The 1,033,873-nt window shown below is 41.0% G+C and overlaps 4 protein-coding genes across 9 annotated transcripts; 3 read left to right on the forward strand and 1 right to left on the reverse strand.

The window, feature by feature from the left end:
• Positions 1-138,028: 138,028 nt before the first annotated feature.
• On the forward strand, positions 138,029-147,612 carry LOC141984671 (uncharacterized). The gene is made up of 2 exons (XM_074947904.1): positions 138,029-138,162; positions 147,472-147,612. Exons 1-2 carry the CDS (start codon positions 138,124-138,126, stop codon positions 147,565-147,567), a joined length of 135 nt encoding a protein of 44 aa, XP_074804005.1. The 5' UTR covers positions 138,029-138,123; the 3' UTR covers positions 147,568-147,612.
• A 269-nt stretch (positions 147,613-147,881) lies between these two features.
• Positions 147,882-158,559, forward strand: PTP4A1 (protein tyrosine phosphatase 4A1). The gene is made up of 5 exons (XM_074947903.1): positions 147,882-148,021; positions 150,607-150,699; positions 152,789-152,919; positions 155,999-156,073; positions 157,521-158,559. Exons 1-5 carry the CDS (start codon positions 147,917-147,919, stop codon positions 157,636-157,638), a joined length of 522 nt encoding a protein of 173 aa, XP_074804004.1. The 5' UTR covers positions 147,882-147,916; the 3' UTR covers positions 157,639-158,559.
• Positions 158,560-187,520: 28,961 nt separating this feature from the next.
• Positions 187,521-265,920, forward strand: PHF3 (PHD finger protein 3). Of its 6 annotated transcripts, none has more exons than XM_074947906.1 (16): positions 187,521-187,724; positions 205,155-205,423; positions 214,686-214,847; positions 216,136-217,966; positions 232,029-232,350; positions 234,908-235,091; positions 238,360-238,513; positions 238,593-238,749; positions 240,082-240,198; positions 245,889-246,020; positions 246,583-246,718; positions 247,645-247,840; positions 251,626-251,773; positions 256,096-256,185; positions 257,065-257,260; positions 262,700-265,920. In XM_074947906.1, exons 2-16 carry the CDS (start codon positions 205,180-205,182, stop codon positions 264,898-264,900), a joined length of 6,270 nt encoding a protein of 2,089 aa, XP_074804007.1. In that variant the 5' UTR covers positions 187,521-187,724; positions 205,155-205,179; the 3' UTR covers positions 264,901-265,920. The 6 variants fall into 6 exon arrangements, with proteins under 6 accessions (XP_074804007.1, XP_074804009.1, XP_074804008.1 ...); XM_074947908.1 differs by lacking the exon at positions 205,155-205,423 and adding an exon at positions 213,948-214,103 and having other exon boundaries at positions 262,700-265,919; XM_074947907.1 differs by lacking the exon at positions 205,155-205,423 and having other exon boundaries at positions 262,700-265,919.
• A 196,443-nt stretch (positions 265,921-462,363) lies between these two features.
• On the reverse strand, positions 462,364-923,931 carry LOC141984480 (protein eyes shut homolog). The gene is made up of 12 exons (XM_074947560.1): positions 923,885-923,931; positions 916,582-916,706; positions 889,569-889,821; positions 739,037-739,227; positions 736,299-736,390; positions 702,207-702,357; positions 683,310-683,422; positions 643,701-643,930; positions 550,355-550,519; positions 524,124-524,277; positions 466,528-466,636; positions 462,364-462,417 (listed from the first exon to the last, which is right to left on the reverse strand). The coding sequence occupies exons 3-12, from the start codon at positions 889,687-889,689 to the stop codon at positions 462,364-462,366; spliced, it is 1,380 nt and encodes a 459-aa protein (XP_074803661.1). The 5' UTR covers positions 889,690-889,821; positions 916,582-916,706; positions 923,885-923,931.
• Between the last annotated feature and the right edge of the window lie 109,942 nt (positions 923,932-1,033,873).

Genomic DNA, 1,033,873 nt, shown 5'->3' on the forward strand with positions numbered 1-1,033,873 from the left:
AACTCCATTAAAATTCAAATTATTTTGTTGCACACTCTGATAACAGCCTATCAAGCTTCTTGCAGATTTAAGTTAACAATGGGAGCACTTCAGACTTGTACTGTCCCGAGATTAGAACTGACCAGATGATGACAATTCTGTAGTGCGGCAACTTTCGAGTTTTTGACATTTGGTTTTGTTCCACAGTGGAGCAGATCACTCCCACGTCCCAAGTCAGTGCCCTACCCCTTCTCTCTCTTAACCTTCCCAACAAAAACTTTGTTGAAACCACCATGTCTCCAAGCAACGTTTCAGCTTTGAAACAGCATATTGTAATGAAAATGGTCTGATCCGCTCTAGTCCTGACTATTCTTATTTCTTCAGCCTGCAAAACTAGGAGGAAACTTCCCGAGACAGACTTTCTTGCCAGATTTCTGATACCACTGCTTTTGGTCTCAGCTGGAAATGCCAGAAGAACAGCATTTTGGAACGTCCACATTCAGTGTTGGCCAGAATTCAAAAGTACAAATGCAAGTAAAATAGGGGAGGGAAGGTTCTCTAAATACTTCAGAACCTCAGAACGGATGTGGTGAGAATTTAGATCTAACTAAAAGGTGAAGGTTCTTACAGCAGATAGGTTCTTATGTGGTTTGCCCATCCCCAATTTAATGTCCTGCCAGTTCACAAGACCAGAGCAGGTAGCATCCCTTTGATGAACCAGAGACTTGGGGCCATATTTTTAAAGCTATTTGTGTGCCTAAAGAGGCAGAAAGATGCCTAGTGGGATTTTCAAAAGTGCCTAGGTGCCGAATTCCCATTTTTTTCACACAACCCCTACAGGCCTCCACACAATCCAGACCTGTCGCACCTCATCTAGCGAGACAACTGGATGAGCTTTTGCCTCCTTTACTTGGACCACGGAGGATGATCAGAACCTTATACAACCATGACCCAGACAAATCGGTAAGGCTCTGGTCAACCAAAAAAGTCCCTGGTGCAAGAAATAGCACAACTGAGAAGGCAATATGCACAAGACCTCACAAATTTGCTGGGGCACACTGATAATTCATATATGTGAGCTGCACCAAGCTGTGTGGATGAAAGAGGACACTTCTATTTTGCACAAGAAACAGGACAGTCAGCCTGTAGCTCTGAATAAAGTAGCAGATTCATTGACACTACTGATTATCCTGCACCAGTCAACGCACAATTTTCCCCAGACATGCACATATATGTGCATGGTCTCTGTACTGAGGGCATGATCATGCTCGGGACAGTTACCTCTGCTATTCTTCCTAGAGCTTTTGTTATGAAGAATCCAGACAGTACACTCCTTGCCATAGCAATGTCCATAGCATTATGAAGAGAGAGAGTTTGAGAGACATAGAGATGCCAGTACTATTTCCATTACCCTAATCCTTTCCTTCTTTCTATGCATCCTCTCCCTTCTCATGTCCTCCTAATAACCTAGCCCCACAACCTGAACTTCCTCCATCTCGTGCATACAAATTAGAAGATGAACACCCTGGTACCCCAGCCTGAATAGTGCCCCTCTCATTACATCCAAGTCATGTGACTACACTCCAGGTAGGCTCAGACCTACCCACTTGTACAGCACAAAAGGAAAAAAGTTATGTTTTCCCTTCCACCTGCAAAATGCACTTCCCCACTAAAACGCAAGGACACTTTTTTTAAAACCCTGCACTATCATCCATAAATCTCACTTCTTTAGGCAATTCTAACTTATATGTTTCACTTACATTTTCCCCCAAGAGGTACCCTCACATAGAGTGCTTCCTGCAGGAGCCTGAATCTTAGGCAGCTCCAAGTGGGGCTCTTAGCTCTGCGTGGCCCTGGGAAGCTCCAAGTGTTCCTTGGACTATATCCTCTTTGTGGACACTTTGTTAGTTCATCAGCTACCACCTTTTTAATGTCTATCCCCTCACAGGGAGGTATTCCATGTGGCACTGCTATATTAGGAGGTATGTTGTATGCCAGGAATATCCTATTAACACTTTTAAGGCTATATTGAAGTGTGCCACCTAACAGATGGAGCCACCTCCATCACATCTTTAGGATGACAAAGGTGATCCCTCTCACCATTCCAGTGGGTTTATGAGCATGACACATTGTGAGGACAGAAAATTGGCATCAATAACCATTTGGAGACGGGCACGCTCTGTCTCCTGTGATTGGGAAGTGTCCAGTCAGAACACATGTCATTATTTATTTGGTTTATTACAGCCACTTGGAGGGAAAGTGTAGTGGAATGGTCTGAACAGTAAAATGGTAGTAAAATGGGATGGTGGGATTGATGCAGATTTACATTGAAAAAGGGAGATAAAGGATTTTTTACCTAGCAGCCCACCCACCTGGAACTGCCCATTGATGAAGCACCTGGAGGTGTAAGACATCAGCCAGATGTAGGCACCCATGGTACGATCCTGTGAACTTGGCCACAACATTCATCCATATGAGTCTAGTATTGCAGATAAGCATCATGTTGAGTAAGTAGGTCCTTTGCCTATTGTTGTAGGTTGGACTCCCTACTCGTCCCCCTCCTGTGAGCAACAACGTGTATCCTCTTCTCCTTCCTCTTCCCCTCTCCCTCCCTGTAGCCCCCAGCCTGGGAAGCAGAGAGGAACCCTGCTTCACCTCCCCTAGTCCTGGGAGTGGGGTGAAGAAAGAACCCTGGGAGCTGCAGGAGAAGCAGAGGTGAAGCTGGGAGAGCAGAATTGGTGGAGGGGCTGGAGGTGGCAGAACTGGTGGGGGCAAAAAGCAGAATTGATGCAAGTGGGGAAGATGACTAATTGGAGAGTTGGGATCAGTATTAACTTCTGGGCAAGGGGATGGGCAGATGTGGGGTGATGATAGACCCCCTCGGTTTTTTCAGACCACTTCAAGTATTTCAGTCTCATTAAAATATATTTATTTCAGTAACAATGCCTGGCACTTACCATTTTCAACGCCCTGTATAGTACATTGATCCTGTGTAGCTCAAGTACAGAGTGTTATGTGTATTAGTACAAGGTAAAATGTGATTAGAAGGACAGTGAGTGCAAAGGAACCTTTACCCTGTAATAACAAGAAAGTTCCTGCACAGCTGCCGAGCTGCTCCTGCCTAGTAACAGAATTAAAGCCTAAGAGAGGAACAGGTATGTAAACACCTCATTAGCACAATGAATATTAGCATATTGTCCGCTCTTTACCTTGCAGACATGGGAAAGGGAAAAGAAGCACACAGTGATTCTGCTCAGCACAGAGGACACCACCCAATGTGTAACCATAATTGTCCCAACTAAATGTCTCCACTCCCATTTGCAGTGGAGTGCAACAACTTAGCCCACCCTGCTGCACACGATGCAAGTCCTTACAGGATCAAGGCCCAAGTACAACACAGAAGAGCAGAATACAGAGTCTTGCACTTTGTGCTCACTGGTTCTAAGGGTGGAAGTGTGTTTCAGAGACCATGTTTTTGTTCTATGTTTGTACATCAGCTAGCACAGTGGGATTCATAGGCACTATGGTAATGCAAATAATAATAACAACAATAATGGTATTGAGTATGAGGGATTGGGGCCTATCCTATAGCGCCCCCCCTCACTCGCTAGGGTAAATCTGTCTGAAGCTCTGCTGACAGAATCTGAGGACGCAGTTTTCAGTGGGGTTAGGGGTGTTTTTATTATTGTTGTTTTTATTTCTCTCCTTCTTAACAAACCAATCAAAACCTCAGACTCTTCTCTCAAGTCTGTGCAGGCTGAATAGTCCTGCTCCCAAGTCTTCCCTTCACCAGTAAGTTCATCAGCCCAGATTTCCTGGCTCTTAACTCAGAGCCTTAGTAATACAGTTGCTCCAGCAGCAATCCATTGGGTGCACAGACACTGGTCCCTCAACTTTCTGGAGGGTATTGCTGACTCCACCTCCATTTCCTGCTGCCTTCTTTTGGGAAGATCAGCCATCTCTCTCTCCCAGGTGCAGTGGGCGGGACTAATCAGCCAGCTAACCAGCCAGTGAGCCAGGTGCATCCCCAGAGAAATAGTATCCTTTTTCACCTTCACCTACCCTCCCCCCACACCCCTGCCCCATCCTTGAGTGGGCCTGCTAGGACACTCACCAGAGAGTCCCTAGTTTTCTTTGGTTCTTGAAAAGAAATCTGCATTCCAGTGGTCCTTCCTGGGCTGATGCTCTATTCGAAATCAAAAAGGCTGTAAGGCTAAATACCAGTGTGTCACATGGGCATTAGAGTCCTTCATGGTTTGGAGCCAGCTTAGTGCTGCATGGTCAGGCATTTTTTCCCTCAGCAGTCAGGAGTAAGGGGAATTTGCCAATAGCCCTTAGTTAGATCTAATGTGATAAAGTGGGCTTTACCAAGGTGATCCAGCAGATCATTGGCTTAGGGTATCAGATATTCATCAAAATCAGAAATGGCATTTATCTGGAATCTACACAAAATCGGATGGTCCCATCCAGCTTTGGTTCCAAAACCACTGGACTACGCCAGGGGCTATGGGACTCCTGGATTATTCCCAATCTTAACATTTCCTGTACTTCTTGAATTAACAGAGAGTTTACACCTTCTGGGATTTGATTTGATTACTGAATGGGTTTGGCATCCAGCCCAATACAAATGTGGAGAGTCACCAAGGAGGTTCATCCCAGTAGTGGAGAGAACATTTTATAGGCTCTCAGGAGGTTGTTTATTTGTCTTCTTTGCCCATGGGACAGCCCTTCCCCAAATGGCACCTGCTCTATTGCAATTTCAGACGGCTTAGAGAACTGAAGCTCCAGGTCCTCTTCTCCCTCCTTTATGTGGATGAAGAGGTGCTCCTGTACCTTCCATGATTTTAACAGCTTTACGTGATAAATCTGCTTTTGTTTTTTTCCAGTCCAGGCAATACATTTTGTAATATACCAGCCCCACTTGACGGAGCACTTCATGTGGGCCCTGCCATTTAGCCGGGAGCCTGCTATCTCAGCTGGGAAGGAATAGGAGCATTTGGCTGAAATTCCTAGGCTCTAGCCTCTTTATTATATTGTTGCTTCTGAGTCTCTTGAAACTGAGGTAGGTTAGTTTGGGCAAAGTGGCCCAAGTGTTCTAACCTTTCCCTTATTTGAATGAGATAGTTTCAGACACAGGTAGGGTGAGCTTCCCAAGACATCCTAATCAAGTCTAACATTCCTTGAGGCTGTCTGCCATAAAGAGGCTCAAACGGGGAGAAGCCCATGGAAGCCTGCAGTATCACCTGCACTACAAACAAAAGATAGGGGAAGAGCTGGTCCCAGTGTTCCCACAAACATTTTTAACATTCTCTGGAGGGTCTCATTTAGCTGCTCCATCAGACCATCCATCTGGGGATGGTAGACTGAGGCCTAAAGCAGTCATTCTTTCACACTTACTGGAGCACCTGGGACATGAAATTCATCCCTTGATCAGTAACTACTTCCGATGAAAGTTCAATCTGGGAAAACTCTTGGAGTAGCTTTCACACTAGGGTGTAGGTAAAGGTGCTTCCTAAGGTAATTGCCTTCAGTGGTTGGATGGCATTTTCCATAAGTACCAAAATCAATTTGTGACCTTGGGTACTCTTCTCCGGAGGGCCTGTTATATCAATCCCTACCCACTCAAAGGGGATTGCAATGAAGGGTGGCGGGATGAGAGGGACCCAGGCCTGCCCCTTTGGGGCTACTTTTTGGCAATCAGGGCACAATAAGCAAAAATTGGTGGCTACTTTATATATTCCTGGTCAAAAGAATTGGGCCAACAATCTTCCATTGGTCTTCACCTTACCTAGTTGTCTAGCCATGGGAAGAGTATGGACTAATCGTTAGAGCTCCCTCTAGGTGGGCTGGGGGATTAGGAGTTGATAACTGGGTTCTTCAGTCTGGGGATGTACAAAATCTCATCCTGTAATTTAAAGCAGGGAAACTGGTGAGATGCATCTTCAGAGGAAACAACCCCATTGACTGTGGCAAGCTGGTTGGAAAATTCCCAGAGTTTGATCATCATGTTGAGTTGCAGCAATGTCAAAGGTGTTACTCAGGATGCTGTAGGATGGAAAGGGGGCACAGCTGTGTCAGTGAGTGGGAGATAACCAACAGACTATTGGGATGTTCCCTCCCCAAGGTCTATCCTTTGGGAAGATTCTTCTCCAGGATCCATGGAGTTGCCTCTGGCAGAGGCCCAGGCTCATCTTCATTTCTGAGATGTCTTTCGCAGTTTGTGTGAGCTCTGGGCATTTGTGAGACTTCAGAAAGATCAGACTAAGTGATGGGGAAAAGTCCCAGGCATCCTCAAGGGACTTCATTTCTTGCATCTGAAGGGGGGTCTGGGCTGAAGGGAATTAATTCCCCTCCCAGGAAGGTCCAAAGATGTTTCCAGCCACATCCAAGGATCACTGGCCAGAGTAGGCAATCTGCCACTCCTACCCTATCTGATCTGTTACCTGCAAAACAGCAGAGGTCATCGGTACATTCAGATTTCTCAAAGGAGGCAGGAAATCTGAATGAATCACTCTGGATCCAGGGCTTTGGGAGAGATTAAGTCCCACTGAAGAGAGTTTGCCCATAACCCAAATCTATCAGTCCCTCCCCTGAATTTAGACCTATTTATATCAGGACCACAAAGGGCCTCTGAGTCAGTTCTCTTGGTCGGTTTGTATTCTCCCCCACTTGGCCAAAGAGGCATCCTAAATAGTTGTATTCCATCATAGGGCATTCCTGTTGGATGTGTCTGGGTTGCCCACAGTGATTACATACCACTGGCCCTTCACACGAAGGAAGTGGTGGTCCCTTGAAAGTCTGGGACTTTGGGGCCCTTGTTCCTGGTATGCAGGCCCCAAATGGGGGTAAAGGTTTGGTTGCTTGAGGTTGACCAATTCTGCGGCCCTCACTGGAAAATTTTAGCAGCCTGTTAAAATAACTAGATGCACAAATATTCTGAGACCAGGATTGTGCTGCAGCATTATGGGAGTAGAGAGCTGGGCTGGTCCTCTCCCTTCCTTTAGGTTTGGCACATGACCAATGCTACCTGGGGGCACCACATGGGGCAGGAACCAGGCAAGGCTCTCCCATCCTAATAAATAGCCACCCCCAGACCCTACCCTCCTTGGGGCCACCACATAGGGTGGGTGGTCCCCCAGCTCCCATGTGTGAGACAGAGAGAGAAAGGGTCAGGCCAAGAACTTCCCAGACACTCCTTTGATACAGGATGTGACCTCCACAGTCCATGCACCATCTGGAGGCACCACATGGGTCAGAAATTCCCCAGTTCCTGAGGTGGAGAGATTGCAGGGGATGGGGAAAGAGAGAGAAACAGGTGGGCAAGGGTGGGCTTCTTCCTCCAAGAACCAACCCAGGATGCAGAATGTGGACCCAGCAGGCCTTCTCCTCACTCTTGAATAACAGCCTTCCCCAACTGCTGAAGAATGTAGTTAGTCCTCAAGTGGCAGGAAGCTATGTGGTGGTGCTGGAGGTTCAGGGTTCAAACACTGATGATGACAGTGCATAATTTGGAGGTTGTTATAGATGCACATAAGAGAATTTATTTTGACCTTTTTTTCCTTTTAAAAAAACCCCGTCTTAAAAATATTATTTAGGTTTGCAAAATAAAGTATGTGGAAGTTAGGAAACACCAGATTTATGATTCTCCATGCAACCTTAATTCTGCTCCCTTGTGTGTTTGCATTCTGATACAGTCTTTAACTACATGATTACAAACTATTTTCCCCTCAGGACTCCTACCTCATTCAATGCAGAGGATGGATGCACCAGGAGACAGAAATAGGGTTGCACAGACAACGATAAATCTGGCATTTCCTTACATTCAAGAATTTGACCTTGCAATTTAAACAATGTTCTTTTCACCTAGTTTTCTGTATATAATTTCTGCATAGAATGGTAACACCATAACAATCTGAACTTTGAATGTGCTCTTAGCACAGTTTTGCAAATGGAAAACATAGCTATGCCTTCTGCTTTCTGTGCATCACAGCTTGGATGCTGATGAATGTTGCAAGTAGTGCTGGGTGAAAATGTCCCATCAGAACTGGTTTTCTGCTGAGAATTGGTGGTTTGACCAAACAATTTTCTTTCAAAAAGTGTTAGCTTTCTGCTGAAGACTTCAACTTTTCATTGAAAAACCAACCATCCAAGAACAAAAATTGGAGAATAGAGGCATGAAGCACTGAACTTGACCTCTCACGAGGCACCACAGCAGTGTTTCCAAATCCACTTTTTTGGTTTTAAACTGAAAGTTTCTCGTTGAACATTTTCAGCTTTAAATTTTTCACCAAAAAGTCATATGTGTTTGTGGGAGGAAAAAAGCCCACTTTCCTACCAGCTCTAATTTCCAATAGATTACTTCCTAATAGTAGCCAGCACTGCAATTGAACATAGTAGCTGCTTTCTGGTATTCCATTGGTTTTGGAATGTTACTGGACACCAGCAGGACAGCAGAGACTGGGATCCAAGAAGATACTTTTCTCAATGTGCTTGAACTTGAAACATGGATTTTTGAGGGAAGAGACTGTTCACATTTTTGCTTTCCTCACCTGGGTTAAGGCTCTGGGTTTATATTCCATGCGGTTGTGGTGACACAATGTATCCCTGCAAGTCCACGGCGTATTTTCCCCTATCAGTCAAATTGCTCCTAGGATTCACAATTTGTAATGCTATCTTTTCTTTCTTAGTTATTTAGTTAACTTTGAAAAATATCTTTGTTTAAAAGCATGCAGCTAGCCAAATATTAAAGCTTGTTTTATTATCCTCATGAGGATCTATTCTTTTTATATATGAATGCAAGACCCTAGACATTAATGAGGTTTCCGTACACCTAGGAACAGAGCTTAGGTCCCTAATATAGTTGAAGCATGGGCTTGTTTCTTCACTAGACTGGGTAGATAGTGACTCATTTGTCAGCAATGCTCATTCTGTATTCCCTTCATGTGATTCAATCTATTTTCCCCCATTTTTCATTTCCAAGGGGGTGTGTTAGTCTTTTGGCAGAGGCAGCCCTCTTAGTCTAATAACTAAGCCTAAAGTGGGAACATAAAACAAACTGCATTGCCCCCAATATGTGAGTGAGTTTTAGTTGAGGTGGTTATATTCATGGGCAGTCCCTTCGTAGCTGTGTGTTAATTTGTGGGCTAGACTGCCCAGTGCATAGCATGGGCACCTATAAATACTTTGTTTTATAATTGAAAATAAATAAAAATAGTTGGTTTCATGTATTCAGATTAATGATTCTGAATGCATTATCTATTACTAGACTTCATTGGAACTGCTGTTGGAAATGGCTCCTTTCCTTTTAGAGAACTACTGCTGTCTCATGGAAAACTTGAAAAACATTCCATGTAGAAACCATTCTCCTTGTGTGAAATAATTCCAAGGTGTTTTTTGTGAGGTTTTTCTTTATTACAATGGATATTTGCATAAAACTAGTATCTTTAGTCCTTAAGTATTAGTAAAAATTATTAAATTAAAATTGGTAAAAATAACACTCTTCTAGTGCTTTTCATCTTCAAAAGAGCTGTGAAAACATCAATGAATTAATCCTCCAATAACACTGTAAAATGAAGAACTTTGCCAATCCTCAGAACACCGCTACAAACTAGGTGAGGTATTTCTAACCTTGTTCTATAATTTAATGCTAATTCACAATTTGTGCAACCCGTGCATTTCCACTGACTTCAGTGGGGTAGAGCAGCACAGAATTCAAGCCAAAATGTTTTACAAAGTTGGATTATGGTCGCATCTCCAGAAAAGTACATCTTTATTTCCATACAGTTGATGCTGCAGTTTGTTTTTGTCTTTCCACCTGAAGTTAACCAATTCTACTATTATTCCACAATAGCAGATTGGGACTAGTGCCGCTAGGTTCATCTGGGACACTGTAACTCCCCTAACTGCTCTCAGTCCTCTGATGTCTCTGACAGACTATTGATTGAATTGTAGGTGTTCTTCCTGAAGTCTTGCTTTAGCGCTCCCTACTGCCATGTGCACAGTGCAGCCTGGTGTGTGGGAGCCCCAAGTAGGTATTGCTTGTGGTAGAGATTGAGATGAAAATAGATTTTTTTTTATTTGACTTTTTTCTTATTTCACTGAGTGGGTTGGTGCCCCAACTGGCAAAATAACATTACAAAAATGCCTCTGTCTTTGACATTTTGTGCCAAATGAAGCTTCAGAGACTTAATATTCATTTACATAGATATGATACAAGTTCACTAATCAACAGCTATTGTCATTTTATTCTGAGCTTTTCTTCATATTAAAGGTATAGAACACTACCTTTTAATTTCAAATTCAAATCTGTTCTCTTTCTGAATACAGACCTCGTAAGATGTAAGGAAGGCTCGTGGGCAATATCACATGATATAGTCATGATGTTTCATATCACAGAACCCAGTCATACTTGTTACTATCATTTGGACCTCACCTGAAATTAACTTCAGATAGCTACTGGTGCTGACAGGCACAATGAATTCAGCATTATAATTTTACTCTTATTGCCTTTTCCATACAGTGTTTCACAGTGCCCTAAAAAATATATCATTTTACATACAATGTGTACATTTTACTAGCCCTTGTTTATGCTCCTTCCTATTCCTTCACCAGGGCTGGATTTTATTTTATGAAGGATTCCTATTCAACTCGAATAACCTGTTGGGCCATGTTTGAAATAATCCCTCAAAACCATGTTTATTTCTGTGCCAGTAGTCTAATTCCATTTTCATGAAAGTGGCTCTTCTGTATGGGCTTTCCTTTTCCTAAAATGTTCCCCAGCAATTAATAAATTAAAAACCCTTCTCTATCCTCCTCCATGTATTTTGAGAATCTGAAGTTGCTCCTGACTAGCAGGACTGCACATGGATCTAGAAAATGACCATAGCGTCTTCTTCGTAGTAATCTAAAGTAAACTTCCAGACCTCTCCCCTATTGCTTTCTAGAAATCTGTCCATGACTCATCCACCACTTTAGGTTGGCCACTGAATGGTTCTGTCAGTCACCAGGTAGTCAGAAAATCTGGTTGGGAATTTTCCATCAAAATGACTTTTTCATGAAAAATGCAGTTTCTGCAAAATCAAAATTTTCCACAGGATGCAACACAGCCTCCCATCTGTACCTTCTTGTTACAAGAGTGATGATCACCATCTTTATCTCTATTAAATGGTGGGTCTCATTCAAGGGAATATTTCACTCTATTCCTTCTTAGTACCCTCTCATCACAAGACTAGCTGATTCTGAGGTGGTCCCACTCTACAGTTATCTCATATGCAATCCTATAGATAATTCCATGTTTCTCTGCTCTTCCAGCTTGGGTCTCAAGATGCTGTATGTGGACTTTGCAGTCCATAAACTGTTCTTATGCATATGCAGCTTGGCTCGCATGATGGGGCAAAAATGAGTCATGCAAGGGTGACTGGAAGCATGGGGGTCAACTTCCCAGTTTGCAACTATTTCCATCCCATAATGTTATCTGTATCCCATAATTTTTGCACCCTTTTGGCAAAATCCCACAAACCTATGCAACCCTCCTCACTGTCTGCCATCTCTAACAGAATCATGGAGCCTGCACAGCTATTCATTATTCTCATGAGCATTGCAAGCACAGGACGCATGATCCTGGAGTATTTGCAGAGCTGCAAGAAGAACCAAATGAGTGGGGAACATGACTCCTTGGAGGACAGATTGCTGTGGGACATAGCGAGAACTAATTCAAGGTTGTTGGTGGCATTTACAGAGCAGCTGCAGAGGGTGGAGCACCAGTCCTGGGTCTGAGAAACAAGCACTGAGTGTAGCAGTAGCTGCAGAACTTTCAGATGCACAAGGCCACTATCCCTGGATTTGTGCACTGAGCTTGCCCCAGTCCTCGAGTGCGGGGACACCAAAATGAGAGCTACACTGACAATGGAAAAGCAAGTGGCAGTGTGGAAACCTGCAACACCAGATTGCTACCAGTCAGTCAGAAATCAATCTGGAATTGGGAAATCCACCATGGAGGCTACTGTGCTGGACCAGTAATCATTGCCTGCCACACAGGACTGTGACTCTGAGCAATGTGCAGGAAATAGTGAGTGGTTGGGTTTGCAGGAATGACGTTCCCAAACTGTAGTGGAGCGATGGACTACATGCATATCCCTATTTTGGCCCCAGAACACCTTGCCACAGAGTACATCAATAGAAAGGGCTACTTTTCTATAGTTATGCAAGCACTGGTGATCACTGCGGATGGTTCACTATCATCAATGTGGGCTGGTCAGGGAAGGTTCATGACACTCGCATCTTTAAAAATACAGGGATGTTTAGAAAACTACAAGCAGGGACTTTCTTTCCTGACGGGCAGATTACCATTTGGAATGTTGAAATGCTGGTACTGATCCTGGGGGACCCAGCCTACCCTCTTCAGGCCTCAACCTACAGGTTCTTGCCTTTCAAATTGTCTTACTCATGTCTAACACTTGGTTCCTTTAAATACTGCTCAATCTTATACTTTTATAATCCTACACATTAACTCTAATTAACATACAATGAATAGATGTAATATAACATATTGTTTAATCATAACATCACACAATAAATGGATAAATAAACTAAAATCATTGGCTACACACCACAGCAACCAGAAGAGCTATTGCTACCTGGCTGAGCACACTCCCTGTTCCTGCTCCTCTGATGAAAGCTCTGGTTCTGGCTCCTCTTCATTACTGTGCAGAGCTTGCCCACAGCAAGGATCAAAGCTAGGGTGACCAGATGTCCTGATTTTATAGGTACAGTTCCAATTTGGGGGTCTTTTTCTTATATAGGTTGACATCCCCACCCCACCACCCCCGAGCTCCCTGCACTGATGCCAGGGGCTGGGCACAACCTCCCCCCCACCGAGTTCCATTCCTCCTGGGGCTGGGGCTGACTCCCCAAGCCCGCTGCCTGACTCCTCACGTTGCCACCCCACACACACACATTCCTCCATGTCCCATTATGGGGGCTGCACCCGGACTTTTTGGTAAACTGAGCATTTGTTCATTTGCTCTTGCCAACTGATTAGCAAACGGGACAAATGCCCGTTTTTGTCAAAAAAGTTGTGACAGCTGGGACAGAGCTTAAAAAGGGAACTGCCCCAGCCAAAATGGGACGTATGGTCACCCTAGTGAGTCTTGAGGGAGCCCGGCCGGGGTGGGGCAGACCCTGGCCTGGCTGATCCTGCCACTCCCGAGACGCCAGAGTGATTCCCCACCCTGGCACTGGACCGGCACCAGCTGCACTGCCAGTTCAGCTTGGCAAACGCAGTCACTTCCCAGCAGGGCCAGTGAGTATGGCTGCGGGGCAGGTTGTGAGGGAGTGGGTCTCTGGGAGGTTTGTGGAGTGCTGGCCTGTGAGGCTGTGGGGGCTGCTGGACAGTGGGGGAGGTTTGTGTGTTTTGGGTGCTAAACTGTGGGGGGTCTGTTGGGGGAAGGTGAGGGAGGGCTGTGTGTTGGGATGCTGGGCAGTGGGAGGGTCTGAGTGGGGTGCTGTGTAGTTGTGGTGGGGCTGTGGGGAAGTGCATTGGGCAGTAGTGGTCAGGCTATGAGGAGGGATGCTGGGAAGGGGGGTGCAGGGCACTGTGCATTTGTGGTGGAGGGTCTGTGGGGGGGGCCTGCTGGATATAGCAGTTCCAGGGGGTGCTGGGCATAAGAAGTCAGGGGCTGTGTGGCACAGCATGGGCCCAGCCCCGAAGGGAAGAGGCATGCTGGCAGCACAGGGCTGGGTGGGCCAGTGTGCCTCTGGCAACTGCCAGTTTGTATACAGTGCCCTTGCACTGGGCTGGGCAGAGCAGGCCGCCCCCGCCATGCCATGCCCCAATGCCCCTGGCGGGCCCCTCATTCCAGGGACCGACCTCCCTGCACCATGCTCCATTGCCCCCGGGGGGGCCCGGAAATATGTTTGGCACTGGACCCACAAAAGGTTAATCTGGCCCTGCACTGCCAAGGTGGCTAGCAGAACCCAGCCCCAAAACTTCCCCACAGCCTCCCGGGGTGCAGTGGGGGCAGGGATATGGGATCCCCATTGGGGTGCTGGAGCACACTGCACCCCATACCCTGGGGGTGCACTTCACCGCTGTGCAGCCAGCAGCAGCCAGGCTGGGGAGTGTGTGTTTTTCCTCTGAAATCTACATTTTATGTCAAACTTCAAAACAAACAAAAACAAATAAAAAACCAACCAAACAAAAATTGAACATCCCATTCTAAAAATGAACGTCCCATTTTAAAAATTTAATTGAACGTCCCATTTTAAAAATGAAGAATTGCAAAGTTTTATTTTAATAGTTTGACAGCCCTGGAGACTGATGTCCTGATTATCCTCATAACAGGTGCCCATGGGGATTTTCCTGCCGATGTTGTACAGGGAGATTTTGATGGACCAGTAAAAGGCCAGGGACCACTACCGATAGTTAATATTGATTATCATACTTGTTGCTGACAGCAAGCCAAAACTAATAGGCCTTTTTGCAGGCCTGTGCAGCCTTAGTATGTCTAACCCGGGAAGACTAAACCTTTTGCTCAGCCTTTGCCTGACTCTGTACCGCTCCCTGATAAAATCTCTGTTGGACGTGCTGGGGTCTGTGTGTTAAGAGGAAAGCAAGAAGCTTATCTATATTTGCCTTCTGGGATCTGTGAGAGCCTCAAGACACGCAGACCCTGCAGGGGTCTAGCTAATTAGTAATCTGAGGAAACATCTAGCTAATTAGTAATCTGAGGAAACCTCTTGCTTAGCTTTTGAAACTGCTTGCCTAACAAGTTTCTTGATTGATGTGTCATTGTCTACTAACATAAATAAAAGGGGAGAGGTGTGGAGTCTTCGGGATCATGGACTCAGTTTAGGGCCCCCAACAGCTGCTGAAAGATGGGCCAATCCCTCTGTACTACTTGAAAGTCACACCAAACTTTGGTAATTACTGGGGGTTGGGGATGTTTTACTAACCTGTTGTGAACGTGTATAAGTGCTTGAGACTAAATAAAATATAGCTTTAAGTGAGAGCACTCTTGTACTGTTTGTGCTAAACATCTATCGGTCGGACAGCTGTGTCTCCACTGATTTATTTCCTGACACCACCTCCGACAGAGTGAAGTTACCAAGAGCATTGGGTTGAAAGGACCCTGGGTAACAATATGAACGAGACTCAGTCTAGAGGTAGAGAGCCCAGTTCTCAGATTAGATAATAGTTCAGTATAAAGCCTTCTCAAACTACAGTCATTTTACTGAGACAGCCACCAAAGGAGCCAATTATGCAGTTTATGTACTCATATGGTCCTTATGGGCACCTGAGTTCCATCAGTAGAGTCACCACAGTTAGGAACCAGGAAGGCAGTAGAGTTTTACCACAATGCACCATGTTCATAGGGTTAGAGTGTTAACATTGTGAGGGGGAGGACTTGACTCGGATTTGTGCACTGCAGTGTGGATGCCAGAGCCCTAGGTTCGAGCATGGGTTAAAAAATTTTTAACCTAGGGTTAAAATGCAATGTGGAGATGCTCAAGACCCAGGGTTCCCTGACACGGGTCTGTTGACTCAAGTCCCACTAACCGTAGGCTTACATTGCTGTATAGACACACCCTGAGAAGACCCATTATGTCCTGGTGCATCTCACTCTCCTTTTCCTGCTGGGACTCCTGAGTCTTTCTCCTCTGTACTCTTTCCTTCTCCAGACTGTCCGCCATGTTCATCCTCCAAGCCAAGTGTTTATGGTCTGATGCAGCACAGACTTGCAGGATTTCACTGATATGTCATCCTCTTCTTTATAGTCCTCATGCATTCTGCAGGTGTGGAGGGGGAGATCCTGAAGGCCGTAATGGCAGCAGCTGAGGATAAAACACACAAAGGCATCATTGTGAGTGTATTCACTACAGAAAGTAAAACTTAAGAACTCACTTCCCTGGGTCACCTAAAGTATTAGGCCATGTCTACCCTTACAAGCTTGCAGTGGCACAGCTGTACCGATAAGACTGTGCCGCTGTAAGAGCGCTCATGTAGCCACATTATGCCAACATAGAGAGCTCTCCTGTCGACATAATAAAACCAGCTCAACAAGGCAGTAGCTATGTCTTCAGGCGAGCATCTAGCACTGACATAGCGCTGTGCACAGGAACGCTTATTCTGGCAAAACTTATGTCGCTTTGGGGAGGGTGTTTGTTTCACACCCCTGAGCACCAAAAGGTTTGCCAACATAAGTTCTAGTGTAAACCTGGCCTTAAGCACTACATTCTCATTTCTGTGTGGGCTTGCTTGTGCACAGCACCAAGCACAGCACCAGCCATGGTAAGTCTGACCCGGCGGGGGCGGGAGGGGGTTGGGAAAATGAGGAGGGAATTGCTCAATTTTGATAGTATAGGGCAATGTCACTAAATACTGGCAGCATCTTTCACAGGCGGTGGTGATTTTAGCTGATATCTCACTCCTGAGCGTAATGAAGGCAGAGAGAGAGAGCACTCAGCTGTTGCTGGTTGTTGAAGCCAGCCAGGCTCGTATGCTGCTAACCTGTGTACTGCAATGGTACCTGCTGAAGTTATAATTGAGTGGCTTGGGAAAGTGTCCTACCATGGAGTAAGAAGTAAAGAAGCCCTCCCTAGAAACTTTGGCAGAGAATTGCAGAGTACCTCCATGAAAGTTTCATCGACATCTCTCAGGAGGACTCAAAGGACATCCCTGTGTATATAAACACACTGCTCCTCATGCCCCTCTGCTGGCACCTAAGTCTAGAGAGGAATGAAAAGCAGATAGCAATTCTGCCTCTCTTGGTTGTACACCTACCTCTTGTAGCACAGGGAAATTGCTGAAAACAAAAGATGTGTCCTGCTACTTTGGGGGTGTCATCCCTGTAATTGAAAATTTATCTACAAATTTATCTGAGGTTCCTTCCTCTGCATTGGACTCGCTGATGGTCAACTGGCTGGACTGAAGTAGAGACAAAAACAGGCCCTGACTCACTGTGCAGCTAGATCCCCTGTCACCTGTCCTCCATATTCCTCCTCCTTCCTCTCTTCCTCCTCCATCATCTCCTCCTCCTCCTCACTGTTCACAGCAGTGGCCTGTGACTTGGACTCCTTGGAGGTATCTACAGTGCTGGGGATCTCCACCAAGTATAGCATGCCGCTTCTTGTAAAAGCAGCAGGTCTGCGCCTCTGCACCGGATCAGTTGTTGGCCTCCCTGGCCTTCTGGTATGCCTGCTGCATTTTCTTCATTTTCACATGTCACTGCGGCTTGTCCCTCTTGTAGCCCTTCTCCTGCAACCCTGAGCAATCTGCTCAGAGAGTTCAATGTTTCTACGGCTGGTTCAGAGCTGTGTCTGCACACCCTCTTCTCCCCACAGGCCGAAGAGATCCAATATCGCCTATCTATTCCAGGCAGGAGCACGTCTGGAGGATGTAACTGGCATTGTCAGCTGGCCAGTTGCATTCAACAGTGGAGAGCTGCTAGGGGTGCTCACCAAGTCAGGAAAACAGGAAAAGATATTTCAAAAAATTGTAGGACTTTAAATGGGAGGAAGGTCTCTGTGACCCCTGGGCAGTGGAATTCACAATGGTGACTAGAGTGGTCAGTGTGGAGCATTGTGGAACAGCTGCTGGAGGTCAGTTAAGATCAACATAAGTAACTCAGTGTCTACCCTTGCACTGCTTCAACCAAACTACATTGATCATGGCTCTATGACTCTCAGTGGGGTGGTGTTACTATGTCGGCATAACCGGGTGCTTACAGCAGCAGGAGACCAATTTAAGGGTAGACACATGCATAACTAGGTCGCTGTAAGCTGCCTTGCATTGATCTAACTGTGTAGTGTAGACCAGGCCCAATTTATTAACATCTTCTTGAACTTCACACACCAGAATAGGACACAGTATTCTAGCTGTGGTTGCATCAGTGCCAAATGCAGAGGTAACATAACCTGGCTACTGCTGCTTGAGAGTCCCCTGCTTATGCACCCAAGAACCACATTTGTCCTTTTGGCTACAGCATTGTACTGGGATCTCATGATCTTCTGATTATCCATCATGATCCCCAATTTTTTTTCAAGAGTCACTGCTTCCCAGTAAGGATGGCTTATATTCTTTTTTTCCTAGATGTATACCTTTACGTTTAGTCATAGTAAAACTCATATTGTTTGCTTGTGCTCTGCTTACCAAGCAACCAAGACCACTCTGTATCAGAAACCTGTCCCCTTCATTATTCAGTATTCCCCCAATTGTTGTACCATCTGCAAACTTCATCAGTGATGATTTTATGTTTTGTTCCGGGTCATTGATAAAAATGTTAAATAGTATAGTGCCAAGAACCAATCCTTGCAGGACCACACTAAAAACACACCTATTCGATGATTGTGACGTTGCACTCTATATGATTTTATGAAAATATGCTAATGAGCATGCCTATAATGTAACTGGAATACAAAAAGTATTCATGCAAAAAGTCTCTTTTAAGGTATCATTACAAAGCTTATAATCATAATCTTATTTGTATAAATGTATCATTCTTGTATCTGAAACTAGAAATATTAAATATAACTCTGAGGTCCTATTGTAATTATGCAAAGTATGGGCCATTAATGGTGGCTTGGAATCTTGATAGCTGCCATTAAGCAGGACAATTGGTTGTAGATGGATCTGTCTACTTGTAAGTCTTCCTGTTTACCTGTGTGCTGGCAAGTGGTTAATGAAGTCTTACAGTGACATGTGATCATGACATCTGAACTGGAATCCATCTTTAACCTGGTGCTTTTCCATTTAGAAGGAGGGGTGGGAACCCAGAAAGGGACAAAGGATTCCCTCCTTGTACAAAAGCTATATAAGGGGGTGGAGGGGTGGAACAGAACAAAGGGGGCTGCAGTAATGAGAAATCCCCAAGCTACCACCTGAGCTGGAACAAGGACTGTACCAGGGGAAAGGATTGGGCCCAGACTAGAATGAGGCTGGGCTGTCAAAGAAGCTTATTGGAACATCTCTGAAGGGTGAGATTTACCTGCATCTAGTTTTTACTGTATTAGGCTTAGACTTGCGTGTTTTATTTTATTTTGCTTGGTAATTCACTTTGTTCTGTCTGTTATTACTTGGAACCACTTAAATCCTACTTTTTGTATTTAATAAAATCACTTTTTACTTATTAATTGACCCAGAGTATGTATTAATACCTGGGGGGGGGGCAAACAGCTGTGCATATCTCTCTATCAATGTTATAGAGGGTGAACAATTTATGAGTTTACCCTGTATAAGCTTTATACAGGGTAAAACAGATTTATTTGGGGTTTGGACCCCATTGAGAACTGGATATCTGGGTGTTGGAGATAGGAGCACTTCTTAAGCTGTTTTCAGTTAAGCCTGCAGCTTTTGGGGGATGTGATTCAGACCTAGGTCTGTGTTTGTAGCAGGCTAGCATGTCTGGCACAACCAGGCAGGGCACTGAAGTCCCACGCTGGCAGGGAAAACAGGCTCAGAGGTAGTCTCAGAACATCAGGTAGCAGTCCCAAAGGGGTTTCTGTGATATGACCCATCACAATGATGAAAATCCCCTAAAATCCCCTGACCCCAGCAAACCTTATAGTTCAAATAATCATTCAGCACCATTCACCAAGTGTTCCAGGATCTTCTACCAAGTAAACCCCACCAGCATTCATCCAGCATCCACTATCCCAGAACCCAAAACTAACCATGGTCTCTTGCCATGACAGGAAACCAGCCCAATTTTTGATTCTTGGATTAAGAAACAATGATCTAGAAAATCACTGATCAAGACATTTTCAATTGCTAATAATCACATTTTTGCAACCTGAGGGAATGAACAGAAGTGCACTAAATCCAATTCCTTTGTTTTTGTTTTGTTAAATTGATTGTTAATTCACTAATATCCACAATCCTCAGGTGATATGCACTATAGTATGTCATAGCATGTATTTCACAGCTGAATAGCCACTGTTTAAGTTACCCTTCCTCTCTCACTGCTTTATGGTGTTTTCAGCTTTGCAGTTAGTCTTTGCTCATGCATGTCAACTGCCTTTACCCCTCTGTCTCCCTCCCCAGTATCATCTTGGCATCTAGATGAGGAGGTGGAATAATGTCTGCAGTTTCAGGTATGGAAGGAGATTTACTGCCTCATATACACAAATGGAATCCTCACTCCTGTGAGCCAGTTAATTACATAAATTATCATTTTCTGCCACTGAATGTATGTAACATTTGATCTAAAAAAACCTTGGGAGATGCTTCAGAATTAGAGATGCTGGCAATGCAACTAAGTGGCAATCACTCCCACCGCCTCCAAGAATTCACATTCTGCAAAGTGATTTTCCTCTAATTTAACGCTGAAAACATTCCTAAAAGGAACAGTTTGTCCTCAAGCTGGCATAATGTTGTACTAAACATTTACCACGTATTGCTCTGCAAGCTGTTAAGTTTCCTGTGAAAGCATTAAGATACTGTAGAAGCACTCTTTTGTAAGCAGAGTCCAATATCATTTTATTAAGGTATTGCAGCAATACCTATCTGGGAACTAAACAGAGAGGAGTTGCATCATTATGTGGGCAGCAAATGGGGCAGGGGGAAGTCTTATCTTAAATATACACACAAAAATTAAATGATATTCAACCATGAAGCCTTTTACCAGGAAGAATTTGGGAGGCAAAAAATACAGCTGGTCAGTGATGAGGACAGACAAACACAGGACAGACAAGCATAGGGGTGGATATTAGGAAGTAGTTGTAAGGTGCAATTATTGAATATGGAAAATAAAAAATAGGAGAGGAAAGAGGGCTGAAAGAGAGAAGGTATGGAAAGAAGACGATAGATCTCTAAATAGTGTCTAGAAATGAGTGAGAAGTAATGAAGAAGATCATTTACTATTGGGGCAACTTCTGGGAAGACCCTCTATGGGAGCACAAAGTAGAAGGGCACAAGTTGATGTTTCTGCCTTTCACTGCATAGGAGCATCAGAATCTCATAGGGGAATGGTCCCTGCACTTGTTTAATTCCTCTGTGGTTAATACCTGTCCAAAAGGAGTTGGGAAAAGGTAGAAGAATGAGGGCCATATCCTCACCAACCTCACCATCACCTGCATGCAGAATTGATTGCATGCTGCACCTTTCAAACCCCACCCCCACCGCATGCTCTACAGAAGCCACCAGAAGGAGTTCTGGCTGGTGCCAGAATTCCTCCTGGAATTTCTGCCCACAACATGCCCCCAGCCCACACCTTCTTTCCCATGTGTGACTGAACGCGCCCATGGCAGAATCCTGGCCTGTATTGTTAATACTGAACAATAAGAGCCAAACTCCAGAAAAAGGAAGAAAGCCCTAGTAAAAGGTTGGAGGTTATGGAGGTTATCCTTGGTAGCCAAGTCTTTGATCTATGGGCAATCGCAGACCTTATTGAAGCTGAGGGGACTGCTAGCTGCCATTCTTCTGGCTAAATGGAAAAAGCAATTAAGGTCCTTTATGGACTAAGTTAGTTGAAATAATAGAAGCCCTGACCCAAAGCACTAGCCTTATGAAAAGCCCAAGTAAGCTCTAACAGAGGGAGAAATAAGGGAAAACAGATTACAACCACAGGGCCAGGCACTGATTGGATTGCAGCTGTGTATGTCTCTACACGTCAGAAGCAGAAAGCAGTTGAAATAGCCAGGAGAAAGCCAGAAAAGCAGTGGATAGTGTAACCTTGAGAGGAAACCAAAAAATAGAGCTTCTTTTTGGCAGAGTGCTTCCTGGAAAGGCAGGCTTAGAACTGTGAGCAATGAAACTGACTCCTGTTGTTTGTTCCTATTGCCTCCTGTTATTTGGCCTGCTACTCCCCACAAAGCAAGACTTGGTCTTGGTGAATTTGTGCTGGTTGTGAAGCTGCTGTATTTGGGCCTGAAGCAGAAGCCCTTTCAGGATTGGTCCAAAAAAAAATTTTTTTTAAATTAGTTTGCACCCAAGTTAAGAATCTGGGTATCTTAAAAGACATCTCTAAATACAATGTATCAAGAAAACAGAAGTAACATGTTTTAGTTAATATTCAAAGCAAAGATAAAATAGCAGAATTCCAACATGCCCTTTTCCCTGTCTCCTTCCCCCTGTAAATTTACTTGCTTTCTCCCTTTACATTTTGGGCTTCTTTCTGTGACTTCTGTCAGGAACCAGTTACTGATTTACACCCTAATCTGCTTTAACTTCTGATTTAATGCAACTCCACAATTTTCCACCCCTCAGTAGATACTAAAGGATGGGCCTGATCCTAAAGCCTGTATTCACATGAATTGTCCTTTTGTAGTCAACATATTCATTATGCCAACCTGAAAACTGACCTTCCCCCACCCTAATTTTAAACAATAGATCCTGTACTATATCTCATTGTACAGCAGAATAAATCAGGAGTAGATCTTTTGAAGTCAATGGAGATGTAGAATTTTTTTTCCTTTTGTGTTGATTTGAATGATATTTGTGCTTCAAAAAGTACCTTAAGGGCCAAGTTCTATTCTCAATTACCCTAGTGCAATAACCTTACTCCAGACTTATATTGATATGGATCTCAATCTCAGCCTTTATGTAAGTATGTGTTTAAAATATATATATGGCTATAGCCTACAACAGTGTAAATTAGCATCACTCATTTTGATTTCAATGAAGCTGAGGAAGATCTGGCCCAGAGTTTGTTAATAGCTCTTCTACCTCTCTGCTGAGAAACCAGGCATACCTCAAAAGACCCCTGTTGAAGACAATGGAGTTATTCTGGCATTACAGTGGTGTAACTTAAAGCTGAATTTGGCCCCTCATGTAGAAAGTGACACTAGTACAAACACTCACAGCTTTATAAAAGGTGTTGCTAAGCAACAAAAGTAACTATGGTTACCTGTATCTTAGAACTGAGCTACAGACTTGTGTGGTTATTTATTCATTTGGAAAACACATTTAAAATGAATATATCACAGTACAAAACTGCCACTTCACAAAGATTGTTGTGATATTAACACATTATAATTAAATGGATTTCACCTCACTAGGTTCTGCTTGCTTAGCCTCAGACCCAGCAAGCTGTAGCTTATTCACTTTCAACCATTTTGTGCACCAACATGGTTAGTAAAAACAGCCCTGCAGTTCAGGGGACACGCATTTATAAAGCTTTCATTAGAAAAATATTCGCAGGAAGCTTTGAAAGCTACACCAAGGCAGCATTGTTCCTTCAAAGACAAACATGAAATCTCCCTTTGAGACTCTTTCATTCTCAAAAAGACAGGTAACAAAGTACTGCATCAGTCTCACTTGCTAACTATTACATTCGATTATTTGCTGAATAATACCTAAATTTGACACCAATCATTAGGCCCACACCAATGCTCTAATACTTGTGTGATATTTTGGGGTTCACACAGGCCACTGAGGATAATCACCAACTCCAAGTCCCTTACTTCAAAAGAGCATTTACAAGCATGTGTATCATGCCACACCTTTTGGTTAGTTTGGCTATGAGGGAGGTTAGTTTGAATCACCTTCATCATTTCCCTTAACTCAGTGTTTCTCAAATGAGGCCACCAGGATTTTTTGTGTGGCCATGACAGCCTCCAAAGCTTGGGCAGAGACTAGAGGGGGACAAAGCAGTGGCCACTCCCTGCAGCGCCCAGCTGTTGGTCCTGAACAGCTGTTCCCAAGGGCAGCAATATGCACCACCTTGGTGTTTTCACTGGTGCCAACACCAGGGATCAGCGCCCTGCACTGTGCAGCCTCCTGGGGGTTCTGGGCAGTGCCTCTGGAGTCATGTGGGGCCAGTGTGCATAGCACCAGAGGTGGCTTTTGTCAATGGAGGTGGCTGCAGCGTTCAGTCACTGGGGCGCTCCCCTGGGCAGCTCTCCCACTCCCACCCAACTGAGGCATGGGGAGCCTGGGACCCCACAGGTGGCTGGTGAGTTCCAGACCCACCTTCCCCAGGGTAGGCTCTCACTGAAGGACAGAGAGATGGGTTTATCAGAGCAGCCACTACCAAGAGTTTATCAGACAGCTGCAGCGGCCCAGGAGCCAGAAAACAGAGCTGTAAACAGGGGAGTTTGAGTGGGAGTTTGTAAGGGGAGTTTGGGGGGAAGACTAAGAGAGCCAGGCAAAGGAACAGACAGGCTCGTGAAGGGAGTGTGTGGTGTTCTGGTAGTGTTTTCGTGCTCGTTGGGGGTTTATTTTGTTGTGGGTGGTGGTGGTTTGGTTTGGTTTGTGTTTCCCAGACTAACAGGACTTAGGTGAGAAGGCTATGACAGACACAGAGGCAGCAGTGGTAGTGACCCAAGCAGTGGAAGACACAGTGAAGATGACTCGATGTAGAAGCTGCAGCATATACATGATCCTGGAGGGGGTACCTGAAAAGAGTTTCGTCTGCATGAAGTGCCGCCTGATAGAGTTGATGAAAGAGAAGATCTGATGATTGGAGATGCAGGAAGTCTGGTTGAGTTTAGAAGGGGGTTCGAATGGATGATGGAGCAAAGACATGAGGAGGCTGAAGGGAAAAGCTCAGACTTGCAGATGGAAGCAGGACCAAAGAACTCTGAGGGGATACTGCTGGGTGACAAAAGTGGGCAGTGGAAGCATCTGACTAAGAGAAGCAGGCAGAGGAAAAGATGGGCTAGTGAAGGAGAAACAGATCTCAGGAACAGGTTTGCGGAGTTGGAAAATGAAGAAGGGGCACAGCAGGTGGTCACTGAAGGTGAGGGGGCAAGGAAGAAGAGAAGAGCAGTTAGTCCTATAGAAAGAGGGCAAGAGTCAATGGAGATAACAACACCAAATAGAAGCCTCAAGAGGATACGGGATGGGTTGCAGAGGATTGCAAAGGACAATAGGAATCGAGAGGACTTGCAGCCAGAGGGAACAGGGGATAGACTGGAGAATTGCACCATCACCAGGAAAAGGCAGGTCTACATGACTGGGGACTCCTTACTGAGAAGAATAGACAGGCCTGTAACCAGAGCTGATCCAGAGAACAGAAGGGTGTGCTGTCTGCCGGGTGCTAAGATATGAGATGTGGACCTGAGGCTGAAGAAGATCCTAATGGGAGCGGGAAAGAATCCACTGATCGTCCTTCATGCGGGAACAAATGATACAGCTAGATTCTCGCTGGAATGTATCAAGAGAGATTATGCCAGGCTGGGGAAGGTGCTTAAGGAAATTGAGGTTTAGGTGATCTTCAGTGGTATTCTGCCTAGAGAAGGGCAACAAGGGTGTGACAAGATTATGATGCTCAACAGATGGCTCAGACACTGGTGCTATAAGGAGGGCTTTGGGATGTATGGCCTCTGGGAAGCGTTCATGGACAGAGGACTGTTCTCTCGGGATGGACTTCACCTGAATAAGGAGGGAAATAGACTTCTAGGATGGAGGATGGCACAACTGATCATGAGAACTTTAAACTACGAATCTGGGGGACATGGCTGGGAGATGTTCAGGTAATCTCCACGCGGATTTTAACATTCAGAGGGAAGAAAATGAAGTAAGAAAGGATACAGCCATGGGTAGGAGAATGGACATAAGGAGGAAGGGTAGTGTACATACCAGTCTAATAAGTGATACTGGCTGTAGAATGTCTGTGCCTAATTGGGTAAAGAATGTGAGCGAGGCCAAACAGCAAAAATTAAGATGTACACTAATGCAAGGAGCCTAGGTAACAAAATGGAGGAATTAAAGCTACTGGTGCAGGAATTGAAACCAGATATTATAGTGATAAGAGAAACATGGTGGAATAGTAGTCATGACTGGACTACAGGTATTGAAGGGTATGTGCTGTTTAGGAAGGACAGAAATAAAGGCAAAGGTGGTGGAGTAGCATTGTATATCAATGATGAGGTAGACTGTAAAGAAATAAGAAGTGATGGAATGGATAAGACAGAGTGTGTCTGGTCAAAAATCACATTGTGGAAGAAAGCTACTAGATCCTCCCCTGGGATAGTGCTTGGGGTGTGCTATAGACTGCCAGGATCCAATTTGGATATGGATAGAGACCTCTTTAATGTTTTTAATGAAGTAAATACTAATGGGAATTGTGTGATCAGGGGAGACTTTAACTTCCCAGATATAGTCTGGAGGACAAGTGCTAGTAATAATAATAGGGCTTAGATTTTCCTGGATGCCATAGCTGATGGATTGTAGTTGCTGAACCGACAAGATTGGTTTTGGTGAGTAGTGAGGACCTCAAGGAGGAAATGGTTGTAGGGGACAACCTTTGTTCGAGCGATCATGAGCTAATTCAGTTTAAACTAAATGGAAGGATGAACAAAAATAGATCTGTGAGTAGGGTTTTTGATTTCAAAAGGGCTAACTTTAAAAAATTAAGGAAATTAGTTAGGGAAGTGGATTGGACTAAAGAACTTGTGAATCTAAAGGCAGAGGAGGCCTGGAATTACTTCAAGTCAAAGTTCCAGAAACTATTAGAAGCCTGCATCCCAAGAAAGGGGAAAAAATTCATAGGTAGGAGTTGTTGACCAAGCTGGATGAGCAAGCATCTCAGAGAGGAGATTAAGAAAAAGCAGAAAGCCTACAAGGAGTGGAAGATGGGAGGGATTAGCAAGGAAAGCTACCTTGTTGAGGTCAGAATATGTAGAGATAAAGTGAGAAAGGCCAAAAGCCATGTAGAGTTGGACCTTGCAAAGGGAATTAAAACCAATAGTAAAAGGTTCTATAGCCATATAAATAAGAAGAAAACAAAAAAAGAAGAAGTGGGACTGCTTAACACTGAGGATGGAGTGGAGGTTAAGGATAATCTAGGCATGGCCCAATATCTAAACAAATACTTTGCCTCAGTCGTTAATGAGACTAATGAGGAGCTTCGGGAGAATGGTAGGATGACCAATGGGAATGAGGATATGGAGGTAGATATTACCTCATCTGAGGTAGAAGCCAAACTTGAACAGCTTAATGGGACTAAATCGGGGGGCCCAGATAATCTTCATCCAAAACTATTAAAGGAACTGACACATGAAATTGCAAGCCCATTAGCAAGAATTTTTAATGAATCTGTAAACTCAGGGGTTGTACCGTATGATTGGAGAATTGCTAACATAGTTCCTATTTTTAAGAAAGCGGAAAAAAGCGATCCGGGTAACTACAGGCCTGTTAGTTTGACATCTGTAGTACACAAGATCTTGGAAAAAATTTTGAAGGAGAAAGTAGTTAAGGACATTGAGGTCAATGGTAATTGGGACAGAATACAACATGGTTTTACAAAAGGTAGATTGTGTCAAACCAACCTGATCTCCTTCTTTGAGAAGGTAAAAGATTTTTTAGACAAAGGAAAAGCAGTGGATCTAATTTACCGCGATTTCAGTAAGGCATTTGATATGGTTCCACATGGGGAATTATTAGCTAAATTGAAAAGATGGGGATCAATATGATAACTGAAAGTTGGATAAGGAACTGGTTAAAGGGGAGACTACAATAGGCCACAGTGAAAGATGAACTGTCAGGCTGGAAGGAGGTTACTAGTGGAGTTCCTCAGGGATCAGTTTTGGGACTAATCTTATTTAATCATTTTTATTGCTGACATTGGCACAAAAAGCAGAAATGTGCTAATAAAGTTTGAGGATGACACAAAGCTGGGAGGTATTGCCAATATAGAGAAGGACTAAAATATCATACAGGAAGATCTGGATGACCTTCTAAACTGGAGTAATAGCAGTAGGATGAAATTTAATAGTGAAAAGTGCAAGGACATGCATTTAGGGATTAATAACAAGAATTTTTCTTATAAACTGGGGACGCATCACTTGGAAGTAACAGAGGAAGAGAAGGACCTCGGAGTATTGGTTGATCACAGGACGACTATGAGCCGCCAATGTGATATGGCCATAAAAAAAGCTAATGCAGTCTTGGGATGCATCAGGCAAGGTATTTCCAGTAGAGATAAGGAGGTGTTAGTACCATTATACAAGTCACTGGTGAGACCTCATCTGGAATATTGTGTGCAGTTCTGGTCTCCCATGTTTAAGAAAGATTAATGCAAAATGGGACAGGTACAGAGAAGGGCTACTAGGATGATCCGAGGAATGGAAAACCTGTCTTATGAAAGGATACTCAAAGAGCTTGGCTTGTTTAGCCTAACCAAAAGAAGGCTGAGAGGAGATATGATTGCTCTGTATAAATATATCAGAGGGATAAATACCACGGAGGGAGAAGAATTATTTAAGCTCAGTACCTATGTGGACACAAGAACAAATGGATATTAACTGGCCATCAGGAAGTTTAGACTTAAAATTAGACGAAGGTTTCTAACCATCAGAGGAGTGAAGTTCTGGAACAGCCTTACAAGGGAAGCAGTGGGGCAAAAGACATATATGGCTTAGTTTATGGAAGGGATGATATGATGGGATAGCCTAATTTTGGCAATTAATTGATCTTTGACTATTAGCGGTAGCTATGCCCAATGGCCTATGATGGGATGTTAGATAGGGTGGGATCCTAGTTACTACAGAGAATTCTTTCCTGGGTGTCTGGCTGGTGAGTCTTGCCCACATGCTCAGGGTTTAGCTGATCGCCATATTTGGGGTTGGGAAGGAATTTTCCTCCAGGGCAGATTGGCAGAGGCCCTGGGGGTTTTTCGCCTTCCTTTGCAGTGTGGGACACGGGTCACTTGCTGGAGGATTCTCTGCACTTTGAAGACTTTAAACCACGACTTGAGGACTTTAATAGCTCAGACATAGGTTATGGGTTTGTTACAGGAGTGGGTGGGTGAGATTCTGTGGCCTGCATTGTGCAGGAGGTCAGACTAGATGATCATAATGGTCCCTTCTGACCTTAACGTCTATGAGTCTATGAGGCCATCAAAAAAATTGTTGTGAAAACTCCTGCCTTAACTCTTTTTATGAACGCTTGTACATACTCACTCACTGACTCCCCCTCCGTGTCCCTTTCCCAGGAGACTCTGATGAGATTTAGGAGTCCCCACACTTTCCTTCCGTACAGAAGATCAAATGGCCCATTGAACCTCTCCACCAGAATATTTGTCTCTGGGTGATATGGGTTATTTTAGTTATTTCACTTCACACAACTTACACCATTCACTGAATAGCTGGGACATGAAATTTGACCCACGATTTAATCAAATCTGTTTAGGGAAAAAAACACTCTGCTGAAAATATTGAAAAGGGCTTACTGTGACGTTCTCCTGGTGTTATCTGGACCGGTGATCTGCTAGGTCACTCCAATCCTCCACTCTGGGAGCCAGCCTTACCCTGCTCTGCTGTGAGAACCCCCACTCCCGGGCTGTTCATGCACAACCTCTAGCATGTAAGCTGCTCCCAGCTATGTGAGTGAGCACTTTTGGACAGCCACTGCTTTAACTGTGCAACTGAATGACACTAGCCAATATCTCTGGTCCCCGACACAATCCTAGGAACCTCCGTTTTGCAGTGTCCAGTTATGCCCGCTGGATGCTGCAAGCTTATATGAGTTCTTCAATTTAACAAAGAAATTGATATGTACCAGGATTGTTATCCCTAGGGGAGTCTCTGCCATGCTGCAAACCAAACGTACTGCTTCAGGTAGAATAAACAAATTTATTAACTACAAAAGATAGATTTTAAGTGATTATAAGTCAAAGCACAAGAAGTCAGAGTTGGTCAAATGAAATAAAAGCAAAATGCATTCTAAGCTAATCTTAACACTTTCAGTGCCCTTACAAACTTAGATGCTTCTCACCACAGGCTGGCTGGTTGCCCTTCAGCCAGGCTCTTCCCAGTCATCAGCACTTCAGCCGGTTGGTGGTGGTGTCTGTAGATGGAGGTGGAAGAGAGAGACCATGGCAAGCGTCTCTCCCTTTTATCAAGTTCTTTCTTCCCTCTTGGTTTTGCTTCCCCCCACTTCAGAGTCAGGTGAGCATTACCTCATCGTAGTCCCAAACTGACCAAGAGAAGGGGGGTGACTCACTCTAGAGTCCAACAGATCCTTTGTTGCTGCCTAGGCCAGGGTCCTTTGTTCCTGTGAGGCTGGGCTGGGTTTGTCCCATACATGCCCTAATGAGGTGTGAACGGCCCCTCTGCTCCTGGAGAGTTTTGTCTGGGCTTGTTTTAAGCCATGAGAACATATTTTCAGCCTCATAATTATATACATGAAATTACAACCTATAATATTACTATAACAACAATGCTCAGTGCATCATGAGCCTTCCAAAGACACACGACATGACAAACTTTGCATTGGATACCACACAATCATATTATAAGGATGAACCTGGGTGTGCAGGTATTCTCCTGAGGTACAGAGTGTCACAGGCTTTTGCTTCAGGGTCAGCTTCTACGTTAGAGTTATTACCTCTGGATATCTAGTGCCAAAATCCATTACAATGATGTATCTATTTCATATTTAGGTAGGATGTAACATAGGGCCTACAATGTCCATTGCTAACCTAAGAAATATGTCTCATGTCACAGATAAGGGGTTTAGAGGAACTTTTGGGGGGTTCTGAAAGTTTCATTCTCTTTTGACATAAGTCTCAAGATCTGCAATAGTCTTTTACATTATTCTGTATCCCTAGCCAGTGAAAATTCTTCTTTAACCTATCATAGGTTCTCTATGCCCCCAAATGACCAGCAAAATGATAATCATGTGCTAGCAACCGTAAGTGTCCATGATGCTGGTCTGACACAACCAGGTCTGGATTTAGGGGCAGGGGACCTAGGGGACTGCCTGGGGTGCCAGGCTTGGGGGGGCCAGGCTCAGGGTGCTGTAAGGTATTCAAAAGTTTAACAAATGGAGGGGGAGCACCAAAGATCTCCTCGCCTGGGGCACCATTTGCTCTAGTGCCAGCCCTGGGCACAATCAATTGCTTGTAAGGTTTTCCAGGGCTTTTATCTTTCTCCCATGCGAGTTCCTTGTACAATCTCCCTTTCTCTTCAAAAAATCTTTCCCCATTTTCCCTCCCAGATATACCACAGATGCTTTCTAGCATAGGTTCTGCTCTCTGTTCATTTGCAAACCCCTGGCTGCAGACAGTCTGAACAGCCTCTCCAGTCACAGGGGATAACTCCTCCTCCTTCAGATCTGTATGCTCACTACTCTCCTCTGCTATGCAGGAGCTGGCCATGGCCCTTTCAACATCTGAAAGCAAATTGCTTTCTCTTGCTTAGCCAGGGCTGAGGCTGTCCCCTCCCCCCACAGTTGTCTTTTTGTCTGCACAAATCTCCCCTTAGATTACAGCACAATATTCATTTTTGCTGCAAGTTACTATATATTTTCCACTTTACACAATATCAGTATCATCAACAACAGAACTGCTGTTGGAATACAACCTGGCAGCCCAACTTTTAAGATACTCACTAAACCTTCAACTGTGCCTGTGATGGGGCAGCTGCCCCTCATTGGTAGGTAAGGGGTTAAAGAAGGGGCTGCTGAGCAGAGGAGCAGGCAGTCACTCTGTGAAGGGTAAGGGAGGAGGACTTGCTGCTTAGAAGGCTGAAGCACTATGGACAGAGCAGGGCAGGGCAGGGTCAGCAGAGTAGGAGAAAGCTCCAGGCTGACAGCTGTCAGACTGAGGTCCTGAAACAAGGGTGGAGAAGGTGCTAGGGCTGCGGGGAAGCAGCCCAGGGAAGGAGACGGCAGGGTTAGAGGAGGGGCAGTATGTGGCTGTCAGCTATAGGGTCCATCGGTTGGGACCCGGAGTGCCGGGTGGGTGGGGAAGGGGAAGCTCCTTGCCCTGATCCCATTTCCCTGGCAGGAGTGCTGGGAGGGGCAGGGGGACTGCAGGTGGAAGGGGTGGGGAGGGGCCCCCACTTGCTGTGGCCCAGAGCCCCAGAAACCCCTAATCTGCCTTTGCCTGTGGGATCAGCCCCTGCCTGTTCATTATGGTATGGGTATGCATCCTTTTCCTCTCTTTTTCTTGAGTTTCCTTCTATTTCATCTCCATGGCCATAGGTGCTGGAACTAGGGGTGCAGGGGGTGCTGCTGCACCCCATGGCTTGAAGTGGTTTCCATTATATTCAGGGTTTACAGTTTGGTCCAATGGCTCTCAGCATCCCCACTATAAAAATTGTTCCAGCACCCCTGTCCATGGCTTGTTCGTGTGCAGCTGCTTCCTTCTCCTCTTTCTCCCTCTCAGTTTCTAGCACCTGCTGGTGGTGGTCTTCTTGCTGCTGCTTTTCTGCCTTCCCTCCCCTTGACTGTCAGGTCAGCTTCACACTTTTGGTGTTCATGCTTTTTTTCTATTGTGTCACCCTAGTGAGCTCTAACTTTGTGGTTATTTCTCTGATGCTCATGTTTATGCTTTACTTTTGTTCTAATCCCCTTATCTAAAACTAACCGACAGAAAATAATAAACCTGTAACCAGCCTTTAACCTGTTCCCAACCTTCTCACTTATGACTCACTTAAAACCAGTTTATAAGTGCTGGAAATGTGAACCTCAGTTAACCAAGAAATGGTGTGTAAATCCTGGTTCAGCTATACCAGTGTGACCAGTAAGGGGTTCAGTCACCATATGCTGTGTTACTCAGGGTGCCTTGTGACTGTGTAGCTTTGGTCCAGAGCTCTGACCCACCATAGCCTGCCAGCAGCCTACAAGCCTTACCCTGGCTATACCCAACCTGGTTCCTCCTTGCAGGCTGACCTTAGTAAGCTTCCAGCCCTGAATTCAACCCATAATAGTCCTACTGCAGGAACCTGTCCCTCTTGCTGACCCTCACAGAGAAAGTGTTAGGTTTGCTTCCCTTACGTGGGCAGTAAAACTATATTCTGTCAGCTGTCTAGAAGCACTCACTTTACTGAACTTACACAGCACTGATAATTTATAATGAAGGTAAAATAAATTTTATTAACAAAAGAACATGAATTAAGTGATACTAAATAAAAGAACTAAAGGAAGAAATAGTTACAAGCAAATAAAAGCAAAAACACTCATCCAAAGGTTTAAAACTTATAAGTTTTAGCAATATACAATATTTGTTTAAGATGGTCTCTTGTCCAGCTTTTACTGGCCACCCTGGCCAGGACCCATCACTGAAATCAAATTGTTTGTTCCTTTGTCTCCTAAGGTGAAGGCTAAAGATGGAGTCTCTCTGTGTTCCTTCTATCCCCAAAGTGATGTCTGTGTCTTACAGGTCAAGAAGACCTGCTGGGGATTCTGTCTTGTGTGCCATGTTAATTCTCTGTCTTTTGAGTTCAGGATCAGGATAACACTCACTGATTTAGCTTGATGGCTTTGTTTTCTTCTAATATGTAAATTGAGATAAACCCACTTTCCTTTGCCTAGGACAGACCTGTTTATTACCTTTACCTAGGCTAGGCTATCTGGTCTTAAACAGCATAGCAAGAGTATTCATAACTTCACATATGTTAGCAAATACATTTTACAATGATATTAATAACCACTGTATTATTATATTTCATATACCTCACAAAGCATATTTTGTACAAATATTATTGCAAGAGTGTGTAGGGTGTGAATACAGGGGTGCCTAGGATCACAGCTTGGTATTTGTGTCCTTAGCTAGAGATTTCCATGAAAGAGAAAACATGGGTATGCAGTGTTGATTCACAGATTCCAAGAACACTGGCAATAGAATTTCTCCAAAATAGTTCCTAGAGCAGACCTTTTAGAAAAATAGCCTATTTTGATTGAAAATTGCCAGTGATGGACAATCCACCATGACTCTTGATAAATTGTTCCAATGGTTAATTACTCTCACTATTAAAAATGTATACCTGGGTGCTGCAGGTGGCCGTGCAAATGTAAACAAAGGTGCTGCAGGTGGCCTTGCAAATGTAAACAAACTGTCTGGTGGCCGGCCAGCGGCTTATCCTGACAGGCCGCAGGTTGCCCACCACTGACTTATAGACTGTAATCAGGTCCCTTCTCAACCTTCTGTTTTTTAAGCTAAATAGACTTCAAATCAAAACTTAGGGCCCAGTCCTACTCCCAGTGATGTCAACAGCTATCATGTGGAGTGAATGGACTCCTATAAATTTTATGTGATGGTGGTATTTCAAACCTTTACAGTGGTTTCTGAGCAAGCAAATGGTTACGCTGATTGGTTTTAGGTCAATTGTAAAGGTTAAGTGTCAGGCAGGATGCGCTCCTGTAATCCAGATGCTGGAAATATTAAAAAGACTAATTTCACATAATGTTTTTTACAATAAGGATAATGTTTTCAAAAGTGCCTAAGTCCTATTTTCAAAAGAGATTGGCATTTAGGAGCCTAAATCTCTCCTAAATGCCCAAAGCCACTTTTGAAATGAGATTGAGGCTCTTAAATCAGCTAGGAGCTTTTTTGAAAATTTTACCTTACATGAGCAGTTCTACAAGAAATGGCATGTTACATCTAGGAGTGATCAAATCTGAGTTTTGGTTTTGCCATCAACTTGTCTGAGTAAAGATTTGATGATGGGAAAATATTTGCTACAGTCTAAAATATTAAGAAAAATATCTCTTTTCCTGAGAACACCTTTCTGAATCTTTGGAAACCCGTAACCTGTCTTCATGGCTCAAAAACAACTTTGCCTCACATTAAAACAATGGAAAATTCAAACCAGCTGACTTCTCAGTGTCAGATACTATACTTTTTTTAAAAAAAGAAGAAGAGTACTTGTGGCACCTCACTCACACCTTCTTGTCAACTGTTGGAAATGGGCCATCCTGATTATCACTACAAAAGTGATAATCTCTCCTGCTGATAATAGGTCACCTTAATTGATCACTCTGGTTACAGTGTGTATGGTAACACCCATTGTTTCATGTTCTCTGTGTGTATATAAATCTCCCCACTGTATTTTCCACTGAATGCATCCGATGAAGTGAGCTGTAGCTCACGAAAGCTTATGCTCAAACAAATTTGTTAGTCTCTAAGGTGCCACAAGTACTCCTCGTTCTTTTTGCTGATACAGACTAACACGGCTACTACTCTGAAACCTGTACTTTTAAAGTGACAGTCAGTTGCATAAGGTATTTCAAGACAGAATGATGTGGTAACAGACATTAGTGTTTTTCCTATTCAAAGGAAAAATATTCCATGACACAAGTCAGCTCTGAAATAGATCACTGAAAAACATCTTGCGAAAGACTTGTCTACTCTGTTCTGTATGTTTGGCTTTGACTTGAATTGGTAGACTGTGTCCTGGGTTTAATTTGTCTACGTTGTTCTCCTTTGCAGGAATTTTTATGGAATTTGAAGCTTTTTCAAGTCTGAACTGATCTTTCCTTTCTAAGTAAAGTGCAAAGCAAAAAAAAAAATGGGTTCAGTACAGATTTCTGTTTTTAATGCTTTCACTAACTGGGCTTTTTTCTCTGTGAAATCTTCTTGGTGCTTCCAGATTCAATGACAATAACACAGAATGTAGCATCACAAATACCAGACATGTCATTGCAACCCATTCAATCCTTGTAATCTGTAGTATCCCATAATGCATCACTGAGTGATATCTTCAACAAACAGAAAATATAAAAGGAATATAATAAGGGGAGAAAAGAATCTTTTACAACGGTTGTTTAACTCATATTTTTGTGCTGATTGGGATTCCATTGTGTGAGGTACTATGCAAACATGTATGAAGCCAGGATCTCAGTGCCTAAGAGTTTATTATCTAAGCAGAGGAGTGATGCACAAACAGGAGAGGGATACAATCAAATGTATACAATTTGAATACACAGATGCAAAACAAATGTACACCCGTACATGCAAATTGTGTGTGTGTGTGTGTGTGTATTGTGATACAGCGTGGCCAGAAGGCAGCAGGAGAGTGATATAGGAGAGATATGTAAGTCCCAGGATGAAGAGAAGTCTTATTCCCTGTAGCGGGAAGAAAGGTTTCTATAGATTAATTAAAAGCACCTGAAGCCAATTAGAGCACCTGAAGCTAGTCACCTGATAAAACCCCCCTGCTTCAGTCAGCCAGGGGAAGGAGTTGGAGCAGAGAGCAGTTTGGAGAAGTGCTGTGGCTGGCTAGAAGACCAAGACCAAGACCAAGACCAAGACCAAGACCAAGACCAAGACCAAGACCAAGACCAAGACCAAGACCAAGACCTTAGGTAAAGAGACACCTGGCTTGTGTAGAGAGAGAGAGAGGGCAGGAAGCCCCACAAGCTGAAGATCAGGAGAGGGAAGTAGCCCAGGGGCAGGAAGCACTAGTTTAAGTGGTTTACCACTATCCCTAGGGAACCCTGGGCTGGAACCTGGAGTAGAGGGTGGGTCTGGGTCCCTCCCTCTCCACTACCATTCTCTGGGTTACTAGTGGGACAGTAGATACCCTAGTTCAGAGGCAGGAAACTGCATCCTGAACCCTCCCCAAGAAGAGGAAGTGTGAGACCCATCATAATCTTACTGGCAATTTGCCACAGTATGTATAGTATGTGGGTGTATGTTAATGTGCACACACATAAGAAGAAAGAGTAATAAAATGCTGTCTATCCTCATCACGCTCATTTTACTTATCATAAATTGGCTGATATCCTATAGATGCCATTTCAGTGATGGATCTTGATGAGAAATTTGAAGGAGGAGCTACTGGTAATTGGAATTTATTCTCATCAGATTGAAATATTAAACAGTCCTCAATTTGCACAGTTTAGAAGTCTGTGACATGGTTGCTTATTTTTGTGTTTAATTCACCTAGAAAAATGCAGCTTTTTATAACTGTGTGTGTTCTCAGTGACAATTCCAGAGACATGCCTTACTTACCTCCACCAATTTTTTCTAATAACCACAACTGTACACATTTGTTTCTCTACATTTTTACCAAGCCTGACCTTACTTTCACCCAGATCATTTTTAGATGTGCACGAGGCATGAAAATGTTGCATTATAGGACCAATACAGTTCTCCAAGTGGTGCCATTCAAGGTATACTTTGCCCAAATTTAAAATGAGTCTGAGCTTTTGGTATATAGTAGATGCCTTGCAGTAGAATGGATTTAGAGTTGCTTTCAGGAGCTAATGAAGAAGATATTTTAAAAACCCAATGTATGAGTATGATCACCTCCCTTTTCAGTTAACTTTGGTGTAGTTTGATTAGCTCTCTTGAGCGGAGAGCCAGAAAACACTTGTAGAGGACTCAGAAATCTGAGTGAAGAAAATCTCCACATCCTTGGACCAGATCCTGGGCCTAAGCTCTGTCCCTTTGTACTGCTATGGTAGGACAAAGGGGAAAGAGCTACTCTAACAGGGCACCCAGGAATTCACCTGACACAGAGGAATCCATGGGTAGTATAAAGCCACCATAGCCTTTTCCAGGCCCTCTGCTCAACAACCCCACCCCTGCCTCCAACCCAGGTGTAGGACACAGAGGGAGGAAATGGTGGCAGACTGGGTGGCGCTACAGCAGAGTGCACTCCAGTGAGCCCAGGCTAGCAGAGTGGTTCCTAAAGGAATACTATAGCCAGCATAATTTACAACAGGGACTGGTTTGCTCTGCCCCACCCCAGTCAAGTCCATGATCAGAGAAGCAGAAAGGTGACTTAAAGCCACTTTCACCTGCCTTCCTCCCATCACACACACACTGGCTTAGGCACCCAGCACAGTTCAGCCAGAACTAGGGATTGGAAGGCTCCTGGTCGTCCTTTTGACCACATTCTCAGTCATTAACTTACTCGGAATATATTGAATGCTTTAGGTCAAATTCTACCCTCTTCCTGCTCATCCTGCAAAAATTACAACTCCTTGCAGTGGAGACATGACTTTTTATACATGAGAGTTAAAGCTGGGCAAAAAACCCACCCCATAATGTACACTGCCAGAAAAGCCAACAAAAGCTCATGGACTCACAGGCATGCAAAAATCAGTGCATTTTTCATTCTCTCCTTGAATTTTCATGGAAACAAAAATCAGTTTCTGCAGACAGAAGGCTGTCATTTACCTGCAATGTGCTCTTTCCATTGCAAAAATGGCAGATTTCCCTCTTGGACAAAATTCACCATTTTCACTTGGAAAATCTCATATCATAGCAGAAATGGAAACATTTCACCCTAGATCAAATTGACAAAGGGTTCAACAGCCCTTATCCAAATGAATGGGCCTTACTCATGAAAGTAATCCCTGCAGTAATGGTTTTGGGGCCCAAAGACTGCACCAAAATATGTGGTTTTGTATACAGATCATAGAAGCATAGAATATTAGGGTTGGAAGAGACCTCAGGACAGAGGTGAAAGTAAGTCTAGGGACTTACTGGTACGGGGCTGGGCTGGGGCCGGCTCTGGCCCCCAGAAGAGGCAGGGCTGGGATTTGGGAGGAAGGGGTGGGGCTGGGGATCAGAGCCAGGTGATGTACAAACACAAAGTAGAGAGTCTCTGCCCCAAAGAGCTCACAGTGTGTTTTAACAAAAGACACAACATTGAATACAACATACAGTAGGAGAAAATGGGGGAGGAAAGACAAGGGAAACATGCAGTTAGAGCATTTACTAACATGGCCTAGCAATATCCAGAACTAGATGATTTTGTGTGTGACTTGTTTTAAATTCTAAATTAAAAATAACAGATGACTTGCCACCTGGTAGGTTATTAACCAGCCTGGACACTTTTTATACTGCTTTCCCAGTTAAATGATTTGATGTGGTCGGGTTGTTTGCCCTCTCCCTCACCTTGACTGTGGAGGAAACTTTCATAGATATTTAGGTCAGAAGGGACCATTATGATCATAGAATCATAGAATATCAGGGTTGGAAGGGACCTCAGGAGGTCATCTAGTCCAACCCCCTGCTCAAAGCAGGACCAATCCCCAATTAAATCATCCCAGCCAGGGCTTTGTCAAGCCTGACCTTAAAAACTTCTAAGGAAGGAGATTCTACCACCTCCCTAGGTAACGCATTCCAGTGTTTCACCACCCTCCTAGTGAAAAAGTTTTTCCTAATATCCAACCTAAACCTCCCCCACTGCAACTTGAGACCATTACTCCTTGTCCTGTCATCTTCTACCACTGAGAATAGTCTAGAACCATCCTCTTTGGAACCACCTCTCAGGTAGTTGAAAGCAGCTATCAAATCCCCCCTCATTCTTCTCTTCTGCAGACTAAACAATCCCAGTTCCCTCAGCCTCTCCTCATAAGTCATGTGTTCCAGACCCCTAATCATTTTTGTTGCCCTTCACTGGACTCTCTCCAATTTATCCACATCCTTCTTGTAGTGTGGAGCCCAAAACTGGACACAGTACTCCAGATGAGGCCTCACCAATGTCGAATAGAGGGGAACAATCACGTCCCTCGATCTGCTCGCTATGCCCCTACTTATACATCCCAAAATGCCATTGGCCTTCTTGGCAACAAGGGCACACTGCTGACTCATATCCAGCTTCTCGTCCACTGTAACCCCTAGGTCCTTTTCCGCAGAACTGCTGCCGAGCCATTCGGTCCCTAGTCTGTAGCTGTGCATTGGGTTCTTCCGTCCTAAGTGCAGGACCCTGCACTTATCCTTATTGAACCTCATCAGATTTCTTTTGGCCCAATCCTCCAATTTGTCTAGGTCCCTCTGTATCCTATCCCTGCCCTCCAGCGTATCTACCACTCCTCCCAGTTTAGTATCATCCGCAAATTTGCTGAGAGTGCAATCCACACCATCCTCCAGATCATTTATGAAGATATTGAACAAAACCGGCCCCAGGACCGACCCCTGGGGCACTCCACTTGACAGCGGCTGCCAACTAGACATGGAGCCATTGATCACTACCCGTTGAGCCCGACAATCTAGCCAACTTTCTACCCACCTTATAGTACATTCATCCAGCCCATACATCTTTAACTTGCTGACAAGAATACTGTGGGAGACCGTGTCAAAAGCTTTGCTAAAGTCAAGAAACAATACATCCACTGCTTTCCCTTCATCCACAGAATCAGTAATCTCATCACAGAAGGCGATTAGATTAGTCAGGCATGACCTTCCCTTGGTGAATCCATGCTGACTGTTCCTGATCACTTTACTCTCGTGTAAGTGCTTCAGGATTGATTCCTTGAGGACCTGCTCCATGATTTTTCCGGGGACTGAGGTGAGGCTGACTGGCCTGTAGTCTGACCTCCTGCACAACGCAGGCCACAGAATTTCACCCACCACTCCTACAAAAAAAACCTCACACCTATATCTGTGCTATTGAAGTCCTCAAATCGTAGTTTAAAGACTTCAAGGAGCAGAGAATCCTCCAGCAAGTGACCTGTGCCCCAACTTCCTAAAGGCCTGTCCCTTTAAAGGCCATTCCTCCCTGGGAGGACTCAGCAGCATTCACCTCCTTCCTGGCATGATCTGGAGTGGGCCAGATTCTGTAGCTACTATCTTGGGACAAGGGCTTGTTGTAAGAAATTGCAGAACTAGAACCTTGGAAGTTCAGGGCTACAGATGCATCCCCAGTGCCACTAGAGGCTTAGACTGGGAGGACCTGGCAAAGCTAAGCTCGACAGAAAGTACCACCCCACAGGGCTTGAGTGGCAGTCCCTCACAGATTGGCTGATACCAATATATGAATCAGGAAGCCATAGTAAGGGGCTGACTGATGAGTAAGAAGTAAGTAAGTAAGACCGATGAGTAAGAAGTCACGGATTCCATGACTTTCTGTGACCTCCGTCATAGGCGCCAACTCCGTGGGTGTTCCAGGGCTGGAGCACCCACGGGGAAAAATTGGTGCGTGCTCTGCACCCACTGGCAGCTCCCTGCCCCTTCCCCCCCCCCAGCTCACCTCTGCCTCCTCCCCTGAGCGCACCACTGCATCCTGCTTCTCCCCCATCCCTCGCAGCGCTTGCACCTCAAAACAGCTGTTTCACGGCGCAAGCACTGGGATGGACGGGAGAGAAGGAGGAACGCGGCGCACTGGGGAAAGAGGTGGGGCCGGGGCGTGGATTTGGGGAGGGGTCCAATAGGGGCAGGGAGGAGGTGGAGTCAGGGAGGGGCCGGGGGGGACCAGGGGCGGGGGGTGCAAGCACCTACTGGCACCAACAAAAGTTGGCACCTGTGACCTCCGTGACTTCTGCAGTGGCCGGTGCTGGCTCAGGGGCTGCCTGGCTGAGCAGCCCCAGGGCCAGCAGCAGCACTTTGGGTGTGTGGGAGGGGGCTCAGAGCTGGAGTAGGGGGTTGGCATGAGAGGCAGCACTTACCTGCGGTGGGGCTCCCCAGCTCCCACTTCCATATCGCTGCAGCTCCTAGGCAGAGGGACCAGGGGGCTCCATGCGTTCCCCGCTACTGAAGGCACCACCCCCAAAGTGCCCATTGGCTGTGGTTTCTGGCCAATGGGAGCTGCAGAGCCAGTGCTTGTGGGGGGAGCAGTGCACAGAGCCCCCCTGCCTGCCCCTCCCCCTAGGAGCCAGGTAGGGAGCCTGCGCGCCCCACCAACCTTCTCCCCCCCACCCTGCCAGCACCTGCAGTGGTCCTGGGCCGTGCGCTGAGGCCTGGTCTCCCCCCTCAGCACCCGCAGAGCCCGTGAACCACCCCCCGGCTCAGAGCATCCGTGGCCCCCCGGCCCAAGTTTTAGTTACGGGTATATAGTAAAAGTCATGGACAGGTCACGGGCTGTGAATTTTTGTTTACTGTCCATGACCTGTCCATGACTTTTACTAAAAATACCCATGAAAAATACCCGGTAGCCTTACTGATGAGCAACACAGACTGCCTGCCTACTTCTGCTCCAGAGCTGCTAATCATAGACCCTAGACTCTGGCTTTTCACCCTGATTTGTCCTTGACCTCACTCATTGATTGCTGTCTGTCACCGGGTGCCTGACTCTCATCTCCTGGTAACCTGACCTTGTCTGATGCCTGACTCTTGGTCTGCCCTCCGGCCTGTCAGACTCTGACCTTCTTGCATCTGACCACTATGTCAGATTGCCCGTGTCCTTGTTGTGACCATCGTTGTGGGGCTGCCTTCCCTGCCTACAACTTGTGAAGGCCAGGAGCCACCTTCAGCCTGATAGGGGCCTGGAATACAGCAAGCGGAGGGGAGGGAAAAAGGCAAATATCATAGTTTCAGAAGGTACCATGTTTGGGGCTAAGAGACTGGGTCTGGGGATCTGTTTGGACTCCTAATGGGTTAGAAAGCATTCTTCTGTGTATCTAGCATTGGACATTCAGTACATTACGCTTATGCTATTCTTGTGGGGAGGGGTATGTATGACTCCCCATTGGGGCTCCCGTATGGTCTCTTGGATTAATTATGGGTTTGTTCTGCCCAGATAAGTGTTGTTTTCTAGCTGAGTGTAACATTTGTTTTCTGGGATTAATACTGCCTCCCCAAAAATCCTAGGGAGCTAGAAGGGTTGGACCTAGTGGGAGGCAAGTAGGGCTCTCAGTCATCCACCTAGCAAACCTGGGTGTCCTCACCACAATAGGGTAGAATGTAGGATGGGCTGAGCTCTTTTAAGTCAGTCAGTGCTTTCAGAAATCCCTGTGAGACAACAGCTGAAGTGGCTTTATCTACAATGAGGTACATATTTTGTAAAGATGTTTCCCCTGTCTCTAATCCTAGGTGCAGGTCTGTTCTGCTAAAATGGCTCCTTACAGAAGTAGCAATATGGTCAGGTTGATGGAGAACTGGAGGAGACATCAGGAGGCCTAGATTATATTCCTGGTTTTACCACAAGCCTACTATGTGACTTGGGCAAGTCATTTGACCTCTCTGTGCCTCTAATTCAGTGGTTCTCAACCTTTCCAGACTACTGTACCCCTTTCAGGAGGCTGATTTGTCTTGTGTGCCCCTAAGTTTCACCTCACTTAAAAACTACTTACTTACAAAATCAGAAATGAAAATACAAAAGTGTCATACCACACTATTACTGACAAATTGCTTACTTTCTAATTTTTACCATATACTTATACAGTAAATCAATTTGAATATTAATATTATACTTGCGTTTCAGTATATAGAGTAGTATAAATAAGTCATTGTCTGTATGAAATTTTAGTTTGTACTGACTTTGCTAGTGCTTTTTATGTAGCCTGTTGTGAACCTAGGCAAATATCTAGATGAGTTGATGTACCCCTAGAAGACCTCTATGTACCCCCAGTGGTACATGTGCCCATGACTGAGAACCACTGCTCTAGTTTCTTCTCCCACCCTCTGTCTGCCATGTTAAATTAGACTATAAACTCTTTCGGGAAGAGACTTCTTTTGCTATGTGTATGTACAGTGCTTAGCACAATGTAGCCCTGACCTCATGGCCTTTGGTGGTTTCATAGTGCAGATTATAAATAAATAGCTAAATTTAGAACTGATTAAATAATACAATAAGTGATTCATTATTTTTTGTTAATAAACATGAGTTCCTTCTTCCGTTTTACATGGGGTCATATTGTTCTGTATGCATATTTAAATGATGGCTCATTGAATCATAGGAACATTTGTGAATCGTGAAAGTTTCAGTCATTTTTTCATTAATTCATGTTAAACTCATACTGGAAGTGTGTGATTTGCTATTTGTTACTGGCTATTTCTCATTCATTATACTCCTATTTAAAAAGTTTGACTTCCAGCCAGGGTTCAGAGTGGTAGCCATGTTAGTCTGCATCAGCAAAGAGAACGAGGAGTCCAGTGGCACCTTAGAGACTAACAATTTTATTTGGACATAAGCTTTCGTGGGCTAAAACCCACTTCATCAGATGCATGGAGTGGAGTCTGAACATTCTGAATTCCACTAGCTGTCACCTTCAGCCCCCAACTAAAACCTCTCCAGCACATCATCAAGGATCTATAACCTATCCTGAAGGACGATCCCTCACTCTCACAGACTTTGGGAGACAGGCCCTCCAACCTCAAGCAAATACTCACCAGCAACTACACACCACACAACAAAAACACTAATCCAGGAACCTATCTTTGCAACAAACCCCGTTGCCAACTCTGTCCACATATCTATTCAAGGGACACCATCATAGGACCTAATTACATCAGCCACACGATCAGGGGCTCGTTCACCTGCACATCTACCAATGTGATACAGTATATGCCATCATGTGCCAGCAATGTCCCTCTACCATGTACATTGGCCAAACCGGACAGTCTCTATGCAAAAGAATAAATGGACACAAATCAGACATCAAGAATTATAACATTCAAAAGCCAGTCGGAGAACACTTCAGCCCCCCTAGACACTTAATTACAGACCTAAAAGTGGCAATTCTTCAACAAAAAAACTTCAAAAACAGACTCCAACGAGAAACTGCAGAACTGGAATTAATTTGCAAACTGGACACCATCAAATTAGGCTTGAATAAAGACTGGGAGTGGATGGGTCATTACACAAACTAAAAACTATTTACCCATGCTAATTTCCCCCTACTGTTACTCAGACCTTCTTGTCAACTGCTTGAAATGGGCCACCCTGATTACCACTACAAAAGTGATTTTTCCTCCTGCTGATAATAGCCCAGTTTAATTGATTCGTCTCGTTAGAGTTGGTAAGGCAACCCCCATCTTTTCATGTTCTCTGTGTGTGTATATATATATATCTTCCTACTGTATTTTCCACTCCATGCATCTGATGAAGTGGGTTTTAGCCCATGAAAGCTTATTCCCAGATAAAGGTGTTAGTCTCTAAGGTGCCTCCTGGCTTCCAGTGAGGGAGCAGAAACAATATCATATAACTTAGGTAACCAATCAAACACGCAAATAGAAAAATGCCAGAGACATAGTTAGAGGAAGTATTTCAGCTTTTGGGTTGCTGGCAAACTGTTTTCTTACACTATTTGGGAAATATTTGTGAAAACTAAATACATTGGTAGAAATTAGGATCAATTTGGTAACAGAAAAAACACTAATTTTGTCAGATAACTTCACTAGTTAGCATCCTGCTAACTTCACTAGTTAGCATCCTGCTATTCAAAATTCTTAATTTACTGGATAAATCAAATGTATATGCCTCATGAGAATTGCTCATGAATTTGAACTTTATTAGATCTCAGTATTTGGTTTTGACTATTCTTAGTGAATAGATTATTCACTATTCTTATAGTAAGTTTCTATCTTACTTAACAACACTTTAAATCATATGTTCAAGTACACATAAAATTAGATGAAAAACTAATTCAGCTAATAAAGCCCAAGAGGCAAATATATTTTAAAATATTACTATAATGAGGCTCCAGGGGTTCAACAGAGTTCATGAAATTGAAGACTAAAATACCAAGACTTCTTTATGCTTGTTTTATGCTAGATTGTTGATTAAAATGGACTATAGCTTTACAGCATATTTATATTGGTATGTACTTTGTGCTATATGTAACAATGAGTTCCTACCTGTCTATAACTCTTCATATTTTTTATTTTAATTGGGAATAGTGTTAAGAACATACCAGTAACAGATGCTTAAAAGTAATATGTTGATTCCTATAATATACCATCCTTTATGGAGCAACCGTCCCAAGCAATGAGATATGGAGCCTATCACCTTTAAGTCACTGGTTCAACTCCAGTCCAAGTCAGGCAATGACCAAAAGTCATTACCATTTGACAGCTATTACATCATAGGAATTGGTGGGCTCATTCCACTCATGGAGCTGAGGTAACCACATCATAAAACCATCATCACAAGAGTTGCATGCCTGGTAAAAAGTATCCTGGTTCAGCATACAGCAGCTTGCCTCATAGACAGGGCTGGCCAAGTAGGACACATCATAACAGTGCTCTGCACTGACTGCCCATTAAATCCTGGGACCACTTCAAGGTCTTGGGATCCACTTCTGCAAATCCTTACTCTTGTGAGTATTCCTTCTTGATGGAGTAATTCCACTGAAATCAATGGGGCTACTTATTTGAATAAGAACTATTCCTAGGAGAGAGAGTTTGGGACCTGGGATTGGGGTCTTGGTCCTCAGCTTTTAAACTCTACATGAGTTAGGCCAGTGTTTCCCAAACTTGGGACGGCGCTTGTGCAGGGAAAGCCCTGGGCAGGCTCGGCTGGTTTGTTTACCTGCCGCATCCACAGGTTCGGCTGATTGCTGCTCCCACTGGCCCCGGTTTGCTGTGCCCAGCCAATGGGGGCTGTGGGAGGCGGCGGCCAGTATGTCCCTCGGCCCGCGCCACTTCCCGCAGCCCCCATTGGTCAGGCACAGCAAACCGCGGCCAATGGAAGCCGCGATCGGCCGAACCTGGGGACGCAGCAGGTAAACGAACCAGCCGGGCCTGCCAGGGGCTTTCCCTGAACAAGCGGCGTCCCAAGTTTGGGAAACACTGAGTTAGGCCATGAAAATCTCAGAGGCCACATCTCCCACCACACTCTACCACAGCAACTCCATTCACCAGGGATGCTTCAGCTGACAGAGTTCAGGTTTGAACTTTGGGAGCCAGCTGCAGTGGAATTTATTGGGGCCTTGCCTTTGCGGGGCAATATGAGATATTAATTTATTCTGAAAAGCATTCTCATAACAGTTAAGTAAACATTTTTACTATTAAGTAATGGGGAAGGGGAAGAGGGCCAGAGATCTCTTCTCTTTAATAAGGGATACGATGCACTAAATTCATGTAATGACAGCTAGATGTGGTGGGGAACTTAGAAATGTGTGTAATAATTATAATAACTAAAGGGGAAAGATGCAATATTATTTCTAAATTGTTTGGGCATTTTATTAACAATGAAGTATTACCATTTTTTTTAAACTATGCAGCTATGCTTTGGTTTTGTTTTGTTTTTTTTTTGTTCTCTGTCCGTGTTTTCCCCTTTGTCTTCTTATGGTAATTCAACTACCAGAAGCATTATTTTATCCATGTTTTTCACCTGTTCTGTTTCAGGTTTTAAATGTCAGCCAGGGAAAGAAGCAGATCAAATTTAAATGATTATACCTGTCACAAATAAGTTACCACCCAATCCTAAAACAATGAAAACCAAACCTGTTTTCTAGTAGTTCACATAGTTGAGTTTCTAATTTATTAGGAATAGATAATTACCTCATGGTGACTGCAGGTAAAATCCAAATCTGGTTGAAACATGATCACATGGATTTACTGACACAGTCATTCTGTAGCCAGATTACAAAAAAGTTTCAGTAGGATTCAGGTACCTCATGGTTATAAATATACCAATGCCACTAAATATTCGTTTACTACAGAGAAGGGTCTTACATAGTAAGTCTAGGGTTCAGAAAACTGCTTGCCTGCAGCCGTGATGCTGGGGACACATTTTACTGTGATCAGCATACTCAAGTTATCAGCATACCACTAATTATCAGTAAATTACTGTATTTACCAGTTTACGAGGACAAATTCAAACCTATTTAAATTCAAAGGTATTTAAATTAAATATGCCATTTAAGCAATCAGACAGAATTGAAATTAAATCTGTTAAATTATAGCTTTCCCATTACAACAGCAAACTCATAAATAAATGAGAAACAATAGAGTTCCTCTGATGTTTTAATTGGCTGCTTCTGCACTAGGTCATGTTAACTCAAGCATTCCAGCCTTTAGAGAGACATCCAGAGCTGGACACTATACCAGGAGAGGAATCGCCCCTGAAGCAGGAGAGAGGCTGTTTCCATTGCCACCTTCCTTGCAGGTTCAGCCAGTGCTGGGCTCCATATAAGCCCTGCCTATGGAGGCTGCAGTGGGAAAGCGCTGAATCAGTTATGTCCTGGCCACAACACCCTGTGGCCCGCACCACTGACTCTTCAGGCTGTGCTGGCCTCCTAGTGGAGGGAAAGTTGCAGCCTTTTTACACCATAAGCAGCCACCCCTCAAAGTAGACTGTCTGCTGTTGGAGCTCTGGGCCTGGGACTTGATGCTCTTGGTGATCTGAGAATTAATCTGGCTCTGAAGTTTCCAATCACTGTTGTTTAATTCAAATATACTTTTTTATTTTTCTTGGTTACTAACAGCAACTTAGAAACTCACAACTGAAATCTATTTGTAAACGGAGGTGATCTCTCTCCCTCTGTGCCACTTGTTTGTTTGCTAACAGCTGTGAAATTGGGTGTCATTTGTTTGCATCCTGTTTCTATTTCCTGGTCCATGAGTACCAGCATATTGACTTTACCATGCTCAGGCACTGCACATTTTCCTTTGCTCTGCAAAGGAGTCCGTTTTGTCACACTTTGCCCTTGCAGTATTTCTATTTTGTCTTCCACAGCTTCAGAGACATACACCTTTACATATCATGCTTACTATTTAATGCTTTTAAATAACATATCAGTGTTAACACAATACATGTTTCCCCTTGTTTCTCTATTATGCTTAAATTTTTCCTTACATACAATATGAATTTGTTCATCCTCCTTCTCAGCAATGGCTGTTTGGTGCCTGACCTCTAAGCAAAAGTGTGATCCAACCACCCTTCAAATCACATCTCTTCTTTGGTCTTGTTCATGTCCAGGTGTTTGCCTGCCACAGACTGAGGGCAAAACACCTCACTGGGAGAGAATAATTCTACCTGTGTCCTTCGACTGAGGCCAGGTCTGTGCTTGAAAGGCATTGCTGGTATAGCTATACCAATATACTTCTCATGTACAATATATAATATTCCTCATGTGGATGCAGATACACCAGCAAAACTGTGCTAGATAATACTTAGTTCAGCCATGAGTGGAGGGGACTGGACTAAATGACCTCTCAAGGTCCCTTCCAGTCCTATGATTCTTTAACTGGGGGCTGGTATAACCTGGCACACCTCTTCACACGCTTGACTCACATAGCGGTGCTGGGAAAGCTTGTAGTACTCCTGGCCTGAGGCTGGCTGGGTGGTTTAAGTCCCATGAGTTCTTTATCATGTAGTATCTCTCTCCTTTAAAGTCGCAGGGTTCTTTTCTCCTTGGAGCCAGATTGCTTAAAATACGCCCCCCACACACAACAATTCCTTAAAAGAAGACTTATTAAAAGGAAAAAATGGATATGAAACAAAAGAAAGGGCTTGCACAACTCTTCTAAATTACATATCTCCTAAACTAGATGAGGAGTTTCTTTTCTGTGACTAAGGTGAGAATGCAAGTTTTGCATGTCCAAGAGCAAGCCCTGGCTCTGACCTCTCCTGTCTGAGGCCGGGTCTACACAGCAAATTGTTGCCAGCATAGCTATATCAGTCAGGAGTGTGAAGAGGTTGTGATCTGTGACTTAGCTGTGCTGCCAAAGGCCCCTAATATAGAAGCAGTTACACTGGCAAACTGTGTTTTTGCTGGTATAGCCTACTTTGCTTGGAGGGAGGGGAGGTCTGGAATAAGCTATACACTCAAAAGCACCATTTTCCCGGTATAGCTGGATATGCACTAGGAGCATTTGGCTGATATAGTATACCATCAAAGTATACAAGTGTAAACCTGGCTGAGATCCAGCCCCACACTGTAGCAAGAGAGACCAAGAGCCCCTCCAATATGCAACCTGTCCTTTTGAGTCTACTGCTGTTAGATCCCCACCTGAAATGGTAATGAACTCTTTCTCCCCAAAACCAGATCTAACTCCTCAAGCTGGAGCATCAGCACACCACACTAATTGGAGTTTCTCTATTTCTGAGGCTACGTCTACACTACAAATTTTGATCGATGCAAGTCACATCAGCATAAAGCTGCCGCAGTTAGTATATCGCTCATACACATGTCCGTGCCATACATACTCACTAGGAATTCATGTGGACACAAAGTGCAGTGCACCAGTGATAGGTATTCTAGTGTGCCACATGCCACCCACTGATGAAATGCCTTTTGGGGAATTTTCCCAATGTGTTGTGGGGCACAAGTCACACAGGGGGAGGGGAGTTGGGAGCAAGAGGTCAAGTTCCCAACTGTGACGGGTTGCCCCCACTTTCCAGGGTGCCATTTGATGTACTGGGGTACCACTGAGCCCAACCCCTGTTCCACCAGCTTGGGCTCCCTTACACTGTGCTGCTGAGCCAGGCCCTCAAACCTCCTACAGCACACACACAGGTAGGGACACACCCAGCTGCAGAAAGACACAGACACTGAAATCAGCACTGCATGGGAAGACTCAGCTAGGGAATTGCCAAGCACTCAAGTGCACACCCCCTCTGGAGTGTAAACCCAAAATTGTACTGTCTTGCACTGCACAAAAAACTGCACAGTGTGAACTCACGAAATCCACCCCCTCCCTCAATGTGGAGGAAGATATGCATAGCTTTTTTCCCCTGCACAAACTGATTTAGAGAAAACAAAAACAAATTTATTAACTACAAAAGATAGATTTTAAGTGATTATAAGGGATAGCAAACAGATCAAAGCAGATTACTGAGCAAATAAAACAAACACACAAACTAAGCTTAATATATCAAAGAAACTGGTTACAAGTAGTAATTTCTCAACCTAAATGTTGTTTTAGGCATTTCTTTCACAGGCCAGATACCTTTTCCAGCCTGGGCTCAGCTCTTCTCTCTTCCTCACCCCCACTTTGGTCTTTGTTTCTTAGATGTTTCCAGCAGTCATCCTGGGTGGGGATTCAGTGAAGAATGACCCCTGATTAAGTCACTCCCCTGCCTTAAATAGGTTTTACATATCATAGAATCATAGAATATCAGGGTTGGAAGGGACCTCAGGAGGTCATCTAGTCCAACCCCCTGCTCAAAGCAGGACCAATCCCCAATTAAATCATCCCAGCCAGGGCTTTGTCAAGCCTGACCTTAAAAACTTCTAAGGAAGGAGATTCTACCACCTCCCTAGGTAACGCATTTCAGTGTTTCACCACCCTCCTAGTGAAAAAGTTTTTCCTAATATCCAACCTAAACCTCCCCCACTGCAACCTGAGACCATTACTCCTTGTCCTGTCATCTTCTACCCCTGAGAATAGTCTAGAACCATCCTCTTTGGAACCACCTCTCAGGTAGTTGAAAGCAGCTATCAAATCCCCCCTCATTCTTCTCTTCTGCAGACTAAACAATCCCAGCTCCCTCAGCCTCTCCTCATAAGTCATGTGTTCCAGACCCCTAATCATTTTTGTTGCCCTTCGCTGGACTCTCTCCAATTTTTCCACATCCTTCTTGTAGTGTGGGGCCCAAAACTGGACACAGTACTCCAGATGAGCCTCACCAATGTCGAATAGAGGGGAACAATCACGTCCCTTGATCTGCTGGCTATGCCCCTAATTATACATCCCAAAATGTATAATAAATATGGTGGGAACCCTTTGTTTTCCAGTGTGGTTCCCCACCCCGTCCCCCAGTGGAAAAATACTGGCATTCTATCATGGAATCCAGTACCAGATGACTTCATCTCATGACCCTATAGTGTCAAAGCAGCCATGAGTCAAAGGTTGTTTGTAGCATCCCAGGAAGCTTCTCAGGAAGGTGGGAGATTAGCATCTTCAAAGTCCTATTATTCTCCTTAATGACCCATCCTGACTGATTGCATTCTGTCTGGTGGGCATTCCACGGGTGTAAACCCACTTGTAATTGTTACATGGTCAATATTCCTAACTTCAGATACAGAAATGATACATGCATACAAATAGGATAATCATATTCAGCAAATCATAATGTTTCAATTGATATCTCACAAGACCCATCTTGCATAAAACACATCTTAATTATGTCTAAGGCTGCGAGTTTGTCACAGAAATCACAGGTTTCAGAGTAACAGCCGTGTTAGTCTGTATTCGCAAAAAGAAAAGGAGTACTTATGGCACCTTAGAGACTAACCAATTTATTTGAACATAAGCTTTCGTGAGCTACAGCTCACTTCATCGGATGCATCCGATGAAGTGAGCTGTAGCTCACGAAAGCTTATGCTCAAATAAATTGGTTAGTCTCTAAGGTGCCACAAGTACTCCTTTTCTTTTTACAGAAATCACAGATTCTGTGACTTTCCATGACCTCTGTGATTTCTGCAGTGGGCCTGCCAACCCCCCTACACCACCACCCCCAGCACCAATGTGGGTCCCGGGCCACTTGCCTCTGCCCACACCCCCACCCAGCACCAGCCAGGGTCCCGGGCCACGCACTGCCACCCACTCCCCTCCTAACCAGCCATGCCACCCTCCCCCAGCTCCCGCGGTGCCCCTGGGCAGCCCCCCCTCAAGTTTTATTCACTGGTATTTTTAGTAAAAGTCACGGACAGGACACAGGCCATGAATTTTTGTTTACTGCCTGTGACCTGTCTGTGACTTTTACTAAAAATTGCCATGACTAAAACATAGCCTTACTTATGCCACATTCATACCATAACAATATCTCTATGAAGAATAGGGTGTGTAGTGTCACACCCATCAGGCAACTTTTCTCCATTCTATAATGCCATCCCAATCTGTAATTTTTGTGCCTTTCTTTAAAATCCCACAAACACACACGGCGTTTGTTGCTGTCTGCCATCTCTGACAGAAGCATGGAGCCTGCGTGGTTCTGCACTATTGTCATGAACATTGCAAACCCAGGACAAAATGATCCTCTGATATTTTCAGAGCCACATGAAGTACTGCAACAATGGGGGACATGATTATACTTTTAGAACTGATTTCTAAGGGACAGAGCAAAAAATAATTCAGGGTTGTTTGTGGTGTTCATGGAGAAGTTTCAGATAGTGGAGTGAGAAATGAGCACTAACTAGTGGGGATCACATCATAATGCAGGTTTGGGATAAGAAGCAATAATTGCAGAACTTTCAGCTAAGAAAGGCCACATTCCTGAATATCTGTGCTGAGCTCATGCCCGCCCTCTAGTATGTGGTCACCAGACTGGGAGCCGTATTGACAGTTGAGAAGTGTGTCATGATCAGACTGTAGAAGTTTGCAACACTAGATTGCTACCAGTCAATGGGAAATCATTTTGGAGTTGGAAAATCATGGAGTTGGGTATGCTGTCATGCAGGTGTGTAGGCTCATTAATTATATCCTACTATGCAGGACTGTGACTTTAGGCAATGTGTAGGACATTGTGGCTGGATTTGTAGCTGTGGCATTTCTGAACTGTGGTGGGGTGATAGACAGCACTCAGATACCTATTTTAGCCCCATCCCACCTTCCCACAGAGTACATCAACAGAAAGGGCTACTTTTCTATGGTTGGGCAAGTGTTAATGGATCAGCATGGATGCTTCACTGAGATCAATGTGGGCTGGTCAGGAAGGGTGCATGATGCTTGCATCTTTAAGAACACAGGACATTTTTTCCCAATCAATGGATTACAATTGACAATACTGAAATGCCAATTGTGATCCTACCCCTTGTCCCCTGGTTCATGAAGCCATACACTGGCCACCTTCACAGCTTCAAAGAAAGATTCAACTACCAGCTCAGGAGGTGCAGAATGACAGTTGAATGTGCTTTCGGCAGATTGAAGGGATGCTTGTCAATGTTTATCCACTAGATCTCTCACTCAATGAGAAAAATATCCCAATGGCTATAGCTGCCTGTTGTGTCCTGCATAATATCCATGAGCCAAAGGAGGAAAAGTTGCTTCTGGAGTGGAGAGTGGAAATGGAGCAGCTGTCTGCTGGCTTTGAACAGACAAACACAAGGGCCCATTAGAAGAGCTCAGCGCAGAGCTATGTGGCTGAGGGAGGCTTTGAAAGGGCACTTTAACAGTCAGTTACAGTAATGTGCTGTGCTGGACAAGTGCATTACTTGGTCTTCATCCTAAAGTTCTGGGGATCACTAGGAATGGCATAGTGCATGGTGTACGTTTATAAATATCACACTCTTTTAATGAACCTGTGAATTATGTGGTGCTTACTGTATATTTATAATTATTACACTGTGTTTTTAACTGAACATATGAGTTCTGTGCCCCTGTTCTATAACAAGTAATGTGTGCTTTGAGTAGCACTAGGCATTGTGCAGTATATGTTATCAAGTAATAAAGATGAATTTATTTACCAAAAATAAAAATTTATTGTGTATCAAAAGCAGTGAAATCTCTTAGTGTGCAATTAAAAACCAGTACAGTGCAAACTTATCAAATAAATTACCCAAACAGAATTTTAAAATTAGAATAGTAGAAAACATTTGTGTTGATTTCAGTCCATTTCTCCCATACACTGACCTGTGAGAGCCACAGCTGGTATATGTGAAACTGTGGTTTTCCTTACTGTTCCCTGGCATGGAGTGGTAGGGGTAGGATGTGTCCCATGATGCCAGGTGGAATGTTGGGGGCTGAAGTGGAGTCCTCCAAAGGAACATGAGCCCATGACTGTTGGAGCTGTAGGTCAACAAGAGTATGAAGCATTTATGTTTGCTGCTTGAGAAGCCCCATTATGCCCTGGTGCCTCTCCCTCTCCTTTTCCTGCTGGGACTCCTGGGCCTTTCTCCTGTCCACTCTTTATTTCTCCACACTGTCTTCTACATTCACCCTCCGGGCCCTCTGTTCATGGTCCCATGCAGCAGTGGCTTGCTGAATCTTGGTGAATATGTCTCCCTACTCCACTTCTTTCTCCTCCTCCTCCTATTCCTCCTCCTCCTCAGGGTAAGATGCTCCATGGGTGTGGAGGGGGCACGCCTCAAGGCTGCAATGGCTGCAGCTACAGATAAAACAGACAGATGTGTCATTGTATTTACAGTCTCACCAGAAAGCAAAAGGTAAGTTTCAGAACTCTCTTCCCTTATTCCCATAAGAGTTTTAAATAAGACATGCTTATTGACCCTTCAATTTTGGAGTGCCTCTGCACAGCACAATTCTTCAGCTGAAGCCATGGTGAGTATGGCCGTCCAGGAGTTGGGGGGGGAGATGATGAAATAATTGTTCAGTTGTGAAAAACGATAATATTTCAGCCCCTATTTCCATGAACACCAGTACTATTTTTCAAAGGCGGTGATGATTTTAGCTGATATCTTACTCCTGAGGGTCACAAAGGCACAGAGAGCACAGCTGCTGTTGGCTTCCTGAACTCATCTGTTCCCGTAAGCTGCTAGCCTGTGTCTTCTGAAGTCATAGCAGAGTCATGTGGGAAAATGCCCTACCACAGAGGAAGAAATAAAGCAGCCCTCCCTAGAAACCTTTGGGAGAGGATTGCAGAGCACCTCCATGAAAGTTTCATTGAGATCTCTCCGGAGGATACAAGGGAATTCCCTGTGTACGTAAACAAACTGCTCTGCGTGCTCCCGCACACCTAACTCTACAGGGGGGTGAAAAGCAGATAACATCTCTACCATTGCTTGTTGTACCGCTACCTCTTCTCAGAGAGTAAAACAATGAAAATTAGATGCCTGTGTCATGCTAATCTGGGGATGGGCCAGGCACCATCTTCACATTTAAGCATTTTAAGGGAGAATGCATGCATACCCCTGAGTCTCCTTCCCCTGATTCAGGCTCATCCATGCTTGGTTGGTGGGACTGGCTAGACTGCAGTGGAGTCACAAACAGACCCTGGCTCATGGCATAGCTGAAGTCCTGTGCTGCGCGACCCTCCTCCTCTCTACTCTTCCTCATGTTCATTACAAGGGTCTCCATATTGGGGTCCACAGAGGTATGCACAGTGGTTTGCAGGGAACTGGAAGGGTCGCTACCAAGTCTGGCATGCAACTGGTAGTAAAAGGATCAGCTCTGCAGCTCAGCACCAGAATGATTGTTGGCCTCCATGGCCTTGTGGTATGTCTGAAGCAGTTCCTTGATTTTCACATGGCACTGCTGCTGATCCCTGTCAGACTCTTTCCTCTGTATTCCCTGTGCAATCTTTCTTTAGATGTCCACCTTTCTACAGTTTGCCAATAGCTGTCCCTGCACAGTCTCTTCTCCACACAGGCCCAGGAGATCCAATACCTCCTGTATGCCCCAGGCCAGAGCGTATCTACAGGGGGTAGCTGGCTGGAATGGTGAGTAGAGCAGTTACACACAACAAGGGAGAGCTGGTAGGAGTGCTCATCAAGCTGGTCAGTCAGGAAAAGGCACTTCAAAAACACATAGGAGTCTTAAAGGTGGGGGCTTCTGTTCTCTCTGATTCCTGGGCAGTGGAGTTCACAATTGTGAACAGAGCAGTCACTGTTGGGCATTGTGGAACAGCTGCTGGAGGACTGTTAAGAACAGCATAGGTCATGCTCTGTCGATGCTCACACTGCATCGACCACAGTACATCGACAATGGCTCAATACTGTTTGGGGAGTTGATATTACTTCATCACTGTAATGGAACATTTATATTAGTGGGAGACAAACTAGAGCACAGAGATGTGCCCAAATTAGTTGATGCAAGGTGACTTACATTGACTGAACTTTGCAGAGTAGACCAGGCCTTGGTTATTAAAAACTAATTTAGTGACAAACCATATTGAGTCTATCACAAAAGAATTCCTTCACCCAACATAACATAAATTTTCACCAGCCAAAAATATTGATCTTTCGTTTTCTTAAAAAACTTGAGGCTAAAAAGGAAAATAATTTTCATTTGCATAACCCTGTGGGATATTATTTCTCTCTTTGGCTGGCTTGCCAATGTTGAGAATACTTTTCTCATACTTGACACTTTCACCTTTTCTTCCTGTAACTGTTGAACAATGGACAGTTATGATAGTTGATCACTCTGACATTATTATTTATTTGTCTTTCAAGATCTTAGGGGCCCATCTGAAACCAGGGACCTTATTGTATTAGGCACTGTACAAATACAAAGAGACAGTCCCTGCCCTGAAGAGCTTACAAAAAAAGTAAACAAAGAAGACAAAGAGTGGGAGAATAGTAGTAGTATCCCATTTTACAAAAAAAGTAAAGCACAGAGAGATTAGGTAGCCTTCCAATGGTCACACAGGTAGTCAAGAATTGAACCCAGATTTCCTGAGTCCCATCCTATCACCTTAACCACAGAACCTCTCTTCACAGAGATTCCAAAAAGTGTCTACAAGACAGATGTTTCCAGAGAGATGATCAATTGTTATGTCACAAATCCAAGTCAGTTCCTACATCACAATAAAGCCCCAAGCCTGTCCCATTTGAAAGTTAATGGAACCTTTTCAATTTGTCTACAGGAGATCAGGCCCTAAAGGAGTGCTAGGTAGCTTTGGTAAACTGTTAGGATTTAAAGTCACTATCTTTGAGTCTACGGTTGTGCCAAGTGAGAGGTTTATCAAAATATGCATGTGTGAGGCTTATAGAAATGTTCTGCCATCCAGATTCAAATAAAATCCAAAATTTGGGGTCAGCATCTCCCAAAATCTCTCTAAGCTGCTCCAAATAAAGATTAAACAAGACTTTCCCATTCTCTTTGACCATAGTATTTCTCTGACCAAGATTAATCTTCTCAGAGAGCTACAGTCTCTTCCTATTTATGCCAGTTCTACAGTGGCATATCTCCTCTGATTTTAATGGTATGGTTCCTGATTTATACTAGAGAATCAAGCCCCTTAGACATTTTATTTCTGTCCCAAATTTTACTTAGTAATTAGTACTGAGATTAAAAAGAAATTGATACAGCCTGTAGACATGTTTTTGGGCAAGGGAAGAAAGCTTCTATTGAAATCATTGTTATAACTGGGAATAAAGGTTATGGAAGGGTTATACAACCTAACTGGAAATGCATAATTAGTCACTATTTGTAATGCCTGTAAAGTAAAGATATAAGTAGTGATGGCCTAACAGTGTTAAAAAAACGCAGCAATTCAATTCAGAGAAGTGTCCGACATTTGGCTGCTTTTCCCAAAATTTATCTAAATTACCTTAACCTCAATAATCTGAAAACTCTCATCAAAATATGTTTCCTTACAACTTTTAGTATTTTACATGCTTCTGGTAAGGCCATAGCAAAGGAGAACAGCTTCTCACGGTATCCCAACGTTTTCTCACCTGGCCCCAGTTGGAACATGGTTCCCAACCGTTAAATGAAGTTTTACTATATAGGTATTAATTTATACAGTAACTTCCAAAAGTTTATTGAATCCTTGATAGCCAAGAATTTGTGAGATGTGCATGCTAATAACTGAAAATATAAATATTAGATTGTAAGCTTCCTTATTTACTTTCTCTATACCAGTCATGATTGTATAGACCTATATCATGTCCTCCCTTACGCATCTCTTTTCCAAACTGAAAAGTCTCAGTCTTATTAATCTCTCCTCATATGGAAGCTGTTCCATAACCCTAATAATTTTTGTTGCCCTTTTCTGTACCTTTTCCAATTCCAAAATATCGTTTTTGAGATGGGGTGACCAGATCTGCATGCATTATTAAAGATGTGGGCATACTATAGATTTATTCCCAACAAAATCATTAGGAAAGGGTAGATAAGTTTTAAGAAAAAATTAACACATGATCTTCCTTTTTTTTTTAAATGCAGATACTTATATTCACCTTTTCTTGAGATGAATATGTGCACAAAGTACTGATTCTTTAAGCCATTAGCCTGCAAAGTGCTTAGTCATGACTCACAGTAGCTCTGTTACAAACAGTTGATGATGTAATGTCCTGTTAGATAATAAAAATTGAAGAATTATTTGTGGTAGCTAGAAGTCTGGCTGTATGTGCAACAGCTGCCTGTGAATATTTCATAACCTGACTTACTCACTCTACCTCCTTACCATTGTGAATCATCTGAATGAACTAAGGTCAATATTGTCAAACTTGCATGCTCAAAGTTGAGTGCCTAAGTCCATAGCTAGGTCTTGCAGATTAACAATAGGTGCACCCTGTCCCCAAGTCCTTTTGAAGCATTCCCCCGTAGTGTCCAGATCCTTAACCACTGAACAGTCACAGAAATACCAGGAATGCTGTCCCAAAAGTAACAGAGTATACATCAGCTTGTATGCGTCAACTCAGGATCAGCTTCTTGCTTAATACCACAGCAGTGAGAAAAATTTATAGTAAAAACAACAAAACGTTTATTTCAACGATTCAAGACTCAAGAGCTATTGAGTAAGGATAATAAAAAAAAGGTTACATATAAAACAAAATCATAACACAATTTCTAGAGACTCAGTTTAACATGCTAACCTCTTGTCTAATGAAGTTTATCTCACCCAAAGCCTTTTGCGTCATCCTCAACCAAGGCCGGTTGTAATCTTGTTTTCATTAATGTAAATATACTGCCTATTTACTTCCTAGATACAAGATGGCGGGATGTCATCTTTGTTCCCCAAATATAGTCCAGCAAACCTTTGAAGTGTAACTCAAAATAAGGTTATCTACTCCCCTACCCCCGCTGTATTTTTATACCTATTAGGGCTAATCTACACTGGCAATGCTAAAGCGCTGCCACGGCTCTAAAAAAACCACCTCCACGAGGGGCGTAGTTCCCAGCGCTGAGGCACTGTCTATACTGGTGCTTTACAGCACTGAAACTTGCTGCGCTCAGCTGGGTGTTTTTTCATCCCCCTGAGCAAGAAAGTTGCAGCACTGTGAATTGCCAGTGTAGACAAGCTCTTAGTTCCTTTCTGAATTTCTTATAATCCTCCATCTTTATTCAGCTTAGACAGGTGATGGGAGACCCATTGTGAATGTGATAATACTTAACTTACATTTCAAAGAGACAGGTGAATAAACATCTTTTGTCTGACAGGAAACCTGTTTGTCCACCTTAGCTGTGATACAGAATCTAAGAACATATTTTCAATACACAGTATACTCCCAATTATCCAAATAGCTTGGGGGACACAGATATTATCTGAATAATCGGGAGTTGAGATAATCGAAAGGGCAGGAGCAGCAATATAGGGATCCCTCTGCAGCTCCTCTGTCATGGCTCCAGTCACCCATCTCCATGACAGCAGGGCTGCAGAGGGATCCCTTCACTGCTGCTCCTGTCCTCTCGATTATCAGCAGCACTGTGGCCTCCCCTGCAGCCAGGGGTTTCTGCTCTATTATTCAAACCTCTGCATGATCCAAATCCCTTCTTTATCCCTGTCAAGGTTGCTTCCCCACTCTGAACTCTAGGGTACAGATATGAGGACCTGCATGAAAGGCCCCCTAAGCTTATTCTTACCAGCTTAGGTTAAAAGCCTCCCCAAGGTACAAACTTTGCCTTGTCCTTGAACTGTATGCTGCCACCACCAAGCATTTTAAAAAAAGAACAGGGAAAGAGACCACTTGGAGATGTCTTCCTCCAAAATATCCCCCCAAGCCCTACACCTCCTTTCCTGGAGAAGGCTTGATAAGAATCCCCACCAATTGGTACAGGTGAACACAGACCCAAACCCTTGGATCTTAAGAACAATGAAAAATCAATCAAATTCTTAAAAGAAGAATTTTAATTAAAGAAAAGGTAAAAGAATCACCTCTGTAAAATCAGGATGGTAAATACCTTACAGGGGTAATCAGATTCAAAACATAGAGAATCCCTCTCGGCAAAACCTTAAGTTACAAAAAGACACAACAACAGGAATATACATTCCATCCAGCACAGCTTATTTTACCAGCCACTAAACAAAAGGAAATCTAATACATGTTCTAGCTAGATTACTTAGTAACTTAACAGGAGTTGGAAGGCTGCATTCCTGATCTGTTAACGGCAAAAGCCTCACACAGACAGAGAGAACCCTTTGTTCCGCCCGCCTCCAGATTTGAAAGTATCTTGTCACCTCATTGGTCATTTTGGGTCAGGTGTCAGCGAGGTTACCTTAGCTTCTTAACCCTTTACAGGTGAAAGGGTTTTGCCTCTGGCCTGGAGGGATTTTATAGCACTATAGACAGAAAGGTGGTTACCCTTCCCTTTATATCTATGACAATCCCTCAGCAGAGGTTTGGATAATAGGGTTTCAGAAAATTGTGAGTATACTGTATATATGTGACTCCTTATGTAGTATCTGTACATACATTTCACAACAATAACAATAAGCATTGTGACCCTTGCTTTCACTTAAGACCTCACATGACATTCTTTGGTGGACCAGAATGTATATACCAGAATCCGGATAATCTTGTAACCTCCCTTGCCACTTGGCATGGAGGAGTTCTTGAGTCATGCTCAGCACTTCTGACTATCATCTCATTTTTATTTAGGGGACTTTAGGGATCTGTGTTTGAAAATCATGGCCTTTCTCCTCAAAACACTTCTTCTGTGAAGCCCACAAAAGCTAACTTTGGTCTTCCCCATTGTATTTTGTATTGTCCATCTAATTAGCCTGGCAATTCTTTGGTGCAGGGACTGAGCACACTGTTTATGTTTAATATAACAACAACGACAACAACAATTAATGAATTAATTTAAAACATGAATAGATTCATTGTAAGTAGCACCACCTCAACACAAAGAATGCTTTGGATACTAACATTTTTCTTACTGGGCTGGATAGCAACAATACAGCAGCCTAAGACATTGTTCTAAAAAGAAGGGAAGAAATGTCTGAGAGAGGGGATGTTACCTGCACAATTTAGGGCTCTTTTGGGTATTCAGGAAATAAGGGACCCAACTTTACCCTCTGTGGGCTCTGGGCTCTATCTCTCCATGGGCTCTGGGCTAACACCCATTCCTGGTGGGCTCGGGGATTTTTGGGTCTGTGGGGCTTTTTATCAGTGAAAGAGCCTTGTACAGTAATATCATTAACATCTATTTCTTAACAGTTACTAAAATAGAATGCACATGCTAAGCATACAATGCTCACCACTCCCAATAAGGCAGACAAACTTTTCTTGATGGCCAGTCAAGATTAGATTGTTTGGGGCTCCAGCTTCTGCACGGTATGGTCAGCAGGGTGTTGAGATCTGGCAGCTCTGATCTTGGGCTGTGTTGTGGAGTTAGGTTCTAAAGAACTTCCCTTTGGACCCCAATTTGTAATTAAAACTTGGCTATACCTTAACCAATCATTTTAAACTAAAGTACTACAAAACAGTATTTTTCACCAATCCTAGCCCATTACAAAACAATTCTTTACCCAATCATATCTAAGGCTAAGATTTTGTTATGGATATTTTTAGTAAAAGTCACGGACAGGTCACGAGCAATAAGGAAAAATTCACAGAAGCCCATGACCTGTCTCTGACTTTAACTAAAATTATCCTTGATAAAATGGGAAAGGAATGGGCAGCTTCAGGGTGCCTGGGAGCTCTGGGGCCACCACCACTCGTGGGGACTCAGAGTTCCAGGGTCCCCCTGCCCTGCGGCGATGGTTGGGAAGGCTGCTGGGGTTCCCCTGCCCCGCAGCAGCAGCTGGGAAGGCTGCTGGGGTCTCCTTGGCCTGCTACGATTTTGTGTCAGATTCCATGACTTCCGTGACCTGTGTAACAAAATTGTAGCCTTAATCATATCCCACCATCTTACTTGATTTAAATATTGCCAAATTAGTTATGCAATGGACAGAAGCAATTAAAGAATCAGACAGAGGTCATACAGGTAAACGAGAGAAATAGGGACCATAAAGGTAAAACAATAGAAGTATAGATTTCACAATCACAACTGTTGATAAGTTGATTTCTTGCCAGACAAATGCTATCAAATAAAGTTTTCTTTAAACATCTTAAGATCTGTTTCTTTCTCTGGATCCTAGCTAAGGTCTTTGGAAGGAGGGGGAAGCTGCCTCCATCCCATATTGCTCCTCTTTTCCCAACCATATAAAATCCCTTCTGTGGGAGCTCCATAGATCCAGCTCTATGTTGTGATGGAAGAGAGCAGGGGTTGCAAGGAGAGTGATAGGGGGGACAGCTTTCCCTCTGCTCCCTGGTTTGGCTGAGATACACTCCTCCCCCATATACTAGGCTGGTGCAGTGAAAGTTCTCTCTTCTGTTTCAGTTTACTTTAATCACTGGAAGGGAGAAGTATGTGAATATGGGAAGGAGGATGTGGAGGCAGCCAGACTTCAAGGGACACAGGAAGGTTGGCAGGGACATGTACCAGCACAGAGACAAGGGGCCTACTTATAGAATCCCCTAGCCTCCAGCTGATCCACAGTCCATGGGTTTTAGGGGACGGAATCCTTGGCTCTTTCCTTGGTGGTGGAATTCTGCTCTCAGTGGAAGAATGCCTATACAGGAGTAACCCACACAGGGGAAATTGGTACAAACACACAAAATGTTTATATTCCAAACAATATGACCCTGAATACTACCCTTGACTTAATCAACGATTACTTAACTCTAGAACAAAATACCCGCTACTCCTCAGAAGGAAAAGTGACTTGTATCTTGAAACTTTTTGAGAAACAGAATATGGACTACTGCTCTATTGTAGTATTATTATTGTAGTGCCTGTTATCTACTAGGTGCTTACTAGTCATAGAATCATAGAATATCAGGGTTGGAAGGGACCCCAGAAGGTCATCTAGTCCAACCCCCTGCTCGAAGCAGGACCAATTCCCAGTTAAATCATCCCAGCCAGGGCTTTGTCAAGCCTGACCTTAAAAACCTCTAAGGAAGGAGATTCTACCACCTCCCTAGGTAACGCATTCCAGTGTTTCACCACCCTCTTAGTGAAAAAGTTTTTCCTAATATCCAATCTAAACCTCCCCCATTGCAACTTGAGACCATTACTCCTCGTTCTGTCATCTGCTACCATTGAGAACAGTCTAGAGCCATCCTCTTTGGAACCCCCTTTCAGGTAGTTGAAAGCAGCTATCAAATCCCCCCTCATTCTTCTCTTCTGCAGACTAAACAATCCCAGCTCCCTCAGCCTCTCTTCATAAGTCATAGTCATTTAAGAAGGAATGGTCTATGCCCTGAGAAGTTCACAGTCTAAAGACTGACAAGTGGTTAGGGAGAGGGAAACAACTAATAAGGTTTATATATGTTTATTTAAAGTCTTTCCCATCTTGACTTACCTTCAGAGACACTAGCTCCTAATGAACTTGTGAACAGAGATGTCATTTTTTGCAATGACCATGTTTTTTTTTTATTTTGCTCTAAGAAACAGACTGTCACAGCCAGGTCATGGGCAGCTAGATCTAGTGATCAGAGCCAGAGTCCACAGTCATGAGACAGGACTCAAGAGTCAGCTGGCTCAGGAGATCAGAAGCAGGAGATAAACTTGAGATTAGAACCATGAGTCGGGAACCAGAGTCAGGAGACAAACTGGAAATCAGAACCACAAGTCAGATGCCAGGAGCCAAACTGGGTTGGGATGCCAGGAAGTTAAGCCAGGGGAGCAGGAGTAGGAGCCACATGCACAAAGTCCAGAGCAGGGGGGATCCCAGTTGTTTGACAGCTTCCTGTTCCTGTTGCTGGCTTAAGTAGGGCCAGCAAGCCAATTGGCTGCTCTGGGACTCTGCCAGTAGGACCTTGGGGCAGAGCCTCGAACTGGGGTTGGGCTTCATGGGTCCTGGATAAGCTGTTGTCAGCAGGCTGCTAAGTGTAGAGTTGGAGCATGGCTGCTCCTGTAGAAGCCTGTGGGTCATGACACAGTGGCTCCTAAAATGTGTAGCTTTTACCTCTATTTGTCCCTTGATTAAAAGAGCGAGCTGAAGATTACTGGAAATTCAGCTAACAATTTAAATTGAATTCTGCACTGGGCAGGACTAGAATCACAGCAAAGAGAGTACACTGAGGCCCCAATTCAGCAAATCCCTCAACATATGCCTAAGTCCCACTGAAGTCAATAGAGCTCAGGTTTAAGAGCTCACTGAATCTGGGCCTTAGCCCCCAGTAAAGGTGGACTGTTTTGTGTTGCCCCCAAGCAGTGTAATCATGGAGTTGTGCTGACGAACTCTGGAGGCAGCTACACCTACAGGGAGAATGAACACAGTGTAAGGTACCGGTAATGGTGGGAAGAATAATCAAGAATTCAGAAAAAGATGATTAAAACAGCAAAATCATGGATTATAAAATCATTGATTAAAAATTGTTTAGGTACTGAATTAAATGAGATTCTGGGCCACATTCTGCATTGACTTGCGTAAATAGAAGCACATAGGTTAAGTGACTTGCCCAGTTATATAGAGCAAGTGTACAATGGGATTGGGCATGGAACCCAGGAGTCCAGATTCTTACCTCCCTTCTCTAACAACTAAACATTCCCTTTAGCTTACCAATGAGAAAAAAGTGATCACAAGGGCAGATTTACTCACAGCTTCTGAAGAATGTGATTTTTGCCGTTCAGAGTTGAGGCTACTGGCAGCCCAGACTGGGGGAAATTTACTTAATATCTTCCAAACAAATGCTTCAGTGTGACCAAACAGGAGATTTCAGATATCATTGTTGTCAGGACTTTCAAGAACAAAAATATGTCCCCATCTAAAAAAAAATATGCAATCTAATCTCTTGCAATATAAGTATCTGAAAATTTTTCCATTAGTTGTTATCTATAAATAATGGAAAGTTTGTGTGAGCTAGGAAGAGTAAATATTTGCTTTCAATGTATTGAATTCTATGTCACATAGCGATGTATTTTTAAAACTTCAGAAAATATATAGCCAGAGTACAGTGCCACGTTTTGCTTGGCATATAGGCCACAATTCAGCAAAGTACTTAAGCAGAAGCTGTGACATACCCAGGGTACAATTTGGACTGATGAACAGCTTTGTCCCCTCAGCTCTCTCACATGGGGTGCCTTTTACACTGCTTTGCTGTGAGAACTACCACTCCTGGTCTGCCCACACACAGCCTCCCAGTTATATTGTATGAGTGCTGCAGCAGCCAGCCACTCTTGAATTGCACTGCAGAGCAACACCAGGAAACTCCCAGTCCCAGACTTCCCCCAGAAATATACGTCTTATACTCCTGCTCTCTCCTGGATGATACAAACTCATATAAAGTCCATTGTTTTATTAATTGGAAATGATATGCACAAATCTTGTTATTCCAAATGAAGTTCCAAACTGGAGTGAATTCAAAGCAAAATCTCTCTCACCACGTTTCAGTAGTCTTACAGGCTGAACTTCTATCCGTCAGGATCTTTCCCCCAGTCCAATGTTGCTTCCTTTGTTCTTCAGGTGTCATGGATGCTGTGGGCAGAGAGACAGGGAGGAATTATCTGTGGCATCTGCTCTCCCTTCTTATAGTTCTTTCCCTTCTTCGAGAAGCATTCGCAGCTGAGATTCAGGAGACAAAAAGTCCTGAAGATGGGAACCCCAAGCTGTTTCTTTTTAAGGTGTAGATTTTTTTGCCTATGTCCCTTTTCCTGCCAATGAATAGCCACTTAAGTGGGTGATGACCCATTTTGGCCTGTTCACACCTGGCTGAGGCATCAGCTTGTCTTTTGTCTCTGAGGAACTGGTTTGGCTGCTCCCTGGACTTGGAATATGACTTAGTAACACCATACAGTGGAATCTTATAACTTTCCAGTGTTGCCACACATTTTATCAGGACAATATTGACCAGAGAGTTATGAGTTTTAAATGATACCTCACAAGGCATACTTGTACAAGGATTATCATAATAATGTGCAAGGGTGAATACTGGGAAACAGACTGTCACACATGCCTAATTTAGGTGTGTGAGTAGTTTCACTGCAATCATAAAGTTTTTGTCATGGTTAATTTGAGGTGGAGTGAGGGAAATTACAGATATGTCAAGGTTAAAATGTCCCAGGTCATAACAATCAGAGTTTTAGTAAATATATTACCATGCACAGGTGTGCGTTTTGACCTTTTTCATTTAACACTTGTATGTGTGCACTAGAAATATCTACAGAAAAATATAGATAATGGAAAGCACAGTATGCTCATTAAAATATTTAGAAGCTTTTGTTGTTTTACAATTTTCTTAACACATCACATGAGTGAGACTGAGAAAGAATTTGCCATATTATTTCAAGCAAATGCACGTACTTGCAAGAAAAATATTCCCTTTTTCTGGAACTTAGTAATTGCGACAACAGATCAGACGAGTGGTCTAACTAGTCCAATATCCTGTCACTGTCAGTGGTCAGTCCCAGATGCTTCAGATGAAGCTCCATAATTGACAAATTCTTTCTTTAAAACAACAGAAATAAATTTTGCTAATCTAAAAAGAGAAACAAAAGAGGCATATATTTAAATTGATTATTGCTGTGACTAATACTTTCTACAAGGCTAAAATCCATGAAATATGATTGATGTTGAAGACTGTCCTCTGGACTATAGCAGAGCCACTTACAACAAATTCAAAACTAATACTTGTTTTTTCCCAGGCAGAACAACCAGGCAGAGTGAAAGGAATCTTGACAGTGTCTCAGTTCATGAGTACAACCAAGCCCTCTTAATGAACAAAGTAAAGTGAATTTTCTAAATCTACATACAGGGAGAGAATATCCAAAGGTTAAAGAGCTGTTTCTGGATATTGAACATATTGTTTAAACAATGTTACATGCCCTTTTCTGAGTTCTTTTAGCCTGTTCACACCCAGTAAATAGAACTCTGGATCCAAAGTAAAGTAAATAAAATAATAACTACATAATACAATACCTAGCATTTATATATATAGTGTCTTTCATTCCATTTCATTACAGGTACTGATTATAGAGACTGGGAATTACTGTGACAACCAGATGCTCATCTCTGTTTCAAAGGGGGTTAGAACAACCGGGAATACAGGCCCAGACTAGGTCAGTAGCTGTCATTATGGGATGGTGCTACTGGTCAGCTGCTTTAGGCTCACCATTCAGTTTAAAAATTCCAAGGCCAGAAGAGACTACTGTGATCATCCAGTTCGACCTCCTGTATAACTCCAGCCATATAACTTTCCCAAGCACTCCAGGTAGTTCTGACTGTGCATTCAGAGGAAAGTTGTCTTGTGGGCTTATGAGGAACAGGACAGATAACTGATAGGCCTAACAGGAGGTGGGCAGGGTGGCAACTTATGCTAGGACACATATAACTTGGTCCTTCAAGCACACATATGCTCAAGATGTCTGCTATGAGTTTCACGGGCTCGGCTAGCTGGCAACTCCTTCAAGTGACTAGAGTTTGCAGTAACTAGGAAATACAAAAAACCCACCACACCAAAGGCAAAAAAGAGCTGGTTGATTTTTTTCTACAAATTGTAAATTTCCAAATATATTTTTCAGGGCACTGGAATTATTCACAAATTCAGGTCAAAACTGGGAACAGTTTTGGCTGAAAAAAAAAAGATATATCTCCCTCTATGACCTTACCCACAGACTACAATCTGGACCAATGAACAGCTGGGTCCTCTCAGTTCTCTAACCTGGGATGCCTTTTATACTGCTTCACTGTGAGAGTTACCACTCCTGGTCTTATCACACAAAGCTCCAGCATGTAAGTTACTCCCAGTTATAGTGTTTGAGTGCTATTGCCAGCCACTTTTGAATTACACTGCAGAGCGACACCAGCAAATTCCCAATCCCAGACTTTCCCCCAGAAATGTATGTCGTGTACTGCTCAGCTCTCTCCTGGACAATACAAGATCATATAAAGTCCATCATTTTATTAATAGAAAATGATATGCCCAAATCCTGTTATCCCAAATGAAATTTCCCAAACACTTCAATACAAATACACTGGTTTAGATAAAACATAAAACAAGTTTATTAACTACAAAGGATAGATTTTAAGTGACTACAAGTAATGAGGCATAAAAATCAGAATTGGTTAAAAGGAACTAACAGTAAAATTTGGATATGGATAGGGCCCTGTTTAATGTTTTTAATAAAGTAAATACTAATGGAAACTGTGTGATCATGGGAGACTTTAACTTCCCAGATATAGACTGGAGGACGAGTGCTAGTAATAATAATAGGGCTCAGATTTTCCTAGATGTGATAGCTGATGGATTCCTTCAGCAAGTAATTGCTGAACCGACTAGAGGGGATGCCATTTTAGATTTGGTTTTGGTGAGTAGTGAGGACCTCATAGAAGAAATGGTTGTAGGGGATAATCTTGGCTCAAGTGATCATGAGCTAATTCAGTTCAAACTGAACGGAAGGATTAATAAAAATAAATCTGCAGCTAGAGTTTTTGATTTCAAAAGGGCTGACTTTCAAAAATTAAGGAAATTAGTTAGGGAAGTGGATTGGACTGAAGAATTTATGGATCTAAAGGTAGAGGAGGCCTGGGATTATTTTAAATCAAAGCTGCAGAAGCTATCGGAAGCCTGCATCCCAAGTAAGGAGGAAAAAATCATAGGCAGGAGTTGTAGACCAAGCTGGATGAGCAAGCATATCAGAGAGGTGATTAAGAAAAAGCAGAAAGCATATAGGGAGTGGAAGAAGGGAGGGATCAGCAAGGAAAGCTACCTTATTGAGGTCAGAACATGTAGGGATAAAGTGAGACAGGCTAAAAGTCAAGTAGAGTTGGACCTTGCAAAGGGAATTAAAACCAATAGTAAAAGGTTCTATAGTCATATAAATAAGAAGAAAACAAAGAAAGAAGAAGTGGGACCGCTAAACACTGAGGATGGAGTGGAGGTCAAGGATAATCTAGGCATGGCCCAATATCTAAACAAATACTTTGCCTCAGTCTTTAATAAGACTAAAGAGGATCTTAGGGATAATGGTAGCATGACAAATGGGAATGAGGATATGGAGGTAGACATCACCATATTTGAGGTAGAAGCCAAACTTGAACAGCTTAATGGGACTAAATCGGGGGGCCCAAATAATCTTCATCCAAGAATATTAAAGGAATTGACACAAGAAATTGCAAGCCCATTAGCAAGAATTTTTAATGAATCTGTAAACTCAGGGGTTGTACCGTATGATTGGAGAATTGCTAACATAGTTCCTATTTTTAAGAAAGGGAAAAAAAGTGATCCGGGTAATTATAGGCCTGTTAGTTTGACATCTGTAGTATGCAAGGTCTTGGAAAAAATTTTGAAGGAGAAGGTAGTTAAGGACATTGAAGTCAATGGTAAATGGGACAAAATACAACATGGTTTTACAAAAGGTAGATCGTGCCAAACCAACCTGATCTCCTTCTTTGAGAAAGTAGCAGATTTTTTAGACAAAGGAAACGCACTGGATCTAATTTACCTGGATTTTAGTAAGGCATTTGATACTGTGCCACATGGGGAATTATTAGTTAAATTGGATAAGATGGGGATCAATAGGAAAACTGAAAGGTGGATAAGGAATTGGTTAAAGGGGAGACTACAACGGGTCCTACTGAAAGGTGAATTGTCAGGCTGGAGGGAGGTTACCAGTGGAATTCCTCAAGGATCGGTTTTGGGACCAATCTTATTTAATCTTTTTATTACTGACCTGGGCACAAAAATTGGGAGTGTGCTAATAAAGTTTGCAGATGATACAAAGCTGGGAGGTATTGCCAATTTAGAGAAGGACAGGGATACCCTATAGGAGGATCTGGATGATCTTGTAAACTGGAGTAATAGTAATAGGATGAAATTTAATAGTGAGAAGTATAAGGTCATGCATTTAGGGATTAATAACAAGAATTTTAGTTATAAGCTAGGGACGCATCAATTAGAAGTAACGGAGGAAGAGAAGGACCTTGGAGTATTGGTTGATCATAGGATGACTATGAGCCACCAATGTGATATGGCTGTGAAAAAAGCTAATGCGGTCTTGGCATGCATCAGGAGAGGTATTTCCAGTAGGGATAAGGAGGTTTTAGTACCGTTATACAAGGCACTGGTGAGACCTCACCTGGAATATGTGTGCAGTTCTGGTCTCCCACGTTTAAGAAGGATGAATTCATACTGGAACAGGTACAGAGAAGGGCTACTAGGATGATCCGAGGAATGGAAAACTTGTCTTATGAAAGGAGACTCAGGGAGCTTGGCTTGTTTAGCCTAACTAAATGAAGGTTGAGGGGAGATATGATTGCTCTCTATAAATATATCAGAGGGATAAATACTGGCGAGGGAGAGGAATTATTTAAGCTCAGTACCAATGTGGACACAAGAACAAATGGATATAAACTGGCCACTAGGAAATTTAGACTAGAAATTAGATGAAGGTTTTTAACTATCAGAGGAGTGAAGTTTTGGAATAGCCTTCCAAGGGAAGCAGTGGGGGCAAAAGATCTATCTGGCTTTAAGATTAAACTCGATAAGTTTATGGAGGAGATGGTATGATGGGATAACATGGTTTTGGTAATTAAATATTCATAAATAGGCCCAATGGCCTGTGATGGGCTATTAAATGGGGTGAGATCCGAGTTACCCAGGAAAGAATTTTCTGTAGTATCTGGCTGATGAATCTTGCCCATATGCTCAGGGTTTAGCTGATCGCCATATTTGGGGTCGGGAAGGAATTTTCCTCCAGGGCAGATTGGAAGAGGCCCTGGAGGTTTTTCGCCTTCCTCTGTAGCATGGGGCACGGGTCTCCTGCGCCTAGAAGTCTTTAAACTACGATTTGAGGACTTCAATAGCACAGATATAGGTGTGAGGTTTCTTTTGTAGGAGTGGTGGGTGAAATTCTGTGGCCTGCGTTGTGCAGGAGGTCAGACTAGATGGTCATAATGGTCCCTTCTGACCTAAATATCTATGAATCTATGAATCTATAACAAACACCTAACTTAACAAACCTAGTGAATTCAAAGCAAAGGCCTCTCTCACCACATGTTCTAGCAGGCCTACTGGCAAAATTCCTTCAGTCAAAATCCATCCCCCAGTCCAGTGCTGCTTCCTTTGTTCTTCAAGTGCTGTCGATGCAGTGGGTAGGGAGAAAAGGAGGGAATACACGCACGCGCACACACACACACACACACACAGATGAACATGATTTGTTCGGGAAGAGTCAACATGTTTTTTGTAAAGGGAAATGATGCTTCACCAATCTACTAGAGGAGGTTAACAAGCATACGGACAAGGGTGATCCAGTGGATATAGTCTACTTAGATTTTCAGAAAGTCTTTGACAAAGTCCCTCACCAAAAACTCTTAAACAAATTAAGCTGTCGTGGGATAAGAATGAAGGCCCTCTCATGGATTGGTAACTGGTTAAAGATAGGAAACTAAGGGTAAGAAGAAATGGTCAGTTTTCAGAATGGAAAGAAGTAAATAGTGGTGTCCCACAGGGGTCTGTACTAGGACCTGAGCTGTTCAACGTATTCATATATATCTGGAAAAAGGGGTAAACATTGAGGTGGCAAAATTTGCAGATGATACAAAACTATTCAAGATAGTTAAGTCCAGAGCAGACTACGAAAGGTTACAAAGGGATCTCACAAAACTGGGTGACTGGGTGACAAAATGGCAGATGAAATTCAACATTGATAAATGCAAAGTAATTCACAATGGAAAACATAATCCCACAAATATGTATAAAACAATGGGGTCTAAATTAGCTGTTACCACTCAAGAAAGAGTTATTCAACTAAGTGTTATTTGCTCCTTCTCATAACACAAGAACTAGGGATCACTAAATGAAATTAATAGGCAGCAGGTTTAAAACAAAGAAAAGGAAGTATTTCTTAACACAACGCACAGTCGACCTGTGGAACTCTTTGCCAGAGGATGTTGCGAAGGCCAAGACTATAACAGGGTTCAAAAAATAACTAGCTAAGTTCATGGAGGATAGGTCCATCAATGGCTATTAGTCAGGATGAGCAGGGATGGTGTCCCTATCCTCTGTTTGCCAGAACCTGGGAATGAGCGACAGGAGTGGATCACTTAATGATTACCTGTTTGGTTCATTCCCTCTGAAGCACCTGGCATTGGCCACTGTCGGAAGACAGGATATTGGGCTAGATGGACCATTGGTCTGGCCCAGTAAGTCATTCTTATGTTTTTTAAGTTTCTCTCTATTCAATTTTATCTTTCTGTTCCCTATCTCATTTCTTTTCACTCACTCATTTGCTCCACACTCCTAATATTGTTGCTATTCATGATTATTACTTATTCCACCTTCATCGTAGGTACTTATAAGTATTCATATTTATTTAATTTTACAAAAGTGACTATCCAGAGAGCCCTCCTCTATGCATGGCTCCTTGTACTCCGACTGACACTCCGCTATCTCATTCATACTATTACGTAGTAACTCCTCCAGTGGAGGAAGTCGCACACTGCATCCGGAGACAGTGGAGTGATTTCTCCCACTGATTGACAAGAGTCATTGCGCTAACAATATTGCTGGTGTAACTCCCTTGACTTTCTGGAAGGGGCATTTCCGGTCTGTACTGACAGGATGTGCTGATTTGAGGAAGATGGATTTCAGTTTCTCTTTCTCTGTATCCTCTTCTTTTCTTCCTACCCATACTGTTTCCCTTCTACTTAACTAATGTTTCTTTTTCTCCCCTCCCAATGTGATACATTTCCCATCTTTTTTCCCATGCCCCATGGCATATCTCTATTCCTGTCACATTTCCTTCCCATGCTGGCTCTGTTGTCTCTTAGCTACAGACTTGCTGCTCCTTATTCTAAATTAGCAAAAAACCACAAAGTAAACAAAAGATCTATTTAACTTTTATTATGTCTTCACTTTTTTATTTACACATCAGGAATAAAACTATTATAGAGCAAGCCTTGTTTTTATTTAGTTGAATACACAGTAGTGCACAATTCAAATCTAGTAGCATGGCATGACACAATACTTCATAATCTTAGGAATTCCTGAGATAGTTCACAAAGCACTCTCATACACTCAAATACACATACAGTATAAATGTTTGTATTTTAATTACCATTTCAGGAACAAGCAGTGAAATTCAGAGTAAAAATCAATCTACAGGGCATCTTAATTAGCCCAAATGACTAATCGTTTACTCTTTGGAAAAGCAGTTGATCATTATCAATACCTGCATTTGAAAAAGAAATAAAAAGCTTGATTTACCAGTATGTACTCCCTAGAAGAGACTGTTTAAAGCTATTTACTGCTGTGCAGTCCATAACTCAGAGTTCCAGTCACTTCATTTTTTTTTTAAACAGGAGGTAGAAAAAGTGAATTTCAAAAAACACTAATTGAGACTATGGACTGTTTTACTGAATTTGGGCCCAAACCTGGCCATCTTACTCAGGCAACGCTCCTGTTAACAGGAATGGGAATTATGACTGAACAGGGACTGCAGATGCAATCCCTATGTTACCTATGTCACACTGTGTTATACAGGCTATACTCCAGTCATAATTACAAACTTGCAATTTAAATCCTTGACACACCTTTAGCCACAGCATATTTAGAGAGCTTTTGTTTTGTAATGCAAAAGGTTCATTAAGATGCAGCTCTTGAAATAAAATTCCAGAGCTTGTCATGAAACAGAGGATTAGATAAATGCGTGGTAATAACTATATTTTCTAAACATTAAATCATCTCTTTTAAAGCCCTAGCCAGTACTTTGCTGTAATTACAATGAGAAAGTTACTTCAGCCATATGATCCCCTCCACTGTGTAGGGCAGAGGCGAGCCAGGACACACACATAGGGCATGGAGGAATTGCCTGGAGGGGAAAGGCAAGTCTATATGAGTTATTCCCTCCTCCCCACCTATTTGCTTTTGGGTACGTCTACACTGCAATACAAGACATGCAACATGGCTAGACGTAACTAGATCTACTTACCGTGGGGTCCACACTACGCGATGTCAATGGGAGGCACTCTCCTGTCAACTCCCCCTACTCTGCTCGATCTGGTGGCATACAGGACTTGATGGGAGAGTGAGCTGTGATCGATTTAGTGGGTCTTCACTAGATCCGCTAAATCAACCGCCGATGCATCGATTGCCACTCGTCTATCCCCTGGTAAGTGTAGACAAGCCCTTCGTCTCCTTCCTGGTTGCAGTGGAAGAGCCATGTTCTGCATGTCTTTGTGAGTCATGATGCAGGGTGGTGAGGAACGAATTGGAGGAACGGGTACTTTACATGGCATGTTCTCCTTTCAGGGCAGTGTAAGCTATGATGCCTAAAGCACTGTTCATTTACAGCTACTCTGAGCGGTAGTAATTTCCCTTTTGTGGTTCTTCTGGGTCTGAGCTCCAGGGAGAGCTTCAGACAAATGGCAGGTTGGTACAGACAAGGACATGCTGCTCTTGCTGGAAGGATAACATAGTCCTGAGATTTGGAAGGAGAAAAAAAAGGCCTATCTGCAAGAAACTGATTTGTTCTGTGACCCAGCCCCACCACTAATAAGGAAGATGCAGCAGCAGACAGGAAATAATGGGTCACTCATCCTTACCACACTTTTAGGGTCCAATTCAGCATCCAGTGGAGTCAATGGAAAGACTCTTGTTGATTTCAATGGGCATTGGATTTGGCTATTAACGTACAAAGATGAGCAAACCGGCCACAGTTGGAGAAACTTCTGTGCATTCATTATCCTCCAATTACTACTCTCTGCCCCCCTGTTTCAAGTGTAGATGATGGCGCAGTAAAATATTCAAGAAACATCACCCAAGTAGTTGGTGGGAGGGCTAAATTGCTGTGGATTAGATAAAGAATATATCTGCCCCATTTAACATATATTTAATTGCAATTACATGTTAATTCAAGCCAGTGCTACAGTTCCATTAGCCAAGCTAGGCCCCCCAGTTTTAGGCACTTAGTAATTTTATAGAAAGATCACCCTTTGTGCTGTTGGTATGCCTGTTCATTCTCAGCTGAGAAGTGAACATTTGCCATGGCCTGTTTGACTTACCAGAGAGTGAACTCTTTTTCACACTTTAAAGAATTTCTACAGTTTTTGGCCTGAATAAGTCAATATTGCTTCATTTTAAAATTTCAGACCTGACATATACATAATCCTCAGTGAGGGGTGTATGCTTAGGAACATTTGGGGGAAAATTGGCTGAGAATGAAGAGACACAATCATCTGGAAGTAGGGTACTGCATGTGCATAGAATGTTATGGGCCATATCCTCAGCTGGTGTAAATTGGCATAGGGTCACTGAAACCAGTGAGGTTATGAATATGTCATTTACAACAGTTGAGGATCTGGCACAATATTCCTCTTTGATATAAGCACGAACCAGCACAGGTAAATGTACAAATACATATTTGTAAATCTATATCTGCAAATACAAAGTAAACAGCTTATGACAGAGCAATCCTACTGTGCCTGGCTTTTTTATGGTGGGCACAGTCCAGTCCTAAGTGGGCAAGTGTCCACATCACAGAATTAAGACTCATTGGCCATCTCAGCAGAAATTCCAAGGACTGAATTGGTTTATAAACTAACCCATCTTCATGGTCTAGAAGTGATGATCCTTCCAGGTCAGGGTTGTTGCTTTTTGACTGGGAGGTGTGGTGAAGCTTGCACTGTCACTTCTTGTGTTATATCTCTTCTATGGATAAATAGAGGTCTAAAGCCTGTGAGGGGGGCTGTTGGGTGGGATGGAAGGGAGTGTGAGCAGAGAAGTCATAAAAAGGAGCCTCTGCAACTCTGATATGTGGCAGAAGGAGTCTCTATTTTAGCCCCACGGAGACCAATGTGAATAATAGCATAGGTAGTGCGCGATCAAATTCACGGCCATGAAAAATGTGTCACGGACCATGAAATCTGATCTCCCCCTGTGAAATCTGGTGTTTTGTGTGCTTTAACCCTATACTATACTGATTTCAAAGGAGAGATCAGCGTTTCTCAAATTGGGGATCCTGACCCAAAAGAGAGTTGCAGGGGGGCCACAAGGTTATTTTAGGGAAGTTGCAGTATTGCCACCCGTACTTCTGCGCTGCCTTCTGAGCTGCATGCCTTGAGAGCAATGGCTGTTGGCCAGGCGCCAGCTCTGAAGGCAGTGCCCTCCAGCAGCAGTGCAGAAGTAAGGGTGGCAATACCATATCGTGTCATCCTTACTTCTCCGCTGCTGCCTGGAGAGCTGGGTGGCCAGAGAGTGGCAGCTGCTGACTGAGGGCCCAGCTCTCCAGGCAGCAGCGCAGAAGGGTGGCAATACAATACCATGCCATCCTTACTCCTGTGCTGCAGTTAGCGGTGGCTCTGCCTTCAGAGCTGGGCTCCTGGCCAGCAGCCACCACTCTCCAGCGTCCCAGCTCTGAAGGCAACACCACCAGCAGCAGCAGAACAGAAGGATAGCAGTACAACAACCCCCATCCCCCACAATAACCTTGCGACCTCCCACAACTCCTTTTTGGGACAGGACCCCTACAATTACAACACCATGAAATTTCAGATTTAAATAGCTGAAATCATGAAATTTGTGATTTTTAAAATCCTATGACTGTGAAATGACCAAAATGGACCGTGAATTTGGTAGGGCTCTAAGCATAATAGTAGGCCAGAGGAGGGGTCATTAATGTGTTATGCACATTTCCAAGGTTTTAACTGCAGGCTTTCCATACCTCTGTGGAGTTGAAGGAGAAGACCACTTACAGTAGCTCCTCCCTGTCCCATCTGGCCCAGCCCACTTTCTTCCTGAACCCCAACAGCCATGCAGATAGTTTTGCAGTGGTGGGAAATGGAACTACATGAAGGCCCAGAGCAGCCATATCTCTGCTCTTCTTCTCCACAGACATTCACTTCAGCTTTCTCTGTCTTTGTTCCCTTCTGCACTGCACAAATTAATCTAATTTGCTTGTAGTAGCTACAATACAAGGTAACTTCATTGAAAGCAAACATATTTATCAGAGCTATCCAGAGGTACTTTAATGACAACTGTTGAGCCTTCAAAATTTGTTTTTGTTCCAATGCAGAATGAAAACAAAATCTTTCAAACATCTTTTGTGAAACAGAATTATTGATATGGTTGTTTTATGACTGAACAGCTCACATTTGAGGACCTAAAAAAACAGTACTGGACCTCAAAAAACAGCTCGATGAAAACCACATCAAACAGAAATGTCTCCACAAAACATTTCCGCTTTGATGAACCAGTATATTTCAAAGAAATTTCATTTAGTTGAAAATATTCTGACCAGGTCTAGTAATTAGAGTAACTCACATGAATGCTACTTTATTTTTCCATATCAAGCATCTGCCTACACTTTAGATTTCTCTGGATGATATTTAACTTTGAAGTTCAAGTAATCTAATTCTGCAACCCAGTGGTGTGCTGTGTGGCATTCAGCCTGGCAGAAGTGAAGACTAGTGTGGAGGAAAAATTCAGTGGACCCAAGTAGGCCTAATCTTCCCAAGTAGGCCTAAAACTTTGGTCAAGCTAACTGTGTATATGAAACATCAGAAAAGAGTGTGGAAAATTCCATTGTAAGGCAATTGCAGCAGAACAGCTTAAAAAACGTTAACCGCAAGAGAACACCTATCAATAACAGGAAAAGCTTGTTTTGCTATATTCCAAATAAGGTATTTAAGACGAAAGTATGTGTAATTTGTCTGTGCTTTTAAGCTTTAAAAAGCTGTGTGTGCTTTGCATCGGGGGGCAGCTACTTAGAGCTGTTACCCCCCTGCGATTGTAATAAATAAAGGAGCCTCAGGCTTGGTTCTGATCCAAACACAACGCGTGGTTAATTTTTCCACCACAAATCTTGGTGCCGGTGACTCGGATAGACAGCGACCGCGAGAGCCAGAGGACTGCGAGCTGTTCCCCACCAGACCCCGGGCCCATCCAAAGAGGTAAGAGACCTTTTGAAATCTCTATATTGGGTTTCTGGTGGAGGATTGTTATAAACTGTTATAACCCTACATGGTCAAATTTAAACCAACTTCTATGAGGGGTCATGCCTAGGGAAACACTGAGTCGCCTTTGTAAAAAAGCTCAGTGGCCCAAGGAAAATCCAGGCCATAACCAAAAAAAAGGTTAAATAAAATCAGAAAAAGCTGTTAACTAAAATTCTCACAGCCTACCCAAAGAAAGCTGACTGGAGCAAAAATTAGCACCTGTAAACAAAGTAAAAATAAGAATTTGAATAAAACCCAATACTCTCACCGCCACTTTAAAACTATGTTAATGACCTTCCAGCTCCAGAACATACAGGGACCCCATAATAGCTGCCCATTGCAGGGGGAGAAGGGGAAAGCCAAACCAAGGCCCCCACCATCCACCTCCCCTAAGAACCCAGTGATGGCGTGTGTTACTATTGCAAGCAAATGGTCCACTGGTTACAGTAAATGTCTCTACTGCCCTGGTCGATCCAAAAGCGGTAGGGGTAGGCAATATTCTTATTCCCCACCCCGTCTCTTCACCTCTGTCCGTTTCTATCAGTCCTTTGTTTGACCGTCAGGTTTTCCTCCTCAGTCCTTTTTCACCGGCTAAAGTTTTGGGAAAAGACTTGCTGTGTAAATTAAATTGTATAATCTGCTGTACCCCAAATGGTGTGTACCTGGACATGCCTGATCCCGCTCACAATAAGGTCCTGGCAGTTTACAGGAGAAAACCGACCCCAGCCCTTCCTCGTTGCAACAGGAACTGCTGGCTAAGGGTCTCTCCCTCCTTGTAAGCCTTGTGAGCCAATCATGCCAACCAGGTTGGTTGCATTGGGTCCTCCTAACCCGTTAAGATTCGCCTAAACCCAGCAAGACCCCTTCCCGAGGTGCAGCAGTACCCTGAATCAAAACAGGCCAAGAAAAAAATCCAACCTGTTCTTACCTTCTGCATTCAGCAAGGAGTCATTATTTCTACAGTCAGTGAGTGTAACTCCCCCATTTTACTGTGCTGTTAATGCTGCTGTACTCCCTACCTTTCCCATTGTTCCTAGCCCTGCTACTATCCTTTCCTACAAAGCACCGGTGCTGAGGGGTTGTTACCGCCTCAAATAAGGAAAAGGTTGTATTAAGTCCAAACATAAAAGGATTAAGGTTATTGTTAAATAAGATGCATCTAAATATAAAAAATAAATGTGTGTATGTAAATAGGTGTGTATAAATAAAGAAAAGGGGGTTAGTCAAAAAAGCCCACCCTCCTTGCTAAATTGGTAGTAAAACAATGCCTGTGCCCATGAAAAAATAATGCAACAAAAAAAAAAAGGATCAGGCCCAGACAAGCAGGCAACCGCAGTTTGAAAAAGTTAAAAGAAAAGAAAGTGAGAGGTTAACTCTGTAGTTACTGAAGAAAATTAAGCAGTGAAACTCTGTACAAATGTTAAAAGAAGGTGTTATGAAAAGAAAATTCTTGGTTTCTTTGCAACCATTCCTTGGAAGAAAGGGCGCTTTCTCTGGAAAAATTTCTGGAAATAATCCAGGCAAAAGGTTATTTAAGTAAAATCATTTAACTATACATAAGTTTGGCAAATTAGCTAAAAAACACTCCTGGTGTGTACAATCTTTGTTTTATAAGTTTAAAATAAATTGGTGTTGTTTTAAAATTGTAAAACCAAAAAAATACTTTTGCCAAACAAAAGAAACTAGTGTTGTTTAATGTTGGTATTTAGCATTTAATCCTTAAGGTGACTTAATGCTTTACAAGATTTAAAATGTTTTTAAATAAAGACCAAAGTTGTGGCTGCAGCAGGGCAGTCAAAGGCAGGAAAAAAAAATTAAATCTGTTTTGGTAACAAATAGCAAATAAAAGCTGTAGTCAGTGCCCCACACTAAGTCTTAAGGTGGCTCTGTGTAATCAACGGTCACTTTGCCAAAGGGAAGCCAAAATGGGTTGTGTTTTCTTTTTCAAATCAATGTGTGTTTAAAAGCAAAAGTTAAAAGTTAATTGTGTCCTTTTAAGACAAAGTCTCTAAGCGGCTGACAACTTTGAATCCAAAAGCAAGCCAAGAATGTCTGTGTTAATGCAAATCACCTAAATAATAAAAATAGAAGCCATTAAAACCTGACCTGCCTATAAAATAAATACAGGAAAATATGGGGAGTAATTCCTCAGTTTTGCCTGCAATCAGCAGGGGTATTTGTAAAGAAAGGAATATTTTAAGCAATTCTGCCCACAGTGTGTAATCTGCCAGCAACATAGTGTTGGTAAAGTTGTCAAGGTTAGGCAGGCAGCACATCCCCCTTCCTGGGGACCTTTTGTAAATATTCAAATTAATTTTATTTAAATGTCTAAATGTTGTAATTATAAGTGTGTTAGTTTTAGTTGATGTATTTTCCAGCTGGGTTAAGGCCTTTCCCTGTAAAAAGGCAGATGCCGAAACTGTTGTAAAACTTTGTTTAAGGATTTTGTAACACAATTTGGCATACCTGTGAGTAGCAACAGTAATAGTGGACCTAATGTTATTGGACAAATTATAACAAGTTATGTGCAGCTTTACAGATTCAACACAATCTCCACTGCCCCCACCACCCGCAGTCTGCCGGGACAGTAAAACGTCAAAATAAAATTTAAAAAAATAAACTGCCCAAGATCTGTGCTAAAACAAATTTAAAGTGGTCAAATGCCCTCCCATTAGCATTAATGAATATGAGGGCCACTCCCAATCGAAAGACTGGACTCAGCCCTCATGAAATTCTAACAGGACACCCAATGTGACTACTGGCTGCGCCCCCACTGGCCCTGGCTCAAATGGACAGTCATTTAATGGATGACACAATGCTTAATTATTGTCAGGCACTAACAAAATGTGTTAGGTCTTTTTATATACAGCAGCCCTGCCACTCGCTGAAACCAGAAGACTGGATCTACATAAAGGTCCATCAGCAAGAAACCACCCTGGCCCCATGCTGAAGTCCTTATCAAGTCCTGTTAATTATCAACACTGCTGTGAAGTGCCAAGAATTGACTACCTGCCCATGTTTCTCACTGTAATGGCTCTCCAACTGATGATCAGTCTATCTTTCCTTCTGGCATTGTTGCTCCTTTTGGACAGCAGGAGTGAAGGACAAGGTAAAAAGCCAGTAACCTCTCCTTTGTCCACTGACAGACCCACCATGCCTTTAAAGGCACAACCTCTCCACCTGAAAAAAACAACCTCTCCACCTGAGGACATAATAAAGCCTCCAACCAAGCAAGGTGATTGTGCTAGGAACCTCTCCCTTGCTGCCTCATTGCCGGACACCTAAGTGAATTAAGACTACGAAATCTTTAAAAATAGCTTGCAAAAGCTAGCCAAAACTACCTAAAAATAAAACTTTTAATATTCCTCAGCCGCTCCTTCTTAACAAACTTAGGGTGGAATGAAAAAGTAATATTTTTCTAGATCTTAACCAACCAGTAGCCTCACTAGTAAATAATCAAACATATACCCAAAAAGTTTGTTCTGCCACCGGAAATTTTGCCTGTGCTAAAATTATCCCAGTAACTGATCATTTAACCTGTCCCATATTGTAATATACCCCTTCTTATGCTATTGATGCTGATGCCTCTCTGCCTTTTTGTGAAGGTGTTTAGCCATCAAATGTGGTATAATACTTCATCAAAAAGAGATGGATTAAAGTTTCAATGGACTATAATTAATGCTACACAAAAACTGTAAAATTTACACTATCTTAAATTTACACTATTTACACCCTTATCTAGTTTTTAAATTATCTCTACATATCCAAATTGCTCTAAAGGGGCTGCCATCAGGTTAGCACAGCAAAGGTCCTACGTTTCCCCTAGAAAGAAAAGGGACTTGGCTGAACACCTATGAAATGGTGCAGATAGCGTAGCGGCAATCTGGGATATCCATAAAAGTCAAGAACATGAGAAAAAAATTGGGACACTTAGAAAAAGCCACAGGCCTTATTACTGGAGCACAATTGACCCAGACACAAGCGGGAGTAGGTAAATTATATATTATTTCCACCCTTAGTGCAATAACCCAGAAGCTTGTAACAGATATGGTGCTTAGTATCGCTGGGGCTGGAAAGGCATTGAAGTGGGATCAGGCTTGTTCAAAGGTTCAGGATTTTCTGAATGACCAGCTCATGGCCATTCAGAGGGATCTTGAACATCAGACGTGGCCCTCTGCCTTTACAGCCACCTCAGGAGTACCATCTCATCTGTGGCCAGGAAGACACACTTAAAGATTCTCTGGGTCAAAATGCAGACGTTCGCAGTGTTCCTTCCAAGCATACGGGCCGGTCGGAGGGATGTGGGCTTCCACATATCAAATCCTGCTGGGTCCATGGAAAGGATGCATGTAAAATTGGGAAATTCACCAAGACGTTTGGAAAATTAAACCACCTGGTATGCCTAACCGATTTATAGTCAGTGCTCCTGAAATAACGCCTGATATCTGAATAAAAATAGGAAATCAATGGACACTCTGGCCGCTAGAACCCCACAGCTTCAGTGTGTACATAAACTGAAGCCAGGAAAAGTTGTCACAGTTCAAGATGGCATTTGTTGGAAGGGTATGGAACACGGGACTACCCTGACAGGACATCTACTTTTCCGAGCTAATAATAGCTGTTTGCATGTTAAGACCACTACCTTGAATGATGTACATTTTAATCTCACCACAGCCGCAGGCAATCGTATCATTTATTGGCCTGCGGATAAAAATCTACAATTAGCCCTTAGGTTTCAAATACCCTTTAACTGAACTACCAATTCCAAAATTTGCTCTCAATCCTACCAAAGGTTCAAAAAATTTCCAAATTACAGGGACAAATTCACATGCTACAAAATGTATATCAAGCAAAAAAAAAATGCCTTTTATACTGCCTATAAAATGTCTACTTTGTGTACCCAGACTAACGTATTGTGTTTTGTAACTAAAGCTATACAACAATCCCAACCAAATCACATTGTCACCATGAAAATGTTCTTGCTTTTACTGCTGTTTAGCATAGGGTTATGTTATTGTTGCTGTAATACATGTATTTATCATTGCCTATCCCGCCCTAGACCTGCCAACCTCTGCGCAAGAAAGCAGGTGGCACTAATGATTGTAAATAAAATGTGTAACAGTTTGGGCAGAAGAACAAAAGAACAAAAAGAAAAATAATTAACGGGCTCATAGCTATGAAAGTTTAGGCCCAATTAAAAAAAAAGGGGGGCGGGGGGAATGTGGAGGGAAAATTCAGTGGACCCAAGTAGGTCTAATCTTCCCAAGTAGGCCTAAAACTTTGGTCAAGCTAACTGTGTATATGAAGCATAAGAAGAGAGTGTGGAAAATTCCATTGTAAGGCAATTGCAGCAGAACAGCTTAAGAAACGTTAACCGCAAGAGAACACCTGTCGATAACAGGAAAAGCTTGTTTTGCTGTATTCCAAATAAGGTAATTAAGACGAAAGTATGTGTAATTTGTCTGTGCTTTTAAGCTTTAAAAAGCTGTGTGTGCTTTGCATCGGGGGGCAGCTACTTAGAGCTGTTACCCCCCCACCCCGCACTTGTAATAAATAAAGGAGCTTCAGTCTTGGTTCTGATCCAAACACAACGCGTGGTTAATTTTTCCACCACACTAGGTTAGAAGCTTGTTATTGCCATAAACCATGATGCATGTGTGTAGTAGAGGTAGTCAAAAAAATGTTCAGTTATGGCCCATTTTAAAGCTAGAAACTCCAGCTTTCCTGAGTGAAGGTGATAATTCTTATCAGTTACAGTTAGTGTTCTTGACCCGTAACCAATCACTCTTAACTTATGTTCGTCACATTGATACAAGGCATCCCTTATTGTAAGCATCTACATGAAGGATAAAGAGTAAGGCAAAATCAGGATAAGCTATGGTGGATCTACCGGGCAATCAGCTCGTTTAATAGATTCCAAGGTCTGAAGGAACCATTGTGGTCATCTAGTCTGACTTCCTGTATAACACAGGCCATAGAACTTCCCCAAAATAATTCCTAGAGCATATAATTTAGAAAAACATCCAGTCATGATTTTAAAATTGTCAGTGATGGAGAGTCCACTACAACCCTTGGTAAATTTTCCAGTGGTTAATTACTCTCACCATTAAAAATTTACACATTATTTCCAGTCTGAATTTGTCTAGCTTCTACTTCCAGCAATTGGATCATGTTATAACTTTCTCTGGTAGACTGAAAAGACCATTATTAAATATTTGTGCACCTTGTAGGTACTTCTAAACTGTAATTAAGTCACCCATTAACCTTCTCTCTGTTAAACTATAAATAGATTGAGCTCTTTGAGTCTATCATCATAAGGCATGTTTTCTGATCTGTTAATCATTCTCATCCCTTTTCTCTGCACACTCTCCAATTCATCAACATCCCCCTTGAATTGTGGACACCAGAACTGGACAAAGTATTCTAGGAGCGGTTGCACCAGTGCCAAATATGGAGGTAAAATAACCTCTCTGTTTCTACTCGAGATTCCCCTGTTTATGCTTCCCAGGATTGTATTAGTTCATTTGGCCACAGCATCACACTGGGAGCTCATGTTCAGCTGATTATCTACCATGTCCCCCATTTTTTTCAGTCACCGCTTCCCAGGATAGAATCCCCCAACCTATTAATATGGCCTACATTCTTTGTTCCTAGATGTATGTGTTTACATTTAGCCATATTAAAATGCATATTGTTTGCTTGTGTCCAGTTTATCAAACAATCTAGATCGCTCTCAATCAGTGAGCTATCCTCTTCATTATTTACTGTTCTCCCAATTTTTGTATAATCTACAAACATTGAAATTTTTGTTACCATTCCACATAACTGGCTGTTTAGAGGGTAACTGTCCAGATCCCTTTCCTTGCCTTTGGTTTTCTTCTTTGTCTGAGTCCACATGATTGTGTTATATGTCAGGTTCCACAGTCAACAAGTCATACAAGGGCTCTGGAGTTTAGGAAAAGTCTTGAATGTTCCTTTGATAGTAGGTGAGGAAGTCTAGGATATTGTGAAGTTCCTCTGTACTGATTGGTGATTTCCCTGCAAGACCACAAACAGCCATTGTGTCAGCTGGATCCATCTTATAAGCATCAGCAAATATCACTGTGATGCTGGCAAACCAGCTGCCATTTTCTGCCAAGGCTTTAGGTTTCAGCCGAACACTGACAAATTCATTGTTGCCAACCAGTCCAGGTCACCTCTGTTAGTATGGTTAAGATGGGTATTGGACTTATAACCATGTGTTTAATGTTTAGACTTTATGAAATACTTCTAAATTGCAGCATGCGGCAATTGCATTTATAATATCTTCATCACATGCTATAAGGTAATCTTAAAGTTTTTGCTTTATAACTGTAAAAAATGTTTTCTCTGGAACTGTGAACCTGTCAGGAGGGATTGTCCCCCGCTCATCAAGAAGATCTAACAAAACCACATGGGCCATTGTGGGACATCACAACGCAAAGACTTAATTGCCCTTTCACACCCATGAAGAAGTTACATGTAAAAGGGCTCATCCCATCATCTTGAATTCTGGAAGAAAGAAAGAAAAATATCTGACAAGAAAATTTTTCATCTCTTTTGCTGTTTAGACTCTCACAGGGCTGGAGCTATGAAACAAAAGCAGACATCCCGTGGGTTACCCCGATAAGACATTCAGTGCTGACAGAGTACTATAACTCTGTCCCTTTTTGGAACCATAGACTGTAACTCATTTATGTATATATTTTTGCCTGCTTTAACTTGTAAATCTCTTATCTATTTTTCCTAGTTAAGAAATCCTTAGTTTGCTACAGGACTGGCTTCAAGTGTTCCCTTTGGTGTGGGATATAAGATAGTGGTTGACCTGGGGCAGGTGAGTGGTCCCTTGGAACTAGGAGTAACCTGAATTTAGGTGTGATTTTTTGGTGTAAGTAAACAACTGTCACTAAGTCCAACTTGCATGGGTAGCAAGATAGATTGGAATGCCCAAGGAGATTGTCTGTGACTCAATGGTAAGACTGTTATAGTGCTTTAGGAGTTCACACTTGTTACTGTGTTGGTGAAATCTAATTATAGAATATACAATCAGTTCGGGGTCTCTGCCCTGCTTCTTGACAGTCTGCCCTGAGGCTGGCACTCATGGTCGTGAACCATTCCAGACAGTGTGAAAATCACCATTCCCCAAATAATGTGCTTCTCTCTTAAAGAAGCCACATTTAGTAGCTTTCAGCTTAATTCCATGCTCCTATAACTGTTGCAAAACTCTCCTTATATTCTCATGTGTTCTTCAAAAGTGCCATATTGCACAAGGATATCATCCCCCTATGGAAGACACACCTCATCCCTAAATTCTGTAAGGCATTCTTCCATACACTGCTGGAAAGCAGCAGGTGCATTTGTAAATCCAAATAGGATTCTAACCCATTCATACGGGTGCCATGGAGAAATGAAGGCTGCGAGGGGATGGCTTTGTTTAGCCATGAAACTTTAGCAGCAGGCCTTCCCTTTATCTAAAACAGAATTTACCTCCTAATCCATTCAGAACATCTTGGATTCAAGGGATGGGTTGTCTGTCTGGTGTGGGTTTTTTAATTCAAATCCTGATAGTATATGCAGAAACTTAGACGACCATCCCTTTTTCACACACATATCATTTCCTCAGTTTTGGCAGGCTCATATTAGTTTTTCCCTCCAAAAAGCTCCTGAGGCTCAGTCCTGGGCAAATTGCCCTGATTACAGTTTCCGTTATCTCTGCCTCACTATACCCCTTTCAAATCCCGTTTTCAGTTTAATGAGCCAGACTGCTTAGGCTTAACCTGTTCTTTTAGTTGGAGTTCCCAATCTGTCCTGTTATTTTAAAGCTTTTCTTTAAAATTGATTCTGTTTTTAGGGGTATGGAGGACAGATTTTTCACGGGGGACTGGCTTTTAATTTCTTTCATACTTTCTTGAAATTGAATTTCAAGCACTTTTAACTTTTCAGCATACTGTTTCTGAATTGTCTCTCTACTTCTGTGATTTTGGTTTGTTCCTCTTTTGCTATAACAGTGAGGGGTAAAATCTTATCTTTTCATGCCAGCAACATAAATAATCCCTGATCTTCCAACTCTTCCCGCTCTTCATTATTTAAGTGGTTTCTTATACATATGATTAAAGGAAAATGGCTTTTTGCTGCAGTTTTACTGCAACTTGTGTCAGAAATGCCTAGAGAGTCACAGACTTCTCTTAAATGCTCATCCCTTCATTGGCATAAAAGGCCTTATACCTCAGCATGAAGGTCCTCTAACTCTCCCAGCCATATTGTTCACAAACTATTAAATCTTCCCTGGCAGCTTTTCCTGGAACAGTCAACAGCAGCTTCTAGATAGGTTCATCTCTCAGAGAGATGAGATCATGGCAATTCAGCCTCTCCTGCCTGTGCTTGCCAAATGTTACACTCCCAGACCAGGAACAGTTTTCAAACAGTAATTTTATTAAACCTAGTATAAAAATCAACAGACAGACAAACAAACAACCACAGCTTGTACCCGCTTCATTGTTGCTCAATCATTTCACAGCACACACAGCTCTGCTGTTGCAACCAGAGCTATCCCTTTTTAGCACCCCTTCATTCCTTAAAGGCACAGGGCATAGGTACGTCTAACCCTGACATTCCCTTAGGAGAGATACACTACCTCTGCCTCCTGACAACTGTGCAATAGATTTGTTGCCATTGTATAAAATATTCTATTTTGCCACTTTGTAAGAAAACTAGGCTGAAAGTAAATAGAGCAGCACTGAAATATAGTTACTGGGGATAAACAAGGCACTTTGGGTTAATTGTTCTTTACAAGTTTATTTAGAGCTACTGTATTCAAAATTTGTGCTTAGTCCAATGAAAGGTTAGTCTTGAATGTCAAGGCTTCTGCTTTTGTATTCTGCCAATGACAGGTAGAGCCTTAAAGCTGCTGCACTGAAGTGGAAGCCTTGACATTTGAGACTGCCTACAAGATGCAATAAATACATATTTTCAAAATTATTTGAGTAAAATATCTGTTCAGTAAACGCAAGACTATGGCTGGCTTTGTATAACAAGGGAGGGGTAGGAGATGGCCCAAGGAGGAGTGCACTAATATAATGTTAGTGATGGATTAAGGGCAGAATCATAGTCCCAACTCCTCTTCATCAGCCAACCAAGCAGAGCCAGCACAGGGAAAAGACATGAGATATCTAACACAAAGGTAGTGGCACTCCCTTCCTAGAGGAATTCTGGCTGAAGCAGTCATAATATTTTGATTAAAAAACTAAAACAATATTTAATTACCAGGGCATACATTAAATGGATTAAAGACTGGCTGATATGTCTCAAAATGTGATTGTAAATGGGGAATAATCATTGAATGGGTGTGTTTCCAGTGGGGTCCTGCAAAGATTGGTTCTTGGCCCTATGCTATTTAACATTTTCATTAATGACCTTGAAGAAAGATAAAACCATTAAGGATATGCAGATAGCACAAAAATTGAAGGAATGGTAAATAATATAGACTGATCTAGATCACTAGTTTGAGTAGCAGCCGTGTTAGTCTGTATTCGCAAAAAGAAAAGGAGTACTTGTGGCACCTTAGAGACTAACAAATTTATTTGAGCATAAGCTTTCGTGAGCTACAGTTCACTTCATCGGATGCTGTAGCTCACGAAAGCTTATGCTCAAATAAATTTGTTAGTCTCTAAGGTGCCACAAGTACTCCTTTTCTTTCTAGATCACTTGGTAAACTGGACACAAGCAAACAAGATGTGTTTTAATACAGCTAAATATAAATGTATACATCTAGGAGCAAAGAATGTAGGCCATACTTACAGGATGGGGGAACTCTACCCTGGGAAGCAGTAACTCTGAAAAAGATTTGGTGGGAGAGAGGTAATAATTAGCTGTACATGAGCTCCCTGTGCAATACCGTGGCCAAAAGGGCTAAAGCAATCTTGGGATACATAAACAGGGGAATCTCCAGTAGGAGTAGAGTGCCTCTATACTTGGCACTAGTGAAATCGCTACTAGACTTCTGTGTCCAGTTCTGGTATCCACAAAAGAAGAACAATGTTGATAAATTGGAGAGGGTTCAGAGAAGGGCCATGAGAATGGTTAATGGATTAGAAAATATGCCTTTTAGTGATAAACTCAAATCGCTCAGTCCATTTAGCTTAACAAAGAGAAGGTTAAGGGGTGACTTGATTACAATCTATAATCCTATAAGGGTAACACATATTTAATAACAGGCCCTTCAGTCTAGCAGAGAAAGCTATAACACTATCCAATGTCTTAAAGTTGAAGCTAAACAAATTCAGACTGGAAATAAGGTGTACATTTTTAACTGTGAGGTAGGGTGACCATATGTCCTGTTTTGGCCAGGACAGTCCCCTTTTTAAGCCCTGTCCCAGATGTCCCAACTTTTTTGGCAAAACTGGGCATTTGTCCCATTTCCTTTTGCCAGCTGATGATCAGTTGTCAAAACCAAACGAGATAAATGCCCAGTTTTGCCAAAAAAAAGTGGGGCACATACCCCCAGCAGAGTGTGGAGGAATGTTTGGGGCATTAAGCAGCGATTCTACCCCTGCATAGTGGGGCTTGGGCAAGCAGCAATGCCAGGCAGCTCGGGCGAGCCCCATGCTATATCCCGTTTGCACTTTGAGAAATATGGTCACCCTACTGTAAGGGTTATTAACCATTAGAACAGTTTACCTAGAGTCATGGTGGATTCTCCATCACTGACAATTTTTAAATCAAAATTGGATATTTTGCCAAAAGATCTGCTTTAGGAATTATTTTGGGGAAGTTCTATGGTCTGTGTTCATAAAATCATAGAAGATTAGGGTTGGATGAGACCTCAGGAGGTCATCTAGTACAACCCCCTGCTCAAAGCAGGACCAACACCAACTAAATCATCCCAGCCAGGGCTTTGTCAAGCTGGGCCTTAAAAAGCTCTAAGGATGGAGATTCCACACCTCCCTAGGTAACCCATTCCAGTGTTTCACCACCCTCCTAGTAAAATAGTTTTTTCCTAATATCCTACCCCGACCTCCCGCACTGCAACTTGAGACCGTTGCTCCTTGTTCTGTCATCTGCCACCACTGAGAACAGCCTAGCTCCAGCCTCTTTGGAACCCCCTTTTAGGTAGTTGAAGGTTGCTACCAAATCCATCCTCACTCTTCTCTTCTGCAGACTAAATAACCCCAATTCCCTCAGCCTCTCCCCATAAGTCAAGTGGCCCAGCCCCCTGATCATTTTTGTTGCCCTCGGCTGGACTCTCTCCAATCTTTCCACATCCTTTCTGTAGTGGGGGGACCAAAACTGGATGCAATATTCCAGATGTGGCCTCACCAGTGCTGAATACAGGGGAATAATCACTTTCCTCAATCTGCTGGCAATGCTCCTACTAATGCAGCCCAATATGCCATTAGCCTTCTTGGCAACAAGGGCACACTGTTGACTCATATCCAGCTTCTTATACACTGTAATCCCCATGTCCTTTTCTGCAGAACTGCTGCCTAGCCACTCGGTCCCCAGCCTGTACCAGTGCATGGGATTCTTCTGTCCTAAGTGCAGGACTCTGCACTTGTCCTTGTTGAACCTCATCAGATTTCTTTTGGCCCAGCCCTCCAATTTGTCTAGGTCACTCTGGACCATAACCCTACCCTCCAGCGTATCGACCTCTCCCCCCAGCTTAGTGTCATCCTCGAACTTGCTGAGGGTGCAATCCATCCCATCACCCAGATCATTAATGAAGGTGTTGAACAAAACTGGCCCCAGGACTGACCCTTAGGGCACTCCGCTTGATACCGGCTGCCAACTAGACATCAAGCCATTGATCACTACCTGTTGAGCCCGACAATCTAGCCAGCTTTTTATCCACCTTATAGTCCATTCATCCAATCCATACTTTTTAAACTTGCTGTCAAGAATACTGTGGGAGACCATATTCAAAGCTTTGCTAAAGACAAGGTATATCATGTCCACCACTTTCCCCATATTCACAGAGCCAGTTATCTCATCATAGAAGATGTGTTACACAAAAAATCAAACAAGGTGACCACAATGGTCCCTTCTGGCCTTGGAGTCTATAGATCTGTGAACATCTCCAAGGTGGACTTTTGCTTCACAATCTCCTCTTCACACCCTAATGTGGGCTGAGCCTTTGCAAAACATGATATAGCCCTATCCATAATATTAATGGCTGTGAATTAAATATCTGCTTGTTATGCCAAGTAAATGTGGGATCCAAATCTTTTATATGTATCAGTTATGTTTCATAATAACACTTATGTATTCCACTAATGCATTTAGGGCACTTATTACACTTTTTGGTCATTAGAAACACTTAGTTTTCAGCCTTGTCCCTTACAACTCCACTCCAGGGCCTGATTGTCTTGCAGCTTGTTCAAATAACTGACATCTATGCATATGAGTGTAAAGTTGATGTAAAATGTTACCATTCTCATTGCCACCCACTGTGCACAGGTGTAAATAACTACACAGAGTTCGTGGCAGAGAAGAATCAGGGCAGAGGTGAGTTATAATTTCCTAGAAATGCAACATTTGTGCTGTTAAGGCTTTAAACTTATCTCTCTCCTCATAAGGAGCACCTGATTGAAAGCCCATTGAAGTGAATAGGAGCTTTTTTTCATTGATTCCAGTGAGCATAGGATCAGATCCCACCTGGGGATATTTACAAAGGTGATCAGCAACAATCTATCACTACCACTGTTCCAGAAGAAGACAAAGGAAAACCTAAATCACATTTAAAAAGGCAAAGAGAAGGGAGAAGAAAGAAGGAAACACATTCAATCAGGAAAAGAAGGGTAAATGGTAAAAGTTACACCAGCAAATGCACTCCTAGATGCAGCTATACTAGGAGGGTTTGCTGGTATAGCTATACAGGTAAACTTTTTCTAGTGTAGACCTGACATGAAAAAAATTATGTCTTTGCTGCACCTCTCAGTTTGCCTGGATTTAAATGGCACTGAGGCCCCATTTAAATCTCCTGAATCTAGCAATAGACATTTCAAGTGTTGGCAAACTTACTGTACTGAATACCTGTCTGTGAATCTGTCAAAAAAACCACTTTATTTGCAGTTATGAATAAAAATACTTTATATAATGAAAAGTTCAATATCAGTTTCTGAATCTTCTACTTATATTTTATTTCCACGTATCATCAGTTTACATTCTGAACAGGAAGGCTGGGTTTTCCATTCGGTAGCTTGGATTACTTATTTTGATGGCCAAGGAATAGATATTTGATACCTTATTGAATTACAGTGTGAATAACAGACTAAAAATCTGAAGCAGTAATTCTGCATGCTTTTATGTGTGCTAATGAAAGATAATTATTAAGCTTATCCTGTCTTTTGCTTTTACTAATTCTGAAAATATGTAATGGACCTTTGTTGAGGTATTTACCCCACACAGGCTGGGAAAGGGTCAATACGCACCTGAGAGACCAATTCACCTGCCTGCAGAAGAGTCAGGACAGTCCAGATATAACCCAGCTGGGGGACAGCAGGGCTTCTTCCCATAAAGAGCTGGGTGAGCCCAGCTGGGGAGAGAAGACCCAGAGAAGAGGAGATAGAGTAGAGAGGCTATTCCAGGAGTGAGCTGGAAACCTGACTGGGGGCAGGGGCCTTGATGAGCTGTAGCTAGTCTGAACCCTTGAATGAGGGAAGGAGCATGTCAGCCTCTGGGTAGAGGAGTTGTTGAAGGCACAGGAGAGTGCGATACTACATGGTGACTCACTGTAGCGGACAGGTGTACTGTGAGGAAGAGGTAACAAGCTGAAGGTTTGGTTTTGTTGATGTTTCTGTTGGACTTTTATAAAGAACTCTGTGGCCCTGGAAGGGGCAGGACTTGGCCAAGTAGTCTGGCTGGAGGACCAAGACGCTCCCATAGCCACAGCCGGACAAAGGACAGTAGGGGGAAACTGAGGTAAATGTTGCTGCAATACCACCGCCAAGAGGAGGCGAGCTGACATGATAACTTTGACATTCAACTCTGGTGTTATGCCATCAACTTCTCTGATGTGACTTCATTGATTTCAGTGGAGTTTCACCAAGTATGAATTTGGCCCCGTGTATTAAGAAAACTGTTCAATAACTTTATATTTAAACTGGCTAATTCCCTTCAAATAAAACTGTAGTAATCTAAGTGCAAAAAAACCAAAACAAAACATGAAAATGAAATTACTATTTTATAGTAGGCTTCTTCCCCCTATTTAGGGTATATGTCTATAGTAAGCATTTAGAGCAGGTCTACAAACAGATTTGCAATGAAATAACAAGGTTTGAGTTAAAACTGATTTATTTAATTTGGTGTAAAATGATGCAGACATGCTTTTATTCTGAAATAAGAATCTAAATTGGCTTCACCTAAAGTCACTAACAAACTGACCTTCGCTAAATCTGCTGTAGCCACTTTGATTTTTAAAAAGCTTCCATTCAAAGACTTGTGTAGTCCCAGCCTCCTCTGCTTTCTCTGTACAATACCAAAAAAGCAGACTGGGTATATCCATAGGCCAAATATTCTACCAAGCTGAAAGCTACAATTTAGGAGTAGACATTTAATTCACTAAGTTGTAGGAAATTACAATAAGGCTGAGCACAAGTGTGTTCTTCAGGAGCTGTTTTCCATTCTAAAGAGAAGAGTTTTGGCCACAGGACAAATTTTACCCCTAGCAATAAAATGCATATGTTAAAATAGGAAGCGAGGCTTCATGTTTCTCTGCAAGACAGGATCATTGCAATGATACCCATTAAGGGCCTATTTTCAAAGGTAATTATAATCTTAAAGATGCAGAGGTGTTAGTAGTTTTCAAAAACAGCTAATTCTAATTAAGCACCTAATTCCAATTAAAATCCTAGTAGACACCTGTATGCATTTTTAGCTGATTAAATACCTTTGAAAATCTGGCCCAAACTTGTACTGTTTCAACTAAAGATGTAACTGTTAAACTGCTGTAACTTCTATGTGTACAGCAGGATGCCAAGAAGGGAGAATAAAAGCGAAGAATATTTTCACAACAAATCAGTTTGCTATAGACACTTTATTTTTTATAAAAGCTTCCAGTTTTGCAAGCATAAATGTTATCACGAAATGCTACCTACCTAACTACACCTGTAAAATTGGAGGTTTTGAAGCGTCTTCATGTTTTTCATATTCTAAAAATACACCTTTTCAAATATAATTATTTTACAAGAGGAGTTATGGGGGCTTTTGGTGAGGCAAACTGAGTAGGTGGATCTTCTGTGGCTGAGCTCTGTCCATGGAACAATAGTCCTGCATTTCATAAAGAAAGGAAGCTACAGATTAACAAGAAAAAATGCCCCGAATTGAAATTGAATTTCAGATAGCACAAATAGCAATGTGAGAGCTCTAAGCAAAAAGAAAAACAAAAAGCAGAGCAGATCAGGAGTTCATGGGCCCTGGAGAATTTGAGAGATGAAATTAAAGGGGCAGCAATAAAAAATGACAGACTCTGGCTACAGTGACAGATGTGCAGGGTGATATTGACACCAGATTCCATGGACCTGGAAGGTATTGTGGTTGCTATTAAGGGTAGAGAGAGTCAGGGGAAAAGAACTACAACTACCATTTAAGAAATTACTCAAGTTAAACACTATATGAAGAAAGTCAGAGGCACGTGGCCTAAGCAGAAAAGCACATTAGTGGTCTGGAAAATAAATGTAAATAGTTTGAATCCAATATAAAAGAATCCACTAACATCTTCAGAAAACTGGATTACTTGCTGAATAGGTCCAACAGGGCAGAGTACACCCAGTCACCCTTCCAGAAGATTTAAACTGTGGTGATCTAGTGGAGTTGTTAGAAGATAATGTTGCAAGGTGTCCTACAAATAATGAACAAAGACATCTGGCTAGAGACTGCACTGCAGTAGTTCTGAGTGCATGTTCAGTCTCCACCAGAGGCACAGCGAAATGCATCCCTTTTAAAGGGTTATGGCCTGATATCTAAGTGTGCTGAGCACCTGAAGCTCTCTCTCACTTCTATGAAACTTGTGGGTGCTCAGCATTTCTGAAAACTAGTTATTAGTGTCCAAGGAAAGAAATCTTAACCTTCAGTGAGTATGCAAGATCAGGGAGACCTGTCATAATTCAGTAATTGACCCCTTCCTTGAATTCATCTGAGAATTGAAACATATACAGTGCAAATCCAAAGAGAAAAAGGAAACAGTACAGGAGGAAAATATTGACTGCACTGTTTCTGCCTTGATTAAGAGTGAAGTTGTTTTTCACAGTAAAGTTTTCTCATTGGCAGTGGAGACTTGGAACTTTACTGAGATGGCCATTCAGAATAAGAACAGGTCAGCTCCTTAGCAGTCTGATGTCAACCATGATGTCCTACAGCTGTAACCTACCAAAGGAAACTGGAGGAAAATTACAGCATGACTGTGAATCTTGTAATTAAATGTACAATGTATTATGAATGAGTATAGGGGCTGGAGAACAAACCCAATAGGTTAGGGAAAATAACCTAAAAATCTCTCCTGCTGTAGTGGTTGCATCAGTGATTAATTGGAAATTATATTTTTGATAACTGTGTCTCCTTCTCTGAAGCATCAGAGATGGCCACAGCTGAAGATGGGACACTAGATGGGGTCGGGGGCTGTGCTATGAGGTAGTATTGAGAATTCTTTCTCAGAATCTTGGTTGGTGGGTATTGCAAGGTTAGGAAGGAATTTTTCCCCAACTGAGATTGGCAGTGACCTGGGGGAAGTGAGGATGAGTCGCCTTCCTCTACAGCAGGGTTTCTCAACCAATGGGTCGGGACCCAAAATTGGGTCACCAGACGGTTTCAAAGAGTCGCATGGCAACTCCTTTGGCTCCTGTTCCACAGGGCTGGCTGGGCTTGCCTCTCTGCTCCAAGCATTGCAACACCTGGGATCCCAGTGCCACTCAGGTTTGGCCCAGCTGTCATGATAGGTCCTGGTAGGCCAAATGTGAGTGAGTGTCACCGGAACCCCATAAGCCAGGTGACAACTCTACTCTCACAAATTTGGTCCAGGCAGGAGGGTGGGGCCTAAACTGACCAGCACTGCAACCCCACAGGATGCAGCGCTGAGAGCCAAGCCCAGCCAGCCGCACAGCACAGAAGCTGTAGGAGCCACCACTGTGGATGAGTGCTGAGCAGGACCCAACCGTCCTGGGGACAGAACTTGACCGAAACCACCCAAGCGCCTTGTGATTTATTGACATAAACTGGGACCGTATAGATCACTGTTGCAACCACTGTTATATATTTGCAGCAAATATTATACAAAAGTTGTCATGTGCGGTGTCTATGAAAAGGTTATGATTACGCTATCTGTATGTATCATTTTTGTAGTTGAAATTATTATTAGCTATGTACTTATATCTCAGTGTATTTGATTCTAAGTAGCATCAGTGAAGCATTTGGTCAGCTTCTTGAGAAAGGACTATTCTGAATAAGTGCCCAATCAAAAAACACTTAACTGACCATGGACTTTGGGAGACGCCAATCTACATCTGAGCTTTCCTCGGAACGTTCAAACTAACATGTGAACAATGATGTCAGACTGTAAAGAACGGAGTCATACATGGGCATGTGACTTGCCCATATGACTCCAAACTCCATCTTGCTGCTGTGACTTTCCACAGTAAGAACAAAGAGGTTTCCTTCCACATGGCAGAGAATATAAAAGGCCCTGAAAACCCCACCATTTTGTCTTCAATCCTGCTTCTTACTTCTGGAGGAACCTTTACTACAAACTGAAGCTCTGAACAAAGGACTGAATGACCCATCCAAGCTGTGGATGGACTCCAGAGATTTGATTTGAACCTGCAGTTTATTCTATCACTGCTACAAGCCTGAACCAAGAACTTTGCCATTACTGTATATAATTGATTCCATTTAACCAGTTCTAGCTCTCATCTATATTTTTTTCTTTTTATGAATAAACCTTAGGATTTTAGATTCGAAAGGATTGGCAACAACATGATTTGTGGGTAAAATCTGATTTGAATATTGACCTGGGTCTGGGGCTTGGTCCTTTGGGATCAGAAGAATATTTTTTCTTTTACTGGGGTATTGGTTTTCATAACCATTCATCCCCATATCGAGTGGCACTGGTGGTAATACTAGGAAACTGGAGTGTCTAAGGGAAGTCCTTGTATGACTTATGGTCAGCCAGTGGGGTGAGACTGAAGTCTTCTCTGTTTGGCTGTTTGGGGATGGAAAGGACCCCAGCCTTGGGCTGTGACTGCCCTGCTCTAAGCAATTTGTCCTGAACTGATACTCTCAGCTCTGTCCTGCCCCTCTCCTCCCCCCCCGCCCCCAAGGCAGCATCATTACATGCCTCCACCTCCAAACTATTTACTGGGTCACAACAGGACATAAACATTTACAATGGGTCCTGAGCCCCAAAATGTTGAGAAGCACTGCTCTACTGTGTGGGGCAGAGGTCACTTGCTAGGATCACCTTGGTATATCTCACTTAATGAATTCCCTGCCATTGCAGAGTCCTTAGGCATTGATTGGGGCACCCTGGTCCCTCCTGTTCTCTGCCTGTCCATGATAGTTTAGTCTATTAAGGGGTGTAATACTTTGGTCTAATTCTGGTTATGGGGGTTGGTGTGTGGATGTCTGTGTGGTGTTTGGTTGCCTGTGACATACAAGAGGTCAGACCAGGTGATCTTATGGTCCCTTCTGGCCTTAAACTCTGTGACGCTGTTAGGTGAAAGTTTGGACTTGCCACTGTTGCCATTGGGTTGACCAAACAAATGGGACTGGGGATGGGAAGTTCTCATTCATTTTTCATTCCGTTTTTCATTTTTTGTTCTTATGAAGGTGGGTACAGTCACTTGGCAGAAAGGGGTGAACAAACCAGACAGTAGTTTTGGATGGACAATTGGCCTGCATTTTTTATTTTATTTTTTTTAAACAGAGAAGCAATCAAAGCTGGGTGTAAAACCGTTTTTACTCATGATTTTTTTTCCCCCAATGAAAATCCCATTAGTCAGTTTGAGCAATTTAGTGTAATGGAACATCCATGATGTTAATAATAGATGCAGGAACCTGCTGATGTTTCACCCTCCTAAGAAAACAAAAGATTGAGCTAGAACTGCTCTAAATCCTGCAGCCTCAATCCTATTGCCTCTCTGAATCAACATATATGGAAGTCTACTGGGAGAGAAAGTAGCATTCTGCATGAGTTACCAGTCCTGAGTCTACTTCAAGGTCTTGCTCCTAATCTGTGTGTTAGGTTGTGGCTACTTCCCCTCCCTCCATATTCCACTGCAGTAGCTCTGCTATATCTGACGGCGCTGAGGATTGAACTCTCAGAGATTCCATGGTGCACCTCTAAGGGTATGTCTACACAGCAGCTGGGAAGTTTAATTCCCAGTTTGGGTTGATATAACACTGTTAGCTCTGCTTGAGCTAGTGTGCTAAACATAGCAATGTGGCCACGATGGCCTGGGTGACAGTTCAGACCAGCCATCTGAGTACAATCCTGCCTGACTCCTCGGTGTGTACTCGGGCAGCTAGCCTGAGCTGCCACCTATGCCACTGCACCTGCACTATTATTTTAGCTCAAGCTAGTATGTGTACATCTACCCAAAATGGGAATTACACCGCTCCGCTGCTGTGTGGACAAACCCTGAGAACTTTAAACCACATGTGTGGCCTCCAATCCTGAACTGTTCCAGCACCCGCAGCATAATTTAGATAGTTTAAGGTCTTAAATTTGGCAGTCTTCATTGGCTACCCAAAATCTTGATAGTGCTGTGGCCCCAATATACTCCTCCCACCCCTATAACAGGGATTGTGGAAGAGTTCTTGGAAAGCAGTCTTATAGCTGTCTTCTGCAATGCCTCCCAAGCTAGATATGGGGCTTTTAGGGCCTCTTTATACTTCTTTATCCTTTTACCCTGTGTTCAGGGGCTGAGTGCGGCTGAGGATCTCATTTGTGGGGACTAGGACAGGGGGTTGCCTATTGATAGGAATGACTAGATATGGAACTCATTATTAGCAGAGATCACGCTGAGCCTGTCTTGTAACTAGAGTTTGTCAAAATGTGGTAGACTCTTCCTGAATAGTTTTTCAATTTTTGAAATTTTCATTCTAAAGGTTTGAAAAGGAAGGTTTTTTATTTGAAACTTTTTCGTGATTTTTTTAATCAAATTTTCAGTTTATTTATTTTTTAGGTTTTTTCTCTTTTAAAACCCCCTTTCCTTCCCCACCCCCCAGCACCCAACTTTTTTTCACCTTCAGGGAAAAGGGGAAAACCAAAAATAAATTTGTATTTAATTTGGTGTTTCAGGGAAAAGAACACTTTTAAAATTAACATTTTTTCACTGTTTTTTCTTGTTTAGAGAGAGGCCACTTTTTAAATATTTACTTATTTTTACCACCTTTACTTGTAACCCAGGGAAAATTACAAGACATAGTCTTTCTACAGATCTTCATTATGTTTTAAAAAAGTAAAGGGTGGTGGGCCTTTGATCTGACCCAATCAACAGCCTTTAAAACAGTGAGATGGAAGAGACCTTTGGTTCTTTTCTGAGAAGGAATTGCTACTATTCTACAATTATATAATGGTGCCTTGATAATGAGTCCTTAAAAGTATGGATAACAGTAACTACGTATATGCATAACATGCTGTTATAACAAACACTGCAGAAATATGAAAGTTTATACACTGTCCATTTGTTATTGTAGAAGTAACAATGCACTTAAGTTAAACAAAGGTTTATTTTTACGTGATGCCTGTAGTGGATCAGTATGATGATTATTAAAATTCAGAGTCAGCATATCCTTGACTTATGTGCAAAAGAGAGGAAAACATAAATCAGGATTTTGCTTTAGAGAACAATAAATGAAAAATCACGACTGAAGGAAAGGGTGTTGGGAGAGAATGTCAAATGGTGGCATGATGTAAAGTCATTAGTGTATGTGTGTGACACCTCTGGCTCAGCCCCAGATCTGTTCAAAGTCACAGCCTGCCATCTGATACTCCGAACGTCCTAATAAGCAAGAAACTAAAAGGCAACATAAACAGGATACGAGTCATCATCGTTCTGCTTAGTTACTAGTGTCTCTATTACATCAATTGTAAGGCAAATGCCATGGTCTTGTCTAAGGCTATTTATCATAGTAGCTTAGTTGGTAAGTGGCATTATGTTAGACATTCAACACATTCATGTACATTTAACTACCCATGCCATTGTGTTAGAGAAAAGGAAAGTTGCAGGGTATATAAACATCAGTATAAGACTTGCAAGTTGGAATACCCCCATTTAGATCAAGTAGTCAACATGTGGAACTCCTTGCTGAGGATGTTGTGAAGGCCAAGACTATAACAGGGTTCAATAAGGAACTAGATAAGTTCATGGAGGATAGGTTCATCAATGGCTATTAGCCAGGTGGGCAGGTGTCCCTAGCCTCTGTTTGCCAGAAGTTGGGAATGGGCAACAGGGGATGGATCACTTGATGATTACCTTTTCTGTTCATTCTTTCTGGGGCACCTGGCATTGGCCACTGTCAGAAGACAGGATACTGGTCACGATGAACCTTTGGTCTGACCCTGTCTGACCGTTCTTATCTTCAGTTTGACCAACCGTCAGTAAATGTACAGATCCATGATACCCTGAGGCTCAGGAGCTGCAAGTGGCTCTTCAGTGTGTCTCCCGTGGCTCTTTGCATCACATGATATTAAAACACTGTGTGATTTAATTATTAACCACTCAGGATGCTGTTACTATGTTATTAACCAATTGTAGAATACTTGATCAGTCATTTTGCTGTGAGAATAATATATAATGAATTCACACTGCTGTGGCTGTTTTGGGTAATGTTGATCACTAATTTGTCTCCTGAAACACTGACAACTGGGTATCACTGGTATAGATAGACTATAACAATCACAAACATTTCTTCATATTCCACTATTCCCCTCCTTTTCATTAGCATCCACTAAATATTAAAGTTTGCCCGCCTTGCCCCTTTGGTGAAAGGGACACTTGTTTTACTGATAATGGGTCAATTTCTGTTCTATCAGTGTAAATCCGGAGTAATTCCATAGTAGTGAGCATGATTCTCCTCTCACTTATCCCACTCTTACACTGGTGTAAGCCCCGGCAGGAGACTCCATTACAGGACTCTGACTGGCAGAATACTGGGGGTCCAGATTGGTTCATAACTTCTGTGTAAACCTAGCACAGGAACAGGAAAGTGTCCATGCAACAGTGTTTATAGTGCTGATGATGGAAACCATGTATTTGGTGTTTGTTATTACTACTTGAAGCCAGGGGGTATGGCAGCACCCCTAGGTCCAGCACCACTGCATGCAACTGGGATTCACTTTGCTCTGGACTGTGTCTTGTACTTCTTGCTCCTGCTCCCTGGCTTGACTTCCTGGCCTGACTCTGGTTACTGATTTGTGGTTCTGCTTTCAAGTTTGTCTACAGCTTCTGATCTCTTGGTAATGTGACCTCACCTGCCTCCTGACACTCAACTTTTGGTTTGCCCTCCGGCCTGTCTCAGACTCTGATCTCCTGGTATCTGTTCTGACCACTAGCTCAGACTGCCCATGTGACAGGTGGTCATCAACTGTGTGTTCCTAATTTTCTCGGTGCTCAACTTGAGATCCTGGGCCTGATTTGCAGAAGTGTTGAGCGCAAGTGCAACTGAAGTCAGTGGGTGCTGAGCTTTGAATATATTAAGTGCTATAACATGGTAAGCACTCTGACACTTAGGTTCCAGGTTCTCAAACTGGAAACCCCAAATTAGTGGATATGTTTGACACTAATTTCTCTGTGCCTCAGCTCCCTATCTGTAAAATGGGGATAATACCGCCACCTGAACTCACCGAGGTGATGGGAAGATTAATTAATTGTGTAGTACTTGGCTATTATAGTGATGAGTCCCATAGAAAAGCCCAGCAGAAAACTAATAATTCTGTCTTCAGAGCAGGGTTTGAATAAAATACATTAAATATGCCCTAGTACCACACACTGTTCAATAAGGATAAAGCAATATCAAATAGCCACTCATTAAATGACCCTTGACCATCCTGTACTGAATGAGGCAAGGGTCACGTGGACAAAATAATATGTAATCGTGTAATTAAAGATTGTGTCACAATGTACCCACATAAAGGGATTGAATTAAGTTGCACAGGTAATTTCTAACTCTTGAGTGCTTGACTTTGCAAACTTAATGTTCTTTTAAAGTACTTTTTTGTCTGTAATCTCAAAAAAACGGAATTCTGTGTCAGCAGCATCTTAATTACATAGCTGATGACAGATTCTAGAACCTCAGTAAGCAAGGGAACTTGTTTATGATATGCACAATTGTTAGTCCTTGTTATTATCCTATTATTGACTGCTGTGGTTTGCTTGATGTTGTTTTTATTCATTGCATGCTTTGTATGTTTATAAATTAAATCCTATGAGACTTGATGAGTTACTGTGGAGATGCTGTCCCTTGTCAGCCTGCAGCATGCTCACTGAAATCAGGGCTGATGCAGAGAGCTTTGTTTCTAACTTTTTTAGATCTGTAATTATAGACCATAATGTGAAATAAACTTACGGATACAGTATAGGACAAAATGTTTACTCCCAAACTTTTGCCAAAAGGTTATGAAATTAGATGACTGAACTACAAAGCAGATAACATTTTACCACTTCTTGTTCTGATTCTGCTATACAAGCAATAATATTACTGCAATAATATTAATAATTAATAATATTAGCTTCTGTACTAATTCAGGATCATCCAACTTTGAAGTCAGTTAGACAGTTCTAGTAATTTTCTGTGCTATAGGTGGCTGAGTCTGATTCTCATCTCACTTACACAAGTTGTGAATCAGCTGCGTAAACTTTCTTCTGGTGTTGCACTGGATGTGAGGAGTAGCAGGGTGAGGCTGAGCGGGTATATGTTTCTCTGTGTTCTGCCCTGGCTAACTCTAGCAGACATGTCTCTGAATTCACACAGGGAGCAGAGCTGTTAAGTAAGAAGGTAACATTTTTGTATATAATCACTTTTCAGAGTAAAACCACACTTTGAATTTCTTTTTTTAAATCATGAATAAAATTGAAATTGTAGTTGTCAGTAAACTTCTTGGCAAAGATGAAATGATTGTTCTATATGCTCTAATACCATGGAGATAACCAAGGTATAAAAGTATTGAGAGAGTTAGTCTGTTGCAAAAAATATTTTTGACAATCTGAAAATAAAAGATTGTTTCTATTCTGAAGAGTAGATCACCGATCAAGCAGGGAAGACAGTGTGTCCATCAAAAGAAGGGCAAACAAACTGGCAAGGTATACACATGCCGAAGGCCAGTGAGGTGACCAAGAAAACAGCACCTCAAGCAACAGAACACGGAGAGAGCTAAATAATCCTGAAGACGATGAAAACTGAACCAGAAGGGGAAGCAAAACTCAGACTAGCAGAAGCGATCCTTTAAACCCATCTGAAAAAGGCTGGTTAGCTGAAACAGTTTTTCAAAGAGGTCAAGATAAATCCAGATCAATAAAGATTAAAACAGCAGCAGGATAAATTCACTACAGTATATCAACTGTACACCATCAGATTACTGTCTCCAATGATAAACTAGGAACAAAATTAAAAACAGGAGGGAGAAAATAATGCACATTATTGGGGAACAGAAACAACTTCAACTAGAGCTGCAACTTATGTAAATTAAATTTTAAATACAGTCCTTGCTTTAAATTTAAATGTTAAAAGTTAAACTAAAAATCAAAGCTTTAGATGAACCAAAAGATATGGGATTCCCAGATATCATTTTTATTTAATATTTATATTATGGTAGCACCCAGAGACTTCAATCAGACTCAACGCCCCATTGTACTAAAATTGTACAAAACACACATGGAGGCATGGTCATTGTTCCAGAGAGCTTGCAATCTAGTCACTATTCTTTCTGAGTTTGTTTCATGAGTGCAAGTTTCTATTAGATTTGTTTTCCAGAAAAAAAATTGGTGATTTCTTTCTGCTGTATCCACGTTGCCACTGCAGTTTTATCCTTAATAAAATTAAGGTGCTATTAAGATTAATAGCAATTTAAGATGTTAGCACAGCATTAAAACACCATGGAGTTGCAAGTACACAATCTTTTAGTTAGTTAGGGAAATTGTTTGGGAGACCCCCCTTAATCTCTGAACTGTGACCTCAAGCCTCATGTACATGGCAGAGGGGCATTGCTGGCATATGATGTGCAGGTGAATGAGCCTCTGATGGTGTGGCTGATGTGATTAGCTCCTATCATGGTGTCCCTTGAATAGATATGTACATTGGCCAAACCGGACAATCCCTACACAAAAGAATAAATGGACACAAATCAGACATCAAGAATTATAACGTTCAAAAACCAGTCGGAGAACACTTCAACCTCCCTGGTCACTCAATTTCAGACCTAAAGGTTGCAATTCTCCAACAAAAAACTTCAAAAACAGACTCCAACTAGAAACTGCAGAACTGGAATTAATTTGCAAACTGGACACCATTAAATTAAGCTTGAATAAAGACTGGGAGTGGATGGGTCATTACACAAAGTAAAAACTATGTTAATTTTTCCCCTACTGTTACTCACACCTTCTTGTCAACTGTTTGAAATGGGCCATCCTGATTATCACTACAAAAGTTTTTTTTCTCCTGGTGACAATAGCCCAACTTAATTGATTAGTCTCGTTACAGTTGATATGGCAACACACATTTTTTCATGTTCTCTGTGTATATATATCTTCCTACTGTATTTTCCACTGCATGCATCCTATGAAGTGGGTTTTAGCCCATGAAAGCTTATGCCCAAATAAATTTATTAGTCTCTAAGGTGCCACAAGTACTCCTCATTTTGTTTTTTGTTTTTTTTGTTTTTTTTTTTTTACAAATAATTATGAAAGGTGAGTTTCTAAAAACAGACTAGCTAAGGCAACAAGTTTGCACAACATACCTTTAAAAGAGTGCTAACAAGGGTCAGAATGGAATTTGAAGAAACTTGATAGGGTGTTTTCCCAATTTCTCCTGTTTTGTTTGTTTGCTTAAACAAATAAAAAAAGAAACACATTGAAAATGCTTTAGCTGGTGTTGTAATAATGTTTTAGAGCAGATTACTAGTATTCGTGAGACCACCTGCCTGTCTTAGAATCATGGGACAAGTACCAGCTATCTTGTTATGTATGTACTATAAGTTTTCACATTCTAGCTGTATGTGCCAATGGACCTTGAGGTAGAGATTGCATTTCTCTTGCTATGATTGTGATTCAGATGACACTCTTATATAAAAAGACATTTGCTCCAAAGCACTAATTGTTTATCAACAGGAATATTACATCTTTTATTATGAGCAAGAATATGCTTTAATTTCAAAAGTTAGAATGTATAGCTTCCATATTTCTATCCATGCATCTACATGGTCCCACATCATTTTTATTCTCACAACCATCCCTTTGAGGTAATGCACAGAGATTAATTGATTTGCCCAGGGTCTAACAGGAAGTCTGTGACAGAGCAAGAATTGATTCTAGGGACTGGATCCTCTAATGGTGTAAACCAGTGTTTCCCAAACTTGGGACGCCACTTGTTCAGGGAAAGCCCCTGGCGGGCTGGGCCAGTTTGTTTACCTGCCACATCCGCAGGTTCAGCCGATCGCAGCTTCCACTGGCTGCGGTTTGCAGCTCCAGGCCAATGGGGGCTGTGGGAAGCGGCGGCTGGTACGTCGCTCGGCCCTCACCGCTTCCTGCAGCCCCCCATTGGCCTGCAGCGGTGAACCGCGGCCAGTGGGAGCTGCGATCCGCCAAACCTGCAGACGCAGAAGGTAACCAAACCGGCCTGGCCCACCAGGGGCTTTCCCTGAACAAGCAGCATCCCAAGTCTGGGAAACACTGGTGTAAACTGTTGGTTTATACCAGCTAAAGGTCTGCCCCCTACATCTCCTTAGTCCACGCCAGTAATTAATTACAAGGAATGGGATTTTTCAAAGCAGCCTGAGGGTAGGCTTACACTGCAATTAGTGTAACTGACTTGGGCTTGGGCTAAGGGGCTGTTTAACTGCAGTGTAGACATTTGGGCTCAGACTACACCCCAAGCTATGAGAACCTCCCACCTCTCAGGGATCCTATAGCCCAGGCTCCAGCCCAAGCCCAAATGTCTACATTGCAATTAAACAGCCCCTGAGCCTGAGCTCGAGCAAGATGGCACAGGTCAGCCCCAGGATTTTAATTGCCGTGTAGACATACCCAGCCACAGAGAGGTAGAAGACCAACTCCCATTGAACTGAGGAGAGTTCCCTTAAACGCTTTTGAAAATCCCAGTCATGAGCATTATCCTTCTCCTTAGATTATTATGTAGAACAAAGCAACATTTCTTTTTTTAAACTATAAATCACTAACCCACATTCAGTCATAGAACATCAGGGTTGGAAGGGACCTCAGGAGGTCATCTAGTCCAACCCCCTGCTTAAAGCAGGACCAATCCCCAACTAAATCATCCCAGCCAGGGCTTTGTCAAGCCTGACCTTAAAAATATCTAAGGAAGGAGATTCCACTACCTCCCTAGGTAACGCATTCCCGTGTTTCACCACCCTCCTAGTGAAAAAGTTTTTCCTAATATCCAACCTAAACCTCCCCCACTGCAACTTGAGACCATTACTCCTTGTTCTGTCATCAGCTACCACTGAGAACAGTCTAGATCCATCCTCTTTGGAACCCTGTTGTCAAAGGCATCAACAAGCGATATAAGCCCAGGGCTGACCACCGGCGCCCTGCTGCCCCGGGGCTGACCCACAATGTGCCCCACAATGCCCCACACTGTCAGTTAAATCAGTGGAAGTGCTTGTGGTGAGGATGTGCACCACCAACAGAGGGAACATAATGTGGACATGAAAACCTGCAGCGGCTGTACATTGACCTAACTTAGGTCGACTTAATTTTGTAGTGTATTCTTGACCTTATTATTATTGTTATTGTTATTGCAGTGTGGAAAATGTTTCTCTGGAGTCTGGACCTTGACTATACCTTGACCAAGAAATTTGTACCTTGATTAAAAATAGACTATCCCTGTCATACACTACATTTCCATATAGGTAAGCCTGAGAATGGAGGAGACTAAAAGTCAGTGAATGTGTTTAGTGCAGGGGTCAGCAACCTTTCAGAAGTGGTGTGCCGAGACTTCATTTATTCACTCTAATTTAAGGTTTCGCGCGCCAGTAATACATTTTAATGTTTTTAGAAGGTCTCTTTCTATAAGTCTATAATATATAACTAAACTATTGTTGTATGTAAAGTAAATAAAGTTTTTAAAATGTTTAAGAAGCTTCAATTAAAATTAAATTAAAATGCAGATCTTATCAGTTTAGTGTGATCCTTGCCCTTGCTTTTCCTTGCTGAGTTTTCCAATGTTGGGCATGTATTTGGATACTTTAAGCTGCACACAGACTTCTGAGTGACCAGTTATTCACTGGCTCCGAGAGGGACAGAGGACAGATTTCATGTGTGAAAATACCTGTTCACACAGGTATGTGGATCCAAATGCTGAAAAGCATTGCAAACGCAGTTTTCTTCAAACAGTTAAATTTCACTGGCAGGGACATCCAGCAGGTCAGAATAGAGGCCCCATGATCTCTCTCGGTAACTTCAAGTGCACTCTGCAGATCTCCAAACTTTGATGCCCACAATTCTGAGCTTTTTAACTGAATGAGCTGTATTTCGAAATCTTCAACGCCCATCCACTGAAATACAGACAAATCCAAGTTGCTTTCGTTGAACTTTTCATGTTTAATTAGAAAAGAAAACATTGGGCCAAATTGCTGGAAATCTTGAAATCTGTCAGAAAATTCTGATTCCAGTTCTTGCATGTACATTCCAATCTCATCAACACTGATAGTGCAATGTGTCGATAGCTCTTTTATGTGTTGGAAATAGCGGAAAGTCGAAGTTCGAATATCCCGAGAAAAAAATGCTAGTTTTACAACAAATGCCTTTGGGCTTCATAAAGATCCAGAACTGTTTGCCCTGCACCCTGGAGACAGAGGTTGAGTTAGTTTAAGTGAGCGGTGATGTCAGTTAGAAACATGAGCTTACACAGACATTTGTCATCATCCAGTTCAGGGTAGTTTTGTCCTTTTTCCGACAAAAAGGCCTTGATTGCATCAAAACAATTTACAAACCACACCAAAACCTTGCCACAACTTAGCCACCGAATGTTGCAGTGAAGTGAAATGTAGTTATAAGCACTGTCCATCTCTTCTAGCAGTGCTTGAAACTGTCTGTGAGTCAAAGCAGATCGAGCAACAAGGAAATTCACAATTCGCACCACTGTATTCATCACATTATTAAGCTCTGAATTAGAAATTTTAGCACACGGTTTTTCTTGATGGTTGATACAATGAAATTTGACAGTCAGGCAGCCAATTTGATCTTCAAGTAACTTTACAAATCTCTTCTGTTTTCTGACCATGGCAGGAGCACCATCTGTTGTCACACAAAAATTTTTTCTGATGTCAACTCCTCGTTCTTCAAAATGGTTTAAAAAACTTTCCACTATATCTTCCCCCTTTGTTGTGCCATGCAGGGGTTTTAGGCAACAAAGTTCCTCTTGGATTTCATCAGAAGCACAATGTCTTGCAACAACTGCCAAATGTGGAACGTCATTTATATCCACAGTCTCATTAACAGCAACGCTAAACACTGCTGTGTCTTTTAATGCAGTTGTCTGCTTTTCGTTAATGTTTTCTGCCATTTTGCTTATGCGTTTCAACTGTTCTGGCAGAGACAGGAAGTTCTTTTATTCTAGATAAAGATATGATCCTATTTGGAAAATCATTGAACAAAACCTCTGAACTGCTGAGAAAAACTTCTTTTATATATTTCCGTTCTTTCCAATGTACTGTGCAATCTGGTAACTTCCTTCTGTGGCTTGATTTTTACCTTCACTTAAGCATTTAAAAACATTGCTTTGCTTCTCATATCCTGCTACTGCCTTTTTGATCAAATCAGTCTTGTCTGCTTCATCAAGAAAGGTTTTCTCGTGCTTCATTTGAAAATGTCATCGAACACGATGTGCGACAAACAACACTTTTATAACAGAAAGCACAAACAGCACAGTCCTTCTTTTGAATAAGTCCAGATGTGTCTGTCCAAGAAGGCTGAAATGAATGGACATCTAACTTTGCTTTCTTAGGAGCTGACATTTTGTCAGACATACCCCTCAACTTACAGTGGGGAAAAGAATCACGACAGACGGCACACACAACATCAAACGCAGTGCGCTGTTCCACGTTGCATGATAGTGATATAAGCAGCAAATCAGAACTTAAAAATATCCCAGTACAGTGGCGCTGGAACAATTTTTAAGGTGGGGGTGCTGAGCTGCACCCCTTCTTGCCCCTGTCTGCACCTGTTACTGCCCCAGGCTGGGGCCAATGGGCCACAGCTAGGGGCAGCTGCGGAGCCCCAGGCCGGTGGCCGGGACCCAGGGCCAGCAGCAGGCTGAGCGGGGCCGGCAGCCAGAATACCAGGTGGCAGCAGAGCCCCCCGGACCGGTGGCCAGGACCCGGGCAGTGTGAGTGCCACTGAAAATCAGCTCGTGTGCTGCCTTTGGCATGTGTGCCATAGGTTGCCTACCCCTGGTTTAGTGTGTACCAGACCCTTTCCAGTTCTGATTCACTTTAGACAACATCTAAATCCATTTCAAGGCTATTGAAAATAGTGCAAAGACAAAGAATTAAAGACTGTGCTGAAGTAGCTGAAAATATGTTAGAGTCAGAACAAAAGGAAAAGTCGTAGCAGGAAAATAATAAAATGCCAGTACAAGATACAAAGGACCAAATTCTCATCTGCCTCTAGAACTTGGATATGGTGATGTGAAAAGCCATCAGGGAGCTGGTTGCAGCCCCTTGATCCTGTGCCTTGGCATAAGCTAGAGCTGCTGAAGAGCAGCTGTAACTCACGCCACTGACACAAGATGACCTTACAACACCGGAGAACTGGGTTTAGGGGAGATCCACTCTGCCACACTGCCAACATGCACCTGCTTTCCTTTCTCCGAAGTGCAGGGGGCAGCTGGCACAATCAGCACAAAATGGACATAGTCCATCAGAGAATACAGTCAAGACACCTTACCCTTCTGTTTCAGTTTCCCTATCATTAAGATGGTGATAATCAATAGTTAATTAGGAACTGAATATAATTGCTTTGAATTTTAAAAGCACTCTAAGTGCCTTTATTATTAATAATTTTGTGGAAACTTTAGAAGTTACCTTTACCTTTATGTTGCTCTGTTTTTGTTTTTGAAGGGTTTCCATGTGAAACAATTACAGTTGTTATACTGTAATTATTCCAACCGTTTTTTGGTCATTTATTGCACATTCCCAGATTTTGAGCCACGATGACTAATCTCCCACTGTCTCTTTTAAGACATCTGTGTATAATGAAAACAAATACTGGGCTTTAAAGACATTTTTCCTATAGAGTGGTAAGCAGCATACTGCATTGAATGCCACCTCCAAGTGACTGTAAATAGAGGCGGTAAACTTTCCTTGTAACTTTTTTGAAATGGGAATAAAGCATGTCCTTGTCCTACATTGTCAGTCCTTTCAAAATGAGAGAGGCAAATACCCTGCCAACTCTGAAGAATTTTTCTGGCTGATTTAAAACACTGTTTTCTTAGAAAATCCAAGACGTCCTGTAATGTTCTGTTCCTTGATGCCAGCTTGGCAAATGCATATGGCACATCAGGTTGCAATTTTTTGCCTGAGTGGTAGAATCTGACTGTTCAATAACAGGTCAGTTCGACATTCTATAGCTTCACTTCTAGTTTTCTGTAGCAGTTTTCCCTAGTATATCCAGAAGAGCTTTAACAGTCTGGCAAAATTTCAGCAATTACTAAACAACTAAGGTTTCTTATGTTACTTTACTTCTTAGAAGTCAGAATACACCTGATAATGATTCCAAGAACCCAGTGCTGCCACAAACCCATTATTCCACTTGAAACAGCAGAACCAGTGGCAAATGTTCCAGAGAAGAACTTTCATCCACAAAATCTTGGAATCATGCCCTCCTGGCAGGGCAAACAGTGAGTCAGATTTGATATTTGCAGTTAGTTCATTCCCCTGCTTGAATGTCTTCTTCCCTAAGGGAAACAAACAGAAGTCTGGGAATTATATGTGCAGTCAGAGGTGGACTGACTGGATAACAGTCCAGGATTCTATGCTACAAGCACAAGCCCAGCAGACGTGTTTTCTCCTCTAGTGCAGATTTGCACACGCACTCAAACCCACAGGTCCAACTCAACAGTGCAAGATTCTCCCTTTGGCCTCTTCACCCATCTGGCAAATGGCCTGTGCTTTTGACTAACTGTACACAGGTAAAATTTAAAAAGTGCTCAGCTAAGCAAATATACAGGCCGCTTACCAGACTGTCTAGGGAACTTTCAGCATCTGAACCACTGTGGACAAGTCAGACCCTATTTGCAGTTCAACTTTCAGAGTGCGTTGGAAACTATTAGCTCTGTAGGTACTGACTTGTGAAGTTAAAATCTCAAACTTAATATTGTGTTAATAGAGTTCTTGCATATAATATTTTTAAAGGAAATAAGCATGAGCCTATTTGCCTGAGTAACACCTAAAAGATCAGACCCATAAAAACTGCTACAAGAAAAATCTCTTAAAATGAAAGTTGAAAGACTGAGAGACAAGGAAGAAATGTAGCTAGAACTACAATGGAAGTTTCCACAGATGATAGAATTATGGCTAGACCAGATTCTGCTCTCTGGGGCATCAGTCTAAATCTGGAGCAATTCCACTGGTGAACAGAAATACCCAGATTTAGACTGGTCTAAGAGCAGACCTTGGCCCATAACATGATATACTAAAACATACTTGTGCTTCTAAAGACTTCTTTTTCTCACTGTGCATCTCCCATCCAATTTTTGACCAGTCCCAAGTTTGCTTCTCTCAAAAATAATCAGACTTTCTAAAACCTTTTATTTGGGGGGGGGGGAGGGGGACAGGTTGGAAGAAATCACATGGGGATGTGTAAGTATAAGATATTTCGGTCCCCGAAATAAGTGAAACCATTAAGAGCAGATGAAAATAGGGCTTTATAAATTCCACCTCCACTTTAAGTGCAGGATTGCTGTCCTTGACACAATAATTATATGTAGAGAACACAAAGCTCTCCTTGTGCTCAACTTCCAGTTTATAAACACTTGTGGTGTTCTGTCCAAAGCAGGTAAAAGGCCATAAAGCTAACAGGATGGCACTGGTGGTGAGAATTATCCTGCTTGATTTATGGGCTGTAATTATTATGTATGTGGCAGTAGCATACAAAGTATATGCTTTACATGTAAACTTTGTCTTTTTCCACTTGTCCAGGATTTTGTGGCCATGATTTGTTAACTGTTAATGTAAAATTAGAATCAGATTAAGGTATATTCGGCCCAGAACCCTTGGGATTTCAGAAGAATCTTGTTTAGCTTTCCCTTAAAGTGCCATTTAGGTTTTTACAGGGAAGATTCTTTCTGATCTGTACATTGGTACCTAGTGGGTGGTGGAGGATGTGGGACTTTCCCCACACCTATGGCCCAAGTAAAAGCCAAACAGAATTACAGCACCTGTACTCTGGAGAGCAAAGGAACAGGTATTATGCTATTCCTGCTTCCCCTGGGGACACAGTGTTCCTAAGGTCGGGGCCGGTTGGAGGTGCTGATCCTATGCCAGGGGAGAAACATAAAGACACATTCTTGGATCCAGAATCTGGCTCATAGAGTGTAATATTGCACAAGATCTGACATCCCTGAGGAGAAGTGCTACCAAATTAGATATTATTTGGCCAACATTTGTGGGATAGAGAGAGTTGTGTATGTAGCACTGATCTTAAAAGTCTAAAGAGGGTGTTGTTCCTTGGCCAAGCAGCAGCAGATTTTAGAACTTTGCAGTACGTCAATTTCCTGTTGCAAGAAGCTGTGTATCTGTTTTTCTCCTATTCTATTTTTATTCACAATACAAGTCCTGTTTACCTTACATAGAGATGGTAAAAATGGAAAGCAAAGAGACACTCAGACAATTCCACCTGCAAAAAGCCTACTGAAGACTCCAGTAGGTCCAGTCCTGTGGCTAGATAGCATTGCCTCATTGGCCCAGGGTTTCTCAGCATACTGTTTGTTCCTGTGTGCCCTTGTATTCTTGTTTGGGAAACCCTTAGCGCGGGGCGAGGGACATACTGGCTGCCGCTTCCAGCAGCTCCCATTGGCCTGGAACAGTGAACCGCGGCCACTGGGAGCCGCGATCAGCCAAACCTGCAGACGCGGCAGGTAAACAAACCGGCGCGGCCCGCCAGGGGCTTTCCCTGCACAAGAGGCTGAACAAGTTTGGGAACCACTGGCCTAAGACCATACAGAGCGAAGGCATGGAATCCAATGTCCTCCATGCTAAGAATGGACTAACTCAGGTGGATGTGACTATTAACTCCCACTGCTGTCCAATAGTTCTATAACATGAAGAAACTCCTCAAAATCCTGTTTGCCTTTCCTGCACATCCCCATTTAGAAAAACGAATGCTTAACCTACCCAATCCTCATAATGACCATCAGGATGCAGTTGCTGTAGCCAGTTCCTGTGAGCAAAGGCTCTCTTCATTTAAGCCTGTCCATCAAGTGTTTGATAACAAGTATTCGTGTCAATAACTCATCACATACATTTCACTACCATTTTAGCCAGAGGAAGAGTTTTGTGTTCACAAGTGCAATTCCTGTGTGTCTGGTGAAGTCTGAATGAACCACAGTGGCAAGAGCAGACAGAGAGTGGGAGAATGTAATGGCTATCTTTTTTGCATCGACGTTGACTCTACAGAAATAAGCAGAGTTTAGAACCACATTGAGTAAGATGAATTCTAACTGCGATGTGAATCACTGAGACTCCAAACTGAGCCAACAGGAGCATTCAGGACATGCCAGTCATCCATAATTGTCAGTCTGTCACAGAAACAACGAGGAGTCCAGTGGCATCTTAAAGACTAACAGATTTATTTGGGCATAAGCTTTCGTGTGTAAAAAACTTCTTCACAGACAGACAGTGCAGTACAGGTGGCAAGTTTTCCCTTTTTTTTCCTTCTCTCATTCAAAATAGTGAGTAGTTAATTTGCTAATCAATAAACTACAAGGGTGACATTGATATTCATCAGATTGCTCATCATCTGAGACAAATTATTGCTTCCCAGTGCAGGTATGCTAGAGGAGGGAGATGGAATCCTTTCCCTGCCCTAGCACACTCACTCATGAAGCAGGCATATGACTGCATGCACTTCCCTAGGGGTGCTCACGGTGCTGGCATTGTTGAGTGCTATAGAGCAGTGCTGCTCAAAGTGGTGGTCCGCGGACCGCTGCCGGTCCGCGAGCCATCGGCTGCCGGTGTGCGCACACATTGGAAAAAAAAATTGCCGGTCCCCCACATCAGATAGCTTGAGAAGCACTGCTAGAGAGGGACCGCATTTAAGCAGAATGAAGGGATAATTGTGGATCTTCCCTGTCTTAGGGGGAGCACAAGGCACATCTTTTCCAAAGGTGTAGTATGGACCTGTGAGCTCATTCTTTCAGATCAGATCTAGAGGCATTATGCCTACCTCTGTGCTATGCAGGTTTAAGAACGGTTCACAGGACTAGGAGCCAGGTTCTTTTCCTGACCACTTATGCCACCATATTGCCTCCAGAGGCTAACTGAGCTATCACACTAGCACAGTGAGATCTCTGGGAAAAATTCCTCCAAGTGGTCTCAGTATGCCTTGGGCATGTAGCAGCTGCTGCACCATTCCAGGGGCTGAACTTTCTGGACTAAAAATGGTTTATGGTCACCTCTCATGCACTCTGTCTCACGCTTTGTAAGCTGCATTGTCTCAGAGGACTTTCTTGACTGGTCATGCATGAAGATCAGTTTTGTCAAGCTGTTGCAATTTCAAAGCAAATTGTTTGCTATTTGGTGTTTTTCTTAAAGCACTAGCTCCTGAAGTCATTTTATTTTTTAAGCATCTCATTCTCAACTTTTTAAATCCAAGTTTCTAGTCCTCATTATATGTTAGTATAGAGGTGGCATATGTGAAACCTATGGGGTGGTAGTTGATTGATTGCTAATGCATCCTGGGCATTGTCTATGTGAAATCCTGCTGTGGATGACAAACCTAGGGAATTTCAACACTATGATGAGCAGAGGTCTATTAGTTGCTCTCGAAAACAGGGCCTTGAGCTGGATATCTGTAGACACTAGGAGTCCTAGGTTTCTTTTGTCCTTTGCCTCACAAGTCATATGGAAGCATTCAAAAGTTTTTGTTTCTGGGATGCGGCACCATCTGAGACTAGAGGGGAATGAACTTCTACCAGGCCTCTTCTTTTTCCCATGTTCTAGGTGTGCTGCTCCCTGGGAGTACCCAGGGTTGTGAGGTGCCTTGCTATCACCTGCCCTTAGCATGAGGTTGCCTCGTCTGTGCCTGCTGTGGGTCAGTATGCCAACTCCACCAGCCTGTGGCAATACAACCACTGCCTTCCAGGACTCTGCAGGCCCCACTTTCTCTTTCCAGGTTAATGATAGGAACACTCCAACTCCCAAGTCCTCCAAGCGTGCCCTTGGAATGCCCAGCCCTTGTTCCACTTCTCATTCACAGATCCTTTACTCCCAAAGGAATAGAACACACCAGTTTACCAGTTTCATGTCAGGATCACCACTCTGCTCAATACCCAGATGTGTTTTATAGTAAAAACAAGAAACGTATTTAACAAAGAACAGAGACTTTAGAAGAAGCAAGTAGAATAAATGGGACCAAATAGTTACATAAAAAATAAAACATTCACACACATTCTAGAACTTAGTTTTTCTCATCAGCATTTTTTCAGCCATGCAGGCTGCAATCTCTTTTCCATTTCATAAGCCACACTCTCAGCTTGTTCCCCTCAGTAAAGGATGCAGACTGTAACTCTCTGTACCTCTAATTACAGTCCAAAAATCCATTGTCTTCACTTGTAAACAGGACTCTCTCCTCCTGGTTTATTTCTTCCTGTAAATTCCCTTTCTGGAAGATTTCACAGTCCCTTCATTAGCATTTGTCTCCGATTGTAAATGGGTGTCCACTGTGAGCCATACAATACTCAATTTACATGTAGCCAGACAGATAAACATCTCTTGCCTGAAAGAAACTTGTATCTCCTGTTTTGGTGACAAGCCCCAAGTCACAGACATTAAGAACATAATTTTCAGTGTAGGTACATCACGACTTATACAATATCCATCCATACATTTCACAGTGGGGACAAGTGTGACATACGCTTTCAGCAGAGACCTTACATGACAATCTTTGGCAAACTTGTATGTAGATACCAGGCACAGGAGATCCCTGTAATACCGCTGTCCCCTCTGTCAGTTGGCACCAAGAGGTCCCCAGATCACAGTAGTTTACGACCATGAATAATCCCACTGACTTCAATGAAAAGTCTGTACAAAATGTAAGTAAATGAAAACATATCTGAAACAAAGTAATGATAATGTAGTAATTGAAAATTAATTTTAAACTGAAAGAACTTTCAGAAACAACCTAATTTTTTATCCTGGAAAAAAATGGAGCACTGTACCTTGAAAACTAAGTCTCCAAGGCAGCAAGCCTAGATCTTTAACCAAACAGGCGGTTGAGTACTGCCAACAATAGGATGCAAGAAGTAAGCAGAGTCCAAATGCATTTGAGTCCAACAGACATGGATGTTGACAAATAGCTATTTAATCAGCCTAATTTATCTGTCAATACTTACTTTAAACTTGTTTTTGAAATGTTGTATTTAATGTGGACAGCTGATTTTAAAAGACCTTAAATAAAAATCAGAAAATGTTATATTTTGTCTACTTACAGCAAAAGGCAGCAAAAAAGTTTACATTAAAAAAGAGAGAGATTTCAAAAGTTACTAATCAATAAGCAGTATTCTATTAACTCCCTATATCATCAAAGAACTGGAAATCTTGGGAAAGAAAATGGTGGTCTCTAAACCTGTATTTCAATTTTAAAATACACTTCAAAGAGCACTAAAAAGCGTAAACCAAATTACTTTAAACCCCCATGTAATATCCCTTCTTTGAAAATCATGTACGGTTGGAAACACTTTTTTTTTTTAAAATGAGCATTTTAAAACTTGGGTTTTACCCTTTAAGAGCAGAAGCCAGGAAGCACAAATGTTCAGATTGCCTTCTGCTGGGTGCAGTCTCCCAATAACCAGAATACAGAGTCCTCCTCACCAGTGGGGGATCCAGCTACAGTAAACAAACCTGTGGCTCCACGACTTCAGCTCCAGGACTTGTCCCTCTTTCCTCTGAAATTAATACAATTTCTAACCCTTTGGCTCTTTGTTCTTTCATTATGCTACATGACTTGTTGAAATACTGGATTGCTACTGTTCCTCATTCTTACTTTGAAGCCTGGGATTTGTAAGTGCTCAGTTAAAGGAGTTCTCTCATTTACTTCACTGGAAGCTGAATTGAACTCCAAAGGCCTGATTTTCTACTTCTTTGCACCTTTTGTAAAAATTTACACTTGTGCAAAATAGGTATAAAGTGATACCATTCTAATTAGGTCCCAGTTTCACCCATTTTGCATTCACAATGCACAGGTGTAAATGTCTACACAAAGTGAAAAGAAGTGCAAAATCAAGCCCAAAACTAGTTGTGGGACAGAGAGCAAACAAAGATTAGTGTCTGCTTAGGGGTGGAAATCAAGCGGTAAGTCAGGACATTTTTTTAACTCTCTTGTGCTGAGTTTGCACTTGACTAATTTGATGTTTGATTTTTAAAGTATCAGATCTTTTCCACTTCCAGCATAGAGGATTCTTGTTCAGACCTGGAAGTTGTACAACTTGAATTACCTGATCTACTGAGGATATGGTGAAAATAATAAAGAAAATGGACAATACCCTTGGATATTCACATGCAAATAGATGTGTTCAGTAAATATTGTCACTGTGATTTTGACAAAATCAAAATGAGGCCTGAAATGAACCTGGTGCCTCATGAAACTTGAGTGTTCTGGGCTTAGAGGTAGCAGAGATTACACAATGATTTTTCACTAACAAAATGAAAGTTTTAGGATTTCACTTGTCTACACAGAGAAGATGATAGAGGAAGCATGTTCTCTCTGTCACATTGCTAATCAGAGATTTTATTACTCTCACTGATGTACACGCAAATGGTAGCAGGGACCCACAACTCTGCCTCTGCATTTTCTTTTTAAAATATTATTTTTATTTATTCTTAAGTAAGATAAGTGAGTCAAACCAACAATACTACAAGAATATAAAATATAGGCAACAAGTAAGATGTAAGCCATTTTTAAATAATTCAGAAGCCTATTCCTTTTTCTGTGACAAATGAACTAGTCAGATACATATGTCCAAAGGTAATGGCTGCCTCAGGCCAAGTTTTCAAACTTGAATGTCTGAAGTCAGTCCATACTTAGACAACTAAATAAGTGGCCTGGTTTTCAGAGATGCTGAACACTAATGATTTCCATTTAAGTGAATAAGATGGTCTCATGATTAAGGTACCAGACTGGGTCCCAGGAGATCTGGATAGAAGAAGAGACTTTCAGATGTACCTTAGGGATTAAGGAGCACAAGTCCCATTAATGAAAAGAAATACAGATACATGTGTCTAACTTCGGGCACTTATGTTTGAAAATTTGGACCTATACTTTCTTAGGCCCTCAAATTAATGTACATGTGAAGTTAGTTATTAAGGTCATAAATGTTATGCTATTCTTCAGCTTCAGAGCCACCAACTAAAAAGTGTTGAAGTCCTACAAGGTGGGGGGGAGGGAGGGAGAATTACTGTGCTCTCTGGAAATTCACATACATTGCATCCACCTTCTATCTGAAGAGAGAATATATGCATCTCCAGCCATGTTACCGTGCTGTGTCCCCATCAGAAACTCATAAGCTAAACAGAGGTAGGTCTGGTTAGTACTCCGATGGTGAGTTTCAAAGGAACACACAGAGCAAGGTATAAGACAAATTACTGATTCAATAAATAGGACTCTTTTCTCTGGTTCAGTTCTGCCTCAATCTCCCAATATGAGGTTAGATGATACTGGGATGCTGTCTTTCAGACAAGATACAAAAGCGAAGTGCTAACCACTGGTAATGATGAACGGGACAATGGCACTTTCATTTATGACAAAAGTAGGAGTGTAATCCCTGGTGTGCTGGCAAATTGGACAATGACATTTTGTTTACCTAAAATTCTAGTTTCAACAGAATACAGTGTTCCTCATTTTCTACCAGGAACTTCATTTCAGAGTGGTATAATTTGTGATGAAAGGCATTACTGTGCCTATTTTAGAATTTTTGTTTTATTTTCAGTGCTATGTTTGCATTATCATTGGTCAGTTGTTACCATGGAAGCAAATGTCAGTTTTTCACATTTGTGTCCAGTAACTTAAAATGTTGCCCGTGATATCACCATATTGGTCTCAAAATGTGTGGATGTGGAATCGTTAGCACTAATAGACAGCTGTCTGAAACACCAACGCAAAAAGATAGCAAGAAGTATTACAAATTCGTATAGAAATCTTACTTCTCCTTCGAGTGATTGTGCACCATTTACATTCCACTGTAATTGTATGTGTACCAATGCAATGGAATCTTGCCCAGCAGTACCAGTGGGCAGCACATGTGCCCCAGCTATCCTTGTGCACGGAGCTGAGTATAAAAGGGACATGGACATTGCCTCCCTCTCAGTTCCTTCTTACCACCCCGACAAGAGTTGGAGCTCCTTGTTGCTCTAGAGCTTTGTTTTTCTTGACTAACCAGCTTTAAAAATAAAAATGATACATAGTTTTTCATAGTTTGTATTGTAGTTTAATTAGATAGTTTTATGCTTTGCGCTCTGCATGTCTCTCTCTCCATGCACAGATCCCCAAAATTTAAACAGTGGGCCACTTGCAGGGCTGTGATACCTGTGCGTGATAGACACTCAAAGTATCTGATTTGTTTGGGGAAGGGAACAAATTAGGGACAAATTCCCCATATATACTTCTTTCCCAGCAAGGACAAAGAAATCAAGGGAATTCCACAGCAGTCTGTTTGCTGGAGAAGGCAATGTGTCCCTCTTCAGAATCTGACCATGACCATAGGAGGATGGAGAGTTCTTCTATGAGAAGTGAACTCACAGCTGCCCCAGCCCCAAAACCTATATCTGGAGAAAAGAGACATTGTTCTCCTGTTGCCTTCTTGATGCAGAAAAAGTTTCTTCATCCTCTGAGGCTGATAGACTGCATAGGTTTTATACTTCTTCCCACAAATGGGACAAATCATCTAAAAAGTCCTCTGGTACAGAGTCAAAGTTTGGTCATAAACATCTGTGTTCACTGGTACTAAAGTGGCACCACTGACTCCAGCTCTGGCAGTGATGTCAAGACTGTTGCTTTCATCTTTTCTCTTGGTCTTCAACTCCGGCACCATCAACTACTTGTACTGTCTACAAAGCACTTACCCTCTATTTTGGTATCGTTGACAACACTGGTATTCTTTGCAAAAAAGACTTATTGTGCCTTTCTATGCCTGAGTCACCATTACTTCACTGTCTGACTGATAGCAGTTAGCTCATCCACACTGGCACTGCCTACCTCTCCTGCTTTGTCAGCATAGTCTGGATACCAGTCAGCATTTTGTCCTCTGCAGCAGCCTCCATCTGGCTGATGGAGCCAGCTTCAATATTGTCAGTACCAATGGTGGAATAGCATGAATCATCAGTGACAAGGCCTCTACTGACACCCACTGGAGGAGCTCTTCTGTTTCTGGAAGAGAACTATATCTCTTCCTCTTACATGGGGCATGCTTTGAATCTAATTTCTCTTGCAGAGTCTTTCAGGTCACCTTAATCATCACATTCTAGGGACACTGCTCAGACGTGTGGTATAGAACAGAAACACTACCCTCATAGCGATGTTCCAGTTTGGTATCCACCATTGTAAGGACTATAGAGATTGGGCTACCCACCTTCTCCATACTGGGCACTGTGGACTGCTCCCAGAACTTCTAGATCTCCATCTGCAGCACAGTCAAGATATTATAAGGAGAGCTGCCACTTTGCTAAGTGTTCTAGAAGAAGTTGTGCAGAACAATCAGCACAAACTCTTAGACATTCTGCAGACTACAACCCCTGCAAGGATTATTTCTTAATTACCCAAAAAAGGTGGTCTCATGCCCACTTTGGATTTGAGAAAATGGAACGTGTTCATCAAGAAAATCAAATTTAGGATGACCACCCTCATGTCTATTTTACTTCATCTGGGCACTGATATGCTGCCCTTGGTTTACAGGAATGCATTCTTTCATGTGATGATACATCCCGGCCACAGAAAATACCTTTGATTTATTGTTGGGAACATGCGCTATAATATTGCCTTTTGGTCTATCCTCAGCCCCAAGGCTGTTCACCAAGTGTATGTCAGTGGATAGTGGCCCATCTCTGTTGTTCCAGCATTCAAATTTTCCTTACCTGGATGATTGGTTAGTCCAAGGAACATCAAAAGATCATGTCTGACACAGCAGCAGTAGCATTAGAGATTTTTTTCTCTCATCTGGGGCAGAAATTAAATGCAGTGAAATCTACATTACTACCAACATAATGAATAAATGTCATACGGGCAGGTTTCAATGCCACAATGAATAGATTTACCTCCTGATGGACAGGTTTCAATCCATAGTCACCCTTTGTGAAAACCTCAAGTCAGATCTGAGGACATCAGTGTATCCTTGCCTCTAGCTCTTGGGACACATGGCCTCATGCACATACATAACTCAGCATGCCAAACTTTACTTCAGATGTACTCCTGAGGGAATTCTGTGCCCAAAAATTTAAAATTCTGCACAGAAAAATTTAAAATTCTGTGCATGATATTTTAAAATTCTGCAAGTTTTGTCAATAAATAAATGCGGAGGCCCCAACATGGCAGTGGGGATCACAGGCCACTGGTGGTACAAAGGTAGGAGATCACCCTGTGGTCCCTTTCCTCCCTTGGCACACGGACTCAGTGGTGATGCTGCACATGACCCTGATACAGCACAAGGGCTGGGCCTGCCCCAGAAATACCCTGGGGCCCTGCCCCTCTGTGACAGGTGCATCAGGTGTGGGGCAGGCAGGTCAACCAGGCAGGATCCAAGTGTGGAGGGGCTCAGTGTGGGGGGATCCAGGTGTTGGGTGAGAGGGTTCTGTGTGGGACAATCTGAGTGCAGGCAGCTCAGTGGGAAGTCTAGGTGTGAGGGTATCTGGATGCACAGAAGCTCATTGGGGAGGTTCCAGGCGCAGGGGCAACAGGACTCTACAGGGGCTTCCAGGTGAAGGTGGTTGGGGCTCAGCAGGGGGGTCTGGGTGCTGGGGAGTGGAGTTTGGGGGTGGGAGTCTGTGTGCAACTAGTTGGGAGTCAATGGGGTGGGGGTCTCGATGTGGAGGTTCACGGTAGTGCAGGGGGATGGGGCTCATTCAGGTGAGGGATTGAGTGCAGGGAGCTCAGTGGAGGGCGGTATGGGTGCAGAGGTGGGGGTCTGGGTGCAGGGAGGCTCCAGATGCAGGGGTTGAGGTTCAGTGGGGCGGGGTTTGGGTATGGAGGGCTGCGGGGGGGGGTCTGGGTGCACAGGGTGAGGTTTGGCAGGGGGACAGATATGGGATGTCTGGATGCATGGGGGTTGGGTGGATGGGGGAGCAGGTCTTCGTACAGTGACCCCTCCCCCCACAGCTGAGGAGTGATACGGGCAGGAAGCAGGGGAGGATGCTGAGCTTCCTGCAGCCTGGGGAGGTTTCTGAGGGTGGGTCTGACACAGTTCCAGCCACTCCTTGCAGGGGAAGAGGAAACCCCATTCTCTCCCACCTCCAGCTCAGCCAGGACTAGCAGCATAGGAGCCACCGGCTGGGGTGTCCCCAGCCCTGCAGTGATTTACCTCTCTACCGACTGCTCCGGGTGCCTAAAACCACATACCTGTGCTGCTAGGAAGGGGTGCATGTCCGCTCTTGCAGCTTCCCTTTGCTTCCCTGTCAAAAAGTCATTTTTTCTGCAGGGAAGCGAAGAAATCTGTGGGGATATGAATTCTGTGCACGCACAGTGGCACCAAATTCCCCCAAGAGTATCAGATGTCTGCAGGCCTGACTTCACTCAGTATATTGTCCAAGTAAACATTTTGGATATGCTGATTTGAATAGCTACCCAGGTGCTTGAGTCTCTGAACTGGTGGATGGATCCCCAGAACATCAGAACAACCAGAACCAGACCATGACCCTTCCGGCAGATGTCTCCACCATGGGCTGGGATCCTCATCTTGGAGACAGTCAAGATTAGGTGTTATGATCAAGACAGGCGGCTACTCTCCATATAAATATAATAGATCTTTGAGACACTGGTCAGGTTTGCAAGATATTCATTACTATCATCAAGAAATCAAATGGCTCAAGTTCCTAAAAGATAGCAGTTGCTATCTGTATCTGACCATGAAAGGAGGTTGGCGGTAACTCAGGTTTGCCAAGAAGCAATTTGATTGTGGAACTTCTGCATAAGAAACAATATTTTTCTAAAAGCATTTTACTTTCCAGTGCTGAAAAATACCATGGTGGACTCTCTCAGCAGACACTTTATAGACTACTCATGATGGTTTAAACAAGAATTCTACAAGGTATTTCACATGAATTGGGACTCCTGGTAACAAACCTTTTTATGTCAAACGTAAATAACAAATGCAGACGGTTCTGCTGCAGGGCAGATCACAGCCTGGGCTCCATAACAGATATCTTCTTCCCCGGTCAACTCATCTACTATGTGCATTCCTTCCAGTTCCACTAATTCCACAGGTAATCAGGAAGCTGAAGAAACAAAGGAACCATAATCTTCATAGCATCTGCCTAGCCAAGGCAATATTAATACATGGACCTAATTCAATTTTCAATTTGACCACCCGTATGTCTGTCTCTAGTTGAGGGCCTTTTATCTCAGAACCAAGGCAAGTCACTGCACCCCAACCTGCAATCTCTCCATTTTAAGGCTTGGATGGTCTCTGGATGAGTAATTCTGAAAAAAAAAATCTGCTCTCAAGATGTCCAAACCATTTTGGCCAACAGCAGAAAGGTCCCCACTAGCGCCATTTATGAGGGGAAATGGACAACATTTTCAGTCTGGGCTAAATTGCATCAGTAATCATATTGTCACAGCCAGATATGCATATCAAACTACCTATTACATTTCAAATCTTCTGGGCTCTCAATTAATTCAGTGAGAGTCCACCTATCAACCATTTCAGCATTACATATCCTGTGGATGGATTTCTCAATCTTTTCACATCCTGTGGCAACTAGATTTCTAAAGGGACTTATATATATTTACCCTTCTATGTCCAATCCACTTCCATCATGGGATCAGATGTGGTATTGTCACTCTTAATAGATTCCATCTTTGAACCTTTGGCAACAGATCGTTACTATTGGTATCAATGAAAACAGCATTTTTGGTTAAAAAAAAAAGTACTTCTGCAAGAAGGGTGTGAGAACTTCAGTCTCTAAGAGCTGACCCTCCGTACAAGAGTATTTCATAAAGGCAAGGTCTCTCTCAAGCCACACCCTAAGTTTATGCCTAAGGTTGTTTCCACCTCAGTCCAACCATATATCTTCCAGTGTTTTCTGAAACCTCACTCTAAATGAGGTTTAGGAGAAATTTCATACCTTGGATGTTCAGAGGGCTCTATCCTTTTTACCCAGACTGTAAAAATTCTTTCAGATCATCTCCTAGATGTTTTTTCTTGTAGCCTATGGTGAAAGGATTAAAAGGCAACCTGTTACAGCTCAGTATATATCACAATGGATTTCTGACTGTATCAAGCTCTGCTATGATCTCGCTACAGTCTCCTCCTCCTCTAAGGATAACAGCCTATTCTTCTGAGGTTCATTCCACTTTGACAGCCTTATTCAGCAATATACCTTGTCAAGGTTCCTTCCCCACTCTGAACTCTAGGGTACAGATGTGGGGACCTGCATGAAAAACCCCCTAAGCTTATTTTTACCAACTTAGGTTAAAACTTCCCCAAGATACAAACTATTTTACCTTTTGTCCCTTGACTTTATTGCTGCCACCACCAAGCATCTAACAAATATAACAGGAAAGAGCCCACTTGGAAACGTCTTTCCACCCAAAATCCCCCCAAGCCCTACACCCCCTTTCCTGGGAAAGGCTTGATAAAAATCCTCACCAATTTGTACAGGTGAACACAGACCCAAACCCTTGCATCTTAAGAACAATGAAAAAGCAATCAGGTTCTTAAAAGAAGAATTTTAATTAAAGAAAAAGTAAAAGAATCACCTCTGTAAAATCAGGATGGTAAATACCTTACAGGGTAATCAGATTCAAAACACAGAGAATCCCTCTAGGTTAAACCTTAAGTTACAAAAAGACACAAAAACAGGGATATACATTCCATTCAGCACAACTCATTTTATCAGCCATTTAAACAAAACAGAATCTAACGCATATCTAACTAGATTGCTTACTGACTTTTTACAGGAGTTCTGACCTGCATTCCTGCTCTGGTCCCGGCAAAAACAACACACAGACAGAGAGAACCCTTTGTTTCCCCCCTCCAGTTTTGAAAGTATCTTGTCTCCTCATTGGTCATTTTGGTCAGGTGCCAGCGAGGTTGTCTTAGCTTCTTAACCCTTTACAGGTGAAAAGGTTACAGAGCGCAACAATACCCGAAGTCCAAAGGTGCAAACAATTCGATGTTTATTGGGGTGAACTTCCAGCAAGCATGATTCCAGTTTCCTTCCTTAGTGTCCCCCTTCCCAGCTCTGACACCACAGAGCCTTACCTGTGTCCCTATTCCCATTCCTGCCCTTAGCAAAACATGATTCCAATTTTCGCACCCCCATTCCCTGTTCCCATTTCCCCCGTTAGCAAAACATGATTCCAATTTCCCCACCCCCATTACCCCCGCCACTCACTCACTTCCTGATTGACTGCAGACTATATAGTAAAACTTGAGTTCTACTTAGCTATACCTTAACCAATCATTTTCCTGAAATTTAACTAACCAATCCTCACAGATTGTAACATGAGTATTTAACCAATTAAATCCTACCATCTTAATTAGTTTACACCCAGCAAAATTAATTATACAGCAGACAGAAACAATCACAGAACCAGACAGAGATTATACAGACAAACAATAGAGAAATGGGGACTAGAGTGATAGAACAACACAGAAATGCGGATTTCATACCCCAGCTATTGATAAGTGAGTTCTTGCCAGACAGGATGCTATCAAACTAAGTTTCCTTTTACATCTTCTAGGCACTTCCCTTTATCTGGAGGCGATAGGCATTATCAGGACAGGATTGTATTCCTAACAGCCCAATAGCACCTTATTTCAATGTGACTAGTTTGGAATGTGAGGACGTGACTGGTCGCTTCCCAGTTTATGGCTGCCTCTGCTGCTTAGCCAAAGGCCTTAGCCTAAGCACAGGGCCTCAAACTGTCACAGTAAGAGAAGGACCTTACACCAGCAGACAGTGATTTTGATTCTTTCTTTTATACCTCTATAACTAGCTAAGTGATACGAATACACCTACATTCTTAGAGTATAGGCCTTTACAGACAGGCCTGAATATCTATATCCTAACAATTACCTTTATTACAGTGTGGCTAAAGGCTCTAACAGGGGTCAGGGCTTTACTACAGTAGGTGCTGTACAAACACATAAAAAGAGATAATCATTGCCCCAAAGAGTTTAAAGTCTAATAGACAAGACGGACCAATGGTGAGAGAGAGAGGAAATGTTGTCTCTGTTTTACAGCTGGGGAACTGAGGCACATAGCGATTCATTAACTCACCCAAGGTCTCCTAGGGTGTCAGTGACAGAGCTGGGAATTGTACTTGAGATGGGTCTGGAATTTCAGTCCAGCGCCTGTAGCACAAGACCATCCTTCTCTTGAGAGAGAAAGGATGGTTGTGCTCCAGGCACTGGACTTAATATCAAGACTAAGCATAATGGTTACAGTCTCACTCTGTCATTTTCTATCATTGCTTGAAAAAACAGGCACTCTATCATACATGCCCACAACTGTGGTAAATTACTTTTTAATGTTCTTTGTTCTTTCAAATTTGTAACAGACTTTAAAGAATAAGAGACAAACCCAAGTAACTGAACGTTGGGATGATATACGGTGTTGGCGGTGGTGAGAGAATCTTTCCTCTAAGGCCACTGTGCTGTAATGAGAAAAGGAGTACTTGTGGCACCTTAGAGACTAACAAATTTATTTGAGCATAAGCTTTCGTGAGCTACAGCTCACTTCATCGGATGCATTCAGTGGAAAATACAGTGGGGAGATTTATATACATAGAGGACATGAAACAGTGGGTGTTACCATACACAGTGTAACCAGAGTGATCTCTTAAGGTGAGCTATTACCAGCAGGAGAGCCGGGGGGGGAGGGGGCGGGCGCGGAAACTTTTGTAGTGATAATCAAGGTGGGCCATTTCCAGCAGTTGACAAGAACGTCTGAGAAACAATGGGGGGTGTGAGGGGGATAAATGTGGGGAAATAGTTTTACTTTGTGTAATGACCCATCCACTCCCAGTCTCTATTCAAGCCTAAGTTAATTGTATCCAATTAGCAAATTAATTCCAATTCAGCAGTCTCTCGTTGGAGTCTGTTTCTGAAGTTTTTTTGTTGAAGTATTGCCACTTTTAGGTCTGTAAGCGAGTGACCAGAGAGATTGAAGTGTTCTCCAACTGGTTTTTGAATGTTATAATTCTTGACATCTGATTTGTGTCCATTTATTCTTTTATGTAGAGACTGTCCAGTTTGACCAATGTACATGGCAGAGGGGCATTGCTGGCACATGATGGCATATATCACAGGGTGTAAAGTATACATGGAGTCACTCCATTACAGCACAGGTTTCAGAGTAGCAGCCATGTTAGTCTGTATTCGCAAAAAGGGGGGGACTTTTTGTAGTGATAATCAAGCTGGGCCATTTTCAGCAGTTGACAAGAATGTCTGAGGAACAGTGGGGGGTGGGGGGGGATGATACAGTTCTGTGGTGACCTAGAATCCTATTTTCAACGCCTCCGACTCAAGGAATATTTCCAACACACCTCTGAACAACATACTAACCCACAGAGACCTCCCTACCAACACTACAAAAAGAAGGATTCTGGGTGGACTCCTCCTGAAGGTCGAAACAACAGACTGGACTTCTACATAGAGTGCTTCCACCGACATGCACGAGCTGAAATTGTGGAAAAGCAGCATCACTTGCCCCATAACCTCAGCCGTGCGGAACACAATACCATCCACAGCCTCAGAAACAACTCTGACATCATAATCAAAAAGGCTGACAAAGGAGGTGCTGTCGTCATCATGAATAGGTCGGAATATGAACAAGAGGCTGCTAGGCAGCTCTCCAACACCACTTTCTACAAGCCATTACCCTCTGATCCCACTGAGGGTTACCAAAAGAAACTACAGCATTTGCTCAAGAAACTCCCTGAAAAAGCACAAGAACAAATCTGCACAGACACACCCCTGGAACCCCTCCCTGGGGTATTCTATCTGCTACCCAAGATCCATAAACCTGGAAATCCTGGACGCCCCATCATCTCAGGCATTGGCACCCTGACAGAAGGATTGTCTGGCTATGTAGACACCCTCCTCAATCCCTACGCTACCAGCACTCCCAGCTATCTTCGAGACACCACTGACTTCCTGAGGAAACTACAATCCATCGGTGATCTTCCTGAAAACACCATCCTGGCCACTATGGATGTAGAAGCCCTCTACACCAACATTCCACACAAAGAGGGACTACAAGCCACCAGGAGCAGTATCCCCAATAATGTCACGGCAAACCTGGTGGCTGAACTTTGTGACTGTGTCCTCACTCATAACTATTTCACATTTGGGGACAATGTAGACCTTCAAATCAGCGGCACTGCTATGGGTACCTGCATGGACCCACAGTATGCCAATATTTTTATGGCTGACTTAGAACAACGCTTCCTCAGCTCTCGTCCCCTAATGCCCCTACTCTACTTGCGCTATATTGATGACATCTTCATCATCTGGACCCATGGAAAAGAAGCCCTTGAGGAATTCCACCAGGATTTCAACAATTTCCATCCCACCATCAACCTCAGCCTGGACCAGTCCACACAAAAGATCCACTTCCTGGACACTAAGGTGCTAATAAGCGATGGTCACATAAACACCACCCTATACTGGAAACCTACTGACCGCTATTCCTACCTACATGCCTCCAGCTTTCATCCAGACTACACCACACGATCCATTGTCGACAGCCAAGCTCTACGATACAACCGCATTTGCTCTAACCCCTCAGACAGAGACAAATACCTACAAGATCTCTATCAAGCATTCTTACAACTATAATACCCACCTGCTGAAGTGAAGAAACAGATTGACAGAGCCAGAAGAGTACCCAGAAGTCACCTACTACAGGACAGGCCCAACAAAGAAAATAACAGAACGCCACTAGCCGTCACCTTCAGCCTCCAACTAAAACCTCTCCAACGCATCATCAAGGATCTGCAACCTATCCTGAAGGACGACCCATCACTCTCACAGATCTTGGGAGACAGGCCAGTCCTTGCTTACAGACAGCCCCCCAACCTGAAGCAAATACTCACCAGCAACCACACCCCACACAACAGAACCACTAACCAGGAACCTATCCTTGCAACAAAGCCCATTGCCAAATGCGTCCACATATCTGTTCAGGGGACACCATCATAGGGCCTAATCACATCAGCCACACTATCAGAGGCTCGTTCACCTGCACATCTACCAATGTGATATATGCCATCATGTGCCAGCAATGCCCCTCTGCCATGTACATTGGTCAAACTGGACAGTCTCTACATAAAAGAATAAATGGACACAAATCAGATGTCAAGAATTATAACATTCAAAAACCAGTTGGAGAACACTTCAATCTCTCTGGTCACTCGCTTACAGACCTAAAAGTGGCAATACTTCAACAAAAAAACTTCAGAAACAGACTCCAACGAGAGACTGCTGAATTGGAATTAATTTGCTAACTGGATACAATTAACTTAGGCTTGAATAGAGACTGGGAGTGGATGGGTCATTACACAAAGTAAAACTATTTCCCCACATTTATGCCCCTCACACCCCCCTTTGTTTCTCAGACGTTCTTGTCAACTGCTGGAAATGGCCCACCTTGATTATCACTACAAAAGTTTCTGCCCCCCCCCCCGCTCTCCTGCTGGTAATAGCTCACCTTAAGAGATCACTCTGGTTACACTGTGTATGGTAACACCCACTGTTTCATGTCCTCTATGTATATAAATCTCCCCACTGTATTTTCCACTGAATGCATCCGATGAAGTGAGCTGTAGCTCACGAAAGCTTATGCTCAAATAAATTTGTTAGTCTCTAAGGTGCCACAAGTACTCCTTTTCTTTTTGCGAATACAGACTAACATGGCTGCTACTCTGAAACCTGTGCTGTAATGGAGTGACTCCATGTATACTTTACACCCTGAGCTTCTGTGAAGAATTCAGTCAGTAGACCCACATGGTCATGATTCCACTGTCAGGCTCCTGCCCCTCCTGTGTCACACTCCCAAATGGCTTACTCCCCTCTCTAGCAGTAGAGAAGGTTCTCCCATGAAGCACAGCTCTGCAGCATGTAAAGAGTCTTCACACTCTGTAGGGGCTCTCCACATCCTGGCTCCTTCCAGACACAGCCGATCTGCATCATTCCCACTGCCTAATGGGCCATCAGCATCAACAGCAGGAGGCACAGGAATTGCTCAGAAATGTTATAAATATCCATGGGATAAAATGTTCAAAAAATCCCACTCCTAAGTATCTAACCCTAACTCACTTTTGAAAATAGGATTTAGGCTTTTAAGTTACTTAGGCACTTTTTGAAAACTTTACCCATGATCTTTTAAATTGTCTAAAAGCCAGCTCCTGAAGTTCTTACTCAGTTTTTACTCAGTCGTTAGTCAGGCAAATTCCTCATTCTGTCCAAATAAATCCAGCTTATATGATGGGAATTTGCCTGAGTCAGGACTGAGTAAAAACTAGATGAGGACCTCAGGATGTGGTCTGAAATTAATAATGTTAAAATAGGAAGTATGCTGTTTTATTAATAAAGGGTAGCAACAGCACATCAAAAGTAGAAAGTGAGGTGGTTCTCCAAATATGTGAAAACACAAAACAGTAAAACAGTAAAACAGTATTTGTGGCAAGTTAAGTAAACAACAGTATTGATAACTATGAACTAGTGATTTCCGAGTTTCCATTTACTGTGGCTTATTAAAACTGGAGGTGTTTTGTTGTACCTTTTTGTCCTGTTCAAAAGGTTACTGGTTCTGGAAGTTTCTATTGAAGGCTAGACTTGCTGAATTGCTACAGAGTTTTGAAAAGCAGCTTCCTAAATTGTATGGCTCATGGATTTCTTTATGGTAGCATAAACATTGATGGCAAAGAGTTTTAGGCTTTGTTCTGATTTTGTGCCCACTGAACGATATGATGTGTCTGCTTTCAAATCCTTTCCTGTCAAAGTCTGTACTGCAAGTTGTTCTCAGACTGTAGTTTGTGTAGATTTCTGATATCGTTTTCAGTTTGTCTCCTGCTCACAAAATTGAATCTTAATTTGTGGCATGTTTCTTAGATGTGTTCTGTAATTAAAACAAGTGCCTGCTTCCCTGTGTCACTGTTTTTTTGTTACTTTGAAGGACTGTGGAACGACTTTTCTATCTGTTTGCATCTATTAATCTTCTCTGTATTCTGTGAGTTTCTTTCTTGTACATACCTAGGAAACCTATGTTGAATTTCTTTTGGTGTGTCAATTATCTACAACAGGCTATAAGAGACGAGATGAAATCCTGTCCCTATTGAAGTCAATGAGAGCTGTTTCACCCTTCTTGCCTTTGTTGTGAACATAATTTTGGATTTTCTGAATTCCTTATTTGTGAACTATATCAGAGTTTGACAGTTGTGAGGAGAGGATTAAGCTCTAGAATTCATCATGAGGAGATAGCAAGGGACTCTGAAGGCTTCGAGAGGAAGATCATGCCAGGGCATTTGCTATATTGAGAGAGTTATCCAACTGGATAGAGTTTTGGGTTAAGTCTAGAAGGGGAAAATATGGCTACATCCAGCAGGTTGGAGAGCACTGAGGTACATGAGGAGCACTGAAAGGGTTAAACAGCAGGAAAGGGATTAGACTGAGTACCTGTGTGGAAATCACTGTCTGCAAGGAGAAATTTATGCACCTTCAGAGTTGCTTAGTTTACTGAAAACAAGGGTTCCAAGAGTTAATATACAGAAGACACTCTTCACTGACAGAAGCCTTCAAACATGTTTTTGTAGGCCTGCAATAAACTCTCATTGTCAAGTTTCTCAGCAAGACATTCCAAGGTGTTCTTCACAAAATGTATCATCCGCCTTGAAATTTTCACACTCTGGAGAAAATTTCAACCATGTACTTTTAGAGGATAGTGTCTACCACTGACTTGCTCTGTGAATTTGGGCATATCATTTTAAGGCCAAATCTTCAAAAGTGTCCTGAAATAAACATAAATATGTACTGTATTTAAAGTACATTTAATGGAGCTCAAAACCAGTTATCGTAGACTATACAATTACATTTTCCTAGAGCTTGGTTCCTTTTCTCACTGTGAAGAGCAATGGAAGGAGATGCTGTAGTTTATGACAGCTACATTGACTACGCTGGTATAAAGTTCATATGATGCTGAGGAACTCCCATTGATTTCAATTGGAATTCTACATATAGAGTGCTTGTAGAATCAGGCCCTGTGTGGTTAAAATGGATAAAGAAGTTGACCTATACACTATCTCTTCTTTTTTTCAAAAAGCCCCAAAACTATTTATTTAGGATGTTATGACCAGTGTACAAATCATTGCTATGTAAATATCAGAAACAAAATTATAATAATTGAAACAATGAGCTTACCTTTTGTTTTAAGAAATCTTATGGAGTAATATAATAATAATCAAATCCTCTATTTAACAGGGTGTTACCATATTACTGAATGAACCTCTTTCCACCATCCAGAATGTATTGTTTCTAGTGATTTTATTAAATTGAAGGAAACGACTTAAATTTATCAAACCAGACATGTCTATCAAATGTTACTAGTAAAAAAAACCTGGACAGGAGTGCTGTCATTTTTGAGGGTGCTTGTACTTTGATCTTGAATAAATGACAACCAAATCTACTTATCCTCTGTATATTTAACTCAACCTCTTTGTTTCTTCATTTTAGGGTATCATAAAGGCCCGTTTAGATGCTTTTATACAATGCTTAACGCAAAAGACGCCCAGGGCCTCTGATGGGGGGAGAGGAAATAATCTATTATTATGATATATATATATCATCATACTATTAAGTCACTGTCATCGTCAACTGAAACAGTTTTCATTATGCAAGAAAATCCTAAATTTCCCGATCAACTGCTGTCAATTACTCCTATTATAAAGGTCCAATTTACATTTCACTCCACATTATTACCAAAATGAGCAGCAGCCACGTAGTGCACAGAAATAGGTGAACTTTCTCAGCGTTGTTTGATCACGTTACTAATCTTGATATCCTACAGTTTTCTACCTCATCATTCCGTGCCGCAGGGACGATAATATACTTATGATGATGAAGCAAGAAGCATGCTTTGGACTTCCACCTCCCAGAGTGAGAAAAAAATCAATCTGTCCTCAAAATATATTATTATAATTGTAAAATGTTTGAGTCTTGAAAAGGAATCTGTCTTGAATGGGAATCCTACAGTAAATACAGTCTTGTCTACATGCCGAAATATACCGGTATAATATATATGTGTCTGTGTTTGTGTGTGTGTATAGGAATACCGATGTCATGCTGTCTGAAGTGGCTAATATACCGGTATAATATATGTGTGTGTGTGTGTATATATATATATAGGAATACCGATGTCATGCTGTATGAAGTGGCTAATAACTGAGTGCCTATCTCAGGGCAGACTGTCAGGAAAATAAGGGCAGACACCCCAAACTGGTGGTATAGTCTATTATTATATTTCACCAAGCCAGTAACAAATGTGAACTCCTGGATCACTATACGAGGCTTACCTTGGAGTCACAGACAGTCCCCTTAGATCCTCCAGCCTATCTTGCCACTCAGACAAACTGAACTTGGTGATAAAAGGCTATGTAAATCAAAAATCACACCACATGAGGTTAGTCCCAATTCCGAAGAATCAGTCGCGTACTCCAGATCAGTCTGGTCCTCTGGATTTCACATCAAAAACAACACGGGCAGCCAATTCTCTAATAAACTACCTAAAGATTTATTAGCTAAGAAAAGAAATGAGAGTTATTGAGAGGTTAAAGCAGGTAAAATACATTAACAGGTGAGTCAAAGTTCATAAATCTAAAATGATAGCAGAGATGTAGTAATCTCTCAGGTTTCAGAGTAGCAGCTGTGTTAGTCTGTATCCGCAAAAAGAACAGGAAGACTTGTGGCACTTTAGAGACTAACAAATTTATTTGAGCATAAGCTTTCGTGAGCTACAGCTCACTGTAGCTCACGAAAGCTTATGCTCAAATAAATTTGTTAGTCTCTAAGGTGCCACAAGTCCTCCTTTTCTTTTTAGTAATCTCTCAGTTTCCCTATAGTCTTTTTAGGGAATCCAGATGTTTCTGGGGATCTCCACTTTAATTTGGTATCTTCCCTATAAAAGTTCAAACAGTCAGAGATAAGGATTATTCCTTTGAATCAGTATTTGTAGTTTCTTCTCATAGAAGAAAATCTGAACGATGTCTTCATCCATGTGGGCCAGTGAATTTCCATTGTCAAACAGAACGGCCCTTGCTTTGAGTTTAGCACTCTTCTTCATTTACATTTCCAAGGCTCCAATCGTGTTCAATAGGTAACTTAATTTTAGGGATATACACAATGTAAAAGGTAATGTAATAGCAAACACATTTTTCAGTAGTTTTTATGAAGTTTATGCATCAAGTACAATTATAATACTGTGAAATTTTATATTTAAATAGCTGAAATCATGAAATTTACTATTTTTAAAACCCTATGGCCGTGAAATTGACCAAAATGGACCATGAATTTGGTAGGGCCCTATCCATAATGTCTCTAAGATCTAATCAAACTTTTGTTTAGGCCTTCGTCATCTCCTGTCTTTGAATACCATAACTATAACCTCCTTCCTCACTGCCCGTTCTGATATCCACATTCTCTCCACTTCAGTTCACTCAAATGCAGCTGCAAAGATCCTTGCCTGTCATTCCAGCCATGTCACCCTCCTCTGAATCCTTCTTTTCACCTTAAAGGCCCTCAGAGCTCTGCCTCTCTGTACTTATCTGCTCTATTTCTTTTTGTCACCCCTTCTACACCCGCTCTGTTCCATAAATTATATTATCTGTGGTGACTCGCGTCCTCCAAAAAGTATCTGTGCACCTTCCTCTATGCTATGAATATGCATGACATGCACTTCCCAAACTGTCTTCTAATTCAAATCCCTCCAGATCCACCTCTTCTGCAACTTCAACAAGAAAGTACAGGCTCAGGCAAAGCTGGGTATAGCGGAGATGTTTTTATTTCATTATTTTTTTAAAAGCCTTTAGATGCTTCCTAGGTGAGAGGAAGGGGTTTTCACCTCACTATAGATAATCCACCTCCAGGCCTGGAAGTAGGTAGGTTGACAGAAGCATTCCTAGGCCATGTCTGTACTGGGGGTTAGGTCAGCGTAGCTACAGCTCTCATGAATGTGAATTTTTCAAGCGCCTGAGCACTGTATCTATGCCAACCTTTTAAATGTAGACTAGGCCTCAGATTGTACTTGGAACATGGATTGTAGCTGTCTATTTATGTAGTGCATAATACACCAGAAACCCCATCCTGACTGAGGCCTTAAGTGCTACTCTACACAAATAATACATAAATAATAATGCATTTTAAAAATAGCACAACCCATCTTTTGCCAAAATGCTAAAATCTAGGGGCTGTCTTTTTGTTCTGTGTTTGTACAGCATCTAGCACAATGGGGTCCTGGTCCATAACTGGGGCTCCCCAGCACTATAACAAAAATAATACATAATAATAGTTCCAACAGTAGATGTTTGTGTGGATTAACCCCTTCCTAGTTTGGAAATTAGGGATTTTCAAAGGAATAGCCAGTGACCCTTACCTATAATATAAGCTGCTATAATACCATAAGGGTGCTGCAACATACTAAGGAAGAAAGTAACTTGATCCCTAAAGCCCTGATCAGTCTAATGTGCAGTGAAAACAGTAAACAAAAGCCTGTACTGTTAGACGAAAAACAGCATAGGTTAAAGCAGGTAAAGGGCCTGTTTAATCCTTCCCAGGACTCTACCCTGAATTCCTCAGACTTTTACCCAAGATATAGAGTGTCTGTGTCTACTCCAATCTTTCCCCCCCTAAAATTTCCTACTGTTACTACCACCAATAGAGTGGCAACAGTGGGAGAGCGCTTCATGTGAACGCTGGCCTTTTAATCAGCACATTGTCTAACCCTGCTCTGAACAGGTCTAAATGACACAGTTGTTAAAGTGCCATGGGCCACCAAAGCCTCTGTACTAATGCCCTCACTGGTAGTGCGTCACAGGTGATAATACAACATAGGGAAACCCTGGCAAAACAAGTTGTTGAATAATGCAGTGGAAAATGCTGAGTTTTAAAAACAAATCTGAGCAGCCTGGTTTCTTAGTCCAAAATAAAGCCTCATATATGCTGGGAACTAATCTATGCAGGTCACTTCATATTACGGATGAGGAGGGCTGAACTAGTTTAATCTGGAACAGTATGAGAAGCAACCATGAAGCTAAAATAGGCAATTTTGTATAAAGGTGGGGTTGGCACACATAAAGGTATGTTGAGGTGTTTTCCCTGCTTGGTGGTATTTAGCTAGGGATTGTGCTACACATTCCTCTATCAGTAACATGATTTAATGATGCCAAAGTTGGTCGATTAAAAGATATGACTTTACCCACGTTGTCTCTCTAAAAGTATTTCCCACAATATCACTGGAGAGATGGCAGCTTTCAGTGCTGCACGAAGCCATCTCTCTGTATAGTTCATTAGTAGTTTGGGGGTTCCTTCGGGAGTAACGGGGCTATAGAAATGCAGGATGTTCACTTCACACCTGCCGATCCGTGGTTCTTTACATACGTTATCAGCACAGGCTTATTCAAAAAATCAGGACTCTGGCACCCAGTGGGCTGCGCAGGGACTGTAACTACCCCCTTTGTTCTCTAAAAGGCACCAAAGTGAAACGACCTTTCTGTCCCCCAGCCCCCGGCCACCTCCCTGCTCAGTGTCGCCCTCCCGGCCCTTCCACTGACCCCTGGCTGAGCTGCCTCCGCACCCAGTCAGCCCCAATTCACCCTCCGCCTCGCGTGTATGAGACAGGCTGGGGCAGGGCTGGGGATATTTTTGGACGGGCGCCAAAAGACCACCACTGACGAGTGTGAGTGAAGCGCAGCCCCCCATCGTGGGCGGGTCAGGCCAGTAGAGGCTTCACCGCACTTTCCCCTGGATCAGGCGGGGCTGGCCAGTCGGAGGGAGACACAACGCACTGCAGTGACCACTTCTCCTCTGACCCTGCTGCGAGGGCAAATCCTGGTCTCCCTGCTCCCCCCCCTCGGTAGCCCCCGCCCTCGCAACCCGGCCAGCGCCGGTTCATTCACTAACCGGTTCTCACCGGCTGCCTCCGCCTCTCGACACCCTCCCGCCCCTCCACTTTAGGCCCCGCCCCTCCCCCGCAAGCAACAGCTCTGATTGGTGGGGCGCGACGCCCGTTACGGAGCAGTGTGTGTGAGTCACGAAACGCCTGTGCGGGAGGAAGGCGGCGCTGGCGGGTCCCCTCCCCTCCTGTGCCGCTTCGTCCGCGTTGGCACCGCGCTCTGCAGAGCTGCCCGCTTGCTGCCGCCGTCGCAGCAGCTGTATGGTCCAGCGCCGCTCCGCCGCCGCACCCCCTCCGCCAGCTCCCCGGCCTCCAGCGCCTCCAGCTCCTCCTGGTTCTGCTCTTCCTGCCCCCGGCGGTGGCGCCCGCACCCCGGCTGTATGATCAGGCTACAGTCTTCAATGAGTAACCATATTCCTGTGAGTACCGGCCCCGCCACCCCTGCCCCGGCCGGTCTTGCCGCCCGCCGCCCCGTGTGCCCGGCTCTCGCCTCCGGGGCCGCCCGCGCTTCGCCTCCTCCCGGCTCCTCCATGTTGGCTCTTTGTTCTGGCGACTCCTTGAGTCCCTTCCGCGCCGGGCGGCGGCTCCTCCCCGGCGGGGAGCCGCGGACGGGGCCGGGCCGGCAGCAGAGGACGGGGACGGCGGAGTTCTGGGTCTTCGCCCGCGCTCTCTTCCTGGGCAAGGCGGCGGCTCGACACAAAGCCGCTTTGTGAGCGTGGCTGCAGCCGGCCCCATCCGCCTCCCCTCGGTGCGTGTCTCGCCGCTGCTCTCCCTCCGTGCCCCCAACAGCCGAGCCCAACGCCCCGCAGCCCCGGGAGGCGGCCGGTCCCCGGTGGCAAAATGGCTTCGTGTCAGGAGCCTGCCTGAAGCGCGATTCAAGACCGGGATCGACCTAGCTCGTCCCCTGGACGCCTCGTGCGGCCCGGCTGGGCAGGAGCCTCAGCCTCCCAGCGAGTGCGCTTCGCCCGCCGGGGGCGAGAGCCGCCCGCTGCCCGTCCCGTGATGGCCGGGCAGCCCCGTGGAGGTGCGGGCTAACACACAGCGGGGGCCGGCACCACGGCGGGGTGAATGGCCGGGGTTTCACACTGACCCGGCCTGGGAAAGCGCCGAGACAAGCCGAGGCTTGTCCGAGGGCGGTGCGTGGGCGTCCGCCGGCCGGGCGGTGTCGCAGGGAGCTGAGGGCTGGAAAGTGACTCACTACGCGCGGGAGGGGGAGCCCCGCTGGAAAGTCACGATTGAGCCGTGACGCGGGCCACTCGTGGCTGTATGCAACTTACTGCCAGGCCCCTGGATAGCCCCGCTCAGACCCGACGAGTAACTTCCTTTGTTCGAGACATACCTGCGTCAGGCTGGGAAACCAGAGCCACTGGCACCTCGTGTAACTCTCCTTTGTCCGAGAAATATGAGGCCTGTTTCTCTGTTGAAGTGTCTAGCTAGTTTACTTCCGACCAGATTTTTGGAACCCCTTTGTTGCTTGTATTCTTTTGCTTTTGAGAGGGGACGTCAGTCCAGATACCTATATTAATACGTTTTAAAACAAGGCTGTTTTCATAAATGTATTGTCAACTTCCAGTAGCTTTTTTGCAGACTCAAAAATACCTGACTTGCTGAATGTTGGTTAGACATCTACTGTGAATGTATCTGGTAACTTGACAGAGACTGTCTGTTGTAGTTGTATCTGGTATCAAGAGATCTCAAGGGTGGTTGGTTGTCTTGTGGGTCAGTCACAAGACTAGTGTCAGGAGCTTTGTCTGTCTTTACTGTGACTGAGTCCATTAATCTTTCTGCTTCCATTTCCTTATCAGTAATACCCTTGTAAAGTAGCGAATATTAAAATATTATCCAGTATTAATTAAGATTTCTGATGAGAGACTAAGTATCCTCACTAGTAAAGAGGCTAAGTGTGTGAAGGGGGAGAGAGGGAGTGCTTGGAAGAGGGCAAAGCTAAGCAACTAGCAGATGGTAATCTTTGAAAGTCAGAGCAGTGACATTTTGTGCACACTGCACTCATCAATTGATGGCGAACCAGCTGTATATTTATTTATTACAAACAATAGAGGTAGTCAAATATCAGACTTGTGACATATTAGGATTCTAATTTTTTTTTAAAATGTTTTTACCTCTCCGGGCTCCAGAGGGAGCCTTCAAGTGTTATGTCTACTTGAATCTGCACATTGTCAGAAACAATGACTCAGCAGTCTTAATTCCACCTGTTTCATCTACTAATCTCATTGGGCTGTCAACTTGGAAGCCCAAAGATGACATTTAAGTGTCCAACATTAAATATTCCATTCCTGATTCCTTTAGCAAATGGAATGGCAAAAGGGTTGGGAGGGAAGGAAATTTAGAGAGAAGGATGTAAAAGATGGAGACACCAAGGGCAGAAATAGCAGCAATCCAGAGGAGAGCATATTTTTCTCAGTGAGTGATCCTGAATGTGTCAGTAAAATACTAAATAAATAAGTTTAGTTGTACAACAAAAGCTCCCTTCTCTTTGGTCTCTGTGCTATCTCATTCTGACGTCAATAGGAGATCTGCTGTGGATGGAGGCGTGTAGGGAGTACTGAATTAATATTTTGACCCACAGACCACAACTAAACAAAATCCGTTCTTCTCTTCAAAATGATCCCCAGCTACAGGCTCTTCGCTAAAAGTGCACTGCTTTGAATATCTGGAAATGTGTGTTTTTCTGGTTATTACCGAGTTCTAAATTAGTGTGGCATATTATCCTGTTATATCAGCAATACAAATTTTAGTTAAGGTTTAATTAATTACACATTACATATGCAACCCAGGTTGCTAAGGGGCTATGCTTATAAATTCTCCTCGGGGGTGTGTGTGTGTGTGTGTATTCAAATGTACAGATCTATTAATTTAACAGTAATGAGATAATACAGTACTTGATAGGCAAAAATTCTGTTTTTTTAATCTTGAGGAACAGAATCTTGCTGTTACAAAAATTTACAGTTCATGAATCTACAAATATATATATCACCATGTCTTTGTAATATGTTTCTATTTCAAAAGGATGGAAGATGCTTAATTAAGATAACAGGATCCTAGTGGCTTGCTGTTTAACTACTACTAATATGCCTAGATGATTCTGTACAAGACCAAAAGACAGTCCTTGCCCTGAATAATTTTACAATGGGAGACGTGGAGAGGAAGCATTGGACAACTAAGAGGAAGGAGTAATTTAGAACTAGGGCTTGACTACATGGTAGCTTTCAGGAAAGTTAATCTAAACTAACTGAAGGTGTGAATTTAAAGTGGATCAGTTAAATCATATTTAAAATCAGTGTAGACACTTATTCCGAATTAACATGGCCTTAATTTGCTTTGGAAATGAATTTAAGTGAAATCGAATTAAGTCTGCTTTAATTCTGAATAAGAGCATTCTCACAAGAGTTAAATGGGGTTTATTTAATCCACTTTAAATTCACATCTTCAGTTAATTTGGACTAACTTCCATGAGTGTGTCTGAGTAGACACATGTCTTGTAGGCGTTGGGGAATGAATGACTGTTAGCACATATGGGTTTTTTTTATGGGGGGGGGTGCATGTTAATAAATTAAGCTTCCTTTACCTGTGAAGTAGGAAGATACTGTACAGATAATGGAACAGAGGACATGTGAGGTTACATGACTTGTCTTGGTCAGTCATATAGGAAGTCTGGCAATCTCCCAGCTCAGTCCTATGCTTTAACCGCAAGAACATCATTCCTCCTTGAAGTATTTCCAGTATATAGTGTGTTGTGTTCCAGACACTGGGAACCTTCTGCCTGATATATGGACAAGTTTTCTTCCAAGGAATCGGTCGATTTTGTGACTGAAAAGCATGGACAGTATCTGTTCATGTACATCAGTATGGATTACACTCTTTGGTTACATGCACAAGAAGATTGAAATCTTTTGAACAGCAGTGTCTGGGAATGGTCATGCAGGTTGCAGGCTTAGTCCCCTATGCCTCTTCCTAAGGGCATGGTGGCCATAACCGTTCTTCAGTTCCCTCTTATTGTCTATGTCAGCATGAACCCATAACCAGCCTTGTTCACCTGGAAGTGATTTGTCTGGCTAGCAAATTAGAACTAAATTAGCTTCCTGTTCCTTGTTACAGTTGCAGAAAACATTCACTAAAGGGTACCCTAGGGTACCCTTGTCTACCCTTCCTTCAGGATGACACTGATTAGACATGACATCTCCAGTTTAAAGGTAGTTCAGGCTAGGGGGGACTTGCATGCAAATCCAACATTTAGGGTCTACTGGTATTCATAAAATCACTGTTTAGCTGCTTCCTAACCCTGTAGGTGCATACATTTCCACTGCTAAAGTTCCCTAGGTGTCTAAATTTCTGCTGGTGGGCAGGTGCACTGCCACTTAACTCATGCCTGAACTCTGGCAGGATTTACAAACTAGGCATTCACTTGCTTATCTTATTTGCGGGGCATGATCCAGTAAGCATGCTCAGAGTCCGCATAAAAGTGTGTCTACTGTATTGAGTACCCCCAGAATTCAGCCAGTGGAAGTGGTGATTTGCCCTTTTACGTAGTAGCTCAGTGGTTAGAGCATTCACCCAGCACCTGAGAGACCTGAGTTCAGTTTCCCCCTGCCTGATCTGAAGCAGGGATTTGAACCCAGGTCTCTCATCTCCCAGGTGAGTGCCTAACTGTTAGGATATGTGGTATTCTGGAGTGGGTTTTGGAGCCCCTCCTGTGGAAACTGTATAAAATACTTAAGCATTTACTGAAGTGGGGGCTGGAACCTGGGTCTCCCAGGTGACTGCTAACTAGCGCTGTCAAGCTATTAAAAAAAATAGAATACATTTATTTAAATAGTTGTGATGGTTTTCTACATTTTTAAATAGATTGAAATCAAATTACAATGCAGAATACAAAGTATTCAGTACTCACTTCATATTTATTTTTTATTACAAATATCTGCTCTGTAAAAAAAAAAAAAAAAAAAAAAGAGATAGTATTTTTCAATTCACCTAATACAAGTACTGTAGTACAATTTCTTTATCATAACAGTTAAACTTACAAATGTAGAATTATGTACAAAAAAACCCTGCATTCAAAAATAAAACAATGTAAAACTTTAGAGCCTACAAGTCCAATCAGTCCTACTTCTTGTTCAGCCAATCGCTCAGACAGACAAGTTTGCATACCTTTGCAGAAGATCATGCTGCCCGCTTCTTGTTTACAATGTCACCTGAAAGTGAGAACAGGCATTTGCATGGCACTGTTGTAGCTGGCATTGCAAGATACTTATGTGCCAAATGCGCCAGCTGGGCCAGCTACAACAGTGCCATGTGAACGCCTGTTCTCACTTTCAGGTGACATTGAAAATAAGGAGGAGGGCAGCATTATCTCTTGCAAATGTAAACAAACTTGTTTGTCTGAGCAATTGGCTGAACAAGAAGTAGGACTAATTGGACTTGTAGGCTCTAAAATTGTACATTTTTATTACATAACTGCATTTAAAAAAAAAAACCCTATATTTGTAAGCTGCACTTTCATGATGGAGATTGCACTGCAGTAGTTGTATGAGGTGAACTGAAAATTACTGTTTCTTTTGTTTATCATTTTTACAGTGCAGATATTTATAATAAAAAATCATATAAATTGAGCACTGTATACTTTGTGTTGTGTGGTAATTGCAATCAATATATTTGAAAATTTAGAAAAACATCCAAAAGTTTAATAAATTTCCATTGGTATTCTATTGTTTAACAGTGCAATTAATTGCAATTAATTTTTTAATCGCAATTAATTTGAGTTAATCATGTGAGTTAACTGCCATTAATTGACAGTCCTACTGTTAACCACTGAGCTATAGTCATTCTTTCTGGTCCAGCAATTATTTAAGTATTTCTTACAAAGTGGACCAACTTCAACAAAAGGGACTGAGACTCTCACCCAGATTACCCTACATCCCAGTATTTAGGAGGTGGGAGCCCTGTGTTCAAGTTCCTGTTCTACATCAGCCAGAGTGGGGATTTGATCCTGGGTCTTCTATATCCTGGGTGAATGCACTAACCACTGGGATAGAGGGCAAGTATAAGGACTGACTTGATTCAGGCACCTAGCTCCAGGAGAAGGTTCATGGCTGTGAATCCTGAGTGGTAAGGAGGTGGAGGTGGAGGTTGGGTCACACCCGTCTTTGCATTTCCTGCTGGCTAGTTTTGTTGGCTCCCTTCTCAACATGCAGGCTTCTGTGAACCTTTTTAAGGTGCCTGATTTTCCCCAGGTATTCTGTTGGGTGCCTAGCTTAGGGTTGTGAGTTCCATTAAGCGGTAGGGTACCTAAAAGTTTAGCATTACAGTGCATAATTCCCTCTTTTGAGAGAAGGGCTAGATTCAGAAGGACTTTTGACTCTCAAATTTATTCCCTGGAACTACAAACATTCCAGCCCATGCTAAAAATTCAGTAGGACAGAGCTTGAAAACACATTTGCAATGTATTACATGAACAAGTAGAGAGGAACTCGTTCATCAACCCTGTGTCAAGAACCATCAAGCTATGGACATGGTGTCAGCAATGTGGGATAATCCTCATAGTTCTCTACCTCCCCAGGTCAGCAACAGTCTCAGACTTCCTTAAGCAGGTAGTCAATCACCAATCATGAATGGTCACCATAGAAGTCCATCCACAGATCTGACATTCCACCATGGTGGGGGGCGCATCCTGTGATAGGCCTGTTGGCCACCAAGGGCAATGTTAAATGCTTAATCTTTTGTTCTAGGGGAAGCATAGCCTGGATTTGTTATAAGATGCCTTCCTTATATCATGGTCTTGTGTGCTTTCCGTCTGATTCCTCTAATTCCCAGAGCAATATGCAGGATCAGAAGGGCCAAAGTCACATTATTCATGATAGCCCTTTAACAGTTCTCCAGAGGGGTCAGTTAAGCCTCTCGTCTGACTTCAGGATTGTTTAGACATAATATCAAAGTACCAAGGTCAGATGCTTTATCCATACCTGAAGTCAGTGCATCTGTCACCTTGGATGTTGGCTAGTTGAGTACTGCTGATAGAGACTGCTTCCTACAAGTGAAAGAGATCCTTCTACAAACTATAAGACTTCCACAAGGAAAATTTATTCCTTGAAATGGAAGATAGTCAGTTTGGGCAGCCAAGCATGATCTTGACATATTGGAGGCTTCTATACTAAAGATCCTTGAGTATACCCTGCATTTCAGTCAGTTCCATCAAAGTATACCTTGCAGTAATCTCTGCATGTCATTCATGTGTTCACTCATTCTTTCACCATCTACTCTATCCAGATTTCTGATGTGATTATTATATGCTTACCTGCCAGTCAAGAATCCCCCCACCCCCTGCATGAGATCTTAATATTGTCCTTACAAACTTCATGAATCCCTCTTTCGGATAACTCAGTGCAATCTATACACCACCTTCCTCAGGACTTAGTAACCATCACATCAGCTACGAGGGCTTGAAAACTCCCATGTTCTTTTGGCTTCCTCCATCCCTCACCAAGTATACACAATTTCACAGAGACAAAGTCATGTTAAATTTCGGATAAAGTCTCATCCCAAAAGTGGTTTTGGAAATTCATTTGCACCAGTCCACTAGTTTACCTGTATTCTTCCCTAAACGTCATTCTGCTCCAGGAGAGGCGAAACTTAACACTTCAGATATTTATGGGGCTTTTGTATACTACCTTGATGGGAGAGAACCTTTCAGATGATGGTCTTGTCTGTTCATCACCATCTTTTTTCTTTTAAAAGATCAAGTCATCTTCTCCCAGAAGGTGTCAGAATGGATGAGGCAGTGCATATCTATCTGCTCCCAAATGTCTGTTGAACCTTTGCTTCCAGATTCACAGCAGAAACTACATCCTCTGTGTCTGTTTTTTAGGAGTATTGTCATATCTAAAATGTGTAAAGCAGCTACACGTAGTGACCCTTGACTTTTGTCAAGGATTGTGTCCTTGACTTAGCAGCAGTACTTAATGTTTAGTTCAGAAGGGCAGTGCTACAATCACTGTTTTAGTTATTAACTATCAACACAACTCAGTCCCACCTTTCAGATGGATGCTGTTTCAATCAGTCCTCTTCATCTGAGATACTGGTTTTAATAAGGGAATTGAGGGGCTCTGCCCTCTATGCCTTGGGGAAGAGAGGTACCAACTTCATTACGCAGGCTGCTGTTGCAGCCCCAGTATCCACCTCTAGATAATATAGTCGTCTGGTAGTAGGTGGCTGGCTCTGCACACCATTATTTTTTGAGCTAAACAACTTTCTTGCCTCCCCCTCAGTTCTTCCTTTCCCCTTTTCTCTTTTATGTATCGGTAGAACAGAGAACTGCAAAGCATTACGTTCATTGTTAATGTTGTAGTTTGGGCACAAAGCAGATCCCTGCAATGAGACTCCACAGTAAACTAAGTATGAAATAACTGAAGTTTTTTAAATGACATTTCTACATCTTTCAATATCCCTGCTTGAGTATGAATGCTCATTTGCTTCAAAGCAGCATTCATGGTATCCTTACACCCCTTTTTGCTGCCCAACCATGCAATATATTCCATGAGGTATCTTCACTTGGAAGCATAAAGCAAGTGTAGCGGCTAGGAATAATACTACTTTAGTAGACCTGTTGTTCATTGTTATAATTAGTAACACCAGTGGGTTTTGTTTAATGATTTGGTGGTGAAGAAAGTTTTGGTGGTTAGACTAATAAAACTGGCTAATGCAGGCATAAGTTCAGCAGGTACCCACAAAACTGATAGTGTACATCCATTCTAATAGGTGAAATCCTCACTTCAGTTTTAGACCTCTCTTCAGTGGACTCCCAATATGGCTGACTTCCATCTTTAATGTTGAAATGCATCTGTTCGTCTTGCAACATTACTCTTCATTAGACAACTTTAATCCTCGTATCTTTTAAAATGCTATATTATTTCTGGAAACATTAATTGGTCAGATGTCTTAAATATGGAAGTGCATGTGGAAGTTTTGAATTTATGTAATAGGCACTGTTTCACAGTGGCTCTGCTGAATGGGAATTAGCGATGCTTGCACTCAAAGCACATGTTATGGTAGCAAGTCTTCTTCTGCTTTTGCCTTATCCTTTCAAAGGGTGTGAATTCCATTTAGGGGGTTGGGCGTTCTGTGTAAACTGGAAAGTATATACAGCAGATACTGGAAGTATTGTGCATGAGATAAAGTTAATATGACTTCAAAGATGCACTAATCTCCAATGAATATAATTTCAGTGTCTGCTTTCTGATATTCTTGTCTTGATTTGAAAAATCTTATCTTCAGATTGTTCTAGGTGCTCTTAAATGTTGCCTTTTTATAGAAATACAACTGTTGAATAAAAGTTTGGTTAGAACTCTCTCATTTATGCAACTTTTAAAATGTTGGTGTATTAACTAATTTAGAAATACCGTTTTTGTCCTGCCATGAGTTCAGGGGACTGGAGTAAATGACCTTTCCTTCCAGTTGTATGATTCTATACCTGATCTTTGCAAATATAATTCTGAAGTCCAAATATTACTCATTTGTATTACTGTGATATCTAGGTTTTTTTTTTTTTTTTTAAAGGTAATTTCTTTGAGGACAGCTTTAGTTGTACGAGATTGTAAGATACATTCCAAGTGAGACTACTTTTTTGTATAGATATTAAAGTGTCTTCAAGTAACTTGTACTTTAAAACAGTGACAGAAGTAACTTCTTGTTTGTTTGTTTCCTTCCCCTCTTTACAGCAGTTCTGTGGTGTTCTTGGTCACACATTTATGGAGTTTCTGAAGGGCAGTGGAGACTACTGCCAGGCACAGCACGACCTCTATGCAGACAAGTGAACTGTAGAAATTCATTACTACTCCACCAAGAAGCCCCCGTAAGAGCAATTAACCAGGATAAGAAGTGTTCAATTGAAATTGGCAGAGCATTTGACAAAGGAGTTCAGACCTGGATGGGGTAAACCTCAGCGCACTGCCTTCTTGCCTCAGTATTACTGGATTGAAGAATTGCTGCTTCTTGTTAGGAGGTTCATTTCATTTCCCATTGCTCCCAATTTCATACTTGCCAGCACTGAAAGTTTTCAAGTGGAGTATATTGAAGTAGACTTCAGTTTCACTACATCATTTCTGTATTAGAATTTTTTTAATCCTTTCACAATCTTGTTGCATGTTTTTTAACTAAATTAATATGGCACGAATGAACCGCCCAGCTCCTGTGGAAATCACCTACAAGAACATGAGATTTCTTATCACACACAATCCAACCAATGCAACCTTAAACAAATTTATAGAGGTAAGGTCTGTTGGACAGAATGCTTATTTACAATACATGTAATGCTTAGACTAGTTCATATTTAATAGTAATCTGTTTTAACCAATCAAACTCAACTCTTGATTACTGTTCATTTTGCTTCAAGACTTAATTAATATAGACCAGTTTTCAACCTGGGGTCTGCAGACTACGTCTACTAAATTTTGGGGGGTCCTCCAATGAAAAAAGGTTGAAAAACCACTGATACAGAAACTTTTCAAGGAATGAGGCATGCTTTACAGAGTTCCAAATTATAAATATGGAGATCATTCCTCATCCATTTTTTAAGTGAAACATAGTGATGCTATCACCAACAAACAGTTGCAGAACAGGCAGGAAGCAGAGAATGTGTGATCTAACTGAAGCAATGCAGAACCCTGATGGTGTCTTAGTTATCTTCTCCTTACATGAAAAAGTTGTTAATGAGTGGTCAGTAAGGGCATTAGCTTTGTCTCATTTTAAGCAACATAGTTCTTCACTGCCACTGATTCAATAATGACATTAAAGGAGAAGTGCCACATACCAAGTTATTTCAGAAGCTGTGCTAGTATATGGGTTTTCCAGTGGAAGTCTGGCCCTCCATGAGTAACAGTGCAGCCAAGGACAATATGGTTGCAAGGTGTACTGTATATGCACTTTCTTGACAATTAATGGTGTCTTCCTTCCAAAGGGTCAAAGTCACATGGTTTCAGTTCAGTTCAAAGTGTGGTAGGTGTTTGTCTCTAGTTTACATTTGTGGGAAAGAGGACACAGTTTGTCTTGCTGATCATGCACGAAACTTTTGGCAGACATATGTAACAGAGATCGGATTTCCATTTCTGTGCTTTAATCACTAGATAAGATCCTGAGTATATAAGAGGAACAATCTTAACAGGCAAGCAACATCATTCATATCTACTATGAAGCTAAAGCTCTTTTACTAATTTGCTCATTATCTTAGTTTTCATCATGGAATACTTGTTCAGGATTATTCATGAGTCCATTACTTTTGTAGTACAGCAGTGTTCAGAAGTCCCAGTCATAGTAGGCACTATACGAACAAAGGAATAGTTTTCTTTTTTTTTTTTTTTAAAGTACTTGAACTTGTCTATCTCCACAACTATCTAAAATCCTGTTTCTGGGAGACCAGTAGGCTCATAAAGGGATTCATACTCTCCACTGTTATCAAGAAACATGGATAGGTTCCTGTAGATCACTGTTCCATGTCTGAAGATGCAGCTAGTTATAGCCCATTAACTTAATCTCCCCCTACCACCAGCAGCACCACCACCACCACCTCTTTTGAGTTTCTATAACCAACGTGGATATTGCTTCTCTTCCTTACACCTAGGCAATTTAGCAGTTTCTCAGAGAGAGGAGAGAATTCATGTTGAAGCTAGTTAGATGAAGACTATTTTCCTATCTGCAGTTGTAGTTTTTGCTACCCAGGGAGTGATTTATAGAACAGAGTCAGCTGAAGATGTATTACAGTGAAACTTAACAAAGAAAAAGCTATCATAAAGCAATACAAGGTAAAGCTTCCATAACGACCAGTTATAAACGGAAGCCTGCTTTAGTTAAAGACAACTAAAATGCTGAAGGCTGAAAGGCTAACTTCAGCTTCCTGAGTAATAAAAACCCAGAGATGCAGGTGCTTGCGTTTGATTAAAACATTAAGGTGGGGAACCCTAAACTTATTTCAAAATAATAACAGCAATTCTCATTCAGTGGCATCATATAGATTTATTTTTGCATCTGTTTTTAGCTTAGCTTTTTTAATATGCCATAAAAATAAATATGACTAGAGTAATTTAACTCTTTACCTTCTGACAGTCTGGAAGCAGTCACTGTTGATTTTATTACTGACTTGATATTCAGTGAAAACTAACTTTACACTGAATGCTTCTGGCAGTAGGTAAGCAGCATTCCTGTAGTGGCCAGCTGGAAGTAACATTTAATGTCATTGTTCATTCTCTTATGCTAAAATAATCGGTTCTGCAGTAATATGCTCACTTCACAGACTGAATACTGAGTCACAAAAATTAAGTGATTTGCCCAAAGGGTCACAGGAAAAAGCATATCAGTGTGTCCCGTAGTGTCTTAAAACTAACTATGGAAATGCCAGTTGAGATTTTAAGTATGTGTTGCTTAAAATTTCAATTAATCTGGTTTAGACTGTAAACTCTTCACAGGAGGGGATATTTTTTAATCTGACCAGTGTCTAGCATAATAGGGTCCTAATCCTGTTTGGAGCCTCTTGTTATTACTGTAATACACAATACATTGTTTAGAACTCTCAGTGTTACTCTCAGAGCCAATTTAAGAAACTCTCAGACTTTGTATCTTGAGAATTTCTTTTGAGGATCAGCATCTGATGCTGATTTACAATGAAGTAAACAAAATAACAAGAGCTACACTTTAAACATTGTTTACCAAATGGAAGACAATTGGTGGGTGGGGTGGAGGGGAATCGTATTGAAACTTACGAAAGATGTTCATACTATTAAAGTACAAAAAATACTTGTCTTTGCCTTGCTGAGAGAGTCACATCAGCTGATTATAAAACAAGGTAATTTTTTCCTTCTTAGGAACTTAAGAAGTACGGCGTTACCACGGTAGTAAGAGTATGTGAAGCCACGTATGACACTGCACCAGTGGAAAAAGAAGGCATTCAGGTTTTGGTGAGTGGCTTAAAAAGACTCACTTTAAGGCTTTATCAGACCTGTAACATTCACAAGCTGTTGATGTCTACTGCACGTTCATGAATGACCTAAACTCTTTTTAATTTTAAGATTTCTCCTAGATCTTCCTTACTTTAACTTTTTTGGCAGGGGGGAAAAGGAGAGCCTAGCACTTAATTTAAGAGTTGAAAGGTAAGACTTATCACTTCAAAGCCCAAATCATCCTGCAAGCATGTTCCTGAGTAGCTGGACTTGGTAGGTGGAGATGGCACTTAATAAACAGAATAATATAATGTGCCTATGCTAAGGAATTTATAATCTATAGGCTATGCTAGGGAAACTCTGGAATAATTATCCACTTGGTAACACTATTTCAGCTAAGTTGGTGAGAGCAATGTTAAGCACTTAGGGTGGGCAGATAACCAGTGTGCACTGCAGTATAGTGCTCTATCCCTTCCCAAAAGTTGGCTTTTAAACACAGGAAATTCAGGGCTTGTTTAGCTTTTTTGCATTAAAAGCTTATTAATAGGACTGTCATACTTTATTTAGGGGCTAAATTTGGTCTCATGTCTTTGGGGCAAAGGTAAATGGAAGTAGAGGGTTCCCTAATGTTGGAACTGATATGGGTCTGCTATGAAAACAGGAGAGGGCAGAATTTGGGGAGGCACACACAGCCAACATTTCCCACAATTGCTCACACTGGTTCAGCTGTTTAGCAGTTCAGTGGTGGGAAGTGCTAATATAAATAGGCACTGGCCTCAGTGCCAAGTACAGGACTGTTAAGACCTGTTGGCATGGTTAGATGATAGTGTTGAACTTTGGTGACTTCCTGAAGTCTTTTCTACACTAATCCTTCCACTGTTGTGTGGGTTCTTAATGTGGTGACATGAACAGATGTTGGGGACAAGGTGGTCCAGACCTTCCATATGGCTAAATGGGAGATGAGTTCTGTTGGATATTAGTTACAAAGGTGGCAAGGGTCTATCTCTATGTAAAAAGTTAAAAACCACTGCACCATTGTTGCCACTGCAGGAACTGAACTGACTGTAGCAATGATGCAAATTTGAGACCAGAAAGACTAGTACAGATGTCTGCTCCAGGAGTGCAAAGGTGCCAGAAGGCAGCCTAATCTTCATATTGAGAATTCCCCTAGTGTGGAGCAGTCCTTGGATTTCTAGGCAGTGGAAACACTGACTATTTGGCCACACATCCCTCTTACCCTCTGTTCAGAATGCTACAATACTCTACCTATTCTCAGCTGGTGAGTGGGGGGCTGTTACCGGCTGGTGTAGTTCAGAGCAACCCCACATGTTGCTCTAAATTGCTTCAGTGTGAGTTTTGGGCACAGAAGAGAATGGCTCAGTACAGTGATGGGCCATATGAAGCATTGCTGTGCAAACAATAGTACTGTAGACTTCAAAATGGGGTGTGTCTTATTACATAGGTATGCATATTGAAAAGTCTATTTTTCTTTATATTGCTTAGGCTAGCAGCACAGTTTTATCCCTCTTTGCATCTGATTTTGTACACTCTTGAAATTGTACAAATCTCAAAGTTGGAGAGCGGGGTAGCTAGTCAGCTACTTTAATTTTGAAAAGTGAATATACACTTTAGTTATTAAAAGCAGATAGTTCAGAAAACTTTAAATACGTATCCACTGAAGCTAGGTTGCTGTTGCTATTGCATTGCCAACTTGTTAAGAATTGACCCTGGGGTATTCGCCACTAAAATGAGATTTCCCAAAAGGAGGGGGATATGGTGTACCTTACAAGAGAATGAAAATAATGTATTTAACATGCATGAAGCTTTTTTATTGTATTCCAGTAACCAACATAGGTAAACATAGAATGAAGCTACTTGTGTTTTGACAGAGAGATGTCAGTCTTTAATTGAATGAACTACCTCTGAATACAAATCATACCTTTCAGCTATATTTCATTATCTAATGACAGGAACTTTAGTCTAAGGGGTTAAGTTGAGGGATGGATTATCAATTGAGGAAGTCACTTTACTTTCTCATAGTGGTTAATGTTCCCAGCTATAGTAGAATCTGATTCTTTATGTGGAAGAAATTTGCCTTTCATTCTAGGATTGGCCCTTTGATGATGGCGCTCCACCATCCAACCAGATTGTTGATGATTGGCTAAACCTCCTGAAAGTTAAATTCCGTGAAGAACCTGGTTGTTGTATTGCTGTACACTGTGTTGCTGGTCTTGGGAGGTAAGTGAAACTCTAAAATAATCAGAACCCTTTGGAACAGAGATAGTGAAGGCTTTTTCAATTTTTAGGCATAAATGTTTCTTTGTAGAAATATAAGAAGTTTCTTTCTAGAAATATAAGAAGTGCCCGGCAGTCAAGCCTCAGAGTTTACCTGGAATTTATAGGCTGGGAGATGGAGATTAGTTCTCATGTTTACACAAACCCTTATTCTGGATTAAGGTAGGGTGTGAATTTTAAAGCAGAATAGCTATTCTAGAATAACACCATGGTAGGCAAGCCCTAAACTTAGTAGATAATGTGAAAATACCTGTGCTGTCATGCCTTTTCACAACTGTTTCTTGCTACTTAAAGGAATAAAACAGCAGTGTGCTCTAACTTTGACCTTGTTGTTCAACTTTTTTTTAATATATAAAAAAACTTGCTACTAGAGCTGGTCAAATAGCAGAAAATTTTAAAACTGTATTTAGTCTATTTGCTGAATAGTACTTGGCCAGTGTATAGAACTGGTCAAGTAGTACAAAAAAGCTTGTTGAATAATTTATTCAGAAAATACCAGTGAAAATTGTTGAATATATTTGTTGAATATATTCGTAGTATTATTTGACTCGTTCAACTAGCTACATCCCTTGCTCTTCTTGTCATCTCCTTTCTGGCTCTTTAATCCTTAAAATATCTGAGTTGTTCTCAGTGTCACATCTTTTTCTGTTACCTTTTTCCATTCCTCCTGTTTGGAAATATTGCCAGACTCCTAGTAGCTAGAGAACTTATAACTATAGCCACAGATGGATGTGGGATAGTGAGAAGGAAGAAGGAGGATCCTGGGAACTACAGGCCAGTCAGCCTCACCTCAGTCCCTGGAAAAATCATGGAGCAGGTCCTCAAGGAATCAATTCTGAAGCACTTAGAGGAGTGTGATCAGGAACAGTCAGCATGGATTCACCAAGGGCAAGTCATGCCTGACTAATCTAATTGCCTTCTATGACGAGATAACTGGCTCTGTGGATGAGGGGAAAGAAGTGGATGTGTTCCTTGACTTTAGCAAAGTTTTTGACATGATCTCCCGCAGTATTCTTGCCATCAAGTTAAAGTAGTATGGGCTGGATGAATGGACTATAAGGTGGATAGAAAGCTGGCTTGATTGTTGGGCTCAATGGGTAGTGATCAATGGCTCCATGTCTAGTTGGCAGCCGGTATCAAGCGGAGTACCCCAAGGATCGGTCCTCGGGCCGGTTTTGTTCAATGTCTTCATAAATGATCTGGAGGATGGTGTGGATTGCACCCTCAGCAAGTTTGCAGGTGACACTAAACTGGGAGGAGAGGTAGATACGCTGGAGGGTAGGGATAGGATAGACAGGGCCCTAGACAAATTGGAGGATTGGGCCAAAAGAAATCTGATGAGGTTCAACAAGGACAAGTGCAGAGTCCTGCACTTAGGACGGAAGAATCCCATGTACCGCTACAGACTAGGGACCGAATGGCTCGGCAGCAGTTCTGCAGAAAAGGACCTAGAGGTTACAGTGGACGAGAAGCTGGATATGAGTCAACAGTGTGCCCTTGTTGCCAAGAAGGCCAATGGCATTTTGGGATGTATATGTAGGGGCATTGCCAGCAAATGGAGGGACATGATCATTCCCCTCTATTCGACATTGGTGAGGCCTCATCTGGAGTACTGTGTCCAGTTTTGGGCCCCACACTACAAGAAGGATGTGGAAAAATTGGAAAGCGTCCAGCGGAGGGCAACAAAAATGATTAGGGGACTGGAACACATGAGTTATGGGGAGAGGCTGAGGGAACTGGGATTGTTTAGTGTGCGGAAGAGAAGAATGAGGGGGGATTTGATAGCTGCTTTCAACTACCTGAAAGGGGGTTCCAAAGAGGATGGATCTAGACTGTTCTCAGTAGTAGCTGATGACAGAACAAGGAGTAATGGTCTCAAGTTGCAGTGGGGGAGGTTTAGGTTGGATATTAGGAAAAACTTTTTCACTAGGGGGTGGTGAAACACTGGAACGCGTTACCTAGGGAGGGGTGGAATCTCCTTACTTAGAAGTTTTTAAGGTCAGGCTTGAGAAAGCCCTGGCTGGGATGATTTAGTTGGGGATTGGTCCTGCTTTGACTAGATGACCTCCTGAGGTCCCTTCCAACCCTGATATTCTATGATTCTAAGGAGGATGGTGGCACTGTTCAGAGATGATAACATTTGGTGAGAATCAAGCACCTGCCTACTGGTAGCTGGGAAAGAGTGTAAGTGTTGAGATTTTTTTTTGAGAGAGAGAGAGCTCGGTCCCTAGATCCTTTTGGAGGACTCCATCTTATTTCTACTAGTCATAGGCTATCATATGAATGATTAAATTTCAAGACTTTATTCTCTGGCCTGCTGGAAGGGATACCTTTTTTCCCCTTCCTTTCGCACCCCAGAGCTTCCTGGTCGTGTGTGTCTACTACTCAAGTTTTCTGACTGCTGTGAGGGGGTGTCTCTGGTGCTCTACTCCCTCCTGTGTAGGCCTCTGGGTTTTAAGTCTTCTCAGGTGACTAGCTCCAATGCATGTTTGCTGCTTCTAGCTTCCCAAACAATAGCAGAGTGAAATGGACTTAATTCTTGTCAGTTTCAGTTACTGCCTAATCTTATTGAATAACATTGAAAAATAAGACTCGTCAGTTTTTCTTTCTGCTGCCCAGGATAGTATCCAGCATCAGCAGGCATTGGAGCTGTCTGCAGTGTGGAGAATTTTATATTTCTCTTTGAAGGCTTATTTCAGTTGTAAGTTAGACATTCTTTTTTAATTGATCTCACATGAGGAAAACACGGTCTCCAAAGAGATGTCTTGCAAAAATTGCAGTCTGAAAATGAACAGCTAAAGAATTTAGCCACTTTACTCATGCCATAGCCCTTCATCTCCTGAAATGTCACTTTTGGACAATCTCATTAACATATTGCTTCTCCTAATTTCCTAGAGTTGTTTCAAAAACAATTTTGTATACTTTGTCAGAATCAAGAAGATTCTTTGAAAAGAATCTGCTGAGGTTTAAAATTTGACTCTTTTGCCATGTACATTCTAAAGATTTCCTCTTGTTCTTCCAGAGCTCCAGTATTGGTTGCCCTTGCACTTATTGAATGTGGAATGAAGTATGAAGATGCAGTGCAGTTTATAAGGCAGTACGTATTAAACTTGCGTCTGTTTATTCTTTTTAAGGCTAAAGTAGATAGTGAGGGGAGACTCATCTATCAAACATAACCAGTATACACAAGGGCATTGTGTAGGAATCTGGATAATAAAGATAATATGTTGCTATGAAACTTGTTCTTCAGATTTAAACATACAGTACATTTATTTCCTAAGTAATATTGAAAAACCAGTTAAAGGTTTTAAGTCTCAGACATTAAACCACCGGCCCATAGGCCAGATCACACCCACTTGATGTATTAACATGAGCCATATGAAATGTTAGTGCGCGCTTCAGGCTCTGTTTTTAAACTTTTTAGCTTTCATAATTGAAAGATAAGTTTCCAAACAGAACACCATTAATACATCCTTTTCGTTAGTCATATCTGCAGAGTGGTAGGTATGCAAGAGAATTAATACACTTGGAACTCAGGTTGAATCTGTAGTACTGATAGCTGGAAACAATTCCTCTTGAATTGTAAATCTCATTTTCATAACCGTGTTCAAGAGTAAATATGGATACATGATTTCACTTACCAATTATCTGATCTTAACTACACTTGAGAGATGCCACAGTTCAGACTAGTTTTGAACTGGTTTTGCTTAACACTCTGACAGCTTAATGTTTGTAAGTTTGATTTGAGTCTGTCTTGTGTCCATTTTCACAACTCCCTGGTTTGTACTCACCAGCCTGATGGCATTTCCTAAAACAAAACAGAATGCTACTGGTATACCACCACCACCTCAAGCAACAAGCTGTATAGGTCAGCCTTAAACCATGCTATGAAGGTTGACAAAGGTGGGTTCTAATATGACCATATGTTCAAAATTCTTAAAAAGGCCACATTTGTGGCAACTTTTTTTGTAGGGTTGCATAAACGGAGTGTGCTCTTATCACTGCCACCAGCTTCTGATTCAAATGCAATACATTTTTTCCAAAGTAGAGGATTTTTTCCAATAACTTAGTGTTTTGAATGAATTTATCAATGAGGTACTAAGCAAGTGTAGTCAACGTTCTTTTAGCACAAAAGAACAGCTTTTTCATGTGGTTGTAGGCACTGCCACTTTCCTCCTGAGGGTTTCCCGAGATCCAGGAGAATGCTCAGTGTGCAGAAGCCTTGCCTTAGAGTACATCTGCTGAAGCACCAAATTCTGAATGCCATTTGAAAAGGAGATTACAGTATGGTTAAATAAGATAAAAGAAGAAAAAAAACTACAGTGACTGCAACTTGGTGCTTCATCTTTTAAAAAAAAAAAAAAATCCCTTGCTCTGGTTACCATGCCATTAACTATTGTTTGCCCTCAACGATCTTAAAGAATGGGGTTTTTTTTCATGATTTTTTTCCCATGAACGTTGTTATTTCAGGAACTATATTTTATTTCAGAAAATTATGTTGTTTTGTTTCTAAAGATGATTTTCTAACAACTATCTCTGTTTAGGAAGCGACGCGGAGCCTTTAATAGCAAGCAACTTCTGTATTTGGAGAAATATCGTCCCAAAATGCGCCTGCGTTTTAAAGACTCCAATGGTCACCGAAACAACTGTTGTATTCAGTAAAGCCAGGATGCCTTTGGAGCTGCTGCTTTGGAGCTAGAGGATGGAAACTAGAATTAGGCAAACTACCTGCAGAAAGACATGTAGGGCTGATAAATAGGCTAAATGAAGCTTCCTTAGGAGTCTTTATAGGTTAAAAGTATGGCAGAAATGCAACTTGTCTGTGTAAGTTAATATCCACCTGTTTGGAGAACTAGTAAATGTTTTGCTGTATGCTGTCTTTGAAATGTCTCCTTGGTCATAATTTGTATCAACTGAATTATCTTTGAATCATGTAGTTGATTCTTATTCATCTATTTCCCAGTAATAAAATCTGTCACAGTATGAAGTGTAGAGAGTTTAGGTGCCAAAAACCCAGCACAATATCTGTTTTTCTGTAAATTACAGTGTAGTTCTTGTGATGCATGAACTACAACTATCTGGACCTTACATTTGTCCTTTTTCCTACGATCATTTCAATATTGAGGATAGGGCCTATATGGTAATCTGTCTACTCTCACTGTATGTTTGTCTCCCGCAATCGCACTAGAATATCAGGATTTGCACAATCTTTGATTTTTACTAAGACTTACAGTGACTTTTTTGGTGTCTTTCGGTAACCCTTTCCTTCCATTATCTAAACCTCTGCATTTTACAAATACATCGATTCTCTCTTTACTCATGTAGAAAATAATTCTTTACATTGTACAGAAGCACACAGTCTTTAATGTCTCCTGACAAAAAGCCTTACATTTAAATTAATCTTGGCACTTCATGTGCAACTTAACAGAGGGCCTGAAAAGGATGGGAGGGGCTATTTAATATTTCTAGTAAAATGTTACCTTTGTCTTGTGCAGGAAGTATAGAATATGCCCTTTTTACTTTAGTAAATATTTTTTTAAAATGTAGAAATGCTTAGTTATTGTAGCTAAAACAATTCTTAATCATAAAATTTCTGAAGAGCTTGTAATTTCTTTTACTGTACCTGTTGAAAGTTGTTTACCAACTATTGCTTTGTTGTGTGATTATTTTTGTTTTGGGTTTTTTTTCCCCTTGAGTTTCTGCTATCAACTGGGAAGACCTGTAATATTTTGTATGCCTTTTGAGCTGCGTAACTTAATATTTGGATACTTGATAATTTGTTTTATTATGTAATTGATAAAGTGGTGTGTACTAATGTTAGTTCAACCATATATTTATGCTGTCTTGGGAACGTGTGGTTATAGTTCTGTGGGAGAAATAATTTTGCCAGTGTTCACCAGCTTGTAAAATCTAGTGCGAGAGCTTAAACATCTGAATAAATACTGAAACGCACGTAGTGAGTCTGGTGAAATATTTATAGAGGCTTTTAAGACTTTACTGTGTACTCAATCAGAAATCCTAAATATGGATTTAGGAGCTTAACTTTAGGCACCCATTTGTTATCTTGGCCCAAGTGTTCTCATTTCTGTAAGAAGGTAAAAAAAATAAATAAATGTATACCACACATTTTGTACAAAATAGCTGCCACTGACCATTAAAATACTCGCCATTAGGAAGCAATCAGGTTTGAAGTAGCATCCTTAATATTAAATTAGAGCTCATGTCGCAAAGATGACTGCACGTGTAAAGAAACACTACACGGCTGTATATAAAAACACTTACACCTTTTTCCAGTCTCAGGGGAACTATCAAAGAATTGTAAAGGAATAATCTGAAACAATTCTACATTATCAAGGTTGACAGTGTGCCCCAAATAGAATGTACCCCCAAAATATTTGAGAACTGAAACCTGCTTAAATGTAGGTTTCCAAATGAGTGTGGTGATGTAGATAGCATCCTGATGAGAAGCTGGAGGCTCTTACCAGTAGCACATTTTGGGCACCTGTGTTACACCTCTGACAATAGCCTTGGGTGTATATCCCCATTTCTCCCTGTTGTTGGCTTTTTTTAAAAAAAAAATTGAGGGCGTAATTTTATTTTTGCTTTCATTACTTCTGCTGCACAATTAAAGCACTGATCAAACTTGGTATGTATTCTGCATTTTAATAAAGGAAGAAAATCAAAACATATAGCTGTACATAAAAATGGGTGTCTCAGCAATTTCTTACTTATTCTTGCCACGCTACAGAGACCTCTGCAAGATTTTATTGAGGAAGGGGTTAGTCCCTATATAACCAGAGTAGTTAACACAGAATAACTTTAAGAAAATTGAAAATTAACTGAGTTCTAAAGAATAAGTGATTTTAATTAATGCTTAGTGGTGTATATTTTAATATGGCATTGTCAGGAAAGACGAGATGCTTTCAAGAACAAAGAAAGCATTACACAAATATACAGATGAGGCACCTGTGTGTTTTGAAGAGGAACGAGATGATTTGAGCATACGAACACTATTACAGACTACTAAATTAGTAGGAATAGGTCATATAAAGGAGTAGGAAGTATATCTTAAAACTCTGACCCTCCCCACCCCCTCACCTAGGACAAAAACCACTCAAAATACTATGTAATCTGACTTTTGGGAAATCTGAAAATTGCCAGCTAGTTTTCATACCACTTACCGGTTTCAGGGTTGCGAAATTCTGAGAGGTTTGAGAGAGATTGGTAAGTTTCTTCCTTACCCCTTCTGTTCTCTGCTCCCTCTGAACTGACTATCCTCATTGCCCACTCCAACTTCCTCACCTGTCTCTGATGCTCTGGTGGTGTGGAAAGGCTGCACACCTGCAAAGTTCTGGCTGACATCAACAGGCAAGGCATGGCCCATTCCTCAGCCCTCTGCCAGGAAGCCCTCAGACCATGGGACTTCTGTATAGCCCACGATAATTACCTGGAAGCCCACCACTTACTGGGCGTCCGGAACTCTCAGGTGGATCAGCTGAGCCAGGACTTCTCCTCTCAGCACAATTGGTCGCTGCACCCAGAGGTGGTGCACAGGATTTTTCAAACTTGGGGCGCTCCCCAAGTAGACCTCTTCGCAACCCGACAGAACCACTGGTGTACCCGCTTCTGCTCCAGGGGAGGGTTGGGCATGGGTGCGATCTCCGACGTCTTCTTACTATCCTGGTCGGGCCAACTTTTCTATGCCTTTCCCCCGATTCCACTGATCGGCAAGGTCTTGGAAAAGATAAAGACGGACAGGGCCTGGGTCCTCCTGATCGCCCCGACATGGCCCAGGCAACATTGGTACAGGACTCTCACGAGCCTGGCAGTCACCACGCCGTGGCTGTTGCCATCGCGCCCAGACCTGCTCTCCCAGGACCAAGATAGCCTCCTCCACCCCAACCTAGCAGCACTCAACATCACGGCATGGCTGCTCAATGGTTAGGCCGGGAGGAGAGGACTTGCTTGGAAGGGGTTCAGCGCGTTCTTCTGGAGAGCAGGAGGCCCTCCGCGCATCAGGCCTACCTGGCGAAATGGTCTCTGTTCTTCCAGTTGGCCACTGATCGGGGCGTCTTGCCTGTGGCTGCTCCAATCCAGCTTATACTAGACTACCTCCTTCATCTTAGAGCCCAGGGCCTAGCACCCTCATCTGTCAAGGTGCACTTGGCAGCTCTATGGGCCTTCCACCTGCCAGTGCAGGGTCACATGATAATCTCTCATGTCCTGACTGGCTGATTCCTTAAAGGTTTGGATCGCCTCTTCCTATAAGTTAGGCCCCCAGTCCCGTAGTGGGACCTGAACTTGCCTCCATTTGAACCACTAGCTACATGCTCCTGGTCACACCTCTCGTGGAAGGTGGCCTTCCTGGTGGTGATCACGTCCACTAGACAAGTCTCGGAGCCCCAGGCCCTGACCGCTGAATCCCCATACACAGTGTTCCATAAGGATAAGGTCCAGTTCCGACCACATCCTTCATTCCTCCCATCTACCATATGGGCCAGGACATTTTCCTGCCGGTGCTCTGTCCCAAATTCCAAGTGTCCAGCGAGGAGCACCGCCTCCCCATGCTGGATTTGAGACAGGGCTCTGGCCTTTTACCTGGAATGTACAAAAACATTCGGGAAGTCTTCGCAACTGTTCATCACCTCAGCTGAACACGAGAGGCCGGTCAATCTCCACTCAGCGGCTCTCCAACTGGATCACCTTGTGTATCCGTACTTGTTACGACCTGGCGGGAGTTCCCCCTGCCGCCGATTGTGAGGGCACACTCAACTAGGGCGCAAGCCTCGTCAGCTGCCTTTCTGGCCCATGTCCCTATTCAGGACATCTGTAGGGCTGCCACATGGTCATCAGTTCACACATTCATCTCGCATTATGCGATCGTCTCCCAAACCAGGGATGACGCCGGGTTCGGCCGGGCTGTGCTCCTTCCGGAGTGTCTGTGAATTCCTACCCACCTCCCACGGATACAGCTTGGAATCACCTATTGTGGACTGCACATGAGCAATCACTCGAAGAAGACAAGACAGTTAGCTTTTCCGTTACTGGTGTTCTTCGAGATGTGTTGCTCATGTCCATTTCACATCCCACCCTCCTTCCACCCTGTCAGAGTTGTCTGTAAAGAAGGAACTGAGGGTCGGGGGAGCACGCGGTGCCCCTTATACTGCGCCATGGCAGCCCCACTCCAGGGGTCGCTGGGGCGCTCCCCTACCGGTACTGCTAAGGGAAAAACTTCTGGCACCAATGCACACGGTGAGCATGCACACCTATTGTGGAATGGACATGAGCAACGTGAGCATCTCGGAGAACACCAGTTATGGAAAAGGTAACTGTCTTTTTCTGCAAGTGAAGCAGATTTATAAGAGGGGGTTGTGCTGCTGTTAATGATAAAGGCTGTTAATGATAAAGTGGCATGTAGAGTACATATTGCATGACCCCTAGCATAGATACAAAAAGCAGTGTAGCTGGTGAAACATATAGGAAAGTAGGGTACAGGTATGCCAGAATGTTAGATTATATACCCTACATGGCTCTTTTATGTGCCCAAGTAGTGCCTCCCATGTCTACATTGTTATTTTTAGCAGTCTAGTGCCTGCTGCAAGAGCCTTTCCCCACCATAGGCCTCTGGTAGCAGGGAAAGCCTCTGGCAGCTCCCTGGTGCTGCCAGAGCCCTTCTTTCCCCACACAAGAGCCTTTCACAGCCACCTGTAGCTACACGTTGCAGTGTAGATGCAACCTGCTTTTCACTGTGGTATGTAGCTGTGAGTACCATACGCTCTGCTGCCAATGTAGACAGAGCTGTAGATGCAAATTTCCTTAATATGTAGACCAGGTCAGAATAAGGAACATATCCCTGCAAATATGGAGCATGCTCTGCTTTTTCCATTTCAGAAGAAAGACAGATTGAAAACAACATTCATGACCTGAAGGAAGAGAGAAGAGAGAGGGAGAAGGAAAAATTCCAAATGTAGGATACTTGCACTTTAGCCTATTCTCCGTAGAAATGAATAACTGCGAAGAGAGCATTGTTTTTCTTGCCTTCTCAGTAAAAATTATACCTTAGAAGGGAGATCTTTAATTCAAACAGATCCATGCAATAAAAGTAGACTAAACCCTATGTCATAATAGGTAAGTGTCCAAAAGACTTCTGATTTTTACTTAAGTGAAATAAACATAATGAAAGTATGAACCCTTCCTGGCTGCTGTTTCCTCCCTCTAGTGCTGTGCAGAAGTCCTGAATCGCTAACAGCGAGCCTACAAGCATGCAGGTCACAATCCTGCCTGCCACTGCTCAGTAACTTTTTGCAGGGTAACCTTAACACCCTGCCCCACCCAATCCTAAATTTCACCAAACTTCTGCCCTGTGATGTCCAGCTCTCTCAGGGAACACTCACAGAAGTTGTTTGCTCCTTTAAAGGGTCAGTAAACAGCAGCTCATTAATTTAACTGGGGTTTGATAAATACTTTTATTTCAGTCAAAGCGCTCAATTGGTTTATAGTAGAAGAAACAAGTTTAGTAAATGAAAGGTCATAGGCTTAAGTGATACCAAGTATAAAAATAGACATGGTAGACATGGTTACATGCAACAAAAATAACACGCTTCTAAGACAAACTTAATTTAAGCAAATTACAATCTTTGCCTCACTATATTCAGTTCCCAGAGACCTCAACTTCCTTGGTTGAAAGATCCAACATTCTGTGATTTCCGGAGCACTGGCCCCTTAAACCCCTCAAGTGATGGATGCTAAAATAGCTTTTTCTTCTTTTATCTTCCAAAAGTTCATCGACTTTGCTTCAAGAGGCAAGAAGCCTGCCTGTGGGCTCAGTTTGCTGTGTCACAAGGGAGCTGTGCTGTTCATTTTTGCAGTCTGCCCCCGACCCCGTCTTGACAGTTAACTAGCCCCACTAGCTAGTTGGATGGCTTTGTTTACCTTTTATGTAAATATACCTTCATTGTCTCTGTCTGATGACCAGGCTGGTGAGATAAGCTAATATACCTTCCTTTATGTAAGGCAGACTGTTCTTATGAACTGCTTGCCAAACACTTTTTAAGAACATAATTCTAGCATATATTTATAACTCTTTGTACATATCCCATACAAACATCACATGGGGATATTAATGATCAGTGAGTTGTTAGTTTTCCAGTGATATATTGCGTGCCACCGTTTGGGTATATATAATGAAAACAGAATGGGAGGTGTAATAAGTATGTCCGGCCTCACAAATTGCTGACAGAATAGTGAGCCATCAATGGGCCTCTCTGTCACACTCTTCCACTTCCTGGGCTGAACCAGCTGGCTGTGAGACTCCAGCAGAACTGTGGGCAGTTTATGCCACTGTTCCACCTCCCCCCAACACACACACACACACACACACTTTTTCTAGGCCCACTTCACCACCAAAGGCCTACAGCTTGCATTCCATAAGCAATAAACATGGTCTATAGCATTTTAAGTCCCATTCTCCTAATTCCAAGTCCTTAGATGCCAAGAGTACTTTGAAAGCAGCATACTCTCCCCTTTGAGTTGTGGAGTAAAGGGCAGTGTTTCTGCCAACATAGGAAGGATAGGACACAGGTATAATAAATACAAAGAGAATTCTATATTTCTTATGCCTGGCCATGATTTAGCAGCTTCCTGCCTTTTCAGCTTACAGAATGAGGAGCACAGCCAGTGCTGAACAGTGTTACTATAAGTCCTGCCTCTGATAGAGCAGTTATGGAATAGATTGCAGAACACATATATGCATATATATTTCTAAGCAGTGATTGACCAGTTTTAGTGGGCTGCCGCTGTGCCACCCAAGAACCACACTCAGCTTTGGTAATTATCAAGGGTTGGGAGTGTTTTACTAACCTGTTGTGGACGTGTGTATAAGTGCTTGAGACTAAGTAAAGTTTAGCTTTAAGCGAAAGCACTCTTGTGTTGTCCTGTTTGTACCAGCCATCTATCAGTCGGAGGGCCATGTCTCCCCTGATTTATTTCCTGACAGCACCTCGCACAGAGTAAAAGTTACCAAGAGCTTTGGGTTGAAAGAACCCCGGGTAACAGAGGATTGGTGGAGAGAAAGGAGATGGATGGTACAAACAGTTTGTAGTTTGTCCACTGCAATAGGAGGTAAAAGATGGCAGGGTGGGGTCGCTCCCTACAAGTTTCCGTGTCGCAGTTTGCAAGTTAATTTACAGATACATTCCGTTACTGGTATTCAGAACTCAGGCTGATTGCCTGCTTGAGTGGAGAAATTATGTCCAGAGACAGGGAATCAACTCCAGGACACAGCCCCAAAGATCAGAGCTGCCAGACCTTAACACGCTGCCAATGACACCGTGCAGAAACTGGAGTCCCCCAGATGGATCTGATTCTGACTGGCCATCAGGAAAAGTCCATCTGTCTTATTGGGAGCGGTGAACACTGTATGTGTGTGCATTCTGTTTTGGTGATTGTTAAGAAATGGAGGTTATGTAGTATATTACTGTGCAAGGCTCTTTCACTGGTAAAAGACCCCATAAACCCGCAAAAGATTAAGCCCTGAGTCCACAGGGAATGGGTACTTGCCCGGAGCCCATGGAGGAGTAGAGACCAGAGCCCACAGAGGGGTAAAGTTAGGTGCTTTTTGCCTGGAGCCCTAGGAACTGGGTAAAGATGGGTGCCCTTGAATGTGTGAGTAACAGAGAGAATTTTGTGCTGGTAACGAATTCAGTGAAGACACTGCAGGCAGCCTAAGGGCTTTTGGACTGAACTGATAGAGTCTAACACAGTAAACAATAGCAAAGTACCTGTGCCTTCTGGTGGAATGACCACCCCAGAGCAACAAGAGAGAAAGGGAACAAAGAAAAGGGACCAGGAGGGGTGGAGGCTAGTTGAGGAGCCCACCCTCCTTGCTAAATGGTTAGTGGGACAAAGCTTGTGCCCATGGGAAGGGGTGGTTCAGGGAGGAAAGCAGGATCAGGACCAGACAAGCAGGCAGGTAACAGATACAGAGTGAGAAATTAACTGTGCAGAGGCTGAAGGGAATTAAGCAGTTGAACCTTGTACAAATGTTAACAGAAAAAGTGTTATAGAAAAAAAATTCTTGGTTTCTTTGCAGCCATTCTGAAGGAAAAATGGGCCCTTTTCCAAAGGAATGTTTGTAAATAAGCCAGGCAAAAAGACAATCTGCTTTGAATCATTTGACTGAACAATTTAGTCAATTTGCCAAAAGAACATAAAGGGGTTTCTACTGAAACTTACCTGACCCCAGATATATACCAATGTAATCTATGTACAGCTGTGTAAAAATTAAAGCAGTGTAAGGGATGTGAAGCAGAAGAGTATGCTTGTATCTGTGTGTGTGTATAGATATATTGTGTAAGTGTGTGGAGTGTTTGGGACCAAGGCCAGTGCTTCTGGCTTGTGAAACTCTGTTTTGTGGGTTTAAGATAAATTGGTTTTTGGTTTGGTTTGCTTTTAAATAACACCACTAAAAAGCCATCTGAATCTTTCTTTCAAAGTTGCAAAACTGAGAAACACTTTTTTGCCAGACAAAGGTGACTAGTGTTGTTTGGCTTTGGTATTTAGCATTTAACCCTTAAGGTACCTCAATGCTTTATACAGTTCAATATTTTTTTTAAAGACCAAAGCCCTGGCTGCAACAGGGCTGTCAAACCCAGGAGAATGGGGAGAAATTCTGGATCCTTTTTTTGGGGTAACAAAATAGCAGATAAGAGCTGTAGTATAAGAAGTTAAAAAAAAGACACTGCCTCTCTGGAGCAACAGCAGGGGTGAGGTGTACACAAAAAAGAAGCAACATTAGAAACACTAAGCCTTAAGGTGGCTCTGAGTAATCAGACTGTCATTTTGATAAAGGTACATGAAAACTCTGTGTGAGCATAAAAGAAACTGTTACACCTTATGTAAAAATTGATATGGCTAATATAATGTTATAGAAGTTAAACTATGAAAGGAATGTGCATTTTTCCCAGGACATGTGCAGAGTATATTGTAGAAGGGGTAAAAGAAATGCAAACAAAACATGCTACTTAACTAAAATCCTATTAGGGCTCTAAAGGGAGCCACAGTAGGTTGTGTTTTCTTTTTCAGATCACTGTGTATTTTGGAAGCAGAAGTTGAAAGTGAAAAGAAATCAAAACTCAGGTGGAAGTTGATTGTGTCCCCTTTTAAGAGAGGGTCTCTGAGCTGCTGATGGCTTTGGATCCAAAAGCAAGCCAGAAAGAGTCTGTGAAAATGCAAATTACCTTACTGATAGAGGAAGGTGGAAAAAGAAGTCAAACCTAAAAATAAGAGAGGGATAGGTTAACCCTAAGTAGGAAAAATATTCTTTTTGTGTGTGTGTGCAGTGCTGAAATATGAAGTTTTAAATAGATTTGATGTTAATATTAAAGTCTTTAAACCATGATTTGAGAACTTCAATAGATCAGACATAGGTTAGGGGTTTGTTACAGGAGTGGGTGGGTGTGATTCTGTGGCCTGCGTTGTGCAAGGGTTCAGACTAGATGATCATAATGGTCCCTTAAAGTCTATGATTCTATGATTCAATCAGCAAGGATATTTGTGAAAGAAATGGATATTTTAAGCAATAATCTGTCACCCCAAAAGGGGAAGAAACATGTTCTTTTTGTCTTTCAGAGAATCAGGAAAAGCTGGTACCAGCTAAAGAGCAATCCAGAATACCATGGATCTACTGTTGCGACAAAGATTGTGTTTTGTGTTTTAAGTTTTGTGTTGTGTTGTTTGTCTTGTTGCTAGCATTGTTGTGTATTGTATTACAAAAAGGGAAATAGTACATTACGCAGAAAAGGATTAACAAGCATTTTAACTGTATTTCAGAAATGCCAGTCTGTTAACAGGGAAACATCCTTAGGTGGTAAAGGCACATTTAAAAGCAAAATATGCATGAGACACAAGGTGTATCTGTTGGTGGGAATAAAATGATGGACATAAAAAGTTTTTAAAGCACAAAGTGAAATTACCAAGGGAAAAAAGGGTATGTAAAAACATTGGTTACTAAAAGAATAAGACTTGCCAATTATTATTTCTTAAAAAGAAAAGGAGTACTTGTGGCACCTTAGAGACTAACCAATTTATTTGAGCATAAGCTTTCGTGAGCTACAGTTCAGCTCACGAAAGCTTATGCTCAAATAAATTGGTTAGTCTCTAAGGTGCCACAAGTACTCCTTTTCTTTTTGCGAATACAGACTAACACGGCTGTTACTCTGAAACCTGTTATTATTTCTTAGTCAACTTCCAGCATGCGAGCCCAGCTGAATGCACCTGGGTGTTGTATGACATTGGATATAAGGAAAGAAAGGCCCAGTGATGTTATAGCTGCCCTAATACTATCTCAATGTGAACTACTGAAGGCTATTGGATTTTGCCTGGCAGCCAGGAGGGGTGGGTAACCTAAAGAAAAGGCTCCCAAGAAATGTATTGAACTGCTTTGGGTGGAACTGGATTAGAAGCTGGTGTGCTGGATGCTACTAACATAGAGGTATTGGCAGACAAATGAAGTTATGTTATAAATGTTTCTGTCATATTATAGCAATTAGGGGATGTGATTTCGAATTTCATGTACCCAAATTTAAATATAGTCAGTTAAAAGTGTCTTATACTTTGTATTCTATTGTAAAACCTGTGCCCCTTGAAATGGATTTAACTGCTTTACAAACATTGCTTATACACCCTGATTTACAGAACCAGTTACATACTGCAAAACAGGAAGGGCACAGAGTCATGGTTACCGTGCATCATAATGCCAATGAAATTAAATGAGTATTTGCAAGAATTGGCCAGGACTTGTCACACCACTGGTGGGAAGTGTTATTGGGATGGTTCCCCACTGGCACAGGCATCCTGAATTTGGCCCTACACCCCATCATAGTAATCTTAGGGTGCCAAATAGTAGTGGTTTTTGTTACCAGCCTGATGACATGCTGGATATGGCGCAAAATTTGGCAATTGCAAGTCCCCCTACAGATGAGTCAGAGGTTACTGCCACCGGCACTCGTACCCCCGGGTAAGGAACATATCAAGCTTGTCGCCCCTCCCTCAACTGGGAAAGGAGGCTAAGGCGATCGCTTGTCAATTGCTATGCTGGTGTGCCAAGTATGTGATGCCAAGAAGAAGATAATTTGCTCGGTCTTGGCTGAGAGCCTTGAGCTTTTGTTGGATCTCAACTCAGGTGCATCCAGAAATGGTGTGACAGCGATCATGTAAAGGCCTTCTTGTGTGAAAGGTGACCTTTAAGAAGGGGAAACTGTACAGGGAGACTTTGGCAAACCAGTAAAGTGCCTGAAACCACTATGGCTTATTGCTAAAAGCAGCCAAGTCAGCAGGCTGTAAATTGGCCATTCAACAGTCTCAGTTTAACCAAGGCGGGGGGGGGGGGGGTTGGGTGCCACAGAGAGGGCAGCTTGACCCCGCGGCCTTCCTGATAAGAATTGTGTTGAAGTTGCTGATACATGCGTTTTAGAAGAGCAGGATATGCCCCAGGAATGTCTATTGGGGCCTCAAGGCTGCAAACTCTGGAAAAACCCACTCCTGGTTAATCGATAATCAGAAGGAACCTCTTGCTTGATCATTGAAACTGCTTACTTAAGTCTGCTTTAAGAGACCTGTCATTTTATTACTAATGTATAAATAAGGGGGAAAAGTTTGAGGTGGTGGGACTCTTCAGAACTGAACTCTCCCTCTGGATGCATCTTGTGTTCCCCACCGGCAGATGGGCTGCTGCTGTGCCAATCGAGAGCCATGCTCAGCTTTGGTAATTATCAAGGGTTGGGGGTGTTTTACTAACCTGTTGCGGACGTGTGTAAAAGTGCTTGAGACTAATTAAAGTTTAGCTTTAAGTGAAAGCACTCTTGTGTTGTCCTGTTTGTGCCAGCCATCTATCGGTCGGAGGGCCGTGTCTCCCCTGATTTATTTCCTGACACCACCTCGCACAGAGTAAAAGTTACCAAGAGCTTTGGGTTGAAAGAACCCCGGGTAACAGTAGTACTTCCAAGGAGACTCATTCATTTTCCCTCACCAGGAAGATTTAGTGGCCATTGTGTAACATCTCAAGAGGATACCTGGAAAGTGGACAAAAATTGTGAGGGTCTGATAAATGAAAATAGTTTAGGAATCCAAGTTCTGATTTTCATTGAGCCTTTTAAGAACTTTAGAATACAAGTTTACTGCATATGGTGTCTACTGCATGGCACCTCTTTGTTTGCAGGAGTGTCTAATAGCAGGGATGGACTAGATCAGTGGTTCCCAAACTTGTTCCGCAGCTTGTGCAGGGAAAGCCCCTGCCAGGCCGGTTTGTTTCCCTGCCGCGTCCACAGGTTCAGCCGATCGCAGCTCCCAGTGGCCACTGTTCGCTGCTCCAGGCCAATGGGAGCTACTGGAAGTGGCGGCCAGTAAGTCCCTTGGCCCGCACTGCTTCCAGCAGCTCCCACTGGCCTGGAGCAGCGAACCGCGGCCACTGGGAGCCGCAATCGGCCAAACCTGCGGACGCGGCAGGTAAACAAACCAGCCCAGCCTGGCAGGGGCTTTCCCTGCACAAGCAGCAGAACAAGTTTGGGAACCACTGGACTAGATGAATTACTTACACAGTCCTGTTCCTTCTAGTCTAATTGGTCTATTATTTTAGTTTAGCCAGCTGAATAGGCAAACTGAAAAATTCATTTCAAGACAAATTGTGAATAAAACACTGACTAATAAAGATACCCATGGAGCACCATCAAACTAGAATGCGAAGCTAGCAAAGACAGAGTGGTCAGGCTTGCCTGGCTGACAAACTAAGATGGCGGCCAGGTGAACCTATATCGACAAGAGTGACAAACCCTGCTGTTTTGACTCTAGCAGGTAGTCCAAGATAAAGGGAATTGAACACTACGTCAGAGGGATATGGCTCTGTGACCACCAGCTCGAGAATCTCTTCCACTTGGCTAAGTAAGTAGCCCTGGTCAGTGGTTTTCTACTACCAAGAAGAACCTCTCTAACAGGATCTGAGTATGTGAGCTCTAGCATATTCAACCATGCAGTTTCGAAGCTGTGAGGTGGAGAGACTCGAGATTGGGGTACTGGAGCCAGCCGTGATGATGAGCAAATGAGGTCTGGAACTAACGGTAGGGTGAGTGGGGTATCCACCGATAACTTCAGCAGCATGGTGTACCAGTTCTGTCGTGGTCAGGCTGGTGTCACCAGGATCACTGAGGCCCCATCCCTCCAGATCTTGAGGAGGACCTTGTGAATGAGCAGAGCAGGAGGAAATGCATAGAAGAGGTGGTCCTTCCATGGAAGAAGAAATGCATCTGCCAGCAAGCCTGGGCTATGATTCAGGAAACAGCAGAATTTAAGGTACTTCCTGTTGCCCTTTATGGCAAACAAGTAGATCTGGGGAACTCCCAACCGTTGGAAGATATTGTTTATCACATCTGGGCAAATGAACAACTCGTGATTGTGAAAACACCTGCTGAGATGGTCTGCTAGCTCTTTCTGATATCCGGGTAGGTAGGAGACCTCCAGGAATATCGAGTGTGCTATGCAGAAATCCCAGAGCTTGAGGGCTTACTGACATAGGGGAGAAGAGCATGCTTCACCCTGTCTGTTGATATAAAATATCACTGTTGTGTTGTCCGTCAGGACTGATATGCATCTGCCCTCCAGATGAGGGCAGAAGGTCTGACATGCCAGATGAACTGCTCTCAACTCCCTGATGTTGATGTGAAGCAACAGCTCTGCTGGAGACCAAAGGCCCTGAGTTCTGAGCTCTCTGAGGTGCGCTCCCTACCTCATTGCTGACGCATCGCTGACCAGACACAATGAGGGGCACGGCTTGAAGAATGTGACCCCCTACACATCAAGCCACCACTGAAGCAACTTGAGAACCCATGGTGGAAGTGTGATTACATTGTCTAGGTCGTCTCTGCTCAGTCGGTACACAGACGCTAGCCAGGCCTGGAGAGGTCTGAGTCTGAGCCTCGCATGTTGCATCATAAACAGGAGTTTTAAGCAATTCCTTGCCGTGGTTATGGGGTACCATCTGAGGTCTTGTATGATGTAGTGCATAGCCTGGAAGAGGGACTGAGGTAGGAATGTTCTGGCTTGCCTTGAGTCTAACACTGCCCCTATGAACTCTATTCTCTGAATGGGGATGAGCGTTGACTTTTCTGTGTTTAACAGGAGACCCAGTCTGTCAAATGTGGATCTTATCAAGCTGACCTGTTGATCCACTTGTGTCCTGGAATGGTCCTTTACTAACCAGTCGTCGAGGTATGGGAATACCTGAACTTGCCTCTTCCGCAGGAAGGGGGCCATGACTGACATGCTTTTGGTGAATACCCAAGATGCCGATGACGGGCCAAATGGAAGTACTGTGAATTGGTAGTGAGTGCCCCCCCACTACAAATTTTAGGAAGCGCCTGTGAGGCGGGATTATGGAAATATGGGTCCTTCAAGTCGAGGGCAGCATACCAATCTCCTGGATCCAGGGATGGGATAATGGTGGCCAAAGAGAGTATCTGAAACTTTAGCTTCTTCATGAACCTGTTGAGGTTGTGCAGGTCCAAGATGGGTCTGAGGCCCCCCTTTGCTTTCGGTATTAGGAAATACTGGGAGTAGAACCCCTTGCCCCCTGAGCTCCAGCAGAACCTCCTCCACAGCTCCTACTAATAGGAGGGTTCGTACCTCCTGCACAAGGATCCAATCCTTGGGTTGGTATGTTGCCCCCAGGCACATCTTCAAAAGGCCTGCCTGGGGCCTGGTGGTTGTCTCAATGATCCAGACTCCTGGTGGTTCAGGGGTTGAGGCTGGTGACACCGGTTCTGGTTTCTGCCCCATCTGCGGTTGTGATCCTGCGGAAGCTGACCTTGATACAGCCAGGGCATAGGCTGAGGCCTAAAGTGTCTACGTTGGGTGGTGGGCGTGTGATCTCAGAGTGGCTCGAGAGTCTTTTAAGCTATGCAGATTTGAGTCCGTTTTCTCTGAGAACAGAGTGGCTCCATCGAAAGGGAGATCTTGTATCATTTGTTGGACCTCCCCAGGGAGGCTCAAGGCCTGCAGCCAGGAGCAACATCGCATCACGTTGCCGAGTCTGCGGAATCCAGTGTGACCTGCAGCGATGTCCTGGCCATAGCCTTGCCCTCATCCACAAAGGCTGAGAATTTGGACTTGGAGTCCGTCAGGACAAGGTCCGAAAATTTGGACATCGTGTCCCATGATTTAAAATTGTCGTGGCTAAGGATCAACGCAAAGCTGGAGCCCTCTGGTGGAGTATATCTTCCTTTTGAAGAGATCCAACACCTTAGCTCAAGGAGTAGGCCCCTGCTGTCCATGCCTTTCCCACTCATTGTCCGCTGCCACCACCACCGAGTCCAGTGGAGTGTATGTAAAAATGTACTCATAACCCTTGGAGGGCATGAAATATTTTCTCTTGACTCCCTTCGCTGTGGGGATCAGAGAGGCTGGAGTTTGCCACAGGGTCTTAGTGTTCTCCTGAATAGTCTTAATCAGGGGAAGTGCCACCCTGGTGGGGTTCACTGGGGCTAAAATGTCCACCACTGGGTCTGACACCTTGGTGAGCTCCTCCATCTGGATGCCCAGATTCTGTGTCACCCATGTCAGGAGTTCCAGGTAGCCTCTGCTGTCCAGTGGGGGAGGCCCTGAGGAGGTTCCCGCCACTGCCTCATTGGGTAAAGATGATGATGATGCCAGGGAGGGTTCCTCCTGACCTTCCGACAAGTCAAAGTATCCCGGGTTGCCTGTAGTCGCACCCAACTTGGTGCCAGCCACCCTCTGTGGTACTGGCCATGGATGCCATTGCCGATGCCAGACACTGTGTCAGTACCAGACGTGGCACTGGTGGCGGTGTCAGATGTGGTAGCCATGGCAGATGCACTGCAGAAAAGGACCTAGGGGTTACAGTGGATGAGATGCTGGATATGAGTCAACAGTGTGCAATTGTTGCCAAGAAGGCCAATTGCATTTTGGGCTGTATAAGATGGGGCATTGCCAGCAAATTGAGGGACATGATCATTTCCCTCTATTCGACATTGGTGAGACCTCATCTAGAGTACTGTGTCCAGTTTTGGGCCCCACACTACAAGAAGGATGTGGAAAAACTGGAAAGCGTCCAGCGGAGGGCAACAAAAATAATTAGGGGACTGGAACACATGACTTATGAGGAGAGGCTGAGGGAACTGGGGATGTTTAGTCTACGGAAGAGAAGAATGAGGGGGGATTTGATAGCTGCTTTCAACTACCTGAAAGGGGGTTTCAAAGAGGATGGATCTAGACTGTTCTCAGTGGTGGCAGATGAAAGAACACGGAGTAATGGTCTCAAGTTGCAGTGGGGGAGGTTTAGGTTGGATATTAGGAAAAACTTTTTCACTAGGAGAGTGGTGAAACACTGGAATGCGTTACCTAGGGAGGTGGTGGAATCTCCTTCCTTAGAAGTTTTTAAGGTCAGGCTTGAGAAAGCCCTGGCTGGGATGATTTAGTTGGGGATTGGTCCTGCTTTGAGCAGGGGGTTGGACTAGATGACCTCCTGAGGTCCCTTCCAACCCTGATATTCTATGATTCTATGATTCTAAGGAGGGTCCCTAGTCCTGGACGCAGCCCTTCCCTTGGATGCGACCAAGAGGGAGCGCCCGGACACAGACCCCTGGGACTGCTGGTACACCCAAGGGGTCCAGAAGGGCCACTGGGTCGGCATTTGCACCAGCACCTGCCATTGCGTTGGCCATGGCACCATACCAAACTGACACTCTGAGCTTGCTGCTGACCCCAGTGCTGGCTCCTTCGCAACACATAGGAGTCCACCTCAGAATCGGACTCCAAGAAGTCCACACATGGTGGTCAAGGCGGTGCCATGACCGATGGTGCTGGGGATTGGTGCCGGGGGGATGGAGAGTGATGCCGCGTCATCGCTGGTTTCCCCTTGGACTGGACCAGTGGTCTCTGCGGCGCCTCAGGCTTCGGGGCCAGTGCCGTCTCACGCTGGTCGGGACAGTGCAGACCAGTCCGGGCTATGAGATCGCTGGCCACCTTCTCTGGTGTGGAGGGAAGGTCTAAGTTCTCCACTTGGCCCTCCTCCAGTTGCGCTAGACTCGACAGGTCCCACTGTGAGCCCGGGGCTGACTGCTGTACAGGTGGGGAAGAGTGCCTCGGCATAGGTCACATTTCCTTAGGTGGCTCACGCTCTGGTGCTTGAGAATGGGAGCACCCCCTGTCTGTCTTCCTGTGCTTTTTGCATGGCGCAGACAACTGAGAACGGTGCTGCAATTCCGCCCGTGAAGCAGTCTCCGGTGCCGAGGAGTGCCAGTGACGAGGGTCTCTGAACCCAGAATCCTTCTTTGGCGCCACATTCCAGATTGAAGCCAGTGCACTGTGCACAGATGCCGAGGAGCCCGGTGCCGCATCCTTGGGGCTCAATTCTGACTGCGGCCGAAGAGCTGCTTCCATCAGCAGCAGCTTCAACCTGTGGTCCCTTTCCTTTTTGGCGCAGTGGTGGAATCCTCTACAAATTTTGCACCTGTCCGCTTGGTGGGACTCACCCAGGCACTTCAGACAAGCCGTGTGTGGGTCGCCCTTTGAGATCAGCTTCCAGCAGACCCCACACGATTTAAACCCTGGGACCGAGGCATGCCCTGGCCCCAGGAGAGGGAAGGGAAATTGAGGAGAAAACCTCTGGTAACAAGGGTTCAAACTACTCTAATACTAAAAAACTATTCTTAACTATTTACAGGAGATATAAGAAAGAACTGGAGAGGCGGCGACTCCCGGGGGCTCCACAGCCGAGCTCATGGGTACTGCTAAGGGAAAAACCTTCCAGCGACTGTGCACACATTGTGCACACACCTAATTGGAATGGACATGAGCAAGCACTCGAAGAAGAACTGCTGATTTGGGGGGAAGGTCTTCAGATACTTGCTATCTCAGCAGCACCAGCAGCAAGCTGGCAAGCTGAAGGGATCTCTAATCTTATGTGTACCTCAAAAATTACCCATTGCTGACACGAGCATCAGCAATGGGTGCAACTGAACTGCTGATTAACACAATTTAACTACAAATGATGTGCAGCACTATTTCAGAAACTGGTTAAAACCTGCTCAGACATAACTTGTCAGCAGTTGATATTTCCTAAACTCTAGTCTATACTATAGAGATTTTCTCAAAAATTCAAGTTGGTTTTAAAACCTGCTTGGAGCACTACTGTAGTGGTACCATTTTTATAGCCAATTTAGTTAAACCTACTGAAAGCAGATGTAATGTAACCAGCTATAAAAACAGTTCTGACTGCCAGAGCTAAGTCTACACTAGTGCTCCAATTGTTTTTTTTAAATTTTGGTGGAAATATTCCCAGAGTAGACAAGGCTTTTAGATAGCTGCTAGGGTAACTCCAGGCAGTGAACACAGCAAGCAGAAACCTGCATAAGTTAATATGAGCTTTAGAGAGACAAGGTGGGTGAAGTAATATCTTTTATTGGACCAACTTGTGTTAGAAAAAGAGACAAGCTTTTGATCACACAGAGCTCTTCTACAGGTCTGGGCTTCTGTGTAACTCAAAAGCTTATCTCTTTCACCAACACAAGTTGGTCAAATAAAAGATATTACTTCACGCAACTTGTCTCTCTGATATCCTGGGACCAAAACATCTACAACACTGCATTAACACTGACTTGGCAGTCATACAAAGTCTCTGGGTTATGCAAGGTGCAGCACTATTCCTAGACATACAGATTACCACAGTATCAAGGAATGCTTTCCTCCATCTTCAACTAGCCAGAAACTGCACCCTTTCCTCTTGGATGAGGATCTAAGCCACCATGATCCATGCTTCCATCTCCTACAGATTGAAGTATCATACCTCACTGTATCTGGGACTGAATGCAACCACTTTAAGGCTATGGCTACGCTACAACTTAAGTTGACATAAGTTATGTTGCTCAGGGGTGTGAATTAGCCAGCCGTGAATGACATAACATGCCGATTTAAACGCAGGTGTGGACAGTGTTATTGCCGACATGCCTATCGTTGCTTGCAGGGCTGGAGTAATTAAGCTGACGGGAGAGTTTACAGCGATGCAGCTGCATCAATGCACATATAGACATACCCTTAGGTTATTAGATGCTGGGGGCACAGCACTTTCAGCAGCTTGACCCCAGCTTTGGAGATCTATGCTAGAAAAGACTAGACTGAACTTGACTGAATTTGAACTGAAATGTAAGACACACCTTTTCAAAAAAGCCTTTCCCCAACCAGAACAACCATTGAAAAACAAACAAGCCTCTGAACTGTTAAGCACATTCCTGGGGAATGGAAAGAGTAAATTTCTCTTTTCTTTTGTTGCCTTTATCCTTCATAATTTTGTTCAACTTTTAGATAAAAAGGTGATAATAGGAGTTAGGCATCTAAATGCCTTTGAAAATCTGGGCCTTAGTGTTTTTCACCATCAAGGAATTGCTCTCAGTCTCACAGAGCTGACAATGGAGATGAAATAGACACTAGACAGAGGGAGTTAGACCAGATAAAGAGCAACTTCCTGGTTTTATGTAGCAACTAGGGCTGTCAATCGATTAAAAAAATTTATCGTGATTAGTTGCACTGTTAAACAATAATAGAATACCATTTACTTAAATATTTTGGATGTTTTCTACATTTTCAAATATATTGATTTCAATTACAAAACAGAATACAAAGTGTATTTTTTATTACAAATATTTGTGCTGTAATAACAAGGAAATACTATTTTTCAGTTCACCTCATACAAGTACTATAATGCAATCTCTTTATCATGAAAGTTTAACTTACAAATGTAGAAGTATGTACAAAAATAACTGCATTTAAAAATAAAACAAGTCTACTCAGTCCTACTTCTTGTTCAGCCAGTCACTCAGACAAACAAGTTTGTTTACATTTACAGGAGATAATGCTGCCTGCTTCTTGTTTACAATGTCACCTGAAAGTGAGACCAGGCATTCACATGTCATTATTATAGTCGGCGTTGCAAGATATTTACGTGCCAGATGTGCTAAAGATTCATATGTCCCTTCAAGCTTCAACCACCATTCCAGAGGACATGCGTCCATGCTGATGACAGGTTCTGCTCAATAACAATCCAAAGCAGTGCAGACCAATGCATGTTCACTTTCAACATCTGAGTCAGATGCCACCAGTAGAAGACTGATTTTCTTTTTTGGTGGTTCAGATTTTGTAGTTTCCGCATCGGAGTGTTGCTCTTTTAAGACTTCTGAAAGCATGCTCCACATCTCATCTCTCTCAGATTTTGGAAGGCACTTCAGATTCTTAAACCTAGGGTCAAGTGCTCTAGATATCTATAGAAATCTCACATTGGTACTGTCAAGGTTCCCTCCCCACTCTGAACTCTAGGGTACAGATGTGGGGACCCGCATGAAAGACCCCCTAAGTTTATTTCTATAGCTTAGGTTAAAAACTTCCCCAAGGCACAAATACTTCCTTGTATTTGGATGGGTACTGCTGCCACCACCAAGTGAGTTAGACAAAGATTCAGGAAAAGGACCACTTGGAGTTCCTGTTCCCTAAAATATCCCCCCAAACCCCCTCACCCCCTTTCCTGGATAGGCTTAAAAATAATATACCAACCAAACAGGTAAACCAGATTCTTAAAAAACAGAACTTTATTATAAAGAAAAAAAAAGTAAAAGAAGTACCTCTGTAAAATCAGGATGGAAGGTAACTTTACAGGGTAATCAGATTCAAAACACAGAGGATTCCCCTTTAGGCAAAACTTTAAAGTTACAAAAAACAGGGATAAACCTCCCTCTAAGCATAGGGAAAATGCACGAGCTAAAAACAAAAGATAATCTAATGCACCTTGCCTTATTTACTTACTCTTTTTGCAATATTGAGACTCATTTTAGGATGATTTTAGGAGAAGAAGTTTTCTGACCTGATGCTTCTCTGCTTCCCCAGAGAACACACAACACAGAGCACAAACAAAGCCTTCCCTGCCCCCAGATTTGAAAGTATCTTCTTTCCCCATTGGTGCTTTTGATCAGGTGCCAACCAGGTTATTTGAGCTTCTTAACCCCTTACAGATAAGGAGGAATTCTAGGCTACCCTTAGCTGTATGTTTATGACAGGTACCTTCTTTGCATTTTGTCAAATCTGCAGTGAAAGTGTTCTTAAAACAAACAATGTGCTGGTCATCATCCGAGACTGCTGTAACGTGAAATACATGGCAGAATGCTGGTAAAACAGAGCAGAAGACATACTATTCTCCCCCAAGGAGTTCAGTCAAAATTTAATTAACCATTATTTTTTTAAAGCACATCATCAGCATGGAAGCATGTCCTTTGGAATGGTGGCCGAAGCATGAAGGAGCATAAGAATGTTTAGCATATCCGGTATGTAAATACTTTGCAATGTTGGCTACAAAAGTGCCATGCAAATCCCTGTTCTCAATTTCAGGTGACATTGTAAATGAGAAGAGGGCAGCATTATCTCCCGTAAATGTAAACAAACTTGTTTATCTTAGTGATTGGCTGAATAAGAATTAGGACTGAATGGACTTTGTAGGCTCTAAAGTTTTACATTGTTTTGTTTTTGAGTGCAGTTATGTAACAGAAAAAAATCGACATTTGTAAGTTGCACTTTCATGATAAAGAGATTGCATTACAGTACTTGTATGAAGTGAATTGAAAAATACTATTTCTTTTGTTTATCATTTTTACAGTGCAAATATTTGTAATAAAAATAATAATATAAAGTGAGCAGTATACACTTTGTATTCTGTGTTGTAATTGAAATCAATATGTTTGAAAATGTAGAAAAGCATCCAAAAATATTTATAAATTTCAATTGGTATTGTTTAACAATGTGATTAAAACTGTGATTAGTCGCAATTAATTTTTTAATCGTGATTAATTTTTCTAATCACATGAGTTAACTGTGATTAATCGACAGCTCTGCAAGCAACATAACATGCAATCACAGTAAGCTTGCAATTTTCTTCATTTTTAATCTTCATTTTCATTTGAAACTTTTGGTGTTAGAAGTTTGTAGAATTATGAGATTTTTATACAACAATGCCTGTTTCAGAAAATCAGAAATACAGAAATCAGCCAGGTTCCCACTGTAGAGATTGATGTTGAGTGTGTATAATGTGGGAGAAAGTAAGAGTGAGAAATTAAAGGGGGTGGGGGGAGAGAGCGTGTAAGAGAATACAAATCATCATATAGATGGGGCTGGTAGGATCACCTATTATTAAAGATGCCCAATACTTCCCACTATTATAAAGTCTGAGGCCTTTTTCTGCAGCCATACTAGGAGAGCAACAGCCATGAGCCAAGAAGCAGAAAGTCACATCTTCACTTTCCTTCTAAATTATATAAAAACAATGTAATATCGAGCTGTTAAGAAGGTGCCCCTCCTAATAGTACCCACCATCACCAGATAAAAAATCAGATCTTAAGATGTTTAAAGAAAACTTTTTTTGACAGCATTCCATCTGGCAAGTAACGACTTATCAACAGTTGTGGGTGTGAAATCTCTATTTCTTTATTGTTTTACCTCAATGGTCCCTACTTCTCTATTGTTTATCTGTATGGTTTCTGTCTGATTCTTTGATTGTTTCTGTCTGTTGCATAATTAATTTTACAATATTTAAATCAACTAAGGTGATTGGGTAAAGAATTATTTTTGCAGTATGTTAGGATTGGTCAAAGAATTATTTTGTAATTTCTTAGTAAAATGATTGATCAAGGTATAGCTAAGCAGGACTCAAGTTTCACTATATAAACTAAGGTCAAGAAGGAGACCAGCTGGGAAGGAAAAAGAAAGGAAAAGGAAAAAGAAGAAGGAGAAGAAGAAGGAAAGACCTGAAGGAAGAAGAACTCACCCGCCCAAGCCACAGCCTAAAATCAGAGCTGCTTTAAGAATCCTCTGCACAACCGTGATGTGCAGCAACCAGAATCCAGATGAGAACAACCTTGCCTGGACAACAGGGAAAGTCTGCTTACGTGATCAGGATTAATGAGCATAGCATTGTATTTTGCTTGGTAATTGTTAATAAATAGAGGATAATGATATTACTGTATAAAGCTCTTTCACTGGTAAAAAGATCCTGCAAACCTGCAGAAGAGTACACCCTGAGCCCTAGGAACTGGGTAAGGATGAGTACTTAAATTAATCAGATTATGCCCTGAGCCCTAGGAACTGGGTAAGGGTAGGTGCCTTTCTTCCAGAGTCCTAGGAACTAGGAAAGAGTGTGGGTGCCTAAATCAACCGGATTACCGCTTGAGCCCTAGGAACTTGGTAATGGGGGGTGCCCTGGAGTGTGCAGGTAACTCTATAAAACCCACTATTCAGTTGCTTATCATGGCTTGGGCTAGATTTTTCCACTCCAGGTGTCTGCCTTACGCTGAATTTTTGTGTGTGGAAAGCTTTACCCAAAACAGTTCAGCCATTTCTGAAAATGAGGCAAGGAAAAAAAGTATTGTTTTGGTCATGTTAAAAAATTCTTGAGACTTTTTTTTAATTTTTGAGATAGTCTAGCTCCCCTGTGCTTTGGAGCAGAGACTTGAAATTTGCCAAGAGAGTGTCTTAGTTTCAGCGATGTGTCTGTGAAAATTCACCCAATTTTGCCCAGGTAACAAGCCTTTGAAAAATCACAGTTTACACATGCTCAATGGAGATTTCCTAGCGTTCAGCCACTTAAAATATCTGAAGATTCCATCCTCACTGGGTATGCCAAGCAGGGTCACTGGGGGGATGAGGGGGAAGGAGCCATGGTCCTCCCACTTTTGAAAGTGAACAGGCCTGGAGCATTCACTTTTTGCCACAGGCTTGGCCCCCTGCCCTTCTTTCTCCCAAAGCTTCACCCATGAACCCTCCACCTGCCTAGGATGGGGGAGTCTGAGACAGCCCCCAGCCTGTGTCCCCACCCCCCTGCTCCCTGCCCAGGGCAGATGGAGGGTCTGTGGCTCCCCACAGCTGCCCGGACGGCTCTTAGCCACAGCCGGGTCATGGGTTTTTGACTCCTGAGCCTCCACCCCTAGTCCAGGCCAGAAGCTGGAACTGGGTCAGGGTAAGAGGCGTGTGGGCAGTTGTGAGGACCCGGGGACCCTCCACCTGCCACAGGCAGAGGGCCCAGGGGCAGGGACATGGGCTGGGGGCTGTTCTTGGGTCCCCCAGCCCAAGTAGGTGGAGTGGCTCTGGCTTCTAGCGTAGCCAGGGGGCAGGGCCTCGGGGGCAAAAGGAAGGGCAAGGGAGGGCCACAGAGGGGACAGAACCTTGGTCCCCCCCCTTTTAGGATGACTCTGTCGCCCATGATGTCAAGTCAGTGCTAACTTAGGCAGGTCTCTGTTTGCCGTATGACTGCCTGGAGTTAGTCTAGCAGCTACATAAAAGCCTTGTCTACACAGTGGCCTTGCCTACCCTGGGAAAGTCCTTCTGAGCCAGTGTAGCCTTGGGCTGGAGCATTCACAATCTCTCACAGCTCCTAATGCTGACTAGATTGTTCATACTCTAGTCCAGGGCTACTGGGGCTCAGAAGGACTTTTCCTGTAATGGCTGCCATGGTGAGGCTGGGCACCAGAACCCAGAGCAATAAAGTGTGCTCCTGTGCTTAAAGGGGCTGGAACTAGATGTGCTGGGGGTGTTGCCTCACCCCTGGCTTGAAGTAGTTTCCATCATATACAGGGTTTACAGTTTCAGTGGCTCTCAGAACTCCACTATACAATTTGTTCCAGCACTCCTGCCTTTGCCTCTCCCCTCCCTCGCTGGTGGCCAGGCAGTATGGAGGAGGAATCAAAGTGATTTGAATAGAGGGGAACAAGAGCTGAACTGGGACAAAAAGAAAAGAGTAGATTGGGACAAGCACCCTTGTATGACTGGCTTGTATGACTGGGAGCTGTGAGGGGAAGACTGGGATTGACTGAGCAATGAATCTGGGAGTGGGAACCTAGGACAGGAAGAGGGGCTATGACTGGCTGGACAAGGCTTGGGACCTGGCTGTCGTGGGGAAGGAGAGCCTGGGACTGGTTGGAAAAGAGGACTGGGAAGGCTGGAACTGGTTGGGCAAGAAGACTAGGACTGGGAGTCAGTGGGAAGACTGGGAGTTGGATTGTGGGGGAAAGACACTGTAGTCAGACAAGGAGCTAGGCTGGGGAAGGGGGAAGACTGGGAAGCAGTAGGGATGAGCAGGGGATATGGAGACAGATCTGACTAGGAGCTGGGGTGTGAGGGGACAACAGAGAGACCATCTGGGCAAAGAGACTAATGACAAGGGGCCATGGAAGAGAGGTAATGGGGGGGTGACTGGAGGTTGGGGTGGGGAGGGGAGAGACAGATCAAATGAGCACAGGGGAGCTGGCTGTGGAAGGAGTCAATGTGGGTAGGGAACTGGGACTTGGAGGGAGAGCCCAGCCTGGTTGGGCAAGAAGACAAGGGCTGGTTGGGCAAGAAGACTGGGACTGGTATGAGAAGCTTGAGGAGTGCACTCTGGGACTGGTCAGGAGAGGAGAATGGAAATGGAACATGGAGCCAGTTGTGGGTAAGAGACAGGACTAGGAGAAGGACAGGTTGGAGGGGCCATACTTGCAGGGATCAGGTAGAAATGATCTGTGACTGCTAGAGAACATCCCCTCCAGAACCTGGAACGGAACCCAAGCTTCCTGAGGGTTTGTCTACAATGGCCCACTAAATCAGTACTGCTGTAATTGATGCAGCAGCATCAATTTAGGGGGTCTGGTAAAGACCCGTTAAGTCAATGGGAGAGCGCTCTCCCGTCAACTTTAGTACTCCACCTCCCCAAGAGGCAAAAGCTAAGTTGGTAGGAGAGCGTCTCCCGCTGACATAGCACAGGGTTGATACCGTGTTAGGTCGATGTAAGCTACGTTGATCAGGATGTGTGTGATTTTTTTCACACCCCTGAGTGATGTAACTTACATCGACTTAAGCAGCAGTGTAGACCAGACCTGAGTTTCACCATTCCTCTGCTGTCAGGAACTATCTGTGAAACCCATGGGAGAAATATGTGTTTCATCCCCCTCTAATGCTGGTCCACACAGATGATGATGAAGACTACGTTTTAGTCATGGGTATTTTTAGTACCCATGACTAAAACTTGTGGGGGTGCTTCCCAAGGCCCCCACAGGTGCTGGAAGAGGGTGGATGGTGGTGCGTGGCCTGGGATCCCTGCTGGTGCTGGAGTGGGGGTGGCGGCAGCAGCACGCAGCCTAGGACCCCTGCTGGTGTTGGCAGGGGAGGCAGCGGCAAGTAGCCCAGGACCCCCGCTGGTGCGGGGGGGTAGGGCAGAGGGGCTGGCAGGCTCCCTACCTGCCTCTGTGCCTCCCCATCCCTGCACCAGAATTTGGGTGTGGGAGGTGAGGGGATGAGGTGGGATCTGGGTGGCATTTACCTGGCTGGGGTGCTCTCCGGAAGTGACAACATCCCTCTTGTCCAGCTCTGTCCAAGGTGGAGGCATGGTCAAGCAGCTCTGCACTCTGCCTCCGCCTTTAGGTACCACCCCCGCCAAGGTTCCCGGCCAATGGGAGCTGCGAAGGGCAGAGGCAGAGGGTGAAGGCAGCTTGCAGAGCTGCCTGGCCACGCCTCTGCCTAGCAGCTGAGCAAGGGGGATGTCTCCACTTCTGGGGAGCCACCCAGAGCCCAACTCACCCCATCCTATGCCCCAACCCCCTCCCTCACCTGCTGCTGGGGGTGCAGTGGCCCAAGACTGCCCTGAGCCAGGTGCACCGGCCACTGCAGAAGTCACAGAAAGTCACAGAATCTGTGACTTCCATGACCTCCGTGACAAACTCACAGCCTTAATGATGACAACCTATATTTACTCTGTGACAGGTTTCAGAGTGGTAGCCGTGTTAGTCTGTATCAGCAAAAACAACGAGGAATCCTTGTGGCACCTTTGAGACTAACAAATTTATTTGGGCATAAGCTTTCATGGGCTAGAACCCACTTCATCAGATGCATGGAGTGGAAAATACAGGCGCAGGTAAAGTCTGTTTTTGAAGTGTTTTTGTAGAAGAATTGCCACTTTTAGGTCTGTTATTGAGTGATCAGGGAGATTGAAGTGTTCTCCTACTGGTTTTCGAATGTTATAATTCCTGATGTCAGATTTGTGTCTATTTATTCTTTTGCGTAGAGACTGTCCGGTTTGGCCAACGTGAAACTGCAGAACTGGAATTAAATTGCAAACTGGACACCATCAAATTAGGCCTGAATAAAGACTGAGAGTCATTGGGTCATTACAAAACCTAAACCTAATTTCCCCCATACTAATTTCTCCCTACTGTTACTCACACCTTCTTGTCAACTGTTTGAAATGGGCCACTCTGATTACCACTATAAAAGTTATTTTTCCTCTCTTGGTATCCTGCTGTTAATTGAATTAGATGGAATTTGGATGAAACCTCATTGAAGTTGGTGGGCATGACAGCTGCCCTTCATTCAGGATAAATGTCAGAAGCAGTTGAGCTGATTCTTGGAGTAAGATAGGTTAAACAATAGAAACCACCACCCAAGCCACAGGCCACATGCAAGGCTGGTCAAACACAGAGCTATGTGGTTTTGATGAAGGGTTTGCGTGTGAGCAGAAACAGCCAAGAAACAGAGAAGGCAAAGAGCCAAGGAGACTTCCCCCAGAGTCATTTCTCTGACTCAGCTAGGTTTATGGGGGAAGGATAGTACCCACAGAGTGGAAGCCTTGCAGAAATTCAGAGAATGGATTATTCTCTAGACTTCACATCTCAGAACTTGTAACAATGCAGCAACAGACAAGACTCAGACCAGACAAACTAAGAGCAAATTCTCCTCTGGCTCACTACAAAAGCAATTTCCCCTCTCTTGGTATTGACACCCCCTCATCAATTATTGGGAGTGGACCACATCCACCCTGATTGAACTGGCCCTGTCAACACTTGTTAGGTAACTCCCTTCTCTTCATGTGTCAGTATATTTATGCCTGCAGCTGTCATTTTCATTCCATGCATCTGAAGAAGTGGTTTTTTTACCCATGAAAGCTTATGCCCAAATAAAACTGTTAGTCTTTAAGGTGCCACCGGACTCCTCATTGTTTTTGTGGATACAGACTAACACGGCTACCCCTCTGATACTTGACTTCTTTGCAGATGAGTTTCTCGTGGCTTAAATGATTCACAAACCAGCTTTTCTGTAGTTTAAAAGGCAGAATCTTCTGGGCTACTAGCTAAGATTGCAGTTTTACTTACCACATGCTATCTACTTGGTGAATAACTTGTCTCTGGAGAAGATTAATGTGGGAAGAAGAATGCGTGCTACAACAAAAGTGTAAATATCCTGCTGAAACTACACGTGCAACGCAGATGTTAAGTGTTGCCAACTCTTGCAACTTAAATCACAAGTCTTATGATACTTGGTGTTTTTTCGGTTTAAATATTCAGGTCCTAGTCTGATGGGATCATGTGAGAATTTCAGCTTTAATATACTTATAAAGCACACTTTTAGCTCATACGGTGGCAGAGAAAAGCTTGGGGAACATGAATCCTCAAAACTCCATCACCAGAAGAGCGAGAACCCCAAAATTACTTCAAAAAATTTCATGATTTTGATCACTTGGATTTGAAAACACTGTTTGGTGAATACACAGAGTGTAAAAGTCTGTATTGACAGGAAGAAAAGGAGTACTTGTGGCACCTTAGAGACTAACCAATTTATCTGAGCATAAGCTTTCGTGAGCTACAGCTCACTTCATCGGATGCATACTCTGAAACATTGCCCTAGGAAGAAATCTGTGCCACTGAGATCTCCTGTGCCTCCCAGCTGCTTGCATGCACTGTGCAGAGCTCCACCTAGGCTGTTCTGGGTTGCTAGTTTAACCCCTTTGGGGCTAACATGGCAGGAGAGCAGAAGATAGAAGCTTAGCGAAGGAGTTTCTTAACCACAGCTACTTTCATGTTTAAACACTCAAACGTTTGAAGTTCTTTGCAACCAAAAGGCTGAAGCGACACCCCCCTCCCGCCCCCAGACGGAGTTTGCAGCTGTTGTGATTGACCCGTGTGTCCAGGCTGGCAAGGGTCGCCAGGACCTGGGCAGAGCTACCCCCTCCCCCAGTTATTAAACAGGGTCTCAGTGCAGCGGGCTCAGAGCCTCCCCAGAAGTATGTGCCCCCCTCCCCTGTGGGCCCGCGGCTCCATGGGGAGAGCCCGGAGCTGAGTCCTTCAGCGCCAACGGCCCGCCAGGGCCCCCGGTGACAGTCGGAAGCGGCCGAGCCCCTTGCCCGGCAGGACTGCCCGGCGCCCGCACCAGGATCCGGCTACGTTATGCGGCGGGAGCCGGAGGGTAACGCGTGAAGCTACACGCCGCCCGGCCGGGGCTACGGCGAGACAGGACAGGTCAGCCCCTCCGCCCTCGCGCGCCGTGCGAAGCAACCCCACAGTGCCCGAGGCGTTGCCTTCGGCGCTCTGCCCTTAAGGGTGTTACGCATGCGCCCCATGCCCTGCCTCCAGTAAACATAGCGGTCACGTGAGCTGGGCTGCGCGGCTCCGCTCGCCTCACGCACGCGGCGGGGGGCGCGTACACGGGCACGCGGCGGTCGGCAGCGAGCGCCAGGCCGAGCGGGCGGGACCACCTGAGGCAAGGGGCAACGCGGGGGGTGGGCAGCTGAGCGCACCCCCCCAACAAGGAGCGACGCGCGCGCCGTCGCCGCCTCCTCCTCCTCCTGCGCGGCCGCCGCCGTCCTCCTCCCGGACCTTGGCCGTGGGGCAGCGCTGGGCGGCGGAGTAAGGGTGAGTTGCCGCCCCCGGGCACAGCGGCGAAGGGCCGGTTGTGCGGCCGCGTCGGGCCCTCTCCGCGTTCACCCTCCGGGCCGGCTGGGCCCGAAGCAGCGGCGGGAAGGCGGCGCGGCCTGGCGCAGGGGCCTCTGCGGTGGCTGCCGTGGGCCTCCCTCCGCTCCGGCGAGGCCGCCACCACGGTGGCACTGGCCGGGGGGGAGCCCGGGGCCGCCGAGCTAGAGTCGCCCCTGCCCCTTTCTCGGGGGCGGCCCCGGGATATGCTGCCCGCCCCCACAGCAAGCAGGAGCCGCACCCGGCCCTGGCTACCCTCGGCCTTCTCCTGCCTTGTGGCTCTCCTACCTTCCCCCCCCCCCCCGGTCCTCCCCTCTGTCCCGGGCCTGCTGCCTTCCCCCCTCCGGGCCTTCCCTTGCCCTGGGCCTGCTGCCTTTCCCACTCCCCCGCCACTGACCTGGGCCTGTTACTCTGCTCTCACCCTTGTCCCCTGGGGCCTACTACACACACTTCCCCCGGGGCCTGTTGCTGACCTGGGCCTCCTATCCTTCCCTCACTCCTCCTTGCCCCGCCTCCTACACTCTCCTCCCCATTCTTCCCCCCACTCCTGACCTGGGCCTACTTTACACTCCTCCGTCCCCCCGTCCCTGGGGCATGCTAGTGACTTGGGCCTGCTGGATCCAGGCCCATATCCGTTGCTGTACCTCCCCCTCCCAATACACACACACTCACAGACTGCACCAGCACCCATTACTGTACTTCCCCAGTACACACCATGTTGCCAGTCTGAGCCCTGCTATACTGTTCCCCAGGACCAGTTACTGTACCTCCCACTCCTCCATACACACACCACCCATACTGATCTGAGTCCCTTCTCTAGCACCTGCTCCTACACCCATTGCTGATCCAAATCCTGCTGCAGTTATCGTTTGCCACACACGTTCTTACTCCCCTCAATCCCAGATGAGTGATGATTGGAACTTCTGCAGCTCCTCTCACTCCCTGCTCAACCACTCCTTGTTATTCCCTCCCCCCATCCCTCCACAAACAACCTCCAGTGACTCAGACCCTGCTATTTGCCCCCTGACCTCCACTGATTTATTTCTCCCCACCATACTCCTAAACCTGGCATCAGAACATACAAAAATTTCTGCATTAAACATCTTTCTACAGTATTTCTTGTGGGGGTTACAAGTAAAAGAGATGAGGGAAAATAACCCACCTTTCCTGATGAACGGAGTTTGTCAAAATGTAATACACATTATGCATTATGATAGCTATTCCCAAATTAGCATGAGTACCATGCATCTCTTCCTCACTGTCTGCAGTCTGAAAGATGCTGCGGACCATGGAGTGGGAGATTTGGATATGGAGGTGCTCTGTTTATGGGTAACTCTCATGAAGTGTTCTGAAGAATGAAGCTGGAGAGGGTCAGCACATAATGCAATATTTATACAGAATAGAGTATTCAAAATTTAATTCTTGTACCTGCTTTCATGTATTTTATAAATAGATTATTTGATTTCTGGAGACTACAAGATTTGCTCTGTCTTTTGGTGGCTTTTAAAAATTAGTACAAATTCACCAAAACTAATAAAAATATTTTTGGTGCAAATAGACTTTAAGGAGGGTAAACAAATGTGTAACTCCTTTCAATTAAAATAGTAGATTTGCACTTGAATTGGTTTAATAGATGTATTAAACATACTAATACAATTATATTACGTGGTTAAGCATTTTATGTATAGGATCAGTTTAAAATGTTAGATTTTATATTTCTTGGAATAATTATTAAACTGTCCAATAAATGGATGAGGATGTTATGTGTTACATTTACCCATAATAGTATTCCCACAGCCATTTATGTCATCTCTCCGACATCCTTTTCTTGAGAAGCTGTAACTCTGTTTTCTGTACAAATGACTTTAGATACATTCTAAATCTGGAGTCAAAACCCGCTCTATTTCTTAACAATCATTACCATTTAGATTGGAAAAAAACTGGATGACTTCACCTATATGAGCTGTACTATATTGCACAGTCAGTTAACTTCTAGAGGTAATGAGTAGTTCCAAGGTTAACCGGTGTAACCATATCAGTTCGTATAGGATATTGGGTAGGTTTAACACATCACAGTCACTCGCTGGACTGTAACTTGTTGAATTATTGTCTGAAAATAATCTTAATTGAAAACGTCTGTTTCGAGATCTTTAGTTATAGCCTAGATCTATTATATCCATTACATTCCCTTCATTTCCTAATATTTTAATTCAAATTGGCGTTGGCTTTAGCACATAGACTGAAAGTGACTTACAATGTAAATAAAGGGTAAACTGTGGAACAGTCCAGTTTGGTGCCACATGGAATTATTTTAGCCCTGTTTTTAGTTTAAGTATGTGATGATATGGAAACTAATAAAAATATTCAGTTTACAAACTATACTTAATCAAGGTGTGTCACTCACCAGTAAGGAAAGAAATATGTGCTGGAGATACAAAACATGTATTAACTTGCGTTTGTGCATCTGGGAGAATTGATCTTATGTATATGGGAAAGTTTTTGAAAGCAATAAGGTCTTAAAACATTGTGTTGCAATGCAAAGCAGTTTGGATATGAGCCTACATTGTGATCTGACCACAAAACTAATAAAACAAAAAATTGTATAGCATGTAAAAGAGGTGTGGGATAATACCCCTGTTTAAATTGCATGAGCGAAACATCATCACCATGCAGGGGGACTTAGGAGCTTTTGAAAATCCCAGTAGGCTGCATCTTCAGGTGTTTAAATATTTTAAAAATCTGGCCGTAAGTATAGTTCATAGCAACTCTTTATCAGAATAGTGCTAAGTTGAAAGGAATTTCTGGGGCTGGATGGATTGACCTATTAGCACTAAAAAAAATATGTACAGTTTGACATGTTATGACTAATACTTAGCATTTACAGCATGTACACTTTTTAAATGCTTTATAACAAGTTTTTGACAATTTGATGGGTGTAAAAACCAAGAAGTGAGAATAACTATTTAGTATGGTCAAGGCGTATGAGTATTATGATAAAAAAAAAATAGAAAACTTTAGAATGGATGTAGTTGTACCTCTTCTTGCTGCAAAAAAGGGGAAAGAGGCATATTTTATTGAGTAGGGAATGGGTGGTAGCAGGGGCTAATCTGTTCAGGGTGGAAAATTGCTGGTAGGATCTTGTAAATGGCTGTGAAAGATTTCACTTTTGTGAGTACGTCTTTCTCCTTTCTGTTTTCCTCTCCAGATCCTTGCCATTTTTAAAAACATATCTCCCTTCTGAGACCTTTACCTAGTTCTGGTTTATTAACATAATTATCTTGGATCATGATTACTGGATCTTTTTGTTAGAGAAATACCCTAAAATACCTTTTTGACTGGTTAGGTGCTTCCTTTGAAGTACTGAGCAAGCTAGTGCTAAGGGGTCTGCTGTCCATCAGCGATGAAAGACTGAATGTTCAAGGTGGTCATATAAATAATTCTACCTACTTTAATTAGGCTTAATTGACTTAATTATAGAGTCATAGAATTTAAGGTCAGAAGGGACACACATCACCTAGTCTGATCGCCTGTATATCACAAGCCACCAACGCCACCCAGCTCCACAAACTAAACCCAGCACCCAACAACCAAAATTAAAGCAAAGTATAGCAGCCCACAGAATACTAGACTATTCTGTACTACAGGGAGAACAGTCAGGATCAAGGTGCACCAAGGCCCCTGTAATGGCATGGCGATGAGTAAGTGAGAGATACCAGGTAATCCTGGCAAGTGACCTGCACAAGAAGGCAAAACCCGTCCAAGATCACAGCCAATGTAACCTGGGGGGTTTTCCTGGGGGGAAATTCCTTCCTGACCCAACATATGGTGAACAGTTAGACCCTGAGCAGGTGAGCAAGAACCAGCCAGCAAGTACTGGATAAAGAATGCTTGGTGCCCACCTTAGATCACTGGCCCACCCCATCCAGTGCCCCAACTCCAGCTGTGACCACTTCTGATGTTTCAGAGGAAGGAGACAAAACAGACAAAATCAGAATACGCTGTGGGGGGATAGATGGGGTGTTGGAAGGAATCCCTTCATGACCCCTGCAGGTGGATGGCTGAAGCATGAGCATCTTAGGAACATAAAACTGGGACATAGACTGGAAGTGAGCCCCTGGGGCTGCTGAGCGCTGCCCCCTCCCATTACAAGCAACTGTCATACAGTAGAACTCATAAATTTGTCCAGTTATTTCTTAAAACTAATCAAATTGTTTGCTCCCAAAATGTCTATTGGGAAGCTGTGTCAGGCTGTTGACATTTCAACAGGTCTCTCATTAGCAAATGCTTCTGGTAGACTAATTTATAAAAAAAATTTAAGATAGGGGGAAGAAAGATAAGAGCAGGTTAGGAGAGTCAGAAAACAATCTGATGAAGAGTAAATTCCAGTAATACTTGATGCTAAAATAAGGATAATTTCCCAAAGCTGAAAGCAATTGAGTCAAATCAGCATGGAATTTAATTAGAAGAAACATGAATGGTAATTGGGAATCATTTAAGAACACCTCACTAGATGCCCAGGAAGCCACAATTGAGGAAGAAGGTGCACGGGTTACAAAACTGATCTGGTTTAGAGGGAAAGTGAAGGCAGCTATAAAATAATAATATATAACAAATGGAAGAAAGGAGAAATTGATGATGATGAATATAAATCAGGTGTTAGGAGTTGTAGAAAACTGATAAGTGCAGCAAAGGGACACAAGGAGAAATCTATGGTGAGCAGAATTAAGGACAATAAGGAGTTTTCAAAATATATTGGAACACAAAGAATGCTAACAATGGTATTGGTCCATTGGAAATGGTAAAATTATAATGATGCAGAAAAGGCAGAAGTGTTCAATAAATATTTCAGTTCTGTATTTGGGGGGAAGGAACAGAAGACGTAGTCTTATCATATGGTGATACTCTTTCCATTCCATGGTATCTCTGAAGGATGCTAAACAGAAGTTACTGAAGTTAGACATTTTAAAATCAGCGGGTCAAGATAATTTGCATCTAATAGTTTTAAAAGAGCTTGCTGAGGTGCGTGTTGGACCATTAATGTTGATTTTCAATAAGTCTTGGAGCACTGAGGAAGTTCCAGGAGACTGGAAGAAAGCTAATGTGCCAATTTTGTAATGGGATGACTCAAGTAGATATAGGCCTATGAGCCTGACACCAATCCCTGGCAAGATAATGGAGTGGCTGATACAGGACTCACCTAAGAAAGAATTAAAGGAAGATAATGTAATGAATGGAAATCAACATGGGTTTATTTGAAATAGATCCTGTCAAACTACTTGATATCTTTTTATTTTGAGATTGCAGGTTTGGTTGATAAAAGTAATAATTTTGATGTAATTTATTTAGACTTCAGTAAGGTGTTTTACTTGGTACTGCATGCCATTTTGGTTAAAAAATGTGAAACAATATGAAATTAACACGGCATGCATTAAAGGGTTTAAAACTGGCTGGCTAACTGATAGGTATCTAACTGTAAATGGGGAATTGTTATGGAGTGGGTGTGTTTCCAGTGGGGTCCTGCAGGGATTGGCTTTTGGACCTGTACTGTTTAACATCTTTATCAATAACCTGAAGAAAACATAAAATAGTTACTGATAAAGTTTTCAGATGACACATAACTGTGGGGTGTGGTAAATAATGAAGAGGACGGGTCACTAATTCAGAGTGATCTGGATTGCTTGGTAACATGGGCACAAGCAAACAGTATGTGTTTTTAATATGGCCAAATGTAAATGTATACATATGTAGGCAATACTTACAGGATGCGGAAGCATCTATTCTGGGAAGCAGTAACCGTAGAAAAAAAATTGGTGGTGTTAGACAGTCAGCTGAACATGAGCCCCGCACTATGACGCTATGGCCAGAAGAGCTAATGTGATCCTGGGATGAATAAACGGGAATCTTGAGTAAGAAAGGAGAGGTCATTTTACCTCTGTATTTGACACTGGTGTAACTGCTGGTTGGGATAGTGTGTCCGGTTATGGTGTCCATAATTCAAGAAGCGTGTTGATAAATTGGAGAGGGTTCAGTGAAGACCCATGAGACCAATTAAAGGGTTAAAAAACATGCCTTACACTGATACAAGGAGCTCAATATATTTAGCTTACCAAAGAGAAGGTTAAGGAGTGACATGATTATAGTCTAGAAGTACATACACAGGGAACAAATATTTAATAATGGGCTCTTCAGTCTAGCAGAGAAAGGAATTAACACAATCCAGCGGCTAGAAGTAGAAACTAGACAAATTCAGACTGGCATACGTTCTTAGTGGTGAGAGCAATTAACTGTTGGAACAATTTACCGAGGGTCATGGTATGCTCAAGGAATTATTTTGGGGAAGCTCTATGGTCTTTATTATACAGGACTTCAGACTAGATGATCACAGTTGTCCATTCTGGCCTTGGGATCTATGAATGAAAGTAAGGGACTGAGTGCTGGGCAAGCATACAGTGCGGCCAATGTGCCTTAGACCTGACCTACAATTATAGGTATAGGTATAGTATTGATGGTACTCTTTTGAGTAGAGACTACTATTGGGCACATCTTTTTTATGGCTTTGTGACTGGAATAAAATTGAGGAACAGCTGGAAAGAGACCAAATTCAGCCATGTTTCCACCAAGCTTTGTATCTTTTTTTTTTTTTAAAGACACTGCCAAGATAAATTTTATAACCTTAAAACTATTATCCTGTAGTTATGTAGGAACTCAGATGCTCAGCAGAAATTGGTGGTCACACCAGATATTTTTTCCTCTGTGATGTGTATTAGTTGCTCTTGATTATTGGACTTGAGGCAGAGTGGTCCAGTGGATAAGGCACATTGGCCTTGGTGTCATGAGACCTGAGTGCTATTATCCGTTCTGCCACTAACATGATGTGTGATCTCAAGCAAGTCACTTCACATCTCTATACCTCTGTTCCCCTTTGGACATTTGTTTCTCTTGTTTGTTTAGATTGTAAACAGTGTGGGGCATAGACCAGAGGTGGGCAAACTACGGCCTGCGGGCCACATCTGGCCTGCAGGACCATCCTGCCCGGCCCCTGAGCTCCTGGCCGGGGAGGCTAGTCCCTGGCCCCTCCCCTGCTATTCCCCCTCTCCTGCAGCCAACCAGGCCCTCCATACGGTTTCACAACCCCGATCTGGCCCTTGGGCCAAAAAGTTTGCCCGCCCCGGCATAGATGCTTGCTGTGTATCAGTACAGTGCCTGGTACAATTGGGCTTTCTCTCAGTTTGGGCCTCTAAGCACTACTGTAATACAAATAATAGCTTCTGGCATTAAAATACAACCCACAAGAACTTGAATCAAAGGAGTGTCAAACCCATATTAGATTTCTGTTTGCTTTGATTATAAAAGGACAGGTGGTTTTAAAACTTATTTATTTCTACTGTGTCTCTCTTCTCTGAAGTGAAATTCCTTGGTGGATGTGATTTAACCAAGGTCTCCCAGGTTGTCATCAATCTGTGGTGGCTCTGGGCATTTAAAATTCTGGGGAGGAGAAAGGGGGAAGGTAAACTAAATTTAATATGATGAATGCTCCTTTCACTTGGATTATTTAAGGTACGGTATTCAGCATAAGATTAAAAAGGATTTTTTCTGTTGTTTGAATGTAGTTAATTTCTTACCAGCTACGATGGAGCTTTCCTCTTTTGCCTCCCAGTCTGACATTTTATCATAGTAGGGCTATATGCCATTTGATAACATTTTCTGGCCTTTATTGTGGAATCTGCATATGGGGTCCAACGCATTTCCCATGATTGTGTACAGACGTTTTTTTAAAACTTTGGTCATTGACCAGTCTCAAAGCCAACAAAGTCCTTGTTGAAGAGGCTGCATTGTTTAGTGTATGAGACTTAGGCCCTGGTCCCGCGAATGACTACATATGGGCACAGGGGTCTACCCCATCCAGGGATTGGGCCTTAGTACAATCATATACTCTACACAAAATATGCACACTTGTTCCAGGGGACCTCATTAACACTATTCAGAAAAATATGTAAAAAGAATGGAACTAATTATACTTTATCCTTAATACATTAGACTTCCACAGCAGCAGCAGACTTAATTGATTAGCTCAGCTAATACCATTGTCAACATTTAGCATTCTAATTAGCAGTTAGGTAAGGAACATCTTATCTTAAAACTCTGTAAATTTTGCTTTTTCCTTCAGTTTAGGTTCTGCCAGATTCCATTATTCATAGTCTCAGTTAAATTTATATTATACTTTACATTTAAAAAAGTGAACTTGATTCTCTGTCTTCATCTGAGACCACTTGACTTAAAAGTTTGATTGTGTGAGACTTGGCTAATTTAAATTTAGGAATATAAAATGAGTGTTGTGAACTAATATGTGCAGAGCAGTATCAGGTTAAAATAAAGGTTTTAAGAAAGGTAGATTATAGTTAACATCAACTATAGTTGATGTTAGTTATAGTTAATTATAACAGAAAAATATGAAACCTGATTTACATAATAAGCTAACAGTAAGTGGAAGTAGACTCTTCAAAAAAAAAAAAAAAAAAAAAAAAGCTGACACTTAAAGAAAAAGGCAACTAAAGAATACATTTAAGTGTATCCAAAGAAAATCCAGAATATGTAAATGGAAAGTATAATTAAAGACCAATAGTTGTAATTTGAGGTGGACTGTTCTAATCTGTAACGTTCCTTACAGACAAGCACATTTAAGAAGAGTGTTTGTGGACACCACCTTCCTCTGATATTATACTTTTTTTCCCCTCCTGCAAGGCTGGTTTGAAGGAGGAGACATTTGATATCTGAATTCCTTTCTCTTGGAAATCATAATCATCATAGACTACTTTTAATATAATTCTGGATGGATATCGTGCAATATGAATCTCTGCCACACTGAATAATACCATAACAATATTTTAGTCAAGCACTCTTTGGGATAGAAAGACATCAATTATGCTTATTTAGTGGCAGAAAAAATGAATTTTAAAAGCTGGAAAATGGGAAAGGACAGGCTAAAGCAATGAGACAGCAAGAATCTAAACAGATTTTAAGTTAGCTGAAACTGTGGAACACTGACAAGTTCCTACAATAAATATTTGTGATGTGGACTTAGAAATACATTTTTTCCTAACAATAACCTAGAAATTAAAGTTGAAAATTAAAAAAAAAAACAAACCCACCAGTGATGTTAAAAACAGCCATTAACCCCTAGGGGCAGAAAATTGCCTTGTTTAGAACAGACGTGAAGAACAAGCTCCTAATTTTGCTAATGCATGGAATATAATCTCATTGGAAGGATGTTAAAAGTAAAACAAAAAACTTACTCAAAGTTCATATTCCTTAGGTGCTGTGTGAAAGGTAACTTATACAGCTGATGTTTCTATATAATATTTGTACGGTATGGAATATAGATTCTGAAGGACACTGACAATGATAGATATACAGGTATGACATTTGAATCCACATGCCATAACAGCAGAAACATTTTTCTGAATTTCATACAATGCTGTATAAATTATTGCAGAAAAGTTCAAAACTTCTGTTACTGGAACAAATGACAGTGGGTCAGAGTTGAATCATATTTTCATGCCTGTTTTTTTTTTCAAGGGTATGACCTATAATCTTAATTGTTGATGTTGCTTTTGAGGATATAGGCTTTTAAATGTTAAGAGTATTCTGTCTGTATGCTTTTGTTATAAACAGGATCTGTGGCTGAAGAACTTGATGTAGAATTGTTCTCCAAAGTAGAAGCTTTTGTTTATAAAAATTAAGAATAGCCTGGTGTTTGTGACCAGTTAGTGTCGTTGGCTGTAAATATGGCTTGTGTCCACACACATAATTAGTTGTTGTGGCAGCTAATCACGTTTAAATCCTTTTAAGAGGCCTAGACTGGCACACGGTCCTTTAGCATTATCTACACCAAGTCTTTTTTTTTTTTTTTTTTTTTTTAAATCCCACGATTGAATTTGTAGTCTGTTCAACTACATTAGTGTTGGCAGCATTGTTAAAAAGAGATGGCTAACTGGACGCCCTACCCTAGACAATGTGCCATTTAAAACTACTCCAAGTACAGTATGTTAACAATGGCCCGACTGTATTAGTAGTTACCATGTTGTGAACAACCATGTCACTTGACTGGTGCCAACAACCATGGGGAAACGTAGGGTATGTCAACACTACGAAATTAGGTCAAATTTATAGAAGTCGGTTTTTTAGAAATCGTTTATATATAGTCGATTGTGTGTGTCCCCACACAAAATGCTTTAAGTACATTAAGTGCATTAACTTGGCGGAGCGCTTCCACAGTACCGAGGCTAGCGTCGACTTCCGGAGCATTGCACTATGGGTAGCTATCCCACAGTTCCCGCAGTCTTTGCCGCCCACTGGAATTCTGGGTTGAGATCCCAATGCCTAATGGGGCAAAAACATTGTCATGGGTGGTTCTGGGTACGTCATCAGGCTCTCCCTCCCACCCTCCCTCCATGAAAGCAATGGCAGACAATCGTTTTGCGCCTTTTTTTCTGAGTTACCTGTGCAGACGCGATACCAAGACAAACATGGAGCCCACTCAGCTCATTGTCACCGTACGTCTCCTGGGTGCTGGCAGACGCGGTACTGCATTGCTACACAGCAGCAGCCCATCGCCTTGTGGCAGCAGACGGTGCAATAGGCCTGATAACCATCGTTGTCATGTCCGAGGTGCTCTTGGCCACCTTGGTAAGGTTGATCAGGAGCGCCTGGGCAGACATGGGCACGGGGACTAAAATAGGAGTGACTCGACCAGGTCATTCTCTTTAGTCCTGCCGGCAGTCCTATTGCTCCGTCTTCTGGCGAGCAGGCAGGAGATGAGGATGGCTAATAGTCGTATTGCACCATCTTTTGCCGACCAGGCAGGAGATGAGGATGGCTAGCAGTCCTATTGCAACATCTTCTGCCGAGCAGCCAGGAGATGAGGATGGCTAGCAGTCCTACTGCACCGTCTGCTGCCAGCCAAAGATGTAAAAGATAGATGGAGTGGATCAAAACAAGGAATACACCAGATTTGTTTTGTATTCATTTACCCCCCCCCCCCGGTGAAATCAATGGCCGACAATCATTTCGGTGAGGTCTGTCAGGGGCACCTTCAAAAGTTTAATGGAGATTCAGTCCTGCCTGAAATACCGGGGGGAGGGATAGCTCAGTGGGTTGAGCATTGGCCTGCTAAACCCAGGGTTTTGAGTTCAATCCTTGAGGGGGCCATTCTGTGTGACAGTTGTTTTTGTTTTTCCTTGATGTAAAGCCACCCCCTTTGTTGATTTTAATTCCCTGTAAGCCATGTTGCCAGTCGCCGCTCCCTCCGTCAGAGCAACAACAGACAATCGTTCCGCGCCTTTTTTCTGTGCAGACGCCATACCACGGCAATCATGGAGCCCGCTCAGATCTCTTCGGCAGTTAGGAGCATATTAAACACCACGCGCATTATCCAGCAGTATATGCAGCACCAGAACCTGGCAAAGCAAAACCAGGCGAGTAGCCGACGTCAGCACGGTGACGAGAGTGATGAGGACATGGACACAGACTTCTCTCAAAGCACAAGCCCTGGCATTGCGGGCATCATGGTGCTAATGGGGCAGGTTCATGCGGTGGAACGGTGATTCTGGGCCCGGGAAACAAGCACAGACTGGTGGGACCGCATAGTGTTGCAGGTCTGGGACGATTCCCAGTGGCTGCGAAACTTTCGCATGCATAAGGGCACTTTCATGGAACTTTGTGACTTGCTTTCCCCTGCCCTGAGGCGCAAGAATACCAAGATGAGAGCAGCCCTCACAGTTGAGAAGCGAGTGGCAATAGCCCTGTGGAAGCTTGCAACGCCAGACAGCTACCGGTCAGTCGGGAATCAGTTTGGAGTGGGCAAATCTACTGTGGGGGCTGCTGTGATGCAAGTTGCCAACACAATCAAAGATCTGCTGATATCAAGGGTAGTGACCCTGGGAAATGTGCAGGTCATAGTGGATGGCTTTGCTGCAATGGGATTCCCTAATTGTGGTGGGGCCATAGACGGAACCCATATCCCTATCTTGGCACCGTAGCACCAAGCCGGCGAGTACATAAACCGCAAGGGGTACTTTTCAATAGTGCTGCAAGCACTGGTGGATCACAAGGGACGTTTCACCAACATCAACGTGGTACATGATGCTCGCATCTTCAGGAACTCTGGTCTGTTTCAAAAGCTGCAGGAAGGGACTTTCTTCCCAGACCAGAACATAACCGTTGGGGATGTTGAAATGCCTATAGTTATCCTTGGGGACCCAGCCTATCCCTTAATGCCAGGGCTCATGAAGCCATACACAGGCAGCCTGGACAGTAGTCAGGAGCTGTTCAACTATAGGCTGAGCAAGTGCAGAATGGTGGTAGAATGTGCATTTGGACATTTAAAAGCGCGCTGGCGCAGTTTACTGACTTGGTTAGACCTCCAAAACCAATATTCCCATTGTTATTACTGCTTGCTGTGTGCTCCACAATATCTGAAAGAGTAAGGGGGAGACGTTTATGGTGGGGTGGGAGGTTGAGGCAAATGGCCTGGCCGCTGGTTACGCGCAGCCAGACACCAGGGCGGTTAGAAGAGCACAGGAGGGCACGGTACGCATCAGAGAAGTTTTGAAAACCAGTTTCATGACTGGCCAGGCTATGGTGTGAAAATTCTGTTCGTTTCTCCTTGATGAAACGCATCCCCCGCCCCCCCTTGGTTCACTCTACTTCCCTGTAAGCTAACCACCCTTCCCTCCTCCCTTCGATCACCGCTTGCAGAGGCAATAAAGTCATGGTTGTTTCACATTCATCCATTCTTTATTTATTCATCACACAAATAGGGGGATAACTGCTAAGGTAGCCCGGGGGGGGGGGGGGGGTGGAGGAGGGAAGGACAAGGCCACACAGCACTTTAAAAGTTTACAACTTTAAAACTTATTGAATGTCAGCCTTCTGTTGCTTGGGCAGTCCTCTGGGGTGGAGTGGCTGGGTGGCTGGAGTCCCCCCACCGCGTTCTTGGGTGTCTGGGTGAGGAGGCTATGGAACTTGGGGAGGAGGGCGGTTGGTTACACAGGGGTGTAGTGGCGGTCTGTGCTCCTGCTGCCTTTCTTGCAGCTCAACCATACGCTAGAGCATATTAGTTTGATCCTCCAGCAGCCTCAGCATTGAATCCTGCCTCCTCTCATCACACTGCCGCCACCTATCAGCTTGAGCGGTGGAGGGCTGCTCCCGGTCATTTTGTGCTTTCCTGCACTCTGACATTGTCTGCCTCCACGCATTTGTCTGTGCTTTGTCAGTGTGGGAGGACAGCATGAGCTCAGAGAACATTTCATCACGGGTGCTTTTTTTTCACCTTCTAATCTTCGCTAGCCTTTGGGAAGGAGAAGATCCTGTGATCCTTGAAACACGTGCAGCTGGTGGAGAAAAAAAAATGGGACAGTGGTATTTAAAAAGACACATTTTATAGAACAACGGGTACACTCTTTCACGGTAAACCTTGTTGTTAACATTACATACACAGCACATGTGGTTTCGTTACAAGGTCGCATTTTGCCTCCCCCCACCACGTGACTAACAGCGAGGAACATTTCTGTTCAGCCACAGGCAAACAGCCCAGCAGGAACGGGCACCTCTGAGTGTCCCCTGAAGAAAAGCACCCTATTTCAACCAGGTGACCATGAATGATATCACTCTCCTGAGGATAACACAGAGAGATAAAGAACGGATGTTGTTTGAACGCCAGCAAACATACACTGCAGTGCTTTGTTCTGCAGTGATTCTTGACTACGTGCTACTGGCCTGCCGTGGTAAAGTGTCCTACCATGGTGGACGGAATAAGGCTGCCCTCCCCAGAAACCTTTTGCAAAGACTTTGGGAGTACATCCAGGAGAGCTTTATGGAGATGTCCCTGGAGGATTTCCGCTCCATCCCCGGGCACGTTAACAGACTTTTCCAGTAGCTGTACTGGCCGCGAATGCCAGGGCAAATTAATCATTAAACACGCTTGCTTTTAAACCATGTATACTATTTAAAAAGGTACACTCACCAGAGGTCCCTTCTCTGCCTGGTGGGTCCGGGAGGCAGCCTTGGGTGGGTTCGGGGGGTACTGGGTCCAGGTTCAGAAACAGTTCCTGGCTGTCAGGAAAACCGGTTTCTCCGCTTGCTTGCTGTGAGCTATCTACAACCTCATCATCATCATCTTCCTCGTCCCCAAAACCTGCTTCCGTGTTGCCTCCATCTCCATTGAAGGAGTCAAACAACACGGTTGGGGTAGTGGTGGCTGAACCCCCTAAAATGGCATGCGGCTCATCATAGAAGCGGCATGCTTTGGGCTCTGACCCGGAGCGGCCGTTCGCCTCTCTGGTTTTCTGGTAGGATTGCCTCAGCTCCTTAAGTTTCACGTGGCACTGCTTCGGGTCCCTGTTATGGCCTCTGTCCTTCATGCCCCGGGAGATTTTGACAAATGTTTTGGCATTTCGAAAACTGGAACGGAGTTCTGATAGCACGGATTCCTCTCCCCATACAGCGATCAGATCCCGTACTTCCAGTTCGGTCCATGCTGGAGCTCTGTTGCAATTCTGGGACTCCATCGTTGTCACTCTGCTGATGAGCTCTGCACTCACCTGCAGCTTGCCACACTGGCCAAACAGGAAATGAAATTCAAAAGTTCGCGGGCCTTTTCCTGTCTACCTGGCCAGTGCATCTGAGTTGAGAGCGCTGTCCAGAGCGGTCACAATGGAGCACTCTGGGATAGCTCCCAGAGGCCAGTACAGTCTGGTTGCATCCACAGTACCCCAAATTCAACCAGGCAAGGCCGATTTCAGTGCTAATCCCCTTGTTGGGGGTGGACTAAAGAAATCGATTTTAAGAGCCCTTTGTCGAAAAAAAGGGCTTCATCGTGTGGACGGGTGCAGGGTTAAATCGATTTAACGCTGCTAAATTCGACCTAAACTAGTGTAGACCAGGGCTTAGAAAACTACTTTAGTGTGGAAAAGGCATAGAGGAAGGATTTCAGTGTTGTAAGTGAATTCTAAACCCTTAACACTTTTGAGCACCTTGTATCTGCACACATACAACTGTTTGTAATAATACATGAGCATTTCTGTTGCAGTTACACCTTCAGGGCAGATTTCACAACCATTGTGTCCTGTATCTTTTCAGTTCTAATACTATATGAAAAGGGCTGGTATTACAGGAGCAGCATATTCATTAGTCTTCCAAGCAGAGTTCCACAATGTTATACTCCCAATTATTTTCTTATTTTGAGCTGTTGGAGCTTTTTTAGTTTTATGCATACAATATTTGTTTTATAAGGTGCTGTGTGGATACAATCATAGTACTTTTTCTTATTTTAAAAGTACTTTAATAGAATGGCTATGCTGTGTAAAGTGATAAAATATAGACTCTCTCTTTTCTAGACTGCAAAAGGCTTATTTAAACAGCTCAAATTTTAAAAACATTTTAGTACAGCGTCTCTCCAGTTGTTTTGCTACTTCCTCAAATGCCTGTTTTGAGGCCTCTGATGGGGAATTGGAACAGCAATAGGGAATGCTAAAAGTGGACATATTGCAGCATTGTTTAATACTAGCCAGGATGGTTAGTGCAGACACACCACTTTAACAAATCACTGTTGTGTAATTTTCTAAATAGACAAGACTTCTATATCAGGTTATAACACAGATTTTTTTTTTTATTGTAGGGCTGGTATTGCCTAATTCTTTCTAAGTACCTGGTTTGGCTGGTTTTTCTTATTCCCAGCTCTCTGGTCAGTAGTACATCCAGAGTGCTTTGTGTTTGTGCCTCTTTGTGTGCAGGTCCTCTGGGTTCTCCTTCCTCTGCTGAGGCACTATGAGATAACTGCCCAGATTTTCCCATATTGCAAAGAAAAAAGCAGGGATTGTGGTAGGTATGGACTCAGAGTAGATCGACAGTCATATTATGGGGGAAAAGCAGGTTTTTTGGACACATTCCACGTTGTATGTGTGTCAGATTAAAGTATTATGAACTTGTTACAAAAACATGGTTGAATTTGTTGTGGCGTTGATCCTTAACTGTGAATATGGCTAAGTACTGCAGTGTTGATCGTTCTAAAAGAAATGTTCAATGTGCTTAACTATTGCTGTAAGCAGGAGTAAGTACTGGGTTGAGCAGCTGCTTCCTGTCAAGGGTTGCTGGAATGGAGGGCTGGGAAAGAGCTAAGGCTCCAGATCCACACAGTCTTGTTCCCCTACCTTCATTAAAAAAAGTAATCTCTGATCCTGGCTATGAGGTGAAGAGAGGACAAGAGAGGATATGCATCTTCTTCCCTTTTCCAAAAGCCTCAACTACTTTCTAGCTGCCAAAACTTAGTCTCCGAAAACCTTATTGTGTGCCAACATGCCAACTTTCCGCTACCCAGGTATTGTTCATAGCAGCTTTCACTGTATCCCTGTCTACTTCTACAATGCAGTTATCTGTCTTTGGTCCAAAAACATGGAGCATACTGACAATATGAGGACAATATAAAAGTAAAATTATATTAACTGTTCATTTAAAATATTTAGTTAAATATTTACTCCACTTTTTTATTAATTACTAAATCTGCAACAGAATTTCCAATTTGTCATACAGAAGTATTTCAGAAACCAGGACAAGTCTTGTCACATAATATAGGTGCAGCTTACTAGTAGAGTACCCTGGGGCTTGCTTATACAACATAGCAACTTAAAGTTAATAACAAATAGTGAAATCAGTGACACAATTCTCATTTGACTTAAGTGGGGCCAGAATTTCAGCCGAAGAGCTTTTGTTTGTAGTATACTGTTGAATATAATAGGTGAAATATCTGAAGTAAGCTTTTTTTATATCTTAAAAATATGGCTATGTGTACACTTCCATGGTAGCTTTTTGCATGGACTAGAATGTAGTTCTTCTCCCTCTAGTTTTGGGCCCAATCTTGTTAGCTGCTGATCTCCCTCTAATCTGTTGTTTTCAGTGGGAATTGAGGATAATCAGATCTTTAGTTTTCAAGGTGAAGAGATGTTTCTTCAAGACAGTTGGCCCAGATTTGGTTGGTCTTGATTTTTTCCCTTATTTGATTGAGGTCCAGCTAGACTTTCTTAAAGAGAATGTTTCAATTCACTGTATGTGCATATAAATGCCAGTACTGTACTTCAGTGCTGATAGCCTACAATAACAATCTAGTCTGTATGTGCTGATGGAGGGGAAGAAAAAAGATAAATAAATTTTTAGGTTTCCAAGGAGTTCATTCTAAGCAATAAACAGAAATTTGTTACAATTCTAAAGTATCTTAAGCATTCTTTAGAAAACACAACCACCAAAACAGCTTGTTGGTTTTTTAGGTTATTCACAATTTGTAGCTTATTTTCTTATGGTATTTTTCTTATCTTTCTATAGGGCTGAAAGACACACAGGAGTCTTCATGGATATAGTTGATACATTTAACCATTTAATTCCTACTGAACACTTAGATGATGCCCTATTTCTAGGATCCAACCTGGAGAATGAAGTCTGTGAGGATTTTAGTACAAGTCAGAATCTCTTAGAGGATTCGCTGAAGAACATGCTCAGCGATAAGGATCCTATGCTAGGATCTGCAAGTGCCCAGTTCTGTTTGCCTGTTTTGGATAGCAATGATCCCAATTTCCAGATGCCTTGTTCAACAGGTAAATCTTACAATTTTTTAAGACTACAATTTAAAATACTTAGTGCCATCCCTTTTTGCTAATGTAGAAAATGATGAGTTGGGGTTTTTCCCCTTCGATTTTATGATTTAGGCCCCAGGCATTAAAACACAGGCTGTTCTTTATTTCATATGAAGGCATCTGTAATACTTATCTAGGAAGACTTGTATTTTTGGGGGGGGATGTCCAGTCTGGATTAGGGTTTTCTTAGGCTTGTCTTCAGTATGTGTAATTTTTTCCCCGACCAAAGTACTGATTAAGCTTTGCATAAGTACTATACCTAACCAGCAAAAGTAGCCAGCTGCCTTCAGAATTGCAACAATGCAGAGTTAGCAGTAGGAGTGCTTGAATGATGCAAACTGTTCCTGAGAGCTCTGAGATACTTTGATATTTCTAGGCTTTCTAGTACTCAGGTGATACCGGATCCCAAGGCATTCTGATTTGGTTGGTTTCAAACCAAACCATTGCCATCGCTAACAGTGTTCTTCGTAATAGAATATATTTAAATTTGAAACAGTTCATAGCAATGTTTAAAAGAGGAATACCATTGTTTAATGGTTATTGAAAGGTGTATTACAACGTTTTTGAAAGTTGTTAAAAGCCACTGGGCGAGTTTTTAATCTAATTTGCATTGATAGAATATTTACATTGAGTTCATTGTAAATCTGGCACACTAGTCATGCATCCTTATGATTAAAAGTTCAAAGATTTCATGGTTGGTTGATGTAGTACAAATACTCTCGAGATGGATAACATTACTGAAATTTCAGTAGTGCTTTGCAGTGTTTCAGCTATAGATATGATTTCTTTATATCAGCATTTTCAGCTGTTCAAGTACTTTAATCAGTTTTTTCCAAACCCCCCCCCCCCCAAAAAAAAAACAAAACAAAAACAAACAAACCCCAAAACATAAAACTAATTCCTCATCACAGTGAGGAAGAAAATTATGTTACTGCAGGACCTAGAATAGACTCTCATCTTAACTTAATTTTCTGTTTTATAGCTCCAGCTAACAGATCAAGGGAAGTAACAACAAGGGCATTTCTAGAAATGAACTGTGAAGCAAAAACTAAATATTTTGACCTTTACTGCGTCTTCATGATGATTAGACAGCCTTAGATAATATCTTCCCTCACATCCTTCTTTTTTCTCCAGTCCTCCACAGTCCCTCAACCTACAAAGCTAGCCCCCCCCCCCCCAAAAAAAAAAAATCCTCGCTGTTTTTCACATTAGACATATGAAATCCTCACTATCCTCCCTTTTTGCTCATGGACTTTGACAAAATTTGGATTATGTGAATAGTGACAATGCACAAGTCTGTTATCTGAGTTACTGTTCCATTTCCTCCAGATATTGCTGCGGATGCTGAATCTTATCCTAAGATATGTCAATATTGCACATCTTCTTGGGTACGCATGTTCTACATATAAATATGCATAACCATGTGTATATAAGTGTATACACTGTTTATACCTATCTTGTAAAGACTTGAAGAAACAGAAATGAAACATAGTCATAGAAAGATTAGAAATATGGCCAGACTTCATCAGAACTTCAGTATTCAAAATTCATTTCAGGATGGAGGGATGGGGGCTTCAATTCTTCTAATCAAAGTAGTAGTCCCTTCCTCTCTTCCGCCGCCGTGCCCCCCCCCCCCCCACGCACAAAGTTTTCTTATGCTCATGTTTCCATGTACTCCATAGCAAGCGGAACCTAAATTCTGCAGTAACATTCCTGGATTCTGTGGCACTGTAGTGGAAATTCTGTGACAGCTGTTTTTAGATTTATAAGTGGAGTTTTTAACGAATGAAATATGAAAATGAATACTACAATAAGGACAGAAGATCTTATTTATATTAAAATCAATTTATTTTGTGCTGTTCCTACACTTGTACTTCTCAGTATTTCAAATATTTTTGTTTTAACAACTTGTAGAAATTGTCAGGACAAAGCTGGAGGATTTGGCAGCTGCATGGAGAGGAGTTGGGGCTTTTGGCACAGTAGTTGGATGTTTTTGCTAAAATGATCAGCTATGGTAATTAACAATACTGATATTTAAACTGTCATATTTAAGTTTCAAGCTTACCATCCCACTGAAAAAAAAACTCAATTCACCCTTTTGACAGCTATTGTTTCAGGCTGTGGGCAGACTTGAATTGCATTGGTTTATACTCCGTTCACATTTTCATGGTTTTCTTTCAAACCCAAAGGCTAGAAACATACTGTTTTAAAAAAGAATAAATTAAACCTTAAATTTTGGGGTGCAGTTCTGTCATGCGGTGAGGAGTCAATGGGATAATGATATGCATCTGGTCTTGCTTTTTCTTCATCTGTCTCAAGGAAGGCTTACCATATTCCAAAGGTGATCTTGCACCAGCAGTTTCTATGCGTTGCAGTTGGGAACAACCATTATCATTTCCAAGCATTGTTTTTCTACCAGTCCTCATTCAATGAGTGTTCATGTAGCTGATGGCAGATTTGGTAGTCTGTGTGAGAGGCTATGCAGCTGTACTGTAACCTGGACTAGCTATTGGAGAAAGTAAAGTCAGGCAAGTTGACAGGTCTCAATGTGCTCTACACTATCAATCTCCTGGGGAACACTTTGAGTGCATAGTGGACCATCAGAAGAGTTCCCTTATCACATCTCAGAAACACTTGCATCTGGGAGTTCTATTCAAAATTAACATGGTCTCGTAATAGTGCCTGAGGAGAAATTAAAACAAAATTTAGGCCTTTTATTGAACAATTCCTCACACCCCTTTAGGTATCGGCACACCAGTGTCTTCTGCTGCTTGTTGTGATGGTGGTTTGTGTAGAACAATCTCTATGCTCCACTTCTGCCTCTTTCAGAACTTTCTGATCAGGCTTTGAAACTACCAGATACAGGATATTGGATCATATGTTGAGAATTCCTCTGAACTTTCAGAGGTCCATTAGAAATGATTACCTCATCATCTCTTCAAGAGAAAACTTATAGATATTCCAGCAATTTCTAACATTATTGAGAGATTCCAGTCTGAACTCCCATCCCATAGCTCAGTCTCCTTTGTAGTCATTCAAATGGAGAGTGAGCAGCGCACAATGGCTTATCTCAACCATCAAGACAGGAAAAAAGTGAAAGCCAAAACAGAGGCTAGAAAGATTTTCTACATTTGGGTCTGCGCCATATTGCCATATACACCTGCTGTAAGACCAACAGTCTTGCTGATTGGCTCAGCTACTATAAACTGGATGAGGGAAAATGAGAGCTAACCAAGCAAGTTTTTTGAGCAGATTGTATTGAGATGGTTCCTTCCACGTGTATGCCACTTCATAACTCAGTCTAACAGAAAGATAATTAAATTCTCCTTTTCGTATTGACAACCATAGGCATGAAGAAGACATCCTATTATTCTTTTGATTGCATCTCCATTAATATTACCAACTTTTCTCTTTACATCCAGTATAGCCAGAAACATCAGCGCTAACTTCAGTAATCCTGATCCAACTTTACTAAGCCAGTGCCCGTGCACATATCAGTATGTCTACCATGGATACTTCCAGTCTCTCAGGACCTCATTCACCAGGGCTTCTTGACTCACCCACATCTTAAGTGTCTAATGCTTACTTCGTGGAACCTGAATGGTCATGCTTCTTAAAACATAGTTACTCTTGAGCTGGTTGATTCCCTCCTGAAATTCAGAAAAACCTCCTCCCAAGCAAGATTTTAGGAACATGTGGAGGACCTGGTATTTATGGTACATGAAGAGGAAGACGAGAGAGAGACTACAAAAGATATTCAAGACTTCTTCTTAGATGATTTTTTTCATAAGGTCACTACTTGGAAAGTGAAAGAGTCTGTACTGAGTGCAGTACATCCAGCCCCTTCCCATTCTATCCAGCTGATTCATTCTCAATTCTAAAAGGAGGATCACTTCAAAGACTATTGAGTATAATGGAAACATAATCGAGTATTGTGGGCCCTTACTAAATCTTGTTTTGAACCACTGGATGAAATGTATTTATGGTTTCTGACTAAATTTTGCCTTTCTTATAAGCAACACATTGGCTAGATATTTTAGCGCTATTTGGCTGTTGCCATTAAAAGCAACCTTACTTTCATGTCCCACCCCAATACGGTGGTTCTGAGACTAGTTTGGTTCTTTAGAGAAATTGAGTCCGCCAGTTAACCAATCAGTTTTCTTTCCCTAAATTTTCTCATGTCTTGGCAAAACAAAAATGCTTTACGTGTTGTCAAAAATTTGGTTTGCAACAAGTAAATGATGGAGGAAATGTCTGCTGTATTGATTTTGATTTATATTACGTCTGAGACATAGAGGATTTTGATGCTTTGCTGCACGCGTTTCTATCTCTAGTTGACCATTGACCTATTTTCCAACTTTAATTGAACCTCCTTTTGAAGGTTTAGATGCTCTTTTTTTTTTTTTTTTTTTTTTTTTTTTTTTTTTTGGAGTACAACTTGGTGGGTGGAGAAACACGAAACATAGAAATTTCAGGACAGTTCCTTTGATGTGTGTATCATACATTCATGAAGCACTACAAAATTGACATTCTTCATTTGATGTTGCCTTGGCATATAATCTTTTGTTCTTCCTGTGGTTCTCTCATTTGAAGGCCTTCTGTTTTAAGAATAAAATATACAGTAATACATTCAGTTTCTTTGTACCATTTGGCTTAATAGTTCTACTTCTGACATTTTTAACTTTTTTACTTGAAATTGTTGGAGGATGTTCTTTATTGTTTGCTACTTCCAAACTTGACAGAACAGCAGATTACCATGACTGACAATTGTGAAGTCAGTTTCCATATTGTAGAACTGCCTTTTCTAAATGGGAATTCAGTGCTCCATCAAGTCCCATACTGGATTATTACTTTGGCTACTTCTGAATGTCTGGCTGTACAGTGATGATACTTTGATCCTTCTCTTCAGATTTTCTGGTCTGAGAGAGTAAGGAGATGGCAAATCTTTCATTTAATACTTTTTTGGGGTGAAGGAGAGGAACAAGTGTCCAACCCAATGTTTTGAGATCTAAATGGTTTGTTTCTTTTTTAGTTTTTTTTTCTTCCTCAGTTTTGGCAATATTGACTGGGGGATATTGTTAGACACACTCAATGAACAGTGCTACAGGGTATCGACAGGCAGATCCTCTTTGATCTAAACGAATATACTTTAAAACAGTGGAGGATAAATTAATAAAATATATGGAATTTGGATTGTTGGTGTAAATTATATAAGTAGTGACTTAATTTGAAGATCTGTGGAAAACTGATTTTTTTCCTCTGTCAATTAAAGAATAATCTTAATTCAGATCCTTGCATCTTGGTATTGCAGGAGAACATTCTAAGAAATGGAACACTAGTATGGGAAGATTCACCTTCATTTGCATAACTTCAAGTTAATGAAAGCTTTATTCACTTGAATATGAATGGTTCCCTGCTTTACACATCTTTCATCTAACTCTAAGGCTTGCACATGGTACAATAGTAGCTGCTTTCCCTATTAGATCCCCCACCTTCTATGTTGATGGCCTATTGCATCAAATCACAGTATACAACATGGTAGAAATGTTAATGTGCAGCTGCTTGTGCAGCATTTATAGCATATGTTGAAGTCAAACTTGGAGCCACTTAGGTATGTTTTTGCTCCTGCTGTTACCATGAGTTAACAGAGATGGAGGCAGCAGACAAGAACAGTATAAAGCAGCAATAATGGTGTTTTGTTCCTAATAATCAGCCAACTCCCCCCCCCCATCCCCCCAAAAACAAAAAAATCAAACTGAGATAAGAAAAAGTCAAATGTGCTATGGAGAGCTGCAGCCTTAGGAAAACTGGCTTGGAACTACAGTTTGGACTTACCTTGTCTCATGTGTCAAAAGGTAAACCATCTCCATTTAGTCAAGGGTATGTCTTCACTCTTGGTGGGCAGTGATCGATCTAGCGGGGATCGATTTATCGCGTCTAGTCTAGACACAATAAATCAACCCCCGAGCGCTCTCCTGTCGACTCCTGTACTCCAGTGCTGCGAGAGGCACAGGCAGAGTTGACGGGGGAGCGGCAGCAGTCGACTCACCGTGGTGAAGACATCACGGTAAGTCGATCAAAGTACGTTGAGTTCAGCTACATTATTCACGTAGCTGAAGTTGCATAACTTAGATCCACCCCCCCCTCCTCCCCCCCAGTGTAGACCAGGGCTAAGTAATTTTTTGTATATAATGGACAATGGAGGAGAGAATTATTTTACTGAAAATATAAACCAGTGAAGATATGTACATTTTATAGTTGAATTCAGAGTTTTGAATGTAATTCCGTCCCCCAGGATACTGTGGAAGTCTTGATTTTTGAAATATTCCATTAATTAATAATAGCTGTAATTTTTTACTTTTGTAGAAATTGATTTTTTAAAAGTTGTAAGTAAAAATAAATAGTTACATCTGTATGATGCAAATAACCACTAATATGAGACATTAATACACTACTGTTGTAATTTTAAAAATTCTTAAAATACTTTGGATTACTGAGATTTAAAACATTAAATTTATTGCCAGTATTACATCTTTCTGTATGTTCTATTTTACATCTTACTCAGATTTTTTTCCCCTTGTCTTTCCTTTTTGTTCAAATTACCCATCCCTGTATAACCCACTTGTCTTTCAGACACGGGGAAAAAACTTTTTTTTTTTAGTGTTATATTCTCTTCAGTGATTTTCATTTTCTTCCTTTTGCTTGCTGATTTTCTGTTGTTAATCTCTCCATCTTTAGTTCTTCTCTTGCCTTGCTTAGTATCAGTTTGTGTCTGTACTGTAGCCTTTCGTTTCTTTGTATATTTCCAAAGTTTATTTCTGTTACTTGTTGCTATCTTTGCCCTTTTCTCAGGTCTGTCCGTCCTTCCTTCCTTCCTTCCAATATGCATTTCTACTCTTCCACTTTTTCTCATCACTTTCCCAGCAGGAGTCTATGTTGAATGCTCCTCATCAAGTCTCAGTTAAAATACTTGCATTGCAGCTCAAGTGGCTTTTGAAATTAACAAGGTTCTATGGTGCTGATTCCCCTATAAGATGGAAATTGCAGCACAGAGTCTGTGTTAAGAGGTTTTAGTTCTTATGCTACAACTGGGGATCTCTACTATCTCTCAGCAGCAGCTGAAAATTTCCCCTTGCCTGTATTCAGAGTAGCAGCCGTGTTAGTCTGTATCCGCAAAAAGAAAAGGAGTACTTGTGGCACCTTAGAGACTAACAAATTTATTTGAGCATAAGCTTTTGTGACCTACAGCTCACTTCATCAGATGCATGTAGTAATAAGAGGGGCATTAAGTCTGTGAAAATGATGCATCCTGAGCACAAGTATCAGGAAACCTGGGATCTTAATGCAAGCTCTGAGAAGCACTCCAAAAGTATGTTTCAGAAGTTATTTGACTAAGCAGTTCTCATTCATCGTCTCATCTGGGGAAGGAAATGTAATTCCACGTGGGGGTGAGAGAGAATACTTTACATATAAGATTAATATGAAAGTGATTGGGTACATTATTATAAACCAAGTGCAGAAGTATTTGAATAACATTCATTAAAATGAGCAGGATGTGACTACCATTATCAGTCTTGTGGCATACATAAGCATATAAAAAAGCTTGACTGAACAGAGTCAAAATATTGTTGGGTCTGTGAATTTACAGTTGAAAGCTGACACTGATTTGCAAAAAGACATGTCTTCGAGCAATCTTAGGCATACAATGCAATGTCAAAAGATTGTCAGAATACAAACTGAATAAAAGCCGATAGAAGTAAATTACTGTTGGTTCTAGTAACTATTAATGCTAGCTTCCTGCTTGATTATCCATTGTCCAGAATTAAGTTCCAATAGCAAATTCAAGTGTAAATCTTCTCAAGGGTCACATTTATTCTTTGCACTGTACCAGGGTTAATCTGTGTAATCAGGCTGTATAAAAACTGTCAGATATTTAGCTAAAACATTAATTTTTCTCCCTTCATGGTCGAAAAGTCGAGGGTGGGGAACCTCCTGCTGTTAAAGCTTGTTTATTGACCATTGTTTGGTTAGCTGTATCAGTATCTTGCAGTTTATCCCTTTTACATTTGGAGTATCTTAAGAGAATACTCAACACTGAACAACTTTTGCAGACTTCATTAACAGTGTTTTTCTTGAGAATATTGCAAAAACATAGAGTTGAAAAAAGACAGTTGATACTTTCTGATGGGACAGTCTAAAAATTTTAATGGTTGTTTAAGTCCCTGTAACAACTGCTTTCTCTGATTTTCAAGACAAATATATTGTGTTACGTCACAGTTTCAAATAACCATTTTTAACCATTTATCAGAAATTTTTTAAGATCCTATTTGTCATATAAATTAGTTTGCCTTGAAATACTTCTCTATAGCTTTCTACTGTTCAGGCAGTTGTATCAGTTGTCTGGAGTCTGTGCTGTATTTGTCAAACCCTACTACTTGTTCTGCAAAATCACTTGGATTGATCTCACAGATTTCGCATCCCACAGGGACCAGGATTCATTAATCACACATAGGATCTTGGGATAGGAGAGGCTACCATTGCAGAACCATACTTAGAGAAAGTGAGGAGAGTGGCTGGTACAGTGGCTTGACTGCCTCTTAGGAAACCTATATTCAGGAGCAACCTCTGGGATCCTTCTCAGGTTAGTGGAGGCTAGGAATGTGACAGACTATGTTCTCAGTCTCTGGCTGGAAGACTAGTGCATGCTGTGCTCAGTGCTCTTCCTAGTGGCATTAGCGATTCTCAGATGCAGATACATGTGATTGGGAATTTAAAATTTAAAAACTGTCACCCTAGAACAACAATGTGGCTTAAACTTTCTGCATTTTTGGATCAGCTCTTTCTACTGTTCTCCTTTCTTTCACTTAGGTGGGAATGGACAGCAAGGGACAGCTGATTCTGTAAGGGTTGGGTACCTTCCCATTTTTTTTTAAAAAATAAAATAAAATAAAATGAGTCCTCTGAAAGTGGCATGACTCTTTGACAAGGACCTCCTCAGAGATTATAAGCTTTGGGTTATAGCTTTTTCTACACTGAAACTGCCTCATATGAGAATTTTCTATCTTGTGTCCTCATTTTCCATTTTTGTTTGTTCTCACATGCCCCCTCCCCCCCTTTTTTTTTAAAATCTGGCCTTCCCCCTTTTCTGGCCCCCACCCTTCCCAACCTCTTATAACTAGATACTTTTAAGTTTTAGGCTCTTTTTTGTTTTTATTTTTTTCAGTTATTGGTCTTGATGATATTATGGATGAAGAAGGAGTTAAAGAAAGTGGTAACGATACCATTGATGAAGATGACGTAATTTTACCCAACAGGAATTTAAGGGACCAATTGGATGACACTTCAGTCAAGTCACCAAGAAAATCACCACGTTTAATGGCACAAGGTGATCATTCAAATAATGCAAAGATTTGCATATCTGGGGACATTTGGAGGTTTTACAACTTTTTTTCTCTATTTTAAACTTTAGGTCAATGTTGTTAATCACTTGGTTATATGAAGTATAATATAAATATCTTGAAATTATTTTTCATCAGAGCAGTTTAACATCATTAATGTTATAAACATGTAATGATTTTGGAAAAATGGACCTATTGCTAAAGGTTCCAAATAACTCTGTTTTGGGGCATAATTTTAGTGAAGGAAGTGATGGTGCCATTAATCTGACTCACATAAAGAGGTCAGAAAGATGTGACCTATGGCCCAGGTAAAGAGGTAAGATACTAATTATTGGAGCCATTTTATATACTCAAACAGCATTGAAGTAAACCACTTACTTCAAAATTGGAATTTTTTAGGCATTCTGACCAATATCGTGTTCTCTGTGTGTGTATAGTGCAGTATTCTGTTAAAACTTAGAATTTCTGGAAGTATATTATTTCATGTAAGTATTATCTGTGGGAGGGTGATGGAGATAAGAAAATACATCAAAGTTGAAGCACTATAGATTGAACTGCATTTTAAAACTACTTATGAGATTTGGAAATGCCTGATTTATAATATACACAAAGTAATTTTCACAATTTTCTTTAAATATAAAAATTTGATTTGAAATTCAGTAAGTTCTTATTTTCAATGTTTTGGCTGTTTGCTTTTGTAGATTTTAAGTAAGGTTGATATCTTAATAATAGTTTGGTCTTGTATAAAAGTCATTCATCCAAAGATCTCAACATGCTTTACAGATGATTAATTTCTACAGTATAAGAGTTCATATCAAATATGAACTTTAATGGATGTCAGGTGATTACTTTAAGAATCCCAGAATTATATGTAAGCTTAACTACTGTGTTTTTGTTTTAGTGATGAGGTGCCAAAACTTTATTTGTATGATACTTACTTCATACAGAAGTTAAAAGGACAATTAAATACTCTTCCTATTTCAGTGATAGGATGACCTTTCTGATTTAAGAAATTTTGGTTTCTCGCTTGCTATCCAGAATTTACGTGGCCATTTACATTTGTCCAAACAGTGTCAATGTCAAATTGAAATATCAATCTTTTGTATTCGTTTTAAATTTTAATAATGTTTCTTGAACTCAATAAAAAATTAATGATCTAACATTTTGTAAGTTAAATCTTGTTGATTCGTAAATTTATTTTCACTGTAGTCTAATCTTATGTTTGCCAGGAAAAGAATGAAATATACCTAAGAGATTCTCTTTTCTCTTTAATAGAACCAGTACGAAGTTTGCGGCAAAGTACTATAGCCAAGCGTTCAAACATTGCACCTCTTGCTAATACCAAGAAAGCAGCTGTAAAATCTGGATGTGCCCAAAAGGGAGGACCAAAACCGCAAGACAAGGGTCAAACTAAACAGGAAGAAGTTAGTACACCAGTGAAACTAGAACATCTTAAAGAGGTTAGGCGCAGTAGTAGACTATCTGGTCAGACAGAGGAAACAGAAGAAGCATCATCACCTTCTCCAAGTAGTTCAAAACAGTCTGCTTGTCATGAAAAGAATGATGAAATAAAATCTGAAACTTTCAAGCAAGGAAAATTGGATGAAACGTTCAGTGAATTAAGAGGAGGTTCTCTTTTAACAAACACTTGTTCTTCTAGTGAAGAAGCAGAAAGCAAAACAGAGACTGTTATGAAAAGTGGGCTGGGTTTTATAACCTCTGCAAATAATGAAGCTAATAAAGTAAATATTGATATATTTAAAAATAAAGTGGATGAAACTATGGTTGGTGAAATAGGTTCTGATGCATCTTCGGAAGAAAAGATTGAGTACAAAATCAAGGAAACAGAGGAGAAACCTAAAGAAAATGACCAAAGCAAGATAAGTGGAATGACTACCATTTCATCTGTTACAACAGTTTGTATGAATTCTAGTGACATCCATGAGACCCCTTCAGTTCTATCCAGATCTGTAGAAGAGAAGACAAAATGTAGGTTAGATCCACCGACTACTGTGGAATCTGCTGGTAAAAATGTTATGTCATTAAAAGACTGTAAAACAGAGCCTTTAGATGACTCTAAAGAGGCGGATAAAAATGTTGATCCTAGCAAACACTTGGACAGTACAGAATTTCATAAAACAGCCTTGAAAAGTACTATTTCTGCTGAAACAGGAAGTAATATTTTAGAAAGCAGTATTATTCATGATTGTCCAAGCCAAAATGTACAGCAGCAGGACAGCTATATTAAAATGGAAGGCTGTGAGGCAGCAAAGCTTCAGGATGATAATAGCATTTCAACAAAAAGTCCCAAAACTGTGAAGTCCAAACACATTAAATCTATGATACAGATTAAACAAAATTTGACTGCAGGTGCAGGACGAAAATTACTCACAACTAAACAGCAAATAAGCCATTCAAAAAAAAGAGTTGGTGTTAGTGTTTCAAGTTTTCACAGTGCATCTTCAATAAGTCTGAAAAGGAGTGCAGATGAGCAAGAGAGGTGGCAACATTTTCACAAAACAGTTAAAGTTAGAAAAAAACAAACTGATAAGGATGTGAAAGCACAGAGCTTTGATATGGGGGTCACAGAGAAGAAGCAGACCCATACGTTGGTGAAAAAAGTATCACGTGTCCAAACACCTATGCAGGTGCAAAAGACATCAGTTCAGAATGTGAGTGACAAGTCTCTTAATCACCAGGGTTGTTCAAAAGAAATCCACCATCCTGTCTCAGCGTCTGTGCATTCACCATCTGGTCATTTGCTGCATCAAAATCAGAAACAAACACAGAAACATCAACTTGCAATTGCACTTAAAACAAATAGTTATGTAAAAGAAGAGAGAGAGACAAAAGATCCCACAGGATTAGAACATTTGAAGGAGGATGAAAAAGAAAAACTTAAATTGAAAAAGATTGAGAAGAATCTTCAACCTCGCCAGAGAAGAAGCAGTAAAAGCCTTTCACTTGATGAACCTCCATTGTTCATTCCAGATAACATTTCTACTGTAAAACGTGAAGGCTCAGAACATACCTCTCCAAGTGAAAGCAAATATGTATGGGTTCCCACCAAGCAGTGCGGTTTTTGCAGAAAGCCGCATGGCAACAGGTGTGTGTGGTTTGGGATGCACAGTGTTTTTGTTGGTTTCAAAAGATAAAAGTGCTCTTTTTACATTCAGGTTTCTGCTACTGTTCATGTAGTTCATCTTTGTCACATCAAAAAAAAGCAGGCATAACCTTTCTAATGGAAATCTGTATCAGTCATACTATGAATTTCCTACCTGTGTACCGCCGCACCCTTTCACTCCAACTTTTAAAACAAGCTAAATAGCACAGTAAAGGCTGTCTTGGTCAAAAGGAAATATTATTAGAAGAAATCCTTTTTTTATTTTATGAATGCTCTTCTTTAGCAGGATATGTAATTCTGCTGAACTATGTTAGATAGGACAGAGACATCTTAAAACTCACCATCTTGGAAAACATCAAACTAAGGCTTAAGTTTTTCAGATTGATTTGTAATAGTTATTTTGCCTGAAAACTGGTAAAAGTGAATGTTACACTGCAAGTTAAAAGGGTTGCGGTCAACCTAAAAGTCAAATAATAGTTTTAAAGTGTTTTATTGTTATAATTAACTCTGTTTACTATGCCTAAAAGATTAGGGAGAATATTTTTTCTCCTTTTAGTTTACTTGTGTATTAGTCAATATCATTTTCTGTGAGTCTTTCATACAATAGTGAGAGAGGAAAACATTTAAAAAAACGACAAAGCCACAATCTTTTTTATGGGACTTGCATGCATGCATGCATGAAATTATATTTAGCTCACTTAGCATCAGATGTCATCCATTTTTTTTTAAGTGTCGTCCTTTCACTGAATAAAATGTTAGTTTTCAGCATGTTGTGGATGGAGTGAAACAAGGCATTATGTTCTAATGAGGCAGAAGTATTAGCTCAATAATATGAGTCCTTTTGTCTCACTTTTTACATTTTTGCCACAATTATATTTGTGAAGAATTGTTTCTGACTTTAAAAGTAGTTTTGCCTATCTACCTTTTGAACTAGATGGAGCATGAAATGCTTTCACTACCAGTCAGATGAGTGTCTAATTAGTCCTTATCTGTTCACTTTATAGAAATTCCTGTTATTCTACGAACACTGTAGAACTCCATTTTTCTGACTGAAACAAGGAACATGTAATTTTGTTGATTAAAATTTATATCATATTTAGGCATTCGAAGGTCCATAATATATTAGATTCAGCATTTGCATCCAAGAAGTGTCCTTTATGTTCCAGAATTTCATGATTACTTGTCACAACATTCATGAAGTAAATGTGTATTTTAATATTTACAGTGCAGCTAGAGTAATCCTGTAAATTAGTAATTCATGTGAAGAAGATACAGCATATAGAAAACTAAATAATACTGTAAGAATTTTAAGATTATTTTGGAATACTTGATTGAAAGGATACTGTCACACATTAATGTATTTTTTTAAAAAAACTTGTTCCAATTAATGTTGTAGACTAAACATTTTTGTTTGAATAATCTGGACTCCTTTTTGCCATTTATGCTTTTTGTGTTTATCTTTATCATTTCACTCAGCTTGGACAACGAATATACATTTTATTCAGTTTCACTTTTGCTTTATTATCAGGTTCTTATTCACTAGCACATGGTGCAAGTGTTTGGATTGCAAAAAATTCAGTGGAATGTTTAAACTTAATCAGATTGCTTTAAATACATAAATTGAAATGTTTCTGTAAAACATTTTTAATGCAAAATGTAAATTTTTGGCCTAAATTATTTTGAGAGCTTCCCTTCAATTGATGCTGAATTGAAACATTTCTATGTTTCTTGTCTTTTTTGTGGATGTTTAAATTTTTTCTTCCTATTCTGAATGTCTAGTTAGTAAGAGACCTTCAAAACACTTAGTTTTAAAATTAAGATGGTGAAATTCAGTTGTGGCTAGAGAATCTGATCACTAATGGGGAGTGTGGGGGCTGGCAGTTAAAGTGGAATGAATTTGTTGCATTTCTACTTTTACTCAGATCTTTCAGTTTAAAATCAAAGTTAACAATGTTTAAAACTTAACTAGAAATAGGATGTCATGGGGAATTGCAATGGGATAGGAAACATTTAATCTCTTTAGACAGTATGTTTATATACTGTGTGTTTGTACATTGTGTAGTGCAATGGGGAGCCATTTTTATTTGGAGGTCTCTAGGTGCTACATCATACAAATAATATATTCTCTAGTTCAGTCACCAACCAGGTTGGCAGCACGCAGGAGTTGTCACCATCTGATAGTTGTTCAGTGTCATGAGTTTTGTGGTGTCAGTCCACTTCTTTTGGACAGATTTCTGTATCTCTGAACTACTACTACAGTTGGCAGAAATTGACACATTCAACAGTATTAGCAGAAAGGTCCAGGATCAAATGGGCTTTGAATTGCACCACTCTCTCCATCTCAAAGATGGTATATACAGAACAGATTGATGCACATTGGTGAATAGAAGGAAGCTTCCATTGTTGTTGCCCATGTTTGGTTTTTACACACACACACACACACACACACATGCACGCGCGTGCTGTAAGTCTCTCAGTTGTTTTTACAAACTGAAAAACAAAACAGAGCATTTACGTTTTTGTTTTTTGAATTACTTTTTACTTCATTTTGGACTTGTATGTTTAACATATATCCTTAAAGTTTTCATCTCTAAAACTAGGCTGAGCATAGAATAGAAGAGGAAGAAAAACTCCTCTATAATATCTTCCCAAGCAGGGACAGTGTGTTACATTATTTGTGCTTGTTACTGCAGCAATAATTAAACCCGTTGTTAAAAGGGACAGCAGCTTAAAAACTGTACCTTTCTGAAATGTTTTTACTGAATATTGTTAAAAGTATAACACACACAAGTACTAAAACTGAGAGAGCTCCAAAAAAATTGTTTACTTTGCATTTAACGACATTTGTTCAGTTTCTTCATTTCCCCTGTATAAAGCAGCTAGTTTAACCAGTTTTCCCTCTTGGTTGTGTGACTCATCGCACAGGAAAAAGGAGAAATGAAAAAACACTTTGAGTTGGGAACTTAACTCATTTTTTTTAAACTGACTAGATTTTAAGTTCATGGTGTTGCTTTTTACAATTATCTAAACATTGTTAGATGTTGCGTGTCAATGCTATGTTGTAGATGGTATGAAAAACAAGAAATGGAACTGAAGTGGAGTCCCAAATTAGGGAAATGTGTGCCAAGAGCTTTCTAATTTATGACTAGCAAATTTGGTTTCATGTTAATGAAATACAACTTGAATTAAGGTTGGAAAAAAATTCATTTTAACATACTGTGCAAACTCAAATTGCCCCCCCCCCCCTTACAATAAATGCAAAACCAAGGTTTCAGTATTTAATCAGTTAAGTCAAAAAATGCCAGATGTTGAGGTTTCTCCATCAGTGTTAACTTGGGAATCTCTTTCATGTACAAGGATCACATTTTGAGGTATTGTAATAAGGGCTCTCACAATCATATGCTAAGCTGGATATGTCTGGTCAAATACAGTAGATCCTCAGAGTTACGGATACCTCAGGAATGGAGGCTGTTTGGAACTCTGAAATGATAGTAACTTTGAACAAAACATTATGGTTCTTTCAAAAGTTTATAACTGAACATTGGCTTAATACAGCTTTGCAACTTTACTATGCAGAAGGAAAATGCTGCTTTTAACCAACTTAAACAAGCACAGAAACAGTTTCCTTACCTTGTGAAAACTATTTTTAAACTTTCCCTTTATTTTTTTAGTAATTTTCATTTAACACTGTACTGTATTTGCTTTTTTCGGTCTCTGCTGCCTCCTGATTGCATACTTCCGATTCCAAATGACATGTGGTTGACCGGTTAGTTCGTAACTCTGAGGTTCTACTGTAACAGTAATAAACTAGTTAACATTGTCCATCTTCACGGTCAGTACCATATTGAGATTATTGGACAGTTCATCTTTTAGGAACAGATGCTGTCATTCTGCTACCACATGCAAAGCTAAAATACATGTACTTTGCACAGGGGAACCTAAAAGTGGTTGATTGGAATGTAGAGCAGGAGTCCTTTCCCTCAGTGCGAATAAGCTTTATAGACATGAAAACTGTAGCAGGATCAGTAATAGCAATTGGAGCCCATGTGTTTCTCCTGCTGGGGGTTGTGCCTGTTGACTTTTTTTATTAGCACATCTTCTGGCTAATTACTGGCACCAGAACCTCTCGACATAGTTTCTATACATGGTGTCTCTTCCTCTTACCTCATCACCCTCAGTGGAACCAAGGTATAGCAGCATGCTTTGGATCTACTTTATCTATGAAGTGTGGAAGGGGGACAACTTTTGGCATTAGTACTATTGTTTCATTTTGTCTGTTGACTGTATTTTATTGATTCTGTTCAAAGTGATATCTTTGCAGTGTAACAGCTAGAATTTTTTTATAAATAAAAGCCGAAGTTTTTCAGGAACTGAAGTGCTGGTTATGGTGTTCTGCCATGTAGTTGCCCATTTCCACTACATATTTCCGATTTGTTTTCCTTGCTCAGTGTAAACTGTGAGGTTGGATTTCTTTTAATAATACATATCATAATATGTATGTGGGGTACACCCTGTGTCTGAGTTAGTTAATGAGAAACCATAACTTTTTGGATTTCCTAACTTGTTTGATTTTTGCAACAATAATCCTATATTAGTGGTAAGGTGTTCCCTCCCCGTTAATAACATATCTTTATGTATGATTGCAGCATTTATATGCGAGGAATTCTTCCTTCCACTTTATGTAAATGCTGTTGTTGAAATGGAGTAGGTTTCTGGATTTTGATCAAGTGAATAGACTTTCATGGCATTGGCAGAATAGGAGGAATAATAAAGGGAGAATAGTTCCAAGTTTATTTTTTTCTGAAGGTAGTTTGTATGTCTTGCAATTGATATAAGAAACAAAGTTTTGTTTTTCTTCTTTACGTAGAGCCAGATAAATCCTGGAATCTGCACACAGAAGGAATCCTATATTCATCCCTGTGCTTGCAGAAAACATAAGACCCTACACAGCATTATTTCCTACCCTCCCCCTCATCCCCCCTTCAGTTATATTGTTTCCAGTGTCCCTGGCTTTTACATCAGTGCCTAAGATCTACAGGCTTTGGGGCTTGAACTCCCTGCCTTTTTTACAGGCCGGCAAATCCTAACCATATATTACAAATCTGTGGGAAGCTTCACAAGGGAAACATTGCAAACTTTCCTCTCTTCTGGCCCCCTTGAATTTTTCCTTAATGGATCAGGGCTCACCAAATGCCTAGTTAATAAATTAAATTACCTACTGTGTGTTGTTTTTATATAAGGAAAACCTTGATTGAAGAACTGTTATCATCATTGTAATGAAATTGCAACATCAGTGCTAGTTTTTAAAAATAATATATCTCTCAATTCTTAATTTTTTTTTCTAATGACTTTCATTTCCTTTGGTTTGATTGTTATATATTTACTTTTTTTAATCTCTGTTAATGCACTTGGTATCTGATGTTGCAGCGTGTGTTTGGGCAGATTGCTGTGCCCATGCAGAGCCCTATGGAAGTAAGTGGGGTTATGGGCAGCAGTCTATCTGTGTGTAACAAATTGCAGGATCAGAGCTTTAGTTGGATTTTCCTCCCCTTCACTTCAAACTTAAAATAAGTACACATCTTAAGGTTGCACAGGAAGGCAATTTGAAAATGCAGACATTAAGGTTTAGCAAATAACCTCATCTCTGATTTCTTGTGTGTAAATAGTCTATATATGTGGTCTCATAATAGTCCTCTTAATAGATTTTTTCGAAAACAGTACAGAAAGCTAGTTTTCTGTCTAGTTTACTTGTGAAGTTGGAAAAATATTTAGGCTTTTAAAATTTTCCTTATGAAGTTACACAGTTTTCATTTAAAACAATTACATCCATTACTGTGTGGAAATAATATTTAAACTATATTGATACTTTGAGGTTAGGGGATATGAGACACATAATCCATCCATCCATAGTAAAGAAATAGAACAGGTGGCCAAACTGCGGCTTTTGAGCTTCATGTTCTTTTACAGTTAGTGTGGCTTGCAGAGCCCCTCTCATCCCCCCATTCTCTGCCTACCATACTTCAGGGGGTGGGGGAGCTCAGGGCTTCTGCCTTATGTCAAGATGTTGAGGATAGGGGTTTCTGCGAGAGACAACTGATGCCTGCTGAGAGTGGGGAGGGGGGCACAATTAAAAGGTTCAGCCCCTGCCAACCCCAACGTCTTGAGTCATGCCTCCCTTACTCTGTGTCCTCTCCCTGCAGCTCCCAGGTGTTAGCTCCCTGTGGAGAGGCAGCAGCAAACAGCTGGGAGTTGCAGGGAGGGGCTGCTTCTTTAGCTCCATGGGGAGAGGCAGCCTCAAAAGCAGCAGCTCTCCCTGCAGGTCCCAGCTGTTTGCTTCTGTGTCTCCCCATGGCCACAGCTCCAGGCTTGCTGAGCCCGGCAGCATCATGTGACCAAGCGGGGCCAGCAAACCCTTTCAAAAACCGGGCGGGGGCACGGGACCCCATGTGCTCCCCCCACGTGTCTCCTCTGGCAGTGGGGGGTGTGTGTGTGTGTCAGGGCTTCAGCCCCACGGGGCATAGCTGCCAGGGCTCAGACCTGAAGTCCGCAGGCCCAGTAGCTGCAGTCCTTTTCTCGAACTTCTGAAGATTGTTGTATGCAGCTCAAAGGGTCGGTAAGTTTAACCATCCCTGAAATAGAATATTTATACACATAATGCAGCACTATAAGGGCTTTTCTCTGAGAGATCATTATGGCAGTAGATCAGAAATTAAGTTCTATGTCCCTGTAGGCAAGGAGGGAGATTAAGACCCTGCAAACACTTTTTAAAATTAAGCATATGTATAAGTTTTCAGAATTGGTGCCTAAATAGCTAAATGAATGTGTGGTGACCAGAACTTAAAACAAGCATATGACACAAGATATGATTTATATTTATGTTAATTGAGCTTGAGTATACAAATATTACTCATGTATAGCTATGACTGGAAAATTTATTTAAGTACTATATGATAGTATAATTTAAAAATAGCGTTGTAATCCATAATCACAAGGCGGCAGAGTTCTATACTGTACACACTGAAGATTCTGACACTATAATTTTATTTCCTACTGATCTAAACTAGCACATACATTATATGTGCCCATACAAAAAACTAAAGGGACACTATTAAAGTTGGTATCGATAGGCCTACAAAATAAAGGAACATCAATTTGAAAATCAAATTTGTCTGAAATATTTTTTTTGCTGTTTTAGTTACATGGAACACCTAAGGCCCTGATCTTGCCATTGTAGTTCTGCTTGCAGGATTGGTGTCTAAAATTAGTATAATTGAAAAGTTAGAGAATATATATATTTTTTCCAGTTTCATTACTTTGTGCATTTGATTTCACTTGTTTAGTTAGGTTCATCATTTTGTGGATGGTCCTGTCTCACACACTATACTTTTTTGTGTTTTGCTCTTGACCCTGCCCTTTCTTCCTTGCTGAAAAGCTCCTGGTAATATTAGACATTCGAAAGGAAAATTTTCTTCTGATTTTCCTTTCTTAAAAAAATAAAAATAAAGGTTGTTCTATTGAAACTGGGTGCAAAAAATAAATAAATAAATTGACATTGCTCTTTTGCCTTGCTATGAGTGCCATCTAGATTAGATCGGATGATACATTTTTAAAATCCAGGTTGTTCTTGTTGCTACAAAATCCCTCCCATAGCTAGACTTGCAATAAACAAACCAATGCAGGCACACAGATGCTTTGATAACACGAGAATACATACTAATTTATTTACTGGGGGTCTCCTCGAAAGTAAACTGTCACACTTAGTTTGAATCAGAGCCCACTGAAGTCAGTAGTCTTTCCATTGGCTATAGTTGCGTGTTAGAGTGGAACATGCAGACTCCTCTAAAGCTCCTGTGAATTGGATCTCTGAATGTGTGTGTGCATCAAGGTGATGGCTGACTAAGAGTGCAGTCATTCACGCTTAGTTAATTCTTCACCTAGCTAGATCTCTGTTAATTCAGGAAAAGGTAATTTAAAAATTGGTTTCCATCATGTGTGTCCTGCTGAGCTGTGGAATGTGATACAGATATAACACAACTGAGCCAGTAGTAGACAAATTGTTTCATAAAATAAATATCCAGAAGGTGAACGAATCTTTATACTGACACTATTTTTTTAAAATAGGACTGTTAAAATATTTCTTGAATTATGTACAAATGGAAAATAGTTATTAAAGTATGGAGTGCTTTTAAAATATTTTTAGATTATCTAATTACACTTTACTGCTGTTTTTATTTTCCTTTTTTCTTTCCAACTAAACCCCCAATTCTGCAAACATGCATGTGCTTAATTTTATACACCTGAGTAGTACCTTGACTTGTGTAAATTTTTATGAGATTGAGGCCTTGTTCCCATTCATAGAAAGTGTGCTGGAATGAAACATGGTTGCAAGATGGCAGTAGTGATATGTTGTCCATGATCTGTTGCTATATACTGCAAATACAAAATGCTAAGCAAATGACTTCCAGTGATGTACTTATTACATTTATTAACTATATCAAAGGATGCTGAACATTGACCATTATTGATCTTCATTTTGACTGATTTATAGAACCCTTTCTGTTTTGTGTGTGTGTTGTTAATGAGTACAGTTTTCAAAGCAAATAATTTATGAATAAACTGACTTCTGGCTGATGTATTTTTAAACTCTTATTCCTCAATAATTGTCAGCCATTCAGCAATCTGCTTTTGCTTGAACACATTCCATTTGTTATAACTAGTGTTAGAAAAAATACAGCCTGGACATTTTTATCTTTGAAATGAATCATGAAGCATGGGCTTTCCTTCCTCTAAATGAATGTGTATGCCAAGAGATTTGAAAAGATGTGCTAATCCTAAAGGAGATAATAGAAGGTTTTCATTACTCTCAATCTTTCTTTGTATAATCCAATTCCTTTCTAATATTAGATACTTCAAGTGACTATCTCTTCATCTTGGTATATGGAGACAGGCAGGCATTCCTCTCTAAGGGGAATAAGACATAACTCTTTTTTATACTCAAAGGTTCTATTGAATTAAAGGAGGTCCCTTCCAGGGACATTAATATTTCTATATACCATCAACTATTTTGTGATGATTCTTATATATTACAGAACTTTTCAATTAAAATACAAGAAAGCAGTTCCGACCACTTGGGATGGGATGATTTAGTTGGTGTTGGTCCTGCTTTGAGCAAGGGGTTGGACTAGATGACCTCCTGAGGTCTCTTCCAACCTTAATCTTCTATGATTCTTCTATGATTTACTCAATGTGTTGGTGTGAATTAATATTTTAAAACATATTTCTTTCTCTTTCAGCTTTACATCTTCCAATCCAGCCTTACAACATGGGTAAAGTCCTCACACTTCAAACTATGAAGCAGTCTACAGTCAGAATTTTTGGTGTTAATAGTCCAGGATATCAGAACATCTTCAATCACAAGTCTGTGACAGCTGTGCAAGAAGAAATCCTTGATCCTTCAAGCCAGGCCTCAACCCTCCTTGACTCCTTTATTAATCTTTGTGCATTACCTAGCTTCACCATTATCCAACCATAACTCCTATTACCTAAACTAATTTTGTTGGTGCAGATGAACACCCATAATGTGGATAAAGATTAGAAAAGGTCCCATGGAAAATCAAATTATTCCAATTCTAGTGGTCAAATAAGAACCTTTATTCCCTTTCTCTCAACCCTTGTGACCATGTGGGAAATAGCTAGATCATCTACCTGCCAGGGTTGAAATTTCTAGTGAATTTTTTTCTGGATTTGCAAATAAATACGTTGAAAAATTAATTTAAAATGAGTAGCAAATTTAAGACTTTTCTACTCTAGGAAAATAAGGACCTGCAGTTTACCAGTGGTGCAGATTCACTGGTAGAAAGAGTGGAAATTATAGTGTGGGTAGAACACAAATATATTTATTACAATTCCATCTCCTCTGAGTAGGATTAGACAAAACAGTTGTAAATGTAAATTCCTGAGTTACAGCCTCCATAATTGCTACTAATAGTGGAGAGTTATGAGGTACCAGATTTCCTATTCTGGATACAACCTTATAGCCTTAATTCGTTTATAGGATGCTTTTTTGTGCAATCTTAAATGCAATAAAAGTTGGGTCTTCTCATAAAGTTCCAAAAAAAGCTAATTAAGGATAACTGTGTCACCAGACAGTCATTTCTTTTGATAGTTCACTTCACTCCAGACCAGAGTGAGGTCATCTTTGCTATAACACAAGTATACAACATTCATCCTCATTTGAGAATGCTATAGGTCCTGTCTCTGAAGAGAGAGAGTCTTATTTTGTCTGCACTGATCTGTAACCAATAGAAAATGTACCATTGACAGCATATATTTCTCCAATAAGCCACACATATCTGGGGCTTTGAGCAACAGTCAGTTTCTTCTTTGAAAACTATCTAGGCCCTCAGATGTACTTCATAGTTTGAAATTATCCAGATTAGATATAAAAACAACGAGGAGTCTGGTGGCATCTTAAAGACTAACAGATTTATTTGGGCATAAGCTTTTGTGGGTAAAAAACCCACTTCATAAGTGGGATTTTTACCCATGAAGGCTTATGCCCAAATAAATCTGTTAGTCTTTAAGGTGCCACTAGACTACTCGTTTTTGTGGGTACAGACTAACTCAGCTACGCCTCTGATACCAGATTAGCTATAGATAGAGAAATTAAAGATTCACTTGAAACGTCAAACTTGCCTTATTTTCAGTATTATTAAAGAATGGTCTAGGTTTTTCTAGTGTAGATTTCAGACAGGCCAAATTAAAGTTACAACCCTCGTTTTACAGAATAAGCTCTTTCAGGTTAACAAAGCTTCCAGTATTCAAGGTTCTGAAAAATAAGACGACATTCTTAATCACCTAGCTCTTAGACTATTTAGAACACACCTGTCGTCCATTCTACTTTTGAAAATAGGTAGCCTGTTAGAACCTCAGAGGACCAGGTCCTGAGTGTCTTAACTCCAGAGTTGAGGTTGCTCAGTACCACTTTATGTTTGGGACCTCGCTATTCCTCCTGGGAAAGGAACAGTGCTGACCACATATCAGTCCAAATACTATTCAGATATCAGTCTATGGAGATCCTTTCTCCACTCTTGATCATCTTAATCTGTTCTCTTCATCTAGAAAGTAATTAAAATGTTTGGTTGTTTTCTTAGTGTATCAAAAAACTTAATGGCCATTAGTTGCAGAAAAATTCTCAAAGATAACGGCTATAGTTTCCTTGTTTCTTTAAAAAATCTGAAGTTGTCTGGTCTTGGATTTAACATACCTGCATTTCCATATCAAATTAAAAGATGAGAGTTAAATAGTATCTAAATTTAATTCCACTTCAATGGCCAATCACTGCTGCTAGAAATTACATTCCTTGTTTCCTTCAAATTTTAACCAAAATGAATTAATAGTGCCTTGGTACACCAACAATGGATATAAACATCTTTATTTAAACATGAGGAAAATTTGAAATAATTGGCTGTTTGCTTTTAAAAACTTTTTTCAACTACAGTGGAAACAGTACATTGTTTTCTTATATGTTGGGGGGAGGGGAAGAGTGTTTATATCCATTTTTGGTGTCCCAGTATTTTCTTACATTGAGGCAGACGTCTGTTGTCTAAATGGAACATATTCCTGTGGATCATTGAATTGTAAAACAGAAATTCATACTATATATACTCCCATCAGGTGTGTGCCCCATGACTGACAGTAAAGAACAATAATTTTCAGGATTTTAACTTCCCTTCAGTCTCTCTCTGACTCTGAGTATGTTCATGAATATTTTGGTGGTGGTTGTGATTGATTAACTCCAAACCTAACCAACTTTCTTCTGAATTTTCCATTGTGCCAGAATGTAGATCTGAAAATACTCCTATCATACTCCTAGAAAGCTTTCAGGAACTTGTAGCTTTTATGATTGGAACTGAACGCATCTATGAGTGCTCCTTGCTAGCATGTTTTAGGCAAAATATGTGGTCATGAAATAAGTATACACAAACAATAGTGAAAAGATTGCTTTTCTGATTCACAAACTAGATAACTGGATTGTTTCCAACAGGAAAACAGTCATTATGTCAAGTAAAGATGGAATCTCAGAGAAATTAGCTAGCTGGAAGTGATTTTTTCCCCAAAAACTTCTGGACCGAATTCTCTTAAACCACTGTATAACTCCATTGACTTTACTGCTGATTTATACTGGTATAAGAGTGATCAGAACCAAGACAGCCTATTGACTAGCTTCCTACTTTTGGGTCTCAAGTTTCTAGTATTAGACTAATAGGCTTTCAGGTTTTTTGGTCTTTTGAGGTTCCTGTAGTTTTTTACACAGACCAACTGCCAGTGTCTCAGAGCCATCTGGAATGTTTACCTTCAGTTTCTAGGGAATGAGAACCAAAGAATATCCGAACCTCTAAGCATAATTTATGATAGAACTATATTCTTGCAAAGTAGGTGAGTCATCAAGTAGCTTCAGCATCACAACTGAGAGATTAGGCAGGTAGGTGAATAGGAATCTGGTTCCTTGGAATCTTTTGACAAAAGGGAGTTACTAGAACTCACTCTTGGGTCTTTCTGGTAAGATCAGATTAGGGTTTGCAAATCATTATATTTAACTTGCTTCTAAAGCACTTGCCATAAAACTATTCGAGCTGATGGTCAGCTTTGCACTGTATTACTTTAAATTTAGTGTTGTCTTCTATTTAATTAGTAAGAATTCCCTGATCAAGGTGCTCAGCATTAAAGAACCTATCTACACTTATAAGGATATTCTTGTGACCAGTATGGGTTTCTCTGATTCAAAATTTAACTCCATTTTTGTTTTCCAGACTCTTAAAAACAAAATGGAAAAAAGCTCAGAAGGGAAAGATGGCATCAGACATGAGAGCTCTGAAATTTCACGTCAGTTGAATAATGGTCTTTAGAGTTAGCCTGTCTCAATTTTAAGGCAAGGGGTTATTTGATATGGATATATATATATTAAAAAGGACCGTTAACAGGAATAGTATTTCAAGAGGGATACATTCATGTATCAAGTCTCTGCAGTTTAGAATGTTTTCTACATTCTTCAAAAGTAATTTGACTAGAGCATTGCACCTGATGGACAGAGAATGGAGGACTTCACAATATACCAAAATACTTGCAAAATCATAACCTTGTTAGATACCCAGGGTCTTTGCAGACATTAGAAAATTGATGATGTTAACTTTAGTTAGTTAAAGTTATCTCTGCACACAAAATACAAAAACAGATCTATGAGAAGACCAAATGAGATGACATGTCAATTTTTAGTCTACATTTCAGGGGTTGAAAAGTTTTCTCAAATGTCCACTGACTTGGGTGAATAAATGTACAAAGTTTTGCAATGTAGTGGAAAAACAGCATGTCCATGAAAATGATGGCCAAACCAGCCATGGTTTGAAGAATACGAGCCTGTGCCCCACAAAACTTACACAGGAATAAAGCAAAATGTAACAATTCACTGAAATCAGTCATACTCGCTATTGGTTTATTCTGTCAGATTTTTAATGGCTTGAGGTTTAAGTAGTGGATTTAGTTGAGTTTTGTTCATTGTCAAAATTTTTGAACATTTTCTTTATGCTTTGGCAGCTTATGCTAGTTCCATATTTGGGATGTTGCCTACTGCCAGGTTGGATTCCTTGATGCCAGTGCAGAGAGTAAACTACTTCTTGTCGGAGCATATTATCTTTTTAAGTCTTATGTTCATCAGTCTTGAGAGCCACCTTTTACTTTTCTATGACTTTTTCTCTAAACTGTATTCCTAAGGAGGACTTCTTTGTCTGTGTGGGGTTACGGGTGGGAATTCACGTTGAGGTTGTGATCTCCTGGACTATTATGCCACACTTTCTCAGTTTCACATGGGCATATATAACCATGTCGTAAGGCTGGAATAATGGATGTAAAGCTTAAAAAGAAAATAATTTATCAGGTGAGAACAAATTGCTCTATTTTGATAAATTATTTAACAAGTCGGCTATAGTTGATGTGAAGTTCTACCTCCCTCTGTGCATTGATTGATGCTATTTTGTTTTATTTTCAGGTTTATGGTAGGCTGTGGTAGGTGTGATGATTGGTTTCATGGTGACTGTGTTGGGTTGAGTCTTTCTCAAGCACAACGAATGGGAGAAGAAGATAAAGAATATGTGTGTGTGAAATGTTGTGCTGAAGAAGACAAAAAAACAGAATCTTGTGATCAAAATATACTGGACACCCAACTTGAAGCATATAGAGAAGATAGAACAATGGAATGTGAAAAACCTGGAATGTCAAAGCAAACGCCCACTGGTAATCCCAGTGTAACAAATGAGAAAGCTAAACAGACAGATGATACAATGAAGCACAAAGTCAAAATTTTTAGACGGGTAAGTCTTATTTAAGATGGTTAAAGTTCCTTAAAAAATATTCTTGACTATTTGAAATATTATAGTACTTATTTCTTTCAATTAAAATAATTCCCCCCAGGTTTATAACTCTTCATAAAACTTCAGTCTAGGCTAAAACTTGTCATGTAATGTTTTGCTATAGGTGTACTGTTCCAATTAGTTCCTTTAAATTGGTGTGGCTATTTTGAAAAGAGTACTATTGCAAATCTGCTGTTACCTTGGTTTTTTTTGGTATGTGTGCACACGTGTAAAAATATGATTTTGCAAACCCTCCCCCGTCTTAATGGTTATTACAGGGTAATGGTTATCTTGCATGGCAGCTTCTGGAGATGAGGAAGAGCCAGCTTGCTTCCCTAAAGCAAGCTGGCTCATTAACAGAGATGAAGAGGCTGTATAGTTCTGCAGGAGGGAAAATTCCTGGAGCTGTGTACCCCCTCCCACAGAGGTTCAGAGCTCTCCCAGGGAATACATGTCCAAGGTTTGGTGGTGGAGGGTGGTATTTCTAAAAAAATTTTCAGTTCATAATAATAAAGATCTTATTTAAATCTCCCTTCCGTTCAATTGCCAACTCCATCTGTCTAAGTACATTTAAAGCCTGTGCACCAAGGCTTTAAACACTTGATCAGAATACTTCATGATCTTTCCTTATACTTTTTGGTTTTTGTGTCTGATGTTCATGGAAATGTCTTGTAAACCAACTTCCCAGTTAACTTTTTTCTGGAGCTAATTAGGTTTAGTCACCTCTCTCAATGCAGTCATTCTTATATAGATATCTAGAGCTCATGGATTTCACTGCCCTTTGATATAATACTCAATTAAAACGGATGTATTTTTTTTTACCCAAAGATACTATTACCGTCTCCTTGCAAGTCCTGTTTGTTAAACTAGGTCAGATTCCTTACTAGGAATTTGTCTAATACCGGGTGACATTGTTTAACTGATCACCCCAGAGCTAGTCCCATACTGCTTAGGAGGATCAGTGATGGGTTTGTATGTCATGTTGTATTACTTTGGAGAATTGGGTTAGTGGTTCAGCAAGTATGTAGCCCAGTTTGCTATATTATACAATGCACAAATCTTTTAAATGTCAGTGTGACTGTGAGACCAAATGAAAGCAACACTTTAGTTTTGATTGCTTGAGCAGTTTAGGGTTTTTTCAGCATTGTGGTTTAAATCATTAATAGCAGAAGGGAAAAAAGGTTTAAATGACTAATTGTCTGTTCTGCCCCTGCCCGCCACCCCGTTCTTAATTATTTATTTTCTGGATCTCATTTTGACCAATCAAAACCTAATTTTTAAAGCAATGAAATGGCTTAGTTTAATTACAGTTATTCATGTTCTTTATTTTTAGGATATGATTAAAATTATGAATGCGATAGTTAACATTTAGTTAAAAAAACCCAACCCTAACTTATATTCATTGTAATCTGTATTTAGAATTCATCTGAAGATCACCGAAACCAGCATGTAAGATTAACTAAATGGAAATAAAACTGCCGCAACTTCTAATGCATGTCTCATGAATCCTTCTGTGATGCCCATTCTGAAAATATACATTATATATTCCACAAATTACACTGATTTGGTTAGACAAGGTGAGTGAGGTGATATCTTTTATATTTCCTCACCCGCCTTGTGTCTCATATTCTGGGACCAAAATGGCTGCAACACTACAAATAGCAACTGATTTGGTTTGGTCAGTTTTAAAGATTAGAAACCTTAGTTCTTTAAACAGAAGATTACAAATTCAAATTCAAGTTTTTAACTAGTCTGAATTAAAATGTTTTTAAAATGCTTTTTCCAAGTATATTTGATTTTTTTATTCACCTTTTCTTTTCATAATGTAGCTATTGAGAAAGTTTTGTATGTTCTTTATATACCCATCTTCATTTTGTCTACAGTTCACTTGGTGGATTTAAAAAACAACAAACTTTATTCAACAAAATAATAATAATTAATAATAAACCTCTTTGAGCCCTTCTCCAGGATCTTCAATGGGAATAAGGCCTTTTAACATCCCCCTGCACTCATACTAACTGAATTGAAGTCAGTGGGAGTCTTTAAATTGAGATTTAGAGGTTACTTTTGTTTTTCCTTTTGAGTAATATTTATTTCCTTTCTAACTAGATCTTGTTTGCTGTGCACATTTGCCAGGTTTATTGCATATGAGTTACTTTGGTGACAGGTGTAATCTATCTGCACACATGATATACTTTAAAAATTTTAAACAGTTAACTGAGAAAATACAGCTGCTTTCAACAAGGAACTTACTGCATGTTCTCTGGAACGCAGCTTTGGTAATACAGCACAAGACCAAAGAACCTAATTTCTGAAGTAACGGTTAAACGCTGCTTCGTGGTAAATTGTGACATCTTTTTCAATAGCTTTTTAAGGAGCATGTCTTTATATCATCTCAGTTTGGGACTTTTATTATACAACATTTTTATTTTTAAAATCTACTTTGGGAAAGATTTGTAGCGGTTTAGTTCATTTTCACATTTGTTACCAGACTAATATGTTAAAGTATTTGTTTCAGGAATCAGGTGATGCGAGGAATTTGTCAGAATGCAGAGAGTCTGATATTAAAAAAGGCCAAGTTCCTATTCGGAAAATGGGACAAACAGTTACACTTCCTCGTCGATGCTCTGAAGAGAAAAGTGAAAAAATAAATAAAGATTCTCTTAGTGTTTCTTGCTCAAGTGAAAAGACTGCAAAATCAGGTAATAAGACTCCAAAAGCAACTATAGTTCATGTGTGAATACAGCAAGACATGAAGTTCTACGTATAGCAGCGCTTCTTAAATTTGGGGGCATGGAATACTTGCTTGTAGTCTGCAGAAAGCAGGCTGCTCACATGGTGCTGAATCTTTCGTTTTTTGCTTCTTTTAATGTTCTTTACCAGTTGAAAATGCATGAAAAACTTTCCTAATGTTACTCTTCCATTTAAGCAGCTTCTATAATTGCTGCACGAGTATTATATGATTGTGAATGGAAGGAGAGGTGGTCTGTGCTATCAAGAATGGGAGAGACATGCTCACAATCTACGAAGTTTGGTCTACACTGAAAAATATTAAGAATCGCTGCTCTAGAAAAATATGAAATACTATGTGTATGACTTTACATGTTATGGTTGTTGTAGGATATAATATTTACTTTGAATTTCTTTATTCTTCTGCATTGAAAATATCACCAGGCTCCCTTGCTCCAAATTTCATTGGAAAAAGTGGGGAGGAGGAGGAGTGTTCTTATCCAAACTTCCCATATTTAAATTACAACTCATGTGTTGAATAGCACCAGTAAAGTTTAAAAATTCTTCCTTCCTAATCCCTGAGAAATCCTTATAATTCTTGGTTTGCTAAAAATGTCAGCTTGCAGGATTCTTCGACATCCTTGATACCACGAATTGCAGGGATAAGAATGAGACTTCTGGTAGGTGTGATATCACTGATACATTCTGGAATACTTCCAGTGAATCAGGAAGTAGCAAGAGGATTTTAAAGTAAAGAAAGGAAAAAAATATTAAATTGTTAAATTATATTTCTAAGCTGAATTCCTCTAACATAGGAATTATTGGTGAGGTCATTTAGCACATAAATGGTTAAACATAGACCTTTTTAGGTTGGCAGTTAGGCCCAGATTTTTAAAAGGTATTTTGGTGTTGCTGTGCTGAGCATTGCAGTGCCTAAGCCTCGTTTTCAGGAGGTATTTAGACACTTAGAAGCTTAAATCCCATTAGCAGTGATTTAGGCACTTAAGAGTCCTTTTGAAAAATGAGACTTAGGCTCCTAAATCAGTTGGTTTTGCAATGCTGAGCACAGCAATGCCTAAATACCTTTATAAAGCTGATCCTTAATCTTTAACTGGCCATTAATTCAGGTTTTTTTTTCCTCCTGGATTATACAAGCTTGTAGCTTTGTCTGTTCTTAAAATGGCTTGACACTTTCCATTATAGGACCAGGTTTTCAGTTCCATATTTCTCCCAAACTTCATGCAGAAATTTTCCATGGTGCCTGCCTCAGTCTGAATTTTTTAACTTTCAGCAAAAATAGGTCAGTCATATTTTGGTAAAGGAGATTAGAGGTTTTAAAAAAAGTGTGTGTGTGTGAAATCTTTTGACTGTTTTGCTGAAAAGCTCTAGTGCCTTCATGCTTTGGAGCTCAGACTTGAAATTTGGTAAGCAAGTTGCCATTGTGTCATGGATGTGTCAGTTTTGAAAAAATATAAAAAGTCTGTGATTTGCCCAGGGGTCAGGTAGCAAGTCGCGGGAGCTGAGGACACAACCACGGAGTACTCCTAATGGTTAGATCTGGGGTTGTCTCCATAATTAGCTAAAAAGGACATACTAAATATCTTATGAATATGACTCATTAATATATGTAAAATGTTTTGAAATCCTAGAAAGTGCTGCTAAAAAAAAGTATTGTAACTGTTACAAAAAACATGCAACTAGTTCTTCAGTTCTGAATTGTTTATCACTTATCTGAAAAATGAAACTGAAAACAAATAGTTTTTATTCTTTTTCTCATAAATTCTTGCATGGAAAAGACTGCCAATTTAATTTATTGCTGCTTTTTGAAATTTCATATGCTTAGAAACATAAATAACCTACGAGTTGTATAATTAAAAGGATTACAACTGAAATTTTTTCCACCATGCTGGAGGTGCAATTTAATTGAAAAATGATGTAATTTGTGACAGTAGGTTTAAAGACGCTTAGTATAAGAAAGAGTTTATAATCTTCCGTGCTTCTGTCATACAGGTTTAATAGCGGGAAGAAATTTAGGGCTAATGGGCTTAGAAATGTCAATTTCAATGGGAAAGTTTAGTTTAGATTAAAATTAAATTTTATGCACAGATAAGTGCTTTCCACTATGTTAATTTTCAGTTTACTTCACTGAACAATTAAATGTGCATTTTTAGACAGATTCATAGAGCTGAACATCTGAATAAAGTCAAACTAATAAAAGCTGGCCTATTTTCTTTTCGGTTGGCTACATGTGGAAGAAAAAAATCCATAAAACAACGGACTACAGAAGCCTGGGAATATTTTTGTTTAATCAAAAGTGACAGTAACTGAGAGCTGTTGTTCTAGAAGTCTTTAGAAAATTTTCTTGGGATTCTGATAATGTACATGGTTTCTTAAAATAATTAAATTTTAAGGACATTTTTCTTCAGTACACTTTATATATGAAAGGAATGAACATGTGTGTGTTCTATATAAAAATTAATACAATTTGTTTTTCTAGATAGTAAAGTTGATACTTTAAAATAGTTTCTCGTTATTGCACACTATTCTCCTTTGAACATAAGGCAAAGGCATGTCTGATGTGGATTCACTGCTGTAAATTAATATACTTAATAACATCAGTTCTTTTTTGATCATCTTTCAAAAATACTGATAGGCATTTCAACAGTAACAATACAGAAATTGCATTATTAGAACAGACCTGCAGTAGTTGATTTAACAAATACCCAAAACACAACAGGGAACTAACTGTATTTTCTGCTCTTGTTTAGTAATGTCATTAAGTCTTTGAAGGGGTGAGATGGTTTAAAACTCTTTACAAAGACATTCTTTCTCCAAACATTTGTTGGGTGTTGGTGTTAAATAGAAGCCAACAGATGCCCCCAGAGTTTTAAGACAGTCTGAATAAAGATCTTTCCATTAATTTGCTGGTTATCCCTAATGTTCTCGGATAGATAAGATCTGAATTTCCTGTTTTAAAAATAAGTAGAAACACCCCTTATCCGTCAATATTTATTTTTTGTAAAGAAACCTTTTAAGCTTTATCCATACAATTTAAAATATGGATCACAAATATATTGTCCACTCTTTTTAGGTCACCTTTATGTAGGGTTTTTTTTGTTTACTGTTCAGGCCCTTGTTTGTTGGGTTTTTTAATGTAAAAAAACAAAAACAAAAAAAAACAGATTTAAGCGACTATAAAATTATCTTTAAGATTTTAATTTTTAGCATATTTTGATTTAGGTGTTTACGAGAAACAAGAATTCAAGAAAAAGAAAACTGAGAAAGTGGGAGCAACTGGTAATATACCTCCCCCAGCTGTGCCAGCTTCCAAACCTTCTGCTGATCAGATAAGACAAAGTGTCAGACAGTCTCTTAAAGAAATTTTGATGAAAAGGTATAGGTACGTTACCAAATGAATTGTCTGTTTTCGTATATAGTTATTTATTTTAAAAAATTCTATACTCTTTTTTCAGACTTACAGATTCCAGTTTGAAGATTCCTGAGGAAAGAGCAGCAAAAGTTGCCACAAGGATTGAAAAAGAACTGTTTTCTTTTTTTCGGGACACAGATTCTAAATATAAGAACAAATACAGAAGTTTGATGTTCAATCTAAAGGATCCCAAAAATAATGTATGTGTTCTTCATCTATAGTTCTTTCACAGAAAGAAATCCTTTAGCTGATTAAGTGTTTCGTATCCTGGTCTCCACCTTCTTTTCCTATCTCTTATTCTATAGAAGTCATCTCCTTCCGTTTTTCTCCATATTCTTTCCTCCTTTCCCTATTCAGTTAAGACTTTTGAGTCTCCAGTGTCCACATTTCTTCATGACTCCTTGCCCATGCTGCCATATTCCTTCCATTGTCCAACCCTTGTAGCCTGTTTCTCTCCTTTCACTGTCTGTCTTTCAGCCACTGCTTTCCACATAACTGCATTTCACACATGTCCACTTTCAGTTCTGTCCAGCAGCCTATCCTTCCATTTCACCTTTATTCCATTCATTTCAGAATTATCAATCCCCTAATCAGTCTCCACACCACTACTATAATAATATTTTCGTGTGAAGACATTTCATTAGGTTGCATCATCTCCTTTCCCTCCCACCCACCCACTACTGGCCATCATTCTTTTTGTCCTCAAGGTCAGGATTTTTAACAAGAAAATTGTGCTGGTTCATGGAACTCTATCCGTTGCTCTGTTCTTGACCATTTTCTGTTTCACCATTCTCGTATGTCCTCCATAACTACGTGTCCTTGTCTTGGTACATAGATTACTATATAAGTCCAATGCAGGTTACTTGAAAGATGCAAACTTGAGCTCACTGTTCACTGGGTAATACACAAAGTTCTACAGATCCTCCTTCTGGAGTACAAAGAACTAGTTTTTCTTATCTGTTTTACATGGCTACCCAAGTGGATCACACCCATTTAATTTAAATGATTTAAATTGGAATAAAAACTGTATACAGACTAGCCTCTATAGTTCTTCCTCCAACCCTTTTTCTGCTGAGTACTGTATGGAATTTGCTACATTCTTTTTAAAGATCTGAAAAAATGTCTTTTATGAAATCACTGATGCATTAGGTCTAAGCTAATTTTCCTTTTGAACATCATCTTATGTGTTTCCGTAATTGTAAATATGAAATGTTTAAAGAAAAAAAGTTTAACCAATTTCTGGCTTTGTTGTGAGGAAAACAATTAATGGCCTACAGAATTGTTTCCCTCTACAAAACCCATTAATGTTTTCCACAGTAATACCTCTTAAGGTCTGAAATAGCTGTAAAGTAATATGTATTCCCAGGAATAATGGGTTATAGATAAGAATGTATGGTGCTGGCATTAAGTATAGAATATATTCCCAAAGGTTATTCTGCGACTCTAGTTGTTTTAATTTGCTGCTTATTGATTTGTTAGAAATCAACTTTTTTTTTTTTTACAGCACTAGTTAATGTTTATCCTTCTTCCAGATATTATTTAAGAGAGTACTGAAAGGAGAGGTTACCCCTGATCATCTCATAAGAATGAGCCCAGAAGAGCTGGCTTCTAAAGAGCTAGCTGCTTGGAGACAAAGAGAAAACAGACACGTAAGATTTGTCAACTACAGTTGTAGAGTGAGATGTGTAGAATGAGATCTTTCATCTTTATTTGGTTTTCAAGTTACCTGTACACTTTCAGAAATTCAAAATACTTATTGAAAAAAATCCGATTGGATAGGACTTGACTTGGCTGAGGAGAGGAAGGAAGGGCAGAGACTGTACTGCCATCCGCGAAGCCCAGAGAAGTGAATGTAGTAACTATTACATTCAAAGGTGTATTTGAAAAGAAGAGTGAAGAGCTGGATTATGGGATCATTTGAGTCATTTTGTGGTGAGAAGGGTTTAAAGTAGGTGAACCAACTATTTGATACTGATTGGCAGTCCAAGAAGCCCACAGTCCCACCTAGTGAGAGTTGCAGACAGTTGCTGCTTTGAAAGGGAAGGTGAGTTGGTGAGCAGGGTTCACTGAACTGTAGTGTCAGTGAAGTAAGGGGGTAGCTTCTGCATCCAAACCAGGAGTCGTATATTTTCCCCTTCCCGGTACAGATGCTTCTACTCCTCTCCTTCTGCTCTGTCTTAAGATTGATGTCTTCCTCTTCACCACTGTTCCCGCTAAGCATGTGCATGCGTGCACAGATCCTAAACCCCGCATACATAACGAAACACTGCTCGCACAAAGATTTGCACAGAAGAAATTTTTTGCGCACACGGCCTGTCAAAAATTAGAGGGAACATTGCTCCTCACTCTCATACAGTAGCAAGATTCTGGAGTCACCCTCACAGTTATACAGATTTCCTCAAGAGGAGAGACACTTTTCATATCTGACAATCCTAGCCTAGCAGCTTGGGTGTCTATTATTGATATCTGACACACATCTGATATCAGAGCAGTACCCTGCACCGACAAAAATGTAAGTAGAGGCTAAAAATCTCACTTCTCAGTTTTGAGAGAATGATCTAAAGTGAAATAATTTCTTCAAATTATAGGGAGTTTGATAGTTTAGTGTGAAAAGCATTGGTAATCTCAAAATAGACATCCACATCTAAGCCTCTTGCAGCTACATTACTCTGGCCATAGGTTGAAAGTGAGATTACAGATGGTCATATTTTACTGGGAAGAAACCTAAGTTCCCTCTAAGCGGTTCGGCTGCCTATTAAACGCCATGCAGGTGCTCAGGGCTGCGGTGGGGAGCGATGCCCCTCCCTCGGGCCGCCCGCCCAGCCTCATGGCCCAGCATTCTACTTCTCTTGTGCTGCAACCGCAGCGCTGCTCCTCTCCAGGCCCTCCCCACCCTGCTCCTTTCCGCCCCCTCCCCTGCTCCTCTCAGCCAGCTGCTTGGAAGGGGGGGAAGGTAAGGAATGGAGCCCACAGCTGCTGTCTCTCCTCTGGGCCGCTGGTGAGGGCTCACCGAGGGAGCACAAAGCAGCAGACTGTCACTGGTGGCCTGGATTGCGGATGGACCTGTCACGGCCTGGGAGGTGGCGCCCCTCCCCTGGCCCCAGCCCAGCCCCCCATGGACCTGCTGTGGATGGGGAAGAGGTGCCCCTCCCCCAGTCCCAGTCCAATCCCCCCAGACCTCCATATTGGTGCACATAACAAAATTAATTCTGCACATGTGTGGGAAAAATTAGAGGGAACACTGCAAGACACATTATTTTTTTTAATTTCCTAATTGAGTTTGAGGCTCTGTGTGGATACTACCTTGAAAATCTAATTGGATAAACAAAATTGTCTGCCATTGTTGGAATTACTCTTTATGCAAGGTTTTACCACTACCCAAATGTAACCATAAATTCCTTTATTAAATCCAAGACCAAATGATATTTATACAGTTGCTGTAAAAGTCACTAATTGTCTGAATAATAAACAATTTACTGCATCCAAACAGTAACAAAACATAAACATTTGATCAAGTTACTAACCAAGACTAAACCCAGGAGTGCTTAGACCTATGTTGGACAGCTCCAACTTAAATCAGGCAGGTATTAGCAATGAACCTTCTAAGAGTTCATCCTTTTTTATCCTTTAACAAACAAATGATGTCATATTCTGTTGCTGACTTAGGTAAAAATCAGACTTTGGCCAATTTGCAGTCAGGATTAGTTCAACATGCACAATCTTATTAACTATCTTTAATAATTGGGGCCTCTACTTCCTTCTATCTTATCAGTTATCTTTCTGGTCCAGTTTTTCCAAATAAGCCATTTTTTCCCCCAGGCCTTCCTACGAGTTCTAACAAACTTGAACTATAAAACAACTGGGTCTAAATAAACTGTTACCACTCAAAGAGATCTTGGAGTCATTGTGGATAGTTCTCTGAAAATATGATCTAAGTGAAGTAATTTTCACTCAATGTGCAGTGGCTGTCAAAAGACAAAACAAAACCTAACAGAATGTTGGGAATTATTAAGAAAGGGATACATAAAGAAGACAGAAAATATCATATTGTCTCTATATAAATCCATGGTGTGCTCACATCTTGAATACAGTTTGCAGATGTGTTTGCCCCATCTAAAAAAAATATATTGGAATTAGAAAAGGTTCAGAAAAGGGCAACAAAAATGATTTAGGGTTATGGAACAACTTCCATATGAGGAGGAGATTAATAAGACTGGGACTTTTCAGCTTGGAAAAGAGATGACTGAGGGGGTGGATATGATAGAGGCATACAAAATCATGACTGGTGTAGAGAAAGTAAATAAGGAAGTGTTGTTATTTACTCCTTCTCATAACCTAAGAAATAGGGGTCCCAAAATGAAATTAATAGGCAGCAGGTTTAAAACAAAAAAAAGTATTTCTTCATACGACGCACTGTCAACCTGTGGAACTCTTTGCCAGAGGATATTGTGAAGGCCAAGACTATAACAGCGTTTAAAAAAAAAAAAAAAAAAACTAGCTAAGTTCATGGAGGTTAGGTCCATCAATGGCTATTAGCCAGGATCGCCAGGGACGGTGTCCCTAGCCTCCGTTTGCCAGAAGCTGGGAATGGGCAGCAGGAGACAGATCACTTGATGATTACCTGTTCTGTTCATTCTCTCTGAAGCATCTGCCATTGCCTACAGTTGGAAGACAGGATACTGAGCTAGATGGACCCAATATGGCTGTTCTTAAGTTCTTATGACCTACAGAACTATGTATTTTTTTCTTTTTAATTTAATGTAAGTCTTTATATCGTACAGCTAAAACTACAGTTTAGTCATAGAGGTTGTGGGGCTCCTGGGCGGTAAGGAAATTCCCGGGTGGCAGTGGTGGCACCCCCAAGCTCGCGGGCGGCAGTGGCAGCCCCGAGCTCCCTGCTGCAGCAGGTCCCCGGAGCTGCAGGTGATGGGGGTACCCTGCAATTTCCAGCCCCCGCAGGCAGCAGGGGACCCCTGGAGCTGCAGGTGGCAGGTTTACCTTGCAGCCCTCAGCTGCTGCAGGGGGCTCCTAGCCCCTGCACAGCTGCCCCCCTTCAGACAGTGTAGGGATCCGCAGATCCCTAGTTTGTCCAGGATATTTTTAGTAAAAGTCAGGGACAGGTCATGGGCAAAAAAGAAAAATTCACGGAAGTCGTGACCTGTCCCTGACTTTTACTAAAAATATCCTGGACAAAATCTTAGCCTTACTTACAGCTCCTGACAAATCTGAAGCAGTTGGAGTAACTTAGACTGCTGAGTTCAGTATCATTACATTATTTTACACCAGCTGAAAATGTGGGTCCCCAGAGTATTTGTTGTAAAGTTGTAAAACAGTTTTGCATGTATATGAATCCAGATAAACTTGGCCCTCATGAGTTAAACCACTAGTTGGATAATTTGTACTGTTGCTTGCATTCTAGGCACTTGTGATGTGGAATGCATCTTCTTGTAATTGTGGTAACTCCTCCTGATTCTCTGGCTGGTTGGTCATGAAACTCTGATGCCTATAGTCAGTCTTTCACGACAGGGTTCATAGCTGGCAGTGGATTTATCATGAATAGTCTGTGGAGAATGCTGAGAATTTAATCTTAATACAGAGAGCAAATGTTGTGTTGAATAGGCACTTTTGTGAGCACAGGATTTTTGTAACTGATATATGCCACCTGAGTGAACCCGTAGTAAGGTTGGCAGGTACATAAGTTAAACAGTGTAAATTGACTTGTACCCTTAGGTTAGTAGTGGTCTCAGATATAATCAAAGTTTGATCACCTGACATCTCAATTTTTAAAATCTCTCTTCTTCACAGTAAACTGAATGATACTCAGGTTCCTGTGTTTGATTGTGACTGCAAAACCCATCCCCTGATGTAGAATCGTGCACCAGAATCTAAGATTTCATTTTAAAAAAATGTTTCTGGTCTACATGATTGTGAAGAAAATGTTCCAGCTCAGAATTGGCGTAAGCCAATTAAGTGCTGTTTGGCTGAGTTTGCAGCCACAATGAAACCTTGGAGAAGTGTGAGCAGCCCTTGTTCTGCACAATGGGATGCTTACTCTGAAACTCGATGATGATTTAAATTTCAAGATTAAATATTTCGGTTTTTATTGTTTGTATTGTAGTAGTGCCTTGGAGTCCCAGTCATGGGCCGAGACCCAATTGTGCAAGGCACTGTACAAACAAAAAAAGTTCCCCGCCCCAAAGAATTAATGTACTTATCTAAAACTACTTCCTGTGCCTCTCCAATAACCAGGGATACTGTACTGATATAATTTTCTGAGGCTGCCACAGAATTTCTGATCTGCTACACCGGAGGCCTTGCTGGAAAATTTAGACTTAACTTGTTCTGCCATACACCAGAGAAACTAGGGGCTTTTGTTATAGTAGCGAATTACCTGTGCTAACAAGCTGACAGGTGTTTTTGTAATTAGGAGTGGTACTGCCTCTATAAGGGTTGGTAAAGAAATAAGTAGATAGTGAGAAAATGGAAATTTTTATTACTTCTAGAAGTCCCAGCCCCATTGTGCTAGGTACTGTGCAGATGTAACTGGAAACACCTGAATTGTAAAGCCCTCATGTGTAAAGCTTTTCAGTCTTGCCATTATAATTGCATAAAAAGTCTCATGCACTGGGTAAAAGAATTATCTTAGAGCAAATATAATGATTCATTCTCTTTAAAAATAGAGCTTATTGAGTTCTTTGACTCAGTAGGAAGGGCAAGGCAAGTTATCCTATTCTTGAAATATGTTCCTGGTGGAGCAATAGTAGTTGTCTACCATATGGAATGTGTTTCAGAACAAGCTGATGGTTCTGTCCTTTTTGACTCTGTGATGGAACCTGTTGCAAAATTCATCAAGTGATCCTTAACAGAATTGTTTGGCAGATAGATATTTGTTCTGTAGATAATATATGAAATCCGTTAACCAGATTGGGACTATGTGATTAAGAATGAAACAATAGAAAAATGCTACATCTCTTAGTTTGTCCTCTATCTATTTATATAGATAAACACACACACATACTCTGTGGAAAGGGGTAGCAAAATTTTCTTTAGCTATTGAAAACTTAAAATAGCATGTCCTGAAATGTGTGGAGAGGGACTTGCTTGTAATTTATTTTGATACATGGATATATGATAAGCAGTCATTGGCACGGCAGGTGAAGATTTGACACGCTGTAGTGGGTATGTATTTCATGAAACTACTTGCCTTTCACAAAAGGGCCTTCCTTAAAATTACCTGTGAGCTGGAATTTTTTGTCCTATTTCAGTATTTGATTCCAAGCATTCACTTCCATATCACTTCTAATGTAGTGTAAATATATCTAATATTACTGTTTTATAGACAATTGAAATGATTGAGAAAGAGCAGAGGGAAGTCGAAAGGCGACCAATAACAAAAATTACTCATAAAGGAGAAATAGAAATTGAGAGTGATGCTCCAATAAAAGAACAAGAAGTAGCTATGGAAATTCAGGTAAATAAGTGGGACTTTATTTTAATTCTAAGGGAAGGCTGATTTTGTTTAAAAAAAAAAAAAGGGGGGGGGAAGCAATATTTAATTATCGTGCATAAATAATACAAATGGTTTATATATCATTTTATTTTAAAAGTATAATAAAAATAAATAACTAAATGAAATTTTGTTCTTTATACACAGAGGGTTTTAGTAGTGGTTTAACTCCTAAATTTTAAGGGCTTTTTGTTGTGTTCTTTATCTTATGATCTCTGGCAACAGTCAGGTTTTAAATTGTACCTTAATTTATTACTGTGGCAAAATCATGAAGTTTGATATCCTCGCTTTTCTTAAAGCTTTTGAAATGCTTGTGGTATGTGTGCACGTGTGTGGTGTTTTTTTTTAAATAATAATAAACTGTAACCAAAGCAAACGTCTCACTTGAGAAGAAGAAAGTGTTGAAAGTTTCCAAGTGGTTGACTCTGAGGTAATTGAAATAATATTACAATTAAGAATTTCTGATGGAGCATAAATGTTGTTGTTGTCTTCTATTAACGGAAATTGATTGCTTGACCTTTTATAGGAACCTACTATGGTAAAGCTGGTAGAAAAGACAGAAGAGATTGAAAAAGATAAAGAAGTAGATGAATCTTCATTTCCAGACACAACAAGTCAACACAAAAATCATCTCTTTGATCTTAACTGTAAAATCTGCATAGGTAATTATAGTAAAAGCATATTAAAATTAACACTTATCACATAAGTAATGCTTTCCAAGCATAGATCTTAAAAGTAAAAAAAAAAAAAAAAAAAAAAAAAGGATAAACCTCATTATCCCCCCAATTTGCAGATAAGGAAGGAGCATCCTCTTACTTTTCTAGTAAACTTTAAAGAGACAGAGCTGTTAATGCTGCTTTGTGTCTGTGCTGCTCCTGTGCTGTTCATGGAGCACTGGTGTTAGGTACACCAGCATAGTTTGCTGATTCAGCAGACCTTGATGTTGCTCATAAAGAAAGATCACAGGCTTGGCTTGGCAACGAAGGCTTGGCCAGGTTTATTGTCAGCAAAACACAATATTAGCACCCTGTCCAGCAGGTCACAGGGACACTTAACACGTGTGCCCTTGGCAAGGTAACGTCACAGTCAACCTAGTGTTGTCTGCTACAAAGCTGCTCCTCCTCATATGACTTCTCCTTTTCTACATTGATGCAAACAAATTATCTATTACATTCCATATGTTACTAGTGACCATCCTTGTATTTGTACACTATAGTTTGAACAAAACATCCTCATCAATTATCCTGTCATTCCCTCCTTATTTTATGAGGAGTCTGTGTGTTCCTGTACCATCCTTGCAGGTCAGGAATGTGCTTACTTGGTTAGCTGGTATTCTGTCAAGTCCTGCACTAGTGCACCTCCTGACTTTGGTTAGTCATGGTCCAGCAAGGCCTACAGACAGTATGAAAGTTGATAGGGCGGCATGGTCAATGAAGGAGCTCCCATAGAAACTGTGCCTGTCTCATTGCTGCTCTAGCTTTTCTTTAGGTCATCGAGCTTCGATAGTGTTTGGTATCTATTCCATATTTTCAGATAAAGGCCAATTCTTCATTAGTAGAAAATAATTTTTTTAATTCACTTTCTCAAGGTCGAATGGCACCACCTACTGATGACCTTTCTGCAAAAAATGTGAAAGTGTCTGTAGGAGTTGCACGTAAACAATCAGACAATGAAGCAGAAAACATAGCAGATGCACTTTCTGCAACGTCAAATATTTTAGCCTCAGAATTATTAGAAGATGATAAACAAGAATTGTCAAAGCCAGCATTCTCATCTATCCCAAGGTAACAATAAACTTCTTGTGATATCCGTATTAAAAAAAACCTTATGATTGTTCTGTCAAGCTAAGATTAATGTAAGTAATATAAGTAAAAACATGAAATATGATGAATTATAAATAGAGAATGCTGTGTGACTAGTGGGGCGCACTCACCTCTCACAAGCACCCCCTAGTCAAGTGTGTGGGGGCCTTTACTTTCTCTCCCTGTGGCCCTCCTTGGGCTTAGGTCTTTAGTCCTGTAGTCGATGATCTCAGCTCTGGTATTGAGCCATACTGCGGGGCTTCCCCTGGGAGGCAATGTCCTCACCCTATCTGGGCAGTTCAGGCCCCAGCTCTTCAGCTGGGCCACTAAAGAGTTTCCAGTTTCCCTTTTGGGGTGCCTCAAAATCCAGGCCACTTCCCCCAGTGGCTAGTGGGAGTGGGGGAGGTCCAAGATCAGGCACCCTGTAGATAGCAGCCATCTGCTGTGTCCCTTTAAGCTGTGCCACTGCACTAATTCCCCGGGCCACTTCCCTGCAGCCCCGCACCTTCTGCACCGTTACTTCAGGGCTTTGTCCTGATGGAGTCTCAGCTACCAGCCCAGAGCTCTTTCTTTTTTTCCCTGGCTTCTGCCAGCACTGTCCTGTCCAAGGTCCTGTAGCTCCCTCAGGCAGCCACACACTATTCATGCCCATCCAGCTCCAGCAGGGAACTGAACTCACTCTGGCCCTGCAGCTCTTCTTATATGAGCCTGCTGGACCCTGATTGGCTGCTCCGTGCAGCCCCTTTCTGATTGTCCGTGTCCCACATAGCCATTCTAGGCAGCTTGGAGGACCCTGTCCACTGCCCTTCTCTGGGGTGGGGTGTGGCAGGGCCAGGAGGCCTCTAGCAGGGGGCCTCAGAGGGTCTGGTATACCCCGTCACAGTGATCAAACTGTCTAACTGCTTTTTTAAGTAACTGGCTTTTTGTACCTCTTCTAGTGTAAAGTGGCATTACTTTGACAGACCAATTGCCGTTATAAAATATTTCAAAATAATAAGAAAAATGCAATTTTCCAAAAGTGGTGTTTGTTTCTTTAAGAATTTTCAATTAAATCTCCCCCTCCAGCCGTCAAAGAATCTAAACTTCAGTTTGCCATATTCTTTATCTTTATTCATTAAATTGATCCACCATACATTTTCTGATAATGGATGCGAAACGTGCCTATAAATGACATGGCAAAGTGTAAAGGTAAAGCTCTTTGTTAAAGATTGCATTGGTTTTGATATATAAAGCTAAATATGGCTTGGTTTCTACTCTTGATGTATAAAGCTAAATATGGGAATTCTAGCTGTCCTGGAGACAGTTCCTCCCCTCTCCTGCCCCCCCGCCCCCCATCATGTCTGTGTGTCTCTCTCTCCTGACAGTAATGATCAGCTGGGGACTCTCTTGTTGAAAGTCCCTAATCGAGAGGATCTGGGGGTGCCCATTGACCCTAGGATTCATATAAACCTCTCCTAATCAAATAAAGCCTAAGTGTGTTGATATTTTTGAGTGCATTCATTCAGGGCCTAATTTTCAGAAATGCTGATTCTCTGAAGCTCTAGTTGATGTTAAGGGGTTTTGAGGATGCTCAGCACCTTTGAAAATCAGGCTCTCAGGATTTTGTTTGATTGAGATTAGTTTGTGGGATTTGAGATTCTATTGTTTACAGATTTCTTCATCGTTAGCATTGTCTGATTAGTTTACTTTAACTTTACGTGGCTGTTTATAATTCATGCATTTGTGCATAGTTGAGGTTGTACATTTTTTGTTAGGCATGGGCTATCTGTAAAACATGATATGCTCTTTCGTATAAATAAAACATTGCATAGGTTGCAGTGATTACAAACCTTAACTCTATCCTTACATTTTTCTCATTGGAAAATAATGCATTGTACAGTTCACCAGTGCAGGAATGCCTAAAAGACATGTATGTTGATGTTGCTGAGGTTGGAATTAAGATTGTGTTCTAGTGCAGTGGTGTGAATTGTGTTACTGTACATGTTGGGCATGCATATAATTTAATGGGGGTGGAGTTGGTCAGCAAAAGTGATGAAAGTGATGTGTAGGTAGGAGAACTACAAGAGGACAGAGTCATGGAAGCTAAGGAAGGACAAGATTTCAAGAAAAAGAATATGGTCAGCTGCATCAAAAGTGGCTGACCAGGTCAAGGAGAATGAGGATGGAGTACTGGTTCTGAAATTTGGATATGAAGCGGTCATTAATAGACTTTGGTGAGAGTGGAAATCAAAGTATAGAGGATCTGGGATGAAATTGGAGGAGGAGAACTTCAGACCATGATTGTAATTAGCACATTCGGTGATCTTAGAGATAGAAGGGAGAGGGTACAGTAGTTAGAGAAGCAAATGAGGTCAAGGGTGGGCTTTTTTTAAGATGGGAGAGACTGAAGCAGGTTAGTCTTATGAGGGGAAGGAGCCAGAGGAGAGTGACCGTTTAAGGAGAATAGAAGGGATGAGAGAGATCAGGAGATGGGTTGGTCATTGGGGCAAGTGGAGTGGTTAGAGGAGGAGAGCAAGGAAACTTGCAGCTAAGGAGTTGATGGGTTATAAATGTGGAATTTGAAGTCACTGGGGATCAGTGTAGGAAATTGTGTGGAGAGAAGGCGAGAGCCAGGAGTTGAAATCAGAGTGGAAGGCTGAACAGGAGGATTTGGGCTGATACGAGTTGACAGCAACATGGAGATGGAGAGGAGAGGAGTCAGTGCTCTTCAAAAGATGAGGCCATGAGAAGTGACAGGAGGGGGTGGCGTTGGAAGTGACAGGCCTGGGAGAGGAGAAGCTAAATGTCCCCACCACCGTCAGATTCAGGGAGGAGAATGTGAGACGATAGGCTTCTGTGGGAGAGGGCAGCTGCAAAGGTAGAGTCAGATGAAGGGATCAAGGTCTCTTTGAGCCAGAAGTGGAAGGGAGCAATATATTAATAGATGGTTTTGATTGTGGATGGCTCTGATCTTTTTAAAGATGGAGCGGGCGCCCCAGAGAAAGTGAGAGAGGGAGAGTGGGGAACAAAGGGGATGTGTGTGAGGTTAGGAACGGTGACATGAGAGGGGTGGGGCTGGTTGTGGGATGCGGAGGTGGTGGGAATAAAGAGAGGCTGGAAGTTGAGCAAATGTCACCAGAAATAAAGAGGAGGGTGTGGATGTAGGATCTTTGTGTGTGTTGGGGTGGAGATTGGGATGGAGAAGGAGAAGAGCAAGTAGAGCTGATGAAAACTGTAGAGGGGAGAGGATACCAGGATGGGGACATGGAGTCAGTGGAGAGAAGGGAGGGGGAAGGACAGATGTTGTGATGCAGAAGAGGGGTGTGGTGATAACAATAGGGAGTGGCAGATGGACAAGGGTTAAAAAAATAAGTTTGAAAAACCTGTGAAGGTACGCTTGTAGCTCTCTCTGCAAAATATCTTTTCAATCTGGAGAAATTGAGTAGCCTTAGAAGAGAGACTGGCACAATAATGTACTATGTTACTTGACAGCCCTTCATGTAATTTTTAGAAACTGTGCTGGAAGCTCAGATATCTGGTTGTCTGCCCCTTTCCCTTATGATCAACTACACAAGTCCCTCAACAAAATAACTAACCGAAAATGCAATACCCCGCAATAGACTTAATGACCCTTCTAACCCTATGATTCTAATGATGCTCCAGAACTTACTTCAATATAGTTACTTTTAGTGAGGTGGATTTCAAGTGTTGCACAAATTTTCCTGATCACATATATTTATAAGTCTAATCATTATTATTTTTTTTTTTTAAACCCCTGTTTTCTTTAGATCAGAGACGCCTGGTACTGTTGAAAGTGAAACTCTATTTTTGGCTCGACTGAACTTCATCTGGAAAGGTTTTATCAACATGCCTTCTGTAGCAAAGTTTGTTATCAAGGCCTACCCAGTCTCTGGCTCTTTTGAGTATTTAACTGAGGTACTGTATGTTTGTTCAAATATTTATATTTACCATGAAGAATGAAAATTTAATCTATTTATTCATTTGCTTTGTCACTTATTTGGGATCAAATAAAGAGATCATAGTTGTACTGAGCTGAAAAGTGAAGTATGATCATTATGTTAAATGCTGTACTAGCAGGTTGACTTAGATTAGTATTTATTTATTTAACAGTAAGTATACTTAAGCTTGCCTCAAAGGATCCCATGGTTTACCAAGATGTAAGCTTTTTTTGGAGTGTTTCAGGGCACTCCTCTCCTATTTTGTGTTTCTTGAAATACGTTTCCAAATACAGGGGTAGTCATAAAACCAACCAAAGCAAGTGAACCCAAATAATCAGAGGATTGAGGAATCAACTAGACATGTTTGCTAACCATACATTTGTTTTTCCTTAAATTTTAAACTTATGTGAACTGTCTATTAAAATGATTGCCATACCAATCTGAGCAATAACACTTCCGGGGCTGCTCTTGAGAAGATTAAACTATCCTTACCTTGCATTGTTGCCCTTTCTTCTTCTCCATAACGTTCATCACTCTCTCTGTAGAGTGCAGGAGAGAGGCAAGATAAAACTGCAAAAAGAAAAGGAGTACTTGTGACACCTTAGAGACTAACAAATTTATTTGAGCATAAGCTTTCGTGAGCTACAGCTCACTTCATCGGATGCATGCAGTGGAAAATACAGTGGGGAGATTTTATATACACAGAGAATATGAAACAATGGGTGTTACCATACACATTGTAATGAGAGTGATCAGGTAAGATGAGCTATTACCAGCAGGAGAGGGAAAAAAAAAAAAACCTTTTGTAGTGATGATCAAGGTGGGCCATTTCCAGCAGCTGACGAGAACGTCTGAGGAAGAGTTTCGGGGGGGCGGGAATAAACATGGGGAAATAGTTTTACTTTGTGTAAGGACACATCCACTCCCAGTCTTTATTCAAGCCTAAATTAATGGTGTCCGGTTTGCAAATTAATTCCAATTCAGCAGTCTCTCGTTGGAGTCTGTTTTTGAAGTTTTTTTGTTGAAGAATTGCCACTTTTAGGTCTCTAGTCGAGTGACCAGAGAGATTGAAGTGTTCTCTGACTGGTTTTTGAATGTTATAATTCTTGACATCTGATTTGTGTCCATTTATTCTTTTAAGTAGAGATTGTCCAGTTTGACCAATGTACATGGCAGAGGGGCATTGCTGGCACATGATGGCATATATCACATTGGTAGATGTGCAGGTGAATGAGCCTCTGATAGTGTGGCTGATGTGACTAGGCCCTTTGATGGTGTCCCCTGAATAGATATGTGGACACAGTTGGCAACAGGCTTTTTTGCAAGGATAGGTTCCTGGGTTAGTGTTTTTGTTGTGTGGTGTGTGGTTGCTTCAGGTTGTGTGTGGTTGTGGTGTGTGGTGAGTATTTGCTTCAGGTTGGGGGTTGGGGCAAATGCGGTTGTATCTTAGAGTTTGGCTGTAGATAGTGGATCATGTGGTGTGGTCTGGAAGAAAGCTGGAGGCATGTAGGTAAGTATAGCGGTCAGTAGGTTTCCGGTGTGGGGTGGTGGTTATGTGACCATCACTTATTAGCGCTGTAGCGTCCAGGAAGTGGATATCTTGTGTGGACTGGTCCAGGCTGAGGTTGATCATCCCACCAGTGGACACAAATCAGACGTCAAGAATTATAACATTCAAAAACCAGTTGGAGAACACTTCAATCTCTCTGGTCACTAGATTAGAGACCTAAAAGTGGCAATTCTTCAACAAAAAAACTTCAAAAACAGACTCCAACGAGAGACCGCTGAATTGGAATTAATTTGCAAACTGGATACCATTAATTTAGGCTTGAATAAAGACTGTGTCCTTACACAAAGTAAAACTATTTCCCCATGTTGATTCCCACCGCCCCGAAACTCTTCCTCAGACGTTCTTGTCAACTGCTGGAAATGGCCCACCTTGATCATCACTACAAAAGGTTTTTTTTTTTTTCCTCTCCTGCTGGTAATAGCTCACCTTACCTGATCACTCTCGTTACAGTGTGTATGGTAACACCCATTGTTTCATGTTCTCTGTGTATATAAAATTTTTCCACTGTATTTTCCAGTGCATGCATCGGATGAAGTGAGCTGTAGCTATTTGTACTGTGGTATTTGTTTTTATAATGTTAATCATGATATGCTGCATGTGTATAATATTTCACTGTAAAATTGATAACAGCTTTACAAGGTCAACAATATTTTTGGTATGAATGTGGTAAAACAGATTTTCTTCACTGCTGGTTGCCTTCCCCACCACAGTGCTGAACTTTTGTATATAAGATTATAAAAAGCTTACATTATATGTAAAAACTGTGTGTGATTATATAATTAAGACTGTAGCACCAGCACATAGTACTGATGCACATGCACTTAGTAGTAGCATGAAGAGTAAGCATGCAACTTTAACCTTAGCATTTCCTGACTTGAGTGCTTATTTTTGCAATCTTAATGTATGGGTTTTTGTCACTTTTTGCATTGGTGATAAATAGTGACATACATTAGATCTGCAACTATAATAAAACATTAATTACAGAATCCAATCTCCAGATGATGTAACTAACATCAATCCATGGTACAAGGTAGTCACTTGTCACTATAAACACAGATAAAAGTGTTATTTATTTAATAAGTAGGGCTGTCAAGGGATTACAAAAATTGTAGAATTATGTACAAAAACTGCATTCAAAAACTAAAACAATGTAAAATTTTACAGCCTGCAAGTTCACTCAGTCCTACTTCTTGTTCAGCCAATCGCTCAAACAAGGTTGTTTACATTTTTAGGAGATAATGCTGCCTGCTTCTTGTTTACAATGTCACCTGAAACTGAGAACAGGCGTTCTCATGGCACTGTTGTAGCCAGCGTCACAAGATATTTACGTGCCAGATGTGCTGAAGATTCATATGTCTCTTCATGCTTCAACCACCATTCCAGGGAACAGGCGTCCATGCTGATGACAGGTTCTGCTCAATAACAGTCCAAAGCAGTGCGGACTGACGCATGTTCATTTTCATTGTCTGAGTCAGATGCCACCAGCAGAAGGTTGATTTTCTTTTTTGGTGGTTCAGGTTCTGTAGTTTCCGCATCGGAGTGTTGCTCTTGAGACTTCTGAAAGCATGCTCCACGCTTCGTCCCTCTCATATTTTGAAAGGCACTTCAGATTCTTAAACCTTGAGTCGAGTACTGTAGCTATCTTTAGAAATCTCACATTGGTACCTTCTTTGTGTTTTGTCAAATCTGTAGTGAAATTGTTCTTAGAATGAACATGTTCTGGGTCATCATTTGAGACTGCTTATAACATGCAATATATGGCAGAATGCGGGTAAAACAGCAGGGGACATACAATTCTCCCCCCAGGAGTTCAGTCACAAATTTAATGAATGCATTATTTCTTTTAACAAGCGTCATCAGCATGGAAGCTTGTCCTTTGGAGTGGTGGCCGAAGCGTGAAGGGGCATACAAATGTTTAGCATATCTGGCATGTAAATACTTTGCAATGCTGGCTACAAAAGTGCCATGCAAATGCCTGTTCTCACTTTTCTGGTAACATTGTAAATAAGAAGAGGACAGCATTATCACCTGTAAATGTAAACAAGCTTGTTTGTCTTAGCAATTGGCTGAACAAGAAGTAGTACTGAGTGGACTTGTAGGCTTTGAAGTTTTACATTGTTTTGTTTTTGAGTGCAGTTACGTAACAAAAAAAAAATTACATCTGTAAGTTGCACTTTTATGACAGAGATTGCACTACAGTACTTGTATGAGGTGAATTGAAAAATATTTTCTTTTGTTTCATTTTTACAGTGCAAATATTTATGATCAAAAATAATATACACTTTGATTTGAATTACAACACAATACAATATATATGAAAATGTAGAAAAACATCCAAAATATTTAATAAATTTTAATTGGTAGTCTCTTATTTAACAGTGTGATTAAAACTGTAATTAATTTTTTTCGAGTTAATCGCATAAGTTAACTGCAGTTAATCCACAGCCTTGTTGAAAATCTTTTATTTATACCTGTTAGTGATGTATAATTACAGGTGTAGAAGTGTGCAAGAGGTACTGAGCATTCTGTTACACATTATTGGTTTTATATTGAAAAACCCAACTCCATAGTTTAATCCAAACTAGTTTGTTTCCCTGAAGTGGCATAACTTCTGATGATAAACTAAATCATATGTAATATAAGCGTTGAGGAATTAAGTTCCTTTATTATTTTGAAATCTATTTCAGTAGCTACAGTGGGTTCAAATTGTATATCTGCTTTTTTGACAGGACTTGCCAGATAGTATCCAAGTAGGTGGCAGGATATCACCTCACACTGTTTGGGAGTATGTAGAAAAAATAAAAGCTTCAGGGACCAAGGTAAGGAAGAAACTTATACTTTAAATTAGAAGACTTTAACTGTCTGTCTGCTGCCAATATTGTGTATATATGTTTTCAGACAGTTCTCTGTTGAAAATAGTATGACTTACGTATCAGTTTTTGCTGTGTACATAAGGCTGCTATCCTCTCATTGCCCAAATCCCTCTTGAAGACCCATTTCTACTGTGATGCTTAAATGTAAATAATCCAATTTGAGGGTAGTTGATATTTTTGTTGGGACCTGGGTTTTGGAGTTGATAGCATATTTTATCCCTCCTTCCTACTGTTCGTTTGTGGCTTGTCACTCCTCTCTTCCCCTCTCTCCAGTTTTCACCCAGCTGAAGTCAATACAGACATTAATCAGGCAGTTCTGATTTGCCCTTGTCTGTGAGAAGAGACAAGGAGTTCCTCCCTCTCCTTCCCCTTCACCATACCTGGTGTTAGGGTTCTTGCCTTTCCACTGTAGCAACTAATGATATATCTTAAACACCAAAAGCGGTGCAGAATACAGATTCCTTAGGAGTGTTGGTAGAATAAAATTTGAAATGTTCCAAATTTGGCATGCCTTCTGAAAAAGCTGGTATACAAGAATCTGCAGGCAGAGAAAATATTTTAATTTTTTGTCATGTACAGTCTTTTTTTTTTTTTTTTTTTCTGGAAGCTTCTCATTCTGTTTTCTCTTAATGCTTCAGAGAGACTTTCTTCTGCTGTCTCCTACTCTTCTGTCTCTCTATTTTGTCGTCATCTCCTTTTTCTAGTCAGTTATTTCCCCTTTTCTGTGGATTGTATACTTACTTGAAGACCAATCTCTATTAAAATTTACTTTAAAAAACACAATTTGTAAATACTTCGCACTACCTTTTTTCCTTTTTTAAACAGGAAATTTGTGTAGTTCGCTTCACCCCGGTAACTGAAGAGGATCAGATTTCCTATGCTTTGCTGTTTGCATACTTCAGCAGCAGGAAGCGTTATGGTGTAGCTGCCAATAACATGAAGCAAGTGAAGGATTTGTATCTTATCCCTTTAGGTGCCTCAGACAAAATTCCACATCATCTTGTACCTTTTGATGGACCTGGTAAGTACAATACACAGCTTGGAAATTTACATATAGTGGCACCTCCCCCATGAGTGAAATACAAAATGTATCTGAAAATTAAAGTTTAACGTTAACATCAGTGTTTTTGAGCAAACTGAGTATTGCACATCTTATTCAAATAAGACATTATTGATTGTCCTGGTGTTATGAGACTCTTCTGTAACAGATTGGAAACCAGTTTCCATCCCAAACAATTATTTGGATTTATGTCTTTTAAATATTTAATCCAAAAAAAAGTCTTCTGGTTAATGTTTAACCCACACTGCCATGTGGCAGGGGATAAAGGGAAAGGTGAGATATTTAGTACAGCTCAGTGAATAGAGGTGCAGGTGACTTCTGAAAGAGGTTTATTCACATTCACTCTGAGCCCCATGTTTGTGTTACATTTTAATATATAATTTTTACAGCACCCAAAATGTACTTGGTATGTAACGTACTAATGACAAGACAGTCATTGCCCTCAAAACCTTACGAACTAAAAAGATAAGGGAAGATTAAAAATAGATAGATTGGATAGAGAAGGGTTTTACAAATGCAAGATCTTGAAATTACTTAGTTTTTCCACACGCTCTCTTTGGTTCTTAAAATTTTAATTTTATTCACAAATATTTGGGGGTGACTTTTTTCTCTTTCTGGTTGATGTATGAGGCAGAAATACAGAGGAGTGAGGAAAGTGGCAGTTGGTGGAGTTTCAGAGAGTATCCGAGACAGGACGATGAGAATTAGAGGAAGTTAAACCTCAATGGTAGGAAAGGTCAAAGGGATTGAATGTGTAGATGAGAGAGAGAGGATGAAGACAAGGAACTGGAGGCCAGAAGCAGTATGCATAGTGTACGTTGAGACCTGCACACAAAAGTTGCTCCAGAATAACTAAACATAGTTTTTAATTACTTAAATAAACTGGTGCAAACCTCTGTATGGACAATCTTAAATCAGTTTACTCCAGGCCTATATAGGTTTAGATTAAATTAGCGTGGTTGTGGAGTTTTACGCCAATTTAACTAAGGGCTTTGTCTCCACAAGGACATCCAGGAAAAGTAATCTAAATTAACTTTGGATGTGAATTAGGCTAAACCTAATTAAGACCGCTTAAATTCTGAATGAGTGTGTTAACAGGTTTAATGTGATTTAAGTAATCTTCTTCAAATTAACATATTTTGCCAATTTAGATTTATTTTCGTGGATGTTGTCATGTATATAAACCCTAAAATTGAGTCAAAAACCCTTTTTAGTTAAACCAGGGCTAGTTTCTTGTTTAGACAAAGGCTTTAGGTGAGGGAAGTGCAGCTTGAAGTGAACCCCATAATGTGTAGGCATTGTGAAGTCATGTCTCTGGTTCCTTGGTCCTGCTGGGGGCCAGCAGTAGTGAGAGTCTGGGGCAGCTTTTATAGATACTGAGGGTTCTGGATTGTGGGGAAAAAAACTCACCTATATGTGCACTTTTGGTGCCTTCGTCCACTGCAGTGGTGTCTGTTGAAAGCCTTGTTGAAAGTCCCTGGGTAAGGATAAAATGGGTAAAAACCAAGGGTGATGTCAGGGTAGAAGAAGAGGTGGATGAGGCTTTTTAAAAACAAAAAACCCTAACAAAATCATCCAAATTACAGGACTTGGTGGTAATGCGGGACTTCAGCTATCCAGACATCTTTTGGGAAAATAACACAGCAGGGCACAGATTATCCAATAAATTCTTGGAATATATTGGAGATATTTTTATATTTCAGAAGGCGGAGAAAGCTACTAGGGGAGAGGCTGTTCTAGATTTGATTTTGACAAATAGGGAGGAACTGGGTTGAGAATTTGAAAGTGGAAGGCATCTTGGATGAAAGTGATCATGAAACGGTAGAATTCATGATTCTAAGGAATGGTAGGAGGGAAAACGGCACAATAAAGACAATGGATTTCAAGAAAGCAGCCTTCAGCAAACTCAGGGAGTTGGTAGGTAAGATCCCATGGGAAGGAGGTCTAAGGGGAAAAACAGTTCAAGAGAGTTGACAGTTGTTCAAAGAGACATTTATTAAGGGCACAAGAGCAAACTATCCCATTGCGTACGAAAGATAGGAAGTATGGCAAGAGACCACTGTGGCTTAACCAGGAGATCTTCAATGATCTGAAGCTCAATAAGAGTCCTACAAAAAGTGGAAACTAGGCTAAATTACAACGGATGAATATAAACAAAACAACACAAGCATGTAGGGACAAAATTAGAGAGGCCAAGGCACAAAATGAGATTAAACTAGCTAGAGACGTAAAGGGTAACATGAAAACATTAGAAGCAAGAGGAAGACCAAGGACAGGCTAGGCCCATTATTCAATGTGGGGGGGAAAACAATAACAGAAAATGTGGAAATGGCAGAAGTGCTAAATGACTTTTTTGTTTGTTTTCACCAAAAAGGCTAGTAGCGATTGGACATCTAATATAGTGAACGCCAGTGAAAATAAGGTAGGATCTAAGGCTAAAATAGGGGAAGAACAAGTTAAAAATTACTTAGATAAGTGTCTTCAAGTTGGCAGGGCCTGATGAAATATATCTTAGACTACTCAAGTTGCTGACTGAGGAGATATGAGCCATTAGTGATTATCTTTGAAAATGTGATAGATTCCAGAGGACTGTAAAAGGGAAAATATAGTGCCAATCTATAAAAAGAGAAATAAGGACAACCCGGGAAATTACAGACTATTCAGCTTAACTTCAATACTCGGAAAGGTAATGGAGCAAATAATTAAGCATTGTGCAAACACCTAGAAGATAATAAGGTGATGGGTAACAATCAGCATGGATTTGTCAAGAACAAATCGTGTCATACCGACCTAGTAGCTTTCTTTGATAGGGTAACAAGCCTTGTGGATAGGGGGAAAGCGATAGATGTGGTCTATTTTGACTTTAGTAAGGCTTTTGATACAGTCTTGCATGCCCTTCTCGTAAACAAACTAGGGAAATACAACCTAGATGGAACTACTACAAGGTGGGTGCATAGCTGGTTGGAAAACTGTTCCTAGAGAATAATCATCAGTGGTTCACAGTCCAGCTGGAAGGGCATATTGAGTGGGGTCCTGCAGAAATCTATCCTGGGTTCAGTTCTGTTTAATAGCTTCATCAACTATTTAGATAACGGCAGAGAGAGTATGCGTATAAAGTTTGGGGATGATACCAAGCTAGGAGAGGTTGCAAGTGCTTTGAGGGATAGGATTCAAATTCACAATGGTCTGGACAAACTGGAGAAATGGTCTGAAGTAAATAGGATGAAATTTAGTAAGGACAAATGCAAAGTACTGCACCTAGAAAGGAACAATCAGGTGTGCGCACACAAAATGGGAAATGACTGCCTAGGAAGGAGTACTGCAGAAAGTGATCCTGGGGTCATAGTGGATCACAAGCTAATTGAGAGTCAACAGTGTAACACTGTTGCAAAAAAAAGCAAACATAATTCTGGGGAGTATTAGCAGGAGTGTTGTAAGCATGATGTGATAAGTAATTCTTCTGCTCTGCTCTGTGCTGATAAGGCCTCACCGGGAGTATTGTGTCCAGTTCTGGGCACCACATTTTAGGAAAGATATATGAACACATTGGAGAAAGTCCAGAGGAGAGCAACAAAAATGGTTAAAGATCTAGAAAACATGACCTATGAGGAAAGATTGAAAAAAGTGGGTTTGTTTAGTCTGGAGAAGAGAAGACTGAGTGGGGATATAAGTTTTCAAGTACATAAAAGGTTTTTACAAGGAGGAGGGAGAATTTTTTTTTTGTTTAACCTCTGAGGATAGGACAAGAAGCAATGGGTTTAAATTGCAGCAAGGGAGGTTTAGGTCGGACATTAGGAAAAACTTGCTAACTATCAAGGTAGTTAAGCACGGGAATAAATTGCCTAGGGAAGTTATGGAATCACAGTCATTGGAGATTTTTAAGAGCAGGTTAGACAAACACCTGTCAGGGATGGTCTAGATCAGTGCTTCTCAAGCTATCTGATGTGGGGGCCCTGCAATTTTTTTTTCCAATGTGCGCACAGACTGGCAGCCGATGGCTTGCAGACCGGTACTTAGTCCTGCCGTGAGTGCAGGGCACTGAACTAAAAGACCTCTCGAGGTCCATTATAGTCCTACGATTCTCTGTTCCCTTCTGGGGCATTTGGGGAAATGATAGTTGGGTGTAGAATATTCAGTAGAACAGCGGGCACGCTTCCCTTTAAGGTCTGTTGGTTTAATTTCTTTATTCTGGAAGTTAATATTGTGAATTCCTGCACATACAAAAATCAGAATAAACCTCAATTGAATCATCATTATTTAAGTGAAACTTGAGAAATTCTATGCTAAAAAAAAAAATCACAGTTAGCACTTGCATACATGAATATTAGTTACAGAATGACAAGCTGTATACTTAGATTTTGCATTCCAAGTCAGGCATTTGAAATTTTTACTTATTTACATAGTAGCAAGGTTTAGCCAACCTAAAAATACATACTGTACTTATATTCTTTATGGTAAGACTTTTTACTGTAGATCGGTATTTTTAGGTTGAACAACCTTGACATTTGCCCTGTGAAAAATTATGTATTTGTCATGCTATTTTTACATTCAGGTTTTTTCTTAATGAAAACACTGATGCTCCAACCATACCTGCTTTTGCTTGGCCATCTTGATTATGCTGAAGCTCTGGAAAGGGGCGTTTGTGCCACCAAAGGATTACGTCTACTTTAAGTTGGGGGAAAACCCAAGTAACTAGTTAGGTGGCTTTTATATCCCCTTTCTGCAGTCGTGGTGCTGGGTATCTAGCCCAAGATACTTGAGTGGTGTTCATTTTTATTTTAAAAGCATTTCCCTGGGCTAAATTCATTTAAATATGAGGGCAAGAGATTGCCCTTGTTTGTGTTTTGATTGTGGATGGCCATTACCTATATTTAAGCCAGTCCTTCTGGATATCAAGATTACTTATGCTCATTTTAGGATCTTTTAAAATGTCCTAAATTAAACGCTTTGCTACATTTTAATATGGTGCATTGTTCTGCAGAGTTCATGGTAAGCTTGCATTCTCATTGCCCATATGTTTGACTCAGATCGCTAAAAGGAGACCCCCATTTTTAAGGGAACCTAAGTTTTCCCAAACAAACTACCTGATGGGCAGAATTTTCCTCCTATGAGGCAATGGCATGAAAATGATGTGCACTGCTTGAGCAGCTGTCTGGTTGCCTTATGCCTTTGAAACACACAGTATCTTTAGATGCTGGAGAGAGCATGCTGAGAAGCAGTCCTTGCTACGTCTTTGAAGAAGTGTAACTAATTTTTCACATAGAACAGTTCTCTTGGGTGAGGGGAGCTGATGGGGGCCCAAAGAATATTATAGACATATGATAGGTTATTCTTTTATTAAAATGATTGTCTCCAGATAAATGTATTTCATTTATTAATTGCTTTTATGATTTTATGCAGGGATTGAAATACATCGACCAAATCTGTTGTTGGGTTTGATAATTCGCCAAAAAATGAAGAGACAGATTAGTGCTAGCACTAGCCTTGTGGATGAAATTTCTGAAAGTGCCCCGAGTAACTTGCCACCAGAAAAAAAAAGCAAACCGAGCAAACCTGATGTCTCTAGTACTGAAGTAGTAGTAGAAGAAGAGGAGGAAGAAAATGATTTTTTTAATTCCTTCACAACTGTGTTACATAAGCAGAGAAATAAGCCTCAACAATCTAATACAGAAGAAATACCAGCAGTTATTGAACCTGTAGTAGAAAGCATCAAACATGAGCCACCAAAGCCACTGAGATTTCTTCCTGGAGTTCTCGTTGGATGGGAAAATCAGTCTTCTACTCTTGAGCTAGCAAATAAACCACTGCCTGTAGATGATATTCTTCGAAGTCTTTTGGGTACTACAGGACAGATATATGAGCACCATCAGTCAGTGGTGGACCAGTGTGCTAGTCAAGAAATACCTTTATTTGCTGAACAAACAAGCTTAAAAGAAGAAAAAATTAATGTTGCTGAAGTAACTGCTGATGAAGCTATAGAAACTAAGACTAGACTAGATGATTCACAAGAATCCACTGATGTTACAGTAACAGTGGATATGCCAGTTGCAGGGACCTCATGCTCTGCAGGAACTGTAGGAACTCTGATAAGTCTAAGTCTTAAGGGAAAACCACCAGATGTTTCTACAGAAGCATTTTTAGCAAACTTATCTGTTCAATCACAGAGCAAGGAAACTGAGGAGTGTAAAGAAAATGATCCAAAGTGGCAGCTGTATGACACAGAGAATGTTTTGCAAGAAAGCAAAAGGACCACAGATTCTATCTTCTCTTCTTCCTCATCAAATGCAGGTAAAGGAAGTGGTGATAACAATGTTAACATAGGTTCTGCTGAAGGTATGACTTCTAATACTTCCAAATCTCCACAGTTTATTAATCTTAAAAGGGACCCAAGACAAGCAGCTGGACGAAGCCAACAGATTAATGCTTCAGACAATAAGGAGGGGGACACTAACAGAAATGAAGAAAGACAAAATATACAATCAGACATCTCTGGAAGTGAGCAAATGGAGATAGAGAATAAACAGTCAGGAGAAAAGAGCTTAAACATGTATCAAAGTGGTGGTCAGACATCTGAGATGCAGTGTACCTCAGCTCCAACTAAAACAGATAATGTATGTGCTTCACAAATGGAAGACACAAAACACTTGCAGGAAGATACACCAATGAAAAATATTGAAACAGTGCACTCATTTAGAAGAGGACCAGCAACAACCTCATCTCATTTTGAAAAAGAAAATTCTTCTCATTCTGAATTCACTTCCAAAGTCCCCAGCCCAGTTATGAGTGGAAATTTCTCACCAGTTAGACCTCAGCAGCACAATTTTCAGCATCTTAAATCTAATCTACCTGGATTTCAGTTTCAAACACTTTCACCTCCTAACTTCCCCCCACAGAACAGCCCCATGTTTGGATTTCCTCCTCATCTACCACCTCCACTTCTTCCTCCTCCAGGTTTTGGTTTCGCTCAAAATCCTATGATGCCCTGGCCACCTGTTGTTCATTTGTCAGGTCAGCCACCGCATTATGTTGGACCCATTGTTCAAGGGCCATCGCTGGCTCATAAACAATCAAGATTTCCAGGGCCAGAAAACTTTTATCAGAGTAAAGACAGTAAGAGACCAGAAAGACGCCATAGTGACCCTTGGGGCAGACAAGAACAACATTTAGAGAGAGGGTTCAGTAGGGGAAAAAGCGATCAGCATAGACAAAGGTTTTATAGTGAATCCCATCACCAAAAGAAAGACAGACATGAAAAAGAGTGGAACAGTGAAAAATACTGGGAACAGGATTCTGAAAGGAATAGACGGAAAGACCGAAACCAGGAAAAAGAGAGAGAGAAAAAAAGCAGAGAGGAAGGACATAGAGACAAAGAGAGGTTACGACTTTCACACAGTGATAGGGGATCTGATGGAAAATCCTCTAGGGAGAGTAGAAATCCAGAAAAAAAGATAGATAAACCTAAAAGTGAAGAACAGTCTCATGAAAAGGATAAAGAGAGGGAGAAAAGTAGGGAGAGACATAGAGAACGAGAAAGTGAAAAGAACAGAGACAGACATCACAAAGACAGGGACCACAATGACAGAGCTAAAAGCAAAAGGTAAAAAGAGCAGGCAATCTTTCAAAATCCTATTTAAATAACTGTTAGTTGTGTCCTAAAGTTTTGTAAAAATGCCTGCTAGGATTGTGCCATCTTTTTTTATTCATTGTTGGTGTTTTGCAAAAACAAGTCTGTGTTTTGGTACAAAGCTGTGTACCAATACTCATCTTCTTTTACATTATACCAACTAACCCTAGAAATAGGAATTTAATATTTTTCAGAATTTTACATTGCTGTATATTCAAAATTTTAAAGATTTCTTTTATTAATATGCAATAAAGGCTTAGAAATTTCTTAGTTGATGAAGTTGGCTTTAGTCAAGTATGCATTATAGTTGCTGCCTTTGGTAATTTGTGCTCTCTTCTGTTTTAAGATGCTCCAGTAAATTTTAAAAATGAATTTCACATAATAGCCTTGTTTTTAAATTGCACTGTTTTTGAGGACTGTAGCAGAGTCTTAGTATCCCTCATACATTACAACACAAAATACAACATATGTTGAGTGGTGTGAAGTTTTTTTATTGATTCAATAATACAATAAAAGAATTCAGCAGTATTTCCAGTAGTTATCAAGTATTTCCCAAGCATCCGAAGCAGTTTGTGACCAGAAATTAGAAGGCTGAGCTGTCCAAATGTTATTGCTTTAAACTGCACTTGTTTTAATAAGAAAAAAATTTAAACTATATTCTTTAAACTATGATTTACTAGTCAGTTACTTTTCCCATAATTTTTCATGCTTCAAAAACTTGAATACCTAAGCTTGTACATTATCTTGTGTTTTGCTATCCTTTTTACTGTAAAATGTAAATATTTTAAGGGATATTTTGATTCTAAAAATGATAAAACTTTCTCACATACTTTGTGTGTTTGATTTCATAGGTATGAAGCAGTAGACTAAACCAGTATAACAAACAAGATGTAGAATGACTCTTGTAGCTTTGCTTTACACTTCATGACTAGTGATTTTTTTGGGGAGGGGGAGAATCATGTCAGGGCTTTTAATAAACAGAGCAGTTCAGATTTTATGGTGACTGGCATCCACGGATACTTTTTTTAAAACCAAAATATTACTGTCTCTTATACTTTCTTAAAAAAAAAAAAATACAGTATGTTGCTCATTTTGTTGAATCTGCTTTTGAAAAACAAATACTCTACCATTACATTATTCTGTCCATCACACTATTTTGCAGTATTTGATCTAATTATTTTTACTTAAGAATATTGTGTATAAAGAAATTTGAATACATTGCCTTACCTATGAACACAGCTTTTTGCACTTTGGTGTAGAATAAGCCTCTTCTTTCCAATAACAGATATGTGATTAAAAGACCATAATAATTAACTTTTTAAATTGGTCATATATTTAAGAGTAGCTTCCTATTTGCAGACATTGCACATAGCTTTACAGCCAAATTAAATAAGGTTAAAATTAAAAATGTTTTATACCAAATAAAGGTGGTAGTAGCTTTTATTGTAGTATTCCTAGGCCAATAGCTCTGAAGATTCACTAAAATAATTTCTCAACTAAATTAGGAACTGAAAGCCATATTTAAAACCTTAATTTAAAAATCATACATGGCCTATGGTCTACAGGACTCAAACCATTCTGTTCAAAATTGGTTTAATAATTGAAGTGGTGGTTGGGCTATTAATTCCATGGGTGGTAATAAATTGCAAGCATTGTAGTGTTGCTTAGCATTTCAGCAAATTGGGTTCTCTCGGCCAAGAAATCTAAGTTTAAATATCCCTTTCCTTTGGAGGTCTATATGCATAATACCATTCCTTTTTATTCATTTTTGAAGTAGGTAATGTTTTGTGCGTGTTAGATTTATATTCTAATTTAAAGTGGTGACTTTGCTTATGGGGTTAAGATTTAAATAATTTCAGTATCTGTCCTAGACGTCTGTTGTATTGGCTTTCTTTTAATCTGCCCATTAGTAGTCTCCTTTCCAATCTGCTGGTACTAACAAGCCACCTCAGATTCTGTTTGTATCAAAAATAACTCAGTACCAGTGAAACTGAACTGCTACCCTTAAAAAATTAGCATGCCTGATTATGTTAAGGTGGTTTGCTTGAAAAGGTAATTTGTGGACATGATAGCTTGGCTCACGCTGCATCACATTTTCAAAAACTTGCTGAGTGGATGTAGCGTAACAGTGGTGTCCAGTGTGCCACTCTCAATTGTGGCTTTCAAAGACACCTGTGTTAACATAGGTTCATTTTTAGTTGATGGCAACTGGGAAATCTGTTTCCAGACTCCTGCCCTTCAGTTACTAAACTGAAGTGTTAATAAGTCTGATCACTATAGAGCAATAGTATAGGGTGCTGCCTCCCCAGTTTGCCTCTCATATTCTCCCCTGTAGCCATGGGAGTAGCTTGGAGTGCTGTGAGAAGCTGCTAACTGTTCCTCTGCTGCATCACATTGTGGGAAACGGGGAGAGAGTAACTGGTTACTCCATTATGTGGCTAGCTGCTAGGCTGTGGGAGACTTGGGGGAAGAGAGCAGGATAGATGGCTCCCTTCCCCTCCCACCAAGAGGTAGCCTGGGAAAGGGGGAAGAGGAAAAGCTGAGAACCAATAACCTCCCTAATATACCTGTTACACTTCCCTGCTTCTTGGCCCCAGTTATCCTATTAGGCTTCTTTAACTTGCTAAATGGCAAAAGTCCATTGGGGGGTAACTGGAAAGCAATATTCTTCAGCTACTCTTCTCTCTATTACTGATATGTCTACTGGGAAGAGGGAGGTATAGGAACCTCTGTGCTCATTGAGGACAACCTCACACTGGAGAAATCCCCAGCAAAGGACTTGTGGGCAGTTTCCGCTCCCTTTGCATTGCCTGAGCAGCATAAAGAAGTGGAACAAGCAAGTGTCTGTCCCACAGTATTGACTGTTGACCCTTAATATTTAAGAAATAGTTTGATGAATAGGTGAGACATTGCTGCTTTATGTGTATCCTGAAATGGGCCTAGAAATTTGACATGTCACTGGGTACTTCAAATAGATTTAAATTATTTATATTGTTGTCTTAGCAGACATCCAGCCTTTTACTTATGATTCTTGCTGAGTGGCTGGTTTTGTATCTTGAAATAAATCCATGTAATTTCTCTTCTCTGCAGTTGAGTACACTGTATGTGTATATATGTATGTGTATATATAGTTAATTCCTAGTATGAGAAGAGAGCTTGATCTTGAGCTGTAATAAAAGGGAAGAAGGTAGAAATCACCACTTTTGTTTTGATGTAAACATTTTATTTATACAGTAAATTAATAGCAGTCGATTGAAATTAAAAATTTAAATGGCATTGGAGGCCATATCATAACTGAGCACATAACACAAATATCTGTTTTATTTCTTATTGATTAAAGTACTGATCATTAAAGTAATAACTAGGCATTTGCAAAATGAATTAAGCTTGTTTACTTTGCATAAAAGGGCTTTATGGTTGAGGTTTTAAGCTGACACGAGGATTGAACTTCAGTGGGAGATCTGTGGCTATATCCCCTAGACATCTTGGAAAATCTCAACCTCAACTGAAGGAAAATTCCGGTGTTTTCCTATGAAACCATGTGCGTGAAGTTATTCCACAAAGACTGACTTTTTCATGCTTTACAGGCCATTTGTAAGAAAAACTAAGACTTGGAGAAACTTTTTGGTATTAAAATAAAGGGGAAAAGTACTGGATTTTGGATGACCGTAGACGACAGATTTGTGTGTGTGCAAATAAAACTTAGGCAAATGTAGTTAATTTTTTGTATACTATTGCCAGTTGATTTTCAGGAATTCCAGGTAAAACTAGGCAACCTGTACTCTATCACTCTCCCTGAGAACTGGTTTCTGATGTCGGCCTTTCTATTTCTGTACTAATATAGTATACTTGAGAATGCTGGGCTAAAGAAGCTGGAAAGGAGGCCATAATTTAAACATTTCTCAGGGCTTTTATTCTTGTGAACTATCACGTTCAGAGTACAAACTCTCAGGCAAAATAAATCTATAAAATGAAAGTTTCCTGTTTTCAAAACAGTATCTAGAAATGAGATTAGTAGCATGAGTAAATTTGACCATTTTTCATCTGTGCTATTCACCCAACCGTATAAAAAGTTAGGTAGTTTATAATAGCAAGCAAGTAGTTACAGCATGTGCGTAATACTACTAAGCACGTTACTAAAAAGGAGTCTCCTTCTAATACTACTAGCCAATAGAGTGGAGCATAAGCCTACTCATCTGTTCATGTGGGTTTTTTCAATTAATCCCATCTCCATCATAAACATTGTAGCCTTCTGCCTTAATTAATTGGATTGTTTTAGAATCTTGAAAGAGTACAACATCTTTAATTTTACCAACTAGCTGCTGAGTAAAAAGCCCTGAAGTGACTATGTTTACTTTTCTGCCAAGTTCAAACCCACCAAAATAGCAAATGCCTCCATAGTTTAGAGCAATGTATTTTCTTTGTGGATCAATATCTTCAAAGAGAACCAGATATTCATCAAGGTACACTTTAATAGAAGTCTGGTTTTGAGCTATGGTGATAAAGTGCCATCTCTTGCAACAAAGGGAATGTTTACTGTGGATTAAAGGGACAGAGATTCTTTCTCCAAGATTAACCACAACTTTCAAGGTCCCATTAGTAAGACCAACTGCAAGGAAATCATTGTCTTCATCTTCAGCTTTTCCCATCCATAAAATTAAGCCTTCACTCTGACTGGTAGTAAAATTTAGAGAGACACTGGTAAATCTGAGGTCTCTCTTTCCATAATGAGGATCCATGTATTTGATGTATGAATTACCTGCAAATTTTGCAGTAGAAAATGAGATTTCATTGTCACAGTATCTACCTGACCATCCTAGTGTACATGCACAACTGTATGAAAATAAAATGGGATCAGGAATACAAAGAGCCTGGTGCAGACACATATTATGTGAACAGTAAACCGATTGTTCACATATTTTCCCTGTCCAGGGTTGTGGACAAAAGCAAGAAAAGCCTGAGTTTTGAACTTGACATTTACCATTATTTTTGCACACTGTGTAACCGCAAACAGTTCCATCACAGTCACCTACATTGGAACCATCTTTAGGGTCTGCTTCAGTGAGTTTTAGTTCTCTGTGGTTTATAATAATTTCTCGTATACACCCACTGAAACCTATGGGTTCATTCTCTATTGCCATTGAATTGACAAGATTTAAGGATGACACTCCTCCGACATAGAAATCTGTGTTTATGTCGAGGGCAGTCATTCCGGCACTGGCTTTCTGCGTAATGTTGATGCCATCCAGATCCAGGTAACCTTCATTATCTATTCTTCCAGCTTTAAGGAAATGCCATGTACTTCCATTTGTACACACGTTTTGAAGAGACTGTAAGATGACTATCTTGTCACCAAGGCTGTAGCGTAGCTGTACAAATCCATTTACTAAGGATATACATAGGAAGTCACCTGTGGAAATAGAAAAGGAGTACTTGTGGCACCTTAGAGACTAACCAATTTATTTGAGCATGAGCTTTCGTGAGCTGCAGCTCACTTCATCGGATGCATACTGTGGAAGTGTAGAAGATCTTTTTATACACACAAAGCATGAAAAAATACCTCCCCCCACCCCACTCTCCTGCTGGTAATAGCTTATGTAAAGTGATCACTCTCCTTACAATGTGTATGATAATCAAGGTGGGCCATTTCCAGCACAAATCCAGGGTTTAACAAGAACGTCTGAGGAGGGGGCGGGGTGGGGGGATAGGAAAAAACAAGGGGAAATAGGTTACCTTGCATAATGACTTAGCCTAAGTTAGGCTTGAATAGAGACTGGGAGTGGGTCATATAGTTAAGGTGTCCTGACACTTCATTTTAATACCCTCTTTTCAGTTGCTTGCAACTTTACCCGACTCAAACCATTCAAGCTGAAATTTTCCATGTTGGGTGTGTGCCTCAGTCAGTATTTTTTTAAAAATATGTATTTCAGCTATTTCTCAGAACGAGATTAGGGAAAATGTATTTTTTTGCCTGTGTTAAAGTCTTACAACTGGTTGAGAAGCTCTGTTGCTGCTACACTTTGGAGCAGGGGCTTGAAATTTGGCAAGGTGGAAGGGTGGATTGGAAAGAGATTGCCCTCAGATCCACAATATGTGTTGTGCACTCCCTGTGAAAAACTGTCCAAATGTGGCCAAGTTCTAAGTCCCAGAAAAATTTCAATTTAAAAGTGCTCAGTAGAGGCTTGCTAGAATTTAGCAGCTAAATTCCCTGAAAATTCTGGCTTCACTGGCTGAACATGCCTTATTCCTTCCTGTCTGAAACCAGATAGTGCATGGGCCATCCCCAGCACACCTGAGCATGCCTCGTCCAAGGACTTCCCTTACAACTCCTTCTCCCTGGGACTGCTGTGGCACCAGGCACAGGGACTGAGTAGGGAGACATTCTCTCCTGTGCTCTCCAGGTTTCTGCTACATCCAGGCACCATGGAGGAAGAGGAAAAGGAACAGCCTGAGTTGAAAGCAGAGGGGTGAAGAACAGGTGTGGAGGAGGGTGAACAGATGGAGAACAGCAGGAGCCAGGACTGGGAGGACAGGGGCAGAAGACAGGAGTGGGGCATAGGAGCTAAAGTGAGGAGCTGGGGATTATGCGGGGGGTGGGGGGTGTGAGGGGAGAACATGGGCAGGAATTGAGGTGGGGGACGAGAAGAAATAACAGCACTGTTTTTATAAGTCTGCAGCAAATGAGGCAGAGTTTCATTGCCTCAGTCATGGAATAGTTCATATAGCTGGGAACGTGCAGGACGTGTCCTACAAGTTCAGTTTGAGAGAGAGGCGAATTACTTTACCTACCATGTACAAAAATAGAATGATCTGTTTAAATCTAATGGCTCTTTGTATGTTGTTTGATACCAGTCTCACCAAATCTTTCCCATGAACACACTTTATTTTAAATCAAATGTGAGAATATGGCTTTATAGTTTATTTTTATTTACTGGACCTGTTACCTTGTACAACTTGTACCATGCAAATACCCTCTCATCTTTGGGTTGAACTAAGTGGAATACACATTTTGAAAAGCCGTACATCAAAATTGCACAATAATATAGGAAACAAAAGTACAAAACCAGGATGTGCATCTATTTTACACCTGCTGTTTCCACAGTAAGCCTGGCATAATATATTGATATGACAAAACATCAGTTTTTCATGCTTTTGCATGTTAGTGTTTCAATGAAGATAACTTTGCTTCTGCAGCTCAGCATGTATAACAATTCTGGCTGTCTGGGCTACACCCCTCTATAAAATTCTCCCCTCAAAATCCTCCACTGAAGCTGCAGTTACCCCTTTATTCCTCCTTTGAGAAAGTGATTAGGGATGAATGGAGCAAGTCAGACAATGGTAAGCACTTTAACAAGAGTGTCCTCAGGCTCTGTGACAATCAAGAACCAAACGGCTTTATTCCTGAGCTATCGAAGGATACCCCGTGGGTAGAAAGATGGAGGCCACCCTCAAAAAAGGGCTTCAAAGCCTCCTCAGCCACCTTGCAAGCATCCCTGGCTGCGATCTGGGTATGGGAATGAGTGTTCCTTCAGATGAAAGTTCTCTGGGTTCCATTCCATCTTTTTCATTGTACAGAAGTGCATGGGGGGGATATTAGAGCCATTTGCAATCTCAGAAGGCTCAACAAGTGGATGAAGAAAATGAAGTTTTGGAAGGAGACCCTGGCATCTAAGATGTCTTCTCTGTCCTGGAGTTACTTCATTACTTCAGTGGATTTAGCAGATGCATATCTCCTTATCCCTATCAGACTGTGCCACCGCAGACTTCTGAGGTTCACGTACAGCCAAATACCTTATTAGTACCCAACACTCCCATTTGGCCTGTCTTTGGCCCCCAGGGTATTTACTAAAATGCTGGTGGCGATAATACTCATGGTACCCTGTAGTAACTAAAGAATGCACGTTACCCTATCTATTGATCTGTGGGGAAAGTGCTTAAGTACTGGAGATTTTCTGGCCTGTATTTGCTGGCCTTCAAAATTTTTAATTACTTGTATTATAAAAAAAAGTACAGGTAGAAGTTGATCTACTTGTTGTTCAAGTTGCAGTGGGGGAGGTTTAGGTTGGATATTTGGAAAAACTTTCTCACTAAGAGGGTGGTGAAACACTGGAATGCATTAACTAGGGAGGTGGTGGAATCTCCTTCCTTAGAAGTTTTTAAGGTCAGGCTTGACAAAGCCCTGGCTGGGATGATTTAGTTGCGGATTGGTCCTGCGTTGAGCAGGGGGTTGGACTAGATGACCTCCTGAGGTCCCTTCCAACCATGATATTTTATGATTCTATGAACACTTAACGGTTGCTACTCTAACACAATCTTTAAAAATAGCTTTCCTAAATCTTTTAAAACGGCAAAGGCTCTAGCAAAAATTCAGCTGTGACTTAATTTTTCTTTAAACTTTAAACAATAGCATAAATAATGGTGTGGGTGGTAGCTGAGATTGTCAAATTGAACTACACTGAACTAGAGGCAAGCATATTTAGGCGAATATAAAATTTATATTTGACCTGCCACCAGTTTTCATTTGGTCATTTGTTCCTTTACTGGGATTCAAGTATTTGGGGGATGGTGTGGGGACTGAAAAAAGTGAAGCAAAGAGTGCGTTCCGAGAGCTAAACGTGTTTCCTCTCCCTACCCTCATTCATGGGTCTTAAGCCTGCTAAGACTACTTCTAAGGGTGTCTCTGTTGCAAGCTGGGATGTGATTCCCAGCACAAGGAGACATACTTGCATGTAATGGGGACAGGCTAGCTGTCCCCACTACGTGACTAGGGTCTCAATGGCCATGTACTTGAGGCGGCTAGCTTGTTCCTCATCTTGCACTTCCACGGCTGCCTTCTATTTTTAGCTTGTTAACTTGAGAGCTAGCACAAGTATGACTGTGCAAGGTGGGAATCACCTCACCCAACTCAAAGCGTACATACCCTAAGGCTACAAAGGTAGGACTGTCTCCACGTGCCCACTCAATCTTTGCCCTCTGCTGACCGCTTATCTGTAATGTACATTCAAAGAAAATCAGAATAACAAAACTTTATTTCATGCTATCATGGGGCAATGACATTTATCCCTTAGACTGGATTCAAACCAGTGGCCTACAAGAGACAAACTGTACACTGGTATTTTTAACTATTGAATGAACAGCCCACCCAGAGCAATGTTAAGTTTTAGCGTAGGCTGTTGTGAAAATATAAGTCCATCAGGGAGGCAGTGGACACTTATGGAAGGACTTTATTTATAGTTTTAGTGCACCCTAGTGAAGCGTAATAGTGTGTTCTGGGTGTATACAAAAGCACATAGAGCTAATGCTCAGTTTCTAAAAATCCTTAAAATAAAGTAAGAATATCCCATGGCCTGATTGTGAATAGTCCCCTGCCACATGGAGACCTTCCCCCAGAAGGATCTGTGCAGGGGTGGGAAGGCTGGACCAATGGTGCAGTAAAGAAGGATATCTTCCTATCAGCTTTCCCCTACCATGACAGTTCAGCTCCTCACGCTGTATTAAATATCTACTGCCAGATGTGGCGGAATGGGGAGGGACAGTGGGGGCTAGCATCCCTGCACTGAAAATATTGTGTGGGCTGATCTATATTTTTGCCCCCGTAGTTGTTCCACTATACGTGCTGGGACCCAATGTTACCTGTATGGGGAGACAGAAGCAAGAGCATTATCCAGAGGGGCTGAAGTGGCTGTCACAGGGCTGGCCTTGGTTTACAGAGCAAGTAGGAACCAGGGTGATTTGGGTAGGGCTGGGACCAGCTACCCCTGCAGCTGGTGAGAGAGAAACAACCTGCCAGGCCCCCTACCTTCCAGTTTCGAGCTGGCACTTACTCTCCTCCAGCTGAGTCTCAGCAACAGCCTCTGCAGAGCACCCACCCCGCTGTTCCTCTAGTTCCTCCCCATTACAAGTGAGCTTCGATCAACTATGGCTGCAGCCCAGCATCTCCTGCACTTCTCCACATGAGCTGTCCTCTTCTCTCTGCTATTTCTGGAAGCAGTTCACCATTGCAGCATGGAGTCAGTACTTGACCATGCCCTCTCATGGAGCCTGCCAGAACATCTGGCTTTGTGGCGCAGGTCAGTGGCAGTTTGCTTTGCTTCCAACAGCTTTCTTGCCAACCTTGATTTTATAAAAGCCTTTCAGAGAGCAGCAAGCTCTACCCTCCTTTTCCCCTGAGTTGGCAGCATGTTGGTTTCAACGACCTGGATCTGCTGCTGCAATGCCTCCCCTGGGGGACTCTTCTGTTCCCTCTCAGGTATAGCACAGCAGACCTGCAAATGCTAGACTAAATCACAGTTGTGCTCTACCTATGAGGCAGCTTTTGCAGGCTCAAAAAAGGATGAACTATCTGCTGTCATGAGGCATGGGGTTCAAGGTCAGACCAGCATCTCAGGGCATCCCTTCTCCCATGTAGCCACTGCAGAAAGGTGTGCTCTGAGAGCCTCAGGGAGAAGGTCTGGGGGGATGCTATTCAACCAAATTCCTGGGGGATAAGTTCTGCAGCAACCCAAATCAGCAAGGAAAAGCCTCTTAAAGTCCCCTTTGCTTCCCACCACTCTTACATAGTTTCTTAGCACCCTGGGGAAAGAAACAGGACTCCTGCCAACCTCTCCTTCTTCCCAAGATGAGATAGCGATTCTTATGAAAAGATGCCCACACAAAATGTAGGCTTTAGATCCAGAGGAGGAGGCCGCAGAAGGAAATATAGCCAAGGAGATTAAGGCTCTTGGTATAAAGGCCAAAAGAGACCCTGCTCTGGCCACAGCCATACAGGAACTTTGTGAAAAAGGGGAAAAAAAAGCCCACAAATCTTGGAAACACACAAAGGGAAAGAACATATTCAAAGGCTGAGCAATACTTGTCCATGTATTCAGACTCCACCTTCTTTAGTGAGGGAGGACAGCTTTCTGATTTAGGCTCAGAATATGGCCAGAAAAAAAAAAAAAACCAACAGGAAAGGATTCTCTCTACCCTACCCCATTTCCACTTAGCTCCCCTCAAAATTTGTTTCTGGGTGCAGGAAAATAGCATCCACTGTTTAGCTCCAGCCTGACAATGAGGTTTTAGATGAGAAGGCAAAGGGCAAAGTCTCATCAGCTAAATCTCAGCCCAAACCAGAAATACTCCTTCACTCTTCCTTTGAAGATGTAATCAGAGATTAGAGGAAATGCCTTATAAGTAGACATGCAATCAAATTTTAAAAGATGCAAGCACCAGCCCCTGGCCCCCCCCCCCAAATTACAGAGATACCAAAGGTAGATGCTGTGGTGGCATCACTAGAAAAGAATATGATATTTTCATTAGGAAGGGATTTTTTTCCCCCTTCACAAGGACACAACAGACAGGAAGGTGGAAGACTCAGGAGGGATTTTAAGTCTTCTTCAGCAGCTTTAGTTGTCTGGGCCAGTACCTGCTTTGCCAGTACCATGATGTCCTGGCTGGCTGACATTAAGGACCTAGACAACAGAGACCATCTTGATTACAGGTCCATCCTTAAGAAAATATCCCTGGCACAGGTGAAAGCAATGCCTCTAGGAGCTCAGTATGACAACAAAAGCCTGTGTCTGCAGCCCAGTCTGAAGCTCAGAAGCAGATTAGTAACAACTCCTGTACAACTGTGCCAATGAGACAGCCTATGTGTCACTGGCATCTCTACATTAGTTGTGAAGTCAGAGGTATTTTCTTTTCAAGAACAGTCCATCGTAGTGAGAGAGGAGAATAGAAAAGAGACGCTTTTCAATTATTTGTGCGTTGTGCTTTGTACAACCAATTCATTTATTAAATCTTACATAACTAGGTAAAAAGAAAAGGCATTATATAAAGTGCTTTGTAAACTAATCTGCAAAAGAAAGCCCTTTCACATCTGTTGGCTGCTAAGAATACGTCTGAGTCTTTCATTAGTCTAATTCTGTCTGGATTTGACGGGATTACGTGAAGGCATATGTAAAGAGCTTGCAAGATTAGCTTTTTTGAAACCCTTCAAAACTTCAGTGCAACGAGAATGAGTGGTATGAAAATTGTAAAGCAATTAAATTACTCCATAGACAGCAACTTTTGTTAAGGGGAAGGGGAAGTATTTGGGGGGAAAAACATTTGAAATGAAATTTGTATGGCTCAGGATGATGGTTTTAAGAAATGTTCTCTCCAGAACAGACTAAACATTCTCACTAATAGCAATAGCAACAGGGCATGTTCATGCTAACCAGTTGCAGCCTAACTTAAAAAGGCTGTAGAATCTCTTGTGCACTCCCTTTGATCCCACCAAAGGGGTGGTTAATTTCTGTCTGTACCAGCTGCTATCATGATCTTTGACTTTTTTGATTTCTTTTGAGCTAGATAAATTGTGGGTTTTTTTTCTTTTATTCTATTTTTCTGAGATATCTTTTGCCACATGAAATTGTTTGGTTTGAATGGGAGGAAATTATTCATGTACAATCCCAGACTGCTTTTTTAATTATAAACTTACCAAAGATGCCTAACAAAGGATTCTTAGCAAAAAATATATTTGTGTTTCACATTGGGCCATCTTTTTTCTTTGAAACCTACACTGGGTTCATAATTTGAACAGGTGGTGCTGTCATTGTCTGATGCCCAGATCAATCTCACCTGGCAGTAGCCCATTAAGACATCTGTGTAGGGAATGAGAAGGTGGTAACATTTGTGCGTGTGGCTGAGCATGTTTATTGACCATTTTAAAATCATTTAGGGTTTGAACAAAGGGATCTAAAAATATGACCAACTATTTATTTATTTTCCAGTACATAAATCCCTATTTCTGCATAACTTGGTGTTTGACATCCAGCTGGGAAGTTTCACCAGTGCTTTAATGTTAATAATAGCTTATGCAGTGTTACGAAATGTTTCTGTCTAAAATCATGAAAGACATTAGAGTAATGTACTATAAAGTTAAGATATATAAATAAAGTAATTTTCCATATACAATTAAAATACTAGATTTGAAAATTTATATACACGGCTTGGAAAATAAGTTTTTATGCCATACTGTTTTAAAAATGTGATTGTAATTTATCAAGGTTTTAAAATATTTTATACATAGTAAAACAGTTATACTTGGCTACTTCTAATTGTATCATTCTGCCTGTCTAGCAAGTACAGGACTCACATGTTTTGCTGAGGTAAATATTTTTCTAGCAACAGCAAACTTGTCAGCATTGATCCATCTTTAGGTATAATAAATACTTAAACTCTCCATGAACTTCATGAGCTCTCTGTATTCCATTTACTTTCTCTGAGCTTCAGTTCAGCTAATTTCTGCATTTCCTTATTTTTGGTCTCTTAAAAATATGGGCCAAATCTTCAGTTGATGTAAATTGGCATAACTTCATTGTAGCCTATGGAGCTATGCAAGCGTACAACAGCTGGAGGGCTGCTCCAATGTCTATATTTAAATCCTTCAATGTATATTTGTTGGACCATCTCCATTAGGTAGCTCCCCCATACTTGTACTTTTATGACAAAAAAAAAAGTACATGCTTGCTTTGGATCCACCCAAACTTTGTTATATTATGCCACTTTTTAAGAGCTTGCTTGAAAAGTTCAAAAGCCACAGCCACTCAAATGGACGCTGACCACTAATATGAAGACTGAACATTTGTACTGTTTAGATTTATGGTTTTTTTTTTCCTTTTTAAAGAAAGAACCCTCATGCATGATACAGACCCAGTGCTTGTGGACAGAGCTCTGAAAGTCCTTACCTGATCGAGGGCTAAGGTGCTGGGCAGTATAAAAAAGGATACCATCTGCAGAAAGAGGCTGAAATTGTAGCTGGATGTGAGTCTTGTGTCGGATATGAAAGGAAGCAAATGACATCCACGATGATTCATTACTTCTGAAAGATGCATCACTGATGGATAAGGCTGGAAAATACAGGAAGGAAAAATATCTTTTATAAAAAGGTTGGGTTTTTTTTAGTGGAAGGGAATCTGTCATGGTAGAACTGATTCTCTGTAGCCTTTTTACATCATTCATAAGTGCAATACTTTCAATTAGTCTCCTTCCACAAGACTAAACATAACCTGAGCACAGATTTGAAATCAATAGTGAGAGGATCTGTAGCGGGGTAGTCACCCACTCCGGGCCTGACAGGGTTACAGCCAGCCCTGGGAGAGCGCTGGGGCTGCAAGCCAAAGGCTAGGCTGATGTGGAAGGCAGCCACAGCTGGGGCCATGCCCCAGTCAGGCCACAGCTGGCCTTATAAAAGGCTGTGAGCCAGGTACTCAGGCAGTCTCTCTCTCTCTCTCTCTCTCTCTCTCTCTCTCTCTCTCTCTCTCTCTCTCTCTCTCTCTCTCTCTCTCTCTCTCTCTCTCTCTCTCTCGCTCTCGCTGTGAAGAGAGACTGGCCTGGCTGCCTGGGAGCTCACCAGGGTACCTAGAGTGAAGGGCTGGGGAAAGGCCAGAGGAGCTGGGGCACTCCAGGCTGGAAAACCCCCAGCCTTCAGGCCTTGCTGAAGGCCTAAAGCAGGTACTGGGATTGCCAAGGGGCAGCCCAAGGTTAGGCAAAGGCAGCAGGTCCAAACCCTCCTTGTCGATGATGAGTGGTACAGACTGCAGTCTGCCCCAGTGTGCAGGGGCTAGATGAGGACTGGCAGTAGCCGCTGAGGCAAGGTGGGGGTTCCCTGCGGTGGTGGAGACCCAGAGACTGCAAGGGGACTGCAGAGGGCAGAACCCAGAGGGAAGGGGCACTGGGGTCCGAGAGGGACACAGGAGGCCTGAAGCAAGTGGGACACCGGCCTGCAGAGGGTACTCCGGAGAGCTAATTCCCAGGATGACCAGCAGGAGGTGCCGCACCAGTGAGTCATCGCCTTGCTACAGGATCCCATGCCATTTTATTTTTTTGTACATTATTTTCAATAAGATGTCTAAGTCCGTGGTCCTCATGGTGAAATTAATACATAATGGGAACTCCGTAGAATTCAGCTTCAGTGAAATGTAGGTATAATCTAAAAATCTTTTAAAAGTTACGTATCAAGCTATTTTTTCTAGGAGTACAAATAAGCAATGCCTTCTTCCATGTGCAGAAGCAAACTTTAATACAGGAATTTTTCAGATGATTAAAAAGTACTATTGGATAATTACACTGAACCATTCTGTAGCTCAAATTCTAAATTATACTGGCATGGAGGCCTCTCCAACAGTAAGACAGAAGAGCTGATGTAGACGTATGGACTGTACACAGGTCTGTTACTCTGATTTGTTATTGTCCTTAATAGTCGTCTTCCCTATGCCCACAATAAACATGGCTGGATCAACTGCTTTCACCCAGTTCTGTTTATGCTGCTCTAAACTGTTTCAGCTTTTCTTCCAGTGAAAAGATAGCCATTATAAAAAACATTTGAGACATAATTAGGGTAATCACTGGACAAATCAGTATAATAACTTGAGTATCTCTGCTGTACAGATAGTAATAACGATACCTTGCCTTGGCCTTTCGCTTCATACTTAGTTTTTTATTGGTTGTAGCTCTTACCTTTGAGGAAATGCCCTCAATTTATCATTTAAATATTCACATCTTTGTAATGATACAGAATAAATGTCAGGCTCTGATCCCAATTACGCCAGAGTAATTTTGGATTTACATTGGTATAACTGTGATCAAAATCTGACCATCTCGGTTTAATACATATAAACCTATTAAACAAATGAAAACCCCCCAACACACAGATGCCATGGTGGTGGACCTAGAATAAAAATCTAGATAGAGTATATGGTTAGGAATATTTTTATGTCACAAATGTAAAGTTTCTGGCCACTATACTAGAAAGATGACACATCAATGATGAAGACGTGCTCCCAAGAGTAGCAATTATTAGTTAATAATTAGCAGTAATAAAAGCTGCCAACAAGATATAATGTAGTATATGCCATTAAAATACACCATGAAAATGGAGTACAAAAGGTAGCATGAAAGGCTATTAAAAAAATCTCCCTGTTCTGGACTTTCCAGTCCTTGGTTTTACAATATGTAATAAATAGTAATTTCCATTATCCGTTTTGTAAACAATAATCATGCTGGTTTTTGTTTAACAGTCACTCTTGTTTCTAAATATATGTTCTTTGCTTTCCCCAGGGTTTCAAAACTATTCATAGAATCATAGAATATCAGGGTTGGAAGGGACCTCAGGAGGTCATCTAGTCCAACCCCCTGCTCAAAGCAGGATCAATCCCCAATTAAATCATCCCAGCCAGGGCTTTGTCAAGCCTGACCTTAAAACTTTCTAAGGAAGGAGATTCTACCACCTCCCTAGGTAACGCATTCCAGTGTTTCACCACCCTCCTAGTGAAAAAGTTTTTCCTAATATCCAACCTAAACCTCCCCCACTGCAACTTGAGACCATTACTCCTTGTCCTGTCCTCTTCTACCACTGAGAATAGTCTAGAACCATCCTCTTTGGAACCACCTCTCAGGTAGTTGAAAGCAGCTATCAAATCCCCCCTCATTCTTCTCTTCTGCAGACTAAACAATCCCAGTTCCCTCAGCCTCTCCTCATAAGTCATGTGTTCCAGACCCCTAATCATTTTTGTTGTCCAATTTATCCACATCCTTCTTGTAGTGCGGGGCCCAAAACTGGACACAGTACTCCAGATGAGGCCTCACCAATGTCGAACAGAGGGCAATGATCACGTCCCTCGATCTGCTGGCTATGCCCCTACTTATACATCCCAAAATGCCATTGGCCTTCTTGGCAACAAGGGCACACTGTTGACTCATATCCAGCTTCTCGTCCACTGTCACCCCTAGGTCCTTTTCTGCAGAACTGCTGCCTAGCCATTCGGTCCCGAGTCTGTAGCGGTGCATTGGGTTCTTCCGTTCTAAGTGCAGGACCCTGCACTTATCCTTGTTGAACCTCATCAGATTTCTTTTGGCCCAATCCTCCAATTTGTCTAGGTCCCTCTGTATCCTATCCCTCCCCTCCAGCGTATCTACCACTCCTCCCAGTTTAGTATCATCCGCAAATTTGCTGAGAGTGCAATCCACACCATCCTCCAGATCATTTATGAAGATATTGAACAAAACCGGCCCCAGGACTGACCCCTGGGGCACTCCACTTGACAGCGGCTGCCAACTAGACATGGAGCCATTGATCACTACCCGTTGAGCCCGACAATCTAGCCAACTTTCTACCCACCTTATAGTGCATTCATCCAGCCCATACTTCTTTAACTTGCTGACAAGAATACTGTGGGAGACCATGTCAAAAGCTTTGCTAAAGTCAAGAAACAATACATCCACTGCTTTCCCTTCATCCACAGAACCAGTAATCTCATCATAGAAGGCAATTAGATTAGTCAGGCATGACCTTCCCTTGGTGAATCCATGCTGACTGTTCCTGATCACTTTCCTCTCGTGTAAGTGCTTCAGGATTGATTCCTTGAGGACCTGCTCCATGATTTTTCCAGGGACTGAGGTGAGACTGACTTGCCTGTAGTTCCCAGGATCATCCTCCTTCCCCTTTTTAAAGATTGGCACTACATTAGCCTTTTTCCAGTCATCCGGGACTTCCCCCGTTCGCCACGAGTTTTCAAAGATAATGGCCAATGGCTCGGCAATCACAGCCGCCAATTCCTTTAGCACTCTCGGATGCAACGCGTCCGGCCCCATGGACTTGTGCACGTCCAGCTTTTCTAAATAGTCCCTAACCACCTCTTTCTCCACAGAGGGCTGGCCACCTACTCCCCATGCTGTGATGCCCAGCGCAGCAGTCTGGAAGCTGACCTTGTTCGTGAAGACAGAGGCAAAAAAAGCATTGAGTACATTAGCTTTTTCCACATCCTCTGTCACTAGGTTGCCTCCCTCATTCAGTAAGGGGCCCACAATTTCCTTGGCTTTCTTCTTGTTGCCAACATACCTGAAGAAACTTCTTCTTGTTACTCTTAACATCTCTTGCTAGCTGCAGCTCCAGGTGTGATTTGGCCCTCCTGATTTCATTCCTACATGCCTGAGCAATATTTTTATACTCTTCCCTGGTCATTTGTCCAATCTTCCACTTCTTGTAAGCTTCTTTTTTATGTTTAAGATCCGCAAGGATTTCACCGTTAAGCCAAGCTGGTCGCCTGCCATATTTACTATTCTTTCGACACATTGGGATGGTTTGTCCCTGTAACCTCAATAGGGATTCCTTGAAATACAGCCAGCTCTCCTGGACTCCTTTCCCCTTCATGTTATTCCCCCAGGGGATCCTACCCATCAGTTCCCTGAGGGAGTCAAAGTCTGCTTTCCTGAAGTCCAGGGTCCGTATTCTGCTGCTTACCTTTCTTCCCTGTGTCAGGATCCTGAACTCAACAAACTCATGGTCACGGCCTCCCAGATTCCCATCCACTTTTGCTTCCCCGACTAATTCTTCCCAGTTTGTGAGCAGCAGGTCAAGAAAAGCTCCCCCCCAGTTGGCTCCTCTAGCACTTGCACCAGGAAATTGTCCCCTACATTTTCCAAAAACTTCCTGGATTGTCTATGCACCGCTGTAGTGCTCTCCCAGCAGATTTCAGGAAGATTAAAGTCGCCCATGAGAACCAGGGCGTGTGATCTAGTAGCTTCTGCGAGTTGCCGGAAGAAAGCCTCATCCTTCTGCTAGAAAAAATATTCCCAGTCTGAATTATATGGAGAAGGACTCTGTTGTAAGAGTCAACCCAACGTTTAAATATGTTGCTTTTCAAAAGGAGACATTGGGTAAAGAGTACACAGATCAACTGTGTCTGGCTGTCAGCATGAGGGATCCAGTTTCACTTTGAGTTTAGTTCAGTCTGTTCTCCCTCGGGCGTCAGCAAGGATTGTGGATGTAAATGGCTCAACTCCAGGCGGTGGAGTGTTTCACTGCTATTTAGTATCCTCTTTTGGACAATGGAGCTGCATTGAGGGGCTCTGGAAGCCGGGTACAGACAGACTATATCGAACAAAAATTGCTATGGTACAGGTCCTTTGAGGAGAGAGTGTATAAGGGTGGAAAAGCAGTGATTTCAAAGGACCACACAAAGAACACAGAAGAGCCATGATTTTCTATTTTGCAAAAAAGGAATAGAATATCTCATTTTTACATACCTTATGCTGACACTTCTGAAATAAGCATTTATTTCTATTAGTGTAAAATAAATTCTTTCTAATACAGCTAATACCCAGTCTCAGAAAATAAGCCGTTCATGTCATCACAATGCAATAGGACTGACTAGCTGAACTACTGGAGTGCTTTGGGCCAACCTAAATGCTTGTACATTATCTTGTAAAATCATAGAATATCAGGGTTGGAAGGGACCTCAGAAGGTCATCTAGTCATCTGCTCAAAGCAGGACCAATCCCCAACTGAATCATCCGAGCCAGGGCTTTGTCAAGCCAGACCTTAAAAACCTCAAAAGAAGAAGATTCACCACCTCCCTAGGTAACCCATTCCAGTGCTTCACCACCCTCCTAGTGAAAAAGTTTTTCCTAATATCCAACCTAAACCTCCCCCACTGCAACTTGAGACCATTACTCCTCGTTCTGTCATTTTGTACCACTGAGAACAGTCTAGATCCATCCTCTTTGAAACCCCCTTTCAGGTAGTTGAAAGCAGCTATCAAATCCCCCCTCATTCTTCTCTTCCACAGACTAAACAATCCCAGTTCCCTCAGGCTCTCCTCGTAAGTCATGTGTTCCAGTCTCCTAATCATTTTTGTTGCCCTCCGCTGGACTCTTTCCAATTTTTCCACGTCCTTCTTGTAGTGTGGAGCCCAAGACTGGACACAGTACTCCAGATGAGGCCTCACCAATGTCAAATAGAGGGGAACAATCACATTCCTCGATCTGCTGGCAATGCCCCTACTTATACAGCCCAAAATGCTGTTAGCCTTCTTGGCAACAAGGGCACACTGTTGACTCATATCCAGCTTCTCGTCCACTGTAACTCCTAGGTCCTTTTCTGCAGAACTGCTGCCTAGCCATTTGATCCCTAATGAGCTACTGCATGCAGGAAAATTATGTGATTTGACAGATACATGGAAATATGAACCCATATTGCTGAGATCACATGGCTTTAAGTACATTTGAGAACAGAGATGGTCCGGATAGAGCTTGATACAATTTTTCAGACAACTCATTTACAAACTGCCAGCACACCAAAAAATCAGTTATTTGCACAGCTCTAGATTAGAATAACATTTCAGCTTTGTAATAACAGTATATTATAAAACTCTTAAATCAAAAAATAAGACAATGTAGGTTCTTAAATTTGCTCTTAGGACAGGTATATGCAAAAGTATCATCATGTCAATGCAGAACTGATTGACTGCTGTGTGCTTAGCAATGCACTTCACCTATTTTGTTTCTTGGCTTTGATGTTTGACTGGTGGGACTTAGCGGCAGTAGGATGATTTTTGTACTCGGCGTACACATTTGAGAGAGACTCTAAACCAAAACAGCTAAGAAAAATGGACTTCTGTGTTAGTCCTTTCAGAAGCCAAGTTTGCAGGAATAGTACTGTATCACTATATCGTTATAATTAGGCCACCAAACCCCTCATTATGCAATTTAATTGCATTTAAAATAAGCCCAGTAGATATTTAAACAAACTGTCCTGTTCCATACCAGACTATGTCTGCAGTTACCAGTAGATACCTACTTTCGGAGCTATCTAATGAAGCCAGCACATCGCTAAATGTTATAATGACAATTAAACTCTAAATCCCTTGAGACCAATCAGAGTTCTGGGAGTACGTCGCTGCAACTACTACTGCTGAAGCACATTCTTCTTTCCCTGTAGTACTCATTATTATCTGTTAGGTTTCCCGAACTGTGCCCTTTTGGCCAATCCTGCTGTGCTCAGAAGTCCTGTCCTGTCCATTGCTATCGCCAGTGAGGCAGTTCTCTGGGCAATGCTTGCAGCCCAATTCCCAGCAGGTGTAAACAGGGGGTGCTTAAGCACATTCCCAGCACACTGTCTGTGCAGTTTCATTGCAATAGCTTCCTCTGACAGCTCTTTGCCGCAGACCTATTAGCAGACCTCTTTCACTGGAATCTTCTCCTGACTCTTGCAACTTTGAAGCAAGAAGGGTTGGAAGTGATATAATCATAAAAGATGGTCACACTGTAGAATGTTGTGTGAAACAAGATGAATAATTGGTAATGAGTTAGGCCCCATGCTCCAAAGAAGTGAACTGGAAAAAGACAGTTACCTTTTCCTGTATCTGGTGTCCTTCAAGATGCATTTCTTATGTCCATGCAACTTAGATGTGTGTGCTTGCCACAGGCACTGGTGCCGGAAGTTTTTTCCCTCATCAGTATCCGTAGAGGACCGGCTCTGGCGCCCCCTGCAGTGGCATGCATATGCTGCAGTATTTCAGGTGCTGCCGGCTCCCCCACACCCTCAGTTCCTTGTTGCCAGAAATTCTGACAGTGGGGAAGGAGGGTGTGTGGTGGAATGGACAAGCGCAACACATCTTGAACACCAGTAACAGAAAAAGGTAATTTGTCTTTTTCTTAGAGTGCTCACCCGTGTCCATTCAACGTAAGTGACTCTCAAGCAATACCCCTTGAAGGTGGGTAGGAGTTCACAGATGTGTAGATTGCAACATAGCTCTGCCGAACCCAGTGTCGTCTCTGGCCTGCTGAGTGATGGCACAGTGGGCCATGAACGCGTGCACCGAGGACCACATCATGGCTTGACAGGTGTACTGGATCGGGAAGTGAGCCAGGAAGGCCACCGAAGATGCCTGTGCTCTGGTCAAGTGGGCTCTGATGATCAGTGGCGGAAGGACTCCCACCAACTCATAGCAGGTGTGAATGCAAGAGGTGATTCAGTTAGAAATCCTCTGGATGGGCACCGGGATGCCCTTCATTCTATCAGCTGTAGAGTTGAAAAGCTGAGTCAACTTATGGAAAGGCTTTGTCCGATCTAGGTAGACAGCCAGGGCCCTTCTTACATCCAAAGCGTGAAGGTGCCTCTCTTCACCAGTCTCATGGTATTTGGGAAGAAGACCGTAAGGAAGTTGTCCTGGCTCACGTGGAAAGTAGACACCACCTTGGGAAGGAAGGCCGGGTGGGGTCGGAGCTGGACTTTGTCCTTACGGAAGACCGTGTACGGCAGTTCTGAGGTCAGGGATCACAGCTCGGAGACTCACCTCGCCGACGTCACCATCACCAGGAAAGCTACCTTCCATGATAGGTGAGATAGGGAGCACGAGGCAAAACGCTCAAAGGGAGGGCTCGTGAGCCTGGACAGAAGCAAGTTGAGATCCCAATGTGGCCCAAACTTGTGGAAAAAGTCTCTCAGTACCTCTGAGGAACCTGACCATCATGTCATGGGAGAACAGTCCACCTCTGGATTGGTGGATGAAAGGAGGAAATGGCCGCCAGATTTACCTTGATAGAGGAGTGTGCCAGGCCCTGGTTCTTCAAATGAAGCAGGTAGTCTAAGATTGACTGCACCAAAGAATGTGAAGGGGAGATGCCCCGTTCGGCCATCCAGCGGGACAACCTCCTCCACTTTGCCAGGTAAGTCTGTCTCGTCGAGGGCTTTCTACTCTTGAGGAGGACCTTCTGGACCCCTTCCGAACAGGCCCGTTCCTCAGGGTTCAGCCATGCAACATCCACGCCATGAGGTGGAGGGATGAGAGATTTGGGTGCAAGAGTCGACCATGATCCTGTGACAGCAGGTCTGGTCAGTTCGGCAGGGGCCACGGAGGGCTTTCTGCCAGGCTCGATAGTGTCCCAAACTAGTGCTGGTGAGGCCACACATGGGAGTGATCATGATAACCCACACCTTTTCTCTCTTGATTTTCACTAGGACCTTGCTGATGAGTGGAATCGGAGGGAATGCGTATATCAGGCTTCCTGCCCACGGAAGGCATCGCAAAGGGAGCCCTTGCCCAGACCCCATCTGGAGCAAAACCTATGGCACCTCTTGTTCTGCCTGGTGGTGAACAAATCCACTTGGGGAGTTCCCCACCTCTGGAAGATCGTGCCGGCTACCTCTGGGTGGAGCACTCACTCGTGGTGAGAGGAGAAGTCCCTACTTAGGTGATCTGCTAGCGTGTTCTTGGGACCTGGAAGGTGACACTCTTCTAGATGGATTCTGTGGTCGATGCAGAAGTTGCAGAGATGGCGCGCCTCTTGGCAGAGGGCTGAGGATCACACTCCCCCTTGTCCGTTGATGTAGAACATTGAAGCTATGTTTTCCGTCAAGACTCTGACCACTCTGCCCGACAGGTGAGGAAGGAAGGCTGCTCATGCTCTGTGCACGGCCCTGAGCTCTTTGACATTTATGTGTAATGTCGTTTCCTCTGGGGAGCACATACCCTGGGTCTGGAGAGTGCCGAGGCGTGCCCCACAGCCAAGGTCCAAGGCGTCTGAAACCAACTTGACTGAGTGAGGAGTACTGACAAAGGGAACTCCTTCCAGGACTCTCCCGGGGTCGGTCCACCATCGCAGTGAGGTAAGTACCGTCGCGGGGATGGTAACAACATTTTCCAGGTGATCCCTTGACTGGGAGTAGACCGTCGCCAGCCATTGCTGCAGGGGTTGCACCTGGAGCCTGGTGTGGCATACCATGTATGTGCACACTGCCATGTGACCTAGGAGGCGCAGGCAAACCTTGGCCATGGTCAGGGGAAACATGAAGGCTTCCGCGATGAGGTCCGTCAGTGCCATGAATCTCTCCAGTGGCAGGAATTCCCTGGTGCCGGTCCAATCGAGCACTGCTCCAATGAACCGGAATGAACATGGATTTTTTGTTTTACCAACAGGCTGCGGTGACAGCAAGTGGCTAACAGCATTGCAACATCCCTTTGGACCGGGGACCTGGAGCTGCCTCTGACTAGCCAGTTGTTGAGGTACGGGTAGATCTGGACACCCTGATGTCTGAGGGAAGCAGCCACCCCTGACATGCACTTGGTAAATACCTGCAGTGCTGTCACTAGGCCAATTGGGAGGACCACAAACTGATAGTGGTTGGGACCTATCATAAACTGGAGGAAGTGTCTGTGTCCCTCGAAGATGGCGATGTGAAAGTACGCATCCTTCATATCGAGGTTGGTGTACCAGTCTCCTGGATCCAGGGAGGGGATGATGGAGGCCAGGGAGACCATGAGAAACTTCAGCTTCGCTAGGAAGTGGTTCAAGTCTTGCAGGTCCAGGATAGGTTGCAGACCGCCCTTGGCTTTTGGGATTAAAAAGTAATGGGAATAGAACCCCTTGTTCCTGTACTCTGAATTACTTTTGGCAGTAAGATTTTGTGAGAAAGTGTATCAGATCTCTAATGAGTTTTAGATCTTGGCAAGTTTCATTCTTAATAAACCAGTGCTGTTTGTTGTGTTTCTTGATTTTTTTTTTTTTCACTCAGCATTTTTTTCCATTTTGCTAGGGATAGAAGGCAGACATACAGGATACCAGTAGTCATTTAGAAGCAGTAAACAGCATATCTGAAAGTTTGATTTCCACCAGAGTCATGATTTTTTAAATAGGATGAGCCCCAATTGGGAGAACACCTCCAGAGACATTATTAATGCTTGCTGGGAAGTAAAAGAAATAATACATTTAGTGCCATGGAAAAATCATAAAGGCTGTGGTTTTGCCATGATTGCAACCATTATTGTCCCAGGTATCACTGAAGAGAAGTGCTACTTGATCAATCTTTATATAGGTGGCTATGATCTATGTTTTACTGAAATCCCCATGCTGTTTTTCTGTGGGTCTGTATTAAATGAACCTCTATTACTCAGTGCTGAGCTGTTAGCAATTAATAGTTATGGACCAAATTCTCAGATCTTTACTAAGGCCTGGTCTACACTACACAGTTAGATTGCTGTAAAGCAGCTTACACTCACCTAATTATATCAGTGTACATACTACAGCCTTGCCCTAGGGTTGCCAGGTGTCCGGTTTTCGACTGGAATGCCCAGTCGAAAAGGGACCCTGGCAGCTCCGGTCAGCACCGCTGGCCGGGCCATTAAAATTCCACTCAGCGGTGCTGCAGGGCTAAGGCAGGCTAGTCCCTATCTGTCCTGGCACTGCCCTGCACCCTGGAAGTGGTCAGCAGGTCTGGCTCCTAGGCGGGGGGACCCCGGGGCTCTGTGCACTGACCCCGCCCCAACGGCTCCACACTCTGATTGGCCAGGAAGCACGGCCAATGGGAGCTGAGGGAGCGGTTCCTGCAGGCGAGAACAGCACACAGAGCCTCCTGGCCCCTCTGTCCAGGAGCTGGACCTGTTGGCCACTTCTGGTGCACAGCATGGTGCCAGGACAGGCAGGGAGCCTGTTGCACCACTGACTGGAAGCTGCCTGAGGTAAGCCCACACCCAAACCCTGAGCCCCAACCCCCTGCCCCCGCCCTGAGCCCCCTCCTGTACCCCAAACCCCACATCCCTGTCCCCAGCCCCCCCAGAGCCCATACCCCCCCTCCCGCACTCCAACATCCTGCCTCAACCCACAGTCCCCTCCTGCACACCAAATCCCTCAGCCCCACCTCCAGTCTGAAGTCTTCTCCTGCACCCCAAACCCCTCATCCCCAGCCCCATCCCAGAACCCTCACCCCAACCCAGAGCCCCCTCCCGCACTCTGAACGCCTCATTTCTGGCCCCACACTGGACCCCTAACCCCCAGTTAGAGCCCTCACCCCCTCCTGCACCCCAGCACCCTGCCCCAGCCCAGTGAAAGTGAGTGAGGCTGGAAGAGAGCGAGCCACCGAGGGAGGGGGAATGAAATGAGCAGGGGCGGGGCCGCAGGGAAGGGCTGGGGCCACAGGGAAGGGGCTGGGCTAGGACGTTCAGTTTTGTGCGATTAGAAAGTTGGCAACCCTACCTTGCCCCACTGATGTAAGTGCCCGGCTACACCAACATTGTAACGCCACCTCCACAAGAGGTGTAGGGCTTATGTTGGTGTAGTTAGGGCGACAGAGTGTCTATGTAGACGCCAGGGCCAGCTCTAGGTGTTTTGCCGCCCCCAAGCAAAAGATTTGCCGCTCCGAGAGCACAACTCCCCAAGCAAAAAAAAGGGTGGCCGGAACGCCGCCCCTGGAATTGTGCCGCCCCAAGCACGTGCTTGCTTTGCTGGGGCCTAGAGCCGGTCCTGGTAGACACTGCCTTACCTACATCAGCTGTTGGCTCCATGCTGGAGCCATGACATTGACAACAAAGCTGGGCAGCTGCAGTTCAGTTGCCCCTGGCTCCCCACTCTTATCTGGATTGAGGCCTACCCTGCTTCCTTGCTTAGAGAGCTGAGAAGCCCGGGCAGCTGCTCCTGGTGGGGAACAGGGAGGTGAGAAGCCCAGGCAGCTGCCCCCTGCTCCTGGCGGGGGAACAGGGACCTCCATGAGGCCAGTCACCTCCATGAGATAAGTCATTTAATAGATTTTAATCCTAACTTAAGGTATATGGGTCAGCTGGGATAAATATGGTGCAGGGATATGTAAATTACACCTTCCTGGTCCTGTGAGACCCCTTGTGGCTCAGGGTCATTGATCCTGATGGGTCAGGTGATGGAATAATACTACCACCATCCTTCTGTGTGCATGTTAGCTGGTGACAGCTTTAATTCTCCTTGATGAGATCATTGAGAGAGGTGCTAGATCAACATGACTACATTTCTGCCGGTGCAGCTCCTCACCCATGGTCACCTAGGTATGAACGAGGTAATAACTGTTTTGCCTTTCACCAGCCTCCTGTTCACCACCAAGGAGTTAATGTATGGTATTAAACCACAACATGAATTTAGCCCAGCGACAGCACTTTATTCTACTTGGCACTATAAATTATACAGAGATTTTTTTTTTTTTTTAACAAGTGCGTGATTTTTCCACGTGTCCCCTCTGTGAATACTAAATGTACTGGGCTGGTGATGATAAATCTGAAAGTTTAGATGCTTTTTCTTTGTAGACAAAACTTAAAAGTGTGTTTTATCCTTAGAGAGAATGATTGCCATAGCAACCATGCAGAGGTATTTTTTGGCATGTTATCACCAGGTTTCAAAAATCTCCAGTGAATCATAGAGCTTGATTGGACCAGTGTCGCATGAATTACTAAGAGAAACAATACTTACTATGTCTCAAAATAGCAAGTAAATAAGTGCCTGCAGTTATATTTTTTTTAAAAAATGATTGAAATGCATTGGAACAGCAATACAGTACTGCATTCCTCCAAGTCCAAAATAGTCTGCAGATTCAGCGCTTAGGAACAACTGTGCTATCAGATAAGCCCCCGCCCCCCATTTATGTGTGTGTGTGTGTGTGTGTGTGTGTGTGTATATATATAGCACAGTATATGTCTAAAAAAAAGCATTTGTTAAACTAAAAATCATGGGCCATCTTCATCATAATCTCACTTTGGGATTAGTTTGGCCTAATATAATAATACAAGTAAGAAAATTTGGTGTGTGTTCTTTTAAATAATGCCTTTATTTTAATAAATCTAAGGATTTTAAAGGTCAAATTTTAATTTCACCAGTTAGTCTGTTCTCTCTTTTGAGTCACTCAACTTGGACAATGAAAACGGACTAGCTAGTTGACCTTTGGTTCCTAGCCATCTTTATCTTCAGGTTTTCATGCATTTTCTGTACAGCACAATTCTGTAATGCTTGGTTGCAACTGTAGGAGAATGATGAGCTAGCTCAGAACTGCATGTGAGCTGACAAACATGGCCAGTCCCCCTTGTGATTATTGTCTATTTCATTTGTTTATCAGGGAATCCTTTTACTGGTTGGGGGAGTATTTGAGCATGTTAAGTCAGGTGTGCAGCAATGCAAAATACAGGTTGGCTGTCTTTTCCTCATGAGCAACACAGACAATCAGTGTTTGTAGCTGTGGAGAGTTAAGGGACTGTTACATAGATAAACAGTCTACTTGTTAGCTGAACTACTTTGATTTCCAAAATAGCATTATCCTTCCATAATGCTTCCTTGAAACCAAAGAAAACTATTTTAATTGAATTTGCAAAAGCACTTGATCAAGCCCTTTAAACACCTGTTATGGTAAATAGTAATCTTCCCATGTGCCTATTTATATTGTACAGTACATGAAAAAAATTAATATCATGTGTACGTCTATATGTGGATACGATCACCATGGCATCTGAGCATACTGACCACAACATACAGTCCAGTAATTTCCCTGTAAGGGTAGCAAATTGCTGAACAAATCTGGATTAAAGTTTATATATGTTTTGTGATCTCTCTTTTTTTTTTTAAAGCCATATACAATGGCTCTCCAATACTGCCATCTACAGCATCTTTTCACATATTACACCATTGTCACCCAAACAAAGTATCCGGCACGACAACCAGGTAACCTGCTAATATGTTCTGAGAGTGCAGCTCCTCCAACTCTTTTAAGAATCTCCTAAATTGTGTCTAGATTATAGACTGTTTGGCTGTGTACCCAGAGGAATTCCAATGGATCAAGACCAATCCTATAGTTCAGCACTCCTATAGCTTTTTCAGAGAAGCATCATTGCGTCTTCACGCTGTTCCCACTCCCAGTTACTTTGGGCCAAGTAGCCTAAGTGGGTCAAATAGCACTACTCATATGAGGAAGATGAACCAAATGTGCTCCATGCTAACCGAGAACAGGAGAGAGAAGAGGAATAAAAAGCGAAGAAGGAAAGGCTGTGTGTATATGGCTTAGTATTGTTTAGGCTCAAGGCTCTAAAATGTCCACATTGGCTATGAGAAAAGGAGTACTTGTGGCACCTTAGAGACTAACCAATTTATTTGAGCATGAGCTTTCGTGAGCTACAGCTCACTTCATCCGATGAAGTGAGCTGTAGCTCACGAAAGCTCATGCTCAAATAAATTGGTTAGTCTCTAAGGTGCCACAAGTACTCCTTTTCTTTTTGCAAATACAGACTAACACGGCTGTTACTCTGAAACCTGTCATTATGCAAGACACATTGGCTATGGAAGTTTTCTGTGTCTGTATAGTTGAACTTCAGAGAGTCTTTCAGTGACCATGAAGAAGGTAATGTTATGCTGTCTTATAAATAATGATGCGTGATAGAGCCACACATTCTTGACACAGACATTTTTAAATTATTTCTTTTCGCAGAGAAAGAGGCATCTTTGGGCCTGATCCTGCCCACTCTTCCTCACATGGGGAGTCATATGTGGGACTACTACTCACATAAGAAAGAGCTGACAAGATGGGTTCTTAGAGTTTGTCAGTCTAATTGCAAAGTGAATTATTTGGCAGAGAATAAACTGGAGGTGGGTGTTTCAAAAGTCTTAAGAACGGCCATTCTGGGTCAGACCAATGGTCCATCTAGCTCAGTAACCTGTCTTCTCACAGTGGCCGGTGCCAGATGTCTCAGAGGGAATGAACAGAACAGGGCAATTTATCGGGTGATCCCTTCCCTGTTGTCCAGTCCCAGTGTCTAGCAGTTAGAGGTTTAGGGACGCACAGGCATAGGGTTGTGTCCCAGACCACCTTGGCTAATAGCCACTGATGAATCTATCCTCCATTAATTTAGCTAATACTTTAAGGAATCCAATTGTAATTTTGGATTTCACAACATCCCCTGGCAACAAGTTCCAAAGGTTGGCACTGTGTTGTGTGAAGAAGTACTTCCTTATGTTTTTTTAAAGCCTGCTATTAATTTCATTAGGTGACCACTGGTTCTTGTGTTATATGAAGGGGTAAATAACACTGTCTTACTCACTTTCTCCATACCAGTCATGATTGTATAGACCTCGACCATATCCCCCTGCCACTTGTCTTTTCTCAGCTGAACAATCCCACTCTTTTTAATCTCTTCTCCCACAGAAGCTGTTCCATACTCCTAATCATTGTTGTTGCCCTTCTCTGTACTTTTTCCAATTCTAATATATATATTTTGAGATCGGACAACCCGAACTGCACACAGTATTCAAACTGTGGGCATAGCATGGATTTATGTAGTGGCATTATGAGCTTTTTTGTCTTATCTCTCCCTGGCCTAAAGGTTCCTAACATTGTTTGCTTTTTTGACTGCGCAGCACATTGAGCAGATGTTTTCATAGAACCATCCACAATAATTCCAAGATCTCTTTCTTGAGTGGTGACAGCTAATTTAGACCCCATCATTTTGTATGGATAGTTGGGATTGTTTTCCAGTGTGTATTTCTTTACATTTATCAGCATTGAATTTCATGTGCCATTTTCTTGCCCAGTCTCCAAGTTTTATGAAATCCCCTTGTAACTCTTTGCAGTCTGCTTTGGATTTAACAATCTTAAGTAATTGTGCATCATCAGCAAACTTTCCCACCTCACTATTTACCCCTTTTACCAGATTGTTATGAATATATTGAACAGCACTGGTACCAGTAGATATCCTGGGAGGACCCCACTATTTACCTCTCTCCACTGTGAAAACTGAGCATTTATTCCTACCCTTTGTTTTCTTTCTTTTAACCAGTTACTGATCCATGAGAGGACCTTTCCTCTTATCCCATGGCTGCTTAAGAGCCATTGGTGAGGGACTTTCAGAAAAGTCCAGGTACATTGTATCTACTGGTTCACTCTAGTCTATGTGTTTGTTGACCTCCCCTCCAAGAATCTTGATATATTGGTGAGTCATGATTTCCCTTTACAAAAGCCACGTTGACTCTTCCTCAGCATATTGTGTTCATCTGTGTGTCTGATAATTCTGTTCTTCACTATAGTTTCAACCAGTTTTCCTGCTACTGAAGTTAGTCTTACTGGCCTGTAATTGCCAGGATTGAGTCTGGAGCCTTTTTTAAAAAAAATCATCATCACATTTGCAATATGGTACAGGCTGATTTAAGTGACAGGTTACATACCACAGTTAGTAGTTCTGCAATTTCATATTTCCATTCCTGCAGAACTCTTGGGTGAATACCATCGGATTCTGGTTTCTTATTACTGTTTCATTTATCAGTATGTTCCAAAACCACCTTTACTGACACCTCTATATGGTACAGTTCCTCGTATTTGACCCCTAAAATGAATTGCTTAGGTGTGGGAATCTCCCTCATCCTTTGCAGGGAAAACTCATGAAAACTCATTTAGCTTCTCAACCATGGCCTTGTCTTTCTTGAGTGCTCCTTTACCACCTCAGTTGTCCACCAGCAGGCTTCCTGCTTTTGATGTACTTACAAAAACTAACAGCATTTTTTTCTCTTTTGCTAGTTGCTCTTCAAATTCTTTTTTTGCCCTGCCTAATTATACTTTACACTTGACTTGCCAGAGTTTATTTTCCTCAGTAGAATTTTTGACTTTTATTTTTTAAAGGATGTCTTTTTGTCCCTAACCACCTCTTTTACTGTTACAGTGGAGGTTTATTGGTCCTCTTACAGGTTTTTTTATTATTAGGGCTTGAGCCTCTATTATGGTGTTTTTAAAAAGTTTCCATGCAGCTTGCAGGCATTTCACTTTTGTGACTTTTCCTTTTAATTTCCATTTAACTAGCTTCCTCATTTTTGTATAATTCCCCTTTTTGAAGGTAAATGCGAATATGGTGGGTTTCTTTGGTTTTCCCCCCGCTACAAGGATGTTAAATTTAATTACATTATGGTCATTATTACCAAGAAGTTCAGCTATATTCACCTCTTCAACCACATCCTGGGTGCCACTTAGGACTAAATCAAGAATTGCCTCTCCCCTTGCAGCTTCCAGGACTAGCTGGTCCAAGAAGCAGTCATTAATGGTGTCTAGAAGTTTTATCTCTGCATTCTGTCCTGAGATGATGTGTTCCCAGTCAATATGAGACTAGTTGAAATGCCTCGTTATTACTGGGCTTTCTGTTTTTCTAGCCTTGCTAACCTCTTTGAGCATCTCACAATCACCATCCTGGTCAGGTGGTCAGTGGTATATTCCGACTGCTATACTCTTATTATTCCAACATGAAATTTCTATCCATAGAGATTCTATAGCATAGTTTGGTTCATTTAAAGATTTTTACTATGTTTGACTCTATGTTTGCTTTTACATATAGTGCCACTCCCATACCCACGACCTACTCTGTCATTCCTATCTATTTTGTACCCTGCTATTATTGATTATCATCATTCCACCAAATTTCTGTGATGTCTACTATATCAATATCCTCATTTAAATACCAGGCACTCAAGTCCGCCACCCATCCTAGTATTTAGACTTACTGCATTTGTATATATGCACCTATAAAATTTGTCACTATTTAGATTTTTGCCTTCATGTGATGTAACTGAATGGGACTCTTTCATTTTACTGTTTCTTTTCAGTTCCTACCTGTATTTTATCAACTTCTATCCTCTCCTCTTTACTAGGATATAGCATATCCTCTTTAATCAATTTATTTGTCCGAACCGTGCGCCCCTCCGTCCTTAGTTTAAAAAACTCCTCTATGACCTTTTAAAATTTACGTATCAGCAATCTGGTTCCATTTTGGTTTAGGTAGAGCCCATCCTTCACACAGTTATGCAGCAGACTCCACTACGTTTCAGCTGAAGTACTGGGAATTGGAGTATTTTGTTTGTTTTGAATGCAATGGTATTGAAGTGACCAGCCTGAGTTTCTTATTATTCTGGGTTACAGTTTAAAGTTATTTTTCTCAAATTCTATATAGTTTAGTGCCGGCTATTTCCTTTATTTGCCAAGTTGTAGTTAAATGATAAAACCAAGACTTTATTAACATAAAATCCCCTTTTGGTGTTCTGTAAAACATCATTACTTTTATGAAGTTTGCTCAATTTCTTTTTTTACATTCTTAGTCCTCAAGGGTTTTGGTAACTGAGAACTGGTACAGTGCCAGCCCCTGACAATATTAGGTTGAATGCTTTTGCACTCCAGCAGCTGGGCTCAATTTCTTGTATTACTATTATAGCTGTGATCTTTAAAGCCATCGGATCAGAATGATCTGTTGATACTTGAGTCACAGTATCTAGTAAGTCCTAATGGTGATGTTAACATTAAGAAAACATTCTAATGTTGCATGATTTGGTCCTTCCTATTTCATTATAGCAGCTCTGGTTTCTAAGTACCAAATAAATCATACTCCTTTAAATCACTTTACCATTGGATATGTAGGGCTTGATCCTGGTAAGTGCTGAGCACTCTCAGCTCCTATTAACATTATTAAAAACTAAGGCTGCTACCATCACTGAGGACAATCTTAGTTTGTTCAAGCTTGTGAAAAGGGGGCTTGACTTAGTTTTTCCTCTTTTAAAAATATGCTTTAATTTGATTCTTTACGCATTCTTCTAAGTATTTAAGTATCTTCTGAGTAATTCTGCTCAGTATTTACACACAGTACTTATTCAGGCAATGAAGTCAGTGAGAGTTTGCCTATCTGAGTAATAAGAGCATTTTCCATGATCCTGCTTTCCCTGGGTTTATACAGCTTCTGATTTAACTGTACAATAGTAAATCCTTACAACCTCAAGTTTTATCATTCTACTGTGCCGTGTCAGGTCCAAATTCCATTTGGGAAATTGTTTCACTCTTGGTAGTATTGTTGACTCATCCGTTGTACATGCAAATGTTCTGCAAAGCATTTTGAGAACAGTTATGTGTTGATTTTAACACATTTTGCTCAGTTGCCTTATGCACACAATACATGGGTAACTATAGACATTTGATTCTTTCCACATCAAAACACGTATTAGTGCTTGTTAGATATGATATCTGTGTGTTTAATGACTTCAGTCAGGCTCAGTTAAACTATCTTTCACATTCGCGGTGCAAACTGTTTTCACAGATCGGGTAAAGCGCCCCCTGCAGGACACCTGCCAGCCTACTGTGAAAGATCTGAACCCTGAATCCCACCTCATCTTATCTTACTGGGGCTATGTAGAGCTTAGGCACTGGCTTTGCCCCTCTCGGCATGCACTCTAGGTACAAACCTCGTGTCTGTTACTCCTCTTGGCAATGGGGACTCCCAAAGTCCAATTGCTTAGGCCTTGAAACCAGTGCTGTCTCCCCCTAGCCTCTCCAGCAACTCTTTCATGTTCCCCAGAATCCCACCAAAGGTTCACTGTTTACCTCTCATGGGGTACATCATAAAAAGAGTCAACAGACATACAGATAGACTTTGCACAGGATTCTAAAACACCATTACTCTTTACTTGTTATCATGACAAATACACTGATCCATACAAAGTAATAAAGATACCAGTACACAATTCCCTCAGTTCCCACACTGGAGAATTTTCTGGGCACAGGCCAGAGTTCTCTAAGGAGTTCTGGATATTATCTCTCCCCTCTGCCCTCCGGCACATGACCTATCTCCATAACATCCAATCTCTGGTCTTTGCTCCCTCTGTTACCTTTTGTCTTATAACCACCAGCCTACTTTTACTTGAGACATACTGATCTGCCTTAGCAGGTGACCACAGACCCCTGCCTGATGATTTCATTGACAGGTGCCCTCTACTCTGGTAAACCAGTTCTCCTGGGTAAGGGCCTCTCCTCTGTCTCAAGGTCTTTCTTTTTGAATGGAGGACCATCAACATTTAATGACCCTTTATTGTTAGTTCTGGGCTACTACCGACTGGAGTTTCAGTCCAACGTGGAGATAGGAGGCTAACAGAGAAGGCCAACAAACCTCACACTCATAATGACGTTTGCAGCTTGATGAAGAAACAGAGTTCATAAACTCAAAATTCATAAATTGTACTTGGATGGATTGCCCAAATTATCAAAACTCTGTCACCATAAGCATAATTCTTTATGAGCCCATGCTTGTCCAGTACGCTATCCTTGCTGACTTTGCCTGCCTTGCTCTCCTATGACCCATGTCACTGCCCTGTGTTTACTGGCCCTTGTTCACTGGCAATGTCCTGCTTGTTTTTATTGTTCTTCTGTACTGTTTTTTTGGTTTTTTTTTTGTATGCCTAATATATTTCCATTGCTCTTTTCCCTCATTCCCTCTTTCTTTCCTTTGGTGTTCATTAGTCTCCATCACTTTATCTCCCTTTGTTCTCTCTTTTTCCCCTCATCCAACACACACCATCATTCCAGGGAAGAGATATTCAATCTTGGTAAACAGCTGGTTTTTAGCAGTTTGCCATCCATTAAAAGTGAAAACTCTACTTTAAAAAATATCATAATTCACTACTCTGCCAGAGTAAGGTGAAATGCAGGTCAAAGGGTTTTGGCCAAGTATAGTAATTCCAGTTCAAACCAAAGCCGAAGAAAACCTTACTGTATAACAGATGCTTTCCTGTGTGCTTTCCAATTACAGGTTTAGGATTTATTAAGAGAATAACAAACTACGAGGAGCACAGTTTCTCTTGGGTGTTTTCTATGGCTCGGATGTGAGTACCTACAGTACTGTACACTGCAAAACCTATTTGAAGTCCTGATACATTGGACTTATTACAGGCTAAATTATCTGCGTTGTGTGAAGCATATTTCCTAAATTGTCTGCTGTCCTGAATCCAGATGGCATCATAATTATAAACCCCCAATGGGAAGGAAATTCAAAGCTTAGGAGGTAATACTAAGACCCCTGAAAGGCTGCAGCAGCAGAGTCAGTGCTTCAAGCAGTGTTCCTAGAGGGAATGAGGGATTTAGCGGTGACTTTTCAGAAAGTGTTTTCCCATTTGTGAGCAGAGTTTGAGCCTGCAAATTTGCACCTGAGTTGTGCAATTCAGTTTTGGACCCAAATCACACTTCCAGATGGGAAGCGCAACTCACGTAGCGAGTGGTGTAGTCAATTCTGTGCCCACAGTTTGCTCTGTGGATTCAGCCAGGGAGGCGCAGGCCTCAGCAAGTACTGTAAAGAACAAACAAACAAAACCCTTCAAAGGAGTCCTAAAGAGGGGCCTGAGAAAAACAAGGCTGAAGACTTTTTTTTTTTTTTTTTTTTAAAGGGGGAGAGGGCAGCAGACAGATTCAAAGCCTTTCAACGAAAGGGAGGCAAGGGTGCATAACCATCTCCTCTGAGATTGGCAACTAATAACAGAATGTGCTCAAAAAGGTTTGCCTATTTTAACATTACTCTAATCCTGAGGCCTAATCCAATGTCCATTGAAGTCCACAGGAATGTTTCCATCAATGTCAATGGGAAACAGACTCAGACCCCAAGCGTACAGCACTCCTGGGGCTCTGAATGGGAATAAAGCCAGGTAGACCACATTGCTGCTTTCATAATGCCTAATGTTCACTCATTTTCTGACAAACTTACAAAGGGTGTGTGAATTTAGCCCAATAATTTTAAGGAACTGGAAAAATGAGGGAATTGAAAATAAGTGTCAGCACAGAGTCAGCAACCACTGGGTTAGAACCAATGGTTTTAAGAGGTTTTTTTTTTTTTAACACAGGGCTGGGATGCCACTTAGTTTCATTTATGAAAGAAATGCACTGATTTTGTGCATCACACTTTCCATCTAAGTGGCTAAGTGTTATCTCCACTTTACAGGTGGAGAAACTGAGTCACGGAGAGATGCTGTGACTTGTCCAAGGTCCCAGAGACGACTGACTCCATGTCCAGTGCCCTATCTACTGGACCTTTTTAAAGGTGGTTTAAAAGTAGGCTGGAGTCTGAAGTCTTTAGGAAGTGTGGCCCCTGCATTTGTGCTTGTTTGTTTGACCATTTGCACTTACTGATTTTTATTTATTTATTTATTTATTTTTTACAAAGAACCAAAAGCAAAGAAAGGACAGTTTCTTCCCAAGATGAATTTCCTATAAAGGGTTTATTAGGCGCATGAGGGTGTTTTGTGATCATGCCATTTCACCTACTGTTTCATACATTCAGCTACGTGGGAAGCACTGGAACGCCACGTTTCTGAGTACTTCACAGTCCAGGAAGGGAATAACCCCGCAGGCACAGGAGTCCATTGGAGCTCTGCTATTGACTAGCCTGGGTCCAGATCAGCCAGAGGGGTAGTGAAACCAAAAAATCCAATTTCTATTTGTATTCCCCTCCTTCAGTCATTTTATTTGCTCTCTAAATGAACCATGCAAATAAAAATCAACCTTTGGAGAAAAAAACCCACAAATGGATAACAAGGAAAAGACCTACTAGCTTTGTCATACCTTGTTCACAGAAGGCGCCAGTGGTTCCTAGTGGGCAGTGGCATGCGTATCCATCAGGCAGTGGCACACAGGTAGCACCTTTTCCACAGAGATGTGGTGGGTTGTGCTCAGGATCGCAAACTGAAACTGTCTCTGTGCAAAATGCTCCTTTCCATCCAGTGGGGCAGTCACAGCTACAGTGCATAAAAGAGGGGAAACAATGCAACATTATTACCTGAACAAATCAATGTTTCAGTAGCATTTGGAGTCAACATTTTCAGACTCTGATGCCTAAAGTTAGGCACCTAAATCAGAGGTTTTCAGTGGCGTTAAGTAGCCAAGTCTCTCAGTGGATTGTATTTTTAGGCAGCTTAATTTTAAACTATTAGCCCAAATTTACATCATATTTGTTTTAGTCTAACAGCCTGGGACCACTGTTTGTATTTAATGGGACATTTGAATTTTTTATTATTGGTACTGTGGTATTAGCATCCAGAAATGCCAGTCAGTCTTGGGTCTCCCTTTTGCTAGGTGCTATACAAAACACAGAAGAAGGCAAGGTCCCTACCCCAAAAAACTTACAATCTAAATTAAGACATGGCACAATAAGTAAGTATGATAAAGAATAAGGGGGAAAGGGAAAATAATGAAGTGGGCACAAGGGAAAAGTAGTAAGATCAGGCTCTTTGGCTGCCTCTCAGCTTGCCAGTTAGTTGGCTGATTTCTTCTCCTAGGCACAGCAGAAGTGGGATCTGGGGAAGGGTTTGAAGGAGGTTTGCAAGGGAGAGAGGCCTGTGTCACAAGTTGCATATAGTTGCTAGTTGCAGTCATTAATGCCATCATCAAACTGAGGGAACCCAAGAAAAAGTAAGTGGCTGCTGGCCTTTCCCACCTCTGTGTTTAATTAGAGCCAGGGGAATCACTCAGCTCAAACAAGAAAAACAAACCATCCTGCTGGTTGTCCATATTAAAGTCAGTTTTAGTGTTGTAGAGTTGATACAGAGATTTAAAAATGGACCTTCTCCTTGAAAGCAGAATTCTTTTTAATAGTTTGAATGCATAAATCAATTTGCATTTTATCATCCAGTGGCAGTTTTATGACATGTTGTTATAACCATAGTGCTCCCAGGATATTAGAGAGACAAGATGGGTGAGGTAATATCTTTTACTGGTCCAAAATTCTGTTGGTGAAAGAGACAAACATGAGCTACACAGACAGTGTTTAATTTGTGCCGGGGCTTGCCAGGTGAGTCCTGGCACCTCTAGGCTTGGCAGTTCCTAGCCCCAGCACTTCCGGGCTCCTGGCCAGCAGCCTCCATTCTCTGAAGGCAGCACCTCCGCCGGCAGCAGCACAGAAGTAAGGGTAGCAATACCATACCATGCCACCCTTATTTCTGCACTGCTGCTGGCAACTGCGCTGCCTTCAGAACCGAGTCCCTGGCAAGCAGCTGCCCAACTTGAGCCCAGGCACCGCTTTCATTTCAAATTAAGCATTGTACACAGAGCTCTTCTTCAGGTCCCACTTTGTCTCAGATTTATGACATGTCAGTGTTTCTCTAAATGAACGCCTTTTAGTGGTTGCCTGTAAAATTCAAGGCCAAGAATAGAACATAGATTCTGACTGGTCCTTTTCCCAGACATTTGTTCAGACTTGCTGAGCTACATTGTCTCCTTCAATCAGCTCACAGTTTCCAGGCAAAGGACATCCAGGAATCTTTGAAACACTGGCAAGAGCTATATCCTTATCTCAGGCATGATCTGTAACTATTTTTCATTTCCTAGACACTTTGCGAACATGGCACAGTACTGCTATTATTGTTTCTTTAAACCTGCAGGGCAAAGGACAACAGGTAAGCAAACCACTACCTGCAACCTCTTCACAGTGACAAATGGCTACTTAAAATCAAAGGGAAAAGAGGACAAGACCTCACAGTAACAAAAGCACCTCAATTCATCAGAGTTTAGCATTATTTTCTCTCTCATCCTTAACCATTATGCTTTGATGCATAGAAACTATTGAGGCAGGAAAGTAATTTAGTTTCCTAATTGGCAGATAGAAATGTCTGTTTCTTGTGCTTTGATGGACTAAGGACCTGGAAGCTGTGGCTGCACTTGCTGGGACTCATAGGAGGGATTTTTTTTCTCCCCCCCACCCCCCTTCACATCATATTTCTTTTTAACACTTGTATATCAGGACATTTTCTTGCAACCTAAAAGTGAAATACTAGATCTACTGATTTAAATGGGATTAAACCTACTTGCATGAGGGTTGAATTTGATCAGCTTCCTTCTTCCATACATGTCAAGTGCCATGAACACACATCACCCTGTGTCAATAATAATATGACAGATGTGCCTCAGTTTAGCAATTTGATTGTAGATTTGAACCCAGACTTTCCCAAAGTTCAGAGTTGTGTGGATTTTGGGTTCTGGTTCAGGCTCATACTAGAGAGAGGTCCAAGTCACAAAGCTGGGATCTGGAACCAGCTTCAAAATTGGCCACACTTTAGGGAGGCAAGTGGAGAGATTTGGGATCAGTCTGTCTCTCCTGATTAGTAATGAGCAGACCTTCAAAGAGTCAGAATTCAGCTTCAGTGCAGAGAAACAGCTACAATTTCTGATGCTTAACTACATTATGTGAATCATTGCTGGTGTCCTGTCTCCCCAGACAACAAGTACCACCAATTCCTCTCACTACCTAGCTCCTCTCCATCCTGCAGACCTGGGGTTTCATCTATGTCCTGTTCTTGTTTGTTTTTGTTTTCTGGGGTAGGGAGGGAGAAATGCAGTGGCTTGCTACTTCACCACTGCCTGGATTTCTCAGGCCATTCCTTCCTCATTTCTGTTTCTTTAAGAGTTAGCCAGATGGTTGCGGGCTAGTGGACTCCTCCAATCCTGCTTCTTTAGATTTTGGGGGGAAGGGCAACTTTGTGTGCCCATTTCCCACAACTCTATCATTTTGTGGTGGCATATTCTGGAGTGCAGAAAGTCTCCCTATTTGTAGATTCTTCTCCATACAATTGAAACTTTGAAAATATGCTTCAGGGCACATCGGGTAATTTTGAAATCTCCTGTTTTGCAGGGGGCCTTCATTCTAAGAGAGGTGCTGCACAAGGCAGATGTGGGGGAGCAGGCCCACCAGAAGAAGAAAGGAGCTCTCAAACACACAACCCCCAAAGGTATGAAACAAAAAGATCACTTTGGACTGACAGATCCTGGAAGTCTCAGATACAGGTTCAAGTTTTGTAATGTTTGCACTTTGGTTCATTCAAGGTGTCATGCTTTTCTGAACCAGTTCACCCAGCCCTGCCACTTACATACCTGACAACACTCTTAACACACAGTATAAATATCCTCATACAGTGACTTCAGAGGTTTAAGGGACCATACCAGGTACCAAATTCAGCCCTGAGATAAGCAGCACAAGTCCTGTTTGAGTCAAGGAGAGCTGGGCCTCTGTATGTCATTGCCAAATTGGGACCCATAACTAAAGTATAATGTATCTAATCTATTCAATATCTTCCAAAATGTCTCTTTATTAATTTCATACCAAGTCTGTATCTTACATCATAGAAGCTTGTGCAATTGTGCTGCATTTCCTGGCTCCTACATGGCAGTAACCTATAAGGTGTAATATTGTGCCTTGTGCCTTATGGCTTTTTCTGTTCTTAGAACAGCTGCTTCCATTAAACACATCTTTCTGCATTAAACACACAGCATCCTTGAAAGTGTGTCTTGTTAGATAGGAACGGGAATCAAAGAAAACAAGTCATAGTTAATCACAGACAAACAAATACCCCAGGGATCCTCTCATATTTACTCAAACTCTAACAGGTGAAATGATTTAACCGGTTTAATCACTAAAAGTCATGAGATCAGTGCTTTCCTAAGTAAGAATGATTCATATATTATTGTACATTAATTCAATTTGATTGCAGATTTCTTCTCTTTAGGATAAGAAGCTCTTAAATATTAATCGTACTTTTGTGAAAGGAATTTAGAAATATCTCAAGAAGTATGTATAATTTATTAGAAAGCAGCGCTGTACATTACTTCTTGAATAGTAGGCATAAATCATCTGTGTTAGGCCAGGACACAAACTATGCAATTTGCAGTAATTAGGGATGGGAAGATTTTATAAAACCCGAGAACCTCCTTTATGAACCTCTTGTATGCTTTTTGGAATTTGGAAACAGTCTACGGAAAAGACAGACTACACAGCATCACAGCAGCAAAAATTTTGGCCATATTGTGATAATTTTATGTTCTACCTAAACTGAGTAAGTATATTACAGTTATAATACAATTATATTATATTCTGGGAAATAAAAAGTTATAATCTGCAAAAAGTCAAAACTGAACTGACATAATCAGCACCTCCCCCTATTTTCAGAGAAAGACTTAAGTAAATCTCTCAGCTTTTTCTCTACCAGATCCTTCCACATTTATTCCTATTCACCGCGCATCTTCATGATGTAGGTTCACCTTATTAATACATACACACACACACACACACACACACACACACTTTGTAAATATAACAACAGTTATTGTTGATAGATAGTAAATATATCTATAAACATATCATAAATATATATCATATACATATATTTTGAAATATATCAACAATAGTGTGCAGGAACCTAAGAGATTTTAAAAATCCATACTCTGGATTTACAAATTTAATGTTTAATTTTTTCAGACTGTGATCTCTGATGTGCACTTGAATGTTTTGCTGCCAAGTGTGAAGCAGCTGGGATGAGAATCAGCACCTCCAAATCAGAGGTCATGGTCTTCTCCCAGAAGAAAGTGGACTGTTCTCTCCAGGTGAGGGGGGAGCAGCTGCCTTTAGTGGAAGAGTTCAAGTATCTAGGGGTCTTGTTCCCGAATGATGGTAAGTGGAAGATCGACCGGCAGATTGGTGTGGCTGCGGCAGTGATGCAGGTGCTGTACCAATCCATGGCAGTGAAGCGGGAGCTGAGTTCTTGGACAAAGCTCTTGATTTACAGGTTGATCTATGTCCCCATCCTCACCTATGGTCATGAAGTTTGGGTAATGACCGAAAGGATGAGATCACGAGTACAAGCAGTGGAAATGAGGTTTATCCACAGCGTGGCTGGACTTACTCTTCGAGACAGGGTGAGCAGCTCAGCTTTCAGGAGAGCCTTGAAGTAGAGCTGCTATTCCTCCGGATTGATAGGAGCCAGTCAGGATGGTTCAGACACCTGATAAGGATGACCCTTGGGAGGCTTCCTTTGGAACTCTATCAGATATGTCCCACTGGGCGGAGGCCTGGAGGCTGACCCAGGATTATATCTCCTGGCTGGCCTAGGAGCACTGAGGAATCCCCCAGGAGGAGCTGGAACCTGTTGCAGGAATGCTGAACTAGAACACTGTGGGAAGATAGTCAACCAAAGATGGAGCATGGAGAGAGAAATGCGTTCTGAAGGAAAACATCACTATTTGTAAACAAAGAACATTCTGAACTCCTGCAGAACTGACACTTAAAGAGAAAATAAAGGCTTCTGAAATCTCTACCTCAGCAAAGTACGTGACTTCTTTTTCTTTTCATTGTGTAAGTAAAAAAGCAGATTGATATTACTCAAATGACACACTTGGAGTAAGATACGATACAAAAAAGTGAAGCAGTTGTAATGCCGGAAACAGATGCCCCATTGCCATCTAGGTTACTGATCTTCACTGATTAGAAGAAATGCTAAGTGGTGAAACAGACTCGCCTCAACCAGTGTAGGGGTATATCAACCTTGTACTGCTCCCAGTCTACATGAACAATGGTTATTCAAATGAATGGGCATTGCATAAGGGGAGTAAAGGCAACCAATGGTTCTTAATCTGGAGACCTATTAAATATACTGAATAAAAGTGAGACCTCCTACCAGATCTAATCATAATAATTACACTGAGGGATTCTATTTCACTTTTCTACCTATAAACATATAGTTCCCACTCCTGGAATCAGATCAAAAAGGGCTCTTTCTAATGATCAAAATGCAAATCCCTCATTTTACGAGTATCCCTGATGGGGCATAAAGTCTCTTGTCCTGGGCAAAGACATACTTTATTCCCTATTTCAGCAAGAATCATACAAGGCATCATAGACTACGATGCAAATATATGATCTTCTAGTGTATACAACTTTGGCCCACAAATAGAACACTGATATGTATTAATGCCCCTTAAAAAAAAGGTCATATTTTTCAAATAGTGGGTCTTTATTTACTTAAAACACATGCGGCTGCCCTACTGCTGACTGGAATGTAAAGTTTAACTGAAAGATCACAGAAAATGCTGTACATTTCTGCTGCTACTTAAATCTGAAGCACCATCCCCATAGCAACTGAATCTCCAATTTAACTGCACTGCACATTCTTCCCAGGTGGAGGTGTGGGCAAAGTGCAGAAATAGCTCAAACCAGCAACAACAAAATCTCCAGAGGGAAATCATTTTCAGGAGACGCAAAATATTTGAACACAAACCAAATTTCCCAAAGGACACCCTATTCAGAGGGCCACAGATGATTTTAAAAGAGAAGAATCACCCACAGAGCCTGTGTAAGCTGGTACTGTCGGATGTTGTACACCGACAAGAATCACACAAGAGCTATACAGCTGCCACGTTGTCAAGGTGCTGCACTTTCTGGGGCCAAGGGGGATTCAGGGAGTGTAATTGTTTAGGAAACGATTGAAGTAACATTAAAAAGACACACACACATGTGAATTGAGTATGTCTAAACAAACAGAAAGGCCTGTTGATATAGCTCAAGGCTTGTGTTAAAATCACACTTGGTAAACAAGAGAAGGGTGGAGTCTGAAATCACTGAACCAGAATTGGTGTGCTGGAAACTAGTCTAATTGGTGGCAAAAATAATTGGGGGTGAGGGGTGAACTATTCTACCCATCACTCCTTTTTTGGTCTTTAAAGAACATGACTTTGGGGAGAAAAATTGGCTACGGGAGTGAGCTTCACCATCATGGCTGCCATCCCCCTCACACCATCTTTTGGGCCCCCAGACCTTCTTCATCCCAATCCTGAAAGATGTCTTGAGCAGACTGGGCCAGAGAGAGGGCGCCAGAGGCCCTCACCACGTCACCAGTGTTGGCTGGATCCCAACCACCACCTGTCTCATATCCCCATCCACACAGTATATCCTTTTCTTCTCTTTTTTCCTCTCTCCTATCCCTCTCATAGACTCAAAGGCCAGAATGGACCATCATGATAATTTAGTCTGACCTCCTGCTCTCTCGCCTTCTATTTAATAAGAGTCTGGGTAGGTTGGCGAAGACTGTATATTTTGCTACACTGATTTAAGCCAGTGACCGGAAAGAGGCAGGTAAAAGCAATGCCCTGAACAGCCTGAGGCTGGTATGAGTTTGCCAGGTCTGAGAGGGGTTGTGCCTGGGTTTTTCCAGCAGTGAGACTGCAAATGGAAGTCAACACCAGAATCAGGAGCTACATTTTTTCTTTTCTTTTCTTTCTTTGTGGTCTTGTTTTGTCTTCCAAGAAATGGGGTCGGACTGTAACAACACCAGCAGCAACAACATCTCAAGCCCATCTCAACTAAATTCTTTTTTCCCCAAAAGGAGAGTAGTTACCATCCTTAATACCACGTAAGTGATGTCAAACAAGGGATGTTTGTTTGTTCCCCTTTAAAGACTTTCCTTTTAAAGGGAAGTTAAGATTAAAACCTTACTTAATACTTTGATATGGACATAGCAGCAACATGAGCACAGACACATGCATGGAATTAAGCAGCAAGCCGCAACTTTTATTAAATTTTAACACAGGGGAGGGGTGCTACTCACCCATCAACCATACTCGCCTATACCAGGCATTTAATTGGTTCCAGTGCAGGGGTTACAAAGCAGGACCATCAACAACTAAATCATCCCAGCCAAGGCTTTGTCAAGCCGGGCCTTAAAAACCTCTAAGGATGGAGATTCCTCCACCTTCCTAGGTAACCCATTCCAGTGTTTCACCACCTTCCTAGTGAAATAGTGTTTCCTAATATCCAACCTAGACCTCCCCCACTGCAACTTGAGACCATTGCTTCTTGTTCTGTCATCTGCCACCACTGAGAACAGCCGAGCTCCAGCCTCTTTGGAACCCCCCTTCAGGTAATTGAAGGCTGCTATCAAATCCCCCCTCACTCTTCTTTTCTGCAGACTAAATAACCCCAGTTCCCTCAGCCTTTCCTCATTAGTCATGTGGCCCCAGCCCCCTAATCATTTTCGTTGCCCTCTGCTGGACTCTCTCCAATTTGTTCACATCCCTTCTGTAGTGGGGGGACCAAAACTGGACGCAATACTCCAGGTGTGGCCTCACCAGTGCTGAATACAGGGGAATAATCACTTCTTTGATCTGCTGGTAATGCTCCTACTAATACAGCCTAATACGCCATTTGCCTTCTTGGCACACTGCTGACTCATATCCAGCTTCTCGTCCACTCTAATCCCCAGGTCCTTTTCTGCAGAACTGCTGCTTAGCCAGTCGGTCCCCAGCCTGTAGCAGTGCATAGGATTCTTCCGTCCTAAGAGCAGGACTCTGCACTTCTCCTTGTTGAACCTCATCAGATTTCTTTTGGCTCAATCCTCCAATTTGTCTAGGTCACTCTGGACCCTATCCCTACCCTCCAGCATATCTACCTCTCCCCACAGCTTAGTGTCATCTGCGAACTTGCTGAGGGTGCAATTAATCCCATCATCCAGTTCATTAACAAAGACGTGAACAAAACTGGCCCCAGGACCGACCCCTGGGGTACTCTGCTTGATACCGGCTGCCAACTAGACATTGAGCCGTTGATGACTACCCGTTGAGCCCGACAATCTAGCCAGCTTTCTGTCCACCTTATAGTCCATTCATCCAGCCCATACTTCTTTAACTTGCTGGCAAGAATACTGTTGGAGATCATACCAAAAGCTTTGCTAAAGTCAAGATATATCACATCCACCACTTTCCCTATATCCACAGAGCCAGTTATCGCATCATAGAAGACAATCAGGTTTGTCAGGCATGACTTGCCCTTGGTGAATCCATATTGACTGTTCCTGATCACCTTCCTCTCCTCCAAGTGCTTCAAATCAAAACCCCTCCACCCCAGCCAGCCAATGGGTGCCAGAGCCTCCCAGAGGTAGGAGCTCTCTATTGTCCCTTGGCAAGTGTCTCCTTCCCCTACTGCTGGGACCTCCAGCCCCATCAAGTTTCCTCGCCCATTGATGTAGGTGGATGGTATTTACACTTCAAGTGCTTTAACTGGTTTTCCTGCTTTTTCTGTACATTTAATAGAACAATTTTTTAATAGTGTGTTTGTCATGGTACTGAGCAGGCTGAGGTCTCTGTCTACCAAACCCCCAACCTTGTTTAAAACTGTTTTTTGTTGGACAGTGACTGGGTGATGTTAATACTTTTGAATCTTTGGGCACATTTATTCCATCTGAATTAATACAACAGACTGGTGCTCTTTAGTAGGGACCATGATAAGTGAAAACCAATGTAACACTAGCACAAGCCATAACCTAAGCTGGAGTTTCAAAAATATTAAAAGGTACATGAAATCCCCATAGTATCAAACCCTCCAATATAGCTACACCTCCCACCATCACCTTGGCTTTCTGTCCTCTCTCCAAATGTTCCCCAACTGGTGCCTCCCTCCACTCACATGCACACTTGACAGAGGCTCTCTGTTCCTCAGGAATGTTGGAGAGCGGTGTGACTCAGAACAGAGCCACAAGAGCTGCTGAGCAGAGAGATTGCAGGTGGGCAGCTTGGAGGAGGCTGCCAGCGTTTCTGGCTTCAGCCCACTTTTTTGGCCACTTGTGTCTTTCTGGCTGGCAACTGACTGCTTTTCACATATGCTTCTGTAAATGAAGCTTTGAAATGGCTTTCTGAGGCTTTGCTCTTCAGAAAGAGCGAAACGTAGATGGTGATGAGGATTTTGTGGCTCTGGAGGGATTGGGCAAGATCCTGCACTTGTGCCAGTAGGGATGTGACATTTAATATAGGAATGTACTATGGTTGAGCAACTAGAACCAAATCACAAATAGACTGCTGCTCTGCAGGATTTTTAGGGATAAAACACCAGCACAAAATCAGCACAGGTTTTGTCACATGTGCAATCCTTTTCTCTCACACCATATTGTTTGATTTCTGGAGCTGTATGGCTACATTTTACATACACGATGTGCATACACAGAGTTTATTGTGTAAAATGTATGTATCCGTTTTCCTGTGTCATGTTGTCTTAAGTGATTTAAATCAGTACATCTTTGTAGAAAATTATACTAGGTATCTAATAAATGAACAAAGCATCCATTTGGAAGTAAAAATTAATCATCTTCTCCCAGTAAATGCCTTTAAAACCAAGTTTCCTCATGGAGCAAAATTTTTACAGTTGAGTTATAAACTATTGCAAAACCAAGGTTCATTACAATGAAAGTGCTGACCTACAGCTGCAATAATGAAATCTAAAAAGTGGCCTGTGTCCACACAAAACAGCTCACCCCAGGCATTTTATAACATTTAATCACACTGGTTGGTTGCAACATCTGGAACAAGAGGTCTTTAGTTTCCATTCAACAGGAGTTTCTTCCCAGACTGGATAGGAAACCACAAATCATTGTACAGATAGACTCAGTTAATCTATCATAGTACTTATATGGCCCCCTATCAATATAGTATCTGAGTTCCTCACAATCATTAATATTTTTATCCTCATAATATCCCTATGAGGTGGGGAAGCACTATTATCCCCATTTTACAGGCTCAGAGAAACAAGTGTCTTGCCTAAGGTCATGTAGGAAGTCTATGATGCATCAGGAAATAGAACCTCCATCTCCAAGATGCCATCCTCCATTACCTCTTTCAAATTTTCCTAAAATCTCACTTCTACCATCTTGCCTATGAGACCTGAGGTGAAAGAAAAGGAAAAAGTAAACCCCAATCCCATAATTAGTTGACAAAACCATCATGGCATTCATGTATATTGTTGATAGCCCAGCTGTTGCCAACATTCTCCATTCCATTTTTTGAGGTTTTTTTTTTTGGCTGTTTATTAGCTTCACCTCTTATATGTTTGTAACAGTTTAAGGAATATGTCTGTGTTCAATTATGAATTCCTCTTTATTATACGGCAATTATGATTGTAACCTTCAGTGTGGATTAAAATGTCTATTTTTAATAGAAACAGGCTATATTTGGGGAACTGAAACAGGGCCATCAAAGAATCATCAACACTGAATAACTCTACCCTGTACAGCCATAGCCATTGACTTTTAATGACTTTCTGTCAGCAATCCCATATGGGGTTGCAGCCTTGAAAATTCCAGCAGAAGGAAAGTCACAGACTACTTTAAAAGTGACATGCTTGCTGAGCAAGAAGAGCCATTTAATCACCAGAACCAGAAGACTCAGCAGGAGGAGTGGAGGCAGGAGGATGTGGCCTCCATTAAGAACTTGGACCAAACGTAGAGACTCACAAAAAGGGGTGAGACCATACTAAGGGGGATTGTGTTCAGGAGTTTGTTGTTTTGCCTGGATCGGTAACTCTTGTGATATCTATGAGTAAAGTGTGTGTTTAAGATGTTCCTTTGTGAAACCTATGTTTCTTACTTTAACTGTCATGAGTCCTCAAAGAGTTAAACTGTAATTCAGAGTGCCCACAAAGGTGGACTATGGGAGAACATGCACTGGTCTCATGGTCAAGGGCAGGTGGACTGTGGGGGGTCTCATATCCCAAGTAGGGGTGCCAGACTGGGAGTTTGTATCCTGGGAGCCAAGAACTTTTGGACACTGCTTGGATCCAGGTGATGTGAAAGCATGGTGGAGGGTCCAATGGTTGAGTCTGGTTATAACAGCCTGGTGACCCTCTGGAAGTGGAACTCAGCCAGGGCTGTAACAGGCATATTACATTTAGAGTGCCTCTTCTTCGGGATAGCAATACATCTTTACTTGTTTTTACATGTTTGGTTATGTCAACTAATAACTAACCGTAGCTGGAATTTTCAAAATCACTGAGGGTGAGCCTAATTCTGTTTCACTGAAAGTGAATGATAAAACTCCCAATAACATTAACCAGAGCAGAGTTAGACAATGCTGAGCACTTTTGAGAGTCCCATGCAACAAAAACAATATTTATTATTTTAATACTTCAGTATTAAAAACGTTGACATGCTCTGTGTACCTTAACCAGGCCCTAAACCAACCAGTCCTCCAACATATATTTTTTTCTTTATAAGTAACGTGAATTTCCATTTTTATTTTCAAGGCTAAATAAAGATGTTCACTCTATGAACATTCAGATATAGCACTTCCTGATTTAGTACATTGAAATAATACTCACTAAACGGTAGAGCCACTTTCCATGCACATTCCACCATTTCTGCATTTTATTAAACTGCATGGGGAATCTTCACATTGTCCTACACTGCGACCTGCATTGGGATGGCCTTCTGGAATACCTGGTGATTTAAATCGGTGATCCTTTCCAGTCCGAACTTCTATGTCAAAAATACACCCTGGAAAAAGAAAAGAAAAGAAAAGGAAAGGGAATAAGCCTCAAAATACAAACAGAAAGTCAAAACAAAAGAAGTAGGAGTATGGTTGTGTTTGCTATGCAGGAGGTTGGGTGGCCCCAGCTGTAGGGTATTCTGGATTGTGTTTCTCTCAGTCTCCCCTGTTGAAGCTGTTCCACTATGTATAACAATTAAAAGGTCAGTAAGCCAGACAGAGTGACTTTATAGCCCAATGACTGGTGCACTCTCCTGAGATGCGGGAAAGTTATGTTCAAGTTCCAGCTCCAAATCAAGAGATTTGAAATGGGGTCTCATGTGTCCCAGGTTTGTGTAACTGGCTACTGGATATTTTGAGACATATTCTCACCCTTGCCAGCTGTCTTTTGTGTGAGTTAGGTGTGCACTGAGCATGGCTATCTGATTGGGCCTCACGGGTGAGCTATGAGGAGAATGCCTAATTTGAGAATCCCCCCCCCAGGGTTTAGGTATGAGGAAGGTCTCTGAGAAGCTTAATTATGGAGTGGTGTCAGGACTTGAGCAGCTTTGTGCACGTCAACAGCAGAAATGTAGGCACCTATAGGATTGGGCAGCAGCAGAGCAGTGATCTTGAGAAAGTCAGTGGTACTTTAATAAGAACGTAAGAATGCCCATACTGGGTCAGACCAAAGGTCCAGTCTTCCAAAAGTGGCCAATGCCAGGTGCTTCAGAGGGCATGAACAGAACAGGCAATCATTGACTGATCCATCCCAAGTTATCCACTCCCAGCTTCTGGCAATCAGAAGCTAGGGACATTCAGAGCATGGGCTTGCATCCCTGACCAACTTGGCTAATAGCCACTGATGGACCTATCGTCCAAGAACTTATCTAGTTCTTTATAAATTTGGCCTTCACAACATCCCCTGGCAGTGAATTCCAAAGGCTGACTGTGCATTGTAGGAAGAGGTACTTCCTTTTATTTGTTTTAAACCTGTTGCCTATTAATTTCATTGGGTGACCACTGGTTCTTGTGTTATGTGAGGGAGAAAATAACACGTCCCTATTCACTTTCTCCACACCATTCACAACTTTATAGACCTCTATCATATCACACCTTAGTCATCTCTTTTCCAATATGAAAAATCCCAGTCTTTTAAATCTGTCCTCCTACAGAAGCTGTTCCATATCCCTAATAATTTTTGTTGCCTTTCTCTGTACCTTTCCCATTCTAATATATCTTTATTGAGATGGGGTGACCAGAACTGCATGCACTTTTCAAAGTGAGGGCCTACCGTGGATTTATATAGTGGCATGATGAGCTTTTCTGTCTTATTATCTACCCCTTTCCTAATGGTTCCTAACATTCTGTTAGCTTTTTTGACTGCCACTGCACATTGAGCAACTGTTTTAGAGAACTATCCACAATGACTCCAAGCTCCCCTTCTTGAGTGGTAATAGCTAATTTAGACCCCATAATTTTGTATGTATAGTTGAGATTGTGTTTTCTAATGTGCATTACTTTGCATTTATCAACACTGAATTATATCTGCCATTTTGTTGCCCAGTCACCCAGTTTTGGCAGATCCCTTCATAACTCTTCTGTCTGCTTTGAATTTAACTATCTTGAGTAATTTTGTATCATCTGCAAATTTTGCCACTTCACTGTTTACCCTTAGATCAGTTATGAATCTGTTGAACAGCACAGGTTTCAGTATAGATCCCAGGGGGACATCACTATTTACTTCTCTCCATTCTGAAAAATGACCATTTATTCCTACTCTTTATTTTCTGTCTTTTAATCATTTACTGATCCATGAGGGGACCTTTCCACTTGATGTTGGATGTAGGCACCTAAGGAGACAGTTAGGTGCCTAAGTACCTTTGTGGATCTAGCTCTAAGCAACTAAGGCATGGTATTTAGGCACCTAACTACCATTGATTTCAGTGGGACTTGGTCCCAGATCACAAATGTAGTTAGGTGCCTAAGTCATTTTCAAAAATGGGAATTAGCCATTTAGGCCTTGTGGTGATGATCAGAGCAACTCATACGTATGTTTAGAAATCTGGGCCTGGGGCACTTTTGAAAATTTTATCCCTGAGCTACTCTCAAACATTCATTGGTTTAAATTACAGGTCCAATTTTAAACTGCTCTGGTTAATTGGTGTAACTTTGTGCAGGGACATACCTTTTTCAACTGGTTTGTAGCAGTTAAATTTAAGAGATACTGAATACCCACAGCACTTATTGAAATGGGAAAGGAAGGTATTCAGCACTGCAGGGATTAGGCATTACCTTAATTTTGCATGATTTGTTGAAATCATAGAGGAAGAAGACTTGCAAGTGATAGAGATGATGTATGTCAAGGGGTTTACCCAATGCCAGTATTTGTGCACTTTCAACAGTTACAGAGAACATACTAAATATTCCCACTGTCTGTCTCAGTCTGCGTATTTATCATCAACATTCTATTTATCGTATGCACCCATTTAGGCCTCCTATCCTTGCTGGGACTAAAATAGAATGTAATTTCTCTATTCTTAAAATGTATGGATGCAATTCTGATCTGGTTGCATTTAGGTACCCATTCATCACTAGGACATTTGACTTTCAAATCCTTTTTACTATTTGTGGTCTTGGATTTCTTCCTTGGGCCAGATTATTTATCTACTAAGAATAGGTAGAGCAGAGGGACCTTTTCATGCTCCCATGACATAGGCAATTGCTGGCATTTAGTAGGTTAAAGACCTATTTTGGATATTAGGAAACATTATTTCATTAGGAGAATGGTGAAGCACTGGAATGGGTTACCTAGGGAGGTGGTGGAATCTCCATCCTGAGAGGTTTTTAAGGCCCAGCTTGACAAAGTCTTGGCTGGGATGATTTAGTTGGTGTTGGTCCTGCTTTGAGAGGGGGATTGGACTAGATGGAAGGTCTCTTCCAACCCTAATATTCTATGATTCTATGAAAGACAGGCTACTGTAAGTTCTGCAGTTAGTTTTCTCCCTTATACAGGTGCCAGATTCCCAGATATCTACAGAAGAGTGGCATAAGCATATTATAGCAGGATTTTATTACAAGAAGGATATTATTACAAGAAGGATGTGGAAAAATTGGAAAGAGTCCAGCAGAGAGCAACAAAAATGATTAGGGGGCTGGAACACATGACTTATGAGGAGAGGCTGAGGGAACTGGGGATGTTTAGTCTACAGAAGAGAAGAATGAGGGGGGATTTGATAGCTGCTTTCAACTACCTGAAAGGGGGTTCCAAAGAGGATGGATCTAGACTATACTCAGTGGTACCAGATGACAGAACAAGGAGGAATGGTCTCAAGTTGCAGTGGGGGAGGTTTAGGTTGGATATTAGGAAAAACTTTTTCTTTAGGAGGGTGGTGAAGCACTGGAATGGGTTACTTAGGGAGGTGGTGGAATCTCCTTCCTTTAAGGTTTTTAAGGTCAGGCTTGACAAAGCCCTGGCTGGGATGATTTAGTTGGGGATTGGTCCTGCTTTGAGCAGGGGGTTGGACTAGATGACCTCCTGAGGTGCCTTCCAACCCTGATATTCTATGCTATGTTAAATACTAATGAATTACACATTGTGTAGAATTTTAACACCTAGTTCTTCACATTGTTGAGTAGTCGGGCGATGAGGGGGCCTATATAAATAAGTGTGCAGAATAGGGAGCATGTATCACCTTAGACATTTTTAAGACATTGTGCCACACTGCAAAAGCTGTGTGAATGGTGGTCATTTCTCAGGTCATAGGTGCTGGAAAGTACTGGGGGTGCTGTTGCACCCCTTAGCTTGATTCCATTACATGCAGGGTTTACAGTTTGGTTCAATGGCTGTCAGCACCCCCATTGTACAAATTGTTCCAGCACCCCATCTCAGGTTCCAAATATTAGTTAGCACAGACAGCAAACCTTTTGGTTCATAGAGTACAGGCTTTTTACTCACATATTTTCTCCCTTTACATATATTTATCTTCACTGTTTTTCCCTACTCTCTTTTGTGTTCTCCTCTTTTCTATACCACTGTCTCTCTTCCATTCACACACCACGCCAGTCTGCTCTCTTCTCCAATTCCCACCCACATCCAGACTTCTTCCTGCTCTATTGGGCCCATGTCATGTCTCTTTCCCCTCCAACTCTAGGTCTTCTGTCCTTTCCCACATGCTATAGGCCCCTCCTCATTCTGCTGGCCACTTGTCTGAGGAAGAGGGAAACCAGAGGGCAGGAGCTGAGAGCAGCACTAATCCATCTTCCCTGCACACTGCTGCAGCAGAGATGGAGGAAATGCAGCAAAATCAAGGGCAGGGCAGGATGGTCCCGCGGGCCGGATGTGGCCCGCAGGCTGTAGTTTGCCCACCTCTGGTTTATTGTCTTCTGCTAGACAATATGTTTTAAACCAGGGGTCTCAAACCCAAATGACCACGAGGGCCACATGAAGACTAGTGCATTGGCCCGAGGGCCGAATCACTGACACCTCCACCCCTCACTGCCCCTGGCCTGCCCCCACTCCACCCATTCCATGAGGCCCTGCCCCTGCCCCTGCCCCACTCCCATTCCAACCCCTTCCCCGAAGTCCCAACCCCAACTCTGCCCCCTCCCTGCCCCCAGGGTGCGGCAGGGGCTAAGGGCAAGGAGTTGAGGTGCAGGAGGTGTGCAGGGTGTGGCAGGGGGCTCAGGACAGGGAGTTGGGGTGTGGGGTGCAGGAGGGGTGTGGGGTGGGGCAGGGGGTTCAGGGCAGGGAGTTGGGGTGCAGGAGGGGTGCGGGGTGTGGCAGGGGGCTCAGGGAAGGGGGTTGAGGTGTGGGGTGCGGGAGGGGTTCGGGGTGTGGGCTCCGGCCTGGCGCTGCTTACCTAGAGTGGCTCCGTGGTGGCAGTGGCGCGCACCGGGGCCAGGGCAGGCTCCCTGCCTGCCTGCCCTGGCCCTGGCTGCGGCCCCGGCCCCGGCCCCGGCCCAGCTCCGCTCCGGGAAGCAGCCGGAACCATGTCTCTCCGGCCCAGGGTAGAAGGGGTAGAGAGCTCCGTGCGCTGCTCTTGCCACTCCTCCAGGTACCTCCCCCGAAGCTCCCATTGGCCGCGGTTCCCCATTCCCAGGGGGGTGCCTGGATGTGAAAGCAATGCACTGAGCCCTCTTCTCCACCCTTGGCCTCAGGGACTTGCTGCTGGCTGCTTCAGGGAGTGGCACAGGGCTCGCGGCGCCACAGGGGTAATCCCGTGGGCCGGATTCGGCCCGCGGGCTGTACTTTGCCCACCCCTGGCCTGGGGGCAGGCACGGGGAGCTTGGCAGGCTGCAGGAAATAGCCCTGCGGGCCACGTGTTTGAGACCCCCTGCTTTAAACTAACCTACAGAGAGGTCCTGATGAGTCAGTTCCTTTCTTAACATTCCTTTTACCATGGGTTGAGCTGGATCCTCCTGTTAGGACCTGATAGTCCTGTCTCCAGGTAGACATCTCCAAACTCCTCTTAGAGCTCACACACCAGTTCATAGTATCATTATCAGCTACCATTTGATATGTCACTTGATTGGATTCTTGGGGATGGTACCAGAAAAGGCAGGTGCGACAGTGGAGTTTTGGTGAAAATATCAGCCACTCTGATCTTGCTTTTCCGACTATCATTCCAATGGGCCTAGAAATTCACAGCTGGGCCCTGAGGATTAGGATGAGGAAATTGAGTGAGGCTGGGTGATTGCTGCTGAGGTGATCCAGCTGGATCACCTACCTAACCACCCAAGTCCCAGTGATCCAATCAGCCAGACTGCATACACACACACAGCACCTTCAGCAAAGCTGGCCATTCTGATGACCAAACAAACAAACTGTGGCCAGAATGTTCAAACTTGAGTGCCTATGTTGGATCATATTAAAGAAGTTCTGTATTAAAATCACAAATGAGTTTGATTCCCCATAGTTTAAATTCCAGGGTATTACTAATTAAGAGGTCTCTTGGTTTTTGGTACTGTTTCTCTCCCTCTCTGTGTGAATCTTGCAAGCTGCTAATTGTGTTAGTACATTCTAAGACAGAGTCTGTTCTCAAAGCAATTCTTCGTAACAACAACTACTCACACAGAGAGAGACTCAAATCAATACTTTGTAACAACAGAAACAGCACCCAGAGACTCCCCGCACTTTTGTTGTAGTCACCTCACTTTGTTAACAATTGTGATTAAAATAGAGATAGAGGATGTATGTGGATGGATGCTTTGTGTGGATAATAACTGAATGATCAGGGAGCCTAAGAATCCAGTGTCTATCGGCTGAAGAAGGCGTCAAGTGGAAATAACCAGAGGACCCCCGGAGAGCAGACTGGAATCCACCCAACAGCCTCAAGGATGGGAGAACCAAAGAACAAGATAACATCTAGCAGCACGGAGCCGTCAGGAATGTGGCATCTGCTGATTGATTCAGCAACAGCATGTTGAAGCAATTCCCATAGACTGGCATAGGAATAAATTCCTATAAAAATGGACTCTAGAAAGTGAGAACTTTGGGGTCTGATTCTGCAAACCAACTTCCAGGAGCATCAGATGTGCATCTGACAAGGCCCTGCTCCCTCCTCATGTCCAGGCCACCTGGCCAGTGGCTTGGCATGAGGAACTCTAAGGCTGGTAACTATGATAACAACCTTGCAGAACCTGTGTGTGTGTGTGTGTGTGTGTGTGTATGAATGAATGTGTGAATAAATATTAAATTGAATGGAATGTTATAGCTATAACTAACTGCTTACTATGATTCTTTCTGTATTCACAATAAATGTGGCATTTTGCCTTTTCGCCTTTAATAAGATCCTGCTGGTTTTTATTTTATTGGTATAACACCTACAGCCGGACATATAAATAAATGACCTGATCTGAAAACACGCTGAGCATTCTCAACCCCCATTGAAATCACTGGCGTTGTAGATGTTTAGCATTTCTGAAAATCAGACTTCTTTCATTTAGGTACCGAACTTTACACCCCAAAGTAAAACCTTTTCCTTTAATTCTGGGATAATGCTGCCTCTTTAAAGATTATAACAAAAAATTGTGTCTAGTAGAAAGTATTGGTATTGAATATCATTGAATATAACCCTTGCTTAGCTTTTTGTGGAAAGATGAACTAATGATTTTTTTAAAAATATGTATTTTTGTAAAAAGTGCCTTCCCCTGTTTTCTTAGACAAGATTTTTTTCTGTCAGTTTTGTTTATACTTCCACCTAACATAATTTTAGAATGTACGTTAAGTAATTTAACCATAACCTAGTCTGATGACTATTTGCAATACTTTCAATCCTGTTACTATTTGTGCAATACACATTCAGCCAAGCCTAACTAATGTTTCTGCTGTTTGTCAGCAACAGATAAAGCATGTTCTGTTCCCTCAGATACTGCTAGAATACCAACTAAACCCCTCCCTGAGACGTGTGTAAACAGTAAACACTGAAGGAAAGCACAGCGAGTTCTGAAGACCTGGTAAGGTCATCATGGAAAATAAGGTGGCATTGGTGGTGACGGATGGTTTAACTGTATAGTACCTGCAAAGCATCTAGTTTAGAAACAGCTTCCTGAATAAATGTAAATAAAGCTGTTACTAAGTGCCAGGGAGTCTCTTGCTTGGCCTCATAAGTTCAACTGAGTTCTCGTTTACATTTTTAAAAAAAATCTGTGAATGCTGATGAGGGACTAACAGTAACGATTTTAGCCTGAAACAGTGGAGGTAGGTGTTGTACAAACTCCCCGAGGGTGCTAATAAATGCACCCTCAGTTCTGACATGCATTCCCCTTGCTCTCCCAGTTCTGAGCCTCTTTTGAGCAGAGAACTGAGCTGAATTGTGGGGAGGTTTGCTGACAAGTTTGGACAGGACAAGATAAGGGCTAAAATGAAAACACATAATCCACTTCCACTCAGTTCAATTTGATCCCAGAGGTCAGATGCTGAAGTAAATCAATTGAAATAATCTTACATCAGAAGCTGGCCCGTTTTTTCACAAGGAAAGGTAGCGTATAGCCTAGTGGCCACATATTCCTTTTCTATTCACTTATTTTATTTTTTCCCCAGTCTCTTCTTAGCCTCTGAATTTTTACCCCCTACTTCTGACCTTTGAGTTTAATATGTAAGCCCAGCCTTCACACAGGGTAGAAAGCTCAGAGAGCACAAGGAGTCTTCCTGCTCCCTTTTGCCTCACACAAGGGATCAGGAAAATTGCAATGACTGTGCTCCAGAGGAGACATGTTATACCCCGAAAGGGTACTCCCCAAGCTCTTTTGGGATTAGTGTAACTGCAAAAATCCCAAATGTGGGCCTGGGCCTTAATTGTGCAACCTGCTCCCTTAATCCTTAGCTCATCTCTTCATTTGGTTTGTCACTTTCTGTCTTTTTTAAAAAAGATGCAGTGTTTGTTTGTTTGCGGCATTATTTTCTTCTTAGTCTACCTCATTTTTTGGCCTCTTTTATCTGTCTCTTTAGTCCTTTCCTTTTATCACTTCTGGGGTTGGTTGCTTTTAATGAGCAAATAGCAAAGAAAAAGTCTTCAAAACATGATTTTGTGACATTCTTAGAATTAAAGTAGATTTTTTTAACCTTCTCCCAATACACTTATTATACAAATGTTCTGTCAGAAAACTGTCACTTTTGTTTCAGCAACTGGTGAGCTCAAACAGCCTTTATCCTAATTGGAACTAAACTGACTGAAAAATACATATATTTTCAGGCAAGGGCACCCAAAACTGCCATCAGCAAAGCTGGGGAAATGTAGCCTACATTGAGATATGCAGCTATGGCCTGCATGAATGAAGGACCACATCCCACAGTGTTTTGTGCTGTGCAGTGCTGCTTAGTTCTTTGTTGGTAATGTAATATGTGTTCTAGCATGACCAGTTGGATGGCCTCTACCCTGGCCTGTTGATCTCAGCAATACAAACATCCAGGCTGCCCAGGCATACCAGTACACAGGAAGCAAATGTCTCACTGGGAGCAGCCACTGGTAAAAAAACTCACTCAGGTGCCACTTTGTTATCATTACTGAGCACTGTTGGAATGTTCAGTGCTATAAAAACATAGGGAAAAATATAATCCCCTGCCCCGAGGAGTTTACAGTCTACACCAACCTATTTGAAGTGTAAGCTTCAGTCACTCTGCTGTGATTGATTGATTGATTGATTGATTGGCGATCCCTCGATTAGACGAGGATCTCTACCATGGGAACCTGGGTGACAGTGACCATGAGATGGTTGAATTCAGGATCCTGACATAAGGAAGAAGGGAGAGCAGCAGAATACGGACCCTGGACTTCAGAAAAGCAGACTTTGACTCCCTCAGGGAACTGATGGGCTGGATCCCCCTGGGAGAATAACATGAGGGGGAAAGGAGTCCAGGAAAGCTGGCTGTATTTTAAAGAATCCTTATTGAGTTTACAGGAACAAACCATCCCGATGTGTAGAAAGAATAGTAAATATGGTAGGCGACCAGCTTGGCTTAACAGTGAAATCCTTGCTGATCTTAAACACAAAAAAGAAGCTTACAAGAAGTGGAAGGTTAGACAAATGACCAGGGAGGAGTATAAAAATATTGCTCAGGCATGCAGGAGTGAAATTGGGAAGGCCAAATCACACCTGGAGTTGCAGCTAGCAAGAGATGTTAAGAGTAACAAGAAGGGTTTCTTCAGGTATGTTAGCAACAAGAAGAAGGTCAGGGAAAGTGTGTGCCCCTTACTGAATGGGGGAGGCAACATAGTGACAGAGGATGTGGAAAAAGGCTAATGTACTCAATGCTTTTTTTGCCTCTCTGTTCACGAACAAGGCCAGACCACAGCACTGGACAGCACAGTGTGGGGAAGAGGCGACCAGACCTCTGTGGAGAAAGAAGTGGTTCGGGACTATTTAGGAAAGCTGGAAGAGCACAAGTCCATGGGGCTGGATGCGCTGCATCCGAGGGTACTAAAGGAGTTGGCGGATGTGATTGCAGAGCCATTAGCCATTATCTTTGAAAACTCATGGTGCTCGGGGGGGGTCCTGGACAACTGGAAAAAGGCTAATGTAGTGCCCATCTTTAAAAAAGGGAAGGAGGAGGATCTGGGGAACTACAGGCCAGTCAGCCTCAGCTCAGTCCCTGGAAAAATCATGGAGCAGGTCCTCAAGGATTCAATTCTGAAGCACTTAGAGGAGAGGAAAGTGATCAGGAACAGTCAGCATGGATTCACCAAGGGCAAGTCATGCCTGACTAATCTAATTGCCTTCTATGACGAGATAACTGGCTATGTGGATGAGGTGAAAGCAGTGGACGTGTTATTCCTTGACTTTAGCAAAGCTTTTGATATGGTCTCCCTCAGTATTCTTGCCAGCAAGTTAAAGAAGTATGGGCTGGATGAATGGACTATAAGGTGGATAGAAAGCTGGCTAGATTGTTGGGCTCAACGGGAAGTGATCAATGGCTCCATGTCTAGTTGGCAGCCGGTATCAAGCGGAGTGCCCCAAGGGTCAATCCTGGGGCCGGTTTTGTTCAGTATCTTCATTAATGATCTGGAGGATGGCGTGGACTGTACCCTCAACAAGTTTGCAGATGACACTAAACTGGGATTTGTGGCACTTTAGAGACTAATGAATTTATTTGAGCCTAAGCTTTTGTGAGCTACAGCTCACTTCATCGGATGCATCTGATGAAGTGAGCTGTAGCTCACAAAAGCTTAGGCTCAAATAAATTCATTAGTCTCTAAGGTGCCACAAGTCCTCCTTTTCTTTTTACTAAACTGGGAGGAGAGGTAGATATGCTGGAGGGTAGGGATAGGATACAGGGGGACCTAGACAAATTGGAGGATTGGGCCAAAAGAAATCTGATGAGGTTCAACAAGAACAAGTGCAGAGTCCTGCACTTAGGATGGAAGAATCCCATGCACCACTACAGACTAGAGACCAAATGGCTAGATAGCAGTTCTGCAGAAAAGGACCTAGGGGTTACAGTGGACAAGAAGCTGGATATGCGTCAACAGTGTGCCCTTGTTGCCAAGAAGGCTAATGGCATTTGGGGCTGTATAATGGCATTTAGGGGAAGGCTAATGGCATTTAGGGGCATTGCCAGCAGATGGAGGGACATGATTGTTCCCCTCTATTCGACACTGGTGAGGCCTCATCTGGAGTACTGTGTCCAGTTTGGTCCCCACACTACAAGGATGTGGAAAAACTGGAAAGCGTCCAGCGGAGGGCAACGAAAATGATTAGTGGACTGGAACACGTGACTTATGAGGAGAGGCTGGGGGAACTGGGATTATTTAGTCTGCAGAAGAGAAGAATGAGGGGGGATTTGATAGCTGCTTTCAACTACCTGAAAGGGGGTTCCAAAAAGGATGGATCTAGACTGTTCTCAATGGTACCAGATGACAGAACAAGGAGTAATGGTCTCAAGTTGCAGTGGGGGAGGTTTAGGTTGGATATAAGGAAAAACTTTTTCACTAGGACGGTTGTGAAGTACTGGAATGGGTTACCTAGGGAGGTGGTGGAATATGCTTCCTTTGAGGTTTTTAAGGTCAGGCTTGACAAAGCCCTGGCTGGGATGATTTAGTTGGTGTTGATCCTCCTTTGAGCAGGGGGTTGGACTAGATCAGTGGTTCTCAAAGCCTGTCCGCCGCTTGTTCAGGGAAAGCCCTTGCCGGGCCGGACCGGTTTGTTTACCTGCCGCGTCCGCAGGTTTGGCCAATTGCGGCTCCCACTGGCTGCGGTTCGCCGCTCCAGGCCAATGGGGGCTGTGGGAAGTGGCGCAGGCCAAAGGACGTGCTGGCCACCCTTCCTGCAGCCCCCATTGGCCTGGAGTGGCGAACCGCAGCCAGTGGGAGCCGCGATCGGCCAAACCTGCAGACGCGGCAAGTAAACAAACCAGTCTGGCCCGGCAGGGGCTTTCTCTGAACAAGAGGCAGAGCGACTTTGAGAACCACTGGACTAGATGACCTCCTGAGGTCCCTTCTAACCCTGATATTCTATGATTCTATGAAAGTAAATACACAGGGAGCACAAATGGAATGCCTGCTCGGACATTGCATGGGTCTTTCCACCAGTCCAGGGAGAGCTTTACTGTGGAGGGAAGTGATAGCAGTTTGGTTAGTCTGTCCCTGTTCAGGTATAGACAGAAGTGAGCCACATCTAAAGACACATCATGAACATCTGTGCATTTGTGGTACTGAAGGTGCATACTGCCATATAACCTAGCAGCTGCATACAGTTCCTGGCCAATGTTTGAGGGCTGGCCTGGCCTGTCTTCATGACATTCGTAAGGGTGGTGAATCTGTGTAGCAGGAGGAACACTCTCACTTGTACTGCATCGAGGTCGGCACCGATAAACTCCAGTCACCATACTGGGGACAGTGTCAATTTCTGTAAGTTGAGCATGGTTGTCTGGGTGGCTTGTATGGCATTTTGAAATGAGGGAGCCCTGAGGACACAGTCATCTAGGTAGAGGTAGATCACAATGCCCAATGTTCGCAGTTGGAGAATACCTGGAGAGGCTGAATTCAGGTAGCACCCTGTAGTGATAACGGTCCTGTCCAAAGGTAAACTGTAGGAATCTCCTGTGCAACAGCCAAATCAAGATGTTGAAATTGGTTTTTGGCCCTCAGCTTAGAAGATGCCTATCTCCTTGCTCTAGAGCTGGAATAATGACTGCTAGCATGACCATCTTGAATTTCTGTGCCTTCAAGTATTTGTTTAATGCCCTTAGATTTACAATGGGCCACCAACCTCCCTTCATGTTGGGGGATCAGGAAATAACAAGAGTAAACCCCCTTTCCCCTGAGTTGCACTGGGACTGGTTCTATGGGAACCTAGTCATAACATCTGACCTATTTTCTGGCAAAGTAAGTTCTTGTGAGAAGGATCCCTGAAGAGGGATGGGGAAGTAGGGTGGGAATGGGGGAGAGATGTGAATTGAATGGTGTAATCCTTTGAAATAATCTTCAAGACCCATCAGTTGGAGGTGATCGTCTCCCAGCTGCTGTGAAAGAGGGCCAGGTGTGACTGGTGTGTAGATGGCAGCGGATGTTGCAAGGTATAGTTGTTTGGGCCCTCGAACAACCTATCAAATGTGCTTAGGAGAGGCAGTCTGAGAGGTTGGATGGGGGTGCTGACTTCTTCTGCTTCTGAACCCTGGGCCTCTTACCTTGTGGCTTGTAATAGTGCCGAGATGGTGGGTATTGAAGAGGTCATGACCTATGCTGTGGTTGAGAGATATATCTTCTCTTCTGTTCATCAGAGTAGATTCCCAGGGAGTGTAATGTGGCCTGGGAATCCTTAAAGGTATGGAGAGAAAAGAGTGTTGTTTGAGATGATATTCTACCATCATCTGCAGCAATTTGGGCAATCCGGAGAGGTGTAGCCTCATTACCACTTCCGAGCAAGCTAGAGTATCAGCTGTGTCTGGTGCCATCTGTAGTGCTGTTCTGGCTACTAACTGATCCTCTTTGACAATGGCCTGAAACTGCTTCTTTTGTGTCTCCAGTAAATGTTCCAGAAATACATTGAGTTTCCCATAATTAATAAAATCATATCTGGCCATGACAGCTTGGTAGTTTGCGACTCTAAACTGCAATGTCACCAACAAATACACCTTCCTCCCAAAGAGATCTAGCCTTTTCCAATCCCAATCATATAGGGTTAATTAGGCGTGATGTTGCTTGCCTTGTGCATTAACCACATCCACTACGATGGAGTTGGGTTGTGGATGTTGAAACAGGAAGTCTGCCTCTTTGGCAGGGACATAGTATTTTTTGTTGTCTCTCTTGCAGGTTGGTGTGATGGAGGTTGTTGTCTGTCAGATGACTTTGACAGGATCTAGAATCGCCTCATTAATTGGGAATGCAATTCTGGAGGAGGGAGAATCTGCACTCATCCGCCACCCTCTTAGTAAGAAGAAAAGGAGTACTTGTGGCACCTTAGAGACTAATCAATTTATTTGAGCATAAGCTTTCGTGAGCTACAGCTCACTTCATCGGATGCATACTGTGGAAACTGCAGAAGACATTATATACACAGAGACCATGAAACAATACCTCCTCCCACCCCACTCTCCTGCTGGTAATAGCTTATCTAAAGTGATCACTCTCCTTACAATGTGTATGATAATTAAGTTGTGCCATTTCCAACACAAATCCAGGTTTTCTCACCCACCGCTGCCACGGAGGGTGAGAAAACCTGGATTTGTGCTGGAAATGGCACAACTTGATTATCATACACATTGTAAGGAGAGTGATCACTTTAGATAAGCTATTACCAGCAGGAGAGTGGGGTGGGAGGAGGTATTGTTTCATGGTCTCTGTGTATATAATGTCTTCTGCAGTTTCCACAGTATGCATCCGATGAAGTGAGCTGTAGCTCACGAAAACTTATGCTCAAATAAATTGGTTAGTCTCTAAGGTGCCAAAAGTACTCCTTTTCTTTTTGCGAATACAGACTAACACGGCTGTTACTCTGAAACCTCTTAGTAAGGGCTTGGATGTTCTTGAAATCATCAGGAAGTAATGGATGGGGACACTACAGCCTCATCTGGTGAAGATGAGGAGAAGTTTGCTGGAGGGGTAGCTTCCCCTTTGAGTCTTTCCTCCTGTTCCTCAAAAGTTTTTTCCTACTCTCATTCAGGGGCTCTGGACAGTGACGCTATAGGAGACCACCTGACAGACTCTCTCAGAGAGACACTAGATCTGGACATGGCCCAAGGATCCCAATATGGCCACTGGGGGGAAAGGGAATGGGTGGTGGGTGCCCAAGTGGACCCATATCACGATCATGGGTTGGCTCAATGGAATTGAGGAGGATCCTTGTATTGTGACATCCTCCTGGTCACTGTCAGACTCATCAGTGGTGCTGACTGGGGGTATTGATAGTACATGGCCTAGTGCTGAGGGCAATTCCGGGCGCTGGGAGGTGATCAGTAAAGGCGCCCCAGTACTCAGTAATGGGGATTGAGGTTCTTTCCCAACTGTCAGGTCTCTGAGGTACTGAAACTCTTGCGGTACTGTTGGCTCACTCGGTATTGCAGAGGAGCATCCATGGTACGTTGCTGGTACCGATGGTTGTGAAGTTGCAGAGCATTCCCTAGATGGGAGCTTTGTCACACTCAATACCAAAGATTTTCTTGGTGCCATTCCTTTAGAGGTGCTACGCTATTTGTCTTTATCCTTAGGGGCAATACCACTGCCTCAGAGCCTGAGACCTTGGTGTCTCTACGTGGTGTGGCAGAGCATATAGCAGAGGCACCCTTATGCTTCTGGATACCACATGTGGGAGCCACCAGTGGCGCTGTTACCAAGGTGGCTGATTGCACTCTCTGGCTGGCCAACGGCTCAGTTGGGGGGCTTGAAGCCCTTTTTCTCAAGCCTTTATGGGGGGAATCTGCTGGTCTTTTCTGCAACTCTACCCCCTTTGAAGTTGAAGGCTCCCAAGATGATCTGGGGTTGGCAACGAAGTCCCCTGGAGGCTGAAGTGCCTTCTTCATAAGGAGGAGTTTTAACTTCAGCTCCCGGTTCTTGCGAGACCTTGGCTTTAGCTGGTGGCAGAGGGAGCACTTCTGAGGGATATGGGACTCTCCCAGGCATTGGACTCAGTGAGAGAGTCTGTCCATTGCAGGAATCAACTCCTTGCAGGAGAAGACCTCTTGAAGCTGGGGGAGATGGGCATGACTTGGGGGCTGGGGGCGGGCTATCACCCAGTATCAATGAGAAATGCAGAAGAAAGCTTTTCTTTTCTTTTCTTTTCTTTTCTTTTCTTTTCTTTTCTTTTCTTAAACTGAAAGAACTTAGTCTTTGTCTACACTACATAGTTTTGTCGGCACAAGGCAGCTTTTGTCGACAAAACAGTGGAGGTGTACACACTACAATGCTCCTCCCACTGACAAAAGTCTCCTGCTTTGCCAACAAATAAAACCACTTTGACGAGAGGCGTAGAGCTTTTTGCATCAAAGTTAGATTGATAAACCGTCAGTGTAGACACTGTTCATTACGTTGCCATAACTGGCCTCTAGGGGGTAACCCACAATGCCCACTGTGACCACTCTGCTCAGTGTTTTGAACTCCACTGCCCTGCATCCAGCTATACAGGCATGCACCCCTCCCCTTTCAAAGCCCTAGGAAGTTTTTGAAATTCCCCAGTGTTGAGAGCTCACATAACTATTGCCCAGCTGAGCATGGCAGTTTCTGGCCTGGTCTAGAGGGGAAGGGGTGGATCTCCTTGCTCTGTGGGGAGAGGAGAACTCGGAGGCAATCACGGAATCATGGGTGGTGGGTGAACGCACCATTGTGGGAGACTAGGTCCCATCCCCTCCCCCTCTGCCCGAGGCCAGACCCCTCCCCTTTTACCCCCTTCCCCAGCTGGAGCCCAGAGCATACAACCTTCCCTCCCCTCCCCCACCACCGCGCAGCTGCTGGCCTCCCCATGTGCCCCCCAGCCCCAGAGCCCTGGGGAGAGGGGCTCCGCCTTCCCACTCTGCTGGATACGGATTTCTGAACCACAGGGCTCTCCCAGGAACCGCAGCAGCAAAAGCAGCAGAACGTGGGTCCGCCCTCCAGTGCAGCTGTACTGCCCCCCTCCGCAGCCCCAGCCTTCAATGCAGTTGTGGCTCCTCTTTCCTGTCTGGGGTCTGTACAGCTCTGCCGGAGGACTGGGCTGGGGGCGGGGCTGGGGGCCGCCTGATGGCCTCAGGTTCTGCTCCTTTCGCTGCTGCGGTTCCCAGAGTAAATCCAACAGACTCACTCTGGACCGGAACTATTATAACAGCAGCATTTGGCACAGTGAGGCAAAGATGACCATGAAAGAAAAAGAAAGCACAGAAAATTGAGAAGACCAGGAAAAGAAAAGGTCACAGTGTAGAGAAAAGGAACAGCAAGACATAAGGTTGGACCTCTGTTTAAAGAGTGTTTGTTTGCATAGCTGGGCCTGGGAAAATAGAGTAGAAAATACAGTAAAGTAGCCCAAACTGGAAGAAAACAGTAAATCGGTTAGATAGGAAAATGGGTGGGGGAGCTAATATTTAAGTTTTAGCAGTAATTATGAACAGTCTATTTGATCTTTTCTATTATGAATTTATATTTTGACACCATATGTGTAAGTGTAGTACACTAACACTCAGAGCATGGGTCAGAACCTTTTTTAAAAAAATAAATAGTAAGAAATAGCAATAAATAAATAAATAAATACAACAATTGCAAAGCACAATTAATAATTGGTGAACTTCAACAGATTTCTGCTCTATAGGAAAAAATACCATAGATTTGGCCACCTGATTATAGTTTCTAGCAGGCAACTGTCCACATCACCATACCCATTACCCAGCTGGCACCATTCCTACTAGTGAGAGCAGCCAGAGAAGCTAAAATCTGGATGGGAGAAGAGTCTGAACTACCTCTCATACTGAAAGGTAGTCCCTTCCTGATCACGGCTGAAGTACAAGGGCAGATAATAATGTGAGGAAGAACGAATGGCACAGACTCTAGGAAAGGCTGTTTTCATGGTGTTTCCAGCCTGACCTGAAACAGCATGTACTGAAAATCTCATAATAAAGCCTCTTCTTGCGAGACTTGTCAGCATTTTTTTAAAAATAAGAGTGGGTTAGAATAGCTTTAGAGAAGCATCTTGGGCTCGTAACTACCTGGGAATTGAACCTTCACATTTTTGGGGGAACTTTGCTTACACTAATCAAAATCAAAACAAAATAATAAATGACACATAATGCTTTCCACTTTTACAGCATTTTTCATCTCAGGGTCTCAGAATACTGTACAAACATTAAAGGAACAACATTAACAAATTACATCCTCCCCTAAAGAAGAGCTTGGTTTAAGCTTGAAAGCTTGTTTCACACACCGAAGTCCAATAAAAGATATTACTTCACCCACACTGTCTCGCTAACCCCCCTAAGAGGCAGGGAAGAGTTGTGCTCTCCATTTTTAGGAGGGGAGAAACTAACAAAGAAGTTAAATGATTTCCCCAAATCACTGATATCTGGGAATAGAATTTAACTCTCCTGTGTCTTAATCTCATGCTTTAAACCCATAGAGGTATCCTTCCTATATGTGTTCCCATTCACTAAAACAAATGTAACAGCTAACCAGGACAAACATAGTAATGTATACTAGCAACAGTGGGAACATTTTACAAGCACCCTGCTTCTTATTAATCAAAATGAAATATGAAAAAAATTATATCAACTCTAGCCTAAACTATTAAAATGAAGAAACTATTTTTTTTTCAAAAAAAGACAAACTATTTTTACATAATTATTTTATAGGCATTAAAAATATTATGATGCAAATAGTATTAGGAGGTTTTCTTTAAAAGGGTCCTTACCTTGAAAGCCATTCTTAAATTTGGATCCATTTGGTAAGAGTTCAGGAGTGTATTCAATGTAACCGCCGACATAAAATTGACTGAAGACATTGAGCCCAACCAACCTTCCTGGGGATGTGACGGATTTATTCTTATGATCGTCCACCTTTCAATGAAAACATTTACACTACTTATAACAAAGGAAATGGTTCCTAATGGGCATGTTTCAGCAAGAGATTTCCCTTTGCTTCCCAATTATCTTAATAAAGAAACTTATGAATAAAATAATTTTTTAAAACTTTTCTTTTCCTGTAGCTATTTAACAGTTTCTTTTGATGACACATTTACAGGTATGGTAAAGATCACATAGTCCTTCAGGGAAAACCACTTTCAGTTCGATAGCTGTCTCTCAAAAAAAGGTACGATCCCTTACCTTCAGCCAGCCTGCTCGGAGAGATCTGCCAAGATGGATCACATGAATACTGAGTGTCAGATCGAGTGGCTGACTAATGAGAGTGGCTGTGCCAGATCCCAGGTTGTAGCTGTATACAACACTGCCATTACGCAGGCCTAGCACCAGGAAATCATCTCCATTGAGACCTGCAAAGACAAGAACAGCACGGCTATATTACGCAAAGATTTTCTGAATCCTGAAGGGGGAATTTGGAATCCCTGTGATTTCTGGCTATGAAGCAGGGTTGTAATCAGTGTGCTGCAACACCAGAAATTCTTCACAACTAAAATCTTGCTTAGGAAACACAAAAAAGGCAGATGAGCTTGGCTATGATGCTCATGAATGATGAAGCTTAAGTTACGCATATCTCATGACTGTATTATCATGACAATCATTATAATAAATACACATAGTTGTTAAATGCAGACAAAGGAACACAAAACATTTTTCTCCCAAATTAATTGAAAATATATCATGCGAGGAAGATGTATCCAGAAAAATTGAACTTTTATTTTATTTTTTTTAGAATCATCTAATCAACTGTTAATGCTTTTTCCAGTAGTGTTTTGGCACCTTATAGTAGAAATAGCAAAGTTTCTTAAACCTCTTTAAAGCCTTTTAAAAGGAAACATTTTCCACCTTGAGGGTGGTCTGGTAAAGCCTACAAACCCTGCTAAATCTGACAGATTTAACAGTCATTGTTGCTGGTTCACTAAACCTGCAACAAAGAGTGAATTCCCCAGTTTCCTTAAACTCTAAATCAGAGATCGGCAATCTCTGGCACACGGCCCATCAGGGAAATCCAAGGCAGGCCGGGAAGGTTTGTTTACCTGCAGCATCTGCAGGTTCGGCCAATCACAGCTCAGACTGGCCGCGGTTTGACGGTCCAGGCCAATGGGGGCTGCGGGAAGCGGGGTGGGCTGAGGGATGTGCTGGCTGCCACTTCCCGCAGCCCCCATTGGCCTGGAATGGCTAACCATGGCCAGTGGAAGCTGTGATCAGCCGAACCTGCGGACGCTGCAGGTAAACAAATTGTCCCAGCCCACCAACAGATTTCCCTGATGAGCCATGTGCCAAAGGTTTCCGATCCCTGCTCTAAATCGTATTTGAACAAGAAGTATGAAACTTAAAGGTCTGTCTGCAGGGAGCAACAGCCCCCTGATTTGACTCAGGTGCTACTGCAGGTCTCTTATGTGCACTTTCCCTTACAAATGAAAACAAACTCAATGCTCTACCTCTGTCTCTGACCCATTTGTTATGCATTTTTAATATAAAGTCATAAATGCAGACAAAGTAAAATTTTGAAGGAGAAAGTAGTTAAGGACATTGAGATCAATGGTAAATGGGACAAAATACAACATGGTTTTACAAAAGGTAGATCGTGCCAAACCAACCTGATCTCCTTCTTTGAGAAAGTAACAGATTTTTTAGACAAAGGAAATGCAGTGGATCTAATTTACCTCAATTTCAGTAAGGCATTTGATATGGTTCCACATGGAGAATTATTAGTTAAATTGGAAAAGGTGGGGATCAATATGAAAATTAAAAGGTGGATAAGGAATTGGTTAACAGGGAGACTACAACAGGTCCTACTGAAAGGTGAACTGTCAGGCTGGAGGGAGGTTACCAGTGGAGTTCCTCAGGGATCAGTTTTGGGACCAATCTTATTTAATCTTTTTATTACTGACCTCAGCACAAAAAGTGGCAGTGTGCTAATAAAGTTTGCGGATGATACAAAGCTGGGAGATATTGCCAGTTTAGAGAGAGACTGGGATATCATACAGGAAGATTTGGATGACCTTGTAAACTGGAGTAACAGGATAAAATTTAATAGTGAGAAGTGTAAGGTTATGCATTTCGGGATTAATTACAAGAATTTTAGTTATAAGCTGGGGACGCATCAGTTAGAAGTAACGGAGGAGGAGAAGGACCTTGGAGTATTGGTTGATCATAGGATGACTATGAGCCGCCAGTGTGATATGGCTGTGAAAAAAGCTAATGCGGTCTTGGGATGCATCAGGCGAGGTATTTCCAGTAGAGATAAGGAGGTTTTAGTACCGTTATACAAGGCACTGGTGAGACCTCACCTGGAATATGTGTGCAGTTCTGGTCGCCCATGTTTAAGAAGGATGAATTCAAACTGGAACAGGTACAGAGAAGGGCTACTAGGACGATCTGAGGAATGGAAAACCTGTCTTATGAAAGGAGACTCAAGGAGCTTGGCTTGTTTAGCCTAACTGAAAGAAGGTTGAGGGGAGATATGATTGCCCTGTATAAATATATCAGAGGGATAAATACCAGAGAGGGAGAGGAATTAGTCAAGCTCAGTACCAATGTGGACACAAGAACAAATGGATATAAACTGGTCAATGGGAAGTTTAGACTTGAAATTAGATGAAGGTTTCTAACCATCAGAGGAGTGAAGTTTTGGAATAGCCTTCCAAGGGAAGCAGTGGGGGCAAAAGACCTATCTGGCTTTAAGATTAGACTCAATAAGTTTATGGAGGAGATGGTATGATGGGATAACATGATTTTGGCAATTAATTGATCTTTAAATATTCATGGTAATGAATGGCCTAATGGCCTGTGATGGGATGTTAGATGGGGTGGGATGTGAGTTACTACAGAAAATTCTTTCCTGGGTATCTGGCTGGTGAATCTTGCCCATATGCTCAGGGTTTAGCTGATCGCCATATTTGGGGTCGGGAAGGAATTTTCCACCAGGGCAGATTGGAAGAGGCCCTGGAGGTTTTTCGCTTTCCTCTGTAGCATGGGGCACGGGTCACTTGCTGGAGGATTCTCTGCTCCTTGAAGTCTTTAAACCACGATTTGAGGACTTCGATAGCTCAGACATAGGTGAGAGGTTTTTCGCAGGAGTGGGTGGGTGAGATTCTGTGGCCTGCATTGTGCAGGAGGTCAGACTAGATGATCATAATGGTCCCTTCTGACCTTAATATCTATGAATCTAAGTATATGCTTAACATATAACTCACATAACACAAGTAGGTCTCAATAACGGCCCCAAATCTTCAGCCTAAGTAATTGGACTATGTACTAGAGAACTGTGAGGAGGCAGGAGTGCGGCCTCCAAGGATCACAGTAGAATACATAACCAACTTGTCTCTTTCCAGCACATCCCCCCCGTACATAAACTTGCAGAAATAAACCCCTGGGGTATCCAGACAGTACAGAGGAAGGATGATCTTGTAGTTAAGGTGCTGGATTGATTCTCAGGAGGAACTGATCACAGAACTAAAAGTTAATGGTACAGCTTAGGTACAGAAGATCATGATTTGATGACATTTATAATGTGCAAACAGAATAAAGTCCAGACCAGTAATATATATATAACTTGGTTCTTTAATAGAGGCAGTTTCACAAAGGAATTATGAGCCAAATCAGATGGGAGGAGAATTTAATTTAAAAAATGTGAAGGATAGTTGGACTAATTTAAGAACAGACTACTGTTGCCCAAAATGTCACAATCCCACAATTGAGGAAAAAAATACAACTTGGTTTAGAGGGGAAGTGGAGGCAACTGTAAAATATAAATCAACAGGAAAGATGGTAGTAACGACTAAAAATCAGAAATTAAGAATTGTAAAAAATGATAAAAAAAAACAGGGGACACAAAGAGAAATCTAAGGCAAGCAGAGTCAAGGACAATAAGAAAGAGCTTTAAAAATATAATAGGAACAAAAGGAATACTGACAATGGCATTGGTCGAGTGCTAGACGGAAATGGCAGAAAGATCAATAATAATATAGAAAGGCAGATGGGTTCAATAAATATTTCTGTTCTATACTTGAGGAAAAACAGATGAAGCAATCTCATCAAATGGTGATGATAACACTCTTTCCAGCCCACTTGTAGCTTTGGAGGATGTTAAACAGAAGCTAATAAAGTTCTCGATTTTAAAATCAGCAGGCCAAGATAACTTTGCATCCAAGAGTTTTAAAAGAGCTGGCCGAGGAGCCTGCTAGACCATTAATGCTGATTTTTCAATAAGGGATGTTCCAGAAGACTGGATGAAAGCTAATGTTGTGCCAATTTTTTAAAAGGGTAAACAGGATGACCCAAGTAAGTATAGGCCTGAAAGTCTGACATCAATGCATGGCAAGATAATGAAGTGGCTGATAAAGGACTTAATTAATAATGAATTAAAGAAGGGTAAAATAGTTAATGCTAATAAATATGGGTTTATGGAAAATAGATCATGTCAGGGTAACTTGATAACTTTTTTCTTTATGAGATTAGAAGTCAATAAAGGTAATAGTATTGATGTAATATACAAGACTCCTGTAAGGAGTTTGACTTGGTGCTGCGTGACATTTTGATTAAAAAGCTAGAATGACACAAAATTAACATGGCACACATTAAATGGATTAAAAACTGGCTAACTGATTGGTCTCAAAATGTAATTGTAAATGGGAAATTGTCATTGAGCAGGTCTGTTTGCAGTGTGTTCCCGCAGCAATCGGTTCTTGGCCCTATGCTATTTAACATCTTTATCAATGACCTGAAAGAAAACATAAAATCATCATTGATAGTTTTCAGATGACAAAAAAGTTAGGGAAGTGGTAAATAATGAAGTGGACAGGTCACTGATTCAGAGTGATCTACATTGCTTGGTAAACTGGGAGCAAGCAAGCAAACAACATGCATTTTAATACGGCTAAATATAAAGATTTGGGGATTGTGCTGGATAATCAGCTGAATATGAGCTCCCAGTGTGATGCCATCACTAGAAGAGTTAATACAATCCTGGGATGCATAAACAGGGGAATCTCGAGTAGGAGTAGGGAGGTTATTTTATCTCTGTATTTGGCAAGGGTGCTGCTGAAATACCATGTCCAGTTCTGGTGCCCACAATTCAAAAAGGATGTTGATCATTTGGGTTCAGAAAAGAGCCACAAGAATGATTAAGGATTAGAAAGCATGCCTTTAGTGATAGACTCAAGGAACTCAAACATTTAGTTTAACAAAGAGAAGATTAAGGGGTGACTTGATTACAGTACCCACACAGGGAACAAATATTTAATAAGGGGGTCCTCAGTCTAGCAGAGGAAGGTATAACATTATCCGATGTCTGGAAGTTGAAGCTAGACAAATTCAGACTGGAAATAAGGCATACATTTTTAATGATCAGAGTTATTAACCCTTGGAACAATTTGCCAAGGATCATGGATGATTCTCCATCACTGACCATTTTTAATTCAAGATTGGATGTTTTTTCTAAATGATATGCTCTAGGAATTATTTGGGGGAAATTCTATGGCCTGTTTTATACAGGAGATCAGAGATTATCAGAATGGTCCCTTCTGGCCTTAGAATCTAGGAATCGCTGGGATCTTGTAGTCTGTAAACTTGCAGAATGTACTAATAATTAACCAGAAAACAGTGCTCTGCACTTCTTTTTGTGTGCAATGCTATCTGGACTCTTCAGCAGTGGAAGAAGAGGTTTTTTTTAAGTTTTGGGGGCTCAACCTTTGTTGAAAGATAGTTATATTTAGATTCAGTGTAACTCAAATAGTTTTGGTTCATATTGTATTGCAATGATTACATTAATGAAACATAACAGGCAAGCGTGTGTTCGGAACATCACTAAAGATTTACCAGTGCATTTTTACTCCATAATAAATATGTTTTATAGGAACTTCTAAAAATGGTGAAGATATTTTTTTCTGGCAGGGCGAATTCATGAGAGGAAAGATGTCCTGCAGCTCAGGCACTGGCTGAGGATTCAGCGGAGGTGGGTTCATCCAAACTTCCTGTGTGATTTGTAAAAGTCAAACTCTCTGTTCTCCATCTGTAAAATGGGGATAGTTCTTCCTTTCTCCCACCCTTCATCTCTGGTGAGAGGCTGGAGGAACAGAAGGAAAGTAGAACTGTGGAAAATTACACTGCTCATTGGAGAATGTTATTTCATTTGGGTAGCAGATTATAATTTATTTTCATACTTTTTTTATACAATACCTTTTCAAGCTGGTAGTAAAAAAGTTTAATGTTGACAGTAACTTCAAACCAATTTAACCAGATTGACCCTGGGACCGTGTACATCTCACAAATAACTCAGAATGTGGCTTAATAATAGCATTTGTCATGATTTCTGATTATGTGATACACATGATTACTGCGTAATTGCACTTATTATGAAGAATCAGACACTATCTCATAATAGATATGACTGGTACAATTGTGAAATAAGATCCTAAGCTGGTGTTGACATTGAAACCCCATTGATGCCAATTGACCCAAATTTTTTATTCTTAATTGAAGAGGTATAATTAAGCCCAGTCTTTCACATAGATCTCTAAAGCTAGAGTCAAACTACAAAAGATCACATGAGTTACTGATGAAATGCATCCTAGAATACTTAAGGAGCTGACTGAGGAGATATCTAAGCCATTATCAATTATCTTTGAACAGTCATGGAAGACGGGTGACATTCCAGAAGACTGGAAAAGGGCAAATATAGTTCCCATCTATAAAAAGAGGACAACCCAGGGAATTACAGACCAGTCAGCCTAACTTCTGTATCTGGAAAGATAATGGAGCAAATAATTGAGCAATCAATTTGCAAACACCTAGAAAATAATAAGGTGGCAAATAACAGAACGGATTTGTCAAGAACAAATCATGTCAAATGAACCTGATAGCTTTCTTTGGCAGGGTAACAAGCTTTATGGATAGGGGGGAAGCAGCAGATGTTGTATACCTTGACTTTAGTAAGACTTTTGATACTGTCTCGCAGGACCTTCTCATAAACAAACTAGAGAAATACAATCTAGATGGAGCTACTATAACATAACTGATTGGAAAATCGTTCCCAGAGAGTAGTTATCAGTGGTTCACAGTCATGCTGGAAGGGCATAATGAGTGGTATCCTGCAGGGATCGATTCTGGGTCAGGTTCTGTTCAATACCTTCATCAATGATTTAGATAATGGCATAGAGAGTACACTTATAAAGTTTGCAAATGATACCAAGCTGGGAGGGGTTGCAAGTGCTTTGGAGGATAGGATTAAAATTCAAAATGGTCTGGACAAATTGGAGAAATGGTCTGAAGTAAATAGGATGGAATTCAATAAGGACAAATGCGAAGTACTCCACTTAGGAAGGAACAATCAGTTGCAGACATACAAAATGGGAAATGGCCACCTAGGAAGGAGTACTGCAGAAAGGGATCTGGGGGTCATAGTGGATCACAAGCTAAATATGAGTCAACAGTGTAACACTGTTACAAAAAAAGTAAGTATCATTCCGGGATGTATTAGCAGCAGTATTGTAAGCAAGACATGAGAAGTAATTCTCCCACTCTACTCCACACTGATTAGGCCTCAACTGGAGTATTGTGTCCAGTTCCGGGCACCACATTTCAGGAAAGACGTAGACAAATTGGAGAAAGTCCAGCGAAGAGCAACAAAAATGATTAAAGGTCTAGAAAACATGACCTATGAGAGAAGACTGAAAAAGATGGGTTTGTTTAATCTGGAGAAGAGCAGACTGAGTAGGGACATAACAGTTTTCAAGTACATAAAAGGTTGTTACAAGGAGGAGGAAGAAAAATTGTTCTTCTTAACCTCTGAGGATAGGACAAGAAGCAATGGGCTTAAATTGCAGCAAGGACAATTTAGGCTGGACATTAGGAAAAACTTCCTAACTGTCAGAGTGGTTAAGCACTGGAATAAATTGCCTAGGGAGGTTCTGAAATCTTCATCATTGGGGATTTTTAAGAGCAGGTTGGAGAAACACCTGTCAGGGATGGTCTAGATAATACTTAGTTCCGCCTTGAGTGCAGGGGACTAGACTAGATGACCTCTCAAGGTCCATTCCAGTTCTATGATTCTATGATTCTACTTTATACAGACATAAGTGACATGTTCTTACTACAAGTCTCTTAAATGATCTAGTAGCACAGTACTTAAAGGACAAATTAACATTGAGGTCAGATATTCACTCACACCACATTGCTCTAGTCAAACACTATTTTTTTTTTTGCAACAATTAATAATAAACGCGCTTTTAAGGCTCCTGGTCTTTTGAGCCACATTGTGTAATTACAGAAATCAGGGTGACCAACCTACAAATGGCATTTAAAGCCTTCTCTTTCTTCAGTGGAAGTGCATGGGAAAACTCACATGAACTTCAGTGGAAGAACAGTGTACTCATAAAACTGAAAATGGATGCTGTAAAAAATGGCAGGTTGACATTCAGCAGATTTGCTCCTCCTGTGTTTCCAGCCATAACTGCTCATTTAATGTATTAAAAGGAAAAGCTATAATAGTGTCATTAACCTTAGCCCTGAGAACCAACTCAGCATGTGGAGGGCAAAATGGTTTATTTTATGATTCACTATCTTTGACAGACTTGTTAATGATCATCTTTTTAACCTCATTGCCTTCATTTATATCTGGGAATCCCCACTGAAAGCAATAGGGTTCCAAAACTGTCACTGAGGGAAACATTTATTATCATTAGTTACTTTAGAACTGTAGCTGAGGCCTGGCCTGACGTGAGTAATTTACACATGGAGGGAGGCCTCATCTTTTGGAAGACAGAATTAGGGAAGTAAATGAATCATCAGGTTGAAAACAGAATGTTTGTGCTAAACAAATATGTCAGCAGGCTAAGAAGACAGAATGTCTGAGACAACTAATATAAAAGGGAGAACACCAAGGGAACTATTTACAAGATAACGAGACAAAATAAGTTAAGAATGTAGAGATGAGGTAAAGAAGCAGTTGAACCATGGACAGTACATGGACCACATATGCTGCACAGGGATTGGTTCCTGCAAAGTAACCAAGCCAATCAAAAAATGTGTGATGTAATATAGTAAATGCAATAAGGTATGTAATGGATGTAAAAGGAGGGGGTTTCTGGGAAACTTTGAAGCTGTGATGTACCATGCATCCATTCCTCCTGCATTTGAGTTTGGTCAACTGAGCGTAGCACTGCTGTATGCCAAATAAAGATAACTGAGTAATGAAGGCCAGAGTCAAACTGAGTTCTTGGGAAGCCGAGTTGAAAGTGGTCTCAGAGGGAATCACAACAAGCAACCACAATGCATTTGAGCCCAGATCCTCAAACGTATTTAGGCACCTAACTCACATTGATATTAAAGTGAGTTAGGCACCTATAGGCTTCCTAATCAAGATGCTTTCTGTCCAAGCCAACCTCAAAGTTTTATTATCCTACTGGTTCAGAGACATAATTCTTTTATCCAGTTAAGCTAACTGTGTCATTATGGCATTTCATATGGCAGGGATTGGCAACCTTTGGCACTCGGCCCGCCAGGTTAAGCCCCCTGACGGGCCGGTCTGGTTTGTTTACCTGCCGCATCTACAGGTTCGGCCAATTGCAGCTCCCACTGGCTGCAGTTCACCGCTCCAGGACAATGGGGGCTGCAGGAAGTGGTGGCCAGCACATCCCTTGGCCCGCGCTGCTTCCTGCAGCCTCCATTGGCCTGGAGCGGCAAACCGTGGCCAGTGGGAGCTGTGATCGGCCGAACCTGTGGACGCAGCAGGTAAACAAACCAGCCTGGCCTGCCAGGGGGCTTACCCTGGTGGGCCGCATACCAAAGGTTGCCGATCCCTGTCATATTGAATGCTACTAATCTCAATCAACAATGTGACATCTCTCTGAGTACATTAGATCTTTTTAGAAATTTTTCTCATGAACATCACCAGAAATGTGCTTTACTGGCCTGTATTTTTATGGTAGAGTTATGTCTAGCTCTAGTTTTAGTCATCCTGACAAAGGAAACGATGGATGATTTTCTTTGTTATAAGAAAATGCAGCATGGGACACAATTGCTGTTTGTGAAATGACAGTATGCGATAGAATGGCTGATGGCAAAGATAATGTTTATCATATGTCTGCATAGGCCCATCTGATTTTACTGGCTGTTGTAGCACTGCCTTTATATCTTTCTTTCCCCTCCTCAAATGAAACTAAAGCAACATACATTTCCAGATACGATTCCAGGAAACCAAGCCATTTTAATTCACCTTTACGTCTGTTAGCTACTGAACAAATGTTTGTTTAAACAATATGGGTCTTATTTTACTCATAATCCAGTTTTATGCTGGTATAATGTCACTGACTCCTTTGCAGTTACTTCTCATTTACACTTATATAAGAAAAAGGAAATCAGGCCCAAATGTTTTCACATTTAATGTTTTTAGAGTTTGTAAATGTAATGATTAGTCCAGCATATCAGAACATTGCTGGCTGCCAGACTGTTATTCAGTAGAGTACATACTGGTATATGCACACAAGATGGATTACCAGGAAGTTGAATTTTCTGTTGCTCCATCTAAGTGTAACACCGCCAGACCCTGGTGGTCGGTGGGCGGGATCGAACCTGGGGTCTCTAGAGCTTATTGCATGAGCCTCTACTGCATGAGCCAAAAGCCAACTTGCTGTTAGCTAAGGCTGTAGAGCAGACTCATTTGATCTCTTTCTCTAAGTGGTCTTGATGTCACCAGATGGGACAGAACACCACACCAGGAGGTGTGTGGGTTACATACTTCCCCTAGCTGAGGAAGTGTGTCCCGAGCTTCAGAGACTGCACAGTTGAAATCCTGGACAAGCCACGACTTGTAACGCCGACAGACCCCAGTTGACTGTGGGCAGGATTGAACCTGGGATCTCTGGAGCTTACTGCATGAGCTAAAAGCCAACTGACTGTTTGCTAAGGCTGTAGCACAGACTCATTTTACCCTTCTCTCTAACTGGTCTTGGTGCTACTAGATGGGACAGACCACCACACCCAGGAGGTGTGTGGGTTACATGAGCACTGGCCACATATTAGCCCTTTAGTATACTTGTTAATTCAACTTATCTGGCTGGAACAGTCATATTCTTTCATTCTCTGAACATTTCTTAGGCTTTCACTTTTAAACACGCACTATGTTTTAGATTTTCTATATGTTAAGACTCTCATTACTTCATTTAAAAATTACTTTGAGAGCAAATGTTTGGCCTGAGTATATGCAAATAATGTCACGCTTGAGTTGCAAATATCACATTTTGGCACAACTCTAACTTCATTAGATGTACGTGCCTTTATACCAACAGCTTTGCCATTTTATGAGACTAATTTCTTTCCCAGGCAAATGAATAATGTAGTTTTCTCCTTCCAGACTTTAGTCACTGCACCTAGGTAATAGTGTTTACTTCCATCACCCCAAGCCTACAAACACAGGCGTAACTCAAGTTAGTAGAATTAAATAGTAAGTGCTCATAGAACTGGGCCCTAACACTGTACTGTGTTGCAGACAGTTTGAGGATAAAATTTTTATTCCACTGCAGCTACATTTCTAGATTGCAGGTTAGGCAGGGAACATGAATTCAACCTGAGCTGATCTAAAATATTAAAGATTTTCTTGTGGTTTCAGCCAGCAAGAAGCACTGAAAAGTAGTAAGGAGAATTCATTATTCTGATTTAAAGACAATCTTAAAAGAAAGTTGTGCCCATTTGCCCCACACCGCCATCTAAAAATGTACATGGCAAAAGGCATACACTATTTTAATTTTGATTTAATAAGACAATTACTATATGTTAAATAAGAATCAACTAATTATTTAAAGATATTTAAGGATTACTGGCAAGAGAAGATAAATATATCTATGATATTGTAATCAATATGTATGCTATCCATAACCTGCTATTTAACCCACAGCTGCTTTATGAAAAAGCTGGAGGGGGCCTGTTCTGTTTGGTACAGATAATTGAACAGGTCCCTTCCAAATAGGGTGACCAGATGTCCCAATTTTATAGGGACAGTCCCAATTTTTTGGTCTTTTTCTTCTATAGGCTCCTATTGCTCCCTACCCCCGTCCCGATTTTTCACATTTGCTGTCTGGTCACCCTACTTCCAAACCTGTCATCTATGACCTGATGGATCTAATTAAGTACAGTAACACAACACTCCCCCTCCCCCAAGATTCATGGGAATTACATGGATAGTAATGCCTTTTTGCAGCGGATGACTTTATAATGAAAATGGCATCTCTATGTATTTCATTTGGTTTGATTTCTATACAAAATAAAAAGCACATAACCTGAGATGCAGCTGCTTCTGAAGCATGTTTTACAAAAAGTAACAAATACATCAGCCTATCCTAAACCAAGGGATTACCAACAAAATGATTAAAGCTTAACATTCTCTGTGCTCACCAAAAGCTCCTCTCCTCACCCCTCTCCCCAAAAGCCTGGGATGATAAATGGGCTTTGTGGTCTGCCTTGAAGGTCAGCACATTTGGTCTATTCTGGACCAAGGGTGGAGTGAATTCCAAAGGTAAAGGCTCCTCAGGGAGCACAACCTGCCCATAGTCCGCCCCCCTCGCCCCCCATCCAGGACTCCCGCACAAGCGCCTCCACTGATTACAACAGCAGCAGAATCACACTGGGACGGGGAGAAAGGTGATCTCTCAAATAGGAAAGTCCCAAGCTCTGTACATTCTGTGAAAGCAAAGAACTGATAAAAAATACTGTAATTATCCACAAATGACACACTTTTTTGTTTCAGGATATATTGTACTTCACTTCTGGGAAACCTGAACACAGACAATTATCTAGGACACTGTACTGTATAAACATGGAAGACATCTCGCTTTTTGCTTGTTTCAAGAACCCCACCACACCTCCATTCAGAATAATGTCCTGAATAAAACTAGTGCCTTGTTAGCAAGAGGGTTTCATCACTGGCATCCGATGTTAAATTACATTTTATAATGGTAATGAAAGGCCATTAAAGGGAAAAAAAAACCATACAAGGTCTGTGAAGGAGTATGAAGGGTTAATGGGCTCAATGTGATATTAAATTAAATGAGGTGTTAGGACGCTCTGGATGACTTTTCTGAAAGAATTGCAAAATTACTGGAAGAAGGGGAAGGGAATGGGAATTTTAGAAAAACACTGATAGTGTCTGAAAAAACGTCAGCATCAAGATTAATTCAAATTGGCCTGAGTATGAAAATTCATGTGAATTGAAAGCTGGCTCAAGGACTGTACACTAAGGATAATAATAAAAGTACTGAGAAGCAGGAGTCTGATCAGGAAATGCAGAGATCATGGATAGATTCATTCTTTATTTAATTTATTTTTAATGAAGAAGGGAGAGTGAAATTCACTGGGTAAGTACAAGGGAATGTTAACCAGGGGTCATCAGATGAACTGAATATTTAGGAAATATTCTGACAGGAAGATCTTTTAGGCTGTGGAATTGTCTCCCCAAGAAAGATGGAAGTTCTATTGCTTCGGATATTTAAAACCTTATTTGTCAAAACCATAGTACAGCTCCTCTCAGAAAGAAGTGAATTCCTCTCAGGAAGAGGTACTGGTTTTTGAGGATGAGTGTGGGCAGTTTGCCTAGTCCCTCCTCCCAGTCAGTTTCAACAGAAGATATTTAAAGCCTTACTAGAACACTATGCCCAGATCTCCATGGGCTCCCTTTATTTTCCAGTTTTGCATTTGCTCTGGTGCCCTCTGGTGCTGAAACATGAAAGTGCACCTATCTGTTTAAGTTTTTTCCCTCTAACAGTATTGATTATACCAACGTTTGCAAAATAATAAGGTCCCAGTTTTGCCTTTTTGGTCAGTTGTATAGTTAGCTTAGAATGTTAATATTCTGGTTAATAAAAAAATGAAACCATGGAACTTCACTTTAGAAGTCTCTTTTTAGATCAAGGCAGCCAAATATGTCTGTGACAATAATGACTATTACCCATATTTGTGCATATGGCTCACATCATCTACCATATAGTGTACATGGGCATTTTAAAAACTATGTGACTGAAAAAGGGCTTACTATTCAACATGAAGGGACTGAGTAAATCCCTCTGTATAGGTATACTTTTAAAGGAATGTTGTCAAGATTAAATTCATATACCCCCCCTTTTTATTAATAGTATCTTAGGTGATTAAATCAGGAAAATTTCTGAAATCTCATTTTCTTTTAATCATTTATGCATTTGTTTATTGTTTTCATTTCCCCCTTACTGAACAATGAAATGGAACAAGTGACTCTTAAACCAGGTTTACACTTGGATCACTTTACTGGTATACTATACTGGTATAGTATATTGGAAAAGCACACCTAGTGTGGATGCAGTTTATATTGGGGCAAAACTGAGCTTTTTCCAGTATAACTGTGTCTACACTATGGGCTTTTGCTGGTACAGCTCTATGCCAGCAAGAGCTTATAGTGTAGACCTGGACTGAAATCAGTGGATTTAAATCTGAAGACATATTGCCAAGAAAAGACCGCACATAAAACCCAAAGCACAAAAGTTAGGCCCAGCTCCAATTTCAGAAATGAGTGCCTCACCATACAGGAGGAATAAATACTGTATTTCCTTTAACCTATTAACTCTAAACTCGTCTAATCTGGCTGTGTCTACATTAATGTTCTCTGGGAATTTTCTTACCTTTTTACCACCACTGTGGCAGGTCCCCAACTGGTAGTGAAATGGCACCAAGGCACCATCCATTTTGTTGTCTAACCTCGTTCAGAACCTAGATGTCACAGTGGTAAAAATGGAAGCAATGCTCATACCTTCCTACTCTAACATTTTCATCACTTTGCTCTTATTAGAGGAGCTGCATTAGTGGTAATAGAACTGTAGGAGAATTCCCAAATAAGGCTAGTGTAGACAAAGCCATAAAGCTCCGAAAGCATGGCTGTTGTTCACAGAATTCCAGCAGTTTCTCTGACTAGCACTGATATACATTTTTGTTTATTATAATGGAGTTACCAAATCACACTAGTACCATTCTAATTGCAATGTGGATAGGGCCTAATGTTTTATGGAGAGTAGGTTTTAAAATTACACTACTTCAGTGTATAATCCTCTGGTGCAGAGGTGGCCAACCTGTGGCTCCGGAGCCACATGTGGCTCTTCAGAAGTTAATATGTGGCTCCTTGTATAGGCACCGACTCCAGGGCTGGAGCTACAGGTGCCAACTTTCCAGTGTGCCAGGGGGTTCTCACTGCTCAACCCTTGGCTCTGCCACAGGCGCTTCCCCAACTCCATCCCTTCCTGCCCCCTCCCCTGAGCCTGCCCTGCCCTCACTCCTTCCCCCCGCCTCCCAAGAGCCTCCTGCATGCCACGAAACAGCTGATTGGGAGGTGCGGGGAGGAAAAGGGAGGCGCTGATCGGCGGGGCTGCCAGTGGGTGGGAGGTTCTGGGAGCGGGCTGGGGAGCTGATGGGGGGCTGCTGACGTGTTATTGTGGCTCTTTGGCAATGTACATTGGTAAATTCTGGCTCCTTCTCAGGCTCAAGTTGGCCACACCTGTTCTGGTGGGTGCATATTACAAGGCTCCTGCTGCAGCAATCCACAGAGGATATGACTTGTTGCAGCCACCCCTTTCCAGCCAAGGTTCTTTCACTCAAACTGTAGCAGCTCATGTGTTTAGTTCAATCCCAGACATGGCTATCATGCATGGATCGATTTCCCAATGAAGAAAACAGGAATTGAAGTAGCTTTTCAGGGTGCGTTTACCCAAAATAAATAGTAAACTGTCATGAAATTTACTAGTTGAAGCAGGAATTGCTTTGCTACTATTAATCACCACTAATGGCTTTAGGTTTTCTTTATGAAATAACCGTATAATTTGTTTTTAGTGGATTGATGTTTGTTTACAAAAGAATAACTCATTAAAGAGATTATTTTCCTCCAAAATACTATAAAAATCTATTCATACTTCCCTCTTATTTGGTCCATAAGATTTGGAATTCTCCTTAACATAAATAATAATATTAAAGTAACTTTTTTCCTTTTGCAGATTTACCTAGGAATATTCTGTAAAGAAACAAGTAACTTACCCTGGCCTTTCTGTCCCGTGAAAAATATCAGATTATCTTGTACTGCTGAGTTGTGGTTTGCCAGTTGAAATTTCAGGCGGAATTCATAGTAGAAGCTGATATTTGGGATTGCAGAAAAGGCTAGGAATGAGGTATAGCCAAATACATCTGTGCCACTGAAACTGGGCTGGCTAATATTAATAGCTGCATAAAAACAAAGAAATTAAGTGTTACAGCAAATCTGGCAAAAGATTTTTTAAAAGAATGTGTAGAAATCCATTTTAGTACTTGAACACTAATAAATACTAATAATCATTTACTCTGTTGTGCTGTACATCAGATTTATACACACACACACACACACACCACCTTTCACCTGAATTCTTCTAACAACATTACCATTAAGTCTTTATAAATGGGGCTATTTTACAACTGAATTATTAGCAGTTGGTGCCATCTGCTGGTCCTGGGAAAGTATTACTTGTATTTAGGAATAAGTGACACCATTTACTTCTTAATGCTGAGAGACAAAAGAAAGGCTACAAAGGAAATTCTTCCATTAAGCAACACTCTCTCCTACACATATATGAATGAAACACACAGAAATGTATTAGAGGGCTATGATTTAATAAAAAAAAAGTAACACGAGAATAAGTTTGCAGTAAATTCAACTGAATCCAAAAGGAAACAGTTCAAGGGATTACTTTGTTCTGTTGTTTGCAGACTGAGCTGTTGAATCATCCAAACTATTTGACATACAGAGCAATGTTCCCTCTAATTTTTCCCACCCATGTGTGGACTGAATTTTGTTATGTGCTCCAATATGGAGGTGATGTATGGTGGGGGTGGGGCCAACGGGATTTCAGAATGTGGGAGGGGGCTTAGGGATGGGGCAGAGGGTTTGCGTGTAGAGGTGTGAGGGCTCTGGCGGGGCGTGTGGGCTCTGGGTTGGGGCCAGGGATGAGGGGTTTGGGGTGTAAGCTGCCCCAGGGCTGAGGCAGGGAGAGAGGACTTCCCCCAGCTCTCTCTCCCGATAGCAGCTCCAGGGCTGGGGCAAAAGTGTCTCTCCCTGCCGGAGCAGCTCCGGGGCTGGGGCCAAGGCTGGGGGATAGGCGCTTCTCCCAGCTGGAGCCCCGGGCACAGGGAGAGGCATCTGGCCCCACCACAACCAAAGGGCCATGGGGGAGGGGCTTCTGGCCTCACCGCAGTCCTTGGTCTGGGGGTGGGCGGATGGGGAGAAGTGTCTCGCCCCACTGCATACCCAGGGCTAGGGGAGTCCTCTCTCCCCGCCGCAGCCCCGGGGCTGGGTGGGAGAGGGGTCTGGCTCCACCGCAGCCCCAGGACTGAGTGGGGGAGAGACATCTTGCCCTGCCGCATCCCCAGGGCTAGGGGAGTCGCCACAGCCCAGCATGTCCCAAGCTCCCCCATCACCACCCCCACCTCATCCCACTGCCCCCACCTCCCCACTATTCCCCACCTCACCCCACTGCCATTTTCCAGGTCCACTTGTGGCCATGCCCCTGAGTGCAGTGTGCACTCCTACGCGGCTCTGCTAATTAAGTGTGTGGCCCTTGGTGGCCTCCTGCACAGACGTGCAGGTGCACACCTTACAGGGAATGTAGGTATGGAGGCAACAAATATACCAAAAATTCTGTCATTTACAAGAGTGAGTAAATCATTTGTCTTTGGGTATTGATTTTTTATGTTTTGAATTGATACTCTCTGAAATTATTTTCGTTTTTCATTTTGGTGAGAAAAACTGGAAAAAAAAATCAGATTTGGTTTGACACAACGCTGCCCCCCCCCCCCCCCCGCCCCCTGCCCAAATCAATGGTTTACTGATTTCTTCCCAAGAGTATGGCAAGGGAAACATGATTTAAAAAACAACAACAACAACAACCCTCGATCATGCATGTGACTTTCTGCAGGTAAGAATTAGGACAAGATTGTGATTTCCTATATATGAAAGGGAGTTTCAGAATTGATTTATATTGCATTTCTCGGGAAATATGTATTAATAACCTTTCCACCCCTACTTTGTTATTTAGGGACAAACATGAGAAATAAAGTCTGGGCATTATTCATTTATTTGTGTATGTGCATGCCAGGCAACACAGCATGTTGAAAGCACTCTGTATGCCTCTCACTGCACTGCATAGACTGCTCTCACTGCACAAGGCAAATATATATGTGTGTCCAGATACAATACTGAGGGACATTTTAGATATGTGTATTATACAGAGCTGGCCAAAATCTTTTGACAAAATTGTGAAATATTCTAAATTGTTTTTGGTAAATGAAATATGATTAAAATCAGTTCTGTATCGTATAATGATAACACATAGAGTTAACTGTTTATTTTATAGGATTTAATGTCATAATGATGGGTTCCCTTGGGGTGCCACCTGGAATTGGGGTACCACTGAGCCTGCCTGACCCACCAGCCTGGGCTCCCCCTCACACCATGCTGCTGTGACAAGTTGCTAAGCTCTCCAAGGTAGGGACATACCCAGCTGCAGCATCACACAGGTGCTGAGATCAGCTCTGCATGGGAAGGCTCAGCTACGGAACTGCCCAGTTACTCAAGTGCACACTCCCCTTTGAAGGGAAAATCCAAAATTATACCATTTTGCACTGCACAGAGAACTGTACAGCGTAAGCTCATGAAATTCGCCGCCTCCCTCAATGTGGAGGAAGATATACAATAGTTTTCTGCCCCAAGTATGATTTCCACACTCTGGTTTTAGACAAAACAAAAACAAGTCTATTAACTACAAAAGATAGATTTTAACTGATTATAAGGGATAGCAAACAGATCAAAGCAGACTACCTTAATAAATAAACAAAACTGCAAACTGAGCTTAATACACTAGCTAGGTAGAATATGAATTAGCAAATTCTCATCCTGAGTGATAAACAGGCTGGCAGATTCTTAAGGTATAATCTGCCTTGGCTTTCCCAGGTTTTCATCCCCAGGCTAGAAATCCCTCTAGTCTAGGACCATCAATTCCTATAGTTCAGTCTTTTTTCCTCAGATGTTTCCAGGTGTGTTGTTGTAGGGGGGAGTGAAGTACCATCATGATGTCATTTTACATTTTCTTCCCACTTGCTGGAAAGCTCTTTTGCCGTGACCTGGGTCAAACAGTTCCCATTGTGTCTTGCTATCTCTGAAAGGTTTCTATTGTACACAGATCCTGGGATAATCCTTGTGCTTGTGTGCATTTCCTCAATGAGCCATTAACACTGTTTGGCCTTTTTACTTTTGTACCGGAAAGGCTGCTTGTGGGTGTTTTCAACCTCACAACATGTTTCAGTAACACACACATAGCCAAACTCCATAACTTCACATACGACAATAGGGAGGGAGGTGGTGGAATTTCCTTCCCTAGAAGTTTTTAAGGTCAGGCTTGACAAAGCCCTGGCTGGGATGATTTAGTCGGGGATCGGTCCTGCTTTGAGCAGGGGGTTGGACTAGATGACCTCCTGAGGTCCCTTCCAACCCTGATATTCTATGATTCTATGATAGCACATACAATCCAATGAGATATTAATGTCTAGCAGATCAAGACTTTTAGAATGATACCTCACAAGGCATACTTTGTACAAAACATATCCTAATTACATGACAGTGGTGAATATTGGGGTGCCAGGGTGTCACACTCAGCCTTTTCTAGTGTTGCTTTAAAATTTTATATTTGGGAAGTGCTCTGGGGAAAGAGGTTTGAGAGATTTAGAAGACCAAACTGAGGGTGGAACTTCTTAACAATGCTTAAACAAATTGATGTCACATATGGGCTAAACAGCTGCAACAAAAGTACAAAGCACCTCTAAATATAGATGGGGACATTCTGATACTGCAGGTAAGTCACATATTTTGATATCTGCTGAACATTTGAACTTGATGAACACTGTCAAGTAGTTTTAAAATCATTTGTAGAGGCATCACTCCAGAATCTTAGTGACATTAGTGTGAGAAACCGTTCAGAAATATCTTAGACAGAAGTGACATGTTTTGGAACAGATTTGTGCAAGGAAAGAAAAGCATACTGAACAATGTACTTCTGAGACTGTCAACATATTCTCCTAACTTGACAGTTGCTGTAGGCAGGACAGCTGTTTTGAGGACACCTGAAAGAACTGATTGTTCCCATGATCTTTACTTTGGGTGTGTATTTGGGTTTGTTTACATTGGCACTTCGTTGGCAAAACTTTTGTCGTTCAGGGGTGTTAAAAACACACACCCCCAAATGACAAATGACCAGGGAGGAGTATAAAAATATTGCTCAGGCATGCAGGAGTGAAATCAGGAAGGCCAAATCACAATTGGAGTTGCAACTAGCAAGGCATGTTAAGAGTAACAAGAAGGGTTTTTACAGGTATACTAGCAACAAGAAGAAGGTCAGGGAAAGTGTGGGCCCCTTACTGAATGGGGGAGGCAACATAGTGACAGAGGATGTGGAAAAAGCTGAACTACTCAATGCTTTTTTTGCCTCAGTCTTCACAGAAAAGGTCAGCTCCCAGACTACTGCACTGGGCAGCACAAGATGGGGAGGAGGTGAGCAGCCCTCAGTGGTGAAATAACAGGTTAATGACTATTTAGAAAAGTTGGATATGCACAAGTCCATGGGACCAGATGCAATGCATCTGAGGGTGCTGAGGGAGTTGGCTGATGTGATTGCAGAGCCATTGGCCATTATCTTTGAAAACTCGAGGTGATTGGGGGAGGTCCCAGATGATTGGAAAAAGGCAAATATGGCGCCCATTTTTAAAAAAGGGAAGAAGGAGAATCTGGGGAACTACAGATCGGTCAACCTCACTTCAGTCCCTGGAAAAATAATGGAGCAGGTCCTCAAGGAATCCACTTTGAAGCACTTGGAGGAGAGGAAGGTGATAAGGAACAGTCAATATGGATTCACCAAGGGCAAGTCATGCCTGACCAACCTGATTGCCTTCTATGATGAGATAACTGGCTCTGTGGATATGGGGAAAGTGGTGCACATGATATAATTTGACTTTAGCGAAGCTTTTGATACAGTTTCCCACAGTATTCTTGCCAGCAAGTTAAAAAAGGATGGATTGGATGAATGGACTATAAGGTGGATAGAAAGCTGGCTAAATCATCAGACTCAACCAGTAGTGATCAACAGCTCAGTGTCTAGTTGGCAGCTATTATCAAGCGGAATGCCCCAGGGGTCTGTCCTGGGGCCTGTTTTGTTCAACATCTTCGTTAATGATCTGGATGATGGGATGGATTGCACCCTGGGCAAGTTCGCAGATGACACTAAGCTGGGGGGAGAGGTAGATACACTGGAGGGTAAGGACAGAATCATAGAATCATAGAATATCAGGGTTGGAAGGGACCTCAGGAGGTCATCTAGTCCAACCCCCTGCTCAAAGCAGGACCGATCCCCAATTAAATCATCCCAGCCAGGGCTTTGTCAAGCCTGACCTTAAAATCTTCTAAGGAAGGAGATTCCACCACCTCTCTAGGTAACCATTCCAGTGGTTCACCACCCTCGTAGTGAAAAAGTTTTTCCTAATATCCAACCTAAATCTCCCCCACTGCAACTTGAGACCATTACTCCTTGTTCTGTCATCTGCTACCACTGAGAACAGTCTAGAGCCATCCTCTTTGGAACCCCCTTTCAGGTAGTTGAAAGCAGCTATCAAATCCCCCCTCATTCTTCTCTTCCGTAGACTAAACATCCCCAGTTCCCTCATAAGTCATGTGTTCCAGTCCCCTAATCATTTTTGTTGCCCTCTGCTGGACTCTTTCCAATTTTTCCGCATCCTTCTTGTAGTGTGGGGCCCAAAACTGGACACAGTACTCCAGATGAGGCCTCACCAGTGTCGAATAGAGGGGAACGATCACGTCCCTCCATCTGCTGGCAATGCCCCTACTTATACATCCCAAAATGCCATTGGCCTTCTTGGCAACAAGGGCACACTGTTGACTCATATCCAGCTTCTCGTCCACTGTAACCCCTAGGTCCTTTTCTGCAGAACTGCTGCCGAGCCATTCGGTCCCGAGTCTGTGGCGGTGCATGGGATTCTTCCGTCCTAAGTGCAGGACTCTGCACTTGTCCTTGTAGAACCTCATCAGATTTCTTTTAGCCCAATCCTCCAATTTGTCTAGGTCCCTCTGTATCCTATCCCTACCCTCCAGCGTATCTACATCTCCTCCCAGTTTAGTGTCATCTGCAAACTTGCTGAAGGTGCAATCCACACCATCCTCCAGATCATTTCTGAAGATATTGAACAAAACGGGCCCCAGGACCGACCCTTGGGGCACTCCACTTGATACCAGCTGCCATCTAGACATGGAGCCATTGATCCCTACCCTTTGAGCCCGACAATCTAGCCAGCTTTCTATCCACCTTATAGTCCATTCATCCAGCCCATACTTCTTTAACTTGCTGGCAACGTTAGGGTCCAAAGTGACCCCGAAAAGTTGGAGGATTGGGCCAAAAGAAATCTGATGAGTTTCAACAAGGACAAGTACAGAGTCCTGCACTTAGGACGGAAGAATCCCATGCACTGCTATAAGCTGGGTTCTGACTGGCTAAGCGGCAGTTCTGCAGAAAAGGACCTGGGGATTACAGTGTACAAGAAGCTGGATATGAGTCAACAGTGTGCCCTTATTGCCAAGAAGGCTAATGGCATATTGGGCTGCATTAGCAGAAGCATTGCCAGTGGATCTAGGGAAGTGATTATTTCCCTCTATTCGGCACTGGTGAGGCCACATCTGGAGTATTGTGCCCAGTTTTGGGCCCCCCACTACAGAAAGGATGTTGACAAATTGGAGAGAGTCCAGAGGAGGACAACAAAAATGATTAGGGGGCTGGGACACATGCCTTATTAGGAGAGGCTGAGGGAACTGGGCTTATTTAGTCTGTAGAAAAAACGAATGAGGGGGGATTTGATAGCAGCCTTCAACTACCTGAAGGGGGTTCCAAAGAGGCTGGAGCTCAGCTGTTCTCAGTGGTGGCAGATGACAGAACAAGAAGCAATGGTCTCAAGTTGCAGTGGGGGAGGTCTAGGTTGGATATTAGGAAAAACTTTTTCACTAGGAGGGTGGTGAAGCACCGGAATGGGATACCTAGGGAGGTGGTGGAATCTCCATCCTTAGAGGTTTTTAAGGCTCAGCTTGACAAAGCCCTGGCTGGGATGATTTAGTTGGTGTTGGTCTTGCTTTGAGCAGAGGGTTGGATGGACTAGATGACTCCTGAGGTCTCTTCTAACCCTAATATTCTATGACTCTATGATTCTATCCATCATCATCTGTGACAATGGCATAGAATTAAATCAAGTACCTTGTCACATATGTTTTGGACATTGCCCACACACACACTTTGTTTCACTTTAGTCAAACACATTTTTCCTCAGACAAATTTTTCCTTTGACTTTTTTTATTTTTTGTAGGAAACTTTTGAAACGAAACAAAACAATATTTTAATTGTTTTAATCCAAAATGAAGTAAACTGTTTCATTTAATTCAGTTCGTAAAACCTGAAACATTTCAGATTCCCCCCTGGCCCTTTTCATGGCCACGGAATGCAATAGAATGGAGGATGTGTAGGTTTTATCCCCACTTTTTTCTCCTCTGTAACTTTTCAAAACTTCCTCAACTTTTGAAAATTTTTGAAAACTGAAACAAAAATTTAAATGTGAAAAACATGAAAATGTTCATTTTGTTTCATTTGAAAATTTCTCATCATTTTAAAAAATAACTGAACACACTATTTTCCCATGACAATTTTCACCTTTGATAAAACATCATTTTTTAGAGGAAATAATATTGACCAGATCTAATACATAACTTTAAGTACATGCATAAGTGCTTTACTGCTTTACTGAACAGGGCTAGATGACTGAATCAGGGCCTTGCTGCATATTTATACCAGTGTGACTCCAGTATAGTGCATTGTGTGGTACATTCCACACTGTATCCACTGTAGGCTTCCTGTCCCACTATAGAGCTTACTCAGGCAAGACAGGGAGCTTTTAGCTGACAAGTGGAGGCAGGAGATACTTTTGCTTCTACTCTTAGGTTTCTTGCCCTTTGTCTCCCAGGAGGAGAGAGAGGGGTCTGTAAAGCTGGAGAGGGACAGGGACCAACAATAGATTGTATATAGAGAAGGGGTGAGGAGGAAGCAGGACCTACACCTCATTCACACAATGGGATGGAGGAGAAGGGGGAAGGGAGCTGAGCTGACTTTGAGCTGCTGGGCTACTATCCTCTCTGCTTAGCTCCTGTGAATAATGTCAGCCAGCACAGCTTCTTCCTATTCACCCTTCCTCTATCTAAAATCTACTGTTGGCTCCTGGACAGCTCTCTGTCTCCCATCGCAGGCTTTTTGGAGGGGAAGGCGAGAGAAAAGCAGGGTGCCCAAAGCTACAGGAAGGCTGGGAATACCTGGGCTCCAGGAAAGCCTTACAGCACCCAGCAGCCACCACCTTCTGTCCCCATTCAGCAGGAAGAGAGACAGGCAAGCACTAACTAAGGGAGGGAAGGAAGATGGTATCTGATGTTAATTGGGAGAGGGCTGTTGGGACAGTGAAAAATAAGCACCCTGTTTTAACTGACAGGATTATTATCTCTCCAAACCTGGATAAGGACCCCTGCAACCCATGCACCGGGGCCCGAAATGACCAAAGTATGAAGCACCTGTGTTTTTTCATAATCACACTAGAAACAATAGATGTATTGGCTTTTAGTACATATTATTATAAGATGCATATAGAATTAAGTTTTTTTTTACTATATAATGTATATAAATCATTTTTTCAGTTGGTAACACTCCTTCACATTAATCTATTACGGATTACAAAACAGATTTGATTCTTATAAACCATTATAATCTGTCATTTATAGCATGGTGCACAACAACATACAGGTGTTCCACTTTTAGGTAATTTCACATATTACAATGACTTGTGTCTCACACTGCCAATTTTCTGGGTTGAGAGGTCTGAGTAACTCTATTGATGTCATTCCTAACTTTTATTTGACTTTCCTCAATATAGCATTAATAATGTGTTTTCTTTTCTCTGTGTTGTTTCCAAAGATCTGCTTGGCTTTGGAAATGATACCACTTATATAGTGATCTGGGTTCAGCAAATGAAGATGACAGTTAAAACTTTCAAAAGTGCCTAAGCAATTTAAGAGCCTAAGATTCATTTATGAGACTACCTATGCATTGTAATAGTAAGCTGACAGTTATGTATGGCAAGGCAAATATGAAACAAAATTTAAAGATGTACTTTTTGAATTTTTAAAAGAATAGGCTGGGACCACAATCAGTGGAATAATCATCTAAAATAATTTCACCCATCCACGCTTAAGTTCTTTCCATCACCACAAGATTTAGACAAGATTTCAGTGGAGTTATACTTACCTACTTCAGGCTGAATTTGACTGATTGACTTTATCATTTGTCTCTTTCACATGCCTGTTACAGAATATTCATCACTCCCAAACTACCATGGGCAAATTCAGTTCTCATTTATACTAATGTAACATCACTGACTTTCATGGCATATTCCTTATTTACACTAGTATAAGAGAGCTCAGAATCTGGCCCTCTGTCTTTAACCGTAGCTCAATACATTGCTTAGGCCAGGTTCTCATCTCATACTCGGAAGCAAAATGGAGGCATTAAAAAAAGGATTTTGTAAGTAATGGAAAGGAGAAATAAGAAAAGAGGAAACTGCCTCTCTGTATCTTCCTTTGAAGACCCTCTCCCTACTTGAAAAACAGTCTGTTCTTGGACCTTTATGCTAACCACTTCCTTAATAATATACCTGCTAAGATATACCTGCTTGCATTGTGTTCTGTTTACATTTTATGGAGTAGGTAGGACATTAGGAATGGACTGACAGCAAATGACCTGGAAAAATATCTCTAAATAGAAAGTACAACAAACCTGATAATCATCCAAGCAGCTCTCTCAACACTGGCCTGAAGCCTTACAATATGCAGCTTTCTACCCAAGGAAATTCCCCTTGTGCATCTACTGTCAACAAGGTGCTACATTTAGACGGTAGACCGGCACTACTCTGAAGGTGACATTGTGTAACAAACACAGCTAAATATGAGCAACTCGCTTGCAGATAGATTTTCATTCCACAAAGCTTTTGTAACTTGGAGCCTGTATTCCCATTTCAGCATTTTAAAGTTGGTTGAATACATTGGGGGGAAATATATTTCACATGAAAAATGTACTGAGCCTTCGGAATGGCAAATATTACCAGAAAATGTAGTTTAAAATATGTATCATTGTGAGTAATATATGCATAGGTGGCAGTCCACCGGAAGGGATGACTCCTTTATTCCTGTGTTGTAACATGTATAATAACACAATTAGGGATCCCATAAAATAGTCTCACTTGCATATCTTTATATTGTAAAGAAGAAATATCAAACACCGAGGCTTGGTCTAAAACATTGTAATACATACATTTGCTCTGCAGGAATTATTCTTGCTTTTGGTTACATGAGAATACCCTACCCTTCTTTGCATCCGATGAAGTGAGCTGTAGCTCACGAAAGCTTATGCTCAAATAAATTTGTTAGTCTCTAAGGTGCCACAAGTACTCCTTTTCTTTTTGCGGATACCGACTAACACGGCTGCTACTCTGAAACCTACCCTTCCTGTTAGCTCTGACTCAGTGCTTCCTGGTATTCCTCCCCACTCTGCTCCCCACTCTTTGGATCCAGTATCATATTCTTGCCTAATATGCAATTTTTAAAAATACATGTAGGAACTATATGTGTATACTTCCATTCTGGGGCTTCAATAACTAAACACACCACTTTTGTCTCACTTTCGGGGTTTCTGAGTTCACCAGAATCTTGTAATAGAATCACAACTTTACATTTCCCTCTTGCCTCTCCCTGGCAGCCGGACAGGGAGCAGGACGGAGCCACTTCTGCCTGAGAGAGCCTGGCTGGGAGGCAGCAGCAGCCTGCTCCCTGCCCAGGCTCGGCTGCCAGTGACAGGGTCTGAGCACGCCAGCGGGAGAAGGGGGGGCTCAGTCCCTCCTCTGTTTATGATACATAATAGTTTAATCTTCTATGGGCTGTAACACTTTGGTCTAATTCCAATGAGAGGGCGCTGGCTGGTGTTGGTGGCTAGTGATATACAGGAGGTCAGACTAAATGATCTAGTGGTCCCTTCTGGCCTTAACCTCTATTACTCTATACTGAGGCCTTTGACAATTTAAGACCATTAAAAATCCGTGGCCTTGCTTTCATGTAATCCCTAGTTATCTGGCCAAATGCATATTTGAGTAATTGTATTCTGTTTATGTAAGTTTCTCTCTATTTTTAAATGGGATAAAGTATTCTTTACTTTCTGTTCCAAGCTATGGTGTAGTGTTGACATGAACTGTTAAACGTCTGTTGTTTTCTATCCTGGAGGTAGCTGCACTTTTGTTTAAGACAGCGACTACTTGTAATTCACAAAACTGTTGACATAGGTTATAATTCTGCTGTTAATTAAAAGGGTGAAACTGCCATTAAATTCTTAGAAGTTGAACTAATCTAGTGGAGGGTAAAATAGACCAAGCTGGTCGTTCTAATTATAACATTACTTAGTACAGGGAGAACACTTGTTGGGCTATACTACCAAGAATCCTTAGCAGGCGGCTGTTGGGTTTGTGTCTTTTAAGAGACTAGAAAATAACGCATGGTGAATTGCTACAACAGAATTCAGGATTTCTGTCTTCTCTTACCACCATCCCACCCCCAAATGTACACAATATCACAAATGCCAAATTTTGTGACACTCAATGTGTGACATTTTAGGCAAATATTTCTTGAAATATTTAATATCATAATTTGAACTCCCTGCAATAGCTCTATACGTTCCTCAGGTTTAGAACTCTGCACTAATGATGTAATCAAAATATGTATTTATTTATCTTGTGAGATGCATTTACTGTTTTATAATCATTTTTACTGGATTAGATAATGAGTCTTATCCTGCTGTCACTGTAACCTGCAACTCCGATTGATATCATAGAGTTTTGACATGGCTAAGAATTACAGTATTGGGCCCTCTGTGACTCAGTCCAGGCTCAGTTCACTTCTATCACTCAATAATAATTTTTTTAATCACTTGGATTGATAATAGCAGCCATAAAACCCTACAATTTAAATGATCAATTGAAGGCTTGTGTATTCCTTAAATATGATTGTAGCAGGCTGAGGCCCTTAAGGTGACTTCTCCCATCTGGCCCTTTTAAATTGCCCTGAGTTCCCCTCATGCTAGCACCAATGTCTTTCAGAAACAAACAGAATGCAAAACAAAGCCTTCTTAACAAAAGTCTTTTCCTCCCAGCCATCTCTGCTGGGGTGCAGTCTTCCCGCCTTCCTCCTCTACTTGGAGACCAGATCACACCACCAGTCATTTTTCCCCAGGATGGGAGAGATCAGCAGGCAAGCAATGCTTTCACTGCTAATGTCTCTCCCACTATGAGGGAAGAGGCACATTATATGCTGCCCTCTTTTCCAGAATTTATCATGGTTGGTTTTGCTGAGGAAGAGGGGAGCCTTGTCCCACCCTGCACTACAGGGATCCTTGTATTAGTCCTTTAAAGAAACTGTTGGCCGGGTTTTATTTTCTCCCAGAACTGGCTGCTGCCAGTTTCTATGCCCTTGTCTGCTCCTCCAGAATTCCAGGAATAAGGGTAGCCTGGCCTCCCAAAGTTCCCTCTCTGGCCTTAAAGGGGCAGTATATCCCCTTACAATAATGTTTGAGATCCACTGCAATATGCTAAACAGCTTTTCTTTGTAGACAATAGATAATGCTTCTTTAATGCCTAAGTCCTAAGTACAAATAGCATCTGTATGGTCAGTGAATTGCAGGAGAAGATATTGATATAAACTTGTATGATTTAAAAAGGCAAAAATAAAGGGGAGAAACATTGTCTTCTTTATATGAATCAAGTCAACCTACTTGATTAACATTACTAATTCCCATCTATCCTCCTGCTCCTGTCCATCGACTCATGTCAAAACACCTTGCTAAATTTTATACCATCCTTACCATCATTGCAGAGGATTCCAGCTTTTCCATAAGGACAGAGGCAAACAGCATCTTGGCTGGATTTTGGAAAACAAGTAGCACCGTTCCCACATGGATTCTCATCACAAGTTGCGAACTGACAAAGTTTTCCAGAGTAGAGTCCAGGGCATTCACAGAACCAGTTTTCTGTATCACTGATAGATTTAAATAAAAAACCTATAAATATCAAAATATTCTTAAAAGAAAAAGCATTTTCTTCAATTTCATAAAAATCCAAGGAATTTCAGCTTTATTATTGAAACACTTTTTCCTCTTTGCTCATGCTTCAAATGTAAGCATTTTTTCAGTTTATGTAACTTACACTGGAAATGGATAACTGCTTTATAGGTTACTTGACTTAAAAGGCTCTACTTTCAACAACCCATGCTATATTTTTAATGTATTTCTCCTTTCATTTCACAGTATGTGACTTTTTTCAGAGCTTCTCATTCAGTATTTGTGGTCCTGCTTTCAGAAATAAAGCTTAAAATAACTGTTAAAGAAAAAACTGCTGTTCCCTAATGTCTTAAAAGGAGAGAGAAAGAGAGAGAGAAATGTAAACCCACACAGAACATCTGGATATATACTTAAGTATTTGAAATAGCACTTGAGAATACAGTAGGACCTGAAAGAAGATAGAAATTTAAATTGAACCAGAATATTGAAAAGTAACATGTCTTCCTGCATACTTCCTATGTTGTCATTTATGGAGACATTACATGAATTCAAAAGGATAAGAGAAAAATTAAGTTTTAACCAATCTTATTTTCTTTTGAATGGGGTGAGGAAAACAAATATTAGGCAGTTGTGTTAGGCCATTCATATACATGATTTTTTAAGACACATACATACCATGGTGGTGAGTGTGGTATAAACACCTAAATAGACAGAGACTTGCATGTGGCTAAAATGCTATATTAATGACTGAAATGCATGCCGTGCATCTCAGGTTATTGTGTGTTATTAGGATCACTGTCATTAAAAGCTCCTGATTTATGATAGAAATTAGGTTGACAACAAGACGGATTGTTCTGTATGGTTGGTACAGATTCTCAACATCCTGAACTTGCAAACACATCTGTTCTGCACTTGGTAAGGTCATACATGCCTATGGTCTGATTGCAAAAGACGTGATGTGAGCCATGTCAAATCACAGCCATTACATTTTTCCTGATAATAACATAATCCTTAGAAAGTTTAGTGATAAAAAGTCAAAGGAATGTGATTTTACAAAATATGTTCACTGCTTACAAAATGCAGATAAAACAGACAGATTAGAGGAAATAATCTAGAGCTGAGAGAACTCCAGCATTTATTAACTGAAGACAATAAATAACTCTGCTGACAGTCTTTGTTTCTAACAGTTCATTAGTGTATTTCAAAACTGACCACCCACAGTTCCAGGAGAGGGAGAATCTCAGCTGGAAAGTCTACCAGAATGAATCCTCCTGAATAGTGCCTCCAGACACCTTTAAAACAGAAAATTGCTTTCAGCTGCAGTAATAAATTTCTGTGTATAGTCTATTCTATTTATAGAGCTGCTGCAGAGACTGGGAGAGGAATGTAAAGGAACTACTGAATTGCTTTGGTTTGTGCAGCACTGAGGAGCCTGCTTTCAACAGTTTTAATATGTTATTATGGAGTTCAGCTAATTAAAAAAGCCATAATCCTACTGTGAAATCTTCCTGGAAACTTTCAACTGAGCTCGAAGATCTTCTTCTCCCTAATTAATTATCAGATATACTTATATATGTGAGTGGGAGAGTAAGGAACATCATTGGTGCTGGACAATATACAGTGAGATTAATCTTTTTCTCTTTATAAAACCAAAGCCTTTACATTGGTGATACGCGCCATGTTCTAATTATACATTAACATTGCACATTTCTGTGTACAGTTATCTGTTGCATTCTGTGAAAGTTTGAAAATTACAATTTTGAGAAAAACAATTACTAGCATTCAGCATATATATCAAGAGGAGCAAATCCATAACACAATTTTATACATATTAACCTGCCAGAGCACCATCCCCAAAAATGAAGAAAAGCAAATGATTTTTAAAATATCCCCAGAAATATAATGAATGGAAGGTATAGAGCAGGAACATATAATAACTAACCACAGAGGGAAAAATCACAACTAATTAATAAGCATTACTCCGTCAGAATACTGAAATGCAACGTCACAGATGTCTTATTTTTGTCCTTTCCTACAGCAATCTGTGCCTGTGTCTGGTAAAAAAGAGTCAAGGACTTTCATGTTCCAGTGACAACAGAGATTAATTTAATGGAAGAAATATATAAATACTCCAAAGACATGGGGCCTCTCTCTTTTCTTCCACGTGGGGTTCTGTACTGCTTTGCAAGCTGCTGTAATTCAGATCTGTGCAAAATGGGCTCCAAGTGCTATCAAATCAGAATAGTAACATTTTCCACCCACACTGTACAATTGTGATTGACTTCAGGGTACAAATCATTGGATATTCATGTCCAGAAACTGAAAAGAGTGGAGAACCAGAAGTCCGACGTAGGGGAACAGAAAATGCCTCAGCATCTTTATGAGGATATAAACTTAAAGAAAAATTTAAAGTGTCTTGCTGAAATAACTTTGTCCAATTGATGACCCATCAATAGAAATTCAAACTGTGGATAGCCCCTAACACAAAGAGGACCCTGATCTCCAATTGAGGACTCTAGGAGCTACAGAAATACAAATAATAGAGACCACCATATGAGTTAAGAGGAGTCACGGGGAAGAGAAAGAAAATTCTGTGGACTGGGGTGGAAGAGGGAGGCATCGTAATATTCTGCCTCCAGTCCTGTAGCGTGTGAGGAAACAGGCGAGGCTGGGAAGTACAAATGCATGGAGGGCAGCTTGGCGAGAGGGGCTGCCCTCCATGTGTTTGTACTTCCCAGCCTCACAGAGTATTAACTGGTAAATTTTTGCTGATCATTTCCCACCTTTACTCTGGAATGCCTCTAACACTGGACTCTATCAGTACTTGGATAGGAAAAAAATCCAGAATACTTAGATGGTGCAGGAAGTGGTAGTGATGGTGCAGTAGATGGAATTCTTCCCCCTGAATAAGTAGCAAACCAATTCCCCAGTTCAATGCTAGAGGAGCAGTGTGGTATTGAGGTGACACCTTTAAGATGAGGTAAAGCTCTGGATGTGAACACATGTAGTCATTAAATATCCCATTGCCCTTTTTCTTAGACTAGAAAGGATGGATTATGACCAATTTCTAACACAGGTACAGTTGGTATCTACTGCAGATTCCATTGAATAAGTTATGTTACCAGATTTGCCTGTTACTTCGGGGTACACTCATTTATTAGGTTTACTCTTTGGGGGTGGGGGGTGTAATTCTATCGATGTACTGCTTGTGTCACTTGTGTTCTCATATGGAGCTCTACTTCTCCCTGCTGCAAGTTCCCTCCCAATGGAGCTATCCTGGAGGACCTAAGTTCCCCAGGGCTGGGCTCTTCAAGCCCCAGAATGAGATGAACGAACACACACACACACACACATACACACACACATATTAACAGAGCACATCTAAGAGGACCGGGTTAATAAGCACTCCCAAGCTGACCCCTTATATGTCCCAGGACTCAGTAGGCTGGATTGAGTAGCACCTCCAAGCTGTCACCCTTGTATGTCCCAGGTTCAGTACATACGTACCTAATCCCACTTTCACATTACAATTGTTCTGGTAAAAAGAAAAAAGAAAAGGAGTACTTGTGGCACCTTAGAGACTAACCAGTTTATTTGAGCATGAGCTTTCGTGAGCTACAGCTCAATGAAGTGAGCTGTAGCTCACGAAAGCTCATGCTCAAATAAACTGGTTAGTCTCTAAGGTGCCACAAGTACTCCTTTTCTTTTTTCTTTTTACGAATACAGACTAACACGGCTGTTACTCTGATAATTGTTCTGGTAGTAATCCACTTGATGAGCAAACCCCACAGGACTTTTGGGTGCTGCAGGGATCTTTAGCTTAGGTACAAGGATGTTGCTGCAGAGCAAATGGGGAAGCCAAAAAACACCCATGAGGGGGGGAGAGAGAGAGAGAGAAGCAACCAGCTTAACCATGAAAGTTATTTATTGCCAGGTAATGACCATACAAGGGGCGCCAAACAAACAAAACAATGATCATATTAAATCTAGCTTAAATTTGATTATAAAAGTCAGCTTTAGAAAACTATAACTGATCACACAAGTCAGGGTCAGAAGGCTATACCTAGAGTGAGTGAGAGAAAGAGAGAGAGAGAGACAGAGAGATGGGTTCTCACCACTCCATGAAGCTTGAATGGATCGGGGTTCCCAGGTGGTGGTGGTAGCTGAGGGTCTGGAGTGCTGGAGACAGGCAGAGCCCCCAGCATGATCAGTCAGGAGAAGATGAAGTCCCAATGGAACTGATGCAGATTTTGGATCATTACTTGAGCATGGGTAGGGGTTTTTGTAGGGAAAGAGCAATGGTTCAAGGGAGAACACTAGATTTGGTTATGGGTAAACTGATGGCTCAAGGGAGTATGCCAGAGTTGTTTTGTTCCGGCTAGACAATAGGAGCTGATCATTCCTGGCTATGGGCGGTGTTCCTTGGAGGGAGCTCACAATGCAATTAGGCAGCTTCTGTAATTTGGATACCAATAAAGGATTTATTACTAGAATTGGTCTGATACCTACTGAGCTAGTGTCTGCAGGCATGGTTTCATTAACATCTGGAGCAGAGATCCCCCATCATGAAGTGCTTTTTTGCTTTTCCGGTCCCATAGTTCAGTGCGGTTCTTGCCTTGGAATACTTGTTCTCCATTCTGTATGCTAATGGAGATGCCTCCCTGTCCCATCTTCAATGCAAATGAGGGTAGGGGGAGTTTCCTTAATCTTGTTACCCTTGTCTGGAGGGGTTTAGGTGTGTCTCCTTTTCATTGCTTTTCGTAAGTCTTTCATCTGATCAGCTTTTGTTCAAGCAGAGGCTGGGGTTGTGTGTGGGGGAAGGTCTTTCATGAGTCAGACAGCCTGGGTACTGCACCCTGGTTCCCCAAGAACACAGAGATGACAGGTAACAGTTATTCCTCTTTCCTTCCTGTCATAATTGTTGTGGTGTTGTTGTGCAGTTTTATACAGACACTATTTCCACACTACCTAGTGATTTATCCTTAGTAGGTGAAGTGATTTGTTTCTTCATCTCTTACTACTGTTCAGACAATATCCCTCCTATCCCACACCACTTTTGAATCTCTTTCTGGTTTCCCATTGTCCATTGTAAACCTCTCAGTGCCTTAGTTTCTCCATCTGTGGGGATATTGCTACCCACCAAACTTTCAAATTGTTCTTTGAACCTTGATGAAAGGCACTGTATAAAATTGTATTGTTTGCATATCAGGCAATCCTGGTACCTGATACTCAGTCCTGGTTTTCCTCTTCATGTATGTGAGAAGGTACATTAGTAAGGTGGCTAGTATGTGAGCATGATTAAAAGGTGGAGCATTAAACACACCTTAGCTATGATAAAATTAAGGTACATGAAAAATTTAGAGCCTGCAATGTGCTAGTGGGTTCAAAATTGCGCAACCCAAGTGCTTTTAGTGCCATCACCACATTGCAGCTCATTGTGCATGTCAAACATGTTAACTGTGGCATGAAGAATGTAGAAGTTTGTGGGAAGAAATTTCCTGCAAAAATTTTCTGAGAATTAATTGTAGATTTACATCACTCACAGACTGCCAAAAGTTCTTCTTCTTTCTTTTAAATATTAAGGGCTTAAAGTAGCTTCAGTCTTTATCAATTAAAACTTTTAATTTGTAATTACTTTTTTACACTTGGAAAGGTTAAATCTCTTCCTGGAAAGGGCTGACTTGACGTAAAGATGGATTGGGTTCTTCCTTTGAAAACCTCACTCAATAGCCAACCCCCACTGCAATGCACTGTAGCGGGAAGCAACCTTATCTTATTAATGTCTTTAGAGATGTCAAAGGATAGTTTATAAAAAAGACATGTCTCCCTAGTTCACAGCAGGGTTTTTTCCAGTATATAATGTACCTGCCAATCTTATCTTGGACTATACAATTCCAAAAAAATCTATTTAGGCTTCCTGCTGCTTTAATGCTTTCAACCATCTTTGCCTCAGCAGCAGTATCAGTTCTAGAATCAGAATGCTTTTTGTTGGATTTACTGTTTTGAGCCTTTTTTCCTATCAGGATTTATTATTTTGAGAGCTCCGGTGATTTAGTTTAAATTTCCTTTCCTTTCACTGGAAGCAGTTTCTAAATTGCTTCTCTCTCTTAAGCCAATGCTATGTCATCTATAAGCTAAACAGTTTTTGAAAACCGTACTCCTGAAAACACTTTCAAAACTGGTTTAATCCATTCACGCTACTACACCGTGAACAGGGTCTCTACTCTAAACTCTGTTTCAATCAGGCACATGTCCATAGTTCTGTTATTTGTTTCTAGGATAGATTAAAAACTGCATTCTGCCAACTGTGCAACCCACTTTTAAACCACATTAGCAAGGTTCTTTAACTCAGTTTAGACATGCTAGTGTGGAAAGGCTTGAATCACAAGGTGAGAAAGCGATCCAAGTCCCTTGTGTCTCTTTTCCAATTTACAAGAAAGAACCAGAGCACCTTGCAAGAGAAATGCTTACTTTTTAAAAGCTTTTCACAAGGTCCCTCACCAAAGGCTCTAATGCAGAGTAGGCAGTCATGGGATAAGAGGGAAAGTCCTCTCATGGATCAGTAACTGGTTAAAAGGTAGGAAACAAAGGTTAAGAATAAATGGTCAGTTTTCACAATGGAGAGAGGTAAATTGTATGGTCCCCCAAGGGTCTGTATCGGGATCTGTGCTGTTCAACATATTCATAAATAATCTGGGAGCAGGGGTAAACAGTGAGGAGGCAATGTTTGCAGATGATACTAAACTGCTCAAGATAGTTAGGTCCAAAGCAGATAGTGAAGAATTACAAAGGGATCTCGCAAAACTGGGTGACTGGGCAAGAAAATGGTAGGTGAAATTCAATGTTGATAAATGCAAAGTAATGCACATTGGAAAATTCAATCTATACATACAAAATTTTGGGGTCTAAATTAGCTGTTACCACTCAAGAAAGAGATTGTGGAGTTATTGTGGATAGTTCTCTGAAAACATCTGCTCAGTGTGCAACGGCAACCAAAAAGAATTAACAAAACATTAGGCAGCATTAGGAAACAGATAATAAGACAGAAAATATCATAGTGCCAGTACATAAATCCATTGTGCACCCACACCTTGAATACTGCATGCAGTTCTGGTACTCTTTTAGAACTGGAAAAAGTATAGAGAAGAGCAACAAAAATGATTAGGGGTATGTAACAGCTTCCATATGAGGAGAGATTAAAAAGACTGGGACTGTTCAACTAGGAGAAGAGATGACTGAAGGGAGATATGGTAGAGGTCTATAATTTCATGAATAGTGTGGAGAAAGTGAATAGGGAAGTGTTATGAATGAGGTAGTCAGCTCTGCCACTCTATTACAAAGACTAAGTATGTGTGTGTAATATCCCTTTCTTTTACCCTGTGTCTGTCTTGTCTATTTAGATTGTCAATTCTTTGGGGGCAGGTGCTGTCTACTGCTCTGTTTGTAAAGTGTCTAACACAATGTATAGCCATTTAAACACAAAAGATGCTATGAGAATGCTACATACTAGCATTATTAATGATACTACAGGAAATCAGAAGTAAGCAATTATTGTGGTGCTTTTTCTAAAGTACATAATCTTTATTGATAACATGGGGTTGTCAGTCTTGTAGGTTGATCTTTTACTTCGATTGCTGCCTCAGTTCTGCATTTCACACATTTCTGAATGATGGCTGTATATTATGAAAGGTTTAGTGACCTAAAAAGTGTGAAATCAAACGCTACAAAACTGAGCGTTGACGTTTTTCAAATATGCGAGAACTGCACCAGTGAGAGTTGTAGAGAATTAGCATAGTTGGAAGACACACTACGCTGAACTAACTGAGAATGTAACAGAGAAAAAATGGTGCATTATGTTCGCACCTTTATAAGTGGTACAAAAGATTGTTTGCTTACCATTTTCCCAAACAGAATAGACTTAAAATATCTGATGTGATTAGACTCCATTAAATCAGACATTAGGGAGATCACCTAGACCAGGTAAAATGGTCTGACTCATTTACTTGTAGCTAAGTATAAGTGGCTGCCCTAGAAAAGCAGGTGTACTGAAGTATCATTTCTTATTTTAAGGGCAGACAAGTGATTGGATGACTAACAGAAACTGACCCAAGTTTCCAGGGTTTTTTAAGGGAAAGAAGTAATTTTTCTTCCCAATGAGATAAAAATCCTGATTAATTTCTTAAAGTATGGTACAATATATAATGGTGCAATATCAATAAAATTAGACTGGCTCCATACATAATGACATCATATCAACTGAAAGGGGACTGAAAATGAAGAAACAGGCCTGGTAGCTGTGTGAATGAAATGGCCTTGAATAAATGCTTGGGATATTATCTTTTTTAATACAATGGTTTGCTTTCAGTGACACAGGTGTGCAGAGTAGTTCTGTAGAGACACAAAGTAGATATATATGAGTTAGGAGTAGAAAAAAAATGTTTAGTAATATGCTCTAGGCTTTTAATTTGTAGCAAGAATGTTTCTTCTGTGATGTAAACCTGCTGGTTGTAACTAAACTTTTCTGTTTTCTGAAGATTTTTTTTTCATTGCTGTCTTCCAGTATTTTGTTATGTACCAATTTGAAGTTTAACCATGTAAAACAGGTGGATGGATAATGAGTGACAGCGATCTGATACTACTCCACTGAATTAATTCTAGTGTTGGCATATTGTAAAGAACTGGCTGGTAGTGTGTATTGTGACAGGGCAAGGCCAGATGGCTACAGAAAAGTAGTGGGAGATAGATATATTAGCTCCAGGCTAAACAAATCCTTGGTACCAGGATAAGTTAAATGGCAGCTGCTTCAGGTGAATTAAGACACCTGGGGCCAATTAAGAACTTTCCAGAAGGCAGGGAGAACACTAGGTTGATTGGGACACCTGAAGCCAATCAGGGGCTGGCTGAAACTAGTTAAAAGCCTCCCAGTTAGTCAGGTGGGTGTGGATGTCAGGAGTTGTGGGAGGAAGTTGTGCTGTTGGAGAGACTGAGCAGTACACACCATATCAGGCACAAGGAAGGAGACCCTGTGGTAAGGGTGAAGTGGAGCTTGAGGAAGTGGGGGACTGCTGTGGGGAAGTAGCCCAGGGAATTGTATGTGTCATGTTTCTAAAAGGTCAGCTACCATAGCTGATACTATTAGGGTCCCTGGGCTGGAGCCTGGAGTAGAGGGTGGGCCTGGGCTCCCCCTTTACTCCCCCGATTAATCACTGAGACTGGGAGACAACAGAGACTGTGCAAGGGAGGATAGCTTCTCCTCACCTCCCTTGTTGGCTTATGATGAAAATGGCTCAGTAGACTGTGACCCTTGTCTCTAGAGAGAGAAGGATTACGTGGAGGGTGACAGTGAACCTCTGAGGCTAGTGAAATCTGCCAGGAAATGCGGGACCCACGGAGACAAAGACAGAGCTTTGTCACAGTATGCATATCACTATGCACTTCTGGATGGAATTACAGCTGCTCATCTGTGTCTCAGGGCCCTATACTGCTAACAGAACAGAGGTCATCGTTTATGTGTTAGTAGTAGGGGCCTGTGCTTTCAGAGAAGGAAAATCTAGGTTCTAGCCGTGCTTTCACCATAAAGTAGCCACAAAATGTGCAGCACAGCAAGTGCCAAATATTGCTCCCAGTAAGTACTGTTCCAGGAGAAGGAACTTCATTCAAAGTGGCTTTAAGTACCATTGTGGAGGTAGAAAGGATAGAAAGGTTAGAAAGGATAGTTAAATATCCAAACTATTTGTAGACAGGCAATGGTTTAATAATATATGGAGGTTCTTGAACTTCTCCAAACTCACTGGCCCATCACTAATTAGGATGATGGGCCAGATCCTTAGTTGAGGTAAGTTAGTATATTTGTATCAAAATTAATGTAGCTATGCCAATATGTACCAGCTACAGATCTAGACCAATATGAATAATCAGATGTAATTATGAATTGAAAAAAATATGTGCTGCAACTACCCTCAAAAGGTAGTAAGACCACTGACTAAGCAGTTTACATTTTAACTATTGAGAGGCAAAGTTGTAAGTAATTATTGCTCAAACAAACAGTAGGCGTGGGCAGGTTTGAAAAGGTCAGCTATGAGGATGGTAAAAATGACTTTTGTTGAATACATTATGGTGGAACTGTTGTGTCACCAAAGTTGAAGTTGAATTCTGTCTGTGATTAAAGTAGGGGAGTTCATTCTCAGTTTTATATAAAAAACACTGTAACTTCTCCAAATTTTCTGAGGAGCATCAAAAAAATTGATTAATTAGTTTCTGAGTTCTAATCAACAAAAAATTGGACCCAGAAAAAGTTTTCACTCTGAGTCTCATGATTTTTGGGGTCTCTACAACTGTAGAAAATAAGCAATGTGTACATAGTGAGGGTTGGTTGGCTCTCTGGGGTTATGTAATTTTGTGTTTTAAATTAATCAGAATGATAGTGTCATATGTCATAACTGAATTTTATATGCCATTGCCAGCCAATGGAGAACATTTGCTACATTTCCTACTTCCATTCTCTGTTTTGGCATGCAAAGTCTTTTTAAATGGTTTAGGAAAGGACTATAAAACTAACTTTTGACACATTCTCCATACTATTTCCAAACATCCTCAGCTGGCGCCTGGGAGTTAATGTGGTGCATGGGGAATGGATTAGACTAGTGAAGGAGAATTTGTATTCTGTTTGTGAATTGTTCAGCCAGTTCAAGAGCAAAGTTCAACAGTTTCACAGAGGTCCTGATCTGGTACAAATACGCAGCAGCTGTGTTAAAGATCCTGGTTGTTATAAAACTGTTAGCTGGTTCAGAATCTCCAGCATAGTAGCTGTTGACTTGCTGAAGATTACAATTTCAGTGGAACTGTCCAGCCTGCTCCTCAATCAGCTGGTTTCGTGAAGCTCACAATCTATAACACAATAGCAGTTGCTTTAATGAAGAACAGGATCTTCATGAACCCATTCAGCCATGCCAGAAGTTCCTGAGACATCTAGATTCTGTTCTTTTGAAAAAAGAGTCAATGCTTTGCTGAAGACCCTATCTGAAAAACTTGGGAAAATAATACACAAATATGTTGTGTTTTGTGACAGGTAGTGTTGCTCTGCACATAAAATACCACCCCCAACCCTGTGTGTGTGTAGTTGTCACCGAACTGTGCAGAAGAGACAGCAGAGGGGGCAATCTGGTTTATTTGTGGTGGAGGTGAGAAGACGGAATTTAGGGAAGGGTGAAATTGGAAGGCTGGCATCCATACTAAGAAAGAGTGAAGGTTTTGTTGTGTTCTCTGTATTGTGTATTGTGATAGTGCTAGGAATGAGGTGTGTTTCTGGGTGGAGTAGAGAGTATGTATTGTTGGTAGCCATAACTTAAAATGTAAGTACATTAAAAGTTTGAGTGATATCTTGGCTCTGTTGAGGTCAATGGCAAAACTCCCGTTGACTTCAATGAGGCTTGTATTTCACTAATTACATACAGTGCAACCTTAAGTGTGACACACAACTCAGTGTTCTGTATATTACTAAAACCGGTATAAGCAACTATGCCTTCCATAAAGCTTTCAAGACAACAAAGATAGGAAAAGGTGGTTGTTGACTAGTGTTTATTACCCAATTTGCCACCAGAAGTATGGAGAATATGCTCTGATAAATTCATCATTATAATTAATTAGTTTCACTCATTACATGCCGAACAGGCTCCTTCATCCTTTAAAACTGGTATTTTCTGCTCTTGCAATTTGCCCTGTCTGCTTACAATGCCTTTTCTTTTTAAGCTGCCAAAAGGTCAGTTGCTGAATTGTTTTAAATGTAGCATTACACATAGTCTTTTCATTTGTCACACAGTAATGAAATTCAAGTCATGAAGATCTTTTTGAGGGAAGTGGACACTTGGCACTGGCTTTTGCTTGTTTCTTTGTTGATTCAATTGAGCATAAAGAAAAATCTTGGCCTGGATTTTACCTGCAGTATGATGGTAAAGAAAAAATATGGAGTCCATTTCAATATTTTTCTGTTGCTGTTGAAAGGAGTCTGACTCTGTCTTCCTGGATTTTGAATTATTAAAATCATCTGCGGTAAAAGGTCCTGCAACTAGGTAAGCTACCTTTAACAACAGTACACATAAAGAGCCAAATTCTTCCCTGAGCTATACACAGGCCAGCACACTGGCTTTGTTAACCATGGCAGCTAGGCTGAAGGCATCAGAGCTTTTATCTACTGCTGCTCTTCATTTCTTTTCCTCTGGGCAATTAATGTACAGGGCACTTTCATCCCCTATGCTTACAGGAAAGCTATCTCTACAATTTTGAATACACAGTTTCCTTGCTATTACTTCACTGAGGGATAGGTCCTAGCAGATTCCTGGGAGTCTTCAGAGAGCTTCTGGAGGGCCCCATGTCTCTGTTTGGGCTTCCCAGTTCTCCTCCCGTGCACCTTCCATCATAAAATTCCTGCAGAAGTCATGCTGCCTGGGGTTCCTCCTGCTGCTTGCTTCCCTGAACTCCTCCTCATTGAGGAAGTGAATAAGCCTACTCAATAAGCAGTTTATATACCAATATAAGCAACAACATACCAACAACTGGGTTTATATTTAGTCTTGAGTTGACACTGCAGTATGGGGAGAAGGGATGATGCATTTTTATAGTGTATCTACACTAATCTTTTCTGCAAAAGGATTTCATAGCATTGCTACAATGGTTAAACTCCACTGGTGGTAACAATGATGGGATTACCTGTGTAGAAAGGACATGAGGCAGTTGCTGATGTTTTAAGCAAGGTTCCACCTTACATGGCTTAGAGTAGCCCTCCGCAATCCACTTAAAATACTGGCAGACACCGGTGCTTAATTACATTGCTAGCACTGGTGGAGCTGAACCAATGGTGGTACCATAGTGGAAATATTTTTGCAGAATTGCCTAATTCAGACAGTCCTTGCAGATGTCAGTTTTTGCTTTTGTTTAAACAAAGGTCACTTGTGGCTGTCTAGTTAGAAGTTAAAGATTCTAAGACACTTTTCAAAAAGAGTGTTTGGTCTGATAAATTTATTTATCAATCAGTATTTTAAAGAAAGGTCTATAATATATGTAGCTGCTACTGAAAAATGTTGTCCATACAATCCCTATACTACTATTATCCAATTCATTTCTGCCTAAACCACTTTGGTATGTCTAGAATGTAAAGATTCCTATATAAAACAAGTTGTGCAAAATTACTTTACTTTACAACTCCAAGTATATGTCATTTTGTATAAATTTGCCTGCTGTGGATCAAACCCTCATGAACCCCTGCCAAACAGCTTTTCTGACTGAACCAGCTGGTTTCCATGCTTTCAGATAAAGAGATTGCAGGTCTGGGTGTAGCACTAGGACTTTGTTCTGTGAAATGGTGCCCAGAAGAATCGGCAAAGGGTAAGGTGGATAGGTCAACAGCTGTATCAGGCTGGAGAGCCAAAACTGATGAGCTCCCGAAGGAGCTATCAATATTACTTGGGCCTTGCCTTGATGTATCTTCTTGAGGACACTGGGAATTAACAGGATGGAGGGAAAAGCATTTAGCAGCCCTCAATTCCACTACATTAGAAATGTATCTGCAAGAGAACCCAGACTCCTGGGTAGCAGAATATGAGACACTTCTTGTTCACATCAGTGGCTAAAAATCTACTATGGAAACTCCTCAACCCTGGAATATTTCATCTAAATCTAAGTCCTTTATCTCCTTATTGTGGTTAATGGTGCCCTTCCTGTTCAGATGATCCGCTGAACTGTTTTGTGTCCCAGATAGATAAAAGGTTACTATCTTGATTCAATGAAAAATGCACCATTCTCACAACGAACTCCTTCCTGACATAAGGGAGAAGATCTTGCATTGCCTTGTCTGTATAATACATCACTATCATCTTGTCTGACCACAGCATCAAACTTGCAGTTTCTGGCCCAACAACAAACAAGTAGCACCTGCAGAGGTAGAAACATTTATCTTATTTTGGAAACAAAGCCTCTTCCTATAAGCATCAGGAGCCCTTGGACAATATTCTAAGGAAGGGGCTTAAGAGAAAGCAGAAAGCCTACAAGGAATGGAAGATGAGAGGGATCAGCAAGGAAAGCTACCTCTTGGAGATCAGAAAGTGTAAGAATAAAGTCAGAACTGCCAAAAGCCAAGCAGAGTTGGACCTTGCAAAGGCAATAAAAACCAATAGTAAAAGATTCAATAATCATATCAATAAGATGAAAACAAGGAAAGAAGTGGGACCTCTAAGTACTGAGGATAGGGTGGAGATAAGACTATCTAGGCATGGCCCAACACCTAAACAAATACTTTGCCTCAGTTTTTAATGAGATTAATGAAGAGTTTAGGAGTAATGGCAGGGTGGCTAATGACAGTGAGATTATAGAAGTAGAAATTATCACATATGAGGTGGAAGTCAAACTCAAACAGCTTAATGGGACTATATCGGGTGGCCAGATAATCTCCATCAAAGAATATTAAAGGAACTGGCACATGAAATTGAAAGCCCAATAGTAAGGATTTTTTCATGAATCTGAAAACTCGGGGATCATACTCTATGACTAGAGAATTGCTAATATAGTTCCTATCTTTAAGAGAGGAAAAAACATTATCCAGGAAACTACAGGCCTGTAGTTTGACCTCAACTGCATGCAAAGTCTTTGAACAAATTTTGAAAGAGAAAGCAGTTAAGGACATAGAGGTGAATGGTAATTGGGATAAAATGCAACATGTTTTTACAAAAGGTAGATTGTGCCAGACCAGCCTGATCTCCTTTTTTGAGAAGATAACTGATTTTTTAGACAAAGAAAATGTAGTAGATCTAATTTTCCTGGATTCCAGTAAGGCATTTGATACAGTTCCTCATGAGAAATTATTACTTAACCTGGAGAAGATGGGCATTAATATGAGAATTGAAAGATGGATAAGAAACTGGTTAAAGGGGAGACTACAATGGCTCATATTGAAAGGTGAACTGTCATGCTGGAGGGAGGTTTAGTGGAGTTCCTCAGGGATCGATCTTGGGTCCAGTCTTCCTTAACGTTTTTATTACTGATCTTGGCATAAAAAGTGAGTGTGTGCTAATAAAATTTGTAGATGGCACAAAGTTTGCAGGTAAAGCCAATACAGAGGAGGACTGGAATATCATACAAGAAGATCTGGATGACCTTGTAAATTGGAGTAATAAAAATGGGATGAAATGTAATAGTTCTAAGTGCAAGGTCATGCATTTAGGAACTAATAACAAGAATTTTTGCTATAAGTTGAAAGAAAAGGAGTACTTGTGGCACCTTAGAGACTAACCAATTTATTTGAGCATAAGCTTTTGGGAGACTTATCAATTGAAAACGATAGAGGAGGAGAAAGACCTGGGTGTATTGGTTGAGCACAGGATGATTATGAGCTATAAATGTGATGTGGCCCTGAAAAAGGTTAGTACAGTCCTAGGATGCATCAGATGAGGTATTTCCAGTGAAGACAGGGAAGTGTTATTACCATTATACAAGGCACTGGTGAGACTGCATCTGGAATACTGTGTGCAATTTTGGTCTCCTGTGTTTAAGAAAGATTATTTCAAACTGGAACAGGTGCAGAGAAGGGCTACTAAGATGATCAGAGGAATGGAAAACCTACCTTATAAGAGAAGCCGAAAGAAGGCTGACGGGAGATATGATTGCTCTCTACAAATACATCAGAGGGAAAAATACCAGGGAGGGAGATGAGTTATTTAAGTTAAGCACCAATGTGGACACAAGAATAAGTGGATATAAACTTGCCATCAAGTTTAGAATTGAAATTAGGCAAAGGGTTATAATCACCACAGTAGTGAAGTTCTGGAACAGTCTTCCAACGGAAGCAATGTGGGGAAAAAACCTAAGTGGCTTCAAAACTGTGCTTGATAAGTTTATGGAAGGGATAGTATGATGGGACTGCCTATGATGGCATGTGGCCCATTGGCAACTGCCAGGAGCAAAAGTACCCAGTGGCTAGAGACAGGACACGAGATAGGGAGTGCTCTGATTATTACAGAGAATTCTTTTGCAGGAATCTGACTGGTTGTGTAACCCACCCACACACCTCCTCTGTCCCATCTAGTGGCACCACTTAGAGAGAGATTATGGAGTCTGCTCTATAGCCTTAGCTAACAGCCATATGGCTATTAGCTCATGCAGTAGCAGCTCATGCATTTAGCTCCAGAGATCCCAGGTTCAATCCTGCCCACCAACGACCAGGGTCTGTCAGTATAACGGTTGGTCTTGCCTACATGCTAAGGATCTAACTGATCACCATATTTGAGGTCAGGGAGAAATTTTTCCCAGGACAGATTGGCAGAGGCTCTGAGGGATTTTCACCTTCCTCTAGAGCATGGGGCATGGTCACTTCCAGGTTTAAACTAGTGTAAATGGTGAATTCTTTGTAACTTGAGGTCTTTAAACCAAGTGCCTGGTCAGATGGTTGTGCTGGTTTTGATGGTTCCTTACCAGGTCCTTGATCTGGATGAAGATGGACTGGAAACTGCAGAGATTCCATTCTAACCAGTAAGGTATGTAATGTCACAAGGTTGAAAAGTGAGGTGCCTGAGACCTCTCAGAAGTATGGTATCTATAACAAAAGGGATTTCTGCTCATGTCCCTTTCAGGAATCAGACTGGGAGAAAGTCTAGAAAAAGGGTTGTCATAATCACAAGATGATGAGAACACAGAAGAGGAAAAATTTCTCCTGCATGGTGCATATCTCATAGGTATTACAACAGAGCTAAGAAATCTAGATTCTATCATCTGAGAAACAGGCATTTTTTGATTTCTAAGAGCAAGGATTCCAGTTCCAGAGTATTCACCATATCATCAGGAATTGTAAAAGCTGTCTGCATAGCAAAAAGAATCAGTACGGACACAGATGGTACAGAGCGTAAATGGTACCGAAGTGGTTGACTCAGAAGCATGCGTCTTTTTACATGGTACTGAAGAATCAGTGGCTGATGGAACAAAACTGTCAGTACCTATGAATCAGTGCTGATCACAGAGCTGAAGAGTGGTCTTTCACAGCCTCTGATGAGACCCAGTGCCAACTGACCTAGAATCATAGAGTCATAGAATATTAGGGTTGGAAGAGACCTCACAAGGTCATCGAGTCCATCCAACCCCCTACTCAAAGCAAGACCAGCACCAACTAAATCATCCCAGCCAAGGCTTTGTCTAGCTGGGCCTTAAAAACCTCTAAGGATGGAGATTCCACCACCTCCCAGGTAATCCATTCCAGTGCTTCACCACCCTCCTAGTGAAATAGTTTTTCCTAATAGCCAACCTAGACCTCCTTCATTGCAACTTGAGACCATTACTCCTTGTTCTGTCATCTGCCACCGCTGAGAACAGCCTAGCTCCATCCTCTTTGGAACCCCCCCTTCAGGTAATTGAAGGCTGCTATCAAATCCCCCCGCACTCTTCTCTTCTGCAGACTAAATAAGCCATTCCCTCAGCCTCTCCTCGTAAGTCATATGCCCCAGCCCCCTAATCATTTCATTGCCCTCTGCTCCAATTTGTCAACATCCCTTCTGTAATCAGAACTGGACGCAATACTCCAGGTGTGGCCTCACCAGTGCCGAAGAGAGGGGAATAATCACTTCCCTCAATGCTATTACTAATAAAGCCAAATATGTCATTGGCCTTCTTTGCAACAAGGGCACACTGCTGACTCATACCCAGCTTCTCATCCACTGTAATTCCCAGGTCCTTTTCTGCAGAACTGCTGCTTAGCCAGTTGGTCCCTAGCCTGTAGTGATGCATGGGATTGTTAGAAGAGATGACTGGGAAACATCAGGATGGTGAAACTTAGCTCTACTCTTGGGCAGTACTGGGGATGGTGATTGGTGCTAGGCTGCATCAGAAAATATCTCCTACTTCCTACCCTGGGCAACAGCTGTCTCTGATTGACCGAAGGAAGACAGAAGGGAAGCTCAGCATGTTTCTGAGAAGCATGAGGTCTCTCTGCAAGTGGGCAGATTTAAAGCCCAGAGTCTGAAACTAAGCCATGACTTATACCTCTATACCAGGGGGCCAGTCAGAAAAAATAGTTCTCCTTTTGATTGGCTGGTTTGGGTTTTTTTTTGCTGGTGGACACAAATAAAAGTTATAACAACTAATTGAAAAACAGCAACACTAACTAACTAGAAAAAACTATCAAAACTCTATCTAAGATACCACGGGAAAGCAAGGAAACATTGTGTAGCTCAGTCTCACTGCCATGGAGGGTGGGAAGGAAATCAGTGGAGGTTGGGGCTGCACCTTTAGGCCTTCTGGAGGGCCACCACCCAACCCAGGGCATACAATGTGAATGAGCAGCCTCCAGTGGACACTGCTGACTAAAAGCTCATGCACATGGGGTGCACAGACCACAGTGGGAACTGTGTGGACAAATGACTGAAAAAGAATAATATCTGTGTGGCAGGGGTGTTATATAACTAAAAACATAAATGATTTTGAAAACTCTGAACTTCTTGACTTGACTTTTCTGTGTATGTATAAAACGGAAAAAAACATCTAAAAAATAAAATATCAAAGTTGTTCCTATTGTTCAGGGGTTTGAAATAGGACAATTTTTTTTGCAAAATTTCAAAAATTTTCCAATTTGTTTCCCTCCCTTTCCCCTTTTTGTCACTGAGTGCAATAAAATGAATGATATCCAGTATTCTTTTTCCACCCACTTTTTCATGTTTCTTTTGACATTGTAACTTTTCACAACTTCTCCAAAAGTGAAAGTTACAGAGTAGCAGTTACAGTTTCATTTTTCCTTTTGCTATTCTGTAATTTTTCTACCTTTAATGAAGTTTTGAAAAATTACAGAGTGTCTAAAGGACAAAAGAAAAAAAGGAAAACATCAAGACATAATTCATTGCACTGAATTCAGGGACAAAAACAAATAAAGGAAAGCGGAAAAATTGATTGAAAAGGGAAAATTAAAAGAGAATTTCAAAATTTTTCACTAGAAAAATATTTAAAAAAACCTAAATTTTCATTTTTTTAACAAAACCCATTTTTGTTCAAAAAATGTTTTGAACAAAAATTTTGACCAGCTCTAAAAATAACGACTATTTACATATGACACTGTTCACACTCTACAAACATTTCAGTCTGACAAAGATGGTCCACTGGGTGCAACAGACATGAGTAGAGGAACTGATTTAAATTCTCTATTCCTTGTGAGTTGCACTTTTTGAAGCCTTGAGAATGATGGCCAGTTTTTGCCCTGATCTGGTGGTGGCTGAAAACCAGCTAGACAACTTGTGTGAATGAGAAGAAACTAAAATTTGGTCTTAATTTAGTCATGGCTGCTAACAGAGTCCATTCCAGATCCAGAGGGCCCAATCAGTAAGGCTATCCCAGATACACCTCCTGCAACAGGGACTAAGCAGGTGAGCACAGAGTTACTATGGCAGCTCTATGATACCCAGGGTTTCCCCCTGTACAAGACGAGTCCTGAGAGGGCTGGAGCTATCTCGGTTTTTATACAGTTTCCTGTCATCAGAGTATTAGAGAGTGGGATCTACTGGGTTTTCCATAGTGAACTGTTGCTGGAGTGGACCTGAGAATTAGACCCACTATGTTTATTCAAAGTGGCCTCTCTAACAAAGTCCAAAAGGGAGTGTAAAAGATCAGGGCCTACTTAGCTTATAGATCTGTTACTGCACAAAACTGATTTGAGAATGCCAGTAAGAATTAACAGACCCAAAGAAGAGCTCTGTGTAGCTTGAAAAAGTGTGTCTCTTTCACCAACAAAAGCTGGTCTAATAAAATATATTATCTCACCTACCTTTCTCTATAGTAGGACTAATAAAATAGCTTTAACCATTTCATTTTTAAGATATGTATTCAGGGAACCTATTTGATTATTTGCTCTCAGGTGGAAGCCCCCATCGCTCTCTAAAATCACCTGTTGTCTTTTATCTCAATTTTGTACTGAGGGGCATCTGTGCTGGAGTTTGGTTTCAAGATGGCGTAAAACACAGAGATGCATATATCAAACTGAGGATATTAAAAAATTAAATCTTGCACATTCAGGCAAATTTCAAAAGAGATTCCACATTCCTTAATATATTTATTAATTTAAAAGGAAGCAGAGCAAAAAAGGAAAAAGATTCATTCCACTTACCTAAATTTTGTAGCACTTTCTTAAAATTGGTGTTTTCCTGGTTATCCTGCATCCTGTTTCCATTAAATAATTGGTTTACACAACAGTTACTATATATTTACTGAGACTCTCTAAAGTCAAATAATAGTAAGGATACTTCTCGGTGTGTTTCTATTCAAGGCAGGTTACCTAAATTCATATCAAACAACTGATGCACAGTCACCATAAGAGGGACACAAAAACATTCTAACTGCATGGGGACAACTGGCCATTTTTAGCATTATACAGGAAGATACTATAATGAAAAATTAAGGTTGGAAACGGCAATAAGAAAACCTGTAGTAAAACAGCATCTGCATGAATTTATGTACCAGTCTATCATTTCAGTCCTTCCAGAAATCAGTTAATGAAGCTGATAAAGCAGATGAAGTAGATACAGATCTAAACTAGACTTCCTGCTGTCTAGTCTCTAAGTGTCAGTAGCAACATAGTCAATGTTATAAATGTCCTGGAGATACAGATGTCTCTGCTTTCAAGACTGATATCTCTTATTCCTCAGGAAAAACATCTGCTATTATACTCATTAAAATTGCATTATAAAATAGGAAAGCTGGTAAAAACAAACAAACAAGCCCCCACAAAATAGGATAATTGCCATACACAGGGCAACATTCAACCCTTGTTCCGAATACAAACTTCCATTTATATAAGACTCATTGCTGTTCAGTTTGTGAAGGGCCTTGGTTCATTCACAAGGAAAGAAAGGAAAGATTCTAGCCTGGGAGTTGGGTGACCCAGGTTCAAACTCCTGCTCCACCACAGACTTCCTGTATGACCTTGGGCAAGTCACTTAAGCTATGTCTCTTCACTGCAGAACTAACGTAGCTTGAATGAGAGTAGCCACACTACAAAATAACAGCTACACAGGATGATTGTGCTATCAGTTGATGAGTTGTGATAACTTGAGTCTGTTTTCTATACCCCAACAAGCTGACTAACTCGAGTTAAAAGTACTATCACACTTGAGTTAAGGTCTTTGTGCATAGATGGGACTTCAGTGAATACTGCAGTGAACACAGGACAAGCACACAGTGTCTTTGTGCCTCAGTTACCCATCTCCAAAATGGGGAATATAGTTCTTCTCTACCTCAAAGGTGTGTGGTGAAGATAAATATATTAAATACAGTGAGGTGCTCAAATACTATAGTGATAGAGGTCATATAACTTCCTCAGACAGATAGACTCATGTAGAGTTAGATTCTGTTACCATTACTCATGTTGAGTCTGCTCATGGATTAAGATACCCTCCCAACATGAGTAATGGAGGAGCATAGGCACCGACTCCGTGGGTGCTCCGGGGCTGGAGCACCCCTTGGGAAAAAATGGTGTGTGCTGATTTTGGAGCACCGGCAGCCCCTCTACCAGATCCCCCCAAACCACCCACCAGCAGGCCCTGCAGACCAGTGCCTCCCTCTCTTTTCCTGTGCCTCCCGCCTGCCATGAACAGCTGTTTCACGGCATGCAGGATGCTTGGGGTGAGGGAGGAGGTGGAATGGATGGGAAGAGGTGGGTTGGGGGTGGAGCAGGGGTGGGAAGAGGCAGAGTGGGGGTGGGGCCTTGGGGAAGAGGTGGAGTGGCGGCGGGGCCTGGGGCAGAGCAGGTGGTCGAGCACACCCCTCCCCTCCGGCACTTTGAAAAGTCGGCGCCTGTGGGAGAGAGAAACAGTCCCTAATATTCCCATTTTGTGTTTAGCAATATTACTCCTTGTTCTCAGTTTCACAGGTTTTGGTCTTTTGGCTAAACACAAACATTCTTTTTCTTCTTTGTACTGGTTTTCAGCTGGAGAGAAAAGTTGAAAACAGTGGTATGCAATATGCCCAATTTTGTCCTACATTAAGGAAACATTTGGAATTTTAAAGTTACCTGAATCTGAAGTCAACACCACCACCTTAGCCTTGAGAAAGCAAAAACAACAACAACATCGCAACATGAAGCAGTGTGCATTTTGGTATTTAGTTGTCCTAAACGATGATCTTTCTAGAAATAGGAACTAGTGTCTGTTAGGAGAGGAGGAAGGGGAAACTGATTAAGTCCTTTTAGAATTAAAAAAAGCTATAATTTTTTTTTTACTTGTATCTAATTTTTTTTTTTTAAAGATAATACTCTGAGACTTTTAACTCTAGGTCACTGCTGAAGTCCAACCTAGATCAGAAAATGTTATTAGGTATCTATCCAGTGGCTTATGTGAAATGAGGTCAGTATCTAGAAGTGGGGTATTCACATCACAAAAATCACTAGCACAATTAGCATTGGACATCTTTGTTGGCAGTCTTATTAGAGAAGCCCAAGAATGAATGAGCAGGTATATTTGATGTGGCAGGAACGGGGAAGGTACCATTGGTGGTACCCTTCTTGAGTGCTAAACAGCAGAAAGCCAAGCAGTAGTAAGTCATTTATTTGAATACTGAATACAAATAAGAGTGAAAATACTGTAAACAGAATCACAGAAAGCTAGCAAATAAGTTTAAACATTGTGGAAGTGGAAGATATATTTCAATTCACTAGCTCATACTTATTTAGTATAATCTTGACTTTTGAACTCTAAGGATTGGATTCTGCAAAAAATCTGGCCAGCTTCTATTCTTCTGGGACTTGCAGAAGATAGGCCTGATTCTGTTTTGACATATTCTGGTATAAATGTGGAGTAGTTATGGAGGTCAATGGAGTTACACCATGATAAGCCAACATAAGAAAAAGCAGAATTAGTCCAATGGGTTACTGGACTTTAATAGGTTGTTTTCTAGGTTTCTGAGATGTGGAAGAAAAATGTATGTTTTTCTGAAACACTTTCTAACATCATACTGCCTATTTCTATTCAACAGCTTAAAATCTGGAGCAACTTTCTCATTAAAAAAATCAGATTTGGAAGAATAACTATATCCTGATTAATATTGAGGACATTCAAAGTAAATGCTTCTGGAATCCATTGACTTAACTAATGATGTCAAACCCCAGAACTGAAATTAAAACATAACTGAAAGAAGCAACACCATAAATTAAAAGCAATGTAGTTGCTTACATAAAGTGACTAAGTTGCACTTACTTCACCACAGGTCCACTTTTTAATATATATGCAAACTTTGAGGTCTGTTTTCTTATTCCCTGTGTATATGTTTCATTTAAATTAAAACTATAATGAGGCTTACTCATTTGCACCAATATTGGGACAGGTTCTTGTTTCTTAATTATGCAACAATAATTATTGTTTATTTGGTGTCTGTTTTATTGCTGTTTTTTCTATACCTACTTTCCAAACAGATGTAATTAATCCTCAACAACATATTCACAATAATTTATTATTAACTTTACATGTTTCTGATACTTTGGTCCCTGTGCTTTGTATAGGATTTGGCCCTAATAAATGGGCAAAGCACTGGGGAATTGGTGAAATCTTCTCCCAACAAGACTGAGAAGTGGCTGCAGAACAAATCTATTATTCATCTATCTGGGTTCTTCATTGGTGCCCATCATGTCAATATTCATGATTTTAATTATTATTAATAAAAAAATTATATTATGGTAATACACAAAGTCTCTCATGAGGATTCTGGACCTGTTGTGCTGGATGCTATAAAAACATAGAGACAGGCCCTGCACAATACTTACAATCTAATAGCTGAGTCCCATGGTGTCTGATCTGTTCCTGCAGGTGCAAGAAATGATCACAGTATAAATAGCCTCAGGGCTGCAGTAGTCCTGACAGTTGCTGTATTCCCTCTTCTGTAGGACAGAATGGTTGGTGGATCCACCACTATGCTGCTGCCCCACTGCTAAAACATGCCAGTTTACCAGGGGTGCAAACCCCATCTACATGCTCCCCCCACATCCTGTCCCCGTTGAACAATGAAACATCACTCGTTTTGTGTTCAGCATCCTCCATGGCCACAGAGCCCCAGGGCAAGATATGTACAACCATTCGGTATGATTTACCAAGTTATTTATAAGGCCGACAGGCTTCCAGAGTTAAACATTTCAATAATATATATATTTTCACTGTAAGTACAATTCACACATGAGCCATCTTAGAAGGCTAAAGCTTGTACAGCATATAACAAATGTTGTGTGTGTGCAGTTTTTATCAAAGTGCAGCTGGCTACTTAAAGCTTTGCTATCAGCAGTAGCATGCTTAAGTTCCAGGCAGCACAGTCAAATGGCTTCATCAATCAGGTCTCAGAATTGCTTTATGACAATTTGTAATGTTTATGATTCTGGCAACTGTCTGTAATGTAAACGCTGTAGCCATAAGGATAAAATAATGCTCTTACACTAATACTATAAATCAAAGCTACCATATAGAGTTTACCATACATATTGCGGTGCAGTTCATTTAGAGTTGTCTTAATGTACTCCACTGCAATAAGGAACTGTGCATTTACAGTAATATATTGCAATTTTATACAGTTGTATAAAAGCTTTCCTGAAATCATACTGTACAATATTTCTTTGTGGTTTTTAAAATAGCATTGACATAATGTAATCTAGAAAACATGGGCTATTTAATAATCCACAGGGTCTTAACATTATAACACTGCTATACTGTAAATTGCCCAATCTGTTTTTCTTTTTATTATATTATCTTAGCTGTTCTTTTCAATATTGTAATATTTTGCCCTCCCTCACACCAAACACAGTGAAGTATCATTTTTCTGCATTTTCAGTTGTATTATCTTCCTACCTAATTTATAATAAGGTGCAGTTAAGGAAGAAAGGTCCTGCGTGGCTAGGTTCACAGGAACAAACCCCTCCTCTTTTAAAGGACTGGGAACTTTTGAAATTCAGTGTCCTGTTTTCTCAGTGTGGAGAGCTCATCTAGCAACTGCCCCACTAAGCATGGCTACATGCTCCAAATGCCCCCCGGCATGGACTGCACAGGAGGTGGTGGATCTCCTGGGTCTGTGGGGAGCAGAGGCTGCACAGGCACAGCTCTGATACAGCAGATGAAATGTGGACATCTACGAGCAGAGCACTCAGGGCATGTGGGAGAAGGGCTACAAGAGGGACCTGCAGCAGTGCTGTGTGAAAGCCAAAGAGCTCCGACAGGCTTCCCAGAAGACAAGGGAGGCAAGCAGGCGCTCTGGTGTGGTGCCCCAGACATGCCGTTTTTACAAGGAGTACATGCTATCCTCTGTGGGGACCCCACCCCCAAGGTCCCTGTGGATATATCAGACAAGTTGCAGTCACAGGCTACTGCAGTCAACCCTGAAGACGAGGTGTTGGATGAGGAAGAGGCAGATGGGGAACAGGTGACTAGAGGATCCATTGTTGCTGCAAGCCAGGAACTCTTTGTAACCCCGGAGGAGTCCAGCCAGTCACAACACTCCAGCACGTGTGAGCGTAATGACGGGGAAGAATCCTCTAGTCTGCAGCTGGATGCTTGCAACAGCTGATCCCTTTTCAACTCTGTTACCCTCAGGAGTGAGATATCGGCTAAAATCACTGCCGCCAGTGGGAAACAATGCCAGTATTCAGTTCAGTTGCCCAAACCACCAACACTGGTGCCTGTTTGCCACCCCAGCTTGCGCCAGCTCGCCCCCCCCCCCCACATATGGGCGATACTCACCATGGCTGGGACAGCCAACGTGGTCAATGAATACCTGGCTGAAGTGAAAATCTACTGCTTTAAACCTGTGTGGATTAAGGGGAGTGATTTAAATGTAGCGAGTTTTCCATACACCTTGACTATGCACTCACAATAGTACCTCTGGGCATTGTACCTTCTGCAGCTGCAAATGTGGCCTTCACCCTCCCTCCACATCAGCGGAGACACTGAGCCAGATAAGGAGGAAAAGGAAGAGAATGCGGAATGATCTATTTGTAGAGAACATGCAAGCCTCTGGAGCAGGGGACACTGAGCACAGAGTGTGGAGGATCACTGTCTTGGACAAAATGGAGAGGGAAATTGAATACAGAAAAGAAGCCCGGGAGATGGAGTGTGACTCACAGCAGGAGATGATAGTGCTTATGCAGGAGCAAACAGACATTCTGAGGAGTCTGATTGACCTTCAGGTGCAACACATTCAAGATTCCCTTCCTCTGCTGTCCATCAAAAACTGGATTCCAGCACCACTCTACTTCCTCCCCCTCCCATACATTCCATGTGGCATCAGGGGCCAGTGCCCTATCCCTACCACTCCACCTGGAGGAGAGTACAGACAATCACAGCTGCACATACACTGATCTGTGACAGACAAGGTCGGTGTATGTATTTTTAAAAGGAACATGAACATGCTTTCCCCTTCCCATGTTCAGTCCCCTGTATGTGTAAAGTTTATTTCTGTTGTACATAAATTTGTTTATATGTGTTTGCAATAAAAGTCCATTTATGGAAACTTAATTAATCTTTAGTAGTTCAAAGCACAGGGGGAAAAAGGGGTGATATCATTCTAGCAATAGGTACATTTGCAAGGTTACATAGCTACACACAGCACTCACAGCATGGTTCAGACCAGGTTGCTAAAAACACATTGGCAGGCACAATATAATAAAGCAACACACGTTACTGTGGCTCATTATCAAAATGGGCTTTCAAAGCCTCCATGAGCTCCCTTTTGAGGTCTTCTTATAGCCTAGATATATGACTGCTCCAAATCAGCAGCAAGCCGATACACCTCTGACCATGACACTAGCAGAAATTTCTCTCCCTTTGCGTCACAGATATTATGAAGCGCACAGCAGGCAGCCATAACCATGGGGATATTTTTTTCACTGAGGTCTAACTGAGTGAGTAAACAGCACCCTCTCAAATGGCCAAAGGAACATTCCACAGTCATTCTGCACCTGCTGAGCCTGTTGGGGTAGGCTGGTCTCCCAGGATCACTATTGGCATTTCAACATCTCCAATGCTGAGTTTGTGGTCCGGAAAGAAAGTCTCTGATTGCAGGTTTCTGAACAGGCCTGTATCCTTAAAGATGCTTGTGTCATGCACCTTCCCTGACCATCCTGCACTGATGTCTGTAAACCATATCTGGTGATCTACCAGTGCTTGCGACACCATAGAAAAGTAACCCTTTCTGTTTATGTACTCTGTGGCAAGGTGGTCTGGTACCAAGATAGGGATATGCTTTCCATTTGTTGCCCCACCGCAGTCTGGGAATCCCATTGTGGCAAAACCATCCAGTATCTCCTGCACATTGCCCAGAATCACCGTCCTTCTTGGCAGAAGGCAATTAATGGCCCTACATATTTGGGTCACAGCAATCGCCATAGTGGATTTCCCAAATCCAAATTGAATCCTGATTGCTCGGTTGCAGTCTGGGGTTGCGAGCTGCCACAGAACGATTGCCTCTCGGTTCTCTACTGTCCAGGCAGCTCTCTTTTTGGTGCTGGTGTGCTGGAGGGCTGGGGCGAGTTCCACACACAGTTCCAGGAAACCGGCGTTGCGCAGCCAAAAGTTCTGCAGCCACTGCTTATCATCCCAAACCCACATAACTATGCAATCCCCCCAGTGAGTGCTTATTTCTCAGGATCAGAACCGGTGCTGCACTGTGTTCAGCTGCTCTGCAACTGCCAACAGCAGTCAGGAATTGTTTCTTTCCATGACTTCCAGCAAAGCTACTTGAAAGGAATTGTCATATTCTGTGCAGCTCTAGAAATACTGCCGGATCAGGTGCATTGTGTTCACAGTGCTCACCACAATATTGCAGAGCTAATCGGGTTCCATGCTTCTCTAGAGATAGAGGACCTGTGGCTTTGATAGGCTTTTGAAAATAGGCACAAAATACTATGGGATGTAGATAAAATTAGGGAAGGGAGAAAAATGCATCATGGGATGTTCATGCCACGTTCCCAGTCACCCCTGCAAGAATGTTTTGCTCCCAGGAGGCACTGCGAACCCTTGCCAAAAACACCCCGCACAAGATGGTGATGAGTTGCATAGTGGGATATCTACCCACGATGCACTGTCTCTGCATTAAGAAAAGGAGTACTTGTGGCACTTTAGAGACTAACCAATTTATTTGAGCATGAGCTTTCATGAGCTACAGCTCACTTCATCGGATGCACTGCTAGTGAGGATGTGCTCCGCTGACAGGAGGAGGATAATGTGGACATGCACAACTGACTTAATTACTGTGATGACTGTATGTCAACTCAATTTAAGTCAACTTAATTTTGCAGTGTATACATATCCTTAGTCTGGGTATTCTGTTTTTCTTTCAGCTTGAAGATACTGCAGAAACTAGTGGCTTACCATATGTCCCTGTCCTTCCAATTCCTTAGAGTAGATAGTCATGCCTACAGGTGTACACTGCATTTCTGTCACAAGGGCACCCTAAAACAATCCTGTTGCCTAGCTATCACATAGAAAACAATATTCAAAACAATTCTCTACATATTATTTGTTACTCTCTATAAAGGAATTGCTCCTTGTCTAAATTATCCACAAACATTTTGTGATTGTGGTTATATCCAGTAGCTTATACAATACTAGAAAAAGTAAGAAACTGAAACAGATTCTTTTCTTTGAGGTGCCAAACATTAGTGAATACTACTGGTATGTATTAGACTGTTACTGAAATAGAACAATCCAATTTATAGCAACAGTTGTGATAGAGTACACACCCCTCTACATCACTGTTATTATCAAAGTCTCTAAAAATTAAGGTGCAAAGAACATCTTGCCAGTTTTTAAATGCAGCATCTCTCACTCAGGTGCTACCCTCTCAGTCCTCCAGATAAAAGCAGAGCCGTGGACAACATAGGTTTAGATGGTGATGTGGTCCAAGTATAGTAATTTTGGAACACATGATTTTGTTCATCTCAGTGTAGCATGCTTCTATTAAGAAAGTACAAGAAATCCAATGAGTAGACACTGGCAGTCTGACAATCTCATTAAAGTGCAGATGGATTTGAGATACTGCATTTGAGTATAACTAATTATAACCCTGTTCATTTAAAAAATGCTTCCTTTATAGGTAAAAGAGATGAACATTAGAACAGCCCAACTGGACAGTGAAGGATGTTATATTTACAGCAACTCCAATTCTAGAGAACACTTCGTTTCCTGGCAGTCGGTTAGTACAATTTTGGCAGAATTTACAGACTTACTCTTCCTTATAAGCCAAAAGACAAATGAGGTATATTTACCTATGTTTGCCAGAGTTTGAAACAGTGGCATCCACCTCACTGCAGCTTGAATTTACACACATTCCGCCTTTCTATTTCATTTTAAAGAAATGAAAATATTTGACATTTTAGAAGAAATGTCTTAGAGGGAAAGATTAAAAGAGTGCCAGCAATTCTCTATACACTGGTTAAATGACTACTAAGTTTTCAGGGGAGTTAACTGGCTCCAGGGAAGGAAGATAATTTATTTAGGGTTGGAAGTAGTAGGGTCAAACTAAATTGGACAAAGCCCAGGAGAATATACCATAGCTACAGGGGAGGTGTGCTACACAGGGAACAGTCTTGCACTGTCAGGGCAAATGCATTTTATTTTCCTCTCTTTCTCATATGATAAATAATATAAATGCAAAGCTCACCACTTTCATGAATCCATCCCATTTTTCAAAACTGCCAAATTAGCCTTTCATAGTGCTTGCTATGTATAATAAAATGCACTAGGTGGCAGCAAAAAGTAAACTAACAAAACCATGACATCAGAGTATATAGATGGAGACTTACTCAGGCAGATCTCCAGGACTTCAGCAGGGAAGAGAAGTTTTGTGGAATTAAATATTACCTCTCTTTTATTTAGGTATTTTCTTTTAAAAATATGCTGCCAAAGCTAGTAGCTCACTGTAGTACTTTTCTGGCAGTCCTTCGCCAAGCTGAAATTTCCACAATAGTCTTTGGTTGGAACTGAATCATCTGCAGTATCAATTATCTTAATTACTACACACTAACTGGATCAGTGAGGATAAGTGCAGTAACGCCTCATGGTGCTAACATGCATGTCAATAAACTTACTGCATCTGCAAGCGCCTTTGTTGAGTTTTGTGATCCAAAGAAATACAAAGAACTGAAATAAAGAAAAATCTGTTCAATTTATGCAGACCATACACAATATGATTGTTTCCCAAACTACTGTACTGCTGCTACTGATCTCAACATATTTTAGTTCCCATAATTAGGATGTTAAAAATTCAATGATGTGGAAGTTTCCCAGAGTGGGTTTATGGTTTGCCTAGAATCATTTGACTAATAGTAGGCCTTTTCCATAAAATGGAAGCCATGTAATACTATGTGTATCACTTAATGTTTTCTAAAATGGCTGCCAGAATCTACTGTGTATAGTAAAGATGAGAGTGATAACTCAAATCTATAAAAACATTTAGAAACTCTTAAAGTAGCTGGTAAGTAATAAGAAATAAGAACTGATGGCATGAATGAAACAAAATTTGTTTAGGTCAAAAATCACACTGAGGAAAGGGATTGTAAAAGACTGAGGTTCTATTGCGGTAGTGTTAAAGATCTGTTATAGACCTCATCCTCTCCCCCGAGGGTCAGAGATTTGGATATGGATAGAGAGCTCTTTAATATTAATTAGAAAGTAGAATTCTACCAGAAATTGTATCATTATTGGAGACTTTAACTTCCCAGATATAGACTAAAGAACAAATGTTGCTGATAATGGGGCTCACATATGTCTGGATGTGATAGATGACAGATTTCTTCATCAGACAGTCACTAAAACAACAAGAAGTGACACTATTTCTGATTTGTTTTGGTAAGCTGTGAGGACATTACAGAAGATCTGGTCATAGAAAGTGACCTTGGATAGCTGATTCAGTTTAAATTAAATAGAAGGATAATAAAAAAAAGATCAATAATTAGGGCTTTAGATTTCAAGAAGGCAGACTGAGAAATTAGTGAAGTCAAGTGGAATGAAGAGTTCAGAGACATAAAGGAGGGGGCTTGGAATTTCTTTAAGTCAAAAGTATAAAAACTATCTGGAATTTGCATCCCAAGCAAGGGGAAAAAACTTGTATTGAGGGGCTTCGGGCCTTCCTGGATATATAACCTCCTCAAAAAGTATATTAAGAGTATAAACTGAAAGCTTACAAGAAATGGAAAAAGGTTTAGTCAACAAAAAAAGCTATATCTTGTATGTCAGAAGTGGAGGGATATACTGAGAATTGCCAAAAGTCAAGCTGAGTTAGACCTTACAAAGAAAATTAAAACAAGTAGTAAAAGGTTCTTTAGCCAGATACATAAAAAAAAGAATAAGAAAAACAAAGCTGCTATGCAGCAAGGATGGGTAAAGATTAAGGAGAATCTAGGTATAGTCCCAAAACTTTGCCTTGGTTTTGAGTAAGGATGATATGTAGAACATGGGGACAAAGGCAGGCTGACTAATGCGATTCAGTGTTTAGAAATGGAAATTACCATGTCATCCGAGATTGAAGCAACATATAAAGAGCTGGCCCCATCACAGTAATAGCTGAGCCTATCACAACAGACTGTGAGGTAGGAATATACTATTATCCCCACTTTTAGATGGGGAACTGAGGCTCAGAAAACCTGTGTAACTTGCCCAAAGTCACATGAGAAGCCTGTGGTGTAGCAGGGGCTTGAAGAGAGCTAGGCTAATGCTTTAACGCCAGACCATCTTCTACCTCAACTGAAGGGGGGGAACTGGATAATTTCCATTTTAGAATAATGAAAGAACGGGCACATTAATTGCAAGTCCAGTAGAAAGGATTTTTAATAACTGTCAAATGGGGGTAATACTGTATATCTGGAGAATACCAAATGTAGTACCTCTATTTAAGAAAGGGGAAAAAATGTGATTTAGGCAACTACAAATTTATTAGCCTGAGCTCAGTAGTATGCAAGGCTTTAGAACACATTTTGAAGGCAAGAATAATTAAAGGAATGGAGATAAATGGAAAATGGGATAAGATGCAACATGGTTTACTAAAGGTAGATGATGCCATACTAATCTGATATCTTTCTTTGATCAAAATAATGGATTTTTTAGACAAGGGAAATGTGGTGTATCTACTCTGGACTTCAGTAAAGCTTTTGATGTGGTTTCACATGGGAAATTATTAGTTAAACTTGGAAGATTGGATTAATACGGGAATTGGAAGATGAGTAAAACATCAGTTAAAGGGGAGAGGACAGTGTGTTTTTCTGAAAGGAGAACTATGGGGCTAGTGGGACATTACTAATGGAGGTCCTCAACCATTGGTCTTAGAACCAATCTTCTTTAATATTTTCACTATTGACCTTGGCACAAAAAGTCAGAGAGTGCTAATGAAATTTGCCAATGACAAAGGTGTCAATACAGAGGATTATTATACAGGAATATTATACAGGAAGAATTGGATGACTTTGAGGACTGGAGTAAGAGAAATGGGATGAAATTTAATAATACAAAGTGCAAGGGACTAAAAAAAAAGAATGTCTGCTATAAACTGAGGTTTTGTCAGTTGAAATGACAGAGGAAGAGAATTACCTTTGTGCCGTAGTCAGTCACAGGATGACTGTGAGCCACTGATATGTTGCAGCAGTGAAAAGGGCAAATGTGATCCAAAGATGTATTAGTTGAGGTATTTGCAATAGATATATGGAAGTATTGATGCCATTGCACAAGGCATTGGTATTCATTTGGAATATTGTATACAATTCTGGTCATTCATGTTCAATAAAATAAATTCAAACTGGACCAGTGCAGAGAAGAGCTACTAGGATGATAAGAGGAATGGAGACCCTATCTTTCAAGAGGAGATGAAAAGATCTTGCCTTGTTTATAAATAGAACACTTGTATATAAATAGAACACTGGGGGTAAACATCAGGGAGGAAGAAGACCTATATAAGGTAAAGGATAATGTTGGGATTAGAACATTAGAAGAAGATTTCTAACCAATCAAAGGAATAAGGTTCTGGAACAGCCTTTCAACAGCCATAGGTTTCTGCAAAAAGTTTTAGTTTTAATAAAACAGTATTTTCTGATTCAAAAAATTGTCAAAAAATTCCGTATCAGCTCTAAAGCAACAAAAAATTACTTCCAGCTCTAAAAAGTAAACTTTAGTTACTCCTCACTTTCTTATCCCTTAGCCAGTGCCACAGCCAGCTCGCAGTGCTTACCATTGTTCATTGTTTAGATTTCTCACCCTAAGTGCTGCCTTTCTACACACCTTGCCCCAAAGGAATAGATTCATTTTCAGTCTAGGAGAGGAGGGATGAGGAAAAGCCTAAAAAGGATATTCCTTTGGGATCACAAGGGTCTCTGATTTAGTCTCAGCTACTTCAACATGCATTAACCAGCCTGGTCAGGTAATTGTAAATCTCCATCATGCCCGCATAAATCAGGAGTGTTTCCCATGAAATCAATGGACATGCACAACTGTAGAATGGTTTTGGTGAGATCAGAAACAGGCCCAAAAACCCAGATATCAAAGGCTAATGACCAATTCAAGGCTGGTCTCATAGATCTTATGTTCTTAAAATTCTCATTGAGTTGTATGGGGGTTTTGTGCAAGTAAGAATATCAGGATTAGATCTAAATTTTCTCTCAGTTAGCATCAGATAGGAATCTGTATTAGATTATACATCTTGGTGATTATTATGTCAAAAGACAGTAACATCGGAGAAGGAAGTGTTTCATCCCAAGTTTGTCAGTAATTTGATTTTAAGAAGTGTTTTTACTTATTAAGGGCCAAACTCTGCCATTGGACTAGTATCTGACATTTCCAGTTAAATCAATGGAAGCTAAATTTCCACATCCAAAGGCAGAGTTTGGCTAATAATGTTATATTATTTGATTGTAGTTAGATGCATTTTGTTGTCAAAATAATTCTACTGTTGGTATTGTAGTTGGTTAAAAAAAATGACCTCCAAAATAGCTGTCAGAGCACTTATACAATATAAAATTTGGCACAGAACTGAATAATCCCTTGGTTTTTCTTGTCCTATTTTAAGCATAAATGGAACTAATGGATTAAAGACAGTTGAACTGACCTTATTAACTAGAGTAAGAGAGGAAAGGCCAGCAGAGAAAAAGCTGTAAGACATTTCTATAGCTTTCTACTAGGCTCTGATACGTGACTGAAGTACACTAGTCCTGCAAGTACACTAGATTTGATGTCACATATATCCAAATGAACAATTTGTGCTGAACAGAAAATCAGAATGTTAGACAGCTGAAGGAATTGTGTCAATGCAGTAATGAACCATAAGAACAAGAGTTTCATTTTACCCACATTTCCCAAATGTTGTAAAATTACTCAAGGGGACAGAGATTTCTTATTACCTCTTAAACTCCAGTAAAACTCCTCAGATGGAATCCAGCTATTTAAACACAAACTAATAAAATAAATTACACTGCATTTTAAAGTTTCTTCTGAAATTCAAACGGGTTTCTTTACCACACATTCCTCATAGAACCTGCCTCCCTTCTTTTAAAGGATTAATATTTATTTTGTCACAAGCTAGAACCACAGAATCATGGTAATGTGGGCCTGGAAGGGACCTAGAGAGATCATCTAATCCAGCCCATTGTGGTGATGTAAATCCAAGCACACCTAGACTACCTCTGACATGTGCACGCCTAACTTGTTCTTAAAAATCTCCAATGACAGGGATTCCATAACCTCCCTTGCAAGTCTATTCCAGTGCTTAACTAGCCTTATAGATAGAAACATTTTCCTAATATCTAACCTAAATCTCCCTTGCTGCAGATTAAGCCAATGACATTTTTTCCTACCTTCACTGGACACAGAGAACAGCTGATCATCATCTTCCCTATACCAGCCCTTAATGTATTTCAAGACTGTTATCAGGGTCCCCCTCAGTCTTCCTCTCTCAAGACTAAATGTTCCCAGTTTTTTTAATCTTTCCTCACAGGTCAGTTTTTATCTTTTTTTGTTGCTCTCCTCTGGACTCCCACATCTTTTTTTAGGCCGTGTCTACACTACGAAATTAGGTCAATTTTATAGAAGTTGATTTTTAGAAACTGATTTTATACAGTCGATTGCGAATGTCCACACTAAGCGCATTAAGTTGGTGGAGTGCGTCCTCACTACCGTGGCTAGCATCGACTTACAGAGCGGTGCTCTGTAGGTAGCTATCCCACAGTTCCCTCAGTTTCCGCTGCCCATTAGAATTCTGGGTTAAGCTCCAAATGCCTGATGGGGCAAAAACATTGTTGTGGGTGGTTTTGGGTTGATGTCGTCAGGCCCCTCTCCCTCCCTCCCTCCGTGAAAGCAACAGCAAACAATCGTTTCGTGCATTTTTTCCTGGGTTACCCGTGCAGATGCCATACCACGGCAAGCATGGAGCCCGCTCAGCTCACTGTCACTGTACGTCTCCTGGGTGCTGCTGACAGACACGGTAATGCATTGCTACACAGCAGCAACTCCTTGCCTTCGCGGCAGATGGTGCAGTAAGACTGATAGCCATCATACGTCTCTTGGGTGCTCCTGGAAGACCTCAGTGAGCTCGATTGGGGTGCCTGGACATACATGGCTATCCTCCTCTTAGAGCACCGAATGGGAGCCAGAAACTACAGGTCATTCTTTTCTTTAAGTTTTGTCTCATGGATATTCAGTCCTGCCTGGAATATCATGTGAGCTGGAGGCTTCTGCCTCAGGCTGCTCTCCCAGCCAGCAGCACCGCATGGTCGCACCTACCCAAGCCTACCCCTTGCTCCCATGGCTCATGAAGCCTGGACAGTAGTAAGGAGCTGTTCAACTATAGGCTGAGCAAGTGCAGAATGGTGGTAGAATGTGCCTTTGGATGTTTAAAAGCTTGCTGGCACTGTTTGCTGACTAGGTCAGACCTCAGTGCAACCAACATTCCCATTGTTATTGCTGCTTGCTGTGTGCTCCATAATATCTGTGAGAGTAAGGAGGAGACATTTATGGTGGGGTGGGAGGTTGAGGCAAATTGCTTGGCGTCCGATTTTGAGCAGCCAGACACCAGGGCGATTAGAAGAGCACAGCAAGGTGCGCTACGCATCAGAGAGGCTTTGAAAATCAGTTTCATGACTGGCCAGGCTTCGGTGTGATAGTTGTGTGTGTTTCTCCTTGATGCAAAACTGCCCCCTTTGTTCATTTTAATTCCCTGTAAGCCAACCACCCTCCACCCTTCAAAATAAAGTAACTACTGTTTTGAAACCATGCATTCTTTCTTTATTAATTAAAAAAAATGAGATAACGGACAAGGTAGCTTGGGTGGGGTGGGGGAGGAGGGAAGGACAAGGTCACATTGCTTATTGTAGCCACACTAAAAATGAAACTGTTTAAATGACAGCCTTCTGTTGCTTGGGCCATCCTCTGGAGTGGAGTGGCTGGGTGCCCGGAGCCTCCCCACCCGCGTTCTTGGGGATCTGGGTAAGGAGGCTATGGAGCACGGGGAGGAGGGTAGGTGGTTATACAGTGGATGCAGTGGGGGGTCTGTGCTCTTGTTGGCTTTCCTGCAACTCCAACAGATGCTTCATCATATCCGTTTGCTCCCCCAACAAACGCTTCATCATGTCCATTTGCTCCCCCATTAGCCTCAGCATCGCATCCTGCCTCCGCTCTTTGTGCTCACTTAATTCTTTCCTGGCCTCTGCCACTGAATGCCTCCATGGATTAAGCTGTGCCCTATCAGTGCGGGAGGACAGCATGAGCTCAGAAAACATGTCATTGCGAGTGCGTTTTTTTCGCCTTCTAATCTGCGATAACTTCAGGGACGGAGAAGACAGGGGGCACATAGAAACATTCTACGCTCTATGATGCTCTATGCTCTACAGGACTGCATGGTCACCTGTGCGGCTGAGTGCTGCTGAGCTCGCCATGCTGACCAAACAGGAAATGAAATTCAAAAGTTCTCGGGGCTTTTCCTGTGTACCTGGGTAGTGCATCAGAGTTCAAAGTGCTGTCCAGAGTGGTCACAATGGAGCACTCTGGGATAGCTCTTGGAGGCAGATACTGTCAATTTGTGTCCGCACTACCCCAAATTCGACACAGCAAGGTCGATTTTAGCACTACTCCTCTCATCGGGGAGAAGTACAGCAGTCGATTTTAAGAGCCCTTTAGGTTGACGGAACGGGATTGGTTGTGTGGACGCAGTCATTTTTAAATTGACCTAACGTGGCTAAATTCGACCTAACCCCGTAGTGTAGACCAGGCCTTAGAGTATGGTGCCTGAAACTGGACTCCAGCCAGAGGCATGCTCTAGCCAGGGACATGCACGGGGGGGGGGGGACAGGACAAGCAAGGGCACTCCCCCCCCCAAATAATCATCGGGGCACAGAACTCCTCTGACCCTGGTGCTGTGGCAGGAGAGGGAGGAAAGAGAGGTCCTCCCGGCCTTGGGCCTCGGCGGGGGCATGGAATGTGTCCCTCCAAAAGGGCTCTAATTAAATTCCTTCACACGCCCCTGACTCCAGCTGAAGCCTCCATCAGTACTACGCAGAGTGGGAAAATTACCTCCCATGTCTTCCATACAACTCTCCTGCTAATAGACCACAGAATATTTGCCGTTTTTGCAACTGCATCACATTGTTGAAACATACTCAACTTGTGATCTACTCTAACCCCGAGATCCTTTTCTGTAGTAATATTGCCATGTCAGTTATTCCCCATTTTATAGTTGCGTATTTGATTTTTCCTTCCTTCATGAAGTACTTTTCACTTGTCTTTATTTAATTTCATCTTGTTGATTTCAGACCAATTCTCTAATTTATCAAGGTGATTTTCAGTTCTAATCCTGTCCTCCAAAGTGCTTGCAATCTCTCCGAGTTTGGTGTCATTCACAAATTTTATAAGCATATTCTCCACTCCATAATCCAAGTCACTAATGAAAACATTGAATAGTATCCCACGGGACAGACCCCTGCAAGATTCCATCCCCCCAGTTTGCCAGTGAACCATTGATTTGGGCATCTTAACTATATATTTTCATAATGTAACATGTTTGGATTTCTTTTAAGTTCAACTCGGAATTTTCAGGGTTTGTGATGCTTGCTTTTGAGATAATTACAATATCTATTACATTGCCAATATGCTGTCAATTTTAATTCCATTTTAAAAGTTGTTCCCCAGGAACTTCCTTATTTTGTTAAAAATACAAACATCACCCATGGACAATTAATTAAGAATCCCAAAGAGCTGGCTACTATATGGTACTTCCAATCATTTCAAGACATGTAATATCAAGCTTAATTTTTAGGCCCACATTTACCAATGTGCTCTGATTGCTGTACCCTACACTACAGCAGCACAAAGCAGCCAGAAGTGGATTTGGCAGTTTCCACAGGTTTCTGACATCCACATTCCTCTGCACGTATGTGCGCATATGCGTGCACACACAACGTTTTCCCCTTACTCCATCACCTTATATTCCATCACATGTTCATACCCTAGTGTACCCCTCTGTCCCCCAAATTCCTCTTCACAGCATTCTCCTGCCCTTTCCATAGAGTAGACCTGGTAGTTTTGGGAAAAAAAGTTTTAAATATTAATGGTCTTTTTTCACTTTTTGAAACCAATATATATATATATTTTAAAATTCATACCTGAAAGTTTCTTCTTCAACAGGGGCTGACAAATAATATTCTTCTACAGAGAATTCCATAAACAATTATTGTCTTTCAAAATGCCTGTCATCTCTTTTTGGGAATACTATAATGGGAGTGAAGCTATGCTGCCCTCAGGAAAGATGGTGGTTCCCTGTGCTGTCAGGGGCCACTGTCTTCCCTGAGGGCAGGTTGGCCTCAGTTCCATTGAGAACAATAGGAGATGGCAGCTGCTTTGATAGAGGGAAGTTCTTTGTGGAATTTTCTAAAGAAGAATATTATTCTGAGCCTCTGCTGAAAAATAAACTTGTGATTATGAAGATCAGGAAAAAAAATATGATTAATTCTAAAAAAAGATTCAAATGTAGACAGTCAGTGCTCAAGATTTCAGTAAATTTTAATTATATTGGAAAGTTGAAGAGTGTGTTATTTTGCCATTAAGATAATTTAAGACAATATGTTCTGATAGAGGGTGCTAAATTTCTTAAGGGACCTATTTAAAAGCAATTTAATAAATTAATTAATATATTTATTTGTAAATTCTCAGCAAATTCATTCTGTACTCAGAGTAAATGCTGTAATTTGAGGTGGATACCCTGTATTCTTCATATGTAACAATGTGGCTGAATCCCTGCTTTATGTGCAAAACTCAGCTCTACCTTAACTATGCAACTACAAAAGGCACTTTCATAAGTTAATAGACCAACATGAAACTATACCCAAGTGATCGCTCTCACTACCACTGAAATGCAGCCACCTCTGAAGATAAAGTCAACAGCTGCTTAATAGAGATTGAACAACCAAGGGCAGAACATGACAAATAATTTGTCCCTGTGAAATGACAAAGGTATATTACAGACAAGCAGATCTGTAATGGCCAGAATTGGAATTAGGTCAGGAGGCTGGTCCTACTTAACAGCTGCCATGCAGATAGTCCTTCCTGTAAAAAGCACCACAAATTGTAAATGATCCAAAAGTTGATCAGGACCTTGGTTTAATGGCTCATCTGAAAGAGAGAATCTCAGTGCTCCTTAACACATACCAGGGTATTGGATCAGAACTGACTCAGGGAGAGGAGTGCTATTTGCTGAATCACCAACAATGCTTCCTTCAGCACCTGGGTTTTCCTTGGTGATTTCCTATCCAAGCATTGACCTGGCTTGACTCAGCTTAGCTTGAAAGTTCTGACAGTTTCACTACACAATATAATAGGGCTACAAAGAGTATCTTCCCTCATTTTGTTCCTTGACCTTTTCCTGTGAAAGGCAATTATTTATTTCTTCCCTTGCTTCCCCATTTGGGTCAGGTGTACATTCTGGAAATCTTTCCTGACACAGTAATTTCAAACCTTAGGGTGTACTTGGATTAACCCATTTATCCATGCTGTTTTCAGGTAGTATGCCAAGTCATCTTGTAGGGTTTTGATGCTTCCTCAGAATTCAGATTATATAAATCTGCATGCCAGATTTATTTGGCAAATATATAAAATGAATGGCGAGGCAGCCATTAGGAACAGTTGCATAATAAACTCATAAAGGTCCTTATGGTAGAGCTGAAACGGTTTAGAAAGGCATTAGTAGTATGATGTTTCATACAAACCCATGAAAGAACATTTATGTTTGTAAGAGAGGAAGACCAATTCATGATGAGCTAAAGTGGACGCATGGCTTGGTTTTACCATGTGTATAGATAGGTCAGAGGACCAGTGTCAGACTGTTGGATACATCAGAAGTAATGTGTACTAATATATTATTTAAAGGATTTTAATGAAAACTGAAGCAGGTGAAGTGAACTGTTTCTAATCTGATTTTCACTGCATCGGGCTAAGCCTGACTCTATGATAATAAAGCCCATGAAATCAAAAGAAAAATAAATAAGCAGTGATCAGCAGGCTGTAAAGAACTGCAGTCTGCAGGGCCTAAAGTCAAGCACTAACTTTCTGTAACATTTGACAGTTCCCAACATGCCACAATACTCTTAGAGAGCTATTATGTCCTCAGGAGAAATCAGCCATTGATAAAAATTGACATTTCTTTCCCCCGTGGAATAGCAGGAATCATACCTCTAGTTAGAACTGTCATACAGTGTATACATTTTCAGTTATTTTTTCTTCAACTGTAATTCCTCCCCAGATAGTGCCACACAACTAGTGTTGCTCATCACGAATAAACAAACAGATCACAGGTTAAAGAGTTACCAGTCACAGTGTTGTAGTTAAGGCTGTGTTATTGTTTCCAGGTTCTAACTACTAACTACTAATGAATAGGATGCTGAATATTATGAGGTTTGGTTTAAAAAGCATAAAAATGTTTGGACATTTATCTGAACTAAAAGATCTAAGATTCCTTTCCTGTCTCTCCTTAATAGCCCCCTTCTTCAGGCTCCTGGAAGCCTGTGGCCTACTCTGCCTCCATCTTATCCCTCTTCAAAAAAACCCTAAAGGCCCCAAGGCACCTTCAATCTTACTATCCTTCATCCACACTTGAAAAACATGATGCCTGTGGCCTATTGCTCTTCCTCCAATCCTGTACCCCCAAAAGATTCACAATGCTCCACAGTCCTTCCAGTTGGTTCCTAAACATCTTCTCCTTCACATGTTCTTAGCGTAGTATCCTATGGCCCTCTCTCTAGCCCCACAATTGAAATCTACTTTATACAGGGAAATCAGTAAGATATTTATTCCATCAATGCAACAGCCAAGGTCCAGGTGATGCTTACCTCAGGTGGCTCCTGGGAAGCAGCCGGTATCTCCCTGCAGTCCCAGGTGGAGGAGCAGCCAGAGGGCTCCACATGCTGCCCTTGCCCTTGCACAACGCCCTCGCTGCTCCATTGGCCACGGTTCCCAGCCAATGGGAGCTGCAGAGCCAGTGCTCGGGGCTGGGGCAGGGCATGGAGCCTCCCTGGCCACCCCTGCGCCTAGGGCTGCAGGGACATACCGGCTGCTTCCAGGAGCCATGCGGAACTAGGGCAGGCAGGGAGCCTGCCTTAGCCCTGCCATGCCACCAACTGAACTTTTAATGGTCCGGTCACCGGTGCTGACCGGAGCCGCCAGAGTCCCTTTTCAACTGGGCGTCCCGATCGAAAACCAGATGCCTGGCAACTCTAACTCAATAATGTGAGTCAAAAGTAGAAGTTAAGTCTGGCATTCCAATTTACTACTTCTTTTTGTTGTTTGTGTAACAAGCTTAACTTTTACCTTTTCTTAGCTATTTACACACATTTATTATGTTTGATGATTTATACACATACAGAAGCTGAAATATCTGTAGATAGATTTCCATAATAAATGTGGCAACTCTTTAGACTAATTCTTGATGCACTTATAACTTCTAATAATATTTAATGACATTTAACTTCACTGTTTCCATGCACTTATATGCAGAATTTTTAACAAACAGTTAAGATTTCAGGTTCAGACACTGATTAACTATAATGATGCAGTGCATTTGTGTGCATGTCCCATGGACACTAAATCAGACAAAAGAAAAATTATGTTTTGCTATGCATTTGTATGCATCCCCCTTTATTAAAATTTATTCAATTATTATAGTCAAACTTTGATTATGCAAAAAGCTAATAAAAATCCACCAGCACTAAGTGAAATGAAAATTACCTTGGGTATCCAACCCCCCCGCCCCTATTTATCTAAGAGAATGAAATTTATGCTTAGATACTATTGTGAGGTGCATCCTAGAAATACCTTTGATAGATAGATAAGACTCCTTCAATTTATAGAAAGTTTGCTTATTTTCCAGGGAAATCACATATAATGTTTTAGAGCTGGATTTTTAAAACACAAAATATTCTTATGCAGGAACAAATAGGCAAAACCACTTCATGATCAGATTTTGAAATTTAAACGTTGTGTAGGGGATGGAGGCAGGCAGGGGATGGGTCTACCATGCATGGAGGACCTGTGCTCAGGAGAGTTTTATCATTTCCAACTCTCACTAATTTATCACAAGTCCCATTTAAAAAAAAAACTTTTACACAATCTCCCTGTTCCAGCGTTCCATCTTGCAAAATCTCCCTTATTCAAAATAGCCTCCATCTCCCACTACTTTAAATGGGTCTGAAGCCTAGAGGATGGCCACCATTTCCCTACAATCTCTACATGTGGAAGAGAGGCTGCCTCTGGTAAGATGGCTGCGTACTCCCATTGTTTTCTACAAGATGTAAACATGCTAATTTCAGGGACAATAGCTGTTCAGCTCTGGTATGGACAGGACACTACGAGGACACAAAGGAAAGTGAGGAGAAGAAGAGGGGCAGGAGGAGACTGAGGGTGGTTCAGGAGAACAGGAAATAACCGAGGGGGCGCAGGGTATGTGGGATGACATAAGGGGACTGGGAAGGTATGAGGTAGGAAAAGACTAAGAATGATGGCTATGGGAGATGCAGGAGGAAGACTGAGGGGAGTATGTGGGTGCAGGACAGAGATGGAAGGGAGACAGAAGTTTAGGAGGAGGGTAACTAAGGGCTCAGGATATTGTGGGGTGTTGAATCTGAGTGGGATTTGAGCTGCAAACGGGGAGACGACAGGACTGGAGGGGAATGTGTGGGACAGGTAGTGATAATAAGGCCCAGGGGAATGTGAGAATATTTGGGGTTTGACTCATGGTTTTTGACTGCTTGGGATTAACAGTACTGCATGTCAGGTGCTAGCTCCTTGTGGTCAGGTCTAATGGTTTGAGTACAGATCTAACCTGGACATGGGGTCAGGAGCAAACCAAGGGCAGTGCAGGAACCAAGGGCAGTGCTGGAACCAAGGGCAGTGCTGGGGACAGGCCAGGGTCAGAACCAAGATCAGAGTCCCTAGACAAGCCAATTCAGTACCATAGCTAGAGTCCAGGTACAAGCCAAAGGTCAAAGACAGGTGGTCAGAGTCCAAGGGGTCTGGAGGCAGAGGTAGGGCTGGAGCAGGGCAGTAACAGGGCTGGAGCAAAGTCACAGCAGGGCAAGGGCAAGAGCAAGGCTGGAGCATATTAGAATAGGGCTCAGGCAAGGGCAGAACTGGGTCAAGAGCAGGCTGGGAGTCTAGAGTCTGTTACACTGTGGTGAGGCAGGAGGAGTCCTGGTCCGGAAGGGCTGTTGCACAGACTAACTTGCAACTCTGGTGAGGTTAGGGAAATACCTGAGCCTGGGAGTCATCTGACCCAGACTCTGCTCAGAGATAGGCTGCTGCTGCATGCAGTGCACTTATTGAGAGTCTGGGGATGGGCAGGTGCAAGCCGGCTTACATCTAAAGGTCCCTCCCCCCAGCCTAAGGGGAGGAGATACTGGATTCAGGTCTCAAGTAAATAAGGGGGGCAAAAAATGAAAAAAATGGGATGGGAGTGAGGGTCACAGAGCCAAAAGCAGAGATTCAGAGTGGGACACAGAGCCAAGAACCCTGGACAGTGCTCACTGCTCCTTAAAGACATCCAGGAAGCCAGTGGATGCAGCCTAGTGGAAGTCTGCCCAGAGATGTGACTTCAGAGAGGAGCAGAAATAGGCCTCACAGTCACAGAGCACCTCCCCAACCAGCTTCCTCCCTCTGGTATGGTAGACGGCCACCTTGGCCAGCTCCAGGAGGAGGTTGACGAGGAGGTCTCGCGACTTCGTGTGGCCACGTATGGGGTGTGCGTATACCTGGAGGTGTGGGGAAAAGTGCAGCCAGAACTTGAGGAGAAGGTTCTGGTGGAGCCAGAAAAGGGGCTGCATGGCACACTCAGTGTAAATGTGCTCCAGGATCTCCCTCTCTCTGCAAAGAGACAGGTGTCAGGAGGTGGTGAACCACATCAGATACATGCCCATGCTCATGGCTCCATTAAGGAGCTGCCAACTAATATCCATGGTGGGCCATGAGACCAGGGTGGAATACAGACTGGCCCACCAGGACTCCTCACCTTGCCGCTTGGTGTTGGGGTCGGACACAAGGGTGAGGAAGTGAAGGGTGTGGAGCCTGAGCATATACAACTGTTCCCTACTTGCGGATAGGAAATGGACTGGCTGCAGGTCACGCATCTCAGGTGGTACAGAGGTGGAGGCTGGGGAGGCTTGTGGGTCAGGGGCCCGATGGCAAGGTCTTCTGATTACCAATGGTATTGGCAACACGGCTCAGTAAGCCAGAGAGGTTCTTTATGGATAATACTTTAATAATAATAATTATTATTATTATTAAGTGCTCACTGTTAGAAGAATAACTCTTTTTGTTATTCTGTTATTGTCACATGACATCTGGCACACTCGTAATTTTCAGAATGAAAAAAAGATATATCGCAATGAAGTGTAAAATGGGGAAAAAAAACAGTATTTACCCTCTACAGCCTCTTTGCTATTTCGCCAGTCTCAATCTATTAATTGTGTCTTTTACCCAGAATATGTAGGCCCATCAATTTTTTTAACTCTCGGTTCCAAGTACTAGTCATTGGTAGGGCCCTACCAATTTCCCAGCCATGAAAAATGTGTCATGGACTGTGAAATCAGCCCTTCCCCATGAAATCTGATCTCCTCATGCTACTGAGAGCCTGGAGCTTCTAGCTGCAAGTCTGGCCAGGCTGGGGAGGGACAGGATTTGTCCTTCCCTTGCACAACCACTCTTGGTGGGGAGATCAGACCCACCTGAAGAGGCAGTGTCATCCGCACTTCTGCGCTGCCGCAGCCCAGGAGCTGGACTTCTGGACTTCTTGCCGCGGTTCCTGCTGTGAAGCTTAGGACTTCCTCCCCCAGGGGCTCCTGTCAGGGCTGAGGGTTTCTGCTCCCAGCAGCTGCAGCCCGGGCAGCCCGGGCTCTGGACTTCTGCCAACCCCCCTGTGGCTCCTGCATGGTTCCAGGCATTGATCTCGGGGCTTCCTCTCCCAGCGGTTCCTGCCAGACCTGGGGGCTTCCGCTGCCTGCTGCTCCAGCTGGGACTCAGGGCAGCCCAGGCCCAGGACTTCTGCCCACAACGCATTTCAGCCAGGGTTTGGGGTGCTCAGACTCAGGGTTTCTACCCCCCTGGGCTCCAGCTGGGGGTCGGGGCTTCAGCCCTTGAAGCTGCAGCCGGGCTAAGTGTGCCCAGGCACGGATCTTCTTCATCCGCGGTTCCTGCCAGGTCTCAGGATGACCTGGTTGAGGCTTCCACCCCTGGGGCTTCTTCCTGGGCTGGGGCACCATTTTTCTCCTATCCGACAAATTGGCTGGGGGCCTCTGCTTTAATCTGCCACTAGCCTGGTCTAAAAGCTAGGCTCCCTAGGTACCTACCCAACTCCACTTCTGGAAACCTCCTCTAGCCAAGCCCTGAAGGCAGCACAAAAGTGAGGGTGGCAATCTTGAGACCCTCCCTGAAACAACTTTGCAACCCACCCCCAATCCCATTTTGGGTCAGGACCCCCACTGTTACAACACTGTGAAATTTCAGATGTAAACATCTGAAATTGACCGGAATGGACCGGGAATTTGGTAGTACCCTAGTCATTGGGTGTGGGAGGCCAGGAGCCTGGTGGCAAAATGTGATAGGGCGGATGGAGGGTGTTCCCTGAGATCCATGTATGCTCAGTCACCCTGGATGAAATATCTACTAGCCAGCACGAAGGGCTGAATGAAAACCACCTTGGGGGGAAATCATCCCAATGCTGAACCATTTATGTCTTCAGAGTAGGTCTTACGTATGACTTGAGTTGTGCATAGGCTTTGTATGAATCCCCTGCCAAGGGGTGAATTTTATTTCAGATTTATAAAACCAATAGGGGTGTTGGGAGAAAGCTCAGTCAGTTAGGGAAACACAGTCACTCCATAGCTGCATGCACAAATGTAGCCATTGTGCATGTATCATGGAGAATAGAACACAAACAGGCAATCATCAATTTGCATTCATAATTACCCATTTAAAAACTCACCTCTACTTTCCACATCTTCCTTTTTTTATGAGCAAACGTGCATACTTTGTGTGTGCAGTTTAGGCAGAATTCTCTTCCTCATTGTGTTATGATGTTTGGTTAGGAAATGAAAGCAGTAGCCCCAAATGTCTTACTCAGGCTAACCTCCCATTGCAGTCACTGCTAGAATATTGACAGAGGTAAGGAAAGTACAGATCAACTGGGGATATTAAACAAAAGGATTGGGAGTGCAAGAATAGGGGTGAACAACCCCTTTTTATCTTTATACAAAATTAGGAAATCTGGGCAACACTTGGAATTGTTTCCAGTAACTTTTTAAATTTAAAAGCAAAACTCAGTAGCAATATTGCAGAAGAGAAATCATACTTTTCTCAGTGGATCTAATACTGAAGTTTGCTTATTCAGGCAAAACGCTCATTGAAATTAGCAGGATTACACAAGGGTAACTGCAGATGATGAATGTGCTCCACTGCCCGCAGACTGATGTGTGCGTAACACAGTATTGCCTATGGACTTTGTGAAATAAAGCAAATCTCGAAAAGCTTTGTGAGGTAAGACAAAAAGAAGGCTTCCAAGCCCTGCCAGTAGGAGGTGTACAAAGATTTGTCTCCGTACACATTGTTATACAACACAACTCGCTACCCTCCATTGAATGTATTATCCTTTGCATATTCTAACAACAGTTTCCTCTTTTCCCAATAATATATACATTTAGAGATTGCACTATGGAAAAATCGAGCTGAAGAGTGATATCAATGATAATTAAAAATAACATGACCTTAAATAAAGACTAAACACCAGTTAATAAAATTGTCCCGTGGTACCAGCTCTCATGAATTTATCATAAGTAATGTGATTTGGCCCCTGCTGTAGGCAGTCTCAAAATAATCTGCAGGAGAGAGGAACCAACTCGGTACATTGAACTGTAGCCTCGTGGCCAAGGTTTCAACCTTTGGAGAGTAACTATCATTCATCCATTTCACAGATAATACAGCTGACAGCTTGTACGAAGGCATTTCAAGCAGAGATGAGACTTGAACTCAGGTCTCTACTAGAGCCACACCAAATCTTTTCCATATTGCCACATTATCTTTTAGAGGAACATCTCAGATTAAATGCTTCTGTAATCCACTCTAACAGTCTCTGTGCCTCACTTTAGCAGCTAGATCACATACAGAGAGTGAAAGCTCTGCTGCTACTTTAGAAGGTCAGGGTCTTCAGCTCAAGCGGTACAGGAATATGCTTTTCTTACATCCACACATTCCATTCCCCCACCCACCACCCCATGACCTAAACAGGAGAGTTGTAACATTTACCACCCCTACATAACCATAAGAACAAAATGTGCTTCCAGGGCCAAGAATTGACACCAATTATCCTGATTTCCAGCATTCCACCGCTGCCTCACAAATACTTGTGTAATCCACTGGCCATGTGTGTGTTGTGTCTCCCTGCATGGGCTGGTTTACACAGAGAACATCATGCTTTCCTTCACACCAGTCACTTCTACTGCTGAAGTGGAAGAGCTCTTGTTGTGCCTCTGACTGTAGACTCATACTCTGCTGATGACCTATGTGGTGGTGAAAAACTTGTACAAATATCTGTTACAGTTAGTGTAAAGACCCTGGAGTAATTGTTGGAATTATTTTATATTCCAAAACATTGTATTTAAGGCTTGTCTACAAACTGAAAAATCACCAGTTTAACTTTTATATGGATTTAGTTAAATCTGTGTAACGGTGTGTGTGGACACTGCTGCAGTTTAAACACTGGTTATATCATTTTTTCTTGCACCTGTAAATTTACTGTTTCTGCATAGTTAATGGGAGCAAAGTGGGGGAGATTTGTATCCAGCAAGTGGAAAACCCTTCTTCTATAAGCTTGACAATTAGTACATATGGGGCTCTGGATGTCTTGGGGGCATATAAAGAACTATAAATCCTTCCCTCTCTATGTGACCAGTCTGAATCCTACTTAGCTCATCAGGGATTAAGTTGTTAGTGTGACGTCCTCCTCTGGTATTATCTGGACCGGTGATCTGCTAGGTCACTCCAAACCTTGGCTCTGGGAGCCAGCCTTACCCTGCTCTGCTGTGAGACCCCCCACCACTCCTGGGCTGGTCACACACAGCCTCTCGCATGTAAGCTGCTCCTTGGATTATGCAACCAAATGACACTAGCCAATATCTCCACTCCCAGATGCAACTCTAGGAACCTCCGTCTTGCAGTGTCCAGTTATGCCCGCTGGACGCTGCAAGTTTATATGAGTTCGTCAATTTAACAAAGAAATTGATATGTACCAGGCTTGTTATCCCAAGGTTTGAAGCATGTTATCTGACATGCTTCAAACCAAATGCACTGCTTCAGGTAGAATAAACAAACAGATTTATTAACTATAAAGATAGATTTAAGGGATTATAAATCAAAGCATAACAAGTCAGATTTGGTCAAATGAAATAAAAGCAAAATGCATTCTCAGCTGATCTTAACACTTTAACTGCCCTTTCAAACGTAGATGCTTCTCACTACAGGAAGGCTGGTTGCTCTTCAGTCCGGCTCTCCCCTTTGATCAGCGCTTCAGTCGCTTGGTGTGGTGTCTGTAAATATAGGTGGTAGAGAGAGGAAGAGCATGGCAAAGTCTCTCCCTTTTATCATGTTCTTTCTTCCCTCCTGGCTTTGCTCCACCCCCGCTTCAGAGTCAGGTGAGCATTACCTCATTGAAGTCCCAAACTGACCAAAGGAAGGAGGGTGACTCACTCAGGAGTCCAGCAGATCCTTTGTTGTTGCCTAGGTCAGTGTCCTTTCTTCCTGTGAGGCTCGGCTGGGTTTGTCCCATACATGCCCTGATGAGGTGTGAACTGCCTCTCTGCTTTTGGAGAGTTTTTGCCTGTTCTTATTTTAAGCTATTAAGACACATTTTCAGCCTCATAAGTATATACATGAAATTACAACCTATAATATTACAATAACATTGCTGTAACAACAATAACTATAACATCACTATAGCAACAATGCTTAGTGCATCAAGAGCCTTCCAAACACACCTGACATGACAAACTTTGCATTGGATAACTCACAATCATTTTACAAGGATGAACATGGGGGTGCTGGGTGTTCCCCCGAGGTACAGAGCGTCACAGTTAGTCTCTAATTAATTTTTGGTAACCTCTATGTAAAATAAGATTGGTGAATCCCAGTAGAAGGTCCCACATCACAAACTCATGGTCATGCTTTCTCCTAGGTAGCAGGAGACCCCAGTGGACACTTGAAAAAAAATCACATAACCGGTGGCCTGCATTCTTGAGGAGTTCCTCAATTTGCTTTAATTTTTTCTGGAGCATTATCAGAGTCTAAGGGCATGGCTACACGTGCAAATGTAGAGTGCTTTGAGTTAAACCAGCCTTCGTAGAGTGGAGTAGGGAAAGCGCTGCAGTCTGTCCACACTGACAGCTGCCAGCGCACTGGTGTGTCCACATTTGCGGCACTTGTAGTGGCATTGGGAGAGGTGCATTGTGGGCAGCTATCCCACAGAGCACCTCTTCCCATTCTGGCGCTGTGGCTTGTGGGAAGGAGTTGGGGTGGGGGTGGGGCATTATGGGTCCTGTCCCAATGCCCCGTGATGCATTGGTTCGCATCCCAGCAATCCCTCTGCTTCTGCCCACAATTGGCGCCATATTTTAACATTTTTCATACTGCGCGCTCTGTCTTCCCTTTCAGTCTAAGGGCATGGAGCCTGAACTGCTGAGGAATATGCTGAGGAGTCTCACCAGCACATCACGTTTGGCAGTCAAGTTACTCCTTCAGATCCAAAGTGACAGTGAGGACTCCGATGATGATATCGACGCAAGCATACAACACAAGATTGCTTGTGGCATTCACAGACATGCTCACCACCATGGAACGGTGCTTTTGGGCTCGGGAAACAAGCACTGAGTGGTGGGATCACGTCGTCATGCAAGTCTGGGATGACGAACAGTGGCTGCAGAACTTTCAGCTGAGAAAAGCCACTTTCATGGGACTGTGCGTGGAGCTCACTCCCACCCTGCGGCACAAAGACACGAGATTGAGAGCTGTCCTGATGGTGGAGAAGTGGGTGGCTATTGCAATCTGGAAGCTGGCAACTCCAGACAGCTACCGATTGGTTGTTAACCAGTTTGGAGGGGGGAAGTCAACAGCTGGAATCGTGTTGATACAAGGTTGCAGGGCCATTAATTGCATCCTGCTCAGAAGAACTGTGACTCTAGGTAACCTGCATGACATTGTGGCGGGCTAATTGTGGAGGGGTGACAGATGGGACACATATTCCAATTCTGGCACCAGCCCACCTAGCCTCCAAGTATGTTAATCAGAAGGGCTATTTCTCTATGGTGCTCCAGGTGCTTGTGGATCACCGTGGGCGTTTCATTGACATTAACGCAGGCTGGCCCGGAAAGGTGCATGACGCACGCATCTTTTGGAACACTGGACTGTTCAGGAAGCTGCAAGCCGGGACTTTTTTCCCCAGACCAGAAGATCACCGTAGGGGAAGTTGAAATGCCCATTGTGATCCTTGGAGACCCCACTTACCCTTTAATGCTGTGGCTCATGAAACCCTACACAGGGAGCCTTGACAGCAGCAAGGAGCGGTTCAACAACAGGCTAGGCCAGTGCAGAATGACTGTGGAGTGTGCTTTTGGCTGTTTAAAGGGCCACCTGTGCTCTCTGTATGGGAAGCTGGACCTGGCCGATAACAGCATCCCCGTGGTTATAACCGTGTGCTGTACCCTCCATAACATTTGTGAAGGGAAAGGTGAAAGATTCACTCAGGCATGGAACTCGGAGGTTCAACACCTGGAGGCTGAATTTGAACTGCCGGAGAGCAGGGCTATTAGAGGGGCCCAGCACGGGGCTCCAAGGATTAGGGATGCCTTGAGGGAGCAATTTGAGGCTGAAAGCCACCAGTAATGTCTGGTGACCTGCACGGGAGTGAAATGCAGTGGTTCCAATGTTAGTAGCAATCTGTGTTTGCTACATATGATACACTGACTTGCAGTGCCTGTTGCTTTCCTTGGCTAAGGTATTTTTACGTTATGCAATAATAAAGAACGTTTTCAAAGCAAAAAAATCCATTTAATGAAAAGAAAATGCATTTACTGAAAAGAAACACAACTGCTTGGGAAACACAAAGGGCAAGGGGATGGGGTGGGGAATGGTACAATCACAGGTTTGCGTATGTCCTGTTATCATACTCAGCCCGGCCGCCACGACTGGCTACCTTCCTCCTGGCTTGAGAACAGCTCCTGCCTGCATGCATCTAAGGATTCTGGTGTGTCTTCCCCTGCCTCAGCACCCTCGCTCCCGCTTTGCTGCTCCTCCTTCTCCTGCCTTGTTGAACTGGGCTCTGAAGTGTCCATTGTGGTACTCGGGGTGGAGGTGGGGTCGCCCCCAAGTATTGCGTCCAGCTCTTTGTAGAAATGGCAGGTTGCAGGGGCAGCACCGGAGCAGCTGTTTGCCTTGCGGGCTTTGCAGTAGGCATTCCGCAGCTCCTTCACTTTAATCCTGCACTGCAGTGGGTCCCGGTCATGGCCCCTTTCCATCATGTCCCTTGATATCTGCCCAAAGGTATCATAATTCCTATGGCTGGAACGCAGCTGGGACTGGACAGCTTCCTCCCCACAAACACTGATGAGGTCCAGCACCTCGCCATTGCTCCATACTGGGGATCGCCTGGTGCGTGGAGGCATGGTCACCTGGAAGGATTCACCGAGAGCACTCCATGCCTGGCTGAGAAAACAGGAAGGGGATTTTCAAAATCCCCAGAGAATTTAAAGGGCAGGTCTGATGGTTGGTCACCTGAGGGCAGGGCAGAAGAGTTCAAAGTGATGACCAGAGTGGCTAGAACAGGTATTGTGGGACAATTCTGGAGGCCGATCAGAGTGCATTAACAGACCAGGGCATCCACACTGGTGCCACGGTGCTCCAGCGGGGGCGCAGCAAATGTTATTCCACTCGCTGAGGTGGAGTACCAGGAGCGCTCTAGCTGCGGAGTCAGAGCGCTCTATGTGCCTTGCCAGTGCGGACGCGTCATGAGTTAGAGTGCACTGGGCTGCTTTAATGCGCTCTCAATCACAAGTGTAGCCATGCCCTAAGCCTAAATTACATCTAGGGCCAGATTTTCAAAAGCGTTTAACTTCAGCCAGCTCCCATTGTTCTCTGGAGTGCGAGAGTGATAGATCTATGAGTGAGTGAATGCAAGTTTCCTCAAGAATGTGGCAATGAAAACATTATAGCACCCTCATGCCATCATATATTTTACATACATACATCATACATTTTATATACATACATCTTACTGGGTTTGCTTTTTGGACTTCTTTGAATTTGCTCTTTGCTTTTCGCTCTTTAATTTCTACATTGCTTATTGTGTGCCAACTGAAGACAATGACATAAAACTCTGATTACAGTAACAGCAGGTTCAGACACTCTGGCCTTTGTTCAAAGCTGACTGAAGTGAATGGAAAGTCATCTAGTGCCTTTGGATCAGGCCCTGTGAAAACAATGTAATTTGGACTGGGGAATTCTAATGTCATTCAAAAAAACATAAGAGAGTTCTTTTCTGTAGGATTTGTGAAATACGAAAGTGTGAGAGATGGTATTGGGACCACATATGTGATGTAAATATAGGTACAGCTGACTGTTGGGATCATGTAACAGAAGTGCTCAAATTGGAATAGATGCAAAATGGAAATGTGAATTTATACAAACAAGAATGTGTTCATTCTACAGAATATATATGCATTTAAATTGCTCAGTTTTACTCAAGGGATTTAACCCTGAATCTGCACAAGAAAAATCTGAATCTGCACTTAACCCCCCGCCCAATTAAGCTACAAACCCTCAAGCTTTGGAGGGAAAAAAAAGAAAAAAGAAGAGATTGTTACAAATCATTTAACTAGCTTTGAAAAGTTTCAAGCTGCTGGGATTGAGCTCCAAGCCCAGAACAATAAATTCTCTGAATTGGAACAGAGGTTTTTAAAAATAAGTGTTTAAGATTTTAAAGAATATATTTTCCCAGACAAGTCATTCTGTGGGAGATTTGAACAAACGTGCCTTTTTTTGACAGAGCTCTGAACTAAAAGGTTTTAAAGGCCCTTTGAAGCTTACCACCTCCAAAATTACTCCTTCAAGGCTACGTTTAAAGAGTTGTAGGAGAAAGATACGAGGTTCAAAATTCCCACATCTGTTACCAAAATTCATGCCTTTTGGCATTTTGGAAGAAGAAAGGTCACACTTCAATTTTTAAAAATGTTGTACAATAGAATTAAGGATGTAGAAAAAAAGATCTTTTCTGTTATTACGACAAAATTCTCTTCTCAGATCCACATAATGATCTCTCAGCTCCAACATTCTGTTGTCCCTACCCAGGTGGAACTCTCAGTTATGTCAGTGGTCAATGTGCATATATAAGTACCACTGAATATCAGAGTTGAGGTCCCCAATGTGGATCAGAAAGAAAGTTTGGTCTTTAGCAGAAAATGAGAATCATAGAATATCAGGGTTGGAAGGGACCTCAGGAGGTCATCTAGTCCAACCCCCTGCTCAAAGCAGGACCAATCCCCAACTAAATCATCCGAGCCAGGGCTTTGTCAAGCCTGATCTTAAAAACTTCTAAGGAAGGAGATTCCTCCACATCCCTAGGTAACCCATTCCAGTGTTTCACCACCCTCCTAGTGAAAAAGTTTTTCCTAATGTCCAACCAAAACCTCCTCCACTGCAACTTGAGACCATTAGTCCTCGTTCTGTCATCCGGTACCACTGAGAACAGTCTAAATCCATCCTCTTTGGAACCCCCTTTCAGGTATTTGAAAGCAGCTATCAAATCCCCCCTCATTCTTCTCTTCCGCAGACTAAACAATCCCAGTTCCCTCAGCCTCTCCTCATAAGTCATGTGTTCCAGTCCCCTAATCATTTTTGTTGCCCTCTGCTGGACATTTTCCAATTTTTCCACATCCTTCTTGTAGTGTGGGGCCCAAAACTGGACACAGTACTCCAGATGAGGCCTCACCAATGTCAAATAGAGGGGAACAATCACGTCCCTCGATCTGCTGGCAATGCCCCTATTTATACAGCCCAAAATGCCATTGGCCTTCTTGGCAACAAGGGCACACTGTTGACTCATATCCAGCTTCTCGTCCACTGTAACCCCTAGGTCCTTTTCTGCAGAACTGCTGCCGAGCCATTCGGTCCCGAGTCTGTAGCGGTGCATGGGATTCTTCCGTCCTAAGTGCAGGACTCTGCACTTGTTCTTGTTGAACCTCATCAGATTTCTTTTGGCTCAATCCTCCAATTTGTCTAGGTCCCTCTGTATCCTATCCCTACCCTCCAGCGTATCTACCTCTCCTCCCAGTTCAGTGTCATCTGCAAACTTGCTGAGGGTGCAAACCACACCATCCTCCAGATCATTTATGAAGATATTGAACAAAACCGGCCCCAGGACCGACCCTTGGGGCACTCCACTTGATACTGGCTGCCAACTAGACATGGAGCCATTGATCACTACCCGCTGAGCCCAACAATCTAGCCAGCTTTCTATCCACCTTATAGTCCATTCATCCAGCCCATATTTCTTTAACTTACTGGCAAGAATACTGTGGGAGACTGTGTCAAAAGCTTTGCTAAAGTCAAGGAACAACATGTCCACTGCTTTCCCCTCATCCACAGAGCCAGTTATCTCATCATAGAAGGCAATTAGATTAGTCAGGCATGACTTGCCCTTGGTGAATCCATGCTGACTGTTCCTGATCACTTTCCTCTCCTCTAAGTGCTTTAGAATTGATTCCTTGAGGACCTGCTCCATGATTTTTCCAGGGACTGAGGTGAAGCTGACTGGCCTGTAGTTCCCAGGATCCTCCTTCTTCCCTTTTTTAAAGATGGGCACTACATTAGCCTTTTTCCAGTCATCTGGGACCTCCCCCGATTGCCATGACTTTTCAAAGATAATGGCCAATGGCTCTGCAATCACATCCGCCAACTCCTTTAGCACTCTCGGATGCAGCGCATCCGGCCCCATGGACTTGTGCTCGTCCAGCTTTACTAAATAGTCCCGAACCACTTTTTTCTTCATAGAGGGCTGGTCACCTCCTCCCCATGCTGTGCTGCCTAGTGCAGCAGTCTGGGAGCTGACCTTATTCGTGAAGACAGAGGCAAAAAAAGCATTAAGTACATTAGCTTTTTCCACATCCTCTGTCACTAGGTTGCCTCTCTCATTCAGTAAGGGGCCCACACTTTCCTTGACTTTCTTCTTGTTGCTAACATACCTGAAGAAACCCTTCTTGTTACTCTTAACATCTCTTGCTAGCTGCAACTCCAGGTGTGATTTGGCCTTCCTGATTTCACTCCTGCATGCCTGAGCAATATTTTTATACTCTTCCCTGGTCATTTGTCCAAACTTCCACTTCTTGTAAGCTTATTTTTTGTGTTTAAGATGAGCAAGGATTTCACTGTTAAGCCAAGCTGGTCGCCTGCCATATTTACTATTCTTTCTACACATCGGGATGGTTTGTCCCTGTAACCTCAATAAGGATTCTTTAAAATACTGCCAGCTCTCCTGGACTCCTTTTCCCCTCATGTTATTCTCCCAGGGGATCCTGCCTATCAGTTCCCTGAGGTTGTCAAAGTCTGCTTTTCTGAAGTCCAGGGTCCGTATTCTGCTGCTCTCCTTTCTTCCCTGCCTGAACTCGACCATCTCATGGTCACTGCTTCCCAGGTTCCCATCCACTTTTGCTTCCCCTCCTAATTCTTCCCAGTTTGTGAGCAGCAGATCAAGAAGAGCTCTACCCCGAGTTGGTTCCTCCAGCACTTGCACCAGGAAATTGTCCCCTACACTTTCCAAAAACTTCCTGGATTGTCTGTACACCGCTGTATTGCTCTCCCAGCAGATATCAGGGTGATTGAAGTCTCCCATAAGAACCAGGGCCTGCAATCTAGTAACTTCCGTTAGTTGCTGGAAGAAAGCCTCGTCCACCTCATCCCCCTGGTCCGGTGGACTATAGTAGACTCCCACCACGACATCACCCTTGTTGCTCACGCTTCTAAACTTAATCCAGAGACACTCAGGTTTTTCTGCAGTTTCATACCGGAGCTCTGAGCAGTCATACTGCTCTCTTACATACAATGCAACTCCCCCACCTTTTCTGTCCTGCCTGTCCTTCCTGAACAGTTTATATCCATCCACAACAGTACTCCAGTCATGTGAGTTATCCCACCAATTCTCTGTTATTCCAATCACATCATAATTCCTTGACTGTGCCAGGACTTCCAGTTCTGCCTGCTTGTTTCCCAGGCTTCTTGTATTTGTGTATAGGCACTTGAGATAACTTGCTGTTTGTCCTGCTTTCTTAGTATGAGGCAGGATCCCTCCCCTTTCGCACTCTCCTGCTCATGCTTCCTCCTGGTATCCCACGTCGCCACTACCTCAGGGCTTTGGTCTCCTTCCCCTGGTGAACCTAGTTTAAAGTCCTCCTCACTAGGTTAGCCAGCCTGCTTGCGAAGATGCTCTTCCCTCTCTTCGTTAGGTGGAGCCCGTCTCTGCCTAGCACTCCTCCGTCTTGGAGCACCATCCCATGGCCAAAGAATCCAAAGCCTTCTCTCCGACACCACCTGCATAGACATTCATTGACTTCCACGATTCGACTGTCTCTATCCAGGCCTTTTCCTTCCACGGGGAGGATGGACGAGAACACCACTTGCATCTCAAACTCTTTTTTCCTTCTTCCCAGAGCCACGTAGTCTGCAGTGATCCACTCAAGGTCATTCTTGGCAGTATCATTGGTGCCCACATGGAGAAGCAGGAAGGGATAGCGATCCGAGGGCTTGATGAGTCTTGGCAGTCTCTCCGTCACATCGTGAATCCTAGCTCCTAGCAAGCAGCAGACTTCTCGGTTTTCCCAGTTGGGGCGGCAGATAGATGACTCAGTCCCCCTGAGGAGAGAGTCCCTGACCACCACCACCCGCCTCCTCCTCTTGGGAGCAGTGGTCATGGAACCCCCATCCCTAGGACAGTGCATCTCGTGCCTTCCAATCGGTGGAGCCTCCTTCTGTTCCCTTCCTTCAGATGTATCATCTAGTCCACTCTCCACATTAGTACCTGTGGAGAACACATGAAAACGGTTGCTTATCTGTATCTGCGCTGCTGGTACATGGATGCTCCCATTTCTTCTTCTGGAGGTCACATGCTGCCAAATTTCTTCACCGTCTTCCTGTCCCCGCTGAGCAGCCTGCTCTGAATCTTCAGAACATTGTGCCCGTAGAAGCATATCCTGACGTCTGTCCAGGAAATCTTGAGTTTCTCTTATGCAACGCAGGGTCGATACTTGTTTCTCCAGACCTTGAACCTTCTCTTCCAATATGGAGACCAGCTTGCACTTTGTACGGACAAAGTTGCTTCTGTCCAGTGGAAGAAAGACAAATATGGCACATCCAGTGCAGGTCACAGCAGCTGAACACTCCCCATCCATATTGCCTTCCTTCTACGAGCTTCCTCAGGAGTTGTAGTGACTACTCAGAGAAGCTGGCAAGATGTAAGCCTCATTGGGCTCTCCCCAGGCGAACTCCCAGGCAAACTCCCTCTGTTAGCCTCTCTGCTGTTCGCCGTTCAGCTCCGACAAGAATGCAGTGAAAGAACATTCCTCATTGTTTACACAGTTGTCTCATCACACAATATGCTTTCAAAAGATCTAGAAAAGTTTGATATCCAACAGGCAAACTACAGAATACTGCAATCTTTCCTAGAACAATAACCGCCCTGCACCTTTAAGCGGGGAGGAGGGTGAATTTTTGGCTGGCCAGCCCAATTAAGGGAACTGTGCTTTATGGCTGGGGTGCGGCGGGGAGATGAAAACTGCTGCAAAAAGGGTCAGTGTGGTCACTGACTCATCGTCTGGGAATGAGGGGCTTAAAAGGGGCAGCCCTGTGCCTTAACCCTCCCTTTTGGATGGAGCAGGCTGAGGGGGAGCTGGGCAAATCCCTCAGGTAATTACGAAATAAACATGGGGTTACCTGCACTGTACACTTTTATCTGCCAGGTAGTCACAGACATCTAATAATAAAGTTGCGGCCTGATTAAACCCAAGTCAAATGTCTCCTGTCCTTCTTTCGGTACAGCCAGACAACTGGTCTTTTAATTTGTTTCTTGTTACTTTGTACCACTGTACTCTCCTCTACTCAGTAAATATTTTTTTTAAAAATTGTGGGTGAATGAAACCAAATGCAAGTTTTTACATCTAGGAACAAAGAACACTTACAGGATGTGGGACTGTGAAAGCAGTGACTCTGAAAGGACTTAGGAGTCATGGTGAATAACCAATGTAACATGCGTTATCAACTCTCATTGACTTCAGTAGGGCCAGAATTTCACCACAATGAAATTTTTCAGAAACAATGCTGAAATATTGGAAAGGATTCAGAAAAGAGCTACAAGAATGTAGACACAGGGGCAAAATGAGGATAGACACACGCATAGAATTAAGCAGCAGGCCACAACTTTTATTAAACTTTAACACAAGGGTGGGGCACTACGGCTTATCACCCATACTCTCCTATACCAGGCATTTAATTGGTTCTAGTTTAGTGTTATCCTCACCATATAACGCATAATATAGGGTAGGCTCTCCTCAGCCTACCCCTCAGAATTCAGATCTTTGGATCCTACCATCCTTGCCCCTGTGAGGGGGACAGAGGGTGCAGTAGACTGGGGACCTTGACCTGCAAAGGCCACAAAGACTGACCTCAGCCCACAGAGGCTACGAGGTCTCACTATCACATGAGCCCAAGGCCCATCACCAAAATCCCAGGTCTTTTAGTTCTGGGAACTGTTCATTTTAGTCTCTTAACCACACTGAAAATTGGCTACAAGTTGTTACAAATAAACAACTCCACCCCAGTATCTCAGATAGGTACTAAGCACATTCCTTCTTAACTCACTGTGACTTGAAGGTGCTGCGAGGAAGGCAAAACACTCCCTGGTCTTTTCTCAGTTGGCCCATGGGCAATCAGCTAGAGCTGCAGCATCTCCTCAGGCTGGGTTCCCATTCCTGGTTCAGGTGGGTCGGGTGGACTAGTGTAACAGAGCCAAAAGAGGCTCCACATTGCTGTAGCACCAGGCTACATCCTGGGAGCTGGGGAATGCTGACCAATCAGCTTCCCTCTCCAACAGGTGGCCAATGGATGCCAAAGACCAGGGGGAGGAGCTACCTATTGTCCATTGGTGAGTGTCTTCCTCCCTTGCTGCTTGGACTGTTCCCCTTTCACCACTGGCTCTATCAAGTTTGCCCCCAATTGATGCAGATGGGTGGCATTTTGTGGTACAGAAAACATGACTTACAGTGAAAGACTTAAGAAATTCAATGTATTTAGTTTATCCTAGAGATGGTTAAGAGGTGACTGGGTCATAGCCTAAGGGGAAAGGTTTCTGATAACAGCGGACTCTTTAATCTAGAAAGCAAAGACATAATAAGATCCAAAAGCTGGAAGCTGAAACTTAACAAATTCATACTGGAAATAAGGCAAACTTTTTAAAGTGAGAGTGATTAATCACTGAAATTTACCTAGGCATGTGGTGATTTCTCTCTCACTCAGAGTCTTTAAATCAATACTGATGGTCTTTCTAAGAGATGTAGTCTAGCTTAGCTGGAAGCTATGGGCCTAACCAGGAGATACTGGGTGAAATTCTGTGGTTTGTGTTATGCAAGAGGTAAAACTAAATGTTCATAATGATCCCTTTGGGTTTTAAAAATCTAAAATGTTAACGGAAATTAAGCATATGTTTAAGTAGTTTCCTAATTTTAGGTCTTAGAATACAAGGATACTATGTTCTGGATTTTGCAAGCCTGCACTATGCCTCAGGATTAAAGAAAATGGTATTTTAAAGTTAATTTGGGGGAGGGAGGGAGAGAATTATCAAATGTATAAGATGTTGAGTGAACCATTAAACACTAAGTGTAATAAAGGCTACTATAATCAGAGGCTATTTAATAAAACTTCCTTTGTAGACAACATGGACGTATCTGATTTGAATAATAGAGATATGTTAACCTACCTGAAATAAACTGACTAACATTCATACAGGGGTGACCACTAGTATTTGGATACCATATGTTCAATTAACTGACATAATCTGTTTTCTGCTCTTAACATACACTAAATAATAGCCTACACTGAATCTGAAAAACAGTTCATGTTTCTCTGGTCATTCCTATTATAGCCCATCATGCCACTACAGATAAAATTACATGTTGTCCTTGTAAAAGTTTACATAATATACACTTTTAAAATGATGTAGTCTAAAAAAATCAGCAAATTGGCATATTATATCAAACATCATACATATTTGCTTTTTTAACTGATAGCCAATGATTAAATAAATGTAATTCCAAGACTAGGGCTCCTAACCACTACAGTAATACCATTAAAATAAAATAAATAAAATAAAACAACAACAACAACAACAGTTTGTCTACATATATCTACAACCAAAATGCCAGGGTATTTTTAAGATCTGCCTTCTAATATATGCAATAATTTATGAATAATTTACACCTACTGAAAACTAGCCTCTCTTACCTCTAAAAACTGCATGTATGAATAAGCCCACAAACAATTCCTCTAATGTTTTTAAAGTGTGATTCCATATCTATTGTGTTTCAACAATGTCCAGATCAAATGTATTCAGTTCAAAAGTAAATATATGGGTTTTTTTTGTTCTTTTGTTTTTTGTTTTGTTAGCTACCAGCTTGAATCTCCACCCAGAATCTGAAAGCTAAGCTTGGTTTTCTCTGAATAGTGCATCACCAGCAAGAAAATTATGCTGAAACTTAATTTAAGACTTCTGTTGATTATATGAAAACTACAGAATCTGTCTCACTCATCCAGAGCTGCACTGGCTCTGCAGTGCTAACAGTGCAAAATTATTTCTGTTAGTAAAGAATATCAGTCTTAATAACCACAAGGAGCAGATCTGTTGAATGAGAAAATGACTTTTTCATCACGTTACTTTTCAGAGTAGAATCACACTTTATGGTGCTATCTGTCTACCTTTATTTTTTGTACAGTGCCCATCACTCTACCATCTAATGAGCTTGATTCTGTCAATAGAATGAAAGTCTGAGAGGGCAACAGTTATTTGAAGCCTACGATACAAGACAAGGGCAGATCATTAATAACGCCTTAAGAATCAGTACCAAAGAACTGATTTTGAGAGGCAAAGGGATTAAAATATAAATTGACATGATAAAAATTTATATTAAAACACTAAGGAAAGTGTTGCTTTTTTTGTTTTATTACTTTAGCTACTGCATGAGATTTTAACAAATGAACTCTCTTAAGAATACATCTTTCTTGGCTAAATCTAGATTATATAAATACAATATAGACAAGACTAAAAACTAGGGCTGTCAAGCGATTAAAAAAATTAATCACGCGATTAATCGCACAGTTAATAATACAAATCCATTTATTTAAATATTTTTGGATGTTTTCTACATTTTCAAAGATATTGATTTCAATTACAACACATAACACAAAGTGTACAGTGCTCACTTTATATTTACTTTTGATTACAAGTATTTGCACTGTAAAAAAACAAAAGAAATAGTATTTTTCAATTCACCTAATACAAGTACTGTAGTGCAATCTCTATCATTAAAGTTGAACTTACAAATGTAGAATTATGTACAAAAAACTGCATTCAAAAATAAAACAATGTAAAATTTTAGAGCCTGCAAGTCCACTCAGTCCTCCTTCTTGCTCAGCCAATCTCTCAGACAAGAAGTTTGTTATATTTCGAGAGGATAATGCTGCCCGCTTCTTGTTTACAGTGTCACCTGAAAGTGAGAACAGGTATTTTCATGGCACTGCTGTGGCCGGCGTCACAAGATATTTACATGTCAGATGCGCTAAAGATTCATATGTCCCTTCATGCTTCAACCACCATTCCAGCAGACATGAGTCCATGCTGATGACTGGTTCTGCTCGATAACAATCTAAAGCAGTGCAGACTGACGTATGCTCATTTTCATTATCTGAGTCAGATGCCACCAGCAGAAGGTTGATTTTCTTCTTTGGTGGTTCAGGTTCTGTAGTTTCCACATCAGAGTGTTGCTCTTTTAAGACTTCTGAAAGCATGCTCCACACCTTGTCCCTCTCAGATTTTGGACGGCACTTTAGCTTCTTAAACCTTGGGTCGAGTGCTGTAGCTATCTTTAGAAATCTCACATTGGTACCTTCTTTGCGGTTTGTCAAATCTGCCGTGAAAGTGTTCTTACAATGAACAACAGGTGCTGGGACATCATCCAAGACTGATATAACATGAAATATATGGCAGAATGCGAGTAAAACAGAGCAGGGGACATACAATTCTCCCCCAAGGAGTTCAATCACAAATTTAATTAATGCATTATTTTTTTAACAAGCGTCATCAGTATGGAAGCAGTCCTCTGTAATGGTGGCCGAAGCATGAAGGGGCATACGAACGTTTAGCATATCTGACACGTAAATACCTTGCAATGCTGGCTAGAAAAGTGCCATGCAAATACCTGTTCTCACTTTTCTGGTGACATTGTAAATGAGAAGAGCACAGCATTATCTCCTGTAAATGTAAACAAACTTGTTTGTCTTAGCGATTGGCTGAACAAGAAGTAGGACTGAGTGGATTTGTAGGCTCTGAAGTTTTACACTGTTTCGTTTTTGAGTGCAGTTATGTAACAAAAAAATTTTATACATTTGTAAGTGGCACTTTCATGACAAAGAGATTGCACTACAGTACTTGTATGAGGTGAACTGAAAAATACTATTTGTTTATCATTTTTATAGTGCAAATATTTGTAATAAAAATAATATACACTCTGATTTCAATTACAACACAGAATACAATATAGATTAAAATGTAGAAAAAACATCCAAAATATTTAATAAATTTCAATTGGTATTCTGTTGTTAAACAGTGCAATTAAAACTGCGATTATTTTTTTAAATCACAATTAATTTTTTTGAGTTAATTGCATGAGTTAACTGCGATTAATCGACAGCTCTACTAAAAACCATCTTGTTTTTCTATAGCATTAGTTGGATTTTTATTATGATACACAATGACACTTATAAATACTATAATAGTATTCCAAAATTCTATTTTATACCAATTACTTAACACATAATTGTAATCCAAATACATAGCTTTATAGACACTGCTTTATATCTTTGTCAGAATAGTAGGGTCAAACCAACTTTTCGTATAATATTGTAGTCAACACAAACTTGATTGTTGTTGTTTGGGTTCAGACTACATAGCTTGATTAACACCAGGAAAAGGAGTTGTATTCAGGAGCCCAAACGTTCTGCATAGTGCGGCAGCTTAAAAACAGACTTAGAGCATTTTTGCAACATGCCAGACCAGTCTGAGACAAAACTCAGTCATTGCCTCAAGATATCACATGGATAATGGTTTCTACTAATGAAGTTACTGACTCAGTTGACATATGGGGGAACTTTAAGAGACAGTTTGAGTCTTATAGCTCTTAAAGGAAAACAAAAGTACACTTCTAACTAGGTACTGACTGCTCTCAAAGACATTTAGAGGTTCAGAGCCAAAGTCAAAGCAAGTATGACTCTACTGAATTCAGGGTGTTCTGTTTGCTTATTATGGTGATGATGAATTTCATCTCTAAATCATGTTGGTCACAATACAATGTCTACAGCTAATTCTACAGAAGGACTAGTAAGTGGTTTATTTTCTGTGCTCTTGCATTTTATGAAAACTGGGGTGTTTCTTATCCTAAATGTACAAGAGCGAGCTTTACATATTCTACTAAGGACAAACAGTTGTGTTCCTTCAACTGGCTGCCCACTTCTCAGATTAGCTCACGGCCTATGACACTATTTAATTCACTCATTTGTCATGATGTCATTTTCCATGAGTACCAAAGTCTGTGATGTTCTTGCTGTCTTGTGTGCATTATGATTCATGGTTCTTCAAGGCATAAGCTCTAATAAACCTCTTGTTAGTAGCAAGAACTAGCTTTGAACTGTATCTTTTCCTTTCCTTCACTTTTCAGGTATGCCTTTGGTTGCATAAGTGTCGACAGGTGTGATCAAGAGCCAAGAGACATTTGAAAAAGCATGTCATTTCTGTTACAGAGGAAGAACACCTTGAAGTAAGATTGCAATTGTACTGTTTTGCAGGTTAGTTAAGACTATTATTGCTTGACATATCTGTTCTACTGAAAGTGACTAATGTGAGTGACTATAGCACTATTCAGACAAAAGACACAAAGTGTAAGCAGCCAAGAGACCATGTTAACTCCACAAGATGTAGACGCAAAGATGTTCGCAAACAAGAACATCCAAACAACAGTCCCAATAACATTGGGCTGGGTTTGTTTTGTATCATATAATATTGGGATGGGAGTGCTAAATGGAACTGAAATTCCCCCTTTGCCTTTATACAAAGCCCCTACCCAGCTAAAACTAGCTTATAACTGCATAGGTACACAATTATGCTATGTAGTCTGAGCAGAAATTTAAATTAACCTAAGCCCTTTCAAGCAAGGTTAATTTGATATTACCTTGGATTCCTGTCCTGTTCTCTGGCTATTGATGATAAAACAAACAGCCCATTACTCTTAAGAAGCAGCTAAGGTTAACACAAACGCTGAAGACAGCATAGCAAATATGACAATGCCTTAGAAACAGATACAGTAACTGATTTGTTTAGTATGGAGAAAATGACAGTTATGTTGATGTGGGGGAAGAAAATCCTGCTCCTTAAAATAAAAAAGTAAGTTTCATCCCCCTGGGCTACACTGGGGGCGGGGGGGGGGTTCGAACTAAGCCCTGGTCTACACTAGGACTTTAGGTCGAATTTAGCAGCATTAAATCGATGTAAACCTGCACCCGTCCACACAATGAAGCCCTTTTTTTCAACTTAAAGGGCTCTTAAAATGGATGTCCTTACTCCACCCCTGACAAGTGGATTAGCGCTTAAATCGGCCTTGCCGGGTCGAATTTGGGGTACTGTGGACACAATTCAATGGTATTGGCCTCCGGGAGCTATCCCAGAGTGCTCCATTGTGACCGCTCTGGACAGCACTCTCAACTCAGATACACTGGCCAGGTAGACAGGAAAAGAACCGCAAACTTTTGAATCTCATTTCCTCAAGAAAAAAGGCGCGGAGCGATTGTCTGCTGCTGCTTTCACAGAGGGAGGGAGGGAACGGGGGCCTGACGATATGTACCCAGAACCACCCGCGACAATGTTTTAGCCCCATCAGGCATTGGGATCTCAACCCAGAATTCCAATGGGCAGCGGAGACTGCGGGAACTGTGGGATAGCTACCCACAGTGCAACACTCCGGAAGTCGACGCTTGCCTCGGTACTGTGGAAGCACTCCGCCGAGTTAATGCACTTAATGCACTTAGAGCATTTTCTGTGGGGACACACACACTCGAATATATAAAACCGATTTCTAAAAAAACGACTTCTATAAATTCAACCTAATTTCGTAGTGTAGACATACCCTAAGATATGCAACTTCAGCTACGCTATTCGCATAGCTGAAGTCGAAGTATCTTTGTTCGACTTACCTGGCCTACCTCAAGGCGGTGAGTCGACTGCGGTGGCTCCCCCGTCGACTCCGCTTACGCCTCTTGCTGAGGTGGAGTACAGGCGTCGATTCAGGAATCGATTTATCACGTCTACACGAGACGCGATAAATCGTTCCCTGATAGATTGATCACTACCCGCCGATCCGAGTAGTCTGTGTTTCTTTTCCCAAGAAAGCAAAGGGGTGTGTGTGTGGCGGGGGGGAAGAATATTCTCAGCCTACATGCATCAAGGCTGTGTAACTGCTCTGTGAACAGAGTCCTAACACTCCAGAGAGTGTTATTTGATATCAGATGACATATCTTTCAGTGTTGAAGGTCTCTGTATTAGCTGACAGTTTTGTAATAATTATCTCCTTCCAGAAAACAGAAGAATAGCAAGGTCAGCAGTGGAGACATTAATATTTTATGCAATAATCAGGAATACTGGCATACTATCAGTATAAAGAATTTAATCAAGTAAAAGTCTCCAGGCTGTAACCTATCCTTGAGATGTTGGATTCTGCTTCATACTGATGTGATTCTGGGACACAATATTGATTCAATAATCCTTTTCTATTAAATCAGTGTTGAGAAAACAGACTAGTTTTATATTGAGGTGCCTCCTTTGCCTGTTCGTGCCAAGGTAGTGACATCTGAGACTGTTTATTTGAAATTACCCTCTTTGTTTGCTGTATGTTTGTTCAGAAGCTATTATTGAGCTGAAGCACTACATACTGTATTTCTTAACCAACACACTGAACTAGGAATGTGCTCTTAGGTATGCATCAAGTCAGTTCATTAAGTTAATATAAAATACATATTAACATCTCATATATTGAAAGACAAATGTGACAGCATTGCCTTTATATTTAGAGTTTACCATCTATCCCTTTTCTGATTAATCAGACTTGACTGCGTGGCTCACTTGTCACAACTTGCTTAAAAGGGTTGCACAGTCATGTCAAGATGAAACAACATTCTCCCCCCCCCCCCAATATGATTTCTCAACCTTTGCTCCACACATACACTTATCTTTGACTGCTCTGTGCTACACAAGAACAGGTTTTCTCCCTTCTTTGTCTCAGAAATGTGGGACAAGTGGAATTTTTTCCCCAGGAACTTTACACTGACATCCACAGACACACCTGCTGGTAGCAGCAAGGCGGTGACACCGCTGCTGTTTCTATCCTGCAGAGCCAGCACTTTGAGATGACTCATACAATGCTTTCTTGCTCTGTTTTCTGCCTTTCACTTTCTAGTCAGTCTCCCCACCCATCTGGCTGCAGCTCTCTAAAGAACAATAATTGAGCTAAATTTGATCAGATTTTCAATCAACAGCATGCCAATGATTTTTTCTTCTTCTTCTATCTGTGGAAACTATTTTCTGAGTTCAAGGTATTTTCCTGCATGCTTCTGACTGCTGGTTGTCTACTGATTTCTAAAGATGATCCAGCTGTGTACAGCTATGAAACAAACACCTTAAGAACCTTTATTAGGTCTTAAATGAAACACTGAAGGTCGTGTGGCTTGCCTAAAATTTCCCTCCTGTTGTTTTCTGTTAAGTTATATAATGCAGATCAATATAATCTAGACCTATCCTGAATAAACAAAAAAGATGACTGTATCTAGCTATGAGCCCAATTAGATTTTCACTTACACTGGTGTAAATCAGGAGCAACTCTATATTAGTCAATGAAGTCATGCCAATGCAAAACAATATAATCTCAGATATGAGATTAGAATCAAGCTCTGTGTTCCTTCCTGTACTACACTGACAGTGTTTTCTCAAAACCATGTTTCAGAAGACAGAGTTCTCTCCCATGCCTGTACTCACTTATGTAATTACTGATTACAATGACGGTGCCGGGAGATAGTGGGGATTCTGTTTGGGAGAAAGTATAACTGGAGAAGTTACTTTTAAGATTACCCACCTACATCTACACTTAAGACCTCAATCCATAAATTCAATTTAAGAAAGGTAAATATTGGAAAGAAATTTTGCTTACGGATATGACCTTGACCAAAAAAAAAGAAAAGAAAATTTTGATGGATGGTCTGAATATAATGCTTAAATCTCTTCTATATAGCATCATATGTTCCTGTGCCTTTTCTTACACAAGTGTACAATATTTCACCCAAGTATAACTCCTGTATTAGGAGTAAATGCAGGCATAGAACACATGATGCCTCTATGGTGGATGAAAATAAAAATTAGGGTGGTACTGCTATATAGGGTCTGTTCCTGCATCCCTTATTATGCAAAGATTCCTTAATCCCACTGAAATACAACTTTCACTAAGCCTCAGTGGAACCACCTACTTAAGGATTCCTTTTGGGCAGAAGATGGCTGGATTGGCCCACATAGAGAAGTATGGGGTAGAGAGAAATAGGGGGAGAGCATAGAAAAACTCAGATAAAGTTCTGGTGGGAGAAAACATAAAAATATGTTTAAATACTAGAAAAATATCAGTTTTTGTTCCAATACTTACTGGGCAAAGCTGTACCAAACATTTTTTTAACATTACCTATCAACAACCCTGTATTTTACTTTCTGAAAAAGAACCTTCAAGTAAATGAAGTAAATAACAATAGCAAGCATAGAACAGAAAAGCGTGGGTGGGGGACAGAATCACAGTAAATAGTACAGTGTTAGTCATTATTATTTTGATTCCCACAAGAGTTTCATTTAGAATAGGCATTTTTAAATTGCAGAGGTAAAGATTTTTTGGGTAGGAAGTTGGAGGAAACATATAGAACATTCTGTGCCCCATTAAATAGGTACACTATATAAGAGTAGGGTGACCAAATAGGCCATAACACAGCAGGAGCTTTTCCGGTAAATGTCACTGTATTTCATATGCTAGCTGACATAAAGATTGTCAGAAACTGTTCTTTTCCTCTATGAAATTTAAACTCTGCAGCACTTCTGACAACCTACTGCCGGGGGAAAGATGTTTTTATGAGAAGAAAATTGCTTGACTATGCTACTGGAGGATTTACTTTATCTGTAGTCCTATTTTTATTTAAATCTCACAAAATACTGGGAAAATCCCATTGCTGACAAGTGTAAAAAGTGCTTCTTTAGCTCACTTACAGGATTTACTGTTCTTTGGCCATTTGGGCTTTAGTGCAAGCTCCATCTCGATCTCTCTACTTATGAATATTTTCAAAGGATGATCTTCCAGCTATAGGTGACAGTTATCAATAGCTGGTTTTGTTACACAACCTAGAAAAGGAAAGATTAAACCCAATTTAGAAGCACTGAGTGTTGTTTCACCTATGGACCAGTAATAGGCAGCAATAAGCAACTGAGCCTCAGGCAAAAAGATGGAGTTTGATTTTCCAAGTGTTCATTTACTGAAGCTATCTATGATCTTTGTTCTTTGCAGAATTTTGATGAACCATACAAACCAAATGTCTTTTCTTCATCTAGTGTTCTATGTGGTGAAAAGTTATTTTATGCATATATATATATATATATATATATAGTGGCAAATTGCCAGCACTACTATGATGGGTCCTGCCCTTTCTCTTCTTGTGTAGGGGGCGGGTCAGGGTGCCATTTCTCACCCCTGATCTGGGGTATTAACTGTCCCACTAGTATCCCAGAGAAGGGGAGTGGAGAGGGAGGGACCCAGGCCCTCCCTCTATTCCGGGTCCCAGCCCAGGGGCCCTAGGGATAGCAGCAAACCACTTGAACTAGCGATTCCTTCCCCTGGGCTACTTCCCTCTCCGGCCCTTCAGCTTGTGGGGCTTCCTGCCCTCTCTCTGCTTGGGCCAGGTTTCTCTCAACCCCTTGTGTCTGTGGAGTGTTAGGATATAGATATTCAGGCTGTCTGTAAAGGCCTATACTCTAAGAATGTAGGTATATGTTTATCATTTAGCTAGTAATAGAGATATACAAGAAAGAATCTGTGTAAGGGCCTTCTCTCACTGTGACAGTCTGAGGCCCTGTTCTTAGGCCAATGCCTTTGGCTAAGCAGCAGAGGCAGCCATAAGCTGAGGAGCGAACGGTCACATCCTCACATTCCAAACTAGTCAATATGGGGCTGTTCGGAAGGTGATCCGATCTATCACCTCCAGAGAAAGGGAAGAGCCTAGAAGATGTAAAAGGAAATTTAGGTTGATAGTTTTCTGTCTGGTAAGAACTCATTTATCAATAGATACAGCTGGAAAACCCTTATGTCTTTATAGATGTAGTTGTGAAATCCTCACTTCTGTATTGTTTTGTCATTATAGTTCCCACTTCGCTATTGTTTATTTGCATGGTCTCTGTCTGGTTCTGTGATTGTTTCTGTCTGCTGTATAATTAATTTTGCTGCGTGTAAACTAATTAAGGTGGTGGGATATAATTGGTTAGCTAATCATGTTACAATATGTTAGGATTGGTCAGGTAAATGTCAGTAGAATGATTGGTTAAGGTATAGCTAAGAATATTACTATATAAATTAGGGGCAAACAGGAAGTAAGTTGGGATTCGAAAATAAGGAAAAAGGAACTTGGATTTAAGCTTGCTGGAAGTTCATCCCAATAAACATCAAATTGTTTGCACCTTCAGACTTCGGGTATTGTTGCTCTCTGTTCATGCAAGAAGGACCAGGGAAGTGGGAGAGTGAAGGAATAAGCTCTCTAACATGGAGTCCCTCTGCTCTGCACAAGCCGGGTTTCCCTTTACCTAGGGTCTTGGTCTTCTGGCCCGCCACAGCACTTCTCCAAACTCTCCTCTGCTTTCCTTCAAACTGCTCTCTGCTCTAACACCAAACCACTCTACTTCAACTCCTCCAACTGTCTGATTGAAGGAGGGTTTTTTTATCAGGTGACTGGCTTCAGGTGGTCTAATTGGCTTCAGGTGCTCTAATTAATCTATAGCAAACTCTCTTCCCTCCACAGGGAATAAGGCTCTCATCATCCTGGGGCTTACATATCTCCCTCTATCACCCTCCTGCTGCCCTCTGGCCATGCTGTATCACAATATATATATATATATAAATCAGAACCTCAAAAAGAGTGTTTTTTTCTAACTACATCTCCATAGCCAAACATCTGAAGAGTTGGAAGATTAAATTTGGCATAATAGTTCTCATCATTTCCCCCAGAGCATTCTGGTGATTTTGATTTGACTGAGTTGGGGTCATTTGAAAATTCTATACTCAGAACATTGTCCATGTTTTTTGTGTGTTTTTAGCTAAGCTTGTATATAGCACTTGTTTAAGGAAAGTTGTGCTGCTTGCATGTGTGGTTAAAAGAGTACTAGAGGTGCAAAAGGGCTCTGGCAAGGGCTCAAAATACATTGGCTCTGACAAAGTTAGTAAAATTACGTAGAAAAAAACAATGCTGAAATAACATTAAGATTGCAAAGTCCATCGCTCTAGAGTTAGGAAAGGAGTACTTGTGGCACCTTAGAGACTAACAAATTTGGCATTTGGTACCAGAGATATTAGTGCTCTGGCCTTGTGTGTGGAGGGATTAGCAATTTCTGTGGTACCAAGGAGATCGGCATCCAGTGTCTGAATGGATGTGTAAGGGACTCTTCTTGGGCCTTGAGCTACCATTTTCTGCTGTGATTTAAGAGGTTTTGTGGCCTCTCGAGAAAAGACCCAGTGAAGAAGACTTAGATCCTTTTGGTGACTTAACCCTTGTTTTTCTTCCTCTGTCCCCTGAAATTTTACTAGTTAAGGTGGCTGAATCTTTAGAAGCGGTTGTCTCAGATCCATAAGCAAAGGAGCCAGTAGAAGCACTTTTTGAGGATGAGTACTCAGGAATTTCTGCCCTAGCCACTCCAGAGTCTGAAGAGGGATGCACTGACCACTCCAGAAAGAGCATCTTCAGTCGACACTTCCTAACTCTTTGGGTTCTTTTAAAAAAAGATTTACAAACAATACATCTGTTATGTGCCCCTCAACCAGACACTATAAGCACTTGGTGTGTCCATCACTGTCTCACATGAAGGGCCATTTTTAGATCCTGCAGATTTGTAAGTCAAGTCATAGTGACTGTACCTGATACTGGGGCAGACTGTTAGGCAAAAACAAAAAAGAAACACATACAAGAAAGAAAATGTTCAAAAAAAAAATCAGTAGAGCTAACACTAATAACTAACTGCTAAGTACCTATCTATTTACAACTATTTAGAAAAAATGGGTAGATCACACAATGAGTGAATTAGCTCAGACGTTTGCAACTTATAGCCACAGGTGGTGAGAAGGAACGGAGGGGCACTTAAAGTTGCCCACTTGCCCTACCCTTTATGCCGTTGGTTGGAGGTATGAGGACACTAAGGGTGCAAGCGCAGCTCCCAACAGACACTGCTGGCAAAAAGAATCCAAATTCAAATGCATGGGTTGCATGTGCACCAGCAGTGGAATATATATGGACAAAACACTTGAAAAACTGTTAATTCTTTGCACATTTGATGATGGAGAGTCTCTGTAGCTCAGCTGACATAATTGTTTATGCTGAATCCATCCTAAAGCCAGCTATTTTGCTTCCAGTGACCATTTGTACTAAATCCAAACAGCAGCAAGCAACTCTAGCTGGATTTATGGAGAGGCCTAATGGATAAAAATACAAGTGCAATTTTCTCTCTTTCTGGAAAGTGAACTTAAAAACAAAAGCTCTTATTGAGATGGGAATAAAGCAGGAAAAACAACTTTTGGAAAAGGCTAACCTTTCGTGTCAAGCTGATTCCTCACATCCAGGCCTTACTAATTCACTTTGACTGTTACCCATGTGATCTGCAGTCCTCTATTCGACGAAGTGCCAAAGGTGAAGAGAGATTGTTTTTAGAGGCCTCTCTAAACTCTAATAAAAATGTGTCCTGTGAGGTGACCTCTGATAAACTTCATTCTTCCCTTCAGTGAGAAGGTCCGGAAGACAGGGGCTCAGAAAGGATGATGTTCACTACTGTTAAATATCTGGTCAACCATGTTAGTCAGCTCTGAAATTTCATCAGTTTTCCCTCCACTTTGTGGTTTTGGATGTTTGGAGTCTGTAAATCTATCACTAGTAGACCGGTATATAATTTGCAGTAGGTAAAATGCATTGGACTAAACATTCTCACTTGAATTTATCTAATAGTAAGTTTTATTTATTTTCTCTGTCACAAAGCAGTGAATTTTTTAGTGATAATGTATGATAGAAAGCTAGAGTATATGATAGTTCTTTGAAGAAATTTTATAAACTTAATTGGGAGAAATTATATCTCTAAAAGATTATGCAGATAATTATTCAATCTTAAAAAGAATAATATATGTTTAGCATTTTATATAAAATATATAATACATACTACTCGTACATTATAAATACCAGTAAGGGTCTTACTAATATGAAAAGAAAGCCAATAGTTTCTACAACGCTTTACACGATTTGTGTCTAAACTAAAGCAAAGGGTTTTCTTTAACCCTGAAGTGTGGGAATTTACACTATACTTTTCCAGCTGTGTGAAAACAAATTAGAGGGGTATCTCACTAAACACGTCTGAGGGTAGTATTTGATTCCCCTAGGTGCTGCCTTGTGGTCAGATGTCATTCCAGGTGAGAAGATTCACCCTTCTGGGAACTAATAGTGTCAGAGAAATGCTGATTTGCTTTGGGGGGCGTGTCATAAATATAAAGGGAAGGGTAAACCCCTTTAAAATCCCTCCTGGCCAGAGGAAAACTCCTCTCACCTGTAAAGGGTTAAGAAGCTAAAGGTAACCTCGCTGGCACCTGACCAAAATGACCAATGAGGAGACAAGATACTTTCAAAAGCTGGGAGGAGGGAGAGAAACAAAGGGTCTCTGTCTGTCTATATGCTGTTTTTGCCGGGGATAGACCAGGAATGGAGTCTTAGAACTTTTAGTAAGTAATCTAGCTAGGTACGTGTTAGATTATGATTTCTTTAAATGGCTGAGAAAAGAATTGTGCTGAATAGAATAACTATTTCTGTCTGTGTATCTTTTTTGTAACTTAAGGTTTTGCCTAGAGGGATTCTCTATGTTTTGAATCTAATTACCCTGTAAGGTATCTACCATCCTGATTTTACAGAGGGGATTTCTTTACTTCTATTTACTCCTATTTCTATTAAAAGTCTTCTTGTAAGAAAACTGAATGCTTTTTCATTGTTCTCAGATCCAAGGGTTTGGGTCTGTGGTCACCTATGCAAATTGGTGAGGCTTTTTATCCAATATTTCCCAGGAAAGGGGGGGGTGCAAGTGTTGGGAGGATTGTTCATTGTTCTTAAGATCCAAGGGTCTGGGTCTGTAGTCACCTAGGCAAATTGGTGAGGCTTTTTACCAAACCTTGTCCAGGAAGTGGGGTGCAAGGTTTTGGGAAGTATTTGGGGGGAAAGATGTTTCCAAACAGCTCTTCCCCAGTAACCAGTATTTGTTTGGTGGTGGTAGCGGCGAATCCAAGGACAAAGGGTGGAATATTTTGTACCTTGGGGAAGTTTTGACCTAAGCTGGTAAAGATAAGCTTAGGAGGTTTTTATGCAGGTCCCCACATCTGTACCCTAGTGTTCAGAGTGGGGGAGGAACCTTGACAGATGTCATTCCAGGTGAGAAGATTCACCCTTCTGGGAACTAATAGTGTCAGAGAAATGCTGATTTGCTTGTGCTGTAATTCTCAGAAAATGATACTAAATAGCGTTTTCTGGGAATGGATTCAAATCATTTAAAGTTGATTTGTATTAAAATAGTACCTGCAGGTATTCAATATCCACACACAAGTACCTTGGCCCATAGCAGCTATTCTGGTTTAAATGCCAGAAAATGAGATGATGTATAAACAATTAATTTTGTGTTCAACTTGCACATTCTCTAAACAGGAAGATAAATCCTATTTATATTTGGAATCTTGGTTTTCATGCTGTACTCCTGGCATGGTACTATCTACCTCTTTCACACTAACCCAATATTAGATCTGTGGTTCCAAGAACATGTTAATTTTCTGAGGTATTTCTAATACACCCATCACCATAGTTTCTATATGTAAAAAAATATTGTTTGTTCCCAAATGACCTTGCTCTTCATCTCTCCCACATTCAGCTGCAATTACTTGGTTTTGATTTTAAATTCTATTATTTATACATGAGAATTCATTTTTGTGTGAAAACTTCCATGGGAAGATGAGTTTGAAACTAAATTTGAAAGGATGGGCTCAGAAAATGGTAAACACATGTTCTACTCTCTGTTAAGGAGTTTCACAGTTGGAGTGGCCTAAAATTGGTGTACTTAATTTTAAAAAGGACTGGATAATTTAATGAGTAATAATATTTGTAGGTCTGTAAGTTAAGGGTAATCAGATCTTATGTTTTAGGGTTTTCATCATACATTAGCATTTCCAAACTGGCTAGAGGCATTATGGGCTTTTTGTCTTATTCTGAAGCATCAATTATTGGCATTGTCAGACACTGGTTAACAAATTTTATAGAACAAAGGTCTGACTGGGTTTGACAAATCCTTTATCCATGTAACCATCATTTGAGGAACAGAATGATAAAGTGTTAAAGCAAATTAAAATGGGAACAAGTACCTTTTAGTTGAAAACTAAAACACCTGGTTATACCAAGTCAGTCTTAAAATATTAAATTGAGGAAACTTATGCATTAGAGCAATTTGCTATGTAAGCTTCATGGGGAAAAATGGATGCTAAAATTTTACCTCTGTGTCCCCTCATCTGAAGACTGGGCTAGTAGAAATGCAGGTTTTTGTATAAGGAAGGTGGTAGAAGGATAGTTTTCAGATGGGATATTAGCCAGAGAGATCTCCTATTCCCAGAAAGATCAATCAGAGTAAATGAGTTCTCCATGTATTATTACCTCAGGGCAGAGCAAATTGGAGATGAATTTCTTTCCCCTACTTGTTTGACCTTGTCACATAAATACAATGTAATGAATATGTGAAGAATATGATCTTGATCTTTTTGATTAGTGCAAACATTTTAATTCTTTCACATGCCACAGATTGTTGTATGAAAGATTTTTTTGTGTAATAGTGAGGCATTGTCTTCTTTCTAAGAGCATGTTGAATCTTATGAGAGCTTGGTGCCTCACCAGTCACTCACTGAAGTAGAAACTTCATCTGTATAAAGTGTGTCCCAATGGATTCAACATATTTTCACACTGCAAAATAATCTCCCACATGCCTCAACATGTAAGGGTGGCAGCAGTAAAACCAGAATATCAATTTAAATGGCATTTTGTCTTCACCTAAGTCCCACTAGGATGTACACATTGGAAAGAAGGAGAGGTTACTTTACTTTGTCCGGTAACTGGAGTTCTTCAGAATGTGAGTCTCTACAGGTGCTCCACTTCAGGTGAGCATGCACACCCATGTGCCTTAGATCAGAGATTTTTCAGCAACAGTGCCTGTTTGGCCCATGCATGAACCCCACATATCCTCACACCCTGAGGATATAGGGCTGTGCAGGCGAACCACCCTCAGTTCCTTCTCTACTGCAAAATCTGGCACAGGAAACCCCAAAGCAGAAGGGAAAGATGGCCTATAGTTGAACAACCATAGGGACATACATTTAAAAAAACTCCAGTTACTGCACAAGGCGAGTAACCTCTTCAAGTAGCATCTCTATGGGCACTCCACTTCATATAACTACTGAGAAGTATCCCTACAGGGAGGAGGGAGCTTTGGAGCAAAACTAAAGACAGAACTGCATTGCCAACTACCACATCTGATTAAGAGGCATGAATGAAAGCACAGTTCTTAACAAAGTATGTATTGAAGTCCAGGTTGCAGTTCTGTAAATTTCAGCAAATTCTTGAGTAACACTATTGAAGCAGTTTGTGATCTTCTGTAATATGTCTGGAATAGAAGGAAGTTTAATGTTGGCAGAGTCATAACATGAAATAATATACCCAGAGATCCACTTCAAGAGTCTTTGGGTGGAAATTGTGTATCCTTTGGATCTGTCTGCAATTCAAACAAACAGTCTGGGAGAATTTTTGAATGGTTTGGTTCTGTCCAGATAGAAGACTAATACCCTTTTGATATCCCAGGCATGAAAGGCAGCTTGCCTGCCTAATCTGATGTGGTTTCAGGAAAAAAAAACTGGGAGATGAGTAGTCTGGGTAATATGAAATTCAGAAGACATTTTAGGTAGAAACTTAGGATGTGGTCATAACAAGACATTTTCTTGAAGACCATTGTAAAAGGGGGATCTGATATTAAAATCCTCAGTTCTCTGACCCTCCAAACAGAAGCTGTTTTCATGGATAGGTGAAGCAACAAACACATAACTAATGGCTCAAACCGGTGTTTCAGAGGGAAGTTAAGGATGAAGTTCAAGTCACATGTTGGAGTGGATTCTCTAATTTATGGAAAAAGATTAATCAATCCTCTGAGAAATCTTGATGTAGTACGATTGGCAAACACTGAAGAGCCTTCCAGAGGTGAATGAAAGGCTGTTATAGCTGCCAATGAACCTTGACAGAATTCACTGGGAGGAAATTACAATTGCAAGGGTCACACTTCTGCTGTTTCACATAGTTGTTTCAATGTCTGAGATCGAATATTGATCTCCATGCCCTATTCTTTTTGGGAACCAAAAGGTACTTGGAATAGAAACCCTTTACCCTGTACTAGACTAGACATGGTTCTATGGCTCCTAAGTGTAAAAGAGAGGCAACTTCCTGTCTCAGCAATCGATTGTGAGATGGGTCCCTGAAAAGGGACAAGGAAGAGGGGTTGCAGGGATGGATGGGGATGAAATGGATGGGATAATCAGAAGTTATTACATCCATTTTTGGATGTTATTCTCTCCCAAGCAGGTTGGAAATGGGAAAGATGGTATCCAAACTGGGGGAGGAGGATAGGATGGTTCAGCTGTGGGTTCCTGTGAAGCGGATGGTTCAGACTCTTGACAAAACCATAAAAATTGATGTTTGGACAAAGTGGATGGCTGGGATGAGGTAGCTGTGGCAGTTGGTTTCTTTTGTGAGTACCTAGGTCTTTTGGCAGGTGGTTCAGAAGGCCAACAGAAACTCAAGAAGACAATTGGGTGAGATCTCTGAACTATTTGAGACCTGCTATTTTTTTTAAATTTGCAGGTGTATAAATCCCAAGGGATCTAAGCATGGCCCTAAAATCCTTCAAAGTGTGAAGCAACTTGTCAGTAGACTTAGAAAATAACTAGAGACCATTAAAAAGGACGTCTTCAACAGTCCTATCTACTTCCCTAGGTAAGTTGGACAACGGAACCCAAGATATTTGATAGATCATGATAGCAGTAGAATGGACCAGTCTGCAATATCAGCTGCATCTAAGGAGGCCTGTAATGATGTTCTTGCTAAAAGCTGACCACCATGTATGATGGCCTTAAACTGCTTGCAATTCTCTTCTGCCAAATGCTCAATAAAGTTGTTGAATTTACTGTAGTCATACTTAGATATGAATGTACAGGTAGTCATACTTAGACATGAGGGCTTGGTGGTTAGCTATTCTGAATGCCAATGTAGTAGAGTAACAGCTTTTACAATTGGAGAGATTGAGTTGCTTCTGGTCCTTGCTGTAAAGGGTAGACTTTGTATTGTGCTGTCTACCATAATCATTAATTGTTTTTACAACTAAGGAATTTGGTGTTGGGTGTGAAAATAAAAACTCTTAGTTCTTAGCTGGAACATAATATACTTTGTTGGCACATTTGCAAATAGAGAGTGCCATGTCTGGAGTTGGCCAGATAGGCTATGTCTACACTACTGTGGTAAGTCGACCTATGCTATGCAACTCCAGCTACGTGAATAATGTAGCTGGAGTCGACGTACCTTAGACTGAGTTACCATGGGGTCTACATCGCGGGGGGTCGACAGGATAAAATCTCCCGTTGACTTAGCTTACTCTTCTCATCGGGGGTAGAGTACAGGGGTTGACTGGAGGGTGATCTGCAGTCGATTTGTCAGGTGTTTACTAGACCCGCTAAATTGACCGCCAGTGGATCTATCTCAGAGCGTCGATCCCTGTTGTAGTGTAGATCTGCCATAGTCTTAGCAGGCTCTAGTAAAGCCTCATTCACAGGGAGGGTCACATGTGCAGAAGCTGAAATATGTAAAATGTCCAAGGGCTTATGATGAGAATCCTGGACCTCTTCTAGAGGTATTTGAAGAGTATGCATGATGCACTTCATCAACTCTTGAAATTGACTTAAGTTATCAGCCATGGAAAGTGATGGAGGCACTACAGCTTCATTCAGTGATTATGAGGATATCTGTTGAGGTGTTCCCTCCTTGTTAGCCTTTGCCTACTGTTTCTCAAAGGTCTCTTCTGTTGGCTCTGGTTAGTGAATGAAGGCATGGGAGAATAGGACTGTGTGCTTGGAAGCTAATGTACATGGGGGGTTCTTGGAGCCTGGATCAGAAGCTGGTCTAGGGCTTGCTCCATCATCAAAAGCTTGAACTTTATTTCCCTGATTTTACAAGATCTGCTCTTAAATGAGGAGCAGTTCTTACACTTGGCTTTCGAGAATATTTAGTCTATTTCTCTAAATCAACATTGTTAACTTAATTTGACCCAATTCCCAAGATTCATGCAATAAATGGATTCTAGAGCTTGTCATGTAATGAAGTTTCACCATGAAATTTCTTGTTACTTACAAGAAAATTAACAAGAAAATTGTAATACTCCTTTTCTACCTTTGAAAATACTTTAAGCTCTTTGTCAGATGAACTACAGAGAATAGTATGGGTTGAATTTCAAGGACAGCAAATCAGTTTTTCAGGATTATGAAGAACTGCATGACCACACAGTATGCAGAAAATGGGCAGGCATTTTATCAAATTTGACTCAAAAGACATCAGCTATATTAGTTTTTTTTTTCCTTCTTGGTTCTAAAAGGAATCTTCACAACTTAATCTAGCTTCCTAGAGAGAAAGGCCTGGATGTACAAAAGGAGTTAGGTGTTGTGGTGTGGGTTGTAAATTGTAGGTGCCTGGAAAATCACTGTGATTCACAAAGCCTGAGTTAGGTGTCTAAGCATCTATACAATGAAGGGGGAGAGATAGAAGCCTTAACTGTACTTCCCGAAAAAAAAGCATGCTAGGCAGGGAGCTGCCTAAGCTAGCTAATGGGAGATGCTGATGACAGGGGTGTGTGCTAAGTCCCTTCCCTTTCACAGAGATAGCCTATGCCATTTTTGCAAGAAGCCATAAGGGAGTAGGAGGACCTTTTTCATAACTTTTAGCCTGGTGGTTAAGGTACTCATAGAATCATAGAATATCAGGGTTGGAAGGGACCTCAGGAGGTCATCTAGTCCAACCGCCTGCTCAAAGCAGGACTGATCCCCGACTAAATCATCCCAGCCAGGGCTTTCTCAAGCCTGACCTTAAAAACTTCTAGGGTAGGAGATTCCACCACCTCCCTAGGTAACACATTCCAGTGTTTCACCACCCTCATAGTGAAAAAGTTTTTCCTAATATCCAACCTAAATCTCCCCCACTGCAACTTGAGACCATTACTCCTTGTTCTGTCATCTGCTACCACTGAGAACAGTTTAGAGCCATCCTCTTTGGAACCCCCTTTCAGGTAGTTGAAAGCAGCTATCAAATCCCCCCTCATTCTTCTCTTCCGCAGACTAAACAATCCCAGTTCCCTCAGCCTCTCCTCATAACTCATGTGTTCCAGTCCCCTAATCATTTTTGTTGCCCTCCGCTGGACTCTTTCCAATTTTTCCACATCCTTCTTGTAGTGTGGGGCCCAAAACTGGACACAGTACTCCAGATGAGGCCTCACCAATGTCGAATAGAGGGGAACGATCACGTCCCTTGATCTGTTGGCAATGCCCCTATTTATACAGCCCAAAATGCCATTGGCCTTCTTGGCAACAAGGGCACACTGTTGACTCATATCCAACTTCTCGTCCACTGTAACCCCTAGGTCCTTTTCTGCAGAACTGCTGCCGAGCCATTCGGTCCCTAGTCTGTAGCGGTGCATGGGATTCTTCCGTCCTAAGTGCAGGACTCTGCACTTGTCCTTGTTGAACCTCATCAGATTTCTTTTGGCCCAATCCTCCAATTTGTCTAGGTCCCTCTGTATCCTATCCCTACCCTCCAACGTATCTACCACTCCTCCCAGTTTAGTGTCACTCATTTAGAATGTGGTTAAAGTCCTCCTTCCACCTGACGCAAGAAGGGAATTGAAGAGGAATCTGCCACCTCTCGAGTGAGTTCCCTAAACACTGGGCTATGGGATATTCTGATGTAGGGTTCCCCCAATCTCTCCTGTTGAAGTTGTTGCACTCTGGATTAAATAATGAAAGTCATTCGAGACTTTACCTTAACCACCAGGCTCTACAGTCACACCCATAACAAACTATCCTGCTGTAGGCAGCAGGCAGAGAAATTAATTATTTACAGACCATTCCTTTGGGAAAAAGGGCCCATTTCCCTTCATTATAGCTGTAAAAAGTCCATATCCAATGGTTAGAGAACTCACCGGAGAGGTGGAAATCCCCGTTCAAATCCCTTCTCTCCCTATAGGGGTGGAATTGAACTGGGTGTCTCCCACATTCTAGGTGAGTTACCTAACCATTGGGCTAAAAGTTATGAGGGACGTTCTCCTCCAGCCATTTTGCGTGAATGCAACTGTGGGGCCCAATCTAAAAGCTGCGCTCAGAGATATCTACCGGATTGGGCTCCTCAAGTGAGTTAGATGGCCAAATGCTTATTTTTTCCTGGTTCATGAATTGCTCTGGGACTTAAGCGTGAGATCGGAGTCAGGGTGCCTAGAGGCAGACAGCAACACACATGGTCTAAACCACAAATGAAGCATCTACAGAGTTTGGTGGCAGCTGAAAGGCAGTTTTATGTACTTCAGAGGAGCCTAAAATGTGGACTTAGGCATCCAGGTTATACTGCTTAAAATTTTAGGAGATCATCTTTGAAAAATTGGGTTTCTTGAGGATTTTGATAATTATGGTGTTCTTGGGGCCTGGAATCTGAAGATAAGCTTTTCTCTCTTGAAATTTATTGTTAATTGAGTTTGATTTTTTCAGTCTTAATTAATTGATTAATATTAATGGACCCCATCTGCTGCTCCAATACATGGAGACAACAACAGTAAGAATAATTGCTGTGAGAATAGCTTGAGACATTGGAAACATGCTTGGTTGTGGGAGTAATTAACTTGCAACTTGTATTCAGCACTGTGAAAACTAAGCTCATGTATGTTTACATTTTTGTGAGATCTTATGCAGTCTAAAATAAATTTGTTAATCAATCACTACTACTGTTGCTGCTGAAACAATCACCCAAATTACTAATATAATAATTTTATGAGATTTTCCCAGCACTGATGTCTCTTTTTAATTACTGCCAAACCCAGTTTGTAGCATTTGGATCATGTGAATAGGAGGCAATGTAAAGGCTTGATTTGTTAACCTTTCCAAGCCCTTTATGAACCTCTGTATTTAAAATTCATGGAGGTTTCATCCTCAGAATGGTATACTGTTACATATACTGTTTCCAAGCTTAAATTTAATTTACTTTTTTTAAAAGGGAGTAATTTCAATACAGATTTACAGTGCACAAAAAGAGAGCTGGTGATTCTCAAAAAATGCAAAATCATGGGATGCTACTAAGAACAGTAGAATGTTTATTTAACAATAACCCTGAATCGCTCTTTTACCTCAACACCTTTCAACACAAAGAATGGGGTCTCCTAGAAACACCACTGGAATAACCATCATGTGAGAGAAAAGAAGCAAGAATTTTGGGTTCCATCGAAGTGATTTGAGCTGTCATAGCACAAGTTTTGGTTATAAATATCCAATGCTGGATGTGTTTTATCCTGTTTACAACCAGGTACTTTGCTCAAAAAAGTGTTGAATTTCCATAACACCATTATTTTGCATTAGGATATATATATATTTATCCAAGTGTAATTTGAAAGTGAGAAAAGCATCGAGAAATTTACTGTACTGTGATGCATTATTTAGCTTTGTACTGAGAACCAAATTTACTTGGTGTAAATCTGAAGGTGGGACAAAGTTGTTGAGGTTACTCTGAATTTACATTGGCACAACAAATACAGAATCTGGCCCAGAATCTATTAAAATACCCAAAAGCAGCTTGATACATTATAAAATATTAATTTATTTTGCATGCAGAATTTTTGCAACATATAAAATACTGCAAAACAGCACTACAAAGGGAAGGACCCACAGGACCACATACAGTTATTTTGTTTCTTTTTTATTCTTGGGAAATGAAGTTATCATAGGCCTAGGAAAGCAGAGATTTCCCAGGAGTTACATATTTATACCTTATTTGCTAATTTAATTCTTAAATCCTATTTATTCTTCAGTTCCTCTTCTTAAACTAAAACTGTTCTCTGAGACTCACATTAAAAATTGTGAAACACTTAGAATTTGATAATTTTGCTCTCACTTACACTAATATACTATACTTGCACTGAAGTCAGTGACCCTACATGTTGTCTAGTCCCTAGTGATATTTATACTCATGTGTTTGTGTTTTGTCCTATGTTGCTATAATACTTCCCTATCATTAAAAACAACTATCAGAGTAATCTTCCGAGTATTTCATTTCTATATAATTATCTATTTAGAATTATAGAACTTTCCGACCGAAAGGAACCTTGAGGGGTCAGCTAGTCCATGTCAGGACTAAGTATTATCTAGACCATCTCTGACCAGTGTTTTGTCTAACCTGCCCTTCAAAATCTCCAATGATGGAGATTCCACAACTTCCCTAGGCAATTACTTCAGTGCTTAACTACCCTGACAGGATGCTTTTCCTGCTGTCCAACCTAAACTGTCCTGGCTGCAATTTAAGCTCATTGCTTCTTAACCTATCCTTAGAAGTTAAGGAGAACAATTTTTCTCCATCCTCCTGGTAATAACCTTTTATGTATTTGAAAACTGTTATCATGTCCTCTCTCAGTCCTCCTTCTCCACACTAAACAAACAGTTTTTTCAATCTTCCTTCATAGGTCATGTTTTCTAGACCTTTAATAATTTTTATTGCTCTTCTCTAGACTTTCTCCAGTTTGTCCACATCTTTCCTGAAACGTGGTGCCCAGAACTGGACCCAGTACTCCAGCTGAGGACTAATCAGCAGGGAACAGAGTGGAAGAGTTTCTTCTCGTGTCTTGCTTACAACACTCCTGGTAATACATCCCAGGATGATGTTTGCTTTTTTTGTGCGACAATATCAAGACCCTTACTAAAGTCAAGATGTACCAGATCTACTAATTCCCCCCACCCACAAGGCTTATTACCCTGTCAAAAAAAAACAAAAAACAATTAGGTTTGTTTGACATGATTTGCTCTTGACAAATCCATGCTGACTGTTATTTATCACCTTTTTATCTTCTAGGTCAGTGGCTCTCAACCTTTCCAGACTACTGTACCCCTTTCAGGAGTCTGATTTGTCTTGTGTATCCCCAAGTTTCACCTAATTGAAAAACTACTTGCTTACAAAATCAGACATAAAAATACAAAAGTGTCAAAAGCACACTATTACTGAAAAATTGCTTACTTTCTTATTTTTACCATATAATTATAAAATAAATCAATTGGAATATAAATATTGTACTTATATTAAGTATAAAGTATATAGAGCAGTAGAAACAAGTTATTGTCTGTATGAAATTTTAATTTGTACTGACTTCATTAGTGCTTTTTATGTAGCCTGTTGTAAAACTAGGCAAATATCTAGGTGAGTTGATGTACCCCCTGGAAGACCTCTATGTACCCCCAGAGGTACATGTACCCCTGGTTGAGAACCATTGTTTTAGGTGTTTGCAAAATGATTGCTTAATTATTTGTTCCATCATCTTTCCAGATACTGAAGTTAAGCTGGCGGGTCTGTAATTCTCTGGGTTGTCCTTATTTCCCTTTTTTATAGATTAGCATTACATTTGCTCTTTTTCAGTCCTCTGGAATCTCTCCCATCTTCCATGACTTTTTGAAGATAATTGTTAGTGGCTCAGATAACGCCTCCATCAGCAACTTGAATATTCTAGGATGTATTTCATCAGGCCCTGGTGACTTGAAGACATCTAACTTGTCTAAGCCCTGGTCTACACTAGGAGTTTAGGTCAAATTTAGCAGTGTTAAATCGATGTAAACCTGCACCCGTCCACACAATGAAGCCCTTTTCTTCAACTTAAAGGGCTCTTAAAATCGATTTCCTTACTCCACCCTGACAAGTGGATTAGCGCTTAAATCGGCCTTGCCAGGTCGAATATGGGGTACTGTGGACACACTTAGATGATATTGGCCTCCGGGAGCTATCCCAGAGTGCTCCATTGTGACTGCTCTGGACAGCACTCTCAACTCAGATGCACTGGCCAGGTAGAGAGGAAAAGGCCCGCGAACTTTTGAATTTCAATTTACTGTTTGGCCATCATGGCAAGCTGCAGGTGACCATGCAGAGCTCATCAGCAGAGGTGACCATGCAGAGCTCATCAGCAGAGGTGAGCATGATAGAGTCCCAGAATCGCAAAAGAGCTCCAGCATGGACTGAATGGGAGGTAGGGGATCTGATCGCTGTATGGGGAGAGGAATCCGTGCTATCAGAACTCCGTTCCAGTTTTCGAAATGCCAAAACATTTGTCAAAATCTCCCAGGGCATTAAGGACAGAGGCTATAACAGGAACCCGAAGCAGTGCCACGTGAAACTTAAGGAGCTGAGGCAAGCCTACCAGAAAACCAGAGAGGCGAACGGCCGCTCCGGGTCAGAGCCCCAAACATGCTGCTTCTATGATGAGCTGCATGCCATTTTAGGGGGTTCAGCCACCACTACCCCAGCCGTGTTGTTTGACTCCCTCAATGGAGATGGAGGCAACACGGAAGCAGGTTTTGGGGACAAGGAAGATGATGATGATGAAGTTAGCTCACAGCAAGCAAGCGGAGAAACCGGTTTTCCCGACAGCCAGGAACTGTTTCTCACCCTGGACCTGGAGGCAGTCCCCCCCGAACCCACCCAAGGCTGCCTCCCGGACCCGCCAGGCGGAGAAGGGACCTCTGGTGAGTGTACCTTTTAAAATACTATACATGGTTTAAAAGCAAGCATATGTAATGATTAATTTGCCCTGGCATTCGCGGCTCTCCTGGATGTACTCCCAAAGCCTTTCCAAAAGGTTTCTGGGGAGGGCAGCCTTATTGCGTCCTCGATGGTAGGACACATTACCACTTCAGGCCAGTAGCACATACTCGGGAATCATTGTACAACATAGCATTGCAGTGTACGTTTGCTGGCGTTCAAACAACATCCGTTCTTTATCTCTCTGTTATCCTCAGGAGAGTGATATCATTCATGGTCACCTGGTTGAAATAGGGTGCTTTTCTTCAGGGCACACTCAGAGGTGCCCATTCCTGCTGGGCTGTTTGCCTGTGGCTAAACAGAAATGTTCCCCGCTGTTAGCCACTGGGAGGAGGAGAGGTGAGGGGTTAGCCACACGGTGGGGGGGAGGCAAAATGCAACCTTGTAACGAAAGCACATGTGCTATGTATGTAATGTTAACAGCAAGGTTTACCGTGAAAGAGTGTACCCATTGTTCTATAAAATGTGTCTTTTTAAATACCACTGTCCCTTTTTTTTTCTCCACCAGCTGCCTGTGTTTCATTGATCACAGGATCTTCTCCTTCCCAGAGGCTAGTGAAGATTAGAAAGAAAAAAATGCACTCGTGATGAAATATTCTCTGAGCTCATGCTGTCCGCCCTCACTGACAGAGCACAGATGAATGTGTGGAGGCAGACAATGTCAGAGTGCAGGAAAGCACAAAATGACTGGGAGGAGAGGTGGCAGGCTGAAGAGAGTAAGTGGCGGGCTGAAGACAGGGCTGAAGCTCAAATGTGGCAGCAGCGTGATGAGAGGAGGCAGGATTCAATGCTGAGGCTGCTGGAGGATCAAACCAATATGCTCCAGTGTATGGCTGAGCTGCAGCAAAGGCAGCTGGAGCACAGACTGCCGCTACAGCCCGTGTGTAACCAACCACCCTCCTCCCCAAGTTCCATAGCCTCCTCACCCAGACGCCCAAGAACGCAGTGGGGGGCCTCCGGCCACCGAGCCACTCCACCACAGAGGATTGTCCAAAAAACAGAAGGCTGGCATTCGATAAGTTTTAAAGTTTTAAACTTTTAAAGTGCTGTGTGGCCTTGTCCTTCCCTCCTCCACCACCCCTCCTGGTGCTTCTCTCCTCCACCACCCTTCCTGGGCTACCTTGGTAGTTATCCCCTATTTGTGTGATGAATGAATAAAGAATGCATGAATGTGAAGCAACAATGACTTTATCACCTCTGCAAGCGGTGATCGAAGGGAGGAGGGGAGGGTGGTTAGCTTACAGGGAAGTAGAGTGAACCAAGGGGCGGGGGGTTTCATCAAGGAGAAACAAACAGAACTTTCACACCGCAGTCTGTCCAGTCATGAAACTGGTTTTCAAAGCTTCTCTGATGTGCACCGCGCCCTCCTGTGCTGTTCTAACCGCCCTGGTGTCTGGCTGCGCGTAACCAGCAGCCAGGCGATTTGCCTCAACCTCCCACCCCGCCATAAATGTCTCCCCCTTACTCTCACAGATATTGTGGAGAGCACAGCAAACAGTAATAACAGTGGGAATATTGGTTTCGCTGAGGTTTAACTGAGTCAGTAAACTGTGCCAGCGCGCTTTTAAACGTCCAAATGCACATTCTGCCACCATTCTGCACTTGCTCAGCCTGTAGTTGAACAGCTCCTGACTACTGTCCAGGCTGCCTGTGTACGGCTTCATGAGCCATGGCATTAAGGGGTAGGCTGGGTCCCCAAGGATAACTATAGGCATTTCAACATCCCCAACGGTTATGTTCTGGTCTGGGAAGAAAGTCCCTTCCTGCAGCTTTTGAAACAGACCAGAGTTCCTGAAGATGCGAGCGTCATGTACCTTTCCCGGCCATCCCACGTTGATGTTGGTGAAACGTCCCTTGTGATCCACCAGTGCTTGCAGCACTATTGAAAAGTACCCCTTGCGGTTTATGTACTCACCGGCTTGGTGCTCCGGTGCCAAGATAGGGATATGGATTCTGTCTATGGCCCCACCACAGTTAGGGAATCCCATTGCAGCAAAGCCATCCACTATGACCCTTGATATCAGCAGATCTTTGATTGATTTGGCTACTTGCATCACAGCAGCCCCCACAGTAGATTTGCCCACTCCAAATTGATTCCCGACTGACCGGTAGCTGTCTGGCGTTGCAAGCTTCCACAGGGCTATTGCCACTCGCTTCTCAACTGTGAGGGCTGCTCTCATCTTGGTATTCTTGCACCTCAGGGCAGGGGAAAGCAAGTCACAAAGTTCCATGAAAGTGCCCTTACGCATGCGAAAGTTTCGCAGCCACTGGGAATCGTCCCAGACCTGCAACACTATGCAGTCCCACCAGTCTGTGCTTGTTTCCCGGGCCCGGAATCGGTGTTCCATGGCATGAACTTGCCCCATTAGCACCATGATGCCCACATTGGCAGGGCCCATGCTTTGAGGGCCCATGTCCTCATCACTCACCGTGCTGACGTCGCCTACTCGCCCGGTATCGTTCTGGTGCTGCATATACTGCTGGATAATGCGTGTGGTGTTCAATGTGTTCCTAATTGCCAAAGTGACCTGAGCGGGCTCTATGCTTGCCATGGTATGGCGTCCGCACAGAAAAAAGGCACGGAACGATTGTCTGCCGTTGCTCTGACGGAGGGAGGGGCGATTGATGACATGGCTTACAGGGTTGGCTTACAGAGAATTAAAATCAACAAAGGGGGTGGCTTTACATCAAGGAGTATTTCAGGCAGGACTTCATGGAGGGACAGAGGGAGGGGGGAGCAAATGAGTACAAAACAAATCTGGTCTATTTCTTGTTTTGATCCACTCCATCTATCTTTTACATCTTTGGCTGGCAGCAGACGGTGCAGAAGGACTGCAAGCCATCCACATCTCTTGGCTGCTTGGCAGAAGATGGTACGATAGGACTGCTAGCCATCCTCATCTCCTGCCTGCCCGGCAAAAGATGGTACAATAGGACTGCTAGCCATCCATATTGCCTGCCTGCTCACCAAAAGATGGTAGAATAGGACTGGCTGCAGGACTAAAGAGAGTGACCTGGTCGAGTCACTTCTAATGTAGTCCCTGCACCCATGTCTGCCCGGCCAGGAGCACCTCAGACATGACGATGATGGCTACCAGTCCTATTGTACCGTCTGCTGCCACAAGGCAATGGGTTGCTACTGCTGTGTAGCAATGCAGTACCGCATCTGCCAGCACCCAGAAGACATATGGTGACCGTGAGCTGAGCGGGCTCCATGCTTGCCGTGGTATGGCATCTGCACAGGTAACTCATGAAAAAAGGTGTGAAACAATTGTCTGCCGTTGCTTTCACAGAGGGAGGGAGGGAAGGAGGGCCTGATGACATGTACCCAGAACCACCCACGACAATGTTTTTTGCCCCATCAGGCATTGGGATCTCAACCCAGAATTCCAATGGGCAGTGGAGACTGCAGGAACTGTGGGATAGCTACCCACAGTGCAACACTCCGGAAGTCGACGCTAGCCTCGGTACTGTGGAAGCACTCCGCCGAGTTAATGCACTTAATGCACTTAGAGCATTTTCTGTGGGGACACACACAAATCGACTATCTAAAAATGATTTCTAAAAAAACGACTTCTATAAATTTGACCTAATTTCGTAGTGTAGACATACCCTAAGTAATTTTTAGTTTGTTTCCCCCATATTTTAGCCTCTGATTTTACCTCATTTTCACTGGCATTCACTATGATGGATGTCCAATCACTAATAACTTTTCGGTGAAAACTAAAACAAAAAAAGTCATTTAGCACTTCTGCCATTTCCACACTTTCTGTTATTGTTTCACCCGCACCCCATTGAGTAACGGGTTCACCTTGTCCTTCATCTTCCTCTTGCTTCTAATGCATTTGTAGAATGTTTTCTTGTTACCCTTTGTGTCTCTAGCTAGTTTAATCACATTTTGTGCATTGGCCTTTCTAATTTTGTCCCTATATAAGTGTGTTATTTGTTTGTCTTCATCCTTTTTAATTTGACCTAGTTTCCACTTTGTGTAGGACTCTTTTTTGAGTTTCAGATCATTGAAGATCTGCTGGTTAAGCCAGGGTGGTCTTGCCATACTTCCTATCTTTCCTATGTAGTGGGATTCAAATAAATTTATTTTAAATAAAGATTTAAAATAAAATAAATATAAGTCTGCCTTGTAACATCCTGATTTTAGTTTGAGTCTGTCTTGGATCTGAAACTACTCAATATTTTAATTAATAACCTGGAATGTGGAGTAGGCAGCATACTTATAAAGTTTGTGGATGACACCAGTGTGGAAGGGGTTGCAAGCACTTTGGAAGACAGGATTAGAATTCAAAATGATCGTGATGAATTAGAGAATTGGTCTGAAATCATTAAGATGAAATTCAATAAAGCCAAGTGCACAGTACTCCATTTAGGACAGAAAAATTGAATGCACAAATACAAAATGGGAAATAACTGACTGGCAGCAATACTGAAGAAAAAGATCTGGGGGCTATCCAGGATCATAAACTGAACATAAGTAAACAGTGTAATTCAGTTGTAAAAAAGGAAAATGTGATTCCGGGGTGTATTAACAGGAATGTGGTATGTAAGTGTGATGGGGTGTGCACCTACACCATCCCTGATAGGGTTAATGAGAGCCTGAGAGACCAATTAATTGTCCTGTTGAACTCTGTAACCCTGGAAGGGGTGGACTAAATGGTGATGTGGCTGAAGGGCCATGTTACTAGAAGAAAGGCTATTGCAGAGTAAGCAACAGCAGGGAAGCAGGAAAACGGACCTGATGCAGTGAGAGCTGCATTCCCTGACAATGATGCAAGGAGGCATGCTAGTGTAACCCACACAACTCCAAGGTGTGGTGTTCTGTCCCATCTAGTGGCACTGAGACCACGAGAGAGAGAGAGAGAGAGAGAGAGAGAGCTTGAGTCTGCTCTACAGCCTTAGCTAATAGCCAGTTGGCTTTTAGCTCATGTGGTAGAGACTCATGTGCTAAGCTCCAGGGGCCCTATGTTCGATCCCGCCTGCCGATGACCGGGGTCTGTGGGTGTTACACTAGAAGTGAATGAGACCCCATTACAGAAAGACATGGGAGGTAATTGTTTCACTCAGCACTGGAGAGGCCTCAGCTGGCATACCATGTCCAGGTTTGGGCACCACACTTTAACAAAGATGTGGACAAATTGTAGAGTCCAGAAGTGAGAAACAAAAATGATAAGAATTTTAGAAAACATGACCTAGAAGGAAAGGTTGAAAGAACTGAGCAAACTTAGCATAGAAAAGAGAAGACTGAAGGGCACAGAATAACACTTTCCAAATATGTAAAAGCATGTTATAAAGAGGATGGTGATCAATTGTTCTCCATGTCCTCCAAGGATAGGACAAGAAGTAATGGGGCTAATTTGTAGAAAGGGAGATTTAGATTAGATATTAGGAAACTCTTTGTAACTATAAGGATAGTTAAAAGCACTGGAACAGGTTACATAGGTAGTTTGTGGCATACCCATCATTGTAGGTTTTCATGAACCGGTTAGAGAAACATCTGTGAGAGATGCTCTAGGTATACTTATTCCTGCCTCAAAATTTGGGGCTGGACTAGATGACTTTCTCAGGTCCTTTCCAGTCCTAAATTTCTATTATTCTATATTATGTGGGAGAATAAGATGGTCTGAGACTTCTATTTTTCTACTCAACTATGTTAATTTATTACCTAATTTTTCTCACCTTTGCACACACTGTCTATTTTGTGACACCTAGATTTTCAGCTCTCTGGGGAAGGGATTGTATTCTTTGTGTTAAGAGCTGTACAGACAAATTACAATGGACCTTTGATCCTTGATTGTAGTTCTTAGGTCCTAAGCTAATATAAATAAATAATGCAGCCGGTCTCTAGTCACTTATCCTGGTACCCTCAACTCCCACTGGAACGAAGTATTAGAAACTTAAAAAATAAATTTAATCTTCCACTAGTCCCATCATAAGAGATCTGAGTTTGCAGTTTAATGTTTAATGGCTTAGTAAAGATTAGCTGATAGTTATTTGCCTGTTTGATCCTTATGGCTTTCCAGAGGTGAATGCTCCAGTATGGTTCTCTGACATTCAAGAAATACAAAGTAATGAAAAATCTCATAAGTTACATAATTAGCAAAACTGTAGAAACACTGAACTATTTCCGTTTTGTAAATATACTTACATTTTCACATGAAAATAGAGGTTCTCTGTAAAGATCTCCTACAGTCCTGGGGTTAAGGACGATTAGTCTGGGCTCCAGACCAGCTCTCACTTCCGCGTTCTACACAGGTGGTTTCTGGCAGCAGTTTTACAGCAGTTCTGTCATGCATGACTTTTTTGGATTGGCTCATGAGCACAATCAGGCTATAGAAGCAATAGGTCTCTAGGTAGCTGGGGTCTAAATTCATTACTGTAATGTAACACCACTGAAGTCACTGAGAATAAATCTGGCCACTGGGGTGTGCCCAGGAGGGAAGGGAAAACATTATGTTCCCAATAGGTGGTCAGCCCTCCATGCCTGTCTTTAATCCTGTAGTTACTTTAACCTTCTAATTAACGAGTAAAAAGGGTTACTGAACACATATCTTTTAATAAAGGGTTTCATCCTAAATTTTAACCTCAGGGATGCTCACACTACTGATTTACATACTCTCCACCAGACCTGTATTTTACATGGTTTTCCTTCTCTAGGAATGAAACCATATTTATCCTCATTTAATGTTCAAGAGATTTCAGTTTTTTAGAATGAGAAATGATCTCAAACTAAAAAGCTTTTAATCTGTTAAATTCTGTGGATCCTGCTAGGATCCTGTGTTTCTGTTTCAAGAGTTGATGAGAATCCTAGCACCCTAAATCGGCAGTTGTCATCAACTGTTGCAAGGGAAATAGAGAACTCTGAATTCAGACCTTGGGTGGTTAGTGAAACTGTAAATACAGAGGAATGATCTACCTTCTATCCTGGCTCATGCATCATCATCTTAACTAAATTCCAGATGTAGAGGGGCAGATCCACAGCTGGGCTTAAATAAGTAGCGATCTAAAGAGTATAATGGAGTTATGCTGTTTTACAACAGCAGAAGATCTGGCCCAATATCTTTATTACAGGTGATGATGTATGATCCAAAAAAGAATCCAACTTAATTTCAGCTCTCAGGATGATGTTGCAGGGTTGGCAGTTAGAAAATAAACATTTTAACTGAAAACTGAGTACATCTGATATGGAAGTATACACAGAAAAAAACATGATGTTTTCCTACCATGATTCTGGTCCTGTACTCCTTACATGGGCAGAATTTCCAGTGCAGCCAACATAAATTCTGCCTAAGAAGTTCTGACTGAAGAAGGACTGCCGAATTCATTCCAGTCACTTTTTAGATTAAAATCATTGCGGAGAATAAGGGAATTATGTGAATTATTTTGATAAATACCATATGCAACTCTATCCATTTCATGTTATCCTGTCTGACTGCAGAGTCAATCAAAGGAGGATGTTAGTGGGAAACAATCAGAAAATGAAACAGTGGCAAAGATAAGGTATGGTATGGTCCAAAGAACACAAAGTGTCTTTAAGGGAACAATGGCTGCACCTATGGATGAGGGAATGCCCCTGCCTGGCGCCAACCTGGTTAGCAAGGTTTACTTTTCCCAGGCTTAAATCCAGGATCACAGAAAACACTAAAACCTTAAAGTTGAGGGGCTGGGCAGCAAGGGATGGGTGCGAGCTGACAACAGTAGCTAGAGAGGGAGTCTTCAATAGACATGACAGGTTTCAGAGTAACAGCCGTGTTAGTCTGTATTCGTAAAAAGAAAAAAGAAAAGGAGTACTTGTGGCACCTTAGAGACTAACCAGTTTATTTGAGCATGAGCTTTCGTGAGCTACAGCTCACTTCATCGGATGCATAGCATATTGTGGAAACTGCAGAAGACATTATATACACACAGAGACCATGAAACAAAACTTCCTCCCACCCCACTGTCCTGCTCGTAACAGCTTATCTAAAGTGATCATCAAGGAGGGCCATTTCCAGCACAAATCCAGGTTTTCTCACCCTTCCCCCCCCCCCCCACAGACACACATACAAACTCACTCTCCTGCTGGTAATAGCCCATCCCTCTTTGAAACCTCTCTTTATAATGCGCATGATAATCAAGGTGGGTCATTTCCAGCACTAATCCAGGTTTTCTCACCCCCCCCCACACACCCCCCCCTCCAAAAACCACACACACAAACTCACTCTCCTGCTGGCAATAGCTCATCTTACAATGTGCACAGCAATAATCCTAGTTTAACCAGAACGTCTTGGGGGGGGGGTTGTAGGAAAAAAACAAGGGGAGATAGGCTACCTTGCATAATGACTTAGCCACTCCCAGTCTCTATTCAAGCCCAAATTAATAGTATCCAATTTGCAAATGAATTCCAATTCAGCAGTTTCTCGCTGGAGTCTGGATTTGAAGTTTTTTTGCTTTAAGATAGCGACCCTCATTCCTGTGATTGCGTGACCAGAGAGATTGAAGTGTTCTCCGACTGGTTTATGAATGTTATAATTCTTAACATCTGATTTGTGTCCATTTATTCTTTTACGTAGAGACTGTCCAGTTTGACCAATGTACATGGCAGAGGGGCATTGCTGGCACATGATGGCATATATCGCATTGGTGGATGTGCAGGTGAACGAGCCTCTGATAGTGTGGCTGATGTTGTTAGGCCCTGTGATGGTGTTCCCTGAATAGATATGTGGGCACAGTTGGCAACGGGCTTTGTTGCAAGGATAGGTTCCTGGGTTAGTGGTTCTGTTGTGTGGTATGTGGTTGTTGGTGAGTATTCGCTTCAGGTTGGGGGGCTGTCTGTAGGCAAGGACTGGCCTTTCTCCCAAGATTTGTGAGAGTGTTGGGTCATCCTTCAGGATAGGTTGTAGATCCTTAATAATGCGTTGGAGGGGTTTTAGTTGGGGGCTGAAGGTGACGGCTAGTGGCGTTCTGTTATTTTCTTTGTTAGGCCTGTCCTGTAGTAGGTGACTTCTGGGAACTCTTCTGGCTCTATCAATCTGTTTCTTCACTTCCGCAGGTGGGTATTGTAGTTGTAAGAATGCTTGATAGAGATCTTGTAGGTGTTTGTCTCTGTCTGAGGGGTTGGAGCAAATGCGGTTGTATCGCAGAGCTTGGCTGTAGACGATGGATCGTGTGGTGTGGTCAGGGTGAAAGCTGGAGGCATGTAGGTAGGAATAGCGGTCAGTAGGTTTCCGGTATAGGGTGGTGTTGATGTGACCATCGTTTATTAGCACTGTAGTGTCCAGGAAGTAGATCTCTTGTGTGGACTGGACCAGGCTGAGGTTGATGGTGGGATGGAAATTGTTGAAATCATGGTGGAATTCCTCAAGGGCTTCTTTTCCATGGGTCCAGATGATGAAGATGTCATCAATATAGCGCAAGTAAAGTAGGGGCGTTAGGGGACGACAGCTGAGGAAGCGTTGTTCTAAATCAGCCATAAAAATGTTGGCATACTGTGGGGCCATGCGGGTACCCATAGCAGTGCCGCTGATCTGAAGGTATACATTGTCCCCAAATGTAAAATAGTTATGGGTAAGGACAAAGTCACAAAGTTCAGCCACCAGGTTAGCCGTGACATTATCGGGGATAGTGTTCTTGATGGCTTGTAGTCCATCTTTGTGTGGAATGTTGGTGTAGAGGGCTTCTACATCCATAGCGGCCAGGATGGTGTTATCAGGAAGATCACCAATGGATTGTAGTTTCCTCAGGAAGTCAGTGGTGTCTCGAAGGTAGCTGGGAGTGCTGGTAGCGTAGGGCCTGAGGAGTGAGTCTACATAGCCGGACAATCCTGCTGTCAGGGTGCCAATGCCTGAGATGATGGGGCGCCCAGGATTTCCAGGTTTATGGATCTTGGGTAGTAGATAGAATATCCCAGGTCGGGGTTCCAGGGGTGTGTCTGTGCGGATTTGATCTTGTGCTTTTTCAGGAAGTTTCTTGAGCAAATGCTGTAGATGCTTTTGGTAACTCTCAGTGGGATCAGAGGGTAATGGCTTGTAGAAAGTGGTGTTGGAGAGCTGCCGAGCAGCCTCTTGTTCATATTCCGACCTATTCATGATGACGACAGCACCTCCTTTGTCAGCCTTTTTGATTATGATGTCAGAGTTGTTTCTGAGGCTGTGGATGGCATTGTGTTCTGCACGGCTGAGGTTATGGGGCAAGTGATGCTGCTTTTCCACAATTTCAGCCCGTGCACGTCGGCGGAAGCACTCTATGTAGAAGTCCAGTCTGCTGTTTCGACCTTCAGGAGGAGTCCACCTAGAATCTTTCTTTTTGTAATGTTGGTAGGCAGGCCTCTGTGGATCATTATGTTGTTCAGAGGTATTTTGGAAATATTCCTTGAGTCGGAGACGTCGAAAATAGGATTCTAGGTCACCACAGAACTGTATCATGTTCGAGGGGGTGGAGGGGCAGAAGGAGAGACCCCGAGATAGGACAGCTGCTTCTGCTGGGCTGAGAGTATAGTTGGATAGGTTAACAATATTGCTGGGTGGGTTGAGGGAACCATTGCTGTGGCCCCTTGTAGCCTGTAGTAGTTTAGAAGTTTAGTGACATCGTACCAAAAGGACTGAAGGTAAAAAATCCATTACAATCTATATACCACACAGACTATGCTGACAGCTTGTGCCACACGCTCTCAAAGAAACTGCTTCTGTGACTAACTAACATGGGGGGGGGAGTTGGCTATTTCATGAATAATCTGTGACGCGACGGACCTGTCTATAAAAACCTATTAGTTTTGCCTAAGAGGTAACTGGTTCTCCTTGGAGACAGGCTGCTCTCTATTGTTGTGTGCACTCTTCAATAAAGAGCTTGTGTTTGGACCTTGCTGCTGTTGCCTGTCTCTCTGCGGTCAGACAACGAACTGTGCCGTCTGGGGTTCGAGTCCTCGACATAAGTTATTTCTTCTTCTGGTTCATACTGCCTTCTCAGTTTCTATTGTTTAGACCAGTGGTTTTCAAACTTTTTTTCCTGAAGACCACTTGAAAATTGCTGAGGGTCTCAGTGGACCACTTAATGATCTTTCCAAATGCTGTTTGTACCGTTAGCTATCTATTGTAAAGTGCTTTGGATAAAAGCGCAATATAAAAAAATCTTAATAATAATTAACTTTTTTTGTTCTACAAATAAAAGCACACACCTCATATTTTAATATCAGTAGTCTTACTTTTCTAATAAAATGGATGTGCCCTCTCTCCCCCCACTGTGGTAGCCCCCGAGCTGGGGCTGGGAAGGAGCGTGGTCTCTTCCCCGCCATATGTAAGGGCACTGTTGCCCCCTTACTAACGTTCAGTGCGGGTGTTTTAGTTGCTAGTTCCCAGTACTAAAAGAGGAAGGGTCTATGGAAAATCAGGACCCTGAGACTGACAGTCCCCAGGAACAATGGGGAGAGGCCAATCTCCAGGTCAGCCTGAATGACAGGGCAGGCAGGCTAATCAGGGAGTCAGGAGGCCAGGGAGGTGCCGTCCTCTGGGTGAGCTGGAATTGCCTGGGTCAGAAAGATTGGGGCTGAGCTAAGGAGAAAGCAGGGGCCCAAGCTGAGCAGGGGAGCAGAGCTGTGCCAGATCCAGAGAGAGCAGACCCTGTCCTGGGAGCAGAGCTGCAGCAACCAGAGCCAGAGGGGCCAGAAAAGCAGCCCACAAAGCAGGTCAGTGCTGGGAGCAGAGTCACAGAAGCAGCCTGCAGAGCAGACCTGTCCTGGGCGCAGAGCTGTAGCAACCAGAGGCAGAGGGGCTAAAGAAGCAGCCCAGGGAGCTGGAGGCAGAGCAGCAGCAGCAGAGAGCAGTGCAGAGACAGCGTGGTGCAGCTGGGGCTGGAGCAGTCCGGAGCTGGGTGCAGTGAGCAGCTGCGGAGAGCGAGGGGACCCTGGGCAGCGGGCCCAGCACAGGGAGACACCTCAGCCAAGAGGCTCTGCAGGCCAGGCTTGGATTATAACCCCGACAGGGCGGGGGCAACCCTGGGAAGAAGGGTCCTACCACTTAGAGCCTGAAAGCGTGAGGCCAGAGCAAGTGTCCAACCCACAGCATCCCTGCAGCACAGCCAGGGCCTGAGAAGGAGGCCTGGGACTTACAAGGAACAGACTGTGAACTGCCCTGACATTCCAGAGACGCTGTTTGTGATGTTCCCTGCCACAGAGCGGGCTGATGTGATTCCTTTAACCTTTCCCATTTTTCCTTATTCTTTTTAAAATTAATTGTCGATTAAATAACTTGCATTTGCTTTAACTTGTATGTAATGGTCAGTGGGTCAGAGGAGTGCCCAGTGCAGAGAGAGTACCCCGGAGTGGGAACATCCTAGCCCCTGTCCTAGGTGACCACAGCAGGGTTGAGGGTCAAGCCCCCCAGGAATCCTGGGCCCAGCCTTGTTGGGGTTACGAGGACTCTGCCAGACAGGAGAGTGGAACAGGGTAAAGGAAGTCGGAGCAAGGACTCAGATCCTTTTGCTAGTCCAATTCACCGGGGTAGTGCAGAAGCCAGGAAAGTTCCCCACAATAGTGGGGCTATTTCCCCGCTTACACACAGCAGCCACAGAGCTGAGGCTGGGAAGGAGGGCCATCTCTCCCCAGCAGCTGTAGCACTAGAGCTGGGGAAAGTTGCCTCTTTCTCTGGCCGCCACAGCCCTGCACATACCAAATTCCCCCCACCCCCTCTTCTTACCCCACTACCCCCTCCCACCTATTCCCCCCCAAGGCCACCACCTCACCTTACATATGCATCTTCTCCAGGGTCCAGGCACCTAATTAGTGGAGCCATGCCTACACAGCTCCACTGATTAGGTGGGTGGCCCTTCATTCTCTCGTGTGTGGCCACCCAGGCACGTACCTTAGAGGGAACTGTCCGCGGAACACATGAATGAAGCTCGCGGAGCACTGGTGGTTCACGGACCACAGTTTGAGAACCTCTGGTTTAGACTGTAAGCTCTTTAGAACAGACTAGTCTGTATCTTTTATGGGGCTAAGCACATTAACTGTGCTTAACAAAAAAAAAAAACACAACCAACCCCCCGCTCCCCAGCAACAACATAATTCTCCCATCCATTTAGAACAGTTTAGATTACATTTGGGACCTAAGATACCTAACCTCATCCCTTTTGCCAACTCCTATTTTGATGTTTCTGTGCCACAGAATTAAAACAGGAACCACTTAAAGCCACCTTCATAGAAAAGGAAATAGGCTGAAAATTTCATAAAAAGGAATCAAACTCAGGATCCAATAGCAAAAGTAGAATGAGAATATTTTAAAATAGCTGAAAATGATTTTAAACTCATTTTGCTTATATGCACAAGCTTGGTCACCATTGTCTTTTCATTCAGGTGGGACAGGGTAGGTGGGGTGTGTGTGGAGGTCACACACACACACAGAGGCCCTAGTCCTGCCGTCACTAAAGTCAATGGAAATGCTGCAATTGACTTCATTAGGAGTGGGTTTTCTTTTTCCAGTACCAATCTCACAGCTCTAATCTGATCACTTTTTATATGAAATGCAGAAAAAAATTCTTGTTTCTTAGAAGTAGAGGTCTTCTAGTCCACTAAACATTAAGTTCTATTTGAAATGACTGAAGTCAGAGCTAGTTCACACATTTATTTTTAGTAGATTGGCTGTGAATATCTTATTTGAGCAAATAAGATATAAATCTATCTGGGTAAACAAGAAGCACCCACATTTTTAATTCAGTGTCATACAGATAACAGATCCAGGCATTGCTTGTTTATTACACAGACTATTCTGATGGTTTCATGTCAGAGATGATACTATCAGCCATACAGGGTAAATGAGGGATCACAATAATTGATGCCTACCTGGTGCAGGTACCGCCATTGTGACATGGATGATAATCACAGACAGGGACATTGCAGTTCTCAATGTTCCTCCCACCTAGGGCCTCGTCGATGATAAATAATTCTTTGTTGTTCACTTGAAACTCTCTAATGCAGCCTCTGTAGCCCTGAATCCTCCCTGCACTCTGGTGGACCTGAGCTTGAGCAGGGACATTTCCAAGGAACATTGATCCAAAGGTGCTCTGCAGAGTCCCAAGAAAAACCATCAACAAAAGGCTTATTATAATTGTTTTCTGACTCTGTGTGATGTGTCTATGTCTCATTAAGGAATAACAATACGATACTCATAGCAAGTAGCTCATGCCACTAAAAGATAATGATACAAATTCAGAAATTAGTATTAGATTATCATTAACCAAGTCTGCAAGGCACAAAGACAATGAGCTGGATCCTTAAAGAAATAGTTAATTGAGACGAATGCCAGAGGGCTCTTGGAAATCTCTTTTGAAATAAGGAGAAATACACCTGCCCATAGAATAAAATTGCACAATTAAATGCACTGTGGTGATTTTACGACTTTACTACTGAGCACTGGCAATTGTCTAGCTAGATTGTGTTCAGATACAGTGAGGAGATCCCTACAACATGTTCTTATGTCACTATAAGAATCCCTTTTTCAAAAAGAGTTGCTTTTAAAAAATATTCATTTGAAGAGACTATTGAAAATTCTCTGAATAGCATTTGAGCAGGAGGAAAAAAGGAATTAAGTGAAAAGGAGGGGAGAAAGCTGTCGAAATAGGAAACTTCAGTAATAAAATTAGTTCAAAAAAAGCCTCAGGTCCCTGGCCTACATTTTCACAGTTGTGACTAGTGATTTTGTTTGCCTCAAGTTTTTGGCACAGAACTAGAGGCACTTTAAAAGGGTCCTGATGTTCAGAAGGAGGGTGCTCTGCACTTTCTGAAAATCATGCTTCTTAATGGTGTCTCAAGTGGGATAGCCAAAAATGGACGCACCCCAAATTATTAGTCACTTGTACAAATGTAGGCACCTGTTTGAGTATTGATTTTATTTAGGTATGACCAAATTAGTTAAATAAAGTAAGAATTGAAGTGAACATTCACTGATCCCTCAAATAGAGATAGAGAGTGTCTGCACGCAGTGAGGGTCGGAGTTAGAAATAGGGTTGATGAAGAGTTCGTGGGAAGAGGCCTTTCAAAAGTTGGGAGGCTTTGGATGACTCTGAACCTTTTGAGATCTGTTTGTAACTAATTTAAATTTAAAAATAGAACAACCCCCCTAAAGCTTATTGGACTGAATCATTTTTTTCAGTTGATTCTTATTCCCTCTGACCCCCTACTCATATGTATAACAAACACATGCTGCCCACAGCGGACACCACCTTGCGCTCTATGGAAAAGTCACAGGATTACTCTGTTTCCATATTTATTCATGCAAGAAAATAAGAACTTATAAGACTACATCAGTGCAGTTTATTGGAAAGTGCTTACATAAATCAAGAGAAAAATAAATACACCACAATGTATTTCAAAGGGAAAGTTAATTTATCATTATATGCTTTTTAAGATGTTAATCACTATAGTATCTAGGTACTAATAACTGTAAGAAGCCAGGAATACAAGAAGGGCAGCATCACACTGATGGATCCACAATTCATGAGTAAGGCTGCAATTCTGTCATGGAGGTCATGAAGTCACGGATTCCGTGACTTTCTCCGACCTCTGTGACTTTCTGCACATGGCTGGTGCAGCTGATCCCAGGGCCGCCAGAGCAGCTGGCTCTGGGGAGCGCCCAAGAAACAGGGGCCCCAGGACTTTTTAGTCCAGGATATTTATAAAGTAAAAGTCATGAACAGGTCATGGGCCGTCAATTTTTGTTTACTGCCCGTGACCCGTCCACAACTTTTACTAAAAATACCGGTGACTAAATCTTAGCCTTATTCATAATTTTGTTTTACTTCTCCCTGTATGATTTTTATCACAACTTGGGCTATGTTGACTGACTATCTCAAGTGAAAGTTGGATATTCAATAAACATGAATACCTGCTGGTATTCCTCTGCGTAACGTGCCTTTCGTTCAGAGAACAAGGGAAAAGATAAGTCTCTGGGAGCACAGTTAAAATTAAACTGGATTTCTCATGTGAAAAGAATTCAGAGACATTAGCCCACCACTTGTCAGCTTCATTCCATATCACATGCTGCTCTCCCCTCAACAAAGAAAGACGTAATTCAGCAGTTTTGAACAAACCTTTTAAAATAGTATTTTCAGACAGATATTGTTTCCTTCTAACAAGTCTGTTGTAAGAACTGAGCAAGGCATTTGACCCTGGAAGGTAGGCAAGTACAATATATACAAAAATGGTAACCTGCTGGCTATATGATCATGTTTTTATTGTGGTGATCTTGCAGGACTAGTCCATATGGTCAGACACAGTGCACAATAAAATCAGCTCAGTACGTTCTATTCAGTGTCTAAAGTCAATCATTTTAATCACAATATTGTAGTCACTCAAATTTAGTCCAGTTTAACATAATATCTGCTTCTGCTGTAGAAAGGTCCAGTTCTGAGACAAAATTGACCCAGATGAGGTATATTTTAAAGCAGTGTGCTCTAGGAATTCACATAAGTCTTGTTAATAACATAACAAGCTTAATGTAAGGACTTTCCAAACACTAATTTGAAAATGCTCCTATCCCTTTGCAGTCTGAGTGGTGGGGAGGCACTGTTTGCAAAAGAAAACCCTTGGCCCCTTTAAAGATAGTACTCCTTCTTGTGAGCACTCAGCCTCCTTGTGGTCTTGAGGTGGGGAAGAGGGGGGTTCTATGGCTGATTGGTTAGAAAGACAGGTTTCCTGCACACCCCAGGGGAGGGCTTATAAGCTCTGTCCCCTGCTTGGGGATGACATTCTGGGCCAGGAAGGAGAAAGGCAGCAGAGGAACCTGCCACAGTTACATGTAGCAATGTGCCCCCCACAGTGTAGGGGACCCCACAACTATTTGGGTGACATCAGGGTCCTAGAAAGGACAAGCTGCAAATCATCCCTAAAGGCTGAGCCTTTAACTCACAACAAGACCCAGAGCTTTTGCCTCACAGGGGTGACCAGATGTCACAATTTTATAGGGACAGTCCAAATATTCAGGGCTTTGTCTTATATAGGTGCCTATTACCTCCCACCCCTTATCCTTATTTTCCACACTTGCTATCTGGTCACCCTACAGAGGTGACATGAACCCTGCTTGCCCTAGGCAGAAGCAGAGGAGGAAGACAGTGAGATTCACACGTTTTTCTCCTATCAGAGATTTCTCCTTGGCTGGCAGTGGTGAGTGGGCAGGGTGGTTGATACCGTGGCAGAGCTCATTCCCACCCACTGCAAAGGGCAGGAAGGAGAAGTAGAGGAGAGCCGGGAACTTTCCATGAGGCTGGAGTCACTGACCTGTGGGGTGGCCAGAGGGTCCTTACACACTTAGCTTGTGGGGAGTCCCTGAAACTGGACTGCTTATAGTGTTCTCCTAGGGCAAGCATTGTAAAAATAGGCCCTGGAGTGGCAGGGTGGTTGCATTCTCTGGCTCCTGCCCTGAGAGCTAGGAGCTTGACAGTAAGAAGGTGGGGAGAGTTCGTAACTTTCCCAGGGGCTGAAATCACTGACCTGTGTGTGTTTGTGTGTGTGTGTGTGTGTGTGTGTGTGTGGCAGGGGGAGGGGTAGTTAAATGATGGGAAAGTTGGTGATTGCCCATCCTGAAATTGCATATTGCATAACCTGAGTTATTCAGGAAATATAATTCTGGCTGTTATTAGAGAAGGAACCGTTAACGATCTGGGACTTTGGCAGAGATTGGGGGAGCAAGCCAAGCAAATTACTGCTGTCCGCTGGTGGCAGGTGCCCAGTGCAGGTAATCATTCAAGAGGGATCTGGCTCCTTGGTAAACTAGAATTGGAAGTGGATTAGGAGGCATCTCCTAAAGAAGGTGGGAATGGGGCTGGGCTCCTAATGTCTTGTACAGTGAGGAGACAACCACTTTTTTCCATACATTCAACCCTTCTGTGAGTTCTCCCACAACAGTGGTGGGAACAGGTTAATAGGGTGGGGGCTGCTGGGTGCTCTCCACCAGGTGGATTGGAGAGCCGGAATGGGTGTTTCCAACTAGACCAGAGTACAAGGAATTTGAAGAAGTCAGTGAAAATTAGAACTGTGGATGCTTATAGGAAAAAGGTGTATAGGCAAACAGAATACGTAGAGCTAGCTTTGCAGAAGAATTACATGCTGTCCCATAAGGAAGGTTAAAATGAATACATAAATGGATTTTTTAAGTCAATCAGTTTTGCCTGAGTAACTGAAAAGACAAGATTAATAAATAATAGTTAATACTGACAATCTCCTATGAGGATAATTAAAGTGTATATGTTGGTGAAATAATTAAAGTAACTACATTTTGTATATTATGTTTTGCAGGCTCACCTGAGACACAGGATATGTCAGGGAGACTCTGTGTTGTACAGGAGGATTTCCATCTGCAGCCATTTTAATCATACAATAACCTCCAGGACTGCTAACAGGAAACATATAGCTGGAAGGAAACAGAAGATCTTGTTATTGTTTATGCTGTTGACAGCAGAGTGTTTGAACTTCACACAGCAAAGGCAGAATGAAAAAGATGCTTTGCCTCCATCAAAGATGACCCTCTCTGGGCAATAATACCACCAGAAGTTTTCTGACCATATGGACTTAGAACAGCGTTTCCCAAACTTGGGACGCCGCTTGTTCAGGGAAAGCCCCTGGCGGGCTGGGCCAGTTTGTTTACCTGCTGTGTCCGCAGGTTCGGCCGATCGCAGCTCCCACTGGCCGCGGTTCACTGTGTCCGCCCAATGGGGGCTGTGGGAAGTGGCGCGGGCCGAGGGACGTACTGGCTGCCGCTTCCCGCAGCCCCGGGACACAGCGAACTGCGGCCAGCGGGAGCCACGATTGGCCAAACTTGCGGACGTGGCAGGTAAACAAACTGGCCGGCCTGCCAGGGGCTTTCCCTGAATAAGCAACGTCCCAAGTTTGGGAAACACTGACTTAGAGGGACAAAAGATGTACATTTCTTTTTTATTGTCCCTCTTTCATTTACCTTCTGAGTGTTTTTGACTCTAGTGATTGAAATGCATATACAAAAAACAGAGGAAAAAGAGATCTTTACATGTTTAAGTGGGTACTCATAAATTGTAAGTGCTAACTGTGGTTGACATATGGTCTCCCTAGTGTAGGGTATTGCTGGACAAGAAAAATCAATGCTGAATGATGCTGAACTCCCTAGGTGTAAATTTCTCTTTCCTGGCCTACAGGGGAAATAGAAATGGAATAAGAAATGAAAGGATGCATACCTCTGAGCAGCTAGATTACACTGTGATATAGTTATCGCTACTCAGGAAGCATGCTGTTAATGTAATTCCAGTACTGAGCTTCAGAGATAAAGAAGAATATTAGGCTAAGGGAATTTGCAAAGTACATGTTAGGAACATTCAATAAGCTATTGAGATTTTTCAAGTATATTTTACATGGTGAAATTCTATGTATATTATCAATAATAAAAATTCATTCCTGTAAGATGACATTCAAATACATTAATTTTCACTCCAACATGTATTACAGTAATGACAGAATGTGAGAAAATTAGCTGTTAGCTTGTTTAAAAGTGCGTTCTGTTAATTCAGCAGAAGTACAATGAGATTATCTAATTCAAATAGCCTCATCACAAAAGGCATTTCTGTCTTTTCCTGAATACATACTCCTCCTCACTACACACTAGCAACCCAATTGTTTCGTTTCAGAGTAGCCGCCGTGTTAGTCTGTATTCACAAAAAGAAAAGGAGTACTTGTGGCACCTTAGAGACTAACAAATTTATCTGAGCATCAGATGAAGTGAGCTCACGAAAGCTTATGCTCAAATAAATTTGTTAGTCTCTAAGGTTCCACAAGTCCTCCTTTTCTTTTTGCAATTGTTTAGTGTATGGTATCAGCAGTCTCCTTCCTGCATGTTTGGCTGAAGAAGGATCTTGAAAGAATCAGCTGTATTGCCCTGGAGCTCTTCCCAGGTCCTTGAAGTGATTCCTGATTTATTAAATCTTGCTCAACTGATATTATCTGTTCTCCTTTGGAGTACAATCACTGGGAATTCTCCAGCACCCTTTACAATATCTAGCGTCCTTATTGTGAAATCTTTTGTTCTGGTACTCTGGAAGCAGTATGCTCTCATTTTCTTTATCTGGATCACAGGTATCTTGATATTCCTCACTATCGAGTCACCAGTCAGGATTCTGTGCCACCTCTTTCTTTCAGGTTTCAGAGTAGCAGCTGTGTCAGTCTGTATCCGTAAAAAGAAAGGGAGTACTTGTGGCACCTTAGAGACTAACAAATTTATTTGAGCATAAGCTTTTGTGAGCTACGCCTCACTTCATCTTTCAGGTGCTTTCCTCAGGTGAAACCTCTTGAGTGCTTGCTTCTTGGTTACAGGTCAGGGTAATGTCAGACTTTAGTATGTTCTCTGTCTGCTTGAATTCCTCAGTTACATAATTACACAGGGAAAGATGTAGTCTTCTAGGAAGGAGAGTAAAAGCTAATGCCATTAACTTCACCAATAGTCAGTGCAGATCTTGGCCTGATGTGCTCATGGAAAGAAACCTTGCTTATCAGGTGGGCTGCTACATTCTACACCTGCTGTAGCTTCTAAATGGGTTTAAGGTGTAGTCCACATTACAGTAGTCCAGATCTAGGGGCAGCAAAGCCTTGAATTACAGTGACAAGGTCCGTCAGTGCTGATGACAATGGAAAAAAACAACAACAACAGTATTGGTCAGCCACTTTTTGATTACCCAAAAGCAGCTGGGAATCTAACCAAAACTCTGTGTTGCTAACTTTAGTTACAAATGTTGGGTGTTCGCTCTTGGTGCTTATTTTTGGCATTTAATTTCCTTGGTTTTGATTCTTTATTTAATTCACAAAGAGGTGGGAGAATAAAAAGGAAATGTAATTAAAAATGCTTTATGGATCCCTTAGCACTGCTAAATAAGTTCCTAACTGCCCTAGCATTAACTGAAGCACTTAAATGTAAACAATCAAAGATATCCTAAACTCAAGCAGCTATTCAAAGAGGCATCTTTACCTGTGCTTGCCTAGTGTTCTAATACACTCAAAGGCAAGGGTGCCAGAAAAAAAGGAATAGACAATTCCAATGCACAATGGCAAAAATGCTAACTGTAAATAAGTTCAAGTTCAAGCAACTTCACAAAGGTGGTAAGTATAATTATCCTGGTTTTACAGATGGGGAAGCTAGGACACAAAGAAGGGAAGTGACACAAACAAGGTCACTACGGCACAAACAAGGTCAGTTAGCACACCAATGACAGATCTGGAAATGGAACCCCGTCTCCTGCGTGCCAGTCTAGTACCCTATCCACATGGCCACACATTACTTGAAAAATACTAAAACCATTTTCTTCAAACTTTAATGTTTGTTCCTTTCCCAATGACAAAAAAAACAAGTCTCTTTCTTTAGCGACTTAAAATTATATTAATACAAGAGTTCCAGTTAGAACATATGGGAAGGGAGAGTGAATGCTTTTCATGTTTACATTTACCCCAAATGATACAATAAATTGTTCAATTATGCATTGGAAAGAGAGAGAGCATGGAAAACTTCAGCCCAAAAGAAAGCGGTATGCAAAAATTATGAATAACTGAAAAATGGGGACTAGTATTGAAATGGCATCTCAATCTTCACTATTGCAATGGCAAACACTGTAATATGGGCATACAAACCATATATTTATATTGACGTTTTTATAATGTAAGAGAAAAATACATCAGAACTGTTCTGCAGTATTACAGTATAACATATGTGCATCCAAACACCTTTGCATCAGACTACATGAAATCATGTTGAAACATTTTCCTTACAACTCAGAGAATAAATTAGGGCCCCAGTCCTGCAACTGCATGCATGCAAGCAAGTGGATTCTTATGTGTATCTCATTGGAGGACTGGGGCCTAAATAGTGACAACAGAAAAGGTGAAAATTGATCTGATAATGATGATGCATTCTCATGACATTTTTTAGCTTTATTTTTCTAATTAACCTCATTGGCCTCACGTTAAGAACTTTGAAGATGAAAGTGGCTAATCATCTACATCTTCAAATTCTGAAGATAAAACCAAGTTAAGTGTTGAATCTTCCTGGCTTGTTTTGCTGCTGAAGGCATTTCAGTGCATCTGCCTCATATACTTCTGTGGGATATTTCAATTCCATTTAAATCCAGCATATTTTTCCCTCCAGACAGAGGGACAGAAAAGTATGCAATTTGATTTCTAAGATAAATAGGATTTATTTGTCAAACACATAAAATACTCTGTGTGTCACATGATCACCACATTTATAATGAAATGAAAAGCTTTACAGAATAGTGGAAAATTATAGTGTAAGGGTGCATGCTGTACAATACATTTTTCTAAATAATTAGAGTAGGTGTTGAGCCATGTGCAGGTACTACTTCTGTAAGCAGTACATTACAGGCCTGATGTTGTACAATAAATGCTTTCACAGCTTCAAAACATGAAAGTGTTCAGTCCTCTTCTCTGAATTTGACTATTATTCAACTAATGATGCTGTTCTATCTGTTGTGGATTTTGTGTAAGTTATTGTTAAGAAGAATAAACAGCAGGTTTCCAAAAGGGTTTATTTCCTTTCCAACAGATGCAAAATTAAAAATTATACACGCTAATTACATTACTGGTTAGATCCTGATTAATCACCTTAGCACTGAATATTGAATTCCTAATAAACTAGTGCAATATTTATCGAGCAAACTTGTATGCCTCTGGCACCAACTATAGGTGTTAGTATTAAGTACTGGATTGGATTAAATTGGGCTTGGAACTGTTATTAAAAGGAATCTTTTTAAGCCAGCTAAGATTGAGGCATTTTTAATTCAAATGTTAGCTGATATAATCTTGTTCAACCAAATGTTTTAGCTTAAACTTTGACAGTTAGCTCTGCATGTCGAGGAATGTGATGAGCTGATGGTGCCTTTCTGTTAGCAGAAGTCACCAGGTGGCAGTAAAGGTACATGGCAGAAAATGTGAATGCAAAATTCATATTCCCATCTCCTCTAGTCAGTGGAAAGTCTAACTTAAGCCCTAATTGATAGAATGATTGCTTCAGCTTCCAGTTTATATCAAGGGAAACACAGCAAAGTATTTTAAAGTGATTACATATTTGCCAATATGGATGAGGATCGGTCCAGAGACATATGACTTTCCTAACTGCATTCATGCATTATAATTACCTAATGTAATCATATAAAAATGGTACATTTATGGTTGTGCAAACATACTTAGGAAAATGTTGTTTACATCAATTATGGGTTTTTTTTTTACAGTGTTATCATCACAGCCATATTTCTTTAGGTTTATCACTGAAATCCAGCAAAATTAAAATGACAAATTAGAATATATTAAAGGTCATGCATATAAACAACAGCCTCTGACCTCATACAAACTAAATTGATCCTCTTCTGAGTCTATCAATAGGGATTTCACACTGCCAGTGAGATAGAATATGTAGAAAAGATGTTGTCTGGCCTTTCTGAAAAGGATCACGCAATCCTTATAGCGTCGCTACAATTTGTCTCAGATGATTGGGATATTACATTTAGATCTTTCTACTAATTTCCCCCTCCTGGCGTACAAGGCCTCTAACTGTGCCTAATGACACAGCACTGAAAGCAACAAGGTGCTTTACCTGTAAAGTGTTGGTATTAAAGAGAGGATTTGAAATGACTCTCGTGGAACACTGAAAAAGCAGCTTCATTTACACCCTTGATTAACCAGAGCAGTTGTCAAGGGAACATCTGGACTGGCTGTCAAGCAATACAGGAGATTTTTCAAGAATGTGATTTTATTTTTGACTGTACACAGTGAATTCACAAGTGCGAGAATCTGTAGCACGTTTACAGGTTTAACAATCTCTTGGCATTTTCTCTCAAAACCCTTATAGCCGTTATTAACAAAGCAGTAACTTCATATTTTTTTCCTAGAAAAGATGCCAAATTTATGGATGTTGCAGTTCAACAAGATTCCTCCCCCCCACTCAGGTAAATGTAACTTTACAAATGCTGCTGCCCTGGAATTTTTTACATTTGGCTTTAACCTTTTCTATTTCAACAGGGAATTCTTTTTAGCATTTCTTGGCAGTTTCAAGCATTACATTAAAACAAAGGTATTAAAAAAATGAAATGGCTGGCATTTTACTTGATCAGCCAGTGCAAAATCCACTTCAACTCCCATCATTCAAAACCAAATCTCAGATTTCCTGAGATTTGTGAAGTGATCTGTGCCTAGCTCTGGATAATGCCAAGCCAACAGGAGATAGATGTAGCTGTGGACAGTAGACCAGAGCTCAGAGTGAGATAAACCCGAAATGATTTGGACCCTTGATACTGTTCCCCACCAGTATTAACCTCTTAATGCAATTTATTACGATAAGCAAATATTAGAGGAAAGGGATCTTACTGTCTTAGTAGTCATAGACTTGAATTTGGAGGGGGCAACCAATAAGGACTCTGTCTGGAAAAAAATATAGAGCCTATAGTTTTGGCTGTGGAGACTTTCTGTGCTTCCCTAGATTGAGTCTCATAGCACCTGAAACTGGTGCAAGAGTCAAAAATTGCTATTCACTGTCCTCACAAAAAAAATTATTAACAAGCTATGCAACACCGTACTTCCTACCATATTTCAAGATGTTGTTGACATCTTTGACATTTCCATGCATAAAAGGCTTGCCCGTACTGATGGTCCTTAGGGACAGATTCTGCCATCCGGACTCACCCTCAGTAGTCCCTTAGTCTTTGAACTAAACTACACAGCAAGCATGAGTGGCAAACTTTGATCTTTAGAACAGTCCATGGACATCTACCCTATGCACATGGGAGAGGGTTCAAAGAAACTAACAAACAATGTAATTATCAACCTTTAAGGGAAACTAAAGCTATGGCTTATACTTATTTAATATTTTTCAGGCTCTAAATATTTATTGTTAGACTCAGCTGTGCTGATTTACTTGTATATAATGGGTGAATGTACTGTAGCTAGGAAACAAATGATCCTACTTTTTGACCTCCATGTCCGCATGTGGGATAATATGTTTCTCTGGCAGAGCATACATTGCAGATGGTTTATTGCTTCTCTTCCCTTGTTTCAAATGGACATTACAGGTCCCTGGTGTTGACCAGTGGGGAAAAGGACAAACTTTGTCAAGATCTGCTGGATTATGTTCCTTATTGTTATGCATAATGGACACATTGTTCTTAGTCCCAATTCAGGTGTGTACTGTTAGGATATAGATATTCAGGCCTGTCGGTAAAGGCCTATACATGAAGAATTTAGGTGTATTCTTATCACTTGGCTAATTATAGAGGTATAAAAGAAAGAATCAAAATCACTGTCTGCTGGTGTAAGGGCCTTCTCTCACTGTGACAGCCTGAGGCCCTGTTCTTAGGCTAAGGCCTTTGGCTAAGCAGCGGAGGAAGCCATAAGCTGGGAAGCGAATGGTCACATCCTCACATTCCAAACTAGTCACATTGAAATCAGGTGCTATTGGGCTGTTAGGAATACAATCCTGTCCTGATAATGCCTATCACCTCCAGAGAAAGGGAAGTGCCTAGAAAATGTAAAGAAAACTTAGTTTGATAGCATCCTGTCTGGCAAGAACTCACTTATCAATAGCTGGGATGTGAAATCCTCACTTCTGTATTGTTTTGTCATTATAGTTCCCACTTTGCTATTGTTTGACTGTATAATCTCTGTCTGGTTCTGTGATTGTTCCTGTCTGCTGTATAATTAATTTTGCTGGGTGTAAACTAATTCAGGTGGTGGGATATAATTGGTTACATAATCATGTTACAATATGTTAGGATTGGTTAGTTAAATTTCAGGAAAATGATTGGTTAAGGTGTAGCTAAGCAGAACTCAAGTTTTACTATATAGTCTGCAGTCAATCAGGAAGTGGGTGGGTGTGGGAAATGGGAACAGGGAATGGGGGTAAGGAAATTGGAATCATGTTTTGCTAAGGGGGGAATGGGAATGGGAACGGGAACAGGGACACAGGTGTAAGGCTCTGTGGTGTCAGAGCTGGGAAGGAGCATACTAAGGAAGGAAACTGGAATCATGCTTGCTGGAAGTTCACCCCAATAAACATCGCATTGTTTGCACCTTTGGACTTCGGGTATTGTTGCTCTCTGTTCATGCGAGAAGGACCAGGGAAGTAAGTGGGTGAAGGAATAAGCCCCCTAACATATACATTTTAGTAACTGGCTTCCAAAAAACAAGACCATGTCAACTAAAGTGATGACCATGTACAATATGGTGGAACCTTAACAACAGGTAAGTTTTCCCTTTCTTTCTTTCTTGCTTTCTTGCTTTCTTTCTTGTTTGCAACAATTAAAAAAAAAAGAAGCCTTGAGTTATTATTTGTACACAGATGCATGGGAATGTCATTTTAGACATCACATTCAACATCAATATTCTTTTTAATGATATAAAATATCTCCTATTTGCTTTTGATTATAGATTTATTAAGAGAGTTGTTTTCTCCCATAGAACACTTCCAGTCTTTTTACAGGATTTTTGGATCATTTCTGGACAATTGAAAACATTTCAGTCAACACAATAAACTTACAAGGAGAACTGAATTACAGCTACATATAATATTTACATTGGAACTCTTATGTAACTCACAGACAGAATGATTTGCGTAGTATTATCAATTCTTAATAGTGGATGCCTCTGTTTTTTTTATTGCCTTCTTCCACATAAGTCTCTGCATAATCTCCAGATTTCTTGTAACCATGAACTGGAAAAGCTTCAGAAAAGAGGAAACTGTAATAGCCCTCCCTCGATTTAGGAATATTTGGGTCAGGACACCATTTTACAACAAGAAATAATACAATGCTAATAAAAGCATCAATATGTTATCATATTAAATATATTTTCCAGACATTTTACACTTTCTTATAAGGATAAAATTATTTATTAACTACAGAATTTGATGTTCAAAAGTCAGCATTTCCCTACAGATACCTCTGAACTAGTGCAGTTGATCCATATATTTGGAATAAGAAATAACTGTGGCATCTTTTATGAAATGTTGACTCTACAATGGCCACCACTACTTTCTCTGGCTTCTAAGGACAAAAAAGACAAATTCTAATAATAAATAGTAACGGAAGCCAATGGAGTTACTCTAGATTCACGCTGGGGTAAAAGAAAAAATTGGCCAATTGTTCCCAAATTACTGATTGCCTGTTTAGATACCTAATGAAGTACAGGACAGGCCTTTATAGGGACTATTATTACTTTATTAAAGGCCAGAACCTGAAAGGTACTGAGCCTCCTCTAGTCCCATGGAAATCAATGGGGATTGAACATGCTCAGAAACCTGCTGGACTGGGCCCTTAATTATTAGTGTTCTGTGATAACTAGAGCCCTACCAAATTTATGGCCATGAAAAAAGCGTCACGAACCGTGAAATCTGGTCTGCACCGGGAAATCTGGTCTTTTGTGTACTTTTACTCTATACTATACAGATTTCACAGGGAAGACCAGCGTTTCTCAAACTGTGGGTGCCGACCCAAAAGGAGGCAGCGGGGGGGTTGCAAGGTTATTGTAGCGGGGTCGTGGTATTGTCACACTTCTGCACTGCCTTCAGAGCTGGGTGGCCAGAAAGCGTCAGCTGCTGGTCAGGCATCCAGCTCTGAAGGCAGCACCGCCAGCAGCGGCATAGAAGTAAGGGTGGCAATGAGTGGCTGGAGAATGGTGGCTGCTGACTGAGGGCCCAGCTCTGCAGGCAGCAGCACAGAAGTAAGGATGGCAATACCATACCATGCCCTCCTTCTGCACTGCTGCTGGCGGTGGCGTTGCCTTCAGAGCTGGGCTCCAGGCCAGTGGCTGCCACTTTCTGGCTGTCCAGCTCTGAAGGCGGGACCGCTGCGAGCAGCCACGCAGAAGTAAGGGTGGCAATACCTCGACTGCCCTACAATAACCTTGCAACACCCCCACTGTCCCCTTTTGGGTCAGGACCCCTACAGTTACAACACACTGAAATTTCAGATTTAAATATCTGAAATCATTACATTTATGATTTTTTAAATCCTATGACTGTGAAATTGACCAAAATGGACCGTGAGTTTGATAGGGCCCTAGTGTTAACATACTTTAAATACCAGTCAAAATAAATTCCTTACATTCCAAATCTATGTACTGTAGGTTTGCTGCCATACTGAGCTTTCTTTACTGTGAAGAGATCAGTCCCAGTTTGACAGATGACTCCTGTGATGGAATTTCAGTGAACAGTACCTCCTGTTGTCTCCCTGCTTTATTCAAGGTTATTTCTTCTAAACCTTTCTTCACCTCCCTCAATTCATTTATTCTACTTTTCCATTCCCATGACATTTTTTCTCTTTAGTCTGAGACAAACTGAGATAATTAATTGGGTAACAATCACCAAAAACTGGCCTGAGGTGTAAATCATTAGCTTTCTTCTAGTTAGCTTTTCTAGGACTCTTTGCTAGGTTTGTTGTTGCATCCTTTCACATAATCTAATAATAATGACTCTATTAATAACACAATGAATGCAGTACTTAATATGCCAAAGTAATTAGAAGCAGAATGCATTCTACAACATACACTGAAAACTGCTAGGATTATTATTAGTATTAACAGCATCAAAAATGAGTTCACTGAAAAGATGTTGACACTCAAAACCTACATTAGATTTGTTGTAAACTGGATTTACAATTGATATGACATTTTCACTTCCTAACATAATTCAGTCAATCCTCAAAGGAAAGAAACAGCTGTATAACACTTGTGATGGCCAAATAACAGAGATGTAGTACTCAATGTCTTTTTTATATATATATATATATGACCAGATTCTCTATTACACATAGTGTGAGCTCCTAGAGACATTGTATCTTTTTGTGTCTTTTAGGAAGGTGATGCATGCAGTCATTTATGGCTGAACTCCTCTGCTAACCAATATGGAGGGAAGAAATGAGTCCTTTTCCCTGTCTCACCCTCATTCTGTCCCCATTCACTTTGGCAGTGCTATCAGACTCAGGAGAGCACAGGGACTACCAATACCTTTTATTCTTGCACCAGGAGTAGGTTTCCTGCACTCTTATATAAAGTGGTCCAGGCCCAGTCTGTCCCGTATTATGCAAATTATCACAATGCTGCAAAAGAATTCACACTAACACAGTACATCAAAGGCTGAAAGTGTTAATATTCATGTTTACTGGAATACAATGAATCTGTTCTATTTATTGTATAACAGTTCCCTCTGGGCTCTACTCTGCTTTCCTTACTCCCTACTCAGGCAAACACTGCAAATCCCAAAGGAGTATTAAATATAGTTCTCTTCTAAATGAGTTAATGGAACTACTCCTATGACTTACTTTTTTAGACCATGATTCCGCAAAGGCCCTTAAGCATATACTCACCTTTAAGTATATCCTTATGCATGCACTTAGGTGCCTTCCTGAATAGAGATGCTTTTCTGAATCAGGGCCTTAAAGTCTAGAGGCTTCAGTTCATGGAACCAAAAGAATCTCATTGGTTCCTAATGATAGTAGGCTCTTAAATTCTGCTCTTAGTTATACCTCTGCAATTCCACTAACTTCAAAAGGACTGCATGGTGTAACTGTGAACAGAATGTGGCTAATGGTTTCAGCTGTCCATCTGTAAAATGGGGATAACTCTGGGATGTTGTGAGGATTAGTTAGTTCATGTTTGTGCAGAGCTTTGAAGCTGTGAAATGCTATAATAGTGCTCATTATTATTATAATTATATTGCATTTATGCTCATGTCACCATTGACAGTATGGATTGTTACAAACTTGAGCCTGACAGTTGGCTTGAACTCCTGTGAACACCAGATGTTCTGCTTTGAGTTTGAGGATAAACTCTCTCTTAATTAGAAGGATAGGAAATATGTGTTACTTTTGTGGGTATGTTCCCACTGCTCTGCTGGAATATGACAGACCTTTTCATGTGTCACATAACATTTTTTCTGTTAGCTGAATGAGTGCAGTTGCTCACTTTTAGTAGAGAGTTCAGACCATTGTTTTGTTAGTCAATGGTCCAACTTCATGACTGATTATTATTATTTTCTGAGTGGTAGCTCAAGTGTGAGGTCAGTCTAAAGAGATAAATTAATTAACAGCAGGATACCAAGGGAGGAAAAATAACTTTTGAAGTGGTAAGAGAGTGGCCCATTACAGACCTCACACTTGGTAAAGCAACCTCCCATCCTTTCATGTATTTATACCTGCTCCTGTACTTTCATTCCATGCCTCCGATGAAGTGGGCTGTAGCCCACGAAAGCTTATGCCCAAATAAATTTGTTAGTCCCTAAGGTGCAACAAGGACTCCTCATTGTTTTTATTTTCTGTCACTTCTAGTAGCATTATCTTAGGTATCTGTATCAGTGAGAATATTTGCCACCTGTGAAGGAAGCTGCACCAGTTCCTATCATGCTTGTCTCCAGCCCATCTCCAAAGACCTCTTGTCATTGACTCCACAACAATCAGATGCAGAACTATTCTGGTGTTCCCAAGAGCAGGAGAACATGCTGCAGGGCTGGCTTCTGTGCCACCCCATCGATGCCATCACATTCTCACTGCTATTTTTAGTGAGCTAACTAGATTAAAGCTAGCATTGGCACATGTACACAACCTGCAAATTAAACCCCTAGTTGCAGTGCAGATGCAGCCTACGAGATAGCTTGCTTAAGTTATTTGGTCAGTATCAAACTAAATGTTATGGTGAGTCAGTGGTAGCATAAGGATTAAAACTCAGACACTTAATCCACAGCTGAGTTTTTGGCTCTGATTCTAAAAAAAAAAATAAAATAAAATAAATAAAATTAAATATTAAAACATTTTCAGATTAAAGGTTTTTGGATAAATATTATAAATATAATTGAAATTGCAGAAGGATCATAAAGGACACCTTTGCAAATGAATGCATGCCTTAATGTTAAACTTTGAGGCTGATATCTTTGGAGATACAGATGACTAACAAAAAGAAAAGGTTTCAGAGTAGCAGCCGTGTTAGTCTGTATTCGCAAAAAGAAAAGGAGTGCTTGTGGCACCTTAGAGACTAACAAATTTATTTGAGCATAAGCTTTCGTGAGCTACAGCTCACTTCATCGGATGCATGCAGTGGAAAATACAGTGGGGAGATTTTATATACACAGAGAATATGAAACAATGGGTGTTACCATACACACTTTAACAAGAGTGATCAGGTAAGGTGAGCTATTACCAGCAGGAGAGAAAACAAAAACCTTTTGTAGTGATAATCAAGGTGGGCCATTTCCAGCAGTTGACAAGAACGTCTGAGGAACAGTGCGGGGGGAGGAGGGGTAGTGTTTTTGTAGTGTGGTGTGATGGGTCATCCTTCAGGATAGGTTGTAGATCCTTGATGATGCGTTGGAGAGGTTTTAGTTGGGGGCTGAAGGTGATGGCTAATTCTGTTATTTTCTTTGTTGGGCCTGTCCTGTAGTAGGTAACTTCTGGGTACTCTTCTGGAAGAACGCCACTAGCCATCACCTTCAGCCCTCAACTAAAACCTCTCCAACGCATCATCAAGGATCTACAACCTATCCTGAAGGATGACCCATCACTCTCACAGATCTTGGGAGACAGGCCAGTCCTTGCTTACAGACAGCCCTCAACCTGAAGCAAATACTCACCAGCAACCACACACCACACAACAAAAACACTAACCCAGGAACCTAACCTTGCAACAAAGCCCGTTGCCAACTGTGTCTACATATCTATTCAGGGGACATCATCATAGGGCCTAATCACATCAGCCACACTATCAGAGGCTCGTTCACCTGCACATCTACCAATGTGATATATGCCATCATGTGCCAGCAATGCCACTCTGCCATGTACATTGGTCAAACTGGACAGTCTCTACGTAAAAGAATAAATGGACACAAATCAGACGTCAAGAATTATACCATTCAAAAACCAGTCGGAGAACACTTCAATCTCTTTGGTCATTTAATTACAGACCTAAAAGTGGCAGTTCTTCAACAAAAAAACTTCAAAAACAGACTCCAACGAGAGACTGCTGAATTGGAATTAATTTGCAAACTGGATACAATTAACTTAGGCTTGAATAAAGACTGGGAGTGGATGTGTCATTACACAAAGTAAAACTGTTTCCCCATGTTTATTCCCCCCTCCCCCCTCTGTTCCTCACACGTTCTTGTCAACTGCTGGAAATGACCCACCTTAATTATCACTACAAAAGATTTTGTTTTTTTCTCTCCTGCTGGTAATAGCTCACCTTACCTGATCACTCTTGTTACAGTGTGTATGGTAACACCCATTGTTTCACGTTCTCTGTGTATATAAATCTCCCACTGTACTTTCCACTGCATGCATCCGATGAAGTGAGCTGTAGCTCACGAAAGCTTATGCTCAAATAAATTGGTTAGTCTCTAAGGTGCCACAAGTACTCCTTTTCTTTATGCGGATACAGACTAACACGGCTGCCACTCTGAAAGATGACTAACAGACGTCCTGCCAGTATCGCTAATCCTAAGCATTCAAAACTCATGAGACAGCCTTAACAATCTTGATATTAAAAAAAGAGGGAGGGGGGATACTTTTTATTTACTTTAAGTTTTAGAGCCTGTAAGAATCAGGATTTCTAGATATTTTCTGCAACCATGAGGGCAAGAAAACTTTTTTTTAAAATGAAATCTGAGATTCTCTCATAATCATATGACTTCACAAGCTGGGGCTTTAAGAAAAATACCAAATATTGCAAGAGTTGTGATAAAATCATTATGGTTGTTAATGTGATATTGGTATAAAATTGATGTCAAACATCACAACCAAACAAAAAACACCAGCAAAAATCAAAACCACTTCATGTCAGTACATGACACAAGATTTGACACAAACAGTAAGTCTAAACTTGATCCTTTTCTATTGCTCTCAAGATGAGTTTTGTCACTTATTTCAGGAGGAACAGGATTGGACCTTGTGGAGAATTTTTCACACACAAGAAAGAACCAATGTTAAAAATCTGCACAATATATGGAGCCTCTTCCCATGAGACTCAGAAACACCAGATTTCTGCTGGCGGGTCGGGAGGACTACTTTAAAATCTCCACAGGAATCCCACCAGTAGAGCCTGCTGAGAGGATGTGCTGAATCAGAGCATGCCCAACACATGACCCTTCCCTGACTAGCACCACAAACTTTGTGGGCTGTGTTGGACATTTATAGCCCCACCACAGGGAGAGAAGAGCTGTAGATGAGTTATTGCCATCATAACTCCCCTGACAGACTTTCCATCACCATAGTTTCCAATGGGCTCTGTATCAGCCTAAAACATGAGATGAATCTGTGCCATCGTAACATCCAATATGTTATCCTACTTGTGCAAAGTCAGATTTCATTTTAGAAGCCTCTTAACACTTGTTTTCCTACCTTTTATCAACTCACTAATTATCATGAGCCAAATTTTGCTCAGTTACACTAATGTGAAAATCTAGAGTAACTGAAATAACTTTAAGTGAGCTATCCAAATCGATACTCACATAAATGAGGGTAAAATTTGGTCCCCACATGTCTCCTGGTGTCACATACAATGGATGTTCCTTATCTCTTTTTATTTCACATACAGTACTGTAAGAGCTTACCTATTATTAATTTTTACCTTTTAGATTCTATTCAATTCGATATTGTATGAAAAGCTGATTATTAGGAAAACTGATTACAATTCTCAGGAATGCAGCCTGGAATATCCTATTAAAATGAGACACTGAATACTGCATTGAAGCTTTCAACTTGGCAAAATATGCTTGTAATCTCATTGAAGGTATTAGTTTGTATTGGCGTTAAAGAGAAATTTTGCATATATAAATGGAATTAGCACTTGCATTTGTATTTGTAATAAGTATTCCTTCTTATACTGTTATAGACAAAGAACCAAGCTGCCTGGCAGAGCAGATTATGAAAGTGTAATATACCCTTGCTAAACCAGATGAATCTAGAAATTTATTTTTCTTATCTTTCTTAGCAAGGTGTCTAAGATAGTTAGAGAATCATCTCAGTTCTCTCAGCCCTCACTGGTATTCTCCCTGACTCTCTTGTCAATATCATCAGTAAGAAAGATGGTGAGTCCTTGTCGTCATGGTCCTCATAAATGCTCCACCTGATGCTTTTCTGATACCCTCCTATCCCTTCTTCAACATAAGTGAAGAATGAATATGATGCCATAAGACAGATGAGAGTTAGCAGTGTTAGTACACGTGGTAGGTGCCTTACACATGTCCATTCAGAAATGGTCTGCAGAGGTCAAGTCAATATTACGAGACAGAAATATTAAAAGTCGCACACAAGTTAATTCATAGGCAAAGGAATTAATTTAAAAAATCTTATTTAGCTATATTTTTAACTTAAGATTTATAGAAACAGAAAACCCTAGATTCTGTGTGATTAGAACAAATATATATTCACAAGACAAACACAGAACAGTAAAGCTTTTTGTCACAACTTACACTCATTTAAAGGCTACCAGGCCTTACACGAACCCATTAGCTTCTTATTTATCTGGTTGTTTGGAATTTCATACGTATGCCTTCTGAAAAAAGTCATCTCATGATCATCAGAGTATGTGTATATGTACAGTATACAACAAGACCCTCTCTAAAAATACATCATCCTAATAAATAGCTGAAACCCTGGTGCTCAATTATAGCTCAACCAACAATTTATTCAAATATGGAGTGGCTGTTATCTGACCTTAGCTCAATATCAATTCCAATTGGAAGGCTCTTTAACATAGACTGTTCTTAGACATATAATGAGGAAGCGCTGTTGTGTTTCAGACCTATCAGAATATAGAAAGAAATCACTAAAATACAGACTTAATTTATCATGTCATTATAAAAAGAAAAGGAGGACTTGTGGCACCTTAGAGACTAACACATTTATTTGAGCATAGGCATGTAGCTCACGAAAGCTTATGCTCAAATAAATTTGTTAGTCTCTAAGGTGCCACAAGTCCTCCTTTTCTTTTTGTGGGTACAGACTAACACGGCTGCTGCTCTGAAACCTGTCATGTCATTATGTGATTCAGATGTGGTTTTGGGCAGACAGTAGTTAAGCAGCAACATTTTATAGCATATTACAAATGTAGCATTTCTGATTTTTTTATTCAGCCACTTTCCCTACTACTGTATATTTGAGTTGAAGGAAATATCTTGAAAACAAATAGCACACAAGAATCATTAATCTGAATAGGAAAAAAGACGAATGTAAAGTATTTAGATTGGATCACTAAATGTACATTCATAAAATGCATTTTTTGTGCAGTTTTCTATTTCTAGACAAGGTAGATTACTTTTCTCAGTTTTTTTAAAATGGAAAATATAAATCATTTATAGAAAAAGCCAGCCATAGATTATAAGAAATGTGACAGATTTCTTAATGTTGTATAGGGCATTCCCTTTGTTATAATGTTAACAAGATATTATTCTATGAATATGATTAATTAATGGCATTATGAAGAAGAAAACAAATATCAAGAAAATTGTTGCCGTGTTTATCAAGTCACATTTTCCACCCTTGCTTTTTTTATATAGTCTTTTCATATAATTAATTTTTATTTTCACTTAAATATTATGAATGTGTGACCATACATGTTAGAGTTGGGTATGTTGGACAATATTTCACACCAGGAAAAAAGATGTTATATTTCATTTCCAAGGGACATTTGGGGACTACTAATCATGTAGATACTTTAAATACAATTCAGTCACCAAATAAAGTTTCAATTTATCTGAATAAATATTTCTAACTGACAAAAATCATTTCAGATTAAGCTGTCTATCTCTGATTTGTGATTTTTTTAGACTATATGCCCCAGTTAAATAAGTATCAAATTAACTTTTCTACATCTATTTAATAATGTGAAATCACAGACACCTCACTTGCAAGAGTGAATTAGTTTGGATTTGTTGTCACAGCACTAGTGATCAAACCATTTGGTTTGATCTTATTTACCTCTAAAGTGATCAATTTATATAATAAATCCCACTTTTGGTGTAAAGTTAAAAATAGATGTAGAAGACCATGCTGTCCAGTTTTAACAATCCAAATTCTTATTATGAAGCTTTGGGAAACCCGGGAACAAAAGTTTGTGTTTATACACAGAGAACACAGTGCTTTTTCATAACAAACCAGATTGTGAACTTCACATCTGTTTTACTTTATTGATACACAAAGAGTATTTTGGAAGCCGGGTGTTGCAGTGCCTAGATACTAGAATAACTGGCATTATATAAATACCATAAATGGACAGAAAGGAGAGATGGAGTTTTCTGTACACAAGCACTAATTATTGTGACCACTGCTGATTCAGATATTGTCACTTTACTGGTTGGAACTAGTTAACATTTAATTCACTGTGAAATATAAAATTGTAACCAAGCTAGTATCCATTGTATCTTTTGGCTACCACCATTCATACATGAGCTAGGATATGCACACACTGTGATGTATATAGGAAAAAAATCCCACTCACTATATACAAATAGTTTTATTAATTCCAATTGCATGGGCTTATTTATACGAGAGAGATGAGCAGAATTTGTTAATATATTGTGTGCATGAATAGAGACAGTAGATAATACATTGCAAACCGACATTTTTGCTTTGTAAGTGAAGGTCACAAATGAGTCTTGGGAAATGCAGGTTTCAGAGTGGTAGCCATGTTAGTCTCTATCAGCTAAAACAAGGAGGAGTCCTTGTTACATACTTCATCAGATGTATCGTGGGTTTTACCCACAAAAGCTTATGCCCAAATAAATTTGTTAGTCTCTAAGGTGCACAAGGACTCCTCATTGTTTTTGGGAAATGCAGTGAGGACATACTTTCCCTCCAAAACTGGTCCATTGTTGGGAAGAGCAGGCTGTCGATATAGAAATACTTAGTATTTTTAATCTTCTAAGTGTTATAGAAACATTAAGTAACTAATCCTCACAATTAGTACAGCATTAGTACCTGCATTTCACAAAGTAGTTAAATGACTTGCCCAAGGCCAGGCAGTGAGTCAGTGACAGACCTAGGATTAGATCTGATGGCCCTCAAAGAACAAGACTATGCTGCCTCTGCAGACAACTCATAACCCAATATGCAAAGGCCATGAAACAAAAGCTGGATGACCTAGAGACTTCCTCTAGCGATAAGAAAAGAAGAAGGAAAACATGGAAAAATGAAAAGCAAATATATAGCCTATTCTCTTGCTGAACAAACAAAATAAGTCCATTGTGTATTTGAACTATAGGCTAATGTTTCCATTCAATACTGTTCTCAGCCTCTCTCTCTCTCTCTCTCTTTCTCTCTTCATGGCTCTAGTTGATTCCATTATAACATTCTTTCTCCAAAGGTTATTTTAGAGTTGTGTGAAACTATTGATGGAAGAATATTGTGTGATCTAAAGCAAAATGAATGTTAACATGCTTACATTACTGCAGAGATTCTAGTGCTCAAACAGTGTGTTAAGTAGCAGCATGTCTGAGTCAGCCCAGTCTTTCTGGCCCATTTCCAAGCTTCACATCAAGTGTTATTAGCGAATATGATTAACGATTTTGCAAAAGACTGATCAGCCTCTGCAAATATTAGAGTAGTCATAGAAATCTATGAAAGATACTTGTGTCTGCCAACCACATGCAGCTTGGCTCGGTGGTGGAACTCTCCACCTAGTGGCGGTGACCTGCACACCACTGTAGCCAAGACTCACTGAGAGCTTCGTTATCACTAGTAGTTGTTCTAGCGGGCGAATAAAAAGAAAGCAAATAACAGTGTAAGCTGTGTCAGGATTTCCTTATCTCCAGGTCATTCTCACGGGAGCCAGACACCAAATGAGCAACAGTAAAATCTCTCATTAAAAAATGTTAACTCATTTCAATCTACTTTGTACAGTAAAAGTTTCAACAAGACTTTATGGAGTGTGACTGCACTGCAGCGGGTGAAATTCTGGCTCTACTGATGTCAGTGACAAAATGCATATTGACGTCATTTCTCACAATTTCTCCCAGAGCCTTTAAGCTTTAGCTTTATCGTACAGACAAATGGGGCAATACAGTAGAGATGGTGACTATACACATTCATTATACTATTCACATTGTTCCAGTGTAGTTGTGAATAACTTCCTGCATGTTTCCTAGAGTACTGGGAATATAGTAGGATTGTCACGTTCAGCCTGAGACCATTTAGGCTAGGCTAGCTGTGTGAGTGAAGTTCTGATCCAGCTGCATCAAGATGTTTGCAAACACCAGCTCAAGTTTTTGTTTTAGGAGGTTTTATCTCATTGCACATCTACAAATTGTATGCTTGTAAGGCTTGGACCAACACATTGCCCTTCAGAACTACACTGGGAGGAAGAAGTGAACTATTTTAAAGGAAAGGCTGTCTGTTGTCACTATTGCAAGATACCATCTCAAGGGCATTCACAACATCATACTTCCAACCTGTACAAACAGAGGCCACTAGGAGGCTGTTCTCATAAACAGGTTTTAAAAATGGTATAATTCTATTGATTTGAATGGAGTCAAATTGGAGTAAAATTAGTATAACAAAATGGTAAATTTATGGCTGAGTACAATTAAACACAAGACTGCTGGACTGCTTCCTCAGTGGCCCCGAAGAGAAAAGTGGCTGGCCCAAGCAAAGCTAATTTGCCTCCAAATATTCTTCTCTGATGAAATATCAGTGGGTTTCGGGGTAGGCTTTTAGCTTTTTTACTTTAGTTATATACCCCAGTTCCTTCAAATATCATCTCAGCATCTTGCAATCAGTAATTAATTTTATCATTACAAGACCCACTCTGAGTACTATCCCTATTTTGTAGATGGGAAACTGAGGAGAGGATAGATTAACTGACTTCTGTACGTAAAAGAATAAATGGACACAAATCAGACGTCAAAATTATAACATTCAAAAACCAGTCGGAGAATACTTCAATCTCTCTGGTCACTTGATTACAGACCTAAAAAGTCGCAATATTACAACAAAAAAACTTCAAAAACAGACTCCAACGAGAGACTGCTGAATTGGAATTAATTTGCAAACTGGACACCATTAAATTAGACTTGACTAAAGATTGGGAGTGGATGTGCCATTACACAAAGTAAAACTATTTCCCCATACTTATTCTCCATCCCCCCTCCCACTGTTACTCTCACCTTCTTGTCAGCTGTTGGAAATGGGCCATCCCGATTATCACTACAAAAGGTTTTTTTCTCCTGCTGATAATAGCTTACCTTAATTGATCACTCTCATTATAATGTGTATGGCAACATCCATTTTTTCATGTTCTCTGTGTGTATATATATATATATATATCTTCCTCCTGTATTTTCCACTGCATGCATCCAATGAAGTGGATTTTAGCCCACAAAAGCTTATGCTCAAATACATTTGTTAGTCTCTAAGGTGCTACAAGTACTCCTCATTCTTTTGACTTCTCAATGTCACACAGAAATTTTGGCCTGGTCAGGAATTAAACCCAAGTCTTTTGAGTCCCAAACCATTGCCCTGTCTACAATGTCGTTCTTCCAATTTTGATGTGTTTGAAACTAAGATGTCAGGTGTGGACAGCTATGGGAAAAGGTGATCTTCTTTACCTGAATTACTCACAATTCAATATTCTTTCCATGTGCATCTTCAGTGCTGCTGGTGAAAAAACTAGTTAATTATATATGTGCTTTGTGCACTCAAGATGAATTAGGATATTTTCTTCATTACATATCTGCCTCTTTTATTTGCAACTCAGAAGATGTGGGTGAGCAGGGAAATAGCATGAGAAGGATTAGCTCAATAAATGTTACTATGTCTTCCAGTAAACAACTATCAGGTGGGTTTTCCAATTTTATCTTTTTTTAAAATGCTGCTGTCTGGTCAGGCAGAAAAAAATATCAAACACCTGTGTCCAACATATAAAGAGCTGTTTGCATGCTGCTGATGTAATATATGTTCCAGGCCAAATATTATAAGGAAAGTGGGTTTGGGTGGAAAACTTTTAAAGAAAGAAAATCTACAGTATGATTCATTAACTTTATTTTCTTCCCACAGCTTTCATTGTATCTCTCTCTCTCCCCAATTTCATGTGGGGAGGAGAAGAAGTGCGGTTTCTACATCATGCCACACGACAGCTGCTGAACACTGATTAGTAGATCAGGATGGCTGAACAGCAAGATGGTGGAATTAAATGGCCTGAGCCACAATCCACATTTGAGACCAACATGAACAGATCCCACCTACATTTTTGAGATTTTGGACTCTACTACCTCTTCATTCCTGAAGCTGACCTCATATGCATCAATTTTACATGAGTACAACTCATTTGATTCCATTGAAAGTTATTCCTGATTTTTTCAGGGTTAAATGATAGGTAATTAGCTTGTTCTTTCTCTCTCAGTTCCTGTCCCCCAAAGATCTCATATCTGTATTGAAATGCATCTCAGAGTTTTCCAGTGTCTAACAGTCTTTGCTGGACTGATTGGCAGGTTCCTTGGTTAAAGGAGACAATGACTAATGGAGAAAGATGGGAAGCAGAAAAGGAGGCCTCAAAGTGTTCAGACATGAGCTGATAAATTCTGGCAAGTATCTGCCCTTTTCAGGAGTTATCTGAATCCAATCTCCAGACTTCAACTTTTGCCCTTCTCTAAGTTCAGACCCATGCAGCCATATTTGGATAGTACCAAACATACACCTATACTTTTTCCAGTTAACAGGCAGTTTATTTTACCTGATTACCTGAAGGTGTTTTTGAAATGAATTTTTTACAACTTTGGCCCATTTCTGCCATAAGACAAAATAAGAAGATATTGAATGCAATGGCACTGTACTGTGAAACTTGCAGGTGACAAAATGTTAGTTCACATTTTAGCTCAAGAACTTGTGTAAGGTGAGATGAGGTATACTGGCTATTTGCAGCTCAGCTTGAATTTAAACTGAACAATTCTGTGCAGCTCCATTTGCTACTTAATGTAGCTGTAAAAGTGTTTTGGCCCTTTGGTCTTCTGTATTCGCTGCACAACCTTCAGCATATTTAACATTCATACTGTTCCTCTAAAGGAAAAAGGCAACTTGTCCTTTCTCTGGCTGCCTTAACTGGATTTTCTGAGTATTTTTTTCATATTAAAAACAACAACCCTCAACTGTAAGAGCAAGTGATTTAGCGTGCCAAGCTGTTTTGTTGATTTAGTTCCAGAGGAACAAGAAGATAATAGCCCAAAATGAACTTTTGAAGACCCAACAGGAGATATTAAATGAAAAAATGGCAATACTAGGGAAAAATCTATAGAAAAAAAGTAAAATATAGTGTGAACTGAACTAAATCTAGACTGTATGAGATGCCATAGCATTTGGTTAAATTTAGTCCTTGGAACATTGCAATAATATCAATCGTAGAGTAAGAGTCAGTCCAATGAAAGACGGAAACTCTTCACAAGACAAATCTCTCTTAGGACCTAATTTTTCCATCCTTACTCATATTTAGTACTTTACTCCACAAATAATCCTACTGGCATTGATGAGAAGGCTTATGGAGTAAGGGGGCAGGATCAGGTCTACATTAATTAAATCAGGCCTTTTAAAAGCATATGTGTTAATGCCTTTAGATGTTGATTAGGACACTCGCACCAGAACTGGGGTGGGGCAGAGGGCTATGACCCCGCACACTTTTAAAAGTGGGAGGGCCATACCCCCTTTTTAACAAAAGAAATATAAGTGAAGAATTCATGTTCTTTGCAGATTTCCCCCTTCCCACCCCCTCCCCAGCAGAATAATAGATACAGCCAGAGAGACACTGCAATTACAGCTTTCACCCAGCGGGGCCATTGTAACACCAGAAGAGAAGGCAGCTGGCTCACTACCAGAGTAGCCAGGTACAGAGAAGGAGGGGGCACTTTGGCCTTGCTCCCACCACTTCTACAAAGGTTCTGGCACCCTTTAGGGTAATAATTCACAGGATCATACATGTGTGCCTTTACCAATAGAACATTGTACCACTTGGAACCATAAACTGTCTTGAAGCCTTTCATATTATAATTATGTGTAATAATAAAATATAGTATTTTCTTCTTCAGTCTGAAAGGAAAGACCTTGGTTTGTGTGAGTATGAGAGAAGGTGTATATGTGTGGGTGTTTGGAAGGCACAGGGGTAACACTTCTTTCATTCAAAGATTTTTCTATTTCTTATTATTACAGGCAGAGCTGATGGTGATATCTGTAGTTAAGGTTTCCTGACACTTTCCCTTACAAATCTTTGTGTTTTCAGTTGTATAAAACTATGGCAAATTTGAAACTTGGAGGCTGAAATTTTCTGTACTTGCTCTAGGTTGGATTGATTTAATGTAACTGATTTACTTATATTTCAGCAAAAATAGTGCTATCATTTCTAGGGTGAAATAGGTAGTGTTGCTACTGTTAAAGCATTTTTCTGTTTATTTGAAGAGCTTTAACACCTCCAGGGTTTGGAACAGGAACATCATATTTGGTAGTATGATGGTCCTGGAGTCAGCGACATGCCTTATGCTGTTCCCTGTGGAACTATGCTTAGATTTTGCTCAGTTATAAATCTCTGAAAAATCACCATTTATACATGCTCAGTTCAGCTGGTTAGAGGTTTGCTGCTAAAATCTCTGAGCATTCCATCTGCACTGAGGCCGCTCTGACCCCCTAGAGTTCTCTAAATACCAAGTGCACCAAGCATGCACCTCCAGGTATGCTGTTAGAACTCTGGGCAGGAGGAGGATGCCATTGTGCCTTTGGCCTAGGGAAAACAGATTAAGTAAGAAGGAGCATGGAAGGAAACACTACTCCCCCTTCCTGCATTTAAAGTAAAAGGAGAGCTCCTGCTTCTTCTGGCTTGAGTAAGCACTTCTTCTCTTCCTTCTTGATCTGAGGAAGGATTCTTTCCAAAACACTCAATTCTTCAACTGTAATAAATCTGTCTAATATGGTTTACTTGGACTGTGGGCATGGACATGGATTAGGCCTCTTATGCTGTTTCCCTTCCCCTAACACACCCCAGAGCATGGAAATCCAGGTCTACCCTGTTTATGAAATATCTATATTGGCAATCTTACTGTATCCTTACATATTCTGAAACTCCACAGTGTTTTTCTTTATCTGTACTAAAGGGTGTTGGCATTGGGCAGCACAAAATGGTTGTTATTTTTTCTGTACTTAACATACATCATGCAGATGCTTATGGTTATAATAAACAAGATGCTACAGGTATTCCAAGACTGGGATAATTTTTGCTTTGTATTAAACACAGGAATAAGAATTAAAGCTATTTGCCCCACATAGTTAAAATGCACACATTATACCTTAAAGAATTACTGTATTAAATTATGTGATGTTATAACATGACAAGCACGGACATTAGATTATTGATTCTCTCTGTAGGAGTCAAGGTTCTTCTGCTGAAGGTCTTTTTCCTGCTTTTTTGAATTTGTTTCTCTGCTACAGTGACATATGGCTTATATTTCTATCCTCTTTGTGGGAGAGTTTTTAATTCCATTCTATATTTTTAGTCCTACCAAAGATGAGCTATAGATGGTGGTAAGATCATGAATGGATATCTGTGGATGCAGATGATAGTATGGGGTAATGTTAGCACCAGTAATCACAGAACAAAAAGACTGTGAAGAAGACAAATGATGCATATCAGGAAAAGGTGAGCAAATTGAGAAGGAAGTTTACAGTCTGGCACAAAGCCATGTCTGTATGTGACTTGGAGGGAAAGCAAAGCATAATGAGAAAAAGTCAATGTTGGGAACAGGATGAACACAGACAGCCCAGGCCATATGAGTTAACTGCATTCCAAAAGGTACATTCAGCATAGAAATAGTGACACATTTTAATCAAAGGGAGAACAGTCTTGATGGTTCCTGGGCTGCGTTCCTCAACTACCTTTCACTTGGACTCTGAGAAGAATGCATTCTGCATTTGATTCTCTTTATCCTGACTACTAAGGTTTATTTAAGAAATTTACACTCTCCATTCTAAGTTTCACAGTATGTTCTTTCCAGTTGTGAAATTTAATTTTCATACCAGTTTTTGATACTACCAGTGTGCATTTCAAGACTGCAAGTAATTACACATTTATTTGTTTTGCATTTTCTTCTCCTACATCTAAGCTAACTCCCACACAGTCTGTTGCTCCCTTTTCCAGTGCTCATTCACTACAATGGCCTGTATTAACCTTGCAAGAAAGCTGATTTAGCAAGTTTTAAATAAAATAATTTGTTGTTAGCACAGACAGAAATATTTGATGATGAAGAGAATCAGAGCAGGCCTAACTGGTCTGCGTTAAAATAATCAGCCACCGGATGACCTGGCTTGCTTCTAGTCTGACAGAGCCTGCTGTACATGTGTAAATTATAAATTGCATATCGTGCTTCAAGCTGATTGGGAATGCAAGGTGTTAGCAAAAATAAAGTTATATAGAAAATAACTGAAATAATCTCAGTGTATCAATTTATAATAAAAGACTTAGGCAGATGACTCTTTGCATAAACACACTGAATGCCCTTCATTCTGTCCTCTCTGGAATCACTTGCTGTTTCCACTTGTTCCTGGAGTTTACAGGCTTCCATGAATTCATCAGCACCCTCGCTTTATGAAAACACCAAATGTGATTCTAAGAAGTGTAATGGGAGGGGTGTCATAGGTTAGGCTAGTAGGTTAAAACTATGGCCTGCTGTACATTACACAGTTTGGTTGACAATTTGGTAAGACAGCTTATGAGAGGCATAGTGTTTATGTCAGTGTAGTTAGGGCGACAGAGTGTTCAGTAGGAAACAGAGAGCCAAGGGGGATATGTGGGGGGCGAGGGGGCAGCTTGCTGGAAGCCTGAGGTGTAGCCAGGCTCCCAGCAAGGAGCTGCCAGCGGAGCTGAGAGACTGGGCTTTCAGCTCCCCAAACTGCCCCTCTAAGGTCGGTGGAAGTTCTCCTGGTGAGGACACGCACCATCCACCCAAGGAGTGTAGTGTGAACATGCACCACCACAGTAATTATTATGGTGACTGTAAGTAGACCTCATATAGGTTGACTTAAGTTTTTTGTGTAGACGTACCCTTATATTTTTCTCAGTTTTCAATTTTTTAAAAATAAACTGTCATTTGAACAATTTGCACGTAAAGAGAAAATTGGCATATACTTTGTAATGTCAAATGAGTGAAACTGATTAAAAAAAGAGAAAAAACACTTTTTCAGAAATATTTCCTTACTGTGTCCTACACTTAATTCCTATCTGAAAACATTAACATACCCTAGCGAAGTCATAAAAATGATGAAAATATATGTAAAATTTGAATACTATTCAAAAAATATTTGCCTCTAATTTCCTGATTCACAGGCAGCTCCTTCTGCATACCCTCCCTTTACCTGGGATTCAGTGGAAGTTTTGACTGTGAAAGGAGTGTGGGATTGATTCCAAAGATATTGACTTTTGTACTACAGCCGGATGAATAACTGACCACTCTAGTGAGGGGGAGATCACAATGCACTGAAGATGCTAGAGGTGGGAAGGTGACTGAAGAAAAGAGAGATGACCGCCTTGGGAAACTCACCTCTAATTTACCTCAACTTCCCCCTCTTCTCATTGTAGCTGGCAACGTGACCAGTGGATATTAGCACAGTGAAATGTATCTTAGCTCTAAGTTTGGTTTTATAGTGTATAACAGCATCTGCAAAGGGTGCTTAGGACTCTTATCTGGCTTTTGGGAACAGCCCTGTATTGAGGGTAGTACAGTACTACAGCCCTCAAGCAAGGACATGGTGGAGGGTATGTTTATCTAAGTACTTATAGGATACTCATCACCATAGCATCTGAGTGTCTCACAATCACTAATGGATTTTATCCTCTCAATACCCCTGTGAAGAAGGGAAGTACTATCCCCATTTTACAGCTGGGAGAACTGAACAACAGGATAGATTAATTGACTTGTTCAAGGTCACACAGGAAGTCTATGGCTGAGTCAGGAATTGAACTTCTACTCACTGCATAACTGCCCTTGCCCCATGGGACACAGATGGAGTGTACCCACTGCCATTTTACTGTAGTTTTCTCCCTTGCATGGCCAGCCAGCGCCATTGTTTGGTATGTGAAAAGCTGAGGTGCAATTCTATAGCCCCATATGCTTCTTGCCCCTTTATGGGTGGCTAGTGTTCCAAGGAGTAAGACTTTGCCTCACGGGTGACTTATATTTCTTGCACCCTCCCCTTTCCTTGGACACCCACACAAGGACCAGCCACAACTTGTCCTATACTTTCTACAGTTTTCTGTATCTACAGAGTAAATGACACTTTGTATTAAAGTTTGCTTGTCTGAAGTACACTAGCAGAAGACAAGTCAATTGCTAGAAACCTGTGGAACCAATTTCACATCTGTATATATCATATATATATATATCAGAAAATATAATAATGCCACTATATAAATCCATGGTAGCTCCACACTTTGAATACTGTGCGCAGTTCTGGTCACCCCATCTCAGAAAAGATATATTAGAATTGGGAAAGGTACAGAGAAGGACAACAAAAATGATTAGGGGGTATGGAACAGCTTCCATATGAGGAGAGATTAAAAAGACTGGGACTATTCAGTTTAGAAAAGAGACGACTAAGGAGGGATATGAAAGAGGTTTATAAATTCATGAATGGTGTGGAGAAATTAAATAGGGAAGTGTTATTTATCCCTTCACATAACACAAGTACCAGGGGTCACCCAATGAAATTAACAGGCAGCAGGTTTAAAACTAATATAAGGAAATATTTCTTCACACAATACACAATCAATCTGTGGAACTTGTTGCCAGGGGATGTTGTGAAGCCAAAACTATAACTGGGTTTGCAAAAGAATTAGCTAAGTTCATGGAGGACAGGTTAAGTTATGATCAGGGACACAATCCCATGCTCTGGGGGTCCTTAAGCCTCTCACTGCCAGAAATTGGGACTGAATGACAGGGGGTGGATCATTCCAAAATTGCCTTGGTCTGTTCATTCCCTCTGAAGCATCTGGCATTGGCCGTTGTTGGAAGACAGGATCTGAGCTATGTGGACCATGGGTCTGAACCTATGTGGCCATTCTTATGTTCCTATAAACCCATTCTTCCACATAAGCAAAATTAGACAGGAGATAGAGAACTGGCTAAAAATTACTTTGCCTTTATGGATTTTTTGTTCATATTCTCAAAGCACACAAGAGCTAAACAGTTTAAATCAATTTGCTACTACCTTACTTATTTAACAGGAGATGCCACATGACAACTCTATCCTTACCTGGCTAAATTCTCTCTAATAGAGTAACGCAACACAGAATTTGGCTCATTAGATCTGAAAAAGTTCTGGATCAAGTACCTTTATGATTCATAACAGAAAGAACTAATCAATTTCCCAGAGTTCCACACAATCAAGGAATAATGAAAAAATATTTCTTTGATGCAACATACTCTACATATTAGGTTATATTTTAACAAGTTTATCATCTGGTTTATAATCGGTTCCTACGCTTCAACAGTAGTTTCCATTGACTAGTTTTCTTTCCAATTCACTAGCATGCACCCCAGTTCCCATGAAGAACATCCAGTCTCTGTGCAATATAGCTCTCACTCTGTACTGTCACATCTTAGTCTTTGCAAGTATTCCTCTCTGATAGTTATCAGCTGGATAGTATTAAATTCCCTGCATCTTGCATCTTCCCTGGAGTTGAGTGGAGGGGGTGCGGAGGGGGGCAGGGAAGACTAGCATTTTGAACTTTTTATTTGAGTTTCAAACATTTTAATATCCACAGGTAGGGAGACAAAAAGGAGACTTGCAAGCTACCACAAAAATACAAAAAAATACACAGGGTAATTGTTATGAAAAGCAATCATGTCAGCAGCATCTTAGCACACACTGTTTGTTCCACTACACACATTCAGACTATTATGTAAACTTAACAGAACCACTCCCACAAGACTTGGGGGAAAATAGTTCTGAATATCTTTACAAATATTTTGAAAATGTAGGACTGAGGTTTTTTTTTTAATTCTTAATTTAGTAAAATATTTTGCTTATTCAATATATTTCTCCTACCCCCTCTTCAATAATTAGAGCTAAAGCTGCTCAAGTGTTAATTGTACCAGTGTAGTCACAGGGGGTGGTAGGAACAGAGTAAAGAGCTGACTGTTCCAATGAACTACTCAGGAGTCATCAGAGAGGAGCTGAGCTCCGATGAACCTACTATAATTGATCATCAGCAAATAGGAGGATAGGTTCTCTGCTCTACTTTTGCCAAGCCAGGCTTATGGCCCACTTGTTCTCACCTAAACCCTGCTATTTCCTGCCCCTGAACATTCCTGTTCATCCCTAGCCCAGTCTCCCCCATATCTCATCTCCCTGTTGTGCTTCATAGTGTATCAGGGAAGTAGAGTTGGTGGTTGAACAGAAATGGGAGTGAGGGTGGGGGACACGATTCAGTGGGGATGCTGAAGAGGAACCGACAAGGTACTGGAGATATATGGACGTCTTCCTTCAATTTTGAAAAAAAAAGGGTGTCCAAAGCCATTAAATTGGCTCTGTGGACTGATTTTAATTTCCACTTGATTATCTTTCTCCACACAAATATAATGCATTCTCCCAATCTTGGAATTGTAAAATTATTACACACCCCCAAATCAGGGGAAAAAGCATTTGAAATATGTATTCATTATTAATAATTTATGCCATTCTCCCTTTGTTACTACTTCTGATGAGTGAGTTCTCTTTCATGACCCTCCACTAGCTGATCCAACAAAGCATAAGACTGAGAGCATCAGTAAAATGATATAACACAATAACTGATGTTATCTGTATCTGTCATTTAGAAAGTCACAGATAACAATAGCAATTCTCAGCTGTGAATCCAGCATTCTTTTTCAGCTGATGGAAGGTTTATTGTGATTAATAACTTTAGGAATGTCTTCTGAAAATGAACTTTTTTTGCTTAGCATTTACTATGCAAATTATTCTGAGGTATAATTTACATTACTTATGATAAGAGGTGAAGGCCCTAAAATATGTATTTTCTGAATTGCAGGCTGAGTTTGACACTCCTTTAGTAATTCTTTGCGAAGTTTAGAGCATATGATAGATTGGTAATATCTTCATATGCATAATTATTAACATAATTATAGCAGTCTTAATGATAAAACATTCTAAGTATAGAAGAATTTATCAGGGACATTTATCATCTGCCTTTATTGTTTTAATATGTGTGCATATTTATATGACAAGGGTTATACATGTCCCTAATTAATCCTTTACTTTAACAGTTTAAGTACACACACACAAATGACTTGTTGAAACAGTTTCCAACACTTCCTCTATCATCAGCTATTTGCTTCAATATATTTTACAGTGTGCCAGGTACTACTGATGTCTTTACCTTGCCTCAGGGAGGCAGTGAATTATATGAAAAGTGGGAGATTGTGCAAACATGAGCAAACCACAGAGACCAGCTGCATTGTTATGTTCTGGTAGAATTCTTCATTTTACAGATAGGTACCGATGGAACTGTTTAAATGTGCCCAGCACTGTAGTTATTTCTACTGTTAACATGGTTACTCATTGTCACCTGTTTATAATAAGGGGGCTACAAAATAGTTCTTAGTCTGGAAAGTATCACCGGTCCTGAAAGAGTCGGAAATGCTGCATTAGGGAAATACTACCGGGCAACCTGGCCACCACATACATGAGCTAATTCTAATGAGAATCATAAAAGTACGTATGTCTCAATAAACACCAAATACACTGGGACAGGTTTAGAGGCAACATTTCTTTTTGCTAACTTGAGGAAATGACCTACCCTGCACACCTGGCTGTATCACCGAGTTGTCACAAAATCCTCCTATTTGTATAGTAAATGCTGATTTTTGCTAATGGTTTTAAATGGACATTACATACACTGCCTTGAAAGTGAACACATAAAGCATCCTCATAGAAAGTATAATCACACACAAAAATGGTGTCACTATCATGTGTGGTAGTAAGATTGTTTATCAAATGGGACTTCACCTCCACCTTGAAGACACAGATCATCATCGGTCAGAGGACAGACAGTGGAAGAAGAAAGGAGCTGACTTAAATCTTTTTAATCACCTATGCTATGTAACAATGTAAATTATAAGCAAATCAGTCTTCAGAACATTATTTTTGTGCCAATAAAACCCCAAAATGGAATCATTTCTTTCTTGTGCTGATTTTCAAACTGATTAGAGTATTTTTACACTTTGAGCTGGGGTATGTGATTCCCAGCTGCAGGAGCCATACCTGCGCTAGCTTGATCAGAGCTAGCATGCTAAAAATAAAATGTAGCAGCAATAGCAGCAACAGAGCAAGTGAGCCATCCTGAGTACAACGCACAGGGTCTCAAATGGGTACATACTCAGGGCATATAGCCCCACACTTTATTTTTAGTGTGCTAGCTTGATGAGAACTAGGGCAAATATGTCTCCTCGGGCTGAGAGTCACACTCCCCTCTCGAAGTGTAGACATACTTTAAGAGAGAGACAAGAGCTACTTTATTCCCACAAGTTAAATGTAGTACAAATTGAATTACTGCAACTACTACTGTGCCTTTTAGGTTGTTTCTTGATCATGTTAAGTTAAACATGCTTGTAAATAAATCCCCTCCAGAAAACCCTGGTAATAGCTGAAGTGTTTTCAGTTGAAAAAAACAGGTAATGTAGATTTAAAAAAAACAAGACATATCTATGCTTTTTTACAGAGAATGCAGTCATCTGTAGCATTCTTATTATTATCATAAAGAAAATTTAATTTCAGGTGTAAGATATTTGACTATCCCTTAAGGGAGAGAGGTTAAATGATCTCTGCTTGTTGCAGTATATCTGAAAAAACAGAACAAGAATGTCTCATTTAGTTTCAAAGTCAGAGAGTGCCTTTGGGTTAGTACTCTGCATTTATTCCCAGTGTGGATCTTATCTAACAGAATGTCAAGCTTGAGTATTATAGGCAAAGTTGACATAAAATTTGAGGCTATAAAATCACCAGCAAAATCTAATTTTTGCAAATGTCATGTTAAGCAAGAGATTGGAAGCTGTGCAATACTAATTGGGAGTGAAAGAAGAAAATGGCACATTTCAGAAAACTTCATAAATGTTTGAATTGCTATTGTTCATGATAGTAAGCGAATTTATAAAAGTGTTTAGTTTCATCATTAAGATTTACAAAACCCAAAGCTTGAACTTTCAACTAGTTTAAAGTTACTGTAGTTGTAAAATGGGCAAGGGTTCAAATATGGAGAAAACAACTGGGAAAGAGAAAAGAAGGTTACTCACCTTGATGAGTGTGCCTATGGATTCTCCACTACCCATCCTCCTCCCCTCTACTTCAGAGCTGGTTCTGGCTCTGTGGTAGAGAAGGAACTGAGGAGTCTGGGTCATGCACACGATACTTCAACCACTAATGGCACGTGAGGCAGGCATCATGAGTGCACAACCCGTATAGGCACTGCTGTAACATTCTCCAAGCGCAGGCACAGGGGTGCACCAACACCTGGAGTGGAGCACACACAGGGACACTCATCTCAAAGAACCTCAGCTACTGCACAAGGTGAATAACCTTCTCTTAGAGAGAGAGATCTCCCTGTGGGTGCTCCACTCCAGGTGACTGTAAAACAGTGCCCTTTAGAATGGTGAGCGCTTCAGAGTGGAGAGTGGATAATCATGGAGAGTATTGCTCGACTAAGTCAGGTATCTGTTTAAGGGCCTTGCGTGATTGCATAATGTTTGGCTAAGGTGTGTTTGGAGGCCCAGGTGGCGGCCTTACATATGTCTATCAAAGGAATGTTGTTTAGGAACACTGTGGATATAGATATAGTGGCTATAGATCTGGTCAAGTGTGTCCTAATCATTAATGGGGGTTCAAGTGCCTTGTAGTTGGTAGCATAGGCAAATACATATAGATATCCACTTAGAGAATCTCCATGTGGATATGGATGTACCCCTGGATTGTTCTGCTATGGCTACAAAGAGTTTTGGAGTAGCCCAAAATGGCTTGGTTCTGTCCAGGTAAAATCCAGTGCTCTTTTAATGTCCAGTGTGCATTGTAGTTTTGAACGAGTTTGCATGCGGCTTAGGGAAAAAAAGTTGGAAGCTGTATAGGTTCATTAACACGGAAAGATGAATGCATCATGAGTAGGAATTTGGGATGGGCACGTAATGTAACTTTATCCTTAAAAAAGATCATATACGGTGGGTCTGCCATAAGCGCCCCTATTTCTCGCACATATCTCATTGACATGATAGCTACTGGAAATGACACCTTCATGGACAGGTGCTATAAAGAGCAGATTGCTAGAGGTTCGAATGGTTTCTGAGTCAGGGTCATTAGCACCAGGTTTAAGTCACAAGGTGTTGTGGGTGGTTTGACATCTAGATAGAGAGTTTGGATGCCCTTGAGGAATCGTTTGGTGATTGAGTGGGCAAAGATTGTAGTGTCATCAATCTTTTGGTGAAAAGCAGCAATGGCCGCCAGCGTACTTTCATTGAGCTAATGGAAAGGCCTAATTGTTTTAGTTCTAAGAAGTAATCTAGGGCCAATTGGAGAGGTGCAGCTGTTTCATCAGTTTGCCTGGCAGTGCATCATGTTGTAAATCTCTTCCACTTATATAGGTAGGTGCTACAGGTAGAATGTTTCCTATTGTGGAGTAGCACCTTTTGGACCTGATCCGAACAGTTTAGCTCATCATGAGAGAGCCATAGAGAAGTCATGCCTTGAGATGTAGCATCTGTATGTTGGGGTGCTGTAAGTACCCCTCCCATTGTGTCAGTAGATCTGAGTGGAGAGGGAATGTGATTGGAGCACGTGCTACATGTGTGTCATATAGGGATACCGACCTTGTCTTGGCCATGTGGGGGCTATTAGGATGACTCTGGCTTTCTTGATCCTTATTTTCTGTATCACTGGGTAAGCAATGGTATTGGTGGAAATGCGTATATAAGGTCTATGTTCCAGCTGATTAGAAACATGTCTCCCATGGATTGCTTCCCCAGACCCACTCTGGAGCAGAATTTTAGACACTTGGTGTTGTGGGCAGTGGCACATAGGTCAATGAGTGGTTGACCCCACTGTCAGAATACAGATTGCAGTATCAGGTTGCTCAATTCCCATTCGTGGTCATAGGGAGTTCGTGGCTGAGTTCGTCTGCCATGGTATCCTGGCATCCAGGTAAGTATGAAACTGAGATATGGATGCTGTGTTGGATACAGAGATTCCAAAGTTTGATAGCCTCGATGTAAAGCGAGTGTGATCTGGCTCCCCCTTTTCTGTTTATATAGAACATGCAGGTGATGTTGCCGGTCATTATCCTTATGCACTGTTTTTTTTATGAAATGCAAGAAGTGGAGGCAGGCACTGCAGATGGTGTGGAGTTCCAGAAAGTTTATATGTAGGCTTGTCTCGGTTGTGGACCATAGTCCCTGTACTGTGTGACGTTGCATGTGTGCTCCCCACCTGATGAGGGAGGCATCTGTTGTGATAATCTGTGATAGAGAGTCTTGTGTGAATGGGATCCTGGACCACAGGTTGCATGGGTGAGTCCACCAAGCTAAGGAGTCCTTGACCTTGTGGGACATTGTTAAGCGTATGCTCATTTTGTGTTTGTTTGATCTGTACACAGTCGCTAACCATCCTTGTAGGCAGTGCATGTGTAGATGTGCATGATGCCATGTGGCCCAAGAGTTGTAGACATTTGTGGGCCATGATTTGTAGACTGTTCTGCACTGTGGATATGATTGTCTGTATTGTGTCGAGCCTGTCTCATGGGAGCAACGCCCTTGCCATCTTGGAATCGAGGTACACGCCTCGGTTCTAGTGTTGATGTCTTTATGTTTAAAGCCGAGGCTTTGGAAGCAGTGTATCACTGTTTGCGTGGAGCACACGGCTTCTGACTGGGAGTGCGCCTTCTGGAGAGAGTTGTCCAGGTAAGGAAAAATTATTATGCCTTGTTTTCTTTGGTGCACCGTTACAATGGCGAGGATCTTGGAGAAAACATGGGGTGCTGCTGACAGGCTGAAAGTTAGTACTTTGTACTGACGGTGATCTGTACCCAAAGTAAATCTCAGAAACCGCCTGTAGGCGGGATGTATCGTAACATGAAAATAAGCATCCTGCAGGCCGAGGGATGAAAACCAGTCTCCCTGCTCCAGCGCCAGTATTATAGTTGTTAAAGTAACCATCCTGAATCTTTGCATTCTCACGAACTTTTTTAGTCACCTGAGGTCGAGGATGGGTCACCACCCCTCACTTTTCTTATGTGTTAAAAATAGTTGGAATAAAACCCCTTCCCTCTGTATTGTACAGGCACAGGCTCCACTGACCCCAACTGGAAGAGATGATCTACCTCTTGGTGTAACAAGTGTTCGTGAGAGGGGTCCCTGAAGAGGGACGGGGAGAGGGACTGGGTGGGGGGTATAGCTCTCAATCCTTCTGTTTTTAATAGGAGTTCAGGATGCCTGCTACTGTCAGGAGGTGCCCCAAAGTGCTATGTTGTGCTGTTTTGCATTATCAAACTGTTGATGCTTTTCACCTTTAAAATCCCTCTAGAAGAAAGGTGCACTATAAATAAATGTAAGTCATCAAAAAGCATGCTGATTTATAGTGTTTGTTAACAATCCTGATAGAAAAAAAGAGAAAAGAAGTCCAAAACTGAGAGCAGGTGAAGAACAAATTTGTGCTTAATCAAATTAAAAATATAATCACAATAAGTAATAGCCAGAAAAATCAGTCATGCAGCATAACCATAAAAATGGAGTAAACCCATGGGAAATAAAAAACAGAAAAAAAGATGCAATTGAAGGATTTTTTTTTCTTCCACAAGAAAAATAAAACCAATTTTAAAGGTAATGTAGTAGCTTACATTTGAAAGATCAGATCTGTGGTTGGAGTATCTGAAGTGTAAAATAGGGTCAAAATAGAGCCTAAGAACACAACATATTTTTATCAGCTATATTATTCGCCAAAGTTCAGCATAAGTTTTATTCCTATTTTCTAATGCTATGAGCTGTTGGGGAAAACAACAAAAATAATTAAAAGGACAAAACAGAAGGATTTTTAGGTATATAAAAGCAAGAATAATTACTATAGTATGGTGAATTATATAGATATATGGGTGCAAATAGATCTAGTCTGAAAAGGACAATAAGAACAAAGTGGATTTGAGAGTTATTTATGAGTAGTAATTAACCGAACACAAAAAGACACTGCAGACAATAGAATCTGAGAAGATTTGTTGCTCTAGATAGCTCATATGTTGCCTACACACAGAAGGACTGAGGCTGTTGCCAACTGAAGTCAATGGAAGTTTTGATGGGAGCAAGATCAGGCACGGAGGTAGCAATATTTACAGTGTAGATCGTTGAAAAGTTTCCTGTTAGCTCACAGTAACTTTCATTACACTAAACACTTCAGTGTCAAGCTTAATTAGCTCCTATTCATTTATGCCAATTTCCTTTTACTTTGATGGAACCATGTGTACATCCAAAGATAGAATGTATCTGTTAGTAAATTAAGACATTGAGAAAAAAATAGCAATAATGGTGATTTCAATATATGAATCCTCCTGGTTTCTGCCAATTACTCTAGACTTTCCTTTCAGTCCGTTAGTCGAATGGCATTGATGACTGTCTTCTAGCTTGGAAGAAAGGAAACATGGCAGAAATCATTTCAAGGGAAAGGCCTTTGTGATGAGAAAAATGCAGAATGATATTCCAGAATGAAGGGAAGACGAAAGCTTCATGACCCTGCAATGGCTAGCCTTATATTCTGGATGTCTGCCTTAGATAGATAATTGTTTGTCCTGTTGTAGCTGTGTTGGTCCCAGGATATTAGCGAGACACAGTGGGTAGATGATATAACTTCCCATAAGCATTTAAGATCAGTCTGTAATCGTGAATTATTTAATATGGGAATGACTCTGCATCCAGCTACAAAAACACAGAATATCAAAATAAAACTATAAAAGAGTATCTGAAATGAAACAGTTCTGCTCAACAGATAATACAATGAAAACTAATGAGATTAAGACCAGAAGAATCAAATTGATTACAGGACATTCAGATATATTTTGATTCTCTATTTCATCTCGTTATGCCCAAAGCTTTAGGAATCTGTTTTCCTTAGGGGGAACAGATCTTCAATTTTATTAACCAAAGCAAATAGTGTAATAGTCTGTCAGCAATAAAACAAAAAAATAATGAAAATCTAATACAACTAGTCTACTAGTGTTCACATATCCCACAGAGAAAAATCATCAAAATCAATCAGATCTTCAGTTATTCTGTAAAGGTACGAAGCATTCATGCTGGGCATGACCACAGTAATAGCACAGTCACAGAAGGGTATAAGCAGATTTATTGAAAGAGCTGATTAGGCACTCTCATGATGTCACTGTAAGGTCATCTAGATTGAGAGAACCAAGTCTATGCCAGGCAGAAAGGGTATGATAATTTAAACATCTGCTCTTCTGGTTAATGAGCTTGAATAGTTGTTTGCTTGGTTTTGATAGATTATCTCTGAGAAGCTGAAGACTGTTGTTGTGTGAAAGCAGCGAGTTTGTTTGGAAAGGTGACAGGCTTGGGGTACATTTTCAAATATATTGCATATTATCTTCAAACTGGAAAATATAGATGGAATTGAGAAAGAACAGAAAGCACAAATGTATGTACTTTAATAGGAATTCATCCCTCGGTGCTACTTGAGTTATGCTCTGCTAGCAAACCAGGGAGGATATTTTAGACACTTCTAGCTAATGTTCCATCAATAAGGGTCAGTTTTAATTGGTTCTATTGGAAGTTATATGTATCAGTCTGGCTATCATACAGTTTAATTTTTTAAGGCTAAGAAAAAGTGCTGGATTGACAATGTTGAGACTGAAGTACTCAGTCCACAGAACAGTGTTTAAGAAGAAAGTGTTTAAGAAGCCTGACCTTTTCCAACCAGCTTCTGAGTCAGGCACTCAGGAAAGTAAAATTCACTTCTGGGACACCAGAGGAGCACTCAAAGATAATAAGGCCATTGTGGAGAAACTAAATGATCTGGAAAAAGGAGTAAACAGTGAGGTGGCAAATTTTGCAGATGATACAAAACTACTAAAGGCAGTTAAGTCCAGCACAGACTGTGAAGAGTTACAAAGGGATCTGCCAAAACTCGGTGACTGGGCAACAAAATGGCAGATGAAATTCAGTGTTGATAAATGCAAACTAATGCACATCGGAAAACATAATCCCAACTATACATATAAAATGATGGCGTCTAAATTAGCTGTTACCACTCAAGAAAGATCTTAGAGTCATTGTGAATAGTTCTCTGAAAACATCCACTCAATGTGCAGCAGCAATCAAAAAAGCAAACAGAATGTTCAGAATCATTAGGAAAGGGATAGATAATAAGACAGAAAATATCATATTGCCTCTATATAAATCCATGGTACAACCACATCTTGAATACTGTGTACAGATGTGGTCGCCCCATCTCAAAAAATATGTATTGGAATTGGAAAAGATACAGAGAAGGGCAACAAAAATGATTAAGGGTATGAACAGCTTCCATATGAGGAGAGATTAATAAGACTGGGACATTTCATCTTGGAAATTAGACGAAGGGAGGATATAATACAGGTCTATAAAATCATGACTGGTGTGGAGAAAGTAAACAAGGAAGTGTTTCTCCTATCACAAGAACTAAGGATCACCTAATGAAATTAATAGGCAGCAGGTTTAAAACAAAAAAAATGTAAGTATTTCTTCACACAACACACAGTCAACCTGTGGAACTCTTTGCGAAAGGATGTTGTGAAGGCCAAGATTACAACAGCGTTCAAAAAAGAACTAGATAAATTCATGGAGGATGGGCAGGGATGGTATCCCTAGCCTCTGTTTGCCAGAAACTGGGAATGAGAGATAGGAGATGGATCACTTGATGATTAACTGTTCTGTCCATTCCCTTTGAAGCACCTGGCATTGGCCACTGTCAGAAGACAGGATACTGGGCTGGATGGAACTTTGGTCTGACTCAGTATGGCCATTCTTATGTTCTTATGTTCTAAATCAGCATACTAAGACTTAGACAAACTGAGTGAAGGGATTCCATGAACAAGTCCAACCAGAACTCAGATCATGCAGAAATATGTGGCCCAGTCCAACTCCAATTCCAGTTAGTGGGAATCTTTCCCACAGTTACAATGGTAGTTGACTCAGGAACTCAGGGATTTGTATTTTCCCACTTTCTCTATAACAGTTGAGTAATTATGTTTCAACGGACACCTCTTTCTGGGAACTGGAACAGGGATATACTGTGCGTGAGCTATGTTAAATATATGTAGGGCTGCCTTATAACACACATAATCATAGGAGGAGGCAGAGGAAATCCTTTTCTATGTACATTCTGGCTTCATTTTCTTTTGTGCTCTGGATGACAAGAAGACCCTAGACCTGTGATTTATTGAACATTATTTAAAACTCTATCAGAACTTCTCCTGGAAGTTAAAATGCCTGTTCTTTATCTTTGAAAATGGATAATACTTGCAGCACAATCTGAAGGTCTCCAAATCCAGATTCTGGCAGACCAAATGATGGGAGTAGATGTAAAAGTCAAGGACCACTTACGTGAGAATGCCTTGCCATCGGCCCCCTTCCATTTCAACCAGTTTGTTAGCTTAAGTGCCTCAGCTGATCAAAATTGCTGCATTACTACATAGAATCAGAGACAATATCTGATGTAGATAGCATCCAAACCATTTAGGGTTTTTATAGGACAAAACCCCCAACTTAAACTTCACCTAGAAATCAACCGGTATCCTGTGCAGGTAACAGAACAGAGTTTTAATAAACTCCATACTGAAAATAACTCTGCTGTTTCTTCTTCTTGTATTCTCTCACAAAAAAAGCATGATCTCAGACTTATCTGAGAGGTATCTCAACTAGTTACCTTTCTGCAATGCTCAAATCTATAGCAAACACTGGGTAAGATGCCTACCACACCAGATAATAAGGAGATATAAAATGGGGAGTCAGCAGAATACTGAAGATGGCGTAGCCCAGGGGTCTCAAACTCAAATGACCATGAGGGCCACATGAGGACTAGTACATTGGCCCCCAGGTGTGCAGGAGGAGTGAGGGGTGCGGCAGGGGGTCGGGGTGCAGGGTGCGGCAGGGGGCTCAAGGCAGGGAGTGCAGGAGGTGTGCAGGGTGTGGTAGGGAGCTCAGGGCAGGTAGTTGGGGTGTGGGGTGCAGGAGGGGTGAGGGGGTGGCGGGGGCGGGATGCAGGGGGCTCAAAGTGGGGAGTGCAGGAGGTGTGCAGGGTGCGCAGGGGGCTCAGGGCAGGAGATTCGGCTGCAGGAGGGGTTCGGGGGGTGGGCTCCAGCCTGGCACACACTGAGGGCAGGGCAGGCTCCCTGCCTGCCTGTCCTGCCCCCGTGCCACTCCAGGAAGTGGCCAGAACCTGGGGGGGGAGCGGGGGGGCAGAGGGCTCTGTGTGTTGCCCTGGCTGCTCCTCCAGGTACCTCCCCAGAAGCTCCCATTGGCCGCGGTTCCCCGTTCCCGGCCAATGGGAGCTGTGGAGGGTGGTGTCTTGAAGCAAGGGCAACACACAGACCCCTGGGCCTCCCCTTCCCCAGGTTCCGTCCACTTCCCAGAGCAACGTGGGGGCAGGGCAGGCAGGCAGGGAGCCTGCCCTGCCCCTGGTGCACACTGGGCCAGAGCCGCTCTAGGTAAGTGCTGGGCAGGGGGAGCGGGGAGCTGGTGGGCTGCAGAAAATAACCTTGCTGCCCACATGTGGCCCATGGGCCTGTTAGGGGGCTTATTCCTTCACCCGCTTCCTTCCCTGGTCCTTCTCGCATGAACAGAGAGCAACATACCCAAAGTCCAAAGGTGCAAAAAATTCGATGTTTATTGGGGTGAACTTCCAGCAAGCATGATTCCAGTTTCCTTCCTTAGTGTCCTCCCTCCCAGCTCTGACACCACAGAGCCTTACACCTGTGTCCTTGTTCCCATTCCTGCCCTTAGCCAAACATGATTCCAATTTCCTTACTCCCATTCCCTGTTCCCATTTCCCTCTTTAGCAAAACATGATTCCAATTTCCGCACCCCCATTCCCTGTTCCCATCTCCCCCTTTACACACACCCACCCCCTCACTTCCTGATTGACTGCAGACTATATAGTAAAACTTGAGTTCTGCTTAGCTATACCTTAACCAATCATGTTCCTGAAATTTAACTAACCAATCCTAACATATTGTAACATGATTATGTACCCAATTATATCCCACCACCTTAATTAGTTTACACCCAGCAAAATTAATTATACAGCAGACAGGAACAATCACAGAACCAGACAGAGATTATACAGACAAACAATAGCAAAGTGGGAACTATAATGACAAAACAATACAGAAGTGAGGATTTCACATCCCAGTATTGATAAGTGAGTTCTGGCCAGACAGGATGCTATCAAACTAAGTTTCCTTTTACATTTTCTAGGCACTTCTCTTTCTTTGGAGGCGATAGGCATTATCAGGACAGGATTGTATTCCTAACAGCCCAATAGCATCTGATTTCAATGTGACTAGTTTGGAATGTGAGGATGTGACCGGTCGCTTCCTAGCTTATGGCTGCCTCTGCTGCTTAGCCAAAGGCCTTAGCCTAAGCACAGGGCCTCAAACTGTCACAGTAAGAGAAGGCCCTCACACCGGCAGACAGTGATTTTAATTCTTTCTTTTGTACCGCTATAACTAGCCAAGTGATAAGAATACACCTAAATTCTTAGCGTATAGGCCTTTACAGACAGGCCTGAATATCTATATCCTAACAGGGCCGTGTGTTTGAGACCCCTGGCATAGCCAATACTTGAAGAATTAATCTTCCTAAATGACGTATGCATTTGTTAAACAAAAGGGGGAATGCTCTTTAAGATAAATCTTGGGGCAGAAGAGTAGCAAACCAATAATATCCTCTGGAATCTCTCTCCAAAAAGAAAAGGGATGGAACAATACTAAGGTTATTATCCTTCCTAGGGATCAGAGACACATCAAGAACATGTCAGGGGTAAGAAACAAGGGTGATGCCATGGTAGGGGTCTACTACAGACCTCCAAACCAGGAAGAAGAGGTGGATGAGGCTTTTTTTAGACAATGAACAAAATCATCCAAAGCGCAGGACTTGGTGGTGATGGGGGACTTCAACTATCCAGACATCTGTTGAGAAAATAACACAGCAGGGCACAGATTATCCAACAAGTTCTCGGAATGTATTGGAGACATTTTTTTTATTTCAGAAGGTGGAGAAAGCTACTAGTGGGGAGGCTGTTCTAGATTTTAGTTTGACAAATAGGGAGGAACTGGTTGAGACTTTGAAAGTGGAAGGCAACTTGCATGAAAGTGATCATGAATGGTAGTGTTCACGAATCTATGGAATGGTAAGAGGGATAACAGCACAATAAAGACAATGGATTTCAAGAAGGCAGACTTTAGCAAATTTAGGGAGTTGGTAGGTAAAATCCCATGGGAAGCAAATCTAAGGGGAAAAACAATTGAAGACAGTTGTCAGTTTTTCAAAGACATTATGAAGGGCAAAAGAAAAGGTGTACTTGTGGCATCTTAGAGACTAACAAATTTATTTGAGCATAAGCTTTTGTGAGCTACAGCTCACTTCTATTGAGCTGTAGCTCACGAAAGCTTATGCTCAAATAAATTTGTTAGTCTCTAAGATGCCACAAGTACTCCTTTTGTTTTGCAAATACAGACTAACATGGCTGCTACTCTGAAACCTGTCATTATTAAGGGCGTAAGAGCAAACTACTACACTGCATCGGAAAGATAGGAAGTATGGCAAGAGACCACCCTGGCTTAACCAGGAGATCTTCAATGATCTAAAACTCAAAAAAGAGCCCTACAAAAAGTGGAAACTCGGTCAAATTACAAAGGATGAATATAAACAAATAACACAAGTATGTAGGGACAAAATTAGAAAAGCCAAGACACAAGACGAGATTAAACTAGCTAGGAACATACAAGGAAACAAGAAAACATTCTACAAATACACTAGAAGCAAGAGGAAGACTAAGGACAGAGTAGGCCTGTTACGCAATGAGGGGGGAGAAAGACAATAACAGAAAATGTGGAAATGGCAGAGGTGCTTAATGACTTCTTTGTTTCGGTTTTCACCAAGAAGGTTGGAGGCAATTGGACGTCTAACATAGTGAATTCCAGTCAAAATGAGATAGGATCAGAGTCTAAAATAGAGAAAGAACAAATCAAAAATTACTTAGACAAGTTAGATGTCTGCAGATCACCTGGGCCTGATGAAAAGCATCCAAGAATACTCAAGGAGCTGACTGGTGAGCAATTATCTTTGAAAAGTCATGGAAGATGGGAAACATTCCAGAAGACTGGAAAAGGGCAAATATAGTGCCCATCTATTAAAAGGGAAATAAGGACAACTTGGGGAATTACAGACCAGTCAGCTTAACTTCTGTATCCGGAAAGATAATGGAGCAAATAATTAATCAATCAATTTGCAAACACCTAGAAGATAATAAAGTGATAAATAACAATCAGTATAGATTTTTCAAGAACAAATCATGTCAGACCAAGCTGATAGCTTTCTTTGACAGGGTAAAAAGCCTTGTGGATGGGGGGGGTGGGGGAAGCAGTAGATGTGGTATATCTAGACTTTAGTAAGGCTTTTGATACTGTCTCACATGACCCTCTCATAAACAAACTAGGGAAATGCAACCTAGATGGAGCTACTATAAGGTGGGTGAATAACTGGTTGGAAAACCATTCCCAGAGAGTAGTTATCAGTGGTTTACAGTCATGATGGAAGGATATAATGGCTGGGGTCCCACAGGGATAGATTCTGGGTCCGGTTCTGTTCAATGTCTTCATCAATGATTTAGATAATGGCATAGAGAGTACACTTATAAAGTTTGCGGGCGATACCAAACTGGGAGGACTCGCAAAATGATCTGGACAAACTGGAGAAATGGTCTGAAGTAAATAGGATGGAATTCAATAAGGACAAATGCAAAGTACTCCACTTCGGAAGGAACAATCAGTTGCAGACATACAAAATGGGAAATGGCCACCTAGGAAGGAGTACTGCAAAAGGGATCTGGGGGTCATAATGGATCACAAGCTAAATATGAGTCAACGCTTAACGCTGTTGCAAAAAAAGCAAACATCGTTCTGGGACGTATTAGCAGGAGTATTGTAAGCAAGACGCGAGAAGTAATTCTTCCACTCTACTCCACGCTGATTAGTCCTCAACTGGAGTACTGTGTCCAGTTCTGGGGGCTACATTTCAGGAAAGATGTGGACAAATTGGAGAAAGTCCAGAGAAGAGCAACAAAAATGATTAAAGGTCTAGAAAACATGACCTATGAGGGAAGATTGAAAAAACTGGGTTTGTCTAGTGTGGAGAAGAGAAGCCTGAGTGGGGACATGATAACAGTTTCCAAGTACATAAAATGTTGTTACAAGGAGGAAGGAGAAAAAATGTTCTTCTTAACCTATGAGTATAGGACAAGAAGCAATGGGCTTAAATTGCACCAAGGGCGGTTTAGGTTGGACGTTAGGAAAAACTTCCCAACTGTCAGAGTGGTTAAGCACTGGAATAAATTGCCTAGGGAGGTGGTGGAATCTCCATCATTGGGGGATTTTTAAAAGCAGGTTGGACAAACACCTGTGAGGGATGGTCTAAATAATACGTAGTCCTGCCTTCAGTGCAGGGGACTGGACTAGATGACCTCTCGAGGTCCCTTCCAGTTTTATGATTCTATGATCAATGGCATCCAAGGCAGCTGACTGAGGAGAAGAATCATGATGACACCAGATTTTCACCCATCACCAGGAAGAGACCAGCCAACAAGACAAGCAGTGCAATTTCTTTTCTATGTGTGTTATTATAATATATTATTTGTATTACAGCAATGTCTAGAGGCCCTAAATATATTATTGACATATAAACAGTCCCTGTCTAAATAGATAAAACAGTATGTCTTGTATTTGTTTATTTATTTGTTTTATTCATTCATTTCTATTGTCCATTATTACAGAATTAATTATTATTAATTATTAAGTAACTCACTCAAGATAAACACAGAGTCTGTGCCTTAACCACAATACTATCCTTCCTTTCTAAAATGGAACCCTAAAACAAGCTGACCCATCAGCAAACCCTAAGGGCTCCCAACATTGCTGGAGTTGCCTCATTACAACGTCCCCAAAACTCTTCTCTATAAAAGAAAGATTTGAGGCAATTAGGGAAACTGCTAGTGCCAAGAAGTGGTTTCTTGAGCAAGCATCCAACAGTTGCTTCTTTAAGAGACACTCAACTTTTTCCCTCCTGCAATGAGACATTGATTATTGACTTTGATAATAGCCCTATGAGCTTCCCATTGGCCTTCGCCAATTCAAAGGAAATGGAACTCATTTAGCAAATATTCCATACATCCACCAACATCTCCAGAACCTCAGCAAGTGACTCAAACTCAAACAGTAAAGGGCCTGTATTTGTCTCCATCAGACACGGTTATTATGACAGAGACAAAGTGGTAGGATTGGGAATCAGCTCTCTGATTTACAAGAAATTTTGAAAATTTCTAAGAGTGAGAAACATTCATCCGTCACTATATGTAGCAACCTGGATCGCTGAAGAGAGAAAGGATGGGCCAGTCACTAGAGAGCTAGCTGAAGACTTGGAAGATTTGGGTTCAATTGCCTGCTGTACCATAGCTCTCCCATGTGATCTTGCATGAGTCATTCAGTTCCTTATCCACAAAATGCAGATAATAGTAATTCCCTCTCACAGGGATGTTGTGAGATTAAATACATTAAATATTGTAAAATGCTGAGACACTATGGTAATGGGGTATTGTGACAAGGTGGACTAGGCCTGGAGGGCCCCTGCCCCTCAGCCCTGCCTCACCATGCCCCAGAAAAGAGCAGGATAAGTCCTCCAGGCAACCTAGAGTGGCTGCAGGGAAACAGCCAATCAGAGGGGCTGCTGCAGCGACCAATCAGTTCCCAGAAGGACCCTATAAAAAGGAGCAGCAGAGGCAGAGCAGTCAATTGCCACCTGGAGCTTGAAGAAGGAGAACCGGGTTTCCTGGCTAGCTGGAAGAGCAGCAGGACCACAGACAGTTCACTGCAGGCAGGACTGAACCCAGGGAAGGCTGCAGAAGACCAGGTGCCTGGCTGGCTGGAAGAGCAGCAGGACCATGGACTATGTGGGCAGGCTGAGCCCAGGGAACTGAGCCCAGAACCTAGCCAGACCAGGTGAGGGTACTGTGATGAGTCCTGATGGTATGGTTGAAGACTAAGCCCAGGGAGGGCAGCCAAAAGGACACTAAGATACTGGGTTGGGCTCCTGTTGGGCTCTTAAAGAAGGCAGTGTCCCTAGGAAGGAAGCCTTGGTGCTACGGCCCCATACCAGGGCTGCAAGCAAGAACTACATACTGTATACCCCAGAAGTGGGGGACAGTGTGTGTGACTCAGCCAGAGAGCTGAGTTGCTGAAGGCCAGCCAAAAGAACCATTGGCTGGGGCGGGATGCGGGGGCTGAAGGTGCTTGTGAGAGGTGGGTGCCACCCCACTGTAAGAACTGAAGAAAAACAGGCTCACACTCAAACAGAAAGGAGGCACTCCTGAGGGGCAGGTGCTGCCCCATTTCAAAACTGAGTGATTGCAGGCTCATATCAGCAGAGAGGGGGGCTCACCATTTCAGGTATATTTAAGTATTTTAGATAAATCTACACCTTCACCACCCAAAAGAAAAAATTTGCTGAACAGGACTATGGTGTAAGGTAAGAAACCTTCCTGCACAAGCATGGAAAAAACTCTTTACACTACATTGTTCTGACTCAGTATGGCCATTCTTAAACAATACTTCACAAAAATTCAGCCACACCATAACACAAAATAAAATCACTCTGACTTGTTTTTCTTTTCGTCTCATGTGAGAAGGAGCTTGATTAGACTAGTCCGTGCCTCAGATGATTAACATATTTCATTGGCAAATATTCTCAGTATTATCATGCAGCACTACATGACTAACCATGTGATGGCTCCTGAACAACCCTTCCTTTTAAATTGCTATGATAGGTCCTGTTGGTCTACAGATGACCTGTGAAGAATGGAAGAGAGAAAAGATGTATGGATTAAGAAAAGGTTACCTAAAGGACTACACCTCATGGAATTTCTTGCCTTATAAATGCACTTAGTTATGAGCCTGGCCACATTTAGTAAAGAACTACAAGACATAGGCCTTTCCATCTTGTTAAACTATGAAATCCTGGATTCCTAGCTAACTGGTGAGAATGAAAACACATTAGAAGCAGCACAATTTCTTTTCAATTTATTTGACATATTAATGATTTCATTTAAGGCTTGTTATAAACTGTACCAAAATATCACAGTGGTAGGCATCCTATAGGTTCTAATAAAACTATGACATAAAACATACCTTAATTTAATGAGAAATTGTGTGATTTTGGAATATCAGAAAGAGGCAGATGAAGATTAGGATTTAATCTAAGTATGCACTGACGTTTTGTATGCGTTCTGTATACTCAGTTTAGTGCTTTGAAAGTGCATACCATCAAAAATGAAAGTCTAGTTCCAAACACTGTGTCTTCTGTGGAAAAGCAGGAAGCGTCAATGAGTATCTAGAGTAGCAGCCATGTTAGTCTGTATTCGCAAAAAGAAAAGGAGTACTTGTGGCACCTTAGAGACTAGCCAATTTATTTGAGCATAAGCTTTCGTGAGCTACAGCTCACTTCATCGAGCTGTAGCTCATGAAAGCTTATGCTCAAATAAATTGGTTAGTCTCTAAGGTGCCACAAGTACTCCTTTTCTTTTTTTAATGAGTATCTAGAAACCACAGAAACTGACAATGTAATCATGCAGTTTGGCCTCAACATGATATTAGACTTGCCAAACTTTCTGTACAGAGGTATAAAACTATGTTTAGATCTTGCATAGTTCAAAGGGTGCCACCTCTTTTGAGAAACAGCAACACAGACAAAATAATCTTTTGCAGCTTCTAGTATAACTGTATGATCCATGCAAAAGCTGGCCAGACAACATTAATTGAATAATTTATGCAGCCCATTTTTCTTTTATGAAAACAGTGCCCTTCCCAGCCAGGAATGACTGTTTACTTCCATACCCACATACTAATTTAATGGGGACAGTTGTGGAATGTGGTTGCAAAAAAATTAGAAACAAGTACATTCAGTATTTTCACTTGACTCATATATGAAACAGTGCTGTACAGACCTCAACAAGAAATCAATATGGGGAGAGGTGTTGTGTTTATGAAACCCCAGGCCAGTTTCCTGGCATTCCTACAGTTACATAAAGTGGAAATCAGTAAGATACTACATTCTTTCATTAAGTGTCTGGGTAGAGCCCTGATGCTGTTATTTTCAATACTTCGGACAAGACTCTAGTATCACCCTTCTCTGTTGGGATGCGGTATAGATGTGCCATCCACTTTGTGAATGGAAACAAAATTTAAAAGATCAGCCCAACCTGCCCAGAAAAGAAAAACAAACTTCAAAATGTCCTAGAAATTCCATCTCTCTACTGGCTTAGCTCCCCAGCTTCACAAATTGCTCCCACTTTTTATCTGAAAATCCCAGTAACTTGATCATGTCTTCCTCTTTTTATGGTTACATTTATTCAATCAGGAAATTGAAACATTATTTTGTAACTACACTGGACATGCCTGCACAAGCACTTACCACGTGGCAAACTGGGGTCTAACACTACAGCTCTCCAGCATGCTGCACACTGACTGAGTGGACCCTACAGATGTGCCCTAAAAGTTCCCCAGTGTACATTAACATATTGTGATTGGAACTAAGGTAACAATGAATAATAAATAGTAAATACAGGCAAACAGTTCACTAACATCACAAAGGCTAAGATGTATTCACACTCAACATTTGTTGAATAATTTTGAATTAATGAATTCATAAAGAAGTCTGATCACATATAATTCATGACCAAAAACAGTCAAAACTCCTCAAATAAATTATCCACCATTCTCTGCTCTATGCCACGATGTCAAGTATTTTCACACACTAATTCAGGCACTATACATAAATATACACACAGTTTATATAGAGGTCTTATAAGACTGAAACAAGAGGCTCTTCCCTATACTTAAGTTATTGTAAGCACAAACATTAGCTTTTCTGCTTAGTGTATGGCTCTGAAGGAGGACTGGGGGAACAAGAGCCCATCTAGGGCAGATTCTGCTTACGACTAGTGAGAAAACCACGTTGACAACTGGAAAACAGTTTCAGCATACAGTTTAAACACAGACTCCTCTTCTCAGCTGGTTCTGAACACAGTCTGGATGCCAGCGTGCTACAAACTATTTTAAGAAGCTACCTCTGAGGATAGGCAAAACCTAGTTTTGTGCAAAATTATGGTGCCATATACTTATTGAGTAAATTCAGTCAGTACTCTGTAATCGACTCCTGTTATAAACAATACCTTACAATCTTGTTTTTACACTTAAAAAATAAATAATTTTATTCACGGCTTTAATTGAAAAATTCAGTGCAACTCCAACTACTGTAACTATTCACTAATTGGAAAATTAAAAACAAAACAAGCAACTATGCCATTGGCAAAAGCTCTGATGCTTCTTTATAGAAAGTTCTCATTTCTCAAGGACAGCAAGGGAAAAGAAATGGATATCTGATCTGGTGAGTGAACATTTAAAACTCATTTCATCTTCATCAGCTGTTGGAAGGAGAATGCCAGTAGGCCCTTCAGATGTGAGAGTATTAGGAATAGGTGAGTTATGCCTCAAGTCTGGATGAGTTCATTGCCTAATGAGAGCAAAGCAAACATTTGGCTAGTTCAGAAGTTAAGGAGAAATTAGTAGCAGGTTTCCTAAATTACACTTTAATAAACAGGGTGTAAACGGGGGCAGAGACAAGGGAATGGGTAAGAGGAGAGAGATAGAGGAAGAAATCCTGGTTCCATTGAAGTCAATGGGCTTTTTGCTACTGACTCCAGTGTAGTCAGGATTGCACTCACCAACTGCCTATCTGTCAAATTTGATCCTGTATCCTTGCCTGGAATTAGTTTAAGAGCAATTATTTTCTCCTGACTAGACTGGTCTGAATCTGAAACACATACAGTGATTTATTCCAGTTTCTATTTTCCCCTTGGCTATTTGGGTTACAGGAGGAAACACGGATTCCACAGCGAAAGATATACAAATAGAGTTATCTGTCCTTATCTTCTAAGAGAAAAAAAATCAACCCTCATCTCATGTATGCATAGTACAAAATGTTGAGGGAACCCACAATTGCACTGTCAGGTTTGTTTTTTTTCTTATCCAGAAGTTAAGGATGATTGCTGAAGGATAGCTCTTTTATTGTTGCCTTGTGAAGGATATATTACTTCCCCTTTACATTTTAGAGGGACTCAGAGGAATAATCACCTGTCATTTTGGAGGCCAGGGCCATAAACTCAGATGCATGTAAACCCCTGCCAATCAGAGCCCACAATCACACATCTGAAGTTATTTAGTATGGCAGTTTTTAAAGAGATGGCAATATAAATTCCGGTAAAACAAAGTAATGTATAAATTGAACTTACACTAAAAAGTAATTTAACAATATGTAGAGTGAAGTCATGAATATATATGTGTGTTAATTTTAAGGCAGGAATCTGGGAAATAAATTTATTTTTCAGTATGGGATTTGAATTCTATAACTGGAATAAATCTTCCTAGTTCAATTTAGCCACATTTATTGCCAAGTTATTATTAGCATTTGAAATCAGTATACCATTTTCATGTCTCAGGATTATGGATCAGAGATATTGGTGTCTCAGCTAAGAAGTGCAGACAATTAGGTGTCCAATGTATCAAACAAGAGGAGTAGCTTAAAAATAGAATTTTAGAATTTTTTTCTTGTTATTGAATTGTAGTCATCTCAAGTAGTTTTCACAGAAAAGGTCCTTTGACTGCAGGATCAAGGAGAGAAGAAGGGAAGCATTTTCCCTTTTTAATCTCATATGCTTTTATAATTTATATTAAAACACAAAATACATTCACACATTCCCAGCCAATGAGTAATTAGATTTAGTTTGTGGATGTTGCAAACTTAACAGCAGGATAGTGTTTTACAATAAAACCAAAAAAATCACTTAACTTGTACCCTCAAAGAGAAGATGAACTTCATGCAATTTCTAACAGCAGATCCTTCCATGTCTCTGTATTTATTTAGATGGCCTGTATATTATAAGGATTTGGAGACCTATTTTGTAGTTTTCAGTCTCTGCTACTAACTCCCACCAATAAAAGAGCAGTTGGAAAGTTAATGCCGATAATGGCTCCCAACTCTGTGCCAGTGAAACCCAATGGAGAGGAGCACCAGATGTAAAACTAACTGGGAAAACATCAATGGAGTCATACTGAGTGGGAGTCGGTGTGGAGGTGCAGGGCTTCTGTGAAGTTGCCCCCTCATCTCCTCCGGAAAATCCCTCAAGATCCACAAGCTTCTGGGATGCCCATTCAACAATAGACATTTTTTGTCCTTTTCCCCTAATGGAATGAGTTTTCCTAATCCCAGAGGTCCCTCCTTCACATATTTCCAAAGGAGACAGTAACTGGATCCCAAATATTAGGGAAAAATATTATTCTGCAATACACCAAAAAGAGTTAAGGGAATTCTTCTCTCCTTGTGAAAGCATCCGATCAGGATAACTCTACAGAGCTCCAGAGAATGATAGGGGAGTGGGCTGACAAACCATGTCTCCAGCAGTTGTGGTCTGCAAATTGTGGAAGGGGTCTAGATCCCTGGGTGACTGGGTGACAGGCTGCAGTCAGCAGCATATGCTAGATATCAGCAGGTAGAGGTACAGTGTCCTTCTGTTAAGAGGAGCACCAAAGAACAGCTTCATAGTGCAACTGCTACCAGAAGGGAAGGCCATGCTCTGGCAATTAAGTTCCAGTAGTTAAGGATGCAAGAAGTGCCTGCTCAGAGCAGGATTTGCCCTTTGGCTGGGCTCCTGCAACTTTAGGATGAGGAAGAGAATTAAAACACAGACAAATACGATAAAGTGGAAACAGGTCTTTTATGAAAACTAGTAACTTCTGCTAGTGTTGCACACTCACTTATGCAGCACAGTAAGATCAGATTAAAAAAGAAAAGGAAGTGGCTGGGGCATCCATATGGCCTGTTGATCCAGGTCTGCTGGAATACCCACTTGGGACTGTGATCAGCTGGCCATCAATTATAGCAGCTTTAGTTAGATCTGAATTGGCACAGGATGAAGTGCATGCTGCACCCAGCAACATACACCAGAGGCCAGTGGGCTCCAAGACAAGAACAACAAGAAAGTAGCTTCAGTCACCCACCCCGTTTGGAATTCATACTGAGTACACCTCACCTGGATCAGAGCATCTGGCCCTATGTCTTTGGGACAAGTTAAATGTTATGATAGGGAGCATGGAGAGGCTGTGCTACATGATGAATCTGCTAAGCAAGGAATCCCTCCCATCAACCCGTCTCCCACTGCTTTATGGCCCTCTGATGTCACACGGGTACATCTCCTGGCCAAGTGGGGGAGAGGGCAGAAACTTCCTGCCAGGGAAAGACCCTGACCCAGGAAGTGACCTGGCACTTGGGAAAGTGGTTGCAGCATGGCAAGCCAGGAGCAGCAAGGAAGCCAGATGGAGGGATAACCCCCCAGGAAACTGTGTTCAGAACAGCCTGCAGCAGAAGCAGGGAAACATGTGTGGAACAGGGTCAGACACTGCACCCACATTCAGGTCTGTGCAGAACTTGAGGGAAAGCAGCAGAGACTGGGCAGGGACCCAGTGCAGAGGGGACCCAATGAGACACACCACTAACTAAGCCTGGCCTGGAAACCACAAGCTCTTATTTGCCATTAATAGAAGAGTGGACAGGAGAGGGCACGCCCACACCAGGCCTAAAGGGCCCTAATCCTCAAATGGACTGTCCCCCTGGGTCCAAATAAGAATTGCTGCTGTTTCACTTTGAGTTAAAACTATTTAAGCCTCTGGACCTAGAGTGTTTGCAACATTTCCCTTTCTTGCCAGCCCTAGTAGATTATTCTTTCACTTTAGCCAAGTGTCTGAGTGGTTACAGGGTCTCACCAGGGCTAGTCCCTACAGGACCTCGCAGCTGAAGCACCTTCAGCACTTGCCTTCAAGTCACAGTACACCCCTTGCATAACTTCTATCATAGAGATTTGGGATATTCCAGCACCGAGCAGCTATAATAATTACACTGGTGGTAGATGTGGGATTCAAATTAGCAGATTTGGATGGCAGCATTTAGTGGGCGGGCACCATAGGTAAGAGGGTTATATGGGCAGAAATGAACAACCAGATGACAAAAGTAAACCTTTGAGCCCTGAGAGTAGAAATAGACAAGTCAGAACAGGCAGTGAGATGCAGTGCATCTTCGTTCCTGGGGCTTATCCTGGGAATGGCCAGGGCTGGGCCACCTGAATCAACCATTTTGAAAAAGTTGCCCAAATAAATGACTGGATAAGGCCACCAAGCTGGATTTTCTTGGCTTGCTGCTCCAAGACTAAGCCCAGAAGATGTTTGAAGGATTGACACGTGATACCCAGGAGGAGTATGCCTCTGCCAAAGATGTCCTACAATTGTCCCTGGACTGAACCACAAACCCCAAGTTGAAATGAGCAGCCTTTGAGAACTGGAGACAAGAAAAAGCAGAATCTGTCAGCGATTCTCCAGCACGTGGCCACCAAGTTATTCCCAGACTGAATGCAGGATTTACTGACCAGTGATGAACTTGTGACCCAGGCAGCTGGGAGAGAGATTCGGATAGTTCTTCAGAAGAAGAAACTTGAAGGTCTGGAAGAGGTCATCAGGATTGCTGCAGAAATAGAACTAGCCATAGAGGCTGCAGAAGAAGGGAATTCAGCTTCCAGGGCATGAATACAGCAGGCTTATCTAGCAGTCAGTGCTTCTGCAGGAAAGACATGGAGCTCAGACCTCCAAAAACTGATTGAGAGCATGAGAGAAATGCAGAGTGATATGAACAAGCTCACAGCAGAAAGGAAGCCTAAAGAAAAACAGGGACATAGAAAGGAACTGAACCCCAATCAACAGCCGTCCAATAGGAAGGACTGGAAAGTTCTACTGTATTGGAGATGTGGTGGCACAAGCCATTTCCAATGGAATGCCCAGAGCAGGGTAGCTCTTAGAGGGAGGGAAACTATCAAGAGCAGGGGCCAATGGCCTGTCTACAGACTAGCAAACCCCAAACAAGAGATTAGAGTGGCCTGTGAGATTGGGTCAAAAATACTACATCATGGCTGAGATCAATAGACACCCACATAAAATTCTTGTAGATGCTGGGGTACATGTACAGGTTTCCACTGCACACTCTTGAGTGTGGGAAAGAGCCACCCAGGGAGACCACAGGATGTTGAGGCCTTTCAATGAGTGGTTCAGGTTGCAAACCAAACTCATCTGAAGATGATAGGAATATGGCAAACAACTATTACTCTGAGCACTCTCCATTTTACCTGTGAACTCCTGGTAGCAGAAGCAGCCTCCCAGAAAGTCCTAATTGGGACTGATTTTCTCAGACTGTATGAGGCCAACCTAAGCTTTAAGAGATGCCTTTATATCAGTTGTGGGCAACCTGCGGCCCGCGGGCTGCATGCCGCCCACCAGGGTAATCTGATTGCAGGCCGCAAGACATTTTGATGACATTGACCATCGGCAGGCATGGCCCCCCCGGAGCTCCCAGGGGCCTGTGATTCGCCGTTCCCAGCCAATGGGAGTTGCAGGAAACAGCTGCCAGCACGTCCCTGCAGCCTGCCACTTCCCGCAGCTCTCATTGGCCCGGAACAGCCAATGGGCAGAGCAACAAGAATAATAAAAGGTTTAGAAAGCAGAACCTATGAGGAAAGGTTAAAAAATTGGGCATGTTTAGTCTTGAGAAAAGAAGACTGAGGGGACACCCAATAACAGTCTTCATATATGTTAAGGGCTTTTATAAAGAGGATGGTGATCGATTGCTCCCCATGTCCAGTAATGGACAAGACATAAACAGCTTAATATTCAGCAAAAGGAGATTTAAGTTAGATATTAAGGAAAAAAAAATTCTAACTATAAGAATAGTTAAGCACAGCAATAGGCTTCTAAGGAGACCTGTGGAATCCCTTTCACTGGAGATTTTAAGTACAGGTTAGACAAACTTCTGTCAGATGTAGTCAGGTATACTTGGTCCTGCTTCTGTGCAGGGGGTTGGGCTAGATGATATCTTGAGATCTCTTCCAGCACTACATTTCTATGATTGTGAAGAAAATCTAAAAATCACTGGATACACAACTTTTTTCTTCTGATGTTAGGACTTAAAGTAAATAAACAAAAACAAACTATGTTCTCTGGGTTTTAGTGGGATATTTGTAATCTCCATCATGCAACTTCTCCCAACTGTAACTATGTCCCTGTCTGAATCTCTGAATCATAAGAAAGAAAGAAAGAAAGAAAGAAAGAAAGAAAGAAAGAAAGAAAGAAAGAAAGAAAGAAAGAAAGAAAGAAAGAAAGAAAGAAAGAAGATTTCTATCACAGCACAGCCTCCTAACAGAGTTAAGGTCCAGAAAAATAACCACTATTCATACCATTTTATTAACTATGTGATAAGGTAAAACAATGGTTGAACTGTTGAAATATCTTTTATTTTTATTGTAATATTCATCACAATTAATACATTAATGTGGATGGGATAAGTACTTCTAAAAGATTTCTACTGTAATTTAGTATTAACTATTCAACCCATTATTTTACTGTTACCAACATGAGTTAAGTATGACATTCACATCATTATTTTCTCATTTTTCCCTACTATCACATGCAAGCTATCATGGCTGGAAAAGGATGTGTCAATCTGTTCACTGGGTACAGAACTTAATACAGATTCTAACATTATCATTTGATTGTTATAAATGTTCTTGATACTCTGTATATGTCTCTTAAAAATCCACACATATACCAGTAGGAATTAGTCACTTTTATACACTATGCTTGCATTGCATTTGCAATTAAAGTTAGTTATAACATAGTTTACTGCTTCTGCTTTATATTATGATGACATTGTGGTAACACGGAATTACTCAGATTTAGCCTAATCAGTAAATCTGTTGTTCATTTGGTGCTAGAAGCATGGTGAAAAACATCTGATTTATTCTAAATGTTTATCAGATATGATGAGCAATTCATTTTAAGCTCCTTAATATTATGCTTAAATTAATTACCCTAGTTTTCTGATTGGCCTAATTTTTACATATAAAACTGCCTGGATCTCAGTACATTCAGATTGGTTCATACATTTTCCAATGGAGTAGATTAATCTGTGTGAACCACAATTCAGCTGATACCAAACACACTAAATTGTCAAACAATCTTCCAGCATACACATACAGATTTTTTCTTTCCAAAATATGACTCTTTTACTGACATTAAGGTAGCCTGAGGAAAGCGTTATCATTAGATAATAGCTTGGCTGTGGATTTAAGATATTTAGTCATGGATCATGTGTTATGTCCAACGATGCTCTTGGGATAGGATTATCATTATCAAATGTTAAACACACACAACCCTTTCATGTCTTATTGCTTGTCCAGCATCTGATTCTGAAAAAAAGAAATACTTTAAGGCTGTTTAAGAAATGTGTCAAAAGAACACTTTACTGTGCTCCGCTGAGAATCATGTTTCACTTTTATGTTCAATACATTTTTAGAAACTTTCTGTTGCATGTATATCTGTTGCTACTTTTAACTACAAATGGATGAATTGTGTTGAGTATCTCTATGAAATGTGTTATGGCAAGTTCTTACCTTATTGTGATAGATAAGAGTACATCTTTGCTAACTGATTGATTGACGGACACAGCCAGAATGTTTTGTGAGTTGCCACACCCAAATCGAACTGTTGGTCTTCCTTCTTCCAGATACAGATGAAGAAACTGTTCTCCAAAATTCTTTTCACTGGCTTTGAAGACACAAATTACAAACATTACTTACTATCATGTTAGAAAAAGATCTTTAGAAAACAATCCATACTCTAGGAACAGCAAAAAAAAACATAACCAAAAAGAATTTCAGCTAGTTAATATTGTACCCGATCATTCTACAGCAACGAATGATAACCTATATCTTATCCAGCATCTGTGTTACAATGCAGTATCTTTTATTAGTATATACAATTCTGCTTGAGTGATTGTGACAACAGAATTAATTTTTGGATCAACAGCGATATAAAAATCTTCAACTTGAAAGACAAGATTTCAGTATTAGTTCCGTAGCTCTTCAATTGTACAATGCTTATATACACTTACTTTAACTGACGATATCACCCTTCTACACCCAACAGTATAAATTAGGTAATGTGGTTAATGATGATGGTAATAAAGCAAATAAATCACAAATACTTTAAAAAAATTTCCATCAGTTTTCCTGCTGGTTTTCTTTCTACTGAGTTCTGCCATACTTTTGAATTTAAGACGCATAAAAGATTTTTTCTTGTCTCCGGGGAATGTCAATGACAAGGATTATAAATAACGGACCTTTGTTCAGGGAGATCTTGGTGGATCAGTAATTGCCTGGACCACTACTGGTAGTTGGAATATTGATTATCATGCTTATTGCCAAAACCAGCCAAGTCAGTAGGCCTTTAATGGACCTGTGCAACAGCCTTAGCATAACTAAGCCAGAAGGGAAGGGGGTTTTGAGTGACCACAAGAAAAGGGTCTTTTCCTGCGTCCTTCCTGATAAGATCTCTGTTGAAATTGCTCAGGAATGTGTTTTTAAAAAACAGGAAGCCTACCTATATTTGCCCTCTGGGATGTGTTTGTCAGGAACCTCAAGCATGCGGACTTTGAAAAAACACATCTGTCTAATGGTCTGTGAAACCTCTTGCTTAACCTTTGAAATTGCTTGTTTAACAAGTTTTTTTGATTGAGATGTTATTGTACTAACACAGTAAATAAGGGGGGAGAAGTCTGGGCTAGTTGGATCATTTCGTGGACACATCTGAGGGTCCTCAATGGCAGACGGGCAATAGGATGTCTCTCGCTGTACCACTCGAAAACCGTTCCAGACTTTGGTAATTATTGAGGGTTGCGATGTTATTAGTAACCTGTTGCGGATGTGTGTAAGAGCTTCAGACTAGCTTTAAGTAAGAGCACTCTTGTGTTATACTGCTTGTGTCGGTTGGCCGTGTCCCTATTGATTTATTTCCTGTCACTGCCTTGCCAAGAGTAAAAGTTACCAAGAGTTTTGGGTTCATAAAACCCCAAATAACACTTTTCCCATGACCTCACATCGTCTTCCCAGCCTTCTCGGGTAGACCATTTGACTGATTAAGGGGGAAGGCAGATAAGCTGTTATCACTGAAGTGATCCAGGCTTAAAATAAATGCTCTAGAAGATGAAGACACAGTTTTCCAACTTTATTTGCTTTTTTAAGTATTATGCTGCCACCGTTGAGACTTTTATCCATAGGCTGTTGTCTGTTAAAGCAAAGATTGCTCCACACAAGAGTGAACCATTTTGAGTTTCAAATATTTCCTCAGATTTATATTTTTATATTTAACCATGTTTTCCTCAGTAGCATGAGAAAGGGTTTTTTCCTCAATGATAAACTTGTAAAATGTTAAGAAGATTGTTACATTATTTCACACTTTAACTGAGCTCAATAAAGTAGCCAACCAAGTCTCTTCATTCAGCAACATATGATCATAAATTTATTATTTTCTTTCTAGCTAGAAATCATAGGAGTTTTAGGTCGTCTTTCAACCTTACTCAAAAATCACTTTTTGGAATTTAGAAATTACTGTGTGACCGAGCTTTAAACAGGAGGCCATGATTTGTACCCCCAGCCTAGCAGACATATTCATGGCAGTTAGGGCCACACTTTGCTCTTGGATGAACATACATATCTTTTAAAAAAAAAATGGAAGTAGTAATGCAAGTCACGAATACTATCTCAGTCCACATATACATACCACAACGTGCAATGAACATGAATAAAAAGGAGTATATATCTGTCCCCAAAATAAAAAAAAAAGACAAAACTATGGGAAGTTTTAGGAAAAACACCCTTTACTTAAAAACAAATCAAAAGTAGTTTAATTGCCACAGGCTGAGGTCTGGATTGGGGTCAGTTCCAGTGGGAAAACCATTCCTTACTCCCAATCTTGTCCACAGCTAGGCCTTTCCTTCCCTCAGGGAGGTCTGCAGAGTATCGCCCACTCACAGAGCAATCAATGGGCTCAGAGAGGGAAAAAAAATCTACATATTGTTCATTCCCAGGCTCTCCTATACAATAGGGTACTAAAGGGCTGGAAGGCACTGAAGCTAGCTCTAGGCTCACAGAAGGAAGTCCTTTTGTAAAGGGGAATCTCAACTTTCATTAAAAATATAAGGATGACATTTCTCAGTTGTGCCCAATAAGCACATAGGAGGAAGGTAGGGGGAAATAAACGGCTCTTGACTCTCTGGTCCTGACTCCCCATCATAATTTAGAGTAGCCATAGGTCATGGCAGAAGGAAACTCTTTCTATGCTCCCTTTCACCTGACAATGCTCCTGTGCCAGGAGTGGAATAGGAACTGTGCAGCACCACACCACCTATGGATTCCCCCCAGTCCCAGGGGCATCTGTTCATCAACCTTAACTGAGGATTAGGCCTGCTAGGGAGATAAACGCAAAGTGGACTTATCAGCCCCAAGAATGTTGGTTTTAAATGTCTAAACTTTTTGCTTGTAAAGGAATGTAAACCAATCACTAGGGCAGAAATGGGTAAGCAGCCTGGATTCCACTTCTGGAAAGGAAAGAGATATCTAAAGATCCCACCACTTCTCATACACAGAGCTTTTATGTAAAATGATTAATTCAAGTTGGTGAAGTATCCCCAAAAGTAGGGGGTGTAACTTCTTTTCTGACACTCTCCAAAATAGATAGGTCAGCCTTGCACACAGTGGTAATATAATGGTGGTCAGAAATTGGTAATACTTAGGTTGGAGAGGGGCAGCAAAAAATTGATTTGCAGGCCCATCCAAAAGCCCTTACACCAAATTTACTATTTAAAATGTCAAGTTCTTCCTAAAGATAGAATGGAGCCAGCTACTGCACACTCTGGCAGCTGTAATACCACAGTGCAACTGCCATTGCAGGGTCCAAAGTTACTGTTGGAAGGAGGAATTCTTTTCCATTTACCACTTGGAGTGATGTGTAACCCACACACCTCCTGGGTGTGGTGCTCTGTCCCATCCAGTGGCACTGAGACCACTTAGAGAGAGAGAGATTAATGAGTCTGCTCTACACCCTTAGCTAATAGTCATATGGCTTTCAGCTCATGCAGTCGAGGCTCATGCACTAAGCTCCAGAGGCCTCAGATTCAATTCTGCCTGCCAATGACCTGCGGCTGTTGGCATTACAGATGCACTACACAAGCCCTGGCATCTGTCCCTCCCTGCTGCTAAGAGGACTCCAACAATGCATGTTAGGGGGCTTATTCCTTCACCCACTCACTTCCCTGGTCCTTCTCGCATGAACAGAGAGCAACAATACCTGAAGTCCAAAGGTGCAAACAATTCGATGTTTATTGGGGTGAACTTCCAGCAAGCATGATTCCAGTTTCCTTCCTTAGTATCCTCCTTCCCAGCTCTGACACCACAGAGCCTTACACCTGTGTCCCTGTTCCCATTCCTGCCCTTAGCCAAACATTATTCCAATTTCCTTACTCCCATTCCCTGTTCCCATTTCCCCCTTTAGCAAAACATGGTTCCAATTTCCTTACCCTCATTCCCTGTTCCCATTTCCCCCTTTACACACACCCACCCCCTCCCACCAAGGCCCACTCACTTCCTCATTGACTACAGATTATATAGTAAAACTTCAGTTCTGCTTAGCTATACCTTAACCAATCATTTTCCTGAAATTTAACTAACCAATCCTAACATATTGTAACATGATTATGTAACCAATTATATCCCACCACCTTAATTAGTTTACACCCAGCAAAATTAATTATACAGCAGACAGGAACAATCACAGAACCAGACAGAGATTATACAGACAAACAATAGCAAAGTGGGAACTATAATGACAAAACAATACAGAAGTGAGGATTTCACATCCCAGTATTGATAAGTGAGTTCTTGCCAGACAGGATGCTGTTTCCTTTTACATTTTCTAGGCACTTCCCTTTCTCTGGAGGTGATAGGCATTATAAGGACAGGATTGTATTCCTAACAGCCCAATAGCACCTTCTTTCAATGTGACTAGTTTGGAATGTGAGGATGTGACCGGTCGCTTCCTAGCTTATGGCTGCCTCTGCTGCTTAGCCAAAGGCCTTAGCCTAAGAACAGGGCCTCAAACTGTCACAGTAAGAGAAGGCCCTTACACCAGCAGACAGTGATTTTGATTCTTTCTTTCTTTTATACTTCTAGAACTAGCGAAGTGATAAGAATACCCCTAAATTCTTAAAGTACAGACCTTTACAGACAGGCCTGAATATCTATATCCTAACAATGCACAAAAAGGTGGACTCAATCTGCTGCTCTGCTGAGCCCTGCAGGAGCCAGTCTCTCTTCCTTTAGTGACTGCTTAGCCCAGAATTCAAAAAGCCCATACTTGGAGGGAGCCTGAAGCCCTTTATACCCTCTGTAGGTCCACCACTATGAGCCTATATGAGAAAAATAAAGCGTGAGAAGTATGATCAATCAAGAGGGTTAGAGATGGATTTGAATAGGGGTGAAATCATTATGGATTTTGGAGTGGGAGGAATATGTTAATGATGCATTTTAAGGGAGGAGGAAAAGAGCATGTAACCATTAGCTTTCTTTGCGGGGCAGGTGGGGAGGAGAGAGGATTTTGTCCAAAGAATGTAATATAAATTGCTGAATGCTGAGGTAACCCCTTGTATGATTTGTGACAGCACATTACTACTTCTGGTAAATATAATCAGTCTTTTCCTCTCACCAAAGGAAAAATGGTCTCCCCACCTCTCAGCCTTCATGAATACAACTCCCTTTATACCTAGAAAACAAAAATTCTTCATTCAGAATCAGCCCACCTCTTACAGGGAGTCTCCTCCACCTTCTGATTCTCAGTTTACAGCTGGAGGGCCTCTATTTGGCATGTGTTGCAAGTCAAGCCAAATGAAATCTCTGCCTCCAGGGTAGTAGGTGCTTTCCTAGCGTGGTGTTTCCACAGTCGATCACAGATCCTTATTGAGATGCTTATATGCTTAGCTCAATATTGTGTTTCTGTGAGATCTAGTTAACTTAGAAAGCTGACTTAAATTGTTTAGATCTTATGCCTTTGGCTTTTATGTTCTCTTTTGCTAAAAAGCTTTTGACAGTTAAAACTCGAGATGCTAAATATTAGAAAATGTTAAGACTGTAGTTAAATACTTATTTGATTTATTTTTCTGTTTAGCACAAGTTACTCAGTTTTATTAAGCATCTTCTATGTAAAACTGAAGTTAACGTTAAACTTGTAATTAGGGCTGATTGAATAATATTTATGGAATAATCTTTTCAACATTTGCCATATGTTTAGAATAAATTAGACACATTTTCTTTTAATTGTTCACTCAGCCTACAGAGCAGGGAGAATAAGTTAAGGAAATAATTGTAAATGTTTTAGAAAATATTGTCATTTGCCAAATAAAATAGTCAGTGAATCATTATTTGACCAACTTTAAATGTAAAGACTTGGCACATATTAAAATATAATAATGAGTCTTAGCATAAATGACAGCTAAGATCTGTGAAGTATCTGTTTTAATGGGGAGCACAAAGGATGTAATTTTTTTTAAAGGATCATTTGTAATGGTATTTTTATGCTGCATTGTGGTTAAAACATCCCAATTAGTTTTGACAGTTAGACATAATTTACTCATTATGCACACACTATGAAATCAATAGGAATGAAATAAAAGTTTTCAAAATGCTTATTTCATTCTTAATGCTTCAAACAAATGATAGTTAATTAGTATTACCACAATGAGAATTCCCTGGATCTTTACACTTGATGGACCAAGGGCATATTTAAATGTGAAATTGCTCATGAACCACCAGCAATATAGAATCATAGAATCATAAATTTTAAGGTCAGAAGGAACCATTATGATCATCTAGTCTGACCTCCTGCACAATGCAGACCACAGAATCTCACCCACCAACTCCTGTAACAAACCCCTAACTTATGTCTGAGCTATTGAAGTCCTCAAATCGTGGTTTAAAGACTTCAAGGTGCAAAGACTCCTCCAGCAAGTGACCCGTGCCCCACGCTGCAGAGGAAGACGAAAAACCCCCATGGCCTCTGCCAATCTTCCCTGGAGGAAAATTCCTTCACGACCCCAAATATGGTGATCAGCTAAACCCTGAGCACGTGGGCAAGGCTCACCAGCCAGACACCCAGGAAAGAATTCTCTGTAGTAACTCAGATCCCACCCCATCTAACATCCCATCATATTGGGCATATCACCGCTATTAGTCAAAGATCAATTAATTGCCAGAATTAGGCTATCCCATCATATCATTTCCTCCATAAAAATATCAAGCTTAGTCTTGAAGCCAGATATGTCTTTTGCCCCCACTGCTTCCCTTGGAAGGCTGTTTCAGAACTTCATTCCTCTGATGATTAGAAACCTTCGTCTAATTTCAAGTCTAAACTTCCTGATGGCCAGTTTATATCCATTTGTTCTTATATCCACATAAATAATTCTTCTCCCTCCGTGGTATTTATCCCTCTGATATATTTATAGATAGCAATCATATCTCCTCTCAGCCTTCTTTTGGTTAGGCTAAACAAGCCAAGCTCTTTGAGTCTCCTTTCATAAGACAGGTTTTCCATTCCTCAGATCATCCTAGTAGCCCTTCTCTGTACCTGTTCCAGTTTGAATTCATCCTTCTTAAACATGGGAGACCGGAACTGCACACAATATTCCAGATGAGGTCTCACTAGTGCCTTGTATAACAGTACTAACACCTCCTTATCTCTACTGGAAATACCTCGCCTGATGCATCCCAAGACTGCACTAGCTTTTTTCATGGCCATATCACATTGGCGGCTCATAGTCGTCCTGTGATCAACCAATACTCCGAGGTCCTTCTCTTCCTCTGTTACTTCCAAGTGATGTGTCCCCAGTTTATAAGAAAAATTCTTGTTATTAATCCCTAAATGCATGTCCTTGTACTTTTCACTATTAAATTTCATCCTATTACTATTATTCCAGTTTACAAGGTCATCCAGATCTTCATGTATGATATCTTGGTCCTTCTCTGTATTGGCAATACCTCTCAGCTTTGTATCACCCGCAAACTTTATTAGCACATTCCTGCTTTTTGTGCCAAGGTCAGTAATAAAAAGATTAAATAAGATTGGTCCCAAAACCGATACTTGAGGAACTCCACTAGTAACCTCCTTCCAGTCTGACAGTTCACCTTTCAGGGTGACCCGCTGTAGTCTCCCCTTTAACCAGTTCCTTATCCACCTTTCAATTTTCATATTGATCCCCATCTTTTCCAATTTAGCTAATAATTCTCCATGTGGAACAATATCAAATGCCTTACTGAAATTGAGGTAAATTAGATCCACTGCATTCCCTTTGTCTAAAAAATCTGTTACCGTCTCAAAGAAGGAGATCAGGTTGGTTTGACACGATCTACCTTTTGTAAAGCCATGTTGTATTTTGTCCCAATTACCATTGACCGCAATGTCCTTAACTACTTTCTCCTTCAAATTTTTTCCAAGACCTTGTATACTACAGATGTTAAACTAACAGGCCTGTAGTTACCCGGATTGCTTGTTTTACCTTTCTTAAAAATAGGAACTATTTTATCAATTCTCCAGTCATATAGTACAACCCCTTAGTTTACAGATTGATTAAAAATTCTTGCTAATGGGCTTGCAATTTCACGTGTCAGTTCCTTTAATATTCTTGGATGAAGATTATCCGGGCCCCCCAATTTAGTCCCATTAAGCGGTTTGAGTTTGGCTTCTACCTTGAATATGGTAATATCTACCTCCATATCCTCATTCTCATTTGTCATCCTACCATTATCCCTAAGCTCCTCAATAAAGACTGAGGAAAAATATTGTTTCGCTATTGGGCCATACCTAGATTATCCTTAACCTCCACTCCATTCTCAGTGTTAAGCAGTTCCACTTCTTCTTTCTTTGTTTTCTTCTTATTTAGATGGCTATAGAACCTTTTACTATTGCTTTTAATTCTCTTTGCAAGGTCCAACTCTACATGGCTTTTGGCCTTTCTCACATGTTCTGACCTCGGTAAGGTAGCTTTCCTTGCTAATCCCTCCGATCTTCCACTCCTTTTAGGCTTTCTGCTTTTTCTTAATTACCTCTCTGAGATGCTGGCTCATTCAGCTTGGTCTACAACTCCTGCCTATGAATTTTTTCCCTTTTCTTGGGATGCAGGCTTCCTTTATTCATGGTGGATGTGAAAACTACTATAATGTTCTTAGTCCATTAGTTGGTACCAGTTGTATTCCTTTTAAATATATATTTAAAACATCAGAGAAAAGATCTCATTACTATGTAGCTGTGTGCAAGTACTTCTGTGCTTACATTAAAATAGAAGATGGCCACTAGTCTATTAGAAGTGATGGGCAAACCAATCTTTCCTGAATAAGATTCTTGTTCCTCAAGGCTATGTAGTAATTTTCTATTAATTATGTATACCCTCTCTCCCCATATTTATAATGGCCAATCTATTCTTTTGCCAGACTCTGTAAACAACAACCAATTAGTTCTTAGGACTTGTTACTCACAACTAACTGACAAAATCTTTGTTAATAAACTCTCTAAATATGCTTTTGAACAACAATTTGGTGAGTAAAGTGACCTAATTTAGTTAATTGTACTCATAATTTGCCTTCCAGTCAATAATGTTAGCCTTTAAGCAACAAAAGTTGGGTTGAAAATGTTTTTTTTTATGTCCATTAAAATGACAAGTTAGACTAATTTTCTTGTAGGTATGACTATTAATTCTTATATTAACAGCTGAAATAATAAAGCATTAAAACAACCAGCCACCCCTTTCCAATGTTTTTTGTTTCTGTTGAGGTTATTGTTTGGGAAGGATAGATGTGAATGATAGGGCAAATGGCCTAGACTACTTGGTTAATCACAGCTGACTGGAACACTTGGTGATGATGTTTGCAAGGGTTAGTTCTTTTTTGTTTTCCCTTTTGATTGTCACCTAAAAATTGTTCTTAGGCATTCTGATTCCACTCCATGTGTATATTAAAAACCTCTCTTCTGAGATTTCCCAGCATAGTTAAATGTTTTGCTAATTATGGCGTAGAAGAAGAGTTATGGTATCAATCTAGTAAAATCAGGCATGTTTGTAAAATTACTTAGTTGTTAGCAGAGTGGCCAAAGAGAGTTCTGAATATGTGTAATTATCTTCCAATAAAATACATATGAACCGACATGATCTGTTTTTAATATACTCTTAAAATAACGTGCTATATAAGGAAGAGGGATTTTGGTCTTAAGTGCAAAACTCAATGAATCCTTAACTATGTGGTTACTATGGATGCAATTATAATAAAACAAATTTAAATCTTATTCACACCTCTACAGTTAGTGAATCCAGGAACCCACTACTATGTGCTTATATTGGGTTTGAGCTTTAAAATCCAATTAACTCTGTCTTCGTCCTCCCCACCAACTTGCTCCTTTCATTTTTTTCTTCCCCCAGTCTCCCTTCCTCTTGCCTCTTCCCTCCCTGTCCCTTGCTTTACTTTTTCTATGGGTCCTCAAGAGAATCTGCTGCTGCCAGTCCCCTTCTGTTCAGCTGTTTGATGGTAGCGCAGCTTCAGAGAACAAGAAATGGAAGCAGGAGCTGCACTATCACTAAACAGAACACCACTGGCATTAGCAGCTTCTTTTAAGAAGCCCTTAAAGGGAAAAAGAGAAGAAACGGGGAGCAAGGGGCAAAGAAGGGGGGGGAGGAGGGAAGAGGGATGAAGGAGGGCACGTAGGGAGCATAAAAACCTCACACATCACACACACAATAGTGTGTTTATCTGATACAACTACATAGAGCTGGATGTCTGCACACAGGATTTATAAATTACAAAATTCTGGATGCTATATATAAAACCAAATCCTGTTTACCAATTTACAGATTATAAACCCACAGGAATTGAAACTTTTTTTTATTAAAAGCTTTTATTGGATTTTAGATAAGTCCCAAGAGAGGCTGCAGCTCTCTGGAAGGAAGGGAAAAACTGACAGGAGGAAAGAGGAGAGAAGATAAGAAGAAATGAAAAAGGAGGGAGTGGCTTAGGGGATGTTTGATGAATAATAAGCATGTAAAGTGGAAGTGTGACAAAAAAATATGGTACATAATACCATCTCATTCATCATTTGGCATGGAATAAAAAGTGGGTGAATACCTGGTTCTTTGAAGTTAAATGGGAGTTTTGCACCTTGTAGGTTTTCATACTGTTCAAGTCTGTTAAGTCTTTTGTATGCCTTTTCCAACAGCAGTCAAATTTCAAAATTCATAAATCCATTAATCCATCTATTCATTGTGATGCTGATGCTTTCCTTGTCTATAATACTATTTTTAAGACAGTGGCACAGAGAAGCTAATGTTTGTGACAGTTGGTTACATCCACAGACCCTGAAATTCTCAGAGCATGAACAGCTGTAGTGTGATGGGATGATCACTTGGAGAGCAAGGGAAATCCAGAAACACATCCTTTCCCACAACATACATAGCACTGTCTCTTTCAGGCCTGACAGTGCCAGGAAGTACCAGTGGCCTATACCTCAGTCTTATAAATTCTGGTTGGAGATTCATGGAGGTTGAACAGTATTTTATGTTCTATATGTCTAGGACAGAGGTAAGGGGATTCTTCTACTGTTAAGGCTAATTCTAGTCCATTTTAGATTACAAGATGAAGTTCCGTGCCTGATAGGGTTTAAAGGCTCATTGTTGACCTTCTTGACATTCATAAAATAATTCATAATGAAGAGTAGATGGCAGAGGCAAGTCTTTGCAATGAACCCAATTTTTAAGAAGGTTCATAAAGTGGGAAGATCTAAGACTTCAAAGGCCAGATCCAAAATCCGCTGAAGTCAGTAGTAGTCTTCCCATTGGCTTCAATAGGCTTTGGGAATCAGGCCCTAAATGCATTATTGGGGCCTCACTTTGTATGCAGCCAAAAAACAACAGAGTTCCACTCGGACTATTTTTGTCCAAAAATCAAACATTAAACATATATATTCATACTTTATTGGGATTTTAAGACTATCTGTACCACAGCAGAATGCAGAAGGTCAGAACCTTATGATTTCTTCCTGGAGGTCTCAAAAATGCTTGAGTTCCTCGGTGTCTTAATGGATCATATCACGCCTATACCAATATACAAAGCAGTGAGACAGACCCCTTCAAAGCACATTACAATACATTCAATAAAGGTCTTCTCAGAGCCATGGAGAGATTGTATAAAATTTGTACAATGAAATTTTCAATGTATCAACTAGAAATTTGTATTCCTTCATGTACTGCTAATGCAGCCTTTGGTCCTTAGAAGCTGCTCATGATTTATGCTAAGCAAGCAAATAATATTAAAAATGAGAAAAGTACACAAATAATGTATTTTTCCATTTTGTTTCTATTAGAGGGATTTATGGTGCCTTGAAGTTTCTTCCCTCTTTAGGAATTAACTATTACTGCTTGTTCCTTCCATTGAAGGATGTCCAGATCAGTGGATACATATGTATAAGAAAAAAAGGAAGTTATTTTCTACTTTGTACATTACCACTTGTAAAATGAAGTCGATACTGGATTTTCATTGTACCAGACTTATTCATCTGGGCCAGAAGAACCTCCCCATCAAAAGGGAAGGGGGAATTGAGGCAGCCCTCATGCTCTTTGTAGGTGTAGATGCTGCTCGCTCGCTGTCTCTCTCTCTCTCTCTCTCTCTCTCATTTTTTATTGTAAGAAAGCTGACTGAGAATGTAACTAAACACAACATTCAGGCACTACACTAACAGGGGCCGTGTAAGTATGTAAGACAGATAGGGGGAAAAATAGGATGCAAAGGGGCAGAGACTAAACCAAAACGAACAAAACGTGCCAAGGAAGCAGTGAACACTCTGAGTCACTGCACAGTCAGTAGTCCCAAGGAACTGAATTTACCTTTATCACCGCGAGGGAGGGAGTGGTAAGTGAGAATGGATAGATTCTGCACCTTGCTCCCACATGTGTGCATATGCAGAGGTGACACTTGCAGAGCATGACAGTTTCTGGGAACTTCTCTATTCCTTACCTGTAATTTTTATTTCTCACAATGGAGGAAATCCTCTGGTCTGCACAGCTTGTCCTTGCATGTCAAAATTTTAAATTAAGTATTTAGATGTTCTATTTTATTAATCTTATGGGGTGTTATTAATATTTTACAGCTAGTGAACATGGTTTAAGCTCAGAGAGGAAGATAGTCCAGTGGTTGGAGTGCTAGCTTGAGATTTGGGAGACCTGGGTCCAATTTCTTACTCCATCTCAGCCAAGTCATTTATTCTTTCTATGCCTCATTTCCCCATCTGTAAAATGCAGATAATAGGACGTCTCTACTTTATAAGGGCAGTGTGAGGATAAATAGATTAAAGAGTGTGAGATGTTCACACACTATGGTAATGGTCCCTAGAGAAGTAACTCAGATAAATGGGAAGTTATGCTTGCAGTGCTAGAGTAGTCCAGCAGAGGGAGTGTAAACTCAAATGAAGGTGCTCATCCCATAATGGTGGAATGAGTGGGTCTAATACATAACTCGTATATGATCCAGACCACAGCATACCCTCCGTTACGAGAAGCAAACATTCAGAGAAACTATTTTTTTCTCTTTTCTGGAGACTAAATAGCTTAAATAGCAAGAAAAAAATTCTCAGTAATTTTTGGTTTAATATGAAGGGGGGAGGCAAGCTGAAACCTGAAGGTTCATGGATAGTTCTCTGGTGCTTGGGAAGTAAGGTATTGGTCAGGGGTACCAGTGAGGTGGGCTTTACTTCAGCCCAGCCACTACAGGAAGCTGAGGAGAGGGAAGCATCTACACAAGGTTTTAAAATTACAGAATAAAGAGGGGTGATGCCCCAGGAAAAAAAATTAGGATGTATGAACATATGATAAACAGAGGCAATGCTCTGGAATAAGGGAAAGAGAACCTCAAAATCTGCCAGACATTTAATCATAGAATGAAGAGGAATTTCACAGAAAAAGACTGAGAATTCAGAATAAAGACTGGGATACATTCCAGTAACAATGCGTATCAATAAATGTAATCATTCTATGTTTGGGGATAATTTTTTCACTTCAATACCAATTATCTGAGGATAATGGGGAAAAAAGAGGATTAGAGTTTAATATAGTTTAAATAGGCATTATTTTAAAATTGTGTATTAAAAACCATTATGACTAGAAATTACTTTGTGTTGTTTTTTTATGAGTTAACCTTGAAGCTTTGAAGCATTGTATTGTGCAGTTTAAAAAATTGAAGAATTGAACACATATTTCACATTGACAAGTTTACTTCTCAACCCACTGAAATAATTCTCTTCCCATTAGGCTAATATGTTGAACATGAACTCAACAAAAATATTACAAAAATTGGCTCAGCCTACTGTAGTAGTAACACCTTTTGTTAAAGATAAAGTTACTGCCAAAAGTTGTAGTTTTGTGTGTACTTAGATGGGAATAAATCAGAAAAGAATTGACCAGGAAACATGACACTTTCTATTTAAATCCCTTCTCCAGCTGAGTTGTTCCTATAAATCTCTCTCAACAGGAGGACAGTAGCGACAGTAACAGGTAACTACTATTGAGAATAAACGTATCTGATTTTTTGCCAATGACCTGCAGACACACATTTCTCACTTTAAATACTAGCATTTACTACACTAAAAAAGCTGGCTCTGAATTACATCCTCCTAAAGGAACTGGTATAATTTGCCACCTGGGATTTGGTCAAATGTCTGCTCTAAATCCTTGAGGATCATGTACTTCTCTGGCACAGTCTTAGTTCTTTTCAAAAAGGCAGCACAAAGTAAAATTCTGGTCTGTAGTTCTGTATCCCAGGACAAAACCCCCGGATTGGTCTTGCTTCAAGAAATACCATTCACTTTTTCAACAAGTGCACCTCATGACATGTTCTTCATCTCACCCTGTTCCCCTCTGCCTTATTAGAGGCTTCTTTGTATGGGTTCCAGAATTCAGAAGGCTGGTTCAGTGGCAGGTATGAAAAGGTCTCTTTTTCACCTCCACTGCTGCTCATACTTCTGTTCTGTTCCCACTAAGGGTCTATTTCATGCTATTATTTCTAAGAATGTATTATTCTTCTAACAGCTTTGCCTGGTACAAGATTCCTCTATACTTTCCCCAGATCAATTAGGTGTTCAGGCAGAGTGGAAAATATGTAACTGTAGTTTTTTAATAAGAATCTGATTTGAAACTAGCATTTAGTGTAGCAGCCTGATATTAATCCCTCCACAGTTTAAGGGTTTTGATGAATACCAGGGTAGAAATATACAGTAAATGAAAATATTGTGGTGGCCGATAGAAAAAACATTAAGACTTATACTTTAATTTCATCTTATTCTTTGTAATTATTAGAACTTGAATTTTACAAAAAATTATCCTACCAAATTGCCCATATGATCATATTTACAAAACTGGTTATCCCAATTGTGCTTGTAAAGCTAATATTTGCACTAGCAGATCAGGAAATGAAGTACAAACTCTATGTATTTGCACATGCAATTGTCAGGTTTGTCAGTGTAAATTTTACAAGGGTAATTTAGATGGCCTGTTTTGAAAATGTGGCCCTGGGACTTTTTGGTAGACATAATATTCTGTGATACATATTTATTGCAACCTTTGACCCAGCAACTGGATCTAGGACATACTGACACATTTCAGCATCTCCTTACTAATAAAAGTCTAATAAAATGAATCAGGAAAACACTGTCAACCATTTATGTTTGCAACTTGAGCTACAAATCCCTTCAGAATACAGGCAGGCTAACAAAGAGATACACACACATTTATCAAATTATGCATTGTTGGGTTATTTATCAACTCATATTGAGGTATGTAGGATTTTTAAAAGACAAATAGACTTAACTGTCCATATAAAAAAATGATAGTCCAAGATATCAAAATCCTAGTAGATTTTTGGTGACCAGTTGGGAATGACATTAGATACAAACATACAAGAGCATAAAACATACAAATCAACACTTGTCTGGAATACACCCATTCTACATTGGTGCACAAGGGACAAGGAAATGGCACAAGAAACTTCTCATACCTAGTGCTCTTGAGAAAGGACTAATCACAATCTAGTCCTTTCATTCACCTGAGCTCAAGAACTACAGAAGGCTAGTGCTAGCACTGATGCTACCTTCCTGGGTTCGCCCCTCCTATGCATATTTAACATTTATAATACTTTCCATAAAAAAGCATGCCAACACATTTTACTAGCTGACATACATCTTATAGAGAGAGATCATTCCATCTACAACTGCAATGCAACCACTTGCATGTTGAAGTACAATGGCTGTTTAGTAATGCCAAGAGCATGGAACAGTACAGGATGGAAGTGGAAAATATTTTATTCAAATAAAACTACAGAAAAGAAAAACTTTCTAAGTAGTAAGAAGAACAGGAGTTCTTGTGGCACCTTAGAGACAAACAAATTTATTTGAGCATAAGCTTTCGTGGGCTACAGCTCACTTCATCGGATGCATGCAGTGGAAAATACAGTAGGAAGATTATTATATATATATATATATATACATACATACACACACACACAGAACATGAAACAATGGGTGTTATCATACACACTATAATGAGAGTGATCAGTTAAGGTGAGCTATTACGAGCAGGAGCGGGGAAAAAACTCCAACCTTTTGTAGTGATAATCAAGATGGGCTATTTCCAGCAGTTGACAAGAATGTGTGAGGAACTGTGTGTGTGTGTGGGGAATAAACATGGGGAAATAGTTTTATTTTGTGTAATGACACATCCACTCCCAGTCTTTATTCAAGCCTAAGTTAATGGTGTCCAGTTTGCAAATTCATTCTAATTCAGCAGTCTCTCGTTGCAGTCTGTTTTTGAAGTTTTTTTGTTGTAATATTGCGACTTTTAGGTCTGTAATCGAGTGACCATAGAGATTGAAGTATTCTCTGACTGGTTTTTGAATGTTATAATTCTTGATGTCTGATTTGTGTCCATTTATTCTTTTACATAGACTGTCCAGTTTGGCCAATGTACATGGCAGAGGGACATTGCTGGCACATGATGGCATATATCACATTGATATATATATATCACAAGATCTACTAATTCTCTTTGTATTATCTGCATTTATTTGAAAAAATAGAAAGATCTTTGTCCCAAATGTATACCTGCCAGTTCTGTGTAGCTGGAAAACTGGAGAACCATAAAATCACTTTTGTGAGCAGATTAAAAATATTATGTTTTTGCTTTCTGTCAGTGTTCTTTAGAGCTTGTATGTACTGAACTGTTGCCTCTAAATTTCATGGTGGGCTACCAGCTTTTAAATTTCATGGTTGGGTAAGAGACAAAAACATTAGTTTCTACAGATGGCTCAGAAAGACGCTGTCATCATTTATACATATGTACTTGTGTTCCAGACAAAGACCCACTGCTGGGTCAAATGCAGATTTGGGAACATTAATATTTCCTTCCGATATCAAAAACTGAAAGCTATTTTAATTTGCTCAACACCATTTTGTTTCAGTTAAAAGTACATCATCATCTAAGGTTTCAGAGTAGCAGCCGTGTTAGTCTGTATCCGCAAAAAGAAAAGGAGTACTTGTGGCACCTTTGAGACTAACAAGTTTATTTGAGCATAAGCTTTCGTGAGCTACAGCTCACTTCAGCATCCGATGAAGTAAGCTGTAGCTCACGAAAGCTTATGCTCAAATAAATTTGTTAGTCTTTAAGGTGCCACAAGTCCTCCTTTTCTTTTATCATCATCTAAGGAAGACTATGGGTTTTATTTTAAAGTAGCACTGCACATAACACATTGCACCTGGTTTTGAACTATGTAAATCAAGAATAACTCCATTAAATTCAATAGGTCATATTTTGCTCATACAGCTCCACTGGTGTAAATCCATAATAACTTTCCACTGACTCTGGAGTAATCCTGCATTGCAAACAGTGTAACTGAATGTACAGTTAGGCCTATTGGAGCTACACTGGTGTAAAAATCAGTATCTGTGAGATCAGACCCAGACCCAGGCCCATCATATATACAAATATCACAAGACCGTGTACATACATTTTCCCCTATTGTTGGAAAATTGTAGATTTATGTGAACTAGCTACTAAAAAAATCTCAAGATAATTGAGAGATCAGTATTCTTGATTTGATTACCTGCTTTTGCATGCCACACAGAATCATACAAACTTACACATGCCACTTTCTCGGTTTGTCAAAAGTATTTAAGTTCTGACACATTCCTCTTACAAACAAAAGAAGCCAAACACACCCACAGTCCAAATGAACCTCTGTCATAGTTGGAAAACTCATGCTAATGCCCATCACTGATACACAACAATGCTCTAAAGGAGCTCGTTAATTCTCAAGCCAGCTTGGCTCTTGCCTGACATGTAACATTGCAGTGAACAAAAACATGTAAAGGAAAAGCAGATTGAGAATTTCTTCAGAAACCAGCATATTTGATAATGCCAGGGTTTTTCTTTGTATAACTGCTTAATTTCATATAACAAATGTTGTTAAAACTGAAACGGAAATCCTGCTGATTACCATGGGCCAGACAGTAGTCCAGCTGTACACAGCTACACAGGAGGGTATGTCACTTCATTCCCTTGCATGACCTCCCAGCTTCTCAGTTCCAGGTGCAAGGGGGAAGCAAGCACTGCATTCCTGATACTACCATGAAAGTGGATGGGAGGTAGGTGGGTAGACTCTTGGCTGCACCCCACTGGCCAGTCAGCACACGGCGTTGGCCAGAGTAATATGCTATATGGGCCAGCAGTAGGAGGGATCATGGAAGGTCCTGAGTCATAAACACTTCCCAGTGCTCTTCCTGGCATGGCACAGCTACACAGCACCCCTTACAGAGGGCTGTGACTAAAGGTACAATCTAGCCCCAAATGAAGTGTTGATTCTACCTTTCAAAAATACAATGCCATGTTTGCATATATTAATGCAGTTCATATTTACAGGCAGTACAGACACTAAAATTATGAAAAAAGCTTTATTAAATGGAATTTAAAGATGACAGCACCTATCACTGACTCAGAATGTTACAAATCTTACATGAATATGACTTGTTTTAAAAATAAACACGACAACCTCCCAAACCCAGCAAACACTAAAACCACACAAAATTATAAATTAAGTTTAATATTCCAGAACTCCCAAACATTTGAATGCAAGGAATTCAGTTACTGTCAACTCAAAATACTAAACTCTTTCCCATAGTGACATCAGCCAGCCATCTTCCCTTCTTGTTAGGTTTGTACATGTGTTATTTTAGATCAAGAATGTTTCCAGAGAATAGTGGTGGGAATAGTGGTGAGTGAGTTTGCTCAGTACTAGGAGAAAGTATTGACTGTTTCTTCTGGTGGCACTCTTGGCCAGGCCACTGAAGCCAAGTATAAGTAGCAGAGGGAAGATGATAGGAAAGCAGAGCTGCTCAGTGTCTACTTTGCTTCAATCTTCTCACAAAAAAACAAATGTATGACCAGAGGACTAGTGAAGTTACCATAGACCAGTGGGTCTCAAACTTTTTTTTTTTTGTGGACCACTTGAAAATTGTTGAGGGTCTCAGTGGACCACTTAATGATCTTTCCAAATGTTGTTTGTACCATTAGCTAACTATTGTAAAGCCCTTTCGATAAAAACACTATATAAAAATAACTTAATAATAATAAACTTTTTTTGTTCTACAAATAAAAGCACAGAACTCAAATTTTAATATCAGTAGTCTTATCTTTCGAATGCAATGGCTGTGCCCTCTCCCCCACTCTGACACAACAGCCCCCAAGCTGGGGCTGAGAAGGAGGAAGGGGGTCTCTCCCCTGCCACTGCAGCCACAGAGCTGAGGCTGGGAAGGAGGGCCATCTCTCCCCGGCAGCCACAGCCCTGGAGCTGGGGAAAGTCACCTCTTTCTCTGGCCGCTGCAGCCCTGCATGTTCCAAGTTCCTCCGACCCCCTCTTCTCACCCCACTGTCCCCTCCCACGTACCCCTTATTCCCCCCAAGGCCACCCCCTCACCTTACATGTGCATCTTCTCCAGGGTCCAGGCACCTAATTAGTGGAGCCATGCCTGCATGGCTCCACTAATTAGGTGTGTGGCCCAGGTGCACACCTTAGAGGGAACTATCCATGGAGCACCTGAATGGAACTCATGGACAACTGGTGGTCTGCGGACCACAGTTTGAGAACCTCTGCCATAGACAATAAAGGGGAAGGGATGCAGATCTGGATAAGTAAAGGCCACATCAGAGATCTTCTGACCAAATTGAATGAATTCAAATCAGCGGGGTTGAATCGTAGAATCATAGAATATCAGGGTTGGAAGGGACCTCAGGAGGTCATCTAGTCCAACCCCATGCTCAAAGCAGGACCATCCCCAATTAAATCATCCCAGCCAGGGCTTTGTCAAGCCTGACCTTAAAAACTTCTAGGGAAGGAGATTCTACCACCTTCCTAGGTAACGCATTCCAGTGTTTCACCACCCTCCTAGTGAAAAAGTTTTTCCTAATATCCAACCTAAACTTCCCCCACTGCAACTTGAGACCATTACTCCTTGTCCTGTCGTCTTCTACCACTGAGAATAGTCTAGAACCATCCACTTTGGAGCCCCCTTTCAGGTAATTGAAAGCAGCTATCAAATCCCCCCTCATTCTTCTCTTCTGCAGACTAAACAATCCCAGTTCCCTCAGCCTCTCCTCATAAGACATGTGTTCCAGTCCCCTAATCATTTTTGTTGCCCTTCGCTGGACTCTCTCCAATTTTTCCACATCCTTCTTATGGTGTGGGGCCCAAAACTGGACACAGTACTCCAGAGGAGGCCTCACCAATGTCGAATAGAGGGGAACGATCACGTCCCTCGATCTGCTCGCTATGCCCCTACTTATACATCCCAAAATGCCATTGGCCTTCTTGGCAACAAGGGCACACTGTTGATTCATATCCAGCTTCTTGTCCACTGTCACCCCTAGGTCCTTTTCCGCAGAACTGCTGCCTAGCCATTCGGTCCCTAGTCAGTAGCGGTGCATTGGATTCTTCCATCCTAAGTGAAGGACCCTGCACTTATCCTTGTTGAACCTCATCAGATTTCTTTTGGCCCAATCCTCCAATTTGTCTAGGTCCCTCTGTATCCTATCCCTACCTGCCACCGTATCTACCACTCCTAGTTTAGTATCATCTGCAAATTTGCTGAGAGTGCAATCCACACCATCCTCCAGATCATTTATGAAGATATTGAACAAAACCGGCCCCAGGACCGACCCTTGGGGCACTCCACTTGATACCGGCTGCCATCTAGACATGGAGCCATTGATCACTACCCGTTGAGCCCGACAATCTAGCCAACTTTCTACCCACCTTATAGTGCATTCATCCAGCCCACACTTCTTTAACTTGCTGACAAGAATACTGTGGGGGGCCATGTCAAAAGCTTTGCTAAAGTCAAGAAACAATACATCCACTGCTTTCCCTTCATCCACAGAACCAGTAATCTCATCATAGAAGGCGATTAGATTAGTCAGGCATGACCTTCCCTTGGTGAATCCATGCTGACTGTTCCTGATCACTTTCCTCTTGTGTAAGTGTTTCAGGATTGATTCCTTGAGGACCTGCTCCGTGGATGCTATTCACCTGAGCAATTGCCTGAAGAAATCTTGGAGCCACTGGCAATAATATTTGCAAACTCATGGATGTCAAGAGAGGTCCTGGAAGACTGGAGAAGAGCTAGCATAGTGCCCATCTGTAAAAAGAAGGGAAAGGAGGAGCTGGGGAACTGTAGACCAGTCATCCTGACTTTGATACCTGGGAAGCTACTAGAGCGATGTATAAAACATTCAATTTGTGAATGCCGGGAAGATGAAGGGGTAATTATTAGCAGCCATCATAGATTTACTAAGAACAAATCATGCCAAATCAGCTTGATTTCCTTCTTTGATAGGGTAACTGGTTTGGTGGATGGGGGAATGTGGTAGACATAATACGCCTGGACTTCAGCAAGATATATCAGCAAATTAATCAGAAATCCTGGTAATTTACATTATTCATTGACATGGTTTGTGCCTCAGCTGGTTGTGTCTACATTTGAAAGATTGTTTCTATATTAACGTTAGCTGGTCATTATATATTAATGTGGTTCTGGCTGATTGCTTCCTCGAATTAACCAGAACTTGCTGCACTTCTAAAGTTCAAGATTTTTCTAAGTTTGTTAAAGTCCAATAGCACATGTAGCTAGTGAGAGATCCAGGTGACCAGTCTTCATATCCTGTTGAACACTATGTCCAGCATCACTGGTAGATGTTTGTAAATCCTGTTGGTGAGGTGAATAAGGTCTGTCCACTGTTGTTTTGGCAATAAGGGAGGAATTAGAATTACCCTGGTCCCATCATGTCTTATCTTTTGTATCACCCTCTGTACAAGAGGAAATGGGTGGGGGAGGCAAGGAAGCATAACAGGCCCATCCCCCAATTCAGAAGGGATGTGTTGATATGGACAGTTTGTCCTTGCCCACTGTTCTGTGGAAATGAGGGCATTTTGTATTCTGCCTGGTGACAAACAGATCTATGTCCAGAAGTTCCCAAAAGTTGAATGTACCCTGAATTACTGAGTCCTTTAGAGATGATTTGTGCAACTGTGTCATATCTCTACTGACCTGATCTGCTGTGACTTTATCCTTGCCTCTTAGTGAAAGATAATTGGGTAGAAGTTATAGTGGATTCACCAGTCCCATAGCTGATAGCCTCCTTACAGAATTGTAATGAGTGAACTCTTCTCTGTTTGTTCAGGTAAATGCATTGCTGCCACGTTGTCTGTGATGACTTGCTCTATTTGGCTCTGGATGAGAGGTGGAAACAATCTGAGAACTAGACAGATAGCTCTCAACTTTAGTACATTTGTATGTAATGTCTTTTCTTGATAATGCCAGTAGGCCCAAATTAACAGACGGTCGAGGTGCAGTCCCCATTTTCTCTTGCAAGCATACAAAGTGATTGTCAGTGCTGGAGCTGAGGGGTTGAATGCTACGCTTTTCAAAACATTCTCTTGGTGTGTTCAGAATCATAGAGATGACAGAGGATAGACAGAGTTCTGAACTTACTGTCTGTGCTTGGACTGTAGTTCTCTGCCAGCAAACACATCCCATGGGTGGGAATATGAAGAGGGCACTTGAAGAAGAATCATGAGATTTCTAAACACTGCCAGATTAGTTTCAATCTGTCAGTAATGCATATTAGAAATGCAACACAAATTATGTTGAAGTCTAAGAATTATTTGTGCCCCGCCTATTTAAACTGAGATACAAATCAGACAATGAGCTGTCTGTCAGGTTAACACAGGAATATTAATAACACTCCTTTAAACATTAACGTATTGTAGTTCACAGATGACACTAAACTGGGGGGAGAGGTAGATCTGCTGGAGGGTAGGGATAGGATCCAGAGTGACCTAGACAAATTGGAGGATTGGGACAAAAGAAATCTGCTGAGGTTCAACAAGGACAAGTGCAGAGTCCTGCTCTTAGGACGGAAGAATCCCATGCATTGCTACAGGCTGCAGACCGACTGGCTAAGCAGCAGTTCTGCAGAAAAGGACCTGGGGATTACAGTGGATGAGAAGCTGGATATGAGTCAGCAGTGTGTCCTTGTTGCCAAGAAGGCTAATGGCACATTGGGCTGCATTAGTAGGAGCATTGCCAGCAGATCGAAGGAAGTGATTATCCCTTCTATTCGACACTGGTGAGGCCACATCTGGAGAATTGCATCCAGTTTTGGACTCCCCACTACAGAAAGGATGTGGACAAATTGGAGAGAGTCCAGCGGAGGGCAATGAAAATAATCAGGGGGCTGGGGCACATCACTTATGAGGAGAGGCTGGGGGAACTAGGCTTGTTTAGCCTTCAGAGAGAAGAGTAAGGAGGGATTTGATAGCAGCCTTCAACTACCTGAAGCAGGGTTCCAAAGAGGATTGAGCTCTCAGTGGTGGCAGATGACAGAACAAGGAGCTATGGTCTCAAGTTGCAGTGGGGAAGGTTTAGGTTGGATATTAGGAAACACTATTTCACTAGGAGGGTGGTGAAACACGGGAATGCGTTACCTAGGGAGGTGGTGGAATCTCCATCCTTAGAGGTTTTTAAGGCCCATCTTGACACAGCCCTGGCTGGGATGATTTAGTTGGTGTTGGTCCTGCCTTGAGCAGGAGGTTGGACTAGATGACCTCCTGAGGTCTCTTCCAACCCTAATATTCGATGATTCTATGATCCAAAAAGGATTTCTTCCAGCAACTGACAGACAGAGTGTGGAGCACTGTAAAGGAGGGCTAAAGCTTGTCTATATTGCCCATTGTTCAGACTACCGGGGCACAAATAACAGTGCTCTGCTGTAACTCCCCTATGTGGATCCTTCAGGTGCAAACTAAAGGGTTCCTAGTTCACATTAATTTAGTCTTGTTTAAAGTGGACTTTAATGTGAACTAGGAACTTTTTAATTTGTACCCGCAGTAGCCACATGGGGGAATTACAACAGATCACTTTGGTGAACATTTTGTTTACACCCTCATACTTCAAATGGTGGAACAGTATAGACAAGCCCTAGAAGCCCCCACTTTGGTAGATCTACCTTTAAAAGAAACATATGGAAGAGGGAAAACGGCACCCCCCAAACCTGTTTACCTGATGAGACAGATTGTAATAGCGAATGCCTTTAAAAACATACAATGGACATATAATAGGAAGTGGTGATAACATCCTCAGAGAGAACATCTTTGTAAATACCTTCACGGGAAGGACTGCCTGATTTTATAACAAACACCTAATACCTTTAAATCTGAATGATCACAGACTTATATAGTTTAAAAGGTTGAGGCAAAAATGTCCTCAAGCCACAGGTAGTGCGTCAGACAAGCTGTCTCCTCATGAAAGACAGACAGATAGGTCTCTGATAGGCTAGGTCAGAGGACAGAATGGAACAACGTGCTAACTAGAAACGTAAGACCTTATCTATGCATAAATTTGCACTGCCTTAGTTAAATTGACTTAGTTAAAGTGATGCAAATCCTTGTTTAAACTTATCCGTTTAAAACTGGTTATTTCTGTTTAGATTGCCACAGTAAATTTACTGGGGCAAGCTAAATCTTGGAAAGTAGGTTAAGGTAAACACAAATAAGGCACCTTTATTCCAGAGTAAGCATGTTCAAGAGTTAGTCAAGAATAGTTAATCAAAAATAACAGTCTGTATTCAAAAGCCCTTTAAGCCAGGTTTAAATTGAAATGAGAGTGTCCACACCCAAAGTTGCACCAAAATTAACAATTGTTTTAAAATCACAGCTTTAGTTAAGTTGGTGCAACTTGGTACATAGGCCAGGCCTCAGGTCTGTAACTTTAATGAAAGTATATGAATAGGTATATTATGCAAAATATTTCTTTTGTTTCAATCTGATTCTTTCCATTCTTAATAAATCTTGTTTTAAATTAGATCACTTGAGTCTTACACTGTTTGGGAATTTCCACATAGAATGTCCCAGAGATGGAAAAAACAGCCTCCAAGTTCTAAGGCTTAGTCTAAACACAGAGTTGTACCAATATAAAGATGTTATTTTATGCCAATTTAATAAAACCAGAGCCAATTTTGTCTGTGGCCATTTGGAGGTTCTTCTAGAAGTTTAAACCTGACTTATATTGATTTAGCTTCTGCCTGTAAATTTACATATTCAGCTAAACCAATATACTAGTTTTGGACAGATAAAAGAGTCCACACAAAAGTTGCACCTGTTTAACCAAAATGATTTAAGTGAAACCTGTACAAGTTCTGTATGTAGGCCAGCCCCTAAGAAATTGTTGCAAAGGGAGAGTATCCACAGGGTACCCTGCTCCAAATTCTTGGTCAAAAGAGCATGGACTAAGGAATCCTTTCCCACCAAGCTTTTTTAAGTGAAAATTCCTAACAACCACGGACATGAATAGAGTTTAAGGAGTGTAAGATGACAAATATCATAGCTGCTTTTAAACCTTCTGATTTTTTTTTTATCCCCACTCCCTTTCGTGTGCACGTACAGGTCCACCCTAAATACACAAAATGCACAAAAAGAAGTGAGGAGGCAGCCCCTCTCTCCTCTTGTCTGGTGGAAGGAGTATTGTCTCAGCAGCTCACTCCAGCTTACTACACACACAAAACAGTGCAAAGGAGAAAATGAGACACCGAAGGAGGTAGTGAACAATGCCCTTCTATTACAGCAAGTCCATCCATACAGACTGGAAAAGTAGCCTTTGGGGACTGCTGGCAGATATGCAATAATATGAAATCACAAGCAACCTTCTGAAATACCACAACATTGTAGAATTTATTATAACTTTGCAAGAGTTAATGACACTGTGACCAAGATCAGACTTATTATGGGAAGCAAGTCGCAACCCAACTGTGAAGAAGCTGCCACCCCATAATAAATTATTTGAAAATTCCACAGCATTTGTGTTTTATAGCTATAACACTATATTATTGGAGTCATACGTTTGCTGTGTTCTTCCCTGTCATAAGCGGCGTTTTCACTTGTAAGTTATGTTCTGCTGAATGAGTCATAAATTAAAGAACTTTTCAGAATAACAGGAAGAACTATGGCCCCAATTTAGTAATGCATCATGTATTAAAAAACCAAAAGGATTCTACTGCATTTTAATGAGTAATTCTATCATTGAATAGGACACACCAGCTGGATCTACACTGAAGTTAATAAGAGGAGAAGGAGATTAAACTGCTACTGCAGGTTCAAGTATAACTGGTACTCACTGTAAAGGATAGTGCCATTTAAAGCAGTTGTTTTCACTGTCAAGTATATAGATGTAATTCTGTTTGGTTCCTGCCCCAGTGCAATCTGGCTCTCGGATACAGGTGTTACAGAAGGCAGTTCTAAATAAGAGTTCCCACTGAAGGATGGAAAAAACAATGCTGTGTCTGGAATGAATAACAGAAAAATTATATTAATATGATATAATATACAAAAAATGAAATGTAACTCATTCAGCTAAGCATAGTATATGAGCATTTACTATTTAGTGGTAAATATTTGTGATTCATGGTTGTGTTTTGAAAATGAAATACTATACTATTTATGAGACATACATCCTATGCAAGTTATTTAACTTGCAGCATTCAAGCTGAAGGTCCTGGAGAAAACACTATACTCTGCCGTTGGCCCCCAGTAAAAAGCAGAAATGGGAGAGTTATGAGCGGGACCTATAGACAATACTTAAAAGGCACAATTTCTATAGAATTATAATGCCAATTTCATTATCTGTAGATGTGTTATTTTTATAGAAATTTTAATATAGCTTCACTTCAGACCTCCTCGACAACAATGTTCCTGTAGAGACTACATATATGCTTTATTATATTTAGGGATGAGAGAACTAGATTTTCCTAATTTTAAAGCCACTTTAAAATCACAGGTTTGAAATCATGACTCAAACTCTATAATTGTTGGGCAGCATGTACATGGCCAACTAGTTGCGTCTAGCTTTTGGGTGGTGTTTCTCTATCCCTAGAATATAACACAATTTACCATTAGCTAGCAGCATTTTCTTAAAATGAATCACCCTTTCCATGGCTTTAAATTACAGGAAATTAAAGTTTCTATTTAGTATATAATCTCTTTGGGCTATGGAGTGTCTTTTACAGCATGTTTGCACATGATGTAACATACCCAGAAACAAAGGTCTTGATCCTGATTGGGGTCCCTGGACACTATTGTTATAAATAATGATAAATTAAATTTTAACTAGTTTTGCAAATCCGGAGAACAGTATATGGAGCTCACAAAATATCAAGCTTCACAAGGGTAATGATCTCAATTATATTGTCAGTTTTCTTTTAATTATCCAGAAATGGGGGACAGATTGACCAAACTAATGGATGCATTTTGGAAAGAAAAAATAGATATTCAGTCTTGTGGCTGTAAGAGAATACATGCAAATTTGTGTAAATCTCAGATCTGTTACATGTTGATGAAAAATAAATTTTGCACATACAAAATCCACTTAAAACACTAACTTGAAACGCTTCCTTAGCTTTTTTTTAATGAAAAAAATTCACAAAAGAAAACTTTGATTATGAGCCCTTATCATTTGCTATTTTTCTTATGACATTAATTGCTTTATTGTGTGTGCACGTATATAGACAATCACCCAGACTATACAAAAGAAAACTAATTGGGGTTAGGTAGAGTCTCCTCCTGCTGCTTTAGAAAGCCCATTCCAGCAATGCTGCTGGAACACAATCCAAATTCATCTCCAGCCTTACAAATAAGGAATAAAGCAGTCATCTGGGTTAGGAAGGATTTTTGTAACCAAATATTTACTGTAGATAACACACACCATAGAAAAGTATGTGTGACAGATGGCTATATCTAGCCATGCGACTAATAATAGTGTGGTTACTCTTCAGAACTTTTATGTACTTTTTGTATGAATACATTTCACTTGTGTTCTTAGGTAAACTGCTCATAGGGAGGACTCATAAAACCTGCCTAGACATTATCCTCTATCACTTTGTACTAGGCTTCTAAGGAGAACAAAAGCCAGTGATGGCCGTATAAATCTCTTAAAATGGAAAACCATGAAAATGAATGAGTCACACAGTAACTGAAGGAAGATAGGAAGGGAAACATTCCTAAAAGATGTGGGACAAAACCAGTTAGAACTATTGGGTACAAGACATAAAAATGAGAGAGAAGGAAATTCCTTTGGGAAAGGGCTGAAAGATCTTCACAAGAACAAAAGGATGTGTATCTATACAGTCAAGAAGAAAACATTTAGCTAGCAGAGCTCTCCTTTTCCAGGAAGACAATGTTAGCTGGTCTTCTACAGTGGGGCTCTGTGCAGACTATATCATGAAGGATAAAAAGGGTTTGAAGGACTGATTCTTGCCAGAACCCTTTTTGGAGTTGGGGTGATCACTGGTAAGCTTATTAGCTTGCATGCATATTCTTTTATTATTTTAATATGTTTCTATAATGCTTTTACCTTAAGAATAAATATGCTTGCTTAGAAGTGGTTGTGTGGTACCTTAAAACTGTGGGCAATTATGCTGTTTAGAACCTCTGAGGAGAAACCTGAGCAGTCCTACTTAGGCAATTTGACTTGCTGGGGAACTCAGTGTAGACAGGGATCTGTGCATCCTGGAAATACCCTGGTTTCAGGAGGGGGAGAGAGAGGTGGATCTCTGCCCAAGAGAGGTGATGGTTGGGGAGCCAGAAGTCTAAAAGTGACTGTCCTTGTTGGAGGTGGAAATACAAGTGTAGTTATTATGTTATTAAACAGTTATAATAAAAAAAAACTTTCCAAAATATTTACCTTTCAGGTTGACATTTTCCATACTTTGTCTTTCTTTGAAAAGGAATATTTTGGTAAGTTTAAGTAAAACCCTGTCATCCCTTTTTGGATATACTGAAATATGAAAGTAGTACATTTTTCAAATTGTTAAAAAATTCTAACCATGTATTTTAAACAGGACAAGAGCAGAAATGACAAAAGTATGAAATGTTGCATGGATTTGTTGCATGGAAATGTTGCATGGATTTGAAATGCAGGAGGATGTGGGAAATGTTGTTGGAACCTTAACTTTTGCATTTCCTGACTTTGTGATTTTAACTCTGCATCTTAACATTTCATTCTTATACATTTTATTTAATCTCTAACAAACAAGTGCAAGTATTCTTGCCTAAGACTGCATATAGTACAAATATGTTTGAATTATCTTCTGTACTTTCCAGTGGCTAGCAGTTCAATTTCAATCGGGCTGGGTTTGGCAGTAGTAGCAAAGGTAAACTAAAAGCACTTTTGTGATTAAATCTTTAATTAGTAACTGGCACAGTAACTCATTCACATCATGTTTTATCTGCAACAGGTTTTATATACACAAACAGCTTTCTGTACCTGGAGTCTGCAGTCAGCCCAACAAAAACAGGGAGGAAAGTTATCAAAATGAAAGTCCAGATAATACAAATACTAGTTCTTTGCTAAATTATCTGCAGCCTCACAAGCATAATTTATTCTTCTTCAAGCTTCTACAAATCAGTTTTAATGCAGTGACAACGTATTTCAAGCAAACTTGGTAATGACCCTTGAGATCTGTCATAACGATAAATGAGAATGTTATCAGCATACATTTTGATGGTAGGTATTGTAAGCAAAATTGTAAATCATGTACAAGCAGAGAAAACACCATCGTTCCAAGGACACATCTTGTGGAACTGCTGTCTATTATTAAACAGATGTCAATAGATCCAACGCTTAGGGATATGATAAATAATAATAAAATCTCTTACAAGTTGTCTGGAAAAAGCCAATCTTAATTGCAGTATGTTGCACACCAAACATGACTGACTGTATCTGATATTGTAACTACATCAGTTAATAGTGATAGTTGCTGCTGATAAACTCAAGAAAGCCTGAAAGGTTATATTTAAAAATCTGGCTAGTAGAGTTTGTGTGTGTAAATATAATCATGCACAATATAACCAATTATAAGCTTTTTTCTTTAAAAAGAATTAACAAAAGAATAGCAGCACAGTGGTTATCCATGCACTGTTGGAAACTTGGAATAAAAAGCAATCTTTGTGGCAGAAATAACATGTAAAACACATACATTTGAAAGAGAGAACTATACTAAAATAGCAGGGAGGTTCTGAAAACCAATGAAAGGGAAAATAAATCTGCAATTTCTTCCTTGACTTACCCCACTGAGGCTAAGTATTTCAAGGGTCTGAGATTCAGAGGTATGTACTGAGATATATAGACAAAATACCACAGGCTAAGGATGGATGGCATCCAACTTTTCATTTCCTTGATCCTATCAGACTCCAAAGTCTGGGCTACTTGGAATTAAAGCCACAATTCAGTAAAGTGTATGTGTAACTTTAAGCACATGAATAGTTCCACAAATCAGGGCCCAAATAGGCACATGTGGTACTATAACAGATACATGGATCATAAACTGTACTTACTGATATTACAGTTGCCAGCTATACTGCATACATAAGACATTGGAAGATAGAACCTGTGTATTTGGCTACAAAACAAGCCTTTACCACATTAGGCAGAATAGAATATTTGTTAACTATTGGAATATAAGTGTTTCATCCTCAGCACTACAGATTTTAAGCCAGATCCTTGGCTATAGTAATTTTCCACTCAGTGCAGCTCAGTCGGAGATTTGACAGAGAAAATTGTGACTTTTTGCCCTCTTTACTCCCCCCTACTCTTGGGGCTACTGTGACCATTTTGGTCCTCCAACATAATCATTTGGGGCAGTTGCTATATATTACATCAGCTGCCCACAATGACAAGGGGTTGTTCCATAAGTGGGAATCAGTGGGGCGTAGATACACCCCAGACATGTCTCCCCCTTCCCACACACCCAGATCTGGGAGGGAGGTAAATAGAAACTGCTAATACAGCAGCTCTGTAATGTTGGAGTATTTCCCCACAGCATAGGAATTGTCCAATGACCATTTAAGATGGGCTTGAGCTCCGTAGCAGAACCAAGGGTATGAACCCTTGGCTGCTGCTACAACTGAAATAATAAATAGTAATAGTAAATCACTCAGACTTGAAAAATATGACATTCCATCCAATAGAGGACAGTGGCAAACCACACACATCTAATACATTACTGCTTTTTCCAAGGTTTCTAGCTCTTTTAGCTATTAATAGTAAAATTTTTGGAGCAGAGGCCATGGGTCCAGATTAATAAAGATTTTTAGGTGCCTAGAGATGCAGATAGGCACATAGTGGGATTTTCAGCATTTTTTAGGCACCTTAGGCTTTTGAAAACCCCACTAGATACCTATCTGCATCTTTAGGCACATAAATATATACACAATTCTCGCCTCTCTGTATAACATTATATAGACTTTTGAGATATACAAATGTTAAATAAATGATACTATTACTACATAAAAACTTGACAACTACCAGCCACAATCAACAATCTTTCATTTCCGTTCTTTCTTTGATTGGTCTCAATTTTGAGGTAAATGGGATTTTCATTTGAGCTGAACTCATTTACTCCAGCAGAGAATTTGGCCTGTAATTTTCACCATAATACCAAAGAATATAATGTGAAAATAACTAGTACACATAAACAAATTTATTACATGACCATTTGCATTTGTCTGAATTTAAAAAGAAAAAAAAAAGGGGGGGGGAAATCAGTTAATTTTCTATTGCTAATCAGTATGGTCTGTTTGCTGCCAGCCCTTTTGTTCATCCTTCATTTGAACTGAATCTGTCCAATTACATTTGAACAGATAGACCTGTCCAAATTATTGGGTAGATTCTCTGCCCTGTTCTGCTCCCATTGCACAACTCAAATGATGCAAAGGAAGCAGGGACAGGTCCTGAACCTGTAGCTGGTTATACCCCAGCAACAAAGAGCCCCCAGTAGATGTAGATTTGGAGCAGTGCAGGCCCAGGTACTAATCAGGAAACAAAGTACTACACCAATCCCCAGCTCATGGAATATCTCTTGGGAACCAAAAACAGCTGGCACAGATTGAAGTGTCCTTTTGCCCAAGAACAGGCAGAGAATCAGAGAGCAGTACCTGGCTCCCTGATGGTCCCTGCTTTCATCTGTACCCTGCATAAACTGGATGCAGCAAAGAATCTGGGCCTGTGTGTTTTGTAAAGTGCTGCATACCTGTATAGCGTTTTGTAAGCAACAGCGATTTATGAGATTATTATTTGGAATCCAACAATCAACTGATTTGGGGCATTTCCTGGCAATAAAATATAGAACACAACAAATCTCACTCATGCTGCTTTTATTCATTTGGGTTTGCTCACAAAAGCCTTCTGATTACTATAACTGAACTCCTACATTATAAAGAAAAAAAATCCTTAAGGAACAAAATGCACAAGATTTGTTTTATCAGGTCAACTTGATGCCCTGTTGATAAGGATTTGTGCTGCTATGAAGGAATCTGAATTCAGATTTCTGTCTTAATCTCTTTCTCTTCAGATTACTAGGGACTTGGAGTTCTGGTAAAACAACATATTCAGTGATGGGGGCTGAAGGAAGGCTTTGAGTGAGCTACGCACCAAACAAGCAAACTGTAATAACAAAATACTACTTCGTTACAATGAAATAATCAGCCATCCAACTGCACCAATATTGTGGTTAGTTTCCAAATTCCCAAATGCTATTAAGAGTTTCTAGAAAATGAATGTGCAGCAGGTACTTACTAGAAAGGGAAATCAATGATGCACTAGTCATCAGAAGCACCCTGCTGATTGCATTTGCCCACTGAACAATTTCTTCTCTTAGGCAGTGGTAGCTGTATTCATTCTACAGAAATTTCCATTGCAGATGATAATGAAGTTACAAATGATAGAATGTTATTGATAGAGTCAGCGGCATGTTTGCTACCAGAAAACTCTGGCAAGACAATTTTGTGATGATGCAATTTTGTGGGATCAGCATGTCAAACGTATTACTACTGTAGTGCTTGTTTTGGGACTCTCCTTATTCCTTTTAGGTTGTCAGATTTTATGCTAGAAAACCCTCAGTGGTATGAAAGAGCTATTCTACAGACCTTCCATGCTCCCAAACTTTGTCTTCTCTAACCTGATACAATCGCCAAGCTCTCTCCCTGCACAGTACAAACAATCATATTTGCAGTGAGATCATAAATCTGCAGTTTCAGTCTATATGTTATCTTCTTTTGGCTGACATGCCAATAAGATCCTAGCCAGTGCAATGGGTGTACTGTTTAATCATACTTTTCACCCTAAGTGTAATGGGACCATTCAGGCTTATTATGCAGAGTGAGCCTACAGGGAAAAAACATTATGCGTGCATTCTTAGACTTGTGAAGTTTTAGGAAGGTTGTGTGTGTGTGTGTGTGTGTGTGCGCGCGCACGCACACTTTTAGCTACTATTCCTGTTTAAAAACATTTTTCTCTCTGAGGCCTAGCACTGTGCTTCTCAAAGCTGACTAGGGAATTTAACCACACAACTCCATTGAAATCAGTGAGTGTGTATGGATAATTCTCCTAGTCAGCTTTGAAAATATGAGACCAGATACCAAATTGTTCTTGAACTCAGCACTTCCAGCTAGTTACCAATACACCAACAAACTTTTCATAAGCTGATCATTTTCAAACAGTTTGGTGTTGCTTTTTTAGCTTTTATGGTAACTGTTTTCTTTTGTTATGGTAGTTTGTTAACCAATCTGTTACACTGGACATCTCTAAGTTATCATAGTTGCACCATGGTTATCATAGTTTCACACTGATCCATAAACTAATGTTTCAGACTACAAACATGCTGAAGTAATGAAAGTGAATTATTTGAAAAAGTAAAAGAAAATCTGAGGGGATTTATTCTTGTTAATGAATATAAGATGCACTAATCCTAACATTATTACATGTTGGAACAACTGAAGGCATATTACACAGAATGTGTATATATTTTTCTAAACGCATTTCACAGAGCTTGCAAAGCATTAGTAAACACACTCAAATTAACTTTTATTTCAAGAACCAATTTAGAAAAGCAAAATCAGTATTTTCTACATTAAATGTGTTAATAGAATTCATATTATTCTGTGTGCAGCAATACCCTGACCAATCCAAGTCTTCTCTCAACCCCATTAAATACAATGCATATTGATAATAAAGGTATACTTGTCCAAATTAAACTTTTCTAGCTAATTACTGTTCAAGTATAGCTCTCTGGTTCTTTAGGGGAGTAAACAAATTTGTTTATGACATTTTCACAGTAGTCAAGTATGAAAACTCTGAAATTGGTTGGTAGAAATAAAAATAAAGTGACCAATATCAGTAAGTCCTAAAGCAACAAGCTGGCCTTATCATTTTGATAAATATAAGAATCATGAGCATATGAATAAAATATGTGCAAGTCTAGCTGACAAGTACTGTATAACATGAAAAAATGAGGTCAAATTCACTTATGTAACCATTCAGTTTTACATTATCTCCTATAGGTCCCCATTTTATGAAAAGTCAAAGCCTCTGAGAACATTTTGACAGCTGACAGAAAAATGTTGAACTCTATTTTACTCTCTGTACTTACCTCCTATTATCAGTCGGAAGACTTGGATCAAAAGTGTGAAAGGTAACATTTACATTGGCATTCACAGTACTTTACTGAACAAACATCTTTTAGTAAGGGAACTTCAAGAGATTTTAGAAGTCAGAACTCCTTTCAAATTCACCATAATCCATGTCTCAGTGACATTAAATGTAGCCATTAGGTCTAGATCATATATTCTAGGGTATTATGAGAAAGCCAGAGGATATTAGATTGATATCCAAAGTCTGAACTTTGAAGAGAAATGCCACCCACCCACCTCAGTGGATGGGGGAACTTGAGGGGGCCTGCTGTGAAAGGGGATAGTCTCAGCAGCAAGGATGGGAGACATTAAGTGAGGTACACCAAGTAGCTTCCCCCCACCACACCCACCCAGGGAGGCTCTAGCACCCAATGGCCAGCATTCCCCAGTTCCCAGGATTTAACCCAGGGCGGGGAGCCATGTGGAGCCCATTTCAGCTCCATTCCTGAGCCCCATCTTGAACTAGCAATGAGAATCCAAACTCTCAGTGGCTGCAGGTCTAGCCAATCACCTCTCTGGGCATCAGGAAAGAAATTATTCTATCATGGGCAAATTGGCAGAGAACAGGGAGTTTTCCCCTTCCTCACAGCACCTTCAAGAAACAGTAGGTTAAGTAGCAATGCACTTGGCACCTAACTGAGGTACTTGGCTGACTTGTTACTTCATTGCAATTTGCAACTGGTTTCTAATGTGGTTAAAAGGATAACATGAAAGATGCCCTGAGGTAAAAAACCTGCTATGTTGGTGATGGACCTTGCAGCCCTGGAGGGCTTAGGTCCCCACCCCTCTGCACTGTCTGTCCCTCTCACAGGGCTGGGAGAGGGGAGGTGGAAGGATTCAGAGTGAGCTGAGTTCTGGGGGGCATGGGCTGAGGAAAACCTATTCCGAGTTACAGGTTATACAGTAGGAATCTGGAACCTCCGCCCTTGAGCCAATTAAATGGCTGGGGTTGGAGAGTACGGGTGATGGGTGGGTAGTACTCATCCCCATGTTTAAGTTTAATAAAAATTGTGGCTTGCCACTTAAAATTCATCCATGAATCTGTCCCCATTTCACCACTGTGTCCACATCAGTAAGATTTTTTTTTCTTTAATTGGAAAAAGGTTGAGCACTGCAGATAACGTGGGAGTCCTTCCCTAGCTCCCAGCAAAGGGAGATGATTCCTTTAGCTGAAGAGACAGAGACCTGGGATTTTGCTGCTGTAAGACCAATGTTCTAGTCAAGGTTCTTTGGGTGCATGTGGTTTATTGACAGTAGTAGACAATATATTTCAGGAATTTTATTAGGCCCCAATTCAGGAGAGCATAGAAGCTCATGTTGAAATTTAAGCATAAGCTTAACTGCTTTCCTGAACAAGAATACTGTCATGAATAGGGCCTTAGATTATATGCTCTTTGGGGAAGGGAAGTCCTTCATTTTGTTTCTTGTACAGCCTTCAACCCATTGCTATAGACCTAAAAATTAATAATAATTGAACAAACAGTATAGACAACTCTAGCTAGGCACTGATATCAGCTATCAATCCATTCACTTTACTAGCCAAGGCACAGAAGATGGAACAAGATGCTAAACTGTATGGTTGAGACACTTTCTGGGGTGCTCAGGGTTGTGAGGCATCTTGCTATGACCTGCCCTTAGCGTGAGGAAGCCTTGTTTGTGCCTGCCACAGACAAGTTTGGACAGCTCCCCAACTCCGTGAGTGACAGGCAACACAATCATTCTCCTTTAGACCTTGTAGGCCCCACTGTTACTCTACAGGTTAATAAAAGCAGTGCATGAAAGGAAGATCACAGCCAGCGAGGTGGTAAACTGCTGCAAGGATTTTGGGTGAGCAATATTTTACAATGAGACGTGAGTGTATCTTGTTAATTAATTCTAGGCTCTAGAATGTGTGATGATTTTAATTTTATATGCAACAATTTTTTCCCAATATATCTACTTGCTACTACTTTGAATCTCTGTGCTTTGTTATACATTTATAGCGAGACCAGGTATAAGCTTATTTAAGTGCTGTGTGTTAAGTGGCGCAGTGATATGAAGTGGAATCGGTAAGCTGGGCTTTCCCGTTTCTTTGGAAGTTGCAAACTTACAAATACTATGAGTGTTCAGTTGACCAGGGACTGGACACTCTAGGGAGACACTGGAAGGGCTCGAGGGTTGGTGTGTGCCAATCGCTAGCCTGTAGAGAAACCGTGGGGCCTAGGAGAAAAAGAGGAGAGTGCTTGTGTTGCCTGTGGCTGGTGGAGTTGGGGAGCTGACTCTTGGAAGGCACAGACGTGGCTTCCTCATGCTAAGGGTAGGTGGCATGGTGTCTCACAAAACTGGGTACCCCCCAGGAAGTGTCACAATGGGAGCAACCAATTAAGCTGTCAGGACTAGATGATTAGATTGTTTCAAAAACTGCTGGAGTAGTTATGAGCAAAATGAGAAGTTGATTGAGTTTGTGGACTTGGACTGACAACTGGATCCCTCATTTAACATAGAGAGAATTTTGGTACATAAATGGATGTGATGGGGAAGTTGGCTACAAGGGGGGTAGGTGCTAAGTGGTTTATTCTCACTCTCTTTGACTTGTTGAACATCTTCTGCTGTTGATATATTATTATCATTCCTCTTTTGACTTTGTCTCATTAAGCTGAATATTAGTCATTTCCTCTCCCCTTTCCATTTGTCAGTCTCTGACACACAGTATATGTTTCTCACAGTATATATTTCCAGTTTGCATTAGTCAGAAATAACACGGCAATTACACAGTACCTTCCAAATGAGAATCTCAGAATGCTCACAAAAAGTAACTTGTTAAGACTGACATCACTTCTATGAGATAGGTATTATATTATTTTTTCAGTTTTTTAGATGAGTGGGACTTAGTTAAAAAGGGCCAGATCTTCAGCTGCTGTAAATTAATTCATCTACATTGAAGTCTACAGTACTATGCCAATTTATACTAGAGGATCTGGGACACAAAGTTAAGTGACTTGTCCCACAGCACACAAGTCAGTGTCTGAGGAGGGATTAGAACCCAGATCTTCTGATTCCCAGACCTGTGCTTTAGCCAGCAGGCACACTGTCTCCCTTAATATTTTGCAATAACACAAAATGCTATATATGAATTATACCACTAAAAAAAAATACTGTTTTAGATTTAAACCATATGCAGTTCAACTTATTTTCAATTTTACTTGGAGAGCAGGATAGACAAGAGAATTATTTCTCCTGCTAATGTCTTCTTAACAATGTATCTTTTAGTCAGTATTTTCTGAGACAGTAGAATTAAAAAATAATTAAAATGGAGAGATCAACAAATTTGCAATGCATATGGCTATCCCATCCATTCACTTGTTCTTTTAAAGAGGTTTCATTTTATCTTCATACTACAGGATAAAGTCATCTCCCCCCCCCCTCCACCCAGAACCCTCACATTGGTCACCTTACTGTTTTCAAGGGTCAGGTGATGTGGATCTAGAATAGAACAACTTTGGACTCCTCTGCACAGGTTTGGTACCGATTCAACTATATTGGTTTAGAAACCAGTAGTGTGGATGCAGATAGTGGACACTAGTATCCCAGCATACAGGTGCTTATATCAGTATAGTTTATGGGGCAGATCCTCGGCTGGTGTAAATTGTTGTAGATTGTCTTAGCTCCACTGAACTCAACTGAGCTATGACAATATACACCAGCTGAGGATCTTCACTATTTCTATACATTTACAAAATAACTATACTGACACTCACATCTTTTTGCCAGTACAGTTTGATGCAACCCCCTAGTGTGGACCTATTTAACTATATTGGGTTTATCAACTGATTAGTTAAATCAATACAACCCTATGTTTACACAAAAGCCTTTCCACTCCTTGTTAATCCTGCTGCAGAAACCATACGGATTAGCCTAAAACATGCACAGTTTGGACTTGAGGCCAGGCTATGCTACCTGAATACAAATTTGAATCATAATAAATGAAATGATAAACTGATGCTGGAAGATGACAGTAGAGTATTTATTGACAACTTCAAGCAACACATTCTTGTTTAGCTTCACAGAATTCCCAGGAGCAACTAATCTTTTCTCCCATACCAGAGGATCCATACAGTAGTGGATACTATTACCTTAACCCTGCTCCCCCCCAACCCCGCAGCGTTCCGATCTTAGTTCCTTTCAACCTATAATAGGATCACAGTACAGCCAAATTTTAAACCAATTGAAAAAAAATCACGAAAAAAGTGCTAGCACCTCAATGATGTGTCAAGACACACTGCTTCAAGAAGTAATGTGTATAAGGACCGTGCACTGACAATTCAGATGACTCACATCTTGAATGCCCCAAGAAGAGCAAGAGTACAGGGGATACAGTTCTAAAGGCATTGGTGATGAAGTAATGGCTGGCCTAAAGAAGACTAGCTTGGCTGAAGGAAGAAAAACATAATAGATACTTAAACAACAAACAGCAACAGGGCCATAGCATAAGTAGTGGAAAGACAGAGGATATGGGTGAAGATGCTGATCTATTGCTCTCTAGGAACTGCTGAGAAGGGAATCTCAGAGTTTTGAATGGCAGTGTGGCTACCCCTCTGAGATTTGGGAATGCAAAGCATCTTGGGGGGAAAATAAGAACCCCACACCATAGCCTTTGCTAGAGGAGAGAACCACACCTGAGGACAAATATAAACTTTTCTACTTGTTTTGTGAAAGTATTTCATGTTTAACTCGGAACAAACTTTTACTGAAGTTCAACTTAAAAAAAGGGTTTGTACCTCTAATAGCTTTCGGTTCCAGACCTTTTTTTAAGAAAAACAAACACACAGTTTTTCTGACCACACTGAAGGCATACGTACAAGAAATCACAGCCAATTGAGAGAGAGAGAGAGAGAGAGAGTTTGTTCTCAACTTATTTCTAACCCTACTTTGAATGGCCAGTGAGTTTGAATGACTCAGTAAATCTTGTGGAGCATTTTAACTTGTTAGTCATTAATAATTACATAACTAATATGAGAGCGCCAGGTACCTACAGTGATTAACCTCAAATTCCTCTATCCTCTCCCCAGCCTTGGTAATGGTTTCTGCTTTCCAAATCAATATAATATCTCCCTCAAACCTTAGAGGTAGTACTGCCCCCCTCATCCCACCAAGTCCTCCCTCCTTTCAAATAAATACAGCTAGTTGATAACAACATCTGAATCCAGGTTCTTCCTAACAGGATCCACATAACTTCCAGTCTTACCAGCATCAGTAATGGCACAGACAACTTCAATTATGATTATAGGAGAAAAAAATTCAGGGGGTGCATTAATGCAATTTCAGATTGGTAGGCAGAGAATAGAAAATAGAGTATTGTCTTAGAATTCAATAAGTAGAATCATAAATTAAATCTTATGTAGACATAATATTGATCACATCATCTGCTGTATTTATTTCTTGTCAAAATTAATAAAAAGAATATTCCAAAAATTCAAGCTACTTAAATAGAGATTGTTTTGACAATTGTACTGAGAGTTATGGAGACTGAAGTCTTCTCTTTATGCAAAAAAGTGGTACAGAATGAGCAATAGAAACTTATCCCACTATTCTATTTCTACAGGTGAGAGTCATAGGGCATGCTAACCTCTACTGCTCCCTGCTGGCCAAATGTGCTGTTGCAGGCACTCCTTGCCTCCATTTTCCTGTCAAAGGAGGGCAGCCCCAGAGCACATCTCTTTACAGCCCTGCAGGTATACAGCCCTCAGCACCTTCAGGGTTCAGGGATAAGTCACTTACAGCCAGAGTCTTTCAACGATATTCCCCTTCTCCTGGGGTCCAGTTTATTTAGTTCAATCACCTTCCCCCCAAGAAGATTGCCCAAGTTCAGGGGGGTATCCCCAGCTCTCCTTCTTGGAGCTTAGGAAACTGGTGGACTTGGAGAGGCTAACAGGAGGCAGTAATAATGCTGGTGCTGCACTGGGAGCTCCTCCTTGCTCCTGAGCACTGGTGGTCTCTTAGTAGGCTCAGCTGCTGATCATTCAGTTAATAGCCTAGATGGCTCATTACCCTTAAGTTAGCTTGTCACATGTAGCCTATGCTCAGATCACCCTTAAAAAGGCCAGCACCCTCATGACAAGCCTACTGTCCATAACTATTCAAGTTACTGCCAAGGTAGGACTGCCAACAGAGCTTCTAATTATGATGATGGGTTTTCTGATGACATGTCTAGATACGTTTATGGGCATTGTAGCACAGTGGCCACTTACTGAGCATCCCTTTGTTCCTAGAGGTCACTGTATGGTATCTTTCTTTGTTTCCATCCCTCTTCAGGGCCCTATAAGAACTCCCAGTTCAAATATAGTTCAGACAATCTCTACAATGAGTCCCTCTTTTATTTAGTCCACCGGATACATACTGTGCCATCCACCTCCAACCCTAGTCCAGTCTCTTTCCCAGTAGCCCAAAATACCACAAAGCCTTTTAAAATAGACCACAAACTCTCACCCTCTTCACCCCAGTTTCAGCTGGGGAGAGCCCCCTCTTCCCTGAAGGTTTGTCTGCTTCCTTATAACCCCTGCATGGAATTTGTCCTTTTCCCCAGGCCTTTCCAGGTAGGCCTTTGTTGTCTCTCCTCTGCTTCTTGGACAGAGTCTCTCCCAGAGCTTTCCTCCCTCTCTCTTGCTTCTTTCACTTTTCTTCTAGCTAACTCAGGGCCCTGCAGGACCCTTCTCATTCTCTGCAGTGTATCTACAGATCTAGCTACAGGTTTCTGGGCTTCTCCCATTTTACTGGCAAGGTTTCTGCCTCTGGCAATCTCAGCACTTCTCCCAACCAAAACCTCCCTAAAGCTTCCTACTACCTTTTATGTTGGGATCACCTGATTCCTCTCAGGTGGGGCTTATCTTGGAATCAGGGCTGGCTTAGCCCCAGGCTTTCCAGCCCATAGGCAAGCCAACCTCTTAGAGGCATATCATACATAAATAGGAACGTAAGTAGAAACAATAAACTCATTTCACAACAAGTCATTCAATAGATCCTATGCTCTGATATTGACAAAGGTTAAAGTGCACACATTGTATTTATGGTTTGTCAACTCTACTGACCCATTCACTTTAGAACAGAAATTAAAGTCATGGTTCTAATCCACACTGAGTGGATGGGGATTTAATTTCCAGAGAGATTGTTTTATCCTCCACTAAGTCCCTACTCAACTACAAGACAACTACATTCCACTTGGATGCCGTAGGTGGACAGACCCAGGCTTTGTCAGGGATCTTGGCTGTGGAACTCCTTACCATAAGAGATTAAATCAAATCTGGTGATGATCAGATCACCTTTTTGATAAAGCCTCCCAGAACTGACGCCCTGTAAACATTCTGCATACACAAAGTCCCATACTTTATTTCTGCCCTTACAGAACACACAGAGAAAACCAGGTTGGTTTCTCCTCACTGGAATTCTGTGCTCATCAGTCATATGTTGCTCTTGGATACCACAGTGATCGGAGTTATATCAAAAAGACTGAAATTCAGATTTGCTCTATGAACTTGAACAAGTTATTTGACTCTTCTCTTCTTATTTGACCAACAAACTTGGAATCATGGTGTTTACTTGCCTTTGCAAAGGTCTTAGGAGTTACAGATGAAAAGCACTGTATGAGTGCTAAATTTTATAAAAAGAAAAGGAGTACTTGTGGCACCTTAGAGACTAACAAATTTATTTGAGCATAAGCTTTCGTGAGCTACAGCTCACTTCATCGGATGCAGGAAGGGTGGCCAACACATCCCTCAGCCCGCGCTGCTTCCCGCAGTCCCCATTGGCCTGGAGTGGCGAACTGCAGCCAGTGGGAGCCGCTATTGGCTGAACCTGCAAACGCGGCAGGTAAACAAACTGGCCCCGCCCTCCGGGGCTTTCCCTGAACAAGCGGCAGCCCTAGTTTGAGAACCGCTGTTCTAGAGGGCCATATCAAGCCAATGCATTCAAATCTTAGAGGACATCTTCAATTTAAAATATATGAATGCAATCAAACCAGACAGCAATCTTAAATAAGGAAAATGACATGATAATCATTGCAAAGGAGTTTGTGTCGAGAGACTTTTTTTTTTAAATGGGCAATAGGAAGAAAAGCAATAAGGAAACAGGGAAAAACCTATTCCCGACAAAGTCAGAGATATTTTTTGTTCACTGGCTTAAAACATACAAGGAATCAGCCTCTGAAGTCTGAAATTAGGAGACTATAAACTCTTTTTTTATCATTAGAATAAGAACATTAATAACATGTTTGAGTGGGATGTACTTGTTAGGTCACACCCCAAGAATCTATGTTACAGGTAAAAGCCAGATGGAACCTGCATTTTCTTTAGTTCAGACATCCCCCTCTCCCTGCACCTTAGTTTGGGAGGTCAGATCCTTCTACTATTTCCTATTAGATGAAAAATCAACCTTAAGTCCTGGTCCTTGGGTGGTCACTGCTGGGTGCAGATGAAAGGAACAGCTGTGTGTTTTCAGGTGTTGTAAGAAGTAATGCCAGGACTCAGAGATTGGACTTTTTTCCTTCTGTTCTATGATCAGTATTTTGTGCAAACAAAGTATAAATGCTATGGCAGACAAGGGCGCAAGTTCACAGAGCAATAACTTCTTTAAGTTTATTGGTTCTGAAATGTGCACTTGTCTGCCAAAGTTTTTCTCTTCCGGGGTAAGACACAAAGCATCAGACATTCATTTTACTAAGTTTGATATTTTCTTTATTATTTCATTGGGACATTACAGCATCTCTTGAATATGCAATCAAGAAGTACTGATGATGTCATGGGACTTAGGCAGCTTCTATGACTTCAGTGTGAGAGGGAATCACACTCAATAGAAAAATAACTTTTCATTAAATGTTGTGAAACTATTAAAACTTACTTGGATACCATTCAATAACAACAAATATAATGGAAAAATAAATTAGATAACCCCTTCCTTTCTTAAAATCTGATCACCTTTTTCCCGCACTTAACTTCCTTGTGATTTTAGCAGCTACTATTCTGATCAGCTCCAAGAGTTAGAGATTAACACTTTTCCCCACTTGAAAGCTTTCAGGCTGTATATCATATTGATTCTTTCAATAACTTTAATAATTTTTGAGATAGCTGTTGCTAAAATCTGGACTTCTCTGAGCTAGAGGGGAGGGGATAAGGCAAGATAGTAATCAGGATTATGGGATTTCAGAGGTCTGCGATCTCAAACTGTCAGGGCTAGACATACTGCTTATTTCTACCACTGGAAACCTAAAGGAGGAATTTCCAGCTTTCCAGCTGGTTCATCTTTAATTTCTACCTCTGGATGGTTCACAAAATATTCAAATTTTAAATAGCAGCTGAACCCTGAACTGTCCATTTATTAGACAAGTCAGGAATATTTTTAACATCTCAACAAATGGCTGTGGCCAAAGTGCCAAGCCCCCTTTTATAGTCTCGCCTTCAGAACCTTCAAGAACAAGGGGAGGGACAGAAGTGGGCATATGAGTACTCCAACAGGCACTGCTATCAAAGGATTCCACTGTCAGAGATGCACTGTTGGCACAACCCATGACAGGGAACATGTAGAGGCTACTCAAAAAAGAGCTAATGGTATGAGCCAACTATATTCACTTTTAAGTTCACAGACTCAGCTCGAGCAATAACATCGTACATTGCGTACATTTGGAGACTATGGTCTTGATTTGATGAGGTTCTGAATGTCTCTCAGGGTCTCGTTCTACGACGACATAGTTAGCAACTGAAACTCCTCAACAAAACATGTTGTTTGGGGAAGAGGGGTGTGAGATAGTCTGATTAAGAGCGTTGTGGTAATTTTCATCTAGAGAGTGACTTGCACTGTTGAAGTTCTAAGTTGCTACTCATTTTCCCAAGTAAAACTAGCTGTCGCACTGGAGAGTAACCTTGCAGCAATATCCCAGCTCTGCTCATACCAACACATGCTGCTATTATTCTCTAATACTGGATAAAGAGAGGAAAAATAAAACGTACAAAGCAATATAGGGACAACATTTACTAGTATATTTAAATATATTTCTCCCCCCATCAATCTGGTTAAAAATCATTGCACTCTAGTCAGAGTAATCCCCCAAATTATTTACTTTTAAAACAGACACAAAGAGCACAGAATATTTAGGGGAGAGAGAAGGAGAAAAAAAAAATTAAAAAGCCAACCACCCTGTAATGAACTTGCACGCAGTACAAGTCCACAGGCTTTTAGGACAGTAGCAATTCTGAATATTCTTTTTGAAGGGAGCACAGATTCAAAAAATGCTGTAAGGGAGATAACATCAAAATATGTTCAGTAAAATATGCCCCAGGATAAGGAACATCTGCCCTTTTTGGTTTCTGAGATCTACTTATTAACAAAGGTTCCTTTTACATTTCAGTACCATCTGTTTCTCTTCTGTGCATCATATTTTACTCTGAATCATACCTCAAACATTTTTTTCTAAAACAGACTCAGTACTGATAGGATTTCAGATTAGGAAGTGTAATTGCATTTCTGCATTTTTATAACGGATGAAATTCAGGTAAATGAACCAATATAGTTATATGTAGGCTAGTTTATCTACTAAATCACTTTAATTAGTTAATGGGCTGTCATCTGTTGCTTCCTTATTTAAAAAAAGAAGCAACAACGATAAAAAACAAAACAACGATGAAAAAACCCCACCAAAAAAAACAACAGAAACAACCCCCCCACAACTTGTAAATCTTAACTGATGCTGTAACGTAAGAAGAGATCTTACAGTAAAGGACATTGTTACTACACAACTTCCCGTTATAATAAGAACATAAGAACAGCTATACTGGGTCAGACTAAAGGTCCATCTAGCCCAGTATCCTATCTTCCGACAGCGGCCAATGCCAGATGCCCCAGAGGGAATTAACAGAACAGGTAATCATCAAGCGATACATACCCTATAATTTGGAAGACAAGACACAAACTAACAAACATCTGTCTCCATGAAAAGTGCTTCTTACCTTTACACATCTAATGTCTAACAGAGCCAGAAGCAATTTAGCAGTCTTGTTTAGGTTGATTTAAATTCACATTTATTTTAATGCATGTTTATAAAAATGGAAGTCAGCCATTTGGTTTTCTACATTGCTTCTTGATGTCAGATACAGTACTGTAGTGCCAGAGCCATGCATTTGTTTTGCAAACCATAAAGATTAATATGATAATAACTGCTAGAACACAAGCATGGACAGCTGATATAAGCAATGCAAATATTAATTTAAAATACATATTTTTCATCTTGGACTTATAGTATCAAAACTTTAACAATTTCTCTTTTTAAAATACCATATGGATAAACAACTGGTGCTAAAATCCTCATTGTATAGAGTATATTATTTAGTTCATGAGCAGCAACTGTTTTCAAAGAGGCTTCATATTGATTTAGGGGAAAACTGGGACAGGTAGCCATTATTTCGGGAGCAGCACATTTTCCATATTAGACCCATAGATGTAAATGCCAGTAACAATGGTAGTATGAGACCAAGGTCTTCAGAATCATCTGTAGATCCATTTGTAGGAACTGGTTTTGAAATGTAAAAACCAAGGGAAATATTCAAGGGAGAAATATAAAATGTAAACCCATATCTTTCTTGTAACCCTTACAAGTGGAGATAGTTGCCCCATTAACCTACGGGACAACTTTTCATAGAATCATAGAATATCAGGGTTGGAAGGGACCTCAGGAGGTCATCTAGTCCAACCCTGCTCAAAGCAGGACCAATCCCCAATCAAATCATCCCAGCCAGGGCTTTGTCAAGCCTGATCTTAAAAACTTCTAGGGAAGGAGATTCCACCACCTCCCTAGATAACGCATTCCAGTGTTTCACCACCCTCATCGTGAAAAAGTTTTTCCTAATATCCAACCTAAATTTCCCCCACTGCAACTTGAGACCATTACTCCTTGTCCTGTCCTCTTCTACCACTGAGAATAGTCTAGAACCATCTTCTCTGGAACCACCTCTCAGGTAGTTGAAAGCAGCTATCAAATCCCCTCTCATCATTTTCTTCTGAAGACTAAACATCCCCAGTTCCCTCAGCCTCTCTTCATAAGTCATGTGTTCCAGTCCCCTAATCATTTTTGTTGCCCTCCACTGGACTCTCTCCAATTTTTCCACATCCTTCTTGTAGTGTGGGGCCCAAAACTGGACACAGTACTCCAGATGAGTACACCAGTACACCAATGTTGAACAGAGGGCAAAGATCACGTCCCTCGATCTGCTGGCAATGTCCCCACATATACATCCCAAAATGCCATTGGCCTTCTTGACAACAAGGGCACACTGTTGACTCATATCCAGCTTCTCGTCCACTGTAGCCCCTAGGTCCTTTTCTGCAGAACTGCTGCTGAGCCATTTGGTCCCTAGTCTGTAGCGGTGCATGGGATTCTTCCGTCCTAAGTGCAGGACTCTGCACTTGTCCTTGTTGAACCTCATCAGATTTCTTTTGGCCCAATCCTCCAATTTGTCTAGGTCCCTCTGTATCCTCTCCGTACCCTCCAGCGTATCTACCTCTCCTCCCAGTTTAGTGTCATCTGCAAACTTGCTGAGGGTGCAATCCACACCATCCTCCAGATCATTAATGAAGATATTGAACAAAACCGGCCCCAGGACCGACCCTTGGGGCGCTCCACTTGATACTGGCTGCCAACTAGACATGGAGCCATTGATCACTGCCGTTGAGCCCGACAATCTAGCCAACTTTCTATCCAGCTTATAGTCCATTCATCCAGCCCATACTTCTTTAACTTGCTGGCAAGAATACTGTGGGAGACCATGTCAAAAGCTTTGCTAAAGTCAAGGAACAACACGTCCACTTCTTTCCCCTCACCCACAGGGCCAGTTATCTCATCATAGAAGGCAATTAGATTAGTCAGGCATGACTTGCCCTTGGTGAATCCATGCTGACTGTTCCTGATCACTTTCCTCTCCTCTAAGTGCTTCAGAATCAATTCCTTGAGGACCTGCTCCACGATTTTTCCAGGGACTGAGGTGAGGCTCACTGGCCTGTAGTTCCCAGGATCCTCCTTCTTCCCTTTTTTAAAGATGGGCACTACATTAGCCTTTTTCCAGTCATCTGGGACTTCCCCCGATTGCCATGAGTTTTCAAAGATAATGGCCAATGGCTCTGCAATCACAGCCGCCAACTCCTTTAGCACTCTCGGATGTAGCGCATCCGGCCCATGGACTTGTGCTCGTCCAGCATTTCTAAATAGTCCCAAACCACTTCTTTCTCCACAGAGGGCTGGTCACCTCCTCCCCATGCTGTGCTGCCCGGTGCAGTAGTCTGGGAGCTGACCTTGTTCGTGAAGACAGAGGCAAAAAAAGCATTGAGTACATTAGCTTTTTTCACATCCTCTGTCACTAGGTTGCCTCCCTCATTCAGTAAGGGGCCACACTTTCCTTGACTTTCTTCTTGTTGCTAACATACCTGAAGAAATCCTTCTTGGTACTCTTAACATCTCTTGCTAGCTGCAACTCCAGGTGTGATTTGGCCTTCCTGATTTCACTCCTGCATGCCCGAGCAATTTACTCTTTCCTGGTCATTTGTCCAAACTTCCACTTCTTGTAAGCTTCTTTTTTGTGTTTAAGATCAGCAAGGATTTCACTGTTAAGCCAAGCTGGTCGCCTGCCATATTTACTATTCTTTCTACACATCGGGATAGTTTGTCCCTGTAACCTCAATAAGGATTCTTTAAAATACAACCAGCTCTCCTGGACTCCTTTCCCCCTCATGTTATTCTCCCAGGGGATCCTGCCCAACAGTTCCCTGAGGGAGTCAAAGTCTGCTTTTCTGAAGTCCAGGGTCTGTATTCTGCTGCTCTCCTTTCTTCCCTGTGTCAGGATCCTGAACTCGACCATCTCATGGTCACTGCCTCCCAGGTTCCCATTCACTTTAGCTTCCCCTACTAATTCTTCCTGGTTTGTGAGCAGCAGGTCAAGAAGAGCTCTGCCCCTAGTTGGTTCCTCCAGCACTTGCACCAGGAAATTGTCCCCTACACTTTCCAAAAACTTCCTGGATTGTCTGTGCACTGCTGTATTGCTCTCCCAGCAGATATCAGGGTGATTGAAATCTCCATGAGAACCAGGGCCTGCGATCTAGTAACATCTGTGAGTTGCCGGAAGAAAGCATCATCCGCCTCATCCCCTTGGTTCGGTGGTCTATAGTAGACTTCCACCACGACATCACTCTTATTGCTCACACTTCTAAACTTAATCCAGAGACACTCAGGTTTTTCTGCAGTTTCATACTTGAGCTCTGAGCAGTCAAACTTTTGCATTTACACTTATATTATTCATGGGGTCTCATTGTTTCCCACCTGATTAGCAACACATGTATAAACTGTCATGCCAATAAAATCTTACTGAATTAAAAATAAATCAGCTGCTGGCATAAGTGGAATTGTGGTAAATGGGAACTGGCATTGATGTAGATAGAGAGGGATTTGCATCCTTTACACCAACAGTGAATTTAGTGAGATTTAGACTTTACCGGGATTTTCATGAGTGCTTAAAGTGGCAGATGTTGGGGAGAACACACTCCTGAGGGCTAAGCTAAAATAAAACAAAGCGTACACCTGAATGCATCAGGCTCAAAAATTGGGCTATTAAATATTTCACCCTGGGGTGAAATCTTGGTCCTAGTGAAGTCAGTGGGAAAACTCCTATTGATTAAAATGGGGTGAAGATTTCACCTCCTCGAACTCAAGCACACTTGATCATTTTCAACAGGTGACATTTAAGAATACAGAACATACAGTGCTTTAAAAGAAAGCCATAGAAGGAAGTAGGTGCCTTCCCTACTCAGCTAGCTGGCTGGCTGTGAAGGGGAATGCACACTACAGCAACTTAGAGAAATCACTGCCAGCACTATCCTTCCCGTTGTTTCCAGGACAGCAGAATCATTGTGTGCTTCCTGAAGCACAATTGCTTGAAACGTCCACTGGGGCAGTATAGCTTTGTCCTTCCCCCACAAAGTTCAGTGCTTAAAAAAAACCTAACTAACTAAGTCCAAGGCAATTTACTTTTGAAGAGTTGCAAATTTATTTTTTTGTTTCAGAGCCCAAGAATACAAGACAATAAATTCTCACGTTTTCAGCATACACATTGAACAATAACAACAAGAGGGCTTTTTTTATCCTACCAATTGGGTATATAAGCAGAAAATGAGGTTTTGGAAGAAACAGCATTTCAGAGGTAAAGAAAACCTATGGCAAACTATTATTATTAATATCTGTGGAGGAGTAAAGGGGGTTATTTAAAGTTAAAGAGTATATCAGCATCATCCACTCCTACATTTTCTTCTTAGTTACAAAAGACGCTGTTAACTTGAAATAAGGAGAAAGGAGCTGTCCAAAGCTGCTTAAATATTGTACAGGACAGAGGACACGCAGGAGGGAGTATGCTAATGATCAAGGGGGGCTGATCAGTGTGAAAGTGAAGGCATGAAAATCACTCTCTGAATTAGCTGAAAAGCTGATGATACTGTAAATGCAACTGGGAACACTAAGGGCTTGATCTTATTCCTGCTGATTTCAGTAGGAGCAGGACTGTGCCTCAAATTAGGTGTGCAATGGGACAATACATTCAACTGCAACAAGTTCATTAATCATATTTCTAAAAATAATCTTACTGCTTTGTGCTTCAGTGTACTACATGGCCATTTAAAATGCATACTTTCCAAATCTAGTCTTGCATGTACAGAATACTTAACAAACACAGCTTGTTAGTTCTCACCCGAGCCTTGAAATGCATGTCCCTCATGCACATACATGTGGAGGGCACAACTCTATAAAGGGACCATCACACGATACATAGTTTGTTTAGTTCTAAATCACAAAGCATTCATATTCAACAGAAGCAAAGGCATGCCAATTTCTATGGTCCTTAGGCAAACCTCAGGCAGCAGAAACAAAAGGGTGATCAAGTTTAACAGGTTAACATGCATCAACATTAGATTATAGTTTTTAATGGTATAGTTAAGGGATTGTCAGCATTTTCTTCAATTTTAGGGTATTATACACCTTGATCATATTTACGGTATTTTGGTATGATATTGTTGTCTGTAATAAACTTCTGCTTATTGCAGATTTTTTTTTATTCTAATTATTTTTTTAAATGTAGCGCTCCCTTGCTCTCCAGTCGGGAGGGAGGCCACTCTGCCTCATTGTGTTTGGGTTCAGTCCTCAAGCTCGGGTCGCATCGGTGGGGCCAAGCCTTAAGCGGTCTAGAGCTCTGAGCCCGTCTGACAGAGGCAAGCAGAAAACAATCTGGGGCTCTTGCTTCTGGGTGCGGCGAGTACCTGGTGCAGTCTCTAGCTCGCAGCCCCTCAATGGGGCCGACAGCACTTAACCGTCTAGGGCCCTAGCCCTCGGGCAGGCCTGGGCTGGTAGCAGGTTGTAGCCTAAGCCTACCAGCCCAGGCAGCCAGCAAATACACTGAGTCAATACGTTCTAGCCCTTTGGGCGGGGCAGAGCAGGGGGCAAGCTTCAGCCTAAGCTTGGAGCTCAAGCAACCAACAAACACACACAGTCTTGGGGTTCAGGTAAGGGGGAGTGCCCACACAGCCTAGGGGCTCTGAAAGGGTTTTACATACCCGACAGGCTAGCAGGGGGGTTCATGGAGCACAGGCCTCCTGGCCTAAGGTGTGGAGTCAGCCACCTCAGGGTTGAGGTGGCAGGGGAACGTGGGTCCACCCTACTCCACCACATCCCAGCCCAGGGCCCTAACATTGGCAGAGTGGTCTGCCATTGGGTTGGTGGAAATCCAGCTGCAACACGCGACTGAGATGTGGTCAGCCCTGCAGCTAGCCAGTCGTCGGCTGCCTCTGGGCTCCTTCCTATCTCCCCGGGGTTTGGTACCTCTGGCCTCCACAGGTCCTCGGGCTCCTTGGTATATACAGCCGATGGTAGTCCTGGCAACTCCTTGTCTGCGTTTGTCTCCTCTGGGGGCAGGGCACGGCAGAGCGCAGGTTCCGCTCCTGGGTGCTGCAGCAAGGCAGAGGCGTCCGTGTCCTCAGCTGGCTCTGGCCCAACTGAGCTGCAGAGCCTTCCCTTTATACTTCCTGCCCTGCCCTGGCACTTCCAGCAAAGGGAGTGGGACAGGTTTGGCTCTGCCCACCAAGGGGAGCATAGTGCTCCCTCGCTCTCCAGTGTGGAGGGAGGCCACTCTGCCTCACTACACCCCCTTCCTCAAGTCCGTCTCCTGGGAACCAGAAATGGCAAAGTCCCCTTCCCCTAACCGAGAGATTAAGTCCGTGTTGATATGGTCTTTACCTGCTCAATGCTGTATGGTGAAGGTATAGGGCTGCAGGGCCAGATACCGGCACATCAACCGGCGGGTTGTTTCCTTAACAGTCTTCAGCCACTTAAGGGGGGTTAAGCCACTTAAGGAGGTAGTATCTCAGTGTGTCCATGGCCCACTTGACTGCCAGCAACCGAGTAATTCCGTTCTTGGGGTGTCATAAAGGGAAGGGTAACCACCTTTCTGTATACAGTGCTATAAAATCCCTCATGGCCAGAGGCAAAACCCTTTCACCTGTAAAGGGTTTAGAAACTAAGGTAACCTCGCTGGCACCTGACCCAAAATGACCAATGAGGGGACAAGATACTTTCAAATCTGGAGTGTGGGGGGGACAAAGGGTTCTGTCTGTCTGTGTGATGTTTTTGTCAGGAACAGATCAGAAATGCAAGCCTTCCAACTCCTGGTACATTAGTAAGTAATCTAACTAGAAAATGCGTTAGATTTTCTTTTGTTTAATGGCTTGTAAAATAAATTGTGCTGGAGGGAATGTATATTCCTGTTTTTGTGTCTTTTTGTAACTTAAGGTTTTGCCTAGGAGGGATTCTCTATGTTTTGAATCTGATTACCCTGTAAGGTATTTACCGTCCTGATTTTACAGAGGTGATTCTTTTACCTTTTCTTTAATTAAAATTCTTCTTTTAAGAACCTGATTGATTTTTCATTGTTCTTAAGATCCAAGGGTTTGGGTCTGTGTTCACCCATACCAATTGGTGAGGATTCTTATCAAGCCTTCCCCAGGAAAGGGGGTGTAGGGCTTGGGGGGATATTTTTGGGGAAGACATCTCCAAGTGGTCTCTTTCCCTGTTCTTTGTTTAAAACGCTTGGTGGTGGCAGCATACTGTTCAAGGACAAGGCAAAGTTTGTACCTTGGGGAAGTTTTTAACCTAAGCTGGTAAGAATAAGCTTAGGGAGTCTTTCATGCAGGTCCCCACATCTGTACCCTAGAGTTCAGAGTGGGGAAGGAACCTTGACACGAGGAAACAACTTACGGCTGATATACAATCTGGGGTGTTCATCTCCGTTCACCTCCTGAGAGAGCACAGCTCCCAGGCCAACATCCGATGCATCTGTCTGTAACAGAAACTCCCGGGTAAAGTCTGGGCTGAAGACCACAGCTCTCAGCACAGTTGGTCTTTGAGAGTTTGGAAGGTCCATTGGCACTAATTGGTCCAACACACATGCTGGGGGCTGTCCTTCTTCCGGAGCTCTGTCAGGGGTTCTACAATCGAGGCAAAACTGGGGACAAAGCCGCACCTGTCTCTTTGTAGAAGGTGCTGAGTAGGCCAGTAATGCCTGGACCTTCCCCACCAAAGGGCATATTTGGCCTCGCCTGAGGATGTACCCCAAATAGATGGTTTCCTACAGGCCAATTTTACACTTCTTGGGGTTGGCCATCAGGCTGGCATCACATAAGGCTCTGAGGATGGCGGCCACCTGGTTGAGGTGTTCCTTTCAGAGGCTGCTGTAAATCACCACGTCATTGAGGTAGACTGCAGCGTAGCACAGTGGGGCTGTAGGACACGGTCCATCAGCCGCTGGAAGGTGGCCAGGGCCCCATGGTGACCAAAAGGCATCCAGGAAAATTGGTACAATCCAGTCGGGGTGGCAAAAGCAGTCTTCTCCTGGGAACTCAGGTCCAGGGGAATTTGCCAGTACCCCTTTGTGAGATCCAGAATACTGATATACTGGGCATCACTGAGACAGTCTAGCAGCTCATCCATCCATGGCATTGGATACGAATCAAATTTCAAGATATTGTTGACTCTCCACAAAATCAATGCAGAAGCTAAGGGTCCCATCCAGCTTTGGGACCAGGACAATGGGGCTACGCCAGTCACTTTGTGACTTCTCAATTACTCCTAGCTCCAGCATGGTCTGGACCTCCTTCTCCACTACTTCATGGGTGCCACAGAATACACTTGGTGGCAGGGGGATGCGGGCCCTCCCTACTCCACCATGTCCCAGCCCAGGGCCCTAACAGTGGCAGAGTGGTCTGCCACTGGATCGGTAGGGATCAGCCACAAGACGCCAACTGAGATGCGGTCAGCCCTGTAGCTGGCCAGTCGGAGGCTGCTCCTGGGCTACTTCCTACCTCCCCAGGGTTCGGTACCTCTGGCCTTCACAGGTCCTCAGGCTTCTCAGGGTATACAGCTGACGGTAGTCCTGGCAACTCCTTGTCTGCGTTCATCTCTTCTGGGGGCAAGGCACCGCAGGGCGCATGTTCCGCAGCAAGGCAGAGGCATCCATCTCCCAGCTGGCTCCGGCCCAACTGAGCTGCAGAGCCTTCCTTTTATACTTCCTGCCCCGCCCTGGTACTTCTGGCAAGGGGAGTGTGGTGCTCCCTCGCTCTCCAGTCCGGAGGGAGGCCACTCTGCCTCACTACATTAAACAAATACATAACTTTAAAAAACACCAGGCCTGGAGGTGTTACTTTTTGAAGCTCCAGTATGATACCTGTGGATGTATAAGATAAAAACAGCAAGATAAGGCAACTGTATTTTCTTTGAACCTTTTGTTTTCATAGGGAAATTGCAGCAACATGGCCACCTGGTATGATTGATCCTTCTACAGGGAAAAAAGATGTTTTTCCATATCCATGGTTATTTCTTGTTTTTTTTAACCGTTTCACATGTGTGAGCCAAGCACTGAATTCAGCACTGGGCACAGAATTCAGCATCTATTACAGCTGCTCAGCAGCTCTCAGAATTTGATCATACACTGGTCCACACCCTCCATCCCAATCATCATATAGAGCTGCCTACGTCAACACTGCTTATCAAGGTGCACAGGCAATAATATAATACTTAGTAGTTAATGCAGCACACTGTTCAGAAATTAATTAATAATGTAAAGAGACCATTGAACATTCTGAGTATAGAGGAAAGTCAGTGCTACACTATTTCTGTTTCTTTTGGTTTATTATATATGTCAGGAAGTATTACTTTATATGTTGGTGTCAGTGACACATCATTTTATAATTCTATAGGGTGAGTGTGATGTAGATATTTTGTTATGCTTATTGCCACCTGATGGTCAATGTGAGAATAATTTACTGTTAGAAGCCCTAAGGCTGTACTGAGCATGCTCCAGGGGGTCAGGTATGGGGAACTTTTTCCAAGATGGAGGTCCATTAGTTTTCTGAGTGAACCTGTACCAGAATAAAAGAGCTCCCTTTTCAGTTCAAATCTGTTTTGGGTCTCCATGTATTACAGTGAGCAATGCTGAGTAACATGAGACAATTTACATTTCTATCACTAGAAAAGTCCTACTTTTGTCCAAAATGTAGTATTAAGTGCTTAATAACAGACATGCAACAACTGAAAAAAAATATGCAGCCCAAGTACAATCTCACCCAAACCCGTAGGTACGTATTTGGGTGGCTAGCCAAGCCTTCACCCCGGCAACATTGCCACCCCGATATTTTTAGCATGATCGCTTGAGTAGAGTGAGTGCATATCTGTCCACACAAACTGGGAAGCACGTTCAGCATTTTCCCAGCGGCGGTGTAGATACACACTGAGAGGCATAGAAACAAGCACACAAAGCAGCCCTGAGAGACGTATAGAGTGGGAAAAATTGATACTAGACTAGGTTTGGGCCCTTGTTTAGGGCCTTAGGACTGGAGCCCATGGTAGAAAGAGGACATGGGTTGCACTATACCTCAGCAGTGCAACTGTGATGTGGTATGCTAATATCCATGCATCAAGAGGGGTGGGCTGCTGCAGCCAAGAGGGAAAGTGGAACAAACCGCATCCCAGGGAGGATGAAAGATCTTTGCTTAGTTTGGGCTTTATTTACAACTTTTCATGAGTGATGTACCCGAGTATTCGGATTCTAATATCTAAACTGTATTGTTAAATCTATTCACCTAAATTTGGGTTATTGCTGATTATGTACTCTATGTATGATATGACTTTTAAAAACTAACTTTATATTTGTGGATAATCTAAGCACTATACCCAGACGTACAGACACTCTTTCCCCAACCTAGGTATTATATAATTTTTTAAACATTAGCTTTAATAACATTTTTAAATCTTGGGAAGGGTGGAGCTCAGGTTAACCAGAGGGCTTACCTATCTTTACCCAGAAAGGAAACTGAGGCAGCAGCATCACTATGGGATGAAGTAAGAAATCTGTGATAGCTACACTTTGTAGTCTGGATTGCAGAACCAACAGAAAGGAAGGACAGAGCAGCTGAGAAGAGATTTTGTTAATTAAGTGCATCTTAAAAGGCAGAAGGGTCTGTTTTTACAGATGGTAATAGTGGGTGCTTCTGTTGTATTTGCCCTAAGTGGATAACTTCAGTGTTTAAGTAAACAAGTAGAAATTTAACAGAGATAACCTTAGATGACTCTCAGACATGTTCAGAAACTTTCTTCCGCTCTAATGTTTCCATACATCTGGTGTCTTCAGAGAGAATCTGAGGGGGAAATAAAACCTTTCGTTTTGTATCTCAGCTTCTGTTCATAATTCAGAGTGTCAGATGAAAGTAATAGTGATAAAGATTGCTGTTGTTGTTGCCTTAGGGGGATGCTGCAGCCTCAGTTAAATGGAGCCTCATTATTAAATTTCCTTCTTTATTATTTATTGTTACATTGCTTAAAAATAAAAATTACAAATAATGTATGTGAGTAATGAATTCTCTGGAGATTCTAGCTAGCTAGAGATGATTCAGATGATAGAAAATAATTAGCACTTAGATACAGCTATCAGTAGCACTTCACTTTGTCAAAGTGCCATAGAAAGATTAACTAATTAATTATCCTCACAACAACCCTCTAAAGTCAGAATTATCCCCACTGTATAGAGGGGAAAACAAGTGGGAATTTAAGTGACTTGCTTATGACCTCATAAAAAATTAATAGAGAAATTAATCATTTTTCTACTGAAGTCAGTGCATGTCTTGCCATTGTTTATAATGGCATAGCAGGCTCATGCCCAGAAAATAGTGACAGAACTCAGGTCTTGGCTACAACTTTTGAACTCAAACCCCATAGACCACACTGAGTTTAGGAGAATTTGTTTGTGGTGTTCCAAATACAATACTATTTTACTGCGGCAAAAAACAAATAAACCAAAAACAGTTACTAATCTGTTCCATAAGTGTTGTTCTTTGAGTTGTATTGCATGTGTTCATTCCACTCTTGATGTTTGGGCACTTCAACGTATGGCCATCAGAAACCTTTTCCCTCAGCAGTACTCCGTCCGGACTGCTCAACCGCTCTCTGCTGTCTCATAACACAGAATAAAGGGCAGAGCTGCCCCCTTCCCCTCTCAGTTTCTTCTTGCTGGAACTCCAATGCAGAGGGGCAGGAAGGTGGGTTGTGGAATGAACATGTGCAACGTATTTTGAAGAACAACAGCTACAGAACAGCTTCATAACCGTTTTTCTTCTCTGTGCATTCCACTTACGGTGACTCACAAGACACAAAAGAAGAAGTGGGATCAGAGTTTATTTTAATAAGGACTGGAGGAAAACCTGTCCAACTATAGCATTGTCCTCAGAAGGTAAGACAAGTTGGCAATGCATAACTCCTAAAGTCTAGTTGCCTCTTGGCAGAGTTGGGAAGACTGGGCTCCTTCCTGCCTATTGAGGTAAAACATTGCTACTGTGTTGTCTGTGAGAACTAAGAGGCTCTTCCCCTTGATCTGTAGAAGAAAAACCCGACACATTAGCCTGACAACTTTCAGTTCTCTGACATTTACATGTAAAGACAGGTCGTCTGAAGACTGTAGTCGCTAAATCTGAAGAGCACTAAAATGGGCCCCCCAGCTGAGAGCAGATGCATCTGTCACTAACGTGAGTGTCAGTTCAGGTGTCAGTGTCAGTTCAGGGTGGGCAAAGGTTACACCCCTGCATATGTTGCTTGGACTTGTTCATCAGTCTAGGAAGGCAAGGACCTGAGAGGTCACCCTCACTACCAAGTTTAGATGATAACTTGGTGAGTAAACTGAGGCCAGCCAACTCTGAAGAATTCTGAGGCACAGTCTGACTTATTGGACCACATATATGCATGAGGCCATATGCCCCAGGAGCCTCAAACAGTTTTGTGCTGTCGTGACTCAGTGAGACTTGAGATCTGTAACAATGGCTCAAATTGTCTGAAATACAGAGTCTGGAAGGAAAGCTCTGGCTTGAAACTAGAAACTCTCTTTCTGGATCAAAGAGAGGAGAGATTTCTCTGTTTCGACTAGCAGAGCCAATGCACTATATGTTGACTGCACTAGATAGACACTGGGCAACACCTGAACCCTGGATCGGCTTCTCACCAGCCAGTCATTCAGTAGGAATAAACTTGCACTCCTGATCTTCTGAGAAGGCAGCCACAACTGCCAACACCACAAGTGCCACACCACATCACCACAAGCACCAACATCTTGGACTCTGCTAGGTTGTCAGAGAGCGTCAGGAAGTGGAGGCAAGGCTGGAGCAGGGTCAGACTAGGGCAGGGACAAGACAGGAACAGGACTTGGGCAGGGCTGGGGCAGGAATAGGAACAGGATCAAGAGCTGGCTGGGAATCTTGAGAGTCTGATACACTGCAAGACAAGATAGTTCCTGGCCAGGTAGTGTTGTTTCTGAGCTGTAGCTCTGGTGGATTTGGTGAAATACCTGAGGCTGGGGGTCATCTGACCTAAGCTTAGCTCCCCAAGGGGTTTTTTTTTCCCGGTACTACAGCGTTTGCCATTAACTATTTACAAATAGACACAAAATTGTCTAAACAAAGGCTGTGGAAATATTGCCAAAGCAATAAAAATCAGTTCCACTTACCATTGCAGGCATCAAGAAGGACCTGAGAGGGGAAGGGGGAGGCTCTGCCATTCATACCTGTATGCACTATAGTGCAACAGAAGAACGTGCTCAAGCCACCCAGATGAATACTGCTGAGGAAAAAAGTTCCTGACGGCTGTGTGTTGGGGTGGACAGAAACCAAGAGTGGAATGGACATGTGAAATCATTTGAAGAATAACTTTTTTGAATATTATAAAGTGATAGCTTTTATTACACCTACAGCTAACAGAGTTTACCACAGTTGTGAATCAGGATGCAAAGAGGAGGTGTGGGGGATTGTAGCAGAGGAGTAGTCTCACTGCCATTGTGGAAATTAGGTACATATGACTGGAGGATGACAATTCCATTTTGTGGTAAATTTCAAGGTTTGAAATTTGTTTTATTCCACATAGGAATAAAAAAACAAAACTTTTTGAATGTTTTTATGAAAACGGGGAGGAGGCATTGTGTGGGCGTGTGTGTAGAGTACTGGCCTGGGATCCCTGATTCAGAGCAGAGTTTTATGTGATCCTAGATAACTCCAAATCACGCAGAGGAGCGACTTCAACCTGTGTCTCCCATGTCCTAGGCCAAGATCATAACCACACAGCTATAAAATACAGCTCATATTTGCTCTCTCTCTTCCCTGCCTGCCTGAAAGCCTTCCCAACAAAGGTTTCTCAGAAATTGATACATCTTCACCAAATTGTCAACTTGGACAAAACAACATGTTTTGCCAAAATGAAATTTTGGAGAAAATATTCCAACTAGCTCGCTCTATCTAATCTATCTAACTATATCTGAAAGATAGATACATTTATCTTGGGAGGAGGGGTATTGGTTGCAAAAAAGCGTGAAAGTTCTTTAATGGTGTGGAGAACTTGATAGCACTGTGATGAAAGCTAGTAAGTGTGGTTTACTTCCATCACCTCCAATTCTAGTATCTGATCACCCATTCAAAAGTAACCAAATAATCTCATTCTTCCTTCTCTAGGAGTAGCAGGAAATTAAATAGCAGAATTTTTAAATTGTTCTCAGATTTGTTATTTTTGTGTTTCTAAAGGACTTATTATGGGAAGCTAAACTGAAGAGATTAGTTTTTCATGTATGTATATGTTAGATTAGCACTCATTCTTACCTCTTGCAGGAGTGTGTTCAATAATCTTGGTCTGTCTCTTGTGCTCATTAACTCCCTACCAGTTGTTGAGAATTTTGTGATTCCCATGGAACACAGATGTTGCGAGATAATATGGTCACAGAAGGAGAGACTGAATTGGACACCATATTCCATAGGAAGTCAATGCTGATGGAAAAACATGGTGATGGTCTTACAGAGTGCTGTGTTGTTTCATAGACAGGTGAATTTTCTACCCTCTGGAGCTTTTTCAGGGCATGCGATTTCACTCCTATATGAGTTGCAGTAGTTGCATCTGGAGTTCACAAATGCATGTATCACTGTAGTTAGGTCTGAATATGACAGACAGGGGTATCAATCTTTTGGCTAGCCTCATGTGTGAGTGGACATATTTTGAAGACATGGCTCTTTGAGCATAGTGGGGGAATCTTATGAACAGGAGAGTCCTCTGAGCCTTTCACTTTATATACCAGCATCATCTTTGTCAGAGCTTGGGCCTTGATTCTGGGAGGGCCTTGGATTGTCTTCTGTGTTTTTTGAACATTTCAGATCTGTAATTAATATTTACCTCTATCATCTTTGGAATATTGCCAAAATTTGGTTAATGTTATCATGGTATAACAAAGAGACCAGCTAAGTCTCCCTGACCATCACATGACATGAAGGATGATCTTCCTGAAAAATCCTTCCATTAGCCACAACATAGAAGAAGCATGACTGTTTAGACTATGAATTTCCATGAAGCAAAGTCACTTAGGGTGGCATCTTAACAGTATACATGGTAACTGTATTGAAATCTGTGTGAAAAAGTGGACTTAAAAATGTATTTCACAAGTTAGATAGCTGGCACAACTTCGGAACTGCAGATTTTAACAGCTAATTTCCATGTATGAGCCTCATCATTATTAAAGATAATCTGAAGCTGGTCCATTTTGTCTATTCCAAATAGATACAAATATACCAGGTAGCATACAGTATGCTTTTAAATGACTGAGCAACTTTAAACTCAGCTGGCAGATAACTAGGTTTGGCAAATCCAAGCCCAATGAACTCTTTCAAATCTAACCTCAAATCTTATCTTTTAATTCAGATATTCGTATTGATTCGTACTTCTTGCTCTTCGTGTTTTGTGTGTTGTTTTTCAAAAGTGCTTAAGGATGTGCATGTCAGGCTCTGTACAAGCTTGCAACATAGAACCTCAGAAAGGATGTTGAGTGTGTGTATTTGCCAAATGTTCAGACTGAATAATGGTGAATGAAGGGAATCTCAGTCATACATTTCTCCCTTGTGATACATTATGTTGTTTTTTTAATAGAATGCCCTGGTAATAGAACAAATACTCCAATAATAACACCATTATTATTATGCTAGATCTGGGATGAACAAGTGCTGATTTATATCCCAAAGAGCAGGTATAATGTGGGCAATGTTACTATTGCCCATAAGCAGTAGAATACCTTTAATTAGATTTACTTAAACTTCATTAAAAATTGCTTCAATGCTTTAAAAAACATGCCAGAACTATGCCCAAAATGCATATTTTAAATGTCCTATTAAAATGAAACCAAAATGTTGATAAACACACACAGCATATCCATTAAAAATCCTTTTCATTAAAAAGATATGTGGAGGCTGCATGTTATTACATGGGACATTTGCATACTGCAGTGCAGTACAACAGGCCACCTGCGAGCATAAATAAATACTAGCCATGTAAAGGTGATAAGTATATCTAATCAAGAATCTCCCCTTTGATTGTGGCAAAAAAAGGAATTTATAAAACAGAACAAATGTGAATAAATACTTTTCACTGACTAACGAGTTGCTGCTAACATGGAGGTAATAAACCAAGTTAATCTCAAGCAAAAAACAATATAGCTGTGGTTATACTTAATTAAAACAGATGCTGTAATTCTTAGTTAATTAAAATATATGCCAATTCTAGTGGTATAGGTCTGAGAGACTGACTGACAAAGAGAGAAGTGTGCTCACAGCATTCAGCGAAGGAGGAGAGAGAGAAAAGCAAAAAATATAATAAATATTTTCCAGCATTCTTTGTTGGCTTTAAAATATTTCTACTTGAAATGTCATGGATATCCAATGGACTGGGAGTCAGGGGATGTGGGTTCTATTTCTGATGCTAACAAACTTCTTGTGTGTACTTGCAAGAGTGACTTAGGCCAACCTTTTCAAACTTGGGATTAGGTGTCATGCTTTAGACACCCAAGTCTGAAAATGCTGTAACTGTACATGAGGATAGCAATAAATGATCAAACAGGTACTGTGAGAATTAACATTTGCAAAGACTTTTGAAAATGTAGAATGCTATGTGAGTATTACTGTCTATGTTATTCAGAGACTTGTGCCTTTTTGTAGACTATTTCTAGAAATGATAGTTCATTAGACTGATATGTTAGTGCTGCAATGACATTATCTATTTATTTAAAGTAATACTTTCAAGCATCGCATTAACTGGAGAAGGTACAAAAATACTACTTGTGAAGCTATCAGTACTGGTCAGATAACAAAATACACTTGGGACAAAGCAATGTGTTCTCTTTTGAGTCTAGAAAAGATATCTGAATTACTGCATTCCTGAAAGACAGATCCTCTGCAATTAGCAAGTGTAACAGGGTGGCTTGCTCCTTAAGAGCTGGAGTCCTAGGGCCAGCCAACCATAGTTACTAAGGAGGCACACCTGAACAGGGATAAGCAGAGATAGGTGTAACACAATCCAATGGCAGTAAACTGAAGCTAGAAAATTCAGACTAGAAATAAAGCATGCTTTTTTAACAGAGAGAGTAATTGGGGTTTGTAACAATTTATCGAGGGTTGTGATGGATTGTCCATCACTCACAATTTTTAGATCAAATGGCATGTTTCTTCTAAATCTAAACAATATGGTCTAGACATTGTTTTGGGGATGTTCTATGGCCTGTGTTATACGGGAGGCCAACCAGGTGATCAAAATGAGCCTTTCTGGCCTTGGAATTTATGGATCTGTGAATTTGGGAAGTGACACATAGGCAGGAAAGGTCTGGGAGTCACCTGATACGGACTTGAGGGACTCGGGAACTTTCTTTTGAATTTTTTCCTCAATTTAGTAAACCAGAACCTGAGAAGGACATTGAAGGGATAAAAGAATCTGTGATTTACTCAAGAAGCCCATTGAAAGGATAAACAGAGGTGGGGAGCCCTTGCAGGGCTGCCCTGAGGCCAGGAGAGGGCGCATAGGAAGTGGCCACTCAATCACAGCATGTTAGTCTCTGTGTGGTTGGATGAGAAAACTCAATCACCTGTTCTTACAAAACAAACCAACAAAGAAACAAAAAAACCCCAACAACTTAATAGAACCTCTAGTTATACAAATATTGAGCTTATTATCAGAAAAACTCCTGGTACAGAGATTGAAGATCATGCCACTTCTGATATTCTTTTGAGCTATGCATTTTCACTGGTACCATCTCACCAAATTACTTTGGAGAAAAAATTAAAAGTGCTTAGGTGCTTACCATGGTAAAGAATTTCCAAATTTAAAAGATACATCCTAATTTCTTCCTCTTAGCCCTGTAACTTGAGATAGCAGGGTCTCGGAGTGAAAGACAAAAGATCATGTGCTGTTGTAGAAACCGTGTACTGAAAAACCCTAAATTCCTGGAGAAGTGCAAATAGTTTCTATATTTTGTCCACTTAAGAAAGGTAAGACCCTTCAGTGCCAGGTTTTAGCAATGATTCTGTAGTATCTAGGGAGCACCCTTGCTGTTAAATCTGAGAAATGTCAAATTAAGTTACCACAATGGTAAAGGAATCAGATGTGCCCCTCCCCACAAACAATTTACATCAATGACAGGATTGGGTAGAGGGTTGCTCAGGCAGAAGAGATTCAGACAATCATAAAATTATAGGAAAAATTCAAATCTGACCTGCAGATACATGTGCACTACTCACATAGATTTCAACTGAAGTTATGCAGGAATATCAAAGAGCAAAATTTGTCCCACAGAAATGGGAGAGAGGAAAGTTGTATTAGTTTATTTAGCCCATCCCACCAACCCATGCCAGATCTTCTCTGCTGAATGTTCACCTGTGTTTTATGCTACCCAGTTCTGACTAAACTGGTGGGGGGTCCACTGCTGGGACACTCTACATGGGATTAATAAACCTCATTTAGGAATTTCCCCAAGTTAAGCCTATATTTTCCACCAATGGTTGAGACAGGTATTAGCAATAATTATTTATGTTAGACAGTTTCTTCTTAATTGTTATGGCCAGGTACAATAAGTAGGTGTTTGGCTGTGGATCATTTCTTACAGGCTGTGGATCTGCATGGGAATAGAGAATGTACCAATGAATTCCCAGTAATGTGTTTCAATACTGGTACAATATGTGCATAAGCATTTACAAGAGAGCTTTCAATGTCATGGAAACAAAGATCAAGCTATTGTAAACCTCCCCTAAACTTCTAGATTGCTGCCTTAAGCTGAATCCAATCTCACATTGCAAGTGTGCCCATCACATTAAGTGAGATTCCATTAATTTAAAAGCAAAGTCCCCAAATTAAATTTCCCTTTTCCACCTTGTATGTTTCTTTGTCTTTCATTTTCAGCTGATAAGGAGATGTGTATAATTCATAAATGCAATGCCCTGCTATTTATTTTTCAGGATGCATTTTGTGTTTTATATCTCACTGCTGAAAAGCCATACTTAATAGCACTATGGATAGTGAAATGTTGGTTCTCAGGTTCTACATTCTAACAAACTGGATGCTGTTAACAAAAGGACAAAATCTTTCTTTTCACACATGTAAGGGAGAAAAGAACACCAAATTCACAATTCAACTTTACTTTTCTCTTTAGCCCAGGATCCAGATTCTGAAACTAAAAGCTAACACAAAATGCATTAGTAATGCCTCCAGAAAATCTTTGCAGCGAATAGAGTCCAGAGGTGAAATCAGGAAGAAATCCAAAAAACTGTATATGGGGGTACCTTTGAAGAGTCATGTTGGCCTCAAAGAGATCAGAATGAGCAGGAAGGGGCTCACAGGACATTGGTTAGCAGCCCAGAATAGTGGGTGACATTTCAAGGGCCTGCTGAAGAAATGGGAAGAATAGCTGAGGAGGCAGGAGGTCAGAGGTTCATAGGTGGCTGGGGTTTCAGGTATGAGATGTCAAGCTAAACTGCAGGGCAGAGGGTTGGGATGTGAACAGCTCCCAGTTTTATGTTTCTGAAACTCATCTGAATTAAAAGAAGCCAGTTTCACACTTGTATATGTAAAGTCCCTAGACACCAGCCATTAAGATGAGACAGGAACATATCTATCTAGGTTTATATACATCCCTATCACCATAGCTTTTGAAATTCTCATGCTTCAGAGAATAAAATGATCACCTTAGGGTAAGATTCAGATTGGAAAATGTATAAGACCTGCTTCACCAAGCTCCACTATAGGTTGGACTGGATGGCTAGGACAGCTCTCTCAAGAGTCTCTGATCTTACTGCATTAGAGTAGGCTGGCTCCACTCTGAGCTCTCCCGGGGCTGATCTGGCTTCTGTGTTGATTCCTATGGTCACTTGGAGGAACTGTTCTGATACCTGCTTCCTCTTAAGCAGACAGAGCAGAGAAGATTTTTTTTTTTGGTGAGTCTATGTAGATTTTCAGCAACCAGACTCCTCTACTAGATTCAGGTTGCTGCGGAAACTAGGACACATAGAAGGGTGGCAGTGATACCCAAACTTCCAAGTTCACGTACCCCAGAATGACAGTGTTGGCAGAGTGACCTCAGGCAGTGATCATATTAATGGCTTTCTAGTGGCTTTTTCCTGTTTCCAAGGTTGGGTAGGCAGCTGGCTGTAGTTTGTAGAGCTCTTATCCTCATCTGTTTTCTTTTTTATTTAAGTTTGGTTGTTCTACATTTGGCCAATAGTAATGGAATTAAACTAGCAGCAGAGCAAAAAGATGCTGGCTTACCATACAATTATGACAGCTCAGTCTAGTCTCTAACCTTGTACCAGGAAGAACTTTGTTCAGTTACAATATTACACAATTGGCCAGATGCATTGGGGTTTCTTTTCAACTTCCTCTGAGGCACTACAACACAGGCCACCATCAGACACAGTGTGAAGACTAGACCCTGCAGCTGCGTCTGCTCTGTGCTTCCTACACCCTAACAAGCCAGCTAAGCTGCCTAATGGACTGTCCTGCCCAATTGGTTCTACAGTGGCAGCAGTAGCTTGATAGCTGCTCAATGAACATGTCCATGGACTATCTCCCCTAGTCCTGCTCCTGCTGTGCTCCTCCACAGCTCCAGCCCAGATCCTGTCCTGCACCCAGTCTTGTTCCCATCCTGTTCCAGCCTTCCTCCTGCCTTTCCTGACTCCTGGTAATCTGATTCCAACCCTCATCTCTCATTCCCGATTCTGTCGACCTTGGCTCTAGCATTTTGACTCTGGTTCTGACCTTTGGTCCTGCTTCTGGCCCTGTCTCAACCCCTGGACCTGGCATTCAGACTCTGACTCCAGTTATGACCTTTGGTCCTGTTTCCTCTGGGGTGGGACGCGACCCCTCTGGGGTGGGGCACGGGGGCTGTTTGGTACTGCTTCCTGTTTCTGACCCTGCCTCGACCCTTGGATTTGGCATTCGGACTCCAACCACTAGGCCTACAACCCACTTTCCCGACACATAGACCACTTGTATTAAATGGACAATCAATCACTTTCATGATGGAAATTTCCATATTTTTTCTTCTGCACAAGTAAATTAAAGAAGTGTTGACCAATATATAATGGGCTAATATATCTATCACATTATCAATATGTAAAAGTCACACTGTGTAAATATGCCTTAAGCACAGAATATCAATATTACACTATATTGAATATACATTTGTGGCAGTGTTATGGCCTAAATTGGCCATTGTCTTTCTATAATCGTATTCATGTCTGTTAACACTTTGCAAAGCTGAATTCACCTTTGGCGTTAAAAAAATAAGAAACTTTTCAAAGGCAAAATACATTAATGTTCTGCCCTAGTACAAGCAGGGGAGGTATCTTCACAGACCAGTACCTGGAATGCTAGTATCCAAAAGAAAGATAAGGGAGGTATGCAACAAAAAGTTAAGGAACTGGTAGGTTGAATTTCAGTGACTTGAAAGAGATTTGTAACTATAAAATCATCCTATAAATACTATCATCTGAAATGTGTCGCTTTGGAAGGAAGCCTTCTTTGTAAGGTGAATTCAACAACACTGTATGAGACAGCTTCCCAGAAATTGGTATTATACTGAACCTTTTCCCCTGTACTATACTACTGACTCTTAGCAATTAACCTGACTGATATCGGTTATTTGATCTCTTGAGTATATTTCAAAATGAACCAAAGTGTGGTCAAGCAACTGACTATACAATTTACCAACAGAAGTAAGTCAGCCTTCTGGAAGGTGGCGCTATGGGGGCGATTCAAGATGGAAATTTACAGTAAGGCATACTGGCCTCTCATCTTAAGATTTTATATTTAGACTGAGAGTATATATTTTGCTTTGTGTTGAAATGTTTAATATCAGTTAAACATTTACATTTTATGATTATGTAATATCAGTATGCTACATATTTTACACAACATTTTAAAAAATATTTGAGTAATTTTAATTTTTATTGCTCCTTTTAAAATTATTATTCCTCCACCTTTAAAGCCAGTTTACAAGAGTTAAAATGCACAGAATTTGGAGGGGGAAAATTAATTATCCAAATATTGTTAAAAAAATTAAGAATAACATAGAAGGTTTTCTATACATATGTGTCCCATTGGAAAACTAAAATATTCTACAGTAGAACCTCAAAGATATGAACACCTCGGGAATGGAGGTTGTTTGTAACTCTGAAATGTTCATAACTCTGAATAAAACGTTTTTAGCAGTTTATGTTTAACACAGTACTGCACTGTATTTGCTTTTTAAATTTTTTTTTTGGCTCTGCTACTGCCTGATTGTGTACTTTCGAGTTCAAATGAGGTGTGTGGTTGACTGGTCAGTTCTTAACTCTGAGGTTCTACTGTAATCCAAAGGGGTCAACTGTAAACTTATCCCGCACTGCAGACCTTTTTGATGGTAAATTGCATATTTGATGGGAAGGAAGGAAACATTTTTCTGTCAGCCTATCTGAAGTCAGAGGGATGGAATGTTAGCAGCAGTCTGGTGAAACAGGATTACTGGGCAGAATACAGATGAAAGTTATAGGTGCATAATAAATATAACTGATCACATGCTTCTTTACTTCATCACATGGCTATCAGTACTGCATGGTTGGTACAAAATTCAGTAATTCAATTGCTTATATTCTGGTGTCCATGAAAAATGCACTGAAGCGTCATTTTTACTTCTGAAAATTAAAAATTAAAAGTTAGAGTCATACTCCAGTAAAGAACTGATCAATTTTAAACACAGGATTTTTAAATTGTTTATTAAATGTTCATTTCCTGCTTCTTTTGCACTGTGCAATAGAAAGACTTGATATTTTTTTTCTCCCTAAATGAGCCTCATTTGGAATATGATTAATACAGAAAAAAGCTGAATCACATTACAAAGTCAGTTTGATCAACTAGCATAGCCACCACAGTCTCCCAGACAATTATATTGGGTAGCAATAATAAGACAGACATTTTTTCTTTTCAAATTAACTTATACAACAGACCCTCATTGGAAGTCAGGCTGCTACTCACAAAATGGCACTTCTCAAATAATTAAAAAAAAGAGACTCCAAACATGCATCATAAGCCTTCACTCAATAATCTTCTGTTTGTTATTACTTAACAGCAAAAGTGACTTAAGTGCTAAATCATTAAACACCTCTTATTTTATATACTTTCTTATTAGGATGTTTCAGTACTTTGATAGACAACCCTTGTTTCTGGAAGGAACAGAAAACGTCATGTATCTGCCTACAATCAAAGGCTATAGTACAGAATGTTAGAATGATACTTCTTTAAAAAAGGCAACCTCCCATTGAGCCAGACTAGAGACAAAGCACTCTATATTAACTAGAGACTTAATTAAAAAAGATAGAATGCCAGTAGTGACAGTTTAGGTACTTGCTCCATCCACAAAGCTACACTCTACTATTCTCAAATTGTGATCGTAACAAAATCATTGGCGAAACTACATTACGTTATTGCATCTAGCAGCAAATAATGTGTGCAAGGTCCCCAGTTCTCAAATGGCCATGAGTCATTTTTTTTGTCCTAGTGATCCTGTTAAAACAGAGCTCTGTGTGCTTTCCCCCCACCCCCGACCTTCCATTTTCACTAACCTTTTGTAAGGATGCATTCTCCCAGGCAGCAGGTTTTAGTGATTTACATTGTTTTACGCTAACGGGAAGAAATGGCTGTGTCTCCTGGAGCAGCCACACTTTTAATCAAATACAGCTCATAAATCACATTTAGGACTTTCAGAGCTCAATCAATAGGATATTTTATAGTCTGCAACAAAATTATCTGGAAAGCAGTAGAAGTACAGGACGGATGTAGCTGGGGACCACACAGATATAGGCTCTGCAACCTGTCTGCCTATAGGGATTATCCTGTCAATTTTAACAATGAGTGATCTACCCCAGAACTGTAATGCGTTTATGACCAATGCATTGTTGGCTGCTAAAGAAGCATTTTTGGAGGTCCTGATTGATAATACCAAAGCAGAGCAAATTTCCTATTCCATTTTACCCTCGTTTAGGGACAATTACTAATACCTTTTCCCTTAAAATTTGGTTACAATCTTGTTCTCATAGACAAAATTTTCTATGCCTTTGCTAACTGAACACTTTACATTTGTCTGATGCTCTCTAAAAAGTAAATCAGGGAATTTCAAGGCCTTCTCAGAACTAATTCTGTTACATGTTTCCCTTAACTTCAATTTGCCTATTTAATGTAGCAAAATTCTTCATCTGGTTTGATTTGTATGCACAGTATATATTGTATGTTATTTTACTATGTAGGCAAACAATTACTGCCTATGTAACGGAGAAACTACCAGTGGTACAAACTTAATCTGAAAGTTTATGGCAAAAGTTAGGGGAAAAGTTGCTATAAAAATTCTAAATTACAGCTAAAATACTTGAATCATTTTAATGATCAACCTAGATGATGTATTATGTACAAATGAATAGCTTGCTTCATAATTTGTGAAATATATTATGGAAAACAAAAGATACAATGCAATTTCTTCAGATTGCCTTAGTAGTTAGCAGAATTATGAAACTTCCATTGATGTTAATGCAATACTGTAAAATCTCATACATCTTTTAGCTAATAATTAAGTGAACTTTGCTTACGAAAAATCCTGAGCTGGGGAGGTAGGGAGGGAATGCAATAGTAGTAGAGATAATTAAGATGAGAATTTAACTTTGATCTTAGGTATTTATATATCCTTGCAACAGAGTGCTGAGGGCTAGTTCCTGAACCAGTACACTGGTCACTATTAGTACTAATTAGGTTCTCCTGGAGAAGGCTAATTGGACAGAGATGTACCTGATTAATATCAGGATAAATTGGAGCTAGTGAGTCAATGAGCTAATTAGCCATTAACAGAAAGGCTGTATGATAGCTGGAGGGGGAGCGGAGCGGAGCGGAGCGGAGCTGACCAAGAGGGAACTCTGAGTAGAGACACTTTCACCTCCCTTCCCCACCCATCCCCTTTTTGTAGATGGGTTAGAAAGTGGAGATAGTGTGTCAAGGTGTGGAGACTCTGCTATGTACTGGTGGAGGGATTAAACCACTGTAAATAAACTACACAGGAGTGTATAAAAGCAAGGAGGACTCAGAGCAGTCTGTGTTCGTGGAAGAAGCCAAGGTGTGCATGCTGCCCTGTCACCGGCCTCCATTACCATAGCATTTGAGAACCTCACAACCTTTAATGTAGTTATCCTCACAGCACCCCTATGAGATAGGGAAGTACTATTATCCCCATTTTACAGATGGGAAACTGAGGCACAGGGACACTAAGTGACTTGCCCAAAGTCTGTGGCAGAGAAGGGAATTGAAACCAAGTCTCCTGAGTCCTAAACTACTGCCCTAACCACCATCTAATTACATGCAGTTATATTCCTTTTGACTAAAGCATTTGGATGCTATAATGTGTAGAGTAACTCCTCACTTAAAGTCCTCCCAGTTACGTCACTGATCAATTAGAGAACATGCTTGTTTAAAGTTGCACAATTCTCCCTTATAACGGTTGTTTGGCAGCTGCCTGCTTTGTCCACTGCTTGCAGAAAGAGCAGCCCATTGGAGATAGCTGGTGGAAGCTTGGAATCAGGGTGTACCGGCAGCCCACCCTCATCAGCTCCCCTAAGTTCCCTATGCTGCAGCTGCTCAGCAGGCTATCAATTTCTGGGCAGTTCAGCTGTCCCTCCCCCCACTGCCTTGTGCTGCTCCTGCCCTCTGCCTTGGAGCTGCTCCCGGGAGCCTCCTGCTTGCTGTGCAGGGTGAGGAAGAGGGGTGCTAATATCAGGGTGTCCCCCTCCTCATGCTCCTGCCCCCCACTCCTGTACCCTATCTCCAAGAGCAGGGGGGGACACGACAGGGCTCAGGACAGAGGGATCTTGCTGGCTGCAGCTGCAGTCTCAACTTGCTGATCTACTTAAAAAGGCAGTGTACTCCATATATATATATATAGAGAGAGAGAGAGAGAGAGAATAAGTTTTAAACAAACAATTTAATACTGTACACAGTATTATATATATTTGTCTTTTGTCTGGTGAAAAAATTTTCCCTGGAACCTAACCCCCGCGTTTACATTAATTATTATGGGGAAATTGGTTTCGCTTAACATCGTTTCGCTTGAAGTAGCATTTTTCAGGACCATAACTACAACATTAAGCAAGGAGTTAGTGTATATAACAATTCTCTTTTTTATATATGTGGCAGGAAAGAATGCCCAGTAGAACAGATAGATTATAATGGGTATTTGTCTCTTCCTTGCCATATTGTGTTTGTCCTTTGTAGATATCTTTATAAAAAGAGTACTTTAAATCCAATTAACTACAGACTCCATGAAGATATGGAGTACAGTATTGCCGATGCTAGAAATTGACAAAAAAATTAAACTTGTTACACTGACTTTTTGAATAATTCTTTAAAAAACACATCTGAATTATCTCTGGAACATCAAGTTTAAATCATATTATTAATAACGTATAATTATTTATTAATAATAAATTGTACCAAGTACTATTGTATAGTTCATTTATCTAGGATCTTTAATTCCAAGGATTTACAAATATATAAATATATTTAGGTCCTGTTCTTATGGAGTTACTCATAAATCTGCAGAAGGAGAAATATATATACCTATAGGAATTGTAAATGCACCACTGAAATGCAGCATTGAATCTGGGGTGAAATTCAGCATGATACAACAAGCTCAGGCAAGGAAGTAAAACATGTTTAATGCAACTGAAATTTAGGTAATGACTCAAAATGGAATTTGCTGCTAACACAAGAAGTCTAACCTCTTATTTCTTGTAGTGCTGACACCATGATACAAAGTCGTGGGATGATTATATATGAAGCAAGACAATAACTTGTTCAAATCTTACATAACCCTTATAACGTTAATCTTCTAAACTTTGCAGGAATGCATAAAGCTATAGCGGTATGAACCCTTTGAAAAATGTCAAGAGAAGTAACTGTGCAATAATCATACTTTATATTTCTATAGCACCTTCCATCAAAGAATCTCAAAGAGCAATGCCATGATCCAAAGCTGAGTGAGGTTAATAGAAAGGGCAAGTCTACATGGCAGCTGGGAGGTGTGATTCCCAGTGCAGATAGACTAACTCATGCTAGCTCAGCAGAGTTAGTGTGCTAAAGATTGCGGTGCGGACATTGCAGCACTGGAGGTGGCTCAAGCTAGCTGCCCAAGCTCAGCCCCGGGAGGCAGGTGGGCTTGGACTTGGAGGATTAATCTGAGCTGCCATCATGGCCACACTGCTATTTTTAGTGAGCTAGTTCGATCAGAGCTAGCAGGAGTCTGTCTACCTGTGCTGGGAATGACACCTTCCAGCTGCAAAGGTAGACATTAGTCCATTGATTTCATTAGGCTTTGGATGAGACCTTTTGTGAACACTAAGTTTCTCAATATCCCTGTGAGGCAAGGACGTAGTCTTACACCCATTTCAAAGTTGACCAAAGCAAGGTGTAGAGGGGGTTAAGTGACTTCTCCAAAGTTATGCAACAAATCTGTGGCTAACTCAGGAATATCAGAGTGCTTGAATACTAGTCCCCTGTGCTAACCACTAGGAAAGTCACATTTTCTGTATCACACAGTGAACTTGTTAGCTAGCATTCCTAAATAGACAAGGGCAAAAAGAAAAACACATCAAAGAAACATCATGGAAAATTAGTGGTGTGCAGGTAGAGTGCCCGCTATGCCCTCAGGCACTCTTCCTAATCTACTGTGTTGCTTTTTCTCCACTAATTATTGTACTTTTTCTTAACAAAAGACTGATCTCATCTCTTTGAAATGTGACTGCTCTTTTGTCCTCTCAAATGCACCTTTAGCTCAGTAAGAATGAGTGACATTCTTTGATTTGTCTGTAGGTCTTACCCTCTCCCAATGCATTTTGGCTTTGCTATTTTTTCCTCTTAAAATTGAATGTTGTGTGTGGAGTACATCTTATACTGTTATCCCAGAGCAGCTCAGCAGTGAGCTCCCACCACAAAACTGATTCTACAAAGCTACTTGACAGGATCTTTCTCTGAATCTGATCTATTTCAAGTGTCAGACTTTCTAGACACTAATCCCTTTTCCTTTTAACTTGCTTTCTCTTCCTATTCCTACAACCGCTATAAAGTTTGTCAACTTTACCAGTGAAGTGAAAGGGCTACCATCTATCATAGTCTAACCATTTAAAAAATAAAACCCACTCCATCAATCAATGATTTCACTTTGTTTATATGTGAATGATGCATGCTATTTACCTCTTTAAATTCCACTCAGGTTCATTTTTAAAACCTAATGTATTCCATAGGCAACCATTTTCAGTTATGAGAGCCTTCTGTTATTGTCCCTCTACTACGGTCTTGCTTGAATGGTTCATGCCTTCTTTCTTCTATATTTATTATTCTTCCTCCCCAAATCATCTTTCTTTACTTCCTTTGTTCCTGTTGTAGATCTGATGTGACATGTGCAGAGGGAGAAGTCAGGCCTGGTTGATAGATTCTACTCTCTGGTGCATCATGTATGTGATGGTCATGGAAGTGATGGCAGGAAGCTGCAGGATACAGCAGGTTTTTGCCTGAAAGGAGCTCACATGGAACCATGAAAAGAACAAAAAGTGCTGGCTATAGGCTTTGTGATCGATAATGGCAGGACAAGTAAAGCATGGCAATTATTAACGGTGTGCTGCTGTAGGACTATCGAGGTTCTCTTCTCCAAATAACCATTTATTGCTGGCAGTGATTATATTAGCTTTGCTACTGCTCTTGTATTATTGGAGTTCTTCAATCATTTTATGTCACAATCTCTAGAATTGGCCAATTTGTCAGCTAGGCTGAGCTCCAAAGTACCTCAATTTGCCTTCCAACCTTCACAGCATTTTACTATTGTCCAAGATCATCAGGGATAACAACTTCAATTGAGGCACATGCCCCCTGTAGGCTTGAGTTTGCCCTTCAAAAGAAGCACTACCTCCTTGATTAAAAGGGAGTGATGCTCATTTGGAGTCTGATGAATCTAGAGAAACCTCAAATACAAGGGAAGATCTGAGAGGGCCTCACCTATACAGGATGCAGCAGAGCACAAAGCTGAACATATTGTGATTTTCATTTTGCATGTTTGGTTTTGTTGTCAAAAATATTTCCCGTAAAAGAAACTGTTAATTTGTAAATATTATGAGCTTGGAATTTGTAATTAAATGGTTTGTCATACTTTGCATATGTCACCATTTGTGGGAAGTTTGATATAGTTGTTATTTTGCTGTCATTTTGACATATCACAAAGCTTTCCATTTTCTGCTGGCAGGGAAAATACATTCAGTTGCATTGTAGCAAACTAAATAAATAAGCAAAAGCATCCAAAAGGGACCTGTCTGATCATATTTGCAAGAGAGACAAAAATCTACAATTCAAGGTGTTCACTCAGCATGCAAAAGTTCTCATGTGTGAAATGGAGGCTTCCCTTGCTAGTACTAAGCTCCAGACTCCCATCCCTTGTGTTGAGCAGACTCCTCCTACTGCCTTTGATGAGGCAGCAGGAATTTACCTAGGAATTACCCTAATGCCATTATCTGTACAAACACTCAATTACATGAGTAACAGTAAACCTTGGTCACCAACAAACTGATTCAGGATCCAAACTGCCCTACCCGTGTCTCTCTACAGGGAGGGCTCACAGTGTCGAGTTAGGGTCTCCATTGCATTTGGCATGCGGCACCATGTTTCCAGTGCTGACATGGAGTTCTGTGCTGGATCTTGGCTGCCCCCGACGTGATCCTGCAGCCACATTCCCCCCCCGCCCAATAACCACAGCAATATAGAGTCCCATGCTACTCACCCTCACTGGACACAAAGTGTATCTGCCCTGCTCAGTCCCTAGGTCACTGATCAGGGGCATTTCTTTCATTTTGGTGCAATGATGGAATCTCATGCAGGCTCCCTGGGGCCAAAGGTTTGGGCTGCTCTCAGCCTGTTGGGTCACTGCAGTAGGAGCCGTTGTTCCTGTGACCTGGCCACTCTAGTCACACCTTTTTCCCCATTAAACCAGGCTTCAGGAATTTGATTGAGAACTTCTTGCCATTTTGCTTTGCAGCTCATTTGCTCATCCCCTGTTCAATCAGGGCTTCAGGGGTAGGACCAGCTTTCACAGCTCTGCTGACATTTTCTGGAGTGAAAATTCACAACAACACAGTAGGGCTTCACACCTCCACACACACAGCGGTAAGAAGGTGGCAAACATAAGGTCTGATCCTGTGCACAATCATCTCCAGAAGCACTGGGTCAGAATAACTATGGGCATCTGCAGAATCAAACCCATATTTGTATGAAGTCCTCCTTTTTTCAGATTTTAGCAACTAATTCATCCTCTCCTTTCAAAAATTAATGTTATTCTTTTTATAATCTACCAAACAATCTGTTAAGTGTATGGAAGGTAGTGCATGAATAAACTGGGATATAATAAAGAAAGGGTTGATAAACGGATGGGGAAAGCTAAGGGAAAGACCAGGGCTTCAACTGTAAGACTGAAATATGTTTTGTTACATACGCATTTTTCCTTTTAAAACAATTTTTTAAAATAATTTGTTTGCTATATTAATTTTTTATTAGTATTTGAGGGCACAAAACTAGGGAAGAAGTCAAGACTTGGAGTCAGAGTTGGAAGGTCTTAAAGATCAGTTTGAAGGAGGAAATGAGGTTGTAAGTTGGTAAAGATCAGGAAGAAGCGGTTCCATAAATCAATGAAGAAATTATTCTTAATGCTATATATAAAATCTACACAGATTTTGAAATATTTTCCCTCACATTTATTATCTTCGTATTAGGCAGCAAGTAGCTGGTAACATGAATTTGGGAGTGACAGGAGGAAAATAACCTGTACCCTGATAACTTTGAAAAAATATGAGAAGCAAAAATGATGTCACAATTAAGCAAAAATCCTGCAAAAGATTTACACACATGTAGTGTAAGTAGGCATCAAGTGGAATTACTCACAGTGCATAAAGTTAAACATATTGATCAATCTTTACATGATCAGGTCCTTAATTGTTTAATAAGGAAATCAGATTGAGGCAGCAATAAAGTAGCATTGTATAATTCGGCTACAGTTGAAACTATAATAATGAAACTGTAAGGCTTAAATTTAGTACTAATGGAGTCAGAGGCAAGACAGAACCACTCCAGTAATGGTAGAGACATAGTAAAACATTATGGCACGTTCTCAGTGCTAATCACAAAAGCAAACAAACTCATCCAGAACACAGGTAAATTAGTTATTGGCACATTCATGGTCCTAGAAGAGATTTTTTTTTACCTTCCCATATAACAATTCAATCTTGATCAGGTATAGCATTTTCACTTGAATATCTTTCTTCATAAAACTTTGTTTAATTTGTGTCATTTTTCAATGTGTACAGGAATTCTAACCCAGATCTAATCTTAACATTTCATTGTTTTCTGATAAAAGCAATTGGGTCACACACTCCTTTATTTGCAATCAGTGCAGTCACATGGATATTGCACAATCTCCTCTGGTTATCTAATTGATCCAGTAGTTTTTACACCATGGTAAACTTTCTTGTTACAAATTTTCTTTGTTTTTTTTTTTTTTAAGACACATTAAACTTTATCTTCTCTCAGGCCTGCATTTAAATAGGTCAGTTCCATTAACTCTGATCTCTGGCCTACTCATTGGGATGTTCAGATTTTAAATTTGACCTCACATTCTCCAGTTTATTCTCAATTGCATCCAGCCTGGCCTTTGCTGATGTCAAAAATTCTAGATTGTTGTTTTCAGATCCTGACTGGATTATCTCTTGATTAGTCTCTGTAGAGGTTGTGGTCTTTGAATCACCCCATGCATTCTGCTTGGTCAACGAGTGAGGAGTGAAGAAGCTTTTACTTTGGATTTATATCTACATAATTGATGCTTGTTTATTTTCTTATGTAGGCATTAACCTATATTTTTATTATGACTACTGTAAGTTATGTTGACCAGAATAAACATAACAGGAGTCCACTAAGAGGTGGTGTTTCCACTGTGCTCCCAACACAATACACACAGTCAAGTACCATATGGAGTCCAATGTCCCCATCCCCCTCCATCGTAGGGTCTGGCTTTATTGGTTCTTGAAAAAATAGCTACACAACATAAACCTCAGCCAAAGCCAGTAATGACAAACCTTTTATGTGCCATGTTCCAAGAGAACACAGAAGTACTCACCATCGTATGGCAAGCTGGAGGTGCAGAAGCAGCTGTTCTACAGTCAGTGGGGCTTCTGCTGTTGAATTCCAGAAGACAGCTTTTTGATTCTATGCTCACATTTTGTAGATTTGAACATCAAAAATGCTACACTCGTTTAATCTTTTAGTTGATACATGATATCTGGCTTGATGAAATTCATTGCTGAAAACAGTTTTCACATGAGCACAATGAAACAAAGGTCGTCACCGTAACTATGGCTATTGTTTCTATAAGAAAATTTTAAGAATTGGGCCAGGGATTCCAAGTTCATAAGATTTTGTTTTCAGGAGAATACTGAACATTTTCCTTCACTCTTACCATACTCAGTATTTACACATACCTGTGTAAATTACTATCTGAGAATTATAATATTTTTCAGCTGTTGGAATTTAACTGTCCTAAAAGATCTGACAACTCTCCAATTATAACCTATTCGGACTGAGGCATACTTGTCCACAAAAGTAGCTACATTTTCCAGATCCTTCCTCACTGAAGGGAAATACTTTAGCTTTCCAATGTTCAACTCTTCCTTGTGGATTTCCAGCTTCTTTTCATAAACTTTCATGTCATGAAATTTGACTACTTCTCGCCTTTGAAATTCTACACTGGTTTATTGGAGTGTTCACTGAAAGTACTTGGACTGTCGAGTTTGGTTAATCACACTCTGTATCTCATGACATTCATGAGATCCTAAATGATAATGAATTTAAGAAAGAAAAACAGAAAAAAGGTTCAGTGTACACCTGAATTGGGAAAGAGGAGTCCTGGTATTAAGACACAGTGTGATACTCCGAGCATTTGGAGAGGCTAGTGGTGGGGGCATGTGACAGAGTGCTGGGCAGGGACACCTGAGCCAGCCCTCTGTCATGCCAGCTCCAATTAAGGGAAATAGATTGGAGCTGCCTAGAGAAACCTGTGCCTGATTAGCAAAAGGGAAACAGCTGCCAGCCTAATTAGCCAGGGGCTGCATAAAAGCCTCAGGGGAAGGAAACCAAGGGGACAGACAGAAGGAGGGGGTGGGGGGAGTTCTTCTCTCCTGGGTGCTGAGACTAAGGAGTCCTCAAGGCTGAAACTCCTAAGCTGTAAATGGTGAGAAGATAGTGGGATTGCACTACACCAGGGATTGCTGAGGTCTCTGAATGTTTTTTGGAGCAGAGAAGAGGCAGGAGCAAAGGGAGCCCTGCTACACCTTGACATTTGGGGGATTGTCTGGGATCCTGAGCCAGTGCAAGGGTTTGGTGGCCTGGAGATGGAAGAGACCCAGCAATGGCTGGTGAAGCAGAAGGCTATGCAAGGCTTGCAGCAATCCCACCAGGTGGAGAGTCAGGCCTTGCTTACTTGGCAAGCTGAGCTGCAGAAAAGCTTGCAGGACTTCATATGGGAGCAGGCCAGCATACAACAGCAGCTCCTGCAGAGGATGGTGAGTCCCACAGTGGGGGATGGCACCTGGGTGCCAGTGTAGGACTATGTTAGATGGGCCTAACGGATGACCTAGATGCACCTCTGCACCTTTGAACAGGTACCCATGAAGGCTGGATGGGATAGGGAAACCTAGCCCCTGCGGCCAACTCCCTAGCTGGCAGGTGAAGCCCAAGGAGGCATACATGGCCCTGAGCGAAGAGCAGGCCTGGAATTATGACGCGGCAAAGGAGGCTGTCCTGGAGCAGGTGGGTACTCCTCTGAGAAGTACCACCAGAAGTTCCGGTCAGCAAGATGGATGGGGGGTTTGCGGCCCTGTGCGCTCACCCAAAGGTTGATGGACTGGGCCCCCACTGGCTGAGACCAGGCACCCAGACAGTGGCAGAGATTATGGATGCACTGGTCCTAGAACAGTTCCTATAGGGTCTCCCTGAAAACATACGAGTTTGGGTTAGTTGGTATCAACTGTGTACTGTGAAGGGGGCCGTGAAGCTGATGGAGGAGTAGGTGGAGGCTGACTTCTGCAGGAAAGAGGGACAGCCATATAAAGACTTGGAGTCTGGGAGACAGCCCAGAGAACCCCTGCCTGGAAAGGGCCCATAGAGGAAAGGGATGCTCCTCCTGGAGACCGACTGATCATTTGCTGGAAGTACACGCGACCAGGACATAAAAAGGAGGTCTGCCCATACATGGAGTGTGGATTTGCTGAGTTTTGAGGCTGGACAAATGCTGGAGGGCAGGGGAAGGGGCAGAGACTGTGCACCATTCTGGTATTAGTGGTGAGGAAACCCCAGAGGGGCCTGGTAGATACAGCCTGAGCCTGCTGTCTTATCCAGAAGGGGCAGGTAGATGTGCACTGGATGATTCCAGGAGCCAAGATGAACCTTGAAAGTGTCCATGGGGATAAGAGACAGTGCCCTAAGGCTCAGGTGCCCTTTGGGGTCTGTGACAAGTTTCAGTGGAAACAGGTCAGGGTAGTGGAGGGGCTGCCTTATCCAGTAGTGCTGGGCATGGACTGGGACCTCTTCCCAAAAGGGAAAGGAGGTGGTAGGAGGAAGCCCATGGGGGGGGGGGGAGGGAAGGGGAGGTGCCCTGTAGAAGGAGGTGGAAACCCCTAAACCACAAAGCCCCAGTAAGGAGGGAAACCAATGTCCTCAGGAAATGGAAGTAAAAAGCTCTAGACAATGGAGCCAGAGTCGGGAAGGATATATGGAAGGAGGGATGGGGAAGACACCCCTCCTAGGGCCCTTAGCAGAGGCGAAAGGCCCAACAGCATGTCATAGAAGACAGCCACCAGTAGAAGAGGCCCAGGCCCCGCTTGGCGGGTTGGAGGAACCTGAGGCCCTGGGTGTCCAGGGGGAGGTAGGGACCAACCCCGAACCCCTGCCAGAAAGGGAGGGGGAAAAGTTGGGGGGGAAACACCAGGGGATGAGAATGGTGTGAGGACCTGTGGGTTGTGGTGGATCTATGGGGGTATCCACCCCCCATGCAGTGTAATTTCTGCAGGTGGGGGACAAACCAACCCCACAGGGAGGCCCGAAGGGGACACCCGAAGGAGTAACCACCCCACCCTCATAGTGCCCCATCCAGTAGAGTGAAGAGGGAACGTGCAAGGATGAACCTGGTGGTTAGATAAGGGGTGGGGGGAGGTGTGTGATAGAGTGCTGGACAGGGACACCTGAGCCAGCCCTCTGTCATGCCAGCTCCAATTAAGGGAAATAGATTGGAGCTGCCTAGAGGAACCTGTGCCTGATTAGCAAAGGGGAAACAGCTGCCAGCCTGATTAGCCTGGAGCTGCATAAAAGCATCAGGAGGAAGGAATCCATGGGTGGGGAGCTACAGAGTGAAGGAGTAGTTTGTCCCTCCTGGGTGCAGAGGCTAAGGAGTCCTCAAGGCTGAAATCCCCAAGCTGTTAATGGTGAGAAGGTGGTGGGATTACACCCTGTAAATAAACTGCACTGGCGATTGCTAAGCCAGGAGGTTTCTGAGTGGTTTTTGGAGCAGAGCAGGAGCAAAGTGAGTCCTGCTACAGGGCACCATATAAACTACAAGAGGGATGGATCCTCTTTTGTTCTCCCCACCCCATGAGGCAGGGCTCCTCAACTTCTTTGGTCTTCCCCTCCCTCTCTCCCATTTTCCTACTTCTTTCCTCCAGCTGGATTCCTTCTTCACTCCTCTATTCTCTCCCTTTATGCTCCCCACCCCCCAAAAAGGGCTCTCCCTATATTGTTTTTAGTTCATGTGCGAGAGCAATAGTTTCCACTTTCTGTGGCAGTTCCTCCCACCCCACCCTGCATGGTCATTTCTTTCTTGCCTCTAATTAGCTTGTCTTATTTCCCACAGCTGAACGTTTTCTTACTATTGAACTCAAAGTGAAAGTGCACTCTTACTTGTTTTCCCTTCCAAGGCTTTTCTGTCTCCTGTTATAAAACTCTGTAAGGATGGTTTTCTTTATATAAATTCCCCTATTAAATGTGGATCTAACAAAGATACTAAAATACTGTCAAGAATTCTGATTTCTATGTGGGCGATTGCTCACCCTAATGAGTTGCTGTGTTTGATGGTGCATTTGACCTTTCCTCGACACCTCTTCTGCACTGTGAACTATAAATTATACCCCTTGAGTTTCTGAATCTCCCACCCAAACGAATTCTGCACTGAATCATTATACATATATATGGAATATGCATCTTAGTATCAGTGATTTCAGTGACATTTCTGAGAACAACATTTTTGATGTTTTCTGATGTATGAATAGCTAAAATCCTTTTCTTGTTATACAATGCTTCATACAAGTCATCACAAATGTAATGAAATAAACAGCATTAAATTGCGAGGTGTGGGAAACTGATATTGTCTTGTACTTATGTTCAAGAGCAAAAAATATTCATTCATCTCAACAGCAGAATCACTGGCTTCAGATACAGAAAATTGTTTCTATGTTGTATTTTTTCTGAAATACATCCTCAGACCAAAGTAGCTTAAGATTTTATGTAAATACTGTCTGTAACACTTATGTCTCATTTTGGAAACCTGAACAAAAAGGAAAATCCTAGTTCTCCATAATTACAAATAGGTGATATTATATGAGTACCTTGAGCTTAATTCAGCCACTGATACCTAGGGCAGAAAGTCCACCAGAAGGTGGCTATGGTAGCATGACCCAGCCTCCAACAAATTCTGCTCCATTTGGGGCACATGGGTAGCCACTGTCCTCTAAAAAGAGAGCACTTCTCTTGGGCTATGGCCCCAGGTGGACGCACTGATTCGTACATAAGCAGCCTGCTCCAGTGGGGCTCTGAAGAACCCCAACCTTCACTTAAAGTTGCTCCTCAAAAAGTGGAACTTCTGAGGGTGGCTTAGGTGGTGCCATTTTCACTCCTCTGTACCAGCAGGAACAAACATGGCCCCTTCACTTTTTAGTCAACAGCCTTTTGAAAATCAAGATGTAAAATATACAGGTATTCTGAGTCAACAACAAAGGTGATTTCACTTGCGAAAAACACAATCAACTATATTTATTCTATGCAGTAAAAGAGAACCGAGCCTTCCATGTCATTTTCTTACAGGCTATGTAATAAAGCTCATTGGGATTATTTAATACCACATGTGCTTTATTATGTGATATTTCCTGTAGAAGAATGCAAATGAGTCAGGCTTAGAAAATAAGACTGTGCCTGGGGAGACACAAAACATTTCCGTAGATGACTTAATTATCAGCAAATAAGCACCAGCAGAACAGCCAGCAGCATTTCAGGCCTTTCTGAAAGAGGCTTTTTCCAGAAAATACCATAGATGGGTTTAAAAAAATAATAAAAAGACAATTATTTGTGACTTGTGCTGTAAAGGTTGCAGTAGTCGACTTAGTTTAAAAGACAGATTGCTCAAAGCGTTTAGGAAATTAGCAGCTGAATAGGTCACAGCTTTTGCAAATAATCCATTTTTATAACCAACACTCTCAAGTCTAGAATGGGAAGCAAGAAAGGCTTGTATAGAATTAATTCTAAACTGTCAACATGTCATTTTTAGCTATTCATTCTGACTTAAGGTAGTATTTCTTGTTATAATTTACCCAGTCCTGCTAAACATTGTATTTATCAAGGAACTTTGGCATTATACTCTCTGCTGCAGTTCTAATTCCAACTGATCCCTAAAGTGAACCCCAGAAAGGAGAAGAAAATCTAAACATTTTGATGCCTGCTTCAGCAGTAAATTGCTTGTCTTCAAAGAATTTTTTAATAACTTTATATGTTATCTTATGACTCAGATGTGTTCCCTCATTTTTATTTCCTTTTTTCATAAAACTCAATTTTATGCCTCTGCATGTAAATATCAAAGTGCCATTTTGGTATGGCTAAAATTCAGTCAGATACTTATTTCAGTAGGAAAATTGCAACAGCATTTTTTCATGTTCCCATGTTAATAGTAATTTGAAGGGGGCGGGGGGGAGGGGAGTTAAACCAAAAGTTAGAGGGTTAAACATGATGACAAACTCAAAATTTCCATTTCTTTCTTGAAATTGAATTCAATAATTAAGGACATTTTAGGGATATTATATAGTTAACAAGACACCTTCCAGCTCATGCAAGTTCCATTCCACCCTCTCCCGCTGACCTCCTAACATGCTTCTTGGTAAATCTTTTTTAGGAGGCAGCTTATAGTACATAGTAATATTTGGATGCACTCCTAAATTGCTTGGTTTTGTTTTAGGAGCATCACATATAGGTATTACCATACTGAATCAAACTAGTATTCCAGCTCCTAGAAAGATGTGATCCATCAACCATAGGTCTCATCCTGATGTCTAATAGAGATTGGCTAAAGTATGATGTTTAAAATCCCTTACAAAATTTTTGTTAGCATTAATTTTATAACAGTATATTCTTGTTAGCCATATAGATGCCCATCCCATTTTGTATCTTGCTAAATTGTTGCCATTGGTGATTTCCTGTAGTAGTGAGTTCCACTGTCTGTGTGTTGTGTGGAAAAAGTATTTCCTTTTATCAGTTTTCAATTTGCCACCTTTTAATTTTGATTGTTCCTCTGTCTTTGTGTTGTGAGACAGCGTGAACATAAGTTCCTGATACCATCTCTAGACCATTCATTTTATATACTTTTATGTCTATCTCCTCTTGTTTATCTTCTTTTTAAGACAAACTATCCTAACCTTTGCAATTTCTTTTCATCTGAGAGTTTTTCCAGGCCCTTAATCATTCTTGTGACCCTTCTCTGAACCTCCTCTGCAATATCATTTTGATTGGGGTGACCAGTATAATACAAAGTATTCTAGATGAAGCTGCACCATTGTTTTATATAATGGCATTATAACATTTTCCATTTTATTCTTCCTCCCATTCCTTATGCATTCTAACATGTTGGTTTATACTTTTACCTAAAATTTCAGCATGACAGAGGGTCCTTTCTGGTAAGGATACAATTAAATTCAGTGGTTCCAGGTGTATTCATACTGTTGTTTTTGAAATAACTACAGAACATAAATATTTGTAAATATTTACAAACCCAGCTCCCCAAGGATTTGTAGATTACATATTTAAGGAATTAGGCATAATGTCCTGTAATAATGAAACTGATTTTACAAAAACAATATTTGGACAATGGTGGGTAATCTCAGTCCCTCACTGTGATGACATTTCACTTTCCTGGAAGATAAATTAACATTCTAGAGACATTTCAGGCATTAAAATTCTGAATGTATCTTTTTTCCCCAATGGAAAAGATGGCTTTTATTTACTACAGGCAGGTGCATGACAATGTGAGTAGAATTATAACCCACATTATCCCATTGGGATCCTGCTAAAGGGTCCTCCCCCAGCCTAAGGGGGGGATCCACACGACCTGGAAGCCAAGTGATTGTGGGGGACAACTAATAAAATAACAGGAACAGGAGTGTGGTCAAAGGGTCAAACAAAGGGAACCTGATGGGGACACTGAGCGGAGAACCCCAGACAGTGCCCACTGCTCTTCGAAGGCATCAAGGGAGTCAGTGGACGTTGCCCAGAGGAACTCTGCCTGGATATGTGAACGGATGGAGGATTGGAAATAGGTCCCACAGTCACAGGAGTCTCCATCGGCCAACATCCTCTCCCTGGTTTTATAGATGGCCATTTTAGCCAGGGCCAGGAGGAGGTTGACCAGGAGGTCACGTGGCTTTGTGGGGCCATGGATAGGGAGTGCATAGATAAGGAGGTGAGGGGAAAAGTGTAGCCAGAAACAGAAAATATTTGTGAGGAGCTGGAATAGGGGCTTCAACCTGGCACACTCCAAGTAAACGTGCGCCAGTGTCTCCCTTGCATCGCAGAAGGGGCAGGTGTCCGGGATGAGTAAACCACGCCAAATACAGGCCCGTGCTCACAGCCCCATGAAGGAGCCACCAACTGATATCCCGGTGTGCCTCGGGACCAGGGTAGAGTATAGGCTGGCCCACCGGACATCCCAGGCGCTTAGAGCCAGAAGTGAGAGCCCCTCGGGGCTTGCCCCCCTGCCTCACCAGGAAAGTGAAAAAACCCACATTATGGAAGGCAAGAACATGATAATGTGGATTACTCCCCTTATTACAACTTCTTACAGAATCAACCTGAATGAAAATCTGAAGAACACAGCCACAAATCCATGTACTGAAATGCAGAGTTTAAAGGACCATTATGTAAGATAGCTTTCTACCTACTTTCACATGGTATCCTTTTTATCTACTCAAAGCCTGACCCTTGAAAGCACTATAAAGACTTTTACCAAAGTCCTTAAGTATGGTACTATACATTTAACACATCTCAATATAATAATATGCCCTATGTTTCTAGTCCAGCAATGTCCTTATTTAAAAAAAAATCATATCCTATTCCATTGAATAAAAATTCCCATTTCTCTTTGTTCTATAATTAGTTTATATTTTTTTAAAAAAGATTCCCAATGCATTTATATTCATACTCAGGATCATCTGTAAATGTGTGTGGCTCTAACATTTATTTAGATATCATTGTTCACAAGTACATTTTAAAAATGTTTAATTTGCTGAAGATCTTTTTACTTCTAACCCATACAGCCAACCACATGCTGAATCTGGTTATTACTTATTCAGTGAAAAACACTAGATGAGCAATAAGATATCATCATCATAATAGGATCCATCCTGCTTTTAGAGAGGTAAAAATCCACTTTAAGTCACAATTTACACTCACATAGAACTCCAGATTTCACAGCTATTTATTATTCTATATTAGCACACTTCTTTGTACTGAACTCAGAGATATTTTGGGGGGGCTACTGCTATACTGAGTTCCTGACAAGGACATTAGACAATTTCCCTTCCCTTCTGAGCATGCTTTATGATGCATTCAAGTATATATATTTTATATTACAAAGAAGAAGTCAAACATTCTTATTCTGACTCCTCTCTCTCTAGACACAGTCACCAAAGTAACTACAGGGAGTGCCATTTTGATGTATTATTAAAACTTCTCATATTTGTTTCCTCTAGCTACCTACTTAATTAATTCCTATGATTTTTCTGTTGTGTTTCTAATAACAACTCATGCTCACTCTATGTAGCAGCTTTCTTCCTGAAGAATGTCAGTGTTCTACAAAGTTAAAACAAATACAGAAATGCCACCCAAAACTAAAATGCAGCCACCTCCTTGGTGAAAACACAGTGCATTACACAGCTAGGATGAGAAGAGACAAATATCATACCTTATAAATCTGCCTGGAGAATTTAAGATCGCATATTCAGGAATTTGACCAGGATGCTGAGATTAAATCTTATGAAAATGACGTTGGGAAATGTGCTTTTTGGGACGGGGACAGTCTCTTTGCTCTGTATTTGTACCGCACTGAGCGCAATGGGATCCTGATCTATTCTATAATACACAGGTTTTTAAACTATTCTTATTGTAATATCTGAGCCACTTCCAGTAATGCATTAAGCAATGTGACTACATATCTGTTTCAGAGTAACAGCCGTGTTAGTCTGTATTCGCAAAAAGAAAAGGAGTACTTGTGGCACCTTAGAGACTAAGGAATTTATTTGAGCATAAGCTTTCGTGAGCTGCAGCTCACTGCATCGGATGCATACCTGTTTGTTCTCTCTTCCTCTCCCCAGAGGGAGAAGCATGAGCAATGGAGTGTCTTGTGTTGATAGAGGTTTTTTTTTTTTTAAAATATGCCTGTTGCTATGTGTTTATGTAAGAGAAGGAAAGGTCAAAGAAATGTACCTTGCATTTGGAGTGGAAAGGGCTGAAGTTTGTGATGATCCTTACTCCTTGGGAGAGTTCACTCCACCATTTCAGACTGCCCCTGGAGAAGTTCTTTCCCACACAGATGAGCTGTACTCTTATTGCTGAGAGTTTGACTGTGCCACAGCAGTGTAGTTGTCAACCACGGTCTTCGCCCTGGAGCTTTACATGATCTTCTAGGTATCCTGGATCCAGACCATGGGACGCAATGAAGATAAAGACCAAGACCTTGAACTTGATTCAAAATTCCATGGGGAGAGAGTGGCGAACAAGTTTGATGTGCTCACAGCAGCCTATGTTGCAGAGGAAACTTGCTGCAGTGTTTTGTACTAGTTGGAGTTTCCCAAGTGCTGAAAGTTTGTAGTTGGTCTTTTGCTAGCTTCTCTACGAGCTTGCTGAGGAATGAGGTCTGAAACTGGGCAGTAGTATCCATAACTGGGGCTCTTTGGTGCACCGCAACAATAATAATAATCACAGTTGGGTAGCTGAAGACACTGGAGGCCAAATTCTGATCTAATTTATACTGGGGTAAATCTATTCATTTCAGATTTTCACTAGTGTAACCAAGACCAAAATTTGGCTCTTGTAAGCACCTGCCTCTTAACCAACCCTACGGGCCCAATCCATCGTGATGCTCCCACAACTGTCACGGATATCGGTGACAGTTTTGTGAGCATAGGCATAATTAGAACCTATGGGCCAGATTCTGCCCAATGGTAAGTCCTCTTTGAACTTCTCTGGTGGCAAAAAGGGAAGCTGCCCAAATGGGCAGCTAAGGATTCCCCTAGCCTAATAGAATCCTTGGTTGATGTAGAGCTGGCCACTATATGGGGCATGCCCGAAGTAGGTGACTTCTTGGTATCCTCTCTCCCTGAGAATACTCCTCTGGAGGAGGGAACCCCAGTTATTAAGAAGAGACTAACAATAATAATGGGCACTTAGATTATTAGAAATAGAGATACTTGGGTTTGTGATGGCTGGGAGAACTGCATGGTGAATTGCTTAATGGGTGTGACAGTTACAGATCTGTTGAGGCATCTAGACAGATGCATGTGTAGCGTTGGGGAGGAGCTGGTGGTCATGATACATGTAAGTATCAAGGACATAGGGAATGGTAGGATACAGGTCCTAGAGGCCAAATTTAAGTTGCTATGGGGATATGATAGAGGTCTATAAAATCATAAATGGTGTGAAGAAGTCTTTCCCCTTGCCTTTAGCTGCAATCTCATGTAGAGGTGCTGCAAGAGGAAAAGTGGCCAGTACTGAGTGATTTTTCTGGGGCTGGAGCCAGGACCACAGGAGCATGAGGTTCCCATATCTGTACCGTTCAAGGCTCTTGAATCATGGGAGAAGCTAGTACTGACAAATTAAACAACCCTCTGGTTGCCTTGAAAGCCTCAGGTGTTGACAGCACCAGAAACGGCTCCTGAGCCTGTGTTACTGTCATAAATATAAAGAGAAGGGTAAACCCCTTTAAAATCCCTCCTGGCCAGAGGAAAAATCCTCTCACTTGTAAAGGGTTAAGAAGCTAAAGGTAACCTCGCTGGCACCTGACCAAAATGACCAATGAGGAGACAAGATACTTTCAAAAGCTGGGAGGAGGGAGAAAAACAAAGGGTTTGTGTCTGTCTGTATGCTGCTTTTGCTGGGGATAGACCAGGAATGGAGTCTTAGAACTTTAATAAGTAATCTAGCTAGGTATGTGTTAGATTATGCTTTCTTTAAATGGCTGAGAAAAGAACTGTGCTGAATAGAATGACTATTCCTGTCTGTGTGTCCTTTTTGTAACTTAAGGTTTTGCCTAGAGGGATTCTCTAAGTTTTGAATCTAATTACCCTGTAAGGTATCTACCATCCTGATTTTACAGAGGGGATTTCTTTACTTCTATTAAAAAAGTCTTCTTGTAAGAAAACTGAATGCTTTTTCATTGTTCTCAGATCCAAGGGTTTGGGTCTGTGGTCACCTATGCAAATTGGTGAGGATTTTTACCAAACCTTCCCCAGGAAGTGGGGTGCAAGGGTTGGGAGGATTTTGGGGGGGAAAGACATGTCCAAACTACGTTTCCCAGTAAACCCAGTTAGAGTTTGGTGGTGGCAGTGGAGATCCAGGGACAAAGGATAAAATTAATTTGTACCTTGGGGAAGTTTTAACCTAAGCTGGTGAAAGTAAGCTTAGGAGGTTTTCATGCAGGTCCCCACATCTGTACCCTAGAGTTCAGAGTGGGGGAGGAACCTTGACAGTTACTGTGAAGTGTGTTGATCCTTCCTGGGTTCTGGAGTCAGCAGTCACTTGTGGGTCACAGATTTTTCCCTGAGTCCTTGTGAACACATGGTGTCTTCACCTTGGCGGGTTCCAGTACTGAGTCATTAAAACACCTACGCAGTCTTTTTAGGCACCGGTGACGCAGACCTGCCTGAGGAGTCTGTCAGAACAGGAGGACTCCTCACAGACTGAGATGTGCTCAGTACCTGTTCAAAGCGGGAGGGTTCTGCCGGCGGATGAAGTGCAGACTCCCAGACCAGATCTGGAAGCCCTATCCTCCTTTAAACAGGGTTTGAACCCTCTACAAATGTGACTTGTCACTTACATGTGCTTCTCCCAGACATTTAAGGAACCTGGGGTATGGGTTGCTCACTGGCATATACCTGTGACATGAATGACAAGCACTGAAGCCAGGAGAATTGGGCATCAGTCCACTCCCAGAGCTCAGTACCTAACCCAGGACTGGTAAACATACATAAAAAAAAAGAGTACTTGTGGCACCTTAAAGACTAACAAATTTATCTGAGCATAAGCTTTCGTGAGCTACAGCTCACTTCAGCGGATGCATTCAGTGGAAAATACAGTGGGGAGATTTATATAAACAGAGAACATGAAACAATGGGTGTTACTATACACACTGTAATGAGAGTGATCAGGTAAGGTGAGGTATTACCAGCAAGAGAGCGGGGGGGGGACCTTTTGTAGTGATAATCAAGGTGGGCCATTTCCAGCAGTTGACAAGAACATCTGAGGAACAGTGGGGTGGGGAGTGGGGGGTCGGGGGGGGGAGATAAACATGGGGAAATAGATTTACTTTGTGTAATGACCCATCCACTCCCAGTCTCTATTCAAGCCTAAGTTAATTGTATCCAGTTTGCAAATTAATTCCAATTCAACAGTCTCTCGAGACACCACTGACTTCCTGAGGAAACTACAATCCATCGGTGATCTTCCTGAAAACACCATCCTGGCCACCATGGATGTAGAAGCCCTCTACACCAACACTCCACACAAAGATGGACTACAAGCCGTCAGGAACAGTATCCCCGATAATGTCACGGCAAACCTGGTGGATGAACTTTGTCCCCAAATGTGAAATAGTTATGGGAGGGGACAAAGTCACAATGTATACCTTCAAATCAGCAGCACTGCTATGGGTACCTGCATGGCCCCACAGTATGCCAACGCGATGGTCACAAACACCACCCTATACCGGAAACCTACTGACCGCTATTCCTACCTACATGCCTCCAGATTTCACCCAGACCACACCACATGATCCATTGTCTACAGCCAAGCTCTGCGATACAACCGCATTTGCTCCAACCCCTCAGACAGAGACAAACACCTACAAGATCTCTATCAAGCATTCTTACAACTACAATACCCACCTGCTGAAGTGAAGAAACAGACTGACAGAGCCAGAAGAGTATCCAGACGTTTTCTACTACAGGACAAGCCCAACAAAGAAAATAACAGAACGCCACTAGCCATCACCTTCAGCCCCCAACTAAAACCTCTCCAATGCATCATCAAGGATCTACAATCTATCCTGAAGGATGACCCATCACTCTCACAGATCTTGGGAGACAGGCCAGTCCTTGCTTACAGACAACCTGAAGCAAATACTCACAAGCAACCACACAACAGAACCAGTACCCCAGGAACCTATCCTTGCAACAAAGCCCATTGCCAACTGTGTCCACATATCTATTCAGGGGACACCATCATAGGGCCTAATCACATCAGCCACACTATCAGAGGCTCATTCACCTGCACATCTACCAATGTGATATATGCCATCATGTGCCAGCAATGCCCCTCTGCCATGTACATTGGCTAAACTGGACAGTCTCTACGTAAAAGAATAAATGGACACAAATCAGACGTCAAGAATTAACACATTAAAAAACCAGTTGGAGAACACTTCAATCTCTTTCGTCTCTTGATTACAGACCTAAAAGTGGCAATTCTTCACAAAAAAAGCTTCAAAAACAGACTCCAATGAGAGACTGCTGAATTGGAACTAATTTGCAAACTGGATACGATTACTTAGGCTTGAATAAAAAGACTGGGAGTGGATGTATCATTACACAAAGTAAAACTATTTCCCTGTGTTTATTTCCCCCCTGTCCCCCACTATTCCTCACACGTTCTTGTCAACTGCTGGAAATGACCCACCTTGATTATCGCTTCCAAAGGTTTCCCCCCCCCCCCGCTCTCCTGCTGGTAATACCTCACCTTACCTGATCGCTCTCGTTTAAATGTGTATGGTAACACCCATTGTTTCATGTTTTCTATGTATATAAATCTCCTCACTGTATTTTCCACTGCATGCATCCGATGAAGTGAGCTGTAGCTCACGAAAGCTTATGCTCAAATAAATTTGTTAGTCTCTAAGGTGCCACAAGTACTCCTTTTCTTTTTGCAGATACAGACTAACACGGCTGCTACTCTGAAACCTGTCAAAAAAAGATAGCATTCTAAACTTATTCCTAAAACTAACTATTTACAGATATGCTATACAAGACTAATAACTAATGCTACAGATACTATCTGCACTAAGGGAGGGAAGATAAGAATCAAAGATTGTAGTTCCAACAACAACAACTGTCATTGGCAGTAGGAAGGAATTGACGACGGGTCGCGGGCAGCGCTACCCTTTTTATCTGCATGCAGTGGCACAAGGCACAACAGGGCTCTTATGCTTCCCTGATGGGTACGCCTAAGGGAAAAAATCTCTTACAACTGTGCACAACCTCCACCCCCCACACCTACAGTGGGGTAGACGTGCAATCATTTGAAGTACAAGAGGAGTTACATTTTTAAAACAGTGTATTTATATATTTCTTAAGTTATAATTCAAGACAAAAACATGATGTTATTCACTATTAATTATTTTCTGAAGAAAATGGGACTTTAAATATATTGGTGACAGAAACTTACAAAGTAAATAAAACAAATAAATGGTGATACATACCAGAATAGATATTTTCCCATGCACAGAAGTGGGCTAACAATTTGAGTTTCACCCTCTTGGGAGTGTCATAACAATATTTAAACCATTACAATTAATGACCTGGAATGTGAGAATCTTAAATAGCCCTGTTTAGTGGATAAAAACAATCCATCAACCTGAAGAAAGTAAAGATCAGACATTTAGTAGAAAGAAGATGAAACAAATATTAAAACAGCTAAACCAAAGAGCAAACATGCAAGGAATTTATAGTTTCATACATGTCTCAGTCTAGGAAAGTGACTATTCTTTTTACCAATAATTTACATACCCAGACATTTGTAAATATTTCTATTGAGCAGCAGGAAATACTAATTGGAACTGTTCATGTGCATAACCAGTCACACATGTAAATGTCATGCAAATGATATGTTCTGTGTATTTGATAATTCATATATCATCCCCTATGGAAGTGGCTCCTGTTTTATACCACAAGATGTACTATAAAACACATAATATGGTTATGAATTGTGCTATAGGTCAACAGGTAGCATACAGTTACCCTAAATCTGTAATCCTGATTTACTAGTCCCAGTATTGCCAGTAATATCAAAACAACACTGCAGCTTTGAACACTCTTGTTCAAAAGTGTAGTCTGATTCACAGATTCCAAGGCCAGAAGGAACCGTTGTGATCACAGAAATGTAGGACTGGAAGGGACTACAATAGGTCATCCAGTCCAGTTCCCGTCCTCAAGCCAGGACTAAGTAATACCTCCTGGAGTAAGTAATTCCTGACTGTTGTTTGTTTAACCTGTTTTAAAAACCTCCAATGATGGATATTCTTCAGCCTCCCTAGGCAATTTATTCCAGTACTAACTACCCTGGCAGTCAGGAACTTTTTCCTAATTTCCAACCTCAACCTCCTTGCTGCAATTTAAGCCCATTGCTTCTTGTCCTATCCTCAGAGGTTAAGGAGAACACATTTTCATCTTCCTCTTTGAAACAACCGTTTATGTACTTAAAAACTGTTATGTCCTCCCTCAGTCTTTTTATTTTTTTTTTCAAACTAAACAAATGCAATTATTTCAATATTTCCTCATAGGTCACATTTTTTAGACTGTTAATCATTTTTGTTGTTCTCCTCTGGACTTTCTCCAATTTGTGCACATTTTTCCTGAAATGTGGCAACCAGAACTGGACATAATATTCCAGTTGAGACATTAGCATCACAGAGTGAAGAATTACTTCTCGTGTCTTGCTTACAACACTCCTGCTGATACAGCCCAGAAAGATTGATTTTTCTGCAACAGAGTTACACTGTTGACCTCATATTTAGCTTGTGATCCACTATGTCCCTGCAGATCCCTTTCCTCAGTACTCTTTCCTAGGCAGTCATTTCCATTTTTGTATGTGTGCAATTGAGCTTTCCTAAGTGGAATATTTTGCATTTGTGCTTATTGAATTTCATCCTGTTACTACAGACCATTTCTACAGTTTGTCCAGATCATTTTGAATTTTAAACCTATCCTTCAAAGTACTTGCAACCCCGCCCTCATCTTGGTATCATCTGCAAACTTTATAAATGTACTCTCTATGCCATTATCTAAATCACTGATGAAGAAATTAAATAGAATTGGACCTAGGACCAATCCCTGAGGGATCCCACTCAATATACCCTTCCAGACTGACTGTGAACTACTGGTAAGTACTCTCTGGGAATAGTGTTCCAACCAGTTATGCATTCACCTTATAGTAACTCCATCTAAGCTATATTTCCCTAGTTTGTTTATGAGGCGGCTATGAGGGACATTATCAAAGCCTTACTAAAGTCAAGAAATACCACCTCTACTGCTTCCCCAATCAACAAAGCTTGTTACCCTGTCAAAGAAAGCTATTAGGTTGGTTTGACATGATTTGTTCTTGAGAAATCCATGTAGACTGTCACTTATCACTTAATTATTTTCTAGGTGTTTGCAAATTGACTGCTTGATTATTTGCTCCCTTATCTTTCTGGGTACTGAAGTTAAGATGATTGATCTTCAGTTCCTCATCCACCATCATCCAGTCTTACCTCCTTCATAACAAAGGTCACAGAACTTCTCTAGGAATTATTTTAGAACATATCTTTTAGAAAAGCATCCAATCTTGATTTAAAAATTGTTAGTCATAGGGAATCAACCACAACCTTTGGTAAATTGTTCCAATGGTTAATTACCCTTACTGTTAATAATCTGTTCTATTTCTAATCTGAATTTGTCTAGCTTCACCTCCCAGTCAGTGGATCATGTTATACCTTTCTCTCTAGAGAAAAGAGCACATTATTAAATATTTGTCCCCTATGTAGGTATTTATAGGTTGTTATCAAGTCACCCTTTAACCTTCTCTTTGTTAAGCTAAATAGATTTAGCTCCTTGAGTCTCTCTCTATTTAGGCAGGTTTTCTAACTCTTTAATCATTCTTGTGGTTCTTCTCTGAACCTTCTCCAATTTATCGACATCCTGAATTGTGGACACTAGAACTGGACACAGAATTCCAACAGTGGTTGCACAGTGCCAACTACAGAGGTAAAATAATATCTTTATTACTACTTGAGATTCCCTTGTTTATGCATCCAATGGTTAATTACCCTCACTGTTAGTTCCTGGTGGCTATAGATCTCTTTATGTCCCTTTGCTTCCCTTATCAATTTACCAAGGTTCCTAGCTTCTAAATTTATGTTCATTACTATCAACCTCCCCTTTCTTCTATTTGTTACACACACACACACACACAGATATACACATATACGTTCACATGCCCTCTAAATCAGGTGGTTGTTTTTTAAATCAATATGGGCTTTTTCCTCAATTGTGGCTTTTGGGGAATCTGGTAAAGTGTTCTTAAACAAATTCCCAATTATTTACATTTTTCTGATTAAATTCTTCCTCCCAGCTGATTTGGCTCATAACTGTTTTCAGCTTTGTTAAGTATATATATATTACTGGTATATAATGCTGGTCTGGAATTTATTCTATTTACACATTTATAAATTTGATCAAGTCATGATCACTCATACCTAAATTACCATTAATTTTTAGTTCTTTTCAGCTCCTTTTTATCAGTCAAGATAATGTCTAATAAAGAATTCCCCTATGGGGGATGCAACACTTTTTCAGTTAGGAAGTTGTAATCTATAATATGTAGAAATTGCAAGAATGTTTTAGTACTGGCAGCATGAGACCTCAAGTGTCATTAAAACTGAAATCCCTCTTGATTATGTGAGTTTTTATTCTACACATTATAGATAAGTGTGTAGGGAGGTGCTCATAGAGTCCCCTGGTGTGATTTGGCAGATACCAAGCAATAACTCATTCTGTGTTTCATCTGTTGGGACATTGCTCCATAAACAATTAATCACAGAATTGTAGGACTGGAAGGGACCTCAAGAGGTCTTCTAGTCGAGTCCCCTGCACTCCTGGGAACACTAAGTATTATCTAGACCATCCCCGACAGGTGTTTGTCTAACCTGCTCTTAAAAATCTCCAATGATTGAGATTCCATGACCTCCATAGGCAATTTATTCCAGTGCTTAACCACCCTGACAGTTAGGAAGTTTTTCCTAATGTCCAACCTGAACCACCCTTGTTGCAATTTAAACCCATTGCTTCGTGTCCTATCCTCAGAGATTAAGGAGAACATTTTTCTCCCTCCTCCTTGTAACAACTTTTACAGTTCCCAGTTTAGCATCTGATTTAGCAAAGCATTTAAAGCATGTGTCATTTTAAGCACATAAGTAACTTCACTGGGATTCAGTTTTTAAATTTATATTAAAATTTAGAGAAGCCCAGCTTTTGAAGAGAGGGAGTTCTGGGGGGAAAAAAATCACAGAGGAAGATGGGTAAACAGACAGCAGAAGATGAAGCAGTTTTGGATTGACCAACTTCCCCATAAACCCAGCTGAATTTCATACACAATTGTCCTCCTTGGCTGAAAATTGAGGTAGATGTGCCCACCTTTTTAGGACTATACTTATAGTCATGGTTACTGAGTGCATGAGAATATACTGACTCAACCTAAGAAAATAACAGATTCATATAATATATTAGAGTCCACACATATAGAGAACATATATAAAAAACATTGAAGACATGCTACATGTGTTTCCTCCCACCCACCTCCATGGGATACACTGACAAAGATACTAGGACTTGCTTGTTCTTCAGTTTCAAGAGCACTATAGTAAGTTCACCCACAACATGCTAGGAAGATTATTTAAAGGTAATCTGAAGTGTAGTAGTGTATGAGAACCTTCATGTTTATACAAGATGTCTCATTTATTACTGACCAAAATGGAATTTATTTAGGTGGATTAAAAACCACCTTTCCTTCAAGCACTGTCCTAAACTCTATATTAATAAATAGCATGTAGGAAAATTAGAATTTGGTATACATTTTAACTGACAATAATATTGGCAACACAGGGTCCAATGCAAGAAATTTTTAGCATAGCTTCTTTATAGAAGACATTTAGTAAAAGGCTAGGATTCAAAGACCAAACCAAAAATCTTCAAAAATTGAAATATCTAATACAATATTAATGATCCAAATACTATGTAAAACTCTCCATAATCATGTGATGTCAAAAGAGCAGAGGGGCTCTTTATGTATTAAAATGGGTAAGTGAACTAGCCACTCTGGGAGTCCTGGGTACAATAAGTGCTCACATAATGTGAAACTAGATTTGTTCTTTCCCTGGCCTGTAGTTCTTCATATCACAAGACTAATAGCGTAAAGTGCGGTACAATTGGCACTCCCTTCTCAAGGGTTACAAGACCAACCAATAAAGGGAATTAGAGATCAGAACTGAGGTTCATTGCCAGAGCTGTATGGGGGAAACTCCATGGTGCCTGGCCACATTACTTCTCTTGGTCACTTACATTCTGGAACACTAAATTAAGTGAGAACATTAAGAAAAATAGAAAAGTGAAATAACTGTAGTAATAATGGATGAAAGCTGCTAGTAAAAAATAAAAATAAAAATCAGTCACTGAAGGTCTACAGTATGACGCAGAAAACCTTTCAAAGGGCTGCCAGACCTGGTTTTAACAGTGAAAAAATTTACTTCCTTCCGCTCAACATTATTGACTCTGGTCCACCATATTAGTATTACTATAGACAGGGCTGGTCTGAGGATTTGGGGCAAGTTAGTGAGATGATTCTTTGAAATACCTAAAGATTTCCTTCAGATATTTTTAAATGTAAAGTCAGTCAGTTAAGTTGTGGGTGTATTAATACCCACAACTTAACTGACTTATTTTTACATATAAAAACATCTGAGGGGAATCTTTATGTCCTGTCTAAACCTCCTACTGCAGAACTGGCTCTTGGCTGCTTGTAATAGAGTCTCTGCACAGTTGCCAACATTTTTGAAAGAGATTACATGGAATAATTGTGCAAATAAGTTGGGGGTTCATACACACTATCTCCATGAGAACTATTATTATCACTCCTGCCTAGAAACCACTTCCTCTTGTGTCAACAGGCTAACTCTCCGTTATCATCATAAGCCACAACAGAGGCATGGCAAGGAACTGGCTCAATCATGGCCTATATTGCTGAGAAGTAATTTATAGCATACCTATTGCCATCAGCGTTGCTTTGAGCAGCATTGTCCCCCATAGTCACAAACTGATCTGACATGTATTACAATTTCCTAAGTTTCCTCTGGGAGAGGCACTTGGTAAGGGAATAACCAATATTCTCTTTACAATTTGCCTTCAGTTATCTATCAGCTGGGGCAACTGCTAACTAGTATCAATGAATGTCAAATGCAGAATAAAGAATATATCTTTTCTGCAATTATCACTTAATTTGCATACAATCAAAGACACACATGTATACTTTAATTACGATGCCCAATATCATAAATATCATTGACTTGTTTGGCACAAAATCATGGTACAGAATGAACTGAGTGAAATGTAAAATCCTCCTGTCTTTAAACATTGATTGAGATCACATCTGCCTGGCTGGAACTGCAAATGGGTCCCTGGGGGGTTGAAATATCGGAGACATACTTTCCCGTTACAGTACAGTATTTGATGTAAGTCAATTTAAATCCTATACTGAATGTAATCAAAACAGACTTGAATGGAGAACTTTAGCATCTCTTGGAGGAAAGATAAGTATTACTAAAAAGATAGACTTTCAAGATTTCTAGACTTGTTCAATAGAGAGATTTTTTTTTAAATTAGAAATTACTAATAACTTTAAAATATTGACTGAAAGCAAAAGAAAAAGGACTAATTTTTAATTGTCAAAACAGCTGTTTACCTGCAAATTCCACAGCAGATGTGTTTAAATCCCCAACTCTAAATGTTTATCATTAATGAAATTTTAAAATTTTGCTTTTTACCCAAGTCTCAGAAACCCTCTTTTGGTGGGTTTGGAGAGCTTAACACACTAATAACAAAAACCTTGTTGTGTCTTCATTAGGGCACAATGTTTCTTATGGTACCACATGTGGACCTCTTTGCCTAAATTATTCTAGTTCAACCAGTTTCCCCACACCACCATTACTTATTTGGGAACTTCTAAGTTTGAACAGTGATAGGATTACATACATTAGTTTTATTCTTTTGAATAGAACGGTCACTGAATAAACAGATCATGAGCTTGTTGTGAAGGAAGATGTACACAGACAGAAGACAGCACTAATATTTCAACGTGCCCCCATGAAAATGATCACATTGCAGGTGTTTGTTTCTGTGAACAAACTCTTACATCTGCATGTGCAAATTAAATAACTGTTCATTTAACTGCTCAATAAGTAACTGATACAATTAAGAATTTTGCATATACATAGTATCATCTGTAATATTTGTGGCCACACTAATTGAAACTAAGTGAAAGACCACATCAGTGTCTGTTATTAGACAAGTGGAAAAAGTACACACCAAAACCTTCTGAAAAGTGCCTGGTTTCAGGTGAATGACCAAAGGGAACTTCTCAGAGATTCAATTGAAATGGTAGCCCAAGATTACAAAAGGTCTGAAGAGAGATTCAGTGTTAGAGGTTCTAACAAACCTATCCATGGCTTCCCCATAGCAGGGCCAAGGATTTTTTTTTCCCCCCCACCAACTCTCATGGAAATCCCCAGGAACTAAAATCTGACCTCCTCCAAAAGGCTCGCCCACGCAACACCTTCTTATCAGTAGTCACATAAAATGGGTGGTCTGGCTGCACAGACATCCAGACCCTGAAATTACCCAGAATCACCCATAACAGTGAAAGAGCTTCCTTTTACCATATGCATCCATAATTTCATTTCATGGATTCCAAGGCCAGAAGGGACCACTGTGATCATCTAGTCTGACTTCTTATATACACAGGCCATAGAAATTCTCCAAAATAATTCCTAGAGCATATCATTTAGAAAAGCATCCCATTTTTATTTAAATATTATCAGTGATGGGGAATCAGCCACAACCCATGGTAAGTTGTTCCAATGATTAATTACACTCACTGGTTAAAAATGTACATCTTATTTCCAGTCTGAATTTGTCTCTTCAACTTAAAGACATTGGATCATGTTATACCTTGTCTCTACTAGACAGAAGAGCCCACTATTAAATATGTGTTCCCCCAGGAGGTATTTATAGACTTTAATCAAGTCACCCCTTAACCTTCTCTTTGTTAAACTAAATGGATTGAGCTCCTTGAGTCTATCATGCTATCAGGGATATTAGATGGGGTGGGATCCGAGTTACCCAGGAAAGAATTTTCTGTAGTATCTGGCTGGTGAATCTTGCCCATATGCTCAGGGTTTAGCTGATCGCCATATTTGGGGTCGGGAAGGAATTTTCCTCCAGGGCAGATTGGAAGAGGCCATGGAGGTTTTTTGCCTTCCTCTGTAGCATGGGGCACGGGTCACTTGCTGGAGGATTCTCTGCTCCTTGAAGTCTTTAAACCACGATTTGAGGACTTCAGTAGTTCAGACATAGGTGAGAGGTTTTTCGCAGGAGTGGTGGGTGAAATTCTGTGGCCTGCGTTGTGCAGGAAGTCAGACTAGATGATCATAATGGTTCCTTCTGACCTAAATATCTATGAATCTATGCTAAAGTTGGTTTTCTAATCCTTTAATCACTTTCAAGGCTCTTGTCTGAGCCCTCTCCAATTTTTCAACATCCGTCTTGAATTGTGGGCACCAGAACTGGACATGGTATTACAAACAGTGGTCAAACAAGTGTCAAATATAGAGGTAAAATACACCTCTTTACTTCTACTCCAGATTTTTTTGTTTATGCATGTGGGAGCTGAGGTTCAGATTATCCACCACAACTCCCATATCTTTTTCAGTCACTGCTTCCCAGGATAGAGAGAGAGTCTCCCATTCTCTAAATATGGCCTACCTTTTTTGTTTGTTGTATACATTTACATTTAGCCATATTTAAACACATATTGATTGATTGCATCCAGTTTATCAAGTGATCAAGATTGCCCTGAATCAGTGAACTGCCTGCTTCATTATTTACCATTCCCCCCCCCTTTTTTTTTTTCATTTGAAAACTTTATTGGAGATGATTTTATGCTTTCTTCCAGGTCATTAATAAAAATGTGAAAAAGCACAGGACCAAGAACTGATCCCTGCAAGACCCCACTAGAAACACATCTGCTCATTGATTTCCAGTTTACAATTACACTTTGAGACCAATCAGTTAGCCAGTTTTTAATCCATTTAATGTGTGCCATGTTAATTTTGTATCATTCTAGTTTTTTAATCAAAATGCCATATGGTACCAAGACCAATGCCTCACAGAAGTCTAGGAATATTACATAAACACTATTGCCTTTATCAGCTAAACATGTAATGTGATAAAAAAACGATACCAAGTTTGTCTGACAGGATCTATTTTCAGTAAGACCATGTTAATTTGCATTAATTACATTAACTTTCTTTAATTCTTTATTAACTGAGTACTGTATCAGATTCTTTAATATTTGGACTGGGATTGATGTCAGGCTGAGAGGCCTATAATTACTTGGGTTATCCCATTTACCATTTTAAAATATTGGGACAAAATTAGCTTTTTTCCTTCAGCAGTGCTCCCAGACTTATTGAAAATCAACATCAATGTTCCAGTGAGTTTTTTCAGGCAGCTCTTTTAAAACACTTGGATGCAAGTTATCCAGACCTGATGATTTAAAAAGGTCTAACTTTAGTAGCTTCTGTTTTACCTCCTCCAGAGATACTGGTGCAATACAAAGAGTATCATCATCATCACATGATGAGAGTATATCATCTGTTTTCCCCCAAATACAGCTCAGAAATATTTATTGTACATTTCTGCATTTTCTTCATTATTATTGATAATTCTACCACTTCCATCCAGTAAGGGACCAATACACTGTTAAGATTCTTTTGGTTCCTAATATATTTTAAGAATTCCTTCTTATTTTCCTTGACTCTACTGGCCATAAATTTCTCCCTTGGCTTCCCCGATCAATTTTCTATAATTCTTAACTTCTGATTTATATTCATTACTATCAACTTCCCCTTTCTTCCATTTGTTATAGAATATATTTTAATTTTTTTACTGCTGCTTTCACTTCCCCTCTAAACCAGTCATTTTTTTTTTAAACCAATGGCCTTCTTCCTCGATTGCGGCTTCTTGGGCTCTATTATTATTCTTAAATTATTCCCAATTATCATTCACATTTTTCTGATGAACTCTTCCTCCCAGCTGATTTGGCTCATAATTGTTTTCAGCTTATTGAAATTTACCCTTTTAAAGCACCAACTATATATACTACTGATCTGAATTTTGCTCTGTTTGCACATTATAAATATGATCAACTTATGATCATTTGTACCTAAACTATCATTAATTTTTATTACTTTGATCAGTTCCTCTTAATCTGTTAGAAGAAGGTCTAACAAAGAATTCCCTACTGTTGGCTGAAACACTTTGAGTCAGGAAATCTACAATGTTTAGAAATTCAAGTGATGTGTTAGTACTGAGAGCATGAGACCTCCAGCAAACGTCATTCAAATTGACATAATCATGCAGTTTTTATCTTACATATTATAGATAGGATGACCACCTCCTTACACACCTGTTTCCCAGTAATTTCATGCTCTGTAGCAGACACCAACTAATACCCCATCTTGTGCTTTACCTGTTAGGACATTGATCCATAATCATTCAAGATAACTCAGAAGAAAATCATCAGTAACTCAGAAACAGGTAATGTCATTTTTGACATAGAATGCCACTTCTCCCTTTGACCACTTGATTCTTCCTAAATCAATTATAACCATCGCTTTTAACATTCCAATTACGATAATCATCTCTGAAGGTTTCAGTAATACCAACTAGATCAAATTCATGCTCATAATATTCAATAACCCATTTTTTTTTCAAATACATATATAAAGAGAAGCCAGAACTTGCTGGTGAGTTGCAGCCTCTTATCACTATGGAAAAGAATGGGTGAGTCTGTGCATCAAAGAGGAAAACGAGCTCTAACCTCTGTGGCCACCTCCCACATGCTTGTCTAGAAGTGTAAAGTATTATTCACAGTGCTATGAATTATAATATGTTGGAAGCTGAAGATGCGTGCAGCCTAATTTTCTGAATGATAGTTAGATTAGTCTCTGAACTCCAGTCTAAAATCATTAAAAAAACAAAAAAACAAACTAAAACCATCAAATGTTATAATGTAAAAATTACGATGACTATGATTTTACTGACATAAGTCCTGGGGCTTATATAATATGTATATCTGAGTTCTCCTCCAGACAGTTCTCCTCCAAAAGCCCTTTCATAGTTTGAGGAAAAAGAGGGAATACTTGAATGGCAGGAACTGGAAAAGTGGGCAGGACAGATAGCCGCTCTGGGCGGCAGAGTAGGCAAATTATTTAAATAAATAAATGTGTTAAAGGTCTTCTTCAATTACTGCTCAAGGTGTTTAGATATCGATGTCATTTGAAATCATATCTATTTATATACACACACACACTAAAGATAATATTTCCCTGCTTATTTCTAAGAAGTACATTTTATATAAATAAGCATGGAAATATTATTTTCACTGTGAGCACAGACACAATGTGTACATCATGTTGATTGTGCTCCTGAGAGGTGAAGACCTGCTCTGTGTAATTTTACTTTTTCCTCTACCACTTCATAGACATTACGCTCTACTATCTTCCCTCCAGCATTTCTGCATTTATTAGTGGGGAAAAAAATCAATGCAATTTATTCACCTAACAAAAACCATAGCAAATTGTACATAGCACAAGAAAGATATATACAGACTATGGATCACATTAATCCCATGTGTAGAAAAGTTCACTCACTACTAAAGTGCCCCTTACAGCTGTGTATGGTGTATACACTCCTCCTCTAGCGCTCCCCTTCCAATGACTGCTCTGGCACTGTGGTGATCTGCCTCCTCTTGAGACTCAACCCTCCACTGAGGTTGCGTTTAGTCCTACCCCTTCTGAGGTAACAGAAAGTCAAACACAAATGCCAATCTCACTGTCCAATCTGCTGCCTGTGATGCTGGGCCCAGTGGTCCATACACCCTTTACCAGTAATCTGTATCCCCTTCTCAGGGACTTCAAGCCATCTTACCATGGGTGGGAGGGGAACCAATGATCCTAGGACAGACAGTCAAGATTCACTCTGTCAGACTCCTTGCTGGACTTCTTCCTACCAAGCACACCTCTCCTTCTTTACATTCACCCTACTTTCAGGACCAGGACTTGCAGGGTGCCCTTGGAATCTGTTCCTTCACTGAAGGCCTCCTAGAGCTCTCTCCCTGGAAGTCCAGATCCTGCTCTTTTGTCATTGTTCCTCACCACAGGAGCCAGTGGCTGCTCCTTGTCTCTGCTAACTTCTGTATTTAGGAGGGGATCCCAGAACCAATCTTTCCTCTGGGATTCTTCCTTGACCATCCCAATTTCTCTCCTCTAGTCCCAGAGAGGGACTACAGAATTCTTCACTCTCTCTATGCAGCCTCCTTCTGCTCCAGACTTCCTTCCTTTACACTGACCACCCAGTTTCACCTCCAACTGGGAATCATCTTTAATTAAGGCTGGCACAGACTCAATATTCAGACAAGTAGGTTAACCGGCCTCTCAGGCCCACATTAACCCTTTCAGAATCATACACATCTTCTCTCCATGAACTTCTAGGGTTTACATTCTAGGGTTGAATCTGTCCACACAAATTTTGGAATGTTCAACATTGTAACCAGCTGCATTTACAATGGTAACAAGAGATCTGTGCGAACATATTATAAAGTTTAGGCTAGTTCAGTAGTAAAGGTGCCAGCTTGGGACCTCAGAGATCAGATTCAATGTCTTGCTCTACCACAGATTTCTTGTGTGACTTACTGTCTCTGTATCTCAGTTTGCCATCTGTGAAATGGGTAATAGGTATTTCCCTATTCCATAGGGGTATTGTGAGGATAAACGCATTACATATTGTGAGGTGCTTGGCTACTACAGTAATAGGGCCATATACATACCTAAGATATTAATTTCACTGTAAAATTTCTCTCATTTGAGATTCACACATGGAAATGAAAGTAGCTGGGTTTTATACAAAATATCTATTGGGCCCACAAGCCTTTTGTTAAAAATGAAAGCAGTCGAGACCTTGAATTTCTTGGATTTGTTATGAAGCTTTGTGCCAGAAGCATCTGGAGGAAGTCACATGAACTACCTTCTGGATTTCTGATTGGCTGAACCTAATTGCTTTGAAAAAGAGAGCCAACATGTGATTTGCAGTCAGGTTCTCATAGGAACAAGCTGTAATAAGTTTAGCTCTGCAATTTCCAAAATCCCAAATACTAAGGAGAGTTCTGTAGGTTTGTGTGGGGAGAGAGGTAGGCAGAAAGTGGCAGGATAAAAGCAGAGCTCCTTTGCTGCTTTTTTTGCCTGTGGCAAAGATTCCAACAATTACCGTAATTCACTTTGAAACCCTTAGGATATGTCTACACTGCAATTAAACACCTACCGCTGGCTGTGTCAGCTGACTCAGGCTTGCAGAGCTCAGGCTATGGGGCTGTTTAACTGTGGTGTAGATGTTTGGGCTCAGGCTGCCTAGAGTCTGGGACCCTCAAAGTGTATTCAGAGTGTCTCAGATGTACTCAGAGTGTGACAGCTAAATAAAAAGGTAGAATAGATTGTTTAGCAAAAGTAATCCTGAACAATAGTTTACGCTGAACAATCTGTTCCACTTTGTATTTAGCTATCACACTCTGAATACCTTTCCTAGACCTGAAGAAGAGCTCTGTGTGGCTCAAAAGCTTGTCCCTCTCACCAACAGAAGTTGGTCCAATAAAAGATATTACCTCACCCACCTTGTCTGGGACCAACACAGCTACAAGAACACCACATACAACTATTTGAAACCCTTAGGCAAGCTTGACACCTGGTCCAGACCTAAAAAAAAAGTAACACTTCAAGCTGGGTACTATTTTTTTAATCTAATCTATGTACACGCCTGATAGCCTCTGAATTTCCATTTACTTACTCTGGCATCAGCCTCTTCCTAGTTACTCCTGCACTTACAATATAGGCAGATATATTAGCCCCAGGCTAAGTAGGTCCCTTTTCCCTGGGTAAGGTAACAGGGAAGGTTCCAGAACAATCAGAAACCTTCTGGAGACAATTAAGACAGGCTGATTAGAACACCTGCAGCCAATCATGAAGCTGCTAGAATCAATTAAGGAAGGCTAAGTTGAGGGCTGCCGTGAAGCTCCAAGGCGAGCAAATCCGCCAATAAGCGCAAGACCCATCAAGATAGAGCAGGAACTTTGTCACAATATATATGTATATATATATTGTGTTGGCTGCCATAATTCCCTGAATTCTCTCTTCTAAGAAGGAAACTGATAAGTAAGGTAGAGAGAAAGCAGATGAGAAACACCAGTCAAGATAATTTTATAAAACAAGAGGGGAAGGAGCTAGATTGATATGCAGGAAAGGAAAGGGAAGGTTCAATAAGTGGGCAAGGAGGGACAGACTGCAAAAGGTCAGAAATAATCTAAATGGCTGCTACAGAGTCATGTTAAGACAAATTAACTTCTGGGGGCTGATCTAAGCATGAGAACTAACAAACAATTAAATGGATAATAATATTAAACCAGTGTTGTTCAGTCTGATTAGCCAGGACGTTTTACGCTTTGTTATACATACACTATTACCATTGACATCAATGGGAGCTGCAGTTGTATAGCCATAGGCAGAATTTGGTCAATTATGTGTAAACAGTGAAGGTATAATCAACAGACAGATTTTATTTAGTACATCTAGCGGTGTTATTTCACTGCACTTCAAATGCTGATGAAAATCTGTAACCACAAAGTCCATATCAAGATGGTGACAAAAATATTTTTCCTCTGCTATCTCTGTATATGACCATGTCATTACTTTCTGCCACAGTGCAATAAGATTTTAAGAAGTGTTAACACATTAAGCTTTGCAATGTTTGTCTAGACTTACATCAAAATGCAAGATTACATTGATGAATGAAAGGGCAATGGAGAAAGTTAAAGCTATTTGCATACCTTTATACATATACACACGCATGCAGACACACACACAAACACCCCCCCCCCTTTACTCACAATAGCATTTCTGTTTATTGTAGTACCAAATAAACTCTACTGGAATGTCTAAGTTCTCCTGATATACCATTCCTAAAACTGTTAGGATAGCAACTGGCATAATAGCCAGTATATGAACAACCAGATACATAATTTATAACTATGTCCTAATTTGTCCTTAACAAGGGGAATAGCCTTAAATTCATCTTCCGAGGAGCAAACAGTGTTTCAAGAGCATGTGCGGGGGGGGGGGGGGGAGGAGGGGAGGAGGCAGGGTGTCATTCTATTAACTGGTCTTATTGCTTTTCCAAAGACCAGACTCAAAATCAAGGGACTTCATTTATTCATTCATTTTATAAAAATCAATGAATGAACAAATCTGCAGAAAAGTACCATCCTCCCAAGCTTCTCTCTCTTCCTTTGCTTCTCTTGACACCGGCTCTAGCTTAGGGAAAATACTGAATATATTACAGTATTTTTTTAAAGAACATGTATTTTTTTAACACAACTAATAGAGAGAGACTGCTTAGTACAGACCTTACATGCCTTATTATGGGCCTGATGCTGTATGCTTACAATTCTGATTGAAATCAGTACTTCACAGGATCAGACCCTGGTATATTTATCTTCATGTTTTAATCTTGGAAAGATGAATAAAGGCAAGGAAGAAATGTCAAGACAATGATGTTAGTCAAAGATTCAAATAGGAAATCGTAAGTTAGAATTAGTTTCTACAAAAGCTGCTAGTCAAACAGTGATTTAATGTTCAGTCTGATACTATCAACTATTAATTAACAAATCAGGAATTTGACACTGTCCACGTTAAATACATCTCAGCTCTGGTATAAATACAGAAAAATCTCCAGACAGGTCTGTATCAAGATACAGACCCGATTCAACTGCCTCCCATTTTATGCCTAGTTTTGCAAATGGAGTTGACCTTTAAGCATGTACAGAATATACACAGGCAAGATATCAAATTAAACAAAAGATTTCCTAGTTCTAATGTATGGCATTTAAATAGTCTTTTATTGCACTATTTGTAAAACTTTTATAGAATACTAAAAAATGTTGGGGACATAAAAATGTTAATCCTATAATTAATTGTCAGAGACATACACTTTTCTCCAGCACAAGGCACTGATATTCTAAATCTGTCACTACGAACTTTAGAGTAGTAGACAGCCATCTGCTTACATGCAGTCACTAAAACAAAGCAAGTATGTGTATCCTACTGTTCTCTCCACTGAAGCATAGGGACATCATGAAGAAGCAGAACAGTTTAACTAATATAAATTAAGTCATAACTTCATGGTGAAAAATATAAATGAATTTCACATTGCAATCAGAGTTTATTTTACATGCAAATAACACTGAGGGATTGGGTAAAAGTGAACAGAAAAATTAGAAAGTAAGGCACAGTATACACTGGTCAGTCATTAGCTTTATGAATTATGCTTCACTATATTCCCTATACCTAAAGATCTCTTCTTCATATGACATGACTTAGCATTAGTTTGTTCAACACTAAATGTTTAATTTATACTGGCAGCAAGTCTTCTGTGAAACCCTGTGCTGCATTTCAAGTCAAAGTTGTTAAAACAAAGCCTCTAGCAGCCAGTCACTAACAGATAAGTATTCTAGAAGTGTAGTGTACTTTCACAATAGAAGTAAAAAATAGGAGTTAGTGTTTTAAAGGAAAATGAGGCCCAAAATGGTTTCATTTATATATGTAGGGCCACATCCTCAGATGGTGTAAACTAGCATAACTCCATTGAGATTAATATAAGATTGAATTCAGATTGAACTGGACTTCAGTATAGCTACATTGATTTACACCAGCTGAGGATCTGACACATTATGTAGTGTTTCTTTAACTAAACAGAGAGAGAGTCAGAATTGTACAGATTCTTGTTCAAACGCATTTCCGATTTCTGAAGCGTCCAATTGTTTGGTAGAAATATGTATGTGATCTATCCACTACTGTTCATGCTCAGTCCTACCCAGAATATCTGCTATACCCATCAGGTTGGCCTTAATATCTCACTATTAACATTTTAGGTTTGATTTTTTTCTCTTAGGGGATGAACAAGCTGTTCTAGTATGTCACAGAAAGAGTGACATACTAAGAAAAAGCAGTAATTGCAGATAATTTAATATACTGAGCTGAACCATGTAACAGAGATAATGACATTCTCAGGCTTCCACTCTAGAGGAGGAAGGGCCAATATGATGTCAGAAATATGTGACTGTCACTGGAAAACCAACTGATGTTCATGTAAGCTGAGCTACATGTAAGAAATTCTCATACTAACAGAATAAAAAGACCAGCAGATAAATAATAACGCTCTTTAGCATGTTCAGTCTGCAGTATACCAGTTAAGTACACTAGATATTTTCTTGCTAATACTGTGACTTGGTTAGTGATGGAAAGTTGAGGGATGTTAGGATGGAAAAGAAGAGAATATATTCTTGAAAATATTTAGTAATTTTAAAGGAACATGACTCTCAACCTCCAGCATTATATAGAGGCTGATTGCAGGGGGACACACAAGTAGCAAGAGGAGAATTTCCCTTATACATGTACAGTGTAGGGCTGCTGTAAGTGACCTTAATTGCCTCCCTTGCAAACCTAGTATTGGATGAGCTAGGAGTGGGGCTGTAGTGCATAGTGACATGGGGATTCTGGGCTGCACCCATCCCTCTGTGCTGTGTCTACTAGAGAATCAGACCCAGAGCAATGTAGTAATTGATCAGTTCCATTTCTGGTGATATCATATCAATGTATAAATCCCACTCAAGACAAGCATTAAACAATATTACTACTACCACCACCACCACCACCACAACTGGAGCCACTGTATACAGACTAATATCAGTGTAACCAAATCTGAACCTGAATTGTGCCAACATATAATGAAACTGGAATGTGGCTGGGTGCCAGTCATCCGAATAGGCCTTGTCACTCACACAGCAGTGCTGGCTGACTTGCAGTTGAGTGACAAAGCACCAATCAGCTGCTCACTCATCAGGAAGAAGCAGATGCGAGATGATTTTACCCTGTGTCCACAGTGATGCAGACAGTGTGGTTGTTGCAGCCAGGGACCCTGATAGCCTTATTCTTTTTGCTTGCAGCTTTGGATGAAAGCTGGCACATCAAAAGAACAAAAGTTCTTTCCAATTCATGACATTTGTGAGAAACTACAATGTAGGCCCACTGTGCTGGAAAATCTGCTCCAATTTTGTACCCTGACTGGTTGTGAGGCTCCTTTTTTTGTTGTACACAGCAAGAATACCATATGGATAGTTTTTCAATGACACGATCAGCTTCTAACACACCTTGAACAGGGTGACCTCGACTCGAAGAAGATGAAAAGTGCAGAAGAGTTTATTTGTAAGATGTACTGCTTGCCAGAGATCCACAGCACTAACAAAGCATGTGGTCATTAGACGCTCTTCCCTCAACAAGTGATGCTCTTTTCTTCCACATGCAGAGAGCTAATTAGCAGGCACTAGTCAGGAAACAGGGCCGCTGCTCAAATCCAATACTTCCTCCTTAAATTACAATGCATTGGAAACAGGCCTGGTGCACAGCTCATGTCATTGTCACCAATACCAGCAGACTATATTGAGACAATATTCTGTGGCTGCATAACAGGGTGCAGAAGTCAGCAATGCAGGTGCAGCACATCACAACTTGTTTGTACAAGGGCATGGAAATGTAGGGAATTGGAACAAGTTTGTATCAATGTACCTGATACTTATTTGATAATACTATCCTTAAGAACTAAGTAGATAAGTAACCTAATCTGCCACTGTGACTTGAAACACAACATTAACATGTGTGCTTAACTTGTGTGAATTTTGTAAAAGGTTTACTTAATGTTTAGTCAAAATATATTTTCACCTGTTTAAGAATAAGTGTTTTCAGGTTATGTGTTATTTCTAATTGTTAAGTCAGCTTGTATACTTTTGTTTCAAAGTGCTAACGTTATAAGAGCTAGGTAAACATGCACGTTCATGGTTGTGTACATATTAAAATATTTCTAGTACCCCTTGCAAATAAACTGAAATTCAAAAGCTTTATAAAAGGTTGTGCATATTATTTAATCACTTGTATTATATCCTACAGCTCATTAAGATTCCACTGAAGTACGTTAATCCTAAACAAAAAGGAAATGAAGAGACACATCAGCAATTTCCATGTGTCATTTTGTTCTCTTTGTAGAGCCCTTTATACACAACCTACATTTTGGGAAAAACTATATTTGGATTCAGCACACCCTAATTGTATTCAAAAGTTTTGTTACCAACTTTTAGCAAAAAATCTTCTTAGAGTTAACTTTTCTGAAAACCTGACCAGTCGATAAGCAACAGGTACAGTAAGAAGAGGGCTGACTAATATGTTCTGTTTAATATGCTGAAGACATGGTGACAATGGTTTAAGTGTATGATTCTTTGTGAAGAAACAGAACTCATCTCTCCATCTCCCTACCCCTCATTCAAAACCATAAAGAACCATGACATCTAATAGTTCAGCCACTTCTTGGAGGAAGAATACTCAGTTTGTGCAAAGCATGGAATATCCTGTAACTTTGCCAAATAAATGGTTAAATCCTATCACTTATTGTAATAGTTCCTATACTTTTAATTTGTTATTCACAACAATGCTTGTGCACTGAGTTTCAAAACATGGAATAGAGGAGAACTGAGTCATGTACTCTAACACACAGAAGAAAAAATGTGAGATTCCCTTGAGACATCTTTACATAAAAAAAGCCTGATTCATCCTGTACATACACTGAAGTCAATGGTGTTGCACCAATGGAGATGCAAATGAGGGCAGAATTTGTTCTTAGGGTTTACTTCAAAATCTTAATTGTGAATGATTTTTTAAAAAGAGTTTCTATAGTCAATTGACCTGATTTCCAGTAAAGTCCTCGGGCAAAACTCTCATTGACTTTAATGATGGAAATACTGGGTCCAGAGAGTTTGATTCAATCCTGTGATTATACCAGCTTTCACCAAAGTAACCCAGAGTAAAGGGCTCCTGGAGGCAGAAAGACCAGTTGGTGGGTGAGATGGCCTCAGCACATTAGCTACTTCCACTCGACTCTGCACTGGACAATGCAGCCCCAGAAGCAGGTGGCATTAGCCAAGGCAGATGCATTCATTCAGCATATACCGTGTGTACGCCCTGCTAGCAGGATGATGATGGCACTTCAGCTGTAGTTTAAAGATGCCTGCTCCTGTCAGGATCCCCAGAAAGGCCAAACACTATGTGAGTCCCCTCTGAGGTGTAGGAGCTCCTGCTGGTACATTTGCACTCCCTGCAACATTGAGGGTGAATCTCTCCCTAAAATTCAAATAACCATAAGAAATAACCCTCAGAAAGATTCTGTATTGCCATAAAACATGTTCTGTCTGAAGAACTTCCTTAGAGAAACAAACATTTTTTAGTCAGGTAGTTTACGGCACAGCTTATATAACTAATTAATTCAGAAACAATTATACAAGGTAATTCTAGATAACAGATGTGTGGGATATATTCCCAAAGTTCAGTTTTAACACTAACAATTTGAAAAAAATCTGAGTATGATTTAGTTTACTACAAACTTGGGAAAGAGATGAGAAGTAATGAAATATGCTATGAAATCCAAGGCATCACACACTGGAGTCATTTTTTCTAACTTAGAGTCATTGATTGGTTTCCCATACAGTACAATGACCTACTTTCAGCCAGTTATACAAGGTGATGCAGGTTAGTTCCATTATCTTCAGATATATTGACAATCTGGAAAGTGCATTTTTGGCTCTAGTTGCGTGGTACTATTTCATACAATGGAAAGTCTATTAGAATGATATTAGAGCTTTAATTATAATGGGGGCATATTATCCTTTAGCTACGCACAAGTAATTCCCATTAGTACTAATGGGAATTATCCACCACCATTGAGAGGTGATTATACCTTACACGTTAAAACAATATTTTAAACCTGCTATGCTACTTATTAAGAAAAGGAAGTTTGAGAAGTAATAGCATAAAAGTATTATGATTGCAAACATAAAAGGGAACAGCTACTGACCAGTTTGTCTTATACCATTCATAATTTTTTACAAGAAAACCAAAGTTATCCAGAGAAGTCCTTTTATCAAACATCAAAGCTAACTAAAATATGCTGCTTTGAGCTGTCTGGGAAATATCAGCATCCACGTACAGCAGTAATTCAATAAGGGTATAAACAAAATGCAGGGGAAAAAAAGTCTCTTAAAAGTCAACAGTAGTTCCATACAGCTAAAGGGAAGTCAGGCAGAAATTTAGGAATAGTCAAACTGTCCAGCCTAAGAAAAATTGGGAGCAACAATTGCATTCTGTTGAAATGAAAAGCTTGCTGTCTTTAAGGGGATATAAACATTTATCTTACTTTGCATGACTAACATTTTTTTCTCTTCCAAAGGTGGTGTAGTGTTCACTGGCTGTTGGCATTCCACAGTGTAATTTATTCTATTCTGCAATTGTTGTTAATGTGCCTGCTTCTGGTCTTCACTATACTGAGCTTCACATGAATGTAATTCCATTTATTCCAGTGATCTTACTCCTGATTTACTAGGCCCTGGTCTACACTAGGACTTTAGGTCGAATTTAGCAGCATTAAATCGATGTAAACCTGCACCCGTCCACACGATGAAGCCCTTTATTTCGACTTAAAGGGCTCTTAAAATCGATTTCCTTACTCCACCCCTGACAAGCGGATTAGCGCTTAAATCGGCCTTGCTGGGTCGAATTTGGGGTACTGTGGACACAATTCGACGGTATTGGCCTCCGGGAGCTATCCCAGAGTGCTCCATTTTGACCGCTCTGGACAGCACTCTCAACTCAGATGCACTGGCCAGGTAGACAGGAAAAGAACCGCGAACTTTTGAATCTCATTTCCTGTTTGGCCAGCGTGGCAAGCTGCAGGTGACCATGCAGAGCTCATCAGCAGAGGTGACCATGATGGAGTCTCAGAATCGCAAAAGAGCTCCAGTATGGACCGAACGGGAGGTACGGGATCTGATCGCTGTATGGGGAGAGGAATCCGTGCTATCAGAACTCCGTTCCAGTTTTCGAAATGCCAAAACCTTTGTCAAGATCTCCCAGGGCATGAAGGACAGAGGCCATAACAGGGACCCGAAGCAGTGCCGCGTGAAACTGAAGGAGCTGAGGCAAGCCTACCAGAAAACCAGAGAGGCGAACGGCCGCTCCGGGTCAGAGCCCCAAACATGCCGCTTCTATGATGAGCTGCATGCCATTTTAGGGGGTTCAGCCACCACTACCCCAGCCGTGTTGTTGGACTCCTTCAATGGAGATGGAGGCAATACGGAAGCAGGTTTTGGGGACGAAGAAGATGATGATGAGGAGGAGGTTGTAGATAGCTCACAGCAAGCAAGCAGAGAAACCGGTTTTCCCGACAGCCAGGAACTGTTTCTCACCCTGGACCTGGAGCCAGTACCCCCTGAACCCACCCAAGGCTGCCTCCTGGACCCAGCAGGCGGAGAAGGGACCTCCGGTGAGTGTACCTTTTAAAATACTATACATGGTTTAAAAGCAAGCATGTGAAAGGATTACTTTGCCCTGGCATTCGCGGCTCTCCTGGATATACTCCCAAAGCCTTTGCAAAAGGTTTCTGGGGAGGGCAGACTTATTGCATCCTTCATGGTAGGACACTATACCACTCCAGGCCAGTAACATGTACTCGGGAATCATTGTACAACAAAGCATTGCAGTTTGCTGGCGTTCAAGCAACATCCGTTCGTGTGTTATCCTCAGGAGAGTGAGATATAATCCCTGGTCACCTGGTTGAAATAGGGTGCTTTTCTTCAGGGGACACTCAGAGGAGCCCATTCCTGCTGGGCTGTTTGCCTGCGGCTGAACAGAAATGTTCCCCGCTGTTAGCCACAGGGAGGGGGGAGGGTTGAGGGGGTAGCCGCGCGGTGGGGGGAGGCAAAATGCGACCTTGTAACGACAGCACATGTGCTATGTATGTAATGTTAACAGCAAGGTTTACCCTGAAAGAGTGTAGCCAGTGTTTTATAAAATGTGTCTTTTTAAATACCGCTGTCCCTTTTCTTTTCTCCACCAGCTGCATGTGTTTCAATGATCACAGGATCTTCTCCTTCCCAGAGGCTAGTGAAGATTAGAAAGAAAAAAAAAACGCACTCGAGATGAAATGTTCTCCGAGCTCATGCTGTCCTCCCACACTGACAGAGCACAGACGAATGCGTGGAGGCAAATAATGTCAGACTGCAGGAAAGCACAAAATGACCAGGAGGAGAGGTGGCGGGCTGAAGAGAGTAAGTGGCGGGCTGAAGAGAGGGCTGAAGCTCGAATGTGGCGACAGCGTGATGAGAGGAGGCAGGATTCAATGCTGAGGCTGCTGGAGGACCAAACCAGTATGCTCCAGTGTATGGTTGAGCTGCAGCAAAGGCAGCTGGAGCACAGACTGCCACTACAGCCCGTGTGTAACCAACCGCCCTCCTCCCCAAGTTCCATAGCCTCCTCACCCAGACGCCCAAGAACGCGGTGGGGTGGCCACCGGCCAACCAGCCACTCCACCACAGAGGATTGCCCCAAAAAAAGAAGGCTGGCATTCAATAAATTTTAAAGTTGTAAACTTTTAAAGTGCTGTGTGGCATTTTCCTTCCCTCCTCCACCACCCCTCCTGGGCTACCTTGGTAGTCATCCCCCTATTTGTGTGATGAATGAATAAAGAATGCATGAATGTGAAGCAACAATGACTTTATTGCCTCTGCAAGAGGTGATCAAAGGGAGGAGGGGAGGGTGGTTAGCTTACAAGGAAGTAGAGTGAACCAAGGGGCGGGGGGTTTCATCAAGGAGAAACAAACAGAACTTTCACACCGTAGCCTGGCCAGTCATGAAACTGGTTTTCAAAGCCTCTCTGATGCGTACCGCACCCTCCTGTGCTCTTCTAACCGTCCTGGTGTCTGGCTGCGCATAACCAGCAGCCAGGCGATTTGCCTCAACCTCCCACCCCGCCATAAACGTCTCCCCCTTACTCTCACAGATATTGTGGAGCACACAGCAAGCAGTAATAACAGTGGGAATATTGGTTTCGCTGAGGTCTAACCGAGTCAGTAAACTGCGCCAGCGCGCCTTTAAACGTCCAAATGCACATTCTACCACCATTCTGCACTTGCTCAGCCTGTAGTTGAACAGCTCCTGACTGCTGTCCAGGCTGCCTGTGTACGGCTTCATGAGCCATGGCATTAAGGGGTAGGCTGGGTCCCCAAGGATACATATAGGCATTTCAACATCACCAACAGTTATTTTCTGGTCTGGGAATAAAGTCCCTTCTTGAAGCTTTTGAAACAGACCAGAGTTCCTGAAGATGCGAGCGTCATGTACCTTTCCCGGCCATCCCACGTTGATGTTGGTGAAACGTCCCTTGTGATCCACCAGAGCTTGCAGCACTATTGAAAAGTACCCCTTGCGGTTTATGTACTCGCCGGCTTGGTGCTCCGGTGCCAAGATAGGGATATGGGTTCCGTTTATGGCCCCACCACAGTTAGGGAATCCCATTGCAGCAAAGCCATCCACTATGACCTGCACATTTCCCAGGGTCACTACCCTTGATATCAGCAGATCTTTGATTGCGTGGGCTACTTGCATCACAGCAGCCCCCACAGTAGATTTGCCCACTCCAAATTGATTCCCAACTGACCGGTAGCTGTCTGGCATTGCAAGCTTCCACAGGGCTATCGCCACTCGTTTCTCAACTGTGAGGGCTGCTCTCATCTTGGTATTCATGCGCTTCAGGGCAGGGGAAAGCAAGTCACAAAGTTCCATGAAAGTGCCCTTACGCATGCGAAAGTTTCGCAGCCACTGGGAATCGTCCCAGACCTGCAACACTATGCGGTCCCACCAGTCTGTGCTTGTTTCCCGAGCCCAGAATCGGCGTTCCACAGCATGAACCTGCCCCATTAGCACCATTATGCATGCATTGGCAGGGCCCATGCTTTCAGAGAAATCTGTGTCCATGTCCTGATCACTCACGTGACCGCGCTGATGTCGCCTCCTTGCCCGGTAGCGCTTTGCCAGGTTCTGGTGCTGCATATACTGCTGGATAATGCATGTGGTGTTTAATGTGCTCCTAATTGCCAAAGTGAGCTGAGCGGACTCCATGCTTGCCTTGGTATGGCGTCCGCACAGAAAAAAGGCGCGGAATGATTGTCTGCCGTTGCTCTGACGGAGGGAGGGGCGACTGACGACACGGCTTACAGGGTTGGCTTCAGGAGGCTAAAATCCACAAAGGGGGTGGCTTTACATCAAGGAGTAGTTCAGGCAGGACTTCACGGAGGGTTCCAATAAGAAATGGTGCACCTAAGTTATTGTTCTTATTGGAACAAGGAGGTTAGCCTGGCCTCTGATTGATACATGGCTAGATCTACCTCGCTGCACCTTCTCTGTGAGTGACTGCAGTGTGACCTAGAGGAATGAGTCCCCTAGACAGGGCAGGAGGCAAATGAGTACAAAACAAATCTGGTCTATTTCTTGTTTTGATCCACTCCATCTATCTTTTACATCTTTGGCTGGCAGCAGACGGTGCAGAAGGACTGCAAGCCATCCACATCTCATGGCTGCTCGGCAGAAGATGGTACAATACGACTGCTAGCAATCCGTATTGCCTGCCTGCTCACCATTAGACGGTTCAATACGACTGACTGCAGGACTAAAGAGAATGACCTGGTCAAGTCACCAAAAATTTAGTCCCTGCGCCCATGTCTGCCCAGGCGCTCCCAGCCGACGTGGCCAGGAGCACCTCAGACATGACGAGGACGGCTACCAGTCATACTGCACCGTCTGCTGCCAGAAGGCAATGGGTTGCTGCTACTGTGTAGCAATGCCGTACCGCGTCTGCCAGCACCCAGGAGACATACGGTGACGGTTACCTGAGCGGGCTCCATGCTTGCGGTGGTATGGCGTCCGCACAGGTAACTCAGGAAAAAAGGCACGAAACAATTGTCTGCCCTTGCCTTCACGGAGGGAGGGAGGGAACGGGGGCCGGACAATATGTACCCAGAACCACCCGCGACAATGTTTTAGCCCAATCAGAGTGCTCCATTGGGCTGCTCTGGACAGCACTCTCAACTCAGATGCACGATTGTTTGCCGTTGCTCTGACGCAGGGAGGGGCGACTGAGGACACGGCTTACAGGGTTGACTTCACGGAGGGTTCCAATAAGAAATGGTGCACCAAACTTATTGTTCTTATTGGAACAAGGAGGTTAGCCTGGCCTCTGATTGATACATGGCTAGATCTACCTCGCTGCACCTTCTCTGTGCGTGACTGCAGTGTGACCTAGAGGAATGAGTCCCCTAGACAGGGGAGAAGGCAAATGAGTACAAAACAAATCTGGTCTATTTCTTGTTTTGATCCACTCCATCTATCTTTTACATCTTTGGCTAGCAGCCGACGGTGCAGAAGGACTGCATGCCATCCACATCTCATGGCTGCTCGGCAGAAGACGGTGCAATAGGACTGCTAGCAATCCATATTGCCTGCCTGCTCACCATAAGACGGTTCAATAGGACTGACTGCCGGACTAAAAGAAAAATGACCTGGTCAAGTCACTAAAAATTTAGTCCCTGCGCCCATGTCTGCCCAGGCGCTCCTGATCGACCTCACACAGGCGACCAGGAACACCTCGGACATGACGAGGACGGCTACCAGTCGTACTGTACCGTCTGCTGCCAGAAGGCAATGGGTTGCTGCTACTGTGTAGCAATGCCGTACCGCGTCTGCCAGCACCCAGGAGACATACGGTGACGGTTACCTGAGCGGGCTCCATGCTTGCGGTGGTATGGCGTCCGCACAGGTAACTCAGGAAAAAAGGCGCGAAACAATTGTCTGCCCTTGCTTTCACGGAGGGAGGGAGGGAAGGGGGGGACTGACGATATGTACCCAGAACCACCCGCGACAATGTTTCAGCCCCATCAGGCATTGGGATCTCAACCCAGAATTCCAATGGGCAGCGGAGACTGCGGGAACTGTGGGATAGCTACCCACAGTGCAACGCTCCAGAAGTCGACTCTAGCCTCGGTACTGTGGAAGCACTCCGCCGAGTTAATGCACTTCTGTGGGGACACACACACTCGAATATATAAAACAGATTTCTAAAAAACCGACTTCTATAAATTCGACCTTATTCCGTAGTGTAGACATACCCTGAGAGTGAATGAAATTAGAAGCTGGAAAAAATGTTTGCAAATCCCTCTCTCTGTCTTTTTTCCCTGCTCAAAAGGAACAGAACACTGACACTTAAAAAATGAATATAGAAAGAATGAAGCACAATTACCTTTTTCACAGAAACGCCCAGTGAAATGTAGAGGGCAGTCACATTGAAATGATGTGGCCCCACTAGAAAGATGGATGTGATGACAAGTCCCTCCATTATGGCACAAACTCTCCTGACACACTGATGGCAACCCAAGAGAACTCAAGGAAGGCTCAGCAGGCTTGAGAAGTTCAGACATATCAGAAGCAGCAGCAAGGACATCTGTTGACAGGTGTGTAGAAAGAGGAAGCCTGGAGGGATACAAACAAATGATTAAAAGCAAAGAATTAAGAAATCACAATGAAGAAGTCTAATTTCAAGCAATACTAAAAGTCCATGCATGAAGTTAAAAAAAACCCAAAATTGGATTAATTTTTTTAAAAAAATCTTGAGGCTGAGTATTTTATTTAAATAAATATTGTATGTGCATTAATAATTCCCAAGTCAACTCCCCATCCTGCAGGCAGTGAAATAAATAAATAAGAAAGGCAACTGCCTATGCATTCACTGGGGGCTCCTAGTGGAAGAATGTGTGAGTTCCTACCAGGCAGGAGGAGATCCTCGCTCTCCTTGCATGCAGTACAATTTACACCAGTCATTAACTCTAAATCTGAGGGTCATAGCAAGGTAGTGATGAATAAACAGAGAATTATATATCAAATTTTTACAGTTTAGGGTGGGTTGTGCTAATTATTTAAATTTATTGCATGAAATTCTCAATCCTATAAAGACAGCACATCATAGCTACACACCTCTCCCCTCCCCACCAACACTGTAAAACTGAAGGACAAGTTATAATCATATCACAGGAATACAGTACCTGTCTAAAAGAGGTGGCAGTGTTCTACTAACAGTATGTCAGATATGGTCACTTTACTTATACTAAAGTTTTGATACGAACACTCTAAAATTATCCCATGATCAAATCCTCTCCTAGTGCAATGTATATCTGTACACTGGTAAATACTAGAGGTGGAAAGAAAATCTTTTATTTGAAAATTTTTGAGATTTTGAAAACAAAATTCTGTTCTGCATTGGGACAAAAGAGGGAAATCTCAAAAATGTGCATAAAAAAATTTCAGGTCAATTGAAACATTTTTTCAATAATTCTGAAAGATTTCCTTTTCAGTGTTGACATTTCCCTCCTGCCCCCCCACCCCCCGCCATTTTAAATGATAAATTAACTTAAATTTCAAAAAGAAAAGTCATTTTGAAGCAAAATCTGGAACTTTTCTATATGCAACTTCTAGATGGCCATTAACTGACAAATGACGGTATCTTGCAGCGGATGTGCCATATTTTCTTTCCTGCCTGAAGCCAGAAGGGACTTCCAGGACATGAAGTGGAAGTTGGTTGCTATACTGGGGGAAGATTTTTGGATTCCAGGGGCAAGCAGAGACACTACTGAGAATCAGAGAAGTTTAGGAGTTCCTAGACAACCAGGTCCGGGAAACATAAATACCCCAGGTTCAAGAAAAGAAAGAGCTGGCCACTAAGGAACTGGTGAGAGACAAATTCAGAGAGGAGGGCTGGCAATTCATAAAATCAGCAGAAGAGGTCACAACAGCATTCTACATATCTGGAGACATGTAGGATGGACAGTCTGTGGGCAACAGACAGAAGAGGCCCAAAAGAAATTCCATACAGCTAGAAGTTTCCAACTGATACAGATCATCAATGTGAAAAATGTGAAAGACACCTCTCAAGATCCAGTTGGTCCAAGGGAAAGTAGTGATGTACAGGAAACACCTGTGGATGGTAGCTCAGCCCAATTCCTCTTGTTTGTTACCCAGGCTCTTATGATGGGTGTCCAGACAATTAAATAATTTCTTCCCTTCTTTTCCTTTGGTTCCTTGATTAATTTTATTCTCAACATCTCCATTCTGTGCTAAGTGAATGCTCATATCTTCCCTCTTTTTACCCTCCCCTTTTGTTATAAGTTTAATGACCTCCTGACTACTCAGCCAGCCTGTTCCTGAGGAGTTTGGTTCCCCTTATATTTCAGGGAAGGATATCCAATCTACACATCCTCTTCTCCCCATAGAAAGTGAACCAATATTCCAGAAAAAAACAAAACCATACAGCTTTGACTTATCCAACAGTTCACTTTCAGAATCTATCTTCCCTCATTAGTGGGACAGGAAGGATCTCAGAGACAATTGCTTGGACATCATTCTTCTTCAGCACACTTCTAATTTCCCTGAAGTCATCTATTATCTGTGAGATATCCTGTGATGCAGCGCCATTAGTGTCAATGTGAACAATCACCAAGGGATTCTTGCCCATTGACTTCAGAAGCCTTCCAGGAGCCAAGACACAAATTCAGTCTATTTGGTATTACTATAATGTACTAAGGTGATTTCCACGATTGGAATGTTAAAATCAATGGTTCTAACTTAAGTAGGAAGAATCAAGTGGGCAAAGGGAGGAGTAGCATTCTATGTCAATGACATTCTGTTTCTGAGTTACTGATAGATAAGAAAATGATCTTGATTGCTTATGGATCAACATCCTAACAAGTAAATCACAAGATGGGGTATTGGTGTGTACTACAGTACACCAAATCATAGGGAACAGAATGACCATCTCCTTACATGCCCATCTATAATGTGTAGGATAAAAAGATGCATGATCATGGAGGACTTCAAATTGAGTGACAAATGCTGGAGGTCTCATGCTGCAAGTACTAACACATTTGGAATTTCTAAATATTATAATGACAATTTTCTATTTCAAAAAGTGTTGCATTCAACAGAAGGGAATTCTTTATTAAACCTCATCTTGACTGTTAGAGAAGAGCAGATTACAGAACTAAAGATAATGGGAGCTTAGGTACAAGCGATCATGACTCAATCACATTTATAATGTGCAAACAGAATAAAGTCTAGATCATTAAAATGCATACTTGGTGCTTTAAAAGGGTACGTTTCACAAAGCTGAAAACAATTATGAGCCAAATCAGCCAAGAAGTACATTTAATCAGAAAAATGTGAATGATAATTGGGAATTGTTTAAGAACACTTTACTACACGTACCCCAAGAAGCCACAATCAAAGAAGAAGACTGTACTGGTTAAAAAACAAACAAACAAACAAACAACCTGGTTTAGAAGGGAAGTGATGGTAACTATTAAAATGTATAACAAATGGAAGAAAGGGGAAGCTGATAATAATGAATATAACTCAGAAACTAAGAATTGTAGAAAATTGATAAGGGAAGTCAAGGGATACAGAGAGACATCTATGGCTAGTAGAGTTAAGGATAATAAATATATTAGAAACAAAAATCCTAACAATGCTATTGGTCCATTACTATATGGAAATGGTGGAATTATCAATAATAATGAAGAAAATGTAGAGGTATTCAATAAATATTTCTATTTTATATTTGGCAAAAAACAAAACAGATAATGTAATTACATCATATGATTACACTCTTCCTATTCCACTAGCTTCTCATGAGGATGTTAACAATAGCTATTAAAGTTAGATATTTTTAAATCAACAGTTCCAGATAACTCTTAAATGCAAGTTATAAAAGAGCTGTCTACAGCACTCACTGGACCATAGGATGTTGATTTTCTATAAATCATGGAACACTGGGAAAGTTCCAGAAGACTGGAAGAAAGCTCATGTTGTGCCAATATTTTAAAAGGATAAATGAGATGACCCAGGTAATTAGAGGGCTGTCAGTCTGACATTCATCCCAGGCCAGATAATGAAGCAGCTAATAGAGGCCTCAGTTAATAAAAAATTGAAAGAAGAAATTCACAAACAACAACCACCCTGTCATGCAAAAAAAGTTTCCTTTTTGATGAATCACCATGTTCTGATGAAAAAAGTCAGCCAAAAAAATCAGTAAATACATTGTTCTTTGGGCAAGAACATTTAACCATCCAATCTCTGTTGGAACAGCCAAAGTTTGAAATGTTTCCTGCACTCAATTGACATTCTAATTCTAGGAAAAAACAGAAATCAATTGTGTCAATCAGTTGTTACAAATTTCTGTAGCCCAACAGGTGATCACGCCAATAGGCAGTCCTCTAGTGTACCTGATGCATGTTGCCTTTGTGGATATGGAAGAAAGACCCATACATATCTATATGCAGGATTAGGCCCCAAGATCAATTTTATAATTGTGCAGTAACATATGTAGAGATGAGAAAAGTACTGCAGACTGCAATCACACAATGCCGGAGGAAAACAAATCCAGTTGCCATTTGATTCTTGTTTAGGACCCCTTTAGAGCATTAATGGATACAGACTTGCTCTCAGTTTCTGAATTGTCTCATTAGCTGCTAAATTGGTAAGGATATGCGGGAGGGAGAAAAGAGCATGGGAGAAAAGAGGCCAACATACCCCTTCCCCCGCTCCCCCACATCATTACCTTGATAGAACTGAAAACAAAATGTCTGTTCTAATTACCAGGTGACACTCATAGCTGCTTTCTGTGCAGACCACCAAGCTTCTGGCTCATTGAGATCATAAGGACTTTATGGAAAAAGAGGGACCAGACAGTATAGCTAATAAGCAAGCAATGATCTTTATCAAGGCAAAACACATGGAATGCTTACATAAAGCCAGATGTCATTGGGAAGTTCATGGTACTTTAATAAAAGCTTATACAACTTCAAAGGGAGTTCCCTAATTTTTTTTGTTCTAGAATGGAATATTTTTTCATTTTGTGAGGTTTAATTTTGTCCCTTGCAGGCAACATCTGCTTACTAAAAATGGTACTGAGAATCTAATGTTTAAATCTAATGTTTAATGTTAAAAACATTAATTGTTTATTGATCTTATCACTCATTATCCTGTTGTTCTGATTTTCTTATGAGTTTTAAACTTTAATATATTTCACTGTTACCTCAAACTTCATAAACTGCAGTGACTCACAATGTGAAGAGGTAAATTAGATTGAACCAAACTGTCAGCACTATTTTTGGCCAAGCAAAGTGAGGGTGTTACCTTTAACTTGCTGCCATTTCTCTCCACATTCAGCTTCGATGACATTTCTCTGTCCATCTTTTTGCGTGGATATAATGTTGTAACTTCTGAACACCACATCTGATTAATTCCAAAATTTTAGGGAATGTTCTCAGTATCAATGGGCAAAAGACTACTAACTGGATAAGCCTGATTTAGAGGAAAATCAGGCCCACAGACTGCCTGGTGCTTATAGGCAATGCAGTCTCTCTGGTGCCCCTTGTCGCTGCCTTCATATATCACAGGAAACAGCTCATAAGAACATAAGAATGGTCATACTGGGTCAGGTCCATCCATGTCATGCATGGGTCTTTCATGCAGGTCCCCACATCTGTACCCTAGAGTTCAGAGTGGGGAAGGAACCTTGACTGGAACGGGTCTGTCAGGGTTCCTTCCCCACTCTGAACTCTAGGGTACAGATATGGGGACCCACATGAAAGACCCCCAAGCTTATTCTTACCAGCTTAGGTTAAAAACTTCCAAGGTACAAACTTTGCCTTGTCCTTGAACGGTATGCTACCACCACCAAGCGTTTTAAACAAAGAACAGGGAAAGAGACCACTTGGAGACGTCAAATATAAATATCCCCCCAAGACCTATACCCCCTTTCCTGGGAAAGGCTTGATAATAATCCTCACCAATTGGTAGAGGTGAACACAGACCCAAACCCTTGGATCTTAAGAACAATGAAAAATCAATCAGGTTCTTAAAAGAAGAATTTTATTTAAAGAAAAGATAAAAGAATCACCTCTGTAAAATCAGGTTGGTAAATACCTTACAGGGTAATCAGATTCAAAACAGAGAATCCCTCTAGGCAAAACCTTAAGTTACAAAAAGACACAAAAACAGGAATATACATTCCCTCCACCACAGCTTATTTTACAAGCCATTAAACAAAAGAAAATCTAACGCATTTTCTAGTTAGATTACTTACTAACTTAACAGGAGTTGGAAGGCTTGCATTTCTGATCTGTTCCTGGCAAAAGCATCACACAGACAGAGAGAACCCTTTGTTCCCCTCCCCCGCCCCCCAATTTGAAAGTATCTTGTCCCCTCATTGGTCATTTTGGGTCAGGTGCCAGTGAGGTTACCTTAGCTTCTTAACCCTGTACAGGCGAAAGGGTTTTGCCTCTGGCCAGGAGGGATTTTATAGCACTGTATACAGAAAGGTGGTTACTCTTCCCTTTATATTTATTACAGACCTGTTCCAAACCCCTAATCATTTTAGTTGCCCTTTTCTGAACCTTTTCTAATGCCAGTATATTTTTTTGAGGTGAGCTCAATAAACTGATCTCTCGCACTGGAAGTACAGTTCAACCTACAGAAGCAATGAAGTGTTCAGCCCCCTAGTTCTAATCTGTATACTTCAGACATCCATCTCTTTTACCTATAAAAATAACATATATTGCATAGAAATAATAGGAAAACATGGCACTCAAAGAATTTTCTGTTCAGTATATACAGTGAAAGCACATAAATATTCAGAACTAAAATGTATCTCAATATGAACCTTATTTTCAGAGAAGAAAGAATATATTCAGGGTAAAAAAATCTTTGAGTATATATACACATACACACAGACATATACGTGCACACACTTTATTCTCTCTGTACTGATTTTATATGTTTGTGCTCTATTTTTGTGGTTTCATTACTATCTGTTCTTGAGAACTGTTCCCACTTCATCACATTCTGGAGGGATGTAAAACCAAGAGACCAACAACTGACGCCTCATATTGATCTATGGAATTTGGCCTGACATTACGATCCATCAGAGCTGAAGCTATTTTGGAATATCTACCTAGTGAGATGGCTCTTCTTTAATTAAAAACGCCTTGTGAAGGCCCCGGTCTTGCAATGTGCTGATCACTCTTGTGAGGTGTTCAAACCCTTCCACTCCCATTGAAGTCAGTGGTATTTGGGACACTCAGTATCTTACAGGAGTGCTCAAGCACCTTGCTGGAACTTAACTGAAAACAACGGTGGAGGTTATAAGGAAGGAGAAAGTATTAAAATCACAATGACAGATCAGCAGTTTCAATCACTGGCCTCAACATAGTCAGCTACGCTTGATCACCTGGGGGATGGGTTATGCCAAAAATCACTCCTTGGAACTCTTCTGTCCTGGGATGATGATAATAATAATGGCTTGGTTGATGGCATTTGATGATGGCTTGGCTGCTGTTGTGCTGTGACTGTTACCTATAATACTAATCAGAATCAACTGCCTGTTACCTTGTGCTTCCTCCATCAGCGTTGTATCCACCTGTTGCACTCTGGTACAAAGTTCTTGTAAAGCATCTAGCACAATGGGATCCCAGTCCCTGACTACTACAATACAAATAAATAATGACAGTAACTTTATGATGGAGGCTGGGTGAAACCTCATTGAAGCTGGTGGGCTTGCGAGCCATCATTCATTTAGGATAAGTGTAAAAGGAATTAAGCTCTTTTTCTGGAGAAGGAGAGCTGAAACAATAGGAGCTACCACCCAAACCACAGGCCACGTGCAATGCTGCTCAGAAATTGAGCTATATGCGGAGGGCTTTTGATTGTTATAGTTTGATGGAGGTGTTTGTATCTGTCAGCATAAGCAGCCAGAGAACATGCAGACAGAAGCACTCAACAAGCCGATCAGAAATCTAGAGAAGCCCTGGAAACAAGGCCATGAGAGAAAGTGAAGGGATGAGAGGTTTTTAGGCAGAGTGTTGGCTAGAAAGAGGCTTGGAACTGTGAACAAAAAACTGCCTCCTGTAGTTTGATTCGTACTGTGTTCTCAGAAACAGGACTTTGAATAAACTCTTTGTAAATAGTCAGGGTTGCATCAAAGAAATACCTGACTCCATCATCAGTTTTTCCTCCTAAAGAAACAATGTACAAGACCCTAAATGTTAGCTAATCACTCAGGCCAAAAGGGGTAACAGTCATATTGTAGCAAGTGCATTGAGGCAACATGAAATTGCTCCATTATAGGATCTACCTCCCATCAGAAGAACTTAAGAATTATAAATTAACAACATACTAAGTAACCTACTACTTGAGATTACCAGAAGTGATTAAAAACTAACAGAAAATCATTGTCCTCATCCCCTCTCAATATCTAGCCAGATATTTTGGGAACTGGATTACGGACAGCTGCAGCACACAGCAGGCATTAGAAAAGACTGCACATTTACAGGATAACAAGAATATCTAGAGTTATAATAGGAAATATTTTATAAAAGATAGAAAAAGAACTTTGGCAGGGATATAAACCCTGAAGTTTTGGGGCATAACCCCCAATAGCTAGAGGTTGGCTTTTGATGAAGCTTTTCATAGGAATAAGTTATTTTATAATTGCCTTCTGCAAGGTTTATTCCTCTGAACCATCTGGTATTGGCCACAATCAGAGACGAGATGCATCATCTGTCTGATCCAATATGGCAAGTCCTATGTTCTTATGTCCACTGAAACTAATGATTTTCAGCTCAAGCTAATACTTTCACTTCCATTCCTTACTCAGACTTACACTATTTCTCTACTGTGGACACAGGTGTGGAGAATGCTATGGCTGAAACTGCATGGACACATGCAATGCAACCTATCTGCAAGTCACTTTGTTGTTTATTTTGTCAACAGTCTAGTCTATGCAATTAAGGAGAGGAAATAAAGAAGTTCTTGGTAGTTTGAGTTCATACTGCTTCATTTGCTACTTTAGGTTGTCAGCCCTGGCAATATTGGTCTGGATGTTTTGCTTCTAGATGGCGCCTGATTGCTGATGTGCCAACTTTGCTTCCAGGCTTCCTACAGATCACTTTTTTATTGCAAAGGGAGAGAAGAGTTTGCCTGGGTTCATTAATGGGGCAAACACCTGCAGCTGCACTTACAAGCCATTCAATCTGCCATGAATAAGTAATGACCCTGACTCAAAACAGTTTAACTAAAACATTTATTTGAATAAAATACCAGGAAATGTTTAAAAGTCACTTAGTAATTGAGGTGCTGGGAGTTTTGACAATGTGTGATAATCAGACAAAGCCCGATTTGAGTTTCAGTGACATTAGAAAATCTAATGCATGATGCTGGCTATGCATTTATTTATTTCGCTGCCACCTTATCACTGAATCAGAGGTCAGTGATCCAAAAAAAGGATCTTGTGTCTTATTGAAAGTATCAATAGATTGATCTGTTCTTAACAATAAAAACGGTGATTTTTGTAAGCATGTAACCTTGTTAATAGCTAACCATAGGAAAATCAGTAATATTTGCCTCAAAACAAGATGTGGAGAATGAGGGTTTGATGTGCAATATTTCTTTACAGATATCATATACACTTCAGATTATCTGTTTGATATTAACCTGCATGATGGCCAGTAATTAAAAATCAAAGCAGGCTGTTAAAGAAGAAACCAACAGGAAACAAAACAATGACACAAAACAGAGTCCTATGGAATAGCTGTTTATTGGGGAATAACTTCTGTCTGCCTACATCCGGGCTAGAATGAGCCATGGCTGAGCCTAGGATCAAAGGGTATCCTAAACTTAAAAAATACTGGACTTGGGAATGAGGAAAGGGAAGATGGGTGCTTGCTGACCCAAGACTAACAGAGACACAGAAACAGAGGGAGCATGCCACAAGCAAGACAGGTTCTCCCTCCCAACTCAGAGATAGCAATAAGCTGAACTTCCCTGAGTCATGGATAGAGTGGTTCAATTTACATAAAGAATTCCATGTGTAGGCCTTTTATTGTGTTAGCCTATTTTCTTAAATGATTTGTGCCTCCAAAGAATGAATGAATAAATAATGTTTTGCTTCAAAGATGCTGCAAATGCATGGTGTCAGAGATTCCCTAATGAAACTTTCACATTTGCTAAAACCAAATTGGGCCTGTGTCATTAACACTGTTGGGAATCACAGGAGCTGCAACCCAGAGATCCATTCTGAGAGTGTCTGGACTTTGTGAGATGCAGAAAGCCAGGCCTCAGAGATGCACCCAATGCACACTAAAAGAGGTCCATGGCTCTATGACAAAGGCATCTGTATAGTTTGAAAACTTCTATTTCAGACTGATTAACCTCTTTGTCACTTGAGGAGGTGTATGATCAACAGCATGGCAGTAATACAAGATCTGTGGACACGCACTAAACACACAGAGGTTGTAAAATAGAAAAGAAAAGACACACTAACCGATCTGTTGCCCTCTCCTGAACTATTTCTATAATCTCCCAAGACAGATAGTGAATGGAGTTAGACACAGCATGTATCTACTGTGGCAAATTGCGAGCACTACTATGATGGGTCTCACGCTTTCTCTTCTTGGGGGGGCAGGGGGGGTGTTCAGGGCACCATTTCTTGCCCCTGAACTGGGGTATTAACTGCCCCACTAGTGTCCTAGAGGAGGGGAGTGGAGAGGGAGGGACCCAGGCCCACCTTCTACTCTAGGTCCCAGCCCAGGGGCCTTAGGGATAGCGGTAAACCACTAGAACTAGTGGTTCCTTTCCCTGGGCTACTTCCCTTTCCTGCCCTTCAACTTGTGGGGCTTCCTGCCCTCCCTCTGCACAAACCAGGTGTCCCTTTACCTAGGGTCTTGGTCTTCTTAGCCCACAGCAGCACTTCTCCAAACTCTCCTCTGCTTCCCTCCAATCTGCTCTCTGCTCCAACACCAATCCACTCTGCTTCAACTCCTCCTCCTGTCTGATTGAAGCAGGGGGGTTTTATCATGTGACTAGCTTCAGGTGCTTTAATTGGCTTCAGGTGCTTTAATTAATTTATAGTAAACTTTCTTCCCTCTACAGGGAATAAGGCTCCCTTCTACATTCTCCTGCTGCCCTCTGGCCTGCTGTATCACACTACTGATGTGTCAATAGAAGACCTAATACTTTATTCTCGGGAAATTAAGACTATGTGAGGGAAGATGCCTGTCTACACTCCTACTTACACTTCTTCACATTTCTTCAAATCAATAGTATGAAACAGTACCAGTTGGGCTTTGACTGCACATGTCAGAGGGATTCTTTGAATTGACTTCATTGATGTTCGGATAAGCTCTAATGGGGGTGGGGGAGAATCTAATGCTCAGCAAAGCCTCTCTACAAATTATTCTTAGAAAGAGTAAAGCATGAGTGATAGAGTAAAGCACATGATAGAAAGCGGGCTAGATCACCGGGCTCAAAGGGAAGTGATCAATGGCTCCATGTCTAGTTGGCAGCCGGTATCAAGCAGAGTGCCCCAAGGGTCAGTCCTGGGGCCGGTTTTGTTCAATATCTTCATTAATGATCTGGAGGATGGTGTGGACTGCACCCTCAGCAAGTTTGCAGATGACACTAAACTGGTAGATATGCTGGAGGGTAGGGATAGGATACAGAGGGACCTAGACAAATTGGAGGATTGGGCCAAAAGAAATTTGATGAGGTTCAACTAGGACAAGTACAGAGTCCTGCACTTAGGACGGAAGAATCCCATGCACAGTTACAGACTAGGGACCGAATGGCTAGGCAGCAGTTCTGCAGAAACGGACCCAGGGGTTACAGTGGACGAGAAGCTGGATATGAGTGAACAGTGTGCCCTTGTGGCCAAGAAGGTGAACGGCATTTTGGGCTCTATAAGTAGGGGCCATTGCCAGCAGATCGAGGGATGTGAACAATCCCCTCTATTCGACATTGGTGAGGCCTCATCTGGAGTACTGTGTCCAGTTTTGGGCCCCACACTACAGGAAGGATGTGGAAAAATTGGAAAGAGTCCAATGGAGGGCAACAAAAATGATGAGGGGGCTGGAGCACATGACTTATGAGGAGAGGCTGAGGGAACTGGGATTGTTTAGTCTGCAGAAGAGAAGAATGAGGAGGGATTTGATAGCTGCTTTCTACCTGAAAGGGGTTCCAAAGAGGATGGATCTAGACTGTTCTTAGTGGTAGCAGATGACAGAACAAGGAGTAATGGTCTCAAGTTGCAGTGGGGGAGGTTTAGGTTGGAAGTTAGGAAAAACTTTTTCACTAGGAGGGTGGTGAAGCACTGGAATGGGTTTCCTAGGGAGGTGGTGGAATCTCCTTCCTTAGAGGTTTTCAAGGTCAGGCTTGACAAAGCCCTGGCTAGGATGATTTAGTTGGGGATTGGTCCCGCTTTGAGCATGGGGATTGGACTAGATGACCTCCTGAGGTCCCTTCCAACCCTGATATTCTATGATTCTGAGTCTATGAGTCTTTGAAATTTGCTATAATACCAGATGCTAATAGATTTAGGGCAAGATTTTTAAAGGCATTTAAACATGTAACTCCTGATTTCAATGGGAGTTAAGCACCTATATTCATATATTTCAAGCCCAGAAGGAACCACTGTGATCACCTAGTTTGACCTCCTGTGTGGCCACCAAACTACCTCAAAATAACTTCTAGAGCATATCCACCACCAAACTACCTCAAAATAACTCCTAGAGCATATTTTTTAGAAAAAAAAATCGAATCTTGATTTTAAAATCATGAATGATTGAGCATCCACCATAACCCTTGGTAAGCTGTTCCACTCACTGCCAAAATTAACTCTTTATTTCCGGTGTGAATTTGCCTAGCTTCAACTTTCAGCCATTGGATCATGTTATACCTTTCTCTGCTAGATTGAAGAGAAACCATCAAATCCAATCAACTGCTGGTGTTACCAACATTTCAAAGTAAGCCAGGGTCAGTCAACAGAAGAGAAAACAAACAAACTCTGCACAGGGCTCTAGCATCTGATTTCAGTCCTGATTTGCTGAACACTCACAACTCCCATTTACTTCCATAGAACAGGGATGCCAAATGTTAAGCATCTAGCATGACAGTCACATATTTGGCAGCTCTGTCATGCATTCCTGAATTTCTGCTGGATTCTTGCACATGTGGCTGAGCTGTGGAAATATTGCAGCCATTTGTCTGAAGTTCCTCCTTCTGGACTCTAGTGTAACCTACCCAGTGTACAGCTTAGTGCAGCCTCTCCCTGCTCCCTCTACTGGATCAGAAGGAGCAGTCGGGAGGTGGCAGACGCTGGAGGAAAGGTGTCCCATACCAGCCCCAGATACTCTAGCCCCCATACCCGGCTCAGCTAGACTCCCCAGTCACACCATCAGCCCTCTGCCCCCTTGGCAATCTACTCCTCTCCCACAGGCCTCCGCTCTCCAGAAACTCCAGCACTCTCTGTCCCCAGGACCTCCCCGTCCTCCAGTACTCCTTAGCTCCAGCACCAACATACTAGCCACCCACTCACACATAACCCCGTCTTCCCACTACAGCTACAATCCCAGACACACTTGAGCACAAGCCCACTGCTGCCAAATTTTGTGTGGGTTCATGTCCTACCCCAATTTGGAGCAGGATGCCCATAAGCTTACACGTATGGTTATATAGAAACATGACAGAAGATATACAATGCTAAGCCTGTTTCATGAAACTATTTTTGATAACTGAGAGAAGTGATGGTTAAGTGATCCATCACCGCAGATTGTCTGGAGACAGAGGGAAACACCTTTCCCAAACATAGGATGAATGGAGCCATCAGAATTCTGAAAAGAGCCTTTTAAACACAAATGACCCAACCATCACCAATGCTATTACACTTTGATGAGACAGGACTGACCAGACAAGCAGGGAATGGCTTAGTGAGGGTAACAGAACAGTTATCCCAGGTAGAGATAATAAATCCTGAGACAATGGCCTGAAAAACTTGGGGAGAAGCAGGAATAACACCCTCTCTAGATGACAGGGATGACCTAGAGCTGGGAGGACATGGATCACAGAGGAAATTTATTTTTAAGTGCATAAATCAGAGAGAACTAAGAGGGGCCTCAAGTGGCAGCAGAGTAAAAAGTTGGGAGCTGATAGGATCTATACACATGATTGCTATACCACTATTTTCAGACTGCACAGAAATGATGTTCAGCATCAGGACAGTGATGCCACATTTGTGCTTTAGTTCGTTAAGAAGAGTGGGTGGTGAGTCGCACTTTAGATCTGATTTTGAGGCAGTTCCTTTCGGAGAATGTGGAGGGTACATAAAAAGAGGAACTTACACTTTCAGCTTTAAGCTGGTGCAATTTCTTCAATGAACAAAAACTATGCTGAAAGAGGTCTCAACTACAGAAAGCGAAAATGCTTTCAGGATGGGAAGTAAAGTGAAGTTGCATTCTACTCCTGCAACCACCTCAGGCAGTTCACTGCCAGATTAGGTTCTGGCCTTTTGGAAAGATACACAAAAATCAAATCAGCAGCAAATATGTTAAAATCAATACCAAACTGCTAAGTTTTTACATAAGATGAATGTGTCTGTCTTCTCTTCAAATCGTTTGATATCCAAAGGTTTCTCCCTCAGCAACATGTTATATAACACTTCACAAGCAGTTTAATAGCTTTATAAACTTGACTGTGACAAGGCTAATATATGCAGATGTAGAAGGTAGATGCCTCAAGACACAAAATCTAACTATGAAATGGAAACCTGCAAGCGAAGACAGACATGTCCCCTAAAGCAACTTCCATCAGCCTGAATACTTTAGGTTAGAAGCTATGCCCACGGAGATAATGTGACATTTTCCCATGAAGTAGGTTGATCAGACCACGAAATGGCATGGGACTCTCTCTAGATCGCCTGATAGCATCCCACTGCTTAAATCTTCTGGAACTGAAACACTCAACATTTTATTACTGAAGTAATGGATTTAGCCTTCTCTGATATGAGCATTATGAGGAAGTTTGTATTTTTAACTTGCTTCCAAGTAGCATGTGCAGGAAAAGCAATTGGTTTTACTTGCAAAATCTTTTGGTAAAGAAGTGCATACATGCCGTTTTTGTTGTAGAATGACAGGATTCTTTTCATGTAGACAAATGTTCCAGCTCTTGGTGGCAAATGAAGATTTTACAAGTGTCTTAGACAACAGAGAAGAACATATTTTCATAACCCCATTATATTAAGAATCATATTTCAGAGAAATGTCAGCTTTTGGGAGAAAATAGATCCAACAAAAATATTGCAAAAATAATTTATTAACCAAGCAAACAGTCTGGTTTCCAGACAGACTATTTATTTAACTGTCTACAACCAATGTCTCATCTCTGTGTGAGAAGGGGGTTCCTTTTAAATGAATATTCATTGATTTCAATGTAGCTAAAACAGAGTGACAACACGTTCTTGTCCTTACCTGTGTCCCTCCCAATCAAAAAAGCTGTATGTTCTAAATCACTAAAGAGATTAAGATGAGACAAGAAAATTTTGGGAGGAAAACACAAAGGGGAAAATGTTTACAATTTTTTGTTGGTTTGTTTTGATTAACTGAATCATTGCCCTAACATCAGAATTTGTTTTCCCACCCATCTCACTCCTTCTCTGATGTGATTCAGAAAATCAACTTCCTGTCTTTCTTCAGATGAAGAGATATGAAGGTATGGCTCATGCTATGGTATATTCTTTTAAAACATAATTATCTGTGCATTTTCCAACATATCCCAATGTGCCAGGCAACCCAACATATCCCTCCTATGAGGCACAACATTTGGGAGACACAGCTCAATGTTGCCCTTGTTGCACCCTTCATTTGAAAATTCTCAGTGAGCATAAACACCATTTGCAGCTGCTACTGCCCAAGCCATGCCTGATTTTAAATGTGCTAGCCCTTAGGAAATCTTAGTTTCCATTAATGCAATCATATTTCTACTATGCCGTTACAGTGCGGCTGAAAAGGTGAAAATTCCGTTAGTAGATATAATGTAGTACATGAAAGTTCAGCTTTCGTAACCAAAGAAACATACATGAAGTCTAGGAGTTACAGTATGTGCAGCAATTTCAGTTATAGCAAAATAAATAAATAATACGTACAGTGTAAGACTCATTCCTATTCAAATTATCCAAAGTATGCAGAGTCCATGTACATCGAAGCAGCTAAACATATAACTTAACATACTTGGTTCAGAATTTACAGCATCATGTCACACTTCTTCTACCTCAGGCTTGTAACACCAAATGCTTTGTTGAACAAGATGGATTCAGGGAGATTTCTCAGCACCTTTAGACAGGGAGTTTTTGCTTTGTATGAATTTTTGAAAACCAACTGACATATTTCATAAAGTTTTGTACCTGACAGATATAATTTTTGCTGGTTCAATTTTGATATAAGAATCACTCCCCCTTGCACGGGGAACATGAAACAGTGGTTTCAGTTCTGGGTGGTTCACATATACCTTTTCCTTGGTATGGATTTGTAAGGTTTCACAGGCCACCCACTCTGATTACATTTTGAGTTTTATATTCAAATTAAAGATCAGTGAAAATTGCTGAGCTTTCCTTGGTTCTCAAATTGGCCCAGGTTCACTGGAAAGTGGGACTAAGTTTGCAAATCTTAAACCTTTAGACTTATCTGGCTGAATTTCATATAAGGCAGGTTTTGTAAGGTTTCCTGTTTCATAGTGGAAGTTTCTGCACAGGAATAATTAAACCTAATCAGAGGGAATAGAGGATGGTGGTGGAGAGAAATCCCCTTGTTTAGTTATTTTTGACTATCCATATTAATGAGGAGGTCTCATGGTATCCTAGTTAATGAGACTCAGCCAAATGCTACCCACCCACATCAACTGGTGAGGCAAATTGATGGGGCCAGCGGTGAAAGGGGAACAGTCCCAGCAGCAAGGGAGAGAGAAATTTGTCAAGGGACAATAGGTAGCTCTTCCCCTGGGATCCTCTGGCACCTATTTGCCAGTTGCAGGAGAGAGGTGCTGATTGGCCAGCATTCCCCAGCTCGCAGGACTTAGCTCAGTGGAGGGGCTAAGTGAAGCCTCTTTCGGCTCCATTCCAGCTGCCCACCTTACCCACCCGAACTAAGAATGGGAACCCAGCCTGGCGGATGCTGTGGGTCTAGCCAATTGCCTGTTTAGGAGGGCAGGAAGGATTTCTTTCTCCCATGGACGAATTGGCAGAGGACCAGGGAGTTTTCTGCCTTCCTTTGCAGCACCTGCAAGCCACAGTGTATTATGTAGGAACGTGCTTAGTACCTAAGTGAAGTATTGGGGTGGAGTTTTTTTATTCATCACAACTTGGGGGCAGTTTCCAGTGTAGTTAAGAGAATATCATGACTAGCTCCCAGAGGTAAAAGACCTGGAATTTTGGTGATGGGCCTTTGGCTCAAGTGATAGGGTGAGACCTATGACCTTCGTGGGCCGAGGTCAGACCTTGTAGCCCTCGCGGGCTGAGGTCCCCACCCTGCTGCATCCTCTGGGTGGTGGGGGGAGGAGGGTGCTAAGACTCAGAGAGAGCTGAGTCCTCGGGGACAGGCAGGCAAGAGCCACCCCGTGTTATGGGTTATATGGTAAGGAGCCCTGTAACCCTCACAGTGGAACAAATTAAATGCCTGTTATACAAGAATATGGGTGATGGCCAGATAGCGCCCCTCCCTTATGTTAAAGTTTAATTAAAGTTGCAACCTGCCACTTAATTCCATGCACGTGTCTGTCCTCATTTTGCCGCCATGTCCACATCAAAGCTCTCAGGTTATCCTCTGGAAGTGTCAACCCTGCTGCTGAAACAGAAGGCCTAGTACCAGTAGCCTGCATGTAAGGACTTCAAGAAAGGGTCTAGACTACACTTTGATTGAGGACAGAGGGATAGTCTGATGCTGACCTATTCAGAAGAACCTGGGTCACTGCTCCTAGCCAGGAAGACAGAGGCTATACCTTCACTGGCAAAAAAGTTAATGTGTTTTAACTATCCCACTGTAAAAATCATAGCGGAGAAAAGACGGTGTAGTGTTACTGTGAGGTAAACCAGGTGAAGTCAGCCACAGGCAGGAGTATGACCTTACTATCAAAACTACAAGTGCCTTGTCTTCACTTAAGATTTAACAGCAAGATAACTATCATGTGTTAGATATTTTGTGCCAAACAAAAACAGCTTTGTGCCAGTGAAGACTGAGACAGAAACTGTGAGTGGATCTGAGTAAATGCTACAGCTTTGCACTTACAGAGACTCCACCCTATTGCTGCTTAATCCATGCTCTTTTTCCGACTTCCTTGCCTAGAAGCTGGACATTATACACGCACTTAAGAATGTTTAGTAACAGTACTCGCTGGTCCTCACGAAAATGCTGTGTGTGGTGGGAGTTAGCTTTTATGTGAAGATGAGGCATTCATTGGTGAAAGACTGGATTATCAAGTTTGGCACAAGTAGTCTACTGTCAATAGAGTTATCTAATCAGCTTCTTTCTCCCCCACTCCTCATCTTCTCTTACCCCTTATTAGTTAAAATAAAGCTAAAGGTAGTTGCCTGTCTTCTGTGTTTTTACTGTCCTACTATGTGTGCTCTTTTAGTTCTTTAGATCAGTGGCTCTCAACCTTGCCAGATTACTGTACCCCTTTCAGGAGTCCGATTTGTCTTGTGTACCCCCAAATTTCACCTCACATAAAAACAACTTAGAAAAATCAGACATAAAAACACAGAAGTGTCACAGCACATTATTACTGAAAAGTTGCTTACTTTCCATTTTTACCATGTAATTATAAAATTATAAATCCATTGGAGTATAAATATTGTACTTACATTTCAGTGTATAGTATATAGAACAGCATAAACAAGTCATTGTCTGTATGAAATTTTAGTTTGTACTGACATAGCTAGTACTTTTTTTGTAACCTGTTGTAAAACTAGCTAAATATCTAGATGAGTTGATGTACCCCCGGAAAACCCCTGTGTACCCCACTGGGGTATGTGTACCTCTGGTTGAGAACCACTGCTTTAGATTACAAGCATTACTCCCATTAGTTCAAGTGGGTTCTTCTAGTTTCCCCTTCAAAGAGTCTTGAAGGGACTAAAGCCTGTACTCATGGAGATTGTTTCCCCAGGTCAAGAAATGGCATATTCTTTAACATGGTACTGTACTTGTCCTTCTGAAGATTCCCCACAAGGTTCCAATAGGCTCACATCTTTTACTTTAACCATGAGTGCTGTTTTCCAGAATGTACTACCTTTACCAAGTAGGTGCAGCTCCTGTGAGGGAGGTATTATACAAGTGATACCTAATCTCCCACTGTCCCATCACCACTAAAGTCTCATAAGCTTCCAGGCATAAAGAACTGCTCCAGGCTCAGTGATATTTTAGTTTAGTCTCTGAAACAGAAGGACTGCAACTTTTACATTAGCATTTGCAGGATGTGTGTGTGAGGAGAAAGGAAAGTCATGATTAAAGCACAGGATGTTGGAACCTGGACATCTGGGTTCTAGTTTCTGGCTCTGCCAAAAATTTCCTTTGCAACCTTGGGTAAATCACTTGATCTCTCTATGCATCAGTTTCCCCATCAGATAATAGTACTTAGCTATGTAATGGGAGTATGTGAAATTTAACTAACAAACAATTACAAAGCAATCTAAGACCATAGGATGGAAGATGCTATGTAAGTGTAAATTTGTTATTAATATTGGGAAGCATAGTAGAAAAATTTCGAGACATGTTGATGCATGGTACATAACTACAATTAGAAGGAAGCTGTTTAACAGTTATTATTATCAGAAGAATATGTGCCATTCAAAGTGGAGTGTGGATTGCTAGAGTTATGAATAAAATGTACTGTATGTCAATTGGAATATGTCACATTGCATTAAAATTGCCTTATGTGTTCACAGCCCAACAAGAAAAGACTGAATCATGTGGAATCGCTAGGATAGAAAGAGTTAATGAAATGATATGTATAATTATATTATCTATTCCTTTTTTCAAGACTTAATTTCTAATTATATCTTAATACTTGTGAATGCCTGTCATGCATAAACATAGTAAACACTATTAATTCATCAGTGATCTGGCATTTTAATTAAAATATTAGTACATTATTTTTCACTGCTTGCACATATGTAGCATGTAAGCAAGAGTGATTTAAATTTGGGTGACAGGCCAGTAAAATTCCCATGATGCAAAGAGGAACAAAAAAGAATGCTAATCTACTGGAAACTTTAGATTATGTTTCACAAGTGAGCAGATATGAAACCAAAAATATACTCCTTACTGTGGAACTTTTCAGTTAGAAGAATTAATTTTGCATTCAATAATAGCACTTCCGTGGTGTCTCAGAAAGCGCAATAGGCAACACTAAGTATCTTTCCCTTCCTGCTTGCAAGTACTAGTATAGAAGAGCTATCTGTAAGGACAGCCTAAACTAAGGCATTCTCCTAATGGTGGGATTCTCCTGAAAGGAACTGTTAAAATACTGGGGAAGAGGATGCAGACCAATACAATATTCCCGTATTTATGTAACAATTTGGGGTGTGACAAATCTCCAGTCTGTGGTGGCTACTTGCATGTTGGTATTCATATGTGTTCAGATTTTTTTAAAAAAACAAAACCTAAAAAACAAAACCAAGAAGGTACCTAAAATAATTTATAAAGGCTGCATGGTCCCAGGTCCCACCTCTCTCCGAATAGACTTCTCCCTTCTAAGCATTTGGATTAATTTTCACTATTTGCCAGTGGTAGGTAGGTACATCCTTCATTTAAACACATTCATATTTTTGGTTGCATAACTAAAAATGGTCAAACTGTTTGTTTTTTTAATATATTTTTTAAAACTATGTATTTTCTAAGAGCCATATATTTTTTGTAGGTGGTACCAAAGAATTAAATTTACTTTACCATGTTTCTGCCCAAAGTGAACTTTTCTAAACCTTTGAAAAATGGAGCTTAAATTAGAAACACTGACACCACCATAACATTAACATGAGAGATTCAGCCTGGCTTCAATCATTCTTTTAACAAAACCTCGGTACCTGGAGACACTGTAATGGACTGCAATGTCAAGATTATAGTTTAAAAGTTTCATTACTAATGGGAAGTACCAGAAGTATGAAGAGCATGAAGTACATGAATAAGAGGCGAGGGAGAGAAAACTACAGATGGCTTGCCACTGGGTTTTAGCCTTTCATTAGCTAAAAGTTTCTATTAAAATTAAAATTGGTAGAACAAAAATAAAAACTCAGTGCAAAGGAATAAAAAACAAGATACATCTGAGGAATCATCTGCCACCGGGCTCTGCTGCAGCATAGAACTCCAGGGGAGAAGGCTGCTTTTGGTCCACAATCCAATTTATACACCATCAAGGAGTAGTAGTGGTCCCCAACAACTTTTCCCCCACATAGATAGCTGTGAGGAACAATGCTGCAGATGGACTGCTCCCCTCCTATCTTCTCCACCAACACCCTCCACCCCCCTGGTGAAAAAGGATAGCAAGGAGCATATTTAATTGAAACTTTTCTATAGATTGCAGGCAGAAAGTCACCTTGCTAACTCCTGAAGACTAAATATTAACAGGGAGGTCAGCCTGCCATCTCTAAAGGATGACTCAGGGTAAGTGATGGAGGGTGCAGGTCCCAGGGTGACATTCATACTAGATGATATTCTGATCCACTGATCCAAATAGTAGCTGAATATTATGAATCCCTGAAGCAAATATCATCTGACCCCCGAATACTATCCTGTTTTATTTCAAGTACTGGTTCTGCTTTGTGACCAAATAGCAGAACCACCAGGCCACATCTCCATTTGCTTATGGAAGATGGTTCAAAGCATGTGGCTCAGAGGAGCCCAAGCCTTGTTGGGAGGAAGTTTCCAGGTGGCAGGAGTGGGTGAACATTCCACAGAGTAATAATACTAAATAGTATTTGATTTGCTCTATGATGTTTTCTCTCGTGCCACCTCTTTGTAAAGAAGGGCACCTGTCATTTAAGGCAACTTGCCTGATCAAATCTGAAGTGTTAAAATGTATATACTCTTTATCATGAGTCACTGAATAGTTACAAAACATAAGGGGCCAGATCCTCACCTGGTATAGATCAGCATAACTGCACTGAAGTCAGTCCCTTTATACCAGCTGAGGCTCTGGTCCTAAACCACAGGGTAGAAAAGACCTCAGGGTATCACTTGAGTTTCTCTTCTTAGTTGCAAAATGCTTCCCACAGGAAAAAAAATCAGTTAACCAACTCATTTGGAATTCAGGGTTGAACACCTTTATTCTTCTGATTTCCTTGATGGTTTTTAAATCATAATATTGACAGGGAAATAGTTTTAGAGTTTCCTGAGGGCCTGGCAGGGTTTAAGAGGATAGGCAATTATATTATTTTTAGCATTAATATTTATGTGCCTTCAGAAAATGCTGAAAAATAGCCAATTTGATGCATAGACAAATCTGTAACTTTAAATAAATGGTCACATGACCAAATTAAATGGCAGAAATTACCCAACCTGTTCATACTTAAAAAAAACAACAACCCCCTTCCTTTCCCCCCCCCCACCTAATTCTGAATGGAACAATTCAGATATAAAGAAAATGTTTAACTGTAAATCAAATGAGTCTCCCTTGGTAGCAACATGTCCCTCACTCAGAGACTTGAGCTCTGGTGAGTTTCTCTCAATAGATTTAATTCAACTGGGAACATTTCATACCTTCTGGATTATGAAACAGATTTAGAATGATGGATTTAACTAGTGAATCCGGAAAAGGCACTTAATGATGTCAGACCTGTATTTATAACGACCAGAATCTGAACAGGTCTAATTGTTTTTTTTTTATTTTTTACATATAATATTAATTCAGTTTCATAATAGCAATGAAACACAGACAATTAATTTTGGGAAATTATTGCACTTCTCAATTGGTTAATGTCAGTTGGCCTTCGAGCTAGTTCCTTATAACACTGCCTAAGGTAAGCTATGCTTGCCTTAAAATATGCTTCCTGTCATGTCTTAAGTAAGGCACAGTTTTGGAGATCAGGAAATGTGCACATTTTAGATCAACTAAGATATTATGTCCTCAAGTCTGCCTTTTCATGGGTGCTATGACATACTGCCCTTCTCCTACCTTTATGAAATAAAATACCATCTGGTTTTTGTGCCACATTGTTTGCGGGGGCATCTACGCTCTGGTGAGGTCTTGCACAGCATGAAAGCCAAGCTTTATTTGTGGGGGTGGGGGGCTATCTGAATCATCTAAGAACATGTCCTGATTTTGACATTGCTTTTAACAATTCTAGCAGCTCTGGATTCCATAGACTAAAACGTTTTTGTACTCTCAGACATGGTAAAGAATTTCAGATTGCTGGTACTACTGTGACAAATTATTCCTCTTTCACTTTAAAGAAAAAAAAAACAATGTATACCTTTTTTATGGAAACATGTCAAAGGATTTATATTTGAGAGAGAAGTGAGTATGTGGTGGGAGAGGTCACAGAAAGCAGTTTTTTCTGCGTCAGTCTGTTTTTTTTCTATGTGAATGAAGCAAACTGCTTCATTAGCATGTGGGCAAGTTTTGCACATGTAAAATATGATTTTCTGTAGATGCATGTATTAGGGAATTTGATTTTTTGAGGGTTACATTTTTTTTTATTAACAGATATTGTGGGATTTGTATTTGCATTTTCTGAATTGCCCTGGTTTCTGTGTTTCTGATTTGATCTAGCTCGGACCTGTGAAAGAATGACTCATGTTTCTTCATACTCATCTTTCATTACTAAAGGGAAATATGTTATTTTCTGAAGGCAACTCATGTGTTGATAAACACTGATGTAGGTGTTCCTCCTGAATCGTATTTTTTTTAAATCTGACTTTTACATTAAAAAATAAAATCCATACTAAACTACATATTATCAACATAATCTTTTCTTCTAGAAATAGGGCATTAATTTAACCATGAACACAATTATCATTAAAACAATCATTTTAGTTAAAAACAAAGACATCAGGATTTAAAGCAGTTACAGATGTTTCTTTGGATAGTTACGGAAATAAATATCGAGAACATTAATTTTCAAAAATATTAAGCTAGTGTTTTAAGGCTGCAGGGGGCACTGCTGCACTGTGTATCCAGATGACCGTAGAGCAAGAGTCAGACATGATTTGATTAAATAGTTCTGCAGGTTACAGATACAGAAAAAGCACATAAACTATTTATAATCAATTTAAACTTTGAGAAATTAGGTAACTGTAAAATATTTATATGGAGTTTTTGGAAATGATGTTTCTTTTGTTGGTAAATATATCTTTCTGCTGCAACTGACTACTTTTAGGGTGGGATTGTTTTCTTAACTTTTGCAACCAAGGTCTCTTGAAGGACAACACATATTTCTAGAATTGCATTCCTTAATACTACAAGTCTTAAATCAAACAAACCATCTCCTCCCTCACCCTCTTCCCCAGCAGAAAACATTACTTTGGTTAGTGCATTCCCATTAATCCTTTTATTGGCTATTGGTGATGACGTAGTACTACTTTAATTCTCAGACAAGGCAGGTATTAGCTGCTTCAGAGCGTTATTTTTTTAAAAAAACATATCTGATACCCTACACAAAGAATAGAAAAAATAAAAATATATATTTTAATTAATTCTACTACATTACTTTGCACACACCATTTTAAGCACTAAAGTGAGACAACTGACCACACAAAAAGTAACGATACTTGAGTTGAAGGCAATATCTGATAATGGAAATCTATATCAGTTTATCACAAAATTGTGAATAATAAGAGTTGGTCTATGCTCATTTCAGCTGTTACATACAATATCTTTACTGCTGTGTTCTTCGATTGTGTTTATAAAATGCTGCATTTCCTTTTTTCTGTGGTTTGCATGAACAATAGTAGAGTTAAGACCATATACTAGTTCTTTATATGTGCATATGACTTCCAATGACTTCTGTAAGAATTGCTTTTATATATCCCATGGCAAATCATGGCCCTTACTCATGAAGAGGGTTGTAATTTTCCTTTTATTTCCCGCAAATATTCCAAAATGTAACAGTACATATCACTGCCTTGGGACAAAAAAAAAAAATCGCCTTCAACCTCTGATCTGCAATTCAGCTCTCTACAGCATAATCTGCACATATAATTCTCACTAAAGTCATGAGAAATGCAGAGTGGCTCAAGGGAGAATTTTGTCCTTAAATATTGTTTTAGAAAATCCCATTTCAAGCCAAATCAGTGATTTCTAGTATGCAAAGCATGCCTTGGGTAAATTGTTTTTTTCAAGAATTCCTGTACTAAAATGAGAAATACCAACAAGAGTCAGTTTCTCTCTAGCCTATTTACTGCTTTATGGACTTCCTTTATTAAAGGAGAAGTACATAGTTCCTTAACATGCAGAGCTTTAATTTAAACCAACTGTTTTTTTTTTTAAAAGATTGTTTATCAGGCTCCCAATGCTGGCTCCAATGGACTTTGGAAGTGGCACTCAACCTCCCCCCAAGTTATACATTAATTGCCCACTAATGCAGGGGTGGGCAAACTTTTTGGCTTGAGGGCCGCATCTGGGTATGGACTTTGTATGGTGGGCCATGAATGCCTGGTGCGGGAGGGGGACTCTATGGGGTGTAGCATGGGGGGGCTTTATAAGGGATGTTACCGAGGTGGCAGGAGGGAGGACCAATGGGGGTGGCATGTGGTGGGGTTGGAAGGGCTCTGCAGGGGCAGTACTGGGGACTCCTAGGAGCCCTGCCGGCAGTGACACCAAGGTGGCAGTACCAGGCACGACCATGGGTGGAGGCACCCTAGCTGGGATGGGTGCAGCCCCTGTGTGGTTTCGAGGCTCTCGAGGGTGGGGCCCTAGGAGACTGGGAGGGGATTGGGCATGCTGCCACGTGCGGGGGAGGGGGGTTGCCATGTATGTGCGGGGTTCCAATCCAAGAAACAGTGCAGTGAAGTTGCACCTATGTAGTGTGGCTCTGTGTGCCAGAAGATGGTGCTCATCAAGGGAATTGTGAGTCGGGGGTTGGGGAGCGCCGGGCAAGTGGAGTGTGGCAAGGCCCCGCTCCCACTCCCCGGTAGATTAAAATGTCTGATGTACCGGAAGCGGCCTGTGGGGTGTAGTTTGCCCACCCCTGCACTAATGCATGCCCTGTTGTGTGTCTCGTTGTTAAATTCCATTTCTAATTGAAAAATATGCACCACATTAATTTCCAGTTAAAGTATTAAAGAAACCGCATAACACCTACTGTAATAAATTTGTTTCTGATGGAATTTTTAAATTAATAGACAGACTAGTGTTTCACACTTCTGCTAGTCAGTCAGATATCCACATACCTATTTGCCAGTCATTAATTTTGGAAGGATTTCAAGTGCAACCTAAGTAGATGTGACAATTCTGATTCACTTATTCTAAGATGCATTTTGAAGTGAGCTCTGAAAAGCCTGTATTTACAAAGAGTAATGCTACCACTGCACTGAGAGGTTAAAAATCTGTTTTCAGTGTGGTAGGCAATTACGGTTCTTTCCACTGCTCCTAGAATCAGAGAAGCTAGGGATGGATGGAAAAAAACACTTACTGGATCATCTAGACCACTCGCCTTTCAGTGCATGATTGTTCCCTATAAATACATTTTCTACCATTTTTGTCCAGTTTAGTTTTAAAGTTCAGAGCAGGTGTTTTTTTTCCATGATTCACCCAAGGAGAATAATTTGCAAGCTTAATATGTAAAGGAAAATAGGAAATTTTCCTCATTCAGTCTAAATCCCCCTCTTTGTTTCATCCCATTTATCTTAAATATACCCCATGCATCTTGCTTAATAATTCTTTTCCCTCCTTGATTCCTTTCCCTCCTAGTTGTAGGCAGTGGAGTAGTTGAAGTCAGTAGAGAATTAGGCCCAATGCATTGAGGTCAAATGTGTGAAAACAAAGGGGAGAGTTGAGGGAAACAGAAGAACTCTCAAAACTTCTACACTGATAGAAGGATACCCCTTTCCTCCCCACAAAATACATTACACATCACCAGAAATGCCTTGCTTCTAAAGTTTGAATGATTCGGATAAGTTTGGAGAAGCACACCAAACATTTGGGTGTTTACATAAACCTCTTGATTTTTGAAAAACTGGACTAGAAGTTTCCTAATACTAAGCTCTCTAAAAGATAAATAAATAAACCTCACATTTATTTTGGTCAGTCGTTCAGATCTGTTGTTATTTTATCCCAAACAATGTATAGATTTTACTCAGGAAAACCTGAATTAACATGACCTTTGATTTACAGGGGCACTATTCATATCACTATAGCAGAGAGCTTTTTGTTAAAAATAACTTTAAGGCTAAGATTTTCAAAAAGAGCACCCTACAATTACATTACTGTGCCTATTTTTAGGCTCCTTTACAAGTGGCCTGTTTCAAAAGTGCTGAGCACCTTGAAATGAGAGTTTGTACTTTGGAAAACTGGCCTTAATGACTACCTTAAACTGAAAAAAAATCATATTTAAGGCTGAAATATTGTTGCAGCCCACCTTATTTCCCATAAATATTGGAAAGTTTGTTTGTTTTTAAAATGGTGAACTATCCAGAGATAGAAAATATGTCTTTAGGTCCTCTTGCCATTCACTGCCAATGACGGACATAGGATGAATGCCAATATATAAAAGCAAAAGGCTGAGTGTTAAGGTTAACTTTCAGTGTTTTCTCTGAACTTTCTGGCTATTATCAGTTTAAGCCAACCCTTGCCGTTATTTTGGGGTCGACTTTGTGTATAAATAATAGTGAAGCTCACAGATGAAGTGAAAATCTTACTGTAAACCAAACTCTCAGCGGGCAATTTTCTCCTTTCAGTATATTTGCCACTCTTTCTCTAATGTGCTGTGCTTTTAACAATAACAGTCTGGTACAATAACAATAGCAACTACATCTCCATTATGAGACAATCCCAGCAGACAACTTGGAAATCTTGAAACCTGCTGTGACGTTTTTAATTATTTATGAGTACATAATTTTTTCCCTCGGTTTCCATACTTTTGTAATTGGAAGAGCATCAACTGCTAGTATCAATTCTCAACAGTGTAACACCAGTTCAATAAGGAATGTATGCAAAATAATTTCTCTTACTATTTAATTGTTTTAAGTCGCTCCCTCTTTTCTTCTATTTGGCTTCTTGGAATCATTGCTCATAATATATTTCATTGGGAATTTCAAGTCTCAAGCTTATGTGTACTTTTCCTTACAACAAAATGATGCAAAAACAAACCATGGAATGATCAGGAAGTTTTAGATGAGCAGAAAAAGAAAAAGAATTTTTTTTTCTGTGAAAGGATTTTATTCTTCTTCCTATATAAGCCAAGTGATTATATCAAAAACTATTGCACCAAATCATATCACTTGATTTCTTGGGTTAGCAAGACAATTTTTCTTAAGTATTACAGTTAACATTTCCAGAGTATTGCAATGGCATCCACCTACTGCATTACTAGGGCTGTGAGAAGTATTTACAATGACATTTGAAAGCCTCAACAATGAGGTTTTATATTTCATTTTGATTTTGTGAAATTGATCCAAATTTTGTGGAAAAGTTAAGACACTGACTTTTTGCTGTTTAAGCAAAAACCTTCAATGTTAAGTTCTTATTTTCTTTGGCAAAGATAAGTTTTTGCAATGGAATATGAATTTTTGCTGTTTTGCATAATCCTTCTCCCAGCATTCACCAAAAAAGCCTATTTAATATAAAATGCTCATTTAAAAAAATCTTATTTTATTGATGCCATAATATTGGGATATGACATAACAGGGTCTGATCTCAAAAACTAAACAGGATTAAGCATGATCATTGCTTGGATGGGAGAACTCCTAGGAAAGAAAGTCACTGGAGCAGGGTGACCGGATCCTGGGGGTTTCCCACCACTTTACTGAGTCCTTCTTATGACAAGCTTCAACAGGAGAGACTGAGGGAGTCTTACATCAGAATATCCCATAGCCCAGTGGCTAGGACACTCATCTGAGAGGTGGCAAAATCCCAGTTCATATTTTTTTCTCCCCATTAAGCAGAGGGGGGACTTGAACCAGAAGTCTCCCATGTCTCAGGTGAGTACACTGGGCTAAAAGATCTAAGAGAGCTCCTCCTCCTTCTTCCCCCTCCCCACAAAACACGATAAGTGTGTAACACCAAGAGAAGGTTTGCCGCTGAAAATCCCAAGCAGAGGGAGGTGCCTCCCTGCAGCCCAGTTTTAGGCACCTATCTCAAAGAGAGAGGTGGGGCTTGGCACACACCCCTTAGCTTGGCTAGCTTAAGTGAGGAGCCATGTAACATGCTGACTTTTGTGAATCTCATTCTGAGGTATCTCTATCTCCCCATTCACTGTAGAGAGAGCCTGGTCACCTTACTCAAGCTTCATGAATCCCAGTGATTTTCTAGGCTCCTAAAAGATAGGTGTGGCAATGCTCAGTATCACCATGCATACATTTCTTGTGAATCTAGTACCAGGTTTCCAATCTGTGAACCTTTTCTGCAGCATATGAAGCAAATAACTATAAAATACCAATAAAGCTATGTAAATGGCCAAAGGTTAGCTTAATAAATGCATTATCACTTCTGGTCTTTTATTCATGATTCATTTTCTTATCTCTCCTTCTCTTTGAGTATAACTATATTATAGTAAAAAAAAAAACCCTCAAAACGAGGAGTACTTGTGGCACCTTAGAAACTAACAAATTTATTTGGGCATAAGCTTTCATCGGCTAAAACCCACTTCATCAGTTGCATGCAGTGGACAATACAGTAGGAAGATATATATACACAGAGAATATGAAAAAATGGGTATTGCTGTTATCAACTGTAACGAGACTAATCGATTAAGGTGGGCTATTATCAGCAGGAGAAAAAAATACTTTTGTAGTGATAATCAGGACGGCCCATTTCAAACAGTTGACAAAAAGGTGTGAGTAACAGTAGGGGGAAAATTAGCATGGGGAAATCGTTTTTACTTTGTGTAATGACCCATCCATTATAGTAGTTTTCAAAAAATACAGAGCTTAATGGATGTCAATTGTCAGCGGTGCATACAGTACACAGATGGGTTGTATTTCAGATAAAATGGGGAAGAAAAGTTTTGCATGGAGTCCTGGAAGTCTTGTCACATTAATGTGAACTATTAATATTAGGCTAGCACGAGAGAGTTCAATTGAGAGCAGAGCCATTGTGCTAGGTACTGCAAACACATACTAACAGGCAGCACCTGCCCCCAAACCGATCACAGTCTAAGAACCCAATCCTCCAAAGACCTATCACATGAGCTCAGTGGGACTACTTGTGTATAAAGTTACAAAGATGCGTGACTGACAGAAGCCTAGACAGACAAAGGAAGTATTATTAATGCCCTTTACAGACAGGGAATTGAGTTCCTCCCTCATTTCTATATGAGAGTTTCCCCCTAATCACCAGTGCCCAGAGGATCCTCATTTAAGAGGAATTTCCCTACTGCAGAGTGGCCAGTGGAAGAGTTTTTTTCCCCGGTGGGAGGGGAAGGAAGAGGATCAAGAGTTGGAAAGGAAAAATATATATTTGCAGCAGGCTCTCCCTTATTCACAGAAGGGGGTCTGTAGGTTCAGGGAATAAAAGGACTGTAACCAGAGAGGTAGGTGACCAATCCTCTCCTCCAAGGAAGTGGGGTCTGCATGGAAGAAATACTAGCCAGGAAATCTAGTCATTAGGATTTAGTAAATCCTTTCTCAGACAATATTCCCATTAAATTCTATGAATCAGGACTGAGTAAAAGCTGAGGAAGGACTTCTTAATTTGGCATTATGGGAGCTTTCTACGTAACTGACCACAGTTCTGAAGCCTTAAACACAAAACCTGCCTTGTACTTTTCCATCCATCAGTACACCCACAAGAACATTTGCACCACCATTACATACCTACAGTACATCTGGAATACTTAAGGAGACAGAAAGGAAAATTGTGCATTTTTATCTAAACTAGTTGTTTTAAAATTCAGAACCATGTTGCAGTTGCACAGAGCTACAGAATTGAAGAGCATGAAGAAGAGAGATTCATTTTAGTTTTGTGGTATTCTAATCAGGGACAGCTGTTTATATATAAGCAGACATTTGTATTATTTACAAACACACATTATATCACCTATATATTTTTAGCCTGGGGATTTGATTAATCACAAACAATTTCCTCAAAACATTTTATAAAGATTGTATTAAAGGATTTAAACAACAATGTAGAATGATTCTGAAGATTTAAAACAGTAGGGATGATTAGCTCTGACACCTTTTTTAACACTGAAGTCTACATGACTGTAAATCTATCACTTGAACAGGAATGTCAAAGGGAAAAAGGGTAATAAGACAACCAAGAGTGTGCATGTGTACACACACACACACACACAAAAGAAACTGGAGCCACAATAGAAAGGAATACATTGTAAACAAGTGTAATAAAAGGTGAGAGAAATCAAAAGAGGATAAATCAAACAGAGGATAAAAGTATAAAAGGAATAAGAGGCTGTGGAAAAGGAACAGAGGGCAATTAAGAATACACAGAAAAGGTTAACAAGGGGGAAAGAACAAGAGGCTTAAGATAAAAGAGGTAAAACCAGAAGCAAAATTGCATAAGAATGCAAATACAAATACTTGTTACTAGGATTGATACTGTAATTACACAGATTGCAGTTAACATGTCATCAGGCATTATGGCCATGTCTGAAAGGTATACATGAACTGTATTTCCGCAACTTAAGTTACAGTGTTAGGCTTCAGGAACATTCTAATCCAATTTGTTTGTAAATCATAGAAAATGCTGAAAAATGGTTAAATGAATAAAAACTAAGTGGAAACACTGTTATTCATTTAAGCATTTTCTACTGCAGTGTCAGAGAGTCCTATATATTCTTTTCTTGCTGTTTGAGGATTTAAGCACATAACCTACAATGGAAAATACATGTGTAAATCCCCAGGCACAAAGATGAGAATACACCCCAAAGTATGAATATTATCCCTTTTACATATTCTGGATGCCTTTTCTCTTGACTTTAATTAATGACTCTTGAATTAATTGTAGTTGTAACTTTATACCTCCAGCTAAAGATTTATGTGAAAAACTAGACTTAGATTTGGGGCCGGGTCAGGGATGTCCACTTCAGGAACAGGCAAAGGATTAGACTGATTCTTAAGATTCTTTAACCTCTTTTTTCCCTCAGGCTTGGATTGATTCTGATAAGGATGCTCTCTCGTCCAATGTATGCCTCTCATTGACTCCTAATATGGCCAAAAATAATAAATAATAATACTTAAACCTGTTACAGAACTTTGCATCATCCAGATGTTGAACACACTGTACCTATTTAACCAGTTGTCCCAAGCTTTTCTCCTCGAAACTGGCTCAATGCATTCTGGGGCATATAGTCAATGAAAGCATGACATGAGAGTTCAATGTTTTGTGTTCTTCAGTGGTAAGAAGCATTTCAGAGAAGGAGTTGTGAGGACCAGTTGTGAGGGAGCGAGGACTTACTAGCTTTGCTAGAGGGCTACTGAAGAGTCTTAAGGATGGTAGGAGGAACTGATGTTACATGTATTGGAAGACCACGGGGAGGGAAGGGGCTAGTGGTGGACATGGGGAGGGATTGGGAACTTGAAGTCTACTAGATGATTGTGGGGAAAGAATAATAGAATCATAGAATATTAGGGTTGGAAGAGACCTCAGGAGGTCATCTAGTTCAATCCCCTGCTCAAATCAGGACCAACTTGAACTAAACCATCCCAGCCAAGGCTTTGTCAAGCTGGGCCTTAAAAACCTCTAAGAGGAGGAACTCAGAGCTTATTGAGGACTTGTAGAGATTCACCAGCTGGATAGATAACTCCAATAAGGTTGTCTTTTAGATGATAGCAATTTATTCAGGAATTTCTAAGTATTAAAGAAACCATCAGTCCTTTACCAGCAAAGAAACTCATGGCATTAATTCAGAATGCAAATGGCAACCACAGACTTTGCTAAGATAAAGCTCAATTTAGGCAGGAGAACATAGTTTAAGTTAAATTCGACCCAGAATAAAATCTTTAAAATAAATTATTCTTTTCTGTAAGCAGAAGCTAAGGATGCAGCTTACTAGATTCTCTGTGTTTCCATGAAATCACCCTTCCACACTGGCATCCATCATTACACACATAAGTCCATTTCTAATGGAAGTAACTTCATTACCCATATTTTTGTTGGCTCCCAATCAACTTTCAAAGCAGTTCAGGATTTTTTTAAAAAGAAAAATCTTTATAAGTTTATAACTTTATAAGTTTCATATACAGTGTGTGTGTATGTATTTGGAACCAGAGAATACCAACTATATGTGATAAATCCAGCCTAGAGAATAAAACTGTCCTTGCTCCAGAACACTGACTAAAAGTGTGCTACAGAAAATACCAGCCTTTCATACTAGGGCTTAAAGCTTCATCTCACATCTGTCATCTAAACTCCACCTGTAAATTGTAATCATTTTTCCAGCAAATCTATTACAGTAACACTTTCTGAAACACTACAGCACCTTTACATCATATTAATGTAGCACAAGTATCTGACTTGTGGTGGAATAGAGGAACTAAAAATTATTTTTACTTTTTTATCCTCAACTCACTTCTGAATTGATATATAGTACCAGTGGACCACTGAAGACTATCTATTCAAATTATCCATAGTATCATAGGACTGGAAGGGACCTTGAGAGGTTATCTAGTCCAGTCCCCTGCATTCATGGCAGGACTAAGTATTATCTAGACCAGGGACTGGCAACCTTTGGCACGTGGCCCATCAGGGAAATCCACTGGTGGGTCGGGATGGTTTGTTTACCTGCAGTGTCTGCAGGTTTGGTGGATCACAGCTCCCACTGGCCACGGTTCACTGTTCCAGGCCAATGGAATACAAATTGATATACAGCTATCAAACCCTAACTGGAATCTGAACTGGATACTGAGAGGACTTCTAATGGGATAGAGACCTTCTCCCTTCTAGGCTTCTAGCTGAAATCTTACCCTGGTATATATTAACTAAAGGAAGGAGGGCCAATTTCTAGTGGTCAAGCATGCCCATCACATTCAGCACTAACAGGTAACTCTTGTTGGCATTATCAGCAGAAAAGCTAAGGATCTGAATTATCATGAACTCTCCTATCATCTTTCAGAATAGTTCTTCTCCAGGTAAGGGCTGTGATACAGTGGTGGGGCAATGTGGGGAAAATATACAGACACTGCCTTGCCACAAAATAAGTATTATGACTCTACCATTATAATTGTAATAAAAATGCACACAAGTCTTTAACATGTTCAAAACATGCAGCTTTGCGTATTCAGAGTAAAAACATCATATGCAACAAACATCCTTTTGCCTGCTTGTGTCAGATACAGCAAGAAGGAAAAAGTATGCACCATGTAGTAGTTTTTATTTCATTTAATATAAACAGGTCCATAACTGCTATGTGTTTACATTAGAGAAGGCAAGGCTGAAGCAGTGCTTCTTGTACTTGAGAAGGCGGTCAGCTTTGTGGTAGTTCTTAATTCCTAGGGGAGACTTGTTCCACGCTCTGGGACCAGCCTTCAAGAAAGCTGAGTCCACTCCACAGACTATTTTTACCCTTGTGGTAGAAGTTCCATTGTGCCAGAGGAACAGAGATGCCAACCACAGTCCTGATCTTGGAATAGCAAGGAATCTTTTAGAGATCATAGGCTGAGGCCATTGAGTGCCTTGAAGATAAACTCTTATAATTACACAGAAACACCGTGATATATCAGATTGCACAGTGTGGTAACTTGGTAAATGCAGACCTCTTGATGGTGATCACTCTCTTATATAATCTAATTAGCTCAGTCATGTGCAGGATTGTTCCCTATGGTTTCTAATGATTGGTCTGTTTATTTTTAAACACCTCAAATAGTTGAGTTTTCTCCCTTGGAAGACTATTATAGTCTAATATTATTATTAGGAAGTTACTTCCTCTATATTTTATGTTTCTCAGTTAAATCCCATCACTCCTCATTCTACTATACTAAAACAATTCTCATAATTTTGCTCAATACCTTTCAGGGACTTTAGATAGCAGAAAGAAAAAATAATAGCCATAGCTCCAATTTATGTACTATTTAAAAAAAACAAAACTCTTATTTCATTTCACATATGCTGTATTACAGACCTTCTGACCTTCACAGTATCTGAACCCAGATTTAATCATATTAAATTCTCAAATCTTTTAAACCATGAATTAAATTGTATTGGTAGTGGATATAAACAGGCAAAAGTATATGACGTCCTTTAAAAGGTACTGAAAGTCTTGAAGAGGTGGTGTCAGTAGTCTTGGAAAGGCTAATGAACTGTATTAGAAGTTTGTTTTTGAAGGCTCACGAAATTCTGTGCACATATTAGTTCGCCCTTTTGGTTTTTTAAAATTCAAATAGATCCTAGTTGTAGACATGGCAGAACACATTTGAGTAAATTCGAAAGCTGTTAAATATTCATGAGTTTAAAATTCATACACAAACCCGTTTCTTTTAAAAGGTTTTTGATCATGGCTCTTTTTGGCCGCAATCATGTACCACGATTAGGAAGTAAATTCATACTACTGAGGCTGTTAAAAACCAGGAAGCCCCAGCTCATTAGGCAAGAACAGAAGAGTACAGGAATTTGAACATGGATAAGTCTGAAAGCAGGGGTGGGTAGAAAAGGGAAGAGATCTGGAAATAGGTACAAGGTCTGGAAGGAAAATGATGGCATAGAAAAGAAATATACTGAATGTGACTGGAATAGATATGATCGTCTGGAGGAGAGAAAGGGCTTTCCTGTGAAAAAAAAATATTATCCTATAACACTGGCAAGAATAGCTTGCAATAATGTTACTACAGTGATATGAACCACCACTGCAGAATAATATCATAATTGAAATAAGGGCAAGTGGGGCACAATTAACAAAAGGCACAAATAACTGAAGGAATGAATAATGTTATTTACTAGGCCTGTCAATTCATCGCAACTAACTCACGCGATTAACTCCAAAAAATTAAATTGTGATTAATCGCAATTTTAATCACATGGTTAAACAATAGAATACCAATTGAAATGTATTAAATATTTTGGATGTTTTTCTACATTTTCATGCATATTGTATTCTGTGTTGTAACTGAAATCAAAGTGTATATTCTTTCTGATTACAAATATTTTCACTGTAAACATGATAAACAAAAATACAGTATTTTTCAATTCACCTCATACGAGTACTGTAGTGTAATCCCTTTACTGTGAAAGTGCAACTTACAAATGTACATTTTGTTTTGTTACATAACTGCACTCAAAAACAAAACAATGTAAAACTTCAGAGCCTACAAGTCCACTCAGACCTACTTCATGTTCAGCCAATCGCTAAGAAAAACAAGTTTGTTTACATTTACAGGAGGTAATGCTGCCCTCTTCTTGTTTACAGTGTCACCAGAAAGTGAGAACAGGTATTTGCATGGCACTTTTGTAGCTGACATTGCAAGGTATTTACATGTCAGATATGCTAAACATTCATATGCCCCATCATGCTTCGGCCACCATTCCAGAGGATATGCTTCCATGCTGAAGATGCTCGTTAAAAAAATAATGCACTAATTAAATTTGTGACTGAACTCCTTGGGAGAGAATTGTATGTCTCCTCCTCTGTCTTACCCACATTCTGCCATACATTTCATGTTACAGCAGTCTCAGATGATGACCCAGCACATGTTGTTCATTTTAAGAACACTTTCACTGCAGATTTCACAAAACGCAAAGAAGGTACCAATGTGAGATTTCTAAAGATAGCTACAGCACTCGACCCAAGGTTTAAGAATCTGAAATGCCTTCCAAAATCTGAGAGGGATGAGGTGTTGAGCATGCTTTCAGAAATCTTAAAAGAGCAACAGTCTGATGCGGAAACTAACAGGTAACAGAACCTGAACCACCAAATAAGAAAATCAACCTTCTGCTGGCGGCATCTGACTCAGATAATGAAAATGAAAAGTCTGCACTTGGATGGTTATTGAGCAGAACCCATCATCAGCATGGACACATGTCCCCTAGAATAATGGTGGTTGAAGCATAAAGGGACATATGAATCTTTAGCGCACCTGGCACGTAAATATCTTGCGATGCCGACTATAACAGTGCAATAAGAATGCCTATTCTCACTTTCAGGTGATATTTTAAGCAAGAAGCAGGCAGCATTATCACCTGAAAATGTAAACAAACCTATTTGTCTGAGCGATTGGCTGAACAAGAAATAGGACTGAGTGGACTTGCAGGCTCTAAAAGTTTACCTTGTTTTATTTTTGAATGCAGTTTTTTTGTATGTAATTCTACATTTGTAAGTTTAACTTTCATGATAGAGATTGCACTACATCTTGTATTAGGTGAATTGAAAAATACTATTTCTTTTGTTTTTTACAGTGCAAATACTTGTAATACAAAATAAATATAAAGTGAGCACTGTACACTTTGTATTCTGTGTTGTAATTGAAATTAATATATTTGAAAATGTAGAAAACATCCAAAATATTTAAATTAATGGTCTTCTATTATTGTTTAACAGTGCAATTAAAATTTTACTCTATTAAGCATGTGATTAATCATGCGATTAATTGTGATTAATTTTTTAATTGCTTCACTGCCCTATTATTTAGATGTACACCTACCTCATTTTTAAATACAATGTTAGATATTTTCAATGAAATCTGTTGAGCCAAGTGTATATTGTATACCACTCCACATGGTCAAAGCAGGTGTGAATTGTGCTGCTGTACAAACACATCTTGAGAGACAGAAAAGGAAGAGATCTCCATTATAAACTTTAGCCGAGTGGTTAGGGAACATCGTGTGAGATGTAGGAGGTCCCAGTTCAATTTCCCCTCTTTCTGAGGAGGAAAAGGGATTTGAACAAATTCAGAAGATAAAAACAAAAGAAAAATATTTTCATCTTCTGAATGCAAAACATTTTTTTTAAAATGTCATACGAATACACTGACACCTTCTTAACAGAGATTTACAGACTACATGATTTTAAGTAATTGAAAATATATGTATAATTTAGTGATTTTATAATACATGGATACATAACATTACTGTACAATGTTACTAAGTTTTTTTTTTTAAAAAAAAACAAAGAACACTGAAAAACTTTGTATATTAACTCTGGTTTTGTTTAAGAAAAAATTCTGTTTCTTTCCATCTCTCTGTTTCCCAATGTCCTGTTACATGTGTGACTATCTTTTGGACTAATCCTGCTACACTTTATGCACGTGTGTAACTTTACTCACATAACTAGTGATATATACAGCAAGTGTTTGCAAGAATCGGTCCCTTACATTGTAATCACTTTGAGGCAGGAACCATCTTTATTTTGGAAGCTGTAGAGCATCAAGCTCATTGCTTTGCTAAAGGAATAAATAACCATGGAAGTATCAGTTCCACAGGGCAAAGAAAGCTATTTTTTGCAAACTTTGACCACTATATTTAAAGGGCATAATTTTGTTGCTTTGGGATTTTCTGCGAGAGACCTGTAATGAAAATAACGGAGTTTAAATGTAAAACAGAGTAGTCTTCTCCTTCCCACTCATAAAACTGTACAAAAGCTAGACAAAATAGACTTTTTGAGCCTCATTGGCCTTATGCGTCTCATAGGCCTGGTGGTTCCTAAATGAATTATTATATAAACTGTCCTTATTAAACATTTTCACATATTAGAAACTATGTCAGTGAAGTAAATGGGATTCTATAGGAGAACAGAGGTTTGCTTACCATGGCATCAATCTGGATTTTTTACATTAAATTAGGCAACAGGATACAGTGGTATTATATGGTTTGAAGGCATGTATTAGATCTCTGGTGACAGTAATCTACTGCTCAAAATCATAAATAATGAGATCTGTTATATATTATGTTTCATCCACAGATCTCAAAGCATTATTCCAAGATGGGGAAATGGAGGTGACATAGAGACGTAAGTGCACAAGGTCATCCATTAGGCTAGTGGAAGAATTTGGAATAGAACGCACTCTCCTGAATCCCAGCCCAGTTCTCCATTCAATAAACAACACTGTTTTCCTGCTACACAGTTTAGTTCAACACAGAAGCACACTAAAGTCCTAACAAAGCTATCTTGTAAATCTAGGACTGAGTTTTTAACCACTTACTGAAAATTCTCCACATTTAGAGGCCAGGCATAAAATGGTATAAATAAGATCCCCTTACATTAACTCAGACTCCCTGACCACCTAAAAACCGTACACCACCTTACACTTTCTTCTCCTCCAGTGGAAAGCTCAGACTCCCTTATGCATCAGAGATGTAGATATAAATAATTCTGAGAAAGTCTGAGTGTAAAGGAAGTCATAATTACAGTAAAGGAACCAAATTTACAGCACCACCTCTGAATTTGGCTCACTATCTGAATCAATGTATAGCCAACAGTAAGTAATATGAATATGTAAAAGTGAAGTCAAAGTATTTTTAGTGTCCAGAGGTATTGTCTTCCACTATTTTTCACAATCCCATGTGCTTTGTATATATCACCACCACTCAAGTGTTTCAGTTACAAGATTAATGAAAATGCTAACATGGTGCGAAGAAATACATAGCAACATTTTACTCTGGCTGCACCTGTATTCTATCTTATGTTGTCTAGTTTAATATAATATGTCCGAGCTGCCACTAGGCAGAACACAATGTAAATAAGCTGTCAAACTTAATTGGACTATTCTGCAAAAAATAGCCTCCATAAATTAAAAAAAAAAGTTTGTGGAGTATGACAGAAAACAAAATATATTTAATTTTTTTCATGCAAGCAGTTTGGAAATAATCTAAAATGGAAACATTTTTTCAGGGGAAAAAAATCAACATCATCAGTTTCTTTTGATTTGAAAAGGCACCGAAGGTAGTTTACCTGCAGCTGTCAATATTGTTTCTGCCCACAGCATTAGAGAAGGTGAGAGGTCCCAGATTATTGATTTCTAGGACTTGCATACAGCCGGTGAAATTGTAGACAGGTTCAGGCACCTAGAGAGGAAAAAAGAAAACAAAACACACATCTCTCACATTTGCTGTCTTTATAGTTCAGTTTTAAAAGAATCATGTTTCTGCTTAGGATGTGTTATCCATATTGGACCCAATCCTGAAAGCCTTACTCACACCAAACTCCCAGTGCAGTCAATGGGTATTTGGTCTGTGTAAGGATTTCAAGACAGGACTCATACTGTAGCAAAAGGGGATAGTATTCTAATTCAGTCCATAATTAATATGACAGAAAAAATTAGTTTAAAAAAATCACATACAAAACCCCAAAAGAGGTACTTTAGTGGTAGTCAATTTCTTACTGTGTCTTTTAGAGATATAGGCAGGCTCACAAATACAGGGACCCTAACATAAGTTAAGTGAGTTTGTCCAACTCTGATCAGCTATTTATTGGTGGTGGGAGCAGGAGGATGGTGACTGCAGAGGTCTGGAAATTCCACCCTTTAAATGATCTGTTCCCCAGTTTTAAGATGTTCACTTCCATTAATCATATTTAGTACAGTAGTGCCTCGGGACAAACTAAGAATGGGGCCATGGTGTGATAGGCACTATACTCTCTCTCTCTCACACACACACATGCACACAGAGTAGTAGATGGTCCCTACCCATAACGCTCACAATCAAATAGGCAAGACAGATGCAGGATGGGGAAAGGGATATAATACAAGCAGAGTAACCAATGTGACGGTGGCAAGCATCACGTGAGGGGTTTTTGGGGGTGGGTTTAGTCAGGCGGGATAAGCTAAAGAAAGAAAAGTGAAGGGAGAGGAGACATGGAAGGGGAGGAGGACAGGGCCTGGCAGAAGAGGGTAAGAGAGGCAGGTGTGCAGTGAAGCTGAGGTGGGAGAGTGCTAGGGAAGAGGAGGAACTAGGAAAAGGAGGGGGAGAGGCAGGGTTGGAGCAAACAGCCAATCTGCACAAGGCAGAGAAAGTCCAGTCAAAATTGTAGAAATATCTCTGAATGCATAAAGGTCTCTACCTCATGCCCTCAGCGTGCCTTTGTGTAGATCTCCCCTGCTCAATTCAGGGGGGGGAGGGGGCAGGGAGGGGTGTGCTGCAGGGAAGAGGTGATGAATAACTGCCAGGGCATTTTTCCTCCCTTATTTATTTCTGTGGTTTGCATCATCATTTACTAAGTATAGAGGAACAGATTATCTGGAGCTCATCCACTGGAGGTATTCACTCCACATTAGCACAGACAACGGTACTGGCACTGCTCCCCTTTGGGTTTGTGCCTTATTTACAGAAGTGCAGATCATCTGCATTTCCTAATGACTTCAATTGGAACTCAGAGACAGCAGTGGAATATTGGATATAAGGATTCCTGAGTTCTGTTCCTAGTTCTGGGAGCCCAGTACGGTCAAGCACTTAGGCTAGTGGTTACAGACAGCATAGTCAATGCACAGATTTCGAATATTCATTTGGAAAGATACTCTAGTAAAGTGGATGAGGCTTAGTTCTGTCATATGAGAGAGTGTGGCTGCACTCCCAACGCTGCCTGAGGGCAACCTCTCAGTTATGTAAAATAGAAGGAATGATAGTTGACTACCTGTTAGGGTAGGAGTATGAAGCCTTGGTCACTAATAACGGTAGTGAAGTGTGCAGAAATATTAACACCAGTTAGTTGAAGAAATGAAGCCAAAATTCCTGTTATCTCCTGTCTCCCAGCCCACTGTACCAATGGAATTTCTCTCTCCCTCCTCCACCAACCTCCCAGATATGCAGAAAGGTATGACAGGGCTGCCAGATGTGTGGCATCTGGAAAATCTGCTTCTTTTGCCAATGTCTGCGTAGGCGAATGCTGATGTAGACCCTTAGCTGATTGGCTTTTCAGGTTTCACCCTTTACCTTGGCTCACAGATGCTTGTTTTTATATATGTGTTCATTTCTAGATATTTAACAAACATATCATTTTAAATGTAATAGGATACATGATATATTATAGTATAAATTTAAGATGGACTGAAATAGAGAGTTATATGCTCATATAACTTGAAGTCTGGTAGTGACATGGGCCCTCATAAAATTATTTCTGTCAGCGGTGAGGTTGTTAATGAATTTGAAAGCTTTATCAATGCTGGTAGGTCTGGCTGCATAATTATATATATTTCCTCTCTTAACCTTCTATATTGTTTCATTGTCTCTTTTGACTACCATTGTTCCAACATCAACTCAGTGGCGGTATTTCAAATTAAATTCTCATTATTTGTACTGTAAAAGAGAAAACAAGAGACACTGATAAAACAGTCAAAGGTCAAATACACTATAGTTATAACATTTACATCAGCTACAGTCTCTAGTTAAGCTCTTTCAGCATGGATAATGTCAAGTTAGTGCAGGCAAAATCATCACCATAGCAACCTACAGTCTATAGTGCACATGGAAGAGCAAATTAACAACTCAGTTTGGGAATAAAAAAAAATCTGCATTTTTTCCAAAACTGTATTTTTTGTGAATACTTTCTGGTTTATATCACGATTGCCAGAAAACAGAAATCTACTGAGTGGGTTCTTCATTACTTCCCTTAGATTTCTGATCATTCCACTTTAATTTAATGCTTTTTTCTTTGTTAGAAATAAAATAGTTATGAACCTCTTCTTCTTTGCCCTAACCACAACTACATCACAAACATTTCTGTCAAATAACACCCATGTGTGGAGTGCTAAGCCGAATGAACTGCTGGTGTATTTCCAGAGATGTTCATAAATAAGAGCAGTTAATCAGGAGTAAAAAAATGGATGGCTCCGACTCTCTTTTTATTAGAGAGAAGATACTGGTTTTCTGTATCAGTTAGCAGAAGACTTATTAGACTTTACACTTCATAATTATTTGTATTTCATTTGAGTTTTGGATACATATATACTGACACTGTAGAACTTATCACCTGCAGATCAGCTGCAGTAGATCCCAGGGTGTTAATAATTCAACATAATTAACTACACAGCAACTAAAGAGATATTTTTACAATGCAGAAATGAAGTATAAGCAACCACTTACCCTGACAAAAAAAGATCTGTAAATATGGATAATTATATGGAAGGCAAAAGCCAACAGATTATGTGTACTTGAGTGACTCTGAGGCACAGGGTGCAATACCACAATCCTCTTCTCATACCTGGTGCCCCTTGCAGGCTGCCTGCCAACCTTGGAGGGTCTTTCTTCAATGGTTTGGCCCTCCGGCCAAGTCAGAAAATCCAAATCAATCCCTTCTGAGATATTAAAGAGTCCAGTAAATAAAGAGTTTATTTGCCCTCACTAAGGACTTCATCCCTGACTTTAAATTCAGCCATTTGTTCAGGCTCCCAAATAGTCTCTGTCCCGTTCTTGGTGTTTATGCCACTTTACTTGTGGCTGATATGGGAACCCAGGCACGCCCACTTCTCTGGGTTCTAAACCAGGACCCCATAAACAGCAGCTATGTACTGTGTACTTCAATCCTTCGCTGCTATTTCCCTGGGTCTCTTCCTACTGGACCCTTTTATTTCCAACCCTATTTCAGCCAGCATCCTCAAGTTCTTCTCTCTGCAATCCCAGCTATGTAAGTTCAGTCAGTCATAAGCTCTTTCTAATTGCTGAGCTCCTTTGGCCAGAGAGGATAACCCTCCTTCACTCCTCGGGTCCCAGCTAGGAATTGAACTGCTAAGGCCAGGCAGCTCCTTTTATCTGGGCCAGCAGGGCCCTGATTGGCTGTTGCTATCTTCTCTAGTCTTTGGAGGACCAGGTATGTCCACACCTTAAATATTGCATACAGTTCTGATTGCTCTATCTTAAATAAGATATATTAGAATTGGACAAAGTACAGAGAATGGCAGAAAAAATGATAAAGGGTATGGAACAGCTTCCATATGAGGAGCGATTAAAAAGACTGGAACTATTCAGCTTGGAAAAGAGACAACTAAGGAGGAATAAAATAGAGGTCTATAAAATCATAAATTGTGTGGAAAAAGTGAATAAAGAAGTGTTATTTACTCCTTCACATAACACAAGAACAAGGGGTCACAATGAAATTAATAGACAGCAAGCTTAAAACAAACAAAATACACACAATGCACACTCAACCTATGGAACTCATTTCCAGGGGATGTTGTGAAGGCCAAAATTATAACTGGGTTGAAAAAAAATAGGTAAGTTCATGGACGATAGGTCCATCAATGGCTATTAGCTATAATGGTCAGGGATACAACATCATGCTCTGATTACCAGAAACTGGGATTGCACAACAGGGGATGGATTGCTTGATAATTGCCTTGTTCTGTTCCTTCCCTCTAAAGCATCTGGCAGCAGCCACTGGCTAGACAGACCATTGGGCTGACCCAATATGACCATTCTTATGTCTCCGTGGTTTCCAAAAGGCTGCTCTGGAGAGTCCTCTATAGACAAGCTTGGAGGACCCGCTTTTGCTGCTCTTTTCCTCTCAGCTTGCTGCTTCTTGGGGCAGGGTGTAGTAGGACTGCTGGGTCCCCAGGAGGGAGCCATGAAGGCCAAACAGACCCCATTATATATTCCAAACCATTTTGTTAACATGCCTTATTGATTAGACCAAACCACGGCTGACACATCATTTAAAAACACTGACAAACTCAAACAAATATCTTTCTCATTGTCCTTGATCTTTTTTCATACAAACTGGACATATAGGGTTTGGATATTGGATATATATATTGGATATATTGGATTTTCTTACTTATTCACACCCCAAGGAGCTTTCAATATGCTTTTGTGTTTTGTGTTTGTACAGGGGCTAGCGCAGTGAGCTTCTGGTCAATGATGGGCTCCCATAGGCTCCCACAATACAAATAATAATTTTCAATAGTGTTGGCTGAATATTTTTGAACTCCCCCCACACTTTTAAGGATTTATTAGATTTCAAACTCTTGTTACAAATAATAAATTATGATGAGATGACTTATATGAGTAAGAACCTGAAGAATTAGGTTTGAATTAATTTGAATTGTTCAGTAGATAATGTTTCATATCTTCATGATTCCTCATGTGTGTCAAAATGTGAAGTGGATCAGTATTTTCTGGATGCTGTGAAATGGGAATGTAAATTGATCATAATGTGCGATTTCTCGGGTTTCAATATTCAAGCATAGGTAGTACAGCCTACATACAGTGTAACAATGTTATTCTTTACACAGACTAAATTATTCTTGACACTTTCTAAAGATATGCTGAATAGTTGGAAAAATAATTAGTAACTCTTAGGCAATTGTTTCCCTGTCATAGTTTTAACTTAAACTGGCAATTTGGCTAGCGATTAAGGTCATGTTAAATGTTTGTAATAATATCTGAAACCAGGCAAGTTTCATTACTCAGATCAGATTTGCCAGAAGGCTCACAACTCAGGACCAACTTTCTGAATTTTGATTCATTTTAAACCCACCACAGTAGACTCCAGGTCCATCCTCCTACCACAAATCACCAGAGGCTCCTCTGAAGAACACAAATCAACAAAGACATTGACATAATCAACTTCTTCTCAGAGAGGCCTAATTCCTTGGCTTTCTTACCAAAAAAAAGAGGAATTCTAACTCAGAATAAGACTGCCCATACCTCTGGGATAGGTACTCAACTAAATAAAATAGACTATTGATTTCTATGTGTTTGATTGCCAGAACTAGCCAAGTAGCCTCTCTAATCTCCTGGGAACACAGAAATGGCTTCAATGCGACAGCAGCCTCCCCTCCCTTTACAGGCCCTCTTATTAATGAAGTGTACCTGCCTGTAATGCAGCATTCTCCCAAATAATCCAGGTATCCAATCTCAACTTTTCTGACTTGAAAGAGGAATGCCTATGGGTATTCCCTTCCTCTGATGCTCTCACAATTAGGCCAAGGACACTTCGCTGTTGAGGAAAGCCAGGATGGATGTGTATTGTAACCAGAGGGCTTCAAATGGTTTGTATTGCTTGACACACACCTCCTCCTCACTGGTGTGTAAATTTTCACAAAATGGCATTAAAATATTTTGGGAACATTTCAACACACCAACACGCTATGGTTATGCATGGTTTAAATGGGCAGGTTTGATAAAGTCTTTTACTAAATGTGCTAAGTATAACATTAGTTACCTATCTCATGGGTTGGTGTGAGACTCAGTTAAGACCTAACCCTGAGCTCCTGAGACATTTGCGCAGTGAAAGTTCCCACTGAAGCCAAATGGGAATTTGCCTGAGTAGGGAACTCAGGATCAGGCCTAAATTTTATAAAAAACTCTTTGAGATCTTGAAGGGCACTATGGCTCAGTTCCACAGAGGGATTTACGAGCCTAAAGCCCAGATTGAGGCAACATGGCAGTCCACAGCTGCCATCTAACACTGTAGGAACCCTAATTTACATAGCTCTTAAATATTTGCTGTAATAGATGCCAAAGCGCCTAACTTCCTGCCTTGCTGCTGGAAGCAGGTATCCAGACACCTATGTCATACCTAAGTTCCAGAGGAATTCTCAAACCTAGTTAAGATTGGTAGGTCCCAGTTCAAGAGGCATGCTCAAAGGCAGCCACTTCCTCTGTAATGTTTAGCCTGGGTAAGGTACTCGTTCAGGATGTGGGACACCTGCAGTTCAGTTCTCCCCTCTGCCTGATGAGGCAAAGGGATTTGAACAAGGGCTTCCCACGTCTCAGGTGAATGCCCGAAACCATTGGGCTATGGGATATTCTGAAGTGGGGCTTTCTTAGTTTCTTCTGTTAAAGCAGTTCCACCTTCTACAAATCATTAGATGTACCCTGGGTTAGAGACAGGGTATGTCTACACTGGGGAAAAAAAAAACACGCAACAGAGAGTCTCAGAGTCTAGGTCAATTGACCACTACAGGGCTAAAAATAGCCTCAGACATTCCCACCCAGGCTGAGCCTAGGCTCTAAGACCCTCCTGCCTTGCCAGGTTTCACAGCACAAGCTACAGCCTGAGTGGGAACATCTGCACAGCTATTTTTAGCCCCATAGTGTGAGCCTAAGTCAGTTGACCCAAGCTCTGAGGCTCACTGTCACAGGTTTTTGTTTTTTTCTGTGTAGACATACTCAGTGTGACAGTCACCTGATAGTCCAGTGGTTAGGGCACTCATCCTCCTCCTCTCTCCCCCAGTTGTTTTGTGTGAAGTTAGGCATGTGCCACTGCTGTTCTTGCAAGGAACAACTTAGGAGCCTAAGGTGCCTGACTCCAGGAGAGGGGTTCCCAGGTGTGGAGCCCAGGCAGAGATAGGCCCCATCCTCCAGCCTCGATTTTGGTGCCTAACTTTGTGAGAGGGGTGTGGCTTAAACCTATTTCAATATCTCCCAAATTCTTCAATTCAGATTCTTCAATTCCTATTTGGCACTCCATACCAAAGATCAACTACCAGTTCTTAGTGATCTTCAGCACCAGTGTTTCCATCTTTTTACTAATAGTGAATTGACTTTATGCATCTTGGTAGTTGAGGATTCTCATTGTGTTTGTCTCATAGCCCAACAGCAGAGGATGTGAGAGAAGAAGCTTTTGTGCAAAGCTAAAGCTAAATTTAGGCCATTCATGATCTGTGGCAAACAAGCCCTTCAAGAACTGTTTGATCAGCAGCCTCATTCCAAACTGAGAGCCTGAATTCACCTACTATGTGTACAGTGAGGAGTGAACCTGAAAAATAGCCAAAGAACATACTGCCAAGGGGGCAGGAAGTTTACAATGTTCCAAGAGTAGGAGTCAACTAAGCTGCTGTAATAAAAATAAATAGTCGGTATTAAGAGTGGGGCATCATGGTCATATTCTGTATGTGATTTTTGGTGTATGCCTTAGTGTGCATCACAGAGACAGGAAATGAGAGGAGAAGCAGCAATCATTAGACCTCAGAGTTGTACTGTGTGTGCTTTCTTCAGGTCCTGCATGCGACTTAGGCAGCCAAACTTGTATCTTCCCTGGTTTGTGAATCACTCTGGGACTTAAGACAGGAGATAGGCATCTGTATGCCTGGAAGGAGGCAGCTGCCCATGCTACCCCAGATACACTGCTATTTTTAGCACACTAAAGTGTGTGTCTGTTTATCTGCACTGGAAAGCACTCTCCAAGCTGCAGTGTAGAAGTACCCAATGGCATTAACTATATTAAAACTGAGTTATAAGTATAATCTGGATGATGAGTAACTATACTGGACATAATGCAATACATTATTTTTCATACACTTACAAAGATATCTAAATAATCATATGGGCCTAGAGCCACAAGTGACATAGTCTGCAATGCTCAGCATAATTTTTAAGTGCCTGGCCACCCCGTGGAAGCCACAAAACATGAGTTAGGTGCGTAGGCTAGCTATACAGTGCATGGGGAGAGATAAGCCCCTGAGAATAGGAACAACAAAAGCAGCACGCTAAGCAGGGAGCAGCTGCCTAAACTAGCCAGTAGCAGAGGTTGTAAAGGGTTTGAGAGTGCTTTATAAGAGCTAAGTATTTTTGCTGCATCAATATGCACTGATCTGTTTAAAGAGAAACATAAAAATGCAACAGGTGATTGTACTGTATTACCCTATTAAATATATTTGTTCTAGGGAAAAAAGGGAGGCACAGAAAGACATGAATGTTTGACGTGGAAGAACAGATTTGTGCTTAATGCACTGAAAGCATTGTTGAAAGCTTGTTATCTTTGTGAAAACATTATTTCTGAGTTCTTTTGGTGGCAGGAGGCAGCTATTAACTTGAGCAACTGACTGACTTACTAACACGTTATATAATTTTTGCTCATTCAATCATCCATATTACTTATTCTGAGGTTCTTGGTGGAATATACCCTGATGACATATCCAGAAAGAAAACATGGTTGTTCTCTGGAGCTTCTGCAACAAGAGCTGACAACAAAAAAAATGTCTCAGTCCTGTCTATGCTACAGTCTGCACCACCAATGCAGGTATAACAGGGTAAATAAATCACAGATCCCAAATTTGCCAGTGTAGACATAACCTTATGTGGGAAGCCACAGAGAGGGAGAATGGATAGCCACTTATAGTCACAGATCCATTGGATTTCTGGTATACTTTCATGACTGTCATATGTAAACGTAGATTTCAGATTGTGTCTCCTGCCCAGTTGCACTAGCACTGGTTAAATATTTCCATGGAAATTATGCAAAAGAGCTAGCCTCCTCTCAGATACTGTGTGGATTTGGCAGTATTCTTCCCTTTTGTATATTTTCACATAGGTGGAACATATGAGTTTGCATTAAGTTAGGTGGGTGAGTAATTAATTTTTTTCTTACATGAACATTTCTTACAGATATATAAAAATTATTCCTGAGTTTGCCTCTAAGGTGCCATTAGGACTTTATATCAATCTAGTACGTCATTCTTTTTAACTATGCTACCTTTTCTTACCTCCTGCTATAGGCAACAGAGTATTAAAAAAACCCATACCTTCCGTAGTAACAAAATGAAATCTGAATTTAATTTTCTTCTTAAGTTCACTGAGTGAACTATTTATTTATTCCCCCCATACGACTTTTCCTTTCTTTTTTTAAAACTTCATCCCAAGTGAATAAGACAGTAAGTTTCAGTGCTGTCTTTGTCTCATACTATGCATTTACTGAGGGCAAGGTTCAGTTGGCTTGAAGCATCTAGATCGTACAGCCACGAGTTCATGCACTGTAAAGTATGAAGCAATTAAAATCCTGTTGAGGAAAATACTGCAATAAAACCAGGGCTGAAGAGATTGCATTTGGACAGGGGCAACCATCATCATTTATGCACAGCAGGGGATTCGGCAGCTTTTTTTTTTTTTTTTTTGGCTTGAGCTTGGGGTTTGAAAGTTTCAACAGCTTGATTCCCCCTCACAAACAGAAGGGTTGGGATTTTTTAAACCAGTTAAAAGTCTTCTAGAATATCAGCTAGACCTCTCACAACAACTATTTATGTAATAGGATAGCACAAGACTCCAATCCCATTACACAAATAGGAAAAAAGGTGACTGACTGGCCAATCCCTCCATTTTGCTGCCTTCCCAGGGTTTTGAAATGCAAGTCCCTGTTTTTAACTTTCTGATTGAATAGGGCTGCTCCTAGCCAAGTCTTGCTGCACAGTTCGCTGGAGGCTTTGTTCTCCTTGAAGCGCCGATAGCGTTGCTTTCTGCAAGAGCTGAGCACGACAGCATACCATCTCACAGTGTACCATGCTGCCTGTAGCTTCACAAGAAATACGATGAGGTTGGCATCCAGCACTTCTAATCAAATTATATTAGTTACATTTTTAATCTCACTCACAGTAATCAATTAACTCTGTGGATCGCTGCCATATTTAATATCTAGAATGCATCATTTTTTTTTCTGTTGTCACAATAATGTTAATGGGATTTGTGCAGTTTTCTCTGTGCACCACAGCCATTACGAAAAGGTTCCATTAGCTTGCAATTATGTCTCAGTTTTCCTGAGTGCTTCAGTCAACTTTTCCTTAAAGAAAGATGGGCACAGGAAGGATTTTATTTCCACACTGATATCAGCGTTTTCTCCCCCCATATAGTTGTGCACACCAGCACTAAACCCAGCAGTCTTCACAGCAAGGTAGACAGGTGATATGTGTATAATGGTGAGTGCCTATACCAAGGCATCGCTGCAAATTGGATCAAGAAAAAGAAGTTGAAATCCCTGTAAGTGTGCTATGGCTGTATTGATTGTAAAATAAAAATCAAACGTGCATTTCCACTGCAGCAAGGCATCCTGATTTGGCTGGTAACATAAGTGTAATTACAATACCAGAACCTCAGGAAAAAGATACAGTCTTTAGTACCACTCCTGTTTTGGTTCAGGGTCAGTAAACTCAATAAGAGCATAGCTAAGATTCCCAGTTTATTAATAACTTTACTAAGAGTGGGAAAAAAAAGATGAGAATATTATAGACCAAAGAAAGAGAGAGAGACAGGAAAAAAAGAAACAATTTTTATACGTGTGCTACCTATACCTGAGAAAAATCCTTTCAAATGATGTTCAGTTTGAATACAGAGCTAAACTCCACCCATATGGGTGATACCAAACCATACAGAAGGAAACAAATTCCACAATTTTCCCTTGCAGAATAGCCTCTGCATTTTTCCATTGGGATGGGGATTTCCCTTTATGCATGAGAAAGCAACCGTCTTGCAAACAACCCCCCAATACCCTGAAATCTATGAGATCACTATGAAGGTAGGAGCACAAGAACCCAAGTTCACTGGAGCCATGCTGCCAGGTACAACCCCTCGCTACAGCTGACCTCAGTCTCATCTTAAAGGGAGATATCCTCACTGTGGAGGGTGGGCAATAGCAATGTAATACAGGTTCTGGCATGTCCCAAGAAATGTCATTGGGGCCCAGGGGGATGATCTGAGCCCTTAGGCCTACACTCTACTTACTATCCCACCAAGTATGGATTCACAGGCCTCTGAAACCAGGGGTTTAAGGAAACAGTGGTGTGCCACTACCCCATCGTTTCTGTAGGAGGAGAAGGAGATTCATGTACGATAGATAGGTAGATAGATAGATCGATCAGAGGCTATGTGTGTGAAATTCTCATCAACATGCCAATCCCTTTATGAGGGGCAAGAGGGCCAGAGTGGCATCAAGGAGGTCTAAAAGCCCTGGTTCTGGAAGTGGGAGGATTCCCATGCGCAGGTATTGTGGAAGAGAGCTGCAAAGCTGCCCTCTGAGGACCAGCTGACAAGCCCTGGCATATGAGGTGTGCTGGGATGAGAGAGGTATATCAGAAGGGAGTCTGCAGCATGCAGCACTGTGGAATGCTGCAGCCCTCAGGGCAGCCTTGAAAAGATTCTGTAACTTAAGCTCCCAGTGTTGACACTGGAGGACAAAAGCCAGCTTAGCCCTCCTTTCCACTGGGCTGCAAGTTCTGTGCTGCACCTCAAAGACACAGGAGGGAACCTAACCTCATGATCTGCCCCACAGTTCTCTTAGGAGGATGAACCTGCACCACTGAAATCAATCTGAGTTTTACCATTAACTTCAGAGGTCTGTTTCTCCAGTGCCTTGCTCTTTGTTTAGTCATTTACTGTACGTGCAATGTGGGTGCAAAAGATAACCAAGTCAGAATGATAGCATTTTGCAGACATTTTGCACAGGTGTAGGTAATTATCCGGGGTGCAAGACAGTGGACAACGAAGACCACTGGGAGAGGATCACGGCCAATATTGGGAAATGGAGATAACCCCATTGAACGGGATCCTTGAGAGTCATCAGTAATCCATTGTGCCTCACACAGTTTTTGTAAATTAAGAGGGTATATCCAGTTGAAAATTATTCTGTAAACTGTCTATTTAATTTCAGAAAATCACATCAGATTAAATAATTTAAAAAACCAAAACTGGCTGCAAGAACTGGACACAGCCCTGAACTCTCTGGATTTCACTTTTATTTAACCAATAAAGATACTAATGTAGGCATTTGTTATTAGCAGAGGGTTAGTTTAATCTTTTGTAAAAATACTGCAAAAAGATAGAAGAAAGAGATTTTAAGTGTGATTTTTTTTTCAAGGCCCAGGGTACTTGGTTGCTTTGGCTGCAATATCAGAACTTTATTGATTCTCACAGATTAGTTGGTTGGCTAAAATTACTAGACATTACATAGCTAGAAAGGCTTAAAAAAAGGGGAGGCAGGATTATAAAAAGTCTCTTCAAATTCAGAGAAAAAAAAATATAAGAAGCCTGGTATTGTAAATTTCAAGAACGTTTCTTCCAACTACATTTCTGAGAAAAAAAAATTAAATGTAATCTCTTCCTAGAAAAATCCCCAATTAACAGTCTCTGTATATGAAGTGGGCTACAAGGAAAATAGTCCAAAGAATTTGATCTTAAGAAATGTTGGGTCTGATTTTTTTAAAAAAAAGTCTGCCAGTTTGCATTTGCCATATTTATTTTCTCAGTAAAAACCAAGGAATTTACTAGACATGCTAGAAAGATTTCTTGTGCACATATTGATTAAAATGTTCCATATTTATATTTAATAATAATAATAATCAGTAGCATCACAAAGCCCTTTGCAGACTGTATAGCTGTGGTTTATTCTCCTGGCTTCTGGGATGGAAAATGATTGCTGTTCTGTTCCGTCAATAATTCACATCTGTTTCAAGTGAAGAAATGAATAACAAATTCTTCGATAAAATTACAGAGCAAATTTTTGGTATTTGGAATGTAATTAGTCAATTGAGAATATAGCTAAAACAGAGATTTAATACCCCTACTCTGCAAAAAAATGCCTTGGGGTCTTTAATGACGGAAGATAGTCCAGACCTCACTTTTAAGGCTCACCCAAAAGATGGCATGTCAAACAATGCAGTGTCCAATAACATTATGTTAGGACATTGCTTCATACTGACTTGAAGGGAAGGGAACTGATTGCTAAGACTGAATCATCAGTACAATTTAGATTTTCCTTGACGGTATCTCTTCCCAGTACAGCTTAGTTTATGAGATCTGAAAAGATCACAGCCCAAGGTGTTAGAGGGTAAGAATTGAAATAAGGTGTCCTTGTGCTGAATAGTGAGATGATCTTAACAGAAAAGCCTTGTTACTCATGCTTCCAGAATCAGCTATAAGGCATTATCAGTGCCCTGTATTTATATCCACACCCATGGGATTAAGTGAAACTGTACAATACCATGTTATGAAATGATTGCAATAATGACATAATTAGAGTTACTATTTAATTTTCATTACAAACCCAATTTTGTCCTTTACCCCCCAAAATCCACAAAAACATTTATACCATATTCAAAATCGGTAGATTGCACCTGAGACCAAGGTGAATATTTTATGGATAACATATAGTGAATCAGACAAGTATTCCTCATTATGACAATCTACTTATTGAGAAGCTCACCACAGTTCCTTCCAAAGAGTGTTGGTTGTTGGGTATTTTTTTGGCCACTTTGAAACAAAAAAACTCCAAATCAAAACTGAAACAAAGAGAAAGTGCTAGTAAAACGGGTTTTGCCTGTTAGCTGAAATCTAATACTAAGGACCAAACTGTATTTGAGTAATGTGAAATTACAGACATATCAACATTTTCTTTAAGAACCAGGGAACTAAGGAACCAGGGCTCTGGTGACCATTGTATAGCACATAACAGGACTGTTGCAAACATAAATATTATTTATTAAAATAAATATATAACTCTCTACTCTTTTTCTATGCAGAAATGGAGCTCAACAATGTAACCTAATCACTAGCATGGCTTGTCAATGGAAGAGAAAATTATTTTTCATATACAAAAGTTCACAAGGGATTCTCCACCCCACAGTATATCTGCAACACTCTGAGAAACCAAGGTGAATATGCAAAAGGTCAGTTAAGAATTAGTTGAAAATTGGGCTAATGAAATGCTGACTTGTTGGAGAAACCCAATCCTTGCAGATCTAATAAACCATCTGACTGCCTGAAGGTCAGTGGAAGATTTGCCATTAACTTGAAAGAGAGCTGGAGGGTGTGCAACAAGACCACAGCTTTATAATCTTGCTCTTAGTCTGAAAATAACATTTAAGGGTGACAGAAGTGTCAGTGTGACTCTCTGTTAGTGATGATTAAACTTACTCTTGGCCAGTAGCGGATCATCACATAGCCCCATGGGGCCCATGGCCAGGGGCCCTGGCCAATTTGGGGGCCCCCACAGGAGTGCCAGAACCTGGGTAGAAATAGGGGGGCCCACCAGTGTGGGAACTGTGGCCCTGCTCCCCCTCTTCCCCCCCCAGGCCTTTCGGGTGGGGGGGGGTGAGGGGGAAGAGGAGGAGCAGTGGGTGGCATCCCATGGTGAGATAGGTGCGGTGAGGGGGTAGGGGGCAAATTCTTTTGTATTCAAGGCCCCAATAAATCTTAATCTGCCTCTGCTTTTGGCTTTCAAGCTTGGACAGATTTTTAGAAAAGTGCGCAAAACTTTATCTTTCATTATGTTTGGATGCTGTACTTCATCTTATTTTTAGGAAACACACCATTTATATATGGTAATATATTTTAAATATAATTATGCAAATAAGATTCACTGACAATTTTTTTTTTTAAACAAATGCAAACTTTCAGCAAAAGATCAAATCCTTCATATTTCTTTCCATTTCCTCCTCTGCCCTTTGTTGTTGCTTGGTGTAGCACAAACTCAATGGAGAATTAGGAGATGATATTTTGAAATTGAAAGTATAACAAATTTATTCTTCTCCCATATGGTTATAATGAGATAAACAGCTGAAGTTTTACCACTTAAAAGGCCAGAAGAAGAAATATATAAGATGTAGTTACCTTGATTTATATACACTTGTGTTTATTAATAATCAAATTAATCTCAATGTCATTTGTGAAAGAAACCCTAATCCCATTTACATGGAATTATAGACATTTATTTAGAAAGAAACCTTTAGAAGTTGGTATTTTAATAAAGAAATAAAGAGAACACACATATATAACTGTAACATTTCAGTAAAATTGTTTCCTAGAGTAGACTGAGAGGATCTAGCTCAGGTGTCAGAACATTAGAAATTTTGGATTATATTCCAGCTCTGCCACTAATAAAGCACATTATCTTGGAAAAGTCACTTTACCTCCCTGCCTCTCATTTTCTTCCTCTGTATAATTCTCATAATGATCTCACAAAGGTGATAAAAGCACTATGTAAATACAAATTAATGTTATAAAGAATTATGGGGCAGACCCTTAGAAGGCATAAACTGTCATAGCTCCACCATGGAAGTCCATCAGTGAAGGGGAATGCCATATGACAAAATGCAAATGGTATGCACAGAATGTGATAGATTCAGCAGCACTGTCCAGTTGCTTTGTGCCACTCCAGCAAGGAAAAGAGGCCAGGACATACGCTAAACTTAACCAGTCAGTCAAAGTGGGATTTCAACTGCTGTGTGTCACTGAAGCACCACAAACAGACACAATGTGTGGCAAATGTAACCCATTTCTGAATTAAGGGCCTGATTTCGCACTCCGTTCCCCTAGTTTTATTTGGTCTTACCTCCACTGAATCCAATAGAGTTAAAGCAGAGTAAAACCAGTGTAGAAGGAAGAAGAAGGTGGCCCTATATATTTTAACAATTTGGCATAAGGGAGTATGCTCAAAGTATATTTTTAAATGGCCATAGGGAAATTTATTAGAATTCTCTGAAATTTCATGGGTAGTTTTACAGCAACATATAGTTGTGATATTACAGTATATTTCCTTCACTGTTAAAAACATATCCATCAATATATTGCATGCCATATGCAGATACAGACACCTATACTACAGTCTGATCTAGTTCTGACCAAAGGATTAAGAACCAAAAATGCTTGAGTTCTAATCTTAGCTGTGACACCAACACTCTCTGTAGTCTTAGAAAAGTCATTTATATTCTGTCTCAGTTTCCCCATCTGTAAAACGGGATAACAACACTTCCCTACACACTTCCCATTTTATATTTTCTCCTCATTTTGTTTGGAAAGTTGCTCCTCTGGCACCTAAATATTCCTTTCTTATTAAAGCTTTATGTATTTGGCGCTTATGAAGTTTAACAACACTGAGCTTTTATGCAGAGAAGGAATCTGAAGTAATGACAGTTAAGATCTTCAGTGTTATAATAATAGTAAACCCACAAACATAAATCACTGCAGCAATTATAGCCACACAAATAACATGATTAATGCAATCAACTCTTAGTGTGAGTATTTGACAACGACATTTAATCCCCTTCAAATGTACTGATTTTGAATTCTCTGCAATTGAACACAGTATAGTAAACTAGTAAAGATACTTAAGATAGCATGGAAGTAATTACACCAAAACATATCCTCAGATTTCAGAAATAATATGCTATTAATTTCAACCTCTGATTCAAAATATCATTTTTCTGTGTGCAGTTTTGTTTGTATTCCCAAACTGATTTTTGTAACGGTCATAAAACAGCCTTCATGACCAGCTGAAAAATCTAACATAGAAATAAAGGTATTTAAACCATACATTATCTATCTTTTGAAGGCATGATAAACCTACACCAAGGACCAGGTCCTATAATCCTAGCTCAGGGGAAAAAAAAAAAGAAATCCAGTGAAATGAATGGGAGTTTTGTCTGAGTAAGGACAGCAGGATGAGGCCCTCAGAATCAGCTATTTATAAGCTTCCTGCTTTGCCTTTTCTCTGGCACCTCAGCTATATGTTCTTGCATTAGCATAAGAACCAATATAAGTTTAGTAGGGGCAGCATAAGAGGGAGCCATGACCGTATATAATTTGCCAGTTTGTGAGAAATAATCCCAAATTGTAGGACTACAGTTTTACTAAACCACAGGGTTCTAACACCTACTTCTGCTGTCAAGCCTTCTGTCCACCTCTCCATATCACCGAAGGCTATTTACTACAATTCTCTCTCTCTCTCTCTCTCTCTCTCTCTGCTGCTCATCTTTCAATCAATTTGTTAACTTTAGTTTAAGATTGGTGGGATATGTGACTAACAAAACTACCTATAAAAAGCAAGGAGCTAAGCAGTTAAATCATTCAAACTCTGCCAGCTGTGCTAAATTCATCAGTTCCCCTTCTGCACATCAACTGTCTCCCTTCCACACCTCACATTATCTTTACTCTCATTTGGCATAACCAAGAAAGAAGAGAGTCAATTAAATAAATGAGAGTTTGATTCACCCTACATTGATGACAAATTACAGCTGCGTTTCAAGTAAGAGCCATGAACTAACATTGACACAACTTTTGCTCTGGATAATCGTTCACAAGTAATACTTGTTATCTCTGAGTAATTGGTTAGATTAATACCTTTATTAGGAGGGTAAACAAAAGTTGTAATGCACTTTCAAGATTAAGAGTAACACAGTTTAATTCCTGAAAAGTGGATCTTTTAGTACCTTAATTCCAGCACCCAATTTAAAGTACTGTGAACCAATTTGTGTTGTGTCCTTGACTAGGATGGAGCCCTGCCTGTATTTTTAAATTAGAATAACACATTTCGTTCTTACCTTTCAAATACTAATGATGCAATAGTTAATTTGTATTAAAATCCCAGTAAACAAAGGATTTTGTTAGATCTTGTCTCATAAAAAAGACACAGAAGTGTCCACATGGTATAAGATTTGTACCGAGCATTATTCACCTGGTTTAAAAGATTAAAGCATCATTGATGACTTTTTCCAAACAGTTCCATTTAAATTCTGGGTAGTAGATTTGAATATCTTACTTTATAAAAGAATATCTTTACAACCCCTATAACCTGAGAATCTATTTTTACTGGTAGATAGAGAGTGCAAGTCCTGGCTCTACCACACACACTCCAGTAGAATGAACACTGGGTGTGATGAACGGTGTTTACGTTGAACAAAAAAGTAAAATTAGTATAAACGCTACCAAAACTGTTCATTTGCTCATAGTTAAAGTTAATGAACTTGTCCAGTATTTCCCTGAGAAATTCACTCAGAAAAAATCCTCCATAGCAAGAAATAAGTGCACATTTCCCTTGTGTCAGAACCTGGCAGTAGTGACACCAACATTTTTCAAGTGTACTTTTATGAATAATGTACTATCCTAAAAGTGTGCTTACACAACAGTGTTTGGTTTTAGATTTTAAAAATATGGTCACCTTTTCGATAGGAATGGGTCAGTAGCAAACAAGCTGTTCCAGGGAACAATGCAGTCTCCTGGAGTTCCACTGCAAAAATAGCGTTTAACCCATGCTGTGTATGTGTTTAGAATTACTCCTCACAAGACAGTAAATTACAGTCTCCCTTAAAAAAAGAAAAGAAAAATGAGAGAGAGAGAGAGAGAGAGAGAGAGAGAGAGAGAGAGAGAGAGAGAATACCTGTTTTTTTGCGTAGCGATGAGGCAAACCACCTATAAATATAGGACCTGTCTCAAGCCAAACTGAACTGGACCAGAGATCGGTAGGCATGCTTATCTTCGTAGAAATACCCAGGACAGACATTTCAGCACCACATGGTATCATGTCTTGCCTGCATAAATTTAGAAATAGCAAGATTTTACAACCATACCATACTTCACATTACTGCCTGTCTGACAAATTAATTAGGCTATTACTAAATCAAAGAAATAGCACATCTTATATTAAAGCCAATAAACATAATAGAAGACTTTTGATCAACAAGCTATAAACTGGCATATCTTTAGAGTCTGAGCTCCATAAAAAATGAAGTTTTATTGTAAAACTCAATTGTATAATTGGTCAGGGTGGAGGGAAGGGGCAGATGAAACTAATTGAAATTAATGAATAACAAATCAATTTTTTTAACAGTAACAAGTAAGATTTAGTGTGGGGGGAAAAAGTGATTATCTCTTGACCTACTACTGTGTTTTAAACAATAAATTTCCTGGGATGTGTGTGGGGGGTGGGGGGGAGGGGGGGGATACAAGACCAAAAAGCCAACAAAAATAGGTTTCTTTGAAGGACTTTGTGCCCAGTCCTGTAATATTTACTGACAGGAACACCTTTCTCATGTATTAAAGCTGCAAGATGAGGCCCTGTAATTGCTAAATATAGGCTTAATATCGTTGCAAGATGTATATCAGTGAAGCATTCGGTGCTGACTTCAATTTAGATAAGAGGCAGAGTCAGGAACAAATTGTTAACTGTAAATACTTAAAAGAAAAACTAAGTATTGCACTTTCTTTTAATAATAGAACATTAATTTATGTTCCTTTAACCAACCAGCAGCAAACACTCTGCCTTCCTTTTCTCTGCACAGCAGGAACGTAGAGTTCTGTTTAAGAGCCAGACCAAAGCACTAAAGTTTGGCCAGCTGGCTGATTAATATGATTCAAGGATCTTCATATTGCAGCTGTAACAGGAAGGTATGCCGCAAATGAACAAAATCAAAAGCAGAGGCTACCTATCTAATGTAACTAGGATACTGTGGATAAATACATGAATTCAGTTAATCTTAGGTAACACAGAGCTAGCTGCAGGAGCCTTGACTGGTGACACATAGCTCATGAAAGCCAGTCTTTTTTTTATTTTCTTCCTTCTCCCAACCACTGACACGCAAAATGAATTCTCCAACAAGTGTCTTACTTTCCCAATTATTTCAGTGGGAGCAAAAGCAGACCTACATTAGCAACATTTGTAGATAGTGGTATATGTTTATTTTCTGCATAATTTGTTTGTACTCCTTTCATGAAATCTTTAATCATGCCAACACACTTACTGCATTTAAACAGAAGGGACTACATTCTAAACACTTTCACAAGCAAAATACTTTTTCCACACTATGTAAACGTCCTTTAGAATGTAGCAGGATGAAAACAATAAGGTCTCAGATTTAACAGAGAATGATATCCTTTCTAGTTTGTATGTTCTGCCCATAAAGCCAACTTGTTGACTAGAATTAGATAGGAGAGATATCATTCTTTGTTAAATTCTCTGAAATATTTTTTTAAAATGGTGGAAAGGATGCCATCCTCATGAAATTATTATTTAAGACATTTCCATGAAAATTTAGCTTTTTTCTGTTATTCTGGTGAAATACAATTAAAGCTTGTACTGCATAGTCAAAGTATGACATTTTAAATCTTCTCATATTTTCATTTTTAAAGAATGAAATGGTTTAATTATTCCAGCAGGATTTGTGCCACTTACCTGAATATGTGGGTTCAAACTATAGTTCCCTGATAAAAACTGGTAGAACACTTATTAGATTGAATCTCAGAATGTCTTCCTTAGCATTGTAAAGGTGCAGAAGGCATACACTTTTTAATTTAATTTTATTTTCATTATACAATAATTATTTTGCATTTAGAAACAATAAGTTATAAGAATCGTGTGGCTTGTTCCTGCTGCTGTATATCAATGGGGAAATGAATACAGCAGCACATTCTTTGTAGAAGATCATATCTGTATTAATTGTGTTGGACAAGCCTAGCGTTAACAAGATTACACATTATGTAATTATCCCCATTAAAATATTCAAATAGGACCCAGGATGGCATTTCTTTAGAGGTTGAAAGGAAAAAATGCTGCTATAATTCTTTGTTTCAATTTCACTGCATAGGTTTTGCCTTCAGACTCTTCTAATCAAATATTAGAAGCATTCTAATAGCCAAAATTAAGGAAAAGAGGAAGGAGAAAATTGTAGTCAAAGCTATTAAGTGAAAGAAGATTTTTGCAGAGATTCTATAGGGATTTTGTACACACATGTGCACAAGGACACACACACACACCATACTAATCACTTGCATACTACAAAGTCTGCTGGCAGTGTTTCTTGCTTATGCACTATGATAGTTTTGCTAACAGTTCCAAGTGACCGTGTTGCTCTGTGTAGCTTGAAAGTTGTCTCTCTCACCACCAGAAGTTGGTCCAATAAAATATATTACCTCACCCACCTTGTCTCTCTTGTCAACATTCAAGTATTTCTATTAGGTTTGAACCCAATGTGGCATTTTGGATGTGTGTCCCAGAACAGGGATCTGTAGAGATAATTTTTTAAGAGAATCTGATACTTAGATGTCTAAAACTTTTCCCTTTCTTCAGGGATGAAAGTAACATTAAGCACTTACCAGTATGGGGGCCGGTTCCGACCCTGGGAAGGGGCGGGGCCTCGGGCGGAAGGGGCGGGGCTGGGGGTCAGTATCCCTCAGTCATCCCATCCGCACTCCCTGGCCAGTGCCGCCTGGGGCTCCAGCGGCGATTTAAAGGGTCCAGGGCACTGGCCACAGCCATGCTTTAACATCAGCTGAGTACGGGCTGGTACCGATGGCAACTTTTTACTGGTATGCCGTACTGGCCCATACCAGCTTACTTTCACCCCTGCCTTTCTTTGATAATGGGAAGCATTTTTCCTGCAATATATGAAACCTAATTTATTAGGGTTTTTTATTCATCCACAGCTGCGCTGAAGGAATGGAAGCTGCCCATATAACTTGTTTATGAAAGTTACTAAGGAATATTCATTCCTTCACATATTTTTGACCAGCAACTCTAGAATTAATAACATGTACATATGTATACTTATATTAAAATTATAAATAGCATGCACAGCTGATATGCTTCATAATAGTCTATACATGCACTTGTGTGCCAATCACCAATGTATTTATATAAGTAGAGATATTGTTTTTGCATATGCAAATATCATATTTTGAAACTTGCCCAGTACTTTATATTAAGAGACCAAGCTCTTGCAATTCAACACTGTGCACTTGTTTCACCTTATGCTTATTAGTGTTCCAGCCATGTACCTTTTGATTGTGCTTGATTGAATCTTATACGGACTGACCAGATTAGACTAACAACCTTAAAACATTATTGTTTAGCATTTGTGGATGATACAATTGCCTGACAGTACATGCACTGTATAAATTTTCCATCAAGCATTTAAAATACTTTTTCTACAATCAGCACATACGGTGCTTTAAAGGTCAAGGGAGAAGATGAGGATTTTTGCATAATTATAAATGTAGAAATGCATACAGAAAAGTACTTCTGGTGGTTAAACTACTGGTAATTGTGCCTCAGCCCAAAATAGCAGTAATTGTTCAGATTCATAATTTGTGCTTGCATAAATGTAATCATTAAATACTGACCTATTAATTATAACCTTGAAGATGAGTTATGTCTATGTAGAATTAAATCCATTGCCCAAAGCCATTCAGGGTGGAAGGATGGAAAGGTCAGACAACTATTTGATATACCACAGGGATAAGGGTTCCTTAACATTACAATAACATTTGCATGAATTCTATATCTCTGCATGTGGTGTCCCCATACTTCTTGGCATTTATTAGTGATGATTAAATAAAGTGCATTGGATTGTGGCAATATGGTAAAAAGCAATAAAGCAAACATATTTCATTTTTCTAGATTTATCAAATGTCAGTAAGGCTGGGAATCAGGATTCTCTCAAGTATCTGGTCTTCCTGAATGAAAGGAAAACCACTGATCCAAAAAGAAGACTGAAACTTAACTTGTCTCCAACAATTTCACTTTCGATTTGATCATTATAAACGATCTCCTTGTTGAATATTTACTGTAAGCATAAAATTTTAAGTTGGAAAGTTAAGATTCCTTCTATACAGCAAGAATAACAATAAGAGTTGCAACTGCTATATCCAAGTACGATTATATATCAGAGTGTAAATTACAGTAATAAAGGGACACTCATGTTAAAATCCATATATATATTTTAAACAACAACTTCCTTAACTATGTTACAAGCAGCATCTTAGATTCTTGAAGCTGATTGTGGGGAGTGGGGTAGGTACTTTGTTTTACCTTCACTATGTGAAATGTTCCCTTTTTGCATTTCTTAGACTGAATTGTGAAAAAGACTAGTCAATTTCACTTTACTCAGGCTATGTCTACACTACTGCAGGATCAACGCTTCTGTGATCGATGCACTGGGGATCGATTTAGTGGGTCTAACGAAGACTTGCTAAATCGATGGCAGAGCGCTCTGGGGTTGACTCCGGTGCTCCACTGGGAACGAGAGGAGAGTGTCTCCTGTCGACCCAGCATGGTGTAGACACCACAGCAAGTCGACCTAGGCTTTCACTGTCTGTTTTCATGCAGGAGCATCTTGTTGCAACCATTGCATGGCAATATTTTTCATTTTAAAAAAATCCCATGAAAATATTTACATAATGGAAACAAATTTGATCCAACAGTATGCTTCTACAAAGCTTTGAGTTTCTGATAGGACCTCGACCCTTTATTCATCCTCTTGATTCTGGCTCCACACAGAGTTGCAGGATCAAGAAACAAGGCAGTAAAATTTAGAGAATAAGACAAAACCTCACACAGTTTATCAGTAAGTTTATGTAGGTGAGGAACATCTACCTCTGTCTCCTAGTCATGAAGTATTTGCTATGAAGCTTCATCATCTTACACTTATTATAGCTGCTGGTGGTGATTTCCCCCCATTGGGTCTAAGAGAAAGCACACAAGCTAATGTTGCTGAGGAACTAAGGAGTCAAAAACTTACTGTTTCTTACTGCTACATGCAGTAGTCCTGTCCATTCAGGTATGGGGGCTGATTTCTTCCCTAGCTTGTTTTTTTTTTTCCTTTTTTTGTGAGGCACTGTCAACTATCCCATAGAGCACGGGTTCCCAAACTTGGTTCGCGGCTTGTTCAGGGTAAGCCCTTGGTGGGCCGAAGACACACTGTTTACTTAAGCATCTGCAGGTACGGCTGCTCGCAGCTCCCAGTGGCCGTGGTTTGCCATTCCCGGCTAATGGGAGCTGTAGAAAGCAGTGCAGGCTGGGCCACCACTTCCCGCAGCTCCCATTGGCTGGGAATGGTGAACCGCAGCCACTGGGAGCTGCAAGCAGTTGTACCTGTGGACGCTCAGGTAAACAAAGCGTGTCACAGCCCACCGGGGGCTTACCCTGAACAAGCCGTGAACCAAGTTTGGGAACCCCTGCCATAGAGTGTTAACCATAAGTTGTCACACACAAAACATTACAGAAGGGGACAGGAAGGAGATTGCTTTTGTTTTTTTATTCCCAGGAATGACTACATATGTTAATATTCTTGTGTTTGTCCCAAGAAAGCCATTTTGTGCCTTGAGAAATAATTGCATACCTACCTCAAACAGTAAACTAAAAGCAGTTAGTTTTCCAATGACATGTCCTACTACACTGAATATTTATGGCATTTGAAAAATAAATAAATAAAACCAAGGAAAAGATCCTAAATTTCAATGAATTCAGACAATGTTTGGCCTCTGAAATTTAAGAAAAAGTCTTATTTGCAGTAGAGTTGAACACAGTTGAAACCCTGAACTCAAACATGCCTGAGCATTGGCAAAATTCAGATCCAGCTTTGAACTTCAAACCTGGCACCTTTTCTGTAAAAGGTGGAAGTAAGATAGATTACTCACCTTGTACAGTAACTGGAGTTCTTCAAGATGTGTCCCCCTGTGGGTGCTCCATTTTGAGTGTGCCTGTGCCCTGCTCCTGTGATCAAAGATTTTTCACAGTGGTGCCCATTCAGCCCACGCATAGACTCCACACATCCTCATGCCTCACACCTAGGCTATATGGGGTTGCATGGGTAAACTGTGCTCAGGTCCTTGTCCACCACAAAGCCCTATAAAGGTGATTTCAAAGCAGAGAGGAAGGAGGGCAGGCAGTGGAGCTCCCACATCATCACACATCTTGAAGAACTCCAGTGACTGCCCAAGGCAAATAACCTCTCTTTCTTCTTTAAGTAGTGTCCCTGTTGTTGCTCCACTTCAGGTGACTTCCAAGCAGTATTCCCCTAACATGGGAGGTTTGGAGCAGAGTTCAATACAGAAGAGAGAATTGGGTTGCCCACAGCTGCATCTGATCTTGCCACAGACACCAGGGTGTAATCATTAAACTGTTGTCATAGATAAATCTAATAATGAGCATGGAGCTAGTGGCTCAACTGGATGTTTCATAAAGCAATTAAGGACAAAATTCACCTAGGAGTAGGGTCTCTGATTTGTGGGGAGATATTTGACAAAGCTTTCAGGAATCTTGCCTTAGTTGGGTGAGCAAAGAGGAAAAATAAAACCATGGGTGTATCTGACTGCCTGAAAAACAAACAAACAGGGAGCTCAAAACTTCAACTCCTCATGACAGAGAACTCGCTGCACCTGGCCTCTGACCTAAGGGTGTGTGAACGTCTGTTACTACTGCTAAGTGAACTCTAATAGAATTCATAGAAAGGCACAACGTCTTGTATTCCAACAGGTAAGAAAGAAAGAAAGAGAGAAAGAAAGAAAGAAAGACTAAAAAGGTAAGTAACTATAAACTAACTCTCTGCCTTAATGCTCAACAGAGAACAGGCACACTTTGCAGACTCCGTCTCAGGCCAAAGGCAGTTGAGAAGGACTGAGGGCAGTTCAACCGTGCAGCTCCATCTAGCCTCTGTGCAGGGAATGAGGATGTGTGGGGTGTATGCATAGGACAAATGGGCACTACTACCGAAAATCTCTGATCAAAAGTGCAGGGCATAGGTGCACCTGAAGTGGAGCACCCACAGGGATACTACTTGAAGAAGCAAAGGAGTACTTGTGGCACCTTAGAGACTAACCAATTTATTTGAGCATAAGCTTTCGTGAGCTACAGCTCACTTCATCGGATGCATGTAGCTCACGAAAGCTTATGCTCAAATAAATTGGTTAGTCTCTAAGGTGCCACAAGTACTCCTTTTCTTTTTGCGAATACAGACTAACACGGCTGCTACTCTGATACTTGAAGAAGAAAGATTGACCTGAAGCTATTAAAACTTTGTGAATGTTGCAATCTGGAACAACACTACAGCTCAAACCTAACTCTTTTCTGTATTCTCTATCCCCTCTATCTCTATCACTTCTGTGGCCACACCAGCTGTGGCACCTTGAGTCCACTGTCTGTGTTACGATCAAATATCCGGACATCTCCTCCAAAAGGTGACATTTTTGAACAAAGCCTGAGGTTAGGCATGCATGAGCAATCCCATTTTATTAATGTGTGACTTTATTTTATGCTCTCTTTCTTGTGACAGACTTTCATAGGAACAAAAATATAGAATGTTCAGTCATTCCCAAATGAGGGAATGAAAGAAAGAATCCTTTCAGAGACTCAAAGTTATGTTTTGTAACAATGATGGAAAATTATTCAAAAAGATTCAGTTCCTATAGTTGAAGATTCTGAACAGGATCAGAATTATACACTGAGGATTTGTTCTTGTGGTGATCCTACATTTTCAATTCTAAACTTCTCCTTTGATGCCACAGATTTGAAAAGATTTATTACGTGATTTGTGTTGAAAATCTGGCATAATAATCTAATTAAGCTATTATCTTAAAGAGGCTATAAAACAACAGTTAGTATCAAACTAATTGGTATTATTAAGTTGTTAATAACTACTATTATGATCAATTAAGTATAATTAAATCCATCTTGCTCAATTAAAATTTTAGAAAAAAAACACTAGCTTATTCTCCCTCAACTAATATGAAAAAAAAACAATCATTACTCATGGGAAATAAAAAACATATGCCACTTATTGAGCTTTGATTTAATGACTGGTTATAATTCTAATTCAGATACTTAAAAAAATTATACTGATGCAAAATATAGAAAAAAACAGTGAGATGCTGTGAAAAAACAGTTAGATGCTCCCTAGTGGGGAGCCAGCTGTGGTCACTCAATTAGGGTGAACTGCAAAGAATGGAGCAGACAATCCCTGTAAAGCTGGTGGATATTCCAATACTTAGATTCACCAAGCCAGCATAAAACAGCTTCTTTTGACCTTACTGGTTATTCAGAAGTCCAAACAACACTGTTCCCCTAAAGAGATCCAGCTTCAGGCCTCCATCCAGGTACCCACGTCAAATATGATTAAAATGTCTGTAAATTTCATCATATAAAAGAAAAGGCTCTACCAATCCCAAAGGATCAGACACATTACTGCCCAGGTTAATGAATGTTTCAGATCTTACTCAAATACATGCGACAGCCAATTCTTATTAACTAAACTAAAATTTATTAAAAGAGAAAGAGTCTGGTTAAAAGATCAATATACATACAGACATGAGTTCAATTCATTGAGGCGCAGATTCAAAGCAGAGATGGTGAGCTCTGTAGTTGCAAAGAGTTCTTTCAGAAATAGTTCATAGGTTATAGTCCGATGTCCAAATATCATATTCAAGGCATACCAGCATAACTGGGACCTCAGTCTTGCAACTCAAACTTCCCCTGGTGAAGTCTAAACAGAGCTGAGATGACAGAATCAGGACCCAAGGATCTTTTATACAATTTCATGTCTTTTGACAAGTTGGGAGTTCAAAAGGTAATTAGCATGACTTTGAAGGAGATCCATCACCGGTACTTGTCTATATGAACTAACATAAGGCCATTTGCTTGTTCCTCCACCATTCACAGTACTTTTCAAAGAGAGAGGAATACCAAGCTATCCCATGTTTACAATTCATTTAAATGCTAGGATCTTCTTTTGATCTCTGAACTAACAGAATACAGCATAGACAGGGACTGTTGATTAGATTGTGAACCCTACTCATACATATGCAAATACACAAAAACATAAACATTATCTCTCCACATGTCTTTTGAGGGTTATTTATTTTGCAGGATTTTTAACCGTTTCTAGCTGTGCGTCACAGATGCAAAACAACATTTAACATTAAAAAACCCTAAACCTTGGTTTTCAAACTTAGGGCTTGACCTTTCAAGAGCTTTTATTGGAACGAATGGGAGTTATATGTTTTCAGGGTTTGCCAGTTCAGGTCCTTGCAAAATAGTAACAAGCATTTTGCTTTCATTTAATAGAAAATGCAGTAGGTGAATTTAGTACTCATGAAAGGTACCTGATTGGCAGCCTTGGAGAATGTACTTCTCCATTTATTTACAGAACAAATAGAGAAGAAACTGCAGCAAAGATTGGGAAAATATACACAGCATAATGTATTAATTCTGCCTAGCATCTAGTCCATTTAAATTTCAATTTTCTCTTTCATTGCAAAATCTAAAAATATGCAGGATATCCTGCTCGCTAGGACCCCAGTTCAGCAGTTCATCCCTCTTCATTAAAGTACGTTAGCACATGCTTAACTTTTGACACACGCTCCTAAGTAACATTGACTTTAATGTACCTTAAGCATGTTCTTAAGCTTTTTGCTGATTAGGAATGTATTTAAGCATATGCTTAAATGCTCTGCTGCACGGGGACCTAGTTTAATGTGTGCAAACAAACATGGTGTTTGGTTCTGTTTGTTCACAGACCTTACGATTTTTTTTTAAAAAATCCTCAGTATTTTAATTTCTACTGTTCACCCTTAAGGAAAAAGTTCTACACAGTTGAATAAGGATGAAACCAACAGGATTCTATAGAAATTACTTAACAAATAGCTAAATATTTGACAGAGTGATATCCTGTCTATAGGTTTTTTGAACCATCCTATAGAATTGCGTAACAGGGCTATAACGGTCTATGAATTTTTACAGGATAGTTTAATAAACCTATAGTAAGGATGACATTTTCAATTAATTTCATTAGGAGTTTTCCATAAAAGCCATACATAGAGATGGACAAACTGATCCTGAAAAATATGAGAGCACTCCCACAATCACATTTAGGGATCCTGAAATGTTTACTCTTCAGATCTCTTTCTCTTGTAGAGGAAAACAAGAAGTTCCACCAAAATTACTTTGTCCTCCCATTCCCTCACTCCCTACCCACTCTTATTTAGAGTTAGCCCTGAATGTAGCATCTTCAGGGTTTACAAATAGCACAAGGTATTTTGGGATTTCTAGCTATGGAGTGGTCTTTGTTTTAAATGGTCCACATAAGCAATGGAACCCAGTGGGAAGAAGCTGTTATACCAGGATCTTTGCTCCCCACTATCCCTTGCAATATTGGGACTGGGGATTCAGACCGCTTTTATTAAAAAAAAAAAATAGGACAGGGAAGGGATGGAGGAAATCCTACTGGAAGCTCTCAGAAGATTTTTCAAAAGGGCTCTTGGCCACACCCAGAAGATAGAGGTAAAAACTGTGACCAGTTAATGAGACAGTCATGCAAGCCATGCCCTTCTCCCCCTGTGCCAGCTACCCATATCATTAGTAGCAGCAGAGGTGTGGAAACTGGCTCCACAGTGTTGTGATATCCACTCCCCATGCAGGTGTGTGGAAGTGTTCAGGAAGTGGTTAGATCCTTGGTTTTGCATCCCTGTCCTGCACCCATGGTGTACCTACACTGGGGAACTCCCAAACTGGAACATATGCACAACAGAAGGTGCACAACAATACAATACCCAGCATTCAGGGTGGATCATAAACTCATGATCTAGCCCCTAGAGAGGAGTCTCTGGGCTTCACATGAAGGAAGGAAATATGAGATGGGAAGGAGCCCAGTCAAGCTGAGAAAGGAGGAGAAGGAAGGTCATAGGTCCTGTTGGAAGAGGGAGGCCATATGCAGAAACGACAATCTAGGAATGCTCCATAGGTTCAAATAAACACCTTATACTTTACGATACATGAACTCAACCATTGTATGTTGCTCCAATTATTTAATTCCATCTACCTTAGATACTGATATGACTCCCATTGTTATAATATCTGAATGCTGTAATTTAATGTATTTATCCCCACAACACCCACTGGGGGAGAGAAATGCTATTATTAAATAAATGAAAAACTTGCTTCCCTAAAGCTTATTTTATGGTGCCTGCTCCCCTTGCTCTGTCTCAATATATATGTATTGTGCAAAAATATTAGGGTCAAAAGAATGCTTTGTGAGAAATAAGAAAATCTCTCCAGTAAATTAGTAGTTGAAGGGCTCAGCACACTGAACTTTATTTCCAGTTTAATGGAGGATTAAGCGAGGTTATTAAATTATGTGTATTATGTAAATTCCTCATGTTTTATGGAACAAAGAGTTTCAGAAACAGGATACTATTATTTTCTGTTCTTTTCCTCTATCAAATATTAGTTTATAGTGACTAAGAAGACAGCCTTATTACTGTGCCCACTTTATTTTGTATTGAAAAAACTAACGTTGGTCTGGACTATCCTAACCACAGTTTTGGAAAATTAATTATTTGGAAAACTGATTTAATAACTCCTTGTAGATCACTTGGATGTGGCAGTATTTATATAGTTATATAAATATACTTACAATAAAGAACCACTTAATGATGTATCCTGAGGAAAGGCCTCAGGAAAATAAATATGTTGTTGACAATATCTTTAGAAAATATGGAGTTTATGGATATGTAGTAATCAGAGGGTGTTTTTATTTCACCAAGTGTGTGTGTGGGCGGGGGGAGGGGATGGAAGGGATTAAAAAAGGGAAATCAAAAAAACTAACTTGCTTGGGAAGTAAAAAAAGTTTATCTTCTTTAGTTTTCGTTCCAGTAATGATGAAAGTTTAAACTATAATGGAGAAGCTACACTTGGCAAAGCAGTTCTACCACTAAACTAGAAGTTGTTGTTCTCCTTGTAGAAAGAATCTTAGTACTAAACTGATAGGAGCATTGTATATATTTAACATAAATGCAAGACAGCATAAGAAACAGATTTCTGGTATTTTGTACACACAAATAACTTTGGTCTGGTGGTAGAAATCAGTTTTCCTTAAATAAGAAACTAGGAACGTGTAAAATCATGGAGCTTACTAGCTTGAGTCTCAGAGTAGCAGCCGTGTTAGTCTGTATCCACAAAAAGAAAAAGGAGTACGTGTGGCACCTTAGAAACTAACAAATTTATTTGAGCATAAGCTTTCGTGAGCTACAGCTCACTTCACTGGATGCATCCGATGAAGTGAGCTGTAGCTCACGAAAGCTTAGGCTCAAATAAATTTGTTAGTCTCTAAGGTGCCACACATACTCCTTTTCTTTTAGCTTGAATCTGTGATTTTATTAGTAGCAAATACTGTTACAGTCAAATTAATTTCTAGTATCTGGCCCACATACCTCCAATTTATGTACACTGTGACAATTATTGTGGTCAGGATTGAGCACTTAAATTCAGATGTTCAGAAATGTATCCATATAGTGATTCAGTTCTAGCATCAGTAAACTCATTATTGCTGCAGTGCTGCCAAGCCTTGAAAAGGGAGGATTAGGTACTAGTAGAAAATTCGTGTCATCTGAAAACATTGTTTGGCTTGAAATATTATTGCTTCGAAGCCCCATTCCTTTATTTTGAACACTTGACCCCCAAATAAAAAGATTACATTTAGACTATCAAATTTTTGACATGTACTAATATGGGATATTACCCCCAGGCGGGGACCTTATTAGTCTAACTGCTTCTCTATTTATCTGTGGAAATACTGGCATCTGAGTTGGATTAAATGTCATACTTTGCTGCTGTGCATAATAGTGTCACTGTACAGCAGAAGTACTCATCTTGTGCTGTAATTTAATGGATCACATTTTGTGGTTGCAAAGTGTGAGTGGATTTCCTGCTAGGAGATTCTGCTGGAGAATCAAACACTGGTAGGGCCAACCCTATGGTACCTTAAGTAGGAGCAGGGACCTGACCATGTAACAAGCCCAATTTCCCATCCAATCTTCTAGTGATGTAACCTGGCTAACCTACATAGGTAGCAAATAGGTACAGGCTGTCTAGGTGCTTACTTAAGGCAAGAAACCAACAAAATGAGCAAGATCACTGTACACCTGCCATCTAAAGAGCAAGATCTCTGTCCTATGTCAATCAGGTAATATAACAATGCTTTTTTTAATAATATCCCATTTCCCTGATATTTGTTAAGAAATTTGAATTTCTCAGAAGAGCTTTCATAAAGAAAGGGAAAAGCTTTATGTACCCCTAAACAGTGATGAATTGTTTCTTCTACCTTAATAGTCCATCTTTGTGTCTCTTGATTTGAAAAAGATTTTTGTTTATGCCATAATGGCCAGATAGTATTCTAAACAAAAGCACTTCATTAGCCCTATCCAGGCCCTGAAGTATGTCATTATTCTCAACTCTAGAGTACAATTCAAAAAATCTTCTTCCTCTTTTTTCATGAATCAAAATGTCTTGCCATTTTTCTTTCAAAATTTTCTGTACTAAGTGTTTGAATTCCTTTTTACTCAAGGGTATTTGTATGTCAATCCTTCCTCCTTTTCTTTTTTCATAACAGATTTGTTGGTCATTTCATTCCCTGTTACTCCAATATGCTGGGATCCAAGTTAATGCTACATGAATCCACATCTGTACTAACTCTGTTATATAATTTCACTGATTAAATCACTTCTACCTACTGAGACACCCTTATTTATCGCCATGAGGCTTGAGATTGAATTAAAAAAAATGACTTCCGCTGCTGGGCATACATCCCAGATCCAATTTAATACTGTCATTATTGCTACTAGCTTGGGTATCATGACAGATACATAACTGGTTATTCTTTTAGAAGTACTAATTCCCAATTTTGATATACAGTATGCAGCCCCTACTCTTTCTGTTTTTGTTTTTGTTTGTTTTTTGGACTCATCTCTCTCTCTCTCTATATATATATATTCGTCAGAAAAACCTCCACTTTTCATCAGTATACTGGTATACATCATTTTTTATACCTACTGTATGTTTTTTACTCTTAATTTTATAAAATAAATCTAAATTCATGTTTGGGCATGTGACTCTCCATCCCTAATTAATTTTGCCACGACGAAAAGTTTTGACTTTGTTCAGCTTTTCCTTGTCTTTCAACTCCTGCATCCACACTTTAACTCCAACAGCATGTTGAGTTCTAAACTTGTGTGGTATAGGTCACCTATCAAATTTCTTAACAATCCTCATCTCTTTGTTTGGTACTTTCATCATTGCAGTTCCCATTCACTGTGGCCCAGAAAGTGAGGTCTAGTAGTGTAATCGGCATTTCACTAAAAGGTACTAGTGGTACGCATGTATGTGTTGTAATAAATGCACCATACACAATTTGTAGTGCCTGGGCTTGTATTAAATCTGATTTTTAAGTTCTGATTGTTATACTGCCCCAAAAGTGTGGCAGTCAAAGTCAATAACAGGTCTGATTAAGGCTATGTATACCATCAACAGTGTCTTAGCATTCTTCACTGTTTCTTGTAGCTCTGAGATTTCTAATTTTCCACATCGGTTACAGATATTATAAATCCTTAAAGAAATATTTCTTTTCTGCATTGGGATCTCAAAAGCATTATTTTATAGGCTTACTTCTTTATTCTCTACTGCTATGTAGTTTAATCTTTCGCTTATGAAAGTACAAAAGCTTTCTCCTCTTCCTAGTTTTCAGTTTTGCCTAAAGGCAATATACCCTGGAATTTTAAAAGCAAGATTTTTAACTAAGCTTGTTTCCTGAACACATATGATGTCTTGTTTAGTTTTCATTTCCAGGATATTTTCTTTTAGTTCTTGACCATGTGCTATCAGACTGCACACATTCCAATAAAAGATTGTGATCACCATACTAATCATATTTCACCATTAATCTCATTCAAAACTGCATGAATATAGTCCATTGACAATCTGCTAATATACAAGTATATTTCCACTTCCCTTGCTATGTTTCATTTTTTCTGATTTTTCCTCTTTGTGATGTACAATTTGTCACTTCTATCATAAATGAAATAAACCTACTAATATAGCATCATCTATTCTTTCTGTAGTATTTATCATCGTCTTTATAGAATGAGGCTTTTTCTGCAGTTCCCCTTTTCCTGTGCTGATTGTCTCTTCCTTCTCCACCTTATGCTTTGAGTCTCCTTACAGCTTCCTCATAAGATATGTTATAACAATTTTTGTCTTTTGTATCTCTTTATCTTATCTTGCCACAATACGCCCTCTAGATCAGTGGTTCTCAAAGCCGGTCCGCCGCTTGTTCAGGGAAAGCCCCTGGTGGGCCGGACCGGTTTGTTTACCTGCTGCATCTGCAGGTTCGGCTGATTGTGGCTCCCACTGGCTGCGGTTCACTGCTCCAGGCCAATGGGGGCTGCGGGAAGGGTGGCCAGCATGTCCGTTGGCCCACGCCGCTTCCTGCAGCCTCCATTGGCCTGGAGCGGCGAACCGCGGCCAGTGGGAGCCATGATCAGCCAAACCTGCAGACACAGCAGGTAAACAAACTGGTCTGGCCCGCCTGGGGCTTTTCCTGAACAAGCGGCGGGACTGGCTTTGAGAACCATTGCTTTAGATGATAGACGGTGATTACCATCACTGATATAAAAATTTTATTAAAGTTAATGTTTAAAATCAAATTTACATTTGACATCTGTCCCTTCTATACAATTTTCACAGTAATGCTCTCCCCCACATTTACTGCATCTCCTTTTCCCTTTACAAACAGTTCCTATAGGTCCATACCATCTGCACGTACAATACCTTAGGGGAGGAGGGACATATGGCTTTGTTGTGAATATCTGAAACCCTGGTTTCAGAGTAGCAGCCGTGTTAGTCTGTATTCGCAAAAAGAAAAGGAGTACTTGTGGCACCTTAGAGACTAACAAATTTATCTGAGCATAAGCTTTCGTGAGCAACAGCTCACTTCATCGGATGCATTCAGTGGAAAATGCATTTATACGCTTTATACAGGGTAAAACCGATTTATTTGGGGTTTAGACTCCATTGGGAACTGGGTATCTGAGTGCTGGAGTCAGGAGCACTTCTTAATATGTTTTCAGTTAAGCCTGCAGCTTGTGGGGGACATGGTTCAGATTTGGATCTGTGTTTGCAGCAGGCAAGTGTGTCTGGCTCAAACAAGGCAAGGTACTGAAGTCCCAAGATGGCAGGGAAAACAGGCTAAGAGGTAGCCTAGGCACATCAGGTGGCAGTCCAAAAGGGTTTCTGTGATCCAACCTGTCACACCAGTCACCTACTTTCACAGGGTTATCACTACCTGCTTTTATTTTTTTTGGCTAGGGATCTTGCAACTATAACATTTTGGTTTTTCCTCTATTTGCTTTATTTGCTGATATTATCATCATTTGTTTCTACTCTCTCCCTTCCCCACGCACCTAATTTATATCCATTCTCCCTCTCCAATAGACTCTTCTCCAGTTTCCAGAGTCACTTCATTTGTGGTCAGAAAATGAAAATCATAATAATCCTAATCCCACTCCTCCTCCAAACCAGAGTTTTTCTCCTGCCCCTCCCATGTATATATCCTCCCATCTACTGAGCCAACTGAGTCATTAGCCCTGTAATTACCACCAAGTGCCAGTAATCCTGACTAGAAACAGGTTAACTGGCTCTGATTAAGCCTGCAGCCTTCTCTCTGCTACTGCTAACACTGTCTTGCGTTTGCTTGATTTTGATATACATCAAAAATATCTCAGCTTTCATTTCTTTATCTTCTACAACAACTGTCATAAATATAAAGGGAAGGGTAACCACCTTTCTGTATACACAACTATAAAATCCCTCCTGGCCAGAGGTAAAACCTTTTCACCTGTAAAGGGTTAAGAAGCTAAGATAACCTCGCTGGCACCTGACCAAAATGACCAATGAGGAGACAAGATACTTTCAAAGCTGGAGGGTGGGGGGAACAAAGGGTCTGTCTGTCTGTGTGATGCTTTTACCTGGAACAGATCAGGAACGCTCTTCAGAACTCCTGTAAAAAGTTAGTAAGCAATCTAGCTAGAAATGCGTTAGATTTCCTTTTGTTAAATGGCTGGTAAAATAGGTTGTGCTGAATGGAATGTATATTCCTGTTTTTGTGTCTTTTTGTAACTTAAGGTTTTGCCAAGAGGGATTCTCTGTGTTTTGAACCTGATTACCCTGTAAGGTATTTACCATCCTGATTTTACAGAGGTGATTCTTTTACTTTTTCTTTAATTAAAATTCTTCTTTTAAGAACCTGATTGCTTTTTCGTTACTCTTAAGACCCAAGGGTTTGGGTCTGTGTTCACCTACGCAAATTGGTGAGGATTTTTATCAAGCCTTCCCCAGGAAAGGGGGTGTAGGGTTTGGGGGGATTTTGGGGAAAAAGACGTTTCCAAGTGGGCTCTTTCCCTGTTATATTTGTTAGACGCTTGGTGGTGGCAGCAAAAAAGTCCAGGGACAAAAGGTAAAATAGTTTGTACCTTGGGAAAGTTTTAACCTAAGCTGGTAAGAATAAGCTTAGGGGGTCTTTCATGCAGGTCCCCACATCTATACCATAGAGTGCAGAGTGGGGAAGGAACCTTGACATAGTGGCAGAGTGGTGGGATCATTTTGCCTGGAGACAAAGGATTTTTCTGTAGGCTGAGAATAGCTATCAGAGAACATAGGTATCACATTACAGCACAAAAATTTTACAAGCCTGTTTTTTGTTTTTTTTTTAACTCTCGGATGTAAAGTTAGTTTAAAACAGAGAGGCTAAGATGACAGAACCCAAGGCAGAAAAAGCCAAAGAGGCTGCCCACAGGAGAGAAACGGAGGTAAAGGAAAAAGAATGGAAGCATGCTGAGGAGGAAAAAGAGGCTGCCCACAGGAGAGAAATGGAGAAAAAGGAAAAAGAAAGGGAGGTAAAGGAAAAAGAGTGGAAGCATGCACTGGAGATGGAGAAGGCAAAGGCTCAGCAGAATAGCAATCCTTCTCCAGGTACCATGTCACATCTCAGGAAGTTTCCCACCTACAAGGCAGGCAATGATACCGAGGCCTTCTTAGAAAACTTCGAAAGGGCCTGCCTTGGGTACAGCATCTCTACAGACCAATACATGGTAGAGCTGAGGCCACAGCTCAGTGGACCCTTAGCCGAGATGGCGGCTGAAATGCCTAAGGGACACATAAACAAGTATGAACTGTTTCAAACCCAGGCGAAAGTCAGAATGGGGCTAACACCCAAGCATTCCCGTCGGCAGTTCAGAGCCCTAAGGTGGAAACCAGACGTATCATTTACCCAGCATGCCTACCACATTGTGAAACATTGGGATGCCTGGATATCAGGAGCAAGTGTTGAATCTCCAGTAAATTTGCCCTTCCTAATGCAAATGAAGCAGTTCTTAGAGGGTGTTCCTGAGGAAATAGAAAGATACATCCTAGATGGGAAGCCCAAAACTGTAATCGAGGTGGGGGAGATTGGAGCCAAATGGGTGGAGGTGGCAGAAAAGAAAAAAAACTGATCGCAGTTGGAGCGGATACCAGAAGGGACAACCTCAGACCAAACCCTACTACCGGGACAGCCCAAGGCCCCAACTACACACCAAGGAACACTCCAGACACCTTATCGTCCTGCCACACTGTTCTCCAGCAACCCACCTCACCCCAGTGACCCGTCAGCTGGACGATGTTTTAAATGTAACGAGCCGGGGTATGTAAAGGCCAACTGCCTCAAGAACCCCAGCAGATTACACTTCATTGCAACGGAATCACACCAGAGGTCCTCAGGCCCAGATGCCTCTCAGATACCCTCAGAGTGGAGGGAAACTGTGAGTGTAAAGAAGGTCACCGCATGGAGGAACACCGGAGCGCAAGTGTCAGCTATCCATGCTTCCTTAGTGGACCCCAATTTAATCAACCCAGAGATCCAAGTAACAATTCAACCCTTCAAGTCCAACTCTTTCAATTTTTCTACAGCCAAGTTGCCTGTCCAGTACAACAGCTGGTCAGGAACATGGACTTTTGCAGTCTATGATGATTATCCCATCCACATGCTGTTGGGGAAAGACTTGGCCAATCATGTGAAGCTAGCCAAGAGGATGGGAATGGTCACTCGCAGCCAGGCTAAGCAAGCTGTCACGCCTAGCTCTGTTCCGGAAACTTCTACCAGGACCCGGTCAGAGGTAATTGAACCGGACCCCATGCCAACGTCCGCAACAGCAGTAGTGGATCCAGTAACAGAGACCCAGACAGAGCCAGCCTCAGAACCGGAACCAGCAGAACAACCAGCACCAGAACCATTGCCAGCACTAAATCCAGTACTTGCCACCCCAACACCAGAGGGCCTCACCAAACCTGAACTGACAGCAGCAGATAACCCTACACAAGAGGCTCAGCCGGAGCCTGAACCCCAACGTATTGCACCAGCGGAAAGCGGTTCACAGTCAACGGAAACAGCCCCATCCCCTACATCACTTCTAGAGGCACTAAGCCCAGATCCACAATCCAATGAGGAACTGATGTCTCCAGCCTCAAGTGAACAGTCCAGACCGAACAGGAAGCAGATGAAAGCCTCCAAGGAGCTTGGACGGCAGCACAGAGCAACCCGCTGCCTCTCAGCTCTTCTAATTGATCCAGGTTTATTGTAGAAAGAGGACTTCTGTACAAGGAAACTCTTTCTGGTGGACACCAGGAAGATTGGCATCCTCAGAGACAGTTGGTAGTTCCAACTAAGTACTGGGAAAAGCTCTTGAGCTAAGCTGATGATCATCCTAGTGGCCATGCTGGGGTGAACAGGACCAAAGACCGTTTGGGGAGGTCATCCCACTGGGAGGGAATGGGCAAGGATGGTTCTACATATGTCCGGTCTTGTGAAGTATGCCAAAGAGCGGGAATCCCCAAGACCAGGTCAAAGCCCCTCTCCAGCCACTCCCCATCATTAAGGTTCCATTTCAGCTAGTAGCTGTGGATATTCTGGGTCCTTTTATGAAAAAGACACCCAGAGGAAAGCAGTACATACTGACTTTCATGCATTTTGCCACCTGGTGGCCGGAAGCAGTAGCTCTATGCAAAACTAGGGCTAAAAGTGGGTGCCAGGCACTAACAGACATTTTTGCCAGGGTCGGTTGGCCCTCCGACATCCTCACAGATGCAGGAACTAATTTCCTGGCAGGAACTATGGAAAGCCTTTGGGAAGCTCATGGGGTAAATCACTTGGTTGCCACTCCTTACCACCATCAAACAAATGGCCTGGTGGAGAAATTTAATGGGACTTTGAGGGCCATGATACAAAAATTCATAAATGAACACTCCAATAATTGGGACCTAGTGTTGCAGCAGTTGCTTTTTTGCCTACAAAGCTGTACCACATCCCAGTTTAGGGTTTTCACCATTTGAACTTGTATATGGCCGTGAGGTTAAGGGGCCATTACAGCTGGTGAAGCAGCAATGGGAGGGGTTTACACCTTCTCCAGGAACTAACAGTCTGGACTTTGTAACCAACCTACAAAACACCCTCCAAACCTCTTTAGCCCTTGCTAAAGAAAACTTACAGGATGCTCAAAAAGAGCAAAAGGCCTGGTATGATAAACATGCCAGACAACATTCCTTCAAAGTAGGGGACCAGGTCATGGTCTTAAAGGCGCTCCAGGCCCATAAAATGGAAGTGTCGTGGGAAGGGCCATTCTCGGTCCAAGAGCGCCTGGGAGCTGTTAATTATCTCATAGCATTCCCCACCTCCAACCGAAAGCCTAAGGTGTACCATATTAATTCTCTAAAGCCCTTTTATTCCAGAGAATTAAAGGTTTGTCAGTTTACAACCCAGGGAGGAGATGACCTTGAGTGGCCTGAAGGTGTCTACTACGAAGGGAAAAGTGCTGGTGGCGTGGAAGAGGTGAACCTCTCCATGACCCTTGGGCGTATACAGCAACAGCAGATCAAGGAGCTGTGCACTAGCTATGCGCCGACGTTCTCAGCCACCCCAGGACTGACTGAACGGGCATACCACTCCATTGACACAGGTAATGCTCACCAATTAAAGTCCAACCTTACCGGGTATTTCCTCAAGCTAAAACTGCTATAGAATGGGAGATCCAGGATATGCTGCATATGGGTGTAATCCGCCCCTCTCGCAGTGCATGGGCATCTCCAGTGGTTCTAGTTCCCAAACCAGATGGGGAGATACACCATTTAGCTTATGGTAGTCCACGCAAAAATGTAACTCACCCCAAACCAAAAAGGAAAAAGACTCCCACTCCAGACATCAACTTCCCTTCCCTCCCAGAAAGCCTGTGGGAAAAGACATCTCCATAGCATGCCCTGAAGACTAATATATACAGGCTATTTTGAACTGAGGAGGTGCACATTCCAGTGTCTCGGCCCCCACAGGGAAAAGGACTATAAGGTTGTAGACCAGTGGTGAGCAACCTGCGGCTCATCAGGATAATCTGATTGCGGGCCACAAGATGTTATGCCGACATTGACTGTCCACAAGACAGCCCCCTGCAGCTCCCAGTGGCCGTGGATCGCTATTATGTGTGCAGAAGAAAGACCTTCTAAATATTGATTTCCCTCTCTAACGTGGAAAGGGGATTCAACTATCTTTGAAGTATCATTTCCTCCTTCCAGTTCTTTGGACTTTTCTGGGGTTATCTGTTGTTCCAGGGATCTGCAAAGCGAGAGGATGGAGAATAGGTAGGCTGAGGAAGATGCGTATGATCCCCATCAGTAGTCCCATGGAATTCTTGGAAGGCCCTGCGGGAGCCCTGTTAATGTGGTGAACTGGAACCATGCAGACAGGGAGTGAGTGGAGGATGCAGAGCCTTTGTGTGCCTATCCCTGCCTTGCTTGTGGAAAATCTAAATAAATTCTTTGCATCAGTTTTCACTGTAGAGGACATGAGGGAGATTACCACACCTGAGCCATTTTTGTATGTGACAAATCTGAAGAACCGTCCCAAGTTGAGCTGTCTATAGAGGTTTTAGAACAAATAGATAAATTAAACAGTAATAAGTCACTAGGATGAGACAGTATTCATCCAAGTGTTCTGAAGGAACTCAAATATGAAATTGAAGAACTACTCACTGTGATATGTAACCTAGCGCTTAAATGAACCACTGTACCAGATGACTGGAGGATAGCTAATGTAACACCGATTTTTTTCAAAAAGTCTTCAGATATGAAGCCTAAATTCAGTACCAGGCAAATTGGTCAAAACTAGTAAAGAACAAAGTTATCAGACTCACAGATGACAACAATATGTTGGGGAAGAGTCAACATGGCTTTTGTAAAGAGAAATAATGCCTAGCCAATCTATTAGAATGCTTTGAGGGGTTCAACAAGCATGTGGATAAGAGTGATCCAGTGGATATAGTGTACCTGTATTTTCAGAAAGCCTTTGACAAGATCCCTCATCAAAGGCTCTTAAACAAAGTAGACAGTCATGGGATAAGAGGGAAGATACTTTTTCATGAATCAGTAACTGGTTAAAAGATAGTAAATAAAGGATAGCAATAAACAGTCAATTGTCAAAATGGAAATAGGTAAATAGCAGGGTCCCCCCAGGATCTGCACTGGGACAAGTCCTGTTCATTGTATTTACAAATGATCTGGAAAAGGGAAAGCAGTGAGATGGCAAAGTTCACAGATGATACTAAATTACTCAAGGTAGTTAAGTCTGAAGCTGACTGCGAAGAGTTACAATGGGATCTCACAAAACTGGGTGACTGGGCTAGAAAATGGAAGATGAAATTCAATGTTGAGAAATTTAAAGAAATATACATTGGAAAACATGATCCCAACAATACATACAAAATGATAGGGTCTAAATTAGCTGTTACCACTCAAGAAAGATCTTGGAGTAATCATGGATAGTTCTCTGAAAACATCTGCTCAGAACCTGTGCAATGGCAGGCAGAAAAGCTAACAATGTTAGGAGCCATTAGGAAAGGGATAGAAAATAAGACAGAAAATATCATAATGTCACTATATAAATCCATGGTACATTCACACCTTGAATACTTGTGCAGCTCAGGTTGCCCCATCTCAAAAAAAGATATATTAGAATTGGAAAAAGTACAGAGAAAAGCAACAAAAATGATTAGGGAGTATGGAACAACTTCCATATAAGGAAAGATTGAGACTGTTCAGTTTAGACAGGAAATGACTAAGTGGAGATTTAATAGAGGTCTATACAATCATGAGTGGTGTGGAAAGAGAGAATAATAAAGTGTTATTTACCCCTTCACATAACACACAAACTAGGGGTCACTCAACAAAATTAATAGGTAGCAAGTTTAAAACAAAGAAAAGGAAGTACTTCTTCATACAGCATATAGTCAACCCCTGGCAATGAGTTCCATGGGCTATTGTGAAGGTCAGAAATACAACTGGGTTCAAAAAAAGAATTAGATAAATTCATGGAGGATAGCTTCATCAACGGCTATTAGACAAACTGTCAGGGATGGAACTCACATGCTCTGGGTGTCCCTAAATCTTTGAGTGCCAGAAGCTTTGGACTGGACATCCTGTGATGGGTCATTCGCTAATTGCTCTTTTTGTTCATTCCCTCTGAAGCATCTGGCACTGGCCACTGTCAGCGACCGGATACTGAGCTAGATGGCCCAATGGTCTGATAGAGTGTGATCAGTCTTCTGCTCTTATGCGAATTGTGGGCAGGCCCTGCAACCTTTTCCATGTGTTAACTTCACATGCATTATTTTTAGCTCCCTTTGTCCCCTGCATGGTTTTCACATGGCAGGGAGCCTTGGGACTTACAGTTTAGCTCTCCATTAGGGTGACCATATTTCCCTATGCTGAATACGGGACACCTGATAAAATTATTCTTATTCAAGCAAGTTCAACAGCAATCAATCAGAACTATGCAGTACAAATGTTCAAATTAACATCTAGTTGACTGAGCCCCTGTTAAAAAGAAATACTGCATAGTTGGATTCTTTTTATTTACTTTCTCATCTTTAAGACTTTAGGGTTCACACGGGGAGAGGTAACACACACACACTCCCGTACACCTCTCTCACATGGTGTGTGTGTGCGTATGTTTGACCGACCAACCTAACCCTCCCTGCCCAGCGCTCCCTACCCTCCATACCTGGCTGGGCCCCTGGGATGGACCCACCTCTCCTGGTACCTGGCACCATGTCTTCCCGAGGCAACAGGGTGGGGGGCATGCAGGGTCACATGCTCCTCTTCTCCATTATTCTGCCAGGGTTCACATCAGAATGTGGCCAGCAGCAGCCTTTTGGCACAGTGTGGGAGGGAAGGGATGGGAGCTGATTCCATCCACAGGGGAGGAGCGGGAGGGGAAGGGATGACAGGGCCCATACCTTTGGATAGTTCATCTCTTCCCCACCTTCCCCTGTGGCTGGAAGCAGCTTGAAATGCAGCTAACACTTCCAGGCTGCTGCTGGCCACTGACATAACCCAGCTGTCTTTCTATCCCCCAGCTAGAGCGTGGAGAGGAAAGGGTTGAACCATAAGGATGCATTGTGTACCACATCCCATGGAATCTGACTGCAGGGGCTTCAGCAAACCCAGCCAGTGGATGGCTCAGCACCATACTCCCTGGGGGAAGGACCCAGGGTGGGAGTGGTGTGTGGGGGGGAAGTGAAGAGTGTAGTAAGCTGCTGCCCGGGGGGCTGCTGCGGAGCCTGCAGGGTCAGGGCGCAAACAGGCTGGAAATCGCTTTCCTCCCCCCTCGCCACTCTACAGCTTAGCTGAGGGGCGGAGAAGCTTCCCTGTGCCAGCAGTGTGCAGGACTTTGGCACACACAGGGCTTGGCTCCTCTTAGTTAGGTCTTGGGCTTTCTGGGGGCACTGGCCCAGATAGAGGCAGTGGGGGAAGGAAGGAGCCTGCCAGCCAGGCTGTTGATAAGCTGAGCACTCCGACAAGGGGCTAGTTCTCCACACAGTGCTGGGAGTGGGATGCGCCCACCCAGGGGGATTTGGAGGAGCATTGGGGCTGGGGGGATGAAGGGCCAAAGCAGGGAGAGGACAGCGAGAGGGGGAGCATGTAACAGGCCAATGGGTGGGCAACAAAGGTGATGTAACTGGCCACTGCCTGGCGCCTGCCCGCACTCAGCAGCTGCCACAGAGTGCAGCCAGCACTGGTCGGAAACAGGATAGGGGGCGAGGCCAGACCAGCAAGGGGAGTGGCCAGCCCCATGCACTGTAGCTTTGTTTTGCCACCAGCCTTGCACACCCACCCCCATCATTGGCCATTGGACTCTCCCACTCACCACTGGTGGGCAGGCGGCTGGCGAGCCAGGATCCGGTCACTAGCAGGACCTACCAGTACTGATGGGTGGCGGGGGCGGGGGGGGGGGGAGACGGACATAAAACATGGGACAATTTGCCTATTTTTAAGAAAAAGTTGGTACACATGCAGGAGGAGCTTAAATACTGGACTGTCCCTTTGAAAACGGGATGGCTGATCACCCTACCCTCCATTTGTAGTACATTTGTAGAAATCCTGGATTTAGGCACCACTGACATTCTCAAAACCACTGCTCAGCTGTTGCCTAATGCTGTAGGTACTAAAGTTCCTAAAGCATCTAAATTATCATCAGTGGTAATTGCAAAGCCATCTAAATCCTGATGCTGCCCCACAGCAAACAAACTACTTCAAACCCTTGCTCATGCCAAAGCCCTGTTGGGATTTTCAAACTAGGCATTCCCCCACCTATCTTGCCTATAGAGCCCAATCCAGTAGGCTCAGAGCATGCCTAACCTGCAGAAAAGACAGCTAGGGCAAGTAGATTGGGATTTTGTGGGGCTAGCTGTTTTGTTTGTGTATGGCACCTGTTATATCTAATAACCCAGTGGATAAGACATTCACTTGGGAAAAGCAAGTTCAAATCCCTAGTTTGACTGATTTGGAGCAAGGACTTGAGCCCAGGTATCATCTGTCCCACATAAGTACCCTAACAATTGGGCTATGAAGTCAGTCTCTTGCCTTTCTCCGCTGTCTCTCTGGCCCAATGAATATTTAATTATTTATACAAAGTGGAACAGTTCCAACAGGAAAAATTAAGAGAGCCCACCCTCAAACACCCAGTAGTTTATGACATTCACTTGAAATGTGGGACACCTGGGCTCAAGTCTCCGCTCTAAATCAGGCAGAGGTGAGATCTGAAAACAGGTCTTCCACATCCCAAGTGAGTGCCCTAGTAGCCTACTGTCATGCAGCTCTCTCCCGTTTTTTCCCCACGAGTAAGGTGCTTCCTGGCTTATGTGTTTAACTCCAGGACAGGATTCATGTTGGATAGGCAGGAAGATATGGATCTAAATGCTGCCCCCTTTCCTCTGTATTTCACTGCTGGACAGCTTAGGTGACTCCCCCCTCAGTTTGCTGACTTCTTTCTTAGGTGCCTCACTCTCCTCATGTGTTGTATGGGGAGCCTGCGTTCCTTATGCAGGGTCGTGAATTCCATTAGGTAGCAGGGTGCCTAGGACTTTGGCACCTAAGTCCTTTTGTGGATCGAGCCCACTGATTTTCAGTGAGACGTAGGCTCCATACTACTTATATCGCTTTTGAAAATAGTACTTAAGAGGCTAAATCACTTGAGTGCTTTTCAAAATTGTATTTCAAGTCTCATCACAGCTGATACAAATCCATCTTTCTAGCACTGCTTGAACCGAATGTTGTGCTTGAAATTATCTGAGACTAAGTAATGTCGATAGGCTTTGAATAGTTGTTTTTGGGCTTTGGAACCACAGATTTTACACTCTGTTCTGAGAGGAAAATATTTTTCTTCTCCAACAATGGGATTCTGATTTAGGCATCCTGGACTTCTCTCTTCCCAAAGGCACAATCTCAGAGCTTGCTCCTACAAATATTTCCAAACAAAGTCTGTTCTCTATTGCCTTGCACCTTGTACAGTCATTTAGAACGGTATTTTCAAAACTGCCTTCACCACTCAGGTCCTTCTCAATTACAAAAGTCCAACAAGAAGACTGAGGCAGAATGGAAGCCGGGGTAGTGGAACACCCAAAAGGACACATACCTATAAGAACTCCAGTTACAGTTCTCTCCTTCTTCTTTGAGTAGTATCCTAATGGATGTTCCACTTCAAAAGATTCCTGAGCCATAACTCAATTATGGAGAAGGGTGCATAGGAGGCAGATTCAGTACATACTGTAGAAGAGTGTCACTGAAAGCTGCATCAGCTCTGGAAAAGGTCACAATAGTGTAGTGCTGGGAAAATGTGTAAAGACCAGGTGGCTACTCTGCAGATGTCTGAGATAGGTATGTTTTTCAGCAGGGCCATAGAGGTAGGCCGAGTCCTGGTGGAGTGGGCAATCACCCTAGGAGGGGGATGAGTATCTGAAGCTTGATAACAGGTTAAAATGTATCCTGAAACATTTGGCAATCTTTAGGTGGAGATCAAATGACCTTTCATTTGTTCTACGATTGAGATAAAAAACCTAGAAGAAGTGCTAAAGGACTTAGTCCTGTCAAGGTAAAAGACAAAAGCTCTTCTTGGAAACTCATTTCTTCTCTTGAAGAGTGAGGCTGGGGTAAAACACCTGAATATTTTATGAATGAATATCATGATTAATGTGGAATTCTGAAGAAACTTTAGGTAGGAAATGTGGCTGTGGATGCAGTGTCACCTTTTTGTGACAGAATACCATGTACTGGGTCAGTCATCAGGGCTCCTAACTCTCCTACCTACCTGGCCGAGGTGATAACTATGAGGAACAAATGAAGGAGGGAAGAGTTCCCCATAGGTTCAAATGGGAGTTCTCTCAGCACATTAAGGACTAAGTTGAGGTCTCATTTTGGAGTAGGTTCATTGATAGGAAGAAAAATGTTGAACAGGCCTTTAATAAACTTCATCGTCGTCAAGTGAGTGATGACTGAAAACCCTTTGATGTCTGAGAAGGGACATGGCAGCCAGGTGAACCTTAATTAAGCTCAGTGATAATCCTGTGGTTTTAAATTTAGAAGGTAATTGAAAATGTGTGTGTCAGACAGGACTCAAAAGGAGGTATTGATCGGTGGTTACCTGAAGCCTGGAAATGTTTCCACTTCTGTACATACATTTTCCTTGTAGCTGATTTTCTACTATTAAGTAGTACTTTTATAACCTGTTACTCAAGGCCATGGAGCAAGACCTGAGTGGGGGAGGGGCAGATTGAGCAAAGGAAGGAAGGAAACTGTGCTAAATAACAGAAAAATAAATAAAGTAACAGAAATTACTAAAAAATACTAATAAGCGAGAGAGGTAGCAAGCTACATGGCTAGGTAATGGTCACTGCGACACTCCTTCTCTAGACACAGGCCGTTGAGAAGGAACTGGAGTGGCAGCAGGCCTGCCCCTTCACCCCATTTCCCATAGACCCTTGTACGGGAGCACAAGGATGTCTAATGTTCAGGCACAGTCATGAAGACACTGCTGATGAAAATCTATGATCAGGAGTGCACAGGTGTGGTGCATCCAGAGGGATGCTATTTGAAGAAGAATGGAGGATTATACTCCCATTTTGCAGCCATATATGTAACTCTGCAGGCCCACATAGTATCTGATTTTTGGTTGTCTGACAAGTCCTTTCAGTTGACTCAAAAAGCATAATGATGACTTTATGTCTTCTCCAGTGACTGTCCCCAGTGTAGAGGTAGTTTTCAACAGACAGAGGAGTCATGGGAAAGGCTTCCTACATCCTGACTATTCCAGGTTCCAGCTTCCGTGACTTCACACAGACTGGGGATGGGGGTGAACCCTTAAACTCCATACTTCAGATTGCTTCAGTCCTGGAATCTCCAATTACTTGTTTTCAGCCTAATCTCCTAATCTTTAATTATAAATTAAATGTGGGGCTTATCAATTGAGGGTATATATATATACAAGGTTCTGAAGATTCAGAGCAGGCTGCACATCGGGGACAGAAGGATGGTGAAGAAATTTGGCATCATGTGACCTCCAGAAGAAAAAAGGGGAACATCCATGTACAAGCAGGGCAGATACAGGTAAGTAACCATTTTCATGTTCTCTCCACAGGTACTAATGTGGAGAGTGGACCAGATGATACGTCTGAGGGAAGGGAGCAGAAAGAGACTCCGCTGATTGGAAGGCATGAGATGCACTGTCCTAGGGTTGGGGGTTCCACGACCACTGCTCCCAAGAGAAGGAGGAGGGTGGTGGTGGTCGGGGACTCTCTCCTCAGGGGGACTGAGTCATCTATCTGCCGCCCCGACCGGGAAAACCGAGAAGTCTGCTGCTTGCTAGGAGCTCAGATTCACGATGTGATGGAGAGACTGCCAAGACTCATCAAGCCCTCAGATCGCTACCCCTTCCTGCTTCTTCACGTGGGCACCAATGATACTGCCAAGAATGACCTTGAGTGGATCACTGTGGACTACGTGGCTCTGGGAAGAAGGATAAAGGAGTTTGAGGTGCAAGTGGTGTTCTCGTCCATCCTCCCCGTGGAAGGAAAAGGCCTGGGTAGAGACCGTCGAATCGTGGAAGTCAACGAATGGCTACGCAGGTGGTGTCAGAGAGAAGGCTTTGGATTCTTTGACCACGGGATGGTGTTCCATGAAGGAGTGCTAGGCAGAGACAGGCTCCATCTAACGAAGAGAGGGAAGAGCATCTTCGCAAGCAGGCTGGCTAATCTAGTGGAGAGGGCTTTAAACTACGTTCACCGGGGGAAGGAGACCAAAGCCCTGAGGTAAGTGGGGAAGTGGGGAAGTGGGATACCGGCAGGAGGCACGAGCAGGCGCACGTGAGAGGGGAGGGCTCCTGCCTCATACTGAGAAAGAGGGGCGATCAGCAGGTTACCTCAAGTGCCTATATACAAATGCACGAAGCCTGGGAAACAAGCAGGGAGAACTGGAAATCCTGGCACAGTCAAGGAATTATAATGTGAATGGAATAACAGAGACTTGGTGGGATAACTCACATGACTGGAGTAATGTCATGGATGGATATAAGCTGAATACAGACCCTGGACTTCAGAAAAGTAGACTTTGACTCCCTCAGGGAACTGATGGCCAAGATCCCCTGGGAGAATAACATGAGGGGGAAAGGAGTCCAGGAGAGCTGGCTGTATTTTAAAGAATCCTTATTGAGGTTACAGGGACAAACCATCCCAATGTGTAGAAAGAATAGTAAATATGGCAGGCGACCAGCTTGGCTTCACAGTGAAATCGTTGCTGCTCTTAAATACAAAAAAGAAGCTTACAAGAAGTGGAAGATTGGACAAATGACCAGGGATGAGTATAAAAATATTGCTCGGGCTTGCAGGAGTGAAATCAGGAAGGCCAAATCACACCTGGAGTTGCAGCCAGCAAGAGATGTTAAGAGTAACAAGAAGGGTTTCTTCAGGTATGTTAACAACAAGAAGAAAATCAAGGAAAGTGTGGGCCCCTTACTGAATGAGGGAGGCAACCTCGTGACAGAGGATGTGGAAAAAGCTAATGTACTCAATGCTTCTTTTGCCTCTGTCTTCACGAACAAGGTCAGCTCCCAGACTACTGCACTGGGCAGCACAGCATGGGGAGGAGGTGACCAGCCCTCTGTGGAGAAAGAAGTGGTTCAGGACTATTTAGAAAAGCTGGACAAGCACAAGTCCATGGGACCGGATGCATTGCATCCGAGAGTGCTAAAGGAGTTGGCGGATGTGATTGCAGAGCCATTGGCCATTATCTTTCAAAACTCATGGCGATCGGGGGGAGGTCCCAGATGACTGGAAAAAGGCTAATGTAGTGCCCATCTTTAAAAAAGGGAAGAAGGAGGATCCTGGGAACTACAGGCCAGTCAGCCTCACCTCAGTCCCTGGAAAAATCATGGAGCAGGTCCTCAAGGAATCAATTCTGAAGCACTTAGAGGAGAGGAAAGTGATCAGGAACAGTCAGCATGGATTCACCAAGGGCAAGTCATGCCTGACTAATCTAATTGCTTTCTATGATGAGATAACTGGCTTTGTGGATGAAGGGAAAGCAGTGGACGTGTTGTTCCTTGACTTTAGCAAAGCTTTTGACACGGTCTCCCACAGTATTCTTGCCAGCAAGTTAAAGAAGTATGGGCTGGATGAATGGACTATAAGGTAGATAGAAAGCTGGCTAGATTGTCGGGCTCAACGGGTAGTGATCAATGGCTCCATGTCTAGTTGGCAGCCGGTATCAAGTGGAGTGCCCCAGGGGTCAGTCCTGGGGCCGGTTTTGTTCAATATCTTCATAAATGATCTGGAGGATGGTGTGGATTGCACCCTCAGCAAGTTTGCAGATGACACTAAACTGGGAGAAGAGGTAGATACGCTGGAGGGTAGGGATAGGATACAGAGGGACCTAGACAAATTGGAGGATTGGGCCAAAAGAAATTTGATGAGGTTCAACAAGGACAAGTGCAGAGTCCTGCACTTAGGACGGAAGAATCCAATGTACCGATACAGACTAGGGACCGAATGGCTCGGCAGCAGTTCTGCAGAAAAGGACCTAGGGGTTACAGTGGACGAGAAGTTGGATATGAGTCAACAGTGTGCCCTTGTTGCCAAGAAGGCCAATGGCATTTTGGGATGTGTATGTAGGGGCATTGCCAGCAGATCGAGGGACGTGATCGTTCCCCTCTATTCGACACTGGTGAGGCCTCATCTGGAGTACTGTGTCCAGTTTTGGGCCCCACACTACAAGAAGGATGTGGAAAAATTGGAAAGAGTCCAGCGGAGGGCAACAAAAATGATTAGGGGACTGGAACACATGACTTATGAGGAGAGGCTGAGGGAACTGGGGATGTTTAGTCTTCAGAAGAAAAGAATGAGGGGGGATTTGATAGCTGCTTTCAACTACCTGAAAGGGGGTTCCAAAGAGGATGGCTCTAGACTGTTCTCAGTGGTAGCACGTGACAGAACAAGGAGTAATGGTCTCAAGTTGCAGTGGGGGAGATTTAGGTTGGATATTAGGAAAACCTTTTTCATTAGGAGGGTGGTGAAACACTGGAATGTGTTACCTAGGGAGGTGGTGGAATCTCCTTCCCTAGAAGTTTTTAAGGTCAGGCTTGACAAAGCCCTGCCTGGGATGATTTAGTCGGGAATCGGTCCTGCTTTGAGCAGGGGGTTGGACTAGATGACCTCCTGAGGTCCCTTCCAATCCTGATATTCTATGATTCTATGATAGATAGATAGATAGATAGATATTCTTATAAATAAAAACCTCCATGACTACAATTAAGTTACGGACATAAAATAGGATGGATGCATCCTGAGGTGTGGAAAATGTAGGCATGTGCTTTGTGTGAACGAGAAACAAATATATTCATAGCTGGAATGTACTCGAAAATTAAGCATGACTGTCTCTTTTGCTGCATTTCCACAGCAGTAACAAAATTCAGCAGCAGAGAGAAAATTCTTTAATAGAACTTCCTGATGTTTACACTGCCCCACTGACATAGCTAAAGCCTTCTCTGAAATTTAAAATATTGGGGTTAATGTTTTTATCTTGTGTCTGTTGGGTTGCTGGGAATTTTTGTTAGTGACTGTAATAGAACTGATGTTTTATTTAGCATTATGATTTTTGTAGAGCTGTATGGTAAAAACAAGTAAATGTTATTGTTGCCTCTTTGTTGAGTGGTAGTAGATTTGGAGGATTTGCAGAGGGTCAGTTCTCCACTGAGGACACAGACGCTGGGGGCCTTCTAATATAATTTATTTATATTCAAAAAGTACAAGTCCTGTTTATCTTGAAAAAGGTGGCCAAAACTATGCACAGACAATTCTGTTTTCAGCCACCCTAGGTAAGTCCCCTTGTTGACAAGAAACAGTTCCTCTCTTACCCTTGCTCTCTGTCTCTTGACTATCATACAGGCTCCACTTCTCATCCGCCTTCCTCAAACCACACAGGCTAGAGTTACCAGGAATAAAGCATTAACCCTCCTTTTTTGTAGCTGCTCCACAGCTGGTAAAAGAACTCTTTTGTGTGGATGCAGATTTGGAGAAGAGCCAACTTGCGGACATTAAATATAATCAAACTTAGTGGTAGTTCCCAAAGACTGTTTTACTTGCATAGTTTCCCAAATGAATGTTCATGTAAGATTGCTGTAGGCAGCCATCCTGGGGTTCCTGGTTAACCCTTTCCAAGCTCAGTTTTATACTGATTATTTACATCAGTAATTAAATAACATGCATTTCATAACTGCGATTGCCATTACAATACTATAAAAGGAAATTAAGCATCATTTGGGGTCAGAGGGCATGGAAAAACAACCATTCCATCTCATTCTCTTTCTACTCCTATCCTCCTTCAGATGCAATTATTCATCTCCTCCACACCTATAGTATGCTGCTGTGATTATCAAGTTAGTAAAGGACAGGAAAAAGGCCAGGAGTCATGTTATAGCTTCTGCTGGCTAATATCTTGACATATAGGAAAATCTCACACCTGTATTGTCTGGAGTATGATGCGCCCTGTTTTTGCTGGACATTGGCAGATAGCTTTGAGCCTGGAGTAGTATTATTTTCTTGTTAGAATGTTTGTGTTTGACCAAATAGGTTGTTGATAAAAGGACTTAGAGAAAAAATAAAATTATTTCCTGTGAGTACATCCTTGGTATCTCAGAGAGTGACTATGGGGGCTGTTTAATGATAGTATATTTTAAATTTTTGCAAATAATTCATAATTTATTCATTATTATTAAATCATAGCACCTGGGACCCCATGTCATGGATCAGGACCTGATTGTGCTAGGCACTTTACAAGCACAGAACAAAAAAAGACAGCCTCGGTCCCAAAGAACTGAAAGTCTAAATACAATAACATGTTGATTTACCGGTGCATATGAAGATATAATTAATAAGTTACAAGATGCACAATACATTGAAACTGATATGCTGGCCAAACCAGTTGACCTTTCAGTCAGTCAATTATGAACACTGAGGTTTGAAAAGTAAAACTTACCTAATGTGAACTCTATACTTGTGTCCATCATCCACTCTAATAGTAGTATTGATGCTTCTAACTTCTGCTGCCCCGTCACATATAAATTGGTACTAAAAAGGAAAACATGTTACAACATTTATCATAATTACATAGCTACAGATTGGAAACTTGAAATTGAAAGTGGTAAATGTTTAAATAAAAACTGAAAGAAGACTGTGTGCATCCAGAAAAATTCACATTACGTTTACAGGTCCAAATCAAGAAATCTAACTGCTACATTAAAAAAGTATTATATAGTTCTTCCTATGTGACTTTTAAATCTACGTATCTTGTATTTTCACACAGTCTGATTTTCAGAGGAACTAACCACTAACAATTCCAGCTGAAGTTAATATTGGCTGCAGAAGATCTTTACTTGCAAGTCTATACCCTTTCTTACTTTCAGACTTTCACAGTAGCATATGAGCTGGAACATTTGGGAGCACCATGCACTTTCCTAAACTAATGTGAATTCGCACTTGATTTCATAGTTTGTGTACTTGTAATCATTGCTGTATTGTATACATGGAACCATTGTACATTGGGTTTTAAATCTACATTTAATTGAACAGTTTTGTCAGTGACTAAAAGGGAATTGAATTAGTTTTAACATGGCTCATTGGGACATCTGGTAACCACACTGTGAAGGTTATTAATAACAAAGCTTTTGAATACATTTTTGTCAATTAAGTCTTTTTGAAACTAATACTTGTCTAAAAATACACAAATGTCTATGTCAAGGTTCCTTCCCCTCTCTGAACTCTAGGGTACAGATGTGGGAACCTGCATGAAAACCTCCTAAGCTTACTTTTACCAGCTTAGGTTAAAACTTCCCCAAGGTACAAACTATTTTACCCTTTGCCCTTGGACTTCCACTGCCACCACCAAACTTTATCTGGGTTCCTGAGAAACCATTGTTTGGAAACGTCTTTCCCCCCAAAATCCTCCCAACCCTTGCACCCCACTTTCTGGGGAAGGTTTGGTAAAAATCCTCACCAATTTGCATAGGTGACCACAGACCCAAACCCTTGGATCTGAGAACAATGAAAAAGCATTCAGTTTCCTTACAAGAAGACTTTTAATAGAAGTAAAAAAGAATCACCTCTGTAAAATCAGGATGGTAAATACCTTACAGGGTAATTAGATTTAAAACATAGAGAATCCCTCTAGGCAAAACCTTAAGTTACAGAAAAGACATACAGACAGGAATATTCATTCTATTCAGCACAGCTATTTTCTCAGCCATTTAAAGAAATCATAATCTAACACATACCTAGCTAGATTACTTACTAAATTCTAAGACTCCATTCCTGTTCTGTCCCTGGTAAAAGCATCACAAGACAGATACAGACCCTTTGTTTTTCTCCCTCCTCCCAGCTTTTGAAAGTATCTTGTCTCCTCATTGGTCATTTTGGTCAGGTGCCAGCTTCTTAACCCTTTACAGGTGAGAGGATTTTTCCTCTAGCCAGGAGGGATTTTAAAGGGGTTTACCCTTCCCTTTATATTTATGACAGTCTATTTTTTCCTGCATCAGTACTTTACAGTAAGAAAAACTAACCTTGTCTTAATGTTATCAGAGTTTGCTAAACCTTGTGTAACTTCTTGCCCCATGCCAACCTATTGGATAAGTAGTCAGTCATTGAAACATCACTATTTTACACCTAAGCTTTTCATCTTCCAATACAAAACCATAGTGTTAAATCTTCTCTTGTATGTGGCTGTGTATTTAATTCAAACTAGCCTCCATATTCAAGGACAGCTTTGTTTTTACATCTATTCCTAATATTCAACATTCCCCTCAGAGCAGTACAATTTGGGTAACTTATGCATAGCAATTTATGATAGTAATGAGGGATGTGCAGGAAGTTAAAGGGCACTAGACTTTTAAATATTCTTCTAAAATATCTCATAATTATGCTTACCAGACTCTTTACTAAAACAATCTTGACAAAATATTACTGAATATTTTGACAAGAATAAATTGTACTGCAGTATAAACTTCACTACTTCAAATTTATAAATAAATGTAATCATATTTATTTTGTCCTGAAATACCAAACATTAACTAGTTTGATGTGATCCAGTGGAATTCTGCATGAGTATCTTTAGCTTAAGTGAACAGGTCCTGATCAGGATTACGAGTGAATGAGTTGTTTTCTCTATTTGCAAGTTCTTCTCTAAAATCAATAAAACAACTTCACTGATTCATTCCCCATGAAATACTAATCACTTCAATGAAGTTGCACATGGTGCAAAATGTGGCCCCACATACAAAAAGTAAGGTTAGTGCCTTTATTTCAATAGGTCCCAGGGGATACATCTATTTTTTCTCCTTGTCTCTATATAAAAAACTTCCACAGCTTTTTAGGTGAAAAACAAACACCTTGAACTCCACCTGCTCTGGAGTAGATTCAAATTATTCTGCCTATTTTAGCTATTAATGTGTGCATTTTGTGAGGTAGAATTTTATTATGTTTCCATATCATTTTCCATTTCTATCACCATTAATATTAATATCATCTGTCATGATGATCATAGGCAGCAGAATTCTGAAAAATGACAATTTAGGCAACTATTTCACTTGAAATACTGGGAAATCCACAAGATGCTCAACAGTATACATTGTCTACTACAGCTGAAAGCTGAATAAACCATTAGTTATTACAAAAGCCCAAACTCTTTTATTTTTTCTAAAAGAGAAAAAAATGATACCCTACCTGTAAGGTACCATGTTTGATAAAGAGTTGAATAAAGAATTGTCCCATTGCTGCTGGGCTCTGTTCAATGTACAGAAGGAGTCCTTGGCAGCTATAGGTCTGAAATTCTAGATGGATGTTGTTTTGTGGTTTCAACTGCAAACCTTGAAATTCCAGATAAGAATCTCCATGGTACTGAGCATAGTTGAAATCTATAAATGAAGATAGACAGAAAATCAAATGTAAAAAGATTTTTTTTCCTGACCTGCTCATTGTTTTCTGTGCTGACACCAGAACAGATGAGGGGCATTCCTCTTCATCTATTACCAGACAGCTTCTAACTGGGAGACAGATTTAATACCAAAACATTCATCCTTTTCTCTGCTCCCAACAGGCTGACTAGCAGAGAACTTTTAAATCTGTAAATAAATATTTAAGCATTTTTGTATTAAAAATGACACAAATTGCCTCAACCAAGTCCTACACCAGAAGAAGAGTGAGCTGGGAAGGTGACTTCCATAGTGTTACCAGGCCTTGGAAAACAACTATGAAGAAAGAAAAATATATTTTGTAAAATCCTGGCTCCAATGAAGTTAATGGCAATTTTGTCATTGACTTAAATGAGGCCAAGATTTCACTCATTGTTTCCTCATGGTATGGCTTCCAGGAATGAAAATATGTACCATTAACTCTAGATGATGAAAAGGCTGAAATGAAGGAAGGCAGGACTGTGAAGAAAAAATATGAAGCATACCCTGGGTTGAGGAATCTTTCCCTAAGGGAAGCCCTAAGGATTGTCCTCAAAACTTGTCATCCAAATGCCACATCATCTGAGCTGGTTAGATTCAGGCAGTAGTGTTTGGTGACGGTATGGATGGATTGCCAGATTGCAGTTCTATAAAGAAGTGGTTACTGTTCTAATGGTGTGATCCTAAAGTTAGATAAAGCATGAAAGACTATTTTATAAGTAAAAAGTTTTGATGCAGAACAGAATACATCAGAAAAGAACACATCTAGAAGTCTTTATAGGGACCTTCCTAAAGAACAAAGAGGGAGAGAGACTGTCAACTCCTTAATATTGGACATGGTGCACCAACCTAAGGTGTCAGCAAATTCTTGTTTAAGGCGAAGGAAATAACTTGGGAGCCCAATGGGAGAAGAGCAAAAGGAGGGGATGACCATGAACATTCTATTTCATGATTCGATTTCACATCTAATTAACTGATTAATGAGGACAAACACCTATTATCTTCAATGGTGTCACTACAGCACAGGCCTTTACAGTGTTTACACTGTAAAAACCAATATGGGGTGTGTGTGAATTGTTTAAAGTATGTGCACTAAACTGAGTAAGGGACTTTCTTTGATTCCTCCCCCTCTGATTTACAGACTTGCAAACACTGGTTTTAACATGCCTATAGTTATTTGTTCAAGCACATATACCAAAGAGTTTGTCTGCATGAAAGTCAGGGCAGGGTACACAAAAACACATGCATACTTTTGAAAATATGGTCCTTGATTTCCCAGTGTTTATATCATGATAATGTTAATTTAAAAGTCCACAGGGATAAAAGTAGAACAGCCTGTGACCAGTACATGGAATTGCTTATAAACAAGTCCAATTTTGCTTTCTCTGTTCCTTTTCTTGCACAGTGATTTTTCCCCTTAGCACAATTACAGTATTTATGGTTTGCTCAAGCATAAATACATTCTCTCCTTACTTGAAAAACAACAGAGTGACAATAATTTATGCCTTATCAAATAAAAAGTTGAGAGGTCATTTAAATAAAGGGTAATGACAACTCACCTGTTTTATTGTTAAAAAAAATCAGTGCAGTAGCTCAAACCTAAATTTCACCTCTCAGTATGGTACATATAAAAAAGAATAAATAAAAGATCATATTTTTTTTGGCTGATTTTAACTTAGTCATTGAGGGTATGATGCTGACATTTGAATGGCTTTTGAAGGTCACAGGTCCTATTTCAATATTTTTTTTAAAAGCCAAAAGAGTCAGCCTACTTTGTTTCTAATATCAAATTCCATGGCAGAGTTTTAACCATAGATGTTTGATTTCTGGGAGCTAACGTAAAAAGGATATCTGAGCAAGTTATGCACAGTTACTATTGACCTTCCTGCAGCGTAACTCCTTGTTGAAGTACAGACCACAATTCTGCCTTTTTAGGACTTTTCAGAAAGCACTATACAGTGTCAGACTCAGTCACTGTATTCAAATTCTGAATGTAGATCTTATTAATATCTCCCAAGAACATTCAAAAAGAAAACACCACACAGTAAATTAGTGTATACACATATTTACTTTTAATAAAATAAACTAAACATTTTTAAGACGCCGTAAAGTGTAAACTTTGCCTATCCCATGAACTCAAAAAAAATCAGACCATAAAAAGAAAAATAAATCATAAGTGACTTGAAAATCATGAGGAATTTATGGTTTTAAATTCATATTTCTTTTTGGTTTCATTTTCTGAACTTTGATCTTCAGGGGAATCACCCTTTTCATGTGCGTGAATTTCAGGAAACTGAACCTGAAATTTACACACAAATTGGGGAAACTTCTCCTTTTTACTTCACATTGATAGATAGGGCACTTCCCCAACAACATAATCTGATCCTTCCCCTGGAATATCCCCTGATCCCTCTCCCAATATTTATCCCTTGTTCAATTCCCTGCATGTCCCTTTCTCCAATGGGCACTACCTCCTGACTGGTCCCCTACCCTTCCCCAGATATTTGCCCTGCTCAGCTTCCTCCCAAGCACACTGTCTAGTGCTTAGCTCCTCCTCTCAGAACACTGCCTCCCCTGCTCAGCTATGCCACCCACACTCCATAGATACTTCCTTTTGATTAACACCTTTTCTTCTCCCTATATAGGAACACATCAGCAGTGGGGGTTGTTGGAGGACAGTGCAGATCGGCTGGAGCTCATTCCCAGCAGGCTAGAGATGAGTGTTCGTGGGCACAGGTTTCTGAACCCCAATTTGAGCTTTGACTGGCTGATGTTCGGGACTGAGGGTATACTGAAACATGTGGATCGGCCTGTAGTGGTGATTCCCACACTGCCTTCACAGACATACCAAACATGCTCATTAACTACTGCCACACTATCTTCTGAGTGAGAGGAGCTTCTTTCTCTGGGCACTTGTAGTTCTAACCCCTGCTCTGCGGTTTGCACAGGTTCAGCCACATGGAGGATTCCAATACATAACTTTGTCTATCCTACTTTTGCACTCAAAATTTTATTTTATTACTTAAAATCTTCTGCTGCAGTATACAAGCATTCCTTTTCAGAGATGTCTTTTTTTTTTCCTTTTTGAAATATGGAATTGCAGACTAAGACACTTGACTGTGTACAATGGACACAGCTTTCATATATGGTGTACTTTTCATAGGAGGTGTACTTTGAACATCAAGAATTTATATACTCATTCTGAAGTCTGGAAGGAGGTGAGAGGCTAGAGGTAGAAAGTCTCTGGATGATGATAAAAGAGGAAAAAATAGGGGTGATGTCATGGTAGGTGTCTACTATAGACCGACAAATAAGGAAGAGGACTTGAAAGATGCATTCTACAACAAATAACAGAAATACTCAAAACACAAAACCTGCTAGTAATAGGGAACTTTAACTACTCAGATAGCAGTTGAAAAGAAATATGGCAAAACACAAAATGTCCAATAGGTTTGTGGAACGTGTTGGGGATAGCTTCTTGTTTCAGAAGGTGTAAGTAACTGGGTGGTGGTGGGGAGCTATTTATAGATTTGATTTTAACGGGGAGGAATTGGTTGCAAATGTAAAGTTACAATGGGTGAAAGTGATCATGAAATGACAGAGTTCATGATTTTAAGGAAAGGAAGACATGAGAGCAGCAGAATAAGGAAATGGACTTCAAAAAAGCAGATTTAATAAACTCAGGGAACAGGCAGGGAACATCCCATGGGAAGCAAATTTAAGGAAAAAAGGAATTCCAGAGTATTGGCAGTTTCTCAAAGAGACAATATTAAAGGCAAAACAGAAAACTATGCCAATGAGGAGGATAGATAGGAAAAATATTAAGAGACTAATGTGGCTCTCTCACGAGCTCTTTAATTACCTTATTTTTTTAAAAATCAGATATAAAAGTAGAAACATGGACAAATTGCTATGGATGAGTACAAAAGAATTGCAAAAGCATGTGGGGACAAAATCAGGCAGGCTAAACTACAACATGAGTTACAATAACAAAGGACATAAAAGGAAAGAAGAAGAGGTTTATAAATACATTGGGAGCAAGAAAAAGATTAAGGAAAATGCAGATCCACTACTTAGTGGTGAAGGATAATTAATAATAAATGAATCCAGGAACGCTGAGCCGTTTAATATCTATTTTGCTTAAATCTTCACTAAAATGGTTAATTGTGACCATGTGCTTTACAACAATTAATATTAACAACTAGGGGGAAGGAACACAAACCAGAATAGGGAAAGAATAGTTAAAAGAATATTTAGATAAATTAAAGGTATTCAAGCCAGCAGGGCCTAATGAAATCCACCCTACAATATTTAAGGAACTAGATAAAGCAATCTCCAAACCATTAGTGATTATCTTCAGGAACAAATGAAGGATGGATGCCTAACTTAAAAGGATAAACAAAAATAATCCATGGCAATTGTGACCCATTCAGCCTAACTTTGGTACCTGGAAAGATATTGGAACAAATTGATTAATCAATTTGTAAGCACCTAAAGGATAATAGAATGATAAGTATTAGCCAGTATGGATCTGTCAAGAACAAATCAAGCCAAGCCAACCTGATTTTCTTCTTTGATAGGATCACTGGACTAGTGAAGACGGGCAAAGCAGTAGACATGATATATTTTTATTTTAGTGACAGAGCACTATAGGCCATTTTCATATACAAATTAGGAAGATGTGGTTTAAATACAATTACTCTCAAGTGGGTACACAACTGTTGAAAGCCTTACTCAAAGAATAGTTATCAATGTTTTGCTGTCAAACTGGAGGGACATATCTAGTAGAATCCTATTCAATATTTTCATTTATGACTGGAATGACAGAGTGGAGAGTACACTTATAAAATCTGCAGATGACACCAAGCTGGAAGAGCTAATGACACCAAGTGCTTTGGAGGACAGGATTAGAATTCAAAACAACCTTGACAAATCGTAGAATTGGTCTGAAATCAACAAGATTAAATTAATGAAGATGATGAAAAAATACTAAACTTAGAAAAGAAAAATAATTTGCAGAAATACAAAATAGGAAATGGCTAGGAAATAGTACTTCTGAAAAGGATCTTGGGGTTATAATGGATAACAAATTGAATATGAGTCAACAATGCGATGCCATTGTAAAAAGGCAAATATCATTTTGGGATGTACTAACAGGAGTGTCATATGTAATACACGGGAAATAATTCTTCAGCTCTACTACGTGGCACGGATGAGACCTCACCTGGAGGACAGCGTATAGTTTTGGGCACCACACTTTAAGAAAAATGTGCAGAAAATGGGGAGACTTCAGAGGACAATAACAAAAATTATAAGAGGTTTGGAAAAAATGATCTATGAGGAAAAGTGGAAAGAATTGTGCATCTTTATTCTAGAAAAGAGAAATGGAGGGTGAACATGATAACAGTCCACATATATGTAAAAGGTTGTTATAAAGAGGATGGTGATCTCATGTTCCTCATGTCTGAAGGTAGTAGAAGTAATCAGCTTCATCTGCAGTTAGAGAGATTTAGATTAGATAGTAAGAAAACCTTTCCAGCTATAAACATAGTTAAGTACTGGAATAGGTTACCAATGGAGGCTGTGGAATCCTCATCATTGGAGGGTTTAAAGTACAAGTAAACAAATATCTGTCAGGGATGGCTATACATATTTGGTCCTGCCTCAGTGCAGGAGATGGACTCAATGTCTTCTTGAGGTCCCTTCCAGCTCTATATTTTTATGATCCTATGTACAGGATTGTAAAGAGGTTTTACTAACGAGCTGTGCTTTTAAATAGAAGCAAGCACCTTTCAAACAGATTTCATAACCATTTATCCTGTGTTGACATACATTCAAACAAAAGCACAGATCCTTTAAGAACGAATACATTATTAAAGGATTTAATCACGAAACATATGAACAATGAATTCCTTATTTCAACATTTTAATTTTCGTTTGCTAGTTAAAGGCAGGAAAGTTTTGTTTGTTGGGTGGTTAATAAAAGCATATAGATAGTAGCCACCGAAGTAGCACTAAATAGAATTTCACAGTACATTAAATGTTAAAAAATGTGGTGGTGTTTATTTGAACAGATTACAAATGTAAACAGGAAAGAGATCTGTTTGTTCAAACCAGACAGAAAAAAACATTCTCAGAAAGGTGAAATGAAAGTCTTTCAGTACCATGGAAACCTACCTTTTGTTGCTGTCCTTTAAAGAAAGAAAAAAAGAAATGAGGTGACTATCGTGATTGATGAAATTTGCAGATGACACAAAGATTGGGGGAGTGGCAAATAATGAAGAGGGCAGGTCACTGATACAGAGTGGTCTGGATTGCTTGGTAAGCTGGGCACAAGCACACAATATGCGTTTTGGTATGGCAAAATGTAAGGTCATACATCTAGGAACAAAAAATTCAGGCTATATTTATGGGATGGGAGACTACCCTGGAAAGCAGGAAGTCCAGAATAGACTTGGAGACTGGGAAAATAATCAGCTGAACATGAGCTCCCAGTACAACACTGTGCCCAAAAGTCTAATGTATAAACAGGGGAACATCAAGTAGCTGAGAGGGTATAATACTTTGTCTCTGGCATTGATACAAGTCTTCTGGCACATTGTGTCTAGTTCCAGTCATACTTCAAGAAGGATATTGGAAAGAGTTCAGAAAAGAGCCACAAGAAGGATAAAAGAAATGGAAACCATGCCTTATAGTGAAAGATTCATGGAGTTTCATCAATTTATCTTATCACAGAGAAGGTTTACGGATGACTTGATTACAGAATAAAATTATTTAGATGTGGAACTTAATTTGATAGAGGAATCTTTTATCAAGCCAACAAAGGTATAACAAGATCCAAGGTTGGTAGATGAAGCTAGAGAAATTAAGATGCAAAATAAGACACTTAAAAAAAACAAACCAGTGAGGGGCAATTAACCACTGGAAAAACTTACTATGGGTTGTGGAGAATTCTTCATTACTGGACATTTTAAAATAAAGATTGGATTTTTTTCCTAAATCATATGTTCTACTTTGAACAGGAATTAATTCAAGGAAGGACTGTGGCCTGTGTTATAAAGACTTTAGACTCGATGATCACAACATTTTATTCTCCCCTTATAATCTATGAATCTCTAAACATCTACCCATATTGTTATTGGTTAAAAACTGAATAACGTCACAAGAAGGATGAGATAAAATATTTAATAAATCACTTTTGATTTTAATTGTTTCATCTTCCTAGCTTTAAATTGAAACATACTATTTGTTTTTAAATGAATGGAGTTCAGCTTTTTGTCTTTTATGTGCTTAATTGCCATTGAGATCACTTATTGGACTGGATTCTCTCTACTTATCCCACTGTAAATCAATGTATAGTAACTGTACTGAAGTTAATGGAGTTAGACTGGTATAAATTAGAAGGAAATGAAGCACCTAAACAAATTTTGCATGCAAAAAGTTGTAGAGCTCTTTAGAACAGGGACATTCTTTTTATTTTGCAATTGTACACTGACTAGCACAATGGGGTCCAGGTCCATGACTATGGCTCCTAGGTGCTACAGTAATAAATAAATAAATAAAATAATGACTGGGGTCCTGATTTCTAGTAACTGGAGCAAATCTGCTCTCAATTATATGGTGTAATTCCTGTTGATTTCAATGGGAGGTACAGCTACATACCTGGGAGAACAATAGACCCAGAAGTGTGATGACTTATATCTCATGCAATCCCACTGAAAACAAAGGGGTTACACAAATTGTAAATTAATGTTGATTTTACCCCTGATGGCATATGTTGCTTCGGGAAGAGATGCTCATTGTTTGACCACTAAATCTCTCTGTGAAGAAAAGGCATTTCAACAATGACAGAGCTGTATACGTGCTACAAAACAGTAATAACCACCAGTCAGTCAATCAAATAAACCTCTAATATGCTTTCATAGGATTTACAGAACTTATTTTCTATGAACGTTCCTATACTTGGGTCTTTTTGTTCACAAGAATGTTGGAAGAAATTAGAAGTTTGACAAATACTCTTGCAATGTGTTTGTGCTGAATGTTCATACACACTGTGGTATGTAGCCCATCACATAAGACAAATGACTGGAGGATATTATATTGATGCCAATTTTTTAAAAAAGCTCAAGAGGCAATACTGGCAATTACAGCCCAGTAAGTCTAGCTTCAATACGAGGCAAATAGGTTGAAATGATACTAAAGAACAGAATTATCAGACACACAGATTAACACAATATGTTGAGGGAAGAGTCAACACGGCTTTTGTAAAAGGGAAATAATGCCTCACCAAGCTATTAGAATTCTTTGAGAAAGTCAACAAACATGTGGATAAGGGTGATCCAGTTAGTACAGTGTACATGAACTTTAGAAAGACTTTGGTAAGGTCCATCACCAAAGGCTCTTATGCAAAGTAAGCAGTCATCGATCAGTAACTGGTTAAAAGACAGAAAACCAAGGGTAGGAATAAATGGTCAGTTTTTAGAATGGAGAGAGGTAAATAGCAGCCCCCCCCCCAGGAATATATACTGGGACCAGTGTGATTCAATATATTCATAAATGATCTGGAAAAAGAGGTAAACACTGAGATGGCAAAGTTTGCAGGTGATACAAAATTACTCAAGACAGTTAAAACCAAAAAGGCTGCAAAATATTACAAAGGGATCTTACAAAACTGGGTGACTGGGCAACAAAATGCCAAATGAAATTCAATACTGATAAATGCAAAGTAATTCACATTGGAAAACATAATCACAACTATACATACACAATGGTGGGGATCTAAATTAGCTGTTACCACCCAAGAAAGATATATTGGATTCATTGTAGATAATTTTCTGAAAACATCCGCTCAATGTATAGCGGCAGTCAAAAAAGCTAACAGAATGTTAGGAACTATTAGGAAAGAGAGAGATAATAAGACAGAAAATATCAACATCTCACTATATTAATCCATAATAAACCCACACGTTGAAAACTTGTCATCCCATCTCAAAAAGGATATGTTAGAAATGTAAAAGGTACAGAGAAGAGCAACAAACATGGGGCATGGGGAACAGCTTCCCTATGAGGAGAGATTAAAAAGACTGGGACTATTCAGCTTAGAAAAGAGATGACTAAGGGGCGGATATGATAGAGGTCTACAAAATCATGAATGGTGTGGAGAAAGTGAGTAAGAAAGTGTTATTTACCCCTTCACGTAACACAAGAACCCGGGGTCAGCCAATGAAATTAATAAACAGCAGGTTTAAAACAAAGAAAAGGAAGTACTTTTTCACATAAGGCACAGTCAACCTGCGGAACGCATTGCCAGGGAATGTTGTGAAGGCCAAAAGTATAATTGAATTAAAAAAACAATTAGATAAGTAGATGGAGATCAGGTCCATCAATAGTTATTAGCCAAGATGGTCTAGGATGCAACCCCATACTCTTGGTGTCCCTAGGCCTCTGACTGCCAGATGCTGGGACTGGATGACAGGGGATGGATCACTTGACAGTTCTGTTCATTCCTTTTGAAACATCTGGCATTAGCCTTTGTTGGAAGACAGGATATTTGCCCAGATGGACCATTGGTCTGACTCAATATGGCCATTCTTATGCTCTTATGTATGTAGCCATCTTTAAATTTCTTTGATTTCGTTCCAATTTATAAACTTTTCAGTCATTTTACCAGGAGAAAATACCATATGGCACAAATAATGAATAGTACATATACCAAGTAAATGTCAATGAGCAACCCTTAGCTGAAATAGGCTCATGACCATTGTAACACATTTCTAAAAAAAAAACAATCTTTTAACATATTGGCAAACAAAAAAAGGGCTGAATTTATATAGTGAGATTCACAGCTCTGATCCAGTCCCTATTCCATGTAAAGGGGCAAGAGTCCTGTAAAAAGACTCTAGAAGCCCGAGATCAAGTCAGGAGAGAATTCCCCTGGTGCAGCAATAGTAATTATTTTTAATGGGAGTTGCATGTCTAGATTCCCTAGCTGGCATTGAAAACCTCAACCATAATATTTCCCCATCAATTCCCAAATAAAACTCAGTTTCCTACTTCTTGGATGAATTTAATATCCCAGACCCTGTAGGAAAAAAAAATAAAAAATGTTGAATGAACATTCCCAATTTAATTATGAAGTAGAGTCTGATAGGGTAAGCAGAAAATTCCTAAGGCCCATCTGCTTAAATATCTAAGAAGGGAACACAGAGATTTATCAAAAGCATCAGAGGCAGTTAATGTCCCAACTCCAGAGAATTTTAATGGAGTTAGGTGCCTTGCTGTAATTTGTGCCTTTGAAAATCTCCTCTAGAGTGTCGAACATTAATGTTTTATTAAACAATCTATCTATTGCTAACTGCAGTAAATGCCCTACAGCGTATCAGACTTTATGTACATGTCTTAAAATAAGTTCAGTCAAACTCTTAAATGCTGACATTACTACAAGCCTCATTCAGTTGTAACTCTTCTTTTGTTTAGACCCATGCTTTCACCTTGGTCTTCTTTGGCACCGGAAATTCAGTACTTCCTAGCAAATGCCACCCCCTCATGCTGCCAATATCTACTTAGAATTTTTTGCTATCTGACCTGAATGCACCTCAACTCCTCCCGAACAGGCTCATTCCCCACTTGATAGCAGAAGGGTTCTAACAAATAAGGCTGACTGCCAACACAAGACAAGGGTCCAACTGTTCTTCTTGAGCAATATTATTTCGAAACCCCTCCTTGTTGGCTTCTAATATGTCCTCCTGCTCTTTCCCATTATCCCTATCACACATTCTACTTGTTTGACCATTCACTAACTTCAAGAGTCACCATTAGGTGACACAACACCATCACCAGAAGCAGGCATAAGGATCATCTCTGTTGATCAAGTTGTTATAGTAAATCCACTATTTCACTGTCAGAGATTTGGGTCCCGGTTAATTTTTAAATGCAGCAGCTCACTGATATTTGCTAGTGGAATTGCCTACTTGAAATGTAGACAATGCTGTGGAAGTGATGCTGCCCTTCCTGAGTACATCCCCTTGGAAATAAAATACTGCCTTGTTCTGAAGATTACATCACAAGCTGGATTCTCAGATGCCTTGAAGTTTGTGTAGTTATTTATATCTGCAAAGTGTGAAAAACACAACCACTTTCACAGATATAAATATCTGCACATGATGCAAAGCAATGGAATCAGGTGGTGTTTTGGGGGTTTTAGTGGTTTCTCTGCTACTGTTGCTGTTCCTGTATTTTAATGACAAATTTGTTATGAACAATATCTAGGTAAGATTTAGATTCTTCATAACAATCAAATACATGGTACTTAGAGATGGAATTAGTACTACTGTACTAATTGTATTTAATTGTATTTAATATCTAGATACGACTTAGATAATTAATAATAAATACTTTGCACGCAGAGATAGGATTAGTGTTACTAAAATGTCAGAAGCAGAATGTTAACCACCCTCTGCTTACCTCAGGCACTCCCTTGATTCCTTGTCAGCATCCCTAATCACACAAAAATAGAAGACTTCCCCCTCCCCCCCTCCCCCCAGTGCTTCTGCAAAGTGGAATTACAGAACTCATCTAAAGACAGCCTCCTGCAGGGGACACATTCCTGCTGTGCCATCCCTAATGGGTGTGCAGCATTTGTTGCTCTCTGTGGCTGGAGAGCTTTGTTGGTGGTCTAGAAATATGGGGGTGGATAGGAGCATGGGCATAATTCTCTGCCTCATTAGGGCATACTAACACCTCAGAGGATTCTAAACAAGTATCAGTCCCAGCAATCAAGAATTACTGTTCAGCAGAAACCTTAACTTTTCAATTTCCTCCCACTTTTGTGCTTGATTTCACAAAACTGCATCTACTTGAGTTTTTACATTTAATCACTACCATTTCTCCCTCTCTTTAACATTCTCAAATAGGGAGGCAGGAGAAAGGGGGCATTTCACAGAGCTCCAGAAGACCATCATGGCAAAGTGCTTTTTATGCTCTATTCTTTATAAACCCCTCATTTAATTCTGGTTATTTTTCTTCTATTAGTAATTGCTATTTTAAGGCTTAGGTTGTTTTCAAACTAATATCATGTTCTTCCTTGAGTTTTACCTATAGCCTTTCCAACTAAATTGCCTTAAAGAGAACACAGCACTGATTTTCAGCCATTATTTCTATTTCCAGATGCAGTGCTATTATGCTGCAATAATCCTCACCTTTAGTTCCACACAATGAATTCACTGTTAAAGAGAATCTATGTTTTATTCTGTCAGTGAGGTTTGTGCTGCATGACTAGCTGAGAATTATAGTCATGTTTTTCTCCCAAAGTTGAAATGTCCTCTAATATGGCATACTATACAACAATAAAGTGTGGTTAACATCCAGAACTGTTTCCAGTGTAGCCCATAAGGAGCTCTCAAGCAAAGAAAACAACAGTTATGAATAAACTCTCTTTAGTGTTCCCTTCGTCACCACTACAAGGGGCCATGGACTTTGATAGACTGCATAATTCTTCCAAATTAAGTAAGAATGTAGCTAGTTCAGTTTGCTATACTTCACAATTTAACACTACATAAAATAGTTCATGCTCACATATGCAATCAAATTCACATTTAAATATTCTTCATTAAGAGTATTTAAATGATGGTATACTTGAGTATACTTATGTGGAAAATGAGGGAGTTTTCTATATTATTTGTTATGAATATCATATGCACCTCTGTGTACGAGCTTGGTATTATCGTAACTGCCTGCATGGAGCTAAATGAAAGGAGTCTATTAGGGGAAAACAAACAGGAAACAAAACAAAAGTAGAGATACCTAGGGGAAACAACTTCAAGGGAACAGTGGCTAGACCATTATTTGGAAAGACGCTGTTACAAGCTCATAGAGTCATAGACCTTAAGGTCAGAAGGGACCATCATGATCATATAGTCTAACCTCCTGCACATTGCAGGCCACAGAATCTCACCCTCTCCTGAAACAGACCCCTCTGGCTGAATTACTGACATCCTCAAATCATGGTTTAAAGACTTCAAGTTACAGAAAATTCACCATTTACACTAATTTAAACCTGCAAGTGACCCATGCCCCATGCTGTAGAGGAAGACAAAAGACCCCCAGGATTTCAGTCAATCTGACCTGGGAGAAAATTCCTTCCCGACCACAAATATGGTGATCAGTTAGACACTGAGCATGTGGACAAGACCCACCAGGCAGATTCCTGGCAAACAATTCTCTGTAGTAACTCAGAGCCCTCTTCCTCTAATGTCTAATCTCCAGCAGTTGGGGATTTTTGCTACTGGTAGTTGCCAATGGGCCACGTGCCACGTAGGTAGTCCCATCATACCATCTGCTCCATAAACATCTCAGGTTCAGTCTTGAAGCTGGTTAGATTTTTTTCTCCCCATTGCTTCCCTTGGAAGGCTGTTCTAGAACTTCACTCCTCTGATAATTAGAAACCTCTGTCCAACTTCAAGCCTAAACCTGCTGATGGCCAGTTTATAACAAATTTGTTCTTGTGTCCACATTGGCACTTAACTTAAATAACTCCTCTACCCTCACCCCTCACTGGTATTTATCCCTCTCATGTATTTATAGAGAGCAATCATATTTCCCCTCAGCCTTCTTTTGGTTAGGCTAAACAAGCCAAGCTCTTTGAGTCTCCTCTAGTAATGTAGGTTTTCCATTCCTCAGATCAGCCCTTCTCTGCACCTGTGTTACCTGGGATTTTCATAACACACAATAGGGGCAACTTAACTATATCATTTCAGGCACTGTAAGGAATAAATCAATAGGAACACAGCCATTCCATCACAGATTCATGCAACTAAGCGTGCTCTATCTAAAACTGCAGTTTATTAGATTTAAGCACATACAAACATAAGCAATAGGTTCAGAACATTCCAGATATTTACCTAACATCTGTAACTGTTTTGAGTAAGTAACAGAAGGTTCGCAGTGGCCAGTTGCTCATCCACCGGGGAGAAAGGGTGTCAGGAAAAACATCTCTTAAGATGACTTCAGAGGACTGCTCCAAAGTACACCTTATTAGCTATTTTTTTTATAACTAACTTTTACAGAACACATAGGTTATAATAGCCCTGTCTATAATAATTCTTTTAAAACTTTGAATATTAAAGGTGTCTAGACTCAAGGTTTTTTAAACCACCAAGGTTTTCAGTCTCACTTGTTTATTTGTCTGTTCCCGCCTCCCAATCTAATTAGCAGAAACTGTAGCTGGTTTTTGACCTTGCTCCTAAAAGACTGTCTCCAAATTAACCCTTAACTATGCGGTGTTCTACTTCATTAATTCAGGTGGCTAAATGCACATAATATTGTTGCAAATAGCTTAATCACATTCAGGGGTATACACAAATCCAGGGCAACACCTGCTCCAGTTTGAATTCATCTTTCTAAAACATTGGAGACCACAATTGCACACAAGGTTCCAGATGAGGTCTTACCAGCGCCTTGTATAAAGGTATTAACACTTCCCTGTCTGTATTGGAAATACCTTGCCTGATGCATCCTAGGCCTGCATTAGCCTGTTTTGTCAAGGCCAGAGACTAGATATTAAAAAGGACCATAAACAGTTAGGAATGCCTGCCTCAAGGAGAAAGGTAAGGGTGAGCAAGCAGCAGCTTCTAGAGGTGAGACTAAGAGTAGGTAGCAGTACAGTCTGCTTCTTCATCTCAGAAATGGATATGCCTGGGCTAACTAGAGCTTACCAAAATGTGCAAAGAAGGGAAGACTCATGCATATAAGCCTTTTGTTGTTTTACCTCTTTTCTCTGCCTGCTATGTACCTTTGGGTGAATAAATACTTCCTTTTGAAGAAGCTGTCTTTGAGTCACTTTCATCAACTAATGGTCACAGGTAGAGTTGGATGGTTTTTTTTAAAGCAAAGACTTTATTGGATGAAAATTGCAGCATGAGTTGACCCAAAACAACTTGCAATTTATGTTGAGTTTGCTGCATTATTTTGATTGAACTGAAAAATCTAAATGGCTTGGTAATGTTGAAACTAACTGTTTCATTTTGACATTACCAAACCATTACAATATTTTAGGCTGGATTCACAAACAGCTGGAAGAGAAATAGCAGGGGTTCTCCTTACAACTTTAGCCGAGTGGTTAGCGCCCTGACCTGGGAGACGCAGGATCAATTCCCCCCTCTGTTTGAGGCAGAGAAGGGATTTTAACTTGCATCTCCCACATTGTATGAGAGTGGCTTGGTCACTGGGATGTAGGATACTCTGCTGTAGATTTTTCTCAGTCTCTTCTGTTGAAGTTTGTCCATACCATTCACAGATTTATAGACCTCTATCATATTCCCATTTAGTCATCACTTTTCTAAGTTGAACAGTTCCAGTCTTTTTAATCTCTCTTTACATGGAAAATGGTATATCCCTAATCATTTTAGTTGTCCTTCTCTGCACCTTTTCCAATTCTAGTATCTTTTTTGAGATAGGGCAACCAGAACTGCATTCAGTATTCAAGGTGTAGGCATACCATGGATTTATATAGTGGTATTATGATATTTCTGTTTTATTATCTATCCCTTTCCTAGTGTTCCTTATCATTGATCACTGCTGCAGATGTTTTCAGAGAGCTATACACAATAACACCAAGCTCTCTTTTTTGAGTGGTAATAGCTAATTTAGATCTCACCATTTTGTATGCATAGTTGGGATGATTTTTTCCAGCATGCATTACTTTACACTTGTTATTATTGAATGTCATCTGCCATTTTGTAGCGAGTTCCCTTTATAACTCTTTGCAATCAGCTTTGGACTTAACTATCTTAAGTAATTTTGTACTGTCTCCAGATTTTGCCACCTCACTGTTCACCCCCTTTTACAGACCATTTATAAATATGATGACCAGCACAGGGGCCAATACAGAGCTTGGGGGACCCTGTTATTTACCTCTCTCCATTGTGAAAACTGACCATTTATTCCTACCCTTTGTTTCCTATCAGTTCTGCCTCTCAGTTTCATAGAATATCAGGGTGGGAAGGGACCTCAGGAGGTCATCTAGTCCAACCCCCTGCTCAAAGCAGGACCAATCCCCAATTTTTGCCCCAGATCCCTAAATGGCCCTCTCAAGGATTGAACTCACAACTCTGGGTTTAGCAGGCCAATGCTCAAACCACTGAGCTATCCCTCCCCCCAAAAAAGAGATAAGACCCCCGTGAGAGAAGAACTCACGACCCCTAGTTTACAAAACTAATGTTCTAACCCTGAGCTATGGAGCCGGACATTTCACTTCCCTACTGGTTCCTCTTTTTGAATGTTTTCTAGCAGACTCCAGTTTGTGTCCCACAAAGTGCAGCCACGTCTCAATAAAAAGCTCTCTGGCTTAGAAGGCTGCACAAGAGGGAGCTGCAGCAGTAGCCTCAAATGTGAAATTTACCATCCAGATCTTAGAAAACCAATTGCCAATGCACATGCAGATGAGCCCAGAAGGGCTACAGTAAGGAAGAGCAGCTCCATGGAATGCTCCTTCCATCATCTTCCCCCAGTATCAGCCCAGGCCCTTGTTTACGCTAAGAAATTGCATGGCTTCAGCAGTCAGGCTAGCTGATGTGGAGCTGGCTACAGGGTTAGTTGTAAGGGTGCACAAGGTGCGCAAGCCACGTTCAGCACAGGTTCCCATCAGGTCAGCCTCCCATCACTTCTGCCTCTTCAGCATCACCTCTGCTCTTTCTGCACCTCCTGCAACTCTTCCCCCGCTCTCCCAGGTCTGGGAGCAGGGCTGCAGTGGGGCCTCTCTCCCTGTTTCCAGGCCACATGGTGCAGGAACTGAGAGAGGAGTGGGAGGGAGCAGGGAAGAGCTGTCCTCTTCCTCATAGGAAAAGAAGAGAGGAGAGGGGAATGGTAGGAGTGGAGCTACCCTGAGCTGCTAGACTCTTTTTGCTCCCTCCCGTCTTATAAGAATGGCTTTGGTTCTTTTTTTTTTTTTGGGGGTGGGGGGCGGGGCAGAGAGCTCTGCCTGCTTCCTGCAGCATTCCTGACTAAATGCTTACACCCATCAGGAAGGGAAGTGGGAGAAAGCAGCAAATCAGAGTGGTTTCCTCCCAGGCAAGGCTGATACATGAACCCTTCAGAACCCAGATTGATTTGGACACATTTTATTTGCCACATTTGTGACCAGCTTCACTTTAAGAACTGGTTATCCACAGTTGGTAAAAGGAAGGCTGCTGCCCAGAGACCTCATCTAAGATTGGTAGGACCACATGGTTCCATCCAGACAGAGGGTGAAGGTAGCAAAACCTGTCAACAAAAGGGTGCACTCAAGAAGAACTAAAAGATTTTAAATTTCAGCTCACCCTGTAGTCATGACACCTATAGACAGAGCAACTTAACAACTGTAAGGGATCTCAAGGCATGTCTACAGTGCCACTGAAATTTCAGCCCAGGCTTCACTATCTACAGATTTTTTTAGTGCAATAGCATGATTCCTGCTAGCATGACTCTGTCATCGAGGCTGGGAAGCTCACTCCCAGCTGCACTGTAGACAAGCCCTCCCAGTCGACATGAAGTTGTACAGGTGTCAATCTTGTTCCCCCTCCTTTTCATCCAGATGCCTCTCTCATGCTGGTTTATGACATATGTGTAACAATGCTGATCACATTATGTGAGAATGAGTTGTTACCCTGAGTGTTGTCAGTGTACAGGTGGCACTGGAGCCTTTAGTGTCTAATGATTTCTCCCATAGATTTCATCTAACAAATGATGGTAGTTGTAACAAATAGATGAGAAGCTTGGGAGAAATCATTAGACACCTGGGGCTTCAATGCCACCTGTACACTGACGACAACCATGGTTACATCTCATTCTCAAATAATGCATTCAATATTGTTACACAGATGTCACATACCAGTATGAGAGAAACATCTGGATGAAAAACAGCTGGCTGAAGCTCAAGCAAGGCAAAGCAGAAGGGATGCTAGTAGGAAGAGAAAACAGTCTGAGGAGCTTGCTAAGTCCCTGACTGTTGCCAGCATTGAAAAGTCTCCTCCTCACTTGTTAAAATCAGAGTTGTTTGGAAAACTGAGTGCTAGTCTACATTACAAAGGCTTTGCCAAAACAGCTAGACTAGTATAGCTTTACCAGAAAATTCCTAATAGGGATGCAGTTTAAAATCAGCTCCTTGAATGACATAAGCTACACTGGCAAAAAGATTCTTGCCAGCATAGCTGCATCTACCTGGGATGTTTTGTCATCATAGCTATGTCAGTTGGGGTGTGGTTTTTTCACACCCCTGAACTGACATAGCTATGCTGACAACAATTTGTAGTACAGGGCTAACATGAATTTTCATGCAAGATGAAATGTAAACATTTAGAAATTAGTTTCCATTCTGAATTGAAATAAAAATCGAAATTTTTGAATTTGGAAACCTCAAAAATGAAAAGTATCTACATTTTTGATTGAAATAAAATTATTTGGTAGTTTTTATTTTAAATCAACATTTTGGAATAAAAAAAAAGTTTTATTCAGAAACTTCAACTCATTACAAAATGATATACCAGATGGGACTAAAACTCCTAATGACTCCAAATACTCATGACAAGCTTGTCTAACAAACAGGGCCAGCTCTAGGATTTTTGCTGCCCCAAGCAAAAAAATTTTTGGCTGCCTCCGCTTTTTTTTCGTGCCCCTCTGCTCCCGGCTCCGCCCCAACTTCACCCCTTCCCAACCCCTTCCCCAAATTCCCGGCCCCGCCTCCTCCCCCGTGCGTGCCGCATTTCCCCATTGCTTCCTGTGACTCCCCCCCTCGCAAAGGCCCACTCTAGCTTACCTCGTCTCCGCCTGCTCCCCCGAGCACGCTGCCACTCTGCTTCTCCCCCCTCCCTCTCAGGCAAGGGAGAGGCAGCGCATTCAGGGGAGCAGGCAAAGTGGAGGTGAGCGAGGTTGGGGGAGGGGGGCGCAAGAAGTACCGGGGGGGGGGTAGAGGAACCACTCCCCGCCCCAGCTCGCCTCCGCTCCACCACTGCCGCCTCCCCCAAGCACACCGCTGCTCGGCTTCTCCTCCCTCCCTCCCAGGCTTGCCGCCTGTGAAACAGCTGTTTTGTGAGACAAGCCTGGGAGGGAGAGGGGAGAAGCAGAGCGGCGGTGGCGCACTCAGGGGAGCAGGCAGAGGCAGAGCGGAGGCGAGCTGGGGCAGCGGGGGCACATTTCTAGGGGCGGCATGGCCGGCGCCGGAACGCTGCCCTTAGAAATGTGCCACCCCAAGCACCTGCTTGTTTTGCTGGTGCCTGGAGCTGGCCCTGCTAACAAAGGAGGAATGTGAAAATACGGCTTAGAGCATGTACTCATGTCTCCATCTAACGGCTGCCTCCAGCATTTATAAGAACCTGCTACTTATGTAACACTATTTAATAGTGGTCCACTCAGTGTTGATGCACAGTTCAATTTCTCGATGTTAGTACATTTAAGTTATTCTTAAAATTAAAAAGTTTCTATAAGCTTAGAGGAAACTTTATTTGTTTATATATGGCATGAATAAATACAGATTTATAGATCCTCGCATGCTAATTTATTGTCTGATATTAGAGGGATAAATCATGCATGCAAATTGTGCATCAAAGTATGAAATGGGCTACAAATGCAATAAAAATTAAGGTATTCAAAAGTTGAACAAATGGGGGGGGGAGCGGCAAAGACGCCCCTTGCCTAGAGTGCCATTTGGTCTGTGGCCAGCCCTGTACTGTCTTTAAGGATGCCCCCGTAAACTTTCTTAATGTCAGCAACTTTTCTACTACATGGTGCAGTTGCATTTTCTAATTGATCTGATTGGTGGAATTCAATTATTATAGTGATGCTAGTGAGAGAAGCATTTAATATGCTCTTCTCAGTGGTAATGTCGAGACAAGAAAAACATAAAGGTTTTCAAATGTGTCAGGTCAGTTGACCTGCTTTTATGTAGAAATCTACAGTAGTCTTTCATTGCTTTTAGGGAGGACATTTCTGTCACTCTAATTAAACCATCAGTACGAAACACCAGAAGAAGCTTTGGCACAGGGCCTCAGCAAGAATTTACGAAGCCCAGGAGAAGATAGAAAAGTGGACCCTGATGGATGTATGGGGGCTAAGGAGGCAGAGAAGTTTTATGACATCTAAAAGTGTAGGCAAAATTGACAAAGTATTGCTCAGAACCAAGTTACAGTAGCAGGAAAGGTCATGTCGTAAGTAGAGCACACTGGGAGCATGGACTCCTTCAAAGTTCAGCTGCAAAAGGGGTGCGGGGGACACCAACTATTTGATTTAACATTTCAAATTTAGAAGTCTAAAGTGATGCACCTAAACCCATAGTTACTTACTCAGATAATGGCTGTTTTCAGAGATGCTGAAAAACTGCATTTCCCACTGGAGTCAATGTGACCTGTGGATGCTCAATATCAATGATAATAGGCCTGTTATTTAAGTGCCTAAACATGAATTTGATGCCAAACTTTAGGCACTTAAACTTGGACATTTTGCCCTTAGTTTTTAGACATTGAAATGAATGGATATCATGTTACAACTGACTCCAAAATAATATTAGAATTTCCCTATTGCTAGATAATAGTCCGAGTACATTGATTATGCCAATGCCAACAATAAAATTAAAAGTAATTTCACAATCATATATTTACACAGTAGGAGCCCCAAAACCTTTTTATGCATGTGGAATAGATATAACTATTTGATGATGTACTTTTACTTATTATTAATGCACATATTTAAGAATGTTTTGATACAGCAGCAAACCTCCCATAAAGTAAAAATAGTTTCCTAGACCAAAGTTTTTAAATAGACCTTGATTCAACCTTTAAACTTTCACACCTAGTTTTGTGCTCACAGTCATTAGTTGAAGAAAATAATTGAATCTCAATTATTAACAATATTTGCTGCCTAAAATCAGATGTAGTAGTTATTTACCAAATCTATAGCATTTCTAGCACATGGATATCTCTATTGGCAACTGCCTCTCTCAGCCACATCCATACTTGCAGATTAAGCAATTGCTATTATTTTTGCTGTACTGGATTATTTATCCCATGAACTACCAGCACAGCTCCCTTCTTTCTAAAGACTCCAAATTAAAGTTCCTTTTACCTGATTAAAGATTTGTCCAAAATAAAGGATGTCTGGCTTGCAGCAGTTATACTGGTTCCCAGCCATGAGCAGAAGTCTCCTTTTGTCTCCCTAGTATACCATGCTCCACAAACCAGGCACTCGCAGACTACTTTGCCTCCCAGAGACCATATGCAAGAGTGGTGAGATTCCTTCTCACCAGCCTTTTCCCACACCCTGAAAGCCACGGCCTTTAAGCAGTATCCACAATTGAACCCACTTGTTCTACTTCACTCTTCTTCTTGGTTCTATATTTATAGATCTCTCTGCCATGATAATGTTTATGGTCCATACCCTCTATCACAAGTTCACAAGTGATTCGATGACCACATACATGTACTATGGTTCTGTTAAGATTCCTTTCCGACTCTGAACTCTAGGGTACAGATGTGGGGACCTGCATGAAAAACCCCCTAAGCTTTTTCTTACCAGCTTAGGTTAAAAAACTTCCCCAAGGTACAAACTTTGCTTTGTCCTTGAACCTTATGCTGCCACCACCAAGCGTGTTAAACAAAGAACAGGGAAAGAGCCCACTTGGAGACGTCTTCCCCCAAAATATCCAAGCCCAACACCCCCTTTCCTGGGGAAGGCTTGATAAAAATCCTCACCAATTTGCATAGGTGAACACAGACAGATCTGTTCCTGGAAAAAGCATCACACAGACAGACAGACCCTTTGTTTTCCTCCTTCCCGATTTGAAAGTATCTTGTCTCCTCATTGGTCATTTTGGTCAGGAGCCAACGAGGTTATCTTAGCTTCTTAACCCTTTATAGATGAAAGGGTTTTGCCTCTGGCCAGGAGGGATTTTATAGTTGTGTATACAGAAAGGTGGTTACCCTTCCCTTTATATTTATGACAGGTTCTCAAAAAGAATAAAAAGCTTTCAGCACCAAAACCAAAGGCCTCTTATTCTTAAATAGAATTCCTTTAGCTGAACAAGTAGGTGACAGACTTAGAATGTTAACCTTAATACTAGAGACTAACAATTTTTAAATTTGTTCGTCTCTAAGGTGCCACAAGTACTCCTTTTCTTTTTGCAAATACAGACTGACACGGCTGCTACTCTGAAACCTTAATACTGTAGTTCAAAAGGTGGCTTTTCTCGCCTTTGCCCTCACGAACTGAAACACAGATTCTACAGTGATCCAGAACATTCGGGCTAGTCAATAATGAATCCACATATGGAATACCTGAAATATTTTACTTCAAACATTCTTATAAGCTGGCATGGCCAACCCTCTGCTTCCACCCCTGAGAGAGGCCATGCCTCCTGGCAGTTTGGTCTGCTAGAGTCTTTTCCAAGAAGAGAAAAAAAAGGGGGGGAATTAACAGTTCTCAAGGGGGCGGGGCAGCGAACAGTCAAGGCTCTGACATGCAGTCAGGCAGAGCTGCAGCAGTTTATTCGCCCTACCTTTAAGCAGGACTCAGGTAGGGGTGAGCACCAAGCATTGTCTATGGAGCTCAGGTAAGGGTACCCAAGGAGCACAGGCCTCCTGGCCTCAGAAGGGGGAATACTGCCATGCCAAGGGTGGGGTGCAGGGGGGATGCGTCCCACTCCAGGAGTGGGGAAGAAGTGTCTGTTTACTTCAGCAGCTCCCTCCCAACTGAGCTGCTGGGCCGGTCTTTTATACTTCCACTTGCTGTCCCGCCCCTCTGCTTCTGGCGTGTTTATTGTGGTCCTCCTGGCTTTGCCCACCCAGCGGCTTGTGGCCTTCCCTCCACTTCTGCCTCTGAGGGAGGCCATGCCTACTCGCTACAATTTTATTTTCCCTTTGGTCCCTAAAAACAAAAACAGTACTCCCTAGCCCAGCACCCCAGTTATTTCTGGCACATTTGTTTATTATTATGGCTCAGTTCATGCATGAACTAAGTGCAGCAGATGCTATGTTATGTGTCTGAATATTGAAGGGGAGGATCCAGCTCTTCTTTTGAAATTCACATTTGTGCTATCAGTACAACAAAACGTCGATAAATTAGTTGCTAATTACGCATACAAAAATCATTATAAAGTGTCTATTTCAAAGTAGCCACTTCACTCTGCCAGTACTAGAAAAAAATATAATTGGCATGCAAAAACCCCCTAGTTTAGTAAAACTATCTTAATGATCATGAGTCTCTTACAACTACAGACTTTGAACCAGCTCGGCACAGCAGATCTAGACTAACATTCACACCTTGAAAACTATTTTTCACTACTCTAGATGTCACTATCCCAACATAAAGTGTTTGTAGTAAGAATTTTTTTGAAGTCAGATATTCTAGATACCTCCAAAAATCAATCACCCACATATCCATCAAAAGTAACTAGAAAATATTTAAAGATAGAAATGGGTACAATGATCAAAATCTTACACTGAATTCTGAGGCTTGCTCACTAAGAACAGTTTCTATGTACAAAACTGATTAGGTCAATTCTTCTCCTGCTCTTCTTTCTCTTACAGTATCAGACAAATCACCTCAAGCAAAAACACTTCAGTCTCAAATAAAGGTTTGTTTAAAAATCCTGAGCAAACAGAAAATCTGAAAGTATGCACAAGCAGCCATTGCTGTAGCTGCAAACTGTTGTTTATTTATATGCTGTGTGTGGCGTTTAGATGCTGCTTGTAATTATTAAAACTGGGAGCACTGGCTGTTGGGAGTCTGAAAGGACAGGAAACAGGAAGGGGGCGGGGGAAGTTGAGGAGGTGGAGTGAGAGCTATGGAGGGTGCAGCAGCAGCTTGGTAAAGAGGTTTCCACTTTAAAAATAAAGTCCTGTTGAAGTTTATTAGTACTTTGCCTGCTTGCTACAACATATGCTAACAGAAAAAAATATGGACTGCAAGACTATCAGTGTCTCTTAAGAACAGAATTTTGTTGTTGAGCTAATATTCTATATATTTATTGTAGTGAGAATGCATGTATGGTATCAAGACTTCATGGAATTGTCCATGTTCAGGAAAGAACATGGGATTGTCAGTGCGATACAGCAGACTTTCTCTTGTAAATTTCATAGAATCATAGAAGTGTAGGATTGGGAGGGACCTCAGTAGGTCATTCAGTCCAGTCCCCTGCACTTAAGGCAAGACTAAGTAATAACTGGTCCATTCCTCACAGGTGTTTGTTTGGCCTGTTCTTAAAAACCTCCAATGACTGAGATTCCACAACCTCCCTGGGCAATTTGTTCCAGTGCTTAACGACCCTGACACTGGAAATGCCCAAATCCAGGGGCTGGCACCAATTATCAAGTCAGCCTGAGCTTTGTTTGGCACAGGAATGGTGTTGGGGAAAGATGTGGTTGCTTTATTACCAGTGGCACTTAGCCCCAGTAGCCCAAAATGCCCAGCTGACCCTGGACACTCTTGTTGGAGGATTCTGGAAGAGACTGAACTACCCTCCAACTCCCAGACTATCTCTGCAGGTTATGGTTGAAACACTGCCAGGATGGTGCAGGAAAGTTTGCACTGCTGATGTATTTGGTCAGAAGATTTTTTTTTTTAGAAGAGAGTTTATTTTCCAGCTATATCATACATACATCTGTCAATAAACTAAGTTAAACTTTTGTCCTGAATGTGATGGACATCAAAAGCTGCCTTAATAAAGATAGCCCTGTCTCCCTTTGCTCCCAATGGAAGTGGAGCTAAGCTACCCTCAAGGAAGTTGGTGTTCTCATGTTGTGTCAGAAGACATCAAGAAGCAGGGTAGGGAACAGGTGAATGGAGGGAGCAATCATCTTTGGTACGGGTTTTATGTATTCTGACGATGCAGGTGGGTTGGGTTTTTTGGGGGGGGGGGGAGTTGCACATTTCTGCCCCTTACTGGTAGCATAATATGTAATGTACCATTTAGTGTGAATGTGCGACTGCCTTTTAATGGATAGAATGTTAGAATTACTTCTGTGTGGGTAATAAGCCTTAATACTATTTAATAAGTCCCCTTAAGTGCAACCAATAGGGGCCTGCAGAATATTTGTATGCTGCAGATGAACATGAATTCTATCCCCACTTATGATCATGAATTCAAGGATGAGCATGAAAGGTTACAAAACGTTAAAAGTGCTGCTCAGTCAAATGTTACAACAAGCTCTTGTAATATCCATATTAGGCTATTTCATGTGACTATGGATTTGAATCTGATTTCAAACTAGTATTACACTGGTTTAACAGCATTAACTTCAAATGAATTACTTCTGATTGAAACAGATATAAATGAGGAACTAAGGCCTATATTTTAATATCCAGTCTGTAGATGCTGGCTTGATATCTGATAAGCTAAAAGCACTATAACAAGAAACACTAAATATGAAGATTCATTACCGATTCATTCATTAGCCAGATTTATATTTTTTTTTCATTTAAATGCTGTGGGACAATAACACCCCCCTGAGTTTTTTGAAGCCACACAGATGGATCATAAAAGTCTCAAGAAATATGATGCATAGTACTTATGGCACATAACATGATTCTGTAAACCAAAATCTTCAGTTGAAAAGACGTTGGGCTTCCTTCCTTACTCCTTGGCTCCTTGTGCAGTCACTTGTAGCTGTTCAAATGGGTGTGAAATGTTTCCACTACTGGAGAATTACAATTTGGTAGTGTTTTACATTCGCTTTGAAGGTGACAATTCAAGGTGCGAGACATGGGACAATCAAGCCCATACTCAACCATTTGCTTGTGTGGAGCAGTTATTCCTGAATAATTCACTTTCTCTTTTTAAAGTCATTTTCATTCTGGTATAGGTCTGTCCACAAGGGCAGTTATTCCAGCATAGCTTATTTTGCTATAGCAATGGTGGTCAATTTCTCCATACAGACAAGCCCTGAGGTAAAAGAAAGACTTTACACCTAGGCCCTGTAGCAAAGACCATTGAGCAATGAGTAAATTATGCTCAGGCACACACAGAGAGGGATGGAGCTTTGAAAAGAGTCAGTGTCTCAGAGGTAGGAGCAGTCTGGGAGACCCTCTCTGGAAGGAAACCAAGAGCTCCTTGGCTTCCTAAAAGAATGTAAATTGAGTCTATTCTTATCCTGTTTCTTTTTCTTACCCATCTAACTTAGCTTGTAGCAAAGTATAAGATTAGATGTACGTATGGGTGTAAACTGTTTATAATTTGGCAAATATTTTTTTCTGTTTTATTCCATTTGCTAACTACTTGGTTTAAGAAGGCTGTTGGCCACTATATCACTGGCTACAGATTCCCAGAGAGAAAAAATGCAGGTGTCCATTGGACCTGCACAGTAATAAGCAGATGGCATTGATGGGGAATACCCAAATCCCAGTTTAAGAGTGGGAGAATTGCAAAATTCCACTCCAAGACGGGTAAGAGCATGAGCCTTAACACCTCAGGGGGCGCACTTAAAGAGGACAGTGGTCAAACAGCCCCATCACTGTGACAGGGCAGTATTAGCACCTATACAGATAGAATAGACCACACCAATAAACATTTTTTAAAAAAAACGTTTCACCAAATACTACTACTTTTTTTGTTATTGCAGACATTTTCATAGCTTGAACTCATCCATGTAAGGAACAGCTATTCTCCTACATCACAAAAGTAGAACCTTCATGGCTCATTATACTCCGATACAAAGATACAGGGACTGATTTTGATCTCACAAATACATGGATGTAAATCAGGACTAGCTCAGTTGACATTAATGGATTTACAATGGTGCAAGAGCCAACATCATCGAGATGAAAATCACACCCAGAGATTCTAGCACAAATAATGGCCTGATTTACAAAGTTGTTGAGGACCTTTCACTACAATGGGGTTGCTAAGCACCTCTGAATAATTAGGCTATTAGCATTATATAAATGTGGTCATGGGCTTATGAGAGATAACTGCTAGAAGTTGTATACATGACATTTTTAGCCTAATTACCTTTCTTTTGGTTTTGTATAGAGCTCTGTTAAAGGTAAAATAATTTGTCCATTTATCAGTAATTTAATATTGTAAATACATGTGCCTATTAAATGCAGTCCACAGACTTCTGGAAAACTAATCCATTACCCTCTGCACTGAAAAAGTTGCAAATGACTGGCCTGAGGGAAGACTGACCTATGAATTCATAATATTTAAATGAGTTGCAGCAGCCCCCGTTCATACCGGTGTTATCTGCCCACCTCCACCCAAAATATTGTTTGTTATTAGTTGCATTTGTCCCAAAAGGTTGCCTTATTTACTATAATTGAGGACCCAAATTTAGTGTTTAGCTGAGCAACTCTTGCAAGGCACTGAGTGTCCTCAACTCCTAATGAAATGGACCTAACAGTTGGTCTTGGTTTAGGTGAAATCTTTCCCATATAAAATGTCATTTAAGAAAACAATTTTATCCGTGATGTCTCCAAGTAAAGATTACTGGATAAAAAAAACCTATAAATCCCAACTTACTCTGAAGTACCGTGTAGCAGGGATCACCGAGATTTCTTGACAGACAGTTACGGACAGAGCAGCAGTCAAAGAGAGAAAACCTGCAGTAACAAATTAGTACTTTGGGGGCAAGATTACAATATCTTTGTCATGTTGCTTTAGCACAACATAGAGGTATTGTCCTAGATATACGAACAAAGATCATAAGGCTAGTCATTCATACCAGGTAAAATCTTCATGAATGTTTAATTACCCCATGTTGAATAATACTTCCCTCATCTAAATCTGATAGAATTGAAGTGATTGTAAGGTGTGAAATATCTTCACATTTTATTTAACACTGGGTAGAATAAGGAATAGTCACATCTTGTGGATATTTACTGTGATATTGTGCCTGCAACTGTCTGGAAACATTTAAAAAAATCTTTGATTATGTATTAATATTCTAGGAATTAGGATTTTTTTCTTAAATTGCTTTGTGGTTACATTGTAGAATATCTCAAAATACTGACTACATATTTAATAGTTACAGGCACAAATGTGCTGTACAATCTTTATGGAGAAGAACTATAATCATAGTGCCAGAGCCAATTGGAGGTTTTCTGTAGGTAATTGGGTTTAGCTCAATTTATGTGTAGATTTGGAATATGATATACATCATGGCAATGTCTGTATTACTTACAGTGAACTTTCCAGCATTAGTGAAGTATTGTAACTACTGATTATAATTGTTGTTGACTCCATTCAGCATATTGATTTTCTGTGCAGTCTTCTTTATTTGACTTGTAAAGGGATTATACTTCCATCATTCTCTGAGGATCAGGGAGTTGTAGTCAGTATGAGTAAGTTAAGATATGTAAATTGTGAGCTAGCTGAACACAGTTCTTCTAAATGTTTCCAAATGAAACTCTGCCTGGCTGTGATATTCCAGGAACACTAGGAAAACACAGCATGAATGAGAAAAAGGACCATCCATAATTCAGTGAAAACAGAGGTTTCAGAGCAACCGGAGGATCAATCCAAAATCTCTTAATAGAAAAAAATAATATATTAAATTATTAAATAAATAAATATTTACATTAATGTGGAATGTAAAGCAAACTGAGATTCAAAACTTCACAAAATCAACTTATGAAATATTCATAAATATCTCTGGCTTTCAGTTTTTATACAAATATAAAATCTTCAAGTTTATAATCCTTATTTTATTGTCAATAGTAAAAAAGAAATTTGATGGTGTTATTTTTTCATGAATGTTGGTATGAACATCTCATGTCTCTCAGATGCAACCTTGACTAGTTAGATTTAGTTGTTAGTTTCATCAAATTTTGAACTCTGTACCTGGGCACTGGGACTTTAATTGATTGTGTAACCACTTACATAAATGCAGTTGAAACTATTGACATGATCTTCTCACTGCAACTACAAGAGAAATGCAGAGAACAAAAAAAACCCCTTTATATAGCCTTCATTGATGTCACAAAGGCTTTTGACCTTGTCAGTAGAAGCAGACTATTTGCGCTTCTAAAAAAGATTGGCTGTCCCCCCAACCTCTTAAACATGATTTGATCCTTCCATAAAAGCATGTACAGCACAGTTCAATACAACGGCTTAGTCTCTGAGTCTTTCCAGATTCATAGCAGAGTTAAGTAATGCTGAGTACTTGCCCCAACTCTGTTTGGGATCTTCTTCTCCTTGTACTGAAACAAGTTTTGGTTCCTCAACTGAGGGAATCTACTTGCACACAAGATCTGATGGAAAGCTGTTCAATCTTGCAAGACTCAGATCTAAAACCAAGATTCAGGAGGCCCTTTTCCAACATCCTATTTGCTGATGATGCAGCAGTGACAACCCACACAGAAGCCCATCTTCAAAACCTTATGGACAGTTTTTCCAAAGCCTGCCAAGGCTTCAGGCTTACCTTAAGCCTAAAAAAGATTAATATAATGTGCCAAGGAGTTGAAGAAGCACCCTCCATCAAGATCAACCACTATGAACTTGAAGTGGTGAACAAGTTCACGTACCTGGGGTCTACTATCATAGTCAACTTCTCACTTGAAATGGAACTCAATATCTGCATCGGAAAGCCGCCACATCAATATCTAGACTGAGCAAGAGGGTATGGCAAAACAACAAACTGACAGAACACACAAAGATCTGTGTGTATTGTACATGTGTTATGAGCACACTTTTGTACGGGAGTGAGACATGGACCTTGTACTCTTATCACAAAGAGGCTCAACAGCTTTCATATGCATTGCCTTCGTCTAATTTTTGGAATCTCCTGGAGGTACAGAGTCACCAACACTGAGGTGCTCAAGTGGGCCAGCATACCCAACATACAGACACTCCTCAACCAGAGATGCCTCCGCTGGCCTGGGCATGTGTTCCAAATGAATGATGGGCACATCCCAAAGGACATCCTCTATGGCAAATTGGCATCTGGAAAAAGATCCAAAGGATGCCCAGAATTGAGTTTCAAGGGTATGTGCAGGCAAGATCTCAAATAAACTGGGAAGATTGCACTCAGGACTTTGAAAATGAGCTTAATGGAGATTACACTAAACCTTTGGAAATGAGCTTAAGGTCTCCAGAGTTATGAGATGAAGCAGTCCAGGTTAGCAGAGGAGAAAAGAGCTTCCCTTTAGTTTAATGGGAACAGCATTCACCTAAGAAGGCAGGAGACCCAGGTCCATGCCCCCCCTTCTTCCCAATGTGGAGCAATGATTTGAACCCAGGTCCTCCACCTCTCAGGAGAGTACCCTAACCACTAGACTATGGCATAGTCTTGGGTGGGTCTCTCTTGTAGAGGTTGTTCCACTTTCTATAAAATACTTATCAGTCATTATGGATAGAGATTGGAGCTTGGGTCTCCCACATCTCAAATGAGTACCTGCACCACTAAACTGCGGAGTCATTCTCACTCTTGCACTGCACAAACAAAAATAAAGCATTTTAGAATATGATGAATTTTAGAGAACCAGACAGTTATTGGGCCCAGTCCTGCAAATGGTTAGTACCACACATCTCCTAGTGCTTACTAGTGTTAATAGTCCCATTCACTGGACACTGTGCTTCTCACAGAGTCTGGGAGCATACTGTAGTAAAATCTCAAGTTAGTGACAGAAAGGTAAGTGAGGTGTATTTTTATATGTAAACATCTACAGAATCATAATTTAAATGGTACCACCCTCTGCAGCATGTCAGGGAGGACTTGCCCCCACTCCTGAAGCTCCCAATCTTCCAATTGGTAGAAATTTTGTTAATAAAATGTTGTTGGAAATGGTCGAGTTGGTTATCATTCAAAAGTCCTTTTCACACAAACACAATGGTACCAAACAAGACAAACAGAGTAGAGGGTAGTTTGGGAAATGTTCAATCATCCCAAAGCCATTCCATTGTTCAATCATTTGCCCCCTATATAGCAGGTATTAATGCACCCCTTGTTTGTGGTAATATTTCTCAATTTGTCTGCTTCTTGGAAAAACATTGATCAGCGTAGCTCTGCAAGTGTCATCATGTTGGTCTTCAAGTGCTAAACTTGACATATCAACACCTCCAGTGCATTTATGACCTCATCAGTGACTGTGTCAGCTAGGACAAGCACCTTCAGAGTAAGGAGCATCTTCAGAGACTGAATCCCAATAAGATAATTTGGACTTTCCAGCTCAGGGTGTGGAAACCTGGCAGTGCCGCAGCCTTTCATGGTCTGAGTAATAGAAACATATCTCTGAGGGATACACAGTGATTCTGTTCCCCAGCAGCAGACACAAAAAATAATCTCTTTGTCTTGGGTAACATCTCACAGAAAGCATTTGAACATGTGTGTCTTGTTCAAAAATCCAGAGATTAGTAGCACCACTCTATGTGGCATAGAGGGTATAAACATTAATTTTAGTGTCAGCCTCCTCATGGGAACTATAAAGAAATTCCACTGAAAAGTGCAAGTAGCAGCTTAATTACACCATGAAATGATGAAATTATTTGAGCCGTTATTTGCATGCTGTTGCAATTTATTTGCCTTTTATGCAAGTGTGAAATAGTACCTTCTTCATTATGACACTGGAAATGTTTGTGGAGTCAATTATTTTTGTATTGACAGGTGCAGTACTGAGGACTCTTCATTCAGGTAATATTTTTAACTGTAGCCTCATAATGAAGTGTTCAGCCAAATCTCAGCAGGTGTTAACAGTTTCTGGTTTTTCAAGAGCTTGTACCTTGGCCATACCAACTATGATTGCTATGTTGACAGGTCTCTTCTGGCATAAGGTTTGGTCACATTGTCAATAGGTGCTGGCTTAGGAAGACCATGCAAGAAATGCATTAGTTTGCTTTTCACTTGACACACATGCACTGTTCCACTGCATTCGAACATCAGTCATGGTACCACAGAGAATTTGTACTTTCCCAAAGTCTAAAATAGACCAACATCACATGAATATAGCAACGTGACGAGGAGATGAGTAAACAATGACTTGTCTGCAGTTAGCTTTGTAATAGTCCCTTCACTCTGACTTTCTTCTTTACATTTGAGCACAGCTCTAGTCTGTTCTTCTTGATTAAAGCCTATAGTTTGACAGTTTCTAGAAGCAAGATAGCCTAAGTTCTGTCATTACACCAATGGCACCCCTCTGACTACAACAGGACAAACATCTGCGTTGAGTTAAGCCAGTTTAAAATGAAGAGAAACTTCATATCTCTCATTCTCTCTCCAGCCTTTCCAATTCCCTCACTCAGTTGATAGAGTTACTGTGCATTTACCCTAGAGTAACTAAGATTCAGTCTTGCCCCTGTTCAAATCAACAGGAGTTTTACCATTAACTTTAAAGGAATTTTGGTTCACGGACTTCAATAGTTTCACTGGCGCAATTAAGGGCAGAATTTAGACCATGTTCTGTTAAATGAAAGAGTAACTATAATCCATTCAAGCAAAATTAATATGTCATTTTGGGTAGGGACTCAGGAAATGGTTCTAAAAACAAAAAGGAAATAGATTTGCAAATATAGTTCAAAGACGTTATGTAGATAACAGGATTCAAAAACGAACTAGATAAGTTCATGGAGGAAAGGTCCATCAATGGCTATTAGCCAGGATGGGCAGGGATGGTGTCCCTAGCCTCTGTTGCCAGAAGTTGGGAGTGGGCAACAGGAGATGGATCACTTGATGATTTCCTGTTCTGTTCATTCCCTCTGAAGCACCTAGTATTGGCCACTATCGGAAGACAGAATACTGAGCTAGATGGACCTTTGGTATGACCCCATATGGCCGTTCTTATATTTTTATGTTCTTAAACATAGTACAGAACAGTACATCGGCTTCATTATGCCTAAAACAGAGGACCAAAAAAAAAAAAAAGATAATATGGCCCCAGTAGCCTGTATCTACATTGTGTAAGAATTTTCTGAGCAAGGATAATACAAGGCCTTATTCAGTTCCAATGCAGTTATGCTCTAAAAATGTCTATGTAAAAATGCAGTTTTTAAATTAAACACATCTGTCCCCTGTGTATATTTAGAGTTTCTTCTGGTCAATTTATTGATTAATAAGTAGCTATGTTGGCCCTCACCATGCTAAAATAAAGTGAACTGGATTCTATTATTGCTTTTACATCATTAACAGAATTATTGGCTAATTCCTATTAAAGAACCAATCAGTTGCATCTAATCCACTGGTAGGAAAGAGGTTGCTGAGGTGTCAGAGAGGGCATAACTTGAAGACAATAGGAATACAAAGTCTTACTAAGGATAACATTTGGCCCATAGGATTATTACAGTTGGTAATGAAACACAAGGTGGAAAGAAGCCATCTAGGCTTTAGCACTCACGTTTTTTTGAACTGACAGCTAAGAGTTGCCTTACATTGTCTTAAAAAATAAAATAAAAAAAAGTGGACATGATGGCATGGTTTTGCTACTAAAACAAGAGAGCCTTTTGGCTACACTGAGTGAATGTATTTATTTTCACACTATAGAAAAATGGAATTAGAGGATTTTTGTTTCAGCAATGGATCAAAGCCTACTATATATACACACAGTACTACTAGAAGTATTTCAAATAGCATACTTGGGAATATTAGGTTAGACAGGAAATGTCGGCAGGGCAGTTCTCCCCCACTTAACATTTTTGCTTTCGTTAGTGAATTTCAGCCACGAATCACTTGAATAAGTCTAGCATTTGAAAGATTACTACAATAGATAAGGGTGTCAAAATAACTCTCTCTGAATGCACTAGTCTGAAAAGTCTATTCCCTACCTTGTGCAGAGTTTACAAAAGTTTGGAATTTTAATTAGTCTAATTAAATCTGAGCTATTTCTGATCCATCTGCCCCTAAGGGCCCATAAAATAATTCCTCCTTTACTCTCAGTGGCACTGAATTTGAGTTCTGGAGAATTCAGGGTACTCCCAATTATCTGTCTATGGTCAAAGAAAAGTATACACTGAAATTTCCAAAATAAAGCCAAACTTAAAGAAATGACATATGTCACTGGTCTTCTGGATTGGGAGGGTGAATTTGATTAAAATGGATACTGTCCCCAGGCTTTTGTATTTATTATTAATTCCATTGTTTTCCTAAATGTTACTATAGAGACACTCTTTCATTTATAACAAGATTTTTCCATATTTATTTGCAGTAGCTGAAAATCAACAACCTGGACCAGTAAACTTTGGTTGGAAAAAACAAAAACATACAGCCTTGTCCCTCCCTAAGGATTATAATACATTTTCAACTTCATTTCCTAGCTAATGATTTCAGAAGTAGTAGGGAATGACTAGTATTTCACTGACCACCATTCCATTCCTGACCCATATCTTCACCTGTCCTTGGAATCAACATTATGTCCACCAAAATCCAAGCTTTAAAAATCTGGATTTAAATCTACAAAGTCTCAAACTAAAAAAGACAGCCAAAAAAAAAAAAAGGAGACATCTTAAACTTTTATTTGACAAGCCTGATTCTCTTCCATGCTTCCCCATGCTTCCTCCCTTTGTTGGGTAGGAGCTTATGACGGGGATTTGGAGGGCCAGGCTCCCTAGCTGATGCTCCTAGGTTGATGTGCCTGACCTCCATCCCCTTGTTTCCCTGGTCATGGTGCCTTAGTCTTTTAGGCTGTGGAGTAGGGGGGATGTAGGCCCTCCCTTTCTATTGGGTTCCCAGTCTAAGGCCCTGTGTGATTTGATCCCTAAACAGGAAGCCCTCCCAGCAGGAAGTCTATATCCACTGCCCTGGGCTACTTCCTACAACTGTTCCTTCAGTTTGGCTCATGAGCCCTATAGTCCCACTCACTGGGACGGCTTGCCTCCCATAGCACATTCTCGTGGATCTTGGGTGGCACCCTGTTGCAGTCCCACACTCCTTTTGGGCAGTACAGCCGCAAGCTTGGAGAAGCTGAACCCTACAATGTCTCTGGGCTTCCGTATCAGTTACAGGGGTCTCCTAGGTCTCCTCTGCAGTCTGCCTTGGCTGGGGAGACAGTTCTTATTCCTGGTGGCTGCCTTAGCTGACAGGCTAGTGACCCTTCCTCATGTAAGGAAATAGCTAGCTCACGCCTCTTTGCCAGTCAGCCCTGAATTGAACCGGGCTCTGTCCTTTTCTCCACACCCAGGCCCGGCATTGGCTGCAGGTATAGAGGGGCGGGGATACTGGGCCCAGAGGCTTGTTAACCCCAAATGTGCTGGCAGGCAGTTTCTCCCTTTTATCACAGGGCTTTAATATTTGAACAGATAAACACTTTGTTTTTGTAATGTTTTAAAGATCATATACTACTCATCTTCAAACAGATAAGAAACAAATGGTGTAGATCTGGAGTAAAGAATCAAATATATGCAATATATATAAATGCAATCCAAAGACTTGGACTAGGGCTATCAGCATGAGTCCAAAGACTTATTTCTTGAGACAAAAATATCTAAATATTAAATTGATCTCTAGTTTATAGTGATGTTTGGTTTATGACAAAAGCCTGCAGGTTTCCACTCCGAAGTTTGACTGACACATGGAATATTGAGCTAAATGTAAATTTAGAGGAAGACGTGAAAATAGGGCTTCCAATTCTGGCAGTCTGACATTTCATGAAGCTGTTTCTTAAAAAAAAAGTGTTAGTTTTCCCACCAATTACTACAAAATAATGTTACTACTGTATGCAATTAACACTGGTTCTTGAAGGAAAATGGGAAAATAATAAAATTCACAAATGATCATGATATATATACACAAAAAAACCCTTACATATTGTCTCCATTTCTCCATTTCTGCTAGGATTTTCTTTGTCTGCTGTTTAATACTTAATGTTCCTAATTTCCTGTACAGAGTTGGGCTCTCCAAAGAGTAATCACATTTGTTGAATTAATAATATGCCTATGTTACTGCAAGTTCCATCTAACCACAGTAGACCTCCCAACAACTGGCAAACTGACATTTATAATAGACGTAATGTTCAGGTGTTTCAAAACTGGAAACTGGACTCCAAACTGCTTTGAATTTCACTGGGAGGGCTTTTTGCATTCATATCACTAGATCCAAATCCATCCATGGATTTGGATTTTCAGTATGGTTCAGTCTGATGCTGGAAGGGACCTATTTTTGGTCAGATGTATTTGTAATCTCATAAGAACATTCCTCCTTGAGAGCTCTCAGTCCAAATTAGTAGAAAACTGAAGAAAATAAACAATTGCATGAAATTTTTACTACTCAAGGTAATCTAATACTGCAAAATTTCCACCATTGTTGGGCTACAATGCTCACAATAAAAGCCTTATAAGAGTTGAGCACTCTCCAACCCAAACTTTAGTTGTAATTTTTTCTCAAATCTGATACCTAGCATAAACCTAATCCAGATTAGAACACTGCCTCTTTGGTTAATTTGTAATAACCAAATAGTGATTTTCTCAGTACATTTGTTATTATATTTAAACAGTTAAGAAAAGGTGTAGCTTTGTATGGTAAAGTAGGGTATATTTAGATGGTCATTATACAGTGCTGCAATAAGCAATTGCTTTTCTCTGCACATTCTGCATCTTATAATGGAGGTGGGCAAACATTCAAAACCTCAGGTTTTAATGCAGTTCTCTGTATACATACCTATCATTCAACTCTAGACATTCAGTAATGGTAGGCTAGAAAATTCATGAAAGTAACTTTTCAACCAGATCCATTGCCTTTTATGAACGGTTTGATCTCTGTTTTTAAACATTCTTACTCTGCAGGCAAGACCAGGAGCACTTTTGGAAAGAATTCACCCATTGGTGCAGATTATTATAGCTCTACTCTTGAGTTCTCCATCAGAAACCAACAATGACTGACTTTGAGTAATAGTTTTCGTACTATTAATTCTGACATCAGGAAAATGTGCTAGTAGTTAATGTCTTATATGCATATGTCATAAATATAAAGGGAAGGGTAAACACCTTTAAAATCCCTCCTGGCCAGAGGAAAAACCCTTTCACCTGTAAAGGGTTAAGCAGCTAGGATAACCTTGCTGGCACCTGACCAAAATGACCAATGAGGAGACAAGATACTTTCAAAGCTGGAGGCAGGGGGGGAGTAACAAAGGTTCTCTCTGTCTGTGTGTTGCTTTTGCCAGGAACAGAACAGGAATGGAGTCTTAGAATTTAGTAAATAATCTAGCTAGAGATGCGTTAGATTCTGTTTTGTTTAAATGGCTGATAAAATAAGTTGTGCTGAATGGAATGTATATTCCTGTTTTTGTGTCTTTTTGTAACTTAAGGTTTTATCTAGAGGGATTCTCTATGTTTTGAATCTGATTACCCTGTAAGGTATTTACCATCCTGATTTTACAGAGGTGATTCTTTTCCTTTTTCTTCAGTTAATATTCTTCTTTTAAGAACCTGATTGCTTTTTCATTGTTCTTAAGATCCAAGGGTTTGAGTCTGTGTTCACCTATGCAAATTGGTGAGGATGTTTATCAAGCCTTCCCCAGGAAAGGGGGTGTAGGGTTTGGGAGGATTTTGGGGGAAAAGATGTTTCCAAGCGGGCTCTTTCCCTGTTATATATTTGTTAGATGCTTGATGGTGGCAGCAATAAAGTCCAAGGGCAAAAGGTAAAATAGTTTGTACCTTGAGGAAATTTTAACCTAAGCTGGTAAAAATAAGCTTAGGGGGTTTTTCATGCAGGTCCCCACATCTGTACCCTAGAGGTCAGAGTGGGGAAGGAACCTTGACAGCATATAACAAGACCAGGGTAGTTGCCTAGCAACCAACATCAGTCTTGTTGAAGAACCACAAGCACCTACAATAATATACAGAATATTCAGCAACAGTACAAAAAGCGTATGAAAATTTGACTTGCTTGGCATGTTTGGAACTGATTAGTTCATTTACAATGTTTAGGTGTAAGCACAACTTTGGAATGCTGAAGGTGTTTTTAATTATCTGATCTCTTAAATCAATAACAGACATCTTGTAACAGTATTTTAAAATTTCCTTTTATATTTGGTTTAGAGGAACAACAAATAGAAATTCCATGCATCAGTAAGAGGAATATTAAACAAATTATGCAACTGTGCAGCAAGTCACCATGTGTAGTAGTATGGTCAGCCTCTTCTCATAAGATCATTCAGAGGACATTTGGTGAACTACGTAAGGAGTGTAGGGGAAAAACTAAAACCAAGAGAAAATTACAGCTTTCTAATGGATCTTTTGTCTAGATGAAAATAGCCTTGGTGACAGCTAGTCCCAGATCCCTGCTGCCTTGTAGGTTAGGACCTTTGGCTAGATGCTAGGGTTCCAACCTAGAAAACTGGCTGTACTTGAGACTTGGGACTCTTGTGAAGTACTAGCCCTGAAGTTATACCTTGACAACCCAACCTAGTATTCCTCAGTTGCCATGCAATCTGGCTGGTCCTCAGCATGAACTGGTGCCCTTCATGGCCAGGCATGTGAAACTGGCAACAGCAGGGATCATCACATGGAATTTGAGGGGACTGAATCAACCAGGAAGCTAGCCAATATTTGCAGAGAAATGGAAAGGCTAAACATTACAATAATGGGACTAAGTGAGGTTCTGGAGAGGTCAGAATGACTGTCACAAGTTTTCAGTGCAGAAAAGAATACAGTTACCAGCGCACATAGATATCAAAGCAGAAAAGCAGTAGTAACTATAGAAGAACTGTAGCCAGAAGAACTGAACAAGTGAACCTATCATCTGAACATGTAATGATAATAGTTATAAGAGCACATCCAAAAGATATGATTATTCAAATGCATGCTGCAGCAACTACAGAATCCGATGAGGATATAGAATTTTTTTCTGAAAACATTGAAGAAGCAATGGAAATCGTGGTAAAAAGAAAGACAGAATTGTAATTCTTATGGAAGACTGGAACACAGAAGTAGGGAAGAGTATCTGTAGCAGTTGGCCCATTTGACCTTAGTGAAAAAAAGATTAATAGAATTTTGCGAGAAATATGACCTCATTATCTGCAATATTTATTTTAACAAAAAAGAAAGCACAAGGAATATATGGGAATCACCAGGAGGGATGTATAAAAACAAAATTAATTTTATGATCAACAATAGATACAGAAACTGTGCAAAGAAGGTTAAGGTTATGCCAAGTGCAGATTCTGGATTAAAACACAGATGGGTAATACTGTGACTGAACATCAAACTGAAAAAGTTACAGTAAGCCAAACTCTATCTAACATGGAACCTTGCTACTCTGATGTCTCATGATGAGATAAAAATTCATTATGGAGACGATGTGTTGCAGATCATCAATAAAAACAAACAACAAGTGATTTGGGGATGTCTGAGAGATGCTATCAAAGAAGCTGCAGATGACTATGTAGGAAAGAAGTTACTAGGTAAGAAAACCTTGTGGCTAACAGATGAAATCATTGCTCTGCTGGATAAAAGAATGAAAATAAGAGCACAAAGATTGACAACACAAAATCAGGAATACCAAAGATAAATAAAAACAATAAAGAATAAATGCAGATTAGCAAAGCGTGAATGGCTGAATAAGAAATGTAAAGAAATTGAGCAATTGGATAAAGAGAACAAACAGTGAGATGTGTAAAAAGATAAAAGCCTTTAATTACAAAAGGAACTTGATCAATACGACCCTTAAAGACAAAAATGAACAACATTCAATAGTCCCTCAAAACAAGAATGAGAGAGGCCAGCGTATCTTGAGAAACTGCATGGTGATGATAGGTATGAAATACCTCAACTAGACATAAGTCAAGTAAGGCTGCCAAAAATGAATGAAAAAATCATGGCAGCACTAAAAAGACTTCCAAATGGAAACAAACTAGTTTGTGATAGAATATCAGCTCAATTATTAAAAAGCATGGGGGGTGAAGGCTTGAAAGCTGTGTCAGAGGTAATGAAAAATATGTCTGAGGCTGGAGAATTGCCAGAAGATTTTAAAACTCACTGCATATCCAAATGCCCCAGAAGTCCACCGCTACGGATTGTAAAGACTACAGAATGATTCGCCTAGTATCTCATTCCTCTAAGATACTTTTATGAGTTATTTAAGACCAATACATGGAAAGATTGATAAGGAAATAAGCGAACAGCAATACAACTTTATTGTGACCTTTCCACATTTAAACATCATCATCAACTTGAGGCTTATATTAGAAATATCAATTGAAATGGGAAAAACAGTATATTTGTGTTTCATTGATCTTCAAAAAGGACTTGGCATAATCTACCACGACAACTGCTTAATGTATTAAGATATATCGGCATCTGTATATAGCAATCCCAAGTAATAAAACAATTATACTGGAATCAGAAGGCAATTATAATGGGAGATGAACATGAAAATCTAATAGAGGTCAAGAGAAGAGTGAGATAAGGTTGCATAATGTTACTGAACTTTTGACAACATTTATAGTGTTTTATTAAATTAATCAAAGAAAAAGAAGATATTAAGATGAATGAAAAATACTCCTTTTCATTCATTCACTGGTACCCCTTTTCCATGGTACTGCAAGAAAAAATTCGCTATGAAGATGATAGTTCTTTTATCTCATTCAGAAGACGATCTGATGAAGTTTGTGGAGATTATACATGACTATGGCAAAGAATATGGTCTACAGTTGAATGTGGACAAGACAAAAATTATAGTCATTTGCAAGGATCCTGGGAAAGCATGCAGGACTCCCATGAATGACACAGGCATGTAGCAAGTGAGAAATTATTGGTTTCAGAGTAACAGCCGTGTTAGTCTGTATTCGTAAAAAGAAAAAAGAAAAGGAGTACTTGTGGCACCTTAGAGACTAACCAGTTTATTTGAGCATGAGCTTTCGTGAGTTACAGCTCACTTCATCGGATGCATGAAGTGAGCTGTAACTCACGAAAGCTCATGCTCAAATAAACTGGTTAGTCTCTAAGGTGCCACAAGTACTCCTTTTCTTTTTTTTTTTTTTGAGAAATTATTGCTGCTTAGGAACCATCATTACAGAAGATGGAAGTTTGGATACTGAAGTCAGTACCAGAATACCCAGAGCAAGAGAGACCTTCTGGAAGAATAAACACCTGATGAGAAGGGACATAAATCTGAAGACTAAATTTGGATTCTTAAAAACCTTACATTTGGTCTGTGTTAAATTATGGCTATGAAACATGTCATTCAAACAACTGACAATAAAGAAACTACAATCCTTTGAATTATGGTTGTATAGAATAATTCCGAAAATCTCAAGGATATACCCCACAATCAACAAAAAAGTATTGAAGTATTGGAACTTAGTCAACGCTTGTTAGAGATTTTATTAAAAGAAAGATTCAATTTGTGGGGCACATTGTAAGAGGTTCAGCAGCTGGTGCATATTTACAGGTATTTGGAGGGAAAACTGATGACAGAAAAACACAAGACAGAAAAAGAAGATCTTGGATGGACTGTGTGCTATCCTGGGTGGGTCAAAAGACTGTTCAGCCACAAAGAGATTAGCAGAGGATTGTACAGAATGGGCTAATGTGGTTGCACACCTACAGAAATTGAGATACCACATAATAAAGAAGAAGATGCTATTCCATCGAAGCCTCATGCTGCAAAGGAATTAAACCAAACTAAAAGAATATCACAGAAGAAAGAAGTCTGCTCTCATATACTTACCTGACTGTAATGGATAAGCAAATTGAGGCAGTCCCATTTGATTCAATTGTCACTGGCACATACAGTGTTAAATAAAATCAGGCCCTAAACAAGGTGTGTACAAATAGCAAGCACTACTATTTATCTTGACACATATATGGCCGTCCCACCTCTCTGTAGAGTCTGAGCACCGTATCAGCTGGTGTGACATGAACATAGAACATTCTGTAGGTCTTAAATATGCCAGCCTCCACCCTCACAATATTTTAAATGAAACATTTCCATTTATATTCACATACATACTGTGACTGTTAAATTCTTTATTTTAGCATTCAAGAGTCCGACTTTGATGGGATTGTTAAGAGAAGTTCAGATTTAGTTTGCCTGCATAACTCCATATCATATTTTTTTTAATTCATCCTCCTCAATGTCCATTTGAGTCCACCAGTCACTCATTTAACACACTATTGAGACTTATTACTTCAGATGCTTCATACTTGAAAGCGTCAGGAATGTAATTGTTTTCAGTGAACTTAAAGCGATCATGCCTGCAATGCAGAGTGCACTAGTAAGTGCCTTTTCAGGCTTACTACCTATAAACCTGTCATTACTGATCACAGAAAATCTATTATGCCAATAGACACTTTCTGCTTCCAAAGAACATGAGCAGGCAAACCTTTTATGGCAATTTGAGGGGAGTTTAGTGATGTAAATCACTGTTCAGAACTTTTAAAAAAATATTGTGTCCATAGTAATACAAGTGATTAAAAAGGTGACTAGATTTTGTCAATAGTTTTGTTACAATGTAGTTTTCAATAAATGTTGATAAAGATGGTATTGTACTTGGTAAATTGAAATAAATATGTATTTTCATTTTTAAAATGTTATATATGTATTTCCCAAATTATGCTCTTGTTATGAGAAAACATTGCAATATACAAGTCGAAATAGTTTAGATATTGACGTTTTCTACTCTGACTACTGAAGGCAGTAAACATTATAAATCTAGCCTCCATCACCCAGAATGCCTCACAACTTATCAAAACCAGCTTGGCTAAAATGTTGCCTTGTGCTTACGCTGTCAGTCTGTTAATTCAGTTGGCACTTATTCCACTACTATACCATAATTCTCAATCTACAACTTTGGACATATATTTTAAGTTGCTAGCAATCGGGTTTAGTAAAGGACATACATCCAATCAGGGATGTTCTGATTGTTTATGTTGCTTATGGCTATAAAGCTTTTCACAAGATTGATTTTGTTAAGAGCTTTGTTGCGATTAAAGCAACAAGGCACACAGTCACTAACAGTGTTAAAAATCCAGTTTGATTTACCGAGTTAACATATTGTTGTAAGTTTTTATGTGATTTAAATTTCTCCTGGTGTGCCCCACTAGCTAAAACTACCCAATTGTCAATCAGCCTTGTCTTTTCCCATATTTCACCAAATACAATAAAGGAATTAGCTTTTACAACATCCAAATTATTGTAGGAGTGTAACCAGAAACAAATATGCATCTCTTTATTGACTTAGTCTATGTTGGCAAAACTTATGTTTCTCAGGGGTGTGAGTCTTCCACCCCCTTGAGTGACATAAGTTACACCAACATAAGTGTTTGTGTGCACAGTGAAATCTTGGTGGGAGAGCTTCTTCTGCTGACATAGCCAATGTCATTCGTGGAGGTGGGGTTTTTAATGCTGATGGAGAGTTGAGGGGAAATAATATTGAAAAGAACACCAGAAGAACTAATTGAGCATCATTCAGCTATATTTACAAACACGGCAATTAGAATAAAATTGGATAGTAATTCAAGATAAAGTTTGAAAAATGAGATTTAAATTGGATTTAGGATGGGATTTTTTAAGAGCATAAAGAAGATAGGCACCTAAAGCCTATTGAAATTCAATAGGACTTGAGCACCTGACCTCCAGAGTCTCCTTTGAAAGTCCCACACTTAATATATAAAATGCCAATCCTTTTTTTTTAACAAAGAAGTACATATTCTAGTTTTACAGTGTATTTTATACATTGACAAATACTTCATTTTAATTCTCTGTTATCATCCAATACAGTGATGGCATGATTTCAAACCCTAACGAGAAAGGAGTTAAAATTACTCAAAAAGTAATTTTTCGCTTTATCTGTCTTAAGCATTTGTAAGAAAAATGCAAGATGTCTTGTTTATTCCTTTGTAGGTATCTAATTTAATGATACCCCTATTTCTCACTGGTTTCTTTAGTCAGTAAAATTAACAAAATGAGATTGAAAAGTAAGATAACATTTTTAGGAAATAAAGTAACAAACATAATGGATGTAGAACTCCTATGGTATAGTTAAGGATGTATCAACACTTTCTGCTGCCAGAGAGTGCATTTTACAGAAGGTGCTTGTGTTATATAGTTGCAACACCCAAATGACCTAAGTATTTATTTGGCCCCTCATAATATCATAAAGATGTGTCTAGGAAGTATGGAGAGACTTAAGAAGATGAGAAAAGGTTAAAAAGAAATGAGAAATAGATAAGCTGTAAGAAAGAAACAAAGACATATGGGAGGTCTGAATGGAAATGGATGAGAAATAAAATGTATGAGGGAAATTAAGAAACTTGAGAAGTAAGAGAGATCATTTATGTCTAATCTGTTATTTCTCTTTTAGTGAATGAGCTATACAGGTGAACTACATATGTTGATCTGAGACTTCCCATTTTTATAGTGAAGTTTGTCAAGTTAGTAAATGAAGAAATGGTTCATAATTTGAAACTTATAAACTAGAACTAGGTAATTATTAAAGAGGAATGTAATATGTACAAGCTAAGCATATGTGTAAGTCTTTTCAGGATCAGGAATTAGATTGGGAAGTGCTGTGTCTTCATATGTATTTATAAAGGATCTAATGGTAATAATAAGAATTAAAAGTCCAAAGTCTTAAAAACGCAGACTTACAACATGACAAATATATACGTTTTAAATAGTTCAAAAGTAATTTTCTTTACTTACCTACTGAGAACTGGATCCAGAATTTAATATTTCCCATACAAGATCAAGAGCCCATTCGTGCAACCCTTAATCATTTGAGTAAAGGCTGCAGGATTTGGGCTTTGGTAACACTACTGACAAAAGGGTCAGTTCCCTGGCCTCTATAGGTGTTAGTAACGTCATCAACTATCAAACAAACAAAGAAATCCCACAAAAACAAAATAAAAACCTCTTGTTTTACCTTTAAAATAAATATATTTTAAATAGTTAAGGCTACACAAGTATTTTCAGTAATTTGTATCTGAAACAGTTTTTTTTTAATAGTTTTTGGAAGCATTTTGGTTCACCTTCAAGTTTTAAAGATGAGAGTAACAGTTATATACCAACATTCTTAATACCATGTATGTGGTGGTGGCTCTTACATTTATAACAATGTATGTACCTCTCGCAATGATAACCATTTCCTCCTTCCCCCTTAATCTTTTGTTATTGGTTACACATAATTCTATGGAATTCTTGTCTGTTTTTAACCCACAGACATGTATGGAAGTATTCATTCACATCAGGCACCAAACACTGAGTCTGAACTGTTGCCGCATTTATATGTTGAATACTAAAAAATATACTGTGAATATTTCATGTGAATTCCCAAGAACTAGAATAAGGACTTATTCATGTATAGTTTGATTTTTTTGTATATATTTTAAACAGTTGAATGCTGTTTATTAATATCTTAGGTACCATATGTCTGGTGCCATAGGAATACCTGAGAAAGCATGCATACGTAGATTAGATAGATTTATTATTGCGTGCCATCAGATTACTTGATGTTGGACAAACATAGAGGAAGTCATGATCCCTGCTCCAGGAACTTACAATCTAAATATTGCAAATATTCAGATTGTAAATAAAATATTCCATATACACTGTAGGCTAAATTTCATGGGTGTGTGAGGGAATGTGGGAGAGGACGCCTTCGGTGGTGAGTGCTGTGTAGGGAGGCATTATGCCTCTGTAAAGAACAGTTACTTACTGTAATATAAATACTTTCCTCATGGATTGTATTTTCTAAATGGACAACCAACCTAATTCTCAATTACTGAGGGACAATCTCCACTCATTGATATATTTTGCTTTCCACAACCAAATCTCCTTACAACTTCTCATGAGTGATGTACCCAAGTATTCAGATTCTAATATCTAAACTGTATTGTTAAATCTATTCACCTAAATTTGGGTTATTGCTGATTATGTACTCTATGTATCATATGACTTTTAAAAACTAACTTTGTATTTGTGGATAATCTAAGCACTATACCCATTTTCCCCAACCTATGCATTATATACTTTTTAACATTAGCTTTAATAAAATTTTTAAATCTGTTCTTATTAAAAATAGGCTGGATGAGAGAAGATGTACCAGCACACAACAAGACATGATTGCTGCAGTGTGGACTTTGATGGAGCTAAACAAAAGGCTAGAATGTTTTGGATGCAGCAAGTAGTTGCGGATCCAAGGTACTGAAGCCTGTCTGTCTATGATACAGGCCCTGTTGGGTCAACCAAATAGAGAACCTTTTTCCAAATATTCACCATGATTTATTCATTTGTCTGTCTTCCTGATCTGTATCAGGAGCTCCTGAACTTGACTAGAGCAGCCCCTGTCTGTGGTACTTAAACAGCCAACATCTAGGAAGTCTTGTGCCAAGGCTTCAGGTCTGGATGAAGGATGTCACAGCACTATGGTCAGATCAGATCTGGGAGCTGGATCATGGCTGACCAGACATCTGAAGCAGGTCTGTCAGCCAAAACTGTCTCAGTCAGTATGCAGAATGATTTTGGCTTTTTCTCTTTTGATTTTTAAAATCATCCAGGGATCAGGGGACTCAGTGGGAAGGCACAGAGGAGGCCTAGATTCCACTGCAGAAGGAAGGGCTCCAGCAATGACCTCACAATCATACACTAACTGGAGCAAAAATTCTGGTACTTGGCATGATCTTTGTAAGCAAATAGGCCTATTACAGGAACCCTCCATCTATGGAATGTTGGTTTGATGATAGATATCAGTATGGACCATTTATGAGTGATAACAGATTGCCTGTTCAGGAAGTCTGTCAAATTGTTATTGACTACCAGGAGGTGAAGAGCCAATGTGGATATCCTGTGTTGGTGGCACCATGTCCAGAGTGGGACAGCTTCCAGACAGAGGGAAGATGAGCATGTATCAACTTGATTATTGTTTATGTAGTGCATTGTGGGAGTATTGCTGTGTAATCTGGAGTTTTGAAGAACAAGTAGGAAGGCAATGCAGGATGATGGCTCTGAACTCTGGGACGTTGATGTGGAATGCCACGTCTTCTGGTGACCAGATCCCTTGCATCTGTAGATGGTCCAGGTGGGTTCCCCAAATGGTCCTCAATGAATCTGTGAATAAAGTTCTTATTGAGGAGGCAAAGAACAGCACCGTTCCACATATGTTTTGGGGTTCTTTCCACCATATCCGTTCTGTGAGGCCATGAGACAGAAACATTAAGTTCTTGTTCATTTGGTATTCTGCTGGGAAATAGATTGATCGGAAACAGAGCTGGAGCAGTCACAGGTGAAGTCTGGAAAGCAGTGTCACGTATGTGAATGCAGACATAAGACACAGCCCCTGGCCCAAACAGATCCAAATTATCATAATCAGGTTTGTTTCTACCTGGAGCAATAGTGACTGCAACCCCAGAACCCATCTTCAGGAAGGTGTGCTCTTGTCAACCTAGAGGCAATCAATGGATAAGAGATGTTTTTTCATAGATCACCAGGAGACTTAGCTAAGAGAATAGGACGAAGCTGTATGCCAGGCTTTCAGCCATATCCTGCTGGAATCTGATCTTGAGCAGCTAGTCAATCATCCAAATAAGGGTAGATGTGAATGACTTTCCTTCTGAGATGCTCTACTGCTACTTCTGCTGAGGATCCTTGGGGTTGTGGAAAGTCTGAATGACAGTAACTTGTATTAGTAATGATTGGGCCCCACTGTAAATCTTAGGTATTTCCTGAGGGCTAGATAGATGACTACCTGGAAATTTGAGTCCTGTAAGTTAAGAACCAGTCATATGCATGAAAAGATGGGATGGTGGGGGCAAGTGTTACCATCCTGAATCTGAGGCAGCATATGTTCACTCCCCCCAGGTTTAGGTTACAATGAAGACACCCTTTCTCCCCCTTCAGGTTAAGGAAATAGCAGAAGAAGAAGCCTCTTCCCCTGTACTCTGTACATACCTCTCCTACAGCTCCTAGTCAAAATGAACAAGGCCACTTCTGTTTGTAACAGGCTCTTAAGACAAGTATCCATGAAAAGGGAGGGGTATGGGGTGATGTGTACAAATGGATAGGACAGCTGTGGGTGATCGATGTCTATTTTCCATTTGTAGGCTGTAATCACCACCTGGGTCTAATAGAAAGGGGTAAGATAGTTCCCAAAGGCTTCAGATTGACAGAAGCATCAAGTCACACTGGAGTCAAATCTGCTACCTCAGAGGGAGCTGAGGAGGCAGAAGATGAGTGCTCCCTAGAGTACCTGGTCTTCTTTCTTTGTGGGTACTCTGGTTGCCAACCTCAGGAGTAGGACAGTATCCTCTTCCAGGGTTCCTACTTGCATGGTTTCCTATAGGACGGTGACAGGTTTCAGAGTAGCAGCCATGTTACTCTGTATCCGCAAAAAGAAAAGGAGTACTTGTGGCACCTTAGAGACTAAAAAATGTATTTGAGCATAAGCTTCCATGAGCTACAGCTCACTTCATCGGATGCATGCAGTGGAAAATACAGTGGGGAGATTTTATATACATAGAGAACATAAAACAATGGGTGTTACCATACACACTGTAACAAGAGTGATCAGGAGAGCGGCAGCGGACAGGGGTTATCTGGACCCATGGAAAAGAAGCCCTTGAGGAATCATAGAATCATAGAATATCAGGGTTGGAAGGGACCTCAGGAGGTCATCTAGTCCAACCCCCTGCTCAAAGCAGGACCAATCCCCAACTAAATCATCCCAGCCAGGGCTTTGTCAAGCCTGACCTTAAAAATATCTAAGGAAGGAGATTCCACCACCTCCCTAGGTAACACATTCCAGCGTTTCACCACCCTCCTAATGAAAAAGGTTTTCCTAATATCCAACCTAAACCTCCCCCACTGCAACTTGAGACCATTACTCCTCGTTCTGTCATCTGCTACCACTGAGAACAGTCTAGAGCCATCCTCTTTGGAACCCCCTTTCAGGTAGTTGAAAGCAGCTATCAAATCCCCCCTCATTCTTCTCTTCCACAGACTAAACAATCCCAGTTCCCTCAGCATCTCCTCATAAGTCACGTGTTCCAGTTCCCTAATCATTTTTGTTATCCTCCGCTGGACGTTTTCCAATTTTTCCACATCCTTCTTGTAGTGTGGGGCCCAAAACTGGACACAGTACTCCAGATGAGGCCTCACCAATGTCGAATAGAGGGGAACGATCACGTCCCTGGATCTGCTGGCAATGCCCCTACATATACATCCCCAAATGCTATTGGCCTTCTTGGCAACAAGGGCACACTGTTGACTCATATCCAGCTTCTCGTCCACTGTAACCCCTAGGTCCTTTTCTGCAGAACTGCTGCCGAGCCATTCGGTCCCTAGTCTGTAGCGGTGCATGGGATTCTTCCATCCTAAGTGCAGGACTCTGCACTTGTCCTTGTTGAACTTCATCAAATTTCTTTTGGCCCAATTCTCTAATTTGTCTAGGGCCCTCTGTATCCTATCCCTACCCTCCAGCGTATCTACCTCTCCTCCCAGTTTAGTGTCATCTGCAAACGTGCTGAGGGTGCAATCCACACCATCCTCCAGATCATTTATGAAGATATTGAACAAAATCGGCCCGAACACCGACCCTTGGGGCACTCCACTTGATATCGGCTGCCAACTAGACATGGAGCCATTGATCACTACCTGTTGAGCCTGACAATCTAGCCAACTTTCTATCCACCTTATAGTCCATTCATCCAGCCCATACTTCTTTAACTTGCTGGCAAGAATACTGTGGGAGACCATGTCAAAAGCTTTGCTAAAGTCAAGGAACAACTCATCCACTGCTTTCCCCTCATACACAGAGCCAGTTATCTCGTCATAGAAAGCAATTAGATTAGTCAGGCATGACTTGCCCTTGGTGAATCCATGCTGACTGTTCCTGATCACTTTCCTCTCCTCTAAGTGCTTCAGAATTGATTCCTTGAGGACCTGCTCCATGATTTTTCCAGGGACTGAGGTGAGGCTGACTGGTCTGTAGTTCCCAGGATCCTCCTTCTTCCCTTTTTTAAAGATGGGCACTACATTAGCCTTTTTCCAGTTGTCAGGGACTTCCCCGGATCGCCATGAGTTTTCAAAGATAATGGCCAATGGCTCTGCAATCACATCCGCCAACTCTTTTAGCACTCTCGGATGCAGCACATCCGGCCCCATGGACTTGTGCTATCCAGCTTTTCTAAATAGTCCCGAATCACTTCTTTCTCCACAGAGGGCTGGTCGCCTCCTCCCCATGCTGTGCTGCCCAGTGCAGTAGTCTGGGAGCTGACCTTGTTCGTGAAGACAGAGGCAAAAAAAGCATTGAGTACATTAGCTTTTTCCACATCCTCTGTCACTAGGTTGCCTCCCTCATTCAGTAAGGGGCCCACACTTTCCTTGACTTTCTTCTTGTTGCTAACATACCTGAAGAAATCCTTCTTGGTACTCTTAACATCTCTTGCTAGCTGCAACTCCAGGTGTGATTTGGCCTTCCTGATTTCACTCCTGCATCCCCGAGCAATATTTTTATACTCTTCCCTGGTCATTTGTCCAATCTTCCACTTCCTGTAAGCTTCTTTTTTGTGTTCAAAGCTTTTCCACCATGATTTCAACAAATGCCATCCCACCATCAACCTCAGCCTGGACCAGTCCACACAAGAGATCCACTTCCTGGACACTACGGTGCTAATAAGCGATGGTCACATAAACACCACGCTATACCGGAAACCTACTGACCGCTATGCTTATCTACATGCCTCCATCTTTCATCCAGACCACACCACACGATCCATTGTCTGCAGCCAAGCTCTGCGATACAACGCATTTGCTCCAACCCCTCAGACAGAGACAAACACCTACAAGATCTCTATCAAGCGTTCTTACAACTACAATACCCACCTGCTGAAGTGAAGAAACAGATTGACAGAGCCAGAAGAGTACCCAGAAGTTACCGACTACAGGACAGGCCCAACAAAGAAAATAACAAAACGCCACTAGCCATCACCTTCAGCCCCCAACTAAAACCTCTCCAATGCATCATCAAGGATCTACAACCTATCATGAAGGATGACCCATCACTCTCACAGATCTTGGGAGACAGGTCAGTTCTTGCTTACAGACAGCCCCCCCAACCTGAAGCAAATACTCACCAGCAACCACACACCACACAACAGAACCACTAACCCAGGAACCTATCTTTGCAACAAAGCCCGTTGCCAACTTTGCCCACATATCTATTCAGGGGACACCATCATAGGGCCTAATCACATCAGCCACACTATCAGAGGCTCATTCACCTGCACATCTACCAATGTGATATATGTCATCATATGCCAGCAATGCCCCTCTGCCATGTACGTTGGCTAAACTGGACAGTCTCTACGTAAAAGAATAAATGGACACAAATCAGACGTCAAGAATTATAACATTCAAAAACCAGTCGGAGAACACTTCAGTCTCTTTGGTCACTTGATTACAGACCTAAAAGTGGCAATTCTTCAACAAAAAAACTTCAAAAACAGACTCCAACGAGAGACTGCTGAATTAGAATTAATTTGCAAACTGGATACAATTAACTTAGGCTTGAATAAATACTGGGAGTGGATGTGTCATTACACAAAGTAAAACTATTTCCCTGTGTTTATTTCCCCCCTGCCCCCCATTGTTCCTCACACGTTCTTGTCAACTGCTGGACATGACCCACCTTGATTATCACTTCCAAAGGTTCCCCCTCCTCCGCCCGCTCGCCTGCTGGTAATAGCTCACCTTACCTGATCACTCTTGTTACAGTGTGTATGATAACACCCATTGTTTCATGTTCTCTGTGTATATAAAATCTCCCCACTCTGTTTTCCACTGCATTCATCCGATGAAGTGAGCTGTAGCTCATGAAGGTTTAAGCTCAAATAAATTGGTTAGTCTCTAAGGGGTCACAAGTACTGCTTTTCTTTTTATAGGACAGTGGTGTGAGAATCCTTAGGAACTGTAGCACTGCCATGGAGTCTCTGAGGGAGTGGTAGGGCTTCATCTGTTTTCTGTCTGAAGATCATCAGTCCCTTGTACGGAGGTTCTATATAGTAGCCTGTCCCTTGTGTGGTTTGCTAGATGTCTGGAGTCTTGAGGCCTCTCTCAGTCACAGCTGTAGCCATCTTCCTGGTGATTGTATCAAATGGCTGCCTGTAGTGATTTCTCATGACAATCTAGCCCTCCTTGGTTATTTTATTTAACTTATACCTATTCTTTTGTAGGATTTTTGATGGGAAGGGAGTGACCCTCTCTATGTGACGAAACTGTACTTGGCAGAGATGGCATGATAATTTGCCACCTAGAATATAAGTGAGACTGATGAATATGCCTAGTGCCCAAAAAAGATCTAACTTTTCTGGATCTTTGTTCTTAGGTTGTGCCTTTCGTGGACTTCACTTTTTCCTGAACTGTCAAAACAACCAGGGATCTTGGGTTTGGATGGGTATAAAAGTGTTCAAAGCCCTTGGGGGGGTGGAGGGGGTGATGCCTGAAATCTCTTTTCTATTCATTTAAAAGTGGGAGGAAGAGGGGATGAGGTTTGTCACAAGCCTTTGACCTGTTCCATGATTCTTTGGTTAATAGGGTGAGTAATTCTGATCAGTGTTGTGATGCTTAAAATGTCAACAAGCTTGTAAGATGTCTCTTATATGAACATGGTCTCATAATCAACGTTGTTCACCATGCAGGACAGGAGGTCCTGAAAAACTTTGAAATTGTTGATAACCCATTCTCGGGCTGGTGTTACTGCCTCCTCTTGGGTGGAGATGGGGCCATTGTTATAATCCCTCCATTGCTTCTTGCTCCTGGGGGCCCATATCCCATTCCAGGGTGGCTAGCCTGTCACTGGGGAATGGGATTTCCTCTTCTTCCTGGAAATGTGGGAGGTGCATCGGCTCAGGGATGATGGTCCTCAATAAGGCCAATATAGCTAAATGGTACTGGTAAATATACACCAAATGGTACTGTCCTGGCTGGGACTGGCTAGCCCAGTGCTACTTGTACCACATCTGGGAGAACCTCAGAATGATAATCCTTTGTATCCGTTTTGGGATTGCTCTCTGAAGGCAGAGGAAAGAGATCTCTGGTTGAATCTACAGTGTAGGAGTACACCACTAATAGTGAGAAGGATCATAGTTCCTCTTTGAACAATGGTGTCATAGAGCAATGTGGTGCCAGGCCCACACTGGTCATCTCTTCAGTACAGTAAAATGTCTCTGAAGGTGATCCAAATTGCTCTAAGCTATATCTTGAGCCCTGGCTGGGCTCTGTCATGGATACTGGTACTGAGGTTGGTGTCCAATTTCTCATTCCCTATGTCATTCCCACTGCGATAGAAGATTTCAGGGACACTGTGCTTTGAGGAGTGATGTTTTCTGTCCTCGTTCTGGGACTTCCCTTACACTTGGGGTTATATATTGGGTTGAGTGACTGTGTCCATCCTTAATAGGGATCAGTCCATCAAAGTTTGAACATGAAGGTTTGGAGTCTGCCATGAGGTGTGGTGCAAATGCCTTGTCCTGCTGTACAGGGAGGTCTTCAGTAAATTTTCTCCCCCACCTCTTCTTGTGTGTGTGTGCGGAGGGGAAGAGGGAAATGGGAAGGAAACTTTCCAAATTAAGGCAGTGTAAAGATGAATATTTCTTCATGTATTTGGTGAACAAACCTTTAAGAAGAGTAGTGGGTCAGACACTTGCTATGTTCCATCTTGCTGCTACAGGCATGGGAGCAAAGAAGGCACAGGGTGCATGCACAACTACACCAGACATAGCTATTCAAAATAATCCAATATCATGCACATGAGGACCTACAGTGAGATAGATAGATATTCTTATATGGACAAGCACTTGAACAAGGCACATGGTCTTCTGGGTACTAGGGACAGCAGACTACACTCCATCACTGGAAGAGGTGTAGGCAGTGATCCCCCAGGACAGATCTGCCAGCTCTTGGTAGAATACCAAGTGGTGAAAGTGTGACTATTGATATGCTCTTGTCCATCTAGACACATGGCGCTCCAGGTCATGTTTACCATCCTCATACTCCCTTGACCTTGGCATTCCCAGAGCTCAGTATTGTTATGACCTCCCTGCCAGGAACACTGGGAGATGGGAGGGAATCCTATTACTTTCTGCCATCTAACATACTTGCTTTAATTTAGCCTTCTTAAGTCAATTATACACACATTTGAAAGCCATCAACACAGAAGATGTATGCTCCATTTGGAATGTTTATCATTTAAATGTTAGCAGTGCAAATTGTCAGCTATATGATGTTTAAAGGTGTAAAGGGGACCCTATAAAGGGATGTGTTATAATTTAGAAATGAAAGTAACAAGTATTCCTGGCAGTGGGGTAGAAAGTGAGAAAAATCTGCTTGGAGAGTTATTGACTTCTACAGGTCCTCCCTGACCAATCAGGGGTAATACATCTTTTTTTTTTTACACTAAAATGAAAATAACATTAAAAGATTAGACTCCAATAGGAGAGCTCTACAACTGTACAAATGAATTAGACTCTTTAAAAAGTGCTGCGCACTGTGTTATGACTATGGTAGCTAGTTCACTATTTCCAATTCTGAGACATGTCACTGATATTTTGTCGTTGCACAGGTAGTGAATCATCATCTCTGTTTGCTTATGATTTGTCAGCTGAAATTGTGACTCCTGCAATAACTCCACAAGACTACTCAGGGCTAGGTAGTATAGAAAATAAAGCAGGCACATTTAATTTTAGGGCATCTAAATTCAATCTGGGATTTAAAGTGGAAAAGTTTCAGTCTCTGATCTCAGTGACAGTAAGGATATGGGATACATGACAAAAATAGCAGCCATCATACTGTTAAAATCAATTTTTAAGTCCTTATTTAGTTCTACAACTGAACTAACTCTGAAATTACAGAACAAAACACTACAAATGATAAGATATTCACAGTATGACAAATATGACTTTATTTGCATCAATAGCATATAAACAGAAGTAAAAGTTCATAGAAGAAGTGTCATGTTATAAGAACATCTATTGATTCTTAATATGAAAGTTTCATATAAGCTGTTATTTTAGATTACCAAATTCATTTTATCTGTAGGTATTTTGATATATGCAAATTAAATATTCCAGTACATTATTCCTATTTCGCATTCCTACCTAAAACAGTTTGCAACTTCAAAATATGTTGCTTAGCTTGTTTGGATACTAATGACATGCATTTTAAATTTGGAATTTTAAAACATAGTGATTACATATATTTAATAGCCTGTTGAGTTGAGCAGCATATGCAGGATTAATCTGTGGCGTACACGTGGATCATGAAAACAAACTAGCTAATGAATAACATGATGACAAGTAGTCTGGCACACATTGGGAGATTTCAGGGAGGCAATCTTCTAATGATGCCATAAGTGTCAGCAGTAATTTAATTCAGAATAAGTTTCATTAATTGTTAGTGTTTATTATAATTACTATTTAAATATGATCTGAACAAAAAATGCAGGAAGAAATGAACAAAAAAACCCCCTTAGACACACTTAGAAGTATTTTAAAGCAAAAGAAAAAAACATGATTAAAAAAGCAACTAGGTATGCAATGTTAGTAACTTGGGAAAGTGAATGCTGTTAATTTAGTATTGAAAGGAGCAGAAAGCTTCTCTACTTGCCCTCCCCACCCCGATCTTTTATGCAGTCTCAAACCTTTCCTTAATCTGCATATTAAATTCAAGGCTCAAAATCTCTTCCATCACTTTCCATCCAAGTGATTCCAAGTCTTTTCACTTCAACCTTCCTTTGAAAAAAGAAATGAAGGTTACTTACTTGTAACTGAGGTTCTTCAAGATTGACTCTGCATTTTTATTCTCTTGAGATATATGTTGACCACTGCCAATGAATGGTGCAACCTTCTGCTAAAGCCTGTTAGAGCACTTGTGCATCCCCCTCCCCTCAGACAGTTGCCACTTCAGTTTCTTTCACTGCTAATGCAGAGTCATGACTTATTAAGGCTCTGCAGAAGAGAGGAAGGAGAGTGGGGAGTGTGAATATGCAGAATTCATGTTGAAGAATCTCAGTTACAAGTATCTACCTTATTTATTCTTTGAGTGACCTCTGCATAATCCCACTCTTGGGAAAGTTAAGTGAGACTTATTCAGAGTAGGGTAAGGGTAATAAGAACTAAAAAACTGATCTGTCAGACTGGGCACTGGATCTGGTTTGTATATCTATTGCATAATGATTAGTAAAAATATGTACTGAGCCTCATGTGGCACCTTTACAAATTTAAATTAGTAGGACATGCTTTAAACATATGATGGAAGTTACCACTGCCCTAGTAAACATGCATGATGAGCAGGAGCTGATTGCAAGGCCATTTTATAAAATTTCTACTATATATAGTCTGATAATGTTTGGGCAGAAATGTGTTTGCCCTTACAGTTACCCTCATGTAAAACAAACAGTTTACATCAAGTTCTAAAGACCTAAGTTCTATCTACATAGAAACATAGATAGATAAGATATTCTTAGCATATGTCATAAATATAAAGGGAAGGGTAAACCCCTTTAAAATCCCTCCTGGCCAGAGGAAAAATCCTCTCACTTGTAAAGGGTTAAGAAGCTAAAGGTAACCTTGCTGGCACCTGACCAAAATGACCAATGGGGAGAGAAGATACTTTCAAAAGCTGGGAGGAGGGAGAGAAACAAAGGGTCTGTGTCTGTCTGTATGCTGCTTTTGCCAGGGACAGAACAGGAATGGAGTCTTAGAACTTTTAGTAAGTAATCTAGCTAGGTATGTGTTAGATGATGATTTCTTTAAATGGCTGAGAAAAGAACTGTGCTGAATAGAATGACTATCGCTGTCTGTGTGTCTTTTTTGTAACTTAAGATTTTGTCTAGAGGGATTCTCTATGTTTTGAATCTAATTACCCTGTAAGGTATCTACCATCCTGATTTTACAGAGGTGATTCCTTTACTCCTTTTAAAAGTCTTCTTGTAAGGAAACTGAATGTTTTTTCATTGTTCTAAGATCCAAGGGTTTGGGTCTGTGGTCACCTATGCAAATTGGTGAGGATTTTTACCAAACCTTCCCCAGGAAGTGGGGTGCAAGGTTTGGGAGGAAAGGGGGGAAAGACGGGGGGGGGGAAGACGTGTCCAAACTACGTTTCCCAGTAAACCCAGTTAAAGTTTGGTGGTGGCAGTGGAAATTCCAAGGGCAAAGGGTAAAATTAATTTGTACCTTGGGGAAGTTTTAACCTAAGCTGGGAAAAGTAAGCTTAGGAGGTTTTCATGCAGGTCCCCACATCTGTACCCTAGAGTTCAGAGTGGGGAAGGAACCTTGACAGCATACCTTTTGGATATGTGGTTTGGGAAGGAACACTGGAAGATTAATAGCTTGGTTGACTTGAAAATCAGAAATTACTTTTGGTATCAGTTTAGGATGAGGACAAAGAACTACTTTGTCCTTATAAAAAACAGTAAAATGGAAGGTCAGCTGTTAGGGCATGTAGTTCACTAATCCTTCTGGGTGAAGTTATTGCTACAATAAAAGCTGCTTTAATTGAAAGATGAAATAGTGAGCAAGACAATAAAGGTTTAAAAGGTGGAAACATGAACTGCGATAACACCAAATTTAAATCCCGTGTAGGAATAGGCTCTTTCACCTGGGGCTAAACGTTTTGCAAACCCTTCAAAAGCCTCCTTACAGTGTCTGGGTAAAATGGATTTACCATTTATCGGCGTATGAAAAGCTGCAATTGCGGCTAAATGCACCTTAAGAGATACAATTGACAGCCCCTTATTTTTTAGAAATAACAAATGCTCTAATATACATTGAATAGGAGCTGGCAGAAGATCAACATCTTTATTAAAGACCTATAATAAAAATATTTTCCATTTTAGATCATTTTCTAGTAGATTTTCTTCTACAGTTAATAAAAACATATGAAACATCTGGAGAGAAATTTTTTTCTACATCTGTCAAAGTCCTATTGCCCATGCTGTCAAATTGCCCATGGTACACTTTCCCCTGTTGCTGTGACAGAAAGTTCAGTGTCTGGATGGTACACTTTGCCCTGTTGCTGTGACGGAAAGTTCAGTGTCTGGATGGTACACTTTGCCCTGTTGCTGTGACGGAAAGTTCAGTGTCTGGATGGTACACTTTGCCCTGTTGCTGTGACTGAAAGTTCAGTGATACAGGCAAGTGTCTGTAATTCCCTTTAGGCAGAAGGAGTATCTCCACATATCACTGCTGCTGCAGCTGTGCTGGGGCAATCAGAATCATTCTGGCTGAGTCCTCTGATTTTTTTTTCTTATAACCTTCAGCATTAGAGGGAATGGTGGGAAAAGCATACATCATACCCATCCCCTAACTGAGGAGGAATGCATCCATGAATGAGTGAGTGTCTGCTCCTGCTCCCAAACAGCATTGCAGGCATTTGGAGTTGAATCTTGTGGCAAATAGGTCTATAGCTGGTGTGCCTTGAAGAGTAAGGATGTCTTGCTCCACAGATTCCTTCAGGGGAGCATTTGTGCATCTGTGAGGATTCTCTACTTAGTTGGTCTGTTAGCTTGTTGAGTGATCCTGCCATGTAATTGGATAAATCTCATCACGTATACACCAGTTCCAACGTCTCACTGCTTCCTTGCTGAGCAGTGAGGAGTGAGCTCCTCCTTGCTTGTTCTCATAGTACATTGCTGTCATGTTGTCTGTAGCAACTTGAATCACAGATCCTTGAACTTAAGTGCCAGATTAACTGCTTTTTGAGGACACTGATAAGAAGGTGACACTCACTTTTTCCAAAGATCTTCTGTTATACATTTGTGGAGGTGTGCACCCAGCCAGATTATGAGACTTCTGTTCTAGTTATTGTAGAAGGAGAGCAAGGGTTGAACATTATGCCTCTCATTACATTTTCTCTGTCTAACCACCATGTGAGAGATTTTGGATCCTTTTTGATACGCTAAGTGTACTATTCATGTCGCGTACTGCAGGTCTAAAGTTTCTTGATAGCCAATGTTGAAGGGGTCTCAACTTGAGTCTTGCATAAGGTATGACATATGTTGTAAATGCCATAAAACCCAGTAGGAAGAGAAAGATCTCATTACACTCTGATTTCAGAGTAACAGCCGTGTTAGTCTGTATTCGCAAAAAGAAAAGGAGTACTAGTGGCACCTTAGAGACTAACCAATTTATTTGAGCATAAGCTTTCGTGAGCTACTGCTCACTTCATCGAGATGACACGGAATAGTGGATATTAATTTCAGAAATTTCTCCTTCAAGAGGTAGCTCTTTTTGGAGATGAGAAGTGCTCTTATGAAAGAGATATTTAGTGCTGGGAAAAGCAGAGATATCTTTTTGTTTAATCAACAATCCCAGTCTCTGGAACAGAGAGCATGTACAGTGAATGACTGACTTTAGTTTGGAGTGGGCTTTCAGAAACCAATTGTCTAAATATGGAAAAATGAAAATGTCTTGCCCTGTCAGTAAAGCTGCCACAACTAACCGGCATTTTTGTAAAGACTGGGTTGCAGTGGAAAGGCCAAAGGAGAGGACCTTGTATTGGAAATGGTCCTGCCCTAAGGCGAAGGTCTTACAAAAATACGGAAGAATGCATATTTTAGATCACGCACAGCAAACCAGTCGAGATAAGAGCAGGAGGAGATTATGGATTTTAGAATTAATATTCTGAGGGGAAACTGTCAGATGGATCCGTTTAGGTTCCTCAGATCTAGGATTGGGCAAAATCTGTCTTTGTTTAGAATTAGAAAATAATGGGATTAGTTGATTTCTCAGATTTACCAGTACCTTTTCTATTGCTCCCTCCAGAAGAAGAGAATTGATTTCTGAGCATAGCACACTCTTAAGTGAGAAGTTCCTGATTTGGGAGGGAGTGGAAGAACAATTTGGAGGGAGGGTTTCAAACTGGATGGTATAACTGTTTTTTATAGTATTCAAAAGCCATCTGTCTGTGGTAATGTTTTGCCACTTGCTGTAGAAATTGGACAAAGTCTCCAGAACTTATAGGGAAAGAACTCAAGGTTGGTTTGGTGCTCGAGGTTGATGTCAAACCCGAGATTTGACATTAGGCATAGCAGTGAATGATGAATTTTTTGGTCTCATCTTGGGTTTTTAATTCTCATGAGAAACAGTAGATGTGATGTTGCTGATGATACTGTTGTTTTCCTCTGTTACAATACAAAAGCAATTAATAGCGTGGATAATATTTTCTTTTGTACCTGAAAGCATGTGTAGAAGCTCTCTTCTTAAATGGTTGCAAGAGATCTAACGATTTGACTGTGAACTTTGTCTTTCATTTTTTCCAGCATTTCATCAGTTTTGGAACTGAAAAGTCCAACCCCCTCAAATGGGAGGTGTGTTTTTGAAGCATTATAGCTGATGCTTCTGAATGTGAAGACTCACTGGAGATATAGAAAGATGCTTAGTCACATTTTGCCCTTCTTTGATAAGAGCATTAGTAAATCTATGATATTCCTCAGAATATTTTTAGTAAAAAGAGAAATCTTGTCACATAGGTGAAGTTGGTATCTCACCATAATTGCCTGATAGTTAGCAATCCTCATATTGAAGGATTTGATGAGGGAAAAAATCCTCTTCTGAAAGAATCCAACTTCTTCTCTTCCCTGTCCCCAGGAACAGAATGAAGATAATCAGATCAAGTTCTCTATATCATTGCAACTATCACCAATGAATTAAGAAGATGTATGTCAAAGCAAAAAAATCAGTCATTAGGGATTTAGTAAAGTTTACCTGCTTTTTAGCAACTGTTTGGAAGGAAGATTTCACTAACTTTATTTTGACAGTTGCCAGAGCCCCTCCAAAATGGGCAGAGAAAATTTATTTGCAGAAATATTTCCAAGTCAGTCAGAGACAGGGTAGCAAATTTTCTCAACTGAAACAAGTGGTAAATTTAAAGTGGAAACCATTCTAACTAGTTCTTGTAATTGAATAGTATCCTTAGGAGATGAGAAAACTGAGGATGCCCCCAAATTTTCAACTGGAGAGGAGTCCCCTGTGGGTACTTGATCATGAGGCTGTATATCCCCTCAGAGAGGTGAATCACCTTCCTCTGCATATACGGCATCAGGAACCAGTGTGGGGGAACTTTGGTGTGAAACTGAAACTGAGGTTTTTAAAGTTTGAAATGGAATCCTGCAGATGACCAGCATGGCTAAAGCATCCATGGGGGCATATGACATTCCTGACAATTCATCCAGTCCAGTACCATATCATAGTGAGGGTCACATAGGAATTTATCAGACTCTATATCAGAAGAATGTCTCTTGGAGGATAGAGACTCTGGATAAAGTAGTCAAATCCAGCTCTTCCAAGTGTGGATGCGATCCTGGATCTGACAAGGAGATAACTGGAGATACCACTGGTGTGGGGATCCACAAAAGCAAAGGAAGTAATAGGAAAGCCAGTAGGAGTTCTGGATGGTGGGAGTAGCATAAGTGATGACCCAGTGGTGAAGTATCCACTTTGTTTCTTGCAAGCAGAAGAGACTCTGGAGGCTTCATTATCCATGCATCTCCACTCTGGTCTTGGTGAAGATTCAGTAGGATCAGTAAACCTGCAATATCAGTGAAGGTGCAATGTTCAGCTCTGACAACTTTTTAGGAACTGACTTAAGAGGACAGTCAGATCACCTCATATCTTTATGAATTTGGACCTGGAGTGCTTTGGATGTGTATGCTCATGGTCCAAGTGATCTGCTGAATCCCCAGAATGGAGAGTTGTCCAGGCATCAACAACTGCTTAGTTTTGGCCCTTTTGTGGGAATCAAAGGTCCCAGATCCAAAGTCTCAGCCATACTTTGCCAGTTGTCCAAACTTGTTTCAATCATGGACTGAACCGTTATTGGAATCAGATCTGAGGGCTTAACTAGAATCATAAAATCATAGAATATTAGGTTTGGAAGGGACCTCAGGAGGTCATCTAGTCCAATCCCCTGCTCAAAGCAGGACCAAGACCAACTAAATCATCCCAGCCAAGGCTTTGTCAACCTGGGCCTTAAAAACCTCTAAGGATGGAGATTCCACCACCTCCCTAGGTAACCCATTCCAGTGCTTCACCACCCTCCTAGTGAAATAGTGTTTCCTAATATCCAACCTAGACCTCCCCCACTGCAACTTGAGACCATTACTTCTTGTTCTGTCATCTACCACCACAGAGAACAGCCTAGCTCCATCCTCTTTGGAACGCCCCTTCAGGTAGTTGAAGGCTGATATCAAATCCCTCCCTCACTCTTCTCTTCTGCAGACTAAATAACCCCAGTTCCCTTAGCCTCTCCTTGTAAGTCATGTTCCTCAGCCCCCTAATCATTTTTGTAGCCCTCCGCTGGACTCTCTCCAATTTGTCCACATCCCTTCCGTAGTGTGGGGACCAAAACTGGATGCAATACTCCAGGTGTGGCCCCACCAGTGCTGAATAGATGGGAATAATCACTTCCCTTGATCTGCTGGCAATGCTCCTACTAATACAGCCCAATATGCTGTTGGTCTTCTTGGCAACGAGGGCACACTGCTGACTCATATTCAGTGTAGTGGGATGGTCACCCCACTCCAGCCCTGAATGGGTTAAAACAGCTGCCCTGGAGAGGGCTGCCCTGGGGAGCCAATAGTAAAAGCAGCCCTGGAGAGGGCTGTGGCTGGAAAAAGGAGTGAAAGCACCTGAGTAGCTGACCACAGGTGTGGCCAGCTTAATTAGGGCTCAGCTGGCCCTGATAAGAGGGCTGCAGACCAGGAGCTGAAGGAATCTCTCTCCAGCCCTGGAGAGAGAGGGCCTAGCCACTGGGGAACATACGTACCTGAAACTGGAGCAGTGCTGGGGAATAGGGCAAGAGGAGCTGGGGAGCTCCAGCCTGGTAAACCCCCAGGCTGCGGGCCTTGGTGAAGGCCTACACAGGTATTGGGGTTGCAGAGATGCAGCCTGGGTTTAGGGAGAGGCAGCCAGTCCAACCTCCTTGCCAATGATGAGTGGCCATGACAGACTGCAGTTTGCCCCAGTGAGCGGGGGCTAGATGATGACTGGCGGTAGCCACTGAGGCAAGGTGAGTGAGAGGGAAGACCCAGACTGTGGGTTACTGCTGAGGCAGCACCCCGAGGTAAAGGGGCACTGGGGTTTGAGGGGGACACGGGGCCAGTGGCATGTGAGCCACCGGCCAGCAGAGGGTGCTCTGAGCTGGAATCAAGCTAATTCCCAAGACTACCAGCAGGAGGCTCTGCACTGGTGAGTCTTGACTTCGCTACATCCAGCTTCTTGTCCAATGTAATCCCCAGGTCCTTTTCTGCAGAAATGCTGCTTAGCCAGTTTGTCCCTAGCCTTTAGTGGTGCATGGGATTCTTCCTTCCAAAGTTGTCCTGTTGAACCTCATCAGATTTCTTTTGGCCCAATCCTCCAGTTTGTCTAGGTCACTCTGGACTCTATCCCTACCCTCTAGCATATCTACCTTTCTCCCAAGCTTAATGTCATCTGAAAATTAATCTAATCATCCAGATCATTGATAAAGATGTTGAACAAAACAGGCCCCAGGACCGACCCCTGGGGGACTCTGCTTGATACCGGCTGCCAGCTAGACATCGAGCCATTGATCACTACCTGTTGAGTTCGACAATCTAGCCAGCTTTTAATCCACCTTATAGTCCATACTTTTTTAACTTGCTGACAAAAATACTGTGGGAGACCATATCAAAAGCTTTGCTAAAGTCAAGATATATCACATCCACCACTTTCCTCATATTCACAGAGCCAGTTATCTCATTGTGCTTGGTCTTTTTAGAACCAAAGCTCAGCGTCAAGGCTGATAGTTTAGAAGTAGGCAGCTTCCTGGAACCAGAGAGTCCTGGATCCAATTCACACCTCTTTTCTTTCTTCTCACAAGACTTAGAAATATCTGATCCAGAAAATTTAACTAATAGTGATTCCTGTAATAAGAAGGCCTGAATTCTTTTTTGTCTCTCCTTCCTAACTCATGGTGTGAAGATTCTGTAGATAGTGCAGTGAGAATAGAAATGGCCTTCTCCTAAGCACTTCAGACATTGAGGGAGATTGTCCAGTGTCAGGAAGACTACAAGACACAAAGCACATTTCTTGAATCCATGCTTCATCTTCACATCTGCCACCAACTTTGATGTCACTAAGTATACTTAACTACAAACACTTAACACCAATAGACTAAACTAATTAACTTATGAACTAACAACAAAGCACTTATCTAAATTGCTAAGGATCTTCATCTGAAGAGGATCTGGTCAGTGGTTGGAAGGAATCGAGGAAGCAATCATTGTAGTGCCCCCTTTTATATCTCCACCCTCAGAATGTGCTGGAGTGCTGAGGGGAGGAGCAAGAGGGTCAGTGAATGAGCACTCTAACAGGCATTATTAGTAGAAGACTGCACTGTTCATCAGCACTGGTCGACACATATCCCAAGAGTGGGAATATGCAGAAGACACTTGAATAAGAATTATATATTTATTATAAGTATCTCAAAGGACTAAGATCTGTAATAGATGTCTGCTCTCACCTATTAACAAAACTGATTGTAACCAGAGCCATCCAGACATATTTTGTATATTTGGGTGAGAGGAAAGGATTGTAATAAAGTATTTTCACATTCCCATGAATGTAACACTATAAAGACACTTCCTGCAATCCTGTACAAGCTGTGCTTTGTACATTTACCAGTAAACTCTTTCGTATTATCATCTTTGGAAAGCAACCATTCTGATTATTCATGAGGATTTTTCATAAGAAAAGTGATCATTTAAAAAACAAAATTGTATCCATATCATAATTATGGGCCAACTTCTGTGCTGCACTTGGCAGGCTTTACACAATATTTGAGCCTGTCCAAGGTACTGTCTTCTACGTGGGACTACGATACATTATAGTGCCTGATATGGCTACCTATGGATGACTCTGCAGCCTAGAATACCAAGAGTGCAGCTTGCTCCAGGTCTCCCTGAGTTTCTCCCTTCTGTCACTGGATGTGTCTGTGCCATGTCCCTATGCTAGGAGTGTGCTGGGTGGGGGCAGGTGTAGAACTGCTCTGTCAATCCTGTGCCACTACAGGATCCTTTTAAAGCAAGGACTATTCCACAAGGGGCCTTTAAAGACCCTTTACATTTCCACAGCAGACTAAAGTGGCATAGCAGAGGAGAAAACGAGGACCTAATACAATTTCTTCAGCACTTTTGAGAATAATCACTGGTTAATCATTGTGATGAAGAAAGCAAATGTCATTTGTCATGGGTATTTCTTTGGTCTCAGTAGCCTTTTTCTTCCTCTGTACAAATGATTAGGGGCCAGACTGACAAAGGTATTTAATAAATAAATACATATGTACATAGCACTCTTCCTCAGTAGATCTTTACAACGAAGATTAGGATCATTATATTTCACAGGTTGGGAAATTGAGGAGTAGAAAGGTGAAGTAACTTGCCCAAAGTCACTCAGCAGGCCAGTGGAAAAGTCAGGAATAGAATCCCAATCTCCTGAGTCCTATTTCAGTGATCTATCCACTACACCACACTGCCTCCTACTCACTCAGGAGTTAGGCACATAATCTCTTTACATACTTTTGTAAATCACACTAGGCACCTACCTAAATCTTTAGGCACATCCCTTTAAAAATCTATATAGCTCTTGCTGCACTCAGGGGTTGCAATGCCTAACTGATTTAGAAGCCTAGATCTCATTTTCAAATGGGATTTAGGCACTTAGGAGCCCAATCCCCATCGTGTACAATTGGCTTTATGCTCCTGAGTGCCTAAATCACTTTTGAAAGTGAGATTTAGTCTTCTAATCGCTTAGGAGTTGCAACACTGAACATAGCAATGCCTACATATCTTTATAAATCTGGGCTAAAAATACTTTTGTAAACCTGGGTCTAGAACTGTCATTGTGGTGTGAAGTCATAAATGCATTTGACTGCAGTAATTATTTTACCAGAGCCAAATTATGTCATTTACACATAAGCCTGGTAGAGCCTGCCCTGGCTGGATACTCACCAGGGTGCTGTGTTAGGAGTCTACCTCACTTTGCCCTGTATGCTCTTTAAGTCTCCTGAGTCTGAACAAAGTCCAGGGACTGCCTTTGGCTGGGGTCTATAGACACACTATCAAGGTCAGATCCTCTGTCTAGCACCCCCTTCTGAAAGCTGGGACCCCATGGTTCCATTGCCTAGGCCATGTGAGTAGTCTTGGCTCTCAAATTCACCAGTAATTCACCTCTCCTAGAACTCCAGTCATGTGGGTTCTCTGGGTTCACACTTTAACTTTTCATAGGCATGTGACAGCAAACAGATGATACATAGACAGACTTTGCATAGAATTCTAAACAAATTAATATTTACTCATGTAGCACAAGAAATGTAAAGACTAGACAAAATAAACACAACTGTACACATTTCCTTGGCTTGCTTTGCTCAACCCTCTGGTGAGTTCTTTGGACTCAGGGCAGAGTCTTTTGAGGAGTCCAACATCCCACTCCTGCACATGGCTTCTCCTCAGGATCACAGAGACACTCTGCCCTTCCATTCTCCTGCCCAAGCTTTCTCCTAAAATGGCTAGGACATTTCTTTTATAACCTCCCATTCCTTTTGTAAGGTGACTCATTGATCAGCCTCATCAGATGAGTCATTATTTTTTTTACCAGCCCACCTAGGAAGACTGGTCTTTCTGGGTGCTAGCCAGCTCTGTCCAAAGGAGCTTCTGTTTGAATAGAGTACCATCAAAGTTTAATAACCCTCTGTTAGCCCTATGTCATTAACCCCTTTCAATTCAGTTCAACATAGAGATAAAAAGCACAACAGTGAAGGCAGCAAGCCCCACATTCAAAATGGAGTTTGCAGTGTGACACAAAACACATAAAAAGCTCACACTATCAAAAAGAATTCATAAACTCTGCATATATTCCTCAAATCACCACATTTTGTATCACAACATAACACACTAAGTGAATGTCTTTTTTACTTGCAAGAGGAAGGGGAGTAAGCAGGGGGAACTTAACCACCAAGACAGGAATTGAAGCTGTCATTGAAAGTTCATTGATATTTTTTTTTCCTGAGACTTCAATATTGTAGCTAAGCACTACTTTCTACTGCCCCACAGTTCAGGCTTTAACTTGATGGTAATCAAGGTTCCTTGTGAAATTGGTTCAACTGGCATATCACATCTAGTCACCCATTAATTTGTTTGTTTTTAATGTTTTTCAAAACAACCCACCAAATTAAAACAAAATCATGATACAACTGACCAAACACAAATATAAGTCACATCTCTAAAGATATATTGGAATTGGAAAAGGTTCAGAAAATTGCAACAAAAATTATTAGGGGTATGGAACAGCTGCCTTATGAGGAGAGATTAATAAGACTGGGACTTTTCAGCTTGGAAAAGAGATGACTAAGGCGGGATATGATAGAGGTCTATACAATCATGACTGGTGTATAGACAGTAAACAAGGAAGTGTTATTTACTCCTTCTCATAACACAAGAACTAGGGGTCACCAAATGAAATTAATAGGCAGCAGGTTTAAAACAAACAAAAGAAAGTATTTTTTCACACAACGCACAGTCAGTCTGTGGAAAACTCCTTTCCAGAAGATGTTGTGAAGGCCAAGACTATAACAAAGTTCAAAAAAGAACTAGATAAACTCATGGAAGATAGTTCCATCAAAGACTATTAGCCTGGATGGGCAGGGATGGTGTCCCTAGCCTCTATTTGCCAGAAGCTGGGAATGGGTGACAGAGGATGGATCACTTGATGATTGCTTCTTCAATTCATTCGCTCTGGGGCACCTGGCATTGGCCACTGTCGGAAGAGACAGGATACTGTGCTCGATGGACCTTTGGTCTGACCCAATATAGACATTCTTATGTTCACTATGAAATGAACAGTATTAATCAAATTCAAATGCATTGTCAACCAACCTGAATTTGCACAATTTCCTTTTTAAAGCTAACTACTTGTTTGGACCTTGTGGTATAGACTAGTGTCTACAGTTTTACTTTGGAATTTCTTTTCACCATCTTTATGGAGATATAGATAATTTATGTGCTAGTTATTCAATTTGTCAAAGACTTTTGTAGGAAGGAAAGTTACGCATTGTTCAATCTTATGGTCCCTCTCTATCTTAAAAGCTTTTCACCTTTTTAGTTCTATAGTATGAGATGAATTTTTTATTGCATAATAACACTAGTGTCATTTTCCATATGACTTCAGCCTTCAATATTAATGAAAATCAGAAGCAGAAATATAGGTATTAGGAATGAATCTTGCAAATTTTTCAAAATTGATGAAATAGGTCATATTACTTTCTAAGCACAAAGATCTAATAACAATACCCTAAACAGGACTGAAAAAGCAACCCTAGCAATAGAGATTGTATTAAGAGGAATAAATACTCATCGGAAATTAGTAAAGGGAATTAAGAATGGGATGAGAGTGTATCAGTAATTTTTATTATTGAAGGTGTTGATTCAAATCTGGGAGCATGAGAAATGAGTTCTATCTAGACTGTTTTTTATGCTGTGCCCATCATCATTGTATCTGCACACCAGGGGAGTACACCTGAAAATGGTTGTTGACCGATATATGAACTTTCATAAAGAAGCCTTTCCATCATCATGTTAGGCTGGTGATGAGGAGAGAATGAAAATTGCCCCATTGAGATGCAAAGCCACCAGGAAATGAGAGGAGAGTTGCTGAAATCATAAAATAAAAAATGTGCTCACTGTATCATGATCTCATTCTTATGTGAAGTAGAGACTAAAGACTGCATGATATACCTTTGCGGAAAAAGAAACCCAAGGTGATTAATTATGCAAAAAAATATACAAGACATCAGTAGAGCAATTCAGCTTCAGCTGCCATCAGCTAGGCTCAAATATCTATGTATCTAAATTGCAAGAGGATTGGAGGAAATGGGGATGGCCAAAACACAAGTATTTCCCTCGGAGAAAAGCAAGGATGTAACATGTACACCCCTCCAGTGACAATGGCTCTCAGCGCTCTCGCTCTCTCTCTATGGCACTGAAGCTGCAGAATCCTCATTTGTTTTCCTCCTCCCTACATCACCTCAAGGAGACAAGAATTATTCAGCAGCCATCTTCAGAATCTGGTGGGTTGTCAGCCCCCAGACAGTACTAGCAGTAATCATGGGAAAAAGGATGTGGCTAAAGCTTTGGACTTGAACTCAAGAGAACTTCAAATCAATGTCCAGCTCTGCCAGGACCTCCTGGGTGGCATTAGGTAAGTTTCAACCTCTCTTATCCTCACAGCACCCCTGTGAACTGAAGCAATTTTTAAAATTATTGTGAGAAACTGAGATACTACTGTGGGGGGACCATATGTTCTATGATAGATAATTCATAGATTGTAAGGATCACAATGGCCCTTTCTGGAAAGAAGTCTGACCTCCTGTGTAGCATAGGCCACAGAACATCCCCAGAATAATTCCTAGAGCAGATCTTTAGAATAACATAATCTGAATTTAAAAATTGTCAGTGATGGCGAATCTGATGGTAATTTGTCAAATGATTCCTTACTCTTAGCAGTATAGTCGCCCATCCTTTAAGTATGGCCTACATTCTTTGTTCCCACATATATACCTTTAGCCATATTAAAACACATATTGTTTGCTTGTGCCCACTTTACCAAGAGATCCAGAACACTCTGAACCAGTGAACTCTTCACATTATTAACCACTCCCCCCAATTGGTGTGTCATCTGCAAACTTTATCAGTGATGCTTTTATGTTTTCTTCTAAGTCATTGATAAAAATATGAAATAGCTTAATGCCAAGAACTGATCCCTGTGGGACTCCACTGAAAACTGACCAGTTCAATGACAATTTCCTGTTTACACTTACATTTTGAGATCTATCGGTTAGCCAATATTTAATCCATTTAATGGGTGCCATGTTAATTTTATATTGTTCTAGTTTTTTTTAACCAAAATGTTGTGTGGTACCAGTCAAATGCCTTATTGAAGTCTGTTACATCAACACTATTACTTTTATCAACTAAACTTGTTATCTCATTAAAAAAAATCAAATTAGTTTGACACGATCTCTTATTCATAAATCTATATTGGTTTTCATTAATTATATTACCCTCCTTTAGTACTTTATTAATTTCGTCCCATATCACCTACTTCATTATCTTGGCTGGGATCGATGTCAGGCTGAAAGGCCTATAGTTGCCTGGCTATCCGTTTACCCCTTTTAAAACAATAGGCACAACATTAGCTTTCTTCCAGTGTTCTGGACTTCAGTGCCCCAAGACTTATTGAAAATCTACATTAATAGTTCAGTGACCTCCTCAGCCAGCTTTTTAAAAATTTTTGGATGCAAGTTATCTGGACCTGATAATTTAAAAAATGTCTAACTTCATTAACTTCTGTTTAACATCCTCCAAAGATATTAGTGGAATGGAAAGTGCATTATCACCATCTGACAAGACTATGTGAACTCCCCCCCGCCAATCCTGAACAGAAATATTTATTGAACACTTCTGCCTCTTCTGCATTATTGATAATTCTACCATTTCCATCTAGTAATGCACCATTTCCAGGATTCTCTTTGTTCCCAATACATTTAAAAAACTCGTTCTTATTATCCTTAACTCTGCTGGCCATAGCTTTCTCCTTGTTTTGCTTAGCTTCCCTTATTAAATTTTCGACAATTCTTAACTCCTGATTTATATTCATTACTATCAACATCCCCTTTCTTCTATGGGTTATATATATTATTGTTATAACAGGGCTACCCACAATGTGGATCCACAATCGTGAACATCACAAAGCTAAATGAGCTCAGTGAAGACTTAACCTGTGACTTTATTTTGATTACAGTGTTTGTGAGGGGTCTGACTGGCATTATTTACTTTTCAGTTAACTCCTGCTACCTGCTCATACCTAAACCACAAATCACCTGGGCATGTTTTGCTGCTGGGATGCATCACTGTCATTAGTAGCTTGTCATTGTGAGGACATTACACCGTGTAGTCACTTCCCCTGAGCATGTGAGATTTTCTGTTCTTTTTTTGTAGTGCACGCTCCATGGAATGTCAATCATGGCCCCTAAGACTTTGGAAGGAAGGAACTTTATTAAAGTCCTTAAATATCATAGTTCAGAATGTGTCTTTTTTCTTTAAGATGGGAGAGACAGAGATTGGCAAATAGCGAAAGGAGAACGGATTGAGCCCAATATATAAGTTTAGCAGTATTTGATTAAAGATTGTCTAACTTCTATATCACATAGGAATCTGCCAACTGTGAAGTTTACATTCTAGCAATCAATGCATTCCTAGACTAGCCACCAAGTTACAAGTATTTGATTACTAGAGCAATTAGGGGAAAAGTCAGTAAAGCTGTAGTAATCTACTGAAGGAGACTTTCAATAATACATGTCCACATATATGAAAATGCACTCAGATGTATTAATTGGTCCTGACACTAATAGTAATTTTTGCAGTACGCATCTGAGCAAAAAGCCTGACTGAGTATAAAGCTTTCATCAGTGAATTATCTGCTAGTGAAAACTGACAAGCTGATTGAAAGTGTCAAGGGAAGAAGGAGGTGATATATAACCGCACAATTTTCATTGCACAAACCAATATTTTTAGTGCTTACAATTTGTACTGAAAGTCATTATTCTTCTCCATTATGGACAAAGAGGACGCTCTCCAAGTGCTGGAGTCCATGACTTCTTTAATTTTAAATCTAACCCAAACGACTACTTTTATAGAGAGATGATTAAATGATATACAGCTACTTGCTAGGAATTTGTGTCTTGCCCAGATCACTGAAAGTTAAAGAATTAAACTCTGTGCAACTATCAGACTACTGGAATATTATAGCCAGAAACATGCTACATTAGAAACAATGTAATGAAAGATGTTGTATTTAAATTGTTCAAGAACTGATGTCACAGGACACGTCTATGTTACAAATAAAGAATGTTACAGTACAATAATTCCATAACTATTGTAGATGGAACAGTCTTCCAAACCGAGACTATGATTACTTGCAGTGATGTGGTCATATCATGAGATTCTAAGTAGATGGTGTGACAGGGTCGGGCCAGATGGCTTCAGGAGAGTAATCCTATTGGGATCCAGGAAGTGGGCGGGCAAAGCTCGCCCACTGCTAAAGGAGTAATAGAAGGCAGATATATTAGCCCCAGGCTAAGTAGGTCCCTTTTCCCTGGGTAAGGTAACAGGGAAGGTTCCAGAACAATCAGGAACCTTCTGGAGACAATTAAGACAGGCTGATTAGAACACCTGCAGCCAATCAAGAAGCTGCTAGAATCAATTAAGGCAGGTTAATCAGGGGACCTGGGTTTTAAAAAGGAGCTCACTTCAGTTTGTGGTGTGCGTGTGAGGAGCTGGAAGCAAGAGGCACTAGAAGCTGAGAGTGAGAACACGGACTGTTGGAGGACTGAGGTGTACAAGCATTATCAGACACCAGGAGGAAGGTCCTATGGTGAGGATAAAGAAGGTGTTGGGAGGAGGCCATGGGGAAGTAGCCCAGGGAGTTGTAGCTGTTGCACAGCTGTTCCAGGAGGCACTGTAGTCAGCTGCATTCCACAGGGCCTTGGGCTGGAACCCGGAGTAGAAGGCGGGCTCAGGTTCCCCTCAAATTGTCCCAACTGCTGGTCAGACACAGGAGGAGTCGACCTGGACTGTGCGTTCAGAAAAACGGCGAAGCTGAGGGCTGCCGTGAAGCTCCAAGACAAGTAAATCCGCCAATAAGGACAAGACCCACCAAGGTAGAGGAGGAACTTTGTCACAATGGATGTTTCTCATCAGAGTGGGAATTTAAAGAACTGCCTGGACACAGCTGTGTTCAGGCAATGTATGTTGATATGCATTACGTGTACACAAATGAGAAAATACCATTAATTTCTGATGTGAACATGTATAAATCCATTGAGATAACTGCTAGAAATTAGGGGGGCATTTTAAGTTAAATTAAAATAGCTCTAAAGGGTGAATTAAATCCAGTAAAGCCAACCATCTGATTTTGATCTCATTTGCATTTGTTTTTCCACTGGTGTAAGTGAGATTAGAAACAGGCCCCCAAATGTACAGTTAAGGCTTTTCTTGATCTGATCCCACATCATTATACCAGACACCAAAGCACATGTGATATGCATGATTTATTCCAGGAATGACTAGATATGACAGCACAAGAAAGAGAAGCCTTAAACCTACAAAATCCAAAACATTTACAGTTAAGTCAATTCTTAATATTTCCATGGAGATTTTTATTTAATGTCTCTTTTCTTTACTTTCAAAGGTCTATTTACTATTGCTATTTATTATTCGTATTACAAACAGACCTGGAGACCCCATCCAACATTAGGGCTTCATTACACTAGCTGCTGCTGTACAGACATATAGTAAGAGTAAGTCTCTGCTCTGAAAATCTTACAAGCTAAATTTACATGTCAGACAGACAAAGAATGGGAGGGGAAACAGCGGCACAGAGAAGTGACATGTCTTGACCTAGGTCACACACCAGGTGAGAGAAGAGCTGGGAATAGGACCCAGATCTGCATCCAAGTCCAGTGCCCTCTACACTAGACTATGCACACTCTGAGGCACACTGATGCCTCTTGGTGGAAGTGGAGAGTTGCCCCTACCTTAGAAGAGGTTTGAAATAGGCATGCAAGGTTGCCACATACGCTTCACTAGATCCAGGAAGCATCACAGATTGTACAACAGATGAAGACCTATGCCTACTCCTTCCCTGCCCCTCTCTGCCTCTTCAGAAACAATTTTATGATTGTCTCTGGTCTTTGTGTGCAACAGGGTGGCACTTTTGACCTTCTCTCATACCATGTACTTCTATGCTAAGACCAGAGACAATCCAGCCCAAATATTTTATTGCTGTAGAAGTAAATCTGTAAGTAAAGGTCAGCAGCAAACAATAAAAAAAATTGCAGCAATCATAAGAAGGGGATATAAAAGTGCAAACCTTTAAACCAAACGGCAAGTAATATTCAAGTGAAATTCCTTAGAAGCCCATAGACTGTCATTAGGAATAAGAGAGGTTTCAGAGTAACAGCCGCGTTAGTCTGTATTCGCAAAAAGTAAAGGAGTACTTGTGGCACCTTAGAGACTAACCAATTTATTTGAGCATAAGCTTTCGTGAGCTACAGCTCACTTCATTGGATGCATATTGTGGAAAATACAGAAGATGAAGTGAGCTGTAGCTCACGAAAGCTTATGCTCAAATAAATTGGTTAGTCTCTAAGGTGCCACAAGTACTCCTTTTCTTTTTTAGGAATAAGAGAGTGTCTTATCAAAAAGGAAGAGAACTTGTAGGCTTCAATAGTGGTCACAGCCTGCTAACAATCCTACCCAAGGATTGTGGGCAACAGACCCATGCAATCTGTGGTATTAGTGGCTCACTATCCACCACTCTCTCATCTTACACTGCCACCTTCCCACCCCACTGCCCTAGGCTCTTGGATTGGGATACCATACAATTTAGATCAGTAACATGCAGGACAATGTAGTGTTTTCTCCTTGATGTCTGTTCTTTCTGATCCCTGTGCTCTGTACAGCAGAACAGTGGTCTTGTTTCATTGTGTGTCTTGTACACTTTGGGACAGGTGGCTGAACCATTTTGCTCATTGTGACTGATATCTGCACTTTTGGCCCTCAGCTGCCAACCCACTCTTTCAGAAAGATTTTGTCCTGAGTTATTAAAGAGGATGGCTGTTGCAAGTTGCCCCTGAGCATGTCACAATAAATGCTGGATGCATCTCTAATGAATTCTGTGTTCATCTGTCTTTAAAATTCTGGAGAATAAGTTCTGAAAGTCATTGAGATAGTTACTGTAGTTTCAAACCAAGTGAAGTTTCTCTCACTTCTGTGATAATGCTCTATGAAATGACAATAGCATCAAACAAAATGGCATGCATTGCAGGGTTGACTGGAAGATGAGGACAGGACTTGATTATACATGGACTTGAGTGGAAACAGAATAAACATCAAGAGCCCAGGAAGTCAAAATTAACATTTTTGAAGTTAGTCGGTTACACAACAGGGAAGGGATCGGTGGCTGAAAATAAAACAATCATTTCCATTGACTATGTGCAAGTCAGAAAGAAACCCAATTCACTCTTTCAGAGCAATGTTGGTTCTGCAGGATTGATCATAAATAAATACATTAATACATTTGTCAGTAAAATAAGCATTGTCACTTTTCAGAGTTGAACCATATGTTAAGGTTCTCCCTTTCATTTGTCCTACTTTCTGAATACTGGGTCACAGCTTATTCACTGAGACTATTATTGAAAAGTGGTAACTGAGGTGATAAAAGTAAGCAGCTGCTGTTCTACAGAGGGTTCTGTGGCATGAAGTAGTATTAATTAACAAACACTGATACCATGCAAATGCCTGTTCTCACTTTCAGGTGACTTTGTAAACAAGAAGCAGATAGAATTATCTCCTGCAAATTGTAACCAAACTTGTTTGTCTAAGCAATTGGCTGAAGTAATACTGAGTGGACTTGAAGGATCTCAAGTTTTACATTGTTTTATTTTAGAATGCAGGGTTTTTTGGTACATAATTCTAAATTTGTAAGTTCAACTTTCATGATAAAGAGATTGCACTACAGTACTTGTATTAGGTGAACTGAAAAATACTATTTCCTTTGTTTTTTACAGTGCAAATATTTGTAATAAAAATAAATATAAAGTGAGCACTGTACACTTTGTATTCTGTGTTGGAATTTAAATCAATATATTTGAAAATGTAGAAAACATCCAAAAATATTTAAATAAATGGTATTCTATTATTGTTTAAGAGTGCAATTAAAAAGATGAATTGTGATTAAAAAATTAATTGTGCGATGAATCACTTGAAAGACATACTATAAAGTCCTAAGAAAGGCTATTGCTCTTCTGGTGCCATGCTGCTGCCCTTGAGATAATCTGAGCTGTCAAGCTGCCCACTTCTCTTGATTACTGGTTTGCCAGGTGGTTGGAAGGTTGCTCCTGAAGGGTATTTTCTGAAAGAAGTCCTGAACTTTGGAATTCAGTCCTCTTCTTCAGAAATGTAAATCTTCCTGACATTCTGCAAAACCCACTTCTTTTTCCTGGTATCTGGAGTAGGTGAGGGTTAATAATTTGGTGCTCTAGTTGGTTTGGCTCTATGGTTTCTGCTACTATTGTGATTTGGTGGGTTTCTTTTGTACTGGTGAATGGCAAGTTCACTGTTCACTCTCTCCTCATAGGTAATGTTTTTTAGACTTTTAATCATTTTTTGTTGCTCTTCTCTGGGCTTTCTCCAGTTTGTCCACATCTTTCCTGAGATGTCGCTCCCAGAACTGGGCACAATAGTCCAGTTGAGGCCTAATCAGCGTGGAGTGGAGCGGAAGAATTACTTCTCGTGTCTTGCTTATAACAATCCTGTTAATACATCCCAGAATGATGTTTGCTTTTTTTACAGTAGTGTTACACTGTTGACTCATATTTAGCTTATGGTCCACTATGACCCCCAGATCCCTTTTCACAGTACTCTTTCCTAGGCAGTCATTTACCATTTTGTATGTGTACAACTGGTTGCTCCTTCCTAAGTGGAGTACTTTGCATTTGTCCTTATTGAATTTCATCTTATTTACTTCAGACCATTTCTCCAGTTTATCCTGATGATTTTGAATTTTAACCCTATCCTTCAAAGCACTTGCAACCCCTCCTAGCTTAGTATCATATGCAAACTTTGTAAGTGTACTCTCTATGCCATTATCTAAATCATTGATGAAAATAATGAACAGAACCAGACCCAGAACTGATCCCTGCAGGATCCCACTCATTATGCCCTGCCAGCATGACCGTGAACCCCTGATAACTACTTTCTGGGAATGGTTTTCTAACCAGTTTTGCACCCACCATATAGTAGCTCCACCTAGTTTGCATTTCCTTAGTTTGTTTATGAGAAGGTCATGTGAGACAGTATCAAAAGCTCTACTAAAGTCAAGATATAACACTTCTACTGCTTTCTCCCATCCACAAGGCTTGTTACAATGTCAAAGAAAGCTATCAGGTTGGTTTGGCACAATTTGTTCTTGACAAATCCATGCTGACTGTTACTTATCGCCTTATCTTCTAGATGTTTGCAAATTGATTGCTTAATTATTTCCTCCATTATCTTTCCGGGTACAGAAGTTAAGCTGACTGGTCTGTAATTCCCTGGGTTGTCCTTATTTCCCTTTTTATAGATGGGCACTATATTTGCCCTTTTCCAGTCGTCTAGAATCTCTCCCATTTTCCATGACTTTTCAAAGATAATACCTAATGGCTCAGAGATCTCCTCAGTGAACTCCTTGAGTATTCCAGGATGTATTTCATCAGGTCCTGGTGACTTGAAGACATCTAACTTGTCTAAGAAATTTTTAACTTGTTCTTTTCCTATTTTAGCCTCTGATCCTACCTCATTTTTACTGGCATTCACTATGTTAGATGTCCAAACACCACCAACCTTCTTGGTGAAAACCAAAACAATGAAGTCATTAAGTACCTCTGCCATTTCCACATTTTCTGTTATTATTTCCCATCCCCAAACTCCCTTGAGTAACAGGCCTACCCTGTCCTTGGTCTTCCTCTTGCTTCTAATGTATTTGTAGAATATTTTCTTGTTACCCTTTATGTCTCCCCATACTTCTCACATTAGTATACAGACATCTAAGATACTGATTTGACTCCCCCCCACCATTTCTGTTTTTTCTCTCTTTTATCCTTGTTATAACAGCCCATGGTCCCCCCCCCAAATTCCGACCCTACTCCCAGGTCTCCAAGTTTTTGCCATGCCTGTGGGCTTTGGTCACCTGCCCCCATCGAACCTAGTTTAAAGCCCTCCTAACTAGGTTAGCCAGTCTGTATCCAAATATACTCTTCCCCTTCCTCGGTAGGTGGACCCCATCTCTGCTTAGCAGTCCTTCTTCCTGGAACAGCATCCCATGGTAAAGGAAGCTGAAACCCTCTTGGTGACACCATCTTCACAGCCAGGCATTCACCTCTAGTATGCATCTGTCTCTGCCTGGGCCCTTACCCTTGGCTGGAAGGATCGAAGAGAACACCACCTGGGCATCCAGCTCCTTCACCCTTACTACTAGAGCCCTGTAGTCACTTCTGATCTGCTGAGGGTCATTATTAGTGCCCATATGGATGAGTAGCATGGGATAGTAGTCAGAGGGCAGATGATCCTCTACAATCCCTCCGTAACATCTCAGATATGGGCCCCTTTCAGGCAGCATACTTCCCAGGATGCCATGTCAGGGTGACAGATGGGTGCCTCCATCCCCCTCAGAAGAGAGTCTCCAACCACCACTACCCTACGTTTCCTCCTGGGAGTGGTTGCTGAAATCCTCCCAGCCTTGGGGTACATGGCTTCTCATCCTCCACCTTTGGGGGTGGTTCCTCATCGCTCGTTGCCAAGTCAGCATATTGGTTTTCCATCATCATGGTACATGGGTTGGGAGCAGGGGTGGAGCACTGCCTGCTGTCAGAAGTAACCAGCAGCCAGTATCCTTTTTGTGACAGAGCCATATCCTCCTGCCCTGGTGGTGTGACAGCAGTCCTCTTTAGCTGGATAGGTTCCTCAGCCTTGGATGTCTCCATCTGAATACTCTTGAGGAATTCCTTGTGGGCACAAATGCTCCTCAGCCTAGCCACCTCCTCCTGTAGCTCTCCCACATGTTTCCCAAGAGATTCTACCAGCAGCTACCTTTCACACTGGATGGTCCCCACAGTCTGGCTTTCTGTGAGTGGGAAATGCAGGGCACGGTCTCTGCAAGTCCACATCAGGATCTGGGTCGAGGCATCCATGGTTAGGTTGTCTGTCTGGATACAGGCGCAGGAGAGGAGAAATGAGCAGCGTTGGCACTGGCGATGCGACCCTTCCTAACCATAGCAATTATATTATGACTCCCTCTTAAAACCCCCTCTCAAACTCCTCTGTTTGCAGTCCCCTGTTCGCTAGCTCCACTTGTTCGCTTAGCCTCTAACTTTTAAGGCTCTCTCTCCTAGGTCAGCCCTACCCACTCGTTAATCATGCAGGGGGTGCGTGATCATATTTCATTTCTATTTCAGTTCAATTTATTTGGGGTCTTGTAAAACAGAATATTCTTTCAGATATAAAATAGAAGGAAACATGGTTTAGCAGCAAAAATACATCACTGGAGTCTTTGAGACCTGAAATTTAATCTAGCCTCTGCTACTGATTCACTGTGTGATGTGACGTTGGACAAGTCACTAACCTCTGTATGATTCAGGACTCATAATGGTTGCAATCTATATGTCACTGGGAAAAGGCGTCATTCATTAGTGTTTGTTAAGCATTTTGGGATCCTCTGATGTAAGGTGCTAAAATTGCTAAGAAAAGTATTACTGTTATACATAAACAGTGCCACAGGATATAGTTTAAAGATAAGTTAAAATATATAGTGGTTTTTATTATATATGTTTTGGTGTTCTCTGTTCACAAGTTTCTTCAATGAGCCCCATAACTAATTAAGAAAATATGATAACATTTATAGCACATATAATAATAATGCTAACATAAATGTGTTAGCTAATTTTTTTCCAGTCTGCATATTTACTATGTCTCTTTTTAGATAAATATTATTGCCATTTTTTATACTCTTCACAGTTCAATGACAAGTCCAATGAACTTTACAAAACTGAATAACTTCAAGCTGCTAACAATTCCTTATGCTGCATAGAATAATAGAATTAAAGTAGGCAAAATTAAATTTCTTTTTTTTAAGTGTAATTGTAGATTTTGAGAGACCATACTACTCAATATTCTGCTATACAGACGCACAAACACACTGGAACAATATGTGAATGTGCTAAATTACTATAAATAAAACACAATATTATCAGTTCCCAGAAACACTACAATAATTTTACATCATGTGACGGTAAAACAAAATGTATCCATAATATAGAAAAATTTAGGTGAGCAAATATTTGTGCTTCTGAATTTTCATAAATTAAAAGTGGAAACTAGGTCAAATAATAAGGATGGATATATAAAAAAAACAACACAAACATATAAGAACAAGATTAGAAAGACAGAGACACAAAAAAATGAAAAGGACATAAAAGGTAAAGGAGAACATTACACAAACACATTAGAAGCGAGAGAAAAAGCAAGGATAGGGTAGACCCGTTACTCAATGAGGAGAGAAAGACAGTAACAGAAAATACAGCAGTGGTCAACATTTTAAATGCCTTTTTTGTTTCAGTTTTCACCAGAAAGGTTAGCAGTGACTGGACAACTAACCTAGTGAACATCAGTATAAATGGTTTAGAATCTGAGGCTAAAATAGGGAAAGAACAAGTTAAGAACTATGTAGACAAGTTAAATGTCTTCAGGTTGGCACGGCTTGATGAAATACATCCTGGAATAGTGCAGGAAGTGGCTGAAGAGATCTCTGAGAACTTGTGGAGCACAGGAGAGATCCCAGTGGTCTAGAAAATGGAAATATAGTACCTATCTATAAAAAGGAGAATAAGGACAACTTACAGAATTATAGACCAATCAGCTTAACTTTAGTATCCAGAAAGATAATGGTGCAAATAACCAAACAATCAATTTATAAGCACCTAGAAAAAAATAAGATGATAAGTAACAGTCAGCATGGATTTGCCAAAAACAAATCATGTCAAACTAACTTAATATCCTTCTTTGAAGGGTGACAAGCCTTGCTGATATGAGGGACACAGCAGATGCAATATATTTCGACCTTAGTAAAGCTTTTAATACTGTCTCACATGATGTTCTCATAAACAACCTGGAGAATTATAGCCTAGACCAGTGGTTCCCAAACTTGTTCCACCGCTTGTGCAGGGAAAGCCCCTGGAGGGCTGGGCTGGGGACGTACTGGCCGCCGCTTCCAGCAGCTCCCTTTGGCCTGGAGCAGTGAACTGCAGCCACTGGGAGCTGCAATTGGCCAATCCTGCAGGCGCAGCAGGTAAACAAACTGGCCCGGCCCTCCAGGGGCTTTCCCTGCACAAGCGGCGGAACAAGTTTGGGAACCACTGGCCTAGATGAACGTAATAGAAGGTGGGTGCAAAACTGGTTATCAATAGTTCACATTGAAACTGGAAGGGCATATCAAAGGGGTCCCATAGGGATCTGTCCTGGGTCTGATTCTATTCAATATCTTCATAGATTATTTGGATAACAGCATGGAGAGTACACTAGTTTGCAGATGACACGAAGCTGGGAGGAGATGCAAGCGCTTTGGAGGACCGTATTAGAATTCACAGTGATCTTGGTAAACTGGAGAAATGGTCTGAATTAAATAGGATGAAATTCAGTAAGGAAAAATGCAAAGTACAACATTTAGGAAATACAAAATGGGGAAATGACTACCTAGTAGAATAAGGAGTATTGCAGAAAAGGAACTGGGGGATATAATGGATCATAAATGAAATATGAGTCTACAATGTAATACTGTTGCAAAAAAATAAAAACAAAACAAAAAAAACTCCAAAAATAAACCCACCATCTCTTCCACACCCCAAAAAACCCCCCAAACCCCGCACATGAACTTAAACAATCATTCTGGGGTATATTAGCAGGAACGTTGTAAGCAAGACACGAGAACTAATTCTTCCACTCTACTTAGCCTCTGCTGGAGTACTGTGTCCAGTTCTGGGTGCCACACTTTGGGAAAGATGTGGACAAATTACAAAAAGTTCAGAAAGATGAAAGGTCTGGAAAATATGACCTATGAGGAAAAACTGAAAAAATTGGATTTGTTTAGCCTGGAACAGATAAGACTGACAGGGGTCATGGTAACAGCCTTCAAGTATGCAAACAGTTATTACCACTGAGGACAAGACAAGAAGTAATGGGTTTAAATTGCAGCAAGGGATATTTAGGTTAAACATAAGGAAAAGCTTCCTAACTATAAAGACATTTAAGCACTGGAACAAGTTACTTAGGCAGGTTGTGGAATCTCCATCACTGGAGGTTTTAAGAGCAGGTTAGATAAACACATGTCAGGGATGGTCTAGATCGGGGTGGCCAACCTGTGGCTCTGGAGCCACATGCGGCTCTTCAGAAGTTAATATGCAGCACCTTGTATAGGCACCGACTCCGGGGCTGGAGCTACAGGTGCCAGCTTTCCAATGTGCCAGGGGGTGCTCACTGCTCAACCCCTGGCTCTGCCACAGACCCTGCCCCTACTCCACCCCTTCCCGCCGCTCCCCATAGCCTGCCATGCCCTCGATCCTCCCCCTGTCATAAATATAAAGGGAAGGGTAAACACCTTTAAAATCCCTCCTGGCCAGAGGAAAAATCCTCTCACCTGTAAAGGGTTAAGAAGCTAGGATAACCTCGCTGGCACCTGACCAAAATGACCAATGAGGAGACAAGATACTTTCAAAAGCTGGGAGGAGGAAGAAAAACAAGGGGTCTGGGTCTGTCTGTGTGATGCTTTTGCTGGGGACAGAACAGGAATGGAGTCTTAGAACTTAGTAAGTAATCTAGCTAGGTATGTGTTAGATTATGATTTCTTTAAATGGCTGAGAAAATAAGCTGTGCTGAATAGAATGAATATTCCTGTCTGTGTGTCTTTTTTGTAACTTAAAGTTTTGCCTAGAGGGATTCTCTATGTTTTGAATCTATTACCCTGTAAGGTATTTACCATCCTGATTTTACAGAGGTGATTCTTTTTACTGATTCTTCTATTAAAATGTTTCTTTTCAAGAACTGGATGCTTTTTTCATTGTTCTAAGATCCAAGGGTTTGGGTCTGTGGTCACCTATGCCAATTGGTGAGGATTTTTACCAAACGTTCCCCAGGAAGTGGGGTGCAAGGGTTGGGGGGATTTTGGGGGGAAAGACATTTCCAAACGTTTTCCCCATAAACCCAGATAAACGTTTGGTGGTGGCAGTGGAAGTCCAAGGGCAAAGGGTAAAATAGTTTGTACCTTGGGGAAGTTTTAACCTAAGCTGGTAAAAGTAAGCTTGGGGGGTTTTCATGCAGGTCCCCACATCTGTACCCTAGAGTTCAGAGTGGGGAAGGAACCTTGACACCCCGTCTCCCCCCCAAGCCTCCTGCACACCACAAAACAGCTGATCGGGAGGTCTGGGGAGGTGCTGATCGGTAGGTCTGCTGGTGGGTGGGAGGGAGCTGATGAGGGGCGGCTGATGTATTACTGTGGCTCTTTGGCAATGCACTTTGGTAAATTCTGGCTCCTTCTCAGGCTCAGGTTGGCCACCCCTAGTCTAGATAATACTTTGCAGGAGGCTGGACTAGATGACCTACTGAGATCCCTTCCAGTCCTACATTTTTATGATTCCACAAATAGCTCTGTTCCTGTGTTAATCAAATTCTGATTATCAAAGATTTTTAAATCCCACTTTAAACTAGTGAAACAGTGATTCAGAATAAGTTTGAGACAAATGTTAATTAAATAGAATGTATTATTAAAATATGCTTTTAAAGCTTAAGAAATGAAGGAGGGAATAGATATGCCAGAGATTGTTAAACATCAATAAATATGGGTTTCACGTAGTAATCAGTGGCATCCTCCACAACAGAGGTTGATTGGAAGAACAATTAAAAATGGAGGATAGGCTATTTATAAAACAAGACTCTTCTAGAGGCTTAGACCTCAAACAAAGCTGTTGCTCTAACAGAAATCAGTGTGATGTAGTTTTCTGGAAGAGAAAAGAGCTTGAAAGACCAAGGCTGACTCAAGCTATTTATGTGTCTTTTCACATAGGTTTCATACCTATACCAGAATATTTACTTTATTACAGTTTTTGTCTGATTTACCCTGACTTGCACTGTGTAATCACCTTTTATAATACAAGCTACATGAGTGCTGTTTGCTACATAAAAAAACATTTGGCCATAGACTAACATTTAAATATTTTTAAAATACTTCCTTAGCTGACTGATATTGTCAGTGAAGCTTGAAACTGCCCTTTCTCAAACCTGCCATTAAAGTGCTGGCAGACACTATATCATTCCTATGAGTCTGATTGTCAGCAATTGAGCATAGTCAATGATTCCAGTGCTGGGAAGGTCAAAGTCCTGCCTATTTCAGAATTTGGCAGCTTATTTGGAGTGCCAGCAAGGATGTTCTTTCTAACATGAAATATGTACTTGTAATATATCTTTGCTATCCCCCCCAATAATAAAGAAAACTCAACTCTGCTCCAGTCAATCTGGATTTCTATGAGAACCACTGGAGGTAATGCTTTCAGCAATCTAGCAGAGCTTCAGAAAACAGCACTGAGAAATCCTGGAATAGAGGTAATTCAAATGGAAATATAAGTCTGCCCTAGAGTATAGAAAATTAACTAATCAGCATACTGGTACAATGACTACTTGATACATTAATAATAAGACACTTCAAAAGTTGTATTTTTATGAACCAGAGCATTAGATTTTTCTGATACAAAATGTACATACTTTATTCTCATATTCCATTGGTCATTATTCGATTTCTCTCTTATTCATGGAATAGTGTCATAAAGAATATAAAGACTCTTAAGATATAAAGATGAAGAATTCTACAATAGTCAGCACTAGCTACCTTTCCCTTCAAACCCTTCTAAAGAAATCAGAAGATAACATTTCAACTTAAATTATGGGTCTTAAAAAAAAAAGAGAGAGAAACTTACTAGTAGCTTTTAGACTGTCCAACACACTGGAGACAAGTAATTCCAAAATAACTAGCCACTAAAAAGTCAAAGAATTAATTAATGTTTTAAGCATCAATTTTGAAAGGGTGTTCTTTGATATTATCCATGCAATTATGTTTTATATAGTTTAAATGTATGTGCAGTATTTGATCTTTACTTTGTGCTACAATAGTTATTATAAAAAGTCAACATTTGCCAACAGATACTGCACAATTGCAATAATTATTTCCTCATCCATAAAAGGAAATCTATGATATCTCCAATTCCATTGTGTGGTAAGGGATGATTTTTAATAGAAAACAACTACATACTATATTGTTCAGTTTTTGGCTGAACATGTGAGCCGTGGCAGTTTAATAACTCAGAGGGAAAAACAAATGCTTCTTGAGAAAGGTATATAATATGCAGAAAGAGGTTACTTACCATAACTGCTGTTCTTTGAGATCATACCCTCTGTATACTCACACATCAGAGGATTAACACCTCGTAGCACTGAGCTGCAGATTCTAGACAGCAATATCTGTTGGAGCCACTTTTACTGACTAGGCGGTTGTTAGGCACCTAATTCTGCACATATATTGTTTAAGGGTTCTGGGTGCCCAGATCAGGTTTGGAATGCCACTACACAGCAGGGTGTCTAAAATTTTAGGTGTTGCAACACTGAATGTTGCAGCTCCTAAGTCCCCTTTGTGAATCCAGCCCCTGTTCTGTATCCAGTTGCCAATGGGTTGTAGATACAGCTACAAGGAATGGCCTCTTAGCAAATGTATGACTCATATAATATTATGACAAATAGCAAACCTGAGGTCCCAAAAGCTTTGAGAAACAAAATTCAAACCCCCAAAGTGAAAAAGAGCTACACATGCACAGGAGGGAAAACCGTGAAAAAAAAATTAATTCACTTAAATGAATATGTGGGCAAAAGCAGGCAGGACTAGGGTCAGGAGCTTGGGAATCAAGAACCAAAGCCAGGAATCAGAACTAGTGTCGAGGTCAAGGTAAGGGTCAAAGCCACTATCTGAGTCAGGAACCAAGCTGAAGGTCAAAGCCAGAGAGAGAGTCAGGCCAGAGGTCAATACCAGTAGCAGATTCCAAAGGTCAACTGGGAATCAGGATCCAAGTCAGAGCCAAGGTGAATACCAGGAGTTCAAGGTAAAGAAATAGGGCAGTCATGGCAGCTACCTAGAAATCCACATTGTTGCCTGGACAGTTCCTGGTTCACCCAATGGTCTTATATAGCACCAAGGAGCCAATCAAGGACCTCTATGACAACTGTCAATCAGATTTTATAATGTGAAACAGCTCATGGCATGCAATTTCTGCAGATTGTGACTCACAGGGAGAAGCTAGGTTATAGCTACTTCTGGCTGGCAGGGTGGAGATATTTGCTGCTTGGCTACCTTGTAGGTGTGGGTTCAGTTCCTACTGATCCTTGTATAGTTCTGAGAAGAAATGAAGTTTCCTTTGGCACAACCAATTTCTTTAGGCACCCCTAATGGTACACAGAACTATTATTCCTTAAACTACGGTATTGTACAGTGAATGAGGACTGTTGCCCTGAGCTTGTGGGGGCAGGAGCTGAAATCACAACGCACATAGCTCAGTAGAATTGTAGCACGGATCTGAATATTCAGTGTTAAAATCAAGGGAGGTTTCTTTTTGTCAAAACTCCTTTTTTCCAGTAGGACCCACTAGACTTCTGAAGAACGTCCTTCATCAACTGTTTCAGCAATCCAGAAGTCAGAGCATCAACCTGAAAAGATTCAAGTGCAGGTAGATATATTTTGCCACGCTGAAGAAAAGATCCAGTAAACTGTGAAATGGTACTAATATCAGACCTATGATGGGAGGTGGGGGGGGGGCTTTCCAAGAGAACATCATGATTCCACCTCACATGACATACAATTAGATTTCCTGAACCAACATAATTGAAGGGAATGTGCAGAGTAAATTCTGGTTCCAGTACAAGAAAGGGGATTCTGTAAATGATATTGGTTCTTGTTTGACCCTGATGGAGCCAGTGGGTGTTCTCTTTGGTAATAAAGAGACCTAGTGATGATTTACTCCCCTAGCATAGCAGATCATGTCAGACTGAGACTCTCACAAAAGGAATAGCTAGAGCCTCAGTCAAGTATCCCCACGGGCCCTCAGAGTAAACCATCAGCAGACATCATCTCTGGGTCGCGCTTACTTGAGACTTAATGTGTGACATGGGAATTAAAAACACCATGTTCCCAGCATGAGACTCAGGGCTTGTTTTCGTGCCCCCAAAGTGTGTACTACAGGTGTGTGAACTTCAGCACATACTAAAATCTTGTACTGACGCTGCCTCCTGCAAAGCTGTGGAGTCTTCTAGACTGAAGTGTTCAGTGGGGTCCATTCCCCATGGAGGATTTTGAGGCTTCAGAAGTGAGGTGGTCTCAACTGCTTATCAGTTCTTCATTAATTACTAAAGGTGCAATGAGTTCAGATTATACACAGTGTCCTCAATGCTTCCATCAGGGTGTTTTTGTTTCTTTTTTTCCCGAGGAAATCACTGAGGACATGGCTTCTGGTAAAGCTGTATCAAGGTCAGCTTCACTGAGTTGGGGGTCCTGAAGGACCAGAATTTTTTTGGAGGCAGGTAGCAATGGGTTTCTTCATATAAACATGGATGGGTGAGATTAGTGCAGGCAGATGGGCTCCCAATGCTATCTCCAACATATATGATGGCTGAAGATCAGATGGTGCTCTTCCACATGTGGAATTAATGATGGCCAGCAATGGGACACTGTTTGTATAGGTCATAATATTGCTCACGATCACAATTATCTGTTCTGTTTCCCTGGGAATGTGCTTTTTTTCCTTCTGGTTGAAATAGCTTGACAAATACAAATAGGAGGCATTAGTAAGCACCCAAGTAGAGTCCAATCTGATTAATCTTCCCTCTGCTGTGCATGCTGGTATTATTCAGGGACCAGGTAGGAAAGAGTTAATGGCCAAAAAGGTCAAGACAGCTGGAGGTCATCATGCAACCAAGCCTAACTTCTTTCTTTAGCAGTCAACAAACAACAACAAAACATCTTAGAGTCAGAATAGTGGGGAGGAAGCTATCCCGGTCACAGTGGAGACTCTGGGACAGAGGCTCACAATGAGAATGTCTCTGCTTATTTTGGAGCTGTGTTTTTTTTCCAAAGAGGAGCGGCTAGGCAGGCCAGCATGTGGCCCTGGAGGAGCCCATCTTGTGACACATAATTTCATAGATTCCAAGATCAGAAGGGACCACTGTAATCATCTAATCTGATCTCCTCTCTAGAATTTCCCACAGATAATTCCCAGAGCTTATCTTTTTTTTTTTTAAATCCAATCTTAATGGGGAATCCACCACAACCCTGGGTAAGTTATCAATGGTTAATTACTCTCATAATTACAGATTTGCACCTTATTTCCAGTCTCCATTTGCCTAGCTTCATCTTCCACCCATTGGATTGTGACCTTTCTCTACTAGATTGAAGGACCCATTATTAAATATTGTCCCACAGGTAGAAACTTACAGACTGTAATCAAGCCACCCCTTAACCTTTTTTGCCCCAGAAGTATTTACAAGCGGGCTGAAAATGATAACATGGTATACACTGTGTGCTCTCTACATGCTATTTCTTTGTACTGTTAACCATGAGATGACTTCAACTATGTAAAGACTTATATAATCTGTAAAAAACCCAATAAACTGGCACGTGACTTGGTCCCTAACAGAAAGTTAAACATATACTGGGGGGAGGAGGGAAGGAAGATGAAGAAAGAAAGAAAACAAAAAACTCAGGATTTTGTCATAATTCACTATATTCAATAGTGTGTGCCCATGATTAGGTTTTTTTATTATATAATTAGATATCCTTGGAATTGTGGCTATATAATTTTTGGAAATGAGAAACACCTCCATGCACTTATACAGAATACATTTTTTCTTCTTTTATGTTTGTTTGTTTGTCTATTAAAGGGAACCTAAAATAACACTTTCTTAACATCACTCCAAGTCCTAACCATGGGTTAAAATCAGAAAACTTATGTTCTTTGCATTGATCACTTCAGGGGGGGTGGGGGGGAATAAAATCTTCCCATCCCATGGCAGGCGAGAATCTGCTGAAAACACTGAGGCCATATCAGAGAAATATATCCCATTGGTTCCTATTTAGGAAAGGGTTTTAGAACACACAGAACATGCAAGTTTTGTTAGCTGTTGATGGCTAGAATCAAACCTAGGACCTCTTGAGCCTAATGCATACGCCTCTACTGCCTGAGCTAAAATACAAATCTTGCTCAGGCAAGGCTGTAGCAGGCTCATCACTCTCTGGCTGGCCTAGCCACCACATCAGAGAGACAGAGTGCCCACCAAGCTTGCATGGGTTACACAAGGTGAGAAGTCCCCTTGAATCTGGAGCCCAAGAATCTGGGCAAATCTCATATATCCCAGGGCCTCTGTGTGTATTGTTCTTGGCAGTGATCCCTTGACTTCCCCTCTTTATTTAAACATTAGTTTATACAAATATGAACCACCTCCTATGCCTTATTCCTATGCAGAATTTATTATAATACTGCTTTCTAGTAACAAAAGCTTAAAAAAATGAATTTCATCTGCGACCTTGGCTTTGAAATCATCTGTATTCCTACAGGTAAAATCACAATTTCTGCCTTTTTATATGGCAGTATAGTGTAATTGCAGAACCCACATTCTCACTCTCTTTTCTGCAATGTTTGTTGACTTTCAAAATGTTAATAACAAGCCTCATTGTGGGTGTGATGGAGTTTAACAATTTATGAATGTCCCACATCAACCAGCTGAGTAAAATTCTCCACAGAGACACATCAGTACAAAATCATTTCATGTCTTATGTTTTCTTTAAGTCATGAAGCAATATCCTTGGGTTTGATTTAGAACTAATTTACCAACCAGGGACTAGGGGAACACCTGCTGCTTTATTGACTGGTGTAATGTACTACTTCATACTGGAAAGAGATTTTATATTATTAGCCTCTAAAGAAACAAATGTCAGAGGTTGACCCCTATAAATTCTTTATTTAAAATAAATGTTAGTAGTCTTAGCTTAGATTTATTTTTATTAGTTAAATGAACCAAAACATCAGTATTTTAATCCTAAAAGTCAAATATCACTAGGTAGCAGGATTCTGTATATCAATTCTTAATAAACCTTTCTAGAACGAGCTCTGAATCCTCTGAACTGTAACTGACCTCAGTAGGTTGTGAGAAATGATTTGCTTGCTCCCTACTTACTACTGCTTTGGACTGTATAGGAAAAATAACAATGAATTTATAGGGCTTTGTCAGCACACAAAAGTGGCTACAAACTTCAAAAGACACTGTATGTGGTTTTGCGGAAGGGGCCTTAATTAGTATGGGATATGGGAAGAAATCCCAGTTTGCTGGCCATAGCCCCAAACACACACCAGCACTGAACTAGTGTTCTCTAGCAATTCTATTCATGCCATCAAATACTTGGTATAATAGAAGCATTTTCTTTAATGTTATGGAACTACGGAGAATACACTCAATACAGATTGAAAACATCAGTTTGAGTTTATGTTGCAACTTTATATGTGATTTGTATGGAGAATCTAGCTTACTGTCATTTTTTTTCGAGGAGTATGGCCAATGCAACTGCTAATCAGGAATGGTCTATGAAATGGCTGATGAATTTTAAGGTGACCAAATGTAAGGGCTGGATTAATGCAGCAACATACTATTCATGAAAAGAAAAAAGAAAAGGAGTACTTGTGGCACCTTAGAGACTAACCAGTTTATTTGAGCATGAGCTTTCGTGAGCTACAGCTCACTTCATCGGATGCATAGCATATCGTGGAAACTGCAGTTTCCACGATATGCTATGCATCCGATGACGTGAGCTGTAGCTCACGAAAGCTCATGCTCAAATAAACTGTTTAGTCTCTAAGGTGCCACAAGTACTCCTTTTCTTTTTTCTTTTTACGAATACAGACTAACACGGCTGTTACTCTGAAACCTGATACTATTCATGGTTACCGTTGAAATCATGTTATAGCTACTGTAGAGTGCAGAGGCATGGATGCTCAGGCCTTAATCTGTGAGAGCTGGTGAAGCTCACATTCCACAATCTGGACTGTGTGCCTATTATCGAGTCAGTATAAGTCAAAATTTTATTGTAAAAGTTTAGAGCCGATGGTTTGAACTGACAGGTAGAGTTAACTAGACAATATATTTTAAGCAACCCACAATGTATTAAGTAATTTGTTGGCAAGGATAAAAAAACCTTGTACAGGATTTGTTCCACAAGGGGTGTGTGTGTGTGCTTTGGTTTTAAATATAAACCATATGATCCATTCCCAAGGTCATCTATTAATCACAATCAAGTTTCTAAAGCATCCTCCTTTTCTCAGCAAACATTTATGTGTAACCTGGTGGCATAAAGCTAACAATACATAAGTCACTTACTCTGTTCCTCTTGTTTATGGGTCTCCCTTCACTCCGTTTTAAGTTTTCTCCTGACTGCTTGTCTTTTCCACACACTCATCTTCAGTTTTCAGTTTTTTTGTTATTCCTTCTCATTAACTTCACACCTATTTCCCTCTCCAAGTTACATGATATATTTATTCTCCTCTCCTGGTTTCTCTATCTGCTGCTCTGTCCTTGTCAATCTCTCCCTTCTCTCACCATCCATAGTCGCACCCCTCACCTTTCTTGTGTATTTAGATTGTAAATGTCTTAGGACAGGATGTTCTTTTTTACCATCTTTGTACATTGCCTAGTACAGTGGAGCCTCAGACCTGATTGGGGTCTCAATGTGCTACCACATTATTCCTAAATAATACTTAACTCACTCACAACAGTCCACCTACTCACCTGTCTTTCTCACCCATAATCTTCTTGCTATACTAATCCAAGGTGTAATGATAATTTTCACATTGAGACCCCCCAATATTTCAAAGACTTACGCACATGCTTTACTCATAGCGTGTAACTTAAGCACATCCATAAGTCTTTGCAGGACTGTGGCATTCACGTTTTGTTTGTTTCTTGAGGCCGGGGGTGGAGGGTTGTATTAAATGTAAGACTATTAGTTCCTTCATGAAAAAGGTGAGCATGTTAAAAAAGAAGGTTATAACAGAAACTGTTGTAATTTAGCTTTGATTGTACAAGCAAATATTCTAAGAATGAATTATATAGTAAGAGCCAGATGGACATTTCTTTTTACCATTGTCCTAGAATATGAACAAAGAGAAAATGGCATTTGAATTAAAAGGAAACCAATTTAAAACGGACAAGAGGAAATACTTTTTATAGAGCATGTAATTAACTCCTAGAAGATCTTGAGACAATTTTCATATTAAGATTTTTTTAAAAAAATTATACACTGATATGAATTAAAAAAACCTCTTAATTATATTAGATTGGATAAAATTAAATATTTATGAATAATTATTCTGGGCATAGATTTTGAACACCATAACACTGAAAAATAAGAAGTATTATTTAAGTTTGCCTTTCTTTAAAATATTTGTTGGTGATTGCTGTCAGAGATAGGATACTGGACTATTTAAAGTCATTAGTCTGTTCCCAAATTATAATTCTTTATGTTTCTATGAATTATAGAGCAAATCCTGTTGTCTTTACCCAGGCAAAACTCTCACTAACTGCACTGGATTATTGATAATAGTCCATCAGGGAAAGAATTACAGAAAACTCTCAAAAAGAAAAGGAGTACTGGTGGCACCTTAGAGACTAACCAACTTATTTGAGCATAAGCTTTCGTGAGCTACAGCTCACTTCATATGACAATCCAAACAGTTAATATAAAAATCTAGGCATGCCATATGTAATACTAGTATGTTTAAGGTATTCACTGTTATGGTTTCTACTTGTTGATAGAACAAAGTCTTGATAATTTCCAGAATAACCAATTTTGTAAGCCAACCTACTGCTCTGCTCTCCTTGAGTTTGTTATTATATGTACTTAAAGGTGCCTTTGAGGAGAGGAACATCAAATATAAAGTTAAAATGACTTAAATGCTATTTTAAATGCTTAATTAATTGCCTGGGGCTCAAAACAAACAAAAGTTACTCTTGTATATATACAGTACAAAATATAATCTTGAAGAATGTTACACGATGAACTTTGAATTCTGTGTTGTGCAGAAGGTATTTCATAAAAAAATTAGGTTCATTTATATGATTAAAATTGCTATCATTTGTCATTCCTTGTAATGTAAATGGTATTAGATACATTTTTTCAGGAATTTAGCAAGCTGTTGATTTCACTGAGGGAGGGAGGCGGGAGAAAATGAATACAAATAAATACAAAACAAATCTGGTCTATTTCTTGTTTTGATCCACTTCATCTATCTTTATACATCTTGCTGGCAGCAGACAGTGCAGTACGACTGCTAGCCATCGTCATCTCCTGGGTGCTGGGCAGAAGACGGTGCAATATGACTGCTGGCCATCATCGTCTCCTGGCTGCTCACCAGTGCAGTACGACTGCTGGCAGGACTGAATCTCCATGAGATGAAACTTAAAAAGGGAAATGACCTGACTAAGTCACTCCATGTCTGCCCAGACTCCCCTAACTGACCTCACTGAGGTCGGCTAAAAGAGCACCCAGGAGTACGGTGATGATGGCTACCAGTCATAATGCACCGTCTGCTGCCAAAAGCAATGTGCTGTTGCTGTGTAGCAATGCAGTACCGCGTCTGCCAGCACCCAGGAGACATACGGTGATGGTGAGCTGAGCAGGCTCCATTGCCGTAGTATGGCGTCTGCATGGGTTACCCAGGAAAAAGGGCGCAAAATGATTGTCTGCCGTTGCTTTCACGGAGGGAGGGAAGGAGGAGGCCTGACGATATGTACTCAGAACCACTCGCGACAATGTTTTTGCCCCATCAGACATTGGGATTTCTACCCAGAATTCAAATGGGCGGCAGAGACTGTGGGAACTGTGGGATAGCTACCCACAGTGCAATGCTCTGGAAGTCGATGGTTGCCTTGGTACTGTGGACACACTCCGCCGACTAAATGCACTTAGAGCATTTGTGTGAGGACACACACAATCGACTGTATAAAAACGCTTTCTACAAAACCAACTTCTATAAGTTCAACCTAATTTCATAGTGTAGACATACCCTAAGACACCTATACATCATATAGGAATCTAGGTGCCTAACTGAGCTTTGAGGAACTCAATCTTGATACCTAAAAATTAGGCATTGTGGTGCTCGGCCTTGCAATGCCTAAGTTCCTTCGTGGATCCCACCTATTATTTTTCATTCTCTTCCCTAAAACTGCTCTGTATTATTGCTTTCTTCTTTCAACTGTCAGGTATGTGTGAACAATGCTTTAGAACACAGGCACTCAGCTATAGATCTAAGATCATGAATAGTATCAAAAACACAGACATTCTCATTGTTTTTCTTTCAAATTACTAAAGTTTGATGAAATGGTATGTTAAGATTTATTAAGTCAACTTTATTAAGTTTTAAATAGTTAGCTAGATTTTAATTAACTTACAATACCTATTTTAAAATGAATAAATACATGTTTTGCCTTATTTTTAACAGTACTTTTTAAAATCAAAATACTTTCCATACCTCCCATTTGCATCAGAGTGTCACAGCACTGAAACTGTTAATATAGATTCAAATATTGCTGGCCCTCCTCTTTCAAGCTATTCAACATAGACCAGAATAAATTAGAAGATTATTCTGCTTTGCAATATCTAGAGAACCTTTCCATAAGATTGTCTTCCATGAGCAAAATTTGATCTACAGTAGAACCTCAGCGTTATGAATATCTCGGGAATGGAGGTTGTTCGTAACTCCGAAATATTCATAACTCTGAACAAAACATTATGGTTATTCCTTCAAAAGTTTACAGTTGAACATTGACTTAATACAGCTTTGAAACTTTACTATGCAGAAGAAAAATGCTGCTTTCCCTTTAGTTTTTTAGTATTTTACGTTTAAAACAGTATTGTACTGTATTTGTTTTTGTGTTTTTTTGGCTCTGTTGCTGCCTGATTGTGTACTTTTGGTTCCAAATGAGATGTGCGGTTGATTGGTCAGTTAATAAGCTTGGTGTTCATAACTCTGAAGTTCCACTGTAGTTTCATAGAGTTTAATGTCAGAAAGGACCATATCATTTAGTTTGACTTTTGATATATTGATATATTAAATTTCACTCAGCTACCTCTGTATTGAGCTGAATAACTTGTGTGTTTGACTACAGCATAACTTGCCTACAGCTAAAGCATAGCTTCCAGAAAGCCATCCAGTCTTGATCTGTATACGAACAGATGGAGAATCCACTACTTCCCTTGGTATTTTGCTCCAATGGTCAAAATCACCCACACCATTAAAAAATTATGCCTAATTTCTATTTTGAATTTGTCTGTCTTCAGCTTCTAGACTTTGGTTCTTGTTATGCTTTCTCTACTAAATTAAGGCTGCCACTACGGTGGCCTTTAAACTGAGTTTGGGAACTCATTCTAAATATGGTTCTAGCTTAGTCCATTTCTGTTGGATATATACACAAAGTGTGATAGATTTATCCCTGTTACGGACCACTATATGGGAAATACTGCAAGTGTTCTGAATTGATTTGGAATTGAAACATCTAAATCATCTCAACATATTTCTAGAGCTTTGAACCTAAAGAGCATTTTCATGCCTAAATCACTATGAAGTTTATTTATTTTTAAAATAAATTTCATATCACATCTAGAGTAAAATGGTACAGGTAAGTGCCTAGGCTTTAATACAATTCTTGGTTAAATAGACATACCCAAAGTCTGCAAGAATATTCAGTAGTGGGTGCATCTGAGTCTCCTTCCACATGAGTGAAACACCATTTACTTTAATGAAGATACTCCTAACTTATAATAGCGTAAATGAGTGGAGAATCCATGCCAAAGTCTCTAACTGCTTTTCTAATATAGCCTCAAATAGATGAAAATTTTAAATTGGAACTAGATTAAAAAGGATTACCAGAATAAATCAGAGATTAAGCAATTGTAAGAGAAACACTAGATGATGCTGTTTCTATTTTAAACTATGAGTACACAATATAGCTTTCAGAACAGGAAATGTGAAATGCAAAATATAGGAGGAATTGAGTCTATCTATTTTAAATTTTGCACAGAGGAGAAAAACAGAAAGAAAAAGGAGAGTGGAAAACAAGTACATATCACAGGCTTGGCAGCCTTCTATTCCTTTTTATGTTCTTATGTTTCTATTAAAGTGCAGATGCTGCCTGCAAATTATATTGAGTTAAAAAATTGTGCTTTTTTAACAATTTTAAATCTTCCTTTACAGGATTTTTTACTGCCTATAAATACACAAGTTTGTGTATAAACCTCATCTTACTATTGGAAACACAGTTAGTGCCTTTTAGTTCAAGAAAAATTTATATATATATAACAGCCAACATCCAGGCAACGCATTGGATGTTTTTCCTCAAGGAACACAACTGGGAATATTCTGAAAAAAATAGTATTTGTACATTTGTTTTGTATCTGATCACCTGTTTGCTACAACTATGTTAAAGTCCTTTTGGTTTGCTTTTCCACTAAAATGTACGTGAACAGATTTTTGTTTGCAGGGATGTTCTGAGAATGGCCATTCTGCATCCGGATACCATGCAAGCAAAGCACGAGTGTTCAGTTATGAATATGGGCATTCTCTCCCTTGCTGCTACTATGAAGCGCTTTATATAAACCGTTGTATAGTTGTGTAGGAACAAACATTTTCTACTACATCTCAAGGTTAAAAACTATGGTTATCAATATTTCACAATTTTTGAAGTTGTTATTCAAACTGTGGTCCATTTTACAACAATCTCAGTATGTGGATAGGTTCCTGTAATAGTTGTAGACAATCATTTATCATTCTGTATGTGTGTGTGTATGTTGCAGAGCATGGGGGGAGGGGGCATAGTTTAGTTGTTTGGCATTTTACAAACCTAGTTACATTTCAAAGAACTATTTCACAGAGAATAAGCATGGCATTCACTCAGGTGCTGATGCTAAAATGCATTTAAAAGTAAAAGCCAATTCAACTGTCAGGCTCTCTGAAGGAGAAGCATTTGTTCTTCTGCAACAGGAGCATTGTTTTGGCAAACATCAGCAATGATGGGAGTTAACGGCACAGCATACTGTGAAAAATTGATTAAGTTTTGATCAAATAGAATTGTAGCCGATACCAAAATGATTAAATCTACCTTTCCCAACTAAGAAAAGAAACACTGCTTGTGGTGGATCAATGAGAAGGTTAAGTTTAAAAAGCCTCCTCCCCAGATCTTTGCCTACTCCCCAGCTCTTTAGTGAGTCCATGGATTGACAAAGGTGTTGTCACTTCCCACCTGATTGAAGGAATGAATGTGATGGAAGCTATTCTCCTGGGAAAAAACAAGCCGGTTAAAATTATATAGCATTATGATTTATAACAATACACAAATTTTCATTTCTATAGCACTTTTAATCCTAAAAGGTCCCTGAGTTCTTTACAAACTATGGGCTATATCCTGAAGTATTTTCTCAGTGATCATTTACTCAGGAAAAACTTGCACTGAAGTCAGTTACCATTTTCCTTGAGTAGTGTCTGACTGAAGACTGACACAACGAATGTAGGGTTTGGTCCAATACTGTCATAAATATAAAGGGAAGGGTAAACACCTTTAAAATCCCTCCTGGCCAGAGGAAAAACCCTTTCATCTGTAAAGGGTTAAGAAGCTAGGACAACCTCGCTGGCACCTGACCAAAATGACCAATGAGGAGACAAGATACTTTCAAAAGGTGGGGGGAGGGAGAAACAAAGCCTCTCTCTTTCTGTCTGTGTGATGCTTTTGCCGGGAACAGAACAGGAATGGAGTCTTAGAATTTAATAAGTAATCTAGCTAGATATGCATTAGATTCTGTTTTCTTTAAATGGCTGAGAAAATAAGCTGTGCTGAATGGAATGTAGATTCCTGTTTTTGTGTGTTTTTGTAACTTAAGGTTTTGCCTAGAGGGATTCTCTATGTTTTGAGTCTAATTACCCTGTAAGGTATTTACCATCCTGATATTACAGAGGTGATTCTTTTACTTTTTCTTCTATTAACATTCTTCTTTTAAGAACCTGATTGCTTTTTCATTGTTCTTAAGATCCAAGGGTTTGGGTTTGTGTTCACCTATGCAAATTGGTGAGGATTTTTATCAAACCTTCCCCAGGAAAGGGGGTGTAGGGTATGGGAGTATTTTGGGGGGAAAGACGTTTCCAAATGGGCTCTTTCCCAGTTATATATCTGTTTAGACATTTGGTGGTGGCAGCAATAAAGTCCAAGGGCAAAAGGTAAAATAGTTTGTACCTTGGGGAATTTTTAACCTAAGCTGGTAAAAGTAAGCTTAGGAGGTTTTCATGCAGGTCTGCACGTCTTTACCCTAGAGTTCAGAGTGGGGAAGGAACCTTGACGAATGCACATAAGGTATGTCTATATTGCAATAAAACCCACAGCTGGGGACCTGCTGCACAAATGGACCTGGGGATTACAGTGGACGAGAAGCTGGTTATGAGTCAACAGTGTGCCCTTGATGCCAATAAGGCTAACAGCATATTGAGCTGCATTAGTAGGAGTATTGCCAGCAGATCGAGGGAAGTGATTATTCCCCTATATTCGGCACTGGTGAGTCCACATCTGGAGTATTGCATCCAGTTTGGGACCCCCCACTACAGAAAGGATATGGACAAATTGGAGAGAGTCCAGCGGAGGGCAACACGAATTATTAGGGGGCTAGGGCATATGAATTATGAGGAGAGGTTGAGGGAACTGGGATTATTTAGTCTGCAGAAGAGAAGAGTGAAGGGGGATTTGACAGCAGCCTTCAACTACCTGAAGTTCCAAAGAGGTTCCAAAGAGGGTGGAGCTAGGCTGTTTTCAGTGGTGACAGATGACCGAACAAGGAGCAATGGTCTCAAGTTGCAGTAGGGGAGGTTTAGGTTGGATATTAGGAAACATTATTTCACTAGGAGGCTGGTGAAGCAGTGGAATGGGTTACCTAGGGAGGTGGTGGAATCTTCATCCTTAGAGATTTTAAAGGTCTGGCTTGACAAAGCCCTGGGTGGGATGATTTAGTTGTGGTTGGTCCTGCTTTGAGCAGGGGGTTGGACTAGATGACCTCTTGAGGTCTCTTCCAACCCTAATCATCTATGATTCTATGATTCATGCCAGCTGACTTGGGCTCATGGGGCTCAGACTAACGGGATGTTCAACTGCAGTGTAGATGTTCAGGCTGGTGCTGGAGCCTGAGCTCTTGGACCCACCCTTTCTTTCCCAACCCCACCTCCCAACATTGCTGGGGTTTGAATCTCAGTTCCAGGCAGACTGTCTATTTCAAATCCAAGCAATATCTAACTAAGCTTTACTTTCCAGATTTGTTTGCTGTTTTTTTCTGGATGTAACCATATTTGTTCTTTTCCTTTTGGGAGGGAGCCAAACCTAAAATCATAACCAGATTAAGACAGCTGCAGCCCTTAGCATACCATAATTTAGGGCCTTCCTGTTTCTGGGCCATGTAGCCCTTACCCCATATGATAGTCCTGTCTCCACTTGGAATGGTGTTGTCATAAGGTCCCCTTTCCCTCTGAGGCAATGGCAGCAGCATCCTTCCACCGAGAAAGACCCCCCCCCAACACACACACACACACACACACACACACACACAGCCTCATGAGGAGTAGGTGTTCTCTTTCCTCCTGTGGAGGAACATGGAGGTAGAAAGGGGATCCAGCAGCTGGGGATTCTCTCTTTTGAGGGTGGGTGGACTGGGCTCATTGTATTTCATTCTCCTGCCAAACAGACCTTTCTGGGTGTTGTTGACATGTCCCTCCCCCATGCCAGAGCAGTGGGTCTGGGAAGGAACACCCTATTGAGATTCAAGGGGTAGTTCATACTTCCAGGCTGTGCGCAGGCTCAGGCAGTAGCAACTATTCTTGGCTCACGTTTTCAAGTTTTTCTTCACAACCATGAGGTTGGTAAAACTTATTTTGAAGTGAAATCTTAGAGTGTATGATTATCCCTAGATTCTGGGAGCCAGGGCCTAGGTTCTATGCTTTAACCTGGCCTTGACCTATGTTTGTGTTTAAGCTTCTTTAATTCAGTTTTCTTCTGTGTGTTTTAACCTTAATATTGTATATATCTGTACAATAAATCCTAAGGGATTGTCTTATTGGGGTATACAAGGATGGGAGAATGGGTGCAGAGTTGTTAAGCATACAAAGATAGCTTTAAGCCACTTTTGTTGGCCCTGATCCTGGCCTGGTTGTGCACTAGACTAGTCCCCCATTGTAAATCATAGCAGTCAGCGTGCTGTTGTAAGCTGCACAAGATGCCAGCAGCTCCAAGGGACAGTGACAGCAGACAGGGACCACCAAGGTGGCAAGGCAAGGAACCCGAGTCATATTATCTATCCTTTGCTTTGGCCGTGGCCCTGTACTGGTTCTGCATCACTGGAGGATTCCCCCTACAATGCAGTGGTCACCCTGTAGCTGTTTATTCTAGCTTTAAGCCACTTTGAACCCAAGGAACACTGCAAAGTAGTCACAAGCATCACACAATCTGCTCTGCAGCATCTAGCACAGGCAGTGACATTAAATATTTCCGAGGGAAGGGAGATAGGCAACTGTAATTACACAAATCAGTTGTTAGCAGCACGGTGCTGTCCATGCAATCATTCAATATTGTCCTTCCCTTCTGTTGCACTTCTGATTATTGGAGTGTTTGCACAGCACCACACCATGTTCTATGTAGCAATGTAAAGAAGATTTGCAGTTAACGCTAAGACAGTCCAGATGGCCTGGAGTTGCTTTCTAATCATGAGTTAGGATTTTTAGCACCATTTTGATTGCTTCTAAGTTGTTATTATTTATACAGCATCATAAACATGTTTGGCACTTCACAGAACAAGACAGACTTTTTTATTTGGAGTGTCACCTGTAACCTTTTTAGAGATATCTTCAGTGCTCTTTCATACTCTACTTTTTGTCTGTAGTCTCTACTTAATGTCCCTTGAGTCAATCTCTGAATAAGAACAGCAAGTGATGATTTAACCTTACCCTGGTCACTCTGTAGCAAATATTTTTCTTCGTATCATTGGTTCTCTATCATGTTTTTTTTTTAAAAAGACCAATTAGAGACTCTCACTCCCATTGCTGCTGAGTGATTGGAAGGGACCTGCCTACATGCAATTATGCGTCTGACTGTAAAATAGGCTCCATATTTAAAATACTAATTAGGGAGTGCATGGAAACCAGGCATGCAATGTGTCGTTTCAACACTGTGGGAACTCTTTTTGCAGGAGGAGGCAGAGACACCTGCAATGTTTTGGTTTTCATTTCAAAGTCAAGACATTTGAGGGTGGTTGTCAAAGACAAATGTTTGTCAAAGACAAAATGCTCTCCTGAATAGAATTTGCTCTGAGTTAATCAGGAACAAACATTCCTCTCGTCTGAGTGTTCATTGTCATGAACATTATTGGAGTGAAGAGAAAAGGCTGTAAAATTAGTCCAGGGCTTGAATTTGCCTTGACCCAGCCTGAGGACTGGGGAATCAGAAGCTGAGAAAAGTGGCTGTAGGCATAATCAAAGCTGTTCCTTTGCTCAAACTGAATGCTGCAGCACCTGTTCAGTGTTCATGATAAACACACACAAACCAAAAAGTTAGAGGGGAAAAATACTCCTCTACATAATATGGAGATGTCACTTGTTGAATCAAAAGCTGGCAGTATCAGTACATATTATTAATTGGGGGTTAAGTCCCTTGTAGTTTCAGTAGGCAGAGTGCATTGCATGCACCCAAGACTACATTCATCCCTCCATCTTTCCCACAAGCACCCTGCCACCCACTCCGTTTAAGGGACTCTCTGAAAGTCCCCCCACCCCATCTCATGCTAGGGGCTCTATGTGTCCTCCTGCCACTCCTCTTCCCCCCAATACCATTATCCCCCATTTGCCACACCATGGCAGAGGCTCTATGTAACCCCTGTTCCCCCACCAGGGGCTCTGTGTAGGCCCCCATTCCTCCCTTTCCCCCATTGTATACCATTTCCTTTTTCCCTCATCCCAGGGTCTCTATGGTCCTGTCCCATTTCTGCCTTCCATACCTACATGGTAGGATCTCTGCATTCTCTCTTCCCTTCTCCTCCACCGCCCATCTGTCACCAGTTTCCCCTCTCCACACTCTGGGTCCCCGTTTACCGTGTCACCACCATTCCCTGTCCCCTCATTCCCTTTTGGGCCCCTGTTCTGATCCCTCACACATACATTTCCAATTCTTTGGTTCTCTGCTTCCACCTCTCCCCCGATCACCAAGTCCTCTGCTCACCCTGTCTGGGTTCCTGCTCCTCCACTGCCTCCCCCCCGCCCCAGCCCCTGACATATTCAGGTCTCTTCTTCCTCCCCATTCCATCGCCCCTTCCCCTGCTCTGGGTGCCCCATCCTTCTGGTCTCTGCAGCTCCTGTCCCATACCCCATCAGCTCCTCATGTCCCCCCCCCACCACTCTACTTGCCACCTCTACAAACCTTTCTTTTCACCTTTCTGTTAAAGTCTAGGCTACAGACAATCTCCACAATGCAGCAAGCTAAGCTGTGGCCTGTGATAATCACAGGTAGAAGTATTGGACAAAAGAGAGATTGCATTTCCTGCAGCCCCATCAATGTGGGGTCTTGATTTCCCTCTACCTCAGGCTTTTCCAATGTTCTGATTAGAACTTACTTTGCTCAGCCAAAATGGTGTAATTTTCTCTTTTGTATTATGTAGGTGGTTTTTTTTTTTTTTTTTTGCAACCTTAAAAATGATGCCACAAGAGTGTCCCAGTTTTTTTATTTTAAAGCTATAGGTGGTTTACCCATATCAAGAAATAGAGCAAGTCTGGAAGAGTTTTTTTGTTCCTGTGAAAATTCATTAGAAAAAAAGGAATGCTTATTTTTTTGTAAGTGTTTCTTCAAAAGTTTTTTGGGTTTTTGTCAAAACTGGAAATTTGCTGCTAACTATCATTTTGTCAAAAAAGCCATTTTTCATCAAAATTTGTTAAACAAAAAATGTCAGCCAGCTCTCCCCAGAAAGTCTCTTTTTCTCAGACATAATATACATGGCTAGATTTTCAAATGCTTAACGGAAAACCCCACGCACTTTTAAAATATTTGTTCCATGCTGAATAGTAGTATCCCTCTACACATTAAAAATGTCCTTACATCCCGACACCTTCCATTTTTGTCCTGAATTCAGACTAATATATACCATTACTGATGGATAGTGGAGTTTTGATTCAGTAAATTACCCCCAAATGTTAAGATAGCATATATTGATTTAATTTTGAGAATAAAAATGCAAAGAGATCAAATGTGCTGCTAATGACTATGAGAGCAGGCTTTATGTCTCTTCTCTTTGCTGCTGTGGACAGTTAGAAGACTTAGGCCATATACTTGCAGGCTGCACCAATTGGCAACAGGTACCTGGTTCCCTCATGGACTTTCAAATATCCTTCCTTCAGCAATTGAATGGTTAAGCCATGGAGAGTAACACTTCCAACTTGAGCATCTATGTAGATGAAACTGAAATATATATTCAATGGCAAAAAATACATTAACACAGACTAAAGGTAGTTTGGTGACATATCATCTTCTTGTAGAATGTTGAGTTGAGAAACTCAAACTTCTAAAAACCAGGAAATGCACAGTTAAGTTTGCCAATATAACCTTGACTCTGCCTTCTTTTAGCACGGCCCCAATATGCCTTGTTAATACAAACACCTTTACTCTGCCAGTCCCACATTTGCTGAAATGTGTAAGAGCTTCACCTCATATTACAACCCATTCACTCTCATCCACATGATTCCATCTAACACTATAAAAGAACAAGAAGGAAAAAAGTATAGGATGCCCATGCCACCTTCCCTTGGTAGTAACCTGTGGGAATTATCTGCATATATTTCAGGTACAGTCAGTGTGCTAGGGCTAGAATGGTGGAGGCTGCAATTGGATCTGCTTGGTAAAGGTGTTTGCAGTATGAGGTCATGTGTAGATTACTTTGAGGTGTGTGACAGAGCTATGATTATGATACATAGAAATCTGTGTTCTGTACTATGTGTGTGAGCAAAGGGAAGTACTGAATATGTACCTTCAGGATGCAGTATTCATCATTTCACTGCAAAATTGTGTAGGTTGCATCAGTAGCAAGGCATAGGGCTTTTATTACAAATGATATTGTCAGCAATAAGGTAGAATATGAGAGGATTCTAAAACTTTAGTGACAGTGAAATGAAAGTGTAGGTTGAGATTGTATCCTGTGAGTAAAGGTACATCTACATGTGAACTGAAAGGTGTAATTCCCAGCTTGTGCAGATGCACCCACATGAGATCTGCTTGAGATAGCATGCTAAAAATACCAGTGTAGCCAAGGCAGCACAGATAGTGGCTCAAACTAGCCGTCCAAGTACAAACCGGCCCAGACTCTGTAGGTACGTATCTGGATGCCTAGCCTGAGGGGTGGCCAGCTACACCAATATTTTGAGAATGCTATCTGGAGCAGAGTTGTAGCATGGGTACCTCTATATGGGCAACCTTAACCCTGCATTTTCTGGTAAATGTTTTGCTCAACTCAGCATTCTGAGAGGAGACGATATACCACCAAGCAACCTTAACTCTGAATTAACTTTTATTTCCCATTGGATTTTCTAATGTTTTGAACGGGAGTATATATGCTGTTGGCAGGAGTTAGTAGTCATTTAGGCAGTTGTACATATCATGTCCAGCAATTAGCATACTGAGACAGCCACCATTCCCCTCAGCTCCCCCCACCCCACAGCTCTGCTTCGGCACACTCTCCAGCCATGCCCCAGACCCATTCAATGTGTACAGGTCCCTAAATATGTATTTAGGTATCTAAATTCAGGCACTTATAAGAGTGAACATTTTGGTTATGCACAATTTAGGTCTGATTTTAAGGTTAAATGAAAGAAAGAAAAATAGAATGCTAGAATGAAGAAACCCATAAAAATGCATTTTTAACACATATAATGCCTCATCTTTTCAAAATAGGTGAGGAGAAATCCCAAAATCACAGGGAAAGGATGGATGTTTCTGAGTGAATAAGCCCTTTTCATCTACAATTCTCTTAACCACCTCAGGGAAACTGAAAAAAAACTCATGATGATCTGTGTAACAGAGTTAAACCATCTCAACTGTCAACTACAATTTCAGAACAAATCACTAAACCAGTACAGCTGCTGTCATTTTCCAATCTGTTATTGACAATTAAAGTCATTCCTTATAAAAATGTTCAATGCTGATCCTAATTACCATATTTGATTTAGTATCTTTATTTAACTGGCAAAAGAAATGACATTTAAAAAAAGAAATTCCACATGGTAAAATTGCTTTGTTAGCCATACACCAGAAGTTTGCTGAATTTAGTAATTAACTTCTTTCATCCTACTGAAAGCACCCCCATTACAGCACTTCCTGCAGAGAGGAATACACAGCAGTCAGAGGGACACAAGAGTCAGATTGTCACCACGAATACTATGGTATGTGTCTTGATTTGGAGTCATTATTGTAGACTGATCAAACTTGCAAGCAGCCCAGGCATTCTAGTCCTGCCAAATTGTACTCACCAAGGGACCAGGTTGGGAAGTCAAAATTGGTATATTATTGCAGCCTCATTGCAGCTTTAGCACTAAAGGGCTGTTAAGCAGCCATGAAGCACGGGGTGTAGAGACAGCCCAGTCATATAACCTTTCCCTGGGAACATCCAGAAAGGAAGTGGCACAGATCTAGGCTGGGGAATTCTCAGGAGGCCAGGTAAGCTGATTTTATCACCCCTTTGCATTGTTGCAATAGCGTAAAAGAGTCATAGCAAGACTGATGATCTGGCTTTTTGTGTTCATTTCAGGTTGAATTTTCACCCTGAAATATGCACCAGCACAAATCAATGTCAGGAGCCTTTCTCCTAAGAATTTCAAAAATAAGATGCAAGACCATTTTTAAGTCTTATATTTTCAGAATAAACTCAACTCTTGGGGATGGCAGTATTGCCTGAGTACCCTGTTTCTAGTGGGTATACTTTAAAAATAGACTTTGGCTGTCTGAGGGTATGTCTTCAGTACCAAAAAGCTGTGTTTTCACCACAAGTAACACGTTAGCTATCCTGCTGTAAAATCCCAGTGGTAGTTTTACCACAGGGTAGTTAGATTAGGTCAACCATAGGCTGGGGGTAGGGGGTGGAGTCTTCTTAGTGTATGCACAACATGCTTCAAGTAGCGCATGACCAGGCCAGGTACTGATAGGGAATGCTGGGGTATAGTGTTGAACTCACCTAGCTACACTGCAGTAAAAAATACAGTGCCTTGTCTCCAGTAGGTTTTCACTGCAGGGAAGCTAACACACATTTAGTTATACTACAGTAAAAACCATACTGTTCTTGGCAGTGAGGACAAAGCCAGAAGAACATTAATGGTTCTCCTAGTGTTCCACCTTTCATAACAGAAGAAGCATTTTAGATCATTGTAAGTAGGATCATTGTAAGTATTACGCAGTACAGGTATAGGACCAGAGCCTCAAATGCTTCAGTACATGAGTAGTCCCATTGACTTCAGTGGGTTTATTCATGAGTCAAGAGACTCACATGTTAAGTCTTTCCAAGATTAGATCCTTTGTAGTTGAAGTCATCAGAATTGATTCAGGGAAAAAAAGGTTATCATAAATCAATCAATTACAATTTGTATTACTCAGGCTACTGTTACATATTGTTACATATCATTACTGAGTTTTAGTAAATGGGCACAGTCATATGTCCTTACATGTTATGTTTATGAGTTATGTTAATTCATAGTATCCTATTCCTGATTACTTTACTTCATAAAATCCGTTTGGAACGCTCCCTTAACACTAGTTATGAAGTTGTATGTCTTTGTGTTTTTACACAAAGCCACACAGATAAGTAAAGGTTGTATCTTGCTTTATAAAATGTTTTATGTTTTTAATATCTTATATTTTATTATAAAGGAAGATATTTAGTGTTTTCTGTATGTTCTTTAGTAGATCAAATTGAGATTTGATCACTGGTGATACCAGTAGCTGCTAATGGTAACATAAAGTAAAGCCTGTCTCTTCTTGAGAAAGAAGAGAGTGCTAACACAAAGAGTACCAGCGCTGGGCACAGTTCTTATCTTGAAAAGTCTTTAAAATGGGTTCTTATCCATCTCACTTCTAGTGAAAATTCATATTTCTAAACTCACACTGAAGTTTCTCATTTAGAACAAATTCTAGAAATATTAGTTATATATTTAGTATTACATATATACCAAGCTTTGTAAATAGAAATCTTCTTGAGTAGAATATTAAGATACATTTGTAAAAAGTTTGTTAGAAAATTTGTCAACTCATGTCTTTATTTAAAGGCAAACTCCTTTGTCTTGTCCCTGTATCCTTAGAACTATACACAATTTATATATAGAACATACACAGAAACTTGTGCTTCTGAGAATTACAATAAGGAATGCACACATTTGTTAACCAAATGCAGAGAAGTACCAAATGTTTGCATTCCTTATTGTAATTCTCTGATATCAATGAAATATGAAAATGAGACACATACATTGGCAAATAGCATTGTCTGATATTCTATGTTGCTAATGATCCATATTAACTAAGAAGCTGCTTAAATACATGCACGCATACACGCACACACTATATTTATCAAGTGGTGTGCTTTTGCAACTAGTTCATCAAATTTAGAAAGACACAAGAAGAATCTTGAAAGATTGTTTAGTGGAAACTACACTTTTAGAATACTGACTTTAAAAAGATTGTTTGGAAACACTGGAGAAGTTATAAGCATTGATACCTGAATACAATCATTCCCCTTAGACCTTGTCTACACTATTATATTCCTAAAATTTCCATCATTGCTCCCATTGGTGAAGACTTACTGGGATAATTCTGGGATGAAACGTTTCATGCTGACAACAGTAAGAGGCGTGTTCCTCCATTTTCAATGAACTCTATGAAAAAGAATTTAGAACAAAGTTTTTTATCTTCTTTCTTCCTTTCATCAGATTCAGAGAAACACACACCAGAACTAAGAATAATGAGGAAAAATCCTTGACTCCCAGCATCGCTCTGAAAGACAATGCTGCCATAAAGCTTTAGTTTGGCAGTGTTTACGCAAGGTTTTCTGTCCAAGTGCTTAGATTTGCCATGAAGGGTGCTATAAAACCATAAGTTAGAGATAGATAAGGGTAGCTTTATTTTTTTTCAAATGAGAAACAATTTTGAATCCAAGTTACTTGAGGTGGGATTCACAAGGGGATTTCATCTCAGCATAATGCCTAACTATTAGGTAACCTGCCACCTAGTGGAATTCACACTCCTGAGTTAGGTACCCAGTCTCCCTGTAGAGTGCATAGGAAGAAGTAGATAGCTAAGAATGGGGTTCACAAAAGTCAGCATGATGAATGAAGAGACAACCTAGCCAGCCAATAGGAAATGTCAAGGAGAGTGTGTAACCTAAGTCATGCCCCTCCCTCAAAGGGAGTTAGGTGTTTGTAAGTCTGGGTCAGAAGCAGTTGCCTAAGTGAGGTCTGTCCTCTGTCAAGAAAAAACTGAGGTGGCAAAGAAGGAGGTAGCCACCTTATAAATTTTAGACCAGTAGTTACAGCAGTTGCCCAGGATGCGAGAGACCTAGGTTCATTTCCTCTGCCTGATGGGAAAAACTTGAATTTGAGTCTCCATCCTCCAAGGACAGTGCTCAGTGCTATGGGGTAATCTGGGGCAGGACTCTGTCTCTGTTGAAGCTGTTCCATTGTGTATAAATAATTAAGTAGTCATTGGGCCAAAACGAGACAGATTTAGGATTACTCTAGAGCCCAGTTAGGGCATTTGCAATAGGCAGAGGGGAAAATTCAACCTTGTTCTCTGACATCCTGGGTGAATGCTTTACCCACAAAGGCTAATTGTTAACGGAGGCAGGACCACTGCCCATTTCTCCAGCCATTTTGTGTGGATTCAGACGTGCCCTGGGCATGTCTACTGGATCAATTCCAGAAGGCAAGATAGACTAGAGAATGCCTGTTAGGCACCAAGCTGCTGGGCAGTGTCAGGATTTAGGTGGCTGTGATCATGCCCAGCCACTGCAACTTGGTGCCTTGGAGACTTTAATGGCAGAAACTTAGGCACCTGCAGATTTGGGCAGCAGTGGAACTGTGGTTTTGTAAATGCCAGTGGTGCCTAAATGCTAGACTTAGGTGCCTAACTTATACTTTAGATGTCAAAGTCCCCCTTGTGAACCTTTTCCTTGGTGCTCAGCTTTTCCTTTCATACCCACAGCTCTATACCACTAAAAATAGCCAACATATCATCTTATGCTCAGTTTACAATAAGGCACAAATAGCTAGGTTAAGAATAATATGAAGTTGATATTGTTGGGGACACTGTGGCATGGTCACTAGGTAACTCGAGGGGATGGAAGACCACGAGTGTCGATGAAGCCCCCTCGCACTAGGCCCAGGTGTCCTTGGCCCCCCACTCCCGACTGGAGGCACTCGCAGCAGCTCTGCATACTAGGCCCAAGTGTCCTTGGCCCCCCCGCCTGGAGGCACACACAGCAGTTATGCTGAGGATCTGCAACAATATGCTGCAGAGTCAGATTGCCTGAAACTAAGCAAGGCCAAACAAGGCAGATATGGAAGAACAATGCTGAATAAAGCAGCTTTATGTATAGTTTAACAAATGATACAGAGAATCAGGGAACTAGCTGGGAACTGGATTGGCTGGCTATATGGATACTTGGGGCAGCTTGCTATTGGATAAGTATGCTGGGAAAAAGGATGTATAAAAGCCTGTGTAACTTCCTGCTCTGGGTGCAGGATTTGAGATTCTATTCTCCCTGTACCTTTTTGCAGCTGCAAATAAACTTTTCTGCTTCTCCACCCCGTTGTGATTATTGGGTGTAGCACACCGGGTAACGAACCAACTCAAGCTGTTGTTCAGCCTCTCGGCACTGGGTGCCGGCAACAATATGACAGAAGGTGCAGTGATGAAACAGATACACTGCTCTATAGTTTTGCCACTCCACTGTGATTAAACATTGGAACCTATAGTTTTATTTAATGAAAGCACAGAAGAGGTTCAAAACGTGCACTATGAACAGAAATACTGTAACAACTGCTACCATGAAATGTCATATTTGGAGTATAGTCTCTTTCCCATGGGAGCAGATATAGTCCTTGAAAAACATTGAGAATTTAATGTTTGATTTTTAGCACAGTCTCCCTCAAAAGGATGGGGACCAGAGCTTTCTAAAGTGGGAAAGGATGTGGCCTAGAAATCTTGCAGAGGCCAATGAACCATGGCAGAAATGCTGGGTCATCCTGCAGCTCTCAAGTTTTGCACTGCACCCTGTGCTAACCTTCTCCCTGGCTTTATTCATGAGTACCTACAGACAATATGATATATTATTTAAAGCAACAGATCATTATGGCCGTTAAGGTTTATCACATCAACAATATTGCCATAAAAACTAATGTAAAATGAAATAAAATAAAACAGGCTAGATTATTACCCTCATTCTTCAGTATAGAGGGAGCAGATGGGCAGAAGAACAGCCAGAAAATTGTGTGTAGGAGAAAGTTGGCTAATGGCCATATACTTTGGCTTATGTAACTGCCACCAGCCCACCTGCATACGCTATGTAGACACTGAAATCACAAGAATAGGAATTGTAGCCAGGAAGAATAGAGTACAAGTCTAGGGACATCCAGAAAGGTTTCATTGAGTTTTTGATCAGAGTTTAAAAGTTCAATTCTACTCAGGTAAGAAAAAAACAATCACTGTAAACACTAGTTCCTGCCCATTAGTTTCTAGATGAAATTTGTTTAATTTATTAATTAAAATTATGCTGTTGGGGTTTTTTTGCTATGTTTTTATTTGCTAACCCTTCAAACACAACCTGGGATCTGAAAATCACACTGATGCTTTCTTTCTCATGCAAAATTGTCTCTCAATAAAGATTCTACTGGCCAAATTCTGCCTTTAGTTACACTTCCCTTATCCCTTTGGAGACACTGTGGTTGCACTGATGCATATATGGGTAGAGTTCATCCCATTGCTTAAAGATGAGAACAGAACTTGATGAATTCCATATTTGCAATACTACAATTCCCATGTGTAATTCAGGGCCTAATCTGACCTTGAAAGTGGCATTTACTTAACCGATGATGCATGAGCAGCAATGTAACCCATTTCCCTTTTCCAAGCTTTATTACTTTTACAGGAGTACTAGAAGTAAAGGCTAGTCAAAAATATTGTTGCCTCTGAAATTATAAAGGGAGCAGATCTGTTGAGTGGCAGGGTGACATTTTTATGTAGCAACTTGAATTGTATTTCAGACTTCCTCTCTCAATATGGCATTTCTTTTGAGCAAAGTATTTTGCATTGAACAGCTTATTATGCACTGAGTTCCAAAGTAAAACCTGATGTAGTTGTACCGATTTTAATGGATGAATTTACCCTCTAGAATTTATTATGAATTTCTGTGGGGCTGGGAGCAATATTGATAACCTAAGTTTCCAGAAAGTAAGCCAGAAACTATGAATGTGGACTGAACACTAAATATAAACACAAAAATAAAATCTCACAGAACAAATGCTTGCCCAGATTGAACATCTCCAAAGAGACTGAAAATTGTGAATGTGATGATGTAGTAGATATCAGCATTGGCCCCTACCAATTTAATCTTTGTGTTCTGTTTGGACATTAGGAGATGTCATTTGAAGCTTGGATAAGAAGCTGCAGTTTTAACTCAAAGCCACATGCTTCTGAGGTGTTCAGATTGCATTTTTAAGTGCAAATGAATATGGCAGAATCCCTTGTCTCAGTTGCAGTTGACTGATTTGCTGTGAAGTGCAACAAATACTGTACTAGAGAGATAAGGTGGGTGAGGTAGTATCTTTTATTGCTTGTCTCTTTCACCAACCGAAGCTGCACCTCACCCACCTGGTCTCTCTCTATACTTCTAGCTTGTGTTTTGCAGCACTCCAAGCCACTGGGATATAAATTTTTGAAGTCAGCCTTTGAGTTGCCTGCTAAAAAGGGAGATTGGGTTGGCCTGTACATTGATTTGTCAAAGTACTAACATGACCCTCATCACCATGGGATCTGAGCACCCCCCCTTCTTTAAAGGCAGTGACTGCTTTTGATGTGTCTCCATGGAAGTACAGGGCCCATGAAAGCAGTCATTGCTTGTGTAACTTGTATCTCAGGCCACCTTGCAGCATGTATAGCTTTCACTGTGTTTAAGGAGACCCGGTTTGGTATTAGTCAGCAAACTCCTTGAGATTAAAACATAACTGCTGTGGACTGTCTCCACCAATGTTATGCACTCTGCACTAAAATAGACTTGAATGAGAAGAAAAAAGGAATATCAGAATCACCAATTCTTAACAACTTCATTTTAAAATGAAAGGAAAAAAAAACCTGATTGTAATAGTAATCTGTACTAGAACTTACTGTCCCAGAGAGCTCCTTCATGGCAGGAAGGTATCCATCCTCAGTTTCCCCTCACCCCCCAAAAAAGTTCCTACAAATACTCCTCCAACACTTGGGCTGAAAACACCCTTGTCTCAGGGTAATTTATTATCACACTCGTCTCAAAGACACCAACTAAATTCCCAAATCATAACTCAAAACACCTCTGGCTCTGCTGTATTTGTTACCATTGACTCTGCTTCATTCTCAAATCTTCCTTCAGTTGGAGGGCTTCTTGAATGATCCCCATCACCCCTAATAGAGCTCAAAGGCTCAAACGAAGCAATGATTTAAAAAAGTTCACCCATGCTGGATTTACTACAAACCTCACATCCCTCCTGCGATCTGTCCCAGCTCCCTGCCTCTTTTACAGGACAGTTGCCACGAGGCTACTACCCTGGGTCTTCATTTATCCCAGCACTCACAGAAATTGACAGGAAACATACACTCTGCAAGTCCTTTGGCTTCCATGGACTGAGATAGATGGAAGTATTATATCTCCAGACACCAGGTGTTACCCTGCCCTTAATCAGGCCTAGCAGGGGTATAGCTATTGATTCACAAGAGGATGGAGATCCTGTTCCTTAAAAGGGATCAATCACCCTGTGAAACAGTCTTATAAGTGGAAGCATTAGAGCAATAGGTACTATTGCTGTTGTGTACTGGATTAAATTCATACAGGGTATTTATTAATGTTTTATAATTACAAATAAAAAATAGTCCGAGAAAGAGCTAATGATCCTGTTGATTATGGGTGAAGTACATACTTTTGTTCTCTGATTATGTTATTATTTTACTGGTATATAAAATACTATCTTATGATATTACTGCATCGTATTACTTTTATTTAAATATTTCCATTTGAATTTAGGAAAGACAGAGAGAGAGAACAATGATTAACCATCCATTACAAAAATAGTGGATTAAGCTTTAATACCTCCCTAATATATAGTACATTGTTTATATCCTGAAATTCAGTGAAATGGGTGGCTTAACAGCTTTTTAAAATTAAGCTGAAGAACATCTGTACCATTTGTATGGTCCACAGTCAGTTACTCTGCAAATGGTGCATAATACTTTTAGCAATCACTATAGCAACGACCTAGTAATTACTTTTAAATAGCAAAAAGGTGCCTTTGCTGAAATCATTTCAAGTATTCTCGGTTAACTGTATCTCAATTGAAGCGTCAATAGCTTTTTGGTTCTCTAATGTGAAATTCTTGTACGGAAGACGACAGCTTTGCAATTACTCATTCTGTTTCAGAAAAAAATAGCTGGAACTGAAATGATATATGCTGGAGAGCATTCAGTTCTCCATGCGAAGGGAACTGAAACTCTGCTATGCATTTTATAATCTTAATAAATTGGAATTCTATACAAACACCATGAACTAAGGGCTTCATTTTGCAAACACTTACTACCATGCGTATTCATCTGTAGGACTGGGCACTTCATCCCCTCCTCCTTCCGTGAAATACACACACACACACACACACACACACACACGTACGTACTCACATATAGGCTTGTAAGACAGACATTTAAAACTGCCACTGGTAGGGCATGAAATATTCCAAGTATCCATTCTCCAAACCCACATCCATGTTGCAGGGATTCTGTGCAGCTAAACATGTGTGTTCCATGAGATTCTGGGAACAATGGATGTGTGTAACCATGGATCACTTCCTTGATCTGCCCTCAGAGTGGCCCTCTATGCTGTTCTATGCAGGGTCAACACTGATAATGCCAAGCAGTCATTTAGCCAAACAGACCCCTGCCACCCCAAAATGGAACATTCAAGAGGCCCAGTGCAAGCCCTTTTTGCCCATATGAAGTTTTCTCATGATCAACGATACAGATATTTTCAGGAACAGGACAGGCTCAAAATGAACCGAAACACTAAGGCTTTTCCACAAAAATGATTTATACAGTTAAGTGATAAAAGGAAATGTTTTAGGTATGAGTGCTGGGCCTTGTCAACATTACCACTTAAGTTGATGTAAGTTACATCATTAAGGGGTATGAACCCTGCCCCCCCCAAGCAAAGTAACTTACATCGACTGAAAGTGGTGGCTACACCATGCTATGTCGATGGGAGATGCTCTCCTTTTGACATAGCTTCTGCCTCTCATTGATGTGGAGTAATTACATTGATGGGAGAGGTTTCAGAGTAGCAGCCGTGTTAGTCTGTATCGTTCACCTGCACATCTACCAATGTGATATATTCCATCATGTGCCAGCAATGCCCCTCTGCCACGTACGTTGGCCAAACCGGACAGTCTCTGCACAAAAGAATAAATGGACACAAATCTGACATCAGGAATCATAACATTCAAAAACCGGTAGGAGAACACTTCAACCTCTCTGGTCACTCAGTAACAGACTTAAAGGTGGCAATTCTGCAACAGAAAAGCTTCAGAAACAGACTCCAATGGGAAACTGCTGAACTGGAATTAATTTGCAAACTAGATACCATTAACTCGGGCTTGAATAGAGACTGGGAGTGGCTGGGTCATTACACAAATTGAATCTATTTCCCCATGATAAGTATCCTCACACCTTCTTGTCAACTATCTGAAATGGGCCATCTTGATTATCACTACAAAAGTTTTTTTTTTTCTCCTGCAACTTCCACCTTTTCATGTTTTCTGTATGTGTGTGTGTGTATATATATATATACACACACATACAGATCTTCTTACTGTATGTTCCATTCTATACATCTGATTAAGTGGGCTGTAGCCCACGAAAGCTCATGCTCAAATAAATCTGTTAGTCTCTAAGGTGCCACAAGTACTCCTGTTATTTTTATTGATGGGAGAGTGCTCTCCTGTTCACTTAGCGCATCTTCACCAGACGTGCTAAATTGATGCCGCTGCATTGATACAGAGGTGGCCAATTTAGCACAGTAGTAAAGATGAGCCCATATACTTGCCATGTACAATTTAAAGTGATTAATATTAAAGTTACACCAGTGTTTTAAAATGACTATCCTTACTGTAGTCTGGAGTAGGGAATAGCTCTAGATTGCTGCAGATATTATGATGATATTATTTAGCAATCAAGCAAATGGCAAGATTAAGCGTGCTGTAAATAAGTGGAAAAATTAATAAGATTGAAGCCAAAAATTGAATTAATACTTCAGTCATCTAGTGGATGGAATCCATTATGATAATTCATGTATTTTCCTGAAATCAAAGCGGAATGATACAATTATATAAGTGAAGTTGATTTGTATATGCCTAACTATAGTTACCATTAAAAAGTAATGTATTTGTCTTTTGTATCTTTCTGTAGATAAGAATCCATACCTACCTCTGACAGTTCTGAGTCGTCTTAGTTATTTTAAATCCTGGGGTGTTTCCCACCACCAAACCTGATAGTTTGAGAACTTATCTTGAATATTTTAAAAAAGAGAAACCCCTTAGGCAATAATCAAAATTAAACTCAATATTAAAATAAGAAAAACAGATTGGAGGAAAAAGGAGAAAAGCTTAATATTGTGTAGTTTTGATAGGGTAATCGATAAACTGGTTACACATCTGAATGTAAGAAAAACAGTGTAGCTCTACACATGAGATAATGAAAGACCTTAACTGATACAATCAACTGGCAAGACAAGAGGAAGAGTAGAGAAGCATCAAACACAATAAGTGGTCAAGACTACAAAGCTGACGAAAGTGACTCATACCAGGTCTTGTCAATAAAGATTTAGGGACTTCCATAGGTCCATAATTGTATCTTTGTGTGTATACTTTAAGCTGTAGATTAAGTTTTCTAAGATTTTTGTTATAAAAGAAAGGATATGTGAATAAATCAAATAAAAAACAACAAGCAATGCCAACGGGAAAAAAATTAGTTTTAGTAACTTAGCCATTTAATTATTTGCATTGTGGAGCACTCTATGTAGGTCATGCAATTTCTGTGTCCTTACAGGATTTGTATGGTGCTTTTCACAATATAATTAGCATACAAGCTCTCTTAACTTCAATAGTTGTTAACTTTGCTTTTGAAAGCATAGATTAAAATATCCTTTAGCAAAAATAAAACAAAATAAAAAACTTGCATCTTTTTCTGCAAAGCTAAAAGAATGGTAGGCTACAAAAGATGAACTTTACTAACACTTTGAAATAGCTAGGGTTTTTTCAACCTCTTCTATGTGCAAAATAATATAAAAACATATGACTGGAAGAAATAATTATTACAGTACAGCCAGGGTGTCCCTATACACTGATCAAGTGACATTTAATAAATTTCAACTACAGAAAGTTCATTACCATATGCAGTACCAACTGGACATTTTTATTCAAAAATGGGAAATAAATATCTAGAGTTTAAGGAAGATACTGTTAATAGAAGCACACAGGACTATCAGAATTTGGGAATAAATCTACTGTTTTTTCATTAATTGGAAAATGAATACTGGGAACTGGAAAGAAAGACAGTAAGGATGGCCTTACTCTAATATCTCATAAAACATTAGGTTTGTAATTCCTGCTTCACTCAGGGGAACATGACAGTTTCAATTCAAGAAGGTAATTTTACGAAGCTGCCCATATGGAGATATACCACCAACCACAGAGATCCCTGAATGCAGTGGAAGTAGTGACATTATGCTAAGTTAATGGGATAGGTGGACTTAGTATGTCAGAATCCTCACAAGGAGGCTACATGATCTGTGCCCTATAGACCTGTACTATACTAAGTGTCCAGATGCTGCAGCATGCTGTGGTGGAGAGGGGGCTGAAGGAAGAATAGGAAAGAGACTAGAACATCAGCCATTCCTTCTCTCTTAGCCAGGACATTTCCTGAGAGCACAGCAGTTACTCAGGCTGTGTGTTGGGTTTACGATTGCACCTATAATTAAACAAACAAAATTAAAAATACTTTTTCTCCACCTATTTTAAATATTTATTATTATTATTACTATTACTATTTTATTATATTTTGCATTATGGTAGCACCTAAAAGCCTTAGATCCCTTGCTATAGGCACTCCATAATAGAAAAAAAACTTGACAGTACCTGCCCCAAAGACCTAAAAAACTAATTTTATTGTCACACGTTACTGGCTAGTAGCAGGCATGTGCTGACATATGTGATTCATTGTACAGAACCTCATCTTGAAGGGACCTGAAAATGTTCACAGTGTTCATTTGATTTGAATAAACACCTCAAGTGCTAATCCAAACTATTCACACTTAATCAATCTCCAAAACTGGGCAGAAATTCTCATGGAGACTGCTTTTAAAATAAAACAAAACAAAACACAAAGTTTTTAATACTTCCTTCTTTCCTTACACAGAGAGCTGGAAATAGTGTTCATGGCCCTTTATGTGATATTCCAGTGCTTCTCACATGGAGTCTGCCAGAACAAAGAAAGCTAGATATGTTCAAAAATTAAAAATAAACAAATACAATGTAGTCAGATATTTTTGGACTTGAAAAAAGGGTCTATTCAGATGCAGTTGGAGTTTTCAGTGATCATAGAATATCAGGGTTGGAAGAGACTTCAGGAGGTCATCTAGTCCAATCCCCTGCTCAAAGCAGGACCAACACCAACTAAATCATCCCAGCCAGGGCTTTGTCAAGCCAGGCCTTAAAAACATCTAAGGATGGAGATTCCACCACTTCCCTAAGTAACCCATTCCAGTGCTTCACCACCCTCCTAGTGAAATAGTGTTTCCTAATATTCAACCTAGACCTCCCCCACTACAATTTGAGACCATTGCTTCTTGTTCTGTTATCTGCCACCACTGAGAACAACCTAGCTCCATCCTCTTTGGAACCCTCCTTCAGGTAGTTGAAGGCTGCTATCAAATCCCCCTTACTCTTCTCTTCTGCAGACTAAATAAGTCCAGTTCCCTCAGCCTCTCCTCGTAAGTCATGTGCCCTCCCCACTAATAATTTTTGTTGCCCTCTGCTGGACTCTCTCCAATTTGTCCACATCCCTTCTGAAGTGGGGGGACCAAAACTGGACACAATACTCCAGGTGTGGCCTCACCAGTGCCAAATAGAGGGGAATAATCACTTCCCTCGATCTGCTGGCAATACTCCTACTAATACAGCCCAATATGCCATTGGCCTTCTTGGCAACAAGGGCAACTGCTGACTCATATCCAGCTTCTTGTTCACTGTAATCCCAGGTCCTTTTCTGCAGAACTGCTGCTGAGCCAGTTTGTCCCCAGCCTGTAGTAGTGCATGGGTCAATTATTTCCCCATCTCTAATAGGAAAAACACAAACAAAAAAATGCAAAAAAACAACTCTGGAGACCATGCATTCCTATGAAATTTTCCAGAGAGGGAGAAAAGGACTTTGAAAACTGCTTTAAAAATAATTAAAGATTCTTTATTAATGAAATTCAGAATTTAGATTTACCATGCATTGTTACTTAACCATGGTTCACTTACACATGTTAACAATGTGCACAGAAGCTATTAAAACTCTAACAAACCAAAGGAGCATTTAAACCATTTTTGTGATCTAAATTAAATTCTTCAGTTTTAATACATTCCATAGCATGTTTTTAGTCTTTATATAATGTATAATATTATGGTGTGGGGGACTTTTTTTTTTGAAGAAAAAGAATTTGTTTGGAGAAAAAGAATACCCTGTTTTGTTCTGAAAACTTTGCACATTACCTTGAAAGGAAGTTAAATAACTGAAAATACTGAAGCTATTTAAATCAGAGAATACTGACAAACAGATTTACATAGTGAAAGAACTTAGATGAGCAGTGTAGCTGTACATGGAACCATATTCTATCAAAACACTAAGCTCTGAACAGTTCTTATAGTAAACCAGCTGCTTCATCTGAATTTACTGTTTGTCTATATTTTCTATTGCCTGAGGAAGGCCAGTGGCCAAAACATGATTTCTAATCTTCTGCTCTATTCCTTGAGGGTATATTTTTATAGGTGAATTTAGTATTTGTGAGAGGTGACAGAATGACAGCCTTTGATACCGAAGTCCTGTATTTTATCCACAAAACAGGCACTTGACTACACAGGTCTGCCAATTCATCTTAGTTCTGACCTGCAGCACTGCAGACATTTTAGCCCTGAACAAAGATTGCCAATGGTGATAAAACACTCAGTATTTCTTTAATGTGAATAAGCATTTGATAACAACTAGGATGGTGCTACCAAATTAATATTCATTTATGTTTTAAAGATCATTTTTTATTCCCAAACCATGGCCAAATCTTTACTTAGCTTACTCAGGTGAGCAGTCCCCACTAAGTTCTAACCAGAGGATTCTTATCAGCTTGTGTTCGCTGGCAAGACCTGACTGACAAATGACATAATAGCTTCTAAGTTTCATTTCCAAATATGCATCAGAGACAATTTTCTTTTATAAAGACTAAAACACTAATACAGTTTTTTGCTTTCCCTCAGTCCAAACTGCTTTACAGATTCTTAAATTAAACTATTAGTGAAAATGAGCTGTGTGGGTAAGGTCCAATTATTCAAGCAAACCTCCCTTTGAAGGTAATGAAGAGTTTTGTCTGAGTAAGGATGACAGGATTTGGCTCTATTTCATTTTCTTCCAGAGAGCAAAAGATTAGCCTTTCAGCACCACTGCCTTCCACTAGCCTAGCTGGATAAGAGTGCTGAGGGAAAGGGAGACAATTCTCTGCATTACTGGTATGCCCCTTCAGGTAAGATTAGGATTAAAATTTAGAACCCCATCATCTCAGGGACGTACTATACTTCCCTCATGCAACTGAGATTTATATAGTCAGACATGAGTCATGGGGGTTCTTTGTTTTTTTTTTAAATTAAAGTGCTTATGAACAAACTGTGTATGAAAATCTAAGTTAATGCTTTCAGGTGCAACACAAGAAATGCTTCTCATCACTTATACTTTGTGCCAGATGATGACTGGATCAGGGGATTTCAGTTTTTAATAAACTAAGGCAAAATTTGCAGTCTTTGGACTGGCAGATCAGCATTAATAGTGAGCCCTGTCTTAATCCTGCTGTTAATGAAGTCCCTCATTTCTTCATCATTTTAAATTCCCAGCCAAGTTTGGCAACAATAGATGTATTTCTCTTCTCATTTTTTAAAATTAAATTAAGCACCTCTGATCCAGTCAAGTTCACAGAACTAATGATATTGTATAGAAATGAGTGGAACCCACTTAGTAGAGTACAATACCTAATGAACAGGGAGGATAGAGGTAAGAGCTTGATGAGCTAGTTTGATATTGGTTCTTCCTCAGAAAACACTTTTCCGTTACTGTTCTGAAGATTAATTCTGGGCTATATGAGGTGCTCAGATACTACTGTGCAAATAGTCATACAAAAGCCTATAATTTAAAAAAAAAAATCTGTATAGCTTCAGAAAGTACTATTTGACTGACATTTCTTCATTCCTGGCAGCACCACACTCAGGGTGCCGCACTTCAAATAAAGCTAATATCCAGACAATATGGTGCCAAGATCATAGATTCATAGAACTAGAAGGGACCTAGGCCAGTCTCCTGCACTCAAGGCAGGACTAAGTATTATATAGACCATCCCTGACAGGTGTCTATTTAACCTGCTCTTAAAAATTCCCAGTGATAGAGATTCCACCACCTCCTTCGGCAATTTATTCCAGTGCTGAACCACTCTGACAGTTTGGAAGTTTTTTCCTAATTTCCAACCTAAACTGCCTTTGATGCAATTTAAGACCATTGCTTCTTGTGCTATCCTCAGAGATTAAGGAGAACAATTTTTCTCCCTCCTCCTTATAACAACTTTTTATGTACTTGAAAACTGTTATCACGTCCCCGCTCAGTCTTCTCTTCTCCAGACTACACAAACCCAATTTTTTCAATCTTCCCTCATAGGTCATGTTTTCTAGACCATTAATCATTTTTGTTGCTCTTCTCTGGACTTCCTAGAATTTATCAACATCTTTCCTGAAATGTGGCACCCAGAACCGGATACAATACTCCAGTTGAGGCCCAATCAGCGTCGAGTAGAGCGGAAGAATTACTTCTCATGTCTTGATTACAACACTCCTGCTAATACATCCCAGAATGATGTTTGCTTTTTTTGCAACAATGTTATTCTGTTGACTCATATTTAGCTTGTGATCCACTATGACCCCCCAGAGCCCTTTCCACAGATGGTTCTTAATGAAGATAACCAAAGTGTTCTTCAGAATATTGTTTATATATTAGGATGAGAATATTATATTATAGCATGGGCTCTTAGCACTGTAACAGAGCCAGCCACCTCCCAAGTACCCCTTCTACAGGACAGGCATCCTACCTCAGTTTCTCTCTTCTTCAGCTCAGGGCCCCTTAAATCAAATGATCAAACAACACTTCACTGGCTCAGCGGCACCCTTCCTTTGGGCTGAATTTATTAAAATAACAAAATCAATCCCCAAAGAAAATTCTCAAACCTTCCACAAGTCCACACTACTCATTTTTCCCATTGGGGTCTCCCAGGCCTTCTCTGCCTGGAATCTTTTCCTAAAGACTCATGGTCACCTACCGGAGGTTGCTCACTCACAGCAATCTCTGAAGTCCTTCCCAGTTCCCTCTGTAGTCTCTCAATTCCCACTTCAGGATTCCTTGCTGGACCCTACTCAGTCCCTGAAGCCATTGCCAACTAAAATCTCTCACTCCAGCTTTACTTATGCTGTTTCTCTCCCTAAATGTCCTCTCTCTCTCTGCAGGTTACTGTTGTTCTTTGTAGGAAAATCAGCTTCTGCATACCCAGCTGATTCTTCTCATTAAACCCATATCCCATCCCAGATGTGGCACGCAGGATAATTGTTTGGGGCTGACCCTCTTCAGGCCTCCAGGTTTCAAACGGACAGGCCACTCCATTACACATTGTACTATTATGTTGACACTTCCCATTATGAGACAATATTTTCCATTGCTTATAACTCTGCCAAAATAACTATTTGGACTCTGATTTTTTCCCCATACTGGGTATTTGTCTGAAGCTGAATTTTTCTGGGAAGATTTTAGCCTAAATGGTTTGGTTGTTTCTGAGAACAAGGCTAGGGGGAAAGTAGTATTTTGTCCATGTTAATTTCTTGAGACCACCTCTTTGAAATGCTCTAGGGCTCAAGCCTTTAGTATAGGGACTTGAAATTTGACAGGTGGTAGCCTTTCTGCCAGGGATGTGCCATCTCTGTGAAATTCTGTCCAAATTTGACCAAGTTATAAGTTGTCGAAAGTTGCAATTTTTATATGCTGAGTACAGACCAGAGTTTTGCAGCTTAATTCCACAAAGACTTAATGCACAGTGAGCATGTCCCAGCCAGGGCTGGATTGCGCTTACTCACCAATTACAGTTCCTGGCTATTCAGAGGCAGCAGAACTGAAGAAGGGTCAGTCTCTCCTGTGCTTTCAATGTTCCCTTTATGACATCCATGCAGTGTGGAGGAGGAAGCTGCCTGATTCAAATGCAGAGAGCCAAAAGCCAGACCTGGCGATGGAGTGGGATTGGGAGGGAGTAGATTGAGACAAGAACTCTGAGGCTGGGGAAGATTGGGACTGAAATGGCAGGGAGAGAGGGAGTGGGAAACTGAGATGAGGATTTCAGGTGGGAGACTGGGATTGTCTGGGCAAGAACACTGGGAGATAAGCAGTGGGGCAGAGGAGAGTGGGACTTGTGGGGGCAAAGACACTAGGGTTGGATGTCAGGGATGGAAATAGGGGTACTGGGAGCCAGTGAAGGTGGAGACTGAGACTGGACAAAGAGTCAAGGGAGACTGGGACTGGGAGCTAGTGGAAGGGGGAAAGGAGGTGGTCAGGGGAGGAGATACACATCAGATGAGGAGCAGGGGGATGGCTGGAACTTAAAAGGCAAAGAGAATGGGACAAGGATCCAGGTGGACGAGAACACCAAGATTCAACAAGGAGCCCAGAGAGGACTTTGAGCCAGTTGATATGGGGAACATGGGCATGGAGGTGACTGGAGGCTGGGAGGTGACAGGGAGAGATCAGATGAGATGCTTGGAGGGAATGGAGATTGACTTGATAAGGAGACTGAGATGAGAAGCCTGAGAAGTGGAGACTGGGACTGGCTCGGTGAGTAGAATGGAACAGTAATGATGATCCAGTAGTGGGAAAGAGATGGGTTGAGGAGATAGGACTGGCACAAAGAAGATTTAGCAGATTCAAGAAGCAGGACACTCTTGGTTTCTTTCCTCCAAAGGCTTTTGAGCACACTGTTTTCAGTTTACTAATAAAAAACTTAAATGACAACCAGTATTTTAAGTTCATAGAGAAAAACTAAAATCTCTTGGAAAATTCTACATTAATTTTGCTGGCCAAGATAATTTTTCAAACTTTTTCCTCATGGTAAACCCCATGGAATAGGCCCCAGTGTGAGAAAATCCCCTCCTGAGTTCCTCCCTTAAAATTCTGGTATTTTAGGAGGAAGGTGTCCCTTTGCAAAATAATCCACTGCATTCCACTCCATTAGATCCATGCTGGAAGGAAGCCTCCCAGCTGCAGTGTCTCCCTGGTAAAGATAAATACAGCCCAGGCTACATTATCTTTTCCAGGGAATGTCAGTGGAGTTGGAGGTGGATTATATCCTCCAGGCTTCAAAGTCTCTGCCCCTTTTCCTGTTCATGCTGTGGACATGTAGAGAGCCCTTTTCAGGGTCTGGAGGAAAGAGCATGGTGTGGGGGAGGCACGCTCTCTTACATGTGGGTTTGAGAAGGAAATTATTCAGGTATCTAATAAAAAGTGTGTGGTGACTTGATTCTAAATATGGAATCTCCATCATAGGTAATTTTTTTTAAGAGCAGGTTAGACAAACACCTGTCACTGTCAGGCATGGTCTACATCAGGGGTTCCCAAACTGGGTTCACGGCTTGTTCAGGGTAAGCCCCTGGCAGGCTACAAGCTGCTTTGTTTACCTGAGTGTCCGCAGCTATGGCCGCTTGCAGCTCCCAGTGGTTCACCATTCCTGGCCAATGGGAGCGCGGCAAGCGGTGGCCCAGCCCACGCCGCTTCCCGCAACTCCCATTGACTGGGAACAGTGAACTGTGGCCACTGGGAGCTGCGAGCGACAGTAAACAAAGCATCTTGTGGCCTGCCAGGGGCTTACCCTGAACAAGCCGTGAACCAAGTTTGGGAAACCCTGGTCCAGATAATACTTATTCCTGCCATGAGTGAAGGGGACTGGATTAGATGAGCTCGAGGTCCCTTCCAGTCCTACAGCTCTATGATTCTCTGATAGCTAGATATTAGATGACTGGCACTATTAAAACATCATAAATAGATGACAGACAACTCACATTTAAAGCTTAAAACTGAGAGCATAGAATATTTTTCATAAATCATCCAGTTATCCTTTCTTGTAGGTGTTGATTCTTTTGCTCATGGCATTCAAGTTATTGAGGAAAAATTATGATTAACAAGAGAAATACAAAGCCTGCTTCATCATTCATTATAGCTCTTTGTTAAGAGGATTTCTGAGGCAAGCCCTGAATAGTGCATATTTCACATCCCTATTTTTCAAATTAGGATATACAGTGACATTTAAACAATTTTTTTCAATATCCCCACATCCTCACATGTGGTACTATTTAGATAGAGACTGCCTGAAGAAGATACAAAGGTTGCCATAGAAACAATTTCTAAGGAGACAGGAGAAGAAAGCATGGGTGTTAATGGTGGAAGTTTTATATATGAAGGAAAACAATGGGAAACAATAATACAATGTACTGTATACAATTGTTTATAAATTACACATTGAGAGCATAAGAATAAGGACATGTACTTTATACAAATTTTATATGGCCAGGACATTAAATTGTCCTTTAACATAATTTTATTCTGCTTTATTCTCAATTGTTTTGCTGGAAGAAACAGCATTAACCGTGAAGCTGTATGTCTTTTTCACAATGTACTATACTTACGCACATTGCAAACAGCAGCTATTCTGCTTTCCATTAAATGCCTCCTAGCAGACTTTACCAGATAAGGGGCCTAGAAAACAAAATCTTAATTGGCTCTTGGTAGAGAAAACTCTTTATGGCTCTTCTTATATGTCAAATGAGTCTGAGCACCATTTCTTGGTGGCAGTTTACCATACCTTTTTAGGCATATGCAGCGGGTAATTGGCATGCAGTCATAATCACTCATTCTGCCCAAACATTTTAGGAAATGTCACACAGATATGTAAAACACACACACACAAAACCCCTTCTATTATTATCTGGAGAATTCTAAGTCTGAGTCTGGCTACTGTTAATCACTATGAAGTGAGAGCCAGGAGATGGAAGGGAGAGGATGGGAGATTCTCTCCAGCTGCAGGAAAAGTGACAGGAGGAAGACATTGCAAGAGGAAAGGAGTGACTCGGGCCACTGGAAGCAAAAGGAGGGATGCTAGACCAGTGGAAGGATAGATTATGGTCAGTGGGAGAAATCTGTAGATGGAGCGGCAGCATACCAAGACCGCTGCATCTGTATGGTGGTGGCAATAAGTTTATTGGTTTTACACTTTAATTTGTACTTCTACATGTATACATCTGGAAAGAACGAATGTAGGCCATATTTACAGGATGGGGACTGTATCCTGAGAAGCAGTGACTCTGAAAAAGATTTGGGGATGTAGTAGCTACTCAGCTGAACATAGATCCCAGTTCAGCACTGTGGCCAAAAGGACTAATGTGATCCTTGGATGCATAAACAGGAGAATCTTGAGTAGGAATATGAAAAGATATTTTACCTATCTAATTGGCTCTGGTGCAACCACTGCTGGAATCCTGTGCCCATTTCTGGGGTCCACAATTCAAGAAGGATACTGATAACTTGGAGAGGGGTCAGAGAAGAGCCTTGAAGGATTAAGGGATTAGAAAACCTGCCCTATAGTGATATATTTATGGGGCTCAGTGTATTTATCTTACTAAAGAGATGGTAAAGAAAGGGGTGACTTGATCACATTTTATAAGTACCTACGTGGGGAACAAATATTTAATAATGGGCTGTTTCAGTCTAGCAGAGAAAGGTATAACACGATCTAAGGGCTGGAAGTTGAAGTAGGCAAAGTCAGACTGGAAATATGGTTTAAATTTTTAATACTGAGAGTAATTAAGCACTGAAACAATTTACCAAGGTTCATGCTGGATTCTCTATCACTGGCCATTTTTAAATCAAGATTATATGTTTTTTCTAAAAAACATATGATCTAGAAGTTATTTTGGGGGAAGTTCTGTAGCCTGTGTTATACAAGAGGTCATATTAGATTATCACAATGATGCCTTCTGGCTTTGGAATCTATGACTGAAACTATTAATCGTATACCTATTTATAGCAAAAATACTACATGAGATTTTTGGGTGTTTCATATACAAATTCAAAATATCTCTACCTTCACATACATTTTAACCTTTCTGTTTTATTTTGTTTTGTTTTAACTTGGAGACTGCAATGTAATTCTGACTAAGTAATAAATGTAAAATATAAATTAGTTTAAAATACAATTATGATTGGGGTTTTGCTGTGGTCAGAATTATTTTACAGAAAGTTATTAATGCTATAGAAATACTTTTACTACCACACACGATTTCTTGAAGCCTAGTGTTGGTTGCTGTCTGATTTAAGGAGCAATATTTTTAACACATCTTCATTATGAAGATTCTCTGGCTTGAGTGGTGTGTGAAGCTATCTAATTGATGTGAAACCAAGACACAGAGAGATGAAAGACAAGATTTTCATAAGAACCCAAGAGACTTAGAAGCACAAATCCTAAGGACCTTGAGTTTTTAAGTCAATTAGGTACTTCTGAAAATTCCACTTTAAGGCAACACAGGAAGTCTGTGTCATAGCCAAGAATAAATATTCTAAAAAAGTCCATTGCTTTACTGCTGAACAAATTTCTTCTTTATAAGAGAAGGAAGAAAGAGTTCACTCTGTCCTTCCTGAGAAGTAAAGAGTAGATTACTCAGAATTATTCCAGTGTTTCTTGTGGTGCTAGGAGGATTTCTAGAATATCTAGAATATCTAGAATAATGCATTTCCATAGATTTGTGATAAATAGTCGTCTTTGATTGAAAGGTTCGTCCATGTTCATTCCATATTATAACTTTTAACTAGTGAGTGATTGATTTAGACTGTAAAGCTTTGCAAAGTTAAATTAGCAAGACTCTAATGGTCTATGAATTACCTCAAAATATTATTTTACGATTATACATGGGGCTGGTAGCACCACAATTATACAGGTCATCTGAAACTTCCCATTATAAGACACTGTTTTCAGTTGCTTATAACTTTTTGCTAAACTTTCATTGTTTCAATTGTCATTTTCCATGCTGGGTGTCTGCCTCAGGCTGATCTTTAAGTTTCAGCCAGAACAGTTAAGCCGTTTCTGACAACAAGGCTAGGGAAAAATACATTGTTTTTTGCCATTTAAAAATATTCTGACAACCTCTTCTTTGAGAAGCTCTAACACACTCTTCCATTAGAACAAGGACGTGAAAATTGGTATGTGTGTGAGTGGGAAATTTATGTCAAGGATGTGTTTTTTGCTGTTTCTGTGAAAATTAATCCAAATTTGACCAAATTATAAACCTTTGAAAAATCTGTTTGAACACGCTAAACAGAGGTTTCTATTGCTTAATAGTTAAAATCTCTGAGGAGTCTATCCTCATTCAGCATTGCTTCAGCCCCTCAGAGCTCCTAGTGCTGACCAGACTATACATGTGCCATGCTCACAGAGCAACTGTGAATGATCTATCCCTTCATAGCTCCTAGTCCATAAGCCATCCCCACAAAGCAATTAAGCATGTTCCAGCACAGGGCTGGATTGGATGAGGAGCTGGAGGCAGAGAGGGACTGGCTGGACAATGAGATTGGTGCTGGGAGCTAGTAGGGGGAATGGGACTCATGGAGACAGATCTAACAATGAACCAAGGTGTGTGGGGAGAACTGGGACTACCTGGGCAAAGGAACTGGGACAGGGAGATGGGGAGGGGGAGATTAGGACAAGGAACTGGATAAAGGGGTGCTAGGGAAAGACTAATATTGGATAACGAGTTTGGAGAGGGAGGCGGAGAACCAGTCGGGTGTGGAAGTGGTTGGAGGATAGGAGACACAGATTTGATGATGAGCCAATGTGGGAAGGGAGAACTGAGACTGGCTGGACTAGGAAACTGGGATTGGGGGGAGGAGAGCCTGGGATCTGGGACACTGGACTCAGATGGGGAACCCCCAAGGCAGAGCTTAGCACTGACTAGGCAAGGGGACTGGGACTGAGCGGACAGGTCTGAGGAGTGAAAACTGGAAATAATTAGATGAAGAAAATGGAAATGAGATGACAAGACAGGGGTGAGAAAAGACAGGACTTGGATAGGTACAAGTTGGAGAGGAAAGGGAAAGAAGTGATAATGCTTGAGGGAAACAGATGGAAGAGTCTGTGACCAGCAGAGCATACTTCCTTCCAAAGGCTGGAATCAAACTCAAGATATTTGAACCTCATCATTCCTCTGCTGTCAGCAAATATCTGTCAAATTGCTGGCAAAATGTTTCCTCCCTTTCTAGTTTCAACCAAAGAGGTTGACAACCTACTAGTGCTATCAGTTATTCCAATAGTTCAAGTCACACAGGTCTGTATGTTGGATGTAAAGGTCCAACTTGCTGATGTCTTGTGTGGGTATCAATATGATGCCACATGATGGAATTTCTGTTTTTTCAGTGTGTGTGGGGTTGTTTGTTTTTTGCTTTGTTTTTGCTCATAAAACTAACATTACAGTTGAAACATCAATCACTCAAAAGTTAGGAAACACCAGAATTCAGGTGCTGTTTGCAACCTTAAGTTAGTGTGTGTGTGTGTGTGTGTGTGTGTGTGTGTGTGTGTGTGTGTGTGTATAATGACTACAGGAACCCTGCCTCATTTAGTGCTGAGCCTGGAACTGTCATGGGGATGAATCAAGATTGTGTAATTAAGAAGGCTGTTGTCTGTAGGACACCTGCCTCATTTGTTGCAGAAGTTGGAAGGTGTGCAATGAATGAGGCCAAGGATTGCAGGGAAAGGAAGGATGGCATCATGGTTAAAGCAGTTGAATGCTGCCCTGGAGAACTGAATTATTTTCCTGCCTCTGCCATAGTATTCCTATATGCTGCTGGGCAGTCATTTAAACCAAACTTTTCACCAGTGGTCATTAATTCTGTTCTTCATTTTCTGGATGCCCAACCTGAGACCATGGGGCCTGATTTGCAGAAGGGCTGAGCACTCACAGCTACAGCTAAATCAATGGCAGCTTTGCTCTGAACATAAATAGTGCTACATGATTCTAATACAATAAAATCAGGTCATGGATATCTCAGACTGGTCACCCAAAATTAGTGGAACATTGATCTTAATCTGGCTGTGCCTCGCCTCCCCATCTGTAAAATGGGGTTCATACCACCCCCACCCCCACCTCGCAGGGGTGTTGTGAAGATAAATTGATTAATGTTTGTGAAGCATTCACACACTATAGTGCTAAGCGCTACAGAAAAGCCCATGAGCAAATTGATAACTCTGTCTTCGGAGCAGAGTTTGAATAGTGTGCGGTAAGTAAGGCCGAAAACCACACATTAAACAATGAGGATAAAACAAAATATCAAATAGTGCTCAGTTAGCGAACAGCTATCTATCTTGTGTACTAAACAAGTCCAGAGTCCCAAGTTAAAAAATAGTATGTGATCATGTAATTAAAGACTGTGTTAGAGTGCACACCCAACAAGGTGGCCAAATTAAAGTTGCATAGAGAACCTTAATTCTGGTATTTTCTATCTTTTGAGTTCTTGGCTGTGCAGCCTTTATGAGTTGTTTTTAAACACAGATTTTTGAGTTTAGCAATTATATAATTTGACATTTGAGGCCAAGAAGAATCATTGGATATGTTAATCGATTTGAGACAGTCATCTGGATATACTGAAGAACCAAACAGCATCATAAACCAACAAGCAAGACCAGTCCAGTCTAAAACTGCATAGTTCAGGAACCTTTATGAAACTCCTAAGTTTTACAGCCATATGCAGTGCCTATGTCAGTCTTTTTCGGGGACTCTCCAGCCATTACGCTACTACCAATTTCTTATTACTGACGCCAGTAAGATTGGACAGTAGACAGATCACATGGGATTTTAGTAGAGTTGGTCAATTTTCTTTCTCAAAAGTCTGCTTGCAAAAAAGAATGGCTTTTTGAACTCAGAAATTTTCATGGGAAAATTGAGTTATTTGAAATGTTTCAGTTTTTCATTGAAATGAAAAAAAATTGTTTTTTTAGATGTAATCCAAATTGATTTTTTTCCAAGTTCCAGTATTCTTGGTTCCCTCCCTCCCCCTCCTCCCCACACACTATTTCCCAGTGTAAAAGTGTTGTTTTGTGTTGAAAATTAATTCTTTTGTATTGAATTTAAATGGAATGTATTGTTTCGCTGATTTTCTATGATATTAAAAAAGTGCAGTGTTTTGAATGAGACTGTACAAGACACACATATAAGTTGTGATTCATCAGGGTACTTAAGCACTCACACAGGTTTATGGCAGTGGAGCTATTCATGTGATTTAAGTATCTTGCTGAATCAGGGTCATAAAGATATTCCCTATATTGACTATCTTTCCGTATAAAACGGAGACTCAGAGGAGACTCCATTAGTTTGAAACAATTCACAGAAATTAATTACCTTTTTTCAAGTGTCCCTAAGTGTCTTCTCTGACCCTCAAAGATAGAGCCATAAGTAGTATCACAGCAGAAGAAGGCAAGCCAAAGTACTGTAAAATAGGATTTAGAGGCATAGTGGCACTGGTGAAGAAAATACCATGAGTAAGAAATTAGGCTGGGAATCTTGAAAGAGCTTGGTGATTTTTTTCCAAAACATTTTGGGCACTTCTTGGTTCCAGCTGTGTCAGAAATACCATGAGAATTGCTTTTCTCCATATAAACTGAAACCAAAAAGTGCTCAGACACACAAATCAAACAGATGTGTGAACAAGAAATTTGGATTTTTCAAACCGGTTTGCATAAAATGTATCAGTTCTGGTTGTCATTTACTATACATTAGAGCAATTGCTTAATTAAAAAGTAAGTACTTACAGCATATTATTAATGTTTTACTAAGAACAAGGACAAAATGTATCAATTTATCTTTCTACAATCATAGAAAATGTATTGCTGGCTTTCCTAAGCCATGAGGCAGCCTACAGTTAATCATGCATAATAATTTCAAACGTATTGAGGAATCAAGACAAAGATAAAGTGGACCAATATCTGTTGGTGAAAGAGACAAGCTCTTGAGCTTTCTGAGTAATCAAAGCAGCCCTCATCAGAAAGTGACCCTTGTGAGATTAGAAAAATAGTGTTTGTTTATGAAATCACTTTCTATTACTCAGAGATAGATAGAATGATTTATTAGTGATTTGCAACTTGATGAACTTTACCAAGCTGGTCCCTACCCACTTTGGACTTTTTGGCCAGATTCTGTCCTCACTCACAGCATTATAACCCCACTGAAATCAATGGAATTGAATATGTGTAGCAAAGGTCAGTATTTGTCTCTAGCTTTAAACCTGAGAGGCCAGATTGACCCTTTGAGGTCTGGGCACTGAAATTTACACATTCCTCTAACCACGGGGGAAGATGCAACAGAGGAAAGATTCAAGCCTGACATTAGCTCCACATGAGTACCATCAAAGGTTGCCTAGAAGCCGTGATTTCCCTACATCCTTCCTGAACCTCCCCCTCCCCTTCACATCTGCAATCATCAACTAGTTATAGTGATGCCAATTCTGAGTGCATACTTCTGAGTGCTTGTCCCCCCACCCCTGTAAATTCAAACACCTCCTCTAATTTAAATTCCTGGCGAAAGCCCTGCCTGAAAGAGGTGCCAATTCAGCATGCACCTTTAGTCATGGTCACACCCTTTCCTAAGTCACCTGTGAGACCACTGGTAAGCAGCCTGCATTGACTTACTGCTGCTGGAAGACTGCAGCCTGGATTCTGCCAGTTTCTGCTGAAACCAAGGGATCTATTTCTGTAATTGAAATCTTGATGCTTTTTAGATCTTTGTCTTCCCTCTTCTTTTTTTCACAGTTTTTGTATGACTAAGGAAAATAATCTAATCTTCTACTCCAGGAATCTCTTGTAAAGCATTTTAGGATCCTACCAACTATTAATTATAACATTTCTTTCCCTAGTAAAAACATTGGACAATCTCCCTGTTGTGTTACTCTAGGGGTATTTTTCCCCCAATACTAATTTTCCATTTCATTTAATTATGGAATCCTGCTTTTCATCAGCCTGCTCATATTTGTTTCTATTCCTGAGAGCAACATGAAAGATTAACAGATGGATTTTATTCTATTGATAGCTGCCAAAAGCTAAGGAACAGTTTGATCTCCTAACTGACAATAAATATTATGTACAAATATTTTATATGTCTTGATGCAGCCAGGGGTCAAATTTAATTGTTGTATGTAAAGGGGAAAAAAAGGAGGAAAAACACACTTACATAGTGAGTGGCTACTTTTTTACCTAAATAGCTGACATACTAACAATAAGTAAACAACTTCTAGTCAGCCCCATACTATGCCTGCTGGACTGCCAGGAATCTGCAAGTATTACGTGCCATGCAGCAAGGAAGACTGCTCTTTAATCTAAAGTTCAGCTCCCTATAAGAGTGCTTACAGATCCCTCTGCTGTAATGGTGTTACACTGACATCAGCCTGTAAACACCTTATAGGATCGTTGGGGCTGAATTTACTTCCAAGTTTGCATGTGAGGTGCATACCACCAGTGATAAGTAATCAAACTCTTTAGAAGGGTTATCTCCAGCAATTGTCCCCTGGTTCTTTAAGGAACACTATGAACTTCATTTTATGAGACCAAACAAACACAAGTAGTAATCTCCCATCATCCCTTGCTGCAGCCCACATAGCACTCCAAGCAAGACCTTCTCAGCTCAGTGTTTAGGCTGCATATTTCTTTGATGAAAGGCCTCTTCCACCCTCCATCCTCCTTTTACAGCCTACCTCTTAATGCAGTAGAGCTCTTGATCCTGCCTTCCAGTATAGGCAGCCCGCACACAGCCTTTGAGGGGTGACAGGGTTCCTCCTCTCCTCATTTCCAAGGAGCTTATAATTTTTTTCACCCCTTTCCTGGGGGCATGGGACATACACCCATCACACAGCCTTATGACTGGTAGCTAAAGCTCCATTCCCTGAGCCACTAGTTCACCTAGACCAATTGAGCTGCGACAGCCTGGTTCATAGGAATGATCTCATGGAAATATGCTCTGTGCTTCCCTTGACAACTTTAATGTGGTGAATGGAAATCATTCAGTAACCCACCAATGCCAGTCAGCTGGGGAAGAAATGTTAAGGAAGCCTCATGCTATCCAAAATATTCCTCTTGCTTCCCCTTCCACAACAATGGTGCAAGTGAAAGGTACCCCATTACTGAAAAGGAAAAGAACCCCTCCCCACTACTTCACTCAAGGGAAGCTGTGATGGAGTTATTTATTTTATTATATTTAAGAATATCACCTTTCCCAGATGGGACATATCTCCTCTCTTCTGGGTGATGGTGGTTGGGGGTGGGCAGCAGTTACTTCAGCTCCAGACAACTGCATATATTTCCATCTGGGCTCGGTATGCTTACTCATAAACTAGTAGTCAATACCTTACATGTAATATAATATCCCACATGTAGCTTGAAACTTTCTGCCATAATTTGGCACCCTGCATAATGAAATGGACATCACTTGCTTTTGCACACAAATCAAAGCAGATTTTACTTATTTCAGCCCCATAGGATCAAGAAGCAACATAACTTCTTGCAACTCTATCACTTAGAATATTAACTTCATACTTTATTAAAAAGTCATCTAAGGAAGCAATTTCTACTTCTGAATTACAATTTGGCATTAACAAAAACAAGGTAAAAAAAGCTGTTTAATATAGTCAGCCTTTTCCTCACAATCCTGATCTCTGAATGGGAAAAAAAAGCCAACATTTGCTTTGAAATCCTGTTGTTTGCTTACCACTGTATAAGTATGTATTAATATTAATGGCATAAAGTTAAGTTGTTCTTTTCATAATATTGTTTTACTTGAGATTTTATTGTAAATGATCATGCATTCTTGAAATATTACAGATTAGGAATGGCCAATTGCTGCCTTTTACTTTGACAGTTTCCCTTAGTAGAATGATTATATTCTTACATGAGCAAAAAAAGATGCACATCTGTTTCCATTTATTTACACATAATTGAAGTGTTGTATTGTTAAGAAAAACATTACTTGGAACTCAAAAGGCCAGCCTGAAAAATGCCTGTGGGACACTAGTAATAACTTTCACTGCATAGTATTTAGTTCTTTTCCTACAAGGGGGAAAATACCTAAAGGATCAAAATAATGATATAGGATCATGGTGTTCCAAATTAAGCTGATTAATATATACAACCCTAAGATACTGTAGGCTCAAATGTGGTACATGAAACAAGGCAGGTAATTACATTAACAGCTCTCTCCACTTCAGATAACTTAACTGTATTGTTTTACACAACACCAACTGTTTATTGCTTATGCAGATATAACACAGGTCTATATTTGGTCTAGATAATATCAGTTTAAGCGTTTATGCATACAAGGGTGAATAGCTTGGACACAGTATGGTGAGGCATACATTTACTAGGGGCCAGAATATAAATGCAGATAGGCACCTAGTAGGATATTCAAAAGCATGTAGGAGCCTAACTCACATTAATTTCAAGATTTCATTGGTTTCTGAATTGTAGGAAGGATACCTACCTCTTCTCTATTCCTTTTTTCCATGTCCTCTTAGTCATCTCTTTTCTAAGCTGAACAATTCTAATGTTTTTAGTCTCCCCTCAAATGGAAGTCATTCTATACCTTTGACCATTTATATGTTTTCTATTAATTCAAGAAAAAAGAAAACAAGAATTCAAAAAAGGAAGCTCACCAAAAAAAAAAAAAAAAGTACTGTTACTCCTCTGTAACACTATGCATCCCTGATTCTTCAGAAAACATCAGTTCTGCCTGCAAATAAAAGACTCCTAGAAATGTAAAGGAATTGTATATGGACATCAGAATTACATGGCAGTCGTTAGATGGCTATATACAGGCACATTTAGCAGGCCACTGTTGCTCACATAGTCTTCATTTTCCACAAATTTTGCAGACGACAAATTAGAGATTATTTCTGAAATTGTGGTTCTGTGTTCCCTTTGACCACAAAATCTCTTGCTTCACATATCTCCCATCTCCACATACCTGTTTATGATCCCTTTTAAAATATAGTGCAAATACACATGACAGTATCTCAATGATTCCTCTTCCTAAATGTGTGGGAATGACTTCTCCTCTCATCTTGACTACTTTAATTCCATTTTCTAATGATCACATAAATCCTAACTCTCATCTTATTCCTTAACTCATTTCCAATACTCCTCAAATAACAAAACTTAACCAGTCTACTCTCTCTGTCTCTCAACAGGATCCTTCTCTCATACTGACCATACCATCGAGAATAGTCTCCCCGACTGCACTTCACTGACTCATTTTTGAAATCTGATTCCAAACTCCATCTCTTCTCCACTGTCTGTAACTTCTAACCCTCTCACTAATAAACTGATTTAATTCTCATTTCCTAAACCTCCACATTTACATTATATTTATTCATTTGCCAAAATAGTTGGCTAGGGTCTGTACCAATTTGGTTTGTACCAGTGCTAAATAAGAGCTAGATGATAGAGACAGATGCTGCTGTAAAAATTAAATTCTAGTAAGACAGAAATATTGTACATTTGAAAAAGATGTCAGTTAAGTACTTGGCACTTCTGAAAGGCTGAATTGAAAGTTCAGCCTGCAATGAATGACTTTCTTCTGGTCGTTCATATGGACTTCTCATATGGGCTTCATCTTATGGTACTGAGACAAGAACTAAAAAGGTCTGCACATAATTTTGAGAAAAGCACTCAAAAGGAAAAGGATGGGGCAGAAAAAATATCGAGGCCTTAGTACACAAAGACACAAGGTACATTCTTGAAACAAGTTATTTTCTATGTGTAGAAATGCAACGCTCGCTAAAAATAATGTTTACATCTACGGCACAGCATGAGCCTTGTTATGCTTTCTTTTTATAAGGCAATATTTATGCCTCATCAAAATAAAATGATAAACTTTAATATCATTTAAATCCCAATTCTGCTCTTGGTTATACCGCTGTAATTGGACTTCACTGAAGATACTTAGGATTTATATCACAGTAGCAGTTTAAGTGGGAACATGGGAAAAAACCCAGCACTCTAGTCCTATCTACTGTGCACATTGTTCAGAGCCCATATCCTGGGATATTATTTGGCCCTTCATTACTGAACTTTTCACTTGACTGCTATCACTCATCTCCTTTTCAGAGGGAACAGGCTAGTATACCTGTGACTGATCAGCTGACTCCCAATTGGGCTTAAAAGGGCCCTAGAGGAGAGAGACACCTTTTGAGTCACAGCTACACTTGCAAGCTGACAGCAGTACAGCTGTACCGATACAGCTGTGCCGCTCTAAGAGCGCTCATGTAGTCCCATTATGCCAACGGGAGAGAGCTCTCCCTGTCGACATAATAATACCAGCTCAATGAGCGGCGGTAGCTATGTCAGTGGGAGAGCATCTCCTACCGACATAGAGCTGTGCACACAAGCACTTATGCCGGCAAAACATACGTCATTCAGGGGGTGTTTTGGCCTGGAGTTAGTCAGGAAAAGGGCAGGTGAGAGCTTCCCGAAGGAAGACGCAGGTGAGGGCTGTGTGAGCACAGAGGAGAGACAGAAGGAGCAGCAGAGAGTTGCCTAAGGGAAAACCTGCAGGAATTTCCACAGGTCTTTCTTGGAAACTAGCAGAGGGAGATATCTATTGACCTTCCTGAGCTAGAGAGACTGGAGAGGGCTAAGGCCAAAAGCAGTATAGGGAAATGCCTACTGGCTCTCTGAAGCTGAAGCCAGATAGGACTGAAGGCTTGAATGAGGCATAGTGAGAGATGCCAGAGAGATACCTCAGAAGTGAGCATGGTGAGAGATGCTGGAGATGCAGAGAGCCTGTACTTCATGAGAGATGTCAGGGCTGTACATTGATAGAGTGTTGGGGTCTGTTATATTGTGTAACTATGTGACATTCATTCATAATAAATTAATCCTGCATAGGCTCATTGTAGCCAAAGACAATTTGGACTATTTCTGGGAAACACTGAAGGGGAAACTGAGGCAGGTGCACCAGTCCTATCGTAGCCTGGTATTGGAGAGTGCCCCAGTGGGTGCTCCCCTCATGATACACATCCTCACCATACACCTTGCCTTTGCTGCCACTGTCCTCATATATCATCCATTGGCTCTTGCTTCCTCTTCTCCCTTCCCACAAACATCACAGTCTTCCCTCCTCCATTATCCCCATTTCTCCTCCCCTCACCTATTCCTCCACTTCTCTAATGCTGCCAAACAAACACTATTAATTTTAATCTTCATATCTGAATTTTAATTGTAAGACACGAACGTATTAAAAGTTCAACAGAGTTGGGGAATTAGAGAATGGTGGTGGGATCCATGGAGAACATTCAGCTAGCAGGTCCATTTCTTTTAACTAAGGTTAAACATTTGTCATGTTGTAATTGCTATATAATGACATTGTTACACTGGAATAATTCAAAGAAACAGGATTTCCAAGATGAATCAACTGCAAAAAAGGATTATTACCTCCTAAGTATCAGTTACTCATCATTAAAAAGACCAATATGAGAATTTCAACTATTTAGACTTGAAACTCAACTGGCTAAAAGTTGCAAAAATATTATTAGTAATTAATTATTATTATTATTTTATTATTATTTCCAAGGAGAATCACAACATATATTATAGCACTTTTATTTCCAACCTTCTACAACTGGGGGAAAACTGTTAATCTTTGCTTTTCTTTATGTACATTGCATTATATAGGATTAAAAAGGAACCATATCTGTTTGAATATTTTTCAGAGTAGCAGCCGTGTTAGTCTGTATTCACAAAAAGAAAAGGAGTACTAGTGGCATCTTAGAGACTAACCAATTTATTTGAGCATAAGCTTTCGTGAGCTACAGCTCACTTGAACATTGAATTTATAAGCCAGCAGTCTAGTGTGGCTACTACTAGGAACCAACAGTGCAAAAATCTTTTGCACTCTTCCCCTACATACACATCCCTAATGCCTGTCATTAGAACTCTTTATTGCTGCTTATGAGAGGTTATAGTTTTGGAGGAAATCCTGTGGGAGCCTCTTGTCTGTCATCAAACTGAAGGGACAGTTGGGGCGATAGAGTTTACCCCATGCTGAATAATGTTAAATCACTCCTGCTAAGGATCAGTTACCCTTAAGACTCATAAAGTCTCTCTGAAAAAACAATATTTTGCGTGTTTCAGGATGCATAACATATTATACGAAGTGTCAGATGTTTTAAACAAATATGTCCTAGAAGAAGGTACTGCTGAGTAGAACTGGGGGCCGGGAGGGGGGGATTTTTGTCTGAATTTTTTTTTTACCAAAAAAAATGCAGATTTGGGTCGACCAAAACATTTTGTGAATTTGTGTCAATTCTAGCAAACTATTTCAGTCAAAGAGCCTAGTGCATGTTCTGCAATGTGTGTCTTTTCAGTTGCTCCTGTTGAAGCTGTTCTGCTGGGTGTCTCTCCCTCCCAGGTGAGTGTCCTAACCACCAGGCTACAGAGTCATACTTTGTCTCAGTAAATATTTTCAAGAGCAAAATATGAATAAAAGCAGTCCTAAGGCCTTAGACTTCCTCACATCCTACTGTGGCTTGTCTAACTTGCAAAGGGAATTCTACTGAATGATATTTTAAATCTTTTTTAAAAAGACACACCTCCTGCAGGACAGGTGAAATTGGAGACTCCAGAACAGTAGTCTTGCCTCCCTCCTTGGCTGTGGTTCTGAACTTTATTAAAAATACCACAAAGTTCTAATGGTCCACACCTCTGCATCTTACATCAACAACGATAATGCAGCATGTGGGAACATTACTGTAGAATGTGGCCACTTTTCCATAAAAGGAGAAAATGCTTTTGTGTTAATGGGTAAACAAATGAATATGTTTCCAAGTCCCTCACTTCTCTTCGTTGTGAGCTCACACACCATCACAGGAATATCCGGTAAAATTAACCTCCGTGCAGAGGGACACCAGAAGGTCTAGGCACTGCTCAACTACCACTTAAGCCTATTTTGGTGACTTAAGAGGGATTTCAGCAGTGCATATCTCTTATGCCTTGTACATGGTGTCAGGTTCCTTCCCCACTCTGAACTCTAGGGTACAGATGTGGGGACCTGCATGAAAGACTCCCTAAGCTTATTCATAGAATCTCAGGGTTGGAAGGGACCTCAGGAGGTCATCTAGTCCAACCCCCTGCTCAAAGCAGGACCAATCCCCAATTTTTGCCCCAGATCCCTAAATGACCCCCTCAAGGATTGAACTCACAACCCTGGGTTTAGCAGGCCAATGCTCAAACCACTGAGCTATCCCTCCCCTGCCCAATTCTTACCAGCTTAGGTTAAAAACTTCCTCAAGGTACAAACTTTGCCTTGTCCTTGGACCTTATGCTGCCACCACCAAGCGTGTTAAACAAAGAACAGGGAAAGAGCCCACTTGGAGACGTCTTCCCCCCAAAATATCCCCCCAAGCCCTACATCCCCTTTCCTGGGGAAGGCTTGATAAAATCCTCACCAATTTGCATAGGTGAACACAGACCCAAACCCTTGAATCTTAAGAACAATGAAAAAGCAATCAGGATCTTAAAAGAAGAATTTTAATTAAAGAAAAAGTAAAAGAATCACCTCTGTAAAATCAGGATGGTAAATACCTTACAGGGTAATCAGATTCAAAACATAGAGAATCCCTCTAGGCAAAACCTTACGTTACAAAAAGATACAAAAACAGGAATATACATTCCATTCAGCACAACCTATTTTACCAGCCATTAAACAAAAGAAACCTAATGCATTTCTAGCTAGATTACTTACTAACTTTTTACAGGAGTTCTGAGCTGCATTCCTGATCTGTTCCCAGCAAAAGCATCACCCAGACAGACAGACCCTTTGTTCCCCCCGCCCCCTCCAGCTTTGAAAGTAACTTGTCTCCTCATTGGTCATTTTGGTCAGGTGCCAGTGAGGTTATCCTAGCTTCTTAACCCTTTACAGGTGAAAGGGTTTTGCCTCTGGCCAGGAGGGATTTTATAGTTCTGTATACAGAAAGGTGGTTACCCTTCCCTTTATATTTATGACATATGGGAAAATTTAAAATATTTAAAATATTTCGTTATTTCCACAATATAAAGAAAGAGCTTATTAGAAGTTGCTCCTGCACAGTAAAAGGAGAATAAACCCCAAAGACCCCTTTTTTAATTTCTTGTCCTGCTATTTCATGTTCTTCTAAAGCAGCCTCAGTATTCTAATTCTCATGACCTTTTCACATTACAAGTTGCAGGCTTTTTGGAGATGATTCACAGATTTTACTTCTGAGCTGGCTGACAATTTTCTTCCAATGTTTTCTTAACGTAATATAATATATTAGAATAACCTGTTGTCCCTCACTCTCAGCAGTTTCCTTAGACTATACGGGGACTTGTAGTAAAAATTGATTTTGAAATTGAAACCGTCAACATCATATAAACATGTATCTTCCCAAACTTCCTGATCACTGTGCATGAAATCATGGTATAATAGATTAAAGATTTGAAAGTCTGATATTAACAAATGCTGATGGATGACATTCTTTATATATCCCCACATCATTTAAACGGAACTGTAAAAAGTTGCTTAATATGCAGATACTGCTACTGAGTTCTAGTGAGATGAATACTAAGATTTATACACTTGAGAGGTAAATACTCAGTGAGTAAAGCTAAAATCAATATTTACCTGAAAGGACAGAGGGACAGAATAGTCTTCATGCTCACTGAAATGAAAAATATCTATCTTTCCTAATTTGGAAAACATGTAACTGCATGTGCATACGTACAGTTCACATAAAAGTTTGTGTATGTATATACATACATACATAACCTGAAAGAGTATACATACATCTATACAGTTAAATATATTCTGATTTAGCAAATTAGGAAATTGACAAATTAGGCATGAATCTAACAAAAGAAGTGTTAAAAATATCAATTATTTTCCCTTTTCTCATTAGGGCCATGGATAATAACTCACAGACATTTTCCCAGGTTTGTCTCTTGCCTAGAAAGATAGAAGATCTTTCTAGTAGGCGCTTCAAAGATACATCCTATCAAAAAGCCTTTTCAGAAGCAGCAGCTTGCACCTAAATCAAAGTATAAACAGACTAGGCTTACACTTTACTCTTCTGTGTGGCAGTCATTCACCATATCACTGGGGAGGATGACTGCTGAGAGTGAGGACTGTAAACTTATCGAGTTCAGGTCATTTACCTAACTTACAGAGCTGACATTCAAACTCCTGGCCAGGATTCTGATGCTTAACAGTGTGCTGACCTATATTGCTAACATTTTTAAATGCTAAAAATATTCACTCTCTTAACATTACCTACATAGCAAGGTTCATTTTAAATCAGAACATGGCTGCAGCTCCTGGGAGCAGTGAGACTAAATACCAGGGGATGAATAATGACATATCTGGCATCATTGATAAAGACAAAGCTTAAAGTAATAATGAGTGTGATAGAAGACCTAGTGAACATAGCTGACACAAATCCATGTGATAAAACAGCATTAGAAGGCAAAGGCATCACAAGCTAAAAATGTCTCATAAACCACCAAATGGAATATTTAATGTAAGTTTATATGATCTGAAAAAGGAGAGGTTGGAAGCTATTCCACTGTTATTAGGTGCAACTTGTAAAAACAAAGCAAGGTTCAAGATTTTCCTTTCTACTATCTGCTCTATTTAACGGAGAGTTAAATATTAGCAACAAAGGGAGAACAGAAAGTAAAATGGTGGCTGAGTAATGTAACTGAGTATTAAACAAAATGATGCAAAATGTAAGATACTTGTACATGTCAATATGATTATTGCTGATTTTTTTACAGTGCTCACCCAATGTCCAAGACACTTTACAGACAGGCAAGAATACACACTCCTTGTCCTAAAGGGCTTACAACCAAAGCAGAAAGGAAAGGTGGTTTAATATAGGGCAGTGGTCCCCAAACTTTATATCTCATGCCCCCTTATCCCTGTCCGCACCTCCTCCCCCAGCTCCCCGGAGCCAGAACTGGGGCGGGGCTGCAGCTCCGGGAGTGGGGGACTTGGACAGGGGTGAGGGACCTGAGGCTGGGGCCACAGCTGACAGCACGCACAGGGTCAGCAGCCGGGCCACAGGGTCAGCAGCAGCACTCCTTCCCTGCCCCATCCCACAGGGGCTGGCCCAGGCCCCAGCCACACCCCCCAAACACTCCTTGGCGCCCCCCCATGAGCTGCACCCCACAGATTGGAGACCTCTGATATATTGGATGAGATACCATATTAATAAATACAGTAACTTTATGACCTTTATTCACCATAAACACTATGAATTAAGACCAGTTACTTGCCTTACAGAAACTGTAGGTCTTTGAGATGTGTTTTGTACATGGATTCCACTCGTGATGTGCATGGGCCCCATGCACCTGGGATCAGATTCTTTTGGCCAGCAATGTCTGTGGGACCACACTGGGCCTTAGATGCCCTTATGCCCCACACCTGAGGGCATAAAGAACAGAACGGGCTCAACCATTCCTTAGTTCCTTTGCCAATACAGAATCCCAGAGGAGCAGGACTCTGTAGTAGTGAGGAAGTAGGTTGGGGTTATGGAATCCATTTGTACAACATATCTTGAAGAACCACAGTAGAATACATAACCTTTTTTTCTTCTTGGAGTTATTGTCCACATAGATTCCATTATTTGTAACTAACAAGGAATTGTTGGTGTGATGGTATTAGGAGTCCCATTATTATTATTTCATTATTCATTTGTATTCCCATAGAGCGTAGGGGCCATAGACCAGGACCCCATTAAGTTAGATGCTGTACATACACAGAACCAAAAGACAGTCCCTGCCCCAAGAGGCTTACAATCTGAATATAAGACCAGGGCAGATAGGTATAGGTAGATGTACAAGTAAACAATAAGACAATATTGGTCAGCACAGAAAGCAGTGGTGTCTGCACACTGACAGCCTAACGTCTCAAACAGTGACCGCACAACAGAACTAGCAAAATAGGCAATCTAGACACTTTTACGAAAGAACAGTGTATCTTGTAAACGTGTGGCCTGCATGAAACTGCCCTACAGAATTCAGAAATAGGGACAGTCATCATAGAGGAAACAGGCTGTTTGAGTGCTAATGAAATAAACTCTAATGTGATTAGGTGGATCCTACTTGGCTAGCTTGTAACATGTTCTTATGCAGCTGGAGACTCATTTTGATAACCTCTGTGAGGCTATTGCCAGACCTGTATGTAACCTTGTCACCAAAGGCCACAGCAAAGGTCTAGGAACATTCCTGAATGACTTTGTCTTATTCAGGTAATAAGACAATACCCTTACAACATCAAGTATATGATGTTCAGCTTTCCCCAGGGCTGAATGAGGCTTGGGGAAGAAAACTGGTAGATGAATAAAATGGCTCACATGGCACTTAAACAATTTTGGGCAGAAGCCTGGGATGAGGCCTGAGACTAACCTTGTCCTTTAAGAAACATTACATAAGGGAGGCCCTCCATGAGGGCCTGAAACTCCCTTACCCTTCAAGTTGATGTAATGGCTACTAAAAAGGCAGACTTAATTGATAAGTGGGATAGGGAACTGGTTGCTAAAGGCTGAAGGGGGAGAACCCATCAACCCTTTTAATTCTATATTGAAGTCCCAAGGGGGAAAGGGTTCCCGAAATAGGGGGAAAACATGTGAACGGCCCTTAAAGAATCTAGCCACTGAACGGTGAGAAAATACAGTATGGCCCTTGATAGGAGGGAGATGTGCAGGTATTGCTGCTTACTGGACCCTTATGGAACTAATATAATGTCTAGATTATTCCAGGGTTAGGAGCTAATCCAATATCACTGAAATTGATGTTCTCAAAGGAGAATGGCCCAATAGAAAATCTTTCCCACTTAGCTTTATATGTCCGCGTAGTTGAAACTTTCCTGCTTTGGAGTAGAATGTTATGAACTTCAGCTGAACAGCTTTTTTTTTTTCTTGGTGAGTGTATGATCTGACTGTTCTTCTGTGAGACTGTTGGGCAGATCAGGCAAAGTCAGTGGGGCTGCACTGAGAGATTCGCCAAATCTGAACATGAGAAGTGCCTGACTTATGATGGGGCTATTATCATAATTCATCTATCATTTTGCTTCCTCAGGACTTTTGCTATTATGCAGATCGGGGGGTGGGGGGGGGGCATATGTAGTCTCAATGTTGACGAGATGAGAAAGGCATTTGACAGAGTGCCCCGTGTGGAGCCCACTCTGGAGCACGATACCTGGTATTTCTTGTTGTTATCTGGAGCAAATAGGTCAGAAGGACATGGAGAGGGGCACTGAGTCTACTGAATATCTATGAAAAATGATTAAAGAATATTAAAAACAATTCTTTTTTTTTAATCCAAGATGCAAACTAAAACTAAAATAACTACCTATAACAATACTAACTGCAACAGTCACAAAAGAGCAGGTGAGCCATGAAAGATTCCATCTGACTGCCGTGGGCAATAAGAAGGAACTGAGGGACAGCTGAACCTATGACCCCACCCCCACCACCCTTTTATGTCTTCATTTGGGAGGGGTGGGTGAATATCTATGGCACAGATGCAGCCCCAACAGAAGCTGCTGGCCAATAGAGTCTAGTCGTACATACATGAAGCCCATGTGCACCAAGAGTAAAGTATATGTGGATAATCACTCCAAGAAGAGTGATATCTCTTTCCACATATTAAAAAAAGTTATGCCAAAATGCAAGTGACAATATTGTGGTCCCTGCCTTTTACATTTGTCAAGGTTCCTCCCCCACTCTGAACTCTAGGGTACAGATGTGGGAACCTGCATGAAAAACCTCCTAAGCTTATCTTTACCAGCTTAGGTCAAAACTTCCCCAAGGTACAAAATATTCCAACCTTTGTCCTTGGATTGGCCACTACCACCACCAGACAAATACTGGTTACTGGGGAAGAGCTGTTTGGACACGTCTTTCCCCCCAAAATACTTCCCAAAACCTTGCACCCCACTTTCTGGACAAGGTTTGGTAAAAAGCCTCACCAATTTGCCTAGGTGACTACAGACCCAGACCTTTGGATCCTAAGAACAATGAACAATCCTCCCAACACTTGCACCCCCCCTTTCCTGGGAAATGTTGGATAAAAAGCCTCACCAATTTGCATAGGTGACCACAGACCCAAACCCTTGGATCTGAGAACAATGAAAAAGCATTCAGTTTTCTTACAAGAAGACTTTTAATAAAAATAGAAGTAATTAGAAATAAGAAATCCCCCCTGTAAAATCAGGATGGTAGATACCTTACAGGGTAATTAGATTCAAAACATAGAGAACCCCTCTAGGCAAAACCTTAAGTTACAAAAAAGATACACAGACAGAAATAGTTATTCTATTCAGCACAATTCTTTTCTCAGCCATTTAAAGAAATCATAATCTAACACATACCTAGCTAGATTACTTACTAAAAGTTCTAAGACTCCATTCCTGGTCTATCCCTGGCAAAGACAGAATATAGACAGTCACACAGACCCTTTGTTTCTCTCCCTCCTCCCAGCTTTTGAAAGTATCTTGTCTCCTCATTGGTCATTTTGGTCAGGTGCCAGCGAGGTTACCTTTAGCTTCTTAACCCTTTACAGGTGAGAGGAGATTTCCTCTGGCCAGGAGGGTTTACCCTTCCCTTTATATTTATGACAACATTCAAGAAAACTTTGTATTTTCTCTTCATGGTCCAGATTCAACAAAATAAAAGTAATCCAGTTTTCACAATGTAAACCTCAAGCAAAGGCAAAGAAGCTCTGAAAGCTGGAAGCCTTTCTCAAGATTCACTGCCATTAATTTTACAGGCTTTTCCTGGTAAAAGGCAGAAGAGTGTTTTGAATATATTCCAACAAAATCAGTATTTGTATAGAAGCTTTAAAAAAATCTAGTATTTTTCTTACTTTAGAATTAATAGGCCTCTTTTTAAAATGTTTTTTTTCTACACCTCCAGACCTCATTTCTGAAAGTGTTTCTGTATTCTTACAGATATACCGCTAATGATTGTTCTTAATAAAGTTTTAACCACAGTTTGACTCCTATTTTAGAATCAAAACTAGCAACATAATTAAAATATTTTACATATAAAAGATAGTTCTCTCCAGGGGTAAAAAGTATAGAGCCACCTTGGTCTTTCTCTATTTTTGTAATTAAACCAACCCTCCCCAAAATGTGAAGAATTGTTCTCTGTCTTGTATCCAAGCAGACAAAGATGTATTTTTTATTAGAAAGAAAGAAAGAATAACGCAAGTTATACCTGAAATTTTGAAAGATTCATTGTAATGAATTGGACTTGTTCAGTCTCTGATTGCCTGACAGCAGTATAGCAGTCTCCAACCTACTTCTATATTGATCTGATAGCCTATGTGGCAGTGCATGAAGGATAACCTTCTGTGTCAGGTACAGCAGCAGGTGTCATATCCATTGAACTGGCTCCTGCCCTGATTACAATGAATCTGTTTTGAGCACCTGGCAACCATGACAGGCTCTTTCATCTCTGTATAAAAAACACCAACTCAAAAGTTTACTGAATATAAATGGGAAACTCACCAGACAATATCAGCTGATACAGGGCAGGAGTTGAGTCCACTGCAGACATATTATATTTGGGTAAAAGACTGTTTAGACTTGTAAGAAGTTCCTTATCATGAATATCAGTACTGAGTGTCCATCTCAAATATTCCCGAGAAGTACTGCTAGACTTTTATAAGGCAGAATTTAAAGTTAGATAATCAGCATGAGATGATAAATCCTGTGTTTCTAATATTTTAGGAGAATGTATTTCTACATGGGGCAATTGCCCAAGTAAAACTGAGTAAGACAGCATGTCACTGGAAGATGCAAATAATGAATGCCCCTCAGGGTAATCGACCATTGTGTCTATATATTGAACTTCCGTAGACTGAAGGTGCATATCCAGAACACTTGATTGAACTGTTTTGGAAAATATGTTGAGAGTCTCATCTGGATTGATCTGTAAATTTGTTTTGTGATCAGAAGAACTATCTGCTATGTGGCTGGTAACTGGTTCTTGAAGTGCACCACTCAGCTGAGTATGTAAGAAAGTATCTTGACCCTTTAACTGAGACATTTCCATAATGACATCATATAGATTTGATTCCAATGGTAGGACTGGTTTTGCCATCAGCTTCTCAGAAGCAGTTAATTTTCCTATCAGATAATTGTTGAAAATGATGGTTCTATAAAGATGGTTTGTGAAGGTACAATGGTTATACAGTCTGAATGAATACATGGAAAAATAATGTTCAATTCTTGCAAGGACGTAGATAGAACATATCCTTCTCTTAGGAATTTAACTGTACTTCTTTTAGTGGGATATGAGGATGACAGTTCTGTGTACTCCACTGATGATGATATTTCACTAGCTGAAGAAAACAAATGCCCAGAAGTAATCGCAGTAGCTCCCATTAGTGTGAACCAGCTGGTTAATATCATTGAGTTCATCCAGAATGTCTCATAAAAAGGGGACTGTTTGCTATGCAAAACTTGATCTGAGAATTCATCAGAGGGTTTTATTTCAGTCATAGAACACGTTGTACATGTTTGGCTTAATTCACTTAAAGAATCAGCAGACTGTGATTTGATGTTTGTGAGTCTCTGGTCGATGGATAAAAAGGTAATAACTAGACATTCACTGGGAAGGGATGTTTGCATTTGGGCTTTGTGCATAACTAATGAGCTAACGAAAGCTGCCTGTTTTTGAAAAAAATGTCTTAACAGGAGAATCAAGAGCTATTGAGGGGTTCAGTGAACTCCAGTGCTCTCCTACTGATGTTGAGAAAACAGATGACTGTTCTCCAGTACCCTCTTGATGCAATCTAGAGAGAATTGAAGGTGCACTCATAGAAGCAGTTGTAAGCAGGCATCCATGGGAGAGTAATGAGTAACTATTTAATTCAATCTCAACTCCTGGTATGCTACTAATTACTGAACTCACGTCTGTTGCCGATAAAGAAACAGTCTGATGGCTCTCTAATGATGAAGCTTGTGTTGAGTAAACAGAAACTGTCATTAAGGAACAACTGATAAATGGGGTCATATCATACTTATCCTGGGGAAGCAATCCTGACATTAATTCTATGGAAGTACCAATGGCCACATGTGGCAGAGGTGTGATGTCAGATTTTATTTGTGCTGAGACTAGAGCAGCAAAACTAAGAATTTGTGGAGAGAGAACATCTGTTGAGGAAGCTAGCCTGAATATTGTTAAAGACTCTCCAGTGGCAATTACTTCTCCTAGTCCATTGCTTTCAAAAGATATGCTGGAGTTTAAGCTAGCCACATTAGTGGTCAGAAGAATCCCATAGCTGACAATGTCTGTCTTTTTCAGACCTTTAAGGATAAAAAGTAGAAAAGAATTAGAAGAAAATAAAAAATGAACAACTTTGGCCCTGGGCTGAATCTGCAGCAAATTGCACTGCCACCTACATACCATTAATTCTCACCAAGGCATTATATAGCAGACAAATACAACTCCATAAATCATATTCTTAATAAAAGTGTAAGAGAGGTTTTAGTGACCTCAAGAGCTGAGTAAACACAAACCCTCCCATTACTCACTTTCTGTGTGAGGGCCAGAGTCAGAACAAATGGCATTGCTGAGAACAGAAGTATTAAATTTTCTAAATCAATATAAAAATGAATGAATTACAAATCTTTGCCACTGAGAACTTCAGTGAATTAGTTGATATGATGTGTTGGAAGAATTACAGTCATATTTACTAATTGGATCTCAGACAATTTGGTTATCTACATCAACGAGGACTATTACCAACTTAAAAAACCAACATAACTGCAACAAATCCTGAAACGATTAGCCTCGACAGAAAATCAAATGTTAAATAAAACTGCATTACCTAAATAAAACGAGGACCTCTAAAATGACTTACTTCTTATAAAAATAATCACTTTGGGGGACACTTAAGATAGAGGCAAGCAATTATGGCATTTAATGTACAATGTCCATCATATTTAATACCATTAATTAAACTAATAGATCACAATTTAGGGTGTGTCTACAGTGCAGCTGGAGGTATAATCTCCAATACTTACTTTGATTAAGCTCGAGTGCTAAGAATAGCAGTGTAGCAAGGCATGCATAGGTGGCGGCAAGGCCTAGGTTCCTGAATACGTACCTAGGGCCTTGGGCAGGATTACACTGCTATTTTTAGTGCGACGGCTTGATCTAAGCAAGCGCATGTATATCTTTGAAGCTGCAAATTACACCTCCAGCCGCAGTGTAGATGTACTATTAGACATATGACAGTCAAAATACACCACTACCCTTACGTTACTGTTCAATTTTAGAGAAAAGGTTTCCAAACTAGTGCAAGGGACTTTCATTTCTCTGCATGTGAAAAACACAGCTATAAACAGTTAAAATGAACAAAAGCTTGATGATATTGTTGTAGATGTTCTTATGTATAAAAACATTTCTAAGCAAAGAAAAGGATGCACTGAGTGAAGATGTGAACTAGAAAGAGAAGTCCAAGGTCCCCATAGAGCAAGACACATTATCTGCCTGCTGCTGACAAGCCATGGAAGAAGGGGAGGCTGGAATTAGGGTCAGAGAGAGCTAAACAGGATATAAGGCATACAAAACTGTACACACCAACAAAGCTAAATGAAAACCAAGTGATGAGAGAGTTCAATTTTCTGCACTGGTAGGGTCAGGTACTGGGACAGGAAATCATTTTCTGAAAGAAAACACTAAACTTCCAATTATGTTTAGACAGATTAACTAAGGATGGTGAGAAAACTCACAAAGAGAGAATGAGGCATAATAGAAAGAAAGAGTTAACATTTGGAAAACAAACAAACAGAGCCAAGGAAAAGAAAACATTTTTGTTCTACACTGTCACCTGTTATAAGGCACTAATAAAGAGACAAGTTTCAACATGTGGATTCCTCAGAGCTTTATTCATTCTATCACCATCTTACCTTGGGATATCTGCATTGTATGAAAATCAGGAGTAGCATGTTTAGACCAAATCCCAGTAGAAACAGGCATTGCTGGAGTAAGGTCACTGTCTAAAACCTCAGTAGGGGGCACTCCATCCATTTCAGTGGTAGTTCTGTTGCTCTGGGGGATAGCAGGTAAACAGGTGATATTGTTTATTCCATCATTGCAAAGAAACCCAGCGGAGCAGGTCTGTATTAGGCAATCATTGTAATTAAGCTCACAGCTTCGTCCCTGAAAGAGAATTTTTAAAAAGCCATTTTTGAAGGCCATTTGCATTTTCATAGTCACATTAGATAGTGCAAATTATTGCTTTCTTTTGATCTTAAAATGCACTGTGTTTATACTAGGCTTTAAGAACTTTCCAAAACTAATCTAATCTGACAGCAAATTTTGCCCAACTAATTTCATCGCAAAATGAAATTATATTTCTTGATTTTAAAACAACAATGCCATTTTGTCTTCCTCTTAATACCAAAAACAATTCTTAGTAAAAATAAAGATATGTTTCAAACATAATGTACATTAGCAAATATCGTAATAGTGTTGCCACCAATAATAAAAGTCCTTTTAAAATCATATTCTGTATAATACAACAATATCCTGGTTGGTGGTTAACATACAATAATACAGAAGGTACTAAACAAAGTATTTATCTTTACACCAACCTGCATGTTTTGTTCTGATTCTATAATTACTTTATGTTCTATTGTCTGGCAATATTGATAGCCCTCTTATGCTTTAACTTGATTTACGTAGCCTGTTGCTGCCACATCCTCACAAAGCAGCTTGTAGCACACTGAAATTGAAGTTAGCTCTTGGGGAAGAAAGAATTGTGGTATATGTCTAAATAGCCTCAGAATGCATTTCACTGTGACTCTCCGTTTTTATAAACAGGGTACCCAACCCTTGGGAAGTCTGAAATATCCATCAATCATACATTCAAAATTCCTATCCACAGTGCAGTTACAAAGGGAAGAATGAATGTAGTTTCTGGGATGGTAATTCTGTGTGTCTGTCTATAAAAGATATAAACTCATGGGTAAATTAAATACACACTGGCACACAAACATTAAAGCCAGCTTTGGCTTTCTTTTTTAGTTCAGCTAGTCTTCCCTGTTCATTAAAAAAACATACTTTCCAATGTTACTCAAACACCTGGGAAAGAATGGTGACTTGGCTTTACAGGAACTGGGGTTTCTTTTAGATGTGTGGTACAATTGGATCCCACTTCTGGTGACCATGAATTTCATGAACATGTGATTGGATTCTTTTGGCCAGCAGTGTCCATTCGGGCCACACTTTCTCTCTGGATGCCCTCACCCAAGGACATAAAAGGGAGAGCCTGGCTAATTGTCCCTCAGTTCCTTTGACAACACAGAATTCCAGAGCTCTAGGAGTCTGCAGAAGTGTGGAAGGAAGGTGGGTTGTAGCATCCACGTGAACAATACATTCTTGGAGAACAACAGTAAGGTACATAATCATTTTTTCTTCTTTCAGTGATTGTCCATATAGATCACACCTCCCGGCTTGACGGTGGGAGCGAAGGAGTTCTATTTAAACAAGGATTGCAGGACGGCTCTACCAAAGCAGACATCCAGTCTGGAAGCCTCAACTAAGAAATAGTGCTGGGTGAATATGTGGACTCATTTCCACATAACCATCCTGTAACTTTCTAAAATAATAATGTTTCTTAAGGCATCAGTGCAGGCTGCCTCAGATGGAGTGGGCTGCAATGTGTATACATGGATCTTACCTGGCTAACCCACAGCAAGATCTTATAGTTAAATATCCATTTAAGCAGTTGAGAAGATATGGCCTGAACCTTAATGTTGCCTGCAGAGGTCACAAAAAATCTAGGGGAGTTCCTGAAAGGCCACGTCCTACCAAGATAATATGATAGTGCTCCCAACATATCAAAGATGTCTAGTTTAGCTTCCTCTTAATTTAAATGAGCTTTGGGGAAGAAAATTGGTAGGTGAATAAATTTATTCAAATTAAAATCTGACTTGATCTTGGGCAGAAACTTGGGCTAAGGCCTAAGAGTCACCTTATCTTTATGAAGTACCATGCAACGTGGACCAGCTTTGAAAGCCTGAATTGCACCTACTCTCCAAGCTGACGTTAAGGCTTCAAGGAAGGGTTGTATAAGAACAGCTCACTAGGAGCTCACAGAGGAGGCCCATTTAGCCTATTAACACTATATTGGGGTCCCAGAGAAGTGTGGAAAATATGAGCATGAGACCATTGAAGAATTTAGTAACTGTACAGTGAGAGATAAGATATATGGCCCTGAATATGAGTGTAATGTGCAGAAATTGTTGCTAAATATACTTTTTATGGAGTTGATGGGAAATCTCAATTGTTTTAGGGCTAGTCAATGGAACAAAACAGAAGAAATGTGATTGTCAAGGTGTCAGGTGATTTTGAGGATCCTGAAATGGGATATAAAAACTCTACACTGGGCAACAAGGGGTTGAGGAGCTGCTCTGGGCTCAGCCAGCCCTGCCCCACCACACCTGCAAGAGATGCACAGACTGGAGAAAGAGTTAAAAAGGAGCAGATCAGCTTATCTGTGGACAGGCCAGGGAAGAGAAAGGACCTTTACCTTGCAATACTGAGGAAAGGGCTGAGGGAAAGCAAGATTTCTCCCATTACCAGCTGCTTGATTGTCCCTTCCTGAGGGAAGGGAGGGCCTGCCTCTGATAGACCCTGAGAGGGAGACATATTCCCCTCCCACATGCTAACCCAATTTATTTATGTTAATTCCCCATGTTTTGTTTATTGACTGCCCCTGAAAGGGAGAGACTTGGTACTGACCTGACCAGAGTGCCAAGGCACACGAGGAGGCAGCTGCCACTCCAAGAGGGAGAGAGCTACCTTGCCAAGCCAAGCCCCAAGCAGTGAGCTGACCCCTTCCTACACTCCTGTTACAGACTGTGAACTTTGGACAATACCAGGGTGATAGGAAGTGGCCCAGGGATTGAGATCTTAAGGTGCTCGTAGGTGTCAGATCCTTTTGTTGATCTCACAGGGCTCTAGGTCAGAGCCCCGTGGATTTGAGGGCCACAGCTCCCCTACCAACCCTACACCCTTCACATGTCCAAGGGTTACAGCCCCCTGACCACTAGGCAACTCTCCTCATGAGCAAAGACCGACACAGATGCCCAAATAGAAAACTTTTCCCCACTTTGCTTTGTAAATCAGTCTCGTAGAGGTTTTTTTTTTGAAGTGTGTGTTGGTTGTTTGTTTTTGCTATGAACCAGAATGTTTTGAACTTTAGCTGAATGGCTCCTTTCTGTGGCATTTAATCATTTGGCATGTTGGCTGCCAGATGTAATGGTGCTGATTTGGGTGCAGGATCTGTCTGTGGTTCTGTGAGACTGTCATGCAGCATAGATAATGTGATTGGGGATGCATTGACAGGATGGTTAGATTCAAGCACAAGAATTGCTTGGCCCATGCTACGGCTAACATGATCACCAAGCCTCTGTATGATATCAGTTCCCTGAGGATGCTAAATACCCACAGGACTGACCAGTAGGTGTGCATCAATCCCATTGTCCAAAAGGTATCTGAGGAAGGTATCTGATTTTCTAGAGAACTCTGAATGCATGGCAGGTACAGCGCATAATCTGATTAAGTAGGCAGAAAATCCAAAACCAAACAGCCTCTTAAAAGAGTGGAAATAACCTGACCCCCTCCTCCCCCATCCACTGAGCTGGCACATGGCTCTGATATTGTCTGTCAGCACTTGGATTGTGGAAACTAGACTGTGGGAATTATGCTTTGCATGCCAGGCAGAAGGCTCTGAAATCCACAATATTTAGTTGAAGATAGGCTTCTTGTGGAGAACACATGCTCTAAATCTGTAGGCACTTTAAATGAATCCCCATTCCTGAGTGGAAGTATCTGTCACCAGAGTCTGGGCAGAGGTGAAGAGAAGGGTACTCCCTTGAAAACATGAAGGCAGCCTTTCACCAGTTTAACAAAGAGAGAACTTCCTGTGGGATTGTCATCTGGAGGTCCATGAGATGTTTGTTTAGCAGATACGCTGATTTTAACCACCTTTGCATGGAGTATAGAGGAAGTCTGGCAAACTGTGTCATGTCGGTGCAGGAAGCCATAAGACCAAGAAGTCTGAGGCATGCTCTTACTAATATCTTTGGATGAGCCTTAGATAGTTGACAAGGACCACTATAGTTTGGAACCTTTCTTGTGGGAGACAAGCACTCACTGACCTCACATCTATGATGGCTCCTATGGACTTTGTAATTTGAGTTGGAGTGAAAGTGGATTTTTCCCTTTTCATTTTGAAGCCCAAATTAGAAAAGAGTCTTTGGATTACATGGATCAAGCTGTGCATATTCTGGGGAGATGTATTGCAGATGAGTCAATGGTTGAGATAGGGGTACACCTGAATACTTTGTCATCTCAAATAAGCTGCCACCATGGACAAGCAATGGGTGAAAACCTTCAGTATTGTGGAAAGATGAAAGGGCATGATCCTGTATTGGTAGTGAATCTTCCTTACCCTAAATCTGAGATATTTCCTCTGAGCTGGGTGTATGGAGAGTTACCTTGAAGGTGGAGAGAGACAAACCAGTCTTGAGGCTCTAACAAGGGGATTATAGAGGTTAAAGTCACCAACCTGAACTTGAAATGATGGATGAGCTTGTTGAGATATTGAAGGTCCAGGATAGGTTGCCAACCCCCTTTCTTCTTTGGGATTAGAAATAATTGGAGTAGAACCCTTTGCCCCAGAATGCTAAGGACATTTCCTCCACTGCTTCAGGTTGTGGCAGGGATGCCATGTCCTGTTTCAACAGTGTCTTGTGAGAAAGGTCCCTGAAAAGGGATGGGGAAAAAAAGATGGGTGGTAGGTAGGTCCTAGAATTGTATTCAATACCCCTTTGCTGACAAACTCTAAGACCCACTGGTCCTTGATGATGCCTGCCCAAATGTTCCAGAAAGGTGCAAAGTGGTTGTCAAAAAGTGATCTGTGTGAGAAAAAGTATAGATCATTTGTAGGTTCTGCCAGGCTCTGGACTATGGAATCAAAGTTGCTCTCAAGAGAAAGATGTGGAGTTCACAGCAGCTGAGGAAGTGGAACAGGGGTGCCCGCATTGGGATCTCTGGTTCTTCTTTAGTGTTTTGCATGTTCTCTGTGGTTTATAGTAGAATGGGATACAGGGACTCTGCTTGCAGAGCCTTTGGTGTCTGGTTCGCTTTCTCCTTGGGGATGGGGTGTGCAAATCCAGAGAGCACAAGATAGCGCCAAGAGCCTTTTAACAAATTGAAGACTTTGTCAGCCTTGGAGTTTAAGAAGTCACAGCCCTAAAAGACAAGATCCTCTATAATTGTCTGAATCTATTTAGATATCCTTGATGACGGGCACCAGGAGAATGTTTGCATCACCACAGATATAGCCATAGTGCATGCAGCAGTGTCAATCACATCGAAAGCAGCCCTCAGCGAAGTCTGAGCAATCATCTGCTCTTGAGCATGATCTATGATACATGACCATGGCACCAGATGCAAATAAAAGTACTCAAATATATTGGGAGGGACTTGGTATGTCTGTCTGCTTCTTTGGATATTGTTGATATTGATGTTGGAGTCTGCCACAATTCCTTTGCAAGCTGCAATGATCCCTCGTTAATAGGCATGGAAGGTCTACCAGGCATGAAAGAGAATAGACTGTTTAGCTGATTTTTTGACTTCTCTTGCTCTAGCTCCAGCTCCATCAAATCTTGGAATGCCTTACTATCATCCATTGGACAAGGCATGGAGGGATTCACTGCCTCAGCAGAGGCCGATGATGAAATTGCTGCTGGGATCAATTGTTCCTCAGCATCTGTTTGTTGACTCTCCTTGCTCTCCTCCTCCTATTTATTTAGGATCTCTGAATGCACCAACTGATTTGGGTTGGGAAGGTCTATACAATCTCCTAGTGGAAGGAGATCTAACATTATAATAGGGTGGCAGTGAAACCTGGCTTGTGAGAATTGGGATGCATACTCCAGGGTGCCGAGTAGGGCCATAAGTGATGACAAAATGAATATCGGACTGATGGACACAGAGGAGAATACCTGGGGGTATTCTGTGGGGCCTGTTCCTTGTGAGACGTATGCCTTTTCCTGTTCAGTGAACATTTTCTTGAGTTCCTCCCTAATTCCCAAAGTGATAACCACAGAGAGGAAGAGTAAGCAGAGGATGATTCCCTTCTTAATAAATAAGGAGAAAATGAAAAGGAGTATTTCTTCTCCAGCAGTGGGGCAACCCTGTCTTGTATGGTAGGGTGTTCCTGTGTCTCTTCTATCCAGGAAGGGAGGTGAGTTGGTACAAATGCCAGAGTTCCTGCTTGTATAAGTAGGATGATAAAAATGGTACCAAGAAGTTCAGGATGGAGATGCTGAGTACCAGAATGTTGGATACCCAGAGTTCTGGATACCAGTCAGTCAGTGCTGGAGGAAAATATGGTCCCAGATTTCACCAGTACCACAGACATTAATTTCACTATGGTTCTTGTCAAGGTTCCTCCCCCACTCTGAACGCTAGGGTACAGATGTGGGGACCTGCATGAAAACCTCCTCAGCTTACTTTTACCAGCTTAGGTTAAAACTTCCCCAAGGTACAAATTAATTTTATCCTTTGTCCTTGGAATATCCACTGCCACCACCAAACTCTAACTGGGTCTACTGGGAAACGTAGTTTGGACATGTCTTACCCCCCCAAATCCTCCCAATCCTTGCACCCCACTTCCTGGGAAAGGTTTGGTAAAAATCCTCACCAATTTGCATAGGTGACCACAGACCCAAACCCTTGGATCTGAGAACAATGAAAAAGCATTCAGTTTTCTTACAAGAAGACTTTTAATAGAAATAGAAGTAAACAGAAGTAAAGGAATCACCCCTGTAAAATCAGGATGGTAGATACCTTACAGGGTAATTAGATTCAAAACACAGAGAATCCCTCTAGGCAAAACCTTAAGTTACAAAAAAGACACACAGACAGAAATAGTCATTCTATTCAGCACATTTCTTTTCTCAGCCATTTAAAGAAATCATAATCTAACACATACCTAGCTAGATTACTTACTAAAGTTCTAAGACTCCATTCCTGGTCTATCCCCAGCAAAAGCAACATATAGACAGACCCAGACCCTTTGTTTCTCTCCCTCCTCCCAGCTTTTGAAAGTATCTTGTCTCCTCATTGGTCATTCTGGTCAGGTGCCAGCGAGGTTACCTTTAGCTTCTTAACCCTTTACAGGTGAGAGGAGTTTTCCTCTGGCCAGGAGGGATTTTAAAGGGGTTTACCCTTCCCTTTATATTTATGACAGTTCCTATGTACCAGAGGGACCCATCTTAGGTCATTGCTATGCTTTGATTGCAGAGCCTTAGACAAGTCTAACACATGGTGATTTTTGAGTCCCACTGTCACAGACCCTGGGGGAAATCCGTATGTCTTAGCCCTGAAGGAAGACTTTGTTTGTCTCAGAAACTGACATCTTTGAGTGAGCCTGAGAGCTCTAAGATGAACCACAGTTCACAGGAGCACTCAGGGATAAAGCCTGTTCAAGCCTGCAAGAGCCTTTCTCCTGAGTATCTGAGGAGGCTTTCATGAACACTTCAGGAGGAATTATTTAAGGCTAGCTTCTCTTGCCTTCAGAGTTCTCTTGGAAAAGGAATGACAAAGGCACACATATTGTTTGTTGTTCAGCAGAACAGCCGCATCACAAGAGGGGCAAATTTTTAACCCTGGGGAATTTGTATCAGTCATAGAGGCTAGATCCTGATACCAGGAAAGTCCCTATCAGTAACAAGTCTTTTTTTTTTAAGCCAACAGGAATAAAAATAATCAGAAAAAACTGACAACTATATTATCTAGATTAATATACTAACTAGATATATATGGGATTTGAGTCACGCAGCGTGCAACAGAAGTGGACAATGCCAAACATTCTGTGTTATACCCACAGATGATTTAAAAGAACTGTGGGATGCTTGGACTGTTCTGATTTTTATACCTCTGGGTGTGGGAGAGTTGTGAGGGCATTCAGTGTCCAGGCATGGCCCCAATAGACAGTGCTGGCCAAAAGATTCTGAACTTGCATACCTGGGGTGCACGCTCACCAGAAGTGGGATCCATGCGGACTGTTATCAGAAGATGAATAGGAGTGTTTGGACTAATATGAAACTGAATTTCAAGTCCAATTAAACCCTGATGGAATTAAAGGAATCTCAGAAAATGAACTAAAGAAAAGATAGAGTTAAGACTAACTTTCAAGCTATATTGAGAATTTCTCATCACAAAGATAAAAACAATATAACCACAAAGTTTAAGAAGTTTTACACCCTGCAGCATATGCATTAGCAGACTGCATATTCATGAACTGCAGATGCTACCAAACCATCCCAATAAAAGTGTTGAGCCAATGAAAAGCTGATAGCAGCTATTTGAATCCAGCCAAGTCCCTGACAGAAGTGTGTCTTTCACCTTCTGAGAAACTATGGAAAGGGTATAAATCTCTCTGAATTGAGATATGAACTCAGTAGTCTTATTTCAACAGTCTTGTTTTGCATCAGCCTATTCATTTCACCTTTTTCAAGCAAGCAAACTGCATCAAGACTAAAAGAAAAGAAGCCACAACACAGCAACAAGAAGAAGCAAGCTTCCAGTCTAGCAATGCATCTGCAAGATGATGACATCATCAAGACTTCAGCAAAATTGGTGAGATGGTGATTGCAAAAGCACTACTGAGGGATTAAATGTAAACTATTCTTGTAAAAAAAGTTATGGAATGTTGAAATGCCATTGTAATTTAAGATACTAACTTCTCCTGTTAAGCACTAGATTGTTCAGACTCTTTACTCCTGGAGAGGAGACATAAGCTAACCTTGATAAACAGAAAGAAGAAGTGGGATGTAATTTAAATTTAAAATGGGTAGTATTCATTAATTTGCCTGTCTCAAGACCACTCGTTAAGATGATTTGGGTGTGTAAGAAAAAATGTTATTTCATCTAAGTCTTGAATGGCTTCTTCTAAGTAACCAAGTTAACTAAGTTCCATGACCTGGAAAAAAAATTAAGATTACTTACCTCTGCCCATTATAAAAGGATTTTATGTTACCCATGATCCCTAAACAGGAATTATCAACCCTTAAAGGAAATTCCCTTGCTCATCTATAAACTGTTTTAGTTATATATGATACTCTAATGATATGGGGAATAATATACTTTGTTCTTAACTTACCATTCTATAAGGTATATTATCTCTGTTGAAAGCACTCCACAGAGAGATAACCATTATTGACTGCTTGTTTTTGTTTTTGTTTCATTCACCTTTTCCTTTTTTTATTAATACATGTATTTTGCTTTTCTTTCATCATGATAAGAACCTCATGTGACAAAAATAATATAGGTTTGATCCCTGAATTAGCATTTTGAGAAACAATTATTAAGATTGGGCCTATTTCCTTTCTCTCGAGATTATATTTCTTTTAGTAATTTCAGGGATAAAATTATTTGGTGCTCATCACCTACATATACTCTTTTGCACCCCAAAACCCATTCCATAATTTTACCCAGGATTGATGTCAGACTTACTGCCCTCCTGTTACCTGGGTCATTCCAGTTACTCCTTTTAAACATTAGTTTTTCACCAATCCTCTGGAACATCCCCAGAGTTTAATTTGTTAAAAATCAACAATAGTCATCCAGTGAACATTCTCAGCCAATTCTTTTAATAGCCTTGGATGCCAGTTATCCAGTCCTTGTGATTGACAAATATTTAACTGTAATAGCTGCTGTTTAACATCCTTGCTAATTACTGATCAAATAGGAAGTATTTCCTAATAACTGTAAGATATGACAGGTTTCAGAGTAGCAGCCGTGTTAGTCTGTATTCGCAAAAAGAAAAGGAGTACTAGTGGCACCTTAGAGACTAACCAATTTATTTGAGCATAAGCTTTCGTGAGCTACAGCTCACTTCATCGGATGCATTCAGTGGAAAATACAGTGAGGAGATTTATATACACACAGAACATGAAAAAAATGGGTGTTATTACCGGCAGGAGAGCGGGGGGAGAGGAGGGAAGAAAAACCTTTTGTAGTGATAATCAAGGTGGGCCATTTCCATCAGTTAAAAGTAACGTCTGAGGAGCAGTGGGGGGTGGGGTTGGGAAATAAACATGGGGAAATAGTTTTACTTTGTGTAATGACCACATCCACTCCCAGTCTCTATTCAAGCCTAAGTTAATTTATCCAGTTTGCAAATGAATTCCAATTCAGCACTCTCTTGTTGGAGTCTGTTTTTGAAGTTTTTTTGTTGAAGAATTGCCACTTTTAGGTCTGTAATCGAGTGACCAGAGAGATTGAAGTGTTCTCCAACTGGTTTTTGAATGTTATAATTCTTGACGTCTGATTTGTGTCCATTTATTCTTTTATGTAGAGACTGTCCAGTTTGACCAATGTACATGGCAGAGGGGTATTGCTGGCACATGATGGCATATATCACATTGGTAGATGTGCAGGTGAACGAGCCTCTGATAGTGTGGCTGATGTGATTAGGCCCTATGATGGTGTCCCCTGAATAGATATGTGGACACAGTTGGCAACAGGCTTTGTTGCAAGGATAGGTTCCTGGGTTAGTGGTTCTGTTGTGTGGTGTGTGGTTGCTGGTGAGTATTTGCTTCAGGTTGGGGGGCTGTCTGTAGGCAAGGACTGGCCTGTCTCCCAAGATTTGTGAGAGTGATGGGTCGTCCTTCAGGATAGGTTGTAGATCCTTGATGATGCGTTGGAGAGGTTTTAGTTGGGGGCTGAAGGTGATGGCTAGTGGCGTTCTGTTATTATCTTTGTTGGGCCTGTCCTGTAGTAGGTAACTTCTGGGTACTCTTCTGGCTCTGTCAATCTGTTTCTTCACTTCAGCAGGTGGGTATTGTAGTTGTAAGAATGCTTGATAGAGATCTTGTAGGTGCTTGTCTCTGTCTGAGGGGTCGGAGCAAATGCGGTTGTATCGTAGAGCTTGGCTGTAGACGATGGATCGTGTGGTGTGGTCTGGGTGAAAGCTGGAGGCATATAGGTAGGAATAGCGGTCAGTAGGTTTCCGGTATAGGGTGGTGTTTATGTGACCATCGCTTATTAGCACTGTAGTGTCCAGGAAGTGGATCTCTTGTGTGGACTGGTCCAGGCTGAGGTTGATGGTGGGATGGAAATTGTTGAAATCATGGTGGAATTCCTCAAGGGCTTCTTTTCCATGATGAAGATGTCATCAATATAGCGCAAGTAGAGTAGGGGCGTTAGGGGACGAGAGCTGAGGAAGCGTTGTTCTAAGTCAGCCATAAAAATGTTGGCATACTGTGGGGCAATGCTGGTACCCATAGCAGTGCCGCTGATTTGAAGGTATACATTGTCCCCAAATGTGAAATAGTTATGGGTGAGGACAAAGTCACAAAGTTCAGCCACCAGGTTCGCCATGACATTATCAGGGATACTGTTCCTGATGGCTTGTAGTCCCTCTTTGCGTGGAATGTTGGTGTAGAGGTCTTCTACATCCATAGTGGCCAGGATGGTGTTTTCAGGAAGATCACCGATGGATTGTAGTTTCCTCAGGAAGTCAGTGGTGTCTCAAAGATAGCTGGGAGTGCTGGTAGCGTAGGACCTGAGGAGGGAGTCTGCATAGCCAGACAATCCTGCTGTCAGGGTGCTAATGCCTGAGATGATGGGGCGTCCAGGATTTCCAGGTTTATGGATCTTGGGTACCAGATAGTATGCCCCAGGTCGGGGTTCCAGGGGTGTGTCTGTGCAGATTTGTTCTTGTGCTTTTTCAGGGAGTTTTTTGAGCAAATGCTGTAGTTTCTTTTGGTAATACTCAGTGGGATCAGAGGGTAATGGCTTGTAGAAAGTGGTGTTGGAGAGCTGCCTAGCAGCTTCTTGTTCATATTCTGACCTATTCATGATGACGACAGCACCTCCTTTGTCAGCCTTTTTGATTATGATGTCAGAGTTGTTTCTGAGGCTGTGGATGGCATTGTGTTCTGCACGGCTGAGGTTATGGGGCAAGTGATGCTGCTTTTCCACAATTTCAGCCCATGAACGTCGGCATAAGCACTCTATGTAGAAGTCCAGTCTGTTGTTTCGCCCTTCAGGAGGAGTCCACCTAGAATCCTTCTTTTTGTAGTGTTGGTAGGGAGGTCTCTGTGGATTAGTATGTTGTTCAGAGGTATGTTGGAAATATTCCTTGAGTCGGAGACATCGAAAATAGGATTCTAGGTCACCACAGAGCTGTATCATGTTTGTGCGGTTGGAGGGGCAGAAGGAGAGGCTCCGAGATAGGACAGATTATTTTGCTGGGCTAAGAGTATAGTTGAATAGATTGACAATATTGCTGGGTGGGTTAAGGGAACCATTGCTGTGGCCTCTTGTGGCATGTAGTAGTTTAGATAGTTTAGTGTCCTTTTCCTTTTGTAGAGAAGCAAAGTGTGTGTTGTAAATGGCTTGTCTAGTTTTTGTAAAGTCCAGCCACGAGGAAGTTTGTGTGGAAGGTTGTTTTTTTATGAGAGTATCCATTTTTGAGAGCTCATTCGTAATCTTTCCCTGTTTGCTGTAGAGGATGTTGATCAGGTGGTTCCGCAGTTTCTTTGAGAGAGTGTGGTTGTCACGGAGTCCCCGGGCGATGCTCTGGAACTGCTCCCCATGAAGCCAGTCAGGACTCTGGGGAAGTCTCCTTTCTGTGAGCAGACTGTCTGCAGGACACACAGCTCACACAGCTTCCACCTTCCTGGGTCTGACCTTGGAGCATTCAGCATCCTCTGCCCCTCCATGCACTTCCCACAGCGAGTCCGCCCAGGCGGGGTCCTGGGGAAGCCAGAGGTCCTGCACCCCAACTTCGCAGTCAGACGTGACTCTCAGCCATCCAGTAAAACAGAAGGTTTATTAGACGACAGGAACATGATCTAACACAAAGCTTATAGGTGCAGAGAACAGGACCCCTCAGCTGGGTCCATTTTGGGGGGCAGTGAGCCAGACAACCACGTCTGCACTTCACTCCTCGTCCCCAGCCAGCCCCAAACTGAAACTCTCTCCAGCCCCACCCTATTCTGGGCTTTGTCCCTTTCCCGGGCCAGGAGGTCACCTGATCCCTTTGTTCTCCAACCCTTTAGCTCTCACCTTGCAGGGGGGAAAGGCCCAGGACAACAATTGCCAGGAGACCAAGTGTTGGCCATTCTGTGTGTCCAGACCCCTGCACACACCTGCCCTCTAGGGCTCTGCAATGATCATACACCCTTCTCCCACCCCTAGATACTTAAGAACTGCATAGGGGAAACTGAGGCACCCCCACACTATTCAGAGGAAACATTAAGAACAGTCCTGCTTCATCACATCTCTCCCCCCTTTGAGACTGAACTGAGTGAGGTCACTTTAGCCAGTGACCTGGGGAAGTTCGAACCCACAAACGTTCCCATGGATGCCCCAGCATCTCTCCCATTCCTTGGTGGGAGTTATACCAGGCCCTTCCAGTTTTATGCCCTTCCAGTTTTATGCCCTCCCTTAGGTCGGGGTTGGTCGATAGCACTCGCATGCCACATGTGGGAGGTTTACGCAGCCCGTGCCCTTTTGCCACCCCAAAACCCCTGGGGGTCAAACTGGGATCAGGTCTTCTCCCAGCACTCCAGTCTGGAGGGCTGCAATTCGGGCTCTCTTGGTTAAGAGCCCCCATCTTGACCTGGGCCACATACTGTTCACTTACAGAACTAGCATGGAGACATTCCTTTCTCAACAACCTTGTCTCCCCAACAAGCTGGCCAAACACAGCCACTTAGTTATTGGACTGTTTAAGTTTCTTAACAGCTTTCACTCCATCTGAGACCTTCTCAAAGCTATCCACACTGGACCTTTCAACAGGAAAGACAGTGGATCCATTCACAACAGAAAATTTCTGGCTGTTAGGAACTGAAACTTTCTTGATTAAATCACTTTCACACCCTTCAGTTGCAGTAAACTGCTTGCAAAGACTCCATGAGGATTCCTTTCCCTAGGGGCTTTTCTATGCAACAATTCACCCTTCACAGAAATTCTGCCCTTACCCTCTTTACCTAGGGCTTGCTCTAGAGGAACACTTTCCTGGCAACAACAGACTCTTTCTGGGTCTCACTTACATCCAGAATCACTTCTGGACCATCAGGCGGATTCCTACACAATCCCCTTTCAGGCAAACTGACAGACTTCCTAGATAAAAGGTTAGAAGCATTCTCCTTCCCTTTGCCACACACAAGTTCAGGAATCTTTTCTTCTTGCTGCAGGTTTCCACACCCTCAGTAGGTAACACAATCAAATCACCTTTCTGCTCTTCTTCTGCCCTGGCTAGGATCTCACCCTGATTAGACAGAGTTGCTACACCCTTTCCCAACAGCACACTAGCAACGGGCAAAATACAAGCACCAGAATTGTCTGGTCTCTGGGATTTTACATAGACACTAACTGGATGCGACCTAGTTACAGGGCCATTCTCCCTAGCATACACAAACTTAGGACCTGGGTTTTAGCTGGGCTTTAGCTGAATCCAGAACCAACTCTGAGACAACTGCACCATTCTCAACCATCACAGGCTGAAAGGCCCCTTCTGTCTGCTCCACAGACAAAGAAGAGCCGGACACATTTTCTCCTTTCCCAGACACACAGCTTGCGATCTCATTCCCCTTGTCCCAGCACACAGGGCTGTTCACAGACAACTGCTTGGAGATCAGAGTAGCTCCCTCCACGGGCAAGTCAATACCCCTGACAGACACAGGCACATTTCCTTCACTGTCACACTTCTCCACCCAGCTAACAGGTAAGGTACAGGGACACTCATCTTCCACTCTCCTCGCCTTCCCACACTGCTGACTAGACAAAGCCATCAGCTCACAAGGCTGCCTAGGCTCATCCAAACTTTCCTTACCAAGCACCTTGCCACTCCCACTGGGGGCCCAAGGGGCCTGACCCCAGGAAACTCCACACAGACATATAGGTTGGGGTCAGGAGTGGGAGCCTGTCCACCTCCCCACCCATCTGGCTGACGGAGTCTATGGCCTTGGGACCCAGCAAGGGAGCTAGACACCGGGGCTTTTCCGCAGGGTCCCCCGGTTCAAATCTCCAGCCTGCTCAAAGATATGAATATATCATCCTGCTTTATCAGTTACAGAACAGAAATATTTATTGATTATTTCTGTTTTTCCCCCCTGCATATTGCTTGATGATGTCCCTGGACCTAGATTAATTTATTTAGGATTTAAATTGTTTCCCATAAGGGCTTTCTGTCACCTCAGGGACAAGGCCCAAATGTTAAAGGACATAACACCATGTTATGACTACTACGAATGTTTATGTAAACTCAGAAAAAGCTGCATTTTAAACTTTAACTTGCTTTAATTTTCTCTGTCAGTTTATTCTATACTATATTTTGGAAAATGAACATAGCCTTTGTTGTTATGATTGGTGATTTGTATAGAATATTTGATGCGAGTTTTTAATTGCCAATTGTATACTGCAACTAGTAAACACCATTTTGTCTAAAAGGCAACTAAATCAGAGTGTCTTAGCACAGAACAGGACACCTATCTTGTCTAAAACATCATTTTTAGACCTATTTTGTCTAAAACATCATTTTGCAAAGAGATTGTTTTATCTAAAACAGCAGACCTTGCAAAAGAGTAAGATCCTGAGATCAAGAGGATGTTAAGAACAAAGAGGAACCATGAGTGGGGATGTGTTATCAGAATCATAAGACAAGGTAGTAAAATGGATTCTTTTGTAATTACTTTAAAATCTTCCTCCTGGAAATCTTAAGAAAAACATTGATAGTTGAGAAATATTTTGTATTAAACCTTTATTCATTTCCTAAATGTTCAGACGGCAAGCCGTTGTACAATGCATACATGCAAATATGTTAGCTAAATGCAAAGCTTCTAATGTAATTTCCTAATACCATTGCTACGTAAATGGTAAAAATGCTTTATGTTCCAAAATGGAATCTAATGACCTTCCTAAACTAACTACTAATGTGAAGAAGCCATTTAAATATAGAATATATTAGGGAATTAATTAGCTATCTGGCAAACTCAAACAATTCTTCACCCAACTCAGAAAAGAAAAGAATAATTGAATAATAACAAAAAGAATAATTTCTTCAAAAGTTGTTGCGGAAACAACTTTTAAAATAACTATTTAAGGTAAAAACTGTCTTTAAAAATACTTAATTTTAAAAAAGACTGTTTTGAGAACTAAAATCTCTTTAAGACCTTTTTTTTTTTTTTTTTTTTTTGCAATAAAAGTTCAATTCCTGTTTAACACTGATTAAACTGAGCACATATCTTGGAAAAAAAGACTGAATAAAAAGAAACAGTTAAAACTAACCTTAAAACTTATATGAGATTTTCCTGCCCCAGAAGAACAAAGACAATTAGAAGTGTGTTGCATATTCATTAAACAGACTGCCTATTCTGGAGCTGGAGATGTCACCAAAACCAAACCCCGAAGGGATGGAGCTAATGAAAGGATGACAGTAGCCAGCTTGACGCTAAGCAAGCCTGAAAAATATGTTTTCCTATAATTTCATGAAAATAGAAAGAAGCATATAAAACACTCTCTCACACACACTCCCTGCTACCCCACATAGACAAGCAGTACTCATCAACTTGTCCTGTCTATTTCTATAAGTAAGCTGCCACAGACAGCTAAGAAGAAAAAAGACACTATCAACAGAGAAATCTCAAGAAAATTAACCCAAGGATGACATCCCCAAAACATGGATTGGGGAGAGGAAATTAACTAAAACACTAGCAGTGGATTAGATTTTAAATCTATTGTAGAAATTTTATTGGGATAGGGAAATGCTCTTTTAACTTAATATATTAATAGTTTCTCTCATTAATCACCAGATGGTTATATCATATATTCCTGGAAAAACAGCAGAGACTAAACACTGGTAAACAAAAAAAGTGGGATTTAATTGAGTTTAAAATTCATAATATTTTCTAATTAGCCTGTCTTTAGACAGCTTTTTAAATGTCTTCTTTTAAATAACTTGTTTAAATATTTTCTTTGATTCCACAGGATTTAGTTATTGCCCATTAATAAAATGTATAGGTTATTTATGATAACCTGGCATGATCCACTTGTCCATAATATTATTTTGCACATCCATAAACAGTTTTTACTTACTAAGTCTGGACTCACAATATTGTTGGGAAATAATGTCTTGTATGAACCAAGAGAAAAGAGCCCTGCTAAAGGCAGGCTCACTCTCAAAGATGTAATATCTGTTAAATTAAAGAGGCATACAGAATAGGCTGAAGTGAAAGTACCAGATTAATTTGTGTTGTGTTATTTAGTTTAATATTTCCTCTTCTTTTTGAAGACTAAAATAGCCCTTATTAATCATTGTGATTATTTTGCTTAGTTTTAATTGTGGAGCCTGTTAAGATATGTGTGATGGGGCATCCACCCCACACTGGTATATAAGGGGTTAACAGAGGCCTAGGGAGACTTTGTGGAGAAGCATTCAATAGGAGAGAGGCTGTGAGCAACAGCCAATCCAGGCCTAGCAGGTTCATATAACAAGAGCCGCAGGGGAGAGCTGGGTCAGTTGCTGCCTGGAGCTCAAAAAGGGAGGCCTGGGTTCTTAGCAGGAACGGAAGTTAGCACCATGGAGAAAGCAGCTTCTGGCAGATAGTGAGAGGTGGGAGGGGATGAGAGGGAGCTCCTGGCTGGCTTTTAGGACTGACATGCTGAGGCCCTGAGGTAAGGGTGAAGGACGTGCTGGGGCAGCAGGGAAGTGGCCCAGGAAAATGTACTGAGAAGTTGGAGGGGATGCAGCACGTGGCTGCCATCTACAGGGTCCCTGGGTTGGGACCCAGAGTAGTAGGCAGACCTGGGACCCCCCCCCCCCCCCCGACTCACCATTGAGGAATTGGCAGCAGGGGAGTACAGATGGTGTCACAGCTAGAGGGCTGTGTCATGAAGAGAATGCTGTGGTCGCTGGAGTGACAGAGGTCAGAGAATAGACATGACAGTGGGCGAGGCACCATGGGGGGAGGGCATACCAACCTGCAGAGCTAATCCCCAAGATGGCCAGTAGGAGGTGCCAAAGTGGTGAGTGGAGCACCACTGCAGTATGGAAAATAATTTTGTGACTAAAACAGTGGGAGTCACATCCCTAAGTTGGCACTAAGAGAAACAATTCGTAAGAGCTAGCCTACCATTTCATTTCTCTAGACTAAATGATATTGGGGATAAAATTACTTCTCACTCAGCAATATGCACACACACACACACGTCTCTTAACCCAGATATTTTTTAACCAAATAAAATAATATTTTACATGATTATCAAACTGTGGGGTTTTAGTGCATCTAATAAATCATTCTTAAACTGCACCCAATTATGATTCAAATTTTCATGATTAAATGTTTCCGCTGGCTCCGTTTTTCAGCTTTGGGAAATGGGCCCTCTTTACCCACCAACTATGTATATATTATTGGTTAGGACTATATTAAGAATATAATAACGGTCATACTAGGTCAGACCAATGGTTCATCTGCCCCTGTATCCTGTCTCCAATAGTGGCTAGTGCCAGAGGCTTCAAGGAAAATGAACAGAACAGAGCAATTTTGAGCGATCCATCCCCTGTCATCCAGCGCTAGCTTCGAGCAGTTGGTGCTGGTCAGGGCTCAGCTGGAGTACTATGTCCAATTTTGGTCAACAACCTATAGAAGGAAAGTAGAGAAACTGGAAAGGATCCAGAGGCAAGCAATAAAGATGATCACATGGATAGAATGCAAAGGCTAAAGTGTATGTTTAGTTTGGAAAAGAGGTGATTAAAGGGGGGATATGATAGTAGTCTTCAAATACTTGGAAGGCTGCAATAACAAGGAGAAAAGTTGTTCTCTTTTGCCAGAGAGGGCAGGACAAAAGACAATGAGTCCAAACTACAGCATAGAAGATTTAGATTAAATCTCAGGAAAAACTAAGAACAGCAGGAAAATGGAACAAACTGCCTAGGGAGGTTGTGACAGCTCCTTCACTGGAGATTTTCAAAAGAAAGCTGGATAGCCATCTGTCTTGTCTTATACACAACAAATCTGCATGTTGGCAGGGAGCTAGACTACATGACCCTTGCTGTTTCTTCTAACACTGTGATTCTATGACCACCTTGGCTAATAGCCATTGATGGACCTATCCTCCATGAATTTATCTAATTCTGTTTTTATTCCAGTTATATTTTTGGCCTTCACAACATCCACTAGCAATGAGTTCCACAAGGTCACTGTGCATTGTGTGAAGAAGTACTTACTTAAGTTAGTTTTAAACCTGCTGCCTATTAATGTCATTGCATGACCCCTGGTTCTTGAATTATGTGAGCTAAATAATGCTTACCTATTCACTTTTAAACTCATAGACTTTAAGGTCATAAGGGACCCCCATTATCATCTACTTTGACCTCATGCACATTGCAGGCCACAGAACCTCACTCACCCACTCCTGTTATAGATCCATATCCTTTGGCTGTGTTACTGAAGTCTTCAAACCATGATTTAAAGACTTCTAGTTACAGAGAATCCACCATTTACACAAGTTTAAACCTGCAAGTGACCTATGCCCCATGCTGCAGAGGAAGGCAAAAAAACCCAGGATCTCTGCCAATCTGACCTGGGGGGAAATTCCTTCCCAACCCAAATATGTCAGTCAGTTATACCCTGAGCATGTGGAAAAGACTCATCAGCCTGACACATGGAAAATATTTTCTGAAGTAACGTAGAGCCCTCCTGTCAAGGTTCCTTCCCCACTCTGAACTCTAGGGTACAGATGTGGGGACCTGCATGAAAACCTCCTCAGCTTACTTTTACCAGCTTAGGTTAAAACTTCCCCAAGGTACAAAATTATTTTACCCTTGGATTTCCACTGCCACCACCAAACTTTATCTGGATTTACTGGGAAACGTAGTTTGGACACGTCTTTCCCCCCAAAATCCTCCCAACCCTTGCACCCCACTTCCTGGGGAAGGTTTCGTAAAAATCCTCACCAATTTGCATAGGTGACCACAGACCCAAACCCTTGGATCTTAGAACACTGAAAAAGCATTCCATTTTCTTACAAGAAGACTTTTAATAGAAGTAAAGGAATCACCTCTGTAAAATCAGGATGGTAGATACCTTATAGGGTAATTAGATTCAAAACATAGAATTAGAATTCAAAACTCTAGGCAAAACCTTAAGTTACAAAAAAGACACACAGACAGGAATAGTCATTCTGTTCAGCACAGCTCTTTTCTCAGCCATTTAAAGAAATCATAATCTAACACATACCTAGCTAGATTACTTACTAAAAGTTCTAAGACTCCATTCCTGTTCTGCCCCCGGCAAAAGCAGCATACAGACAGACACAGACCCTTTGTTCTTCTCCCTCCTCCCAGCTTTTGAAAGTATCTTGTCTCCTCATTGGTCATTTTGGTCAGGTGCCACCTTTAGCTTCTTAACCCTTTACAGGTAAGAGGATTTTTCCTTTGGCCAGGAGGGATTTTAAAGGGGTTTACCCTTCCCTTTATATTTATGACACCTCCCTATCTAATGTCCCATCACCAGCCATTGGAGAGATTTGCTGCTAGCAGTCGCAGATCAGCTACACACCATTGTAGGCAGTCTCATCATACCATCCCCTCCATAAACTTATCAAGCTCAGTCTTGAAGCTAGTTAGGATTTTTGCCCCCCACTACTCCTCTCGGAAAACTGTTCCAGAACTTCACTCCTCTAATGGTTAGAAGCCTTCATCTCATTTCAAGTCTAAACCTGTTAATGGCCAGTTTATATCCATTTGTTCTTCTGACCACCTTGGCTAGGTCAGGGAGAGCAATGCGGGCAACTATGGGGAGCCTGGGTCCCTCCACCTGCTCTGGGGAGGGCTCTTCAGGGCAGAGGCAGGGGGCTGCTTTCGGCCCTGTCCCACCCTGGCTCCCCAGCCCCTCTCTGGCTTCTGGCTTGGGCAGGGGCGGGGCCTCTGGGGGGGAAGAGGTGGGGCAGGGGCAGGCCCTTGGGGAGGAAAGGGAGGAGCCTTGGGAGGAAAAAGAGGGGCAGGTCCTCAGAAGGCAGGGCCTCAGAGGCCAACCCTCTGCGCCTCCCTCCCCCTAACACATACTTTTGGGAAGGCTCCGACACTCTTGCTCCACGAGGAAGATTTCCTTGGTGCTCTATTCCTTGTAGGCTTTCTGATTTCTTTTAATCACCTGTTTGAGATGCTTGCTCATCCAGGTTGGTCTGCAACCCTTCCATAGGGATTCTTCCCCTTGTTTGGGATGAAGGCTTCAGCTAGTTTCTGCAAATTTAACTCAAAGTAATTCCAAGCCTCCTCCACATTCAGATCATTGAGTTCTTTAGTGCAATCCACTTCCCTAACTAATTCCCTTAATTGTTTTAAAGTTAGCTCTTTTGAAATCAAAGACCCTTCTGGCAGATCTATTTTTGTTTATCCTTCCATTTAGTTTAAACTGAATTAGCTGATGATCATTCAAACCAAGGTTGCTCCCTACAATCAGTTCTTCTATGCGGTCTCCACCACTCACAAATACCAAATCTAAAATGGCATTGCCTCTTGTGGTTCAGCAACTATTTGGTGAAGAAATATGTCAGCTATCACATCTAGGAAAATCTGGGCCCTACTATTATTTGTAGCACTTGTCCTCCAATCAATATCTGGGAGGTTAAAATCTCCCAAAATCATATAATTCCTAGTAGTATTTATGTCATTACAAAAGTTAAAGAAGTGTCTGTCCAATTCCAAATCAGATCCTTGGGGTCTGTAGCCTACCCCAAGCACTATCCCACGGGAACCTCCAGTAGCTTTCGTCCCCAGGTGATTTTGACTCAAACAGACTCTGTCTTATCCATTCCATCACTTCTAATTTCTTTACAATCTACCTCATTATTAACATTCTATGCTACTTCACCATCTTTGCCTTTATTTCTGTCTTTCCTGAACAGCACATACCCTTCTATACCTGTACTCCAGCCGTGACTACTATTCTACCATGGTTCTGTTATCCCTATAATGTCTAGTTTCACTTCCTGCACCAGTAGTTCTAGTTTCTCCATTTTGTTACCCAGGTGCCTTACATTGGTGTACAAACATCTTATTTTTTGTGGTTTGGCTTTGCCCACATTCCTTGCTGAATTGTATACAGTCATTCTACTGCCAGCACTGCCTATCTGACTGTTAGTTTCATTGGTATCAGCACTATCTTTCCTCTTAATGTCCATTCTCCTACCCACTGTAGTTCCTTTCTTCATTGCTGTATCTTTTCAAACTTGATTTTCCTCCCTCTCAATGTTAGAATCAGGCATTGTAATTACATGAGCATCTCCTCACCATCTCCCCTGAGTTTCTTGTCTATTTCCCTCACTACTCAAGTGGTGTCAATCCCATGAAAACAATGCTTCCCCATGGTCAAACATCCCAAAGCCCTCCTTATAGCACCATTGACTGATATTCTAAATTAGGTCAACCACTGATTAAAGTTCTAAGTGGCAGCAAACTCTGCACTGGTGCCAATGAAGTAAACCTGTCAACTGATGCTAATTAAAATAAACATTTATTTGTGAGGGACTGCTGTGCAATTTAAATTCAAAATTCAAGTTAGAAATGATGCCTATCTTAAAAAAAATCTGCTGGTCCTTTTTTATTTTCTAACGTGATTTTGCTAACAATATTTTTCTTTAGAAAGTCTAAATTAGAGGCTGCAGCAAAGATAGGGAAGTGAGGTAATGCCATCCAAAACTATTTGATCACTTTAGATAGAAGAGTTTGAATTGTAAAAAAATGAGTTCTGTAACCTAATTAAATTATTGGGAAGTCATATACAATAAACTATGCACATAATTCATTTAATATTTTAATGGCAGGGGAGCAGTTGGGTGCTGCTGCCTCCTGCAGAGAAGCCTCTGGTGCTCACAGTCAAACTTCTGCGGGCCTTTCAACTGTGGGAGCCAAGGACAGTGAGTTCCTGCAGAGAGAGGAAGATACTCTGGAGAGTGACCTGAGAGGACTCCAAGGGGGACCCCATGGCACAGATGGAGAAACAGAAAAGGGGGTAGGAAGTGACCCAGGGAACATGTGTACGGATGCCCTAGGCCATGTATCTGGACCATTATTTTGAAGGGCCCTAGCTTGGAACCCGACGGGGCAGGGTAGGCCTGAGTTTTCCCACCCCATCCACTAACTCTTGTAATTCGGCAACATGGCCATTAATTCTAGGTTCTAGGCAAGGCAGCCACTGACTCTCACCACTGAGTGGCACAGTCCAGAGTATCACCACTAGGCCATACAGCCAGCCTTGGACTCACAACCCCCTTTGACAATGATAAAGAACTTCTTAGTGATGAAACCAGGGATGGCAGCATCTCCTAGTGTATACAATTATGCTAGTAAGGTTAGTGAAGAAGGCCTAGGCTAACAGTATCTTCAAAAACTGAGAGTGAGCAAGCCTGGATAGCCAGAACCTTTCTTAAGGCAAACAAGATCAGTACAGAATAGGAACTTACTCTGAGTGATTGTCTGAGAACAATCGAGAACTCTGCCAATGCCTTAAAACTTAGTTCAAAAAGGTTAAACATACAAAGATATTCCTAGCACAAAGCTTTTCTTAAATCTAATTACTGTAATAAATAGTGATTTCTGGATTCTCAAAGGAACAACTGCCCTGCATGACACCCATGCATCATAAAATGTCTTAATGAAATTCAAAGAACAATGTTGGATAGAAAACATGTCCCTTCACTTGGATAAAGTATTTTTTTTAATTTAACAAAGTGAATGCTATTTAAATTCAATAATTTGATTTCAGTTATGTGATAAGGTATATTTGGCTGGTGTAGGTGCAGAGTATTTAAATAAAATGAGGTGAATTTTTAAAGGTTTATGTGACTCACGTTGACTTTAATGAGTTTCTCTGAGATGAAACACAGCACAGTAACTCTGAAAATTTAACCCATTATTGACAGGGTTTTTTTTTCCTTTGCATATTTTGGTTATTGATAACAGCAATTTGTAAGACAGGAAGCCCCGACCGCCCCTAACAGAGCATGTGTGCACGTGCAGATACACATGATCCAACTTTATTCACTACCTAGACTTTCCTTTACTGTTAGGTCTGTAGTCCGTCAGTTCGACAATGACGTTTTCATGCTTTCTCTGTTTGTGGATTCTGGAGTGACTCTGAAGTCCAACGCGTGACGTGCATGCTCGTGAGCAGGTCAGGCAGACAAAGTCATTGGTGAGTGTCTTGGCAGCTATAGCAGTGGTATGACACTTTTCCCTTGCAGCTAACAGTAGATTATTTCTGTCCTCTTCAAAGGCTTGGAAAGCTCCAGGTGTTGTGTGATGCCAGGCTGATCTATTTAACAGAGACTTCTCGAGATCATCTGGTTTTATTGCACAAAAGCGTATGCTGTTCTTGATGCTGTCCTTGTACCACTTTCTGGGGCGGCCTTGATTCTGATGCCCTTGTGCCAGTTCTTCATAGAAAATATTTCTGGGGAGTTGATGTTCAAGCATCCTAATGATGTGTCCAAGCCACGTAGTTGGGCTTTTATCAGCATCGCCTCAATGCTTGTGGCATTTGACTTTTGGAGAACCTCCAGGTTGATAATTTTGTCTTGCCAGCAGATCCTCATAATGGCATGCAGAGACCGCATATGGAAGGCCTCTAGCTGTTTGCTATGACGTTTGTCTGATGTCCAGGTTTCACAGCCATAGAGGAGAGATATAAGCACAGAAGCATTGTAAAGTTTTATTTTTGTTGAGAGGGTTATGTTGTGGGATTTCAGGACTTTGTAGTTTTCCTAGTGAGAGAGAAACTTTCTGTATCCTGTTCGTGATCACTTTCTCAAGAGATTCATCGTAGGAGATTTTGCTGCCGAGATAGGTAAAACTAACAACTTACTTTAGTTCGTTGCCACTAATGGATACAGTAGGGGATACAGCATGGAGTGGTGAAGATAATTGATGCAACACCACAGTTTTCTTCAGGTTGATTGTGAGGCCAAACAATTGTGACGCTTTAGCAAAGCGATCTACGATGTACTGGAGATCTCCCTCAGTGTGCTAGGAGGGCACAATCATCCGCAAAGAGTGCTTCTCTTATTAGTACTTCTGTTACTATTGTTTTTGCTTTAAGCCTCATAAGATTGACTGTTAACTTAAATAACAATAAAAAAAACTTTCTCACCAGAGGTTGTTCCACCTGTTTTTTTACAGTTCCTTCACACACGACTTAGAATCATAGGATTAGAAGGGACCGCATAGTTTAACCCCCTGCCAAGATATAGGATTTGTTGTGTCTAAACCATCCAAGACAGATATCTATCCAGCTTCCTTTTGAAAACCTCCAGTGAAGAAGCATCCACAACCTTCCGAAGCAGTCTGTTCCATTGTCCTACTGTTTTTACAGCTAGGAAGTTTTTTTCCTAAGATTTAATCTAAATCTGCTATACTGTAGTTTGAACCCACTTCTCTAATAGTTCCTTCCGCCTGTGATGGGAACCTCAAATCTATTTATATCCTAAGTTGGAGGTAAAAGATCCCACCTGATGTGGTTTCTAGATGAGTCAACAGTACAGTTTTACATCTTTTATACAGAGTCATAGAATCTATAAACTTGTTATACAGCTGTAAAAATGTTATTGTTAGTTTGTGGTAGTCCACGAGAATTTTGGAACAATGTAGATACTTCCATATTGGACTGGATCAAACTCCCATTTGGTTTTGATAAGGAGAGTCACTAGTTCTAATTAACAGTTCATTGTTTCACACTAGTGCTCTAAAGTATGAAATAAGAGCTACCTGACGTTATTTCTCAGTTTTACAAACATATTAATAGAAACATTAATATTTCTTCTCTGTTAATTCCAAATTCTGCACATAGCTTCAAATGGTCTGTTCCTCAGATGAAGAAACTATCTAGTTTAATAATCTTCCCTAATCCTATAAAATTTAAGGTCTCAATACAGCCTTTTTATGTGACAAGTTAATTAGAGGGCTTTTATCACAACTAAATATAAAGGTAAAAACAGAAAAGAATCTGATGACCACTTTAAAGATATGTAAACCTGCAGTAGCTGAGGATAACTACTATTGTGCAAGAAGGATATATTAAATGATCATTTGATAACCTTGAAACATGTCTTAATGGTTTACCTGCAAACTGATAATTTTAAGTTTACAACTTGAAAATAGGTATAATAATTGTCATTAAAAACAACAACCTAACTCTTTTCATTAATAGATCTCAAAGTGCTTCATGATGTTTAATGTATTTATCCTCACAATACGCCTGTAAGGTAGGGAAGTACCATTATCCCCATTTTACTGATGATGGACTGAGGCACAGTGAGGCTATGGTGTTTAGGTGCCTTAGTCCCTTTGTGGGTCTAGCCTTAAGTGACTTGCCAAAAGTCAAACAGGAAGTCTGAGGTGGAGAATGGAATTGAATCCAGGTCTCCAAAGTCATAAGTTAGTGCCTTAACCACTGGATCATCAACATTTACCTACAATTACCACAGAGTGGAATGCTATATCACTATTGTTTCCAACTTTATGTGAAGAGAGATGCTACCATATCTCAGATACCACTGTGTAGCAACAGTGACTAATAGTGACACGTACAGTACTTTGAAGTGATAGATGATTCAATATATATTTCAAAAATTATTAATAGAGGTTGATGGTTCTGACAAATCCATTACAGTACACTTAAATTGCATTAGATCATGTTTTGCTAGTGTTGGATGAATAACTATTTGGAATAATAGAGGTGCTACAATAGCAAGAGTTGCTAAAATAGTCCAGCTGTTTGGAAACTGGACATTATCTGAATGAGGATAAGAAGGAAAGGAGGGAAATAAAGATGTATTTGTGCATAGATAGGAGTAAATCTGGGGGGAAGTAATGAACATTTAGAATCGTACCACAAATCCAGGTTTGCAAAAACAGGTGTAACCCAAGCTGGGTTCCTTCTGGACGCAGATACCATGTACACAGGGATTAGAGCTGCATTCATCAATATCCTCCTCACAGTTCAAGCCTGCCCATCCTGTCAGGATAGAAAACAATGCTTACTCAAAAAAACTTATAAATCCATACGTTGACCTTAGGTCAGGTAGCTACATAAAAGTAAACACAAATAGTCCTGGCATATATCTATGTACAGAGAGAGATTTGAATATGTGAACTGACTACATGATACTGTAGGGGAACTAAATTAAAAGTATGTATTTAGCAACAGGCAATATTATAAAAATGACAAAGGCATATAGATCTCACTGGTACTTTATTAAGAAGCTAATACTCTTAGGATGCTAAGGAAATAATAAATAATAATACCTACTCCTGCTGCCAGACGTCAGCAAGTGTGTAGCCAGAAGGAGAAGACCTGGCCACATCCCTGCTTCACTGAACTTACTGCTAGAAGTTAACTGAACCTCCAGCTCAAGGGTAAGCTATGTCTATATTGTTGGCCTGCCCCTGTGCCAGTTCAGGGGTCGAATATTTCCTCTAACCTCTTGTCCCATAGCACACCTGTGCAGGAGCATCCAGAACCAGCCATTACTTTAGTATAATTGAAAGAATATGAAATTTTTTGTCCCCTTTTTCACATTTTATGCTGGTGTTAGCCACTCTTTGAGACAGGATACTGGACTAGATGGACCAGCATTCTAATCTGGTACAGCAATTCCTATGTTCCTGTACAGATTCCTGTACAGATTCCTGTTTTAGATTCAGGCCCTCATGCATTCATATAGTGTTGCACTGTTTAGCTTGCCAGTGCTCTGGGTAATGTCTATTTGTTAAAGATGTTTCTGTTCGGATTAAGAAAACCCCTAAATTATGGGCCAAATTTGGCCTCACAATGTACCTTTAAGGGGTACAATCTGAGTCTCTGTCTTGCTCACTCAACTGTTAGATGCTGGGAGAGCTGTGGAGACAGCATACTTATTTATATATCTAAACCCGAAACAATGAACCTTATTATAGGGAAAAAAGAGGTTACTTACCTGTACAGTGACTGATGTTCTTTGAGATGTGTTGCTAGATAAATATTCCACAGTTGGTGACTGAATATCCAGTGCACATGTCACAGAATTTTCTAGTCAGAAGTACCTAACAGGGAGGTGCATGCACCTATGTTCTCCTCATGCACTTTGCAAGGGTGTAAAGAGTCAGAGCCACTCTGCCACACCCAGTTCCTTTGCCACCTGGACATCAGGACTCTGAAGTAGCAGGAATGATAGATGGGTTGTGGAATATGTATATAGATTACACATCTCGAAGAATATCAGCTACTGTACAGGTAAGTAATCTTTTTTTCTTCTTTGAGTGCTAGTCTATGTACCTATTCCACAGCTGGTGACTCCCAATCAGTAGCCCTCATTGGGATCAGGTATAAGAAGTCTTTGTAAACATGGATTGTAACCGCATCATCCCTGGATGTTTGTATCAGTGCATAGTGCTTTGTGAACATGTGTACGGATGACCAGGTTGCTGCTATGCAAATATCTTGGATTGGCAGATTTACTAAAGAGGCCATGTAGGTGGACTGTGCCCTTGTGGAGTAGACATTTACTCTTTTGGGTGGCTGCCTGCCCACTAGCATGTAACATGACCTGCTGCATTGAAAAATCCAGTTTGATATTGTTTGAGTAGATACAGCTTGTCCTTTTACTTTCTCCGTGTAAGTCTGAAACAGCCTGGGAGATTTCTGGAAGGGTCTTGTCCTGTCCAGATGGAATAATACAACTCTGCTTACATCCAGCATATGCAGCTTTGCTCCATTCTCCCAGTGTGAGACTTGGGGAAGAGCACAGGTAGGTGGATGACCTCATTGATGTAGAATTCTGACACTACCTTGGGAAGAAATCTGCAATGCAGTCTTATGGATATTTTTTTTCCTATTGGTGTCTATATAAGGTGGCTCTGCCATCAGAGCCTGTAGCTCCCAAACTCTCCTTTCAGGCATGATTGCCAAGAGAATGGCCACTCTCATGGTGAGGTATTGCAGTGAGCAATTAGCCATAGGTTTGAAGGGAGCATCTATCAGTTTTGAGAGGACCAGGTTAAAGTCCCATGCTTGGGCTATGCCCCTGACAGGTGAGTACAGCCTCTCCTCGTAAGTGATGTGCCCCAGCCCCCTAATCATTTTTATTGCCCTCCACTGGACTCTCTCCAATTTGTCCACATCCCTTCTTTAGTGGGGGGACAAAAACTGGACACAATACTCCAGGGGTGGCCTCACCAGTGCTGAATAGAGGGGAATAACCACCTACCTCCATCTGCTGGCAATGCTCCTACTAATACAGCCCAATATGCCATTGGTTAAAAAGAACAATTCCCCCCCCCCCCTCCTCCTTGTAACGACCTTTTATGTACCTGAAAACTGTTTTCATGTCCCCTCTCGGTCTTCTCTTCTCCAGACTAAACAAACCCAATTTTTTCAATCTTCCCTCATAGGTCATGTTTTCTAGACCTTTAATCATTTGTATTGCTCTTCTCTGGACTTTCTCCAATTTGTCCACATCTTTCCTGAAATGTGGTGCCCAGAACTGGACACAATACTCCAGTTGAGGCCTAATCAGCGTGGAGTAGAGCAGAAAATTACTTCTCGTGTCTTGTTTACAATACTCCAGCTAATACATCCCAGAATGATCTTTGCGTTTTTTTCAACAGCGTTACACTGTTGACTCATATTTGGCTTGTGATCTATTGTGAGCCCCAGATCCCTTTCTGCAGTACTCCTTCCTAGACAGTCATTTCCCATTTTGTATGTGTGCAACTGATTGCTCCTTCCTAAGTGGAGTACTTTGCATTTATCCTTATTGTATTTCATCATATTTACTTCAGACCATTTCTTCAGTTTGTCCAGATCATTTTGAATTTTAATCCTATCCTCCAAAGCACTTGAAACCCCTCCCAGCTTGGTATCGTCCGCAAACTTTATAAGTGTACTCTCCATGCCATTATCTAAATCATTGATGAAGATATTGAACAGAACCAGACCCAGAACCGATCGTGCAGGACCCCACTCATTATGCCCTTCCAGCATGACTGTGAACCACTGACAACTACTCTCTGGGAATAATTTTCCAACCAGTTATGCCTTATAGTAGCTCCATCTAGGTTGCATTTCCCTAGTTTCTTTATGAGAAGGTCATGCGAAACCATATCAAAAGCTTTACTAAAGTCAAAATCTTTTGAGAGTTAGAAAGACATAGTGGAATCTTTTCTACCACTAAGAAGGATCTGCTGAACATCTCTTGAATGGGCCCTCTCCACTGGTGTCAACCAGTGAGTATCCATGCTGTCAAGTGGAAGAAACTTAAGGTCAGGTGCAAGAGCCCCTGTTCCAAAATAGAAGATTGAGAAATCAAGGATAGGAAGATTGGTGGTACTAGGGAAAGATCAAGGAGATTCCAGAATCATGTTTGCCTCAGCCAGGCTGGGGCCATGAGCCTTACTCTGGCTTTCTTCCACCTGATCTTCCACAGCACCTTCAGTAATGAGGGGATGGGAGTAAATTTATAGAACAGTCTGTCCAAGGAAGGAGAAAGGTGCCCAAGAGAGATCAAGGACTATGCGTGCCTGCCCCCACCCCGGCCACCCCTACACATGAACAAAAGTGGTGACACTTGTTCTCCTCTGTTGTGAGAAGGCTCTTGTGGGGAACTATTCATTACTGGAAGAGACCCTGAAGGACTGTCATTTGCATCAATCACTGCAAACACATGTGCTCAGCTCATTTGCCTTCACATTGTCCACCCTAGGAGATGGACCAATGGCAGGGTAATGTTGTGCCCCCGGCAAAGTCCCAAAGATGGGTGTCCTCCTGGCAGAAGGCCTGAGACCTGATCCCTCTCTGTCTGTTTAGGGAGAAGACTGCTGCCTTTTTGCCTGACATTACCAAGACTCTCCAGCCACAAATGACCAGAAAAAAACCCCCCACACATGTCCTGTATATGGCCCTGAGTCCTAGGGGAATGATGTGTAAGGTTTTCTCCGTAATAGACCACATGCCCTGAGCCATGCGATTGCCCATGTGAGCCCCGTATCCGAACACAGAGATGTGTGTGATCATGGTTCTTGAGGATGAACTGGGCTGTATGGAATGCCCTTGAAAATGTTGCCTGGGTCTTTCCACCATCTAGTGACTGGAGGACTGAGGGAGGGAGTCACACTCCTGTCTAAGTGATGTCTTCTTGGGAGTAGACCAAAGACAGCTATGTCTGAAGTTACTGAAAGTGGAGCTTCACATATAAGATAATGAACAAGCTGCCAGAAAACCCAACAGCCTGTGGCAGGATCTTACTCACATCAAGGGTTGGGAATGCAGATGGGAGCAGAGATCATGTATTCTATAGACAGTGGCTCTTCCTGTGTTGAGCATGGTCCTGATGAACTCTATCTGCCATATCGCTGTTCATGTTGAATTCTTCTCATTTACCAGCACACACAAAAATGTGAACAGCTACAGAATGCACAAGTGTTGTCACAGACCTGAGATTCTAGTGTCCCTTGACAAGTCAGTCATCTACGTATGGGAACACCTGGATACTCATACTTCTGTGATAGGCTGCCACAAGCATAAGGAACTTTGTCAACACCTAGGATGCTGTAGAGAGCCCAAAATGCAAAATCTGGTATTGGTAGTGACTGTTGTCCAACAAACCAAATGAAATGCTTGTGCACTGGGTGTATCACAATGAGAAAGTCCAAGGAAGTGTTTTTATTGGTGCTCACAACAAGTATGGTTATTCCAACTTTGGTAAGAATCGGCTGGTGTTAACTATGTGGGAATTTTTTTGATATAATATTTAAAGGTTGAAGTGGGTGATTGCCAGTACAGGTGGTCCAGGTGAAGTCAGGTAAGTCTTGCTTCCATCTGGCAGAATGAAAACGACCCTGTTGTTTTGGATCATGGATGAGGTGAAAGTCCTGGAGAGAGACCCAGTCCAAAAGGTCCATTTTGATCTGACTCTCTATATCCCCAGATGGTGTAGTGGCTATTAAAATCTCCAACATATGGAGGGTGTGTGAGCTCAGGAAAAATATTTGGGGTAGGCCAAGGTTGGTTAGGCCATTTGCCACTCCAAAATGACCAATTCTCACAACATCACAGAGGTCTGAATTAAGTGGGAGTGGTTCCATATCAGCAAAATCTGCTCTAACGTAGGTACCATGGCCATATTTCCTATGCAGACAGTAACTCACAAGGTCATAACCTTTGATGTTAAAGTGGTTGGCAGAAAAGAATTTGCCATGTGTCTCCTGAAGGTAGATTACATTTCTATTATATTTGGAGGCTAAGGACTAAAGAATGTGTTTAGCAGGTGAGAGGCCTTCAAAGGATTTTCAGGGATGGGCCAATGTCCAAGATTTCTTGATCATTGTTAAGATAGCTGAGATTGCTTGACAGTCCATGCTAGTTAGGATCTGAAAGATTTGGCTACTAATTGCAGCTTCAATTTTCCCTATTAAAGCAGGGTACTTGTGGGCTATATAATGAGAACATAGCTGCATTACACCAGGCAATATAATGGAATGAAGGAAGTTAGTCAGTCTTGGAGCATGGCTTCGAGCGGAAGAAAGAAAGGTTTAGAAACAATATGAGGGACACGTTTTTATATATAAGAGGAATTGAGTTGTGGGTTGGGTACTAATTGAAGTGGCCAAGGCACTGCTGATATTAAACAACATATAACTTATCAATACAAATGACATACAGCAGTTAGTCCTGAAACATACAGGCCCTACTAGATGACACAATGGAGGTGTTTTGTGACCTTGCTTTATGTAGTTCTACAAAACTGATATTCCTCGACCGACCCATAAAGGCTAATTCTTAAACCTGATCCAGATGTACAATTGATAGTAGTTGCCAGTTTGAGAAATTTCTGTCTCATCTGTCAGCCCCAACTATAGTTTTCAGAAATATCTGACTACCTATTCATGACCACACATACCTTTAGTCAAAAATGTGTTGAGCAATTTATCACAATTAATGCTATTTTTTTTGTCCAGTTAAAATAACTTTTAAAAATGTATCCTAACACAGTACCTAATCCATTGGTTTAGAGTAGGGATCGGCAACCTTTGGCACATGGCCCATCAGGGAAATCCGCTGGTGGGCTGGGACGGTTTGTTTACCTGCAGCGTCCATAGGTTCGGCCGGTCGCAGCTCTCACTGGCTGTGTTCGCCGTTCCAGGCCAATGGGGGCTGTGGGAAGCGGCGCAGGCTGAGGGATGTGCTGGCCACCGCTTCCCGCAGCCCCCATTGGCCTGGAACGGCGAACCATGGCCAGTGGGAGCTGCGATCGGCCAAACCTGAGGACACTGCAGGTAAACAAACCATCCCGGCCCACCAGTGGATTTCCCTTATGGGCTGTGTGCCAAAGGTTGCCGATCCCTGGTTTAGAGTTTAATTACAAGCAGCAAAGAGTCCTGTGGCACCTTATAGACTAACAGACGTATTGGAGCATAAGCTTTTGTGGGTGAATACCCACTTCGTCAGATGCATACATGTTTAATTACAGTAATCAAGATCATAGACTTAATCAGGGCCTACAGGTACCTACACAGGGAACAAATATTTGTTAATGGGCTCTTCAATCTAGGAGACTAATAAGAAGGTTCAATGGTTGGAGGTTGAAGCTAAACATATCCAGACTGGAAATACGGTGTATTTTTTTAATTAGCAAGGGTAATTGGAAAAATTACCAAAGGGTTGTGGTAGATTCTCCATCATTGGCAATTTTAAAATCATGATTAGATTTAAAAAAAAAATATGTTCTAGTTCAAAGAGGGATTATTTCTGGGAAGTTCTGTGGCTTGTGATATAGAGGCAGTCAGACTAGATGATCACACTGGTCCCTTCTCTCCTTCAAATCTATGAAAACCCGTAGCTCTAGGTTTAGCCAACGTTTCAAACTGTCTTCATAAAATAATTAATTTTAATTTGAACCCCTTTTAACATGTTGATTACAGTAGTTAATTCTATCATTAGCCTTCATTCCATTTTTTCAAGTGCATCTGGCAATGCATAGACTAACAAAAGGGGAGGTTTCTTATAATGATATTGTCTTTACAAATATCAGATCAAAGGCATAGTTTAACTTTTGAACTGTATATTTTAACCCGGGTTACAAACAAAAACATTTTCCTCATATAATAATAACTATGAATTTAAAATGTTCTGCTTGAGAATGATCTGTCAGTATTTACCATGTTGACATTTGCAAGTATATCCATTGATATGATCTTCACAGGTTGAACCGTGTAGACAAGGTGATGAACCACACTCATTAACTTCTATTTCACAAAACTGACCAGAAAATCCAGTGTGACACCTGAAAGAAACAACATTCCATAGTGATATACTGTGCATGTCCCATTATATGTAATATATTCTCTGTGGAGATGATTCATATAATGTATTGACATTTACACTGGCAGGTCACATGTGCACATATGTAATTTTTCTTTTGACTAGTTTCTGTTGTACCTCAAGGTTTCATCATTAAATAAGTAGTGATCTTCTTGTGGTTTCATATGCCAACACCTCTTCAAATTCTTATCTAAACTCTTAAAGTTTGTTAAAATGTAAACCTAACGGGCTCTGCTTGCAGTTTACTGGCTCTAAAAAGGTGGGTAAACAAATACTTGAAAAAAATCATCTTCTTAATATGCTCTTGGGAAGATATCCTTCTACAGAATTATGGTTTATTTAGCCAAGTAACTACAGTCTAGGTGTAGAAAATTATCTATGGTGAAATGTATCACCACTAGAGATAACTAGAGCATAAAGACGAAGCACTAGTACCATTTTTGACTGTTGTTGTCGGGTGTCTCTAATAATAGCTCTGCCTCAAAAAAATGTCCAGTATGTTTCAGTAGGTTTTCTGGATTTGACTTCTTTAAATCAAACCTGACTGTGTGATCATTTTACCAACACCAAGGTAGTTCCTAATAATTTCAACAGCTTGCAAATCATGGATTCTCAGCTACTCACGCTATTTGGCTGTGGTCCACTGTACTCTACCGAAGACATATTCAGGCAGATAGTTTTCCAAACTAGCAAAAGCAGTCTCTTAAGAGGGTGTGAAAACTGCTTTTTTCAGTTTGCAAGGTTTCAGCAAACCCAAAGTAGCATGTTTAGCTTGCCTGGATATGCAGCATGCCTATATGTTCTTGGAATTCAGGTCAACCTAAATCTGAAACCTAAAGCAAATATGAATCTAACCTAGGCATATTTCCCATTTTCCTAATGAAACAGATGTATTTCACTGGTGAGATTGCCTGTGGCTCTCTCATCCTTTGTGCATGTGCACACACACACACACACACACACACACACACACACACACTCCGTCTGCATGATAGAACTTTTATTCATCCACAGAACCCCACTCCTATCAAAACGCCACTCCTATCAGTGGGCTCAAGCCCTTACTTATCGCTAGGTGATTCGGGTGCAGGTGATTGCCCACAGCAACTTCCACCAAAGTCTTTGCAGGCAACCAAAGGTGCCATTCCCTAGGAAAGTAAGCAAGAAGTCCTTATGTCCTTCCATCCTATACAGGAAGCACCTTCTAGGAAGTGGGCAGCCTCTTCACCCCATCTGTTCCTCATTCAAAAGGAGCAATGTGGGAAACAAACTTTCTTGCTCAAGCTACTACCCATATTTCTTTTCTTCTGATGTCAGAGATTCCCAATCTACTACCATTATTAAAGTAGGTCCTTTTTGTAATCAGAATAGGTAGAAGTGGAGGCAGAAGCTTTCTTTCCCAGCTGTCCCAAAGATACTAGATAGAAAGATGCAGCATAAGAATCACCATCCCAGATCAGACTGGAATTCCATCTAGTCTAATATTCTGTCCTGAAAGTGGCTACTGTCAGTTGTTTCACAAGCAAGTGGAATAAAACCCAAAATAGGCATATCTAAAATAAAGTGAGAAGAGAAAATTCTTCCTAACCATCTTTGGTTAGTGGGTGGCTTATACCCTGAAACATGAGAATATATATCCCTTCTAAATTACCTTATCTAAAAATAACTGTGGACTTTCTAAATACCCGTTTAAAGATAGATGGAAGAAGCAGGCCACATGGCCACTCTCAAATAGTTGTAAGAGGAAGTTATAGGCCACTGACTTACTGCTCCCCTAGACAACTAAGGCTATGTCCACACTTCCAACTGTACAAGGTTACACGTGCATTGTTGTGCCATAACCCCCAACTGCCCACATCTGAAGCCTTGAAGCATGTTCCTGAAGGAGAGCACACAGAGAGTAACATAGCACCCACCTCTATATATACACACCTCTACTGCGGCATGACCCTGTACCCTTCTGCAATTCAGTGTGGATGGGGACAAGGCATGTATACGAGGTCATGAGTATCAACAGTCTTCCAGGGCAATCGCCATAATGCATTGAACACTTTTCTGCTTGAAACTTACACAAATGTAAAAAGGTCCCCAGCCAGAGGACATGTTCTGAGCACTTCCAAACAGCTCATTGGGAATTCAGGGATCATGTTCTAAGAGCTGCCATCTTATCTCTGGAGCACATGCAGGTGCTGATCAGTGTGTGGTCAGAGTTCACCATCCTCCATAACTTTGCTCAGAGTGGCAGGAACATACAGCTCTACTGGGAGATTTCACAGAGGCTGAAGGAGGTTGCCATTCACGAGACTCTGTCCCAGTGCCAGGAGCACATAAAGCCCTTGAGGCTCCAAACCAGAGTGTGACATACTCAAAACAGTCACTCTGGGACAGAGCCTCGCACAGTCCCATGCTATGATGAACTGGACTTGGTGCTCTCCAGGGCTGTAAATACAGAGCCTGAAGTGACTCATGAGTCCCTCCTCAACCCCACTGGCTTCATAATATGATGGGATGCTGATGAGGGACAGGGCACCAAGGAAGCCCGGGGAGACCCACAGGAAGAGGAGCATGTGATTCTGCACCTCTACCCAGCAGACCCAGTTGAGGAAATCAACACTGAGGAGGACCCAGAGTTGCTGCAGGAACCAGAACACAAGGCTTGTATGTTTTTACAATGGATACCTCCCTTCCACCCTCCACCCTGCAAATATCCCATCTTGCTCTGGTGATACATACGTGAAGCCAGCTCCCACCCCACCCCACCCCACCCTCCATGCTGATATGGTCCCTGAGCAACATATTGCTGTAAATCAATGATTTTATTGAAATCCCATAAACCATTGTCATGCATGTAGCAGCAGAAGCTATAGCAAAGATTTTAAGGAGCAGTCACTGTGCTCCTGTGTCTGGGCATTTCTTGACTAGCACTTTGGCAGCAATAGTCCCTGGGCCATGTGAGCTAGAGAGCAAAGGAGGGAGGGGGAAGGATTGCAAAAGGCACTGATGTATAAAGAACAGTTTAATGGTTGTTCAAGACCCAAAAGCATTGCTTTCCCATCCTTGCTTCCCTTTAGGAACAGGAGCCATGTGGAAAGGGGTTGGAGATGGTTGCTGGCATGGACACAGGCTTGCATGGGTCCGGGAAGAGACAAGGTGGGTAAGGTAGGACCTGTCACACTGTCTGTAGCGACTAACAACTGTGAGTGCCTACTTCAAGGCAGACTGTCAGAAACAGGGCAGACACTCCAAACTGGTGGTGTTTCTAAATTAGATTTCACCAAGCCAGTACCACACATGAATTCCTGGATCACAATAGCAGTCTTACCATGGAGTCACAGCCAATCCCCATAGATGCTCAGTCTATCTTGCTGCCCAGACAAACTGGACTTAGTGATAAGTGGTCACTTATACCAAATATCACATCACATTTAGGTTTCTTCCAGTCCCAAGTGACCAGTCACTTACCCCAGATCAATTGGTATTCTAGATCTTACATCAAAGACAATGCTGGGAGCCAATTCTATAGTAAATTAACTAAAGGTTTATTAGCTAAGGAAAGGAAGTGAGAGTTATTGAGAGGTTAAAGCAGGTAAAATATATGTATAGGTGAGTCACAGTCTATAATTCGGAATGGTAGCAGAGATGTAGTAATCTGACAATTTCCCAAAATTCTCTCAGGGCTACCCAGAATAACTCTGGGGATCTCCATCTTCTCATTCAATTATTCTGTTAGAATCCAAACAGTACAGAGATGAAAGATCTTTCCTTCAGTCCATTCCTGTAGCTTCTTCTGACAGAAAATAAGCTGACAGTGTCTCTACCCATGTGGGCTTTTCCTTCGCTGACAAAGAGCAAGGAATGCATTTCAAGTCTTTGACCTCCTAACATCACACACAATGACCACTTGTTTAGAAATTAGCGCTTATCTGTTAAAGTTCTTCATTTGCATTCTACAAGGCTTCTTTCTCCTTTGATGGTTTATTTAGTTATAGAAATATCCTGGGACCTAAATGTCTATAACAATACTGCATACATCAATGTGTGAACCTCGATAAGTTTCAGATTCACATAGAAACCTGAGATGAGGCAAGCTTCTGTTTTTGTAAAGCCCTCATGTCTAAACCATCATTCATTGGGAAGTACTGATATGTGATTTACCAGTTCTTAGATTAATAGTCTGTAAAATGAATGAAAGATCACAAATGCTTAACAATAAATGAACTTTTGGTCTTTTAGGACTACCAAAATCTGCTACACCATTCTCATTAAAATTAATGGTACTCAGCATCTCTGAAAATCAAGCCACTTATTCAGGTGCCTAAATATGGTTCTATGAACATAATTTTACAGCTATAATTTTTACTCATGAGTGCCTAATGTTGGAGGAGGAAGGGGAAGAATCTTTGATAAACCTGTAAATTTTACACTTTTAAAAGCACATCAGCCACATTATGATGTGGAATAAAAGTAGAAAACATAAAATAAGCAAATACAATTTGGCCTAATTCTCTCAATTCAGATGGAAAAAATATATATATACATCCATGAAAACACTCACATGCCCTGAAAATCAAATCCCACACAAATCAATATGCACAGAAAACCACTTTTCTTTCTTTTGTTGTTAAATTAGACAACCATTTAATTTAAAGTCTACTTAATGCCAAAACAGAAGTCTTGTTAGACATTTTCTTATAAATGCTATAGTACACAATGTTCAATTTACTTGTGATTAGATAGCATAATTGTGTATGAATACTGTCCAATAATCACAGAGTGGGAACTGCACTACAAAATTACTCTGGTCAGTTGCAAAACAGTTAGGATTAAATACATTTGCTCTGAATGTTTGCAAATCACAAGAGATAGTGCACTTTTATTATTAGAAGCCTTCCTGAAATCAACCATCTTGCAAGTTGAAATAAAATGCACCTTTCGTGAGAGTGCTAGTAAAGTTATTGTAATTACTGGGGCTATTCTATACCCCAACCCCTAGGGTGCCAGTAGCGTGCCCGATGTACTGCATCTCAGAGAACCATAGGTGCTTCAACAGCTAGGCCTTGTAGACACAAGTCCTGGTTGGTCCCAATAAACACTCAGACACTTGACAAGGAGAAAGATTTTTACTAGGGCTAGTAGGAAAGGGAAAAGGCTTCAAATACTGTGGGTACAGAGGCTTAAGCAGTTACAGTTCAAAATCAGCAACAGCAGTTCTTGTTTGGGTCCCTGGGACAGTCCAGTTGAGAGTCAGGACTCTTTAGGCTTAATGCCTGGGGTGCCCTCTCCAGCCCAGTTTCTATTCAAACAAAAAAAAAAAAATTTCTGTGGGTATTCAAATCAGGCTCAGTCATTTTCCCTCTCTCACTGGGCCTCTTTGCATTGGTTTCCTGCCCAGCCACTGCTGCTCCCCAGTAAGTCTCACCCAGCCTTGCACCAGCTGTCATATCTGGCACTCACAGCTCATTCCATGTGTGATGAGTACGTGATGGGGGGGGAGGGGTATTGCAGGGAAGAGGCAGTGCAAGGGCAGAGACTGGGGGTAAGGGGTGGCACGGGGGCTGGGTCTTGAGGAGAAGGGGTGGCGGGTGGGGGAAAAGTACAAGGAACGGGTGTCACATTGAATGCTACTCCTGGGGGCTCATGAGCGACAGCACCTGGCAGCAGCAGTGCGGGATGGAGGGATGGGGCACCAGGGCCCCACTGAGTCCAATCCCCACGGTTGAAGGCAGGCCCTGCTGCCCAGGAACTGGTGGGCCGGGAGCGCGGCCAGTGCTGCTGGGCCGGGCCACAGTGGGGATGCCTGTGGGGCCCAAGCTGCTGGACAGGAAGCAGTGCGGTGAGCAAGACTCCAGTCTGCTGCCTAGACCCAATCACTGGCTGCTGGCCCCAAGTGCGCTGTGCCCCCCAGGATGCCCGAGTTGGATGCCATGGGCCAGGCACCACTGGTGACAGAGGCAGGGCTTCTTCCTGACCAGTTTCTCCCTTGTCACAGTAACATTGTTTCTGCTTTGCATTGGTCCAGGATTTCCAGGTTTATGGATCTTGGGTAGCACATAGAATACCCCAGGTCGGGGTTCCAGGGGTGTGTCTGTGCGGATTTGTTCTTGTGCTTTTTCAGGGAATTTTTCGAGCAAATGGTGTAGTTTCTTTTGGTAACACTCAGTGGGATCAGAGGGTAATGGCTTGTAGAAAGTGGTGTTGGAGAGTTGCCGAGCAGCTTCTTGTTCATATTGCAACCTATTCATGATGACGACAGCACCTCCTTTGTCAGCCTTTTTGATTATGATGCCAGAGTTGTTTCTGAGGCTGTGGATAGCATTGTGTTCTGCACAGCTGAGGTTATGGGGCAAGTGATGCTGCTTTTCCACAATTTCAGCCTGTGCACATCGGCGGAAGCACTCTATGTAGAAATCCAGTCTGTTGTTTTGACCTTCAGGAGGAGTCCACCCAAGATCCATAAACCTGGAAATTCTGGACGCCCCATCATCTCAGGCATTGGCACCCTGACAGCAGGATTGTCTGGCTATGTAGACTCCTTCCTCAGGCCCTACGCTACCAGCACTCCAAGCTATCTTCGAGACACCACTGACTTCCTGAGGAAACCACAATCCACTGGTGATCTTCCTGAAAACACCATCCTGGCCACTATGGATGTAGAAGCCCTCTACTCCAACATTCCACACAAAGAGGGACTACAAGCCATCAGGAACAGTATCCCCGATAATGTCACGGCAAACCGGGTAGCTGAACTTTGTGACTTTGTCCTCACCTATAACTATTTCACATTTGGGGACAATATATACCTTCAAATCAGCGGCACTGCTATGGGTACCTGCATGGCCCCACAGTATGCCAACATTTTTATTGCTGACTTAGAACAATGCTTCCTCAGCTCTTGTTCCCTAATGCCCCTACTCTACCTGCGCTACATTGATGGCATCTTCATCATCTGGACCCATGGAAAAGAAGCCCTTGAGGAATTCCACCATGATTTCAACAATTTCCATCCCACCATCAACCTCAGCCTGGACCAGTCCACACAAGAGATCCACTTCCTGGACACCGTGGTGCTAATAAGCAATGGTCACATAAACACCACCCTATACCGGAAACCTACTCACCACTATTCCTACCTACATGCCTCCAGCTTTCACCCAGATCACACCACACGATCCATTGTCTGCAGCCAAGCTCTACGATACAACCGCATTTGCTCCAACCCCTCAGACAGAGACAAACACCTACAAGATCTCTATCAGGCATTCTTACAACTACAATACCCACCTGCTGAAGTGAAGAAACAAATTGACAGATCCAGAAGAGTACCCAGAAGTCACCTACTACAGGACAGACCCAACAAAGATAATAACAGAACGCCACTAGCCATCACCTTCAGCCCCCAACTAAAACCTCTCCAACGCATCATCAGGGATCTACAACCGATCCTGAAGGATGACCCATCACTCTCACAGATCTTGGGAGACAGGCCAGTCCTTGCTTACAGACAGTCCCCCCAGCCTGAAGCAAATACTCACCAGCAACCACACACCACACAACAGAACCACTACCCCAGGAACCTATCCTTGCAACAAAGCCCGTTGCCAACTGTGTCCACATATCTATTCAGGGGACACCATCATAGGGCCTAATCACATCAGCCACACTATCAGAGGCTCGTTCACCTGCACATCTACCAATGTGATATATGCCATCATGTGCCAGCAATGCCCCTCTGCTATGTACATTGGTCAAACTGGACAGTCTCTACGTAAAAGAATAAATGGACACAAATCAGACGTCAAGCATTATAACATTCAAGAACCAGTTGGGGAACACTTCAATCTCTCTGGTCACTCGATTACAGACCTAAAAGTTGCAATTCTTCAACAAAAAAACTTCAAAAACAGACTCTAACGAGAGACTGCTAAATTGGAATTAATTTGCAAACTGGATACAATTAACTTAGGCTTGAATAAAGACTGGGAGTGGATGTGTCACTACACAAAGTAAAACTATTTCCCCATGTTTATTCCCCACCCCAACCCCCCACTGTTCCTCAGACGTTCTTGTCAACTGCTGGAAAAGACCCGCCTTGATTATCATTACAAAAGCTTTTTCATCCCAGATCTTCTGTTGGTAAAGCTCACCTTAAGTGATCACTCTCGTTACAGTGTGTAAAGTAACACCCATTGTTTCATGTTCTCTATGTATATAAATCTCCCCACTGTATTTTCCACTGAATGCATCTGATGAAGTGAGCTGTAGCTCACAAAAGCTTATGCTCAAATAAATTTGTTAGTCTCTGAGGTGCTCCTTTTCTTGTTGGCAGGAGAGTGTCTCCTGCCGACACAGTGCTGTCCACACCGGTGCTTCTGTCGGTGTTATGTCACTCAGGGGTGTGTGTGTTTTTCCCAGCCGTGAGCAACATAAGTTATACCAACAAAAGTCCTAATATAGACATAGCCTTAGGAATAATTAATTGTTTAGGGCTCTATTCATCAGAATATTTGTCACCTACAGGTTACAGACCTGATTCAGGAGAGAAGGCTCCGTCTTCCTACTTGGGGCAGAAGAATTTTCACTTTCTCATTCCTGCTGGCACAGAAGCTTTATATCAACCTCTTCATCCCAAGGACTTATTAGATATACAGTTTACTGAACATTAATAACAGGGAAATTTCTATTAATCTGATCATCTTGCTTAAGCAAACAAACTGCCAAATAACCTCTGAGAGACATAAACTATGTTTCAAAACTTGTACAAAGAGGGAAAATGTTAAGTCAAGAACATCCTGCCATTGGTCTAACAGCATAAGAATTTACCTTTTAAAAATGATGTATGTTTCCATTTTCACTTTTGACAGTCAAATAAACCAACCCATTTGATGTGCTTGGCATATGGAAGATATTTATTCCAGACTAAGGCTAGATTAACTTGCCCTCCAACACCTACTACTTTTCCATACACAGAGCTAAAGTTATATCTTGCTGAATACAGGAACCCCTGTACATCCACAAGTGGATAAGTTCATTAAGATGACCTTGAAAAAGCAGGAAGCCAGCAGGAGTTGCACTGGCTATGACATGAATTGCTTTGGATGTTGGATCATATTAAAGAAGTTCTGTATTAAAATCACAAATGAGTTTGATTCCCCATAGTTTAAGTTCTAGGGTATTACTAATTAAGAGGTATCTTGGTTTTTGGTACTGTTTCTCTCCCTCTCTGTGTGAAACTTGCAAGCTGCTAACTGTGTTAGTACATTCTAAGACAGAGTCTGTTCTCAAAGCAATTCTTTGTAACAACAACTATTCACACAGAGAGAGACTCAAAGCAATACTCTGTAACAACATAAACAGCACCCAGAAACTCCCCGCCCTTTTGTTGTATTCATCTCGCTTTAACAATTGTGATTAAAATAGAGATAGAGGATGTATGTGGATGGATGCTTGGTGTGGATAATAACTGAATGATCAGGGAGGTGCCAGCCTAAGAATCCAGTGTGCATCGGCTGAAGAAGGCGTCAAGTGGAAATAACCAGAGGACCCCCGGAGGGCAGACTGGAATCCACCCAACAGCCTCAAGGATGGGAGAACCAAAGAACAAGATAACATCTGGCAGCATGGAGCCATCAGGAATGTGCCATCTGCTGATTGATTCAGCAACAGCATGATGAAGCAATTCCCATAGACTGGCATAGGAATAAATTCCTATAAAAATGGACTCTAGAAAGTGAGAACTTCGGGGTCTGATTCTGCAAACCAACTTCCAGGATTGTCAGGTGAGCATCTGACTAGGCCCTGCTCCCTCCTCATGTCCAGGCCGACTGGCCAGTGGCTTGGCATGAGCAACTCTAAGGCTGGTAACTATGATAACAACCTTGCAGAACCTGCGTGTGTGTGTGTATGAATGAATGTGTGAATAAATATGAAATTGAATGGAATGTTATAGCCATAACTAACTGCTTACTATGATTCTTTCTGTATTCACAATAAACGTGGCATTTTGCCTTTTCCCCTTTAATAAGATCCTGCAGGTTTTTATTTTATTGGTATAACATGGAACTGCCAGCACTGAAGTTTGTTATGTTTCATAAGCAGCACAGCTGAGAACAAATGCAAGAGAAGAGTTTTAGTGAATCAAAATTCTGAACATTTAGAAATATTAGTAATGTATAAGCATAATTTAGATATTCTACTTCAGAAATTCATTCTGATGACATAATACTGTTGATACAGAGTATTATGTAAAAGGGAAATTAAAACATAACATTTTACAACTTCAGTTCTAATTCTTGAATAGCTCTCTTTCCTCCTCCTCCACTTTTGTAAGTTATTTTTAATGTACTTGTGATGGGTGTATCAACCCAGCACTGGGCCAATGGGGGCTGACCAATCATAGAATCATAGAAGATTAGGGTTGGAAGAGACCTCAGGAGGTCATCTAGTCCAAACCTCTGCTTAAAGCAGGACCAACACCAACTAAATCATCCCAGCCAGGGCTTTGTTAAGCCGGGCCTTAAAAACCTCTAAGGATGGAGATTCCATCACCTGTAAGGATAGAGATTCCACCACCTCCCTAGGTAACCCATTCCAGTGCTTCACCACCCTTCTAGTGAAATAGTGTTTCCTAATAACCATCCTAAACCTCCCCTACTGCAACTTGAAACTATTGTTCCTTATTCTGTCATCTGCCACCACTGAGAACAGCCTAGCTCCATCCTCTTTGCAACTCCCCTTCAGGTAGTTGAAGGCTGCTATCAAATCCCCCCTCAATCTTCTCTTCTGCAAACTAAATAACCCCAGTTCCCTCATCCTCTCCTCATAAGTCATGTGCTCTAGCCCTCTAATCATTTTTGTTGCTCTCCGCTGGACTCTCTCCAATTTGTCCACATCCTTTCTGTAGTTGGGGGGGGGGGCAAAACTGGACAAATACTCCAGATGTGGCCTCACCACTGCTGAATAGAGGGGAATAATCACTTCCCTCAATCTGCTGGCAATGCTCCCACTAATGCAGCCCAATATTCCGTTAGCCTTCCTGGCAAGAAGGGCACACTGCTGACTCATATCCAGCCTCTCATCCACTGTAATCCCCAGGTCCTTTTCCGCAGAATCACTCTGGGTACATGAGAACATGTTCGATTGCCCCTGCTGCATATGCTCCAGATGGAAGGCACTAATAAAAGGAGGCAACCCAGCTTACTCAGGGCTGGTTGAGGAGGAGGAAGATGTGTGCTGCAGGCTCCTGAAGAGGAACTGTCAACCCTTCAGACTGCTGATGCTGTGGACCCTGACTACACTGCAGAGGACCAGCCTACCACAGAGACTGACAGGGACACCGAGCCACTGGCTGGTTATTATAGGGACTTTATGCCTGAGTTTGCCCCCCTAGCAGCGCCCCTTATGGACCTGACAAAAAACTCCCAGCCCAAGAGGGTACAGTGGTCCAGGGACTGCAAACACACTTTCCAAACCCTGAAGGACCGGTTGAGTCAAGAACCAGTCCTACTGCACCCGGATGTCTTGAAGTGGTTTATATTCCAGACCGATGCCTCAGGGGTGGGACTCATTGCAGTGCTATTTCAGGAAAAGGATAGGGAAGAACACCCGATAGTCTACCTGTGTCGGAAGTTATTTCCCCAGGAAACAAGACACTCAACAATAGAAAAAGAGGTACAGTGAAATGGGCCGTTGAATCCCTCTCCCTCTGGCCCAACGAGTTCAAGGTACTTCACCAACCAGGCCATGCCCACGCAAACGCAGAATTCTTTTCCTGAGTGGGAGGGGAGGAAGATGAGGGAGAACCACCATCGGGTCCTAACTTGAGGGGGAGGGTGTGTGATGAGATGTGTCAACCCCGCACTGGATGACCAATCACTGTGGGCCCAGGAGACCACGCCCTCTCGCTCCTGCTGCACATGTTCCAGGTGGTAGGGACAGCTAAAAGGAGACAGCCCAGTTCAGTAGTGGCTGGCTGAGGAGGAGGAAGGATGCATTTGAGGCTTCTACAGAGGAAGCGTTGACCATCCAGGGTGTGCACCCTGATTACGCTGAGGAGGACCAGTCGACCACAGAGACTGCTGGGGATGCTGAGCCACTGCCAGCTGAGGAGATGCCAAAGACAGATTTTATGGTGGGAAGTGACTTAGGGAATGTTTAGGAGCTGAGGCTTGAACGCTTAATAGATCAGAACCCGGTGGAGTAGGGTTTCCTTCCCAACACTTGCCACTAGGCCTGATTTAGACTGATGGTTTGCTCTGCCCCACCCAGGGGTCTGGAGTTCCTGATTGTGATTGCTTGACTCAGTAGGCAATCTCGATGACTGTGTATCAGGGTATATTAACCCTGCACTGAGCAAATGGGGGCACCCACTGCTGGACAGACTGACAGTATTCTTTTGAGGCATGTAGTTATGATTTAAAAAAAAAGAGACTAATGATATGGAGTAAATGCTAATGCTAATAATAATTATTAAACATTCATGCACAGACACTTCATATAGTTACTGTGTAATTTTTCCTAAGTTCAGTTTTTCCTCTTAGGAGAAATTGGCCAGTTGTTTCAATGGTATTTTAATCTAAAAAAATATCACATATAGCCCAGGCAAAAAGTTATAAGAACATCAGTGTGTGTTTGTTTGTTTTTTGTCTTTCGTGATTTTAAAGTTAAACAGGTACTTCCACAGAAGCAGAAGCTGTCAGATAAATTGGAGTAAAAGAGTTTTTCACAAATCCTTTGTATTTCAAAAGGTTTTCAATCACATAACTCATTTCCCCTTTGACACTGCAGTGCACAATTTCCACTTGAATCAAAGGGAAATGTGTACATACATCCAAGGGAAGAATTTAGTCAGTTGATTTTCTGATTTCATGGTCATATCTTTATCAACAGAATACGAATTCATGAATACATGACTTTATTGCAGAACCAAGCAAGAAAATCTTAGTTCAGACACTGAGGACTAGAACTTATAGAATCATAGAAATGTAGGTCTAGAAGGCACCTTGTGAGGTCAGCAAGTCCAGCCTCTGCTCTGAGACAGAATCAAGTAAACCTAGCCTATCCCTGATAGGTGTTTGTCTAACATGTTCTTAAAAACTTCCAGGGATGGGGCTTCTACAATGTCCCTAAGAAGCCTATATTTGAACTTAACTACCCTTATAATTAGAAAACTTTTCCTTGCATCTAACCCAAATCTCCCTTGCTGCAGATTAAGCCCATTACTTCTTGTTCTACCGTCACTGGATATGGATAACAATTGATTCCATCCTGTTTATAATAGGCCTTAACATATTTGAAGACTATTATCTGCTCCCCTTTTCTCCTTTTCTCAAGACTCGACTCAACTTGCCTGATGTTTTAAATTTGTAGGTAAGGTTTTCTAAACCTTTTACCATTTTTGTTGCTCTGCTCTCTCCAAGTTATCTACATCTTTCCTAAAGGGTGGTACCCAGAATTGCACATGGTGTTCCAGCTGAGGCCTCACCAGTGTCAACTATAGTGGGACAATTACCTCCCATGTCTAACACACAACACAGCTGGTAATACATCACAGAATGATAATTAGCCTTTTTCACAACTGCATCACTTTGTTGACCCATAATACCATCTCTTTGAGAAACTTGTAGCTGTCCTGAGCTCCATTATCTTAGATTTTCTTCCAAAGAGACTTTACCTACCAGTTCTCTGAGTTTGATAAAATCTGTTTTTTTGAAGTCCATTGTCCTTATTTTGTTGCTGTCACTTGTCCTGATGTAAGATCAAAAAGGGTGAGTCTAGATGTCTTTACATCACTTTTATGATCATTCCAAAACTAGGGCTGACTAGTTCCACCACCAGCGTATCAAGACTTCCGTAGTTTGAACTTGGCTGGTCCAGCCGCTGGGAATTAAAGGGATACACCAGTGCTTGTGTAGTGCAGGCTGCATCAGCTATTGCCAATTAGAAGATTATCACATGGAAATAAAATCTCAGTTGGCCATTTAAGCCATTTTTAGACTGTTTTGTAGACTTAGACACTCCTGGAACTGAAGAGTAATAAACTGATTTCTAAAAGGCTGAAGGAAATTCATGTTCACATCTTTATAGATATGTAGTTCAGTCAGATTTGCAGTATCTCTGTTAGAGTAATCAACTATTTCCAAAATACAGACGAGGATAATCCTGCACTGCACCAAATGAGATCAAAGCATCCATTGCCATGGACTTCAATGGAAGCAGGCACAGGTTCATTATTAATATGTGTGGGTTGTATTTACTTTACATACAGTTTTAGCAAACTATTGCAGCAGTTGTTGCAGTAATTTAGGGTGTGGCTTATCTCAAGTCTCTAATACAGGTATTAATTTTATCAGACAATACATCAACCCAGTAAATGCAATAAGTTACTAAGATATGGATATAGAAATTACCATTATGTTCTACTCTTAAACACTATTTAACCTTGGTCATAAGGGTTTACTGTGAGATAACAGGCATCATGAAAATCCAATGACTCAATGGCCATTCCAGTCAAAACCAGATAATCCTGATGCAGAGGCAGCAACAGAACAACAGATCAACCATGGGATTTTCTAAGAGAATGGGGGACTCTATTATATGCATGAGAGGGTCTGGGAAGAACAAATTCTTGTAAATGACTGTGTTATTAAATACAAGAGAGGCAAGGCAGATGTTATCTTCACCTTCACCCACTACAATCATACTCCAAATTTCAATAGCATGTTCCTTCCATTTGAACTAGTTACACAGTAAGAGATGAGGACTGAGGTTTAATTGATTACCTTGTACTCCCATTTAACAAGTCTGGTATCTGTATATCATTCCTGAAAAATTCAAACTGAACTGGAAAAGCTACTGCTGCCATAACATTTGTTGCTAACCTGTCTACAGACTACAAAACCAGGGAAATTTTTTTTATCAGAGAAGAAAATAGCATGTGTTGGCAAGCTCACTTGATCCACATTTTAAGGGACAGGATTGATTTTCCCTTCACACAGATAGAGAAGACAGTCTGATAAAGTCAGTAACATCCTCTTCTACTTCTGACAGCCTCCTGATCCATTGTGCAAGCCAAGAACATCTTAGTAATAAAACATAATAAATTGTAATGCATGATAAAATAATAAATAATAATCAATGATAAATATTGAATATTTTGCACCCAGAGAGACACATCCATGCAACGAAGCCAGTGGCCTCTCCCTCCACACATGGAATGACAGAAGCTACGATGGGGAGTTTGTTGGGGACAGACGAGAAAAATCTCCAGAGCTTTGAGGCTCCTTTCCAAAAGCAGCCAGCACAAAGGACCTTCCAGCCTGCTTGGCTCCCACTGGACACAAAGAGACCTGTGGCACTGAGAGAAATGGCTTCCCTTCCTCCACATACCATGAGGGGAATAGCAGCAGACTTCACAGCTTCCTGACATCATCATTCCTTTATCTTTCCTTTGCTGTACTGCCATTGATTTTTAGTCCCCCTTTCCTACCACTACAGCCCTTCGCTATTCATTCTCACTCTCCCTGCCCATCCTCCTTTCTCTCTCCCTCCTTTACAGTCTCTCTTTACCCACCCACCTCCAGTCTTGCTCCAACAATCCCTTTTCACCACTCCTTTTTCCCTCATAAGAACATAAGAACTGTCATACAGGATCAGACTAATGCTCCATCTAGCCCAGATCCTGTCTTTGACAGTGATTGGAGTTTCAGGAGGAGTGTACATAATAGGGCAATTTGGAGAAATGCACCCCTGTCTACACCTCCCAGATTCTGGTACTCAAACTTTTATGGTTTCCCGAGCATGAGGTTACGTCCCTGAACATCTTGGTTAGTAGCCATTGATGGATCTATCATCCATGAACTTATCTAGTTCTTTTTGAACGCAGTTATACTTTTCACTATTATAACATCCCATGGCAATGAGTTCCATCGATAAATTGTGAGCATTGTGAAAAAGTATTTCCTCTTGTTTGTATTAAATGTGCTGCTTATTAATTTAATTGGGTGGTCCCTGTTTTTTGTACTAAGGGGAAGGGTAAATAACACTTCTCTAATCACTTTTTTTCCACACAATTCAGGATCTTATAGACCTCTATCATATACCCTCTTAATTAGGGCTGTTCATCTTAGGAAAGAGACAATCTTTTTAGTCTCTCCTCAGATCAAAGCCATTCCATACCCTTTATAATCTTTGGTGCCCTTCTCTGAACCATTTTAAATTCCACTATATCCTTTTTGAGATGGGGCAATCAGAACTGGGCACAGTATGTAAAGCGTGGGTGCACCACAGATTTATATAGTGGCATTATGATATTTTCTGTCTTATTTTCTATCCCTTTTTTAGCAGTTCCTAACATTCTGTTAGCCTTGTTGACTGCTGCAGTGCACTGAGCTGAATTTTTAGAGAACTATCTATGATTAGTTCAACACCCTCTCCTTAAGTGATGACAACTAATTCAGAACACATCATTATATATGTGTAGTTGGGATTATTTTTTCCAACGTGCACTACTTTGCCATTATCAATGTTGAACTTCATTTGCCATTTTATTGTGCAGTCACCCAGTTTTGAGAGATTCCTCTGTAACTCTTCACAGTCAACTTTGGAGTTGAATAATTTTGTATCATCTTCAAATTTGCCACTTCACTTTTCAATCCTTTTTCCGTATCATTAATGAATACCTTGAACAGCACAGGTCCCATTATAGATCCTTGGGGGACCCTGTGGTTTACCACTCTCCATTGTGAAAACTGATTTAGTCCTACCCTTGTTTCCTCTTTTTTAACCAGTTATTGATTCATGCATGAGAGGACCTTCCCTCTTAGCCCATGATTAATTAGGTTCCTTAGGAGCCTTTGGTGAATGACCTCGTTCAAAGGCTGACAATCCAAGTACCCTATATCAACTGGATAACCCTTATCCACATGCTTATTGGTCCCTGCAAAAAATTCTAATAGATTGGTGAGGCACAACTTTCCTTTACAAAAGCCATATTGATTCCTCCAGCCAAATGATGTTCATCTCTGTGGCTGATAATTTTGTTCTGTACTACAGTTTCTATCAATTTACTGGGTAATTAAGTTAGTCTCTTTGGTTTGTAATTGTGAGGATCACCTTTGGAGCCCTTTTTAAAAATTGGCATAATATTTGCTACCTTCCAGTCATCTGGAATAGAGGTTTGTTTTGGCTATAGGTTACACATTAGAATTAGTAGTTCTGAAATTTCATGGTTGAGCTCCTTCAGAACTCTTGGGTGAATACCAACCAGTGTTGGTGACTTATTATTGTTTAACTTTTCAATTTGTTCCAAAACATCTGCTACTGACACTTCAACATGGGACAGTACTTCAGATTTGTTGCCAAACAGAATAGATCTGATATGGGTATCTCCCCTACATCCTCTGCAGTGAAGACTGATACAAAGAATTAATTTAGCTTATTGCAATGGCCTTGTCTTGCTCAAGTGCTTCTATAGCACCTTTGCTGTCTAGTGACCCTATTGCTTGATTGGCAGGCTTCTTGCTTCTGAGGTACTTAAAAAAACTTGTTGTTAAATTTTGGTCTTTAGCAAGTTGATTCTCAAATTCTTTCTGAGCCTGACTTCTTATACTTTTAAACTCAGCTTTGCAGAGAGTGTGCTCCTTCCTAATAGCCACACTAGATTTTGGCTTCCAAATGTTAAAGGATGCCTTTTTGCCTCTTACGGCCTCCATTTCTCTGCTGATCAGCCATATTGGCATTCTTTTGGCCTTGCTATTGTCTTTTTTGATTTGTGGTATACATTTAGTTTCAGCTTCTATCATGATATTTTTAAATAGACCCCACTCTGTTTGCAGGCATTTAATCCTTGTGGCATTTCCTTTTAATTTCCATCTAACAAGTGTCTTCAATTTTGTGTATTCCCATTTAAAGTTAAATGTTACTGTAGTGAGGGGTATTATCCCCCTCTACAACAATGTTACATTTAGTTGTGTTATGGTCAGTATTACAGAGCAGTTCAGCTATAGTTGCCTCTTCGAGTAATGTCTCCCTCACAAACAACAAAGATAAACCCTAAAACTAAGTTTTGGGGTGAATAAACAGAGAGCTAGAGAGAGAACTAATATGACATGAGTCTATCAGCACCCTGATGACTCTGTTTGTGTGTTTTATACTGTTTCCTCCCACACTTCATTTCTAATTAACTCATTTTATTTATGTATTTATTGGGGGAGTCTCTTCCGATTATAAGCTCTTTTGGGAGGCAACATGCATTCCTATGTTTTGAATGGTTTCAGAGTAACAGCCGTGTTAGTCTGTATTCACAAAAAGAAAAGGAGTACTTGTGGCACCTTAGAGACTAGCCAATTTATTTGAGCATAAGCTTTCGTGAGCTACAGCTCACTTCATCGGATACATACTGTGGAAAGTGTAGAAGATCTTTTATACACACAAAGCATGAAAAAATACCTCCCCCCACCCCACTCTCCTGCTGACAGCAGGGAGGTATTTTTTCATGCTTTGTGTGTATAAAAGATCTTCTACACTTTCCACAGTATGCATCCGATGAAGTGAGCTGTAGCTCACAAAAGCTTATGCTCAAATAAATTGGTTAGTCTCTAAGGTGCCACAAGTACTCCTTTTCTTTTTATGTTTTGAATGCTACAGCAATATAACTAGCTAATAATGACTACAGTTACACATCTTTATCAGAGACTGTCAGAGCACTTTACAAACATTGATGACACGAACCTCACAGCATGTCTGTTGTGTACGTATTTTTTGTACTTTACAGTCTGGACAACTGAGGCACAGCAAGACTAGGACCCAGATCTCCCAGCGTCCAGACTGCCATCAGTCGTTCACAAGTTCATCTTTCCTCATTTCCTGACAAAAGAGAATATGTCCATGGAGCACTTAAGACTGTAAAAGAAACTAAAAAAAAAAGTCACAACAATGGTACAATCTACAAAACAATTGCAACACTAGTGGCAAAATCAATACTGTTTGCTTGTCATCTAATATGTACTCAAAACCTCATTGTCTCTTGTACTGGTGGTTTTGTTACAGATCAAAAAGGCAACTATAGAGAAGTCTGAATTGCCCCCATCATTAAATTACTCCTAAAAATGAGACTGAATTAAAAACAAATATATTAACGGACTTATTTCTTAAAGAGTGCAGAAGATCCCTTCAAAAAAGCCTTACAGTTATTTATCTAGCCAGAAACTACACACACATGCGAGTGCACACACACACACACACAAACACACGCACACACACACACGTGTCATCTGCACTTAAATGATTAGTTGAATGCCCACATAAGTGATGGTATGATGTGGCGGAGATGTGGTTAAAAGAACTTCATTGAATTTTCAAAGCAAGTTTTCTAAGCTTGTGAAGGTTTCCAAAGGAGTTATTCACAGGTCACTGGAGTTATTCAAAGGTAATTGGAGTTATTCACTGATATTTTGTGGTTACCACCGATACTGACGTTTTGATTGTATTGTGTCTCATTTCTATTTAGGGGATGGGCAAGCAGCTGAAACCCAAAAACTGCTGGATAAAGATTTCAGTTAAAATTTAAGACATCCTATACAAAACTCTTGTAACCATTAAATAAATAAATACATACAATATGGGGTATGAAGTATAAATCAAGAATTGTAAGTTTTATTTTAAGTGGAAAAGTATTTACCCATCACCAATCAAACGACCGAAAGTAACTGTGCTTTCCAACGCTATATAGTTATATTATATATATTGTGTTTTATTAAATTCAGTGCTTTGTTTAGCTGATGGTGATTTTTTCTGTAAATCTTATTTATCCTGTGTGCTAGGATGCTTCTGAAACATGCAGTTGTAACCATGATATTGTTCTCTGTTTCAGCTTATGACATTATAATTAAAGGTTATTCTAGAGTCCTGGCACACAAAGGACAATAAAACACAAGGCATTGTTTTTTTTTTTAATTGATTTATCAGTGATCTAATACTTGAGGGTTGCATTTGTTATTTTCTGGCAGGAAGGGGAGATTAAAAAGGAATTTAGATTTGTAATAATTATAGCTCTTCTCCTGATGGAATGGAGATGGATGAAGCTTCTCAACTGTTTTCTGATGGAGTGATTTTCTTTTCAATTCCAGAGAAGATCTGCAACTATCCAAATGTCAAACTAACTTTTCACTGCAACACTAATCCATATCCTGCTCTAACCCATTGTTCTTTGTCTCTATTTTTTATCTGTACCCTTTTCTCCCCCTCTCTCTTCATCTATCTTCTGACATTTCACAGCTTATGAATAATTTGTATATGTGTCAGGTTTAAGGCTGCAGTCTTAAAAACTGGCTTCCCACAACACAGCAATGTACTGAATGTATTTGGGAAAAGTAATTAACAGCAATTGCACTTATTAGACAGCATTTATGCTGTAACCTTTACCTGTTTATTGGATTCATTATGTCAAATAAAATCAATGAGCTTTAGGGACCAGTATACACTGTACATTTGTTTAGGACATATATTTATCTGCACATGTATTAATCTTGATGAGTGAGGGAACATTTGGAAAATATTTCACTGAGAGATAATTAGGAGTCTGGACACAACAATAGATCACAGCAAAAAGTACCAATCTTCAGTCACTGTCTTGAGTAAAATAGTCTTGTAAATGCACATTTTTTTTTTCATTAGTCATGATTTTTTCCTGCATTTCCTGTCCAGAATAAATCTAGTTAACTGCTCCACTATAACAGGCCAATTCTGTCACTGCTAATTTATATTGGGACAGCTATACATTATTAACAAGCTATGAAAAGTCACCGGCTAAATGTCATGGTAGCTGAGATATAGCAGCACCTTGGGATTCATATAGCAAACAGTTTAGTTTTAATCATCCTGGACCACAAGGTGCCTTGACATTTGAGGGGCAACTTTTTCCTTTTTAACTTCCAGTGGACTCAGACCTCTATTATCTCAGCCATAATTTTCAACCTCAGCTGTGACAGAAAATTTTAGCTCCCAAATTAGGAATGTGAAAAAAACAACCAATCCATCATGGATCTTATCATTCGTTTAATCAATGTTCACATGCAGGATAAAAAAAAAAATTAAAAAGCAGCAAGGGCAGCTCGATAATTCTAACATCTTTAGAACTATTAGAGATATTCTCAGTGAAATGCCTGACCATTACATTAACAACACTAAGAGATGCCCTTGCTGAACTATAATAATACAGATGACTGATTTTTGCATAGCCTTTTTTTTAAACTGTAAAGAAAAATTGGGTGGGTTTCATATTTTTAAAAGATGTATTTGAATCCCAGTCTTCTACAATTTTCACAATATAATCTAAATATCAATCTATGGTGCCAACTAAGTCTGCAATTATAATCATATTTCACTGTCTAATAACCAACATTTTGGATTACAGACTCCAATTTATTGGATTCCAACATGTAATTTAGGCCTTTTCAAATAACATTAGTCATAGACAAAATAAAAGAAACAAGCCCTTTTCTATTCAAACAAAAAGAGTATTGTTCAAGAATATAAAAGTACAGGATATGCTTGAAATTCCAATCCTAGTACACATGGATTTGACAAGTTGAAAGCTCTTTCATATGCTCCAAGTATGAGGAAATATTTAGAGTTTTGAATTTTCTTTAAAATCTCTTGATTTCTTTCAAAGTTTGCTTCCCTAATTTCCCTGGCATTATTTTTGATTCCCTTATTATTTTACATAGCCACCTAGAGACTAATTGTCAGTGTCCCTTTAATAGAAAAATCAAATAGAAATTCGCCATGTAAATAAATATGTGTCAAATCCTTTCATCATACTGTACAAGGCTCTAGCATTGTGAGTATGCTGAATAACACTACTCTATCTGCAGCAAAGAACTCTAGAGATTCCTGTCTGTTATTGCCATGTTACCCCTCTCTTTTACATAAAATGTATAACCAGGCAATTAGATTACTTTGTTACTATTTCTTCAGTTTTGTTCACAGTAACACCTGGACATGTAACATGCAACTATTCTACATAATACCTAGAATAAACTGTATATTTCTGGATGTCAATGGGTCTGCCACCTCCTATGCACCCCCATGTGGCCTGGGGTCCCTTGAGTGTCCTTCTAACAAGGTCCCCCTTTCTCTGGGCCCTTCAACTTCATTCACAGGCCCTTTCAATGAGGTTTTTATTCAGTTCTGATTTCCCAAAACAGCAAACCAAAAATTGAAAACCATAATATAGCCATTGCCCAGCTGGGCCTTAAATCTTCCCTTAGGGGTCTTTCTGACACACAAACTCACTCTCCCTCTCCCCCTCCTACCCACCTCCAACCCAGATGTAATCAGGGTTGACTAGTCCCAGCCCCTCCAGTCTTTAAGAGGTGAGCCACCCTGTTACACAGTCATTTTAAACTACTGCCATTCTATTAAACAGGGAAGGTAGTATGAAAATCTTCCCCAAATATTTATCCTAATGTTGATCTTAAAATGATAACTGTTATAATACAATCATCCTATTAAGTAAAATCAGCTGATAAAGTATAATCCCAAAGTAAAACACTGAAACAAAGCCAAGTGTTTGCAATGTTACATAAAACTGACATATAGGAATATGTAAATGTTAGGCGGCTGCTGTTTTTCTCTTTGCTGGCCAAATGAATGCAGTGGAAGGATGACTATAGTTGTCCTCAGTAGCCTGGCAATTAAAAGGACATGGTCAAGTACTTTGATATTATGCTTTTCAATTTCTTTACACTGTTGTTTCTAACAACATTTTAGAAGCTTGAAAATAAAATTTAATTTCTTACCCATTTTTATTGTTTTCTATTTGACAGGTATTGATTGCTTTCTGTTGGTCTGAAGTGGAGCATGAAATAAAAGTTCCCCAGCTCCACTCCCACCATTTACTTTCTTATTAATACATCAGGGTAACGGGTGAGGTTAGCACAGCTCTGGGTTCTGGGGATGTGAATTAAAGTGTGATCTCTTTATGGGCTTTGTAACAGCAGAGCAGCACACTATATTTATGAATAGGTCCTACAATATGAAGCTAGATATTGTTGCCAAACTGCTGAGTAGTAGCAGATGTTGGGACAATGCAGATCAGCTTCCCATTGGAGGAAAAAATCCGTGACATCCAGGTATATTTTTTGTTAAATTCATTTTATTTAGACAAATACATCAGTCCTGGAACAGAGGAGTTGCAAGCAGCGCACAGGAAATCTCCTTATTCAGAGGTCTCTGCCCAAACACCAGTGCCTGGTTGTCAGGGAGCAAATGTGCTTTAAGAAATGGCTCTAGTTAGAGATATTATGGCAGAGATGAAATTCCCTAGCACCTTGCCATGGCTTTCCAAAATAACCTGTAACAGAAAGCCAACACTACAAATATTTCTCCAAACATTTAACTATGCTGAAATGGTTCAAAACAGATTTTATAAGATTATGTGTTACAGCACCACCTGCCAAGAAGGCCAATGGCATTTTGGGATGTATAAGTAGGGGCATTGCCAGCAGATCGAGGGACATGATCGTTCCCCTCTATTCGACACTGGTGAGGCATTATTTGGAGTACTGTGTCCAGTTTTGGGCCCCACACTACAAGAAGGATGTGGAAAAATTGGAAAGAGTCCAGCAGAGGGCAACAAAAATGGTTAGGGGACTGGAACACATGACTTATGAGGAGAGGCTGAGGGAGCTGGGGATGTTTAGTCTATGGAAGAGAAGAATGAGGGGGGATTTGACAGCTGCTTTCAACTACCTGAAAGGGAGTTCCAGAGAGGATGGATCTAGACTGTTCTTAGTGGTAGCAGATGACAGAACAAGGAGTAATGGTCTCAAGTTGCAGTGGGGGAGATTTAGGTTGGATATTAGGAAAAACTTTTTCACTAGGAGGGTGGTGAAACACTGGAATGCGTTACCTAGGGAGGTGGTGAAATCTCCTTCCTTAGAAGTTTTTAAGGTCAGGTTTGACAAAGCCCTGGCTGGGATGATTTAATTGGGGATCGGTCCTGCTTTGAGCAGGAGGTTGGACTAGATGACCTCCTGAGGTCCCTTCCAACCCTGATATTCTATGATTCTATGATTCACCTAGTGATGCCAGCCATAACAGTATTGTATATTTTTTCTATAAATTTCTCACAGTGGCTTTGTAGATCTTAAAGAAAAATCAATATTTGGAATCCAGAGGACAGTCTCTATCAATATATGTTGTGATTTTACACTGTTGTCAAGCCCCACAGTAACAAAACACCTACCAAGTAAAACAAACTGTCAATAGCAGAGTTCATAATGGACTTCATGGAGTCTCTGTTTGGGTTAAGACTATTTTTATTTGGTTAATTTGTTTGTTTTAGGTCTCTCTTCTTTTTCTTTCTTTCTTTGGAATCGTAAGGGAAATGGCTGTTGGAGATGCCATTGTGAACGTTATTTTTACTGAGGTGGAAAGGATTGTCCGAGAGGAAGGCTTTGCAGAATTTTCTAAAGATGGCCAAACTCTGGATTCATATCATCTAACCTGGAAGTTAATGTGATAGACAGATCTCTTCAACGGAGAAAGCTTTTCCTCCAGTTCTCGAAGGCTTCATTCTAAGCGTTGTGATATGTTTCCTTGTTCCAAAGGAGCACAGCTTAGAGTTTCATAGATTGAAATTCACTCTTTAACGTAGCTGTGGTTTGATCCACTAATTCCTAAGACTTTAAACTGACCATGGAAACTGACTGCGAGTCAGGGAGAGATTTTCACGCTGGCTTGATGTGTACATGTCATCGCAAACCATATCTGGCCACAAGGATTTCTGAAGGAGGCTAGCAGCTGCATTTTGTCCCAGCTGCAACCTCTGCACTGTTATCACATTTATCTTTAGTTGGATACAGTAAATTCCTACCAGATGATAAAAAAAATGAAGGCATCATACCAACACATATTATCCATTGGTTAGGTCCTTCCAGTTCCTGAAGGCTGTAGATGTTAATTCTAGAGCATATATTTTGGACAGGAACTTTGTTTACTTCTGTATTTGTAGATCATCTAGCAAAATGGGTTTCCAGTTCTTCAGAGGGCCTTCGGACACTACTGTAATATGCATATTAAATAACAATAAGATAACTGTGCATTGATTATTGAGAAGGCACCACTGTACCTTCTTTACAATCTTAGTGTACCGTTCTCCTTAGTGTTGCACACCTTTCAACAGTAGCACCAGTTAAAAGAATCTTGAATTCCTAATCATCTGGAACAGACAAACAGTATTTTATACTTCATGAGCCAAAAGACTTTGTATTTCTTAAATATTTCATTTGACTGATCTTTAATTCTAAATATGGAATATTTAGTATACTTATTATTCAAGTTAGTGTCAAGGGCTGAACAATTACTGATATACTGTCCACTGTCATTCTTTTTTATTATTATTTTAAGATCAATATTTCGAACATTCTGCACTAGCAATTTCTATTTAACTGAACTCTTTGCTACCCTGTCATAAAATCTTTATCAAAAAACTTTTGATTAGTCTTTCAAATATCTTCTTTCTTTTGTAGAAAAATAAAATACACTTTTCTCTTATTCAATAAAAGATTCCTTTAGTCTCAAAGGTCTCAAATAGAGCTCCTGTCTTTCCATTGAAGATATATTTTGAGCTTTTGTTTTGTGAAAACCTTCTGTAATGAAGACGAGATTCCCAAAGTATTCAGTTATCTGTAGTAAATCTCTTCTACAAAGTTTTTTTCTTTCAGGATGAATTATTTTCTTCTTTGCTAAGCTTCAGGCTATCTCAAAGGCTGGTACAGACAGGGTTTTTTGGTCTTTCCCATAACTACAAGCATGAGAAATAAGAATCCTAAGATTGCTCTTGAACCCCAGGGCTGGATTTTCAGTGGTGCAGAGTATGCCAAGCTCCTGTTGACTTCAGTTGGAATTGTTGATGCTCTGCACTTCTGAAAATCAGGCCCCATGTCTCTAACATAGCACTGCAATCCAAAATATGAATATTTTATAGTTAAAATGTTTAAACTTGGATGACTGCAGATAGGTACCTACATCCATATTTAGGCACATAAAATACGTCAATGGGAGTGCTGGGTTTTTAGCAACTGTGAAACTGTTATTTAGGTGTATAGTTTTAAACACTTTACATTTGAAAATTTGTCTCATATCATTTGTTTTGGTGTGTACCTTGACCACTTCCTTTCAAAAGGAACAAATCCTCCTTCAACTGTTTTAAGATGATATGGGTGACATGTAATTCTGCCTTCAAGGTATTTGTCTCTTGAAAACAATTTACAGAAAAGTACAACTTTTGTGGTAAAAGAGGTTATGAGGGTTTCCAATCAATTCCTTGTTAAACTATAAACTGTTAAACTCTGGGAAACTACTAACTCATCTTTTCCCCCCTAAGGGAATATATTATTTTTCTCTATTAAAAAAACCCCATACCTCTGGAAGCACTCCCCAAAATGTTCTATTTCTAGCAGAATAACTCTAATGGGAATCACAGATTCTCTTTAGAATTCTCCTTTGAAACCTGTAGGTCTCCTAGCTGTCACAAATGCATGGAGGGTGGGACTATATTAAACAATCAGGCAAAGGGTACAGGGGATGTAGGGGAGAGGCAGCCAGGTAGAAAAAAGGGAGACGTAAAGGAGGAGGAGGGAGATCTACAGCAATAAGCAGAGCCAGAAGGACTGTCAAGAGCAGTTGGCTAGTTGCACACATGTATCAACTGGAGCTGGGCTGCCCAACTTAAAGAAGGAGCTTTAACTGTGCACCAGTTGTCAAGGAAGAGAGGAGGTACACAGGCAGTTGTGGGGAGGAGCTGCATAGCTATCCAAGAACACTCAACCCTGTAAACAAAATGTTGCAATGTAATGGTACTACAGTACCTCTTTCATGCCAGAGCTGTTGCCAATGTGCCAGTTTAGAACCACACTGTAACTAATCGGATATGTATATTTTGTGGGGAGGGAGAGGAGTAGAGCACTAAATTTTAAGGCCTATAGAAACTCACAGAATTGATGTGGCCATCACGAATGATCATCTTAAACAATTTTGTTAAATAAAAAACATGAACAAGAGACAGCTGATTTGGAAGTCTTTTTTCTCTATTCTCTACAAACACATAGGTGGAAATAGAGCAAAATACACTGATTTTCCTAAGAATGAATTTCACTAACACCAGCTTTTGCTGTTTATGAATTTGAAGGAGAGGGAAAGAAAGGTCTTTAGATCAGAACTTTATCCTTCCGTGTTTTCTTGTGTGCAAAATGTAATCTCCATATTGCTAAAACATTCTGAGTTGAGACTGGAGCCAACACCAATCCTCAATTTGTTGGTCCTGTATTCTGTAATCCGTAATCCTAGGAATATTATCTGTAATGTTTGATGAACACCTCTTAAAATTACAAAATGTAACTACATGTACTTTCACTTGACACACTGAAACAAACTAATTTTTTCTGCCTTCCTCACCTGGTTAGTTTGAGTATATATTTTTCTTATAAAGTGACATGCAACTTCCTTTCCCTCCTTCAGATTATATGCCTCTACAGTATATTGTCATTCAACTCCTGGGTCTCATTCCACACATTTTGAGTAATGTGAATTAAATCATAATTGTGTTCACATATGATAACTTCTATTTTCCCCTTTTTATTTCCGACATTTGAAGTATTAGTATAAAGACGTATCAGATTTTTTTTTTTTTGCTTAACTTCCACTTTAGTTCTTTATCAGCATTTTTTTTTACCAGTCACATTATTCCTTTTCTTTACCTTTGCAAGCCCCTGGACACTATTTTGAGGAAATATATCCCCATATTTCATATCCTTCCGCCCTCAGTGCTTAATTTAAATCCCTCCCAAGCTGTCTACTAGATCATAATTTAGGTAGCTGGCTCTAGAAATGCAGAAGTCAGAGATAGATAGAATCCCAGAACAACATTTGTCTTAGTGTAGAGCATTTACTGGTGCTTTGTCCAGTCTTATTTAAAAAGCACTCCTTAAGGCTTCCAGTCTAGACCATCCAATCCATATATTCCTCTTGAGATACAGGAAGACTAATATGGCATAAATCTAAACTCCTTGTCTTAACCATCTGGTTTGCCTTCAACATCTTTTCTTTACTTTTGGCTCAGTATTAAAGTTTCTCAATGGATAATTTCTAAACCAGGTACCTTACTTCATTCTTAATGATAGCCATCTTTGTTCTGGTGGCTCCAGTGTAGGTGACAATGAACAAGTTCTCCTCAGATCCCCTACAGTCTCAGGGTAAAAAGCACATATTTTCATTCCTTCCAACACTCCCAACAAGTCCTTTCTTGTGCCCCACTTTCCTTGTCACTGCTCATTCTCATATCTCTCTTCTGGTTCCTTCTCTATCCACAGACTGCATTCAGTGCTTTCAGTACCAAGCATTATGTCCCATTACAAATGATGCTATACTGTGATGACCATTTCAAAGAGCATCATGGAACTGCTGGAAATGGAAAGAGACAATACTGCTACCAATGAAAGAACCAGTTCAGGCAATATAAGAACGGATTTATGCCTTTCTGGGAATTGGAACTTTGTTCAACCCTTTTCAGAACCACACTGACATGAAAGAAAACAGGCAGCAGTTGCACCCAAAAGAGATGCTGCTGGACCATGACCACTCAAATTGCTGCTTCCTTCTACAGCTGGGATGAGAGCCATGATCCAAAAAGTCTTGCCCACTAAAAAAATCTAGTTGTTGAGGGTAGGCCACCGAGTTACCTCAGGTTTCAGAGTAGCAGCTGTGTTAGTCTGCATTCGCAAAAAGAAAAAGAGTACTTGTGGCACCTTAGAGACTAACAAATTTATTTGAGCATGAGCTTTCGTGAGCTACAGCTCACTTCATCGAGCTGTAGCTCATGAAAGCTTATGCTCAAATAAATTTGTTAGTCTCTAAGGTGCCACAAGTACTCCTTTTCTTTTTGCAAGTTACCTCAAACGCTCCTATTTCTGGAGGGCGGGCTGTGTGTGTGTCTGATGAACTGCTCTTGGAAAGTCTTGTTGTTTTTGAGGAGGGATTGTGTGATACACCCAAGAGGAGAGTAGGGGACACTTCTAGTGCTAGAAGATAACCCAGCTAACCTGTATAATGGTACTCTATGGCTCTAAAAAAGAATGATCAGCCAGTTTGGGAACATGTCCTGCATACCCCTCTGCACTTGCTGCAGTCAATAGCAGGCACTAGAACAGAGCATACTGCTCAATTTAATAACAACAGTAGAGAGCACCATCAATCTATCTACTTATCAAGATATGTATTTGGTATTTAGTAGTATCAGAGCATCTGAAAAGTGGATTTCCCCAGGTTCTCATAGGCCTAGTTATGCTTTCCTGTTGGCTAATCATGGAGAGGGAGAAAAATGGCTGGACAAGGTTGGGATCATTGTCAGTATAGAGGAGACAAAGGTGTGACACAAGAGATTACAAATATGGAGGGGCAAGGCTTTGAAGAGCCTTGAAAGTGAGGACACAATCATTACTGAGCTACTTTATATATGTATATTTAATTTTGATAATGATTTACTCAAGGTGGATTGCAGAAGAAAAAATGCATAATATGTGTGTAAAATAGTGTATGACATGCAATCTTTTTAGGCAGATTATATGGCTGGAAATGAGAACTAAACTTGGTCCATTTTCTTTACTGGAGTCTTCTACTACAATATCAATTTATTTTCTCTTTATGCTACGTGAACAAAACATTTTGGCTAAAGCTGGTAGATTCTGTACAGCGAAAGAAATCCACTAAGGACTTTGCTATTGCTACCTATTTTACGTGGAAAATGCTCAGAAACTACAGCGATGGGAAGCAGTTTAAAACCCTTAGATAGGGAGATAGAGTCAAAATTTCAACTCAGAATTTAATTTCAATAAATGAACAGTATTTTACATACCTTCAACTTTGATGTATTTTCCAAAAATGTGACTGTAAAAATGACATTGTTGGGTTCCATACCTATTATCTTTCAGTGACATTTACAGCAAATCAGCTCAGTATACGTGACAAAATAGAGCTTTTTTCTAACTTTGGAGAACATCAATCCCCATCAGAGATATGATAAGCTAGTTGCATAGATGGTGACAGGAATAATGCAGTTTGTGTTCTCTCCCTTACATCATGTAATATCTTACAAGTGTTCTTGATAATTGGCAATATCCTCCCAGTCAATGAAGCTTGCAAACTCAGTGTCACCTTCAACTACTCTGTACCAAACATCCCCGAATCTAGACTTTAGCTAAGAGCAGGTCTACACTACAGGGCTAATTTGACCTAAATTATGCAACTCCAGATATGAGAATAAAGTAGCTGGAGTCGACGTATCTTAGGTCGATTTATTGCTATGTCTACACCGTGCTGGGTCGATGGGAGAAACTTTCCGATTTACCTTATGCTTCTCATTCCGGTGGAGTACCTGAATTGACGAGAGAGTGATTGGCAGTCGATTTAGTGGGTCTTCACTAGTCCTGCTAAATTGATCACCGGTGGATCAATCGTCGCAGCATCAATCCACAGTACATGCAGACAAGCCCTAATTCATGTTACTTCTCTGAAAGTAACAGAGTTACATTGACATAAACTGGAGTAACAGAGTAATGAATCAGGGCTGATATTTATCAAGTCTGCACATTTGATCTATCCCAAATGCTGATACCTTGGTTCATATATTAGTCTACTGTAACCGATTCCTTCCCAGCAATCCTGTCTCTCATTCCTTTCAAGTCTATCCAAAACTCTGCTATGAAAACCTCCTCACTTTCACCCCTAACACCCATTTCTTTGAATTACTTGGATTTGTTTCCCTTTTTACATCAAATCTAAGCTCCTCATCCTTCTTCCTTGAGGTATTACACATCTCCCATACCCCAACATCTCAGCCATTTGCTCTCCTTCACCTACACTATAGGCCCTATGTTCCGCCAATTCTGCTCTTACTTATGTTCCCATTTTCACCTTCTTCTAGACTGGCCTCCATGCCAGTTCCATATGCTTGGCACACTTTCCTTCTCTTGAGATAACAAGTGTCACTCAGCTCCACCTTCAGACCCAATATTTTTCACCTAGCCTTTGATTGCTGGCTGACAATTTATTTTTTGTTTTCCTAATTTATTGTTTGCATTGCACCTGTCCAATTTAAACTGAAATAATCCACTGAATTCAGGACCTAAACTATATTAATTAAAGCACCATGCTCAACAATTAGTCTTTATAACAATTCCATACAGAAAACCACATTAATATTTGAGATTCCATAGTTAGGCACTCAGGAACTGAAGTGTCAAAGTGAGGCCTGCAAGCATGGCTTTAACGCCAATGTCTTCTGTCTGGATCATAGGCAGGGCTGGTAGCACTGCCTACTATTAAGTTTGCCCAACATTTCTCATCATAAGACCTTGTTTTCAGTTGCTTATCTTTGCCAGCCTCTAACCATTTTTTATGTCAGGTGTCTGCCTTAGGCCACATGCTAGAATTTTTTTTTTTTTTTCAGTTTTCTTTTTAAAAATAACCTAAGAAATTACTCACAAAAATATGTTAAAATCACATCACTAAGGGTGTGAAGTCTGGTATTCAAAAGTTTGGACATGCCAAAATTAAGGTTGCTTTTGAAACTTTAATTTGTCCTCCCTGTGAGTATGCATTATGATATAGTCTTTAATTACATAATTACCTACTTTTTTTCCCACCCTGCCTCACTCAGTGCTTGTGGTAGTCCACATTGCTGAGGAGATGCACTATGGCATTATGAACTATTTGGCATTTTCTAAGAAGGCTTTATACTAAGTATATTCCATTACTACAGGTCAAATGAGAGGTGACAAAGATGTGAATAAGTGAGGCCAGGTCATTCTCCACCAGGATGTGATGGTGTCTCTTAGCCAACTAAAGATGATAGATAGTATTTCTGCGAGATGCTACTATGTGAGCACTTAGTGTCAGTGAAGAATCCAGGAGCACTCGTAAGCTATGGCTTGGCCAACTGTACATGTGTGCTTCCAACCAAAGGAAATTACATTGTGATTGTAAACTCTTCAAAATGCTTTCCTCTGCCCACCAGCATCACCTCTTTCTTACTTAAGCTCATCTTCAACCTGCTGTTTTTCAGCCAGGAGGCGATTTTGTCCAAACACTGGGTCATCTTGGTGGTAGTAGTATGGTCATGTATAGTGGAAAAATGGATAGAGATATGTGTCACCTGCACATTGCTGGCACGTGAGTCCATGTCTTCTGACCAGTTCATCTAGTGTCTACATGTAGATATTAAATAGGACTGGCAAAAAAATTTATCCTTTTGGGACTCCAAAACTGAGGGGTCTATTGAAGGAAGTGTAGTTTTCCATCACTACTCTTTGAGTTCATCCCTCTAGAAAGGACTGGAACCATTTTAGTATATTACCCTGGACAGCAGCTGCATCCTTCAGGCAAGACAGCAGTGTGTCATTATCAACAGTGCCAAATGCTGAAGACAGTGTCTAGGAGGATGAGAGAAGATGTGTGCCTTGCTTCCACTGACAGCAGATTATCAGCCATCAGTGTCAATAGTTTGGTTTTAGTCCCATGTCCTGCCCTGAATCCAGAGCCATGCAATATATTACTGATTTCCATAATCATATATTATTTCTTAAATAAAACAAAAGAATATCATGTTTATTACCACCCAATTGCATAGATATTTACAACTGAGCGTAAGGCTTATTATAAGAAGTCTCATGTAAGTCAACGCTATCAGTCAATCTAGGTACTTATATAACCTTTCATCATGGCAGTATTTGACTATCTCCCAGTTTACTAACAAGAACAACAACAGAACACTGACTCTCTTTTTTCTCTTCCTGAAGAAATAATTTAAAAAGTTGATTGTTTTGCATTCTCCCTGCAAATTTACCAATCTCTTCCACTGCCTTCCACTGGAAAACAGTGATAGATCTTAGCAAAACAACCTACTCTGGATGCTCGGTATGTGACTTTCAAGTGCAGACAATTCCATCAATTGAAAACCAATTGCCTGTGTGACAAAGCCCTGGCTGGGATGATTTAGATGGTGTTGGTCCTGCAGGGGGTTGGACTAGATGGTCTCTTCCAACCCTAATATTCTATGATTCTATGAAGACAGACACATTTGTGAACCAAATTCAACATCACAGCCCTACTGACATAAGAATCCCAGTTTACCAAACCACCCATTATGTCCCTAAAGGCGTCCTAAAATTTCACTTTTGTTATGAGGCCCAAAAAAGAGCTAATAAAACAATTTAATTATTCATAGCTAGATAGACAGACTAAATGTAGACTTCTCTACATTTCCAGAGTGACCAGTCTTTGATCTTCGTCTTTTAGCCTGCATGGACTCTGGTACAGGGATTACTGGGTCTTGTATGGCATCATCTACATTGCAAGTGCATGTCAAATAATACAGTAAATATATAATTGCAAAAAGGGACTGACAGCACACCATAGAGTTGTTATACAAGATCAGTTGTCCAAGTAAAACATGTCCAATCTGGCAGTTACTTTGTTACTGTCTTCCAGATTTGCTACTATAACATGCTTTCGTAAACTTTCAGGCTTTGTTTCATGTACAAGCAGTTGTATATTTGTTCTGCACATTCTGATTTATTACTAACATTGTTTTAACAGCAGCTGCCTCATCCTTGGAGTAACTCCAGAATGGAATTTTGACTCTCACACTGAGGAACACACTTTTTTTCTGGAGTTTCTGTTTTGCTCAAGTGTGTGTGTGTGGGGGGGGGGGAACTGAACCAGACACAGCATACTTTCTCCAATCTGTTCCGTCAGCTCTGCTGGTGAGCATTTGGTGGAAGAGTAGTCACGTTTCCACCTACATCCTGGCCCTCTCCAACTTCACCCAGCTTCCTCCCCACCCATTTATTTGTGAAGTGGTGAGAGGAGGAAATAGTGTCTATGTAGAATGTACTCTTCCCCCTCTGCCCAAACTTGTGCCCTAGGTAAGCCCTGCACAACTGATTAGGAGCTTGAACTAAGGTGGACCCTTAGAACCCCTTGAACCACCTTCAGCATTTTAAAATATGTTGCAGAGGTGTGAAAGAGGCCACAGACTCTTGTTTGTACTCAGACTTTTGTTGTACTAAAAAACTAGATACTTTTTTGTGTGCGCGCGCACGCACACACATACACACACACACACACACTCTTGAGGCTAAATTGCTTCATCACCTATAATTTCTACCCTTTCTTATGCCATTGTACTCTTGCTACAACCAATCTGGATTTCTGAGACCTTGCACAACTGAATTTTGTAAGGCTTATCCGCTTGTTCTTTTGAATTCTGTAACTGCGCACTAGACAGAAGTTATAAGTAATACATTTCCCTTTGTGCCTCTTTTTGACAACGAGAAAATACATTAATTTAACTTCTTTGGCTGGACTTGAACTAAGACCTGAAAACAGGAAAAGTGACTCAAACTATTTACATTGCCACTATTGACCTGAAACGCTCACAGGAAAATAAAATACTTCAAGGATCCTGAAACTCAGTTAAAGTGACTTTCAGAGAAAACTTTCAAATATACCATAGGACTCTATGCAACTGAAAAATGATTGACAGGGTAAATTGCTTTTGTGGGAAAATGTTTCTGAGTGTGCATGTGTGTGTGTGTGTTAGTTTGGGATGTGCAGAATATGGGACACAATTTTTGCGACTTGAAATGTATGTTGAGACTGCTATTTATTTAGTTTATCATTTTGATTTATTAAGTGATAGACACAAGAAGAAAGATCACCATAGGCTTAAGCAGGCACAACTATACTGAAATCAATGGATCTATATACTCAGCAGCGGTTAATTTGGTCCTAGCTTATTTAAAGTGGATTAGTTTCCCTTCCTGTATATAAAATAGGTCAGACTTATGTCATATTTCTATAATTAAAAGTACTTGTATTATATTTGTTTTCCTAAAAATGCATATGATACTTTGCAATGTTAAACATTATGAACCAAATTACTGTAAGCCTTTGGGTAGTTCAAATTAAGGTCAGGACCCCTTTGTTGTGAGCCACTGTAGAAACACATAGCAAAACACATTTCCTATTCAAAGAGTTTACAATCTAATTATGCCTTTTCCTGTATGAGTGCATTATAGGGAATAGACAGTAGTTAGGAGCTTCAGTGCATCCCAGGTAGGAAGCAGCAATAATTTGACTGTGGGCACTAAGGATTTCAAAGGACTGCTAGTTAGCAAGACAAGGCTTTGAACACATTAGACAGAAGTGGCAAGAGAGTATAGGGGGAAGAACTGAAGGTGTCAAAAGTCCTTTATATCCAGCAAACTCTTCACTGCAGTACCTATGATGTGTTAAGTCTTATGGAGACATAACAACTTCTGGCACTGGCATTTGGACACTGTGTCGTCTCACCCAAAAAGAGGTATAATTTAGCATTTATGAGACAAAACTATATTAACTGAAAAAAAGAATGTACTTTGATGCAATGGTGTTGTTTCAAGTTATTTGTGAAAAGGAAAATGCCAACAAAAATAATAAAATAAAGATTTTGTCCCAGTAAATATTCCTGAGCCATCCAACATGGTAGCAATTTCATCACTAGTATAAGCCAAATTTGGCTTATCCAAATTCAGAATGTTAGTCTGCATAATAATGATCTTTTAAAGTGAATTTATATCTACTTGATATGATAATGGATGATGTAAAGCAGAGGCAATCAGAGGTAATAATTTTTAACTCATTAATCTTGATGTTGGTTATGATGCTAATGCTAAACATATCTGATGGCTTAAAGCTCATTGAGCAAATAATGTAAATGTATTAATCAACATTAGAAAAGAAGGTACAGCTAAATAAATATTGACTTCATCTTTTTATCTGCTAGAAGTTTTGCTTTGTTACTGTAGCCCATAAGATTACTTTGCTAGCTATTATATCCTACTAATCTAGCCAGCCGTATCAAATAATATGTTTCTGTTTCTTAACTAATACATTTCATATATGAGTCTTATATTTAATCAGTATTAATTCCTATGAAATTAGGATGTGTTGAGGCATACGATATGTGTTTCCTACTAATTATATATAGAATAAGTTTTGCTGAAATGCAAGAAGCCTTCCGGCCTGTATCCGGCAAAATCAGCTAAATAGCTAAAAGTATGATTAGTTAAGAGTAAGTCAGCATAAAGGCTGGCAACTTTGTCATAGTTAAAAATGGTCCCTGAACTTTGGGGAACTGAAGGGAGGAACTACATCCAACACTGAACAGGTTTATCTGGCGTCTGCAACCGGTTGGTAACTGCAGGGCACACCACAAACCTGGAAGTTGCCAAGAGAGCGTAGGTTGGCAGTTTTGGGAGTGAGATAATTCTTATTAACATGTAGAAAGTGTCATAATCCACTAACCCAGTGTTTCCCAAACTTGGGACGCCACTTGTGCAGGGAAAGCCCCTGGTGGGCCCGGCCGGTTTGTTTACCAGCCCCGTCCACAGGTTCAGCCGATCGCAGTTCCCACTGGCCTCAGTTCGGTGTGCCTGGCCAATGGGGGCTGCCGGAAGTGGCGGCCAGTACGTCCCTTGGCCCACACCACTTCCCACAGCCGGTAAACAAACCAGCCGGGCCCGCCAGGGGCCTTCCCTGCACAAGCAGTGTCCCAAGTTTGGGAAACACTGCACTAACCTATAGGATAAGGGTACCCATAAATTTCTTAGGATATGGAAACAAGATTTGGGTATACTAGGTTGGGCCTGAATTACATAGTGTCAGGATCCTATAAAATACCATGGAAGGATATCTTAGGAACTTTTTCTTTTTATCTACTTATCATTCTATCTTCTAACACGCTATCACCTCAGCTTGTGTAGTATAGTATAATTATTCAACATTCCTAACTATTGGAGAAGCCAGAACCATCGTGTTATCAGGCATGCCAGGAGTAAGGCTGGTACTTCACCACCTATTAGTGGGTCCACAAGAAAGAGTGTCAGAGCAGCAGCCGTGTTAGTCTGTATTCGCAAAAAGAAAAGGAGTACTTGTGGCACCTTAGAGACTAACAAATTTATTTGAGCATAAACTCACAAGAAAGGGTGTGAGTATGCTAGGTTAAGGTACTTATAATAGGAATGTTACCACCCCGAGTTTTGGAATTCTTTTACTGTTTTGCAGTTATAAATTTCATAGCATTTATTATTCTTTTGTTAATCTCAATAAAGCTTTTATCAATTTGGTATTGTTCTCAGTGTAAGTGTTTTTGCCAAGCACCCCGAGAGTCCTCTCCTGATATAGAACTCTCTGAGTTCTCGGAACCTGTAGTCTGAATTGGACCAGAACCTATAAATCTTCTGGTCGGATACGATCAGTGGAGAGCCATTACAACTAGCCCATAAAATTCAGGTCAACTTATTGTACATAATATATTAATTATTGCTCAAATAAGACAGTAATATAGCATGTATATTAAACTGTGCAATCATTTGAGATGTTTACATTGCATATTGATTAACAGGAAAACAACATATCATCTCTTGTAATTCAAAGTACAGGCTATCTTAACTACTAGAAAATATTCTACAGATGGCATTTTTGACTCGGACTGTGCAGTAATGTTTTATAAAAGTTGCATAGAGGCCTATGAACTCCAGTTAATATTTAAAACCTACTTTCAGTGGCAGCAGGAAACAATCTATCTGTGTCAGTGGTAGAATATAGCAGCAGCAAACATTTCCTTGGGAGGTTTGACCTTTTGAACAATTCACATATCTTGTAGAGAATTGTTCGGTAGGTACCCTGAGTGTGCTCCATGTGTTCTCTTTTGTTACAGCTCTTTTCACCACACTTCATTTTTTGCAATACACTTTCACTCTTATGGGCTTTAGCTATGTGGCACACTGAACTATATACCTCACTAAGAAATATGGCTTCTCAGTGTGTCTGAATAAGTCTGTAATTATTGATTGAAAATACAGTTAAGGAGATCCCTCCCCTCTTTTTGGATGTATTTTCCCATTTACACTAAGAATTTTTCACCAGCAAAGGAGTTGTGCAAGTCTTAATGCAGACTGCACTATTAGTGTTTCTTGAAATATACACAAAAAGAAAAGGAGTACTTGTGGCACCTTAGAGACTAACCAATTTATTTGAGCATAAGCTTTCATGAGCTACAGCTCACTTCATCGGATGTAATTTATTTGAGCATAAGCTTATGTTCAAATAAATTTGTTAGCATCTAAGGTGCCACAAGTCCTCCTTTTCTTTATACAGTACTAGAGTCTTGAAAGAGACTCAGCAATAATTGCATGATATTGTTGTTATAAGATCAGTACTCTAAATAAAAGCCTTCGTCAATACTGTGCTGTCAAATAAAATAAAAGAACTGAAATGTAAAAAGTGTGATCAAAATTTTACATGAATATACAAGTATATGCCCTTTGCATGAACTTTGGAATCACCTAAAGTGTACTGGAACTAGTGTAACATCTAGAGATGTGTAAGTATTTGAATTTGCATCTGTAAACCCTATCCTACTGTATGGGAAGGTGTTAGAATGGTTAAAGTGTGCAGGTGTCCGCAATCGCAAAGTGCATTTGAATATACGAGCACACACAACTTTGCAAAGGCTGGACATCTTGCTGTAAACTGGGTCATTTGCTGTTTGATTAAGATGCAGGAGAATGCCAGACAGCAGTGATTTGGGGAAGCCTTATGGTGCCATCAGTGATGTAATGCTGGTAAAGATATCTGCCTCAAGAACGCTGTCATACAAAGGGAGAGGCAGCACACCGCTATATACTTATTCAAAAAATGTTGTCTGTATGCATAGCAGTTGCCAATTATAAAGGTGCAGATGATTCAGAATCTGATTAGGATTGACTGAGTCCTTTTGGTTGTGGGCCATTAATTTCAAGTGCACCTAGTGTTTTGCTGAAAGATACAGTGTGCGCATCTATATTAATACATAAAGTGCTGGGAAATTGCCAGTGTAGCTTTTATGTAATCTCACATTCCAGCAGGTGCTTGCTCAGAGAAAACAAAGTGCTTTGATGTGACTCCCAAATTTCCTACTATGCAGCAAGTATAATACAATACAAATAGCCTGTGATTTTCCCTTTAACTGGAAGAGAAAAACATACAGGCTTGGTATATATAGAAACTATGGCCCCAACAGAGCTGTACCAAAGAGCTGTACCAGAGCTCTGTTTGGTGCAGTGCATTGGGAGAGAACACAAGTCGAGGTGGCTTTAAGCCATAAATGTGAACTAAAGATTTCAGAAAAAAATTAATTCCATTTTTGTATTATTTAAGAAATAGTGACCAAATCATAAACTAAAGCATAAAAGGAGGAGTTAAGGTTCATAGATTAATACATTTTAAGGCCAGAGGAACTATTATAATTAGTCTGATCTCCTGCATAACACAGGCCATAGAATTTCGTCCTGTGATTTATTTATTGAGGTCAATAACTTCTGGTTGAACTAGTTGTTCACCCATAATCTTAACATTATCATTTTCTGAAAAGGTCAGTGGTCCATCTAGTGCAGTATTCTGCCTCCAGGAGTAGCCAGAACCAGGTGCTTCAAAGGAGCAGTGCAAGAAACCTCCGATGAAGTGAGCTGTAGCTCACGAAAGCTTATGCTCAAATAAATTGGTTAGTCTCTAAGGTGCCACAAGTACTCCTTTTCTTTTTGCTCATAGCAGACCATTATTGAACAACCTGATTATTGTAACCATATCCTCCTTTTCTTTTAGGCATTTTTTGTTTGTTTGTTTTTAAATAGTGTGTAGTGGAGTGGAGTGTATAGGTAAACACCTAGGCATATGTGCACACCCAAACAGATGAGACAATTTTGTGGGCTGTGGGCATCACACTATGTTAGGCTTCCTCCATGACATCATTCAAAATCTGATCTGAAAATCCATTTGTTCTGTACTGCCCATAAATACTAACCAATGTCAGTATTACACCATCACCCTCCCAATTTAAAAACCTTGTAAATTAAATCCATTTTTGGGCACCCAGACAATATTTGATCTTTATCTGATCTTTATCTCTCCTAGGCTTTGATCCTGCACTGGACTCAGCTCACAAAAATGTCTTATCTGTCTGGAGTCCAACAGAATCCAGCAGACCTCTACATGGTTAGCAAATGACAATGCAGGATTAGGGATGTGGACTATAAACTCCTCTGGGAAGAGAGTCTAATTTTGTTAATGTGCAGTGCTAAGCACACCTTCAACCCTTCATAAATGATAGCAATAATTAACAGTAGTTTATATAACTACAACATGTACTTCAAATAGTTCAATCATAAATGTTAAAATTGTTTGGCTTTCTATTTTCTGCCAACATTGGATATGCAAAATTTTCTCATTTATTATCTACCCACCCTACCTCATAGACACTATTTTGTGAGAATTCATTGAAAAACATGAGGGACTATGATAGTACAGCCATATGTATCTCACTCATTACTCTAGTGACTCGTGCTAATATGATGAAATGTTCTGCCTACTGATGAGAAACACTTAAAATACAGTATTTTTTGTAAATTTTCATAATTAATATGTTCCCAGCTCTTATACTGCTACACAAGCCTCATATCAATGCCTAAAAAAATTTCATGTTGAAAGTTGGAAATTGTTTTCATAAAAGTCATTCAGTATTTTAAAAAGATGTTTTATATATTAATTTGGTTAAATAAAAAAGAAATAAAATAAAAATATCCCAATAAAGTTCAATGGAAAAATATCCATCAGAATTCAGGAACAAATTATTAATATTTTTTTTTAAAATATCATCATTAGCTAGGAGTTTGAACCATGAAAGCAGTTAAAATCCTTTTTTTTTTTATAACCAAGATATGAAAAAAACCTACATGCAGTATATCAAATGGCCATTAAATTCAGAATGGACATATTGAATAAGCTTGTAGTTTTAAAAATTGTATCCGATCAATGGGTTTATTAGAATAGAACCAATTTACATATCATCCAGATGTATTAAATGGTGATAGGAGCAGCTCAAAATGTTCATTAACAAGATGTCTGATTACAACGTAATTTAATTTACAACATAACTCCTTATTTTTTCTAATTTATTCATATTAACCTAAACTTTTTATTAATTATATAGTTACATTAATTAAGTTTTGCCTATGTGAAATTATTTCACCACCTGTTGAATTTTAATAAGGAGCAAATAACATAAAAGGTGGTATAAAAGAGAGCAATAAGTCTTTCAGGTAGTGCATAGTTCTGCTCAGATTTGTATTCACTACAAATTACAGAAATGTTATCTTTTCTTAGAGTCCCTTCAGATAAATAAATAAAGAGGTGATCATGTCTGAAAGGTGTTTACTTTGATAAATAAAAAAGAGGACTAGAAACTTACATTCAGTCATGTCAGTGCCACACTGATGATCAATATTAATCAAGAATGAAATTTCTTTCTCTGTTGATTTAATTTCAAGTTCAAGATAACTTTTAGTTACAACAAGGGTGCTTTGCAGCAGAGAGATTTCTACACAGGAAATTAACTTCAATAAATAAATAAATGCCCTGCTTACCCTGAAGATGTATCTTCATGAATGAGCTTACCAGCAGGTTGCTTTTCATTCTCCCTCCTTTATGAAGTTGAACTGTGGAACCATCTCTCTTACTAACCTAGCAAGGGATCTGGATAGATCAGAGGATTGAAAACAAGATATGGAGCCTTTAACTCTAAGTGCCGCATTTAAAGTGTGTCCCAAGTTAGTAGTGACAACGTGGTTGTCATTGAAAGTCATTAATGATTTTTTGTGATAAGGACATCAGTTCACTGAGCGCACAGATGTCTGTATTACACACAAACCAAAACATCACAACTGACAACTCTTTTTGGCATTCTCGGCACAGAAACCAAGGTTCTCATAGGCAGTGGGGATTTAACAATCCACTCACATTAATACGGCTCCTCCATGTCAAGAGATGGTGGTTTATTGGTATGGCCGCGTGGAGGGTTTGTGCTGACACAGCCCTTTCTCTATTGGTGGTCAAACAGGGGACTTCAGTCTCCAGTCTTCAGTCTTCAGTCTGTCACCTTTCATAAGCACATATGCTGTAACAGGTCTTTAAAATGAGTTATTTTATGCCTCTGTTTCCTAATGCAGTAGAACTAGACACTATTTTCATAGTCTAAGGGTGAAACTGACAGATCCTATTCCAGTCCCAGTGGAAACTAACATTTTCAGTTTGTATCCTAGCATTTGAGCCATGTATTTAGAAAGCTTTCAGAGTACTACAGTGCTTAAAATACTCAAAATATAGAGGGTGACTGTGTTCAGTATACCATAAGAAACATCTTAAATGGATAGATGAAACAGTGGGTTACTGGCACCAGCTTTTCATCTCTAGATGTCTGGGTTCAAACATGATACGTTAGTAATGGAATGAGATCCACTGGGTCCTGAACTAATCTCTAATTGAAATTCACTCACGCTTAAATAACAAACATGTACTGTAGTTTGGGATCACTGGTACCCCTCTTAAAAGAGTGTTATCCATTAAATAAATTGGCAGGGCAGAATTATGGATTGCTACTGAGAGTCACAAGCAGAAATCTGCATAGTGCATCTGCAATGAATGATGTAATGAACCAGATGTAAAAATATATACATGTTTATAAAGGTATTTCTCATCCTGATATTTTTGCATAATTTCTAATATTAGTCTTATAAATTAGATTAGAAATTAGGGGCAGAACAGTAGAAATAGCAAAATATAAGGGAGTTGGAGAGTATCTTACCCTAACAGAACTTAAGTAAAATACCCTTTTTGTTATATCTTTGATTGAATAAGAATTTTTATGCAGTTCTCATAAAAAATGTAATAGGAATGGAAGCTGTCGGAATCTGCAACAGATTTTAAGAATGAGTAAACAGTTCTTCCCATTTTTTAATGGAATGCATATTTCCCATATTTAGAAACTTTTATCTCACTACAATCTTAATGCACACAGCTTAATAAATATAGAGGAGTGAGCCTAGTAACATCTTTAGGGATAAGGAATGTATTTTCATTTTTGGTTAATTCCCAGAGTGAAAGTGACATCTATTATAAAGCACCTTTGTTGTATATCTGAGTTAGCCAGCAGTTAGAATTAAAGCAGGGAGAAAAGAAAATGTCACACTGATGAATATTGATCACACCTACTATGCAGACCAATGATCTGGAACAGGTCATTTGTTCCTTCTGCCCTTCAAAAATCTTAGAAACTTGGAAAGATAACCCACTTTGGTGCATTTATACATATCTGTTGATGTAGTTATTTATACCATGAACCATTACTGTGGTACGTGAGTGCCTTACCTTTTCTTTGTCGTTCAGTTTTCCCCTTTCAGGGTATATAGTTTTAGGGTATAGTTTCAGGGTATATAGAACAGTTTTAGAAATGGCCTTATACTGCTGATTGTGGTGTTTTATTGCTGTAGAAATTCTAGTGAGAAGAAAATAATATTGCATTTAGGACTTAGGAAGCATCTTACTGGATGATACCAATGGTCCATGTAGTCCAGTTTCCTGTTTCCAGCAATAGCCAGTCTCAGATGATTCAGAAGAAGGTGAAAGAAACCTAGTAAAAGACAACTCTGGAGATACTTTAACATAGGAGATGTTTTCTTCCTATTCCATAACAGTTATTGATTTCTTTGAGACATGTAGGTCTACACTGCAGCTGGGAGTGAGCCCTTCATCCTGAGCAGACAGACTCGTGCTAGGTCCACTGCTGCTAGTGTGCTAAAAATAGCAGTGTGGACATAGTGGTAGGTGTAGTGGCTGGGGCTAGCCACCCAAGGTCAGACACAGGGATTTGGGTGGGTTTGGACTCAAGTGACTAGTCCAAGTTGCCATCCATTTTGCAACATCCATACTGTTATTTTTAGTACACAAGTGAGTCTTTGTACCTGGACTGGAAGGCACACTTCCAGCGGCAGTGTAGACACACCCATAATACCTTGAAGCATGAGGGTTTATATTTGATACTTTTCTATCTTATCTAATGTAACTGTGTATGCTTTAATTGCATATACAAAAGTTGGCTGATGAAAAAAATTAAGATAGAGCCTTCACCTCAGTTAATGTGGACTGATATCAATCAGTACACAATGTTTTTGAGGCCAATTGGTAATGTCCTCCTTTAAATACAGTAAGTGCAAAGAAAGGCTTGTTAATATTACTAAGACAACCTCAGTATTTTGCATTGCTCTTGGCTACATTGGTATAACTCCCATGCCAATGACACCCATTAAAAATGCATTAATTAAATTTGTGACTGAACTACTTGGGGGAGAATTGTATGTCTCCTGCTCCATGGTTTTACCAGCATTCTGTCATATATTTCTTGTTATGGATGACGATCCAGCATATGTTATTCGATTTAAAAACACTCTTATTGCAGATCTGGCAAAACACAAAGAAGGTACCAATATGAGATTTCTAAAGTTAGTTACAGCATTCGACCCAAGGTTTAAGAATCTGAAGTGCCTTCCACCATCTGAGAAGGATGAGGTGTAGAATGTGCTGTCAGAAGTCTTAAAAGAGAAACAGTCTGATTCGGAAAGTTCAGAACCCAAATCAGCAATAAAGGAAATCAAACTTCTGTTTGTGGCATCTGACTCAGATGATGAAAATGAACGTGCATCAGACTGCATGGCTTTGGATTGTTATTAAGCAGAAGCGGTCATCAGCATGGAAGCATGTCCTCTGGAATGGTGGCTGAAGCATGAAGGGGCATAAGCATATCTGGCACATAATTACTTTACAACAGTGCCACGTGAACTCCTGTTCCCAGTTTCAGGTGACATTATAAATAAGAGGGCAAACTTGTTTGTCTTAGCGATTGGCTGAACAAGAAGTAGGACTGAGTGGATGTGTAAGCTCTAAAGATTTACATTGTTTTGTTTTTGAATGCAGTTATGTAAAAAAATAATTCTACATTTGTAAGTTGCACTTTCATGATTAAGAGATTGCACTACAGTACTTATATGAGGTGAATTGAAAAATACTATTTCTTTTGTTTCTTTTTTATAGTGCAAATATTTGTAATAAAATAATAATATAAAGTGAGCACTGTACACTATGTATTCTGTGTTGTAATTGAAATCAATATATTTGAAAATGTACAGAACATCCAAACATATTTAAATAAATAATTTAACAGTGCAATTAAAACTGTGATTAATCGAGATTTTATTTTTTTATCTCATGATTAATCACAATTAATTTTTTAATTGTTTGACAGCCCTAATACCACACTATTCCAAAAGTTAAGATTATAGCTTTTGTAACACTGGATCTGGGCTCACTTCTCATTAAATACTCACTACAGAGTATTTCAAATTAACAGCTAAATAGTGCTCTATTATTTGTGATGCCCATTCCTTCTTTTTCTTCCTCTTTCCATCCACTTGCTTTGGGGTTTGTATTTTAAAAATATAATCTGACTTGAATTTTTCAGCATATGTTGCATTGTTAGCTTGACAGTTTTACACATCTCTAAGCTATTCCAAGGAGTGCATGAAAAGCTTAGGTAGCTGATTTTATTTCCTTTTGTACAGTGATCCCATTAGGTATATCCCCACGGCACAGCAACTGAAAAATCACAAAGCCCTGTTTGAGAAAAAAAACAAAACCTCATTCTATTATACAAGAGTGTGAATGCTTTTCATACAGGATGAAGTTAATCTGGATTCCAACGCATTTGTGTTTCTTTGAAGAAAAAGGAAAATTAAATATATTTACATTTAACATAGGTATTTGATAGTTTGGTATAGTTCTTCTTGTTAGGATAAAGATCTTAAATTGGTAAATATCAATAGCAATACCAAAGTTGTTTTTAGAGATTCAATCTTCAAATTTTTGGGCTGCGTGGATAGCGTACATCAGCTAACCTGGAGATTCACAAGATCATATTTTCTTTAACATAGTTCATACACTAAAGCGTATTTGCCTGCAATCCACTTCATAAACTAATTACATATGCAATCAAAATCATTGTAAAAGATGAAGAATCAATCTCATCAGAGTGAAGCAATCATGTTTTGAAACACTAATATAATATTAGTTTAAGCAACTAATACACTAGCCTTGTGATTGAAAGCAAATAGATCTGAGCCTCTCTGTACAATGAAAAACAAAAAAACAAAACCAAAAGAAACCCTGCAGTGTGATCCAACCTGGTGACAAATATATATAAAAAAATTGCAATGGAGGGGCTGCTCACAGCAGCTCATAATTCTTAGTGAAAACTTGACTTTTTATATTTATGACAAACTCCTTATTATAAATTTTCAGCACAATCATTAATAAATTATCAGATTTTGAAACAGGTGGATGCTTCTGGTGGTATTTTCTATTTGTTCATCTTCCAGTAATTTATAATTAAGACATTTTCTAAAGATATTTCATCTTAATACATATTGCACTACGTCGAGGTTGATAATATTAGTCTCTACTCTGATATTACAATCTTGTTTACTACAGTCACGCTTATATGCAATTAAATAAATTTTGGCAGCTCCAAAAGGGAGGAAAATGGACTAAAAATCAAGCCGTCAGTCTCTATTTTGGTAAACTGCATTATTAGTATATTTTTAGTTGCATTTTGATTGTATATGAACTACCAACCCCCTTCTCGGACATCTGAAAATGTAAGTTTGAATAATTAATTTTGTAACAATGTTTCTGTTATATTGGAAAACTGTCTCCCAAGGTAATAGGTGAAAGCCCTGTTGTATTGAATTCTCTGGAAAAATATTTTCACATATATAAACATAATTTAACCCTGATAACATTGGGTAAAGGATCAAAGAATAAATAGATACGAAAACTCCAAGTAAAGGCAAATGTGTTGCCTGGGGCTCTTACAATCACAGGGATCACTAATGAAACAACTCTATGCATTACAAAGACTGTCCAACAAAATTTCAGGGTCACAAATTAAAGCACAATCTCTGGCATGATATTCTTAAGATTCTCAGAAATTATGTCTCAAATTTACGAGGCCAGAAGTCATGGATTTATGATGAAAAATGCATCAGGATTGCCTGGCAAGAGCAGCATAGGTTTATTACCATGTAACTTACTACAATGGCAGTGTGATGAACCCCTGCACAGTGGATTTCTATTTTGTCCGATTTTGCTTAATTGAGGCAACGAATGCAGATACAGAATAAATCAAAAGAATATGATTTAATTATGGTTAGTTATTCTTATCAGGACCCCACATATATTGGGGTAATTTCTCCGTCTCCCTAGGAACACTGGCCAAGATTTTCAAAAGCAACTAGTAATTTCAGGTGATCAATATGAGTTATCTTAAAGGGGCATTATTTTCAAAAAGTGCTGAGATCTCATCATCTGAAAATCAGATCTCTTTAAGGCACCTTAAATTGGGTACCCAAAATCACTAGTCACTTTTGAAAATTTTGGCCACTATCTTAAATGTCTTTTTTTTTTTATTCTCATGAGAGGAATAGTTTATGCAGGATAATGCTTATTCCTACTGGCTTGCTCTCACATGCCCACCAGCTGAGCTTGGATTCATTCCAATGGGATCAAACCTGGTCCCTTTGACTCCAATGGTAAGTACCATTAAACTCAGTGGTGGAAGATAAAGGCCAATGTTAAAACCCAAGCTTAAAACTGCATATATTATGTAGTGTGTAAATGACAATCCTGGGAAATCTCTAGTGGACACTACAACTCACCCTCAGTTTCCTAAAATATTGTCTTTTGTTATCAGAGAGTAAATAAAAGCCACCTTTTGCTCTCAATTATATCCCATAGTACTACTACTGAAGTTTGTTATAATTTATTAAAAGAAAACACCTTAAAAATGTATAGTCTGCTGAAATTCACTCTCAAATTATAAAGTAGAATGTTCAATTAAATAAAATAGAGAAAACCAGTCAATGAGAGACACTAACATTATTTCATCTATTGCAACTTTGCAGCAAAAGGATTAAATTGATAAGACATATTTCAACGCTGTTAATGGAAGTAAAGGTATAGAAAAATTCATGAGTTACAGTTCAAAATTTAACCTAGAGTAAGTGTTATCCTGAATGTATATGTACTCTGTGAAGGTGAATTTCACCATCTAAAAGTTCTGGATCAAGAAATGTTACTATTTAGAATCCTAATCAGCATGAAGCCCCATCACCTCAAAATGCAGATCATATTTGTAAGGTTTTAAGCAGTTTTCCCAGACAACCTACAAGAAAAAGACATCCAAAACAACAAAGCACTGGGGTCATTCAAGTTGCTCATGCAGGTATAAAAGTCTGAATGTCATCTCAAGGTTTGAAGCTGAAACTGATTCAATTGAGATTAACACTACAGAATATTGTACTTCACTTGAAACCTATGAAACCTAGGGTGAAGCCCACCACCAGTAACTGAGATTAGCTTCTTCAAGGGAAAGTAAATAATCCATTCAACTATGGATTAGATCTCTGTAAATAATGATTAAAAAGATTAGCCTGAACATACACTGACTCAATTAGCTTCTCCATAAACATCATAAAAAGAATTAAAACATAGAAGGGCCATCATTCAAATACTTAACTTTATCTTTACTGGCATGCCATTGAGGGCTGCAGCCAAAGGATCAGCCTTGCAGCAGTCAGAGATATAAAAAAGTTCTGCACACATATTTTATATCTTCAAAGGTATAAGATCCTTCTTTGATATATACTGTAGAAATTCTGTAAAGATTATTATAAAGCACCTAGAAATAGCCACCCAATCAGATTAACTTTTCAGGAAAGAGACCATGTGCTTGTAGGTTATTCCTTCCAATTACAGTGCTGACAGCATATTGCAGGTGGGATTGGGCACACAGCTGGGGCAGATCCTCAGCTGGTGTAAACTGTCATAGCTTCACTGGCTTCTCTGGAGCTATGACAATTTTCACCAGCTGAGATGCTGTTCCTAATGGTGTCCATTCATTTTGGTCTTTGATCATCCTTCTTTTTTGACCAGGGAATAACGATTGTCCACTATAAACCTTTATGATTCATATAGGTCTGTGTAATAATTGGAGTTATGTCCATTCAGGACAGTTATTATTTATCTGGAGATATCTATCTAGTTAAAAACAGTCCTTATCAGGCTTAGTGGAAGGTATGGACCTTTAACAAGTTACACTCACATTTGATATCTGAGCTAATGGACTTTAAACCTGTCACTGCACAAGCCTCTGGCCTGGGTCTTCTGACAGCAGAATTTTTGGGAAAGTATTAACTGGGAACAACGAATTAAACATCCCCAGCCTCAGCATTGTGCCCATTAGGTAACCGTTAATTGAAGCTCTGTATTTCAGGAGATTTGGAACCTACATCATAAAAATGTAATAAAGGCAATCTCTCCTTTCTCCCCCAAAAAGATAAAGACAATAAGATCAAGTGTGTTCCCCTGTACCATATGCAATGTGTCTGTTACCACTGTAATTGGAAGGATTTAACTATGAATATGTAAATACGGCTTGTATGCTTAGAAAATGTGGAATAGGAGAATTTTGGCTTTAATCAGCTGCCCAGGGAGACTCATTTTTAAAATAATCAATTAAAAAATGGAGAGCAGCTACTGCACATCTAGAGGGAAAGCTAATCACTGTAATACTACAGAAGAGATTCCAAATAACTACGCTGCTCAATAAGGTTCCTTCAGAAGTTGTAGCAGTTAGGTATCTCCAACACTATCCAGGGAACACCCAGTTGCTAGTGTGCAAAACTGTTATGAGAAAAAATAATCTTACTTTTGGAGACAGGAAAATAGAAAAAAAAATATTGAGAACCTCTTTTGTGGATGAACACAAAGGCGGACCAGACAGTGAGCAATACTACAGAGATAAACTGGGTGAGGTGATATCTTGTATTGGACCAATTTCTGTTGGTGAAAGAGACAAGCTTTTGAGCCACACAGAGCTCGTTATTGGGTCTGGGAAGGTACTCCAAGTCTCATAGCTAAATGCAAGGCGGAACAGATTGTTTAGCATAAGTAGTTAGCATGTATTCTAAGGGACCATTGAAGGTAGAGTTGCCCGTTAACACCTCTGCAGTCATAAGACAAAATGAGAGGGTAAGTGGGTTACATATTGTTGTAATAAGCCATAAATCCAGTGTCTCTGTTCAGTCCATGATTTTTAGTCTAGCAGAGTTATGAATTTAAGCTCACAGACTCATTTTTTGGAAAGTGTTATGCAGGTTTCCTTTGAGGGTGAAGACCGACAGTTCAGACAAAGTGATTCCTCTGTGATTTACGACTTATAACAACAATCTGTAACTCCCTTTTGTCCTATGTCTGCAGAGGTGTTAATGGGCCACTCTACCTTCAATGGTCCCTTACAATATGAAAAGGAGTACTTGTGGCACCTTAGAGACTAACACATTTATTTGAGCATAAGCTACAGCTCACTTCATCGGAAGCATTCAGTGGAAAATACAGTGGGGAGATTTATAAATTTATTTTTGCGAATACAGACTAACACGGCTGCTACTCTGAAACCCTTAAAATGTGTGCTAAATACTTATGCTAAACAACCTGTTCCACCTTGCATTTAGCTGTGCTGCTGAAAGTACCTTTCCCAGACCTGAAGAAGAGCTCTGTGTGGCTCAAAGGCTTGTCTTTCTCACCAACAGAAATTGGTTCAATAAAAGAACAGATTTAATAATTTTATTAAGATGATGTTAAAATAAAAATAAAATGGTACAGAGCTTATGCATAGAAGTTCCTGGTTATCAGGGAATAAGGTACAGATTATCAAGGGGTGCAAAGTTCAGTTTAGGATCGGATGTCGTAAGGAATACATAATCTGCAATATCCCCGATTGGGGGTAAAAGGTTAACCGGTCAAAGTACAGACATTGAGATACGAGGGTATGTTGTTCATGTAATGGTTATGTTCAGGTGTGGAGTATAATGAATGGATACGAAGATGAGGATGAATTTACCCTCATTTGGTGAGATTTAATGTTCAGTGAGTTTATGGTTCCAGTTCATATGGTCCAAAGGGAAAAGTCTCTTGGTCCCTTTCTCAAAGTTGATGCACAATATCGTTCCAGATCACACCTCCTGGTACTATCGGTGGCCGGTGATGTGTTGGATGTAGATGTCCCTGGGCCATCGGATGGTGTCCGAGATCATGAGGCACCACATGAGCCATGCGTAGCATCAACCGATCCCACAGGTCCGCAGCACACACTCGTTGCAGGGCTCCCAGGCGCCCAGGGCTCCAATGATCAGGGCATCCATCTGCACCTCATAGCCCTTCGCTCTTAGGGTGTCGGCCAGGGGGGTGTATTTTTCAGCTTACGAGCTCGGGCTTCGAGGAATGCCGGGGTCCTGTTCTCAAAGGAGACTGTGACGTCGACGAGGATGATCTTTTTCTGGGCCTCATTGGTGACTACCACGTCAGGTCGCAACTGGCTGTCAGTATCGGGGATGGCACAGTTCACAGCGACCTCCCCCAGGCGTGGTGTGATGGCTTTCACCAGTTGGTTCTGGATGGCATTGTGGCACAGCTACCAGGCTCTGGAATGGGGCTTGCAGCTGCACAGGACGTGGGGCAGGGTCTCATTGGAGTAGCCACACTTCCTGCAACGCTTGTCTTGGTTCCCGTGGTGGATGGCTCCATTGAGCCAGGCACAGTGGATGAACTGCCAGTTGGTGAAACGGGTGAAGCCGCCCCTGGCGAGGAAGTGGTTGCTGGTGTCCCACTTGCTGGTCAGTTTGAAGGCTTTGTCATGGTCCAGTTTACGCTTCAGGGTTTCCATGTACAGTGAGTGGAGGCTGCCTTCAGGGTCCTCTCCAGCATGCCTCTGGCGCTCGGGGTGACGATGGTGTTGCTGTCGGACCTGATCTGCGGCACCAGGACTCCCAGCTCCTGGCGCTCCTCGCACCACTCCCAGCGGCAGCCGATGTGCTTCCCCAGGCGATGCATGGCGTTGCGAGCGCAGGATCACAGTGAAGCGATGTCGCGCCCAGCCCGTCCGAATTCACCATCCAGGAAACCACTCAGGAAGGTGGCAATGCCTTGGTTGGAGGGGCCTCTGCTGATCTGCTTCTTTGTCACTTTATGGAGGGCATTTGCAGCAATGTTCCTTACCATGGTGTCGGGACATGTCAGCAGGCAGAAGGCGTGGGTGATCACCACGATGTCACACAGGTCATCTGTGCTGGGGACATTGGCACCACCATGCCTGTGGGTGATGTAGATCAGCTTGTTGCTGGCTCTCTGGGGAATGAACAGCCACTTCTTCACCAGCTGCTGGATGATCTTGTCTGCCTTGTTGAGGGGTACCTTTGCTATGGCTGATCACCTTAGGACGAACGAGATGCGGGGCATCAGGAAGGTGTTCAGGGCATTTATTTTCTGCCACGGTGCTAGCAGGTAGGTGTCGATCTTGGCGGCGTCCTGCAAGATCTCCTGGATGGTGTCCTCCGGTGTCTGCCGGACATGGAAACCTGTCGGCGGGCCAAGGTACTGGTATGCCTGCCCCTCTGCCAGGGGGATGACGGCCTCGCCCTGGATCTGGAACCCCGTTGTCTGCACCGAGTCCCTTTTGCTGCCATCAATGCGGAGAGTTGCGCACTTCTTTGCATTGAAGCGGAGCCCCATCCAGGCGGCAGCTCGACTGGTGGCATGTAGCATACCTTGGAGGCTCTCTATTACCTCCCCATCTTGCCTCTCTAACATCCTGGGACCGACATGGCTACAACTACAAAACATAATACTGAAAGAGGGAGATAGCTCTATGGGTATATCTACACACCAAATGAAGGTGTGATTGTAGCACAGTCAGGTAGGCATCAGTCATGACTACAATTTGAGCTGTGGAAGTGATTCACAGCTTGAGAAAATATATTCTCACTAGTTCTCATCCAGCTAGTGAGCAAGTTCATGCCTGTCAGAGATGCCAGGTATGCACTCAGGATGTGGCTAGCCTCTGCTACTGCTTGCACTGTTGTGGCTACATTCTACTTTTAATGTGTTAGCCTGATGAGAACGAGCACTTCGAGCTGGGAATGAAACCCGAGTTTGAAGTGTAGACAGAGCCATAATCACACTAGTTTTCATCTAGCTAACATGGGTAACCATAGTAGCAAAGACATGGCAACATGAACTTCAATGGGTTTCCAATAGGTTTGTATCTCCACATCTTCACTACTATTGTTATCCAAGCTAGCTAGCTAGATTAAAGTTACCACCACTGTGCTTACCCACACTACAATCACATCTTCATTTGGTGTGCAGACAAATCTTATAAGTAATACAATAATGATTATAAAGAATACATATTAACTCAAAGTCCTTATATTGTACATGAGATAAGTAAATTTTATAGCCAAATACTGTGCAAATGGTCAGAAAGCCAATTAGGAAACTTGTTAAAAGCTCCTCTTTGTGATATAGGAGCCTGATCTTTCAACAGCTACATGACAGGCCAGAAGCTGGAACTGGATGACAAGGGAAGGATCACTCAAAATTGGCCTGTTCTGGTCATTCCCTCTGAAGTATTTGGCACTGGGGTCACTATCAGAAGATAGGATACTGGGCTAGATGGACAATTGGTCTGACCTACTAAGGTCGTTCTTATGTATGGAAGCAGGATTTTGTGGGGATATCTCAAGTCGTACAATACTATATCGGGGTAATCTAAACTTCATAGAGAGCTCAATTCTAGACATACTTGACTCATTCAAAACTAGCAGAGTTCCAGTTGTCACATATCTTCCACAAATAAACTAAGGATTGATTTAAGGTGAAGCTAAAATGTATATCAACTGGGTTGTAAACATTTCAACAAAAACAAACAGTATAATGAAACAAAACCAACACCAATCTCCACAGTCTGCAGCACTCCAGTCTTACTATAAAAATCTACTTTAAGCAAAAAAAAAATCACTCACATTAAACAATGGAGATCATTTAAGAGAAGCAGCACATATTAATACTGTCAATGTGACAGATGGTTGGGCAGTACATAATAAAGTAAAAAAGAATTACAAGGAAGATGATATGTCTGATTATTTTCAAATCAGAATGCTGGCCGAACAAACAAAGGAAGATAATTGAGTGAATCTTATGCTGATGCATCTTTAATATTTCACAGTTCAAGACAACAGAGGATTGGGAGGTGAAAAGTAGTACTGGGATTTCTGTAAAGACAAAAAGGAAAGAAAACATACATACATACTCTACTATTAATCATACACTGTATAGATATGAAAAATTAAGATGAAGGCTGCATTTCTGAATGTATTAATATTAACTACACCCAAGCGAAAAATACGCTACAGCATTATATAAGTAACCCTCCAAAATATTGCAAATCACCGCATAAAAGTGTTGTATACTTTGAAGATAAAAGGTTTTAATTTTTCCACAACTAGATGGGGAAATATATTAACTCTATGATGAAGCTTTACATAGTTCTTCTACCATACAAGCACTGTAAAGAGTATATGCCTCTTTTGTACACAGATAAAAAAATGCACAGGTATTGGGGCAAGCAAAAAAATAAAAAGTTAAAGATGTACTGCTTTATACTCCCTCCTTTAGATCCTGTTATTACAAGGTTCTCAGTTACTAGCACTGAGCTATAATAATTTTATTTACAAGCTAAACTAAAAAGACCGGTATTTCAAGATTTCCTTCAGACCTATCTCTTCCCCAGAAGACTCAAACAAGCTTAATATTGTCCGTTGTGAAAATGTATTTGCAAATAACTGGAAAGTGACTTAAATCCTGTATATTTCCCCTTTATATATGCCTGGTGCAGTACAGCATGCACTTTATCTTAATGGATCAAAGAATGATTGACTTAGGCTCAGTTTGGGAGACAGGTCAAGTTTCAGAATCAATCGTATTGGACTACAGTAATATCCACATCAAAATCTTCTCAAATATTCACTTGGTCCCCAAAAAGAGATACTGTAGCCTTCCTTCACTTTCATCCCCAGACCCTTTCTACCACCAGAATCTGCCTCCCAGCCTGTGGAGTTCAAGCCTCAAGTAGTTTTGGTAGAGTGCCTTAACAGGCTCATGGGCAGCAAAGGGGATGTGAATGGAACTGCTACTTCCCACCACCTCCTAACCTTTCCTAGGTATACTAGCTTGGCGTCCTTCAGGCACCATAACTGACAGGTCCCCTTTATTTAGAACATGACTGCTCTAGGTCCCCTTTATTTTGCATATAAGTTTCCTCATGCCTTTGGCCATATCTTGCCTATGATGTGTCTAATTCACAATCAGAGTGAATGGGAAGTTCTTTGTAAAAATATATAGCAAGATGTGGTCCTTTAATTTTATAGGTCATAAATATCTATTTGCAAATTTAGTAATAATAATGATAGAAAGTAGCTGGCAATACAAAAATGTAAATAGGGGGTTTTAAGGTCATTTACTAGCCAATGTGGCACAGAACACATAGTTACCATAGTATGGCAGCAAATTGGGTGGTTAGTTCTATTTGAATGTTACCTGACTCTTTTCTTTACCAGTATGCAGTTGCTATCCCATGACGTGGTGTCAGGAGTAAAGGCAGCCTAACTGGTGTCAGAGGAGAACAGAAACAGAAGGAAAAGAGTAATGATGGTTGCAAACAGAAGGAAACAACAACAAAGGTTGCAGGACTTGATCAACATGCCATTCTTCAATGACCCAGGGAACTTCAGCTTTGACAAACCTTCACAATGGACAGACAGGAAGAAGCATTTTGTAAGACTGCATTGTTACTATAGTCCATGAGGAAACTGGAGACAGTCAGATATCCTCTTAATTTATGCTATCAGGAAACAGGGAAAACATATCTTTATCTTTTATCTTTCCTGAAGACAGTCACTAAAATGACTATGGCAGAGCTCTGTCTAAGTTTGGTGCATGCTTTATTCCTCAGAGAAATCTGATTTATGAAACCCCCTGAGGCAAAGAAAGATAATTCCCAGGCTAACTACAAAACTTTCAGACTAACTGCACAAGATGTGGGAAAATTCATAGCCCAAGAGATGTATGTTCAGCCAAAGATGCAAGATGTAATAAATGAACAAAATATACACATTTTACAGAAGTTTGCCATACTACTGCAGACAGGGAGCTGACTACAATTACAGACTTTCAAGAGCAATTGTTTCTGGAATCCATTATGTGTGATAACACAAACTTGCCTGGAGAATGAAATTCAGTATTCATGGAAAGATCATTGACTATAAAATTGTCTCAGGAGCAGACATGACAGACATATCAGGAAGGACTTAAAATCACTTTGAACCCTCATGGAACTGAAATCACGTAACACAGCCCTGACTAGCCTTGGAGATATCCCATTTACAAAGACAAATGTTTTGCATTCAGATTGCATGTGATCAAAGATTAAAGGTAGGAACCTTCCCAGACACTGCATGGCAGCCATAATGGGTGTAGTAAGAAAGGTGGAAGAACTCAAAGGAATATTTGATGATATTGCACTTTAAAAGGAGTTCCATACAAATAATCTTAAGAGACAATGATGAACCATGCAGAATAAGAACACCTCTACCAGACAGACCTTGGAAAGAAACTTAGTTATATGTATAATACCTAACCCTCTTCCCATCCATAGTGAATTAAACATCAAAAAATCCATTATAGTGTCAAGTCCTAAAATATTAGATTGATGGTTAGTTGTGAAGAGAAGAAACATTTCACCTGCTTATTACACAAAGTACACAGAACTAGTCTAAATGTAATAGCATTTTTGCTTGGCAGACAACTTTCATCCATATACTTCTGATTCAAAACCAGAGCCAGACTGCATGTGACTCTTTAGCAGAATATAAATAGCTAGGGCAGCCACTATTACTTTTACCTGTACTACACAGTTATTTCCCAATTTTAACTGGAAGATACTGCTGTATCTCCATAACCATCATGTGATAACCATTAGCAAATGCTAACTTTTTTAATGGTCTTCATTGTGTTAGGGTAGTGAGAAAATTCCCTCAGAGAATATTTGAAAGCAAGAGGGGAAATCCTTTCTTGTAATGATATTTCACCCACAAATGTTCAAAGCGAGGCAATTATTCAAGTCCTAATTTATGCTTCAGACAAAATATGTGGATTCCAAACAAAAAAATCCAAAAAATGTTATTTACCAGGACACAATGCAGATAACATGACAGAGCTGGAGGTAATTTAGATGTCTGCCAGGCAGTCAAATGCTGTTGTAAAAAGACTTCAGGTTTCGGCACCTGCCTACCACCTAATCCTGTGATTATTATCAGAGATAAGGAGGAGGCAAGATAAAAGAGCACTCCCTTGTTACACTACACCTTCATTTAATATATATAATTCTCTCTCTCTCTCTCTCTCTCTCTCTCACACACACACACACACACACACACACACACACACACACACACACACACGTCAAAAGGACAGGGAAACACTCAAAAGTTAGGAAGTGCCAAAATCAAGGTTTCCTAAGCAACCTTAATTCACTCCCTTGTGAATATTCATTATGACAGAGTCTTTAATTACATAATCACATACTACTTAGTATTCCTTAGGCCACTAGGTAAGATTTTGAAAAATACTGAGCATTCAGAAGCTCCCAATGACTTGAGTAGGTGTTCAGCGCTTTTGAAAACCAGGGTTACTTATCCAACTGACTACATACCAACTCCAAAGTTTAACTTTAGGCATTATTTTTTACAATCTTGGCCTTGTTATATATTCTAGCCTTATAGCGTTAGATAATCAGTTTCAAATCTTGCTTCATCTCACAGCTGAAAAGAAGTTTGGTGGCCATGTCTCAGACCACATCACAAAATTGTCATGGCTGGCAGTTAATGCTGTAGTGAGAAGGGAATGAAATCATAGAGCTGTCACCAGTCAGGCCTAAAAGTTCATTGGCAGATGTATGGATGCTTACACATAGCCTGCCTGTTGTAGTTAGTGATACTAATGCTTAGCTTTCATGACTACTAATTTTTTTCACAAAATTAAAATTAAATATAAATATAATGCATTATATTAAAAATACATAGAAATAATAAAAGCAAACATAGAAAAACTTCTAGTAATTTAATGCATGCAGCATACTGTATTCATTCTTTTGTTAGGTATAATTTTAAAACAATCAGATCCAGTTAGATATCAATCTAACTTGTCAGAACATTGAAATTTTTCAACAATGATATTCTACATATTAGCCATTCTGTGATTATGTATTTGCCTATTGTTGATTGCAACCCATGGAGAACAGGCCTTTATCATTACTGCTTTTTCCAATTTCTAGAGCAGAATTGTCTTTTGATGGGTTTTTTTTTATGATCTTTCTGATGTAAAATGCCCACATGGCATTACTTTGTCCAAGATTTAATATAGCTGGTCGACATTCAGTATATTTCAAGAATACAATGATCTGGAAATAATCTTACAATAGATTGACTCATCTTTCAAGACGCTGAGGCATGTCAGTCCGTGTGAAATAGCATTAGCATCACAAGTGATTACACAATGAAAGAGGTGAAGTTTTTTGACGAAACAAATTACACATGAAAAAGGGAAATTAATCAGTGGAAACAATAAAAAATATGTGCATTGGACTTCACTGGTGAAGTGTGTACAAATTAGAGCAATTTTTATCCCAAACAGAAAAGTTAACCATTGAACAGTCTCGTGTAATTTTAATACTTAATTGCATATAATTGATTTGTGCACAGAAATATTGGTGACTATAAAAATAAAGGAGTTATTGAATTTAGAGATTTTGTGTATCGCAGACTTTGTTAAAAAATGGAAATGTAATGAGGAGTTTATATCCGTAGATATACCATAAAAGTCTATAATGAGTATTTAAATATTTTATTATATATGCAATAATAGAAACAATGATAAGGGGGCCCCAGAACACAATGAGACAAAGAGAAGGGGAGAGAGTGTGGATGAGGATATTTATAGTGTCTATTTCAATTCACAGAAAATAAACCAACTCAGAATTTTATACACAAGATGATGCTCCCAACATTAAATATAGATTCTGCTAAGCACTCCAAGGGCATCTAGTGTATGCGGCAATGCCTCACCGCTGTTCAAATGTGGTTTTGGAAAAATATATAGGATGGTGGATAACCAGATTTAAATGAAAATGAGATAATATTTCTGGCAGATATTTTGGGTGAGGTCTCAATGAAACACTGTCCTTATGAAAAGTTATATATGGGGGCACTGTAATCAAGGCTTGTATCTCCCCTGCCTTCCTGGTTAATGTTATTGCCACCAAAGAAGCTGTTTGTATGGAAAAGTGAAACGGGGAACATGAAACCAAATGTTCAAAAGGTGGACCCATCATCCCTGCAAGGACAATAATTAGATCTCAGGAGGGACAGGTTTTCTAACTGGAGGGTAAATCCTCATAAGTCCCTTTATATTTTTGGCCACTGTGGGACGTACTAGCCGCCACTTCCAGCAGCTCCCATTGGCCTGGAGCAGCGAACCGCGGCCACTGGGAGCTGTGATCGGCCAAACCTGCGGACACGGCAGGTATACAAACCAGCCCAGCCCATCAGGGACTTTCCCTGCACGAGCGGCAGAACTAGTTTGAGAACCACTGGGTTAGAGAATGTTGAATGCCCCTGTATTGGAATGTGGAGAACTGAAATGAATGCCTAGTGTGGCTCACGGATACTCCAGAGCTCTTTAAATCAAGGAAATAGTCCACTATCTGCAATCTGTGCCTGATCTGTGACAGCTGGTGCTTTGGTTGGGCATCTCTTCCATTTAACAATTGGGCATCTCTTCCATTTAACAATACGTATTTTGTAGTGTGATAGGGTGGTCTTCCAAAATGAACAGCCTCTTGACATAGCAGAGTGGATCTTGCTCCCCCTTTCCAGTTTATATGAAAAATGGCACTAGTAATTGCCATCATGACTTGTACAGTTAGAGCTTTTAGGACCAGAAGAAATCCTGCGCATGCTGAACAAATAGTTCTTAGCTCCAGGAGATTTATGTGGAGTCTTCCCTCTTTAGGAGTCCATATTCCTTGTGTTTGGAGGTTATCCTAGTGTGGAGGCATCTGTCACCTAAGTGTTTAACGGAAGTGGAGAGGAGAATGGTAGTCCTTAGAAGACTTTCATTGGATCCATCCACCATTATCAGGATGGGAGGTGTGGTGGAACAGACTAGCATGTCCAGCTGATGTTTATTTGGCTTATACGCAGACTTCAACCATGCCATGAAGGTGAAGTCTGTCATGCTGTGTTATGTAGGCTCAGGAAGCCCTGTGGCCTAGCAGGCTGAGAAAAGCTCTCAATGATGTAATGTGGTGACTCCACAGACAGTTAGATGGGTAAAGCATGGCTTGTAATCTTTGTTGGTAGATAAGCCATCTTCGCACAGCCATCTTCTCCCGAACAGCTCCTATGAACTATATTTTTTATGTTGGAATCAGTATCCACTTCTCTTTGTTCACTTCCAAGGCAAGGCAAACAGATGCAAGGTCTGCTGGATGGAGTCTGCTACATGCTGTTGTGATTCCCCATGAATGAGCTAGTTATCTAAGTATAGGACCACCTGGACTTCTAGATTCCTGAGGTAAACTGACACTACTGCAAGGCATTTTGTACATACCCTGTCAACAAGTCAAATGGTAACACACTGTACTAATAATGGCAATTGCCCACTCGAAACCTCAGATATCGTCTGTGGGCCAGGGTAATTGCAACATGAAAATAAGTGTCCTGGAGGTCGAGAGCTGCATACCAATTATGAGACAGCATTAGAAAGGCAAGAGTCACCATCCTAAACTTAAGCTTGCAGATGAAGATTTTTAACTGTCTCAGATCCAGAATGGTTCACCAACTGCTTTTTCTTTTTGGGAATCAGAAAATAACTAAAATAAAAGAAAAGGAGGACTTGTGGCACCTTAGAGACTAACCAATTTATTTGAGCATAAGCTTTCGTGAGCTACAGCTCACTTCATCAGATGCATACTGTGGAAAGTATAGAAAATCTTTTTATACACACACAAAGCATGAAAAAATGGGTGTTTACCACTACAAAAGGTTTTCTCTCCCCCCACCCCACTCTCCTGCTGGTAATAGCTTATCTAAAGTGATCACTCTCCTTACAATGTGTATGATGATCAAGTTGGGCCATTTCCAGCACAAATACAGGTTTTCTCCCCCCCCCCCCCACAAACCCACTCTCCTGTTGGTAATAGCTTATCTAAAGTGATCACTCTCCTTACAATGTGTATGATAATCAAGGTGAGCCATTTCCAGCACAAATCCAGGGTTTAACAAGAACGTCTGAGGAGGTGGGGGGAGTAGGAAAAAACAAGGGGAAATAGGTTACCTTGCATAATGACTTAGCCACTCCCAGTCTCTATTCAAGCCTAAGTTAATCGTATCCAATTTGCAAATGAATTCCAATTCAACAGTCTCTCGCTGGAGTCTGGTTTTGAAGTTTTTTTCTTGTAATATCGCAACTTTCATGTCTGTAATTGCGTGACCAGAGAGATTGAAGTGTTCTCCAACTGGTTTATGAATGTTATAATTCTTGACATCTGATTTGTGTCCATTTATTCTTTTACGTAGAGACTGTCCAGTTTGACCAATGTACATGGCAGAGGGGCATTTCTGGCACATGATGGCATATATCACATTGGTGGATGTGCAGGTGAACGAGCCTCTGATAGTGTGGCTGATGTTACTAGGCCCTGTGATGGTGTCCCCTGAATAGATATGTGGGCACAGTTGGCAACGGGCTTTGTTGCAAGGATAGGTTCCATAGTGGCCACTACGTAGAAGCCCTCTACACCAACATTCCACACAAAATGGACTACAAGCTGTCAAGAACACTATCCCCGATAATGTCACGGCTAACCTGGTGGCTGAACTTTGTGACTTTGTCCTTACCCATAACTATTTTACATTGGGGACAATGTAAACCTTCAAATCAGCGGCACTGCTATGGGTACCCGCATGGTCCCACAGTATGCCAACATTTTTATGGCTGACTTAGAACAACGCTTCCTCAGCTCTCGTCCCCTAATGCCCCTACTCTACTTGCGCTATATTGATGACATCTTCATCATCTGGACCCATGGAAAAGAAGCCCTTGAGGAAGTCCACCATGATTTCAACAATTTCCATCCCACCATCAACCTCAGCCTGGTCCAGTCCACACAAGAGATCCACTTCCTGGACACTGCAGTGCTAATAAGCGATGGTCACATAAACATCACCCTATACCGGAAACCTACGGACCGCTATTCCTACCTACATGCCTCCAGCTTTCACCCTGACCACACAACATGATCCACTGTCTACAGCCAAGCTCTGCGATACAACCACATTTTCTCCAAACCCTCAGACAGAGACAAACACCTACAGGATCTCTATCAAGCATTCTTACAACTACAATACCCACCTGCGGAAGTGAAGAAACAGATTGATAGAGCCAGAAGAGTTCCCAGAAGTCACCTACTACAGGACAGGCCTAACAAAGAAATTTACAGAACACCACTAGCCGTCACCTTCAGCCCCCAACTAAAACCCCTCCAACGCATTATTAAGGATCTACAACCTATCCTGAAGGATGACCCAACACTCTCACAAATCTTGGGAGACAGGCCAGTCCTTGCCTATAGACAGCCCCCCAACCTGAAGCAAATACTCACCAGCAACCACATACCACACAACAGAACCACTAACCCAGGAACCTATCCTTGCAACAAAGCCCATTGCCAACTGTGCCCACATATCTATTCAGGGGACACCATCACAGGGCCTAATAACATCAGCCACACTATCAGAGGCTCGTTCACCTGCACATCCACCAATGTGATATATGCCATCATATGCCAGCAATGCCCCTCTGCCATGTACATTGGTCAAACTGGACAGTCTCTATGTAAAAGAATAAATGGACACAAAACAGATGTCAAGAATTATAACATTCATAAACCAGTCGGAGAACACTTCAATCTCTCTGGCCACGCAATTACAGACATGAAAGTTGTGATATTACAACAAAAAAACTTCAAATCCAGACTCCAGCGAGAGACTGTTGAATTGGAATTCACTTGCAAATTGGATATAATTAACTTAGGCTTGAATAGAGACTGGGAGTGGCTAAGTCATTATGCAAGGTAACCTATTTCCCCTTGTCTTTTCCTACTCCCCCCCCTCCTCAGACGTTCTTGTTAAACCCTGGATTTGTGCTGGAAATGGCCCACCTTGATTATCATACACATTGTAAGGAGAGTGATCACTTTAGATAAGCTATTACCAGCAGGAGAGTGGGGTGGGGGGAGAGAAAACCTTTTGTAGTGGTAAACACCCATTTTTTCATGATTTGTGTGTATAAAAAGATCTTCTATACTTTCCACCGTATGCATCCGATGAAGTGAGCTGTAGCTCACGAAAGCTTATGCTCAAATAAATTGGTTAGTCTCTAAGGTGCCACAAGTACTCCTTTTCTTTTTGCGAATACAGACTAACACGGCTGTTACTCTGAAACCTAACTAAAATAAGAACTCTTCCCCTTGTGGTTCTTGAGGCACATCCTCCACTGCTCTGAGATTGAGAAGTGACTGCACTTCCTGATGCAGCATGCTGTTGCAAGATGGGTCCCTGGCTAGGGGTAGGGAATGTGGGTGTGGGTGGGTCTACAACTGGATGGAAAATTGAGGAAATTAAATAAACAATTACCAAAGAGAGGCAGTATGACTGGCAGATCCAAAGGGATTTGTACTCTCCTCCTGATTAAGCAGTTAAACCTGCTGCCTTGATGTTGATGGAGATTTTTAGGTTCTATAACTTGATGAATCCCACACCAATCCCCAACCACCTTCAACACTCTGTTCCTCCTAGGGCCCTAGGCACACTACCTCTGTGACCCACCTCTCCCAGCTGTCCTTCTATAGCCATTGAATCTTCCCCTGCTGGTCATCCATTACCTTCCTGAGCAGGAGGAAAAAAGCCATAGGAGAACCACCATTAACAGATTCACCACACTACTCTCTGCTGTCCAATTACTTTTCAGATGATTCATCCAAACGTCTTCAAGCCCTCTATGATCTCTCCTTCCCCCTAGGTAACTAAAGGTGACTCCCATTTTATTAAAAATTAAAAATAATATAATCTGTTTATGCCTGCCTGCTTTTAAGAGTCTTGAGAGTCTGAATCAGACAATTAATTACATAAGAATAGTGATGAATAAGGTACTCTGGCTCCAGGGGGCTTCAACATAGTAGAGGAGTAAAAGATACAGAACAAAAGATACAACACATTCACTGAATTAAAGACCTGTTATAAGCTTGAACAAGCCACTGGGCAACCACTTTACTGTCACTTGGCACAGTGAGTTCTTCTCTGTGGACCCCATGCTACACAGCAGTAGGCAAAGTAGACTTCAGTGTGTGTCTGCACATAAGAACAAATCCCAATTGCTTCTGAGAGATGAAGCAACATCAGGCACAGTATAACCTTGTAGCAGTTTGTGCTGACCCCGGTAGATTGGAGATGAGAAAGAACTGGCTGCCTTTTGCACAGCTGGCAGGTCACAGAAACTGGAGTTCCACTTCTCCAAAAATCAGCTCGCCTTGGATGAGTAAAATCTTGCATCTCTGGGAATTTTATGAAAAAGCAAGATTTACAGTTTGATTTAATTTTTTTTAAAAAGGAAACTAATTGAAACATTTGGTACTGTTTAGGTGTTCTGCAATTATGTTTTACTACACAATTTTGTACTGCTTTGTCTAATACTCCAAGGGGTTGGTAATAAAATGTAGTACAAATCTGTTTTATTTTGGGGGCCATAAATAGAATTGCTGACACCAAGTGCTCCTGAAAAAATGCACAGTCTGTGACTATGAAATGAATTACCCAGAAACAAACAAAAACAAGCTTCGCTTCAAAAACCAGTTAAGGTTGCTAAGTGACAATAATGTAGTTACGTATCATATCATTTACAAACCCAAACACTTTAAAGCAAGAAAATGAATAGTTAAGGACATCATAAATCATTCACTGCCCACATAAGAAACAAACATACTGTTCTTAACAAGTACAAAGTAATGCATATTCCTTCACAACAGAATGGCCTTAACTCCACCCAGGATTTGTCTTTAATTAATTGCTTTTATTATCTGGATTTTGGGGTATACATGCTTTATTTTAAGGGTAAATATTACCAATTATTTTATTTATCAAATGACAGTAAAATATTTTGGTGAAGTACAAAGAAGGATCAAGTACAAAGCTGGTGTCATCAAGCAGGAGGATCATGACAACCAAGGGAGTATCTCTTGTGATTATTGACTCATATAGCTAGGCACATGCTTGATCCAGGGTTTGGGACAGGAGTGGAGGCGGAGCAATTAGATAGATATGTTATATATGCCACGGACTGATAATACCTCTTCATCTGAGATTGAGGCAAAAATTTCTGGTTGGGGTGAGGGAATCTGTGCTGATGATCTGCCTTGGGGAATGAGAAGGAACTGGTCACTTCCAAAGGACTCTGAAGGAGAGGATTGTTTATATGGAAACCACTGTATTGGTGATTTCATAATACAGTAGAACCTCAGAGTTATGAACACCTAGGGAAATGAGGTTGGTCATAACTCTGAAATATTCGTAACTCTGAAAGAAACATTATGGTTGTTCTTTCAAACATTTTCCATGGAACATTGACTTAATGCAGCTTTGAAACTTTACTGTATTTGCTTTTTGTTTTTATTTTATTTTTTGGTCTCTGGTGCTGCTTGATTGCATACTTCCAGTTCCAAATGAGGTACATGGTTGACCAATCAGTTTGTAACTCTGGTGTTCGTAACTTGGAGGTTCTACTGTAATCTTTTGTCTTCCACCATTGTTACAGGGACCCTAAGTGATCTTTGGTTTTGTGCACAGAGGTTTCTTCATTTTACAGGTGAAATAAGAGGGAGGGTGATCAGAGAGGGGTGGAAGTCCTTGGCTGAAACTGAATGGTGATATCATAAAGACTGGTGTAACCAAGCACATAATTTTGGCTGCAGAATCTTTACTAGTGGTGCTGATTCATCTTAGAGGGCTTTTTCTTCACCCTCTCCCCTAGTTCTTGTCACGAAGACAGAAAGCAGAAGACCAGAAGTTCAAAGTACAGGCAATGCAATGTTTATTGGGGTTAGTTTTAAGCAAGCATATTTATAGCTTTACATAGCGGCAGAGTTTTGTGGGTTTTTTTTAGTATTCTGTTTCCAGTTTTGATGCCACAGAGTGTTTACCACATATTCCCCTTCCCAGCTTTGATGCTGCAGACTCTTTCCTGTGTTCCCGTTTTTCATTTCCCACTTCCTCCTTCTTAGCAGGCCCAAATATACCTGCAGTGCATGCCCCTAGTCCCGCCCCTTACAATTTATGGTTATGTTTTGTTTTGGAGGGTCATGAGTTTGGGGTCTTTGTTCCACCATTTTTGTATTTCATAGAAGGGGTAAAAAGAAAGATTGTGCTCTGGCCAAAGCCAGGCTTTTTTTGGCTTTTAGTGTGTTTAATGCCTGCCTCCCACAACCGTCCTTGTTTCCCCCAACTGGTTGCTTAACCTTTGTTTAAAAAAAAAAGCCAGACAGGCTTTTAGTGTGCGGTCCTTTTATTACAGTTTCACCATAGCCTGTAATGCTGTAGCTTTATCTTTTAACTTTTTTCACCCCATTTGCTTGTGGGCAAATGTAACACATAGTGCAGGGGTGGGCAAACTTTTTGGCCCGAGGGCCGCATTGGGGTGTGAAACTGTATGGAGGGCCAGGTAGGGAAGGCTGTGTCCCCCAGACAGCCTGGCCCCCTATTCGCCTCCTCCCACTGCCTGTCCCCAACTGCTCCCCAGGACCCCCATGCCTAACCACCCCCTGCTCCCTGTCCCCTGACATCCCCCCAGGATCCCTTACCCAACCCCCTCACCGCTGTGTGCACGCGCCACCGCTGCCAACCCCTTACCATGCCATTCAGAGTGGCAGGAGCTTGCAGCCCTGCTGCCCACGTGGCGGCGTGGCTGCGTGGGAGGGGGAACAGCGGGGAAGGGGCCGGGGTGAGCCTCCCGGGCCAGGAGCTCAGGGGCTGAGCAGGACAGTCCCGCAGGCCTGATGTGGCCCATGGGCTGTAATTTGCCCACCTCTGACATGGTGTCTTTGTTCAAACATATCAGTAAAAATATAAAAGTATCAAAAAGTTAAACTCAAAATTCTATTCCAGGCTAACAAACATGTCTATATACTAACAGTTTGGGAAAAGGAAAGAATCCTATTTGAGAAATCTCAGGCTCAGTTTGCAAGACTTGCACTTTGAAAAACATTTTTATTTGTAAACTGACCAAATGTGGTGGTATTACTGAGATACAGCAAACGTGGAAATCCACACTATCAGTTTTTGAGTCACATTTCAAGTCTAGATATTTTTTCTTCCCCTCTTCTTCCCTTGACAAGATAATTTACAGACTGTTAGCCTATAACCCACGTAGGATCATCTGCTCTTGTCACAGAGGATGCTCAGTCTTCAGCTTTAACCAAAGTGGCACTAACAAGTATATATGCCAGTGGGAGCATTCATATTCCGTTACTTGCTACTGCACACAAAAGGGGACTACTTAAATGTGAATGAACAAATGTAAAGGCTAATCACACAGCGAGACTTGCACTTTTTACCACCTTATATAGTTAAATTCAGCCATTTCCTTATGCTAATAATGTAATTCCATCTGTTAAATCCCCCTAGCCACATGCCAATGTGAGCTAATGTAATCCCAGAATCTGTACTTCAGGACACCATTCACTTGCCTACCATACCTAAGCCTTTCTTTACACTGAGAAAGTTATGTCCACATAACTTTTAATAAATAGCGTGACTGGTATATGAGAAATGTGTGCTCTGGTGAGGGACTGTGTGTGTCTGGTGTTATTGTGTATGCTGGTTTTATTGTTATGTGGGTAGTTGTGTTGAATTCTGTCTGGGGAGGTTGTGCTGGGAGATTTGTGTTGATTTGTGCAGGTGGCAGATGGGCATGAAGTGGGGGAGTTGGACCAAGTAATCCACAGTCTAGTCAGGCTCCCTTTTACAACCAATGAAACGGCTGAATAAAAATTAGCTATAGAGTAAGTGTGGTGATTGGTTGAGTTTCCTTTGACATTACCATGGTCTAGGATGCTTAGCATGGGTGTAATCTGAAAAGTCAAAATGGCTGAAATCTTTAAAATTGGATGATCACAGACCATGAAACCCAGTGATGATTCAACCTGGTAATATGCTTGTCAAGGTTCCTCCCCCACTCTGAACGCTAGGGTACAGATGTGGGGACCTGCATGAAAACCTCCTAAGCTTATCTTTACCAGCTTAGGTCAAAACTTCCCCAAGGTACAAAATATTCCAACCTTTGTCCTTGGATTGGCCGCTACCACCACCAAACAAATACTGGTTACTGGGGAAGAGCTGTTTGGAAACGTCTTTCCCCCCAAAATACTTCCCAAAACCTTGTACCCCACTTCCTGGACAAGGTTTGGTAAAAAGCCTCACCAATTTGCCTAGGTGACTACAGACCCAGACCCTTGGATCTTAAGAACAGTGAACAATCCTCCCAACACTTGCACCCTCCCTTTCCTGGGAAATGTTGGATAAAAAGCCTCACCAATTTGTATAGGTGACCACAGACCCAAACCCTTGGATCTGAGAACAATGAAAAAGCATTCAGTTTTCTTACAAGAAGACTTTTAATAGAAATAGGAGTAAATAGAAGTAAAGAAATCCCCTCTGTAAAATCAGGATGGTAGATACCTTACAGAGTAATTAGATTCAAAACATAGAGAACCCCTTCTAGGCAAAACCTTAAGTTACAAAAAAGATACACAGACAGAAATAGTTATTCTATTCAGCACAATTCTTTTCTCAGCCATTTAAAGAAATCATAATCTAACACATACCTAGCTAGATTACTTACTAAAAGTTCTAAGACTCCATTCCTGGTCTATCCCCGGCAAAAAACAGCATATAGACAGACAGAGACCCTTTGTTTCTCTCCCTCCTCCCAGCTTTTGAAAGTATCTTGTCTCCTCATTGGTCATTTTGGTCAGGTGCCAGCGAGGCTACCTTCTTAACCCTTTACAGGTGAGAGGAGTTTTCCTCTGGCCAGGAGGGATTTTAAAGGGGTTTACCCTTCCCTTTAAATTTATGACAATGCTTAACAAAAAAACCCACCAATCCATGCTTGTAGATGATTCCACCATTTCACACCAACTCAACAAATATTCTAGGTTTCAGAATGATATATAGAGAGTGACATTCTGGAATTTACTATATACATAATAATACATAGGACATCACAAAAGAGATTTGAAGATGGAGACAGTAGTGGCCTTATGGATCATCGTAGGGAGCAGGGTCCATGTTTAAGAGACAACACGGAAGAAGGCTCAAAGATGTTGAGAAGTTTATGAATGTGCTGATGAGGCTGGCATTATTGGCTGAGTGGAAAAGGATAAAAAACGATGAATCTGGAGAAAAGAATGAAGACACAGGCAGGCACAGAGTTGTGAGGGGCTTTTAAGGCGACATGGTAAGGAAGCCAGTGGAAGGATTCAAAAGCAGGATGTCAGATGGGCAGTGACAAGCAAAAAATTATAATCTTAGCAGCACTTTTTTTGTATAGTTGAGAGAAAAGCAGCACTGTGGATGATAGGGATGCCAGAAAGGAAGACAGTATTGTAATCAAGTTGGGGAATTGGATTAGAGCTTTGGCTGTCTTGATAAAAAGAAAAGTAGGGCTTTTAGAGCAGTTACAGCAAAACAAGTGATAAGATTTGGAAACAATTGAGATACGTGGGACAAAAGAAGAGAAAAGCTGAAGATGGCTCCTAAGTAGGAGTCTGAGCTACTTGAAGGATGGTGGTACCAACAGTGACAGAGAATGTGCCCTCCACAACTGAATGTGGGGACTCTTTGTCCGGGCAGCAGGAAAAAGAGGACAGAACTCCTTAAGGGTCCCTACTACATTTGTGGTATGAGGGAGGGGAAAGGTGGATAGAGTTACATGAGTGGAGCCAAGGGGACACAAGAAGTGACTAGATTAGGTGTGGGCACTAACTCACCATGTGCACCTGGGGGAGGAGAGGGTATTTGTACCCCAGGCATTTCAGAGGGACTCTCTCTCTCTCATCAATCACTGATCATCAGCACACACCCTCACATTCATTGGATCAGAGTAGGATTGTGTTTTGTAATCCGCTGTGGCTTGCACTAATCACCTTTTTTCTTTTGGGTTGGGACAAATTTTCCCCCACACTGCTAGGTTGGTCAAGGCAGGGTGGATTTTTTTACCTTCCCCACAGGAGTTCAGGGACCCGGTGAGGTAGGTAATGAAGTTAGGTCAGGATGTCACAACTAAGTAGATAGCAGGTGTCCAGTGCATATACCTGTTACAGAGGGGATACGGCTCCCAGATAAAAAAGGAGCTGGAAGTGAGTTTATGAAGTCATCCCCTAAGCAAGCCAGAAAAGGGGAACTGGGAGTTCCTAACATCAGGTAGAGTGGGCAAACAACCCCTCTCCCCACCCCCCACCCCCTCCCGCGCTCTTTTCCAGTTCCCCTTAACACTCATATGAGGGGAGGGTTAAGGGGTCCCAGCAATGAGCTGGCTGGAACCAGGCTGAGAAAGGGTCGGACTAAAAGCAGTGCTCCCAATAGGTGGACTGATGATCTGTACTGAACTATTTATGCTGGGTATTCCCAGATATGTTCAGTGAATAAAGTTGTGGTCTAATTCAACCACATACATTGAGTCTTGTCTTTCTTTCTGTGTGGCTGGAACAATGAGGACAGTATAGGAAAACATATTTTGGTGTTTCTAAATAGGATCTGTAATAGAAAAAAGTGCTGTAACTTGTTCCAGATGAAGACATAGATGCTCTAAGTTAACATCAAGCTTTTAGCTTTTCAGAGCTCCTTGTGAAAACATAGGCATAGGAAAATCAAGAATTTATTTTTTGCCATGATAAATTCAAGTTGACAGCAAGTCATTCAGGAGCAGCGGTCAGAGGGAAAGACTGAGATACAGGACTGGATGAAGGAAGATAAGGCAGGAGTGAAAAGGCAGCTCCATGAGCCATTGCTGTAAAGTCGGCAGTTAAAGGTGTGTGGATGAGATAGTCTACAGAATTCTGTATTTACTCTGTTTATTGTAGTACCTCCAATCTTTAAACTTACTGTAATCTTTTGTGATGATTTTCCTTTTTCCTTCCCATAATGAAAGTATTTGCAAACATCACATTTCACAAATGACATATATGTTGCTTTTTTTAATTACAATCCTAGATGGGAAAAGAAAATTAGTCTTCACTATGACTTCTTGCAATGTAGAATTATGCCCTTCCACACAAATCTGATATCTAGTTCATAGACAAGGTCCACACATGCAGCTATTTGCAAATCTAATACCAAAGTTATTGTGAAGCTAAAAAAAGTATGGTTATAATAGAACCTACCTATTTGCTTTTTGCTCTTAGCATGCTACTGAAAGTAGAACAAATACAAATATGTTTAACACACCTAAGAAAAGTTCTTCCCTCCAAGAGCTGAGTTATGGGAGAGGGAGAGGACTAAGAGTACCCACTGTAGGAGCAGTAGAAATATACTTCTTAATTTTAGATAACTATAAATCCTACCATTGAACTGAAATAAATAAACCATTAAAAAGATATCTCCCTCTTCTCCATCATTACCAATTATTTGGAATTCCCCTCTCTCCCGCTACCCATATTTTTAGCTCTAGATTGGGACATTATGTAGATAATAAAGGAGAGCCATTAGAATCTTTCTAGCAAGAATTATATTCATGGCTTTAAAAATGTAGCCCACCCTGACTAGTCAGAAGCCAATCTGAAAAATGCTATTTTCTGCCACCATGCCATCATGTGGATCCTGGGTCAGTGACCCAGCAAGAAAAAATCAACACTCAACCACCTAGAGGAAGAGTGATAACATGAAGATTCCCTCAGTGCCCCAAGAACCCACTTCATGACCCACATATTTTGCAAGACTCTAGTCAGTATAACATCTAAGTTTGCCCTCCATTGAATTATCTACATTACTTCATCTCTCGTCTTCTTTCTACATGTCTCCAGAGGTGAGTGGACTGCAGCTACCATGAACTAGAAGAGAGAAATCTGTGGTTGCCATGAGGATGGGGGAGCAGTGGGCCACTGATCAGGATAGAGCCACAGCAATATGCCAGCCTCTGTCCTGTGTCAAGTGGTTTAACCCAACTCTGTTTCACTTTTAAGATCCTGGAATGACACAGCACTAATTGTTAAGATGAAGCAGTCAATGACTAAGTACATAATTAACTTCCAACAAATAAGCAATCCCATCGCTATTCAATAAAGTGCTTTGCTGAGTCAGGACATCATTGTTCATGTCGGCCCTTTAAAAGGTCAAAAATCATGCCCCTAGGAACCTCCAGAGTGTCTTAGTGACCACTCTCACCACTTACAGTGATGGGGGGGGTGTCATACAGGTAGTTTAATACCCCACTCAAATCCCTTTCTCCCCTCTGCACATTTGCAGGAACATCCAAAAGACTTGACTACAACCTGAGGCTTCCAGTAACCTCTGTGGCCCCTGAAGAAGCAGATGGATATCAGCTACACAAAGGGCTGCTCAGGAGTAGAGACTTCATTTACATCAGATTCCTGGTCCAGATCCAAACCTACCTGTAGAGCTGCTGTAGCTCCCTCTGTTCTTTGAACATTGGCCAGCCTGCCCAAGGATTGGTTGCCTCAGTGTGGAGCCTGCTAATGCAGCAGTCAGGAGTGTATTTGCCCATAATAGATGGAGTTCCCTTGTGCTTGGAGCATCATTGCCCCGCATTGGGTGAAATCCTGGCCTCATTTAAATCAGTGGCAAAACTCTGATGGGTCTTCAACGGTGCTAGGATTTCACCCACTGTATTTAACCCAAATTTATTCTTCTCATCTGTTCTGGATTTATTAGTGTGACGTTATCTGATAAAATATGACCATGTAGATCATTGTTGCTACCACTGTTATATAATTGCAACAAATCTTGTACAAAATGTGGCACACAAGATATCTATGGAAAGGTTATGACTCACTGAATATGATTATGCTATTTGTATGCATGTATCATGAGTATTGGCTCTATACCTGAATTTCAAATGTTTGCTCCTGGGGTAATGCTCACAAGGTATTTAGCCTGCACATCTGGAAGGGACTATTCAAATTAAGTGGCTCATCCAGGAACACTTAACTCACAATGGACCATGGGAGATGCCTTTCTACAAATAATGGCCTTTCCTGCTATAAATAAGTGAAATTATGCAGGGACATGTGACTTGCCGATGTGACTCCAAACTCCATCTTTTACCTGTAATTTTCCACTAGCTGTGCTGAAGGCTTTGTTTGAAACAATGGATTTCCCTCCACAGGGCAGAAGCCATAATAGGCGCTGGAGACACCTCCATTTTGTCTCTTTCCTGCTTCAGCCTCTTTCTTGCTCAAGCCTTTGGACTATGGATTTATACTAATGGGAGCATTCTAACCAAAGGAAGGAGGATCTTCCAATGATTTGGAAGCAACCAGAGTCTTCAGTTAAGACAGCAGTTTATTCTAACACTGCTATAAGCCTGAACCAAGAATTTTGCATTTATTGTATGTATTTGATTCCTTTAACCAATTTTAACTCTCACCTTTCTTTCTTTTTTCTAAATAAACCTTTAGATTTTAAATACTAAAGGATTGGCAACAGCGTGATTACTGGGTAAGATCTGAGTTGTATATTATAACCTGGGTGTGTGGCTGGTCCTTTGGGATCAGAAGAACTTTATATTTGATGAAATTGGTTTTAAAGAACCACTCATCTTTAAGTCTAGTGTTTTTGGTGGTAATACAAGGACTGGAATATCCAATATCTGACTTTGTGTTAGCCAGTGTGGTGAAACAAAAGTTTACTTTTGTTGCTGATTTGTATATCTTATGAGAGAATAACTACCAGTTTTGGGGTGTGTCTGCCCTATTTCTCAGTAATTTGCTATGAATTTGGTATTCTCAGTTGTGACTCACTGAAGCATGGTTACAATTAGTAACTCAAACAACAATAGCATGGTCATCAGCATAAACTTTCTCCCTATGCCTCTCTCTCCTAGACTTCAGTTCCCTCTGATCAAAAGAGCCATTTTCACTTCCTCAAATATCTATGGTGGGACTAACAAGTCGCACCTGCCAGAATGAATTATCAAGAATCCTTTAGCATTTCCCTGGAGGGCTTCAATACCTGTTGAAGGGGTTTGTCCAAAAGAAGAACTCTGTCATCATTTTTCATTGACCTTTAAAACCTAATAAGTAGGGCTGATTATATGACCCAATGCTCTTCATGTATCTAACCAGGAGTAAGGGATGGCTTTTAGGACAGGTGAACCAAGTTACAGTCTCTTTTAGTTTTTTTCATGATATGGTTAGAATTACAGAAACATCATCTCTAGAAGAAAAACACTCCTAAAATCAGTTAAATTATTTTTTCTCTTATTTAGGATATCAAGAAATGCAGCAGTGCTGGGTGATATTTCAAGAAGCATGATATAACCTTTATTATGCTATTTGATAGATTCTGATATTCCACTCAGATAATAAGATGACTAAATCTAAAGAATCAGTGAAAAGTTGAACAAACTTTTCTATTTTGTGCTCTGGAGGGAGCTAAAAAGTTAAAAGGAATATTTTAATATTCCTATTAAATTCAATTCATAAAGTTTGTACTTATTTTATTTACTATTTTATTAAAGCTCAGAATCAATATAATGTAAGGATTAAATTGTACTTAATGAACTGTTCACTGCTGGGAACAGAGGGAGAGGAGCGGATAAGTTAAAATTAGTTTTTATTATCTGAAAAGATGATTGAAAAGAAATGTAAGACGAATATGACTAAAATATTTGCATATCTATGGATTGAATTGTGTACCCTGCTGCATAGGGAAATAAGAGGGCAAAAGGAGAACCTTTACTCTCCTGCTTGGCTACCTGCATCGTCAGAATCTGAAAGGAGGGAAGAGTCCTCACCGGCAGGCTGCTGCTCCAACTCCAATATGGATAGCTGGGGAATGAATGGGGCTGAGTAGGAAGGAAGCGTGAAGAAATTTTGCTCCTCCTCCCACCAATATGCCAGCCCACACATTGAAATGGTATGGATGGGAAAGTAAGCTTGCCAAGGAAGGGGTTAGCACAGCTTACTTGCCCCATGCAGCAAAGGGGAAGCAGGGATTAAACTGTTTCAGCACAGCAGCCGTATTAGTCTGTATCCACACAAAGAAAAGGAATACTTGTGCACCTTAGAGACTAACAAATTTCTTTGAGCATAAGCTTTCGTGAGCTACAGCTCACTTCATCAGATGCATCCGACAGGACTAAACTGTGACTCTCAGTGTTAAAACTTGGTGCCTGCCCTTTTCCAGGCAGTGCAGCCATATGCGCCTCTTACTCACTTCAAATTGCAAGGTGCCAATAATGTTTTCTTAATATTTTGCAAGATCTGTTTGGTACCAATCATTCTTTTTTAGGCTTTTGTATAGCACCAATCACTGTAGTGTCTCAAGGCCCAATTTGAAAAGTACTTTATTTCTCATTGTAGTCTAATTGATTACAATGAGGTTACTTCCAAAATAAGGTATTACTCAACATGCGTAAAAGGATATCAGAATTTGACTTTATGTCTGGTATCTATTACTCTTTGTAACAGTTTATGGATATGTAAAACGTAGTTTAATAAATTGTAAACACAGAGAAAAGAAATAGTGCTGACTACAAAAAGGAGGCAATCATGCAGGGTGCTGATTGCTTGCTGGGAAGTACTCAGCACCACTCCAACTCCCAGTGATACCCATCTTGGTTGTTAGTCACTCCTGAGCACTTTGGAACCTCTATTCCTGTTTGGTACTATATAGTCCTCCTTAATTTGTCAGCATATTGGTTGGAAGCTATTGTGAAGTACAGAATAGCACTAATGGGAGTTTAAGTACCACTTAGAGCCCCTTTACCAGGGAAAAATGCCTATCTGCTCTGGAAACAAAGGACTGGATTTGTAAAATAGAGCTTAAACAAATCAAAGAAATGCAAAATTAGCCATCTCTTGACTATTACCATGACACAGAACTAACTATCCAACTGTGTTCTGATGTACACACTACTGGATGTTTAGAATTTTCCTCTATAGTTATATTATACATGGAATATTCTTAAAAGGTTGTTTTGTATGTAAATAATTGGAGCTATTGACATCTGCTTTTGTATCCAGTTTGTATAATTTGAGGTTAACTTTTTAAAACAGCAGCATAAGTTTTTAAAGATGGCTATTGATTCCTGGGTGAACAATTTAAGACACCTTTAAAGGGCCTAGATTTCAGGTAGCAGGCATTCCAGATATCTGAAAACCAAACCCTTTTAGTGTGTCTCAAGTTGTGCACCAAAAAAATAATAGCAATGTTTGAAAATTTAGACCACTTTGTTTTTCAGGGGCACCCAAAATTACTCGACAAAATCACTTGTCAATATTTAGGCCAGTATCTATATTGTAAATGTCATTTGTGTGTGTAAAAATGCAATAATTTATGCCCTCAGTGATAGGGCTCAGAAATAGTGCAAAAGTGATTAACATATGCAAAGTTGTGTGCACACCCACATTCAGTGTGTAGGCTCCTTTGGAAATTTGTCCCTTTCTAAATGTATCCACACAAACCCTTACCCAACAGACAGAGACTACACATAGAATATAGCTAATCTGAGTCTTCATCGTGCAATAGGAATTTATAGTCCGTGTGGCATGGAACAGAGGAATCTGGGGTAAGAATGTGTTGAAGCTCTCCACCCACTGCCAGCTATTGCTGCCATTTCATGTGATGGATGGATGTGGCTTGAAGTGGATTTTTCTTTATTGTTTTGAAGCAGTTGGCTCCAAGTATAAAGAAAACATCATGCTGAGCTAGTAGGAGCAGCATTCATCCTCATTTGAAAGCAGGTCACACATTCAGCTTTTGCACTCAATTTCCAAATAATCTCAGCAATATGCACCACACATGTTGCTTCAGGCATCCAAAAGGACTCATATTGGTAGCATCCATTAACATACTTATCTCATTAGTGGTCTGGGCCTGTCTTTCCTCTTCACTCAGTCTTTAATTTTGCACACATGCCACAACCAGGCAGCCAAAAAGTCCTCCCCTGCTCTGAACACTGACACCTTTTCCCCCCGTACAGGGACAGAGACTCAGCTTCCCTACTCAGCACAGTGCAAACAATACAGTCATTGCAAACCCTGTCATCATGCCCGATAAAATCTCGAAAGGAATAAAATAAAAGCAAAGAAACTGTCAGCTACATAATACTGGGAGCCATGAACTTAGTTGAGTATTGTCATCTTCAATACTGCTTCTTTCAGACAGAACACAAACTCGTAAGGTATGCAGACCCTGTATTCTCCTATCCCCAAAGGTGCCTACTGTTCTTTGCCAGACACACACATATATAACTTAGCACTCAGACGCCTCTGCATTTTGTTCTCAAAGGTGCCTTCTCTAATAGGAAACATTGATTTTTACTTTTTGGTCTTTTCATTCTGTACTGTACATCAATAGAAGGAGACAAAAAAGCAGAGCTAGCAGTGGCAAATGGTAATTTAGCTTTTTACACTTGATATACTGTCCTCTATCCACACAGCTCTAATTTAAAAACAAAGTCGATCAGGGGAATATAAACCACAGGTCACTAAAAATTACGCAGAGTGTTCAGTTCATCTCAATTTTACTACATAAAGATTACAGTAGCTAGACCTCAGTATCGAAAGCATATAGGTAACATGGCCCTATATCCTGATCTCTCATACTGATTGACAATTCACTCTAGGTACGATCATATTCAATGTTCAACCCACCAACATCCTGCAGGCTCAAAGTGTCTTGGATTTCAATTCCAAACTCTCCTTATATTGTATAAACAAATAAGAGCAAACAGTTGAAAGTGTTCTAGAGTCATCACAATATATCTTCTAGAGAGAAATATGAAATACTTATACATTTCTGCCACTATTGCCTAGTTTACTGACGTTGCCACCACACCCTGATAGATTTTAAACCACCTACCAAATGTTTAGTAATTGTCCAGCTTGGACTCTGGAAAAAATATACACATTATTTGTTAAGCTCTACACAGTATGGAGTGTGTTGGCTGTGCATTGAGAAAATCTAACCAGGCAATGGGTTGGACCTAATCTGCAAACTAAAGACAACTTTTTTCTCCAGCCCACCTTATTATGTGTTAGAAATATTTGGAACTACTCAGAGGAAAGAGGGGCTAATTAAATAATATCCTACACTTTCTTTGAAGCTCCTGGATTTGGTCATATTCTCACCTATTGCTGGAGCCACTGGATTTATCCTACATGTTCAGTAATTATACTGCATGACCAACATATTGGAATGGCGATGAGAAATAGATTTGAAGCTGGTTAGCAATCATTGCTGCTGCTGCCTGTTTACTCAAGGATATAAGGCACCCCATCTTCTTCAATGCAAGAAGGGACCTTCCCTTCTTTTCCCTCCACTGATCACTGTTTGGAGAGGACATATTTCTAGTGGACCGATTGTGTACCCTATGGCTGAGTGACCCAGGGGAACCCTAAATCAGGGATAATTTCCATTTATGCAACGAGACTTTTAAGACCTTTCCCCTAGTTGAGAGTTAGCAATCAGGAAAGAAACATATTATCACATTAAGATGTTCAATGGTGTGCTTGCAGTGTTCAATGTATCCCTTCACTTAAATCCCTTGAGCCCTTACGTACTTAAACTTGATTCAGCCTAATTCTACTTCTGGGAAGAAGCAGGTGTGGATAGGAATTACATTGCTGCTTCTGAGAGCACGTTGGTGGTGCATTCAGGGAACAGCTTCCTGATTCTGAAGTTTTCCCATCCTTGACAAAAGTTAGAGCAGTGTAGAGGTCTAACTGACACCAGTTGGCTATGGTCTATACACCAGTTGAGAATTGGTGGAGTAAAGGTGTATGTGGGTGTGACATTTCCCTCTGGTGTTATCTGGACTGGTGATCTTCTAGGCCTCTCCAATCCTTGACTCTGGGAGTCAGCCTTACCCTGCTCTGCTGTGAGAACCCCCACTCCTGGGCTGTTCACGCACAGCCTCTGGTATGTAAGCTGCTCTGAGCTACTTGCAAGTGAATGACACTAGCCAATATCTCCAATCCCAGAAACAACCCTAGGAACCTCCATCTTGCAGTGTCCAGTTATGCCCACTGGACACTGCAAGTTTATATAATTTCATCAATTTAACAAAGAAATTGAAATGTACCAGTCTTGTTATCTCAAAGGGAGCCTCTGACACACTTCAAACCAAATTCACTGCTTCAGGTAGAATAAACAAACTGTTTTATTAGCTATAAAGATAGATTTTAAGTGATTATAAGTTAAAGCATAACAAGTCAGACTTGGTCAAATGAAATAAAAGAAAAATGCATTCTCAGCTGATCTTAACACTTTCAATGTCCTTACAAACTTAGATGCTTCTCACCACAGGCTGGCTGCTCTTCAGTCAGGCTCTCCCCTTTGATCAGCTCTTTAGTCGCTTGGTGGTGGTGGTGTCTGTAGATGTAGGTGGAAGAGAGAGAGCATGGCAAAATGTCTCTCCCTTTTATCATGTCCTTTCTTTCCTCTTAGCTTTCCCCTCTGCCCTGCTTCAGAGTCAGGTGAGCATTACCTCATCACAGTCCCAAACTGACAAAAAGAAGGGGGTGACTCCTTCGAGGGTCTAACAGATTCTTTTGCTGCTGCCTAAGCCAGTGTCCATTGTTCCTGTGAGGCTGGGCTGGGTTTGTCCCATCCATGCCCTGATGAGGTGCAAACTGCCTCTCTGTTCTTGGAGAGTTTTGGCATGGTCTTGCTTTAAGCCATGAGGATACATTTTCAGCCTCATAACTATATACATGAAATTATAACCTATAACCTTACTATAACATTACTGTAACAATTACTATATCATCACTATAACAACCATGCTCAGTGGATTATGAGCCATCCAAAGACACCCAACATGACAAACTTTGCACTGGATACCACACAATCATTTTATAAAGATGAGCATGGGGGTGTAGGGTGTTCCCCCGAGGCACAGAGTGTCACAGTGGGGAAGAGCCCTCAATACTGATGAAAAAATATTAGTAAAATTACTATTTTTTAAACAATGCAAACCTTGTTTGTGCTTTTACTGCATAGCTACAAGTACATTATAGCCAGGATGCTGGAAAATATAACAATACTTGTGTATGGTTTAGTTATTTAGATTATAAAATGTTCAGGCTAGTTAAAGAAATTGCAGGATGCTTCTGCTCCCCTTCCCCCGCCCCCGCCCCAAGACAAAATGTCAGGACATAAACTCATGTTTATTACCCCTGAGAGTGTTCATACAAATTCAGAAAAGCAGCATGTTAAACTTTATTATGGTTTAACTTTCTACTTCAATTCTTTTTATATTGTGTTTTGAAAAATGGATGTAAACTTGGTTGTTGTGATTGGTGCTTTGTATAGAATATTTGACAGGAGTTTTTAATTGCAAATTACATACTGAAACAGGTAAACCCCATTTGGATTAAAAGGCAACTAAATCTAGAGTGTTTTATCAAAACCAGGGCACCTCCGTCTTGTATCAGATACCAGTTTGGCAAAATATAATCCTTATCTCAAGCAAACAAACCATGTAAAACAGTCCTGTTTTAGGAAAAAAGCAGATTGTGAAAAGGAATGTAGGAATGTTTTATTGAAGCAATAAATCTAGGCCATAAAGTGAACACAAAAAGGCTCTAGGAAAAACATGCATAGTTGGAAATGTTTCAAACCTTGTGTTTATTTGTTAAATGTTGAAGTGGCAAATGATATTGTGAATTGTATACTTGCAAATATATTAGCTAAATGCAAAGTTCCTAATATAATTTCTTAATATCATTCCTATGCAAATGGTAAAATGCTTTATGTACCAACATGGTATCTAAACACCTTGGTCAACTAATTACTAATGTGATAAGCCATTTAAGTATAGAATATTTATATTAATGGAGAATTAATTAATTACTGACAGTGCTCAAGCAATGCCCTCATCCAACCCACGAAGAAAAAAAAATGTTTTCAAGAACTGTCATGTAGCATCAATAACTTCCTTATAACTATTTAAGTTAGAGATTTTTTTTTAAACCTTTGTTTTCAAACTAAAACCTTTTCTATAAAGAACAGGAGGGTCTGGACTTTTTGAAAACAGAATTTCATTTCCTATCGAACTCTAAGAAAATTGAATAAATATCTCCAAGAATGGACTAAATAAAAAGAATGTGAAAATTAATTTTAAAAAGTTATCTGAGATTTTCCAACCAGAGAAGAACAAAGACAATTGGAATTATGTGTCAGTAGCAAAAGTTATCACCACAAACAAACCCAAAGGAATGGAGCTAATGGAATGCTGACAGCAGTCAACATTGAATCAAAACAAGCCTGAAAAAGGTGGGTTTTCACATAATTTCATGAAAATAGAAAGAAGACTACAAATCTCTGAAATGAGCACCCTTCTCTCACACTTCCTGCTACCTTGCTCAAATACATAGCCCTCATCAGTTTATCCTGTCAATTTCTACAAACAAGCTGCTGTGACGGGTTCCCCTGGGGTGTCACCTGTAATTGGGGTACCACTGAGCCCCCCTGACCCACCAGCCTGGTGTCTCTTTACACTGCATTGTTGTGACCAGCCTGCACTTTCACCAGCACACATACAGGTAAGGACACACCCAGATGCAGTTACATGAAGATGCTGTGATCAGCCCTGCATGGGAAGGTTCCAGCTAGGGAACTTCCCAGCTACTCAGGCACACACCCTAAACTATGCCGTCTTGCGCTGCACAGGGAACCGCAGAGCGTAAGCTCATAAAATTCACCCCTTCCCTCAATAGGGAGAGGAATATACAACAGCTTTCTTCCCTGAGTTATGACTCCCACACACTGGTTTTAGACAAAGCAAAAACAAGTTTATTAACTACAAAAGATAGATTGTAAGTGATTATAAGGGATAGCAAATGGATAAAGCAGATTACCTAGGAAATAAACAAAACATGCAAACTAAGTTTAACATACTACAGAGATTGGATATGAATAGCAGATTCTTACCCTAAGTGATGATACAAGCAGACTGACTATTCTTAATGGGGAAGCTGCACTTGCTTACAGCTTGGAATCCCGAGGTGTTCCATTCACAGGCTAAAAATCCATTTAGCCTTGGTCCAGCACTTCCCTCAGTTCAGTCTTTGTTCCTCAGGTGTTTCCAGGAGTCTCTTTGGATGGGGAGTCAGTGAAGACCCACAATGATGTCACTCCCCTGCCTTATATAGATTTTTCACATGGTGGGAACCCTTTGTTTCAAAGCTTGGTTACCACTTCAATCAGTGGAAAAATACTGACATCCCAAGATGGAGTCCAGCACCAGGTGACCTGGTCACATGTCCCTGCAGTGTCACAGCAGCCATTACTTGGACGCTGTCTGTAGTGTCCTCAGGAAGTCTCCCCAGGTGGGAGATAAACTTCATCTAAGGCTTATTGTTTTCTCTAATGGCCCTTCCCCACCCAGCTTTTCAGAATGAAATCTTCTTGTCTAGTGGGCATTCCCCAGGTGTAAATACTTTTGTAATACAGATATATAGTCAATATTCCTAACTTCGGATACAAAAATGATACATGCATACAAAAATGATAATCATAATCATAAACTATCTTGACCTATCTTGCATAAACCACATCATAATTATGCCATACTCACATCCTAATAATATCACTGTGAAGAACATGGGGTGCAGTGTCACAGCTGCCACCACAGCTAAGAAAAAGAGTGGAGACAAACAAACACACCCACAACAACCCAAGGAAAACTTCCTCAAGAATTCAGTGTGGATTGGTGAGAGGAACATAAGAACGGCCATACTGTGTCAGACCAAAGGTCCATCTAGCCCAATATCCTGTCTTCCAACAGTAGCCAATGCCAGCTGCTTCAGAGGGAATGAACAGAACAGGTAATCACCAAGTGATCCATCCCCTGTCGCTCATTCCCACCTTCTGGCAAATGGAGTCTAGGAACACCATTCCTGTCCATCCTGGCTAACAGCCATTGATGGACCTATCCTCCATGAATTTATCTAGTTCTTTTTTGAACCCTGTTATAGTTTTGGCCTTCACAACATCCTCTGGAAAAGAGTTCCACAGGTTGACTGTGCGCTGTGTGAGGAAATACTTACTTTTGTTTGTTTTAAACCTGCTGCCTTTTCATTTCATTTGGTGACACCTAGTTCTTGTGTTATGAGAAAGAGTAAATAACACTCCCTTATTTACTTTCTCCACGCCAGTCATGATTTTATAGACCTCAATTACATCCCCCCTTAGTCGTCTCTTTTGCAGGCTGAAAAGTCCCAGTCTTATTAATTTCTCCTCATACGGAAGCCATGCCATACCCTTAATCATTTTTGTTGCCCTTTTCTGAGCCTTTTCCAATTCCAATATAAGTTAAGGAAGTTAACTAAGGGTTGTCTATGGGTTGTTTTTTTTCAACAAATCAAATTGAGTTAATCCACTCTGAAAACACTTGTGTAGACACAACACAACCCATGTCTGTGCACTAATTTTGGATTTATAGGGAACTGTGAAGACCTCTTGCAAATGAACTAAGTTTGACTCAATTGCATTAGTTAGGCCTTTTGTTTGTGTACACGCAATTGCAGCACACCACCTTTTACATGCTTCCAATGGCTATCCCACAGTGTTTTGCAGGTCAGCTCTTACTGACCTATTTACTTGTGCTCTGCTATCAAGCTTCCAGGAAACTCGTCTACCCCTTTAAAAGTGGCATAGATTTTTCCCATTTGCTCCTGGATCCCAGTGTACCATTATCCCGGACATACAACTGTGATAGTATGACAGAAGGCCCACAACATGCTGCACAGCTTCCTGAAACTGTACAGAGACCCTGGATCTCATTGGGATGCTGACCAATGCCAAATAAAGAGTAAGCTGCTCAGAAGAAAGTACATTGAAACAATGGATAGAAGGAACAATCTGGCAGGGGACATGTGAGCTGTCCATTTTTTGAGGGACTGGACAGGATTCTACACAATTACAGTACAACCCATCCCAAGGACTATCTGCAGCCTGCTGCCTGCACTCTCCCCCCACTGAGGATGACTGGCTTGACCCATCTGGGGATGAACATGAGGATGTTAGAGAGGAGAGCCAGAATCTTTTTGAGACTCAGGACCATGACAATGGCCAGCTGGAAAGCCATCCCCAGTCCTTCCCTGCTACAATGAACGCCAATTCCTGCCCTGCATCAGCTGAGCCTGAATCCCAGCCACAAACCCATGTCATAACCAAAACGTTATATCCCCAGAGGGAACTTTTGCATATGAGTACCTATCTTTCTAATATTCTATTTATTATTATTTTTGGAGGATGTGAGCTAGGAGGATCTGTCCTCCACTGATTTGCTGTTTCAAAATGGCATCTGTTAGTATGGCGCAGTCATAATGGCATTTGTTAGTATGGCGCAGTCACAGTTTGTACTGTGCTCCCCTCCAACTCCCCCCTCCTGCAGCAGATTCTAATAACAAAAGCATTCATTTGTGCAGAATTCAACAGTGTATTGATACAGTTATTACTGGAAAAGAAATATGGTTAGTTTTCATAGTTGATATGAGGTTTGAATGCTCATCGCATGTCTGGTCAAGGAGCAAACAACATTGCTCCCTGCTAAGGTACAAAAGCCCTGCAATCCGGCAATCATTGAAGAACCTTATCTATTATCTTTACCCTTCATCCATGTCTGCAGGGGATATATAGCAGAACTTAAGACTGAGAAATTGCTTGATTTTGTTTCGCACATTATAGGGAATTGCTGCATGCCCATCCACCCACCCTAGGGGTTGGCAATGTGTCCGAACATGGACACAAGTGTCTATGGTAAAAATTCTGAGGTCCGTAAGGGCATCTCCACATGCTGCCTCTGTTCCCCCTCCCTGACAGCTGACTCCACGGCTTCCAGCCACACCATTGGCAGGGATTGGGAACTGCAGCCAATGGGAGCTGTCGGGGGAGGCGCCAGCAGACGGAAGCAATGGGCCTGATGTGAAGCTGTGGCCACATCTCTCTGGCAGCAGCAGCAGGGAGCCACTTTAGGGAGCTGCCAGAGGTGAGCCCCCCCCCACCAAGAATTTGTTCCACCTAGGCCGCAGCTCACAACAAACCCCCACCCACAGCCAGAGCCTGCCCCATGGAGGGGATGCCCTGGTCAGGAGGCAGAGAAAATTCCCACCCACCCTGGGATAACCCCTGCCCAGAGGGGCGGTGACCTGGCCACAGTGAGGGGAAGGGAAACCTGCTCCACTGACAGACCTCCCTCCTCCGCTTCCCACATCCTATAACATTGTCATAAATATAAAGGAAAGGGTAACAACCTTTCTGTATACAGTATTATAAAATCCCTCCTTGCCAGAGGCACAAAATCCTTTTACCTGTAAAGGGTTAAGAAGCTCAGGTAACCTGGCTGGCAACTGACCAAAAGGACCAATAAGGGACAAGATACTTTCAAATCTGTGGGTTGGGAGGGGGAAAGGGTTTGGTCTGTCTGTTCTGTGTGCTTGCTGGACACAGATCAAGGAAGCAAGCAATCCAACGCCATTAGAATTAGTCAGTACTAGCAAGGGAATGTGTTAGCTTATTTTTGTTTTGGCTTGTGATTTTCTCTGTGCTGAGAGGAAGGTGTATTCCTGGTTTTCTTTTTGTAACTTTAAAGTCTGGCCCGGAGGGAAATCCTCTGTGTTTTTTAATCTGATTGCCCTGTAAGATTATCTTCCATTCTAATTTTACAGAGGTTCTTCTCTTACCCTTTTTCTTTATAATAAAGTCTGTTTCTTTCAGAATCTGATTGGTTTTTTTGGTGTGTCCTAAAAAAACCCAAGGTTGGTCTGTGCTCATCTTGTTTATTCTCAAGCCTCCCCAGGAAAGGGGGTGCGGGGGCTTGCGGGGATATTAGGAAAGAGTAGGAACTCGAAGTGGTCCTTTCCCTGATTTTGTCTAAATCACTTGGTGGTGGCAGCATACTCTCCAAGGGCAAAAAATTTGTGTCTTGGGGAAGTTTTAACCTAAGCTGGTAGAAATAAGTGTAGGGGGTCTTTCATATGGGTCCCCACAGATGTACCCTAGAATTCAGAGTGGGGAGGAAACCCTGACAAACATGATGGGGGATCTCCCATGTAAGGGACACAAACAGGGGAGAGTGACCCTTTGGTCCCAGACATGGGTTAAGTGGTGTATCCTGGTCAGTGGGAGGTGTTCGTCCTCCTCCTGCCTACACACACACACACACACTCACTCATCCTCTCCCTGCCTACAGACGCGCACACACACACTCTTTGAGATGGGGGAAAGAGGAATTCCCCCAATCTCAAAGAGGTTTCCCTCCTCCTCCCATGCACACATACCCTGGAAAGGGGCCAATCATGCAAAACTCCCAAAAAGGAATTGAAGAACAGGCCCTAATTATGATTAAACCCTCAGTAATATACAGTATTTAGCATCCTCTATATACATCTGAAAATATCTCATGAAAAACTGTTGAAATAAATTTTCAAGCCATATTTTCAGAATGTTTTTCCTGAAGCTCCCACTATTTTTTCCACCATTGTTCAAATTTATGGTATTACGGTTTTCTAGTTACTGATTATTAGAGTATGAAAGTAGTTTTGCAAAACTTGTAAATGGTTTAAAATTAATCAGTATGCATATTATTCCAAAATGTAAGGTACATAGTGTATACTTTGTGTGTGTGTGTTTGCTATATTTATTACAAGAAGAAAATCAACGTTTTATATGAATCAAAAGAAGTAAATGTATTAGAATTTTTTTCTCCAGTTTTAAATGTGAAATTTGGCTGCTATATTTTTTTCCCCACACAAATCAACCCTTAGCTCTTCTGAACTAAAATAATATGAAATGATCATTGTGGGAAATTTAACTGTTACAGAAATTTAAAACTTTCTGTACCCAATTCTACATTTTCTGCAAATCAAAACCCTATTTCACTTTGGGCTACAGTTAAACAGAGGAAGTGAAAGACTAAGTTCCAAGCAAGTCTTGCTATTAATCATTGGAAGAACTAGTAGTAGCAGTTTCTTTCTCTCTGAAAACTACATTTTAATCTAAAACTTCAACTCTTTAATACAGACTGAATTGCAGATGAGGCAAGTTACCGTACAACAGTATAGTATTGCATACAATTTAGTATAATAAAATAATCCGTACAAAACTCCCAAAATAAAATTCTAACTATGTAATCAAAGTTATTTATGGATTTATTTTCCCCTCAAAACTCAACAGTCACTTGTTGAAAAGTACAGATGTGACAGTGTTTGAGCTGACATAATTCCACCGGACATTTATTTATGGCCTGATCCTACAGCCATTGAATTCAGTGAATTTTGCCCTTAACAACAATGGATGCACAATAAGGCCTTTGACTGAATGTATCTGAAATGAGTTTCTGTGTTTGGTTATTTTAAGTATAACTTAAATAACACTTGCTATCAACATGAAAATTCATGTCCAATGGGTTTATTTAAAGAAAATCACAATAAGACATTATTTAAATAAAAACAGTGCACTGGATATATGGTTTTAGGATAAATATTTATTTCAATGCCCCATCCCACAGAAGAATATTGACTGTGGCAGCGAGGTACATTCAAAAACACTAAAGTGAGTTGAATGTATTAATTATTAATTATTATTATTAGCTAGCTAGCTAGCTAGGTTATTGGGTTTTTTTCCAATGTGGAAAATTGCGTGCTATTTTATGGGTTGAATGATGACTGAATGACATAACCCCCCTCCAATGTCTGTCACTAAGTCCAGTAATTTTGTTAAGTGTCCGTCGTGCAACATGGTGGTCCCTGCCCCACCCCTGTATAGCTTGCAAGCCCCTTCCATTCCTGTAGCACTTCTGGGGGAACCATTCTGGTGAATAACTTCATAGTGCATCTTGCTGGTCTGCCCTGTGCCTTTTTGAATATGGCTATTCTCAGCCTCCTAGTCATCTGCCTCAGCATAATGTCATTAAGAGTCAGGAGGCATAGAGGAGATTACTGTCCAGTTCATCAACCATGTCACCCCAACCCTCCCCATTTACACCTCCAATGCCATAGAGGGGCCTCCAGGTCATAAACAAAACCAAAACAGGAGCATAGCTCTAACCACCCCACCCCAACATCCTACCCCTAGCAGCACAAAATCAGATACTGTAGACTGAAATCCAAATGCACTCAGCATCCTCTGTAGTCATAGGCCACTTACCATCTCTGCGCTTCCCCCAAAGAATGAGAATAATCTCAGGCAGGTAAAGTCACATATACATATTTTTTTTAAAAAGGCTCTCATGAATTGTTTATGATATGAGCAATATGTGGGTTTTTCCCTGTTTTTTCGCACAGCCATAGCACCTGGAAAAGCCAGACTGTCAAGGACAGGACCTCTATCTATTGCTGACAGCTGACCAATGTGATGGGGAGAAAAAGAAAGACTTGTAATGTTGTGTTGCAGAACTCATGGCTCAGTCACAGAGGAAAACCAGGCTGGCTGCAAAGTGGAGACTGTACATAAGAACCCAGCAGGAGAAAGAAATGCAGCTCTCCCAGGAGATTGTGTCAATGGCCAATGACAGGGTTGCAGTGGCTAGGGAAAGTATGGCTGTGGCTAAGGACAGCATTGCCATGGTGAATAAGAGCTGGTGCGGGGAGGGAATAAAAAGGTGCAAATGCAGCTCATGTACGCTATCCTGAGCCCGAATGCCCTCCTGCAAAACATGCTCCTGATATTCCAGCAAGCCCTGCAGTCCCATAATCTGAGACCCAGCCATGTCCATCAGCTTCTGGACAATGCTGGCTTCTGGGACCAGCATCAACTTCTAACCACCGCATTCCCATAGCAGTGCTCCCAGCAGCTCCCATTTACCTCTCAGAACCAATCTCTGGGCATTGAGAACACTTGCACCTGGGAGTCCAGCTCTTTTGAGCCATGCAAGGCCCATGACTATTTTGAGCTATGGCACTCAACCCCAGAACCCATGTGGACAAGAAGAACCTGAAGTAAAACATAAACTGAACTGACTTTATGCCTTCCCCATGCCAAATTGTTGTATTTGAAAAGTTCTTCCTGTTGCATTTTGAGTTCTGTTTGCACTATTGCAGTAATTAATGGTTTGTGTATAGTTGGTTATTTTGTAGCTCGGTAGTTTAATGTATTTCCAAATACAAAGATATTATTTTTCCACTGGTTTCATTGGAACTCTTTTTTATGGTTGTTTTGTATAAAAACGGTTCACAGTACTTCTGAGTCATCATTGGTGTTAGCCCAGAAAATCCTTTAAATAAAGATGAAATAATGCATGGGTTTTGCAAAAGCATATGGGGATGCTACACTTCAACCACCCACACATAATACCCCACTGCTCACAACGTCTGTATCCCAATAAAACACACATGGGATAACATGTTCAGCCATGAGACTCAAAATACAAACAAACAATCAGCATGCCTTGCAGCATTCCCCCAGCTCTTTGTGTTCTCTATGGGAAACTTTGCCAACTGCTCAAACCTCTAAACAAGTCTCTGCACTTCACCCTACCACTTATCTGTAAAGCTTTCTCCTTTGTGCTCACAAATATTTTGCAAAACACAACATGCAGTTACTATGGTTGGAACATTTCTTTCTCCATTTCTTCCAACCTATTCCATAAATGGTGCCATCTGCCTTTCAAATGGCCAAATGCACACTTGACTACTATTCTGCAACTACTGAGGCAGTAGTTAAAATGTTTCCTCCTTTTGTCCAACTGATCTGCGTATGGTTTCATTATCTAGGGCATCATGGGATAAGATGAGTTTCCCAGAATAAGTAGACCAACTCACAAACCATTAATGTCCACAGTGGTGCTGACGGCAAACCATCCTTTCTCTATTAATTTAAATAATACTGAGCTGAAAAAGATCTTAGCATTGTGGACCCTCACAGACTATGCTGCATTTATGTATGTAAATCTGCCACCGTGATACACCGGTCCTTGCAGCACCGTGGAAAAATACCCCTTTCTGTTTATAAATTCCCCCGTACTTAGGTGTGGCAGGGGTAAATGATAGGTACATGGGTGCCATCAGTTATACCTATATAGTTTGGGAATCCCATGCATGGAAAAACATCAATAATCTTTGAGCATTACCCAGCTTCATGTTCCAGTTAGACAATGCCATAACAGACCAGCGTGAGAATGGTCCCAACGTTTGAGCTCCCCATGCCAAATTGATAGGCTACAGACTGATGACATTCTGGGATGGCCCAGCTTCCAGATGGCAATGGCTACCCATTTCTCCATGGATAGGGAGAACCACATATTGTCACTGAAGCTCTGGTTTCAGTTCTGCATAGTTCTCTAAAAAGGTATCCATCCCCATCCTGAAGTTCTGTTGACATTGCTCGTTGTCCCAGCTCTTCAAAAAGGCCCTCTCTCACCAAACCACACCAGTTTCCTGGGCCCAGAAATGGCACTGAATGCTGTGCAGGTGATCCAGGAACTGGTCCTCTTGTTTCAACAGCTCAGTGTCCTCCTGTTTTCCCACCTCATCCTGCTGCCATTGCTGCAGACTATCCTCTTGCTGCTGGAAGAGCTGCTGCAGATGCCATAGAACATTCTCCTGTTTCCACATCACCCATTGCAGCAGATCAAGTCCAGAGCTTAATTTATCCAGTGTTGTAATACAGCCCAGGCAGCCTGTGAATATTCATACTTGTTACTATAGCAGTGTGGAGTATTGTTGGGTTCATGATGGGCGGCAGCAATTCAAAAATGGCGCAAACGAGCCGAGAAAGGAAGCATGGGGCAGAGACAGCGGAATCAAGGGATTTAAAACAAACAAACAAATGCAAACCCATTTGTCTTCCCACAAATCACAGTGAAAACAATCCCAGGATGCATGGTACTCGGAGGTGAAGCATGGGACCAGGGGATAGCAACTGCCACTATATGTTCACATGAAAATGGAACAGGTGCTCCATGTGCATGGTATTGGTGCAACTCACATACTGTTAAGTACCTGACACATCAAAAATCTTTGACTTAACCCCACCACACCCAAAAATACACCCTACAAACCAATGTTCCCTCTAAAGGCCGTGTATGCAAAAAATTTCTTCTGTGTAAATTTTTGACAGGCCGTGTGCGCAAAAAAATTCTGCTGTGCAAATTTTTGTGCTTCTGTGCAAATTTTTGTGCACACAGTGTTTCGCCGTGTGCGTGGGGTTTAGGATCCGTGTGCACGTGCACACACACACAGCTTAGAGGGAACAGTACCTACAACACTGCCAAGGGATTAAATTTAAAACTCTTGCATGATTTTATTGGGCTATGGGACTGCTATTGTAACTTAAGATACTGTTTCCCCTGTTAATCAACAGATGGTTAAACCATGTATTGCTGGAAAGGAGACAGAGGCTAAACATTGGCTAAACAGAGAAATTGTGGCATCTAACTGCATTTAAGATTGTCAACATCCATTAATTGGCCTGTTTTAAAACAGCTCCTTAAATGAATTCTAAGAAAATGATGTAAATATTATCTTCAATTTTATAGGATTTAGTTAAGATTGCGTACTGTGCTCAATTATAGACTGACTGCTTCCTAATAATAACCAAAAGGATCCACCTGCCTTTAAATAAATTCTTTTGTCCAATTATAAACAGCTTATGTATCTATGAGATATTAAGTAGGGCTCACAATACATATGGGAAACAGTATATTTTGGTCCTAACTTACCAAATGAAGAATGCTCCCAGAGATGATCCACTCTCAAAGATGTAATCTTTGTGAAAAGCTCTCCACAGGGAGACATACAGGAGAGACTATAATAGAAGTAACCAATTTTTCATTTGTGTTCTGTCATTTGAGGTGTTTTGCTTATTCTCCTTCATTTTATAAATATAATAGCCCTGATCAATAATTGTGATTATTTTGCTTCGTTTTAAACATGATTTTCTTTAAAGTAAGTACAAGAATACCTGTGACTAAAATAGTGGGAGTAACATCCAAGATTTGGCTGTAAGAGAAACAATTAGTAAAAGCTGGCCTACTATTTCTTGTTTCTGTGGACTAAATACTTGTAGATTAAAAAAAAAACTAAAATTACTTGTAGTACAACAATTTTAAATTACTCCTTTCTATCCCACATGTACTTAACATTCACAAAATGATCCTACACCAGGGTGTGTGTGTACATGGTGGAATAGAAGTTGGCATAGGACCTGGGTATGGCACTCTATACTCCCATACCAGAGGAATTTTCAGATGGCCAGTTAGGGTCATATTCTAGTCACTTTGTTCTGATTCAGTGGCACAACTGACCAGAACAGAGGGACAGAACTGGACTCAGTACACAAGGGAAAAAATATAAACTGAAAAATATAGAACTACAAGATTAAAACCAAATCTTTTCCCCAGTTCTGATTAACATTTACATTCATGCAAATCACATTTTTTTGGTTTTGTTTCTTAAGAGTGAAAAAACAATATTTTCCCCCAATAATTTGTCAATAATATTCTCAATAGAGCAATAATTAAACTGATTCTTTTATATGATGCTGGAATAAGAAGGTTTACATCCAACATTAAAGAATTAAAATAAACATTGAAACAATATCATGTAAAACTACTGCATAATCACAGTGCTTCTCATTGTAAGTCACACCCAGTCTTTTATCAATGCTGTCGGGTCAGAGATCTTGTCTTTACACATGTCTGCCCATAACCTAGTTGGCATTATATAAATCCATCCCTGAGATGGATAGGTAGATTATTAAATCCAAGCAATCCCACAAAAATAATAAAGCTATGTTTTGTTTATTATTAATAGTTGTTATTATTAATTATTAATTATTGTTAGGCCATCACCCTGGATTCCCCAAGTCTAGCTCTATCATTAAGAAAATATAGCAATCTTTTCTAACTTGACAGACTGCTATGACTTTCATTGAAACAGAATACAATACTCTAATACCTTCCTAAATACCCTAAGACATTTTCATAATGAAAATGATTGCATTTCTACTTGCAGTCATGACTTTTTACACAGGCTAACATTTATACCTTACTTTTCTTAGAAAACCTGGGCTGTTTTTTCTGTTACTTTTCTAGTAGCCAATTGGTTTTCCCTGTTCCTGTACTGACTGCACCTAGCATATTTGGTTGGCATTTCACAGGGACTGTTGCCTATGCCATTTTTCAACCCACCTGTGGAGACTAGTAAGGGTGGATGTACTGTCCTTGATTGGTTCTATTCTTTCAACTGAGGGAAGGTCTACTCAACCCAGTAGAGTGAGCCCCATGAGTCTGAGTCAGTTGACTAAGGGTAAGTCTAAGAGACTTGCTGGAGCAGGTTTTTTTTTTTTTTTTTTTAATGTAAACATGCCCTAAGAAATACCAGGTTGTTTGGGCAATTGCTCATCTGCCCCAAATACTTTCTTGGGACGGGTACTATAAAGCTCTGTTCTGTCAGTCTTCCCATTAATGTGCTTGTGGGGCTGCTGAGGAGATTGCAGAACAGTAGGGGTTGTGTACCTGTGAATAGGCAGGCAACATGCAGCACTGTGTTTTGTTTTCCTCAAACAGTGCAGTATCTTTGAGTTTGTCTTGCGATAAAAGGTATGTTGTTAGAATGTGCTAGCTAACAAATTATACCCTAATTCAACCTCAGCTATTGGAATTTACATCCTTGGTGTAGCTCTAATAATATCCAATCCTGGAAGAAAAAAACAAAGAGATGTCATACAATCTCCTAACAAGTGAAGAACATATATATGTATTTACACACATTTGAAAATTGTATGTAAATTGTAAATGACAGCAATCCTTTCTACTCTGGAGAGAGTAGAATGAGATTGAGATCCAAAATTTCAAAGTGCCAGACTGAAACACCCCTGAACTTTGCAGCTCAGGCCTATCTCCACTTACTTCTAAAGCAGGGGCGGGCAAACTTTTTGGCCTTAGGGCCACATCGAGTTTCGGAAATTGTATGGAGGGCCGGTTAGGAGACGCTGTGCCTCCCCAAAAAGCCAGGCGTGGCATGGCCTGCACCCCCCCCAGATTCTCGCCCCCTGATGCCCCCGGGACTCCTGCGCCATCCTACCCCCCGTGTTCCCTGATGGCCTCCCCGGGACCCCTGCCCCATCCACACTCCCCCCCCCCGCTCCCTGTCCCCTGGCCGCCCCAGAACCCACACACCTGACTGCCCCCCACCGCCCCATTCAACCCCTCCTCTCATTCCTGACTGCCCCCTACCCCCCGGGACTCCTGCCCCATCCAACCACACCTTCTCCCTGCCCACCCCCGGAATCCCTGCACCTGCCTGCCCCCCGCTGCCCCATCCAACCCCCCCCTCCTTCCTGACTGCCCCCCGGATACCCCTGACTCCATTCAACCCCCCTGTTCCCCACCCTCTGACCGCCCTGACCCCATCCACCCCCCGTCCCCTTACCACCACCCCAAACTCCCCTGCCCTCTATCCAACACCCCCTGCTCCCTGCCCCCTTACCACGCTGCCTGGAGCACTGGTGGCTGGTGGCGCTACAGCTGTGCCGCCCGGCTGGAGCCAGCCATGCACCGCGCAGCACCGAGCACCGGGTCAGGCCGGGCTCTTCAGCTGCGCTGCCCCAGGAGCTCGCAACCCTGCCGCCCAGAGCTCCAGCACCAGCAGCACAGCGAGCTCAGGCTGCGGGGGAGGGGGAACAGCATGGGAGGGGCCGGGGGCGAGCCTCCCCAGCCGGGAGCTCAGGGGCCGGACAGGAGGGTCCGGCCGGCTGAATGTGGCCCTCTGGCCATAGTTTGCCCACCTCTGTTCTAAAGGAAAGTTTATGAATGGATGCATAAAACATGAGTGTTTCAGTGGTAAAAAAAACAAAAACCTAACAGTATAGACTAAAATGACATATGTGACTAACCATATATGCACTTGTTGTGTCTGCAACTTAGGTATAGCTATATCCTCATGCACGCCAGATTTCTGCATACCTACATGCATACACTTTGGAGATGTGTGTATTTAAGTTTGGGGTACAAACATTTTTGAAAATTTGGACCTGTATATACTACTGTGTGGCTACAGGAATAACAGGTCACCTTGGTAAATTTGAGCAGGCTGTTATGTTTACTAAATATGGTGGGGAAAGGTTTTCAAGGGAGGTGGAAATTTCTAGGCAATTTCTTCATACAAACCGTTAAGAGTGCACTCTCTCTCTCTCTCTTCTCTTTTTAACTTAAGAGCAAGAGAAATGCCTTTTCCCTCACAACACAGTAAGTTTCTGAAATGAATAATCTTTCACAGATGATAGACAAAATAAAATTTAGCAAAACTAAGAATATTTATCATATTTTTTTCAGCTCAAACCATGGTAAACCAACTAATTCTATTAAGTAAAAATAGCAGTCATTCCTTGGTAGGCCACAATCTAAGGAATCTTGGCCCTATGTACTACCATATAATTAAATTTTATCTTTATTGAGCCTCATTAGAAGACATCTTCTAAAACCAAAATAACAAAACAGTTTTGTGTCTTATCTCAAAGGTATTCAGGATAAAACAATTCATTTTAACAAATAATTCTACTTTTCTGAAAGCAAAACCATCTTAAGAACAATTCTTATTCTGATGGTTAATTTGTGTAAGGAAAAAGCCTGCTCTAGAGAGAGAGAGAGAGAGAGAGAGAGAGAGAGAGAGAGAGATCTCAGAAATTTCAGCTCAAAGCTATCCAAAAGTGTATAACTTTTAAGCTGCATCACAGATCTCTTTTCTCAGACTTTGCTAAAAAAATATTATGCCAGAGGGAGTTATAAATCAGGAGATATAATTTCTGGAGCGCAAGCTTTAAAAATAAATAAATAAATACATAAAATTTCAAAAGTGGTTGCTTATTTGAAAAGCAACATTTATCCAGCTCTACTCTAGGGCTTGTGGTATAGTCTATAAATCAGTCATGTGAAATACAATTTTACAGACATATCATTTTCTAGCTGAGACCCATCATAATCCTTTGACTATATGGTGCTGTTGGTTCCTTATCATAAAAAGTCATTATGGGTAATATGGCAATGAAGGATTTCTCATGATCTTGAAAAACAGGGCATAACAATGGATACTAATTGCAGTCTCCTTCAGAAAAATCTGACTTTCCAGCAAGCTACATAGCTGGAACAAAAATCACAATTCTGCTTCACCATTCAGCCAACTTCCACCATAAAACTCCTGAACAGAGCCTACTGTACCATCACTGGAAGACTTCCAGCTGGAAAGGAATTCAGGAAACAAGTGGAAAACCACTGGGGTCACACATCAATAATCTATAAATTGAATTTTCCAGTTAAAATTGATTTGGGTCCACAACCTGATAGGACTTGGAGTGAAAAACAGATGCTGCTCATTTTCCAGCATAAACTACCTCTCTAGAGGAGATAATTCAAATGACACAATTAAGGCATCACACAACCTCCACAGCATCATGTTATTTTTAAAGTTCACTAACAACTTAACTGCTTCTACTGCCAACATAGTACCGAGAGTCCAATCTTGCTGTCTGAATGCAGACAGCTACAGACACTGAAAACTGCTGAGAAAGTTACAAATAATATTGTAAAACCAATTAAAATGTTTAAAAGTCTAAATAAGTGTTTTAACAAGAAAAGAATGAAAGTTTTACTTAAGCTATAGGATGCTGCTAATCAAACGGGCCATTTGGCTTTTGTAACCACTTCATCAAACATAACTCGATAGCTGGAAGCAACCAAAAAGCAACCATCTGGTTGCTGAAGGAGAAATCAGAGGCAGTCAAGAAACAGATTTTGTTCCTCCAGTAAATGTCAGAAAATCTCCTTTATCAAATAGAAAATGAAAAACCTCAGGATCAAAAGGAAGCAGGTTGTAATCAGCTAAACTTTACTCTATGTTTGTCTCCAAATCTTTTCATGATGTCTGAGCTACTCTCCATGCCCCCAACCCTCTAGTACTTTCCCCTAATCAGTTTAAAATATGAAGCGAGAAGGGAGTGTTGTCTAGTGGTTATAGTGAAGAACTATGACTCTGCCAATGCATAGCGTGATCTTGGTGTGTTACTTCAGCTTAAATTTTCAAACTGGCTGCCTAATTTTCAGCAGTGCTGAGCACCATTGCTCATAATTGGTATAAAGAAATGAATACAGCATGACATCAAGTGCTGTTAATGTGCTGTTGTTGTGTCTCCACTCTCTCCAATCTTCCAATAAGCACTGTGTTTGAAGACAAAGCTGTTGAACAAAGAATTTTTTAAAAGGTAGCATAACCTCTAGGGTTAGAGACTGTTATTTGAATTTATAAATGATGGTTTGATGAAACAGGAGGTACTTTTTATTCAGCTGAAGTAGTCTGATTTTTTTCCTAATGATATGTTTCATCTTGTGATATGGTTTGTTTCTTTAGGTATGACTGTGGTCATAAAATAACTTCTTGGTAACTAAAATAGCTTTCATAACTAACCAAGACATAAGATATTTGCAAATAAACAAACAAATCAGTCTACTTATTTAGCTTAATGTTTGGCAGCAAAATTTGAAAATGAAGCCTAAGTAATATACCAAGATCACACAATAGACTTAAAAAAAAACCTCTAAAGAAATAAACAATTATTAGAGCTTAAAACTACTTTTTCTTTGTCTTTTTTTTTTATTTCAGATTTTAAAAAAAAATGAAACAAGCAAACGGTATTTATCCTCTCTGTCTTTCCAGGTGAAAGGAATACAATTCTCAAGTTGCTGAACAACAATTAAAGGTTAGAAAAGGGTAGAACTCCACTGACTCCAGAATTTGCCTTTTAATGCCAGGTTAGAATGTGGTTCATGCACTCTTCAGAGAAAAAGGTTTGCTGATTATCACTCTCCTCTATGTGTATGTTATAACCTGGCTATAGCCACCTGATCTTGTTTCACAGTAAGACCTTATTGTGTTGAGAATCAAGATCCTGCTTTTTTGACACTGGCAGAAGATAAATATGAAAGAAGCAAAATGTTCATCCCACAGACTATAATCTTGGGCTCATCTAAGGTTTTTAAAGTTTCTTTCAAACTAACCCTTTTCTTAAAGAAAATAACATGTGGGTTCTTAGTGACATGAAATTCTATGGGAATCTGCTAAATCCCTGTAGATTTGTCCTTCACCTCTTCAGAAGGGTGGTATCTTGATTTGCTCCCTCCAGTTGATAGGTCCACTGCCCAAACCCAGATTCCAGTCTGCCCTACTTGAATTCAGTGGGAGGAGAACTGGAAACTGCTTCCAGTCTTACTGTCACTGCTCCTGACTGCTTTTAGCTCACTGAGATTCCTGATTGCACCACATAAATATGGTATTGATATCACAAAAACGATGCCTTCGAGGACCAGCTGTTTCCCTCTGGGATTCCAGGGAAGGGATGAAGCCAGCAAAATGGGTCCAAGTCTGATACTTGGGGATGCAAAGTCTATCCCATGGAAATGACTACAGATAAAGGAGTACTCTTCGTACTTGTTGGTGCAGATGCCCTGACCATTCCTTCTGAAAACTTGCAACGTAGGAACTGCCCCATTGTAACAAAACATAACATTGTGGTTTCATGTGGGCTTGGCTCCAGAAAATGCATAGGAAGAAGTCTGTGTGATGTATGTCAGGCTCATGTGTGTTGTATGTCAGGCTCATCAGAATGTTTACATTGTGGTGGCAAATAGGTGAATTTATTAAAATACCAACATATTCTTTGTACGCTTTCTAATTTTACTCTGTCCACATTGCCAGATTATGAGAGAGAAGATAGGAATATGCAAAGAAGAGATCAGAAAAAGGAAGAAGGATATTTTATTGGGTGCTTTTGAAATTCAGTAGTCAATGTTTAAGAAAGAGCATTCCCATGGCAATAGAACTGAAAGTTAAAATAACTTTAGCTTACAATATCCGTAATTGAATTAATGGTTCTATAAAAAAGTTAAACAGCATTAAAAATAGGAAACTAAGCCACAGCTTTTGAGACAACAGCACATCTTTTTGTGAGAGAAAATAAGAATGTACAATATGCTACAGAAAGAAGCATTTGCATTTAATGAGACTGTTTAGCTTCATATTATTCCTTTGGTTATGAGAAACGATATACAATGTACTGTATCTTTACAAAGGTTTCAGAGTAGCAGCTGTGTTAGTCTGTATTCGCAAAAAGAAAAGGTGTACTTGTGGCACCTTAGAGACTAACCAATTTATTTGAGCATAAGCTTTCGTGAGCTACAGCTCACTTCATCGGATGCATTCAGTGGAAAATACAGTGGGGAGATTTATATACACACAGAACATGAAAAAATGGGTGTTATCATACACACTGTAAGGAGAGTGATCACTTAAGATGAGCTATTACCAGCAGGAGAGCGGGGGGGACGGGGGGGGAGAAAGAAAACCTTTTGTAGTGATAATCAAGGTGGGCCATTTCCAGCAGTTAACAGAAACGTCTGTGGAACAGTGTGTGTGTGCGTGTGGGGGGGGAAATAAACATGGGGAAATAGTTTTACTTTGTGTAATGACTCATCATTAGTCTCTATTCAAGCCTGAGTTAATTGTATCCAGTTTGCAAATTAATTCCAATTCAGCAGTCTCTCATTGGAGTCTGTTTTTGAAGTCTTTTTGTTGTAATATTGCGACTTTTAGGTCAGAGATCGAGTGACCAGAGAGATTGAAGTTTTCTCCGTCTGGTTTATGAATGTTATAATTCTTGACGTCTGATTTGTGTCTATTTATTCTTTTACGTAGAGACTGTCCAGTTTGATCAATGTACATGGCAGAGGGGCATTGCTGGCACATGATGGCATATATCACATTGGTAGATGTGCAGGTGAATGAGCCTCTGATAGTGTGGCTGATGTGATTAGGCCCTATGATGGTGTCCCTTGAATAGATATGTGGACACAGTTGGCAACGGGCTTTGTTGCAAGGATAGGTTCCTGGTTAGTAGTTCTGTGGTGTGGTGTGTGGTTTGCTTCAGGCTGGGGGGCTGTCTGTAGGCAAGGACTGGCCTGTCTCCCAAGATTTGTGAGAGTGATGGGTCGTCCTTCAGGATAGGTTGTAGATCCTTGATGATGCGTTGGAGAGGTTTTAGTTGGGGGTTGAAGGTGATGGCTAGTGGCATTCTGTTATTTTCTTTGTTGGGCCTATCCTGTAGTAGTGACTTCTGGGTACTCTTCTGGCTCCGTCAATCTGTTTCTTCACTTCAGCAGGTGGGTACTGTAGTTGTAAGAATGCTTGATAGAGATCTTGTAGGTGTTTGTCTCTGTCTGAGGGGTTGGAGCAAATGCGGTTGTATCATAGAGCTTGGCTGTAGACAATGGATCGTGTGGTGTGGTCTGGGTGAAAGCTGGAGGCATGTAGGTAGGAATAGGGGTCAGCAGGTTTCCGGTATAGGGTGCACATCTACCAATGTGATATATGCCATCATGCAAAAGATACCAGTTCTCTCTTTGGCTTTAGGAAGACAGAATTGTTGACAGTAGTGGGAGCAAGAGTGTACTGTCCCTTTTCACCAAAGGATACTAGGGACACAAGCAGTGAGCCAGGGCATTCCCAGGATAACTGGAAAGTGGAAGGCATGAATTAACCCAAACTGAAAAGTCTCTCAGTGCCCCTGGAGGTTAATAATCCCAAAGAAGTGGTCTGGTGTGACCAGCCCCGAGGCCAGGAGCAACCCATCAATGTTTTCCACCAGATCCAGGGAATTCTTACACACAGTAGAGATCTTATGGGTGTTAGCCAAGAACTGGTCCATAAAATTACCTGAGGCTACTGAATAGACCAAAGCCTCCATGTAGATAGCTGGGCTCATCAGGAGTAGGATCTGCAATGGCAGTCAGAGATGCTCCAAGGATAGATTCATGGTTGCTGCTATCCTGAGAGGGATATGGTGGTCAAGAGTCTCTGGAAGGAAAAAGGGATCAGCCAGGCCTGAACCCTCTTATTGGGGCTGAGGCCTGGCATTTCCCAACCCCAAAGCTGGTCTGATCTTTTCAGGGCATCCGAAGTGTCTGCTGTCTCCACAATACAGGCAGAGGCCCAAGTTCAGTGTCAGTTCTTCTCAGCCTTAGACAGGTTTGGACATTGTCAGGGCATTGTCAGGGCTCGAGGGGATGGGCCATATTCTTGGACCCACTTGGTAAAATGCTTGTCAATTCTGATACAGAGGTCAATCAGATTGTCGAGGCAGGACATCAGCTCGACCCATTCCAGTTCATCCTTTATATCATAATTCAGCCCAATATGAAACTGACAATGCTGTGTGGCCTCATTCCACTTGGTGTCCACAGAACTCAGCAACATATGGGCAGCTGATCAACACCCTTGCTGTAGCATTCACTGCACAGCTCAGCTGTTTGAGTGCAAAGGAGATCATGGAAGGTAATCGAGGGGACTAAATGAACTGCTCCAACTGGCCCAGGAGGGGGCTAGACTGTTCCAAGAGGGCGGAGGCCCAGGCAAAGGCCTCTCCTGTGTGCAGACTAATGATGAGCCCTATTTGGGACTAGTCTTTGGGCAACTATGGGGGTGTAGCAAGAAAAGTATATGGCATTGGTTTAGAAAATCTTGGTACTGACCACAGTCATCAATAATCTTGTCTGGGAGTGGGACCTTTGGCTCTTGTGGAGCAAGTGCGAGGGATGCTGGTGAAGTCACCTGGGCTTGTAGGACCACATTCTGCACCTGCACCTTCAAGTTCTGTATGGCTCCCATCAGCTCTCCCAGGGAAAAATCGTCCTGAGTGGGGTCCATGCTGGTGAGGTGGGCTGCTAACCTTTGTATATGCAAACTGTAGCTGACCAGGCTACGGGCAATCAGGCCTAGTGGCTGAGGAGAGAGTTCAACCTACCAGTTAGAGCTGGGTGCAGGATGGGCAGAGTCCTGGAAATGAGCTCAGGACCAGTACCGGGGGACCAGAAGCAAATGCCAGAGCTGGAGGGTAAATCAGAGGCATAGGGCAGAGGCAGTTATCAAACCCAGAAGTCTAAAGCTGGAAGGGGGAAGGGACTGGAACAAAGCAGGAGCAGGAACTAGGCCAAGGTTACGTACAGATACAAGCATGGTTGTCATAAATATAAAGGGAAGGGTAACCACCTTTCTGTATATAGTGCTATAAAATCCCTCCTGGCCAGAGGCAACATCCTGTTACTTGTAAAGGGTTAAGAAGCTCAGCTAACCTGTCTGGTACCTGACCCAAAGGACCAATAAGGGGACAAGATACTTTCAAATCTTGGGTGGGCAGGGGGAGGCTTTTGTTTGTGCTCTTTGTTTACGTGGTTGTTCTCTCTTGGGACTGACAGAGGCCAGACAGAAATCCATCTTCTCCAACCCATCCTAATCCAAGTCTCCAATATTGCAACCAGTATAGGTAAACCAGGCAAGGCGGATTAGTTTATCTTTTGTTTTATGTGAATTTTTCCTTTGTGTTAAGAGGGAGGTTTATTCCTGTTTTCTCTAACAATAAGGTTTTTCCCAGAGGGGGATCCTCTGTGTTTTGAATCTGAATACCCTGTAAAGTATTTTCCATCCTGATTTTACAGAGATGATTTTTACCTTTTTTTAAATAAAATCCTTCTTTTAAGAACCTGAGTGATTTTTCCATTGTTCCAAGATCCAGGGGTTTGGGTCTTTGATGATTTTGTAACAATAGGTTAGGATATTATTCTCAAGCCTCCCCAGGAAAGGAGGTGTGTAGGGCTTGGAGGGATATTTTGGGGAAAGACATCTCCAAGTGGTTTCTTTCCCTGTTCTTTGTTTAAAATGCTTGGTGGTGGCAACATACTGTTCAAGGACAAGGCAAAGTTTGTACCTTGGGGAAGTTTTTAACCTAAGCTGGTAAGAATAAGCTTAGGGGGTCTTTCACGCGGATCCCCACATCTGTACCCTAGAGTTCAGAGTGGGGAAGGAACCCTGGCAATGGTATACATTGAGCAGCCACTGGTTTGCTGTGGGGGCTGGACTTATAAAGAGGGCTGCTAAACCGCTAGTCAGTCTGGGACTGTGGCCTCTCTATCAGTTCGAAGGCAGTGTAGCTGGTCTTATTGGTTGCCTAGCAGCAAAATTAGTCACGGAGGAGGCCAGAAGCTGGTGCTAGCTGGTGTGGTACCTGACAGATTATTCACTGCACTATCTATGTGTACTATGTTATATTAGGGCCTGATTTTGCAAACATATAAGCATTTCATTATCTAAATACTCATGATTAGTCCCACTTAACCCATTTATATTGTCCTGTTGTTAGGAGTATTTTTCCCCTTGGGGATGGTTACAACCCAGAGAATTACAACACAAGTCTAAGTGTAACCTTACTACAGCATTCTGGGAATCATTGCAAACAGCTCATTATGCAGCTGCAGTTAAAAAAAACAAACAAGATGTTAGGGTGCATAAGCAATGGGAAGGAGAATAATATGGAAATTATGTCATTACATAAATGAATGGTGCAGCCTCACCTGAATACTGAGCACAGCGCTGCTCACCCCATTTCACAAAGGATAATGTAGAATTAGAGGGGGTTCAAACAATGGTGACAAGAATACTTCAGGGGCTGGCAAAACTCTCTCATGAAGACAGATTGAAAAGACACCAGACGTTAGAAAGGAGATAAGAGGCAACATGATAAAAGTATGTAAAATAATGAATGTTATAGAGGAGGTAGATTGAGAGCTTTTATTCTCCGTCTCATTACACAGGAACAAGGAGATGGTTACTGAGATTAAAAGGTAGCAAATTCAAAACTGAGAAAATGAAATACTTTTGCATACAATGTAGTTAAACAGTGGAACTCACTGCCAGAAGAAATGGTTAAGGCCAAGAATGTGAGAAGATTCAAAAAGAAATTGGAAATAGACATGGATATTGAGAATATCTAGAGTCATCAATTAATGTTAACGAATTTGTGGAAGGACTCATGCCTCAGGATTTAAGCTAATGTCTAACTATTAGAGATCAGGCTGAGAGTTAATTGGCTAACTGTGAGGAGGGCAGATTTCCTCACATCTTTTTACTGGGTACTTAACACCTTCCTCTGAAACATTTGTTCACAATCAGAGACAGGATACTGGATCAGATGAATCTCGGGTCTGATCCAGTATAGCAATTCCTATGTTCCATTATAGCTCCCTCTAATGCTATAATATTTAGATACCAGATACAGATAGCTATACATCAATATTTGTGAGAGACACATTTTGAAAAAGATAAAAAGTTATACATCAGTGCTTAATAGTAGAAAAAATTATTTTTCAACAACTTGAGTGGGGAGCTTTTTGTAGTATATAGATACTCAGTATAATTTCTCCAGATTTGGTCATTTCTACAGAAAGCAACAGTAAATGAAATAAATGTAAGCTAGAAAAGCAATATTCTGTTATTTCTGACAGACTGGCTGTTATTACCTTGTGTTATACTACTGTAACTGCTGAGGGAAAAGACTTATCCCAATGGGATAAGCTCCAAGGTAAAAGTATTAATTCTCCAGTGCAGCTGAACAGAAATTTTGCAGTGAGTAGTGACCTTTACTAGTGCCCTGTGTAACTGAAGTTCAGTGTTTTAGCATGAATCCTTATTCCAAAAAGAACTGTCATAACTAATATTATGAAAAGAGAGAATGTTTTATGTCTGACTACATTAATATATACATTTGGGCAAGACTTTTGCAAAATTTTAGTAGAATAAGTATCATGTCACAGGGGGGCATAGAATACAAATGGACATTTTTTGTGTGTGGGTTCAAACATGAGTAAGTACAGCAGTTCAAATTACAGACCAATTTTTTTTTATGGTGAAAAACACTGTCCTAGTGCTCTACACTGCCCTTATGGGAGATCTGGGTTTGATTTCTGGCCCGATCTCTGACAAGAGATGGGAGAGTTACAGTACAGAAGCAATCTATTCAGTCCCTGGAAGGATAAATAAATTAGACAATAGGACTAAAAGCTACATTTTCAAAATGCAGCTTGAAAATGCCTGACTAAAATGGATAAATATATCTAACTGTGTAAACTAAGCAAGTTGGATTGCTGATATAATTGCAAGCTGAAAATTTCAAATGGAAAAGAGAGGGAGCTCCTAGTATGCTTTGGAAAATTTTAGACCAGTGAAGGGATCATCTAAGTAACTATTGATATAGTTGTATAAATAAAGCAAAAAAAATCATAGTTATTCAATTTTGTTGCTAAGAGACTTTTACAGACACGGAGGTCCTCAGCTGATGTAAATTGTCAGAACTCCACTGAGGTCAATGGTGCTATGGCAATTTACACCAGCTGAGGATCTCTTCCCCACCCACTACCCCCTCCCCCTTGTTTTGGAAACTAACAAAGAGGACTTCCCAAAGGGCAAATTTATTCAGAAGAATATTACAGTAGAACCTCAAAATTACAAACACCAGGGTTCAGAGTAGGAGCCATGTTATTCTGTATTCGCAAAAAGAAAAGGAGTACTTGTGGCACCTTAGAGACTAACACATTTATCTGAACATAAGCTTTCGTGACCTACAGCTCACTCCGATGAAGTGAGCTTATGCTTAAATAAATGAGTTAGTCTCTAAGATGCCACAAGTACTCCTTTTCTTTTTGCAAACACCTGGGTTGCAAACTGACCAGTCAAACACATGCCTGACTGGTCAAACACATGCCTCATTTGGAATTGGAAGCACACAATCAGGCAGCAGCAGAGACACACATATACACACACATAAACTACATGATAAACTGTCGTAAACAACGACAACTGTCGTAAACTATGAAAAAAATAAAGGGAAATTAAAAAAAATATATAACAAAGTAAGGAAACTTTCTGTGCTTGTTTCACTTAAATTAAGATGGTTAAAAGAAGCATTTTTCTTCTGCATGGTAAAGTTTCAAAGCTGTATTAAGTCAATGTTCAGTTGTAAACTTTTGAAAGAACAATTATAACATTTTGTTCAGAGTTATGAACAGTTAAGAGTTACGAACAACCTCCGTTCCCTATTGGTTTTTGGACCTGCCTTTTGGACAAGGCTGAGTATTCGCTCCAACTAACAGACCATTCCTTACACAGTAGCTATGTCATGCTCGCCAACATTTTCTAATTTTTCTTAGGTTGGGGAGCTAAATTATTTACTCTTTTAAGGCTAAATCCTGCAATTTTTTTGCGATGGTGCACTAGAGAAAAAGAGAGTATAGGAGGAATCTCTTCAACATGTGAAAGCAGCAGAGCAAGATCTCTCCCTAGGGTGAATTTCTGGACCCACTGAAGTCAATGGGAGTTTTTATATCCAGTGTTTCAGGGAACATCCAATCAATTCACCACCCCCTCACCTAGATTCTAAGGCAATTCACCACCTTTTTTCATTTGCAGACCCCTAAACATTTTAAATGGAGGTGCGGACCCCTTTGGAAATCTTAGACTTAGTCTGCAGACACTCAGGGTTCTGTGGATCACAAGTTGAAAACCACCATTGTAAGGGATGTGGTCTTTCATCTAAGAGTCATGTTCCATTACATTTGTATATCACATACAGCATTAAAAAGTTAGCAGCAGCCACTAGCTGGGGGTAAACACTTCCTTGCCAAAGGTGAAACAAAATATGCCCATTAGCACAATGTACTGCAAGCTCTGAACCATTCTGCTATTCAGAGAAATGCCTCTCTTAGTTTCCTAAGGGAGGAGCAGAAAATGGCACGCGATATTTGACTTGATTTTAAAACAAAATTTCATTTTTAAAAATGCACCTTATTCCATGAGCAATCAATTAATGCACTATGTGACAGCAAAATTCCAAGAATCAATCAGGCAAATGTAATTTATTTAAAAGTGATTGGAAGATATACAAATCAAAAACACTTTGTTCATCAGAAGAAGTTTCTACAGAATATCTTATACATATTAACACTAACAGCTTACTAATATATAATTATAGGATCAAATTCTGAGGTGGCACATGCAAGCACTTGTCAAAATAACTTCTGCAAAATTCCTTGCAAAATAATTACTCAGGGCAAATATTGAAAATGTGGCCTTTACTTGTGCACATGCACCTCAGTGCTTTAATCAATTGGATGAACAATTTGATGTGAGTTTTTTGTGCTTCCAATTTACAGAATTTACACTTACAATCCATATTTATGGAAATTGAGAACAACTGTGTTTTGCATATGCAAAGTCTATAATTTGTATATGTGAGTGACAATATGAAACAACTGCTTGAATTCAAAATGAAGAATATTGTAAGTTATAAGAAAATGAATATCCTCCTCCCAGATCTATCTGGTTGGTTTGTTTGTCTAGTTCCATATGCAATACAACTAATCCAATTAGTAGTGGGCAGCTCTATGATATTTTCTCAGAAATTCATCTTTTTAAAACAATACTTCCGTCAATTATATAATTTGATACAGTATTTCTGGCAGATACCATGTAATCCAAAGTCCTTACCTAATTGGGAACTTTCATATACAGTCAACATTCAGAGGTACATACAGTTCAGAAATTGTCTTTCATTAATAAGAAATGTTTGAACATATTATTGTTCATTATTATTTAAGTATAATCTATATGCTTTGCCTTGCTATTTTTGCATCTCCCTGGCTTATTTTGTACTAGAATATGTAATCATCTACCTTATACTGTTCCAAAAGACATTCAAAAATTTTAATGACCTGTATCTTCTGTTTGAACTAACAATTTTTTATGCAGAACCATAGTCATAATTTATTTTTCTATCTTACAGGCTGTCAGCGATAATACAGTGATATCTTTGCTGTGTTTGTTCAAATCATGACAAAAGTGACAGGTGGGTTGCAAAACAGCATACAACAGATTTAAAACAATCATCTCCTATCATATATGGTATATGACATTCTAATTTAATAAAAGCAAGCATCCCCAAGCATCTTTAAATTGACTTTAAAGAAAAAAGTGTGTTAGTATTCTACTGTAGATTTAACACTATCATACAGTTGCCAATTATGAGCTGTAGCTAAAATGACCCTTACACTGATATTTGTGGCATTTGTATGAGGACCATACTTAGAATATGGATTAGAGCAACAGTAGGACAAATGCCACAATAATTGTCAAGACTTTAACAGTAACTACTCATAAAAAAGTTTAAAATACTATGTTATTAAAGTATTTTGAACCATTAGTGTAGTGTGCGTTAGTATTTGTTATAAGATTATGATGAGTAAGCAGCGCATAAAAAGTTGTACTATATACAGTGTGAGATTTTTAAATCTTGTACAGGTGGTGCACTTTCCCAAGCTATGTGTTTTGTGTAATGTTGCATTAAATATTCTGTGTGAGGCAGGAAAATACTGAAACATTCTGTTATAGGCATCTGGCCAATTGTTCAGGCACCATGTCTTTTATAATTGGTTATGTGAATGTGATACCCAATGGCTGTTCTTGTGGTCATGTTAGGCTCTCATTTCACACAATTTCATAAAGCCAGAGACAGCCTTACAAAAAAAGAAGATATGGCACAGAAACAGGCATTCTGGGTCTGCTCAAGCAATGAATTTTTAAAAGGTTTTCTTAAAACAACACAATATGTCAATTGGCAATATCAGTTCACATATGAGCTTTAAAATCTTCTTATTTCAAGCCTGGGCAGTTGGGTGATTTGTTCTAGATTTGTTTTTTTTGTTTTGTTTTGTTTTTTTTTTACTTTTGAGCACCACATTTCCAGTCATTGTCATTAGCATTTTTATAGACAATGCTAATCCTCCAGCAGACTCTGTTTTGCTGTTATATTTCAGAGGTTTATCACAGTAAAGCAAAGGGATAGTTTAAACTAGATATAGCAGTGTCATTTAAAATATCACTAGTACTAAGTGAGAACAAAGAATATGCGTATGGTCCAAAATGAGAGAAAAATATGTTTAGATTATGCTTTCAAATTATGTCTTTCCTTCCTTTCCCACATCTTACTCACAACCTCTTATCTATCTAGAATTTTCCTATTGGTTCCCCTTACTACTATAGGGGGCGGAGGGAATGCTCCTCTAGGTATGTAATAAAGGTTTGACTTAAATGTTTGAATGTTACAAGCAGAGTTAAACATTGTACGGGTTGAGTTAAAATCTCATTAAAAATGTGTGAATGTGCCCTTCATTTAAGATCGTTGTGAGAGATAGTGAAGGGGACACATCCAAACAAGACATAATGGAGACTGTTCAGAAACTAGCAACATGTGGGTGGAGAGTTCCACTGGGCATTGCTTTGACCAGGTGAGTGGATGTATCTGTGGGTGAGGAAAAGACGAGCTGGGGAGGGCAGACAAGAAACAGAGAGACTCAGAGTCAGGAAAAAAGCCAAGAAGCAGCCTGTAAGCATGGTGTCACCCTGGAAAAGTATAGTGGAAGGATCTGGGGTTGGTGCTAGCTAAAGACACTTGGGGCTGTAAGCAAAGTAGCTATCCCCTATTTGTTGGGTCCTCCTGTTTTTGAAGAAGCAGTTCTTTGTACATTCCTTGTAAATAAACAAGACTGCATCATAGCAAATACCAGAATCCATCATCAATTTCTGTTCCCAACTTGAACAACCACAGGGCCCTGAACTTTGGCTAGTGGCTTCG

The sequence above is a fragment of the Natator depressus genome, chromosome 3 (genome assembly GCF_965152275.1).
Source record: "Natator depressus isolate rNatDep1 chromosome 3, rNatDep2.hap1, whole genome shotgun sequence".
NCBI classification, from domain to species: Eukaryota; Metazoa; Chordata; order Testudines; family Cheloniidae; genus Natator; species Natator depressus.

Coding starts and splice junctions, on each gene's coding strand:
- LOC141984671 (XM_074947904.1), top strand. CDS start 138,124: ATGATCAGGCTACAGTCTTCAATGAGTAACCATATTCCT. Junction 138,163..147,471: donor CAATGAGTAACCATATTCCT/GTGAGTACCGGC, acceptor CCCTCTTTACAG/CAGTTCTGTGGTGTTCTTGG.
- PTP4A1 (XM_074947903.1), top strand. CDS start 147,917: ATGGCACGAATGAACCGCCCAGCTCCTGTGGAAATCACCTACAAGAAC. Junction 148,022..150,606: donor CCTTAAACAAATTTATAGAG/GTAAGGTCTGTT, acceptor TTTCCTTCTTAG/GAACTTAAGAAGTACGGCGT. Junction 150,700..152,788: donor AAGAAGGCATTCAGGTTTTG/GTGAGTGGCTTA, acceptor CTTTCATTCTAG/GATTGGCCCTTTGATGATGG.
- PHF3 (XM_074947906.1), top strand. CDS start 205,180: ATGGATATAGTTGATACATTTAACCATTTAATTCCTACTGAACACTTA. Junction 232,351..234,907: donor AAGTCAAAATTTTTAGACGG/GTAAGTCTTATT, acceptor TATTTGTTTCAG/GAATCAGGTGATGCGAGGAA. Junction 251,774..256,095: donor CTTTTGAGTATTTAACTGAG/GTACTGTATGTT, acceptor CTTTTTTGACAG/GACTTGCCAGATAGTATCCA.
- LOC141984480 (XM_074947560.1), bottom strand. CDS start 889,689: ATGGATGGAGTGCCCCCTACTGAGGTTTTAGACAGTGACCTTACTCCA. Junction 739,228..889,568: donor TACAATGCAGATATCCCAAG/GTAAGATGGTGA, acceptor CTTCATTTATAG/ATTTCAACTATGCTCAGTAC. Junction 524,278..550,354: donor AAATGGCACTATCCTTTACA/GTGAGTACCAGT, acceptor GTGTCTTCAAAG/CCAGTGAAAAGAATTTTGGA.